At 46.9% G+C, this 1,153,433-nt stretch overlaps 1 protein-coding gene across 1 annotated transcript; it reads left to right on the plus strand.

The window, feature by feature from the left end:
- Positions 1-246,348: 246,348 nt before the first annotated feature.
- Positions 246,349-844,335, plus strand: LOC138452773 (vomeronasal type-2 receptor 26-like; the record flags this gene model as incomplete). Its single annotated transcript, XM_069605115.1, has 4 exons — positions 246,349-247,167; positions 528,195-528,422; positions 785,521-785,647; positions 843,440-844,335. Coding segments are annotated over 4 exons (2,070 nt in total), but the record flags the coding sequence as incomplete, so codon positions are not given.
- Positions 844,336-1,153,433: the final 309,098 nt, after the last annotated feature.

Here is a 1,153,433-nt window from a genome sequence, read left to right on the forward strand (position 1 = left end):
CATGAGTGGGGGCCTGGTGGAGGGTGCCCCTGACTGGTGGGGGGTGGGGGTGCTGGGAGACATGAGTGGGGGCCTGGTGGAGGGTGCCCTGCACTGCTGGGGGGTGGGGGTGCTGGGAGACATGAGTTGGACATGAGTGGGGGCCTGGTGGAGGATGCACCACAGTGCTGGGGGGTGGGGGTGCAGGGGGACATGAGTGGGGGCCTGGTGGAGGGTGCCCCTGGATGCTGGGGGGTGGGGGTGCAGGGGGACATAAGTGGGGTCCTCTTGGAGGGTGCCCCTGACTGGTGGGGGGTGGGGGTGCTGGGAGACATGAGTGGGGGCCTGGTGGAGGGTGCCCTGCACTGCTGGGGGGTGGGGGTGCAGGGGGACATGAGTGGGGGCCTGGTGGAGGCTGCCCCTGGATGCTGGGGGGTGGGGGTGCAGGGAGACATGTGTGGGGGCCTGGTGGAGGGTGCCCCTGGATGCTGGGGGGTGGGGGTGCAGGGGGACATGAGTGGGGGCCTGGTGGAGGGTGCCCCTGACTGGTGGGGGATGGGGGTGCTGGGAGACATGAGTGGGGGCCTGGTGGATGGTACCCTGCATTGCTGGGCGGTGGGGGTGCAGGGGGACATGAGTGGGGACCTGGTGGAGGGTGCCCCTGGATGCTGGGGGGTGGGGGTGCAGGGAGACATGTGTGGGGGCCTGGTGGAGGGTGCCCCTGGATGCTGGGGGGTGGGGTGCAGGGGGACATGAGTGGGGGCCTGGTGGAGGGTGCCCCTGACTGGTGGGGGGTGGGGGTGCTGGGAGACATGAGATGGACACAGTGGGGGCCTGGTGGAGGGTGCCCCTGGCTGCTGGGGGGTGTGGGTGCAGGGGGGACATGAGTGGGGGCCTGGTGGAGGGTGCCCTGCACTGCTCGGGGGTGGGGGTGCTGGGAGACATGAGTGGGGGCCTGGTGGAGGGTGCCCCTGACTGCTGGGGGGTGGGGGTGCTGGGAGACATGAGTTGGACATGAGTGGGGGCCTGGTGGAGGGTGACCCTGACTGCTGGGGGGTGGGGGTGCAGGGGGACATGAGTGGGGGCCTGGTGGAGGGTGCCCCTGAGTGGTGGGGGGTGGGGGTGCTGAGAGACATGAGTGGGGGCCTGGTGGAGGGTGCCCTGCACTGCTGGGGGTGGGGGTGCAGGGGGACATGAGTGGGGGCCTGGTGGAGGGTGCCCCTGGATGCCTGGGGGTGGGGGTGCAGGGAGACATGTGTGGGGGCCTGGTGGAGGGTGTCCCTGGATGCTGGGGGGTGGGGGTGCAGGTGGACATGAGTGGGGGCCTGGTGGAGGGTGCCCCTGACTGGTGGGGGGTGGGGGTGCTGGGAGACATGAGTTGGACATGAGTGGGGGCCTGGTGGAGGGTGCCCCTGGCTGCTGGGGGGTGTGGGTGCAGGGGGACATGAGTGGGGGCCTGGTGGAGGGTGCCCTGCACTGCTGGGGTGTGGGGGTGCTGGGAGACATGTGTTGGACTGAGTGGGGGCCTGGTGGAGGGTGCCCCTGACTGCTGGGGGGTGTGGGTGCTGGGAGACATGAGGTGGACATGAGTGGGGTCCTGGTGGAGGGTGCCCCTGACTGCTGGGGGGTGTGGGTGCAGGGGGACATGAGTGGGGGCCTGGTGGAGGGTGCCCCTGACTGGTGGGGGGTGGGGGTGCTGGGAGACATGAGTGGGGGCCTGGTGGAGCGTGTCCTGCACTGCTGGGGGGTGGGGGTGCAGGGGGACATGAGTGGGGGCCTGGTGGAGGGTGCCCTGCACTGCTGGGGGTGCTGGGAGACATGAGTTGGACATGAGTGCGGGCCTGGTGGAGGGTGCGCCACAGTGCTGGGGGGTGGGGGTGCAGGGGGACATGAGTGGGGACCTGGTGGAGGGTGCTCCTGGATGCTGGGGGGTGGGGGTGCAGGGGGACATGAGTGGGGGCCTAGTTGGGGGTGCCCCTGACTGGTGGGGGGTGGGGGTGCTGGGAGACATGAGTGGGGGCCTGGTGGAGGGTGCCCTGCACTGCTGGGGGGTGGGGGTGCTGATAGACATGAGTGGGGGCCTGGTGGAGGGTGCCCCTGACTGCTGGAGGGTGGGGGTGCTGGGAGACAGGAGTTGGACATGAGTGGGGGCCTGGTGGAGGGTGACCCTGACTGCTGGGGGTGGGGGTGCAGGGGGACATGAGTGGGGGCCTGGTGGAGGGTGCCCCTGGCTGCTGGTGGGTGGGGGTGCAGGGGGACATGAGTGGGGGCCTGGTGGAGGGTGCGCCTGACTGCTGGGGGGTGGGGGTGCTGGGAGACATGAGTTGGACATGAGTGGGGGCCTGGTGGAGGGTGCCCCTGACAGCTGGGGGGTGGGGGTGCAGGGGGACATGCCTTGGTGGGCAGTAGTGCAAGGTGACATGTGGGTTGGCTGGGGGGCATAGGCATGGTGGATGGGCTGCCTGCGGGACATGTGCAGGGTAGTCCCCTGTGGTGTGGGCCACCTGCAGGGGCCGTGGAGGGTGTAGAGGGAACACCTGGGAGGACCCACACGGGCAATTCACGTGTAGTGCTCCCCGTGCACCCCTGGAATACACGTACCCTGATGGAATCGCGTGTGATACTTCCCGCGCACCCCTGAAATACATGTACCCTGCTGCTTTTGCGTTTGATACTTCCCGCGCACCCCTGGAATACACGTACCTTGATGGAATCGCGTGTGATACTTCCCGCGCACCCCTGAAATACACGTACCCTGCTGCTTTTGCGTGTGATACTTCCCGCGCACCCCTGGAATACACATACCCTGATGGAATCGCGTGCGATACCTCCCGCGCACTCCTGAAATGCACGTACCCTGCTTTTTTTGCGTGTGATACTTCCCGCGCACCCCTGGAATACACGTGCCCTGATGGAATCGCGTGTGTTACTTCCCGCGCACCCCTGATGTACACGTACCCAGGACAATCGCGTGTGAAACTTCCCGAGAACCACTGAAATACACGTTCCCCGCTTGGCGTTTGCTGTTTGGCAGCCCTGTGAACTGGTCCAGGGTTAGCGCAGCCCTTTGCGATTATTTGGGGATTTTGAAGGCTTTTCCTAGCGCGAGGGCGTTCTTGGGGGCGTAACTGGCGCTGCTGCAGGGTTGCTGCGCCACTCTGCGCCACGGCTGATTTTTGAGGCTAAAATCCATGAATACGGTGTGCGATGAAAAGGATTTTATCGCACGCGGCTGGCGCAGTGTATCGCACGGGGACACTGTGCGCCAGCCGCGTGCGCCACTTTTGTGTGAATTTCTATGAATTACCCTTTAAAGCACAAAATCCACAATTTGCTCCAAATATACTAATTATAAACATCTACGACCCGCCTACTAGAGAATGTATGGTTGAGATCTATGAGGCAATTGATTCAATTATTACTGAATGGCTCCTCCTCGAAGGGAATAACATGAAAGTCCTAGGTGGTGACCTTAATGCTCAATGTGGTGTCTCTTCTATGACTGCGAAGTTTGACCATATTGACGTTACTAACATAATGGCAAAATCTAGGAGTAATGTAAGGGGATCAGCATGGAGAGTTTTTCTGAAGGAATGAGAACTATGGCCTCTGAATGGAAGAACAAAAGTGACATTCCTGGAACATGCACATGGTTTAGTGGCAGAAAATCAGCCACCCTTGATTATATATGTGGGAATGTTTACATGCTTGAGTATATTAATGACTTTGGTGTGATCCAGATGCCTTATAGCAATCATTCCTTAATCCATGCCACAATGAATATGCCATATGTGGATCCCAGAGTAAGAGGGCCCACTAATATTGAAATTAGCAACAGTGGGAATAAGATTAAATGCAATGCTTCCAATATTAAGCGAATGACTAGAAAAGCTTGGCAATTAATGAACACATTGGACACATTGGATATTACCATAGGTGGGGTGAATGGTGATGAAATTGAAAATGTGAGCAAGAAAACTACTGCTGAAATCGCTGAAAGTAGTGGCACCGGGAATGTCGCTTCAGGAAAGTAGTGAATACATTTTATGATGGTGAGCTGTTAATTCTGAAGTGTAACCACCGAAAAGAAATTCGCCATTTAAAAAAATTGGGTCTCCCTTTGCATGAGTAGATAAAAAAAAGAAAATGTTGAATAACAAATAAAGGTGCTGGCATAAACACAGAAAAGCAGCAAAAATTAACTCTCAAAGGCAAAAGATGATAAGTACTTTACTTAAAGGTGACTCTAGTTCGATATGGAAATTGTTAAATAAAGTGAGAGGTGACTCTTCTCCAACCGTTGAACACGATAGATCAATGGGCTGAATATCTCACTCATTCTATGTATGAAGAGACCCCTCCTATTTTGGTGAATGATACTTCTTTTGAATGGCCCTCGCAGTTTTCTAGGAAAGACATCATAGCAATTACGAGTAAAACTCGAGAGCACCTGGGCCAAATGGGGTGGCATGTTTTGTTATTAAACATGATCCTATAAGTTGGTCCATGATTATATATCAACTTTGTAAAAAGATATGCAAGGATAAGAAAATACCTTCTACATGGACCACCTCTATTCTAATACCTGTCTATAAGGCCGGCTCGAGAAATGCACCTGACAGCTATCGACTATTGTCCATACTTGATACGACCAGTAAAATGTAACCCGCCATTGTATTATGTTATGTTATGTTACTTTGCATTTATATAGCGCCTTATGTACCATTGGTATGGTCTCAAGGCGCTGGTAGGTTGAACGCCCTCGGGAACCGAAGTTCAAGTCAGTAGAGAGAATAGAGAGAGTCATAAGGTGCGTGTGTGCACCGGATATGTGTGCAGCTGGTGGGGCATTCGTGTGATAGCTGCTTCTTAGCGGTAGGTGTGGTGGTTGAGAGATCTAGAGTATGTGTTCGTTCTGGCAGGTTGTTATCCAGACCGATTCTGGCTGCGTTAGGCCTGAGGAGAACGCCTAGGCTGGAGGGAGCGTAACCAGCAGTGTTTAGTTAGGGTGATGGGGAGTATGAGGCCAATGGTGGTATGAGAACAGCTATACCGAATAGTGTCATAGTATCGCTGTGTTCTAGTTGAGTGGTGGTGTAAAGAAGAGAGTAAGCGTGGAGATGTGATATGGTGGTTTACCATAGGTGCTTGAAAATCGAGCTCATTCCAATAGTTCCATGTACTCTATCCGTTCCATGTACTCTGACTGCTCCATGCATTACGACCGTTTCAATCACTCCAAACCGTTCCATGCTCTTTCAAACGTTCCATGCAAGTCAAGCCATTCCATGCACTCCGATCCGTCCCATGCACTCTGATCCGTCCCATGCACTCCGATCCGTCCCATGCACTCCGATCCGTCCCATGCACTCCTATCCGTTCCACGCACTCCGATCCGTTCCACGCACTCCGATCTGTTCCACACACTCCGATCCATTCCATGCACTCCGATCCATTCCATACACTCCGATCCATTCCATGCACTCCAAGCCGTTCCATGCACTCCAAGCCGTTCCATGTATTCCAAGACGTTCTATTCACTCCGTTTTATGCACTCAACCATTTTATGCATTCCAACCATTTTATGCACTCCAACCATTTTATGCATTCCAACCATTTTATGCACTATCACCATTTTATGCACTTCATATTGTTCCACATACTCTAATCATTTTTGTACAATGTCCATTCCGTGCCCTCTATCTGTTCAGTGCATGCCATTTGTTGCATGAACTTGCTTAGTTCTATGCACACTATTGGTTCTATGTATTCCTTCTGATCAGTGCACTTCGTCCGATCTATGCATGTCATCCATTCATCATCCGGTCTGCTCCTTTCATTCGTTCTACTCACGTTATCCTGTCTCCATGCATCATCCATACATAGTTGACCCGTTCCATACACCCTGTTTCATCCGTTCTATCCACATACGTCATCTTCACACGTTCCATCCACTTCACCGGTTCTACCCATTTCACACGTTCCATCCACTTCGCCTGCTCCGCCCACTTCGCCAGTTCCACCCACTTCGTCAGTTCCAACCACTTCACCGGTTCCAACCACATCACCCGTCCATCCACTTACTGCATCGGTTCTACTACTTAACCCGTTTCATCCATACACTTCTTTCGTTTTACCTACTTCACCTGTTCCACCCACTTAACCCGTTGCACCCACATACTTCACCCATTCCACACCAGTTCATCCGTTCCACCCACGTACTTCACCCATTCCACACCAGTTCATCCGTTCCATCCACATACTTCACCCATTCCATCCACATACTTCACCTATTCCATCCACATACTTAAACCATTCCATCCACATATTTCACCCGTTCCTTCCAATCACTTCACCCGTTCCTTCCATTCACTTCAACCGTCCCTTCCAACCACTTCACCCGTCTCTTCCAACCACTTCACCCGTCTCTTCCAACCACTTCACCCGTCCCTTCCAACCACTTCACCCGTTCCTTCCAACCACTTCATCCATCCCTTCCAACCACTTCACCCGTCCCTTCCAACCACTTCACCCATTCCTTCCAACCACTTCACCCATTCCGTACCCGCACCATACCCTACATCTGCTCAACACCACAACACCCTAAATCTGTTCATCACCACAACACCCTAATCTGCTCAACACCACAACACCCTGATCTGCTCAACACCACAACACTCTAAATCTGCTCAACACCACAACACCCTGCATCCGCTCCACGCACTCATCCGCTCCACGCACTCTGCTCCACGCACTCGTCCGCTCCACTCACTCGTCGGCTCTATGCACTCGTCGGCTCTATGCACTCGTCGGCTCTATGCACTCGTCCGCTCTATGCACTCGTCCGCTCTACACACTCATCCGCTCTACCGACTTCATCCGCTCCACCGACTTCATCCGCTCCACTCACTTAGTTCATTCATCCTGCATTATCGGTTCAGCCCATGTCACTTGTCGCACGCACTCGATCCGTTCCGTGCTTTCCGTCTGTCCCATGCACTACACCCATCTCATGTACTCGAATCATCTATTCTGTTTGTTCCATTTATACCATGCACTCTTACATTCCATGCCATCTTTCTGTGTACTCATCCGTCTCCTGTATTCATCTTTCCATCCTCTTCACATTATTCCTTTTGTCCATTTTGTTCCTTTCGTCCATTGCAATCATTTCATCCATTTCATTAATTTTAACCGCTTTACTGCTTTCATACAATTTATTCTTTTTATCCACTTCACTGCTTTGATCCACTTTACTCATTCTATTCGGTTTGTCCTTTTTAGTTTACATTAGAGGTTATTAGTTTTCGATTTCTCGCTTGGATCATGATGTTGTATTGTTATTTGTTTTATTGTTATTTATGATCTAGTAGTTTGGGTTAGTTGAATTGCTGTTATCCAGTTTATTCCTCTCGTCCACATTGATCCACTTGTACATTACATTTATTTCGTCCATTTCATTAATTTCAGCCACTGCTCTCGTACAAATGATTCTTTTTATCCATTTTGCAGGTTTGATCCTTTTACTCATTCTATTTTGTTTGTCCTTTTTAGCTAACCTTAGAGGTTATTAGTTTTCGATTTCTCGCTCGGATCTTGATGCTGCATTGCTATTTATGATCTAGCATTTGGGCAAAAGTCATTGAGATGCTGTTCTCCAGTTTGAGTTAGTTTGAGTTCGGGGTCGGTTTTAGGGGAAGAGCCAAGTTTTCAGTAATTTGCGGAAAGACATGAGGTCTTCAGTGAGTCGGATGTGGGGTGGGAGTGCGTTCCACAGCGTGGGGGCCAAGGCTGAGAATGATGATCTGCCTAACCTGACTGAGTTTGTTTATGGTATGACTAGGAGGCCGGCTGAGCTTGATCTTAGAGTACGTGCAGGGTGATAGGGTTTTAGTTTGTCTTGAAGATATTGAGGTCCGGTTTTATGCAGAGCTCGGTGAGAAATGCATAAGGTTTTGAAGGTCACCCGGCGTTTTGTGCTCTTTGCAGTTTAGTCAGTTGGTATGCACCGACTCCGAGGTAGAGGGGGGTAGCGTAGTCCAGTCTTGATATAACAATTGATTGGACCGCGGAGAGTCTGTTGGGAAAGGAGAGGTATGGAAAAATGCGCCTAAGAGTTTTAAGGTGGTAGTGGCAGGACTTTGAGACGTTGTTGACTTGGTGCGAGAGTGTTAGGTCAGAGTCTAGGGTTTCTCCAAGGTTTTTTACTGAATTAGAGGGTGTCGGTGAGTTGCCCATGGCAGATGGCCAGGGTAGTGGGTGTGGAAGAAGTTTGGTGTTACCACATACCATGATTTCGGTTTTGGAGGAGTTTAGCAAGAGGTGGTTTGTGGTCATCCAGAGATCTATGTCGAGGAGGCAGGAAGCGAGGTCAGGTCGGCAGTTGGGTTTTGAGTTCAGGAGTTTTAGAATTAGTTGAGTGTCATCAGCGTAGTTGTAGTACAGGATGTTGTGTGAGCGAATTATTCGTGGGAGGGTGGCCATGTAGAGGTTGAACAGGAGGGCTGATAGGCATGCTCCTTGTGGAACTCCTGTGTCGACTGGTCGTGCTTGGGAGGAATAGGTGGAGAGTAGCGTTATTTGATTCCTATTATTGAGGAAGGATGCTATCCATTTGAGAGCGGTTCCACGGATTCCTAGGGAGTGGAGGCGGTCAAGGAGGATTGAGTGGTTGATTGTGTCGAAGGTGGCGGATGGGTCAAGAAGGATTAAAGCAGCGCATCCCGCAGAGTCTGACGTGTTTTTAAGGTCATCCCAGATTGAGGTTAGGGTGGTTTCGGTTGCGTGTCGGGCTCTGAAACCTGATTGAGCGGGGTCTAGGAGATTGTTGGCTTCGACAAAGGCATTTAGTTGGGAGTAGGCGGTTCGGTCGATGAGTTTGGCAAGGAACCTGGTGTTTGAGATGGGACAGTAGTTTTTGGGCTCAAGAGGGTCGAGGGAAGGTTTTTTTATTAGAGGTTTGACATGAACCGTTTTGAATGCGTTGGGAAAAATTCCAGAGGAAAGGGAGTTATTTATGATGGTTCTTGCGTGTTCTCCTGTGCAGGTAGATGCGAAAATTTCTTTGAGGGTTGTGGCCGGGCAAGGGTCCAGTGGAGAGCCGGATGGTTTGCGGGCAGAGAGAAGTTTGAGAAATTGGTCAGCTGATATTGGATTAAAGGAGTCGAACGTTGGTTGGGTATTGGTCGCAGGCGGTGGGTTGGCCGATATGGAGGGTGGGTTGCCTGGCGGGTGTAAGAGAGCTAGTTTGTTGGTTAGAGCCTTTGTTCTTTCGAGAGCTGTGGTGTAAAAGTGGAGAGAGAGTGAGTCGCACAGCGATTGTGAGGGGGTCGGGACGGTGGTGGTGCATGATGGTTTGGTGAATTCGGTGATGATTGTGAAGTTCTTTGCTGGGGTTTTTACAGTTTAGGATTCGGGAGTTGTAATGGGCTTTTTTTGCTTTCCAGATTTCGGCTTTGTACTGATGAAGGTGCCGGGCCAAGGTGGATCTGCTCAGGGGTGTTTTGTCTTTCCGCCATTTCAGTTCTAGGTATTCACATAGTTGTTTACTGCTCTTCAATTCAGGTATGAACCATCTAGGGAAAAGGCCATGGCGGGCTGATGGTTTGCAAGAGGGTGTGAGCCGCATTAGCGAGGTGTTGAGCCATGAGTCAAAGGCGTCGGGGTTAGTTGATTATTGAGTAGGCAGGTAGGCGGAGGAGACCGGAGGAGTGCGTCGGTTGGTCAGGAAGGATTATTAGTTTCTTCCAGCATTTGCGTAGATTCGGAGGTTCAGGTTTGGGTACGGGAAGCGGGTTGGGTGAGCGAATGGCGAAAGAAACAATGAAGTGATCGGACCAGATGGTAGGGGTGGGGGGGTTTAGATGTATCAGGTTGTGGGAGCTGAAGATGGCATCAAGTGTGTGTCCTTTATAGTGAGTCGGCTGTTTATGTGGGGTTGGAGGTTAATCGCGTCTAGGCCGTCAACCAGAGAGTGTGTCATAGGGTTGGTGGGAATGTCGAGCCATATGTTGAAGTCTCCTAGCAGGGTGAGGTTGGGATGGTTTAGTTGGAGGGTGGCAATAGAGTCGCAGAGGTTGTTTGAGAATTGTCTATCATAGCCAGGTAGATTATTAGGAAGCTGTGGGAGAAAGAAGGGGAAGGGATAGTTTAACGAGGAGTCATTCGCAGGACGGAATGGAAGGTTGGTTGTCGATGATTGAGGCGTGGAAGTGAGACTTGAAGGCGAATGCTATTCCTCCTCCTCTGGAGGGACGGTTCAGTGGGATGAGGGAGTAGTCGGGGGGGAAGGCTTCATTGGCGATAGGGGCGAAGTCGTCAGAGAACCAGATCTCGGTGATGAAGACCAGGTCAGGTTTGTCAGAGGCGAGGAGGTCAAAGATGATGTGTCTGTTTTTTGCTACGGATCGGGCATTCAATAGGATGCAATTCACTTTGGTAGATGAGGGTGATGTCGGTGCTGCAGAGATGGGGGTGGGGGGAGAGGGTAGAAACTGGAGAAAGGGAGGGGTGGTCGATGGGAAGAGTGGGCGAGCAGAAAAGTTGGAGGGTTTCGGGTGGGAGTGGATGGACGCGTGTGTTGGGATGATTTGGTTTGGCACTGGGGATTTGAAGGTGGGGTGTGGGGGGTTAGTAGTTTCAGTTGAGGTTGGTGAGAAATCGAGGGAGAGGGGTTTCAGGCAGGGTGAGGCGTGGGGGAGGGTGGTGATTGGGGGGATGAGGTGGTGGGTCAAGACAGGGGAGGCGATGAGTGCTGAGAGATTGAGGGGGACCAGGTACGTTTTCTCTTTAGTGTCATTGTTGCGATTGGTGTGTTCGAGAGGGTAGGGGGGTCAGAGAGGGTGATGGACGAGGATTCTGTTCTTGCTAGGGCTAGGCGTGCGGTTTTTAGGGAGGGGCAGGAGTGTGGTCGGGGGGGATGATGGTGGGGGTTGATGGGAAAAACGGGGGGTGAATGATTGTTGGGCTGGGTGTGCATGGGAGGCTAGAGAGGGGAGCGGGTATGATCATAGTAGGCTGATTGGTGGAGGGGTTTGGAGGAGCAGAGGTTTTGGGGTGGTTGGCTCGCCATCGTGCCCCTCTGGCTTGGTGTTTGGAAAGGGGATGGGTAGGGGATGTGGTGGAGGGTGGGATGATTTGGGCAGGGGGGGACGTGAGGGCGGGCTGGCAGGAGGGGGGGGCGGTGGATTGAGTGTACTCATGGTTAGTAACTGTGATATTGAAGGGTTGGAAGATTTTGTTCACACCATCCCGCTTTAGCTATAACACTGGATGTTAATTGTTCACTCTTTCTATGATTGACAGTATCACAGCAGTACCTGCTATTAGGTACAGTTTCAGATTCAAATTACGCTTTATAAGTTCAACTATACCACTGGGTGAGATTATTCACAGTTTCTAGGTTCAACTAAACAGGGTGATAACATTCACGTATTATAAGTTTTAATGTTCTAATTGCAAACTAGGGTGCAGATATGCTTTTAGGCAGTTTTGAAATGTAACTAGATCATAGAATATGCTATTAGGCAGACTATCTAGTTGCAACTACAGCCCAGCTATGCTATTAGGTAGGCTTTCTTCTAGCAACCTGGGATACCGGTATGCTATTAGGCAGAATTTCAAATGTAACAACAACACAGATATGCTTTTAGTCGGACTTTCAAGTGCAATTTCGGAGGACTTTCTAAATGCAGTTATGACACAGATATGCTATAGGGTAAACTTTCTAAATGCAATTAAGACACAGATATGCTATAGGGCAGACTTTCTAAATGCAATTAAGACACGGATATGCTATAGGGCATACTTTTTAAAAGCAATTATGCCACAGATATGCTGTAGGGCAGACTTTCTAAATGTAATTATGACACAGATAAGCTATAGGGCAGACTTTCTAGATGGAACTGTCAGATGGAATTATTGGGCACACTTCTAATTTCATCCAGGCACGTTATTGGGCACACTTTCTAAATTCAACCAGGCACGATATTGGGCACGCTTTCTAAATTCAACTTTGCACAGAGTGGATATTAGGCACACTTCTAAATTCAACCAGGGCTCGCTATTAGGCACACTGCTAAATTCAAGCAAGGCCCGCTGTTCGGCACAATTCTAAATTCAACTTTGCCCAGAGAGGATATTAGGTACACTTCTAAATTCACTTTGCACAGATTGGATATTAGGCACACTTCTAAATTCAACCGAGGCACGCTATTAGGCACACTTCTAAATTTAACTTTGCACAGAGAGGATATTAGGCAGCTAAATTGGGGGGGCACGCTATCGGGCACACTTTCTAAAGTCAACCAGGGCATGCTATTAGGTACACTTCTAAATTCAACTTTGCACTAAGTGGATATTAGGCAACTAAATTCAACTTTGCACAGAGAGGATATTAGGCACCCTTCGAAATTCAACCAAGGCATGCTATTAGGCACACTTCTAAATTCAACTTTGCACTAAGTGGATATTAGGCAACTAAATTCAACTTTGCACAGAGAGAATATTAGGCACACTTCTAAATGCAACCAGGGCACACTATTGGGCACACTTTCTAAAGTCAACGAGGGCACGCTTTTAGTTACACTTCTAAATTCAACCAGGGCACACTATTGGGCACACTTTCTAAAGTCAACCAGGGCACGCTATTAGGCACACTTCTAAATTCGACCAGGGCATGCTACTAGGCACACTTCTAAATTCAACTTTGGACAGAGAGCACGCTATTAGGGCACGCTATTAGGCACACTTCTAAATTCAACTTTGGACAGAGAGGATATTAGGCAACTAAATTCAACTTTGCACAGAGAGGATGTTAGGCACACATCTAAATTCAACCAAGGCACGCTATTAGGCACACATCTAAATTCAACTTTGCACTGAGAGGATATTAGGCAACTAAATTCAACTTTGCACAGAGAGGATATTAGGCACACTTCTAAATGCAACCAGGGCACGCTATTGGGCACACTTTCTAAAGTCAACCAGGGCACGCTATTAGGTACACTTCTAAATTCAACAAGGGCACGCTATTGGGCACACTTTCTAAAGTCAACCAGGGCAGGCTATTAGGTACACTTCTAAAATCAACCAGGGCACACTATTAGGCACACTTCTAAATTAAACTTTGCACAGAGAGGATATTAGGCACCCTTCGAAATTCAACCAAGGCATGCTATTAGGCACACTTCTAAATTCAACTTTGCACAGAGAGGATATTAGGCAACTATATTCAACTTTGCACAGAGAGGATATTAGGCAACTATATTCAACTTTGCACAGAGAGGATGTTAGGCACACTTCTAAATTCAACTTTGCACAGAGAGGATATTAGGCACCCTTCGAAATTCAACCAAGGCACGCTATTAGGCACACTTCTAAATTCAACTTTACACTGAGAGGATATTAGGCAGATAAATTGGGGGGGCACACTATTGGGCACACTTTCTAAAGTCAACCAGGGCAGGCTATTAGGTACACTTCTAAATTCAACCATGGCACGCTATTAAGTACACTTCTAAATTCAACCAGGGCACGCTATAAGGTACACTTCTAAATTCAACTTTGCACTGAGTGGATATTAGGCAACTAAATTCTACTTTGCACAGAGAGGATATTAGGCACACTTCTAAATGCAACCAGGGCACGCTATTGGGCAGACTTTCTAAAGTCTACCAGGGCAGGCTATTAGGTACACTTCTAAAATCAACCAGGGCACGCTATTAGGCACACTTCTAAATTCAACTTTGCACTGAGAGGATATAAGGCAGCTAAATTGGGGGGGGCACGCTATTGGGCACACTTTCTAAACTCAACCAGGGCAGGCTATTAGGTACACTTCTAAAGTCAACCAGGGCAGACTATTAGGTACACTTCTAAATTCAACCAAGGCACGCTATTAGGTACACTTCTAAATTCAACCAGGGCACGCTATTAGGTACACTTCTAAATTCAACTTTGCACTGAGAGGATATTAGGCAACTAAATTCAACTTTGCACAGAGAGGATATTAGGCACACTTCTAAATGCAACCAGGGCACGCTATTGGGCACACTTTCTAAAGTCAACCAGGGCAGGCTATTAGGCACACTTCTAAATTCAACTTTGCACTGAGAGGATATTAGGCAGCTAAATTGGGGGGGCACGCTATTGGGCACACTTTCTAAAGTCAACCAGGGCACGCTATAAGGCACACTTCTAAATTCAACTTTGCACAGAGAGGATATTAGGCAGCTAAATTGGGGGGGCATGCTATTGGGCACACTTTCTAAAGTCAACCAGAGCAGGCTATTATAAAATCAACCAGGGCACGCTATTAGGCACACTTCTAAATTCAACTTTGCACTGAGAGGATATTAGGCAGCTAAATTGGGGGAGCACGCTATTGGGCACACTTTCTAAAGTCAACCAGGGCACGCTATTAGGCACACTTCTAAATTCAACTTTGCACAGAGAGGATATTAGGCAGCTAAATAGGGGGGCACGCTATTGGGCACACTTCTAAATTCTCAACAGTAGGGCTTTTAGGATTTAATGGTAGGGTTGTCTGGTTTGAAGTAATTGCTTCAGTCCCCACCCTTCGACACTTACTTTTTGTTGGTGCAGATTGACCTCAGGTTCTTTGCTTCTTGCTTCTCCTGTGGATACCTGCAGATACGAATTGGAGCCTACTCGTTGGAGCTGCCCTTTGTCTTGGGCCCTTCGTCGGAGAGGTGCACGGGCAGGGGGGCTGCCCTAGGAGGGTCAGAGATGGCTTGGGTGATAGGTCTTCAGGGCCAATCAGGATGCGGGGCGGGCTCAGGAGGTGGGACTTCACACGGACCAGGAAGCGGGAGCAAGGGGGTGTGGGCGGGGGTGCAGGCAGGGGTGCAGGCAGATTTTTTAAAACTATTTGGGCAGTTTTGGTGGCATTAGAAAGGGGCTCCACTCACCTTGGGCACCACGATGGAAAGGGGGGCCTGGGGCACGCACGGAGCACGATACCCAAAACTACACGGGCAGGGGGCCAATCAGGACGTGGGGCGGGCTCGGGAGGCGGGACTTCACACGGACCAGGAAGCGGGGCAAGGGGGTGCGGGCGGGGGTGCGGGCAGGGTTTTTTTAAACTAGTTGGGCAGTTTTGGTGGCCTCAGAAAGGGGCTCCACTCACCTTGGGCACCACGATGGAAAGGGGGGCCTGGGGCACGCACAGGGAGCACTATACACAAAACTACACGGGCAGGGGGCCAATCAGGATGCGGGGTGGGCTCGGGAGGCGGGACTTCACACGGACCAGGAAGCAGCAGCTAGGGGGTGCGGGTGGGGGTGCGGGCAAGGTTTTTTTAAACTATTTGGGAAGTTTTGGCGTTAGATCATTTGCAAGGCTGGGCTAATGCTTACCACCTATTGCATCCATTCCAGTCTGGTTTTAGAGCGGGTTCCAGCACCATGTACAATATTCGGCTGCTAGATGCCATAATTTCTAGTGCAAGCAGAAAACAAAACCTTCAGTGTATTTTTCGTTTATCGATTTTATCTGTGCCTTCGATAGTGTTGATCGTAACAAGTTATGGGAGCTATTGTCTGAAATGAAGTGTCCTAAATGGTTGTTAGAGATATTAATCAAGCTTCATTCTAACAACACTGTACAAGTACGTCATGATAATGGAGGGCAGTTATCCCAACCAATCGAGATCAAGCAGGGTTGCTTGATTGCCACCTTGTTATTTAATCTTTATTTGGCTCGGTTGATTGGAAGATTAGAACAGCATGCACATTGCCCTGCTAAATTTGGAATGATTAAGGTTTCAGATTTACTATATGCTGATGACCTTGTCATTGTCGATCACACGGTAAAAGGTATGAAGCAGATTCTGGAAGAGCTCTGCCGATTTACAATTTAACAAAGTCTGCAGATTAACCTAAAAAAATCCCAAATAATGTTGTTTGCTTCAAAGAAGGTAAACAGACCGAAAATGGAATTAAGTTGGGGTGTAATTGAATATACTGAATATACTGAGTCCACATGGATAGTAGAATTGGATACCCGTCAACAATTGAAAAGAAAACATTACGTTCCCAACAAATAACAAAATTAGTTCATAGTTTTGTGTTAAACTATGCAGGCTTTTCCTTGTTTGTTTTATTTGCTTATATAGCGCACCGAAGCCAGGGGTGTCTGGGTGCTTTTCTTAGGTACATAGTTACAGTAATATACAAAGTTAAGGAAAGTAATAAAAGCAGAGGATACAGGATACAATAAAATACAAGATACAATAATATACAGAGTCTGCAGAATAATACAGGCATAAATACAGCGTAAATACAAAAATGTACAAGAATATACAAGAGAGCAGTGAATGTACAGGAAGGGCATATTGACGTTGTATCTGCAGTGGCTAGTTCCAGTGTACAGGAGAGAGAGTGACCCCTGACCGGCCCATAGAGTCAGAGCTCGCTCTCGAGTACTTTAAGACAAGATAGCTGCACCTTGAGGTGGATGGGGGTGCAGGTTTTTATTCCAACACCAATCAATAAGGAAAACTCAATGGTTTGGCAAAGGGGAGTCAGTTTAATGACAAGAAAAAAAAAACAGGGAAACATGGAAATCAACAGTGATGCGATAGCCCGTCTCGCTTCAACTCCCAACGACTTCATGCAATCAGTAAAGGTTATACTCAAAATTCATCATCATTGACGTGTAACACTCAAAAGTTTGTCATGCAATTCTATTGGTTGGAAAAGGTAACTTAAATATAGGTGCTATATCTGTATATGGTAACAGAGTGTGAGGATTGGATAAACATCATTAGGTGGGCGTCTAAGCCCATCCTTCTAACATCACTCTTGTAGACGTCACGAAAAGTACAACGTCCCATTGGTTCTACTATCTAAAGGACTCTAGATTATTTGGTCCACTATGATTGGGTTGGCTTCAACCCCATGCATAAATCTCCACCTTAATTAGCAGCACACAGAAGGGTCACCCAGGTGCAGGATGCTCCAAGATTCACCCAGCCTCCCTTCCATCAATCAGTACTTTAGTGCTATGTGTCAATAGTTGGCTGTTGTTGGCCTCGAAACTGTGGCTTCTTGTCAGGAAAAGTTATGGTATCTTCTGTTTGGGAGACAGCCAGGCGTAGGTGCCTCTTCTTGCTCTGCTGGTCCCGTGCTAGTACACCGTGAATCTGCTTGCTTTTCCTTCTATTTGAGCATTTAATTCTTATTTGCCTTGCCACCTGCCTGGGCCTCCTTATCTCAACCTTCACAGGGCAGGCTGCTCTGTTCTTAAGTTTCGATTCTCCGGAGCTACTGTCAGCCTCCCTCTCTTGGTTTGATTCCGCCGTCTCTTTTCTGGTTTTAGCTGGACTACAAATCCTGTCCTGTTTGACCCTTAGTAACCTGGGTTAATTCTGCTTTTGTATAAAGTGGATTCGCACTTATATAGTGTGCTTTGTTGAGGTAGATGTATAGGTGGCGCCTGCCGCTCTATTCTTCTACTAAGCATAGCAAGCCGCACTGTTTTCCTAGCTTCTTGCAGTTACAAGCATATGTACAGGCATTAGCTTGTTGAATAGTTTCATCCTGCTTTACAGTTTAAATTTCTTTATATTTCAACATCGTCTCTCCTTCTAAGTTCATGCTGTCCTTATTCATGACGTTTCGTCTCTGTGTGTCATCTTTTGATTGTCGTTTCTTTCATCTGTGAGTCTGTCCGGGCCCTCGTGACGTCACCATTCGTCTTCAATTAAGGCATATTGGGTTTCTTCTGGAGCAGTGTTTAAGCAATCTTCATTTCGTGTCATTTGCTGGTAGGGTTTTCTCAGTGGATACCTTACTGCCCATGGTTGTCAGGTTATTCGCACTTCAATAGGTATTGCTCTTCTGATAGGCACTGGGCAGAGCCCTAATGCAGCTCTCTGCTGGTTTATTTGCTCATCATACGTCACATATCTCAGTGTGAACATTCCTGGTACTTCAAAATGGGCGGCTGGAGTGCATTCGGGACCTCCTCTACACTCCCCCCTCTCCACTCTTCCCCCTTCTGGTCGGTTCATCGACCACTTCCGCTTCCTCTTTTGGATTCATCTTACTTGGTTCTTCTGTATCCATTTCTTCTTCGTCTTGTGGGTTTGTACATGAGGGTTTGAAGGAATGTCTCCTTGGAGTCCATATTTTTATCACTCATTTCAGGCTTTCTGCCGTCTTTACATGTTCGTCCTTGTTCCATGTCATTAGCTGCCATTGTCCATTTGGGCTACAATAGATCCATTTTCCTTCATAATTCCTGCGTTTCCTGGGATAAAGAAACTTTGTACCCTCTGGCGCATGCTCGCTTGCTTTCACAAAGTCTCTTATTTCATCGTCAGTTAGATCTCTGGGCTTCCATCCTGGTTTGACATCAATCATGATCTTCATCCCTATGGCTTTCTTTGCAGTTTTCTGGCATTACGAGATTATTATCTTGATAACACAAAATCCTAGTAATATCATTACTAGCAGGGCTCCCAAGAACTTGAATGCATCTGCCATCCATTGTGGAACCCATGAAAACAGTGATCCAAACCAGCTGTCATCATCAACTTTGCCGGTTTCATTGATCATCTGGTTCTGCAGGTTTGTCAGCATACCTATGGCTTCTGTTAAGGTTCCATTTTCCTCGTCGTGAGAAGGTATAAATGTGCAACATGATTCTCCAATTTTTGCACAAACTCCTCCATCCATAGCTGTGATCATGTCAAGTACATATCTGTTCTGGAGAGTCATCAGTCGGATGGCTCTTAACTCTTCCTTGATCGCGTTGAATCCTTTTATTGTTGAGTTGATGGTTTGCAGTAACTCCCATCTGGTTATCTGTAACCATTTAGTATTTGCTCCAACTTGGAATCTTGGCATGAGGATTGTCGCGAACACTGATGAGGTGAGGCTGAACAGCTTGTGTTCATAATGCTTCTTCTGATTTGGCAGAGAAAAAATGTTCTCTCTTCACTCTAGTTGTCAGTTCCACAGATCTTCTCTTCCTCAGGTGAGCATCTGCTTTCGGGAAACTGTCAATATTCAAGTCATTTTTCGGGATCACTAGTGCTGGAACGTGGACATTCACTATTGTGCATATGCCTCCCCAGTTTTTCGGCAGTCTGATGTATGCTTTGGATCCACATGCCCAATAATGATCCATGATCACTGCAGTCACATGAGTCATTCCTAGAGATTCAAAAATTCGTCCGCAGTTCTGATTTTCTCCCATTTTCCTTGTGCCATTGTTCCTGAAGCACAATTTCGGGCTTACTAGTGGCACTATCTGCAAGGGTCCTCCTCTGTCTTCGACCCATGTCAGTAATCTTGTAAGCTTTGGCCATAGTGGTTTGCACAATCTCTGTGAGTTTTCTATGGCTTCCTTGCAGGCTCCAAGGGCCATCCATGCTCGGCAGATCACTACTCCTTCTTCCCATCCGTTTGGTGAAAGCACTGTTCCCCAAATCTGCATTTGGCCTCTGTTTTTCCAAATTTGAGCTTCTTCTGGAGTTTTTCCTTGGACATTTAGTCTCGGGTTTACTTCCCATCTTATTCCTGCTCCTTTAACTTCAGGTTTCTCGTACCTGATCACGTGATTCCTAGTATGAGCTCCGATTCTCGTCTTAATGTCCTGAACATAATTGTCTGCATCGGGATAATCTGTTTCAGTTGCCCATATCAATGAGACATCAATTCCCATGAACTGGCCTCTGGTGTTGCACATTGTTACGTTTGACAGTGTGCTGTCGGGACATCAATTTCTACAGCCACGAAGATCTTGGATTTCCCCATACTGTATGGTAGAAGTGCACAAATGAAGCATACTCCTTCTGAATTTCGTCTTCCAACTTCTTTCATGTGCTGGTACCAAATGTTGTTCCCTAGATGTGCTGTGCTGTCCAGGTAATCGTTTAGTTCATTATTATCTTCGTGTAAGCTTCTCTCGATTCTTAATGTTTTCCTGTAGTTTGCTATAACTACATCTCTGAATGCCTCTGTATGGCTTTTTCTTGCTGGGGGGTTCTCAGGTATCCTGGCCCATGGTGCATGCTTCTTCATCTGCACCATTTGAGTGGATACGAGTCTGGCAGCTCTTTCCTGGTTCTCGTGCATCTTTTCTCTGCTGCGTGCAAGTGCCCATGCCAACCAGCCTAGCACTGGTCCGGTATATGGTTGTATTGCAGGCCTGGTACTTATCCCTTGTGTTGGAATATGCGTGCTGGGTAATACAGTCTCTGCCATTTTGTTCTTCAGTTCCTCTTGTCGTTTTCTCGCTTTGGTTATGTGCGGGAATAGAAGGTCTACTAACATTTCTGTCCTTGCGGAGAGTTTTTCTGAGGCCGCTTCTGTTTTCTTAATTGCTTCTGACAAGACTGCTTCTGTTGGCCTTCCTCTTAATTCTTCTAGTTTTTTCTCACTATCTCCTGTGAAAGTTTTTGCGGTAGGCAGTCTCATCTTCTCTGCTGCTTTCGTTTGAGGTTCTTTGGTCGCTTGGCCTGGTTCGTGTGCCTTCAGTGTGTGTGTATCACTGCTAATCATATTAATTTCGAGATCATTCACTCCACCGTCGGATTTTCTAGGGACTGGAATGACTATATAAGGTCTGGGTGCTCTTGTGGGTTTCATGCGTGTATCATCAGGTGGGTACACTGAAATCGGAATGCTTTGAGCACCGATAAAAAATGCAGTTCTGATCGTTAATGACAGCAAAATAATGATAAATACAATGCATAAATATATTATAGTTCGATATGTTAGGCGACATTTTCTTCCAGAAAAGCGGGGGTGCCTCTCTGCTTGTGGGAGGACCAGGTTACTGTTCTGGGACCTCATCTCGATCATTCACCAAATGTCAATGTTATTGTTCCCCCACCCAGTACCGTTCTCAGAGTTTTGTGTCAAAAGTGTCAGGTGCTTCACAAGTGTCCCCCCTCTTGTGAGTGACGATTGTCTCTTAATATACAATACAGTTTCTTTGCTAAACTATGGGCAAAAATAGATTAAAATAATACTTTGATGAGTCACCTTTACTGTGCATGTTCAAAGTGTGTGAGTTCCCAGTCCAATCCTCGAATCTGCTTCAGTCCTGAGGACATGTTAGACACTGGTCAGTAGGAGAAAATAGGGAAAAATTACAACAAATATAACAATAAGGTTCTTGACTCTGCTCCCTCGATCTGTCACTCGCCGAAAGTCTCTTCAGAATCTCCTCAGATAATCTCTCTGATGGTTGGAAGGTTCCACTTGGAGCATGATTCCATGCAGGAGCATTCCCATTTGTGCGATATTAGCTGGATATCTGATGAAGGTAAGGACGTCAACCTCGATAGGTCTCCCCACTAATTCCGGAAAGTCAGTAACTAGGCGAAAAAGGACATTGTGCGCTAATCTGCTGTCTTCTGGTGATAGGGACATTTGTCCTGTCTTTGTTGAGATTCAGGATTATACGTTCTTTCCTTGACGTGAACAATGTTTGCACTGTCCGGTCGCATGGAGTGCGTCCAAAATACTGATCTTATTTAACAGATGGCTCAAATGATCAGTGTTGGCTGGATCTCGAAGGAATGTCAGTGTATCAGTTGTTCTCCCGACAAGAGATGGACAGTCTTCGATTATGCAAAAGAAAAGTGTATTGATGAGTTCATCTATTTCTGCCTGTGGTGGAAGCATTTGTTTCCTTCTCACTATACTCAGGGAGTACGATGAATGTTTCAGCAATGACAGTAAGCAGTTGTCAGATTATTTTTTCGTTGTCAGGATCTTGAAGAAAGTCTGTGACACTGGTGAGCCTCCCTACCAGTGATGGGTATGATCTTAACACTAGGTGAAAATATGTAACCACGTCCTTTGTGATGTCTCTACTGTGGGACACCATAACTGCTTCCAAACAAGGTCTCGGTTTTGGATGAATTGGGATGCTGTATCTGTTTCCAATGTACTTATCCTTGATCAGAATTTGTTAGAGTCCTTTTCTCCTCGCAGATTGAGAGTGTCTTTGTTCAAAAAGTTCAAGTTAACAAAACATGTTGTGGCTTATACACGAAATTTTCTTCTTCACCCTGCAACTAGGATGCACAGAGTGTCCCTTTTTATGTCCTTATCCCCTTTTTTGCTTAGAGGAAGTGTCCAAGTTAAGCCACAACTTGCAAAAGTTCTTTGTCTTTACTTTGCTGGTCATGCGTCCTTCTTCCTCGTCATGGATCTCGTCTGCACGTGCTGTGGTTCTTCCCCGTTGTCTGTAGTCTCTTCGCGGTGGGGTGAATGCAGGGGGTTCCTCTGATGTATGGCTTGATATCACCCAAGAAAATCCAAGCTCTCCTTCCTTTTAGCTTGACTGCGTATGGAGTAACGTCTTCAACTGTGAATGGTCCGTTGAACCTTGGCTCGTCCCACTTTTTCCTTGTGTGATTCCTCACCAAGACGGTGTCCCTAGGGAAGACGAGTGGAACACGTAGACACTGAGCTGTGTCTGGTGCAGTGTCTCTTTCTGTGTTCTGTGCTTCACTGCACCCTGTTCGTCGTCGCTGCAGCTGGTCTGAAATTACAGTAAGGCAAGATGTCATGCAGTTCAGATAATTTTGCATTTCAGAACCCAGAACCTCTCCTGTCGACTGGGCGTCACATCTAGCTCTATCTCGGGGTGTGAGGGGAGTTCTCATTCTTCTTCCTGTGACTATCTCATGTGGCGTAAGATGATGGTCGGAGCCGGGTTTGTTCCGAAGAGCATACAGTGCCAGTGGAAGGCAGTGCAACCATCCCATCTTTAGAGTAAGCTTCAACTTGGCTATCCTTTCCTTTAACAAGCCGTTGAGCCTCTCACAGATCCCATTACCTTCTGGATGATACGCCGACGAGAACTTGTGCTTTATACCAAGCAGCAAGCTAATCTGCTCAAAGACTGCATTTACAAAATGAGCCCCATTATCTGATCTCATCGCTTCACACACCCCCCACCTAGGGAACACTTCCCTCACTAAGAATTTGGCCGCACAGGTAGAGTTTGGGTGTGTACATGGACCTGCTTCTATCCATCTAGAGAATGGACACACCACGACAATTAAATATCTGTACCCGTTGCATACTTGAATCATGTCGACGAAATTGACATGCAAGTGCTGAAAAGGCCCATTTGGCCTGGGGATGACTCCTCTCATTACTTTTAATATGTGCCCAGCGGTGAATTGCTGGCAGATTATGCAGTTCACCATAAAGAATGCAACATGCTCAGCTAAATTCGGTGTGAACCAGTCTCCCGCGAGCATTGCTGCTAGATTCTCTTTTGTCATGTGTGTCGGGTAATGTAACTGTTCCAGCGCTACTTTTAGTAGGGCTACAGGCATTACCGGTTTACCAGTGCTGTCTTGTCGCCACAAGATGTCAGAGGGGTTTAAAGAACACCCTCGACGTTTCCACAGGTTTTTCTCTTCCTGTGGTGCCTCCCCTTGGAGCTCCATTAGTTGCGTTTGCCCAAGATTACTATAGGTTTCTGGTGTGGTTCGTGCTACCATCATCCTTTCATGGATGCACGCCACTTCCACTTCCATAACCGTGTCATTTTTGGATGCCATACGCTTGGCTTCCATGTCTGCTGCGTGATTTCCGCGTGATACAAAATCTGTCCCTTTCCTGTGGGCGGTGCATTTCACGACCGGTATGCCCACTGGGAGCTGTAGTGCCTTTATCAGCCTGTCCAATAAGGCTGCGTGTTGCACTGGTGTGCCGTCCGCTCGGAGGTAGCCCATCCTTTTCCAGCGCGCTAAGCCTGCGTGCACTGTTGATGTCACATAGGTGGAGTCACTGTACAACGTTACTTCCTGGTCTGCGTGATTCTCAATGGCGAGTATCAACGCCAATAATTCTGCAGCCTGCGCTGAGTAATAAGATGGTATTTGCGCACTAACAAGTACTCGAAATTCTCCATTTGCTATGTGTTTCATCACAGCGACGCCTGTGTACCTTTGCCCATCGCTTTGGTCGATCCTCGAAGAACCGTCAATAAAGACGATCTCTCCTCCTGCCAAGCCATTTTATTTTACCCTGGGGCTTTCATCATAGAATTCTTCATAATTCGTGCAGTCATGTATCGGCTCTCCTTCAGTGACTGGCTCTGCTATAAACATAGCTGGGTTCACTATCTTACATCAGACTATTTTGATCAATGGGTTTGATATGATCACTTCATAGGCAGAAGCTCTCTGAGATGTCAATGTGCCCCTTGGTTTCTCTAAAATGGCAAATAATGAGTGCTCGACGTATAACGTCATGGAACATCCCATTACAATGGTTGTCGCTTTCTCTATGGCGAACGCTGCGGCAGCTAAACTTTGTTCGCATGGGAAGTGGCCCTTCATTACTGGGTCCAGGTTCCCACTGTAATATGCTAAGGGCTTGTACCCCAGCGAGGTTCTCTGGGCGAGCACTGCCGTCATAACGTTACGATCTGTGTGCGAAAACAGGTAAAATTCCTCTGCATAATTGGGAATTCCGAGAACTGGAGCTGTGCAAATCGCTCTCTTAAGTTCAGTAAAACCTTTCTCCATTGTCTCAGACCGTTCAATCTTTTCCTTTGGCACCTGGGCCTTCTTTAGAGCCTGAAGTAAAGGCTTAGTGTAAGAGCTGTAATCCAAAACCCATGCCCTAACATAGTTGCACAGGCCGAAGAAGCTCTGCATTTGCTTTATCGTGTGTGGCTTAGCCGTGTTCAATATGGCTTCAGCCCTTTCTGGGGTCACCTTCTTGCCTTCATGTGAGATTAACTGGCCTATGTACAGCACTTCCTGTTGACAATATTGCAACTTTTCCTTGTCAACCTTATAACCCTTCTCATCCAGTATAGTCAGTAGCTGAACAGAATCGTGTCTGCATTGCTCTTCTGTGGTGCTGCAGATAAGGATGTCATCCACATACTGCAAGACGGTGCTTTCTAATGCAATATTGCTTAAGTCCATCTGCAGGACTCTGTTGAAAATAGACGGAGACTCACAGTACCCCTGTGGCAACCTCGTGCTTTTCAGACGCATTTGTCTGAACGTGAATGACGTCAGATCTTGTGAGTCATGGTGCAACGGGATTGAGAAAAAGGCATTTTTCAAGTCAATCACCGTGAAATATTTTGCCTCGACGGGTATATTACATAGAATTGTAGATGGGTTAGGGACTAAAGGGAACTCAACTTCAACAATATCATTTATTGCTCATAAATCCTGAATTAAAGGCCAAGATCCCCCCTTTGATTTCTTGACAGGATAAACTGCCGTATTACATGGTGACTCTGACATCACTAAGATGCCCTGGTCCCTCATAGCAGAAATTGTCTTAAAAATCCCTTCATCTGCTTCGCTGGACATGGGATATTGTCAGACTCTCAGTAAAATTGCTCCTGGTTTTAGTTTGATTTTCACTTCTCCCACCCCACGTCATAGGGTCCTGTAGTCCATACTGAGACAGGCACTTTAGCTATATCATCATCAAAATACTCCGGACGCTTTAGCGCCAACATCATTCTCTGAGGCACTTCCCTTTTGATCATTTTTACCCAAAAAATGAGATTCACTTCTACTCTTGTCTCTTTGTGTCTGATTGTTCTTCAAACAGATCGTCATCGGTGACGTCAGTCACTCAATACCCTTCTTCGATGGCGATAATCGCGCACCGTTGTCTGCCTTCATCATCATACCCATCAACCAATGCTACTTTCCCTCGTACTGCTGCTGTGTGTATCATCAAGGGAAATATTTGTCCCTCCTCCTCGTGCATAGGTATTCGTGGTCTAAATAAAAACTCATCAGGGGTTCTCATGGTTCTGTCTGCAAGGCCTGGCAATCCTGCCATAAGCAAACGCATGCCATATGCAAAAACATCTTGCTCTAATGGTATGGCCCTCATGGCTATGTGTCCTGAGTAGGCTCTAATCATTTTGGATACCTTTGAATAGTGCATTCCTGGAGTGGAGCATACTATGCCCTCCTCCGTGAACGAAATTATCATGTTCAACTTTGTCATTAAGTCTCGACCCAAAATGTTTGCTGCGGTCTGACGTGAATATAATAAAGGTACATTAATTTCGCACTCTCCTATGGAGACTGGGAGTGCGTCTGTAAAGGGAACTCGACTGTGAGCTCCTGTAAAACTCTGAGTATCTATGGCCTCGCCGGACAAGGAAAACTTGCCTTCACGTATGCACGAGCGTGTTGCACCCGTGTCCACTAGGAAGGAATATTCTTTACCCCCTATAACGACATCCACCCTAGGTTCCCTATGAGGGTCTGGTGTCACTGATAGGATAGAGCACATCAGGGTTCCCAGTGAGCTGTCCTAGTTCATATATAAGTTTGGCCCACTGTGCACTTGCGGATTTTCCCCATTCCCTGTGTTTCTTTCCCTTCCAGGGTTCTGGGCCTGCCCTGTGCTCATCGTGTGTGACACTTGCAACGGTGCCTGTTGGGATTGTCCTGGTGAAAAATTCCCCATGTTTTGTGGTTGCACCCCTTGTTGCGCTCCTGGCGCTTGTTGCTGCACCATGTGATCCTGTGCAACGCCCTGTTGTAAGACTGCAGGTGCATTCGCCGTGCCTGCTCCCATTCCTTGGCCGTTCTGCATCATGCCTTGACTTCTGCACGTGCGAGCCAAATGCCCTGTCATTCTGCTCAGCCAACATACTGGTGGTGGTCGGATGATTTGTCCATTTGACATATCTGGTTTAACATTTTGCATGTTTTGAAAACCTCCTTGATTACTTTGAAAGCCTCCCTGATTGCTCTGCCATCCTCTTTCTCTAGATCCTCTTCCCCGTGGGTAAAACCCTCCGTTACCCTGGTTATGCTGCTGTGGATTAGTCACCTGCTACATGCTCTGTTCAGCTGCGTTAGTTAGCATGGCTCCCTCAAGAGCATACTTTGATAATTTCTTTTGCACCAGCTTCGCTTCCTCACCCTTTCGAGTTGCCTCCTTTTTACGTTTTTTTTCTTGCAATAGTCTACAGTAATGTGCGATAGTCAACCATATTTCAGCCCAAGGCTTAGCCTCAACTCCTACCAATTTCTTGAGTTGTTTCTGCACTGGTTCTGGCAACCCTTGACAAAATAGATGGTAAAACACAGGTATTGATTTCGTCCAAGATTCATGCGTTTCGAGCACCCATGCGTCTTGGAAATTCTGGATATAAATTAACGGATCGTCCAACTCCTTCATTTTTCGAGTCATTATAGCTCCCATATCGGAAGTATCTGGGTAACGTACTCGTAGCGCTTTCCATACTGCTGCTCTGCAAATGTTAAATGGTGCTCCGTCATGCGCAGTGTTAATTGTGGTCACACCGGGGTAGCCTGCCCGGGTCCACACATCGTCTGCTCTCTCACCAAGTATGGCGATCAGGAGACCTTTAATGTCCCCTATAGCTAGCGTGTTTCCCCCTGTCATTTTTTCTAACTTATGTATCCATTTTCCGGCCCCTGATATCAGCATTGGAAGCTTGTTTTATCAAGTTTTCTCGATCCATGTGTGGCCATGGAATATATTGTGGTCTTGCTCCCCCTTTTTCTAGTAGCGGAAATTGGAATGCGCAGCCCTCTTTTTCTTCTTCCATAGTTCTCCTGTCTATTGCAGGGGTAATATTTCCGCATCGCCGTCTACCTGGCAATGTCCTTAGTCTGTCTACATAGGGTGGTGACGACACCCCCCTCTGACCATGAGGTACTCCTTCATGTCGGTCAGACTGTGCGGCTTACTCTGATGACCTCGGTGCAGACTCGCTAGTGTCTGACCATCGTATCCCTCTCTCCCTTGGGAGTCGTCTTTCGCGCCATCTCCCATCCTCGTTTGCCTCGTGCTCCTCCCCTTCGGAGTCGGGCATGGTTTGTTCCCAATTCACGCAACTCCTTGTGTCTTCATCGTTTCTACTGATTTCTAATCTGTCCAGGGACAGTTTCCTACTTCCACTACTTCGGATGACATCCTCAGTGTCATACAGCTGAGTGCTTTCCAAGTGCTCGTCGTCCCCCTCTCCTTGGGGTATTTGTTCTAGCCCCATTTCATCATATACTCTATCGATCGTTTCCCTGATGCTTCTGGTGTCGAAGTAATCTTCAATATTTGCCCTAGACGTGCCTGGTACTGAATTGTACACAGGAAATAATTCTTCAATGTCTTCCCAATCTACAACTGGATCGTGTTTTTTAACTTGCCTCTCCAAATATTTGAGATTGCGTGCCCTCTGTCTTCGCTTGCGTTCGATGTCGTCAAATTCTTTGTGCTTCCTCGCCTCTTCTCTGACCCTATCTTCTTCCCTTCTCTTTTCATTTCTACGTTCATCTGCCCTTCGAATTTCCTCATCTCTTTGTCTCCTTATCCTCCTTTCACGTACCGTTTGTACTTCCTCTAACCTTTGCTGTTTCTGTCTGTCTTGAACATAGGCTGCTCTTGGGTTGCCATCGAGCTGTTTTTCTTGCTCTTCGCGATATAGCTGTTCTCTCCTTAATCTATCTTTCCTTCTTATCCTTTCATCTCTTAACTCTTTCTCCATTCTCTGTGCCTCATCTAACCTCTCCTTTGGTCTCACATCATCACTTCCTTTCCCATCGAGTTTCAGTAAGATTTGTCCTCCCATCCATTCGTCTTTTGTGAATGCTATCTCATCAGTTCTATCTTCACTTCCTTTCCATTTCTTTCCCTCTCTCTCCTTGTCGAGAGATGCACTTGTCTGTGCCTGATCCTTTCTTTCGTCATCGCGTCTCCCCTTGTCCCTCGGGACTGCGGATGTAAGATTCTTGTCCTTATCCTTCCCTTGATTTTCGTCACTACTATATGTAGGTGACTCATACGCGGGGTTGCTGTACCCCATGGCTGCTTTAAGCTCCCTTAACAGGTATAATCCCTCGTCCTTACTTTCTTCGGTTTTTGTTTCAGACGGAGCAGGTGGTGCGGTAGGCATCTCACCCCCCTCTGTGCATACATTTAGTATTCAATCTGCTGGCGGCTCTTCCTCCTTTGTCTGTTCATACTTCTTCCAAAGTTCTAGAACCGCAAGGCGTTTTTCTAGCTTCTTGCCTGTATATGTGACATGCAAATAAGTCGTCATGTGTTGCAAGACGGCTTTAGATAAAGACCCATTTTGTGGCCATGGCATAAACATCTTGTGGGCGGTACCCTTAACCCACTCAGTGCTATACTTCTTTAGCTTGGGTGCATGTTTTGGCAACTGCTTGCATAAGTGTGCTAATGGAGTTATGCCTTCCATGTTTAAATCTTTTCCCTTTCCTCTTATATAACACTTGTTAATGCTTTTGTGTGGTCCAAACACCTTGTGGCAATATGAGCGAGCACCAAACACTGCACGCTCCAATCCAAATTTTTCACCAACAAAAATGGTTATATTACCAATTTGCTCAAAATATCAATTCATGTGCGATTCTGTCTCAGCCATCGCATCGCGCACATTTTTTTAATCAGTTCTCTTAACAAAAATGTCACATATGATGTCACAACAAAACATGTAAGACAGACACTTAACAGACTAGACGACACCAGCTGGACACAGATATCTCTGCCTCTAATCATTACCCCTTCATGGAGTCTAAACAAACCCCTTTCACGATATCTTTAAACGTGGTGGTAGTCTAATTGTTCCCCATTACGTGGGACTCTGGGTACACGTTTCTTCTGCCCGCTATATTAAAACGCAGGAATAAGGCGAATCCTCTCACTTCTCAGCTGTCCGTCCTGGTAACCTCTCTCTTCTCGGGTGTCCACCCCGGTAACCTATATTTATTCAATTATTCTTGAGTCATTATCCCCTTAAATATATACAGTCTTCTCTACTTCTGACTATTTTGTTTTTCCCTGCTCCCTCCGTTACCTTTTCCCTTTACTTGTTCTTAAGGTGTACACTGTTTGCCAAAGCACTCAATTTTTTCTTCACTCACTGCTCTCATTGTTCGTCTCTGGACCTTCGGGATCATCGCCTTCGTTACCGCCTCCTTCAGATTTTCGTCCGATCAGCTGCCTGTAGGAATGGGAAGGTATGTGTTTGGAAAACTGGTCCCTTCAGGCCCTGACTGCAGGTTTGGGTTAAACTACCATTGTCTACGGGAAGCTTCACGGTCTACTCAGCCGAATGGCAAAGGACTCGTGATATTGCCGAAGACCTAGAGTTACTTTATGTCGACGGTCAATAGTTGTCTTATTTTAATAAATAATCAATAATCGATGGTCTCCAACCATCCTCTGCTATCAAGTGTACAGGAGAGAGAGTGACTCCTGACCGGCCCATAGAGTCAGAGCTCGCTCTCGAGTACTTTAAGACAAGATAGCTGCACCTTGAGGTGGATGGGGGTGCAGGTTTTTACTCCAACACCAATCAATAAGTACAACTCAATGCTTTGGCAAAGGGGAGTCCGTTTAATGACAAGTACACAAAACGGGGAAACATGGAAATCAACAGTGATGCGATAGCCCGTCTCGCTTCAAATCCCAACGACTTCATGCAATCAGTAACAGTTATACTCAAAATTCGCCATCATTGACGTGTAACACTCAAAAGTTTGTCATGCAATTCTATTGGTTGGAAAAGGTAATTTAAATATAGGTGCTATATCTGTATATGGTAACGGAGTGTGAGGTTTGGATAAACATCATTAGGTGGGCATCTAAGCCCATCCTTCTAACAACACTCTTGTAGACGTCACTAAAAGTACGACGTCCCATTGGTTCTACTATCTATAGGACTCTAGATTATTTGGTCCACTATGATTGGGTTGGCTTCCACCCCATGCATAAATCTCCACTTTAATTAGCAGCATGCAGAATGGTCACCCAGCCTCCCTTCCATCAATCAGTACTTTAGTGCTATGTGTCAATTAGTTGGCTGTGGTTGGCCTCGAAACTGTAGCTTCTTGTCAGGAAAAGTTATGGTATCTTCTGTTTGGGAGACAGCCAGGCGTAGGTGCCTCTTCTCGCTCTGCTGGTCACGTGCTAGTACATCGTGAATCTGCTTGGTTTTCCTTCTATTTGAGCATTTAATTCTTATTTGCCTTGCCACCTGCCTGGGCCTCCTTATCTCGACATTCACGGGGCAGGCTGCTCTGTTCTTAAGTTTCGATTCTCCAGAGCTACTGTCAGCCTCCCTCTCTTGGTTTGACGATTTCCCAGGCACAAGCTGCTTCTTGCTGAGTTTCGATTCCACCGTCTCTTTTCTTGTTTTAGCTGGACTACGAATCCTGTCCTGTTTGACCCTTACTAACCTGGGTTAATTCTGCTTTTGTATGAAGTGGATTTGTACTTATATAGTGTGCTTTGTTGAGGTAGATGTATAGGTGGCGCCTGCCGCTCTATTCTTCTACTAAGCATTGCAAGCCGCACTGTTTTCTTAGCTTCTTGCGGTTACAAGCATATGTACAGGCGTTAGCTTGTTGAATAGTTTCATCCTGCTTTACAGTTTAAATTTCTTTATATTTCAACATCGTCTCTCCTTCTTAGTTCATGCTGTCCTTATTCATGACGTTTCGTCTCTGTGTGTCATCTTTTGATTGTCGTTTCTTTCATCTGTGAGTCTGTCCGGGCCCTCGTGACGTCACCATTCGTCTTCAATTAAGGCCTGTTGGGTTTCTTCTGGGACAGTGTTTAAGCAATCTTCATGTTGTGTCATTTGCTGGTAGGGTTTTCTTAATGGATACCTTACTGCCCATGGTTGTCTGGTTATTGGCACTTCAATAGGTATTGCTCTTCTGATAGGCACTGGGCAGAGCCCTAATGTGGCTTTCTGCTGGTTTATTTGCTCATCATACGTCACATACCTCAGTGTGAACGTTCCTGGTACTTCAAAATGGGCGGCTGGAGTGCAGGCTATATTTGGGACCTCCTCTACAGCAGTCATAGCTTATGGGATAGAAGCCCTCACTATGAAGAACCTTAATTGGCTTGACAAAATTGAGGGTTACTTCTGGCGTAATAAACTTGACCTACGATCATCATGTCATTTACAGTATATCAGAGTTGAATTTGGGCTGACATCTTTAAAAGCCCTCATTTTACAACTAAGAGGCCTCTTACCACTGAAAGCCAGTTGTCATCCTTTGAGCCATATGTTAAACATCATAGGTGAAAATATAATTCAATTGAACAAAATTGATCGATCTAACAAATATGCTGAAATGTGTAGGGAATTGTATACTGAATTGAGTTGGTCATGGGATCGCACATGTTGTGGCCGGTATAGTGTGATGAAATCTGCATTTAAAAAAAGAGTGGCGATAAAAGATTGGGAAAGTAACTTTTCCCATATGAGTACCCTTCATAATTATCACTATTTAGACGGTACTGTCCATACGTTTCGCCACCCGCAGAAGTACTTACTTTGCAGCCCTAATCCTGACATCCGCAGATTCCAGTTGCTGATGAGAACAAATCAATTGCCGGTCAGACCTACTCATGGTTCTCAATGGAAGCTGGAATAAAGTTAACGACTATGTCGGAATTGTAAGGTAGAAGAAAATACAGAGACAGTTAGACATATGATATGATATGGCATTTATAACGCGCCTATACACAAGTGTTTCAAGGCGCGACGAGGCAAAGGGGGGCGGGAACAAAGGAGGACAGACAACGATCCTACAAGGCCAGGTGTCATTCAGATCGCGCAAGTGCATGGGAAGGGGGGAAAGAAAAGGTGCACAAGGGGAAGGGAGAGGGGAAAGTGCAGTACATGGGAAAGTGAAATAAATAAGATTAAAAAAGACAAATAAACAGCCAGTTAGTGGCAAGTGCAAGGAAGTGCAGGCATAAGTGCTGGTAGGGGGACTGAAGGGATACAGAAAAACGGTCCCCAAGTGCAGGGGTTGCCAGGGAGGCAGTGCAGGTGGGCAATTGACGGGGCCAGGGCCAGAGATCAGAAAAGGGTGGCCAGGTAACTGGTGCAATTTCAGTCAGGAAATCAGCATGGGAGGGGAGGAGAGAAAGCAGAAGCAAAGAGGAAGGTTTTGAGGTGTTTCCGGAACCGGAGATGGTTCTCCTCGAGTTTCAGGGAGGCAGGAAGGCTGTTCCAGAGAGAGGCCCCTGCCGAAGAAAGTGATCTGCCACCAACTTGTTGCTTGGAGAAGCGACTGACCCTGAGGGAGTTTGAGGCAGATGAGCGAAGAGCTCGAGAAGGAAGATAGTTAGGATGAGAGATTTGAAGGTATTGCAGCCCCAGACCCCTGAAGGCTTTGTGTACAATGCAGAGGGTTTTGAACTTAATCCTCGCAGCCACTGGGAGCCAGTGCAGAGGTTTCAGTCCTGGAGAGATACGATCCCTGGGCTTGAGGCCAAGGACAAGTCTCGCAATCCTGTTCTGGATAAGTTGCAGAGGGCGGAGAGTGGAGGCAGGAAGATTTAGATAGAGGCTGTTACAGTAGTCCAGCTTAGAGAGGACCAGGGCTCTGGAGACAGTGAGCTTCTGGGGGAAGGAGAGGAAAGGAAGAATACCTCTAAGGAGGTGCAGCTGGTAGTGTGACTTCTTAGAGACGTCAGAGATGTGAGGGGAGAAGGAGAGTGCAGAGTCGAAGATGACCCCGAGGTTTTTAGCCTTGCAGGTGGGAGTGGGAGGAGGGCCAAGAGAGGCCGGCCAGAGAGCTGCAGGGAAGGAGGGAGTGGGTGTGCCGATGAGTAGAATCTCAGTCTTACTGGCATTAAGGCAGAGGTCGTTGGCGGCACACCATTCATGGATGGCAGACAGACAGTCAGAGATGAGGGAAGGAGAGGAGGAGGAGGCCGAGGGTAGCCTGAAAATGAGCTGGGTATCATCCACATAGCACTGAAAGTTGGGACAGAGAGCAGCGATGCGGTGGGCAAGGAGTGCCAGGTATTGGTTGAACAGCCAGGGAGAGAGGTTAGATCCCTGGGGGACACCCCAAGTAGAGAAAAAGATGTCGTAGAGGAAGGACCCATGTTAGGGAGAATTCTCTCTTTAGGCTGAATTTCCTAACCTAGTGAGTCCCCCAGCAGCTTTGCTGGATTTCTGGAGTTTGTTTTTTTCTCCTGCCAAGAGTGAGACTCTTTTTCTCCCACTCTTGGACATGATTTATGGTGTTCCTTTGACTGTTAATGTGTTTTATGGGCTATGGGGTCCTTTACTCCATAGGGTCTCATGTGTTTTTACTATGTGTGTTACACAGCACCCTCCGTGCAGTGACACGGGGTGTCATAGTGACACCCCACCATAGACTCCATACCCTGGGACTGACTACTGTCGCCCAGGGCATGTAAAGTCACCATTGGCTTTACTAGTCCCAAATTATTAACAGAAACCGGTACAAACCATCATATTGTGGACGTACTGGTCGGGGCAATTCGATTGCCCCGGGGTCTGTTAGTCGAGGGGGCACGTCTCCGTCCCCCCTGATCGAGTTTTGGCTGGTGGCAGTGGATACTACTTTTTATATTCGACCGCGAATATATCCCTATGGGATTTTCCCATTGTTCGAGGCTACCAACTTTAATTATTTAATTCTCATAGCCTCGAACATACCGCCGGTTTATTTAATTAATATTAATTCGCCGGTTGGTATTTTTTGCCAGGACTCGATTCTAAAATGGCGTTTGTGTTCTCTTCTGTGACTCCAACCCAAGTCGAGCCCTTTGTTCCACTTTTTGGCAGGCTTCTCCACAGAAGCCTCCAAAAGTGGTGCCACTCTGTCTGGGTACCACAGGAGGTGTGGGAGGGGGTTTAGGCACCCTGGACTGAGTTACCTTGGTAACTCAAGTCGCACTCTTGTGTGATTGGCCCAAGTGGTGAGCTGGCCGGCTCACCACTTAGCATGTTTGATTGACAGCTAGGCTGAGTGAATGGGGGTGTGCTGCATAAAAGCAGGGCTTTGGGGACTGGAACTTCAGAAGTCGCCACAGGACCTGAGAATCCGACGAGGGAGAAGCTGAGCCGACCTACCACGACGACACCACCGGTGGAGCCCTGCGGAAACGACTCACCACTTCCCGACGACAGAGAAGATCTCCCGAGTGGAGAGGCTTCTTCCCCTGACTGGTGGGCCCAACCAGTTTACCTTCTTCTCTTCGCATCCCAGGCCGTCTTGTGGTCGAATTGCCCGTGCCAAGCACCCCGGCAACCGGATAGCCACTTACCACTGGACCGCGAATAAAAGGACCGCTCCTTTTACCTGAGAACTCTGCGGCTGGTTTCTTCCCTGGCAGTGCAACGGACTCCTGTCTTCCTCCCCGACGAGATCCTCTCTTCCCCCGGACGAAGCACTGACTTGCATCCACTGCCAGGAACAACTGCCCCCGCTGGAGTCTTCTCACCACTTTAAGGTACCGTGTCCGCCAGGCCTCCCTTTCTAAAGATTGCTACAAGGTAATAATAATCCCTTAACCTTCTGGACTGGGTTGACCGCCTTGACCTTCTAACGGGTCCCTTTCTTTTGGTCCAACTCTTTTTTGAACATTTGCAAGACTCTTGTGCACTTCAACCGTGTGACCTTAGACACATTTCGTTCTGATCCTCTTAAAGTGGATCCGGCCTTCTGAACTCAACTTCATGGTTTTACTTGCCTCCCTCTCTTGTTTTGTTCTTATGAAAGTGTTGGGATCTGTTTCAATTTATACTCTGCTTTTCTCTCCCTTTTAAAACGAATTATTAGAGTGCCATCTACGTTAAGCGCTCACCGCTGTCTGAAAATAAGTGGGGCTTTACTTAAGACTTGTCTAAAATTCCTCTAAGGGAGTGTGTATCTTTTAGTGACCGTGTTTTTGAATTGCTTACTATTAGTGCCTGTGTGTTTTTCTAGATGTGGTTTTAAATAAATAATTATATCTCTTTTACACCAAGCTCTGGTCAGTGTTTACTTGTTCTACTGTGCTCTTCTGAACTATTGTGAATACTCTGTATACTGCCTAACTCTTCTTGAGGGAAGTCTGACTGCTCAGCCACAGCTACCAAGTGAATCTGTGTGGTACAGACTGCTACAAAGTGGGTTTACTGCCAAACACCTGTAGTCTTAAATCTTTTGCAGTGGTCCCAGAGGGAACTGCACAGGTTTCTGCCTAACAACCCAATACTAATAGAATGTCCTGATTTAATATCTACTTATAATCGGGAATATGAACGATTCGTACATCAATCGAATATGTCTTGTCAGTACATTTCTGGCACTACTGTCTTAATACCCTGACTAAAGCGATGCATATTGTCTTATATAAGATATGAAAGATGGCTCAGACCTTGTTTGAAAACGCTGGAAGTGTATAAAATAGTAGTAGTTTCTAAGTACGTGGCACTTTACAATTGTTCATATACATAATAATGATTAGCAACTAACATTTAAAACGTCTGGGCCCTCAGTGCCCACTTGTTATCTACTGTGACTTACATATGTGTATCATCGGGATTATACATCATCATAATAACCTCATTGTTATCACAGAATACTGAAGTCTGTTGATCGGTTTGTTTTGAAGAGAAGTTATTTATTTATTTGTATGGTTCCAGAAATGTTATATATGAATTTATGAAAATGAATTGTAAATGTTTAGTAATGATCAACTGAAAATAGATGTATATTGAATGATTGGTTGTGTGATTGATTATATGTACTTGTTTTGTACTAATGTAAATTAAATTGTATCAGTTGTAAAAGTTCTTTTGAACTAAACACAACTATAACAATAAAATAAAATAAGTATCAGTATTATGTCTGTGGGAATTAACCCTCTCTTCCCTGGAGGGATATTAGTTTCCCTACTACATATGTCAAATCCAATCGACTTCCTGGAGGCCCGATTACTAAGCTTTTGAAATGTTAGGGTTCCCCAATTAGTATCAATTGAGTCACATCCCACACCTGACACCATATGTAAGGAAGGCACGGTAACAAACAGCGAAGGCAGACACAAGTCTCCACAGTTCAATAGGAAGCCTGATTACTAAGCTTTTGAAATGTTAGGGTTCTATATTCTAGTCCCTAATTCTGGTCAGTTCCTGAGAACATGAAGGACCCTTTTCTGCATCCATTTTCATCTTTAATGCATCTTGGTCTTTGATCAGATGTATTTTCGGTTGCTTCCAATATTTAAGAAAAAAGCCAGATCTCCAAGAAAGGGCTCCCTCTCAAAGACAACTTGTAGAATCTCACAAAGATCAGAGGCGGACACAACACCTTAGATCACCAACAATAAGGACAAACTCAACCCTTTCAGAAAGAGATTATGATCCCTATCCACTGAGTGACTACCGCCCCCGGCTTTGAATAACCTGCTACTGGACTTCAAAATACTCCCTTCTAATAAGAGTGACCATCGTCTGCTGATGATACAAGGTTTTGGCCTTCATGAACAGATCTCGGCATCGTCTGTTCCCCTCTTGGAACTCACAGGATCAACGACTAGATTAAGAACCAGCCAACAACACCTAGCCTCCCTCCCACAGACTTTCCAGCAAACAAATATGAAGGATGAAGCAAAACTAAACTAAACTATCACTGGATCCTGATCCCCTTTCAACCTTTCAACGAAAGACCATAGCCGCAGAAAAGCTCACACACTTACATCATTATAACCCCGAGCTGGGACATAAAAAGAAACTCCTACGGCAAAGCTGTCGAAAATGGAGAAAGAATCTCACGCCAGACAACCTGGAAAGTATGAAAAAAGCGAAACAAGCCTACCGCAATTGGAAAAAAACGTATGTGCTGACCCTTCAACAAAAAGATGCGGAAGCCATGCTATTAACACTCAAAAACAAAAGCCTGAGAAATCTCTGGAATCTGTTAAATAACGACACCGATCAGCAACAACTTATGGTCTCCAATGTCACCGCACAGAAATGGATTTCACACTTTTCCAACCTATATAAAGCTCGGATCCCAGATGCAAATGTCATAGAATCATCAGTTTCAAATCATTGGTCCCTCTCCTGGGACAAACACCACTTCTCGGAGATGATTAAAAATCTAAATGCCTCCCGAGCTCCAGGACCCGATGGTCTATCCAACGCCATCCTGAAACAAGCACCAGAGACATGGGCAAATCTAATGTACCTCCTCTTGATGCTAATAAACATACTAAAACAGATACCCGCTACCTGGAATAGAGCAGTCCTGATTCCAATTTATAAACAAGGAGAGAGAGACCTTCCGTCCAACTTTAGACCAATTGCTCTTCTAGACCCTCTGGGGAAACTGTTTGCCACATACCTCCTACAAAAATTTACTGCTTGGGCTAAGGAAACAAATCGCTTCGACATCCAGCAAACGGGCTTCACTCCAAATGTGGGCACGACTGTGAATCTCCTGACCCTCAATCTAATCAAGCACGAAGCCATAACAAACAACTATCAAGTATACGCTGCCTTTATAGACTTAGACATGGCTTTTGATGCAATTAACAGGAACAAGTTGTGGCACAAACTTGCCACATGGAATTGCCCTTTGGCGATCAGTGAACCGATAAAACTTTTGTATTCCAACAAATCGGTCACTATCAGGCTCACAAAAGAAGGAACTGTCACAGACGAGATAAGAACATGGAACGGACTAAAACAAGGTGGTCCCCTTGCTGCAACATTGTATAATCTATACACTGCTGATTACTCTACCCAGATCTCAACTGACACACTCAACCCGCCAAAAATCAATTCCCACCCGATTCCTTACCTCATGTACGCAGATGACATCATACTGATGGATAAAACCCCCTCAGGTCTTCAAGATAATCTACGGATGACAGAAAAATACATGAGTGAGAACCAACTCCAGATCAACGTCACCAAAACAAAAATAATGACACTAACAAAACACCTAACTGCAAATACTCGATGCAGGCTTCCAACCTTCATTGTAGAGAACAAACTGTTGGAGGTAGTCACCACCTTCAAATATCTTGGTGCACTAATCAATCAACAGAAATCTGAAAGAGCATGGGTAACGTCCCTAGAAGGCAAAACTCTGAGGTTAGCCAGACAAGGTGTGATGTTGCATAGACGATACGGCAAATTTTCTTTCAAACTGATAATTGTGTTCTATCGGCAAAAGGTAATTCCCATAATAACTTATGGTAGCGACGCAATGATCATAGCAACCAAGATAAACTGGCAATCCATCAAAGCCTCTTTCTGGCGGAAGATTCTGAACCTGCCCACTAGCTACCCCATGACCAGAATTCGGTTCGAAGTGGCACTGCAGTCTCTCACTTCAATTGTATTGTAGAAGCAGATGGATCTTCTCCGCAAAGTGATGGCGCGCACCAGAAGCGAGTACCTGACGAGTACTGTCTGCTGTCCTGCTAGCCACGCTGCCCGGATTGCCCTTTTACTTCACATCAAGTTTCATCATTGGCCATGCCCCTTTACCTCGTGACCCGACCATAAATCAAGAGCCCGCGCGCACCAGCGCGCTCACCAGAAGCGAGTACCTGACGAGTACTGTCTGCTGTCCTGCTAGCCACGCTGCCCGGATTGCACTTTTACTTCACATCAAGTTTCATCATTGGGTATAACCATAACATACTCGAGGTACAGTGGCTCCCTTACGTCCCAAGATCAGAAACTTATTTCCAAGGTTCCTTTGAGCTAAATACAGCCAAAAATCGAATTAAATGGAACTTAAAATCCATTGAATCTTTACAAGACAAACTAGAATCTATTCCCAACCTTGATCCAAAATGTTCACAGTTATTTTATAATGAGCACATACAGATTATAGCTCAAAGTGATGGAAAGAGCTGGAAACCAAGGCTCTTTCACAAGCATAAACAAAATAGCGAAATTACTAATCTAAAAAGAGATCTACGAAAAGCTTTAAGAGCCCTGCCCTGATGGCCAACCCTGCCTTGAAAACCACTTTAAAGACCAAATATAAACATAAAATTAAACACATCTTTCATATACAAAAACAAAATGACGCGGTAACCATGTTTAAAGCCCTACTGAATAAATCCGCAACTCAGATATGGCAGACCATAAACTCTACTTCTAGAAACGCACACAAATCTACACAGCTTAATGGCATCAATGAGGAAACGTGGAGAATATTTTATCAAAATCTACTTTTCAATGAGACATCTCGCCCTCAACCTCTCCAGGAGCCACCTGATTTAACAGAATTAAAATTTGACATCTTGGACATTGTTATAATAATAAAAAAAATAAGTTCATCCAGAGCTCTGGGCCCTGACATGCTGTCTAATTGCATTCTTAAAGCAAATCCAGAGGCATGGGCCGGCTTGCTGAATATAATATTTCAAAACATCTTACAAAACATCTTACAATCCATGATAATACCTCCATCTTGGCAATCGGCCATTGTCATTCCAATTTTTAAGCTAGTTGACAGATCGGATCCATGCAATTATAGACCTATTGCGCTATTAGACGTACGTGGTAAGATCATAGCAAGAATTATTATATGTGATTTTACCAAATGGCTTATCCAATAAGATCTAATGGACCCGCATCAATCCGGGTTTGTCCCAGGCATCGGAACGGCACTAAATCTATTGATTATTTCGGCTATTAAGAACGATGCAACTAGAAATAAATACCCGATATTTGTTGCCCTGGTGGAACAAGCTTTTGATTCGGTTTCCAGAAACATATTATGGGACAAACTAGCCAAAGACAATTTTCCTCGATACATCTTTTATTTAATTCAACAATTGTATGTCAATACAACAATTAAAGTAAAATTAACAACTGATGGGGTTCTTTCAGAATCCATCAAAACAAACATGGGCTTGAAACAGGGCTGCCCGTTTGCCTCTATTTTATTCAATTTTTACATATCTGACTTTTATAAAGCCTTGTCTAACACCCGATCCTTCTCACCGCGGGTCGGAAACCAACACATTCCGTACCTGCTATATGCAGATGATTTAGTCCTGTTTGACAGAACACCCATTGGTTTAAATCGAAAATTAGCAGCATTGACCACCTTCGCTGAAGACAACAATCTAAGTATAAACACCAAAAATGTTGGTGTTTAACCCAACCAATAAAAAGCCCAAATTCAGATTTAACTGGAAACTAGCCAACAGAAATCTGATCCAAATTACTTTGTATAAATATTTAGGAGTTCATCTGAATGTGCATCCCCAAGAGAAACCGTAAAAAGAAGAATTAACGATAAGAATGAGAATGATTGCCAATCAAGCTAAAGCTATCCACCGCAAATATGGAAGATTTTCTTTAATGCCAGTCCGCATGTTTTATTTACAAAAGGCCATTCCTATCATAACATACGGTGGGCAGAAAAAGCTAATGATCAAGGAGGTAAAATGGGACACCCTTGAGGGAATCCTCTGGAAAACAATACTACCAGTACCTCAGAGCATCCCAATAGCTCTAATCCAACACGAAATGGGTCTCAACTCCTTACAAAGTGATGTTAATTTGTCAATGCTGGCTCTGTATAGAAAAGTGTTCCTTGCCTCAGATTCCACCAAATACATCTGTAAATTCACTAACAAAGTGGAAGACACTATGCTTAAACACCCTGTTGGATGCCTCTATGTCCATAGATCTACTCTTAGAGTCTCCCGACAAAGCGAAGCTCCAATTGTATAGAAAAGATTGGATTGATACTAGAGAAATGTGTCCGAAATATCAAGCGTTTAAGCTAGGTGCATTCCCTGTGAAGCTGCTAAATGTGGTTCCAACCTACATCCAAGCCTTTCCAGACAGAGTTTGTGCCGACACATTCCTACGGTTTAGACTAAACCTTTTATCAACCAACTCAAAAATGGCATCCTACGATAAAGGATTTACGGTTTCTCCTTTATGTAGATTCTGTAAATTGGAAACTCAACCAGAGACCATGGTGCATCTAATAACTGAATGTCAGACTCTATCTGAATTAAGAAAAAATCATTTTTTAAACACTTCAAGCACAAAATTATTTTAACAAAAGACACATTGAAGTTCATTGTCAAACTTAATCTACAAGCTGTTGATAACCAAGTCTCCGTTTAAATCTGTTGTGCATTTTTGTTGTCCTTTTAGTTAATTTTACATATCTTATATATTTATGGCTTATGATTATCTGAGTGTCTTTTATGAATCTACAATAATGTACCTTTTATGCAATATTTTATCTCAATATGTATGCTATTAGTGTTTGGATTCAGATAGTTCTGTACTAACAATCATATGTTAATGAACAGTAATGTATTTATAATTGAAAAAGTTGTTTGTCAACTAAACCAATTTCTTAATAAAAAAAAAAAAAGATAAAGGAAGATAAAACACCGGCCACTCAAATCTTACGAGAGACACTGTCTGCCATGAATAACAGATCGCTAAAGGCATAGAAAGCAGTCCTACTTCAACAAATGATAATTGAAGACATCACTGTGGATATGCTAATCAACTGCCCTCAACGAGCCAAGATCAAACTGCAGCAAAACGATTGGGCTAAAACATCCGAAAGTAAAGCGAGATATATCATGAACCTGCAATGCCCAACGGATATTCAAGCACTCAATGAACTGCCGCACTACCTGGCTCTTTTTCCAGACCCGATTATTCGCATGGCATTCATGAAAATTCGCTTAAATACTTACCCGACCAGACACAGCCTTGCCAATACTAGACAAATAGCAAAATCTGACAATTCTGCCGATTATGCCTCGATAAAGAAACACCGGAAACACTAAAATACATAATCATGCAATGCCCAGCACTCAACGCCAAAAGAGTAATTTTTGACGAATTATTCAAAATATCGGCCCAACAAGAAGAAGGCGACTCCAGATGGACTAAACTACTCAAAGGATCAAAGGACAAGATACGAAATTGATTTACACAGTTGTTCAATTCCTCACGGAGATCTTTGCCTCTTCAAAAGAGTCATATACCGAGAACATAGTTTGAGAGAAAGTTTTCTTCCTTTTCTTCTTTTTTTTTTTCTTCCCCCTTTTAACCTTGGTGAACTGATCACTCAAATGCGACCCATATTTTTATGAACATAAATGAAAAGTTTTTGTTGAAACTATATCATTTTAATAAAAAAATAATAATAATTTTGAACATCTGAATCTGGTCCTCCCAAATATTTTGGGTTATGTAGAATTCTGTTAAAGCTTGATGTAAAATATCAGTTCTGACTGATGTGATTTCTTGTATGATTTTAGTTCACCAGCACCCAGCTTAATTCTCTGGCCACTCACCACAAATAAATAACTTAGCTAGGAGATGCTTCCTGGCATCTTTAATTTCAATAGTGCTCATTTAAAAAAAACAGCTTTTTGCACACTTCTACACTCTCTCTGCACAGGGACATAAATCTCACCCTATTCCTGCTAGATTTCCACAATGCCAAATCCAATCAGATTACTTTTGCATTACTCTGCACAAATGTATTCCTCTGTACACGTCCCTGATTTCCAGGGGCCAAGCCACAGTGGTACTTTTTTTTATTATTTAAATGTTTTATTGGTTAAAACAGTATAAACCTTTAACATTATTCCATCAAGTACTAAAAAGTACATTTCCCTCATATGCACCCAATGCCCAGAGTATTTAAATTCTCTACTGGTTTACCAAAATTGCAACTTCCAATAATTTCATGGCCACAATTGTTACACCAAAGTTCTCTGATGACATTATCCCCTCCCACCACATCTCATCTGATATTGGGTAATAGCATTGATAATAAGCACCCAAATGCTTACCCCGCACATTTCTTAAAGCTGGGCATGAGATCATTAGATGCTTCATCGTCTCCACACTATCATTACACCAACAGTGTCAGCATCTGGCTTCTTTCCCATAAATTAGTTTTCTCATCAGTCTAACCTCTCCAGTAGGGAGGATATTGAGTCTAGTTCTTATAAGTAAATCTCGAAAATAGGCCAATGGAATTTTTTTTAAATAGTTTATCAATACATTTGGTTTCTTTATTTCCCAGATGAAGTTATTGCATAATTGGTATTTATTTCTTTGATCCATGGCATCTTGCCAGTCAATCTCCTGCAATGACGTCTTCATTTTAAGGGGATTTGTCTTAAACATCTCCTCTTCAATACATTTCTCAGTCAAAAAAGTATTAAATCATTCTTTCCAACATGTAGTACTTTAACAGTTGCCTGAACAACCTTCTATCCACCTCAATGCTGAACAGGGCGTCCTTCTCTTCCATCCCATCAAGCTTTCAGGCATCTGTGAATTCTGTCTCTGAGACAGGAACAAAGGAACGGATGCCCAGGTGGTTTTCAGAGCCATCTTTATTTATAGGTTGCAAGACACACTGGAAAGCAGCACACAGTTATTCTGCCTTCCCCTCCTTATATAAGCCTTTTTGAATGATGCAATACTCATGCAAATTACTCCCTTGTCAGAGCACCTCTTTAGCCAGAGAAAAGCCCTCCCTATCTTCTAATTGGGTGGCCTATTTGTCGCTCACCAAACCCCACCAGTTCATACTTGGCAAACACTTGCTGACTGACACATAGACTGATCAGCTTATTTTAGACCCAGCCAAACACAATTACACATTCTTTAACTCCTGCCAAAAGCAATTATAATCAACTCACTTGTTAGTTCTTATCTACTCTTCAAGGTTGTGCCAATTTTTAGTCAGTGTCTCATACCGTGGTGAAACAAATAAGCTCATTCATTTGGTGCCAGCAATGCAGATATTCTGTCCAAATTGGTCTTCAAAAAGATACATCATGTCTGGTTTTCCTGCCAAGCTCCAAATATAACCTCCCAGATGTGCTTATCTTACAGCAAGATGCTGCCAAAGAATATTCTTTGTCAGCATGAGTCAAGACTTCCACACCTGCCTTTAAGACACCATTTTGTGCTTTGGCATCCATTTTGAAACATATTCCAATCTACCATTGTGCTACCATACGGTGAGTCATTATTTACTTTTAAGCACTTCTCATTTTATATCCTATTTTCCGAATATACTTTTACATATTCATGATACGTGTGTCATACTTGAGGCACTCTTCACTTCCTGGGTCATTCTAACCCAAAATATGCGCCGCGCCACATACACTTTTTTACCTAAAAATAAAGGCGCTTTAATTCTGATTTCTGCAATACTGGAACCATTGATCTGCCTATCATGTTATCTGTACTCACTTTGAAGGGGGAGGTCTGGCACCCCTATACACAACCCCCTCTGGTCAGTATTTGACCACTGTTCAATACCTATACCTTTACCTATACATCCCCATGTTAGTCACCCCTCAATGTGGTGCTTCATCTCAACATGGGAGGTATCATAAATGACATTTTTCTAAAGAATCAACAGTGTCTTTAACCATATTGTATTCTCCTAATCTAAGATATATATATATATATATATATATATATATATATATATATCCTTTTGTCAAAGACCATTGCATAAGTTTCACCTTCTTTGAATCTTTGTATGTGCGTATCCTCACAGAATAACTTTATTTGCTCCTGTCTGGAACCTACCCCTATTACCCTATTAAATATAAAATAACATGCAGAGCATGTGATTTTAGCCACTACGAGAATCGGGAAAGATCATTCCTTGAGGGAACCCACCAACTCATTTTCTCTTGTTTTGTCCATGTGCAACATTTTACTGTACACTTTTTCCTTCCTCCCGCGCCTCAACACTTACTTGTTTCCTGCCCTTTCCCATGCACATTTTAATTTCGTCCTCGTTTTCCATCGACACATCTTCCACCCGACTCAGCTTATTTTTCTTATTGTGCGTCCAAGCACCTTCTTTATGATTAGCCCATTTGTTTTATTTGTCCTTTAGGCTGCTTTGCAGCAAGTTCATGGGTCCCTTAATTCATATGCCAATCTTTTTGATTTCATTGTTCTTTGCAACCAAAGGGTACTCAAACTCTCAATCTTCTTTATTCACATAGAACAGTCAAGGGGGGGGGGGCATTTGATTGTTTCTGGGGAACACAAGGATGGGGGACGTTCTCATGGAAAAAATGTGTATCAAAGGCTGTTTCAACTGGGCATCTGGCTGGATCTCTCAAAACCCTTTCACAATGGGTTTTCTCTCCCTGCTCGCAGGATCGATTGCTGTCAATCACCTGGTGTGTACGTATCTACCGTCCATCTGCAATATAAAACTGAATGAGTTTCTTGAAAAATAAGTGCATTTGTCTCGTCAGTACTGCCTCCTCAAACCCAAACCTTAGAATATTCATGTCCTTTCTTTACTCTTTTTGACCTCTTAAAAACAATTGCTACTGCATTTTCTCTTTTTCTAATATAATAGGATGGCTGCTCCTTTCTCCCTTTTCGGCATATCTCAGTGTCATTTATTCTTCATACATACTGGCTAATGCCGGGGTTGAGACCATAAAGTATATACATCTTTGCCTTTTTCCTAGCACTGCCCTATTTTTTCATGGGTTTCTTTCTTTCCAGCAATATTAAATAGCAAAGGAAACATTTTCTCTGTGATTGTCATTGTTCCCACCATCAAGTTATACAGTCTCCTTCTTTATGATAAAAATAATAAAAGGCAAAACAGACAAAACAAATTCAAAAAAAAAAAATCGAAAAAAGGATGTATTTTCTTCAGTCCCTCCCTTTCTTTCTTCTTGGTACATCCATAACTGAAGAAGAAGACACTGGTATGGGTTCCTGTTCCCTGTAGAAAAACGAAATAGAGCAAAGTCATGTTTTAAGCTGCCAAAGTGATCAGTTACTTCCTCAAGGTAGGCCTTTTCTCTCTCTTTTCAATCAGGATGTTTGCTGAGGTCATCTCTTGACATTCTCAGCCCACTAAACTGTAGGCTTGCTTTTCTGCAAAAGAAAACCCATTGGTGCACATTACATTTCTTTCGATTTTTCAATACGTATAGTGACAGGCCTGTTGCTAATGCTGAAAATGTTCTCTGTACTTTTGATGTCCTCCTCCTGATGGCGTGGGACTGCGGTCTCTACTTTCTTTGCTGTGTATATTCTGTTGAGACATAATTAACATTTTTTGTTGTCCTTCCTACACTAACCTTGCCTACCCATGTTATTGGGAACCCAGCACTTATTCTATTAAGTGCATTCAAGTGTGGCTCATAGAAATACATTGTTTTGACTATCCTTACTATTTCATGCATTTGCCAAATGTACATATTTGGCATTTTCTTTATTGCTAGAATTACAAAAAAGGTTACTCCGCATTCTACCCAAAAGTCTCCTTTATTCTCACCATTAGATATGGCCATACTTGCATGTATATGCTATTTTGTGCTCACACCTGATGGTACCTTTCTTGGGAAACTGATATCTATTTAAAACTGCCTTTTTTCTGTACTCACCTGGGTCTTTTTACTCCTAATAATGATCAATAAGGTTTGCTCACACACTTACTGTGTCAACTGATACTTACCTTTTCATTCTCTACTTGTCCACTAGTACTTACTTTTGTCATAATATAATGTATTTTCCCATTACATTACTATACTCCACTAAGGCCATGTAGACATTCCTCCCGCTCTCCAAAAATGACAATATTTTTCATCTGTAAAATATAAATCAACATCTTTATCTAAACAAAAACAATGTTCTTGTTACTTACTCTCGTATGTTCTTTTGTGCAGTTCTACTAAAGGTTCTCTCATATTGTTAGGTCAATCTTGGCCATCCATACCCTTTTTGGCCTTTCATTAATCACATTTCATTTTCATCCAAATACGCTACACTAATCAATTGTAACCAGCACCATGCATTGTGCTCATTGTTTACAAATCTGGATGTCTTATCCAGACCTTCCTCCATCACTCTTGTCTCCCAATATTATTCTTTGTTCCTTTATTTGAACCTTCTATCAACTTGTGTTTTTTGCTGCTTTAATATCAGTTCATTCGTTTGTTCCTTCATTCATTCATTTTATTTTAAAATATTTTTATTAATTTCATCCCCTGCATTGTCGTCAATCTTTTAGTTTTGAGCTTCTTATTTCTGCGCTTTTATCCTTATCTATTTATGATTATCTTACATTAATTAGTCTAATTACAACGCAAACCTTTCATTTTTTACATATTTATAATCCCTCACATGTGTGTACTTTATTTTGTTCCCCTATTCCTTTCAATAGACCCATGTCATTAGGGCCTTTGGTCCACAGTACATTTGGCACTCTGTCCAAGTCTTCCTGAAAATATGCTAGGTACTGCTGCATGTTTATCATTAGCTGTGGAATTTCCCCTTTTCTCTATTTGTATCCAGTATGTGATGCTCATAAAAGACACCACTTCATCTGTTAAATACTCTCTAAATATGTCGTCATTAGTGACGTCAGTCAACCTAGACCCTGCTTTGATAGCTATCACTGTTCTCCATGGTCTACCCTCATTGTCCATTCCTTCGAGCATTGCTATTTTCTTTCGTACTATGGCTGCTTTTAATTCTACAGGGATAGTCTGTCCCCCCCTTTGTCCATTGCTATCTATGGTCTGCGCAAAAACTTGTTGGGTATCCTCACAGCCCTTCCCACTAAGCCAGGTAGCCATGTTAATAGAATGCTCACCTTATAATAGGAAAATCACTGACTCAACTGGAACACCTCACAGAGCCACTTGCCCTATGAATGCCAGTGTAAATTCACCCGTGTTTAAATAGTGTATTCCAAGAGTGGAACACACTATCCCTTGGTCAATAAATACAATCATCATGTTAAGTTTTGTCATCCAATCCATTCCCAAAATATTGACTGGTTCCTATCGCAAATATAACAAGTTATCAGTCATGTCACACTCTCCTATAGAGCCTGGTAATTCTAGCTCCAAAGAACCTTTAAGCATTTATGGCAAATCCCACCATTGGATACTTTTCCCTCTCGTATACATGAACGAGTTGCACCAGTGTCTACTAAAAACAAAAAAGATTTGCCTCCTATCGTCACATCAACCCTTGGTTCCTCTTGGGGGTGCAGCACAACAGAAGACCTATGTAGAGCAGATTCAATAACACTGCTGACATTACTGGCAGGCAAAGGATATATATATATTCAGTAAAGAAACGTTGATAAAGAGACGCTATGGTTACAGGTAAAACCGAAAAACCATTGAAATTCGCCATTTATGGTAAGCTAAGCAACCATAACTCGTGCCACCACCGTGCACTGCTAAAACTAACACCTTGGACATCAAAGATGACATGACAAATGTCATTGATGACAACACTGATGACATCACATATCAAATAAGTTCTGATGAAAAGTCGATAGAAGTTGTGTGTACAGTGTTGATAACAACATATTACGGATGATCGGGGGACCTCATGAACTATTTAATGTATTCAAAAATGTACTAATTTCAGTGTATGTAATGACGTCACTGATGACGACTTGTACCCTTGTGCAGATTTTGGCAGAGTGTTCGGCGGCAGCAGAGTTCTTTGCTGATGCACTTTTTGTGAGTATGAATAAAACTTGATATCCTTGCAAGCGGTGACTTGGGGCTTTTTCCCTAGCGGGTTGTATTTTTTCTGGTGTGACCGTGCAGGCGCGTGCCTTCACAGGACACATCTCAGGGGACCCAGTGTATTCGCCAGAAGGCCTTCCAAGAGAGCATTGCTACCATTCAGGTGTGAGAGGACCTAGGCTTTGATAGCAGATCTGAAGTTGTTTCTGGAATGAAGGACTTGATTTTCTGCAGAAGAGAAAGTTGGTACCAAGCCATTTGTGTTGTTTGTGCTGGTTGTGCTCTCGTATCTAAATATGTTCAGAATTTTTTCGAGTAATCTCTCTAGGCAGTCTGGCAGAGATTGTCACGTTTCTTATTACTTGTTCTTGGTAATTACACCATGATAAGGTTTTAAAACATTATTTCACTGAGGCTACAGGTCCTTAAAACCAGGATTTGGCAATGCGTGACTTAGAAATGAGGCAACCTACTCCAAATAATCATTTTTCTTTCAAAGAAGCAGCCTAGTAAGTAGATTTCAGGAGACACTTCACTTTCAGTGTCAGCAATTTATTCTACAATCTGCCAGATCCCATTCCCGAATGTATAAATGGTAACCGTCCACTTTCATCAAATCCTTTTTCCCGACAGGCGGCCTTCATCGAATGGCAGCCTGTCAGGGAACACCGCTGCAAAGTTAAAGCACAAGTGGTGACGGATGTGGAAGCGGTGGCCGGAGTGGTAAAGAGGGGGATAGAGGAAGTTGCAATGTGTGTGTATGTGTATGTATTTATGGATGTGTGTGTGGGGTGCATGTGTTTGTATAAGAATGTTTTTGTTTTTTTTACATGGCAGGGTGGGTCCGCAATCCGGGTGTGGCGGGGTGTCCCCCACTGAATCCACAACAGGCTGTGTGGGGAGGAGGGCGGTGGAGGGAACCGGGATTGCGGGGGGTGTCCCCTGCATTGCAAAAAGCCAGGGAGCTAGGGTGGAATGATGTTTCCATGCAGCATCGAAACCAGGATCGGGGAATCAAGCTTCAGTGAAAATGGCCTGTGGGGAAACAACATAGAAATGAAAGAGCCATAACCAGGATAAATCCATGAAATTGGCAGAGAAGGACCAGCATCTCAGACATTCCTCTTTATATTGAGTGTTGTATTTTTCCAATTGTTGTGTTGTTCAGTAGTATTTATACACATATTTGATTTGAATGAGCTTATAAGAATATTAGCATGCACACCATGCGTACATGTTTCATAGCTTTATACCCCTGCAAATCCATTACATCTTTTTCCAGATATTTCTACCATTTCTCCATAGCAACAACTGATTGTTTATGCAAAGACAGCTCCAATGAATATAGCTGTGACATGATGTGGCTGTGTGTCTAATTTCGCTCCCTTAGCTCTTGTTCCTGCCGTTGGGGGCATCATTTGGGAACTGTTTCTCATTGGACTTACCTTCTGAACACTTCAATACAGTATTACCGTGATAACCTGGGTATCACCGATCAGGCCCTGCCTGTCTGACCTCATTCCTCTCTGATCGACCCTCCCAGGTCCAACTTGGGTCCTTACTTTCCTCTATCTCACTCTCTACCTGTGGTGTTCCCCAGGGGTCTAACCTCTCTCCCTGGCTGTTCAACCAATACCTGGCACCTCTCGGCCACCGCATTGCGGCTCTCTGCTCCAACTTTCAGTGCTATGCGGATGACACTCAGCTCGTTTTCAGGCTCCCCTCTGCCACCTCTTCTCCTTCTCTCATCTCTGACTGTCTGTCTGCTATCCAGGAGTGGTGTGCCGCCAATGACCTCTGCCTTAATGCCAGTAAGACAGAGATTCTCCTCATCGGCACTCCTGCTCCCACCTGTGAGGCTAAGGCTGGGGGTTATCTTCGACTCCACACTCTCCTTTTCTCCTTACATCTTTGACGTCTCTAAGAAGTCAAACTACCAAATGCACCTCCTCAGAGGTATTCTTCCTTTCCTCTCGTTCCCCCAGAAGCTCACTGTCTCTAGAGCTCTGGTTCTCTCTAGGCTGGACCACTGCAACAGCTTCTTTCTAAATCTGCCTGCTTCTACTCTCCGCCCTCTGCCTCTCATGCAGAACAGGACGACAAGACTTATCCTTGGCCTCAAGCCCGGGGATCGTATCTCTCCAGCACTGAAATCTCTGCATTGGTTCCCAGTGGCTGCAAGGATTAAGTTCAAGATCCTTTGCATTGGCCATAAGGCCTTCTGAGGCCTGGGTCCTCAATACCTCCGACTCTCTCTTCGTAAATACCTTCCTAATCGAGCTCTTCGCGCCTCCACCTCCAACTCCCTCAGGGTCAGTCACTTCTCCAAGCAACGAGTTGGTGGTAGATCTCTTTCTTTGGCTGAGGCCTCCCTCTGGAACAGCCTCCCTGCCATTCTTAAACTTGAGGAGAACCATCTCCAGAAGCGCCTCAAGACTTTCCTCTTTGCTTCTGCCTTCTCTCTTCCTCTCCCCTGCTGACTTTCTGTCTGATACTGCACTGGCCAGCTGGCTACCCTCTGATTTCAGACCCAGGTCCCTGCCCGCCCAGTTGCACACCTGCAGTGCCTCCCGGCAACCCTTGCACTTGGGTCTGTATCTGTAACTCTATAGTCCCCTACCTGCACTTTTGGACACCTGCTGTCTGCACTCACCTGTGCACCTGCCACCTGCTGGCCACGCTTCTTGTTATTGTTTTGAACCCATGTACAGCACTGCCCCCTCCCCTTTCTCCTGGCACTTTTCCCCTCCCCTGCACTTGTGCAAATCTCAATGTCACTTGGCCTAGTAAGATTGTCTGTCCCACCTCTGGTCCCCCTTCCTTGCCTCGTCGCGCCTTGAAACACTTGTGTATAGGCGCATTACAAATGCCATATGATATATCATGCTGTGCTGATTTGGTCGCTCAAGAGCCCTATTTTCCATGTCACTTTCCATTTAGTGTTTTTTGGCAGCCAGTATACATTTTTATTCAAACGACTATGCTGTCCAATATTCCCTGCTCATTGCTTCATCTCCACCCATGCAGGACCAGGTTGGGTGGAGGATAAGTAACACTTGGGTCTGCTGGTGCTAGCAAGCTGCACACCTGAGGCGTGTGATCGTAATCCAGCTTTAAAAGCCTCAGTTTGCTCCAGTCCAGCGCTGGTCATTGAGGCAGTATTCCTGTTTGTGACCTGCCCCGTGTTCCTGGTTCTTAGGCATAGTGTCTAGTTCCCAGTTTCTTATTTCTTGTTCCTGGATTTTGAATTTAGTGTAATTATCAGTATTTTTTGCATCCTGGATTCTCTTTTTGTCTTCCTCTGTTTCGCAGTCAGAACTTTCCAGTTCTTTCCTTTTCCTGTGCAGCCCAGTTTGTCTGTGCTCTTATTGCTTTGACTTTGCCCTATTCTGCAGTGTAACCTTTATGCAATAGAAACACCTCATTTATAGATTTACTATTTTGCACCATTTTCATTCCTTCCCTGAATGGGGATGGGGAGGTTTTGCACTTGTAATTTCGTGTGCCTTACTCCTGTTCCTTTACCTTCTCTTGGAATCTGTTCCTGGTTTTCCTTGCAATTCCTGCTTTGTTCCTTATTGATTGTTAGGTGTAGTGTGCTGATGTATCCAGCGTGAATGCCTATGTTGTACTTACTATTCTGTAAGCACTATTCCTACTTGTCCCTTGTCAGTAGTTGTAAGTATTAAGTTATCCTCCCTTTGCTGTTACAGACCTTCTGGGTCCCTGTTTGATCAGTACAGTTTGTGAGCTCCGCTTACAGTCCAGGTGGGGTTTCTCATCCTTGCGAGTATTGTCCTTAAGTTACCCCACATCCCTTTTCATATATTTGTATTCTTATCACGCTCTACTGGTACATCCTGGGTTTAGTGTACATGTATCTTGGTTACTGAGTGCCTGTTTGGCACAAAGCTATTCACTTTGTGTTGTGCACATTTCACTTGCCATATTCACTGCCTCGGTCCTCTCATGACACTGTGTTCTGCTGATTAAGCAACAAACTAAGATAAGGGGGGCTCTGATGTGGGGCCATGTGGAAGCCTTCAGCAAATCTCTTCATAGCAGTTGTTGTAATTGGTTATTTATAATGCGCTTGTTTCTAAACACAGACCTGGGGATCGAACCTGTGTTGCTCTGCGTCGTCTTGCTTCCAAGATGAGCGCGTTGCCCCTGAGCTATCCTGCCGAGACCAAGCAGAGGCTGGCTGTTATACCAAATTATATACATAGTTGTAGTACCACCCAATTCTCTTAGATGGTCATATGTAATAAACCATTCCCATGGAAAAATATCTACACGCTGAAACATTCTGCAGAATGAAGGCTCTAAAGTGACTCGTAACCCATGACATTTCTGCAGGAACAATTTTGGATCAAAAGGTCTATCTAAGCCTAAGCGTTTATGTACCCTCCAACATACCCACACAGTAGTACCAAGTGTTTCAATACCTTTAGTAAATCTCACAGGTTTTTCAATGAATGCACTAGTCAGGCTTCACAGGAATTGTAGCGCCATTTCCAAGCAAGCAGAATGAGGCAGATGATTTGATGAATACCAGTATTGGACATTTTCTACCTGTGCCACTAGATAATAAGGCTCTAAATAAAGAATCCAAAGGCGTCTCTTGTCCATTGGTTGAGTCAACACTTCCTATTTGACTCTTGGTTGTTTTTGGGTTCCAGACCAACAAACCGATTCAATGCCAGAGTTTAGTGACAAAGGAAGTTGACAATTTGATTGGAATGTTTGTGAATAAATACAACTATTTTGGCAATATCATATGTATTAAGGATATTTTCCCGAGCATTGTGAGCGAAAGGTTAACCCACCTCTTGATTTTTGCTTCTACTATTTACAATGGTACTAACTGGTTCAAGGCTATGAAACAAGCTTGCGTTGGTGCAGTTTGTAGGCCCAGATATTGTTTTGATGCCGAACACCAGATCAATTGGCCAATGTCAAACCTACATTTTGTATTTGGGAACACCTCTGATTTGTCTGGGTTTATCCGCTAGCCTAAAACGTGTCTCAAATTAGCGACATGAAGTATTATCGGGTTGATGCTTTGAGATGGGTTTTTGACATAGATCATGAGGTCAACAGCATATAAAGAAAGAGGTACTCTCACACCATTAACATTTAGCCCTCTGCATATGTGCTTCCCGAACAAGGCACAGGCCAGCGGCTACATAGCAATTGCAATTAACAGCGGGGAAAGTGAACACCCCTGACATGTGCCTCTGGTCAACACAAAGGGGTACCCTCCCACACCAGGGTTTTAAATGTTGTTCCTGAAGTTGACCTCTGACCCTGAAACCACATTCAACCTACTCCTGATCTATAGACAACCCAATGGTCCTAGCTGCCCTGACATGACATCCTGCTCCTCATCACGCCCTTCATGAAACCCTCTACTAAATGGATAATCCTGGGAGACCTTAACCTAGGCTTCAATGATACCACTGACAGCAAAGCCTCTGCTCTCTCTACTGCTCTTACTGATATGAACTTCACCTAACTCGCCACCGCCCACACTCATTATAAAGGGCACATCCTCTACTGGATACTTATGGCCAATGCTACCATCAACATCAATGCCATTGACCCTGTCCCTTAGTCCAACCACTTTCTTATTAATTTTAATATCTCACTGTCTAAACTCCACAAAGCCCCAGCTGCGCCGTTAAGCCCTTTACGAGTCTGCAATACGCGCAATCTGAAGTATGAGGATCATGTGCCTTCTCTGCTCTCATCGCTCAACTCCTTTTACCGAGATCAAATCTACTCAACACATGACCTTTTTTAGGAGGGAGGTGGGTTCTGCCCGCCCTCCTCACCGTCCCTGCATGGTCGGATCCAGCCTATGCTGAAGGGGAGAGACGTATCCTCTTCCACATATGTGGGAACTGCCAAAGCACCTTTTCGTTGTTCTTAATAAAGTGGCATGCACCCCTGTCTTTTAAAAAACCCAAAGACTCCATTTTGTAACACACCAAACGCCATCTTTTTACTAGGCCTGAAAATGATCTCTAGAAGCCTCTCTCATACTCTGGCCAGCGCCTCACCCCGCCAGCCCAGGCCCCCACCATCTTCTGCCAGATCTGCATGAGTTCTTTTCTCACAGAAGCACAGCCATTCATTGTTGCAAGTGTTAGTTTCACCCCCGGATGAAGTGATCTCACTGCACTGTGTGAGACCAGGGCAGGCCCCCGCCCTTGGGAACATCCCTTTCCACTAACCTGACTGTGCACTCTCTCACCCCACAACGCCATAACCCACCAGACCCAAAGCCCTCGGTCCTTTGATACCAAATGTTTGACCCCTCGAATGACCAAGGGGGGGAACACCAGTCACAAGCCCTAAATTCCAAGCACCAATATATTCTAACACACATCTGTCCGTATCATGAGGCATCAGGTAGATTAAACCCCTGGGATTGGCACCTGGGTCTGGGACATTGTATTTTATAGGTACTTGGGTGCAAAGAGCGGAATGCCCATATACTTGTCAGCGAACCCTTAAAGTACCCCAATTATGCCAAACCTTTATGCTGTCATTTCTCTTGTGTCCTCTGACCATGTGATTTCAGTTTAGACAGTTAGGGCCAGATATATTGTTTGTTCACCCGACCTTCACCCTCCGGAGATGAGCCCAGCTGAACCCACGTGCCATCAGACCTACTGGGGAGCGGCAGCCAACCACAGCCCAACACCACCTATGGAGCATGCTGTCCCTTAGGAGCACAGCCAACCAAATTAGAGTGTTGTACTGTATATAAGTTTGTCATCAGTGACGACATTTTGCCTTATAATGTGCTACCCGTGTATTGTTTGGCAGAGTGCTCCCTGGGCAGCAGAGCTCTCTGCGTGCAAAATTTACCTCAGATGAACTTTGTTCTACTTGGAATCCATCTCTTGGTCTCACTCCCTAGTGGGGTGTGTATTTTATTCTGAGTTTTGGATATCGTGTTGGGGAATGGGAGCCTTCACCTTGCCAAACAATTCCTTGATTGCTCCAGACCCTCGACCTGCATGCACCTATCAAAACAGAAATTCCTAAAACTCTCAAACCTAACAATTGCTGGTTCTCAGAGGAGTTAGTCCTACTGCGCAGGGAAAAAGGATCCCTCGAACGCCTTTGTAAAAAACATCCCTTGTCAAACAACTGGATAGCACTCGCCACGGTGGCCTGTGCCCATAAGAAAGCTGTCAACACCTGCAGATCTAATAGCTACAATGATACAATCACCAATGCCAATTCCAAAAGCAGAGAACTATTTGAGATCCTCAGAGAGCTTTAAACTCCTTCGACCCCTACCGTGGGCAAGCGAGCTGACAAAGACTGGTGTACCACGATACAAGACGCCCTACCCCACAAAAATGAGACCCTTCTCACCAAGAGTAGAGGCAGAAACTCCCTGCTCGCCAGGAAAATGCCTGTGTCTGTCTCTGATGTACTCCCCGAAGGAGCAAATTTACAGTGGGGGTCCTGGGAGTCCCTCTGCCAGACATTAGTCCTGGTTACGAGAGACTTACCCAGAGTCTTTAGCTCACTATCTTTCACAGAGACTAAATATCCCAAACATATCAGTCTTTGTCCTGCCCTGGCGCAGTCCAGCACCAAAATGCTAGGTAATTCTCCTCTGAACAAGAGTACCAACAGCATCCCCAGACACGTGTTTCGGTCTGGTTGGACCTCATCAGTAGGGAGGAGCTGTACCTCTCTAAGAATAGTGAGCAAGGCCACACACCAACTTTCCTCCATTTGCATTTAGTCTTGTCACTCAAGAGCAAGTCGCTGCCACAATTAGAGTTCTAAAACCATTCAATTGCAAAGGAGGCTCCTGCCCCGCCCACATTGTAATGCTCTGCGCTCCTTCACTCACTCCGATTATCACTGAGTTTGCTAACTCTTCATTCTCTACCAATGTGGTACCCTCTAATATCAAATCTGCCTGGTCACACCCCAACTAAAAAGAAATTCCTTCGACCTGTCCATCTCCACCAACTACTGCCCCATCATCACAGTCCCTTTCCTCCTTAAAATTCAGGACCGCCTAGCCTATGCCCAAGTCCAACAGTTCCTGCAGATCAACCACCTTCTCGGCACAAGACAATCGGGCTTCCGACCAAAGCATAGCACACAAACTGCCCTGCTGGACCTAAAAACCAAAAAGGACTCCATCTGTGAATCTCTCAAACTGGCCATCCTTCTCCCGCTACATCTCTCTGCGGCGTTCAATCTAGTAGAACACAACATATTATGCCACCACCTCAGCCATCACTTCCACTTCTCGCCTGAAGCCACCTCGTGGTTCAAATCCTTTCTCAGTGGCCGCACCACTCAAGTATTCATTGGGGAATCCTCAGCTGATCCCATCCCTGCCCTGCTTGGCGTCCCGCAAGGGCCATGACTTTACCCCACTCTGTATAACACTTACTCAAAACCCCATTTCGATCTCCTTGATTCCAGGAAGATCATTTACACCAATTTTGCAGATGGCACCCAAATACTCATCCCTATTGATCACAGCTGTGACACAATCACAATTAACGCAGTATACAGTACAATCCAAAACTGGATGGCCACACACAACGTATGCCTCAATGATGAGAAAACTGATCTCCTCATCATTGGCTCGCCACACCAGCTAGGACACCTAGAGGACACCTTGTCCTCATTCTGTATTGATGGCACAACCGTCCCTGTTCTAAAGCAAATAGAAACTCTGGGGTCTACCTCGAAGCAGACTTATCCATGACCAGGCAGACTAATGCCCTAGCCTCGTCCACTGCTTATACTGCAAGACTTCTCACTGAGTAACAGTTCCTCTCACCAAATACCTATCTCATACTTTCATGTGCTTTGACTCTGCCCAAACTTGACTATTGTAATGCCCTACTGATGGGCACATCGAACATTTCAGAACTACAACTGCTCCAAAATGAAGCACTACATGCTGCCCTCAGGCTTAAACACTCGGACCACATCTCCGCCACAAGAGGTAAATCCCACTGGTTCCCCATCAAAGCTTGTGTGAAATTCAAAACCTTAGCTATCACTCACTGCTGCATTAACAAGGAGGCCCCCTCTATCTGAACAACGGTATCACCGGAAATGGTCCCGGTGCCAGGGCTAAGATCTAGCCATTGCTCCTCATTGTCCACCCCCACTTTCAGAGCAAAAGAGCCGGCGGTGTCAGCTTTGTGTCACAGCACCCTTGCTCTGGCATGTTCTGCTTGTTCACATCAGAACCAAGCATTGTTCTCTGCCTTCAAAAAACTACTCAAGACCTGGCTGTTCGATAAATATGAGTAATATCTCACCCGGCCCCCTTGACTATGATGTGTATTATATACTCTTTTCTCTTGGCTGCTCTGTACATAACGCCGTCATTTGATGTTGATGTTTACTATGTATTCTTGCCTGTACTGTACATAACACTGTGATACCCCCGTGTTTGGGCGTTCCATAAATGACAGAATACATAAATATGGTGTTATTAGTCAGAACCCAAGCAGTCGGATTATTATAAAGTACCAATACCGTATTAATAAAAGCACATCCCATTCGTGTTCTTTATAATAGAGATAGCATATAGGACTTTGAGCGCATCAAAGGCCTTTTGTACATCAAGTATTTGCGCTACCATAGGCACATCTGGGTTACTTCGCTAACATGACCATTGAAAGACTTTTGCCTTTATTAACTGCAGAAGGAAATTGGGAAAAATAACAACTACCACCAACAAAGATATCTTCACCACAGCTTCCAACCACTATAAAACTGCCATCATCCAAACTAAAAGTACCACCTACTCAAGAATTGCTAATGCTAACTCCGGATCTAAAGAAATGTTCACTATCCTCCGAGAATTAGAATCCCCAGTGCCACCGCACAAATCTTGCATTAAAGACTACTTGGTGCACCAACATCCAGCAAGCCTTGCTGGATAAAATTACACTACTTCAATCTAAAATAGAGGAAATAAAAACTTAGCCTGACGTACGATTCCCAATTCACAGAGCCCAGTGACAATCCGCCAAAGAATTGTACACAGTTTGAGTTTGCCCCTGTATCAGTCATCGAAGTAAAGAAAATAATTTCTAGCCTCAATCCATCGAGATGTCAAGGAGACATCTGCCCAGCTACAGTCATTAAAGACGCTGTGGAGGAGCTTGCTCCTTTCATCACGTCTGTAATAATCGCTTCCTTTGAATCTACCGTCCCAACTAACCTAAAAGAAGCATGGGTCCTTCCATTGCTGAAAAAACTTTAGACCCCAATATCCCAACTAATTATTGGCCAATAACCACAGCACCTTTTCTACTCAATATTTTGGACAGAGCAGCGTACTTGCAAATTCAAAGTCACCTAGAATTGAACAACCTCCTGGGCCTTCGCCAATCAGGCTTCAGACCAGGTCATGGTACTGAATCTGCACTGATAGACTTAAAAATCCAAATGGATGAGTTAAAAGATAATGGTAACCTAGCGCTCCTTCTACTACTTGACCTATCTGCGGCCTTTGATTTGGTCAACCATAAAGTCCTCAGTAATCATTTGACTACAGCAGCCCACTTCTCCTCCAAGGCAGTTCTATGGATAGAGTCCTTCTTATCTAATAGGACAATGAGGGTATTCGCCCTGACTGCATCAGCTGATCCAGCCCCAGTATCCTGTGGTGTTCTGCTGGTTTCCTGCGCCCCCCCCCACATTGTATAACATATTTACCAAGCTGCTTTTCAACCACATGGATAAATTGGGTGTCTCCTACACGAATTATGCAGACGGCACCCAAATCCTCATCCCTATCACAGGCTCCTATGACACTGACCTGAAACTACTTAACGAAATATACCATACCATACAAGCATGGATGGCTATTCATGGCCGATGTCTTAATGATGACAAAACTGAGTTACTCCTTATCGGATCTCAAAATAGACTAAACAAACTAGACAATCAATACAACTCATTTAATATTGACAATAGTACTATCAAAGTGGTCAAAGAAGTGAAAACCTTAGGGATCTACTTGGACTCATCCCTTACCTTGACGAGACAAGTTAATGACACAGCATCAGCAGCAGCCTGCACTTCTAAACTAATCAATTCCTGTAGACCATTTCTATCAGCAGACAGCTGCATTACCTTAGCTAGAGCTCTGATACTGTCGAGGCTTGACTATTGCAATGCCCTGTACCTAGGTACGAGCAGTCGCAATATAAAAAAACTACAAGTTCTTCAAAATAATGTTTTAAAAGGGGCTCTTAATATACAGAGAGCCAACCACATAACGCCTGCTAAAGTCCGAGTTCGGGGCAGGGGGCAGTTGGGAAACATTATCCGTGGGCACTGGGTTCGCTTTTCCATCACTAATCTTCTCAGTTTAGTTATAATAACATCGGTCTGTACTACAACCAGAAACGTTGCTATCTTTCTCCTTGTTTTTTGCATGTGCTTCTCCAGCCCATTGGGAGCTGTACCCAGCGCTAGTCAATGTGCCAGCTGTTTCCTGGATCCGGCACCAGATATGTAGCCGGATCTCGGGATCCGCCCTTCATAAAAAAAAGCCTTTGAAAAGAAAAAAAAACAAAGAAAGCGCTTTCCACGATACGGTAGGGAGTGTGGGGCACAGCCACACACAGCACATTGCCGCCATAAGCGCTATTCTGGCTCCTCCCCCTACCTATGTCACAGGCAACAGGAGCCAATGCAGACACTCAGCGAACCTGGGGGCTCCCAAATCTAACCAAATCTGCTCTATGCAGTGTTGCCAACTTGGCCACTTTCTCGCTATATTTAGTGAAAATCACAGCCCCCTAGCGACTTTGTGCTGAAAAAGTGGCTAGCGAGAAATCTAACTACTTTTTTTATATTGGTTTGGAAACTAACACTTTTTTCGGATTTGCTTTGGAGACTTGCGTCATTTACACAAGTTTCCAAACCAATAGAAAAAAGTGTAAGTCTCCAAAACAATACAAGTAATATTATTTTAACCTGTGGTGCTGTGAGCCTCTTTTGCAGATTGTGAAAGGCTCCAAGAAAAGTTGTTAGGGGGATTTAAAGTGACTATGGAGTGAGGACGATGTAAATCTGGAAATTGGGTGAAAAGGAAGGTAACAGTGGGGGTCTTAAAAGGGCACGGGAGGAGGTGTCAGTGGCCATGAATCTATGCACATGGAGTTTAGCCGTGCGTTGCTTCCATCAATGTTAGCATGTTGCATGGCTGGGTGGTGGTGCTCTTGGAGCTTGTTAGACTTTAGCACAGTGATATGATATGACAGGGCATTTATAACGCGCCTATACACAAGTGTTTCAAGGCCGACGAGGCAAGGGAGAGGAACAGAGGGAAGACAGAGACAACGATCTTACTAGGCTCGGTGTCATTCAGATCGCCAAGTGCAAGGGAAGTATATTTTACAGTAAGTACATTTTACCACAGTTTTCTTTTGGGCAAAAGTCAAAGCATCCTAAATTTTTTTTAAATGTTTTTATTTTTATTTGCATATGGTTCATTACAAGCCTTTACAAAATTAAAAAGACATCTCCAAATAAGCATTTACAAAGTACAAAATATAAAACATACAATATAATTCATGCTTATAAAGCATCTGAGGTTTCAAAAATTCCATAAACGAGAAAAGTAAGAGGAAAAAACCACAACTCATTAAAATGAGAGAGACCAATCAAATTCCATGAACAACGTCTATATTTAGGTAAAGGCTTTTAACCCTTTAAGTGCTATGGGTTCCCCCCCCAGTGCCAAGGCCTTTTCTGGTGATTTCGGTATGTCGCCATTCAATGCCTTGTAACTTTTTTGTTACATGAGATATCTCTTATTTGGCCCCTTTTTTTCCCACATGTAGGTGGTCCTAACACCACCCAGGAATCCTAGGTTGCTGTAGGGGGGTGAGAGGAAATAACCAAAAAGGGAAACATTTTTGTTTTTTTTCAAAAAATGCCAATAAAATTATGTACAAAGAAGCCTGTGGTTTTTTCCTTGTAAGAGCAAGGAACAAATGGTTTGCTGTGCTGAATTCTCCAATTTCCTGGCTTTCAAGAACAGGTTGAGTGGAAACAAAAACAAATTATTTTGATGTGGTTATCAACCGTTTTGTGAGAGGTAGTCGATTTTGGCCATTTTTGCCAATTGGACATGCGTGGACGGAATGGAAGAAAAGGGTAGGAAGGCCGACTTGGAGGACAGAAAGGCATACATTTCTGAAAAATAGACAATGAATGGGGTTCCCTGTTTTCCTTGGTGGCTTGGACACCCTAAGCCTACATCTGTATAGTGTGCCCGTCTGAAAAAATCCTGAAATTCAGCTGTCGGAAAAGACTTGGGGTTAGTCCTGTTTTAGGCTTTCCCCTTGGTGCCCAGGTAGGTGCACCCACACATGTGAGGTACCGTTTACTTCGGTTTATAGTGACATTTCTGAATGCCATATTTTCGAAATGCCATTTTGTCGACATAAAATTGCCGGAAAAAACATTTTGAATGTTTTTTTTTAAATGGGGGGGTTTCCCCCAAGCCCCCTTTTTTTATTGACACTTTTTTTTACTTACAAAAAAAAAAAACATAAAATAAAAAATAATACATTTGAGGAAAAAAAATGTCGGCAAATTATTTTCGACAAAATGGTATTTCGAAAATATGTTTTCGAGAATTCAACCGGACACCGTTTTCATCGGGACACGTGTGGGGACGTGAGTAAGGTAGACCATGGGCCTCATTACGAGAATGGAGGTAGCCATGGAGCTATTAGCCCGTCTGGCCCGTTATTGCCTCCCTCTTCCCCTCGCGGGACCCGGAAAGCACGCCTGGTTTTACTAGGCGTGCGATCCGGGTCCCGCGATGGGAAGCTTGTAATCGGCGCTCCCGTAATGAAGGGGGCAGTCCCGTACCGGCCCCCTTCATTACGGGAGCGCCAGCCTTATAATGAGGCCCCATGTGTTGTTGGCAGCGTGTTTCGGTGGGTGGCCAGAGCGAAATGTCTGACAATTGTCTTTATTTCCAGCCAATTTCAGAGACATTTCCCTCTGTCCACTCACCGAAACACGTCACCAACAACAGATGTCATGCCTGCCCGCGTTCCCACAGGTGTCCCGAGGAAAAGGCTTACCCACTGGTAAGCCCAAGCCTTTCTTTCGGCACAGCACATTTTGTTCATGTGGGCAACCTACAGATTTGGGCCTAGGGTGTCGAAGCCAGCAAGGAAAACGGGGAACCCCATGCATTACCCAAAAGAGGACACCCGTGGGAATCCACAGAGGTCTGACTTGTGCAAATCGCCTTAGAATTTATTACCCAGAACCCCTGTCAAAGTCCAAATTTGGGGGGAAAAAAACAATTTCCGCATATTTTACTCTGGTCACCCACCGAAACACACCGCCAACAACACATGGCCTACCGTCCTGCGTTCCCACAGGTGTCCCGACGAAAACAGTACCTCACATGTGTGGGTGCACCTACCGGGGCGCAAAGGGACAAAGCCGAAAACATGGGTATCCCCAACTCTTTTCGCACAGCAGGATTGCAGGATTTTGACTCATGTGCACACCATGCAGATTTGGTCCTGGGGTGTCCAAGCCACCAAGGAAAACTGGGAACCCCATGCATTTCTGAAAAGAAGACACCCGTGGGAATCCAAAGATGTCTGACTTGCGCAAATCTCCCCGGAATGTATTATCCACAAGCCCCGCCAAAGACTCACATGGGAGAAGAGTGCACAAGGCCAGGGACATTACCGCCGACTTTGCTAGAGCTCTGGCTGGCGTACGTTACAGCTTCTCCCCACCAGGGAGTCCCGGCAGTGTGCCAATAGCTCCGCAAAGGGAAAAGCTGTAATGCAGCACAGCTGCAACTCCAGGACGGTTGGAGATGATGTCCCCGACCTTTGACATCCATGTACCATGTGGGTGTACCGTCCCCTAAGCACAGCGGCAGCTCCAGGGATCCCCGGCAGGATCCCCATTCCTCCCCGGAGGTGACACCTATAACGTAGCACAGCCAGAGCTGCAGCCTGGGCTTGCAGATGGACAACCCACATGGGAGGCATCCGCTCCCAGGGAAACACCAATGTTCTGCTGGCATGGGGGTAATTTGTGGCCTGCCCCTGCAATGGTGTCCCAGCTCACCAAAATATCTGCCCAAACGGCCCATTTCCACCCACATCACCAAGAATCCAGCCCCAGTCTCACCCACCCCACTGACAGTGGGCCCTAACCATAGAATAATAAAAAACAGTACTCACATAATGTTGCAGCTGCTCGCGTAGAAAAAGCTGTAAATGAAACAAAAAACATGTGTTACCTACAGTCATCCCAGCATCCCAGCAAAACCAAATCTATACTCATGCCCCCCCTTGCAAGCCATCCCTGGTGGTCTACTGAACCTCACCCCCCACCAGTGAAAACACATTTGCCCCTTCCTACGGGCTGAAATCTGGCCCCAGGTAGGGCTGCATGAGGTCCCCCCCCACACTCCATTTGGGGTGGGGGGAGAAGCCCACCCCAAAACTTCAGACAGGCCCCCCAATGGATGGGGCAGTAAAGCTTGGGCACCCTGGGGGCAGATTGGCACAACAATGTGCCCATCTCCACCAAGGGAAGTTTGGTAAATAAAGAAAAAAACGGAAAATGGTAGGCTGCACTTTAGATGGGGCTGAGGGGCACCCTAAACCGCCAGGGAATTTTGTAATGTGAAGGGGGTTTACCTCTCAACCCCCCCCCCCCAAATGGAGGGGCAGGGCGTCACATGTAGCACTCCCTGGGGGCAGATAAGGGGCGGGGCTGTCATGCACTCCTCCCTGGGGTCAGGTGTCCCTTCCTAGGAGCAGACATCTGCCCCCAGGGAGGGCTGCCTGACATGGACCCCACTCCATAGTTTTTGGGGGGGGGCCACCACCCCTTCCCATTAGAAAATTCCACGGCGGTTTGGGGTGCCACACAGACCCCCTAAAATGCTGTCTACCAGTTTCACTTTTTTCCTTTGTTTACCCCACTCTCCTTGGCGCAGATGGGCACAATAGTGTGCCATTCTGCCCCCAGGGTGCCCAAAACGAAAGGGGATATAATAGAGCGGTGATTTCCGAAGTCAAGGAAAAAGTGAATCTAATCCATAGGGAAACCTTGCTGACACCTAAACCCCTTAAGGATCAAGAGAAACTAGTGTACGTAACAACACACTCAACGCAGAGCAAAAGGATTAAAAGAATTATTCATAAACACTGGCACATGTTACGAAATGGACCCAAAACTCCAAGAGCTTTTTCCGGATACCCCGACATTTGCCTATAGGAACAACAAATCACTATGGAGCAGTCTGGTGAGAGCAGACATCTGCACTACAAGAACCACAACACCAATTTACAAAGGAACAGTCCCATGCTTAAATTGTCAGCACTGCAGTAATATCATAAAAGGCAATACCATCAGACATCCACACACAGGAAAAACCATCGCTTTGAAACACTCATGTACATGTGATTCATCGAATGTGATTTATGGCCTGAAATGTCCATGTGGCATGTTCTATGTAGGCATGACCACCAGAAAAGCGAAAATACGATGGTCAGAGCACAAGTCAAACATCAGAACCAAGAATCAAAAATCACCAGTAACTATGCATTTCCTAGAAGCTAAACACTCAATAGCGCAAATTAAATTTGTAATATTGGAACAAATCAAGCCTAGCCCTAGAGGAGGCGACACAGTAAGAAAACTTCAACAAAGGGAAATGTGGTGGATCGATTTACTAGACTGTCTCAGCCCTAGGGGGATGAACGTGGATTTTGACCTCATGTGTTATGTCTAAAATGCACTAAAATGTTATTTGAGTTTAATGTCTGATGAAATCAAGATGGTGCCTGAATCTGAGGCTCGGAGTACAGGAGGACTTAACACTATTAGGCCTCAAATCATTATGTCTTAGAATGTGAACGTCTACTGGGATTTTGAAGTACTTTTTAATTCTTTCTTCAATCTACATGACGTCAGGAAGGCACATTACAAGTACATCCATTTGAATTTCAATCTCTCAAGGCGCCTACCATTGGTTCCACCACATAGACATCGTAGCCCGGCAGACATGGGGACCCGAGCAGACTAGTTCTGCGTCATCCCCACTCAGCTGGACTGCGACATATTCCAATATTTGAACCACCAACATAGGGGCTGATCTCCTTCGATTTACCAAACAGCATTATGGATTTAGCATATCTTAGATAATGTACATACTGGTTTTCTGTCTTACCATAAGATCACAGCATTTACTTTTTTCTTTTGACTCTTGGACACTGGACTCATTTATACAGTGCAGAGTCCTCCCGTGGATGAAAGTATCACATGAATCACAATGCAACTCGCTTTTCTTTGGCTGATTATTGGTATAGGGTCCTGTTGTCTCCAGGACACTGTATCTGTCCATCAGTGTGAGTACAAAAATACTACTGATTGAGGTTTGTCAATCCCAAATAGTACCAGGTCTATGTATTTGATTTGTTGCCAACACGTTTCGGACTATCAATCAGTCCATCTTCGGGGCAGATGATACCATTGGTTCCAGAACATGTGTTCATTCGTAGGTTCAAAACCTAAGGCGGAATATAAAGAGGGACCCACCATTAGGGTTATAATAAATACTATTACTTTCATTAAAAAAACTGTTAAAGTACTGATAACCCACCTCGTGAATTTCTGTTGGTGGGATCTATAATCCCAAACTTAAGTTTGGTAAATAAAGAAAAAATTGAAAATGGCAGGCTGCACTTTAGGAGGGGCTGAGGGGCACCCTAAACCGCCGGGGAATTTTGCAATGTAAAGGGGGGTGCACCTCTCCACCTTCCCCCAAATGGAGGGGCGGGGCATCTCATGTAGCCCTCCCTGGAGGTAGATAAGGGGGGGGGGCTGTCATGCACTCCTCCCTTGGGTCAGGTGTCCCTTTCTAGGAGCAGATATCTGCCCCCAGGGAGGGCCTCCTGACATGGCCCCAACTCCATTCTGGGTGGGGCGGAGGGGGCCACCACCCCTTCCCATTAGAAAATTCCACTGCGATTTAGGGGCGCCCCACACCCCCCCCCTAAAATGCTGTCTACCATTTTCACTTTTTTCCTTTGTTTACCCCACTACCCTTGGCGCAGATGGGCACAATAGTGTGCCATTCTGCCCACAGGGTGCCCAGAACATACTGTCCCACCCATTGGGGGGCCTGTCCAACATTTTGTGGTGGCCCTCTCCCCTCCCACCCCAAATGGGTGGGGGGGCACCTCATGCAGGCTTCCCTGGGCCTCCTACGAATGGCTGGGTGAGGTACACCCCCCCTCCATTTGGGGTGGGGAGGAGAGGGCCACCAAAAATGTGGGACAGGCCCACAGTGGGTGGGGCAGTAAGGTTTGGGCACCCTGGGGCAGACTGGCACACCAATGTGCCCTTCTGCGCCAAGGCAAGTTTGGTAAACAAACACAAACATTGAAAATGACAGGCTGCACTTTAGCGGCGGCTGAGGGGCACCCTAAACCGCCTGGGAATTTTGTAATGTAAAGGGGGGTGCACCTCTCCACTCCCCCCCCAAATGGATGGGCGGGGCATCTCATGTAGCCCTCCCTGGGGGCAGATAAGGGGGGGGCTGTCATGCACTCCTCCCTGGGTCAGGTGTCCCTTTCTAGGAGCAGATATCTGCGCCCAGGGAGGGCCGCCTGACATGGACCCAACTCCATTCTGGGTGGGGGTGAGGGGGCCACCACCCCTTCCCATTAGAAAATTCCACGGCAGTTTGGGGTGCCCCACAGCCCCCCTAAAATGCTGTCTACCATTTTCATTTTTTCCTTTGTTTACCCCACTCCCCTTGGCGCAGATGGGCACAATAGGGTGCCATTCTGCCCCCGGGGTACCCAAAACATACTGTCCCACCCATTGGGGGGCCTGTCCAACATTTTGTGGTGGCCCTCTCCCCTCCCACCCCAAATGGGTGTGGTGGCACCTCATGAAGTCCTCCCTGGGCCTCCTACGAACGGCTGGGTGAGTTACACCCCCCCTCCATTTGGGGTGGGGGGAGAGGGCCACCAAAAAATGTAGGACAGGCCCCCCATTTTGTGGGGCAGTAAGGTTTGGGCACCCTGGGGCAGATTGGCACACCAATGTGCCCATCTGCGCCAAGGCAAGTTTGGTAAACAAACACAAAAATTGAAAATGACAGACTGCACTTTAGGGGGGCTGAGGGGCACCCTAAACCGCTGGGGAATTTTGTAATGTAAAGGGGGTGCACCTTTCCACTCACCCCCCAAATGGAGGGGCGGGGCATCTCATGTAGCTCGCCCTGTGGGGCAGATGAGGGGGGCTGTCATGCACTCCTCCCTGGGGTCGGGTGTCCCTTCCTAGGAGCAGATATCTGCCCCCAGGGAAGGCTGCCTGACATGGCCCCCACTCCATTGTGGGTGGAGGGGAGGGGGCCACCACCCCTTCCCATTAGAAAATTCAACGTCGGTTTGGGGTGCCCCACAGCCCCCCTAAAATGCTGTCTACCATTTTCATTTTTTTCCTTTGTTTACCCCACTCCCCTTTGCGCAGATGGGCACAATAGTGGGCCATTCTGCCCCCAGGGTGCCCAAAACATACTGCCCCACCCATTGGGGGGCCTGTCCAATATTTTGTGGTGGCACTCTCCCCTCCCACCCCAAATCGCTGGGGGGGCACCTCATGCAGGCCTCCCTGGGCCTCCTACGAACGGCTGGGTGAGGTACACCCCCCTCCATTTGGGGTTTTGGGAGAGGGCCACCAGAAAATGTGGGACAGGCCCCCCAGTGGGTGGGGCAGTAAGGTTTGGGCACCCTGGGGGCATATTGGCACACCAATGTGCCCATCTGCGCCAAGGGAAATTTGGTAAATAAAGAAAAAACTGAAAATGGTAGGCTGCACTTTAGGGGGGCTGAGGGGCAACCTAAACCGCCAAGGAATTTTGTAATGTGAAGGTGGGGTGCACCTCTCCAACCCCCCCCTAATGAAGGGGCAGGGCATCTCATGAAGCCCTCCCTGGGAGAAGATAAGGGGGGCTGTCATGCACTCCTCCCTGGGGTCAGGTGTCCCTTCCTAGGAGCAGATATCTGCCCCCAGGGAGGGCCGCCTGACATGGCCCCACTCCATTGTGGGTGAGGAGGGCCACCACCCCTTCCGATTAGAAAGTTCCCCGTCAGTTTGGGGTGCCCCATAGCTTCCCTAAAATGCTGTCTAACATTTTCACTTTTTTCCTTTGGTTTCCCAACTCCCCTTGGTGCAGATGGGCACAATAGTGTGCCATTCTGCCCCCAGGGTGCCCAAAACCTACTGCCCCACCCATTGGGGGGCCTGTCTGACATTTTGTGGTGGCCCTTTCCCCCCTCACGCCAAATGGGTGGCGGGGGCACATCATGCAAGCCTCCCTGCGCCTCCTACAAACGGCTGTGTGAGGTACACCGCCCTCCATTTGGGGGTGGGGGTGGAGAGGGCCACCAATAAATGTTGGACAGGCCCCCCATTGGGTGGGGCAGTAAGGTTTGGGCACCCTGGGGGCAGATTGGCACACTAATGTGCCCATATGCGCCAAGGGAAGTTTGGTAACAAAGAAATAAATTGAAAACGGTGCACTACACTTAAGGGCAGGCTGAGGGGCACCCCAAACCTCTGGGCAATTTTCCAATTTAAAGGGCCCTCTCCCCCCCACACCAAATGAAAGGGGGGTCATCTCAATCAGCCCTCCCTGGTGGTGCATAAGAGGGGGGCATCTCATGCAGCCCTCCCTGGGGTCAGATGCCCCTTCCCAGGAGCACATATCTGCCCCCAGGGAGGGCTACAAGGGGTGCTCCATTTGCCCTTGGGGTGAGGGGGAGAGTGCCACCCCCTTTTCCATAAAATAAATCCCTGGTGGCCAGTGCCCCCCCCCCAGCCCCACCAAAATCTCCCTTTTGTTTTTGTTTCTTTTGTTTTTTTTTCATTTTGCCCCCTTCCCTGGGGGTAGATGATCAGCCATCTGCCCCCAGGGGGGCCCTAACCAGCAGGCCCCATCCTTTGGGGGGCCTGCACACTTATTCCTGGTGGCCCTCCCCCTCCAATTGGATGGGGGGCCACCTCATGTACTCCTGCCTGGGGGCAGAAATCTGCCCCCAGGGAGGGCTACAAGGGTGGTCCCATTTTCCACTTGGTGTGGGAGGTGGAGGGCCACCATCCTTTCGAGTTGCAAACAAATCCCTGGTACCTAGTGGTCCCCCTACCCCCCATCCCTGTTGCATTTCATTTTTGTTTGTTTTGTATTTTGCCCCCTTCTCTGGGGGCAGATGATCAGCCATCTGCCCCCAGGGTTATCCATAAGTGCCCCAATGCTTTGGGGGATGGGGGGAGAGGGCTGCTTACTGTAAGCAGCCCCCACCTCCCCCCGCTTTCAAAATAAATCCCTGGTGGTCTAGTGGGCATTGCTGGGCGTGGATCGAGCGCCCTGCGCCCGACCCGCGCCAAGCAATCCTTTCACAAAAGGTGCCGTTGGAAAGGGGAGAATCTCCCCTTTCCAACGACACCTCCCTCGATCTCCGGCTTGAAATACAGCCAGAGATCGAGGGGGAGAAAGGTGGAGACTCACCTTTCATTTTCACGTTGGTGTACTTTACGCACACCGACGTGAAATGGAAGGTAATCCAGCCCCCTGGCAGTGAGGAGGGACCTGCCCCTCACATAGCCCGGGGGTTGGATTACAGTTTTGAGCGATCCCTGCATTCCCTTTGCAGGGATGGCTCAAGACAAAGTGCCAAAAAGGACGAGCTATCTCGTCCTTGGCCACCTGGAGGGAATGCCAAGGACGAGATACCTCGCCCTTGGCACTTAAGGGGTTAAGGAAAGAGGCCACGGATAGGCCGTCCGAACAGCGGGATGCCCTTTAGCACTTGTGCCAAAGGTTCTGTTCCTTTCACCAGGCTATATTCAACAATTTGCCCAGGTGGGTCTTCCTCTGAGCTTCTGACGCAGGGCACCGCACCACTAAATGCTTTAGGTCTTCAAATGACTTTCTATCCAAACAAAATTTACACACAGTAAACAAAGCCTCAATTTCCCCTCTTCTGAGCAGTAGTTATTTAGTCAAGAGTAAATTCCAACGAAATCTCATTAAAATGGAACCATAGTGGAATCAATAATTAGGAATCAATAGTAGGTAAGTAGCAATACACCCTCTTTTTTGCATTCATGCTTTAAATGGCACATAGAGGGATAGCCATGGAAACCGTCAGTAGTGGTAGCCCAATCCCTATCATTATGGGGTTTTCCAGCAAGGTCTCTAGGCCCAAGTTCAGATCACTCAAGAGAATCTCACAATCCCTTTTTAATTGGCCAACACATTCTGGACTCCCCAAACCACTAGACACTATGTTCAGATTTTTCCCAACATCCGCATTCAATGAATTTGGGGGAGGGTGGGGCGAATTAAGTTTAGCTTAAAGGACCAGAGCACGCCATTGTACTCGTGCCCTAAGTGAAAAGAGTCCTAGCTCAAATCTTATAGATGCTGAGGGAACTACATTGGGCACATTTAATATTCGTCGCCGTATCAATCCTACCAGTGAGTCCAACCATTTAATTCCAATTTCATAGAAATGTTCCAGGCCATAAATCAATTTAGGCACAACTTTCTTAAAATAAAAGTCACCACAGCTTTAATCAAAAACCTGCCATATTTGCGGTCACTTTTTATCATTTGTTTCATTCGGGCAGAAGCCTGCTGAAACAATACATCTTTCATATACCCCAAAAGCTGGATGTGCTGTTATATGATATCCTAAGTAGATCAGCTTTAATTGGACAGTCTCAAGTCCAAATGTCAAAATCCTCCTACTCCTGCCCTTCGATAGCTCAAGTATGTTTGTCTTTTCAGGGTTAATGACGAGCAAATTCTCCCTCGCATAATCAGAACATGCTTGTAACAATCACTGCAGCCCAATTCTTGTGTTCTCGAAAAGCAGGAAGTCATCAGCGTAAACTAACCAGCACAGCCTACGCTCACCCAATTTTGGGGACACAAGCATAGCAGGGGATTAAATGATCGTTAATATCGGACAAATATAAATTGAATAGGCAGGGGGCCAGAAAGCACCCCTGCCTAAGTCCAGATTTTGTTTGAATTCTTTTTGATAGGTCACCCTCCCTATTCAATCAGACCTTTATCCCCGAGTTACCATGCAATCCTATAAGAATTCTCAACAGACCATTCGGTTGCACCCTCATTTTTTCCGCAGTCTATTGCGATTAACTCTATCGAACGCTCAAGATAAATCGATTGCTGCAACATAGAATACATGTGATGGGTCCGACCACGTATGGACCTGCATAGAACGAATCACTGACCCATTTAGTTTGGTTGAGTGGCCACGCCTGAACCCAGTTTCTAATAGTCTCTGGGTCAAATCACCCCAATCTTCCAAATGCAGCAAAATGAGGGACGCAAAAACCTTAGTGTCAATCAGTGAAATTGGTCGATCATTTTTAGGTTCAGTCCTCGCGCCCCTCATATATTGGTACAACAAGGGCAGTTTGCCATGATTCTTGAAAACTACCCCCTCAACATTACAACCTTACTGTGGGATAACACAGTTAATGCATTTGCCCAGTTCAAATGGCCTCACTTCAATGTATTGTTTGTCAGTCTATTAGAACCAGCCACTCTGGAGTTTTTACAGGCCTTAGTAGTCGCTACCACCTCTTCCACATCTAAATCCGGTAGGCTATTGTCACGGTTTATTCCATGTCACACCCAAGTCAGGGAGCTCCTTCCACCATGATAAATGTGGTGCACAATAACGCGCTTTGGTTTATTTCAGGTTCTGTTTGGTGAGGTCTCCAACCTGTCTCGCACCGAACCCCAACAAGTACCCACTGACACAATGGAATAGGAACCAGGCCAGTGTCTATTCAGAATATGTGTATTAATTAATTTATTTAGCCAAATATCACAAATAAATTAACCTCAGCCACCAATTTGTGGCAACACCAAAAAAAATAACTTGCGTAAAGGCACCGACAGAGATATGCTGTCACAATTCATTCCTTTTATATCACCCACCAATACAAGAAAAGAACAATTCAACACACACAGTGATTTCAAACAGGGTTATGCTTTACTCCCAGCAACCCTCACCCTCCAACCATTAATTTGAATTGACTCCTCTGAATGCAAGGCAGAGGCAGAGAGTGGGAACACAATGGGAAAATCAGATTTGGGGTCTTACTCACAGGAAAAATATGAAAGACAGAAAAGCAATGGAAATTCGTTTTGCCACACCTAAAAAGAACAGGCAGGACTTTGGGGTTTTAGTCAGCACACAATGGGCAAATCGGTTTTTGGGATGTTTGAGCACAGAACCAAAATGGGAGACAGAAAAAAAACAAAGGGAAAAAATAATGTTGCCACACCTAACAATAGCACACAGGGCTTTGGGGTTTGTGTCAGAACACAATGGGAAAATCGTTTTTCGGGATGGAATTCCAGATGCAATGTAAGAAAGAAAATACAAATGGGAAAATGTGTTTTGCAGAGGACAATGTGTACACGGAACAGGTGGGGCTTATGGGGTTTTGATCAGAGCACAATGGATACAAAGGGGCAATTTCATTTTGCACCTCGCACGTGCAAAGGCATTGCCAGGCTTCACACTTACAATTTAAAATGAATGGGATCGATGAAGAATTTCATTTGCACCCTGCGCCCACACATGGAAGCAGACTTTGGGATTAATTCTTTTGGCGGTTCTTTATGTCTATACCGGTTCAAAACACTCTGGGAAAAGATTGTTGGTTTTGAATGCCAACAATACAGATCCTGTGAATTCAATAGGGGAATTAATTGATTTACTTTGATAAATATGCTAGGGATCTACACAGACAAACAGGATATTTTCAATGGGGAACTAACTAAAACAATGCTGGAAGAATATAGGGCCTACACAGACAACAGGATATTTTCACTGGGGAAATAACTAAAACAATGCTGGAAGAATATAGGGCCTACACAGACAACAGGATATTTTCACTGGGGAAATAACTAAAACAATGGTGGAAGAACATAGGGCTTACACAGACTATGGCTTTGGGGTAGATCTACTTAAAGGAGAGGTCTGGACTTGGCATCAGGGAACATCAGAGCACTGCTGGGACAGCGACGGGTCAGTCAAGGATCTCCTCGGAGTCCTCCAAGGGGTCCCAATCAGCTTCTATGTCTCCTGGTTCCTGTCTCCAATGCAAAAGTAGGCCTCTCTGCTGGGATGGTATTCGCCAGGTTTCAACAGCAAGTCACCTCTCGGAATAATTGGAAGAAGTCCAGCTCTGATGCAAACTGGATTATTTATAGGGCAAATTACATCACAAATTTGTCATGATTCTCGCAAAAGGGATTTGTTTTTTATCACGTCCCCACTCCCACCTGTGTGCTGATAGGACAAGGGGATGCGGGAGTGCTTTGGAATGGCTGTGGGAGGAGAGAGCTTCACCATCTCACTTTGATAGGTGGGCTCGGTCTGCATTGAGCTCACAAAATATCTCAAAATGGCAAGTACCCTGAATTTTCATATCTTTACATGTCTGAATACATTTATAAGAACTACATATTAAAGCGACTCAGATGAGACTAGTTTGGAGTCTGCACGCTCTTCCTATGTAGAGATACAGTTTTTCTTCATTTACTCAGGAACCATATTAGTGAAAAATATACCACTTTATTTACAGTCATATTAATTATTACCGGCATGCGTTTACCAACTTCTCTTGGAATCAAGGGAAGGCCCAAATCACATTTTCATTAATAACTTTAGTTGTGTTCATCCCACCAAAATCATTTTAGCATGGTTAGAAGGGGGCGACTGTCATCTTTAATAAAAGCATGCAATGACCATTGTGACATGTACGCTTCACCTTTTATGCAATAACATTTATTTCTTCCATTTAAGCAAACTGCAACTTCATATCCTCTGTCTCTCTGGCCCCCACCCTTGCACTCCCAGTTTCGTTTCTCTTCAGGCATGTGACCTAAGCAGAGCTGCCTGATAGCCACACTCATTGGTTTTTTATGAGGCTTGTGATTTGGAGGTCACTTCTGCTGCAGAACAGACCTGACTTTATCTGCTCTCCACCGCATTTCTGATCTACAAAGTATTCCTGCTTGTATTATTAAGGAAGGGCAATGATGGATGAAGGCAACCATGCCTGAATCTCCAGGGCAACAGAGGGAGGTCCTGGAGTTTAGTTTCAAGTTTGGAGACATGACTGTCCATATACCCTTCAGCAAACAGCCTGTAAACTTGCACATGATTGTAACTGTGCACAGCATTTTATAAGGCTTTCACAGTTTCAACGTACATGCATGTTGCTTTGAAATTGTCCATGTGGATGAGTTGGTTATAGGCAGAAACCATATTCACACTTTGAAAAGTCTGGTGAGCATTTTGCTGCGCATATTGTTAATCTAGATAGTGAAAAAATGAAAATGCCATTCTTTTATTTATTGCACATCAAATGCTCTGTTTCACTTAAGTTGCCTGGAGCACAATTCTGGTATCCCATTGAAGATACTGTGCGCTGTGGTTTCTCGATGTTAGTGCAGCTCTCCATAGATTGTCAGCCACAAGTCTTCCTTTTCCTTCCTGAAATGCATTGTGCACATTTTAGCAGTTTCGGATTTAGGCCCACTTTCTTTCCTTTATGATTTGGGTTCAATAGCCCTTATGTCGGACCACATTTCTGTGCTGGCCTCTGTATTCCTGGCATCCCGGGGTATATTTCCCTGCACACTATAAATGTCCTGAATACTGTCTTTATAACCTCTAGGCATCGCAGAGGAATCTAATCCCGTAGAGTAAAGGGATTCAAAAACTTCACCCACACCAGCTCTGAGACTGCATTCAATTGAGAGACAACATTACGCTCCTCACTAGCATTCACACAAAAAAAAGAATGTCTGAGCGTCTTTTTTATAAGAACTTGGAGCATAGCCTCTGCATCCCTTTGCATTAATGATGCCCTCCTGCTTTTACAGTATTTCTTATACTTCTGTTTCACTTTATTATTCCTTACGCCCTTCTGTTCTAATGAATCACCAGTATTCTGGATCTTTCTAATCGCTTGACTCATATTTCTTTTTTCACATTTGCTCATAAACCTATGGACATGCTTTTTCCTACCAAAATCTTTTCCAATATTGGCATTAATTACTCTTTCAGATATCAATCTCTCCGTAAAACTATTAAAATTCACCAAATTAAAAGTGTTCATTTTCCACTGTAGACTGTCGTGCTTCATAATCCTATTGTCAGATCCTCACTCCTCTTGACAGGCGCAGAGGCAGCACAAACTCCTCCCTCCCCATTGGGTCTTGGCACCTGGGAAGTAGAAACCGCAGGCCACCGTAACCCTCTGGGGAAAGAGGGTTAGGGTCCATTTGGTGGATGGGTAGAAGGAGTTCAGGATAACCGGAAAGAGGCTTAGGGAATTACAATGGATGGGTAAAGGGAATTAGGGAAACTTGCTCCTCGACTTCAGTGCTGTTTTTGCTGGTGGTTGTTGGTAGTGGCTCCGCCCTCACACACTCACACCCAACTATCACACTCTTTGAAATTATTCTTTTGGAAGGCCTTTGTATTGGAGCCTCTAACCAATATTCACCTTTGGTTTTGTATTCTCTAGTGCTGCTTTGGGTTTCAAACTGCCTTCCTTAAACATGAACAACTCAGCACTTCACCCTCATTACTTCATGAAGGCCAACCCTCCCAACATCATGTCATACAGTGGTAACTCCCCACCAATATGCAAATCTCTAGTTCCCCACATTACCCCATGTGAGGGTAGCAAACAATAACATGCACGCGAGGTGCTGAAACACTTAGCTCTGGCTTCTGTGGCTTCTGCAGGAGTTCTAGGGCCTTCGGCCTTTTCGTGTTGATGGGCCGTGATACGTCTCACCAATCCGATCAAACAACGAGCTGAAAATAGCAAGACAAAGGGCCTCATTACACAGTAGGCGGTGAACCATGGCGCTATTAGTGCCATGGTTCATGCCGGTAAAATACCGGCACCGCCTTGGTGGAAAGGGGAATTACCACCCTATTCCAAGGTTGGCGGGGCGGTAATTCCCCCTTCCACCATTGCCCTTCCCCATTCCCATTTTTGCCCCATAGGGGATAATGGGAATGGGGAAGATGCTAATTACAGTACCGCAAATTTGCGGTGCCATAATTAGCACCGAGGTCCCTTTGCGGGTTGGTTTTTAACGCCTGCAAAAAGCAGGCGTTAAAGTACCTACCCGCAAAGGGACCTCGTAATAAGGCGGTAAGGGTTAACGGTCACCGGTACCATTACCGGTGACCGTTAACCCTTACCGCCTTCCGTGTAATGAGGCCCAAAGTCAGTGCACGTGCGTGCAAAATGTCGTTCCTAATGAACGTTCCCTGAAGGGTTAAAGATTGTTACAGGTTCGGTTGCTTCACCGCCAAGCTAACTCCACACTGGGTTAGTATTCATGCTCTGCATGCAATAAGTTAACTCGTTTTCTCGTGCTTCCGAAATAGTTCTAACACATTAATCCTGCAGCGAGTAGCGCGTCTCTCTCCGACGGGATAAATCAGCTGTTCTAGGTAAAAGATGTGTACTTAGCTTTTCATGTACGCAGGGCCCGGGATTAAGCAGGCGGGCGGTGCCCCGCGTAGGCGTGCCTCCAGGAGCTCGAGATGCACACGTCCTCTCTTGCCGGTGGTCAGGATTGCGAGCAGTGCTTTCTGGGTGCGGCTCGCGCATGCGCAGTAGCGCGCGTGTGGTCCTTCTTCTCCCAGCAGGCCCGTGACAGTACTCCCCCCTCCCTCCAGCAGGCCCTGGTTTAGCAGGGTGTAACAGATGAAATTGGCAGAGGAGTCGAGGAGCATGAATGTTACGTGCGAGCTCCCAAGAGCGGTCTTCTGGGCCATACCTTTCCAGTCCACCAAATACCATAGAGATCCCTGCCTACGGCGTGAATCCAGGATATTGTGGACTTCATATTCTGGAAAGCCATCTATCAGGACTGGTGGGGGTCTCTTGGATCTTATGGAAGCTGGGGCTGGTTTTAGTAAAGAGATGTGAAACACTGGGTGTATCTTCATGGATGGAGGTAAAATTAACTTTGCTGCCACAGGGCCAACCAGAGCCTGAATTGGAAATGGGCCAATGAAACGGGGGCAGAATTTGCGGGAACCTTGTAGATGTAGATTGCGTGTTGAAAGCCACACCCGATCCCCCACCTGGTATTGTGGACTTGGTCTTCTTTTCTTGTCAGCATGATGTTTGTAAGCTGCTTTAGCGAGATTTAGATTGCATTGCGCAGCTTGCCAGACGCTCTCCAAATGTTTCTGCCTCTCACTGGCTGCAGGAACTTCGGGTATTGGTTCATGTGGCACAGGCTGAAATCGTGGGTGATAGCCGTAGGCACAATAAAATGGGGTGACCTTGGTTGATTCATGTATGGCGTTGTTGTAAGCTAGTTCGGCCAGCCAAATTACTTCTGCCCATTTGTTTTCTTTTCCTTGTGTCAGGCAACGCAAATACTGTTCCAAAGTTTGATTCAGTCTCTCGGTTTGACCATCTGTTTCTGGATGGTAACTGGTGGACAACCGGATTTCAATCCCTGCTGATTTGCAAAATGCCTGCCAAAATCGTGAAGTGAATTGAGGTCCTCGATCTGAGACTATCCCATACGGTATATCGTGAAGCCGGACCACGTTTTGTAGGAACAAGTTCGCTAGCGTGCTGGCTGTTGGTGTGCCCTTGCATGGTATGAAATGAGCCATCTTAGTTAAATAGTCCATAACAACCAGGATAGCAGAAAACTCCTGACTTGGTGGCAGTTCGACAATCAAATCCAACGACACAGTATGCCACGGTGCTGGAGGAGTTGGAAGGGGTTGCAATGGACCCGCAGGTTTCCTGTGTTCGGTTTTGTTCCTTAAACAAGTTTCACATCTTGATATATATTGTCGCACGTCTTTTTGTAAACAAGGCCACCAAAAATGGCGCATGAGTAGCTCCTTGGTTTTCAGTGTTCCAGGATGACCCACGAAATGGGAGTCGTGGCACCACTTGATGGCTTGTTGTCGAAGCGGTATAGTAGGTAAGTATAACGCTGATTTGTAGAATGGCAATCCCTCCTTGATAGTCTGCTCTTGACCCCTGCTAGCCCATTGTACCAAATCTTGCGCTGACATGGCCTTCCGGATTTTCTCAAATATGGCGTCTACCACCACACTTCCAACTATGCGTACTGGGTCCACAATTGGTTTGGGCTCTTCTATGGTCTTTGATAGAACCGAATTTGTCTCTGGATACCGAGAAAGTATATCCGCCTTCCGATTTTCCAATCCGGGTCGATATGTGACGACGAAGTCGTATTCTGAAAACTGCATGGCCCACCTGAGTTGTCTCGGACTAAGCGCCCTGGCGGATTTCAAGAATTGTAAATTACGATGGTCGGTATAGATGGTGATAGGATGGCGGGCTCCCATGAGGTAATGACGCCACTCGTCGAAGGCTACCTTAATAGCTAACAGCTCCTTGTCTGCAATAACATAATTTTGCTCAGCTGGTAGCAATATTCGTGAGTAATAAGCGACTGGATGTAATTGCCCATTGTTATCACGCTGCGACAGAATAGCACCCACCGCATAACTAGATGCATCAGTTTCAATGATGTAAGGCTTAGCAGGATCTGGATGCTGCAGAACAGGTGCTATCACAAACGCTTCTTTCAAAGTTCGAAAACTAGCCTCGGCCTTTTCGTTCCACTGAAAAGGAACTCCCTTTCGTAATAGTTGTGTGATGGATTGTAGTTTCTTAGCAAAACTGTCAATAAACCGGCGGTAGAAATTGGCAAATCCCAACACTGTTTGAACATCTTTCACAGAGCTCGGAGAGGGCCAGTTGGCAATGGCCTGCACTTTCTTTTGATCCATTGTGATGCCTTGAGGTGACAGGATAAATCCTAAAAACTCAACTGTGGTTTGATGAAATTGGCACTTCTCAAGCTTTGCATACAACTTTTGTTCCCGCAACCTCTGTAAAACAGCCTTCACATGGCCCTGATGTTCTGCAGCATTGTGAGAATAGATTAAGATGTCATCGATGTATACGATAGTAAAAACATCTAGGTAACCACGTAACACCTCATCTAAAAAGTGCTGAAATGCTGCTGGGGCATTACAGAGCCCAAAGGGCATGACCTGATATTCGTACAGGCCAAACTTGGTCCGAAAGGCCGTCTTCCATTCGTCGCCCTCTCTGACGCGTACCAAATTATACGCGCCTCGCAGATCTAACTTCGTGTATACGGTGGACCCTTGTACCTGGTCCAACAACATGGGGATTAAGGGCAACGGGTAACGGTTTTTGATGGTAATGCGATTGATCGCCCTATAATCGATACAAATTCTTAGGTCTCCCGTTTTTTTTGGTATGAAGAACAAAGGGGAGGATACTGGGGATGTAGAATGTCGTATGAAGCCATTTGCCAAGTTGGTCTCGATGTACTCCTTCAGGTGTTCATTCTCGGCTTCAGTGAGTGCGTATATTAGTGCATTGTCAAACAAAGTGGCCCGATTTACCGCAATAGAGACATAATTTGTCTCTCCTTCTTCTCTCTTTCTCCTCTTTAGTCAAGGGGCCTTGTACGGTTCCAATCTGCATCGGTTCCTCGGTTCCCTTTTCAGATAACTTGGTGGTTTTTTGTTGATCTAGCCGAACCATAGGCTTATTGTCCCATTTACGACGGTCTTGGCGACGTTCACTTTGCCTCTGATCTAATCGTAGTGCCAGATCAATCATGGTAGAACAGTCTTCTGGCTGGGGGTCAACTTGTGCCACTAAATCTTTCAGCTCCTCCCTTAGACCCTGATAGAATAGGGCCATTCTCTTTTCTTGGGGCCAATCGGTTTCTACTGCTAGTCGGTTAAAGGCAGTTACATACGACACCAAGTCCCTGCTTCCTTGCCTGAGCGTCAACAATTCCAGATCCTTAATCAGTGTTGCAGCCCTGTGGTTAAATATCTTACCAAATTCATCCAAGAATGTATCCCAGCTGTACAATAAGGCATCATCCTTGCGAACCAGCGGTGTAGCCCATGAAGCTGCGTCCCCCGTGAGATAGGATATTACAAATGCTGTGCTAGCTTGTGCAGTCCTGAAAACAGCTGGTTTGGTCAAGAAATGCAATTGGCACTGCATGATAAACTGGTTAAAATTCTGTGGGTCCCCATGGTATCTTTCGGGGGCAGCAAGTGGCAAAGATGGTTCAGTGGCTACCTGCACTTGTACAGGTGTTGGCGGGAGTTGTCTGGGCAAAGGCGTTGCTTGGGCCTGAGTCTGGATAGTCAGGGTATGGACTTGACCTGCTAGATTCTGATAATCCTGCCTGGTTGCTGCTAATTTAGCCTTTAGGTCCTGGAGAAGGGCTACAACGTCTGCCATAATTGTGCTGCCTAGGCGCCGAAAGAATACGTGGGCTCGCAATTCTGTCAGATCCTCACTCCTCTTGACAGGCGTAGAGGCAGCACAAACTCCTCCCTCCCCATTGGGTCTTGGCACCTGGGAAGTAGAAACCGCAGGCCACCGCAACCCTCTGGGGAAAGAGGGTTAGGGTCCGTTTGGTGGATGGGTAGAGGGAGTTCAGGATAACCGGAAAGAGGCTTAGGGAATTACAATGGATGGGTAAAGGGAATTAGGGAAACATGCTCCTCGACTCCAGTGTTGTTCTTGCTGGTGGTTGTTGGTAGTGGCTCCGCCCTCACACACTCACATCCAACTATCATACTCTTAGAAATTATTCTTTTGGAAGGCCTTTGTATTGGAGCCTCTAACCAATATTCACCTTTGGTTTTGTATTCTCTAGTGCTGCTTTGGGTTTCAAACTGCCTTCCTTAAACATGAACAACTCAGCACTTCACCCTCATTACTTCATGAAGGCCAACCCTCCCAACATCATGTCATACAGTGGTAACTCCCCACCAATATGCAAATCTCTAGTTCCCCACATTACCCCATGTGAGGGTAGCAAACAATAACATGCACAAGAGGTGCTGAAACACTTAGCTCTGGCTTCTGTGGCTTCTGCGGGAGTTCTAGGGCCTTCGGCCTTTTCGTGTTGATGGGCCGTGATACGTGTCACCAATCCGATCAAACAACGAGCTGAAAATAGCAAGACAAAGTCAGTGCACGTGCGTGCGAAATGTCGTTCCTAATGAACGTTCCCTGAAGGGTTAAAGATTGTTACAGGTTCGGTTGCTTCACCGCCAAGCTAACTCCACACTGGGTTAGTATTCATGCCCTGCATGCAATAAGTTAACTCGTTTTCTCGTGCTTCCGAAATAGTTCTAACACATTAATCCTGCAGCGCGTAGCACGTCTCCCTCCGACGGGATAAATCAGCTGTTCTAGGTAAAAGATGTGTACTTAGCTTTTCATGTACGCGGGGCTGGGGATTGAGCAGGCGGGCGGTGCCCCGAGGCGTGCCTCCAGGAGCTCGAGATGCACACGTCCTCTCTTGCCGGTGGTCAGGATTGCGAGCGGTGCTTTCTGGGCGCGGCTCGCGCATGCGCAGTACCGCGCGTGTGGTCCTTCTTCTCCCAGCAGGCCCGTGAAGCGCACGGCCTGCTGGGCAATGTAGTTTCCGGGCGGTTCTCCATCCTTGGGCCATCTTCCTGCAAAAAGGGTGGAGAACACGCCTGGACAAGCTATTTGGACACACAAGGGCCTCTTTAACTCCCCCAGGACCCCTGAAACACTGCCAATTGCCCCAGCCCTGACACCTATCCAGGCCTGAATTAAGCATTCCAATATTTTTTCGAGTCCACCGGATAGAATTCCTGGCAATATTCACTCCCAAATCAGTTGGGCCACCACTCATTTGAGTCCCAAGATTTACTGCAAACACCGCCCTCAATAGGCTATGATCAGTCCAAGAAGTTTTCAGGATTTCAAATTAAGTACAACAATTCAATAAAGATGGATCCAGGAAAATATAATCTAGGACTGATTCACTACTCCCTCGATGCCAGGTCGACTTGCGCAATGCACTTTGCCTCCAAACACCATTGAGCGAAATCAGCCCCATTGAGGCCATAGCTACACACCACGTTCTTCCCATCTGAGATTTAAAATCGGGAGGAACCAAATCCGCAGATAAATTCCAGTAGTCATCCTCAAAATCAAGGAAACTACAACTGGAATTTAAATCGGCTTCCAGCATTACATGACCAATTTCTACAGTAGATTGCAATAGAAGAATAGCCTCAAGGATTAATTCCAAGAAATCATCTAAGGGGGCAACCTCTTTGTGCCAATAAATATTGATGAGCAACAGGTTAAGGTCTGCATCCTTGCTTGACAGAGCCAATGCTAATACACCAAACGGGCGATTGGGTATCTCATTCATATTTAGACCCTGACCTGATCCGACTTCCAGCATCAAACCACTCGAAGGCCTCCCCCTCTCATTAGATCTAGCAGGCTGATAAATAACTTTAAAACAATCTAATACCAAAGGACCAGTTTGCCAGGTTTCTTGAAGAAGCAAACAGCTTGACTCCCTAAGCAAGTTAAAAACCTCCCCATTAGAAACCAAATGTGAGCGACCGCAAGAATCCACAAGATAACTCCCATAGAAACCTGGGGATACCTAGACTTATGGGGGGCCTTATCCTCATAGGTCAGTCCTTTTCCACATGGAAGATTTAACGTCTTGCCAGTTGATTTTATTCCCTGGCTGGTTTCGTTGGGGCCCTTCTAAGAAACTACTCCATGTGCCCTCTGAGTTCATTACTAGTTCCCCTGCACATACAGGAGTCATAACATGCTCTTCTGTCCCAACACAGAAGTCAATAGAACATCTCATCTTATTTAGGTGTAGATGCTCTGAATAGACCAGATCTCTCACCAATCTAGGTCTAAAAGACAAGAGAAACTGGTCAATTCTCCATCTGGAGGAGAGGTTTTCCAAGCCTTCAGCTGAATAGCAACTTCTCCCGTCTACCCTCTTAGCATCATCACTTCTTGGTTGTCCCAATGTACTATATGTCCGAGTACCATCATGCTGAGGCACTGGATACTTACAGTTCCTAGGGTTTCCCCTCCCGTTACCTCTTACATCCAGGCCACCCAATGACCTTCCTCATTAACCAACTCGTACCCTATGTCTATACACTTATTTTTGGGTGGTCTGTAGCCCACCAACCTTTAGAACTATTACAGAAATTCACATAGAAAAGTTCCAGGTCTTCCAGGGGTACAACATGAAGGTCCTGTGTCAGACAGCCAGGCCTCACAGGGAAATATAACATGCCCCCCTGCTATGCTGGGGCTCTTGCATGGTCCATAAAGAGGTAGAAATAGGGTGTGCCCCTTTCTAGGGGTGTCTGGGCATTGCTTGGCATGGAGGAGACCTGGTGAGCATTGTGGGGAGAGAGGAGGGCTTGTTTGCACCCCTAACCCTGTCCCACAAAACTTCACAAGGCATTTTAGGGGGTGATTACCCACTTCTACTGCATTTTATGTTTGGTGCATGTACAGTGTTTACACAGTTGTGCCACACTCAAGCACAGGGACTGTGAAATGATGTTGTTTCTGACCCAAGACCATGAGCACACTCAAGGCCACTGTAATACTTGTTAAGTGCTTTACCAAGCAGTATTATCCTTGTGCATTCTCACTCACGACTTGTGCACCCATAAAGCTCAATGCTATTTGCTGTTTGCAGCCTAGGACTAATTTTCCAATTGCCTTGGTTTCTTGAACTCTTTTTCAGACATCGCCTACAATCATATGTTAATTTCTTGGCGTATGTTTACGCTGTGGATGAGATCAACCAGAGCCCTACACTGCTACCTAATGTATCGCTGGGATTTCATGTGTACGACTCCTGCCAAAATGGAATATCGTCAACAAGTGGAGCCTTTGGGATACTCTCTGGAGGAGTGGGATCAGCTATGAATTTTAAAAGCAGGCATCGCAAGCCTGTGATCTCGATCATCGATGATTTCCCGTCTGCATTGTCATTAGAAATGGCCCAGATACTGCGTATTTACACGTACCCACAGGTGAGCGTAATCTCGTGAGTTGCTTTTACACTGCTATTAAAGTAATAAGGAGCAGCAAACCAAGAACTCTGCGTCCATCCCCAATAACGTCCAAAACAAATCCACGGGTATAAAGGATACCGTGGCAGTCCTGTGGCACACAATGTAGCCTCAGCCACACTCTGAGAATGCCCTTTAGGAATTCCTGGACTGTATGATAAGAGTAATTGGCGCAGAATGCAACAAGCATGAGCGGGTACCGTGGTCTATGATGATGCAGAAATGGATTCAACCAACTGATAGGATTGTCAAATAATGTTCACACGATTTCAAGTAGAAGTTTTGAAATCGTATTTGTCTTTCTTCTTAATCATTTAATTATCCTTACCATGCAGAGGTTGGAAACAATGTTGAATGCATTCTCTCTTTTGAGACCATCAGCAGCCTGGAGTGATCTTCCTTTCTCTCCACGGACTCCTGCAACCGTGAAACACTCGATTTCAGAAGCCATGTGAGGGGAGCAGCCATTGCCAAACCAGGCCTGCCACACACACCTCTATTAGTACCAGCACCACCTGATAACTGCCATTTAGACCTTTTCTTTGAGTGTTCCCAAGTGTCCTGCACACCTGGTCATCTGAGGTAAAGTGGGGTGTAGTAAAACCTGACACCTTGTTGACCCCTGCCTGTAACCTATACCACACGCACCTTGCATCGACTAGATTCTTCACGCCTATTCCTATCCCCCACAGTGCCCTTCTCAAGCTCTATCCCAGGCCGCCTCAGGTTTCACAACCCTCCCCAACTCCTCCTCCCACAGTGCCCCCTATTCCTATGCCGCACACCAACAATAACAGGCACCAGTTTCAGCTATACTGCCCCAGAGACCCCAGCTTACCTATGGCCCCTGTTTACCTTTCCCCTTGAGTTCACTAATGCCCAATCAATTAGCAACAAAATAAACTTTATTTTTGTAGTACTTTAATTCCCTCAGTCCCAACATCATAGTCAAGAGAATCACTGAAATCTGGAATGCCTCACAACACCCCCCCGACCCCCCTTGTAATACTGACACTTTATTGTCCAACCACATGGACACTACTTCCTTCTTATACTCTCCCATTTCAATAAAAGCGATGGTGTTGTTCCCCTAATGATCAATAGAGCCAACTCCTCAGACTAACTTCAACTGTCTGACTTACTAACCCTTTCCTTCATCACTCTGGCACTCAACTTCTCCAACTCTCTCCCTTCACTATTGATATACTTTAAAAAAAATGTGTTTATTGTGCATTTAGTTTACAATAAGAAACCTTGCACAAACAGTATCAAGCTCAAAGGTGAAGAAGAATAAAAGTCCATTAAAATACAAAGAACATACAAAATTCCATTTAAAATAAACAACCATTCAGTCACATTAGTCCATATATTTAGAATTCCAAGTACAGCAAAACTAAAACTCATTAGTGCAATACAAAGACATAACGTTATTACGCGAAACAATTTTTAAAATGTGTCATAATCCTATTTCACAATTTGCTTAAAATTCAATCACATTTACTGCTTGTAGGATTTGGTAAAGATCTTTACGCAGTTTCCAGGAGGTTACATTTTGAATATGGATCCATAAGATTTGCCAGATTGATATTCTTAAATCCTCTATGTGTCTGGCAAAATGCATCTTGCGTTTAGGCAACAAAATAAGGGAACCATAAAACAACATGTTTAAGTGTTTCAATCTCTTTCTCACAGTATCGACACAGTACATTCTCACGGTTTGCACTTTTCCAGAGAAAAAAATTCTCTTTTGTCAGTAGTACATTTTTGTGGACTCTAAGCAAGTCAGGCCTCCTTTTGTATTCGGCCAGCCTCTCGCGGGTTAGACACCAATCCTGTCACCATAAAGCTGCAGAGTTCTGAATTACTGTGTTGTAATCAAACCTTGAGTTTGTAACAGTGAGGTACCATCGTTAATATGCCGAATCACAGTGTTCCGCTCTCTTGCTTTGATTCTTTCAAATGACGATCCTATCGGGGGATCCTCACACTTATTCCAGAAGAGAATTATTTTCCAGAAGACTCTCGCATTATGTGAGATCAATGCTAATTTGAATCAAATAACAGCCATAAGTGTTGACATAGGCAGGGATAAAACAGATTTCCAAAACAATGCTTCTAGAATGGTAAAATCATAAAAAGAAAGAGTTAAACATCTCCAAACCATAATTAATAGCCGGTACTATTTTAGCCTCATAACACTCTATGGCAGGTAGAACAGTGAACTTCCCATATCTACTATTAAATTGTTTCATTTGCGAAGCCAACGTTTTTGCTTTCGCTTTCAAATACTTTAAAAGTGCTATCTTGCTCGGATATGCAAACCGTTTATTACCAAGGTGTTTAAATTCATCAACGTCTACTTTGCTACCATTAAGTCACCAATTACGTTTTGTCTTCCTTCCTGCTGAAACGACAATATTTATGTTATGTTAGTTTTAAATAACAAATCATGTTTGTTAGCATAGTCCTGTAAAGCAGCCAATAATCCTTGGAGCCCTATATATGTTCAATCCATTAAAATAATGTCATCCGCATATGTCATCCACAATATCTTAAAACCATTCATTGTGGGGGAAATAAAAGATACTCCTTCAAGTTCACACCCCAAATCAGCTAAATACATTTTAAATAAAAACGGGGCTAGGATATATCCTTGCCAAAGAAAGCAAAAAGTAAAAATTTCCTTTGAAAAAATCCCCATCCAAATTAAGGCGAACATTTAATGCAGAATCGGAATGCAGATGGGATTCAAATATTTAATAAATTGTATGGAAGGCCCAACATTTTAATTTAGACCATAATATCACTCAATCGACCCTATCAAACGCGAGCGACCCGTCTATTGTAGCTACAAACATAGTCAGTGTTGATTTATCCCAGGCCTGCTTTTGAACTGAATCAAGTACACATCCTGCTAGAGTAGTAGGATGCTTGCTCTGAAGAGAACCTAATTGCAGTGAAGGATTATGTTACGTGCTTTTCCCCTCGTGTCTGTTGCTGTGAGCATGTGAGCTGTGGAATTCTGGGACGTGGAATGCTGAGTGAGCGTTGTTCTGTAGTGTTCTGTGAATGCGAGTTGTTAGTGAGCTGCCTGAGAGGGAGGGTGCCGGAGGATGGCTCTGTGTCTCTTTATCCTAATGTACTTACCTTTTACCTGTAACTTGATGACCTGTAACCTGAGACTGGAGTAAAGGAGTTACCTACCTTAGCTATGACTGCCGTCTCATCTTAAAAAGGGAAGTACCATTATAATATTGGCGACGAGATACAAGAACCCTGTGGCTGATCAAGGGGGCCAGCAGAAGAAACCAAGGTGAGGGAGACATCCGCCCGCCGCCCCAAAAAAAGGAAGACCCTTGCTGTTAGTTCCCACAGGAACAGTGCCAGTTTGTCGAAAGCAAAACACATATTCTGCTACTGTCTGTACCTTCACTGGAGTCTCTTTCGCTTCGATCCACGTTAACTTTGACACATATGTTCCCCAGATGGCAACACAGTTCTTGTTCATGTTCCATATTACTTCTTCATCGAAACCCACCAAACCCCAGCAGTCGAAGTGTACAAAAATAAGTAGTGGAACTATTTACTCTGCTCCCCCCCCACTCTTCACAAACCCCATCACCACGCCCCCTCTGACCCACAATCCAAACCCCCAAACAAACACACCTGCTGTTTAAGGGAATGCTCAGTGCAGTGCACTGAACTGCAAGTTTCAACTTCTTCCTACACTTTTATTTTAAAACGAAACCATTCCGGAATGGTTTCTTTTTTAATATAAAAGTATAGGACTGTGCGCCACTCTCCTCCCTCCGCATCGGTGCCTATCAATGCAATTGCGTCTCCTATGACCACCACCCCTTACATACCTAGTACAATCATGGTCCCTGCTTACGGCGCATTGGTGCCTGAGGGCTTAGTGTGCGATACAAATGTAAAAATAAATAAAATAAATGGTCTTTGGGTATAGCTGGTCAGAATGAAAATTCAGTTGGTACCCTCCACAGTCTACTTGCCAAACCTGGCACTGCATTAAACAAAACTGTAAAACCGTATGTGAACAAATCTGGGTGTACAGGTACTCCTCCGGTGGCTCCATCACTTCCTAATGTGTGCACAATGACCATGGCCCTCACACAATACATTCCTGGGGTCAAACACACTATATTCCTAGGGACTCCTCCCTTTCTCACTTTCCCCCAGAAGCTCATCAGCTCCAGAGCCCTGGTTCTCTCTAGGCTGGACTACTGCAACAGCCTCTTTCTCAATCTGCCTTCCTCTATTCTCCACCCTCAGCAACTCATCCAGAACAGAACTGACATGTATCCTTGGCCTCAAGCCCAGGGACGGTATCTCTCCAGCTCTGAAATCTCTCCACTGGCTTCCCGTGGCTGCAAGAATCAAGTTCAAGACCCTTTGCATTGTCCACAAGGCTTTCTGCGGCCGGGGCCTGCACTACATCCAACGCTCTCTTCCAAAATACCTTACTTCTCAAGCCCTTCGCTCAGGTACAGCCAACTCTCTAAGGGTTAGACGCTTCTCCAGGCAGAGAGTGGGGAGCAGATCTGATATGATATGATATGGCATTTATGACGCGCCTATACACAAGTGTTTCAAGGCACGACGAGCCAAGGGGGGGAAACAAAGGGAGGACAGACAACAATCCTACTAGGCCAGGTGTCATTCAGATCGTGCAAGTGCATGGGAAGGGGGGGAAAAGGAAAAGTGCGCGGGGGAACGGAGAGGCGAAAGTGCAGTACATGGGAAAGTGGAATAAATAAGAAATAAATAAAACGGCCAGCTGGTGGCAAGTGCAAGGAAGTGCAGACAAAGTGCTGGTGGGGGGACTGTAGGGATACTGAACAACGGTCCCCAGGTGCAGGGGTTGCCAGGAAGGCAGTGCAGGTGGGCAATTGACGAGGCCTGGGCAAGAGATCAGAAAGGATGGCCAGGTAACCAGAGCAATTTCAGTCAGGAAATCAGCAGGGGAGAGGGGGAGAGAAAGCAGAGGCAAAGAGGAAGGTTTTGAGGTGCTGTCATGATGCCTACCCCCGGGCATCCGGATCGAGTCCATCAGCCCCGGGAGCAGGCATCCAGATACTCATTAAAACCCCAACAGCCCCGGTTGGGGGCTGTTTGGATTCAGTCCTGGCGCCTTAGGCGCCAGGCTCATCATAGAAATCAGTCCTGGCACCATAGGCGCCAGGCTCATAGACTTTACTTACCTTATGCAGACCATGCTGCAAATGAGTCCAAGCCAACGTGAGGCCTGGATGGGACTATTTTGTTACAGGGACTATTTTTCACTTGGGTGTGGTTCTGGGGAACTTGTTACCTGGGACTAGTTTGCAGGCTATTTAAACCATGCCCGAACAGCAGCTCATGCTTCGTGTTATTCTGCATCCAGCAGCGTAACGCTCACCGTGTCTGCAAGTCAGCATCCAGTCTTCTGCCACGCCCGCCTCGAATCCGGAGCTCCTAGACAAAAGGAAAAGAAAGGAGAAGAGGTTAGATCATGGACATTATTTGATTCCTTACCTGATTCCGGACCCACCACATCTTCGAGCCTGGAAAGGACATTATTTCAGCACGCGTCGCTTCGCCAGCAGCAGTGCCGCGTTATACTCACCAGTCCACCGCATCTTTCAACTCGGCGCTGCCTCCATCATTTTCTTCGTCGAAACCCAGCACTTTGGGGGAAAACAAAAGGAATAACAAGGTGAGCCGAGAAAACCGACAAAGACAATCTCTTTGCCACCATAGGCTTACCTGCTTTACCACCGGAGGTATTATCCTTTAATACGCTGCATCTTCCTATGCCGCACCTATAAAGGGAGAGAAAACAGCAAATTAAAGTCATGCAACTTTTACCGGACAGTGTTTGGTAATACAGACTCTTACCTGAATGCCATCAGCTGTCTCCAGGCAATATTCTTTTGGACCCAGCTGCAACCTAACGAGGGAATGGAACAAGAGTGAACATCTGACATATTGAACTCTTTGAACTTTATAGACACTGGAGTCAATATTCCTCGGGAACTCCTCCAGTACCTTCAAACCAGTGAAGTAACTGGTATCTACGCACCCCTGCATGCCATGCATGATGGAGAGCTCATCATTTAAAAAATAATAAGGTGAGGTTACCAAGAGGGGATATCGGAGGTGATTACTGGGGAGAACGAGAACAGTTGGGGAGGGGGGGCATCACTAAAGTCCACGGGTGGCTAAATCCCTTTCTCCACTTGCAGGAGAATACTTCTACGAGTCCAGCAGACAAGATTAGGCGGGCCAGTCCAGACTGTCATCTCTTCACTACGCATCACGTTGGTGGAGACCGCAGCTGTCCGGGTCTGATCGACGCCCCTGTGGGAACCCGGTGAGCGTAACAGGTGCTTCCGGAACCGGAGATGGTTCGCCTTGAGTTTCAGGGAGGCAGGAAGGCTGTTCCAGAGAGAGGCCCCTGCAGAAGAGAGTGATCTGCCACCAACTCGTTGCTTGGAGAAGCGACTGACCATGAGGGAGTTGGAAGCGGATGAGCGAAGAGCTTGAGAAGGAAGATAGGAAGAGAGAGTTGAAGGTATTGCGGCCCCAGACCCCAGAAGGCCTTGTGTACAATGCAGAGGGTTTTGAACTTAATCCTCGCAGCCACTGGGAGCCAGTGCAGAGATTTCAGTCCTGGAGAGATACAATCCCTGGGCTTGAGGCCAAGGACAAGTATCGCAGTCCGGTTCTAGATAAGTTGCAGAGGGCAGAGAGTAGAGGCAGGCAGATTTAGATAGAGTCTGTTACAATAGTCCAGCCTAGAGAGGACCAGGGCTCTGGAGACAGTGAGCTTCTGGGGGAAGGAGAGGAAAGGAAGAATACCTCTGAGGAGGTGCATTTGGTAGTGTGACTTCTTACAGACGTCAGAGATGTGAGGGGAGAAGGAGAGTGCAGAGTCGAAGATGACCCCGAGGTTTTTAACCTTGCAGGTGGGAGTAGGAAGAGGGCCAAGAGAGGCCGGCCAGAGAGCTGCAGGGAAGGAGGGAGTGGGTGTTCCGATGAGTAGAATCTCAGTCTTGCTGGCATACAGGCAGAGGTCGTTGGCGGCACACCACTCCTGGATGGCAGACAGTCAGAGATGAGGGAAGGAGAGGAGGAGGCCGAGGGTAGCCTGAAAATGAGCAGGGTATCATCCGCATAGCACTGAAAGTTGGGACAGAGAGCGGCGATGCGGTGGGCAAGGAGTGCCAGGTATTGGTTAAACAGCCAGGGAGAGAGGTTAGATCCCTGGTGGACACCACAGGTAGAGAACAAGATGTCAGAGAGGAAGGACCCAAGAGGGTCGGTTGGAGAAGAAAGAAGTCAGCCACGCCAGAGCCCGACCAGCGATACCCTGGTTTTCACGGAGACGGTTGAGCAGGATGGTATGGTTGACACTGTCAAAGGCAGAAGAGAGATCAAGCAAGATGAGAACGCACAGGGTGCTAGAGTCAAGGTTGATGAGCAGGTCTTCACGGATGTTCAGGAGAGCAGTTTCCGTGCTTCTGGCAGCTCTGAAGCCAGACTGATGGTCATGAAGACAACCAACAGATTCAGTGTGGAGATTGAGCTGGGAGATGGCCAGTTTCTCCAGGAGCTTGCCCAGGAAGGAAGTGATGGAGATTGGGCGATAGTTAGCCGGGCAGGAGGGGTCTGCAGAGGGATTCTTAAGATCTCCCTCCGCTACAGGTGCCTTCCTCTGGAATGGGCTCCCTGCCCCTCTCAAACTTGAGCCGGACCACCTGAACTTCCGGAAGCAGTTCAAAACATTCCTCTTCTCCTCTGTTTCCTCTCTCTCCCTTCCCTGCTGACCTACCTGACTGCTGTAGCGACTGGTTGCTTGGTTACCCTCATAATCTCACTGGGTACCAGGCTCTTTCTTGATCAATCACCCTTGCAGTGCCTCCGGGCCTACCACACACTTAGGGGCTGTAACTGTAACTCGGGGGTGCTAGTACCCTAAATCTACACCAAGCATTTTGGCAGCTCGAGACCTCTTACTTGGCTCCCATGGATGTGTCCTTCAGGACGGGCGCAGCCCTACCCTCACTCTGATGTTCACTTTCCAATCTTGTTCCACAGGCCTACAACTTGATACAATTAAGCAATGCCGCTATTCTCAGCTTCACTCCTGGGGCTTGGGAAAGGGAACATTATTTTAACCCTTCATTATGCCACACAGAAGGCAATACAAAATGCTAGGCCTCACTTCCAATATGGCAATCCTTCAGTATTTCCTGCACCCTGGCCCTGTGTCTACATCGTCATCATTACACATTATCATTCACTATCACCTTTGCCCTATACCTGGGTCTACCTAAGCCTTCATAACTACTTTGAAGATACATTTGTTGCTCCCAATTGTGCTCCCCACCCCCTACAGCCTGCACCTTCACTTTCAAGTGCACAAATAGATTTTACTTAGCCTAAATTGTTTGGTTGTGTATGGGTGCTGTACGTGCACCCCAGCATTGACCAGAAAAGAACAGTGAGCAGCAGATGGTCCAGGGAGCGGCTGCTGAGTCTACAAGGGGCTGTCGGTGGTACCAGCCAAGTGGGCCAGGTGGCTGCTGCTAGTGGCAGTGTTTGAGTCAGAGGTGAACTGGGTCTGTGAGGGGCAGCCAAAAATCATCCCAATGTGGAGCAGACAGTCCATCCATGCTACTGGCAGGGAAATGCTGCAGGAAGGGAGCAGTAAGTGTTTTGGAGCATTAGAAGCTGAGAGCGGCCAAGCCTTTGCTGGGAGACAGAGCCAGCCTAGCTGGCCGGCCATTGCTGTGAGGGGCAGCCGTGTTGGTGAAGTGCCCAGGGAGTCTGTTATTGATCCGTGCTTAAGTGTCCGAGTACAGCCATGTGCAGATCTAGGATGGGGGACTGCAGCATGAAGGAAGTGTAGTCCTGCCGAAAATTCAGTAACTGTGTGTGCCCATATAACAGGATTCAGTGCAGACTGCATGTCAGCAGACAGTGCTGCTGACAGGAGGAGTGCGGCGAGGATCTGTCTAGGACAGTGCCGTGCGATGGGAGCGCCGTTCCAGCACCGTTTTGACAGCGGCGATAGCCCCATTGACCAAGGACTTGGATTTAATATGATGACGTCTTGGAATGCAGGAGTTTAATCTAAACAATGGCTGAGATTGGGCTGTTGCGTGCATATGTTGCAGGGTGCAGTTTTTGTTGGTTTTGAGAATGTCACAAAGTGTTTTATTAGGGGGACCAGGAGAGACTGTTTTGGCCCTTAGAGACTACAACCCTATCAGCAATGGAGACAGGTTTTATTTGATGGACACTAAAAAATGTGGCACCAGGCGATGGTGATCGCTAGGAGCGTCATTGACAACTTCAAATTTAACTAAACTGCAACAGAAGCGCCCCGAGAAAATGAGTTAATGCCATGTACATAGCTCTTTTCAGACAGGGAAATATGACCCTGTACATTTGATAAATTCCACTCTTTAAAAAATGTACCCCACTTTTTGCCTTGGAGAGATAACTTACGATGATGAAGATGCAAGTGGGAAAGGGAACATGGGCCGTTGACAGAATGAGATTTGCCCGTGAACCCTAAACAGTCGGTATTAAAATCCCCTGCCAGGATAACTTCTCCCACATTACCTTTTTCAAGCCAGGATAAAAATATCTCTGCCAATGTAGGGAGTATGGTTTCAATGGACACTTGCCAGTAATTACAGTACCTTTTAATCAATAGAATCTTTAGTCCCCCCATCCCTGGTTCTAATTTGTACAGTGAGGAGCCCCTACAACTCTGAATTCCATGAAGTAGCTTCCAGGACCCAAGTGGAGTGAGCTGCCACTAGTAGGCCCCCTTCTGGTCTCCCCTTCTTTCCCCTAGTGGCACTTTGTGTAAAACCATCAAGAATCACACCTTCAGGAAGAAAGGTTTACTGTAGAAATAGGAATTTGTATTACACAAAGAGTCACAGAGTCCGTCGTTCTTTAACAAATAATTAAAATCTCAGGTGTTCCAAGAATTTATGCTAAAAGCCAGGTCGCTTCAGCCCCCCATTAGCACTTGTCCTTGCCAGGCTCCCCACCAACCAGGACCAATCCTCCAAATTGGGTTGTACAAAACCAGATACGGTCGGCAGGGAAGCCTTTCTGACAGCATTTAATCCAGTAGAGCAGGAAATGGTCAGTAGACCAGATACATTAGGCGGCTGAAACAACTTGGGCCTTTCTCTTTTCAAGTATAAGTCAAAGCCACTCTGCCTTAAATCACCCAATGACAATAAGATGGTCCCTCTGACCCAGCCTAGATGGCAAAGTGATTGCCACAATCATTTGGTTCCGAAATAAAAACTTTGGTACTGGGTATTGGGACCACATCACCCTCAAAAGATACTATAGATCCCAATCGTGTGAATTCATCAGGAAATCTCAGAGAGGGCGCTCTATCACCATGAGAAGGTTGATGCAGTATCTAAGAGGTTGGTGTGAGGCAGGGAGAAGCGACTGGAGCTGTTTCTCTAATGGGCTTCTGCGCCACGCACGCTTCCTTATGTTTTATTTTAAATGCCTTTCTTTTTCTTTCCACTCTCTGAGTTATGACAAACAGCCATATCTATCTGTGTATCTACAGGTGGCGAAGCCCTCTGTGTAGCAAAACAGCCTTTCAAAGCCGACTGTACTTTTCATCATCAAAAGGATCTCTCGCATGTTGTTGCTTTGCCTTGCTAGTCCTTGTAATTAAAACATTTGAAATTATAAAAGGGTTCTAATTAAGCTTAATGTGACATACCTAAAACTTAGCCGAGCCAGGACTGTCCCTCTGGGTCTGTCTACTGATTTAATCTACAATATACACCACACTACCACCACCTCTCAAATGGAAATGTGTGTCTGGAATGTCAGCCTCCTCTTCCTTTTCTAATCTCAGCGTCTCCTCTGTCATATATACACTGACAGTCCACTATCTAATGTTATCATCACATGCTTTTTGAACTAGACACTTAACAAACATTTTCCAATCTTTAATCACTTGTTCAAGACATACATTATTCTGCTTTGAAATCTCCCATGTGCAAGTTGAATGGTCAGTTGAAAACAGGGGAAAAATGTCAAGTTGCAAGCGACCATCCAGCCATTAATCAACATATTTAATTTCCTTTATTGAATTATTATAACAATGCATCAATTACAAAACTTCAATAAGAAACAATAGGGATAAAGGCATGAAAGGAAATGCCACCTCATGTCTAGACATACTGACAGTGCACCATTCTTTACTCACCAAAAATCAATTCTCACTAGCCCATGGCTAGTGGCAAGTACAAATTGTGCATCTGGGTTGAAAACACACGTTTTTTTATTTGAGAAACCCTGGCTATTTGTCCATCATGGCTTTTTTCTGCACATGTGAATCAAGACAATGGCCCTCATTCCGAGTTAGGACTACACCATGGAGTAAATTGCTCCATGGTTGGCAACCATGGAGCTATTTACTCCATGGAATACCGGCATGGTGAATGGAGTAATTACCGGTCCATTCCAAGGTTGGATGGACCGGTAATTCCCCATTCACCATAGCCCTTCCCCATCCCCATTTCTGCTCCCATAGGGCTCAATGGGAATGGGGAAGGAGGTAATTACGGCACCGTAAATTACGGTGCCGTAATTTACTCCAAGGTCACTTTGCGGGTCCCGTAATTTACTCCTGCTAAAAGCAGGAGGTAAAGAGGGACCCGCAAAGGGAACTCGGAATATGGAGGTAAGGGATTACCGCCATCGGTGCCCTTACAGGCGCCGGTAATCCCTTACCTCCAACCTCGGAATGACCCCCAATGGCTTTTCCCTTTCTGTTTTGCTAAAGTCTGTCCTCTGTGAGGATATTGACATTCCTCTGTGATGTTTTGCTAAAGTCTGCCCTCTGCCTGTTGCTCCTATGTGAGGATAATGACATTCCTCTGTGATGTTTTGCTAAAGTCTGCCCTCTGCCTGTTGCTCCTATGTGAGGATATTGACATTCCTCTGTGATGTTTTGCTAAAGTCTGCCCTCTGCCTGTTGCTCCTATGTGTGGATGTTGACATTCCCCTGTGATGTATTGCTAAAGTCTGCCCTCTGCCTGTTGCTCCTATGTGTGGATGTCGACATTCCTCTGTGATGTTTTGCTAAAGTCTGCCCTCTGCCTGTTGCTCCTATGTGAGGATATTGACATTCCTCTGTGATGTTTTGCTAAAGTCTGCCCTCTGCCTGTTGCTTCTATGTGAGGATATTGACATTCCTCTGTGATGTTTTGCTAAAGTCTGCCCTCTGCCTGTTGCTCCTATGTGAGGATAATGACATTCCTCTGTGATGTTTTGCTAAAGTCTGCCCTCTGCCTGTTGCTCCTATGTGAGGATATTGACATTCCTCTGTGATGTTTTGCTAAAGTCTGCCCTCTGCCTGTTGCTCCTATGTGAGGATGTTGACATTCCTCTTTGATGTTTTGCTGCCCTCTGCCTGTTGCTCCTATGTGAGGATATTGACATTCCTCTGTGATGTTTTGCTAAAGTCTGCCCTCTGCCTGTTGCTCCTATGTGAGGATATTGACATTCCTCTGTGATGTTTTGCTAAAGTCTGCCCTCTGCCTGTTGCTCCTATGTGTGGATGTTGACATTCCTCTGTGATGCTTTGCTAAAGTCTGCCCTCTGCCTGTTGCTCCTATGTGAGGATAATGACATTCCTCTGTGATGTTTTGCTAAAGTCTGCCCTTTGCCTGTTGCTCCTATGTGAGGATGTTGACATTCCTCTGTGATGTTTTGCCAAAGTCTGCCCTTTGCCTGTTGCTCCTATGTGAGGATATTGACATTCCTCTGTGATGTTTTGCTAAAGTCTGCCCTCTGCCTGTTGCTCCTATGTGTAGATATTGACATTCCTCTGTGATGTTTTGCTAAAGTCTGCCCTATGCCTGTTGCTCCTATGTGAGGATGTTGACATTCCTCTGTGATGTTTTGCTAAAGTCTGCCTGTTGCTCCTATGTGAGGATGTTGACATTCCTCTGTGATGTATTGCTAAAGTCTGCCCTCTGCCTGTTGCTCCTATGTGTAGATGTTGACATTCCTCTGTGATGTATTGCTAAAGTCTGCCCTTTGCCTGTTGCTCCTATGTGTGGATGTCGACATTCCTCTGTGATGTTTTGCTAAAGTCTGCCCTATGCCTGTTGCTCCTATGTGAGGATGTTGACATTCCTCTGTGATGTTTTGCTAAAGTCTGCCTGTTGCTCCTATGTGAGGATGTTGACATTCCTCTGTGATGTATTGCTAAAGTCTGCCCTCTGCCTGTTGCTCCTATGTGTAGATGTTGACATTCCTCTGTGATGTATTGCTAAAGTCTGCCCTCTGCCTGTTGCTCCTATGTGAGGATAATGACATTCCTCTGTGATGTTTTGCTAAAGTCTGCCCTCTGCCTGTTGCTCCTATGTGTAGATATTGACATTCCTCTGTGATGTTTTGCTAAAGTCTGCCCTCTGCCTGTTGCTCCTATGTGAGGATGTTGACATTCCTCTGTGATGTTTTGCTAAAGTCTGCCTGTTGCTCCTATGTGAGGATAATGACATTCCTCTGTGATGTTTTGCTAAAGTCTGCCCTTTGCCTGTTGCTCCTATGTGAGGATATTGGCATTCCTCTGTGATGTTTTGCTAAAGTCTGCCCTTTGCCTGTTGCTCCTATGTGAGGATGTTGACATTCCTCTGTGATGTTTTGCTAAAGTCTGCCCTCTGCCTGTTGCTCCTATGTGTAGATATTGACATTCCTCTGTGATGTTTTGCTAAAGTCTGCCTGTTGCTCCTATGTGAGGATGTTGACATTCCTCTGTGATGTATTGCTAAAGTCTGCCCTCTGCCTGTTGCTCCTATGTGTAGATATTGACATTCCTCTGTGATGTTTTGCTAAAGTCTGCCTGTTGCTCCTATGTGAGGATGTTGACATTCCTCTGTGATGTTTTGCTAAAGTCTGCCTGTTGCTCCTATGTGAGGATGTTGACATTCCTCTGTGATGTTTTGCAAAAGTCTGCCCTTTGCCTGTTGCTCCTATGTGAGGATTTTGACATTCCTCTGTGATGTTTTTCTAAAGTCTGCCCTCTGCCTGTTGCTCCTATGTGTGGATGTTGACATTCCTCTGTGATGTTTTGCTAAAGTCTGCCCTTTGCCTGTTGCTCCTATGTGTAGATATTGACATTCCTCTGTGATGTTTTGCTAAAGTCTGCCCTCTGCCTGTTGCTCCTATGTGTGGATGTTGACATTCCTCTGTGATGTTTTGCTAAAGTCTGCCCTCTGCCTGTTGCTAAAGTCTGCCCTCTGCCTGTTGCTCCTATGTGTGGATGTTGACATTCCCCTGTGATGTATTGCTAAAGTCTGCCCTCTGCCTGTTGCTCCTATGTGTGGATGTTGACATTCCTCTGTGATGTTTTGCTAAAGTCTGCCCTCTGCCTGTTGCTCCTATGTGAGGATATTGACATTCCTCTGTGATGTTTTGCTAAAGTCTGCCCTCTGCCTGTTGCTCCCATGTGAGGATGTTGACATTCCTCTGTGATGTTTTGCTAAAGTCTGCCCTCTGCCTGTTGCTCCCATGTGTGGATGTTGACATTCCTCGGTGATGTTTTGCTAAAGTCTGCCCTCTGCCTGTTGCTCCTATGTGTGGATGTCGACATTCCTCTGTGATGTTTTGCTAAAGTCTGCCCTCTGCCTGTTGCTCCTATGTGAGGATATTGACATTCCTCTGTGATGTTTTGCTAAAGTCTGCCCTCTGCCTGTTGCTCCTATGTGTGGATGTTGACATTCCTCTGTGATGTTTTGCTAAAGTCTGCCCTCTGCCTGTTGCTAAAGTCTGCCCTCTGCCTGTTGCTCCTATGTGTGGATGTTGACATTCCCCTGTGATGTATTGCTAAAGTCTGCCCTCTGCCTGTTGCTCCTATGTGTGGATGTTGACATTCCTCTGTGATGTTTTGCTAAAGTCTGCCCTCTGCCTGTTGCTCCTATGTGTGGATGTTGACATTCCTCTGTGATGTTTTGCTAAAGTCTGCCCTCTGCTGTTGCTCCTATGTGTAGATATTGACATTCCTCTGTGATGTTTTGCTAAAGTCTGCCCTCTGCCTGTTGCTCCTATGTGAGGATGTTGACATTCCTCTGTGATGTTTTGCTAAAGTCTGCCCTATGCCTGTTGCTCCTATGTGAGGATAATGACATTCCTCTGTGATGTTTTGCTAAAGTCTGCCCTTTGCCTGTTGCTCCTATGTGTGGATGTTGACATTCCTCTGTGATGTTTTGCTAAAGTCTGCCCTATGCCTGTTGCTCCTATGTGTGGATGTTGACATTCCTCTGTGATGTTTTGCTAAATTCCTCTGTGATGTTTTGCTAAAGTCTGCCCTCTGCCTGTTGCTCCTATGTGAGGATGTTGACATTCCTCTGTGATGTTTTGCTAAAGTCTGCCCTCTGCCTGTTGCTCCTATGTGAGGATGTTGACATTCCTCTGTGATGTTTTGCTAAAGTCTGCCCTCTGCCTGTTGCTCCTATGTGAGGATGTTGACATTCCTCTGTGATGTTTTGCTAAAGTCTGCCTGTTGCTCCTATGTGAGGATAATGACATTCCTCTGTGATGTTTTGCTAAAGTCTGCCCTTTGCCTGTTTCTCCTATGTGAGGATATTGGCATTCCTCTGTGATGTTTTGCTAAAGTCTGCCCTTTGCCTGTTGCTCCTATGTGAGGATGTTGACATTCCTCTGTGATGTTTTGCTAAAGTCTGCCCTCTGCCTGTTGCTCCTATGTGTAGATATTGACATTCCTCTGTGATGTTTTGCTAAAGTCTGCCCTCTGCCTGTTGCTCCTATGTGTAGATATTGACATTCCTCTGTGATGTTTTGCTAAAGTCTGCCCTCTGCCTGTTGCTAAAGTCTGCCCTCTGCCTGTTGCTCCTATGTGTGGATGTTGACATTCCCCTGTGATGTATTGCTAAAGTCTGCCCTCTGCCTGTTGCTCCTATGTGTAGATATTGACATTCCTCTGTGATGTTTTGCTAAAGTCTGCCCTCTGCCTGTTGCTCCTATGTGTAGATATTGACATTCCTCTGTGATGTTTTCAGTCGTTGATCTGCAGCTCTGTATATCCATGAGATGAGAGATGAAAGACACAGGAATGCTACTGGCCCTTCCTTTCTATGTTCCAGTTTCATGCTTGCATGCCGTGAATGTATGTCATCTCAGCAGTCAAACGTTCTAACCACATCTCAGCACTCAGACGTGAAGTGCACTAGTTACCCATCAAAGCCCGCTGTGAGGAAGGCATGGTATCAACAGTTAGACAGACGCAAGTGATGTAAGTTTCAAAAACCTTTATTAATTTCTTCAGAAAGGGTTCAAGACTTCGTTCCTGGCCAAACCTTTATTAATTTCTTCAGAAAGGGTTCAAGACTTCGTTCCTGGCCCTATAGCTAAGATGGGAGTAATCTTGACCACCAACTAAAAGAAAACCGTCTTTAGTCAATCTTGTCAAAACAAAACAGACGTATACTAAAGAAACCTAACCTTGCCCGCCTCCTCAATTTAGAAATGTGAAAAGGGGTGTTTGCAGAGGAAAATAGCGTCTCAAAAATAAAAGTCAGAATGGCTTCTCCCTTCCCCACGTTCAAAGCTCAGTGTCTCAGGATTTGTGCATAGGTGAGCGTCACAGTTCTTTGGACCGGAGTCACCTCAATGCCCATTCTAGTAAACTCTTCAGCACGCAGCAATAGATAGTCCAAAAAGAGCGGAAAAGTAAAATGCACTATTACCCAATTGGGTTGATTCTCTGAATCGGGAAGTTCAATACAAGATATATCATTAGATGCAATTACTGCTAATTGAGATATGGTACACATAATCTCAATCACTCTATTTCTATTTATATATGAACTAACCACCATAGCCAAAGGTTCAAAGATTTTTATTTTTGTTACATTAAACTTGTTCGCTTTGCTGCAGGTACATGCGCCTTCCTTTCTGCATCAAGTTGTGTCAATTTAACAATAGGAGTAACTATTCCATCATTTTCCATATCCTCTCTAGAGATATTAAAATACTGAAGTGAGGTAAGATGAATCTGTTGCTTCAGATGTCTCAACCTCAGTATGAGAGGGAACTAACAGCATAGTTCCTGTAGAAGCAAGCCACTGGTGGACAGGGTCATGTTTCTGATTTATGTTTTTGGTGTTTAAAGCAATATCCTTTGTATTGGATATTCTTTGATTTTATTTTGAAAGAATCTTGGACTTCTGATGTGAATATCGGAAGGCGGAACATCTGGATCTTCATTGCACATCTGCAGCGCTGTCGCTTTTGTCTCTGTAGACACATTTTATTGGGTCTACGCATCTGCGCTAAAGATGCTGGTAGTATTTGTGCTAACAGAAGCCAAAGAAGGGCTAATTCCAATATTATTAGGCTCCTCGCATTGCACAACATCAGGGTTGCTAATCGGTTCGGGGTATAATTAAATCAGCTGGAGTAGTTGGCCTATTTGGGTGAGAATTAGCATCAGGGGTGTGAAGTAAGCTAATGAGCGCATTCTCAGCAGCAGTGCCACTGATCATTAAGATAATAGCTACAATTCGGCTCACAGCAAACATTGGCTCTTTGCCATTGACAGCAATCTTAGAGCATTATACAACTAATACTTTTACTGTGGCAGCTAGATCCGAAAGTTCTGAGAATAGGACATTGGTAACATTAAGTGTATTTCCTGTCTCTGTGCCATTTATCTCATCCTCAGTATTTATGTTTAATTACAGGGATTTTGATCATCTGTGTACTTCTTATGACGAGATCTCTTCTTGATTTGTAAGAGACATAATATCAGACAGGGCAATCGAGCCCCAGCTACCTAAAGATTCTCACTGAAGTGAATAACAGATTTAGAAGAGAGTGGTTATTACCAATTGAGGGTAACAGTAATGACCCTTTCTCGCTTCAAACATTAGATGATGACATAACAATCTTTTCTTCTAACAAACCACTCGAAGATGTCACTTCCTGGATTGGAAAGAAAGCAGTTATTTTTCCCACATGAGCCATGTGATCAATTGCTCCTTCCTGACCAGAACACTTGCGGTTTGCCAGTTCACAAGCGGGTGAAACTGTAGATATATTACCACCAGATTTGACCGTTGTATAAGGTTTAGCAGCTTCTTCCTACGCTGATTCATTTGACTCTGAAATGGCATATTAAGGGCGACTAGCAAAACTCAGCTCAGAAGGAGAAGTCCACACATTACCAAAAGAGGAATAACCCTGACAGCGTCAAAATACAACTACAAAGAAACTTAGTTCGAAAATGTTTCACTTAGAAGTCAAACAGTCCAGAGAGCAGAAATGTCCACCGGAGCCTGGAGCCGCAGCCAGACAGCGAACAGCACTTGATTTTTCTTTACTTTCATATTTATACAGCGCATCCAGTTACCCGTAGGCTTAAGGGCGCACATAAAACAGGACAAAACATACGCAGAAACCCATTCAGGTGGACGGTTTTTATCCAAGTGACAAGCTTAGTTGAGCCAGTTTAGCAGAAAAGGATTGTTTTCAGTTTTTTCTTGAACACGTTGGTCGATTTGGCTTCTCTTATATCTAACGCTAGCCTGTTCCTTGCTAATGGAGCAGCAGTGCTAAAAGCTCCATGGAGAGCTTTGCTGGCTTTACAATGGCACGTTTTTAATTGGGATGTATTGTTTGATCTCAGATGTCTCAAGTTTTTCTTCTCAGTAATGCAATCATTTAACTATAAAGGCATTATCCCTAACATGCATTTATGTGTAATCAAAAGAATTCTGAATTGGACTCTGGCTTTTACCGGCAACCAGTGTAGACTGCGCCTGGCCTCCAAGATATGGTCTATCCACTTCAGATTCTTCATCACCCTAACCGCCCCATTTTGAATAACCTGAAGGCGGTTAATCTCTTATTGGGCAATACCGGTCAGGAGACTACTGCAGTTTTAGAACCTATCATAGCTCTAGCTATCGTTTCCGCATTACCTTGTGTGATAAGTGGACAGAGGTGTGAGAGCAGTTTCATATAATATGTTGACGCAGAGACTAAACTGCTCATTTGGGCTTTCATATTTGAACTTCGATCCAAAGTTATACCTAACGTTTTTACTTTTTTCTGTACTTCTATCTTGTGATTGACAATGGTAAAATTGTTTAAAAAAGGATCTAGCTGCACACGTTTTTTTTCGGTGCCGACCACCATGAGCTCTGTTTTTACGTTATTGAGAGCCATGCCATTATGGACCATCCACATGTGGATATGGTCATCTACTTGATTGATGTAGTTTTCGTCAGCGCTATGAGAACCGGATAATGGAAGAATACATTGTGTATCATCTGCATAGTTTGTAAACGTAATATTATTTTGAGCCAGAAGGTCGAAGAATGGGACCATAAAGATATTATATAGGGTCGACGAAACACATGCACCCTGCGGTACTCCAAATAACAGCATGACTGGTTTAGTTTCTGCTTCCCACTGGTCACTCTGCATTGTCTCTCGCTCAGAAAGGAAACAATCCAATGTGTCGCCTGATAAGAAAATTAGGCAACGTTTTTTAACCTGGTGGCCAAGATGTCATGGTCCATCAGGTCAAAAGCAGCGGATAAATCCAAGATCATTAACAGTGATACATGACCATTGTCCATTCTTTCCAATAATTTGGACTACAGGTTGAGGAGGGCCGTCTCGGTCCCACAGTGTTGACTGAATCCGAGGATGGGGTGGCAATTAAGATTTGTGATTGACTCACCATTGTTTAAATTGTTGGTATCACTTTCAATAAATTTTGATACACATTTTTCAAATTGATTTGTTTCTCTGGACAATCTTTTTCGGTTGTTCTAGGCAATTAAGATGTAACACGATTTGGTTGTATGCCACCCTGTCCAAAATCTTGAGCAGGAAGGGTGTATTGGTAATAGGCCTATAATTGGTCGGATTTGCTGGACAGAGCCCTATTTTTTATAGAAGGGGTGTAATCCACGCTTATTTAAGTTCTTGTGGGGCATGACTTTCATCAAAAGAGGAATTTACACATTTGGTGAGTGCTGGCAAGATGACATTAGGGCATTATTTTATTATCATGGTTGAGCAGGGGTCTCCTTTGCAGCTGGTGGCCTTGAGTTTCCTAATAACCTCTGCTAGCTCTTCCTCTGAAATGGGTGAGAAATGGAATTGCTGTGGGACATTCACATTATTTGTGATCTGGGTCTGCTCTATGTTTCCCTGCATGTTGAGGGTAGCTTTTTTTAACTCAATCCCTTTTTTGATTAATGGCAATTTCTTTGACATACAATCCTGAATTGAGGAGCACCAAGGTTCGTCTTTCACTATTGGTGCCTTGTCTGGGCCCTTAGGGACTTCCTGATCTCTGAGAATTTTGAATTATTCTTTACTATCAGAAATTGACCTGACAATTCAGTCATTAAGCATTTATTTTTTGGCTTTTTTTTTTTTGGCTTGTACGATTGCCCCTTTATATATCCTGGCTGGCTTTTTGTAGAGGTGTAGGTCGGAAAGCTAATGACTCTTCCTCCACGCATAGAAGTGCTTTATTTTAACACTTTTCAATTCCTGGAGTTCTGCCGAGAACCATTTGTTGCACTTATGTCCCTCTAGACAGTAATCCTTTTTATCGGCGCTAGAGTTTCCGACATGTCATGGAATGCATTAAGAAATAAATTAGTCATCTCACACAAAGTCTCTGTGTGAGAGATTTCAGATGACAGGCATGTTCTACATGGTTTGAGGTTTGCAGCCGTTAGGTTTTTATAGTTTATGGCTCACTTCAAAGTCTTTCCTTTGTCAATTTTCTTTAAAAAGAGTTCATTGGTAATATAGAGGTAGATACCAAGGTGGTTTGACCATGGGCACGATAATACTTCTGGGTCTGACACCATGATATCATGGGCCGCCACCCAATCCAGGGAGTGCCCTTTTATGTGAGTTTGAGTTATAACCATGTGTCAAAAACCAAGATAAGACAACGCAGCTTCAAGGGCACCAGCTGATGTGTCTGCTTCATTCTCAAGCCAAAGATTAAAGTCTTCAAAAATGAGAAGAACAAGTTACTCTCTTACCTGGTAACGGTCTTTCGATGGGATGGTCTGACGACGTATTCCATATCTATGACAGTAATCACCACAGCTGTGCTGCTTCGGAAAATTTCCTGTGTCGATGACGTCGATACGCTGTCCTCGAGGGCCTCCATCGAGCCGACGTCACCAGATGTTATAAGTAGGACGCACGACGCCCGTAGCCTCAGTTGTAGTTTTCTCCCCCAGAACGTGTGGCACCAAACTACTGCCAGTATGCTTTCAACAGCCTTGCGGAAACGTAAGCTGCAAGCGCATTAGAAATTCTGTAGCGGGGCAGGTAGGGAAGGAGCGATATGGAATACATCGGCGGACCATCCCATCGAAAGAATGTTACCAGGTAAGAGAGTAACTTGTTCTTCGAGGGGATTGGGTCCTCCGACGTATTCCATATCTATGACAGACTCCCAAAGCAGTACCAACGTATGGAGGAGGGAAAAAGAATTTAGCATATAGAATTTGAGCATGCCCAATGAAATTGCAGAGTAAAGGACCGCCTTGCCAAAGGCCAGATCCTGCCCATGGCTAGAATCTAGGGAGTAGTGACGTATAAAAGTATGGACCGAAGCCCATGTGGCTGCTTCACAGATGTTACGAACAGGAACACCCCTCTGCAGGGCGGTAGCGGCAGCCATACCCCTGGTAGAATGGCCCGTAGGCCTACCGTAGGGTCCTTCCCCACCAAGCGGTAACATTCAGAAATTACCAAGATAATCCATCTAGACAAAGTCTGCTTAGTAACAGCTTGTCCCAAACGCCTTCCAGCGTAACCAATAAAGAGCTGATGGTCCACTCTGACCCGGGACATGCGTGAAATGTAGAAACTTAAAGCTCTCCTAGGATCCAACCTATGGAGCCTCTCCTCTTCCTTACCAGGATGTGGAGGAGGATAAAATGCCGGAAGAATAACCTTCTGGCTTAAATGAAATTCCGACACCACCTTCGGAAGAAAGGAAGGACAAACTCTAAGGACAATCCTGTCCTTATGAAACACAGTGAAGGGTGGCTTAACTGAAAGTGCCTGCAACTCACTCACTCTGCGAGCGGAAATGACCGCAACTAAAAATACAGTTTTAAGGGTTAACAGCCTCAAAGGACAAGAATGTAAAGGCTCAAACGGAGCACCCATAAGGAATTTTAGAACAAGGTTCAAATCCCAACCCGGCACCTGGAAATGTGACGGCGGAAACACATTAATGAGTCCTTTGAGAAACTGAGAAATTAAAGGAATTTTGAAATAAGAACACTCCTCAGATGAGCGCTTAAATACGGACAGCGCCGTCAGGTAACCTTTAACGGTACCCACTTGCAGGCCCCTGTGGGCCAACAAAAGCAAAAAAGGCAGAACCACAGGAATGTCACATGAAAAAGGATCCACATTCTTAACCCTGCACCAGTCGCAGAACTTTCTCCAATGGCAACGGTACAGGGACTTTGTTGCCGGCCGTCTGGCCGAAAGCAACATCTCCATCACGTCTTCAGGGAGGTCCCAATCCTTATACCTCAACCTTTCAGAAGCCAAGCGTGAAGGTTGAGGGATCTGACCTCTGGATGGAGAACCTGAACCCCCTCCCATGAGAGCAGATCGTCTCGGTAGGGAAGACGATGTGGAGGGCAGATGGACAAGTCGAGAAGGTCCGGGTACCACGTCCTCCGGGCCCATGCCAGAGCAATGAGGATCATCCGGGAACCGAACCTCCGTAACCTCCGCAGCACTTGCGGGATGACGGGGACTGGAGGAAACGCGTGCAGCAGTGGGAAGGACCACTCCACCACAAACGCGTCTCCTAAGGCTCCTTTTGGAGAAAATTTCCGCAAGCAGAACCTTTCGCACTTCCGGTTGACACTGGAGGCCAAGAGATCCACTTGAGGGGTCCCCCAAAGGGCGAAGATCTCCAGGAGAATCTCCTGAGCCAGCTCCCACTCGTGAGAGATCGCGCTCTGCCTGCTAAGAGCGTCCGCCGTCTCGTTTTCGTCTCCGGCCAGATGAACTGCCGAGATCGAAACTTCCTGCTGGATGGCCCAGAACCAGAGCTGCATCGCGCCTCTGCACAGAGGAAGAGACCCTGCCCCCCCCTTTTTGTTGAGGTAGTGCATGGCCACTGTGTTGTCCGTCAGAATCAGGACATTCTTCCCTCGCACAGTCAGCAGAAAAGCCTTCAGGGAAAGCCTGACGGCCCTCAGCTCCAACAGATTGATATGGAGTCTGGACTCCGACGGAGACCAACGACTGCTGACTGTCAACTCGTTGGCATGAGCTCCCCATCCCGTGAGGGATGCGTCCGTCACGATCGTCACCTCCAGCCAGGTTAGCCAAAAGGGAGCCCCCTTCATTAGATTGCCTTTGACGGCCCAGAAGGTCCTGGCCGACCGAGGGCGGCACCTGAATGGGGTCCGACATCCTGCCGGAGGACTGTGACCACTGCATCTTGAGGGCCCATTGCAGAGATCTCATCGCGACCTAGCCTCTGGCACCAGAAGAATGCAGGATGCCATGAGGCCGAGCAACCTCAAGAACTCGAACGCCGGGAGACTCTGGGCATGTTGAAACTTGTGCACCATCTGCTGAATGTGATGAGCCCTCACCTGGGGAGGAAAACACTGCCCCAGGGATGTGTCGAGCACTGCTCCGATGTACTGGAGCCGCTGGGTTGGCGTCAAATGGGACTTCTTTAAGTTAAGGGAGGAGCCCAGCTTGTGAAGGGAGTGGCAGGTGACGGACAGATGATCCAGGACTTGCTCGGCAGAGCGCGCCCTGATCCACCAATCGTCTAGGTAGGGGTAGACGTGAATCCCCCCTTTCCTGAGATACGCTGCCACCACCACCATGAGCTTGGTGAAGACCCTCAGGGCGGAGGTCAATCCGAACGGCAGGACCCGAAACTGAAAGTGCAAGTCGCCAACTGCGAACCTCAGGTACTTCTTGTGCTTGGGATGGATCGGCACATGAAAGTAAGCGTCCTTGAGGTCGAGACACCAACCAGTCCTAAAGTTGAAGGGCCTGGAGAACTTGAGAAAGAGTAACCATCCTGAACTTGTCCTTCCGGAGGAGCTTGTTCAAACCACGCAAGTCCATGATGGGTCTCAATCCTCCGTCTTTCTTCGAAATAAAAAAATAAGGGGAATACCATCCCTTGTTCACCTCCGCTACAAGCACCAGTTCTATGGCGCCTTTCTCCAGCAGGGATTGAATTTCCTGTGCAAGGAGCGGATCCGGACTCTTCAAAGAGAGATTCCCCGGTGGATTGTCGTGGGGCCTCTGCCGGAAAGGAAGACAATAGCCGTGGGCTATGATCTCCAGAACCCACACATCTGAAGTAATGGCACGCCACTCTACAAGATGCTGCGCCAGCCTTCCCTCAACCGGCGAACCATGGGACATGGCCTCATGACTGAGCTGAAGCGGCTGCGGCAGTGCCTGAAGGCAAAGAGGCAACTGCCCGAGCGGCGTTTGCACCTCGAGTACCCTGTTTCCACCTCTGGCATTCCTAAGGTGGCCCCTTTGACTTGCAGCTCCTCTCGATTTACTAAAGGATGAGTAATAACGAAAGGAACCTCGCCTCCATTGCTGTCCCCTAGGACGAAAAGGTGGAGGTTGGCGAACTGCAGCGTTCAACGACTTCGCTGCAGCTTTGGAGGTCTGCAACCTCTCAAGGCTCTCGTCAGCCTTGCTGCCAAAAAGATGTTCACCATCAAAGGGCATGTTGAGGAGCCGGGCCTGCACATCAGGAGCAAACCCCGACTTCCGCAATCACGCAAACCTGCGTATTACGGTGCTTGCCGCCATGGACCGGCTGACACAATCTGCATCGTCCAGACCCGACTGAACGGATTCACACATGGCATCCTTGCCATCCTGCACAATAGCAAGAAAACCATATTGTTCCTCCACTTCGGGAATATGTTCAGCCGCCAATGAAATACAGTTCCACAGAGTGTGCGTGAAACGTGACAAGGCACACACGGAGTTGGCTGCTTGTAAAGCCATACCCCTTGAAGAAAACACTTTCTTCGCCCAGCCATCAAAACGCTTGTCGTCCCTATCAGGAGGGATGGTAGGGTACAACGCCTGCTTTGCTGGGGCCGTAGCGCCTGCACCACCAAACTCTCAGGAGTGGGGTGCGTGGTCAAGTAGCAGGGGTCGCTACTGGCTGGGCGGTATTTTCGCGGCAAAGACTTGCTCACTGCCGGGAGACTCTCTGGAGCAGTCCAAGCCGCTGCCACCCTTCTTTGCAAGGCCATATGGAATGGCAGTACCGGGTCAGTTGGGGGGGACCTTGGTCGAGGCTATCCGTCAGGTCATCCTGCAGAAAATCCACAGGTGACGCAGACCACCCCAAGTATTCCGTGACCCTCGACATAAGGCGCCGGTACGAGGACTCGGCATGGGTGCCAGGCTCAGGCCTACAGAACTCCACCTCCGGAGAGGTGTCCAGACCACTGGCGTCGTGCAGCGACTGACGCAGGTCTTCAATCTGGCTATGATCAGACAAAATCTCGTCAGGCACCTCCTCAGGCACCACACCTTCCTCAGACCCCTCATCCCCCTCAGAAATATAATCCAGAGGTTGGAATGAGGGCACAGAAAAAGGGACAAAGACATTTTTAGCTTTGGCCAGAGCCTTTCTGGGGGGTTCCACCGTGCCACGGGGTACCTCCGACAAAGCAGCCACGAAAGGTGTTGAGGGCATCGATGGAATCGACGTTGAGCCTGGCGCCGACAGCTTCGACGGCATCGACACAGTCCTCGAGGGCGGAGCCCCGAGCGTGTCCTTCGACAGCCTGGGCGCCGATGGGGTCCGTCAAGGACCGGGACCTGGAACGGGCATGGCTAGAGCGACCATCCTTGTCTGACCGGGACCTTGAAGACGCCCGGTGGTCACGACGACCGCTCGAGCCCAAAGGCGGACGAGTGGCGTCTCTAGCATGGTCACGGCCAGCGTCTTTCGACGGCGCAGACGGAACGGAGCCCTGCAACTGAAAAATCACCATCATCTCCTGCCGGAACGAATCCCATTCCGCAGGAGTGGAATGCTTGTTGGGAAAAGCAACCCGCCGACGGGCGGAGTCCTCGGACGAGGACGGGGAAGGCAACCAGTGATGGCGCTTCTGTGAGTGCCTCGAAGAGGCAGAGGAATGGCGGGACCTACTCCTGGACCGAGACCCCCCGGACTTACGCCGACGATGCGGAGAGTCGCCCCTCGAATCGTCCGTCGAAAGCCCAGTGGATCGCAACTTCCGGGGCTTGGCCACCTTACCAACAGAAAGCTTCTTCTTATGCTCCCGCAAGGCCTTCGATGTAAGCGACTGGCAGTCGACACAGTCATCCGTGTCGTGGTCCTCCCCGAGGCACCAGAGGCAAGCGTCGCGCGTGTCCGTCAACGACATCTTGGACCCGACACTTCTTAAAACCTGGACGCTGGGTGGAAGAAGCCGAAGACATCATAGACCGCACAACGAGCAGGTTCGAAGAACCGAAAGAACAGAACTCAGTAGAACCGAGGCGCGCCGAGATCTCCGAAGCGAACACGTTCGCGGAAAAAACAGAACTGAGGCTACGGGCGTCGTGCGTCCTACTTATAACATCCGGTGACGTCGGCTCGATGGAGGCCCTCGAGGACAGTGTATCAACGTCATTGACGCAGACGCCGAAAATGTTCCGAAGCAGCACAGCTGTGGTGATTACTGTCATAGATATGGAATACGTCGGAGGACCCAATCCCCTCGAAATGTAGTATTAGGTTTCAGCAATGGAAGTACCCGATTACAGAATTGGTCAGGGAAGTCCGTTGCAGCACCAGCGGCTCTATAAATGAGCAATCGATTAAGGGTGGTTTCTGGGCTAATGCCAATTTTGACTATTAAAAGTTCCAACCTTGGTAAATCATTCACTTTTGTTTCCCAAATTGTGAGCTCTGATCTAAATACGAGGGTGTTAGTGGCCACCACATGGTTAACAGTTGCCCCTCCCACAAGGGGTGGGACTTTATGACAAAGGGTGGAGGGAGTTGGGGTTTCTGGGAAAGGCGTGCAGAGCGCCAGTTAACGGTTGAGAGAAATTGAACAAAGGTTGTTTCTAAACCTCTCCGTGCGTGTGTGCTTTCCTTTGCCTAAAACACGGCAACATTGGCGACGAGGACTGTCCCGCACACGACAGAGACCTCCTTATCGGCAGTCCGGTGAATCCTGCAGCCGCTGACATTCCGTCAAGCCTCCTCCTCCTCCTCCTGAAGAAGCAGGCGATCCCGCCACGCATGTGCCGAGATCTGGGCACTCCGCCAGGCCTCTTCCTCCTCCTCCTTCACCTCATCCAAGCGCTGTGTGACCGCCGGTGATCCCGCCGCACACGAAGTGGGCCTAGGCACTCCGCTAGGTTCCCTGCTACTCCTCCACAGACAAACAACGTGGGCCTGCGGCATGCACGCTCGACCCTGGCAGTCCGCCAGGTCTCATCCTTGCCTGGCGATCCGGCCACACACACACCCAGTGACACCAGCTCGCATGCCTCCTTCCTCCTGAGCGCGACAGTGACCCCGATGCACAGATCCTCCAGCTAGAGGCAAACACACGTTCCACATACTGCCCAAACTATAGAGGCCCACGTCACCCAAGAGTCCACAGAAAATCGCCACGGCGGAAAGAGCAGCCGGCCACTCTCCAGATTAAGGTAGTAGAGCAACAGACACGTGCACACCCACCGGTGAGTGGATTTGAAACACCCCATTAAAGCAGACTGCAAGTTCCCTCGGGTGTCACCAGCCCAACACCCTGAGATACAGGGGGTCCCGTGGCCTCACCCGAAGACGCACAGCGCCCCACACCTCAACCTCCAGCGCCCACAGGCGGCGCACCTGTACACTCACCCTACAGTGCAAAGACAAGAACTCTCCTACCACACAACGGCACAACAGATTTAAACAACACCCCTCAAAATGAGCAATCCAGCTTCTCCCCAGCCGGCCCGCGCAGCCAAATCCATACAACTGCAGATGCCGCCACCGTTCACCACAACGCCCCAAGCCACGAAAGGGCCCAGGTGGACTGAATGGATGGAGGATTTACATCATTTTGTGAGGGGTTCAGGAGACGGTGATTGCCCCAATATCAGAGACATTTTCCTCAATCTAGTGGGGGGAGAGATTAAGACCATAGTCAAGACAATCCCTGCAGCCGAACAAAACAACTTTGGGGAATTGTGGGATGTTTTCACCCACGCATCCAAGCCCAACAACATGGCTGGCAGCAGAAACATTAGAGTGGCCACCGGAAAGCATGCTGCTCGCCAGAAATCATCCAAAAATGCACAGTAAAAATCAGAAAAATAGGCTGCCACCCACTTTTGCCTATATTAGTGAGCACAGGAGGTCACTGCCTAAAAACCACCATTGGGCTACACACACAGTAGCCTGAAACCATTTGGGAATAGCAATACTGATTGCCAAAAGCAACCCAGAGCTGTTGGGAATTCATTTCTTGATCGTCAAAATTGCTAAAATCATGGCTCACAAAACCACCAAAAGGATACAACTTCTTGTTGGGTGATCCACATCATTTACTGCAGAATGCACGTCAGTACAATATCAGCGAGAATCCTATGCTACCAAGCTAAATCTCTTTTTTAAAGACATTCAATTTAAGACAGTTGTCAAAATGGGTGCAGTACCGGTGTTCGCCACCGACCGGCGCTGGCGATCTAAATTATGACAGGAGACCTGTATTTCAGAAGCTAAACAGTAACCTGAGTTAGCTGAGACTTCAAAAGACTTGCTTGTCTATGAGAACTCTTCACACCTAGTCTTCTCAGCTACAAGGCATGAAATTGCATGGTCTTGCTAATCAGATGGAGAGTGGCACCCCGGACTGATGCTCTGCTAGCAGGAACACAAGACAATAGACACTTTGGGATGAATAGAATATGCTGATTTGAGGTGTAACTGTCAACACTGCTCTAGGAAAAACAAGACATGTGAGCTCTGAGTCAAGCCAAGCTTCTAGGGGCGGGGACAAACCAAGGGGTGTACTGAATTGGAGGCAAATGTATGTTTTATTAAATTGCTTATAAAATATTGTATCAAGCTGACAGAAATGTACAACTTTGGGATTCTTAATATGACAAATGCACCCCCAATTTGAGACTAAGCTGGAATCCGTACGATGTTCTGACACCAAACCCCGGGATTTATTAATATTGTAGACACTGTGTTTATGCTAGGAAAATGCAAACGTACAGTAATATGCGCAGAGAGGGTGTGTACCTCTGTGTAAGATTTGGTGCAAAACCAATATTATGAAACCCACTAAAATCGCGAATAAGTTGTCATTTCTGAACCCAAGCTCTTAGAAAGAGCAGGGTTGAACAGAGACCTGTCTTAATTAATTTGCGATGTGTAAATGTAATTTCAACAACTTGTGTATCTGGGAAGCATGTTTGGTTGTGAAAAATTGTTTTCTAAGTAAATGCAAGGGGGAGTGTTCTTTCCTTCAGCCATAAAGGTGATACCTGATGACTCATTCTGATTCACTACTCCGTTCTCCAGTCAGAGGACAGAAAATCCTCTAACCTATCAGGATCCTCAGAGGGTTGGGCATGGAAAGTCAGCCTCCACACCCCTTTGGAAACACATAAAAAGAACCACTGAGACCCAGATAGGGACATTCATTTTTCCACCACTCATCGATTCCTGTGCAGCACGCTGCCCGACCATATCCAGACCAAAACTCCAGACTCCTGAGGCTCCAGGCTCCAGAACTTAGACTCCAGAACCAAACTCTAGAATCAAACTCTAGAACTAAACTCTAGAACCGTGGAGAATAGAGGCCTAATCCACAAACTGAATCCTTTTCAGAGGCCCCAGAATCCAGCAACCTAACCAAACTATTCAACAGCCTTGCCGTGCTGTTCGCTTCTGGCCCAGAACCCCGTGCCAGAACCGAGATCCAGAGAGAGCAGTGCTGTATCCAGACCGACCAGACCGCTGTGCAGTGCCGATAGCAGACCAAAGAGCGTGCTGTGAGCAGAACCAGTGCCTGACCGAGCGAGAGTGCAGTCCAAACCTGACCAGATCTGTGACGAGGTCCATTCCAGTCCAAAACTAGGAGTGAGTATCCAGTCTAAGAACTGTACAGAACCAATCTCTTAGTCTAAAATAATCTTATTTAAACCATTTCAACCTGACCAGAACTGCATAGAAATCGTGTGTCCATTCTGTGATTTCAAATCTGTAAAAGCGTCATCTGTCATTCTGAAAGATTGACTTTATTTTGAAAATCTACCTCCAGAAAAACATCCGTATCTTTTGAACCGCACGTCCTAGAAGCGAGATTTAACTGTCATTTTAAAGCTAAGATACTCAGCTTTCCGGCAAACCTCAAACGACATTTACCTCCTTATAGTTTTTCTGTAATCGCGATATACGCATGCGGAAAAAGTGCAGCTAATTGAAAATTAGCTCCATTTCACCACATGTCAAAATTGCTGTCTTTTGCTTGCAACTGCTGAATTTCATTTTCAACCTGATAATCACTCATGAATCATTGCTAGTGTTGACTGTACCAAGCTAAAGTAACTATCACCTACCCTGAATCTCCTTTAGTGAATTAAAATCATTTTTAGCATAATTTTCACTTCATTGCAATCACATTTAAAAGTATTTTTACCTGTTTAAAAGCATACCGGTTTTCTCTAAGCTTATTAGGGGGAACTGGAATTTGAATTGCATTTTGATTGTATTCCTGAAACCTGTGTGTTCTCCTTTCCACCTCTTTATATTGCATAGGGGGGGGGAGTGGGTTGTCACAAGGGAAAAAGTGATCATATTATCTCTTGTTGAATCCATATTGAGTTTTATTTCTGTGCTTCATTCTTTCATACGTTGCATTTCCTTGAAACCATACAAAGTATTCTCTGCTACCTTATCCTTTCTATACCAACTCCTCACTGATTGAAGAGAGTGTGCTATTGTAATCTTAACCATTGTTGATCACTATTCTATTCATAAGTGTGCTATCAAATATTAATCTATTCATAAAAGTGTGATATATATATATTGTTTCATTCTTCAAATAAATCTTTTAATTTGCAAAACAATCCTACTTCTTGGCTCAGTGGGGGATTCAAAGAGAGGGGCGTTATATAAGGGTTCATCATCCAGATTTAAGAACTTGACATAAAAATATATAAATAAGGGCTTCCATTGGGCATCCCTGACTAGGCATTGACTTAGTTGGATTGCTGGATTGAAGTCACTTACAGAGTGGGGGCTCGTAACGGGATGTCTGGATTAGGACTACCACTTGTGCAGCTTAATACAGTGTGCTAACTGATAGGATACATAAATCCTGTTGGATCACCACGCTGTGTTACGCTGTAAAAGCACCCCTCAAAAAGGAACACTCCCAGGAAACGGTCTGTTTTGCAAGATAAAATACAAACTTCTGTAAGTCAGGAAGGAAATCAATTTCCAGAATGACGACATTGGTAGATATCAAAATAGCAGGAGAGCACCTCTTACATAAGCTATTTGTGAGAGGTGAATGGACGGAGCAGGACCAGAATGTGTGGTTGCAGGCAATCACACAACAGGTCACTGCAACTGAGTTAGATATCTGGAGAGATCAGGGTCCCTTACATGTGGCCCTGAGTGAGCTATACATGGCCCCTAAGGCCAAGGATGAGCACAACAAGATTGTCAGGATAGCGGCATATTTATATTTATATATGGGAGCCATACAGGACAAATGTGCTGAAGGCCAAGATCTGGCAAGTAGGCAGCTGATGGCATTAGAGAAGGCCCGATCTGACCTGGACTCTTCTGAGCAGAGGCTGCACAGGAGCCAGGAGTCAGAAAATGATAGTAGACAGTGGGCCTCATTCCGAGTACGGCGCTAACCAATGGCGCTATTAACGCCTTGGTTGACGCCATACCCGGACCGGCAGCGCCTTGGTGGATGGCGGAATTACCGCCCCATTCCAAGGTTGGCGGGGCGGTAATTCCCCAATCCCCATTTACCCTTCCCCATTCCCATTCTTGCCCCATAGGGCATAATGGGAGTGGGGAAGGCGTCAATTACGCCACCGTAAATTACGGTGGCGTAATTAACATCAAGGTCCCTTAGCGCCATGGTTTTTAACACCTGCTAAAAGCAGGTGTTAAAACCACCATGGCGCAAAGGGAACTCGGAGTATGGCGGTAAGGGATTACCGCCACCGCTCTCGTTAGCAGTGGCCGCTATCCCTTACCGCCATACTCGGAATGAGGCCCAGTATATCATTAAAATAAAAGAGGACATGGGTATCCTGCAACAGGAAAGGGCAGACCAGGATACCAGAATTCTGGCCTTGCAGAAGGAGCATCAAGAAGGTTTGGACTCCCTACTGCAAAGCCAGAAAAAGCTGGAGCAACAGATAGATTTCAACAGGGCATGCACAAAGCAGGTAGCCACCCTGCAAAGCCAATTGGATAAAGAAAAAGAGGAGAGCAATACATTGATTCTGAAAGACCTGGATACCCAGGCAGAGTTTGACGAATGGCGCCAGAAAGCTGGTGCCCTTCAAAGACAGAGGGACGACCTGGCGGCACAGATGCAGGCTCTTACTCAAGAAAGGGATACCTTCGGCCAGGAAGTCTGCCACTTAAAAAGGAAAATGGAAGAAAATCACCTGGCCCTCCAGGGACTGGATGACCTCCAAAAAGAGCATCAGAACTTGTTAGAGCACACCAGGAGGGTGGAAGATGCTCTGGCAAGAAAGGAGCAAGCCAGTAGGGATGGGACTCAGGAGGTAACCCTCCTGCAGCAAAGACTGGCCCAGTACTCCAAGACTAACCAGGAAGCACAGAGAGAGAATGAGGCTCTCTGCCAGCACAATGCTAGGCTCCAGCAACAGGTAGCCATGCAGGAAAGACTGATAGAGTCTAGTAAGGCCTTGATTGAGGAACTGAAAGCACAGGCTCTTGCAGGGCAACAGGGAGCAGGGGCTGATAGAGATGAGGTTTGCTGGGAAAGGGAAACACCTGAGCATAACCTCAGGAGCCCTAGTACCAGAGGCCTACATTTCTCCCAGTCCCTGGACTCTGCCAACCCCATGTCCCCTGGCGCACATGAGCCCAGGGCCACAGGGATGGCAGATTACTATCCAGTTATGAGAATGGGACTCATGAACCAGTGCCTCCCAGGAGTGGATGGGCGGGCATCCGTGTATGGGCACCCAAGTACAGTGCAATTTAATGGGGAACCCCGAGAGAGTATGCCCTCTAAGGGCATTCTGAAAACCTCTGCCCAGTTAGGTCAGTGGAGGCGTACCCATCTAATCCTGGCAGCAAGGAGGAATCTGAAGACTCCTCTGAACGTCACAGGACACAGGGGACCAGGTCCCCACATTCTGCCAGCCATTCCCAGGCTCGCAGAATCTGGGAAAACCTGGAAGATCAGACGGGCACCTCTGGGAGCAGTGCTTCTGAGTCAGAGGATGAATGGACCAGGGTTACCCGAACCAAGAAGGCCAATAATGCAAAAAGGGCCTTGCTTAAGGACCCCTTAAAACAGATTAAGGCAGTAAGGAGTGTTATCACCCCTTATCACAAGAACGCCAAGTATTCTGTTTGGGAACACTTGGAGCTCTTTGAGCAAATGATGGAGACTTTCCATTTGAAAGACAGCAGTAGCTGCATTCAATATGTAAAATGGACATTCTGCCCAGAATACTCCAGTTTCTTTGCGGGGCTGGAGGACCAAAATCATTCCAGATGGTCCACATATAGGGCGGCCATCTTGAAACATTTTTCTGTTCACCGAAATCCCCAAGAGGCTCGCAAGGCAGCCTACAATTTGCAATGTGGGGAGGATCAGGCCCTACAAGAATTTGTGCAGGAGCTGAAGCGTGCCTTTGCGCAGACTACCAAAAGGGTGCGCACTGATAGCAAAGAATTTGTTAACATGTTTTTCCATGCCTTACCCAAATACATCATGACCCAGCTAGTGAGAGATTTTCATAAGAAAAGGTCACTAGACTGGGTCATTGAACAGGCCAACCGGAATCTATGAGGTGCAGAAGCCCATAGAAAATAAAAGTAATGCTCAGAAAAACCCCAAACCGACCAGTAGCCCTGCTAACGTGGCAGAGGTAAAGGTTGCCCCCATTTTGGATTTGGAGATGGGGGGGGCCTAAAAACTTGCCTGCACAGAATAATTCCAAACCCAGAAGGCCCTCGGGCCAGTCACAGACTGGGAGCCAAGGAGGTAGTCCCACAAATGGGGTCCCTCACTCCCCTGACCATGTCAGGGATCCACCCAAGCACCTAACACAGGGAACTTCCCTCCTAACTTCCCCCAGGAGGGCAGAAATTCACCAAACCCTGGGCAGAACTTTTTCCCCAGGTATCCACCCAATTTCCAACCCCAAAATCATCCATCCTTCTTTCCCCACTTCCCTGAGCCCAGACCACCTAATCCGGGAGAGGGGAGGCCAAGGGTGGAGGGGTATCCAAATCTTCCCAACCCGGGGTATTACCAGAGAAGGGATAGCTACCCTTCCCGGGATCAGCCCAGGAGAGAAAACAGAACCCCGTATCAGCCTGAGCGGGTTTCACAGTTAGAGCGCCAGGTCCAAAATATGGCACGGGAGCTGGGTCTCGTGCTGAGGGCTCAGCAGAACCCTCAGATGGGCATGCTGGCGCAGAATGCCCCAAACTCTGGGCCTGGTGCTCCAGAACAATGAGGGGGGCAGCACCCCGATAACCCACCAGTTCCCAGGGAGGAGGCACAAGGGGAAGGGGGGTGTAAAGCCTCGGAGGAAGCTTCCTGACCCACTTGTGAACAGCCCCTGGAAACCCAGGAACCGGAAACACAATCTCCTACCCCTGAAGGTCTGCCACCCAAGGAGCAGAGAGGAGGTAGGAGAAACAAAGGACCCAAATAGACCCACTTTGAGGAGGAGGTACAGATCTTCCAATCTGAAGGAGAGGGATCCTCAGAGGATCCTGGGAAAAGGATCTTTTCCTTCAGAGATGGGGGAACTCCTCCCAAAGAAAAATGGGTCCCAAGGGATTCACATCCAGACTGGGTAGATGTGGGGACTGAGCTAGCGCCGCCTATCATCTCATCCCAGAACCAACAGCATCAAAATCCCTTGGTTCAAACCCATTCTGGTGACTGCCTCCAAAAAGGGGGGGGGGCGGTCCAGAACCGGAACCAGGGGAACCCAAAATTTCTCCTATCTCTAGTTGCCAACTTTTTCTTGCAGATTCCCATGACTCTCTACAGAATTCTGCAGAAATCTCTTCTTTTTGCATGTCCAAAACCAGAAAATTGGCCCACCAGTTGTCCAAAAATGTGCATTATCTGTGCCCCCTTGAGGAGAAGGAGGGAAGATACTATGCCCCGGTACAAGTACAGGGGCAGGGCACAATTTTGGCACTGGTGGACACTGGATCCCAAGCTACCCTTCTGTCCAAAAAGGCTTTCGATGAGCTAAATTCAGGAAGGGGGGAGAACTACCAAATTCCTCTCACCTCTCTTCCTAGAAAACTTCAGAACTTTGACGGGAAGGAAATTCCCGTCTAGGGGACTGCGGATTTGGACATTAAAATTGGGCGACACAAGGTGAAACACCCGGTCATAGTAGTGACTCCAGAGGGCACCCCTTGTTTACTAGGGAATGACCTCCTGAGAAGGTTGTCACCCCTAATAGATTGCGTAAACAAAGTCCTCTGGACCCAGACTAGCCGACCAATAAAATTAAAACAGAGTGTCAACCATGTTAGTTTAAACGGCACGTGCCACATGGTTGAACAAAAATTTCACTTCCAGAACAACCAAATTCCAGACGTGACAGTAATAGCAGTAGGACAACAGACTGGTGATGGGGGGGTCCTCTCTATTTCTGAAAATCAACCTTCCTTCCAGTTTAAGGTGGTATTCCACACTGGAAGGAAACACTCTGAAATTCTTTACCAATCCACAATCAGACATTCACACTCCTATAGTCCAGAAAGATGTGAAATCAGCTCAGAGCCTGGCTGATATTCAGCAAATTGGAGAGCAGTTGTTCATCCCTGTTCAGTTAAATGATGGGAAGGACTCTGTTCTCGCCCGAGTGTGTGTGAACAACGGTAAGAGCTTCATCAGCCAAGCCATGTTCCGCCAACTCCCAAAATATCCAGCCATTCCCACATTCAAACTGATAGACAAATGGGAAATGGATCTGGAAACACCCAATTCCAAACATCTCCTGCCAAGCAGGTGTATGCTCAAAATCTCCATTGGCAACAAAAGCATAGTCCACAAGAGCATAGTCCATAATTGTTGGGTCGTGCAAGACGTCACTGCCGCCTTTTACTTAGGCAGTGACATTCTCAATCGCTTTGCCATTAGTTTGGACCTAATAAACTTCAAAGCTTGGTCCTGATTAGCGGATAACCCCATGGGCTTTGATGATCCCGAGAAAGCATTTATGTCAGCTCAATTGCTACCTTATGCAGTTGAAATTCAGATTAAAGAGGAAGTCACCATCCCCGAAAGGACCCGACAATTCTCCCTGGAAGTGAAAGTTAAAAGAGGACAAAAATTGAAAAACCCTGATGCTTATATTCATCTAAATGCTTCCCTCCAACAGCAAGGGTTGGGGGTAAACCCAACACCATTAGTCAATATAGAACATGACACCATTCCAATAGAGGTGGATAACAGCGACTTAAAGAGTATCACTCTAGCCGCAGGCACCATTATTGGAATGGCGGTTGATGACCGACATTTTTCCATTGATTTAGGAAATGAACTGTTAGGACCAATCCCCAAGGACTGTTTTGACAGTGACAGTGATGACCATACAACACCAGACAGGATCTTTACCCGGCATGTGGGGAACTTCCTGGTGTACACTTCCTGCCCTCATGGTAAGGAAGATGTGACTTGTGACTTCAGAGGGGATGGGGTGATTTTCCAGGTCCATGAGGGCTGCCTTTCCCACCTGAAGCCACCAGTCCAAATCAGCACTCTGACCAGGGACTTCTCCACCCAGCTTGAGGAGGCCGCTGAGATAGCGAAACCAGAAGTCTTTCCAGGCTTCAGGCAGATGGTTCAAGAGAGAGTCAACCTAGCTGATGCCTGTGTGACTGGAGCAGAAGCAAAAGTTGAAACAAGTTTTCTTGGATTTTCAAGATCTCTTTGCGGTGGACTCATATGACTGTGGTTGCACCGACATCCACACAACAACAATTCCCACGGACCCTGGCATGACTCCAGTGTTTGTGAAGCAATATCGCTTGCCTCTCGCATCCATGGAGTCCCTTACTGAAATAATTAAGAACCTTGAGTCCCGGGGGATAATCCGTCCAGTACACAGCACCTTCAATAATCCGGTGCTGGGAATATTGAAGCCAAACGGCCAGTGGAGACTCTGCGCCAACCTTAGGGAGCTCAACTAACGGGTCCATACTTCTCGATGGCCTCTTCCCTATATTGACCAAGGGCTGGCCCAGATCCAGGGGTCACAGGTATTCACTGCAATAGACCTGACCAATGGATACTGGACTGTGCCTGTCAGTAGGGAGGACCAATACAAACTGGCTTTTACCTTTGGGGCCAGCAGTACACATGGACCCGGACTCCCTTCGGATACCTCAACTCCGGCAATGAATTCAACATTTTCCTACACAAGGCCATGCCCGACCTGGGTGCGAGGGGTAACCTGGCTTATGTAGATGATGTCCTCATCAAAAGTTCATCTGTGGAGGAACACATAGCGGAGATCCGTTATGTTCTTACACAGTTGAGGGCCACCGGAGCAAAACTTTCCTTTCAGAAAGCACAGTGGTGTAGAACCTGTGTTAATTTCTTGGGGCATGAGATTACTCCTCAGTGTCTCTGTCCCCAGGAAAAGAAAGTGGAAGCACTTCAGAAACTGAAAGACCCCACAACTCTGCGGGAATTAAGGAGCCTCCTTGGACTGACTAATTATAGCAGAAAGTTTATTGAGGGCTCCGCAGAGATCACTAGACCCCTGATTCATCTCTTGAAGGGGGGGTCAAGTGGGAATGGGGTCCAGAACAAGCCGAGGCAGTAAGACAACTCAAAAGAAGCCTCTCACAAGCGCCCTGCCTAGCTTACCCTGTCAGAAACAAGGAGTTTTTCTTGGAGACAGGGTTCTCTAATACATGCTTGACTGCAGCATTATATCAAAAGCATGACAAGGTCAATAAATTAATCTCCTATGCGAGTAAAACTTTATCCTCTGTGGAGGAAAAATTCATCGATTGTGAGTAGGCATTCCTGGCAACGGTGTGGGCATTGAAGAATTACCGGCCGTTTATCCAGGGGGAACACATCATAGTGGAGACTCCACACCAGCCTCTGCAATATCTCCAAAGTGACAGAATCCGTGCCGGAAATGTGAGTAATTCCCGAATTACTTCCTGGATCCTGTCAATGCAAGGCTTTCCTGTTGAGGTCAGATATGGCCAAAACAAGAAGATTCCACTCGCGCAAGGTCTGGCTGACTTGCATGATTGTGCCAGAGAAAACTGTCTCGAGGACGAAAGTCTAAAAACCAAGGACAACATGGAGGCATACCTTAATTCCCCACACAAAGTCTTTGAAGAAGACAAGTGTGAGGGAATGCCCACTGTCTATGTGGATGGATGCTCTTACCATGTTGACAACAATGGGGAAAAAGAACTTGTGGCTGGCGTAGGGAATGCATGGGTGAATGAGTCCCCAGAACCCACCGCTGGGTACAAGATTGGTCCCCGAAGTAGTCAGGTGGCAGAGTTGATGGCTGTGCATCAAGCCATCCTCACCGCTGTCCAACATCAACTCCACAAACTGGTCATAATCACAGATTCAGATTATGTACGGAACGGGTTCGTGGAGCACCTGGTTAATTGGAAAACCAGAGGCATGTTATGTGCTAATAACAAAACCTTGAAACATGGGACGTTAATCCAAAATATTGATGATCTGGTCACCTCGAATCGGATGACCATCTACTGGAAAATGATCAAGGGTCATTCCAAAGTAGAGGGACCAGATAAAACTGGAAATGACTTAGCTGATCAGCTGGCCAAAACCGGGGCCATCCAAGGGGATCTAATAGAAATTGAGTCCCTGTTGGGGGGAAATCCAGGTCACTGCTATCACTAGGTCCCAGATAAATGCTCACAATGATCTTTCAACTGCACAATGGAGTAAGGAGACCCCAAATGCTGATTTGATTACGGCTCAAAAAGGGGATACAATAATTGGTAAGTTTTACCAACACATTGAGGACCCTGAGAACTTTCCCCTGACGGATACCGATTACATTGGGAAAGAGGACCTCAGAGTGTTGATGAAATGTCCAAAAATGTTCCGAATCCAAGACGGTTTGTTGGTAAGGAAATCCCAAGCTGGTCATGATCAGTGGGTGGTTCCTACCTCATTCCGAAGCCTGATGTTAAGTCACGCCCATGATGCGGCCACCGCCGGTCATAGGGGGTTTCAGACAACACTTGAGATCTTAAGAGAGGTTGCATACTGGCCACACATGGGGCAGGACCTCGACCAATACTTGAAGGGGTGTCTTGTGTGTGCACAATTTTAGCCAACATCCCTCACACACCATGCACCTCTCCAAAAGAGGGGGATGACACTGCCATGGTCAGATTTGCAAGTCGACTACATAGGGCCCGTGATCCGCTCCTCTAGGGGGACTAAGTACATGTTGACAGTGACATGCTTATTTACTAAATGGGTGGAATGTCTCCTGGCCACAAACTGCAAGGCAGAAACAGCAGCTGCCCTGATGATCAACCACATCTTTTTGCGTTTTCGTCTACCCCAAAGGATTGAGTCAGACAGAGGTAGCCATTTCACCAGCGAAGTAATGACAAAGATGTGGGAGATACTTGGGGTTAAAAGGAAGCTACACATTGCCTACCGACCAGCCTCTTCGGGTGCAGTAGAACGGTACAACAAAACCATTGTGAGCATCTTAAAAAAGTTTGTGACAGATTCTGAGCCAAGTTGGGATATCCGATTACCTCTGGTCCTAATGGCCATCAGATCTACCCCTTCATCTGCAACTAAAATGTCACCGTTTGAGTTCATGACTGGACGCAGGATGGTGCTTCCCCAGCATCTGCTTTACAGGACCCAAGAGCAGACATTGATCAATGCCTCCACAACTCATGAGTATGTTGAAAATGTAAGGAAACACCTTCAACATGCTTTTGCCTATGCTCAGCGAAACCTAGAAAGATCCGCCGATAGCATGAAGACCCACTATGACCTGAAGACCACCAGAAAGGAATACAATGTAGGAGACCGGGTTTATCTGTACAATTTCCAAAGGAGCCAGGCCAAACAGCGGAAGTTTCTGCCTACCTGGAAGGGACCTTTTGAAATTGTAGACAAGATCTCACCAGTCGCCTACAAGATCCGCATCCCCAAAGGCAGTTTGGCAGAGGGGGAAGACAAGTGGGTCCATATTAATCAGCTAAAGTGTTGCCACCCCAGGCACACTCTGCAGCAACTGGAGCAGTCCTCTGGAACCCCAGAGGGTGCCGCTCCAGAACAATAATACATTTCCAACCCTAAAATATTCCACATATAGTGTATGAAATATCATAATAAGAATGCAAATGTCTCCTGATTTATAAAATGTATATGTTCACCCCACTACATTAATAGTGGTGGGGAAATGTCTATGAATATGTTTCTGCTGCTTTGCTTTGTCATCCTAGGAGAGATAAACCATGGAGACTGACCAAGGAGGACGACCCGGGGACCGGGAGCAAAGATCCGAGGGGCCCGGAGTACCGCCCAATACTCCCATCAGGACCGGCGAGGAGAACCGATTGATCCACCCTGATGGAGGAAAAGATGCTGAACTTTGCAATCTGAGGAATCAGAAGAAGGATGAGGACATCCCAGTCTTGCGAAGTTCCATCGAAGAAAGATCAGATAGGCCATCGCAAGAGGGGGGGCTTGTGGGATGTTTTGACCCACGCATCCAAGCTCTACAACATCGCTGGCAGCAGAAACATTAGAGTGGCCACCGGCAAGCATGCTGCTCGCCAGAAATCATCCAAAAATGCACAGTAAAAATCTGAAAAAAAGGCTGCCACCCACTTTTGCCTATATTAGTGAGCACAGGAGGTCACTGCCTAAAATCCACCATTGGGCTACACACACAGTAGCCTGAAACTATTTGGGAATAGCAATACTGATTGCCAAAAGCAACCCAGAGCTGTTGGGAATTCATTTCTTGATCGTCAAAATTGCTAAAATCATGGCTCACAAAACCACCAAAAGGATACAACTTCTTGTTGGGTGATCCACATAATTTACTGCAGAATCTACGTCAGTACAATATCAGCGAGAATCCTATGCTACCTAGCTAAATCCCTTTTTTAAAGACATTTAATTTAAGGCAGTTGTCAAAATGGGTGCAGTACCGGTGTTCGCCACCGACCGGAGCTGGCGATCTAAATTCTGACAGGAAACCTGTATTTCAGAAGCTAAAGAGTAACCTGAGTTAGCTGAGACTTTAGAAGTCTTGCTTGTCTATGAGAACTCTTCACACCTAGTCTTCTCAGCAACAAGGCAGGAAATCGCATGGTCCTGCTAATCAGATGGAGAGTGGCAACCCGGACTGATGCTCTGCTAGCAGGAACACAAGACAATAGACTCTTTGGGATGAATAGAATATGCTGATTTGAGGTGTAACTGTCAACACTGCTCTAGGAAAAACAAGACATGTGACCTCTGAGTCAAGCCAAGCTTCTAGGGGCGGGGACAAACCAAGGGGTGTACTGAATTGGAGGCAAATGTATGTTTTATTAAATTGCTTATAAAATATTGTATCAAGCTGACAGAAATGTACAACTTTGGGAGTCTTAATATGACAAATGCAGTCCCAATTTGAGACTAAGCTGGAATCCGTACGATGTTCTGACACCAAACCCCGGGATTTATTAATATCGTAGACACTGTGTTTATGCTAGGAAAATGCAAACTTACAGTAATATGCGCAGAGAGGGTGTGTACTTCCGTGTAAGATTTGGTGCAAAACCAATATTGCGAAACCCACTAAAATCGCGAATAAGTTGTCATTTCTGAACCCAAGCTCTTAGAAAGAGCAGGGTTGAACAGAGACCTGTCTTAATTAATTTGCGATGTGTACATGTAATTTCAACAACTTGTGTATCATGTGAAGCATGTTTGGTTATGAAAAATTGTTTTCTAAGTAAATGCAAGGGGGAGTGTTCTTTCCTTCAGCCATAAAGATGATACATGATGACTCATTCTGACTCACTACTCTGTTCTCCAGTCAGAGGACAGAAAATCCTCTAACCTATCAGGATCCTCAGAGGATTGGGCATGGAAAGTCAGCCTCCACACCCCTTTGGAAACACATAAAAAGAACCATTGAGACCCAGATAGGGACACTCATTTTTCCACCACTCATCGATTCCCGCGCTGCACGCTGCCCGACCATATCCAGACCAAAACTCCAGACTCCTGAGGCTTGAGGCTCCAGAACTTAGACTCCAGATAGACTCCAGAACCAAACTCTAGAACTAAACTCTAGAACCTTGGAGAAAAGATGCCTAATCCACAAGCTGAATCCCTTTCAGATGCCCCAGAATCCAGCAACCTAACCAAACTATTCAACAGCCTTGATGTGCTGTTCGCCCAGAACCCTGTGCCAGAACCGAGATCCAGAGAGAGCAGTGCTGTATCCAGACCGACCAGACCGCTGTGCAATGCCGATAGCAGACCAGAGAGCGTGCTGTGAGCAGAACCAGTGCCTGACCGTCCGGTGGCGAGAGTGCAGTCCAAACCTGACCAGATCTGTGACGAGGTCCATTCCAGTCCAAAACTAGGAGTGAGTATCCAGTCTAAGAACTGTACAGAACCAATTTCTTAGTCTAAAATAATCTTATTTAAACCATTTCAACCTGACCAGAACTGCATAGAAATCGTGTGTCCATTCTGTGATTTAAAATCTGTAAAAGCGCCATCTGTCATTCTGAAAGATTGACTTTATTTTGAAAATCTACCTCCACAAAAACGTCTGTATATTTTGAACCGCACGTCCTAGAAGCGAGATTTAACTGTCATTTTTAAGCTAAGATCCTCAGCTTTCCGGCAAACCTCAAACGACATTCACCTCCTTATAGTTTTTCTGTAATCGCGATATACGCATGCGGAAAAAGTGCAGTTAATTGAAAATTAGCTCCATTTCACCACATGTCAAAATTGCTGTCTTTTGCTTGCAACTGCTGAATTTCATTTTCAACCTGCTAATCACTCATGAATCATTGCTAGTGTTGACCTGTACCAAGATAAAGTAACTATCACCTACCCTGAATCTCCTTTAGTGAATTAAAATCATTTTTAGCATAATTTTCACTTCATTGTGATCACATTTAAAAGTATTTTTGCCTGTTTAAAAGCATACCGGTTTTCTCTAAGCTTACTGGGGGGAACTGGAATTTGAACTGCATTTTGATTGTATTCCTGAAACCTGTGTGTTCTCCTTTCCACCTCTTTATATTGCATAGGGGGGGCGGTGGGTTGTCACAAGTGAAAAAGTGATCATATTATCTCTTGTTGAATCCATATCGAGTTTTATTTCTGTGCTTCATTCTTTCATACCTTGCATTTCCTTGAAACCATACAAAGTATTCTCTGCTACCTTATCCTTTCTATACCAACTCCTCACTGATTGAAGAGAGTGTGCTATTGTAATCTTACCCATTGTTGATCACTATTCTATTCATAAGTGTGCTATCAAATATTAATTTATTCATAAAAGTGTGATATATATATTGTTTAATTTTTCAAATAAATCTTTTAATTTGCGAAACAAACCTACTTCTTGGCTCAGTGAGGTCAGAGGGATTCAAAGAGAGGGGCATTATATAAGGGTTCATCATCCAGATTTAAGAACTTGACATAAAAATATATAAATAAGGGCTTCCATTGGGCATCCCTGACTAGGCATTGACTTAGTTGGATTGCTGGATTGAAGTCACTTACAGAATTAATCAAAGCGCTGGACAAACTCCTCATTATTGAAGTGAATCGTGATTACGAAAGATACCTTTTCAACCAATGTTCACAAAAGCCGCAAGAGACGGTGGATGAATTCATAACTCGCTAAGGAGCTCACTGCCAATTTGATGCATTTTCCCTTGAAGAGGCGATATGACTTAGGGTTATAGAGGGCTGCCTATCGTCGGCACTCAAGAAGCAATTGTTGAAGAAGCCCCTCACCATTCCCAGAGTCAGCAAGCTCGCCTGTATTTTTGAGAGGGTCGACGCCCAACCCGCATCCATGATCGGCACCAACAACCCAAAACAAGAGACTGCCGAACTCATAGCCACCATACAACCCCCTCGCCAGTATGACAGCGGATCACACCCGTACAGGCCACAAGCCTCACAAGTCCCACGTCAACAGAGACAATGCTATCGCTGTGGAATGTCGTTTCCACACTCAGGATCATGCCCAGCTCTATCACAACGGTGCACAAACTGCCGGAGAGAAGGACACTTTCAGTCAGTGTGTAGAGAAGGGATCCCGTGTCCCCCGGTACGGCCACAAGCACCCGTCATGGTACCGTTCCGTCCACCGCCCCCACAATATAGACATACTACCAACAGAACCAACAGCGATACGTTAGAGCTATCAATGAATACCAAGACCATGAGTACCCGCAAACATCTGACCACACAGATCAACCGCAATACTTAACGGACGAATATGACAATCCACCTGAAGAATACGAGAACGATGCATTCTACCATGATCCTGCAATGACTGCATACAACACATATTACGATCCACACAACCAAGACGAGTATGTCAATCTCATACTGGATAATGAGGAAGCCAGAGAGGCCCCCAAAATTCTGATCAAAATGGAAAATTGCCTGTTTCACTTCATGGTAGACTCTGGCGCCACCGTGAATATTATGGGCGAGCAAGACTACGCCAGGATTCCAAGTCCACCAACGCTCGAGCCGTCACATTCAAGAATTTTTCAGTGGGGAGCCACCACACCTTTGCAGACAATCGGTCATTTCACTCGACGTTTTTCCTAGATGGTCGACAAGTAGACACCACCATCCATTTCATTTGCTCACTCACCAGAGGGTGGTGCCTACTCAGTTAACACGCCGCTTCCCGCTTAGGACTGATCGAAATTCACGTAAGACACCATCACCACAACGACGAACAGTCAAGAGTCAAAAGAACAGATTGGGACAATCCAGTGAAGACAATCGCAAAACCTCATCACACAAGAGGACATTAAACAGAAATTCCCAAAAATATGCTCAGGTCTGGGAAAACTCAAAGGTCCCCCAATCAAACTTCACATAGATCCCAACATAAGACCAGTGCCACAACACCCAAGAAGAGTTGGATTTCACCTCCAGGAAGCAGTGTCGCGAGAACTCCAACAACTACTCTCTGACGGCTTCATCGAACCAGCGACGGGACCAACACCATGGGTGTCACCCCTTGTCATTGTACCCAAAGAAGGGGGCAAGTTACGGCTGTGTGTTGATATGAGAGTATCCAACACCGCCATCCAACGTGAGAGACATCCCGGTCCATGCATCGAGGATATGATAGTGCAGCTGAACAACGCCCGCATGTTCTCCAAACTTGATCTAATCCAAGGATACCACCGATTGGAGTTGCACCCTGACTCTAGGACAATCACGACTTTCGCAACGCACAATGGTTTGTTCAGGTATCAGAGACTACATTTTGGAATCTCTTCCGCAGCCGAGATTTTCCAGGAGGCGGTCCGTCAGATCATCAGACATATACGAGGTGCTCTCAATTACAGTGACAACATCCTCATCTTCGGCTCGTCAAAGGAGGCTCATGACACTGCTCTGTCTGCCACCTGTGAGGCATTACAAGTTGCTGGACTCACGCTCAACATCACCAAATGCCATTTCAGCAAGGCAAAGCTTACATTTTTTGGTCACATCTTTTCTAGTGAGGGGATGATGCCAGATCCTGAAAAAGTCGACACAATCACAAACCTTAGCGAACCACAACAGACAGCAGACGTCCACTCTTTCCTAGGCATGGCTGGTTTTTGCGCAAGATACATACCGCACTACGCATCCCTCACAGAGCCACTCAGGAGACTTCTACAAAAAGAAGCAACGTTTGACTGGACACCAGCATGTCAACGCTCATTTACCGACATCAAGCATGCCCTCACGGAAGCTCACCGCCTTGCTTATTTCAATCAGACGTGGCACACAGAAGTTATAGTGGCTGCAAGCCGAGATGGCCTCGGAGCCATTCTAGCCCAGACAAGTGGTGCAGATGTCAACCCAAGACACGTGGTAGCCTATGCAAGCAGGGCACTGTCAACCCCGGAATTGGCTTACTCCCAGGCAGAAAAAGAGTCTGGCCGCCGTCTGGGCATGTGAGCATTTTCACAATTTTTTAATTGGAAAAAAATTCACCCTGATAACGGATCACCAGGCACTCCTCTTTATTCGGCAACCCACACACCAAGTTGCCTCCAAGGATAGAGCGATGGGGCATTCACCTCCAAGAATATGACTACGACATTATTCATCGACCCGGAGGCGACCTGAACCCTGCTGACTACTTGTCGCGACATCCAGTCGGGGCCCCGATAACGCGTAGAGGGGATGTCGCATATGTTCAATACATTGCTTCCAACTCTCTGCCGCCGGCACTGTCGTTAGATACGGTCGCTGCAGCGTCAGCTGCGGACCCCACAACCGCTCTCGCAATCAGTCTCACGACAACCAACAAATGGAAAGACCACAGTAGAGCAATGTTAGCCCACCCGGGGTGAGTAGACAGGAAATTGAAAGATTAGCGAGAGTGCACAATGAACTAGCTGTAAAAGACCATGGGCCTCATTACGACCCTGGCGGAGAACCATGGTGCAATTTGCACCATAGTCCATGGCGCAAAGCTGCCAACTCCGCCATGGTGGTTGGCGGACTTACCGCCCCATTCCGACCTTGGCGGGGCGGTAAGTCCCCAATCCCCATTTACCCTTCCCCATTCCCATTTTTGCCCCATAGGGTATAATGGGAGTGGGGAAGGCGTTAATTACGCCACCGTAAATTACGGTGGCGTAATTAACAACAAGTCCCGTAGCGCCATGGATTTTTCCGCCTGCAAAAAGCAGGCGTAAAAATCACCATGGCGCTACGGGAACTCGTAGTCAGGCGGAAAGGGGCGCCATGGTTTACGCCGGCGTAAACCTCTTTCCGCCAGGGTCGTAATGAGGGCCCATAACATTCTACTCAGAGGCTGTCGAATTGTCACCCCAGCCACTCTAAGAAACGAGGTTGTCCGAACTGCTCATGAAGGACACAGAGGAGCTGAAAACACAAAAAAACAACTAAGATGTCATGTCTGGTTTCCATTCCTGGACACTGCAGTCGATGAATGGGTCAAGAACTGCCACGCTTGCCAGTGCACATCACCAGCCAAATCCCCTGCTCCTCTACAGCACACGCAAATACCCGATCACCCCTGAGAAAGAGTAGCCATGGATTTTTATGGACCCACAGAATCAGGAGACTACCTCCTACTCCTGATAGATGAACACTCACAGTTTCCGATAGTAAAAAAAAGTAGCCACCACAGCCTTTCAGCAGGTAGCTGCAGTACTGGAAGAAATACTCAGCGAATGGGGAATCCCCAGAATCATCAAATCGGACAAACGACCGCCGTTTTGCGGATATGAATTCGAAATGCTGGCAAGACATCTGGGATTCAAACACATGAAGATCACACCTCGCTACCCGCAAGCAAATGGGATGGCGGAGCGATTTATGGCGTCAATTAAAAAGACCATCCAGAGAGGCAGAATCGAAACAGTTGACCCACATCAAGCAGTATGTCAGCTCCTCAGAGACTACCGGAACACACCACACGAATCCACGAACAAGACAGCTGCTGAACTCATGGTTCGTTATGAAGTACACACCCGCATCCCACAGAACCCGGCCGTCACGGAGGCTCCATATGTTGAAATACTCCAGCGAGACGCAGCAGGAAAAGAAAGAGCGAAACAGGACACTGACACAAGGCGCAAGGCAATGCCAAAGGACTTTCAGATCGGTGATGAAGTCTTGGTACAACAACCCATGGTACGCAAGACTGACCCACGGTTTGCCCCGAGCCCCATGAGAGTCTCAGCAATAAAAGGAACGATGGTGACAGCACAAGACAAAGCCATCAAGATGAACTGCCAACAATTTAAACACTACTTCAAGAGAGAAGACACAGAGTTTCCCTTGAGACCCGTCAACCCGGAGCCACGGATCCCGAGAGATGACTTATGGGCCCCTCCTGAGGGAGATGCCAGAGGGACAGAACAGGGCGAGGAGCCTCAGAATGTGGAAGGGCCCGACGGCTGATATGGGGGGCCACAGGGAACAATCAAGAGGCCAACATGACTGGTTGAAGAGTGTTGAGTTGATGTTTGGACATATTGTCCGGGGGTGATGTTACCAGCCACCACAGGGTTAACAGTTGCCCCACCCAAAAGGGGCGGGACTTTATGACGAAGGGTGGAGGGAGTTGGGGTTTCTGGGAAAGGCGTGCAGAGCACCAGTTAACGATTGAGAGAAATTGAATAAAGGTTGTTTCTAAACCTCTCCGCGCGTGTGTGCATTCCTTTGCCTGATACACGGCAACAGAGGGTGACTCCTCCCCCGCCTTCCTTTCTATCAGTTCTCACAAAACTATATCCTGAGGGAATGGCCAGCCCTAAGGAGGGACCTGCTGCCTCATGACTCCAAGTCTCTGTAAGTGCGCAGATGTCTATCCTGTTATCCTCGATGTGTGTAGCTACCTCCAGGGCGTGCTTAATCAGAGATATGGAATTAAGTAGCATAATCTTGAGGGTGCTCAATAGGGTTCTGTTGCCCCTCACTATGGCAGTGTAGAAGTCGCCTCTGCGGCCCAATTTATGTTCCCATCATTAGAGTATGGGGCTCTGCACTGTGAGTGGGCAAGGATGAGCGTTCTGATAAGATGTCCTTTCTCCCCATTCTTTTGCGTTTCTTCTTTCTGAGCGGTCAGCTCTTCCTCCCCATGGGCCTTAAAAGAAACTCATGGGGAGGAGTATATCCTACAGTCCCTGGAGAAAGGCAGTTGGTAGCATCCCGTAGGGCTATATGCTGGGTTTGAAAAGGGCTGGGAGCTCTGAGAGCAGTATGCTCATCACAAGGCTCCTTAATCTCCCCTTTTCCGACTGTCGGCTCTCACTCCCCATGGGCCTTGAAAGCAACCTCACGGGGCAGGGCAGCACTGACTGACCGGAGGTCAGTGAGGTTCTTATGTACCTTACCTAAACACCCAGTGAACATAGGCTCGATAACATTAATAGATGTGCAATTCCTACCATGTCCTGAGTGTGCAAGACTGTTCCTTTCCAGTGTATCTCTTGATTGCTTCTAGAACCCCAGATATTCTAATCGTCTCGTTGCACACCCTGCAAGTGAAGTTAAATGCCAGGGGAGAAATAGGACAAAGAACTACAAGGTCATTGGGTCTTGTAGTTCGTTCTGTTTCTTTTTCTCTTTCGTGCTAAAACGTTCTAAACAAGGAAAATAGCAGTGCGAGCGCTACTGTAAAATAGTTTTACGTCCTGCAACTCTAAAAATGAACTAAAAACAATCACTTCGGTGTCAAATTAAATTAATAACATGCAAATTCCTAAAATTCTCTAGATGCTCTAAAAATCTGTTAAGTCTGGCTACAAAGTATCCTCTAACAAAATGATAATCGAAGTGAACACGGAGGATGCCAAGTCCTTTTTAAGACAAGCATAGACCGGCTTGTTTCTCATGCACTGGCGCTCACTCACCTGGTCTGGGGAGAAATAGGACCAAGAACTACCAGATCCCTGGGTCTTGTAGATCGTTCTGTTTCTTTGTCTGTTTCGTGCTAAAACGTTCTAAACCACAAAAATAGCAGTGTAAGCACTACTGTAAAATAGTTTTACGTCCTGCAACTCTAAAAACAAACTAAAAACAATCACTTTGGCATCAAATTAAATTAATAACATGCAAATCCTAAAATTCTGTAGATGCTCTAAAAATCTGTTAACAAGTGTGGCTACAAATTATCCTCTAACAAAATGATAATCGAAGTCCTGCACTTGCTCCGTGCGCACTCGGCAGAACATGCAGCAGTCAGTTTTTATCCACTTACTGAGGTTGTAAGGGGAAGAGTTATTGTACACCAATCCAGACGCCACATGGCAATATTTACCTAAAATGCTACGAAACATGGAATGTTAGCAGTACTAGAGAGGGATCCTCCTGCAAGACAACACTTGTGCACTTGCCCCATTCGCATGTGCCTCTGCGCACAGCAGTCCATTTGTATCCACTTTCTGAGGTTTTAAGGGACGGAGTTAATGTGCACCAATCCAGACGCCACATGGCAATATTTGCCTGAAATATAGCAAAACATGTAATGTTAGCAGTAGTATCAAAGGGCTCCTCCCACAGCGAGACAGCACTTGTTGTGCACTTGCGCTGTGCATGCGCACATGTGCGCACTGCAGTCCGTTTTTATCCACTTCCTGAGGTTGTAAGGGACGGTGTTAAAGTGCACCAATATAGACGCCACATAGCAAAATTTACCTGAAATATAACTAAACATGTAATGTTAGCAGTAGTATCAAAGGGATCCTCCCACAGCAAGACAGAACTGTGCTCTGAGTGAAACAGCAGCAGAAGTAAGTCTCTGCATAGTAAAGGACGCACCCTTAGGTGCTCCACCACCCCCACAATACTCAGAATCTAGGGGTAGCTAGGGATAATGAGTGGGAAGGAGAAAGGCAGACACAAATTGACAGCGGTCTAATAAGCCAAGGAATGTAGACTTCACATAGACAGACCAAATGATAAGGGCACCTAAGGCGCGCACCCAGTAAGCACCATCCACCTCTGCCGTAAAATCCCCACCCTATCCAATCTGCCATCAGACCATAAGACACCCCATTCTATCATGCCCCCACACCCATAACCACAGGCCACTAAAACCACAAAGAAGCCGAAGGACAACTATAACCCCAACAAAACTCAGTAAAAGTGTAGCCGGTGGGCAAGAGCCCCTGCGACCCAAACACAACAACGCAAACTCGTTAAACTAGAAGACTCCAAAGGACCACAATATGCCAGGACACAGAACGGGATGTGCGAGAGAAGAAAGAATAAATCAAATGGAACCACACCATGGCAGCACACCAACAAATACAAACCCCTCAACGGAAGACACACCCATAAGCATGACAGAAAATAGAACAAACTCTAAAAGAAGGGAACATCTTTATACCTAACACCGTACCTCGCGACAGACCACCCACCAGAACAATTTACGACTACCAATGATGCTAGACACTCCAGCAAGATACCAGGACTGGTCAGGAAAAGACCAGAAACATCTGGAGTGAACAAGAGGGAAAACGGCACCCTCACTCCATATATCACCAAAACTCTAGGGCATCAACAGCAACGATATACGGAAGAGGAACCAGAAGAAGTCGGGAACCCAATACGAAGCCTAGCCGATCTACTCACACCTCACATCCAGAGAGTAACGAGGAAACTCGCCAACAAGACCACCATAAAACAAAACCAAAAATAAAAGCAAAGCACTGAAAAAAAATACACTGCAATCTAATCAACGTAAGATCCATGTCCAAACATGCTACAGAGATCTACGATCTACTCTATGACGGTGGAATAGACATCTTATTTGTCACAGAAACCTGGTTAGATGACAACTACAAAGTCATACTACACAGCTGTCTACCCAACAACTTCAAATGCGCACAGGTAAACAGAAAAGGAAAAAGAGAAGAACTTGCAATAGCCTACAATGAACACTTGGAAAAAAAAAGAAAGATGACCCGCTGAACATCAGAAACTGCAAATCCCTCGTCCTTCACCTGAAATTCCTCAAGCTGGTGAAACAAAGCAACACAGCAGGCTCTCCAATCAACCCCTGCCCACCTGACATCTATAAATCAATCCTTACAGAAGGCACACCAATGGAATGCCACAGAAACCTCTTCAACCAATCGCGGTCAACAGGGAGAGAACCGTCAAAGATACAAGGGGTGACGTGGAAGACCTCTCTAACTACAGACTGATATCAAATATTCCCTATCTGGCAAAACTACTAGAGACCTATGTCTACGAACAAACACTGGAACACGTAGAAAACCACCAACTATTGTACCAGGCACAAGTCAGCTTCAGACCCATGAGCAGGACAGAGATGGCACTTCTGCCTATCTGGGATGACCTAAAGACCAACACAGATTCCAACACAAACTTGGCACTGATACTACTCGACCTCTCTGCAGCGTTCGACACAGTCAGCTACAACATCCTCACCAACAGACTGGAAGAAATAGGGATCATCGACACAACGCTACTCTGGATTAAATCTTTCTGTTCTGAAAGACCAGAAACAGCATGGATAAAACCATTAAAATCCACGCTGCGCGACACCACCTGTGGAGTACCACAAGGAGCCTCCCTATCCCCACTCCTTTTCAACATCTCCATGACTCCACTGATCAACCTCATCAAAAGGAACAGCCTCCCCTACTACAACTACTCACAATTCATCTACAAAATTAAAGATGTACAAGAGGCGAGCACAACGCTAATAGACTGTCTCAAAGAACTCTATGAATGGATGAACACAAACAGCCCAAAATCAACCCGGCAAGATGAAAGTCATGATTATATCCAAAAACCAAGGAAGCAACCAATGCATCCCATGGCCCAAAGAATTGGGAACAGCACCCATGCCATCCAAAATTGTCAAAAGTCTTGGAATCATAATGGACTAGGAGCTAACCTAAGAACCACAATAAATGCAATAATCAGGAAATGCTTCTTCCACCTGCACACAATCAAAAAGATTCTACCATCATCTTCCTCTTCATGTCCAGGAATACGCCAACAGCCTACACCTCAGAATGCCGGATTAGCTACTGAAGAAACTGAACCTATACAGAACACAGTGGCCAGACTTCTCCTCAAATCCTCATGAAGGGATCACATCACTCCAGCGCTAAAAATGCTACATTGGCTGCCAGTCAAAAACCAAATTACATTCAAAACAATGTGTATAACACACAGAGCAATCCACTGCCAAGGAGCAGAATTTTTACAAAAGAAATTCACAATTTAGCAGCCGACCAGAACACTCTGATTCAGCAACGATATCCGCCTGGAACCTAAACCATACACAAGGAAAAAACTCAGTGGATCAGCATTCTCTTACCTAGCTGCTAAAATTTGGATCTTCCTCCTGAGAGACACTCAAAACATGAAGGACCATCTAAAATTCAGAATACCCCATAAAACCTGGCTCTTCAACTCAGAACCAGACGAAAATGAATGAGCAACGCCCACACACCACGGAATGAAGACATAAATGGCAAGACGGGGCCCTAGGTCAGACCACGATGAAGTGCAGGGAAGTAGAGAGACCTCCAAATGGGAGGGAAACCCAGATGTACCCATTCCCATAGAGCACCCTACAGGAAACTAAGGAGAGAGATTGGAATGTCTTAAGTTAAACCACAGACAGAAGAGTGCATTGGAATTGAAGAGGAAAGAGTGGCCACTGAACAAATAAATCACGAGGGCCAGGGAGCTCAAGGACACATGGAAGATGCCCCCCCAAGAGGCCAAAGGGAGGCAATGGTGCCTGCACACCAGGATATGCCAGGACACAATAATGTGTAGACATCCATTAGTTCTGAACATGGGGGGTGGAGGATTTATCACCACTAAATACCCTGGTAACAACCCACAACTGTGCACAGAATACAGGATGGAGACCCACTAGTACACCACAATGCATGACACTGGCAGGGATATGTGAGAAGGTACGATAAAGTATTACCACTAACCAACCCCACTAAAAAAATCATCCCTCTGCTTATACCTCTCAAACTCTAAAAAAAAACACAACCATACCTCTACAGCACAAACCGCACACACTTCACTACACTGCAACAATGAAACAAACCACACATAGCCTCGCTCAACAGCACATGACAACTACAGACAGAAACTTAAGCTGCCAACAGCACATCACAGCTATCTTTTGTTTCCGCTCAGCCCTACTAACTTACCTTACCCTCTTGCTTTTCATATCTGCCAGAGCACCAGGGGACCACTCAGGTGGTGATAGTGCACAGTATAAATATCCTTTAACATAACATAACATTTCATCCACTTCTAATGATCATTTAAATCAGATGCAATAAACCCTGGGGGGTGGATATCCAGTTTGCACATTTATCTCCCCACTGCTCCCTCGAATAAATGTTCACCAATTTCAACCTAGCTCTAATTTCCCATTTTGATATGATATGATATGATAGATTATAACGCGCTTAACACCCAGAGCTTTCTAAGTGCGGACGCTTTCTAAGTGCGGACCCGGGGATCGAACCTGTGTTGCTCCGTGTCATCTTGCTTCCAAGGCAAACATGTTGCTGCTGAGCTATCCTCCTTTTGAGCACCACTGCCCTGCCCAAACCTCTACTCATTCCACTTCTCACCCCCAGCCTGGATTAGGCCTGAGATTCAACCACTTAAGATGGGCATGCATCTTCACCTACGTCACTGGTGAAAATCTCTCCCAAACAACTACAAGATTGCTCTCTGACATCTCACTGTGCTCAATACTGCTAAATCCCATTCATTTACCAACCTCCTCCGCTGCCTTGCCACGGTGCACTCAGCCAACCAACTCCTGTGATGTCAGCAGCCATTTCAGTCTCCTCAACTGTTCACTCAACTCAGGGATCTCCCCACTTGTGTTAAAATCATCACTACTGTTGCCCATCAGTAAGAAGCTCCCAGATAATCCTGAAAACCTGCTACACATGGACCTGACTCGCTTCTCTGCAGCAAGGCTAAAGTTCTTGAATGTGAGATATTCAATATGATTACTCACGAATATCTTCAATCTAACAAAGTGTAAAAGCCATCAGTGTTCCGCAGCCGTCACGCAGCAAAAACAGCCCTGACCTGCAATTTGATTTTGACACCACTTCTGACCACACCAAACCTTCCTATATTTCCATTATCCCCTGCCAAAGTGCAGACTTAAAGGGTATAGACCACCCATCTTCTCTATGAACTTAAAATCCAGGACCCTGCTTCAACTAGATGACTTCCTAAATCTTAGACTGCTCTGTCTCCATCTCTTGGAACACACTTTCCTCTGATGCATCTCCCTACCCTATGGGTTTCCTACAGAGCTCGGCCCTTGTCTTGCTTCTCTATACTGTCTTGTCCTATCACCACTTTGCTGATGATACCTAGATATTCTTCCCCTTTCATGTATTCCCCCCAGAACCCACTAAGATGCTCTCTTTTGCCTCTCAATAATCTACCATTCCACACTAAACTCTCCTAAAACAGAGGTCCTATAACTTGCTCAGCAGAATGCGTCAGCCCAGGTGACCTCCCACTGACATCCTTCTCCTATGAAATGGTCTGTCTATCACCAAGACTCGAAATCTTGGGGTTCTCTATGACAGCAAGTTCAGGCTCCAACAATAACATTGACTGCCACCACCGCCAAATGTGTCCTGCTACATGTCAGAAAGATCCCCCCTTGCTCACCTATCACTACCAAGATCTCCTGTCTCCACTCTTTCTCTCGATCATCTGGATTACTTTAAAACCAGCTACTTGGTCTTGCTCACCCTTACTTGAGACCCATTGAAAAACCCATCAAACGTACCTGTCCTCTTGTTACAATCTCCCAGACTCCTCTCCCAATGCTCCTCGCCAGCTGGCTCTCTAGGCCTCTCTTCAGATTCCTATTTCAAGTGTTTAAATCAATTAATGGACTATCCCCCTTACCTGATATTCATAAACTCTTTGTATTTCTCTACTTCCACTCAAGAAACAATCCCAAACATCTTGTTCATCGCCATCTTGTGCTGCATCCCATTTCCCATCCTCTGACATCTTCTCCTTATCTCCTGATGTTAAAGATGTCACCAATAACCATGCCTCCAAACCAGCACTTACTTTATATATTTATTTTTAATTCTTCAATGTGCTACACGCCCGTAGGCCTCAGAGCACAGACAAGACAAAAGGGAGATGTAAATCAGAAGGAGCAGGTCAGGCAAAGAGAAGGAGTAGAGCCTAGTCAGCAGAGTTAAAGAACAGTGTTTTGATGGCCTTTTTGAAGACCGGAAGTGATGAGGTTAGTTTACAAGCCTAAGGGAGTGTATTCCATTCCTGGGGAGCACAAACCTCAAAGCAAGTACCTCCATACCTTTATAGTCAAAAGCTAGGTTGATATAGTGAGGGAGAATCATTAGAGTGCAAGACTCTGGTAGGTTGAGCAGAAGAGATTCTTCTTTCAAGGTAAACAAGGTTACACTCCATCTCCTGCTCCTGGAAAATGCAGGCGCCCTCTCCAGGGTGATTTCCCCACTCCATGTTCACTGTCAGTGATGCCCCTGGACATGTTCTACTTTGCACTATTCCTCGGCTGGTTGCTCATTCATACACTAAGGCATCTGAGCCCAGCCTAGGGATTCTGATAACTGACATAACTGCTTAACCATTTAAAAACCATTCTGGTGCTGTGCTGTGATAAGATACATCATCATACGAAGACTAGCAAGATCTTCATGAGTTCCTACTGGGTGTGCACGAGGAACAGGGTCATTGCCGTGAGCACCCCTTGCCCTCCCGCATCGGTTTCCTGTTTTCTGCACTCGTTTTTTCTCCATTTTGCTATGCCCTGTTCTGCCTTTCCTCACCTTGCTGCATGTTTCCTGCTTTCTGCGCTCGTTCTTTCTCCATTTTGCTATGCCCTGTTCTGCCTTTCCTCACCTTGCTGCATCTGTTTCCTGTTTTCGACACTCGTTTTTTCTCCATTTTGCTATGTCCTGTTCTGCCTTTCCTCACCTTGCTGCATCTGTTTCCTGTTTTCGACACTCGTTTTTTCTCCATTTTGCTATGCCCTGTTCTGCCTTTCCTCACCTTGCTGCATCTGTTTCCTGTTTTCTGAACTCGTTCTTTCTCCATTTTGCTATGTCCTGTTCTGCCTTTCCTCACCTTGCTGCATCTGTTTCCTGTTTTCTGCACTCGTTTTTTCTCCATTTTGCTATGTCCTGTTCTGCCTTTCCTCGCCTTGGTGCATCTGTTTCCTGCTTTCTGCACTCGTTTTTTCTCCATTTTGCTATGTCCTGTTCTGCCTTTCCTCACCTTGCTGCATCTGTTTCCTGTTTTCTGCACTCGTTCTTTCTCCATTTTGCTATGTCCTGTTCTGCCTTTCCTCACCTTGCTGCATCTGTTTCCTGTTTTCTGCACTCGTTTTTTCTCCATTTTGCTATGTCCTGTTCTGCCTTTCCTCACCTTGCTGCATCTGTTTCCTGTTTCCTCACCTTGCTGCATCTGTTTCCTGTTTTCGACACTCGTTTTTTCTCCATTTTGCTATGTCCTGTTCTGCCTTTCCTCACCTTGCTGCATCTGTTTCCTGTTTACGACACTCGTTTTTTCTCCATTTTGCTATGTCCTGTTCTGCCTTTCCTCACCTTGCTGCATCTCTTTCCTGCCTTCTGCACTCGTTTTTTTGCCATTTAGCTATGGCCTGTTCTGCCTTTCCAGGGTAACCAGATTTAAATAGTAAAAAAACGGGACAGGGCAAATAACATAAAAGTAGGTCTAACTCTTGAAAGTAGCGTTTGGAGGAGAAGGGGGTTTAAGTGTTACTGTTCAAAGAAACACATTATAATTAATTTATCCCAAACTAACACCATCTTAAGTTGTAAAATGCAGCATTTCTTCTGTGTGACAATGTGCATTCATGCCCGTCAGCTATGAAGCCCGACTATTAAAAACCGGGGCCACTGCAGTTTCCAATCTTGAGAAAGGGGGACACAGCCGCAAAAACCGGGACAGTCCCGGAAAAAAGGGGACGTCTGGTCACCCTAGCCTATCCTCATCCTGCCGCATCTGTCTCCTGCTTTCTGCACTTGCTTTTCCTCCCTTTTTGCTTTGGCCTGTTCTGCCTATCCTCATCCTGCTGCATCTGTCTCCTGCTTTCTGCACTTGCTTTTGCTCCCTTTTTGCTATGTCCTGTTCTGCCTATCCTCATCCTGCCGCATCTGTCTCCTGCTTTCTGCACTTGCTTTTCCTCCTTTTTGCCATGGCCTGTTCTGCCTATCCTCATCCTGCTGCATCTGTCTCCTGCTTTCTGCACTTGCTTTTCCTCCCTTTTTGCTTTGGCCTGTTCTGCCTATCCTCATCCTGCTGCATCTGTCTCCTGCTTTCTGCACTTGCTTTTGCTCCCTTTTTGCTATGTCCTGTTCTGCCTATCCTCATCCTGCCGCATCTGTCTCCTGCTTTCTGCACTTGCTTTTCCTCCTTTTTGCCATGGCCTGTTCTGCCTATCCTCATCCTGCTGCATCTGTCTCCTGCTTTCTGCACTTGCTTTTCCTCCCTTTTTGCTTTGGCCTGTTCTGCCTATCCTCATCCTGCTGCATCTGTCTCCTGCTTTCTGCACTTGCTTTTGCTCCCTTTTTGCTATGTCCTGTTCTGCCTATCCTCATCCTGCCGCATCTGTCTCCTGCTTTCTGCACTTGCTTTTCCTCCTTTTTGCCATGGCCTGTTCTGCCTATCCTCATCCTGCCGCATCTGTCTCCTGCTTTCTGCACTTGCTTTCCCTCCCTTTTGCCATGGCCTGTTCTGCCTATCCTCATCCTGCTGCATCTGTCTCCTGCTTTCTGCACTTGCTTTTCCTCCCTTTTTGCCATGGCCTGTTCTGCCTATCCTCATCCTGCTGCATCTGTCTCCTGCTTTCTGCACTTGCTTTTCCTCCCTTTTGCCATGGCCTGTTCTGCCTATCCTCATCCTGCTGCATCTGTCTCCTGCTTTCTGCACTTGCTTTTCCTCCCTTTTGCCATGGCCTGTTCTGCCTATCCTCATCCTGCTGCATCTGTCTCCTGCTTTCTGCACTTGCTTTTCCTCCCTTTTTGCTTTGGCCTGTTCTGCCTATCCTCATCCTGCTGCATCTGTCTCCTGCTTTCTGCACTTGCTTTTCCTCCCTTTTGCCATGGCCTGTTCTGCCTATCCTCATCCTGCTGCATCTGTCTCCTGCTTTCTGCACTTGCTTTTCCTCCCTTTTGCCATGGCCTGTTCTGCCTATCCTCATCCTGCCGCATCTGTCTCCTGCTTTCTGCACTTGCTTTTCCTCCCTTTTGCCATGGCCTGTTCTGCCTATCCTCATCCTGCCGCATCTGTCTCCTGCTTTCTGCATTTGCTTTTCCTCCCTTTTGCCATGGCCTGTTCTGCCTATCCTCATCCTGCTGCATCTGTCTCCTGCTTTCTGCACTTGCTTTTCCTCCCTTTTGCCATGGCCTGTTCTGCCTATCCTCATCCTGCTGCATCTGTCTCCTGCTTTCTGCACTTGCTTTTCCTCCCTTTTGCCATGGTCTGTTCTGCCTATCCTCATCCTGCCGCATCTGTCTCCTGCTTTCTGCACTTGCTTTTCCTCCCTTTTTGCTTTGGCCTGTTCTGCCTATCCTCATCCTGCTGCATCTGTCTCCTGCTTTCTGCACTTGCTTTTCCTCCCTTTTTGCTTTGGCCTGTTCTGCCTATCCTCATCCTGCTGCATCTGTCTCCTGCTTTCTGCACTTGCTTTTGCTCCCTTTTTGCTATGTCCTGTTCTGCCTATCCTCATCCTGCCGCATCTGTCTCCTGCTTTCTGCACTTGCTTTTCCTCCTTTTTGCCATGGCCTGTTCTGCCTATCCTCATCCTGCTGCATCTGTCTCCTGCTTTCTGCACTTGCTTTTCCTCCCTTTTTGCTTTGGCCTGTTCTGCCTATCCTCATCCTGCTGCATCTGTCTCCTGCTTTCTGCACTTGCTTTTGCTCCCTTTTTGCTATGTCCTGTTCTGCCTATCCTCATCCTGCCGCATCTGTCTCCTGCTTTCTGCACTTGCTTTTCCTCCCTTTTGCCATGGCCTGTTCTGCCTATCCTCATCCTGCCGCATCTGTCTCCTGCTTTCTGCACTTGCTTTCCCTCCCTTTTGCCATGGCCTGTTCTGCCTATCCTCATCCTGCCGCATCTGTCTCCTGCTTTCTGCACTTGCTTTCCCTCCCTTTTGCCATGGCCTGTTCTGCCTATCCTCATCCTGCTGCATCTGTCTCCTGCTTTCTGCACTTGCTTTCCCTCCCTTTTGCCATGGCCTGTTCTGCCTATCCTCATCCTGCTGCATCTGTCTCCTGCTTTCTGCACTTGCTTTCCCTCCCTTTTGCCATGGCCTGTTCTGCCTATCCTCATCCTGCTGCATCTGTCTCCTGCTTTCTGCACTTGCTTTCCCTCCCTTTTTGCTTTGGCCTGTTCTGCCTATCCTCATCCTGCTGCATCTGTCTCCTGCTTTCTGCACTTGCTTTCCCTCCCTTTTGCCATGGCCTGTTCTGCCTATCCTCATCCTGCTGCATCTGTCTCCTGCTTTCTGCACTTGCTTTCCCTCCCTTTTTGCTTTGGCCTGTTCTGCCTATCCTCATCCTGCCGCATCTGTCTCCTGCTTTCTGTACTTGCTTTCCCTCCCTTTTGCCATGGCCTGTTCTGCCTATCCTCATCCTGCTGCATCTGTCTCCTGCTTTCTGCACTTGCTTTCCCTCCCTTTTGCCATGGCCTGTTCTGCCTATCCTCATCCTGCTGCATCTGTCTCCTGCTTTCTGCACTTGCTTTCCCTCCCTTTTGCCATGGCCTGTTCTGCCTATCCTCATCCTGCTGCATCTGTCTCCTGCTTTCTGCACTTGCTTTCCCTCCCTTTTGCCATGGCCTGTTCTGCCTATCCTCATCCTGCTGCATCTGTCTCCTGCTTTCTGCACTTGCTTTTCCTCCCTTTTTGCTTTGGCCTGTTCTGCCTATCCTCATCCTGCCGCATCTGTCTCCTGCTTTCTGTACTTGCTTTCCCTCCCTTTTGCCATGGCCTGTTCTGCCTATCCTCATCCTGCTGCATCTGTCTCCTGCTTTCTGCACTTGCTTTTCCTCCCTTTTGCCATGGCCTGTTCTGCCTATCCTCATCCTGCTGCATCTGTCTCCTGCTTTCTGCACTTGCTTTCCCTCCCTTTTGCCATGGCCTGTTCTGCCTATCCTCATCCTGCTGCATCTGTCTCCTGCTTTCTGCACTTGCTTTCCCTCCCTTTTGCCATGGCCTGTTCTGCCTATCCTCATCCTGCTGCATCTGTCTCCTTCTTTCTGCACTTGCTTTTCCTCCCTTTTTGCTTTGGCCTGTTCTGCCTATCCTCATCCTGCCGCATCTGTCTCCTGCTTTCTGTACTTGCTTTCCCTCCCTTTTGCCATGGCCTGTTCTGCCTATCCTCATCCTGCTGCATCTGTCTCCTGCTTTCTGCACTTGCTTTTCCTCCCTTTTGCCATGGCCTGTTCTGCCTATCCTCATCCTGCTGCATCTGTCTCCTGCTTTCTGCACTTGCTTTCCCTCCCTTTTTGCTTTGGCCTGTTCTGCCTATCCTCATCCTGCTGCATCTGTCTCCTGCTTTCTGCACTTGCTTTCCCTCCCTTTTGCCATGGCCTGTTCTGCCTATCCTCATCCTGCTGCATCTGTCTCCTGCTTTCTGCACTTGCTTTCCCTCCCTTTTGCCATGGCCTGTTCTGCCTATCCTCATCCTGCTGCATCTGTCTCCTGCTTTCTTCGCTCGTTCTCTCTCCATTTTGCAATGCCCTGTTCTGCCTATCCTTGCCTTGCTTCATCTGTCTCCTGCTTTCTGTGCTTGTTTTTCCTCCATTTGTTTTTAATAAAAAAAAATGTAATTACTTGATTCAATTGATTATAATTTTTACAAGGTTACAAGACTTATGGTGAAGACGTCCCCCACTCCGTTCCCAATTACTTAAAAGAAGAAGTTCTTCCGGACCATACATACAAAGAATGAATAGTCCATGTTAAATTAGTGTTGAGCTGTGTTGATTTTACTTCCTCCACCTTTGCGTATCTTTATGTCCTTATTTACTGGAAGCTGCTGGGCTTTCTTCCTTCCCAGGCAGCGTATTTTTATACGTTTTCTTTTTCCCTTTCGCAGACCAGTGTCTTTTGAAGGAACATTGCCACTGCAATCACCAGTGACACCTTCTCTCCACTCATCAGACAAGACCACCAATCGCCTTCCTTGTAAACCTGCAGTTCGGAGAAATGGTGGCTCAAGTCAATTTTCCTTAATTTATTGGTACCCGAACAAGATAGCAACAGATGTCTCACTGTTTCCACCTGGTCTGGGTTTTCGCAGTATCGGCATTTATTTGAAGTGGACAAGCCTCTTATAGCCAGGATCTCATTGGTCGCCAAAAGATTTAAACAAGCCCTTAAAAAGGTGGTCCGTAGGGATCAAGTGTCTGCATCCAATACCATTCTTCCATTAATTTTTTTATTTTAGTTGGATTTTGCTTGAGTTCTTCTGCTGTACTACCGATCGCTTCAAGTGTTCCTTTGTTTCTAGTTACCCAGTTCTTCAACGTTCTGTTGTTTCCTCCCTTGAGTTCACTATGGATGAGATACAACATTTTCAGGCGAGTGGGAAGGAGTATCTTTCTGTACAGCATCAGGCTGTTCTGGTCGATCGTAGCCTGAAGTGACACCAGACTCAGTTTTTGACGTATGGAAGCCATTGGGGTTGATTTTAGCAGACCCAGAACTCACAGCCAGTAGAGGCCCTCCAGTTTCAGCCATATTTTTGCAGGGATGCCTGGCATTGCTTCTACTCCATAAAACAGACGGAATAACATTTGCTTTGTAGAAATGTAGTTAGTATAGGTATGGTGGAAAAGCAACCACATTTCTTATCAACTGCCCTTGTTTGTGCTGATAATTTTTTGGTCTTTTCAAAGAGGACTGTTTGCTCCACAGTTTCTGTTGGGCTGCTGTTCAATGTTACTCCCAGGTATTTGCATTCCTTCACTCTGTCTATCTGTGTTGCGTCCAAGTACCAGTTCAGTTTTCTTGCTTGATTTTTTCAAAAGACATAACTTTGGTCTTGTCTTTAATAATCTCCAAGTTGTTTTCCTTTATGTATACAGATAGATGATCTAGTTGTCACTGAAGACGGGCCGCTGTCTGGTCTAACAGGATCAGATCATCTGCATATAGGAGACGTGTTATTGTTGTCCCTTTTAGTGTTGGTGTAAAAGATCTCATCTTCTGGTCAGAGCACTGAAAATCACCCAGGTATGCATTGAACAGAACCGGGGTAAGCAGGCATCCCTGCGTTACCGCTCTTGCTGTAGGGATATCCACAGATAATAAACCTGATTGATTTGGCCGAACTTTCATCAATGTATTGTTGTAGAGGGCTTGTACAGGCTCCAAGATGTCTTTTGGGCACTTCCAGACTGACAATTTCTTCCATAGGGTTTTTTGCGATTGACCTATCAAAAGTCTGGACCAGGTTGTTGAAAGCTACGAAAAAAAACCTAGGACTGCCTTCCATAATTTTGCCCTTCAAAGTGCTTAATAGCATGATGTTTGCTGTTGTTCCCACTTTTTTTACCGAACCCGCCTGAAACGGGCCGGCACACCCTGCCGTTCTTGCTCATGATTGAAAGCGGGTCAATATTAGTGAGCCAAAGACCTTGCTGATGACGTCTAATAAGGCAATCGGGCGGTAGTTCCTTGGGTTTTCTTTCTGCCCTTTTAAAAAATTGGAACCACTGTTGCCGTCTGGGCCTGGTGCTCTCGAGGTATTTAGCTTCAAAATGTTCCACAAGATTGTCTCAACATCGTATGGGACATCCCAAGTTGTTAACGACTTCTCTCCCGAAACACAATAGTCCCCTGCCGGTCTTTGGAAAGCTCTTTGAAGTGATCCACCCATGTGTTCTCACCTACATTATTTTGTAGAGCGTTGTTAGTGGAGTTTGTTGTAGTTCTTACTAGAGACCAGAATTCTCTTGATTTGCCACCACAGACCACTCAGAGCATTTGGTTGGAGTCTTGTTGGTATATTTTTAGTCGATAGCCCGTTATCCTGTTTTTGAACTGCTTTCCTACAAGTGTGGCCTTTTCTTTGTTTACTTGCCAGTTGGTCCTTACCGCCAGCCGCTTGGCCCGCCACATTCAACCAGAATTTGTGGGTGTTAGACCTTAAGATGTTGCTTAATTTTTTTCTTTTTTGTGCCCAAGAAGCAAGCAAAGGTTGAAAGTCAATTATTGGCATTCCTATCTCTGTTTCCCCGGGTTTACCGATCGATTGGTATTTCTTTCGATGGCAATTAAAGTTTATCTTACGCGGCTGCCATGGTTGCATTCTTCGACTTGACTCGTCATTTTGGGTTTCAGGTTCCTGAGAATCTTCCATGGTAAAGTTTACAGATTGTGATCGCTATGCTTAGTTCTTATTACTTCAAAGGTGGTCATAAGAGGAAGAAGTTCTCTTGACACGAAAATATGGTCTATTGTTGCGTGTGACCCTTCTCGCTCGCATGTCAGGACTCGTGCTTTACTTGATTTGATGTTAAATGTAAGTTATGAAGTTTTCTAGAGTTCATCAGTGTTTTCCATAAGGTTCCTCTCTCAACTGCTGAAGATGTTTTGTTTGCACCACTTTGTTCTCCCCTGCATTTCAAGCAAGATCTGTTTAAATCGCCACATATGATTTTGTATTTCACTTGATGTTCTATGTAAGCCTCATCAATTACATCCTCTACCATCGTCAAGAAATTCTCGTTGATCATTGCCTGAGGATTCCAATATATGTTGATTATTATCATGGTTTCGCCCACCTCTTCTGCTGTGGAGCCGGATACCAGAGTAGGAGTAGAGCTTCTAAAAATAGGTTTGAGGTAAGTGTTTTTGTAAATTGTATTCCGCTTCCGGAACATATTGCAGTTATTAAACCCAATGTTGGTCATCCTTTTTCAACCTTTTGAGCCGGAGAGATGAAGAGCTCATAACCATCCAGATATGTTTTTTCCGCGAGCCATGTCTCTTGAAGACATAAATATTGGATTTTCCCAGATTAACGTCGCTAGGGGCTGTCAAATGTTGGGAACCTCTTGTGTTCCATGATCCTAGTTTCAATAAGCTTGGAACCAATGTAGGAACTTCTACCCCTTCTCCTTGTGACGTTTGATGTTGAGATCTTGCATGGCCATCTTTGCGACTGAGTCGCTAAGGCCTCTGCGATCCAGTTCCACGTTTGTTGTTCATGCTCGTTTTGAGTCCTTATCATGTTTTTTACTTAGTGCTGAAGGAGGATCTTGCTCAAAAGTTACTTTCAATTTTGAGAATGGGCCACAAGGCACTCGACCTGTATCCAATGGATCGTTGAAAAGCTTGTTTTCTCTTCTCCTGTTTCTTGAGTAGTCTTCTATGTTCCGTGAATTTTTATGAGATGGAGAAAAGACTGTTTGTTTACACTCTGTTATGTTTTCACTGTAGTATTGTGAGGTGTGATCGTTAATATATTATGTTTCTGTTCTCTATATATTTCTTTTTCTGATCTCTTTTTTCTTTGTTTCTCTTCCTCCATGATGGATGGGTTGGAATAGACACCACTGGAGGCCGGTTTGTCCGACAATCGCCCAGTGACTTTGATGATATCGAGTTTTTTTCAGTGTGTTTTATTTCTGTGCGATCATATCCTAGCATTAGTAGACTCTCCACTGCATCCATTAACATGCCCTTCACCACTGGTGAGGTAATGTGTAGATAGGACTGGCCGTGTGTCCTTCATGCCCAGGTTCGACAATTTTCAAGTCCTCAGACCAAAGTAAACAAAGGTTTGCTATGCAGTGGAATAAGATCAGGATTGTTTTCCTATTTAGGATCACCTCCTCGCCTTTATCAAGAAATTGTTCCAGTTTAAAAGTGCAATTTCTTTTGTCTTTTTCATTTGTTGGATAGGGTTCCTTGTCGCGCTGATGCCGCCTTTCAAAGTGTGTGCCAGCGTGTTCACGTGATCTCTGATTTTCCTTCCGTCCAACACTTTTTCCAGCATTTTTGTATTTTGAATACGGTGAGGCTCTATGGAAGTCCCCCGATCTTCTTGGGTGGCTTTCATGTGATGAGCTTCTATTTCTCCTTGTTGTGTACCTTTGTTTAGTTTTTAAAGGAGATGAGCTTTTTGTTTTTGCGTTGCTTAGCAATCTTTCATGTGTACTTTGGTCTACCTTGATATTTGTTTTAGCTAATTTTTGACGTCTGTTTTCCAGTGTTAAAAAGACGGGAGATTCCACCTCTTCAGTCTCTTGCTTCCTCAGTGCTTTAGTGGTGGTTGCACTTTGCCAGTTCACTATGATTCTCTTATTTGACAGGGGTACACCGTTCAATTCTACTTCCGACTCTTCAACTGGATACGGACTTAAGTTCATCAGGTCCTCATTAGCTTCAAAATCATCTATAGCTATTGGTGATTTTTGTATTTTGTTTTTGTTACCGTCCTCTTTACTACCAGCCTTTGGTGTAGTTTCTATCTCCTTTGGTCTGGTTCATTATCAATTTTCCTCGGAGCTGGCATTGGTGCTATGTTCTTTTCTGTTCTTCCTCCACTATTTTTTGTCAGGGAGGGAGTACCTTGTGGATTTTCGCTAAGCAGTGCAATGTCAGTGTCGTCCTGATGTTTGTTCCTTGTCTGAGCAAAGATATCAAAGTCTTTATTTGTAATATCAGTTGAAGTGTTACTATTTTCCATTTTTTAAGGCTTGAGTCGGTGGCCTCTTATTCGGGGCCTGGTTATTGATTTCTAGTACTACACAGCCGTTTAATGGCTGTTTCCATTGTGCTTCATGTTTTCCCTTGTTAGACTCCAAGAACTTTTTAGACAACAATTCTAGCCATCCATGCTTATTGCTGTCTGTGTGACTGTTTTGATGTTTCGATGATTACTGCGTACTGTAACAGGGCTTTGTTCTGAGTTATTGGGGTTGTTAGTTTTATGGAGGCATCCTGTTTTCGTTTCCATTGTTGGTTGAGTGCCTATTGAGGTTAGTTTTGGATCTCTTTGTTCTTTAACAGGCTCTGTAGTTCCCCCCCCTTCTCCAGCCTCTAAGGTAGTTGTTTGTGGACCGTTGTTTCCCACATCCCTTTGCCTTAAATCAACTGCTGCGATGTACCCCTACAAGTATATTAACTTGGAGTCCATCATTGCAGTTATCATGGTGTGGTCCTTCAGTGTATCATTTAAACCCTCATAAAGCTTACTGAATGGGGCTAGAGCAATAGTGACTGCTGACATAATTGCAAATAGGTCAGGTTTTTTGTTTAGTGTAGCTTTTCTGTTTGTTTGGGGAAGTTCACTTAATCTTCTATTTTGGAGGGTTATGGTGAGGGAAGTTTGCACTAAGATGGGCTCCTCCGGATTTTTCTTGTTATTTATCCTCTCTTGCCTCTCCTTCAATATGAGCTCCCCAGATTCAGTCGAGAGTTGTTCATTTGTTAGGTCTGTGTCCTCTTGTAAGTCACCTAGTTTTAGTGTCTAAGTGAGATCTCTGCTTTCTTAGCTGGATGTTTTGGATTCCGCAGCCAGAATCGCTTGTGTTTACATCTTCTGCAGGCAAACAGGGCGTTGCCGTGTTTTTGTCGATGTTCTGTTTTGGGGGGTGCTTTCCGTCCTCAGTTTAAGGCCTGTCAATTGGCTCTATGTCTTCATGCTCCTACCTTTGTCTAGAATGCTAACTCCACTTAGCGGGAGGAGTCGATGTGCAGAGTTTGCAGTTGGACTTAAGCCTCCCTTTGAGCTTGTTATAGTTGGCGCAAGCGCCGTAGTTGATGGACGACCAAAATTACATCTTCTTGATGTTTCTGGTTTTGCAGTCGCTGCTATTGTAACTACAATTTGCTTGTTAGAGGGGAAAATAAACTCCTGTTCTCAATCTATTGCTGGGCATGTTTGGCCTTCCAGAATCTCTGCGTCTGAAAGTTCACTTGTGTTGTCAAATATTGTTTTACTCTGTTTACAAATTAAATCTGTTAGCGGGTTAGTATAGGGCAGTCTTATGGGAGTCATTGTCCTATATTTTCAAGGCTTTACTGATTTCTTTAAACCATTTTGATGTTGTTTACTTTGCCTGCTTTTAATGGAAGTAGTTTTCTCTGTTATGTTTGTTATTTTTGATGCGGTCATCAATTTACCGGCACGCCGGGTAAGAAGTTTTGTTTGCCGCGCCCCTTTTAAAGTATTGTGTTCCTTGTTGTTAAAAACGAATTTGCCCGGCTCCTCCAAGTTAACAGGTACCTTTCTTCTTGATTGGTTGTTACTGTACCCTCGCTTTCTTCCCCCTCTGAAGCTGTTAAACTGAGTTCCTCAACCTGTAATGTTCGAGGGGTGTTTAAGAGAGGGGGGACTAACCAGGTCTTCAGTTTCCGTCACTGCCTGCATTTCAGTTTCGACCTCAAAAGACACCTTTACCGGCTCCATAGTCAACTTTTCGTTTTGTTCGAGATGGTCTTCTGTCGTTTCGTTTATTTTGGCGTTGACTTTGTTTGTGACTCATACACGCGACTAGAGCCTTTTTCACATTAAAAAGAGTAATCCGGTTATTGACCTTTCTTTGTCGTGGGCCTCTGTTTCCCCACGCATCACAGGGGTTCCCTTCAGCAGGTCCTCTCCACCTCTCCCCACACCTGCTAACGTAGGAAGCCTCTCCCGCCCGCCTAAAATATCAACTCCTCTGCCTTTGCTGCAAGGGGAGATGGGCTGAGGTGAGTCTGCGGGGGATTACTGCCAAGTGGGGGTACCATTCTTGGATTCAAGGGCTGCCTCTACACTCGATGTTTCATTATTCACTTCAAGTTGCTTTACGAGTGGACTTTTAGTGGCCATTAAAGTCATTAAGGTCATGATGCGACTGGTGCAGGGACATGCAAGCAAAGTGGTGGGCACCTTCATCAAAGGGTCTTGAGGTGTGCTGTTTGTTATTGTCGTACCTGCAACAGCCTCCTCATCCGTCCTCTTCCTGGAAGATGGCAAATCCAGTGTTGACAATCCCAAGTGGGGAGGGTGTGGATTGTAGTGGGCTCGGCTGTCCTGGTTCACCTGGCTCCTCGCGTCGGAGAGGCAAACTTCACAAACAGCGACCCTCCTCTTCTTTATTCTGCTTATGCGCCTTGGCATCCATTGCAGCCATAGACTGCCAAAGACTGCAACTCTGCAGCAACTCTGCAGCCAGGTAGAGCTTTTAGCTTGCACCTCCCACTCCAACAGTAGAAACAGAAAGACTTCCAACCACGGTCAGGGGTACCAAGAAACAGAGAGAGCTGCCAAAGACTGCAACTCTGCATCAACTGCACAGCCCCTCAGTGGCCAGGTAGACCTTTTAGCTTGGAACACCCATTCCAACAGTGGAAACAGCAGAAAGACTTCCAACCACTGTCAGGGGTACCAAGAAACAGAGAGAGCTGCCGTATGCAGCAACTCTGCGGTCGCTGTGCGGCCAGGTAGAGATTTTAGCTTGGACCTCTCACTCAAAAGTAAAAACAGAAGAAAGACTTCCAACCACTGTCAGGGATACCAAGAAACAGAGAGCTGCCAAAGACTGCAACTCTGCTATGCTATGGTGTGTTCTGCCTTTCCTTGCTGCATCTGTTTCCTGATTTCTGCACATGTTTTTCCTCCATTTTGCTATTGCTTTTCTGCCTTTCCTAGCCTTGCTGCACCTGTTTCCTGCTTTCTGCACTTGTTGTGCATTTTATCCAACCTTCAAAACCTCAACTTCTGCATACACCTCTCACACGCTAAACAAACGCAACCACATCTTTGCACAGCAATCCGCATGCACTCGACTACACTGCAACAGCAAAACAAACCTCACATGGCCCCACACAACAGCACAGGGGAGTCTACCGTTTTATAAATCGCACAATGCTCAGCGAACGGTGTAAACAGAAATGAAGATGTCAACATCACAAATCTCGCTCTACCTCTTCCCGCTATGCCCTACTAATCCAAACCACCCTCTTACCACTCAGATCCGCCAGAGCAACAGGGGACCACTGCGGTGGTGTTAGTGCACGGTATAAATGACCTTTAACATTAACATTTTGCTATGGCCTTTTCTGTCTTTCCTCTGCATCTATTTCCTGTTCTTTGTATTTGGTTTTCCATTTCATTTGGAGCGTTTTTTTTAGCTTCCCCTGCCTGCCCTCCACCTGCACCTAGCCCTCTGAGTGGCTTCCAACCCTCCCCCTGCCTGCCCATTGGTCCGTGATGAGGACACAGTACGGAAAACCTCTCCTCTTCACTGACCCTCCCAGGGAAGCCATGGCCGGGCAGCCTGCATAGGGTCACGGCAAAGGACCGCTTCCATGAGCAGCTCCCATTGCCTGTTTGCCCCTGTTCACTCATGGACACCCGACATAGCACCCTAAAGGAACAACTATGGTAAGGTGATACGGCAGGTGGGCACAGCCATTAACGTGCTCAATTAAGATCATACCACTTCATTATTACATTCAAATCAGAACACTAGGTAGATTACCTATTGCACTCCTTAGATAGCCAGTTAAATGTATTTTGGAGGGCACTGTTGTGTTATATTTGAGGCATTTTGTGGTTTGGGGGGCTGGGCAGTGGGTTGCACTTACATTTATTGGGTGGGGCAGAGAATGTGTTGGACTTGGATGTATTTGGGGTGCAGGATATACATTGCACTTAGATGTATTTGAGGGCAGGAAATGTGTTGAACTTAGATGTATATTTGGGGGGTGGAAATGTGATGGGCTTAGACGTATTTGGGGGGCAGAAAATGTGTTGGACTTAGATGTGTGACTAGAGGACTCTTACACGGAGAAACTGATCAAACAGTGGCGCCAATAACAAAGCTCCATCCGAGCCTCAAGGTACGTATAAAAGCACCACTTGAGTGGACCTCTGCCACAGGCATTACTACCCACACACACGCATCAGAATGCAGTGACAGCCTATGGAAAATTAGGTGTAACTGGGCACATACTGCGTTCACCTACTTACACCTGATTAAGCCTCAACACCTCTGCCATCAGAATACAGCAACATCCTACAACATAAATTCGGTCCAGTTGGACACAGAGACTCTCGTACACTCTCCTGACCTCCCTCAGCACCAGACCACATGCCTGATCTCTAGGGTTGCTTACTGGAGCCTGGCCAGCCCACTTAATTCCTATCTTGTCCAAAATGCACACACACGCATCCTAAGCCTTTTCTGAGAATTTTCCATACTCTGGACTGCTGTACCGGAGGGTGTTGCAACCACAAGCACATTGAGACCATGGTAATGGGAAAAGGCGCTATATAAATGGTATTTTGATGGTATCTGTCAATATTATATTGAGCCATTTAAACAAACAACTGGCATTAATTCTTCACAGAATTACGTAATATTAATGCTAGTTAGATATCTACCAAATGGTTTAAAATGACTCACATTAATTACTAACTATACTCATATTTCTAGATCAGGAGAAAACCTGGACTTAGCTATTTGTATAGCAGCACAGCAATAGAACTACAAGTGCCCATAATAGTGCATATAGTATATTTGCACCCGGGGAAGGGCGCTTAGCCAATCAGGTGACTGGAAATGCCTGTGAGAACACACAGTGTACCGCCCGTGTTTCTCCAGCCACCCAGCCCTTCCCCGGGTGCCGCCATTTGCCACTCGATGCCGCCACTCTCCTCCCCACCCCAAAGACATCCTGCACCCTTCCCCCACTTCCCTCTCCACTCACCTGCTGGATCGGAGCATTGTGCTCCGATCCCGCTACTCCCTCCTGTCCTCGGCACCCAAAATAGAAATAGAAAAGGGACAATTGTAAGAAATATGTGACATTTACATGTTAGGATTATAAAATCTACTTTCCAAAATACACCTTCAATACTAGGCCTAACTCCAAATACAATGGTCCTCTTTATGAGTTTGGTGGTAAATCAGTGGGTAATTCACTGATTTACCACCAAAATGAATTACCAGTATCACCACTGTGCCATTACCATGGGATCAGTGGTTGTTTGACAGTTTAAATCCCCATTTTTTGATTTCAGAGGACTTCAAGGGAATGTCTAGGAGATGTACCCAAGCAGTAATTTCCGAGTGTTAAATCTTGGTGGTAAAGTGGATGATTTACCTCCAGCTTTTCCTGAGGTAGCTCCTCCACTTTACTTCCAAAGCTCAAGGTATGGAGGTGCCATAATGTGGCAGTAAAGTGGTGGTATTGGAATTGCAATGGGGGGAGCCACCTAAGGCCGGAGACCTCTGTACCATTCCAGGTGCAGTTTAGATTTTGCCCTTTCATTTCACTGCAGCTAAATAGTAAGGAATTTTCTGTTCGCTGTCCTCCATAATATCTCTGTTTATTATTAATGGGTGTATGCAGTGCGTGAGTATACGCGGATGGCTGGACAGTGGAGATGGGCGCAGCCTCTGTTTGCCCGCTGAGATCTTTATCTGATAAAGTACCAATTGTGTCCTAGTTATATGTATGTATGTATGTATGTGTGAGTTTGGCATTGCACAACTGTTTTTATTCTGTGAAAGTGAGACTGTGCCAATGTGCAAATAGATGACAAAATAAGGCCAGTCTGTCTGGCGAAAGTTAATCTGCAAAATGGGGTCTTACACCTCTCTTTATACCTAGAGATGCCAAACTACTAAAAGCTCACGGCAGAGCTATATACCATGGAGGTTGCATATTGGTGGGACCGTGAGAGGGTCAGTGGCAACACTGATTTGCTTTAACTTTGGCAATCCATGTAAGGACCATTAACTAATCTCGTAGAGCGAGCCTACTCCCACCGAAGCCTCAGCTGTCTTTGCGCACTCATAACACAAGCTACCCCCCACCTCCCAGCAAGATGGGCAGAGCCTCTACGTTAGCCCACAGAGATCTTCACCCGGATAAAGTACCAATTCTGCCCTCGATTTTTGTGTAGAATATATATATATACACATATACCTAGTCAAGTAAAAAACTTTAGTTGCAGTGCAGTTAAGGTGACTAAACGCAACACATTTGGAAACTTAGGACCGACTTAACTCGGCATGTTCCCATTGATCTCCCCCATAATGCCATACCGCCCATAATGCCATTTTGTGTGGCATTGTGAATACCTTCTCTTATAATACATATGTGCTCCTGGGCTTTAAGTCGGTCCTGAGTTTCCCAATGCGCTGAATTTCAAGGTTTTTGTTGGGTTACGTTTAGTCACCTTCACTGCACTTCTACTAACGTTTTTTCCTTGAATTCCAAGGGTTTTGTTATACCTTCGGCCTGCCGACTGTATATTTTTCAGCGCCACTGGACATGGGCTTCAGCCATGGCCAGCGGGCACAGCTTTTAGCCATGCCCACTGTATATTTCTCAGCCCAGGCCATGCCCACTGTATATTTTCCGGCACCACAAGCCATGGCCGGGGGCCACAGCCTTCCACCGTGCCCACTGTATATTTTCCAGCACCAATGGGCGCGGCCTTCAGTCGTGCCCACTGTATATCTCAAAACACTAACTGCCCACTAACAATGGCCTTTTGCCATGGCCAGCGGCCACGGCCTTCAGTCGTGACCACTGCATTTTTTAAATCACTCTCTACTCGCTAGCGAGGACCTTTGGCCGTGCCCACTCTCTATTTGTTTTAACACTAACAGGCCACTGACCATGGCCTTCAGCCATGCCCACTTTATATTTTACAAAACTACCAGGCCTTCAGCCGTTTAAAATGCTACCAAGCCATGGCATGGCCAGTGATTTTTCACCCACCACCTCACTGTAGCTGTTTAAATATCCTTTATTTATTGTTTTTACTTTTTCTCCATAACGGTGGCTATAATATCAATGTACTGCATATAGCTGCGATTATCGGGAACAACAGCAAAAAACAAACAGGTTCCCCTGGAACCCCACTCACTCAACAAGTGGCCCTCTGGTCATGGCAATGTCCCCTCAATCCCACCAACTTCCATTTGCCTCCCCAGCCCTCAAACTTACGTTGTACTGTGTGATGCATTTTAATTTCCTGATCTCGTCTTTGTGGGTAACCAAGGGTATCTGACTGAATACACACAGCTATTGGAAACGTTTGTGCTGCAAACTCGGTCCCTACCCCATCTCCAACTCTCAAATCTGGCATGGTGCCCTCTCCCTCTCCCCCTCACCTCTAGCCTGATGCCTTTTTACTGTTTCTGCCCCCCAAATGCCATTTTTATGCTTTTAATTTTTGTGTACCTTCAGGTATAGCCATGGCTATCTCTTGCATCGGAAACCGAAAAATGGCAGATTTCCCTTTTTTTAAAAGCTTTATCTTCCAATGCACCATGGGAGATATAGCAATTTTTTCGGAATCTCCATTAAATATATTTTAAAGTACTGGATGCAATATCCCCAAACCACAAAAGGATTGTGAGTCAAGTTGTTTTGGGCCATGGTCTACATCCATCCAGCGGGTTTCGATGTGTAGTGTGGCACAAATTGACCTTTTTTATCAATTGGAAAATTAATGGGGACTAGGTCAAAAGTTATTATTTTGTTTTCTTAATAACTTAACAAAGCTTTCCCAAAATGTCCAGTCTAGGGAGTGGAGGCCCTTGAGTACAATTCTGTCTGCAAAATTTCAGTCAAATTTATTGTACGAGTCAAAGGTTATTAGCAATGTATTTTTGGGATTTCCTATGGAACTCACTACACACCTTAACTATAGTGTGGCGACCGGATATATATATATAATGCCATTGTGCAAGTGCATGAATTAGTTAAGGCTAAAATGAAGTCTCTATGGAGCTTCAGAAGATAACTTTTCATAATAACTTTTGAATTCTAGCATGAACAAATTTGAAAGGATTCCATTGTAAAATTTCGAGGTGGCCGCCTGTGCAAGCAAAATTTCTGCATTTTTCATGAACGGCTTCATGGTGTTACTTCGATCGCGTTTTTTTTTTAAACTTGTGTTTATTAGTTTTACAAATCAACACACCATCAAACAGTACAACTTTTCCCCCCCACCAACCCCCCACCCTTTGGGGCACATATGTCCATCTTTTCGGGGACTATTGTTTTTTATATATTGAAGATATCCGTTACTTTGATGTTATGGGGGCACCATTGTTCCATAAAGTCTGATTGTAGATATTCTAGAATCCCTTCCCCTTCCTTTGCAAACTTGTCCCTCGTTCCCTGGATTGTGTGGGTGATTTTTTCCATCGTTATTCGGGCCCATACCTTTTGTAACCAAGTGAAAGTCAGTGGGGTATCTTTATTTTTCCAATTCTGGGCGATGGTTGACCGTGCTGCTTTGAGTAGCTCCATGAAGCTTCTCCACTGTGTCTTTTTATATTTTCTCGCTGTTTGGTCTCTTATTCCACATAGCCACACTTCCTCTCCCATCTGCCTCACATCAGGAAATATCTTTCCCATCTCTCCCTTTACCTCTTCCCAAAACGGTTTTATCCCTTTACAATCCCACCAGGTGTGTCTCCATGTTCCCACCTCTTCACATCCTCTCCAACATTTATTTGAAGTTTTGGGGAACATAGTATGCAGTCTTTCTGGGGTGTAGTGTCATTGTGTCACTATTTTGATCCACATTTCTCTTGTCTGTGCAGAGCGCGTCATCTTGGGGATCAGTTTCCATAGGTCCTCCCACTGGGCTCTTGTTGGTTCCTCCCCAAGCGTTCTGCCCCACTTAATCATGTATGACCACTTGATTTCTTCCTCCTGTGAATTTACGAATGAGTAGAGTGTCGATACCCATTTCCTCGTCCCTGTGTTGGATATGACCTAGGTCTCAAATGGTGTGAGGTTCCTCGTTGCCGCTTTAGCAATGTCCGGGGATTTTCGCCAGTGTTTAAGTTGCTCGTATCTGTATTTATCTCGTTGGGAGAGTGATGAGCTTGAGTAGCATGAGTCATGTGGCCTGATCTCATTGTCTATGAACATTTCCCCTATTTTCGTTATTCCTGCCTCTTCCCAATTTTCATATGCCCCTTGTTCCATACCTGGTGGGAATTGAGGATTCCGGCAAATGGGTGTGAAGGGGCCTAGCGTAGTGGTCATAATGCCTTTCCGTGTTTGGCAGTCCCACGCCTCCAAAGTGCTCTTCATTATTTCGCTAATCCCTATGTTAGGGTGTCTATGTTGTCTCTGCTTCCAGAGTATTTCCACCAGTGGTGTCCTCGCGACTGCCCTGTCTTGTTTCGCCCATATCGGCTGGGTGTTTCCCCCCATCCATTCCCGAAGGAACTTCAATTGCGCCGCCTGGCAGTATTTCTTGAAATGGGGAAGCGCCATCCCCCCTCCCTGGTTGGTGCTGTGAGGATCGCCCTAACTATTCTCGGGGTTTTCCCTTTCCATATAAAAGATGAGATCACTTTTGATAGTGTTTTAAAGAAGATGTGGGAGACGCCTACCGGGAGAGCCTGGAAATAGTATAGTAGCTTTGGGAGGATGGTCATCTTGGCCGATTGTATTCTGCCCCACCAAGAAATCAGTAGTGGATTGCATCTTTCTAGGTCTCTACGAATGTTTGCTAGGAGCTGCAGGTAGTTTTCTCCATATAGCTACTCTACTTTGTGGGTTATTCTTATTCCCAGGTATTTAATACCCTTTCCTACACTCTTAAGACCCAGTAGGTTAGCTTCCCTTTCTATCCTTCCCCTATCCCCCGCCAAAATTAGGATTTCTGACTTTTTCCTGTTAATCTTTAGTCCTGATATGGATCCAAAGTCTTCTAATTCCCTAACCACTGCTGGTAGAGTTGTCTCCGGATCTTCTAAGGGTTATCAGCATATCGTCTGCGTATGCTATTACTTTGTGTTGTGTTCCTGCCATTTCTATCCCTTTAATATGAGTGGTCTCCCTTATTTTTATTAAAAAGGGTTCTAAAAAGATAGCGTATAATAGTGGGGAGAGCGGGCAGCCTTGTTTTGTTCCCCTGGAAATTATTATCCTGTCTGTGACCTCCCCATTGGTGGCGACTACTGGATGGGGAGTTATAGTTCGCCCTAATCCTAGCAAAATATTGTTCCACGAATCCCATATAGGTTAATACTCTGAATAGCATTGACCATTCTACCCGATCAAAAGCCTTCTCAGTATCTACTGAAAGTAATATCGCTGGTGTGTGTGTTATGGCTATTTTTTCCACTAGGTGGATAAGCCTTCTAAGATTATCATGGGTTTGTCTGCCCGGGATGAGGCCCGATTGGTCCAGGTTAATTAGTTTTGGGAGGAGCAGAGATAGTCTTGCTGCTAAGATCTTAGTATATATTTCTGCGTCCAGGTTAATCAGGGATATGGGCATATATGACTCTAGGAATGGCAGGTCTTTCCCTATTTTGTGGAAGACTAACACCTTCGCCTCGTTCATTGTGGGTGTCACGTTACCGCTATCTTTGAATGAGTTTAGTAGCCTAGTGAGAACTGGGGTTAGCTGGTCTGCATACTTTTTATAGAATGGGGCCGTGAAGCCATCTGGGCCAGGTGCTTTATTTACTGGGAGTTCTGTTATTGCTTTTTTGACTTCCTCCTCCCTGATTGGGTTCTCGAGGGCCAGTCTATCTTCTTCTGATATTCGCGGAATGGGGAGGGCTTTTAGGTATGTGTCCTGTGCTTCTACATCCGGGAGGTCCGAGGAGTATAGCTTTTGATAGTATTCTCTAAATGATTCCCCGTTATCTTGTGTGTGCGTCTGTAGTTCCCCTTTAGTGTTCCGTATGGCCTTAATCGTCGTTTCTTTCTGTTTTGCGTGGAGTTGTCTGGCTAAGAGTCTGTCTGCTTTGTTTGCTTTTATGTAGTATCTCTGTTTTAGGTAGAGTAAGTTTCTTTCTGCCTCTTTTGTGCGCAACAACTATAGTTGGCCCTGTGCGTGTTTCAACGATTTCTTTAATGCTTTAGAGGGGTGGGTCAGAATGTTCTCTTGTATATCAGCTATTGACTTTTCCAGTTCCTTTTCCCACATATATGTCTGTTTCTCCTTAGTGATTTTCAATGCTATGATCTTCCCGCGAATAACTGCTTTGAACGCGTCCCAGACTGTTCCCATAAAGACTTCCCCGGTGTCATTTTGTGTAAAGTGTTCTTCTATCATTCCCTTTATGGTTTCCCCTGTTATCGGGTCTTGGATTACGTCCAGGGGTAACCTCCACCTTCATAGCCCGTTTGTTTTCCCCGGGAGATTTAGGTCGAGCCATAGCGGTGCATGGTCCGAGAGCGCTATTGCTTCCAGTTCTATCCCTTGTATCTTTCCCATAAGACCTAGTGATGCCCAGAAATAATCTATTCTTGACATGGAATTATGTACATGCGAGAAGTAGGTATACCCCCTTTGTTCCCCTTTCAGTTCCCTCCACACATCGTTTAGGGCCATGTGGTCCATCTGTTGTCTGAGGCGTTTTGATGGTGCTCCTTGACCATGGGTGTTCCCTGTGCTTCTGTCTAGTTGTGGGTTCCATGCCATGTTGAGATCCCCTCCCAGGATCACCTCCCCCCTTGCAAAGCCTTCTAGTTTCCCCAACACATCTCTGAGGAAGCCATCCTGCCCCAGGTTAGGTGCATATATCGATGCGAGGGTATTGCGATTTCTTTCTATCTCCACATTAGTAAACGCATATCTCCCTTCTTTATCCGTGAAGGTGTCCACCAGTTTAGCATCTCTCCCTACCCTCATGGCTATCAGCACCCCCGCTGAGTTTTCTGCTTGTCCCTCGTCCTGATATGTGTTTCCTGGAGCAGTAGTATATCCACTCTCTCCCTTTTGAGCTGCTTCTCCAGCTTCACCCGTTTTGTTGGATGATTCATGCCCCTAATGTTATAGCTTAAGATGTGTACCTTCCCCATTTTGTTACGTATTCATGCAAATTTCTTGGGTCCCCTTTCGTGCCCAATTTTCGAGTGTCAAGCCCCCCTTTCCCCCTCCCCTTCCCTTTAACTGTCCCCCCCAACCAATAACATTAAACCAAACAACATGCCCCCGAGTTGGGCGATGGTTCCTAATGTCGCTAGGACGTTGCGCCCCTCGCTCCCTGCCCTCCTTACCCTCGAGGGGTATTTTTGTAGGTGATCCTAAACCTCACATTTCGGTCTGTCCTTACCAGATTCCCAGCCGGTGGGTCCTACCCAGACCGCCATCTCCATGTGATTAGTGGCTGTTCTTTTCTTTCCGTTCCCCCCTGCGGGGACCTCAATTAGGTGTCGCTGCATTTTTGTCCATAATGTTCTTTACTCCTTGATTCTGTCATGGTAGTTTCCTACAATTCTCCCTTCCTAAGTTTGTCCTCCTTTGTTTGACTGTTTCCCAGCCTCTCAGTTTTCTTGATTGTTCTCACCTTGATTTAGGTTCTTCCTATTCCTCTTCCTGGAGTCCCATCATATTGAGGCCTTCTTCCCATGTGGTCGCTCTTCTCTGCTTCCCTTCCCAAGTGAAGATCAGCCCAAATGGGAAGGTCCATTTGTAGCGAATTTGTTTCGCCACCAGCGCCTTGACCAGTGGGGCCATAGCTCTTCTTTTTTGTAGGGTTACCAGAGCTAAATCCTGATATAGTTGTATGTCTTGTTCATTCATTCTGATATGCTCTATTTCTCTTGCCCTCCTCAATATCTGTTCTTTTTGTGGGTATGAGGAGAGAGCCTCCAGCACATCCCTTGGTCTTTCTCCCGGCGCTCTGTCCTTTTCGGTCCTACCCTGTGGACTCTGTCTATCCCAATTTCTTCTGTCTCTTGAGCGCCTAGGACATCTCTGAACACTTCCTTCACTGCCAGTTTTAGGTCTTTATCGAGAACGGATTCCGCCATGTTTTTGATGCATATGTTGGACCTTCTGGAGCGGTTTTCTAGGTCTCCGCACTGAATTTCCAGATTGTGGGTAAGTCTTACCAGATGTTCTTGTGTTTCACTAACCTGTTGCGTTTCTTCCTCGACATGCTGGATTGTTCTCTCTATTATATCCGTTCTCTCCTCTAATTTGGCCATGTCTATTTTCAAGTCCTGCACCGCCTGCTTCATGTCATTTTTCATAGTTGTGAATTGTTCCTGTACTGTGGACATGACTGCATGTCTTCTCTCGTTGGTGGCTGTTGGTGATGGGTAGGAGTGTCGCTCTCCCTCTGGGAATCCTCCTGGGTTTTACCTCTATGTTGTGCTGAGCCCTCTGTAGACCACATTTGCAGGATATTTGCCTCTTTTTTTGAAGGTTGTGGTATTTGTTGCGTGGCGTTGCTTTTCCCTTTGGCTCTTGACATATTATTTTGCCTTTCTGGAGTGACAACAGGGTTTTTAATGTTCTCCTGTGATGCTGATGTTATTTGCTTGACGATCCGTTGCTTTGTTTTCTCTGGGTTGTTTATGCGATCCTGTCCCTTATGAGTCTGGGCTTGTGTGTTCTATTATTTCACTTCCTCCCTGTATCGTCCCGTTAACTGTGAGCTTGTAGTAGCTCGGATGTTCCTGGTCTTTTCTTCACTTGTCCGCTCACTGTATTCCCCCTGGAGTGCTCCTCTTGTTCCCTTCTAGTTCCCCTTTACCCCCGATCAAAGTCCACTGTGCTTGCTTTTGCTGCGTGTAGGGGGGGTGGTCACCTTTATAGCGCTGCCATTCCTTGCCTGTGGGGTTAGTGGGGTGGAATATCGATTGTTACGGAGTGCTGATCGGGGGGGAAGGGGATCCCCCACTCTTTATCCTTTTGTTTGTTTGCCCCGTTCTCCACCTTCCCTCTGCACAGGGGCCGCTTCCCTAGGAGGGCGCAGCGAAGCGAAAAGGCAATAATTAACGGGCTTCATCGTTTGTCCTTGATTTATTATTATTTTTCCTTGTTATTTTGCTTTCCCCCCGGGGGTGTCTCCGTCTAGTTCGGATGTGTGGGAGCCCGCTGGGGGTCTTCTTCTCCCGTTCCCGCCACTCCTCTCCCTCCTTATCTGTGGGGCTGGCACCGGGGTCTTGCCAGGCAGGACTCACCTCTTTTGTGGGTTGTAGGATCTACAGGGCAGCCCCCGCTCCGAATCCGAGCGGTCCACCCTTAGTGCCGCCGTCCGTGGCGGCTTCTCCCCGCCTTCACTTTTCTCCCATCTGTTTGTGTCCTTGAAGTGTACAGCTCTTCGGCGTTGTCCATGTTGGCCGCCGCAGGGGGGGGGGCAGTCCCGCACTGTTGATGCTCTCGCTGTCCCAGGGTCGTTCTGGTCCTCGTACTGCCGGGTGGAGCCCTCGGGTCCTTCGCACTTTCCTGTTGGGCCTTGTTTTCTCCCCGGCCTCGCCTCTTCACTCCGGCGCTCGCAAGGACTTCGGTCTCCCTCTGCAGGGGTAGGGCCGCTCACGCTGGTTCTCCGCTCTCGTTCCGTGGTGAACCAAGGTTCGGGTTTCTGCCGATATCGCTGGGGGGGGTCTATAGATGCGACGACGGTAATCCGCCTATTCTGGCCACCTCTGCTGCATATCCTTGCTATCGTTTCTGGCAGCCCGGGCTCCTCCTCACCCCGGCGGCCATCTTGGAATCCCCCCTTCGATCGCGTTTTGAACAGCTTTTAACATGGGATCTTCACATAGGAAAAACATGTTTTCAGCCCTAATATCTTAAAACTCATACAAAAGTCAAGGCTGAATTTGTTGTCATTTTTCAGATGAAATTAATGTGCAGGAACTACAAAGATGAATATGACTTTTACATTGTGTAGATTACGCAATTGAAATCTCCTAAAAACCCATGTGAAAGTCAGGGAAAACTTTGATGTCAGTTTTCAGGAGATTTAATATATAAACTGTAAAACTCATACACCTCTTTTGTACACATTAATTTAAGTATGCACTGTGAAACTCATATCCAACACAGCTACAACACACACTCGCAAAAACATCAAAGCTTGCTGCAGAATCATACATTGTGTATTGCTTGAACTGTGGAATCTGATCTTATCTCTGGCCTGCTCAGCAGCAGGAATATTTGAATGGTGTCCTAGTCCATACGTAGCTGCTTTGGGAACAGCTTCTACACTATTCGTACATGTACATTTAGAATATGTTAATTGCAGACGCTGAGACTCAATGTACATAGGACAGACATCATAGGTGAGATTTGATTACAATAATACGCTATTCCAAAAACATAAAAAGGTGTACGCAGGAACATAGACTACATATTGATTGAACTGTTGGATTTTACCTTTTCTCTTGCCTGCACAGGAGCAGGAATACTCGAATGGTGTCTGGGTCCATGCAGAAATGCTCTGGGAACAGCTTGTATACAAAATGTAAAAGTACATTTATGATATATACATAAAACACACTTACAATCAATATACATATGTCAGTCATCATAACTGAGATTACATTACAATGATACCCTAGTTCAAAAACATAAAAGGTTTATGCAGAAACATACACTGCATTTTGCTTGAACTTTGGAACTGCACCTTGTCTGTGGCCTGCTCAGCAGCACAAATATCCAAATGTATGGTGTCCGGGTCCATGCATAGTTGCTATGGGAACAGCTTCAATAGAAAATGTACGTGTCAGTGCCTGCACTCCTTCAACACATGCTCCTACAACTTGCGCTACTATGATAAGTGCTCTTATGACACATGTGCCTAGGACACATACTCCTATGACAAACAGTCCTAAAACACAAAGTATTATGACCTGCACTCATACGAACCATGCTCGTTTGATATTCCCTCTTACGACATTTAATTTATTTATTTTTATTGATTGTGCATTTTTAGGCACTTATACTACAAGTAAATGTGTTTCAAAGCGCCCACATGGCGACAGGAAGGGAAAACTGAATTGAAAAACAAAATAAACAAAGGAAGAAAAAACAAACCTACTATGCCTTGTGATTATTCAGAACGTGCAGGCGCAGAGAAAGAAGGGGGGGCAAGTAAGTGGGGGTAAGTGCTGGAGTGTCAATGCTCGTGGGTGAGCAGCAGATGTAAGTGCTGAGTATAGTAAGTGCAAGGGAGCGTTGAGCTGCAGTAAGCGGGTAAGTGCAAGCCTACAATGGCATAGGCCAGTGGGTGCTGAGGCAAGTGCTGTGTCTAACAGAAGCTGAGATGGTTGGATGTGGGAGGCCAGGGCCCAGAGGACACATAAGGGCCCTGGTCACCAATCACAGCGACATTAAGGTTAGCGGAGGAGGGAAGAAGGGAAGGTAAAAGCGAAAAGGAGAGTCTTGAGGAGCTTCTGGAATTTGAGAAGGTCTGGCTGAAGACGAAGTGTAAGGGGTAGGTTGTTCCATAAGAGGGAGCCAGCAGAAGCAAGAGATTTGCCTCCAAACGCTTCACACATAGAGTGTTGGTTCCGGAGAGTATTTAGTAATGGCCAGTAGCAGATAGCGTGATCCCCTGCCCCAGACCGTCTTGTGGATGATGCAGAGGGATTTCAATTTAATCTGTGCAGCAACAGGGAGCCAGTGGAGAGTTTTTAGGACAGGAGGGATGTGGTCCCTGTGCTTGAGGCTAAGGATAAATCTATCTGCCCTATTCTGGATTAGCTGGAGGGGTCGTAGAGAGGAAAAAGGTAGATTCAAGAGAAGGCTGTTGCAGTAGTCAAGCCTAGAGAGAACCAGATCTCTAGTAACATTGAGCTTCTGAGGAAAAGTGGGAAACAGGAGATTCCTTTGAGAAGGAAGAGTTGAAAGTTGGACTTCTTGGCAATGTCCTAGATGTGAGGGAGGAAGGATAGAGAGGAGTCAAAGATGACTCAGAGGTTCTGGCTTCAGATGAAGGATAAGGGGGCGAGCCATAGAGGATGGCCAGTGCAGGTACGATGTCCTTTCATCGCTGTTTTGTTTTTTCACAGCAATTTTTGTCACAGATTTTTTACCGAAAATAAACCATCAGAAAATATGGGGGGGGTGTAGAGGCATATAAGGTTTCTGGGTGTTTTGGGGCTAGATTCTAAATAGGTGTAAAGGGGAGTTTGGGGGGATTAACCCCCCCAAAAAAAAGAATTCAATTTTTTTTTTATTTATTTGTTTGGTTAATACAATTAACCTTTCAAATTTTCCACATACAAGAGAAAACAAAACAAATTGCATTTCATGATTATTTACCAGCAAATTTGTACAAAAACAGCAATTTCAGTGAATGAATTTAACAGTCTGGGCTACTCAATTGGTATTCTTTTTGATGTTCAGTAGGATTTGACTGCAGCTTATTGTGATCATTAGGAAAAACAGCATCCAGAAATTGTATAGTGGCTATCTTTATGACTAGCTTAGGTGATGAAAAGATGAATTGCCACAGATCTTTGTATATATACCTATTGTGTCCTTCCAGATAATTTTTGAAGTATAGCTTACGAGTCGCTGCCAGTTGAGAGCAGTACACTATACAATGTTCCAAAGTCTCTTTCTGGTCTAGAACTTTACAAAATCGGCAGTAATTTTCAGCCTTCGGGATTACATTTCTGCGAGACAAAACATCTCGAGTTGGCCACAAATTTAAACGAAAGCGAAGCAGCTTGTGACGTATTTTGGAGCATGGAAATTTGACCAAATAATCAGCCATGACACTGTGACGCTTGTGACCAAATAAATTCCGTTTGAAATCTTTGTAAGTTACGCATTTATTTTGGTTAGTACACCAATCATGCTGTTGAATTTTTTTTTGCGCTGCCTTCATTTGATAATAGAAGCTCCAGCGAGATTGATGCATCAGCTAATACATTTAGAGTTAACTTACACCATTGTTGGGAGAACAATCGATCTCTGCTTAATAGATGGACAGCCGCTTGACCCAAAATATCTGGACGATCAAGAGAGAGAAGACATTTCCGAAGAAATGCACAGTATTTCCAAGTAACATACGAAAAAATAGAAAGAGAGCCCAGTTCAAACCTAATCAACGGCAACGGTGTACTTGCCGGAACATGTAGTACTTGCTTCCAGAAAGATGATTCCAATCTATCCCACCAAATTTTTTTTTTGGGGGCCTGGGCCTCTGACCCATAAGTTACGATTGGAAGGACTTTCTGCACATAGAAAGTTACCACATGTTTTGTTGTGAATTTGCCAAATTTGCCCATTAATAATTTAGCCAGGCAACTAAAGTCTGAAGTTTGCCCTTAATTTCCATATCTTGACTGGGGTTTGCAGGAGTATCAGTGATCAAAATCCCCAAATATGTGTATATGGAAACCTTGACAAGGGCCGAATTATGCAATTTCCATGTGAAAGGTTTGACTTTTACTCCCGCGTGCCATTTGCAAACCATTATTTGTGTTTTATTCATGTTTATATTTAGGTGGTTTGCATCCACATACGATTCCAGGCCATTTAAGAGATTTTGTAAACCACTTTGAGTTTTTGAAATGAGAATCAAATCGTCTGCATAAAGAAGATATTGGATTTTGGTCAAACCCATACTCGGAGAGTCACTACTTATCTGCTTAAGAGCAATGCCCAAATCAAAAATAAAGAAATTAAATATAGAGGAGGCCAAGATGCACCCCTGTTTCAATCCTCTGTGTGTTTTAAATTTAGCCGATAGATCGCCCCCCAAAGCAAGTCTGACCTGCATGGTAGTATTTGTGTGTAGGAGAACTATTAGTGATAGCAGCGAAGAGGGGCAATTATGTTTAATTAGTTTTGAGAATAAAAGAGATCTGTCCACTGAGTCAAAAGCGACTTTAAAGTCAACAAAGGCTAAGAATAAAGTCTGTTTCTGAACAGTATGCTCAGAAAGAAGTGTATTTAGAGTGAAAATATTAGGGATAGTGCCTACTTGTGCCACAAAGCCTGCTTGAAAAGGATCATTAAGTCCAGCCTGCATAGTCCATTTTTGAAACTCTCTTAAAATTATACGTGAGAAGATCTTACCGGGAGCGTCCAATAATGCTATGGGTCTGTAACATGTAGGATCTTTCCTGTTCCCTTTCTTGAAAATGGGAATGATTATTGAGTGAGTCCAGGAGGGGGGGAGCGTTTGCGTGTTAATAATGATAGAAAAGATTTGAAATAGTATTTTAGACCAGATTTCTGGATGATCTTTGAACATTCTGTTAGATAAACCATCACGTCCGCATGCACCAGATCGACTGGACTTCTTGATAAACAGGCGAATGTCATCCAAATCAAAATTTAGATGAAACTTCGTCGTGAACTTGTCGGATGATGGTGCAGAACCCCCTTTTGGAATACTATATAAAATTGAGAAATGGGAGATCCAGTCCGCCTCAGTGACTTTGTTGGCCTGTATTATAGCCTGGGGCCCATTAGTGGCTTGATTGAGCAGGGACCAGGTATTAGCAAAATTCAGACTTTGAATAGTAGCCAATAACAGTTGGCTGCCAAGATGGTATAATGTGGCACGCCTGGATTTAATCCAGTTTCTGTAACTGGTTTTGATTTTTGCTAACTGACTGAAACGAATACTATGAGGTAATTTCATAGCTTCTCTTTTTTGAAGTCTGAATAATATCTTTTGATTTCTGACTTCAGAATTGAAGTTATGAAGAGAGGGAAGTCGAGTCTTAGGTTTGGATACAGTGCTCGCCAAAGGAGGTCGAAAGGCTTGAATCATGTCAGAATAGCAGATGTTAGAATTTGCCACATTCAGTTGGATTTTGTTACCTTCATGATTCAATTGTGTGTAAAAGCGGGCTAAAGCTTTGTCCGTCCATCTTACTTTATTGCCTGCATTATTGGTGATCAATTGAGAATGTTGATATTTATCTCTCTGCGAGTTTGGGACACCATTGAACAAAAATTTGGCGGTGAGTTGATTATGGTCACTCACGTCAGATTGTACAATTTCAAAGTCTATTACATCAGAGAAACAACTGAGATTCATGTACATATAATCTATGATGGAGGAAGACTTCCCTCTATGCCACGTTGAACCCGGAGGGATATCGGATTTGAACGCACCATTGAGTCTATAAAGATTGTGATATTTTACAAATTGTAACCATTTCTTAATTCGAATTTGGGAGTTTAAGGTTTTCCCACCTATACAATCCAGATTTAGGTCACCAGCAATCAAAATTTTGTATACTGTGTTGTCCATATAAACCAGACTGAACATATCGCTCAACATTTCCAGAAAGCATTCGTCCGTTATCCCCGCCGGATTCCAGTATACATTAATAATGGCAAACGAGGTAGCATCCAATTTTAGCCGTGACATTTGAATAAAGGGATTAGGTGAAGACCAAAAAGTGAGACTGGTATTGATGTTCGCTTGAATGGCTGTTAAAAGACCACCATAAGGTCTGCCACAAGAACTCTTACTAGCAGTATTAATTAAAACATCATGTGTGTCCCAAATTGGCATACTAGTTAGCCAAGTTTCCTGTAACATAATCAGATTGTATTTGCTTAGTGAACTCTGCTCATTATTCATGAGGTGAGAAAAGCCCCTGGAGTTCCAAATTAAAAGTGTGAATTCACTTGTTGTCAAAGCTTGATCTAGTTACTGCTGGTGTTCAGAACCTATAAAGTCTCTGGATTCTTTAGGCCCATACGAATGGCTTTCATATGTAGCATGTTTCGACTGACTAAGAGAATGTTGTTGGTGGGCAACCTGCGGATTAGGGTTGGATTCAGAGTGTACTTCGAAGCCAAGGTCAAACAGGTCCTTTCTTGCTAAGCATATTGCGTTTTGGATTACACGAGATTGCATCCAAAGTCTCACAATATGTAAGTTCGAATTGTCAAAGAAATCTACCAATGTTAAATCGTCCGAACTGATATCCTCAAGTGCCGCTATGTCTGCAAAGATATTCAAAATGGAGTTTCTGTTCAAAACAAACTGCTTATATGGCAACGGTCGACATTTTAACACTAGACAGAAATTAGCTAAACGTTTTGGAGTAAGTTGAGTAGTAGTGAATGTGTTATTGGGAGCCAAAGAAACCGAGTGACTTGCAATAAGTTTTTTATCACTAGTTAAAGCTGTACTAGATGGCATTTGAAGATCCTTGGCAATTGCAGCCAAAAGTAATTTCCCAGACGTATCAGATGGGGGCATGGTCAAAAAGTTAGTTTCAGAACAGTGCTTGATGGGAGATGCCTTGGGCTCGGTAGATGCAGACAAAGGGTTACTCGCAGGTTGACGATCTTGTTCAACCACGGGCTTTGCCTGTTTGGTCTGAATTAGTTGAGTTACGGGAGAGGACTCATGTTTGCGGAAGCCCTGATCTGACATATAGGCATCAACAGCCCGTCTAAGTTCCAAACGATGGAGCTCTGATGAAGAACTACTGACTTTAAAGGATGAGGGATTCAGGGTGATATCTCTTTCATTTGGTGGAATGAAATTTGATGATTTAGGGTCATTAATTACGGTCACCAGAGCATCCAATGGGGCATAAGGTGGCACGATAGGCGCACTTTTAAGATTTTTAGTCAGGGAGATAGTCGAGGTGTGCAAAAAGGCCAATTGTTGATATTTTTTTGATACTGCTGAGGAAGCAATTAAGGTATTTTTTTTTGGCAAGTGAATCTGACGAATAAAATTTTTAGTTTTGGATGTGTGGTCTTGATTGATAGTGGTTTGGTTTTTCGTTTTTTTTGTTTTTATTATTTTTGACTCCGCCCTCCTAGGAGTTACCCCCTTGCCAGCACCTGTCTGCGCTTTATCTGTGAATATTTCATAGGGAGCATTGGTGGTTGACGAGATGCCAAAGTCAGACTGAGTGGTGGTTAGACCTTGTGCAAAGGCACTTGGACGGACCGCGGCACTGTGAATTATGCCTTCAATGTATGGAACGGCTGTGTATGCACAAGATTTGGGTGGTGTGCTGTGTTCAGTTAGATGACGCACCAAAGTTGGCAATGGGCCAGAAGTTTGTGTACCTAAAGAAGCTTTCAATACTACAGGTGTATCACTTGATTCACATACTTTCTTTGCATTAGCATATTTTGAAAATAGGGTAGGGGCATGCTCCTGCCATTCCAGGATTTTGTCTAATTTTTGAGTATGTTCAGTGGACTTGTTTGTCCACACATCAAATAGTTTGATTAATGTTTGGAGTGAAGTGTGCATGGCAGCTAATGTTAAGTTGACCAAGCTTTTGTTTGTCATTTCTGGGTCCACCTTACATGATAAAATTGGAGATTGTGGACGTTGTCGAGGGGTGGGAGCAAGATAAGAAGCATCAATGGCGGAGCAGTTCGACTCACAATTTGAGAACATAATAGGAGATTCAGAAAGACAATGAGAAACATCAACATGGAGTAATTGGGAAGAAAGATCAGCATCACTCAAATTTAGATTTGCGGTGACATTTTTTGCCGTAGCAATGGGAGTTTGAGCCCCTGCTGGTTGAGTAGGAGCAGAGGAAGGTATATTGTGTAGTAATATGCTATCAGAAAGGGAAACATGTTGAACTGACCCAGGCAAAAAGGGTGTTACTGGTTTGACGACTATTGGAGCATCTTTAGTATCATTACGCAAAACAGGATGCACATTCATTTCAACAAAAGATTGATCATGAAACATATGAACAATAGAAGACGGTTTTGGGAGGTTTAAAACTGGCCACTTTGCGGATCCTTTGTAAAATTGTCGAATATCCTGCAAAGGAGGCCCGAGAGGCGCAGCTTTGCGACCCTTGCGCGTTCTGCTTCTATTGGCGTTGAGCACAAAGTCAATGCTGGTTGTTGTACAGTTAATGCTATGGAATTTCGTGTGCATGAATTGCGTGCCAATTGTGATTTTGGGGGCAAGCCCATTGTTATTGACGGCAGTCGTGACTGCATAATAGAAGAGCTGGTCAATAAATACTATGAATTTGGTTGTAAATGTAATAAAACTGTTAAGAAAAGTCAACTAATCACTTTTAGTAGTTATTAAAATCCTCCAAGTGGTGCGGCACTTACCAGAGCACCTCAGCACCCAACAGCCGCACAACAGCACAGCTAGCGGCCTTTACCCCGCCGGGCTTAACGCCGCAAGGGTGACTGGCAGTGCACTTTAGCACTGGGGCAAGTCACGTGATGGGTCACGTGATGGGTCACGTGGCGAGTGCAAAGCCCACCTCCAACAAACAACGTTTACTCCCCTGCAAGAGCCCCTTGTCAGCTCGCAATGCAGGACTAGGTAAGTGAGCAAAAACGAAAGTTCTTCTCCACAGCAAGGACCCTTCAAAATGACGAAACACACGCCGCTCGGGCGGCTGGCAGCGCACTCTAGCACCGGGGCAAGTCACGTGATGGGCCACGCGATGGGCCACGCGCCGAGCGGAAAGCCCGCCCCCAACAAACAGCGTCCACCCCCCGCAAGAGCCCCCTGCCAGCCCGCAATGCAGGATTAGGTAAGTGAGCAAAAACGAAAGTTCTTCTCCACAGCAAGGACTCTCCAAAATGATGAAACACACGCCGCTCGGGCAGCTGGCAGTGCACTTCAGCACTGGGGCAAGTCACGTGATGGGTCACGTGATGGGTCACGTGCCGAGTGGAAAGCCCGCCTCCAACAAACAGCGTTCACTCCCCTGCAAGAGCCCCTTGTCAGCTCGCAATGCAGGATTAGGTAAGTGAGCAAAAACGAAAGTTCTTCTCCACAGCAAGGACTTTTCAAAATGATGAAACACACGCCGCTCGGGCGGCTGGCAGTGCACTTTAGCACTGGGGCAAGTCACGTGATGGGTCACGTGATGGGTCACGTGCCGAGTGGAAAGCCCGCCTCCAACAAACAGCATTCACTCCCCTGCAAGAGCCCCTTGTCAGCTCGCAATGCAGGATTAGGTAAGTGAGCAAAAACGAAAGTTCTGCTCCACAGCAAGGACTTTTTAAAATGATGAAATTCAATTAGTTTTTGCTGCAAAAAATCTGCTGCAAAAAATGCAGCGAAATAAAAACGGGTGATGGAATGACATGGAACCCCAGAGAGAAGGGAAGGAAGAGGGAGCAGGGGTCCCAATAAGAAGAATCTCAGTCTTCCTGGCATTCAGGCAGAGATTGTTAGAAGTTCACCAGGACTGGATGGCAGATAGGCAGTCCGGGATGATGGAAGAAGCAAGAGAGTCAGCAGGAAGTTTGAAGAAGTGTTAGGTGTTGTCTGCGTAGCACTGGGAATTGTGTGATAAGGTGGAAATGATGCATGCCAGCGGACCAAGGTAAGGGTTAAAGAGCTAGGGGAAAAGGTGAGCCCTGGGGGACACCACAGGTGGAGAAGGAGACCGGTGAGCAGAAGGTGCCCAGAATAACCTGGGACGGACGATCAGTTAGGAAAGAGGTCAGCCAGTCCAGTGCTCGCTTCTAGATGCCCAGGATATCATGGAGTCGTTTTATTAGGATAGAGTCGTTGACCGTGTTGAAGGCAGAGGAGAGATCAAGAAGAATGAGGACAGCTGGGAATCAAGGGAAGCAAGCAGTTCTTCACAGGTGTTCAGAAGAGCAGTTTCCATGCCTCTGGACGCTCGGAATAGAGATCCATGGTGTCGTGAAGACCGCCTACAAGTTCATTGTGGGAGGTAGGTTTTGGGAAGGCCAGCTTCTCCAGGAGTTTCCCAAGGAAGGGGGTGATAGAAATAGGGTGGTGGTTAGCTGGATAAGTAGGATCTTTTCAAGGTTTTTTTCAGGAAGGGGCACACAAGGGAGCGCTTGAGGAAGGAGGGGAATGATCCAGTAGCAAAATAATGGTTGCAGAAATCAGCAAGAGTGGGGGCAAAAGAGCCAATGTTGTCCTTGATGGTTCTGGAGGAGCAAGGGAGACCTGTTTGGTGGAGACCTTCATACAGTGGACAACCCCCTTAACCTCCTCAGGTGTGACAGGGGAGAAGGAGGAGAGAGTGGAAGATTGAGGGTGAGAGGCCATAGGAGGCAGGGCAGTGGTAGAGGCATTAGGGGAGTGTGTAGCAAGGGTGCTCAGGATGTCCAGAGTTTTAGTGGTGAAATGTATGGCCAGTGCATTGCAGAGGGCCTGGGAAGGAAGAAGGGAGGAGGAGACTGCGGAGGGGTTGGCTGGTTCCCTGCAGATTTTAAGGAGTTCAGCCGTATTGTTGGAAGCTCCCAATACCCGAGCCTAGATGTGGGCCCTTGTCTTTGCATGGATGGAGAGTCTGCATTTCCTTTGGAGCAGGCATCAGGCACTTGCGTTTCAGGGATGCAAGTTCAGAGTCCTACCAGGGATTACATTTAGAGGCAGATTTCAGGTGGATCCTCATGACTGGGGCAAGAGTGCCCAGGGTGTTAGTAATGGCCAGATGGAGGTTGCTGACAGCAGTCAGAAGTAGAGTCAGGGCTGGGGGGAAAAAAGGTGACGAAGGTTGATGCAAAGGCAGCAGCTGAGACTCGTTTCATCAGACAGATGTTCGTGAACGAGATTGGCAGGGCTGGTGGAGGTCCAGACAGTGGGCAGGATGAGAGAAGAGAGTGGGTTGACCAAGAGAGTGGTGTGACCAGAGGGGGGAGAGGGGTCAGAATGTATGAGGGTGTCTAGAGTGTGTCCAGCCAAGTGGTTTAGACCAGAAGGGAGAATGGAGAGGGAAGGAAGAGCAGAGGTTAAGGAAGAGAGTGGATGATGTGACAGGGAAGTCCAATTGAATGTTGAAGTCACCCAAGAGGAGGAGGTTAGAGGTGGTTGAGAGCAGAGAGGAACAAAGATCAGCTCAATTGGAGAGGAACAGGGTGGTAGTGCCGGGGGACCTGTAGATGGTGGCACTGGTCAGAGAGGAAGAGGGAGAGATGACCAACTTTGCAGACCAGGCACTAAAGGAAGGGTAGGTTTGGGTGGGTATGATGGAGGATGAAACCCACTCAGGGAAGATTAAGCTAACCCAACCGCCAGTATGTGAGGTTGTGGCTTGGAAATGATCTTGAAGCCATCAGGGAGAAGGGAGTCAAAACCTCCTAACTGTCTATGCCGCACGTCCCACAACCTCGCAAATCTACACCACTTAGAAAACATTTCTCCATTGATGTTCATGAGAGGGCTATGAAGAGTGAGCCGACTGCTTCTCTCACATGCACATTTGCTTTATGAAGGTCTAAGAAAGGTGCATATTCTCACCATGAAGTGTCCAAATGTGGCTGCTTTTGTAGCATTTAATTCACCCTATAATTGCAAACAGCCCAAAACTGTGAGCCAATCAGGACGCGCCAGGTGCAGGTTTGGGGAGTCGTACTAAGGGTGACTACTTAGCGGTCGAGAGTGTGCTGCAGTGGCGTGAGCTCACCTTGTGTGGTTACTTTTTTGTCTACTATTTTGGAGGCTACCCACAATATTCTTAAGCTTTGTTTCTCCTGTTAAACACCCCCCTCCGACTTGTGTGCAATAAACTCCATCTCCTCCTCTACTTCTGGGCTTCCCAGCACTATCTTTGCTGGATTGGTAGCAGCAACACACTTTTAGCTTATATAAATATATTAGATGCTTCTATATACTTGGAGACAGCATTTGGGCACTATAGCACCTTCGCTTTTAGACAATTAATGGATTTTAGATTGCATAATGTGCTGTAATAAGAAACTGTTTTATTTATTTATTGTGATGAAGTAGTGTTGCACTTTAGTGCTATTATACATATTACAGGCTTAGCTATCTTAGTTTTATCTTCCACTATTAACCCAGTAGTACCATTATTGCGAAGAGAAAAGCAAGTTTGTTATTATCTGCAATAATCCCCCGGAAGAGCTCAGCAGTAATCAGTAAACCGAAGAGGATGAAATTGAAGTTCTTTTGAGCACATTACTGCCCCCAGCATTGTTATCAATTTCACCATCCTTATCGTCTTTAAAGGTTATTAGAACACCCTAATTGTATAACTGAAAGCACCAGTGATTTGCTACTAATTTTCTGTTTTTATTGTGTACATAGATTTTTCAAAACTTTAACACAAAATGATGCAATACAGTACAATAGTAGACCAACAGAAAACGCAGGAATAAGTTAACATTTAATATTCACAATAGGATATCAAAGATACAAAATTTTAAACGCTGCATTCTGATGTAAGCATTAAAATACAGATCCAACTAATACAATTACTAATTGATTTAAACACTCCACCCCAAAGTGGGCAAGTGGCTAAATCAATTAACCTACGTAGTGACGTGCATAGCAAAGCTAATCCTGCAAGTCTTTGTGACATTCCAACAGGTTTGGTCCACCAGAAAATGGTTCCTTCCATTCCACTAGTGAGATTAGATGACTAACTTCAACCCTTTGAAGTACCCAGAACCGAATTTCAGGTGGAAACCCATACGAAACCCTACAGCACCATCCTAAGTACCAACAGCGAGGAACCCAACATCTGGATCAATATTCACACATCACATAGATTTGAAGTATTAGCAACTATTAACGTATCACAGACCTACCCAACATCCGGTGACATTGGGTGCAAGGAGAAATCACATGGCGCTATGGTCCCTATTAGCCCGAGAATGGGGGACTGTGCCACCAAGTCGCCAAGCAACTCATTGGCCAATCCTATCCCAGCAGGAAAGAACCACGTGTGCAGTTGTATCTGCTCTAGTGGCGCTGGTCCACTCGTAAAGTAACTAATGTTATCACTTAAGAGCGTACAGGTGGATTTGGCCATAATTAAGGACAAACTCTCCATCCTAGCAAGAGAGTCCCCAGACACCGCTGATAACAGATCACGTAATGATGGTGCCAGTGCCGAGCTCTGCAAGGAAGCACGCCTTTATACTAGAGAAAGGGCTGGGTGGTGGGGTCTAAAATCATCCCCTGCTGCAATTCTAGCATCACAGGTTAACATCGCAGGGAATAACTGATGAATAATAAAACTACTCTCGTTGATAGATCCCTGATTAGTAGAGTCAGTAAGGCTATAGAGGAACACAAAGCAAAGAGATCTACTCACAGCTCAGAGACAATGCACCTAAACAAGAGGGGTGTTAACCTATGGGGTAGACAGGACAGTGGACAAGTATCAGTACCAGGGAGTCTAGACAACACCCCATCAGCCCTTAGCAGTCCCTTTTGAAGCACAGATGAACTCCCCGATGCACACCATTTGCCTGATGAATGCACCAAACTGAGCCTGAATAAAAGGGAAACTAATGAAGCGCTAAAGAACAAGGCCATTCACTGGATCAGATCCCGAAGGGGCTGTTGCTCAATTACTATGCACTGCATTAAAGATTGCACTCTTCTTCCCTTTCCCAATAACACCTCTAAATATATGATTAGTATTACATTTCTACACAGCTATCTGGCAGAAGGCTTTTTGCATCGAATTTAGAACATTACCCTCAATTGGAGTGAATGTTGAAGTAAGTTTATCCACCTGTAGCCAGCAGGAATAAACAGGTCATGTCCGCAGAAGTTAATACAGCACCCAATCTGGTTGGAGTGGAACAGCACCCAATCTGGATGGAGTGGAATTACTGATTACGTGCTTCTCGTCCACCGGAAGGACCCTTACGTATGGGGTGGGGGCTCTCCTGTGGTGCACCCGGGGCACTTACTATCATGGATTATTGTCGGAATGACTACAAACCTGGCAGATGATGACTGGTGCTGCTTGATTAGGTTGCACCCAATTATCTGCTGTGAGAAACCAGCGGGTGTCTCACTACTAGTCCTCAGGGATCTGTCATCCAGGTGGCCAGGGCACAGCCATCGCTGCTGGATCCAGACCCTTGGGGTGGACCAGTGTGGGAGGATCACCTGGGTGAGGGGTACTTGGGGAGTGGGTGTGGAACACCTGCCGGTGAGATGAGGTATCCCCCCCTTTAAAAGCATTACTCCCTCTTACCGGGTTGGATACCTGGGAACTGCAACCCCCCCCCCCTTTCCTACATGAACACCTTTACACACAGTACACTCCGGGAAGGACAGACTCCAGTATTTTCTCGGACATGTCCAAGTATCATGGTCATGCAGAGTCAGGCAATTGCCGGAAATGACTTGCACCTGATTCCCCTTAACCTTCCCCACACGGATAAAAGGTGGAGCATGAGAGCACACTTTGAATGAGGCAGAGCACACGAATGAGCAGCTCATCCCAGGCTGGAGCTAAATCGAGCACGACATACAAAGTCAAGAAGAGAGAACAAGGAGGGAGATGCCCTTGACCTTTTCGATGAGTGATCGCTGTGCTTGTGGAAACTGTGATGCAGCACGTGAAAGGCTGGGAAGTGAGACCAGAGAATCCTGTATTGTGTGTCTAAGATACCAGGGGCGCTCCTACCTGACTGGGCAAGTCAGGGAGGAACCACAGCCACCGTGGTATCGTCCTTGGCTCCAAGATCAAAGCTGCAAACTGAGCATTTCACACAGCTGGTGAGTTGAAGGAAACCATGCGAGACCGAACTGTGTTTGAAGGAAGGTTGCAGGCGGCAACAATGTGTGAAGAAAACATGTGTTGAAGCGTTTGATGCAAGACGCGAGTGAACCACAGAAAGCCAATAACTGTTTAACGAAAGATATAAGATTGCAGAGTAGTCTGGCACCGCATGTGTGCCGAATTGAAGGTCTCTGACTGACTGTATCTTTCCAAGAGGAATTTTGAGATGCGTTTATAGTTCTATGATAACAAGAATCAAAGTGGTCATGCGATGGTCTAAGACAAATCCTTTGCATAATCGAATGTCTTTGATTTTAGTGAACTGTCAAAAATTAAAGTGAGATCATACAGAGGCCCGAGTCCAGCTGAGGGAGTTCTATTGTGACTTTGAATTAACATGAAGGTCCGAGCCTAATCGAGGAGGACCCATTGAGAAAGGTGTACCTGAAAGGAGTTTTAGCCCAACTGAGGGAGACCCAAAGTGAAAGTAATGAAAGTGAACTTGTGAAGAATGGAACTTTTGAGTATTTTTCTTTGTACTTTTGATTTGCGATTGAGAAGCGATCCTTGATTGAACAAGAGACTTTTATTGCAGATAGCTCCTATTTGAATTGGAACTGCTTCCTTGTGCTCAGAAGAACCAAAGTGTGCCGCCTTGCCCCGTATTGTAAACGTGGGGTAGGGGAGCCAACTATCCAGTTATCCTGATTTATTGTCTCTTGACACACCTTTTGTTACCTATATCATTTCCCTGACAGTTTGTTGCTAAGAGGTAGGGATCGGCAATAGGGTGGTTTAGTATAGGACCTTTTTCTTTAAGGAAGACTCCACTAGGACTGTGTTATTTATTATTTGATGGTCATAGCTTGCTCCCAACCTTAGATTTAGGTTTAGATAGGTGTTTTTCCAACCCATTGAAGTTCAATGAACACCATTGAACTGTGAGCATGTGTGTGTCTTCACTGTTTGATACCATGCCTTCCTCACACTGCCTTCAGGAGACCTGCGTAGTTACAAATTGTTCCCTCCAGGGTTATGCCTCATTTATTGTCCTTGCCACTAAAGGAAAAGGTGGAAGACCCAGTGGAGGGTTTTTGATCTGGATTGATTCCCCACTGATTGAGAATAATGTAGAGGCTGATTGCAGTACTAGTGATCTCCAGGAGCTCCATATTAAATTCAATGATGTCAGGTACTTACTACTATTTAATATGTATAATATGCAGAAACACGGGGATGGGTTGAAAACGATCTGGCTAGTGGAAAAACAAATGGATGCCTGGAAAATGAATCACAAAAGGTCTACTACTATTATTATTGAAGCGGGATCAGAATCTGCGCTTTGACCCATTCTTGTGACGGATGGATTTGTGGAGGATGAAGACCAAGTATGAGATATCCCTCAGTTACCTGCAACGTCCCCCAAAAAGCAGTATTGACAAGCCCTGGAGCCCACTCCACTGTGCCTCGCCTTAAATGTAAGAGCATGTCATGAAAGGTCAAAGGGTGATACGCCGGCAAAACCCATCTTTGTTACTTGTAGTCGTACCAGCCACATTAGCTATAGTATGCAGAATCTCCAATCATGGCTCCGCTCATGAATTTCGAGGTAATTACCAGATTCTATTGGCAGTGACACTGAAAGTAGGGATTCCATTGTGGACCTCAATCAATAACCATCTTATTAATACCATTCTTAAAATAGAGTGCCACACAAGACGGTCCTTGAAAATGGGTAAAACAGTAACTTGAAAGATTATTGCCTAACCTATACAAACAACTGCTAGCACCCCTTGAACTTCTATGAGGAACCCGCATTTTCTAAATTATGAAATTTTGGAATCTTTCTAGGTGATTGTTAACTGGCCCAGATAATTAGTCACAAAACTTGGTCAGGCTATTAGGGACTCAACCATAGCAAAAAACTCTTGGTTTGAAGAGGAAGACCAGCGGGCAAAAAACACCCATCAAGCTGCGTTAAAAATGTGAACGACATAGGGAGAAGCGTGCTTTTCCAGGCTAGGTAGGTCTACAAAAGCACCATAGCCATTTCACTTCTTGACTCGGGAGGGAAAATCATTGCTAGAGTGGTACTTGGGTGCTTGAATATTTGGGTTCACAAACCTGCTTTGATCAATTATCAACAGGTAGGTTTTAGAGAAGGAGTAAGCACCATTTACCAGCGTTTTTGGCCAGATTGAGAAATATGTCAAGCTAAGAAATATTAATGTATTTGTGCTTTTTGTTCACTTACGTATAATGTTTGATACAGTACCACGCTCAAAAGTGTGGGAGGTTTTGAGTGAGTCTGGTACCCCGCACACCCTCCTTTCAGCAATATGACTATTCTACATGGAGAACGAGACTGTAGAAAGGTGGGGCCTGGGTGGGGAAATTACTGCACCTAGTGTACCAAGGTGTGCGTCAAGTTTGCGTGTTAGCCCCTACTCTGTTTTTGCTTTACATAAATGGCTTAATCGACAAATCTTAGCAATCCCTAATGATGCTCCATGTTTAGTCAGGGAAAATGTACCCAGTATTATTATTCGCAGATGATGCAATTCTCATTTTCTTAACACCATCTGGGCTGGAAAAACAGCTCCAGCTTTTTCAGCAGTTTTGCACCGATAGGGCCTCAGCCATTAATTAATGTCAGCAAAACAAAAAACAAAATCTATGGTCTTCTCTAGGAAGAGAGAAAAGGTAACTTGACGCCCAACACAGGAAACTGATGCAATTGAGCCTGTATGGGCATAGGATTATCTAAGCGCAAGGTTTGCCAGCTCATGTACATGGGGCTTACAGCTGCACAGCTGCACAGAGCAGGGGTTTCTCTATCTAGGTACTGCAGGGGATCTCTTAATTTGCATATGACTATAGGGATGGAGCAAAGCAGGCTGCCCCATATGGAGGGAGGTTTGGGTCATACTAATTGTAGCAAGCTTTGTGGGACTGTGAATGGTTTCCTATAGAGGAACCTAGGGCTGCCAACCTGTGCCTCTACATTATTGATACATGGGGAAACTGGATTGCTGCGCTTACGCCAGGATTATATTGGATCAGGCTATGGAGCAGAGCAGAACTCCCCAAGTACAGAGAGGCAGCTTGGGATGTTCTTGAGTAGTCAGTAGGCTGTCTCTGCATTGGTGTGTGCATGCCAAGAACATTTTGTATGAAATATAACATGCCAACCAAAGGCTAAGTACTGATAATATTATCAGCTGTGCAAAAGGGATAGTTAAGGCTGATCTTGCACTGTGAATGCCAAATAAATCTGCTCAGAATGAATCTAGCTCAGTGTCATTGAGTGCTTATTGGGAGAACATGCTCACTCTGGGCTGCAAACTATTTCTGGAGGTTATGAAACCTAGATGTCTATGTTCTCTGTACATGAAACTGAGGTTTAGCATTTTGCCCGTTGCCAATAGGATGAACAAGGTGGATGCTAGGGTATCCAACAAGTGCGCTCCCTGCAGGAACAAGATCGAAACAGAAGAACATTTCTTCATAGCCTGTCCACTGTACATCCACTCCAGGAGGATGGGCTTGAGACAAGGGTATTTGCTATTTAGAATTACCACCACTAATGAGGCTATAATCGCTTGCAGAAGGTCTAATGATGAGGAAAAAACAGCTATTCGAATATTGCATAATCTCCAATAAAGAGTGGTACAATTTTGAGAAATACAATTGTGTTCATGAATAATTTAACTGCCTCAGTCATAAGGTCCAAGTGCCCCCCACTTGGATAAAAAGGAGTTCTCCAAAATTGCCCTGATTTCAGTAGATAAACATCATTAGAGAGATGCACAATAGAGCCACCATGCAACTGTTATTTGCTAAACATATTGTCAAAGGCTGTTTAATAAGATGCTGTATGGAAATTATGAAGATTATTGGGTGTGATAAATGTGTTACCTGTCTCACTCCTAATCGTGATTAACGGTGTTGGACTCTTTTCCTCCTTGCAATTAGGGCGATGTTAGTCCTTCTTGTACACTTCCTTGAGCTGGGCCTTTCCCTGTCTAATAGATTTGATGCCGCATATTCATTTTATGAGACTCAGACTATTTGTTCCGTTTAAAGAATGAGACCCCACTATTGTTTAAAAGCAATTATTCTATGTGTAACAACTGAATTAGTAATCAGTGCCCATAGACTTCTTATCTATTTCAGGGCTGAACCGAAGTTCCCATGTTTGCACAATGCATTTCACTGGCGGTTATTCACTTGGGCCACTCTTTCGCAGCGTTGTTGTCAACTACAGAGCCTTTTACGGTCTGTGTGAACTGTCTGCACATAAATGCAGTGGAGTAACTTTGCTGAAAATGTTGGGGGGGACAGGGGTTGGGTGGAGGGAGGCCGGGTGGTGGCTTGTAGGGATTGTTTCGGTCAAATAGTTTGATAAAATTTGGTCGAATGGTAGATCTGACTGGATTCAGTCACCACCATTAGTTCGAAGCCTAAGATACCGAACATGAAGACCTGGGGTTGTGTGGGTGTCCCCCGCTCCTCCCCATGTTTGGTATTTTTGGCTTCGGCGGTTGCGGGGGTGTCCCCCGCTTCTTCAGCATTGGTGGCAGGGGACCCAAAAATAAAAAAAGGGACCCTGCAGCGTCAGATCCGACACGCGTTAGATGGATGGATCTGATGCTGCAGGGTACAGGAGAGGCGGCAGATGGAAAAAAGGTAAGTAGGGGCGGGTCTATGGGTGTACTGGTGGTTTGGGGGGGACACGGTTTGGTTTATTGTACCGAGGTAAAAACGTATTTGCAGTGAAAATTACTATGGTCAATTTCGCCGTGATTTTGTACCTCGGTCAAACAACTTAAATCCCTGAGGGATAACACTAGACTACTACACCAATAGAGTCCATTGCTGATGCTCTGTTATATCTTTCATAAGACTGATGGCCTATCTTTAAAATTCAATTGGGCCGCCCCACATCTCCTGCTGGCCTGCCATGCACGCAGAGACACAATATAACATTCACAAATTTAATTCCAATAGAACATACAAACAATGCATTATTTATCATTCATTCAGACACAAAACACAACACACACATGTGTGCATACACTCTGATTCACACACAAATGCACCTAGCACCTCCATTGACATGCACTGTATGCACACAACATTTATATGTACATATACAATAACACATGGAAATAGTGGCACATCGTCCATTGAGCAGACCAGACTTTATCACCTCCTGATACCTGAAATTTTGGGCTAAGTTGACTTGACCTAGCTGTACTATAAAGCCCTGGCCGAAAAGAACAAATTCACTGGAATGTCAGCAATTGCCTTGATTTTTCCATTCATTCAAAGGCAGAAGCCATTGGTTAATGCAGTTCAGTGGGAGACCAAGTATACTTGGTATCAATTTTTAAATGCCATATATTTCCAAACTTGGGTTCTACACAGCACCTTATATGTGTACGTGCTGATCGTTTTTTTCTACAAGATTCGGACTGATTAAAATTGAGGTATGATTTCCTGTGTTCAAATGGCTCCAAGTAGTGGAGTACCAAGCGGGAGAGGCGGTGGGCTGGGGGGTCAAGCTGCCCCCCGTGGCTCTTTTAAGAGCCAGACCGGGACATTTGTCATTGGGACACCTCTCCCGTTTGGCACATCAAAAAGGGCGCCCGACGGAAAAGGTGTGCCGCTGGCAGGACAATGCATGCTGAGCAATTCCTGCTCAGCACACTCATTGTGCTGGCAGCAAGGAGCTCCGGGCAGCAGAGGGTCCTCACGTTGCTCTGTAGCAACAGAGCATTGTAATGTGAACCATTGGCACTGATGGGAGGGTGGGGGTACTATTAGGAGGGACATTTGTCCCTTTAAAAATGTGAATGGGCGGGAGTGATCAGAAGTGAGAAGAGTGCATAATGCTGCATGCTTTATTAAATAATGACTATGGCTTTAAACCCCAAGGGGGCTCTGTTAGGCTCACATTAATCTACATGATGCTATTGTGACTTTCCATGGAGAATGGGGACAATAAAACTATAGCCATACTCCCGTTGCTCAACATATTTCTATGACAATGGCCCTCATTACAAGTCAGGCGTTAAGGGGTTAATGGCGCCGTAAAGGTTGTCGGCGCCGTTAAACCCTTAACGCCTGATTACAAGTGTCCCTTTGCGGGTTGGTGTTTTACGCCTGCTTTTAGCAGGCGTTAAAAATCCAACCCGCAAAGGTACTTTGGAGCTAATTACGGCACCGTAATTTACAGTGCCGTAATTAGCGCCTTCCCCATTCCCATTATGCCTTATGGGGGCAAAAATGGGAATGGGGAAGGGGCCATGGTGAATGGGGAATTACCGCCCCGCCAACCTTGGAATGGGGCGGTAATTCCGCCATCCACCATGGCGGAGTCGGTGAGTTACCGGCATGGACCATGGTGTTAATAGCACCGTGGTCCACCGCCTGACTTGTAATGAGGGCCATTGATTGTATGGTAAGTTTACTATGAAAGGCTAGTTTATTATGTAATGTGGTTTGCTTCCAAGGCATTGCTATAAATAATTATTTAAGCACATGAAATGTAAAGCAAAACCTTAATAAATATCTATATCAACTAAACCTGGAAAGAAGTGCGCGGTCGCTTAAATTGTCCACCTCCCAGTTTCGCCATTTAACCAAGTGTGTGAACCTGAGCAAATCATTTAATCACACTGGGCCTCATTACGAGTCTGGCGGTAACCATGCCGGAAAAACCAGCAGGTTACCGCCGGACCCGTATTACCATTCCGCCTCTGTGATTCCCGGAATCACCGGGGCATTACAACCCCGGTGACCTGGGAATTCCGGAGGCAGAATTCTGTAAGTCCCCATTCCCATGGAGTCCCGCAGGACTCCATGGGGATAGGGACAATGGAAAACAAAAAACAAGGCAAAGTTGCCTTATTATCACTGATGCATCTCAGTTGGCCCCCAATCTAGAGGGCTGAAATTTGCAACAAACTATTTTTCTTCAAAATGTGTATATCCCACTTTCAAAATCAAAACTTCAGTTATAACCATGTAGTTAAAGGCAGGAATGTTTTAATCACATTCCCGTTTTTGCAATAGTAATTATTTGCAATATTCAGTGTTGGGCTATCATCTTGAGCCATAAATATACAATTTTGCCAATGTATTTCGGTTTAGAACCTTCATCAGGGCTGTATGTAGGCTCTTGATTACATCATTAAGCTGCTCTAGGTTATAATGTATATATTATTCATTGTCAGTACCAATGCATTACGTGTTATATTTTAACAAATGAACACATACCATTAATGTTGTCCCACGAACATTCAAAAGATGAGCCAGAGGAATGAAAAACAAAAAGTAATATTTTAGTTTCAACATTGTGTACTGTATGTGCTTGGATTATTAAATCCTAAAGTGTCTCCTACCTGATCGCATAAAAAACGCTGTCTCTGTGATGTATTTCAAGCCTCAGGGGCTATCGTTTTCTTGTTCCGTGTAGGAACGCCTACGGCAATTTTGCAGCGTGTGTTTCAAATGCGTATAGAGACGCATAAATCAATCCTGTCTCTGCTGGGGAAACAGGAATAAAGGTTAGCCACTCTTCCGTGTAATTACTGATCGGGTCGATCATGCGGCGCATCATCGTCGATGCTTACCTTTACTTCCATCGATTTCCAGCGTTGTCCTGCAAGCAGCAGAGAGCCGTGCTCGCGCATGCCTCCCTGCTGCTTTTGAAGGTTGTCATGGAGACCGGTGTGAGGCGCCGTGGTCCAGCCGGTATGCCGGAGCACGTACGCTTTGCGCCCCACTCCCGGGTGGTTACCCTGGGGCAGAAAAGTGTCTATGACAACGTCTGTGTTGTTCTAGGTTCCCAAGATCTGTTACACTCGTAGCTAAACTGTAAAAAATAATTTGAACGTATTTTCGGATGTGTACATACTGGATAAGATTTATAACAAAGTGTGGGTGCTGACTGCTGCTGTATCTAACACCAACATTTTTTGGGAATTCATGTATTATATATTGTGCTGTCTGCGCTTTCAAGAATATTGTGATATTATTAACTAAAAAGAGGAGTGGTGCTGGTCTTTATTGCGTTCACAGACTCCAATGACTAAAGTTACATGAAACTAATGGATATTAGATTGCTTTGAATATTGTAGTTTAAACCTATTTCCGGCTCATGTGTAATGGACTGAAGGCAATGGGCTCGAATGAAAAGCACAGATAAATAATAAATCTTTTGTTATCAAACATTCCTAAAAAAACGCATTTCTTTTCTTAAACTTTTTTGAACAATAGAGCACGCAGACATTATTCGCCAAGAGATGATTTGAAGAACGAAATTCATTACTATTCCACGTATCTTTAACCATTGCGTACATATCTGCCTATTCTATGTTCATATGTTTATGGACCAAAGGCGATGAGTCGGGCACTGAGTATGGAGCAAAAATCAATCACAAATCTCATTTTGTAAAGCATATGTACCAACAAAAATTCTGCTTCTAAACCTATTTAGCCATAACAGAACCATAGTGCAAATCACAGAAATTCTTCACCTAGATAGGGGCAATGGAAACACTGGTTCCAGTTTGCAGTGTCCTTTTCTATGAAATCACTTATTTTGGTGCAGGTTCACCATGTTTGGAAGGCGAATAGCACTCAAATTCATATCACAGAATTTGCAGATTATGCCAGTTTTGGGTCACAGGTTTTCTCAGCTTGACTCTTACCACTCTACTTGGGGAGGGCGCACCTTCCGCCAACTTCATTTTGAAATTAGGATGGTGGTGCTTTAGTAGCATCTGAAAAGTGGCAAAACTAATTTTGGAGGCTTTGCAGAACTGTGCATAGCCACAGAGAGTGCACCATTTGTTATCGTTAGTGTGTCTTCATACCTGGGGCCTTAATGTGTACTGTGAGCTCTGCTCACATATTCCAAATGTGACACACGCCCTCACAAGGGTCAGTCCGCAGCCCAGCCCCCCAACAAACATACACAAATATAATTTAAAATGATTTAAAAAAAATCTTTTACCTCTGCTCTGCTTTCAAATACTGCCCGAGCCATGTCTCATGTTACACCGACTTCGCACTTACGCACCTCCAGTCAGAAACCAGCGAGCTGAATGAGCTTCCTAGTTACTGTCGGTGTGTCGCACAAACACAAAGCCTCAAAGCGATTCTCTGCGCCGTGGCCCCTGGAAGTGCTGCTGCTAGCGTGGCAGCACAGGCGCCAGGCCTTGCAACACCCAATTCAGCACTCTGCCTGCTGACTGAGTCAGGCCAGCCAGGGTGAGGGACTGAAACTATACAGGTAATCCTGGCCCTGAATGTGTTGCATCGCGGATGCCAGGCATCTTAGCATTATGTAATGAGACAGCGCAAGCCTTGCTGGGCATCCCAGCCGGGCTTGCGCGGTCCAATTACATAATTGATGATTGCAGCCCCCCTGCCCTCCCTCCAAAAGATGGGGGGGACAAAAAGGCATGCCACAGAAGTTGGTGGGGACAAACCCCCCTGTCCCCGCCTATAATAACGCCCATGCATAAATGCGAGATTCCTGCCACTTCTCCATTCTATTTCACACTGCAACAATGTTAAAAGGCATTCCAATTACCTTGGCGTTCACAATGGGGATTGCACGCTGCTGCGTGTACTATGAGATATTCAAAAAGGCATGCTTCTCACTGCACTTACCTGATTCTCTGATTAGTTTTGCTGGTCGGCAAATGTCTGCGTGTTAATGCCAAAAATCCTTCCACTGCTCCGGCAAAGGCTGGTCTGTTGTTAGAGCACTCAATTTGTATGTATTGAAAAGATGTCATATGATCAGTCACCTGTCGTCGTTTAACTGCATTTGTAAGTAACACCATATTGTGCGTAAGTTTTAATGTCTCAAATACACTTGTAATCATGTGGATAATGCTCCTTTTCTTTTTCTTTTACATGTAAAATGTTGATATGTTGTTGCTGAATAAATAAAAAAACTAGAATAGAAAAAATAGAAAAAGTATGGAAAATAAAGTGTCGTCTCGCCCCACTGTTCCTCCATTCGCTAATATTGCATCTGGGGCAATCCAACAAAAACTGGTTGAGTGGTGTCGCATTGATATAAATCTAAGTGAGTAGCTGCACGTGTTGGAGGCTCTGTTGTGCCCCCCGCAATGTTGGTTCGAGAGTGATTTTGAGCATGTATTTCTCACACATGTGTTTAACCGCTGATATACGTAGCTCTTGTGTTGAACAGTAACATGCATTGCGCGTGTCGATTTTTTTACCACCTTGCCTCTGCCAACATCTTAGATGTCACAGTATTCTAATCTAATGTCATGCTTACAGTTATGGAAGCATCTTTTGGTTCATCCTTAGAACACATTGAAACATTTCACCACTGATATGAACATGCATTTCAATGAAGTCACGGGGGGTCATTCCGAGGTTGGAGGTAAGGGATAAACAATGCAGGTAAAGGATTACCGCATCGCTTACCGCTATGGGCTATTCTGACCAGCCAAACCGCTATTAGCGGCATTGTAAAGTACGGTGTCTCTAATAGCGGCATGGACCATCATGCCGGCAATAGCGGAATGCCGTAAACTGGAGGAGATCACAAGTGAAGCGGACATGCAAATACTGCCATCATGAAGGCGTTAAAAGTGGTTACTGGAATGCCGTAAATACCGGCATCTCTGACCAACCATAAAATGCCATGTGCAGTGTTCCCAACTGCCACAGGTGCACATAATCAGCACAGGTGGAGGCAATGGAGTCTGGCCCAGTACAAAAGGAGCACACCCACACACCACAATCCCTCCCACACCAAGATGATTCCAATAGTAGTAGCATTACTGGAGCTGGAGGACATGCTTGCATTGCCACAACAGCAACAACAACAACAACATCCGGCACCACAGAGGAGACACAGGAGGAGAAGGACGGTGAGACAGGACCAGCATGCCCCACCAGTGCAGCCAGCGTTACCACGCAGGCAGCCCCCAATCCCTCGCATCAGAGCCAGTCCTTTCAACCTAACCCCTGAGCAGATCCACACCCTGTACCATCTGGACCGGGACACCATCACCACCATCGTGGACATGATACACAACGACATTGTCAGCCTCATTGAAATACGCACCTCCATCCCCCCTCTACTGAAGGTAGAGTCTGTGCTCCACTTCCTTGCCACAGGCACCTACCAGCACACAGTGGGGCACATACATGGCATATCACCACCCTTATTTTCTCACATTCTGAAGCAAGTGCTGGATGCCTTCCTCAAGCACACAACGGAATACATATCCCTACCACGGACTCCCCAGGAGGTTTTTGATATAAAAGTTGACTTCTATGCACTGGCAGGCATGCCAGATTGTGTAGGTGCCCTCGACTGCACCCACGTGGAGTTAGTGGTCCTGCATGCCATGGAGGTGGTATACCTCAACCGCAAGCAATACCACTCCATCAATGTGCAGATTGTATGTGACGCTAGCAAGATCATCACACATTATTGTGCCCGACTTCCCGGATCAACTCATGACTCTATGGTCCGGCGGAACTCCACGCTACCATGCTTCATGGAGCGACATGCTGGACGACGTGCCTGGCTGCTTGGTAAGTTGCATGACTGGCACATGGCATTGAAATGGGGGGAGGGATGCACACACCACCATGGTGTCAATGTTTATGTGACTGCAAGATGTGCACATCACCAAACACTGTGCCCCAAAGCATCACAAACGGTACATGACACCCAAATCCCATAGGAATGAAGTAAGCTCCACACCTATCACTACATAACTAACAGTAAACCACCCCACATCCCACCACCCCACATCCCACAACACGTGCACCACTCATCAGCGGACCTCACCCTCCGTAACTCCATCCAGCAACATGCAGTGCATATGCACTATGTTGCTGTCTTCAGCAAATCACCACACAGGACAAGCATCCCTGGGAGTGCATTTAACTGAACCAACAAGGGAATCCACTGTCTGTCACAGGGCCGCCACACCCACGGGAGTGCTGCATGTCACCATGGGAATAAACAGCGCTGATTGCCTAATATTGCACAGACTACTGCCAACGCTCCCTCTAAGTAAATCTCACAGAACACAACACATCACAAATTTGACATGAACACAGCTGTATGCGTACATGATGCATGTGCAACAAGACGTCAGTGCACACCACGAATCATCTTTAAGATGCAACCCACACCATTAGTACATGGCACAGGGCACATTTAGGGCCTGAAAATGGCGGAAATACATCCAGGGACATGTGCACGTGACAAACGATAATCTGCAGGAATGTGTAACTAGTACAGCTGTCCATCATAAAACGACTAACATATACCTTTTATTGCCTCTCATGCAGGTGATAGTGGCAATCCCTTGAAGCTGTGGCTCCTCACCCCTGTCCGAAACCCACAGAACAGGCATGAGGAGGACTACAATCGGTCCCATACCCGTACCCGTGTGGTCATCGAGCAGACCTTTGGCCTGTTGAAGGCACGATTTCGCTGCCTTAGCCGGTCGGGTGGTGGACTCCTCTACAGGCATGAGAAGGTGGCCAAGATCATCGTGGCATGTGTCATGCTGCACAATATGTGTATCCGCCGGTACATGCCCCTGCCCCCTGACATTGAACTGCTACCACCTGGTGATGATGAAGTGGATGAAGAAGATGTGGCTGAACATCATCGTGGTACCGATGCACAGGAGGGATGTGCTGTGCGCCAGTCAGTGATTGCACAATATTTCTGACACACATGGCTGCAGAGGGTGACATGATAGTTGGACAAGGGGCACTGGGAATGGGGGTACATGTACACTATCCACTGTATATGAATAAATGACACATGCGCAATGATGAATGTCCACTCAGATCTTGCTTTCCACACAACGGGTGTATTAAATATAACAATGATAACAACCCCTCCGCCTCCCCCCACAACTCCCCCACACATGTCCCATCAAGTCTCCAATCCCTACATGAAGCTGCCCTGACTATCAATTCTCACTCCCTGGTCCAGGTGGTGGCATGTCTTGCCGGCGCAGGGTACTTGCTGACCTGCGGAGCAGGCTCGTCTGGGTCGAGCTAGATGATGACGGTGTGGCCGCCTGCTGGGATTGGGTAGCCGGATGCCCTGCCTCCATGGCATCGGCTATACAGCCAAGAACCTGACGGAGGGCGGAGACCTCCTCACAGAGGCAGCTGGTATTATCAGCAAATGTTTTGGCGATGGAGGCAGTGTTCTCCGTGATGGACCTGCCTAGAGAGGCGAAGTTCTCCCGCCACTCCTGTCTGGCCAGTGTGTTGTCCTCAACAAACTGCCACACAAGGGCAGTCAGCTGTTCTGACCGCCACGGCCCTGCGGAGGTTGATGGTCCCTGGCTGTCCTGCTCAGCCTGCTCAGCCTCTATACTCGGCAATATGGGACTGAAGTGCCCTTCCATTTGCTTGTGGCCAGACTCCTCCCGGGTGGGGGCGTGGTCAGTTTCGAGGGATTATATTTGGGGGGATGCCGGTGGACTGGGCGTATGGACCACATCTGATGCATCATCCTCAACGGGCACCCATATGTCATCCTGTGGGTCCTCTGCAGCAAGGGGTGCTGTGGCTGCCACCTCCTCAAACAAACTGGACTCCTCAGAGTGTGGTGCCTTGCCTGATTCCTCAGGATGGCCAATGGGTGGTGGTGCTTTGGCCTCTACAGCCCTTGGCGGCACCAGTGTACTGGCAACCTGGGTTGTCTTGCCTGGTGGTGCATGGCGGCCCCTAGGTTGTCCCTTCAAGGTCGAAGAGCGGTTGGCATCATCCCGGGACCTCTTCTGGGGTGTGGACTTTGCGGGGGTTTGCGTCCTGCCCATCGCTGTCATGGTCAGAGCCTGTGGGGGTCAAAGAGAGGGACGGCATGAGTGATGTTTTGATAGGCATCATACATACATTTGGACAATTGATCATCCACACAATTGAGGGTAATAGGCATTTGAGTTTGGATGAGCACGTGGGTGGGTTGTGCAGCCATACGTTGGGGTCACTCATGTTGGCCAAGAGCTATTCTATCTGGCATGCATATTTGTGGGGCGTGCATGCTGTGTGACTTATGGCATTTACATCTTTGTGTGGTATGTGTCAGGTACGGCATTGCCTTGCTGCAGGCATCTGCATGTGTCTGTGATCCGTCCGTCTACTTTGCTGGGAGTGTGTGTGTGTGTTGGACCATGGCTTGACTCTTTGGACAGACATACTGGTTGGCTTTCATCAGACTAGGCATTACAGTAGGACACTCACCTCCATTGGCCGCTGTTGTGGCGCCACACTCCATCTTGCCAACACCTTCAATCCCCTCCATTCCGATCATGCTGGTGCAGATGCCCTCCCATGGGGTCAGCTTGATGGGTGAGCTGGGACCTCCTCCTGTTGCCATTGTCTGGCTCCTGTTAACTGAGAGTATATTTCTAACTCTGAGTCGCAAGTCATCCCAGCACTTACGGCAGTCTTTGGTGGTGCGTGGGATGTATCCAACAGCACTTACTTTATGAGCAACAAGTGCCCAGATCTCCTTTTTTTTCAAAATTGCCTCCCTCTTCATGCTGTTGGCAAAGACTATCCCAGCATGCTCCTGCAGTGTCCCGGCCAGCATCTCCAGCTCATCTTCGTTAAATCTCTCCTTCCACTGGTGGGCAACTCCCTTCTTAAGGGCCTTGGGCATTGTGGTGTGTTTGGAGAAGTGATTCAGACAAACAGCAGAGTCCAACAGGTCCTGTGTGGTGAGGATGGCAATGGATTGTGTTTTTGAAGATGGCCGCCGTGCTCCTTCCTGTTCCTGTGCAATGACGCTACTTACGGTTCCGCTAATTTACAGTGACCTTTATTAACAGTGACCGTTAATTACGGTCACCGCTATTAGCGGTCACCGCTATTGCCGCATTGGTTCATGAGGGTAGTGCTATCTGTGCTATGCATGATGCCGCTAAGGGCATATTTTGTGCCTTTAACGGCATGGCGGTAAATGTCCTTACAGGCATGGCGCAAAGCTTGTGCCCGCGAAGTCGTAATAATCCTCTATTAGCGGACTAATGACTGCACGGACGTGCTATTTACGCCATGCCGGTAAGGACCGTTACTTACCTCCAACCTCGGAATGACCCCCACGGTCGCTGTTAGAGGATGACATTTAGCTCATGCTCCTTGTTGAGTCAAAGTTTTAAATATCTTAGTTTGCAGATAGTCTGGACTTATAATTGCTGTAAGTATAATTGGCAGTCTCCTCCTGTGCCATGTGGTTTTGCTTGCTGTAGACCAACGGAATGGATATCTTTGTCCCTTTGGTGTTGACTTTGCCAATGAAGAGCCAGAGGAAGTTTCGGGTCTTGGTTGTTCAAGTTTGCCAGGTGTTCACAGATTCTAACTCTGAGCTCCCTGATAGTGCTTCCTATGTAAACCTTTCTGCACACGCGCACAATTCCATACACCACAAATTTTGTTTTACAATTTATGAAATCAGTAATTTCTACCTGCAGTCTTCCATGGCAGGTAAAGATCTTTGTGGGTGATGAAGCAAACTTGCAAAAATTACAGGTGCCACATGTATAGAATCCTTTAACCATGTGGTCTTGGGTTCAGATGTTAGGAAAGAGGGACTGAGTTTTATTCGCAGTGTTAGTAATTTGGTATAAATAATATTTGGTCTGTCCGAAATATATTGTGAAATGTCTCTGTCCAATTTTCAAAATGTGCCAATGTTTCTTGAGCAGGTTATAGATATGACGGCTGTCACTCGAATATTTTGTGATAAAATTCACAGATTCTGGATATATGCTTTTTTTAGTGATCTCCTTAGACAAAAGTGGTTCACAAGCAGTGTTATTGATTGTGCATTTAGCTTGATCAATGATTTTGGCCGAGTTCCCTCTTTCCTTGAATTTGTCGCCAATTAGTTCACATTCTGAAAGGAAGGCAACATTCGTGCTGCAATTTAAAGTTAATCTAACAAATGGTAAAGTGTCGTTAGAGTGGGACGAACAGCGTTAAATTTAATCTAACAAAAAGTGAAGTTCTGAAAGAGTGAGAATAAGGTTAAGGTACCAACACTCACTGTATACCACTAAACATGACTTTATAATAACAAACTTAAATTATAATAAACAGGAGCATAATTCTTCCAAAAAAGAAATACATAGAACATTTTTTAAATAATAAAAGTACATTACTGATACATTTACAATAATAAAATATACATACACATTTCATACCATACTTTACATATAAAAATATTTTTATTTTTGTCGGTTAAAAAGCAACCTTTAACAAATTTCAACAGAGAACAGTTTAGAACATTTCCATTTAAATTACAACATAGAATCAGGAAAAAGAAAAAAAGAAAACAAGAAAAAGAATTAAAAATGGCACATTATGTTCAATAATTGATCGGAATAAGCAGACTGATAAACAAATGCAAATATGAATGGTTTAAGTAAATAAAATCCTATATCTTTTTTTGGTGAAAGAAAGCACAGTCTTTCAAAGGGGTAAAATCACATTTAAAAAAATGAAGTGCCACCCAACTTCAACCATTATTACTAGTAGAAATCATGAATTTTTGCCACACAATTCTGCTTGAAAGCGTTCTTAAATCCTCTAAAAGGTGCTCAAAATAAAACATTCTCCGTTCAGTTAAAGCCTGACATTCTGATAACAAATGGAACAGCGACTGGTATTCCCCTCTGCTTGACAGAATCGACAGATTCTTTGGTCCCGCCCTGACGTTTCTCTAACACCCATAATTTCCCTGGTTGGTAACAAATTTAGTTTTGGACGCAGGAGTCAGGCCCTCCACATGGCACTCGGGAACTGGATCAGATAACAGGGAATTTCACACAATGATCTAACATCAAGTGAAATTCCCATATATAGGTGATGTTTATGAACTTCTCGAATTGAGTATATCCAGTCCATTTCCCAGAGTTTTCTTTTGGCTTTATGAGAGTAATGACATATCAACTCGATGGTAACATTATAATCTGCCATTAGTTTATTAGAGCGGGCGATCTGTTTCATAAGTGGCGAACATGTTTTACTCCTAACTTCCCACCATATAGTACTCTCTTCTGCTGAAATTATTTTGTTAACATAATCAGATTTTTCCAATGTAAACAAACTTCTATGGACGTTTGGCCCAACTCATACTTGATGATCGCTGCTGGCACCCCAACGCATACTAAAAGACTAAGAAGTGGGGTTAAAACTCAGCTTTGTTTAAGGCTGTGTCTAGTTTGAAAAAAAGGGTTAGAAATTAAACCTTGTCTATTTAAACTCACTCTTATGAAAGTACTGGCGTGTAAGGCAATAATCATGTGCAACAAATCACTCGGGCATCCCTAAGCCTGTAATTTGGACCAAAGCTTATCAATACTATCAAAAGCCATGGAAAAGTAGTCAAAAGCAATGTAAACAGGTTTGGACTTCTCCATAGTTTCCGTCTTTAAGCACACCCAAAATAAAACCATTAGTGGTTGTACCTGTGCCCTTAGTGAAGCCCGTCTCATAAATCTCCAGATTATAGGCCAATAGTTTGATGGATATTCCAGAGGACCCTTTTTGTAAATTAGCACTATTTTAGAGTTTGACCAAGAGACCGGTACTTTCTTGGTCACAAGGACCACACAGAAAATGACCAACAAAATGTTTACCCAAAGGTCAATATTCCCTTTTATGACCATACAGTACAAACCGTCGGGCCCCGGTGCTCTGGAATGTTTACTGCAGGCAAAGATTATATGATTTAATAGTCTGGCTCAAGCACCCAACGACCCTCCACAGGAGCAGTTACCTTAAATAAATGTCTGCTCCCATCGTCATATACTGTTCGATAATGCTCAGTTCATTTGGCTTTAGGGATTGTAGCGTCGTGAAACAGACCTTATGTGATGACCGGGGAAGTGGAATCTGGTCACATGAGGAGAGCTGGAGTAGAAAGTGAAGATGCTCCAATAAAACAGTTCTATGCCAGCACTCTGAGTGTCAGGTTCTCTTGTGTGTGTCCTTTTTGTCTTCTGCTAGCTTGTTCACTGACCCATGCTTCACTGTTGTCATAGGTGATATTAACTTAGGGTTGATACCTGGTGTTCGAGCACAGTGGTGGTCTTTGCTAGCAGTAGAATCTCGGTCAGGGTATGTGTCTTCTGCAGTAGCATTTTCTTGAACGTCAGAGAGATGCAACCAGCGATGATCTGTGATCTTATTGCCTCTTCACTGGAGTAGCGGTGGAAGTCGCAGTTCCTGACTCTGGATCTCAACCCTGTCACAAACTTGTCTATAGTTTTCCCTTTCATTTGCATGGTGGTGTCGGAGATGTGCCGCTCATAGTCGACATTCTTGTGTATCGCAAAATGTTAATTCAAAATACGCTTGAGCACTAGATAAGTGTAGTCGACATCCAGTGCTTTAAGTGGGGTAAGAAATTGAGGTGGGCCCTCATTTAGGGGCATGGCTTGTATGATGGATGTGGTCTAAGACTTGATGGGCGTGGCCTGAAGACAAACATGTAAAAATGGTCTGGCCTACATAACTAAGTGCATATCGCAACACAGTATGTTTGGTACAAACTAAATAGATAAATCAGCCTGTGCACCCGGCACACAATGCATAAATAAATTCACTGGGTCATGTATGCAGGTGAGGCGTTGTGACCTAAGAACTGTTCCCGCTCAGCGCACGACCAGGTATATTTATGTGGGATACCCGCCAACACCTCCAGAGATTGTCTGGAGTAGTTGTTTAATTATCCCTGCAAGAGCAACTATGTAGAACCTTGGAAGTGGGTCTCACTGTATCAAAGGACCACAGTGGAGGTAAACTGGAACCGGAGGCCATGGGGGTGGCAGCATGGGCTTGATGACTGAGGATGGCTATGCTCTGTAACAACTCTCAATGTGTTGCTAGAAATCCCCCTGCCTGGGTGTTGCTCTGTGTCATGAATGCTGTGCGCATCAGAAGAGGAATGAACATGTGGCCCTTTTTGAGATGATAGGCTGTAGAGGAAATGTGTTGGACCAACACTTCAGCCTATAAAAATACTAATAAGGTTACATGGACAATCAAGATTCAAGGAAAACCAAAAAGAAACCGGCGTGTGGTTGTTGAGTGCCTGTGCGATGGGTCTGTCTATGTGTGTATGAGGTCAGACTGCTGTTAGGTCATTTTACATTGTTTCAAGAAGTGTCTTACGATGAGTCAGTTAACTCTTCTCCAGGCTCCCTGTCATCTCTTTCTTCTTTCCTTGCTCTCATTGCTTCACTTCTCTCCTCCATTCCCATCCTGTAATTCCTTTCCTCTCATCAATCCTTTGCCGCTCTCCACCAGTCTCACCCCTTTATTTTCTCCTCTTCCATCACTCCTCGTTCCATTCCATTCCTTCACCCTGCTTCAGCATTCTCACGCTTGTCTTTCCTCTCCTTCCATTGCTCCTCTCATCCTGCTCTCATTCTTGCCCGTCTTTCTTTTCCTCTCCTCTTTCAATCCTTCAACCCTCTTCACCAGTCTCACCCCTATATGTCCTCTTCATCCATCTCTCCTCTCATCCTTCTCTTCCCTTCTTCTCTATTCGCACCCATCTTTTCTTTCCTCTCCTACTCTGCTCTCATTCCTTAACCCCTCTTCTCCATTCTAACCTTTCACTTTCCTCTCCTCCTTTTCTCTTACCTAATTTCTCTCATTCTTTCTTCTGTAACATCATCGTTTTCTGTCAGTTTCTTTCCTCCTTTTCATTCTCTTTCCATCATTTTCTCCCCAATGTATGCACCCCTTGACTCCATTGTGTCCCTATCGTTCCGCCCCTTATTTCCTTTCTCACATTTCCTTTTCTCTATTTCATTTGAATATTGCTCTCCTCTTTTTCCTCTCCTTACCACTTCCCATCGCCTCCCTCTTTTCTCCTTACTTGGCTTCCCCTTTTTAACTCACCTTTCATCATTATTCTGCTCTTTTACTACATTAGTAATTCCTCTGCCCTTTTCTCTCAAGTATTGTCCATGCTCCAACTTTATCTCACCCCGTTGCTCCTCACGTTATTTCCCCCCCCTTTGCGCCTTTATATTTTTCATTCCTTCATTCCCCTTGCTCGCCTTTCTTTCTCTCTATCTTCTCTGTTTTTCTGGATCTCCTCTTTTTTTTCTCTGCAAACCACAGCGTTTCCCTATTTATCTCTTTTTCATCAATCTGCTCTTTTCTCTTCTTCCCAGCTTCCTTTCCTCTTTTCCCTTTCTCCATTGTTCCCCTCTTTGCATCACTTCTTTTCACTTTTCTTTCTCACTCTCTTGTCCTTTCCTACTTTCCCTTCTTTTCTTCAGTCTCGCTTGTTACTCTACTTCTTTTCCCAAATGCCCCCTCACCTTAGTTCACCGGTATCACCTTGTTCCTTTCTCTATTCTCAACCCTTTGGTTTCGCTCCTTGAACAGACCTGGTTGATTTATTTATTTATGCATTGTTTGTCAGATACGTGTTTCCAACAAACAATGCATGAATAAATAAATTAACCACATCATGCGCAGAGCGGGAACAGACCACAGCCGGGTTTATTTATGCATTGTTTTGTAAAGGATTTCAAAGGCATAGTACACTCCAGACTAGGACTCTTGATACTGGGCCAGTATGAAGCACACAATTAAAACACTTTTATTTTATTTGTTACAAATTCAATTTGAGAAGGCACCCAACCCGTCTCACACCCAACTTTACAAACCCCACAGGTCACAATGGACCATGAACCAGGCCGATGTGGAATATTACAGTATTTATTTATTTTTAAATTCCAATGAAAATCACACAAATTTAATATAGGGCAGACATCACCAGTGTGGTGATAATTACACTTTAATCTGATAGAATACACTTGGTTTGACCTTGTTACGTAAGATACATAATGCACAATTGAATACAGGCAGGATTATTTTTTTGGGAGGTGTTTTCTGATAGCACAACAGTTAGTATTTCCCCTGCAATAGCCCTTCACACCCCTATTAACCAAAATGTGCATGGATGGAGAGGTGTAGCAGGGATTCAGGAGTACTATGTAAAAAAACATAATCAAAATCCAACCTACCCCACTGAATTGTTGGAGGCGAAAATCAGATTGAGCTCCTTTGAAAATAGCAAAACAGCACTAGAATTGCTAACCTGTTATTTCACACATGCGGTTGAATGAGGAGGCACAAATGTGTGTGTAGCTGTATTACAAAGGCAAGAACACTTGCATACTACAATGCAATGGTACTGAGCATATGCAGACAATGTGGAAGATCGAGTTTGGAAGGAAAAACACAGTGCAGCCAAATCACACGTGAAGAAATTGCATTTGCTTATTTTCACGGGTTTAAAATGAAAAAACAGCTTGAAAAAAAACGGGTTAAACAGACAAAATCGGAATGCAGTTTTGATGGTAGGGGACAAATGCACATGACAGGTATGATATGAAAGTGAAAGGGTAACTCGGAATGGATAACAGGATGAGATTCTTAACGGGAAAGGAAATTCGGTTTTAAAAATGAAAGGAGTTGACAGGGAAAATCGGTTTAAAAGGGAAGTGACAAGTTTTACTGAAACTATATTTTAGTTGCTAGAAAAGAGGAACGCCGCGCATGAAACAGGCTAAGCTGCAGTTTTAACCCCTTCACGCCGTGTGCCTCTTTATGGGGAACTCATTAATTTATTCAAAATAGTACTAAGGACTTACAGAAGGACAGAAATGAGTTGGAAAGAATGGCTCTAACAGTTGGAGATCACTACAGATTTTCCTAAAAGCAAGGTACACAGAGGATTCTGACAGTTTTAAGGATTTTTGCTAGGGAAGTTGCAGTTGCAGTATCTCTATGGGATTGGACCTAATACAAGGTAACAAAGCAAGGGGTGCAGTTAGTGGTTGCTACGGAAAGGAAATACTCACAACCAGTACTTGAATGGGGTAGCTTGGACAGCAGACCGGGTTTCTGGACAGTGAGGCAAGATCTGGTCACTGCACACAGCGGCGGGCTTTCCTAGAAGGGGACAGCTGGGCCTAGTCTGGTCACTGGACAGCGAGGTATCATCAACTGGGCAAGCAGGTGGCGGAGCAAAGCCGGTCTGGTCACAGGATACTCTCAAAAAGCCTTCCCCCCTTTCTCCCTGAATTATAGGGATTTTTACTAGGGTTTTTCTGAATCAGTGGTTCTGCCTGGATAGGGTCAGCTAGCTCTGATCTGGCAGTGGAATCTGGAATGTATGGACCTCTGGATGCGCGGGAGCAGGAAAAGTCAGAAGAGAGTGTCTACAGCTCCCCATGCCTCCCACTTATATAAGGAGCATGACATCACAGGATTTTACAATGGGGTTGACTCAAGCTAGACACAACTCTTAACATCGGATAGGTCAGCCGGTGTGTGTTTGTATGTATGGTGTGTTTTTTAGAATGTGCTTTGTTCTACCCAAGTTACTTTTGCCAAAATCAGTTATGGAACAAAAACACTCATATTTACAAATGTCATCATTAGGAAACTTATACGGGCAGACTACATATGTTACAAGATACATGCTGATCCAAATCCCAAGACGGTGCACTGCTGTTTAGTCATTCTGGCAATCTTTTGCCATCTCCATGGAAAATAGTTCACCTTTATAGGTATACATATTATCACTGGTCATGTTCTCATTCATTTTCAAAGTTGTACCATGTATGTTTTCCCCCGAATTTGCAATTTCCTGGCGTTTGTGTTCCCAACAAGCTAGAAAAACCTTCAACGTCTTATTTTAATGGCGCAGACATGACATTTAAATAGTCATAATTTCACATTAATATGTCTTTTGATTACTGAAATAAATGTCATAAACTGAATAGTCTCTTAAATCAACTGGTCTGGCTTTGTGTTCCAAATATGGGCATTCCTTTCTAGTCCACAGCCAAATGTCAGGCCCTGGTCAGTTTAGCTCAGTGTTGTCATGAATTTGTCTTTGAAGCACTTCAGCTTTAGTTGAGAGGAGGTGTCACCAGGAATTCACACCTATGTGTCCTGGAAGTCCATTGTCTCATGCTGGAGCAGTGCCGCTTCATCTGACGAGGGTGTTAGATTCTCCCCTTTGGCCCATTCATAGTCTTCAGGGGCTGGCTACTTGGGGGAAGATGATTCTGTTCCCAGGTAAGGCAGGGTCCTTTGAAGTCAGGGTCAGTGCAAAACCTGTTCTGGTGGCCTCAAAGTAATTTTATTTATGTCTTATTGTTCTTCCCTTAACCAAAAAGCAAGTTTTTTCAGAAATAATGTCATGTATATGTTTAAAGCAAGCCCCCATCACATTGATATGCAAACACAGGACCTTGGTTTAACATTTCACTTTGTAAAAGGCATTTTCTTGTTTGTCAAAAGCACCCTTTTACACGTGGGTGAATTCTTCTGGGATGTCACTTTCAAAAATGTGGCTTTCTCTCGCATCTAGATTCAGAACATTATTTATAGCCCTAGTCAATTTCTAATACAAAGAAATCTGTCCAACACAAGGGTCAAATGAAACTGACATATACACAAAGAGAGAGAAGGCTTCTTGTGAAGAGTTTGCCTGTGTTAAAATGTTGCAAAAAGTAAAGCATTTTCCACATGTCTTTGAGTGAAGTTCTCTGCTATTTCACAGATGTTTTCTGACACAACATGCCATACAGTGAGGAATGCCCCCATTTGCTGGTGTACACCCTAAATATGGGTGTACATGAATGTGTCTTACTGGAACCAACTGGGTAATGTTGAAAAGATGAAAAGGGCATCAGTGTGCAGTCATTTTAAATGCAGAAAGGTGTTCTTTTTCAGTGGGAACTGTTTGAGCTGGCAGCATAGCAGCACTGCCTTTGAATTATTTTCTTTGGTGCACATGAAGAAAACACTGGCAGCCATTCTCGGGGTGTTACATGTTCCATTTTGCCCCGTATGTGCTTGGCAAAGACAGCACAGCCATTATTTTGGTGACTGCAAAATGCAGTTTTGGTGCAAGGCAATGGTGCTCAACAGAGCCAGTTCAGCCATTCTGCTGGTAACTGCTGAAAATGCAGTTTGGTGATGAAGGAGAGTTCTGCTGGGCTGGTAACTGTACTCCACATATCCCCCCCTGCTTCCCCAAGCCTTGTTGTGGAGGGAGAGTAGGGCAAAGTAGGGTTCATCAGGCGGAGTTCTTCTTCCATAAGAGAGTGGTACGCTACGATCCTCCCTTTGTCCTTTGTGGGAGTGTGGAGCAACACCCCCTTTGCTTTGGTCTTCTGTTGGAGAGTGTGGAGCGACACCCCTTCCTTCCCTTTCCAGGTCCCCATTGAGGTCCTCATTGGTCTACGAAGGAATAGAGTTAGTACTAGAGAGGAAATATAGAAAGACAGGTTTTAGAATTTCTTTCACTGACTGTCTTCCCGGAAGGTTGACATCAGTGGGACAAACATACATTCCATTCATTAACATACTTAAACAATAACAGCAAACAATTTCTTCTCAAGACAAAGACAGGATTGAACAATTACACCATATTTTCTTTACATATTTATTTTGCAATAACCCTGAAGAAAAGTACTCCCTGTTAGATATATATACCTCTGGACCTACCTATTCCCTTCTGCTTTTTCCTTTCTAGCTCCTTAGTCTCCAGATGTCTCCTCTATTTGACTTTCTGTGGGCTCCTCAATCAGCTGCAAAGTGTTCCTGGGGTGACAACTCTTTAACTGATTAATGTGGACCCATTTCTCTTCTGACAGTTCTCCTTTGGGGATGCCGATTCTGTAGACGATAGATGAAATTGTATCTACAATTTCAAAAGGACTATACCAGGAAGAGAGACATTTCTGCTCCTTAGTCTGGTCTTGTAAAAGTAGACCCTGTCTCCTACTTAGAATTCCTTTTTGGTTGTTTTGAAATCATATTGAGTTTTCATCCCCTCTGCTGATTTTTCCAGATTCCACTGATCATACACAAAAACATGCTGAAGGTGTTTTCTTAGAATCTCAACATATTCATGTGTTGTGGAGGCATTTATCATTGTCTACTCTTGTGTTCTGTAGAGCATATGCTGAGGAAGCACCATTTTTCATCCAATCTTTAGCTCAAATGGAGACATTTTGGTTGCAGAAGATGGTGTAGATCTGATGGCCATCAGGATAAGCAGTAATTGAATGTCCCAACTAAGCCTAGAATATGCCAGAAACATTTTCAGAATGCTCATAATGGTTTTCTTGTAACTCTCAACTCCCCCACTAGAGGATCGGCGGAATGCAATATGAAGTTTCAGTTTTACCCCAAGTATCTCCCACATCGTTGTCATCACTTCGCTGGTGAGGGGACTTCCTTGGTCTGACTCAATCCTTTGGGGTAGGCCAAAAGGCGAGAAGATGTGGTTGATCATCAGGGCAGCTGCTGTTTCTGCCTTGCAATTTGGGCCCAAGAGACATTCCACCCATTTGGTGAACAAGCATGTTACAGTTAACATGTACTTGTTCCCCCTAGAGGAGCGAATCACAGGCCCGATGAAATCTACTTGTAAATCTGACCAAGGCAGTGTCAGCCCCCTCTTCTGGAGGGGAGCTTGGTGTGTGAGTGAGCTTGGCTGAAATTGTGCACACACAAGACTCCTATTCAAATATTGGTCGAGGTCCTCCCCCATGTGTGGCCAGAATGCAACCGCCCGTAAGATTTCTAGAGTAGTATGAAACCCCTGATGACTGGCTGTGGCCGTGTCATGGGCGTGACTTAGCATCAGGCTTCGGAATGAGGTAGGTACCACCCATTGGTCACATCCAGAGGTGGATATCCTTACCAACAAACCGTCTTGGATTTGGAAAATTTTAGGACACTTCATCAACACGACACTTCATCAATGGATTTGTTACCCTGCCCCACCTATCACATTATTCCATTGTCACTGTTGTATTTAGACTTCCACTGTATCACTCTTTGCATAGTATTCAGATTTGCTCTTCCTGTATAAATTGTATATACTTATGTTCATGTTCATGTTGTATATTGCATCTACTGTAACCAAGCTAAAAGTATACTGGTATTCGAATTGCCATCGAGCGTCAATGTCATCTGCTGTATAAAGGGCTCGAGCAGTGCCCGTTACCTTAGGTTTGTTTTTACGGTGTTCATGGTCACATCAGCTAATAAGATTCTAAGTCCTCATGCTCTTAAGGAAGTTAGAGTGCAACTGGCATAAACTGTACAGAGGGGTAGGTTGGGAGGGTCGATGAGGAATACGTGTGAGGAACATCCAATCGAAAGAACGTTACAGTTGGTAAGTAACTTGTTCTTCGAATGGATTGTGTCCTCCCACGTATTCCTCCTCTTATGATAGACTCCCATAGCAGTGGTAATTTTGGAGGTGGGAGTACTAGAAATTTTAATTATGGACTGAATAAAGGACAACTTTTGCAAAGAGTCTTCCTTGATATGAAGTAGAGTCCAAGCAGAAATGCTTCACAAAGGTGTGCATTGACGACCAGGTGGCCGCAGCACAGATATCCTGCACCAGGACACCCCTCTGAAGAGCCGTGTAAGTTGCCAGGCCTCTAGTTGAATGAGCCCTTAATCCATCTGTAGGCTCTATTCCAGCCAATTTATAGTATTCAGAGATAGCTAGAATTAGCCATCTGGATAGAGTTTGTTTAGACACTCCAAGGCCCAATTTGTGTCCAGTATACCCAACAAAGAGCCCTTTTTGGGTCCAGTCTATCCAACCTTTCCTCTTCCTTACTAGCGTGAGGAGGAGCATAAAAAGAAGGTAAGGTAATTTTTTGTGACAGATGAAAATCAGAAACTATTTTAGGCAAGAAAGATGGCTTGACTTTTAGAATAACTTTGTCCCTATGGAAAATGGTGTGAAGAGGCTTACAAGACAGTGCCTGCAACTCACCCTGCGGGCTGATGTTATAGCCACCAACAGAATTGTTTTAAGAGTGAGAAGTCTTAATGGGGAAGAATGTAAAGGTTCGAAAGGGGCACACATGAGAAATTTTAAGACTAAATTCAAATCTCAAATAGGCACCTGAAAATGTGTCGGGGGTACACATTTGTTAGCCTTTTCAAGAATTGAATTACTAAGGGCATTTTAAAATAGGACACCTCTTCCAAGGAATGCTTAAAGATAGATAGCGCTGCCAGATATCCTTTTATAGTGCCAACTTGAGCCCCAAATTGGCTAAGTGTAAGAGAAAAGAAAGTACTGTTGGGGTATTACAAAGGAATGGATCCACATTCGTATCCCTGTACCAGTTACTGAACTTGTTCCAATGACACCAGTAGAGGGATTCTGTTGCTGGCCTTCTGGCCAAAAGCAAAATCTCCATTACGTCATCCGGGAGTTCCCAATCCTTATATCTCAGCCTCTCAGAAAACATGCGTGAAGGCTGAGTGTCTTGACCTCTGGATGGAGAACCCGACCTTCCTCTAGCGAGAGAAGATCCTCTCTTTGTGAAGGACGTATTGGAGGGCAGATGGACATGCCCAGAAGGTCCGGGTACCACGTCCTCCTGGCCCAATCCGGGACAATTAGGATCATCATTTTCCTGAACTTTCTCAACCTCCTGATCACTTGAGGAATCACGGGAACAGGACGAAACGCCTAAAGGAGTGGAAATACCCAGTCCACTATGAACGCACCCCGTAGAGCTCCTCTTGGGGGAAATTCCCTTGAGCAGTACAGTTCGCACCTCCAGTTGCCACCAGTCTCTAAAAGATCCACTTGAGGGGTTCCCCAAAGGGCGAAGATCTCTTGAAGGACTTCCTGAGCTAGTTCCCATTCTTGGAAGACTGTGCTCTGCCTGCTCAGAGCGTCCACCGCCGTGTTCAGCTCTCCGGCTTGGTGAACTGCTGATAGAGAGATTCCTTCTTGCATTGCCCAGAACCAGAGCTGCATTGCCTCTCTGCACAGTGGGAGTGATCCTACGCCTCCTCTTTTGTTGAGGTAGTACATGATCACTGTGTTGTCCATCATTATTAGGACATTCTTTCCCTGTATATAGGGCAAAAAAGCCTTCTGCGCTAGTCTGATTGCCCTCAGCTCCAAAAGGTTGATGTGTAGTTTGGACTCTGATGGAGACTAATGAAGGCGGATTGTCAGATCGTTGGTGTGGGCTCCCCACCCCATGAGTGAGGCATCCGTCACTACCGTTATCTCCAGCCAAAAAGGTTCCCCCTTGAGAATATTCTCCTTGCAACCCCACCATAGGAGATCTTGAGCCACTTTGGTTGAGACTTGCATAAGATCTGACATTTCCCCCGAGGGCCCATTGAAGGGATTTCGCCCTCAATCTGGCCTCTGGCACCAGAAAAATGGAGGATGATAGTGGGCATTTTGAAACTTCATTACCATCTGCAGAATGTGGTGAGCTCTCTCCTCGGGAGGCGAGGCTTTCCCTGAGGAAGTATCCAGGACTGCTCCAATGAATTGGAGTCTTTGGCTTGGAACCATTTGTGACTGATTTTAATTGAGGGAGGCGCCCAGACTGTGTAAGAAGTGGCAGGTCAAGGCCAGATGTTCCTGGGCTCGTTCTGGAGAACTTGCCCTGATTAGCCAATCGTCCAGATAAGGGTAGATGTGAATCCCCCTTCTTCTGATACTCGCTGCCACCACCGCCATCAGTTTGGTGAAAACTTTTGGGCGGAGGTCAGCCCAAAAGGTAGAACCCGAAACTGATAATGGGAACCACCAATTGTGAACCTCAGGTACTTCCTGTGCTTGAGATGGATTGGCTCATGAAAGTAAGCATCCTGGAGGTCCAATGAAACCAGCCAGTCCTGAAGCTGAAGAGCCTGAAGGATTTGAGAAAGTGTCACCATCTTGAACTTGTCCTTCCTGAAAAACTTGTTCAAGTTTCTTAAGTCAAGATGGGTCTCAATCCACCGTCCATTTTTGTGGATGAGAAAATAAGGGGAATACCAACCCTTGTCCCTCTCCGCTACAGGTACATGTTCTAGTGCACCTTTCTCTAGCTGGGTTAAAATCTCCTGCACAAGGAGCGGGTCTGGAATTTTTACAGAGTTGGCTCCCGGTGGATGATCTTGAGGTCTTTGATGAAAAGGAAGGAGTAACCATGGGTCACTATCTCTAGTGCCCAGGCATCTGACGTAATGCCTCGCAATTCGTCCAGATACCAGTGATTCTGCCTCCCACTGGTGTCTTGTGGTTGAAGACCTCAAAGTGCCTTTGCAGCGGCTGCAGCAGTGGCTGAGGAGGTAGTAGCCGCTGCTGTGGCTGTTCTAGCACTTTTCCCTTTTCCACCACAAAAGGGTTTTCTCTTTTGGCCTCTTTGACTGGGGTGCACCCTCCGTTTTCCAAAAGAGGAGTAGAAGCGAAAGGGGCGTCTCTTCCAGGAAGATGAGCCTACGTAAGAGTGTTGTTGAGGCTGACTTATAGCGGTGCTAAGTGATTTTGCTGCCGCTTTTGAGGTCTGAGGTCTGCGGCTTCTCCAAGCTGTCGTCCGCCTTGCTGCCAAACAACCTCAAGCCGTCAAAGGGCATATTAAGTAATCTAGACTGCACATCAGGGCAAAGCCAGATTTCCCTAGCCATGCAAACCTGCGTAGGACTGTGCTAGATGCCATGAATCTGCTTACACTATCCGCAGTGTCCAGTCCTGACTGAAGGCATTCCTCCATAGCCTCTTTACCATCTTTTACTATAGCCAGGAAACCATCCCGTTCCTCATCTTCCGGGATGCGTTCTGCCACTGATGTCATGCAGTCCCACAGGGTATATGTAAATCTTGCTAAAGTGCAAGTGACATTAGTCTATTTAAGGGCCATGCTGCCTGAAGAAAAAACCTTTCTGGGCCGAAGCATCAACTTTTTTATCATCCATGTCTGGTGGTATTGATGGCTAAGCCCGCCCGATGCTTGCTGCCCCCTCGGCCTAATCCAGCTTCCAGTAGCCATCTGATTGGCTTACTGGCCTATCTTCACCCCCATTGGCTGCCGGCAGGCGAAGCCGGCCCACTCCCTCCAAGGCACACGAAGGCAAGGCTGCTGCCTGTTTATAGCCTGGCAGCACTCCCCCACCACCTTCCGAGGAGCTGGAGCTCCAGGCCATGTCCCTGCAGGCGCAGCGGACCCACGGAGGAACGCACACATGCCCAGCTGTTCTCATGAAGATTCGGTAAGCGCTGATGTCTCCTGCGCACTTGATGGAAAATTGCCACATTAGCCTGTATATTACTGCAGGCGAGCACACGCTGATTTCTAAATGCAGAGTTCCTACTGCATTACTCTCCTGCCCTAAAAGGCTCAAGCAAGCCCATTGCCGCCATTAAGGTACACGAGGTACCTAATCACTCAAAGATGGCCGCCCGCCCGATGCTTGCTGCCCCCTCGGCTTAATCCAGCTTCCAGTAGCCATCTGATTGGCTTACTGGCCTATCTTCACCCCCATTGGCTGCCGGCAGGCGAAGCCGGCCCACTCCCTCCAAGGCACACGAAGGCAAGGCTGCTGCCTGTTTTGAGCCTGGCAGCACTCCCCCACCACCTTCCGAGGAGCAGGAGCTCCAGGCCATGTCCCTGCAGGCGCAGCGGACCCACGGAGGAACGCACACATGCCCAGCTGTTCTCATGAAGATTCGGTAAGCGCTGATGTCTCCTGCGCACTTGATGGAAAATTGCCACATTAGCCTGTATATTACTGCAGGCGAGCACATGCTGATTTCTAAATGCAGAGTTCCTACTGCATTACTCTCCTGCCCTAAAAGGCTCAAGCAAGCCCATTGCCGCCATTAAGGTACACGAGGTACCTAATCACTCAAAGATGGCCGCCCGCCCGATGCTTGCTGCCCCCTCGGCCTAATCCAGCTTCCAGTAGCCATCTGATTGGCTTACTGGCCTATCTTCACCCCCATTGGCTGCCGGCAGGCGAAGCCGGCCCACTCCCTCCAAGGCACACGAAGGCAAGGCTGCTGCCTGTTTCGAGCCTGGCAGCACTCCCCCACCACCTTCCGAGGAGCAGGAGCTCCAGGCCATGTCCCTGCAGGCGCAGCGGACCCACGGAGAAACGCACACATGCCCAGCTGTTCTCATGAAGATTCGGTAAGCGCTGATGTCTCCTGCGCACTTGATGGAAAATTGCCACATTAGCCTGTATATTACTGCAGGCGAGCACACACTGATTTCTAAATGCAGAGTTCCTACTGCATTACTCTCCTGCCCTAAAAGGCTCAAGCAAGCCCATTGCCGCCATTAAGGTACACAAGGTACCTAATCACTCAAAGATGGCCGCCCGCCCGATGCTTGCTGCCCCCTCGGCCTAATCCAGCTTCCAGTAGCCATCTGATTGGTTTACTGCCTATCTTCACCCCCATTGGCTGCCGGCAGGCGAAGCCGGCCCACTCCCCCCTGTTTCCTGCCGTTTCTGCCTCTGCCAGTCCCCCTGACCCTCACAGGAGAGCACCAGCTTGGAGGACTCGTTGCCCCAGGACCACTAACCATCGCCTTGGAGCCCCTGAGGTCAACGGGTAAGCCCACCAGCAGCATATCAAGCGCCCTCACTGATCCACAAGCTGGCTAACTCCCCCTATGCGCAAAACCCTACCACCTGGCTGTTGCCCTACACACCTACATCCAAGAACAGCACGTGACAATTGTGTTAATAACTTGTTTTGCTCACCCACGGCTACGCACCTCTCCCTAGCCATACGGTGATTCAATGCAGTTACACTGCCTGCACCGCTATATGCTATCTGAATGCCCCTTATTGTGCCTAAACATGCCATTCTACCCCTTTTTGTGATATTGAATCTAGGCAGGTTGACACTGCTATCTGTTGCCTAATCACTGCATTCTACACCACTCTGTGATATTAGAATCTAAGCAGGTTGACACTGCTATTTTGTTGCCTAAACACTGCATTTTGCCCCTTTTTTGTGATATTGAATCTAGGCAGGTTGACACTGCCTAAACGCTGCATTTTTGCCCCTTTTTTGTGATAATGGAATCTAGGCAGGTTGACACTGCCTAAACGCTGCATTTTGCCCCTTTTTTGTGTTATTGAATCTAGGTAGATTGCTACTGCTATTTGTTACCTAAACACTGCATTTTGCCCCTTTCTTGTGATATTGAATCTAGGCAGGTTGACACTGCTATCTGTTGCCTAAACACTGCATTTTGCCCCTTTCTTGTGATAATGGAATCTAGGCAGGTTGACACTGCTATCTGTTGCCTAATCACTGCATTTTGCACCACTCTGTGATATTGGAATCTAAGTAGGTTGACACTGCTATTTTGTTGCCTAAACACTGCATTCTGCCCCTTTTTTGTGATATTGAATCTAGGCAGGTTGACACTGCTATTTGTTGCCTAAACACTGCATTTTGACCTTTTTTGTGATATTGGAATCTAGGTAGACTGCTATTTTGCTATGTACTCTCTTCCCGTCTTCACCTGCTTAATTAGCACGCTATTCACATTTATGACCTCACCACACCCTTCGACCGTAAAGCACCCCCACCACGACCAAATCAGCCCGCACCATCGATTACACCCAACGGACCCCTTGCCCAAGCCATCACACACTCCAAATAACACAGCACTAATGATACCTAACCTCAACCTCAGATTAGACAGACTCCGAGCCCGCACCATCCCTATCCACCACTACGCCACTCCTACACACATACCACTTAGAAACAGCAGACTTAGCTCACGCACCCATAAAGTGCACACACTTCACATCCATGACAACACTTCCATATGCCACAAATTTAAACACACACCCACCACACCGAGCAGTGACTCCTTCTCTCAATATACCACTGTACCTAAAGCAGACACCCACACCATACCTTCAAAAATCTCTTGCCCTTGCCCAACGCCTTACAAATGCGCCTTAATCAACGTACGATCACTAAATGCCCACGCATTAGAAGTAAATGACCTAATAACTACCCATAACCTAGACTTACTCGCTATCACTGAGACATGGCTTAACGAAGCCTCAGGCCCAGCCATTTCACTAGCCCTACCACAAGGGTATGCCATCCTTAGACAAGACAGGATAGCCAGAACAGGAGGGGGGGTAGCCATTATCCACAAAGAAACCCTCCCCGTCAGAGCCATACCCCACCAAGAGGAAGATAATATAGACATCCTATCAGTCAAGCTAGCACTCTCTCCAAATAGCACAATCAATATTCACACCATATACCCTCCACCTGGCCCAACCGCTAATTTCATAGATCAAGTCAATCACCTCCTAAGAAACAACTTTAAAAAAATCCACTAAATCATTACTCATAGGTGACCTTAACTTAGGATTCAACGACTCTAAGGACAAAACTGCTATCTCTCTAGCCAAGGACCTCCAAGACCTAGGCTACTCTCAAAAGAGCACCTCACCTACTCATATTAAAGGACGCATCCTAGATTGGATCGTAGACCACAACTGTAACACAGCCATCACCTCCAATACTAGCCTCCCATGGACAGATCACAACCTTCTCCTATTTGACATCCCTATCTTAATAAGCACTAAAGTGACTACTAAAGCGCCGGCGACCGCAGCGAGAAGCGCTAAAAAACTCACTGCAGACAATATCAGTGCACTCCTCAATCTACCTTGCCTAGCGCCCCCATTCTCCGATGACCCCAACATCCTCGCAGAAATATTCAAAGACACCATCACAATGGCTGTCAACACTGCTGCCCCACTAGAAATCAAAAAAGAAAAAAAATCCTTCCATTCCAATTCCTGGTTCACTCAGGAACTCCAGACCATGCGCAAAGACAAACGCCTAGCCCTAAAAAATTGGCAGCTTAACCCATGCGATACCACAAAAGCTAACTTCAAATCCATAGCAAAAAAATACAAAGACGCAATCTTCCGTGCTAAATCAGAAACTTACAACAACCGCATTTCCAATGCCAGCTCCCACTCCAAAGAACTTTTCAATATATTCAAAGAGCTAACCGTAACACCTACATGCCCTGATGAGATCGTCAAAGACGAGGCATGGTGTACAGGCATTCAATCAGCCATGCTTACAAAAATAAACCTCCTCCAAAACAAAATATCCCACCACTTCAAAACCTTACCCAAACAAAGTGAACATGCACAGATAAAACCTCATGTAAAAGTGAGAAACGTGCCCAAATTTACATTTACCGAAATTTCAGAAACCGAGGTCACTGACATTCTCAGACACATCAAACCATCACAATGTAAGGGTGATGTATGCCCATCTAAAATCATCAAAGATTGCGCAGAACCACTCGCCCCCCTTCTCACAGCCTTCATCAATGCATCCTTCAAAACGGGCATAGTCCCAGACAGCCTTAAAGAGGCCTGGGTCCGCCCTCTCTTAAAAAAACCGACCCTAGACCCTGCTAACCCTAACAACTACCGACCCATAACCACAGTCCCCTTCCTCCTGAAACTACTTGACAAGGCCGCCCACAAACAGATTCAACTATACCTTGAACTGAACGCAATCCTAGGTAAAAGACAATCCGGGTTCCGCAAGGGACACGGTACTGAAACCGCCCTTCTAGACTTAAAAAATGAAATTACCAACATCCTAGACAAAGGCAAGCCCGCCCTCCTCCTCCTCCTTGACCTATCAGCGGCGTTTGATCTGGTAGACCACACTACGCTTACCAGCCACCTGACACAGGCAGCACACTTCTCAAAGGACGCTGCATCCTGGGTAACATCATTCTTAGAGGGAAGAGCGATGAAAGTGTTCTCCAACATAGCACATGCTGCTCCCTCCATCATCCACTGTGGGGTACCACAAGGTTCCTGTACTGCCCCCACGCTATATAACCTCTTTACCAAACCATTATTTGATAAACTAGATGCACTAGGGATCACGTACACAAACTACGCCGACGACACGCAGGTTCTCCTCCCCCTGACAGGGAACTATCACCAAGACGCCTCTACACTACAGCAAATCTACTCTACCATACAAGCATGGATGGCTACTAACGGCCTCTGCTTGAACGGGGACAAGACCGAAATACTCATTCTAGGACAGAAATCCACCCTCACCAACCTCAACCCACTATACATCAATTTCAACATAGACAATTGTATCATCCCTGTCCTATCCTCAGTCAAAACACTGGGGGTTCACATAGACGCAACTCTTTCCATGGACAAACAAGTCAGCGCCATAGTCTCGGCCTCAGCACTTACTACTAAACTCATTAACGCAATAAAAACCATTCCTAACCAAGGATAGCTGCCTCTCCATCACCCGAGCAACTATAGGAGCTAAGCTAGACTATTGTAATGCGCTCCTAGCCGGAACCTCCCAAAAAAACTTATCTAGGCTCCAAACTACTCAAAACAACGCTCTCAGAGCAGCCCTCAGCATACCAAAAAGAGAACACATCACACAAGCCAGAATAGCAGCTCATTGGCTCCCAGTCAAAGACCGTATCTCCTTCAAAATTCTCACAACCACCCACAAATGTATCAACCTCACAGCTCCCTCTTATTTATCTGACACGATATGTAGATATCAATCCACAAGACCTAGAAGAGCACAATACACGAACCAACTAGCAATACCTCGCATCAACAGAACTAAAGCAGGAGGTATAGGCTTCCCCTTCCTCGCACCTAAACTCTGGAATTCCCTTCCTACTGACCTCAGAGCTGACACATCTCTTTTCTCCTTCCGAAAAAAACTCAAAACTGCCCTGTTCAACTAAACCCGTTTTCATGTACTCCTGCTGCACTTGCATATCTGTAAAAAAGTATATCTACATGAACTGAATGTAACTAAGTAAGCAACACTGTAACTAGCGCCACGATGCCTCCGGTCTGATGTGCGCTCAACAAATGTGAATAAAATAAAAAAAATAAAATAAATAAGCTGATTGCCTAGTGGAGGTTGCAGCTTGAACCACTAGACTTTCAGGGGAGGGATGTTTAGATAAATATTCAGGAACTGATAAAGATGGCCTGTATTTTGGTACAAATGTCTTGTTTACTGCTGAAATAGAATCAGGAGTATTCCAATTTACCATCACCCTCTTTTGAAGTGCTTTATGGAATGGAAGAACAGGATCTTTTAGAGGACCTTCACTCAGATGTCCGTCATGTCATCCTGGTCGAAATCTGGGAAAGCTGCCTTCCAACCCATGAAATCAATGACCCTTCCCATAACATTCCTTTAACTAGGAGCAGCATGATCTGTAGGGTCTGGTCTTTCAAAATCCACTTCAGGTGAAGTGTCTAGGCAACTGGCTTTTTGGAGAGAGTCATAAAGATCTGTTATTTTGGAATTCAGGTCCACTATTTCTTCAGGGACCTCTCTGGCTCCAAACCTAACTCCAGCTGAACTGACATCCTCTTTAGAGGAGTGTTCTTCAAAAATGGATGACATGGATCTGAAAAATTCCTGTCTGGGTTGAGGATTGAAAGCTTTTTCAGGTAAGGAGGGTGGTATTGACTTAGACATGAGTAATGGCATCGACTTGGGTATCAGAATGAATGAATGCCTTCATAAAGGCATTGAAGGCGTTGATAAAGAAGACGCTGGCTTCAACGTTTTCCAAGGCGGCTTCGATACTGTCGGCGGTTTCGATGCAGTAGTCGTCGACTGTGTCGAGTCGAGTTTCGACTTCAACGCCAATTCCGCTACCACTGATTTATGCACCGGAGGTTTTGACTTAGTATGAGGCGTCAGGGAATTTTCCCTTGATGATACTTTTGAATCTTTTTCGGCTCTTGCGTGTTTAGATTTCGATTTCCCTCTGTCACTTTTAGAGTGGGTAGAGGCATGATCACCACGCGGCAACTTCGAGGGGGTCTGGGCCGCTTTCTCGAATATTTTAAGCATCAAAGCCCTAAAGACCTCCTATTTTTCTGGGGAATCATGTTTGGATGGATAAATTACTCTCCTCTCAGAAGAGGAAGAGGAGGAAGAAGACCTTTGACGTCGCTTTTTTGACTTCTTAGTCGAAGACAAGGAGGATTTCCTCGAGAGACTCCTCAACCCATGTCGAGATTTTTGACTAGATTCATCTGAATCTTTTTGTCTTTTAGAAGACTTGTAAGTTTCCTCCCCCACCGCCAGCTTACCTCTATGTTCCCTAAGAGCCTTATTGGGCATTGCCTGGCAGGAACCGCACTCGTCAACCCGATGGTCTGGGCTGAGGCACCAGAGGCAATTCCGATAGGGGTCGGTTATTGATATTTTTCTACCACACTTCTGATATTTTTTTAACCCTGTCTTGGGTGTGGTGGGAGTAGATGATGAGGACATTGTCGAGGAAAATTCTGATGCGCCGTTCGTTACACAAAGCAGTTGCGTCGTAAAAACTGAACTTAGGTAACGGGTGCTGCTCGAGCCGTTTATACAGCGGATGATGTTGATGCTCGACGGCGGCCCTCGAGGGACTACGATTCTGCGGCCTCGCACACAGCGCCCTCTGGTGAAACATTTTTTTCCGAAGCAGCAAAGCTGGGAGATGCATTATCATAAGATGAGGAATACGTGGGAGGAACATCCAATCAAAAGAACGTTAGAAAGAACGTTGCAGTTGGTTAAGTAACTTGTTCTTCTCTGTGCTAAAGGTGCCCAGATACCCCCGGTTCGAGTGTGCCATACAAATAAAATAAACAAACAAACACCCTGAGCTCCTCTTTCCCAATGTAATCGGTTCCCGTCAGAGGAAAGTTCTCAGGGTCCTCAATGTGTTGATTAAATTTCCCAATTATCGGATCCCCTTTTTGTGCTGTGATTAAATCAGCATCTGGGGTCTCCTTACTCCACTGGGCAGTTGAGAGTTCATTGTGAGCATTTGTCTGGGACCTAGTGACAGCAGTGACCTGGATTTCCCCCAACAGGGACTCAATCTCAAGGAGATCCCCCTTTATGGCTCCGGTTTTGGCCAACTGATCAGCCAGGTTGTTCCCAGTTTTGTCTAGCCCGTCTATTCTGGAATGACCCTTAATCTTTTTCCAATAGATAGTCATTCCATTAGAGGTGGCCAGATCATCAATATTTTGTATTAGCTTGCCATATTTATGTGGTTTGTTATTAGCACACAGCATGCCTCTGGCTTTCCAATTTACCAGGTGCTCCACGAACCCATTCCGGACATAATCTGAATCTGATTATGACCAGTTCGGGGAGTTGGTGTTGAACGGCAGTGACGATGGCCTGCTGAACTGCCACCAACTCCGCCACCTGACTACTCGGACCGATTTTGTACCCAGCGGAGGGTTCCAGGGCATCATTCACCCAGGCATTCCCAACGCCGGCCACCAGTTCATTTTCCCCGTTGTTGTCAACATGGTAGGAGCACCCATCCATATAAACTGTGGGCATCCCCTGGCACGTGTCTTCTTCATAGACTTTGTGCAGGGAATTCAGGTAGGCCTCCATGTTGTCTTGAGTTTTGAGACTTTCGTCCTTAAGACAGTTTTCTCTCGCACAATAGTGCAAGTCAGCCAGAACTTGCGTGAGGGGCATCTTTTTGTTTTGGCCATATCTGACCTTGCTTGGACCGAATCCAGGAGGTAATTATGGAATTACTCACATTTCCTGCCCGGATTCTGTCACTTTGGAGGTATTGCAAAGGCTGGTGTGGAGTCTCCACTATGATGTGCTCCCCCTGGATGAACGGGGGGTCATTTTTCAATGCCCACACTGTTGCCAGGAGTGCCTTCTCAGAATCATTAAATTTTTCCTCCACAGAGGATAAAGTCTTGCTTGCATAGGAGATGACTTTATTGACCTTGTCATGCTTTTGGTGTAATACTTCTGTCAAGCATGTATTCGAGAACCCTGTCTCCAAGAAGAATTCCTTGTTTTTGACAGGGTAAACTAGACAAGGCGCTTGTGAGAGACTTCTTTTGAGTTGCTTTACTGCCTCGGCTTGTTCTGGACCCTACTCCCAGTTGACCCCCCTTCAACAGATGTATCAGGGGTCTTGTGACTTCTGCATAATCCTCAATGAACTTCCTGCTGTGATTAGTCAGTCCAAGGAGGCTTCTTAGCTCACACGGAGTTGTGGGATCTTTGAGTTTTAGTAGTGCTTCCACTTTGTTCACCTGTGGACAGAGACCCTCAGGGGTTATTTCATGATACCACATTGGTACCCTTGCTCCGCCTCTTGCCGATTTCTACAACCTCTCCTTTGCCTCTGGATCTTTCCCCTCCCCTTTAAGCACTCCATTGTGCATCCTCTGCTCAAGAAACCCACAGCCGATCCTTCTTGTCCGGCTATTGCCCAATTTCCATTACTCCCTTTTTGGGTAAACTCCTGGAAAAGCTGGCCATCTGTCAGCTAAACCTTCATTCCAATTCTGTTGGCTCTCTCCATGACCACCAATCTGGCTTCAGAGCTGCCAGAAGCACGGAAACTGCTCTCTTGAACATCCGTGAAGATCTGCTCTCCAACCTTGACTCTAATATTCCCTCTGTCCTTATCCGACTTGATCTCTCCTCTACCTTCGACATGGTCAACCACACCACCCTGCTCAACCGTCTCTGTGACAACCTGCGTATCACTGATCAGGCTCTTCCCTGGCTGACCTCTTTCCTCTCTGATCGACCCTCCCAGGTACAACTTGGGTCCTTCCTTTCATCAATCTCCGTCTCTACCTGTGGTCTTCCCCAGGGGTCTAACCTCTCGCCCTGGCTTTTCAACCAATACCTTGCAGCTCTCGCCTATTGCATTTCCATTTTCTGCTCAAACTTCCAGTGCTTTGCTAATGACACTCAACACATTTTCAGGCTGCCCTCGACCACCTCCTCTCGCTCCCTCATTTCTGATTGCCTAATTGCCATTCAGAATTGGTGTACTGCCAACGATCTTTGTCTAAATTCCAACAAGACTGATATCCTCCTCATTGGCACACCTTCACCATCCTTTCTCCTTACTCTCTGGCCAAAAACCTCCGGGTCATCTTTGACTCCACACTTTCCTCCTCCGCACACATTTCTGATGTCTCTAAAAAGTCAAACTTCTTACTCCACCTCCTCAGAGGTACTCTGCCTTTCCTCTCCTTCCCCCAGAAGCTCACTGTCTCTCAAGCTCTCGTTCTCTCCAGGTTGGACTACTGTAACTTTCTAAATCTCCTTCCTCCACTCTCCGCCCTCTACAACTAATCCAGAAGAGGACTGCAAGACTTGTCCTTGGCCTCAAGCCCTGGGATCGTATCTCTCGAGCTCTGGAATCCCTTCATTGGCTCCCCGTGGATGCAAGGATTAAATTTAAAACCCTCTGCATTGTCCACAATGCTTTCTGGGGCCTGGGTTCAAAATACCTTCAACTATCCCTCCGCAAATACCTCCCCTCTCGAGCCCTTCGCTCCTCTACCTCTAACTCCTCCAGGGTCAGTAGTTTTTCAAAGAAATGAGCTGGGGGCAGAACTCTGTCTTCAGCTGGGGCCTCCCTTTTGAACAGCCTACCAGCCACCTTGAAACTTGAGGAGAACCATCTCCAGTTCCGGAAGCACCTCAAGACCTTCCTCTTCGCTTCCGCCTTTGCCCCTCTTCTCTCCTGCTGACCTGTTTTTTCTCTCTTGGCACTGTGCACCTGGACACCCTCTGTCCTTCGGGCCCAGGTACCTGCTCACCCTGCCTCGCTCTTGCACTGCCTCTGGGCCTCTCATTGCACTGGGTTCTGTATCTGTACCCATACATTCCCCCACTCTTCCTCTGCACTTATCAGATGTACCCTTTCTGACTAATCTTGCACTTGCCACTTGCTGGCTACACTACTACCTTTTCATTGCCTGTATTTATTCATTTATTTAACTTATTCTTTTCTCTCCTCTGTTCTGGACTTTCCACTTCTGCCCCTTCCATGCACTTTCCCCCTTTTCCCTTCCCCATGCACGTGCACGTTCTTAATGTCACTGGGCCTAGTAAGATCGTTGTTTTTATTTTTTGTTCTCCCTTGTTCCCCTCCCTTTACTTGGCCGCGCTCTGAAACACTTGTGTACGAGCGCGATATAAATAAAATATATCATATCATATGTCCCAAGAAGTTGACACAGGTCCTACACCACAGTGCCTTCTGGAAGGACAGTTTTGCTCCGGTAACCCTCAACTGGGTCAGAACATAAGGGATTTCCGCTATTTGTTCCTCCACAGTTGAGCTTTTAATCAAGACATCACCCACATAGGCCAGGTTACCCCTTTCACCCAAGTCGGGCATTACCTTGTGTAGGAAGATGTTGAATTCGTTGACGGAGTTTATGTATCCGAAGGGAGTCGGGGTCCATGTGTACTGCTGCCCCCTGAAGGTAAAGGCCAGCTTGTATTGGTCCCCCCTACAGATGGGCACGGTCCAGTATCCATTTGTCATGTCAATAGTGGTGTATACCTTTGACCCAGGATCTGGGCCAGCCCTTGATCAATGTAGGGAAGAGGCCATCAGGACATGTGGACCCGTTTTTTCAGCTCCGAAGGTCCTCGCAAAGTCTCCATTGGCCATTTGGTTTTAAAATCCCCAGCACTGGATTATTAAAGGTGCTGTGGACTTGATGAGTCATCAACCACCATTCCAATAATGGTGCCTTTGCCAAGAGTGATACTCCTGAGGTCGCTGTTATCCACCACTTTTGGAATGGTGTTGCGTTCTACATTGACTAATGGTGTTGGGTTTAACCCCAACCCCTGCTGTTGGAGATCGGCATTGAGGTGTACATATGCGTCAGGATTTTGTAGTTTCTGTCCTCTTTTAATCTTTAAGTCAAGTGGAAATTGTCGGGTCCGTCCTGGGATGGTGACCTCTCCAATTTCAACCACGTACGGCAGCAATTGAGCTGACCGAAATGCCTTTACAGAATCATCAATGCCCATGGGATTGCCCCCCAGTCGGGACCAGGCCTTGTAATTTATAAGGTCCAAATTAATTACAAACCGATTGAGAATGTCACTGCTTAATTAGAATGCAGCAGGGACATCTCGCATGACCCAACAATTATGTTCTATGCTTTTGTCACCTATAGAAATTTTGAGCATACACCTGCTAGGCAGGAGATGTTTGGAATTGGGAACTGCCAGGCCCATTTCCCACTTATCAATCAGTTTAAATGTGGGAATGGCTGGATCTTTTGGGAGCTTTCTGAACATGGCTTTGCTTATGAAGCTCTTTCTGTTGTTCAAGCACAATCAGGCGAGAACAGACTCCTTCCCCTCATATAACTGAATAGGGAGGAACAACTGTTCACTTATTTTCTGAATGTCAGCTAGGCTTTGAGCTGGTTTTTCATCACTTTTGACTATAGAATTTGGATTTTCAGATTGCGAATTGGTATACAATTTCAAAGTATTTCCTTCCATTGTGGAATGCCACTTGAAACTAGAAGGAAGGTTGATTTTCAGGAATGGAGAATTCACCAGTTTGTTGTCCTTCAATAATTACTGTAATATCAGGTATTTGATTATTCTGGAAATGAAACTCAATATGATCAGATTTTTGTTCAACCATGTGGCATGTGCCATTTAAACTAACATGGTTGACACTTTGTTTTAATTTTATAGGCTGGTTAGTCTGAGTCTGGAGGACCTTATTTACACAGTCTATCAGGGGAGACAACCTGCGAAGGAGATGTCTCCCTAATAGACATGGGTTCCCCTCTGGAGTCACAATTATGACCGGGTGTTTCGCTTTGTGTCGCCCAATTCTAATTTCCAGATCCGCAGTCCCCTCGACAGGAATTTCATTCCTGTCGAAGTTCTGGAATTGTCCAGGAAGAGGGGTGAGAGGGATCTGGTATCTCTCCCCCTTTCTGGAATTTAGCTGCTCAAAGGCCCTTTTGGACAGAAGACTAGCTTGGGATCCAGTGTCCACCAGTGTTGAAAATGCACATTGCCCTTCAACTTGAACAGGGGTGTAGAATCTACCCTCCTTCTCCTCCAGCGGGCAAAGGTAATCAGCATTTTGGGCAATCTGGGTGGTCAATTACTTTATTTTGGACTCTGACACGGTGGAGTTTTGGACAGTTGTCTGTGCCGGAGCCTGGGAATCTGTAACAAAAATGTTGCATCCTGAAATAGGTGGAATTTTGAGACCCTCTTTTTCCCTTTGCTCTGTGCTGCCCTCTTTTCCCTGGTGGTAATCACTAGAACCAGTTTGTGGGGAGGATCCCTCCACCAATATTTTGTTCTCTGGATTAAAATTCTGGGGTTCAGGGATGGGAGATTCTAAATCAGTCCCCACACCTACTCCAGGTTCTGGTCTCTTGGAACCAATTTTTCTTTGGGAGGAGTTCCCCCGTCCCTGAAGGAGAAGATTTCCTTCCCAGAATCCTCCAAACAGGATTCTTCCTGTTCAAACTGGAGGACATTGACTTCCTCCACAAAATGGGTCTGTTTGGTTTCTTTATTTCTCCTACCCACCCTCTGTTCCCTGGGTGGCAGATTTTCAGGGGCAAGATATTTTAGTTCTGGTTCCGGGGGGTCCAGGGGCTTTTCACGGGTAAGGAAGAAAGCTTCCTCTAAGGCTTTGTACCCCCTTCCTCCCGTGCCTCCTCCTCTGGAACCGGTGGGTTATCGGGGTTCTCTCCCCATCATTGTTCTGGGGTGCCAGACACTTGGTTTGAGGGGTTCTGAGCCACCATGTTCATCTGAAGGTTTTGTTGAGCCCTCAGATGTGTCTCAGATCCTGAGTGAAGTTCTGGACCTGATGCTCCAGTTGAGACACCCGCTCCGGCTTTGCTTGAACTTTGATTGTTCTCGGGAAGAGTAACTATCTCCCGAAGTATCCTGGGTACTGGGGATTCCCTTGGTAACCCTCTACCCTTGGCCTCCCCTTTCCCGGATTGGGTAGTCCGGACTTCTGAAAGCGTGGAGAGAATGGAGGGCTGTCCTGTATGTTGGGGTATGGAAGGTTACCGGGGGGGAAAAGGTTAACCCAGGATTAGGGGGATTAATGCCCTCCTGAGGGAAGTTAGGAGGGAAGTTTTTTGGGGCAGTACTCACCTGATTGGATCCCCCTTTGGGCTGGGGGAGTCCACACGTACCCCAAGATAGGTCTGTTGCCCTTATATCTGGGACTGATATAATCAGGAGAGTTAGGGGTCCCATTGGTGGGGTTACCTACCTGACTACCAACTGCTGCTGATTGATCAGAAGGCCTTCTTTGCCTCTGATTTGGCTGTTTTGGGATGGTGTATTTTTAGCCCCCCCCCATTTCTAGGTCCAAAATGGGGCGACCTTCACCTCTGCCAGCTTAGCAGCAGCGGGGTGTTGGTTTGGCCTTTTTTGTCTGTTTTTTTTTCTGCAGGTTTTTGGACCTCATAGATCCATGCAGCCTGCTCTATTACCTAGTCCAGGGTCCTGTTGTCGTGAAAATCCCTTACCAGTTGGCTCATTATATATTTTGGGAGTGCATGAAAATAGGTGGTGATAAATTCTCTACTATTAGTGCGCATCCGCCTGGTGGTTTGCGCAAAGGCGCGTTTTAGCTCCTGCACAAATTCTCTTGGGGCCTGATCCTCTCCACACTGCTGATTGTAGGCCGCTTTGCAGGCCTCCTGGGAGTTTCTGTGTGTGGAAAAGTGCTTCAAGATGGCCGCCTTATAGGTGGACCACCTTGAATGGTTTTAGTCTTCCAGCCCAGCAAAGAAGCTGCAGTACTCCGGAGAGAACATCTATTTGGCATAGTCTATGCGGTTTTGGCCATTTCTGATGTTAAAAATACCATCATCTGTTCATATAGCTTCAGTTGCTCCCAGACAGAATATTTTTGTGATACAAGGTAATGGAACTCCTAATGGCTTTAATTTGTTTGATGGGATCCTTTAACAGAGCTCTTTTTTGTTTATTAGCCTTCTTTGGCTGCTTCACCTGAGTCCATTCGCCCTCAGACCCAGAGCTGCTGATATTTGAGGTCCCCTTGCTATCTTCTAGGCGCTCCCTAATTCTTTGAGCTTGTAAGTGGCTCTCAGAATGGTGGGGCCTAGTTTATTCTCCCCTTGTGTGCCTTGGGCCCACTGGGTCACTCCCCTTGGACTCCCTCTTTCGCACAGGAGGGTAGTCTTCTGACTCCTCCCTACTGCCAGGGTTAGTGGAGGATCCCCCCACTGACCTGATCGGGGGGAGATTTTTAGAATGCTCTTATGGGGACTCAATTCACGCTCTTTTTGTTCTGCAAAGCGAACCAATGGTCCCTTTGTAGATGATGTTTCTGCAGGTCTAACTCCCTGAGTTTTTCCTCACAAGAATCTTCCGGGTCAGATATGCCAGAATGTTTTTGAATCTGAACAGGGACGCCCGCCCATTAGTCTCTGATGGACGCTGACCCACCAGCTCAATCATGCTAGGCCTATTTAATTCTGGCTGCCTCATGATTCCTGGTTCTTGTGAACCGGGAGACATGAAGTCAGCAGTGCCTTGCGCATACAAAGCGTTAAATGGGTTTGAGGCCCTTAATACAGAGGGCATCACACTGTGATCAGGGGTGACCCTGTCCTTCTCTCTTTGTTCGCGGTACTGCAAGTTTTTATTTAATCTAGCACATTCTTTTTCGAACCTCCCTATTTTCTCCTTCTCAGCCTCTTCCACTTGATAGAAGGCAAAGGAGCCTTTTGCTCTGCTATCAGAGCTTGTCTGGCCTCTATGACCTTGTCACAACTTGATGATACCTCCTGAAACTCCTCCTCACCTGTATCTTCAATGGAGTGCTGTGGGTTCTTAGAGTCCTTCATTCGCCGCTGCTTCTTTGGCTCTTCTTCTCTTTCTTCTGCTAGAGGTAGGGGGGAACTCCCTTGGTGGCCACCTTGACCAGTACAAATCCCAGGTCCAGGGACCGCCGAGGAGCAAGCCCCCAATTTAGGGGAAAAAGCTGCAGGCGTAAAAAACCCTGGAAGATGTTGCAGTCTTTCTTAAACTTTAAGTAGTGTGATGTAAGTCCCCAAGAAAGTAAGTCCTTATGTGTAAGAGTCACTGTTAGCGCTGGATGTCAAGGAAAGTAACTGCAGCTGCGTAGGGAGTCTCTTCCTGGACCTCTGGTGATCTGGTAGATGGGATAAGTTCAGGAAGCTTCTTTTTAGCAACATAATTGTGTGGATATTCTAGCACGAGGAAGGCTGGATGAAGAGCCACACCAGAAAGGCGTTAAGAAAGGAGACCGCTTAAGCAAAGGACGCGGTCAAAAGGAGTGAAACTTTATAGTCAGACAGACTCGAAATAAAAGGGAGAAAGTAGTAGGAAGCTAGACAAGAAATGCCGCCTGACGTTAAGGGAAGGTGGCTTAAGTCAGAATAGGTAAACAGAACCGAAGAGCGAAGTATTCAGCCAGAATGACTGTGGAGACAAAAGTTAGTAACAGGCTAAGTGCAAGCAGGAGAAATAAAACAAAATATAGGGCTAGAACACAGAGAACGACAGAACACAGGAAGCCGTTCTCCAAAAATAACAACAAACGGAAACAGTGACAAAGGTAGAATCAAACCCACAAACAGAATACCTGAGATGAGGTTGAGCACCCGAACGTGCAGGAAGGTTGTAGAATCAAGAAGGAAGAGATCAATGGAGACAGAAGTAAGGAAACGAGAAACGCGTGCACACCGAGGAAAACAGGTACTGACAGCGTCAGCACCAACAGACGGATACAACGCACGTGAGCAGCATTCTGATGGTTGTAAGAATACTCTGGTGGCCATCTTGAAAAAAGACTAGACCATAAAAACAGAACCGGAAGGACCCATTTTAGGTGTATCGCGACCTCTGCCAGCATTTCCAGGGATGGTGCATGACAGACCAGCTCTTGAGCTGCCACCTGCTTGTGTTGTCCATTGTTCTCCTCACAGAGGGGCTCATTGTCTTTTTGGGCTGCTTGTATGGTCTGGGAACACTGAGACCATTTTTGTTGCAGGAGATATATCTCCTGATTTAGCACATTTTTAGCTTGTGTGTTCTCTTCTAAAGCACCTTCTACTTGTCTTGTGTGCCCTAATAATTTTTCATATTCTCCTTTTAGTCTGTTCAGTTCCTGGAGGTCTAACTCTCTTTTCAGTAGGTCTGTTTTTAAGTTGCACACTTCCTGACATAGGGCATCTTTTTCCTAATGCAGGGCACCCCTCTGTTCAGCCAGGTCATCCCGCTTTTGTTTGGTAGCACTTAATGTCTGGCGTTCTTGGTTAAATTCTGTTTGGAAGTGGAGTTCTTTAATTGTTATTTTATTATTCTCCTCTTCCAGTTTTTTTATCTGGTTTTGTAAAGTAACTATCTGATCTGATCAGGCACTATTATATGTCACTTGTTGTTTTAATTTTATTTGACTCTCTTCCAGGGAATCAATGGGTTAAACAGACAAAATCGGAATGCAGTTTTGATGCTAAGGGACAAATGCACATCACAGGTATAATATGAAAGTGAAAGGGTAACTCGGAATGGCTGACAGGATGAGATTCTTAATGGGAAAGGAAATTCGGTTTTAAAAATGAAAGCAGTTGACAGGGAAAATTGGTTTGAAAGGGAAATTACAAGTTTTACTGAAACTACATTTTAGTGGCTAGAAAAGAGGAACGTTGCCCATGAAACAGGTTAAGCTGCAGTTTTAACCCCTTCACACCATGTGCCTCTTTATGGGGAATTAATTAATGTATTCTATATAGTACTAAGGACTTATACAAGGACAGAAATGAGTTGGAAAGAATGGTGCTTACAGTTGATCACTACATATTTTCCTTAAAGCAAGGTACACAGAGGATTCTGACAGTTTTAAGGATTTTTGCTAGGGCAGTTACAGTATCTCTATGGGATTGGACCTAATACAAGGTAACAAAGCAAGGGATGCAGTTAGTGGTTGCTGGGGAAGGGAAAAACTCACAACCAGCACTTGAATGGGGTAGCTTGGACAGCGAACTGGGTTTCTGGACAGCGAGGCAAGATCTGGTCACTGCACACAGCGGCGGGCTCTCCTAGAAGGGGACAGGTGGGCCTAGTCTGGTCACTGGACAGCGAGGTATCATCAGCTGGGCAAGCAAGTGGCGGGCAAAGCCTGTCTGGTCACAAGATACTCCCAAAAAGGGTACCACAGCCTTTCCCCCTTCCTCCCTGAATTATAGGGATTTTTAGTAGGGTTTTTCTGGATCAGTGGTTCTGCTTGGATAGGGTCAGCTAGCTCTGGCCTGGCAGTGGATCTGGAATCTTGCAGGGTGAATCTGGAATGTTTGGACCTCTGGATGTACGGGAGCAGAAAAAGTCAGAAGAGAGTGTCTAGAGCTCCCCATGCCTCCCCCTTATATAAGGAGCATGACATCACTGAATTTTACTATGGGCCTGGCACAAGCTAGACACACCTCTTAACATTAGATAGGTCAGCCTATGTATGTCGCCTCCTTCCTGGAAGCAGATTGGGCTGAAGGAGGTGACTCAGTTTATGGTGGGTGTTTTTTACAATGTGCTTAGTTCTACCCAAGTTACTTTTGCCATAAATCAGTTATGGAACAAAAACACTCATATTTACAAATGTCATCATCAGGAAATGTATACGGGCAGACTACATATCTTACAAGTCACATGCTGTGCGCTGCAGTTTAGTCATTCTGGCAACCTTTCGCCATCTCCATGGAATATAATTCACCTAAAATTCTACAATTTTATATATGTATGCATAAAATCACTGGTCATGTTCTCATTAATTTTCAAAGTTGTACCATGTATGTGTTCCCCAGAATTCACATTTTCCTGGTATTTGTGTTCCGAAAAATGCTAGTAAAAACCTACAACACCTTATCTTAATGGTGCAGACATGTCATTGGAATGGTCATAATTTGACATTAATATGTCTTTTGGTTACTGAAATATATTACATAAACTGAATAGTCTCTGAAATCATCTGGGCTGGCTTTGTGTTCCAAATATGGGCATTCCTTTCCAGGCCACAGCCAAATGTCAGGCCCTGGTCAGTTTAGCCCAGTGTTGTCATGAATTTGTCTTTGAAGACCTTCAGCTTGAGTTGAGGGGAGGTGTCACCAGGAATTCACACCTATGTGTTCTGGCAGTCCTGTCATGATGCCTACCCCCTAAGCACCAGGCCAGGCCCAGCACCCCCGGAAGCAGGCATCATGCCCTCGGGTAAAAGCCCAGCGGCCCCTTATAGGGGCTCTTTGGACTCAGTCCTGGCGCCTTTGGCGCCAGGCTCATGTTGGACATCAGTCCTGGCGCCATAGGTGCCAGGCTCATAAAGGGAGGTGTTTTGTGCACTTACCTGATGCAGACCATGCTGCACGCTTCAGGCCTCCCTGAGACCTGAAAGGGACTATTTTTTCATAGGGACTATTTTTTCACTCGGGCGTGGCCAGGGAAGGATACATACCTAGTTGGGGAAGGATACATACCTGGGACTTCTTTGGAGGCTATTTAAGCCAAGCCCAGACAGCAGCTCATGCTTCGCGTTGTTCTGCTTCCTGCAGCTTAACGCTCACCGTGTCAGCTCCTGCTCCTGGACTCCAGCCACGCCCGCCTCGAACCTGGAAGACCTGCAAGGACGGAAGAGAAGAGAAAGGTGAAAACCAAGGACTATTTCAAACTTCTTACTTCCATCCGGAATCTTCTTGCCAGCATCCCTGAAGAAAGACTTCCATTTAAAAGCATTGCATTGCTCGCTGCAGCGCCACGCTTCACTCACCTGTCCTCGAGACATCTCCCGGCTCCATCGCGGCTGTTAGCATCGGACACCACATCTCTGCACCTAGGGGAGAGAGGAAGAAACAAAAAGTGAGCAGAAGGAACACAGAAGGAAAGCCTGATTAACAGCCATAATACTTACCGGCTTTTCTTCCACATTTCGGGTCGGCGCCGCAACGTTGGCAGGTACCGTACCCCGGCCCCTATGGGGAAAGGACAAGAGACATTTCTGGGGAATGATAAGGACATTTAGAGGGATCGCCCTCATCACTACTCACCTCAGCAGTTTAACCCCTCGACGCATCGCCTTCATTCTGCACCTGAAATAAAGGACAGATCACAGGTTAGAAAGACAACATAAAAGGGGCCTCACTTGAACTTTGAACTTTCATACTTACGGCGCATCGCTCAGGAAAGTCAAGTGGATTTTGCCAGCGCCATTCTGAAAACCAGTGAAGTAACTGGACGAACGCGCGCCCCTGCACCAGAAGCAGGATGGAGAGTTCATCCTTCCAAACCATAAGGTGAGTTTAAACCGGGGTTTGGAGGAAGTTAGAGAGGAACGAAGGGGGGAAGGGGGGAGCTAGCACACTATTCTGCAGACTGTTAACCCCTTTCTCATCTGCAGAAGGATATTCCTACGGGCCAGGCAAGCATGATTTGGAGGTCCTGTCCAATCGGTGTTCCGGGTCCTGCGCATCACGCTAGAAGAGGCCACAGCAATCCAGACTAGACCAGCGCCCCCGTGGGAACCAGGTGAGCGTTACAGAACGCGAAGCCTTCCTACAAATTCCCACCCAGGCGCTATGGAAACTTCCGAAACTGACCAGTTGGCCCAATTACTGGGGGAATTACGGGCCGAAGTACATGCCGCTCATCAAGAGACTAGTGCCCTCAGGAGGGAAGTGATTGTAATAAAGGATAGAGCTGATGACCTGGCTAGACAGCTTTTGCAAGGTCAAGCTGGACAAACTCCTTTACCCGGTTCCGGGGGGAACCCCGCTCCTGTGGTTTCCAGTAACCCGGCGAAGATTAATCTACCTGGGAACATGCCGCTGGCCCCATCTGAACGCTTTGCTGGGGACCCCAAACGATTCGCCGTATTCATGAATCAGTGTCGTTTGCACTTCCTATGCAGACCTGGGGCCTTCCCTAATGATCAGACAGGCTCTGGATGACAAACTTCTATCTCTGCGACAGGGCAATCAAGACCTTCTATCCTACATTGCAACCTTCAATAGACTAATTGTGGAAACTGGTTGGCCAGAGGATAAAAGAATCACGTTATTCTATCGAGGTCTACGCGGAGAACTTAAAGATGTCCTGGCACAAGTTGTAAATCCGCCCCAAGAATGCACTGAATATATAGACTTAGTGGTCCAATTGGATCACAGGCTGCAAAACAGAAAAGCGGATCGGTCCAAATTTGAAACCCGGGTGTTGGCCAAGACTCACGCTAACCCCAAGGGGGCTGATGGCTCAGAGCCTATGCAAATCGGAGGGGTTAAAGGACCCCTAACTCAAAGAGAACGGGAAAGAAGACGACAGATGCAATTATGCCTTTATTGTGGGTCTTCTGGACACTTTCTACGAGATTGCCCGGTTAAGCCGCCCAAGAAGGTGGTAGGAGCCGCTGATAAAATCCATGGAAACTCTGTATTGGGAAACGCCTACGCCCGGCAAGCGTAGGGGTCGGCTTGCCGAGCTTGAAAACTAACTCTGAGACCTCGCATTTCATTGTGCCAATGGTCCTCGTAGATCCGGAACAGCCTAAACGGTTGCATGATATAAAGGCATACATCGATAGCGGGGCTATAGGAAACGATGTGTATTGAGAATTGGTCTCTAGGATAAACCTCCCTCTGCGTCCTAAAACCAACAAAGATGTAATCACCACAGTAGATGGAACCGAAATTGCCTCTGGACCGGTAACACATTCCACAGCTGAGGTGACACTTGTAGGTCCGGATGGCCATCGGGAGGCAGTTGTGTTTGATGTAATCAAGGCTCCACAGTTTCAGCTTATTCTCGGAATCCCTTGGTTAGAGACACATAATCCTTGAATTGATTGGCGAGCGAAGAGAATAACCTTCCGGATTGTGCAAAAACCTGCTACCCAGAAAATCCAAAGATTAATCTAGCATCAGTAACCTCTGTCCCCGTGCAACTACCTCCAGAGTACCAAGACTTTCAGGACGTCTTCCAAAAGGAACATGCCAACACGACACCTCCCCACAGATCGTACGATTGCCAAATCGATCTGGTGCCCGGTGCACAACCCCCTTGTAGCAGGATTTACGCCCTTACTGAACCAGAGAATCTGCATTTGAGACAATATTTAGATCAATACCTCACCAATGGTTTCATTCGCCCGTCAAAGTCCCCGGCATCCTCAGCTTTGTTCTTCGTGCCTAAAAAAGAAGGCGACCTTAGAACTTGTATCGATTACCACGCATTGAACCAGATAACTGTTAAAAATCGTTACCCTCTGCCTCTGATCCCTGAACTCCTTGACCAGGTGAAGGACGCTTGCGTATACACCAAGTTAGATCTCCGGGGGGCTTATCATATGGTACGAGTAAAAGAAGGCGACGAATGGAAAACGGCCTTCCGTACAAAATATGGACTATTCGAATACCAGGTGATGCCTTTCGGGTTGTGCAACGCGCCTGCAGCCTTCCAATTCTTCATGAACAATGTCCTTCGGGAACTCATCGATGTCTGCGTTGTCGTGTATATCGATAACATTCTTGTGTACTGCTCTTCGGAATCTGATCACAGAAAGCATGTCAGGGCCGTCCTAGAGAAACTGCGCCAGCACAAACTGTTTGCCAAGCTTGAAAAATGTGTTTTCCATACCACCGAGGTTGGGTTTCTCGGATTCATCCTGACACCTAAAGAGGTCCGAATGGATTCACGGAAAGTGGATGCCATCCTCAAATGGCCATCACCTAGTTTGGTGAAAGGTGTCCAAAGCATGCTTGGTTTTGCCGACTTTTATCGCAGGTTTATCCAGGAGTGTTCACGTGTGGTGCAACCCATCACTGCACTCTTGCGAAAAAATAAACATTTTGAATGGACCGAGGAAGCCGAACAGGCCTTTCAGGAGTTGAAAGCTAAGTTCACGTCCGCACCTATTTTGAAGCACCCGCGTCCCGATCTCCCATATATAGTCGAAACCGACGCGTCCAGCTTAGCCATGGGAGCTGTGCTGTCTCAGAGAGACCCTGAAACCAACCAACTGCACCCCGTAGCATTCTGGTCCAGAAAGTTCTCGCCGCCGGAGATAAATTATGCGATCACCAATAAGGAACTATTAGCCATTAAGTCCGCCTTTAAGGCTTGGTGGCATTATCTCCTCGGCGCCCGGCATACCATCACCGTGATCACTGATCACCGAAATTTACAATATTTAAAAACTGCCAAGGCTCAATCGTCTCGACAGCTCCGATGGGCTTTGTTCTTTGCTGAGTTCGATTTTGTAATCACCTACCGCCCCGGCTATAAGAATGGTAAGGCGGACGCTCTATCCCGAATTGGAATGGAAGAAATAGACACAAACTCAGAACCTGTGCCGATAATTCCCGAACAAAGAATTTTGGGGATAACCACTTTACAAACCCTTGAAGACATTCAAGCACGAGTGAAACAATTCCTGGACTCTTCAGCCTTGCAGGATTGGATCAAAAGGGGGTCTAACTTTTCAGTCAAGGATGGCTTACCTTACTTCCAAGGACGCTTATTTTTGCCAGAAAAGGAATTGCAAGAACTGGTTATTTCCCGTCATCATGATACCCTGATGGAAGGACATCGTGGCATTGCCAAAACAGAGGAAAAGGTTAAACGACAATTCTGGTGGCCTTCCTGGCGAAAGGGTATTAAATCTTTCGTGATGTCCTGTGGAGTTTGTGCCCAAAACAAAGGTCAAAAGACAAGACCCGCCGGTCTTCTTCAGCCCTTAGACATTCCACCAGCACCTTGGCACACCCTGTCACTAGATTTTATCACGGACCTGCCCTCTTGTAATGGTTACAATACTATTCTGGTCGTGGTGGATTTATTTTCCAAAATGGCCCACTTTATTCCGTTGAAAGGATTACCTTCAGCCTTTGTTCTTGCCAAGGAATTCCTCGAAAATATCATCCGTTTGCATGGATTCCCGTCCATACTAGTCTCCGATCGGGGAAGCCAGTTTATTTCTCATTTTTGGAAAAAGTGTTGTCAACTGGCTCAAATCGACGTAAGACTCTCGACCAGCCACCACCCACAGACTGATGGTCAGACGGAGAGAACGAACCAGACCCTTGAACAATATCTACGATGTATGTTGCACCAATCGGAGGGTAATTGGAAGGACATTTTATGGGTGTCTGAATATGCATACAATAACTCAATACACTCTGGAACTGGTCAGAGCCCCTTTTATACCCTATATGGACATCACCCTCGTACTTCAGACTTGGACTCACCTCTGAGCCTTGAAATGCCCGCAGTGGACCATTTGCATTCTACGATTACTCAAGCCTTCAAGGATGCAACTGCACATTTGCAACATGCGAAAGGGAAATACAAAAAGAATGCAGATCTGCATCGAAGAGAGGCGCCTCCATACCAAATAGGGGCTCAAGTATGGTTGGCTACCAAACACTTATCACTCAAGGGGCCTCAGACTTTTAAATCAAGGTATTTAGGCCCTTACTCGATCAAAGCTATAATCAACCCAGTGGCAGTCAAGCTCGATCTACCAGCTAACATGCGGATTCACCCCGTTTTTCATGTGTCACTTTTGAAACCAGTGCACCCAGGAACCAGATTAACAAAGCCACCAGAACCGATTCAGATAGATGGGGAGCCTGAATTCGAGGTGAAGAACATTTTGGATTCTAAGATCTCAAAATCAAAACTTTTCTATCTAATTGATTAGAAAGGGTACGGCCTCAGGAAAGGTCTTGGGAACCCAGTGATCACGTACATGCACCTCGGCTGGTAAAAAGGTTCCATCGGAATTTCCCAAACAAACCGAAACCTCCAGAAGGAACGACCTTGGGAGGGGCCTTGGGGGGGAGTGCTGTCATGATGCCTACCCCCGGAGCACCAGGCCAGGCCCAGCACCCCCGGAAGCAGGCATCATGCCCTCGGGTAAAAGCCCAGCAGCCTCTTATAGGGGCTCTTTGAACTCAGTCCTGGCGCCTTTGGCGCCAGGCTCATGTTGGACATCAGTCCTGGCGCCATAGGCGCCAGGCTCATAAAGGGAGGTGTTTTGTGCACTTACCTGATGCAGACCATGCTGCACGCTTCAGGCCTCCCTGAGACCTGAAAGGGACTATTTTTTCATAGGGACTATTTTTTCACTCGGGCGTGGCCAGGGAAGGATACATACCTAGTTGGGGAAGGATACATACCTGGGACTTCTTTGGAGGCTATTTAAGCCACGCCCAGACAGCAGCTCATGCTTCGAGTTGTTCTGCTTCCTGCAGCTTAATGTTCACCGTGTCTGCTCCTGCTCCTGGACTCCAGCCACGCCCGCCTCAAACCTGGAAGACCTGCAAGGAAGGAAGAGAAGAGAAAGGTGAAAACCAGGGACTATTTTAAACTTCTTACCTCAATCCGGAATCTTCTCACCAGCATCCCTGAAGAAAGACTTCCATTTAAAAGCATTGCGTTGCTCGCTGCAGCGCCACGCTTCACTCACCTGTCCTCGAGACATCTCCCGGCTCCATCGCGGCTGTCAGCATCGGACGCCACATCTCTGCATCTAGGGGAGAGAGGAAGAAACAAAAGGTGAGCAGAAGGAACACAGAAGGAAAGCCTGATTAACAGCCATAATACTTACCGGCTTTTCTTCCACATTTCGGGTCGGCACCGCCCCGTTGGCAGGTACCGTACCCTGGCCCCTATGGGGAAAGGACAAGAGACATTTCTGGGGAATGATAAGGACATTTAGAGGGATCGCCCTCATCACTACTCACCTCGGCAGTTTAACCCCTCGACGCATCGCCTTCATTCTGCACCTGAAATAAAGGACAGATCACAGGTTAGAAAGACAACATAAAGGGGGCCTCACTTGAACTTTGAACTTTCATACTTAGGGCGCATCGCTCAGGAAAGTCAAGTGGATTTTGCCAGCGCCATTCTGAAAACCAGTGAAGTAACTGGACGAACGCGCGCCCCTGCACCAGAAGCAGGATGGAGAGTTCATCCTTCCAAACCATAAGGGGAGCTTAAACCGGGGTTTGGAGGAAGTTAGAGAGGAATGAAGGGGGAAACGGGGGAGCTAGCACACTATTCTGCAGACTGTTAACCCCTTTCTCATCTGCAGAAGGATATTCCTACGGGCCAGGCAAGCACAATTTGGAGGTCCTGTCCAATCGGTGTTCCGGGTCCTGCGCATCACGCTAGAAGAGGCCACAGCAATCCAGACTAGACCAGCGCCCCGTGGGAACCAGGTGAGCGTTACAGTCCATTGTCTCATGCTGGAGGAGTGCCACTTCGTCTGACAATGGTGTTAGATTCTCCCCCTTGGCCCATTCATAGTCTTCAGGGGGCTGGCCACTTGGGGGAAGATGATTCTGTTCCCACGAAGGCAGGGCCCTTTGAATTCAGGGCCTACCAAAACCTGTTCTGGTGGCCTCACAGGAATTTTATTTATTTATTTATTTTTCTTCCCTTAACCAAAAAGCAATTCTTTTTAGAAATATACTTTTAAAGCAAGCCCCCATCACATTTCTATGCAAACATAGGACCTTGGTTTAACATTTCACTTTGTTAAAGGTAGTTTCTTGTTTGTCAAAAGCACCCTTTTACACTTGGGTTAATTAATCTGGGATGTCACTTTCACAAATGCGGCTTTCTCTCACATCTAGATTCAAAACATTATTTATAGCCCTAGTTAATTTCTAATACACAGAAATCTGTCCAACACAAGTGTCATATGAAACTGATATAAGCAAAGAGAGAGAGGGCTTCTTGTGAAGAGTTTGCCTGTGTTATTTTGTTGCAAAAAGTAAAGTGTTTTCCGTACAGCTTGGAGTGAAGTTCTCTGCTATTTCACAGAATTTTGTCTGACACAACATGCCATTCAGTGAGGAATGCCCCCATTTGCTGGTGTACACCCTGAATATGGGTGTACAATAATGTGTCCTACTGGAACCAACTGGGAAATGTTGAATATATGAAAAGAGCATCAGTGCACAGTCATTTTAAATGCAGAACATTTTTTTTTTCAGTGGGAACATTTTGAGCTGGCAGCATAGCAGTGCTGCCTTTGAATTATTTTCTTTGGTGCCCATGAAGAAAACACTGTCAGCCATTCTCGTGGTGTTCCATGTTCCATTTTGCCCCATATGTGCTTGGCAAAGACAGTGCAGCCATTATTTTGGTGACTGCAAAATGCAGTTTTGGGGCAAGGCAATTGTGTTCAACAGAGCCAGTGCAGCCATTATGCTGGTAACTGCTGAAAATGCAGTTTGGTGATCTAGGGGATTTCTGTTGGCTGGTAAATGTACCCCACAGTTTGTCAGATACATGTATCCGACAAACAATGCACAAATAAATAAGCAATTGTGGTCATGGTGACCTGGGAGGGGGAGCGGGCAACAATGCACAAATAAACAATTGTGGGCTTGGATACCTGGAAGGGGATGCAGGCATGATTCTGCCCATAGGCAACAAAGGGACTGTACCTTTGTCACAAAGAGTCTGTAGGTTCGTCTCCTGACCCCTTGTGAGTGGTTAGGAGAGGAAGTTACAGTTTGAAGACACTGCTTTGTTTTTCCTGCAGGCAGCTGTGACTGACAGAAGTGTCAGCCAGCCACAGCGTCGCTCAAACAGTTGCGCGACGCTGTGGCTGCTGGCACTTCTGTCAGTCACAGCTGCCTGATTCAATCATGGTGGCAGGTTCATCTCCTGTCGCGTCTGCGGCCGTGGCGGGATAATGACTCGTCATGGTATTGAACTGGGGGTCCTCGACCCAGCCCTTTAAGACGATGTAGCAATACCTTGAGATGGATGGGGATGCAGAAGATACTCAAACATCAATAATCACACTAACTCAGGGTGTTGGCAAAAGCAAAACTGTTTTATTTTCAATGATCTAAAACAGGGAGTTACAACGGACATCAACGACGTACGCTCGATTTCTTTTTATAAAAAACATGGCTTTTATAGCAAAAACTCATCATCAATGACGTCAACCTGCATTGCAAAACTACAAAAACTTAGTGGAGAAAGTGATTGAGTCTAAGGGAACATCTAGGTATACGTTCCATATGGGTCTGGGAAAGTGATAGGGTCTCTAATGTCAGGTGGGGCAACTAAGCCCTCCCCTCAAACAGGTCACTTTGGACGTCATCAAATACACAACTTCCCATTGGTTACACAAACTATAGGGCTCTTTGGTACGTGGCCCTCTATAATTGGCTGGTACCCTTCATCCGTCAGTACTTTTCCACCTACGCCAGCAGCACACAGGCTGTAATCCAGGTGCCGGTGGGTTGGTCTTGAACATAGCTCCCCACCAATTAGCATATCATCCATCCTCACATTTGCGGTCTGCATGTTAATTAAGACTTTGAACTCGGCCTTGGAAATGTTCTCTTGCTCTGTGAAAATAAGGGAGTAGAGGCATGCTCTGTCTCCCTGCGTAGGTGTGGTTCGTCTTGATTGTTCATTTTCACCCCTCCATGTGACTGAAGACCACACATTTGAGCTCTGGTGTATTGAAAATACTATCATTTAATGAAGCTCTTCTTCCTTGTTTTCTCGCACATCTTCTGAACAGGATTTTCGTTCTTTCACACGATTGAAACTACTGTCTGCTCATCCCAGCCTGACACGGCCTTGACTTCTTGGGGCTGGTTCAGCCTCGCCCTTCTAAGATTCACTCCTGTAATTCAATTGATTTCTTAACTGTGACACACTGGAAAAGGCCTTCCTTTTTCTGGTCGAGCTCTGCTATAATGCGTAGTGGAATCATCATGCCATCACTTGGTTGAGATCCTTTTTGGAGGGCTATCAACCAAGAGTACAGTGTGGCGACAGTGCCTCTGAGTCACAAACCATAACGTGTGGAGGGCCTCAGGGGGCATGTCTTACCCCCCTGTTGTTTAATATCTATATTCTCCCCCTCTGTAGTGACCTAGAATTGCTACAGTTATTCTTCTGTAACTACGCTGATGATTTCCAGTTGGTCCTTGACATTACTGGTGATCATGAGAAAGACTAATGCATGCTGGACACGGTTTATCATATCATAAAATGTTGGATGTCGATAAACTGGCTCTGCCTAAATGCAACCACTTATGCTATTTGGCCCCTGGCAGGCCCAGGTTAAGCTAGGTAAAGTGTATGCCTGTTTTACTATAGAGGGCAGTCAAATAAGTGTAGGCCAGAAGGTAAAGACCCTAGGCACATACATGGATAATAGCTTGGACTGTGAAGCTCACGTAACAGCTATTACCACCAGTACTAATTACCATCTCAAAGTACTCAGGCAAGTAGCACCACTGGTCTCAATTGAGAACGCACAAAACTCGTGAGAGCAGTGATCCTCCCTCGCGTGGATTATTGCAACGCACTTCTAGGAGGTGCTAATAAGGGCGATATTAAACAACTACAGAAAACCCAGAATGCAGCCATGCGCATCATCTTTCAGATAAAGCGCTCGGAGCCAACTACTGCAGCACGGGAAAAGCTACACTGGCTCCCAGTAGGATAGGGTGACCAGACGTCTGGGTTTTCCCAGGACAGGTCTGGGGAAATCAACCCCTGTTCCGGGTTTTTTTTTTTTCCAAACCCCGTCTGAGGTTTTGCTGCATGGGTGTCTGGAGTCTGGTGTCCCGATTTTCGGACGACACCGCTCCATCGCTGCAGTATGAGCCTGCGCTGCAGTGCGCAGGCTCATACTTTCACTTTCTCTGAGCCCAAGCCCCCGCCCAAGCCGGAAACACAGCCACACAGCCTATAGAGGCCCTCCAGGACCTGGAGACTTCCTGCAACATCAGCTTGTGACGTTGCAGGAAGCGCAACTTGTGACGTGTTTGGGGGAAGTTATGGGACTCCTGGAAACACATAAAAGCCTCAACCACAAACGCTTCATTCTTTTTCTTCGTGGCTGTCGCAGCATCATTCTTCTATCTTCTTCCGTGAGTGGGACTTTGAGTTTCTAGCAGCATTCGTTTCTGCTGTCTGGATTCCATCGCCTGAGCGTTCGAAGAGCATTATTCTCGTGGACCTGCTTCCTTCTCCAGCCTGCAGCGCATCCCTTGATCCCACCAGCTTCACATCAGTCGATCCTCTTGCATCCAGCTCGTTTGTGACCCTCATCCCTGCTGCAGCACACCCACATCATCCTGCAATATCCAACAGGTAAGGAAATTAAATGTGATTTGCAGGTTACTCATTTTGCATTCATCTGGTAGCGGAGCAGTTCGTCTGTACATGTCCTTTAAGAAGACTTGCCAACCCTACTTATTTATTTGTATGATTTATTTTTACATTTGTACAGTGCGCAGACAGGCCTTGGCCAATTGCAGTGCTGTTACTTTCACACAACTTAGTTACAGTTTCCATGTTGTGCTGTTTGATGGGTTTTGTAAATTAGAATGCTGCGGTGGTGCCAACAATATGTCTTGTGTTTTCCTGTGATGTAATTGTTATGCAAGCCAACGTGCTGAGTGTTATTACTTGGAGGGCACTACAATGGGGCTGGCTGGGTTGTACTTTGGCATGGAATTTTGTGCTCGCATTAAGAGTAAAGCCAACATGTGTGTTCTCAGAGTGGGGCATATGACATTTGTTTACAGGTGTCAAAGGCAACATGATTAATGTTCTTACATGGGGAGAATTTGTGTAACCCACAAGGCAAGCTTTCCTTGACATGTAACATTTTACTGGTTTTAGGAGGCAACTACAACCTGAGTGTTCTTATATGGGGGACAGGGGGAATTGTGCAGCCAGCAAGGACATGTTTTCAATGGTGGCGTGGCTTTTATTTCTAAACTCAGCCGCTCCTGCCTCTGGGACAGAACAAACCCCCTGCCTTCTGTCCTCAACATTTTTTGTTTATATGAAGAGAGCCTGTGTAGGCTTTATGCTTGCCTGTAAATGCTTGTCTAGTTCCCTCCTGCAATTCAGGCACCACTCTACTCTCATTTCGTTTTTTTGGCAAATGCCAATGCTGTGCCCTTTGTTGCACCTGTATAAGTCACAAACACATTTGAGGATTTATTGACTTTCCAGGTATACTGCTACAACCTTAGTTCAGTCATCAAAATATTTTTGTTGTTGCGTGAGACGTAGTTCACTATATCACGATGACTGACATTACTTTTTTCTTCAAGCTTTATCTAGAAACACTAGCTAGGTAGCTACCAAAGATGCCCAAGAGGAGATGTACCACCACTGAGGAGATGCAAACGTCATTCCCTTTCCTGAGCAAGTTTGCGAGGAGTGACAGTGAAGTGTATTGCAAGCACTGCAGATGCTCTTTTTCTATTGCCCATGGTGGAAAAAGAGATATTAAGGAGCACGTGCAAACCAAAAAGCACAAATTTTGGTTAGCTGCAGCCAGCAGCAGCAATATCACACAGTTTTTTGGGAAGGCTGTTCCTGGGGACACAGACCTCAGTAGGGCTGCTGCTGAGGGCACTTTTGCCTATCACCTTGCAAAGCACAACCACAGCTTTAGATCAATGGACTGCACATCCTCATTGATAGGGAAACTGTATGATGAGAAATGTACCTGTGCCCATACAAAAGCAGAAGCATTAGTATCCAAAGTGCCAGCGCCTTTAGCTATGGAGGATCTCCAGCGTGAGTTGAGTAACGTTACCTGTCTATCAGTTTCGGTTGATGCTTCGAAAAGAAAAGAGGTGAAGCTCATCCCAATTGGAGTTCGCCTCGGTCCCTGGGGAAACCTCATTAATATTATTTGGGGAACTGCTTCAAGCCCTGGAGAAAAACAATAATTGCCTTTTGTGAGGATAACACAAATACACACTTTGGTGGGAAAGCAAGAGCAGGGAAAAACAATGTTTTTTGTAAGTTGAAGGAGGCAATCCCTGAAAATAAACTAATTGGTTGGGGTGTGCAGCACACATTGTGCATAATGCAGGGCAAACTGCTGCTGATGGGCTCCCCTTGGATATAGAATCCTTCATATTGAAAGTGTATAAATACTTCCACATCACATCTATACTGTTAGAACAGAACAATTAAAGGAATTTTGTGAATTTGTGGTGATAGACTACCAGAGCCTTCTTGGTACCAGTAACACACGCTGGCTGCCCCTATTGCCAGCTTTTGGCAGGGTACTCCAACTGTACCCAGCCCTGAAGTCATACTTTTTCTCACAGGAAAAAACCCCTACAGCCATTACCAAGTTTTTTGCAGAACCCTATTGGTCAAATGCTATTGATGTTGGCCAAAGGTTGATGAGGCTGAAGGAGAAAATGATAGGGCGGCGTGATGCATGTTTTCTGAGTAACAAAGTAAAAGGCCGCCTAAATGACCTCCGTGAACAAGGGCAACTAAATGAAACACAATTCAACGAATATGTGTACTCTTTTTATGACTGCTGTGTAAAGTACCTAGAAGAATGGGGCGCTCACTTCACAGAACTGAACGTTTTTTCCTGGGTCCTCCTAAACAGTGTCCCTGTTTGGGGAGATGTAGAGGGCTCCCTACAATTTGTGCAGTCTTCATCTGGAAGGCTCAAACTCGATGACACAGAGCTTTTGATGAACTGAACTGTGTGCGTAATTACACAGCATGCAGGCTGGCCCAATGGAACGAGCAAAAAAAGTCTGCAGATGAATGGTGGGTGGAGGTTTTCACCTATTTTTCACAGCAGAACATAACAATGAAAAACTTGAGCATGATGGTCCAGTTTGTCTTACGCTTGCCCGGCACAAATGCGCCAGTGGAAAGAATCTTTTCAATTATGAACAATACATGGACCGATGAACGAAACCGAATGGACATTGAGACTTTGAAATCCATATTGGTTACTAGGGTTAATTTCAGCCTGAGCTGCTCTGAGTTCCATAGCAGGCTACAGAAAGACAAATTGGTGCTACAAAGAATTCATTTCAAAGAATTCATGCAAGTACTCAGAATAGTAATAAAATGTGTACAGCAATTCTCTTGCTTTTTATCTTCACTGTTTTCAATCTTCACTGTTTTCATTCTTTGCAATAAAGGCATAGTTCTTTTCATCACCAAAAACCTTTTCGGGTGAAATAATTCCACAATAAAGTTTGACATACGCATGTGGGGTGCATTACTTTTGTGCCATTCTATGATGCAAGGGGGCCAGCAGTCTTCATAAAGTGTGTACAATTGTGAAAATGCTTGCTTTAATCTCACAGCGAAATATTGTTGGGTTGACAGTAACCCCAGTCCACTGCAGTGCTCTACCTGTACAGGTGGACCCCAAGAATTCACTCTAAAAACAGAAAACCCTGCCACACAGGGGTTTCACAGGTATGTGTACATTAATCCAGCATTTGATCTGCTGTGGCTGCCCCCAAACTTCATTGTCATAAGTGCTATGTTTGTAGTCCCTCTTTTGTCTTTATCAGTGCTACGATATGTAGTCCTACATTTGTGTCAGTGACCCGTGAAATGGTAGTCCTACTTCTATGTCGGCGGCCTGTCCTGGGTTTTTATTTTGAAAATCTGGTCACCCTAACCTATACAGCGGTCTCCTTACCCTGCATTCTTCGCAGCTGACGGTCGCCGGCAAAGTCAGGAGGCCCGGGATACACGTTCTCCTTGACAGTGTTGATGTGCCTCCCCAGTCGTGTAGGGAGCTGTCTTCCAGCTACCCTTGTTTACCTCCGGGTTACAACATCCTCACAGGAGCGTTCCTGGGGTCGGCAAGCAGCGCAGCTGTCCACTGCGGGCCCCACCATGCACAGCTGCTTCCGCTGCAGGCACAGGAGCCAATCTGGCATGCAAGAAGCATGCTCGGGTGTCGGTTCAGCCATCGCTGGGTCCCATCGTCGCCACTGTAATTTATGGCGTTATGCCAGACCCCCATGAAAAAGGGTACAACACACAACAGAAGCTGACACTGGGAGAGCGGTTTTATTGGCGCCACCTCGCTTTCTACTCCACCTCTCCTCATGTGACCAGATCTAACTTTGCATTTACTTCTGTGTGGGAAAGTGGTTTAGTGGCGTCATTTATTAGACGCCAAACCTCCCTGGAGTCTTTACTTAGTAATATTTGAAGCATTCAATATGAGTCTTTAATCAGCAACTTGTATTTATGTCCATGTACCCAATTCTGGTAAACGTTTTTAAGTTCCCTCTACTTTATCCCACTTAAATCCTCGCAATTTCCTTTCTTTTGTAATTCAGGGTTGTAGGCCTGCTTATGAACGACCATCGGTCTTCTTCTGGGCTTTAACATTTGGTCGTAAGCTTTTCCAGCAGGACAAAAAGATTGTCAGCAGCAAACATACTATTCAAGACTGTGTTAAAAGACCTTATGCTGTAGTTATTCCAGGATAAATGGTTACCCACTTGGTTTAATTCCAATTCTGCTAAGTATAAAAAAATCAATGTAATCATTGCCAATGTATAGGTAAGTAAACAATAAACATAACAAAAATAAAACAAACACTAAACAACGTAAAATTCTGTTAAAATATCATATGCAATTCAAACTTAGTAACATTTTCTTCAAGTAGTTGTGCAACATATGGCACATTTGCAATTGGACGAAGTTTAGATGGGCCAGCTAGGTTCAACGTAGACTTATTCAGCAAAGGGGCGACAACTGTGAGCTTTAGCCCCACCAGGACTGTGCCATTGGGTAAAACAAGGTTCCAAGCATCTGATTGGATGGTGCTGCATCACTTTGTGTTATGATCTTCATGTTGTATGTTGTGATAATGCATGGACCTCACAATGAATACTAACAGTAAACCATGATTATAGCCCTAGCTCTTTATAGTGAACCCTCTTCTTTTACCCACAGATCAGTGCTGGGTCACAAGATGACCTGCTCAGTGATAAAGCCCAGTTTCCTTCCGTGTACCGCACTGTGACGAGGGAGGCCTACCTCCAGGTGGCCATCGGGAGCTTACTGAAACACTTTGGATGGACCTGGGTTGGGATAATTGCCTTTCAGGAGGGAAACAGTGAAAAGATCATTCAGAGCCTAAAAGATGCGATTGGGAGAAGTGGAGGGTGCATCGAGTTCCTCCTCACGTTTCCCTCCTGGACGTATTTCTTTACAAAGCAGTGGATTTTACAGGATGCTGTAAGGAAGAGCACAGCCAATGTGATTGTTTTTTATGGCAGCGCCGAGGACCATGTAATCCTCAGTAGAATGCTAGCTGATGGAACCTTGATCCCAGGCAAGGTGTGGATCATCACAGGAGAACTTGAACTGCAGGAATTGTACGCGTTCGACACATTTCCTCTCCAGGGCAGCCTGGCTTTTGTGAACCACAAAGCACACATTCCAGGATTCAGAGAATTGTTGTCATCGCTGACCCTGGAAACGTATCCAGATGACCCCTTTCTGCCAGTCATTTGGGAACATACTTTTGATTGTAAAGTGAAATCAACTTATCGTGGGCTGGGCTGTCCTGGGACAGAGAATCTGAGTGATGTTCCTTATTTTCAATCCAATCTTAGAGGGCCCTCCAGCGGGTACAACCTTTACAACGCAGTATATGCCCTGGCACACGCTTTACATGATGCCATTACATCAAAATATGGAAATAATGCCCCAGTCGGAGAAGTGCATTATCAAGACATGAAGCCCTCAGAGGTATGAACTAAGAGCACACAGGGGAACGTATGCAGGTGGTGTAGCGTGGGAGGGTGGGGGAAGAGAAGAGAAAACCAGAGAGGAGAGAGGAGTTAACATGGGGTAAGAGAAGGGACACGTGATGCCACATCTGCATTCCAGCAGCTTCTGACATGTGTTAGTAAGAGTACACGATATATAAAGAGCGGGAGACTGGGTATTCTGGCAGAACGACATCTGGCATCCTGAGGTGGATTAATATTCTGGGAAGGCTTGCTGGAAGAGGATACTTACACAAGCCGGAAGGTTTCATTAAGCACACATGTGTGGCAGTAAACAAACCAGTTGCAAGGTGCTGATTCAATCAATTAAACAACAATGTGCATATAATGATCTCTTCGATAGAGAAAGACCTTTTAAGGTGAAAAAACCGCATAAAAGTAAACCCCAGAATATGTATCTTAAAATTATGGAAAAAGACATTTGATTTAAAAAGCAGCAGGGAAGTACTAAGCCTATTGATACATGGAGGGCCTTCCACAAAGAGTTGTACACCCCATGCGTATTTGCTGGATTCTGTGTTGCTTTAAGTTGACTTCCCTGTTTGATCGTAGGGAAGGGCCAGGGTAATCCTCTTCATCCTCATCTCTTAAAGATTGTGGACCGGATGCCAGTAAAAAATGCCATGCCACAGTAAGAAAACATGCCTAGAGTGGCTGCACTCTCATTGGCTTTACTCTTGATGGCATTAAAAAAATATCATGATGCAGCAATAGAATACAGCCAGATTGGCTGCTGCACAAATGATCCCCCACCAAAATCAGAGGCCCCCACCCGGCACACACTCTAGCCCAGACATTTGTACAGCATGCCCTCGCAAGCCCATTCATACAAGCTCTCCTTCACTCTCACACCTTTACAACATACACTCTCTCAATCACACGTGCACTGAAGCACACAAACCCTTGCATGAAGGCATACACGCATAAACACATACACACATGCATACACACATTTCTTCTCTTACCTGCATCCCTGGCCTGGTCTGAGCTCGGCCTCAGACTACCTCAGGCTACACCACAGCCCTGCAGCTTGAATCAGGAACCCGGAAGCTGTTAGAGCTTCATTTATTTATTTTATTCTTCAGATTTGGAAAGCGCACTAACAGCCCAGGGGCATCGAGGCGCTGTTGGAAGAAAGTGTCTTAGTTACAAGGAAGAATGCTTTGCTCAGGGTTACAGAGAGCATAAAGCCTAACAGAGTGAGGCTAGGATAGTTAGATAGGTGGCTGTGTGTTACATATAGCATACATTAGCAGTGAAGGTTACATAGCATGGAGAGAAGTAGCATTCAGCACTGGCAAAGCAGCGAGGCCGGTCGGGCCCTGATAATACAAACAACAGGGTTTTGATAGCTTTCTGGAAGGCTATGTGCGCATCAATGCTTCTGAGATGGGGTGGTAGGGAGTTCCAATGGGTCGCGGCCATGACAGGGAAGCTAGGGCCTGCTGCTCAAGTCCTCAAGGTCTTAGGAATGGTGATTCGGTTGGTGTATGCGGTTTTGGCGGTCTGTCTGTGGTAGGTTTGGCAATTCTCTGTGATAGGTACGCAGGGGCATTGTTATGGATACATTTGTGCGTGAGTTCAAGGGTTTTGAATATGATGCGTTCCTTGATGCAGAGCCAGTGGACTAGTTTCCTGGTTGCTGAAATGTGGTCCCTTTTGGATATGCCAGTGGCGGCTCTGAGGGCATTGTTTTGGATAGTCTGGATTTTTCTGATGTTTTTAGCAGAGGTGCCGGCTAGGAGGGCATTGCAGTAATCGAGCCGAGACTCGATTATTGCTTTCGCTATGATGAGGCAGTTCGGCTCTGTCAGGAAAGGTCTTGCTGCATTGAGCAGTATGTAGTGGTAGGCCGCAGCAGACGCTATGGTGTTAACCTGTCTGTTCATCGAGAGGTTGGAGTCTAAGTAGACCCCCAAGGTTTTGACCGCCTGGGAGATGGAGATTTGAGTGTTGTCAATTGTGAAAGAGCTGTACTGGTCGTCGAGTTTCTTCAGGACTGCAGATGATACAATAAGTAGTAGTTCGTTTTTTTCACCGTTAAGGCACAACCAGTTTTCTGCCATCCAGGTTTCAATCGTGGAGTAAAGGGAGTTTAGGGTTTCCTTGTCGGACTCTGCATGTCATCAGCATAGTTTGTATATGTGATGCCTAGCGCATCCAGGAAGTTGAATAGTTGCCTCATGAACAGGTTGTAAAGGGTGGGTGAAATGCAAGAGCCCTGTGGGACTCCACATTTTATAAGATTAGGGTGGGCGCAAGCTTAGTCAGAGAAAACTTTGATAACTCTTTCTTGGAGAAAGGATGTGATTCAAGCTGTAGCGTTAAGGGGAAACATTGGCAGCGGAGGAGAGATGGTGGCAAAGGGTATTGTGGTCCACCAAATCAAAAGCTGGAGATAGGTCAAGGAGCAGAAGGAGGGCTGGTTTGCCCGCATCTCTGAAATCATCAATTTGATTTTTGAGGTCTAATAGTGCGGTTTCGGTCCCATGGCCAGGACAGAAGCCTGACTGGCGGAGACCAAGAAGGTTGTTAGACTGACAGAATTTTTGGACTTGCAGGTAAGCTGCTTTGTCGAGGATTTTTAAGAGAAAAGGGACTGTGGTAATGGGTCTGTAGTTCCCTGGGATGGTTGGGTCGAGCGCGGGTTTCTTCAGGAGCGGGCGTACCCAAGCACCCTTGAGGCAGGCTGGGACATAGCCTGGCGTGAAGGGGGCATTGGTTAAGGCTGTTGGGAACGGGGAGAGGGTGGAGGCACATTCTTTGATAAGTTGAGCGGGACAGGCATCTCTTTTACAATTGGAGGGTTTGATTGATTTAAGGAGGGCAATGACTTCTTGTTCGTTCATTTCCTTGAAGGCAAAGGAGGGGGAGTCACAGGAGGTGCTACTGTGGAGGTTAGATATTTGGTGGCTTAGGGCCTGTTGGTAGGCGATGATTTTGTTATGAAGGATTTTAAGCTTGTCAAGCATGGCAGCCAGGATGCTGTTACACCAGTCATCGTCTTTAGTGAGAGTTGGCAGGTTGGGAGCGGGTGTTACCAGCTCCCTAAAAATAGCAAAGATCTCTTTGGAGTCTGATTTTGAGTTTGCTATCCTAGTGTTGAACAAGGTGGCTTTGGCTTTAATTATGGCAGCTTTGTATTCTCTGGAGCTGGTCTTGAATGCTATTTTAGAGGAGTCACTAGGCTTGGCTAACCAGGTGGAGTGCGCTGCTCTTTTTCTAGTGCGCAGCTCAAGAAGCTCAGATGAGAACCAAGCATTAGTGTGTTTAGTGCGCTTAGCTTTCCTAAGGGTGAGTGGGGCAATGGCGTCAACCTCTTGGGTGATGATGGTGTTGAAGGTGGATACAAGGGTATCCGGGTCACTGGAGAAAGGGGGTTTGAAGGCAGGTACCAGGAGGTAGGGTAAAAGCCTATCCTTGGTGAGCTGACGGGAGCTCCTACTGAGAGCAGGGTGGAGTGGAGTCTCTTGCAAGTGGGGGTCCTTGGTGATGTTGAGTACGAAACAAATGGAGTGGTGGTCTGACCAGGGAATGGGTGAAATGGATGTGATCGTGAGAGGGCAGTTGTGGTGGGTGACCCAGTCAAGGGTGCATCCTTTGATGTGGTGGGCACCGTGACGGCTTGTTTGAATCCTAAGGTGGATAAAGCTTTATTGAGAGTGGCTGTATGGGAGTCAGTAGGGGTGTTCAAGCCTAGGTTGAGGTCTCCCAGGAGGATAGCTTTTGTGTTTTTTTTTTAGATGGTCAGAGATGGCGTGTATGAGGACATCAGTGACTGGCCCAGGTGGTCAGTAAACAATGTGGAGGGCAATTGTGCAGTTTGGGGATGGGTTGACTTTAAGGAGAAGGTAGTCACTGTTGTAGCCAAGTTCCCCATCCACCATTCTGATCGGTATGGTCTCTTTAGCTATGTTAGCCACCCCTCCACCTTTCTGAAGGGTACGATCTGGCCTACAAATAGTGTAACCCTGAGGGAGGGCTAGGACAAGGGCTAGGCCAGATGCTTCGTGGAGCCAAGTTTCGCTGATAATTAGGAGATCAAGTTTGCAGCTGGTGATAAAATCGTGAATGTCCAAGGCATGGGCTGGGAGTGACCGGGCGTTGATAAGGACGCAGTTGAGGGGGACACTGTAGAATTTGCACGGTTTAGGAATAGGTGGGGAGTGAACTGGGGTGGGGGGAAAGCAACAGCGGCTGCTGGCGGTATCCTGGGGGCACACAATGTAGCAGTACCAGAATTAATCATCATAGGCACAGTAGTGGCAGCAACTGGTGGTATCATAGGGGCACACAATGTAGCAGTATCATAATTAATCATCACAGGTACAGTGGTGGCAGCAAATGGCAGTATCATAGGGGCATACATTCTAACATAATGGGAGGTGTCGGTCATAAGCATGGCGATGGTTGCCACAGGTGCTAGTAAAGGAACAGACAATGCATCCTCTGGGGCCTGCGCTGTACTCTCAGGAGCATTTGAGGGCGAAGACAGTGCCAGGTAATCAACAGATAATGGTGGCAACTACAGGTGGGATGCTTTCGTGTGCAATCGTCTTGTAGGGCGAGAGACAATTCTTTGTAATGGCAGTGCAGGTGAGTGGCGAAAAGCCCTGTGCACCTTGGATTGCATTAGCACGGATATCTCAGAGAGAGGAGTAAGTGAGGATTGAGGGAGATATGGATTGGCAGTATAAGTGGTAGGGGCAGAGAGAGCCACACATTGAGCATGAGGGATGCCAGTTGGATTAGCCTACGGTTGAGTGAAGCGGGAGGCCGGCATAGATATAGGCACTGGTCTCACGTGGGAGACTGCGGGTACTGAGGATCTCACATAGCCGTTGTTGTGGGTGATCGGATTAGACTAAACATGGAGAGGTGCCGAAGAGTACGTAAACATAGACCCTAGCTGCAAGTTCCTGTTGTGAAGGGGCGGGTAATGGGAGGCAAGTGGGGTGATGGAGGTGTGCGCGTGGAGGCGTGAGACCCTCGCCGCTAACAAAGATGGCATGGATCTGAGTGATGTCACTGCCGTAGCGATATCAACAGCACGGGTGGGGAGGGATACACCGCTCCTGCTTACCTTGGTGAGCAGGATTGCTAGAATGGCTGGTGGCGTGTAGCTTCTCTGAGCAGCGGAGAGCTGAAGAGAGCAGTTAAGGCCTTTTCCTCCGGCCTTCTCCAGGTGGCTTGGCCTGCCAGCCTCCTCCCTCTCCCTTTAAGGCAGGAGGGGAAGAGCAGGCAGGCTGGAGCAGCTAATCCTGACTCAGGCCTGCGGTGGTGAAGCTCCCGGGTGCAATAATGTTTCTGTTGGTTGTCTTAGCAACCATGGCAGCAATCCTTTGGTCGTTGGATGCCGCGTGGAGTGTGGCAGACAAAGGGGATGCAAGGGAACACTCCGGCGTCCCTTGTTGCTACTGGACAGCTGATTCCTTCCCAAGCTGATCGGTCTCTCGCAGCAGAGCTGCAGAGAGCAGCTGAGGCCTTTTCCTCCGCCCTTCACCAGACGGCTTCACCTGCCAGCCTCCTCCCTCTACCTTTAAGGCAGGAGGGGAGGAGCAGATAGGCTGGAGCAGCCAATCCTGACTCTGGCCGCGATGGTGAAGCTCCCGGGTGCAATAATGTTTCTGTTGGTTGTCTTAGCAACCATGGCAGCAATCTTTTGGTCGTTGGATGCCGCGTGGAGCATGGCAGACAAAGGGGATGGAAGGGAACACTCCGGCGTCCCTCGTTGCTACTGGACAGCTGATTCCTTCCCAAGCTGATCAGTATCTCGCAGCGGAGATGCAGAGAGCAGCTGAGGCCTTTTCCTCCGCCCTTCTCTAGACGGTATCTGAACCCCCATTTAACCGCCCCTGGGCATCTGAATATGCAGGCAGCTGCTGGAGCACACCCTACGTGCATTCTGCCATGCAGTACCACAGCCTGAATCCCCAATGGGACATTCAATGCTTGGAAAAGCAACACTTGTAATTAGGAGAGACTGCAGAGGGACAAGAGAGATACACAAACCCTCCCCAAACCAAATTGGCGACAAAACCCACCAACAAGCGAGGAAAGCCACAGGGAGAACAAGCAGCCTCAGTACCTGGCTGCTACCACACCAGAGACTATTTCTAAACTGTGCTGGAAAGGAAGCAGGACTTATTGGGTTGTTAAAGCATCTCACCTGTGTAATCTAGCTGCTGGAAAAAAGACGGCACCAATTGGTGCATACAATTATCTGAGCGCTGCAGCCAATGGAAGGGGGAGACAGAACCAGCAGGACCACAGTATGAAAGGACACAGAAGGAAAGGCAGAGTGTGGGTTGAAGGGGTAAGGTGAGGAGGTGGTATGAACATGGACAAAGCAGTATGAAGGTGGACCAAGCAACCAGGCAGAGGACGGTTGGAGGAAAAGAGTACTGGAGAGTTTGTGGCAGAATTGGAGAAGAGTGGAGGTGAGGTATTTGTGAGAGAGGGTGGTACCAGGGGACAGTGTAAAAGGTGAGTGAGAGAGCACGAGAGATAGATATAGAGTGGAAGATAAGAGTAGGGTAGTAGCGAGAGGAATGTCACAGTATATTAGACAGCCACTCTCAATTCAGGGATTCCCCCTCCCCCAAGAAAGGTGGCGCACAACAAAGTGCTTTGCAGATTCAACTTTAGTGAGGCCTCCAACCTGTCTCTTACCTCCTGGCCAATACCCTCTTTACAACCAATGAGCTATGAACTGGGCCAGTGTATAGTAAGAATATTACTACACAACACCACAATTTCAAATGATTTGCACCAATTAACTGACAGACATTTCTAATGGGCCTTCAGTTCCTAGAACTTTTGAAGTTTGCAGTCGTAATTTACATCAGATTTCTTGCAATTGAATCCACAAAAGATGTAACACACACAGTGATTTCTTAATTAGTCACAATACTCTTTTCCTGCAGCAACCCCCACTCTCCAGGCATCAAATAGATATGACCCCTTTGGTGTGAAGGCAAGGTACAAGGAGTGGGAATACAGTGGGGAAAATCGTTTTTGGGATTTTTACTAGAAAGACAATGCGGGTCATTACAAGTTTGCCGGTCTGGGAACAACGGTACCAGTAAGCTTGCTATTACGTCCGCCAGTTCTGTCCTGGTGGCCGTGACAGCACCCGCGAGCAGAGCATGTCGGATGCACCGGTGCCGGTGCATCTGACCTCCCCATTCCCATTCAGCCCTATGGGGCTCAAATGGGAATGGGGAGCATTTCATTCCGGCACCCGTGAATGGGCAAATACCAGGTCTGGCTCGGTCGTATGACCCGGTAATTGCCCATTTGCATGTGCCGTCATAAATTGCAAGTTTGGCGGCAGCCTGCTGGTTTTACCGACAAGGCTCCTGCCAAACTTGTAATGAGGCCCATTAGGAAAAGGAACTCAAATGGGAAAAATCATAAGAAAATGAGATGCAGAGCTTTGTGATTCTGGTTTGAAATGAATAGGACAATTTGTTTTACACCCACTACATTCACTTTAAAGGCAGCGTTTTAGGGTTACCACTTTTTGGGATTCAGGGTCCCCCCCGGCCTCCCTTCTGTACAGAAGTCAGGGGTTTCAGAAAAACAGACACCCAAGTCTTTATGGTCTATATCGGCTCTAACACACTGAGCATGAATTTTGTTAGTTTCGAACTTTAACAACACTCATCCTCTGATTTTTCTGATTTGATGATGATATGGTGATAGGTTATTTATAACGCGCTTAATACCCAAAGGTTTCTAAGCACGGATCCGGGGATCAAACCTGTGTTGCTCCATGTCGTCTTGTTTCCAAGGTCGAGCACATTGCTGCTGAGCTATCCTCCCGAGAATTTCATTAAATGCGCTAAGGGTCTGCACAGTTTCACCCTTCCCCCACAATTTAATATAAAGGAATAAGGCAGGGAGTTTCCAACATAATTCAATTTAACGAATAGGGTGGTTTTCTATGGGGAATTCATTTGAGTTATATTTAATAAAATGTGCAAAGGGCCTACCCAGTTTCACCCACCCACCCACTAATGGAAAGGGACTAAGGCAGGGAGCTCCCCACACAATTGATAGCTTTGGGATATCTACTTACAAGGGAAATCTCTGCTGTTAGCTCAGGAGGCCAGCCAGATTTTTTGGACCATCTTTTGGTAGGCAGCTCACACAAGGCCTCTCTCACAGCAAGGTCCCTCCAGATAGGCCTCTCTCAGATAGGGCTCCCAGGTTTCCAGGCAAGGTTTACCCTGATGGTCTTGGTAGCTCTCCTTGCCTCTCTGCTAGTTGTTCCTCGGTAGAGTCTAGAATCAGATCAGACACCAGGAGCAGAAATCAGAATCCAGGACCCATCCCTCTCAGACTGAAAACTGATATTAAATAGGGCTGATGATGTTTGCACATTATAATAATTCCCATGATATGGATTGGCTAGCTCTTGCTCTTCCTCTTCCACCAATATGTCCACTACATGCTGATAGGACCAGGAGTTGGGAGATGTGTATGATGTAGGCTGAGGGAAGGGAAAGGTTCTTCATCCCAAAGTGACAGGTGGGATAACCTTTTTAGTTTGTTGGCAAATCTCACAACATGACAGCTACCCTAATTTTTCAGATAACTGCATGAACCTATAAATGGAGGATAGCACAGGGGCAACACACTGATCTTGGAAGCAAGACCACGCAGAGCTACAGAGGTTTGAATCCCAGATCCACGCTTACAAACCGAACTTAGGTATGGTGTTAGGCGTGTTATAAAAAACAATTAAATATATTTGAGTTCTATATTTTTTTTCCAAATCAGGAGATCCTAATTTTATTTTGGCATGCCCTCCTGGGGAGAAGCTATTCTTTTTTCATGATTTGCTCCTGAGGCGAAATAGCTAAAAATGGGACACTTCCCAATTCAAACATTAATTTTGCAATCTATCACTTCACCTAGTTTCCAGCCCCTCAGATCTTATGAGAAGGCCAGAATCATATTTTTTCCCTTGACTCAACTTGTACACATCACACAGAATTCATATGTGCAGGGTCCCGACTGGATTTTTATCCCCTTTAATATGAATCCGGGCTGAGCCCTCTGAGACACACAATTCTCTTTTTTTATTAAAGAAAGAGTGGTCCAATGTTAAACATATGGCAGTGCATCAAATGTGAGGTAGCTCCATTTCAAGCCCCCACCTTTTTTAGGTTTATTTTCTCAATCGCCACTTGACCAGGCCATCTGCTTGGTTCATGTTTATTCTACTGTCCCCGCCTTGACTTCAAAAAACCCTGTTCGCAGCTAATGGACAGTTAATGAGGAGGTTTTAACTTAAGGATAATTTCTGCTGGCCGTGTTATCTGTATCATCACAGTTCAAATCTCTTTTCCATCATTACTTTGTATTTTTAACTAAACTCCAGGTCTGTTTCCTTGGTGGGCACAGCCCAAAGGTCTGGGGTCACAGTCCCAGATACACAGACCTTTCAGTTCAGTGGAGAAAACAGCAGCCAGTTACATGCATAATTCTGAAAAAATAGCATTTTAAATTAAAGACATGTGTTTACACATGAAATTTTGTATTGCATCTGGGCATGCTGGCAAGAAATAAACTCTTTAATACCCTATTAGCACAGGTACTAATTTCAGTTTTGAGATTATTCACACAGATAGGCCGTAGTTACATAAGAAATGAGTGTTCAGATTTACACAAAACAAAATAGGCCTTTCCTTTAAAAGTTGTCATTTTATGTGATGAAATTAAGTCTCTGTATCCCTGATAACAGCAGTCTGTCACTCAGCTTTATTTCTTAAATGTAAGTCCCATTCCGTCTTTTCACCTTCCAAATGCACATGATTTCAATGTATCTTTTCTTCCCATGTGCACTGCTGCAGTTTTGAATCTGTCGAAATGTGCCCTTTCCCAGTTGACACAAAGTCAGCATCTGCAGCACCACATGTCTTTATGGACTCCATTGGGGACAGTTTGCAATATTACAGTTCTGTCTCAGACTCTCCTTCAGCTCAGTGCCTGTCCATTTTGACAAAGTTGAGGCAGGCTCATTCTCACTCATTCACTAGGCCTCATGTTGGAAAAGATGTGTTTTGCACTGGCCTACTTCTTCAAATGGGTGTTACATAAGCCAGCTTCACCCTCATAGTAGGGGCCTAGCATGGCATCTCAATCTGAGTCATTCTGGGGCTGGATTTTCACCCCACAAATCTCCCTCCCTTCGGCCTTTGACTCAGGCACCTGTAGAAAAGAGTGAGGGGGATTGGGGTTTTTGTTTTCTTTTTGCTTTGGCTCATGGCTTTTCTTGTTGTAGCACGTCTGCTCTTTTTCCTGTCCTGAGGGAGTGGCACTCTGGTCTGCACCCCACTCTTTTTTTGATTTTGTTGTCTTTGGTCCTGGAACCCTCCCTTTTATGATCCCTCTACCCCAAGGCTGTGAAAGTAAGGAGTTATTGGGTCTGTAGAGAGTAAAAGAGAGGCTAAGTATATTATATAGTACTTGTTTCCCCGGAAAATAGGCATACGATTTGAAAACAACACACTTACTGATTCTTAAACATTTCAACCAAATGTTAACCTTGATTTCACTTGACATACACAATTCTACAACATTACCTTTCTCTAATTCTGATACATTCCTCATTAGCATGAATTGTTTTGCTCCCTGTAAATGTGTGATAATCTTCATCCGGGTTTCCATTCTTTCCTTTCATTCTTGAGAAGGTTCCTGGGCTCTACACTCACTGGGCTCTTGAATCAGCTGTAGCGCCTGTCTGGGGGTGACAGCTCTTCAACTGATTTATAGGGACCCTTTTCTATTCAGTATGTTCTCCTTTAGGGATACAGATCCTATAGGCAACAGGTGAGATTTTATCGACAATTTCAAATGCACCGCACCAATAGGGAAGGAACTTTGGCTTTTTGGTCTGGTTCCTTTCAAAATTCTACAGCTAGACCCTGTCAACTACTTTGTACTCCTTCTGGGTGGTTTTTAAGTTGTAGTAGGTTTTCATTCCTTCTATCAAATTTTCTAAATTGTGCTGAGCATAAGCAAAAGTGTGCTGAAGGTGTTTCCTTAAATTTTCATTGTACTCATGGGTAGTGAGTAGATGCATTGATCAGGGTCTGCTTGTGAGTTCTGTAGAGCAGATGCTGAGGTAGCACCATTTTTCATCCAGTCATCAGCTCAAATGGAGACATTTTTGTTGCAGAAGATGGTGTAGACCTAATGGCCATCAGGACAGGCGGTAATCGGATGTCACAACTAGGTCCAGAGTCCGCCACAACCTTCTTCAAAATGCCCACAATCGTCTTATTGTACCTCTTAACTCCCCCGCTCGAGGCTATGTGGTAGGCAATGTAGAGTTTTCTTTTTATCCCTAGTATCTCCTACATCTTAGTCATCACCTTGCTGGTAAAATAGCTTCCTCGGTCTGACTCAATCCTTTGCGGAAGGCCGAAACGAGAGAATACATGGTTGATCATTAGTGCGGCAGCCATCTCTGCCTTACAATGTGGGGCTGGAAGACATTTTGCCCACTTGGTAAACAAGCATGTTATGGTCAGCATGTACTTGTTTCCTCTAGCGGAGAGAACCACCACCCTGAGGAAATCAACTTGCAAATCTGACCAAGGCAGTGGCATTCCCCTTTTCTATAGGGGATCTCTGTGTGTGAGCGAACTTGGCTGAAAATGAGCACACACAAGACAGCCCTTCAAGTATATGTCAAGGTCATGACCCATATGGGGCCAGTATGCAACCTCGCACAAGATTTCTAATGTTGTATGAAACCCTCTATGACCGGCACTGGCCGCGTCATGCGTGTGACTCAACCTCAGGATTCGAAATGAGGTAAGTGGCACCCACTGGTCACATCCAGATAGGGATCTTCATACCAACAAACTGTCTTGGGTTCGGAACATTTTGGAAAACATCATCAACACCGGAGATCATCTTACCCAATATTATTAGATTCTGACAGAGGAAAATTTGAGGGGTCGTCAATATGTTAACATTTCCCAATAATTGGGTCTTCTTTTTGTGCAGTAATCAAATCTGCATCTGGGGTTTCTTTACTCCACAGGGCAGTTGAGAGTTCATTTTTGACATGGGTTTGGGACCTGGTGACAGCAGGGACCTGAATTTCCACCAACAGGGATTCAGTTTCTAGGAATTCCCCCTGAATTGCTCCGGTTTTTGCAAACTGGTTAGCCAAGTCATTCCCAGTTTTATCTGGTCCTCTATTTTGGAGTGACCTCGAATCTTTTTCCAATAGATCATCATTTCATTAGAGGTCACTAGATCATCAATCGATTGGATTCATTTCCCATGCTTGAGCGGTTTGTTATTTGCACACAGCATGCCTCAATTTTTCCAGTCCATCAGGTGTTCCACGGACCCATTCATGACATAATCTGAATCAGTGCTTATGACCAGTTCCTTGAGTCGGTGGTGCATGGCAGTGAGGATGGCTTGATAAAAGACCATCAATTCAGCCACCTGACTACCACAGGGTCCTGTTTTGTAACCAGCAGACGGTTCTGGGGTATCAGTCACCCAAGCATCCCCAATGCCAGCCACTAGTGCTTTTTTTCCCCTTTATTCTCATCATGGTAGGAGCACCCATGCACATAAACTGTGGGTATCCCCTCACATGTGTCTTCCTCATAGACCTTGTGTGGGGAAGTAAGGTACACCTTAATAGTGTATTGGTCCTTAGACTTTCGTCCTTGAAACAGTTTTCTTGAGCACAGTCATGCAAGTCATCCAATCCTTGCACTAGAGGACTCTCCTTGATTTGGCCACATCTGACCTCTACAGGAAAGCCTTGCATGGACAGAATGCAGGAAGTAATTCTGGAATTACTCACGTTCCCGGTTCGGATTCTGTCACTTTGCAGATATTGCAAGGGTTGGCGAAAGAGTCTCGACAATGATGTGCTCACCCTGTATGAATGGCCGGTAATTCTTCAATGCCCACACCATTGCCAGGAGTGCCTTTTCGCAATTGTTGAATTTTTCCTCCACAGAGGACAAAGTCTTGCTCGCGTACAATATCACTTTGTTGACCTTGTCATGCTTTTGGTACAGTACCGCTGTTGAACAAGTATCTGAGAACCCCGTCTCCAAGAAGAACTCCTTATTCTTTATGGATTAAGCCAAACAAGAAGCTTGGTAAAGGCTTCTTTTGAGTTGTTTTACTGCCTCGGATTGTTCCGTACCCACTCCCACTTGACCCCAGCCTTCAATAAATGGACCAAGGGTCGAGTGACCCCTCATAGTATAAGGAAGGCATTGTATCAAAGCAAGACAGACACAAGTGATCACAGTTCAAGGGTGTTTATTAAACTGTATAAATGGGTGTGAAACGCCTAATCTAAACCTAAATCTAAGATGGAAGCAAACTATGACCATCAAATAATAAGAATACTGTCCAAGTGGAGTCTAGTCAAATAAAAAGGGCGTATACTAAAATAAAATATTGCCAATCCTTACTACTATGCTACAAAATAATGTGGGGTAATGTTCACAAGAAAAGAAAGAAGTGTTCACAAAATGATAAGTTAGTATGGTATGGCCGGGGTCTCACTTCCCCATGTTCTTCACACGGGACAAAGTGGGACTCTTGAGCACAGCACACTCCTGGGACTCTCTGGCACGAGGTTAAAGTTCCTTTTCCTCAATATCAGGACCTTCTGTTTCCTAGTCTCTTTCATGCAAAGTCACTTGCTTCAGAGGGCCTGTTATGCTATTAGCCAACAAAACAAACAGTTCCTTCTGGTAACCTTCATGCCGGGTGACTACTCTTCACCCTAGGATCGCCGTCAGCCGGGTTCCGTGCCTTCTTTCAGCATTAGCCTCTCAAAGCACTTGCTAATTTAAACAGAGGCTTCCGAAGAGTGATCACGTCTCGCTGGGTCGCTCTGTCTTTCTATAGCAAGTGCGTGCTCCACAATATCATAGTTCACACAGCGTTCCCCTCAACCAGACGCAAACACAAATTTCACATTTCCCACCATTGGGTTCACTCTTTACACAGTTCACAATTTCTAAATCTCATCAGAAAGCAGGGATTCCCTGCCCGCAGCTTTCTCTTGGCATCCATCTGTCGGGGTCACATTTGCCACAGTTCACATTTCAACAAAAAGTCATTTTAGACCCCTTAGGTTCTTCCCTTTACCTAAGTCTGGGTCTCAGCCCCCAGTCAGACTTTCTCTAAAGCGCCCAGTCAGGTTTTCTCTAAAGCTCCCAGTCAGGCTCCACACAGTTCATTCATCACATCTGCCTCCACAACGTATCAAAGACTTTCAACTGTACAAGGGGTTAGTTTGACCCTTGTATGACCACCTTGACACCTCACGCCGGCCTCCCCTAAGGCCTCTTGGTACTTGTTGTTTCTCCTGGTTCAGGAGAGGGGGCACCAGCCAACGACCTTCGAATGAGCGCCCACGTGTTGCTGGACTACTATATCTCTGGTGCCAGTTTCACTCACAAAGTTCCCAAGAGTCTCCCTCTGCTGGACTCGGACTCCTCTTGAGCTTAACAAAGACCACCCTCTTCAAGGCTTGGACCCTACCCCAAACATTCTCTACGAAAGTCCACCAGGGTCTCCCTCCACCGGATATGGAACCTCTCACAAAGTTCACTAGGGTCTCCCTATGCCAGATGCAGACCCCTCTCAAAGTTCATAACAAAGACTTCCCTCTGTCGGGCTCGAGGCTCCTGTCACACCTCACAGTTTTCAAAAAGGGTTTTGGGACTTTGAGTCCCAGAATGCACTGTCAGGACTTTGCTCGCACTTCTCAGATCCCCAAACAGCATTTGGCATTGGGAGCTGCAGGAGCTAAAAGGGGATATTATGCTGTGGTCAGGGTCTTTTTCGCTGACCTTCAGAGACCCGGGATCACCTGACTGGCCCAGGGGAGGAATCCTGCCAGGCAACCCCTGCTGCCCCTGGTCTTGCCTCCTGGAGGTACAGCTCCCTCTCCACAGTGCAGTCTCTTCTGGACTCACAGGGCCAGTGTCAGGGCGGTTTTCTCCTCCTCCAGGTCTCCTAGGGTCTCTGCAGCTCTTCTGGTCTTCCTCTGGCTTCGTGTGCTCTCCTGCTGCACCTTTTGTACTTCCTGGGAGTAGTGATTGGGGTCAGGTGCACATGGACAACCATGACTTTGCCTGGCCTCATTAGTGGGACAGTCTGATCCAGAAAGGGGAGAGTCTATCTTTCGTGTCCATGGTTGACTGCCGGTAAACCTCGTCCTCCCAATCTCTCTCCTCCTCGTCCCAGTGGTTTTAGAGAAAAATAGTGTGGAGGGACTATGGGGGTTGTAGTTTTTCCGAAGAATACTGGAAAATCCATGTGGGGATTCGTCAGGATGAAGTGGGTAACTGTAGTGTTGTGTACAAATGGGTTGTTGTAGAGCACGGGGTGACTTATGTACTTTCCTTCTCTCAGTTTTCCTATGCTTCACTTCTGGATTGGTATCTGTTGGAATTGGGGGAGGTAACAGTATGGGTTCTGAAACAGGGTATGGTAACAGAGGGAATGTCGGGTAGGGAGGTGTTAATCCATTGTCGCTCCCGGTGAGTTGTCCATGAGAGAGTGTCTGTGTCTGAAAAGGGGGGGGGGGGTTGAGTTTCTAGATACCCTACTGGGTAGGATGGGGATAAGGCGTCATACGGCAAAGTGTACCATGTCTCACCTGGGCTATTCTCCTGAGGATAACCCCAGGTTCCCCTACCCAGAAGATCCTCCCTCACTCGTCCACTCCAAGGGTTGGGATCTGAGAGCACCACCCCTTCCCTGTCCAGCTGAATAAAGACATCCTTGCGGCTACTTGGGAGAATACACTCAGGTTTCTCACAGTAGTCTTCAGCGAACTTTCTACTATAATTAGTGAGTGCAAGAAGACTTCTCAATTCTCGCAGAGTAGTAGGGTATTTTAATTTCAATAATACTTCCACCTTTTTTGCCTGGGAACTAAGAACCTCAGGGCTGATTTCATGCCCTAAGAAGTTCTTGCGGTTCTTATACCACTGCATCTTCTCAAGGGAGAGTTATGCTCCGGCTTCCTGCAACTGGGTCAGAACATAGCATATTTTGGCTATATGTTCCTCCACCGTTCTTGAGGAGAACCATCTCCGGTTCCAGAAGCATCTCAAAACCTTTCTCTTTGCTTCTGCCTTGTCTCTCCTTCTCCCCTGCTGATCTGCTCTCTTGGCACTGTGCACCTGGTCACCCTCTGTCCTCTGGGCCCAGATACCTGCTCACCCTGCCACCTTCCTACACTGCGTCCTGACCACCCCTTGCACTGGGGACTGTATCTGTACCCATACACCCCCCCCACCATTTTTCTTCTTTTTCTGCACTTATTCAGACTTACCCAGTCTGCTGCCTTAAACACAGCACTTGCCACTTGCTGGCTGCACTACCACAGTTTGCCTCAATTTTCTATTTATTTTATTTATCTGCGCTCCTCGGCTTCTGCACTTTCCACTCTCCCCCTTCCATGCACTTTTTCCCTTTTCCCTTTCCCATGCACTTGCGCGTTCTCCATGTCACTGGGCCTAGTAAGATCGTTTTTATGTTGTGCTGTGTTCTCCCTTGTTCCCCTCCCTTGCCTAGTTGCGCCCTGAGACACTTGTGTACGAGCGCGATACAAATAAAATATTATATCATATCATACCGTTAAGCTCTTGGTCAATACATCAGCTGCATAAGCCATGTTTCCCCTTTAGCACAAATCGGGCATGGCCTTATGTAAGAAGATGTTAAATTAATTGCTGGAGTTTGTGTCCAAAGGGGGTGCGGGTACACGTATATTGTTGCCCTCCCTCGAAGGTAAAGGCAAGCTTGTACTGGTCTTCCCTACTCATGGGTTCTGTCCAGTAACAGTTAGTCAGGTCAATGGTGGTGTACACCTGGGCCAGTCCCTGATCAATGTAGGGAAGTGGCTATCTTGACATGTGGACCCATTTATTTAACTTCCTTAGGTCTGCATTTTCGGGTAATCAGAGTGACCTTGTTGGCGTTTAAGAATATGTTGCTCTCGGTCGGTCTACATGCTTACCCAGTCGAAATCAGGATCTTTTTTGACCCATTTTTCCATGGGAGGGATCCTCCATCCCTGAAAGAGAACATTTTCTTCCCTGAATCCTCATGGGATTCTTCTCCTTCAAAAGGGATGATGCAGACTTCCTCCACAAAGTGGGTTTTCTTTTCATTTCTCCTATTTACCCTGTGTTCCCTTGGGTCCAGATTTTTGGGGGTAGGAGATTCACATTCAGGCTCAGAAGTTTCCAGGGGTTTTGTCCCGGTGGGAAAGGAAGCTTCTGCTATGGCTCTGCATCTCCCTTCTACCGGGGCCCCCTCGTCAGGAACCCGTTGGTTGTCGGAATGTACTTCCTGTCATTGTCCCCCTGGGGCAGCAGCCCTGGGTGTTGAGTTATTCTGGGCTGCAGTTTCCAGTTGAGGATTCTGCTGAGACCTCTACATGCAACCCAGGTTCTGTGTTAATTGTTGGACTTGTCGCTCCAGTTGTTAAAAAAATTCTGGTTGGTAGGGTGGTCTTGATTCATACCTTTGCTGCTCCCGGAAAAGGTAGCTTTCCCTTCTCCCTTCTCCTGGATTCGGGAATCTATTGTCCTGAAAACGGGGAGAGAGAGGAGGATTATTTTGAGAATTAGGATTTGAAGGGTATCTGGGAAAGAAGCTTAGGTTGGGGGTTGGAATATTATTTCCCTCCTGAGGGAGATTTGGAGAGAAGTTTTGAGGGAAGTTTCCCGGGGCTGTACTTACCTGATTATACCCCCCTTGTGCCGGGGGAGTCCAGATAAATCCGGGTATGGGTTGTGTACTTTAATATTTTGGACTTACATAGGTGGCAGGGTCATAAGGTCCCTTTGTCTGATATCCTGTCTGACTGTCACCTGATTGGGTTGGATCCGATGGTCTCCACTGCCTCTCGTTCTTCTTGTTGGCGGGAGGAGTATTTTTAGGCCCCCGTCTCCAAGTCCAATGGAGGATTATTTTTCACATCCAATACCTTTGCAAAAGCAGGCGTATTAGATGAATTGGGGTTTTTAGGGTTGTTTTTGTTTTCAGAGGGCTTTTAGACCTCATAAATCCAGGTAGCCTCTTCTATCACCCAATACAGGGTGATACGCTCATGGAAGTCCTTTGATAGTTTTGTCATTATGTATTTTGGGAGTGCACGAAAATATGTGTTGATGAACTCCCGGCTATTGGTGTTCACTGACCTAGAAGTCTGTGCAAACGCTCATTTCAACTCTCTAGGCACTTGGTCTCCCCCAAACTGCAGGTGGTACGCCGCCTTGCGGGCCTAGTGAGGGTTTCTATGAATGGAGAAGTGTTTTAGAATGGCCACATTGTAGGTGGATCGTTTTTGGCAATCTTGGTCCTGCAACAAAGCTCGAGTACTCAGGGGAGAATGTCCATTTGACAAACTCCATGCAATTTTTATTATTCATAATTCTAAATGATGTCTTCATTCGTATGGTTAGTAGTCATGAACCTCTTTGTGGCCTTTATCTGCCAAATTGGGTCTTTCAAAATACCTTTCTTCTGTTTGGCAGACTTCCATTTTTGCGGCACCTGCGTACAATCACCCTCTCACTCAGAGCTGCTACTGTTGTTGGTCCTTTCCCTCTCCTCTAGGTGCTCCCTACCTGAGACTAGGGAAACCTCCCAGAATTACGGGGTCTGGCCTCTTCTCTCCTGTGATGCTGTGGGCTCTCAGGGTCCCATTTCCCAAGTACTCCCCTTTTCGCACCGGAGAGTCCTCATCCTCCTCATCCCTCCTTCCAGGGATGGTGAAATCCCCCCACCTCCCGGAATGTGTGGATGTTTTTAAGATGCTCCTTTGAGGCATAAACTCTGTTTTTTCTCTTTCTGCAAAGCGGACCAGGTTGTCCTGTTGTAACTTTATTTTCTGCCAGTCCAACTCCCTGATATTTTCATCATAGGAGCCCTCCTGCTCAGAAGTACACAGCAGAGTATTTTTGAATTCCCAGAGCCCACTGGTCTGGTCATCATCCCTTCTGTTTGGTAACCGTGAACTCCCATCGATGTCAAATAAGGACTGGCCTGTTGGACTAGGCCTGGGTGAGTCCAGCTGGCACATGCTTCCCTGTTCCTAAGAAGTGGTATGCATGAAGTCAGCTGCACTATGTACATATGAGGTGGTGAGTTGGCTTGAGGTCCCCGGTAGAGAGGTCATCACTCTGTAATCACAGGGTGCTTTCAAATGTCCTGAGTGGTCAAGGTGCCTCAAAGCTTGTTTATATTTGGCTATTTCACGTTCCACCCTCTCACATTTGTTTTTCTCAGTCCCTATCTCTTGATGGCATGCAGAGGTCTGAGTTTTCAATTCTGACACCAGCGCTTGAGTGGCTTCTACTACTTTACTTTATGCCATTAATCAGTCTCTTAGTACCTTCTTCTCTTCACCACAGGGCTCATTTTCCTTTGGTCAGGCTCGCATAGTCTGCGCATATTCAGAGATTTCCTTTTTCAGGAGACTAAGCTCCTCCCTTTGCTCAATTCTGGCCTGTGTTGCCTGCACAATGTCAACCTCTGATTGCCTCACATGTTGCATTAATTTTGCATTTTCTAGCCTAAAGTCAGTCAGTTCCTGAGAACACGACTCACTTTTCTTGGCATCCATCCTTAACTGATGCACTTCCTGAGCCAGGACACTAGTCTCTTGACTTAATTTGTTAGTTCCTTCCTTCAACTGCTCTCTCTGCTGTTTGAAGATGTTCAGATCACGGTGCATCTGATCAAACTCACCTTGAGAGTTAACCTCTTTGAAAATTAACTGTCTGTTTCAGCCTTCAGTTGCTTTACCTGAGATTGAAATGTGAAAATGACCAATGAGCATGCTCTATTATGAAAGACTTGCTCATTTAATTTGCATTGACTTGCGCTCAAATTTTCAACACAATCTTTATACTCCCCTTGCAGTGCAGAAAATTGAGTGTCACGCTCTGCATTTGCCTGCTGTTGAGTTGTTAACCCATCCTTTAGCTGTTGAATAATATTTTCTAATTTTAACTCTGAATTTTGATTCTGTCCCACTTTCACTTGTAATAGTTTCAGCTCTTTCTGGGCTTGATTCAAAAGCTCAGCCTGGTTTTCCACAGAGGCCACACTCTTCTGGTGCCTTTTGTCCATGATCAGCTCATGGAAATACATGTATGCTGTCATCTGAGCCACTTTAATTTGCTCATCTTTGCTGGTTTGAGTCATTTAAAAGTATGTCAGGGCTTGATGTAACAGCCCCCCAACCTGCCACATGTCAAAATCTGCAGACGTAACCTCCTGCGTCATTCTTGCTTGCCACTTTTCATGTTCTTGTTCTGCCCATTTGCCTTTATAAATATTTTGGGTAGGAGATGTTTCCTGGCCAAATTAATTTCCTCAGTGCACATTTTGAAGTGTGTTCTACAACCTTCTCTATGCAAGGGCAAACATCTCAACCCTGTTACTGCTTAGTTTCCACTCACAATGACAACTTAAAATCAACACTGTTTTATCTATAATCTGCCCTGTAACCCAGGGTACAAGCCTCAATAGCACTGTAACAATGCAACCACAACTTTCTATCCACTGCAATGCAATTATACCCAAATTAATAGTCTGCTGCTACTGGACCATCACAAGTGAAGATTCTCAACCAATTCCTGACTCGAGCCCTCAATTTGGCGCACTTTATTGAACAGTCACTCTTAACTCAGGGAGTTCCCCCATCCCAAGCAAGGTGGCGCACAAAAAAGTGCGTTGTAGATTCAACTTTTGTGCGGCCTGCGACCTGTCTCGCACCCCCAGCAAATACTCTCTTTACCATCAATGAGCTACAAACCCGGCTGGTGTATAGTAAGAATATATATTTAATTTAGTTTTTACCAAAAATAATAGAACAGTCACAAAACCATCAGCCATCAATGCTGTGGCACTACACAATGCCACCATTTTCAAATTACTTGCCCCAATCAACTGACAGACATTTCTAATGGACCTTCAGTTCCTCCAATAGGCAGGTAAACCTTTGAATTTTTCATTTGCAATTTACATCAGATTTATTGCAATTGAATCCATAAAAGATGTAACACACACAGTAATTTCTTAATTAGTCACAATACTCTTTTTCCCCAGCAACCCGCACCTTCCAAGCATCAAATAGATATGAGCCCTTTGGTGTGAAGGCAAGGCACAGGGAGTGGGAAAACAATGGGAAAATCGGTTTGGGCTTTTTACTAGAAAGACAATGGAAAGGAATTGAAATGGGAAAATCGTTTTGTAACACACATGAAAATGAGATGCAGAGCTTTGTGATTCTGGTTTGAAAATAAATGGGAACAATGGGAAATTTTGTTTTGCAACACTCATACAAATGAGATGCAATGCTTTGGGGATTCTGGTTTGAAATGAGTCAGAACATTTGTTTTACACGCTCTACATTCACTTGAAAGGCCGTGTTTTAGGGTTACTTCTTTTGGGATTCAGGACCGCCCCCTTCTGTACAGAAGACAGGGGTTTCAGAAAAACAGACACCCAGGTCTTTATGGTCTATACCAGCTCTAACACACTGGGCATGACTTTTTTTAGTTTCAAACTCTAAACACACTCATCCTGTGATTTTTCTATAAGGGAATTAATTGATTTAACGTTAATTAAATGTGCTAAGGGTTTCTGACTACCATCTCCCAGAACATGTAAAGTTAAATTGACTTTGCTAGTCTTTTCAAATTCATAGACCCAGCACACACTATCTTCCTATAGAGTGCTGGAGGGGTTGCCTAGCATCCCGTGTCCAAACACTCATGTAACAGTCAAATGTTACCCTTTCTTCTTGAAATGGCTGGTGGCAGTGGTTTTAGAACAAACTACCATGATTTTTCCCGAACGCGAACACCGGTAGCTGAAAATCGGGTCAGCCATGTTTTTCAATATGGTGCCCATGACCCCTCTGTAAAAACAGTCTCCGGTCATCTTTTTTCGCCGTTTCTTTTAGGAAAGGTCCTTCTTGTGTTTAAATCTGCGCGCCAAACAAGGTTTCACCCCGTTGTCCAATGCCCTTTAGTAGGCTTCAGTGCTGAAGCCTCCCTCTGGGGCCTGACTGTCTGGGGTGGACAAGATGTGAGGGAGGTGCCCAAAACTCCCTGTGCTTAGTCTCCTAGGAGACCTGAATACACTCTGGCGTGGTTGGCTGGCTGACTGTCCGGCAAGGACAGCCACCCTTCTGGGTGAGTGGGTGTTAGGCTGGAATGAATGGGAGAAGACTGTTTAATAGCAGGCCTCTGGGATTTGGAAGGCAGAGTCGACCACTGTTAGGACAGTTTTTCTGAAGTCCAATTAAGGGCCTAGCAAAACCATTCTACTGAGGCAGTACAAGACTCCACTCTTAGTATAAGGCTACACCACCTGAGTTTGGGGTAGCGTAGACAGAGCAGCCAGGCTTATTTTAGGAGGGAGAGAGGGCAGTAGATACAGTACAAGTGAAAATTGTAATACAAATGATCCAAAGAAACACTGAAACACTATGTATTGTAAAAATAAAGGATTTATTTAAATACAGGTAGGCCCAGATAAATCTAGGGGTTAAGTAAGTACTAACACATTATAAGAAATCACGATATAAAACACAACACTATACTTGAAAGCACACAGGCCCAAGTATAAACCTTATTTGGTACACCTAACAGTAGTTCTAGGGAAGTCAAAACCTTGTTATACACATTTAGTATAGGTCAAGCCTATTATTTGGGAGTAAAAGACCAATGGTTACTTTTAGATTACTTTTGGTAATACAAGGGCAGTAGGCCCTTCCAGTTGTACAGTGACTCTTGGAACAAATCACATAAACATTCAACTGGACATTATACTTTTGGTGAATAGTGAAACACTTATTCTAGGTGCAGTAAAAACCTATAACTACTTTTGTGCTAACACACAGTTATACCAGGTGAGTGAAACCTAAGGGTGTAATATACAATTACAGATGCTTTGGAAATCAGGGTACCCCAGATTGAGGTAAGCAATAACTCTGGTAACTTGTTTTGGATGGCACACAGCTAACACAAGGTAAGCAAACCCCACTTACTTTAACTTCACAATGAAGGGGAACGTAAAACCCAATGTCACACTTTACTGAATAGTTATTCTAGGTAGGCAACAACTTAATGTAGACTTATTAAGGACAGGCTAGCAGCGAGTCTGGGGAGGCAAGACCCAGTTGGGGGACACTCATACAGTTATCCTAGCAGGACTAACCTGGTGATACCAACAGTTGGAGGACACTCATACAATTACCCTACAGGAATAATCTGATGAAAACAACACATTACTTTTGTAAAGAGGCACAACTTAATCACAGGAGAGTAAAATACCTTCACATCTACTTTCTTTTAGACTGGCAAAACAGTGGCTAAGGAAGGAAAGATGTTAACCATACTTTTAAGAATAGTGCATCACACATTTAGGATCAGTAAGAACTTTTGTAACTGTTCACTCTGAGAAATACAGTTACCCACCAACCAACTCTTTACAAGTAAGTAAAACACTTGATTTATTTTCTAGGCAGAAGTCCCAATCCCTTCAAAGTCTTTCCCTTAGAGCATGAGTGTTCTCAGTGGCAGAAGGGGGGTCACTAGGACTAGTGACCAACAGGCAGTGTTAGAATAAGTTCTTTAGTAGCAAATGTCAGAGTTTCCTAAGGAAAACTGATTACTTTACGTCTAGGGTTAGAAGAGGGTCCAGGGGCTTCACAGAAGACACCCCAGCAGGATTCTAGCAGTGGGACTGGGTGTACAGGACGAGGGACCTCCCAATCACAGAAAACAACCCAGGACTACACAGAAATCCTAATAGGCTTAAGGTAAGTATTTACCCAAGCCAACACAGTACCTCAGCAGTGAAGAAGAGATTGCAGCAGGAGAACTTCAGGGACTGCAGCCAAATACCTGGTCAGTGGATTACTTGTCCTGGAGACTGAACACAAGACCTCAGAAGGGACTTTGCAGCAGGGATTGAAGAAGAAGGCTCTAGGAAAGATTTCTCTTGCAGCTGAATGCAGTTCTGCGGGTTTGGTGCCTTTTCCAGGAGCACAGAAGAAGACAGAAAATTGCAGTTGAATTCTCGTCATTTAAAAGGTCCAGCACTCTTGTGAGGGGACTTTTTGGACTCGATTCATGTCTCTGGAGAAACACCAGGATGCCCACAAAGTTTCAGCGAGATTCGGAATTCAGAAGACCGTGCACTGCACAGTGGCTGGAGGTCCCAGGGTATTGGGGTATTACAAGAAGGCAAGGTCGCAGCAACCCGTGGAATGGCTCAAAATGCAGGTTGTCTTGAGTCTAGTGGGTCTCACCATGCTCTGGGTTTGGGTCATCGTTTTCGGAGACCCGAGGTCGATCGGAAGGAAGGGCTGTAGCAGGCTCCGGTTACACAGCAGGCTCTCCGGTCGCTGGAAATCATTCTCGCCACTTTTCCTTCATCATCCTCTTCGGTTTTCTGTTCCAGTGGTCGACATGACTTCAGCTTCCAGGTTTCCAGTATTTATCAGGAACTGCAACACAACCTCTGCATTCTCTCCCCGCATTTACAAGAAAGGGGCGTCTGGCTGTCCAATCAGGACAGCCAAACCCCCCCCTGGGATTTGGCCCAGTTGAAGGAAGACCTAAGACAAAGGAGGGGGAAGTTTTGGACTCCTCCCCCACTTCCTGTGCTTACAGACTGACTGGAGCTTGGGCGGGTGTCCAGGGTACTCCCGCCAAAGACAAAACTCAAACAAAGGAATTTCCCACCCTAGATGTCAGGGGAAGGAACAAGAAATGACAAGAAACACTAAAATGGCAGAAAAAGAAGACAGGGGCCATTTTGGTAAAATGAGCACGCTTAGGTGCCTTTACTGCAGCTGTGATTACAGCACGCGGTAAAGGTGCACCGAATTAGTAAAAGGTATCACTGCCACCAGCCATTAAAGGTAAGCTTGTCACTGTAACAGAATTGTTACAGTTTTAATGTGAAAGGGGATACCTTATATCTCCCCAGCACTCCACATAAGGTGGGGTGTGCTGGTTTCACAAAATAAAATGTAAAAGGGATCCAAAGATCCTTTCTACCCTTGGGAACCGTAGTTCACTCAAGGTTAGCACAAGAAAGTTAAATGGGGAGCCCCTGGGGCAACCCAGCAACAACAGGCACTTATTGCCAATAAGTTGTCAGACATGATAACTTTAAAAAGACACTATGGAGAGTCTTAAAAATGACACCCATAAAAAGAGTTAAAGAAAGGTGAGTGTGGAAAAAGGTTCCCACTCACTGAGGTATTAATGAAAAATATCCCACTAGAAAAGCAAAAAGTTCTGGAGTTGAACCAGGAAAGGAAGATTTACCAGTTCTGTGGAAATCTTACCTAACAACCACTGGAATGAAAGAACCGAAGACGAGCTGAAGGAAGATGACTGCTGCAACCCAGCTCCTTCAAGGACGACTTCTTCCCTTGAGCAGGTGGAAACAACCAACTGGTAAGCCACCTGGACACCGTCTCCATACTGGTCGAATTTTCATCAGAGTGCTGTTGAAAACCGGATAGCCAGTGAGAAGGATACCAGTTTGTGGACTTTAAGGTACTCACACCTTAAACCGACGCTTAGCCAAGCTTGTGGCCTCTTCCCTAGGCAGTGCAGGAACCTCCCAACGTCTTCGTTCTTGTCCCCACGACGGAAGCTGAGGAACAGCAAGATCTGCAGGAACAACTGCTTCAGCTACAGCTTTTCTTCATACCTAAGGTACTGTGAAAACGCTGTGTGGAAATCTTTTCAGCCGCAATGAAAGTTTGTGAAACATTCCCAACTTTGGAGTCTTGTTCGCTCCTAAACCGACATATAACTCTTTTTCTGTCAAACTACTACCTCGAACATTGGCAAAGACTTAACCGTTTACTACCAGAATTGTGCTATCCTATCCAAGACTCTGAACCATTGACTTTGGCCCCGGCCTATTGAATTGCATTGCCAGTTGTAGTGAACTGAAATATTTGCCCTGCCTATGAAAGTAATTGTGCTTTAGTTCTTTTAACCTTTGTCTTTCTACCGTTTTGAAAGTTACTGAAGTGCCATTTTGCTCCCACTTCAGGGGAGCCTAACTTGTTCAGAAACGTATTTGTTGTGTATTGTAGTGTATTAAGATTGTGATATTAAACTGCTTCTTACTAGTGGAATGTTTTCCAACTGACTGTGTAAATAAGTGTATGTTCTTTTACCAAGAAACCTTGAATAAGTGTGAGTTAGAACTACTGTGATTGCTTGTCCTTTGTGTAACATCTTGTACTGCTCACATCCCTCTTGAGATAAGTCTGGCTGCTCAGCCACTGCTACCACATAACTGTGTAGTACAGGCTTGCACCAAAGGTGAGATTGTGCTTACACCTGTAGTCTTAATTGTGTGTAGTGTTCCCAAAGGGTACTGCATGTAATTCTGCCTAACAGTCTATACAGTTTCATCCCCCCACCCACACACACAATTTAACGGAAAGTATTAAAGCAGGCAGTTCGCAACACAATTCAATTTAAACGGATAAAGTGGTTTTCTATGGGGAATTAATTTGAGTTATATTTAATAAAATGTTGTCCTGGTGAGCTATAGCAACCATACTTTACCTAGCCTGAAAGAAATTGCTCTTAGTATAAATGTTGAACACTACGTTCTCCCTGCCTATGTAATAGCTTTATTGTTCGCATGTGTTTCTGAGTCACATTTAGCGGCTTCTAGGAGCGTTGCTTAGTTCCGCAATTTGTTCGCTTGCCATTTTTGCACATTGCTACCCTTGGTACTACTGGCTCAACTTAGATTCCTGCACCTAACTGCGCTTTAGATGGTCGCATTTTCTGGTATCTTACATATTGTTGCTCAGTACTCCTGGCACAAACTGGTAGATTGTCTCTATCACCCCGCTTATGTCTGCATACTTCCACTGTACTCTAATCCTTGTAGTGTATTCACTAGGATTATGCTCCTCCATACGAACCGTGTCAGGGAACTACTTTGGGCCACCAATGACCCGCCCTCCCATGATACCATCCCATCAAGCTGACATTGCAATGCTAGACTATCTTATGTTGTCCTATCTTCTACACCTCATAGCCTCACATACCAGTGTGCTACAAACCCCAACCTGCAGTCCCAATTAATCATGGCCCCTGCACAGGACAGCAGCCTGTCCCACACATTATTATGCTCCAAAGGCACCTACATCTAAAAAGATACAGGCTTGGCTCACATCTGTTGCCTAAGACATTACCCCCATCCCCTGCCCTACACCATTTCTATCCACTACATGTCTTCCCCCCTCTACCAAACAGCCTCTCTATTAGAGTTGAAGGGGCCCCTGAGGGTCCCTCAGATGTGGAAACAAGGCACAGTCACCACACACGAATAGATATGCCAAACACGAGGTTCTGTTCCCAAAATCTAGGGTTTATTGCAATACAAAATAGTCCCAGTTGGCCAAGTAGTCCCACGCCCCGCGACGTGTGTCTAATAGACCTCGGGGGACGCAAGAGAGTGCGAGACGTACATCAGTTACATATATACAAACGGAGCATCTTACAATCAGTAATGACACATTTGATGCCGCCCCCAATTCATTTTCCTTTGATTAGAGGTGATGATTGACCAGTGTGACAAATATGACACCTTAGACCACCATATTTAGTAACAGTTTGCAATCTCCAGTTTTACAACACCATTCTTTGTTTGTGAGAACACAGCGTTTCTGTTTTTCATGGGCACGCTGCGCGTAGGAGACTGGCACATACCAGGCCTCACTATCTCTAAGTTTCGATTCTCGCTCTAGAAGTCAGCCCGCTCTCCGGGGCCTCACTGGGCTCAGAAAGGGGGGCCGTAAAGAAGATCATAATTCAACTCTTTAAATGCTAGTTTCATACATTGCTATTCTTTCAGGAGACTTGCTGGAATTCGTGTACTGATTAAATGCCTTGCTCCCTGTCTTCAAGGATATGTGAGGGAGGGAATCGGGCATTTCTGTCTGGCTCTCCAGTGTAATGTTTCAACATGTTTCTTAGCCTTGGAACATTGAAGCGAAATAATATCTACAGCAAAGCAGTTTTACATGAGGCAAAGTGGCAACGTTAGAGAGAGCAGAGAGAGAAAACAAAATGGCGATTCTGGTCATCTTAAAATGTCTTCACTCTAGTTAAACTAATAGCTACGTAATAACTAATGACTAATTAATATATATTCTTACACTGTAAATGAGGCGGTTGGTCTTCGGCCAACCAATTATCATTCATTTCCGGACCCTCAAGGGGTGTTTGGTTTTTCTGGGCTGACAAACCCTCCTCTTGGCCGCAAGCCAAACATCTCATCCATACATTGCATCCTCCTCTAACCAAGTATTTGGATTAGATTCGGAATCTGATTCAAATTCGGACTCATGTACACTTGTTGTCTCCTCGTTATTATTATCAATATCAATTGCCATGAATTCTTTAATGGTTTCAGATTCGTTACTATGGCGAGTGCTTGGTTAGTAATGTTTTTTCATTTCATCATTTGTACACACTCTTCGCTAATTTCAGTACATACTATGGGGAGACAATGTATGCAACAACAACATGTCACGAATATTCCTAGGATTGCTACTAGGATTGCAAATAGTTTCCATCCCCAGGATAGCAACACTTCCCAGAACCAGGAGCTTATGTTCAATTGCCAACCGCCTTCAGGGGGGGTGAAGATCAGAACTTAACACGTGCAATTTTCATTTCGCCTCAAAAATCGTGGGGGAGGAGTCACTTACAAATACGCAGCACGCTGATCCCACGATTTTGCAAATACAGCCGCGATCAACTAAGATTATATCAAGGGCCATTCTATTTTGTAGTGGCATTAATCTAATTCCTTTTTCTTCAAGAGTCATATTATATAATATATCAGTGGTTCCATTTATTGTTTCTTCTAATATCCTAGACAGTCGTCTTATGTTATAAGAGTTTATCGCCTGGCCCCAAAATGGTATGAATGATTTTGCTATGTCTTCTACAATCAACCCATCTTCAATATTACGGCGAGGTCGTGACCTGGTCAATTTGGTTATGTCTGATGTTTTTAAAAGAAACACCCCAGGAAACAGAGATCCCAAATAACACGTACCTCCCCAGTTCCTAGGTAACCAAGGATATGCTTTTTCTCCACATATGAAATACACAGGATCTCCCACATATATTGGTTCCACTTCTTTATCAAGGAATGCTATGTTCCTCTGCATCTAGTAAATGTTCCTACCTGGAAAGAACCCTTTTTCTTTAGACAGAATGGGACAGAATGAGGGTTATAATTCACTGTATATGAAGGGGGTTCCGCATCCTTATTCCCATGTGGGTTCATGTGGAAAGTGATCACAGAAGTTTTATAAGGAACAGACAATCTATCCTGTGGCATTATTGCTGGTGTAATTAATCGTCTTTTTTGGAACACGGAGCAATCTACCGGTTTCATAATAACTTCCTCGAATTCATTCATATTTGTTTTATCTAGTTGACCAGTTTCACTTTCGTTCCATTTCCCATAATATAGGGCACTCCAAGAAGCATAAAATGCAGAAGTTAAGGGCAGGGGCCGTACATACCATCCTATTCCCTGACCACCATGCTGCGGCAGGTGGGCACAAACCCAACAATTATTTTTTCTTAGGATTGAGTGTGTCATATTCATTATTAACAGCAATGTGTTGTTCCCATATCCTTCCCTATGTTTCTCTTCCATTGGGGACAAGGTATAGGAAATCACATGGACTGGGCTTTCCGTTGTGGAAATGTTCATCATGGGCAAAAGTACTTCAAAAGGATGCATGTCCTCTAGATACCATAATATTGATATGGTCAACACTGGGGCTAATATACTCATTATGCACATTACTATGGTTAGACCCAGCATACAATTCGTTTTACCATGTCCTTTTTCACCTTATTATGTACTACGTTTAACTCTCCATCAGCATTGGTAGAGGAGGGGGCATTTTCTGGTTCCGCCATTTCTTCTTTCGTCCTTCTTCTTCTGCTGTGCTCGTCGTGAATATCTCTTGTTCATGTGCTTCCCAGGATGTTGAAAAAGTTCAATTAATGTCTACAATCTTTTATGCCAGTTTTCTGTCTGCCTGGATTGCCTATTCATCTGGCAAGGCCTCCGTGCATTTTGCACATTGCTCTAGAATTTCAGAGCAGCTTCCTTTGTACCACGTGCGCCCCGCTTGTTCACTCGGGTTCCTGACACATGGATTTAGCACCGAGGAGTTGTGTTTCATGAACTGTCTAATTTGCACAACTCTTACGCCACCCTCTTCTAGGCCTCCGGTTCCCACTTAATCCGAAAATAGGAAACAGAGGCAAGAAATTCACCAAGAGATGAAAAATGTGATCACTCCTTCTTTCTGCTCCGTAGGTTGTACCGATTTGCTCCTGGTACCGTGTGATCAACAAATAGTGGGGGTGCACTTCCGGTCTCGAGCTTGGAGTCAGCCTGGGGCACAATGGCAGATGATGATGGTGCCCAGGCGACAATGCAGGCTGTGGCGCAACAGAAGATGGTGGGCGCCACAGAGGTATGCGCTTGATGTCGGCCAGCAGATATGCAGAATCTGCTGGACAACGTTGAGGCACCCTTTGCTCTTCCATTTTTATGGCAATCTCATCAGGCTTTGTTTCAGGATCAGGCAGTTTCTGTGGCAAGGGACTGGCAATGGCATTTTTCGTTTCTGAAACCGCTGCTATCTCTTTCTGGTCTTTTTCTCGATCAGCTGACGTGTCGAATGGCGATGGGACTTTCTTGGCGTGCGTAGCATGAATCCACGCCTTGCGTCCATCCACGCGTAATGCTGTCTGCATGGTTAAAAGTACCTGGTAGGGCCCACGCCACCTGGGTGCTAGCGATGTTTTCCGCTCATAATTTCTGATGAGCACCCAGGCTCCGGGCTCTAATGCATGTCCTGGGCCAGTATACCGCACCGGTAATGCCTCCTGCACCTGCTGATGAATCAAACACAGTTTTTTGCTAACAAATTACAATAAATGCTGAGTACAGAGTATTCTACCTCGCGCATTTTTCTAGGCTGAGGGGCGCACCACACATTCGCTGGTCTCCCCATTATGATCTCATAGGGGGAGAGCCCAGTTCTGGCCTGCACTGACGTTCGCATGCACAGTAACGCTATTGGTAATGTATCTACCCAGCTTAATTTGCTACCTGCACAGACCTTACTGATTTTGGATTTCAAAATTCCATTATGGCGTTCTATAAGACTGGCCAAACTCGGATGTCTCGAACAATGGAATCGCTTATCGATCTGCAATACTGCACAAATCTGCTTTATCACTGCACCTACAAAGTGCGGACGGGTGTCCGACCATATGACACGGGGCAGACCAAAGCGAGAGAAATACTCTTTTAGCATTACCTTTGCCGTGCTCATGGCTGTGCAATCTTTCAAGGGATATGCTTCTACCCATTTGCTGAATGCACATATGATCACCAGAACGTATTTCAGATTTTGACATCTCTCTATCTCTATGAAGTCAAAGTTAATCACTTTGAATGGCATAGAGGGAGGTCCGAAACTTCCTGTTGGAGTCACATTTCCTTTTCCCACATTATGCTGAAGGCACGTGATGCAGTTTTGCACCAGCCTCTTGGCATTCTTTTTTATGAGTGGATTTTCCCAGACTGTGGCTAAATGTTGGACTATTTTCTTCGCACAGATGTATGTGGGACTATGAGCCATTGTAACCATTGCGTTTACATACGCATTTGGCAACATCCAATTCCCATTTTTTTGTCCACCCAGCAACCCTCCAAATCCAGTTATCCAGAGCCCTTGGCCCATCCCTGTATTTCGTCAGCAGTAGCTTCCGTCTGTATTTCTTTAACAGTCACAATTCCATTTTCTATCATGCGGGGCACTTCCTCCGATTGTACTGTCAACATTTTTGTACTCAAATCAGTAGCAGTCTGTTTCGCAATCTTGTCTGCAAATGCGTTTCCTTCTCCCACTTTACATGTTACTTTTTTATGCGCCTCGCATTTCACTATTGCCAGGTGCTTTGGACACGTAATCGCACAATCAGAGGGCCATGTTGAATTCTAGCCCCATGGGATGTTAAGAAACCTCACCCGGCACATAATCGGCCAAAATTATGAACTACGCCAAAGGCGTACTGGCTATCAGTATAGATATTTACGCTCAAGTTCTCCGAAATTTCACAAGCTCTTGTTAAAGCAATTATCTCTGCTGCTTGGGCCGAGTTATAAGGAATTCTTTTACTCTCCACAACACTTGGTAATGTCAAAACAGCATATGCGGCAGTTGATTTGCCGTCAGGTAGTTTAAAACAGGAGCCGTCACAAAACACATCCCCATATGGTTCTTTTAGTGGTGTGTCACTCAAATCAATTCTCCCTTTTGTTTCCTCCTCAGTAACCATTAGGCAATCATGGAAAGGCAATTCAGTCCCACCACTGTTTTCCCCGGGCATTGGCATTAATTCTGCTGGATTCAAAGTGCTACACCTCATAATTTGGATGTTGGGCGCAAACAATACAATTTCATATCTAGTCGATCTAGCAGAGGTGAGGTGTTGCGTCTGTGTTCTATTGAGTAGAACATCTATGGCATGTGGCACCATCAAAATTAAGGTGTGCCCGAAAACCATCTCTTCTGTTTGTTTTACTGACGCAGCAGCCACTGCAACAGCTCGCAAACATCATGGTAGTGCGCGAGCTACAGGGTCCAGCGCAGAAGAAAAATAGCCGCAGGGCCTATTTCTTCCACCTTGTTCCTGTGTTAAGACAGACAACTCGCATCCTTCGTTCTCATACATAAATAGCCTAAAAACCTTTTCATAATTCGGTGTGCCCAAAACTGGAGCAGAACTCAAAATGGCCCTGTTGGAGGCCGCCATGCCCAGCCTGAGTGTGCGGCATGTGGACTGCGTTTCCTGCTGTTGGAGCTCCACCTGCCTATCAAGGGGGAGAATGGAATCGGCCACACGTTCTATGCCTTGAGCCAACATCTCAATCACTCCCCCCTGTTGCTGTGCAATGGCATACATGGCATTCTCTCACCCAGTGTTTCCCGGTGGCGCACAGCCATCGCGTTGCTGGACACCACACCTGTTGGGCCCAAGGAGAGGTAGTCCTTGCTGTGTTGGCACTGCCTGTGGCTGCAGGACTGCATTCCTCCGTCGATCTGCTGCCCCATGAACAGGAGCAACTGGTGTGGATTGTGACCCTGCACCCGTAACTACCACAGGTGGACATTCCAACACTGACTGGCCCCTTTACTCAACCCCCACTGCAGGTGTGGCGGACAGAACAGCATCCACTGCAGAATCACCCACCGTCAACGGCACGGATTGATGAGCATCTGATTCAACATCAGAGTCAAAGAGATCCTCAGAGCCATACCCAGAGAAAGGCCTGGACAGGATGGCTTGGAGCACCAATGGATGTTCGTGGCCTACCACCCCACGACCACCACTGGTGCATGGTTGTTGACCTGAACACTCCACCCTGTCTGCCATCTCCTCCTCCTCTGCTTCTGGTGCATCATCACCTGTAACAAAATAAAAAAAACACATGAGCACACATGTCAGCAGTACATACCACACACACAGACAATACAATATTGACGGCCAACACATGAGGCAGCCATGTCACACAGGACACAAACTCCGGCATGCATGCAATGGCAATGAAATGGAAGGGGACCCTGAAAGCAGACATAGATGCGTATCAAATGCGAAACCCACACATGTACTGCATGTTGCATATCACCTGCATCACACACAACCTTCTGGCAGGCATAGATCGTAGCCTAAAATGACAGATGTCAACAAAGAGATGGCACACAGCATAGCCATGACACAATTTCCAAATAGCTACAGCAGTAAGTCAAATAGAACTGTCTATGACACATGTAAAATGCATGTCAACATGCACTACAAGAAAATTAATATTAACAAAAGTACACGTGTCACAGGATGCAACAACGCAAGTGCATTGGGATACAGTGAAGGGATGCACATGGATACATACATGCCAGGTCACTTTGACATCACACAAGTGAATAGGCATGTTGAAGGGTGAAACTTGGCTCAGAAGTGCGTGGGTACAGTGCAGCACATGTATCCGTCCTCAACTATCAACAGAACCAAAAAGGTAGTGATGTCAATCTTGTGACATGATGGCACTGTAAGTGCAAGTGCAGTCATCATGTGCAAAGTGTTGGGCCTGGGTTGTAGGGGTCCACTGAACCCCCACTCCACCCACTGGGAATGGCAGGGAGGCAGTGCATGGCTCTGAATGGCTGACCATGAAGTTGCAGACAGTGTTGGCAGGTGTCAATTGCATCATCTCAGTGAACTGAGACTACAGCAGATGAGAGGGGGACAGAAAGCAGGAGACATGAGGAACCATCAAAAGTATACAGGCAGAAGCCACAACACCAGTTGTCTAGAGGCAGGGTGGCTGTAACAGAGGTAGGCCTGTGCTCGACACAGACAAGGAAACCCTAAACATGTGCGTGATGAGGAAGTGACGCAGAGTGAGCATGATATGGATGACCAAATACCATGAGACGGATAAAATACCGGAGATGTGGTACAATGAGTAGCCTGCCACGGACCCATAGGGGCTTGCAGGGAATGCAATGGTCCATGAATGAACACTCATGTCCACTCTGAGCCTGTGCCATCTGCATGGTCCAAGTGAGACACCCTGCATCAAGGACAAAGGATGTACCCCACAGTACAGGTATGCCATAGTTGCACAACGAAGTGTGCATGCATGTACACAGGAAAAGGGAACAGGCCATTGCAGTAGTCCAACACGGAAATCACCAGTACCATGGAGACAGTGAGCTGCAGGGTGGTGGAGAGGCAAGGCAGCATGCCCGTGAAGAGGAGCAGCTTGCAGGGCGACCTCACATAGCCGTCAGCCATGTGACAACATAGGCCGAGTGTTGGGTGGAACTACACCACAGGCTACATGCAAACATATCAGCGAGCTTTTACATGGACAGGAGAGGCTGCCGAGTTACTTGCATGTAAGTAGGGTGCATGTGTGGTGATGAGGACTGCCCCCGTGTGCAGCACATTGATTGCATGCAGACTGCATCACAACAAGCACGCATCAGTCAAACATTGCATGTGTCACACATGGCACTCATTAATACATAGCCTGAACTGGCAGTCAATCATAATGCATCACACAAGCAAAACACACATGGGCTGGACACACACACATCAAGACTCACCGGATGTTGCATCATAATCCGGCATCTCTCCATTCCCTCGATTTGTCCCTAATCAATGAACTCTGCAGCGATTTCCTCATGTTGAGTGAGTTCATCCTCCTCTGGTGGTGGGCCACTGCCAGTCACCAGAGTCATGGCATAATTAGAGGCCTACTTATGTTTTGCACAGCGTTGGAGGTCAGTCCAACGCTTGTAGCAATCATGAGCTGTGCGCCTCTCAAATCCCATGGCACTTACACTTTCCACAATGTGCTGCCAGTGGACCTGACGCTGGGCAGGCGTAGTATGGCAACCTGAGCCCACCAGCATATCGCCGTTATGTGCCGACACGTAGTCCACAAGGAAGTCCAGTTCCTCCTTATTGAAAGGCTTCCTCCTTGCCGTGCCGGAGGCTGGAGCCGTGTCAGGGGTCCCAGACTATTGCGCAGAAGCACACTTCCTACTCTTGGCCAGTTGTGCGGACCATGAGTGGCTAATGCAGCTCTGGTCAGTAGGGGCAGTGGCGATGGTGGACTGGCCGATGGGAGTAGGAATTGTCATACGGACGGAAGGCCTGGATTTAGTGATTGACTGCTGGGTGCTGTTGCCAGGACCCAATGGCACAACTGCCTCAGTGCCAAGGGCTGTGACTGACACAGTCCTGGCTGGCAGACTCACTGCCAGGGTGGTGTTGGCTGCATCTGCCCCTGCAGCTCCCACAACCTGCCTGCTCGGGGCAGCAGGTGTCACCATTGCCCCAGATACATGTGCCTTGGTCACAGCTACCTTAGGCACACGTGGATTGGCCTTCCCGACCTGAAAATCTGCCTGGGAGTCCTCCTGTGCCAAGGCAGCCTGCGCTCGCTGACCACGAGCATGAGTGGTGGTTGCTGCACCTGCAGCTCCCACTGCCTGGTAGCCTGTGCCAGCAGATGACACTGGCTGTGGGGTCAGATGTGCGCCATGGATGTCTGCAGAGCAGCATCTCCCTGAGGCGCTGGGGATGGTGGCATGGCTGTCGAAGCATGTGGCTGGACATCCTGCCCCTGTGAAACAGCCTGGCAACGTCCCCCTCCGTGTCCCCCTTGACCTCCCTGGCCACCTCGGCCACGTGCCCCACCATTCCCAGCCCTCGGAGGTCGCCCAGCTTTGCCGCCCTTCCCTTTTGGTGGTCTCCCAACCATGGCACAGATGGACTATTGCCAATGGGAGGTGCACACAACAATTGTCCTGGGCAATTGGGGTGAAGGGGGCAGGGTAGGTGATGGTAGATGCACCCTACTCCTGCAAGGCTGTACCCCTGGTGAATAAAGACGGGTCACGCAACGCTCAGGCACCCCAAGTAAACAAAACAAACGTGCAGGCAACTCTCGGTAGCCCACGTGCATGGAATAAACCTCACACAGTACGCTGGGCACCCAGGGACACAAAAAAAGCATACGCGTGGAACACACAGGCTACTCTGACCTCGAAAACGGGGTACGCAACACATAGGGGGAACCACAGTTGGAAAAATAAGCATGCGCAACTCACCGTCTGCCTTGCATGGAAAAGAAAAACACATGCGCGTAGGCAGCTCCCCCGCCAAGACAAGAAGAACAAACTCTAAGCGCTGTGGAGATGTTGTGTGTGAACCTCCAAGTAGTAGAAACACACGCATCGGTCTCCATGAAAAGCACGTAGAGCGAACTGCTGTCCCGCTGGGACTTTTAATCCGCACGCGTCATGCCACTTACATGCTAAGGGCCTTTCCTCGAATTTCACACTAACGTGCTGTTTTCACGTGCAGAATCACTCTGCATCAAGCTGGCCACGCGACTACACACGGAAGACCACGCTCCTGCCCAGTAGGTCATTTACCTGCCCCAAAGCCCTGAACAGCCTCCTATGAGCCATCTGCTGGTGCCAGCCAGCCTTCTGCCAACCTGCCCTGCTATTTGATGCCTGCACAGAAGACATTGCCAGAGGTCCTCTTGCTGCGACCACCTCTGCTGATACAGAAGACTCCCGACTGGTGTACCATCGCTCCGCAGCCCAGCCTAGGTCCCAGTTGCCCACCCACACCTGCCTCGAGGGTTGCCATGTTAGACCAAACACCATCTGGGGCTAGTGGCAAGCCCCAGTCAGAGAGGCAGAGGGCTGCCAGCTTCAGTGCCAATGAAGTTGATATCCTGGTGGCGCAAGACCTGGGGCATTATGATGCCCTCTTCTCGACATCACACCTCGACAAGGAAGGACGGAGGAGGATCCGGTCGAGCATCGTGGATGCGATCAACGCTGTGGGGGTGGCATCCCGCGACTACCAACACATGCGGAAGCGCTGAGAGGACTTTAGGTCCAGGACCCACAGCAAGGCCCGGCGCCTTGTTGAGGCTTGTGGAGAGCAACATGCAGATGCGGGTCCTGGAGTGCACAAACCCAGCGCTTCACCGCCAGGTCCTCAATTTGCTGACCCATTTGGACCCATCATCCGTGACCATGCCCCGCAGGCAGCCCATCACCTTCGACCATGCCCGCAGGCTCCCCACGCCACAGGGGACCACCCAACACCTGTGACCATGCCCGTAGGCAGCCCATCACCCCTGACCATGCCCCGCAGGCAGCCCATGCCACGGGGATCACCCATCACCCAAGAGCATGCCCCGCAGGCAGCCCACACCACAGGGGACCACCCAACACCCGTGACCATGCCCTGCAGGCAGCGCATCACCCGTGACCATGCCCCCCAGGTAGCCCACGCCACAGGGGACCACCCATCACCTGTGACCATGCCCCACAGGCATCTCATCACCCCTGACCAAGCCCCGCAGGCAGCCCACGCCACAGTGGATGACTTAACACCTCTGACCATACCCTGCAGGCAGCCCACACCACGGGGGGATCCGCCAACAACTGTCACCACACGCGCAGCTCTTTCCATGCGATTTGGCTGGCGCGAGCGGGTTACGCATATTCAAAGGGGTGCGCAAGGTGATTTTCACGTGATTTGGCTGGCCGAGCGGAGTTCGCATATTCGCAGGCTTACTGTAGGCCTTTTTCACGCGATTTGGATGACACGAGCGGGGTCTGCCTATTCAAGGGGGTGCGCAGGGAGATTTTCCCGCGTTTTGGCTGGCGCAAGCGGGTTACGCATATTGAAGGGGGTACGTAGGGAGATTGCCACGCGTTTAGGCTGGCGCGAGGGGGTTACGCGTATTCAAGGGGTTGCGCAAGTAGATTTTCATGTGTTTTGGATGCCACAATGCCCATTCTCCCTCATTCACTAGGCTTCATGTTGGAAAAGAAGTCTTTTGTACTCTTGCTGCATCTTCCAATGGGTGTTACATAAACCAGCCTCACTTTCATAGTAGGGGCCCAGCATGGCCTCTCAATCTCAGTCACGCTGGGGTTGTATTTTCAGCCCACACATCCCCCCCTGGGTCTTTGACTAAGGGACCCATATAAAAGAGTGATGGAGAGTGGTGGGTTTATTGTTTTCTTTTTGCTTTGGCTCATGGCTTTTCTCATTGGTGCACGTCCGCTCTTTCTCCTGTCCTGAGGGAGTGGCGCTCTGGTCTGCACTGTTAGGGAGAATTCTCATTCAATGGCTAATTTCCTTTACCTAATGAGTCCCTCAGCAGCTTTGCTAGATTTCTGGAGTTATTTTTTTCCACTTGGTAAGAGTGTGAGCTTTTCCTCCACTCTTACCCATGTTTTGCCATGTGTATTTCATCTGTTTTTGTGATTGTGGGCTCTGGAGTACACCACTTCAGTAGCCCCCTTCTTTTGTGTGTTACACAGCACCTTCAGTGCAGTGACACAGGGTTGTCTTTTAGATTCCCACCAACTCCATTTCTGGGGCTGACTACTGTCCCCCAGAAAAAGGTAAAGTTGCCATTAACTTTACTTAGTCATTTAACCACAGATCCAGTACACCCCATCTTACAGGGAGTATTGGAAAGGGTTACTTCTTAGCCCTTTTATCTGTACCTCCTAGAGCATTGTTTCGCTCTTTTAACATTTAGACTTGGCTGGTGGCAGTGGTATCTACCCTAACCTTTCTACCACGATTATACTACGCAAAGTGGGATGTTGCTGGGGAAATGTCTTTCTCCTCACTGTTAGGCAGAATCCTGTGCAGTGCCCTTAGGGACCACTACACACAATTAAGACTACAAGTGGTAATACAAGTTCACCTTTGGTACAAGCCTGTACTACACTGTTAAAGTGGTAGCAGTAGCAGAGCAGCCAGACTTATATCAAGAGCAAATGAGCAGTAATAGGGATCACACAAAGGGCTACAATTACTGTGACTCAAACAAACACTGACTCAAGGTTTCTGGTTAAAAAATATAAGTACATTTATTTTTAAACCCTCTGTTCAGAAAACACTTCACTTTTATTAAATAAAACCACACTCTAAATATACTACACACAACAAATTCCTCTTGTTCAGGTCAATTCTTGTTCAGGTCAAACTCTTGTTCAGGTCAGAAAGAAGTATGCCTTGCTAAAAGGAATTCCTATGATGAACGCATCACCAACTCCAACTCTAGCATGAGGGAACTCTTCTCCATACTGAAAGAATTAGAGTCACCAATAGCCACACCCAGTCTAGTTACTCTGGCCAAGTCTTGGTGCGCAGATATCTAACATGCGCTAGCAAACAAAATGAATACGCTGCAAAACAAAATACAGCAAAAAAAAGATATGCTGAACCAACAGCACATCCCCAATACCTCGTCACCTAGTGACTCTCTTGAGGCGCACAATAGCAATTTTCATTTTTCCAAAACTTCTCCTTTAGAGGTAGAAAAAAATCATACTCTCGTTCAAACCGTCTAATTGTAAAGGCGACATCTGCCCAGCACAGTTAATAAAAGATGCTGCCAGAGACCTCTCACCATTCATTTCAAAATTAATTAATGCCTCCTTTGCATCAGGCATTATCCCAGCTAACCTAAAACACTCCTGGATGCTCACACTCCTCAAAAAACAGACTTTAGATCCGCTCATCCTGACCAATTGCCGCCCTATTACCACAGTACCATTCCTCCTCAAAATATTGGACAAAGCCGCCTACATCCAGATACATAAACACCTTCATCTGTACAACCTCCTAGGATCTAGACAATCTGGCTTCCGCCCACTACATGGAAGCGAAACCACCCTAATCAATTTAAAGACCCAAATTGATGAGCTGAGAGATAGTGGAAGGACAGCACTCTTGCTTTTACCTGACCTCTCAGCTGCATTTGATTTGGTCGACCACAAGGTCCTCTGCAGACACCTGGACTCTGCTGCTCATTTCTCCCCTGAGGCCATCAGATGGTTGGAATCATTCCTGAGTGAGAGAACATTGACAGTATTCTCCCCATCGGCTGCAGCTGACCCTACCCCCATCCTGTGTGGCGTTCCCCAAGGCTCTTGCGTCTTGCCAACTTTATACAACATCTTCACCAAACCTTTGTTCGACGATCTGGACCTTCTGGGTATCACCTACACTAGCTATGCAGATGATACACAGATTCTCCTCCCACTTTCTGGGGATCATAGTAAGGACTCGGAGTTGGTGAATAGAGTATGTCTTATAGTTCAAGCATGGATGGCCACCCATGGCTTGTGCTTGAACGACGACAAGACATAGCTAATAATCTTGGGTTCACACGCAAACATTAACAAACTTGTCACGGCTCCAAAGTTCAGGTGCAGGAGTGGTGCGAACCAGCTACCCCCACTGCGGTCTGAGCACCTGCAAGACAAGCTTACACAGGCTGCCGAGACCCCAGCAGGGAAAGAGGGTTAGGATCTCGTTGGTTGGATGGGTCTCGAACAGAGGGTAACCGGAGTGAGGGTTAGTAGAGGGTAAGTGGACAGGCAAGGGAACATACGGGAAAAAACAACAGTAACATTTACACTTCCGTCCAAACATACACACAGTGTTTACAATTGCTTTTGATTCAAAAGGCACTTAGCTCTGTGGTTGAGTGCTGGCCTGCCTTCTGCCTGCGCACTCTCAGGTCCGGAGCTCGGAGCAGTTCCAATGCTGCAAGAGAGTTTTTGGTATTAGTGACCTGTGTTAACTCACATAGGCATAATACATCACACACACATACAGTGCTAGCACATGCACATTACACGCTCTCTGAGCCTCTTAGTTCCCAACAATAGCGAGTGGTTCAGAACATGCGGCTCAAGTTCGCCGCACGTGGCTTAAAGCTTAAAAGGAACAAGATCCATCGTGCCGCCCAAGTTTTGCCGCACGTGGCTCTTATTCAGCACTACGTGCTGCCAAAGTTTTGCCGCACGTGGCTGTGGTCGAAATGCTCTCCGTGCTGCCAAAGTTTGCCGCACGTGGCTGAAAACACGTTAGGAGTTAAACGCTGCACGCGTTAATGGTAATGGGTCTTGGTAGCCAAAATCGGGGCTGGGTATATTCTGGGAAGCGCTGATTGGCACTTAGCTTTTGTCCCTTGCAGGGGACGTAATATGGCTGGGCGGTGCCCCCTGCCCGAGCCCCTCAATGGACTGGATATCCCAATGCTCCTCTGTTTGATTTGCGCTCTCCCCCGCTGCTGCGCTTCTGATTCCCATGCACTTATCTGTTGTGAGCGAGGGGCCGGACCAACCAGAGCTGCCAACCCAACTGCCTAGTAGTACCCATATTCAAGTTAACCACTATTGGTGGCAATAACTTCCCAGTGAAGGCTGCTAAAACTTGCAACTCACTACCAAACAACCTGAGAGCAGATCAACCATACCCACTATTCAGAAGGAACGCCATCCAACACATCATCTCCAATGACCACTAGTCACCCTATTTCCCTAGCTGCACTTTCCCACCTTATCTCCAGGTCCTGACACCTGATACTGCTCATATTCTTCTTGTTGAATTGTGACATGTTATCTGTACCATTTTTGTGCAATAAACCCTGTTATTCTGTGATTCCTGTACATTATTGTAACTTGTATAATCTGCAACATTGTAAGCTTCGCATTATCCTATTGCTGTGCCCTGCTACCCATAGGTCTGGAGCGCATTAGAAATTAATAAACAAACAAACAATTCAAGGTAAGTACATTTGGATTTGACAGACCGGTGTTTTGAAACAAAGACGTTACCGTGGGTTAATACACAATCACTTTTTGACAGTAATGACAGTTCGGCCTTACGAAAGAAAAGCGTACCCGTGGGAAGAAATGTAACCGAAGTCAAACACATTTAGCACATAGAATTAAAACAAGGGAATAGTGGATAAAAATCATAGGCAATACTTTTGTAAAGGCAATAGAATCAGAGGACGTCTTCTAAGAGGCAGATAAAAGTCAATAGGCCTGCGCCAGTGTCAAATGGAGCAGAGGCTCTGTTGTCGAGGATCACACGCTTGGAATAGTTAAAGATTAACGTTGCCAGGAGTACTTGATATTATCAAAGGGAAGCAAAAGTTATAAGATGGAAGGAAGAAAGGACAAGCTTTCGGAAAGGAAAAGGGTTCACCCCGATTACGTATGGTCAGACGGAGAGAACAACCAAATGGACACAGTACCTTATTCGTATGAAGAAAGCTGGTGCTATGGCAGTTGTTCCTGGTAGTTCCTGCAGATTCACGGTTCCTGAAGCTTCAGTCGTGGGGACAAGAAGGAGGATGTCTGGAGTGATCTGCACTACCCAGGGATGAAGCCAGCAGCAGCAAAGCAACAATGAATAAAAGGTGCACTCCTTAAAAACAACAGGAGAGGGCTCTTCTGATGGCTATCCGGACCACTACAGCTGCAGCGATTTCGACCCAGAAGAGGATTATCTGGCTGTAGAAGGTGAGCTGGTTGATCCCACCAGGCTAAAGGGAAGAAGACTCCGGACTGGATCTTCTCTGTCGTTGAAGGGTAGATATCTCAGGACTGCAGCAGGGCTTCACCGGGATCCAGGAGGTCTTTTCCACTTCTCTTTGGTTCTTGTAGTTCCAGTGGCGACTCTGACTTCCAGCCCAAGAGTCCTGCTTTTTATGCCAAAATCCCCTATTCACACAGCCTGGCTGTCAATCACACAGCAGGGTGTTGTCCAGCCCGTACTACCACCTTAGCCAATCGAAACAAAGTGCTACTTGGTTCTCCAAGGAGACCCTGTGCAGGGGGTTACTAAACACCTCCCTCACATTCAGCCCACCCAGACACCCAGACGTCAAAGGAAGGCTTCTTTGCAGAAGCCCGCCAAAGGACGGCGAACAGAGAAACCAAACCTGGTTTGCCGCGAAAAGCAAACAACAAGAAAGACCTTTCCAACACAAAATGGCGTAAAACCACGCTAGGACCCAAGATAAAAATGATATGGGTAGCAGGTTTTATGTTCACGTCTGTCACCACAGCCAGAACATTAACACAGTAATCCGTGTAAAAGCATTGTTACCACTGCCACCAGCCATGTCGAGTCGGGAAGGGGGACACAAAGAGCCCCTTGAGGTACAGAAGGACAGGGGAAAGATATTCCCCTCCAGTACTCCATTGTAAGATGGTTTGTAGTGGATCTTTATTTTAAAAGGACTAGTAAAGCAAATGGTGACTTTACATGTTTCTGTGGGATAGTAGTCATCCCCAGAAATGGAGTTCACCAGGGAAGTCTAAAAGACATCCCTGTGTCACTGCACTAAATGTGCTGTGTGACACACAAGTAAAAAGATGATGCCTAGGGAGTTGGTGACACTCCATAGCCCATGAGCACAAAAAGTACAACACACACAAAAATACACTTTAAGAGTGGGAAAAAGGCTCACACTCTTACCGGGTGGAAAAAATAAACCCCAGAAATCCAGCAAAGCTGCTGAGGGACTCCCTAGGTAAGGGAAATCAGCCATAAATGAGAATTCTCCCTAACAGTGACCATACCACAAAGAATATTCGAAAGAAGGTACCCTCTGAGAAAACCTTATGAAATGTATTCCTGAACGGATGACAATCTAGGGGTGGAACTCCTCAAAGGAATATGAAAAAAGTGAAAAAGGAGCTGGTGTCATCACAAGAGAAGACTAACTGAAGAAAATGCATGGACCTTATAGACACTGATGACGAAGTAAAGAATAACAAAGTTACTCACCGTAGTGACTATCTTACTCCTAGTCCATAGTCCCCTTTCCTCCATACTTTTGGGACATTCCGTCCAGTTGGACGGGACAAGAGCATTTTTGTAAAAAAGCATCAAATTGAAAAATGTGTCCTTTACGTGGGGTACCGCATGTGGTCGTAACCCCGCCCTCCTTAGCTACGCTCCGCGCATCACCTTCAGTCCTTTTCCATGGGCAGGTCAGAGACCTTTAAGCAATAATAGAGGATTCTTATTAGAGGGAACAGCGGGCAGGCGTATGGAGGAAAGGGGGCTATGGACTAGGAGTAAGATAGTCACTACGGTGAATAACTTTGTTATACTCCTACGTCCCATCCCATTTCCTCCATACTTTTGGGAGATTACCAAGCACTCCTCACAGGAAAAACGGGTGAGTGGAACTCCTTTACAAGCCCACGTAGCTGCTTTGGCAACAGTTTGATGTGCTTACAGAGCGACCAATAGATAGGAGGCAATGAGGGGAAAGCATAAGCTTTCATGTTAACCCACAACCTGCAAAGAGGACCACCTCTGGCATGCCCATTGCTGGAAAAAGTTGGAGCTGATATTGCTGCTCATCTCACACTCGTAACAGAAGCCGACTGGTCACTGAATTAATCTGCGGTCACATTGAGGTGACCCGGGATGTGTGGAGCCTGGAGCTAAACAATATACAGGATGGTCCAGCCGAAATGTGTATGGCAAGAGCCACAAGGAGAGGAGAGTCTGTGTCTCCCTGCTTGTTGATGTAAAACCTCGCTTTAGGGGAGGTATTCAAAATAGCCACCACAGCCCGCAGAGGTTGGGCCGCCATTATCACACACCAGGGGGGAACGACGTCACAGGAACAAGTGGAGAAATAGTCTCCCCGGGGGAGTCAGGGGCCCTGCTTGCCATCCTAGCCTTGAAACAAGGAACCTTGGCAGAGCTGGTGCTGGCAGAACTAGGGTGTTTACTCGACACGTCAGGGGCTTCCCCCGAATTAGCCTCTAGTGGAGGATCCTCAGCAGAGCCGGTCCTGGAAGGTCAGTGGTGCGTGACCACCTTCTTTCGCCCCCTCAACAGTACTCGTATCACCACGGCCATGCGCGGAAAGACTTAGGGATATACCTTACAGCCAGGACCCTCAATGAGGGACTCTCAATTCTGTTGGTGACCGATTTAGCCCCAAGCAGGGGAACCTCAGGTTTAACCCTGGTCTTATAGCCACCTCGAGAGGGGCCTCGAGCCAAGACTCGGTACAGTTAGCTCCAGATGGAGAAGCCTCAGGGCGAACCCTGGTATCCAAAGCCACAGCAGAACTGGGGCCAACCTTAGCCCCAAATGGGGAACCTTGGAAGAAGATCCGGTATTGGGGGGCCAATGCGGGGACCATCAGAGGAGTTTCCAGTGCATCTCGCTAAGCCGAGACCAAAAGGAGTACCCGAATCTGAAGTGCTCTACTCCCACGGAGAACCACAGATATTTCATATGTGGGCTCCAAGTCAGAATGTGCATTTACGCATCCTGGAAGACCACCACACTGAGCCAATTGCCCTTCCGAGAGAGGGCTTTATTTGCAGGGCGTGATCAACTTGAATTTCTCTGAGAAAGATCGAAGATAGCACGCAGGCCAGCATGGGTGAGCCCTATTGAAGGACAGCAGTACTAGCCCCTCCCTTGCTCCATGAGGGGAACAGGTTTCACCGCTCTGAGGTATAGAAGCTTCTGTACCCCAGCTCTGAGGGAGGGCATCTGATGGACAAACCCCACCAGTCTTCGGTGATAGTTTGCCACGCTTCCAGATGAGACGAGATCCGTCCTCCCACCGAAGTGTAGTGTGATCGACAAAAAATCGAATTTGGTGATTTGTCGGCAGGGAGATTATCTGTCCTTGTAGAGGAGGCTGATGGCTGAGAGAAAAACCAACCATCTTGCCGCTGCTGCTTAAGGCGGGGCTACCAAGGCAACTCTGAAACCCCCTGATCCCAGAGAAGGACCGCGTCTGGGACCCTGACCTCTGTGTACAAGGGGCCTTAGCTGAAGCTGCCGCCAGGACCGACAAACGGGTCTTTGTTGTCCACAAAGCGTAGAAAGCTGCTTAGCCCCAAAAGGAACGCTCCCAGCACCAGTCGTCATGAAAGTTGGTGTAAGGTAGGTAACCAAAATGGCTGCCGTGGACCAAGGAGGTTGGACACCTGAAGAGAACTGCATCATAGAAGAAAGTGAGGCAACTGTTCCCTCAGGGGAGTCAGGGGATTTAAGAATCACTTAGCCCTGAAACAAGGATCCTCGGCCGAGCTGGTGCTGGCAGATCTAGGACGTTTAGCGGACATCCTAGGAACTGACCCAGAATTAGCTTCCAATGGAGGAACCTCGGCAGAGCCAGTACTGGAAGTCCTGTTGCTGATCACCTTCTTTGCCCCCTTGATAGAATCGGTACCACCATAACCCCGAGCGTGGGACTGTTGAGGAATTTACCCAACCAACAGAACCCTTAGAGGATCCCTCAACTCTGTCAGTACTGTATTTAGAGGAACCTTGTGTTTAAACCCGAGACATACAGCCCCCTCAAGAGGGGCCTCGAGCCGTGGCTCAGTGTGACAAGCACCAGAAACTGAGACCTCAGGGCGTACCCCGGTATCAGTGTGGAAAGCTCCAGAAATGGAGAGATCAGGGCGAACCTCGGTATCCAGAGTCACAGAGGAATAGAGCTGAACCCAGGCACCCAAATGGTGAACCTCAGAACCACGTGCGGTTTTGGCAGGACCTCTGAAGGACCCTCAGAAAACACTCTGGTGCGCCTATTAGGCCCTTGAGGCACCTCAGGGGAAACCCTAGTAACAGAGCTACACAAGCCCCTGCCGGTCATTGAATGCTCTCACTGAGCGGAGCTACTCATCGCCATCCTCATCCGCTTAAGGCTCATCCCAACGAGGCGGGAACAGAAGATTGGTCCTCCATGCCTACCACCTCAGGTTTTAAAAGAAAACTGAATCGGAGCAGCCAGGGCCGGGGTGGAACATGAATGAATAGATGCTTGAAATACGTCTTTATAGGGTCAGAGTGCATGAGCATCTGAAACCTCCCAAAAACTCATCCTCAGCCAAGGGCTTAGGTGTCGAAGAGGAAAAAACTGCTCCTAAGGGACCTACCACGAAAGGAAGGAGGATGGTTGCCAGGAGGGTCCACCACCGGCTGGGTCCACATAAATCAGTGGAGCAAAAGCAGGAGGGAGCGAGACAGTATGAGGCAGCAGAGCCCACGCACGCCAGTCAAAAGTAGGGTGGAACGGGTTACTATTGCCGAAAAGAATGCACAGCACCAGACGTTGCAAACGTAGGTGTAAAGGAGGTATCCAAAATGGCCACCCTAGGCCATGCAGGTTGGGCCGCCATGTTGTCGCCACCTGAAGAGAACTGCGTCACAGGCGTAGCTGATGCAACTGCCTCCTCAGGAGAGTCAGGGGGCTTAAGGAACACTTTAGCCTTACAAGGATCCTCGGTAGAGCTGGTACTGGGTGGCCTTGGATGCTAGTCGACATCTTCAAACCTGTCTCAAAATGTGCCTCCAATGGAGGAACCTCGGAGAAGCCAGTACCAGAGGGAATACGATCTGTGATCCCCCTCTTTGCCCCCTCCAAGGAACCGGTACCACCACGCCCCTGAGCGTGGGACAGTTGAGGACAATACCTCACCGACAAGACCCTCTAAAAAGCCTCTCAGATCTGTCGATATAGGCTTTAGTCTCCACAAGAGGAACCTCAGGTTTCAACCTGGTACGTAAAGCTCCCTTAAAAGGAGCCGCAAGTCGGAACTCGGTACAGACTTTAGCCCCCACAAGAGGAACCTCAGGTTTCAACCTGGTATGTAAAGCTCCCTTAAAAGGGGCCTCGGGTCGGGACTCGGTACAGACTTTACCCTCCACAAGAGGAACCTCAGGTTTCAACCTAGTTACAGTGGGGAAAGCTCCAGAAACTGAGACCTCAGGGAGAACCCTGGTATCCCAGCACCCAGCCAAACTGGGCTTATCTTTAGCACAGTGATAGTGAACCTCGGAACAATGTCCAGTACTGGCAGGTCTGTCATAACCCTCTCTGGTACACCTGTTAGGCCCTTGGGGCACCTCAGGGGAAACCCTGGTGACAGATCTACAAGAAAAGGCCCTTAAAGTACTCCCTCATGGGGTCAGAGTGCATAAGTCTCAGAAACTTCCCGAAAAGGCATCTTCTGACAAAGATTTAGACACTCGGGTGGGCGGAGGCCGCTCATAAGGGGCATGCCCCCACGAACATAATGAGGAAGCCTGCCAGAAAGCGAGACCGTATGCGGTAGTGGCATCCGAGCATGCCAGTCATAAGAAGGGCGGAACGGATTCGCACTGACCAGCGGAAATGGTTGGTCACCAAAAAGACCGTTGCCAGCACCCGTTGTCGATAGCGTGGGCGTAAGGGAAGAATCCAAAATGGCCACCGCAGACCACGAGGGAAGGCCCGCCATTTTGTCCACATCCAAAGAGAACTGCGTCACATGTGTGTATGAGGCAGGTATCTCCACAGATGGTCAGGGGACTTGATCAAAACTTTAGCCTTGACACAAGGATCCTCGGCAGAGCCGGTACTGAGGGGCCTCAGATGTTTACTGGATATCCTGAAGGGGCCCCTTGAATTACCCTCACAGAGAGGAACCTTGGCAAAGCCGGTAACAGAGGAGTCACGGTCAGAGACCTCTCCCTTTGCCCCCTCGACAGAACCGGTATCACCGCAAGTGCCGGAATGTAGAGGAATCCACCTCACAGACAAGACCCTAGCAGGTCTCTCAGTTCTGTCGGTACACATCTTAGCCTCAAAGAGAGGAACCTCGGAACAGCGTCTGGTACATACAGCGCCCCTGGGAGGGGCCCCGAACCATGGTTGGCTCAGAAAAGCCTCAACAGAGGCCTCAGGGTGCACCGCAGTGTCTTTATGGGAAGCAACAGACAAGGGGACCTTTGAGCGAACTCCGGTACCCAAAGCCTCAGCAAGACTGGGCTGACTATTAGCACCTAACTGGTGAACCTCAGATCGTAGTCCGTTGATGGCAGGCCCCTTGTGGAAAACCCTCTGAGAAAACCCTGGTATGCCTATTAGGCCTGCGAGGCACCTCAGGGGAAACCCTGGTAGCAGAGCTGTTGAAGCCCCTGCCGGACCTGGTTGACCCCAGGAAAGCGTCCCCCGGCCGGGGGTTGCCCTAAAATGTAAGGAACTTACTGGGCGTCTCTTTCGATGAAGAGTTGAAAATGCAGTGGAGGAACACGCTGGAAGACCTCCTCCCACCGACAAAGATGACATTGAAGTGCCCAGACCGAAAGGGAGTCGCAGTAGAAATGAGTCCCAATGGCAATCCGGTCCCAGACATTCCAAACAGAGAGAATGGGGATCTGCCCTAGCGAAGCGACGCTCGCAAGAGGAACCAGAGACAAATCCCAAACGATCCGGCATACACGGAGGACTACGCGACCGCAGAACCGAAGCAGAAGAGAAGGACAATGGAAAGAAGAAACATTTCTTTCTGGTAATGCAAGTGCATCCAGGGCCGACCATGCAGAGAACAGCAAGGAGGGCGGGGTTACGGCCACGTGAAGGACACTGTGTAAAAAGAGGACACATTTTTCAATTTGATGCTTTTTTACAAAAGTGCTCTGGTCCCGTCCCACTGGATGGAATGTCCCAAAAGTATCGAGGAAAGGGGACGGGACGTAGGAGTATTGAGTAAACGTTCATATGCGAAGAGAAGATTGCACGTGTGATGCAATGCAGAAAATACAAGCTATTCAATAACTGTACAAAAGCTGTAACGCTAGTATACTAAGTGACCTCAGAAGCTGGCTATACGTAGTGAGTAGACTGCAGGCAAAGCCACCATTGTGTAAAAGCTGGACATCAGTGTCATGAATTTAGTGAACCCGGACCAATGGAGAAGAAAAGCCGAGAACTGTGCCGCAGCAAGAATTAGCTGAGATTGTGGATACGAATGGTGAGGCTGTTTGGCCTGGTATAAAAGTAAAAGCAGCTAAGGACAGTTATCTGTTCTTGAAGTCGGCAAATGTGAGAAGCTGAATCATCCCTTGTTAAGGTGCAAAGGAAGAACACCAAGCGTGCCAAGTTTTATTCATTTATCACATTTAAATGCTGCAAAATGGTCCAAATCGTGGTCTCCTGTCACGTGAGCCAAGGATGATATAGAGTTGAGCTTGTAGTTCTAGAAGTGCGATAGTGCGTTCTCGCACTCCCTTATATTCCCAGAGACAAGAATACTGTAGAAGTCCAAGTTCAAAGACAATCTTCATGGCAGAAGGCATGGGTGATGGGACGTTGGGCTAATTGGGTGGGGAGGTAAAGTCAAGTCCACCTCCTGGCACCTGGGTATGAGTGAACCGAATGTTCCAGACATGGCAAGAGCATGCCAACCAATTATAGCGGGCCATATAATGAACAGCCTTATAGTTTGAGAGCCTATGATATACTGTGTACTTAATAGTGTTGAAGATGACACATTTTAGAGGTAGGCATACATTGTCCACCTGACAGTAGATATCCAATCATAATCCCACCCCATGTAGAAAGTATACTTAGATGTTCCCCTTGAGCCTATCACAACCCTTCGTAGGTTTTTCTCATTTGCCACGTAGTATGACGTCACGTATGACGAATGAATAAATGTGTTTTTATGTGAATTTTAACAAGAGCTCGAGTGAACATCCGTTGAGATCCGTAGTAACTCCCTGTTTTAGACAATTTATAATAAAACAGCAAACTTTGCCATCTTTCTGAGTTGGTTCAATTATTTGATGTCAGTTATTCTGCATCCCATCCATTGCATGTGTTATCCAAAGGGCTCTAAGCTCACGTGGTAGCACTGCGGATTGTTCAAGATCCAAACTAGTTTGTCCTCCGTCTTTCAAAAGATCGAGTATCCTCTGCCATTAGCCAGAAGATTGCGCAGTTTCCTGTGGAGAGCGGCCAAATAGAAATAACCGAGGCGGTGGGCAGGTCCCCATGTGATGAAATCCCTGACCGGTTTCCACAGGCGCTCTGCGGCGGAAGGCGGAGTGGTCGATTGGAGGAAGAGTCGATACCAAAGGCCGTCAGTCAATTAATGAACGAATGGTGAGTAGACTAAGGGGAATGACAAATGAAGGGGATGGGGTTGTGATCATTTTTGAGTAACGGGAAATATTGTGTGAGGAAAATATAGCACTGAGAGTCCTAGCTCAAGGGAGCTCAGAAGGAGACATCTCAAACTCCAACTGGAGTAGAGTGAAATATATAACGAATGAACATGTTCGTTAAGGTGATGTCTCAAACCCTGTACAGGGTATAAGTAAAGGCGAGAGAAAAAGAAGGTGATCAGTGTAGTCGACTAGTTTGCATGTTGTTTGATTAGTAAAAATAATGAAGAGCAATAGAAGTTGTGAAGTACTTGAAAAAGAATTGAGGAGCTGTAGTGACTACAATAGCAAATTGTTTGGTACCAATCCAAGGCTAGACGGAGCTCATTGAGAAATTAGAGGCTTGAGGGGCGATTGATGCTTCACGCTCATATTTGTTGTTTTAAAAAGTTGAAAAAGTGGTGATTTAAAGCAAAAAGTATATAGGCTATTTAATATGTCTGGTAAGTATTGACAGTCAATTGAGACTTGTCATTGTGGGAGATACCCTTCTCATGTACCTCTGCAAGACACTGCCAAAACACATGCCCAAGCTCACACAGTATAGTACGGAATAGGTGAAAGGCACGGCAGATAAGATGTTCATGCCATGGCCACAAGGGGGATCTTTGTCAAAAGCGCTAATGCAACACATGACCACATTTATTTATTTATTTGATTTATTTACATTTGTAAAGCATACAATGCGGCCCTGGGGGATCATGGCTCTGTTACAGCGGTACTTACTTAGTTACAAAGACAATAGACTTGGCTGTCTCGGGTTCTTGGTTACATTGAACCTAGTGCCAGACAGATAGCTGTTACATTGATACAGAAACAGCAGAGTTACAGGCTCAAAATGTTAAGGTACGAAACAGAATGCCCAATGCACAGTCTGATGGCAGGAGACCTTCCTTTGGGATGGAGGAGTGGGAGGGTAGGCATTGAACACTGTGGTGAACTAAATGAAGAACAAAGTTTTGAGAGATTTGCAAAAAACTAGGTCAGCGGTCTCATTTCACAGGGTTGTGGGGAGGGAATTACAATGTTTGGGGGCATGGAAAGTGAAGCTGGCACCTTCTGCATATGCCCTTTTGAGGCAGGGGACTTTAAGCTGTTTGGAGTGATGTGACCTTTTGGCTCTGGAGGAGCCAGCTCTGATTACTTTTTCCGCAATATAAGTGGTGGCTGTAAGTGAGAGGCACTTATGGGTTATATACTTGCACACTGCGTACACGGGGAAGAAATTAGATTAACGATTAGCAATTCTAGAGCCCTGGAAAATGTACCAAGAAGAGAGGGAAGATCCGCCACCTGAGGAGTGGATGCTTAGACAGAGAAAGGACAAAGGTGTTGAGCCCTCAGCTCCCCTTACCTCGCTTGAAGAAAAAGGCGCTAGTATGGGGGAAAATAGGGTTGTACCCTTTAAAGGAGTCGAAAGCGGCAACAGGGTATAGTAATCCGATATACAAACTGCCCGCTTATAGCAGCAATGATAGTCCAGAGGACAATACGAGAAAATAAGAGATCTGTAAGATCATACAAGACAAAGAAGTAAAGAGTGAACTGTCGAATATATCGACAGAATTGGAGAGATTAAGAGATGGAAAGAAGAGAAGGATAAAGCTGACGAGATTGTGCTTGTGCAGAACAAATGGATGAGAGGATAGATATTACTCAAAATCGATAGGAAATGCATCGAAGAAGTTAGCCAAAGAGAAGATAAGGATGAAGAAGAAAGAAGGGACAAGGAACGAGAGAGGAGATTGAAAGAAGATGAGCAGAAAAGGAAGAACAGAGAGCAACGAGAACAGATCTATCAAGAGGAGCAAGAGTGAAAAGAAGAACGGGCCGAGGAAAAAAGAAAATATGACAATAGAGAGCGATAGAAGACAGGGATAGAAGAGAAAGGAAGAGAGAAGAGGAGGAAGCACAAAAATGATGGGACAAAAGAATACAGAGATGATGGAAAGAAGAGGAAACAAGGGAATGCGTAAGGAGAGAAGAACTGTCACGTGTCATGGACCTTCGGGGTTAAGGGTCAACAACAGGTGAGATAGCCCCCATCCTTATTGGCAAGTGGAAACTGTTTCCATAGATGAATGACAGACTTTCCTCCCAAGAGCGCAGCCTGCAGGATAGAAAAACACTTGAAAGGCTAGGGGCTTGAATGGAAAGACAGGAGCGACAGCAGAGCTGTAAGGAAGGAAGAACAAATACAGACAATGAATATGACTTTGGGTAAATCCTTCTAGTTTCCACCAGTAACACCCCCAAAGCACCTCACTCTTATCTGTTAACCTGTTATTTGGCTAGGAAAACCTACTTACTGTGATGCAAGCAACCAAGGCTGAGTAGTTTGCAGGAGATGCGAAAACAGGAGAGTACAGGAGATGAAGGGTTCCTCCAAGGGGTAGTTCTAATGGGAGACCCTGACCCGGACGGCACGAGGGCTAAGCTAAGGGGAAATACAGAGTCACAAAATCCAGAAACGAAGAAGTATTCCAATAGCAGAAGCAGTTCCAATGGAAAAGAGGTGGACCAATAGTAAGACGTGTTGTTGCAGCAAAGGGTCCCAAAGCAATGCGTGAGAGACAAGCAATTCCAAGTTAAGAAACAAAAAGGCAACCTCATCAGATTGCAGCGTAGCGTCTTGGAGGATGAGGTGAGTTACTGCAGGATAGCGTCCCAGGAGTTGAGGGGCAGTAAGATAAGGCAGTGGAAGCAGATAAATAGGAGCAAAAGGGTATGCAGATGAGAGCACAATGGAAGAGACAGCTGATGTCAGCAGGTGCTCACACAGGGGAAATGGGGCTGATACAATAGACACCCGAGAGCAAGGATGAAGAGATACCGATAGCCGTGTAGCTGTGTTCCATGGAGCATGTAAGCAATCAGAGGGAAGCCATATGTCGGAAACAGATGAGGGCTAAACCGAAGCTGATTCCAAAATAGTGTAGCCAGGGGTCAAAGTCAAAAACCAAGAATACCAGAATCAATAGAGCAACTGCGCAGTGGAAGGAAAACAACGGTTTAGGAGCACCGCTGTTGCTCATTGAGGAAGCTAAATACTGCGTTCTTGGTGAGGCGTGGAATGCACAGCGCATTGCGTTCCATGCAGTCAAGGTACATCAGGACTGATGGGAAATGTAGTCTATTGCCTGTGCCGAGGCTGTCATAGTGTGAGACGCCACAACAGTCTCCAATTCTTTGTGTACCGCAAACGGGTGAAGCCAGGAGGACCCCGAGGCATGACAAGAACAAAGGCAAGAGGAAGAAAGATTTAGAAGGGAGGCGAGAAAGTGAAGAAATAGAACTAGGGAGTAGACAGCGGGGTCCTGATACTACTGTTGTTCGTAAAGAGCCAGTAGGGCCACGCCCAGCATGCGACAAAACAGAAGAGTTCCTTTCCGATAAAGGAAGCATCGTCAGGGGCATCTAGCTTAGTATTGGAAGAAGAAAACTTTGATGCAGGAAGCATCAGACAAATGATCGATAAGATCTATCAAGAATTAAAGGAAGGTAGCAACTATGAAAGTCGAGGAAAGAGGGATCAATCCCTAACATTTCAGTTACAAAGCGAAGAACAAATTCTGTTCAGTCACAAACATAGAGCGTTGTCCTTAAGCAGACTGAACTTAGACAAAGGTAAAGGGGATGATAGTCACACTAGTTGAGGAAAAGACATGTCATAGGAGGAACGTGAGTCCATCTTTGAGGTAGGAGGAGGGAGTGCATGCGCCCCTGTGGGAAGCCTGCAAATGGATAAAGAAGTAAGATGGTTGGATCTGGAACAACCTAAGGGCAGGATGCCAGATCCCATACCATATCCAGAACATCCCAGAGGATGATCGTATAGTGAGATGGGAGAATCGCTGCCATATGTGAGCAGATTAAGGTCACTACCGGCAAGGAGGTGGACAGGGGCAATTGTCCCTGCCATGGATAGACTAACGGTGGGCACTGACTGTGGGTTGTGGTTTACGCAGTTTCCCTTACTGGAAAAAGGGGGGGCAAGACCACAGTGTATTCCATGGCTGCAGATGGATAAGGATAATTTAAGGTGCAAGCTCCTGAGTTTGACTTTGGGTTCTGGGAAATGGATCTGCGAGTTAGAAGAAATGACAGGAGGAAACTCGTTGGCCATAGTGGATATTAAGGGTCTCCTGGCATCTATTCTTGGGGAAAGTGCTGATGACTTATGGAGGAGAGCAGGATATTTGAGTGTGACAGCACAAAACACAGCGCATGACGAAGTGTCGTTTAATAATTGCAGAGCTGTCATATGGAGGGCTCTCAGGGTACAGTATCCTGACACATCAGATGTGGGTGCAATGATGACACATAAGATGAAGGAAGATGAAGACCCTATTGCTTACATTCAGTACATTCAAGAGAAATGGCAAATTAAAACTTGCAAGCCTTGGGGGAAAAACTGTGGCATTATTTTACCACATTTTATGTCAGGGGTTGCCTGAGCCAGTACAGAGACAGATGAAGAAACAAGTGGGAATGGAAGGGAAACCATGGGCTGAAATACAGTTGATGATAGTGCATTACTGGCGGTTGTTGCAAGAGAAAAATAGGAAGAAAGATGAGACTATGAAAATCGAGGAAGCCAAGTTAGTTCAGAACAAATTATCAAAATGTGCCATAGAAGGGGCGGTATTGACAAGTGGAGAAGGATTGGGAATGCAGGAAGCAATGGGTACATCGCAAGCGAGTAATCAGCACCTGATGGTCCAAGGTGGATATGGGTTTGTGCCATAAGGCAGAGGTATGGACTATAGAGGAAGTATAGAGGAAGAGGAGGGGGATTCCAAAGTAATCAAGGTGGGTTTCAGAATACAAAGAATAAGAAAAATAGTACTCATGGAGGATTTAACCAAGGGGAGCTTGTCAGGCGAGCACCCCCAGTATGTTGGACTTGTGGGATGCCAGGGCACATTGCACATGTATGTAGGAGCCATGGGAAGGCACAGAATGGCCAATTTTCAAGAGGGGGTCAGCTTATCCTACACTATATAGCACACAAACTAGGGAAGGGTTTTACCAAGATCACACAGTATATCAGAAACAAGTGCTGCGAGTACAGTAGGTACAGCGGCAAGAGCAAGTGCAAATTAATCTAACACAAGGGCAGTCACAACAGGCCCCCATGCAGACACAGCAGTATGCAAACACAGGACAAGTGTTGACAGCCAGAATAGGAGGTGTCACTGTGGTAGGAGGAAATCGTTTAACAGGGATGGGGATGAGCCTGTACCCACAATAGGACAGCTCACAGGGTGACTTGATGTGTTCAGTACTATCTGTGATGCCAGACACCCAAGAGGAATCAAGGGTCGATGTGACGATAGGAGCCAAATCTTTTTCTTTTCTAGTAGAAACTGGAGCTACTCGTTCATGTACACGAGAGGGAAAATATCCAATGTCGGGAATTGCCATGAATGCTCAAGGGTTCTCAGGAGCTTCGAGTCAAGTTCCTTTTACTGATGAATTACCAGTCTCTATAGGAGAGTGTGACATGTTGTTTCCCTTGCTATATTCCCGACAGACACCAGTTAACATTTTGGGAAGTGATTTGATGACAAAACTTAACATAATAATTTAATCCACTGATCCAGGAATAGTGTGCTCCACTCCAGGAATACACTATTTAAACCTAGGCAAATTTATACTGGCATTCACAGGACAAGTGGCTCTGCAAAGTTTCCCAGTAGATCCAAAGGTTTTTCTATATGGGGTGCGCAATCTACTGACATGGCTACCCGGCTTAGTGGGAAAAATTGTGAGGATAACTGATGACTTTCTTTTTAGACCACTAATACATATGGACGAAGAGGCGGGGCAGACTATCCCTATAGAATTAAAAGCAGCCACAGTACAAAGGGAAATGGCAATGCTCAAAGGAGTAGATGATGAGGGTAGACCATGGCGAACAGTAATAGCTCTCGAGGAAGGGCACAGTTTGACATTACTGATGACCACATGTTTAGGGAAGACCGAACAGATGATGAAGTGTTGTTCTTTATGAGCATCAAATACTGGATAAGGATAGAAAAGAGAGAAGTCCCACAGCGAATGACGATAATGCGACGGCGTCCATCATATTTTCAGAAAGACTTTGGACACAGGCCCTTATGATGTAGGTTTATTAAAAGGAATAGGGGGAAGTCAAAATAAAACTGAAGTCAGGAGCAATTTTTCCTCGAGCAAGACAGTACCTCATGTCTCGAGAGGCTGATGAAGATATATTTCAGACTATTTCAGCACTGATGAAACAAGGAACTCTGGTGCCATCGGAATCGTCGTATAACACTGCAGTGTATCCGATCAAAAAATCATGGAGATTTATACAAGATATGAGACCGATTAACCAGATTGTAGATGCAGAGTTTCCTTTAGTTCCTAATCCAGTGACAATACTGTGCAGTATTCCGGTGGAAGCTCGATATTTCATGGTGATCGATTTAAAAAATATGTTTTTCTCGATCCCGTTGCACAGAGATCCACAAGAATTGACTTCCTTTACATTTCGCCAAACTTGACTGAAACATACTCGTATTCCCCAGGGGTACTGTGAGTCCCCATCAATTTTTAACAGAGTCTTACAGATGGATCTAGGCAATATTGATCTTAAGAGTACAGTGATACAATACGTAACAAACACATTTTAATTTGTATCACCACGGAAGATGAGTGCAGGCAAGATTCTATTCAGTTAATGGCTATTCTAGAAGACAAGGGATATAAGGTAGGCAAGGAGAAGTTATAATACTGCCAAGAATAGGTGTTAAACATAGGGCAGTTGATTTCACATGAAGGAAAGAAGGTGAAACCTGAAAGAGCTGAGGAGATTATGAAAGCCTCAAAGCCAAATACAGTGAAACAGATGCAACCGTTTTTGGGGCTATGCCGCTATATTAGAGCCTGGGTGTTTGATTACAGTTCATACACGAGACCCCTTTTGCATGCTTTAAAGAAAGCACAAGTAGATAAAGTAAAAATAGAATGGACTAAAGAAATGGAAGAAGCATTTGACGAGCTGAAAAAAGCTATTTGTACGGCCCCTGTTTTGGGAATTCCCAATTATGTGAGGAGTTGTATCTGTTTTTGCACACAAATGGGACAGTCATGACAGCATGCTTACACAGAGAAACACGTTGAGGTACAAGCCTTTAGCGTATTACAGTGGGATTTTAAACCCAGTTGCGAACAGTCATTGGCAGCTGCCACGTCTGCAATTGAGAAGTCTACAAATATTGTCATGGGCTGCTCTATGACTCGCTTCGTGAAGCAGGCTCTGTTTGCCATTTTAGAGAAATCCAAAGGTACATTGACATCCCAAAGAGCTTCAGCTTTGGAAGTAATGATTTAAAATCCAACGATTAAGATTGTAAGATGTAATAGTGAATCCTACCATGTTTATAGCTGAGCCAGTGAAGGACAGCGACCATGTGCATGACTGTGCTAATTATGTTGAATTTTATGATGATATTCCCTGAGTAAAGGAGAAAGCTTTTGCGGGAGAGGGAACTCTCTTTATTGATCTTCGAAAATGTAGCAGACTAGTGGGGAAAGGCATTCAGGCGCAGCAGTAGTGAGACACAGATTGAATGAAGAATTTGAAGTTGTAGCAAGTCCAAGTTCAAAGACAATCTTCATGGCAGAAGGCATGGGTGATGGGACGTTGGGCTAATTGGGTGGGGAGGTAAAGTCAAGTCCACCTCCTGGCACCTGGGTATGAGTGAACCGAATGTTCCAGACATGGCAAGAGCATGCCAACCAATTATAGCGGGCCATATAATGAACCGCCTTATAGTTTGAGAGCCTATGATATACTGTGTACTTAATAGTGTTGAAGATGACACATTTTAGAGGTAGGCATACATTGTCCACCTGACAGTAGATATCCAATCATAATCCCACCCCATGTAGAAAGTATACTTAGATGTTCCCCTTGAGCCTATCACAACCCTTCGTAGGTTTTTCTCATTTGCCACGTAGTATGACGTCACGTATGACGAATGAATAAATGTGTTTTTATGTGAATTTTAACAAGAGCTCGAGTGAACATCCGTTGAGATCCGTAGTAACTCCCTGTTTTAGACAATTTATAATAAAACAGCAAACTTTGCCATCTTTCTGAGTTGGTTCAATTATTTGATGTCAGTTATTCTGCATCCCATCCATTGCATGTGTTATCCAAAGGGCTCTAAGCTCACGTGGTAGCACTGCGGATTGTTCAAGATCCAAACTAGTTTGTCCTCCGTCTTTCAAAAGATCGAGTATCCTCTGCCATTAGCCAGAAGATTGCGCAGTTTCCTGTGGAGAGCGGCCAAATAGAAATAACCGAGGCGGTGGGCAGGTCCCCATGTGATGAAATCCCTGACCGGTTTCCACAGGCGCTCTGCGGCGGAAGGCGGAGTGGTCGATTGGAGGAAGAGTCGATACCAAAGGCCGTCAGTCAATTAATGAACGAATGGTGAGTAGACTAAGGGGAATGACAAATGAAGGGGATGGGGTTGTGATCATTTTTGAGTAACGGGAAATATTGTGTGAGGAAAATATAGCACTGAGAGTCCTAGCTCAAGGGAGCTCAGAAGGAGACATCTCAAACTCCAACTGGAGTAGAGTGAAATATATAACGAATGAACATGTTCGTTAAGGTGATGTCTCAAACCCTGTACAGGGTATAAGTAAAGGCGAGAGAAAAAGAAGGTGATCAGTGTAGTCGACTAGTTTGCATGTTGTTTGATTAGTAAAAATAATGAAGAGCAATAGAAGTTGTGAAGTACTTGAAAAAGAATTGAGGAGCTGTAGTGACTACAATAGCAAATTGTTTGGTACCAATCCAAGGCTAGACGGAGCTCATTGAGAAATTAGAGGCTTGAGGGGCGATTGATGCTTCACGCTCATATTTGTTGTTTTAAAAAGTTGAAAAAGTGGTGATTTAAAGCAAAAAGTATATAGGCTATTTAATATGTCTGGTAAGTATTGACAGTCAATTGAGACTTGTCATTGTGGGAGATACCCTTCTCATGTACCTCTGCAAGACACTGCCAAAACACATGCCCAAGCTCACACAGTATAGTACGGAATAGGTGAAAGGCACGGCAGATAAGATGTTCATGCCATGGCCACAAGGGGGATCTTTGTCAAAAGCGCTAATGCAACACATGACCACATTTATTTTTTTATTTGATTTATTTACATTTGTAAAGCATACAATGCGGCCCTGGGGGATCATGGCTCTGTTACAGCGGTACTTACTTAGTTACAAAGACAATAGACTTGGCTGTCTCGGGTTCTTGGTTACATTGAACCTAGTGCCAGACAGATAGCTGTTACATTGATACAGAAACAGCAGAGTTACAGGCTCAAAATGTTAAGGTACGAAACAGAATGCCCAATGCACAGTCTGATGGCAGGAGACCTTCCTTTGGGATGGAGGAGTGGGAGGGTAGGCATTGAACACTGTGGTGAACTAAATGAAGAACAAAGTTTTGAGAGATTTGCAAAAAACTAGGTCAGCGGTCTCATTTCACAGGGTTGTGGGGAGGGAATTACAATGTTTGGGGGCATGGAAAGTGAAGCTGGCACCTTCTGCTTATGCCCTTTTGAGGCAGGGGACTTTAAGCTGTTTGGAGTGATGTGACCTTTTGGCTCTGGAGGAGCCAGCTCTGATTACTTTTTCAGCAATATAAGTGGTGGCTGTAAGTGAGAGGCACTTATGGGTTATATACTTGCACACTGCGTACACGGGGAAGAAATTAGATTAACGATTAGCAATTCTAGAGCCCTGGAAAATGTACCAAGAAGAGAGGGAAGATCCGCCACCTGAGGAGTGGATGCTTAGACAGAGAAAGGACAAAGGTGTTGAGCCCTCAGCTCCCCTTACCTCGCTTGAAGAAAAAGGCGCTAGTATGGGGGAAAATAGGGTTGTACCCTTTAAAGGAGTCGAAAGCGGCAACAGGGTATAGTAATCCGATATACAAACTGCCCGCTTATAGCAGCAATGATAGTCCAGAGGACAATACGAGAAAATAAGAGATCTGTAAGATCATACAAGACAAAGAAGTAAAGAGTGAACTGTCGAATATATCGACAGAATTGGAGAGATTAAGAGATGGAAAGAAGAGAAGGATAAAGCTGACGAGATTGTGCTTGTGCAGAACAAATGGATGAGAGGATAGATATTACTCAAAATCGATAGGAAATGCATCGAAGAAGTTAGCCAAAGAGAAGATAAGGATGAAGAAGAAAGAAGGGACAAGGAACGAGAGAGGAGATTGAAAGAAGATGAGCAGAAAAGGAAGAACAGAGAGCAACGAGAACAGATCTATCAAGAGGAGCAAGAGTGAAAAGAAGAACGGGCCGAGGAAAAAAGAAAATATGACAATAGAGAGCGATAGAAGACAGGGATAGAAGAGAAAGGAAGAGAGAAGAGGAGGAAGCACAAAAATGATGGGACAAAAGAATACAGAGATGATGGAAAGAAGAGGAAACAAGGGAATGCGTAAGGAGAGAAGAACTGTCACGTGTCATGGACCTTCGGGGTTAAGGGTCAACAACAGGTGAGATAGCCCCCATCCTTGTTGGCAAGTGGAAACTGTTTCCATAGATGAATGACAGACTTTCCTCCCAAGAGCGCAGCCTGCAGGATAGAAAAACACTTGAAAGGCTAGGGGCTTGAATGGAAAGACAGGAGCGACAGCAGAGCTGTAAGGAAGGAAGAACAAATACAGACAATGAATATGACTTTGGGTAAATCCTTCTAGTTTCCACCAGTAACACCCCCAAAGCACCTCACTCTTATCTGTTAACCTGTTATTTGGCTAGGAAAACCTACTTACTGTGATGCAAGCAACCAAGGCTGAGTAGTTTGCAGGAGATGCGAAAACAGGAGAGTACAGGAGATGAAGGGTTCCTCCAAGGGTTAGTTCTAATGGGAGACCCTGACCTGGACGGCACGAGGGCTAAGCTAAGGGGAAATACAGAGTCACAAAATCCAGAAACGAAGAAGTATTCCAATAGCAGAAGCAGTTCCAATGGAAAAGAGGTGGACCAATAGTAAGACGTGTTGTTGCAGCAAAGGGTCCCAAAGCAATACGTGAGAGACAAGCAATTGCAAGTTAAGAAACAAAAAGGCAACCTCATCAGATTGCAGCGTAGCGTCTTGGAGGATGAGGTGAGTTACTGCAGGATAGCGTCCCAGGAGTTGAGGGGCAGTAAGATAAGGCAGTGGAAGCAGATAAATAGGAGCAAAAGGGTATGCAGATGAGAGCACAATGGAAGAGACAGCTGATGTCAGCAGGTGCTCACACAGGGGAAATGGGGCTGATACAATAGACACCCGAGAGCAAGGATGAAGAGATACCGATAGCCGTGTAGCTGTGTTCCATGGAGCATGTAAGCAATCAGAGGGAAGCCATATGTCGGAAACAGATGAGGGCTAAACCGAAGCTGATTCCAAAATAGTGTAGCCAGGGGTCAAAGTCAAAAACCAAGAATACCAGAATCAATAGAGCAACTGCGCAGTGGAAGGAAAACAACGGTTTAGGAGCACCGCTGTTGCTCATTGAGGAAGCTAAATACTGCGTTCTTGGTGAGGCGTGGAATGCACAGCGCATTGCGTTCCATGCAGTCAAGGTACATCAGGACTGATGGGAAATGTAGTCTATTGCCTGTGCCGAGGCTGTCATTGTGTGAGACGCCACAACAGTCTCCAATTCTTTGTGTACCGCAAACGGGTGAAGCCAGGAGGACCCCGAGGCATGACAAGAACAAAGGCAAGAGGAAGAAAGATTTAGAAGGGAGGCGAGAAAGTGAAGAAATAGAACTAGGGAGTAGACAGCGGGGTCCTGATACTACTGTTGTTCGTAAAGAGCCAGTAGGGCCACGCCCAGCATGCGACAAAACAGAAGAGTTCCTTTCCGATAAAGGAAGCATCGTCAGGGGCATCTAGCTTAGTATTGGAAGAAGAAAACTTTGATGCAGGAAGCATCAGACAAATGATCGATAAGATCTATCAAGAATTAAAGGAAGGTAGCAACTATGAAAGTCGAGGAAAGAGGGATCAATCCCTAGCATTTCAGTTACAAAGCGAAGAACAAATTCTGTTCAGTCACAAACATAGAGCGTTGTCCTTAAGCAGACTGAACTTAGACAAAGGTAAAGGGGATGATAGTCACACTAGTTGAGGAAAAGACATGTCATAGGAGGAACGTGAGTCCATCTTTGAGGTAGGAGGAGGGAGTGCATGCGCCCCTGTGGGAAGCCTGCAAATGGATAAAGAAGTAAGATGGTTGGATCTGGAACAACCTAAGGGCAGGATGCCAGATCCCATACCATATCCAGAACATCCCAGAGGATGATCGTATAGTGAGATGGGAGAATCGCTGCCATATGTGAGCAGATTAAGGTCACTACCGGCAAGGAGGTGGACAGGGGCAATTGTCCCTGCCATGGATAGACTAACGGTGGGCACTGACTGTGGGTTGTGGTTTACGCAGTTTCCCTTACTGGAAAAAGGGGGGGCAAGACCACAGTGTATTCCATGGCTGCAGATGGATAAGGATAATTTAAGGTGCAAGCTCCTGAGTTTGACTTTGGGTTCTGGGAAATGGATCTGCGAGTTAGAAGAAATGACAGGAGGAAACTCGTTGGCCATAGTGGATATTAAGGGTCTCCTGGCATCTATTCTTGGGGAAAGTGCTGATGACTTATGGAGGAGAGCAGGATATTTGAGTGTGACAGCACAAAACACAGCGCATGACGAAGTGTCGTTTAATAATTGCAGAGCTGTCATATGGAGGGCTCTCAGGGTACAGTATCCTGACACATCAGATGTGGGTGCAACGATGACACATAAGATGAAGGAAGATGAAGACCCTATTGCTTACATTCAGTACATTCAAGAGAAATGGCAAATTAAAACTTGCAAGCCTTGGGGGAAAAACTGTGGCATTATTTTACCACATTTTATGTCAGGGGTTGCCTGAGCCAGTACAGAGACAGATGAAGAAACAAGTGGGAATGGAAGGGAAACCATGGGCTGAAATACAGTTGATGATAGTGCATTACTGGCGGTTGTTGCAAGAGAAAAATAGGAAGAAAGATGAGACTATGAAAATCGAGGAAGCCAAGTTAGTTCAGAAGAAATTATCAAAATGTGCCATAGAAGGGGCGGTATTGACAAGTGGAGAAGGATTGGGAATGCAGGAAGCAATGGGTACATCGCAAGCGAGTAATCAGCACCTGATGGTCCAAGGTGGATATGGGTTTGTGCCATAAGGCAGAGGTATGGACTATAGAGGAAGTATAGAGGAAGAGGAGGGGGATTCCAAAGTAATCAAGGTGGGTTTCAGAATACAAAGAATAAGAAAAATAGTACTCAGGGAGGATTTAACCAAGGGGAGCTTGTCAGGCGAGCACCCCCAGTATGTTGGACTTGTGGGATGCCAGGGCACATTGCACATGTATGTAGGAGCCATGGGAAGGCACAGAATGGCCAATTTTCAAGAGGGGGTCAGCTTATCCTACACTATATAGCACACAAACTAGGGAAGGGTTTTACCAAGATCACACAGTATATCAGAAACAAGTGCTGCGAGTACAGTAGGTACAGCGGCAAGAGCAAGTGCAAATTAATCTAACACAAGGGCAGTCACAACAGGCCCCCATGCAGACACAGCAGTATGCAAACACAGGACAAGTGTTGACAGCCAGAATAGGAGGTGTCACTGTGGTAGGAGGAAATCGTTTAACAGGGATGGGGATGAGCCTGTACCCACAATAGGACAGCTCACAGGGTGACTTGATGTGTTCAGTACTATCTGTGATGCCAGACACCCAAGAGGAATCAAGGGTCGATGTGACGATAGGAGCCAAATCTTTTTCTTTTCTAGTAGAAACTGGAGCTACTCGTTCATGTACACGAGAGGGAAAATATCCAATGTCGGGAATTGCCATGAATGCTCAAGGGTTCTCAGGAGCTTCGAGTCAAGTTCCTTTTACTGATGAATTACCAGTCTCTATAGGAGAGTGTGACATGTTGTTTCCCTTGCTATATTCCCGACAGACACCAGTTAACATTTTGGGAAGTGATTTGATGACAAAACTTAACATAATAATTTAATCCACTGATCCAGGAATAGTGTGCTCCACTCCAGGAATACACTATTTAAACCTAGGCAAATTTATACTGGCATTCACAGGACAAGTGGCTCTGCAAAGTTTCCCAGTAGATCCAAAGGTTTTTCTATATGGGGTGCGCAATCTACTGACATGGCTACCCGGCTTAGTGGGAAAAATTGTGAGGATAACTGATGACTTTCTTTTTAGACCACTAATACATATGGACGAAGAGGCGGGGCAGACTATCCCTATAGAATTAAAAGCAGCCACAGTACAAAGGGAAATGGCAATGCTCAAAGGAGTAGATGATGAGGGTAGACCATGGCGAACAGTAATAGCTCTCGAGGAAGGGCACAGTTTGACATTACTGATGACCACATGTTTAGGGAAGACCGAACAGATGATGAAGTGTTGTTCTTTATGAGCATCAAATACTGGATAAGGATAGAAAAGAGAGAAGTCCCACAGCGAATGACGATAATGCGACGGCGTCCATCATATTTTCAGAAAGACTTTGGACACAGGCCCTTATGATGTAGGTTTATTAAAAGGAATAGGGGGAAGTCAAAATAAAACTGAAGTCAGGAGCAATTTTTCCTCGAGCAAGACAGTACCTCATGTCTCGAGAGGCTGATAAAGATATATTTCAGACTATTTCAGCACTGATGAAACAAGGAACTCTGGTGCCATCGGAATCGTCGTATAACACTGCAGTGTATCCGATCAAAAAATCATGGAGATTTATACAAGATATGAGACCGATTAACCAGATTGTAGATGCAGAGTTTCCTTTAGTTCCTAATCCAGTGACAATACTGTGCAGTATTCCGGTGGAAGCTCGATATTTCATGGTGATCGATTTAAAAAATATGTTTTTCTCGATCCCGTTGCACAGAGATCCACAAGAATTGACTTCCTTTACATTTCGCCAAACTTGACTGAAACATACTCGTATTCCCCAGGGGTACTGTGAGTCCCCATCAATTTTTAACAGAGTCTTACAGATGGATCTAGGCAATATTGATCTTAAGAGTACAGTGATACAATACGTAACAAACACATTTTAATTTGTATCACCACGGAAGATGAGTGCAGGCAAGATTCTATTCAGTTAATGGCTATTCTAGAAGACAAGGGATATAAGGTAGGCAAGGAGAAGTTATAATACTGCCAAGAATAGGTGTTAAACATAGGGCAGTTGATTTCACATGAAGGAAAGAAGGTGAAACCTGAAAGAGCTGAGGAGATTATGAAAGCCTCAAAGCCAAATACAGTGAAACAGATGCAACCGTTTTTGGGGCTATGCCGCTATATTAGAGCCTGGGTGTTTGATTACAGTTCATACACGAGACCCCTTTTGCATGCTTTAAAGAAAGCACAAGTAGATAAAGTAAAAATAGAATGGACTAAAGAAATGGAAGAAGCATTTGACGAGCTGAAAAAAGCTATTTGTACGGCCCCTGTTTTGGGAATTCCCAATCATGTGAGGAGTTGTATCTGTTTTTGCACACAAATGGGACAGTCATGACAGCATGCTTACACAGAGAAACACGTTGAGGTACAAGCCTTTAGCGTATTACAGTGGGATTTTAAACCCAGTTGCGAACAGTCATTGGCAGCTGCCACGTCTGCAATTGAGAAGTCTACAAATATTGTCATGGGCTGCTCTATGACTCGCTTCGTGAAGCAGGCTCTGTTTGCCATTTTAGAGAAATCCAAAGGTACATTGACATCCCAAAGAGCTTCAGCTTTGGAAGTAATGATTTAAAATCCAACGATTAAGATTGTAAGATGTAATAGTGAATCCTACCATGTTTATAGCTGAGCCAGTGAAGGACAGCGACCATGTGCATGACTGTGCTAATTATGTTGAATTTTATGATGATATTCCCTGAGTAAAGGAGAAAGCTTTTGCGGGAGAGGGAACTCTCTTTATTGATCTTCGAAAATGTAGCAGACTAGTGGGGAAAGGCATTCAGGCGCAGCAGTAGTGAGACACAGATTGAATGAAGAATTTGAAGTTGTAGCAAGTGCAAGACTACCGGTTGTATACGAACTGTTCGAACTACAATTGTTCGAATTACAATTGACCTTTGCACAATTGACCGAATTTTCAAGGTCAATTGTTACATATATGCGGGGGGACACCCCCCGCAACTCCCACCCAATGCAAAACCCCCTGCAACCGCTCACCCAAACCCATTGTGTATATATGTACATATATATATGTATATAAACATATATATATATATATATATATATATATATATATATATATATATATATATTACACGGCCACATTAGTGGCCTTGTAGTTATGGTTAAGTTGCTGTTTCCATAGGAAGAGCACTTTTTGGGTGGTCCATAACTTCACTCCCCCTGGACGAATCCTCACCAAACGTTGCAAAAATAGTATATGGGTCACTCTTGGTGATGTTTGGTCTGGGGGGGGGAAACTTATAGGGGCGCCCCAAAGCGTCTTTTTTTCCCATAGACTGAATGGGGGAAAAACTTTGCACATGACTACAGGCCAAACCGCTGGATGGATTTTCACCACATTCGGGGCCTTGGTCCCAAAAGTGCACTTTTGTAAATTTGGTGACAATCCGTCCAGTAGTTTTCGGTAAATGACTAAAAAGTGGGTCTCAAAACATTAGTGATATCTATGTCCGCTCCGCGGTCACACTTCCTTGTTCGTTCTGCGGACAAGATACCGATTGTCTAAGGGGCTGGCGTCATGACTGCGGACACGCGACATCTCCGCCGATTGGCTGCAGTGATCCGTGATATGCGTCAGATTGTTTCCCAAGCTGTGTTGGAGATTGAATTTTCTAAGGTATTTAGTCTTGTTGTGGCTTGCTCACACATGGGTAGTGTCATACCATGTACGTCTAGTTTGTCTGTGGAGCAAATTTCCATTATTGGTTGCATTTCTTTTTTTAACATTGTTTCATTGAATTTGAAGCAGCTTGCAAGAGTTGGCATTAAGGCCATAAAATTGACATTTTTGTGCGCTAATTGTTCCATGACATCAGTAGCACATGCGTTATTGCCATAAAGTGCATGAATGTGCCGGTTTTTCAATATTGCTTGTGCTTCTTGAAATAGTACACCAACTCTAATACTTTTTAAAATGTTGGCGTAAGTGAGATCTGCAGATTGACGCATGTTTTGTGTTAATTCTCTGTATTGGAAATGTTGCCAAAGGTTCACATTTGCTATGCTGCCAACAGTTTTACGGCAGAGTTTGTGTCCTAAGGTTTTTTTTGTCTTTTGTTGGTACACGATTTACTAAGATAATTAAAGAATGCTCTATGGGACGTTGCATTCCTAGAGTGTGCCCATTTTCCTTCAGATCTAATGGCAAATAAACTACTTTGCCACAAATGCCTTTCACCAATTCAGAGGGAGGTAATTTTGCTGTTTTTGGTTGAAGGCGTATTTTTGCTTGAAATGGGTGAACTGTTTGAATTATGATGCTCTCATACAAATTGAGTTGTTGCAGGGGTTTGGTAGTGGGAATAATTCCAAATTATTTATGATAGCACTTTAAGGAGTTTGGTTGTTGTCCAGTTTTGTAGTGTAGTAACTGCAACATATTAGGGGTTCACTTATTTGGTATTTGTTTTCTGATAAAAGGTAGAGAGCTAATTCAAACCATTTGGAATCTTCATTATCTTCTATTTTGTATGTTACGTCTATAGTTTTTGTGTTCCTTTTGTAAAACGTTCTGCTGCAACACACACACACATGGTTTGGTACTTCAGCCGATGTACTTTTAAATGTTAGCATTTCTTTTTTGCATGTGTGTAATAGAAGGTTGCTATGTGCAGAAATGTTGCTAGTCTGTTCTGAAACTATTGATTTTTGTAAGTGGCTTTCACTTCCAAATATTTTCTCTGGATACGGTTGATTTCTTCGTGTAGGTATTTGGGTGTATCATGTAGAAGAGTGTTATTTAAATTGGCGATTTCTAAAGCTGGACTTTTAGCATAGTACAGTTTATATACTAGATTTCTTACACTTGAATGATGTATTGATATTCTTTTGATATCATGGAAGGTGCTTTTGCAAATAGGTCCTGAAATGCAGGCTAATGAATGTCCTTGTAGTCCTGTGTATTTGCGCACTGGACAGATATCCATATTTTGCAGCACTTTCATTTTGATTTTGTCTTTACCTTTCACATACTGATTAAGGAACTGACATAAAGATTTGAAAGATTTGTTAGGAATGTTACACATTGATGTGCACGGCCATTTGTATACTGGACGGTCTGGTTCAGTCGAATAGAGAGGTAATTCTGAGTTTTTAGGGGATACTTTTGTAAGCAGTGTTTCTTGTTCCATGATGGTATTATTGATTTTGTCATACCCTCGTCTACTGCTATGGATGGCAATTGTGTTTGTTTGATTTTGTTTGTATGCTTCTTCATTAAAATATGGTTCTGTGGTTGTTGTGTGACTCCATTCACCTCCACAAATATTTAAGAAGTTATTTTTGTTGACATTCCGTTTATTGAGAAGTTTCTTTTGTATTTTACTACTTAGTTTTGTTAGTGGTTTCATCCTATTTAAAACTAAAATAAATAACTTCCTTTTGAGAAGGATTGCACTGTCTACGAGAGCCTTTAGGATTAATTTTCTACGGTAGGTTTTAAGGGTTGAGGATGATTTCGCTCCTCTTCTTATTAGATTATGAAGCACTCTGTGGTGAAACATTTTTGCTAAAATACTTTTTTTACTATGGGTTCTTGTTACTATATCAGGATTCATAGGAGCATTGTTAGCAGTACTGGTAGCCAATTTTTTGTAAAGCGTTTTCTGTTTCGGGCCACATTTTGATAGAGGAGCCAAAGTTTTGGTAGTTGAAGCTTCCTTTGTTCCGCTAAATGACTGTATTAGCTGTTTTGTTCCAACGTTCTCTACAAACACTGCTAGAGATGGATGCTTACTTTGGACACTTTTACTTTCATTTGCTCTATTTCTGCGTTCCTTTCTAGGGACTTGCTTTTTGGTAGGCATTCTTTGGGGTATGTTGCAAAAAAAGAAGACATGATTTGGTATGTTGTACAATGTATGTGTGCATGGGTGCATGAGTTTGATGGGGAATCTCTTTGTGGTGGTGTGCATTGGGCAATTACAATGACTTAGGAAGGCTATTTTTCTGTTTGTATATTACTACACTGTGCTTTAGATGAGAGTAGAAAGTGAGCTAGTGGTGACGAGAAGCATTAATAGAAAACGCAATGGTATAAAATTAAAACAGCTATTGGTTTTCTAGTACTAACATTCTAAGGCTTCTGTATGTTATTAGTGTTCCAAAAACACAGAGATTTGTGTGCCATTCTGCCTTTTATTTTTTGTTTAATAAATGAGGATTTGTGGGTAGAATGGTTCAGAAATCAATGCTTTTTTTGGTGCGCAAATTACATAAATAACCCCCACAGTCTCTTTGAGGAACAGTAAGAATCTAAAGGTAGTACAGTACTTACTTTTTTTTGTGGAATGACCAGGTTTCTTTGGATATGTTGTTTGCATTGTAGATGCTGTTGATTTTCAGGAGAGTAGTCTTCACTGCAATTGTAAAAGGAAGAAGTTAGTAACTTTGTGTGTTTAAAGCAGTGATGTTAATGTACACATTCATTTTGCATCTTTCATCGGAGTATTCACTTTTCATATCTCAACACAGTGCATGTGTGCATTTAATTTCTCTATGTGCAGCCTGTATATGTTATTTGCAGTATGTTAGTTGAACCTGCTTGCAAATGAGAACAATTTTTAGTTCATGAAAATCACTTGTTTTTTTTAAGCTGTGTTGTCCATAGCAAAGAGGTTTGTAAGTGATAGGTCATAATAGTAGATGGGACAAATTTGACTACTTTCATATTATAAGTACAAATGCAAAACATCGGGAGAACCTCTGAGGGAGATATTACCACAGCAATCGGCAACTTTTATTTTTCTCATACGATCGCATTGGAAGTAGCATTGATTTAGGCTGTAGACAGTAAAAAAATTGTGACATTTTCTAATAGAAAATCGACTTTTGCGCCTAAACTGGGAGGGTTGTTATGTATGTATACGTTATGTGGAAAAGAGTAAGAAGTAGTGTGGTTTGTCAATGAAAAATGCAGTTAAAGGGGGAGAGTTGGTATGTATTGGCTATGTAGATTTAGTGGCATTAATTTGTTTAAATTAAATCATAAGGGTTGCACATGTTTTCAGAATAAAATATGCATACCTGTACTTTGTACTCATGCATGTACGTATGCATGGAGCTGTAAGTAGAAATCTGCGACACTTGCACACTAATTTCTGAAGTAGGGGCTTTGCAATGATATGAGACTTGCATTCATAGTGATCAACAGTACATTTGAAGTGATGATGGAGTTAGATGTAGAGATCTTGAATGTGATTGGTGGATGGTTGTGTGACTGCTTACCTGTGTCCAATGAGGGAATGGATTCGCGAGTGATGTGGAAAGGGTAGAAGGACTGGCTAAGAGTTACTAGCCGCACGTAGACTGCACTTGTCCGTGGGTTGTGCGTGGCACATACGGGGTTCTACAGCAAATCCAGCATGGAAAGGGGACTGTAGGCATCAGCCAATCAGATGTTCACATTGTTCATTTGTGTCGAAAGACGGTGCATGTAGTCAAGATGACAGAGGTGGAGACAGTCACGGTGTTGGTGCTCGGAGATAGTTTTGTCCATGGTTTACAGCACTATTCCGAAAGTAGGCATGTAGCACACAATTTCGATGTCAGAGGAGTGGAGGTGCTGTGGAGCGCTGCCACTGATTGCAATGTTGCGGCAATTCTCCAAGTTTGCAGAGATATGCGTAGGGTGACCAGTCCCTATGTGGTAGTTTTGCACTACGGTGCTTGCCATTTGGGCTACGTGACTTCACCTATTTTGTTGGAAGACTTGGAACAGTTGGTTCAAGCTGTCATTAATATCTTTCCAACTGCGAAAGTAATATTTTCTGCCTTACTCCTTAGAGGAAAGTGGGACAACATTTCTGTTTTTTGTCCTGATCAAAGTATTGGGAGTTGTACAATCAATTGCGGCATGCGTGCTTTCATGTTACACGCTGGTATGTTTTTCTGCAGCCACCAGAACAATGTTTCCAGTAATGCGGCTTATTTTGAAGCAGATTGTGTTTCGTTATCTTTTTTGGGAAATGCCACGTTCTTTTGGAATGTAAGGTGTGGGATGTTTTTACCCATGCATCGGAGCCCTACTACAAAAACTGTGCAGTACTGGCATGGAAAACATCATGATGGCCAGAACTTCCCAGAAAATGCACAGGGAAATGCATGAAGAATAGGCTGCCACCTATTTTTGCCTATGTTGTGAGCACAGAAGGGCGCAGAGCCTAAAACCATTGTAAAAGGGGCAATGCTGATTGCCAAAAGCAACCCATAACTGGTGGGAATTTGTTTTCTTCAGGTCAAACATGGCTAATTTATGGGCACAAAATTATTTTACTGCAGAACTACACCAATGCCATTTGTTGAACCTGGACAATATACTTCCATGTAATATCTCTTGTTTGAAATGCTTGAATTCAAGACTGATCCAAAAAATTGCATGCAGTACCCGCTTTTGACTGAGGGCGGTGCTAGCGGTCTAAACTCTGACAGGGAAACTGCATGTCAGGAGTTGCAGGAGAGGCCTTTACATCAAAGGCTGGGAGTTAATTAAAATCTTAACCACATGCTGTTCCCAGAAGACAATCTGATTTAATTAACAGGCCAAAGACTGGGAAACCTGTCACCTCCAGAGATTCACACCAGGAGTTAGAATCTCACATGACCTCTTGATTGATAGAAGGCAGACTGGCTGGGAGCCTCCTGGAGACCACACAATAGGCTCTCGCACTTGAATAGAATATGTTGATTTTGACTGTTTCCTGTCAACAAAGGCCTGCCTGCCAGAAGACACATGTGATCACTGACCCACCCAAGTCTTGGAGGCGGACTCCAACACTCTGAGAACTGAATTGAAAGCAAAATATATATTTTACAGAAACACTGATAACTCTTTGTAATCAAATGACAGGAATGTATAACTTTGAGAGCCTTCATTTAAAAAATGTACCTTCGATTCAAGCCCAAACTCCAATTTGTGTGATGTTCTGGGGCAAAACCCTGCCATTTATTGATACTACCGACTCTGTGTTTAAGCTAGAGACATGGGAATTTACTGGAGTATGTATGGACAGGCCGTGTATATGTGTATAATTTTTAATGAAGAACCAAGGTTGCATAACCCACTGAAATCGAAAATAAGTTGCCATTTTTGAATGCAAGCCCTCAGGAAGAGCAGGGTTTGAACAGAGTATACCTCATGTGATAGGTAATATGTACATGCAATGACAAACCACTATGTATTTGAGAAATGTGTATTTTGATCAAATATAGATTTGTGTGCAATTTGACAGGGGAGTGTCCTTTCTGCAAGCCATTAAATGACATCATTCTGACACACAATCCTGCTCTCCAGTGAGAACGCAAAGAATTCTCCAACCTATCAGAACTCTGAAGGGGTTGGGCCTAGAAAGCTAGCCTTTCCACCCACTTTCAAAACACATAAAAAGAGACTGCTGGGACAGGTAGAGACATTCAATTCCATTTGCTGCGGAGCATGCTGACCGACAACTTCACATCCGGAGATCCTACACTTAGACTTCCAAGCTAAACAGAGACTACAGAACTTTGAACCAAGAAGGCCCACTGCAAGCAAAAGTATTTGTCAGCAGGCCCAAAAATCATTTGCAGACTACTCACAGCTGGACCCAGGTGTTGATTCTGGCCTGAAACCCTGTGCCAGAAAGATCCAGAAGCAGTGCTGTACCCAGAGAAAGCAGAGCAGTATCCAGAACCAGAGGCCAGATATCCAGAGTGACCCAGACCGCTGTTAGCAGAACCAGTGAGCTGACCCAGATCACTGGGAAGTGCCGAGACCGGAACCGGAGACCAGATCGCTGTGAAGTGATGTGCGCAGAGACCGGATCCGTGACAAAGTCGCCTTCCTGTCCAAAATCTCTTGTGAGTACTCAGCAAAACTCAGGACCTATCCCTTAGTTTAATATAATATAATTCAATCTATTTAACCTAAGTAGAACTGTCACCTGTCATTTTCTAGCTGCAAGCTGTAACCTGTCGCTTTGAACTTTTAAAATTTAAAATCCGAAAAACTACCTTTATTTAATCGTCCGTATCTCTGGAACCGTTTGGGCTAGGAACTTGGTTTAACTTTCCTCTGAAAGCTTAGAATCCTACCTTTTCAACTTGCTACTCCTTATATTGTATTTGCGATTTGGCCCGATTTCTTTACTTGTAAAAAGATAGCTGCTTTTGCCTGAACTGCTAAATTTCATTTGCCTCTTAAGAACCATCCCTGAATCATTGCTAGAGTGAGCCTGAACTCATATTAACTAGATACCACTCACCCTGAACCTCCTGAAGGGAATTAAAAGCATTTTCAGCATATTTCTCACTGCATTGTCACCATATTCAAAGCATTTTACCTGTGTTTCAAAACTCCTATCTGTTGTATAAACTGAACTGAATTCTATTTGATTGCATTCCTGAGAACTGTGTCATCTTCATCTCCTTACATTGCATAAAAGGGGGGGGTGGATTGTCCAAGAAGGTGATTACATTGTCTTTTGCTGAAACCCTATCAAGTTTTTTTCTGTACTGCATTTTCATTCCACCTTGCATCCATTTGAAACCATAAAACTATTGTTGCTATCTTATCCATCCTATAACCACTCATCATTGATTATAAAGAAGTGTGCTGGTGCCAGACTATCCATTATTGATTACTGCTCAGATTAAGTGTGATATTCAATTATTAATTTATTATAAAGTGTGATATATATATATATTGTTTAAATTCTCAAATAAACCTTTTAACTTGCAAAACAGAACTACTTCTTGGCTCAGTGGGGTCAGGGGGATTCCAAGAGAGGGGTGTTATATAGGGGTAGTCATCCAGAACTCATGAACTGGACATAAAGATATATCAATAAGGGTTTCCATTCAGTATCCCAGACTAGGCATTGACTTCGCTGTAGTGTTGAATTGAATCCTCTTACAAAGTGGGCGCACGAGCCGGACGTTTGGGTTAGATCTATCACTTGTGCAGATTAATACAGTGTGCCAGCTGACCAGATACACATACCCGGTCAGATCACCACGCTGTGTTACGCTGTAAAGCACTCCTCAAAGGAACGCTCTAAGGAAAAGGTCTGTTTTGCAAAAATAAAATACAAACTTCTGTAAGTCAGGAAGGAACTCAAATTCCAGAATGACGACCTTGGTAGATATGAAAATAGCCAGAGAGCACTTCTTACATGAGCTATTTGTGAGAGGTGAGTGGACTCATCAGGACCAGACGGTCTGGTTGCAGGCAATCGCACCCCAGATCACTGAAACAGGGTCAGATACATGGAGAGACCAGGGTCCCTTACATGTGGCCCTGAGTGAACTATACATGGCCCCTAAGGCCAAGGATGAGCACAACAAGATTGCCAGGGTAGCGACATATATTTATATTTACATATGGGAGCCATGCAGGACAAATGTGCTGAAGGCCAAGATCTGGCGAGTAGGCAACTGCTGGCATTACAGAAGGCCCAATCTGATCTGGACTCTTCTGAGCAGAGGCTGCTCAGGAGCCAGGAGTCAGAAAATGACAGCAGACGGTACATCACTAAAATAAAGGAGGATATGGATGTGCTGCAACAGGAAAAGGCGGACCAGGATACCAGATTTCTGGCCTTGCAGAAGGAGTACCAAGAAGGTTTCGACTCCCTACTGCAGAGCCAGAAAAAGCTGGAGCAACAGTTAGACTTCAATAGGGCATGTGCTGAGCAGGTAGTCACCCTGCAAAGCCACCTAGATAGGGAGAAGGCAGAGAGCAATAAACTGATTTTGAAAGACCTGGATACCCAGGCAGAGTTTGACCAGGAGCGCCAGAAAGCTCGTGCCTTCCAAAGGCAAAGGGACGACCTGGCGGCACAGATGCAGGCTCTTAGTCAGGAAAGGGATACCTTAGGCCTGAACTGCTAAATTTCATTTGCTTCTTAAGAACCATCCCTGAATCATTGCTAGAGTGAGCCTGAACTCATATTAACTAGATACCACTCACCCTGAACCTCCTGAAGGGAATTAAAAGCATTTTCAGCATATTTCTCACTGCATTGTCACCATATTCAAAGCATTTTACCTGTGTTTCAAAACTCCTATCTGTTGTATAAACTGAACTGAATTCTATTTGATTGCATTCCTGAGAACTGTGTCATCTTCATCTTCATCTCCTTACATTGCATAAAAGGGGGGGGTGAATTGTCCAAGAAAGTGATTACATTGTCTTTTGCTGAAACCCTATCAAGTTTTTTTCTGTACTGCATTTTCATTCCACCTTGCATCCATTTGAAACCATAAAACTATTGTTGCTATCTTATCCATCCTATAACCACTCATCATTGATTATAAAGAAGTGTGCTGGTGCCAGACTATCCATTATTGATTACTGCTCAGATTAAGTGTGATATTCAATTATTAATTTATTATAAAGTGTGATATATATATATTGTTTAAATTCTCAAATAAACCTTTTAACTTGCAAAACAGAACTACTTCTTGGCTCAGTGGGGTCAGGGGGATTCCAAGAGAGGGGTGTTATATAGGGGTAGTCATCCAGAACTCATGAACTGGACATAAAGATATATCAATAAGGGTTTCCATTCAGTATCCCAGACTAGGCATTGACTTCGCTGTAGTGTTGAATTGAATCCTCTTACAAAGTGGGCGCACGAGCCGGACGTTTGGGTTAGATCTATCACTTGTGCAGATTTATACAGTGTGCCAGCTGACCAGATACACATACCCGGTCAGATCACCACGCTGTGTTACGCTGTAAAGCACTCCTCAAAGGAACGCTCTAAGGAAAAGGTCTGTTTTGCAAAAATAAAATACAAACTTCTGTAAGTCAGGAAGGAACTCAAATTCCAGAATGACGACCTTGGTAGATATGAAAATAGCCAGAGAGCACTTCTTACATGAGCTATTTGTGAGAGGTGAGTGGACTCATCAGGACCAGACGGTCTGGTTGCAGGCAATCGCACCCCAGATCACTGAAACAGGGTCAGATACATGGAGAGACCAGGGTCCCTTACATGTGGCCCTGAGTGAACTATACATGGCCCCTAAGGCCAAGGATGAGCACAACAAGATTGCCAGGGTAGCAACATATATTTATATTTACATATGGGAGCCATGCAGGACAAATGTGCTGAAGGCCAAGATCTGGCGAGTAGGCAACTGCTGGCATTACAGAAGGCCCAATCTGATCTGGACTCTTCTGAGCAGAGGCTGCTCAGGAGCCAGGAGTCAGAAAATGACAGCAGACGGTACATCACTAAAATAAAGGAGGATATGGATGTGCTGCAACAGGAAAAGGCGGACCAGGATACCAGATTTCTGGCCTTGCAGAAGGAGTACCAAGAAGGTTTGGACTCCCTACTGCAGAGCCAGAAAAAGCTGGAGCAACAGTTAGACTTCAATAGGGCATGTGCTGAGCAGGTAGTCACCCTGCAAAGCCACCTAGATAGGGAGAAGGCAGAGAGCAATAAACTGATTTTGAAAGACCTGGATACCCAGGCAGAGTTTGACCAGGGTCGCCAGAAAGCTCGTGCCTTCCAAAGGCAAAGGGACGACCTGGCGGCACAGATGCAGGCTCTTAGTCAGGAAAGGGATACCTTAGGCCAGGAAGTCTGCCACTTAAAAAGGAAAATGGAAGAAAATCACCTGGCCCTCCAGGGACTGGGTGACCTCCAAAAAGAACACCAGAACTTGTTAGAGCACACCAGGAGGGTGGAGGATGCTCTGGCAAGAAAGGAGCAGGCCAATAGGGACACAGCTCAGGAGGTAACCCTCCTGCAGCAGAGACTGGCCCAGTACTCCAGGACCAATCAGGAGGCACAGAGAGAAAATGAGGCTCTCTGTCAGCACAATGATAGGCTCCAACAACAGGTAGCGATGCAGGAGCGACTGATAGAGTCTAGTAAGGCCTTAACTGAGGAACTGAAAGCGCAGGCTCTTGCATTGCAACAGGGAGCAGGGGCGGATAGAGACCAGGTTCGCTGGGAAAGGGAAACTCCTGAGCATAACCTCAGGAGCCCTAGTACCAGAGGCCTTTATCTCTCTCAGTCCCTGGACTCTGCCACCCCCATGTCCCCTGGCGCACATGAGCACCAGGCCACAGGGATGGCAGATTACTATCCAGCCAGAAGCATGGGACTCATAGGCCAGTACCACCCAGGTATGGAGGGGCGGGCATCTGGGTATGGGCACCCAAGCACAGTGCAATTTAGTGGGGAACCCCAGGAGAGTAGGCCCATTAAGGGCATCCTGAAAACCTCTGCCCAGTTAGGTCAGTGGGGGGTACCCATCAAATCCTGGCAGCGAGGAGGGATCTGAAGACTCCTCTGAGCGGTACAGGACACAGGAGACCAGGTCCCCACATTCTGCCAGCCACTCCCAGGCTCGCAGAATCCGGGAAAACTTGGAAGATCAGACAGGAACCTCTGGGAGCAGTGCCTCTGAGTCAGAGGATGAATGGACCAGGGTTACCCGAACCAAAAAGGCCAATAAGGCAAAAAGGGCCTTGCTTAATGACCCATTGAAACAGATTAAGGCAATCAGGAGTGCCATCACGCCTTATCATAAGAACGCCAAGCATTCCGTTTGGGAGCACTTGGAGCTCTATGAGCAAATGATGGAGACTTTTCATTTGAAGGACAGCCAAAGCTGTATTCAATATGTAAAGTGGACATTCTCCCCTGAATACTCCAGTTTCTTTGCGGGACTGGAGGACCAAAATCATTCAAGGTGGTCCACCTATAGGGCAGCCATCTTGAAACATTTTTCTGTGCACAGAAATCCCCAAGAGGCTCGCAAGGCAGCCTACAATTTGCAATGTGGGGAGGATCAGGACCCACAAGAGTTTGTGCAAGAACTGAAACGTGCTTTTGCGCAGACCACCAGAAGAGTGCGCACAGACAGCAGAGAGTTTGTCAATACATTTTCCCATGCTCTCCCTAAATACATAATGACCCAGCTCGTGAGAGATTTTCATGAGAAAAGATCTTTAGACTGGGTCATTGAACAGGCTACCCGGATCTATGAGGTGCAGAAGCCTATCGAAAATAAAAATAACGCGCCGAAAAACCCCAAAACCAACAGCACCCCTGCTGCTGCCAAGGTGGCAGAGGTAAAGGTTTCCCCCGTTTTAGTTTTGGAGATGGGGGCCTAAAAACCTGCCTGCACCAAATAATTCACAGCCCAGAAGGCCCTCGGGCCAGTCACAGACAGGGAGTCGAGGAGGTAGTCCCACAAATGGGGTCCCCCGCTCCCCTGACTATGTAAGTCCCCGCTACAAGGGAAACCGACCAATCCTGGGTTATGTGTGGACTCCTCCAGCCGAAGGGGGGGATCCAGCCAAGCACCTAACCCAGGGAACTTCCCTCCCAACTTCCCACAGGAGGACAGAAATTCTCCAAATCCTGGACAGAACTTTTTCCCCAGGTATCCACCCAATTTCCAGCCCCAAAATCATCCATCCTTCTTTCCCCAATTCCCTGAGCCCAGACAACCTAATCCGGGAGAGGGGAGGCCAAGGGTGGAGTGGTACCCAAATCTTCCCAACCAGGGGTACTACCAGAGAAGGGATAGCTACCCTTCCCGGGATAAGCCCAGGGGAGACAATAGAGCCCCGTATCAGCCTGAGCGGGTTTCACAACTTGAGCGCCAGGTCCAAAATATGGCACGGGATCTGGGTCACATACTGAGGGCTCAACAGAACCCTCAGATGAGCATGCCACCGCAGAATGCCCCAAACTCTGGACCTGGTGCTCCAGAACAATGACGGGGGCAGCACCCCAATAACACACCGGTTCCCAGGGAGGAGGCACAAGGGGAAGGGGGGTGTAAAACCTCGGAGGAAGCTTCCTTTCCAACTTGTAAACAGCCCCTGGAAAACCAGGAACCGGAAACAAAATCTCCTGCCCCTGAAAGCCCGCCTCCCAAGGAGCAGAGGGGGGGTAGGAGAAACAAAGGACCCAAACAGACCCACTTTGTGGAGGAGGTACAGGTCTTCCAATTTGAGGGAGAGGGATCCTTAGAAGATCCTGGGAAAAGGATCTTCTCCTTCAGAGATGGGGGAACTCCTCCCAAGGAAAAATGGGTCCCAAGGGATGTCAATTCAGACTGGGGAGATATGGAGACTGAGCTACCGCCGCCCATCATCTCATCCCAGAACCCACAATACCGAAATCCCCTGGTTCAAACCCATCCTGGTGACTGCCTCCAAAAAGGGGGGGCGGCCCAGAACCAGAACCAGGGGAACCCACAATGGCTCTGATCTCCAGTTGCCAACTTTTTCTTTCAGATTCCCAAGACTCTCCATAGAATTCTGCCCAAATCTCTTCTCTCGCCATGCCCAAAACCAGAATGTTAGCCCACCAGTTGTCCAAAAATGTGCATTATCTGTGCCCCCTTGAGGAGAAGGAGGGAAGATACTATGCCCCGGTACAAGTACAGGGGCAGGGTACAATTTTGGCACTGGTGGACACTGGATCCCAAGCTACCCTTCTGTCCAAAAGGGCCTTTAATGAACTAAATGCAGGAAGGGGGGAGAATTACCGTATTCCTCTCACCTCTCTTCCTGGACAACTGCAGAACTTTGACGGGAAGGAAATTCCCGTTGAGGGGACTGCAGACTTGGACATTCAAATTGGGCGACACAAGGTGAAGCACCCGGTCATAGTAGTGACTCCAGAGGGCACCCCTTGTTTACTAGGGAATGACCTCCTGAGAAGGTTGTCACCCCTAATAGATTGTGTAAACAAGGTCCTCTGGACCCAGACTAGCCGACCAATAAAATTAAAACAGAGTGTTAACCATGTTAGTTTAAACGGCACCTGCCACATGGTTGAACAAAAATCTGACCAAGTAGAATTTCACTTCCAGAACAACCAAACTCCCGATGTGACAGTAATAGCAGTAGGACAACAGACTGGTGAAAATCAACCTTCCTTCCAGTTTAAAGTGGTATTCCACACTGGAAGGAAACACCCTGAAATTCTTTACTAATCCACAATCAGAAACTCCCACTCCTATAGTCCCGAAAGATGTGAAATCAGCTCAGAGCCTGGCTGATATTCAGCAAATTGGAGAGCAGTTGTTCATCCCTGTTCAGTTAAATGATGGGAAGGACTCTGTTCTCGCTCGAGTGTGCGTGAACAACGGTAAGAGCTTCATCAGCGTAGCCATGTTCCGCCAACTCCCAAAAGATCCAGCCATTCCCACATTCAAACTGGTAGACCAATGGGAAATGGACCTGGAAGCACCTAATTCCAAACAGCTCCTGCCAAGCAGGTGTATGCTCAAAATCTCCATTGGCAACAAGAGCATAGTCCATAATTGTTGGGTCGTGCGAGACGTCACTGCTGCCTTTTACTTCGGCAGTGACATTCTCAATCGCTTTGCCATTAGTTTGGACCTAATAAACTTCAAAGCTTGGTCCCGATTAGCGGATAATCCCATGGGATTTGATGATCCAGAAAACGCATTTAGGTCAGCTCAATTGCTACCTTATGCAGTTGAAATTCAGATCAAAGAGGGAGTCACCATCCCAGAAAGGACCCGACAATTCTCCCTGGAAGTGAAAGTTAAAAGAGGACAAAAATTGCAAAACCCTTATGCTTACACACATCTAAACGCTTCTCTCCAACAGCAAGGGTTGGGGGTAAACCCAACTCCATTAGTCAACATAGAACATGACACCATTCCAATAGAGGTGGATAACAGAGACTTAAAGAGTATTACTCTAGCCGCAGGCACCATTATTGGAATGGCGGTTGATGACCGACATTTTTCCATTGATCTAGGAAATGAACTGTTAGGACCAATCCCCAAGGACTGTTTTGAAAGTGACAGTGAGGACAATACAACACCAGACAGGATGTTTACCCAGCATGGGGGGAACTTCCTGGTGTACACTTCCTGCCCTTATGGTAAGGAAGATGTGACTTGTGACTTTAGGAGGGATGAGGTGATTTTCCAGGCCCATGAGGGTTGCCTTTCCCACCTGAGGCCTCCAGTCCAAATCAGCACTCTGACCAGGGACTTCTCCACCCAGCTGGAGGAGGCCGCTGAAATAGCCAAACCAGAAGTCTTTCCAGGCTTCAGGCAGATGGTGGAAGAGAGAGTCAACCTAGCTGATGCCTGTGTGACTCTGGAACAAAAGCAAAAGTTGAAACAAGTTTTCTTGGATTTCCAAGATCTCTTTGCGGTAGACTCATATGACTGTGGTCGCACCGACATCCACACAACAACAATTCCCACGGACCCTGGAATGACTCCAGTGTTTGTGAAGCAATATCGTTTGCCTCTCGCATCCATGGAGTCCCTTACTGAAATAATTAAGAACCTTGAGTCCCGGGGGATAATCCGTCCAGTCCACAGCACTTTCAATAATCCGGTGCTGGGAATATTGAAGCCAAACGGCCAGTGGAGACTCTGCGCCGACCTTAGGGAGCTCAACAAACGGGTTCATACTTCCCGATGGCCTCTGCTCTACATTGACCAAGGGCTGGCCCAGATTCAGGGGTCACAAGTATTCACTGCAATAGACCTGACCAATGGATACTGGACCGTGCCCGTCAGTAGGGAGGACCAATACAAGCTGGATTTTACCTTTGGGGGCCAGCAGTACACATGGACCCGGACTCCCTTCGGATACCTCAACTCCGGCAATGAATTCAACATTTTCCTACACAAGGGCATGCCCAACCTGGGTGCAAGGGGTAACCTGGCTTATGTAGATGATGTCCTCATCAAAAGTTCATCTGTGGAGGAACACATAGCGGAGATCCGTTATGTTCTGACCCAGTTGAGGGCCGCCGGAGCAAAACTTTCCTTTCAGAAAGCACAGTGGTGTAGAACCCGTGTTAATTTCTTGGGGCATGAGATTACTCCTCAGGGTCTCTGTCCCCAGGAAAAGAAAGTGGAAGCACTCCAGAAACTGAAAGACCCCACAACTCTGCGGGAACTAAGGAGCCTCCTTGGACTGACTAATTACAGCAGAAAGTTCATTGAAGGCTACGCAGAGATCACCAGACCCCTGATTCATCTCCTGAAGGGGGGGTCAAGTGGGAATGGGGTCCAGAACAAGCCGAGGCAGTAAGTCAACTCAAAAGAAGCCTCTCACAAGCGCCTTGCCTAGCTTACCCTGTCAGAAACAAGGAGTTCTTCCTGGAGACGGGGTTCTCTAATACGTGCTTGACGGCAGTATTATACCAAAAGCATGACAAGGTCAATAAAGTAATCTCCTATGCGAGCAAAACTTTATCCTCTGTGGAGGAAAAATTCAACGAGTGTGAGAAGGCACTCCTGGCAATGGTGTGGGCATTGAAGAATTACCGCCCGTTTATCCAGGGGGAACACATCATAGTGGAGACTCCACACCAGCCTCTGCAATATCTCCAAAGTGACAGAATCCGGGCCGGGAATGTGAGTAATTCCCGAATTACTTCCTGGATTCTGTCAATGCAAGGCTTTCCTGTGGAGGTCAGATATGGCCAAAACAAGAAGAGTCCCCTCGCGCAAGGTCTGGCTGACTTGCATGATTGTGCCAGAGAAAACTGTCTCGAGGACGAAAGTCTAAAAATCAAGGACAACATGGAGGCATACCTTAAGTCCCCACACAAAGTCTTTGAAGAGGACAAGTGTGAGGGAGTGCCCACTGTCTATATGGATGGATGCTCTTACCATGTTGACAACAACGGGGAGAAAGAACTGGTGGCCTGCGTAGGGAATGCATGGGTGATTGAGTCCCCAGAACCCTCCGCTGGATACAAAATTGGTCCCCGAAGTAGTCAGGTGGCAGAATTGATGGCTGTGCATCAAGCCATCCTCACAGCTGTCCAACATCAACTCCACGAACTGGTCATAATCACAGATTCTGATTATGTATGGAACGGGTTCGTGGAGCACCTGGTTAATTGGAAAACCAGAGGAATGTTATGTGCTAACAACAAACCCTTGAAACATGGGAAGTTAATTCAAAACATTGATGATCTGGTCACCTCGAATGGGATGACCATCTACTGGAAGAAGATCAAGGGTCATTCCAAAGTAGAGGGACCAGACAAAACTGGAAATGACTTAGCTGATCAGCTGGCCAAAACCGGGGCCATCCAAGGGGATCTAATTGAGATTGAGTCCCTGTTGGGGGAAATCCAGGTCACTGCTATCACTAGGTCCCAGACAAATGCTCACAATGATCTTTCAACTGCCCAATGGAGCAAGGAGACCCCTGATGCTGATTTGATTACAGCTCAGAAGGGGGATCCAATTATTGGTAAGTTTTACCAACACCTTGAGGACCCTGAGAACTTTCCCCTGAGGGATACCGATTACATTGGGAAAGAGGACCTAAGAGTGTTGATGAAATGTCCAAAAATGTTCCTTAATCCAAGACGGTTTGCTGGTAAGGAAATCCAAAGCTGGCCACGATCAGTGGGTGGTTCCTACCTCATTCCGAAGCCTGATGTTAAGTCACGCCCATGATGCGGCCACCGCCGGTCATAGGGGGTTTCACACAACACTGGAAATCTTAAGAGAGGTTGCATACTGGCCACACATGGGGCAGGACCTTGACCAATACTTGAAGGGGTGTCTTGTGTGTGCACAATTTCAGCCATCATCCCTCACCCACCGTGCACCTTTCCAAAAGAGGGGAATGACACTGCCATGGTCAGATTTGCAAATCGACTTTGTAGGCCCTGTGATTCGCTCGTGCAGAGGAAACAAGTACATGTTGACCGTTACATGCTTGTTTACCAAGTGGGTGGAATGTCTCCCAGCCCCAAACTGCAAGGCAGAAACTGCAGCTGCCCTGATGATTAACCACATCTTTTCCCGTTTTGGTCTACCTCAAAGGATTGAGTCAGACAGAGGTAGCCACTTCACCAGTGAAGTAATGACAAAGATGTGGGAGATACTGGGGGTCAAGAGGAAGTTACATATTGCTTACCGGCCAGCTTCTTCTGGGGCAGTAGAGAGATATAACCGAACCATTGTGAGCATATTAAAGAAGTTTGTGGCAGATTCTGGGCCAAGTTGGGATATCCGATTACCTCTGGTCCTAATGGCCATCAGATCTACCCCTTCATCTGCAACCAAAATGTCACCATTTGAGTTGATGACTGGGCGCAAGATGGTGCTTCCGCAGCATTTGCTCTACAGGACCCAAGAGCAGACACTAATAAATGCCTCCACAACTCACGAGTATGTGGAGAATTTAAGGAAACACCTTCAACACGCTTTTGCTTATGCTCAGCGGAATCTAGAAAGATCAGCTGGTAGCATGAAGACCCACTATGACCTGAAAACTTCCAGGAAGGAATATCAGGTGGGGGACCGGGTCTATTTATACAATTTCCAAAGGAACCAGGCCAAACAGCGAAAATTTTTGCCTACATGGAAGGGACCCTTTGAGATTATAGACAAGATCTCCCCTGCGGCCTACAAGATCCGCATCCCCAAAGGCGGTTTGGCAGAGGGGGAAGACAAGTGGGTCCACATAAACCAGTTGAAGTGTTGCCATCCCAGGCACACTTTGTAGCAACTGGAGGTGTCCTCTGCAATCCCAGAGGGTACCGCTCCAGAGTAATTCAATTCCAACCCTAAAAGATCCTACATATAGCCTATCAAATTCTGTGTTTCTCAAGTTGTTGTGTCCTGTTTCTTAATTTAAAAAAATGTGCATGTTCATATCTGTTGAGTTCTAAAATATATATGCCACCCCACTATATCAATGGTGGGGGAGAAATGTCCATGAATAGGTATTGCCGCTCTTCCTTTGTCGTCCTAGGAGAAAGAAAACCTGGAGACTGGCCAAGGAGGACGATCCGGAGACCGGGAGCAGAGACGCAAGGGGCCCGGGGTACCGCCCAATATTCCCATCAGGACCGGCGAGGAGAACCGATCGATCAGTACCGGATGGAGGAAAAGATGCTGAACTGTGCCATCTACCGGAAGAAGATGAGGAGAACATGCCAGATCTTGCAAGTTCCATCAGTGAAACAGAATGGCCATCGCAAGAGGGGGGCTTGTGGGATGTTTTTACCCATGCATCCGAGCCCTACTACAAAAACTGTGCAGTATTGGCATGGAAAACATCATGATGGCCAGAACTTCCCAGAAAATGCACAGGGAAATGCATGAAGAATAGACTGCCACCTATTTTTGCCTATGTTGTGAGCACAGAAGGGCGCAGAGTCTAAAACCATTGTAAAAGGGGCAATGCTAATTGCCAAAAGCAACCCATAACTGGTGGGAATTCGTTTTCTTCAGGTCAAACATGGCTAATTGATGGGCACAAAATTATTTTACTGCAGAACTACACCAATGCCATTTGTTGAACCTGGACAATATACTTCCATGTAATATCTCTTGTTTGAAATGCTTGAATTCAAGACTGATCCAAAAAAATTGCATGCAGTACCCGCTTTTGACTGAGGGCGGCGCTAGCGGTCTAAACTCTGACAGGGAAACTGCATGTCAGGAGTTGCAGGAGAGGCCTTTACATCAAAGGCTGGGAGTTAATTAAAATCTTAACCACATGCTGTTCCCAGAAGACAATCTGATTTAATTAACAGGCCAAAGGCTGGGAAACCTCTCACCTCCAGAGATTCACACCAGGAGTTAGAATCTCACATGACCTCTTGATTGATAGAAGGCAGACTAGCTGGGAGCCTCCTGGAGACCACACAATAGGCTCTCGCACTTGAATAGAATATGTTGATTTTGACTGTTTCCTGTCAACAAAGGCCTGCCTGCCAGAAGACACACGTGATCATTGACCCACCCAAGTCTTGGAGGCGGACTCCAACACTCTGAGAACTGAATTGAAAGCAAAATATATATTTTACAGAAACACTGATAACTCTTTGTAATCAAATGACAGGAATGTATAACTTTGAGAGCCTTCATTTAAAAAATGTACCTTCGATTCAAGCCCAAACTCCAATTTGTGTGATGTTCTGGGGCAAAACCCCGCCATTTATTGATACTACCGACTCTGTGTTTAAGCTAGAGACATGGGAATTTACTGGAGTATGTATGGACAGGCCGTGTATATGTGTATAATTTTTAATGAAGAACCAAGGTTGCATAAGCCACTAAAATCGAAAATAAGTTGCCATTTTTTAATGCAAGCCCTCAGGAAGAGCAGAGTTTGAACAGAGTATACCTCATGTGATAGGTAATATGTACATGCAATGACAAACCACTATGTATTTGAGAAATGTGTATTTTGATCAAATATAGATTTGTGTGCAATTTGACAGGGGAGTGTCCTTTCTGCAAGCCATTAAATGACATAATTCTGACACACAATCCTGCTCTCCAGTGAGAACGCAAAGAATTCTCCAACCTATCAGAACTCTGATGGGGTTGGGCCTAGAAAGCTAGCCTCACGACCCACTTTCAAAACACATAAAAAGAGACTGCTGGGACAGGTAGAGACATTCAATTCCATTTGCTGCGGAGCATGCTGACCGACAACTTCACATCCAGAGATCCTACACTTAGACTTCCAAGCTAAACAGAGACTACAGAACTTTGAACCAAGAAGGCCCACTGCAAGCAAAAGTATTTGTCAGCAGGCCCAAAAATCATTTGCAGACTATTCACAGCCGGACCCAGGTGTTGATTCTGGCCTGAAACCCTGTGCCAGAAAGATCCAGAAGCAGTGCTGTACCCAGAGAAAGCAGAGCAGTATCCAGAACCAGAGGCCAGAGATCCAGAGTGACCCAGACCGCTGTTAGCAGAACCAGAGAGCTGACCCAGATCACTTTGAAGTGCCGAGACCGGAACCGGAGACCAGATCGCTGTGAAGTGCTGTGCGCAGTGACCGGATCCGTGACAAAGTCGCCTTCCTGTCCAAAATCTCTTGTGAGTACTCAGCAAAACTCAGAACCTATCCCTTAGTTTAATATGATATAATTCAATCTATTTAACCTAAGTAGAACTGTCACCTGTCATTTTCTAGCTGCAAGCTGTAACCTGTCGCTTTGAACTTTTAAAATTTCAAATCCGAAAAACTACCTTTATTTAATCGTCCGTATCTCTGGAACCGTTTGGGCTAGGAACTTGGTTTAACTTTCCTCTGCTTAGAACCGACTTGCTACTCCTTATATTTTTGCCGTAATCACGATTCTCGCACTCGCGAATTTTGCCGCGATTTGCGATTTGGCCCGATTTCTTTACTTGTAAAAAGATAGCTGCTTTTGCCTGAACTGCTAAATTTTGTTTGCCTCTTAAGAACCATCCCTGAATCATTGCTAGAGTGAGCCTGAACTCATATTAACTAGATACCACTCACCCTGAACCTCCTGAAGGGAATTAAAAGCATTTTCAGCATATTTCTCACTGCATTGTCACCATATTCAAAGCATTTTGCCTGTGTTTCAAAACTCCTATCTGTTGTATAAGCTGCTGGGGGGGAATTGAACTGAATTCTATTTGATTGCATTCCTAAGAACTGTGCCATCTTCATCTTCATCTCCTTACATTGCATGAAAGGGGGGGTGAATTGTCCAAGAAAGTGATTACATTGTCTTTTGCTGAATCCCTATCTAGTTTTTTTCTGTACTGCGTTTTCATTCCACCTTGCATCCATTTGAAACCATAAAAGTATTGTTGCTATCTTATCCATCCTATAACCACTCATCATTGATTATAAAGAAGTGTGCTAGTGCCAGACTATCCATTATTGATTATTGCTCAGATTAAGTGTGATATTCAATTATTAATTTATTATAAAAAGTGATTTATACATATATTGTTTAAATTCTCAAATAAACCTTTTAACTTGCAAAACAGAACTACTTCTTGGCTCAGTGGGGTCAGGGGGATTCCAAGAGAGGGGTGTTATATAGGGGTAGTCATCCAGAACTCATGAACTGGACATAAAGATATATCAATAAGGGTTTCCATTCAGTATCCCAGACTAGGCATTGACTTAGCTGTAGTGTTGAATTGAATCCTCTTACAAAGGCTTGCTTTGGAGAATGTTCTGTAATGAATGTATGAGTAAAATAAGAAGGAAAAAATCAAAAAAATACAAAAGAACAGGTGTCTGTCAGGCATCTGCCCAAAAAAGCAAAAACAACAGCTCTTTTCAGAGCCCACCTTAAAGGGGAAAAGGGGAATAATATTTAAATGTACAGTCGTCACGCTCAGATCCTGTATGTGTCCGCGGACATGGCGGTAGTCTGCAGGCAGCGCGTATTACCAATGGGGTTTCTGGGGTGGAGACGCATGGAAATGAGAATGTGAGTAGCTAGGGATTGGTTAGTAAAATTCAGTGGGTGTGTTCTGAACGGAGAGATTTAGAGGGTAATTCATAGAATTTCGCCGAAAAGTGTTGCAAGCGGCTGGCGCAGAGTGTCCGCGTGCGATTGTGTGCGCCAGGAACGTGCGCTAAAACCGATTTCCGCGCACAGTGTATTCATGGATTTTAGGCTCCCAAACCAGCCGTGGCGCAGAGAATCTCAGCGACCCTGCAGCAGCGCCAGTAACGCCCCCAAGAACGCCCTCGCGCAAGGAAAAGCCATCAAAATCGCTAAATCATCACAAAGGGCTGCGCTAACCCTGGACCAGTTCACCGGGCTGGCAAACAGCAAACGCCAAGTGGGGAACGTGAATTTCAGGGGTGCGCGGTAAGTTCCACACGCGATTTGCCCAGTGCGAGCAGGGTACGTGTATTTCAGGGGTGCGCGGGAAGTTCCACACGTGATTTCATCAGGGTACGTGTATTACAGGGGTGCGCGGGAAGTTCCACACGCGATTGGCCCAGTGCGAGCAGGGTACGTGTATTTAAAGGGTGCGCGGGAAGTTCCACACGTGATTTCATCAGGGTACGTGTATTACAGGGGTGCGCGGGAATTTCCACACGCGATTGGCCCAGTGCGAGCAGGGTACGTGTATTTCAGGGGTGCGCGGGAAGTTCCACACGCGATTTCAGCAGGGTACGTGTATTCCAGGGGTGCGCTGGAAGTTCCACACGCGATTGGCCCAGTGTGAGCAGAGTAGGTGTATTTCAGGGGTGCGCGGGAAGTTCCACACGCGATTTCAGCAGGGTACGTGTATTCCAGGGGTGCGCGGGAAGTTCCACACGCGATTGGCCCACTGCGAGCAGGGTACGTGTATTCCATGGGTGCGCGGGAAGTTCCACACGCGATATCAGCAGGGTGCGTGTATTTCAGGGGTGCGCGGGAAGTTCCACACGCAATTTCAGCAGGGTACGTGTATCTCAGGGGTGCGCGGGAAGTTCCACATGCGATTTCAGCAGGGTACGTGTATTTCAGGGGTGCGCGGGAAGTTCCACACGCGATTGGCCCAGTGCGAGGGCATACGTGTATTCCATGGGTGCGCGGGAAGTTCCACATGCGATTCCAGCAGGGTATGTGAATTCCAGGGGTTCTGGGGAGTACTACACGTGAATTGGCCGTGTGGGTCCTCCCAGGTGTACGCTCGACAACCTCCACGGCCCCTGCAGGCAGCCCACACCACGGGGGACTACCCTGCACCCCTGCTCATGTCCTGCAGGCAGCCCATCCACCATAGGCATGCCCCGCAGCCAACCCACATGTCACCTTGCACTACTGATCAACAATGCATGTCTCCCACCACCCCCACCCCCCAGCAGTGCAGGGGCAGCACCACCAGGCCCCCACTCATGTCCCCCTGCACCCCCACCCCCAGCATCCAGGGGCAGCCTCCACCAGGCCCCCACTCATGCCTCCCACCACCCCCACCCCCCACCATCCAGGGGCAGCCCCCACCAGGCCCCACTCATGTCTCCCACCACGCCCACCACCCAGCCACCAGGGGCACCCTCCACCAGGCCCCCACTCATGTCTACCACCACCCCCACCCCCCACCATCCAGGGGCACACTCCACCAGGCCCCCACTCATGTCTCCCACCACCCCCACCCCCCCGCAACCAGGGGCACCCTCCACCAGGCCCCCACTCATGTCTCCCACCACCCCCACCCCCCAGCAGTGCAGGGGCAGCACCACCAGGCCCCCACTCATGTCCCCCTGCACCCCCACCCCCCAGCATCCAGGGACAGCCTCCACCAGGCCCCCACTCATGTCTCCCACCACCCCCACCCCCCACCATCCAGGGGCACCCTCCACCAGGCCCCCACTCATGTCTCCCACCACCCCCACCACCCAGCAGTGCAGGGGCAGCCCCCACCAGGCCCCCACTCATGTCTCCCACCACCCCCACCACCCAGCCACCAGGGGCACCCTCCACCAGGCCCCCACTCATGTCGCCCACCACCCCCACCCCCCAGCAGTGCAGGGGCAGCCTCCACCAGGCCTCCACTTATGTCTCCCACCACCCCCACCCCCCAGCAGTGCATGGGCACCCTCTACCAGACCCCCACTCATGTCTCCCACCACCCCCACCCCCCAGCAGTGCAGGGGCAGCACCACCAGGCCCCCACTCATGTCTCCCAGCACCCCCACCACCCAGCAGTGCAGGGGCAGCACCCACCAGGCCCCCACTCATGTCTCCCACCACCCCCACCACCCAGCAGTGCAGGGGTAGCCCCCATCAGGCCCCCACTCATGTCTCCCACCACCCCCACCACCCAGCCACCAGGGGCACCCTCCACCAGGCCCCCACTCATGTCTCCCACCACCCCCACTCCCAGCAGTGCAGGGGCAGCCTCCACCAGGCCCCCACTCATGTCGACCACCCCCCACCCCCCAGCAGTGCAGGGGCAGCACCCACCAGGCCCCCACTCATGTCTCCCACCACCCCCACCCCCCAGCAGTGCAGGGGCAGCCTCCACCAGGCCCCCACTCATGTTTCCCACCACCCCCACCCCCCAGCCACCAGGGGCAGCCCCCACCAGGCCCCCACTCATGTTTCCCACCACCCCCACCCCCCAGCAGTGCAGGGGCAGCCTCTACCAGGCCCCCACTCATGTCTCACACCACCCCCACCCCCCAGCCACAAGGGGCAGCCCGCACCAGGCCCCCACTCATGTCTCCCACCACCCCCACCACCCAGCCACCAGGGGCAGCCCCCACCAGGCCCCCACTCATGTCTCCCACCACCCCCACCACCCAGCCACCAGGGGCACCCTCCACCAGGCCCCCAATCATGTCTCCCACCACCCCCACCCCCCAGCCACCAGGGGCAGCCCCCACCAGGCCCACACTCATGTCTCCCACCACCCCCACCACCCAGCCACTAGGGGCACCCTCCACCAGGCCCCCACTCATGTCTCCCACCACCCCCACCCCCCACCATCCAGGGGCACCCTCCACCAGGCCCCCACTCATGTCTCCCACCACCCCCACCCCCCCGCAGTGCAGGGGCAGCACCACCAGGCCCCCACTCATGTCGCCCTGCACCCCCACCCCCCAGCATCCAGGCACAGCCTCCACCAGGCCCCCACTCATGTCTCCCACCACCCCCACCCCCACCATCCAGGGGCACCCTCCACCAGGCCCCCACTCATGTCTCCCACCACCCCCACCACCCAGCAATGCAGGGGCAGCCTCCACCAGGCCCCCACTCATGTCATCCACCACCCCCACCCCCCACCATCCAGGGGCACCCTCCACCAGGCCCCCACTCATGTCTCCCACCACCCCCACCCCCCACCATCCAGGGGCACCCTCCAACAGGGCCCCACTCATGTCTCCCACCACCCCCACCACCCAGCAGTGAAGGGGCAGCCTCCACCAGGCCCCCACTCATGTCTCCCACCACCCCCACACCCCAGCAGTGCAGGGGCACCCTCCACCAGGCCCCCACTCATGTCTCCCACCACCCCCACCCCCACCATCCAGGGGCACCCTCCACCAGGCCCCCACTCATGTCTCCCACCACCCCCACCCCCCACCATCCAGGGGCACCCTCCACCAGGCCCCCACTCATGTCTCCCACCACCCCCACCCCCCAGCCACCAGGGGCACCCTCCACCAGGCCCCCACTCATGTCTCCCACCACCCCCACCACCCAGCCACCAGGGGCACCCTCCACCAGGCCCTCACTCATGTCTCCCACCACCCCCACCCCCCACCCTCCAGGGGCACCCTCCACCAGGCCCCCACTCATGTCTCCCACCACCCCCACCCCCCAGCCACCAGGGGCACCCTCCACCAGGCCCCCACTCATGTCTCCCACCACCCCCACCCCCCAGCAGTGCAGGGGCAGCATCACCAGGCCCCCACTCATGTCCCCCTGCACCCCCACCCCCCAGCATCTAGGGGCAGCCTCCACCAGGCCCCCACTCATGTCTCCCACCACCCCCACCCCCACCATCCAGGGGCACCCTCCACCAGGCCCCCACTCATGTCTCCCACCACCCCCACCACCCAGCAGTGCAGGGGCAGCCCCCACCAGGCCCCCACTCATATCTCCCACCACCCCAACACCCAGCCACCAGGGGCACCCTCCACCAGGCCCCCACTAATGTCTCCCACCACCCCCACCCCCCAGCAGTGCAGGGGCAGCCTCCATCAGGCCCCCACTCATATCTCCCACCACCCCCACCCCCCAGCAGTGCAGGGGCAGCCCCCACCAGGCCCCCACTCATGTCTCCCACCACCCCCACCCCCCACCATCCAGGGGCACCCTCCACAGGCCCCCACTCATGTCTCCACCACCCCCACCCCCCAGCCACCAGGGGCACCCTCCACCAGGCCCCCACTCATGTCTCCCGCCACCCCCACCACCCACAAGTGCAGGGGCAGCCCCCACCAGGCCCCCACTCATGTCTCCCACCACCCCCACCACCCAGCAGTGCAGGGGCAGCCCCCACCAGGCCCCCACTCATGTCTCCCACCACCCCCACCAGCCAGCCACCAGGGGCACCCTCCACCAGGCCCCCACTCATGTCTCCCACCACCCCCACCCCCAGCAGTGCAGGGGCAGCCTCCACCAGGCCCCCACTCATGTCTCCCACCACCCCCACCCCCCAGCAGTGCAGGGGCAGCCCCTACCAGGCCCCCACTCATGTCTCCCACCACCCCCACCCCCCAGCAGTGCAGGGGCAGCCTCCACCAGGCCCCCACTCATGTCTCCCACCACCCCCATCCCCCAGCCACCAGGGGCAGCCCCCACCAGGCCCCCACTCATGTCTCCCACCACCCCCACCCCCCAGCAGTGCAGGGGCTGCCTCCACCAGGCCCCCACTCATGTCTCCCACCACCCCCACCCCCCAGCCACAAGGGGCAGCCCCCACCAGGCCCCCACTCATGTCTCCCACCACCCCCACCACCCAGCCACCAGGGGCAGCCCCCACCAGGCCCCCACTCATGTCTCCCACCACCTCCACCACCCAGCCACCAGGGGCACCCTCCACCAGGCCCCTACTCATGTCTCCCACCACCCCCACCCCCCAGCCACCAGGGGCAGCCCCCACCAGGCCCACACTCATGTCTCCCACCACCCCCCCCACCCAGCCACCAGGGGCACCCTCCACCAGGCCCCCACTCATGTCTCCCACCACCCCCACCCCCCACCATCCAGGGGCACCCTCCACCAGGCCCCCACTCATGTCTCCCACCACCCCCACCCCCCAGCCACCAGGGGCACCCTCCACCAGGCCCCCACTCATGTCTCCCACCACCCCCACCAGTCCCCCACCATCCAGGGGCACCCTCCACCAGGCCCCCACTCATGTCTCCCACCACCACCACCCCCCAGCAGTGCAGGGGCAGCCTCCACCAGGCCCCCACTCATGTCTCCCACCACCCCCACCCCCCAGCAGTGCAGGGGCACCCTCCACCAGGCCCCACTCATGTCTCCCACCACCCCCACCCCCAGCCACCAGGGGCACCCTCCACCAGGCCCCCACTCATGTCTCCCACCACCCCCACCCCCCAGCAGTGCAGGGGCAGCTTCCACCAGGCCCCCACTCATGTCTCCCACCACCCCCACCACCCAGCAGTGCAGGGGCAGCCCCCACCAGTCCCCCACTCATGTCTCCCACCACCCCCACCACCCAGCCACCAGGGGCACCCTCCACCAGGCCCCCACTCATGTCTCCCACCACCCCCACCACCCAGCAGTGCAGGGGCAGCCCCCACCAGGCCCCCACTCATGTCTCCCACCACCCCCACCACCCAGCCACCAGGGGCACCCTCCACCAGGCCCCCACTCATGTCTCCCACCACCCCCCAGCCACCAGGGGCACCCTCGACCAGGTCCTCACAATCCCCAATCATGTGCGTTATGGTCAGCCTCCACAGCCAAAAAGCCCTACCAAGTAACCCATTCACCCACATGGAAATGGAAATTACATGTCACACCCCCAATGTTCATGAAGCTAATGAACCCATGTCCGTCACACACAATGTTTGCAATTGAATGGGAAAACACCCAACATGACATGCATGAAACCAATGAGATGATTCCACACAGTGAAGCATGAAAACAAAATTGTATTGAAAAAAAGAAAGAATGCTAAAGAAATGAAACAAACTACAATGGGAAGTAAAAAAAATCAAGCTGCATGTCCGCATAAAAATAAAGAACTGCAAATCATAATCCAAAAAAATGTCCTCCAAAGTCAAATGTAAAAAAATTATCTATCAAATCAAGAACTATGTAAAAAACTCGAAAGGGTCCATGAGCCCAACTGAACAAAGGAAACCTAAAAAAAAACCTAACTAAAAAGCAACTATATACAAAAAGTGGAGCAGTGTCCGTCGACTCCAAATCATAAGAAAAAACAAAGGAAACCTAAAACTAAAGAACTATATACAAAGGCGGCGGGCAAGTCCAGCGGCTCACTCCGTGGTGTTCCGGGCCAGGACATCATCGAACTCCTGTTCGATGTCCCGGAGACGGTCCCGTTCCATGGCCCCGAGGGTCCGCAGGGACAATGCCGTGTCCTCCTCCAACCCCCTGCGGATTGCCTCGAGGCACTCGGCCCGCCTCAGGGCCGCATGGAGTTCTCTGCCCTGACCATTGTGAGCCGCGCCTCTTCCGCCCGCCGTCGCTCCGCACCTATGGCGTGGCCCAACCGCTGCCACACGGAAGACACTCTCTGTCCTGGGTCCTCCTGCCCTCCGGCCGATGCCTGCCCCTCCGATGTCGAAGGCCCCGAGCCTTCATGGCTCCCACCATGTTGCTGCTGCTGCTCTGCCTCTGCCCGTGCACTGCCTCCTGCTGCCTGCACATCCTCCGCCGGCTGGGGTGCAGTTGTTGATGTGGCCACCCCTGCTGGACGTCCGACTCCCGACTGTGGCAGGGATGCCTCCTCCACCAGCCTGGCCGCACTGTCAGAGGCAGCTCCACAGGGCACCCAGGTGACTGATGGGTGGGAAGATGGCACAGAGGACGACTGGCGCGTAGGGGGTCCAGTTGAGGAGGGGGTTGGAACAAGCCCCATCAGACAGAGGAATCCGGTCTGGGTGACCTGTCCCAGCAGGCTGACGTGGTCAACGAGCCATTCGAGATGACGTGCAGTCTCTCCATGAAAAGACTGCAGGTCACCTCGCATGGCCCGTTGACGCAACGCCACACCAGCCAGGACAGGCTCAACCCGGACCTGGATAGCCACGTCCGCAGGCAGAGGAAGGCCAGTTGACGTCAGCTCATCCCCTGCCTGAAAACGGGTCTGGGCGTAGGCATCCCTGCTGGTGCAAGATGATGCAGGGACAGGATCGGGGACAGGATTGCACACAGGCACCTCCGCGGCAGCCTGTGCTGCCTCCTGTCCCTGGTCCTGGACTGCACCACTAGCACCAGTGGGATCCCCACCTCCAGACCCTACTCTGGTGCTTGCACGGCCTCCTCCTCCACCAGACCCCCCACCAACCTGGATGACTCCGTGCCATCTTCCCCTGTTGGGCCCTGTGGGGTCCCAGCTGCCCCTTCTGCTGCCGAGGAGTCCAACTCCAACCTCCGCCTCTAGGACCTCCCCCCGGCAGCTGCGGCCTGGGACGCGGCACTGGACTCCTCACTCCCCGACGAGATGACAACACGGGAGGGGAGCCGGGCCTGGCGTCTCCGGCTGGCGGTGGGATCCCCGCCGCTGTGCTCCACAGCACCTTCTCCGCCCTCTTCATCAGTTGACGCTGCAGACAGGGAGAAACAAAACACAGGCATCAGGGCACTGTACAATGGACACATACACACATGACAGTTGCACATGAGTGGCATTGGCAAACCTCAGACATGTCATCACAATCCCCAACACACATGTCATTGCAACTCGCACACATGAGCCATACCACAGCCATATCGCAACTGCCACCACCATCCATACACATACAATAGCATGAGCAGCCAAAGGTGACCCAGACATCACATGCAACACAGGAAGTGCACCACACATGTACACACACCACCACACTTGCATGCATGTGTACACCTCTGCCAAGTGTCGCAGTGTTCAGACGGGCATCCATGTCACATCTGCCAATCAGGCTTCCACATACCGCAGTCACATGCATCCATGTTGCATCACTGTTGCACCCTTGTCAAATACACACACATGCACATGTACACAGTGCTCATACATGCAGCCGAAAACAACATACATGCGTGACATCACGGACATGTCTACTTAAATACACATTCATCCAAACATGTGTGAACGCACAACTGCATTTGGCATGCAAGCCTACACACACAAGCACCATCCATGTCTCACACATTACAGCCCTCGCATGTGTCAGCCCCACGGCCCTGGACACCCCCACCCATACTCGACCCCATACAAACAGATGTGCAACCTGCACACTACCGAATAATCACCACACGCACTGCTCACAATCAGGATGCATGTACACTCACCGCTCGACTCCAGACGGGTCTGCTTCTCCAGGACCTGGACGTGGAGCGCTGGGGATATGCGTTCCAGGACCCTCATCTGTTCTTCCGACAAGTGGCCCCGGCGCCCCTTGGCATCCGCTGCCTTCAAGAGGCGCCGGGCCTTGTTCAGGGTCCTGGACCTGAAGTCCTCCCAGCGCTTCCTGACATGTTGGAAGTCGTGGACTGCCACCCCCTCCGCGTTGATGGCAGTCACGATGTCAGTCCAGATCCGAGTCCGTCCTTCCTTGTCGGCGCGGGAACTTCCGAAGAGGGCATCATACTGCCCCAGGACTTGCTCCACCAGGACACCAACTTCGGTGGCACTGAAGCTGGTGCCCCTCTGCCTCTCTGGCCGGGGGTTGTCAGTGGTCACAGATGGTGTTTGCCCCGACATGACAACCCCAGAGGCAGGAGTGGGTGGGCAACTGGGTCCTGGGGCTGGGCTGTGGAGCGATGGAATACCAGTCGGGAGTCTTCGGTTCCAGCAGGGGTGGTCACAGCAACAGCACCCCTGGCTGATGTGCAGGCAGCAAATGGCAGTGCACCTGGGCAGCAGGCTGTCAGGCAGCAGCAGATGGCAGGTGGGAGCGTGCTCGGGGCTCTGGGGGGCAGTAGTTCGGCCTTCTGGGCAGGAGCGTGGTCTTCCGTGTGCATACGCGTGGCCAGCTTGATACGGAGTGATTTGGCACGTGAAAAGTCTGCACGTCAGTGTGAAATACGAGGAAAGGCCCTTAGCGCGTAAGCGCGTCAGCACGCATACGCGATTCTATTGGACCAAAGGCCCTCAGCGCGTAAGCGCGTCTGTGACGTGACCCGCACGGGTGTTTCCCACACAGCACGTAATGACAGAGCACACGTGGAAAGACTGCACGTCAGAGTGTCATCGCGCGTTATTGGACAGCACGTCAGAGTGTCATCGCGTGTAATTGGTGGGAATGGGCCTAGCGCGTACACGCGGCAGTGACAAAGCGTGTAATTGGTGGAAATGGCCCTAGCGCGTACACGCCGCGTAAGTGACGCTGGACGTGTGGGCCTGTATAAAAGGTACGTGTAGAACACCATTTCCTTGTATGTGCTTTTCGTGGAGAGCGAGTGGGTGAATTCTGTACTTCTTGTCGTTTCACACGCGATTTACTTCACGGCGTTACAAGTTCGTATTCCCTGTTACCTCTGACAGCTTTTTCTCTTTTTTCTCTTTTACTGGTTTACCTGGGCCTGTTCCCTCAAACAGTGTTCCCTTCTACTGTTGTCCTGTCTCCTCAGACAGCGTACAAATCTTCTTTTGGCGGGGGTGTTGCCAACCAAACGCGCTCCTTTTTCACGCTCTTTTACCTGGCAGACGGTGAGTCACGCACGTATCTAACATCTGTGCTTGCCCCGTGTGTAGCCTACCCCTTCAGAGGTCATTCTAGGCTGCGTGTGACACGCATACGTTCATTCTTGTGTTACTGGGTGCCACAGCGTAGTGCAGGTTTTTCTTTCTGCACACGTGGTCTAGGAGGGGTTGCGTGCACGTCATCTCCCTTTTTTGGGGCTCCTGTGCGTAGCGTGACCCGTCATCTTTCCCCAGGGGTTACATTCAGCCTTGCAAGAGCACTAGGGTACAATTACCATCTGGTACCCAACCCCTTTGACCCCCAATTGCCCAGGACAATAGTTTACAGCCACTCCCATACGCACATTTACATCAGTGCCATGGCTGGGAGGCGAGGATTCCGTAAGGGTGGCAAAGGTGGAAGAGCCACAAGTGGTGGCCGTGGTGGATCCGGTAGGGGACGTGGTCGTTACTTGCAGGGTGAGCCTGTCCCCCCATGTGTGGAGGACCAGTCAAGGGCACCCATAATCCCCCCCTCCTCCCCTCCCCCTCCCGTTGAGGCTGATGTGGCTGACACCATCCATGCTCAGCCCTTGTTGGACCAGCCATTGTGGCACCAGACCTGGCTGACTCCATGGCTGACTTCCAGGTCAGCAGGCCTATGACACGTGCGCTGGTGCACGTTGATGTCACCATGCCACGTGCATCTGGCCCAGCAAGGTCATCTGCTGCCCCAAGTAGGCAGGGCGGAGAGGCTGCAGGGGCAGCTGCGGCTCCATCCACCCCAGCCCTCACACACCCAGCCAGGACAGTGTCGGTCCTAGTCCATCCTGCGGACATTCCCCCTGATACCATCACACTTGAGCCAATGCCTGCACCAACTCCCATGCTGAGTGTGCAATCCCACACTCCTGATACAGAGTCCACCAGGGCTCCTGCCCCTAGTGTCCAGAGCGGCGCAGGACACTCAGGATCACCACCACCTTCCAAGCGGAAGAGGAAGAGTGCTCGTCCGGCACAGGCTGATGCCCCAGACACGGCTACACAGTCCGGCCCATCCAGGAAGCCCAACTTCACGGATGACGAACTGAATGCACTTGTCGAGTATGTGTCCGCACATGACAACGAGATGGTCATTGTTGCAGGATCCAAGACCACACCTGCACAACGCCAGGCACACTGGCAGACCGTTGCGGACATCGTAAGTGCCCTTGGAATCGTGAGGCGCACAGCCAATGATTGCTATAAGCGCTGGAATGACCTAAAGCGCAGGGCAAAGAGTAAGCTGGCCTCAAGTCATGCCGCAACTCTAGTGACTGGAGGTGGGTCTCCAGTAGTAGACATGGAACTCACTCCACATGAGTCAGTCGCTGGGACCTACGTCGCGGAGGAACAGATCCAAGGTGTGGGAGATCTGCCTGATTACGAGGCATTGTCCGGTGAGTGCACATGCATGTGTGTCATCCATGTGCATGGTGTGTGTGAGGGCTTCTGTTTGTGTGCCAGGTGAGAGTGTGTGCGCCTGAGTCGTATGGGTCAGCCATGTGCTTCATGCAATACATCCTCCGCAGCTGCATTTGGCCATAGCAGTATCCCTTCTGCCAACAGTAGACATCTAGCCCAACTGCACGCCAGTTGCCCTTGAAGTGTCACCTTGCCACAACATTGTTGCTTATTTTTCACAGTTCATTCAGTCAGATTGTTTGCATTCCACCACCTTTACTAGGCATTTCGCAGTCCTCTAGTCACATGTCTGACATGGCTATGGTAAAGTGGAGTGACTTTGTTACCTGGATATCATTTGTTCACACATGTCCCTGTGCAATTGGACCATTTCGGACTGGCAGCTCCAGGTGAAAAATCTGACCTGTTTGAATTAGAAAAGCTATTACATGCGGGAACTGGACTGAATGAATAGGTGCTGCCCTCCTCTCCATCTTCACTCAATAGCAATGGTACATGCCATCTGTGTGATGGCATGTGTGTATCACCTGGCAATCACAGGCCAATGTGTGATGCCACTGCCAGGCAGCATGCAGAAAATGTGTACATCTTCCATCTTGGTGTCATCAGTGTGTGCCATTTGCCTGCCCTTCATATGCAGTGAGGGTGCATGCATGGGAGGGTTTTAGTCATGTGGGACATGTGTCAATCAAGTACTGGTTCTCTTGCTTCTCAGCCCTCATTGTGTGCCATGGTGCTAATGCCTGTTTCCATTTCTTTGTTTTTATGTCTTTGCAGGGGAAGACGCACTTGATACTGCTGGGGTTGTGGAGATGGTGCAGACCCAGGAGGGGTCCGAGGGCCGACCAACCACCAGTGAGGGACGTGGTGTGGTGGTGGGTGAGAACCCACAACTGCTGCAGGTCGTGCTCTCAAGGGGTGTCTCTGGCTGCACCTCCCCCGAGCTGTACTCAGGTGTTGATTCGGATGAGACCTACGTGCCGTCGCAGGTGAGTGTTCCAGGGAGGGATTTTGTTCTGTCCCACCCACCTGCACCAGGGTCAGAACCCTCAATGGGGATGTCAGTGTTGGCAGCTACGCCTTTGGTGGTTACGGATGCAGGGTCACACTCCGCGACATCTGATCCTGTTCCTGGGCCAGCAGATCAGAGGGGGAATGCAGTCCTGCAGCCTCAGGCAGTGCCGGCACAGCAAGGCGCAGTTCGCCTTGCCCCAGACAGGTGTGGAATACCGCATGGGAGCAATCCATTTACGGTATGGCAACCCAACAGGCAGCATCATCCGAGATGATGGCTCAGGCCATGGATAGGGTGGCCACTTCCATTGTCCCCCATGAAAGGCTGATGGAGCGACTACAGCAGGCAACCGACTCCATCTGCCAGTCACACAGGGAGGACATGTTGGCGTCCAACAGGGACAGGCGGGCGGCACAGGCGACTCTGCAGGAGGCCATCTCCATAGAGTCCCAGGGCCACAGGGAAGCCCTGAGGCAGGAGCTCCTTCACCTCAGGACGACTCTTGTTGAGCTTGAGGCTTCAACACATCAAAGGACAGAACAGCAGCTGGAGCGTCTCACCCGTACGTTCTCAGCTGAGATGCAGGCAACGAGGGCGGAGGTCCGGGCATCCCGTGAGTTGTTGCATGGGGACCTCCGCACACTCATCCTCCAGAACCAGACCTACCACACCCGCATGCTTGCAGCCATGGAGGAGCAGACTAGGGCCTTGCGTGGGCTGCCTCCCATAGGGCAACCACCTCCGGATGCAGCTGCAGAGGGTGATAATAGCGACAGCAGTGATACTCCCACAATAAGGTAGCCGTGTGGGCCATGAGCCCATGGAGGTGTTTTATTTTCCCAGGATCCACGCAGGTGGGTTCTGGTGTGCATCCTGTCCTCGGACCTCCTGGGTGGCCTCCCCAACCCCCCCTGGGCCCATCAATGGCCATTTTTGATTATTTTTATTTTTATTTTTTATTATTTTTTCCCAATTTTTTTGGGACAATTTGTTGGCTTCCGTGGTTCCTGTGGGCATACGCTGCATTGTGGCTGGGCACATGCAGGCTTGTCATGTATTTGGTTCAGATGCTTGGGTTAGAGTCACACACACCCCTCCTGCTTCCCGTTTCCATGGGCTTGCAAAGGGTGTGCCCAAGTGACATTGACGTACATGGTGACATTGGACTCCCACTATATGTGTGGGTAGTCTAGTCAATACTGTGTATACATTCCTAGTGCATATTGCTGTTGTGTTGTACACTGCAAGTGGCATTGATGTGTAACTCATCATCTGTGTCTACCTCCCAATTTGCAGGTCCCTTCCTCATGTCTACACAAAGCCCTCTAGTTTGGAGATGGGGTCCATGTTGGCAGCAGTGCACCTACAACTCTACATGGCGCCAACACCGCACAGTTGGTAGTGGTGGGAGTGCAGGCATTTCCAGGTGGTGAGACTACTAATATATAACATTTGTGATGTCATGTTGATGGTAGTACCTGCTCAAGTTTGTTGTTGGTCCGGCATTACTGTGAGCATTTCAGGTGTTGCAAGTTTCAATTAGGGACACTCTACATTGTGACACTAGTGTCATGTTGTGGGGATTAGTTTGTTTACCTGCAAATAGCATGACATGGCACGGTGTGTCGTGTGGTGGTGCTGGGGATGGGTTGGCTGGCATGGCACTGTCCTCTTGTTGCATTTTGCAAGTGGGTATTCATTTTAGCTGCTTGAATGTGTTACTTCACAAAACTGCATTGGTGGTGTCTGTGTGGGTAGGGATGCACACATTGTGACACTTCCAGGTGAACAATCTCAGGCTGATATGGTTTTCACGGTTCATTGCCCAGACATTCAGGATCAGTGTCAGGTTGAGTCATCATTGATTGTCAGATGGAATGTGCCAGGGCAGTGTGCACTCCACAGGGGTGTGATTTCTATGTGAAGTAATTAGCCACTAGCTGTGTACGGGCTGCCTCCCCCCGTGCCCTTTCCCCTCCCATGCGCAGCGGCTGTGCATGTGGTTGGGGATGCGGGGCCACCACCATGTCCACGGCCAGGCCCCAGCGTGTTGCAACGTTGTGCAGGACACATGCTGCCACTATGATCCTGCACACTACTGGGGGAGCGTACAACAGCTGCCCGCCAGAACGGTCAAGGGAGCGAAAGCGTGACTTTAGCACTCCGAATGTGCGCTCCACTATGCCCCGGGTTGTAATGTGGGCTGTGTTATATCTTACCTGGGGTGGCGTGGTGGGGTTCCGAATTGGCGTCATCATGTGGGGGCTGAGAGGGTAGGCACTGTCCCCTGTGGAGGTGGTGATTGGTATCATTGGTGGGATTGTGACCTTGCTAAGTATCTGACATGCATGCATTCATACTCACCAAGCAGCCATGTATCGCCATGCCGCCCAGCTTCTAGGTCCCGGCTTAGGATGGTCATTCGGTAAATGAAGCTGTCGTGGGTTGACCCGGGATAGTTGGCAAATACTGAGGTGATGATTCCCTTGGCATTACATACTACCTGCACGTTGATGGAATGCCAGTGCTTGCGGTTCCTATAGATGTGCTCTGATGCCCTGGGGGGACGTAGAGCCACATGGGTGCAGTCAATGGCACCTAGCACTTTGGGGAATCGTGCCACACCGTAAAAATCCAGGGCGGCAGCATGCCTTTCTGCAGGTGTTCTGGGCAGGTATATGTGACTGCGGACTGATGGGCGTGCAGTGATGATGTTCAAGACCTGGTGTAGGCAGCGTGACTGGGTGGCCTGTGATACCCCACCCACGATGGCACTTGTCCGCTGAAATGATCCTGTGGCCAAGAAGTGCAGTACATTGAGGACCTTCTCCAGGGGGCTGAGTGCTTGGGAGCACAGGGTGGGTGATGTGAGGTCATCCTCCCACTCACTCACCAGGTCCAGTATAATGTGTGGTGGAAACCTGTACCTCCTATGCACCTGGTCATCAGGCATCCCGAAAAGGCTGGTTCTGGGTGTGAATATTCTGGCCCTGACTATCCTCCTCCTCCTCCTTTGGTAACCCACGCCCACTGCTGCTAGGAACGGTATGTTCATCCTGGGTCTGAGCTTGTTATTTTGTTAGCGCGCAAATTAATGCGTTGCGCGTGTTATAGGCGAGTGTGTGACCCGCGCACCCCTGAAATCCAGTACCCAGTCCAATAGCGTGTGGAAATTCCCGCGCACCCCGGGATACAGGTGCGCTGACGTACTTGCGTGTGTAAGTGCCCGCACACCCCTAATATACACGTACATAGGCCAATCGCGTGTACGCGCACTTTTGTCCAATTACACGCGATGACACTCTGACGTGCTGTCCAATAACACGCGATGACACTCTGACGTGCAGTCTTTCCACGTGTGCTCTGTCATCACGTGCTGTGTGGGAGACACCCGTGCGGGTCACGTCACAGATGCGCTTACGCGCTGAGGGCCTTTGGTCCAATAGAATCGCGTATGCGTGCTGACGCGCTTACGTGCTAAGGGACTTTCCTCGAATTTCACGCTGACGTGCAGACTTTTCACGTGCCAAATCACTCCGTATCAAGCTGGCCACGCGTATGCACACGGAAGACCACGCTCCTGCCCAGAAGGCCGGACTACTGCCCCCCCAGAGCCCCGAGCACGCTCCCACCTGCCATCTGCTGCTGCCTGACTGCCTGCTGCCCACGTGCACTGCCATTTGCTGCCTGCACATCAGCCAGGGGTGCTGTTGCTGTGACCATCCCTGCTGGAACCGAAGACTCCCGACTGGTATTCCATCGCTCCACAGCCCAGCCCCAGGACCCAGGTGCCCACCCACTCCTGCCTCTGGGGTTGTCATGTCGGGGCAAACACCATCTGTGACCACTGACAACCCCCGGCCAGAGAGGCAGAGGGGCACCAGCTTCAGTGCCACCGAAGTTGGTGTCCTGGTGGAGCAAGTCCTGGGGCAGTATGATGCCCTCTTCGGAAGTTCCCGCGCCGACAAGGAAGGACGGACTCGGATCTGGACTGACATCGTGACTGCCATCAACGCGGAGGGGGTGGCAGTCCGCGACTTCCAACATGTCAGGAAGCGCTGGGAGGACTTCAGGTCCAGGACCCTGAACAAGGCCCGGCGCCTCTTGAAGGCAGCGGATGCCAAGGGGCGCCGGGGCCACTTGTCGGAAGAACAGATGAGGGTCCTGGAACGCATATCCCCAGCGCTCCACGTCCAGGTCCTGGAGAAGCAGACCCGTCTGGAGTCGAGCGGTGAGTGTACATGCATCCTGATTGTGAGCAGTGCGTGTGGTGATTATTCGGTAGTGTGCAGGTTGCACATCTGTTTGTATGGGGTCGAGTATGGGTGGGGGTGTCCAGGGCCGTGGGGCTGACACATGCGAGGGGTGTAATGTGTGAGACATGGATGGTGCTTGTGTGTGTAGGCTTGCATGCCAAATGCAGTTGTGCGTGCACACATGTTTGGATGAATGTGTATTTAAGTAGACATGTCCGTGATGTCCCGCATGTATGTTGTTTTCGGCTGCATGTATGAGCACTGTGTACATGTGCATGTGTGTGTATTTGACAAGGGTGCAACAGTGATGCACCATGGATGCATGTGACTGCGGTATGTGTAAGCCTGATTGGCAGATGTGACATGGATGCCCGTCTAAACAGTGCGACACTTGGCAGAGGTGTACACATGCATGCAAGTGTGGTGGTGTGTGTACATGTGTGGTGCACTTCCTGTGTTGCATGTGATGTCTGGGTCACCTTTGGCTGCTCATGCTGTTGTATGTGTATGGATGGTGGTGGCAGTTGCGATATGGCTGTGGTATGGCTCATGTGTGCGAGTTGCAATGACATGTGTGTTGGGGATTGTGATGACATGTCTGAGGTTTGCCAATGCCACTCATGTGCAACTGTCATGTGTGTATGTGTCCATTGTACAGTGCCCTGATGCCTGTCTTTTCTTTCTCCCTGTCTGCAGCGTCAACTGATGAAGAGTGCGGAGAAGGTGCTGTGGAGCACAGCGGCGGGGATCCCACCGCCAGCCGGAGACGCAAGGCCCGGCTCCCCTCCCGTGTTGTCATCTCGTCGGGGAGTGAGGAGTCCGGTGCCGCGTCCCAGGCCGCAGCTGCCGGGGGGAGGTCCAAGAGGTGGAGGTTGGAGTTGGACTCCTCGGCAGCAGAAGGGGCAGCTGGGACCCCACAGGGCCCAACAGGGGAAGATGGCACGGAGTCATCCAGGTTGGTGGGGGGTTTGGTGGAGGAGGAGGCCGTGCAAGCACCAGAGACGGGGTCTGGAGGTGGGGATCCCACTGGTGCTAGTGGTGCAGTCCAGGACCAGGGACAGGAGGCAGCACAGGCCGCCGCGGAGGTGCCTGTGTGCAATCCTGTCCCCGATCCTGTCCCTGCATCATCTTGCACCAGCAGGGATGCCTACGTCCAGACCCGTTTTCAGGCAGGGGATGAGCTGACGTCAACTGGCCTTCCTCTGCCTGCGGACGTGGCTATCCAGGTCCGAGTTGAGCCTGTCCTGGCTGGTGTGGCGTTGCGTCAACGGGCCATGCGAGGTGACCTGCAGTGTTTTCATGGAGAGACTGCACGTCATCTCGAATGGCTCGTTGACCACGTCAGCCTGCTGGGACAGGTCACCCAGACCGGATTCCTCCGTCTGATGGGGCTTGCTCCGACCCCCTCCTCAACTGGACCCCCTACGCGCCAGTCGTCCTCTGTGCCATCTTCCCACCCATCAGTCACCTGGGTGCCCTGTGGAGCTGCCTCTGACAGTGCGGCCAGGCTGGTGGAGGAGGCATCCCTGCCACAGTCGGGAGTCAGACGTCCAGCAGGGGTGGCCACATCAACAACTGCACCCCAGCCGGCGGAGGATGTGCAGGCAGTAGGAGGCAGTGCATGGGCAGAGGCAGAGCAGCAGCAGCAACATGGTGGGAGCCATGAAGGCTCGGGGCCTTCGACATCGGAGGGGCAGGCATCGGCCGGAGGGCAGGAGGACCCAGGACAGAGAGTGTCTTCCGTGTGGCAGCGGTTGGGCCACGTCATAGGTGCGGAGCGGCGGCGGGCGGAAGAGGCGCGGCTCACAATGGTCAGGGCGGAGAACTCCATGCGGAGGGCCCTGAGGCGGGCCGAGTGCCTTGAGGCAAACCGCAGGGGGTTGGAGGAGGACACGGCGTCGTCCCTGCGGACCCTCGGGGCCATGGAACTGGACCGCCTCCGGGACATCGAACAGGAGTTCGATGATGCCCTGGCCCGGAACACCACGGAGTGAGCCGCTGGACTTGCCCGCCGCCTTTGTATATAGTTCTTTAGATTTAGGTTTCCTTTGTTTTTTCTTATGATTTGGAGTCGACGGACACTGCTCCACTTTTTGTATATAGTTGCTTTTTAGTTAGGTTTTTTTTTAGGTTTCCTTTGTTCAGTTGGGCTCATGGACCCTTTCGAGTTTTTTACATAGTTCTTGATTTGATAGATAATTTTTTTACATTTGACTTTGGAGGACATTTTTTTGGATTATGATTTGCAGTTCTTTATTTTTATGCGGACATGCAGCTTGATTTTTTTTACTTCCCATTGTAGTTTGTTTCATTTCTTTAGCATTCTTTCTTTTTTCAAAACAGTTTTGTTTTCATGCTTCACTGTGTGGTATCATCTCATTGGTTTCATGTCATGTTGGGTGTTTTCCCATTCAATTGCAAACATTGTGTGTGACGGACATGGGTTCATTAGCTTCATGAACATTGGGGGTGTGACATGTAATTTCCATTTCCATGTGGGTGAATGGGTTACTTGGTAGGGCTTTTTGGCTGTGGAGGCTGACCATAACGCACATGATTGGGGATTGTGAGGACCTGGTCGAGGGTGCCCCTGGTGGCTGGGGGGTGGTGGGAGACATGAGTGGGGGCCTGGTGGGGGCTGCCCCTGCACTGCTGGGGGGTGGGGGTGGTGGGAGACATGAGTGGGGGCCTGGTGGAGGGTGCCCCTGGTGGCTGGGGGGTGGGGTGGTGGGAGACATGAGTGGGGGCCTGGTGGGGGCTGCCCCTGCACTGCTGGGCGGTGGGGGGGGTGGGAGACATGAGTGGGGGCCTGGTGGGGGCTGCCCCTGCACTGCTGGGGGGTGGGGGTGGTGGGAGACATGAGTGGGGGCCTGGTGGAGGGTGCCCCTGGTGGCTGGGGGGTGGGGGTGGTGGGAGATATGAGTGGGGGCCTGGTGGAGGGTGCCCCTGCACGGCTGGGGGTGGGGTGGTGGGAGACATGAGTGGGGGCCTGGTGGGGGCTGCCCCTGCACTGCTGGTGGGTGGGGGTGGTGGGAGACATGAGTGGGGGCCTGGTGGAGGCTGCCCCTGCACTGCTGGGGGGTGGGGGTGGTGGGAGACATGAGTGGGGGCCTGGTGGAGGGTGCCCCTGGTGGCTGGGGGTTGGGGGTGGTGGGAGACATGAGTGGGGGCCTGGTGGAGGGTTCCCCTGGTGGCTGGGGGGTGGGGGTGGTGGGAGACATGAGTGGGGGCCTGGTGGGGGCTGCCCCTGGTGGCTGGGGTGAGGGGGTGGTGGGAGACATGAGTGGGGGCCTGGTGGAGGGTGTCCCTGCACTGCTGGGGGGTGGGGGTGGTGGGTGACATGAGTGGGGGCCTGGTGGAGGCTGCCCCTGGTGGCTGGGGGGTGGGGGTGCAGGGGGACATGAGTGGGGGCCTGGTGGTGCTGCCCCTGCACTGCTGGGGGGTGGGGGTGAGGGGAGACATGAGTGGGGGCCTGGTGGAGGCTGCCCCTGGTGGCTGGGGGGTGGGGTGGTGGGAGACATGAGTGGGGGCCTGGTGGAGGGTGCCCCTGGTGGCTGGGGGGTGGTGGGAGACATGAGTGGGGGCCTGGTGGTGGCTGCCCCTGGTAGCTGGGTGGTGGGGGTGGTGGGAGACATGAGTGGGGGCCTGGTGGTGGCTGCCCCTGGTGGCTGGGGGGTGGGGGTGGTGGGAGACATGAGTGGGGGCCTGGTGGAGGCTGCCCCTGGTGGCTGGGGGGTGGGGGAGGTGGGATTGACATGAGTGGGGGCCTGGTGGAGGGTGCCCCTGCGCTGCTGGGGGGTGGGGGTGGTGGGAGACATGAATGGGGGCCTGGTGGAGGCTGCCCCTGGTGGCTGGGGGTGCAGGGGGACATGAGTGGGGGCCTGGTGGTGCTGCCCCTGCACTGCTGGGGGGTGGGGGTGGTGGGAGACATGAGTGGGGGCCTGGTGGAGGCTGCCCCTGGATGCTTGGGGGTGGGGGTGCAGGGGGACATGAGTGGGGGCCTGGTGGTGCTGCCCCTGGTGGCTGGGTGGTGGGGGTGGTGGGAGACATGAGTGGGGGCCTGGTGGAGGGTGCCCCTGTACTGCTGGGGGGTGGGGGTGGTGGGAGACATGAGTGGGGGCCTGGTGGAGGCTGCCCCTGGTGGCTGGGGGGTAGGGGTGCAGGGGGACATGAGTGGGGGCCTGGTGGTGCTGCCCCTGCACTGCTGGGGGGTGGGGGGGGGGGGAGACATGAGTGGGGGCCTGGTGGAGGGTGCCCCTGCACTGCTGGGGGGTGGGGGTGGTGGGAGACATGAGTGGGGGCCTGGTGGAGGCTGCCCCGGGTGGCTGGGGGGTGGGGGTGCAGGGGGACATGAGTGGGGGCCTGGTGGTGCTGCCCCTGCACTGCTGGGGGGTGGGGGTGGTGGGAGACATGATTGGGGGCCTGGTGGAGGGTGCCCCTGGTGGCTGGGGGGTGGGTTTGGTGGGAGACATGAGTGGGGGCCTGGTGGTGGCTGCCCCTGGTGGCTGGAGGGTGGGGGTGGTGGGAGACATGAGTGGGGGCCTGGTGGAGGCTGCCCCTGGTGGCTGGGGGGTGGGTGTGGTGGGAGACATGAGTGGGGGCCTGGTGGAGGGTGCCCCTGCACTGCTGGGGGGTGGGGGTGCAGGGGGACATGAGTGGGGACCTGGTGGTGCTGCCCCTGCACTGCTGGGGGGTGGGGGTGGTGGGAGACATTAATGGGGGCCTGGTGGAGGGTGCCCCTGGATGCTGAGGGGTGGGGGTGCAGGGGGACATGAGTGGGGGCCTGGTGGTGCTGCCCCTGCACTGCTGGGGGGTGGGGGTGGTGGGAGACATGAGTGGGGGCCTGGTGGAGGCTGCCCCTGGTGGCTGGGGGGTGGGGGTGGTGGGAGACATGAGTGGGGGCCTGGTGGAGGGTGCCCCTGGTGGCTGGGGGGTGGGGGTGGTGGGAGACATGAGTGGGGACCTGGTGGAGGGTGCCCCTGGTGGCTGGGGGGTGGGGGTGGTGGGAGACATGAGTGGGGGCCTGGTGGGGGCTGTCCCTGCACTGCTGGGGGGTGGGGGGGTGGGAGACATGAGTGGGGGCCTGGTGGGGGCTGCCCCTGCACTGCTGGGGGGTGGGGGTGGTGGGAGACATGAGTGGGGGCCTGGTGGAGGGTGCCCCTGGTGGCTGGGGGGTGGGGGTGGTGGGAGACATGAGTGGGGGCCTGGTGGAGGGTGCCCCTGCACGGCTGGGGGGTGGGGTGGTGGGAGACATGAGTGGGGGCCTGGTGGGGGCTGCCCCTGCACTGCTGGTGGGTGGGGGTGGTGGGGGACATGAGTGGGGGCCTGGTGGAGGGTGCCCCTGCACTGCTGGGGGGTGGGGGTGGTGGGAGACATGAGTGGGGGCCTGGTGGAGGCTGCCCCTGGTGGCTGGGGGGTGGGGGTGCAGGGGGACATGAGTGGGGGCCTGGTGGTGCTGCCCCTGCACTGCTGGGGGGTGGGGGTGGTGGGAGACATGAGTGGGGGCCTGGTGGAGGGTGCCCCTGCACTGCTGGGGGGTGGGGGTGGTGGGAGACATGAGTGGGGGCCTGGTGGAGGGTGCCCCTGGTGGCTGGGTGGTGGGGGTGGTGGGAGACATGAGTGGGGGCCTGGTGGGGGCTGCCCCTGCACTGCTGGGGGGTGTGGGTGGTGGGAGACATGAGTGGGGGCCTGGTGGAGGCTGCCCCTGGTGGCTGGGGGGTGTGGGTGGTGGGAGACATGAGTGGGGGCCTGGTGGAGGGTGCCGCTGCACTGCTGTGGGGTGGGAGTGGTGGGAGACATGAGTGGGGGCCTGGTGGAGGCTGCCCCTGGTGGCTGGGGGTGCAGGGGGACATGAATGGGGGCCTGGTGGTGCTGCCCCTGCACTGCTGGGGGTTGGGGGTGGTGGGAGACATGAGTGGGGGCCTGGTGGAGGGAGCCCCTGGATGCTGGGGCGTGGGGGTGCAGGGGGACATGAGTGGGGGCCTGGTGGTGCTGCCCCTGCACTGCTGGGGGATGGGGGTGGTGGGAGACATGAGTGGGGGCCTGGTGGAGGCTGCCCCTGGTGGCTGGGGGGTGGGGGTGGTGGGAGACATGAGTGGGGGCCTGGTGGAGGGTGCCCCTGGTGGCTGGGGGGTGGGGGTACAGGGGAACATGAGTGGGGGCCTGGTGGTGCTGCCTCTGCACTGCTGGGGGGTGGGGGTGGTGGGAGACATGAGTGGGGGCCTGGTGGAGGGTGCCCCTGGATGCTGGGGGGTGGGGGTGCAGGGGGACATGAGTGGGGGCCTTGTGGTGCTGCCCCTGCACTGCTGGGGGGTGGGGGTGGTGGGAGACATGAGTGGGGGCCTGGTGGAGGGTGCCCCTGGTGGCTGGGGGGTGGGGGTGTTGGGAGACATGAGTGGGGGCCTGGTGGAGGGTGCCCCTGGTGGCTGGGGGGTGGGGGTGGTGGGAGACATGAGTGGGGGCCTGGTGGGGGCTGCCCCTGCACTGCTGGTGGGTGGGGGTGGTAGGAGACATGAGTGGGGGCCTGGTGGAGGGTGCCCCTGGTGGCTGGGTGGTGGGGGTGGTGGGAGACATGAGTGGGGGCCTGGTGGGGGCTGCCCCTGCACTGCTGGGGGGCGGGGGGTGGGAGACATGAGTGGGGGCCTGGTGGAGGCTGCCCCTGGTGGCTGGGGGTGGGGGTGGTGGGAGACATGAGTGGGGGCCTGGTGGAGGGTGCCGCTGCACTGCTGGGGGGTGGGGGTGGTGGGAGACATGAGTGGGGGCCTGGTGGAGGCTGCCCCTGGTGGCTGGGGGGTGGGGGTGCAGGGGGACATGAGTGGGGGCCTGGTGGTGCTGCCCCTGCACTGCTGGGGGTGGGGGTGGTGGGAGACATGAGTGGGGGCCTGGTGGAGGGTGCCCCTGGATGCTGGGGGGTGGGGGTGCAGGGGGACATGAGTGTGGGCCTGGTGGTGCTGCCCCTGCACTGCTGGGGGGTGGGGGTGGTGGGAGACATGAGTGGGGGCCTGGTGGAGGGTGCCCCTGGTGGCTGGGGGTGGGGGTGCAGGGGGACATGAGTGGGGGCCTGGTGGTGCTGCCCCTGCACTGCTGGGGGATGGGGGTGGTGGGAGACATGAGTGGGGGCCTGGTGGAGGGTGCCCCTGGATGCTGGGGGGTGGGGGTGCAGGGGGACATGAGTGGGGGCCTTGTGGTAGGGGGTGGGGGTGGTGGGAGACATGAGTGGGGGCCTGGTGGAGGGTGCCCCTGGTGGCTGGGGGGTGGGGGTGTTGGGAGACATGAGTGGGGGCCTGGAGGAGGGTGCCCCTGGTGGCTGGGGGGTGGGGGTGGTGGGAGACATGAGTGGGGGCCTGGTGGGGGCTGCCCCTGCACTGCTGGTGGGTGGGGGGGTGGGCGACATGAGTGGGGGCCTGGTGGGGGCTGCCCCTGCACTGCTGGGGAGTGGGGGTGGTGGGAGACATGAGTGGGGGCCTGGTGGAGGGTGCCTTCTGGTGGCTGGGGGGTGGGGGTGGTGGGAGACATGAGTGGGGGCCTGGTGGAGGGTGCCCCTGCACGGCTGGGGGGTGGGGGTGGTGGGAGACATGAGTGGGGGCCTGGTGGGGGCTGCCCCTGCACTGCTGGTGGGTGGGGGTGGTGGGAGTCATGAGTGGGGGCCTGGTGGAGGCTGCCCCTGCACTGCTGGGGGGTGGGGGTGGTGGGAGACGAGTGGGGGCCTGGTGGAGGGTGCCCCTGGTGGCTGGGGGGTGGGGGTGGTGGGAGACATGAGTGGGGGCCTGGTGGAGGGTGCCCCTGGTGGCTGGGGGGTGGGGGTGGTGGGAGACATGAGTGGGGGCCTGGTGGAGGGTTCCCCTGGTGGCTGGGGGGTGGGGGTGGTGGGAGACATGAGTGGGGGCCTGGTGGGGGCTGGCCCTGCACTGCTGGGGGGTGGGGGGGTGGGAGACATGAGTGGGGGCCTGGTGGAGGGTGCCCCTGCACTGCTGGGGGGTGGGGGTGGTGGGAGACATGAGTGGGGGCCTGGTGGAGGGTGCCCCTGGATGCTGGGGTGTGGGGGTGCAGGGGGACATAAGTGGGGGCCTTGTGGTAGGGGGTGGGGTTGGTGGGAGACATGAGTGGGGGCCTGGTGGAGGGTGCCCCTGGTGGATGGGGGGTGGGGGTGTTGGGAGACATGAGTGGGGGCCTGGAGGAGGGTGCCCCTGGTGGCTGGGGGGTGGGGGTGGTGGGAGACATGAGTGGGGGCCTGGTGGGGGCTGCCCCTGCACTGCTGGTGGGTGGGGGGGTGGGAGACATGAGTGGGGGCCTGGTGGGGGCTGCCCCTGCACTGCTGGGGGGTGGGGGTGGTGGGAGACATGAGTGGGGGCCTGGTGGAGGGTGCCCCTGGTGGCTGGGGGGTGGGGGTGGTGGGAGACATGAGTGGGGGCCTGGTGGAGGGTGCCCCTGCACGGCTGGGGGGTGGGGGTGGTGGGAGACATGAGTGGGGGCCTGGTGGGGGCTGCCCCTGCACTGCTGGTGGGTGGGGGTGGTGGGAGACATGAGTGGGGGCCTGGTGGAGGCTGCCCCTGCACTGCTGGGGGGTGGGGGTGGTGGGAGACATGAGTGGGGGCCTGGTGGAGGGTGCCCCTGGTGGCTGGGGGGTGGGGGTGGTGGGAGACATGAGTGGGGGCCTGGTGGAGCGTGCCCCTTGTGGCTGGGGGGTGGGGTGGTGGGAGACATGAGTGGGGGCCTGGTGGAGGCTGCCCCTGCACTGCTGGGGGGTGGGGGTGGTGGGAGACATGAGTGGGGGCCTGGTGGAGGGTGCCCCTGGTGGCTGGGGGGTGGGGGTGGTGGGAGACATGAGTGGGGGCCTGGTGGAGCGTGCCCCTTGTGGCTGGGGGGTGGGGTGGTGGGAGACATGAGTGGGGGCCTGGTGGAGGCTGCCCCTGCACTGCTGGGGGGTGGGGGTGGTGGGAGACATGAGTGGGGGCCTGGTGGAGGGTGCCCCTGGTGGCTGGGGGGTGGGGGTGGTGGGAGACATGAGTGGGGGCCTGGTGGAGGGTGCCCCTGGTGGCTGGGGGGTGGGGGTGGTGGGAGACATGAGTGGGGGCCTGGTGGAGGGTTCCCCTGGTGGCTGGGGGGTGGGGGTGGTGGGAGACATGAGTGGGGGCCTGGTGGAGGGTGCCCCTGGTGGCTGGGGGGTGGGGGTGGTGGGAGACATGAGTGGGGGCCTGGTGGAGGGTGCCCCTGCACGGCTGGGGGGTGGGGGTGGTGGGAGACATGAGTGGGGGCCTGGTGGGGGCTGCCCCTGCACTGCTGGTGGGTGGGGGTGGTGGGAGACATGAGTGGGGGCCTGGTGGAGGCTGCCCCTGCACTGCTGGGGGGTCGGGGTGGTGGGAGACATGAGTGGGGGCCTGGTGGAGGGTGCCCCTGGTGGCTGGGGGGTGGGGGTGGTGGGAGACGAGTGGGGGCCTGGTGGAGGGTGCCCCTGGTGGCTGGGGGTGGTGGGAGACATGAGTGGGGGCCTGGTGGGGGCTGGCCCTACACTGCTGGGGGGTGGGGGGTGGGAGACATGAGTGGGGGCCTGGTGGAGGGTGCCCCTGCACTGCTGGGGGGTGGGGGTGGTGGGAGACATGAGTGGGGGCCTGGTGGAGGGTGCCCCTGGATGCTGGGGGGTGGGGGTGCAGGGGGACATAAGTGGGGGCCTTGTGGTAGGGGGTGGGGGTGGTGGGAGACATGAGTGGGGGCCTGGTGGAGTGTTCCCCTGGTGGATGGGGGGTGGGGGTGTTGGGAGACATGAGTGGGGGCCTGGAGGAGGGTGCCCCTGGTGGCTGGGGGGTGGGGGTGGTGGGAGACATGAGTGGGGGCCTGGTGGGGGCTGCCCCTGCACTGCTGGTGGGTGGGGGGGTGGGAGACATGAGTGGGGGCCTGGTGGGGGCTGCCCCTGCACTGCTGGGGGGTGGGGGTGGGGGTGGTGGGAGACATGAGTGGGGGCCTGGTGGAGGGTGCCCCTGGTGGCTGGGGGGTGGTGGGAGACATGAGTGGGGGCCTGGTGGAGGGTGCCCCTGCACGGCTGGGGGGTGGGGGTGGTGGGAGACATGAGTGGGGGCCTGGTGGGGGCTGCCCCTGCACTGCTGGTGGGTGGGGGTGGTGGGAGACATGAGTGGGGGCCTGGTGGAGGCTGCCCCTGCACTGCTGGGGGGTGGGGGTGGTGGGAGACATGAGTGGGGGCCTGGTGGAGGGTGCCCCTGGTGGCTGGGGGGTGGGGGTGGTGGGAGACATGAGTGGGGGCCTGGTGGAGGGTGCCCCTGGTGGCTGGGGGGTGGGGGTGGTGGGAGACATGAGTGGGGGCCTGGTGGAGGGTTCCCCTGGTGGCTGGGGGGTGGGGGTGGTGGGAGACATGAGTGGGGGCCTGGTGGGGGCTGGCCCTGCACTGCTGGGGGGTGGGCGGGTGGGAGACATGAGTGGGGGCCTGGTGGAGGGTGCCCCTGCACTGCTGGGGGGTGGGGGTGGTGGGAGACATGAGTGGGGGCCTGGTGGAGGCTGCCCCTGGTGGCTGGGGGGTGGGGGTGGTGGGAGACATGCATTGTTGATCAGTAGTGCAAGGTGACATGTGGGTTGGCTGGGGGGCATGCCCATGGTGGATGGGCTGCTTGCGGGACATGAGCAGGGGTGCAGGGTAGTCCCCCGTGGAGTGGGCTGCCTGCAGGGGCCGTGGAGGTTGTGGAGCGTACACCTTGGTGGACCCACACGGCCAATTCACGTGTAGTACTCCCCAGAACGCCTGAAATACACATACCCTGCTGAAATCGCGTGTGGAACTTCCCGCGCACCCCTGAAATACACGTACCCTGCTGAAATCGCGTGTGGAACTTCCCGCGCACCCCTGAAATACACGTACCCTGCTGAAATCGCGTGTGGAACTTCCCGCGCACCCCTGAAATACACGTACCCTGCTGAAATCGCGTGTGGAACTTCCCGCGCACCCCTGAAATGCACGTACCCTGCTCTAATCGTGTGTGGTACTTCCCGCGCACCGCTGAAATACACGTACCCTGCTGAAATCGCATGTGGAACTTCCCACGCACCCCTGAAATACACGTACCCTGCTCGCACTGGGCCAATCACGTGTGGAACTTCCCGCGCACCCCTGTAATCCACGTACCCTGCTGAAATCGCGTGTGGAACTTCCCACACACCCCTGGAATTCACATACCCTGCTGAAATCGCGTGTGGTACTTCCCGCGCACCCCTGAAATGCACATACCCTGCTGAAATCGCGTGTGGAACTTCCCGCGCACCCATGTAATACACGTACCCTGCCGAAATCGCGTGTGAGACTTTCCGCGCACCCCGGTATACACGCACACGTAATTTTTTGTCAGCGGGTGTCCGTGTTTGTGGGTACCCCTTTGCACGTCATTTGTTCTGGAGGGCCACAGTATAGGACATTCTTCATGGCTGTATATAGGTGCTATTTGTTGGCGCACCTTTTGGCGCACATTTCTTCCAGACGCAGAGACGCTACCGCCTGCTTTCTTGTGGCGGCCGTGTTTGTGCCTGTGCGCTGGTTTGAGCGTGCTCTTTTTTGCCCTATTCTATTCCATGAATACGTGTTGTAGGCGAGCATGTGGGCGTTCCACGCACTTGTACCCTGTACTTCCCCCGTGACGCCCATGTTTTGGCAAGTTGTTCCCCATTCCGAGTGTTACGCCCCGTGTTCCGCCTACTTTTGTTGCGTGCGCCGCGCTATGTGCGATTTTCGCTGTGGCCTGTGCGATTTTCACTGTGACCTGGCGCACGCTGTTAGATGGCCTGTGCGCCAACGTGCGCCGCACACTTTTTTTTCGCACATCCGATGGTTTTCTCGCGCATGGCCTTCCATGAATTGATGTGCGCTGCTTTTCGTGCGATTTTCGCACTTGCACTGAGATTTTCGCTATTCCACTGCGATTCGCACGTTTTTGCCCACTTGCGCCGCGCTAATCATTCCATGAATCGGCCTGTACGTGACAACGTATTTTTCCTGACAATGACATTTGTGGTGTCATCTTTGATGTCCTGGGTGCTAGTGTTAGCAGTGCACAGTTGTGCGGGCAGTAATGGTTGCTTAGCCTACCATAACTGGCGAATTTCAGGGGTTTTTCGGTTTTACTTCGAACCATAATGTCACGTTTATAAAGTTTTTTTAGTGAATTTGACAGATTTTTAGTAGCGCAACTTAACGATAACATCCCCTTAACAAAGTTTTTTTAGTGAATATATATATATATATATATATATATATATATATATATATATATATATATATATATATATAAAACCAAACCAATATATTACATGGCCTGCGGGGTAGCGGCCATATAGTTATGGTTAAGTTGCTAAACCCATCGGAAGAGCACTTTTTGGGTGGCTTATAACTTTGCTCCCCCTGGATGAATCCTCACCAAACTTTGCAGAAAAGTATATGGCCCACTCTGAATAATTTTGCAAAGTTTGGTGAGGTTTGGTCAAGGGTGGGGCAAAGTTATAGGGGGTCCTAACATTTATTTTTTTTCACATAGACATAATGGGAAAGAACTTTGCTCACCCCTACAGCCCAAACCGCTAGACTGAGTTTCACCAAATGTGCGGCATGAGCAGCGGCTTGGTCCCAAAAGCGTGCTTTTGTTAATTTGGTGTAAATCGTCCAGTAGTTATCTTTTAAATGACCAAAACATAAGGCAAAAAAATTAGTGATATCTATGTCGGGTCCGCTGACTCACTTCCCTGTTCGGTCCGCTGATTCTCTTCCCTGTTCGGGCCGCAGACTGGCCTCTGATTGGCCCAGAAAAATAGCTGACTTTTTGCGTGGCCCACGGACATCGGGACGCAGCTGCTGATTGGGTGGTGAGAAAACGTGAAATATGTCGGTTTCCGTAAAACGCCTGCCATGTTGGATTCGCAGACTTTTTTGTATCCGCGGATTGTGCGGCGAAAACATTTAAAAAAAGGCAACATTGCACTTGTCAAACTCAACAAACAATCTCTGGGGAGGTCGGGGGGTATGAGGATGGGATATGGCCATAAGAAGCCAAAAAACGTTGTTTCACCCCTGAAAGTCCGCGACCACTCCAAATGTCCTGGGGCAGTCCTGTGGTGTCCGCAGACACTTCAGATGTTTTAGGACATCTGTACCTATTTCTGCATTACAGGGTTGGGGAAAAGCAGTTTTTGGATGGCTTATAACTTTAACGCCACTCAATGAAACGGCATGCAATTTTGCAATATTATTCTAGACCTAATCCTGAATGGTTTTGCAAAGTTCTATGGGGTTCTGTCAAGAGGGGGCAAAATTAGAGGGGGGTCCCACAATATTGTAAAGGCATATAAATGTGGTGTCATTTGACAAATCTGCACAACATTTGGCAAAACAATTTTGGATCTAGATATAAATGGTTGTGTAAAGTTTGGTGGGATTTTCTCAAAAGGGGACGAAATTAGAGGGTGGGTCTCAACATTTTTAGATGGCTTATTACTTTGTTGCTATTTGACGAATGTGGACAAAAGTTTTGAGAAAGATTATAGACCCAACCTTCAATGTTTGTGTAAAGACTGAATGGATTTTGTCAAGTAGGGGCTAAGTTATAGGACTATTGTATGTACATACATTTTGACACTTTTTAAAAAATAAAACATGGGCGGATTTCGAGCAAACTCGTGAGGAGCATTGGCAAGGACATTGAAGCATGGTTTTGCAAATGTGCCCGTGTTTTATTTTTTGACAAGTGTCATAATGTAGGTACAAAAAATAGTCATATACCTTTGGTGACTGAGGTATAGCCTGTGGCCGTGGGCAGTAGCCAGATTGTCTGGGTCATGGCATAAGGTCATGACGCAGACAATCTGGCTACTGGCATTGACCGCGAGGGACGTACAATGGTGTTAAAGTAGCCATGTCCAGCTGGGACCGGCTGTGTGGTAAAGTTATTTGAAAGTAGGATAAGTTTGAAAGGGAAAACAAATGTGCTTGTGGTAATATGGTCATAGGGTTCTGCAGGCTGCCATAGAAAGGGAAGAGGGGCTCTGTGCCGAGCCCCACCTTCTCTTTCCATGGTGGCAATCTTGGAAAAGGATTGTCCTTCATACAGCGGGACGCCTTGGAAGGAAAATCCTTCCTACAGCGGGATGCGCATGTGTCCCGCTTAAGGAAGAAATTTCTTTAGCACCCCGGCTTCCCGCTTTGTGCATTTCACTTTGGTATCTTAAGCCTTTGGTACACTACCAGCAGTGCTAGAGAACTGCCACAGCCATGATTCTCTCTGGGTGCTAGAGGTAAGCACGTCATCTACCTCATCTTCTTGGTCCTCTACATTGTCTTTGGAAGTACTTCGCTTTTTCTGTTGTTTAGGTCCTCCAGCTTCCTAGATCAGTCGAAAAATGCAGTTCCAAACAGTTTTCCAAGCATGGACCTGATTCCGAAGTGCGGACGCCTTTGCAGGCACATCATAATGCTGCATGCGAGCGCATGGTCATGTGACACTGTCTGGAAGGTCTGTGACTATATCAGATGTTTGCAGATGTCGACAGATGTAAAAACAGTGGAGAAAGTTGTAAAAAGTGTATAGAAGAGTTAGAAATGATGCTAGAAGGTGGGAAATGGCAGAGTTTTAAGGTGGAACATTGTAAATTGGACACAAATGTTGCTATATTGGGGGTAAGTATGATATTAGTAAGTTGTAGGAAAATAGCATGCAATGGTAAAAACCCATGAAACTCAGTGAAAAAACTTTGTTAAAGGGACGTTATGGTTAAGTTGCACTGATAAAAACCTATGAAATTCAATGAAAAAACGTTATTAAAAGGGACGTTATGGTTACAAGTAAAACCAAAAAACCTCAGAAATTCACGATTTATGGTAAGCTAAGCAACCATAACTAGCGCCACCACCATGCACTGCTAAGACTAACACCCAGGGCATCAAAGATGAAATCACAAATAATGGAGATTCAAGGGAGTGCACCGGAGGAAGAGGAGGAATTATGCAAGGGAAGGGGGTGTTCTTTATCCCCCACAGAAGCGTTATGGTAACAAGACAGCATTGGAAAGTCAGTGATGCCAGTAGCGTTATTAAAAGCCATGCTTTGACAGCTGCATTACCTCGCGCATGTAACTAAGGAGAGTCTTGCTGCAACAATTGCAGAAGACTGGTTCATTCTGAATTTATTGGAACACGTTGCACTATTTATATTAAACTGCATCGTGTGTCAAAAATTTACTGCTGGGCATACACTGAGAACAATTAGCGGGGTAATACCTCAACCGAATGGTCTGTTTCAGCATTTACATATCGACTATGTCGATATGCTGCAGGTGTGCAATGGATATAGGTATTTATTAGTGGTGGCGTGTCCCTTTTCTAGGTGGATTGAGGCAGGTCCATGTACACACCCTGATGCCACTTGCGCAGCAAAGTTTTTAGTATTAGAAGTCTTCCCAAGATGGGGTGTGTGTGAAGTGCTGAGATCCGACAATGGGCCAGTTTGTGAATGAGGTATTTGAACAAATAGGGCTTCTATTGAATATTAAACACATGTTTTCTTCTACTTATCACCCACAAGCAAACGGGATATGTGAGTTTCAATGGCCTCCTTAAGGAAAGGATTGGCAAGATTAAATTGACTTTGAAGAAGGGATCGCTATACTGCCTACCCATAGCTTTATATGGCCTTCGGAATCAGCCTCACCCCTCACAAGTTAGTAGCAGGGTGGTGAATGAGAACACCTCTTACTCCTCCGTCTAGAAGTAGAAGTGATGCCCAGAGTGTAGCTAAAACCTTAAGTGATGAATTGCATGATTATTTGACATGTATGACCTAGCATCTCTCTCATTTCAGATCAACTCAAGCATCGGCAGGGTTGGTCTCAGAACACAGATGAAGATAATTCAACAACCAGCCCTGCTGAACTTCTATCAGCACCGAAGTTATATGTTGGTGATTCTGTCCTGATTAAAAATGTCACTGGAAAGAGGCTTGGACCACGCTTTAATTGCCCCTTTTGTGTTGAAAATATAACCCCTTCAGCTGTAAAGGTCCAAGGAAGATGAGCTTGGCTTCACTTTGGCAACATAAAAGTCTACAAAGGTGAGACCTTCCCTCCCATCATTGCCGATCTAGAAGCAAGACAAGAAGAAGAATTTGAGCGTGTGCAGACTTGATCGATGAGGAAAAAGAAGGACAATAAAGCAATGACTTGTGAACGATGCAGATTTAGTTTGGACTAAAACTCAAGTGATACTCCTTGTAGATATTTTAGCAGGAGTACAAATACTTGCAGAGAGTTTTGAATGGGCCAAAAATATATTCTAGAAACAAATTGAAGCATCAAAAGTATGCCTAAACGTCAGTTCTTGATCAGAAATTGGAAACAAGATCAGTATCCAGATTCATTTCGTGGTGCATACCTGTTCTAAACAGTAACCCTATGGTTCTCACTGATAATGATGTGCATTGACTTGTGCTTGCTGTTTTTGTATTTATATTTTAAGCTTATCCTGCTCTTATCAGAAGAGACGTTGATATTCAAACTTTTTGCAGGAACCTAAAAATGGCTGTTATTGGAAGGCTGCTAATTGCGATCATTGACCACATTTTGCAATTGCAAGTGTAAAATAATTTGACAAATTTTATTACAGATGAGAAATTGGAAGCTGCCACGGTTCTAGAGAATGGACAAGTGCAACAAATACCAGGTTGTCACAAAAGGTGGTTGCCTATGTTTTGGTGTATAATATATGAAACTGCCCAACGATTGGCGAGGAATGTGTTCCTTGGAGCTCATCCATGTTCCAGCATTAGTGATTCCTCAGAGCAACCTGAACATTGGAGAATTTCAAAAGGTAGATGCCCATTTGAGAAAGAGAAGAGTGCTTGAATTTCTCAATCGAACCAGAAGAGAGAACTACTTCTCAGCCAAGTCAATAGAAGCCTTTGAATACATTCCGTCTGAATACGGGTTGTTCAGCAAGAGTGCTTCAATATTCCCAGTTTTCTTCATGCCTGGGATCCAGATGATGGCCAATGCCAAATGGTTGCAAATAACCAGATGGGAGCTTCTGCAGACAGTCAACCCCACCATAAAAGGATTCAGTGCTATAAAGGAAGAGCTGATGGCCATACGACTGATAACCCTACAGAACAGATATGTCCTTGACATGATCACAGCGATGAAGGGAGGAGTTTGTGCCAAAATCATGCCATCATGTTGCACATTCATACCTTATATAAAAGATACCAATCAATTTTTGAAGAAACTGGGAGAAGTAACATTTGATACTGATACTGATATTCTATTTTCTATGGACGTAACAAGTTTATATACCAACATCACGCACCAAGCCGGACTGGAAGCTGTGGAATGGATGTTACTAAATACAGCAGAACCAGTAAAAAGTGACCATCTTTTAATTTTGAAACTCCTGACGATTGTACTCAACAACAATTTCTTCTCTTTTGAAGATAGATATTTTGTCCAAATATCAGGTACATCAATGGGGGCCATGATGGCCCCAAGTTACGTGAATATCTACATGTCCTACTTGGAAGAGACACGAGTAATCAATAACCCAAGATGGAAAGACAAACTGAAATTTCTCACAAGATTCATTGATGACCTATTTGGTGTTTGGAGTGGAGAGGAAGAAGAGCTTTTAGAATTCTTTGATTTCATGAACAATTTAGCCCCACGCATTAAAATTACGTACAAATATAGCCAGACCACTATGGAGTTCTTAGATGTTCAGATTTATTTGAAAAACAACAAATTGGAAACAACGATTTTCACAAAGGAAACAGATAGGAACAGTCTGCTTTTGGCCACAAGCTTTCACCCCAGGAATACAGGAATACAGTGTCTAGTATCCCAGTCAATTTTTGAGGTACAGACATATCATCTCGGAGGAACGATTTAAAATCAAGTGAACTTAGACAAAAATTCATCAAGAAAGGATACAATGATGAAATACTTAGTAAACATGCAACAACAGTCAAGAATATCACAAGACAAGAATCACTTACCACAAAAGAAAAGAATACAAAGACTGATTTGGTATGTGTTACCACATACTCTCAGCAAAGTAATACAATAAAGAAAATAATCAAGAAAAATTGGGAAACATTATCCCAGGATGCCACATTGGCTAAATTATTTCCATCACCTCCACTATTCACCTACAACAAAAGTAGAGATACTGTACAACAAAAGAAATATACAGGGGGACTATACCATGCAATAATTGCAGTTCCCGCAACAATGTGATGAAAGGCAAGTCGATTAAACATCCTCATACTGGTCAGAGTATTTTGCTGAAACACACCTCTAGATGTGACACCAAGAATGTCACATATGGCATAAAATGCCCATGCGCACTATATTTTATTAGATTAACAACCAGAAAAGCAAAAACTCGTTGGGGTGAACACAAATCTAATATTCGGAACCATTCAGTGAAATCTCCAGTAGCACAACACTTCGATGCTGCAAAACACTCTATTGCATAAATACAGTTTGTCATTCTTGAACATGTAAAATTACCTAAAAGAGGAGGTAACATCACTAAATTGTTACAACAAAGGGAAATATTCTGGATCGAGAAACTTGATACAATGAATCCCAGAGGGATGAATTTAGATTGGGACCTGAATTGCTATCTATAGACATGTTCTTAAAACTTGAAATGGACCGTAATTGTTTGTTAAATGAAATGTGATGAAATTCTTATATGTAGATGTTTTGTGAGCTATGTACCAGAGATTACATAAGTACTAAAATAATAGTGCTATGAGTATTTTGAATACATAGGGACCCACCTGCCATCAAGTAGAATTGAGAATGCGGAAATGCCTGTATATGTATCTTAAAGATTACTTGCATCAAGTATCATTACCAAAAATCCGATTAAGAATGGGTGAAAAACAAAGAACAATATGGGTAGGTCTAAAAAGGATTACCAACTCTTATAATTTTAAACCTAAATTCTGAATCCAATAGCGTTGTAACACTAGACAGCATTACATCATTTAAAGTCACAGAAGCATAGTTGTTAATTTACATCTGTACTCGTCTAAATATATTGAAAAGTTTCTAGCATACATGCTAGTTATTATACCTATAGACAGATAGGAAACATCGGTGTAAATAATATCACGGTTCTCCCAACATGGCACCCAAACCGGCCCCCAGTTGGAACTTACTCAGCCTACTCTACGACGAGCAGCCACGGTTGCCAGGCGACACGCGTTGCAGCCCGTTTTACGCGAACCTCACAGGGAGCAACGTGTCGCGAAGTTCAGCAGCGCGTACATCGGCTCTGATCAGGTAAGAATAGTCAATTGCGTTCGATCGCGCATTACACATTAATACAGATGCCCTACTGAGCATTTTTAGCTTAGCACTAATCCAACGTTCATCATTATAGATTTACGAGAGAAGTAAATATAAAGAAGGACGCATTAAAGACCGTTCGAAAACCCCGACATCCACCAACTTCTGGTCAGCACGGAATAAGCAAGCAATTTCGTACACACGCTTAAGGTAGGAAACAACAAAAAATAGATGAACAATTATTAGAATCTATGATAACTGCATTCAGCACGTTTTCTAAGACCTCCCCTGATGTTTTTTCAGGGTTTTCCAATATTGAAACAACATATGGGACAGTGACAGTGACCCTCAGACTCGACTACTTTACAGTGGTGAGTTAAAAATGTAATTCTGGAAGATATGTATCGCTTTCAGAACTCGTACATATCTGGTGATGTGCAGGGGCACCCAGCGCTTTACACAGCGACTGTTCCCTCTGCACACCACCGCTCCATTTACTTACGATCACTTTATGGTGAAACACATTTCATCTTTTATTTTTACAGCTTTGGAAGTTCACCCTATCTGGGCAACAAACTTTTCTCTTCAGAGAGAGATACAAATTCTAAAGGTTAGTTTATTAGTTTTGAGCTAGTAGAAGTGTAATTTTTAGTTTTTAAAAAAAAGAATATAAATGAAATAATTGAATATATTTCAATTTATGTTTTACAGAAAATAATTCAATACTCTTTAAAACCTGAAGAAGGGCATTAATTGCCCAAAACGCGTATTTTAGAAGATAGGCAACTAAATTTGGAAACCTATCAAGATTATTGGATCACGTGAACAAATAACAGCCTGTAACATATTAGAAAAATATATGAAAGAAATATGTATTGTTTAAAACATATGAGTAAATATGTCGATAATATTTCTGCTTATGATGTATAATTTGGATCTATGAAGCAATATTCATTACATGAAAATAAATGTCTCTTACGACCTTAAAGATGTTAAATATGAATGAACATGTACCGATTGAATGATGAACTATTAAGAGAATATTTCCAGTAATTGAACAAGAACCCGGAGAAAATTTGTTTTGCCTTATGCTGTGCCTCAGTTTGTACAACAAGGTTTTCGTTGCACCATTCGTTTATCACATTTGTTAGAGTAGAGGTAGCACTCTACTAACTGGGAGCACCTTGAAAATAACTTAAGAACTACTTGAACTGATCATACTCTAATAAGAAAGTATATAACACAGAGTGCACCTCTACACACTCCATATCCATTGCACATTCATACCTTCTTGTGATGAAGAGAATGGGACCTTGACAGAGGCCATATTGTTATTGATGAATCTGCATAACCAGATGGAAGACGAGACAGAGGACATTGCAGATGACAGTTGGTTTGCGTCCATATTCTCATGGAATTCACAGTGGATAGCAGTATTAGTGATGGTGATGTTTGGATTCTGTGTGATCAGGATAATAATTGCCCAATGTAAGAATGTAAGAAGACAGCAAAGAAAGCAGTAGGAATGAAGATCATGATCAATGTCAAATCAGGTTTGGACCCAAGGATTGACTCATGAGATGTCAGAAAATACATAGAGGCCAGCATTGTGGCACCTGAAGAATCACAAAAAGTGCGTGGGACGATGGGTTTATTGTAACCCTAATGGACAGGGCAATTACATGACCTATGTGTGGATGAACATGTTAAATCAGCCGGCACCCAGAGGGGGGTGATGATGATCTAGACTCCAAAGAAGCACTTCTTTAAGAGAAAATATCAAGATGTGGAAACTGGTGAAGAGGTAGTCGATGACTTAACCAGAGGGGGGAATGTAGAGGAGCAGCTTTATGCCTCTGCGGAAATACCATCCACCTACCTCCTGTATGTTGGAAGCCTGAGATTGTGCCATGCTTGACACTAGCAGTTGTGACCATACCATGACAAATATTCAAAAGAAGCTACCCTCTGAGAACACCTTATCGAATGTATTCCAAATGACAATCTATCTAGGGGAGGAACTCCCCAAAGGAATATGATAAAAGTGAAAAAAGAGCTGGTGAGATGACAAGAGATGAACGTGATGCACTGAGAAGACTGACTCAAGAGAATGCATGGACCTTATAGACACTGATGACAAAGTAAAGAATCAAGTAAACTTTCATATGCAAAGAGAAGATTGCATGTGTGTGACGAACTGCAGAAAATGCAAGCCATTTAATAACTGTACAGATGCTGCAACGCAATTAGACTAAGTGACCTCAGAAGCTGGCTATATGTAGTGAGTAGGCTGCAGGCGAAGACGCCATTGTATAGAAGCTGGACATCAGTGTCATGAATTTAGTAAGCTCGGACCCATGGAGAAGAAAAAACGAGAACTGTGTCGCAGAAAGATTTAGCTGTGATTGTGGATATGAATGGTGAGACTGTTTGGCCTGGGATCAAAGTCCTAGCAGCCAAGGCCGGTTATCTGTTCTTGAAGGCACCAAACGTGAGAAGCTGAATCATCCCTTGATAAGGTGCAAAGAAAGAACACGGAGCATGCCACGTTTTATTTAGTTAAGACATTTAAATGCTTCAAAACGGTCCAAATTGTGGTCTCCTGTCACGTGAGCCAAGGATGGAAATAGAGTTGATCTTGGAGTTCTAGAACAGTGATAGTGTGTGCTCGCACTCCCTTATATTCCCAGACCAAGTTCAAAGACAATCTTCATGGCAGAAGTCATGGGTGATGAGAGACGTTGGGCTAATTAGGTGGGGCAGTAAAGTCAAGTCCACCTCCTGGCCCCTGGGTATGTGCTTACGTGCTGCTAAGTGAACCGAATGTTCCACGAGCGTGCAAACCAATTATAGAGGGTCATATAACAAAGAGCCTTGTAGTTTGAGAGCCAATGATGTACCGTGTATTGATAGTGTTGAAGATGACACATTTTGGAGGTAGGCATACGTTGTCCACCTTACAGTAGATATCCAATCATAATCCCACCCCATATAGCAAGTATACTTAGATGTTCTCCATGAGCCTATCTCAAACCTTCATAGGTTTTTCTCATTTTTCATGCATTATAACATCACGTGTGATGAATTTGTAGTATATAAATGTGTTTTTATGTGAATTTTAACTAGAGCTTGAGCGAACGTCCGTTTATGTCCATTGTAACTCCCTGTTTTAGACAATTGACAATAAAAGAGCAAAATTTGCCATCTTCCTGAGTTGGTTCGATTATTTGGTGTCAGAGTTATTCTGCATCCCATCAATTGCATGCGTGTTATCCAAAGGGCTCTAAGCTCATATTCCTCAAAAGTATGAATTGTTTCACTCCCTGTAAATGTGTGATATTCTTCATCAGGGTTTCTATTCTTTACATTAATTCTTCAGATTGTTCCTGGGCTTATAGGTGACAGGTGAGATTTTATCAAGAATTTCAAAGGCACTGAGATATGGGGAAGGAACTACCGCTCTTTGATCTGGTTCCTTTGGAAATTATACAGATAGACCCCGTCACCTACTTCGTACTCCTTCTGGGTGGTCTTTAAGTCTTAGTAGGTTTTCATTCATTCTGCCGACTTTTCTAAATTGCACTGAGCATGAGCATAAGCAAAAGCTTGCTGAAGGTGTTTCCTTACATTTTCAACATACTCATGGGTAGTTGATCAGGGTCTGCTCTGAAGTTCTGTAGAGCGTATGCTGAGATAGCACAATTTTTCATCCAGTCATGAGCTCAAATAGAGATGTTTTTGTTGCAGAAGATGGTGTAGACCTAATGGCCATCAGGACAAGCGGTAATCGGATGTCCCAACTAGGTCCAGAGACTGCCACAAACTTCTTCAAAATACCCCCAATTGTCTTATTGTACCTCTCACTCCCCGCTCGAGGCTGCTTGGAAGGCAATGTGGAGCTTTCTTTTTACCCCTACTATCTCCCACACCTTGGTCATCGCCTCGCTGGTAAAATGACTTCCTCGGTCCGACATAATCCTTTCCGGGAGGCCGAAACAAGAGGATACATGGTTGATCAATATTGCGGCAGCCGTCTCCGCTTTACAATGCGGGCTGGAAGACATTCTACCCACTTGGTAAACAAGCATGTTGCGATCAGCATGTACTTGTTTCCTCTAGAGGAGCAATTCACTGGCCAGGTGAAACCAACTTGCAAATCCGACCGGGGCAGTGTAATTCCCCTTTTCTGTAGGGGAGTTCTGTGTGTGAGCGAACTTGACCGATATGGGGCAAGTATGCAACCTCGCACAAGATTTCTAATGTTTTATGAAACCCCCGATGATTGGCAGTGGCTGTGTCATGGGTGTGAGTCAACATCAGGCTTTGGAACAAGGTAATTATCACCTACTGGCCACATCCAGATAGGGATCTTCGTACCAACAAACCGTATTGGATTCAGAACATTTTGGAAAACTTCAACAACATCCGGAGATCCTATTTCCCACCTGATATAATCGGATTCTGTCAGAGGAAAATTTGCAGGGTCTTCAATAACATTTCCCACTAATTGGGTCCTCTTTTTGTGCAGTAATCAAATCTGCATCTGGGGTTTCTTTACACGACTGGGTAGTTGAGAGTTAATTTTTGCACCGGTTTTGGAACTGGTCACAACAGCGACCTGGATTCCTCCCAAAAGGGGTTAAGTTTCTAGGAAATCCCAGTGAATCGCTCTAGTGTTTGCCAACTGGTCAGCCAAGTCATTCCCAGTTTTATCTGGTTCCTCTTGAAGCAACTTCTGATCTTTTTCCAATAGATGGTCATCCCATTTGCAGCCACTAGATTATTAATCAATGGGATTCATTTCCGTTGCTTGTCCGGTTTGTTATTTGCACACAGCATGCCTCAATTTTTCGAGTTCATGAGGTGTTCCACAAACCCATTCCTGACCTAATTTGAAAGTGATTATGACCAGTTCCTTGAGTTGGTGGTTCATGGCAGTGAGGATGGTTTGGTAAACCGCCATCAACTCTGCCACCTGATTACTACGGGGTCCTTTTTTGTAACCAGCAGAGGGTTCTGGGGAATCATTCACCCAAGCATTCCCAATGCCAGCCACTAGTGCTTTTTCCCCACTATTCTCAACATGGTAGGACCACCCATCCACATACACTGTGGATAACCCCTGACACGTGTCTTCCTCATAGACCTTGTGCGGGGAAGTAAGGTACGCCTCCATATTGTCGTTGGTCCTTAGACTTTCTTCCTCGAGACAGTTTTCTTGAGCATAGTCATGCAAGTCAGCTAATCCTTGCGCTATAGGCCCCTTCTTGTTTTGGCCATATCTGACCTTCACAGGAAAGCCTTGCATGGACAGAATCCCAGAAGTAATTCTGGAATTACTCACATTCCCTGTCCGGATTTTGTCACTTTGGAGATATTGCAAGGGTTGGTGAAGAGTCTTGACAATGATGTGCTCACTATGGATGAATGGGTGGTAATTCTTCAACGCCCACGCCTTTGCCAGGAGTGTCTTTTCACAATCGTTGAATTTTTCCTCCACAGAAGACAAAGTACTGCCGTCCTACGAGAATACATTGCTGACCATGTCATGCTTTTGGTACTGTACCGCTGTTAAGAAAGTATCTAAGAACCCCATCTCCAAGAAGAACTCCTTGTTCTTTATGGGGTAAGCCAAACAAGGAGCTTGGGAAAGGCATATTTTTAGTTGTTTTACTGCCTCGGATTGTTCCGGACCCCACTCCCACTTGACCCCGGCCTTCAATAAATGGACCAAGGGTCGAGTGACCTCTGCATAGTCTTCAATTAACTTTATACTATAATTAGTGAGTCCAAGAAGGCTTCTAAATTCTTGCAGAGTAGTAGGGTATTTTAATTTCAATAATGCTCCACCTTTTTCGCCTGGGGACTGAGACCCTCAGGGATGAATCAATGCCCTAAGAAGTTCACGCAGGTTTTACACCATGCGCCTTCTCAACGGACAGTTTTGCTCTGGCTTCCAGAAACTGGGTCAAAACATAGCGTATTTCAGCTATGTAGGGAAGGGGCTATCATGACATGTGGACCTGTTTATTTAACTCCCTTAGCTCTGCACAAAGTCTCCATTGGCCATTGGGTTTGAGTATCCCCAGTACCAGGTTGTTAAAAGTACTGTGGATTGGACGGCATATCGCACGGGATTCTACGTTTTAATGATCTCTGTGAGTGACTCCATGGACGTGAGAGGTAACCGGTATTGTTTCACAAACACTGGAGCCATCTCGGGATCCGTGGGTATGGTAGTTGAATGTATCTCTGTGCATCCACAGTCATATGAATCCACTGAAAAGATACCCTGAAAATCTCAAAACAACTGTTTCAGCTTCTGCTTTTGCTTCTCGGTTTCACAAGCATCAGCGAGATTGATTCGTTCTTCAACCATCTGCCTAAAGCCTGGAAAGACATTGGGCTTGGCAATTTCGGTAGTATCCTCCAGTTGGGTGGAGAGATCTCTTGTTATGGTGTTGGCCTGGACATGAGGTTCCAAGGATGGGAGGTAGTCACTGTTGACTCAGAATACCACCTCATTCTTCCTGATGTTACAGGACACCTCTTCCACTCCATAAGGGCAGGAAGAGTACACCAAGAAAATCCCCCCTTGTCTGGTGAAAATCCTTTCAAGAGGGATATCATCGTTGATATTGAAGCAGTCATTTGGGATTCGTCCAATGATCTCATTACCTAAATCACTAGAATAATGTTGGGCATGAATCGCCATTGCAATAAAGGGGTCTGCGCCCAAAGTGATACTTTGATGGTCGCTGTTATCCACCAATATTCAAATGGTGTCTTGTTCTATGTCAACTAGGGGTTTTGGATGTAAATACAAACCTTGTTGTTGGAGATGATCATTCAAATGTATAGCGGCGTCCTGATTTTTGAGGCTCTGTCCTCGCTTGACTTTTGGGGGAATCGTAAACTGACATTGTAACCTCTTCTCTCACTTGAACTTCAACTGCATAAATGCAGCAATTGAGCTGACCAAAACGCTTTTACAGTATTGTCAAAGCCCATGGGGTAACCCCCCAATCGGGACCAGGCTTTATTATTAATTAGGTCCAAATTAATTGCGAATCGATTGAGAATGTCACTGCCTAAATAAAAGGCGGAAGGGATATCTCTCACGACCCAACAATTATATTCTATGCTTTTGTCGTCAATGGACATTTTTTGCATACACCTGCTAGGCAGGAGATGTTTGGAATTTGGGGTTTCCAGGCCCACTTCCCAATCAACTTAAATATGGGAATTGACAGATCTTTTGGGAGTTTCCTGAATAATGCTTTGCTGATGAAGATTCTTCCGTTATCAACCACACTCTGGCAAAAAAACAGGCTCCGCCCCTCATGGGGACAAACAGCTGTTCACCCTTTATCTGGATGTCAGTTAGACTTTGAGCTGGTTTTTCACCATCTTTTATCATAGGATTTGGGTTTTATTCTGATTTTGGATTTGTAGAAAATGTATTTCTCTCCAGTGTGGAATACCACTTAAAACTGGGAGGAAGATTGATGTTCAAGAATTGAGAAGAGTTCCCATCACCAGTTTGTTCTCCTACAGAAATGACAGTGATGTCTGGGACTTGATTATTCGCGAAATGGAATTCTATTTTGTCGGACTGTTGTTCAATCACATGTGCCATTTAAACTCACATAAGTTGTGCTTGGTTTTAATTTAATTGTCCGGTTAGTCTCAGTCCAGAGGACCTTTTTCCACAGAGTCAATTATCGGTGATAACATCCTAAGGAGGTCATTCCCCAATAGACGAGTTGTGCCCTCTGGAGTCACGATGATTCCCAGGTGTTTCACCCAATGTCGCAAAATTTATATCTCCAGATCTGCAGTCCCTTCGACAGAAATATAATTCCCATCAAAGTTCTGGAGTTGTACGGGAAGAGGTGTGAGGGGAATTTGGTGTCTCTCGCCTCTTCCTGAGTTCAGTTGGTCAAAGGCCTTTTTGGACAGGAGGGTGACTTGGGATCCAATATCTACCAATGCTGATAATGCACACTGACCCTGTACCTTGATGGGAGTGTACAATCTCCCTCTTTCTCCTCAAGGGGGCAAAGAAAATGTGTATTATGTGCCAGATTGATGGTTAACTTTTTTATATAGTTAACTCCAACTTGGGCATTGTGTTGTGTCGGAGTCCATGAATCTGTAAAAATGATTTTGCATCCAGACAAACCTGGAGTTGGGGGATCCTCTTTCTCCCCTGATTCTTTGCTTTCCCCCTTTTCCTGGAGACAGTTCCCGCAACCTGGTTGGGAGAGGATACCTCAGTGATTTCCGGGCAATCTGGGTGACCTTGTTGGGGTTTAAGAATTGGTTGCTCGGGTGGTCTTCATACTTACCCAGTCAAAATCAGTGGCTTTTGGGTTCCGTTTTTCCTTGGGAGGGATCCCTATGTGCCTGAAAGAGAAGAAGTTCTTCCCTGAGAAGCTCTTCAGGGATTGTTCTCCTTCAAAAGGTATGAGGACTTCCTCCACAAAGTTAGGCCTTCCTAAATCCCAAAAGGAATGCAAATCCAGACAAGTAGCAAGTTCAACTGCGGTTTATTACAGACAACAAACCAAAAGGGATCAAATTTATGGAGGCACATCCAGGCACAGCTCGAAGAATTATGGCGTGCTGGCCAGTTTTGATAGATTATTGCATCATAGTATGTCACACCCTGGGCCCTTCTCCAGAAACCTAACTCCACTCTTTGGTAGTTCCCCTATAGTAGCCCCTATAGAAGTTAGTGGATTGGACATGGCTATGTCAGATGTCAGGTGTCAGGCCTGGACCTTCCCCGAAAACTGTTACTTACTAATTGTTACAGTGTGCAGACCTAATGATTGGTCGGTGGCCCCAGTTACACAACCCTAGGGACATGAATTGTGATTGGCTGAGCTGAGAGCCCCCAGGCCTAGGATAAAATCAATTCCTAGCTCGGAATGTACATGTTCACTGTGCCATGTGCAACTATGTGTCTGCGGTATAAACGTGCGTAGACCATCATTGACTTGAGAGTGCTCCTTTCCCATCGCATGACGGTAGCATGAGTGTAACAAAATTGTTGCAACCATTGTCTGGTCCGTGAGACGGTTGCTCTTCCCAGCTGTCAACTCTTGGCCCACTTTCAGCTCGGCTGGGTCACGTGTCCAGAGACTGTGTTTGTGAGGTCTGGAGCTCTGAATTATTCTGCATTTTTGTGGAGACTTATGCACCTGTGCCGCCGGTGTTACATCTGTTCAGGGAAAAGAATGTTCTTTGCAACATTGCAACCTTGGTGGTGGCCTCGTTCCAAATGCAGTGGTTCTGCTAGCACAGCATTCTGTATGGCTTCAGGTTTTCTGAGACAGTTGTGGCCTACTAAGATTTCCCAAACCATGGTCTTGTTTCTACTGTATGTGCTTCCCCATAGTATCCATAGCTTAGTGGTTTATGGCTTGGTCAAGTCCCTTGAGTGCTCTTGCCATTCCATAGGGTTATTTGCATGTAAGCATCTGCAAGCATTCACACGTGGTCTTCTTGCTTCTTTGCGGTTTTCTGCATTACTGTGACAAGCTAAATGGCAAAATAATAAATGTGCAGACAGTATGTGCATGTCACTGTCCTCTAACTCATAGAACTGTACGCATGTGTTCTTCATGTATTTGGGTGTGTTGGTGTCCCGAATTTGTGGATAGCATGTTTACTTCGTGTCTGATACTGCTAGGTTGTCATGGTGTCTCCAACGACTTGAGGCATGGCTTTTCATCGCTTTAGTCGATTCTGCCATATAACTGTCTCTGGTTCGGTCTTTAGCGTCTTATCCACACTGCTCCTGGGTTGTAGGGTCAGATGAGAGGGTATTTCTCATGGTACTTGTCCATCGTGGGTGCAGTGGGGATTAGGGGTGTTACTGTATTAGTTTTATGGCGTTACAATAACCTTCTTGCCCAATGACGGTATATCATGGTTATCGCAGTATATCAGGTGGAGTTAACTAATCTTAACAAATATTTTCTTAAAAAAGGTCATAAATTGTCAGATTTATCATCACAAACAAAACCAGGTACCCAAGGCCAGAGTTTGGCTTTTCAACATACTTTCCACTGAAATGCCACCCCTTGCTTCCACCAAACACAAACACATGTGTGGAGACGAGGAGGGGGGGAGTGCCCTTCTGCGACTGGCAAAGCAAACTTAATAACTTTTCTTAAGTGGTCATTTAGGCTTTTAGCTCCCCCACTGGCTACTGTGTAAAGATGAACATGTTGCTATCTTGATATTCTGCATGCCACAGATCAATGGAGGCTGATGGCAGTGTGTGCTTGTGCGCATACACACACACGCACACGCACTCTCTCTCTCTTTACGTTACAGTCTTTAGTTAACTCGCTGGCCAAAAGGTGTTCAGTAATCACGGACATGTTACCCTTTGGTATGGCAGCAGGGAATACCTGCAGAGATGAGTGAATTTCGCAGTGGGACTTATTATATGTAAATTCAATGATAGAACCAGGGAAATTCCCCCTTTGTCATATGCTTCGAAAACATTATCCATTATAAATATATAAACCCCAAAGCCTCCAACCCAAAGTAAATCCTTTTCCTCTTGGCACTGTATTTATTCTTCCTATTGCTAACAAACTGATTTTGTGTCAGGCACTTGTGGTTTATGGAATGGCATTAAAAACTGCTCCAACTGAAAGTACTTGTACCAAAAAAAAAGATTTTTTTTTTTAAATTGCCTTTTTGCATTTGAAGGTCTTTAACTCACCATTAAGTCAAATGCTTTTTATTTAACTTACAAATACGCAGGCAGGATTCTCCAGCTGTAGCAAGGTAGCATTTTGAAACTTGTCTCTGCTCATTTTTAGCTGATCCTCCGGGAATCTAAGGCAGCTGCAGAATTGGTCTTTCATGGAACTCACTTGTTGATCGCCTTGAATGAAAGAGTGACTAGTGGAAATGTTATAATGCACATTTTGAGCAATGAGCTTGCTGCTCAGTCACAGGTCATCGCTTTGAAAATTGGCCTCGACTTGCATTTTTATGGACCCATGTGGCACGGGCATCATGACCCCTCGCTGCGACAAAAAGTTTGTTTTGACAACTCTTTATCCCATTAAAGGAAGAAAAGTCACTCATGTGCGGTCTAAAAGCCCATGTCATTGTGTTTCTTTTGTCAAAATGTCATAGCCAACACAGACACACCGAAAGGTTGCAAAGTGATCTAATCACTATAGCTTGTTTACCATCTGACTGGTGTATTATGAAGGTCTGATGTCGGAGTCAGCGCTGACTATGTAATCCTAAAGGGACAGCGTTCAGTGGGCGCTGTTGATTTCTTTCTTGATTCTTGCAATACATGTTCATTTACCTTCTTAAAGATAGTGGCAAAAAAACAAAACTTTGAAAATGACAAAGTTAAAATACATATCGGCACAAATATGGCCTAGACCACCACCTCACCACAGCTCCATCATTACCGTTTCCCCCAGGTCTGAGTGCATTAGGACCCTTCTGATGCAAGCTCAGAGGGAGGAATGCTTTCATAGGTGGTGTCTCAAATTGAGAATAGACCTAAGAAATATTTCACCCCCATTGCTCTGGATACTTCAAATTGAATGTAGAATCTGTCCTGCCTGCTTGAGTCCAGTGCCATATGCAGAAGACAGGTAGGTGAAGGATCAAGCGAAGCAACAACTCTAGTGCCAATGTGCAAATCTACAAAGACGACAGTGGGGGGGCAGTTTATTTACTAGCAGAAAGCACTGATAGGCCCAGTGTTCACACAGTCTACAGCAGGGCCCGACTGGGGCATAAAATTGGCTTAGGCACCAACATAAAAGTGACCCACAGTTGCAAATGGGAATTCATTCCTTTTTTAACACTGTTTGAGTAGTACCCAAAAGGGAGATTATTGATAAAATGTGATGCAAATTGTACATTTAAAAATATTTATTCAGCAACAGTGGTCAAAACGATTAGCCGCATAGTGAAGTCACTCATCAAACTGGCCCACTTTGGACAAAAAAGTGCCCCACTTTGACCCAACAAAACTGGCCCAGACTAGCATTTCGCGTTTTTGGTTCGGCCATGGGCCTATTGCCCTAAGGACCAGTCCATGCCTGGTCTACAGAGCTAAAGTTGTTTGTGGACATGCATCAGAAGGGCATCCAGTTCATTTCCCCCTTTGAATTCTGGGATGTTTAGTTCCCCATCTTTCAAATTGGTGGGAAAACAACAAATCTAAGCTAAAACAGAACAGGATGGCTGTCCAATCCATGACCATGAGAAACTTAAGTTCCTTGAATCTAAATCTTGGGTACAGTAATTCGATATGCATGACTTTCACTGGCCGTCCTTTTTTTTTACAATTTGCACAGCCAGAGAAAGAGCTGTTCCAATGTGTGTTTGCTCAGTGCAGTAGGACCGTAACTTACTGAACTAATGGCACATGATGCCAGGCCAGGCTGAATCGATACAATTCTGCTCCTGCTGGCTGAGTGGTTGCTAAGCAAAGTGCTCCTGGCTCCACTGTTTTGCAAGTCGCTGAACGTTGTGTTACATTTGTTTACATACAGACAAAAGGAAATATAAAATGCTCACTTTCAGTTCAGGCCCTCAGCTCACCCTCGTGATGTCCCTGTAGTCTTGCTTATTGCAAATTGAAAATTGGGACATTCACCATAGAAGATCTGACCTGTAGCGCGGAGCAGCATGACTGTGTGAAAAGGTTTAAAATCTGTATGCTGCCTTTCAAACAAATAATGCCTGGAACCAAATAACTTTGTTCTAGTTTGCCCATGAACTCCAGGTCTGGTGGAGTCTATGAACTCTGGTATGCTTATAGAGCCAGTCAGTCAGCTCATCGTTACCAGCTTTGCATGGGGAACACAAAGGTTCAGACACTGGGCAGCTTTCAACACAATTTGCGCAAAGTCAGCTGATCTTTGACCCGACTCTACTGATCACAGAGAAAGAGCGGTCACAGCAGCAAAGCTGCATTTACTAATGTGGCCTCACTTTCCCTATGCTCTTGTCTGCCAAACAAGGCCCCCTTGGCAGACGCACATCTAACAGTGCAAGACCAAGACTGCGCAGCACTTGCTTATTGCAGCCTTTCCAAAGCAGATTGAAAAGCACTCTTAATGGTATAAACAGTATACCGGTATAAACAACATGACAGTTATTATTGTTTAATTAAGTTGTTCACAGTATCTTTAACGGTATACCGTTCTACCGTTACATCCCTAGTGGTGATTGGTGCGAGCTTGTACGATCGGTGACCATATTGTCTTTGGTTCTTCTTCTGGTTGGAGTGTCTTCCGGGATGGTGGGCATAGTTCAATCTCCCCTCTTCAGGATCTAGGATATTCGTATTCAGGCTTTTTCCAGGGGTTTTGTCCCAGTGGGAAAGGAATCTTTTGCTATGGCTTCACATCTCTGCAGACTCCTTTGTCTCGCACTGTCTCTGCATCTCGTTGGGACTCTTTTCCATCCATCTCGGCCTCTGACATCTCTTCGGCTGTGGAGAGAATGAAATCTGTCTCGCCTATTGATGCCATCCTTCTTAAAATAGTAAAAGAAATTCTGTGAATGATTGTGCCTAATGTTATGGCTGCTATTAATCACTCCTGCTCTACAGGTACAATTCCTTCAGAGCATAAACACGCCTTGGTTATTCCTCTGCTCAAAAAACCCTCTCTCGATCCTTTGTTTCCTGCAAATTTTTGAACTATCTCGCTTCTTCCTTTTTTATGAAGCTGCTAGAATCATTGGTTGCCCCCCCTGCTTGGGAGGTTCAGTGAAGACATGTTTCTGTTTGATGCCTTTCAGTCAGGGTTTAGACCTGGTCAGGGTACCAAAACTGTTAAGATCTCTGTGCTGGATGATTTGACACAGATTTCTGACCAGGGTGGAGTGGAGACATTGATTTTGTTAGATCTGTCGGCTGCTTTTGATACTATCGACCACTACATCCTGATCAGTCATCTTTCTGCCGCTGGGATCTCTGGCTCGGTTCTCTCTTGGTTTCACTATTTCCTCTCCAATCCCTCTAAGTCGCTATCTCTTCAGTCTTTTTTCTCTGCTCTATCTTCCTTGGTTCGTGGGGTTCCTCAGGGCTCTGCCCTCTCGCCCACCCTGTTCAAAATTTACATCCAGCCTCTTGTTGCTCTCATCCACTCCCACGGCTTCAGATGCTACTCTTACACTGATGATATTCAGATCAAAGTACGGCTGGATCTCCTCCACCCTTCCCATGCCATTCAGTTGAGTGACTGTTTGCAAGCCACTGGGAGGTGGATGAGCGACAAATGGCTCAAATTGAATGAGGGTGAATTTGAGGTCTTGGTCGTGGGATCTGCCTCCGCCACCTCCCTCTGGACTCCCTCTTTTGGCCTTCTTCTATTGTTTCTTTCCCTGTGCCTGCTGCGGTTGTTAAAAATATTGGTGTTACATTTTCTGCCTCCCTCTCCATGTCTTCCCAGGCGGGCCATTTCCAGGTGAAGATTCTGAGAAATGTGTTGCAGTTTATCCCTTGCATCTTCGCATACCGGTGTTTGTAGCCTTAGTTCTTAGTCGCATTGACTACTGCAACTCATTGTATCTGGCGCAACCAGATTATCTGGTACAACGCTTACAAATCTTACAGAATTCTGCTGCCCGGCTGGCTACTGGCACTCCTTTCGGGACCACATCTCCCCTATTCTGCATGCTCTTCATTGGCTTCCTGTGTCCAAGAGTGTGCACTTCAAATCTCTGTGTCTTGTACACAGGGCCTTTCATGCTGTGGGGCCTGAGTACCTGCCGCATAAGTTCCAGTCTGATGTTCCTGGCTGTCCTCTGCACTCGAGAGACAGGTTTCTCATTTCTGTGCCTAGATTTCAGTTTGTCCGAATTGGTGGCCGTTTATTCTCTGTGAAGGCTGCCAAGCTGTGGAATGCCCTCCCAATTGCACTTCGGTCCACGGTGGCCCATCTGCAATTCAGACGCACTCTAAAACCTCTGCTCCTTTGATTTCCCGTATCCGGCCATCAGTGCCTTCTTAGTCTTGTTAGCGCCAGATTGCTTTTTTGGTGTTAGTCGCGCTGTACTCTGGTACGAAATGGATAACATAACATAACATCTCCCTTCTACCCATGCCGCCACCTCAGGAACCTGTTGGTTGTTGGAATTTTTATCCCGTCATTGCCCCCGAGGGGCATCAGCACTGGGTGTTGAGTTATTCTGGGCAGCAGTTTCCAGTTGAGGATTTGGCTGAGTTCTCAACATGCAATCCAGGTCCTGTGTTGATTCTTGAACTTGTTGCTTTCGTTTAAAAAAAAAATTCTGATTGGTACAGAGGTCTTGATTCATACCTTTGCTGCTCCCGGAAAGGGTAGCTGTCCCTTCTCCCCGAGTAGCTTGGGTATTGGACATTACCCTAATCACCTTCCAGCCCTTTCGGGAATCTATTGTCCTGAAAACAGGGAATAAAAGGAGGATTATTCTGGGAATCAGGGTCTGAAGGGAATCTGGGAAAGGGTTGGGAGTGGAATATTACTTCCCTCCTGAGGGAAGTTTGGGGGGAAGTTTCCTGGGCCACTACTTACCTGATTGGACCCCCCCTTGTGCCGTGGGAGGCCAGATAAATCTGGGTATAGTTCTTGTACCTAGTTTGGACTTACATAGGTGGCAGGGTTAGAAGGGTCCATTGTCTGATATCCTGTCTGACTGCCACCCGATTGGGTTGGATCGAAGTGTCTCCTCTGCCTTTTCTTCAGCTTGTTGGTGGGAGGAGTATTTTTAGGCCCCCGTCTACAAGTCCAATGGAGGAGTATTTATAACCTCTGCTACCTTTGCAGCGGCAAGCGTATGAGATGATTTGCGTTTTTTAGGGTTTTTTCTGTTTTCAGTGGGCTTTTGGACCTCATAAATCCGAGTGGCCTGTTCTATCACCCAATCCAGGGTCCTGTGCTCATGGAAATCCCTTACTGGTTGTGTCATTATGTATTTTGGGAGCTCATGAAAATAAGTGTTGATGAACTCCCAGCTATTGGTGTTCACCCGTCGTCTAGAAGTCTCTGCAAATGCTAGTTTCAGCTCCTGCACACACTCTCAAAGAGCTTGGTCTACCCCACACTGTAGGTTGTACGCCGCCTTGCGGGCCTCCTGGGTTTTCTATGAATGGAGAAGTGTTTTAGAACGGCCGCCTTGCAGGTGGTCCATTTTTGGTGATCTTGGTTCTCCAGTTCTGCAAGGAAGCTGGGGTACTCAGGGGAGAATGTCCATTTGACAAACTCCATGCAATTTTTATCATTCTTAATTCCAAATGATGTCTTCATTTGGTCATAAAGCTCTAGATGCTCCCATACTGAATATTTGGCATTCTTATGGTAGGGAGTAATGAAGCTCTTTATGGCTTTCATCTGCCGAATTGGGTCTTCGCAAGACCTTTCTTCAGTTTGGCAGACTTCTCTTTTCGCTGCACCTGTGTCCACTCACCCTCTGACTCAGAGCTGCTACTGTTGTGTTAAGGATTCTAAACGGGCATCACACACCAAACCAGGACTCTTGCCACTGGCCTATGATGCAGCACACAATTAAAACACTTTTACTTTATTTCTTAAAATTCAGATTGAGATGGCACCCAACCCGTCTCATAACCCCTGTTACAAATACCCTGGGCCACAATGGACCATGAATCAGGCCGGTGGATGATAATACAATATTTATTTATTTTAAAATTGAAAGAAAATCACACATTTAATATGGGCGGAAATCACCAGTGGGGTGATAATAACACTGTAAAATGATAGAATTCACTTAGTTTTACCTTCTAATATAACATATACAAAGCACAAATGAATTGGAGCAATGTTACTTTTTGGGTAGATAGCACCCCCGTTAAGATTCCCCCCTGCAATACTCCCTCAAACCCCTATTAACAGAATTTTGAGTGGATGGAAAGGATCTGCAAGGAGTCAGGTATACTAGGCAGCAAACAGAAGTGAAATCTGACCTTCCCTCACAAAATAGGAGGCAAGATTTAAAAACCTTTACAATTTCACAAAATAGCACTCAGAATTAGTAAATATTTGTTTTACATGTGTGGTCGAATAAATGAGGTAAACATGAATATAGCCCAATCATGTAAGAACACTAGCAGACTACAAGCAATGTCCTAACAACAGGCAGACAATTCAGACAATCAACTTGAAAGTGAAAACACAGTGCAGCCAAATCACACGTGGAAAAGTTGCATTTTCTTACTTTCACAGGTTTAAATGTCAAAACGGTTTTAAAAACGGGTGGAATAGACAGAATTGGAATACGGTTTTTATGCTGAGTGACAGATGCACATAACAGGGATAGTATGAAAGTGAAAGAGTGACTCTACATTAATGGCAGGATGAGATTCTCAATGGGAAAATAGATCTCAGAAGGCAGATGACAAATGATACTACAATTATGTGTCGTAACTAGATTATCAATAAGAGAAACACTGCCCGTGGGAAATGTTAAGCAGCCATCTAACCCCCCTCACGCCGCGCATCTCCTTAAGGGGGAACTCATTAGTTTACTCCAAATATTACTAACGATTTATGCAATGGACTGTAGGGATGGGGAAAAATAACGCTAACACCGGGAAACCAAGGAACAGGATGCACCGAGGGTTCTGACAATTTTAACAGGTACTGGTGAACTTTCAGGATTACTTATAGGGTTGTAGAAATGGCAAAGTATCAAAATGGGATATGCTATGTTTTGCTATGGGATGGGGTGATACTCACAATCAGCACTTGAGTTTGGGATTTGGTACAGCCAACTGGGTTTCTGGACTCAAAGGATCTGGTCACGGCACAATGGAGGGCTCTCCTAGAATGCGACAGCTGGCCCTGGTCTGGTCACAGGATACTCTTCAAAGAGGCTACCACAGCTTCTTCCTCCTTCTCCCTGAGTTATTGGGATTTTTAGTAGGGGTTTTCTGGGTCAATGGTTCTGCCTGGATAAAGTCAGCTATGCTTTGGCCTGGCAGTGGATCTGGTATCTTGCAGATGAATATGGAATATCTGGATGTGCAGGAGCTGGGCATTTCAGAAGGGAGCCTTTTGTATCTGTGGGACTCTACCTTATATAATGCAGATGACATCACAGGATTATACTGTGGGGGCAGGTTTAGGCTAGGCATGCTTCTAACAACTGTATAGGTCAGTCTATGTATGTTGCCTCCTTCCTAGAAGCAGATTGGACTGAAGGAGGGGAATCAGTTTTATGGGTGTGTTTTCATGTGGTACATAGCCATTCCACATACATTTTTGCCAAAATCAGTTATGACACAAAAATTGACCTTTTCACAGTTGTGGTACTTTTGAAATTCACATAGGCAGATTACATATTTCACACAGAGCATGGCATTCCAACTCCCAAGTTTGTGTGGTTCCATTTAGCCCTTAATAATCTTTCGCAGTTTTTGGTGGGAAATATTTCACTTACAATCCTACAATTTTAGCTATTATAACAGATCATGTTTGCATTAAATTTCAATGTTATACCATGTATACTTTTCCCATAAATTGCAATTTTCTGGCGTTTGCCTGCCCAACATGCTAGGAAAAGCCACAATATCTTGTTTTCCTGCCACAACAATTACATTTAAACTGTTAAGCTTTTGCAGTCCTGCGTTTTCCGTTTGCAAATATGAAAGTCTTAAAGTTTTAAATTCAGAACAGTCTTTTGCCCCAGATGGGCTGAGTATTGTCTTCCAAATAAGGGCATACTTCCCAACACCCAGTCAAATGGCAGGCCTTAGCCAGCTTGAATCCAATGTTGCTCTGGAGTTGTCCTTGAACCTCCTCAGTTTGAGTTGAGGGGAGGTGCTATTTAACAATTCACACCTAGGTGTCCCAGAAATCCATTGTACTAAGTTGAAGCACTGCCACAGAGTCAGACGAGCGTGTGAAATGCTTCACCCCTGCCTATTCAGATACCCCAGATGCTGGTACACTTTGGGGGAGGTAGATCCTGTACCCAGGAAGCACAAGTCATTTGAAGCCAAGGGCCTCAAAACCTGTCCTGCTGGTTTCACAATAAATGTATTTATTTGTTTATTTTCTTTCCTGACCCAGAAAGTAAACCTGTGGGCATTAAATGTTCTATATATGTTTTAAACAAACCCCCATCACATCTCCATGCAGAGATAGGGCCTTAATTCAACTTACACTTTTTAAACAGACATTTTTCTTGTTTGTAAAAAGCACCATTTTCACATGGTTAATTTTCCTTTGCTGTCACTTTCAAATGCGTTTTTTCCTGGTATCTTTATGCTCAGCATTTCCATGGCCATAGTCCATTTCTACTACACAGGAATCTGTTCAAAGCAAGGGTCCAATGAAACTGACATAAGCACAGAGAGATAGGTATTCTTGTGAAGAGTTTAGCTGTGATATTTTGTTGCAACAGTCAAGCATTTTTCCGTACGGCTTGTAGTAAAGTTTCTTTATTATTTCACAGATCTTGCCTGACACAGCCTGTCATTCAGTGAGAAATGCCCCCTTATGCTGGAGCACAACCTGAGTATGACGTGACAATGCTGTATCTCACTGGAACAAACTGTGTACTGTTGAAAGGTGGAAAAGAGCATCAGGGCACAGTCATTTTAAATGCAAAATATTTCCTTTTTCAATGGGAAAATATTGAGGCTGGCAGCTAGCAGCATGCTTTTCAATTCTTTTCTTTGGTGCACATAAGGAAAACATTGAAAGCCATTCTCGGGGTGTTCCATGTTCCATCCTGCCCCATATAAGCTTGGCAAAGACAGCACAGCCATTATTTTGGTGACAGCAAAATGCAGTTTTGGTGCAATGCCATGGTGCTCTACAGAGCCAGCGCAGCCATTCTGCCGGTGCTGCTGAAAATGCAGTTTGGTGATGTAGAGGAGTTCTGCTGGATGGATAAACATACCCCACAGTTGGTGGTCCATTCCCTGTCCTCTAGGCACTCCCTACCTCTATGAGACTGGAAAACCCTCCGAGAATTATAGTCCCTGGACTCTTCTCTCCTGTGGCGCTGCAGGCTAAAAGGGTAATTTCACTGCTACTCCCCTTTTCGCACCAGAGAGCCCTCATCCTCCTCATCGCTCCTTCCAGTGATGGTGGGAAATTCCCCCCACCTCCCTGAATCTGTTAAGGTTTTTAAGATGCTTGTTTGAGGCCTAAACTCTGGTTCTTCTCTTTCTGCAAAGCGGACCAGGTAGTCCCTTTGTAACTTCATTTTCCGCGAGTCCAGCTCCCTGATCTTTTCATCATAGGAGCCCTCCTGGTCAGAAGTACATGCCAGAGTATTTTTGAATTCCCAGAGCCCAATGATCTGGTCACATTCCCTTCTGTTTGGTAACCCTGAACCCTCATCCATGTCAGATAAGGACGGCCTTCTGGATCAGTTGGACTAGGCCTAGGTGAGTCAAGCTGCCTCATCTTTCCCTGTTCCTGAGAAGTGGTATGCATGAAGTCAGCTGAACTCTGTACATATGAGGTGGTGAGTTGGCCAGAGGTCCTCGGTAGAGAGGTCATCACTCTGTAATCAGACAACGCTTTTCCATCCCCTGACTGGTCAAGGTACCTCAAAGCCAGTTTATATTTTCTGTTTTATTTTCTACCCATTCACATTTGTTTTTCTCAGTCCCTATCTCTTGCTGGTATGCAGAGGCTTGAGTTTTCAATACTGACAGCAGCTCTGGAGTGGCTTCTAGTAGTTTACTTTGTGCCATTAATCAGTCTCTTAGTCCCTTGTTCTCTTCACCATATGACTCCCTTTCCTTCTGTGAGGCGTGCATCACGTGTGCATATTCAGAGCGTTCCTTTCTCAGGAGACTGATCTCCTTTTGCTCAATTCTGGCCTGTGTTGCATGCGCAATGTCAACCTCTGCTTGCCTCACATGTTCCATAAATTTTGCATTTGCTAGCCTAATGTCACTCAGTTCCTGAGAACATGACTCACTTTTCTCTGCGTCCATCCTTAACTGACACACTTCTGAACCAGGGCACTATTCTCTTGACTTAACATGTTATTTCTTTACCTCAACTGCTCTCTCTGCTGTTTCAAGGTGTTCAGATCTCAGTTCATCTGATCAAACTCACCTTGAGAGTTAGGGGCCGATTCATGGAACAAACGTGCGCCTAAAATCCCAGCGCAAGGAGGCGCAAGCGTGAGAAAGCAAGCGCACGTGCACGCGTGTGATTCAAGGAAGGCGCTGCGCTACTTTCCCACTGGTTGTGCGCCAAATCCGTGCATGGCGCACGCGGGCACACACGTCATAAAACGGCGTGCGCTTCACACACAGCAAAAGCGCTCATAGCGCAGCACACACAACAAAAGTGGGTGGAACAGTGGGCGTAACGCGCGGAATGGGGAACAACGCGTGAAAAAGAAGGCCTAACTGGGGAAGTACTGCAGGGAACTACATGAAAGCCCACACGCACGCGAACAACCCCTATTCATGGATTCGAATACGGGAAACCCGCGCACGGCAAAAGACGCACACATGCGTCAACGCGTCCGCCACACGAAGGCAGGTGGAAGCGTCCCCATGCACAGCATAAAAGTGCGCGCAAACAACAAACACGTATATACAGCTACGATAAATGCCCCATTTGTTTCAGCACTGATCGTGGGACACCACAGGAGAAGGAGAATAGCCAGGGCACGCATTTATTCACCACGGACAAGCCTTTTTCGGATGCCTGACGACCAGGTCTATGGCAGGTATAGGTTTCCACCCCATATCATCCTAGACCTGGTCAAGGAGTGGGAAGATGACCTAACATCCCCCACCCTCTGCTCCCAAGCATTGAGCCTCTTGGAGAAGGTGCTCAATGTCCTGCATTTTTTGGCCACTGGGTCTTTTCAGCGGACTACTGACATAGTGGGTGGGGTCTCACAGGCCACGCAGTCACGCTGCCTACACCAGGTATTGGCAATCATGACAGCGCGCCCCTTAGTCCGCAGGCACATATACATGCCCAGAACACCCGCAGAAAGGCAGGCTGTTGTCCAGGACTTTTACAGGGTGGCACACTTCCCCATAGTGCTTGGTGCCATAGATTGCACCCATGTGGCCCTATGTCCACCTAGGGCCACTGAGCACATCTACCGAAACCGCAAGCACTGGCATTCCATCAACATACAGGCGGTATGCGATGCAAAGGGAATCATAACCTCTGTCTATGCAAACTACCCTGGCTCGACCCATGACATTTTCATATACAGAATGTCCGCCCTGAGCCGGGCCCTGGAAGCTGGGCAGCATGGCGACACATGGCTCCTAGGTGAGTACAAATGCCCGTGCACATGCATGCATTTCACACACACACACAAATACACAAACCCCAATAATCACAACCATTATCACCTATCCAGGGGACAGTGCCTACTCTCTGAGCATCCACATGATGACGCCAATCCGGAACCCCACCACACCACTCCAGGTAAGATACAACGCGGCCCATATTGCATCCAGGTCCATAGTGGAGCGCACATTCGGTGTGCTCAAGTTACGCTTCCGCTCCCTTGACCGCTCTGACGGGCAGCTACTCAATGCACCCCCAGTAGTGTGCAGGATCATTGTGGCAGCATGTGTCCTGCACAATGTTGCAACAGGGCAGGGCGTACCGGTGGACATGGTGGTGCCCCCACATCCCCAACCACAGGCACAGGCGCTGCCCATGGGAGGGGATAGGGCACGTGGCGAGGAAGCCCGGTCCCAGCTTGTGTCCAGATTTTTCACCTAAACTCCCAACCCGGCGGAGTGCACACAGGCCTGGCGCATACCAGGTGATAATCGATGATGACAAAGAGACAGTCAACTGTCACAACCTTACCACCCTGAGATTGTTGCCATGGAATTGCCACATTGTGTGCATCCCTAGCTACTTAAACACAAGCAATCTTGTGTGACCAAAAGGCACACATGCAAGGTGTGAATCACACAGACCTGCAAAACAGGCCATGACTATCTCTGGTATGTCACTCAAACCCTCCCAAACCACAACATGACATGGCAAGCAATAGCCATACACCAACACAGTACCAATAAGGTACACATTGCCATGTGAAACATGTAAATGGGCATCAGACAATGATGCCTGACATGGAGTCAGATGAAATGACTGACCAACAACCTCCCACCCAAAATAAGTCATACCCAAATGCATTCCAAAAGTCGTATTTGAAACATAACAATGAATGCCTGTCCACATGCACAATGTAGATTGCATAATCAACACTGCAGCTACTGTGTGCCATGTCCACCTCCTGCAACACACTGCTCAGCGCACAGCACAGTGAACAGCCATTGTGTGTGATGCACACCCTGAGCATCACATCTAAGCGACAAACTACATAAAATAACAAAATTAGACATGTACAGGATCCACAAATGGTCATAGAACATTCGCTGCAGGGACACGGTGGGCACCAGAAGGCAAACAGAGTGTACACGTGGACATGTAAGGGTGGTTGTACATGTAGTGGATCATATTGCGAGTGTGTGGGTCAGTAGGGACATGCACTCAACATATGCATTTGAAATCAAGTGACCATCAGTGTCCTCTACACATCACATGTGAACATTCACTATGTGTACACCCCAGCATGTCAAACCACAACTATCCCCTCACACCTGAAAGGTAAACACAACACATGAAGAGGCATTGATGAGCAGAATACATCATGTACATAGTAAAGCCCAATTACAATTTCAGGGTGCCCATCACACTGCAGGGCAAGGCAACTATCAACAACAAAACACCCCCCCTCACAAATCACCACGACCCACTGAACAACTGCATCTGAGTTATTCATCCAACATCCTTGAATTCCACCTGGCCACAGGATCACCCTTCCCCTTTGTCACCATCTCCCACCTTTTGTGTAAAAAATTGCCAGCACCCTCAGAGTCCACCTAGATTTGCAGAAGCACAAAATCCAAGAGAACTCAAAGCAGGACAACACAGAAGCCAAGCAAATACCCTGTAGGCAGTAAAACAAACCAGAACAGCCTCCAGTAGATGACTTCAAGTAGCAGTACGCCACAAAGGCCAAGTACTACCACAATGATGTTAACAACCAAGGTAGCACAGTAAAACAATGTCACAACAGGATCTGAACCATGTGTGGTACATAACATAGAATGATGCAACACAAATGGATGTCTACTGTCACAGCTCCCGTGTACAGGTGCAGGAGTGGCACAAAACAACCACCCCCACCGTGGTCTGGGTGCCTGCAAGGTCTAACTCACACAGGCCTCTGAGACCCTTATGGGGAAGGAGGGTCAGGGATATGCAGTCAGCACAGGCATTGGCATACTGGATAACCGGAATGAGGGGCAGGAGAGGGGAGTAGGATTGACACTGGAAAGTAGGGAATGCACCAACATGTAGTACACACATTAACACATACACAAATAGACTAAACTTGTTCACATGTATATAGCAGCAAATTACTCAAATGGAAGTCAAAGAGAAACTTATCTCTGGGGTGAGTGCTGGCCTCCTGCCTGCGCACTCTCCGGTCCGGTAACAGGAGCAGTTCAATGCTGCAAAGAGAGCCACAGTTAATAATCTGTGCGTGCCCAAAACACACAAACACACCACCAAATATGCCCCAAAGTAACAAAATACTCTACAAACAGACAATCTTGTGTAGATGCTTCATACCCATGCGTAACATTACCCCTGTGATGGTTCATACACAGTCAATGCATTAAGTCAGGCAGCGGTGGGTGCGTGGCAAATGGAACACCAATGTGTCACGATTCACACAACATGCAATGTTCCCTGGGTAAGCAGACAGACGCATATAGCAAGGTCTGACTTCAGAACAAGTCCTGCACCACCATGACCAAAATAAAGTAGCCAGTGCATGTATCAAATTCTACTTGGAAATGAAATGCACTGCACCTGAGTCTGTCCCATGCTGTCTGTCCCTGTGAGCTGCTTCATTCCATGTCTTGCAACGCTACAGGGCTAATACAAGTGCCTCAATGGACCATGGTGGAACGGAGGGTACGTGCGACTGCCCATGCAGGTGCCCCAGACAACTTTCCCATCAACTAGCCATCAGTCCACCAACACATCTGAGCTGTATTGTGTGCTTCAACACCAATATTTGTCCAAGCTCACCGTCAGTGCTGCTACTAAGCATACATGTTCAACTGGCCAGGTGGAAGGTTTGCTGTGTTGTGACCCCCCTGTGCTGCTCACCTTGCCTGGAGTTCCTTGGAACACGTCATAATTTATTGGATGTATGATCGCAATCCCTGTGCCTCTGCTTGGGCACACATGCGCATGTCGGCACCACCAAACGTGTCCAGATTTCAGACGTCCAATGGCCCATGTCTGCTGGCAAAGGTGGTCTTGAGGCTCATCCCCCTGCAGAAAGTCCATGAAACACATAATTAATGCTTAATAGTCATCTGTGTGTGTCTCTTCAGGCATTACATGAGTGGACCATGTTAGAGACAAACATCAGAAATCACACCATCAGTCCGTCTTTCACAGCAACAATGTGGAACACACTGTCTATGGCATGATTTTCAACAAGCACATGTTCATTAAAGATAAGAAACATACTACACAATGCATAGTAATGAATGTACACATGAATCATTAAACATCCCATCTAGCAAAAGAAGAACAGTTGTCAATTACACCCCAATCATCCCCACTAGGGGTGTTAACACAAGTTCCACAGCAGCAGACATGCCACAGATATGACAGTCCATTGCCCTTGTGTAATAGGCTGTTACACCGAACCATCCTTGCGAGCCCATGGATAAGGGAAGCAGAAGTGGCATATGTGAGTCAAGGACCCCAAGCAGCAAACACATACACAAGACAAGCTTGAAGGGCCAGCTGGAACAGACAGTGGATGCTTTCAAAAGCCACAAAGCACCACACCGTCACATGAAAGCACAATAGACTAGCAATTTTAAACTATATTAACTAATTACACTAACTATGAAAAACCTACTTTACCTATTTAAACTAACTATCAAACAGAAACTTAACTAACTAAACTAAAAGAAAAATCAAAAATGGACACATACGATCCGGGGGGGAGGCACCCAGGAGGGGGGAGGTACAGGGTGCTGCTCAACACCCACATGCGATGATGCTGAGGAAAAAAAAACCTCCATGGGCTCAACGCCTGCACAGCCCGACCTATGTGGGAGATAGATTGTCGTCCGAGTCTGGCTCTTCCTGGAAAGGAGGACTTGGCACAGGAGCATGACCATGCTTAGCCGCAGCTTGCCCCTCGTCGGCAGCAGGTCTGCCAGATGGGTGAGCCTGGTTCTGTGTGGCAATGACATGTAGGTCTGCATGCAGAACCTCCCGTGATACACGTGCTTCCTCTTGCAAGGTAGCATGTGTAACACGGAGTTCCTCCTGCAAGGCCTGGCTGGACAACCGCTGCACCTCCCGGAAAGCATGTAGCTCAGCCGAGATGGTACGCTCAAGCTGTGCAAACTTCTCCTCTACCCGCTCCCTCTGGGACATCAGAAGGACACCCAGAGTGGATCTGAGGGAAGCATGCTCCTCCCTCAGGGCCTTCATGTGTGCCTCTGCGTGATCAGCAATTGCTTGACGCAGAGATGACATTTCAGCCTGGCGTGCCCTGTCTGAGGCCGCCATGCCCAACCTGAGCGAGCGGACCGTGGACCGTGCCACCTGCTGCTGGAGAGGCACCTGCCTAGCAGGGGGAGCACAGATTGGGCCACACGCTCCATGCTCTCAGTGATGTTCTCCATTGCTGCCCCTGCCGTTCAGAATTGGCACTCATGTCTTGCGCCCACTCAGTATACTGTGGTTGCACACGGCGACCACGTTGCTGGGCTTGACCCCTGCGGGACCCAAGGACCGTGTGTCCTCGTTGTGTTGGCACCACCCGCGGCTGCACGACTACATGCCCCCATCAACGTGATGTCCCAGGCACATCAGTGACTGGTGTGGAGGGTTACCCTGTGTCCCGATCCACCACGGGCAGAGGTTCCAATACTGTCTGACCCCTCAGTGCAGGTGTCGCAGACAGAGGAGTATCCACATCAGAATCACTCACCCCTGACATATGGACCTGATGTTCATCCAACTCTACATGGTCATCAGAGTGTTCTTCATGGCTGGACTCATAGGCAGCCAGAGACAAGATGGACTGTAGCACTTGGGGGTTTTCGTGGCCTACCCTCACTTGTGCTGGGTTGATGTAGTGATAACAGCCCTGTGCCTGGCATGACAACACCATCCTCCGGCTCCATTGCGTCATCATCTGAAAAATAGAGAAAAAAGGTCAATACACATGTTAGAAGCACACAACACACACACACACCCACAACAAACACATCAGGCAGACATGTGGCACACAAAATAGAACCTGGCATGCATGCTGGGTCAACTTGGAATTGCTTCTGTGATCAGACCTGTTGAAAGGCGGCAGTCTGCATTGAAGTGGGTCTGTGCAGTGCAGAAAATACGTATGTTACTCACTACCTACATGTACAAGGACTCCATGGTGTGTGTCAGAAAATGTGAAGGCAGTGCAAGGTCAACTTCCGGCATCACGTGCAATGTGCATTCAATGGGTAGCATATCTACAAGCAAAGCACCCCTCCACCCAAGTGCAAAAGCAGGGATCCCTAGCATGGTATCAAAAGGCTGTCCATAGACCTGTGTATTGACAGTGTTGACTAGCATCAACAGCTTCATGTGAGTCAAGTGACAACACAGCAAATGATGATGGGACAATAAGCAGGACACATGATGAAACCTCTGGAGTCCACCCACGTGTGAAGAAGACACTACACCAGTTGGACAGAGTCATTGGCCATTAAACAGGCTGAGGCCTGTGACCCTCACAGATTGTCAGACCCTAAACATGTGTGCAACGCAGTACTGAGCCACAGTTGACATGGGAAGGCAGATGAAATGCCATGCAATGTAGGTCACCCTGGACTTGTACTACAATGATCATCCAGTCAAGGACACATAGGGGCATGCGTGGAATGCACACGGAGCATGAATGGGCACTGATGTCCCTGCGGGCATCTGACCTCTGCACAGTCCAAGTGAGACACCCTGCATCAAGTACTAAGGATGTACCACAATGGATATGTCTGGCAGATTGGCCGCTGGATGTTAGCATGTACACAGGACGCATGACCAGGGAAGTAACCAACGGCAGTATTGTAGCCGACCAGTGCTAAAATGGAATTGGGGTGCAGAGCAGGGGATTGAGGGGCAAGGCAGCATGCCTACATTGGCTACCCCCTTGCAGGGAGAGGACACATGCACGTCAGTCATGCTATTCATAATTCCTGGGCTGAGAGGAAGCTCACCCCACGCTACATGCAGAAGTGCCAGTGAGCTGGAACATGGACCGGAGGGGCATACTGGTAACCAGCATGTGACTATGGTGCAAAAGTGGTGATGTGGACAGTCCCTGTCTGCTCCACATGTCCACCATTCAGCAGAGTAGACGTGCATCAGGGAAGCATTGCATTACTCAAACATCATAACCATGTACACGTGACATGTAGTGGCAGTCATGCACAACACATCACACAAGTAAAACACACACGTCCTCGACAAACACGCATCAACACTCACCAGACTGGGCATCAAAGTCTGGCATCTCTCCCACTCCTTCGACCAATTCAGATGGTATGAACTCCGCAACAAGTGACTCATGCGGAGTGAGGTCTTCCTCCTCCGGTGCAGGCCCACCGCCAGTCACCAGAGTCAAGTTGTAATTTGAGGCACGCTTAGCCTTAGCGCTGCGTTTGAGGTCATTCCAACCATTTTTGCACTCTTGCGCCGTGCGCACCTCAAGGCCGAATGTACTCACATGTTCCGCAACTTGCTTCCTGTGGGTATCACGGTGGGCAGCCGTAGTCTGACAATTAGCACCCACTTGAATGGAGAAGTGTTTTAGAATGGCCGCCTTGTAGGTAGACCATTTTTGGTGATCTTGGTTCTCCAGTTCTGCACGGAAACTTGCATACTCAGGGGAGAATGTTCATTTGACAAACTCCATGCAATTTTTATCATTCTTATTTCCAAATGATGTCTTCATTTGGTCCTAAAGCTCGAGATGCTCCCATACTGAATATTTATGGTAAGAGTCATGAAGCTTTTAATGGCTTTTATCTGCCGAATTGGGTCTTCGCAAGACCTTTCTTCAGTTTGGCAGACTTCTTTTTTTGCTGCACCTGTGTCCACTCACCCTCTGACTCAGAGCTGCTACTGTTGTGTTAAGGATTCTAAACGGGCGTCACACACCAAACCAGGACTCTTGCCACTGGCCTATGATGCAGCGCACAATTAAAACACTTTTACTTTATTTCTTAAAATTCAGATTGAGATGGCACCCAATCAGTCTCACACCCCCTGTTATAAATACCCTGGGCCACAATGGACTATGAATCAGGTTGGAGGATAATACAATATTTATTTGAAAATTGAAAGAAAATCACACAAATTAATATGGGCAGCAATCACCAGTGGGGTGATAATAACACTGAAATGATAGAATACACATAGTTTGACCTTCTAATATAACATATACAAAGCACAAATGAATTGGCACAATATTACTTTTCGGGTAGATAGCACCCTGTTAAGATTTCCCCCTGCAATACTCCCTAAAACCCCTATTAACCGAATTTTGATTGGATAGAAAGGAGCAGCAAGTGAAATCCGACCTTCCCCCACGAAATAGGAGGCACCATTTAAGAACCTTTGCAATTTCACAAAATAGCACTCGGCATTAGTAAATGTTTGTTTTACATGTATGGTTGAATAAATGAGGTAAATATAAGTATAGCACCATCACAGATTTAAAAACACAAGCAATGTCCTAACAAGAGGCAGCAATTCAGAAAGTAAACCTGAAAGTGAAAACACAGTGCAGCCAAATCACACGTGGAAAAGTTGCATTTTCTTACTTTCACAGGTTTAAATGTCAAAACGGTTTTAAAAACGGGTGGAATAGACAGAATCGGAATGCGGTTTTTATGCTGAGTGACAGATGCACATCACAGGGATAGTATGAAAGTGAAAGAGTGACTCTACATTAATGGCAGGATGAGATTCTCAATGGGAAAATAGATCTCAGAAGGCAGATGACAAATGCTACTACAATTATGTGTCGTAAACTAGATTATCAATAAGAGAAACACTGCCCGTGGGAAAGGTTAAGCAGCCATCTAACCCCCCTCACGCCGCGCATCTCCTTAAGGGGGAACTCATTAGTTTACTCCAAATGTTACTAAGGATTAATGCAATGGACTGTAGGGATGGGGAAAAATAGCGCTAACACCGGGAAATCAAGGAACAGGATGCACAGAGGGTTCTGACAATATTAACAGGTACTGGTGAACTTTCAGGATTACTTATAGGGTTGTACAAATTTCAAGGTATCAAAATGGGATATGCTATGTTTTTCTATGGGATGGGGTGATACTCACAATCAGCACATGAGTTTGGGATTTGGGACAGTCAACCGGGTTTCTGGACTCGGCACAATGGCGGGCTCTCCTGAATGGGACAGCTGGGCCTGGTCTGGTCACAGGATACTTTCCAAAGAGGGTACCACAGCTTCTTCCTCCTTCTCCCTGAGTTATTGGGATTTTTAGTGGGGTTTTTCTGGGTCAGTGGTTCTGCCTGGATAAAGTCAGCTATGCTTTGGCCTGGCAGTGGATCTGGTATCTTGCAGATGAATATGGTATATCTGGATGCGCAGGAGCTGAACATTTAAGAAGAGAGCTTTTTGTCTCTGTGAGATTCTACCTTACATAAGGCAGATGGCATCACAGGATTATACTATGGGGGCAGGTTTAGGCTGGGAATGCCTCTAACAACTGTGTAGGTCAGCCTATGTACGTCACCTCCTTCATAGAAGCAGATTGACTAAAAGAGGGGACTCAGTGTCATGGGGTGTGTTTTTATGTGGTACAGAGCCATTCCACAGTAATGTTTTGCCAAAATCAGTTATGACACAAAAATTCACCTTTTCACAGTTGTGGCACATTTGAAATTCACATAGGCAGATTACATATTTCACACAGAGCATGGAATTCCAACTCCCAAGTTTATGCGGTCTCATTTAGCCCTTCTAAAAATCTTTCGCAGCTTTTGGTGGGAAATATTTCACTTACAATTCTACAATTTTATGTATGTGTACCTATTATCACAGAGCATGTTTGCATTAAATGTCAAGGTTATACCATGTACACTTTTCCCATAAATTGCAATTTCCTGGCATTTGCCTACGCAACATGCTAGGAAAAGCCACAATATCTTGTTTTCCTGCCACAAAAATGACATTTACAGGCCGATTCATGGAATTAATGTGCACTGAAAGTTCCCACGCAAGCGTGCGAAACCGTGCGTTTCGCAGTGCAAGTGCAAAAAATCGCAGCAAAACCTGCGCACATTGATTAATGTAAGTCTGTGCGCAAATAAAATCTGGGATGTGTGCTGAAAATCTGCGTGGCGCATGCCGGCGCACAGGTCATCTAACGGCGTGCGCTACGGCCAGAGCGAAAGCGCACATAACAAAAGTGGGCGTAACACGGGGCGTGATACGCAGAATGGGGAACAACTGCACTACTGATCACCAACGCATTACCTCCTTGCAACCCCACCCCCCAGCAGTGCAGGGCACCTGCCAGCAGGCCCCCACTCATGTCCCCTTGCACCCCCACCCCCCAGCAGTGAGGGGCACCTGCCAGCAGGCCCCCACTCATGTCCCACTCATGTTCCCTTGCACCCCCACCCCCCAGCAGTGCAGGGCACCTGCCAGCAGGCCCCACCCATGTCCCGTTGCACCCCCACCCCCCAGCAGTGCAGGGCACCTGCCAGCAGGCCCTCCCTCATGTCCCCCAGCACCCCCACCCCCCAGCAGTGAGGGGCACCTGCCAGCAGGCCCCCACTCATGTCCCACTCATGTTCCCTTGCACCCCCACCCCCCAGCAGTGCAGGGCACCTGCCAGCAGGCCCCACCCATGTCCCGTTGCACCCCCACCCCCCAGCAGTGCAGGGCACCTGCCAGCAGGCCCTCCCTCATGTCCCCCAGCACCCCCACCCCCCAAGCTGTGCAGGGCACCTGCCAGCAGGCCCCCACTCATGTCCCCCAGCACCACCACCCCCCAAGCAGTACAGGGCACCTGCCAGCAGGCCCCCACTCATGTCCCCTTGCACCCCCACCCCCCAAGCAGTGCAGGGCACCTGCCAGCAGGCCCCCACTCATGACCCCTTGCACCCCCACCCCCCAGCAGTGCAGGGTACCTGCCAGCAGGCCCCCACTCATATCCCCTTGCACCCCCACCCCCAAAGCAGTGCAGGGCAGCTGCCAGCAGGTCCCCACTCATGTCCCACTCATGTCTCCTTGCACCCCCACCCCCCACCAGTGCAGGGTACCTGACAGCAGGCCCCCACTCATGTCCCCTTGCACCCCCACCCCCCAGCAGTGCAGGGTACCTGCCAGCAGGGCCCCGATCATGTCCCCCTGCACCCCCACCCCCCAGCAGTCAGGGGCACCTGCCAGCAGGCCCCCACTCATGTTCCACTCATGTCTCCTTGCACCCCCACCCCCAGCAGTGCAGGGCACCTGCCAGCAGGCCCCCACTCATGTCCCCTTGCACCCCCTCCCCCCGGCAGGCCCCTACTCATGTACCCCAGCACACCCACCCCCCAAGCAGTGCAGGGCACCTGCCAGCAGGCCCCCACTCATGTCTCCTTGCACCCCCACCCCCCAGCAGTGCAGGGTACCTGCCAGTAGGCCCCCACTCATGTCCCCTTACACCCCTCACCCCCTAGCAGTGCAGGGCACCTGCCAGCAGGCCCCCACTCATGTCCCCTTGCACCCACACCCCCCAGCAGTGCACGGCACCTGCCAGCAGGCCCCCACTCATGTCCCCTTGCACCCCCACCCCCCAAGCAGTGCAGGGCACCTGCCAGCAGGCCCCCACTCATGTCCCCTTGCACTCCCACACCCCAGCAGTCAGGGGCACCTGCCAGCAGGCCACCAGTCATGTCCCACCAATGTCCCCCAGCACCCCACCCCCCAGCACTGAGGGGCACCTGCCAGCAGGCCCCCACTCATGTCCCCTTGCACCCCCACCACCCTGCAGTGAAATGGCGATCTCTTGACACAAACTAAAAGTCAACTGTGTACATCAACACATGTCCGCCACACGAAGGCAGGCGGTAGCGTCCCTGCGCTAACAAAAAGCCTGTATATACAGCTCTGATGAATGTCCCATACTGTGGCCCTCTAGGACAAATGATGTGCAAAGGGGTACGCGACAAACACGGACACCCGCTGTGTCAAAAATAGTGTATTTCAGGGGTGCGCGGGAAGTTTCACACGCGACTGTGCCTGGGCGAGCGGGGTACGTGTACTTCAGGGGCTTGCGGGAAGTTTTACACAAGATTGGGCGTGGGCGAGCGGGGTACGTGTACTTCAGGGGCTCATGGGAAGTTTTACACGCAATTGGGCCTGGGGGAGTGGGGTACGTGTACTTCAGGGGCTCGCGGGAAGTTTTACATGTGATTGGGCCTGGGCGAGCGGGGTACATGTACTTCAGGGGCTCGCGGGAAGTTTTACATGCGAATGGCCTGTGTGAGCGGGGTACGTGTATTACTGGGGTGGGCGGGGAAGTACAGAAGGCAAGTGCGCGGAACGCCCACATGCACGCGCCAAAAAAGACACGCTAATCCGGAAACATGTAAGCCAGCAGGAAGCAGGCGTACGTGGACCCGCGCAGCATAAAAGTGCGCGCAAACAACAAGCAAGCTCAGACACCAGGATGAACATACTGTTCCTAGCAGCAGTGGTCATGGGATACCGCAGGAGGAGAAGGAAGATAGTCAGGGCCAGAATCTTCACACCCAGAACCAGCCTTTTTGGCATGCCTGATGACCAGGCGTATGGGAGGTACAGGTTTCCACCTCACATAATACTCGACCTGGTCAGTGAGTGGGAGGATGACCTCACATCACCCACCCTCTGCTCCCAAGCACTCAGGACCCTGGAGAAGGTCCTCAATGTACTGCACTTTTTGGCCACTAGATCATTTCAGTGGACAAGTGCCATAGTGGGAGGGGGTGTCACAGGCCACGCAGTCACGCTGCCTACACCAGGTCTTGGCCATCATGACTGCACGCCCATCAGTCCGCAGGCACATATACCTACCCAGAACACATGCAGAAAGGCAGGCTGCCATCCAGGATTTCTATGGGGTGGCACAATTCCCCAAAGTCCTAGGTGCCATTGATTGCACCCATGTGGCTCTACGTCCCCCAGGGCATCAGAGCACATCTATAGAAACCGCAAGCACTGGCATTCCATCAACGTCCAGGTAGTATGTGATGCAAAGGGAATCATCACCTCAGTATATGCCAACTATCCAGGGTCCACCCACGACAGTTTCATTTACAGAATGTTAACCCTAAACCGGGACCTAGAAGCTGGGCGGCATTGCGATACATGGCTGCTTGGTGAGTATAAATGCCACAGCACATGCATGCATGCCAGATACTGAGTAATGTCACAACCCTACTAATGATACCCATCACCACCTCCCCAGGGGACAGTGCCTACCCTCTGAGCACCCACATGATGACGCCAATTCGGAACCCCACCACGCCACCCGAGGTAAGATACAACACAGCCCATATTGCAACCCGGGGCATAGTGGAGCGCACATTCGGAGTGCTCAAGTCATGCTTTCGCTCCCTTGACCGTTCTGGCGGACAGCTGTTATATGCTCCCCCATTAGTGTGCAGGATCATAGTGGCAGCATGTGTCCTGCACAACGTTGCAACACGCCGGGGCCTGCCAGTGGACATGGTGGTGCCCCCACATCCCCAACCACATGTATGCCCGCTGCGCATGGGAGGGGAAAGGGCACAGGGTGAGGCAGCTCGAACACAGCTGGTGGCTAATTACTTCACTTAGAATCACACCGCTGTGGAGTGCGCACAGCCCTGCCACATACCAGCTGACAATCGATGATGACACAAGGGACAGTGAACTGTCACAACCATACCAGCCTGAGACTGGTCACCTGGAAGTGTCACAATGTGTGCATCCCTACCTACAGAAACACCACCAATGCTGTGTCATCAAAAGACACATATGCTGCTAAATGCATTACCCCCTTGCAAAATGCAACATGAGAACAGTGCCATGTTACCCAACCCCTCCTCAGCACCACCACCCAACACACCATGGCATGTCATGCTATGTGAGAGCAAACAAAGCAATCCTGAAAACCTGACACAAGTGTCACAAAGTACAGTGTCCCTAATGGAAAGTGACCACACACAATATGCTCCCAGTAATGTTGAACTAACACACATGACCAAATACTTACCAACAATACAATGCAGCTACACAAGCTCAAACATAACTAAAACATGACAGTACTAAGTTAAAGTAGTCGTAGTCTTACAACCTGAATATGCCACCACATCGCCCCCTTCCAACTGTAGTCTTGCAGGCTTCAAAACTTGTCTGTGTACTGCATACAACAAGAACTCCATCTCCAAAATAGACGGCCTTGTGAAGACATGAGGAATGAACCTGCAAATTCAGAGGGAGACATGGAAGCAGAAGCATACATAGTTCCAACATGTAGTGTACAATACAACAACAATATACACAAGGAATGTCTACACAATATTGACTACAGACTGCCCACACAGCTCATGGGAGCCCAACATCACTGTGTACATCACTGTCACTTGGTCACACCCTTTGCAAGCCCATGGAAACGGGAAGCAGGAGGGGTGTGTATCTCAGGAACCCAAGCATCGAACCCAAACTCAGGACAAGCTTGCATGTGCCCAGCCGGAATACAGTGGATGCCCACGGGAGCCACACAAGACAACACACTGTTAAAAAATAATCAAAAATCAAAAAATCAAAAATCAAAAATGGCCATGTTGGGGCCGGGGGTGGGGGGAGGCCACCCAGGAGGTCCGAGGACAGGGTGCGAACCAACAGCCGCCTGTGTGGATGTTGGGAAAAAAAACACCTCCATGGACTCATGGCCTGCACGGCTATGCCAATGTGGGAGAACTGCTGCTGTCGCTCTCATTACCCTCTGCTGCTGCCACAGGGGGTGGTGGTGCTATGGGAGGCAGCCCACGCAAAGCCCTGGTATGGTCCTCCAAGGCAAAAAGCATGAGGGTGTGGAAGGTCTCTTCTGGAGGATTATTGTGTGGAGATCCCCATGCAGCACTTGACGTGATGCCCAGATCTCCTCCCGAGTTGCCTGCATCTCAGTCAACAAGAGTCTCCCTGAGGTGATGGAGTTCTACCCTCAGGGCTTCCCTGTGGCCCTGGGACTCTATTGATTTCGATTGGCGTAGAGTCTCCAGTGCCGCCCGTCTGTCCCTGTTGGATACCAACATGTCCTCCCTGTGTGATTGGCAAATGGAGTCTGTTGCCTGCTGTAGTAGCTCCATCTGCCTTCCAGGGGGGACAATGGAAGTGGCCACCCTCTCCATTGCTTGAGCCATCATCTCAACTGATTCTGCCTGTTGGGTTGCCATACCGTAAATGGATTGCTCCCATGCGGTATTGCCTGGTGGCGTACGGCCACTGCGTCGGCGGGCACCACACCTGTTTGGGGCAAGGCAATCTGCGCCTTGCTGTGCCGGCACTGCCTGAGGCTTCAGGACTGCATTCCCCCTCTGATCTGCTGGCCCAGGAACAGGATCAGATGTTGTGGAGTGTGACCCTGCACCCGTAACTGCCAAAGGCTGACTAACCAACACTGACATCCCCATAGAGGGTTCTACCCCTGGTGCAGGTGGGTTGGACAGAACAGAACCCCTTCCAGAAACACTTACCTGCGACGCCACATAGGTCTCATCATCCGAATCAACACCTTAATAGAGGTCTGGGGAGGTGCACCCAGAGACACCCCTGGATAGAATCGTCTGCAGCAAGAGTGGGTTCTCACCCACCACCACACCATGTCCCCCACTGGTGCCCGGTTGTGCCTCAGGTTCCTCCTGGGTCTGCACCATCTCCTCAACCTCAACACCATCAAGTGCATCATCCCCTGCAAAAACATGAAAGACAAAAAATGGAAACAGGCATTAGCACCATAGCACACAAATAGGCCTGACAAGCTACAGAACCAGTACATGATTTACACTTCCCACATGACTATAACCCTCCCATGCATGCACTGTCACAGAGTTGGAAGGGGAGGCTAAAGTCTGACACTGATGACACCAAGATGGAAGAGCAACACATTTGCTGCATGCTGGGTAGCACTGCCATCACACATTTGCCTGTGAGTGTCATGTCCTATACACATAAATGACACATGCCATCACACAGATGGCATGTACCATAACCATGGTACATTCCACAAGTACATCCATATGTCAGTGAATGAGTACTGTCACCCATCCATGTGAGATGGACATAAAGAGATGAAAAATGCCACATAGTGTGAAAAGATACGCCATGTGCCACACACTGCAACACTTCCAGTGTACAAAAATACAGTGATTGCAGGGCCATGTACACATCAATGGTTGTGCACTTTAACATGCCAGGAAACAACTAGCATGTTCCACATTGAAACAGACCCAAAAACATCATGTGATCAGGACAATACTCATTCAGCCTGAATGGTCAAATCATTCAACTACCAAGGTGACACATGTGGGCCAATGTGGGGTTCTTCAATGACAGAAGCATGTCACATATGTCACAATAGGGCTGAGGAATGTGTTGCAAAAGTGGGAGAATTGAAACTATCAGCCTGAAAGAACACTGAAAAATACAAACAATGTTGTTGCATGGTTCCACCTCAAGGGAAACTGCCGTAATGTTGCTCTAAATTACTACTGTGGACAGAAGGGATAGTGTCACACCCAAATTCAAGGCCGCAGAATGTTTTGGATGAAGCACATGGGTGACCCATACTACTCAGTCACACACACCCTCACCTGGCACTCAATCAGAACCCGTCACCCAAACAACATACACATGCATTACACACACACGCATGGGCACTCACCGGACAATGTGTCATAATCAGGTAGTTCTCCCACACCTCGGATTTGTTCCTCTCTGACAAAGGTCCCAGCAACAGACTCATGTTCAGTGAGTTTGTTGTTCTCTTGTGGAGACCCACCGCCAGTCACCAGAGTAGCGGCATGATTTGAGGCCAGCTTGTCCTTTGCTCTGCGTTTCAGGTCGTTACACCGCTTGTAGCAATCATCAGCTGAGCGCCTCACAAATCCAAGGGCACTTATGTGGTTGGCGATGGTCTGCCAGTGTGCCTTACGTTGACCAGGTGTGGTCTTGGACCCTGCAGTCACCACCATTTCATGGCTATGTTGCGACACATAGCTCACAAGTGCATTAAGCTCCGCGTCATTAAAGCAAGGCTTCCTTGATGTGCCGGAGTGTGCAGCCATGCCTGGGGTCTCAGCCTGTCGTGCCAGAGCACCCTTCTTCCTCTTTTTAGAAGGTGGAGCGGAGCCAGAGTGGCTAACGCCGCTCTGGTCAGTAGGGGAAGAATCACCGGTGGACTGGGTTGATGGAGTGTGCGAATGCACATTGACCATAGGACTTGGTGCAGGCATTGTCTGAAGTGTGATGTTGGCAGGGGGAACATCAGTATGATGGACCAGGAATGACACTGTCCTGGCTGGGAGAGTCAGAGCTGGGGCAGATGGAGCTGCAGCTGCCACTGCAGCCTCACCACCCTGTATACTTGGGGCAGCAGATCACATAGCTGCCCCAGATCCACGTGCCTTGGTGACAACTTGCACCGCCACACGTGGCCTAGACTTCCTGACCTGAATGTCAGCCAGGGAGTCATCCTGTGCCAGGTCAGGTGCCACAATGGGCTGGTCCAACAGGGGCTGAGCTGGGATAGTCTCGGCCACGTTTCCCTCAACCATGGCGGGGGGGGCATGGGTGTCCCTGGTTGGTCCTCCACACATGAGGGTCTAGGGGCACCCTGCAAATCCTGGCCACGTCCCCTACCGAGCCGACCACATCCACCTTTTGAAGGTCGGCCACCTTTGCCTCCCTTACCACTTGGTCGCCTCCCAACCATGGCACTGATGTTGTTGTGCGTATGGGAGGAGCAGTAAACTATTGTCCTGGGCAATTGGGGGTCAAAGGGGTAGGGTACTAGATGGAATTCGTACCCTAGTGCTCTAACAAGGCTGTCTGTGACCCCTGGGGAAGATGACAGGTCACGCAACGCACAGGCAGCCCAAAAACAAAAATAAACGTGCACGCAACCCCTCGTAGACCACGTGCGTGGTAAAATGAACCCGCACTACGCTGTGGCACCCAGAAACACAAAAATAAGCGTACGCGTAATACACGCAGCCTACAATGACCTCTGAAGGGGAGTGCCACACATGGGGCAAGCACAGCAGCTAAGTACGTGCGGAACTTACCGTCTGCCTGGAATGAGAAAGTGAAAAATAAGCGCGTGTGCGCGTTGGCAACACCCCCGCCAAAAGAAGAATTGTACGCTGTCTGAGGAGACAGGACAAAAGGAGAAGTGAACACTGTTTGAGGAAACAGGCCCAAAAAAAGTAGAAAAATGAAAGCTGTCAGAGGTAACAGGGAGTACGAACTTGAAATGCTGTGAAGTAATCGCGTGTGAACCGACAAGAAGTACAGAATTCACCCACTCGCTCTCCACGAAAAGCACATACAAGAAAATGGCGTTCTACACGTACCTTTTAAACCGGCGCACACATACACGTCACTTACGCGTGTACGCGTCCTTTCCTCCAAATACACGCGCTGACACTCGGATGTGCAGCTTTTCCACGTGTGCTCTGTCATCACGTGCTATAAGGGAAACACCCGCAAGTGTCACATCACAGACACGCTTACGCGCTAAGGGCCTTTGGTCCAATGAAATCACGTACGTGCGCTGACACGCTTACGCGCTAAGGGCCTTTCCTCGAATTACACGCTGACGTGCAAGATTTTCACGTGCTAAATCACTCTGTATCAAGCTGGACAAGTGTTCAAACACGGAAGACCACGCTCCTGCCCAGAAGGCCAAATTACTGCCCCCCAGAGCCCAGAGCACGCTCCCACCTGCCATCTGCTGCTGCCTGATTGCCTGCTGCCCATGTGCCCTGCCATTTACTGCCTGCACGTCAGCCAGGGGTGCTATTGCTGTGACCACCCCTGCTGGAACAGAAGACTCCCGACTGCTATTCCATCGCTCCACAGCCCAGCCCCAGGACCCAGTTGCCCACCCACACCTGCCTCTGGGGTTGCCATGTCGGGCACTACACCATCTGGCACCACTGGCAACCCCCAGCCAGAGAGCCAGAGGGGCACCAGCTTCACTGCCACCGAAGTTGGTGTCCTGGTGGAGCAAGTCCTGGGGCAGTATGATGCCCTCTTCAGAAGTTTGCGCGCCGACAAGGATGGACGGACTCGGATCTGGACGGACATCGTGACTGCCATCAACGCGGAGGGGGTGGCAGTCCGCGACTTCCAACATGTCAAGAAGCGCTGGGAGGACTTCAGGTCCAGGACCCTCAATAAGGCCCTTCGCCTCTGTGTGCAGTGGATGCTAAGGGGCGCCGGGGCCACCTGTCGGGACATCAGATGAGGGTCCTAGAACACATATGCCCAGCGCTCCATGTCCAGGTCCTTGAGAGGCAGACCTGTCTGGAGTCAAGCGGTAAGTGTACATGCATACTGTTTGGAAGCTGTGCGTGTGGTGGTGTGCCAGTAGTGTGCAGGTTGTACATGTGGTTTTGTAGGGCCATGTATGGATGTGTATGTACAGGGCTGTGAGGCTGACACATGCAAGTCCTTTCATGTGTGAGACACATGGATGGTGTATGTGTGGGTAAGCATGCAGGCCAAATGCAGATGTATGAGCACACATGTTTGAATGACTGTGTATGTCAGTTGTCAAGGTTGTGGTGTCACACATGGATGTTGGTTCAAGCTGCATGTATCTGCACTGTGTACATGTGCATGTATGTGTATCTGACAAGTGTGCAACTGTCATGCAACATGGATGCATGTGAGACTGATATGTAGAAGACTGATTGCCAGATGTGACATGGATGCCCATCTCATCACTACGACACTTGGTGGAGGTGTACACATGCATGTAAGTGTGGTGGTGTGTGTGCATGTCTAGTGCACTCCCTGTGTCTCATGTGATGTCTGGCTCACCTTTGCCTGCTCATGCTGTTGTATGTGTATGGATGGTGCTGGCTGTTGCGATATGGCTGTGGAATAGCTCATTTGTGTGATTTGAAATGACATGTGTGATGGGGATTGTGATGCCATGTCTGAAATTTGACAATGACACTCGTGTGTAACTGTCATGTGTGTATGAGTCCATTGTACAGTGCCCTGATGCCTGTGTCCTATCTCTCCCTGTCTGCAACGTCGACTGATGAAGAGGGCGGAGAGGGTGCTATGGAGCACAGCGGCCGCGATTGCACCACCAGCCAGAGACGCAAGGCCCGGCTCCCCTCCCACGTTGTCATCTCGTCGCGGAGTGAGGAGTCTGGTACCGCGTCCCAGCTCGCAGCTGCCGAGGGGAGGTCCAAGTGGCGGAGGTCGGAGTTGGACTCCTCGGCAGCAGAAGGGGCAGCTGAGATCCCACAGGGCCCGATGGAGGAAGATGGCACAGAGTCATCCAGGTTGGTGGGGGGTTTGGTGGAGGAGGAGGCCATGCAAGGGACAGAGACGGGGTCTGGAGGTAGGGATTCCACTGGTGCTAGTGGTGCAGTGCAGGGGCAGGGACAGGAGGCAGCACAGGCCGCCGCGGAGGTGCCTGTGTGTAATCCTGTCTCCGATCCTGTGACTGCATCATCTTGCACCAGCAGGGATACCTACGTCCAGACCCGTTTTCAGGCAGGGGATGAGCTTACGACAACTGGCCTTCCTCTGCCTGTGGACGTGGCTATCCGGGACCGGGATGAGCCTGTCCTGGGTGGTGTGGCGTTGCGTCAACAGACCATGCGAGGCGAAATGCAGTCTTTTCATGGGGAGACTGCATCTCATCTCGAATGGCTCATTGATCACGTTTACCTTCTGGGACAGGTCACCAGGGCCGGATTCCTCCGTGTGCTGGGCCTTGTTCCGACCCCCTCCTCAACTGGACCCCCTATGCGTCAGTCGTACTCCGTGCCATCTTCCCACCCATGTGTCACCTGGGTGCCATGTGGAGCTGCCTCTGAACCTGCGGCCAGGCTGGTGGAGGACACATCCCTGCCACAGTGATTCATCTTTTTTTTTTTTTCACCATGGAGCAATGGTTTTTACTTTTTATTTTCCCTTGGATTTGATTTTTGAACTGTGACTTTGAACAACATTTCTTTTTGGATTTCTTTTGCTTATGTTTTCTTGATTTTCATTATTTATCGGACATGGACCATTTCTTTTGTTATTCCCATTGTTGTGTGTTTAATTTGATTAACGTTCATGTTCTCTTTAATATATATTTTTTATACTTTCATTTGTGGTATTATCTCATTGGTTTCATGCATGTCATGATATGGGTTTTGACATTCACTTGCACCTATTGTGTGTGTGTGACGGACATGTGTTCATTTACATGCTTGCCATTGGTGTTGTATCATGTAATTGCCATTTCTATGTGGGTGGATGCAATACTTGGGTGGGTCTTTGGCATGTGGAGGCTGGCCATAAAGGCCAGGGATCTAGATTGTGATGACGTGTTGGCTGGGGGACATGTGTCGGGGCCTGCTGGCAGGTGCCCCTGACTACTGGGGGTTGGGGGTGCAAGGAGACATGAGTGGGACATGAGTGGGGGCCTGCTGGCAGGTGCCCCTCAGTGCTGGGGGGTGGGGGTGCTGGGGGACATGACTGGGGCCTGCTGGCAGGTGCCCCTCAGTGCTGGGGGGTGGGGATGCAAGGGGACATGAGTGGGGGCCTGCTGGCAGTTGCCCTGCACTGCTGGGGGGTGGGGGTGCAGGGCGACATGAGTGGGACATGAGTGGGGGCCTGCTGGCAGGTGCCTAGCACTGCTGGGGGGTGGGGGTGCAGGGGGACATGAGTGGGGGCTGCTGGCAGGGGGCCTGCACTGCTGGGGGGTGAGGGCGCTGGGGGACATGACTGGGGGCCTGCTGGCAGGTGCCCCTCAGTGCTGGGGGTGCAAGGGGACATGAGTGGGGGCCTGCTGGCAGATGCCCTGCACTGCTGGGGGGTGGGGGCGCAGGGGGACATGAGTGGGACATGAGTGGGGGCCTGCTGGCAGGTGCCCTGCACTGCTGGGGGGTGGGGGTGCAGGGGGACATGAGTGGGACATGAGTGGGGGCCTGCTGGCAGGTGCCCTGCACTGCTGGGGGGTGGGGGTGCAGGGGGACATGAGTGGGACATGAGTGGGGGCCTGCTGGCAGGTGCCCTGCACTGCTGGGAGGTGGGGGTGCAAGGGGACATGAGTGGGGGCCTGCTGGCAGGTGCCCTGCATTGCTGGGGGGTGGAGTACAAGGGGGTAATGCATTGGTGATCACTAGTGCAAGGTGACATGTGGCTTGGCTAGGGGGGCATGCCCACGGTGGATGGGCTGCCTGCAGGACATGCCCAGGGGTGCAGGGTAGTCCCTTGTGGTGTGCCTGCAGGGGCCATGGAGGGTGTAGAGGGAACACCTGGGAGGACCCACACTGGCAATTCACGTGTAGGACTCCCCTGCACCCCAAAATACACGTACCCCACTCACACAGGGCCTATCGCGTGTGGAACTTCCCGCGCACCCCAGTAATACACATACCCTGCTGAAATCGTGTGTGGAACTTCCCACGCACCCCAGTAATACACGTACCCTGCTGAAATTGCGTGTTAAACTTCCCCGAACCACATAAATACACGTACCCTGCTGAAATTGTGTGTGGAACTTCCCGCGCACCCCAGTAATACACGTATCCTGCTGAAATCGCGTGTGGAACTTCCCACGCACCCCAGTAATACATGTACCCTGCTGAAATCACGTGTTAAACTTCACCGCACCCCAGAAATACACATACCCTGCTGAAATCGCATATGGAACTTCCCGCGCACCCCAGTAATACACGTACCCTGCTGAAATTGCGTGTTAAACTTCCCCGCAACCCAGTAATACACGTACCCTGCTGAAATCGCGTGTGGAACTTCCCACGCACCCCAGTAATACACGTACCCTGCTGAAATCGCGTGTTAAACTTCCCCGCACCCCAGAAATACACATACCCTGCTGAAATCGCATGTGGAACTTCCCGCGCACCCCATTAATACACGTACCCTGCTGAAATCGCGTGTTAAACTTCCCCACACCCCAGTAATACATGTACCCTGCTGAAATCGCGTGTGGAACTTCCCGCACACCCCAGTAATACAGGTACCCTGCTGAAATCGCGTGTTAAACTTCCCCGCACCCCAGTAATACACGTACCCTGCTAAAATCACGTGTAGAACTTCCCGTGCACCCCAGTAATACACGTTCCCCGCTTATCTTTGCTGTTTGGCAGCCCTGTATACTGGTCCAGGGTTAGCACAGCCCTTTGCGCTGCATTGGGAATTTTGATGACTTTTCCTTGCGCAAGGGCGTTCTTGGGGGTGTAACTGGCGCTGCTGCAGGGTCGCTGCGCCACTCTGCGCCACAGCTGGTTTTGGAGGCTAAAATCCATGAATACGCTGTGCGCAGAAATCGATTTTAGCGCTGGCGCAGATATTCCCACGCGCACACTGTGCGCCAGTCGCGTGCGCCACTTTTGTGTGAAATTCTATGAATTACCCTGCTAATCTGTTAAACTTTAGCATTCCTGCATTTTCAGGTTGCCAAAATAAAAGTCTTAAAGTTTTTAAAACAGTCTTTTGCCCCAGATGGGATGAGTATTGTCTTCCAAATAAGGGCATACTTCCCAACCCCCAGTCAAATGGCAGGCTTTAGCCAGCCTTAATCCAATGTTGCTCTGGAGTTGTCTTTGAAGCTCCTCAGTTTGAGTTGAGGGGAGGTGCTATTTAACAATTCACACCAAGGTGTCCCAGAAATCCATTGTACTAAGTTGAAGCACTGCCACAGAGTCTGACGAGGGCGTGAGATGCTTCACCCCTGCCTATTCAGATGCCCCAGATGCTGGTACACCTGGGGGGTAGCTCCTGTACCCAGGAAGCACAAGTCCTCTGAAGCCAAGGGCTTCAAAACATGCCCTGCTGGTTTCACAGTGAATTTATTTATTTATTTTCTTTCCTGACCCAGAAAGCAAACCTGTCGGTATTAAATGTCCTATATATGTTTTAAGCAAACCCCCATCACATTTCTATGCAGTGAAAGGGCCTTAATTCAACTTACACTTTTTAAACAGACCTTTTTCTTTTTTGTAAAAACCACAATTTTGTTAAAAATTTTTAATTTTGTATTTAATCAATGAAAGATTTTTACAAAAGGCTTTTGTCATTTCGATAACAAGTTCATACGAGAGTACTTTGGACACCGCTATCGGCTGAATTTTTCTTTCCCAAGTCATTTGCGCAATCTTATCGTCAGACTGATCAATATTCGTTTTACGGTAAATGTTCGTGGATAGACATTAGACGTTAGAGGTTGACTGGGTTGGCTCGTTTCAAAGCAATATCCAAAAGTTTAGCTGCAGCCCTCGACCATCTGGCTGAGTCACCAGCAATTAGCCGACACAAACCCGTTTCTTCACTTAATGCTGATGGATGAGATAATAGTGGTGCCAAGTACGCCTCTCTTTCTTTAGACATTTCAGTACATGACGTCAGTAGGCGTCTCACAGTTTCAGGCTGGTCCGGCTTTTCACATAGCCGACATGAAGCTATGGTAGATTGTGATCTAAGAGCAAAGATTTCTCTTGTATGTAAGGTATTTAACCAAGGTCTCATAAATGTTCTTCTCAATTTTTTCTCAGGGAATTTTTCACAATATCTCAATGGTGTTTTTAGTTTATTGTGTCCCGGCGGGAGATCTTTGAGAAGTTTGTATGAGTTTTTTCATTAGTCAAAATCCAATCTTGCTGCTCTATTTTTTTCTTCACTCTGCCTGGGTTTAAGATTGGGCGTTCTTCCGTACAGGCTATCTCTCCCAGTTTGTTTTTTAATTTCTTTACCCAGTCATTTAGAGGTTTACACTTCCCTCTTTGAATTTCTTCTGCTACAGCCTGGAAGATAGGGAGAGAGTCCGGCATAATAATGTTTCTGAAGAGTTGCAGCGCACCTTGCTCGGCTGTTGATGCAAGAGACATAAGGCCTAGGTCCCGTCGAATTGCCGACATAGGTGCTGACTTCGGCAGACCCAGCACCGCCTTCCACACCAAGCCTTCAGCTTTAGCCACAGATCTTGCGGAAGGGTGAGATTCGCACTCATTCCATATACCGATGCTGGGACTATTTTGGATTTGTAAAATTGAAGCGCTGGCGTCCATGAAAACTTTCCACATTTTGTATCCACAGCTTTCAATTGCACTGTCAGATTTCATGTTTTATCCCACAGGGCCTTCTTGATGGTGTTTTCTTTCAGGGAATTATCAATCCACACTCCAAGATATTTATATTGTTTCACCACTTCCAGTTTGATATTTTCCATGAACCAAGTTGACGAGATTTTGCGTTCGACTGTCGATTTTGTGAAAAGAAGGATTTTAGTTTTCTGCATGTTAATTTCCAAGTTGTTATCTTTCATGTAAGCAGAGAGATTTGCTAGTTGACATTGCAAACCTTCTTTGGTCTGATCCATCAGGATCAGATCATCCGCATACCATAATCTAGACACCTTTGGCAGACCCACACTTGGCGGGAATGAACATTTTTTTTTCAGTATCTTGGAAGTCACCAATGAAAGCAATAAATAGTGCCGGGGCAAGGGGGCAACCTTGCTTTACCCCACGTTCCGTATGGATTATGTTTGACAGGTGGCCTTGCTGACTCAGACGGACGCGCATTGTAGTTTTAGTGTGTAAGGCCATGATAGGATCCAATATTGCCGTTGGGCATTCCCAGGTTCTTAATTTCGCCCAAGGTTTCTCGTGATCCACCATGTCAGAGGCCTTCGAGAGGTCGACCAACGCCAAATGGACTTTCGGAGCACCTGATTTCACCCTTGCTTTTATGATATTAAGAATTAGGATGTTGATTGCCGTCCCTGTACCCTTTTGGAAACCAGTCTGGAAGATGTCTGTCGCAGGCAAACCTTTTGCCCATTTTTGAAAATGTGAGAGGAGCAAGGTTGCGAATATTTTTCCCAGAATGTCCAACAAGGCAATTGATCTGTAGTTGGGTGGGCTTTCTCTGGACCCTTTCTTAAAAATTGGAACCAATACTGCTTCTGTCCAAGATGCGGGGATCTGTTTTCCTTTGTGGCAGTGGTTAAAGATTTCACTTATCACTGCGGCCCATTCTTCCGGATGTTTTTTGATATCTATGTTGGTCAGTCCATCGGGGCCTGGTGCTCGTGAAGATTTCAGTTTTGCTATTGTTCTTAAGATATCTCCCACATCTGTCAGAGGAATCCAGTGTTCACTAGACGGTTGAATTTTCCTATCTACTGATGTTGCAGGCGGCTGAAAAAGGGTGCTGAAGTACGACACCCAGTTTTGTTTCGAAACCGCATTAGAGATGGGGGAGCTCTTTGCCCATTGGTCGATTTTAATAAGTTCCACCATTTTACACGTGGTTAATTTTCCTTTGCTATCACTTTCAAAAGTGGTTTTTCTTGGTATCTTTATTCTGAGCATTTCCATGGCCATAGTCCATTTCTACTACACAGGAATCTGTTCAAAGCAAGGGTCTAATGAAACTGACATAAGCACAGAGAGATAGGGCTTCTTGTGGAGAGTTTAGCTGTGATATTTTGTTGCAACAGTCAAGTGTAAAGTTTCTTTATTATTTCACAGAGCTTGCCTGACACTGCCTGTCATTCAGTGATAAATGCCCCCTTTTGCTGGAGCACAACCTGAATATGGAAGGACATGGCTGGGTCTCACTGGAACAAACTGTGTACTGTTGAACGGTGGAAAAGAGTGTCATGGCGCAGTCAATTTAAATGCAAAATATTTCCTTTTTCAATGGTAAATTTTGAAGCTGGCAGCATGGCAGCACTGCTTTTCAATTCTTTTCTTTGGTCCACACAAGGAAAACACTGGCAGCCATTCCTGGGGTGTTGCATGTTCCATCTTGCCCCATATGTGCTTGGCAAAGACAGCGCAGCCATTATTTTGGTGACTGCAAAATGCAGTTTTGGTGCAATGCCAGGGTGCTCAACAAAGCCAGTGCGGCCATTCTATCGGTGCTGCTGAAAATGCAGTTTGGTGATGTAGGGGAGTTCTGCTGGGCGGATAAATGTACCCCCACAGTTTGTGGTCCATTCCCTGTCCTCTAGGCACTCCCTACCTCTAAGAGACTGGAAAAACCTCCCAGAATGATGGGGCCTGGACTCTTCCCTCCTGTGGCGCTGCAGGCTAAAAGGGTTATTTCCCTGGTACTCCCCTTTTCACACCAGAGAGTACTCATCCTCCTCTTCACTCTTTCCAGGGATGGTGGGAAATTCCCCCCAACTCCCTGAATCTATATTGTTTTTAAGATGCTCGTTTGAGGCCTAAACTCTGGTTCTTCTCTTTCTGCAAAGCGGACCAGGTGGTCCCTTTGTAACTTTCTTTTCTGCGTGTCCAACTCCCTGATCTTTTCATCATAGGAGCCCTCCTGGTCAGAAGTACAAGCCAGAGTATTTTTGAATTCCAAGAGCCCACTGATCTGGTCACCTTCCCTTCTGTTTGGTAACCCTGAACCCTCATCCATGTCAGATAAGGACCAGCCTCCTGGATCAGTTGGACTAGTCCTGGGCGAGTCCACTGCATCATCTTTCGCTGTTCCTGAGAAGTGGTATGCATGAAGTCAGCTGCACTCTATACATATGAGGTGGTGAGCTTGCTTGAGGTCCCTGGTAAAGAGGTCATCACTCTAATCAGACAATGCATTTCCATACCCTGACTGATCAAGGTACCTCAACGCCTGTTTATATTTGGCTATTTCACTTTCTACCCTCTCGAATTTGTTTTTCTCAGTCCCTATCTCTTGCTGGTATGTATAGGCCTGAGTTTTCAATACTGACACCAGCACTGGAGTGGCTTCTAGTAGTTTACTTTGTGCCATTAATCAATCTCTTTGTCCCTTGTTCTCTGCACCATAGGACTCCCTTTCCTTCTGTGAGGCGTGCATCACCTGTGCATATTCAGAGCATTCCTTTTTCAGGAAGCTAATCTCCTACTTTGCTCAGTTCTGGCCTGTGATGCCTGCACAATGTCAACCTCTGCTTGCCTCACATGTTCCATTAATTTTGCATTTTCTCGCCTAATTATACTCAGTTCCTGAGAACATGACTCACTTTTCTCTGCGTCCATCCTTATTTGATGCACTTCCTGAACCAATTTAGCGTGTTATTTCTTTCCCTCAACTGCTCTCAACTGCTCTCTCTGCTGTTTTAAGGTGTTCAGATCTAGGTTAATCTGATCAGAATCGCCTTCAGAGTTAACCTCTTTGATAATTAACTGGCTGTTTTCAGCCTTCAGTTGCTTTACCTAGGATTGAAATGTGAAAACGCCCGATAAGCAAGCTTCATTATGAAATACCTGCTCATTTAATCTGGGTTGACTTGCGCTCAGATTTCCAGCACATTCTTTAGACTCACCTTGCAGTGCAGAAAATGGAGTCTCGCGCTCTGTATTTGCCTGCTGTTGTGTTGTTAACTCATCCATTAGCTGTTGAATAATATTTTCTAATTTGAATTTTTGCTCACTTGCACTTTTGCTTCTAATTATTTCCGCTCTTTCTGGGCTTCATTCAAAAGCCTGGCCTCGTTTTGCATAGTTGCCGCACCCTTCTGGTGTATATCTTCCATGATTCATCCATGTTCCTCTAAAACCATCAATGACCACATTGACACCCTCGCTCCGGCCCTTGCTGATTTTTGCAACCACTCCTTTGCCTCGGGATCCTTCCCCTCCCCTCTGAAGCACTCCTTTGTGCATCCTCTCCCCAAGAAACCCACAGCTGATCCTTCTTGTCCAGCTAACTATCGCTCAATTTCCATTACTCCCTTTCTGGGCAAACTCCTGGAAAAGTTGGCCATCTCCCAGCTTAACCTTCTCCCAGCTTAACCTTCATTCCAATTCTGTTGGATGTTTCCATGACCACCAGTCTGGCTTCAAACTACCAGAAGCACGGAAACTGCTCTCTTGAACATCTGTGAAGATCTGCTCTCCAACCTTGACTCTAACATTCCCGTCTGTCCTCCTCAATCTCTCTTCTGCCTTCCACACAGTCAACCATACCATCCTGCTCAACCGTCTCCATGAAAACCTGGGTATCGCTGATCAGACTCTGGCCTGGCTGAACGCTTTCCTCGCAGATTGACCCTCCCAGGTCCAACGCGGATCCTTCCTTTCATCTATCTTCCTCTCTACCTGTGGTGTTCCCCAGGGGTCTAACCTCTCGCCCTGGCTTTTCAACCAATACCTGGCACCTCTCGCCCACTGCATTGCCACTTTCTGCTCAAATTTCCAGTGCTACGCTGACACTCAACTCATTTTCAGGCTGCCCTCTGCCACCTCCTCTCCCTCTCTCATCTCTGATTGCCTAACTGCCATTCAAGATTGGTGTGCCACCAATGATCCCTGTCTGAATGCCAGCAAGATGGAGATACTCCTCATTGGCACACCTTCTCCATCCTTTCCCTCACTCTCTGGCCCTCCTCCTACCCCCACTTCCGAGGCTAAGAACCTCTGGGTCATCTTTGACTCCACCCTTTCCTTCTCCACCCACATCTCTGAGGTCTCTAAAAAGTCAAATTTCCTACTGCACCTCCTCAGAGGTACTCTGCCTTTCCTCTCCTTCCCCCAGAAGCTCATGGTATCCCAAGCTCTCTTTCTAAATCTACTTGCCTCTACTCTCTGCCCTCTGCAACTAATCCAGAACAGGACTGTGAGCCTTGTCCTTGGCCTCAAGCCCTGGGAGCGTATCTCTCCAGCTCTGAAATCTCTCCATTGGCTCCCAGTGGATGCAAGGATTAAATTCAAAACCCTCTGCATTGTCCACAAGGCTTTCTGGGGCCTGGGTCCAAAATACCTTCAGCTATCCCTCCGCAAATACCTCCCCTCTCGAGCTCTTTGCTCCTCTACCTCCAACTCCGTCAGTGTCAGAAGTTTTTCAAAGAAACAAGCTGGGGGTAGTTCTATCTACGGCTGGGGCCTCCATCTGGAACAGCCTCCAAGCAACTCTAAAACTTGAGGAGAACCATATACGGTTCCAGAAGCACCTCAAGACCTTCCTCTTTTCTTCTGCCTTCGCTCCCCCTCTCCTCTGCTGATCTGTTTTCTCTTGGCACTGTGCACCTGGCCACCCTCTGTCCTCCGGGCCCAGGTACCTGCTCACCCTGCCACCCTCCTGCACTGCCTCCGGGCCACCCCTTGCACTGGGGTCTGTATCTGTACCCATACAGCCCCCCTTTTTCTTCCTGCACTTATCAGACCTACCCTGTCTGCTGCCTTAAACCTAGCACTTGCAAATTGCTGGCTGCACTACTACTGTTTGTTGCCTTTATTGTTTATGTATAGTTATTTATCTGTTTCTCCTCTGCTTCGCACTTTCCACTTCTCCCCCTTCCATGCACTTTCCCCTCCCTCTCTCCCATGCACTTGCGTGTTCACAATGTCACTGGGCCTAGTAAGATCGCTGTTTTGTTCTCCCCTGTTCCCCTCCCTTGCCTTGTCGCGCTCTGAAACCCTTGTGTACGAGCGCGATAGAAATAAAATATCAATATCAATGATCAGCATATGGAAATACATGTATGCTGTGAGCTGAACCATTTTCATTTGTCATCTTTGCTGCTTTGTGTCATGTAAAAGTGTCAGGGCTTGATGTAACAGCCCCCCATCCTGCCACATGTCAACATATGCAGTCATTTTGGCTGGCCACCTTTCATGTTCTTGTTCTAGCCATTTGACTTTAATAAATAATTTGGATATCTCAACCCTGTTCCTGCTTAGTTTCCACTCACAATGACAATTTAAGATCAACACTGTTTTATCTATACACCATCGTGCAACCCAGTGTACAAGTCTGAATGGCACCTTTGAAACACTTGTGTATAGGCGCGTTACAAATGCCATATCATACCTTAACAATGAACCACAACTTTATATCCACTTTCTATCTAGGAACCGGGCCAGTGTATAGTAAGTATATATATTTATTTAAGTTTTTAACAAAAATAACAGAACAGTCACAACATCAGCCACTAACGCTGTGGGACTACTCAATACCACAATTTCAAATTCGTTTCACCAATTAACTGACAGATATTTCTAATGGACCTTCAGTTCCTACAATACTCATGTAAACCTTTGAAGTTTGCAGTCACAATTTACATCAGATTTCTTGCATTGAATCCATAAAAGATGTAATACACACATGGTTTCTTAATTAGTCACAATACTCTTTTCCCTCAGCAACCCCCACCCTCCAGGCATCAAATATATATGACCCTTTTGGTTTGAAGGCAAGGTACAGGGAGTGGAAATACAGTGGGAACATCGTTTTGGGCTTTTTTAATAGAAAGATAATGTTAGGGAAAGGAACTCAAATGGGAAAATCATTGTGTATCACATATGAAAATGAGATGCAGAGCTTTGGGATTCTGCTTTGAAATTAATAGGAAAATGCTTTTTACACCCTCTACATTCACTTGAAAGGTGGCATTTTAGGGTTACTTCTTTTGGGATTCAGGACCCCCCTTCTGTACAGAAGTCAGGGGTTTTAGAAAAACAGGTAACCAAGTCTTTAGGGTCTATAACGGCTTTAACACACTGGGCATGAATTTTGTTAGTTTCAAACTCTAACAACACTCATCCCGTGATTTATCTATATCGGAATTAATTGATTTAACTTTAATTAAATGTGCTAAGGGTCTACACAGTTTCACCCCCCCACCCCTCAATTTAATGGAAAGAATTGCGGCAGGCAGTTCACAAAACAGTTTAATTTAAATGGATAGGGTGGTTTTCTATGGGAATTAATTTGAGTTATATTTAATAAAATGTGTGACGGGCCTACCCAGTTTCACCCCTACACACTAATGGAAAAGATATTAAGGCAGGTAGCTCCCCACACAATTGATAGCTTTGGGATCTCTACTTACATAGGACATCTCTGCTCTTAGCTCAGGTAGGCAGCCAGATTGTTTACCCTCTTTTGGTAGGCAGCTCATAGCAGGCCTCTCTCACAGCAAGGTCCCTCAAAATAGGCCTCTCTCAGATAGGGCTCCCAGATTTCCAGGCAAGGTTTACCCTGATGGTCTTGGTAGCTCTCCTTGCCTCTCTGCGAGTTGTTCCTCGCTAGACTCAAGAATCAGATCAGACTCCAGAAGCAGAAATCGGAATCCAAGAACCATCCCACTCAGACTGAAAACTGATATTATATTGGGCTGATGACGCTTACACATTATAATAATTCCAACGATACTGATTGGCTAGCTCTCTCTTCCCCTCCCACCATATGCCCACTGCATGCTGATAGGACAAGGATTTGGGAGGTGTGTATGATGTAGGCTGAGGGAAGGGAAAGATTTCTCATCCCTAAATGACAGGTGGGTTTACCTTTTCATTGTGCTGAAAAATCTCACAACATGGCAGCTACCCTAATTTTTTAGATAAATGCATGAACATATATATATTTGAGTTCTATATTTTTTTCCTAACCCCTAGATCTTAAATTCTATTTCGGCATGCTCTCCTGGGAAGGAGCTATTCTTTTTGCGATTTGCTTCTGAGCCCAAAAAGCCATTAAGGGGCGACTTCCCAATTCAAACATTCATTTCATGATCTGTCAATTCACCAAGTTTCCAGTCCCTCAGATCTTACGAGAAGGACAGAATAACATTTTTTCCCAACAGGCTTTTTATCCCCTTTAATATGAATCCGAACTGAGCGTAATGGGATGCACAATTCTCTTTTTATTAATGAAAAGGTGGTCCAATGTTAAACAGATGGCAATGCATCACATGTGAGGTAGCTCCATCTCTAGCCCCCACCTTTTTTTAGGTTCCTTTTCTCAATCGCCACCTGCTCAGCTCATGTTTATTCTACTCTCCCCTCCTTGGCTTCAAAAGAACCTGTTGGCAGCTAATGGACAGTTAATGGGGAGGGTTGACCTTAAGGGTAATTTCTGTAGGCCATGTTATCTGTATCACGCAATTCAGATCTCTCTTCCATCATTACTTTGTATTGTTAACTGAACTCCAGGCCTGTTTCCTTGGTGGCCCAGCCCAAAGTTCTGAGGGTCACAGTTCCAGATACACAAACATTTCAGTTCAGTGGGTAAAACAGCAGCCAGTTACATGCATAATTCTGCATTTTAAATTGACAAGATGTGTTTACACATGACATTTTGCATTGCATCTGGGCCTGCTGGCAAGAAATAAACTCTTTCTTTAATACCCTATTAGAACTAGTACTAATTTCACTTTTGGTATTATTCACACAGATAGGCCGTAGTTAAATAAGAAACCAGTGTTCAGATTTACACAAAACGAAATAGGCCTTTCCCTTTAAAGGTTGTCATTTTATGTGATGAAATTAAGTCTCTTTGTCCCTGATAAATGCAATCTGTGACTCGGCTTTATTTCTGAAATGTAAGGCCCCATTCCTTCTTTTCATCTTCCAAATGCACAGTATTTTAATGTATCTTTTCTTTCCATGTGCACTGCTGCAATTTTGAATCTACTGAAATGTGCCTTTTCCCAGTTTACACGAAGTCAGCATCTGCAGTACCACATGTCTTTTTGGACTTTGGAATCCATTGGACACCGTTTGCAATATTACAGTTCTGCGTCACACTCTCCTTCAGCTTGGTGCCTGTCCATTTTGACAAAGTTGAGGGAGGCCCATTCTCCCTCATGCACTAGGCCTCATGTTGGCAAAGAAGTGTTTTGTACTGACCTGTATCTTCCAATGGGTGTTACATAAGCCAGCTTCACTCTCATACTAGGCCCTCACCTTTTTTTAGGTTTCTTTTCTCAATTGCTACCTGACCAGGCCATGTGCTCGGCTCATGTTTATTCTACTCTGCCCTCCTTGGCTTCAAAAGAACCTGTTCAAGGCTAATGGACAGTTAATGGGGAGGTTTGACCTCAAGGGTCATTTCTGGGCCATGTTAGCTGTATCACGCAATTCAGATCTCTCTTCCATCATTCATTTGTATTTGGCCTGTTTCCTTGGTGGGCCCAGCCCAAAGGTCTAGGGTCACAGTTGCAGATACACAGACCTTTCAGTCCACTGGGGAAAACAACAGCAGCCAGTTACATGCATCATTCTGAAAAAATTGAATTTCAATTGACGAGATGTGTTTACACATGACATTTTGTATTGCATCTGGGACTGCTGGCAAAAAATAAACTCCTTCTTTAATACCCTACTAGAACAGGTACTAATTTCACTTTTGGTATTAACCACACAAATAGGCCGTAATTACCTAGAAAAACAGTGTTCAGGTTTACACAAAACCAAATAGGCCTTTCCTTTTAAAGTTGTCATTTTATGTGATGTAATTAAGTCTCTTTATCCTTGATAAACGCAACCTGTCACTCAGCTTTATTTCTTAAACATAAGTCCCCATTCCATTTTTTCATCTTCCAAATGCACAGTCTTTCAATGCATCTTTTCTTTCCATGTGCACTTCTGCAGTTTTGGATCTGTCGAAATGTGCCTTTTCGCAGTTTACACAAAGTCAGCATCTGCAGCACCACATGTCTTTTTGAACTCCATTCGACACTGTTTGCAATATTACAGTTCTGTGTCACACTCTCCTTCAGCTCAGTGCCTGTCTATTTTGACAACGTTGAGGGAGGCTCATTCACTAGGCCTCATGTTAGAAAATAATGTTTTTTTACTGGCCTGCATCTTCCAGTGGGTGTTACATAAGCCTTCTTCTCTCTCAGAGTAGGGGCCCAGCATGGCCTCTCAATCTCAGTCACTCTGGGGCTGTATTTTCACCCCACAGTGAGAGTGTGTCAGAAGATAGTAAGGATAGTAGCAAGGAGTGCAGAAGTGGGGTGCAAGGAGAAGAGTTCAGGAGAGAAGTGGGGGTGTGAGAATAGTAGTGTATTTCAAAGTTGAGAAGAGACTGAGTGCAGAGTAATAAGAGGGGCATAGGGAGCGGTGAGAAGACAGGAGTAGTGGAGAGAGGGGGGAGTAATAGTAGTACAGAGAAAATAATAGTAGTATGGTGAGGGGACGAGCAGAAGTAGTGTGGAGAAGGGAAGTGGAAGAATAGTGCGTAAAGAGAAGTAGCAGTAGAGTGAAGACGGAAAGTAATAGTAGTGTGGAGAGGGAAAGTAGTAGTAGAGTGGAGAGTAGTAATATAGTGGAGAGGGGAGAGTGGCATAGTAGAGAGGGGAAGTATTAGTAGCGTGTAGAGGGAAAGTAGTAGTAGAGTGGAGAGCAGTAAAACCAATCATGAACGTTTCTTTTATTCTTAAAATCATGGACAAAATGGCATGCGTGCAGCTACAGAGACACATTGAAGATCATCACATCTTGGGGTCACGTCAATCTGGCTTCAGAGCTCAGCATGGGACGGAAAACGCTATGCTGGACCTCAAATCCACCTTGGCCAGCGTAGTGGATAGGGTCATCCCGCCCTGCTGATACTCCTATATCTCTCTGCAGCTTTCGGTCTAGTGGACCACTCTCTCCTAGTGCAAGGCTCAGGGATTTGGTACATTGCTCTGAGCAAGCGACACAATGGTTCTCTTCGTTCCTTGGGCCTTGGTCTGTTCGGGTAGCAGTGGGCATAGCTAGCTCTTCCCCTGTTATTCAAACATGTGGTGTCCCCCCAGGGATTATATATTTCGCCTACCCTGTGCAACGTCTACATTAGGGCCCTGCTCAACTTACTGGACACCCTGGGTGTACAGTATACAAATTATGCTGATGACACCAAGGTCATCCTCGAGCTGAGCGGAAATTATGGACAGGACTCAGTTGCCATAAACAAAATCTATAATGCATTCCAGGCTTGAATGGAAGACAACTCACTAGCCCTGAAATGCGAAAAAACCAAGCTCCTAATTGTAGCATCCAGTCTTTGCCTTAAAAAACAGAACCCTGACTTTGACAATGTTTGTATTGCTGGCAATATCATCGTGTCCAAGAAAGTTAAAACACTAGGGGTAATCGTTGACACTGAACTGACGATGAGACCACATGTCTCTCACATTCGATACTCTTGTGGCTTAATCTCCAAGTTGCTTAACTGCATTCACCCATTTCTCTCAGTAAAGAGGTGCGCTCTGCTAACTACAGCATTAATTAATTCCAAAATGGACTATTGTAGCAGCCTGCTGGCTGGAACCGCACTCTCACTTCAGGTTGCGCAGAACAGCGCAATTCGTGCCATTCAAGGCATGTCCAAAGGCTCCCATGTGTTTGATGCAAGTAGGACATCGCACTGGTTACCAGTAAAACATAGGATCACCCACAAGATGCTTACGCTGCATTTAAATGCCAGTCCAGTGCTAGCACCAAATGTCTAAAGAACCGTTTTAAGGTTCTCACCTCACAATCCCTTACTTTGGAACGCGCTTCCTGGGCCTATACGCTTGGTTAACAATCTTGCACTGCTGAAGAACCAAGCCAAACATCACCTGTTCAATCTTAACCCAGGATAAGTAAGGGGCTTTCCGAATTCTATCTCCCGGCTACTGATCCCTTGTCTGTCTTTGTCTTGTCTTCTTCTTGTGTGCCCTGAGGCCCATGGGCATGTGGCGTGTTATAAACATTAAAATGAATAAATAAATAGACTGGAGAGGGGAGAGTGGAGAGGGGAACTAGTAGTAGAGGGGAGAGTAAGTGGCGGAAAAAGGGCTCGGCTGTTTCAAGCCAGCGGCTGTCTCACCAGCGTTTTCGCAGCCTGGAGCACCTGACGCCTTGGGGTGTACCGCCCATGTACTTACGCTCCCCTGATCACGCTTGGCGGGTCCTGCGACTGTTGCCATTGTGTCCTCTGCTGCTCCGCTGTACTTTTAGTTTCTGCTGGTGACAAGTAAGGAAAGGAACAAGTTACTTACCTGTAACTGTTGTTGTCCAGCATGGGTCTGCCATGGATTCACATGCTCATGAATATTCCCCGTCGTCAGGCTGGGAATCGTCGGTAAAGAAAAAATCAGTATCAGTTTCGTTTCTGAACTGTCTTTCTTAGTAGTAACCAATCACTGGTCTCTGGGTCATACTGCCCCCCGCCAATGGGGGTCATTCCGAGTCGGCGGTAAGGGTTAACGGTCACCGGTAACAAGACCAGTGCCGTTAAACCCTTACCGCCCTATTCCGAGTTCCCTTTGCGGGTTGGAACTTAACGTCTGCTTTTTGCAGGCGTTAAAAAACCAACCCGCAAAGGGACCTTGGAGCTAATTACGGCACCGCAATTTACGGTGCCGTAATTAGCGCCTTCCCCATTCCCATTGAGCCCTATGGGGCAAAAATGGGAATGGGGAAGGGCCCATGGTGAATGGGGAATTACTGACCCCGCCAACCTTGGAATGGGGCGGTAATTCCGCCATTCACCATGGCGGAGTCGGAAAGATAACAGCGTCAACCAAGGCGCTAATAGCGCCTTGGTTAACGCCAGGGTCGGAATGAGGCCCAATGACTGCCCTCTCCCTAAGCCCCTCCCCTGGCAGCCATCCTCAGATTTGGTAGCATGTAAAGTGGCAGTATGACCAAGTGAAGAGCCGCAGAGGGGAAGGAGGGAGGGTTTGCATGTGAATCCATGCCAGACCCATGCTGGAGAACAACAGTTACAGGTAAGTAACTTGTTCCTTCTCCAGCATGGGGTCTGGCATGGATTCACATGCTCATGAATATAAGAATACATAGCAGTACACACATGCACAACCACAGGAGGTGGCAAAAGGTTCAACATTAAGCATTACATAAACTGAACATTAAGCAACTCTTACCTCCTCACCAGGCCCACCTTCAGGCGAACAGTTTGCGTAGCACTGCTTTGCCGACTCTGGACTCCTCCATGAAATCCCGGTCGACGCAGTAGAATCTTGTGAAGGTGTGCGTCGACCTCCACGTAGCAGCCATTCAGATGTCCAGCAGGGGCACACCAGAGAAGAACGCCGTAGTAGCAGCGATCGTTCTGGTCGAATGGGATCTCGGACGGCCGGGCAACGGTCGGTTGGCCAACCGATGACAGTGCATGATGCAGCCGGAGAGCCATCTGGAAATGGAAGCCTTCAAGAGAGCCTTCTCTTGGTTCACAGGTGCAAAGCTCACAAACAGCTGTGACGTCTTCCAAAAACTCTTTGTTCGGTCCAAGTAGAACTTAAGCGCTCTAGCTACATCCAGCAAGTGTAAAGTTTTTCGGCCAGCGACAAAGGCGACGGAAAGAAAACTAGCAACACCAAGGGCTCGTTAAGATGGAAGTCCGACGGCACCTTGGGCATGAAAGAGGAGTGCGTCCTCAGCACCACCCTTGTATCGTGAAAAGCCAAGTATGGAGGCTTGCAGGATAGGGCCTGAATCTCTCCCACGCGTCGTGTGAGGTGATGGCCACAAGGAACGCTGTCTTCCATGACAGGAACTTCAACGGAGCCAAATGCAAAGGCTTGAATGGTGGCCCCATGATCCTGGTCAGCTCCACGTTGAGCTCCCACGCCGGGGATGCAGCCTTCACCGGCGGGAACGATCGGAGCAGTCCCTTCATAAATTCCTTCACCATTCGATGAGACCACAAGGATGGCCGTCCTGCAGTTCTGGTGTATCGGGAGATCGCTGCCAGATGTATCTTGATGGAAGCATGAGCTAGTCCAGCTTTGGCGAGCGACAGTAGGTATGGTAGCACTTGAGGTGCCGAATCCGTAGAGGGTTGATCTTCTGGTCACGGCACCAGACAGAGAATCTCTTCCACTGATGTCCGTAGCACTTGAGAGCTGAGGACGCCCTAGCCTTTGCAAGAACCTCTCTGCAGTCAGCCGGGATATTATACCCTCCAAACTCTAGTGCTGCAGGATCCAGGCCTGCAAGTTCAGCGACTCCGGGTCATGATGAAGAATGGTGCCTCCCTCTCTGGAGAGAAGATCTGCATCCGTCGACAGCTTGACTGGTGGGGACGCTGAGAGGTCCAGAAGGTCCGGGAACCAGATCTGTCTCTGCCACACCGGTGCGACGAGGATCATCCTGCACTGGGACCTCTTGAGCTGGCTGATGAGTCGTAGCAGCAGCTGCAACGGAGGAAACGCATACAGGTACAGGCCATCCCAGGGGAACGAGAAAGCATCGCCCATGCTCCTTGGCTGGAGGATCCTGCTGGCGAACCTCTGGCACTTGGAGTTTGTCGTCGTCGCGAACAGGTAGATCTGGGGTTCGCCCCATTGTTGGAAGAGCCAATCCACTTGATCTTGGCGTAGTTCCCACTCGTGGCACGAGCGCAGCTCCCTGCTGGGTGAGTCGGCGATGGTGTTTTTTATTCCTGCCAGATGGAAGGGAACCAGAAGAATCCCCTGGGCGACGGCCCAGTGCCAGAGATCCTGGGCCTACTTGGATAGGGCTGGGGATCTGGTGCCTCCCTGCTTCCGGATGTAGAACATTGTGGTGGTGTTGTCGGTGAAGATCCTCACGACCTTGCCCTTGAGGGACAGGAGGAACGACTTGAGCACCGCACCCAGAACACGGCATGGAGCTCCAAGACGTTGATGTGGAGAGAACTCTCTTCCGGGAGCCAAAGGTCTCTTGCGTGGAGATCTCCGGTGTGTGCACTCCATCCCTCCAGGGAGGCGTCTGTCATCACCGTCTCCTGATGTGCTGGGGTCTGGAAGTACGTGCCCGCCGTGAGGTATGCACGGGTGCCCCACCACTGGATTGCCCGACGGAAAACCTCGTTGAGCGGGATCTTGTCTTCGAAGCTGCCCGCCGCTTGCATCCAGCGAGCGTCGAGGAACTCCTGTAGAGGACACATCCGTAGCCTGCACAGGCGCACTAGATAGATGCATGAGGACATCATACCGAGGAGGGACTTGATGGATCTCACCCTGGCCACGTTCGTGGCTAGCAGGCACTGCACCTTGCCTAAAATGGCCTTCGTCCTTTCCTCCGATGGAGACGCCAATCGTTCCACTGTATCGAGCTTAGCTCCCAGAAACAGTGCCACCTGCGATGGAACCAAATGGGATTTCGGGTAGTTGATGGAGAACCCCAGCTCCGTGAGTAAGCGGACGGTCTCCGCTGTGTGCTCGACGGCGAGTTCTCTTGTCCTTGCACGGATGAGCCAGTCGTCCAGGTAGGGGTAGACGTGGATCCCCTGCAGGTGCAGCCGCGCCGCCACTGGTGCTAGGCACTTGGTGAACACCCTGGGTGCCGACTTCAATCTGAATGGCAGGGCTCTGAATTGGTAGTGGCGTCCTTGGACTACGAATCTGAGGAACTTTCGGTGTCCTTTTAGGATGGGGATGTGGAAGTGGGAATCCTCCAAGTCCAACGACGATAGGAAGTCGCCCTCCTCCAGCTGTCCCAGCACGTGCTGTAGAGTGACCGTCCTGAACTTCTGTGCCTTGATGTATTTGCTCAACTGACGTAGGTCCAGGATGGGGCGCCAACCGCATGTCTTCTTTCTGACGAGGAAGTATCTTGAGTATACTCTGGGGGACGAGCTCGATGGCACCTTTCTTGAGCATCGTCTTTACCTCCAACAGCAGTTGAGGGAGGTGATTTTCCTTCCTGGCCACGGGAGGAATGCGGGGACACTTCTTTTGGAATTCGAGAGTGTGCCCGTGGGCCAGGGCATCCAGCACCCAACGGTCGGTGGAGATGGACTCCCACACGCTGACGAACTTCGCCAGCCGGCCTACCACCGAGGTGCTTCGGTGGGGGCCCGACGCTACGGTCGGTTCAATCTTGCTTGTAGGCGGCCTTGCCGCCTTGGCCTCCTTGGCGACAACGCCGAGATCCTCCTTGCTTGCCACAACCCCTGTAAGCCTCCTGGGACGAGGAGCAGACCGCCTGGCGGTACGTAGAGGAGCCACCGCCTGATCCCTTGGATGCCCCCTGTCTGCCTCCGGCGCTCCGAAAGGGCCGTCGTTGCTGAAGGACTCCCAGGGCTCGGGCAGTCTCTGTGTCGGCCTTGATGGCCTGCAGCGACTCATCCACCATTTTCCCAAACAGGTTGTTGCCGTCGAACGGCATGTCCAAAACCCTGGTCTGCACGTCCTGACGGAAGTCTGTCGCTTTGAGCCAGCCACGTCATCGAAGTTAAACACTGTTGCCTAACTGCTGAAAACCAGTGTCGGCAATGTCCGTTGCCACCGTTATGGTGTGGTCTGATGCCACCTCACCTTCCTGCAGAATATCCAGGGCCTCCGCCCTTTTGTCCTCTGGTAGGAAGTCTAGTAGAGGAGCTAATCACTAAGGCGTTGGCCACCTTAATTGTCGTCGCCGCTGACAAGATAACCTGTCGCCCCATGGCGTCCAATTTCTTACCCTCGCCGTCAGGTGGGGAAGTAGAGGTTGAGGCTGTCGCCCCCGCCGCCTTCTTCTTGGCCGCCTCTTGAGACGACCTGAATCCGGTATAGGTTGAGCCCTGAGGCACAAAGGGGTGGTGTCGGGGACCCGGTACTACTTCTCGTACCTGTCCCTCTTGGCATGCGTCGTGGACGGGTTCTTCAGGATCGCAAGTCCCTCGTCCCAGATATCGTCGAGTAATGGTACCACAAGGACCGTCTTTCTCTTGGCCTCTCGTCGTTGATAGAGGAAACCCTCCTTCTGTTCCTCGGGGCAGAGCTAGAAGAGCTCAGATGCCCTGGCGATCATGGCGTGAAAGGAGCCAATTTCGTCGGGCGGGGAAGCCCGAGAGAGTGGTGATGGAAGGTCCGTCCCGTCGTCACCACTGTCATCCGTCCCCGTCGTCGTATCCGTCGCCGTGTCATCCCTGGGGTCCGGTGAGGTGGATGTGGCTCCACGGGTCATGGGGGCATGAAGGGCGGGGAGGGATGAACTCTCCTCCGCTTGTTCGGAGGGCTTCCCGACGGGCCCAGTTCTGCATCGTCCACCGGGGTTCGTAGTAAACTCGTCCTTATCTCCATGCATAAGGTTTGGATTGCCATCAAAATGGCCACCGAGTTGTCCTGAGGCTCGGGGGCAATGGCTGCGATGGGAGGGAAGGCTGCTCCTCCACTGGGGCCTTGTCGGCGCCACTGTCGCTTTCTTCGACCACCTCTTCGGGATCCCTCCCGTGGGATCGTACCTTCTCAAACCTCTAATTGAGGTTCTTCACAGTTTCCACCAGCTCCTCCTCAGAGGCTGAACCTGTGTCCATAATGGCCACCGCACCCCCTCTTTTTCCACCAGAGTCTTCACAGGGGCTTGTCGATGGGCTGGAAAGAGGATTCCCTCCGCGGTGGCAGGGAAACTCTGGGCCCGAGGTCGCCTCCACTGGTGTAGCCTCCACAGGCTTTGCCAGGGTCGCCGCAACTCCCTCGATAGAGGCCTTAGCCAGGTGAATCAAGGACTTCACCACCTTGGGCGCGCTTGAGGCCTTCACCTTGGGGGGAGGGTCACCGCCTCGCTCCCCCTCGGCTGAATCCTTCGAGATCGACCGGGGCCTCTCCAGAAGCTTACCCGGGTTCTCGGATTTCCTCTTCCCGGAACACAGAGCGTTGGCTCGTGGTTGATGGTGCCGGGGAAGGCACGCCCTGCCTAGCAGCCGAAGAGCCCGACCGTTTGGCGCTCCCGGTGCCTGCGGACTCGCGGTGCTTAGCCTCCTGTTGGGCCACCGTCACCGGGGCGCCCTCACAGGACTTAGAAGACCGCTCTGACCTTTTCTTCTTCTCACATGCTGGGCCCCTCTCCAGCCAGCTGGCGAGGCTGGGAACGACGATCCTTCATGGTCCGCTCCAATAGGTTCTTACAGAAGGCACATTCCTTCTCCATGTGCGTCTTGTCCTTATGAAGGCAGTAGCGACATCTCGAATGCTCGTCCTCCTTGAAAACATTCTGTAACCCGCATCCAGGGCAGTTCCTGAACAGCTTGGATCCGGGCATCGAGCTTCCCTTGTCCTGGGCCATGTCCATGGTAGGACTCAGATCTTCTGGAAACCTCCAAGAAGCGTAACTCGACGAAAACTTCACCCTTGAGGGGCGTAGAAAATTCCAAAACGTGTCCCTGTTGATCGGAAGTAGAACGGTGGAGCTTGAGGCTCGATTTAACAGAAAAATGAGAAAATCTCTTTGAAAAAAGCGCGAAAATGCAGTAAAAGCTCGAGAGCTATACCACGAGGACTCCCAACACTTGAACATGCGGTAAAAATCTGAGGATGGTTGCCAGGGGAGGGGCTTAGGGAGAGGGAAGTCATTGGCTGGGGGCAGTATAGCCCAGAGACCAGTGATTGGTTACTACTTAGAAAGACAGTTCAGAAACGAAACTGATACTGCTTTTTTCTTTACCGAGGATTCCCAGCCTAACGACGGGGAATATTCATGAGCATGTGAATCCATGCCAGAGCCCATGCTGGAGAACATAAGGATTGCTGGCTCATTGAAACTTTTTGTGTTGCTTTACATGTGTTTATTCTCGTGAGCAGTTTATTGGATGAAACTGTAAATCATGTATGGTGTCATTGCAGGTGTCACACGGGAGTCGACATACCACACGCGTGCTGACTTGGCACAGCGCGCTTAGCTTTGTCCAAATGTAGCGTAGTGCAAATCAGGGCCACAAGGACTGTGTGTCCTGCGATTGAGGCAGCGTCTGATTAGTGGCTCAATAGTGACTTTGTGACGGCGAGGAACCCGGCACTGGTGTACTGTATGTTTATAGAATGGCCGTTGGTCAACTCGTTTGTCATTCGTTTTTCTGAAGGCACCAGCTGCACATTGGGGTTTCTGCTGCTGACAGTAGCTGTGTTGTGCGAGCACTGTGCTAGATCCGCCTGGCAGCGAGGAGAGGGAGACTGACTATGGGTGCCCTAAGCAGACTGTGGTGCCTCGCTCTATGGCCCTCATTCCGAGTTTGGAGGTAACCATGGCACTATTAGCGCCACGGCTGCCTCCAAAATCGGTCCGACTCCGGTCTGGTGAAGGGAGTAATTACCAGTCCAGTCCGGGGTCAGCGGGACCGGTATTTCCCCATTGACCAGAGCCATTCCCCATTCCCATTTGAGTCCCCATAGGGCTCAATGGGAATGCGTCTATAACGGTACTGAAAGCTACAGATACAGAATATATTGTGTTTTATCCCTAAATCACCAATTATTATTTATTTATTTGTATATGGTTTATACAAAAACCGTTACAAACATTGATTAGAACCATGATGTTGTTAAATACAGTTGAATTAATGACTTTGTTAGGCAGAAACCTGTGCAGTTCCTTAGGGGCCACTGCAAAAGGCATAGGACTACAGGTGTTGGCAGTAAACCCGATTGTAAGCAGTCTGTACCACCCAGATTTACCTGGTAGCTTTGGCTGAGCAGCCAGACTTTCCCCAAGAAGAGTTAGGCAGTATATAGAGTATACACAATAGGTACAAAAAGACAGTAGCACAAGCAAACACTGACCAGAGCTTTGGTATAAAAGTATATAATTATTTATTTAAAGACACACTTGTAAAATACACTAACACTAATATGGCAAGCAAGTTCAAACACAGTCACTATCAATATATACATCCCTGAATACTTATTGAACAAGTCTTAGTTAAAACACCACTTATTTGCAGAGGTGAGCGCTTAACCTAAGATGGCACTCCAATAAGTTAGTGAAAAAGGGAGGGAAAAGGCAGAATTAGCAAAGTACACAATACCAACACTTTTGAAAGAACCACAGCAAGTCAGGAAAGGCAGAGTCTACTGTAGAGCAAGAAAGTTTATAGGCCAGGCCCACTCTTGGAGAGAGCAAGGCGGAATGTGTCCAAGATCACACAGTTGAATTATACTTTAAAAGTCTTTGCAGATAGTTCAAAAAGAGTTGGATCAGTTCAGAGAACGTTAGTTAACAGGTCCCAGGTCACCCCAGGATAAAGAGTCAAGGATTTACGGGACAACTTGAACAGTCTATTGCAAGGGAGACCAGGCAGGACACAGTATCTGAAATGGTGAGAAAGCTCCAGCGGGGGCAGTTGTTCCTGGCAGCGGGTGTAAGTTAACACTTTGTCCAGGGGAAGAGAAGATCTCGACGTGGAGGAAAGCTGGAGGTCGTTGCACTGCCAGGGAAGAAAGCAGCCGCAGAGTTTCCTGGTTAAAAGGTACTACCCTTTTCTTCGAGGTAGTGGTGAAGCGTGGCTATCCGGCCGCCGGGGTGCTTGGCACGGGTGATTCGACCACAAGACGATCCAGGAAGGTGAAAAGAGGGCGACCTGGTTATCCCCACCAGTTCAAAGGAAGAAGACTCTCCGGATGAAGATCTTCTCTATCGTCAGGAAGTGGTGAGGCGGTTCAGCAGGGCTCCACCGGTGGTGTCATCATTGCAGGTCAGCTCAGCTTCTCCCTCTTCAGATTCTTTGGTCCTGTGGCGACTTCTGAGGTTCCAGTCCCCAAAGCCCTGCTTTTATGCAGAAAAACCCCATTCATCAGTCCTAGCTGTCACTCAAACATGCTAAGTGGAGCCGGGCGGCTCACCACTGGGCCAATCACACAAGAGTGCGACTTGAGTTGCCGAGGCAACTCAGTCCAGGGTGCCTAAACCCCCTTCCCACACATCCTGTAGACCCAGACAGAGTGGCACAATTTTTGGAGGCTTCTGTTCAGAACCCCGCCAAAAGTTGAACAAAGGGCTCGACTTGGGTTGGAGTTACAGAGGCAAACACAAATGCCATTTTAAAACCGAGTCCTGGCAAAAAGACCCAACCGGGTAATAAATATTAAATAAATAACCCGGCGGTATCTTTAACATTGCACCAAAAAAAGTGGTGCATTTAAAATGAATGGGAAAATCACATAGGAAGTATTCCGGTGGAATATTTCGAGTGGTAACCACTGCCACCAGCCAGAAACTCGACGAGGGTTGACTGGACAGTGCCCCCTCGAAAAACAGACCCAGGGGCAATCTAATTACCCCTACCAGTACTTCCACAATATGATGGTTTGTACTGGTTCTGTTCACAATTTAAGACTAGTAAAGTCAATGGTGACTTTACATGCCCTGGGAGACAGTAGTCAGTCCCAGTGTATGGAGTCTATGTCTGGGGGTCACTATGACACCCCTGTGTTACTGCACTGAGGGTGCTGTGTAAAACACTTACCTAAAACACATGAAACCCTGTGGAGTAAAGGACCCCATAGCCCATAAAACACATTACAAAGTCAAAGGATATCTCAAATCATGTCTAAGAGTGGGAGAAAAAGAGTCTCACTCTTAAAAGGAGAAAAAAATAAACCCCAAAAATCCAGCAAAGCTGCTGGGGGACTCACTAGGTTTGGGAAATTAGCCTATACAGAAAATTCTCCCTAACAGACTTCTGACATTTGTTATCCTAAAACACATGTTAATCAATATAGGTCACAGTCGCTTCCAGTACTGTGTGCAAAAATGTGATGATAATACATAAAATTGTACTTTCAAACATTGAGACCTGTGTGTTAAATAGTTTAAGCAACTAAACTTTATAACACAAAGTCCTACAATTCTAATTATGAACATTTTAATATTACAAGTTCTAGGACATGTTCATACCATATCTATGGTCACACTACCGCAGTGCTTTACTAATGTAAACAACTTTGTGTGCAGGTCATTTAAACATACTGCTAAGCGTTTTCTAGTAGCAAAAGTTCATTATTAATTATGTTCAAGAGACGTGTAAGTGATAGGACCAAAGAGACATTTTCTCCCCACATAGATCAGATCCAAAGAGAATTCCTTTAGATACTGGTTTCGCCAGTGATGTATTTTCCAAGGGCAAGCACTCTTACAGATTTAAAATAGGGACACACAATGAAAAGATATTTTCAAGTTTCACATTGATTCCTGCAGAGACAAAATCTACAGGTAAGATCTGATGTTACAACATCTTTCGATCCCCAATGTTTAGTTCTTTCATTAGTGTGAAATTGGTTCTGTTTGAATCTGATGTACAAGGCACAAGCCTTTTCACAAGGAAACCAAAGAAGATAAGAGCATTGCGGACTTCTCTTTTTAATAAAACAAGCGTATTCGTGGTACAAACTATATTTATTGAGAACTTCAATAGTGCACTTCCAATCAAAACCATAGAGTTTCTTTGTAACAAAGCTCGGACGGGTAATGAGATCTTGCTTATCCAAGTCTAAATTGGTAAAAAAAAGATTGCATTTTTTCACAAAACAATGATAGAGTCTTGACGACAATCAGCGAGCATCTCCGGTAAATCGACATATAACGAGTTTGATGGTGGATTAATAATCTTTGACTAATTGTTCATCATTCTCCATTGATATTTCAAAGAAAGTGAACTGAGACCAAGTTCATGTCTCAAAATGGGGTTGGGAAGTGAATTGGCCAATCCCAGAGTTTTCTTCCAGATGCAGCCCGGAAGTAGATAAGTCTACCAGACACATGTCAAGGCCTTACAAAAGGATTGGCTTCACCTTAAGAGTATAGTTTATTTATTTATTTATTTGGGAATTGTATCGCACACATAACCCAGAGGCATCTAGGTGCTAAATCTTAACATTGCTTGGTTTTATGTGCAGAGGGGACCTGGCCTAGCAGTTTGGGCTGGGCTGCTACCTTCGGTGGTGGCAGCTGCTGACTGATTTGCACATGGCTGGTCCCCTTTTGCAATGGCGCAGGTGGGCTAAAAAATGGTGGTGTTGAAGGTTGCCCAGAGCAATTGCCAGTGGTTTAGGTTCATCCGAAACCTTCCACCCATCACTTTTGTGGTCAGTTTGTTTCTCCTTGTGAGAGAGGGTATGCCCAGACGTGGGTCCCTTGCTCGCTGCGCCACAGGGAACCAGGCTGCACCTCACTGAGGAGGTCCAACAAGGCCGAAACATGTCTGGGCTTGCTTGGTTTTCTGTACAGAGGGGACCTGGCCTAGCAGTTCGGGCTGGGCTGCTACCTCTGGTGGCGGCAGCTGCTGACTGATTTTCACATGGCTGGTCCCCTTTTGCAATGGTGCAGACGGGCTAAAAAACGGTGGTGTGGAAGGTTGCCCAGAGCAATTGCTAGTGGTTTAGATTCATTCAAAACCTTCCACCCATCACTTTTGTGGTCAGTTTGTTTCTCCTTGTGAGAGAGGGTATGACCAGTCGTGGGTCCCTTGCTCGCTGCGCCACAGTGAACCAGGCTGCACCTCACTGAGGAGGTCCAACAAGGCCGAAACATGTCTGGGATTGCTTGGTTTTCTGTGCAGAGAGGACCTGGCCTAGCATCGGTGGTGGCAGCTGCTGACTGATTTGCACATGGCTGGTCCCCTTTTGCAATGGCGCAGACGGGCTAAAAAACGGTGGTGAGGAAGGTTGCCCAGAGCAATTGCCAGTGGTTTAGATTCATTCGAAACCTTCCACCCATCACTTTTGTGGTCAGGGTGAAACGCAAGAGCCTTGCGGTACGCCAAATGTTACTGGGGCTGGTGTGGCTGTTGATGAGGTGGAGAAAACTCTCATCCTACGATTGGACAAAAAGGGTTCAATCCATTCGACAGTTTCAGGAGAGAAGTGTACAGCAGTTTTGAGATGGTTGCATACAATATTATGATTGACCAGATCGAAAACTGCAGAGAGCTTTAGTAGGAGAAGGATAAAAAGATCTCCTCTATCCTTAAATTGGTCCATTTGTACCTTTAGGTCCAATAGGGCCGTCTCTGTTCCGTGTCCAGGTCTAAGCCCAGATTGTCTCAGTCCTAGAAGTTTGTTTGTAATCTATTGCAGGCATAACAGAAAATGTACAATATTTTCTGAAGAATGATTTTCATCTGTGAGATTAGTGGTCTTAGTTTTGATTGAGAGAATTCCTCCATTTGGTTATTCATGAATTCATGAGATGTATATATCTAAAGAAGGTAGATACATTTGCATATTCTACATTAGTTACATTTTTGGGGCGGTTCTAATTCATGATTGAATGCTAGTCACTAATACCCTAAGAATCCTGTACATTGTGCATTCTGAGGTGGATAGAACCCATAACACCCCGTCATGACACTAAACATCCCACCCTTCAATGACATCAGCATGTGCTGAATGGCAGAACACTCTGAATTAGGATTTTCTGGCACAGTTCACTATACAGGTAGATAAGCTGGTGAAATCTAATTGAACCCTTGTGCCTGGAGACAGCAAGAGCGTTCCACCAACCCGGATCAATGATGTGCTGTGCATACATTATCAAGGCTACAAGCATTGTTGCACCCCTGGAACATGAATCCTGTCCTTGCTCCCTCTTCTCTCGCCTCTCTGCACTTGCCTTGTCCTCACCTCCCTTCTCACGCCTGGTGCCCGTTTGCCTATAAAAAACTTGCCAGACACCGTCGCTGGTCAGTAATTCCTGCTATATTATTAATTCTACCATAGAAACTTTGCCTTGGTCTGCATGCGCCCAGCACCTTTGCCCTCGAATTATCTTCTGGGGGCGCTCCAGCTGGATTGCTTTACCATGAGAAAAATCCTCCCTTTCAACATGAATTAAATCTGCTTGGCATCCTCTGTCATCCTGACCTTCACTAACGTGGATTTCTGCTCATCTGCGGAAATAAAATACAGGTAAAATGGAGCCTATTAAGTGCTGGCTGAAAATGCATCTTCTACCATGGCCTAACACAAAGATGGTCACCCTATTGCTCACATATTGCTCATAAAAAGACCTACAGCTTTACCTAGCAAAGCCCAATCTATATAATAACAAAAGGTCCCATCTCTCTGCCCTCCTACCTACCCCTACATGGGTGCTACAACACATGTCTTGTGGCAACAATTCTCTCGCGCTTATGTTGTTCTGTGCAGCACCAGCTCCCTGAAGTGGTACACAACTCTCTGTGTTCTGCCAAAGCTGTGATGTCACCATCCGCAGGCCCCCCAGGGCACAGCGCTACATTTGTAATTGAGCATTACCCTCAGAGTTAGTACATGCGCCAGCTCCCCCAACCCCCTCGTGGGCGTTCGATCTGCAGCTCTTCAGTCTATAAAGCTTAATTATTGGACAGATAAGCAGACTTGAACCATCGGGAAGGGTGGGTCAGCCATTAATGGATAAAAGGTGTTCAGGTCGTCAGAAGATTCATATACCAGAGAATAAAACAGCCACGCTTTCTGGCCTTTTCTTAACTTAAATGTCATCCTTGAGCTTCTGGATCTGGAAGGGTAGTAAATCCCAGCGTTTGGCGGTCTGTATTGAGAAAGAATCACCACAATGCTGCGCATTTGACAATTGTGGCATTTCCAGCTCTATTAGGGTTTTGAGAGAAGGCGTGTAGTTATCTAGGAATGGAGCTGCAAAATGGACCTAGAATCTGCACTGATAATATCAAGAGTGAACATAGATGAGTTTCACATATGGCCTCAATAATGCGCCAACTGCCAAAGAGAGTTCAAGGGCTTAAATTGATTTTCTTGAAAGCGGCTCTAAGGGACGTGGCTCTCTCTCTCATCTAGAGATAGCAAGGCCCTCCCTAACTCAGGCATCCCTGTTCCTCATGTTGGTATCTACTGATTGGTAACCTCTACTATCTAGGTTCTAACTGCCTGATCTTGAGGGCTAAAGGCGAATGCCTCAACTATTTAACTCCCTCAGGGATTCAAGATCTGCCCTACTCTACTTCTGGGTTAGTTCTAAGGGTTGTGGAGGTGCCTTCCAGACACTCTGTCTTCTTCCTTTTGTGCCCCAAAATTCCTCTGCCTGTATCTGTCGCTTTCCCTTCCTCCACCTACTCTACTCTCCTCTCTCCACTCCACCCACCTTCTTTCTCCTCTCTCCCTATGACTTCCTCCTCTGTCCCTCCAATGTCTCTATCTCTGCCTCTACAATCTACTTCCACCCTCCAATATTACTCCATCCTATGCTGAGATCCCTGTCAGCGCAGCGCTCCTGTGATGAGAGAGAGCGCTGCACTGATAGCTCTGCCACTGGCAATAATCTCAGAACAGCACTTCCTCTCATCTCTCATCTCTGAGAGACCTACATCCCGCCCTGCACCGTTAAATCAGTCTGGGACATGCCTGACAGATACAGCCAAGGCATGGTAAACCCCCTGCCATCCACCCCTCCTCCTTACCTTATAAATGTTGGGGACGAACACAGCACTGTTACACTTACCTCCTCACTCCATTCTACTACTACTCTCCCCTCTGCTACTACTCCCCCCTCTCCACTAGTAATCCACCTCACCTCCTACTCATTCACACTCCTTTCATTCCCTCAGTCACTTTCCACTGCCTTTCCATTCCCTACTCTTTCACTGGACCAGCTCTCACAGACGCACAACAGAGTACCACTCTCACTCTCACAACCCAATACCTCACCTTTTCTGAAAATCACCTTCCCACACTTGCCCACTATCCTTCTTCCTTCTGGGCACTTTGTCTTCCACTTCCTCCTCTGACCTAACCCGAACAACCCGCACATTCCTGGTTCCTGACCCTGGCTTTAACCTCCCATCTACTTCACCCAATGGTTCTCTCCCACTGGTCCCTTGGGCCAATCTTGCCACCTCTTCCCCATCCAGCAGTTATTACAGATAGGAGAAGAGATGACAGGGCCTAAACCACGTACCTTTAGGCCTGGTGGGTCCGCTGAGCTGGGGCCAATGGTGCCCCCCGTTCAGTAATGTTCCAGTTCATGTTAAGCAGCTGCGTCATGGCTGTGTCTGGCTTGTTAAAGTCCATGTCAAGTCACTGCATCACTGATATTCTCTTTTTTTTTAAACTAATTTATTCAAATTTCAAATAATAACAATAACAATAATAATAACAATTTCTACAAGTAAAGTAAAACCAAAACATTCTTTTTTTTAATTTTGTTTTTGGTTTTAAAATTAATTACACCTTTACAAATTGGTAACAAAACATATGAGACTGCAAAGAATAAGAACACTACATAACACATTGCAGTTTTACAACTGCCTAAGAATAAAAAGTTTTCATACCACAATATGTTACTACAAATAAAACAGCTTTAGCCTATTCACTTTGGGGTTACATTATTCACAAATATAACAAATATCAGTATTAAACATTTTCATTCATAGTCATGAGACAAAATTCATTTCAAATGAAAATAATATTTCTTAAAACCAAAAGTACACAATCCATCAGGTAAAACAAACCATTACCTAAAACTGAGTCTTTACACCTTTATGTCAGTTAACCCATAGAAGGGCTACCAGAAGTCAAGACAGAGTTATGAAAGAGTTACCAAAAAGAAAAACAGACTTCCCATAATACAACCCACTTCAACACATACCATGGCGTTATTCTCTAGTGAAAGCATGCATCTTAAATTAACACATCTAGTTATTTTTCACATGAATATATGTCCATCTGCTCAAATTATAGAATTTAATACACCAGACATACTACCATAGATATATGGCACACAGAGAAATTGCACCTAAGCCATAGTGTCTATTAACTCAAAGTTGCTTTCCTTTAAAGCAGCCTCAATAATCCCCACAAGTCGCACCATGGCCAATATTATCGAATTGCTATTAACCCACATGCAACGTGTTCAAACCAGGTACTGTGCAAGGTTCGAGGCAGCGACTATATCCGTGCCTAAACTACCACCAAAACATTCTTAAATTCTTATATTGAAAAGACCCAAACTCCCTCTCCCCCTTTCCAAACATCAAACTAGAATTTAAAGTCCAAACCTAAAAGCTTGAGGAAAAGGTTTGAGAGGAAGAGAGAAAAAAATAAAAGGATATTATACATACAAACTGTATATCAACCTTCGACCACAATACATTTCAACAAGTAAATAGAAGAACAAGTTACTCTCTTATCTGGTAACGTTCGTTCGATGGGATGGTCCGACGACATATTCCATATCTATGACAGTAATCACCACAGCTGTGCTGCTTCGGAAAATCTTTCGGCGTCTGCGTCCTGCGTCTATGACGTCGATACGCCGTCCTCGAGGGCCTCCGTCGAGCCGACATCACTGGATGTTATAAGTAGGACGCACGACGCCCGTAGCCTCAGTTGTAGTTTTTCCCAGAACGTGTGGCACCAATCTACTGCCAATATGACCACAGAAAACCTTGCGGAAACGTAAGCTGCAATCACATAAGAAATTCTGTAGCGAGGAAGGCAGGGAGGGTGCAATATGGAATACGTCGCCGGACCATCCCATCGAAAGAACGCTACCAGGTAAGAGAGTAACTTGTTCTTCGAGGGGATTGGGTCCTCCAAAGTATTCCATATCTATGACAGACTCCCAAAGCAGTACCAACGTAAGGAGGTGGGAAAAGAATTTAGAATATACAAATTTAGAATGCCCAATCAAAATGCAGAGTAAAGGACCGCCTTGCCAAAGGCCACATCCTGCCCATGGATAGAATTAAGGGAGTAGTGACGTACAAAAGTATGGACCGAAGCCCAAGTGGCTGCATCACAGATGTTACGAATAGGAACACCCCTCTGCAGGGCAGTAGAGGCAGCCATACCCCTAGTCGAATGGGCCCGTAAGCCTACACGAGGATCCTTACCCGCCAGGCGGTAACATTCAGAAATTGCTAAGATAATCCATCTAGACAAACCCTGCTTAGTCACAGCTTGTCCCAAACGCCTTCCAGCGTAATCAATAAAGAGCTGATTGTCCACTCTGACCTGGGACATGCGTGAAATGTAGAAACTTAAAGCTCTCCTAGGATCTAACCTATGGAGCCTCTCCTCGTCCTTACCTGGATGCGGAGGAGGATAAAATGCGGGAAGAACAACCTTCTGGCTCAAATGAAATTCCGACACCACCTTCCGAAGAAAGGAAGGAAGAACTCGAAGGACAACCCTGTCCTTATGAAACACAGTGAAGGGTGGCTTAACTGAAAGTGCCTGTAACTCACTCACTCTGCGAGCGGAAGTGACCGCAAATAAAAATACAGGGCCTCATTACACGGTAGGCAGAGAACCATGGCGCTATTAGCGCCATGGTTCATGCCGGTAAAATACCGGCACCGCCTTGGTGGAAAGGGGAATTACCGCCCCATTCCAAGGTTGGCGGGGTGGCAATTCCCCCTTCCACCATTGCCCTTCCCCATTCCCATTTTTTCCCCATAGGGCATAATGGGAATGGGGAAGGTGCTAATTACGGCACCTCAAATTGCGGTACGGTAATTAGCTCCCTGGGTCCCTGTGCGGGTTGGTTTTTAACGCCTGCAAAAAGCAGGCGTTAAATACCGGTACCGGTAAACCCTTACCGCCTACCGTGTAATGAGGCCCACAGTTTTAAGGGTTAACAGTCTCAAAGGACAAGAATGCAAAGGCTCAAACGGAGCACCCATTAGAAACTTAAGACCATGAATTTTAAAATAAGAACACTCCTCAGACAAGCACTTAAATATGGACAGCACCGCCAGGTAACCTTTAATGGTACCCACTTGCAAGCCCCTGTGGGCTAAAGAAAGCAAAAAAGACAGAACTACAGGAATGTCACATGAAAAAGGATCGACATTCTTAACCCTGCACCAGTCGCAGAACTTTCTCCAACGACTTTGTTGCCGGCCGTCTGGCCGAAAACAACACCTTCATCACGTATTCAGGGAGGTCCCAATCCTTATACCTCAACCTTTCAGAAGCCAAGCGTGAAGGTTGAGGGATACGACCTCTGGATGGAGAACCTGACCCCCCCCTCCCGTGAGAGCAGATCGTCTCGGTGAGGAAGACGACGTGGAGGGCAGATGGACAAGTCGAGAAGGTTCGGGTACCACACCCTCCTGGCCTAAGCTGGAGCAATGAGGATCATCCGAGAACCAAACCTCCGTAACCTTTGCAGCACCTGCGGGATGACGGGGACTGGAGGAAACACGTACAGCAGTGGGAAGGGCCACTCCACCACGAACGCGTCTCCTAAGGCTCCTCTTGGAGGAAATTCCCACAAACAGAACCTTAAGCACTTCCGGTTGACACTTGAGGCAAAGAGATCCACTTGAGGGGTCCCCCAAAGGGCGAAGAACTCCAGGAGAATCTCCTGAGCCAACTCCCACTCGTGAGAGATGGCGCTCTGCCTGCTCAGAGCATCCGCCGTCTCGTTTTCGTCTCCGGCCAGATGAACTGCTGAGATCGAAATTTCCTGCTGGATGGCCCAGAACCAGAGCTGCATCGCCTCCCTGCACAGAGGAAGTGACCCTGCCCCCCCCCTTTTTGTTGAGGTAGTGCATGGCCACTGTGTTGTCCATCAGGATCAGGACATTCTTTCCTCACACAGTCAGCAGAAAAGCCTTCAGGGCAAGCCTGACGGCCTTCAGCTCCAACAGATTGATATGGAGTCTGGACTCCGACGGAGACCAATGACCGCTGACTGTAAGCTCGTTGGCATGAGCACCCCATCCTGTGAGGGATGCGTCCATCACGATCATCACATCTGGCCAGGGCAGCCAAAATGGAGCCCCCAAATCAGATTGCCTTCATTGGCCCACCACAGAAGTTCCTGAGCGACCGAGGGTGGCACCTGAACGGGGTCCGACATCCTGCCGGAGAACTGTGACCACTGCATCTTGAGAGCCCATTGCAAAAATCTCATCCGCAGCTGGGCCTCTGGCACCAGAAAAATGCAGGATGCCATGAGGCTGAGCAGCCTCGAGAACTCGAACGCCGGGAGACTCTGGGGCACGTAGAAACTTGTGTACCATCTGCTGAATGTGAAGAGCCCTCACCTGGGGCGGAAAACACTGCCCCATGGCCTTGTCGAGCAGTGCTCCGATGTACTGGAGCCGCTGAGTTGGCATCAATTGAGACTTCTTTAAGTTGAGGGAGAAGCCCAGCTTGTGAAGGGAGTGGCAGGTGACGGACAGATGATCCAGGACTTGCTCGGGAGAGCGCGCCCTGATCAACCAATCGTCCAGGTAGGGGTAGACGTGAATCCCCCCTTTCCTGAGATGAGCTGCCACCACCACCATGAGCTTGGTGAAGACCCTCAGGGTGGAGGTCAATCCGAACGGCAGGACCCGAAACTGAAAGTGCGAGTCGCCAACCGCGAACCTCAGGTGCTTCTTGTGCTTTTGATGGATCGGCACATGAAAATAAGCGTCTTTGAGTTCGAGAGACACCAACCAGTCCTGAAGTTGAAGGGCCTGGAGGACTTGAGAAAGAGTAACCATCTTGAACTTGCCCTTCCTGAGGAGCTTGTTCAAATCGCGCAAGTCCATGATGGGTCTTAATCCTCCGTCTTTCTTCAAAATAAAAAAATAAGGGGAATACCATCCCTTGTTCCTCTCCGCTACAGGCACCAGTTCTATGGCGCCTTTCTCCAGCAGGGATTGAACTTCCTGCGCAAGGAGCGGATCCAGACTCTTCAAAGAGAGGTTCCCTGGTGGATTGTCATGAGGCCTCTGCCGGAAAGGAAGACAGTAGCCGTGGGCTATGATCTCCAGAACCCACACATTTGAAGTAATGACATGCCATTCTACGAGATGCTGCGTCAACCTTCTCCCAACCGGAGAAGCATGGGACTCATAACTGAGCTGAAGTGGCTGCGACAGTGCCTGAGGGCAAAGAGGCAACTGCTCGCGCAGCCTTGGCACCTCGAGTACCTTGTTTTCCTTTGACTTGCAGATCCTCTCGATTTACTAAAGGACGAGTAATATCGAGAGGAACCTCCCCTCCATTGCTGTCCCCTAGGACGAAAAGGCGGAGGTTGGCGAACTGCAGCGCCCAACGACTTTGCTGCAGCTTTGGAGGTCTGCAACCTCTCAAGACTCTTGTCAGCCTTGCTGCCAAAAAGGTGGTCACCATCAAAGGGCATGTTGAGGAGCCGGGCTTGCACATCCGGAGCAAACCCCGACTTCCGCAACCACGCAAACCTGCACATTACAGTGCTCGCTGCCATGGACCGGCTGACGCAATCAACCATGTCCAGACCCGACTGAACGGATTCACACATGGCATTCTTGCCCTCCTGCACGACAGCAAGGAAACCATCCCGTTCCTCCCCTTCGGGAATATGATCAGCCGCTAGGGAAATACAGTTGCACAGAGTGTGCGTGAAACGAGACAAGGCACAAATGGAGTTGGCAGCCTGAAGCTCCAAAACTCCAGAAGAAAATACCTTCTTTGCCCAGCCGTCAAAACGTTTGTCGTCCCTATCAGGAGGGATGGTAGGGTACGACACCTGCTTTGCAGGGGCCGTAGCCGCCTGCACCACCAAACTCTCTGGAGTAGGGTGCATGGTCAAGTAGCAGGGGCCGCCACTGGAAGGGGCGATATTTCCTCGGCAAGGACTTGCTCACTGCCGGGTGTCACGATGCCTACCCCTGGAGCACCAGCCCAGGCCCAGCACCCCCGGAAGCAGGCATCATGCCCTCGGGTAAAAGCCCAGCGGCCCCTTATAGGGGCTCTTTGGACTCAGTCCTGGCGCCTTTGGCACCAGGCTCACGTTGGACATCAGTCCTGGCGCCATAGGCGCCAGGCTCATAAAGGGAGGTGTTTTGTGCACTTACCTGATGCAGACCATGCTGCACGCTTCATGCCTCCCTGAGACCTGAAAGGGACTATTTTTTCATAGGGACTATTTTTTCACACAGGCGTGGCCAGGGAAGGATACATACCTACTTGGGGAAGGATACATACCTGGGACTTCTTTGGAGGCTATTTAAGCCACGCCCAGACAGCAGCTCATGCTTCGCGTTGTTCTGCTTCCTGCAGCTTAACGCTCACCGTGTCTGCTCCTGCTCCTGGACTCCAGCCACGCCCGCCTCGAACCTGGAAGACCTGCAAGGAAGGAAGAGAAGAGAAAGGTGAAAATCAAGGACTATTTCAAACTTCTTACCTGCATCCGGAATCTTCTCGCCAGCATCCCTGAAGAAAGACTTCCATTTAAAAGCATTGCGTTGCTCGCTGCAGCGCCACGCTTCACTCACCTGTCCTCGAGACATCTCCCGGCGCCATCGCGGCTGTCAGCATCGGACGCCACATCTCTGCACTTAGGGGAGAGAGGAAGAAACAAAAGGTGAGCAGAAGGAACACAGAAGGAAAGCCTAATTAACAGCCATAATACTTACCGGCTTTTCTTCCACATTTCGGGTCGGCGCCACCCCGTTGGCAGGTACCGTACCCCGACCCCAATGGGGAAAGGACAAGAGACATTTCTGGGGAATGATAAGGACATTTAGTCCTACTCACCTCGCCAGCTTAACCCCTCGACGCATCACCTTCTTTCGGCACCTGAAATAAAGGACAGATCACAGGTTAGAAAGACAAAATAAAGGGGGCCTCACTTGAACTTTGAACTTTCATACTTACGGCGCATCGCAGGAAAGTAAAGTGGATTTTGCCAGCGCCATTTTGAAAACCAGTGAAGTAACTGGACGAACACGCGCCCCTGCACCAGAAGCAGGATGGAGAGTTCATCCTTCCAAACCATAAGGTGAGCTTCAACCGGGGTTTGGAGGAAGTTAGAAAGGAACGAAGGGGGAAGGGGAAAAGGGGGGAGCTAGCACACTATTCTGCAGACTGTTAATCCCCTTTCTCATCTGCAGAAGGATATTCCTACGGGCCAGGCAAGCACGATTTGGAGGTCCTGTCCAATCGGTGTTCCGGGTCCTGCGCATCACGCTAGAAGAGGCCACAGCAATCCAGACTAGACCAGCGCCCCCGTGGGAACCAGGTGAGCGTTACAGAATGCGAAGCCTTCCTACAAATTCCCACCCAGGGGCTATGGAAACTTCACTTCCGAAACTGACCAGTTGGCCCAATTACTGGGGGAATTACGGGCCGAAGTACACGCCCCTCATCAAGAGACTAGTGCCCTCAGGAGGGAAGTGATTGTAATAAAGGATAGAGCTGATGACCTGGCTAGACAGCTTTTGCAAGGTCAAGCTGGACAAACTGCTTTACCCGGTTCCGGGGGGAACCCCGCTCCTGTGGTTTCCAGTAACCCGGTGCAGATTAATCTTCCTGGAAACATGCCGCTGGCCCCACCTGAACGCTTTGCTGGGGACCCCAAACGATTTGCCGTATTCATGAATCAGTGTCGTTTGCACTTCCTATGCAGACCTGGGGCCTTCCCTAATGATCAGACCAAGGTAGCCTTTGTGTTGTCATATCTCAGCGGCTGTGCTGCCGATTGGTCAGTCCCACTGGTAACTCAAGATGACCCGATTCTTCGTGATTTTCAAGGATTTCAAACAAGCATGGAAAGGTTATTTGCTCAACACTCCCAGGGACAGGCTCTGGATGATGAACTTCTATCTCTGCGACAGGGCAATCAAGACCTTCTATCCTACATTGCAACCTTCAATAGACTAATTGTGGAAACTGGTTGGCCAGAGGATAAAAGAATCACGTTATTCTTTCGAGGTCTACGCAGAGAACTTAAAGATGTCCTGGAACAAGTTGTAAATCCGCCCCAAGAATGCACTGAATATATAGACTTAGTTGTCCAATTGGATCACAGGCTGCAAAACAGAAAAGCAGATCGGTCCAAGTTTGAAACCCGGGTGTTGGCCAAACCCACGCTAACCCCAAGGGGGCTGATGCCTCGGAGTCTATGCAAATCGGAGGTGTTGAAGGACCCCTAATTCAAAAAGAACGGGAAAGAAGACGACAGATGCAATTATGCCTTTATTGTGGGTCCTCTGGACACTTTCTACGAGATTGCCCGGTTAAGCCGCCCAAGAAGGTGGTAGGAGCCGCTGATAAAATCCATGGAAACTCTGTATCGGGAAACGACCACGCCCGGCAAGCGTAGGGGTCCGCTTGCCGAGCTTGAAAACTAACTCTCAGACCTCGCATTTCATTGTGCCAATGGTCCTCGTAGATCCGGAACAGCCTAAACGGTTGCATGCTATAAAGGCATACATCGATAGCGGGGCTATAGGAAACTATGTGGATCGAGAATTGGTCTCTAGGATAAACCTCCCTCTGCGTCCTAAAACCAACAAAGATGTCATCACCACAGTAGATGGAACCGAAATTGCCTCTGGACCGGTAACACATTCCACAGCTGAGGTGACACTTGTAGGTCCGGATGGCCATCGGGAGGCAGTTGTGTTTGATGTAATCAAGGCTCCACAGTTTCAGCTTATTCTCGGAATCCCTTGGTTAGAGACACATAATCCTCAAATTGATTGGCGAGCGAAGAGAATAACCTTCCCGCATTGTGCACAAACCTGCTACCCAGAAAATCCAAAGATTAATCTAGCATCAGTAACCTCTGTCCCCGTGCAACTACCTCCAGAGTACCAAGACTTTCAGGACGTCTTCCAAAAGGAACAGGCCAACACGTTACCTCCCCACAGATCGTACGATTGCCAAATCGATCTGGTGCCCAGTGCACAACCCCCTTGTAGCAGGATTTACGCCCTTACTGAACCAGAGAATCTGCATTTGAGACAATATTTAGATCAATACCTCGCCAATGGTTTCATTCGTCCGTCAAAGTCCCTGGCATCCTCAGCTTTGTTCTTCGTGCCTAAAAAAGAAGGCGACCTTAGAACTTGTATCGATTACAGCGCATTGAACCAGATAACTGTTAAAAATCGTTACCCTCTGCCTCTGATCCCTGAACTCCTTGACCAGGTGAAGGACGCTTGCGTATACACCAAGTTAGATCCCTGGGGGGCTTACCATCTGGTACGAGTAAAAGAAGGTAACGAATGGAAAACGGCCTTCCGTACAAAATATGGACTATTCGAATACCAGGTGATGCCTTTCGGGTTGTGCAACGCGCCTGCAGCCTTCCAATTCTTCATGAACAATGTCCTTCGGGAACTCATCGATGTGTGTGTTGTCGTGTATATCGATGGCATTCTTGTGTACTCCTCTTCGGAATCTGATCACAGAAACCATGTCAGGGCCGTCCTAAAGAAAATGCGCCAGCACAAACTGTTTGCCAAGCTGGAAAAATGTGTTTTCCATACCACCGAGGTTGAGTTTCTCGGATTCATCCTGACACCTAAAGGGGTCCAAATGGATTCACGGAAAGTGGATGCCATCCTCAAATGGCCATCACCTAGTTCGGTGAAAGGTGTCCAAAGCATGCTTGGTTTTGCCAACTTTTATCACAGGTTTATCCCGGAGTTTTCACGTGTGGTGCAACCCATCACTGCACTCTTGCGAAAAAATAAACGTTTTGAATGGACCGAGGAAGCCAAACAGGCCTTTCAGGAGTTGAAAGCTAAGTTCACGTCTGCACCTATTTTGAAGGACCTGCGTCCCGATCTCCCATATATAGTCGAAACCGACGCGTCCAGCTTAGCCATGGGAGCTGTCCTGTCTCAGAGAGACCCTGAAACCAACCAACTGCACCCTGTAGCATTTTAGTCCAGAAAGTTCTCGCCGCCGGAGATAAATTATGCGATCACCAATAAGGAACTATTAGCCATTAAGTCCGCCTTCAAGGCTTGGCGGCATTATCTCCTCGGCGCCCGGCATACCATCACTGTGATCACTGATCACCGAAATTTACAATATTTAAAAACTGCCAAGGCTCAATCGTCTCGACAGCTCCGATGGGCTTTGTTCTTTGCTGAGTTCGATTTTGTAATCACCTACCGCCCCGGCTATAAGAATGGTAAGGCGGATGCTCTATCCCGAATTGGAATGGAAGAAATAGACACAAACTCAGAACCTGTGCCGATAATTCCGGAACAAAGAATTTTGGGGATAACCACTTTACAAACCCTTGAAGACATTCAAGCACGAGTGAAACAATTCCTGGACTCTTCAGCCTTGCAGGATTGGATCAAAAGGGGGTCTAACTTTTCAGTCAAGGATGGCTTACCTTACTTCCAAGGACGCTTATTTTTGCCAGAAAAGGAATTGCAAGAACTGGTTATTTCCCATCATCATGATACCCTGATGGAAGGACATCCTGGCATTGCCAAAACAGAGGAAAAGGTTAAACGACAATTCTGGTGGCCTTCCTGGCGAAAGGATATTAAATCTTTCGTGATGTCCTGTGGAGTTTGTGCCCAAAACAAAGGTCAAAAGACAAGACCCGACGGTCTTCTTCAGCCCTTAGACATTCCACCAGCACCTTGGCACACCCTGTCGCTAGATTTTATCACGGACCTGCCCTCTTGTAATGGTTACAATACTATTCTGGTTGTGGTGGATTTATTTTCCAAAATGGCCCACTTTATTCCGTTGAAAGGATTACCTTCAGCCTTTGTTCTTGCCAAAGAATTCCTCGAAAATATCCGTTTGCATGTATTCCCATCCATACTAGTCTCCGATCGGGGAAGCCAGTTTATTTCTCATTTTTGGAAAAAGTGTTGTCAACTGGCACAAATCGACGTAAGACTCTCGACCAGCCACCACCCACAGACCGATGGTCAGACGGAGAGAACGAACCAGACCCTTGAACAATATCTACGATGTATGTTGCACCAATCGGAGGGTGATTGGAAAGGGTACGGGCCTCAGGAAAGGTCTTGGGAACCCAGTGATCACGTACATGCACCTCGGCTGGTAAAAAGGTTCCATCGGAATTTCCCAAACAAACCGAAACCTCCAGAAGGAACGACTTTGGGAGGGACCTTGGGGGGGAGTGCTGTCATGATGCCTACCCCCGGAGCACCAGGCCAGGCCCAGCACCCCCGGAAGCAGGCATCATGCCCTCGGGTAAAATCCCAGCGGCCCCTTATAGGGGCTCTTTGGACTCAGTCCTGGCGCCTTTGGCGCCAGGCTCACGTTGGACATCAGTCCTGGCGCCATAGGCGCCAGGCTCATAAAGGGAGGTGTTTTGTGCACTTACCTGATGCAGATCATGCTGCACGCTTCAGGCCTCCCTGAGACCTGAAAGGGACTATTTTTTCATAGGGACTATTTTTTCACTCGGGCGTGGCCAGGGAAGGGTACATACCTAGTTGGGGAAGGATACATACCTGGGACTTCTTTGGAGGCTATTTAAGCCACGCCCAGACAGCTGCTCATGCTTCGTGTTATTCTGCTTCTTGCAGGTTAACGCTCACCGTGTCTGCTCCTGCTCCTGGACTCCAGCCACGCCCGCCTCGAACCTGGAAGACCTGCAAGGAAGGAAGAGAAGAGAAAGGTGAAAACCAAGGACTATTTCAAACTTCTTACCTGCATCCGGAATCTTCTCGCCAGCATCCCTGAAGGAAGACTTCCATTTAAAAGCATTGCGTTGCTCACTGCAGCGCCACGCTTCACTCACCTGTCCTCGAGACATCTCCCGGCTCCATCGCGGCTGTCAGCATCGGACGCCACATCTCTGCACCTAGGGGAGAGAGGAAGAAACAAAAGGTGAGCAGAAGGAACACAGAAGGAAAGCCTGATTAACAGCCATAATACTTACCGGCTTTTCTTCCACATTTCGGGTCGGCGCCGCCCCGTTGGCAGGTACCGTACCCCGGCCCCTATGGGGAAAAGACAAGAGACATTTCTGGGGAATGATAAGGACATTTAGAGGGATCACCCTCATCACTACTCGCCTCGGCAGTTTAACCCCTCGACGCATCGCCTTCATTCTGCACCTGAAATAAAGGACAGATCACAGGTTAGAAAGACAAAATAAAGGGGGCCTCACTTGAACTTTGAACTTTCATACTTACGGTGCATCGCTCAGGAAAGTAAAGTGGATTTTGCCAGTGCCATTCTGAAAACCAGTGAAGTAACTGGACGAACACGCGCCCCTGCACCAGAAGCAGGATGGAGAGTTCATCCTTCCAAACCATAAGGTGAGCCTCAACTGGGGTTTGGAGGAAGTTAGAGAGGAACGAAGGGGGAAGGGGGAAAGGGGGGAGCTAGCACACTATTCTCCAGACTGTTAATCCCCTTTCTCACCTGCAGAAGAATATTCCTACGGGCCAGGCAAGCACGATTTGGAGGTCCTGTCCAATCGGTGTTCCGGGTCCTGCGCATCAAGCTAGAAGAGGCCACAGCAATCCAGACTAGACCAGCGCCCCCGTGGGAACCAGGTGAGCGTTACACCGGGAGACTCTCCAGAGCAGTCCAAGCCGCAGCCACCCGTCTCTGCAAGGCCATATGGAATGGCAGCACCGGGTCAGTTGGAGGACCTTGGTCCAGGATATCAGTCAGGTCATCCTGCTGAAAATCCCCAGGGGGGGCAGACCAACCCAGGTATTCAGTGACCCTCGACATGAGGTGCCGATATGAAGATTCGCCATGCATGCCAGGATCCGGCCTACCAAACTCCACCTCCGGAGAGGTGTCAAGACCACTGGCGTCGTGCAGCGACTGACGCAGGTCCTCAAGTTGACTGTGACTGGAAACAATGTCATGAGGAACCAATGCAGGAACCTCACCTTCCTCAGACCCCTCATCCACCTCAGAAATATAATCTAGAGGCTGGAAAGAGGGTACAGAAAAAGGCACAAAGACATGTTTAGCCTTAGCCATCGCCTTTCTTGGGGGTACCACCGTGCCAATGGGTACCTCCGACAAGGATGCCTCGAAAGGTGTCGAGGGCGCGACGGAATGGGTGTCGACGTCGAGCGTGGCACTGACAGCTACAACGGCGTTGACACAGGCCTCGAGGGCATAGTCCCAAGCGTGTCTCTCGACAGCCTAGGCGTCGATGGCGTCTACGACTTCCTCAGAGGCGGGGCCTCGAGAGGGTCCGTCGACGACCTCGGCGCTGCCGGCGTTGATGTCTTCTTTGAAGACTTCACAGAGTCTCGCGGTCTCGATGGCGTCGAGGACCGGGACCTGGAACGGGCATGCCTAGAGCGACCATCCTTGTCCGACCGGGACCTCGAAGGCACCCAGTGGTCGTGATGACTGCTCGAGCCCGAAGGCATGCGAACGGTGTCTCTAGCGCGGCCTCGACCGGCGTCCTCAAACGGCGCGGCCAGACTGGAGCCCTGCGATTGAAAAATCGCCAACATCTCCTTTCAGAACGAATCCCATTCTTCCGAGTGGAATGCTTGTTGGGACAAGCTACCCGCCTACGGGCGGAGTCCTCAGAAGAGGATGGGGAAGGCGACCTGTGACAGCGCTTCCTGGAGTGCCTCGAAGAGGCAGAGGAATGGCGGGATTGACTCCCAGACCGAGAACCCCTGGACTCACGACGACGATGCGGAGAGTCGCCCCTCGAATCATCCGTCTAAAGACCAGTGGAGCGCGACTTCTGGGGCTTGGCCACCTTACCGACCGACAGGTTCTTCTTACGCTCCCGCAAGGCCTTTGAAGTGAGCGATGGGCAGTCGACAAAGTCGTCCGTATCATGGTCCTCCCCGAGGTACGAGAGGCAAGCGTCGTGCGTATCCATCAGGGACATCTTGGACCCGTACACCCGACACTTCTTAAACCCAGACCACGGGGTGGAAGAAGCTGAAGACATCATATTCGTATAGCAATGAAGAAACAGGTTCGAAGAACCGAAAGAACAGGATTCAGTAGAATCGAGGCGCGCCGAGATCTCCGAAGCAAACACGTTCGCAGAAAAAACAGAACTGAGGCTACGGGCGTTGTGCGTCTTACTTATAACATCTGGTGATATCGGCTCGACAGAGGCCCTCGAGGACGGCGTATCGATGTCATTTACGCAGGACACAGACGCCGAAAGATTTTCAGAAGTAGCACAGCTGTGGTGATTACTGTCATAGATATGGAATACGTCGGAGGACCTAATCCCCTCAAATAAAATAAATTACTTATCTTATTTGTCACCTTCATCTTGTGGCAAAATTTCAGTCCATATGCAAGCTCAAGAAGCCCCCCCAAATTTTCTGAAACAGGGTGTAAAAAAGTACGGATCCAAGGTAAGTGTAATGAAGCTTTATTGTCCAAGACCTGCACCACTTCACAAACACATCAGGTAAGGGGAAAATGCAGTTGACACGACACATAGGAGAAACACTGGGCTTGCCCACACCCCGCACAAAACTGTCCAACTGATCAAGCCCAACGGTCACCCATAGAACACCACCAGCCTCACATTCCACATTCAGTCATGACATTACCACATTCTAGGCCATGACACCCCACGCTCTCAGACTGGAGCCTAAGCTCACATTATAACCGCATAAACCCAACACATAATAATCACACCAACTGGTGAACCACAAACCGTTGGCAGAAAACGCAGGCCTGCCCGGCCACCCACGCATTTACACTGCTACCAATCCGCCGCAAATAAATTAATACCAACGCAGCCATCAAGAAAATTAACTCTGAACCCTGACCACTAATTGACACATTGCACACACACCATTCTAAGCACACATGCCCCTCACATGGCGCTGCACTCTCGTCAAATATCCTATGAAACACACAAACACTGAAACACAGAAAATACTGCATCAACTGTGAGTGCAACACAAACGCAGCAGACTACGGATCAGCTGTATCTTGAAGGTTCCATAAAACCCACCACCCTGAAGTCCAACACAAACCAACCCCAGGTCCCATTAAAACAGCACACGTCGCAACAATGACGAGACGTAACTCTCAGTTCCTTCTAGATTTGAAGAACTTGATGAACACCACCCCTCCCGCATGTCCGAATGAGGAAGGGAAAACTGTCAAATTCATAACATTCAATACCTAGCAACAAGAAACTTGGCAGACGCCAACCCTCCCAGATGTCCAATGAGGAAATAACATCAATGCCCTCCTATTATGCCTCAACATCGCCAGGGCCACCATAGGCGTCCATCTGGATTACTGTAACATCCTCCTACTAGACACTTCTGTCAAAAACATCAATAGACTTCAAATCACACAGGACATCGCCTTGAGAGCAGCTCTCAACATTCCTAGGAGGGAACGCATCTCCATAGCAAGACAAAATGCCCACTGGCTCCCAGTCAAAGAGCGCATCCAGTTCAAAACTGTCACCATTACCCACAGGTGCATATCCAGATCTGCCCCTAGCTACCTGACAGAACGTATACAACCAGTGCAGACACTCAGACCCAAAAGGAACCGGTACGCTAACCAACTCTCAGTTCCCAGCTTCAATAGAGCCAAAGCTGGCAGTTCGAGCTTCGAGGTCCTAGCGCCAAAAGCCTGGAACTCCTTACTGACCAAACAGAGCAGAAACATCCCTCATGGCCTTCAGAAAGGCACTGAAAACCACTTTATTTAAGTAAATCCTATGTAAATTACTACTGCAATGTCACCAAATTCTGTAATATACAACTGTACCCATGATCACTGTTCCCATGTAACCTTGGAACTTTATCTATGTTTGTAACTATGTCTCCATTGTTTGCATGGTACTTACCCATGGCAAGTAAACCTTCTTGTAACAGCGCCACGATGCCCGAGGGCAGCTGTGCGCTTTAAAAATGCGAATAAATAAAATAAATAAATTGGCTACCTAGTAACGCAGCAAATACTTTACATTAGATTAGAAGATAAACACCCATGGACCTAAACGGAACGAAGGCAAAAACAAAACACCTCACAAAAACAGACAGCGGCCTCTAACATACATCACCCACGGACAATAAATAACCTACACCCCTAAACGTGGGCCACAACATAAAGACGACAACACACACACAGGGCCCAAAACAGTAAACTGATAAAAGTCACTCTCTACCCAGGCTCCAGTCCAACAGGGTCTCAAATACCCCAACACCTCGTTCAGGAACTCATAAGGACTGGTGACACAGTTGACAGGCATAATAAATGTGGGCCCCACTGTCCTCTGTTGACGACCCCCGTAAGGACCAGGAAAGCCCACACCCTCCAAGACGCTCTCCTCTCTGTTGTCCCTGCATAGCACACGATCATTAGTGCTATCGACCCAACGCACACTTCTCACTACGTTTGGGTTCACCTCCAGCAACGCTGTGGGTGGGACATGTCCCATAGCAACATCAACGACCAGGAACCCGATTGGCCTGTGACGTGCCAACATCCTGAAATGTCATCATTTCTCATCGGGAAGCTGTCTCTACCACTTCGGTCTGAACTCCCTGCAAAGCCTTTTCGGAAAGGCCTTGCTGAAGTCACTTGCGTGTAGCACTCAGCCCCACACGGCCCTGTGCTAAGGACCCAGGCACGCCCACTCACCAGCAGGTTGATGCGCAACAGGCCTCGCGCTGCAGTTCCATGGCCAGACCTGCATCCCTCCGATGCACAACTCCTCGGCTCTCTGCGCTCTGAGGCCGTAAAGCCAGCCTGCGCCCACACCGAACACAGCAACCTATACAGGGTACAGACACCTCAACTTGAGGCTGGCTTGGCTCCTACTAGAGCGTGGACACCTCTACACTGGCACAGCACTTGCTGGAACCCCCAATGTGGGGTCTCGGCTCAGTAACGACACCAGCCGCAACTCCGTCGGGCCAACCAAACTCACGGCATGTTGGGGTGTGGGACAAACTGTTGGGCGCAGTGTTCTCCGGTCTTCCAGGTGCTGCACCCCCCCAGCAGCATACGTGTCCAGGACTGCAGTTTCTCCCCTTATGATCCTATCCTCGTCGCCAGTGTAAAGAAGTACGCATCGGGAACTCCAAGGTAAGTGTAATGAAGCTTTATTGTCCAAGACCTGTACCACTTCACGAACACATCAGGTAAGGGAAAAACGCAGTTGACAGGACACATAGGAGAAACACTGGGCTTGCTCCACACCCCGCACAACACTCTCCAACTGACCAAGCCCAACGGTCACCCACAGAACACCACCAGCCTCACATTCCACATTCAGTCATGACATAACCATATTCTAGGCCATGACACCCCACGCTCTCAGACTGGAGCCTAAGCTCACATTATAACACAGGGCTTCTTTTTTCTGCATCATTAAGACCACCTTGGTAATATTGCAAATCAAATACATTTCCTCCACCCAAGAGTTCCATGTTAAAAAACCTGTCGACTTCCAATACCTCAAGATTAGTTTTTTGGCCGCTGAAGCTCCTTTTAATATCCAGGTCACTTGATGATGACTTAAATCTTTCAATATCCTTTCTTCTCCTAGAATTAATGTCTCGAAGTCATAATCCACCTCTTCCTTCACCACTCTGTTCATTAAGATGGTAATCCCTCTCCAAAAGTCTCTAGCCTTGTAAAATTCCCAGAACATATGTTCCAATGTACCACAGGCAAGCCCACAACCTCAACATGTGTCAGTCATGATCGATCCTCCTTATACATCCGAGCTGGAGTCCAAAACACACTGTTCAGGATCTTTACTTGCTGTGCCCTTTTCAACTACGTTTAGAGACATCCTCCTGATGTTCCATTACAAAGCTTCCCATCTCCCTAGCGTCATCTCCTCTTTTAAGCAAGCCAAGATCTTCTTATTCCCTTCTGAATCCCTGCTTAGCAAATCATAGTCATTAAATCTGAATCGAGCAAAGTTGGAATTTTGACAGCTCTTTTTAAAATCCTATATTCTCCATTAGTGGAATCATATAAGTCATACTGCACCTTTAACTCTTGGTATGTCTTCCAATGTTCACCTTCACATAGATCCTCAATTTTTTGGGATTCCTGCCACAAACCAGTTTATCCAAAATATGGTTTTGTTCTTTATCTTTATAGCCGGAGGTGTTAATTAGACCCGGCCTCATCTTTTTTGCAGACCGCGTTCTCCCATCTAATTTCAAACTTCTGGAACACCATGCCCAAAGAAATTTGAACTACAGAAGACCACATCACCTGCCCGTCACTGATATTCTCTCGCTGTGCGGATTGGTGTGCTGGCAGCACATAGTGGTCCTCGCTCGTGTGCCATGCTGCATAAAGGTTTTCCTTCTGCCCGGTCGTGGTTTATTGCAGGAGATGTTTGGCGGGAGGCTCTGAAGGGCTGCCATGTTGCGGGCAATCCACCGAGGATGCTGGTAGATGTAGTTGCCAGAAATGAGACAAGACGCTGCCCAGTATCTTCATACAGAGGTAAGGCGTGATTAAAAGTGGTACTGCCCAGGCACATATAGGCTCTTAAGGAGCAAATAGGATCTTGGGCCAATGCCACCTTCCCTGCTGGGGTAGGAATGGCTCTGGCCTCCATCCTGGTAGGTGCCCCAACTCAGGCTGAGAGGGGCCTCAATCCCTTCTTGACACAGTCAGCTCACCAACCTTGTCACATGAGCAAAACATTATTAATCTCCCTTGCAAAATTATATCAGCTACCAAATAACAGGACTATCTAGTCTTGATATAAAAGTTGCCCCTTTAAGTCTCTTTTGACGCAATTGCTCTTTGAACTATCACCCTGAGAATGATTGGCCAATTGGTCTGGGGACAAAGAGTTGGGATGGAATGAGCAGGCTGATTTTGCCTATATTATGCAAAAGATTTGGGAACAATGATCCATTTTGCATTATATAATGATTTAGCAACTGGGGCTCCCCAGATGTTTTGTACTATAGCTCCCATGATCCCTCACCATTGACTAGTCTAATTAGTACTGATGGGGTTTTAGTGCAAAGCATCTGGAGAGCCAAGGTTTGCAGACTCGTGCACTGATATCCAAAGAAGAGCTGTCCCGTGCAGACCAGCACATTCTCATGTAAGTAATTTATTCTGGCTTCAAGGTGGTGAAGTGACAATCTCTGATTAGTTTCATTTATGTATTCATTTGTTAATTGCTTTTCCATTTTAACTGGACTTTTCAATCAGTTTTATTATCTGTATTTTAGTTTTATGGAAGCCTTGTAAATTAACCTATTACAACAACCGTGGGTTATGAAGTTTGGGGTCGATTGTTGTGCTGTAAGCATAGTTTTATCATGGAAGGCTAAGGGATTCAATAAGGTGAGGTGGTGGGTTTAGGTGGAAGTTGCACAGAAGCGAAGAGGGTGTATGGCCCAAGAGACCCGTCAGATGGTATTTTTCAGATGGAGAGAAGTTGAAGGAGCAAGATGATATTATGCACTCCCAGAAGAAAGAGGAGATCCATGCCAGCCAACTCCTGATCTTAAAACCTACTCTGGACACGCCCAATGCAAATGATGGTTTGATACTTTGAAGGAAAGGTTTGAATAAGCTCACAAGTCGAATTGAACTGATTTGGTAAATTTCTGATTGAGCTCAAATTGGTTCAACCTAATTAGAGCAATAGGTCCTTCTGGCTCAAATTGAGATAAAAATGTTTAAAATCTATGTGAAAAGGATGGAGCAGATTCTCAAAACTTTTTGGGGTGCAAGTGATAAGTGCTTTCCAAATGTCCCTGTCCATGTAGGTACAATACCATGCTTAGTCCACTGCACAAACCACAAGGTGCACATGACACACAAAATTCATTGTCATCCAACAAGGTGTGTACATATCAGAGGTCACAGGTTCAAATGGCTAGATAGACATTCCACTGCACGTGAACCCACCTTTGGCCAGCATCCTCCAAAGAGATGAGGTTCTTGATGTGACACATCTCTGTCGTCATGATGAGGGACCGCATCCCATTTATCTCACAACAGATTCAAAGGCCACCTAGGCAGAGAAACATGTGCCCAGTTCATCCTAGTCAACACAGTCTGCCACTGATACGAGTAATTGCACTGCACCCACCAGCCTGACTGCCTCCACCTCATCAGTTGTGGCTACAGACAACACCACCACTGACACTACTCCTAATGCAGCAGCTCCACATGCCACCAGTACCACTCCCGGAGAAAAATGACTCACTGTGATGCTGGAAATGCATCGGAGGGACAAGGCCTCCGAATCCTCGTCCTTTATTGCTTATCATGTATGTTGTGACTTGTTTTCCGTGCAGGAGTTCATGTGGGACTCCTGGCGGTGCGACTCTTCCTGTATTTGGTTTGGTGAACAGACCCTTGGGATACCCTTATGCACCCATGGGTGGGAGTACAACCCTGTAGTCCTAGTGTATGTTTTTGGGCACCTGTGTGTGGCCCACAGAGCAGGGTACGGGCTGGTGGCAGCTCTGTGCTGAATTGACAGGTGCCCTGAGCGTCCTCCATTTTGGGATGCTCAGGCCCTGTCATTGGAATCAGTGGGTTCCTGATGGAGACAAGCTGGCCCCCGAGGCCTCTTGGTTTCCATCGCCTGTTACCTTTTTAAGCGAAGTCCAGGGAAGCCCTGTCTCTGTCCCTTCCCCGTGAATGGCTGTTGGGTGGAAGTTCCATATATGGTAGTGTGGGGAGGTTCAGGCCAGACCGGCTGGAGCCTCCCCAATGCCTATGTTGTGGGTACGCCCATGGGGTGGGACCTGGGTGAATGGAGTGTTTGACGAATTTGCATTTGTGTTATGGGTGTCTAGTATCTGGAAGGGACAATGACTGAGACAGCCCTGCCTGAAACTGGTATGAATGCAGTGTAGAATGCTGAATGGTTGGGTACTTGTTCTAATCCACATTCTGTGTTGTGAGTATCTGGATGGAGAAGAATGGCCTGAATGCACAGTGCGCCTGATTGGCTGCCTGACTGCCTGAATGCCCTTGTGAATGATTGGTTGCCTGAGTGTGACCCAGCAGAGTAAATGGGAGATCAACAGTTTATCTGGGGGGCCTCTCACTGATGTAAATTGTGCAGAAGCTGAAGTTGAAACGGACATCGAAACTGAAGCCGTTCAGAAGATGAAGTTGAAACTGGAATCGAAACTAATTCTTAACCTTGAAGCCCTGCTGGAGAGTGCTGTTGCTTTCCTTCGTCGATCTGAAAGCTGTTGTGTCTTCAAGAACTGATCCAAGAGAGGACCTGGTAAGGAGACCTCTTGCCAAGCTATGAGGGACCATCATGCACCAGCTGATCTTTGCCAAAGCTCCCTGGTAGACAGACTACGAAAGGCTGCCGTCCGGAGAAGGGGACTGCCAAGGAGAACAAAAAGAAGCACCGGACAGCCGTCCACCATCACCGACAGCCGTCGCCGTCTGAAGGCACAGTGCTCCCATTGCCTAAGAATATTGGATCCAAGGACTCCCTTGTTCATCATCGTGGACCGCTTTCGTCCTGCCGCAGAAAGTCAAGGCCGCCGACGACGAAGGAGAATCCGCCAGTGGGTTTCCCGCCACCTGAAGACCTCAGAGATGCTGACGAAGCTACTGAAGCCAGCCGTGGTCCCGTCCCATTCACTGATGCTAGACGCCGATGACCTGATGCCCTTGCTGGGCCAAAGTTCTTCATTGACTCCTTACGACAATGAACACTCGAGGTGCTCCTCACACCTCACCTTGCAGGACGTTTTCGACTGATCGTCAACGAGCACCATAAGAACCAAAGCTGCTGCCACCATGACCGTGTTCACCTCTTTCTTCACCGAATCTCAATGACCCGCGGCTCCTGCCTTAAAATGGAGTGCGCTCAAAGTGGGCCTTTCGACGACTCACTGAAGAACTCTACGAAACCAGGTACTTTGGGGCAGTAGAACTTTTATAGAAGGAGGTAAGACTCAAATAGACAATATATGGACTGGGCGTGTAGTCCATCTTTATTTACAGGTTGCCTAGGTGGGGGATCCTCATACAGAACTGTGTGTAGGTGACAGGGCGAGTATTCTGCCAATTGCCTAACCAACTTGTTTTCCTCCGAAATCTGTGGCATCAAGAGTAATCGTGGTATCACCTAGAACTGTATATATTTACCATTTTAGAGTTGTGTTATTGTGATTGTGTATATAACGTGAACCTTATTTATAGAAAGAGCTGTGTTTTCACTAACAGTGTGCGGACATTCCTTTGTGGGTGCTTGGGGACTACACTGTACTTAAGAACCAGCCCGCATCACTTCCTGAGAGCTTGTGCATCTCCTCTGCCATATAGAGAGCAGGAGTACAGACACACCCCTCAGGTGCTTTACACTCACACCATACCAGCTTCACTGATTCAGTGGCAGCAACATCAGCACTCTGACACAGGAACTGATGATGCTAATGGGTGGGAATCCATGTACCTGTGCAACAGCCTGGCCCGCCCCCACCACTGGCAGTGTGTGCTAGTACAGGGGACAGCAACCTGTGGCTCTTCAGGTGTTTTGGACTATTGCTTCCATGATCCTTCACCCTCGACTATGCTGGCTAGGGCTGATGGGAGTTGTAGTCCAAAACCTCTGGAAGCCAAAGGTTGTAGACTTCTGCCCTAGTACAACCTTGAAAGGAACTGGAGCAGACTGAACAACAGGGAGCAGCACCAGGATAGCCCTGAAAACAGGCGGCGCAGCAGCTAAAATACCTGATGGACATTAGGGAAGCTATGCAAGGCTCATCCTCACTGGCTCATCCCCACTGGTGTCCAGGGCAATGGAGGGGCAGTGCTGCCATCTCACACTAGTGCGCCGCCACCTCACAGTTGTATGTGATGAAGGTTTAACAGACAGTAGATTTAAATACAATTTTAAGTGATTTCAAAAGAAAGAAAAATGCACTGATTTAAGAGAACTAGGCCTTATATTCACTGCGCTAGCCTGGTATAACTAGAGAGACTTCATTTTGAATTGCATATAGGCTGGTTTTCAGAATGCAGATTCACAATTTGGCTCACAGAAGCAGTGTTTTCTTTGCACATTGGTTTACTACTACTTCAGCACACACATCTGTAATCTTGCACATACTATTCAGGTAGTAGTCGTCCTCACTTCAAACGAAGTGTCAATAAGACAGTGTGAGTCAGAATTGGATAATGAACACACATCCAAATTGGTATTTCTTAAAGGTGGCAGGAGTAGCCTTGAAAGACCAGGGCTCATCTGTCTCCAAATAGGGATCCATTGTATTTTTAGAGTAAAATCCTCCCAAATGGAGTTATGAAATCTTCAACTGGTTACATTAGAGCAAATGTGTTGGCCAGTCTATATACATTATAGCGGGTGGCAGAGGGTAACACAGTAACACAGTTTAGATTTGTTTGGAGATCTGTGTTCATCCTGCAGCACTGCCATTAAATCTTTACCAAGCTAACTTCACCAAAGATTCAAGGGTTCAATTTCCTCTACAGTAGTGACAGCATCCAATGCATTGGCAGTCCAGAGGCTAAGATAGCATGCCGAGGCTATATCATCAGACGCTGAGAACAGGCAGAGGATACTGCTCCTGATATTGTAGCATATCCAAGGGCAGGAGTAAAAAAGTTCCACACCAATGCCTTTTTGAACACACAGAAATTGAGAAATCTGGCATGTTAAAATGGTGACATAAAGAAGACCTCAGTTCATGAGTCGCTGTCATGGCCATTGGGCAAGGGCCCGGGCCTTCATCACCCCCAAGGTCCACATGGACTCAATCCTGGCGCCTATGGCGCCAGGTTCATGGAAATGTATGCTTTGCACACTGTGCCTAAGGCACGTGCATCAGGGCTGGGCGTGGCCATAGAACAGCATTGGGAGGCATGTGCTGGAGCCCTTAGGTGGGGCAAGGTGGAGCCACAAGGCGTGGCTAAAGGGAGGCGTTGGAGCCAGCCTATATAAGGCCAGCCCAATCACCTTGATTCCGGTTACTCCATCTCTGAAGACCATCTTACCTACCAGATTCCAGCCGCTGCATCGCTGAGGCGCTCCTACCTGATTCCAGCCGCTCCATCGCTGAAGGCGCGCTTACCTGACTCCAGCCACTCCATCGCTGTGCGCGCACCCACCTGCACCCCATCCGAGTTGGGGCCTTTTCTCTCCCGATTCGGACTTCCAGCGACGCGGGAGCCTTCGCTTCTTCTCTGCTTCAACGCAGTATCTCCCCCCAGAGCCGCTGAACCGTCTTCAAGCATCCAGACTCTGCTCCATGCCGCCGGACCGCTCCTACACGGGGAAAAGAACAAAACAGGTTAGAAACCCATATAACAAACTCTTGGCCGCATCATACCTGAGTCTTGACTTCCATTACAATGGCCAGTTTACCTGTTGACCTTGAGAGTCCATCATCCTCAGGGGAATCCCAGGACCCGCTCCACGCTTCCGATCTTTCATCTTCACACCTATAGGGAAGAGCAGAGACATTGCAAGAAATCATTATTACTTACCATCAAGTCAAGACTCATTGCTAAAGACATTATTAAAACACGAACAATAACCATAAGCAAAGACTTACCCTCCAAGTGGATTGGTCACTGCCGGTCTGAATCGCCACTTTGCGGGCCAGTGAAGCAACTAGGCCCATTCTACGCGCCCCTGCTGAAGGAAGCAGGATGGAGAGCCCAGCATTACAGAAAAACAGGTGAGCTTGTAAGGGAAGGCTCTTGCGCACTCCGTTTTTGCACGAAAGGGGCGAGGTAATTCGTAGCACCTCCGCGCCATCCTCATTGCCTCTCCTCTTCTCCCAAGGGCAATACCAGCATCCAGAACAACATACTCCGCAGCAGCTGGAGAAGACAGCCGATACAGGGGAGCCAAGTTGAGGGAGGGCTCCAACCATGCCCCAACGCCCCTGCAGAGACCAGGTGAGCATAACAGTCTCACATATTGGGTTTAAGCGTGGAGGGAGCCAAAGGTGTTGAGGATAAGGATGAAGAGAGGGCAAGGGTGTAGAATGTTCTGAAATAAAACACACATATGATCATGAAATAAGGAGAGTGAAGTAATCTTCAAGCAGGTGTGAAAGATTAACTATGTGAATATATACAACCATGTGAGGAGGTATGTCTCATCAATTACATTAACAGACATTCCTATCAGTTCTTGTTACACTAGACGTCCGTCCCTGCCTTCTTCAAGGTCAGTATTTATTTATTGTTTGCTTGTTAGGCGCGTATACAGCAAGTAAATTCTGTTTGTTTCAAAGCGCCCATGTGGGCGCCCGTATATGATGGACAGTGGTCCCTGGCATATCGGGAGGATAGCTCAGGGGCAACATGCTCGCCTTGGAAGCAAGACTACACAAGCACCACAGGTTTGATCCCCTGGTCCGCGCTTAGAAACCTCTGGGTATTAAGCGTGTTAAAAATAACCTATCATATCATATCATATGTGTGTCATGGAAAAAGTACCACTGATTATTCCGGTGGACTGTTGCACAATTTATTAGTAAATACAAACAGCAGGCCAACAAAAAAAAACGAGGACAGTACAAGACTTTGACACAAGTGAGAACCCCTCTCCCTCCACGCACTGTTCTATTCTACCAAAAGGACCACATGCATTTCAACGGAAGGGGAGGTCCAGACAGGGCAGGGAATCAAACTGAAACCATGTTACAAGCAGGGAGCAATGCTACATTATATAAGTCTTTGATACCAGCTGCGTTCCCACATGATGAGACAGTGTTATCAGGAAGGAGAGCGTGAGGTGATACATTTAGTGGAGCTGAATATGCTCCTCAGAGGTTCACACACGGTTGATGCAGGTGAGCATGCTTACAGTATGATGACTTCTGTCTGCTGAAGCTACATTTCCTAAGACAATGGGAACCTAAACCACACTTACCCATGCCAAAAGGGAAATGAGTCAGAAGGGCGAGATGTGAAGGCGAGCTCAGCTATACACTAGGTGAAACGTCTTCTTTGCAAGGACATGCGCAGTAAAGCCTAAAGCGTCACCAAGAACTGGCAAGACACTGTTGTTTAAACACGGCAGTTTTCAGTACCTACTCAATATTATAATGTTGTAAAGTGCTAGGGGAGTATATAAAATGTTCAATTCCAGACTTTCCCACACAATTCCCTCCTATGAGGCCTTCACTCCAGTCTCATTACATACATGTTTAGGGGAACATAAATCACATCCAGGCATATCATAGCATATTATTTCTTCAGTAGCATGACAGTAAAGTACTTGGGCAGTCTGAACGACTTCAGAGCAGGTGGTGCGTGCTTGACAATAGAAACACTTAAACTGAGAATTATGACTAGCGCTATGTGTAAAATCTAACCAATAGACGCACCCAGAAGTCCCAGTAGACCCTCAAACCAAAACCCAAATATCCAGGAAGCCTCCTGACTGGTGTGGAGGAGGCTTACAATGTGGCAAATATGGATGATGATGTCAGTAATATTAGTCGCATAGCTGGGTATGAACGTAGAGCACTTGCTTTTTCACGATTGCGCAAACGCCTCCTTGCCAGCCTAGGACGATATCAAAAGCCATATGGTTCTGAAGTGCCATGGTTCTGATGGCTACTTGTCATTGGGATAATAAGGTCAAGGAGGATGCTGTGGAATTTGCATTATCTTCTACTAACCATGACATTGTGTCAGACAGTCCCTATTCATCTTGATCCGAGGGCTAGTATGAGAAAGCCTAGCCAAGCAACAAAGTTTTCCCAGGCAGTGCTTCTCCTGGGGCGGGGCTGAGCTGGAAAGGTGGAGTGCTGCAGGCTTGATGTGTACTTGGTCTGGGGTGGGGAAATTCAGAGGACCTGTGAAACCCAGGTGAGAATGAGCTTTCCTACAAGGTCCTGGACCTTTGGATTGGGTAACCAACTTAAGATCTGAACACACATACCCCTACTGTACTGGTCTTGTTGTATTTGTTTCTTCATGGTTATTGGCTTACATTGCAATGGCTGCATTCCTACTGTGTTCCTCCTTTACCTCTAGGTTCCCTTGGAGATTGACCTTTTTGTCCTCTTTTGCTCAGTTTGTGCTTCACTATACTCCCTGCTTCCTGCAATCTAGGTCCCCTGTTGTGCTCTTTGCTCTGTTATTGGCCCCCTGGTCCCTTGTTGCATTCTGTGCCCTATTGATCAGAACCTACAACTGCATCCTTCTTCTTAAGTTCCATAGTGTGCGCTCTACGTTGCTGTTGTCCATGCATTGCATCAGATTTTATGTCTGCTGTGCTGTTCACTGTCAACCTCTATGGTGCTTTCTGTCTTATCTATCTTCTGTAATTGCTTTTCTATCGACTATCCTATCCTTCACACTAAGCTGGTAGGAAGAAATTCAAAAGGGACATCCTGGTCTCCAACTCGGGCCTCTCTATCGCCGATACCTACACCTATGCTTCCTCTAGACAGACCATCACCAACATCCTGTTTGTCGTTCGTTCGTTCCCTCTCCAGGCCTATGGACCCCCCATATGGTCTCTGTTCTTTTTCCTCTTCCATTAATGATGGCACCCACTGGGAGGCCCTCCTGGCCCTCTTCCACTCCTCCAAGATCATCATTAATGTCTACCTAAACTGCAGTGTCTTGGTCCAAGGCCCTCAGGCCAACCTCCTCCTTTTCGATAGATGTTTCCTGCACCTTATCAACTTCCTTTCCTCTTCTGCTATCCCTTCTCTCTCCTCTCTGCTGCCTCCATTCTCTGCCACCTCTGTGGCTGCCTCTGCTGCTTCTCTGGCCTCCCTGTTGCTTCCTTCCTCCGCCAACCCTCTGGCAACGTCTCCCTCCACCCAGGCTCCTCTGCCACCTCCATCCTCTGCCACCTCTGTGGCTCCCTCTGCTGCTTCTCTGGCCTCCCTGTTGCCTCCTTCCTCTGCCACCCCTCTGGCACCGTCTTCTTCCTCCCAGGCAACCTTGCCTTCTCCTCCTTTGCCCACCCTTCGGGCACCTCCATCATTGAGCTGGTGCAATTACCTTACTCTTGAACCTGGCGTCAGCCCCTAAAGTATACCATATCTGGCTATATTACTGTTATCATAGTTGTTGTCAGATTACTGATGCATCATCATTTCACTGTGACTACTGCTTTTCGTACAACCTGTCATGAAAACGATAGATTCTCTGCCCATCCCTGGCTACCCAGTGAAAACACTTAGCTGCAACTCTCCTGGCAAGTATACCAGAATTTTTAATCTTACTGTCGGCTGGGTCTGAGCCATTTGCCACACAACTTGCCCTCCAAGTTCCCTATTGTACCCATCCTCTTCCAGTATGATATGATATGGCATTCATAACGCGCCGGTACACCAGTGTTTCTAGGCGTGACAAGACGAGGAGGAGGAAACAGAGGGAGGACAAAACAATGATCTGACTAGGCCTTGTGTAATTCAGATTGCGCAAGTGCAGGAAATAGGAAGGGGAGAACTGCCGAGGGGTGGGGAAGGGGAGACGTGCAGGTAATTCAAGTGCAGCCAACGGGTGGATAAGTGCAGGTAACTCAGTAAGTGTAGCCAGCAGGTGGCTTATAAGTGCAGAGCGAGCCCAAATTCAGAGGGTGGCCAGGTGACCAGTGCGTGGGGCAGACGGGGCATCAGCAGAGGAGAAGAAGAGAGAAAGCGGAACAGAAAAGAAAGGTCTTTAGTTGCTTCTGGAACTGGAGGTGGTTCTGCTCAAGTTTGAGAGAGGCAGGGAAAATTTTCCAGAGGGAGGCGCCAGCCGACGAGAGAGATCTGTCCCCAACTCTCTGCTTGGAAAAGTGACTGACAGTCACAGAGTTGGAGGTGGATGAGCGGAGGGCTCAAGAAGGGACATGTTTAGGAAGTGAGAGTTGAAGGTAGTGCGGGACCAGGCCCCAGAAAGCCTTGTGGATGAAGCAAAGGGTCCTGAACTTGATCCTTGCTGCCACAGGGAGTCAGTAAAGAGATTTCAGAGCTTGAGAGATACGATCCCTGGCCTTGAGGCCAAGGACAAGTCTCACAGTCCTGTTCTGGATAAATTGTAGATGTCTTTGAGTAGAAGCACACATATTTAGAAAGACGCTGTTGCAGTAGTCCAGCCTAGAGAGTACCAGAGCTCTGGAGATAGGGAGCTTCTGGGGGAAAGTGACGAACGGAGGAATACCTCTGAGGAGGTGCAGCTGATAGTTTGACTTCTTAGAGATGTCAGAGATGTGAGGAAAGAAGGAGAGGGTAGAATAAAAGATTAAACCAAGGTTCTTAGCATCACAGGTAGGAGCAGGAAGAGGGCCCAGAGTGGGTGGCCAGAGAGAGATGAAAGGAGGGAGCTGGTGTTCCAATGAGGATGGTCTCAGTCTTACTGGTATTAAGGCAGAGATCATTGGTGGCACACCATTCCTGAATTGCAGCCAGACAGTCTGGTATGAGAAAAGGAGCAAAAGCAGCTGAAGGGAGAGTGAAAGAGAGCTGGGTGTCGTCTGCAGAACACTGAAAGTTGGAGCATAAAGCGGCGATGCAGTGGGAAAGAGGTGCCAGGTAGAGGTTGAAGAGCCAGGGAGAAAGGTTAGATGCTTGAGGGACACCACAAGTAGAGAGAGAAAGAGAGAAGCGAGGAAAGACCCCAGTTGGACCTGAGAGGGTCGATCAGCGATAAAGGAGGTCAGCCAGGCCAGGGCCTGATCAGTGATACCCAGGTTATCACGGAGGCGATTGAGCAGGATGGCATGGATGACTGTATCAAAAAAAGAAGAGAGATTGAGAGAATGAGGACAAATGGAAGGTTAGAGTCAAGGTTCGAGAGCAGGACTTCACGGGTGTTCAGGAGAGCAGTTTCCGTGCTTCTGGCAGCTCTGAACGCAGGCTAGCAGTCGTGGAGACAACCAACAGTTTCAGTGTGAGGATTCAGCTGGGAAATGGCTTGCTTTTCCAAGAGTTTGCCCAGAAAAGTAGTGATGGACATCAGGCGATAGTTAGCCAGAGAGTAAGGATCAGCAGAGGACTTCTTAAGGGAGTGCTTAAGGGGGGAGTGGAAGGTTCCAGTGGCAAAGGAGTGATTTCAGAAATTGGCCAAGCCTGGAGCAAGGGTGTCTATGTGTTCCTTGATGGTTCTGGATGAGCAGGGGTGAACCTGCTTTGAACAACGGATAGGAAGAGAAGGGAGAAGAGACGGCCACAGGTGGGCCAGGAGTGGAGGAGGAGGAGGTAGAAGAAGAGAGGGTGTACAGAATGTCCAGAATTTTATTGAAGAAATGAGAAGCCAAGGGTGTGCAGAGGCCTTGGGAGGGAACAGGCGAGGTAGAGACTGCAGCAGGGTTGGCCAACTCCTTGCAGATTTTGAAGAGTTCGGCCGAGTTGTTAGATACCACAGGGATGTGTCCTTGGATGTGGTCTCTCTTCTTGTTGAGGACAGACAGACTATATTGCCTTTGGAGCAAGCAGCAGGCCAGTTTGTCAGAGGGTGCATCTGATGACTTCTACTTCCTCTCAGCCACCATGCACTTGCATTTAAGGGTGACGAGGACAGAGTCATACCAAGAGTTGCACTTGGATTTGGGCTTCAAGCGGATCCACATGACAGGGGCACGGACATGAAGAGTGTTAGAGATAGAAAGATGAAGGGTAGATAGGGCTGTGTCAGGGTGAGAGTCAGGCAAAGGTGAGGAAGGAGGAGAGAAAGTAGCGGTGAAAGCCTCAGCTGCCACATGCTTCATGGGTCGGATGTCCAAGAAGGTGGGTGGCAGTGATGGGGATGGCTTGGCCTGAGGGGTGGAGAGAGAGAGGTGGGAGGAAAGGAGGAAGTGATCAGTCCAGGAGAGAGAAGTTGTGTGAGAGTTAGAAAGGAGGAGATCTCAGGAGATCAGCACATCCAGAGTGTGCCCTGCAGAGTGAGTCGGGCCAGAGGGAAGAATAGAGAGAAAGAGTCGCAGAGGTTGCAAAAGAGTCACCGAAGAATGGGAAGTAGCATCCAGGTGGATGTTCAGGTCTACGAGGAGATGTTGAGAGATAGAGGCGAGGAGGGAGGAGAAGAGGTAAGCCCAATCAGAGAGGAAGAGGGCAGCATGGCTAGGCAGCCTGTAGATAGTGGCCACAATGAGAGAGAGGCCAGGAGAGATAGAGAGCCTGCAGACCAGGCATTCAAAGGAGGAGTAGTCCTGCATAGGAATGATATAAGCAGGGAACCACTTCGGGACGATCAAGGCTACACTCCCACCGGGGTGGCTGGTTCTGGGTACGCAGACAATCTTGTAGCCCTCCGGAAGGAGAGTGTCAAAGCTTGTGACAGAGTTGGCCGTGAACCAAGTCCCGGTGAGAATGAGTACATCAAAATCAAGTTCTTCCAGGAGACGGCAGAGGTCAGAGTAGTGTTTGACAGCTGAGTGAGAGTTGAGAGTCGCAATGTGGAGAAGGTTGCCCCCTATGAAAGACTTCTGTGGAGGGGTACAGGTCAGAGGTACATCATGCGGAGGTGCTGGAGGTGCCCGAGTGTGGGCAAAGGTGGAGGGAGGAGAATGCAAGGTAGCCTGGGAGGAGAAAGAGGGTGCCAGAGGAAGGAGGCAACAGGGTGGCCAGAGAAGCAGCAGAGGGATCCACAGAGATGGCAGAGGATGGTTGTGGCAGAGGAGCCTGGGAGGAGGGAGAAGGTGCCAGAAGGGTGTCTGGTATCTGTGTGTGTGACACAAACAATGAGACAGCCCTGCCTGAAACTGACAGAAATGCAATGTGGTATGCTGAAATGCTAGGTGCTTGCCCCAATCCACATTCCTTGTTATGGGTGTCTGGATGGAAGAGAATGGCCTGAATGCACTGTGATCCTGATTGGCTGCCTGCCTGCATGAATGCCCTTCTGAATGATTGGCTGCCTGAACTTGGCTTACCAGTGTGAATGGGAGACCGAACAGTATATCTGGGGACCTGTCACTTACCAGAATTGTTCAGAAGCTGAAGTCAAAACTTGATGCTTATCCTTGAAGCCTAGCTGAAAGAAGAAGAATTGCTGCTGCTCACCTTCACCAATCTGAAAGCTGCCATGTCTGTCAAGGACTGATCCAAGAGAGGACCTGGCTAGGAGACCTCTTCAAGAGCTATGAGGAAACATCGTGCAAACGCTCATCTTCACCAACTTACCCTGAAAGCCAGTCCCGAGAGACTGCCGACCAGAGACGGGTACCACTGAGGAATCTGAAGTGAAGCCCCCGGACATCGAAGTCCATCGTCGTCGACCAGGGTTCGGAGGTTTGGCATAACCGTTGGAAGCCAGTTGAGTCATGTTGCCCCGAAGCGGGGACAGCTTGGCGCTGTGCTGCTCAACGACTGGAGCCACAGCGCTCCTCCTTTGCCTGAGACATTTGAAACGAAGGACTCGCCTTGTCCCGCCGGAGAAAGTTGAGGTCGTCAGCGAACCGAGGAGAATACGTTGTTGGGTTTCCCGCCACCCGAAGTCCACAAAGACACAGACCAACGAAGATCCGAAAGCCAGCCATTGTCGAGACCCGACCGTCGGCGCCAACGCTGACACCCAACGCCTGTTGCTCGGCCTAAGTTCTTCATCGATCTGCTTTGCTGTAACAAACTTGTCATCGAGGTGTACCGCATTTCTCATCTTTACAGGACGTCCACAACCGATCGTCGATGAGCACTGCGAAGGTCGAAGCTGCTCTCTCGACGACAGTGTTCAGATTTTCTTCGAGGAAACTCGACACCCTGTGGCTCCTGCTTTAAAGGGAGTCCACCCACGATGGATCCGTTGACGAACCGTCAAAGAAACTCTGCTTACCTCAAGTACATTGGGGCAGTAGAACATTTTAGCAGGAAACAAGACTATCTTAAACATATATGGACTGGGCTTGTTGATCCAGTTTATTTACAGATTGCCCAGGTGAGGGGTTCCTCACACAGAACTGCTTCATGGTAGTAGGACAAAGCATTCTGCCATTGTGTAAACTAACTTGTCTTCCTTCCTATGTCCTTGCTGATACATATTACTTTTTGATTTGCATGCTATTTGAACAGTCAGTAGTTGGTGCATTTTAAAGGAGTCAAGAGTGAACTGTGGTACCACAGAGACATTGTACATTTTTATCATATTAGAATTACCAGAGTACAAAGTGTGTTATTAATTGTGTATATATTGAACATAATTTATATAAAGAACTGTGTAATCACCTAACATAGTGTGTGGACATTCCTTTGATGGGGGCTAGGGGACTACACTGTTATCTAAGAACACTCAGTTGTGTACTTAGATAACTACATTACAAGCAATGAATCTATTGCAAATGGTAAATTAACTAGGATGAGCTTAGAGGCTCTCCAGAGTGCTTGTGAAGCCAGGGAGTTAGACCTTGAAGATAAGTCTAGGGCTGAGCTGACAGCTGCCCTGGTGGACTACCGGACTGATTGTGATGCTCTTGATGAAGAGGGGATGCAACCATTGTGGACCCTGCCCCTCGGGTTGCTATTGAATCTGTTTCTGGGAGTGCCACCTCTCCTGCTACCTCTATTTCGAATCCCTGCACTGTTTCTTCAGGGTGAACCCATAGACCTAGGGCCCTTTAAGAAGAGGTAGCAATACTTGGAGATAGGTGGGGATGCAAAATGCACTCAAACATCAATAATCAAACTGACTCAGGAAATTGGCAAAACTTGGTCTGTTTAATTTGCAATTATCTAAAACAGGGATAAACAATCGACATCAACAGACGTTTGCTTGTTTTCTCTCAGCGCATACTATAAAAAACACAACTCTTATAGTCAAAACTCGTCATAAGTGACGTCACAGTATGTGACAAACTAAACAAAAACGACTTGGGGATGTGATAGGGGACATTTAGGTATATGTTCCATACTGACAGGGGAAGTGATTGGGTCTCTACTGTCAGGTGGGCAGTTAAGCCCATCCCAAGTGCAAGTTATCTTCTGTATCATACCAATACTCGACACTTTATTGGCTACACAACCAATAGGGCTCTTTGATACGTGGCCCTCTACCATTGGTTTGGCACCCTTGTACCCTTCTGGAATATTCCTTCATGCTAGCAGCACGCAGGCTGCCACTCCAGGTGTAGGGAGGGTCGGCGGGAACATGCCTCCCCTCCCATTACTCTTGCAGTCTGCCAGTCAATGAAGGCTTTGAACTTGGCCTTGCATAAGCTCTCTGTACCTGAGAATAAAAGGGAGTATCTTCTTGGTTGCGGTGTAGCTCGACTCAGTGTCTGCTTTGATCTGACCATGTGACTGGAGACAGCGTTTTTCAAACTTCTTGCTGCAGTTAATTCTATTAAAATGATGAACTTTTGACACCTTCAGTGTTTTTCTTTCACAGAAGTTTGTCTCTTTCTCACGTTCATGTTACTACTGGATGGACACCCAGGCCTGCGGTGGCCTCGACTTCTTGGTGCTGGGCCAGCTAAGCCTTTCTTGAATTTCTCCTCTGCCATCAGTAATTTTCCAACTGCGCCACACTGAAAATTCTTTCCAGTCACAGGGTTTCAGGCCCTGCTAAAGTGCATTGTGGAATATCCAGGTTCTATACATTCCTATGTATATACATTGATGCATCACTGCAAACTATTAATTGTGTAGCCATCCCTAAGATCACTTTGTCTACTTGCGTTACTGCGTCTGTACAAGTGTAAACAGATTTGCATTTTCTTCTGTGTTTCTGTAGCAGCAGCATCTTCATCTCGAGCCTGAAATGTTGATCATTTTTGACACCTCCTCTTCAGATCTTATAGAACGTATATGTTCTTTCACCTCGTGCATCTTTTCTAGGTGCATCAGCTCTACTCCGCATGATGTCACCAGTCTTCTCCTTCACTTATTTTCACAGTTCTTCCTTCCGTTACCCATCCCAAACATGCTGCTTGGCCCTGGAATTTACCTTTTGTATGGCAGAGTGTCAGGTGAGTAGGACAATGAGCCGTTTGAACATCTAATTCAATGGCTATGAATATCTTAGACTTTCCATAGCATAAGGCAGGAGTACACATACATAGCAATACTCCTCAGAAGTTCTCTTTCCCACCTCTTTCATGTGCTGATACCCCATGTTGTTCCCCAAATGTCCTGCACTGTCCAAATAATCATTAAATTCATAATCATCCTCCCTTGTACTTCTCTTAGGTCTCTTTCTTTGTCTCTCTCTCTCTCAGAATCTGTATCTGGTGCTCAGTAAGGATATCTATAAGCATTCTTCCTGCATAAGGATTTCTAAGGATAATTGTCACAGAATCAGGTGTCTCTACATAATCTACTGGAGTATGGACAATACCATACAACCTTGGCTGCCTCACAAAGTCTAGTTCTCCCAAGGTAACTGGAGTAGGAAGGATCAAAGGGACCACTGCTTTCTTGGGACCAATGAAATACACAGTATGAATTAGCAGAATCAGAAAAACAATGATAAACGTAGACCAGGCATATATTATGCACCAGTACATGAGGCTCCACCATCAATGCCTCTTCACTCGTCGTTGACTCTGCTCACTCTCTGGACCTGCAATATGCTATATGGACCACATGTTTGCCTGCAATTACTTTTAAGGAAGGAAAAACTAGTTTTATTCAGGAAAACTTGCCAGATGCTCCGGTAGTTGATAAATCTGCTCTATGATTTCCACAAGCAACTGGCTGATTGCTGGACGGTTATAGGATCTCGCATGAACACACACAAGTGTTGGTGTCTCGCCAAACAAGGTAGGGATAAACTTGAAGCAAATAGTAGACGATCATAGCAAGTAGTTTGTGGACATCATCATTAGACAGGACAATCTTTACCTCCAGTAAGATGCTCAGGTAATAGTCAGATCTGTGTCATTATTGCTGGCAATAAGTGTCTAATATTCGGGCCATTCTTAGAATTCTGGACAAAAGCACATATATCAGTGCTCCTCCCAGCAAGAGCAGAGTAAGCTCTGAATATAAATATGGAGACAGCAAGAAGTAGTCTGTGTATATCAGCATCGGAAAGCCCTATAGGCACTTCCAAAAAGAAATTCAGTGAGAAATGAGCCCGGGAACTGTTCCCTCTTCCAGTCGTCGAACACAAAGGCCAAATCTGGCATGTTTTGTTTACTTCCGCACTCCACAGTCCAATGTCAGCAAAGCTCCTGTGGCTCAAGAACAAAAGCTTTTTCACTCCTTGCTTAGCAGCTACACAGAGTGTCTCAGGGGAGCCACAGTCCAAATGTACACTTGTATCTGTCTACGGGACAGTCTCTGCATCCTTCTTCCTCGTCATTGACAGAGTCTGCACATACTTCTCCTTGACTTGCTTCTGAATGGGTTGGGGGTGCTGCAGCCTCTCCAGCATAGACTTTCACGTCACCTTGGTGTTTCCAAGCTCGTCTTCCTAGGACCTTGACTGCTGATGGAGTAATGTCCTCCACCATGAAAGGGCGCTAAATCTAGGCTTGTGCCACTTTCGTGTAATGTTTCTGATTAAAACTTGATCTCCAGCAAATATCTTTGGCAAACATAGTTCTTTAGATCTGGTTGCTGTATGGTCTTCATCTGTGTTCTGAGACCGACACCTAGTCCGCTTGACTTGATCTGAAATGACACAGATACTAGCCGTCATACATGTACGTATGTAGCTCATCACCTAACAATTCTGCAATTGTCTGGGCATCACTCCAAGTCCTCGATGGAGGAGTTAGAGGCATTCTCATTCGCCTCCCTGTAACTAGTTGATGGGTTGTGAGGGGATGGTCAGAGCTGGGCTGATTTCCTAATACATATAATGCCAGGGGCAGGCAATGCAGCCACTACTTCTTCAGAGTCAGTTTCAATTTAGCTATTCTCTCTTTGAGCCGACCGTTGAGTCTCTCACAAATTCCATTTACTTGCAGGTGATAAGCAGAAGAAAACTTGTGTTTTATACCAAGCAATAAGCTAATTTGCTCAAATACCTAATTCACAAAATGGGGGCCATTGTCTGATCTCAACACCACACAAGTGGCGTCAGGGTGTGCGCAGGGACCAACCTCGATCCACCTGGAGAAGGGGCACATCACCACTATCCTATACCTATATCCATTACAGATCTGCAGCATATCAACATAATAGATATGTAAATGCTGAAAAGGACCATTTAGTCGAGGAATTACTCCTCTGACTGTTGGAAGCGTGTGCGCAGCAGTAAAACATACGATGCAATTTACTACATAAAAAGCAACGTGCTCTAACAGGTTCAGTACGAACCAGTCTTCTGCAGTTGTTGCTGCGAGGCTCTCTCTAGTGACATTCACAGGGTAGTATAGCTGTTCTGAAGCCACCCTTAATAAGGCTACAGGCATTACCGGTTTACCAGTGCTGCCTTGTCGCCACAGTGCTTGGGAAGGGGATAGAGAACACCCCCTCCGTGTCCATAGGTATTTTTCTGCCTTTGGGGCTTCACCCTGAATTTCCATTAACTGCATTTGCGATAAGTGATTTAAGCTTTCATTCACAATCATCATCACAACCATTTTCTCTTTGACATTAGGCATATCACAACTCATATCAGGTGAATATACAACCCTTTTTGCCTCTTCGTCTGCAGCTTGGTTTCTGTGTGAAATAAAGTCTGTTCTCTTAGTGTGCGCTGCGTGCTTAACTATTGCGATGGATACTGGGAGTTGTAGTGCTTTAATAAGCCTGTCCAATAATGTAGCGTGTTGCACTGGAGTGCCGTCCGCACAGAGGTAGCCCCTCCTTTTCCAACGTGCTAACCCTGTGTGCATGGCTGACGTCATGTAGGCGGAGTCACTGTATACTTACTTCCTGGTCTGCGTGTTTCTCATGCGCGACAATCAGCGCCACTAATTCTGCAGCCTTTGCTGAAAAGTGAGACAGTAGTCTTGCACTAGACATTACTCCAAATTCCCCATTAGCTCTGTGCTTTACTACAGCGGAACCTGAATGCCTTTCTCCATCATTTTGATCAATACTCGAAGAACAACCAATAAAGAGAATCTCCCCTGCTGCTAGAGCATTTTCTTTTAATCTCAGGATGTCGTCATAGAATTTCTCATAATTTGAGCAAGCATGTACTTTCCTCTGCCAGTGGTTCAGCTATAAACGTGGCAGGGTTCACCATTTTACCAATGACTATTTTAAATTGCTGGATTCAATATAACTACCTCATAAGCAGGAACTTTTTGAGATGTCATGTACCCTTAGGTTTCTCCAAAACAGCAAACACGCATGCTCAATGAATAACGTCATGGAACACCCCATTACTATGGTTGTAGACTTCCCAATAGCGAATGCGGCTGCTGCCAACGATTGTTAGCAAGGGAAGTGACCCCTCATTACTGGGTCCAAAACCCCACAGTAATATGCTTAAGGCTTGTACCCCAATGTAATTCTCTGCGTGAGCATTACTGTCATGACTGTCCCGTTTGTATGCGAGAATAAAAAGAACTCCTCAGAATAATTGGGAATCCATAAAACTGGAGCTGTGCAAATTGGCTTTTTTAATTAATCAAACTCCTCCTCTATTTCCTCAGTTCATTCAATTTTTTCCCCATTCACCTGTGCCTTTTTCAGGGCCTGCAACAATGGCCTTGTGTATGAACTATAATCAAATATCCATGCCCTGACATAATTACACAGTCCTAAAAAATGTTGAATTTGCTTTATCGTGTGCAGTTTTTATGTTTTCAAAATTGCCTCAGCTCTTTCAGGCGTAACTTTCTTTCCTTCATGTGAAATTAACTGACCTATGTACAACACCTCTTCTTGACAATGCTGACATTTTTCTTTGTCCACCTTATATCCCTTCTCTGCTAGAATAATCATTAGCTGAATCGAGTCTGGTCTACACTCTTCTTCTGAGGTGCTACATACCAAAATATCATCTACGTATTGCAGCACAACACTTGGCAAATCAATATTGATTAGGTCCATCTGCAGAATCCTACTGAAAATCGATGGAGACTCACAGTACCCCTGGGGCAAACGTATACTTTTCAGCTTAGTCTGATGTACGGTAAAGCTTAAATGATGTAAGGTCTTGGGAATCTTTACGCAAGGAGATTGAGAAAAACACATTTTTCAAGTCAATCACCGTGAAATATTGCGCCTCAACCAAGATACTACACAGGATCGTCGTCGGATTAGATGTCACTAAGATGCCTCAAATCCATCATGGCTGATCTAGTCTTAAAAATCCCCTCATCTGCAACCTCTTTTAACAGGCCTACATCATAGGGGCCCGTGGTTCATAAAAAGTTGGCACTTTCTTCATATCTTCATAAAAAAAATGCAGGGCGCTGCCGCACTATCAACGTTTTCTGTGGAACCTCTCATCTTTCTGTCCTGATCCAATATGTAATGCTCATTTCAAACACTAATTTGTCATCTGACTAGTATTCTCTAAACATATCCTCGTCATTGACGTCAGTCAATCTACATCCTTCCCCAATAGCAATCGCTGTTCTCCATGGCCTACCTCTGTCCCAACCTTCAAGCATGGCCAATTCTCCCCGCACTATGGCTGTCTGTAATTCCAAGGTAAAAACCCGTCCCCCCTCTTCATCCATGGGTATCTGTTGCCTAAACAGAAATTCATCAGTTATTCTCATAATCTTTCCCACTATACCGGGTAGCCATGTTAACAAAATGCATACACCATAGTGAAAAGCGTCTGGTTCTAATGGTACTCCTCGCTGCGTTATTTGTCCTGTAAATGCTATGATAAATTTGCCCATGTTTAAGTAATGTATTCCTGGCGTTGAACACACTATACCTTCACCAGTGAAGGAGATCGTCATATTTAGCTTCGCCATTAGATCTCTACCCAGTATATTAAAAACTGGTGTCTGTCTTGAATACAACAATGGGACAGACATATCACACTCTCCTATAGAGACTGGCAATTTCTCAGTAAAACAAACTCAACTTGTAGCTCCAGAGAATCCCTGAGCATTCATGGCATTTCCAGATAACGAAAATGTTCCCTCTCGTGTATATGAGCAAGTTGCCCCTGTGTCTACTGAAAAAGAAAAGGATTTGCCTCCTATGGTAACGTCAACGTTTGGTTCCTCTTGAGGAATGGGCGTCACCGATAGTACTGAACACATCAAGTCACCCTGTGAGCTGTCGTATAGTGGGTACATACTCATTCCCGTACCCGTGAAAGGATTCCCTCCCATGACAGTGACACCCCCTACTCTAGGAGGCAGTAGCGATCCTGTATTTGTGCTCTGCTATATCTGCATGGGTGCGAGCTGTGACTGCCCTTGCAGCGGATTCAATGGTGCTTGCTGTGGTTGCAAAGCCTGCTGTGTTTGTGGCACGTGTTTGATATACTGTCTGATCTTGGGCGGACCCCTCCCTCTTTTGTGGGCTATATGCTGGCGGATAAGCTCTCCCCCCTCTTGAGAATTTCCCATTATGCACATACCTTTGGCTCTCACATGTTTGCACAATATGCCCTGTCATTCCACATGCCCAACATACAGAAGGGAATCTCCTCACTTGCCCTTCCTGCATGCCTTGATTATCATTCTGCATATTCTGAAAACCACCTTGGTTATTTTGAAAGTTTCTCGGATTATTCTGAAAGCCTCCTCTTCCGTGAAAGCCTCCCCTGCCTCTCAGCGTAAATCCGTTCCCTCCTTGATCTGCCTGCCACTGGTTATTCACCTGTAGCATACCTGCTGCCCGCTGTGATCCTGGCCCTTCTCCACTAGTCAGCATCGCCCCTTCTATAGTATATTTTGACAGCTTTTTCTGTACTAACTTAGGTTCCTCAGGCTTCCTAGCATCCTCTCTTTCAATTGTTCTCTTGCAACAGTCACAGTGGTGCACAATGGTCAGCTGTATTTCTGGCCACGGTTTTGCCTCCATACCCACCAGCTTCTTGAGCTGTCTCTGCAACTGGTCTGGCAACCCCTGACATAGTATATGATAGAATACAGGTATAGATTCCCCCACGGCTCGTGAGTTTCCAACGACCACTGTTCTTGAAAATTCTGAATATAAGCAAGCGGATCCTCCACTTCCTGCATTTTACGTGCCATTATAGCGCCCATATCTGACATGTCAGGATACTGTACTATAAGTGCTTTCCAGACTGCCGCTCTACAATTATTAAACAGCACTCCGTCATGCGCTGTATTCTGTGCTGTGACACTTGCGCTCCCATCCAAATGTCATTAGCCCTCTCCCCAAGTAAAGCTGCTAGAAGACACTTAGTGTCCCCTATAGCTAACACGTTTCCTCCCATCATTTTTTCTAATGCATAGATCCATTTTCCAGCGCCCGAAGTCAAACTCAGGAGCTTACACCTTAGGTTATCCTTATCCATCTGGGGCCATGGGATATACTGCAGTCTGGCCCCTCCTTTTTCTAACAAGGGAAACTGCGAAATTCCAAAATCGCATTCGCCTTCCATTTTCTGCCTATCCATAGTTGGGACAATGGTTCCTGATCGCCGTCTTCCCGATAATTACCTTAGTCTGCTCACATAGGGTGGTGAGTCCCCCCTCTCACTAAGAAGTCACCTTTAAGGCTCCTCTGGCTGCGCCATAGGCTCTGGCATCCTTTTGTTTAGGCAGGTCCAAATCTGACCACCTCACTTCCTTGTCTATCTGATAACACCCCTCGGCATCACAAGCAACACCCTCTTCCCCACGGAAGGTTTCCCTTTCTTCGTCTGACATATCGTGTCCTCAACTCGTATGACTGTCCTCCTTCTCGTCTCTGTTCAGTGTCAGCCTGTTCAAAGACAAGGCTCTATGCTCGAGGTTCAACAGGCCCCCCTCTTTGCTTCGTAACTGAACACTGAACACTTTTCAGATCGATTGTCTCTTTATTTCTCGATTCACTCTCTTGATAGGCTTTTTTGATTCTGTCTCCAATATTTCCTATCTCAAAATTCTCTTCTAGATTTAATCTAGAAGGTACTGGCATAGGTTCATAGGTTCTTGTGATGGGAGGAACTCCTCTATGTCCTTCCATGCCACTACTGGATTTGGTTTCATTAGCTCTCTTTCAATGCAATCAATGTCGCGTGTCCTTTGCCTTCTCTTTCATTCCATTTCCTCATAAAATTCTGTTTGTTTCTTTGCTTCCTCCTTAACCCTTTCCTCCTCCTGTATGTTCGCTTCCCTTCTTTCATTTACCCTACGCACCTCAGTATCTCTGCATCTTTGCATTATTTTATCTCTTAATTTCATTTCTTCCTCTTCTTCTCTTCTCCTTTCTAGCATGTTTCGTTCTTCAATTGCTCTCTGCCTGTTGTCATGTTTTCTTTGCCCTTCTGCTCTTTCTTCCTTTCTTAACTGTTCTTGATACATTTGCTCTCATCCAGTCTACTCTTCCTTTTAGCCTCGTCTTCTTTCAATTGTTTCTCTCGTCCCTCTTCATTTTTATCTTGCTCATCTTGATCTTCCCCTTGCCGTACTTCCTCAATGTTTTTCCCATCAAGTTTGAGCAATATCTGATCGCCCATCCATTTGTTCTGTATGAGCGCTATCTCGTCAGTTTTATAGTTTTCTCCTTTCCATCTCTTTATCTCTTGTTCTATATCTAGAGTGATACTTGGTCATTCACGTCTTGCTTTGTCCCGTAAGACTTTAGAGATCACATCCCTTTCTGGAGTTTTTTCTGGACTCTCGTCACTACTAAACGCAGGCGGCATATGCGTCGGATCACTGTATCCTGCCGCTGCTTTAAGCTCCCTTAATGCATACACTCCTTCATCGTTTGTACTATCGCTATTTACTTCAGGCGCAGTAGGGGGAACAGAAGGCTCAACACCCCCCTCTTTACACTGTTTGAGCATCCAGTCTTCAGGAGGCGGGTCTTCCCTTTCCTCCTGGTACATTTTCCATAGCTCTAGGCTAGCTAACCTTTTTTCTAAATTCTTTCCCATGTACGCTGCATGCAGGTATGTGGTCATGTGATGTAAAACCGCTTTTGACAGCGATCCCCCTTGTGGCCATGGCATGAACATTTTATCTGCTGTGCCCTTAACCCATTCTGCACTGTATTGCTTAAGCTTGGGTGCGTGTTGTGGCAGCTGTTTGCCGAGGTGCATGAGCGGAGTAATATCTTCCATCATGACTAGTCACACTCAACTGTCAATACTTACCGTTATTTTACACAGAAAATACTTTTCAGAAAAAATAAAACAATATGTGTGCACCAATCATCGCAGCTCCAAACCTCTATGTCTCACTTTACTTCAATCTACCTGTTCAATCAATACTTTTAACAACTAAATAAATAATTTACTCTGAGTCTTTTACCACAATCTATTGGTTGTCGCTCTTTGACATTTTATCACTTCCTTAACACATACAACACATACAATATACATACAATATACAGACAGACAGATTGGCCAGCCCCACATATATCCTTGCAATGCTCCTTGTGGCTATTCACACCCCTAACAATGACTCTGAACTGAGTGTGAATTGTTTTCTTTAACAGATCTATCTGTTTATAGCCTATATATATCAATTCGGATTTTAAAACAACTTCTTCTAGACATCCTTGACATAGGATTCTGGGCTTATTTTATGGATCACTCCTCGTCCACAAACAAATACTTCTACTTGACGCTCTTCGTCATTAACTCAAATACCCCACCAACCCTCCGTTACTTTCTCCCCATTATCACTTTCCCCATTTAATACACGAATATTTTTGCCACCTCTCTCAATCTATTCACCATTCACTTTTCAGCTCCTGACCCTCAGGATTGTCTCCTCCTCAACAGGCCATTCGGTCTGCTCAGCTGCCTATTGAAACCGGGAGGGGAATTCCATGAAAGAGGGACCCGTCCCACCTGCTTCGATTGTCTTGCAAGATTTTGACTGCTATCAACAGGAAGCCTTGCAGTCCTCAAGCTAAATGGCAGAGGACATCCAATATTTCTGAGACCCTTAAAAGCCTACTGGGCCGACGGATCTTGAACCATCATCTCTCTGCTACCACGTGAACCAATAGACCTAGGGCCATTTAAGATGGGGTAGCAATACTTAGAGATAGATGGGGATGCAGAATTTACTTAAACATCAATAATCAAACCTACTCAGGAAGATGGCAAACCTTGGTCTATTTTATTTGCAATTATCCAAAACAGGGAGTTACAACAGACATCAACAGACGTTTGCTCGATTTCTCTCAGGGTGTATTATAAAAAACACAAATCTTATAGACAAAACTTGTCATAAGTGACGTTGCACTATGTGGCAAACTACAAAAACCTACTTGGGGATGTGATAAGGTTAGAGGGAACATCTAGGTATTTGTTCCATACTGACGTGGGAAGTGATTGGGTCTCTACTGTCATGTGGGCAACTAAGCCCATCCCAAGTTCAAGACATCTTTCGTGTCATACTCTTACTCAACACTTTATTGGCTACACAAACTACAGGGCTCTTTGATACGTGGCCCTCTAGCATTGGTTTGGCACCCTTGTACCCTTCCGGAATATTCCACACGCTCGCTGGCTACCACTCCATGTGTAGGGAGGGTCAGAATGATCATGCCTCCCCCTCCCAATTAGCACAACATCTATCATCACTCTTGCAGTCTGCCAGTCAATTAAGGCTTTGAACTTGGCCTTGTAGAAGCTCTCTGTGCCTGAGAATGAAAGGGAGTGTTAGGGATAATTCTCAGAAATGTGCTAATTCCTCCCTACCTTACGCCCAGCACTTTTGCGGGACTCTAGGACTTTTACATTTTTAACCTGGAGTGATTGAGACATTTTTCCCACTGTCTCATGTATTTTTCTGTGATTTGAACACTGTGTTTCATTTGGTTTTGGAGTCTGACAAACTCCATAGGCATCATCTTTGCATTGAAAGCACAGCACCTTCAGTGCAGTGGCAAAGGGAAGTCTCTTAGATTTCCCAAAGGCTTAAATACCTTCTCTTGGTAAACTACTGTTTCCAAGTGCAGTAAAGTGAAATTGACTTTACTTACATTTTGTAACTTTCTAGACCCAGCTCACACTATCTTACCATTCGCTGCGGGAGGGGTTACTTAGTATCCCCTTTGTCTAGTTTCTCATGTAACATGTTTATGTTACCCTTTCTACAATTAATGGCTGGTGGCAGTGGTTTACTTTTAACTACCATAGTGTTTTTACAGCGGGCTACGTTCGCAGCTGCAGTAAAGCACCCCTGGGTGCCTATTTTGACAAAATTGCCCCGGTCTTCTTTTTTCACCATTTCTTGCTGGAAAGTTCCTTCTTGGGATTTACTCTGTGCCCCAAACCAGGTTTGGTCCCTTTGTTCGTTTTGGTTTGGCGGGATTCACAAAGTGAAGCCTGCCTCTGGCTCCAGTATGTCTGGCAGGTTCAGAAATTGAGGGATGTGCCCGAAACTCCCTGTGTTTAATCCCCTTGGTTACAGGAATGCACTCAAAGGCGATTGGTCGGCTGGCTGTCCGGTTAAGACAGCCACCCTGCTGTGTGATTGACAGCTAGTCTGGAATGAAGGGAGAAACCTGCAAAAAAGCTGAGGCTTTTTGGCTTGGAAGGCAGAGTCAACCACTGGACGAAGGAATCAGAAGAAGAACTTGGAAGAGACGCCTGCTGCAACTCCTGGACTGTTGGTTTGCCTGGTGAGGCTCTGCTGCTGTGCTGAAGCTCTGAATTCGCCTCGGCTAGAGAAGCCCTGCATGGGCGACTTCTCCCATTGAGTTGGTGGGACCAATCAACTCCAAAGTGAACTTGTTTGGACATCCTCTTGGAGCTGGCTGTACTACCACTGTTGCTGCTGCTGGAACCGAAGTGTCAGGCAGAGGAACACCAAACAGAGTGAATCACTTTTATGTTGTCCCAAGCTTGTGGAAGATCCCCCAGACTCCCAGTAAGCAGGACTGACCAAGCCTGAGCCACCTCAGAGTGCTGGAGCCCAGATGCGAGGAAAGTCCAGAGTGGTATCCGAGAGTCCACAGTGGTGCTATTTGCTGAGACACGAGGAGCTGAAACCGTGAAGTGCCGCTGAATAGAAGTTTGTCCTTTTCTGCCACTGACCGTCCCATTGTAGTGTAGGAGTCCACGGAAGTCCTCCTTCTTGTCCCCATGACTGAGTCCCAGGAACAACAGGATCTACAGAGCTGCACAGGAACAGTAGCTAGCTAAACCATGTCTTCTAACCAAAGGTACTGTAAAGTTTCAGAGGACTTGCCTCTCGTTGTTGTAGCCTTACTTGATCTCAGTTGAGACTTGTCTTGGTTGCTTCTGTAGAGTTGCTTGCATCTTCTACCTCTCAGGCCTCCCAGCTTGTGACCCTACGTTGATTCTTCATTTTCTACAAAGACTTCTAAAACATTGTGCAAGACTTTTACTTACCTGCCAGAAGTGCTTCAGCTCACCTAGACTTTTGACCAAGTGACATTGGTTGGCCTGGCTCCCTAAATGACTCTTCTCTCCTCTGCTTGTGTCTTACCTTCCCTCCAGGAAAGGGTTAATTTACTTCATTGGGGGTTCAAAAGTACTTACCTGCTACAGAATATTTGTGTGATCTCTTGTTTTATTCTAAAATCCCTTTACTTCAACACTCATCTCAGTATTGTTCTAAATGTACCAGTGATACATTAATGTTCACAGTGCCCTAGCTATTTAAGTCACCTGAGTGTGTAGGAAGTGTCTGTGTGCCATCCCAAATGGGTACTTTCTGATTTCGAGAATCTAAGAGTATGTGTTTTGGAGTGTGTTTGTGTGTTACCATTATATTGCCCCTTCTGAAGAAGGCTTATTCAAACTGACTGTTAAATTAATAATTGTTTAATCAAGAAACCTTGAGTGTAAGTGTTTATTTGGATACTTGTCACTGTGAATCTCTGTGTAACTCCCCTACTGCTCACATTGACCCCTCATTGAGATAAGCCTGGCTGCTCAGCCACACTACCAACCTGTGTAGTACAGACTTATACCAAAGGTTGGGTTCCTATTGTCAGGAGGTCAAGGTTGTTGTAGTTCACCCAAAGGGTACTGCTCCAAATATTGCCTAAGAGTGAGTATCTTCTTGGTTTTCGGTGTAGCTCGACCCAATGTCTACTTTGATCTGACCATGTGACTTGAGACCGCGTTTGATCTTCTTGCTGAATTTAAATTTTATTAAAATTATGAACTTTTGACGCCTTCAGTGTTTTTCCATTCCTCCTCAAACAGAAGTTTGTTTCTTTCTCACGTTCATGTTATTACTGGATAGACACCAGGCCCACGGTGGCCTCGACTTCTTGGTGCTGGGACAGCCAAGCCTTTCTTGAATTTCTCCTCTGCCATCAGTAATTTTCCAACTGCGCCATACTGAAAACTCTTTCAAATCACAGGGTTTCAGGCCCTGCTAAAGTGCATTGTGAAATATCCAGGTTCTATACATTCCTATGCATATATACTGGCGCATCGCCGCAAACTATTCACTACGTAGCCAGCCTTAAGATCACTTTGTCTACTTGCGTTACTGCGTCTGTACAAGTGTAAACGGATTTGCATTTTCTTCCGTGTTTCTATAGCATGAGCATCTTCATCTCGAGCCCGAAATGTTGCTCATCTTTGACACCTCCTCTTCAGATCATATAGCACGTCTAGGTTCTTTTACCTCCTGCATCTTTTCCAGGTGCATCAGCTCTACTCCTCATGACGTCACCAATCTTCTCTTTCACTTATTTCCACACTTCTTCCTGGGCTTTGTCTAAAAGGCCATTACTTCTTTGTGAATGCATATAGGGTTTTCTCAATGGATACCTTGTCACAGGATTTTCTGTGGTATAGGCATCCTCACTGGTACTGCACATGTCTCAATTTCTGGCTCCCAACATATAGGCAACATGGCGGTAGAGCTTATGGTGGGGGTACTTAACTCCACTTCTACAAGCAAATTCCTTGGAACTTGAATTATTAAGGAAATAGGCCTTTGAATATAAAAAGTTAGAAACAGAAGCAGAACTTAAGGATGAGTTGGCACAGCAAGTTATACTCAAAGATAGGGATTATGAACTTAAAAACAAGGACACTGAATGTCAGAGAATCCAGCTAGAGAAAGCCTGCCACCAAGTTTATAAAATATTTGGTTGGTGTGTATGTTGAGGGTTCTGATATCCTCCAATGGACTGAAGCATTTAAAATGGCTTGTGGAATCCATGATGTTGATAAAAGAGATTGGGCAAAGTGTTTGTTAAATAGAGTGACTCAGTCTGGTTATGACTGTATTCTGAAATTGAGTGTGGAAGAAAGGGGTCAGTGTTAGTGCATGACCTCTGCTTTGATTGCCAAGTTTGGCAAGACACCTACCATTCATACCGGGCTGCCCCATTACGAGTTCTGCAGCTGGTCCCGCTCTATATGCCTGGCCAGACTAGACGTGCAGAGCGGGACCCGCTAGCAGTCCAGGATGCTAACAACGGGCCTGTCCCTAACGGGCCCGTTGTTAGCATCCTCACCATTCCCATTGAGCCCTATGGGGGCTCAAATGGGAATGGGGACGTACCGGGTCCCGTGAAAGGGAATTATCGGGACTTCCAAGGTCGGAATGGCCCGGTAAGTCCCCTTTTGCGGGACACGGACCTGAGTTTGGAGGTAGCCATGCCGCTAAAAACGGCATGGCTACCTCCAAACTCGTAATGAGGCCCAATGTGTCTTGGGTTGACTGGGTGAGTTCTGTGCATATGAACATGATGGGGTGGATTGATGGACACAAGGAGAAAACTTTTGTTGAATCTTTCCACCTTTAGTTTTTTGAGCATTTTTCTGAAGCCTGTTCACCAGAGCTACGTCAATATGTTGCTGACCAGAACCTTTTGGATACCTTTAAGCTGGTCAGGCTGGCTGACAAGTGGGTCACCCACCGGGTCCCCTAAGGAACCCAGTTGGAAGCACGAGGACAAAGAAAAAGGGGCCTCAAAGAAGTCTGAGGAGTCCCAAAAGCATTCACAGTCATGTAAATCTAAACCTCCAGTACCGTACCTGACATTCCTGTCTCTTGTTGGGACTGTGGGGCTCTGGACCTCAAGGTCAAGAGTGACCCCAACTGTAAAGATAAGGCAATTGGAGTCCAGGCTGTCAGCCTGACCTACTCTTGCTCTATGCCTGAGGTGGAGGCCAATGTCCTTGCCTCCTCTACAGGAATCACATTCGGTGCTCCTGCATAGATTTTCCTAGTTTCCCTTGGGGCCTGGGACCAGTACACAGAAGTACTGGCTACTATCCCACAAAACACCTGCAGATTTTTGAGAAGTGTCCTCCTGAATGGCCAGCTTTCTATTGGTTTGAGAGACACTGGGGCAAGTATGACAGTGGTGGACAGGACCCTGCTCATGCCAGAGGACTATGTAGGTGCTCGTCTGAGAACTACCTGGTTAGCAGGTGGGTCTCCCAAATTATCTCTTGTTGCCCTAGTCACCAGCACAATTGCGGACAAGACAGCAAAGCTTCCCGTCCTGGTTCAGGACAATGAACCTGCCAACATTCTGTTGGGGAATGATCTAGTGGAGTTGGGGTTGATCTTGGATGGACTACCCCTGATTGCTGCTGCAGTCACTAGATCAAATGTCACACCAGGTCTGACTGCTAGTCAGGTACCCAAGCCAAAGGGGAGACCCAAGGCAAGACGGAAGAGTAAAAAGGCCACCTCTGTGAAGGGGGCTCCTTCTCTTCCTGCTGCTTCAGCAGCCCTCACTGCAATTCAGGCTCCAGACGAACTGGGTCTAGTGGTAACCCCAGACTCAACTCCTGAGGGAGAAGAGCAGAAGACCCTCCTGCAGGAGAGGTGCTCAACCCAGAGGACCGCCTTGACCTTCAATGCCTGCTGGCTGAAGGGGGCCACTAGGGGAGACTTCTGTAAGGGTCAGAGAGAGTGCCACTCTCTCAAGGGTCTACGAAAACAGGCCCAGGCACAATGTGAAGTGCATAGGTATTTCAAGATCTATTGGGAGGGTGAGATCCTTTGTAGAGAGCCCCCTAAGCTTGAACCTGGTGCCCTCAAGAGGTTGGTGGTAACCTAGGTTTACAGGCCCTTCCTGTTGCAGTTGGCACATGATGTGTCCTTAGCTGGTCTCTTGGGACCAAGAAGACTAAGCAAAGGCTCTCTGCACATTTCTACTGGCCCCGGATTGGAGTAGAAGTGGAGCCCCGCTGTCAGACCTGTCCCACTTGTCAGTTCTCTGGGAAGACTGGTGGCAGTGTCATTGCCCCACTGCAGCCTTTGCCAGTGGTTGGCACACCATTTGAGAGAGTTGGCATCAACATTGTCGGTCCCCTAGACCCTCCCACATCAGGTGGACACCGGATCATCTTGGTTCTGGTTGATCATGCCACTAGGAACCCTGAGGCTATAACCCTTCGGACCATTACTGCCAAGGTGGTTGCCAGGGCTCTCCTGGGCATTTTTATCAGAGTTGGATTAATGGTTTTACTCCATGTGGAAGGGGAGGATTTCAAGAAAGAGGCTTTCAGAATAATCAAGGACATTGGCAGAATAATCAGGGAAACTTCCAGAGTAATCAGGATAGGGTTCGAAACACACAGAATGATAATCAGAACATGCAGGATGGGCATGGTAGGAGATTCCTGCCTCCTATATGTTGGACATGTGGAATGACAGGGCATTTGGCTCGCATGTGTAGAAGTCAAGAGTTTGTACAGGATGGCCGATTTTCGAGATGGGGACTTCAAACCCGCAGCTGAGTGGAGATGGGTTTGCTCAGAATCAAACAGTGCAACAGGCACAAGCGCTGAGAATACAGCAAAGTTTGCAAACACAGCAAGCAGTGGTGAATCCGCCGCAAGGGCTGTCGCAGCATTCACCCATGCAGATACAGAAAAACACAAGCACAGGACAGTTAATGACTCCTAGGATAGGGGGTGTCACTGTAGAGGGAGGGAACCCTTTTACAGGTATGGGAATTGGGCTGTATCCACAATAGGACAGCTCACTGGGAGACTGTGACGCCCATTCCTCATGAGGAACTAATGGTAGACGGCAGTATATGAGGCAAACGTTTTTCGTTTTTAGTAGACATGGGTGCAACATGCTCATGTATACGAGAGGGTGAATTTTCGATGTTTGGCAATGCCATGAATACTCAAGGCTTCACAGGAGCTATAAGCGGAGTTCCTTTTACTGAAGAATTACCAGTCTCAATAGAAGAATGTGACATGTCAGTGCCATTGCTATATTCAAGGTGGACACCTGTTAATATATTGGGTTGAGATCTATTGACTAAGTTGAACATGACAATCTTGTTTACTGATGAAGGCATAGTGTGTTCAACACCAGGAATGCATTACTTAAACGTGAGTGAATTTATTATGCCATTTGCAGGACAAGTGACCATACGAGCCGTTCCATTGGAACCTGAAGTTTGTTATTATGGAGTCTGCATTCTGTTGACATGGTTACCAGGTTTAGTAGGCAGAACTATGAGAATACCCGATGAATTTTTATTTAGACCAAAGATACCTATGGATGAGGAAGAGCGACACATTTTTCCCTTAGAATTACAAGCAGCCATAGTGCGAAGTGAAATGGCTTTGCTTGATGAACTGAAAATAAAGGCAGATGCTGGTGCACAGCAATCACCATCTGGGAAGGTTGCAGATTAACTGACGTCACTGCTGAAGACCTGTTTAGAGATCATCCATCTGATGACGAAGTAGTGTTCGAAATGAGCATTACTTATTTGGTATGGGTAATCAGATGATAAGTACCCCAGAAAATGATGATAGCACAAAGGCGTCCTGAGTATTTTGATGAGCATATGGCAAAGGTGCCAGTCTCATTATGGACAAAAGGCCCCTATGACAAAGGCCTATGGAAGGGGGTTGGAGAAGTGAAGAGTACATTGAAACCAGGAGCAATTTCATCTCGAGCAGGACAGTATCCCATGTCTCAAGAAGCAGATGAAGGTATTTTTAAGACAATTTCCGCCATGATGGTCCAAGGCATCAGAGTCACCAAGTAATACAGCAATTTGTCCTGTGAAAAAAGGAAAAGGGAGGTCGTGGAGGCTAATTCAAGATTTGAGGCTGATAAGCCTAATTGTAGAGGCGGAGTTCCATCTAGTTCCTAATCCTGTGACAATTTCATGTAATATGCCTGTTGAGGCACAATATTTCAATGTGATTGACTTAAAACATACATTTTTCTCAATCCCATTGCACAAAGACTCACAGGATCTGTCGTCATTTGCTTTCAGACAAACTTGCCTGAAAAGCACTCATTTACCTCAAAGGTATTGTGAGTCTCCATCGATTTTCAATAGAGTCCTCCAGATGGGCTTAAGCAATATTGATTTAGAAGAAGTTGTGTTGCAAAACGTAGATGACATTCTAGTTTGCAGAACTTCAGAAGAAGAGTGCAGATGCAATTCTATTCAGCTGATGACTACACTTGCTGACAAAGGAAATACAGTTTATAAAGAGAAGTTACAGTATTGTCAACAAGAAGTGTTGTATATACTGTTGTATATAGGCCAGTTGATTTCACATGTAGGAAAGAAGGTTACCCCTGAAAGAGCTGAGGCTATTTTAAAATCAGTGAAGCTGCAAACGATAAAGCATATGCAAACATTTTTGGGACTACTCAACTATGTTAGAGCATGGGTTTTGACTACAGCTCAACACAGGAAACAATGGTCTGGACTGAAGAAATGGAAAGGGTTTAAGGAATTGAAAAAAGCAATCTGCACAGCTCCAGTTTTAGGAATTCCCATTTATGCTGAGTAATTCTTTTTGTTTTTGCATACAGATGGTACAGTTATGACAGCAGTCCTTACCCAGAGAACCACATTGGGGTACAAGCCCATTGCATATTACAGTAGAATTTTAGACCCAGTGATGAGAGGTCATTTTCCGTGAAAACAATCTTTGGCAGCCGCGGCGTTCACCATTGGGAAAGCTGCAAGCATAGTGATGGGATGCTCTATGACATTATTTGTTGAGCAGGCATTACTTGCCATTCTGGAGAAACCAAAAGGCACATTGACTTCTCAAAGGGCTTCTGCCCACGAAGTGGTCATGTCGAATAAAGCGATTAAAATAGTCTGATACAGAATAGTAAATCCTGCCATGTTTATAGCTGAACCCCTGGCAGAAGATGAGTATGTGCATGACTGTACAAACTATGAAGAGTTCTATGATGAAATCCCTAGGATAAAAGAAAATGCTTTGGCAATAGGAGAGATTGTTTTTATTGACGGTTTATTGACAGTTCTTCACGGATCGATCAAAATGATGGACAGAGATATACAGGTGCCGCTGTGATAAAGCACACAGCCAATGGAGAGTTTCAAAAATTGGTGAGTGCACGATTACATCTCACTATTCAGCACAGGCTGCAGAGTAAGTGGCGCTGATAGTCGCGCTCGAGAATCATGCAGACCAGGCGACAAGACAGCACTGGTAAACCGGTGATGCCTGTAGCCTTATTAAGGGTGGCGCTGGAACAGCTACTCTACCCTGCGCACACAACTAGAGAGAACCTCGCTGCAACTTTTGCAGAGGGTTATTTTGTACCAAATTTATGGGAACACGTTCCTTTATATGTAGTGAATTGCATCGTATGCCAAAAGTTCACAGCTGGGCACACATTGCGCACAGTTAGGGGAGTTATCCCGAGACCTAATGGCCCTTTTCAGCATTTGCATATCGACTATGTCAATATGGTGCAAGTATGCAATGGATATATGTATATGATTGTAGTAGTTTGTCTCTTTTCACGATGGATTGAGGCTGGTCTGTGTATACAGCCAGACTCTACCTGTGCAGCTAAATTCCTAGTACAAGAAGTGTTTCCTAGATGGGGAGTATGTGAAGTATTAAGATCAGATAATGGACCTCATTCTGTAAATCAAATATTTGAACAGATTAGCCTGTTGCTTGGTATAAAGCACAAATTTCTTCGGCTTATCATCCACAAGGGAATGGAATCTGTGAGAGGCTCAACGGCTTTCTTAAAGAAAAAATAGCCAAGTTGAAGCTTACATTGAAGAAAGTGTGGTTGCATTGCCTATCACTGGCATTATAAGCATTGAGGGACCAACCAGGTTAGGACCACCATCTTACCCCCCATGAAATAGTGACAGGGAGGCAAATGAGGACACCCTTCACACCTCCATCCAGAGCTAGAAGTGAGCCCCAGCCAACTTCAGAACTGTTAGGAACTGAGCTACGTGATTATCTTATTTTTATGACTTCAAGTATCTCTGTCATTTCAAGACAGCTACGTCGAAAAAGGGTGTGAGGCATACAGAACACAGAAGGAGATGCTTCAACAAGTGAATTTGATAAAGGTGTGTTCCCCAACTATTCCCCGGAAATGCGGTCCTAATCCGCAATCATACAAGGACGAAGTGGGACGAACCACGCTTCAACAGTCCTTTCATTGTAGAGGACGTTACGCCATCTGCAGTCAAGGTGCAAGGCAGACATACTTGGACTTTTTTAGGAGACGTAAAGATTTATGCTGGAGAAAACCCTCTGCCTCCATACCCATTTGAAGCAAGCATCGGAGAAGAACCTTAGCACATGCAGACTAGGTCTATGACGAGGAAGAAGGACACAGAAGTCGAGTGAAAGATAAAGTGTTCATTGGACTGTGGCTTGGTTCGGGATACTCTTTTCAGTCACTTAAGTGTTAAGGGAAGTTGAGTCGAACACTTTGTGCAGTCACTTCAGGGTTAAGGGAAGATCTTTGTTCTTAAAGCCGCAGGAGTTTGTTGACTTTGGACTGAGGCATGCTTAAGCCTTGATAAGAAGAGAAATATGCCAGATGTGAGGTAATTTACAACAACTGAAAGAGGGTACAATACCATGATTAATTTCTCACTGAGTTCTTGTTTGGAAGCACATATGCTGTTACCCAATGACAATGTTTCCAGGATCATATTTGATGTTTTTTTGTTTGTATTGTGCACTTATCCGGCAATCGCTGGGAGAACCACTAGCATTCACATTTTTCTGCAAGATCCTAAGAATGGTCTGATTGTAAGAATAGAACTCACACGGATCATTGAGCAAGTTCTGCAGCTACCTGAGTATAGTGGGGAAAGTGCAAATGCCCCTATCAACTGATAATGCACACAGACTGGTCAGTTTAGTGTTCTATTATCTGACTGAAGAATGCCCACAGCTTTCGAATAGACACACAGATGTGATTTTTTTCCTTCCTTAGAAAATAAAGTATTAGTAGCATCATTGTCATGCCAGATCCGGAGAGACGTCTACGTTGTGCACAAAATTGATGCTGTAAAATCTCTTACCTCTGTATTATTTATGCTTGCATTTTGTTTATCATAGTACTGCTTTCACTCACAGTGCGTACATCATATTAGATAGACTTACATGAAGCTAAGACTCCTGAGAATCTTCCTGAGCAGAAGGAAGGTACAATTGTGGGAACTACTAGACAGCCGCGACTCTATGTTATTCCTGTTCCAAAGAAAGATGACAAGTTGTCTGAGTCTGAAATCAATGTTACTAACAATCACTAACATGCAAAAAGTGTCTTAGAGGTTATTTTTGGACACGAGAGACAGGCTATACAAGAGACAAAAGAAATGGCTGTTAAAAGGTGAACCTACACAGGTAATGCATACAACTACACCTAGTCCACTAACGAGCGTGCCCATAATTGGTCCAGTTAGGAGAAGTTATGCTGATATACTTTTTGAATGGTGGAAGGTCACAAAAGAGGAATGAGACCTAAAAGAAGCACCAAGGAGGATGATTTCAAGTTAAATGATTACCTGGACAGTACAGCTCAACTGGGAAATAACATATGGTACCAACATATGAAGGAAGTAGGAAGATGAACCTCTAAGGAGGAATGCTTTGTATGTGCACTCCTGCCTTACAGCATGGGAAAATCCAAGAATTTTGTAGCTATCAAAGTAGATATCCTGACAGCACATTGTCTTTTGCACATAGCACTTTGCCAAATGAGAGGCCAGTTCATAGGGCGAAATGCCTATTTCAAATGGGCAACTGAATGGACTGATCCAGATGAAGATGATTATGTGCAAGACTCGAAGACAAGAGACAGGGAACACAGCAAGAATCATGTGATCAAGTATGAGAAACCTGGAGTAAAGGGAGCTGGAATGAAATGGGAGGTGAATAAAAAACTTGACAGTCCAGGAAAAACTGAAGAAAACATCAAGCATTGGAAGAACAGAGGCCAGATGCAGATCTAGGGATCAGTATTGTTCGGAACGCACAGGTGCAACCTGGATGGAAGGCTAAAGACTTGACAGATGAAGAGATCAGAGACTTTGTGAAGTTCCTGTATCCATAAAAATCATAAGAAGTATGTGGGAAGATGGATCTATTGCAGTCCAAGTTGGAAGTGTATGCTTATGAAATGGAACAAAGACGAACATGTCTGGAGGGAGTCATAAAGACTGTCTGAATGTGAAGGATGATGAAAGAGTGGTCGATGAATCATCCAGAGGGGGGAGTGTAGAGGAGGAGCCAAGTACCACCACCTCAACCATGTCACCCGTATTGCATGTCTGTTTGGAGCCAGAGTATGAAAACCATGCAGTACCATTGGGTATATTGATACCTAAGAGAATTCTGGAGGCAAGGTTTCCATTGAGAAAACCGTATCTGCATACAAGACAATATGATAGCCATCTGAACAAGATTCCTGAAGAAATAGAGCAGATAAATGGCGAAGATGAATGGTGACGTCATAACTGAGTCGAATTGACGTATATAGAGGATGTAGAGACAGGAGAATGAAGATATTCTATGAGGCATCAAGAAAGAATCGAAGATAAGTGACATCTTGGGATCAAGGTGAAGAAGCTTATGCAACAGAACTGATAAAGATATCAAGTTATTTTACACATGTACAGATGCAAAATAAACGCAAGCAAAGTATTCTTGAAGCTAGCCTCATGCTTCATAGTGAATAGATTGCGGCAAGCGCCAATGTAAATATATGTATATGAACAAGTAAAGGATGGATGTTTCCACTATGTGTTATAGCAGTGCTGGACTTCAGAGAAAGGCCTCATTTCGAGTGTGTCACAGCTAACAAAAGTCGAAATTGCAAAGTGATTCTCAGAAAAGCAAGGTTGGATGAGCCAAGGTTTTATCAGAATGAAGTATGCTGAAATTGGATACAAATCGTGTGAAAGAACAAAACTCCTGTTCAGAAGTCATGAGCAGAACAAGGAAGACAACAGAGGTATATTAAAAAATAGTCTTTTAAAGACACTAGAAACTCGATTTCATGGTCTCCAGTCACGTGGAAGGATAAAGTTAGACCAGGGGGGCACAACTGATTTTGACAGAGGGCCGAAAGTACCTTACATGATGGCTGTAGTGGGCCGAAAAGTAAATGTGGGTAGGGCGGTAGGCACGGTGGGGCGTGGCGTCGCAGGAGGCTTTTTCTATCCCCAATTCTTATTAAAACACATGGGAAAAGAATGTTTTTGAGGTGCAATGATTTTTATTTGTATTTCAAACTTATATTTTGTACTACACATTTTCCATTGTTATTTTATTTCTATTTAGTTATTGCATATCGTCTGTTTAATTAAATGATATACATTTTATTGACACTTGATTGGACATTCCATTATTTTGGACTGCTATACTTTGCTGTTTGGATTGCCCAAGAGGAGTATGGCCTTCGTTGAGTCAGGTTTCCACAAAAAGCAAAGGATGTACATCTCTTAACTGTGCCTGTTTTAGCTTTATTTTTGGGTTCACTCTTGGAGTGCGACACTATGCCCCATAGACCCCACCCCTCAACTAAACACTATGGCCCTCATTACGACCCTGGCGGAAATCGAAAAACGATGGCGGAAATGCAATACCGCCATCGAATAGCGCTCGGTGTGACTATGACCCGTCACCGTAAAGTACGATGCCATTAGCGACACCGTAGTGAACGCCAACGCTAACTGCACCAAGTACGCGCGCGCGCGCCATGCCAAACCGTAATTAGCACCATGGCGCAAGGGTACGCGAATTCCGACCCTAGCGGACATGCACCTAACGCCATCAAGCACGGCGGAAAGTACCATTCCGCCATGGTGAGAAGTACGGCATCGCGAATCAACCGTAAACGGCCCCACTGAGTGCCTGTACACCGCTCCCTGGCCACATAGTACAACTCCCCGTAGGTGCAACGAAGTCACAATGCAACCAGTGAAATGTACAAGTCACCCATGCATGCCAACGAACAAAAGAATCACAAGAGGGGCCAATGGGAGCTGCAGGGCACAGATGGCACGAATACAGAAGCTATACCAATGGACATGACCCCAGTCTCCCACCAAGAAACGCACGCAAACACAGGTACCTGTGACCAGCAATATTCCGATAATCACATCATTCCACCAATCCACCTGGCTGACCGGCATCTGTTACACAAAACCTAATCCCCCGCCCCTGAGCATGACATCATCCAAACAGTCATATTGGCAGCCCTCACCCCTGACCTCACTGGGCTTCGTAGGCAAACGCGCCCAGCACAGTACCACGCAACTATACTCCGAAGCTGGAACCCAATGCAGATCTCCTCACAATACATCGCTCCCCAAATAGGAATATGCCACATCACTTGCAAAGAAGAACGCTACACGGCCCATATCAGAATAGGAATTTAATGCACAACAAATTCACCAAGCCCATGCAGCCATTAGGCCATGAACTCCAAAACACATTTCACCATTGTGGGCTGCATCCGCAAGAAATGACCAGCTACTTCTTGTGTGACGCCCTGTTCCTTCATGGTACACAGGGGCTACATTCTCGTACGAAAAGGCAACATGGAAGCGCCTAGAACCGCAGGGCCGTCCCAATAGGGAGGCACTAGTCCAGCTGAAAGGCCGAAATGTTGCTCCGAGCCACTAGTACTGCGTAAGGGCATGTGGCCCATTGGCGATCGTCCCATAAGATCGTAATGCTGCTCCACTGATTAACACGAAGCAGCAGGTGTCGGGAGTAAAACCCATCTGCAGGAGTGGCATACAGATGGCAGTGGCAAAAGGGGAGGAGATACCTGTCAACCAAAAGAAAAGAAAAAGAATAGAATGGCCATCAGAACTACATTCGAACAACTCACTTCAATGATCACACTAGATCCACAGCCATATGCATGCTAGCCCACTCCAAAGGATCATCACCACCCCAAAACCACTTGCGACTCATAACTATCCATATCGAGGTGAAAACACCATCACAAACGAGTGTACCTGTGCATGCGTCTGTGAAAACAGAATCCATCAGATGGGATTGGTAACGTGCATGGACACAAGTGTCTGAAGGCGCGTCGAGACAGGGAGGGCTCAACAAGGCCAGATAGACGATGGTCCCACTATGGCAGCCCTGCATCACATAGCGCAGGGGAGGCGGACAGATTCCAAGAAGCCCTGTACATGGCAAACACCGTATCAAATCATCTGCCCATGCATCCATTCATCATTCCCTCATCCCGTAATGAAAACGCCTGTTTCCATACTCACATAACATGTGAAATTTCCATTGAGTCTGTGCGTTATGCAGCCTGCAAAATCCACTGTGCCCCAGCCCGTAATTCCAGTGTTGTGAAGTAACATGTATTTGGGAACGTCCGGCCTCATCATCCACTTCGCTATTGCGCATCCCAAACTATTCATATCAATCATTGCATCCTCGCCATGGCCCCTGTCCCAAGGACACTGAACAATAGAACGTTATATTTGCAGTCAGACCTGTGGGCATCTCCTCGCCGCTAGCTGAAGACCGAAAGCGCCGCCCTTCGAATTCCTCATTTGCAACATCACGTCGAAAAGGCATCGGTGGCCGCTTGAAATCACAAATTAATCCATCTAGTGCGGCTGTGTGTGAAAATGGCAACTGCCTTCACTCACAAATGGGAGGCCCCGCCCGTCGTTGAACCTCGGTGCAGTGATGCATGAGGGTCCACCGTTACTCGAGTACTACGTTCCACTGACCCTTCACAAGTCTGTTCGCGACTGCAAAGAATGCATGTGAAACAATGGGACCGTAGCCGAATGAACATATCAACCAATGTTACACGGCCATCGGGTACTAATACATGATTGTAATAGCAAGATGCCATTCCTCGAATTGCAGCGTTGTGTGCGGGACGTGCTCGCCCAAAGGGGAGAGCAGCTTGCACAGGTGGAATGAATCACCACAGGTGGAGGCCATACAGCCTGAAAACACATAAATTGCACGCCCAGTCTCCTCCCACAACCACACCCACTCCGAAATGCTACCGGCAGGACTCGCGATGTTGGCCCTGGGGGACCTGATAGCACTGCAAGTACTCCAACTCCAAGAAGAAGACGAACACCAACTACAACCGGCCGCACGGAGGAGACGCAGGAGGAGGAGGAGGGCAAGGCAGGGCCAGCAAGGGCTGCCAGCACAGCCACTACCACCACGCAGGCAGCCCGCAATCCCACGCCTCCGAGCACATCCGTTCAACCTCACTGATGAGCAGATCCACACCCTCTACCGTTTGGACCGGGACACCATAGCCGCCATTGTGGACATGACACAGGCTGACCTTGTCAGCATGATAGATAGCCCAACCGCCATCCCACCCCTACTGAAGGTGGTGTCTGTACTCCACTTCCTGGCCACAGGCACCTACCAGCACACAGTCGGACAGTTGCATGGCATTTCTCAGCCACTGTTCTCACGGACACTATTGCAAGTGCTCGATGCCCTCCTGCAGCACGCAGACGACTACATCTCTCTACCACGCTCGGAGCAGGAAATTACCAACACAAAAGTGGGATTCCATGCACTTGCCGGCATACCGGGTTGCATTGGTGCCATCGACTGCACCCATGTGGAATTGGTCGTCCCACATGCCATGGAGGCCCAGTACCGCAACCGAAAACAATTTCATTCACTGAATGTACAAATGGTGTGTGACTCCAACAGGATCATTACACATTGTTGTGCCCGATTCCCTGGATCAACCCATGATTCTATGGTCTTGAGGAACTCTACAATACCACGCTACATGGAGCGACACGCAGGGAACAGATCCTGGCTACTCGGTGAGTCTCATTTCATGCATGATGATGTGGGGTATGTGATGCGGCAATGACCTGGCAGGAAGGGGGGGGGGTGCGTACGTAGCAATGGCATTCCACATAATTCGTTTATCGTCCACATACAGGTGATGCCGGATATCCACTGAAGAGATGGCTCCTCACACCAGTCCGGAACCCACGGGACCAGCATGAGGAGGACTACAACCATGCCCACTCACGTACCCGTGTAGTCATTGAACAGGCATTCGGCCTACTGAAGACTCGTTTCCGGTGCCTCAGCAGGTCTGGCGGGGCACTCCTGTACCGCCATGAGAAGGTTGCAAAGATGGTGATGGCATGTGTCATGCTCCACAACATGTGCGTACGTAGAAATGTGCCCATGCCCCCTGACGCAGAACTGCAAGCACCTGAAGATGGTCATGATGAGGGTGGGGATGTGGCAGCACCTCAAGGAGTCTGCGAGGCACAGGAGGGCCGTGAAATTCGTCAGCATCTCATAGATGCATGCTTCTAGCACTCACGCCTGGTGGCTGATACATGGACACGGGACTCGTGGCACTGTGTGTGTCTGGTACATGCACAATATGGACTGTACGCCTATGATGGCCTAGTACACAAAGATCATTGTCCACACATCTCATTGTTTGATCGTGCATTGTTTATGGCATATGTGATATCATGTTGAACGCCCTATCGACCCGCCACCCAAGTGAGCCCAACACACCCCCTCCACCCTCCTACCTCCCCCCCGAACACCAGTGTCCAAAGATGCTCATTGTCAGTGGGCAGTCGCTATTGCAAGCCCCCTCTGCGGGTATCAGGGGCACCCCTGCCTGTGGAGCGCAGGTTCCTCCCAGATCTACGTTGGGGGCTGCCCTGGACGGAACTTGCAACGGATGATGTCTCTGCCTGCTCACGTCCATGCATGTCCCTAAGGGTTTGTGAGAGCTCAGTGAGCACACGGCGCACTGCGGCAAGTTCGGCACATACGTCTTTGGACGTCGCATGCAGTTCCCCCCTCAGGCTCTCGGTGCTTCTCTCCATTTGGACTCTCAGGCTCTCGGTGCTACTCTCCATTTGGACTCTCAGGCTCTCGGTGCTACTCTCGATTTGTGCCCTAAGTGTCTCAGTTGATGTTTCTATGTCTGCCTTAGTGCCCCCACATCCATCGGCATGGTCCTTGAGGAGCGTGGCCAGTTGCTGCTGTTGCACGATTAACTGGTCGAGGGACTGTTGCCTGTGCTGGGCCATGGCCATTTGCGGTGGTGTCACAGAGGGGCTGTTCGCCTCATGTTGCCCTGCCACAGGGCTTGTGGGGGATGGCCAGTTGTCGTCTTGTGGGTGCCCCTGCGTGGTATCCTCATGGTGTGCGGGATGGAACAGACAGGGGGATTGGGACAGGTCATGGATGGATCTGACTTCGACATCCCCGTCTTCTGTGTCGGAGCATGCTGCCATTAATGGGGTGTCACCTATGGTGCTGCTGCCACCAGAGGCAGTACCTTCTGTGGCATCCATTGGGGGGACCTGTGGTGGTGCTGTTGTGGGCATGCTGGCTGCTGGGGTGCCTGTTGATGTTCCCTCCTGTGTGCTGCCACTTGATATGTGCTGCTGCCGTGTCTTGATGCGTGCAGCTGAGGTGGAGGGTCTTTGGCCGTCGGTCTTGGCCCTCTTTGCAGGTGTGCTGGTAGGGGTGTCCTGGAGCTCGTCGTTTGGATTGGACCCTGTGGTGGAGTAAAGGAGGGCGAGCGTTATTAATGGGTCTGTGGGAATTGGAATGGCAATGTATCACATGCATTGGGGTGGTACCTGAGGGTGATTTGGGTCGGGGCCTTGGAGGTGCTTTCATTTGTGTGTGGAGTGAGGGTGCAGTTGTTTGGCAGCCTGCAGTTAGGGTGTGCCTGCTGCACGTGTAGTGGGTGTTTTTGGGGTTTTTAATTATTTATGTATTTATTGTGGTTTTAAAGTGCGCTATCAGGCCAATGTGTGTGGACGTTCTCCTGGCCATGTGTTGCTGTTGCGCTATGTGGACACATGTGAGTCACATGATTGGACATTGTGGATTTGGCATGGTTTTATTTGGGCCACCTACCTGATTCTCCGGATGTCTGCACTCCTTTCTCCATCCCTCCGACTCCCTCTATGCTCTCCATTCCAATGGTGGAGGCACAGATTTCTTCCCAGGGGGTCAACTTGATGGGTGATTCCGACCCTCCCCCGGTGGCTGTGGCAATGTTGCGGTTGGCAGAAAGTATGCTACGGACGCGTATCCGCAGGTCGTCCCACCGCTTCCTGCATTGCTGTGGGTTGCGGGGTGCGGTCCCCACCGCACTTACCCGCTGTGCCACCAGGGCCCATATGGCCTTCTTGTTCGCTAGTGCCGTCCTGGTCATTTGCGTGGAGAAGACGGCGGCGGCATTCTCCTGGAGGGTCTCTGTTAGCACGGTGAGTTCCTCACGGGAGAAGTGGACCTGCCGCTTGCGGTCGCACGCTTTCTTCGCTACTTTTCCCATTTTTCTTGGTTTCACTAGGGTGGATGACGGGTTGGGATGTGTCTCAGGGTGGTGTTTTTAGTGGTTGTGTGTATTTTGTGGTTTTATAGGTGTACGGGGTGTTGTTTCCCGTTCCGGGCCCATGTTTTTACTTCCATTTCCGTATATTTACGGTCGCCGTACTTTCCGGTTGGCGCTCACTGCGGTGTCCGCTATGATGGGTGGCGGTATTGCACCTAGGGCGCCGTACGGCGGCGGTGTGGGCCGTTTTGGGGTCATTTCCGCCATCGCGGACTTTGCACTTCCGCCATGGCGTGGTGCTCGTGCCCGATGGGTCGGAATGGGCCGCACTTTGCTCCATCGTGCAATGGCGGAAACGCTATTTACGCTGTGGCGGTCCGGTCAGTCACTTTCCGCCAGGGTCGTAATGAGGGCCTATGCCTCATTTCTCCCACCCCTCAACCAAACACTATGCCCCAAGACACCCACCCCTCAAGCAAACACTATGCCCCAGTGCACCCACCCCTCAAGCAAACACAATGCCCCAAGGCACCCACCCCTCAACCAAACACTATGCCCCAAGACACCCACCCCTCAACCAAACACTATGCCCCAAGGCACCCACCCCTCAACCAAACACTATGCCCCAGTGCACCCACCCCTCAAGCAAACACAATGCCCCAAGGCACCCACCCCTCAACCAAACACTATGCCCCAAGGCACCCAACCCCAACCAAACACTATGCCCCAAGGCACCCACCCCTCAAGCAAACAATATGCCCCAAGGCACCCACCCCTCAAGCAAACACTATGCCCCAAGGCACCCACCGCTCAAGCAAACACTATGCCCCAAGACACCCATCCTTCAACCAAACACTATGCCCCAAGACACCCACCCCTCAACCAAACACAATGCCCCAAGGCACCCACCCCTCAAGCAAACACTATGCCCCAAGACACCCACCCCTCAAGCAAACACTATGCTCTATGGCCCCCACCCCTCAAGCAAACACTATGCCCAAGACACCCACCCCTCAAGCAAACACTATGCCCAAGACAACCACCCCTCAAGCAAACACTATGCCCCAAGACACCCACCCCTCAAGCAACCACTATGCCCCAAGACACCCAGCCCTCAAGCAAACACCATGGCCCAAAACACCCACCCCCTCAAGCAAACACTATGCCCCAAGACACCCACCCCTCAAGCAAACACTATGCCCCATGGCCCCCACCCCTCAAGCAAACACTATGCCCAAGACACCCACCCCTCAAGCAAACACTAATCCCAAGACACTCACCCCTCAACCAAACACTATGCTCCAAGGCACCCACCCCTCAAGCAAACACTATGCCCCAAGACACCCACCCCTCAAGCAACCACTATGCCCCAAGACACCCAGCCCTCAAGCAAACACTATGCCCCAAGACACCCACCCCTCAAGCAAACACTATGCCCTATGGCCCCCACCCCTCAACCAAACACTATGCCCCATGACACCCACCCATCATGCAAACACTATGCCCCAAGGCACCCACCCCTCAAGCAAACACTATGCCCCAAGACACCCACCCCTCAAGCAAACACTACGCCCCAAGTAGAAGGCTCTAAAGTCAAAGGCTATCAGGGTAGCTCAGCAGGTTGACAGACTGTTGCTAAGATGAAGTTCCTGTTAATCGTATGACTTTTGAAGAAGCCAGTGAAGAAGCTTATGCTGCAGAACTGATGAAGATAACAAATTATTTTACAATTGTACAGATGCAAAAGAAATGCAAGCTAGCCTCATGCTTTATAGCGCCAACGTATATATATGTGCATGAACAAGTAATGGATGGATGTTTCTACTACGTGTTATAGCAGTTTGGGACTTCAGAAAAAGGCCTCATTTCGAGTGTGTCGCAGCTAACAAAAGTCAAAATTGCAAAGTGAATTTCAGAAAAGCAAGCTTGGATGAGCCAACGAAGCCAAGGTCTTATCAGAATGAAGTATGCTGAAATTGGATACAAATCGTGTGAAAGAACAAAGCTCCTGTTCAGAAGGCATGAGCAGAACAAGGAAGACGTCAGACGTCTATTATAAAATAATATTTTAAAGACACTAGAAGCTTGATTTCATGGTCTCTAATCACGTGGAAGGATTAAGTTGGACAAACAAGTTGCTCACACCTATGCATGAGGGCAGAGCATGTCTTCACTCCCTGAATTTCCCAGAGCTAAGAACACTCTCAAGGCCGAGCTTCAAAGCTTAATTGACAAGTAGACCATGGAAGTCATGATAGATTGATATGTTAATTAGTGGGAATCTAGAGTTAAGATGAACTCACCAACACCTGAATGGCCAGTCTGCCTGCTGCTAGACGTAGGTGAAAAAGTACTGACGAAGGTTAGAGTGCCAACCAATTGCAGGGGACCACATAATTAGGGGTTCTATAGTTTAGGTAGCCAATGGAACGTTGTATATTTAGTGACGCCCATAATGATCATTCCAACGGGAGGGCTTAGTTTCCCCACCTGATGTTAAGTAGCCAATCACATAGTTTTACTCTCTTAGACTAGTATGGAACATATACTTAGATGTTCATTTAGAGCCTATCACCGTTACTCATAGGTTTGTAGTTTTGCCACGTAGGATGACATTGATAGTGACGCATTGTGGTGTGCTGAAAGGCTGGGTTCTTGCCCCAATCCACATTCCTTGTTATGGGTGTCTGGTTGGAATCGAATGGCCTGAATGCATTTTGAGCCTGATTGGCTGCCTGCCTGCATGAATGCCCTTCTAAATGATTGGCTGCCTGAGCTTGGCTCAGCAGTGTGGTGTGAATGAGAGACCAAACAGTATATCTGGGGACCTCTCACTTACCAGAATTGTTCAGAAGCTGAAGTCGAAACTTGATGCTTATCCTTGAAGTCCAGCTGGATGAAGAATTGCTGCTGCTCTCCTTCTCCAATCTGAAAGCTGCTGTGTCTGTCAAGGACTGATCAAAGAGAGTACCTAGTTAGGAGACCTCTTCCCGAGCTACGAGGGAACATTATGCAAATGCTAATCTTCACCAAGGCACCCTGGAAGCCAGTCCCAAGAGACTGCCGACTGGAGATGGGGACCGCCGAGGAATCTGAAGTGAAGCACCCGGACATCGAAGTTCATCGTCGTTGACCAGGGTTTGGAGGTTTACCGTAACTGCTGGAAGTCAGTCAAGTCGTGTTGCCCCGAAGCGGGGACAGCTTGACGCCGTGCTGCTGAAAGACCGGAGCCGCAATGCTCCACCTTTGCCTAAGACATTTGCAAGAAAGGACTCCCTTGCCATCATCGTCGACAGCTTTGTCCCGCCGGAGAAAGTTGAGGTCGTCAGCAAACCGAGGAGAATCCGCCAGTGGGTATCCCGCCACCCGAAGTCCACAAAGACACAGACCAACGAAGATCTGAAAGCCAGCTGTGGTCGAGTCCCGATGGTCAATGCTAATGCCGACACCCGAAGCCTGCTGCTGGGCCTACGTTCTTAATCGATCTGCTTTGCGGCAACAAACTCTTGCATTAAGGTGCACCGCACACCTCATCTTCACAGGACGTCCACGACTGATCGTCGACGAGCACTGCGAAGACTGAAGCTGCTCTCTAGATGACAGTGTTCACATTTTCTTCGAGGAATTTCGACACCCTGTGGCTCTGCTTTAAATGGAGACCACCCACAAGGGATCCGTCGACAAATCAGCGAAAGAAACTCTGCTAAACTCAGGTACATTGGGGCAGTAAAAATTTTTAACAGGAAACAAAACTATCTTAAACATATATGGACTGGGCTTGTTGATGCACTTTGTTCACAGGTTGCCCATGTGGGGGGATCCTCACACAGAGCTGCTTCATGGTAGTAGGACAAAGCATTCTGCCATTGTTTAATCTAACTGTTTTATTTCTATGCCATTTGAACTGTTAGCAGTTGGTGCATTTTAAAGGAGTCTAGAGTGAACTGTGGTACCACATAGACATATTCGATTTGCCAGAGTACAAAGTGTGTTATTAATTGTGTATATATATTGAACCTCATTTATATAAAGAACTGTGTTATCACCTAACATAGTGTGTGGACATTCCTTTTGTGGGGGCTAAGGGACCACACTGTACTTAAGAACCAGCTTGCATCACCTCCTGACAGCTTAAGCCTTGATTGCTCGTCCATTGCTACCGCATAGAGAATCTTGGCTGGGTGCTCTGTGCTTTTACTCTGCCATATAGAGGGTAGGAGTACAGAAACCCTACCGGGAGGATAACTCAGCGGCAACGTGCTTGCCTTGGAAACAAGATGGCACGAAGCAACACAGGTTCGATCCCTGGGTCCACTAATAAAAACCTCTGGGTATTAAGCGCATTATAAATATGCAACTAAGAGACATATTCCTGTAACAGTGCCTCAATGCCTCCGGGCTGTGTGAGTGCTTTAAAAATGCAACAAAAAAGAAAAAATACCCTGCAGTCTTTCAAATCAGTAGGTACACTTTGCAATTTACTGGGTAGTGGGAGTGCTAATAACTGAGATGTAGAAGTGTGCTGCAGTGAAATAGTCAAATATACACCATCGGGTGAGCAGTAAATAACAACATATCATTTCTTCAGTAAATTCAAACCTAACAGGTTTACACCACAGTTAGTTGTCAAAAGAAAAGGACATGCATCATTAAATGGTCCCAGAGAAATAGGTACTGGTTTGTAGACCGGACTGATTACAGGTGCGCCAGAAAACCCTACAGAAACATTTTGTTGCCCTGACAGAGGAATATCTGGAACTGATAGGTGATCAATGGAGCACTTCTGTGCACCAGTATCAACTAGAAATGTGTGTGGCCTATGCCCAACTTTCTTTGTAAAGTAGAGTCCTTTTTGTTTGACAGGGATATGGGCAGGTCCCAGCCCCGGTTTCCGGCTGTCTGAGCATAGGAATATGTCATCAGATGTGTAGTCCTCGGAAAAATAATTCTGTGAGGGAGTGTTATCGAAAATAATGGAGGGCTTAGTTGGGTGTTGGGTGTCTGTATTTGCTGTGTAGTTGCTTAACTGTGGAGGCTGAGAAAACTGGCTTCTATTCGGTCCCTGCATGCCATTTATACGTCCTCTTCCCCTTCTCGCGTGCATATTGCTTCCCTTCTGCTACAGTATTGGGCATTGTGGCCTCCAGTGGCCTTCCTGCTTGCAGTAGGTGCACTGGTTCTCATTCACTATGTCAGTGTGTGTGGCATAACATGTCCCCTATTTGGGTCATGTCCTCACGGTCCTCTAGCTACCTGCTGTAACAACACCCTGGTCTTCAGATCTACCTTTTTCTTTTCTCTTCTTTCCTTCTCAGTGCTAACTCTGTTCTCATAATACTGAGCCATCAGCAGTATTTCGGAAGGTGTTTTTTGTTTGCCAGGCACTCTCTGAGGTCGTGATTTGAGACTGATTTTCAGACAAGAGAGCAAACTTGTACAAACTTGTACAAACTTGTCAACAAACAATCTCTTTCCCAATTCAGTGTTCAAATCTTGTCCGCATTAGTCTGCAAATACCTGCTCAAAACTATTGAAATGCTCTGTTGCCCCCTCAAATTTCCCTTGCATGCAGACTGATAATTTGTCCCATATAATCCTTTTCTCTGGTACTAAACTCTTAAGTTTAGCTTGGATGGTGTTAGGTAATGCTAATATTTTCTCTGGAGGTGTCTCGCCTGCTTTTCCTTGTATGTAGGTAGCCATGAGTTCTGGCCATGTTTCCCCCAATGCCGTGTTAACATCTATGTTACAATAAATCAGAAGGTAAAATGACAGGAAATAATAAATCTATATCTTTTAAAGTAAAAACTTGAGAAGCCAAGACTGACTGTACTTCCTTATAGAACCCGGTGGAGTTCTTCCTGGGATGGATAGCTTAATTGTGTTAACTTCTTGCCTGGAAAAGGGGGCATATACAAATTGTTCAATATAGTGTGCGGCAACTGTTCTAGCAAGCACGTCACCATTGGCTGGCTCCTCTCTTTGTGGGACGAGTGTTTGCGGCACCTCTCTCATGAGCATCTGAGCGGTGGCCTTTTCAACCCTATTGTTGAGCAGTAAAGCTAAGTCAAGAGACAGGGAAGTGAGGGCAGTGTCATCTATATAGATGCGCTTATATATTTCAGAACATCTGCTGTACAAAACAATTTCCTTTTCATGTATCCGTCTTGTAGGTTTTTGAATGGATGGGGAGTATTGCTTAAATGTGCCATGGATCTCCATAGAGGAAAGGGATGGATTAGAAATCCATCTAAGAGCGTCTCTAAAGATGAGGTGCATTTCTGCAGCATCTCCACCATGTGCGGAAAGTGCCCTTCTGAATGAACGTCTTGTTTATTAAAAGACAAGATATTTCTAAAGCATTTAGTTTTGCTATCTGCGGTTCTTGTAGTTCCTCTGTATGTGAGAACAGCTCAGATAGGTGCTGATGCCTGTCTTGAGGGTGCATGCTGAATTATTTAAATGTTGCAATTCTCTGGGTACGGCAGAATCAGTGAGTGTGCACCATTCTCGGGCAAGTGTTTTTCTCATATGTTCTAACAAATATTTTCGTTCAGGAGTATGGTAGTCAGTCAACATATGTGAGACAGCTAATTCAGTCCCTTCCAGTATATAGTTCTGTAAAGATGGTTAGTACTACAAATCCGCGCACTGCCCAAAAAAAGTTGATACAGTTGAAACGTCAGATAAATTATAAGGACAAGATTTGTGAATTGCATATCCCATGGAATTACACTGGTATCAATATTACAGACGGTAATACAAAATCATAAAGCTAATGTTACTTTTGTCACAAACCAGGATCGCGCCATTGAGAAGGGCATAGGAAGAAATAAAAAAAAGAGATTGACCTTAAGTTCCGTCACATGGCAAGTGTTAAAGTTCCATACGGAGGAACTACATGAACTGCAGATAGCAAACTAAACGCTTTACAAATATCTTGTCCTTTAATGAACAAGATGTTCATTCAGAAGGACACTCTCCCCAAACACTGTGAAGATAATGCAGACATGGAGATCCATGGCACATTAAAGCAATACTCCCCATTCAGTCAGAAACCGGTATTACAAATAATGGCTAAATACCTACAAGACGGATACATGAAAAGGAAATTGTATTGTACAGCAGAAGGTTGAAAGACATGTCGGCTGATCATCTGAATAAATCAACGCACAATTTATCTGATGTTTCAACTGTATCAACTCTTATTGGGCAGTGCATGGATTTGTAGTACTTTTCAGAACTATGTTACTTGGTGGTAATTGGGGTTCTACCACCTAGTACTGCTACGCAGTTAGCCTTTGACAGTGATTTAAGGGCACCAGCACCCCCAGTTTTACGGGTCCACCCCGCTGAGTTTCTAATCCTTCCAGTATGTAATCTTCTGCTGTTACTTCTAACCTTGCCTTTTTGTTCACTGTTAGTGCGCTACGAAGCCCTGCTCTCTGATCACTAAGTGGTGTGTGAATATTTCAATAGAGGGGTATAGGATTTGGAAGTGGTAGGGGAGCTAGGTTGTGTAGCTTTAAGGAGTTCTGGTGTGGGAGGTGCAGCAGGCCAGGAATCGGTGTCGGGTACATGCAGCACTGGTCGAGGCACTTCTTGTACATAGTGCGGTTGTGGAATCGGACGTTCTCTTCTTTCACACAATAGTGCATTCATTAATTTATCAGCTGTGTGCAGCTCTTTGGATTAAGAACACTTTCATGTAATTTTGTCTCTATGTTGCACAATTTGCTCATGTTTTTACTCCTGCTTGTTCTTGTCTTGGACCATGACAAAACATGTTTTACACTGCTCTTTTTCTTAACTACTGTGTGCAAAAAATGCAGTCATTTTATTTTCTGTATATCTTGTGTTTGTTTTTTCGTTTTTTGCATTATTTGTTTAGAAGAAATCTCCAGCTAAACAACAGGTATCAGCTTTGTACAATACCAGAATACTTTATAAGCGCCACTCAAAAAAAGAAATGAAGCCAAAAGTCATAGCCAATTGAATAAGGCTACTCTTAGCAAAGGTGTTAGTATTTACTTTATTTTTGTCTATAACCTTGCCTACCGGATCTCAAATTGTGGATGGGTTTTAGAGGTTGATTTATTTTTCCCAACATCCTGAAACTAGTAACTCATACAACTTAAAGTATATCGTACATCGTTCCAGCCAGGCAAAAACGTTCAGGTTGAGAAAAACCTATTAGCACAATCTATCGTGGAGCAGACTGAGGTTTGCACAGGAAAACGGCACGTATTGTTTTTAGTTAGGTTTGACACATATTAGATACCCACATATAGTAACACAGAACGAGCAACACATGTTTTACTGTTGCAGTTGCAGAGGTTACAGATAGGGCAGCATTATAGGCCCTGTGTTTAGTTGTTATACAAAGTTATGGTCGGAAGTGAGGTGTGCGGGAAGAACTGAAACAGGTGGAATATGGAGTCAGATAGGTACTATGGTAAGAGCGAGGTCTGTGTGTTAACATGGCAGAAGTGTCGCCATGTTGGAAGTTAAGGCCTAGTGTTTTATGAACACAATAGAACACAGGCCCTGATGTTGAGCTGCGGCTCGGTGTAGTTCAGCTCCAAAAACAAACCCCATTTCCCGTTCCCCAGGAGAGAAGCCGAGGTCAGAGTCACCTGCAGTGTGCAGATAACAGCTAATTATGTCCAGCTGCAGGGCCTGAACGTGGTGGGAATGGAATGCAAGCTGTAGGGATGCGCCCATTGAAATTGAAGGCCAACGTCATGAGAGTAGGGCATAAGGATTTGTGATTTCCAAGAGGCTAAACAAAGATTTAGAGCCCTGCTGCCCTCCCCTATGAGTGTTCATCCCATATGAATTACAAATGGGCACACGAATGAAACAGATAAATCCCTGAAACTCAGACTCAAGAGTGGTGTCCCAGTCATGTCATTACTGGGCACCTGGGGTTCGAAGGAGATAAGGGGGAAGCCGTGGCTGAAACATCCTGTGATTTGGGATAGGAGGAGAAGAGGTGATGCCAGTAAATTAAGTACAAGGTGGGGGGGGCAGCTTGGGTGCTCCATGGCATCTGGTATAATGACAAGTCTCATTGTCTAATTAAAAGCTGAGTTGGCCTTCCCAGTTTACTTTGATCGTGTCTGGAAAAAAGAGGTGCACATCACGTGGCATTCTCAATGTATTAATGTGTCAATAAGTTTGAACTACCAATCCTATGCCTGGATTCAATGGTAACAATGTTGGGGAACACGTGTTTAGGGGACATTAGCATAATCTATAGGTGGTAGCTAATGAGGGTGGTGGGATAACATTGTAACTTGCTTCTTCAAATCCTGCAATGTACCTCTATATAACCTGTAACTTCTTGGGGCTGTAATGAGCTCTGTTTCAGTTCAGTTCTACAGGACCATCTGAGACCCTTTGCATGCAGTAAACCTTTCTTTCCCTTGCAAAGCAGTGCAGTTATTATTTGACCTTTTGGATTATTTTTACTGTCTGGTTTTTGGGTTGCTATTTTCTTCACAATGGGTTGACCATAACTTGGTCGGGTCTTGGTTCAACAGTCGCTGTCATGAACAGAGATGTCAACCTGGTCTCCAGGTATCGAATGGGTAATTTTCTGTAATAGTGCCAATACGTCATGTTCTCTGTGAGTTGGGATGTCATGGCACACACCATCGGGGGAACAATAAATGGAGCAACTCAGCTTACACAGTAAGTCTAATCCAAACCAATTTAGAGGAGAACAGGAACTCAGCAAGAATGCATGTTGGTCAGAATGTGTACCTGTCGTGACCATGAGTGGGGCAGACACAGGATGAAGTAGTGGAGTATCCCATATACCTACAGTGTTAACTACATCATCGCAATGCATCATTCATGAAAACTCAGACGCTTTTAGTGTGGAGCGTGACACTCCCCTGTCAACCAAACATTACCTCTTTTGACCAGCAGTAACACAATCAGCACACAGGACAGTAGAATTAGTAGGTATGAATGGTGCAATAAGTTTAGGGACTCCTTGGCAATCCTAACCATCGGTCTGAAGTGGTGTTGGTGGAGGCTGGGGCTTAGTTATTCTGCTTTACGGGGTTGGCTGCCCACCTAGACCATCATACTGAGGTTGATGTAGGCCGCTGGCTTTCCTTTGTCCAAACTCTTTGCAGTAATTACACGGGTCATTGTATGTGTTCATAGAATACTTCTAAGCAGTTTGCCCTGATTCATGTGATTGGGGTTCTCCTTTACCTCTTAGCCGTCCTTGCCCTCACCCCCCCTGGTGTGGGGCTGAACCCTCCCTTTTCCTGGCAAGTTTGTAAACTCTGTATCTGCAACTCCATAAGTCTGGCTTCAGTAGTTTCTTTCTGTCTTTTGAACTTTTCTACCACACTCTTTCCTTCCCACGCTATCAGCACTGCTTGAATTCTATCTGATACCTTAGGTTGCAAACTTATAATCAACCAAGCCACAACAGCTTCAGGTGCACCAACAATACAATCCCAGAATATTGTCCAAAACATTGTTTGAGACGTACAAGACATTCTGCAGGATTTTAACCCCTTGGCTTGCTTACACGCATTCATTTTGGACCAATCAGTGTTCCGGGGACAGATTTTAAGAATAGTTTGCATGAGTACATGTGTTCAGGTCCCTGGGGGTGACCGGTTCTTCAGCTGGACAGTTAGCCTGATCTTTCATCCGGGTAAACGTGTCTGTGGGCATAATTGCTCAAAATAATTGATTTAAATCAACACACGCGGGGTGATAACAGTCTATTATAACCTGAAGCTCCTCTTGGAACTTAACGGCATCTTCTTGTATCTTTGGGAATCTCCGAACTGTATTGAACAAATCAGTTGCACTCCAGGGGGCATGTAAAGCAACTAAGGTAGCGCCTCCTCCAGGGAGCAGTCAGAGTGGGAATGCACCAGTAGTGGTATTGGACATCACATTTGGGAACCCTTCAAACGCTGGTGACGTAGCTGAGGAAGGCGAGTTGAAAAGGCTGGCTATCTGGGCTTGTATTTCAGGGGTGAACGGGACGATCATAGGGTTAATTGGGGTGGAATGATTATGGGTTGGTGGTTGGGTAGAGTTTGGGCTACCGGGTTGGGCTGGGGTGTATTGGGTTGATTGGCCAGGAGAGGGCTTATACAGTGCAAGATAAAAAAATACATTTGGGAAAATGAAGTCAAAATACAGTGTGGAAAAGATATGCAATACATACAAATGCACCAGGTGACATGCAATACATTAAAATACATTTAAATGCAACAAATTACCTGTATAGGAAACTGCCATTTCCACACCCATGCCAAAAGGGAAACACGTCAGAAGCGAGAGATGTGAAGGTGAGCATAGGCGAGCATAGGCGAAAGGTCTTCATTGCATAGACATGAGCAGTAAAGCCTAAAGCCTCACCTCGCACTGGCAAGACACAGTTGTTTAAACATGGCAGTGTGCAGTACCTACTCAATATTATAATGCAGCAGTGTGCTAGGGGAGTACATAACATGTTCAATTCCAGACTTTCCCCCACATGTGTATTCATCCTCCTCTCGGGCTGCCATGTTGATTTCGGGCCTGGGGACATGCGTGCTAATGCACATGTTGTGCAACATAGCACACCCTACAAATATTTCCCCCACCTTGCCTGGCCTGTACATTAGGGCACCCTCTTTTTGATGAGCCCGCCCTTCAGTAGTACACAGGTATGCGCAATACAGAGCTGATCCTAATGCGTGCCGCATTATATGCCACTTCCTGTTCCATCTGTGGGATCCGGACAGGTGTCATCAGCCACAGTACCTGGGGATAGCTGGAGTAGCCTGTAAAGGCAAAGGGATGGCTGCTGCTTGCTTAACAATCAATACCTCTACCCAGTAGTCATGGCACAATGGTCTACATTTCAGCTGATGAATGTGGGGCAACACTGATTTTTCCACCATTGCTCTCTGTGTTCCTCAATAATGTTATGCCTCCTGGAATGAGGGATGTCTAACGGAGATATAATCCATGTATCTTCAGTACTGGGCACCAGTGCACGTTCTCCGATATGCTTTCTGGTAATCGTGTCTATTTTGTGATAGTGATCATACTCTTAGGAAATGACCTCCATGGGATGCAACCTTCATGACATAGCTGCCTGTCAGTGTTGCAGTGTCATCCTACACAGGCGATCTGGGCTTTGGCCCCTCAAGGTATAGTTTCCTCATGCAGTGTGCAGCCCTACGGCCATTTTCCCCATTTCTTTGGAAAAGTTTCATTTTATTTCGCTAATTTATCGAGTGCCTTGTGTGTTCACTCTCCCCTTACCCTGCTCCTTGCAATCACTCCCCTGTTCCCGCCTGAGCTCTGTGATTGGCCCTAGCAGCCCTTAGTTACATCCATGAGGGTCTCCTCTACCCCCTAGACACCTGCATCCAAGCCATTTTAGCTCCGGCTTGTGGGTGAGGTCAGTGTGCGGCCCTGTGCCCATTTTTCCATTTATTTGGAAATGTTTCATTTATTTAGCTTGTGCCTGTGTCTTGCGTGTTCACTCACCCCTTAAACTGCTCCTTGCGACCTCTCCCTTGTTCCCGCCCCTAGCTCAGTGATTGTGCCTATCAGCCCGTAGTTACACCAACAAGGGTCTCCTCTCCCCCCTCGACACCTGCATCCAAGCAATTTTAGCTCTGGCTTGTGAGTGAGGTGAGTGTGCGCCCTGCGCCCTTTTTCCCATTTCTTTGGAAAAGTTTCATTTTATTTAGCTTGTGTCTGTGTCGTGCGTGGTCACTCTCCCCGTCCTTAGCCACAACACAGCCCTACTGACCCGGTGCACAGCGTGCAGCCCGCACCATTTCAAACATCCACGAGGTGAGTGCTGCCATAGCCCCGACCCACACAGCCATCTAATTTCCACAAGTTTGTCATTTTAAAAGCTCTGTGCATTTTGTCCCCTCTCCCCTGGCCGCTTCCCAACCCACTTCCATCCCGCCTCTGAGCCCTCGCACGCACCCTGATTGGTCCCCCTTCCTATAATAGACAATCCAACCTTCCCGGCATCCCCTGCGGCTAAGGGCCACAAGGCAAAGGGCGGCTCCTACATTGGGGGCTCCATATTTGGTCTGCAGGTGTCAGCATGGGAGGCCTGTGGCCAGCCATCAACCAGCAGCGACTATCAAGGTACTCTTCAAGACACTAGCCATAACGCATAAATGCCACTCTCTCGCGTTTTCTTTTTTTATTAATTGTGCCATAGTTCATTTTGAACTTTTAACACACTTTTTGACAAAACACATCAACAAATGTTCACATAATTTATCTAATAGTCCTAGAAAGGTACAATGGAGCTATCTATTAATATACAATACAATCAAAATCCTTAAAATGTTATGCTTCTATTTCATCGGTATACTCAGCAAGTCTCTTTTTCGCCTCCTGCCATATTGCCCAGGCTGCGCCAAAAGTACTACAGATTTTGCTCCAACAAACACAGACCAAAATTGATCGCCAGTAATATCTTCCAAGGTGAGTTATTTTATTTTCGTAGCCTTTATAATAGCATTTGACATAGTCGACAGATATTATAAATGCCTCTCACTCACAACCCCTCCTTATCTTGCTGAAAACGTACGTAGAGCTACCTCTTCCTGACAAAAGAGGTCTCATCACTCCAGTCAGCTCAAAGATCCCAACTTCAAAAGGGCCAAAGCAGGAGGTGCCAGCTTCACTTACCTGGCTCCCAAACATTTGAATGCCCTCCCCACAACTCTTCGGAATGAAACCTCTCGCCTAGAGTTCCGTAAATCACTGAAAACTGAGCACTTCAATTAGCTCATTCCAGTACGTTCTGCCCTCTCTGTCCGCCCTCACCGGGAAGGTATCCTGACATCTGAAGGACATCCTATTCTTACCTAAACCTTTGAGCCTGTAAAGCTGCCTACTCTGCCGTTTTCTGTGTCTATGTAACCTTGACCTGTATCAGGTTCAATGCAACCAAGAACCGAAGACAGGCACTCTTGTCTATTGTCCTTGTAACTAAGTAAGCACTGCTGTAACAGCACCACAATGCCCCAGGGCCGCTTTTTGCACTATAAATGTAATAAATAAATAAATAAATAAATAAATAAATGTAGGTGTGACCTGGCTGGGGAGTAAAGCAACCACTTTACTCCAGACGCCTTTCCACTATACCTACACGTAGAACATAGCACACCAGACTGTTAATACTAACCAGCTTAGCAACTAGTGAGGATTGTGAATACTGACCGGTGCCACAGCAGGATAGATCTTTGAATATTACCTTGAGTCACATCTAGACATTACTGTGAATATTAGCCTGTGCCACACTAAAATAGAACTGTGATTATTAGTCTGTACCACACTAAAATAGAACTGTGATTATTAACCTGTGTCACACGAAAATAGAACTGTGATTATTAGCCTGTGCCACACTAAAATAGAACTGTGATTATTAGCCTGTGCCACACAAAAATAGAACTGTGATTATTAGCCAGTGCAACACTAAAATAGAACTGCGATTATTAGCCAGTGCAACACTAAAATAGAACTGTGATTATTAGCCTGTGCACCACTAAAATAGAATTGTGTACCCTATGCCACACTAAGACAGAACTGTGAATATTAGCCTGTGTCGCATCCAGAGAGAATTATGAATATTATCTTGAGTCACACATAGAGAGGACTGTGATTATTAGCCTGTGCCACACTGGGATAGAGCTGTGAATATTAGCCTGTGCTACACTAAGATAGAACTGTGAATATTAGCCTGTGCCACACTAAAATAGAACTGTGAATATTAGCCTGCGCCACACTAAGGTAGAACTGCGAATATTAGCCTGCGTCGCATGCAGAGAGGATTGTGAATATTACCTTGAGTCACACCTAGAGAGGACTGTGATTATTAGCCTGTGCCACACTAAAATAGAACTTTGAATATTAGCCTGTGCCACACTAAGGTAGAACTGCGAATATTAGCCTGCGTCGCATGTGTTAAGATGGATTTCTGAACTCTGACCTGGAGGGGCAGAGGTTCAGAAGGCCAGCCAATTTTCTTGGAAAAGGCTAACCTCTGGACAAGCCAGACCAATCAGGGTAGCGATGGCGGCGGTCAAGACTAGGTCTCAAGAGGGCTGAGGGTGACTGAAAGACCTCAGTGAGCACACAAAGCAAGGACACTTACAAATTAATCCAGACAGGAGTTATATTAAAAATATGACACATTTATTACAAGGCCTTTGTAACATCAACCATAGCAAAGAATCACAATAATACTAAATAAACCAACGCATCACAATCAATACAATATATATAAATGACAGAGGGGTCTAAGGAGTTAGGAGCACGTAATATGTAGACCACCTAGATGGGGAGGGAAACAGGCAGTGCAAGTAGTCATTAGACCCAGTTCGACATCTGAAATACACCTAACTAGGAGGTAGTCCGAGCCCTACGAAGAGAGGAGGCTTGTGCTCAAAAGTACCTTCACGCGCTGGTGCCAATGGACAAAAGAGGGCCTCTTCGAGGATATCAGGCAGTTAAGGAAGGTGAATGGAGCGATGGAAAACAAGTCCCTACTACTCAAACAGGGCCTCCACTTGTGGACAGAGACAGGGTGAGAGTGCGGGATAGAGTCGCTATTTCGTAACAGCGGTAGAAAAGAAATGGGCTACTGCGCGAGGGGCCACCGGTTGGGGTATGGACTACTCACCGGTCCCCGACGCAGGCAGACCCAGACTTCTCCAGTTCAGTTCATGTTGCTGGCAGGTTCTGCTGCGATGATCAGGACGTCTCTTCTTGGTTTAGATTCTGTGTTAGCAGGATGCAGGGTCGAGGGTGTCCCAAAGGCAGCAAACGTGCACAGGTGGTTACCGCAGCAGGGCAACACGGCAACCGCGTTTACTCTGGCTCGGGCGCACTCGTCTCACTTCAGACCTGGGAATGCCAAGTGTACGAAATTCATTGTGAGGGTGCAAGCAGTAAACCAAGTTTTGAGGGCTTCCCTGAAATGGCGGTGGTGACAGAGCAAAGCGTCCTGCGTAAACTGATCAGCCCATTGGTTGGCCCAGGGACACTTCCGAAGAGGCTTACTTGCAGTGTTTGGTGAAGGTGCCGGGAATAGTTGATCCCACTATTCCAATGGGTTGAAGCGCCTTCGCAGACCTTCTAGGCCGATCAGATGCAGAGGGGTCTCGCAGGACGACAGCAGTTCAGGGTGCCAAACCGTCAGCAGGTCACCAGCGGTTCCTCGACTCAGCTTCTTGTTGCAGGATACTTGGCTCCTTATCCCTTGTTCGGTGTGAACTCAGGAGATCGACTTGGTAGTGGTGTTTCAGCCTCCTCTTATCCAAAGTTCCCTTCGCACCAAAAACGGAGAGGACCCAATGGGAGATCTGCTAACAAACACTCACACCATACGTGGACCTATCACGGACCATGGTGGTCCCAGGCATTCAGGACACTCCAGACTCTCTGGCACCCAGGATGTGTATTGGGAACAGACATCCCAGCCCACATCCTGGAGGCACACACAAGGCATGCAGAAGCCAGCGAAAGCTTTGGGATTTCGCGGGAAGGTGTATGAACAAATAAGGACCGACCCGGGTCGGCTCGACCTGGGGAAGGTGAAGGGGCAAGACGGTCAGCGGACAGGACAAAGAACCTCGTGGCATGGCCATTTTGGGAGCCATGCAACCTATTCGTGCCAAACGCGGTAAGCGCGGATAACTTGGAAAAAAAGGGTTCAAAACACAAGAGAAACGATAGCTGCCACCAGTCCTGTCTGTGACATACCTGCCCAGCTCATAATAAGTCCATCGAGAGTTTCTAGGGCCTTTGGAATGACTAGAGACCCAAGAGTGCGGCAATGTAAGTTACGGTGCACTCTTGTGTTATGTTGCAGAAAAGCTGCAACATGAGACAAGGATTAAGGGAAACGAAGTCTCCCAGTACTGACTGTATTAAGGGCAGGGCATGTCAGTTTCCCCATAAGAATTGAGCGAAGCCCAGACGAGTGCAGCGGAAGTCTGCGCTTCTCTGACAAAGTCTAGATCAGGGTGTAAAACAGCAGCAAAAAGTTTGGGGGTTGCCACATGGAGGGAAAAATTACATATAATATGAAATCTTTCCTAACAGCATGCAGAGAGGATTGTGAATATTGCCTTGAGTCACATCTAGAGAGGACTGTGAGCCTGTGCCACTTTAGGATAGAACTGTGAATATTAGCCTACATCGCATCCAGAGAGGATTGTGAATATTACCTAGAGTCACGCCGAGAGAGGACCCACAAAATGAGTTTGCGTCTCTTCATATAACATTGCTTATAACCAACCCTACTAAAACTTCACCCCTCTGCATATACCTCTCAAACTCTAAACACAACCATACCTCTTAAAGCACAGAAAACCACACTCACCTCACTACACTGCAACAACAAACAAAGCACACACAGCCTTACACAACATCACACGACGGATATCAACCGGATACCACACCAAAAAGCTCAGCAAACGGTGTTAACCGAACTGAAGCTGCTAACAGCACATCACATCTCCCTTGCTCTTTCTCCAAACTTTGTCCTACTAACATACCCCAACCAACCCCCTTATTTTCAGATCTGCCAGAGCGCCAGGGGACTACTCCGACGGCGATAGTGCGTGGTATAAATATCCTTTAACATGCATTGTTGTACCTGCAGCTCATTCTTTGTACGGATGGGATTATGCATTTCTGGCATGCCCTGACATTGTCACACAGGACATTGTCAGTTGCCGCAGGACTTCTTATGTGTAGTGTCAGAGGGCAGATCCTTCATGCACTGGGCTGTGGCAGGGAGTGCTTTTACTGGCATTACACAGGTGGACCTGCCACCCAGTCATTTCTATCCATCTACCTTGTGACCCACGTATGAGGTGTTTAAAGGTGTTTCTCCTTATCCAGAATAAGGGTCTGCTGCTCTTTGGAGGTCTCCATTTATACAGTAGATAATTCTCCTGAGCTAATTCCTCTGGCAAAATGAGTACTGTTGAATTCCCCCCCCCCATTTTCAGTTCCCTTTAATTTGGCAAAACAGTAAAAGTGGCAGTAATTCTGTTACCGCCCCTTTTTGCCCTTAGCGCTGAAGGGGTGTGGCCAACTATCTCTTCCGCTTTCCATGTGTTTATATTTAGGGCTCTGGCATGGGTTTATATTTAGGGCTCTGGCATGTGTTTATATTTAGGGCTCTGGCATGGGTTTATATTCAGGGCTCGGCATGGGTTTATATTTAGGGCTCTGGCATGTGTTTATGTTTAGGGCTCTGGCATGTGTTTATGTTTAGGGCTCTGGCATGTGTTTATATTTAGGGCTCTGGCATGGGTTTATATTTAGAGCTCTGGCATGTGTTTATGTTTAGGTCTCTGGCATGGCTTTATGTTTAGGGCTCTGGCATGTGTTTATGTTTAGGGCTCTGGCATGTTTTTATGTTTAGGGCTCTCATGGGTTTATACTTAGGGCTCTGGCATGGGTTTATGTTTAGGGCTCTGGCATGGATTTATACTTAGGGCTCTGGCATGGGTTTATATTTAGGGCTCTGGCATGCGTTTATATTTAGGGCTCTGGCATGTGTTTTTGTTTAGGGCTCTGGCATGTGTTTATATTTAGGGCTCTGGCATGGGTTTATATTTAGGGCTCTGGCATGGGTTTATGTTTAGGGCTCTGGAATGTGTTTATATTTAGAGCTCTGGCATGGGTTTATATTAAGGACTCTGGCATGTGTTTATGTTTAGGGCTCTGGCATGGGTTTATGTTTAGGGCTCTGGCATGTGTTTATGTTTAGGGCTCTGGCATGGGTTTATGTTTAGGGCTCTGGAATGTGTTTATATTTAGGGCTCTGGCATGTGTTTATGTTTAGGGCTCTGGCATGTGTTTATGTTTAGGGCTCTGGCATGGGTTTATGTTTAGTGCTCTAGCATGGGTTTATGTTTAGGGCTCTGGCATGGGTTTATGTTTAGGGCTCTGGCATGTCTTCCTTTTGTTAATGAACCATACTGTCATCCCTCTCTTAGCTTCATTATTATCTGAAGAAGGTGCATTTCAGGAACACTGCTGGTGAGGAGGTGTTCTTTGACGAGAACGGCGACTCCATGACCGGGTTCGACATTCTTAACTGGGAGTATTCTGGAGACTTGACCCACAGAGCAGTTCCTGTTGGGCGCTTTAATCCACTGGCACCTGCAGAAGAGCAACTGTCCATCAACAAAATCCAAATCTCATGGAACAGCGCATTCAAAGAGGTTTGCTAAAGGAGATATTGTATGTATCAGTAGAGTAATAAGCATTATTGAAGTAATTGATTCTATTTGATGTGTGTGTTGCATAGCAATGAAGCATGGAATTCATTAAATGCATGTGTGCAGGAGCGCTAGATGGTATGCATGCAACGAATAGACAGCCAATCAGTGATAAGTGACATTAAAGTAATGGAAGGGGTGCACAGTGCAGACAGAATTAAAGTTGTGCAGTGCCCTGAGGTGTGGAATACAGGCAATGGATACGGTGCACCACTGTGAAGTATGGGATGCATGGAGTAGATGTGGTGCACACAGAGTGATAGAAGGAATGCATACTATGAAACTACAGTGCAGCAGGAAAGGACAGGATGCACAGCATGGATATAGGGCACAGCAGTGAGAGATGGAATCCAAACAATACATGTGTAGATTAACAGTAAAGCATGTAATGCATCAGATTAATGCTGCATGCATCAATGTGGGATGCATGCATGCAATGAATATGGTGAATAGTGGGAGGTGGTGGACTTCATGCAATGAATACTGTGAACAGTGGGGGCAGGTGGACTGCATGCAATGAATACTGTGAACAGTGGGGCCAGGTGGACAGTATGCAATGAATACTGTGAACAATGGTGGCCAGGTGGACAGCATGCAATGAATACTGTGAACAGTGACGGCCAGGTGGACTGCATGCAATGAATACTGTGAACAGTGGGGCCAGGTGGACAGTATGCAATGAATACTGTGAACAATGGGGGAAGATGGACTGCCTGAAATGATTACTGTGAACAGTGGGGGCAGGTGGACTGCATGCAATGAATACTGTGAACAGTTGTGGCCAGGTGACTGCATGCAATGGATACGGTGAACAGTGGGGGAAGGTGGACTGCCTGAAATGAATACTGTGAACAATGGGGCAGGTGGACTGCGTGCAATGAATACGGTGAACTGTGGGGGGCCAGGTGGACTGCATGCAATGAATACTGTGAACAGTGGGGGGCAGGCGGACTGCGTGCAATGAATACTGTGAACAGTGGGGGCAGGTGGACCGCATGCAATGAATACTGTGAACAGTGGAGGGCAGGTGGACTGCATGCAATGAGTACGGTGAACAGTGGGGTCCAGGTGGACTGCATGCAATGAATACTGTGAACAGAGGGGGCAGGTGGACTGCATGCAATGAATACTGTGAACAGTGGGGGCAGGTGGACCGCATGCAATGAATACTGTGAACAGTGGAGGGCAGGTGGACTGCATGCAATGAGTACGGTGAACAGTGGGGTCCAGGTGGACTGCATGCAGTGAATACGGTGAACAGTGGGGGCCAGGTGGACCGCATGCAATGGATAAAGTGAACAGTGGGGGCAGGTGGACTGCATGCAATGAATACGGTGGACGGTGGGGGCCAGGTGGAATGCATACAATGGATACGGTGAACAGTGGGTGCAGGTGGACTGCATGCAATGGATACGGTGAACAGTGTGGGCAGGTGGACAGCATGCAGTGAACATTGGGGGCCAGGTGGACTGCATGCAATGAATAGTGTGAACAGTGGGGCAGGTGGACTGCATGCAATGAATACTGTGAACAGTGGGGGCAAGTGGACTGCATGCAATGAATACGGTGAACAGTGGGGGCCAGGTGGCCTGTATGCTGTGAATACGGTAAACCGTTGGGGCCAGCTGGACTGCATGCAGTGAATATGGTCAACAGTGGGGGCAGGTGTACTACATTCAATGAGTAATGTGAACAATGGGGGCGGGTGGACTGCATGCAGTGAATACTGTGAACAGTGGGGGCAGGTGGACTGCATGCAGTGAATATGTTGAACAGTGGGGGCAGGGTGACTGTATGCAATGAATACTGTGAACAATGGCGGCAGGTGGACTACATGCAGTGAATACAGTGAACAGTGGGGGCAGGTGGACTGCATGCAATGAATACTGTGAACAGTGGGGGCAGGTGGACTGCATGCAGAGTATACCAGATTGGTTGAATGTATTTGTTTACTGGGGTAAATCAGTGATGGGTGGATTGCATGCAATGCATGGGATTTACGGTAGAGCTGAAGGGAACACGTAATTGATGTGTGGCAGAGCAGTGAAGTTTGTTATCATTCAACATTTAAGGGTAGAACACTGAAGCATGGCATGCAAGTGTGGTACCCTTTCTCATTAGGATATATGGGGCTCAGATGCAGTCGTGCTTAAAGGAGTGAGTACAGGCGTACTGTCTCTCACTTTCCCAGCATCACCATGCCTGGATGTGCTTCCATGTAGCCAGCATATATGATGTATTTTTCAATAATAACTCTGTCTCGGGAGGATAGCTCAGGGGCAACGTGCTTGGCTTGGAAGCAAGACGACACGGAGCAACACAGTTCGATCCCCGGGTCCGTGCTTAGAAACCTCTGGGTATGAAGCGGGTTATCAATAACCAATCATATCATGTCATATACTATGGAAAGGAAAATGTATACTAGTGTTAGGAAAGATTTCTCTTTACTGCACATTTTCTTTATGGAATCCCCAAAACATTTATTTTTGAATCTGACCTATACTTTTCACAGTGCAGTGAAGCATTAAGCTTCACTACACTGGCTTTTGCCCATATGTTATTCGGTTACCTTCGGTTACTTCAGTACTGGGAAACATTGTTACCCTTAGTCGTGTTACTGTGTTACTACCTTTGGTTACTTTTGTATCACTTGTGGAAACTTTTTATCATTGTACAATGCAGCTTACACTGCAGTACAATGGGGTACATTTTTGTTTTGCCCTAGACTAACACTCAGAGGATTTTTGGTTAGTCTAGGTATGATCAAAGGATAATCTGGTGGATGCAGTGACTTTTTCCCACTTTGTGGGGATTTTTGTTTTAGCTTTACCGTGTTTACTGTGTTTGGCTACTAACTGTGGCTACTGGTCAAACTTGACCATGCCACAAGATTTTTGCCTTTTCCTTTTGCCATCTTCCTTCTTCCTTATAAGGACTTCCAGTGCCGGGGAAAGCAGGAGCTTCTGGCAGGCTACTGGAGGGCTGTGTTTGTTTGCTGGCAGGATGTGGGCTCGGCCTGTCTAACCCCATCCACAAACTGGTTTCAGTGTGTCTGAGTGATATGCGTGAAAGTTCCCATCAGTGGTCCTGATTGGACCACTGCTGCGGTGTGTGTGTGTTTGCTAGTCCTGCTATTGGCTAGTGAGGGCAACAGCTCTTACCTGGCTATTAGGCGAAGAGGACCCCTGCACCCATTCTTCAGAGATCCTGGAGAAAACTGAAGGAGCCAAGTAGCCTGTCCAGCTGTGAGACCCGTGAATAAACCTGAGACCAGACTGAAGGAGGCCTGGCAACCACCATGTCTTGCTCTTGATCTTTAGCAGTCCTGCGAAGGAGCTGCAACCCTTAGAGTGGAGAGACCATGCATCCCCGATGTCTGCTCGGTACCCTGCCAAAGGAAGCCTTCTGAAGTGCCCTGTAACTGTGCTTTGACTGACCAGCTTTGGTTTTGGGCTACCCTGCTGCCAGCATCACTGTACTGAGTTTCGCCCTGAAACCTGGTGGGTCCTTAGCTGACCCTATTAGACTACATCCTGCGAAACTCCAGCATCCTAGCATTGAGGAGGGAAAGTCCGACCACGGCTGCTGAGTCCTTTTGCGTCACCATGCTGCAGTGACTACTGTATGAAATAGCCTACCCAACCCGAGTCCAGTCCTGAGACAGGTGCTGCATTGAGTTTTTCTGCATTCTTCAATCGAGAGTCCTTGCAACAGTAAAAGACACCAACCGGAAATCAGCTCGAGCCTGAAACCCCTGTGAATCGAGGACTGCGACTTTTGGTGGAGAAAGCAATAACAGACACTCTTCCTTTGTTCTATCAAATCTGGGGACGAATCGGAGTATGGTGGTAAGTTGCAGAGTTTTTAACCTACCCCTATACTCCCATTATAAGTCAATGGCTTATAATAAATCTTATTTATAACAATATTGGCTTTGCCATTGCTTGTCTGCACAAGGCATCTGACTGTTGGGGCTACTTTTGGGCATTAGTCTAGCTTGAACCCTAACTCTAAGTACCCTTCACTGGATCCCAGAGACCCTACCTGCATTTTTACTGCTGCCTAACTTCTGTGGAACTGTCACCTGAACTATTGGGCAAATGGTCCCTGAAAAACTTAGGGCTGGACAATTTTAGTTAGGGATCATCTCTGTGGACCATGTGTGCATAATACTTTTCTAACCTATCCTTTGCAGGAGTTTCTGATGTGTAGTATGCCCTATAACAAAGTTAATGTACATATGTATTTAGTTTGATAGTGTTGTGTGGTAAGTCTAACTGCTAGTGGTCATTTTTCTATAGTGTGTTTTAGCCATAATTAAATAACTGTACTTTTATACATCCTCTCTAAGTGTTATCTGTGACTCCCATTGTGTGACCTCACTGTGGATCCGTTACAAGCTCACCACCTCTGAAGAACTTAGCCTAGACCACCTGTCACTGCTACCTAAACTGGTTTGGCTACAGCTTCCCAGAGTTATTCCTGTCACAATATAGGTTGGCCTTCTATACATCTGTCCCCCCAGGCCAGAGTATAGAAAATCAGTCCTAACAACTACCAACTGGGGGGAGGGGAGGGAGGACCACCTGGCCATTGGCGTCTTCTGCTTATTTTTCAGCTCCCAGGTTCATCTTCTCCCTTCTATCCTCCCACCATCCGTCTTCCCCCTACTTCGCCCCTCCCGCCACGCCTGCATGGAATCCCAAAACCCTCCCTCACCTGACGTGTTTGTTCTTGCGCATCTCCATCCACACTTCCTTCCCGATGGTTGCCATAGAAATAGAAAAGGGACCTGGTCCCTTTACTTTTCTAAATGTCAGCCATCTTTGCTCATTTTACATACCATGATTAGCATCCCTGTAGCCCCTGGAAACTAATATCGCTAATCCTTGTATTTGGGTGAATCATGCCATTAATCCACCTGAGCCCTCTCTTCACTTGCAGTGGTCGGCCATTCCTGGCAGTATCTAGCCCTGAGAGTCTCGTAAAACAAAAGAGGTGATGGCTGGAAGGTTTAGAATGAATCTTAACCTCTGGTATTGCTCTGGGCAACCCTCCAGCCCATCGTTCTTTGCCTGCCAAGTCATTACATAATGGGAAAGACCATATGCAATTCAGGCTTGGTCCTACCCCAAAAGAGGCAGTCCAGCCCAAACTGCTTGGTCACATCCCTTCTGCACAAGACCACAAGCATCGCCGAGAGTCTGACCTTTAAGGACAACACACCAAGATAAAATGTCATTAACTTGCAGCATCGAATGGTTGTACATGATATGTGTTGTATGTGCAATACGTGTCGTACTTCTGGCGCATGCATGTATTTCTATATACTGTTTTTTAGCACACCGCAGCCTTGTAGTATGTCTCCCAGCTGTCAGTATGAATACTCACTGCAACCAGTTGGAACCTTTTCAGCTGCCCCATTATTTTTTTTCAAAAAATACGATTGCACCATGCAGTTAAAATGCAACCATGAGATGCCACGCATACAACAGCACAAAGGACAAGCTATTGTGCACTGCAATACAAAATGCACTCTCGAATAAAATGACATCACTCCAACTCAAAATAGCCAAAAAAAAGGCCTCATTGCTCCCATCAGAGCAGCAACCGTCCCAATATATGGGGAACAATATAACACCACCATTCAGTTTCAAAAAGATCTCTATCCTCGAGACAAAGAAAATCATACCTAAAACCATCGAACTGTAAGGGCGACAGCTGCCCTGCTCAAATCATAAAGGACGCAGCCAGAGACCTGGCCCCGTTCATCGCTAAACTTATCAACGCCTCATTCAAAACTAATACAGTGCCTAACAATCTAAAAGAATCCTTAGTCCTCCCCCTGCTCAAAAAACAAACACTAGACCCACATATCCCTACCAACTATAGACCCCGTACCACTGCCCCCTTTCTACTTAAAATTATTGACAGAGTAGCATACATTCAAATTCAGAACAATCTGGCTTCCGCCCTCTTCATGGCACTGAAACAGCCTGCTAGACCTTAAGACCCAAATTGACAAGTTGAAGGACAATGGGAAAACAGCTATGCTACTTCTCCTGGACCTCTCTGCAGCCTTCGACCTAGTGGACCATGGAGTCTTTAATGCAACCAGCTTAAGTCGGTGGCCCATTTCTCAGGGGAGGCCATAGCCTGGGTCCAATCCTTCCTGGCCAACTGTACAATGAAAGTATTCTCCCCTTCAGCCTCCGCTGACCAAATTCAAATATCAGGCGGAGTACCACAAGGATCCTGTGTTTCACCCACTATGTATAACATTTTTACTAAGCCGTTGTTTGATATGTTGGACAGACTGGATGTTACCTACACAAATTATGCAGATGACACCCAGATACTTATTCCCCTTTCAGGTAACTTCACTGATGACACAGCCTTAGTAAACAGGATATACCTCCTCATTCAGACATGGATGGCATCCCACGGCCTCTGCCTGAATGACGAGAAAACTGAGATACTGATCCTAGGCACTGAAACTAACATTAAAAAACGTAGTCCTAGCTACACCTCCTTTAATATTGACAACAACCTCATTAAGGTGATGCCAGCTGTCAAGACTCTAGGCTTCTATCTTGACTCGACACTCACATTCAAGAAACAAGTAAATTCACTTGCATCTACCACAGCCTATACCTGCAAGCTCATCCGAGCCTGCAGACCATTCCTCTCTACTACAAGTTGCATCACCTTAGCCAATACCCTTGTAATGTCTAGACTAGATTATTGCAATGCTATGTACTTAGGTACCAACAAATATGTTACGGACAAAATTCAAAGACTACAAAATAATGCCCTAAGAGCAGCATTGAATATCCCCTTCAGAGAACACATTTCTAACTCTCGAAGAGAGGTCCACTGGTTAAAAATAGCTGACAGGTTCCTCTTGAAAACAGTCTCACTTACCTCCAAATGCCTGAACAATCTAGCACCGCCATACCTTGCCGAAAGGATTAAACAGGAGAACCACCACCCGCCCGATGAGAGCCGCCATCGCCCATACCTTAGTGATCCCTAGATTTAAACGAGCAACAGCTGGTGGCACCAGTTTCCCAGTCAAAGCTGCTCAATCTTGGAACGTGCTCCCAGCTGACCTAAGAATGGAACAACCGTACCCTAAATTTAGACGCAGTGTACTTAAATGGTTACAAGCAAATGACCTATAACTTGCTATGCCTGTACTATGCACCACTACTATCACTGCATCTTTCTGCCTTAACTGTACCTTTTTGATTGCAACATGTACAATACTATATACCAGTCAGCACTTCACCACTCCACTGTAACCAGAAGTGGCAGATTTTTATACTATCTGTATGTATATGCTCTTATGTGATACACTCTGTAAGCAAGCTTTAAGTTATCGTGTCCTACTGCGCCCAGCTACCTAAGGGTTTGGCGTGCAATACTAAATAAACAAACAAACAAACAATCAAATACTAGGCACCAGAATTAGAGAATTCCAAAAGAATTACCACCTCACTTGGAATGAGGCCCAGACCCTGGAGCTGGGGAAAGGAAGACTCTAAGGGCTAAGGAAAGAAGAGCATGGAGGGATGGGAGGAGAGTGAGGCAGCGGCCCGTGGGAATTGGACCCAGTGGGCTGAGAAGAAAATGTGCAATGGGTGTCGGCAGGCGAAAGAGCCAGAGAGCTGGAAATAGCTGTGAAAAGAAGTGGGCAAGAAAAGCAAGGAGATATAGGAAAGAGCTAAGGAGTTGTTGAAAGAGGTGGAGGAGGGAACAAGCATCCAGAAGAAAAAGAAGGTGGTCGAAGGAAGTGAATAGGAGAATTAGAGGATTTGAAGGAGGAGGGAATAGAGAGAAGTGTGTACAAGGAATGGATGGGATAGTGTTAGGTATGTTTGTTTATTAATTTGATAATGCGCGCCAAGCCCTTGGGCAGCTGGGCGCAGCAATACAAGAATTCTCGAAGCTTAGTTACAGTGCCTGTCAAAATATAGTGCATACATGTGAATACAGAAGTGAATTACAATACAGGATACAGTACAGTTATGGTTGCAGCAATGAATAGGAGGATGGGTACGTCACAGGATTTTAGACAGTCGTTATTAAGGAGTGAAGAGATTATGGATCGTTGAGTGGAGCCATTTGAGAGCATTGATTCTGAATCTAGCGTATGGTAAAGGGCGTCTGAGGTCAATAGGGAGTGTGTTCCATGCTTGAGCAGCTTTAACTGGGAAGCTGGTTCATCCAGCCGTGGTGAGTTTGAATCTAGGGATGACAAGCAGGAAGGTGTTGACAGATCTCAGGGGTCGGGAGGTGAGTTTCCTAGTGATTCTTTCCGAGAGGTAGGGAGGTGCTAGAGTGTTGAGACATTTGGAGGTGAGGGATATAGTTTTAAGGAGTATTCTGTCCTTTATTTTTAGCCAGTGGGCTTCCTTCCTAAATTTAGAGATGTGCTCTCTGTGAGGGATGTTCAGAGCTGCTCTTAGAACGTTGTTTTGCAACTTTTGAAGTTTGTCCGTAACATACCTGCCTACAGGGTGTTGCAGTAGTCTAATCTAGACATAATGAGAGCATTGGCCAGGGTAAGGCAGCTAGCATTAGACAAGAATGGTCTGGCAGCTCGGATTAATTTGCTGGTATAGGCAGTGGAGGAGGAGAGAGAGTTAACTTGTTTTTTGAGGTTGAGCGAGGAGTCCAGGTAAAATCCTAGGGTTTTTACCTCTGGCATAACTTTTATAATGTTATTATCGATGTTAAAAGATGTGTAGTTAGGGGTTAGTTTTTTTAAGTGAGAGTCAGATCCGAGGAGTAAGATCTCGGTTTTATCGTTGTTCAGGCAGAGGCCATGGGATGCCATCCATGCCTAAATGAGAATAAATATTTTGTTCACCAAAGCCAGGTCCTCTTCGTAGTTGCCTGAAAGGGGTATGAGGATCTCGGCGTCGTCAACATAATTAGTGTAGGTGACACCCAGTCTGTCCAACTTGTTGAATAGTGGCTTAGTGAAGATGTTATACATGGTGGGTGAGACAAATGATCCCTGTGGGACTCCACATGTTATTTGAATGGGATCGGCACAAGAGGAGGTAGAGAAAACTCTCATAGTCCGGTTTGATTGAACCCAAGCGATGGTTTTGAAGCTAAATGGTGGAATAGTATTATTTGGGTGTCTCACATAGCTGCCCTTCATTATGTTTTTGCAATTACCACAACTTAGGCATGCATAGGTGCCTGTTTCTTTCTTTGTTAGAGTTCGTTGACTGTCCAATCTGGCCCTTTCAGCTTTCACTAATTGGTCCCTGAAGTTCCGTCCTCTCTTGTACGCAATTATGGGTGGTTCAGGAAAAAGTCTTTTTAGTTGAGGGTCTAGTTCAATAATTCTCCAATTTTTCTTAATCACACGTGTTATGTGATGACTTTGGGCTGAGTATCTTAATGCGTACAAGAATGGAATTTCCTTCGGTTTGTTTTTAGCAATTAGTAAGTTGTTTCTGTCCAACATCTGTGTTTTTTCCTCTGCTTTCTTAATTATAGATTCTGGATATCCTCTTTTTTTGTATTTTTCGGTCATCCAGGCATTTTCCTCTTTGAGTGTTTCTGTGAATGATATAATCCTTTTGTGTCGGAGAAATTGGCTGTATGGTAAGTTGGTTTTCAGGTGTTCCGGGTGATGGCTTTGAAAATGGAGAGTGTTATTGACATCTGTAGGTTTGTGATATATATTTGTGATGATCCCTTCTGGTTGAATCTCCAATTCTACATCCAAGAAGTGTAGTTTGGGTATCCCCACTTACATTGTGAATTTTATCCTAGCATGAGCTGAGTTGATGTATTGTAGGAATTCATCCAGTTCTGATCGTTCCCCTCTCCATATTACGAAAACATCATCAATTAACCTTTTCCAAGTTATTAGTTTGTCTGTCCATTTGGTGGGTATCAGAATCCAATTTTTTTTCTAAGTGGAACATAAATAGGTTGGCATATGCAGGGGCCATTGAAGACCCCATGGAGGTTCCTGATGCTTGTAGGTAGTATTGGGTTATGTATCTGAAATAATTATTCATGGTTATGATCTTACTCAACTCTAAAATAAAGATTTTGTTTGCTTCACATTCGCTTTGTAGTAATGCCCATTCCAAAGCCTCCAATCCATCTTGGTGTGGTATGGAGGTATATAGACTTTGTACGTCAAAGGAGACTAGCAGATCGTCTTTGTTGATATTTGTCAGGGTGTTTAGATGATTCAGGAAATCAGTGGTATCTTCCAGATATGTGGATGTTGTCTGTACCAGTGGTTGTAGAGCCTTATCTACATATACTGCTAAAGGGTTGAAGATACTGTCGGTACCCGCCACTATAGGTGAACTAGGCATTCCAATGCGCTTCCTGTTTACTTTTGCGCAGTTTAGTGGGGGCAATGGTGTCTAATGCCTTGGTCATGGCGTGGTTGAATGTGTCCACTAGGATGTCTGGGTTAGTATTATTTTCCAGGTTGTTGATGGTGGGGAGGAGGAGGGGGATGAGTTTTTCAGCAGAGATGTCTTTTTTACTTCTGGTAGGTAAGGAGGGTATCATGTTAATAGTTTTGGGGGTGAGGAGATCAAGTGAGGCCGTGAAGTTAATTAGGTAGTTGTCAGTCCAGGGTTGGGGGATAATGTCAGTAATGGTAATGTTACAGTTAAGTTCAGATACCCAGTCGAGGGTTCTGCCCTTGATGTGAGTAGGTGAAAGGACTTTTTTGGGTGAGCCCATGGTCGTTGAGTAGGGCTGTTATTGGGTGGGCATGCTTGTTGTCTGGGTCGTTGCAGCCGATGTTAAAGTCGCCCATCAGTAGGATTTGGGAGTGATTTTTTGTATTGTTCGTTATAAGGCTGGTGAGGTCCTCTTCGAAGGTTCCTAGTGGTCCTGGGGCCGATAAATCAGGTGGATACTCAGCGTGCGGTTATTGGATAGCTGCAGTTTGGCTGTGAGTATTTCACAGGATAAGCAGGGAGGCAAGTTAGTCAGTCAGGTAGTAGGAAGACTTTACATTGGGGGAACGGTTGATTATCAGGAATGAGGAAGAGAAGATTGTAGTCCATAAAACGTCAAGAGGCACACCTAAGAGGGTCATAGGAATGAGCTTGTGACAAGGTGGCGATGATGGGCAGCAGAAACTAGAAACAAAGTGCAAGAGAGAAGACAACCTAGTGTAAAATCTAATAGGGTCGGCTTCCAGAGCCCAGCATGTACTTGTTGCACAAGGAACAACTGATACAGTCAGAGGCATATGCTAAGCGTACGTTTAGAGGAGAGAGAGAGAGAGAGAGAGTGCGTGAGAGAGGGAGTATGAGAATAAAAGTGAGAGGAACAGAGAGCAGAACTGGAAAAATAAAGTTACTCACCATAGTGACCAATGTACCCCTACTACTCCATAGTAGCCTTTCCTCCATACTTGTGGATATTCCGTCCTTCTTGACGGGACGGAGTACATTTTATAGCATCAAAAAAGATTGTCCTTTTTTATTTTTACATGGGTCAGCGAAGGTGGCTTTAGAACCGCCTTCCTGAGCCCCACCCAGCGCATTGTGCTTCCGTCCTTTTCTATCGCCAAGGTCAGTAGACATATTAGTAATATGAGGGAACATTTTAGAGGGGACGGCAGGAGGGAGTATGGAGGAAAGGGGACTATGTATTAGGAGTATGTTAGTCACTACAGTGAGTAACTTTGTTTTACACCTACGTCCCGCCCCCTTTCCTCCATACGTGTGGGAGATTCACAAGCACTATTGTATAAAACTGTGTGGATGGAAAATATGTATTAACTGTGTGGATGGAAAAACTCCCTTACTTAAAGAGGCTTCTAAGAACAGCCTGACCGAACTGAGCATCCGCTTGTGAACTAAGGCTGAGGCAATAGTGTTTACAAAACAGTGAGGGAGAGAGCAAAGTGGCCGCCTAAGCAATAGTTTCCCAAGGAACGTGTTTTGAAAAGCTACTGCAGCAGCTTTGCCCCGCACCAAGAGTGTTTGGATGCCCTCGGGGAACTGCTGTCCCCTGAACTGTGTAAGAGTCTGAAATGCAGGAGGTTATACAGCGGCAAATGGAGGCTTAGAGGCCTATGTTCCTTTCAGATTTCCGAACGTTACAAACGGATGAGGTTCAGAAATCTTTAGTCCTTTCCAGATAGAAGTTGATAGCCCTCCTAACATCAAGTTTGTGAAGGACCCGTTTAGCGTCTGATGCCAGAACTGGAAAAAACACTGGTAAAGAAAAAGACTGATCAATATGAAAGTCTGAAGCAATCTTCGGTAGAAAGGAAGAGTGTATGCAGAGCACTACCTTGTCCTTATGGACCGCCAGAAAAGGTTGTTCAGTCCATAGAGCCTGCAGCTCCCCTATTCTTCTGGCTGATGTAATGGCTACCAGAAAGCCCACCTTCCAGGTGAGCATTTTCAACTGCACCGTCACCATGGGTTCAAAAGGTTTATGACAACACGCTTTGAGCACCACTTGAGGTCCCACTTAGCCTGAGGCAGCTTGACAGGAGGAAACCAGTGCAGAACACCAGTGAAGTGAGGGTGAACGAACATGAGTCAGTGTTAAGGTAAGCACTGATAGCAGACAAATATGTTCGACATGAATGTATATGACTGCCTGTGGATGCAAGGTCAGATATGAAAGAAAAGATGCAATCCATTGAGGTCTGACAAGGATCAACCTGTTCATCTAGACCCCAGTGACAGAAATGCAGCCAGTTGCTTCTGTACTGAGCTGGGAGTTCGCCCACTCAGAAAGGATCTGGGACAACTCGTGGTTTGCTACAGAATGGCGACTAAGAGATTTGGCCGCTATGTTCTCTTGGCCCAGGATATGTACCGCCTGCAGCCAAATACCATTCTGCACTGGCCATTACCAAATATGAATAGCTAGGTCTACTAGAAGCAGAGATTTTGGAGCCTCATCAGGAGTTGGGCGGAGCGGTAAAAATGTGCTGGTATCATTATTAGCGCTGCATTACTGCTCTGTCTGATCCCGAGTTTGGCTGGAAACCTGGAGATTTCCACCCGTTTTCAGCCGTTTTTCGGCACTATTACCACCAGCGCTATTAACTCCATAGAGTCCTACGGACCCTCAAAAAATAGGGAATTACGGCATCACCACAACTCGGGATCCAGCGCAAATTGTGCCGGACCAAGTTGCGATAACGCAAATAGCATTCTGGCTGATTTACTGCCGGGATACCACCCAAATCTTGTTGAGGACCTTGGTCCCACCCTGCTTGTTCACGTAGAACATCGCAGCGGGGTTGTCATCCGAATTCGAACAACCTTGTTGGAGAAAGTAGGCTGAAAAGACTTGAAGGCAAGAAAGATTGCCAGAAGCTCGAGGTAGTTTATATGGCGATACCTGTCCAAGGCAGACTATAGGTCGAAAACTTACAAGTGGCTCAACATTGTGCCCCAGCTGAGCAACAAGTGGCTCAACATTGCGCCCCTGCTGAGCAGGGAAAAATCTGTTGTTAACGTAACCTGAGGAGACGAATTCAAGAATGGCATCCTCACTCAAAGATTGGTGAAGTGCAACCACCAGCGGAGGTCATTTGTCATTTCCGGAGACATTGGAATTAATTGAGAATTTGGATCCCTTGCCTGAGACCAGCTTTATCTGAGTGTTAATTATGTGTGTCTCATTTTCAACCTCACCAGAGGGAGTACTAAGATGCAGGAGGCCATTAGTCCTGGGAGACTCTGAAACCACCATGGCAACCTGTGGGTGGAATTCAGGAAAAGGAAGCATGTATGCATTAAATGCCTCATCCTGTGACTGGTCAGAACAACCATGGCACTGAATGTGTTCCATCGAAAATCCAAGAAAATCCAAGAAAATCGGGTCCTGCCAGGCCATCATTGATGATTTTCTACAGTTCACTAATGTTAGGAAAGATTTCATGTATGTGCAATTTTCCCTCCATGTATGGACCCCCCAAACATTTTGCTTTTGTTTGGCTTTCCTATCCTGACGTTTTCCAGTGGAGCCCAGCCTTCAGATGAACTCCCCTGGGATTTTGTTCACTTGTTATGGGGAAACTGGCACATCCTTCAGATATCCTGTCAGTACTGGGAAAATATGTTTCCCTTAGTCTTTGACTATATTGCCATTTCTTGGTAACTTTTTAACAGCGCACAATGTACCTTCCAGTACCGCGCTGGGGTCTCGTTTTGTTATATGACCCTAGACACCCTCATAGAAATATTAGGTGATTGTACGAGTGTGCCTGGGACGAACTGGTGGCAGCAGTTACATTTCATAATGTTTTACTGCTTTTTACTTGGTCAAACTGTGTTTAACGCATTTAGCTCAAGACTGTGGCCCGGTCCGAAAATGGGCGAGCCACAAAGTTTTTTGTACTGTCTCATGGCCATTTTGTCCCTTACCTTCACCCAGGTCGAGTAACCCGGGTTTTCTTTATTTGGGCATGCAGCCTTCCCCGAAAATCAATCGCTTTCTGGGGCTTCTGGCTGTCACGTGTGTCTGTCGAGGAAGAGGGCTGGGACTGTATAGTCCCAATCCACACTACGGTGCCAGGATGTTTGGCGTGCCTGAATGACTGAGACCACTGTGAACCGTGATTGCTTCACATCTGGGGTGCCTGCAAGAGAGCAGATCTTCTATTGAAGTCCACGATTTTTGGCGCAAAGCTAATCTTGGATAAGAGAAGGGGCTCTGCATCCATTCCAGGTCGATCACCTGTGTTCTCACCAAACTACAGAAGGAGCCAAGTCTCCTGCATGAAGAAACTGACTTGTGAAACCGCTGGAGATACTTTGGAAGGTTTTGGCATCCTTCACTCTCGGCACCCTCTGCTCATCCACCAAATGAGCCCCTTCGGAAGTGTTCCTGGGCCAACAAGCGGACTGTCCAGCTCTACCACAGGGTATCCCACAGCACTGTCACCGCCACTGTCTCGTGTGCAAACCCAAGACTTGAGAAATTGCTTGCTTGTGGTCCCGTGCATTCTCCTGCCATATTTTGCAGGCCTAGCTCCTCTAGGTCCCAAATTAGGAGAGAATGTATTGCTGCCCGCATCCACGATTCCTGTGTCACTATCTGGTGGTGACGGTCATCTTGCTGTTTTGCTCTCCTGTGCCCTGAAGCCTGCTGCACCCGAATGTTCTTCATACCTCCTTCAGAAGCTGAGAAAAGGCAACTTTCCTGTCATGGTCGATTGTTATTCACTGCAGACGCTGAGAGCCGGAGCATCACCAAACTACAGGACTCGAACCGACTAGCGACCTCGACTATACTGGCAAAGTTTGGTCCAGACTGTGCTGAGGGTTGGTGAGTACTTGCATCACTTACCGGTGTCCCCCTGGCATAAAAGATCCCTTTAGCGCACGAGTATGCCTAAAAAGGTATTCGAACTTCGCTGGTTTAGCCTGCACTCCCTAGCTATTCTTGCCATTTGAACACTGATTTGCCGCCAAGGGCAGGGCCTTGGCGGATAGTGGGAAACAATTCTTCATCACCTCAAACCCCTTCCTGACTTGCTACAGCTCTGCCACGAAGACCCGCTTTTTGTTTCATCTGCGCGATCGTGCCTTTTTATGAGCAACTGTACTGTTGAGCACAAGGCTCCCCTCGTCTTAGGGTTAAATTCAAAAGTTAGGGAACAAACTCTGAAGAATTGCCTAATGCCATTTATGTATTAACTCAAGCCTCTCTTCACAGGTTGCGGCTGTGTTTTCCACTGTATAGCATGAGGAAATGTAATATATATATTGTACCATTTAAGGATTTGTGTGATAACTGTTTTCACATTGCTAAAGTTACTTGTGTCTATTTGGTCCGGCCGACAATAAATGTATAGATATTTTTCATATACACTTGTCTAAGAGCAAGTTGTGGTTCGTTGCTGTGTGTGCTCATTGCGGGCTTCTGATCATTCTCACCCCTCCTGAGACTTAGAATTAGTTTTTGTGAGAAATTATCCTAAATCTGGATGTGCGCATAACAAACAATCTAATCAAGGCAACCAAATCAAAAATGCCTAATGAGTAGAAAGGTTATTGTGAGGTATGCATCAGCAGTGAAAGACAACAGGAGTAATTTCTCAAAAAGCCCCTTATACTAATGATACACAATTAACCAAGGTGTCTTCACTGTCTGCGCTTCCTGCAGATGTCAAGTAATGTCCACATTATGGAGCAGAAACAAAAATAAGAACAACAAGAACCAAAAGTAGCCACTTAAAGTTATTAAACAACATTTGTTGTTTCAAATTTGCATATGGACATAAAGTTCCACAGATTCTAGCTCCAAAATAATTGACAAAGATGAAAACACTGTTACAAATACTCCATTAACAAAAAACGCCAACACGTGTTTCGACCCTGCTGGGTCTTCTTCAGGGCGTGTAAGTAAATGAGTAACTGTATACCAACCAAAAACACGTTTGTTATCCAGTGATAACATTGGTAAATTGAAGGCAACAACAATAAAAAATATAAAAAATATATATAATTTGACATAAGTGTTATTCAGTTACAGAGGGAAAGCAAAAGAAGAGCTGGGAGAGGGGAAGGTATGGAAAAAACTAAAAGTGAAGAACATTAGTGATCATGAATACAAATAAAGTCATAGACATAGATAAATACATATGCAAAGGTTCAGCAGTTAAGTATATTATTCAACAGACTAAATATAGTTAAGTTGCGCACTTATAATACTGACAAATTTCACTGGGTGCATAAGGTGACACTTGGTGGACGTAACCCCATCCTATAGATAGTATGTACGGTAAAAAATAGTTTAATTAACCTGACAGTTTTGGGCGAGATACTAGTTTGTCATGTGTTCCCACACAATGCTTAAATGCATGTGCTCTTGGTTTTTAAGTCATCAATAATGCAAAATGTCTGAAAACAAACATGAACCGTTTAAGAGCCGGCCTGCATGTGAGAACGGTAGTCATACAACTCAAATGTAATAGTCTATCGATCAATAAACCCAGTGGCTTACCTGCCGGTAGGCATTTTGGTGATAAGTTAGTGAACAATGTTGGGTGAAGCTCCGTGGCAGTCGTATCCACAGTTATTTTATATTGGTTTCATGTGATTTCTGGAAAAGAGGGGTGATTGTTTGAATAATTACATGCTGTAATTAGGAGAATCTACAAGGTAGATAGTAGTATATACTGCTGGGTAATTTCGTTTGTGAATTTGAATTTAGATTTTAAAAGTATGATAAGTCGGTGGTTGCGGTCATAATGAATACGAGTTAACTCTAGAATGGCATTTATATTACAAAAACTCACCAAGTAATCCGCGTAAATGCGTGCGAGTAGAAATTGCTGCGGATTAGCAGGTCGCGGAGTTCCAAATGCAATGGATGGGGGCGTTGGATGAACGGACCAATCACATCTAAGGAGTAAGAAAAAGTCTTGGATCATGTGACAGGCCATATGATCTGTGTTGCCTAGCAACCCTTTGTTAGGATTCTAAAAGTCACACGCCGGTATTCAACAGGCCGTTTCATGAATGTGTATGAACACATTGGGCAGACGGGCATCAAACGCACATTCTGTGTTTAGCTCGATGCCTGAAGCTTGAGTAACAAAAGTGCTCATTATACGCGTGGCGAGTGTGCCGTCTGTGTGGGCGTTGGTTGCGTAGACCAATAGGAAGGGTGAGAGCATATTTAATGACATGAACCCAAGTTGCTTGGCAACGTTCGGCGAAGCAAGTGTAAGGAGGATTCCTATTGAGTGAACCTGATTAATGAGATCCGTCAGTCCTAATATTGCTCTATATAGAGGAGTAAGGAGGATTAGGAGTACCTAATTAATAAAAGTCATCAGTGCTAATGTTTCTCCATGTAACTGTATCAATACGACAAAAATCAGTCAGAAGGCAGCTAGATGGATAAATTTGGACACACATGTCTAGGGTACGAAGTTAAACCATAAAAGACGGTCAATGAGTTAACAGCGCTGCGCTCTGTATGAAACTTGAGTCATGTTGGGTGGTGTTAATATTTAACTGTTGGCATAACTTGTTCTAAGCATGGGAAAGCAATCTAAGTGCTGCATTCCTGGTGGGTTACAAGTATATAGAAATTGACTATATTCGCATGTGAGGATGTGGTACTGCCTGATATGTGAATACTATCTAAGGGAGCTGCATTTTATCCATAAGTATAAATAGGTATGGGGACGCCGCCAAGTGTCATCTGCCATCATAGTTTCCTTCCAAGTGGTCATGGCATACTTAATGTATATAAATATGATAGGAGGTATATGATGGGTATCTAGCGCCTAGAGCACACAGAGACACTAGGGTTAGGTCAAAAGCTCTAAGGCAGGATAGCGGCTTTACGCTGATACAGATACTATGTTGAATGGCTTCATACTTAATGTCTTTCTCACATTGAGGTAATTTATAAAAAGAAATTAAGTTCATGTTCTTTATTTAAGCCAAGCTGTAGACAGCGTAGTTTACAAATCACGCATGCTTCTTCTTGGCGTAAGGTGAGTTGTCTATCGCCACCTCTCGCATGTTGCTTAATATGTTTGAGTCCAACAAATTTTATGTCCCGTCGATGAGCCATTTGATGTTTGGTCTGCCAATGCAGTGCAAATGGAAGTTTGGCGTCTTGACTGTTGAGATTAGCAAAGTGTTCTCTGATCCTAATTCTTAATTCACGAATAGTACTGCCAATATACACTTTCTTGCATACACATTGGATCCCATAGATAATATATTTGGAACGACAATTGATGAAGTCTGTGATCTTAACTTGTAGATTCCCGTGACAGGTAAAAACTATGGTCGGTGAAAGAGCAAACTGACAGAAGTTGCATGTTCTACATTTATGAAAGCCCATTGGCTTGGTATTTTCTGATAACCAATTCTGGTGAACCAGTGAGTAGAGCTGTCTTGTGGAACCAGATCTAAAAAAAGAAGGGCTAAGTACATTTCTAAGAGTTGGAGCTTTCATAAAAATAATGTTAGGTTTCACAGGGATATATGGCAATAGGTCTGGGTCTAATAATAAAAGATCTCAGTGTTTGTTCAACATTTGATATATACATTTTGAATCTCTGGAGCATTTAGTGATAAGGTTAACGTGTGTTAGGAAAGATTTTGTGATTTGGGGTCTTTGGTCCTTGATCTGAGGGAAAAGGGAAGGGTGTGCCACTTCTTTGAATTCTTTAAAGGCCTTATTAACAATTTGACTGGGATAGCCTCTTTCTTTGAATCTTGTTCCAATCGACTTACATTCTTCTGAAAATGTTATGTCTTCACTGCAGTTTCGCCAACACAAATCAGAAAAAAGAAGAAAAGCAACACAAACGACCTCCACCTAAATGTTATCACTAACACAATGTCATTTGGTGCCCGTGCCGGAAAATCTATATCGGGATGACCGAAAGGAAAGTAAAACAGAGGATTACAGAACATAAAAGCTGCATACATAATCGCAACACAACAGCCCGAATGGTAGGCCATTTTTTGGCTATGGATCACACACCTGAGTCACTCACGTGGAGTGTACTCCTACAGTTGGATTCAACAGAACCAACATTAGTCAATAAGAAAAAACGTATCAATCAGGAACAAAGACTTATTTACCTGTGCAATTCAGTCGATACCGGCTTAAACGAATTGATCGACTGAAAGTCTTTGTAAGGAAGGTCAAATATAGGTTCCATACACTGTGAGAAATAAGGCCAATATATGCATATAAGGTATTTTTTGTTCAGATAATTTCATCATATACCAATTCCTGAATACATCCCTTATTGCCGCTTAACTAACAACAAAGGAGCTTTATATTATATTATATTTATTTGACAGAACATAGTAAGTTTAATGACTCAAAATATATCATATACATCTATTGCGCTAATTTTGACATTTAGTCGCGAGACAGATTCGGGTCCCCACCTGCTTTTGCTACTTTCACTGCATAGCAGGGACGCATTGCCACTGTTCTACTATGGAGGCTTAGAAAGCATAAAACGTGCATGCGTTTACACGTACTAGTGTTTATGCCCCCTGTTCGTCACGGGAGCCCCATTTCCCACTTCCGGTAGAGCGAGGCTTTAAACTGTGGGACTGCAGAGGGAATCATTAGACCAGATCCGACGGCGAATACGGAGCAATTATGCACGCCAGGAATCAGCAGCATGGAAAACTAGCTGCAAGGTAAGAAACTGCCCATTACATTTTTCTGTGCATAGTCAGCTTTAGTAAAACCCTTGTTGTCACCCGTACTCGAGTAGATTTGCATTCACTTGTTATGGGTAAATGCAGGTAGTTACAGTTTCTACTAGCACACGTGTTAGTATCGTATTTATTACGAACAGCTGAATACATTTGCGCTGGCCACATTTTATGTGAAACTAACGCACCTAGCCAGAGCGAGCGTGGCTCCACAATGACTATAGTCATTCATTGCAGGAGGCTTCTCGTGCCGATCTAAAATCACGGTTATATCGTTCGACGCTATTATGATAACAGCGTTTTTAACACATTAAATAATAACCATATACACTAGAAAATGTCGATGAAGATACGCTGTCCTTAGTTAGAAATAGTGTTCATTTTTGCACTATTTCATTTTTTTCAACAGCTTCACTAAAAAAGCTTGATACTAGAACCCACACAGCAGAATCTAACCAGCAGCTGACACTCCATGGAATATGACCATAGAGACTGGCAGGAAGACTTGATCAAGACGGGACTTTTCCCTACGCCCATCAAGGTACACGTTCTACTTGCTTTCCTAAACGAGCATTTAATTATTTGCATCAGTTGTATCAAAACAGACACGTTTACTGGGGTCTTTGATATTACAGTAATCATTCTTTGATATCAGCAAAGTATGTGAGCCAGTATATAGATTGGCTTTCCGGATTCTCACTAGACACTTTAACTGCCCATGTGCGCACCTTCACTTACTGTTTTCTGAGATCTAAGGTTCTTGTTGCATCCGCTGACTCTTAGTATTAATTATTGAGACTTGGTCCTGCCAGATTCCGATGGCTATACAAGTCCTCTATTATTAATCCACGAGTATTCTTAAATCCCATTGTTGGCTAGATGCTGAGTTGAAGTAAGACAAGGTTTTTCGTTGCACCCTGGTAAACCTACGGATAACTGTGGTCCAGGTTTCCGGTGCTACTTGTACCTTGTTCTACAGCAAAAGACCGCCTTATCCAGATGCAGCACTGACCTGTTGTTATTTTCTCTTTTTTTCCCTTTCAGGGAATCAGCGCCCTACTTAAAAGCAGCGCTTCTTACACCTCTTACTATTGTATAAGTTTGCAGTGTGGTAAGCCTCACCGAGTTAATTATAAACTAAGGTTGAGAAGTATGCTCGACTATGTCCTGAGCCCAACACAACCCACTTTAATGTTGTGTCCATTTCTCCTTTTTTTTCCCTACCTTTTTCCATAAGGTTATAGTCAATTATAACAAAAAGGAAACCCTTGAGGGCTGCAACTCCTGGCCAAACCAAGTTTCTCTATAAGGAACCGACATTATACAAATGTGTTTAATGTTATACTGTTCGTCTTTCTGAAGCAATACCCCTGAAGAATTTCCCTGCACAAGATTCACAGATTTAGGGAAAGAAACATGTCGGGACAAAGATACCGTGTGATCAAGACACGACTGTAATAGAGCATTGATAGCTTGTATTTATTAAAAATTTACTGAGCAATCCGAACTTACATAGGGATCAAGTACTAGGCAGCTAAATGTTACACGTATATAGCTTTACTAGTAGCGTTGTTTGCTTTTTTCAGAATTGTCTGTAGGTTCTTAATGTGATTTTATGATAAATGTACTTTTTTGCCCATTGTGTATGTGTTGATGAATTTTGTTATTGATAACATTTAGGTGGAGGTTGTTTGTGTTGAATCTAGTGTTACCAGTTAATTATTTAATTTATCACTTGCTTTTCTTCTTTTTTCCCTTTTCTGATTTGTGTCAACATTTGGTGTGTTGGTTTATGTTGGTAATGTATGTTAGATAACATTTTTCTACAAAATTTTTAAAAAAAGGTGTACATTGCAACCCTATTTAGGGTGTATATGTTTTTTTTAAAGAATAGACTGAAATATGGTATAGGTAAAATAAATATATTTAATTTTTCAATTTTCGATGGTCCAGAAATATATTTTGGTTTGAACTGTGGAGTTGCACACCCACTAGGGGCCATTGTGAGCATTTATCTCACTAGAAAGGGGTAAAAGTGAGGCGCAGGATCTCTTTAGTAAATAATTTTCTAGTGTGTGTGGGGCATGGTCCTGGCCTCAATCTAAAAAAAAAACAGTTCTCATCTAGTTGTTAGGTTCACTGCAGTTTCTCCTGGATCTTAGGAATTATAGAGTGTCGGGGATACACAAGATCCTTGAGGCACTCCACAAGTGACTGGGGAGGGTTCTGAGGTGGCGGTAGGGGAGAAAACTTGCATCGATCTATTGTCCAGGAATGAGATGATCCAGGCTGTCGCTTTGTCCGAGAAGTGGGCGGCAGTTTTAAGGTGACGGCATAGGATTTGGTGATTTATTAAATCGAAGGCTGCGGAGAGATCTAAGAGGAGTAAGACGGCCAGTTTGCCCTTATCTTTGAGGTCTTCAATCTGGGTTTTAAGGTCAAGTAGAGCTGTTTCAGTGCCGTATGGCGGGCGGAAACCAGATGGCCTCAGACCCAAAGGATTATTGGTTTCTAGGTAATATTGGATCTGTAGGTATGCAGCACGATTGAGAATTTTTAAGAGGAAAGGGACCGTAGTGATCGGTCGGTAGTTAGTGGGTATGTTGGCATCTAAGGTAGGTTCTTTCAGGAGAGGAATGACCTAGGCATCCTTGAGGTTTTCAGGGACAATCCCAGTGCTAAAGGAGGAGTTAAGGAGTGTGGTGATGAAGGCCGCTAAGTTATGAGCGGCTTCCTTAATGATGGTAGCAGGGCAAGGGTCCCCCTGACAATTGGTAGGTTTAAGGTTATTGATAATGTGTTCAACTTCAATGATAGGGAGAGGTGAAAAGCTGAAGGGTTTCAAGGATTCAGTGTTATGCCTGGGCTACAAACTAATTCTTTTATCATTGATTTTGGTTTGGAGGGTGACGTTTTTTCCAAGGAGGGCTTTCTGAATGTTGGCACACCAGGTGCTATCTTTGGAACAGGTATCAGGGGGAGTGGCAGGGGATTCCAGCTCCTTTAAGATTCTAAATACCTCCTTGGTGTTAGATTGGGCAAGTTCAATGCGTTTATTGTACGTCTCTTTTTTTGCTGTGAGTATGGTTTCTTTGTAATTTAGAGTAGCTAAGGCGACACTTGCTTTGTTGGCTTCTGTTGGATGGCTTTTCCATCGTGCTTCTAGGGTCCTTTTTTCCTTACGTAAGGTCTCAGCTGTGGCGTGAACCAGGAGTTGAGGTGGGCCCGAGGTTTGGGTTTTCTTAGTTTGGAGGGCGCGATAAGCTCAAGCGCTTTGAGCATTGCCTGATTGCACCTGTCAACCAAGACAGTGGGGTCAGAGCAGAAGGATGAGATATCATTGAGAGTGGGGAGGATAAGTGGGAGTAGTTTGGCGCAAGATATATTACGCTTATTTCTAGTGGCGGTGGCGGGCGCTATATTGGGCGTGGGATGGATGATTTTGGTGGGGATACTGAAGGTGATAAGGTGGTGGTTGGTCCATACGCATGGTTGAATGGATTCGACATTCGTGCCACAGTTTAGGCCAGCTATCCAATCGAGAGTCCTGCCCTTGGAGTGAGTTGGCAGAGTGACCTGTTGTGTGAAGCCTAGGTTAAGTAGCAGGTTGTTGATATCCTGGGCGGTGGCGTAGTTGGGGTCTAGGTATCCTAGATTGAAATCGCCTAATACAATGATTTGAGACTGAGTCTTAGTATTGTCAGCAAGGATGTGGTGGAGGTCCTCACCAAAGAAGATAGTGGGCCAGGCGGTCTATATATGATATGGAGTGTGATGGTCCAGTTGGGGGTGATGGCTAGCTTGTCTGTGAGTAGCTCTGCTGAGGTAATTTGGCAAGGAATGGTGATGCAGAGGTTAATATAAGTTGTGTGGATAATGGCGACACCGCCTCCTTTAGTTTGGTCCGTATTACGGTCACATCTAATGATTGTGTAGCCTTCAAGGATAGCAGAGGTCCTGAGGCAGCGTGGAGCCAGGTTTCAGTAATGGCTATAAAGTCCAGGTCATGGATAGTTATAAGGTCAGCCATGTCGAGTGCATGAGCCGTGAGTGACCTAGTGTTGATCAGAGCAGCCGTAAGACCAATAGTGGGGCTGTGCGGTAAAGTACTCACGTCAGGCGTAATCTCCAGTATGGGTGAGGGTGCGTGGGGGTGGACAGAGGCTGTGGGCATGATGCAAGGTGGTTTGGCTGGCAAGTAAGTGTTGGTGGGAAAGTAGGAAGAGTGTGAGAGTCTAGCTCCCAATCTAAGATTTCTGGCGGACACAGAGCAAGGTTAGTTAGGAGTGGGCTTCATGGCAAAGTGTTCGAGCTAGAGGGACAGTGAGTTGAGGTAAGGGTTAGCAGGAGGGTCGACTATAGTTGCCGACGTAGGGTGTTGCTGCTGTGTGCTGCCCGAGGTGCCATAGAGACATAGCTTGTGTGAGGTGGGGACCATGTTAGGTATATGTTGTAGAGCACAGGAGAATAAGAGGTGGACTTGTAGGCAGGTCTGTGGTGGGGTTGCATTAGGGGTGTTATAACAGTGTGGTAGTGGTCCTAGTAAACAGTTTAACGGTGAGACATAATGCAAGGTAAATACAGCCGGCGATATAACTCTGAACCAGCATAATGGCGTGTATAAAAGGTTAGCAATGAGAATACGGCAGCAATAGGCAATGCATGGGGAGGTACCTGGCCTAATCACAGCTAACACAGCAACAGTAGGCAATGCATGGAGAGACACCTGGCCTAATCACAGAGAGTACAGCCTCAATAGGCAAAGCATGGGGAGTCACCTGAGCCTAATCCCAGAGAATACAGAAGCAATAGACAATGCATGTGGAGGCACCTGGGCCTAGTAACAGATAATATGGCAGCAGTATGCAGTGCAAGGGGAGGCACCTGGGCCTAATCCCAGAGAATACAGCAGCAATAGACAATGCATGTGGAGGCACCTGGGCCTAGTAACAGATAATATGGCAGCAGTATGCAGTGCAAGGGGAGGCACCTGGGCCTAGTCACAGAGAATACAGCAGCAATAGACAATGCATGTGGACGCACCTGGGTCAGCAGTGGCGGGGTACTCACAATAGGCAGGTTATAGTGGGCACAGAATGGGCAGGATCAAATAGTCACACAGTGGGCAACAAATGTAAGGGTGCAGATTTGAACATTAACTCGGGTGTACACAATTAGGATAAGCAGCATGGTCAACTTTGAGTAAGTTACACAAAAGGCCAGGTTGGCAGGTAGTTAGCATAGGTACATGGCTAAAATTAACATGTGCGCTGATGTCTAGATGCAGAGTTAGCGTACAGGTAGGCACAATGAATAAATATAAAGATGATCGTAGACAGTAGTTTACAATGACAGTATTAAGGCATTTGCCGCGGCAGAGATGCGTGAAATCATAGGGCACACGTTATGAGTGGAGAGCAGAGTTCAGTAGCTGGCAGCATGCGGTCGGAGGTATGATGACAATAGTATTTGAAGAGTCTTGTGCTGAGTGTATAGAGGAGATGTGCGTGATGTCGGGTCACGGGGCCTCAGTCATCCGGACGCTTGCATTGGGAAGTATACAGTTTAGGAAGTGGCGGCAATCCGACACGTTGAGCAATGGAAATGTATGTTAGGCGGGCTGCGGGCGGACAAAGCAATGTGGAGGAAGTGCGCAAGCACTATATGTTGGAAAAAGAAGCAAATTGGAATGGGCAAGACTTACTGATGTGGCGGCAGCGCTGAGTGCCCAGAGCCCATATGGCCCCAGACAGGCCGCAGACAGGCTCACGACAGGTATTGTGCCTTGGTCTGGGTGCCTTCATGTGGGCCGGCTCGAGCCTGCCGGCTCACAATTGGATATTGAAATAGGGATAGTGGCCAATGGGGGATGGTGATGGGGCCTGGTGTTGCAGTTCACAGCCAGGGAAGCCAGGAAGGCATTACAAACACATAGGCGGCCATTTTGGAGGGGCTTTCTGCCTAGTGGATGTGAATGGCGATTTTCACAGATCGTAGCAAAATCAAATCTAATTGTCAGGAACTGGGGATGAGTGGACCATCCAAACAATAGCGTGCAAATATAGAAGTAATCCACTGAAATGTGGAATTAATTACAGATGGCGGGCGGCATACTTCGTGCTGCTGCATAAATTAGGCTGACAGTCTGGCATCAATCCGGGCGCACATCGGAGCACCTCTGGTCGGGGCACTACTCCTGCAGTGGGGGGGAGCTCCAGCTCCTCTTAGGGTCAAGGCAATGCTGGTGTGTAGTGGCACTGAAAAGAATGCATTCTTTAAATCAATTACAGTGAAACAGGTGGCTTCCGCTGGAAGGCCACAAAAAATTGTCGCTGGATTTTCTGCTACTGGATACTCTACTTCTACAATGCGGTTAAGAGGTCATAAGTCTGAATGAAACACCTTGAACCCTGACGTATGGCATGGAGATTCTGATGGTACCAGAATGCTTCTCTCAATGAGGGTGTTAATTGTCTCATAAATGCCCTCATCTGCCTCCTTGGTTAGGGGATACTGTTTTACTCTTGGCAAGATTGCTCCTGGTTTCAATTTGATCTTTACTCCCTTATGCTCTTTATGCACCCCACGTCATAAGGACTTGTGATCCATGAGCTGTCTGGCACCTTGGCCATGTCCTCCTCCCAGAATGTGGGCGGCGCATTCAGCGCCATCGCCATTACCTCTCTGTAATTAATCTGTAACCAAAAATTTGGAACATTTTCACTGACTCAGCTGATAAGTTTCTATAGACAGAAAGTTGTAGCTATATTAACCTATGGCGGCAAGACTATGATCAATATGGAAGACACGATATGGCAACAACTAGCAGGCATTTTTTGAAGAAAAGCTTTAGCCCTACCACCTTTGTTCCCGATGCCACACATCCGGTTTGAACTCGCCCTTCAATCTCTGGCCTCAACTATAACATGCAAACAACTTGATGTTTACCGGAAAATAATTAGCGAGCTAAATGTTCCAGCACTCGACATCCTCCGGTTTAGACACAGCGGTAGCAATGAACAACCATTGGCTATATGGAAAAAATGTGTAGACGCCAAAAGAGAAGCAGCAGACATATCAATGAACACTCTATTGAACCACCCGCAAAAAAGACAATTGCGTTTAACGATTGGAACGCTACAAATGATCTAAAAGCCCAACATCAATTTGATCTCCAATGCCGATGTGACACGAGAGCCCTGAACAAGCTACCGGCTTATCGATTTATTCCCATCTCTGGATATACGTGAAACCTTCAGGAGACTACGGCTAAACATCCTGCCGACACGTGAAATCCTGTCAGCAAGAAAAAGGGTACCGCCCGATTAAAGATTCTGCCGCTTCTGTAATCATAAGGACACAATAGAAACCATGCATCATATCTTCATGGTATACTCAGCACTGACTGAAAAAAGAAATCAATACAGAGAAATGTTTCTCAAATACCAAACACAGCTGTCCCCTGCAGACTGATGGGCCCAACTCCTCTTGGGAAATGATAAAAGAACAAGTTAATTAACTTATCTGGTAGCGTTCTTTCTATGGGATGTTCCTCCGACGTATTCCATATCTATGACAGGTAATAACCACAGCTGTGCTGCTTCAGAAAATTCTTCGGCGTAGGCTTCCTGCATCGATGACGTAGATACACTGTCCCTCGAGGGCCTCCGTCGAGGGTCGATGTCACCGGATGTTATATATAGGATGCACGGCACCCGTAGCCTCAGTTGTAGTTTTTTCCCAGAACCTGTGGCACCAATCTCCTGCCAGTATGACTGCAGAAAGCCTTGGGGAGACGTAAGCTGCAATCGCATAAGAAATTCTGTAGAGGAGCAGTCTGGGAGGGTTCGATGTGGAATACTTCGGCGGAACATCTCATCGAAAGAACGTTACCAGATAAGGTAAGTAACTTGTTCGTGAGGGGATTGTGTCCTCCGACGTATTCCACATCTGTTACAGACTCCCAAAGCAGTACCAACGTATGGAGGTGGGAAAAGAATTTACACATTTAGAATATTAGAATGCCCAATAAAATTGCTGAATTATTGCGAATCGGAACGCCCCTCTGTAGAGCAGTGGAGGCCGCCATACCCCTAGTAGGGTGAGCCCGCAAGCCTACTGGAGGGTCCTTTCCTGCCAAGCGATACCACTGGGATATCATCAAAATGATCCATCTGGACAAGGTCTGCTTGGAAAGAGCCTGACCTACACGCCTTCCAGCATAACCAACAAAGAGCTGGTCGTCCACTCTGACCCGGGACATCCGTGAGATAGAAACTCAAAGCTCTCCTAGGATCCAACCTATGGAGCCTCTCCTCTTCCTTACCAGAATGTGGAGGAGGATAAAACGCCAGAAGAATTACCTTCTGGCTCAAATGGAATTCCGACACAACCTTCGGAAGAAAAGAAGGCTGCACCCTAAGGACAACCCTGTCTTTATGGAACACAGTGAAGGGTGGCTTGGCGGAAAGTGCCTGCAACTAACTCACTCTGCGTGCAGAAGTAACGACAACTAAAAATACAGTTTTAAAGGATAACCGTTGCAATGGACAAGAATGTAAGGGCTCAAACGAAGCTCCCATCAGGAACTTTAAAACCAAATTCAAATCCCATACCAGCACCTGGAAAGGCGACAGTGGAAACACATTAGTGAACCCTTTTAGAAACTGTGAAATCAAAGGAATCTTAAAATAAGAACATTCCTCAGACGAGCGCTTAAATATAGACATCGCTGCCAGGTAACCCTTAATGGTACCCACCTGCAGGCCCTTGTGGGCTAAGGAAAACAAAAAAGACAACACCAAAGGAATGGAACATTGGAAAGGATCCACATTCTGTACCCTGCACCAGTCACAGACCTTTCTCCAATGGCAACGGTACAGGGATTTCGTTGCGGGCCTTCTGGCTGAAAGTAGCACCTCCATCACGTCTTCGGGGAGGTCCCAATCCTTATACCTACCTCAACCTTTCAGATACCAAGCATGAAGGCTGAGAGACTTGACCTCTGGATGGAGAACCCGAACCCCCCTCCCGTTAGAGCAGATCGTCTTTGTTGGGAAGACGGCGTGGAGGGCAGATGGACATGTCTAGAAGGTCCGGGTACCACGCTCTCCTGGCCCATGCCAGAGCAATGAGGATCATCTGGGAACCAAACCTCTGTAACCTCTGCAACACTTGAGGAATGACGAGGACTGGAGGAAACGCATACAGCAGTAGGAAGGACCACTCTACTATGAACGTGTCCTCAAAGGCTCCTCATGGAGGAAATTCCTGCGAGCAGAATCTTTCGCACTTCCTGTTGACACTGGTGGCGAAGAACTCCACTTGTTGGGTTCCCCAAAGGGTGAAGATCTCAAACAGAACTTCCTGAGCCAGCTCCAACTCGTGAGAGACCGTGCTCTGCCTGCTCAGAGCGTCTGCCGCCGCGTTTTCCTCTCCAGCCAGATGAACTGCCGAGATCGAAATTTCCTGCTGGATTGCCCAGAACCAGAGCTGCATTGCCTCCCTGCGCAACGGAAGTGACCCTGCCCCCCCCTTTTTTGTTGAGGTATTGCATGGCCAGTGTATTGTCTGTCATGATCAGGACATTCTTCCCCCGCACAGATGACAGAAAAGCCTTCAGGGCTGCCTGACAGCCCGCAGCTCTAACAGATTGATGTGGAGTCTGGACTCCGACAGAGACCAACGGCCGCTGGCTGTCAACCCGTTGGCATGAGCTCCCCAACCCGTGAGGGATGGGTCCGTCACGATCGTCACCTCTGGCCAAGGTTGCCAAAATTGAGCACCCTTCATCAGATTGCCTTCGACGGCCCACCACAGAAGATCCTGTGCGACCGAGGTCGGAATCTGACCGGGATCTGACATCCTGCTGGAGAACTGCGACCACTGCATCTTGAGAGCCCACTGCAGAGATCTCATCTGCAGCCTGACCTCTGGCACCAGGAAAATGCAGGATGCCATGAGGCCGAGCAACCTCAAGAACTCGAACGCCGGGAGACTCTGGGCACGTTGACATTTGACCACCATCTGCGGAATGTGATGAACCCTCACCTGGGGAGGCGAACACTGCCCCAGGGATGTGTTGATCATTGCTCCGATGTATTGGAGCCGCTAGGTAGGTGTCAAATGGGACTTCTTTAAATTAAGGGAGAAGCCCAGCCTGTGAAGGGAGTGACAGGTGACAAACAGATGATCCAGGGCTTACTCGGGAGAGCCCGCCCTGATCAACCAATCATCCAGATAGGGATAGACGTGAATCCCCCCTTTCCTGGATATGCTGCCACCATCAGCTTCGTGAAGACCCTCGGGGCAGAGGTCAAACCAAACGGCAGGACCCGAAACTGAAAATGCGAGTCGCCAACCGCGAATCTCAGGTACTTCCAATGCTTCGGATGAATCAGCACATGAAAGTAAGCATCCTTGAGGTCGAGAGATACCAACCAATCCTGAAGTTGAAGGGCCTGGAGGACTTGAGAAAGAGTAAACATCTTGAACTTGTCCTTCCTGCGGAGCTTGTTCAGCCAATGCAAGTCCATGAGGGGTCTCAAATCCCACTTCTTTTTTTCAGGATCAAAACATAAGGGGAATACCATCCCTTGTTCCTCTCCGCCACAGGCACCAGTTCCATGGTGCCTTTCTCCAGCAGGGATAGGATTTCCTGCGCAAGGAGTGGATCAGGACGCTTGAAAGAGAGCTTCCCCGGTTGACTGTCGTGAGGCCTCTGCCGGAATGGAAGACAGTAGCTGTGGGTTATGATCTCCAGAACCCACACATCTGAAGTAATGGCTCGCCATTCTCCAAGATGCTGCGCAAGTCTGCCCCCAAACGGCGAACCATGGGACATTGCCTCATGACTGAGGACGCGGCTGCGGCAGTGCCTGAGGGCAAAGAGGCAACTGCCCGAGCGGCTTTGACAACTCAAGTACCTTGCTTTCCACCTCTGGTACTCCTACGGTGGCCCCTTTGACTGCAGCTCCTCTCGATCTACCAAAGGTAGAGTAGTACTGAAAGGAACCTCCCCTCCATTGCTGTCCCCTAGGATGAAAAGGCAGAGGTTGACGTACTGCAGCGCTCAAAGACTTCGCTGCAGCTTTGGAGGTCTGCAACCTCTCAAGGCTCTCAACAGATGGACACCATCAAAGGGCATGTTGAGAAGCCGGGATTGCACATCAGGAGCAAACCCCGACTTCCGCAACCACGCAAACCTGCGTATCACGGTGCTTGCAACCATGGACTGGCTGACAGTCTGCCGTATCCAAACCTGACTGAACGGAATCACACATGGCATCCTTGCCGTCTTGCACGAGGGCTAGAAAAACATCCCATTCTTCCCCTTCGGGAATATGCTCAGCCGCCAAAGATACACAGTTCCACAGAGTGTGAGTGAATCTTGCCAAGGCACAAACGGAGTTGGCTGCCATTAAAGCCAAAACCCCTGAAGAAAATACCTTCTTCGCCCAACCATCAAACCGCTTATCGTCCAGATCAGGAGGGATGGTAGGGTACGCAGCCTGCTTCGCGGGGGCCGTAGCCGCCGTTGCACCACCAAACTCTCCAGAGTAGGGTGCATCGACAAGTAGCAGGGGTCACTACTGGCTTGGTGGTATTTTTTCAGAAGTGACTTATTCACTGCCGGGAGACTCTCCGGAGCAGTCCAAGCTGCCGCCACCCTTCTTTGCAAAGCCATGTGAAATGGCAACACTGGGTCAATGGGTGGACCTTGGTCCAGGATATACGTCAGATCATCCTGATCAAAATCAACAGGTGGAGCAGACCACCCCAAGTATTCAGTCACCCTTGACATGAGACAAGATGATAGGAGGATTCGGCATGCGTCCCAGGCTCATGCCTGCCAAACTCCACTTCCGAAGAGGTGTCGAGACCACTGGCATCATGCAAGGACTGACAGAGTTCTTCCATCTGACTGTGACCGGACAAAAGGTCATCAGGGACATGAGGAGGCACAACCATCTCCTCATCAGACCCTTTCTCCACCTCTGAAATATACTCCAAAGGTTGGAACAAATCCAATCTGGGAGGAGGAACAGAGTAGGGATAAAAAACAGGCCTCACAGATTTACTGAGAGCCTTCCTCTGAGCTTCCACAGCCCTCTGGGACACCTCCGGCAAATCCTCCACAAAAGGCGTTGTGGACGCTGAGGGAATCGACGTCGATGTGGAACGAGGCGCCGACAACTTCCTCAAGGGCGGACCCCTGAGAGCATCCCTTGACAGGCACGGCGCTGATGGGGTTGATGCCTTCCTCGAAGGCTTCACAGGTTCTGACGGTCTCCATGGCACCGAGGACCGGGACCTGGATCTGGCATGGCTACGGCGATATTCCTTGTCCGATCGGGACCTCGATGGCTCCCGATGATCGCGCTGACCGCCCGAGCCCAAAGGCGTGTGAGTGGTGGACCGAGCCCGTTCTCCGAGACCCCCTGGACGTTCGCCGATGCAGAGAGTCGCCCCTCGAGTCGTTGGTCGAAAGTCCAGCAGATTTCGACTTATGGGGCTTATACACCTTACCTACCGTTAATTTCTTCTTCTGCTCCCTCAAGGCATTTGATGTCAGGGACTGCCAGTCATTGCAGTCGTCGGCGGTGTGGCTTTCGCCAAGGCACCAGAGGCAGATGTCGTGCAGGTCCATGATGGACATTTTCAAACCGCAGTCCCGTCATTTTTTAAAGCCCGACTTCGGGGTAGAAGACGACGAAGACATTGCTTTCGAAGTAGAAGAATCGAACGCGCCGAGATTCCGAAGCAAACACGTTTGCAGAAAAAACAGAACTGAGGCTACAGGCGCTGTGCATCCTATATATAACATCTGGTGACGGAGGCCCTCGAGGGACAACGTATTGACGTCATCGACGCAGGACACCTACGCCAAAGAATTTTCCAAAGCAGCACAGCTGTGGTCATTACCTGTCATAGATGTGGAATAAGTCAAAAAATTATTTACACAATTGTGAAATTCTGGAACATCATAGAAAGAACTGAAACTCGTCTGCATGTCTGCAGAATGATAACCTTCTTTACTGGAAATATTGACTTAGTTTCATTTAAAGCACATCTGGAACTATGATATGACACAAATGAAAGATGAGAGGTTTGTGTATCAAACCATACTATTTTACAAAAAATAAAAAGTAACCAAAATATCACACTCATTTTAAACAACTTCTCCAATTCCAGCCTTTTTTCTCCAAAAAGTTCATCATCTGTCACTGTTAGCCTGCACCCTTTTGCAACTGCAATAATTGCTTTCCATATCATCCCAGAGTCATCTGTTGCATGCACTGCAATCCACTCCTCTCTTGCCAACACTGCCTCTATATCTATGGACACTATTGTTCCCTCGGGCTCACCCAATGGTGTCTCTGGCCTGAAAACATGTTTGTTTGGTACTCGCCATATCTTTCTTGCGATGCTTGGCATCCATGCAATGGCGATGTCTGTCCCATATTGAAACATCTCGGGGTCCACTGGCACCCCCCTCTGTACTGTGTGTCCACAATATGCCTGCACAATCTGTTTTACATTCAACATGTGTATGCCTGGTATTGAGAAAACTATACCCTTGTCTGTGAATGAAATGGCCATGTTTAGTCTGCTCATGATGTCATGTCCCAGTATCTTTACAGGGGTTTGTCGAGAGTAAAGCAAAGGTAGTGATAAGTAATGATTTCCTACAGATACTAAGATGTTATCAGTAAAAGGAACCACTTCCCGAGCCCCAGAGAATCCTTGAGTGTTCATGGCATCGCCTGACAACTCAAATGTCCCTTCCCTAATGCATGACCTAGTCAAGTGTCAACATGAAAGCAAATCGTTTTGTCACCTATCACCACCCCTATGCAAGGTTCCTCCGCAGGGTTGAGTGTGATTGACAGGGTGGGACACATCAAGTTAAACGGTGGGCTGTCCTATTGAGGATACATTGATAACCCGTTCCCTGTAAAGGGGTTGTTCCCCACCATGGTAACCCCTTCCAGATGTCTAACAACCTGTTGCCACTGTGTCCATGTTTACAGGTGTGTTGTCATCCTGTATTTGTGCCAGCTGTTGTGTGTTCCACGATATGTGGTGCTTGCAAATACTGTGGTAGTGGTGCTGCCATTTGTGATACCTGAATCTCTATTCAGTGGTGCTGGTGCTTGTATTTGCGCTCGTGGCATCTGCTGATATGTGCCTTGCATCTGTCTGTGTTGCTGTTGGCCCCGAGTGTAATAATCATCCTGCCCCCCCTTGATAATGCTGCTGCCCCTGAACCCCCAAATTATGTTGTGCCTGTCTAAATCAGCAATCTCTTGAAATGTGTTCTAGCTGCCCACAGGTCCAGCACTGTGGTGGCTCCTTCCCCTGTCCTTGGAAACCGCCCAAAAAATCCTCTGCCCATATCCCCCTAAAAAATACCCCTGGAAACGCCCCTTGATTGTGATGTGCCTGTGGCCCCAAACTACGCCCCTTTGTAAACCCTCCCCTGCCTCAGAATCCCTGCTGTGGGCCGCCCCGCCCCTTCCATTGCATGCTTGGATAGCTTCTCCTGTACTAGCTTGGCCGCATCTGCCTTTCTCTCTTCTGCTTTTTGATTAACCTTCTCCTGCCATAATCTACAATGGGGTACTATTGTGAGCTGTATTTCTGGCCATCCTTTCGCTTCCATCCTCACTCATTTTTTCAAACTCTTTTGTACTGTCTCTGGTAATCCCTGCACTAAAATATGATAGAATATAGTTATCGTTGTGTCCCAAGGCTCTCGAGTTTCGAAGGGCCAAACTCTTGAATCTCCTGAATCTACTGAACAGCATCTTCGTCTTCCCTCATCTTGTGTGACGTAATCGCCCTGATGTCTGACATGCCCGGGTATTGTGTTTGCAATGCCCGACATGCTGCTGCTCTGCAATTCTCAAATGGCGACCCATCATGCGCGTGTTCTGTGTCGTCACCCCTGGGAACTCTGCCCTCTTCCATATGTCATCAGCTGCGTTACCCAGTATTGAAACTAATAGCCCCTTTATGTCACCCACTGATAATCTGTGACCCGCTGTCAATTTCTCCATCTCATAAATCCATTTCCCAGCCCCCCCGCTCAATGATGGTAACCCGCACTTCAAGTTCTCATTGTCTGTGTATTTCCAAGGCACATACTGAGGTCTCGCCCCTCTTCTCTCTAACAAAGGCATCTGTGAATATGCTACCCTCTCTTCCGGTGTCCTTCAATACTTTCTAATTTGTTGAGGACCTCTCTCGTCCTCAATGTTTGAGCATATCTCTGCTGGTTCTGGTGTGGGTCTCGTTTCCTTTCATCATAAGTTCTACACAATCGTCCCCTTGAACATGCTGGTGCTGTCTCCTCCCTCCTACATCCTGAGAGATCCCCAAGTCTGTTGACATATGTGCTATGTGTTGTGTACCTGTCATTTGGTTGCTGTGCTTGCTCTTCTGCATCAGCCCCTCCTTCCCCTTGTCCGTGGGACCTACACTTCCTTTATGTCCACTGGTCTGTCCCAGTGGATTGCGGTCTGCTTTGCTCCCCCCTCTCATCTCCACTGTGGCTGTCGTCATTCTCAGATCATGTGTCCATGTTGCTACAAAAGTCAATTGCAAAACTTAATCTCCTCGATGTCAAGTCTGTGTTAGGTTTCATACTGAGATCAATGTCCACTATATCATATTTGTTTCCTCCTGCCCAGGCCCCTAGGCCTGCTCCTCTGCCTTGCTCTTGCCTCGTGAATGTGTACTATCTGGTTCTACTCGTCTTTCTCTCCCAATCCACATCTACTAATAACGCTCTTATTGCTTGCTCATCTTCCACCTTACGTGCTCGCTCTCTCGCCAGTCTATCCAACTGCAATGTCCTCTGTCCCTCTCTGCTAACTTGTGTTTTTCTTGCTCTGCTATCTCCCTCCTCCTCTCTGCCTTCTCCAGCTCTCTCTCCTTTTTCTCCCTCATTTCCCTTTCTTCTCTCTTCCTTTCCTTCAGATATCTCTCCATTCTTTCTTCACGCTCCCTTTCCAAATGTACTCTTTCCTCCTCCCTCCTTTGCTCCCTGTCTTCCTGTTCCAGTTTCTCCTATCTTCTCCTCTCTCTGTCCACACATTCCAACCTCACTTCCCTGTCGTTCTCCCTTCTTTCCTCCTCTTCCATTAGCTCTGCCCAGTCTGATGTGTCGCAATCCCTTTTCAGGCTTTCTATTGCCGGGGTTGCCCCTCCCCAGTTGTCTTTCCTTGAATTTTTAGGAGTATCTGTGCTGCTATCCATCTGTCTGTGCTTACGCCCTCAATCTCCCCTTTCATGCGCTTCTGTGCTACGCTGTTCACCCCTGCATCACTAATCGGCTGTCCCATGCCCTTTGGCTTGTCCTCTTTAGTGCAAGGTGGTGGTTAGTATGTCAGATTTGAATATCACTCTGCTGCCCTCAGTTCCCTCATCCGGTACATGCCCTGTTCATCATCTGTGTCGTAAGATACTATGCTTGGAGGAGCAGGGGGAGTCGTAGAGGGATTAACCCCTTCCTCCTTCACCTTGTGCTGGCTTAGCATCCATTGATGCCTCGCTGTTTCTCCCTCTCCCTCCTGAAACAAGCACCATAGCTCGAATATTGCCATGCGTTTGGTCAATTTCTTCCCCTTGTAAGCACCCTGTATGTGTGTCAATAGCGATTGCTGCACGTCTTTGGAGAAACTACCACAAGGAGCCATGGTTTAGTTAATTTACCTTTGGATACTTTTGGACCATTCTATACTATACTTGCAGATCATCTCTTTATAAGGTGGAAGTGTCTTACACAAATGCTGAAGGGGGTAACCCCCCATTGTTGCCTTGATACATTGCAATACCTATTTATCTGCGCTCAGGTCGAGGCTTTCGATAAACCGCTGTTCAGGGATAAAAAGTCACAATGCAATGATAATATGTTCCAATTGCTACAAGCCTCTCTGGCTGTGCACCTTGCCAGGCGTGCTCCGCACACCACCCCTCCTCCACAATCGCTGCCTCCTCAGGCAGACCACCACAATCCTGCACATTCGACTTCTGCGCACCGCCATTGGTTCACCTCATCTGCCAATCCCAAGTTCTCAACACAAGCTCTTCACCGTCTCAAAACTCTGTGTCCTATATGCAAAACTAAAGGTGACGTCACCAAGCTATCAACACGATATAGATAAATTGCATATCGCGCACACCACAAATAGCCTGTTACTCCCAACCCCATACAAAATACCCACAGCTGTCTTCCTGCTCTACAGGCAGAGTATACCAATATTCTTTTGTGATCGAACTGCACCCGTTGCTTCGCCAAACGTGTGAAATGCCTCTCTCCAGGAGACTTAACCAGTCAATTCACCCTGCGCAATCTAGCTCCCTTGCTAACCCTCACAGGAATACCATCATCTATGACCCAAGCTACAATGCCCCACCCACAGGAATATTTTATTTATAAACTCTCGTAATCCAAGCCCTCAAGGACTGAATGTGACCCAAGCATAGAAATGGGTACTTCTACCTCCGCTCCTGTCCCTACTAAAATACTAGACAATACTCAGACAATGCTTGGTAATACTACACAGTACTTCCCATATCCAACACCCTCCCTCATACCCAATATTACTGGCAGTCTTGATCAATATTCACGTTCTGTGTCTCACTGATGCTACTCAGCTGCCGTCTCCCATGTTAAGGCGCTTGCGTCCCCATCCTTGTCTGCCTAGACAACTGGCCGATCTCGGGTGGGATGATTTCCAAACGGCTCCCGACAACCTTTAAACGGGTATGCATTGCCTGTCTTTCTCGAAATACATGAGGGTCCGAAAGCCTTTCAGGTTCAGCAGCGAAGGGGTCGGCTTAGTGTTGGGCTGGCGCAGTGAAACATCCGCTGCATTATCAACTTGTTGGGACAAACTCCCAGGTAGGTTTGAGGGCTACTAGGAATTTGCGAACTCACGGAAGGCCAAACACCTTCCCTCACAAAAGGAATGTAGACTCAACCAGACAGCAAGCTCAAACTGTGGTTTATTACAGCCAAATCCAAGAGGGATCAGTACAAGGATAAAAGAAAATCCTGGGACATCTCAACAATTCCTGGCTGGCAGTCCAGTTTTGTTGCTGCATTGTGTCACAATGACATCACAACCTGGGCTCCTCTCCAGAAACCCTATCGCCATCTGGGATTGGGTGTTGCGTGATAGTCCCCCTATCGTGGACCCTATACATGTTAGTTTACTGGCTCTCCAATGTCAGGTGTCAGGCCTGGCCCATCCCAATATTGCTATCACTAAACAACGTTGCAGTGTGAGGGTCTTGCCATTGGTGCCCGCCCGTTGCTACCCACCACTATGATACTGAACTGTCATTGGCTATAGCTGACGTCCCCAGGCCTGAGTTCTGAAATGATTCTCAGCTCGAGGTGTACCTTTTCAAGTTAATAAGTACAACTATGTGTCTGCATTGCAACGCGTGTGTGCCACCCTAGTCTATGAGAGTGCTTGTTCACATCGTGCAACACTTGTCTCTTGCTGTAATGACTTTGCTGCAAGCTTCTGTCCCATGCACTTGCGCGGTCTGAATCACACCTAACTTAGTAGGATCGCTGTCTGTCTTCCCTCTGTTCCCCCTCCCTTGCCTCGTCGCACCTTGAAACATTTGTGTATAGGCGCGTTATAAATGCCATATCACATCATATCGGCGTGAAATTGCTCCTCTTTCCCAGCGCCACCTTCGATTCACCATCCAAGTTTGCCGAGCCACGTTGTGTGAGACCGTGTTTTGGGCTTCTGGAGCTCTGAATTATTCTGATTGATGAGGAATTATTTGCATTTACTGCATCTGGTGTTACTGTAGTTCAGGAAATTGAATGCCACTTGTATCTGGTGGCCTTGGCAGCTGGCCCTCTCTCACACGGTTGCTCTCCTGTTCAATCTTAATTCAGCTTAGCTCAGCTCTTACTCAGGTGCTTGTGGCCTACTGTGATTTTCCTAAGCCATGGCATGGCTTCTAAGTGTTAGTGTTATTCTATAGTCTCCATAGGTTAGTTATAAATGGGTCCGTCAGGTCCCATACATTCTCCTGCACCTCCATAAGGTTATTTGCATGTAAGCATCTGCAAGCTTTGCTCAGACTCTCTTGCTTCTTGCGGTTTCTGCGTTGCTCCGGTTAAGCTAATGACAAAATAATAATGCAAAGACAGTATGTGTATGTATCTGTCGACTAACTTATAGAACTGTTCCGCATGTGTTCTTCATGTATTGGGGTGCATGTTTTGTGTCCCGATGTGCGGATGGCACGTGTGCTTCCTGTCTAACGCTGCTATGTCTTGGTGTCTCTAGCAACGTCAAACATGGCTTCTTGGTGATGTAATTGATACTGTCAATTGAAGTCTCCTTAGTTGCACCCTGAAGCTCCTCTTCCACTCTGATCCTTAGCAACTTGCGATCAGACGCTTGTATTGGAAACAGCAGGGATTTAAACCATTAAATATATGGAGGTCTTATTTTCACATTATGTGACAGGGGCATTTAGATGACTTCAAGACCATTAGCCCTGATTTGAAAAAGGTCCTTGGAGGACCGAAACACGTGTCATATTTTTTAAGGGCATTTTTGAGTAATAAACGTTTTCTGTAAATATCTGGCACAGTCTCTTTCCGGGTTAACCATACCTTACAATATAATAAGTCAGGCTTTTATGAGTGAAATGCGTTGCCCTTTCTCATTGGACACAAATGCTACCTGGAATACCTCACTATTACTCACTCCCAATGACCTCATCCTCTGCTGTTTAGCATAAACTTGTTTTTCTCAATTTCAAATAAATCATGGAACTCTCAATTAAGAACTAGTTAGAAGCAGCTTTGGGATGATGCAGGCTGAAGTAAGACTCTGCCGAGGGCAAAGTCTGCTATTGTTTTTCCATTGGTTACTTTGTCCTTATCCATTTCTGACCTTACTGCCAAGTCCATTTATAAAAAAAAACTCTTGCAACATTCTGCTGGTATTGTGGTTTTCTCTTCCTATTTAATTCTGTTTATACATGACATTCTGACAAAATCGTTCTGCAATGTCATGACCTTATTCTGCATGTTTTTGAGCATTACATTTTGCTGATACATTAGTTATGATATGTTTTTCTAGTCTCTATTGAATGTGGGACATATCTAAACACAGCATATCTAGTGTTATCTAACCAAAGCGCTACACCCTAATAAGTTAAGTATCCTTTAGTTAACACATTTGAGCAAAATCAACCAAGTCTCTTGAGCTGTTAATCCACTTATGTTTTAATGGTTAGCCAACACGTGTTTTGACCCATAAACATACTGTTCTTCCTCAGGAATTTCTTCTCTCTGTATTTTGTGGCCTATATATGATCGACTAATGTCACGTAAACTAACAGCAGTAGGAATCTACTAGGGTGTCCTGTGTATGCATGCCTCTAAGCTTTCTCATACTTGCAATATATGACGGGGAACAAGAGCCCTAAATAACAAGTTCATCTGTCCATCAAAAGGAGGTGGGTAGTCATTTTTGGTCCACACCTCTTCAGGTCTGTCACAGGCCATTATGGATTTGGCTATTTTAGGAGCTTTGAATTGATATATGATATGATATGGCATTTGTAACGCGCCTATACACAAGTGTTTCTTTTAGCCCTCCTTGAGGGATCCTCGGCAGAGCCAGTAATTAAGGGCATTGGAGGCTTGTCCGCTATGCACTCGCTCAGACTGGCCGGTAGTATGTTTAGCCCCTGTAAGGAGAACCTCAGAACTTCATCCGGTCTTATTAGCCCCGGAACAGAGATCCTCAGCCTTGCTGGTGCTTCTTTTAGTCCCTTTCAGGGGAACCTCGGGAGGGACCCTGGTACTTTTAGTTGCCAGAGGTGGAACCTCAGGAGAGACCCCAATACTTTTCGGTCCCAGAGGCATAACCTCGGGAGAGACCACTGTATTTTTAGCCCCTACAGGAGGAAACTCAGGAGCGACCCTGGTACATTTAGCCCCCAGAGGGGGAACCTCGGGAGAGACCCCTGTACTTTGAGCCCCCAGAGGAGGAACCTTGGAGGAAACTCCGGTATCTAGTTAAGACCCTACTTCGGCTACCTCAGGGGGAACCCTGGTGATGCTAGAGCCCGTATGCCTCCTGCCAGAACCGGATGATCCCAGGAATGAGTCACCCAGAACGTGGTGCCCTGAAAAAAAAGATACTTATCAGGGACTTCTCTTTTCTTCAATGAAATTTCGTAGGTGTATCGGAGTAAAGCTGTGGAAGACCTTTTCCCACCTGACAAGCCTTCTTTTAAGTGTCTGGACTGAGTGGGAGTCACAGTAGAAGCAAGCGTCCTAACAATGGTCTGGGCCTAGACAGGCAAGGCAAAGGATGTGAGGGTCCTCCGCTGCATTATGATGCCCGCTGGAAGTACACGAGGCAAAATCGTTATGCTCCGGCATAGGCAGAGGAAAAGAATATGACCGCAGGAAGACAAATTTGAAAGACAAAAGCAGGGAAGACAAAAAATCTACGATGCTAAGTGCGCCCGATCCTGGGGAAAATGACTGAAGGGCGATGCACTGGGCAGGGCTCAGGAAGGTGGGACTAAAGCCACATATGCTGGTCCGTGTAAAAATAAAAAAAGGACAATAATTTTTGATGCAATCAAAAAGTTCTCTAAAACCGGCTGATGAAAATTGCAAAATGAAAACTTGAGGCTGAGTCACTGGAAATCGTGCCAATTGAACTCGTACAAAAATCAAGCTTAAAGCAAAATAAAATGACCACGCAAAATTTGAACCCGAAGTATACCACTTCACAGGCAAAAAAATTATGGCTTCGAGAATGCGGTGGTGGTAAGTCAGAAAACTGATTATTTAGGCAACAGGAAGAAATTACAACTTGAGTGTGTAATACATGACAATGAGGAAATAAATTTGAACCAGCGAAATATGACATTTTTAAGCTGTGTCCCAAGTCTCAGAACCATCGAGTCTAATGACATCAATATCATTGAATATCTATCGAAGCAACAATCTGACTGGGTTGCTATACATGTGCATTCACAATTAGTGGCAAACACCCTCAGAAATGCAAGGCAAGAGTTATTAACATTTGGCTATGACTTGTTTGACTACAAAGGCTCTGAGTCTAAGACCCATGCGACCTCGCTGAGAGAAAAATCGCAGCAACCAAGTCCTCAAAGAGCCAATGAATCACGTAGACAAGTCTTACAAGAGTACTTCGGGAGATCTAAGAGAAGAGAAATCAAGACGATCCTTTTTGGACAATAAAAGTCGTTATTCCATGGAAAGAAACAGACAAAACCAAATGATCCGTCATTAGCTCTCTTACGAGGATCAAAAAAGGAAGGATCCTTGATAACATGGACTACTAGAGGATTTATCCATCTATTTAAAGAGAATGAGTTAAAGAAAAATGAACATACCATAAGCTGCCTTCAAGAAACCTGGGTGAGAACATTCTCACCAGCTCTGAAAAATGTAACTGGTTGACGCTTCTCTTGACTCATAACCTTGAACAAAGATATTCCAGGATGGTCCATCATAAAGTCCCATCATCCAAATGCGTTTGTTCAAGGCACTACAATTCACATAACAAACCAGACTCCAGTTTGGGTCTTGCGTGATCTGATTGCCAAGATTCAGAGACTGGAAAGTCTTAAAATGCAACACAGTGATCATAACGCTGTTAACATGCACCGGACCACAAATGTACTTCAAAGAGCCCAATGATACGCTAAGTCACTTGAGATAAACACAGGTCTTAATCGCATCAGAATTAGACTGACGGAGATCGCAAGACTTACTAAGATCTTTCGAGAAGATCCCATGATCAATGAGGAGAATGTTGAATACACGCCGCTTTTGGTTCAATATAAACAACTGACAAGTGGGCTTAAAGCCGACAAGTATGTACATAAATATCTGTACAGCAAAACAATAAATGACAAAAAGAAAAAGCTTGAGAGCAACATTAAATTGTTGAGAAAATCATGTCCAAACGCTAAATTTGTAGAAGAAAAGAGGAAGCTGCAACAAAAATACAGAACTGGTTGTTAATGTTTAAAAATGGACGAGAAGAGGAGCAAGCTGAGACCATACTCTGCTTAATTTGCACCCGCAAAAGCCCTAAAACATGGGCGATAATAATTGTGGGTTCCAGATCACAAACAGCCAACACAATAATTGGGGTCAACGAGAAAGAATGGATAGATCATTTCTCAATGGTATTTAAAACAAACTTAACTCACTACTCATCGCAATACCTAGATTCCGCTGTTCCTTGGGCTTTGCGACACAACAGTGCAGAAATCAAGGATTGTATAACAAAACTGAAAAATTCAGGTGCCCCCCGGCCCTGACAGGTTGACGAACCGGACTTTAAAAAAAACACAAAACCGAATGAGCATTGTTCATTGAAACCCTGTTTTCAAACATAGCAAAATCAAGAAAAATCCCCAGTTCATAGCAATCGGCGGTAGTTGTACCAATTTATAAGAAGGGTGACCGGGCAGACCTGGCCAACTACCGTCCGAATGCCCTCTAGATGTGACTGGGAAGATGTTTGTGTCGCTAGTACAGAAAAGGTAATCGAAATGGGCTAGCGACGCACACAACATTGATAATCGCCAAACAGGGTTTACGCGCGGTGTGGGTGTAGAACTTAACCTCACGCTGTTGAATTTGCTGAAATTGGAAGCCCTGAAAAGCAAAAGACCTTTGTTTTTGGCATTCGTGGATCTCCGTCAGGCCTTTGATAGGGTTGACTGATCAATTTTGTGGGCCAATCTAAAAAAATGGAAATGCCCTCCTGACTTGCTTCAGATGTTAATTCAATTGCACACCAACACCTCTATGAAAGTCCACCTGAACGCTGAGGGTGAACTCTCAGAAAAGATCATAATAGAGCAAGGCCTCAAGCAAGCATGCCCCTTGGCTGCCTTAATCTCCAAGCTTTATTTTGCCGACCTACCTGACGCACTATGTAAGGTTTCCCTCCGAATGTTAACAATTATCCTATTAGCTGAGTAACATATGCAGACGACATCATACTTTTGGATTCTACACAAATCAGCCGGCAACAACTTTTATCCAGTCTGGACTCTTACTTGAAAGACAACAATATGGAAATTAATGTTGAGAAGTCCAAAATTGTTGGTTTTGCGACCAAGCAAGGATCACTAGGGAAGAACTTCAAATGGGTTGTTGCTAAAAAGCAAGTTCTAAGAACTGAAACCATCCGATATCTGGGGATCTTATTTAATAAATCAATAAGAGAATAGGATTGGATCAATGACTTGAAAGCAAAAATAAAAACTCTTGCTCTACAAGGTGCTAAACTGCACCGTGGAAATGGCAAATTTACAGTCTTGGAAAAAAAGAAGATTCAACCTGTGAATCCTCCCGTCCCCTGCACATTATCAGACGTTGGCATAAAGCCAAATACTGTGTATTTCATACAATGTTCAAATGCAATTTTCAAGCAATGTACATAGAAATAATTTCATCACACAAGGAGAATTTAAAGAAAAAAGGTTATATGTAATTGTATCAAAGAAATGTTTACATAGTATTTGTACAAAACATAAGTAAATGTACAGTGAAGAAAACCAAGATAGGTCAGTTTTCTAGGGCGACACGTATCGAGGACTGATTCCCCTTCTTCAAATAGCCTAAACGGACTGTTAAAGAAACAAAGTGTACAGTGTTACAATTACCACTTTCAAAATCCATATTCCAGGTTCACAATATAGTTCAGGATAATCAACAACATTTATTCAGTATTCCTAGGTTCTAATATTTGGCTGTGGAACAATTGTAAAACCTACTAAAATTTTTTGGGAATTCACATAAGATCATTCCAGATATTACAGGAGAGCATGTGAAAAAATAGTTTTGTTTGCAGTCGGCAATTTCAATATACTCGACTTAGTTACAACATGAAAATATCTAACACAGAAATCTGATGGAAGACTAAGGGCCCTTTGGGGTAGTTATGTACTCTTAAATATACTTGAAAATGAGTGTCTGGAAAACAGAGTACTAGACATAATCTTGTCTCACTCATTAAGTCACACAATTGTACTTCTGAGTTCACATGAAAACAATTCCATTGGTGATAAACTGTTATTCTCTAAACTATTCACAGAGTAGCGTGGTTTGTAAGTTGCTTCACACTTAATGCAGTGCAAAATAAAAGAGGATAAAAAGATAGATATTAGGTGAAAGAAATGGTGCACATACCTGTAGAGGTACGCTAAATAGCGATGCTCCTAATTTAGTCAGACCATAAGAAGTCTAATCTTCCACCGTGTCCAAATCCAAAATTTGCCAGTGATCCAATTTTATCGTCAGAAGGCCGTATCAACGGTCATTTTTGGCAGCAAAGCTGACCTTAACATCGACTGAAAGATATGGAACCTGCTTGAAGGTAAATTCTGGAAGAAAGCGTTGTGCCTTCCCTCGAATGTCTCTATTCTGGCGTTAAGATGTGAGCTGGGGCCTAGAATCCCTCAACGCGACAGTATTATGGAATTCCTTTGCCTTATACTGGAAGATGTCCGGACATGATCAAGTCGCTCCATATAAAATTCTAAAAGAAAGCCTGACTATTCCATACAACGGGATTCTAAAAGAGTGGGTGTCACAAATCTTGAAGAATTTAGCACACATAGGAGCCTCTGTGGAATTTCTACACACATATCTCTGTGCAGTTAGAAAAAAGGTAAAAAGGTAACTCGGAATGATTGGAGCACGACATTAGATGGACGTTTAAACCTAAAATCTGTCATCACATCAACCAGTGACATTCGCTTGGTAAATTTACTACCAAAAAATGTGCAACCGTTTCCATCGAGATACGATCGTGATCAGTTCCTTTGCCTACGGCTGGACTTGTTGCCGACGAAAGAGATACTTTGGCAAAAACATGATAAAGATACACCTAATAACTTATGTCGATTTAGTGGAAACAATGAAACATCTAGTGGCGAGCTCTTTAGCCTTAAACTCTGAACGAACTGCCACCTTGGGTAAGTTTGCCCCCCTTAACAACAACATAGTCGATTGGTGGTTGTTACTTTTAGCTGGTCACAACAATCTGGACAGACTATTAGCAAAAGATTGGTCCTCTGATGGCCATTGGAGTGCAGTTTTACAAATGAGTTATTAAATACTGATGATTTATGAATTTAAAATAGTTATATAGTTTCATAATACTGATTAATGGACATGGAATGAAGGTTTTTTTTTTTTTTTTGTCTCTGCGACCATGCAGGATTATGCAGGATTATGTTATGTTAAGTGTGGAAAATTGATAAATATGAACTACAAGGAATTGTTAAAAACTTTTATTTTTAAACTAAATACAATAAAACAAATTCAAAAGTGCTCTGGTCTCGTCCCAAAGCACGTTAATGGGGTATAATCTATATAATCAAACCAGGCTACACTTTGACTAAGGTATATTCATTATGAAGCAGACTTTACTATTATTTTGACACCCATTATATGATGAATTGCAGGACAAACAAATAAATGTACCTATACATCAACAGGATCTCTAACTCTGCAACAAACACCATTCTCTGTAGTCTAAGCAAGCTAAATGTGTAAGTGCATTTCTAATCAATTTGATAATTACTTTCTCTACCATTACAAGCAGTGTGGCCCCACAACATAGTTTTGTCTTGGTTTATAGGTTCATCACTAATGGTTTGAACCAAGGAATTAATATACAAACAAATGAACAATGAACTTACGCATAATGTGATAAATAGATAGAGGGACACCGCATTATTTCTTTAAGTGCACCTCCTGGAGAACTGCCTGAAAGCAAGGCTGGGAAACACGTGTCGAGGTCAGACACTTAGGCTATTGGAACTTCAAAAGGTTCAACAGTGAATACAGTGAACACAGTGAATACCTTTGTAGTGTGCTTATTTTACCATCACTTTGATTCAGGAGGAAGGCAAAATGGCATATATAACTTTTCTGCTACAGCCATTGGGTGATAATTGCGAGCAGCTAAAAGGACTAACAAAAGGGCAAAAGTGAGAAGAAGATAATTATTGGATAGGTAAGCATTGATAGTCATATTATTTGGCTTTTGAACTGTGCCAATTTTGTGGGTTGAAACTAAGGCGTTTGTGTTGAGGATGTAATCTTAAATGAGCAGGTTCTGCAGTCATATGCAAGCACAACCTACCAATACATGACTAATGCCCTCCAATGCCACAGGGCTCATGCACGTCCCCTAGCCGCTATAACCTCTTCACTCTACCTCTATTCAATGACCTAGTCAAACTTGGCATAACATTCACTAATTATGCCGATGACACACAGATCGTACTCCCTCTATCAGGGGATTATAAACTTGACCTGAAAACACTGCAAAAAACCTATGCAATCATCCAGGTTTGGATGGCGACAAACAGCCTCTGTCTCAACAGGGACAAAACCAAATCCTACTGGTAGGCCCCAAAGAGACCCTGAATAAACTAGACAGCAGATACGGTAATTTCAGTATTGAAAACACTGTGATCATAGTCTCAGCCGTGGTAAAAACACTGGGAATATACCTTGACTCTGCTCTGTCCACGGACAGACAAGTCAGTTATATCACCTCATCAGCAGCACTCACAACCAAAATCATCAACGCTGTCAAACCTCACCTCTCTCTCAGCAACTGCCTCAACATTACAAGAGCTACTATAGGCACAAAGCTGGACTACTGCAATGTCCTCCTAGGCACGTCCTCCAAGAACATCAACAAACTACAAGTCACACAAAACAATGCACTCAGCATCTCTAGGAGAGAGCAAATCTCCCAAGCTAGGAAGGACGTACATTGGCTTCCAATCAGAGAAAGGATACTCTTTAAAACACTCACAATCATGTATAGATGCCTGTCCCAATCTGCCAGACTGGATAGGTTCTGAAAGCTCTGCCACCATTGAAAGGCCCGCAGGAGCTCATCGTCGTCCATGGTCAGCTTGTCTGACCAGAGCCCTTGGGCCTGCGTCCACCGGTCCGCCAGGAACTCTTGAACTGGCCTCATGAACAGGCGGCAGTTGCTCACTAGAGGAATGCAAGACGCCATAGCGCCCAGAATCGACACATCTTCTCACTGACACTCTGGTATTGATCCTCCACCGACTTGCTAACCGATTGAGTTTGGTAATTCTGTCGACGGATGGCCTCACTAACCCTGACTGGGTCTCGAACTGTGCACCCAGGAACACTAAGCTTCTCGACGGCGTCAACGAAGATTTCTCGAAGTTTACCACAATCCCCAGCCGCCGTAAAAGTTGCTTGGTGGCCTGCAAACTTGTGCGAGTTGACATAGGGGAGGACCCCCTCACCAACCAGTCACCAAGATACGGGTATACGTGATGGCCTTGCCTTCTCAACCAGGCTGCCACTGGAGCCAAACATTTCGTGAACGTTCTGGGAGAGGGTTTTAGCCCAAAAGGAAGCACTGTGAACTGGTAGTGAGTCCGTCCTACCACAAACCTTAGGAACTTTCTGTGTCGTCGACGCATTGGTATGTGGAAATATGCGTCCTGCAGGTCCAGAGACACCAGAAAATCCCCTTCTTGAACGGACCGGATCACTTCCTGGAGCGTGAGCATCTTGAATTTTAGGCTTTTCATCGACTTGTTGAGATCGCGCAGGTCTAGAATGGGACGCCATTTTCCGTTTGGCTTTTTCACCACGAAGTATCGGGAATAAACCCCTTGACCCCTCTGCGATGCTGGAACCAATTCTATAGCTCCTTTTGTAGCATAAGTGCTACTTCCTGCGGCAACACGCTCAGATGGGGTTGAGCTAAAAACGCAGGTGGAACATGCAGAGGGTTGCTTTTGAATTTCAGGTAATGTCCATACCTTACTGTGTCCAACACCCACTGATCTGTTGTTATTTGCTCCCATTCGTCGACGCAGTGCGATACCCTGCCTCCCAGAACGTTCCGACGCCTGTCATTGTTGGTCTTTGGTCTGCTTATCTCTCGTCGACGTCGAGTAGCCTGTTCTCTTCCTGGAGGTCTGGTAGTCCTGGCATCATTTTGCTGCCTGAGAAGCCCGTCTGTACCCCTGGGAGGAGTACGCCGGCCTATTGAAAGATCTGTCTCTCGACGCCGAAAATCGGGAGTTCCCCGATGCTCCCCTAAAGGGACGAAAAGACCGAAAACTCTGTCCACTCTGGAGGGCACCCAAGGAACGTGCCGTGTCAGAGTCCTCCTTCATGCCCTTCAGGGCCTCATCCACCTTTTCGCCAAACAGAAGGTCTCCCTCAAAAGGCATGTCCAGCACCCTGTATTGCACCTCTGGTCTAAATTTGGTGCATTTAAGCCACGCTTGCCTTCGTAGAACCACCCAGTTGTTGACTTGTTTAAATCCAGATTCCGCAAGGTCTAAAGCGATGTTTATAGCATGATTTGAGGCCTCCTCACCTTCCCGGACGAGTAGCATCGCCGCCTTCCTATGCTCTTCCCGCCCCAGCATAGGTGCCAGCTGGTGCCACATTTTTCTGTCATATCTGGCTACTATAGCCAGAGAGTTGGCCACCTTCACTGTAGTTGCTCCTACCGACAACACCTTCTTGCCAAAGGCATCTTGTCTTCTGGCCTCGTTTTCCAGGGGGGTCGTGCATTTGTGCTGGGCCCTCGCTTTTCTCGCCGCCGCCGCTGACACCACCGAGTCAGGGGTTGGTTGGGAGGACAGACACTTGGGGTGGATTCTGGGGCCTTAAATTTCTTCTCCAGCCGACCTTTTATTGCGGGTTCCGAGAAAGGGTGACGCATTGTCTGTAAACCCTCCTGCCACACATGATCCAGGATTGGTACTGAGAACACCGACCTCCTCCTCTTTCCCATGTGGTCGAAAAGAAAACAGTCCTTTTTCTCTTCCTCCTGTGCCAATCCGAATTCTGTACACGCTTTGCTCATCATGGCGTGAAATGACCCAATGTCGTCCAGGGGAGACGGCTGAGGTGGGCTCCTTGGGGCTTCTAATTCAGCCTCTGACTCCCAGGTTGGATCCCTGGAGGGGGATAATGAAACATCTGACAGGGTCCTTCTGTCCGAGTCCGAATCTAGCAGTTCTCCCTCCTCCTGGCGTGCACCTGTGAGGTCCTACTTGCTGGTACCGTCGTAGGCACTGTCGGAGTTGGCCGACGGGACGGGCCGGTTTGTCGATGATCGATTTGGCCGGAGTTGCTTGTCCAATGTTTTCAATAGGGTCTGTAACGTGGATAGAACCTCCAGCGATAAGATTGACTGCAGATTAAGAAGAGGAGTAGACACCGGAATGCTGGTTCCCCCAGAGAGAGGCCTGCCAATTCCTCCTAACCCGAGTTCTGCAGGGCCAGCTACCCTCTCACACTCCTCATCTCCCGAGGACACCGACAAGGCCGCCTCTTGCTGCAGCAAGGCCTCCGGTAAAACCGGGTCCAATACTTCTGGTTGCCAGGCCTCCTGCGGAATCTCCGTCGACAAGGCTAAAGCCGGGCCAGTCGTCGTCGTCGTCACCACCTGCGGCACAAGAATATACGAGATCAACTGTGTCAATGGTAGAGAAGGGGTCGAAGACTGCCCTGCCGTCGACGACGGTGGCGGTCGCGTACGTCCCTGAGGCGTTCCTGCCTTTTCTGAACTTGACCTGCTTTTCTCCAATTCTCGACTCAAGGCTGATCTATGGTGATCGCCTGAGGAGGATTTCCACCTTTCCTTTCTCTCCTTCTTCGACAAAGATGATGATGATGACGAGGTTTTCTTCGACGATGACTCCTTTGCGGAATGGCTTCCCGACGACCCTTTCTCCGCCGGCCGTGGTTTCTTCACCGGGGGTTCCAGCGATGTCGAGCGGCGCGGGGACCCTGAGGATTTTGATGCTGAGGCCACGCTGCTCATGGAGCCTACCTCCGAAGGCGGGTATGCCCCCGCTCCATCGCTCAACCATGCCACTAACCGCCGACTTCGGTCTTTAAGAGTCTTTTGGGAGAAGCCTTTACATATGTCGCACTTGTCTGCCGAATGGTGAGGGTGTAGACAATATATGCAATCCATATGTCTGATCCCACTACTTTGGAGACAGTTGAAATCTGAAGGGAGCCACGGTGGCAGGGCATTTATACCACTACGTCCTATTGGGGCATGCGTAAGCAGCCCCTAAAACGACATAGCTATGACACAGAAGTGTCTGAAGTTTTTCCTATGGGAAACGGCTTTATAAGTGTACAGAGGGTTCCCAGTCTGACGACGGGGAATATTGTAAGCATGTGAATCCATGAAAGATCCAATGCTGGAGAATTCCACCTACTGATAGTTATGGTACAGGCACCATTTCTGATAACATCTATGATATTAAAATCATTTTCTAAAACTCAGATTTTTAAATCCCATCACATTTATGGTCACGGTTACTGGCAGTTCCAGATCTGGTGATCAGCCCAAGAAATGGCCTGATTAGCAGTATATGTTCTCTTGACAGAAGGGACATCAAGGGATATCAAGCCGAGCTAATGATTTACTGCAACCCTCTCTCAGACCAACAGTTATAATCAATTTATGTGAATGATTATTTGGTTGCTAGTGCCACACTGCTTTAAAACCAGTGCAACAGAGCTTAACATGAATTTAAGACTCAAACAACAACAAATGTACAGACTTGAGGATGGGGGGATAAGTGACACATAACACATTCTAGCTTGGCCTCATGGCTCAAGGACATCTTTATACCTTTGCTCACGAGGATGGTAAATGCATCCTTCAGAGATGGTAAGATCCCGAGGCCGTTAAGATTGTTACTGTCACACCTCTAGTAAGAAATCCTGGCCTGGATCAGAAGGATCAAGGCAATCTTCGTCCCATCACCAATTGCAATTTTCTTTTGAAAATTATGGATAAGGTGGCTGCGTCCCGACTTAAAGTGTTTGTAGAAGCCATTATATCCTTCACAAACAGCAATTAGGCTTCAGAACGTCAGGCAGCATGAAACAGCCTTGATGCACCTTCAAACCCACATGCTCATCATTATGGATAAGGGCAAAGCGGGCATGCTGGTATTATTGGACTTATCTGTGGCATTCGATTTGCTAGACCATCAACAGCTCCAATGGGCATTAGAACATATGGGTAGCTGCTCAGAAGAAGCCATCAGGTGGGTGATCTCTTTCCTGTCAGAACGGAGATCCAAAATCCATTGGGGGGGAACATTTCTCCCGTTCAAAACCCATCAATTGTGGTGTATCGCAAGGGGCCAGTTTGTCCGGTCTGCTGTTTAACATTTATCTTAAGTGTCTTTACACAGTGCTTGATATTATCGGAGCCTACTTTACCAGCTATGCAGACAACACCCAGCTGGTGGTGGAGCTGAGTGGCTGCTACGACTCTGATAACAGCAGAGTGGCAAATATATACAACACCATAGAGGCCTGGATGAAAGTCAACTGGATGTGCTTGAATGGGAGCAAAACCGAGCTGATGATCTTTGGGTCACATCAAAAACGGCCAAGTTTAATTCATGAATACATGACTTTCAAGATCAAAACCTCCCACATTCAGGCTTTAGAATAAGTAAAAACACTTGAATATACTTGGAAGCTTCATTGAGTGTAGAATTTCATGTCACCAACTTGAATAGAAACTGTCAGTACTACCTGAGACTTCTAGAACATATCAGACTTTACATGATTAAAAATAACAGAGCAACCAGGCTAGACTATGGAAATGCCCTACTGATAGGAGCAAGCAAGGGCTGCATAGCTCGGTGCCAAACCATTCAAAATAACGCTCTAGGAATTTTTAGGAGGAAAGCCAGAAGGGAACATGTCACAGCATACAGGATAGCTCTTCACGGGCTAGCACTCGAGGATAAGATCACCTTTAAAACAATGACCATGGTAAATCGCTGCCTATTTGGGCTAGTACCTGCCTACTTGAAGGAAAAGATCCCCCACTATACTCCTGGTCGCTCCTTAAGATCAGAGGCATTGGGGCAGATGGCATGTATTCCTGCCAAATGAGCGAATGGGCTAGGGTGATCCTTTCCCATTGAAGAAGCTCAGATATGGAATGGATTACCGATGGACTTAATACAAGAGAACAACTACACTAATTTCAGGAAAGCTTTGAAAACAGTATCTTCAAATAAGCACACAGTTAGGATCTGATCTAGCAAACTAAAGTCACATCTAATTTGTATGTCTTTGTCTAAATGTACGCAGTAGTTATTCTCCCTTTTTTACTTTTCTCTTTATTCCACAGGCAACACTCTTTAGTAAACCAGAGGTGAACACTATGGGAATGAAAACAGGTAATTGAGAGATGAAGAAGTATGACAGACATAAAATCCAAAAAAAATGTAAAACATGTTGAAGAAATGTAAATTGAAGATAAGAGTGATAATACTCTATTTGCTTATTTATCATAGATGGGATTACTGGACTGAAAAAGGAAAGACAACTCCTGAAGAAGGGGATAAAATACCCCAAAACGCGTTGAGACACAATCTAATATCGGATGACCTTTAAGAATTATTATGGAGGGATAGAGATCATAATATCTGATATTAATACTTGTCTATTCATATTGTGTTAAATTATGAAAAAATAAAGAATCAAATGATGAACATGAAATGTATTGATGTCAATTGATAATGAATACTTAAGGGCAATATCCTTTTTTACCATAAATTGATCTATAAAACATAACATAAGTGTGGTGCCTTGACCCTACTTTTTGAAATATTATTTGAACCCACTAAAACAAATTACTTTTTGATTGTCTTTACAATAACCATTGGGTGTGCAGGGGATGGGAGAGATCCACAAGGTTGTGGACATCTGTTGTATTTCACTTTAGTAACACGGCCCAGTGTCAGGGTTGTTTTGTCTCCCCGGCACCCCTTTATCACATTAATAGAGTACCTATAGATTGACAACCATTGAATCAAACAGGAGTGCACTAGGACTAACCATATTGAGATGGTGCACGTTAGTAAGCCCTTTTAGGAATTGAATGATTAATGGTATTTTGAACTATGAAACCTCTTCCGAGGTGCGCTTAAAAATGGATAGTGCAGCAAGATATCTCTTAATTGTTCCTATCTGGAGCCCCAGATTAGCTAGATGTAATAGAAAAGAAAGCACTATTGGGGTGCCACATTGAAAAGGGTCCACATCCTTATCCTTGCACCAGTTACTGAACTTGTTCCAGCGACATCGGTACAAATACTTTGTTGCTGGCCTTCTGGCCAAAAGCAAAATCTCCATTATGTCATCCGGAAGATCCCAATCCTCGTATCTCAACCTCTCAGAAACCATGCGTGAAGGTTGAGTGTCTTGACCTCTGGATGGAGAACTCAACCTTCCTCTTGCGAGAGAAGATCCTCTCTTTGTGGAAGACGTATTGGAGGGCAGATGGACATGTCTAGAAGTTCCGGGTACCACGTTCTCCTGGCCCAATCCGGGGCAATTAGGATCATGGTTTTCCTGAAGTTTCTCAACCTCCTGATTACTTGAGGAATCACGGGGACTGGAGGAAACGCGTACAGCAGTGGAAACTTCCACTCCACTGCGAATGCGTCTCCCAGAGCTCCTCTTTGAGGAAATTCCCTTGAGCAGTATTGTTCGCACTTCCGGTTGATCGCGGTGGCAAACAGATCCACTTGAGTGGTTCCCCAACGGGCGAAGATCTCCAGAAAGACTTCCTGAGCTAGCTCCCACTCGTGGGAGACTGTGCTCTGCCTGCTCAAAGCAACTGCTGCCGTGTTCTGCTCTCTGGCTAGGTGAATTGCCGATAGAGGGATTCCTTCTCATATTCCCCAGAACCAGAGCTGCATTGCCTCCTTGCACATTGGTAGTGACCCTACACCTCCTCTTTTGTTGAGGTAATACATGGCCACTGTGTTGTCTGTGTTAGGCAGAATCCTGTGCAGTTCCCTTAGGGAACACTGTAAAAAGATTAAGACTACAGGAGTAAGCAGTAAACCCAATTGGTAACAGTCTGCACCACCCAGATTTACCTGGTAGCTGTGGCTGAGCAGTCAGACTTCTCTAAAGAAGAGTAGGGCAGTATATAGAGTATACCCAATAGGGCAAAAAACACAGTAGAGCAAACAAACACTGACCAGAGCTTTGTATAAAAAGTATATAATTATTTATTTAATCGACACTTTAGGCAATATACTAGCACTCTAAATCAAAAGCAAGTTAAAGCACAGTCAGGTAAAGTATACACACCTCCCTTGATAACTATTAGACAAGTCAGAGTTAAAACACCACTATTTGTTAAACAGATGTGAGCGCGTAACCTGATGGCACTCCAATAGTTCAGGTAAAGGGAGAAAAAAAGGCAGAGCATAGGAATAAAACAGGTCCCAACACTTTTAGGAGTTCTCAGCAAGGGAATAAAGGCAGTATATACTGTAGAGCCAAAGTTCATAGGCCAGGCCCATTTTAAATGGAGCAAAGCGAAATGTGCCCAGGATCACACAGTTTAAAATGCACTAAAAGTCTTTGCAGAATGTTCAAGAGAGGTTGTGGCGATTCAAGAAGGTAAAGTTAGACGGTCTGGGGCCAACCCAGTTGGAAAGCCAAGGATTTAAGGGTCACCTTGGGCAAACCGAAGAAAAGGAGGCCAGGCAGGACACAGTACCTTATAGAGAGAGGAAGCTCCAGCGGTGGCAGTTGTTCCTGGCAGTGGTTGCAGTTCGTTGTTTCGACCAGGGAAGAGAGGATCTGGTCGAGGAGGAAACGTGGAGTCGTTGCACTGCACAGGGATGAAATTAGAGACAGAGTTTCGTCGGTAAAAGGTGCATTCCTTTTATTCGCGGTCAAAGTGGTGAAGCTTGGCTATCCGGCCGCTGGGGTGCTTGGCACAGGCGATTCGACCAAGAGACATTGTTGGAAGGCGAAAAGGGTGAACTGGTTGGTCCCACCAGCTCAGAGGAAGAAGACTCGTCCAGCAGAAGATCTTCTCTTCTTGTCGGGAAAGTGGTGAGGTAGTTGCAGCAGGGCTTCACCAGTGGTGTCGTTGCAGATGGCTCAGCTTCTTCCCTCTTCGGATTCTTAGGTCCTGTGGCAACTTCTGAAGTTCCAGTCCCAAAGGCCCTGCTTTTATGCAGAAAAACCCCCATTCAACAGCTTAGCTGTCACTCAAACATGCTAAGTGGTGAGCCGGGTGGCTCACCGCTGGCCCAATCAGAACAGAGTGCGACTTGAGTTGCTAAGGCAACGCAGTCCAGGGTGTCAATTCCCCTCCCCACCCATCCTGTGGAACCCAGACAGAGTGGCACCATTTGGAGGGCTTCTGTGGAGAAGCCAGCCAAAAAGTGGAACAAAGGGCTCGACCTTGGTCAGAGTTACAGAGACGGACACGAACACTGTTTTAGAAAAGAGTTCTGGCAAAAAGACCCAATCGTTGGTTTAATATTAAATAAATAAACCAGCGGTATCTTTAACATTGCACCAAAAAGTGGTACGTTAAAAATCAATGGGAAAATCCCATAGAGAATATTCCGGTGGAATATTTCGCGTGGTAACCACTGCCACCAGCCAGAAACTCGACAAGGGGGGACTGGACAGTGCCCCCTTGAAAACAGACACAGGGGCAATATAAATAACCCCTTCCAGTACTTCCACAATATGATGGTTTGTACTGGTTCTGTTCACAATTTAGGACTAGTAAAGTCAATGGTGACTTTACATGTCCTGGGAGACAGTAGTCAGTCCCAGGGTATGGAGTCTATGTTTGGAGGTCACTATGAGACCCCTGAGTTACTGCACTGCGGGTGCTGTGTAACACATACACAAAACAGATGATACCCTATGGAGTAAAAAGAAATCCCCATAGCCCATAAGCACACAAAGAGTCAAAGACATACTTCAAATCATGCCTAAGAGTGGGAGGAAAAGAGTCTCACTCTTAGCAGGAGAAAAAAAAACAAACCCCAAAAATCCAGCAAAGCTGCTGGGGGACTCACTAGGTTTGGGAAATTAGCCTTATAAGATAATTCTCCCTAACACTCTGTCATTATCAGGACATGTTTCCCTTGTACAGAGGGCAGAAAGGCCTTTAGTGCCAGTCTGATTGCCCTCAACTCCAATAGGTTGATGTGTAGTTTGGACTCCGATGGAGACCAACGACCGCTGATTGTCAGATCGTTGTTGTGTGTTCCCCACCCCGTGAGTGAGGCGTCCGTTACTACTGTTATCTCTACTGTTAGATCCTGAGCAACAGCTCTCGGGACTTGCAGAAGATCCGACATATTCCCTGAGAATTGGGAACACTGAGTTCTGAGTGCCCATTGGAGGGATCTAATTCTCAATCTGGCCTCTGGCACTGGGAAAATGCAGGACGCCATGAGGCCGAGCAACCTCAGAAAATCGAAGGCCGGTAGATGCTGGGCATTCTGGAACTTTGTTACCATCTGCAGAATGTGGAAAGCTCTCACCTCGGGAAGCGAGGCTTTTCCCGAGGAAGAATCCAAGACTGTTCCGATAAACTGGAGCTTTTGGGATGGTATCATGTGGGACTTCTTGAAATTGAGGGAGAAGCCCAATTTGTGAAGGAAGTGGCAGGTGACTGAAAGATGTTCCTGAGTGTGTTCGTGAGAACATGCTCTGATCAACCAATTGTCCAGGTAGGGGTAGACGTGAATACCCCCTCTCCTGATACTCGCTGCCACCACCGCCATCAGTTTGATGTAAACCCGTGGGTGGAGGTCAACCCGAATGGCAGAACTCGAAACTGATAATGAGAGTTGCCAATCGCGAACCTCAGGTACTTTCTGTGCTTGGGATGGATTGGCACATGAAAGTAAGCATCCTGAAGGTCCAATGATACCAACCAGTCTTGGAGTTGTAGAGCCTGTAGGATCTGAGAAAGGGTCACCATCTTGAACTTGTCCTTCCTTAGGAACTTGTTCAAGTTTCTTAAGTCCAAGATGGGTCTCAAACCTCCGTCCTTTTTTGGGATGAGAAAATTTGGGGAGTACCAACCCCTGTTCCTCTCCGCTACAGGTACCTGTTCTATAGCACCTTTCTCTAGCAGGGTTAAAATTTCCTGCAACAGGAGCGGGTCTGGAATTTTGACGCAGTTGGCTCCCGGTGGATGATTCTGAGGCCTTTTTTGGAAGGGCAGACATTAACCTTGAGGTACTGTTTCCAGTGCCCAAGCATCTGAGGTAATGCCCCGCCATTCCTTCAGATGCTGAGAGATCCTGCCTCCCACTGGTGTATTGTGTAATAAGGTCTCACAGAGATTTGGAGGCGGCTGCAGGGGCAGCTGAGGGCAAAGATGCCGTTCTTGAGGCTGGGTTCGCACCTCTTGCACCACAAGGGAAATTTCTTTTGCCTCTTTGAAAAACCTGTCCTCTTCCTCTACCAAAAGAGGAGTAGTATTGAAAAGAACAACCCCTCCAAGAAGATGAGCCAGAATCGGGTTTCTGAGGCTGGCACATGGAGGCACTAAGAGATTTAGCTGCTGCTTTCGAGGTCTGAAGTTTTTCTAGGCTTTCATCAGCCTTACTGACAGATAGCCTCGAGCCATCAAAGGGCATGTTGAGAAGTCTGGCCTGCACATCTGGTGAAAACCCCGACTTCCTCAACCACGCAAATCTGCGTCAAACCGTAATTGCAGCCATGGATCTGCTGATACTATCAGCAGTATCCAGTCCAGACTGGAGACATTCCCCCATTGCCTCCTTTCCGTCTTTGACTATATCCAGGAAGCCTTCCCTTTCCTCGCCTTCCGGAATATGATCAGCCGCCGCCGAAATACAGTCCCACAGGATATGGGTAAACCTGGCTAGGGTACAGGTAACATTTATTGATTTAAGGGCCATGCTACCTGAAGTGAAAACTTTACGGGCCCAAGCATCAACTTTTGTATCCTCTCTATCCAGAGGGATATTGGGATATGCTGTTTGTTTAGATGTAGATGCTGCCTGAATAACTAGACTTTCTGGAGTCGGATGCCTGTTTAAGTATTCAGGATCAGACCCAGCTGGTCTGTATTTCTTGGGAAAGTTACTGTTTGCAGCAGGAATACTTTCAGGAGTCTCCCAGTTCTTCTCCACTGTCCTCTGCAGAGCCCTATGGAAAGGGAGAACTGGATCTTTTTTGAGGACCTCTGACAATTATGTCAGTCATATCATCCTGTTCGAAAACGGGTGAAGTGTTACCCCAACCCATGTATTCAATTACTCTGGTCATGAGACTCCTGTACACTGAGTCTGTATGTTCTGCAGGATTAGGTCTGGCAAACTCTAATTCTGGTGATGTGTCAATGCCACTAGCAGAATGTAAAGTGTCACTCAGGTCTCTCAATTTAGATTCTGGATCTATGAGTTCCTCAGGAACTTGTTTTGTGCCATATTGTACTCCAAAAGGAGAGATTTCATCCTCCTCCGAGCCAGATTCCTCATAAATTGAGGACATAGACTTAAAAAAGTCTGATCTGGGTAATGGAGTAAATATCCTTTCTTCCTCCACAATATTTGTCGAAGAAATGGAAAACTCATTCGAAGTTGTCGAAGGAATCTTCAATGACTTCGATGAGGACTTCGACACAGGCGTCGAAGATGCTTTTGGCTTCGATGCTGAAGCGATCGGCGCCGATGGCGTCGACAAAGTCGTGGAAGTCTTCGAAGACTTATGTTTTTTATGTGGCACCGGAGAGGTACTCGACTATCGAAGAGCCCTCGACGACTTGGCTTCGACTCGTGTTTTTAGAGTATCCTCAACACTACTGGCTTTAACCATAGTAGTTTTCAACTTCCCTTTGTCATCCAATGGAGCAACTTTAGAGGTTCTGAGGTTTATTCGAGGGTGTCGGGCCGTATTATCGAATACCTCCATCATCTTTTTTCGAAATTCCTCCCATTTTCTGGGGGAATACAATTTTGTTGGATATTGAATTTCTTCAGTCGATGACTCGGAAGATGATGAGGGAGATCTATTTCTCCTCTTTACTTTTTTAGACGAGGAAGACGAAGAGCGTCTCGATCTGCTAGGAGATCGAGATCTCTTGGAATGCCTATGGCGATCCGATTCCATCGAATCAGTCGATTTTGTATGTTTTTTGGACACAGCCTTAGCTTTAGAAGCTTCCCTCCCCACCGACAGTTTACCTCTCCTCTCACGAAGGGCCTTCTTCGTCATAGACTGACAGGAGCCACAGTCGTCGGTTCGATGACTTGAACCGATTCACCAGAGACAAACTCGGTGAGGATCCGTAATCGACATTTTTGATCCACAGTCGATGCACTTCTTAAACCCAGTCTTGGGTGTCGAAGGTGTAGAAGAAGACAACATTTTTCACAGAAAATCTCGAAGCGCGCCGTTCTCGATAGCGAAGCGATCGGAAAAACGGAACTGAAGCAACGGGCACGGCTCGAGCTATTTATACCATCAGTGATGTCGACAGAGTACGGAGCCCGTCAAGGGACAGTCGACGCCGCATCCTCGAGCACAGTGCCATCTGCTGAGAAATTTTTTTTCCGAAGCAGCGAAGATGGAGATAACGATTTATCATAAGATGAGGAATACGTGGGAGGACAAAATCCATTCGAATATATATTTATTTTACACACTCTTAAATCAGCACACAAGTCACTAGTATTAAAGTAAGCTAAAACAGTCAAGAAAAGTATACACAACTCCCTATTTAAATTGTGACAAGTTTGAGAAAGAGTGAAAACTGAGCAAAACAGCACAGTGTAAACCAAGCAGAAATGGCACTCTAACAATTTCTTCAGAGGGAGGGAAAGGGCAAGTTACACAGGGTTAGACTCCTAAACACACCAGCAACACTTCCCAATTGGATTGTGAACAAGTTAGGCAAGGCAGTACTTTAGCATAAGCAATACTTGTTTGGGAGATCCAGCAGAGGAAGAGAGGCTCTCGTCGTGGAGGAAGGTTCGAGTTACTACACTGCCCAGGGATGAAGCCAGCCGCAGTGATGCTAAAACGGAATAAAAGGTGCGCTCCTTTAAATTGCAGTCGTGGTGGGCGGGTGCCTGGCTATCCGGTCTCCGATTGCTTGGCACTGGCGAATCCACCAAGGCAGGTCCTGGAAGGCGATTGGTGAACTGGTTGGCTCCACCAGCTCAAGGGAAGAAGACTCTTGCAGGTGCAGATCTTCTTGAGTCGTTGGAGAAAAGGGTGAGGATCTGCAGCAGGGCTTCACCGGTGGTTCAGTCATTGCAGATGTCTTCAGCTTCTCTCCTCTTCGGGTTTCTTAGTTCCAGTGGCGACGTCTTGCCCTCCAGTCCTCAGAGCCCTGCTTTTATGCAGAAAAAACCCCATTCATACAGCCTAGCTGTCACTCACACAGCGGGGTGGTTATCCTGGCGGGATAACCCCCCAGCCTATCAGGGCAGAATGCGATGTGGGTTGCTTAGGCAACCCTGTCCAGGGTGCCTATTCCCCCTCCCACACATCCTGTCTACCCCAGACTCAGTGGCGCCAAGAGGAGGGCTTCTGTGCAGAAGCCCGCCAAAAGGACGAACAAAGGATCCTCGACCTGGGTTAGGATTTCAGAGAAAGACAAGTGAAAGAAATAGTATCAAAGATCTGGCAAAAAAAACCTACCGGAGTAAAGTTAATATTAAAATAAAACGGCGGTATGTTAGAGGCTGTCAGTAAAAGTGGTAGCCTCGAACAATGGGAAAATCCCATAGGGAAATATTTGCAGTCGAATATTTACGGTAGTAACCACTGCCACCAGCCAGAAACTTTGAAGAGAGGGACTGGATGGTACCCGCTCAAAAATGAACACCAGGGAAAAACTAATAACCCTTTCCAGTACTTCCATAGTAAGATGGGCTGTACTGGTTTTGTTGATAACTATTGACTAGTAAAGTCAATGGGGACTTTACATGCTCTGGGAGACAGTAGTCAGTCCCAGGGTATGGAGTCTATGTTTGGGGGTCACTATGACACCCCTGTGTTACTGCACTGAGGGTTTTGTGTAACACACATGTAAAAAGATGATACCTATGAGGGTGAGAAAAACCCCATAGACCATAAGCACAGAAATAGCCTAAACACACACATCAGCAACATGTCTAAGAGTGGGAAAAAGAGTCTCACTCTTAGCAGGAGAAAAAATAAACCCTTCAAATCCAGCAAAGCTGCTGGGGGACTCTATAGGTAAGGGAAATTAGCCTTAGAAGAGAATTCTCCCTAACATAGACAACAACAAACTATCTTTCCCATACTAAATATGCAATCAGATTCCATTCCACAAGATTTATTAAATCTAAATTTGTATGAGAACACAGTAATACATCTTTTGTTTATTCAAAGAACTGCACAGTTAGAAACAAAGCCAGGAATAAGAGCGGTATGTGTGTCAGACACATCCTGATGTTCTGCCAGAGTTGGGATTCCTCTTTGCAATTCTGCACACTTTCTTGGTGTTACTCAATGGTGTTCCCACTAAGAGCAAAACAATGTGGGATATAAAATACTCATCTATTTAAAACAAATCAATCTCAACTACAGATCAGTGGTCATCCAGGCAGCCACGCACATGAATGGACACGAAGAACCAACGTGTCAAAATCCTGGTAAATCTGACAAAGTCGTCTTCCAATCAACAGAACTATACCATTCATCCTCTTGTTTCTCGCAAAGTAAGGGGTGGCCAAATAGAACTGCAACAAATGCACCACCCCAAAGATACAGCACTATTGGGGAACAATAACACGTAAAAACAGTTTTTGACAGGTACTCCCTACAGAGGGTAATGTCATACTGAATACCATACAAGTTGCATGTATTCTGCATGACTTTGACTAAATCGTGAGTACATGTTTCACTAACTTTAGGAAACTGCATCAGCCTCATTATGTTGTAGAGAGCATCTCAGGCCGAGGGACCACAGATACTAGACTTATTTATTTTGAGGCTCAATTGTGGGAGTTACCTATTAAAAAAAATTAGCTTTTTGATTAATGGCAGCCGCCAGCCTCTAAGGGAAGGACCATGTATCAAACCTGTGCTGCTCGTCTTGGTTTTGTTTCCAAGACAAGCACCTTCCCCTGAGGTATCCTCCTGGCCTGGGTTCCACTGGATTAAAGCCTAAGTCTTATATTTATCAATTTTATTTTTTATTTTATTGTACATTTGTAAGGGGCTTATACATCAAGTAAATTATGTTTTAAAGCGCCCACAGGGCATCAGGGAGGTATAAAGGAAAATCAAATCAAATATAACAATGAAAGGGATGCTTATAGAGTTAGAAAATAGCACGGTCAGAGTACGGTTAGATGAAGATGGTCATCTGTCAGAGCCAATTGAGGTGGAATGGGGAGTGCGGCAGGGGTGCCTGGGTGCACCTTTCTTTTTCAATTTATATGTGGCTGACATGGGAGAATATTTGGCTTTGTCGGCATTGGCAAGTCCAGTGGTGAATGGGGTGAAGATCACTGGCTTGCCTATGCCGACGATATAGTCCTCATAGACAGTACAACTATTGGACTGCAACGTCTGCTGAATGGGTTGCATAGCTAAGCAGAAGAAAATGGGCGTGCCCTGAACCCAAATAAGTCAAAAATAATGGTCTTCAGACAGAAAAACAAAAAAAGGGGTCTACCAAGGTTGGTCAATGGGAGGTGAACAGATCCCAATGGTAGAAGATCTGACAAATCTAGGCTTCAAAATCTATGCCTCACCAGCAATATGCAAAGTAGAAAAAGACATTTTAATGAAAGTGAAACAATTACCTGCGCAGATGCAGAAAATACTGATGAGGTATGGCAGAGTCTCACTTATTCCATTAATAAAATTCTACCAAGCCAACGCAATTCCAGTCATATTGTTCGAGGTGGAAGTAAAACCGCAGTTATGGAATGCAATGTGGGAAAGATGGGAAGGACTCCTGTGGAAAAAATGTCTTGGGCTACCAATGTGTCTTTCAATGTTTAACATCAGATTTGAAATGGGTTTAAGATCTTTGAAAGGGCAAATGGTCTGTAAATTAGCCTCGCTCTTTCGCCTTATAACAACAGCACAAGAAGGAACACTCTATGCAGACATAAAAGGTACATATGGACAACAACAAATCAAAAATGGTGACAAACCTATGCGCACAAATGAAAGTCTGCCTAGCAGAGTCAGATATTGGGATCCAACCATTAAGAGGCAATCCAGTGAAAGCTAGAAAAAGATGGGATGAGATGGACTGGATCAAAACGATTGAGGAAGTACGCATGGCGCCCAATCCAAATCCACACCAGAAAGCAAACAAGAAACTAGGTTATCTGAATAAATATCTGGTGAAATTCCCGGATTGGAGAGTTAGAAAGAAATTCCTAAGATTGCGGTTGAACGCAATACATACAGGCGAGTTGCTTGCAAAAAGAGGACTTAGAGATTCAGCAATCCATTTGTGCCAGGAATGCAAGAATGCAGAAGCACAAACTGCTAGACATCTATTAATGGATTGTGAAGGCACCTGGCAAGCAAGAACAGCCCTTTTTGTAAAAGGTGCTTTTGAATCAACACACTACATCCCAGAAATGTTTTGGGAGAGACTGATTGCCGGACACTCACAGGCCATGACGATAGCAGTAATTCAGATGCTGGAAATATGTAATATAGTGCTCTGAAAGGCCAGGCCAACGCTATTTAAAAGGATAAGCAGGTAAAACACATTCTTTTTAAAGAAATCTTTTTAAAGATATTTTAGGCGAGGAGGGGAAGGGAAGCTGAATTTGGTTTATGGACATGATTTATTGAATATCGGTTTCAATGAGCAATTGGACAAATGGTATGCTAGGTAAGGTGTTTTTCCTTTTTCTCTTTTTCTCTTGTTGTTTCCCTTCGCTCTTGTTTTATGTATCATTGTGATTCTCTCGATGAGTTTTAATGTCTTTTATGTTTTTTGTTGTTTTCTTATGGATGTAAAAGGTTATGTTAACGTAATACAATAAAAAAATCTATAATAATGAAAGATAGAGATGGACAAACTAGGCATTGTGAGCATTAAGATCATACAAGTGCAGAGAGAGAGAAGTGATTAGGGTGTGGGGGGGGGTGTAAGTGCAAGGTGTACCAAGAGGGGGGTGCTAGGGAGTGAGCAGCTGTAAGTGCCTAGGCGAGAGTGGGCAGCTGCCAATAAATATGTAAGTTCAAGCCTGTGCTGGGAGTGGGTTGAGGTTGAAGGCGATTGGGTGTGGGAGTCCAGGACCCAGGAGGACACATAAGGACCCTGCTCACCAATCTCAGCAACTGTGGACAGAGCAGGGAGGAAGGGAAGGAGGAGGTGAAAAGGAAAGTCTTGGGGAGCTTTCACGATTCTGGATTAGCTGGCGGGGTCGTAGAGAAGAAGAGGGTAGATTAAGGAAAGGCTATTGCAGTAGTCTAGCCTAGAGAGAACCAGAGCTCTAGAGACATTGAGCTTCTGGGGGAAAGTGAAGAAGGGAAGAATTCCTTTGAATAGATGGAGCTGAAAGTGGGCCTTCTTGGCAAGTGAGTCTAAGTGTAAGGAAAGTGAGTGTAAGGAACTCATGGTGACAACAGTAAGGACAGACACAAGTAATCATAGTTCAAGAGTGTTTATTAAACTGTAAATGCATTGTTGAAAAACGCCTAACCTAAATCTAAATTTAAGTTGGGAGCAATCTTCGACCATCAAATGAAAAAAAAGGCAGTCCTTGTTGCATCTTGTTAAAGTAAAAGGCCTTTACTAAGAAAAACTATTTTCAATTCCTTACAAATAACTACACAAAGAGTGTGGGATAGGGTTTTCAAATGAAGAAAAAGGTGTTCACAAGTAATAAGTCAGGATGTGATTACCTTAAGATCACCCTTGCCCACGTTTTTAGCACAGGACAAGGTAGAACTTTGTAGCACAGCACACACTTGGGCCTTCCCAGCACTAGCCAACAGTTCCGTAGCAGCTATCGGGTTCTTCGATGATTAAATCTCTTTTCATTAAAAGTCTCTTGCCTTTGAGGGCCTGATGTTCTCAACAAACAAACTCTGTTCCACGAAAACTTTGGGTAATAGCTTCACCGCTGGGTCCCCCTCTTCTGGACGCAGACCCCTCACATGTCATAACCAAATAATTCCTTTCTCAGTGAACGTTGGGTTATGACTTTTCACCCCTGGATCTCCCTCGGTCGGGATTAGAACCGATTTGACGTGGGAGATACTTCACTTCATCTTGTCTTGCAATATTTCGAGGTTTCACAACATTGGGCCTCATTACACGGTATGCAGTAACCATGGCGCTATTGGCGCCATGGTTGCCACCGGTATTTTACCGTGTCTGCCTTGGTGGATGGCAGAATGGATGGCAGAATTACCGCCCTACTCCAAGGTGAGCGGTGGCGGTAATTGCCCATTCACCAAGGCACTTCCCCATTCCCATTTTTGCCCCGATAGGGCTCAATGGGAATGGGGAAGGAGCTATTTGCGGAACCGCAAATTGTGGTACCGTAACTAGCACCAAGGTCCCTTTGTGGGCCGTTTCTTAACGGCTGGTAAAACTAGCCGTTGAGGTCGGGTCCTGCAAAGGGACCTCGGAGTAAGGCGGTAAGGGTTTACCGGTACCGGTGCCCTTACCGGTACCGGTAAACCCTTACCGCATTCCGTGTAATGAGGCCCGTTGTCTTTTCAGATAATGCAGATTGGGTTCACTCGTGCCAACCCAAGTAAAACACAATGTTCATGCGTTCATTTCACCAAGCGGGATTCATTTCCTTCAGTTTCCCAATCATCTTTCGTTCAAAGACTGTCCACGGTACAGAGGATTTTCCCCTCAATGACTACTTTGACCTCTTCTCGCCTTTTCCCAAGGCTTTCTGGTTACAGTAGTTTCTACCATCAGTTAATCGTCCAGAGTTCCCTGCGTGAGCACCAACGTGGTGCTGGACTCCTTTGTTGCTGGGTTTTCACCTCTTTCATTAATAGTATCTTTTTGCTTTTCAAAGTTCAAATTAGCCGTTGGCTATTTCTCGTTCAACACAGTTCCGTTTCTTATCGACACTTCCCGCGACTCACCGGCTGTGATGAACCACTTGGCTTACTTACCACAGAGACGAGCATCTCTTCTCGGCTTAGTAATCAGCGGAGGAGGGTCTTGTGTACCATTGACATCTGCTGCAAACCACGCTGGCTATTGTTTGCAGACTTATTATTCCTTCTGCAGAGTATCCACGGGCCTTGGTCGGAAAGGGCAAAGTCGACTCTCTCCTTGTTGCCCTCTTGGTCTGTGCCGTCTTTCTCCTCCTCTTGAACTACTGTGCTGAGTTAGCTCTCAAGTCATGCGGTCTACCTTGCTTGTCCTGCACTCTTGTGCTCCACCTTTTATCACTGCGGGGAAGGAAAAAGGCAGTCAGGTGTGTGTCATTCTCGTTAATGGCCTTTCTTTGCCGGACCCTTATATTGGGACATGTCAGTTAAACAGCTCGGGTGTTAGTCCATTGTCTTCTGTGTTGTGCAAAAGTGTTCATGTGGAAAAGGGGGGGGCAGCGTTTTGGAATATCCTATGTTGTAGGATGGGGGAAAGGTGTTGAAAGAAGGGGGTACCGCGTCTCGCCCCTCTGTGTCCCACTCCGACTTCCCAAGGACCCCCCATCCAGATGATCCTCCCTCACTGGTCCACCCCCAGGAACTGGATCCAATAGCGATGGCTGTGCCCTGGCTACCTGGATGACAGAACCCTGGGGTCTAGCTAGGGAGACACCTTCAGGTTTCTCACATACCCTTCCTCCATGCGATGTAGCCACATATGTTTCACTGGGGAAGTGGGAAAGAAAATCTACATTTCCCTGGTATTTTCCTGTTCGGTGTTACACAGTGAAACAATAGGGTTGTGGGTGTAGAAACCATTGCAATACCCTAGGGTTGGAGTCTTTGCATTGGCTAATCCAAACTAGGGGTGAGTGGTCTGTAACGAATGTGAACTTTTGTACCAATAGAAAATACCTAAAATGGATAACAACTGTTGGGATGGAAACAAGCCTATCCAACCCCCATAGGCACTTTCACATAAGATGAAACCCATACAAAGCAATCTAATGTACAAGGGAGGAGCAGCCTACGCTCCTGGGCACCAAATAGAAACCTCGTAGTGCATAGAAGTGAATGCTAACACACTCTGACGCCATTTTTTATAGGCCCTAAACGAGACGGGCCGCAGACCCATGCTGCTTGCATTCCACGCTTGCAGAGCTCCATTTCTACATAGCATGCTGGCTCCGCTTGAGCCTTGTTCCCATGTAAGTCAATTTTCCGCTTGTCCCTGCAGTGTTGCGAATAATCTGTATTGCCTTCAGGAATGTGCCTGACACAGAGCGTGAGACAGTACCAGGCCCCGTTATGTGTCTATTCAACTGCGCTAAACTGCCATCGAGCATATGACCACCACCCAGCTAGCCCGGAGCCGGTCACACATCACTAACTCAGAGAAGCACGCGATCCCCAGGTCCTAACTCCAATAAAGCGCCCACGCAAGATCCAAAGCCTACAGGGCAGTATTTCTCCCTAGCAACAACACACATCCAAGCAACATGAGAGGCAGAGAAAAGTAAATCAAAGATCAATCCCCAGAGGGGAGACCTTATGTGCTAGGACTGTGGGATCAATGGAGCCCTGAATGTATGTCTCAGCATGACTGCATCTTATCCTCCCCTCTCCCTGGCACCTCCTTCCTGAGCCGTCCATGTGCCTGCCATAATTAATGTATAGCATGCCTTAGTTGCTTAGTTTAGATAGGAAACAGTGTATTTCATGAGTGACCTGCCCATCACTGCAAGGATGAGCCCAGCTGACCCATTTGGAGCCAGACTGACAGAGGAGAACCAGCCAATTAGTGCTTGGCATCCCCTATGAAGCAGGCCCATGTGTAGGGTGCCTCCAATCGGGAGCACCAAAATGTCTCATATAGCTATGACACGTTTTGTGCTTATACCCCCATGTTTTCTGATGTAAGACCAGAGCGCTCTCGAGCAGCAGAGTTCTTTGCTGATATTTGTACGAGTGAAACGTTGTTATCCTGGCAAAGCTATCTCTTGGCTTATTTCCTTAGCAGGTTGTATTTACTCTGCTGTGTGCGTATCATGGGACTTGCCTTCAATTGGTGACCCTGACACGATTTCTCAGCCCCGTACATGCGACGATATCCAGATGGCCTCTCTGGAATGGCTGTGCCCACCTACACTGACCGGTCCCCCAAAAAGCGTATGCAGCAGAAGTGGTCCTTGCTGGTGCCAGTTTTTCAGAAACGTTCCTGCTCGTTGGAGCTGGGTAGGCCCAGACCTGTTGTGGAATAGTCGGAAGAATGCGGACACGTGAGTATAGATTGCAAGGAATAACAATGTCTGGGGAAGAGGAACGAGTGATGAATGAAAGTGGACGAATGACGTGGATTTTTTTAATGTTGAGTTTTTTATTTATATGGCCTTTATTTTATTCATTTACTAGCATTTTAGTTATATGATTGGTTATTTATAACGCGTTTAATACCCAGAGGTTTCTAAGCGCGGACCCGGGGATCGAACCTGTGCTGCTCCGGGTCGTCTTGCTTCCTAGGCGAGCACATTGCCCCTGAGCTATCCTCCCGACACAAGGAGAATATAAAAGAGGAAGGAAAGGGAACCTACTGGAGAAGGGATAGAAGGTGGCAGCCACAGTGGAATGTCCTGACCAGTGCAGGAAAATAAGAATACAGAGAAGATTAGTAGCCCCATATAGTTAGAGGGCTCGGGAAAAGGTAGCAGTTGTTGTTTTCGCTTGTTATTTTAGTTCGTTGTTTTTGGTGTACTTTTTTCATACGTGTGGAGGAGGCCCAGGAGGGGCATGTATGGTGTGAATGAGAAGTGAATCGAGAAAGTGTGGAGGAAGTGAACGGGAACGCTCTAAGGGGGAACAAAAAGTTAAACATTTTAACGTATATATTGTTTATTGTTTGTTAGTTTTATTATTTATAATGCGCATCATACCCGGGGGTAAAATGGCGCAGCAGTTACAAGTATATACGAGGCTTAGTTACACAAAAAAGGTATACAATCTACATACAGGTCATAATTACAAGAGGGTATAAACAGGTAGTATCTATTTACAGGTGTAGGATACAAGAGGGGTATATACAAATGATACAGACATCTTACAGAGTCAATATATACAAGGTTTAAGGTGTTTGTAGATATAACCGGGTGGGTGGAGAAAAGTACAAGTATACAGGCAGTGAGTAGGGCAGTTCTAGTTACCACAGGGGTAGCAGGTCGAGCGAAGCAGGGAAGGATACCCTCCAACAGGCATAGGGTACTGTATCAGTGGGTCCTAGATGCTTGCTTGAGCAAGAGTTACTACTGGTCATTAGATTCAGCCACATAATGATGTTAAATCTGAAGTTTTGGTAAAATTGGTCTATTCACAGTGTGGGAGGCAAGGAGTACCACAATTTGGGTGCTTTCACGGGGAAGCTGTTGCCTCTGATTGTGGAGCGTTTGAAACTAGGTATGGAGAGGTGATATCTGTTAGCTGATCTAAGTGGTCTCAGGGGGGTCTGTTTATGGAATCTCTCGGCCAGGTAGATGGGGGCAGCATTGTTGAGAGATTTGTGGGTAAGCGACAAGGTTTTTAGAAGAATTTTGTCATTGGTTGGGAGCCAGTTGTTCTGTCGGCTGCTCTCGGAGATGTGATCTCTTCTGGAGATGCCTAATGCCGCTCTAAGGGCATTGTTTTGTAATGTTTGGATTCTTCTGATAGTAGCTTTAGTCGATCCTAAATAGAGGGCATTGCAATAGTCCAGGCAAGACAGGATGAGGGCTCTGGCCAAGATGGTGCAGCTACTGTCCGAGAGAAATGGCTTACCGATGCGAATGAGTTTGCACCTGTAAGCCGTGGAGGACCCTAAAGAATTGACCTGAGAGGTTTGAGTCAAGATAAAAGCATAGTGGTTTAACCTCATTTTCTACTTTAATGCAATTGCCATCGATTATGAATGAGGAATAGTCAGATCCTAGTTCTTTTAGGTTAGAGGGGGTGCCCATGATGATGAGTTCAGTTTTATCATCATTCAGGCATAGGCAATGCGTGGCCATCCATGCCTGGATGATGATGTACACAATTTACCAAGGCCAAATCCTTGTCATAATCCCCAGTAAGTGGTAGGAGGATCTGGGTATCATCTCCATAATTAGTGTAAGTGATATCGAGATGATCCAGATCATCGAAAAGGGGCTTAGTAATAGTAATATTCTTTGATATAACTATAATAGTGACAATATTGATTGACAGTACAGAGATAATTGTGACGTGCATGCAATAAGGGGTTTTTGATTGACACTACATGGCTTAAAGATGTCGGCCGACGGGGAAAAAACGGAGCAAACATAGGTGTGACACACATTCTACACAGATGAAGACCATGGGGACAGACACACCCCTAACCCACATATTTAAAGCCTTACCCCTATACTAGGCTCCCCATCTCACTAGCAGGCAGAATTGGAATACTTAAAATGGTTGTACTACCCCAATTGCTTTACCGATTTACCAATCTGCCTGTGTGGCCCGGTGATGCTTTTTTCAAAACACTGTGTTCCATCAGCAACACCTTCCACTGGCACTCGGGCGCGGTCCACCTCAAACTGTCCATGCTGACCGCTCCTCAAGATGCTGGGCGGATTTAGAGCGCCAGATTTTATCAGGTACTGGGTGGTGGCCCAATCTCAATTCCCTGCACATTTGTTCAACACCATCGACCCCCCCCACATATTCGCCTAGAGAGGCTGACGGTCAGTGACCGAGTGATTGGATCTCTGATCCTCAAGCCGATCCCCCCTAACTGAACTCCCTGTCGCTAGCACATCCTTGGCATTAACCAAACTTTGGGCAATGGTCGACGCTCCTCACCCATTTCACGGGGATCTGCCATTACGGAACTTCCTTCCCGATATCCCACTCGTTCCACGATCAGTAGTTTCTCACTGGGCGGATGCCGGCTTTCTGATGCTCCGCGATGCCTTTGAACAAGGAAACTTTATCGAGTGGGCTGATCTCCCTCTTTTACTCAAATGCCGACCCTCGGTGTGGCTGCAATACTCTTCACTCCGGGAGAGTCTCAAATCCAGGTATCCCGATTTCCCTGCTTTGCTGCCCGACGAGCCTATAGTTGGTGAGCTATGTTCCTATCTCTCCTTCAGGGGTAAAGTGTCGAGAATCTATTCCTTACTGCAGACTAGAGCAACCCCCCCTTCACCAAGCTGAGGCGCAGGTGGGAAGAAGATCTCGGTGTTGAAATTACTGACGAGATATGGTCTCGAATGTGTGCTCGAACCCAGGATGTGTCCTATAACACCAAATTTAAACTAATTCAATTCAAGGTTCTGCACAGGTACCACCATACACCAATGATACTTCATCGCATGTTCCACACCACCCCTCCCACATGCCCCAGGTGCGGCATGCATCAAGCTTCCTATATCCATATGCTATGGTTCTGTCCCCATCTAACCCAATTTTGGCTAGACATCAGCTCCACACTGTCGAACATCCTGGAACACGCTATTGCCCCCACCCCACTGCACTGCTTGTTCCATGACCTCCCTCAATTGGCCCGCGACTCTAAGAAACTAGCAGGCCTCTGCATGCTGTTGGCAGTTCGCTGCATATTACTGTGTTGGCTCCGCCCAAGGGCGCCTACCTATACACAGTGGCTCAGATCAGTCACATGGGCTCCCGACACTGAGCAGTCCTGGAACGCAATGCAACACCTGCACTCCAGGCCGAGGGACATTTGGCGCCGATTCCGGGAATATATGACCGCCATGGCTTCACCATCAAACTCTACGCCCTCCTCTCCGGTGGGCTCCCCGTAGATGCATACTCCTTTGGTACAGTTGTTAGTACTTTGTATATTGCCTGTTTTCGTTGGTGCTTCAGTCTACTCAATATGTATTGCCTAATATGTACATTGCTTGTATTTTAATGCTGGCGCCGTGTGGCTCCCTCTGTTTTCTGGTAAACTGTCAATTCAAATAAAAAAAGTTTTAAAAAAAAATATCTGGCATAATCTGCTTCTTATCAAGGCTTAAGCATGCCTCAGTCCAAGTCAATAAGCTACTGTGGCTTTAAGAACAAAAATATCTTCTTTCACTATGAAATGACAGCACAGAGTGTTCAAACTAGTTTTCCTTGACTTTTATAAATGACTTAAAAGGAGCGTCTCAAACCAAGCCCCAGTCCACTGGGTTCTTTGTCCTTCTACTTGTCAGCGTCTGTGCCCTTCTTCCTCATCATCGATCTTGTCTGCACGTGCTGTGGTTCTTCCCCGATGCTTGTACTTGCCTCGTCGGTGCAGGCAGCGGAGTCTTTGCTGGAAAGATGTTTGTGTCTCCCAGGAAAGTCCAGGCACGCCTACCCTGCACTTTGACAGCAGATGGCGTGATGTCCTCCACAATGAAAGAGCCACAAAAGCAGGACTCGTCAGACTTTTTTCTGACGTGATTGCGGATTAAAATGGCATCTTGTCATAAATGATGATTGTCACAATAATCATTACAATTTTAACAACTGGCAGGTTACCCCAAGGACTCACCGTTACCTCTCTTCCTGTCCTGTGACTGACACCTTCCAGCAGGGGAAGACTCTCCTTGTTCCAAGCGGGGAGATGAAAGCGAAAATCTCCCAAGTACCGCTTCCCCCTCCCAGATAAACCAGGTAGGAGAAGAAGCCCCAGGGAAACCCTCTGGGGAAGAAAACCCTGTGCCGAAGGTTGCGGGAAAGATGTCTTCAATTGCAGGCGGAGATTCAGGTGAAGTCCGGAGGACGTTCGTCTTGAAAGAGAAAGAGACTGGTAAGTATAAGCAGGTAAGTGGAAATATGGAAATGTAAGATGTTTAGGAATGTTGATTACCCTTAAACAGGAACGATGTGTGGGAAAAGGTGCCAGTCAGAAACTTCAGAAAACTTCTACGATAGTAGAAAAGGTTTTGATTAGGACTAGTAAGATAACTAGATTGAATAGGGGAAAGCCACGGGGAAATCTTTACCTGAGAGGCATGAAGGGCGGAGCTAGGAGTTGTTTTGATGGTGCAGAGTTTTGCACGGGCAGTCGCAATACCGGTGTGCCATAAGCCTGTAACTATGTGAAGGAAGATAGAATAGTGAGTTGGGAAAGGTAGAGAAACGGGAATTCAATATGCCAGAGAATCCCGAATGAAGCTTTCCGCGCTCCGGAACGAGACCAGTGGGCAAACTTGGGTGAGAAAGAGATGGAGTCCGTGGAATCGGGAGACAGAGAGGCGGTGAGGAATGCACTGAAATTGAGACAGAGCAGGAAAGTTTAGAAGGCAGAAAGGTTAGAGTTTTAGCAAGCCGTATGAGGATACCTAGATGCGAACTTACATAGCGTTGTTGAAGCAGAGTAGCAACGCATTCGTGTGCTGATCACCGGAACAGATATACCTACACTCGGGCAGGGAGACAGCACTTCCTGGATACCGAGCCGTGCAGAGGCTAGACCCGCATCTCCAGTTACGGCGGCCATCTTGCTAGTAAAAATGGCTGACACCCACCTTCCTAAGGTCCATCGATGCCACAAGAACCACCGCCTTCGAAGGGGCGTGACACATCTCTTGGGAATAGTTTGGGAATAGAAAGTTCTTTAGATTGGTCTGTTGAAGCATCTCCTACTGTGTTCTGTACTGCTCTACACCCTTGTCTCTGCAGCTGTCCTGAAATGACAGAGATACTGGAAGTCATACAGTTCAAATACTCACGTAATTCCAATACTGACGTTGGCTGAGCATCACTTCTAACTCTGGATGGAGGCATTAGGGGTGTTCTCATTCGCCTCAAAGTCACATATTCATGGGGTGTGTGATGGTGGTCAGAACCTGGTTGGTTCCTCAAAGCATATAATGCTAGTGGTAGACAATGCAACCACCCCTTTTTCAAGGTCAGCTTCAACTTGGCTATTCTTTCTTTAAACAAGCCATTTAGCCTCTCACAAATTCCATTTCCTTGCGGATGATAAGCCGAAGAAAACTTGTGGTTTATACCAAGCAACAAGCTAATCTGTTCAAAAATTGTATTAACAAAATGAGGACCATTGTCTGACCTCATAACTTCACATACTCCCCATCTAGGAAATACTTCCTGCGCTAAAAACTTTGCTGCAGAGGTGGGATCTGGGTGTGTACAGGGGCCTGCTTCAATCCACCTTGATCACGGACACACCACTACGATCAGGTCTCTATATCCATTACATACTTGTATCATATCGACATAGTCGATATGCAAGTGCTGGAAAGGGCCATTAGGACTCGCAAGGACTCCCCTAACTGTGTGCAGTGTATGCCCAGCCATGAATTATTGACACACCATACAGTTCACTATATAAAATAAAACATGCTCCATCAAATTCGGTACAAACCAATCCTCAGCAATAGTTGCAGCAAGATTCTCCCTAGTTGTATGCGCGGGCTAGTGTAGCTGTTCTAACGCACACCCTTAATAAGGCTACAGGCATTACCGGTTTACCAGTGCTGTCCTGTCACCACAATGTTTCAGAGGGGTTTAAAGAACACCCTCTTCGCGTCCACAAATTATTTTCCTCTTGGGGTGCTTCCCCTGGATTTCCACTAACTGCGTTTTAGACAAATGGTTATACCCTTCAGATCATTACAGTCATTCTTTCATTTACATCACAAGTTTCAACATTCATCATCCCTATATCTGTAGTTGCTATGCGCTTAGCCTCAGCATCCTCTGCTTGATATCCAAAATCTGCCCCCTTAGTATGGGCTGCGCATTTAAAGACTGCAATGCCTACTGGGAGTTTTAGTGCCTTTATGAGCCTATCAAATAAGGTGGCATGTTGCACTGGCGTGCCGTCCGCTCATAGGTAGCCCCTCCTCTTCCAACGTGCTAGCCCTGCGTGCACCGTTGACGTCACATAGGCGCCAAACTTTGTTTGCATGGTAAACGACCCCTCATCACTGGGTCTAAGATTCCACTGTGATATGCAAGGAGCTTGTACCCCAATGTGGTTCTCTGCGTGAGCACTGCTGTCATAACAGTGCCGTCTGTATGTGAAAACAAGAAGAATTCCTCCATATAATTGGGAAACCCTAAAACTGGAGCCGTGCAAATTGCCTTTTTCAATTCATCAAACCCGTTTTCCATCTCCACATGATTTTTTCCTGCGTTGACTGTGCTTTCTTCAAGGCCTGTAATAGGGACCTTATATACGAGCTCTAGTCAGAGAACCATGTTCTGACGTAGTTAATCCCAAAAATCTCTGCATGTGTTTTATCGTGTGTGTCTTGGCCATTTTCAAAATAGCCTCAGCTCTTTCAGGAGTAACCTTTTTCCCTTCATGAGAAATCAATTGGCCTATGTACAACACTTCTTGTTGACAATATTGTAACTTTTCCTTGTCAACCTTATATCCTTTGTCAGCGAGTATAATCATCAGCTGGACAGAATTGCGTCTGCACTCTTCCTCGGAGGTGCTGCCAACTAGAATGTCGTCTACGTATTGCAACACAACGCTTTCCAAAGTGATATTGCTTAGGTCCATCTGAAGGACTCTATTGAAAATTGATGGGGGCTCACAGTAGCCCTGGGGTAAACAAGTGCTTTTTGGGCGACTTTGTCTGAACGTAAATTATGTCAGATCCTGCAAGTCTTTATGCAATGGGATTAGAAAAATGCGTTTTTGAAGTCAATCACTGTGAAATATCGTGCGTCAACAGGTATATTACATAGAATTGTAGACGGGTTCGGGGCTAGAGGGAACTCAGCCTCTACAATTTGATTTATTGGCCTAAGGTCCTGTATTAAACACCACAATGCCCACTTAAATGTTTTGATAGGGTACACAGCAGTATTACAGGGTGACTCTGACATCACCAGAATGCCCTGTTCCATCATGGCAGAAATTGTCTTAAAAATACCTTCATCTGCCTCTCAAGACATGGTATATTGTCGAGTTTGAGGTAAAATCGCTCCTGGTTTTTCATTTAATCTTCACTTCTCCAACTCCCTTTAGTAAACCTACATCGTAGAGGCCTGTGGTCCATAATTAAATTGGCACGTTTGCCATATCTTCGACAAAATATTCAGGATGCTTTTGTGCTAACATCATTTTTTGAGGAACTTCTCTTTTAATCGCTCTTACCCAATAAGCAATGCTCATCTCAAATATCACCTCATAGTCAGATGGGTGATCCCCAAACAGGTCTTCATCAGTGACGTCAGTGGCGAGTACTGCGTGCTATTGTTTGCCCTCAAGCAAAGCCATTTCTCCACGCACTATCGCTGCATGGAGAAATTCTCCACGCTATCTCTAAGGGAAAGACTTGTCCCTTTTCCTTGAGCATAGGTGTCCTTGTCCTAAACAAAAATTAATCGGGAGTTCTCATCGTTCTACCTGCCAGTGCTGGAAACCATGGCATTAGAATGCGAACCCCATACTGAAAAACCTCTGGTTCTAATGGAATTGCTCTCATAGCTATTTGTCCTGCAAATGCCATGATCATTTTGCACACATTTAAATAATGCATTCCTGGCACTGAACACACTATACCTTTGTCAAGATTGTCATATTCAATTTCGTCATTAAATCTCGTCCCAGTATATTATCAGGTGTTTGCCTCGAATATAGCAGTGGCACCTTCATGTCACATTCCCCTAAATAAACTGGTAATTCTTCTGTAAAAGAAACTCTACTTGTAGCTACTGTGAATCCCCGAGTATTCATGGCATTGCGAGACATTGAAAATGTTCCCTCTCGTATAAAGGAGTGCTTTGCACCTGTGTCTACAAAAATGAAAAATATTAGCCTCCTATACTTACATCCACCCTTGGTTCCTCATGGGGGTTTGGAGTCATGGATAGTATTTGTTAAGATGGATTTCTGAACTCGGACCTGGAGGGGCAGAGGGTCAGAAGGCCAGCCTTGTTTCTTGGAACAGGACAGCCTCTGGACAAGCCAGACCAATCAGGGTAGCGATGGCGGCGGACAAAACTAAGTCTCAAGAGGGGTGAGGGTGACGGAAAGACCTCAATGAGCACACAGAGCAAGGACACTTACAAATTATTCCAGACAGGTGTTATATTAAAAATATAGACACATTTATTACAAGGCCTTTGCAACATCGACCATAGCAAAGAATCACAATAATACTAAAGTAAACCAACACATCACAATCAATACAATATATATACAAGACCAAGGGTTCTAAGGAGTAAGGAGCACGTAATATCTAGACCACCTAGATGGGGAGGAAAACAGGCAGTGCAAGCAATCATTAGACCCCGTTCGACATCCGAAATACACCCAACTAGGAGGAAGTCTGAGCCCTATGAAGAGAGGAGCCTTATGCTCAAAAGTACCTGCACGCGCTGGTGCTAATGGACAAAAGAGGGCCTCTTCAAGGATATCAGGCAGTTCAGGAAGGTGAAGGAAGCGATGCAGAACAAGTCCCCACTACTCAAGCAAGGCCTCCACTTGTGGGCAGACTCAGGGTGAGAGTGCGGGATAGAGTCACTATTTCGCAACAGCGGAAGAAAAGAAACGGGCTCCTACGCGAGGGGCCACCGGTTGGGGTATGGACTACTCACCGGTCCCCGACGCAGGCAGACCCAGACTTCTCCAGTTCAGTTCACGTTGCTGGCAGGTTCAGCTGCGATGATCAGGACGTCTCGACACGTGTAGATTCTGCGTAGCAGGATGCAGGGTAGAGGGTGTCCCAAATGCAGCGGACGTGCACAGGTTGTTACCACAGCAGGGCAACACGGCAACCGCGTTTACTCTGGTCCGGGTGCACTCGTCTCACTTCAGACCTGGGAATGCCAAGTGTACGAAATTCGGTGTGAGGGTGCCGTTGACGCAGAGCAAGCAGTAGACCAAGTTTCGAGGGCTTCCCAAAGCGTCCTGCGTAAACTGGTCAGCCCACTGGTTGGCCCAGGGACACTTCCGAAGAGGCTTACTTGCAGGGTTTGATGAAGGTGCCGGGAATAGTTGATCCCACTTAGCAAGCCACGCCCACCTGGTGCCTTCCTGCTTGCCACTCTGCTTCCCTGCTTAAGGAGCCCTCCAGCTTCTTTTCCTTTGCAGATGGGGAACAGGTGCAAGTGGATCTAGGTCACCTGGCCTAAGCCCCGCCCACCTGGTGCCTTCCTGCTTCCCGCTCTTTTTCACCACTTAGCAAGCCACGCCCACCTGGTGCCTTCCTGCTTGCCACTCTGTTTCCCTGCTTAAGGAGCCCTCCAGCTTCTTTTCCTTTGCAGATGGGGAACAGGTGCAAGTGGATCTAGGTCACCTGGCCTATGCCCCGCCCACCTGGTGCCTTCCTGCCTGCCGCTCTTTTTCACCACTTAGCAAGCCCCGCCCAACTGGTGCCTTCCTGCTTGCCGCTCTTTTTCACCACTTAGCAAGCCCCGCCCACCTGGTGCCTTCCTGCTTCCAGCTCTTTTTCACCACTTAGCAAGCCACGCCCACCTGGTACCTTCCTGCTTGCCGCTCTGTTTCCGTACTTAAGGAGCCCTCCAGCTTCTTCTCCTTTGCAGATGGGGAGCAGGTGTAAGTGGATCTAGGACCCCTGGCCTAAGCCCCGCCCACCTGGTGCCTTCCTGCCTGCCGCTCTTAGTCACCACTTAGCAAGCCCCGCCCACCTGGTGCCTTCCTGCTTCCCGCTCTTTTTCACCACTTAGCAAGCCACGTCCACCTGGTGCCTTCCTGCTTGCCGCTCTTTTTCACCAATTAGCAAGCCCCGCCCACCTGGTGCCTTCCTGCTTCCCACTCTTTTTCACCACTTAACAAGCCACGCCCACCTGGTGCCTTCCTGCTTGCCACTCTGTTTCCCTACTTAAGGAGCCCTCCAGCTTCTTTTCCTTTGCAGATGGGGAGCAGGTGCAAGTGGATCTAGGTCACCTGGCCTAAACCCCGCCCACCTGGTACCTTCCTGCCTGCTGCTCTTTTTCACCACTTAGCAAGCCCCGCCCCCCTGGTGCCTTCCTTCACCATCGCTGTCTTGTGGCCAATGCTGGATTTGACTTTTATGGACTTCATTCATTCACGATGCGTCACTCTTTCTCAACTCTCATGCTGGACTTCCTTTGCATCTTGTACTCATGGTGGCCCTGAATCCTGCTGTTCCCATCTTCATCTTGTATCCTGGCTTGCAACATTATGTGTTACTAATTACTTCTGCAATTGTATTCGCTCTCCACTCTTGCTTCTCCACTCTTTTTGACTGCTTACTCTCTTTTCTCTCCTCCTTTCCCTTCTCCCTTTTCCTATCTCCTCCCCTTACTTTCTTCTATGCACTTACTATATCAGAATTGTCCCTGGACCTAATATGATAGCAACCTCGTCTGTTTCCTCCGCCCTCCCATTACTGTGTTTTTCCTCCCCAACACGCCTCCAGCACTATCTGAAATGTCATCAGGCGTAGTATGATAGTCGCTTGTTTAGTTCCTCCCCTCCCTTTCTGCACCCCTCTCCCTCACCTTTTGTTTTTCTCCAGCTCTACCAGAAATGTCGTCAGGCCTAGTACGATAGTCGCCTGTCTGTTTCCATTGCCTTCCCACTCTCCCCCTCCCTTCCTTATCTATGTCTTAGCTCTTGCACTATCTGAAATGTCGTCAGGCCGAGTACGATAGTTAATTTCACATCCTTACTGTTCATGGCCTGTAAGAATGTGGTTGTATTTTCCCTTGGTCCCTTCCTTGCCTTGAAGCGCTTCAAAAACATATTGTGTATAGGCGCTATATAAATAAACGATCATATCATATCATATCAATGGGTCGAAGCACCTTCGCAGACCTTCTAGGACGATCAGATGCAGAGGGGTCTCACAGGACGACAGCAGTTCAGGGTGCCAAACCTTCAGCGGGTCACCAGCAGTTCCTCGACTCAGCTTCTTGCTGCAGAATATTTGGCTCCTTATCCCTTGTTCGGTGTGAACTCAGGAGATCGACATGGTAGTGGTGTTTTCAGCCTCATCTTATTCAAAGTTCCCTTTGTGCCAAAATGGAGAGGACCCAATGGGAGATCTGCTCACAAACACTCATACCATACGTGGACCTATCACGGACCACAGTGGTCCCAGGCATTCAGGATACTCCAGACTCTCTGGCACCCAGGATGTGTATTGGGACCAGACATCCCAGCCCACATCCTGGAGGCACACACAAGGCATGCAGAAGCCCGCGAAAGCGTTGTGTTTCGCGGGAAAGTGCATGACCAAATAAGGATTGCCCCAGGTCGGCTCGACCTGGGGGAAGGTGAGGGGGCAAGACGGTCAGCGGACAGGACAAAGAACCTTGTGGCATGGCCATTTTGGAGCCAGGCCACTCATGTGTGCCAAACGCGGTAAGCGCGGATAACATGGCAAAAAAGAGTTCAAAACACAAGAGAAACGATGCTGCCACCAGTCCCGTCCGTGACACACTTGCACAGTTCATAATAAGTCCAGCGAGAGTTTCTAGGGCCTTTGGAATGACTAGAGACCCAAGAGCGCGGTTGTTAGGCAGAAACCTGTGCAGTTCCCTTAGGGACCACTGCAAACGATTTAAGACTACAGGTGTTTGGCAGTAAACCCACTTGGTAGCAGTCTGTACCACACAGATTCACTTGGTAGCTGTGGCTGAGCAGTCAGACTTCCCTCAAGAAGAGTTAGGCAGTATATAGAGTATACACAATAGGTACAGAGATACAGTAGCACAAGCAAACACTGACCAGAGCTTTGGTGTAAAAGTATATAATTATTTATTTAAAGACACACTTGTAAATTACACTAGCACCCAAGAGGTAAGTAAATTCAACACACAGTCACTATTATATATATACAACCCTAATTGCAAGTCTTAATGAGAAACACCACTTATTTTCAGACAGAGGTGAGCGCTTAGCATAAGATGGCACTCTAATAAGTTATTAAAAAGGGAGGGAAAAAGGCAGTTATGAAGCACACAAATTTCAATACTTTTCAAAGAACCACAGGGAGGCAGGTTAGGCAAAGTCTACTGGAGAGCAAGGAAGTTCAAATGCCAGGCCCACTCTTAGAGAGAGCAAGCGAAATGTGTCCAGGATCACACAGTGGGGTTATGCCCAAAGAGTCTTTCGCACACAAAGAATGAAATTAAAGTCAGGAAAAGTTAGCTAGGTTGTCCCAGGCCATCCCAGGTTAGAAAGTCGAGGCTTTACTGTCACCCCGAACGATCTGTCGCAAGGGAAGCCAGGCGGGACACAGTACCTTAAGTGGGAAGGATGCTCCAGCGGGGGCAGTTGTTCCTGGCAGTGGGTGCAAGTCAGTGTTTCGTCCAGAGGAAGGAGGAGGTCTCGACGTGGAGGAAAGATGAAGGCCGTTGCACTGCCAGGGAAGAAACCAGCCGCGGAGTTCTCCGGTTAAAACGTACTACCCTTCTATTCACGGTAGTGGTAAACCGTGGTATTCCGGTTGCCGGGGTGCTTGGCACGGGCAAGGCGGCAACGAGATGCTCCAGGAAGGCGAAAAGAAGGCAAAACTGGTTATCCCCACCAGTCAAAGGAAGAAGACTCTCCGGACTGGAGATCTCCTCTGTCGTCGGGAAAAGTGGTGAGACGGCTCAGCAGGGATCCACCGGTGGTGTTGTCATTGCAGGCCTGCTCAGCTTCTCCCTCCTTGGATTCTTAGGTCCTGTGGCGACTTCGGAAGTTCCAGTCCCCAAAGCCCTGCTTTTATGCTGCAAACCCCCATTCATTCTGCCTAGCTGTCAATCAAACATGCTAAGTGGTGAGCCGGCCACCTCACCACTTGGGCCAATCACACAAGAGTGCGACTTGAGTTGCCAAGGCAACTCAGTCCAGGGTGCCTAAACCCCCTCCCACACCCCCTGTGGTACCCAGACAGAGTGGCACCACTTTTGGAGGCTTCTGTGGAGAAGCCCGCCAAAAAGTGGAACAAAGGGCTCGACTTGGGTTGGAGTCACAGAAGAGAACACAAACGCCATTTTAGAATCGAGTTCTGGCAAAAAATACCAACCGGTGAATTAATATTAAATAAATAAACCGGCGGTATGTTCGAGGCTATAGGAATTAAATAATTAAAGTTGGTAGCCTCGAACAATGGGAAAATCCCATAGAGATATATTCGCGGTTGAATATAAAAAGTAGTATCCACTGCCACCAGCCAAAACTCGATCAGGGGGGACGGAGACGTGCCCCCTCGAACAACAGACCCCGGGGCAATCGAATTGCCCCGACCAGTACGTCCACAATATGATGGTTTGTACTGGTTTCTGTTCATAATTTGGGACTAGTAAAGCCAATGGTGACTTTACATGCCCTGGGAGACAGTAGTCAGTCCCAGGGTATGGAGTCTATGTTTGGGGGTCGCTACGACACCCCTGGGTTACGGCATGGAGGGTGGTGTGTAACCCACATCAAAAACACATGAAACCCTATGGAGTAAAAGACCCCATAGCCCATAAAACACATGGAAAGACAAAGGAATACCTCAAATCATGTCTAAGAGTGGGAGTAAAAGAGTCTCACTCTTAGCAGGAGAAAGAAATAAACCCCATAAATCCAGCAAAGCTGCTGGGGGACTCACTAGGTTTGGGAAATTAGCTTTTACAGAGAATTCTCCCTAACAGCGGTAATGTAAGTTACGGGGCACTCTTGTTTCATGTTGCACAAAAGCTGCAACATGAGGAAAGGACTAAGGGAAACGAAGTCTCCCAGTACTGACTGTCTTAAGGGCATGTCAGTTTCCTCATAAGAATTGAGCGAAAGCCCAGAGGAGTGCGGTGGAAGGCTGCGCTTCTCTGGCAAAGTCTAGATCAGGGTGTAAAACAACAGCAAAAAGGTTGGGGGTTGCCACATAGAGGGAAAATTACATACAATTATGAAATCTTTCCTAACACTCGCCCCTCCCAGACTAAGGACAGGGGGAACTAATCCACCCCTGGATGAGTTTCTTGGTCAGGTCGGTTAAACATTCTGGACAACCCATCAGCATTGCTATGTTGGAAACCTGGCCTATGCTCAATAGTGAAGTCGAAGCCTTGTAGACTTATGGACCACCTAAGCAACTTTGGACTCTCTCCCTTCATGTTTATCAGCCACTTTAAGGGCTTATGGTCAGTTTGCACAGTGAAGTGGGTCCCATAGAGGTAGGGCCTCAGCTTCCGTAGGGCCCACACAACAGAGAAACATTCTTTCTCTACTGTGGACCATCTGAGCTCTCTGTCCTTAAACTGGCTAATGAAACCAATAGGGTGTTCCTTACCATTCTCATCTACTTGTGATAGTACAGCTCCTATCCCAGTGTCAGAGGCATCTGTCTACACATTAAAAGGTCTTTGGTAATCAGGGGCCCGGAGTACAGGGGCCTGGCACAAGGAGTCTTTTAAACCATTGAAGGCCTTCTCACACTCTTCAGTACAAGTTACCTTCTTGGGTTTCTTCGGAGTGGTGAGAGCAGTCAGAGGGGCAGCTATGGTGCCATAGTCTGCCATGAAATTTCTGTAATACCCCGTGAGTCCTAAGAAGGCTCTCACTTGGGTCTGTGTAGTAGGGGTAGGCCATTCTTGTACTGCTTGTACTTTACTGGGTAGAGGCTGTATCCTCCCTCCACCTACTTCATGTCCAAGGTAAACCACTGAGCCTTGTCCAATCTGGCATTTACTGGCCTTTATGGTCAAGTGGGCTTTCTGAAGAGCCTGTAACACAATCCCAAGGTGTTTCACATGGTCTTCCCAGGTGGCACTGAAAACTGCTATATCATCCAGATATGCAAGACAGAATTCATCCAACCCATTCACCACATGATTCACAAGCCTCTGGAAAGTGGCAGGTGCATTCTTCAACCCAAAAGGCATTACCCATAACTGGTAAAGACCTTCCGGAGTTGAGAATGCTGTCATCTCCTTGGCATGTTCTGCGAGGGCTATTTGCCAATAGCCTGCAGTGAGGTCAAACGTGCTGAGGTACTTGGAGGCACCCAAGGTATCCACCAGCTCATCTGTTCGAGGCAAGGGGTGGGCATCTGTCTTGGTGACAGCATTCAGAGCCCTGTAATCCACGCTGAACCTCAATTGAGAAGTACCTGCTTTTGGAACCAAAACCACAGGACTAGACCAAGGACTACTAGAGGGTTCAATCACCCCAAGATCTAACATTTTGTTGACCTCCGTCTTAATGTAAGACCGTACTTTGTCTGACATCCTGTATCCCACACTTTTGGTAGGTACACTGTCTCCTGTGTCTATGTTATGTTTGCACCAAGGTGTCAAACCAGGGGACTGTGAAAACAGGGGGGAAAATTGCCTAAGCAAACTTCACCTCAGCCTGCTGATCAGAAGTCAGGTGAGGGGCCACTCGGACACCCTCAAAGGAGCTATCTGAAGGGCTGCTTTGAAACAGGTCGGGGAGAGGTTCAGACTCCTCTTCCTCAACATCTGAAGCCAATAGCAGTGCTGCGATTTCAATTCTTGGGATGAAAGCCTTCAGCCTATTTAAGTGGAACACTTTTGGAGCCTGTCCATGCCTTCCAAGGTCCACTAAACAGTTGACCTCACCCAGTGCTCCACCACTGTGTAAGGGCCTGACCATTTATCCTGTAAAGCTCTAGGCTTTATGGGATTCATGATGAGGACTTGCTGACCAGGTGTGAAGTTGATGAGGGAAGCTTTCTGGTCATACCAATGTTTCACCAGGGCCTGTCCTGCCTTCAACTTGTCACTAGCCAGACCCATCAGGAGTACCATCCTTTTTCTGAGCCCTAACACATAGTCTACTACGTTGGTAGTAATAGGGGAGTGGGCCTCTCCCATCCCTCCTTGACTATGGCTAAGGGTCCGCGCACAGGGTGACCAAACAGAAGTTCAAAGGGGCTGAAGCCAACACCCTCCTGTGGTACCTCTCGGTAGGCAAACAGTAAGCATGGTAAAAGAAGATCCCATTTTCTTCTCTGAGGTTCTTCCAGAGCCCCAATCATACTTTTTAACGTTCTGTTAAACCATTCCACCAGACCATTGGTCTGGGGGTGGTATGCGGAAGAGAACTTGTAGGTGACCCCACATTCTTTCCACATAGCCTGCATATACTTTGACATAAAGTGGCTTCCTCTGTCAGACACAACTTCTTTTGGGAACCCAACCCTAGTAAAGATGCTGAGTAAAGCTTTTGCGACTGACTTGGCAGTCACAGTCTTTAATGGGATGGCCACAGGATATCTGGTGGCATGGTCGACCAATACCAGGATAAACCTATTGCCTGAGGATGTTTGGGGGTCAAGGGGACCAACAATGTCGATCCCTACCCTTTCAAATGGTACTCCCACAACTGGGAGTGGTACCAATGGAGCTTGGATTGTTGAACCACTCTTACCAGATAATTGGCAGGAGGTATAACTCCTGCAGTGACTTTCTACTTGCACCCCCATCTTGGGCCAGTAGAAGTGCATGGATAACCTTTGCTTGGTCATCTTAATACCAAGGTGACCAAAAGGGGCACTTCAGCCGCCAGCTGCAGGAGGAAGGGTCTTACAGCAAGGGGAACCACCAACCTCCTATGGTCTCCTTCTGTAGACTCTGTGGGCTCACTATACAGGAGTCCACCTTCCCAATAAATCTGATGCTTCCCAGGAGGTTCACCCTCAAGCTGGGAACAGGCCTGTCCCCTTAAGGCCTTCCACAGATGGGCACTCACGTTGGCCTTCACTGAATTCTTCCCTGTCAGGACCACCTTCTACTAACAAATCGTTTAGTTCAGGATGGTCATTGGGGTCAAATACTTCAGGCATCACCACCTCCTCGTCAGGTCCGGGCGATTGACCAACTACCTCCACCGCAGTGGTAGACGAGTTAGGGGGAATATTTTCTTTCCCTCTTTTTGGTTTCTTGACTCCTTTAGCCTTGGGATTCCCCTTTGGCTGGGGCAGGGCATTGGTCTTGGCCAATGCTGCCCTCATTTGAGACCTTGTGCAGGGTCTGTCAGCAGTATCTCCCACAAGCCCTAAAGCTCTGAGATCATTCCCCAACAAGACCTTTCCTGGGACACTCCTCTGAATGCTCACTGGAATCCTGACTGCTGTACCATTAATAGTAAGATTTACAGGTATTACTGGGAACATGAGAGGTGGGCCGTCAGCCAATATAGTGGGCATCAGAGTAGCTCTGGCAACTTCCTGAGTCTACCAAGGTAGAATCCACTGCAGTTCGACTGCACATACTATCCCTAAGAGCTGGAGTATCTACTCCATTGATCAGCACACTGTCTTTAAAGTAGTGCTTGGTGTTATCTGGAATCCTAGCATAAGCCTCAGTGACTTTAGGCTCCCAGGAACCCAGGGAAACTAAAACTACCTCAGCTTTATCCCACTGGGGAAGGAGTCTGAGGAGAAGGATGCTCCGGTAATCTCTTCTTCCTCGTAGGAGGAGAAGGCCAGATTAGCAGAGTGGACCCTCAAGGTTTTGACCTTACATCTGGGATCCCCCTTCACGTGGTCAGTTGCTCCACAAGCAAAACAAGATCCATTGGGTCTGTTTACATAGGGAGGCTTATTATAACCAGAGTTCTGTTTTGGAGGCTGATCTCCACTACCCTGTGAGTTCTCTTGTGTCATACCCTTATTTTTCTTTTTGTGGCCCTTTTGGGAAGAAGATTTATCAGTTTCCCCACCCTCCTTAGTTTTGTACTTTTTCCGTTCCTCCTGCTTACCAGGATGAGTGTTGTCCTTATAGGACACTCGATGTGACACCCATAAATCTGCTGCAATGGTGAGCTTCTTAGGATCTATCTCCTTTGAATCTGCCAAATGCTGCTTAAGCTCAGGGGAAGAAGATGCAAAAATATATTCTGGCATGACAAGACTTATCATACCTTCAAAGATAGAAACCTTATAACCTTCGACCCAGCCAGTCAAGTTTTTTAATGATTCAGTTACATAAGATACCCAAGTACCACCTTATTTTTTCTTATACTCTCTGAATCGTTTTAAGTATTGGGCAGGAGTCTTTCCAAACTTTAAAAGGAGAGTCTGCTTCAACATTGCAAAATCTGCTCTCTCAGCCTTTGACATTTCCATAATGGCACTGCAGCCAGAATGGGGCAGTCTGCTGAGTAACCAGGCAATTTTATCAGCATTGTCAACTTGTTGAACTTCACATGCATACTCAAATGTATTCAGCCAGTCCATAATGTCATTCTTTTCCTCATACACACTGAGCAGATCTTTTGGAAACCTTGGATGAGAGGAGGCCCCAGACCCATGTCCAGTACGCTTGGATCCAATGGCAACTTGAAGCTTGGCCAGTTCCAACTGGTGCTCCCTGTCTTTCTGTTTTTCTGCCTGTTCGATTTTTAGTTTGGCCATATTGAAATCAAGCTCCTTCTGCCTAAACAGCAGCTTTTGCTTCTTGAATTCAAGCATGGCTTCCCCATCAGCACTGGCAGAGGAAACATTGGACATTTCATCCTCCCTGTCCTCATGGTCGCTGTGGATCAGTGCAGCGGCAGAACTGTCAGTTCTACCAGTGAGAGCAGCCCTACCTCCTTCTGCACTATCCTCTGAAGCTATAGCGCTAAGCTAAGCTTCTTGCCACGCCATGATTCTTTGGATCATTTCCATTTTGGTGCCTTGAGAGGAGACACCTCTCTCAGCACACATCTTTTTCAATGTTTCGGATTTAGAAGCATTTAAAGTTAACAAGGTACTTGTTTCCATACTGTGGCCTTTAAAAAGTTATACTATGACAATTCACTACGTGTCCCGTTAGAAATAACTTGAAATGCCTTCGCCGTGCGCAACACTGGATACCTTCAGTCGTATCCCCCCGCTGTACACCAATTTGTTAAGATGGATTTCTGAACTCGAACCTGGAGGGGCTGAGGTTCAGAAGGCCAGCCTAGTTTCTTGGAACAGGGTAACCTCTGGACAAGCCCGACCAATCAGGGTAGCGATGGCGGCGGTCAAGACTAAGTCTCAAGAGGGGTGATGGTGACGGAAAGACCTCAATGAGCACACACAGCAAGGACACTTACAAATTACTCCAGACAGGTGTTATATTAAAAATATACACACATTTATTACAAGGCCTTTGTAACATCGACCATAGCAAAGAATCACAATAATACTAAAGTAAACCAACACATCACAATCAATACAATATATATACAAGTCCGAGGGGTCTAAGGAGTTAGGAGCACGTAATATGTAGAGCACCTAGATGGGGAGGAAAACAGGCAGTGCACGCAATCATTAGACCCCGTTCGACATTCGAAATACACCTAACTAGGAGGAAGTCCGAGCCCTACGAAGAGAGGAGCCTTATGCTCAAAAGTACCTGCACGCGCTGGTGCCAATGGACAAAAGAGGGCCTCTTCAAGGATATCAGGCAGTTCAGGAAGGTGAAGGAAGCGATGCAGAACAAGTCCCACTACTCAGGCAAGGTGAGAGTGCGGGATAGAGTCGCTATTTCGCAACAGCGTTAGAGAAGAAACGGGCTTCTGCGCGAGGGGCCACCGGTTGGGGTATGGTCTACTCACCGGTCCCCAGACCCAGACTTCTCCAGTTCAGTTCACGTTGCTGGCAGGTTCAGCTGCGATGATCAGGACGTCTCGACACCGTGTAGATTCTGCGTAGCAGGATGCAGGGTAGAGGGTGTCCCAAATGCAGCGGACGTGCACAGGTTGTTACCACAGCAGGGCAACAGGGCAACTGCGTTTACTCTGGTCCGGGCGCACTCGTCTCACTTCAGACCAGGGAATGCCAAGTGTACGAAATTCGGTGTGAGGGTGCCGTGGACACAGAGCAAGCAGTAGACCAAGTTTCAAGGGCTTCCCTGAAATGGCGGCGGTGACAGAGCAAAGCGTCCTGTGTAAACTGGTCAGCCCACTGGTTGGCCCAGGGACACTTCTGAAGAGGCTTACTTGCAGGGTTTGATGAAGGTGCCGGGAAAAGTTCAACCCACTATTCCAATGGGTCGAAGTGCCTTCGCAGACCTTCTAGGACGATCAGATGCAGAGGAGTCTCACAGGACGACAGCAGTTCAGGGTGCCAAACCTTCAGCGGGTCACCAGCGGTTCCTCGACTCAGCTTCTTGTTGCAGGATACTTGGCTCCTTATCTCTTGTTCGGTGTGAACTCAGGAGATTGACATGGTAGTGGTGTTTTCAGCCTCCTCTTATCCAAAGTTCCCTTCGCGCCAAAACGGAGAGGACCCAATGGGAGATCTGCTCACAAACACTCACACCATACATGGACCTATCACGGACCACGGCGACCCCAGGCATTCAGGACACTCCAGACTCTCTGGCACCGAGGATGTGTATTGGGACCAGACATCCCAGCCCACATCCTGGAGGCACACACAAGGCATGCAGAAGCCCGTGAAAGCGTTGTGTTTCGCGGGAAAGTGCATGACCAAATAAGGACTACCCCGGGTCGGCTCGACTTGGGGGAAGGTGAAGGGGCAAGACGGTCAGCGGACAGGACAAAGAACCTCGTGGCATGGCCATTTTGGAGCCAGGCCACTCATTCGTGCCAAACGCAGTAAGCGCAGATAACATGGCAAAAAAAGGGTTCAAAACACAACAGAAATGATGCTGCCACCAGTCCCGTCCGTGACACACTTGCACAGTTCACAATAAGTCCAGCGAGAGTTTCTAGGGCTTTTGGAATGACTAGAGACCCAAGAGTGCGGTAATGTAAGTTACGGTGCACTCTTGTTTCATGTTGCACAAAAGCTGCAACATGAGGAAAGGACTAAGGGAAACAAAGTCTCCCAGTACTGACTGTCTTAAGGGCATGTCAGTTTCCCCATAAGAATTGAACGAAAGCCCAGAGGAGTGCGGCGGAAGGCTGCGCTTCTCTGGCAAAGTCTAGATCAGGGTGTAAAACAACAGCAAAAAGGTTGGGGGTTGCCACATGGAGGGAAAATTACATACAATTATGAAATCTTTCCTAACAGTATTGAACATATCAGGTCTCCCAGTGAGCTGTCCATTTGCGGGTACAGCCTTGTCCCATCGCTTGTGAAAGGATTCCCTCCATTGGCAGTGACATCCCCTATTCTAGGAGCAATTGCCTGACCTGTGTTCGTGGTTTGCTGAAGCTGCATAGGCGATTGTTGCAACTGTCATTCTGGCAGATTAACTGCTACCTGCAGTGGTTGCAAGCCTTGCTGCATTCTTGGCACTTACTGCTGCGCTGTTTGATTCTGTGCAAATCCATCTCCATTCTGCTGCGAATATACAGGTCGATTTGACATACCGCTCTTGAAATGTGGCCATTTTGCACGAACCCTTGACTTCTACATGTGCGAAACAAGTGCCCTATCATTCCTCACGTCCAACAGATAGGCGGTGGTCTCCCAACCTGCCCATTTTGCATATTTGGATTACCATTCTGCCTATTTTGAAACCCACCCTGGTTATTGTGAAAGTTTCCCTGATTACTCTGCCAATTCCCTTGATAACCTCGCCACCCTCGTCCTCGGAATCCCCTTCCTCGTGGAGTATAACCACTATTGTTTTAATTGAACTGTCTTTGATTATTCACCTGCAGCATGTTTCCTGCCTGCTGTGAGTTCGACCCGTCTACACCGGTCAACATTGCCCATTCATTGGCATACTTGGATAGTTTTTTCTGCACAAATTTTGCCTCCTTGCCTTTGCAAGCATCGTCTTTTTTCTATTCTTTTCTTGCAGTAGTCTGCAGTAATAGGCAATGGTCAGCTGAATTTCCGACCATGGTTTAGCCTCTATCCCCACTAACCTTTTGAGCTGCTTCTGTACTGGCAGCCCTCAACATAATGTATGGTAGAACACTGGAAAAGTTTTCCCCCAAGATTCACGCGTTTCCAACGCCCAAGATCCCTGAAAATATTGAATGTAAACCAAAGGATTATTTCCTTCTTTCATCTTTTTTGTCATTATAGCTCCCATTTCAGACATGCCCGGATATAATACTCGAAGCACTTTCCAGATTGCTGCTCTACAGTTATTTAACGGTGCTCCATCGTGAGCGGTATTGACTGTAGTCACACCAGGGTACCCTGCCCTCGTCCACACGTTATCAGCTCTCTCACCAAGTATGACGATTAAAAGACCTTTTATGTCGTCTATAGCCAATGTGTTTCCTCCCATCATTTTCTCTAATTCATGTATCCATTTCCCAGCGCCAGAAGTTAAAATTGGGAGTTTACACCTTAAATTATCCTTATCTTACTGGGGCCACGGTATATACTGTGGTCAGGCCCCTCCTTTTTCTAACAAAGGAAACTGTGACACCCCAAACTCATTCTCCTCTCTCATCATTTGTCTGTCCACTGCAAGGACAATATTGCCACATCGCTGTCTACCTGGCAATGATCTTAACCTTCTTATATAAGGCAGCAACTCCCCCCGCTGACAGTGGAGTTGCCCCCTAGGTCGGTCTGACAGTGTTAATGGCTCTGTCACCTTAGACACAGGCATGTTTAAATTCAACCATCTTACTTCCTTATCCATAGAAAAGCATCCCTCAGACCCACATACGTCATCTCTCTTCCCCATGGAAGGCTTCCCTTTCTTCGTCTGACATTTCCTGTGCCCAACTCGTACAACTTCCCTCGTCTTCATTTCTATTTAGAGTCAGACTGTCTAAAGACAGCTCCTTATGTCTCGCACTACATGAGGGATCCCCCGTGTCATACAACTGAGTGCTCTCGAGACAGTCATTTTTCCCTTCCCCTTTGGCTCTTTGAGCCTTCAAGTCATGGTATACTTGATCTATCGCTTCCCCAATGTTCCTCAAGTCAAATTTGTCTTCTAGATTTGCTCTAGACTTGCCTTCTAATGACCTGCATTCTGGGAAGAATTCCTCTATATCCTCCAATGCTACTTTTGGATTAGGATCTCTTACTTCCTTCTCCAAGTACTCAAGATCGCGCGCTCTCTGCCTTCTTCTATGCTCCATATCATCGTCAACTTCTCTTCACTTTCTAGCTTCCTCTCACTCTGTCTTCCTCTTTATTTTTCATATCCCTTCTTTCATATGCCCTTCGTTTCTCCTCATCCCTTCGTCTTTTCATCCTTTTATCCCTTAATTTTTGTTCCTTCTTCTATTCTTTTTCTTTCTAACCTCTCCTGTTCCTCAGCTGTTCTTTGTATTTTGTCACGTTTTCTTTGCTCTTCTGCTGTCTCTTGATAGAACTGCTCTCGTCTCTGTCTAACTTTCCTTTTCGCTCCTTCGTTCTTTAATCGTTCTTCTTTCCTTGTCTTTTATCTTGCTCGTCTTGATCTCCCCTTTGTCTTACATCCTCAATGCATTTACCATGCAGTTTATGCTAAATCTGACCTCCCATCCATTCGTTCTCTAAGAGCACTACCTCATCAGTTTCATCTCTTTCTACCTTCTATCTCTTTATTTCTCTTCCTATATCTAGAGATGTGCTTGCTCGATCACTTCTTTCTTTATCGCGTCTCTCCTTGTCCCTCGGGACCTTGGAGTTTACATCTTTCTCACTGGTTTTCTCCGGACCCTCGTCACTACTTTGCGTAGGTGACTCATTAACCGGGTTGCTGTACCCTGTCGCTGCTTTAAGTTCCCTTAATGGGTATAACTCATCGTATTTCTTATTCTCGTCTTATTTCAGACGTAGCGGGCAGAGTAGAGGGCTCTTCACCCCCTCTCTGCATACATTAAGTATCCAATCTAAAGGAGGCTCCTCATCTTTCTCTTGTTGATACATTGTCCAAAGCTCTCAGCTCGCAAGGTGATCTTCTAGCTTCTTCCCAGTATACGCAGCATGCAGATATGTCGTCATATGCTGTAAGACTGCCTTCGACAGTGATCCGCCTTGTGGCCACGGCATAAACATTTTGTCAGCTGTTCCTTTAACCCATTCTGCACTTTACTGTCTAAGTTTAGGTGCATGTTTTGGCAACTGTTTGCAAATATGCACTAATGGAGTAACATCCTCCATTCTTAATGTGTCTATTCTTTACTTATTTACCACTTGTTTCCTGTTGATCATAGGTTTAAAGCACGTTCCAAAAGGACAATACCATATGAGCGAGCACCAATCGTTGCAAGCTCCAATCCTGTTAGTCCACAATTTTACTTTAATCTTGCTAAAAAAACAACTATCAAATACAATAAAAACAGGCACTTTCTTTTCCTCAACTTCACACTTTTCTCATTTATCATAAATTTTTCCTTTGACTATGACGTCATCGTGCTTTCAAAACTACATAAAACAAACAGACAAACTTGACCGGTCACATGAAGTTTTCTTCTTTCTTAAGACTCGTCTTACCCTATAAAAAATGCTTCTTGCAGACCTTACATCCATCTCCTGCCTTTAATTGGACCCGTATTCTACGTCATCCACAAACGGGATTTTAGATAAGATTTCTTCTAACGTTCTTTAAAACTTAGGTATAGGGCGTATCCTTTTTATCGTAGCCTCTCACACGATATGACTTATTGTATTGATCGGCCACACTCAAGTCAATATCTTATTCCATATATATATATATTTTTTTTTTTTGCACTTTTACCCTTTCATTACGTTTATCGCACCTCCCTCCGTTACTCTCCTTTATTTTATTACGCATGGATCAATTTGCCACACTCAGTTTCTACTCACCATTTGCATATTTTTCTTCTTCGGACCCTCGGGATCGCCACCTCCGTTACCGCCAAACCGCGGTCCATTCCGCTCATCGTAGAAGTGGGAGGGGATTCTTATAGAAACTAAAGGGACCCGTCACACCTTCCTTGCAAGGATTTTTCGGTCTTTTACACTAACGACTATCTACGGGGAGCTTCACATCCTGTCAGCCGAATGGCAAAGGTTGTGCGATATTACCGAGACTCTAAAGTTTACTTATATCGATGGTAAGGAACCATCCTCTGCTACCAAGTGAACTGGGTTCTCCCAGCCGTTTAAGATGAGTAGCAATACCCTAGAGATGGATGGGGATGCAGATTTTTATTCATACATGCATAATCAAAATGACTCAGGTAGTTTGGCAAAAGGGGAGTCCGTTTTAATAACAAGTATATAAAACAGGGAGTAAAACAAACATAAGCAGTTGTTCTATCCTCTTACTCAATGTATTTTAGTAGAAACTGAGGTTATATTGCATAAAATCGTCATTATTGACGTTGACCTGTGTCACTACCTACGTGGCAAACTACAAAAACCTTGAACCATGAGCCAGTTATTGATAACTGGTGCCCCCGTTAGTGCACTCTTAAGGGGTAAATACCCCACTTTTACTACAAGTGTAACTAAATTGAAAGCGATAGAGTAGTAAATTGAGTGTATAGTCAATGTAAGTTCTTGGGCAATTGGTTGCATACAATAGATTATATATGTGCTTTGAAAGCTGAGAAGTAAACAAAAACACATGAGAGTCTGTATTTCATAAGAAAAAATCTATTTAGATACAATTAAAGAAGCATGTTGCTTTCTTCAGATTTCTTCATAGAGCAAAAACACAAAAGTTGAAATTAAACATTCAAAATAAAGTATGTTGCATCACAGTAAGTGGTTCTGTCCAAATAATGAATAAAAAAACAGTAATGTTGCACTCACATGTACACTTCTATACTTCAGACAATTATTGGTACATGAATTCAATCGCATATAGTTGTAGCTCCTAATACACTCAAATGATGGTAATAAGAGTTTGCCGATGCGTTTCGTATAATAACAGAATCCTTCTTCAGGGCTTGAGCGTACTCAACGTCCTAGGCTTGATCCAACGTGTTTCAGCAATATATATACAAGGTAATGTAAAACAATGTACATCAGTGTGTATCTCATAAGTAAATGCTTAACGGTAGATATCGGTAAATATACGGTTAGATTTGAAACTGACCTCATTGCCATTTCCTAGTGACTCCAGGTCACACACTGGACCTGCAAAATACTCTAAATTACCCAATGAGAGTTATAACTCCTCTTGAAAGATCAGAGGATAGAAAATGTATGTATATTACGTGTATTAAAAGAAACTAAGTGAATTGAAAAGCACTTACCCGACTGGTAGTCGGAGAGGAGGGAATTAGGTCTGTAGGGATGTAGACAAAACTGCTCTGAAATGTGGGAAACAACATGATATAAGTCAGACTACCCAGTAGTCTACATAAATTCAGCGGAAAATAACACTAAGGGTCGTGTGCCCGATAGTATATATACTACGGACTGTAAGGGGGCTATCCCATACTCTAGGACTCGTGACTCAGCATCAACTGATCAAATCCATGTAATAAATCATTATGTACTCTGCTGTACACCCCTTAAACGCTGCACGCTACAAAACATACACACGGTGAACCCACTAAAATACATAAGCCCTATGTTCTCTATGGAGAAAAGGGTAGAAACTACAAAAACCTATCAGAGGGAGTGATTGGTTCTAAATGAATGTCTAAGCATATGTTCCATATCAGTATAGGACCGTGAAGAAAAGTGATAGGGTGTTTAACATCAGGTGGGGTAACTAAGCCCACCCTAAAACATGGCCACTATGAACGTCACTAAATACACGACATTCCATTGGCTACACAAACTATAGAACTCTTGATTACACGGCCCTCTATAATTGGTTGGCTTCTAATCCCCATCAGTACTTTTCCACCTACGTTTAGCAGCACGCAGACTGAACATCCAGGTGTTAGTGGTCTCATCTAGAAACTAACTTCCCACCAATTATTATATCAATCCATCATCACCTCAATGGTCCAGTGTCAATTAGTGCTTTGAAGTTTTGCCTCGAGTTTGTACTGCGCTCATGAGAATTTTAAGGAGTGTAGGCACAGCCGGCCCTCGTGCGTAGGTGTGACCACCACGTCCTTCCAATTTCTTCTTTTCACATGACTGGACACCATGAAATCAAGCTTTTCGTGTATTTAATATTCTTTTTAATAGTCCTCTGACATATTTTGTTTTGCTCAAGTTTCTTGAACAGGAGCCCCTTGTTCCTTCACACAATGTGTATCCAATGTCAGACAAGTCCTGTTTGATGAGACTTTTGGCTTCCTGGCTCATCCTATTTCCGCTGAGATTAATTTTTGCAATTAAAACTAGCTTTTAACTGTAACACACTGGAGTGAGACCTTCTTATTCATGTTCAGTACTGCTTTATAACGTACAATAGAAACATCCATGTTTTATTTGTCCATATGCATCTATAGAGGTATAGATAAATTGGCACTTGACGTAGTCTATCTATTATAAGGTTAGAGCTAGCTTCATGATCATTTTGCAGCTTGCGTTTCAATTGCATCTGTACACGTGTAAACTGATTTGATATTTTGATCTGCTTCTGCGGCATAAGCTTCTTCACCCTGAGCCCAAGATGTCACTTATCCTTGTTGCTTTCTTGATGCCTTATAGAATATCTGCACTCTCGGATCTCTGCATCGCTTCTGTGTGCGTCATCTCTTTCTGTGTGACGTCACCATTCATTCTTGACTCATCTGCTCTGCTTCTGCTCCGCTTCTTTAGGAATCTCATTCAAATGACCATCATATTGCCTTGCATGCAGGTACAGTTTTCTCAATGGGTACCTTGTCTCCCAGATTCTCTTAGGTACTGGGACTCTTATATACTGCACAGAGTCCATTCTCTGCTCTTTGCTGATTCAATTGTTCCGCATACGTCACATACTTTGGTTCCCATTCTATAGGTAATATGGGCGGGGCAGTTGGAGGGGGGGTGGGAGTACTTGACTCCCCTTCTACAAGTACCATCAATGACCTTACATCCAGAAGAGGAACTACTGGTGGGGGCAGAGATAGGAAATAAGCAATTCATCTTCATGGTGGACTCAGGGGCGGAAAAGTCATGCATAAATGAAGGTGACTTCCCATTATCAGGAAAAACTCTTGACAAAGAGGGATTCTCTGGGGCTGTAGTAATGGTTACTTCTACAGAAGATTTAGATGTCAAAGTTGGAGGGAAATTTGTTAGGGCACCACTCCTTTACTACGACAGCTCCCTCGTCAACTTACTGGGTCGAGATTTGGTCTGCAAATTGAACATGCCAATATCGTTCACAGAGGAATTGTCTGCGCCACACCGGGCATGTGCTCCCTTCGGGCCATGCTAGTGATACACGCAGTGGCTAATGAGATGTTAGTGAGAGGGATACCTGTGAACCAAGATATGTTCATTTACGGCATTAGAGTGGTCGCCCGAGCAGTACCCCAGATTACCCGAAAAGAGTGGAGGGTACCAGCAGATTTTGTTTTCCAACCTGTAGCAGTGCCTGAGGTTGTTGCTGGTACTATCTTGTCTTTGGACTTGGAGGGGTTGCAGGTGTCTGCAAAAAGAATTGTAGTACTGGGAACAGACATTCATGGGTGTCAATGGCGCACAGTGTTGAGTATTGACCCCAATATACAATTGAGAGAAACAGATGAGGAACTGTTTGAGGATTGCCATAACAATGGAGAAATAATACTGGATATGTGTATTCATTGTGACCTCATGGTACAATATAGAAAAGTACAGAGCCCCCTCATGGCAATGGTTATTGGTTCTCCCTCATTCGGTGAAGGAGACCTGCAACATGTTCCACCACATTTTTGGACCACAAACCCACATGACATAGGGATGCTAAAAGAAGTGACCCCAGTAAAAATAACCCTCAAACCAGGCGCTGTGATACCAAGGGTAAAACAGTATACCCTGTCCAGAGAAGCAGAAGAAGGGATTCAGGAAATGTTACAGGCCCTGTTACAGCAAGGGATGATAGGGTCCTCCATGTCACCATGCAATACTGCTATCTATCTGATCAAGAAGGACACAGGGGATAGTAGGGGAATGATCCACGCCCTCTGCCCCCTTAATGATATTGTACAGAAGGAGTTTCCTCTTGTTCCTAACCCGGCCTCTATCCTGGGTAGCACCCCGAAACAGGTCATCCATTTCACAGTAGTGGACCTGAAAAATGAATTGTTCTCAGTGCCACTCGCCCCAGAGTTGTCATGCCCACCAATAGAATAACTAGAACCACCCGCAAGAACACACCCCCTCCTCATCCAAGGACAGGTCATCTGGGTATCCCCACATCAGGACTAAGAAAACTGGCGAAAGAGCAGGTTGGATCCATTCCTGGCACCTGTTGCAATCACAGACACTGGTTGGGTAAAGGTTACTACAGACTTCCTGGTTCCCCTAAGATGACCGACCAGCAGGCCATAGAACACCCGTGGTAGGTGCTTATCTAGTTGCTGGGAGTGGCTGGCTGTATAAGCCACACCCAGTTTTGCAGCCGTGCTTCGCGTTATTCTGCTTGCCGGCGGGCACCCAATCTACAAAAGAAGGAAAGAATTATGAGAAGCACAACTCTGCTTCATTGACTTCACTTACCCAGCAAGACTTACCACAGAGGCTGCTCGGCTCATCAGGGCATCCTGTGACAGCTCCGATTCGGAAATCCTCAGCATTCCATCCCTCACCCGACTCCCACAGAAGCTCTGGATCACCTTGCAGCAGCGCTGGCACGTTATTCCTCATCCGACTCGCAGAGAAGCTCCGGATAATGTTGCAGCAGCGCTGACACGTTATCCCTCATCCGGCTTGCACATTCACCACTCCGCAGCTCCCGACACGGCTCCGCACAGAAGGAGAGAAAAGACAACTCAAAACAGACATCAGGCAAGCATGCAGCGTACCGACAACTCGCTAGCAGGTGCACTTACTGGCCCCAAGAAGCATGCTGTGCTCAGCACGGCATAAGAGACAGCACGTGTGTGCCTCAAGAGGTAATACCAGCGCCCAGACTCTCTGGGAGTCAAGCAGAACAGCACGCGCGAATTAATCAGACCGTCCTCAGGTCTAACATGTCATTTTATAAGGCCGGACACTTAAGGACAGCGAAAGTGCACAGTCAGGCCACAGCTGGTCTAGGCTTGAGCACCAGTGAGGTAACTGGTGTGCACACTAGCACTGGAGATTGGCGCCCCTGCAGCAGACCACAGCAGGACGGAGAGTCCATCATTACTTAACCTCAGGTGAGCTGAGCACCCACTGGGACACTAAGGGAGAGCAGGACGGGGCCTTGGAGGTGAACGGAAGGTACAGAGGTCCAGGAGGTAACACCTGTTTACTCTCATTAGGTGCAGCTCCAACCGCCCCCATCAGATTCCTCAGCAGTATCAACCCCTGAGGCTTCAGACGCTCCTGCAGAGACAAAGTAAGCGTAACAAGAGTCACAGTACCTTACAGAGTTGACACTGGGAGGGAAGCAATAAAAACACCATTGCCTGCACCAGGGCTACTGTGAAAGCTCCAGCATCTTCAACAGAAGATTCCACGAACAACTTGGCAACATGCATGTGCCCCCCACCATCATTCAATACATAGACAACCTACTGGTCTGCAGTGACAGCTGTGCTAGCTGTCGCAGGGACTCCATTGCCCTACTCTAGTTGCTAGCTCAGAAAGGATATAAGGTAGATAAAAACAAGCTCCATTACTGTTTACCCAAAGTGCTCTACTTAGGGCAACTCATCTCCAAAGAGGGTAAGAGAATATTACCCAAAGGTTTGACACAGTGCGTGCAACTCCCAAACCAATGACGGTGAAGGAAATGCAATAATTCTTGGGTCTCTTCAATTATTACCGAGCATGGATTTTAGACTATGCAGCCTATACCAGGCCACTCCGGCAAGGGTTCAAGGAGGCACAGAAGGAGGGAACGATTAGTGCGATGTAGAACAGTAAACCCAGCCACATTTCTGACAGAACCCTGCGCCGCTGAAGACATGCAACATCATGATTGTGCAACATATGAAGGGGAAGGGGATGACATTACCAAAGCAAAGGACAGTGCCCTAGCAGAGGGGGAAATATTGTTTGTTGACGGATAAGCGTCAATTGATCCGGAGACAGGAGAAAAACATGTTGGGGTGGCTGTAGTGGGATTGGAAGGGGAGTACGAAATGCACATCATGAAAAGATTACCCAGAAATATTTCAGCACAAGCGGCAGAACTTGTAGCGCTGATCGCGGGCCCTAAGAGCATCAAAGGGATGTTGCGCTACAAGATATTTGGACTCTGCGTAGGTCACCACCCCGGTGCATGCAGGTCTATCCAGATGGAGAAGGGGGTTTAGGAGGGCAGATGAGTCCCCAGCTCAACATGCAGAATTACTGAACACACTGATCCCTGCCCTCACAGAGCCCTCACTGGTAGCAGCGGTTAAGTGCTTAGCTCACACTCAAAACACAGACGAAATACAACCGCAGATGCAGTGGCGAAAAAAGCTGCATACCTTCCAGTAAACAGTACAGAATACGTCTTAGCAATTGCGGCAGCTCCCCCAAACACAGATGCATACACCACACTGCCCATAGCAAAGAAAATCGAGTTGCAGCGTTGAGCGCCCAAAGAAGAGCAGGAACTCTGGCTCAAACGTGGGTGTATTCAACAGGAAAGGTTGTGATGCCTGTCAAGCTACTTTACACCGCATTTGAACAGCTACACTTCCCATCCCACAGTTCCAAACAACACATTGCAGCCGATCTCCAGGAAGATTGGTTCATTCCGAATTTACAGGAGCAGCTTACACACATGGTGGTCCAATGTACCACATCTCAAGTGTTCAGCACAGGGATGACATTGAGAACTTTACGGGGTACATTGGTCCGCCCTGTGGGCCATTTCTGAGAGCTGCAGATTGATTCCTCAGACATGGGGGATGGTGCAATGGAGCAAGATATTTGATCATGTTGGTGTGTCCATTTTCACAATGGATGGAAGCTGGTTCCTGTGCCCACTCTGATACAAAGTGTACCGCAAAGTTCCTTATTAGAGAAGTTTTCTCCCAGTGGGGAGTGTGTTATGTCCTGGGACTCATTATTTCAATGAATTGTTCAATGAAGTGACAAATTTGTTGGGGATCAAACACAAAATGTGCTCAATTTACCAACCACAAGTAAACTGATTGGTGGAAAAAATAAATGGTCTCCACAAAAGTAGATTGTCCAAACCATGCAACACCATCATGAAAAATTGTGTGTACTGCCTGCCCCTGGCACTGTTCCAATTGCGCACCCAGCCCAGTAAGGACCACCACCTGTCCTCTCATGAAATAGTGACTGGTTGACACATGCAAACGCCACTGTCACCAGTACAGAGAGGATCAGGCGCACACATAGCTGCCACCATTTTAGGAGTGGAATTCAAACAATATTTCACACAATTGGCACGTGCAAGAAGATGCATTCCAAAACAAATTGCATCCCCCTTCACAGAAACGAGAGAAATTACAAATACTCTGTCTGACACTGCCCGACCCAACCCTTGTTACCGTGGGAGTGGATGTATGCAAGGAGTTTTGTTAAGAAGTGGAACACACCCACTTCCACTGACCTTATGAGGTGGTGTTCTCCACTGCACTTACAGTAAAAGTAAAGGGGCTGCGATACTGGATACATTTATCAGAAGTTTGTAATGCCCCAGACAGCACCTCCCAAAACACACCGACTGAAAACAACCAAACTACCTCAACCTAAAGTGCCCTTAATCGAACTTTATCTGTGCATGTGAAATGTGTAAAAGAACATGCATTACTGCTAGAGCAAGGTCCACCTCAAATTAAAAATATCTCTTTCTCTCTCTCTCTCGCTCCCTCTCTACCTCCATCAATAACCCACCCCGTTCTTTCCCTCTCCGCAGGTGCAACGATTATTGAGATGACACTGCTGCGAGATTCATCAAATGTAGATAGCAGTAGGAGTATGTAGTTATAGTTGCAGTTTGCACTTTGTAGCGATTTTATTTACTATATTAATGTTAGCATTGGGAATTTACTAGGGAGCATCTTTTATCTGGGGGACCATATAAAGGAAGAGGGGTATATTGGCATGGGATGGATATAAGTGGACCTGGAATGAGAACTTGCCAGTAAACTTTACATGCTTACATTGTAATATGACAAGAAATGTTCCAAGTGTTATTGTGTCTACTGAAAATGTAACTGATAGGTCACCAGATGCCCCAAATGTCACGTATATACCCTCTTTAGCACTCATCCCTAATCATCTACTTCAGTATTTAACATGTTGACCCAGGCCCTAATATGGTTACAGGTTTTTCCCGCCCCTTTACCCCGAGTGAAAGGATGAATAAAAGCGCCCAGATAAGGAGAACTGAATCCGTTAGCAACAAATAACACAATGCATAATACCATAAATACCACATGTAGCAACTTCCAATCCACGCCCTGAAATAATTCATTGTTTACTCCTCACATAGCAGTGCGGGGGGTGGGGGGGGAGAAGGTTCCCCTTGCGAAGCGATAGAAGAAAACGACAAACATGCCCACATAGGTATGATGCCTATCATGGTTTAGGATTAGACACAGACATTCGCCATCTCGAACATTCACACCGTTGGTACTCTGATATGAGTGCGATGGGAGGTGAATTACTAATGGTAGTTACTATGTCTGTTCTCTAATACCCCATGCATCTGGGGCACCCTAAGTCTTGATACCACGAGAGGTACCATTGAATGAAATACAATGTCTAATTCACCTTCCACTATGTAGGATAAAGGGCACATTTCAGGCACGCAGTGTTCACTTACAACTCCTTCAGCCAGATACCCGAAAATGCAAGACCAGCTCCACCAACCCCAACTGTTTCAAAGAAGTGTTCCTCGCTATACAAGGGAGAAAATGTATGGATAAGTGGCAAGAAGCAACGTTCATGTGCAAAGCAGGACTTGTTGGTTACTCAGAAGAGACACTAGCCCTCATTCAGTAAGCATGTGCAGAAATATGGACAGAACATGTTGCAAAACTGACATGGGTCACAGCAATTGAAAAACCAGTGAAGGTACACCAGGAAGAAAGTAATGAACTTTGTTTTTACAGCAAAGGAACTGTCTTGGTAGGATCAAACAAGCGATGCAATCGAACACTGCTCATTCCAGATCGCTGAAAAGGGTACTGCCGCGTTGATGGACGACTACTGGATATGTGACCCGAAAGCACACTTGCACCTCCCGTCATCACGGAGGGGCTATTGTTCGCTTGCAACACTGCATTCGACCCTGCTCGTAGTACCAGAAGAACACCTATAGGTTGGACCCTTTCCAGGTAAAGATCAAGACGTGCTCAAAACCGCAGCAATAGCACCAACCATTTCACCCCAAATGTCCACATCCTACCAGAAAAAGAATGTCATGACTGCCTGTGAAGAAATAAGTCATGCTCTAATTACTTGTCTCAAGAATCATCAGTCTTGCTTGTAAAAATGCAAAAAAGCAAACAGCAAGCTCACCTGAATAATTGGTTCACCCCCCACCTAAAAGAACTAAGAATGTGCAAAAGGAAACTAGAATCCCAATGGCGCAATACTCCCACAGAGGAGAACAAACTACAGCTTAAACTCTTCGCCAATAACTACCAAAAAGAAATCCTTCTCACTAAAAAAAACATATTTAACGAAAGAAAAGAAAACTCCAACTCCAATACAAGATAACTATTTGCTATACTAAGGGAACTAGAATCCCCCATGCCCCCGCCTGACAACATAACTAAGGACAAGCAATGGTGCACCAGCGTACAAAACGCTCTAACAAAATTAAAACGCTCCAAACCAAAATCAAACTGAAAAAAGATTCCTTAAGCCCTAACATATCACCCAGTCACCACGCCAAAACCACCAATCCATCTAACGCGAATCCTTTCAGGTTCACCAAAACATCCATCCTAGAAACTGAAAGGGTTATAGCCTCACTTAAACCATCGAACTGCAAAGGCGACAACTGCCCACCCCAAATAATCAAGGATGCTGCCAGGGACCTAGCCCCCTTTATAACCAAACTGATCAACGCATCCTTCTCCTCCAACACCATACCTAATAATCTCAAAGAATCTTGAGTCCTGCCTCTCCTCAAGAAGCAAACACTAGACCCCGCTATTCCCACCAACTACAGGCCCATCACTACAGTATTGTTCCTGTTAAAGATAATAGATAGAGTAGCATACCTACAAATCCAGCAATACCTAGAAACCCACAAACTTTTAGGCACATGCCAATCAGGCTTCAGACCACAACACCGTACGGAGAAGCTCTTATCGACCTTAAAACCAAGATCAACGAAATCAATGACAAAGGAAAAACCGCCATGTTACCCCTCCTCGACCTGTCGGCGGCCTTCGACCTGGTGGATCACACAGTCCTGTGCGAACACCTGGCCTCAGCAGCCCACTTCTCGAAAGAGGCCATAGACTGGATACAATCATTCCTGGACAACCGCACTATGAGAGTCTTCTCCTCAATAGCCTCAGCAGACCCCATCAGCACAACTTGCGGTGTGCCTCAGCGATCCTGCGTCTCCCTTACCCTCTACATCTTTACCAAGCCCCTATTTGACAAGTTGGACAGACTGGGTGTCTCATACACTAACTATGCAGAGGACACGAAGATCCTCATACCCCTTTCGCTCAACTTTGACTCGGATACGGCCTTGGTAAACAAAATATATCTCATCATTCAGGCATGGATGGCCACACACGGTCTATGCCTGAGCGATGAGAAAACCGAAATCCTGCTCCTTGGCTCCAACGCTAACCTAAAAAAACTCAGCCCCAGCTACAAAGCGTTAAACATCGATGGCAATACCATTCCAGCTGCCAAAACAGTGAAAACCCTAGGCTTTCACCTAGACTCAGCCTTGTCATTAAATAAACAAGTAAACTCACTAGCTTCCTCCACCGCATACACTTGCAAGTTAATCAGAGCATGTAGAGCATTCCTCTCCCAAGCCAGCTGCATCATCATCGCTAATGCCCTAATAATCTCCAAACTTGATTATTGTAACGCCATGTACCTAGGAGCCAACAAACACATAATCAACAAACTCCAAACACTTCAAAATAATGCACTCAGAACAGCCCTCAACCTACCCTCTAAAGAACACATCTCCAACAAAAGAAGAGAACACAAATGGCTCAAAATCTGCAAACGCATCGCACTCAAAACAGAATCACTTACTTTCAAATGCTTAAACAATGTGGCCCCCTCCTACCTCGCTGCCAGAATAGTAAAAAAGACCTCCACCCGCCCCACCAGAACGATTAACTCCTACCGCCTTCAGGTTCCCAAATTCAGACAAAAGAAAACGGGCGACAGTAGCTTCCCTGTCACGGCAGCACTACACTGGAACACCCTCCCGCTCAACACCAGATCTGACCAATCCTACCATAGCTTCAGGCGTAATATTCTCACCTGGTTACGTTCCAACGATCCCCACGACTGATCATACTTACAGACCAAAGCCAATCTGAATTTATATATGTATATCCATTTAACTGACCTGCTGAATTGTAATTAACTATGTAAATATGTAAATATGTGCCTATCCTGTAACTAAGTTTTTATGTAACCTTATCTTCCTGCCCTCTGTTGCGCCCTGTTACCTCTGGTTTTTGCGCGCTATACCAAATAAACAAACAAACAAACAAACAAATACCCAACAAATACAGGCTGTACAATTCTGCAGAGAAATTTTTCGCATCCCTTGTGCCCAGCGTCCAGACTCGAGCCAATGCTATATGGCTCCAAATCATTCAATGGGAATTGATCCAGCTGGCAAATGACACTGAAGAAGGGTTTGACGTCCTCAAGATGGAACTAAGAGCCCTCAGGCTAATGACAATGACAAAACCGATACGTCCTCAACCTCCTGATAGCCGTGGAGGGTGGGGTCTGCAAAAAGATCAGGAGTTCATGTTGCACGTTCGTACTTTCTGCTGAGACTGACAATGGGACACTATCACATGTCATTGCAGCCGTACATGAACCAGCATTCAGAATGCCCTACCCAACAAGGTAGCAACTCTCCAAGCCAAGATCGACAACAAAAAAGAAACTCTCCACCTTGCCCCTAAAAGCAACAAACCATCTCAGCCAACCCCCCCTTGCACCATACCACCCTCCCAACAACTCGCTGCCTGCTTCCACTTCAATAAGGTAACCATTGTAGAAGTCGAAAAAGTCACCCTCAAACCCTCAAACTTCCAAGGTGACCCCTGCCCAGCACAAATTATAAAGGATACCATGCGTGATCTCTCCCCATTCATCACTAAACTCATCAACGCCTCCTTTTCTACCGGCACCATACCGAATAACTTGAAACAGTCCTGGGTTCTCCCATGACTTAAAAAACAAACACTTGACCCTTCCATACCTACCAACTACCGCCCCATCACCACAGTCCCCTTCCTACTCAAAATACTTGAGAGGATAGCTTACATTCAGATCCAACAATATCTGGAATGCACCCACCTTCTAGGAGTATGCCAGTCAGGCTTCAGACCCCAACATGGGACAGGAACTGCACTGATTGACCTCGAGGCACAAATTGACGCGCTGAGAGACAGTGGAAAAGCTGCACTACTGTTTCTATCCGATCTCTCAACGGCATTTGACCTAGTGGACCACCAAATCCTGTGCAACCACCTGGACTCTGCCGCCCACTTCTCACAAGAAGCGATAGGCTGGATCCAATCCTTCCTGGACAACAGGACTATGCGAGTATTCTCTCCCACAGCAGCTGCAAACCCCATACCTATTACCTGCGGTGTGCCACAGGGTTCCTGTGTTTTCCCTACATTTTACAACATCTTCACAAAGCCGCTTTGATGTTCTAGACAGCCTGGGCATCACCTACACTAACTATGCGGATGATACCCAGATCCTCATCCTGTTGGCGGGAGACTGCAACAAGGATTTGGCCTTTGTGAATAGAGTATACCTCATCACCCAGGCATGGATGGCCTCTCAATGGCTATGCCTGAATGATGACAAAACGGAACTCTGCATCATTGGTACCCCTACTAACATCAACAAATTGGGCCACAAATACTCTAACTTCAGAATAAATAATAATAACATCGCAGTAGCCAAGGAAGTCAAAACCCTTGGTTTCTACCTAGACTCCACGCTCACCTTAAAAAAACAAGTCATCTCCCTGGCCTCATCCACCGCTTATACTTGTAAGCTAATCAGAGCAGCTAAACCCTTTCTCTCCTCCAAGAACTGTATCACCCTAGCTAGAGCCCTTGTTTTGTCCAAACTGGATTATTGCAACACCCTTTACTTAGGGTGTAAAAAACATATTAGCAACAAGATCCAGATGTTACAAAACAATGCTCTAAGAGCAGCCCTCATTATTCCAAAGAAATCCCATCTCTCTCACATCAGAAGAGCCAATAACTGGCTCTCCACGAAAGACAAAATCCTTCTTAAAACAGCTTCTCTAACCCACAAATGTCTCCACAATGCTGCCCCACAATACCTCATAGCCAGATTCACGAAACAATCTTCCAACCGCCACACTAGATCAACCAACGCTAACCTCCTAATGGTGCCCAGATTTAAACGCACCAAGAGAGGTGGAAGTAGTTTCCCCGTAAAAGCCGCCCAACATTGGAACTCCCTCCCACCTCCCCTAAGGGAAGATCTACCCTACACTCACTTTAGGTCCAACCTCATACGTTGGATCAAGGAAAATGACCTCTTCCATCACACATAGACATACTGAGTTTATATTGTTTAATGTATATATCATGTACTCTCAAATCTTGTATACTATGTATATCATGAAAATTGCATGGAATTTGCCTGCAGTATCGCTGTATTATTCTTGTAAATCTGTAAATTATCTCGTTATTGCTTAACCCAGGAAGCATAGGTTTTTAACTGTTTAACACTGTAACCTTGTAAGCCTAAAGTATTCTTTTCCTCGCGCCCTGATACCCTTGGGTCTGGCGCGCGTTACAAATGAATAAACTAAACTAAACTAGGTTAAAAATGAAGAAAGAAGCAGGAATCCAAGAAGATGACTGGGTCAACATGGCATTCGGCTGGGTACCATCCTGGCTTGGAACAACAATGAAGATGTTGGTTCCTAACCTCGTGCATATGTTGGTGATTTTTTACACGTGCAAATTGGGTCTTCGATGTTGTGCCAAAGCAGTACCTAGTAGTGCAATGATAATTGTGACAATTGGGAATAATCATGGTAAGACCCCTTGTGGTACCAAAGGAGTAGAAATCCAAACAGAAGAAAACAATGACCCTAAATATTGTATGGTTGCTATCTATCAGGAACCAAATAAACAAATCGCAGAGGGTGGGTCACACGGAACAAATACCTTAATCAAGTAATGGATACATTCTACTTCAATTAAGAGGACCAAGGAGGGGATAAGCCAGGTCAAGGAAGATATAAAAATAGCATATTTTATTAATCACATATCAAAAGACATGAAAGAAATAATTAACACACAATTCATGATAAAAATACTTGCAACTTCACGGCTCATGTAAATACAAAGAATTAAAGTGCACGCCTCACAATAGCCCCCACTGCAGTTAGGGGTAAGAACAGCGTAATAAAAATTGTATACTGCTTGTTCAAAAAAGAAGAAATAGACTACATCTAATGTAAGTCCCTAACTAAATACCAATGATCATCCTAGCTTGTGAATGCATACACAGTCAAGATATAAAATCAATGTATACGTGAGACATTGAATCGGTTATAAACAACCAACCAACATTGGAAATGCAAAAAGTGCTACGTGCAAAGTTCCAAATCATATCCAGCCTAATAATCTGGAATAATCGATTCAATGACAATGGAAAAGATTTTTGTCAATCAAGCTTGTAATGTAGCCGGTGTTAAAATGCTGCATGCAATGCTCCACACCATTTCAAACTTAATAGCCAACCACTGGTACCTTGCATAGTCTCAAACATTCTTCTAAATTGCAAGGTATCACTAAAAGGTATTAAACAGTAGTTTTGTCGATCTAAAATGTGTCTAAGTCATCCCTCTCTAAAAAGAGAGGGGCGAGTTGACAATCGTCTTCCTCAGGACTAGAAAGAAACGGTAATATATCAATAAATCAGCATTAATTTTAATAATGGTAGATGAGCGTTTTAATTTTCTTCCATCTGTTCTTCCATTTCATGAATCTTCTTCTGTGAACATTTGTGATCCTTACCTCTTTCTGTTTTATCTGGTTCACTTTCTTTAAACTGAGGAAATAGAGCTCTTTGCAAAATCCCCTTGGCAATTTGATCTCCTCGATGTACCTCAAAAGGGATCTTGCCATGATTTTATAAGAGAACCTTCACATTTCCCCTAAAGTTGGGATCAACGACACCTACTAAGACGTCTATCCTGAATGTCCATGCTAGGCCATATTTTGGGGCCAATCGAATCTAACACCCCGGAGGGGGTATCAAAACCAAGTCTGTAAGAACCATTCCTCTTTTCCCAGGGGGAATTGTAGCTTCCCTACTGCTACAAATATCAAACCTTATTGATTCCTTGGTGGTGATGGAAGGGCTAGAGGCTCTCTGACTAGGTTTTTGAAATTGTAGGGTTCCCCAATTAGTTTCAATTGAGTCACGTCCCATTGCTGACACCATATGTAAGTAACTCGGTGACAATAGTAAAGACAGACACAAGTGATCACAGTTCAAGGGTGTTTATTAAACTGTAAATGCAGGGTGGAAAAATGACTAACCACAAATACTTTGGGTGATGGCTTCACCGCTGGGTCCCCCTCTTCGGGGTGCAGACCCCTCACAAGTCGTATTAAACATATCCACCAAACAGCTCCTTTTTCAGTGAACTTTGGGTGATGACTTTCCACCCCCGGATCACCCTCGGCCGGGCTCAGACCCCAAATGACAAGGGGGACACTTCACTTCCCCTTGTCTTTCAATACTTCCTTAAATGTTCCGTGGAGGATAGCTCAGCGGCAACGTGCGTGCCTTGAAAGCAAGACGACACGAAGCAACACAGGTTCGATCCCCGGGTCCGCGCTTAGAAACCTCTGGGTGTTTAAGCGCGTAATAAATACGGAACTAAGACACAAAAAAAACAATTATGCAACTAAAAAATTAATTTCTGTAACAGCGCCTCGATGCCAGCGGGCTGTGTGAGCGCTTTAAAAATATAAAATTAAAATAAATGTCTTTTCAAACAGTGAATTCGGTTCACCCTCGTAACACACTGTTCATGCATCCTGAAAACTAGAAACTAGAAACATCAAAAAACTCACAGCAGATAACACGTGCCCTGCTCTTAAAGAAGCATCAGCCTCTTCCTTGCCCGAAGGCAACAACCCGACCCACCTGGAAGATTGCAACCAAAAATGCCTCTCAAACACCATTGATTCCTTAGCCCCTATCACAACTAAAACGCAGAGGACAGACAAACGCTCAAGCTTCTGGTTCAATGAGTAACTGGTAACACGGAGACGAATCAAAAGATCTCGAGAACACATCCACAAAAAAACAAATACCCCAGACTCAGTGAAAGCCTTCTCAGCAGCCAATAAAATATACAAAACAGCCATAACAACCCACAAAGCTGATGCCTTCAAATAACGCATCACTAATGCCTCATCCAATTCTAAATAGTTATTCACCATACTTGGAGAACTTGAGAATCCTTGTCAAGATACATCCCCTGTTAATGCCAGCAAATTGTGGTGCGCCACAATCCAAGATGCATTAGCATCCAAAATATCTCCCTTACAAAACAAAATTGCCAAAAAAACAAATACTAGCAGAAAAAACCCTACCTGCTATCCTAGAGGACCTACCAACTGACAACCTCATCCAACCATTCCACTTCACCCCTGTATCACAAGAATCAGTCTCAGACGTCATAGCCAAACGCAAAGCTTCCAACTGCAAAGAAGACCAATTCCCCCCACTTAGTAAAATTATGCTCAGCAACACTCACCCCTATCATCACTGACTTTGTCAATGCCTCCTTTAACACCAATACAGTCCCCTCCAGCATTAAAAAAGCATGGGTTACTCCTCTCCTGAACAAGCCAACTCTAGACCCTACTGTTCCTACTAATTACTGACCTATAACAACGGTCCCATTCCTACTGAAAATAATAGATAAAATAGCATACACCCAAATCCAAAACCCTCTAGAGCAACGCCAATTGTTGGGTGCCTGACAGTCAGGATTTCGACCAAACCACAGCCCTGAAATGGCACTTCTCGATTTGAAAATCCAAGTGGACGCCACCAGAGAAGCAGGCAAACTTTGCCTTTTAATGCTGTAAGATCTTTCTGCTGCATTTGTTTTAGTCGACCATGACAAACTCTGTGCCACTCTCTAAGGATGCCACCAATTGGGTCAAATCCTTTCTAGCAGACAGAACATCTAGAGCATCTATCGGCAAAGAATCAGCCAATCCCATTCCAGTCCCCATAGGCTTTCCCCAAGGATCCTGCCTATCACCCATCCTCTATAACGCCTATACCAAACTGTTTTCAGCACTGGATGCCGTGGGAGTCATTTACACCAAATTTGCTGATGATCCTTATCCCTCTGTCAGGTAACCACGAGCAGGATACACTGCTCGTCAATCAAATGTACGCATTAATTCAAAACTGGATGGCCCACAACAGCCTCTGTCCTAACGATGACAAAACAGTTGTTCATCTTATTTTGTATACATTTAAATTGACATAGTAATCAAACACATTGGTAGTTTGTACAGAGATACATATTTAATCAAGTATTCAGAGTGCAGCTTGGTCAACAGATGTGACTAGCCAATGTTTGGCTTTGTGTTTGAACAGATTCAGAGAGGGAAGGTTTCTGATGGTAGGGGGGACAGAGTTCCACAATTTGGCTGCCAAAACTGGGAAGCTGGATCCACCGGCTGTTTGGAGCTTGTATCTAGGGATCATTAGGATCTGGTTGAGGGTAGATCTTAGAGATCGAGATGCGGTATACTGCGTGAACCGTGAGGAGAGGTAGATGGGGGCCAGGTTATTCATGCATTTGTAGGTCAGGGCAAGTGATTTTAGAGAGATCCTTTGGGTGACTGACAGCCAGTGAAGGTTCTTCCTGGTTTCCGAGATGTGGGCTGATCTCGGGATATTGAGGGCTGCTCTGATGGCGTTGTTTTGTACGACCTGGAGTTTGTCTCGATTAGTGCCTTGGTACAGTGCATTACAGTAGTCCAGTTTGGACATGACCAAAGTCCTGGCAAGGATAGTACAGTTATGAGTGGAAAGAAAAGGGCGGCATGCTGTGATCAGCTTGCAGGTGTAAGCAGTGGCGGCCGCAACTGCATTTGTTTGTCTGTGGAGGGAGAGAGTGGAATTGAGGTAGATTCCGAGCGTTTTGGTGTCTTTGGAAACTTTTATGGAGTTTCTGTCGATATTAAAGGAGTTGAACAATGGGTTCAGCATGTTAAGTCTTTGCTGTGTGCCTAGGATGAGGAGCTCTGTCTTGTCGTCATTGAGACAGTGCTCATGTTGAGCCATCCAGGTTTGGATGACGAAGTATATGTCATTTAAGGATTCCGAGTCTACCGTGTAATCGCCTGTGATGGGGATGAGTATCTGGATGTCATCGCCATAGTTGTTGTAAGTGACACCCAGATAGTCAAGCACATCAAACAGGGGTTTAGTGAAAACATTGTAGAGGGTAGGGGATACGCATGATCCTTGGGGAACCCCGCAAGGGACTGGCGCGGGGTCAGCAGAGGTGGTAGGGGAGAATACCCTCATTTGCCTGTTATCCAGGAAGGATTGAATCCAGTTAATGGCCTTGTCAGTGAAGTGGGCGGCCGTTTTCAAGTGGTGACAGAGGATTTGGTGGTTGACCAAGTCGAAGGCTGCAGATAGGTCTAATAGTAATAGCAAGGCTAGTTTGCCTTTGTCTTTAAAGTCCTCAATTTGGGTTTGGAGATCTAGGAGGGCTGTCTCCGTACCGTGCTTAGATCTGAAGCTGGATTGTCTCGTGCCTAGTAGATTGTTCGTTTCCAGGTAGTTCTGTATCTGAAGATACGCTGCGCTATCTAAGATTTTTAGCAGAAAAGGGACCGTCGTGATGGGCCTGTAATTGGTTGGGACCTACGGATCTAAGGTAGGCTTTTTTAGGAGGGGATGACCCATGCATCCTTCAAGTTGTTAGGGAAACGTGGTAATAAAAGGTGCAAGATCATGAGCCAATTCCTTGATGATCTGGGCTGGCCATGCGTCCCCTTGGCAATTGGATGGTTTTAAGTTGCACATGATTTTTTCAACCTCCAGAGTGAGCGGAGTAAAGCTGAATGGCACCAGGGAGTCTGGGGTGGTTATTTTAGGTGGCAGGGTATTGCTGGAAATAGGAGTGTGGAGGGAGTTTTGTTTGCTGTTGATTTTGGCTTGCAACATGGTTATTTTGTTGAGAAGTTCGTTTTGTATATTATTGCACCACCTGCTGTCTTTGGTGCACACGTCAGGGGCAGGTGAGGGGGATTCTAATTCTTTGAGAATTTTAAATAATTCTCTTGTGTTAGATTCTGCTTGGGATATGCGTGAATAAAAGGTCCCTTTTTTGGCTTGAAGGATGGCTTCCTTATAGTTGAGAGAGGTGATCATTAAGGAGGCTTTATTAGCTGAGCTGGGATGACTTTTCCAGAGGGCTTCGGCCTTGCGCTTTTCTTTGCGCAAAGCGTTAAGCTGCGGAGTGAACCAGGAGTTTAGGTGGGACTGTTGTTTGGCTTTGCGAATTTTTAGTGGGGCTATGCTCTCAATGGCTTTGATCATCAGGCTGTTGAAGGAGTCTACTAAAACAGTGGGGTCCTTTTCCTTATGCTGCGAAGCGAAAGTGTTCAAGCAAGAGAGGAAGCAGTTTCTCCCTGGTGATATCCTTTTTATTTCTGGTGGGTATAGCGAGTGCTATGGTAGTTGTGGGCTGGGGGTTAGTGGCTGGCAGGAGGAAGGTAATAACATGATGGTCAGACCAAGCGCAAGCAGCGTTGGAGATGACATTGGTATTACAATTTTGGTCAGCTAACCAGTCGAGCGTTCTGCCCTTGTGTGTAGGATCACAAATGCGCTGCTGGAAGCCTAGGTTGGAAAGGGTAGTGTCAACTTCAGAGGCCATGTGGTCCTTGGGATCGGAGAGGCCGAGGTTGAAGTCGCCTAATACCAATATCTGGGAGTTAGGCTTGGTATTAGCTGACATGGTGGAGGCAACATCATCAATAAACGATCCCAGTGGACCTGGGGGTCTGTATACAAGATGGAGTGTTGCTGTGTTGGTGGGAGAGAGGGAAAGTTTCACTGATAGTGATTCTGCAGAGCTGAATTGTGTGTTGTCTGCAGCTCTCATAGTGATCTTGTCCCTATGTATGAAAGCGACTCCTCCTCCTTTAGAGAGGTTGGAGTGATGGTCATTTCTAATAATGGTATAGCCCTTGGGTAGGGATAAGGCGAGGAGTGGGCCGGAGGCATCATGTAGCCAAGTTTCGGTAATGGCTAAGAAGTCAAGGTTCAGTGATGAGGTCTGCGATATCAAGGGCATGGGCCGTGAGGGATCTTGCATTAATAAGGGCTCCCTTTAGCGCTGAGGTAGGTGGGGTGGACGGGGGGGCTGGGTGCTGCGGGTAAGTTGGGTTGTGTAGGAGCGGTGTGATTGCGCTGAATACAGGGTGGTCTGGGCAGTCTAGATCTAAGTCTGATATTCCTGTGTTGTAGTGTACATGGGAGGTTTGGTGTAGGTTTGGTTGCAAAGTGCTTGAGCCACAGGGCTGGGTCGTTTAGGTAGGAATTCGATGGAGGGTCCGAGCAGTGGAGCATGGTGGGGGGACGAGTGAGTTGGCGGTCATGGTGTGTCTTAGGGATGCTGGCAGGGTAGCTGCTTGCAGTGAAGGATAGAGATCCTAAAATGACTATGTGGGTGAGGTAGAGGCTGGCAGAGGACATTGACTGCATGTCGTGACTAGTTGGTTCTTAAGTATCTTGAGGTGTGGTGGCAGGTGAGGAGTTGCAATTAATGCAGCAATGTCTCGGTACTTATCAGGCTACAGCAAAACAGGCATAGGCTAGATTCGAATTTGCTAATAAAGTGCAGAAATGGGCACTTACAATCAGGCTACAGCAAAACAGGCATAGGCTAGATTCGAATTTGCTAATAAAGTGCAGAAATGGGCGCTTACATCATCCAGAATCAATTCCCTTGAGCCCGAGTACGCGTCATTCACCATTAATGGCACCACAATCCCAGTACTTAAACAGCTTAAAACCCTTGGTGTCTTCTTAGATGCCAACCTAACAATGACAAAACAAGATAATGCCCTCTCTTCAGCCACCTCTTACATCGCCAAGCTCATTTCCCTTAGTCGGAAATTTCTCACACCAAAAAACTGTCACAATAGCAAGAGCCCTAATACTCTCCAAGTTAGACTACTGCAACATACTCCTCCTAGGCACGTCTGACACCAACCTTACCAAACTCCACCTCCTGCAGAACAAAGCCATACGAGCAGCGCTTGGAATAAAACAATCCAACCACATCTCCTACACCAGGAGAGACAATTACTGGCTCCCCATTAAGGCGAGAATTATATTCAAAACCTTATGTATCACACATAAATGCATTGCCAACAAAGCCCCAAAATATATCAATAATGCAGTCACCAAGAAATACTTCACCAGATCCTTGTAATCAAGCAACAACTCTCTCCTTGAGATCCCACGCTTCAAGAGTTTGAGAGCGGGGGGCAGCAGCTTCAAAGTCTTACCCCCGAAACACTGGAATCCTCTCCCGATAAATATCAAGAATAAAGCATCCTTCCAACTATTTTAAAAAAAAATCACTGAAAACCTGGCTTTTCAACCAATTCTAACTGACTCCGCTCCCCCAACTCGCCTTATCTTCACCACCTTAGTCTCCTCTGTACCTCGTTTATTTACATGTAATGTACTGCACCTATGTTTCTTTTACCGCTTATTTGTAAGATTGTAATAACCAAACAGCCTGTAACCACGCCGTGATACCTCAGGGCCTGGGCGTACAAAAAATGTCATAAATAAATAAATTAAATAAATAAATTCATTTCACCAAGATAGATTCGTTTCCCTCAGTTTCCCAATCATCTGTTGGTCAAAGACTTTCAATGGTACACAGGATTTTACAAGACCCCTGTATGACCACTTTGACCCCTTCTCGACTTTTTCCAAGGCTTTTTGGTTACAGTAGTTTCAACCATTGGGTAATGACCCAGAGTTTCCTCCGTAAGCACCAACGCGGTGCCGGACTCCTTTGTTGTTGGTTTTCCCCCTCTTTCATCAAAAGTATCTTTTTGCTTTTCAAAGTTCAAATTAGCCGTTCGCTATTTTTCGTTCAACACAGTTCGGTTTCTTATCGACACTCCCCTCGACTCACTGGCTTTGATGAATTGCTTGGCTTTCTTTCTCCTTGGAGTCAAGGTTGGCACCAGAGAGACAAGCGTCTCTCCCCGGTTTGAAAATCAGCAGAGGAAGGTCTCATGTACCGTTGATATCTGCTGAAACACATGCTGGCTATCGTTCCCAGACTTATTCCTTCTGCGAAGGTTCCACAGGCCTTGGTCGGAAAGGGCAAGGTCGACTCTCTCCTTGTCACCCTCTCGGTCTGCGCCCTCTTTCTCCTCCTCTTGAACTGCCCTGCTGAGTTAGCTCTCACATTGTGCGGTCTACCTTGCTCGTCTTGTGATCTTGCACCTTTTATCCCTGTTGGGAAGGGACAGGGCCGTCAGGTGTGTGTGATTCTTGTAAATGGCCTGATTTTCCTGACCCTTGTATTGGGACATGTCACGAAATACTGCTCGGGTGTTAGTCCCCTGTCTTCCATATTGTGCGAAAGTTTTCGTATGCAAAAAGGGGGTGCAGTGTTTTGGAATATCATACGTGGTAGGATGGGGAAAAGGTGTTGAAAGAAGGGGGATACCGCGTCTTGCCTGTCGGTGTCCCACTCCCACTCCCCAAGGATCCCCCATCCAGGTGATCCTTCCTCACTGGTCTACCCCGAGGAACTGGATCCAATAGCGATGGACGTGTCCTGGCCACCTAGATGACAGATCCCCGGGGACTAGCTAGGGAGATACCTTCAGGTTTTACACAGTGAGAGAGGAAGGAAGGAGAGGAGTCCAAGATGACTCCAAGGTTTCTGGCGACAGATGCGGGAGAAGGGGGAGAGTGTATAGAAGATGGCCAGAGTGAGGAGCAGAAAGAGTTAGCAGGAGTCCCAATAGGAAGGATCTCATTCTTGCTGGTGCTGAGGCACAGATCATTGGAGGTACACAAGGATTGGTTGGCAGATATGCAGTCAGGAACTATTTAGAAAGTAAGGAGAGGATAAGAGGGAAGTTTGAAGACGAGTTGTGTGTCATCCGCATATGATGATATTATATGATGTGATAGATTATTTATAATGTGCTTAGTACCAAGAGGTTTCTAAACGCGGACCTGAGGATCGAACCTGTGGTGCTCCATGTCGTCTTGCTTCCAAGGCGAGCACATTGCCCCTGAGCTATCCTCCCGAGACACTGGAAGTTTGGGGAGAAGGTGGCAATGAGGTGTGCAAGCAGAGCAAGATAGATTAACGTGCCAGGGAGAAAGGTTAGAGACCTGGGGGACACTGCAGGTGGAGACAGAGGTGGGTGAAGAGAAAGATCCCAGAACAACCTGGGACAGACGGTCACTGAGGAAGGGGGTCAGCCAGTCCAGTGCCTTCTCCGAGATACCTAGGGTATTGTGGAACCGTTTTATGAGGATGGAGGAATGAGAACAGTTGGAGAGTTGTAATCAAGAGATGCAAGCAGTTCCTCACAGGTGTTCCGAAGAGGAATGTCCGTGCCTCTGTATGTTCGTGTTAGGGAGAATTCTCTGTTTAGGCTGAATTTCCTAACCTAGTGAGTCCCCCAGCAGCTTTGCTGGATTTTTGGGGTTTATTTTTTTCTCCTGCCAAGAGTGAGACTCTTTTACCCTCACTCTTGGACATGACTTGAGAGTGTTTCTGTGACTTGCTATGTGCTTATGAGCTAGGGGGTATTTTTTCCCCATAGGCTATCATTGGTTTTTGAATGCGTGTTACACAGCACCCTCAGTGCAGTAACACAGGGGTGTCATAGAGACCCCCAAACATAGACTCTACACCCTGGGACTGACTACTGTCTCCCTGGGTCTGTAAAGTCACCATTGACTTTACTAGTCTTAACTTAGGAACTTAACCAGTACAAACCATCTTACTGTGGAAGTACTGGTAGGGGCAATTAGATTGCCCCTGGGTCTGTTGTCGAGGGGGTACTGTCCAGTCCCCCCTCGCCGAGTTCTGGCTGGTGGCAGTGGATACCACGGAAATACTCCACCGGAATATTTCCCAATGGGATTTCCCATTGTTTTTAATGCACCACTTTTTGGTGCAATGTTAAAGATACCGCCGGTTTATTTATTTAATATAAATTCACCGGTTGGGATTTTTTGCCAGAACTCGCTGCCAAAATGGCGTCTAGGTTCACTTCAGTAACCCTGAACCCGAGTCGAGCCTTTGTTCCACTTTTGGCGGGCTTCTGCACAGAAGCCCTCCAAAGTGGTGCCATTCGATCTGGGTACCACAGTGGGTGTGGGAGGGGGTTTAGGCACCCTGGCCTGAGTTGCCTTGCCAACTCATGTCACACTCTGGTGTGATTGGCCCAAGTGGTGAGCCACCCCACTCACCACTTAGCATGTTTGAGTGACAGCTAGGCTGTATGAATGGGGGTTTGCTGCATAAAAGCAGGGTTTTTGGGACTGGTTCTTCAGAAGTCGCCACAGGACCTAAGTAGCCGAAGAGGGAGAAGCCGAGCCGACCTGCCAAAACGACACCACCGTTGGAGCCCTGCGTAACCGTCTCACCACTTTTCCCGACGACAGAGGAGATCTCCCGCCGGAGAGTCTTCTTCTCTTAACTGGTGGGGACAACCAGTTTCTGCCTTCTTTTCGCTGTCCCGAAGCATCTCGTGGCCGCCTTGCCTGTGCCAAGCACCCCGGCAACTGGGATACCACTTTTTACCTCAACCACGAAAGAGGGGTAAAATCCTTTGTAACCGGAAAACTCCACGGCTGTCTCATCCCTGGTAGTGCAACGACCTTCAGCTTTCCTCCACGTCGAGATCACCTCTTCCTCTGGACGACGCCGCGACTTGCACCCACTACCAGGAACAACTACCACCGCTGGAGGATCCTTTCCACTTTTAAAGGTACTGTGTTCCGCCCGGCTTCCCTTGCCACCGATTGTACGGGGTAGATTTAGCCCTCGGCTCTCGAACCTGGGTAAGCTTGGGACACCCTAACTAAACTTTTTCTAAGTTCAGTAAAACCTTTTCTACTCACCTGCAAAGACTTGTGACATTGTGTGATCTTGGGCATATTTTCGCCTGGCTCTCTCGAAAGCGGGCCTCGAACCAATTCTCCTTGTTCCACAATTGACTGCCTTTTCTAACCTTATGTGAAAAGTGTTTTACCTTGCTGCTTTCATTACTTCTGCCTTTTCCCTCCCTTTTTCAATAACTTGTTGGAGTGCCATCTGACGTTAAGCGCTCACCTCTGTTTGGAAATAAGTGGTGTTAACTTAGTCTTGTCCAACAAATGACTAGGGATGTACATATAAGTAATAGTGACTGTGTTTTAACTTACTTACCTTTTTCTGTGCTAGTGTAATTTATGAGTGTGCCTTTAAAATAAATAAGTATATACTTTTACACCTAGCTCTGGTCATTGTTTGCTTGTACTACTGTGCCTCAGTACCTATCCTGTATCCTCTATATACTGCCTAACTCTTCTTGAGGGAAGTCTGACTGCTCAGCCACAGCTACCACAGTGAATCTGTGTGGTAAAGACTGCTACCAAGTGGGTTTACTGCCAACACCTGTAGTCTTAAATCTTTTGCAGTGTTCCCAGAGGGAACTGCACAGGTTTCTGCCTAACAGTTCGGAATCCAGATTGATGAACGTGGAGGCAACCAACAAGTTCAGTATGCTGGGTCAGTTAGGGCAAGACCAGCTTCTCCAAGTGTTTTCCAAGGAAGGGGGCGATATATATGGTGATGGCAGTTGGCTGGACAAGACGGGTCTGCAGAAGGTTTTTTCAGGAGGAGGTGCACAGAGGAGTGCTTGAGGAGTGCTTGAGGGAGGTTGGGAAAGATCCAGTAGCAAAAGAGTGGTTGCAGAAATCAGCGAGTGCAGGGGCAACAGAGCCAATATTGTCCTTAATGGTTCTGGAGGAGCGGGGGCATCCTGTTTGGAGGAGACCTTCATGGAGCGGACTACTCCCGTGACCTCATCAGGTATGGTAGGAGAGCTGGAGAAGAGAAATGCAGCGGGAGGATGGGAAGCCAAGGGAGGCATGGGGTGGAGAAAGGGGAGGGGAGAGGGAAGCAAAAGTGCTCAGGATGTCCTTCGTTTTTGCAGTGAAGTATGTAGCTAGTGCGTTGCAGAGGGCCTAGGAGGGAATAGGTGACACAAGGGGACTGCGGAGGGGTTGGCTAGTTCCCTGGAGATTTTAGTTCAGCCATGTTGTTGGATGCACTAGAGATGAGAGCCTGGATGTGGACCCTTTTCTTGTCGTGGATGGAGAGTCTGTATTGCCTTTAGAGCAGACAACAGGCTAGTTTGTCAGAGGGCGAGCCTGATGTCTGCCACTCCCGTTCTGCAGCTCTGCACTACTCAGATGGCCAACAAAAGAGATTCCAACCAAACAGTGATAAGAGTAAGAACCAAAAGAAACAGGTAGTTCAGACTCCTGGAGCCATTGTTTGCACTCAAAGTCCTGGGACAAGGAGACCTGTGAGACATCAGTTAGAGGCGTGTCGAAGTCAGTAGTGGGGTGTACTCACAAGGTTTATCTTGAATTGAGGCTGTTTTCCTAAATCACTTGTAGTTTGCTTCCTCCGGTAGGTTGTACTTGGGGAAGCTCTCTGGCACCAGCATGATTACCCTCCTGGGTTAAATAAGTTGAAAGCTACTAAGTTGCCTTGGGAAGAGAAAGGCTTATAAGGTATGGCTTAAGCGTGCTTACCCTCTAGGGTGTGCTAACCCATGATTATCCTGGTTTTCTTTCTGCGGTGTAGTTCATGGGATCTCGCTGAAGTACGATTAGCCTCCTGGCCATGTGAAAACTCCCTTGTGGTTTTAGAGGGAAAGGGTTATGGGTTTTGGTCTACGCTCTGTGCTTAGCTCAAATAGCCACTGGGGGCTAATCTGCCTCTGCTTGCTATAGGGGTACTCTTCTCTGTCCTCAAAGCTGGGGTTTCTGTGCCCACTGGGCACGATTGTCCTTCAGGCAGGGGTTTAGGTGGCCCCCAAACACGAATGTCATCCAGTCTGTGACCTTTGAGCGAAATATCCTGAACCTTGAGTGCTTAGGCCTGCTTATGGGCCTCATTGCAATGGCCGCCAATGCAATTATCTTCCTTAGCGTGTGTACAACTCATCTTTCTAGTAGGCCTTCTCCACATTAATTTCTAGACTTCTTAGTGTTTTCTTACTTGGTTCTTCTCCATTGCATTGTTTAGTTGCTCCTCCTAGCTCGGTAGGGCCGGGAGGTTAGCTCAGGGGCAACACGCTTGTCTCGGAAACAAGACAATACTGAACAGCATGGGTTTGAAACCCAGACCCACACTTTGAGGCTGGAGACTGGCATGAAACGACCTTTTAAGAAGCCAATTTGATTTTTTTTGTATTTTCTTTTAACTCTGTATTCTTTGCCTGGATGTTGTTCCTTACCTCCATCTAGACCCAGGATGTCAAACAAAGCCCTCACACATCCTTCTCAAAGGTGTACATTTCTGTCTCATAATTAATTCAGATCAGGGAATACATAAATCATTGAATTCAGTGATGCCTTGAGGTATTTACATACATCTCCACATTGTCCTTTTTTCATCCATGACATAAGATTCCTCTAAATGCTCAGTGGTTAACATCTCAGACCCAGTTAATGTACATATGTATTTAGTTTGATAGTGTTGTGTGATATGTCTAACTGCTAGTGGTCATTTTTCTATAGTGTGTTTTGGCCATAATTAAATAACTGTATGTTTATACATCCTGTCTAAGTGTTATCTGTGACTCCCATTGTGTGACGTCACTGTGGATCCGTTACAAGCTCACCACCTCTGAAGAACTTAGCCTAGACCACCTGTCACTGCTACCTAAACTGGTTTGGCTACAGCTTCCCAGAGTTGTTCCTGTCACAATATAGGTTGGCCTTCTATACATCTGTCCCCCCAGGCCAGAGTATAGAAAATCAGTCCTAACAACTACCAACTGCAGGGAGGGGAGGGAGGACCGCCTGGCCATTTAGGTGGCAGGAAACGTGGCTTGAATCTATAAATTACCTTCTGTGAGACATCTTAAGGCTCCCATTGGCGCCTTCTGCTTATTTTCAGCTCCCAGGTTCATCTTCTCCTTTCTATCCTCCCACCATCCGTCTTCCCCCTACTTTGCCCCTGCCCCCCAGCTGCCTGGAATCCCAAAACCCCACCCCACCTGACGTGTTTGGTCTTGCGCATCTCCATCCGCACTTCCTTCCGATGGTTGCCATAGAAATAGAAAAGGGACCTGGTCCCTTTACTTTTCTAAATGTCAGCCATCTTTGTTCATATTCTTTTATGAAATATTGGGCAAGCACTCATTTTGCATACCATGATTAGCATCCCTGTAGCCCCTGGAAACTAATATCGCTAATCCTTGTATTTGGGGGAATCGTGCCAGTAATCCACCTGAGCCCTCTCTTCACTTGCAGTGGTGGGCCATTCCTGGCAGTATCTAGCCCTGAGAGTCTTGTAAAACAAAAGAGGTGATGGCTGGAAGGTTTAGAATTAATCTTAACCTCTGGTATTGCTCTGAGCAACCCTCCAGCCCATCGTTCTTTGCCTGCCAAGTCATTACATAAGGGGAAAGACCATATGCAATTCAGGCTTGGTCCTACCTCAAAAGGTATAACAAGGGGGGTTGTCCTACCCTCTATGGATCTTGGGGGTGCTCGGGTTAGATTCCGTGCACACTGGTTTTAGACCCTAATAGGTGCCCGTGCAGTTTGGGCAACTGTTGAAGGAGGCAGCATCGTTGTTGCTGTAAAACAGATATTTCTAATGTACTATTGATGTACAAAATTCCAATTATTTTATACACAATTGCAGCTATTTATTAATTAGCTGATACTTATTTTCTTTGTGCGAAGCATTTTAGTACATTTTTTGCATATAACAGTTTATAATGTACGTTGTGGAACACAGAAGCATAGTTCGACATTCAAAATCAAAGGCATGGCAGCTGAAACATTCATTTATATAATTTGATTAACAGTTTGTTTGTGAAGATGTTTCATGCCACTGAGTGTGCAGAACACAGGGTAAAAGTTCAGATGTAGGAGACGTTGGAGACAGTCTCCTATGCCCGGCTATATTCTGACCTCATATTTGGTCTACGTCTGGGTTTGATGTTAGGAGATGAAATTTGCAGCACAGGTTGGGACCCCAAAACTATTTTCGGAAAAAACAGTGCTGATGACGTTTCGGCAGAATAGATGGTAGCCTTCTTCTGGGGCCAAAGAGAGTCAGGAAACTCACTGGTCGTGCGTCCAGTTGGGGCAGATGAACCCAAAGGGTTTCAACGTGGGGTGGTTGGAAGGGCAGAGGTAGCCGATGTGGGCGTTGGTAGTGTAGATCGCTGGGGTGCCGGTGGGTGGTTGGTGGATAAATCTTGCCGGACACTCAGGGAGAGTAGCAGAGTCGGTGATCGGTCCATAAGGATAGAATCTGAGGCTGATAGGTGGGGTCCCACTTGAATAAGACGGGGGACCGTCTCAGGAGCAGTCCAGAGGTGAAGGCATCCTAGCTGGATGGCTCTGGGGAGAAGAAGCGTATGGAGCGCCCTGCAGATAGTCAGGGCGGGCAGCACAATGACCGGCGTCTCCGAATGGCACCTGTGCTGTCTCTGCCTCAAAAGGGGCAGTCCAGCCCAAACTGCTTGGTCACATCCCTTCAGCACAAGACCACAAGCATCGCCGAGAGTCTGACCTTTAAGGACAACACACCAAGATAAAATGTCATTAACTTGCAGCATCGAATGGTTGTACATGATATGTGTTGTATGTGCAATACGTGTCGTACTTCTGGCGCATGCATGTATTTCTATATACTGTTTTTTAGCACACCGCAGCCTTGTAGTATGTCTCCCAGCTGTCAGTATGAACACTCACTGCAACCAGTTGGAACCTTTTCAGCTGCTCCATTATTTTTTTTCCAAAAATACGATTGCACCATACAGTTAAAATGCAACCATGAATTGCCACGCATACAACAGCACAAAGGTCAAGCTATTGTGCACTGCAATACAAAATGCACTCTCGAATAAAATGACATCACTCCAACTCAAAATAGCCAACAAAAAGGCCTCATTGCTCCCATCAGAGCATCAACCGTCCCAATATATGGGGAACAATATAACACCACCATTCAGTTTCAAAAAGATCTCTATCCTCGAAACGGAGAAAATCATACATTCCTTAAAGCCATCGAACTGTAAGGGTGACAGCTGCCCTGCTCAAATCATAAAGGACGCAGCCAGAGATCTGGCCCCGTTCATCTCTAAGCTTATCAACGCCTCATTCAAAACGAATACAGTGCCTAACAATCTAAAAGAATCCTTGGTCCTCCCCTGCTCAAAAAACAAACACTAGACCCAAATATCCCTACTAACTATAGACCCATTACCACTGTCCCCTTTCTACTTAATATTATTGACAGAGTAGCATACATTCAAATTCAGAAATACTTAGAAGAAAATCAATTACTAGGATCGCGACAATCTGGCTTCCGCCCTCTTCATGGCACTGAAACAGCCTTGCTAGACCTTAACACCCAAATTGACGAGTTGAAGGACAATGGGAAAACAGCTATGCTACTTCTCCTGGACCTCTCTGCAGCCTTCGACCTAGTGGACCATGCAGTCTTTTATGCAACCAGCTTAAATCGGCGGCCCATTTCTCAGGGGAGGCCATAGCCTGCGTCTAATCCTTCCTGGCCAACCGTACAATGAAAGTCTTCTCCCCTTCAGCCTCCACTGACCAAATTCAAATATCATGCGGAGTACCACAAGGATCCTGTGTCTCACCCACTATGTATAACATTTTTACTAAGCCATTGTTTGATAAGTTGGACTGACTGGGTGTTACCTACACAAATTATGCAGATGACACCCAGATCCTTATTCCCCCTTTAGGTAACTTCACTGATGACATAGCCTTAGTAAACAGGATATACCTCCTCATTCAGGCATGGATGGCATCCCACGGCCTCTGCCTGAATGACGACAAAACTGAGATTCTGATCCTAGGTGCTGAAACTAACATTAAAAAACTTAGTCCTAGCTACACCTCCTTTAATATTGACAACAACCTCATTAAGGTGATGCCAGCTGTCAAGACTCTAGGCTTCTATCTTGACTCGACACTCACACTCAAGAAACAAGTAAATTCACTTGCATCTACCACAGCCTATACCTGCAAGCTCATCTGAGCCTGCAGACCATTCCTCTCTACTACAGGTTACATCACCTTAGCCAATGCCCGTGTAATGTCTAGACTAGATTATTGCAATGCTATGTACTTAGGTGCCAACAAATATGTTACGGGCAAAATTCAAAGACTACAAAATAATGCCCTAAGAGCAGCATTGAATATCCCCCTCAGAGAACACATTTCTAACTCTCGAAGAGAGGTCCACTGGTTAGAAATAGCTGACAGGATCCTCTTGAAAACAGTCTCACTTACCTCCAAATGCCTGAACGATCTAGCACTGACATACCTTGCCGAAAGGATTAAACAGGAGAACCACCACACGCTCGATGAGAGCCGCCAACGCCCATACCTTAGTGATCCCTAGATTTAAACGAGCAACAGCTGGTGGCACCAGCTGATCAATCTTGGAACGCGCTCCCAGCTGACCTAAGAATGGAACAACCGTACCCTAAATTTAGACGCAGTGTACTTAAATGGTTACAAGCAAATGACCTATAACTTGCTACACCTGTACTATGCACCACTACTATCACTGCATCTATCTGCCTTAACTGTACCTTTTTGATTTCAACATGTACGATACTATATACCAGTCAGCACTTCACCACTCCACTGTAACCAGAAGTGGCAGATTTTTATACTATCTGTATGTATATGCTCTTATGTGACACACTCTGTAAGCAAGCTTTAAGTTATCGTGTCCTACTGCGCCAAGCTACCTAAGGGTTTGGCGTGCAATACTAAATAAACAAACAAACAAACAATCAAATAATAGGCACCAGAATAACAGAATTCCAAAAGAATTACCACCTCACTTGGAATGAGGCCCAGACCCTGGAGCTGGGCAAAGGAAGACTCTAGGGGCTAAGGAAAGAAGAGCATGGAGGGATGGGAGGAGAGTGAGGCAGCGGCCCGTGGGAATTGGACCCAGTGGGCTGAGAAGAAAATGTGCAAGGGGTGTCGGCGGGCGAAAGAGCCAGAGAGCTGGAAATAGCTGTGAAAAGAAGTGGGCAAGAAAAGCAAGGAGATAGAGGAAAGAGCTAAGGAGTTGTTGAAAGAGGTGGAGGAGGGAACAAGCATCCAGAAGAAAAAGAAGGTGGTAGAATGAAGTGAATAGGAGAATAAGAGCATTTGAAGGAGGAGGGAATAGAGAGAAGTGTGCACAAGGAATGGATGGGATAGTGTTAGGTAGTAGGAAGACTTTACATCGGAGGAACAGTGGATTATCAGGAATGAGGAAGAGAAGATGGTAGTCCATAAAACATCAAGAGGCACACCTAAGAGGGTCATAGGAATGAGCTTGTGACAAGGTAGCAATGATGGGCAGCAGAAGCTAGAAACGAAGTACAAGAGAGAAGCCAACCTAGTGTAAAATCTAATAGGGTCGGCTTCCAGAGCCCAGCATGTACTTGTTGCACAAGGAGCAACTGATACAGGGCCTCATTACACGTTAGGCGGTAAGGATTTACTGGTACCGGTAAGGGCACCGGTACCGGTAAACCCTTACCGCCTTACTGCGAGCTCCCTTTGCGGGACCCGACCTTAACGGCTGGTTTTACCAGCCGTTAAAGTAGGGTGCCGCAAAGGGACCTTGGAGCTAATTACGGTACCGCAATTTGCCGTACCGTAATTAGCGCCTTCCCCATTCCCATTATGCCCTATGGGGACAAAAATGGGAATGGGGAAGTGCCTTGGTGAATGGGGAATTAACGCCCCCCGCTCACCTTGGAGTAGGGCGGTAATTCCGCCATCCACCAAGGCAGACACAGTCAAATACAGGCGGCAACCATGGCGCTAATAGCGCCATGGTTACCGCCTACCGTGTAATGAGGCCCACAGTCAGAGGCATATGCTGAGCGTACCTTTAGAGGAGAGAGAGAGAGAGAGAGAGAGGGAGAGTGCGCGAGAGAGGGAGTATGAGAATAAAAGTGAGAGCAAGAGAGATGGATTCCTGCAGAACTGGAAAAATAAAGTTCCTTACCATAGTGACTAATGTACCCCTACTACTCCATAGTAGCCTTTCCTCCAAACTATACTCCATACTCCATACGGGACGGAGTACATTTTATAGCATCAAAAAAGATTGTCCTTTTTATTTTTACATCGGCCAGTGAAGGTGGCTTTAGAACCGCCTTCCTGAGCCCCACCCAGCGCATTGTGCTTCCATCCTTTTCTATCGCCAAGGTCAGTAGACATATTATATGTAATATGAGGGAACATTTTAGAGGGGACGGCGGGAGGGAGTATGGAGGAAAGGGGACTATGGATTAGGAGTATGTTAGTCACTACAGTGAGTAACTTTGTTTTACACCTACGTCCCGCCCCCTTTCCTTCATACGTGTGGGAGATTCACAAGCACTAATGTGTAAAACTGTGTGGATGGAAAATATGTATAAAACTGTGTGGATGGAAAAACTCCCTTACTTAAAGAGGCTTCTAAGAACAGACTGTCCGAACTGAGCATCCGCTCGTGAACTAAGGCTGAGGCAATAGTGTTTACAAAACAGTGAGGGAGAGACCAAAGTGGCTGCCTAAGCAATAGTTTCCCAAGGAGCGTGTTTTGAAAAGCTACTGCAGCAGCTTTGCCCTGCACAGGCGTGTTTGGATGCCCTCGGGGTAACTGCTGTCTCCTGAACTGTGTAAGAGTCCAAAATGCAGGCGGTTATACAGCAGGAAATCAAACGGATGAGGTTCAGAAATCTTTAGTTCTTTCCAGATAGAAATTGACAGCCCTCCTCACATCAGGTTTGTGAAGGACCCGTTTAGCGTCTGATACCAGATCTGGAAAAAACACTCGTAAAGAAAAAGACTGATCAATATGAAAGCCTGAAGCAATCTTCAGTAGAAAAGAAGAGTCTATGCAGAGTAATACCTTGTCCTGCCAGAAAAGGTTCTTCAGTCGATAGAGCCTGCAGCTCCCCTATTCGTCTGGCTGAAGTAATGGCGACCAGAAAGGACATCTTCCAGGTGAGCATTTTCAACTGCACCGTCACCATCACCATGGGTTCAAAAGGTTTATGACAAAGCGCTTTGAGCACCACATTGAGGTCCCACTTAGCCTGAGGCAGCTTGATAGGAGGAAGCCGGTACAGAAGGCCAGTGAAGTGAGGGTGAACGAGCATGAGTCAGTGTTAAGGTAAGCACTGATAGCAGACACATATGTTCGACATGAATGTATATGACTGCCTGTGGAGGGAAGGTCCGATATGAAAGAAAAGATGCAATCCATCTAGACCCCAGTGACAGAAATGCAACCAGATGCTCCTGTACTGAGCTGGAAATTCGCCCACTCAGAAAGGATCTGGGACAGAATGTTTCATTCCAACTCATGGTTTGCTACAGACTGGCGACTAAGAGAGTTGGCCGCTATGTTCTCTTGGCCCAGGATATGTACTGCCTGCAGCCAAATACCATTCTGCACTGGCCATTCCCAAATATAAATAGCTAGGTCTACTAGAAACAGAGATTTGGGGCCTCATCAGGGGTTGGGCGGAGCGGTAAAAATGCGGTGGTAGCGCTAATAGGTCTGCATTACTGCTCTGTCCGATCCCGAGTTTGGCTGGAAAGCTGGAGATTTCCACCCGTTTTCAGCCGTTTTTCGGCACTATTACCACCAGTGCTATTAACCCCATAGTGTCCTACGGACTCTCAAAAAATAGGGAATTACGGCATCACCACAACTCAGAATCCGGCGCAAATTGTGCCGGACCAAGTTGCGATAACGCAAATAGCATTCCGGCTGATTTACTGCCGGGATACCACCCAACTCTTGTTGAGGACCTTGGTCCCACCCTGCTTGTTCACGTAGAACATCGCAACGGGGTTGTCATCTGAATTCGAACAACCTTGTTGGAGAAAGTAGGCTGAAAAGACTTGAAGGCAAGAAAGATTGTCAGAAGCTCAAGGTAGTTTATATGGCGATAACTGTCCAAGGCAGACTATTGGTCGAAAACCTACAAGTGGCTCAACATTGCGCCCCAGCTGAGCAACAAGTGGCTCAACACTGAGCAGGGAAGGATCTGTTGTTAACGTAACCTGAGGAGACGAATTCAAGAATGGCATCCTCACTGAAAGATTGGTGAAGTCTGACCACCAGCGGAGGTCGTCTGTCATTTCCGGAGACACTGGAATTAATTGAGAGTTTGGATCTTTATCTCAGTGTTAATTATGTGTGTCTCATTTTCAACCTCGCTAGAGGGAGTACTAAGATGCAGGAGGCCATTAGTCCCGGGAGACTCTGAAACCGCCATGGCAACCTGTGGGTGGAATTCAGGAAAAGGAAGCATGTATGCATTAAATACCTCATCCTGTGACTGGTCAGAACAACCATGGCACTGAATGTGTTCCATCGAAAACCCAAGAAAATCAGGTCCTGCCAGACAATCATTGATGATTTTCTACAGTTCACTGATGTTAGGAAAGATTTCATGTAGGTGCAATTTTCCCTCCGTTTATGGACCCCCAAACTTTTTGCTTTTGTTTGGCTTTCCTATCCCGACTTTTTCCAGTGGAGCCCAGCCTTCAGCTGAACTCCCTTGGGCTTTGACTCACTTGTTATGGGGAAACTGGCACATCCTTCAGACTGTCAGTACTGGGAAAATATGTTTCCCTTAGTCTTTGACTATGTTGCCATTTCTTGGTAACTTTTTAACAGTGCACAATGTACCTTCCAGTACCGTGCGCTGGGGTCTTGTTTTGTTATATGATTCTAGAGACCCTCATAGTATTATTAGATGATTGTTCGAGTGTGCCTGGGACGAACTGGTGGCAGCAGTTACTTTTCATAATGTTTTACTGCTTTTTACTGGGTCAACCTGTGTTTACCGCATTTAGCTCAAGACTGTGGCCAGGTCCGAAAATGGGTGAGCCACAAAGTTTTTTGTACTGTCTCATGGCTATTTTGTCCCTTGCCTTTACCTAGGTCTAGTAACCAGGTTTTCCTTATTTGGGCATGCAGCCTCCCCCGAAAATCAATCGCTTTCTGGGGCTTCTGCCTGTCACGTGTGTTTGTCCAGGAAGACGGCTGGGACTGTATAGTTCCAATCCACACTACTGGTGCCAGGATGTTTGGAGTCCCTGAATGACTGAGACCACTGTGAACCGTGATTGGTCCACGTCTGGGATGCCTGCAAGAGAGCAGATCTTCTATTGAAGTCCACGATTTCTGGCGCAAAGCTAATCTTGGATAAGAGAAGGTGCTCTGCATCCATTCTAGGTCGATCGTCTGTGTTCTCACCAAACTACAGAAGGAGCCAAGCCTCTTGCATGAAGAAACTGAATCGTGAAACTGCTGGAGATACTTTGGAAGGTTTTGGCATCCTTCGCTCTCTGCTGTCCCGTCGGACCCCTGCTTTCTTCTTCGATCAAAAGGCCCTGCAAGACGCTTTGCCCCTTTGGAGTAGTGAGAACAACTACTCTCGGCACACTCTGCTTATCCACCAAACAAGCCCCTTCGGAAGTGTTCCTGGGCCAACAAGTGAACTGTCCAGCTCTACCACAGGGTAACCCGCAGCACTGTCACCACCACTGTCTCGTGTGCAAACCCAAGACTTGAGAAATTGCTTGCTCGTGGTCCCGTGCATTCTCCTGCCATATTTTGCAGGCCTATCTCCTCTAGGTCCCAAATTAGGAGAGTATGTATCGCTGCCCGCATCCATGATTCCTGTGTCACTATCTGGTGGTGACGGTCATCTTGCTGTTTTGCTCTCCTGTGCCCTGAAGCCTGCTGCACACGAATGTTCTTCATACCTCCTTCAGAAGCTGAAAAAGGCAACTTTCCTGTCATGGTCGATTGTTATTCACTGCAGACGCTGAGAGCTGGAGCATCACGAAACTGCAGGACTCGAACCTACTAGCGCCCTGGACTACACTGGCAAAGTTTGGTTCGGACTGTGCCGAGGGTCGGTGAGTACTTGCATCATTTACCAGTGTCCCCCTGGCACAACAGATCCCTTTAGCGCACGAGTATATCTAAAAAGGTATTCGAACTTGGCTGAGTTAGCCTGCGCTCCCTAGCTATTCTTGCCATTTGAACACTGCTTTGCCGCCAAGGGCAGGGCCTACTCGAATAGCGGGAACCAATTCTTCACCACCTCAAACCCCTTCCTGACTTGCTACAGCTCTCCCACGAAGACCCGCCTTTTGTTTCATCTGAGCGTGCCTTTTTATGAGCAACTGTACTGTTGAGCACAAGGCTCCCCTCTTCTTAGGGTTAAACTCAAAAGTTAGGGAACAAACTCTGAAGAATTGCCTAATGCCATTTATGTATTAACTCAACCCTCTCTTCACAGGTTGCAGCTGTGTTTTCCACTGTATAGCATTAGGAAACGTAATGTATATATATTGTACAGTTTAAGGATTTGTGTGATAACTGTTTTCACATTGCTAAAGTTACTTGTGTCTATTTGGTCCGGCTGACGAGCAAGTTGTGGTTCGTTGCTGTGTGTGCTCATTTCGGGCTTCTGATCATTCTCACCCCTGCTGAGACTTAGAATTAGTTTTTGTGAGAAATTATCCAAAATCTGGATGTGCGCATAACAAACAGTCTAATCAAGGCAGCCAAATCAAAAATGCCTAATGAGTAGAAAGGTTATTGTGAGGTATGCATCAGCAGTGAAAGACAACAGGGGTAATTTCTCAAAACTAAAAAAAAACTGTATACTAATGATAAACAATTAACCAAGGTGTCTTCACTGTCTGCGCTTCCTGCAGATGTCAAGTAATGTCCCCATTATGGAACAGAAACAAAAATAAGAACAAAATGAATAAAAGTAGCCACTTAAAGTTTCATGTGCTTTTATTAAGCAACATTGGTAGTTTCAAATTTGTATATGAACATAAAGTTCCACAGATTCTAGCTATAAAATAATTGACAAAGATGAAAACACTGTTACAAATACGCCTTTAACAAAAAACGCCAACAAGTGTTTCGACCCTGCTGGGTCTTCTTTAGGGCGTCTAAGTAAATGAGTAACAGTATACCAACCAAAAACACGTTTGTTATCCAGTGATAACATTGGTAAATTGAAGGCAACAACAATAAAAAATATAGAAAATATATATATAATTTAACATAAGTGTTATTCAGTTACAGAGGGAAAGCAAAAGAAGAACAGGGAGAGGGGAAGGTATGGAAAAAACAAAAAGTGAACAACATTAGTGATCATGCATACAAATAAAGTCATAGACATTGATAAATACATATGCAAAGGTTCAGCAGTTAAGTATATTATTCAACAGACTAAGTTGCGCACTTATGATACTGGCAAATTTCACTGGGTGCATAAGGTGACAGTTGGTGGACGTAACCTCATCCTGTAGATAGTACGTACGGTAAAAAATAGTTTAATTTACCTGACAGTTTTGGGCGAGATACTAGTTTGTCATGTGTTCCCACACAATGCTTAAATGCATGTGCTCTTGGTTTTTAAGTCATCAATAATGCGAAATGTCTGAAAACAAACATGAAAAGTTTTAGAGCCGGCCTGCATGTGAGAACGGTAGTCATACAACTCAAATGTAATAGTCTATCGATCAATAAACCCATTGGCTTACCTGCCAGTAGGCATTTTAGTGCTAAGTTAGTGAACAATGTTGGGTGAAGCTCCATGGCAGTCGTATCCACAGCTATTTTATATTGGTTACAATGGATATGTAGTTTTCATGTGATTTCTGGAAAAGAGGGCTGATTGTTTGAATAATTACATGCTGTAATTAGGAGAATCTACAGGGTAGATAGTAGTATATACTGCTGGGTAATTTCGTTTGTGAATTTGAATTTAGATTTTAAAAGTATGATAAGTCGGTGGTTGCGGTCATAATGAATAAGAGTTAACTCTAGAATGGCATTTGTATTACAAAAACTCACCAAGTAATCCGCGTAAATGCGTGCGAGTAGAAATTGCTGCGGATTAGCAGGTCGCGGAGTTCCAAATGCAATGGATGGGGGCGTTGGATGAACGGACCGATCACATCTAAGGAGTAAGAAAAAGCCTTTGATCTTGTGACAGGCCATATGATCTGGTGTTGCCTAGCAACCCTTTGTTAGGATTCTAAAAGTCACACGCCGGTATTCGACAGGCCGTTTCATGAATGTGTGTGAACACATTGGGCAGACGGGCATCAAACGCACATTCCGTGTTTAGCTCGATTACTGAAGATTGAGTAACAAAAGTGCTCATTATACGCGTGGCGAGTGTGCCGTCTGTGTGGGCGTTGGTCGCGTAGACCAATAGGAAGGGTGAGAGCACATTTAATGACATGAACCCAAGTTGCTTGGCAACGTTCGGCGAAGCAAGTGTAAGGAGGATTCCTATTGAGTGAACCTGATTAATTAGATCCGTCAGTCCTAATATTGCTCCATATAGAGGAGTAAGGAGTATAAGGAGTACCTAATTATTAAAAGTCATCAGTGCTAATGTTTCTCCATATAACTGTATCAATACGACAAAAATCAGTCAGAAGGCAGCTAGACGGATACGTTTGGACACACGTCTAGGGTACGAAGTTAATCCATAAAAGACGGACAATGAGTTAACAGCGCTGCGCTCTGTATGAAATTTGAGTCATGTTGAGTGGTGTTAATATTTAACTGTTGGCATAACTTGCTGTAAGCATGGGAAAGCAATCTAAGTGCTGCATTCCTGGTGGGTTACAAGTATATAGAAATTGACTATATGCGCATGTGAGGATGTGGTACTGCCTGATACGTGAATACTATCTAAGGGAACTGCATTTTATCCATACGTATAAATAGGTATGGGGACGTCGCCAAGTGTTATCTGTCATCATAGTTTCCTTCCAAGTGGTCATGGCATACTTAATGTATATAAAAATGATAGGAGGTATATGGGTATCTAGTGCCTAGAGCACACTGACACTTAGTCTTGACCGCCTGCCAAGATACTTAGAATTGTTTGGCTTGTCCAGAAGGTTCCTCAGTTTCACTAAACCGAGGGTGGCCTCCTAAACTTCTGCCCACCATGTCAGAGTTCAGAAATCCATCTTAACAACTGACTGTCCCAGCTTGAACAGCAGCTGGAGTAGTAACTGCATGTGTGCCATTGCTGTACGGAGACAGTGACTCCTGAGGAGACAGTCGTCCAAATACGGATAGACATGGTCTCCTTGAATCCTGAGGAATGATGCTATAACAGCTATCATCTTTGCAAAAACTCTCCGCGCTGAGCTGAACCTGAAGGGGAAGACTCAGTATTGAACAGGTTCGCCCACTAATGAAAATCAGAGGAATTTGTGGTGCTGGGGCCATATTGCTACATGCAGGTACGATTCTTGAAGATCTATCATGTAGATCCAATCATCCCTGCAAGTGAGGAGCGGATCTGCCCTTATGCAAGAGGAGTTCCCGATGCTCCCTTGTGTCCTAATCAACAGGTCCAATCCAAACGGCCAAGTGTTTTCTTCATGCGATAATTGTGCGCTTATATTCCATATCTTGGTCAGATTGGTCAAAGTGTGAAGTCACAACTGCATTCCCATTCTATAGATGGCTTTGTAAGAGTCCATCTGCCATATGTTCTGGTCACGCAGCGTTCTACGTATAATCTAGGCTAGGCATAAGTGCAAGTTTAGAGACATACGTACACAGAATACCATAGAGGATTCCTACTGCGATTAGTTTAGGTGACAATAGTGAATCATAAATAGGGCACGAAGCACAGAGAGAAGAAATCCCTGGGGAAGACCTGTATGTTTATGGGTCAAAACAAGTGTTGGCTAGCTATTAAAACACAAGTGGACTAACAGCTCAAGAGACTTTGTTGATTTTGATAATATGTGTTGACCTAAGGATACTTAACTTATTAGGATATGGCGCTTTGGTTAGATCACACTACATATGCTGTGTTTACTTTGGTGACTTTGGGTGAATGTCACAGGTTATGACCATTTCAGGCTGGAACACCCGCTTGTATAAGAGATAGTTTCTTTCTAACATTAGTCCAGAGCTTGATGGAGTATTAGCCCCAAACTATTTAGATACCATCTAAACACAGTTCTGACTAATGTCTGTGTAACTTTGTGATGACATCCCTTACTTTTGTCATCCTTGGCTCACACTGTGTTTATCCTCACTGTCTCTGCTTAGGGTATGGGTGATACAGTTGTTAAAATTAATAACTTTTCTCATATTTGTAATATTGGACGGGGGCAAGACCCTAAGTAACATGTTCATCTGTCCATCAAAAAGAGAGTGCGAGGTAGTCATTTTTGGTACACACCTCTTGAGGTCTGTCAGAGGCCATCATGGATTTGGCTATTTTAGGAGCTTTGAATTGATATTTTAGCCCTCCTTGAAGGATCCTCGGCAGAGCCGGTAAATAAGGGCTTTTGACGCTTGTCCGTCCTATTCGGTCTGCCAGACTGGCCGGTAGTATGTTTAGCACTTGTAAGGAGAACCCTAAAACATAATCCTAATCCCTGAAATCTCTCCATAGGCTCCCAGTGGATGCAAGGATTAAATTCAAAACCCTCTGCATTTTCCACAAGGCTTTCTGGGGCCTACGTCCAAAATACCTTCAGCTATCCCTCCGCAAATACCTCCCCTCTCGAGCTCTTCGCTCCTCTACATCTAACTCCCTCTGGGTCAATCATTTTTCAAAGAAACGAGCTGGGGGTAGATCTCTATCTTCGGCTGGGGCCTCCCTCAGGAACAGCCTCCCTGCCAATCTAAAACTTGAGGAAAACCATCTCCGGATCCAGAAGAACCTCAAGACCATCCTCTTTGCTTCCGCCTTTGCTCCCCCTCTCCCCTGCTGATCTGCTCTCTCTTGGCACTGTGCACCTGGCCACCCTCTGTCCCCTGGGCCCAGGTACCTGCTCACCCTGCCACCCTCCTGCACTGCCTCCTGTCCACTCCTTGCACTGGAGACTGTATCTGTACCCTTACAGCCCCACCCCCATGTTTCTTCTTTTTCTGCACTTATCAGACTTACCCAGTCTGCTGCCTTAAACACAGCACTTGCCACTTGCTGGTTGCACTACCACTGTTTATTGCCCCCATTTTCTATTTATTTTTTATTTATTATTATCATTTATCTGCTCTCCGCACTTTCCACTCTTACCATTCCATGCTCTGTTTCCCTTTTCCCATTCCCATGCACTTGCGCGTTCTCAATGTCACTGGGCCTAGTAAGTGTAACGCTCACCTGATTCTCGCAGAGGCTCCGGTCTTGACTGGGCGACTACCGTATCTTCAAAGGTGATGTGTAGCACCCGGTTGGCTCTTTGGGCTGGACCTCTGTGCACTGTATGCCTGACTTCAAGAGTAAGATGTCTTAGGTAAGTGAATGCCGAGCTCTCCATCTGCCTCGGGGCAGGGTGCTGTAACCAGTTTCTTCACTGGATAGGTAGCGCAGGCCTCTTGACTTCAGAGGACTGCTGTCCGTCGTTTACTGCACGAACGGTAAGTTTCGAGTAATTCTATTGTCTTTAAAGTCTTTAGTAATGCTGTCTCTTGTTTTGCAGGGTTCCGGCGATGGCGGATGACGGGCTGAAGTGAGTTGAAGATGGAGTCCGTGTGATGAATAGAAGCGCCTGGAAGCACGTAAGTAAGCGCTGGTTGCCTGCTTCACGATGCGCTCTAACTGTCTTTTATTTTGCAGGTACGAGCTCGGAGCGGATGCAGGGTGCCGGAATACCCACTGGGTTAGATGTGGAAAGGAGTAATGGCACGTGAGTATTAAAGTTCCCCAATGTCTTTAAACGCACCTTATTTTGTCTTTCAGATGCAGGATGCAGCGCCGAAGGCCTCCGGAGCGTGCGAAGAGTTGGTAAGCTTTTGTCTTTCAGATGCCGGAATGCAGTGTGAAGACCTCCGGAGCGCACGAAGAGTAGGTAAGCCTTTGTCTTTCAGATGCCGGAATGCTAACCTGTTCTTTCTTGTCTTTATAGGTGTTGCTGAAGACTGGATTCAGGATGGTAAGCCTTTTTCCTTAGGCCCAGGATCCGATGCAGAAGACACGATGAGCGTTCTGCTGCAGAGGATGCAGAATAACGCAAAGCAAGATTCATCCACCGGGTGTGGTTTAAATAGCCTCCTGTAGTGCTTAGGTGTCTCCTTCCACAGCCACGCCTAGGCAAGAAAAGAGTTCCTGCTTTCCAGAAGAGTTCCAGTGTTCTGAATCTAGGGAGTGGCTCCTGCCCCACCCAACAGGAAAAGTAGTTCCAAACAGAAGAGGATCAGAGGCTCAACTGGCAGGCAAGTAAGCAGCATGGTCTGCTGCAGGTAAGTCCACCCAAGCATTATGAGCCCGGCGCTTCCAGCGCTGGGACTGGGCATATTTATGAGCCTGGTGCCACTGGCGCCAGGACTGGGTCCAAAAGGTCCCAATTGGGACTGGTTGGCCCTCGGAACCTGGGTTATGGATCTGCTTCCAAGGGAGTTGGGAAAACCCTGACCTTTTGGAAGCAGAGATCATGACAGTAACCCCCTCAAGGCCCCTCCCAAACCGGGCTTCTCCGGGGGTTTTGGCTTGTCAGGAAATGTTCGGTGAAATCTTTTGATTAGGCGAGGAGCGTGGACATATTCAGCAAGTTCCCAGGATCTCTCTTGGGGGCCGTAGCCTTTCCAGTCAATTAGGTAAAATAGTTTAGATTTGGAGATCTTGGAGTCCAGAATGCTTTTGACCTCAAACTCGAGTTCTCCATCAACTAGGATGGGTTTTGGAGATTTAGTTAGTCGGGTTTGAGGTTGCACGGGTTTTAATAGAGAGACGTGGAAGACCGGATGTATCTTCATGTGCGGGGGCAAGTCCAACTTGACCGCTACTGGGTTTACTATGGTAGTGATGGAATAGGGACCAAGGTATCTTGGGTTGAATGTGCGTGGCCCTTTTAGAGGTAGATATTTGGTGGATAACCAGACTTGGTCCCCTACTTGATATTGAGGGGCTTCCTTCCGATGTTGATCTGCTCCTTTCTTGTATTGTTCTTTAGCCCTTTGAAGGTGAGAAACAGCTTCCTTAAAGGCTTGGGTGATTGTAGAATGCAGGTAGTCTACTGCTGGTGTTTCAAGATCTTGGAGGGGATCCAACTCCGAGGTTCGAGGGTGACTGCCGTACAAAAGAAAAAAAGGTGTTTTCCCAGTTCCCGAATGGACAGAGTTATTGTAGGCATATTCGGCTATCCAAAGGATGTCTTTCCAAGTTTTTTCAGTTTGTTGCAGCATGCAGCGTAAATACTGTTCCAGAGTTTGATTGGTCCTCTCGGTTTGTCCGTCGGTCTGAGGGTGGTGACTGGTCGATAGTCTCACATCAATTTGAGCCGACCGACAGCAACTTCGCCAAAAATGAGAAATAAATTGACTACCTCGATCCGAAATTAGAACCGAAGGAAAACCGTGTAGCCGGACGATGTTTTCGAGAAATTCTCGGGCCAGAGTTGCTGCTGTTGGCAAGCCTTTGAGCGGAATGAAATGCGCCATCTTGGAGAATAAGTCCACGATTACTAGAATCGTATTGTATCCGGAGCATGGAGGTAGATCGGTGATGAAGTCCATAGAAAGCGTATGCCAAGGGCGAGGTGGGATGTCAATAGGGCGTAAGAGGCCTGCTGGTCTTTCCTTTTGACTCTTGTTTTGGGCGCATACTCCACAGGACATTATAAAGTCTCTGATATCTTTTTTCCAAGACGGCCACCAGAAGTAGCGCTTGATCTTTTCTGAGGTCTTGGCCATACCGGGATGACCTTCCATTAAAGAATCGTGATAACAAGAGATTACTTTTTTCTGTAAATCTGTGCTGGGTAGGTATAATCGTTCTTGGAAATACAATAAGTTGTCCTTTACTGCAAAGTCCTTTCCCTGCAGATGCCAATTCTGTATGTCTGCTGGAGTTACAAGCTGCCTGGCTTTATCCTTAACTTCCTCTATGTATTCTGTGGCGATTACACCCAGAATTCTTTGTTCGGGAATGATTGGTACAGGTTTAGGGTTGATCAAGTGTTCTTCCACTCCCATCCGAGAAAGGGCATCAGCTTTACCGTTCTTTGTACCAGGTCGATAGGTAATTATGAAGTCAAACTCGGCAAAGAATAATGCCCAACAGAGTTGTCTAGAGGATTGGGCTTTTGTGGTTTTCAAATATTGCAGGTTTCGGTGATCCGTAATCACAGTAACGGTGTGTCGGGCCCCCAGCAGATAATGCCGCCAAGCCTTAAAGGCAGACTTGATAGCCAGATGTTCCTTGTCAGTAATCGTGTAATTGATTTCAGGAGGCGAGAATTTGCGGGACCAAAATGCCACGGGATGCAACTGATTGGTTACCGGGTCCTTTTGTGATAGAACTGCCCCCATGGCAAGGCTTGAAGCATCAGTTTCCACGATGTAGGGGAGTTCGGGGCGAGGATGTTTTAAGATTGGTGCAGAGATAAATCTAGTCTTCAAATCCTGGAAAGCTTGTTCCGCCTCGGTAGACCATTCAAAACGTTTGTTTTTCTTTAACAAGGCAGTGATGGGCTGGACTATTCGAGAGAATTCGGGGATAAACCTGCGTTAAAAGTTAGCGAAGCCTAACATGCTTTGCACACCTTTTACGGAGGATGGTGATGGCCATTTGAGAACTGCATCGACCTTCTTTGAATCCATACGTACTCCGCCAGGTGATAATATGAATCCCAAGAATTCAACTTCAGTCACGTTGAAAACACATTTTTCCAACTTAGCGAAAAGTTTGTGTTGACGCAATCTTTCGAGGACCATTTTCACGTGTTTCGGATGTTCAGATTCCGATGAAGAATAAACGAGGATGTCGTCAATGTAAACAACAACACACACATCTATGAGCTCTCTGAGGACATCGTTCATAAAATATTGAAAGGCGGCCGGGGCATTGCAAAGTCCGAAGGGCATGACCTGATATTCAAATAGCCCATACTTGGTGCGGAAGGCCGTCTTCCATTCATCACCCTCTTTTACTCGTACCAAGTGGTAAGCTCCTCTAAGATTCAGCTTTGTATATATGCATGCTTTTCTGACTTGGTCCAGGAGTTCAGGGATCAAAGGTAACGGATATCTATTCTTAACGGTGATCTGGTTCAGGGAGCGATAATCGATACAAGTTCTAAGGTCCCCTTCCTTCTTTGGAACGAAGAACAAAGCTGAAGAAGCAGGGGACTTGGAAGGACGAATAAACCCATTCGCCAGGTATTGATCCAGGTATTGTTGAAGGTGAAGGTTCTCAGGCTCGGTGAGGGCATAAATTCTACTACAAGGAGGAGTAGATCCAGGTATAAGGTCTATCTGGCAGTCATAAGACCTATGAGGAGGTAGAGAGTTAGCCTGATCTTTCCGGAAAACATCTTGGTATTCTAGGTATTCGGGAGGTAACTGGGGAGTCTCTGAAGAAATTGCTGCCAGTGCAACACCAGGTGGAGGGTGACAAGTAGAGACACATTCTGGAAACTGGACCTTTCTTGCTCGCCAATCGATCAGAGGATTGTGTTTCTCTAACCAAGGTATTCCTAGAATAATCTGAAACTGAGGGGCCTTGATCACATCGAACACGATCTTCTCATGGTGTCCATCTTGACTTACTAGCGTCACCTCTTGAGTGGTATGCGTTACTGGCCCGGAGGCTATCTCCGTACCATCCACTGTAGTAATGACGTCCTTTACAGCCTTGGGACAAAGAGTTAGATTCATCCTCAAAACCATTTCATGATCCACATAATTGCCGATGGCACCGCTGTCGACGTAAGCTTCAATTGCATGTAATCGATCCGGATTATCAGGGCTAATGAGGACCAGAGGTATCACGAAATGCGAGGTCACGGAACTGGTTTTCACGCTCGGCAAGAGGACCTCTATTCTTGTCGGGCGAGGTTGTTTCCCTGCTCAGAGTTTGTAACTTTGGTAACTGCAGCTCCTACTGCCTTCTTGGCAGGTTTCACCGGACAGTCTCGAAGAAAGTGCCCTGAGTTTCCGCAATATAGGCATAATTGCAACTGTTTTCTCCTTTCCCGCTCCTTTTGTGTTAGAGGACCTTTCAGACCCCCTATTTGCATGGGTTCCCCGGAGTCTACTCCTTTGGAAGGAGTTGGCGGTTTGGAAAATACTCGAGCATCAAACTTGGAACGGTCGGCCTTCCTGTTCTGCAGTCTATGATCTATTTGAACGACCAAGTCTATATAATCCGAACAGTCTTGTGGGGGATTCACTACTTGGGCTAAAACGTCTTTGAGCTCTCCACGTAGACCTCTATAAAACAGCGTAATCCTTTTGTCCTCAGGCCATTGAGTTTCCACTATTAGTCTATTGAAAGATGCAATATAAGCCAAAAGGTCTTGATTACCCTGTCGCAACGAAAGAAGCTCATTGTCCAAGGCCTGCCCCTGTGAATGTCTTGCGAACAGTTTTTCCATACTAAGCTGAAAGGCTTGAAAATCATGGAGAACCGGATCATCTTGATTAACTAGAGGGATCGACCAGTCTGCCGCATTGCCACTAAGGTACGAAAGTACAAAAGCTACTTTAGCTTGATCAGTTGGAAAGGCTGCTGGCCGGCATAAGAAGTGCAACCGGCACTGATTGATAAATACTGCAAACCTCTTTGGGTCACCAGAAAATCGTTCGGGCGGAGCCAGAGGTACATTCCCAGGTAAATTGATCTGCACTGGATTCATAGAGGATGTTGAAGGAAGATTTTCCCCTGATGCGGGTAACGGGGTTTGTCCGGCTTGTGACTGTAGCAATTGTCTAGCAAGACCGTCTGTTCTCTCCTTGGAAATAATTAGTTCCCTTCTTAGAGCATTCGTTTCCTGACGAGCTGCATGCACTTCTGCCCTTAGTTCCCCAAGTAACTGGGCTAGGTGGTCAGTATCCGAGGTTTCCATAGCGCCTGGGCGAGAGTTTTGCGGTAGGCTTTGCGTTCTGTAACGCTCACCTGATTCTCGCTGAGGCGCCGGTCTTGACTGCGCGACTACCGTATCTTCAAAGGTGATGTGTAGCACCCGGTTGGCTCTTTGGGCTGGACCTCTGTGCACTGTATGCCTGACTTCAAGAGTAAGATGTCTTAGGTAAGTGAATGCCGAGCTCTCCATCTGCCTCCGGGCAGGGTGCTGTAACCAGTTTCTTCACTGGATAGGTAGCGCAGGCCTCTTGACTTCAGAGGACTGCTGTCCGTCGTTTACTGCACGAACGGTAAGTTTCGAGTAATTCTATTGTCTTTAAAGTCTTTAGTAATGATGTCTCTAGTTTTGCAGGGTTCCGGCGATGGCGGATGACGGGCTGAAGTGAGTTGAAGATGGAGTCCGTGTGATGAATAGAAGCGCCTGGAAGCACGTAAGTAAGCGCTGGTTGCCTGCTTCACGATGCGCTCTAACTGTCTTTTATTTTGTAGGTACGAGCTCGGAGCGGATGCAGGGTGCCGGAATACCCACTGGGTTAGATGTGGAAAGGAGTAATGGCACGTGAGTATTAAAGTTCCCCAATGTCTTTAAACGCACCTTGTTTTGTCTTTCAGATGCAGGATGCAGCGCCGATTGCCTCCGGAGCGTGCGAAGAGTTGGTAAGCTTTTGTCTTTCAGATGCCGGAATGCAGTGTGAAGACCTCCGGAGCGCACGAAGAGTAGGTAAGCCTTTGTCTATCAGATGCCGGAATGCTAACCTGTTCTTTCTTGTCTTTATAGGTGTTGCTGAAGACTGGATTCAGGATGGTAAGCCTTTTTCCTTAGGCCCAGGATCCGATGCAGAAGACACGATGAGCGTACTGCTGCAGAGGATGCAGAATAACGCAAAGCAAGATTCATCCACCGGGTGTGGTTTAAATAGCCTCCTGTAGTGCTTAGGTGTCTCCTTCCACAGCCACGCCTAGGCAAAAAAAGAGTTCCTGCTTTCCAGAAGAGTTCCAGTGTTCTGAATCTAGGGAGTGGCTCCTGCCCCACCCAACAGGAAAAGTAGTTCCAAACAGAAGAGGATCAGAGGCTCAACTGGCAGGCAAGTAAGCAGCATGGTCTGCTGCAGGTAAGTCCACCCAAGCATTATGAGCCCCGCGCTTCCAGCGCTGGGACTGGGCATATTTATGAGCCTGGTGCCACTGGCGCCAGGACTGGGTCCAAAAGGTCCCAATTGGGACTGGTGGCACTTGGAACCTGGGTTATGGATCTGCTTCCAAGGGAGTTGGGAAAACCCTGACCTTTTGGAAGCAGAGATCATGACAGTAAGATTGTTGTTGTTGTTGCTTTTGTTGTGTTGTGTTCTCTCCTGTTCCCCTCCCTTGCCTAGTCGCGCTCTGAAACACTTGTGTATGAGCACGATACAAATAAAATATCATATCATATCATAATTATCCCCGGAACTGAGATACTCTGCCTTACTGGTGCTTCTTTTAGACCATGGTATGTTTAGTCCCCAGAGGGGGAACCTCGGGAGATACCCTGGTACTTTTAGCTCCCAGAGGGGTAACCTCGGGAGCGACCCCTGTACTTTTAGCCCTAGACGGGGAATCTCGGGATAGACCCCGGTACATTTAGCCCCCAGAAGGGAAACGTCGAGAGAGACCCCAGTACTTTGTACACAGTACAGGAACCCCAGAGGAAACTCTGGTATCCAGTTTAGACCCTACTTGGGCTACCTCAGGGGGAACCTTGATGACACTTGAGCCTATATGACTCCTCCCAGAACCGAATGATCATGGGAAGGAGTCCCCCGGACGGGGTGCCCTGACAAGAAATGTACTTACTGGGTGACTTCTCTTTTCTTCAATGAAATTTCATAGGCATACCGGAGGAAATCTATGGAAGAGCTTTTCCCACCTGACAAGCCTTCTTTCGAGTGTATGGACTGCGTGGGAGTCGCAGTAGAAGCATGCCTCCTAACAATGGTCTTGGCCCAAGCACTCGAGGCTAAAGATGTGAGGGTTCGCCGCTGCGTTATGATGCCAGCAGGAAGTACACAAGGTGAAATCCTTATGCTCCTGCATAGGCAGAGGAAAAAATATGATCGCAGTACCAGGGCAGGAAGACACATTTGAAGGACAAAAGCTGGGAAGACAATAATAACTGCAATGCTAAGTGCGCTCGATCCCGAACGTGTGGAGAAAAGGACTGAAGGGCGGTGCGCTGGGCAGGGCTCAGGAAGGCGGGGCTAAAGCAAAATACGCTGGCCTGTGTGAAAATACAAAAGGGACAATATTTTTTGATGCTATCAAACAGTGCTCAAGTCCGCTCCCGAAGGACAGAATATCCACAAGTATGGAGGAAAGGGGATGGGACATAGGAGTATGAAGAAGAGAAGTGGCCAACCCCTGATTTCCATGAGCAGCAGCTGAGAAGCCAGAAGAGATACCACTTGGCTGTGAAGGAGTAGAGGAGGCTTTAAATGCAGCAGGAGCTTCAGAGCGGAACCCTATAGTGGGGGAGTCTGAGCCTAAAGGCAAGACTAAAACAGATGTTCCTGAGAGTGGAGGTGAAAGAGTTCACAAGCCCAGGACCGCCAGAGTAGGTGAAGTGAACCAACAACTGGCAGAGCAAGAAAGCCCATCTCTGCGCAAGTGCCTGTACGTCAAGAGGAGCTGGCCAACTGGGCACCAATGAGTGGTCCACACAGGAGAATCAGAGGCAAAGGGACGTCAAGAGCAAGAGAGAGTAGACAGTACCATGGAAGCAAAGGAATCTTGCATGCTGGGAGAAAGAGTCCAACACCAACAACCAGAGGCAGACACAAAAAAGTAACTTTGAACCACAGCACTCTGAATCCAGTGAGAGAGCACAAGAGTAAGACGCATCATTATGAGACATTGAGTCATATCCCTAAGAGTATGTGAAACCAGCAAGAGTACTTTGATCCTGTGAACTGTTGTGAGATAAGAGTCAAGAATAACACAGTGCATTCTGAGACATTGAATCTGATCCCTATGCGCCAGGAAAGCACAAATGAAACATCTGAGCCCCTGTAATCTGGTGAAGGAGGGTCCAGTGGGAAAGACTGAGCCTGCAAATAACATGCTGGAATCTGCAACACCATAGCCAATTCTCAAGAAGCCAAATCCCAAGACAAAAACCTCTGCTCTTATAAGAGTAAAAGAGTCCATTAGAAGAGTGAGCCTAGGACACTACATGCAAGGGAAAGAGACAAACCCCCGGAAATAAGAAAGCAAGAAAGAGCACCTTGAGGCATTATACTCTGGTGGAGAGTCAGCGACACTCACCCAATCACTCAGATTTCGGTCACTTTAATAAATATTTAAACTTTAGCGCCAGACCAGGGATAAACACTATGCAGCCTGTGGGCCATTGACGGTTCTTCAGATCATTAGATAAAGACCCCCCCTCAGCTCCCCGACCACACCTCACCTGTGCGCTGGCAGTGCTGCTATGCCAAGCACATCAGTAATGGAGATGTGTTGAAGATGTAATCTTACATGAGCAGGGTCTGCGGTCATATGCAAGCAGAACCTACCAATACATGGGTAATGCCCTCCAATGCCTTGTAATGCTATCTTTTTTTTATCAAAGATTTTATTTGTTTTCAAAGTTAAAACATCATTACAAACTTCTCTCAACATTTCAGGGAGGGGGAAAGGAGGGGGGGCAGGGGGGAGGGAGGAAAGGGGAAGAGGGAGAGAAGGAAGGGGGGGAAGTGCCAAGGAAGGGGAGTGGTGGGAAGAGAGCAGAGTAATCAAAAGAAACAACAATAACCATTACGAACTCAGCTTCAGGGACCTAGGTCCAACAGACCGTCGAATATCACATAGGATGATTTTATGGCACAGGGCGCTCTTAACAGAGTTAGTATTACCCTTTCAATGGGTTTCACACAGTCACAGCGGATACAGGGTCAGCCTTGGCCCACAGACGTCCTCTTCCCATCTTCTCCATATTTTCCCTGTCTTTTGGGGGCACCCTCCTGCTTTGTACACCCTGTGCTCCATTACCGCACATATGTCCATGTCCGTGACCCACTGATCATAGCTGGGTGTGCGCTCCGAACCCCATAGTTGTGCGATGTTCCGCCTAAGGACTGCGAACGCGGTTGACCACAGCAGTTTCTCATAGCGAGATAAGTCAGTTTCCCTGGAGACCCCAGAAGCAGTTGTTTCGGGCACCTCTGTATCGTCTTTCCCAGAACGTTAGACAGTTTATCGCAGCATTTCTGCCAGAGCAACTGAATACTACTACACTCCCATAGGATATGAAAAAAGGTACCTTCGTCTCGCCTGCAGCGTAGGCACTTTGTGTCCGCGGCCCTGCCCCATCGGAAGAGTGCCATCTCGGGTAGTATGTGCAATGCAGGATCTTCAGCTGGACGAGTCGGAGTCTCGAGGAGATGGTGGTTTCACGCGGGTACATCAGGGCCTCCGTCCAGTCTTCCGGAAGGAGGGGGCCCACATCTCGTTCCCATTTTGTTTTTAGGCTGGATAGTTCTGATGTTGCGAAGGAGGTTATTACAGTGTACATGGTGGAGGTGACCTTCCGCTCTACTCGATCCAGGAATATGTTACGTTCAAGCGGGGAGCTTTCGGGCAGATCTTGTGTGGTCCGTCGGTTGGCCGTCCAGGCATGATTTAGCTGCATGTGATGGAACCTTTCTGTGTCCGGCAGGGAGAACCTTTCTTGCATTGTCTCGAACGTTGCCAGATTGTCTTCCTGTACCACATCTCCAACGGTGGAGATTCCACACTGGGTCCATTCGGGCCATTTCAGCAGTTTCCGTACTTCGGGAAGGTTGCAATTGTTCCACAACGGCTGGGCCAGTGTTGTTTTCCCACCCCACCCCAAGAATCGAAGCGCTTCTTTCCAGACTCTCGTAATGTGGGATGCCATGTCAGATTTCGGAGGGCGGTCCAAGTCTCTGTAAAGGTGCTCTATTGGCTTGTTTGTTGTGTTGCAGCGGAAGCCCTTGATGTGCGGGAGACTCCCGTCACAGTGAAGCATGTCGTTTACTACCTCCATCTGACTGGCCCAGTAGTATGATTGCATCCTGGGCAGCCCGATCCCCCCCTCCCAGACGGACCTCTGAAGGGTCGCAAGAGCAATTCTCGGATGGCCTCCTTTCCAGAGTAGTTTCCGGACGTTGCATTCGATTTTGTGGAAATCCAGTTGGTCGATATAAAATGGTGCATTTTGCAGGATGTACAGAAATTTCGGGAGGGTGATCATTTTAAACAATGCTGCCCTACCCATCAGTGTCAGAGGCAAGGAGATCCAATGGCGAGAGTCATCTGCAAATTTTGCCACCAAGGGGGAAAGGTTCAGGGCAGTATATTCAGTAAGGTGCATTGTAATGTGTATCGCCAGGTATTTGAATTGCTCCTTCTCGTTTTGGTAGGGGCCGGTCGCCAGACTCAACGATGAAGTGTTCCCTATAGGGAAAAGGATGGACTTGGACCAGTTCACACGTAGTCCACAGAATGCCTCATATTGGCCCAGCAGCTGCACGACTCTGGGGCAGGATGTATTTGGGTCCCTCAGGTAGATGAGTAGGTCATCCGCGTAAAGGGATATTCTGTCTTCCCAGGTATCGGACCACCAGAAACCCTCCCATGTTAAGTCGTTTTGCAACAGGATCGCCAGGGGTTCGATCGCAATAGCAAAAATCATGGCCGATAGTGGGCAGCCCTACCTTGTACCCCTTCCCAAACCGAACAGTTCTGATCGCCAACCGTTGACCCTGGTCCTAGCAACCGGGGATTCGTATAGAAGCCTCACCCAACTCATGAAGTTCTCGTCAAAGCCCATGCGGCGCATAATGGTCCAGACAGCCTCCCATCTCACCGAATTGAATGCTTTTACAAAGTCAATTGCTAACAGGGCCAGAGGTCCCTGTATGCTGTCGGCTCTTTCCAAAGGCGCGAATAGTCTGCGGAGATTCATGCAAGTTGATCTTTGTGGCATGAAACCGCATTGGTCCGGGTGGATCAAGGAGAGAATTACCTCTTGTAGACGGTCCGCTAGCAGCTTCGCCAGTATTTTAGTTTCAGAGTTGATGAGTGAGATGGGCCTGTACGAGCTACATCTGTCTGGGGGCTTGTCCGGCTTAGGGATCACTACAATTGTTGCTTCTCGGAGATCTGGAGGGAGAATGCCCTTTTCATGTGCATGGAGGTACATTTGCAGGAGCTGGGGGGCTATCACGTTAGTATCCACCCTTTGCCATAGCTCTACCGGGAAGCCATTCGGACCAGGCGTCTTACCGGTCTGGAGCCCAGAAATGGCGACTAGGATCTCATTCTCCGTGATCTCCCGCTCCAGTCGTTGCCTCTGCGCCAACTCATGAAGTTCTCGTCAAAGCCCATGCGGCGCATAATGGTCCAGACAGCCTCCCATCTCACCGAATTGAATGCTTTTACAAAGTCAATTGCTAACAGGGCCAGAGGTCCCTGTATGCTGTCGGCTCTTTCCAAAGGCGCGAATAGTCTGCGGGGATTCATGCAAGTTGATCTTTGTGGCATGAAACCGCATTGGTCCGGGTGGATCAAGGAGAGAATTACCTCTTGTAGACGGTCCGCTAGCAGCTTCACCAGTATTTTAGTTTCAGAGTTGATGAGTGAGATGGGCCTGTACGAGCTACATCTGTCTGGGGGCTTGTCCGGCTTAGGGATCACTACAATTGTTGCTTCTCGGAGATCTGGAGGGAGAATGCCCTTTTCATGTGCATGGAGGTACATTTGCAGGAGCTGGGGGGCTATCACGTTAGTATCCACCCTTTGCCATAGCTCTACCGGGAAGCCATTCGGACCAGGCGTCTTACCGGTCTGGAGCCCAGAAATGGCGACTAGGATCTCATTCTCCGTGATCTCCCGCTCCAGTCGTTGTCTCTGCGCCTCATTCAGGGTAGGGGTTTCAATTCGGTCCATAATCGTAGCGTCCATCGGAGTTGTGGATTCACTATATAGTAGTATTCCGCGAAGCCCTGGGTTATTTCCTGGTCTGTCACCCTTGCGTTCGATCCGTCCGCTTCGGGTCTCCGGACATGGCTACGTCCCTGCTCCTTCCTTTCCAGCCATGCCACCATCTTGCCTGCCTTATCACCGGTTTCATAGATCCTTGCTCTCATTGCAGTGTGCGCTTGGCGCGCATTGTCCATCGCTATGCTTTGCAATCTTTTTTGTGCAAGTAGCAACGTCCGGTTAGAGGCGGGCTTATTTTTGTCTACATGCCTCTCCTCTGCCTGTTTGACCTGGAGCTCCGCTTCAAGAATCTTACTCATGTGCAGCCTCCTTTTGGCCGCCGTCCATGATATTAGTTCGCCCCTTAGCACCGTTTTGTAGGCTTCGCATAGCATTTCAGGGTTCGTTGCAGACTGTGTGTTTAACTCAAAATATGAGTTAGTGGTCTCCTGTAGTTTGTCTACCAGCTCCGGGTCTCCCAGATAGTAACTGTTCAGGCGCCAACATGGCGGTGGGACCCTCCGGGACGTTATAAGTAGCATTTCCAGCGGAGAGTGATCAGAGATGCCTCTAGGTAGCATGTTTATTTCCTGTGCCCTGTATAGGTCAGTTGCGGGAGTGAAGAAGTAGTCCAGTCTGGAGAGCGAGGCATGAGCCCCCGAGTGAAAAGAGTACGCTTTAGCGTCTGGGTGCAGTTCCCTCCACACATCGCACAGGCCGAGTGCGTTGGTGAACGTAGCAAGCCTAGTGGGGACTTTGGGGTTCCTATTTCGTATGTGGGATCTATCCAGGGTAACATTCATGACTTCATTGAAGTCACCGCCTAGTATCAGGCAGTCAGAGGTGTCATTGGCGATTAATGGGGTAATGTCAGTGAGCAGTGATTCTAGGAGGGTCGGTGGTGCATAGATGGCTATCAGTGCAATGGATTGCCCCCATAGGTCGCCCGTCACATATATGTATCTGCCTCCTGTATCATGGTTCACTGTGTAGAGGTGGAGGGGCAGGTTTCTGTGTATCAGGATCATAACCCCTCTTGAGCCCATCGTAAAGCCTGAGTGAAATATCAGCTTATAATTTGTACGCTTAAATAGGGTGCATTCTGTACCTGCGAGATGTGTCTCGGACAGGAACACTATGTCAGCCCCCCGTCTTTTCAAAAATTGACGCACCAGGCGGCGCTTAATTGCATTGCCTAGGCCATTGATGTTCCACGACATGAGCCTCAGTGTTCTGAGAGTGTTGACTTTATTACGATACTCTGCCATGTGAGTATGTGTCGGTGGCTTCCCTGCTTATCACCGGCAGCGTTATGCGCCTGTTGGAAATATGCCCGTGGTGTGCTGGCGACCTTCCTGGCCATGTTCCTCTATTAGTTTGACAGGTCCCTGATGAAGCTGTGCTTAACACACCCAAAACCCCCCACCCCATACTCCTCCCAACTAGAAGCATCGGTCGCCCAAACAAAGATTCTATGGTGTCAACTGGACACCTAACATGCACGAAACTTAATATCAAATACAAGTGGCCTTCCTCTAGGAGGAACCCGGGGGGAAGGTAGCACTCCTCTAAAGGTGATCCCCGAGGGAATCCACGCGTAAAGTACGCCTGGAATTTATTGCACTTTCAGGGGGGGGGGGGGCTCTCTTTCTATCGTAGGGCTTAGGGCATACTCCGGCCGCTACAGGTGGATATGTGCTGCCTATCATTGTGTGTGTGTGTGTGTGTGTACTGTGGGAAGATCTAAGGTCTGACTTGAGTATCTCTGTATGGACACAGAATTGACAGCCGTGGTGAAGGGTCGGGGGGTTATCACCCCCCTAGATCTTCCGGTGGGTCCTGCGGTGGTGGTCGGCGGGGTTCTCGCCGCTGGTCTGGCAGAGGTCTTCGATTCCTCCCCCTATTTTCGCGGGGGGCGGACAGTCTCCCTCTATGTTTTGCTCGGCCCAGCGCCAAGCCTCCTTAGGGTCACTAAAATGAACTGTTGTACCTTTATGGTAGATCTTGAGCTGTGCAGGGAAGAGCAGGCCGTATTTCACGCCCATCGTGTGTAGCTGTCTTTTCAGGGAGTCGAAGGATTGCCTTGCCCTTTGCACTTCCCTCGTGTAATCCGGAAAAAAGGCGATTTTGGAGCCATTGAACGTGACCACTCTCTTGGCGCGCGCATGTTGCAGCAGGGCGTCGCAGTCTCTGTAATTTAAGAATCGTGCTATCACAGTTCGTGGAGGGGCTCCAGGTGGTGGCCTGCCTGTGGGCACCCTATGTGCCCTTTCTATGGAAAAGAACTTGGAAAAGGCATCGGGCTCATATGGGTCGGAAAGCCATTGTTCTAGAAAGAGTTCCATGCAGGGGCCCTCTGCCTTTTCGGGTATACCCAGGATGCGCACATTATTGCGCCTGGACCTGCCCTCTCCCTCTTCAATTCTGTCTTCCAGCACCTTCAGTTTGGACATTGTGTTATGAAGCTGCTGTTGCACGGTGTTCATTCTGTCCTCCGTAGTGGAAATGCGCTGCTCAGCTTCCCCGGTGCGTGCCGTCAGTTTTTGGAGGTCGTGCCTGAGGAGGGAGACATCCATGCTAATTCCATCCATTTTCTGCTCCATGGACGTGCAGGAGTCGGTAATGGCGGCCATGATGTCCTTGAGCGATATTCCTTGGTCCGTCTCCATGTCGTCTGAGAGTTGCGGGTGGTGTTCAGTGGGCTGGGGAGGAGGAATGGTGTACTGATCCATTTTGTTTTGGGCGTGAAGCTTCCTGTCCGCCGTGTACGCTGTATGGGCCAATGTGGGCACCCGTCTAGCCAGCTTTTGCCTGAGCACCATGCTGCCAGGTGTGCCTCTTGTCTCTTTTACCTTGTTGGCAAGTCGCACCCTTTGTAGCTGCTGTGCTCCGGGGATATGTCCTCACTCCAGGGCCGACAGAACCGTCCGTCGCCCAGCAGCAGCACGCCTCCCGGGGCAAGGCGTGTCTCTCGCTCTCGCGTATGATACTGGGGTCGCCTCTCATGGCCACCCCGCTCCCCTATTGTCGAGGGCAGGGCTCACAGGGGTGTGCGGTCCTCTCTCCCCTTGCAGGCCTTCTTGACTTCCCGGCCAGTGATGGTGCTCCAGCCAGGACCCCGAGGGGCGAGAGCTGGTGCAGAAGGCCTAGGCTCCACTCTTCGGCAGGCTCTCCCGCTGCCTTCTCGTCTGTGCTGTCCTGCAAGAGCGTGTACGCCGATCGGGGCCTCCCCGGGCCCCCGCTGGGTCCGCACCTTTCTCCCGCTGTGATCGACCAGTCCGTTGCAGTTTGCCCACCGTCTCTGCACTGCCTCGGTGGGTGTGCACAGGACGTTCAGCTGCGTACGCCCACAGCCATTTTGAAAGCGGGCTGACTGCTGTCGCTACAAAACTTCACACGGTCGTCTCCGGGGAATCCGACCGCGGTTCTCTTCGATCTTCGCTCCGGGTATGCCCAAGGGTATTCACTATCGTATCAGAGTATTTCCAGCTCTTATTACCCCCGAAAACTGGCTTCTTTATATCAGGATGTTAGTGCGGCCGCGGGAGCCGAGCCGATGCACGTCTACTGCATCCCGCGGTTAGCCACGCCCCTTGCAATGCTATCTTGCATTATGTGCTGAAAGAGTGAGAGAAATGTGCCTAAGCGTTGTGATAAGATGTAAAGAGATGCCCATGCAAAGATTAGAAACTGGGTTGTTATGTTCAAATGCCACAGTAATTCCACCTATTGGCAGGTATGGTACGGGAGCCATTTCTGATCAAATCTATGATATTAAAATAATTTTCTAAACCTCTATGATTTTTAAATCCCATCACATTTATGGTCACTGTTGCTGGCAGTTCCAGATCTGGGGATCAGCTCAAGAAATTGCCTGATTAGCAGTAGATGTTCTCTTGACAGAGGGAAGGGAGTGAGCAGCTGTAACTGCCTAGGTGAGATTGGTCAGCTGCCAATAGATATGTAGGTTTGGGCCTGTGCTGGGAGCGGGTTGAGGCTGAAGGCGATTGGGTGTGGCAGTCCAGGACCCAGGAGGACACAAAAGGGCCCTGGTCACCGATCTCATCAACTGTGGGGTTTAGCAGAGCAGGGAGGATGAGAAGGAGGAGGTGAAAAGGAAAGTCTTGAGGAGCTTCCAGGATTTGAGGAGATCCCGCTCAAGACAGAGAGGAAGAGGGAGGCTGTTCCATAGGAGGGAGCCAGCTGAGGAAAGGGATTTACCACCAGCTTTCCGGAGGAATGTAAAGATCTGGAGGGAGAGTATTTAGTGAGAGAAAGTTGTAGATAGCGTGGTCCCTGGTCCTACACCGCCTTATGGTTGATGCAGATGGATTTGAATTTGATCCTTGCAGCAACCGGGAGCCAGTAGAGAGTTTTTAGGGCTGGAAAGATGCGGTCCCTGGGCTTGAGGCGAAGGATAAGTCTCACAGCCCTATTCTGGATTAGCTGGAGGGGGTCGTAGAGAAGAAGAGGGTAGATTGCATTAATCTAGCCTAGAGAGAACCAGAGCTCTAGAGACATTGAGCTTATGGGGGAAGTGAAGAAAGGAATAATTCCTTTGAGGAGGTGGAGTTGAAAGTGGGCCTTCTTGGCAATGTCGTGAATGTGAGGGAGGAAGAAAAGAGAGGAGTCGAAGATGACTCCAAGGTTTCTGACTTCAGATGAGGGAGAAGGGGTAGAGCCCATAGAAGATTGCCAGAGTGAGGTGCAGAAAGAGGAAGCAGGAGTCCCAATAGGAAGGATCTCAGTCTTGCTGGCGCTGAGGCAGAGATCATTGGAGGTACACCAGGACTGGATGGCAGGTAGGCAGTCAGCAATGATGTAGGAAGTAAGGAGAGGATCAGAGGGAAGTTTGAGGAATAATTGTGTGTCATCCGCATAACACTGGAAGTTTGGGGAGAAGGTGGCAATGAGGTGTCCAAGCGGAGCAAGGTAGGTGTTAGAGCCAGGAAGAAAGGTTGTAGCCTGGAGGGCACTGCAGGTGGAGAGAGAGGTGGGAGAGGAGAAAGAGCCCAGAATAACCCAGGACAGACAGTTACTGAGGAAGGAGGTCAGCCAGTCCAGTGCCTGCCTTGAGATACCTAGGGTATCGTGGAGTCGTTTTATGAGGATTGAGTGGCGACCGTATAAAATGAAGAAGAGAGATAAAGTAGAATGAGAATAGCTAGAGAGTTGGAATCAAGAGATGAACGCAGTTCCTCACAGGTGTTCCGAAGAGCAGTTTCTGTGCCTTTGGATGCTCAGAATCCTGATTGATGGCAGTGGAGGTAACCAACAAGACCAGCTTCTCCAAGAGTTTCCCAAGGAAGGGGATGATAAATATGGGGCAGTAGTTTGCTGGATAAGACGGGTCTGCAGAAGGTTTTTTCAGGAGAGGGCGCACAAGGGAGTGTTTGAGGGAAGAGGAGAAAGATCCAGAGCAAAAGAGTGGCTCCAGAAATCAGCGAGTAGAGGGGCAAGAGAGCCAATATTGTCCTTAATGGTTCGGGAGGAGCAGGGGGCAACTTGTTCGGAGACCTACATGGAGCGTACAACTCTGGTGACCTTATCAGGTCTGATAGGAGAGGAGGAGGAGAGAAAGGCAAAGAGAGGATGGGAGGGTGTAGGAAATGGAGGGGGAGAGGGATGCAAGGGTGCTCAGGATGTCCTGAGTTTTTGCAGTGAAGTGTGTGGCCAGTGCGTTGCAGAGTGCCTGGGAGGGAAGAGTTGAGGTGGAGACTGCGGAAGGGTTGGCTAGTTCCCTGCAGATTTTAAAGAGTTCAGCCTTGTTGTTAGACGCACCAGAGATGCAAGGCTGGATGTGGGCCATTACTCTCTAGCGTGTGCTAACCCATGATTCTCCTCCTTTTCTTTGTGTGGTGTATTTCATGGGACCTTGCTGAAGTATGCTTAGCCTCCTGACCATGTGAAAACTCCCTTATTATGGTTTTAGAAAGTAAGGGTTTTAGTCTACTCTCTGTGCCTAGCTCAAATGGCCACTGGGGGCTAGACTGCCTCTGCTTGCTATAAGGGTACTCTTCTTTTCCTCAAGGCTGGGGTTTCTGTGCCACTGGGAAGGATTGTCCTTCCGTCAGGGATTTCAGTGGTCCTCAAACACGAATGCCTTCCAGTCTGTGACCTTTGAGGGGAATCTCCTGAACCCAAGTGCTTAGGCCTGCTTATGGGCCTCATTGCATTGGCCGCCAATGCTATTATCTTTCTTAGCATCTAGCATGTGTACAACTCATCTTTCTAGTAGCCCTTCTCCTCATTCATTTCTAGACTTCCTATAGTGTTTACTTACTTGGGTCTTCTCCATTGCATTGTTTAGAGTCTCCTCTTTATCTTAACTCGCGAGGGATTGGAGGGTAGCTCTGGGGCAACACGCTTGTTTTGGAAACAAGACAATACCGAGCAGCATGGGTTTGAAACTCAGGCCCACACTTTGAGGCTGGACACCAGCATGAAACACGATATAAGAAGCCAATTTAATGTGGCTCTTTTTTTAACTGTGTATTCTTTGCCTGGATGCTGTTCCTTTCCTCCATCTAGACCCAAGATGTCAAACAAAGCCCTCACACATCCTTCTCAAAGGTGTCCATTTTTGTCTCATAATTAATTCAGCTCAGGGAATACATAGGTCATTGAATTCAGTGATGCATTGAGGTATTTCCATACATTTCCACATTGTCCTTTCTTCCATAAATGACAGAAGATTCCTCTAAATGCTCACGTTCCCTCATGCCAATCAACACTTGGTCAAGTGTCCCACAAGTGGTTAACATCTCAGACCTCATCACTTACCACAAATTCAATGCAATCAATCACAGAAACCTACCAATGCCCACCCATATCTTCCATGTCCTCCTACCTCCTGGTTATATCAATCAACATGAAGTCCGATCAGGGGAAATGGGCACTGCAGCGATACACAAAAGTGACTGGCCATGTTCGGTTTATACCTGACCCCCCCTTAACACAATGAAAACCATTACGTGCAAATTCCGCCCCTCATTTAAAGACTCAGCCACCTTCCACCTCATCTAAAGACCATCACAGGTGTGGTAGCTTCCTAGATGGGATCATGGAATTAATCCTGGGCTGAGAAATTTGGAAAAGCAGTGGGAGTCAGAGCAGGGAGGTGTAGTGATCAGGAGGGTGCCTAACATTGTAGGGAGCAGGCTTGAGGCTGAACGGAAAAGGCAGAGAAGGAGATGGCAGTGAATGAGGTGATCGAGGGAGAGTGGAGTTGAGGGGAGGCTAAGGAGGTAAGGTGATACTATGAGGAGGAATAATGGAGAACAACTGAGTGAGAGGAAGTGGAGCAGGAAAGGAAAACCTGTCAGGATGCAGAGGGATGAACAAATAAAGGGGGGACATGGTGAAGAACATGTGTAGCAAAGGTGAGAATGAGGGTTCAGAGGAAGAAGAGGAGAGAACAATCTAAGGGAAAGAGGCAGAGAAGATAAAGAGGGGAGCTCTAGTGGTATGGAAGAGTCCAAGCAGATACACAGACAAAGAGGAATGAATAAGGAATAAGAAAGAGTAGTGGTTGCACAACATCTCAAGAGAAGGAAAACCAGCTGGAGCATCTAAGAAAGTTGAGGAGAGGTGGAACATGAAAAGAGGATCACTGTCTTCTGAGGCATTGAGGAGGGAAGGTAAAGAGAGATCCAAAAGGAGAGGAGGGTAGAGTTGTAGGGAGAATACGGAGGAGGTAGTTCCAAGATTATGGGGCAAGACATTATCTGGGTGGTTGTGTCCCAAAGTGCAGCACACAGGGGGTTAAACCTAATGGCCCAAGTCCAGCACAACCTTGGCAACGATTTAAGAAAGCCTAACTAGTAGTTGAGTAGATGACACAGTTCATCAAGAAAGGTGGTGTTGATTCTCCAGTTGGAGAAAAGCTTCATCCTGACAACTTCTGCAAAATCCAAACATCTAACTACTAGAGGCAAGAAAGAAGTACTAGTGCAGTTCAACACCAAGAAGCTGCGAGTGACTTTATGGCCGCCAGTTGACCAACAATAAGAGAAAGAGGTCAGTACTGGTGAACTACGGTCCTCTAGCCAGCTTGTTTATTTTGATTGCTTTTCACTTTACAATACATAATCACAGGTCGCCCTAATGTCTTAGAATTTTTGTTGTTAAAAATAAAGACTCTTGAACCTGAAGACCTTGACTTTGATTTGTTTGTTGATCCCCGTCCATGAAAATACCAACCAGTCAAATAAACCTGGAACTAAAATGCCCCGCTTTACCTTTAAGTCAAGTATTGCTTGCCAGTCCTCCCTAGTCATATCCAATATCTCTGGCATAGGAACCCCTCCTCTGGCCCTGCCTATTCTACCAACCTCTCTGATTTCTCCTCTTGTGGCAATGGCAAACCCTCTAGTGTTGTCAGACATGCCTCCCCCTCCATCTCTGACTCTGTCAGCACTACCTCCTCTCACTGATCCATCACCCATTCAGGTCTAAGGCAAGTTTTACCTCAATCGGGTAAGTTCACACTTTTTTGTTAATGGGGGATCAGTGCTCAAAGGGAACTAAAGTCAACAAGGGTATGTGCAACAACGAGACTGATTACCCCTCTTTACACCACCTAGCAATTAGAGTCCAGTTTTATATGTGTCAATCATGACAAAACAATGAAGTTTAAATGTGTGTTTATGATACATCTCATTTTTTATCCATTTGGTGATAACTAATAAATCAGGCTTTTGCATAAGTTACTGTCTGGGCTCTATCACATCATTTGTTTGTAATATGGACTATTTAAACCATATGTGTCTAGTCTGCAAGCATTACAATTCTAATTGCTAGATGGCGTAAAGAGGAGTCTCGTTGTTGCACACAGGCCTAAGGCAATACATGCTCTGGCTGTCGGTACGAATTGCAAGGGCACCTCCCAAACAACAATATTCCAGATAACTCAACCTCCAGTTCATCCCCCAACTACCCTCCTCCAAACCCTTGCCGCCTTCCCGATTTCAATTCCTTTCTTCCCAGTAGAAAATAACTAAGACAAGTGACAGACTAGGGCAAAGAAGGTGACTCTGTTGAAAGGCAGACGAATACATAATTCATTGTGCTGGCCACTCCCCCGCCTGCAAACCGTAGACTTGAGATGACTGTGTTATTTAGGGCAACAACCCCTTCCCTGCCCCTATACCACAAGTACGAGAGATGCTATTCACTAAGGCATCCCTACCGACCTTATCCTGCAACAATCAAAGAAGAGATGAATCTGCAAGCTGAAGAGGAAATTAACGTACCGTAACCTGTAGAAGATAAGAGCCAGTGACAGCATTGCCAAATTAACTCACGTAAATGCATTAGACATGAAGTAGATTTGCAATCACCATGAGGAAACGCAGACACTAGGTCAAATATGCATTTAGACATGAATGATGTTACCTGCATCATATAGACACTAGTAACATATCATAATCAATGTATCCGCTGTAACGCAAGATGAACGATACACATAAATAGCTTGCTAAATGTAAAAACGCAACAGTAACAGCAGCCATTTTGGATAAAATGGACAGCGAAGCCACGTTATAATGAATGGGAAACTCTGAAGAAGCACTGAAGCTGCAAGAAGACATTACTGGCATTAGCTAATATACAGAGCTGTGCAGGCCAGCCGAATGAGGGAGGTTCGATACTGAAGGCCTCAGCTGATCCACGGATATAAGTATAGAGCATCGAATTGGCAAATGAAGATGGGAGGGAGTCATTTGTATGGACTGGGGAATTGTGGTAAAGGATGCATTTATGAGAGGATACCTATGAAAAGGTTATGGAAGGTGACGCACGAAACCTCATGGAGAGGTATTAAGTTAATAATGATAAAGAGATTTCCTGCGCCAAGGTCAAGGAAGAGTGTGTCACACATTAAGTGTTAAAGGATACCTTGTCAAGAGGGCAGGAAGACAGCTATCGTTTGGGGTCTTGTTGTGGTATTTTGAAGGTTGACCTATATGTGCAGAGATTGCTGGTGCCAGCGGTAGGTTGTGAGGAGATTTTGGACAATCAACGGGAGAAGTGTTGCCCACCAGCAGTGTGGGTAACACCGAGAAGGTGAGACAGAGGTTTGAACTGTGAAAAACGAGGCTTTGTAGATATTGGTTTACATTGTAGAGCATGTGGAATTGTAGTTTGACCCCAAAGGGTGTGGTCCGGACAGTGGGCAGCATTTGTGGTACTTGGCCATAATAGCTGTTGTAGCCGAGAGGCTTGGAAACAGGCGTAGAAGTGTTGGAAATAGAAGGAAAATATTGTTGCTAGGAGATTGTGAAGGAGGAGTGGATAGAGAAACAAGATTGTGATTGCATTATGGTCCGGTAAGTATCAGCAGTGAAGAGTGTGACATGCCACAATGGGAGACACTCCCCTTATGCAGTTATGCAAGTCTCTGCCTCGCTATAAAACAAAACAAAAATATGCAAGTACCATTCTGAGCGGGTTAAAGCCACAGCGGATACAATGTTTATGCCCTGGCCCCAGACGGTAACCCTTTCAAAGTCAGTGCTGCAACTTATGACAACTGATTTACACGCTGCATATAAAGGTGAAAAATTGCAGAAACGATTAGTCATGCTAGAGTTATGGGAGATGTTTGGGGATGAGACAGAGAATCTGCCCCCAAAGGAGTGGATGCTTGATCAGCATGAAGAGGAGGGGACAACGCCCTCAGCTCCACCTCCTACTCCCCATAGTATCGAGCAGTCTGGCAAAGTGCACAGACTATACCCATTGATAGAATTAAAGCAGAAGCAGGGTATATGAACCCCACATATGTGCCCCCTACGTACAGTAGTGAGGATGCTATAAATGAAGCTACATTAAACAAGCAAGAGTCAGCGTCCATGCGCGATGAGGCTAGCGAGCGTTGTGAGAGGCAGGCAAAGCGAACAGAGGCTGTGGAAGCGATCTAGAGACAGAGAGGCTGGCATGGCAAAAAGAAAGACGAGATCACTCTGAACGAGTGGGTGGGAGGACAAATATTGCTTAAATTGGATGGAAGAAATATAGACGATTATAAAGACAGAGAAAGGGAAGCTAAAGAAAGAGAAGGAAGAGGAAAGAAAACAGGAAGAAAAGGCATGACAGAAGGAAGCAGGAGGAGGAAGAAAAAGAATGGAACAGAATAATTAAGGAAGAGAAGGAAAGGGATAAGAAATGTTAAGCAGATAGAGAAAAGGAGAAGTAGCAAAAGGAAGAGAAGAAAAGAGAATTAGAAGAAATGGAAAGAATAGAGAAGCAAAGGGAAGAAAAAGAGCGAGAGAAAGAGGAAAGGGAAAGATAAAGTGGCAAAAGAAAGATGGAAAGGATGAGGAATCGAAGAGAAGAAAGAGAAAGACAGAAAGCAATTGAGGAGGAATGGGAAAGGGAGATAAAACGAGAAATGGGGACTCATTCCGAGTATAGTGGTAGTCATGGCGCAATTTGCGCCATGACTACCTCCCATACCGTTCCGACTCCGGTTTGGTGAAAGGGGGACTTACCGGTCCAGTCCGACCTTGGCGGGACCGGTAAGTCACCATTCACCAAACCATTCCCCATTCCCATTTGAGCCCCAATAGGGCTCAATGGGAATGGGGAAGTAGCTAATAACGGTACCGCAAATTGCGGTACCGTTATTAGCTCCTAAGTCCCTTAACGGGTCCCGTCCACAACGCCTGGTCAGATCAGGCGTTAAAGGAGGGACCCGCTAAGGGACCTCGGAATAGGGCGCAAAGGGTTTACCAGCAGCGGTGTCCTTACTGGTGGCGGTAATCCCTTTGCGCCAAACTCGGAATGAGGCCCAAGGAGTTGAACAGAGAGGCATGGTGGAGAGAAGCTGATAAGATTGTCCGATGACGCAAGCTTCGGGAAATGAGAAAAACAGGGAACAGCAGCAGGAAAGAGATGAGTTTGGAAAGATGTGAGACAGTTGCATGAGATATTAAAAAAATATTCTTTTCTAGATGAATGCGATGCAGAAGCAATACGAAGGAGGATTGGTCATTTGAACGGAAGGAGGAGGGACAGTGGTGCCATCAGTAAAATAAGGAGAAATGTAGAAGGTAATCTATTGAAAAAAGCATTAAGGGTGTTATATGGGGTGAACCCCCTGAAAAGATTGGACAGAGAAGACGTTTGCAGCAATGACAGTTCTGACAGAATGTTTTCAGATGAGGAGAAAATAGAAGGCAAAGGTGAAGAATGGGAAGAGGCCACATTAAGCATTTTGACAGGATCAAGAGCAGGGAAGGAGATAGCTTTGTCTGAACTTGGTAGAACCAGAAGGGAAAAAGCCAGAACCTGTGCCATATCCCAAACGTCCAAGGGAACAATGGCGCAGCTTGCAAGAAGCAACCCCACATGTACATAGACTAAGAACATTACCAGGGCGAAAGAAAGCAAGCGCGACAGACGTAGTCACAAAAACAAAGGCCGCAGCTGGACTTGAATATGGGGCAGAGTTGACACAGTTCCCATTATTAGAGAAATAGGGAGGACGGCCACTATATGTACCGTGGCCACAAATGGACAAGGATAATTTAAGTTGTAAATTACTGACTCAACATCGGGAGTGGGCAAGTGGATTTATGAACTAGATGGGATAACGTCAGGGATGATGCTAGCGGTAGGTGACATAAAAGGCTTGCTTGTCTCTATTATTGGGGAGATAGCTGATGACATCTGGAGATGAGCGGGGTACACCAGGGTGACAACTGAGAATACGGCTCTTGATGGATCACCATTTAATAACTGTAGGGCAGATGTGTCAAGAGCGGCTTAGGGTAATTTAATCTAAAACCATTGCATCTAATGCCATTCAATCGACATTTTTCCATCTAAGAAATTTCCATACAATGCATTTTTTCTTCATTTTTGGGGGGTCCCCCAAAAACCCCTGTTTTTTACCCTTTAAAATGTACTTGAACAAAAATGAACCCTTTAACCCCCAAAAACATGCATTAGATGGATATTTTTTAGATGGAAACATTTCGATGGAATGGGTTTAGATGAATTGACTAGATACCGTGGAGAGCACTCCGAGTACAATATCCTGATACGTCAAACATGAGTGCAATTATGACACGCAAAATGCGTGATGACGAAGACCCAGTTGCTTACATTCAAGAGATTCAAGAGGTGACATCTTGAAATGAGGGAACCGTGAGACAAACTATGGCTATTTTTGATCATATACTAGCAAAAGTACCCGTTCTCCGAACAGGTTCTGTAGACAGACATGATAACACTCTCACCAATTGTTGAAAATCAGTGATCCTGTAGGTCATGGTTCTGATTCGCTTATCGCTTGTTGTGCTTTGCAACCTGAAGCAAACTGCAATGAGAATGGGCGCATGTGGCTGGCTGACATACCCCGGAGCAGACGTTGAGGGGAGGCGAGAGTTGGTGTGCTGCTGCATACTGGGACCTTATGTGCTTTCTCCCCACCCGGCGCCTCACCCTGGCGTGGTGCAGTTCATTGCGGTGCATTGCAGAGCAAATATCTCTGAAACCGTGCATTCTAGGGCCTTGAAATGTGGTTTTTGAGGTCCCTATGAAACTCAAGTTTTCTTCCTTGTGTCGGGACCGGTCCTTCTACGACCACATTGATGTTTTGACGATTTCAGGCAACCGTCTTATTATGTGAAGGTGCTGAAATCCGGGGAAAAGGGGTGGGGTGTTCAAATGTCATATAGCCAGTAATGGCCAGAGGGTCCGAACAGGTAACTTTGCAAGATTTGATGCAGATTGGTGAAACGGTTTGGAATTGTATAAGGACCAACGCTTCACCAAGTGACAAATCCAAAAATAAATTGACTTGGAAGCCGGCCGGGGATCATGGGCGGCGGGTGTTGGCGACATTCAGGGTGTTCCCCTGTTCACCGGAAGACTGTCGCTACTTTGGCCATGCGCCCTCCCACTCAAAAGGAGCAGACTTGCCCCCCAGGGCTGAAGCCCGCTGGGGATCAAGGGTGGCGGGTGTTGGCGGCCTGCAGGCTGTTCCCCTGCTCACTGGAAGACTATCACTGCTTTGGCCACGCCCCCTCCCACTCAAACGGAGCAGACTTGCCCGTTGGGGCTGAAGCCTGATGGGGATCAAAGCAGTGGGTGTTGGCAGACCGCGGGGTGTTCACGGGCTATGGGGGCAAGCATCACCACTCATGCACCTCGCCTGACATCCTCGTAATGAAGCGCTGCAGGTGGTTTGTAGAATGATCTCTGTCCCTGTGCTGGCGCGCCAGGGGTGCTGCTCTGCCTTCCAAGGAGGTAATTATTTTCTTACCTTTCTCTGCTCCTCTGTGCTCCTTCGTGGACTCAAAAGATTTGGCTTAATGGATCCTTGCATGCAACTTTCAAAAAGCCTAGTCCAATCGAGCCTAGTCCTCCTCTGAAAATCTACCTAGGTGCTAACACAAAACGATTGTTTGAATGTCTGGGAGGAGATCTGCTGTTCCCATCCTGCCACCTCTTTGGGGCACCACCGGGGGCCCATCATGCCTGTGTCTCTCGGGAAAGACATCGGGAGAACCATGCACCCATACCTCTCGTGTTTTAGGGTCCTAAGCTTGGAACGAGTGCTGAACTGGGCGCACAGTGGAAAATTAAGTTGCTGAATGTTAGGGAGAATGCTCCAGAATGGCTAATTCCCCTTACCTACTGAGTCCCTCAGCAGCTTTGCTGGATTTCTAGGATTTTTGTTTTCACCTGGTAAGAGTGCAAGCCTTTTTTCCCACTCTTTCATGTGTTTTGCTCTGTGTGTTTAACATTTTCTTGTGTTCATAGACTGTGGAGCCTCACCTACTCCATAGGCAAATAAGTTACTCTCTTACCTGGTAACGTTCTTTCGATGGGATGGTCCGACGACGTTTTCCATATCTATGACAGGTAATCACCACAGCTGTGCTTCTTCGGAAACTTTTTTCGGCGTCTGCGTCCTGCGTCGATGCGCCGTCGTCGAGGACCTCCTCCGACGTCCGACGTCATCCGATGTGATAAGTAGGACGCACGACGCCCGTAGCCTCAGTTGTAGTTATTTCCCCCAGAACGTGTGACATTAGTCTACGGCCAGTCAGACACAAAGCCTTGCGGAACGTAAGCTGCAATCGCATAAGAAATTTTGCAGCGGGGAAGGTAGGGAGGGAGCGATATGGAATACGTCGTCGGACCATCCCATCGAAAGAACGTTACCAGGTAAGAGAGTAACTTGTTCTTCGAGGGGATTGGGTCCTCCGACGTATTCCATATCTATGACAGACTCCCAAAGCAGTACCAGAGCAAGGAGGAGGGAAAGAATTTAGAATTAAAATTTAGAATTGCCAATCAAATAGCAGAGTAAAGGACCGCCTTGCCAAAGGCCAGATCCTGTCCTCGGATGGAATCGAGGGAATAGTGACGTACAAATGTATGTACTGAAGCCCAGGTGGCTGCATCACAGATGTTGCGAATAGGAACTCCCCTCTGCAGGGCAGTAGATGCAGCCATACCCCTGGTAGAATGGGCCCGCAAGCCAGCCGGTGGGTCCTTACCCGCCAAGCGGTAACACTCCGAGATGGCCAAAATAATCCAGCGAGACAAAGTCTGTTTCGTCACAGCTTGTCCCAAACGCTTTCCAGCGTAACCAATAAAGAGTTGATCGTCCACTCTGACCCGGGACATGCGTGAAACATAAAAGCTTAAAGCTCTCCTAGGATCAAGCTTATGGAGCCTCTCCTCTTCCTTACCAGGATGCGGAGGAGGATAGAATGCCGGAAGAACAACCTTCTGGGCCAAATGAAATTCCGTCACTACCTTCGGAAGAAAGGAAGGACGAACTCTAAGGACAACCCTGTCCTTATGGAAAACAGTGAAGGGAGGGTTAACTGAAAGTGCCTGTAACTCACTCACTCTGCGAGCGGAAGTGACCGCAACTAAAAATACAGTTTTAAGAGTTAACAGTCTCAAAGGACAAGAGTGCAAAGGCGAAAAGGGAGCACCCGTTAGAAACCTGAGAACAAGGTTCAAATCCCAACCGGGCACCAGGAAAGGTGACGGAGGGAACACATTAGTGAGCCCTTTCAAAAACTGTGAAATTAAAGGGATTTTAAAGTAGGAACACTCTTCAGACGAGCGCTTAAAGATGGACAGCACCGCCAGGTAACCTTTAATGGTACCCACTTGCAAGCCCTTGTGGGCCAAAGAAAGTAAAAAGGACAGAACCATGGGGATGTCACATGCAAAAGGATCCACATTCTGAACTCTGCACCAGTCGCAGAACTTACGGCAACGGTACAGAGACTTTGTTGCTGGCCGTCGGGCCGAGAGCAACACCTCCATCACGTCTTCAGGGAGGTCCCAATCCTTATACCTCAACCTTTCAGAAGCCAAGCATGAAGGTTGAGGGATCTGACCTCTGGATGGAGAACCCGACTCCCCTCTCGTGAGAGCAGATCGTCTCGGTAGGGAAGACGACGTGGAGGGCAGATGGACAAGTCGAGAAGGTCCGGGTACCACGTCCTCCGAGCCCACGCCGGAGCAATGAGGATCATCCGGAAACCAAACTTCCGTAACCTCTGCAGCACTTGCGGGATGACGGGGACTGGAGGAAACGCGTACAGCAGTGGGAATGACCACTCCACCACGAACACGTCTCCTAAGGCTCCTTTTGGAGGAAATTCCCGCGAGCAGAACCTCTCGCACTTCCGGTTGACACTGGAGGCGAAGAGATCCACTTGAGGGGTCCCCCAAAGGGCGAAGATCTCCAGGAGAATCTCCTGAGCCAACTCCCACTCGTGAGAGATCGTGCTCTGCCTGCTCAGAGCGTCCGCCGTCACGTTTTCGTCTCCGGCCAGATGAACTGCCGAGATCGAAACTTCCTGCTGGATGGCCCAGAACTCGAGCTGCATCGCCTCCCTGCACAGAGGAAGTGACCCTGCCCCCCCCTTTTTGTTGAGGTAGTGCATGGCCACTGTGTTGTCCAACAGGATCAGGACATTCTTTCCTCGCACAGTCGGCAGAAAAGCCTTCAGGGCTAGCCTGACGGCCCTCAGCTCCAACAGATTGATATGGAGTCTGGACTCCGACTGAGACCAACGACCGCTGACTGTCAGCTCGTTGGCATGAGCTCCCCATCCCGTGAGGGATGCATCCGTCACGATCGTCACCTCCGGCTAGGGAAGCCAAAACGGAGCCCCCTTCATCAAGTTGCCTTCGACGGCCCACCACAGAAGGTCCTGGGCGACCGAGGGCGGCACCCGAACTGGGTCCGACATCCTGCCGGAGGACTGCGACCATTGCATCTTGAGTGCCCACTGCAAAGATCTCATCCGCAGGCGAGCCTCTGGCACCAGAAGAATGCAGGATGTCATGAGGCCGAGCAACCTCAAGAACTCGAACGCCTGGAGCGTCTGGGCATGCTGAAACTTTTGCACCATCTGCTGAATGTGAAGAGCCCTCACCTGGGGAGGAAAACACTGCCCAGGGATGTGTCGAGCACTGCTCCGATGTACTGGAGCTGCTGTGTTGGCGTCAAATGGGACTTCTTTAAATTGAGGGATTAGCCCAGCCTGTGAAGGGAGTGGCAGGTGACGGACAGATGATCCAGAACCTGCTCTGGAGAGCGCGCCCTGATCAACCAATCGTCCAGGTAGGGGTAGATGTGAATCCCCCCTTGCCTGAAATGCGCTGCCACTACCACCATGAGCTTGGTGAAAACCCTCGGGGCGGAGGTCACTCCGAACGGCAGGACCCGAAACTGAAAGTGCGAGTCGCCAACCGCGAACCTCAGGTACTACTTGTGCTTGGGATGGATAGGCACATGGAAGTAAGCATCCTTGAGGTCGAGAGACACCAACCAGTCCTGAAGCTGAAGGGCCTGGAGGACTTGAGAGAGAGTAACCATCTTGAACTTGTCCTTCCTGAGGAGTTTGTTCAAACCGCGCAAGTCCATGATGGGTCTCAATCCCCCGTCTTTCTTCGAAATCAAAAAATAAGGGGAATACCATCCCTTGTTCCTCTCTGCTACAGGCACCAGTTCTATGGCGCCTTTCTCCAGCAGGGCTTGAATTTCCTGCGCAAGGAGCGGATCCGGACTCTTCAGAGGTTCCCTGGTGGATTGTCGTGAGGCCTCTGCCGAAAGGGAAGACAGTAGTCGTGGGTTATGATCTCCAGAACCCACACATCTGAAGTAATGGCACGCCACTCTACAAGATGCTGCGCAAGCCTTCCCCCAACTGGCGAACGATGGGACATGGCCTCATGACTGAGTGGTAGCGGCTGCAGCATTACATGAGGGCAAAGAGGCAACTGCCCGAGCGGCCCTGGCACCACGGGTACCCTGTCGTCCACCTCTGGTACCCCTGCGTTGGCCTCTTTGACTGCCAGCTCCTCTCGCTTTACCAAAGGAGGAGTAATAACGAAAGGAACCACCCCTCCATTGCTGTCCCCTAGGACGAAAAAGCTGAGGTTGCCTGACTGCAGCACCTAACGATTTGGCTGCAGCTTTTGAGGTCTGCAACCTCTTAAGGCTCTCGTCAGCCTTGCTGCCAAAAAGGTGTTCACCGTCAAAGGGCATATTGAGGAGCCGGGATTGCACATCAGGAGCAAACCCCGACTTCCACAACCACGCAAACCTGCGTATCACGGTGCTCGCCGCCATGGACCTGCTGACGCATTCAGCCATGTCCAAACCCGACTGAACGGATTCACACATGGCATCCTTACCATCCTGGACCATAGCAAGGAAACCATCCCGTTCGTCCCCTTCGGGAATATGTTCAGCCGCTAACGCAACACAGTTCCATAGAGTGTGTGTGAAACGAGACAAGGCACATATGGAGTTGGCCGCCTGAAGCGCCATACCACCCGAAGAAAACACTTTCTTCGCCAAGCCATCAAAACGTTTGTCGTCCCTATCAGGAGGGATGGTAGGGTACGACGCCTGGTTTGCCGGGGCCGTGGCCGCCTGCACCACCAAACTCTCCGGAGTGGGGTAGCAGGGGTCGCTACTGGCTGGACGGTATTTTCGCGACAAGGACTTGCCCACTGCCGGGAGACTCTCCGGAGCAGTCCAAGCCGTCGCCACCCTTCTCTGTAGAGCCATATGAAACGGCAGTACCGGGTCAGTTGGGGGACCAGCATCAAGGATGTCCGTGAGATCAGACCATCCCAAGTACTTGGATACCCTAGCCATAAGGCGCCGATACGAGGAATCGGCATGAGAGCCAGGCTCAGGCCTACAAAACTCCACCTCCGGAGAGGTGTCCAGTCCACTGGCATCATGCAGTGACTGCCTCAATCGTCAAATTGGCTATGGCCCGAGACCATCTCATCTGGAACCTGACTAGGAACCAGGCCATCAGAGTCCTCATCCACCTCCGAAATATATTACAGGTGGTGAAAAGAAGGCACTCGAGAGTGCTTGCTCTCAGCCAGAGCCTTCCTAGGGGGTTCCCCCGTGCCACGGGGTACCTCCAACACCCCGGCCTCGAAAGGCGTCGAGGGCGTCAAGAGGATCGGCGTCGACGTCAGATGCAGCGCCGCCAGCATCGACGGCGTCGACACAGTCCTCAAAGCCGGAGCTCCAAGCGTGTCCTTCGACGACCTGAGCGTCGACGGCTTCGAAGACCTCCTCGGAGCCAGAGCCTCGAGAAAGCCTGTCGACGCCCTCGACGCCTCAGGCGGCGATGTCGAAGACATCACAGGTGCACACGGTCTCGAGCGCGTCGAGGACCGGGACCTGGAACGGGTACGTCGAGAACGAGTCCCCTTGTCCGAACGGGACCTCTCCCGTGACTCGTGCCGACCACTCTTGCGAGCGGTGTCAATCGACCTTTCACGACCGAGCGCACTCGGGGGCGCGGACGGCTTCGTACCCTGCGATTCGAGAATCGCCAACATTTTCTTCCCGAAGGAAGCCCATTCCTCCGGTGTCGCACGCCTGGTGCGGTAAGCGACGTGCCGGGCAGAGTCCTCAGAAGAGGACCTGGAAGACGACCGGTGCCGGCACTTCCGAGAATGCCTCGAAGATGCCGAGGAGTGGCGAGACCGACTCCTAGAAGGAGACCCAAGAGACTTCCGACGACGAAGCGGAGAGTCACCTCTCGAATCATCCGTCGAAAGCCCCGCAGACTTCGACTTCCGGGGCTTGGACACCCGACCTACCGACAACTTCTTCTTACGTTCCCGTAAGGCTTTGGACGTGAGCGACTGGCAGTCGATACAGTCATCCGTGTCGTGGGCCTCCCCGAGGCACCAGAGGCAGGCGTCGTGCGAGTCCGTCACCGACATCTTGGACCCACACTCCCCGCACTTCTTGAAGCCCGGACGCGGGGTCGAAGACGAAGTAGTAGACATCTTCTTATGAAGGATTTACTCACAAAAACGAACAGGATCGAAGAACAGAACTCCAAAGAGTCGAGGCGTAACCGAGATTCACGAAGCAACACGTTCGCGGAAAAAACAGAACTGAGGCTACGGGCGTCGTGCGTCCTACTTATCACATCGGATGACGTCGGAGGAGGTCCTCGACGACGGCGCATCGACGTCATCGACGCAGGACGCAGACGCCGAAAAACGTTTCCGAAGCAGCACAGCTGTGGGGATTACCGGTCATAGATATGGAATACGTCAGAGGACCCAATCCCCTCGAAATCATCTTTTTTACTGTGTGTTGCACAGCACCTTCAGTGCAGTGACACAGGGTTGTCTTTTTGGCTTCCCAACTCCAACTCCATTTTTTGGGACCGACTACTGTCTCCCAGAACATGTAAAGTTGCCATTGACTTTATTAGTCTCTTTTAAAACCCACAGACCCAGTACAAACTATCTTAAATAGAGTTCTGGAAAGGGTTAATACTTATCCCTTTTTGTCGTTTTCTCTTGGAGCATTGTTTCGCAGTGGAAACTACCCTTTGTTTTAGGCTATCTTGGTAGCCTCGAACTTAAACCCGATAAACCGTATACGTTTTTATACGGTCCCGGCTGGGTTTATACGCCATTTATTTTTGTAAAAGTCTTTCTCGCGTTTTTCTCTGCGCGCCAAGCCAGGTTTGGTTCCTTTGTTCACCGTCCTTTAGCGGGCTTCTTCACAGAAGCCCTCTTTAGGCGCCTGTATGTCTGGGGGGGGGACAGGATGTGAGGGAGGGGTTTAGGACTCCCTGCACAGGGTCTCCTTGGAGACCCATGTCGCACTCTGATCTGATTGGTTGTGGTGACTGCCCCGGCGTGACAGCCACCCTGCTGTGTGATTGACAGCCAGGCTGTGTGAATGGGGGAAAACTGCATAAAAAGCAGGTCTCTGGGGCTGGAAAGGCAGAGTCGCCACTGGAATGAACGAACAGAAGAGGACCCCTACAACGACTGAAGTGCCCGGTGAAGCCCTGCTGCAGGTCCGAATCTTCATACTCCAACAACAGGGAAGATCTTCAAGGAATCTTCTCCCCTTGAGCTGGTGGGAACAACCAGTTTACCAAACTGCTTGTCAGGTCTCCCTTCTCTGGTCGAATTTACTGTACAGAGCTACAGTGAACCGGATAGCCAGGAGGAACGGACCCTGCTTTCGTTTTAAGGAGCGCACCTTTTATTTGTTGCTTTGCTCTGCTGCTGGTTTCTTCCCTTGGCAGTGCAGGACCCTCCAGTCTTCCTACTTCGTGTCAGTCCGACCGTTGCTTCAGGAACCATGAGCCTGCAGGACCTGCCAGGAACGTTCGCTTCAGCTACAGCCTTCTACTCCATTTAAGGTACTGTTCAAATCCGGTTGTTCGTTTCGTTCAGCCGCGGTGAAAGTGTGTGAAACCTTTTGCCAATCCGAGGGCTTGTCCTTCTCCATTCTTTAAACTAACTTTTCTGCTGACCAACTTCGTCTTGAACTCTTGGCAAAGACTTAACCGCGAACTACCATGAACTGTGTGATCTTGAGCAAAGACTTTGGTCCATTGACTTTGGGCCAGGCCCCCTTGCATTTGATTTCCTCACTGTAGTTCTTTTTTCTAGATTGCCCTGCTTACTTACTTGTTGGTGTTGTTCAATTCTTGCATAACTTTGTCTTTCTCTCCCTTTTAAATTGCTGGAGTGCCATTTTGCTCACACTAAATTTTCAGCATAACTTGTCCAGAATCTATGGGGTGTGGTGTAGTGTATTGAGAGTGTGATTTTTCAACAGCTTTACCTTAGTGAAAGGTTTTACAACTGATGTGTAAATAAATGTATATTTTACCCAGAAACCTTGAGTCAGTGGCCCTCATTACGACCCTGGCGGAATTCGGAAACCGATGGCGGAAATGCAATACCGCCATCGAATAGCGCTCGGTGCGACTATGACCCGTCACCGCAAAGTACGAAGCCATTAGCGACACCGTAGTGAACGCAAACGCTAACTGCACCAAGCACGCGCGCGCGCGCCATGCCAAACCGCAAACACCACCATGGCGCAAGGGTACGCCAATTCCGACCCTAGCGGACATGTACCTAACGCCATGAAGCATGGCGGAATGTACCATTCCGCCATGGTGAGAAGTACGGCATCGCGAATCAACCGTAAACGGCCCCACTGAGTGCCTGTACACCGCTCCCTGCCCACAAAGTACAACTCCCCGTAGGTGCAATGAAGTCACAATGCAACCATTGAAATGTACAAGTCACCCATGCATGCCAACGAACAAAAGAAACACAACAGGGGCCAATGGGAGCTGCAGGGCACAGATGGCACGAATACAGAAGCCATCCCAATGGACATGACCACAGTCCCCCACCAAGAAACGCACGCAAACACAGGCACCTGTGACCAGCAATATTCCGAGAATCACATCATTCCACCAGTCCACCTGGCTGACCGGCATCTGTCACACAAAACCCAATCCCCCGCCCCTGAGCATGACAACATTCAAACTGTCATATTGGCAGCCCCCATCCCTGACCTCACGGGCTTCGTAGGCAAACGCGCCCAGTACAGTACCACGCAACTAAACTCCGAAGCTGGAACCCAATGCAGATCTCCCCACAATACATCGCCCCCCAAATAGGCATATGCCACATCACTTGCAAAGAAAAACGCTACACGGGCCAAATCAGAATAGAAATTTAATGCACATCAAAATCACCAAGCCCATACAGCCATCAGGCCATGAACTCCAAAACACTTTTCACCATTGTGTGCTGCATCCGCAAGAAATGACCAGCCACTACTTGTATGACGCCCTGTTCCCTCATGGTACACAGAGCCACATTCACGTACGAAAAGGCAACATGGAAGCGCACACAACCGCAGGGCCGTCCCAATGGGGAGGCACTAGTCCAGCTGAAAGGCCGAAATGTTGCTCCGAGCCACCAGTACTGCGTAAGGGCATGTGGGCCATTGGCGATCGTCCCATAAGATCGTAATGCTGCTCCACTGATTAACACGAAGCAGCAGGTGTCGGGAGTAAAATCCATCTGCAGGAGTGGCATACAGATGGCAGTGGCAAAAGGGGAGGAGATACCTGTCAACCAAAAGAAAAGAAAAAGAACTGAATGGCCATCAGAACTACATTCCAACAACTCACTTCAATGATCACACTAAATCCACTGCCATATGCATGCTAGCCCACTCCAAAGGATCATCACCACCCCAAAACCACTTGCGACTCATAACCATCTATATCGAGGTGCAAACACCATCACAAACGAGTGTACCTGTGCATGCGTCTGTCAAAACAGAATCCATCAGATGGGAATGTTAACGTGCATGGACACAAGTGTCTGAGGGCGCGTCGAGACAGGGAGGGCTCAACAAGGCCAGATAGACGATGGTCCCACTATGGCAGCCCTGCATCACATAGCGTAGGGGAGGCGGATAGATCCCAAGAAGCCCTGTACATGGCAAACTCTGTATCAAATCACCTGCCCATGCATCCATCCATCATTCCCTCATCCCGGGATCAAAACGCCTGAATAATTACTCACATGACATTAGAAACATCCATTGAGTCTGTGCGTTATGCAGCCTGCAAAATCCACAGTGCCCCAGCCCGTAATTCCAGTGTCGTGAAGTAACATGTATTTGGGAACGGCCGGCCTCATCGGCCACGTAGCTATTGCGCATCCCAAACTATTCATATCAATCATTGCTTCCTCGCCATGGCCACTGTCTCAAGGACATTGAACAATAGAACGTTATATTTGCAGTCAGACCTGTGGGCATCTCCTCGCCGCTAGCTGGAAACCGAAAGCGCCGCCCTTCGAATTCCTCATTTGCAACATCACGTCGAAAAGGCATCTGTGGCCGTTTGAAATCACTAATTATTCCATCGAGTGCGGCTGTGTGTGAAAATGGCAACTGCCTTCACCCACAAATGGGACGCCCCGCCCGTCGTTGCAACTCGGTACAGTGATGCATGAGGGCCCACCGTTACTCGAGTACTACGTTCCACTGACCCTTCACAAGTCTGTTCGCGACTGCACAGATAGTATGTGAAACAATGGGACCACAGCAGAATGAACATATCAACCAATCTTACACGGCCATCGGGTACAAATACATGAATGCAATAGCAAGATGCCATTCCCCGAATTGCAGCGTTGTGCGCGGGACGTGCCCGGCCAAAGGGGAGAGCAGTTTGCACAGGTGGAATTAATCACCACAGGTGGAGGCCATACAGCCTGAAAACACATAAATTGCACAGCCAGTCTCCTCCCACAACCACACCGAAATGCTACCGGCAGGACTCGCGATGTTGGCCCTGGGGGACCTGATAGCACTGCAAGTACTCCAACTCCAAGAAGAAGACGAACACCTACTACAACCGGCCGCACGGAGGAGACGCAGGAGGAGGAGGAGGCCAAGGCAGGGCCAGCAAGGGCCGCCAGCACAGCCACTACCACCATGCAGGCAGCCCGCAATCCCACGCCTCCGAGCACATCCGTTCAACCTCACTGATGAGCAGATCCACACCCTCTACCGTCTGGACCGGGACACCATAGCCGCCATTGTGGACATGACACAGGCTGACCTTGTCAGCATGATAGATAGCCCAACCGCCATCCCACCCCTACTGAAGGTGGTGTCTGTACTCCACTTCCTGGCCACAGGCACCTACCAGCACACAGTCGGACAGTTGCATGGCATTTCTCAGCCACTGTTCTCACGGACACTATTGCAAGTGCTCGATGCCCTCCTGCAGCACGCAGACGACTACATCTCTCTACCACGCTCGGAGCAGGAAATTACCAACACAAAAGTGGGATTCCATGCACTTGCCGGCATACCGGGTTGCATTGGTGCCATCGACTGCACCCATGTGGAATTGGTCGTCCCACATGCCATGGAGGCCCAGTACCGCAACCGAAAACAATTTCATTCCCTGAATGTACAAATGGTGTGTGACTCCAACAGGATCATTACACATTGTTGTGCCCGATTCCCTGGATCAACCCATGATTCTATGGTCTTGAGGAACTCTACAATACCACGCTACATGGAGCGACACGCAGGGAACAGATCCTGGCTACTCGGTGAGTCTCATTACATGCATGAATATGTGGGGTATGTGATTTGGCAATGACCTGGCAGGAAGGGGGGGGGTGTGCGTACGTAGCAATGGCATTCCACATCATGCGTTTCTCGTCCACATACAGGTGATGCTGGGTATCCACTGAAGAGATGGCTCCTCACACCAGTCCGGAACCCACGGGACCAGCATGAGGAGGACTACAACCATGCCCACTCACGTACCCGTGTAGTCATTGAACAGGAATTCGGCCTACTGAAGACTCGTTTCCGCTGCCTCAGCAGGTCTGGCGGGGCACTCCTGTACCGCCATGAGAAGGTTGCAAAGATGGTCATGGCATGTGTCATGCTCCACAACATGTGCGTACGTAGAAATGTGCCCATGCCCCCTGACGCAGAACTGCAAGCACCTGATGATGGTCATGATGAGGGTGGGGATGTGGCAGCACCTCATGGAGTCTGCGAGGCACCGGAGGCCCGTGACATTCGTCAGCATCTCATTGATGCATGCTTCTAGCACTCACGCCTGGTGGCTGATACATGGACACGGGACTCGTGGCACTGTGTGTGTCTGGGACATGCACAATATGGACTGTACGCCTATGATGGCCTAGTACACAAAGATCAATGTCCACACATCTCATTGGTTGATCGTGCACTGTTTATGGCATATGTGATATCATGTTGAACACCCTATCGACCCGCCACCCAAGTGAGCCCAACACACCCCCTCCACCCTCCTACCTCCCCCCCGAACACCAGTGTCCAAAGATGCTCATTGTCAGTGGGCAGTCGCTATTGCAAGCCCCCTCTGCGGGTATCAGGGGCACCCCTGCCTGTGGAGCGCAGGTTCCTCCCAGATCTACGTTGGGGGCTGCCCTGGACGGAACTTGCAACGGATGATGTCTCTGCCTGCTCACGTCCATGCATGTCCCTAAGGGTTTGCGAGAGCTCAGTGAGCACACGGCGCACTGCGGCAAGTTCGGCACATACGTCTTTGGACGTCGCATGCAGTTCCCCCCTCAGGCTCTCGGTGCTTCTCTCCATTTGTGCCCTTAGCGTCTCTGTACCTCTCTCCATTTCTGCCCTAAGTGTCTCAGTTGATGTTTCTATGTCTGCCTTAGTGCCCCCACATTCATCGGCATGGTCCTTGAGGAGCGTGGCCATTTGCTGCTGTTGCACGATTAACTGGTCGAGGGACTGTTGCCTCTGCTGGGCCATGGCCATTTGCGGGGGTGTCACAGAGGGGCTGTTGTCCTCATGTTGCCTTGCCACAGGGCTTGTGGGGGATGGCCAGTCGTCGTCTTGTGGGTGCCCCTGCGTGGTATCCTCATGTTGTACGGGATGGGACAGACAGGGGGATTGGGACAGGTCATGGATGGATCTGACTTCGACATCCCCGTCTTCGGTGTCCGAGCATGCTGCCATCAATGGGGTGTCACCTATGGTGCTGCTGCCACCAGAGGCAGTGCCTTCTGTGGCATCCATTGGGGGGACCTGTGGTGGTGGTGGTGTGGGCATGCTGGTTGCTGGGGTGCCTGTTGATGTTCCCTCCTCTGTGCTGCCACCTGATTTGTGCTGCTGCCGTGTCTTGATGCGTGCAGCTGAGGTGGAGGGTCTCTGGCCGTTGGTCTTGGCCCTCTTTGCAGGTGTGCTGGTAGGGGTGTCCTGAAGCTCGTCGTTTGGATCGGACCCTGTGGTGGAGTAAAGGAGGGCGAGGGTTATTGATGGGTCTGTGGGAATTGGAAAGGCATTGTATCACATGCATTGGAGTGGTACCTGAGGGTGATTTGGGTCGGGGCCTTGGAGGTGCTTTCATTTGTGTGTGGAGTGAGGGTGCAGTTGTTTGGCAGCCTGCAGTTAGGGTGTGCCTGCTGCACGTGTAGTGCGTGTTTTAGGGGTTTTTAATTATTTATGTATTTATTGTGGGTTTTAACGTGCGCTATCAGGCCTATGTGTGTGGACGTTCTCCTGGACATGTGTTTCTGTAGCACTATGTGGACGCATGGTACTTCACATGGATGGACTGTGTGGATTTGGCATTGTTTTATTTGGCCCCCCTACCTGAATCTTCGGATGTCTGCACTCCTTTCTCCATCCCTCCGACTCCCTCTATGCTCTCCATTCCGATGGTGGACGCACAGATTTCTTCCCAGGGGGTCAACTTGATGGGTGATTCAGGACCTCCCCCGGTGGCTGTGGCAATGTTGCGGTTGGCAGAGAGTATGCTGCGGACGCGTATCCGCAGGTCGTCCCATCGCTTGCGGCATTGCTGTGGGGTGCGGGGTGCGGTCCCCACCGCACTTACCCGCTGTGCCACCAGAGCCCATATGGCCTTCTTGTTTGCAAGTGCCGTTCTGGTCATTTGCGTGGAGAAGACGACGGCAGCATTCTCCTGGAGGGTCTCTGTTAGCAGGGTGAGTTCCTCACGGGAGAAGTGGACCTGCCGCTTGCGGTCGCACGCTTTCTTCGCTACTTTTCCCATTTTTCTTGGTTTCGCTAGGGTGGATGACGGGTTGGGGTGTGTTTCAGGGTAGTGATTTTAGTGGTTGTGTGGTTTTAGTGGTTTTATAGGTGTACGGCGGGATGTTTCCCGTTCCGGGGCCATGTTTTAACTTCCGTTTCCGTATATTTCCGGTCACCGTACTTTCCGGTAGGCGCACACTGCGGTGACCGCTAAGAGGGGTGGCGGTATTGCACCTAGGGCGCCGTACGGCGGCGGTGTGGGCCGTTTTGGGGTCATTTCCGCCATCGCGGACTTTGCACTTCCGCCATGGCGTGGTGCTCGTGCCCGATGGGTCGGAATGGGCCGCACTTTGCTCCTTCGTGCAATGGCGGAAACGCTATTTACGCTGTGGCGGTCCGGTCAGTCACTTTCCGCCAGGGTCGTAATGAGGGCCAGTGTTTGTTTGAATCATAGTAATTGCTGTCCTTTGTGTAACTATTGATACTGCTCACTTACTCCTGAGATAAGTCTGGCTGCTCAGCCATCGCTACCACTTTACTGTGTAGTACAGGCTTGTACCAAAGGTGAATTTGTACTGTCACTTGTAGTCTTAATTGTGTGTGGTGTTCCCAAAGGGTACTGCACATAATTCTGCCTAACACTGAAGAGGAACATGAAATTGGGAAACATAGTTGCTCAGGCTCCAACTGGCGCCCCGGCAAATCCTCACGTTGTCAGAGCACCCGCAGCCTTCGGTGATGCTCACATGCTGTTTGAAGAGATCCAACAATTTTTGGTCAGCCCAGGGGCAGGGGTTCCCACTACACCTGCAATGGCTGTGGTTGTTCCAGCCACCGACACCCAGCCGAGCACACTACTTGCCCTGGTGGACATTGGTTGTTCAATCCCTATGGGGGAGGTGGATCCCGCTCCCATCTATTCTTCTGTACAAACTGTAGAGCCACAACAGATGTCTCTGGAAGGGCCCCTCTCTGCCCCAGACCCAACTGCACCAGCCCGTCTGTTGCCAGTCTGCCTATTGGGCCGGGCAGATGTCTTTGAATTTCTACTACCTATACCAGTTAGGGGGGAATGCCTATGTGCCAAACGTCCAAGAGGTGGGGGGCCCTGACGTACATACAACCCAGACAGAAACAGGGAAGGAGGGCGAGTTTGAGGCTGACCAAGCATCTCTCCGATGGCCTTGTGACAGCCCCCTTTCAACTAGCAACACCCAACCCAACAGTCATCCGTGCACCAGAGCAGAAAGAGGAGGGAGGCACAGGGACTTTGGTATGTTGCTGCAATTGCAGTTTAGTCCGGACCGAACTTGCCCAGATTAATAAACTGATGCAGTCCCTCACTGAAGTGGCTGATAATAGAACAGCTATTGGGGAAACAATATGTAACCAGGGAGAAGGCAGGTGTGATATATGCAATAAAATCGATCGGAATCCCTCCCTCACCCTTCTTATTCTAGTAAGGGTCTCCACCCAACCATGTCTAACCTCATGCAGGCAAACACAGAGTCCAACTATGCGAAGGTAAACCGGAGTGAGGAGCCATATAGTAAGTCTCTCCACCCAACCATGTACAAAACGGGCCCCCGCACTACAAGGCTCCAGTCAGGCTGGTGTTCCAAAACTCACGCCCCCTCCCAGCCAAGTATTGCAGGTCCCCGGACATCAGGACTATTTTAATGCGTTGAATCCTGTAAGAAACCTAAAGGGGCCTCCCTGACTAGTCCCTGGGGATCTGTCATCCAGGTGGCCAGGACACGGCCATCGTTGTTGGATCCAGTTCCCAGGGGTGGACCAGTGAGGGAGGATCACCTGGGTGGGGGGTCCTCTGGGAGAGGAAGTGGGACACTGACAGGTGAGACACAGTATCCCCTTTCATCTAATTTCTTTTCCCCATCCTGCTATATAAGAAGCTCAGAAACTCTACCCCTCCCTTTTCCAACACGATCCCTTTCGTACACCACGAAAGACGACTAACAAACACCAAAGCTGTTTACCTGACATGCCCCAACACAAGGGTCAGGCAAAGCCAGGCAATTGACCTGAATCATGCACACCTGATGACCCTTTCGCTCCGTCACAGGGATAAAAGGTAGAGCACAAGAGCACAATATGAGCAAGGCAAACGGCACAATGACTTAGCTATCCAAGTACGGCAGTTCAAGAGGAGGAGAAAGACAGTGAGAACCGAAAGGGTGACAAGGAAAGAAGCGACCTTTCCCTTTCCGATCCAGATCTGTGAAACCTCCAGAGAAGGATTCGTAAGACTGCAAACAATAGCCAGTGTGTGTTGTAGCAGATGTCAACGGTACACAGGGCCCTCCTCTGCTGATAACCAAGCCAGGGAGAGACGCTTGCCACTGTGGTACCAGCCTTGGCTCCCAGCAGTTCATCACAGCCAGTGAGTCGAGGGGAGAACCGATAAGAAACTGCATTGTGTTGAACGAAGGTAGCAAACGGCTAATTGAAGAAAGTACAAAGAACTGTTAATAAAAGGGGAATGCCAGCTGCAGATGAGCCCTGCATCACGTGGGTGCTCACCGAGAAACTCTGGACGATTACCCGATTTTTGAAACTACCGTTATCAGAAGGCCTTGGGAGAGGCGCGAGAAAGGGGTCAAAGTGGTCATACAGGAGTATAGCAAAATCTTCTGTACAGTCAAAAATCTTTGACCGGCAGATGATTATAAAGCTAAAGGAAGTGAATCCTGCATCGTAAGAGAGTAGAAGGAACTGTGTGATTGGCAAGAGTGAACCCAACGGAGGGATGCCGATGAAAATGGGCGAAGCTTAAAGTCCCAAAGAACAGTGTGTAGACAAGAATGAGCCTGACAGAGGGATGTCCACAGTGAACTGTTTTTTTTACAAAGACATTAAGACTTGTGAAACCAAGGGAAGCCATAATGAACCTGACAGAGGTCGGCTGGCGTGCAAGAAGGACCTGCACCCGGAAGAGGGGGATCCAAGGGTGAAAAGCCAAATACCAACATGCAGATCGAAAGGAACTTTTGTTTGTTATCTTGAATACATCAGGTCTTCGAAGGCAAGAGACTTTTTACAGAGAAAGAGACTTGGCCATCGACGGTCCTGATAGCTGAGAACAGAACTGTTGTCTCGTGCTGGTAAAGCTCAAGAGTGTGCTGTGCTCAGAAGTCTCACCTTGTCCGATGCTGAAAACATGGGAAAGGGAGACACTACTATATCCTGACTTATCATTTGTTAACACTTCTTTCTTTCTTGTGAACCCTATCCCACACTCATGTATTTAGCGTAAAGATTGGCAATAGGTTTTTCTTTTAGTATAGGCCCTTTTATTTGACAAGATGCCTCTAGGACTGCCTTATTATTATTTGATGGTCGTAGCTTTTTCCCATCTTAGATTTAGGTTTAGATTAGACGTTTCCCAACCTGCATATACAGTTTAATAAACACCCTTGAACTGTGATCACTTGTGTCAGTCTATTCTTGATACTATGCCTTCCTTACGGTCCCCAAACCATTCTCAAGTCACCCAGAACCAAGGGAAGCACGCCAGAATAAAAGCCTACACTGGCTGAGAACTATAGGGGGATGCCCATTTGTGACCAAGGGTCATATTGTCAATTGCACTAGAATATCCAAAATAGGGGAGGACAATTCTGTGAACTTCAACTTTTTGACAATGGAGTGGCCGGGACATATTGATTGCCTACAAGTCTCGCATTCCCCCACTTAACAGTGTTATTGAACTGTGCCCGCACCCATGGCGTTCTGGGCTCCAGGGCTCTGTGTTGATAGGTGGAAATGCCACCCCCTTGAGGGGAACAATGGCTAACAGGTTCTCCCACAACTACCAGTGATTACCGCATGGCAATGCCTATATCTGACCGATTGGCAAAGGGCCTTTGTAGGAAACATGTCCCTAGAGATTATTTTGTTAAAATGACATCTTTTCTGGCTGTTACCATGGTTGGGCATGTCTTGTATTATAAATGTGTTGTTGGTGTGTATACTTTCATGGCTCTTACGCTGAATAAAGTCATGTTGAGTTGAAATCCAGGGAACGGGGTGCAGTGTCCAAATGACATGTGCCTATGCAACATTTGGTGCAGATTGGTGAAACGGTGTGGAATTGTATAAAGAACAATGCTTCGCCACAAACCCACACATTTTCACTTTTATAAATATAGATAGATAGTGTCAGGTGTTACCAGAGCCAGTGCAGAGACAATTGAAAAAATGTGTGACAATTGAAAAAATGTGTGGCAATGGAAACAAAACCTTGGCCATAGATTCAATTAACTATAGTTCTCCATTGTTGATTATTGCAGGAGAAAGGGAGAAAGAAAACTGAGGAAAGACAGCTAGAGGAAGTGAAGTTAGCTCAGAAAGAACTGTTGAAGTTCTCAGTGGAAGAAGCCGTGTTGACAAGTGGAGAGGGAGTGATTACAAAAGATATACAGCAGGTGCAGCCAATGGCTGGAGGGAATTTTGCAGGACGAGGAGAATACAATCATGGGCCACAAGGAAGAGGGATTGCACCTAGAGGGAGAGGGGTTGGATTTCAAGCTCCACAAGGAGGAGGGTATAATGGGGGACAGCCTATATTTGGGGTACAGCCTCAGCAGTGTTGGACGTGTGGGAAAATGGGGCACATCTCTTGAGCATGCAGGAGAAGGGGAGGGATGCAGCAAAACTGACGGGACCCAAGAGGGGGGACGCCATACCCTCCACCGTATAGTGCAGATCCATCTGAATATTATGCCCAAGATCACACACAGTATCAAGCATTCGCACCGCAAATACAACCTAAACAGCACGCACTAATGCAAGCACAACAGCCACCCATACAAACATAGCAAGTTCCCATGCAAACCCAGCAAGCACAGATGCAGCCACAAGCACCGGTACAGCAGAACACAGTAGCAACATGGAACGCAAGTTCAGGAGTACAGACACTGACACCCAGAATAGGGAGTGTGACAGTGGTGGAAGGCAACTATTTCACTCCGACTGGGCTGAACCTACCCACAATAGGACAGCCCACAGAGTGACTGTATGTGTTCAATCCCATCTGTTACATCAGACCCACAACAGGAACCACGGGGGGGGTGACCATAGGTGACAAGACATTTCCCTTCGTTGTAGATACAGGGGGTGAATAGGTCCTGTGTTAGGGAGGGGAAGTACCCAATATCAGGAATTGCCATGAATGCTCAAGGCTTCTCTGAGTCTGCAAGTTTGGTTCCATTTACTAACGACTTACCCTTCACTGAAAGGGAGCACAACATTTCCATGCCACTATTGTATTCCTGCAAGACACCAGTCAACATAATAGGGAGGGACTTGATGAGTAAGTTAAACATGACCATATCCTTCACTGACCAGGGGATAGTGTGCTCCCCTTCAGGGATTCACTATATAAACGCACAGGAGTTCATACCAGCATTTTATGGGCACAGAGTGCAGCAGGGAATACCACTACACCCAGTGGTATGTCTTTATGGAGTAAACCTCTTGTTAGCCTGGTTTCCTGGAATAAGGGGTAAAATATTACGACTACCTGCAGAATTTCTTTTCAGACCAGAAGTACCTATAGAAAACTAGGAAAGACAGGTGATCCCCACAGAGCTAGAAGAAGCAATAATGAGCGGAAAGAGGGTGATTATTTGCAGGATTGATGATGGAAAAGCATAGCGAACAGTGATCGCTCTCGACGAAGGACATTGACTGATTTGACAGATGAGGAATTATTAAGAGACGATGTTTCAGATGATGAAGTGGCATTCTTCATAAGCCTTACTTGTTGGCTGAAAATTGAGAGCAGGAAAAAAAATGGCATTTATAAAAAAAGACACCATAATTTTTCCAAGAAGATTTAGCACAAGTACCAGGCGTACCGTGGACCAGCAGTCCATATGATGTCGGCCTCTTGAAGGGAGCAGGCGTGGTTGAACGGTTGAAATTAAATTAAAACCGGGAGCAATTTTACCACAAGTGAGACAGTATTCAATGTCGAGAGAAGCAGACAAGGGCAGTGATAACATCTCTGTGTTAGTGCAACATGGAATAGTATTGCCATCAGAATCCCCATGTAATACGGCAGTGGACTCAGTGATAATGCAAGGTTTATTCAGGATTTACACCCCTAAACAATATTGTTGAAGCAGAGTTTCCATTGGTCCCGAACCCAGCGACGATATTGTGCAATATTCCAGGCAAAGCCAACAATTTTACAGTGGTCGATATAAAATAAGGTTTCTTTTCAATCCCCCTTCACAAAGAGTCACACAACGTTTTCGTACAGAAATCAGAAGTGCAAACACGCTTGTTCACCCCAAGGGTGCATTGAGTCCCCATCAATCTTTAACAGGGTACTTCAGATGCACCTAGGAAATGTACACCTCGACTGTGTAGTGGTACAGTACGTAGATGACATTTTGGTGAGCAGCAAAACAGTGCAAAAATGACTCAATACAGCTGATGACAGTTTTGGCAGAGAAGGGGTACAAAGTAGACAAGGGGAAAGTACAATATTGCCAAGAAGTAGTCCTATAGATAGGGCAGTTGATATCCCAAGAGGGAAGCAAAGTGACTCCTGAGAGAGCAGAATCAATCATGAAAACAACCAGACCAAAGACAGATAGGAGAAAGGCAACAATTTCTGGGCCTTTGCAATTAGGCATAGGCTTTGCGACTACAGTACGTACGTCAGGCCTCTCTTAAAGGGACTCAACGAAACTCAGAAAGATGACAGTGACATAACTTGGACAGGTTAAATGACAAACATTTGATGAATTCAAGAAGGCATTATGCACAACACCTGTTTTAGGGATTCCTGATTACAGTGCAGAATTCTTCCTATTGTCTTATTCAAACAGAGTGGTACTGATGGCAGTCCTCACACAGAGAACTTCCCTAGGACACAAACCACTAGCATATTAAAGCGGGATCGTAGATCTAGTAATGAGGGGACATTACCCCTGTGAACAAGCATTGGCTGAAGCAGCCTTTGCAATCGAGAAGTCTGCCTGTATCACAATGGGCTGTTCACTCACATTATATGTGGAACATGCCTTGTTTGCAATTCTTGAGAAACCCAAGAGTGCATTGACCACACAGAGAGCATCAATATATGAAGTGATAATCTCAAACCCAGCAATTGAAATGTTCAAGTGCAGGGTAGTGAATCCAGCAATATTCATAGCAGAGCCAGTAGAAAAAGGAGATAATGTGCACAACTGCACCAAATACACTGAATTCTATGATGATATACCCTATGTGAGAGAAAATGCTCTAAGAGGGGGGGGCAATCCTCTTCATTGACGGTTCATCCTCAATTGACCAGAGTTCAGGGGAAAGGCATACTGGGACAGCAGTGGTAAAAATTAAACCAAACGGAAACATTGAGATAGTGTCAAGTGCAAGATTGCCTTTACATTTTTCAGCGCAAGCAGCAAAGTTAGTAGCACTTATTATAGCACTTGAAACGCATGAGGAAATAACAGTGTATTCTGACTCCGCCTACGTGACGTCAACAGTACATGCAGGACTGTCATTTTGGAAGAGGCAAGGCTTTCTACGCACACATGGCCCCCCAATGCAGTATGCACCATTATTGGACAGGCTTATAGGCGCACTACGGTCCACATTCAGGGCGCAGAGTTAATTTCTCACAGCATCGCAGACGCAAAAGCTAAAACAGCAGCCCATATTCCTGAAATATCTGAAGCACACACACACACACGTAGGCAGCATAATAAAAGAAGGCTTTAATACCTCGCCCATAGACCAGAATACAGAACTGCAGGGGCTCTTTCCACAAGAAGAACACGATTTATGGAAGCATAGGGGGTGCTCATTGTTGCCCTCTGATGCAATGTGGCGGCACGACAGCACCAGCCAACGGGTTATGCCCTAGCACTACGTAAAGTATCATTAGAACAGCTGCATTACACGGCGCACATAACACGAGAGAATCTTGCAACCCTGATATCATAAGAGCGGTTTATGCCGAACCTGATGGAGCATGTTGCTGCCTTTGTCCAAAATTGTATAGTTTGTCAGAGGTTCACCACAGGACACACACTGCGAACAGTGAGAGGATCAATACCCCGTCCTACTGGACCTTTTCAGCATTTGCATATCAATTACGTATATATGCTCCAAGATTGTAATGGATACAGATATATGTAAGTCATATATCATTTTTCTCGCTGGATCGAAGCTGGTCCGTGCACACACCCCAATGCCACATGTGCTTCGATGATCCTCGTACGTGAGGTCTTCCCGAGATGGGGAGTGTGCAAAGTCGTTCTGAATGGAAGTAAAAAAACAGAGATTGGCTCGAGGGAAATCCCTCATGCCAAAGGAACGGAGGAGTCCAGTACAGTGACAAATAGCTGCTTTATTAATCCAAACAGGGACAAGTACACAGATTTCTGCAGAGTCTACATGCACTCTCAACTTGTTACAAGCAAGTAGGGAGGTTTTAAACCCCTGTGACCTCACAACGAAAAGTTACAATCCGGAGCTTTAGGCGAAATAGGATTCGGTGAACAGTATATCAATAGGTACAGCCTATAGTGGACAAAAAATCTGATTGGTCTGGCCAGATCTGGTGGCTCTGCCTAGCACCACCCCAAGGGGTTCAGTTCCAGCCTTTTCAGTTTAGTAAATTTACCAGCATGTGAGGAGAAATGATGGGTGGAGAAGGTGAGCCCAGAGCCCCGCCTGTTTCCCACTATTGTTTCACACCTCTGACTTCCCAGACCTTGAACAGACAGACTTGACACTTCATTCTCCATCTACATTTTGCGTTACATTTTCTCATCTTCTGTCTTTAATTTGATGTGAACGACAGTTTCTGCCTGCCTCAGATGAACGGGTCACGTGCTTGGGGACCATAACAGTGATTATTCTCGGCTTGCATTTATGAGGTATTTCAGCCTTCTGTCCTTGTAGGTGCTGTATCTTTTCTGCTAACTCGATCTCTCTCCATGAGTGTCTTTGGCGGGGCCATACATGCTGCCAGGTCTGTTTTGCGTTTCTCAGGAAATTCAGTGTGTCAGGTCTCAGCCCTGTGTTGTAAGCCTCACCACTTCATTTCAATGCATCTGTGGTTTTCATTTTATTTTCATAGCTGTTCATGGAACTTGCTGTTGGCCAGCGAGCAATTAATGTCTCTACAAGTGTGTTCAGCCATGTGGCCTCTTCATGATTACTTTGGAGTTGTCATCCGGTTATAGTTTGTGAGGTTGCATCAGTGGCATCTGTCATCTTGGGAGTGTGCTGGGGGAGGGGTTTGAGACCCCCTTAACACTTTGCTCTGACAATGGACCGCATTTTGTAAATGAAGTATTGAACACATCGCAATCCTACTGGGTATTAAGCATACATTCTCTTCCACTCATAACCCTCAGGCAAACTGGAATTGTGACCTACTCAATGGCCTACTCAAAAAAAAGAATTGTTAAGCTAAAAATGACACTGAAAACAGGACGGCTCCATTGACTACCCTGAGCCCTATTTGCATTATGCAATCAGCCCAACTCAGACTGACTCCTCATGAGTTGATGACGGGATGCTGTATGCATATACCTCTTGCTCCTCCCACTCGAGTGTGAACTGACACCCACAATACATCTGATGTGCTTGGTTCTGAAATGCAAGAATACTTGACTGCTACGACGGCGAGTGTCACTTTTATGTCTCAACAGCTCCGGCCCGGCAGGAAAGGTCAATGAACAAAGAGGAAGACGGCGAACAGCCCAATTTACAAGACTTACTCAAGCCACTGCCTTATTTCCTGGTGATAGAGTTTATTATAAAGAATTTTGCTAGGCACTGACACAAGCCATGCTTTGAGGGCCCCCACCTCGTTGAGGAAGTTTCCCCCACTGCAGTTAGAGTACAAAGAAGGTGAGCCTGGCTCCACCTTGGGGACATCAAACTATACAAAGATGAGACCTCCCTGCCGCCGTCCCTGAAGCTAAAGGTGAAGAAGAGGTGACGCGGCTACTGACACGATCAGTGACAAGAAGCAGACAGCAGTCAACAGACTCAGATAGACAATGAACTGTCCCTCCCTTTAATCAGCAAGCAAAGAGAAAAGCGTGAACGTTTTCCCCCCTAAGATGTTAGCTGCACTTAACTCAATAAAGAGATTACACTCTGGCGGAAAAAAAAAATGTATTTATATAATATTATATATATATTCACAAAAAAACGTTATTAAAAGGGACATTATGGTTAAGTTGCACTAATAAAAAATATTAAATTCAATGAAAAAACGTTGTTAAAGGGATGTTATGGTTACAAGTAAAACAAAAATCCCTTATTTTGATGTGGTTATCAACCGTTTTGTGAGACGTAGGCGATTTTGGCGGTTTTTACCAATTGGACATGTGTGGACAGAATGGAAGAAAAGGGTAGGAAAGCCGAATTTGAGGACAGAAAGACATACATTTCTGAAAAGTAGACAAAATGCCAAGTTTAAGAAGGGGTGATTTGCGCAGGTCGGGCAACAACTAGTTAGGGGAAAATGCCAAGGTTTGGGGGAAAAGCGGGAAAATGACAGAAAAAAAGGTATGTGGTGGACATGGTTGGCTTGGTACGGCAATGACTTCTATGAATTTTGAGAAAAACAAAGCTACGCTGCATTCCCCCGACTCTTGCAGTTAGGAAATCACACATTTCTTGTAGTGTTTCACAAAACAAGCAATACCACAAGCCAAACACTGAGCCATTGTACACAGGAGTTTTATGCTTACGGCCTGAACAGATGTACTTAGCATGTGTAAATCAGGATAACCAACGTGGTGAGGAACGGCAAGCAGACCTTTTCAAGGGTAGGTGACTTGTGCCGGTTACAAAAGTGTATGGTGCCTAAAGCAGCGACTAAATGTAGGGCACATTTGGGAAATTAAAGGGTTGTATGACAAAGGGCACCAGAAAATGGGTCGAAATGTTATGAAAACCACACAAACACAACAAATGCCATACCTTCCCGCGTTCCCACATGTGTCCCGAGGAGAACGGTACCTCACATGTGTGGGTGCACCTAACTGGGCGCCAAGGGGAAAGCCTAAAACACGGGTAATCCCAAGTCTTTCGTCACAGCATCATTTCAGGAATTCTGCTCATGCGCACACCCTACAGATTTGGGCCTAGGGTGTCCAAGCCACCAAGGAAAACAGGGAACCCCATGCATTTCCGAAAAGAGGACACCCGTGGGAGTAGGCAGAGGTCTGACTTGCACAAATCGGCCAAGAATTTATTACCCAGAAACCCCTGCAGAGGCCAAAATGTGGCAAAAAACCCCATTTTCTGCACATTTCACGCGATTCACCCACCGAAACACACAGCCAACAAAACATGACCTACCGTCCCGCGTTCCCACAGGTGTCCCGATGAAAACTGTACCTCATGTGTGGGTGCACCTACCTGGGCACCAAGGGGAAAGCCTAAAAGACCCCTAACCCCAAGTCTTTTCCAACAGCTGAATTTCACGATTTTTCTAGACGGGCACACCATACAGATATGGGCCTAGGGTGTCAAAGTCACCAAGGAAAACTGGGAACCCCATGCATTTCTGAAAAGAGGACACCCATGGGAATATGCAGAGGTCTGACTTGCGCAAATTGGGCCAGAATGTATTACCCAGAACCCCAGGCAATGTGAACATTGTGTTTTTTCCCCACAAAATATCACACTTTGTCGGGGATTGTGGCTAATAAAAACTGGGGCAATTTGCGCAAGGCAGACCTCTGTGGATTCCCACGGGTGTCCTCTTTTCGGAAATGCATGGGGTTCCCTGTTTCCCTTACTGGCTTCGACATCCTAGACCCAAATCTGTAGGTTGCCCACATGAATAAAATGTGCTGTGCCGAAAGGCTTGGGGTTACCAGTGGGTTACCCTTTTCCTTTTGCGCCCCAGGTAGGTGCACCCACACATGTGCGGTACCGTTTTCATCGGGACACGTGTGGGGACGCGGGAAGGTAGGCCATGTGTTGTTGGTGGTGCGTTTCGGTGGGTGGCTAGAGCGAAATGTCTGAAAATTGTATTTTATTTCTAGCCAATTTCAGAGACATTTCCCTCTGTCCACTCACCGAAACACGTTGCCAACAACAGATGTCATACCTTCCCAAGTTCCCACAGGTGTCCCGATGAAAACGGTACCTGACATGTGTGGGTGCACCCACCATGCTGCAAAAGTTAAAGGGCAACCCACTGGTAACCCCAAGCCTTTCGGCACAGCATATTTTGTTTGTGTGGGAAACCTACAGATTTGGGCCTAGGGTGTCGAAGCCAGCAAGGAAAACAGGGAACCCCATGCATTTCTGAAAAGACACCCGTGGGAATCCAAAGATGTCTGACTTGCGCAAATCTCCCCAGAATGTATTACCATCAAGCCCCGCCAAAGCTCCACATGGGAGAAGGGTGCCCAAGGCCAGGGATATTACCGCCGACTTTGCTGGAGCTCTGTGTTAAGGAGAATTCTCATTCTATGGCTAATTTCCCTCACCTAGTGAGTCCCCCAGCAGCTTTGCTGGATTTCTGGAGTTAATTTTTCCACTTGGTAAGAGTGTGCTTCTTTTTCCCCACTCTTACCTGTGTTTTGTCATGGGCATTTCTACTTGTTGTGTGATCTTGGGCTCTGGAGCACACCACTCCACGAGCCCAACTTGTTGTGTGTGTTAGACAGCACCTTCGGTGCAGTAACACGAGGTTGTCTCTAAGACTTCCCAATGACTCCTTTTTCTGGGGCTGACTACTGTCCCAGAAACAGGTAAAGTTGCCATTAACTTTACATAGTCACTTTAAACTACAGACCCAGTACACCCCATCTTACATGGAGTACTGGAAAGGGTTAATGTCTATCCCTTTTTGTCTGTGCCTCTCTGAGCTTTGTTTTGCTCTTTTAACATTTAGACTTGGCTGGTGGCAGTGGTATCTACCCTAACTTTTCTACTGCGATTATACTATATAAACGTGGTATTGTTTTAGGCTATTATATTAGCCTCGAACATAAACCCGCTGACCAAATACTTTTTAGTTTGGCTCCGGTCGGGTTTATTCGCCATTTTTTTTTGTCAAAGTCCTTGTGTTTTTCTTTGCCTGGCAAACCAGGTTTGCCTTCTTTGTTCACCGTCTTTTGGCGGGCTTCTGCCAAGAAGCCCTCCTCTGGGCGCCTGGGTGTCTAGGTGGGCTCAATGTGAGGGAGGGGTGTAGTCACCCCCTGCACAGGGTGTCCTAGGAAACCTAAGTCGCACTTTGCCATGATTGGCCGAGGTGGTTGTCCGGGCCGGACGACCCTCCTGCTGCGTGACTGACAGCCAGGTTGTGTGAATGGGGGATTTTCGCATAAAAGGCAGGACTCTTGGCCTGGAAGTCAGAGTCGCCACTGGAACTACAAGGAACCGAAGAGAAGCGGAGAAGAAGACGGCTGCTGCAACTACCCCGTACCGGTGAAGCCCTGCTGCAGTCCTGAGCTATTGTTACGCTCACCTGGACCCCACAGGGGTGTCGATCGGACCCGGACAGCTGCGGTCTCCGTCAACGTGATGCGTAGTGCAGAGATGACTGTCTGGACTGGCCCACCTAGTCTTGTCTGCTGGACCCGAAGAAGTATTTTCCTGCAAGTGGAGACAGGGATTAGCCACCTGTGGGTTTTAGTGATGGCCTCCCAACTGTTCTCGCTCTCCCTCACTAATCACCTCCGATATCCTCTTAGTAACCTCACCTTATGTTTGTAAAAGATGAGCTCTCCATCCTGCGTGCCTTGCAGGGGCGCGTAGATACCAGTTACTTCACTGGTTTGAAGGCGTTGGGAGAGTTCCGGTAAGCATTGACTCTGAAGTCCCAGGCGGGATTGGTAAGTATCAAGTTCAAAGAGTTCAATGTGCCCGATGTTCACTCTTGTCCCCTTCCTTCCTTAAGTTGCAACTGAGTTTGTGAGAAGAAGGTCTTGTAGCTGCTGCTGGCGTTCAGGTAAGAGTCTGTGTTACCCAACGCTGTCCGGTAACTATTGCATGCGTTAACGTGTTGTTTTTCTCCCTCTTTACAGATGCGGCATATGAAGATATGGAGAATAATACCGCCGGTGGTAAATCAGGTAAGTCTATGGTGGTAAGAGGTATTTGTTGATTCCCTTGGCTCACCTTGTTACTCTTGTGCCCCTAGGTGCCGGAGTACGGCGAAGAAATGATGGAGACAGTGCCGGATCGAATGATGCTGTCAGAACTGGTGAGTATGGCGCCGTGCTGGAGCTGGCGAAGCGACGCGTGCAGGACTGATGTACTTTCCAGGTCGGGAGATGAAATGGATCCGGAATCAGGTGAGGAATTTGAAATAAGTTCGTTTTCTAACCTTGTCCTTTTCTTCCTCTTTATTCTAGGAGCTCCGGATTCGAGGCGGGCGTGGCAGAAGACCGGATGCTGGCTGCAGGCACGCGGCGTGGCAGAAGACTGGATGCTGGCTGCAGGCACGGTGAGAGTCACACTGCTGGATGCAGAATAACACGAAGCATGTGCTGCTGTTCGGGCGTGGTTTAAATAGCCTCCAAAGTAGTCCCAGGAAAGAGGTTCCCCAGGACCACACCCGAGTAAAAAATAGTCCCTGTAGTAAAATAGTCCCATCCAGGCCTCACTTTGGCTTGGATTTATTTGCAGCATGGTCTGCATGAGGTAAGTAATGTCTATGAGCCTGGCGCCAGGACTGACTTTTATTATGAGCCTGGTGCCTACGGCGCCAGGACTGAACCCAGACAGCCCCTAGCTGGGGCTGCTGGGGTTTTTGTAAATGTCTGGATGCCTGCTCCCGGGGCTGATGGGCTTGATCCGGATGCCCGAGGGTAGGCATCATGACAGCTATCTACCCTTCAACGACCAGAGAATATCCCGTCAGGAGTCTTCTTCCCTTGAGCCGGGTGGGGTCAACCAGCTCACCTTCCACAGCCAGAGGATCCTCTTTGTGGTCGAAATCGCTGCACCTTGCTGTAGTGGTCCGGATAGCCATCTGAAGAGCCTCTCCTGTTTTAAAGGAGCGTACCTTGTAGTCACCGTCGCTGCTGCTGGCTTCATCCCCGAGTAGTGCAGGCCCCTCCAGACGTCCTCCTTGTCTCCACGACCGAAGCTCCAGGAACAGTGGGTCGGCAGGAAACTACCAGGAACAACTGCCGTGGCACCAGCTTCTTCATTGAATAAGGTACTGTGTTCAGCTTTGAGGAACCAGGGTGAATCCCTTTTCTTGTCTTCCCTCCTTCTTATAACTTTTCCTTCCTCTGTTGACAATATCCAAGTACTCCTGGCAACGTTGAATCTTGAACTGACTGTGATCCTCGACAACAGGAACCCGGTTCCACTTGACACTGGCTCCGGCCTATTGACTTTTGTTTTCCTGTCAGCAAGTGCTCTCTGATTCTGTCTGCCTTGACAAAAGTATTGCCTATGATTTTTGCCCCCAACTCTCTTTCTTTAACTTAGATGCTAAGTGTGTTTTTACCCCGGTCACATTTCATTCCGCGGATACGCGTTCTTTCGTAAGACCGAACTGTCATTACTGTCAAAAAGTGATTGCATATGTATTCCCGGTAAAGTCTTTTGTTTCACAACACCGGTCCGTTAAAACATAGGGTACTTACCTTGAGTTGTTCAGTGCCAAGAGAATTGGTTGTGTGTAGTATATTTTTCGTGTGGTTTTAATTTAATAGAAGTGAAGTGTTTTACAAACAGATGGTTTAGAAATAAATGTACTTTTACTTTTCAACCAAAAACCTTGAATCAGTGTTTGCTTGAGTCAAAGTAATTGTGGTCCCTTTGTGTAATTTCTACTACTGCTCATTTGCTCTTGAGATAAGTCTGGCTACTACGCCACTGCTACCACTTCAACAGTGTAGTACAGGTTTGTACCAAAGGTCAGCTTGTATTACCACTTGTAGTCTTAATTGTGTGTAGTGGTCCTTAAGGGCACTGCACAGGATCCTGCCTAACACTCTGGCTGGCCTGCGCTGCAGCTTCTCCCCACCAGGGAGTCCCGGCAGTGTGCCAATACCTCCCCGTAGGGAAGGGCTGTAATGCAGCCCAGCCGCAACTCCAGGATGGTTGGAGGTGATGTCCCCGGCCTTGGACATCCATGCACCATGTGGGTGTACCGCCCGCCAAGCACAGCGGCAGCTCCAGGGATCCCCGGCAGGATCCCCATTCCTCCCCGGAGGTGACACCTATAACGTAGCACAGCCAGAGCTGCAGCCTGGGCTTGCAGATGGACAACCCACATGGGAGGCATCCACTCCCAGGGAAACACCAATGTTCTGCTGGCATGAGGGGCAATTTGTGGCCTGCCCCTGCAATTGTGTGTCAGCCGACCAAAATATCTGCCCAGACGGCCCATTCCCATCCAAACCACCAACAATCCAGCCCCAGTCTCACCCACCCCACTGACAGTGGGCCCTAACCATAGAATAATAAAAAATCAGTACTCACATAACATTGCAGCTGCTCGCGTAGTAAAAGCTGTAAACAAAACAAAAAACATGTGTTACCTACAGTCACAACAGCAAAAACAAAATCAATACTTTCCAAGAATGCCCCCCCCTTGCAAGCAATCCCTGGTGGTCTACTGAACCTCACCCCCCAGTGGCAACCCATTTTCCCCTTCCTACAGGCAGATATCTGCCCCCAGGCATGAGGTGCCCTTCCCACACTCCATTTGAGGTGGGGAAAAACCCACCCCAAAACATCAGACAGGCCCCCAATGGATGGGGAAGTAGGGTTTGTGCCCCTCTGCGCCAAAGCAAGATTGGTAAACAAAGAAAAAAATTGAAAATGGCAGGCTGCACTTTAGGGGGGCTGAGGGGCACCCTACACCACCAGGGAATTTTGTAATGTGAAGGGGGTGCACCTCTCCACCCCCACCCCAACTGGAGGGGCGGCGCATCTCATGTAGCCCTCCCTGGGGGCAGATAAGGGGGGCAGTTCTGCACTCCTCCCCGGGCTCAGGAGTCGCTTCCTAGGAGCAGATATCTGGCCCCTGGGAGGGCTGCATGACATGGCCCCCACTTCATTGTGGGTGGGGGGAGAGGGTCACCACCCTGTCCCATTAGAAAATTCCCTGTCGGTTTGGGGTGCCCCACAGCCCCCCCTAAAATGTGGACGACCATTTTCACTTTTTTCCTTTGGTATTCCAACTCCCCTTGGGGCACAGGAGCACATTGGTGTGCCAATCTGGCCCCAGGGTGCCCAAACCTTACTGTCCCACCCACTGGGGGGCCTGTCCCAGAATTTTTGGTGGCCCTCTCCCCCATCACCCCAAATGGGTGGCGGGGGCACCTCATGCAGTCCTGCCTTGGACCTCTTGCAAACGGCTGCATGAGGTACACCCCCCTCCATTTGGGGTGGGGAGGAGAGGGCCACCAAAAATTGTGGGACAGGCCCCCAGTGGGTGGGGTAGTAAGGTTTGGGCACCCTGGGGCCAGATTGGCACACCAATGTGCCCCTCTGCGCCAAGGCAAATTTGGTAAACAAAGAAAAAATTCAAAATGACAGGCTGCCCTTTAAGGGGGGCTGAGGGGCACCCTAAACCGCCAGGTAATTTTCTAATGTAATGGGGGGTTACCCTCTCCCCCCACACCAAATGCCGGAGGGGGGTTCTCATGCAGCCCTCCCTGGGGTTACATGCCCCTTCCTAAGAGCAGATAACTGCCCCCAGGTAAGGCTGCATGACATGACCCAAAGTCCATTTTGGGTGGTGGGGGGGACAATCCCTTTCCATAAAAAAAATTCTCTGGTGGTCCAGTGGGGGGGGGGGGGGGGCACTCCCCCACACCACCCATGATATTTTGTTTCTTTTTTTGCCCCCCACTCCTGGGGGAAGATGGTCACCCATCTGCCCCCAGGGGTTTCCATACATGTGGCCCCATGCTTTGGCGCCTCAGGGGGGGGCAGGGGGCCGCTTACCTAGTAAGCAGCCCCCCACTTTCAAAAGACATCCCTGGTGTCTAGTGGCATTGCTGCCCACGGATCAAGTGCCCTGTGCCCGATCCGGGAGCAGCAATGGTTACACAAATGGTGTCGTTGGAAAGGGGAGAAATTCCCCTTTCCAACGACACCATCACAAAAAAAAAACTGGTGTCCAGTGTCTCCCCCCTTCCCATAGCTTTTCTTCTTAGGCGTTTCTTTTTTTTTGCCCCCCCTTGGGGCATATGGTCACCCATCTGCCCCCAGGGGTCGCCATACATGTGGCCCCATGCTTTGGGGCCTTGGGGGAAGGGGGCCGCTTAACTAGTAAGCCCCCCCTACTTTCAAAAGACATCCCTGGTGTCTTGTGGCATTGCTGCCCACGGATCGAGCGCCCTGCGCCCGATCCGGGAGCAGCAATGGTTACACAAATGGTGTTGTTGGAAAGGGGAGAATCTCCCCTTTCCAACTAAACCATCACAAAAAAAATCCCTGGTGTCTAGGGTCCCCAACCCCCTCCCCCTTCCCATAGTATCTTTTTGTTGCCGGTTTATTTTTATTTATTTTTCCCCCACCCCTGGGGGCAGATAGTCATCCATCTGCCCCCAGGGGTCTCCATACATGTGGCCCTATGCTTTGGGGCCACGGGGGGGCGCTTACCTAGTAAGCAACCCCCCTCCCCCCGCACTGTAAAGACATCCCTGGTGTCTGGTGGCATTTCTGGCCATGGATCGAGCGCTCTGCACCCGATCCATGAGCAGCAACGCTGTCACACAAGGTATCATTGGAATGGGGAGAATCTCCCCTTTCCAACGACACCTGCCTTGATCTCCGGCTTTATATACAGCCGGAGATCAAGGCAGAGCAAGGTGGAGACTCACCTTGTGTTTTTACCACAGCAGCCAAAAATGGCTGCCGCAGTGAAAATACTTTCACATTCATGTCGGCGTGCATTGCGCACGCCGACGTGAAACTGAAGGTAATCCAGCCCCCTGGCAGTGAGGGGGGACCTCCCCCTCACATAGCCCGGGGGTGAGCGATCCCTGCTTTGCAGGGATCGCTCAAAACAGAGTGCTAAAAAGGACGAGATATCTCGTCCTTGGCACTGAAGGGGTTAATGCACAAATAAGCATAGATGCCCTCGAGCATCTAAGATGTTTGAGGACATTGCAGCAATGCCCGGACTGTTCGCGGACATCGGAGATGAAACACAGTAATTTTTGGGCTTTTTAAGGCCATATCCCATCCCAACCTCATCACCCCTCGCCTCCCCTGAGATTGTTTGATAAGTTTATTGTTTGATAAGTTTGACAAGTGCAATGTTGTGTTTTATAATATGCTTTTGCTGCAATGTTCGTGGACACTGGCGAATCTCCACGAATCCAACATGGCGGGCGTTTCCAAAAATCAGACACACTTCACACTTTTCACCATCCGATCAGTGGTCACGTCCGAACAGGGAAGTGAGTCTGACCGAACCCAGATATCACCATTTTTTGTTACCTACTTTCGGTACGAAGCTGCACATTTTGTGAAAATCCGTTCAGCGGTTTAGGCTGTAGGTTTGAGTAAAAAAAAAAAAATTCCATTGCGTCTTTGGGAAAAGTCACACATTTTGGTACCCCCCCCTATTGTGATAAGCAATGTACAAATGTGTTCTGTGTATATTACCAAGCAAACTTTTTACACTGAATGTTAATCCGAAACAGCAGTATGGGGATAAGAGAATCCTCCTGGTCATCCTATTCCCCTGCTCCTATTAAAGATTCAAAGGGAACAAGACTTCCAGTGAAACCCTCTGGTGCAGAAACCCCTGTGAATCTTCTCCGGGTGGGTTTGGAGTCCTTCTGTAGGCTGGAGCACAGGAGAATCCTGAATGCAGTGGTATCTTTAGTTTCTTTGCAGAAGGGAAGTGGGTAACTGAAGAGAATAATAGGAGAATGGAAGGTTACTAAATGGGTTTGTTTGTTTATTTTATTTATATAGCGCACCTGACCCAGGGGTACTTGGGCGCTCTTGGTAAATGTTACAGACAAAGACAATCAAGTTACAGTGGAATTTGTACATACATAGAGAATATAGACAGTTACGATTGGGTAACAGGGAACTGTACAAAATGACTAAAAAAAAAGGTAAGACTTTACAAAAAAGTCTGTAAAATGCATACCACCAAAGGTTCTAACACCAAACGTAAAAGAAGAAAAAAAAAAAGACTGCGGGGGTGTCACCCGCAACACCCCGCACACCATACTATACAGTATAGTGAGCGGGGGGTTGGGAGGGAGACCCCCACTGCAAACTCAACAAAGGAAAAAAAAACAGGGGCTGCGGGGGTGTCCCCTGCAACGCTACGCTCACAATACTGTGTAGTATAGTGAGCTGGGGCTGCGGGGGACACCCCCTGCAGCACACTCGAGAAAAATAAATAAATAAACAGAGCTGCGGGGGGTGTCCCCCGCAACACCCCGCTCACTATACTGCATAGTATAGTGAGCGGGGGTTGTGGGGGAAAACCCTGCAGCTACCCAAAAAAAGAAAAAGGACCCTGCGGTGCCGGTTCCCGATCACAGAAGTGAAAGGGAACTGGCGCCGCAGTGACACAACGCGTCTTCAAAGGTAAGTAGGGTGGAGGTATGTTGGGGGTGTAGGTGAGGGTGTGTTGTGGGTGGGGGGGTGTGGGTTTGTAGGGGTTTTTAAATGTATGTTCGCATGGGCAATGTACAAACCTTTTGTGGTTCGTACATTTCTCATGCAAACATTTCCGCCGCTGACAGGATACATTTTCGGATAACGGTATATTTTCGAGTAGCAGAGTACATTTTCGAATAACAAGACAGTGAAAATAAGTTACAGTAGTTACAATACTAGAGGGGAGTTTTTACAAAGTTAAACCAGGTTTGGGAGACAGGTGTAGAGAAGCATTTGTTCTAATACATCTCTAAAGGTAGGCAAATCAAATAAGCAAGTGAAGGTGAAGGTATGGGGTGGAGGAGGGATTCGTCAGTAAATAAAGAGGTAATGAGGGACCTGAGTACCTGTTAATTAGTTCTTGCTAAGTAACCAATATATGACACTTCTCCTAAAGTTGGAGAATACTTGTATAGATTTAAGGTCAAAGGGGAGGGTGTTCCATAGTTGGGAGGCCTTGACCAGGAAGCTGGATCCTCCAGATCTTTTTAGATTGTATCTTGGGACCAACAGGCAGGTTGTGTCAGAAGATCTGGTAGTTCGTGTGGATGATCTCAAGGTGGACTTTTCAGTAAGGTACGGAGGGGCTGTATGGTTCAGTGCTTTGAAGGTGAGACAGAGTTTTAAGTTCAATATTTTCTTTTATAGATAGCCATTTGCAGTTTTTTCTAGTGGCTGAGATATGCTCTCTTTTCTGTATATTTAGAGCAGCTCTAAGAGCATTGTTTGGCATTATCTGGAGTTTGTTCAGTACAGTCTTATTAGCACCTAAGAGGAGACTGTTACAGTAGTCCAATTTGGACAATATAAATGGTCTAGCTAATATGAGACAACTTTCTGCTGACAGCATAGGTCTGCAGGCTCCAGTTTGCTTGTATAGGCAGTGGCAGAGGCGGTCATATTCAGTTGCTTGTTTAGGTTGGAGGTAGCGTCAAAATAGAAGCCTAGAGTTTTTACTTCTTTGGCAATTGGGATGTTGTTCCCATCTATATTGAACATGGTGTAGTAGGGGCTCAATTTGTTAAGGTTGACTGGGGAACCTACCAGGAGGAGTTCCCTTTTGTCATCATTCAGAGGCCATCCATGCCTGAATGATGGTGTAGATTTCGTTCACGCGTCGTACATCTGTGTCATAAATGCCTGTCAGAGGTAGGAGTATCTGGGTGTCATATGCAAAATTAGTGTAAGTGACACCCAGATGGCCCAATTCATCAAACAGGTTACTAGACACAGTGCCACTTGAAAATTAAGCGTTAATTAATTTGGTAATGAATGGTGCCAGATCTCTGGCTGCATCTTTGATGATCTGTGCTGGCCAACTATCACCCTAGCAGTTGGAGGGTTTCAATGTGGCTATAATTTGTTGTACCTCAAGTACCGATACATTAGTAAATTTAAAGCCTTGAGTCTGTTGGGTGAGTGGTGCTGGGGTCCGTTTGGGAGAGGCGGAGTTTGTTAGGAGTAGCCGTTTGTCTGCTATTTTAGTCTGCAGACTAGCAATTTTGTTGGTGAGAGCATTTTGAATGTTCGTGCACCAGAGTTTGTCTTTTATGCATGAATCAGTGGGTGGATTAGGCATCTCCATTTCTTTCAAGATGATGAAGAGTTCTTTAGTACTGGACCCAGCATGATTTATTCTATTGTTGATGGTATCTCGCTTGGTACGGATAATCTCTTCTTTGTATTTAGGAGAGATGTTGGCAGAGTTTTGTCAAGTTTTCGTTTTTTTGGCACGAAGCGTCATCAACTCGGGGGTGAACCAATAATTCACATGGGCTCTTGGTTTGGCTTTGCGCATTTTGAGGGGTGCAATTGTATCTATTGCATTAGAGATCGAAGAGTTGTAAGCATTTACGAGTACGTTTGGATCATTCGTATTAGGTAGAGCACTTAAGGTAGGGTTTACAAGGGGCATGATTGCCTCGGCCATAATGTTGTGTTTGTTTCTGGTGGGGCATGGGGGTGCTAGAGGGCCGGTTTTCTTTGGTGTTTTGTCTGAGCTGAATTCAAAAGAGAGAAGGTAGTGGTCAGTCCATGGATTGAGGTAGGATTTCATTCACTGTAATGTTGCAATTTAGACCTGCTGCCCAGTCAAGGATCCTTCCTTTCTCGTGAGTGGGTTTGGTGATTTTTTGTATAAATCCATGTTCAGCCATGGTATTAGCTAGTGAGGTAGCTTGGAGGTCATTAGGGTCGTTGTAGCCTAAATTGAAATCTCCTAGGATTACAGTTTGCAAGGTGGTTTTGATGATGTTGGAGAGTAGAGTCATTATGTCCTCCTCAAAGGAGCCTATGGGCCCAGGGGGTCTATAAATCAGGTGGACAGAGATGGTATTTTTGTGTGAGGTTTGGAGTTTGGCTGAGAGAAGTTCGCAAGAGGTGAGTGGTGATGAGGAGACTATTCTCATGCTTAACGTGTTTCTGTAGATGAGGGCAATACCTCCTCCTCTGGATATTGGTCTGTAAACTCTAATGATGTCATATTTGTCTAGGAAGTGTGGGGCCCGCTGCATGGGTTGTAGAGGATTTGGTGGCAGAGAGTCCCTTGGGATTATTTCTTGTATTCTTAGGGTCATGTTTGATGTGATGGCTAAAGGGTGTAGGCTGATGGTGTGCTGGGAGCCTTGTGTAGAGTCAAAGATTTCTAACGTTAGGAATCGGGCAAGTGGACGCTGAGTCACTTGCAGTGTTCCTAGTAAAGATGGGATTAGGTGCTGTCGCCTTATTAATTCTGGGTGTGTCCATTTGTAGTTTGGGTAGGAAAGTGGTGGGCCTAAGTGTGGCATCCAAAAAGTTGGTATTTAGAGCTGGTAGGAAAGGGGTGGCTTTGAACCTGGGAGATGTAGCTTTGGTGAGGATCGTATTAGGGCCCAACTGATGTCTAATAATCGGGTCTAGTGCAGGGGTTTGCTCTGTGCCAATTATGGAGAGAGCAAATAGAAGTGGCAGTGTGTGAAGAAAAGTGTACATGGTGCGGCTTTCAGTCATATCTGTATTTTATATTAGCAATCTGGATAAACTCCGCGGGCATAGCATAGCGCTCTGTAGGATAAGCGGTATTACCCAAATTGTTCGTTTACAATTGTTCGAATGAACAATTGACCGAATTTAAAGGGTCACAATTGACCTTTTCACAATTGACCGTATATATATATATAAATATATATATCTGTTTGGTAATATATATTTATATATATATATATAGGGGTTTTGGGGGGTTTGGCGTTAGGTGGGGGGTTGTGGGGGGTTTCCCCCCACATACATATTACAATTGACCTTCACAATTCAGTCAATTGTGAAAAGGTCAATTGTAATTCGAACAGTTGTAAAACAAACAATTTGTATACAACCGGATAAGCTGGGTACGGTAAGCAGTAAGGACACAATGAGGGTGGATAGGTTAAGATGGAGGCTTAATGCGGGGTGCAAGGTAATGCATAATGGTGGCTCAGTGGGCGGATAGGCATAGGTTAGATACTGTATGCAATGCAAGCGTTCATTTCGTAGGCTGTTTATGTACAAACTGGAAGCCAAGTACTTATATACAGTAAATAGGTGGATTCAATGCTGTGTACAGGGTCCTAGTGTTCGGTAAGAGATCCAAAGTGGAGGCTAGTTCAGTACAGAGTAAAGTGAATGCTAATTCAATATTCAAAGCAGAGTACAGTAGGGGCTGATTCAATATTCAAAGCAGAGTACAGTTGGGGCTGATTCAATAATCAAAACGGGATACAGTGGAGGCAGATTCAATATTTAAAGCAGAGTACAGTAGGGGCTGATTAAATAATCAAAACAGAATAGAGTAGAGGCTAAATTCAATATTCAAAGCAGTGGATGCACGCTAGGCAAAATACAGTGCTGACACAATGGGAGGATACACTAGAAGCCGGGTGGATACGGTATACAAAGTAAGACTGTAATACTGGACCGGGTGGCTGAAAGTGGATGGTGTCGCATGACAGTGAGTTTGCACTACTAGTCTCTGGGCGGTTCGAGTACCGTAATGTGATAGCCAATGCTCAACAGTACAAAATGGCGTACCTAGACAATGTTATGTCGGATGCGCGGCAAGGTCTCACCATAAGTGACTTAGCGGACCATAGGTAGGGTCGGATGGCGAGCTGGCCAATTGTAGTGATGAGGTGGGGGTAACAGAGAATGTAGATCTTAGGGGTCTGGAGCAGCTTGCAGCGTGGCACGCTCGGTCAGCTCAGTCAGGCCTTCTTTCCTAGTCCTTACTTCATAGGCCGGCTCACGCCTGCCGGCGATTGGTGGATGGCACAAAAGGAAGGAAGTAGCCAATCCACTCGCTTCTTGGGCCCAGATGAGGGCAGGCACTGACTAGGAAGGGGTTAGGCACAAGGTGCAGCGGCCATCTTAGAGTCGGGTTGCCTCATGGATTTCGGTGGATGCAATTTAGAAATCCACAAATAGCGAGACAAGCGCTTAGAGGAAGTATGAAGGAATCATCTGAATATTAAACAATTGGTGAGCCCAACCGAAGGATAGATATTGCAGGATGAAGATCGGTGGGGCTCTGAGGGGCTTCTAGGCAGCAGGTAATATGCCTGGAGCTTACCTCTACATCACGGGTGATTTTCAGGTGGGGATGCTGCTTCTGCAGCAAGCTGCTAAAATAGGAACACTGTGAATACTTTACAGAGCAGAATCTGATATTTAGGAATGGATGAATACCCAATCTGGTTTTAATGGATGCACATAGAAGGCTTGGCGCCTGGAAGCAGCAAAGATCGATGTCGGCGTGTACCTAACAATAGTTTGGAGACAAGACTGTAAGCAGGGAGCGAGGGAAGAGGTGGCATAGAGCCCTACCTACCTGCCGCTAAGCAACAGAGTTGTGTCTGTAATGGCCGCAGACCGGCTGTGTATCTTGCTGTTGCGACTTAATCTGCAATGAGTGGGAAAACCTTACAAGAGCTGGTCTTGCATTTGTAATCTCTGGTGCAGCGCGCCAGACGTCTGCGAAAGGAAAGATAAGAAGTGAGTAAACTCCCGATCGAGGAGCGAAGCCGTTGCTATGGGGAAGTATAGTAATGTGTTCCTACCCGGAAGAGCGTGGAAAATTGATAAGGGTTGCAGAGATCGAGAAGGCTGCCACAGGGGTGAATGAGTCCTAAGAGAATGCTTCAGTCTGAGTAACCATATGAGCAGTTCCCCCAGCAGGGGGCAGAGCCAATGAACAGAGTGTATCCCGGAAGACAACATTACAGCAGATTGCAGGCACCATGTTGGGGGGTTTCCCACTACATACAGCCAACCTGCCTCCACCTATGCCACAAAGACCAGTGAAGTCTATTCCTCATGACAGTATGCCCCCTCCGAAGGGGAGAACCCCCGGCTTGCCGGGGTGAAAAAGGTGGAAATGGCAGACCAGGCAGGAGGCGTGGACCGCAGAGACCGGTTCCCAAGATTGGTCAGCCGGATAATAGCCCTTCCAATCGACCAGGTACTGCAAGGTGCCCCGCCAGTACCGGGAGTCACAAATGCCAGCAACTTTGTACTCGGCCCATAGGAGGTGGAAACTGGAGGAGGACGATGGGTGGACCAACAGCCAAAGCAATAAGGCAAGTCCAGCTTCAGTTGGGAAATGTGAAATACCGGGTGGTTCTGGGACCAGGAAGGGGGTAGTCATAATAGAAAAGCTGCCACACCCCGACGGTCCAGAACCCGAAAAGGACCCAAGTATCTGGGTGACAGTTTGGACGGAACAAGATGTCGAGGAAACAATCGCGAGGCCATCCAAACATAATGCCCAATGTTGATGGTGGGCATGGGAGAACGATGACAATCCACATGGAGTTTAATACGGTCCTGGGCAAACTGCAGAGCCGTCCTGGCCGACTTATGTCCTTGCTCTATTCCGGCAATCAAGCCATCCAAATGCGGGATTTGCGTGGAGGGCGACACGCCGGTCGGGAAGCCAGCAGGGTGAAAGCCGTAAGAACAATAGAAGGGACTGGATTTGAGGGATGCATGTTTAGGGTTGTTATACGCGAACTCTGCCAAGGGCAGGAGCTTGGTTAAGTTGTCTTGCAAAGCTCAAATATAGCATCAATGGTAACCCTCCAGAGTCTGATTGAGTCTCTCAGTTTGGCCATGTGTCTGAGGATAAAAGCCCGAGCTGAGAACTGATTTGATATTCAGGATGGAGCAGATGTGTTTCCAGTACCAGGACGAGTACTGGGGACCTCTGTCCAAAATGATAGTCTCAGGGAGTCCATGTCGGGAAAATATGTGTTCAATAAACACACAAGCCATCCAAGCAGCTGTAGGAACACCAGGTAAAGGAATAAATATGGCTAGTTTGGTAAGAGTATCAATGGTCACCATTATAGTGTCACATCCCTGAGAGGTCGTCAGATCCACAATGAAATGCGTGGAGATGATCTGCCATGGTTTATCTGGCAGAGGCATCCGTACCAGATCTCCTAACGGGGGCCTATGCTGGGTCTTGGTCTGCAGGCAGGTGATACAAGAGGAAACGTAATCCTTGACATCCGGGAGTAATGTGGGCCACCAAAAGTATCTTTGAAGTAGCTCGGAAGGTTAGAGATGCCCCGAGGATCTGCCATAGGGGAATCATGACGCCAACTGAGAGCTTCTTTTCTCAGACACAAACTAGGTAGAAGGCCACCTGGTCCATGGTATAAACATCCCTGGTCCTCAACCAGATTCTGATCTGCTCGGTACCGTGGGTATTGGATTTTAAATGTGGTGTTTTCTAATGCAATCTTCTGTAAGAAGTCTCAAACAATGTTGAATGTGTGCCTTGGGGAATATAGGTTCCGAATGAAACCGAGGGAAAGGATTTGGTTCCTTTCTGGACAAGGCATCCACCCGTAGGTTAGTCTTGCCGGAAGGAAGGTGAACTCAATGTTGAATGGGGAAAAGAAATGGGCCCAATGGGGCTACTGGCTGTTACGAGTCTGAGCGTACTGTAGTGCCTTCAGGTTGTGATGGTCGGTGCAAACCTCAATCGGATATTTTGCGCCTAACAGCAGGTGCCTCCATTCTTCGAATGCCCGCTTGATTGCCAACAATTCTTTTTCTTTTCAATGTATAGTTCAGCTCAGATGGACACAGAGTTTTGGACAAATACGCAATTGGGCATTCAATCCCTTGGGCATTCTGCTGTAATAGAACGGCACCCCGAGCATTTTGTGAGGCGTCTGATTCCAGAATGAATTTCTTCTCCTGATCTGGGTAGAGAAGGATGGGAGCGGAAGTGTAAAAGGTCTTAAGGGTATCAAAGGAGATTTGTGGTTCGTCAGACCATAGGAATGGGATTCCCTTCTTTAACAGTTGAGTAAGAGGGTGGATAATGCTACGAAATTCCGTGATGAACGCCTATAAAAGTTTGCAAACCCTAGAAAACGTTGGATGTCCTTGACTGACGTAGGAGCAGGCCAATTTAAAAAACTGTGGTCACCTTTACAGGATACAAAGAAATACCTTCGCAAGTTTGCAGAAGAGGTGATTATTCTGTAGGCGACTCAGAAACTGATGTACTTAGCAGGTCTTTCAGGCGGAGGAGAAAACCAGTATATCATTAAGATACATGATGATGTAGTGGAGGAGTATGTCTGCAAATATATGATCCATAAAGTGTTGGTACACTGCCAGAGTGTTGAATAGGCCGAAGGGCATCACCCGGTACTCATAATGCGCTAATGGCGTGCGAAAGGCAGTCATCGACTCGTCTCCGAGCTGTATCATGATGAGATGGTATGCTCCGGGCAGGTCCAACTTAGTGTAGATGGATGAGTCTTTGACAGCTTCGAGGATATCCGGAATCCGGGGCATCGGATACCTGTCAGGGATGGTAATTTTGTTGAGTCCACGGAAATCTGTGCAGGGACGCAACTCTGTGGTGTTCTTCTTGGGGATAAAAAACAATGACGCCCCTGCAGTGACTTAGATTCGGCTATCAAACCGGTGCGGGATTGGTCTGCAAATAATCCCAGAGTACCTATTTCTCCTTGGCAGACAGGATGTACATCCTACCGAAAGGCAGGGGTTGATCGGGATAAGGCTGATAGCGCAGTTGTCCCTGCAATGGGGGGGGTAACTGAGTATTCCGATGTGGAAAAGACTTTCTAATAAGGAAGATAAGGCTCAGGAATGCCCTGTGCTTGGTTAAGAATAGTCGTAGTGGAAGAACCTTCAGGTGCGGAAGAGGGCATATGGAATCTAATGGCTTCATGGGGCAAACAATGCGACAAACAGTATTCCGAAACCAAAAAAAGGATCCAGCTGTCCAGTTAACATAGGGGTTATGTACCCTAAACCAGGGCAGTCCTAGAATCACGGGACAGTGTGCTGTATTTATTACATCCAGAATGATATCTTCCTGATGAGATGACACAGGCATCTTTAAGGCGTGTGTGTTCCCTGGTAGGACCAGAAGTTAACATGCTGCCATCCATGCTCTCTACTGGAACAGCGGTGATTTTGGTGGAACGGGAGATGCTGTATTGGGCGGACCATCTGTCATCCATGAAACAACCAGCCACCCTGCTGTCAATTAACGGTGGTACTGGGGTGACTTCAGTGTTACCCCCATGAGAATGATACTAGTACAACCACCATGATAGTTTCGGAACGGCTAGAAGGATGAGCAGCTATCTTAGTGATCGGGGAACCAACTGTACGACTCCGACCCGCGGTTCCCCTCACGGTCGGACACTGGCATTTTGCAACCTTCTGGGAGATGCCTGTTAGGCAGAATTATATGCAGTACCCTTTGCAAACACCACACACAATTAAGACTACAAGTGTCAGTAGAATTTCACCTTTGGTACAATCCTGTACTACACAGTTAAAGTGGTAGCAGTAGCAGAGCAACCAGACCTATCTCAAGAGCAAGTGAGCAGTATCAAATAGTTACACAAAGGACAGCAATTACTATGATTCAGGCAAACACTGACTCAAGGTTTTCAAGTAAAAGAATATACATTTATTGTACTCTTCAGTTGTATAACATTACACTATTATAAGCAGTCAAAACAATCACACTCTTAATACACCATTCCACTTCCCTTAAATTCCAGACAAGTTAAGCTCACAAAATGAAGTGTGAGCAAAATGGCACTGCAGCAATTTAAAAGGGAGGGAAAGACAAAAGTTAACAGAAATGGATCCACACCAACAGGTAAGTACTCAGAGCAAGCGAACAAGAGAGACTACAATGATAAAATCAGATAGAATAGGCTTAGGGGCAAAGTCAATGGTTCAAAAGTCTTTTGCTCAAGGTAATACAGTTCAGGGTAGTTTGCGGTAAAGTTCGTGGCACGGTTTCCAGATGAGGTTGGTTGGTAGAAAAGTTAGTTCAAAGAGAAGAGAAGGACAAACCCTCGGATTGCAGAAAGATTTCAAACACTTTCACCGCGGCTGAACGAGACGCACAACCGGATTTGCACAGTACCTTAAAACGGAGAGGGGGCTGTAGCTGAGGCAGACGTTCCTGGTAGTTCCTGCAGGCTCACGGTTCCGGAAGCGACTGTCGGACTGATCAGAAGTAGGAAGACTGGAGGGTCCTGCACTACCCAGGGAAGAAACTAGCAGCAGCGCCAAACAATCAATAAAAGGTGCGCTCCTTAAAACCCAAGCAGGGTCCGACCTTCCTGGCTATCCGGCCCCCTGTAGCTCTGTACAGCGAATTCAACCAGAGGAGGGGTCCTGGCTTGCAGTTTGGGTGAACTGGTTGGTTCCACCAGCTCAAGGGAAGAAGTTTCCTGTAGGTTCTTCTCTGTCGTCGGATTCTGGAGATTCGGACCTGCAGCAGGGCTTCACCGGGTGGTTCAGTCGTTGTAGGGGTCCTCTTCTTCCAGTTCCTCGTTGGTTCTTTCGTTCCAGTGGCGACTCTGCTCTTCCAGTCCCAGAGACCTGCTTTTTATGCAGTTTCCCCCATTAATACAGCCTGACTGTCAATTACAGAGCAGGGCGGCTGGCCTGGGAAGGCCAGTCCCCTTAGCCAATCGGACAGGAGTGCGACTTGGGTTACCAAGGGAACCCATGGCAGGGGTCCTAAAACCCCTCCCTCACATCCTGCCTAGCCAGACTCTCAGGCGCCTAAAGGAGGGCTTCTGTGTGGAAGCCCGCGAAAAGGCGATGAACAAAGGGACCAAACCTGGTTTGGCGCGCAGAGTAAAACACGAGAAAGACTTGAACAAAAAGAAATGGTGAATAAACCCAGCCGGATCCAAAATAAAATGTATTTGGTCAAGTGGGTTTATGTTTGAGGCTAATATAATAGCCTAAAACATTACCACGTTTATATAAGATAATCGCGGTAGAAAAGTTAGGGTAGATACCACTGCCACCAGCCAAGTCTTAATGTAAAGGGAGCGAAACAATGCCCCAAGAGGCACAGACAAAAAGGGATAATAATTAACCCTTTCCAATACTCCATGGAAGATGGGGTGTACTGGGTCTGTGGTTTAAGGTGACTAAGGTAAAGTTAATGGCAACTTTACCCTTTTCTGGGGGACTGTAGTCAGCCCCAGAAAATGGAGTTGGTGGGAAGTCTAAAAGACAACCCTCTGTCACTGCACTGAAGGTGCTGTGTAACACATGAAAAATATGGTGCCCTGGAGTAGGTGAGGCTCCAGTGCCCAAGATCACACAAAAAGTAGAAATACACATAGAAAAAAACATGTAAGAGTGGGAAAAAAAGGCTCACACTCTTACCAGGTGAAAAAATAAATCCTAGAAATCTAGCAAAGCTGCTGAGGGACTCAGTAGGTAAGGGAAATTAGTCATTCTGGAGAATTCTCCCTAACAGCGCCACTGGACAATCACGTAATAGATGGCTGTTATCGCTGCAATACATACATAAACCCATGGATCGTGCTTTCCGAGAGCTCCTGCCGATCCTTCGTTGATCCGGAAAAAAAAAAGATGCTTTGCACCTTCCATATATGATCAACCAACGCCTATGAAAACATGAACACCACGGGTATATGAAAAGCATAAGAGAAATGTGATCTGGAGTACGTGGAACGAACACAGAGGAAATTAAGATCAGGAGAGCTCGACCTGCGGTACAGAACAAAATGGTGGATGGTGCGAACAAAGGGATGAGCTGGGAGACCCTTGCGATGCAGAGAGACGAGCGAAACAAAGTGAAAGGAGAGGCCTGCCCTGACTGTATGAGCAGGATTCAAAGAGCGTGAATTACTTTGTGGCACAAAAGGAAACTAACGAAAACCTGTGGTTGCAGGACTGAATGCCAGCTGGATGCCTTGGAGCGCCGGCATACACAAACCGGGGCGGCCCGACAGTGAACACTGAGCTCTCAGCCATGTGGCAACATCAGAGCCGGGTTCGGAGCAGCGGATAGAATACCGCCCAAAGCTGCTACATTCGAGTGCGCAATATACACTAGCGAGAGCGCAGCGGCGAGAGCCGAACTGAAGTACAATAAGAGACAACAATGCAGCACAGACACAAAGTAGCTGGGGAGGATACCGTGCGGGGGGAAGCTCAACTGAGAGCAGGATATTCAGTGAAATTAATTTTGTGCCCCGGGATGGTCCCTCGCGCTGCATCATGTCTCTACCTGTCTATTTCATGTTCCATTACGGAGCAAAGTGAGATCGGACATTAGCAAAGAGCCCAAGGAGCCATAGGACTGTGCAATAAAATGGCGCTCCATTAAGAGCAAAAAGCAATTATACATCAAGACAACAAGTACTGAAGCCCCGGAGCAGGAAGCCGTCCACTGCCACAAGCAGACTTAATGTGTCTAGTGAGGCGGTGGGTAACCTCTCCCCAGAATTTCCGAATCTCTGGGCATGCCCAAAACATGTGCGTCATCCCCGTATTAACTGCTCCGCATTTGGGGCACATTTGTGTATCTGTGTTTTGAAATTGAGCTACCCTTTGAGGTGTCATGTACGCTCTGTGGTTTACGTACAGCTGGATCTGTTGTAATCTAGCATTCCTGGACACTTTCTTATGGTATCCCTGTGCTCTTTCCCATTGCCCGTCTAGCATGGGTTCTCCTGCATCCTCCTCCCACTCTAATCTCAGCTTGGTCACCTCCTTCCCATCCTGGACATTAATAGTTCATATATCCGGGATACCTCATGCCCTCCCTCCGAGATGTCATACATTTTCTCTATGACCGAGTCTGGTTGGTCTTCTAGTGCTATTTCTGACCACCAGGCTTTTATCTGCCTTACCAATCTGGTGTGGGTAATATATTGCCCCGGGTGCACTCCGGTTTCCTCCATTAATGTTGTGAATTCCAGTGCCCTCCCATCCTGCCACACATCCCCCAGTGTTGCTATGCTCACCGGTTCCCAATGCTTACGTATCATTTTTCTTAGTTGTTCGTCTACTCCCCTTTGTTCCCCCCCAAGCGCCGCTGCTAGCACTCAGTGTTGGGTTCTCCATGACCTCGCATGCCTTATGCCATGTTTTCCACCCCAGTTCCAACAGTTTCGGTCGCCCTTTCAGCTCTGACCTTGGCAGCATATTAGTTCTTTCAGAAAGAAGGGTGCACATTCGGCCCTCAGCAGTCTGGACTCTGCTGTTGTCGCTTCTGTTAGCCACTTGGCCACATACTGTAGCTGCCCCGCCAAATGGTATATCTCAAAGTTGGGTAATTTTATTCCCCCTCTCTCGTACGCGTTTTGCAGTTTCCATAAAGCAACTCTGTTCCTGGTGTTATGCCAGATAAAACCTCTACATAGGCTATGCAGTTTACCAAAAAAGCGTTTGGGTGGCAAATATGGGATATTCACAAAAAAGTGCAATAGTCTGGGCAAGACAACCATTTTCAGCAATGCTACCCTTCCCATCATAGAAAAGGGGAGTTTAGCCCAGAACTTCATGCTGTTTTCAATATTAGCTACTGATGTCTCTGTGTTATGTTTATGTTCTTTTTCCACCTCATGATAAATATCTATCCCTAGGTATGGGAATGTGCTAATCTCCCAAGGTATTTGTAATACCGGCAGTTTGTCTCACGCAATACCTTGTATCTTCCTAGGGGGAATATACTTGACTTCCCGGGGTTAACCACAATGCCGGAGAATATCGCACATCGTTCCATCACTTCTAGGATATATTGCAGGTTTTCTTCTGGGTATTTCAGGTACAGCAGCATGTCGTCTGCGTACAGTGATATGAGGTGTGGCCCCTCTCTAGTGTAGACTCCTATCTCTTCATATTGTTGCCTCAGGAATATCGCTAGGGGCTCCAATGCGAGAATATACAGCATCGGGGACCATAGGCAGCCTTGTCTGGTGCCCCTGCTGAGTTGCCATTTATCCGAGATGACCGCTCCCGTCTTGACTCTAGCCATCGGCGACCTATACAGTAGCGTCACCCATCTCAAATACCCAGGCCCCATTCCATATTCCTTCAAGGCTGCCATCAGCCAAGGCCACCTCACTGAGTCGAAGACTTTCACTGCATCAAGCGAAACTATTGCCACTTCGTTTGCATCTCTTTCTGTCTGTTCAATGACGCGGTGAAGCCGTCTGTGATTATCGGCTATACTTCTACCCGGGACATAGTCTGTCTGATCATGATGTATCAATTTGTTTATAACCCGTCCAAGCCTGTTTGCCAGCACCACCGTGAGTATTGTGCTGTCTTGGTTTAGCATGGATGACCCGCAATCTGTGCTGGGCTTATTTGGCTTAAGAAGCGGGATAATCGTTGCTTTCCTCAGTGATTCTGGTAATCTCCCCTCTTCGAACGCTTCATTTAGCATTGCCAATAACGGGGGGAGCACCTCCAACATATGTTTTATAAAACTCGCTAGGGAGCCCATCTGTTCCAGGGGCTTTGCTAGTGGGCAACTGTCTAACCACTAATTCCAATTCCTCTAGTGTAATGGCAATACCACCGTGTGGACCGAAGCAGACCCACAGAGAGCGAATAGAAGGGGAGAACAGATTAGAGGACACACGTGTGGCAAACAGACAAATGTCAGTGTTACGACGCGCTCACGTGGGGGGAAATAACCAGGTTACTCACCGTAGTGACCACCTTACTCTTAGTCCATAGTCCCCTTTCCTCCATACTTATGGGAGATCTCCCCGTCCTGTGGGACAGGACCGGAGCACTTTTGTAAAAAGCATCCAAAAATGTTTCCAAAAATGTTGTCCTTCCTCTTTTTCTTGCGCGGGGCCCGGCACACGGCCGTAACCCCGCCCACCTTGGCTCCACCCCGCGCATCGCCCATCAGTCCTTTTCTATCGCCAGGTCAGAGACCTATTAGCAATAACAGAGGAACCTTATTAGAGGGGACGGCGGGCGGGCGTATGGAGGAAAGGGGACTATGGACTCGGAGTAAGGTGGTCACTACGGTGAGTAACCTGGTTATACTCCTACGTCCCGTCCCCTTTCCTCCATACTTATGGGAGATTCCCAAGCACTCCTTACAGGAACTACGTGAATACCCTTAGGAGGTTTCAGCCCTTGGACGGTGAAAGACTCCGTGATGCAGGCGGTGATCCACCGAGAAATAGTCGCCTTAGACGCCTGCTTACCCTGAGGGTTGCCGAAAGTCACAAAAAGTTGAGAACTCCTAAGCTCGGAAGTCCTGTAAATGTAGAACTTAAGAGCCCTTCTGACGTCAAGACAGTGCAGAACCCTTTCAGCCTTTTCGGAAAAAAGACCGGTAGGGAGATCGACTGATTCATATGGAATTCAGTTACCACCTTCAATAAAAAGGCCAGGTTTGGCCGTAGGACTATCTTGTCCTTGTGAAAGACCAAGAAAGGATGGTCCACTGACGAGGCCTGGAGCTCACTCACTCTCCTCGCTGACGTAACGGCGACCAGAAAGGACACTTTCCAGGATAAGTACTTGAGGTCCACCGTGGTCATTGGTTCAAAGGGTTTATGGCACAACGCCGTCAGGACTACATTTAGGTCCCAGGGCGGGTGCGGACTACGAACCGGAGGGTAGTGGCGTGTCAAGCCTGCAAAATGCCTCTTAACCACTGGGTTACTCATAGAATAAGAGCATTGGTCTGTGGAAAGATAAGTGGAAACCGCTGAAAGGTAAGTTCTGCATGACAGAATGTGAACACCCGACTCTGCTAGGGAGGACACGAAGGACAGCACCGTGTCAATCGTAGCCGCCCTTGGATCCAACTGCTTTTCCAAACACCAATGACAGAACCTGAGCCATTTACTCCTGTATTGGGATCTGGTCGAGGGTTTCCTGGCTGCCTGGATAATACGCATGTTAATCGTAGACAAGTTAAGATGCTTTAAAGACTTGAACTCAGGCACCATGCCGCCAAGCTGAGCGATTGTGGGGAGGGGTGCCACATCTGCTGTTCCCCTTGATGAAGAAGATCGGGGGTCACTGGTAACCTGATCGGCGGATACACCGACAAGTGTTGAAGTTTTGAGAACCAAAACCTGGCCGGCCACCACGGGGCTATGAGTAGAAGGGAACAGTTCACCGAGTTCTTCAGTTTCCAAATTGCTCGATGGACTAGAGACAGAGGCGGGAAGGCGTAAGCTCTCATGTTGTGCCATGGAATCTCGAGAGCATCCCCCAGAGAGGAGGCCTCATGAGGCCTTGTGTTGTGCCTCATGGTCGCTAATAGCCCACATCTGATTTGTGTGGTGCCTTATCCGTAGTTACTACTGTACTTTTACTACGGTACTTTACTACTGTAGTGCCTATCTAGTGTCCACACATACGCTAATTGAGTTCACAAACTACTCTTGCTAATAACCTATGAACCTCATTGCCCCCATCTTTAGAGCCAAGTCACCCACAATGGCCACATTTAGAGGCGCCACTCTAACTATGGCTACCCTCCTCCCGTTGCTCCAGAATATCTCACCTCAGAACCGCGCCCACACAACCCCACCACTTTACCCAGATCTACTATCTCCAACAGAATGGATAAACAAATTTGCCCGCCCACCCTCACCCTGCATACCCTGTCCCACACCCCTTAGAAATACTAGACTAGGTTCTCGCCTTGTTGCACCTACTACCACACCCATGAACGTAGCCCCACCGACCATGATTAGAAACGATAGACTCAGCTATTGCACTAATTTTGATACAAAACTCACCAGCATGCTCTCCAATCAGACTAAGAACCCCAAGCAGCCTACCTCACTTACTGACCTCCCACCGAGTCACAACCCAGCAATACCTCACTCGCCACCACACACGAAAGCCAACCCTCCCCAGACCTCTTTCAAGGGAGCTCTCATCAACGCTCGCTCATTGGTAGCCCACGCTACTGATGTCGCCGACATTATCTCCACTAACCACCTTGACTTTATCGTCATCACGGAGACATGGCTCCACCCAGCAGCCGGCCCCACAATAGCTCTAGCCACTCCGGACAACTACAACATCATCCGAGCTGACAGAAAAAATGGAATAGGAGGAGGAATAGCAATTATTGCGAAATCCACCCTAAACATTAGAGAAGTAACCAGCACAACCCTACCTTCAGCCGAACTCTTATCCGTCAAACTCCCATTATCTGACACACAAACCATCCTGCTCCATATTATATACAGACCCCCAGGACCCCCCTCCACCTTTGAAGAGGATATCTCTCTCCTACTCACTACCAATTTGAAACCGAAATCCCAAATCATCATTCTGGGAGATTTCAACTTGGGACTCAATGACCCCAATGACAACCAGGCCACTTCCCTTAATGACACGATTACTCCTCTAGGCTTCACCCAACACATTAATCAACCTACTCATACAAAAGGAAGATCCTTGGATTGGCTTGCAGATGCCAATTGCAACCTCTCACTGACTGACATCACTCCCTGTACTTGGACTGACCATCACCTTATTACCTTCTCTTTACCTAGATCCTCACCATCGACCACACGACCCACTAAGCTACCTCAAATAATCTCCAGAAATAACCGCAACATCACTATAGAGAACCTCAAACCTCTTCTCGCGACCATCAGTAAAGCCAACCTACCTACACAAAATAACAACCCAGCAGCCATAGTAGACCTATACAACAATACCTTAGAACTAGCCCTCAACCAGATAGCTCCTCTCAAACAACGAAAAGCCAAACCTATTGCCCACTCCAACAAATGGTTCTCAGCAGAACTAAAAGCTCTCCGCAATATTAAAAGAACTGCAGAAACTAGCTGGAGAAAAGCCCCCCCTCTCTCCACTAAAGACAAATTCGCTTCAGCTGCCTCCACCTACAAATCCGCCATCTTAAATGCTAAAAAAAGAGATCTATAACTTGAGAATACAAAATGCCAAATCTGGCACCAAAGAACTTTTCTCTATACTAAGAGAACTTGAATCACCATTGCCTCCTACTGAGGAATGCATCAAAGACAAGGCCTGGTGTAACAATATCCAGCTCGCCCTCGCTAACAAAATTGCCCTCCTACAAACTAAGGTAGAAGCAAAAAAAGCTAGCCTTGCCTCCAAGCAGAACCCCAGCAGCAAAATTAACCACACCACCCCTAATTGCCCCTCCTTCCACTTCTCACCAGTCACAGAAGAGGAAGTAATCAAGATATATCGCCAGTCTCAAACCATCCAAATGCAAAGGTGACATTTGTCCCGCATCTCTTATCAAAGACGGTGCCAATGAGTTAGTCCCTCTCATCACCTCTCTGATCAACTCATCCTTCAAAAACTCAGTGGTCCCCAACAACCTTAAAGAAGCGTGGGTCCTACCCCTGCTCAAAAAACCTAACCTAGATCCCAACATCCCCACAAACTACAGGCCCATCACCACAGTCCCATTTCTTCTCAGAATTTTGGACAGGGTGGCCTACCTCCAAATACAACAACATTTGGAAGAGAACAACCTACTAGGCCTGCGACAATCCGGCTTTAGACCTAGGCACGGGACTGAAACTGCCCTCTTGGATCTAAAAATCCAAATGGATGACGCCAAAGACAAGGGCAAACTGGCCATCTTGCTCTTGTTGGATCTCTCTGCTGCCTTTGATCTGGTTGACCACCAGATCCTCACTCAACATCTCTCCTCGGCTGCTGCATTCTCTCAGAATGCCACGAAGTGGATCCAGTCATTTCTCTCTGACAGGTCGACTAGAGTCTTCACCCCCACTGCGGCTGCGGACCCTATCCCAATCACATGTGGAGTGCCCCAAGGCTCCTGCATTTCTCCTACACTTTACAACATCTTCACGAAGCTCCTATTTGACCTTCTTGACGACTTGGGTGTCAGCTACACCAATTATGCAGACGACACCCAGGTCCTCATCACGCTCACTGGTAGCTATGAAGAAGATGTTGCAAAGCTTAATGATATCTATTTAGAAATCCAAGCCTGGATGGCTACACACAGTCTTTGCCTAAACGACGATAAGACAGAATTGCTTATCGTAGGCTCCCAGGCTCGCCTCAACAAATTGGACCAAAAGGTACCAATCCTTTACCATTGATGGCAACATCATAAAAGTATCCAAAGAGGTCAAAACACTAGGTGTATACCTCGGCTCTACCTTATCACTAAAGAAACAAATAAACTCTACCATCTCAACTACCTCATACACCAATAAATTGATCAATGCCTGCAGGCCTTTTCTCCCCACCTCTAGTTGCCTCACCCTATCTAGAGCGCTGATATTGTCCAAATTAGACTATTGCAACACACTCTACTTAGGCACTACCACAAAAAACTTGAACAGGCTCCAGATCCTGCAAAATAATGCACTAAGATGTGCCCTCAACCTCCCGCGCAAGGCTCACATATCCACGGTCAGCAAAGAAGTCCACTGGCTCCCGATCCGCGACAGAATTAAGCTAAGAACCCTGGTCATCACCCACAAGTGCCTGTCACGTACTGCCCCACGTTACCTTTCAGACAAATTCTCTAGACACTGCCCCATTAGACCCACCAGAACCCCTTACCTGCACCAACTTAAGATCCCCAACTACAACTTAAAAACAGCAGGAGGCTCCAGTTTCCCAGTGCTCGCAGCACAATGTTGGAACACCCTCCCTCCTACAATTAGATCGGAAACCGCGTTCTGGCCATTCAGAACCATGGTAAAATCTTGGCTACTAGCCTAGACATCTAGACTCTCACCGACACGACCGGCCAGCCGCCGCTCTCTACCTGCAATATAATTGCATTGCAACTAGTAATGTTTTTCTAGGTTTATAGTGATAAAACCGAATTTAGAAATCTCGAAAAAAAAAGGTCGAAAATAAAAGGCCGAAAAAAAAAAACTCGAATTTTTTTTATGACGTTTTTTTTTCGAAATGGGGGGTTCCCCCACCCAACCGCCCTTTTTTTTTCTTTTACCCATTTTTTTTTATTCCCGGACCCCAAAATAAATATATAATTAAAAAAGAGGGAATTCGAGATTTTTTTTTTCGCCCTTTTTTTCGAGATTTTTTTTCTTCGAGATTTCTAAGTTCGGGATTATGACTGACCACTGTTTTTCTATCTACAGACTATTCAGGACCAACCTGTAACCAGGTCCTCACTCGCCACTGTAACTATTTTGTGCCTATGCTCTGTACATAATCTTCCCGGTATTTTCTACTTTGTATGTAAACATTCAGAGCCTGGACCAATGTATGCTCTGACTGTTGTATTATGATGTTCGTGCAACAATATGTAACTCTGCTGTGCACATGGTTATGCGCCCAGCAACCTGAGGGTTCGGACGCGCTTTATAAATAAACAAACTAAACTAAACTAAACTCCCAGCCCCCCTCTGGAAGCATACTGAGGAAGCTTCTAGTTTACCGCCGTAGCGAAGAGGTCCACCTCCGGTGTGCCCCAACGCAAGAAAATCCATGAGAGGACCTCTGCCTTCAACTCCCACTCGTAGCTGACCACTGACCACCGGCTGAGGGCATCCGCTGTGACATTCAGCTGGCCCGGGATGTGCACTGCAAGCAGCCAGACCCCATGAAGCACGGCCCATTCCCATATCTGGTTGGACAGGTCCACGAGGGGGGGGGAGACTTTGTTCCCCCTTGCTTGTTGATGTAATACATTGACACCACATTGTCCGTGCGTATGCGGACCACCTTGTTGGCAATGAGCGTTCTGAACGCCCTGAGCGCTAGGAAGATCGCCAAAAGCTCCAAATGATTTATGTGCAGGAGCTTGTCCTGAGGCGGCCAGAGGTCCGCAACCTGAAGAAGATCTAACATCGCACCCCACCCCAGAAGGGAGGAGTCCGTCGTGATCGTCACCGTGGGGCTTGGGTCCTGAAACCCCGCATCCACCGACAGGTTGCTGAGAGATGACCACCAATCCAGGTCCACTCTCATGGAATCTGGAATCATTATCAGCTTGGAATCCGGGTCCACAGCCTGACGCCAGGAACTCCAAAGAGCCATTTGGGTCCGTCTCATCTTGAGACGAGCAAGAGGAAGAGCCAGCATGCACGAGGCCATGAGGCCCAGAACCCTCTGGAACCACCAGGCCGACATGCTCTCCGACTGCGCAAACATCTGACACGTGGCTAACAGATCCGCCATTCTGTCCTCGGTCAGGTACACTCTGCAGTCGATCGTGTTCCAGCGAAAACCCAGGAAAATCAGGTCCTGCGAGACCGTCATGGAAGATTTCCCCCAGTTCACAGACGGCCCAAGATGGAACAGGAGCTGAAGGAGAGACTGAAGATTGCCCGCTGCTGCCAGCGGACAAGGGCTGCGTAAGAGCCAGTCTTCCATATATGGATACACATGGATACCCTGGAGACGAAGATAGGCCACAATCACTGACATCATCTTCATGAAGACAAGCGGCGCCGAGCTGAGGTCAAAAGGAAGCACTCGAAACTGGAAGTGCTCCTCTCCCAAAGAGAAACAGAGATACCTCCTGTGTGGGTTCCCAATCAGGATATGCATGTACGCATCCTGAAGATCCACAACGCTGAGCCAATCGCCCATCTGCAAGGAGGACCGTATCTGGCTGGGCGTGATCATCTTGAATTTCTCTTGGGGTAGGAAAAGATTGAACTGGGAAAGGTCTAGGATGGTGCGCAGGCCAGCATGGTTGGGTTTGGGCACCGTAAACAGCCGGGAGTAGAAGCCCTCCCCTCGCTCCCCAAGGGGAACGGGTTCCACAGCTCTGAGGTCCAGAAGTTTCTGAACCTCGGCTTTGAAGGAGGGCGAGCCCGACAGCTGAAAAGGAGGGTTGAGGGGTGGGGTAGGGAGTAGAGGTAAGCGGAAGCCCGCTCGAGCGACTGACAAGACCCATCTGTCTTCTGTGATGGCCTGCCACGCCTCCCAATGAGACGCAATGCGTCCTCCCACCGGGGTCTCGTGCAAGCGTGGAAAACCCTCATTTAGTAGGTTTATCGGTGGCGGTGCCACCTGAACCTGAGGAGGAGGCTGACGAACGGGAAAAAAAACGCGTCCGTTGTTGCCTACGGCGGTTATTCCCCACAGGGGTATCCACTCTGCGAGACTTGCGGTCGATGAAGCCTCTAAAGCCAGAGGAAGGTCGACTTTGCGACAACGGTCTCTGGGTTTTGAAAGGAGCCTTAACAAGGACAGATAAGGATTTAGCTGTCTGAGTGCTATCCTTGGTCTTGGTGAGCTCTACATCCGTTGTAGCATGAAAGAGCTCCTTCCCATCGAACGGAAGGTCCAGCACTTTTTCCTGCACATCTTTTGAGAATTTAGCTGCATGCAGCTACGCCTGCCGTGAGGTATCAACCCCCAGCATAAGGCCCCGAGCCGAGGTGTCTACGTGATGAGCCGCAGCCTCCAAGAGATCCTCGGCCAAGACCCTGGCGTCGGAAAGGCCTCCTTTAAAGTCTTCCAGCTGCTCAAGGTAATACAGTTCAGGGTAGTTTGCAGTAAAGTTCGTGGCACGGTTTCCGGATGAGGTTGGTTGGTAGAAAAGTTAGTTCAAAGAGAAGAGAAGGACAAGCCCTCGGATTGGAGAAAGATTTCAAACACTTTCACCGCGGCTGAACGAAACGCACAACCGGATTTGCACAGTACCTTAAAACGGAGAGGGGGCTATAGCTGAGGCAGACGTTCCTGGTAGTTCCTGCAGGCTCACGGTTCCGGAAGCGACTGTCGGACTGATCAGAAGTAGGAAGACTGGAGGGTCCTGCACTACCCAGGGAAGAAACCAGCAGCAGCGCCAAACAATCAATAAAAGGTGTGCTCCTTAAAACCCAAGCAGGGTCCGACCTTCTTGGCTATCCGGCCCCCTGTAGCTCTGTACAGCGAATTCAACCAGAGGAGGGGTCCTGGCTTGCAGTTTGGGTGAACTGGTTGGTTCCACCAGCTCAAGGGAAGAAGTTTCCTGTAGGTTCTTCTCTGTCGTCGGATTCTGGAGATTCGGACCTGCAGCAGGGCTTCACCGGGTGGTTCAGTCGTTGTAGGGGTCCTCTTCTTCCAGTTCCTCGTTGGTTCTTTCATTCCAGTGGCGACTCTGCTCTTCCAGTCCCAGAGACCTGCTTTTTATGCAGTTTCCCCCATTAATACAGCCTGGCTGTCAATTACAGAGCAGGGCGGCTGGTCTGGGAAGGCCAGTCCCCTTAGCCAATCGGACAGGAGTGCGACTTGGGTTACCAAGGGAACCCATGGCAGGGGTCCTAAAACCCCTCCCTCACATCCTGCCTAGCCAGACTCTCAGGCGCTTAAAGGAGGGCTTCTGTGTGGAAGCCCGCGAGAAGGCGATGAACAAAGGGACCAAACCTGGTTTGGCGCGCAGAGTAAAACACAAGAAAGACTTGAACAAAAAGAAATGGTGAATAAATCCAAAATAAAATGTATTTGGTCAAGTGGGTTTATGTTTGAGGCTAATATAATAGCCTAAAACATTACCACGTTTATATAAGATAATCGCGGTAGAAAAGTTAAGGTAGATACCACTGCCACCAGCCAAGTCTTAATGTAAAGGGAGCGAAACAATGCCCCAAGAGGCACAGACAAAAAGGGATAATAATTAACCCTTTCCAATATTCCATGGAAGATGGGGTGTACTGGGTCTGTGGTTTAAGGTGACTAAGGTAAAGTTAATGGCAACTTTACCCTTTTCTGGGGGACTGTAGTCAGCCCCAGAAAATGGAGTCAGTGGGAAGTCTAAAAGACAACCCTCTGTCACTGCACTGAAGGTGCTGTGTAACACATGAAAAATATGGTGCCCTGGAGTAGGTGAGGCTCCAGTGCCCAAGATCACACAAAAAGTAGAAATACACATAGCAAAAAACATGTAAGAGTGGGAAGAAAAGGCTCACACTCTTACCAGGTGAAAAAATAAATCCTAGAAATCTAGCAAAGCTGCTGAGGGACTCAGTAGGTAAGGGAAATTAGTCATTCTGGAGAATTCTCCCTAACAGCGCCACTGGACAATCACGTAATAGATGGCTGTTATCGCCGCAATACATACATAAACCCATGGATCTACTGCGGGCTCGGGGGGGGCATGGCTACGAGATAGGACGTGCTTTCCGAGAGCTCTTGCCGATCCTTCGTTGATCCGGGAAAAAAAAAGATGCTTTGCACCTTCCATATATGATCAACCGACGCCTATGAAAACATGAACACCACGGGTATATGAAAAGCATAAGAGAAATGTGATCTGGAGTACGTGGAACGAACACAGAGGAAATAGATCAGGAGAGCTCGACCTGCGGTACAGAACAAAATGGTGGATGGTGCGAACAAAGGGATGAGCTGGGAGACCCTTGCGATGCGGAGAGACGAGCAAAACAAAGTGAAAGGAGAGGCCTGCCCTGACTGTATGAGCAGGATTGAAAGAGCGTGAATTACTTTGTGGCACAAAAGGAAACTAACGAAAACCTGTGGTTGCAGGACTGAATGCCAGCTGGATGCCTTGGAGCGCCGGCATACACAAACCGGGGCGGCCCGACAGTGAAGACTGAGCCCTCAGCCATGTGGCAACATCAGAGCCGGGTTTGGAGCAGCGGATAGAATACCGCCCAAAGCTGCTACATTCGAGTGCGTGGGATACACTAGCGAGAGCGCAGCGGCGAGAGCCGAACTGAAGTACAATAAGAGACAACAATGCAGCACAGACACAAAGTAGCTGGGGAGGATACCGTGCGGGGGGAAGCTCAACTGAGAGCAGGATATTCAGTGAACTTAATTTTGTGCCCCGGGATGGTCCCTTGCGCTGCATCATGTCTCTACCTGTCTATTTCATGTTCCATTACGGAGCAAAGTGCGATCGGACATTAGCAAAGAGCCCAAGGAGCCATAGGACTGTGCAATAAAATGGCGCTCCATTAAGAGCAAAAAGCAATTATACATCAAGACAACAAGTACTGAAGCCCCGGAGCAGGAAGCCGTCCACTGCCACAAGCAGACTTAATGTGTCTAGTGAGGCGGTGGGTAACCTCTCCCCAGAATTTCCGAATCTCTGGGCATGCCCAAAACATGTGCGTCATCCCCGTATTAACTGCTCCGCATTTGGGGCACATTTGTGTATCTGTGTTTTGAAATTGAGCTACCCTTTGAGGTGTCATGTACGCTCTGTGGTTTACGTACAGCTGGATCTGTTGTCATCTAGCATTCCTGGACACTTTCTTATGGTATCCCTGTGCTCTTTCCCATTGCCCGTCTAGCATGGGTTCTCCTGCATCCTCCTCCCACTCTAATCTCAGCTTGGTCACCTCCTTCCCCATCCTGGACATTAATAGTTCATATATCTGGGATACCTCATGCCCTCCCTCCGAGATGTCATACATTGTCTCTATGACCGAGTCTGGTTGGTCTTCTAGTGCTATTTCTGACCAACAGGCTTTTATCTGCCTTACCAATCTGGTGTGGGTAATATATTGCTCCGGGTGCACTCTGGTTTCCTCCATTAATGTTGTGAATTCCAGTGCCCTCCCATCCCGCCACACATCCCCCAGTGTTGCTATGCTCACCGGTTCCCAATGCTTACGTATCATTTTTCTTAGTTGTTCGTCTACTCCCCTTTGTTCCCCCCCACCCAAGCGCCGCTGCTAGCACTCAGTGTTGGGTTCTCCATGACCTCGCATGCCTTATGCCATGTTTTCCACCCCAGTTCCAACAGTTTCGGTCGCCCTTTCAGCTCTGACCTTGGCAGCATATTAGTTCTTTCAGAAAGAAGGGTGCACATTCGGCCCTCAGCAGTCTTGGCTCTGCTGTTGTCTCTTCTGTTAGCCACTTGGCCACATACTGTAGCTGCCCCGCCAAATGGTATATCTCAAAGTTGGGTAATTTTATTCCCCCTCTCTCGTACGCATTTTGCAGTTTCCATAAAGCAACTCTGTTCCTGGTGTTATGCCAGATAAAACCTCTACATAGGCTATGCAGTTTACCAAAAAAGCATTTGGGTGGCAAAAATGGGATATTCACAAAAAAGGGCAATAGTCTGGGCAAGACAACCATTTTCAGCAATGCTACCCTTCCCATCATAGAAAAGGGGAGTTTAGCCCAGAACTTCATGCTGTTTTCAATATTAGCTACTGATGTCTCTGTGTTATGTTTATGTTCTTTTTCCACCTCATGATAAATATCTATCCCAAGGTATCGGAATGTGCTAATCTCCCAAGGTATTTGTAATACCGGCAGTTTGTCTCACGCAATACCTTGTATCTTCCTAGGGGGAATATACTTGACTTCCCGGGGTTAACCACAATGCCGGAGAATATCGCAAATCGTTCCATCACTTCTAGGATATATTGCAGGTTTTCTTCTGGGTATTTCAGGTACAGCAGCATGTCGTCTGCGTACAGTGATATGAGGTGTGGCCCCTCTCTAGTGTAGACTCCTATCTCTTCATATTGTTGTCTCAGGTATATCGCTAGGGGCTCCAATGCGAGAATATACTGCATCGGGGACCATGGGCAGCCTTGTCTGGTGCCCCTGCTGAGTTGCCATTTATCCGAGATGATCGCTCCCGTCTTGACTCTAGCCATCGGCGAGCTATACCGTAGCGTCACCCATCTCAAATACCCAGGCCCCATTCCGTATTCCTTCAAGGCTGCCATCAGCCAAGGCCAACTCACTGAGTCGAAGACTTTCACTGCATCAAGCGAAACTATTGCCACTTCGTTTGCATCTCTTTCTGTCTGTTCAATGACGCGGTGAAGCCGTCTGTGATTATCGGCTATACTTCTACCCGGGACATAGTCTGTCTGATCATGATGTATCAATTTGTTTATAACCCGTCCAAGCCTGTTTGCCAGCACCGCCGTGAGTATTGTGCTGTCTTGGTTTAGCATGGATAGCGGTCTGTATGACCCGCAATCTGTGCTGGGCTTATTTGGCTTAAGAAGCGGGATAATCGTTGCTTTCCTCAGTGATTCTGGTAATCTCCCCACTTCGAACGCTTCATTTAGCATTGCCAATAACGGGGGGAGCACCTCCGACATATGTTTTATAAAACTCGCTAGGGAGCCCATCTGTTCCAGGGGCTTTGCTAGTGGGCAACTGTCTAACCACTAATTCCAAATCCTCTAGTGTAATGGCAATACCACCGTGTGGACCGAAGCAGACCCACAGAGAGCGAATAGAAGGGGAGAACAGATTAGAGGACACACGTGTGGCAAACAGACAAATGTCAGTGTTACGACGCGCTCACAGGGGGGGGGGAATAACCAGGTTACTCATCGTAGTGACCACCTTACTCTTAGTCCATAGTCCCCTTTCCTCCATACTTATGGGACATCTCTCCGTCCTGTGGGACGGGACCGGAGCACTTTTGTAAAAAGCATCCAAAAATGTTTCCAAAAATGTTGTCCTTCCTCTTCCATCGCCCATCAGTCCTTTTCTATCGTCAGGACAGAGACCTATTAGCAATAACAGAGGAACCTTATTAGAGGGGACGGCGGGCGGGCGTATGGAGGAAAGGGGACTATGGACTCGGAGTAAGGTGGTCACTAGGGTGAGTAACCTGGTTATACTCCTACGTCCCGTCCCCTTTCCTCCATACTTATGGGAGATTCCCAAGCACGCCTTACAGGAACTACGTGAATACCCTTAGGAGGTTTCATCCCTTGGACGGTGAAAGACTCCGTGATGCAGGCGGTGATCCACCGAGAAATAGTCGCCTTAGACGCCTGCTTACCCTGAGGGTTGCCGAAAGTCACAAAAAGTTGAGAACTCTTAAGCTCGGAAGTCCTGTCAAGGTAGAACTTAAGAGCCCTTCTGACGTCAAGACAGTGCAGAACCCTTTCAGCCTCTGAGGCAGGGTTCGGAAAAAAGACCGGTAGGGAGATCGACTGATTCATATGGAATTCAGTTACCACCTTCAGTAGAAAGGCCGGGTTTGTCCGTAGGACTACCTTGTCCTTGTGAAAGACCAAGAAAGGATGCTCCACTGACGAGGCCTGGAGCTCACTCACTCTCCTCGCTGACGTAACGGCGACCAGAAAGGACACTTTCCAGGATAAGTACTTGAGGTCCACCGTGGCCATTGGTTCAAAGGGTTTATGGCACAACGCCGTCAGGACTACATTTAGGTCCCAGGGCGGGTGCGGACTACGAACCGGAGGGTAGAGGCGTGTCAAGCCTGCAAAATGCCTCTTAACCACTGGGTTACTCATAGAATAAGAGCATTGGTCTGTGGAAAGATAAGTGGAAACCGCTGAAAGGTAAGTTCTGCATGACAGAATGTGAACACCCGACTCTGCTAGGGAGGACACGAAGGACAGCACCTGATAAGGATTTAGCTGTCTGAGTGCTATCCTTCGTCTTGGTGAGCTCTACATCCGTTGTAGCATGAAAGAGCTCCTTCCCATCGAACGGAAGGTCCAGCACTTTGTCCTGCACTTCTTTTGAGAATTTAGTTGCATGCAGCTACGCCTGCCGTGAGGTATCAACCCCCAGCATAAGGCCCCGAGCCGAGGTGTCTACGTGATGAGCCGCAGCCTCCAAGAGATCCTCTGGATCCTCAGCCTCCAAGAGATTCTCTACCGGGATAAACTCCTCAAACTGCGACAGACCTTTCCACATCCGCATGTTAGCTCCCGCTAATATCAATTCAGCGTTGGCCTGCCTGAGCTGCAAGGCCTAGTTAGCAAAGATTTTCCTCCCGAGGGAGTCTAGGAGCTTGTCCTCCTTTCCCAGAACCTGAGTAGCCGTCGTGGAAGGAGGATGCTGCAGGTCTGGACTGCAAAGTGGCCGCAGCCACCACTGTAGAGGAGGGGGGCGGACAAGATGACAGGGCCACCTCTTCCGAAGAATGCAGCCTGTATCTAGCGTCAATTTTCTTATTGACAAAAAGTCCAGAGTGTGGCTTTTCCCAGACTCTGCGGACCTCGGCCAAAACGTACTTCTGCAAGCATAGGCCGGTATGCTCCAAGGGAGACAGGGTGAATGCCCCAGAAAGCACACCCTCCTGCGGAGCAGGTGCTTTGGGCACTGGAACATCTAAGAAGTTCATCATGTCCAGTACCCAGTCATGAAAAGCTCTGAGAGAGCGGGGAAGGTCCTTGCTGTCCTGATCGCCTTGTGCATCATCCGACAGATCAGTCGGGCACTGCCTTGTCCACAAGGGACAATGGGGGCAAAGGTGGAAGAGTCAGGGGTGGCACCGTAGGCAAGGGAGTCGCCGGCGGAACCACCGGAGGAACAGGTGGAGCAGGAGGCGCGGAAGGACATATCTCCCTAAAAAGCCCTTTGAAATACTCCCTCATGGGGTCAGTACGCATAAGCGTTTGAAATTTACCGAAAAAAGCTTCCTCCGGGGACTGCTTCAGAACCTGAGGCGGCCTCTCATGAGGTGGACAAATCCAGGGACGTAACGGGGACGGGTGCCACACTGGCCCCTCAACCGACATATCCACATAAATCAACGGTGCCGACCCTACAGGCAGCGAAACATTGTGCGGAAGAGGCATCTGAGCGTTCCAGTCATGAACTGGCCGATAAGGATGCGCACAAGGGACTCTATGTTCACCCAAGGGGCCAAGCCCTACACCTGAGGCCGATGGTGTAGTTGTAGGGGTAGCACCCAAAATGGCCACCGCGGTCGTGGCGGGAACGGGCACCATTTTGTCATCATCTATGGGAACTGCGGCACGTGAGGAAGTGAGGCAGGGGTCCCCGTCGATGGATCAGGGGTCTTAACTTTAGCCTTAACATAAGGGACCTCAGCAGAGCCGGTACTTTGAGGCCTGGAATGTTTTTGTGACATACCAATGCCAAATTAGCCTTCGAAAGAAGGTCCTCGGCACTGCCGGTAAAAGAAGAACTTTACTTCTTTGCCCCCTCAACAGGTCTGGTGTCACTGCAAGAGCGGGAACGGTGAGAAACAGCTTTCACCGACAAGGCCTTGCCAGGCCTCTCAGAACTGTTGGTAGCTTTACCCTCTGAACAAGGGACCTCGGACCCAGGTCCGGTAAAAGCCTTATCTGCGCGGGCCTCGAACATCCGTTCGGTAACAGCAAGCCCACCCAAGGCCTCGGGGCGCACCCCGGTCTTATTTTTGAGGGAAGCCGACAGAAAGGCCTCAGAGCGAGCTCTGGTACCCAACGACTCAGTAGAACTGGGTCTACAAACAGCCCCCACAGGAGGGGCCTCGGAGCGCACTCCTGTATCAACAGGCCCCTTACGGAGACCCTCGGAGAAAACTCCTGTACAATTATTAGGTCCAACGGGCACCTCAGGCCGAACCCCGGTGGCAGAGCGATCATCGCCCCTCCTGGCCCGAGAGGAACCCAGAAAGGTATCCCCCGGCCGGGGTGCTCTGAAAAGTAAAGAAGTTACCGGGCGTTTCTTCTTCTCGTCGATGAACGCCTGAAAATGTGAAGGAGGAGTTTGTCGGAACACCTCCTCCCACCGCTCCAACCGACGTTGAAGTGCCCGGACCGAAAGGGAGTCGCAGTAAAAACAGGAGTCCCAACGGTGATCCGGACCCAAGCACTCTAAACAAAGAGGATGGGGATCCGCCCTTGCGAAACGACGGACTAGCACACGATCGCTAGCGAGAGCCATAGAGGAAAAAAGGGAAGAAAATCTTCTGAGGATGCAAGTGCGTCCAGTCCCGAACGAGCGGAGAAAAGGACTGATGGGCGATGCGTGGGGCGGAGCCAAGGTAGGCGGGGTTACGGCCGCGTGCCGGCCCCCACGATAGAACGAGAGGAAGGACACCATTTTTGGAAACATTTTTGGATGCTTTTTACAAAAGTGCTCCGGTCCCATTCCCACAGGACAGAGAGATGTCCCATAAGTATGGAGGAAAGGGGACGGGACGTAGGAGTATAGCCTCCCATCTGCAAATATAATATGCGAGCAGGACACCCAGTGAACTCAATGGACAATGATACACGTTCGCCCCTGACATTCAACAGAGGTGCTGAGGTGCCCGGCGGATGGTGTGCAACATAGAACTAAAGCACCACAATAGCTGGAGTGTTGGTAGTATTTCTGGAATCCCTCATTTACACTCTCTTGGGTATCTAGTATTTGACCACTCTCTTTCCTTATCTCTCTTATCGTAGGTCTAGGCCTCTCTTGCTTGTATAGCCATGCAAACAGCCTTCCCGGCTTATCTCCCCCAGCATGTTGCCTTTCTATGTACTTTTTGTAATTTAGGTTACATAGCCTCTCCCAGTGTCCTCAACATTCTTGTTACAATTGGCTCATGGATTCGGCGTCTTCTCGCGTGGAATCCCCTTTGTTCATCATTGCCTCTAGTTTCCTTTCCATTTTTTGCAGTTCTTTTACTATGTCCCCCTGGAGCCCTTTGGATTTTGATATCACTGCCCCTCTTACCACTACTTTGAATGCCTCCCACAGGGGGCTCTCCGAATCTACGCTACCAGTATTTTTCTCGAAATATTCTATTATCACCTCCCTCAGATCCTCCCTGAGCTCTGCATCTTTTAGTGATACGGCTCTAAGCCAGCACGTTGGGATCTTGAGTCTGGGGGCTGGTATTGCCACTTCAGGAGCAGCGGTGAGTGGTCTGATAAGACCCTCGCCTTATACTCCAAGCTCGTTATCTCCCCGGTAAGTTCAGAATTGACAAACATATCATCTAATCTGGTGTACAGGTTTTGCGGAGCAGAGTAGTGCGAATAATGCCTATCGTATGGGTGGTGCAGTCTCCATGCGTCTTCTAGCTTAAGGTCGCCTAGCAGGGTCTGCAGCATTTTGGCTGCTGGGGTGGGCCTATCCTGTTTTTTATCTGACCTATCCACCCTGGAGTCCAGCGTGCGGTTGAAGTCTCCACCCCAGACAACCGCACCTCCCAGATACGGGCTAACTTTTCCATACAGTGCCTTAAAATAGGCCTCTGTGTCTTGATTCGGGGCATAAGTGTTTATAATGCATAACTCCCTGTTTTCCACCATCCCTCGTATCCCCACCATTCTCCCATCTGCTTCTACTGTGTGCTGCAATAATTGGAAGGGTACATGTAGCGCTATCCAAGTAATTAACCCTCTGGCATATCCAGAGTACGTTGCCCTGATTACGGTCCCTTTCCATTTTCTCTTTATCAGTTCCTGTTTTTCTTTTGTAAGGTGGGGTTCCTGCAGCAAGGCTATATCTATTTTTTGTCTCCTCAGGTACATCATGACCTTGTTTCTTTTCAGATAACTATTGAGTCCCCTGACATTCCAGGATACTATCTTAAGGTCCCATCGCTTGTCCACATCTTGTCACGCTTCTGACCAACTGTGCCCTTTCGCCCTCTTACTACTGCATGTAAATATAAGCTCGTTCCCCCCTCCCACTTCCCCAGCCTCCCTCCCATTCTCTCCCCCCAAAACCCCCAACACCCTTCCCCGCCTCCTCCCCTCAGTCCCCAACTGCTGCCCTCCCTCCACCTCCCTTCCAACTTCCCCAAACTGTTGCCCAGCTCCATCCCTGGATCTCAGGCTATCCCGCATCTAGCCTTCCTCTCGGTATTACCGATTCTTGGTACTCTGCAGGGGGATACCTTTCTAAAGGTTTCCCGCTAAATTACCTCTAGGGGGGGGGGTCGATGTGTCTCCTGGTGTTACCTCCTGCTTTTGAGCTGACAGCATGTTGTGGTATGTGCTTCGTGTTCCGACCCAATGAACCCAGGTACAATCGACGATAATCTAGTCCCAATGTCAAAATGTTTGATGTAATCGCTTCGTGCAACCATCTAATATCTCCATACGATGTCGTCAAGGCTCTGGTTACATCCTTGTCTCGTTCCCCTTCTGGTCTGTTGCCCCTTTCGGACAATTCCTCAAGTCCAGCCATGTCGTCACCTCTTCTGGTGTATCGAAGAATAAGGCTTTGTTTTTTAGGAACACCTTCATTTTTGCCGGGTATAGCAGCATGTATCTGTATCCTGCTTCCCTCATTCTCCTCTTCACTGCTACATAGTTCAGGCGTTGCCTCTTCATTTTGGCGTTCATTTAGACGATAATCCAATTGCATCACCAATGTAATCATCTCAGCTAGATTGGGAGGTCAGCGTACATGTGAGACCTCGTCCTTCAGCTCTTCAGTAAAGTCCTCTGCGAAATAACATAACCAAGGCGTGATCCAGGCCAGGAAGTGTCAGTGGCCATTTGTTTAAAGCAGGTAATATATGTGAGCAAATCCTCGGACTGCTGTTTGAAGTCCAGCAGACGTTCTTGCAATGCTATTGTAATTTCTTGTCTGCCAAACATGGTCTTTAAACTGTTTACAAAGGCTGGATAGGAGTCAAGAATGGGGTTATTTTTGTTTACCAAAGGTGTGGCCCATGCCAATGCCGGGCCTGTTAAGTTTGTAATCATATGCCCGACTATCTCGGTCATTGGGGAAAAAAGAAGCCCTAAATGTGAACTGAACCATGCATTCCTCTATAAATTCTTTCAGTTTATGGTGATTCCATCATATCTGCCGCCTGAAGGGGCCCCAGGGGAATCTCTGAGCTTAACGGAGAGCGTACCATCTGTTGTCGAAGGACTGTGTTTGCCTGTTTGAGGGACTGCACCTCTGAGGTGAGAGACTGCACTGCAGCCATCAACTGCTGCATCTGATCCATGCAAGGATCTATGGGCGTTGCTATCTGTGATAAGTAATGTATAAATGTGCTCTGTGTATCTTACGAAGCACCACATTTTTAACAATGACCTGAATCCGAAGCAGCAGTATGGGGATAAAAGAATCCACCTGGTCACCCTTTTCAAGGGGAAACCCTCTGGGGAAGAAAACCCTGAAAATCTTCTCCGGATTATTTCAAAGTGCTTCTGTAGGGTGGAGCACAGGAGAATCCTGAATGCGGTGGTATCTTTAGTTTCTTTACAGAAGGGAAGTGGGTAACTGAAGAGAATGATAGGAGAATGGAAGGTTACTAAATGGGTAAAAATAGGAACACTGTGAATACCTTACAGATACTTAGGAATGGATGAATACCCAATCTGGTTTTAATGGATGCACATAGAAGACCTGGCGCCTGAAAGCAGCAAAGATCGATGTTGGCGTGTACCTAATAATAGTTTGAAGACAAGATTGTAAGCAGGGAGTGAGGAAAGAGTTGGCAGAGAGAGGAAGCACTACCTACCTGCTGCTAAGCAACGTAGAGTTGTGTCTGTGATGGCCGCGGACTGGCTGTGTATCTTGCAGTTGCGACTTATTCTGCAATGAGTTAGAAAACATTACAAGAGCTGATCTTGCATTCGTAATCTCTGGTGCAGCGGGTTGGGTGTCTGCGAAGGAAAGAAAAGAAAAGAAGTGAGTGAACTCCTGATCGAGGAGCAAAGCCGTTGCTATGGGGAAGTATAGTAATGTGTTCCTTCCGGTAAGAGTGCAGAAAATTGATACGGGTTGCAGAGATCAGGAAGGCTGCCACAGGGGTGAGTGGGAGATCAATAAGTAGCAAACAGAGTATGTCAAGGAGAGCATTAGAATACAAGGGCAGAAAGGATCAGATTTACGAGCGTTCGCTATGAAACGTAGCACCACAGAATGCTTCGGTCTGAGAAACCATATTAGCAGTTCCCCAAGCAGGGGGCGGAGCCAATGAACATTGTGTATCCTGGAAGACAAACATTACAGCAAATTGCAGGTACCATCTTGGGGGGTTCCCACAACATACAGCCAACCTGCCTCCGCCTATGCCACAAAGACCAGCAAAATCTATTCTAGAACTTTACCCCCCTTGACGAAAGCTCACAGGACCGATCAGATGGGGCCATATACTGTTTTGCAAAGTTTCGTGAGGATTCGTCCGGGGGGGGGTGGGGAGGGTAGTTATAGTCCACACAAAAAGTGCTCTTACTAAGGGTTCAGCAACTTAACCATAACTACATAATGAAGACAAAAAATAGTGATATACCTTTGGTGACTGAGGTATAGCTTGTGCACAGGGCAGTGGCAGATTGTCGGAGTCATAGTCAAAGGCTATGACCTGGACAATCTAGCTACTGGCGATGACCAGAAGGGACTGGCAAGAGTTAAAGGGGGCATGGCCACCAGGGACTGGCTATGTGGTAAAGTTTTTCAAAATTGGGATAGGTTTGAATGGGAAAATACATTTTACCCGTGGCTACAGCTTGATGTGCTGGACAGGATTGCATCAAGAGATACAATGATACAACAGATACAATGATACAACAGATACAATGACTACTGCTGCATACACTCCAAGACAATGCTAATTAGAAGATAATTACCGAACATGCCGAACCAGGCGTCCACGTGGTCACCAGGTCACTCCTCCGAATCATTAACCATCCTTATTTGCGACCATACAAGATATTGGGATTGCATCCCGGACTCATTTCCACAACCTCAGAGCAATGACTGGCCCACAATCCACATGCCTTGAGAAAGACCCTAGAGAGTGGACACACATGTCGGCTGACTTCTAACAATAAGTATAGCACCAACAATGGTTTTCAATACTGCATTATTATGAGAATAGTTACTTATTAAATAGCCCAGTGTTCAGGTGAACAAGACTCACTCTCCTATTCGAAACCTAACATTTGAAGAAGGAAGGGCACCTTCACAAAAGAACCCCATCACCAGCAGCAGGGTAATCAGATTAAAGTACTAGATCAAGCGCAGTGATCTACCCATTCTACCACCCTGCAATTACTTGATAATCGTGTACTCTGATTTGCTTATTGGGGCATGCAGCATGGCCAAAGCCCTAGGCTTGAATGGGAAAAAATATTCTGCTTCTGGCTACATCCTGAAGTGCTTGACTGGATTACAACAAACCTGTGCGAGGAGCATAAGCAACGAACTGAAAGCATGCTTTTGTAAATCTGTCTTGTGTTTTATTTGTGTGTCCAAATGTAAGTACAAAAAATAGTGATATAACTTTGGTGTATGGACAGTGGGCCTTGCCCTCGGGAAGGATGAATGCATACTCTGATTTAGTTGTTGGGGCATGTGGCATGGCTGAATGTCTAGGTTTAAATGAGAAAAGAAATGATGCTTCCATAGAGTGGATCGATGGGGAGCAGGGCAGTGCCCTCAACGAACCCATCTCTGAGGATGAGATACGTGCTGCTATTAAGTCCCTTCACAACGGGAAAGCTCCCAGGATGGATGGAATAACTGTGGAATTTTATAAGGCATACGCTGGCCAGGTGGTTCCTCATCTGTTGAGAATGTATGAAAGCGCCTACATAATTTACGTAGGCCGTTTACCCTTATGCATAACATCAATCAGAAGGTGCCGATGGTGGTCGCCGTGCTAGATGCAGAAAAGGCCTTCAACTCGGTCGAGCTGCCTTTTCTATTCGAGGTCTTGCGACGCTCAGGATTCGGCCTTACTTATATCAGGTGGGTAAAACTGCTGTATATGGATTCCAAGATGGCCTCCGTCTAAGTAAGACGCGCTCCTCCGAGCTCTGTCCGAGCGGGAGATTAAACGGTGTCAATAGCAGCCCTGGGAAATTGGACGGGATTGCAGCTGGGCTCGGGGGAGACTTGCCACGGGCGCCGAAGTGCGGCGCAGCCTGTGCAGAGGCGAAGGTCCCACACGGTGGGGCCACCCAGGCCAAAAGCCCACCAAAGACCTCTCCCCCGTCCATTGCGGGTTTGGTGGGGGGAGACTCCATCTGCGGCACCTGGTGCTGGGCTACCCTGCAGCTGCTTGCTGCCTTGGAGTGTGGTGCAGCGGTTGGGGGAGTCCTGCAGGTGGCCGGCCCCGGGAGGGGCTGAGGTGGGCGGCGTCTGCTATTTGCTGCCGCGGGCCCAGGGTCTGTGTCCCCACCGCCCCCTCCCTACCAATGGTGTAGCTGCGAGACGCTGCAGCCAGAGGGGAGTGCTGTCTGAGGCCGGAGAGGTGGAGTGGAGCCGCTGCTGGTCCGCGTGCAGTCCCCCAGACCCATGAAGAGTGATCGTGGCGGCCGCGTCCACGATCAAGCTGAAAAGTAAGGAGAAGGGGGTGGGGGCAGTTAAAGGAGTAGAATGTTTTTCCTGGGGCCGTCTCCTGGCATATTTGAGAGGGCCCGGTGACCCCCCAGCCGCCCCGCATAGACTGGGCCCAAAAAGGGTCCCCGCAGATGCACTGGACACCTTTGGAGGGGTTCTGTTGGCGGTTGCCCCGGCCTGGCCCTCTCCCCCACCCTACCACAGCGAACTGGCAATTGCGGGCCCAACCCGAAGGCAGTAGTTGAGTCCCGAACGCATCGCTCTCCAGCGGGGGTGCCACGGGCCATTTACAGCAATAATAGCCCTACTGAACTGGAATTAAGGGGCCTCTGGCATAGCGGCATCACCCTCCCCCCCTCGCAACACCTTCCCTCTGCTGGGAACCCCCCGTCTCCGAACAAAAGCAGAAGTGAAAGCACCAGAGCTTTCTAGGTGGAAAATCCACTCACAGCCCTACAGACTTTGCGGGTTGCAGTGGCGCCTGGGCGCCTTCTTGGGAAGAGGCTCGGGGGAGGGGGGGGCAGAGGGCCGGAACAGAACAGCACCTCCCCGGGGGCTAATGTAACCCCGGTGATATACGGGCTAGCACAGTCGGTGCCCAGCGAGAGCCTAGCACAGGCAGTCCTGTACCAACACCCCGTGGGAGGGGGGCGGTGCGGGGCTGAACTTTGCAAACTCAGGACACAATTGTAGGAGGCCTTGGAGCAGTTGGACAGCCTCACGCAAGGGGCCACCGACAACGCAGTTAAGACAGGGGGACCCCAGCGACCAAGGTGCATTGGTTCCTACAATACAGACTCAACAGCAGAGCGACAGGAGCCCTTGGGACAACCACTCGGGGCCGCCAAAGGACGAATCAAAGCTAGAAGGAGCTAGGGGAAGCTCCCCAGGGCTGGCAAGGTTGCCTCACGCTGGGGAGACCCTCCGGAAGGCACACGAGAAAGGAGCCTGGCCTGCTATAGGTGTCGGGGCAACCATAAAATAGAATTTCTTTCACAGCGTTGGCACTGAATTAATCACGCCACCTAGGCTTGCAAACCCAATAGTCCCGCTGAGTTCCTCCTCCCCCAACGTGGTAAAACAGATGCCAAGAACCAAGTCCAAAGGCGTCCTGTGCGGAACTCGAAACACACAGTCAGAACATTGCTGGAGGCAATACCGGACCAAAGAACCCCAGAGCGAGACAACAGGGGAGGGTGGCCCTCAGCAACTTACGGATGCCCCCTGTGAACATGGCGCTGAACAAAGAGGACCTCAAGGAATGCCTCCAGGGAATGGAGAGCCGGATGATGGAAGCCCTTCAGGGTCATCTAAAGGCAATAAGGGAGGAATTTCGCTCTGCAATACAAAAAGGTAAAAAAGACATTACAGGCTTGGGTGAGAGAGTGGATACAGCAGAAGCAGGACTCTGAAATCGCTGAAGACTCAAAACAATCCAGCGTGCTACTGGAACAGATTTCAAGGGCCACGCACAATTTGTAACTTCAAGCAGAAGATCTGTAGAACAGGTCCCGGAGATCCAATATACGAGTTAAGGGCCTGCCCGAATCAATTGACGACAAAGATCTAAAAGAGACAATGCAGTTATGCTTCAGTAGCTTCCTAACGGACGTCCAACCAGAGGACATACAGATCGACAGAGTGCATAGAATCGGCCCCCCCAAAAAAGAACCGGGAGCCAGGACCAGAGATGTCCTACTGGCAATGACCTCCTATATGATGAAGGAGGAAATTCTCAGCGCAGCAAGAAACTCACAACCGGTCACCATCAATCAGGCTCAAGTCCAGCTGTACCAAGACTTGGCTCTCTCGACCTTGCATAAAAGGAGACTAATGGCCCTGGTCACAAAGGCACTGAGGTCCAAGGGGATCAACTATAGGTGGACATATCCTTTTGGCCTGCAATTCCCCTGGGAGGGCAAACAGCACCGAATCACCACTTGTGAGGAAGGATTTACGCTCCTACGCCTAGAAGAAGAAGAGGAGCAGCTCCCGGATTCAATTCCTGCCCGCAGCCTCAGAAGTGGGAATCCAAGACAATGGGAATGGACCTCGATCCCTACAAAAAAGCAAGGAGCAGAGGGAAAAGGGAGTAGCCAGCCACCGAAATAAACACGGTCATTCGGGAGGATGAAACTATCTTGGTCTGGGGGATAGTGGAGCATGCCTCCTGGACAATTAAGTATCAATTATAATGAATATCTCAGGGAACAACACTACCCTCGGACGGAGCGAGGGGGTAAACCATCTTGGAATCAATGCAGGACAAACACAGGTCCTGGTGGAACACAAGAGGGAGGAAATGTGATATCCAACGCCCTGATAAGGGCGCAGAAAAAGTTTTGCTGAACTTTGTTCTGAAGGGTACTAGGTGGGTGGGGGTGGGAACTGGGGAGGGAGGGAAGGGAAGCTGCAGATGTATCCAAGTCTGCGGAATGATATGGATCAGTATAGGCCAAAGGAAAGGGAGAGTCGAAGGGGGATGACAAATCGGAAGGCAAAGGATCACAAGCACAACTCAGATGGCTGAAATTAATATAATCTCGCTCAATGTGCAGGGCCTCAATTCGCCCGTTAAACGCCGTTCTGTTCTAACAAGGCTCACAGACATGCAGGTCTCAATAGCTTTCTTGCAGGAAACGCACCTCCTCCCTGAAGACGTGGGAAGGCAGAAACACAGGAGGTTCCCCCGCCAATACTTCGCCTCTGGGGGAAGGAAGACCAAAGGGGTTGCCATACTACTTGGGGACAATCTGATCTTTAAAAAGCAATCGATGTACCAGGACCCGGAAGGGAGATGCCTAATCGTAAAAGGGTTGATACAAGATCAATTATACACCTTAATTGCAATTCATGCCCCGAACGAGCGACAAGACTTATTCTTGAAAGAAGTGCTGAAAACTCTGGGGGGTTGGTGCGAGGGTCAGACAATAATAGGTGCTGACTTTAACTGCGTCATGGACCCCGCTCTGGACAAAACTCTTCCACCCACAACAGCAGGTGAAAGAAATAGGCAGGCGTTGGGTAAACTCTTTAGGGATCTGGGAGTGGTAGAAACATGGAGGTTCTTCCATGGCCAACAGAAAGAGTTCACCCATTACCCAGCGGTCCACAGGGGATAGTCAAGAATTGACATGGTGTTGGTGTCCTCAACTCTGATCCCGCGCATTACCAAAGTGGAAATAGAAGCCCAATATGTGTCGGACCATGCCCCAGTCCTGGTACAAATGGAGATGGCACAGTCCGTCTATAAGAACCCTAGGCCTTGGAGACTGAACAAAATGATTTTGAAAGACCTGGCCCTTAGGGCACATATGGAAGAGTCAATCCAGAACTTCTTCCAGGAGAATGATAATGGGGAGACAAACTGGGGAACTGTTTGGGACGCCGGGAAAGCCGTGATCCGGGGTGAATTTATCTCACGAACATCAGCATACATAAAGGAAAGGGAACTCATTAAAAAGAATCTGGAAGCAACACTAAAAGCAGCAGAAACGCAACATAAAACTAGGCAATCATCCCAAAAAACTCTTAGAGTGGTCAGAAGAGCAAGAGCCCAACTAGAGGCACACGTAGCGGAACGCACAGCGCAATCGGTAATTAAAACCAAACAAACTTACTATGTCCAGGGGAGCAAAGCAAATAGGTTTCTGGCAGCTAAACTCCACAAGCAAAACTCCTGCAATCACATAGTACAATTAAAAAATCCAATAGGGGAGCTGTGCCGATCGGAGGGGGATAAACTCGAGATTATGGAAAGATTTCACCCAGGATTGTTAGAAAGGGAGGACCTAGACCCTCAGGCACAAAGAGAGTATATCTCGAGGATCTCCCTCCCCCAGATCTCACAAGAAGATAATGACGCCTTGCAGGCCCCCATAACTCCACAAGAAATTTGCGATGCCATTACTGCATTACCCCGCCCCGGGTCCAGATGGACTGGGGAGTGGATACTACAAAACATTCCGCGCCCAACTGCTGGGCCCTCTAATACTCTTGTTTAATCACATAAGAGAATCTGTTTCAGTCACGACCGATATGGGAGATTCCACCACTATCCTAATACTGAAACCCTGAAAAGACCCCACAGATTGCGCCAGTTACCGGCCGATCTCCCTACTTAACACCGACGCTAAGCTCTACGCTAAGGTCCTGGCAACCAGACTCGCTGAGGTCCTGCCCAAAATAATTCACTCTGACCAGGCGGGGTTCATAAAAGGGAGACACGCTCAAGACAACATTAGGCGCTCAGTAGCTATACTGGACCTTGGAAGTAGGACAGAGCAAAAGTTCTCCATTGCTGCTCTAGACGCCAGGAGAGCATTTAACAGCCTAGACTGGAAATACCTGGAGCTGGTGCTGCAGAGGTTTGGCTGTGACCCCACCTTCAGCAAAATGGTAATGGCGAATTTCCGCCTTACACGCACGACATTCATGGTTAATGGGAGCCTCACAGCTAAAATCTAAATAAAAAGAGGGACTAGACAGGGCTGTTCACTCTCGCCCTTAATCTTCGCTATGGCGATGGAGCCCATAGCTGAAATAATACTGACATACAGGGGGTTCAATGCGGAGGGAGCACACATAAAATAGCACTGTATGCTGATGATATAATGCTGTTCCTCCGGGACTGTGAGAATACACTCCCGAGAGCACTAGATACTTTATAAGAATTCGCCATGATATCTGGCTTCAGCATAAACTTTACTAAATCTAAGGCTCTGAACATTACGTAGAGGGAGGAGGTGGCCATAGACCTGGGATCTAGATACCCACTAACCTGGGAAAAAGAGTCAATAGAATATTTGGGGATCCAATTGACAAAGAACCACAAAAATCTCTACGAGGCAAATTTACCCCCACTGTTAAAACAATTGAGGGAGGACCTATCTTGCTTTGCCCGGATTGCGGCACTCAAAATGACCCTGTTAACGCGCCTATTAAACACAGTAAGCTCGCTCCCAATAGAGGTCCCCCCCCCCAAAATATGCAAAGCAATCCAGGGTGACCTGACTTCCTTCATATGGCACAAGGGGAAAACAAGAATACAACGAAATATTCTAACAAGGCCACCATACCTGGGAGGCCTAGGGGTCCCGGATGTGGAGAGGTACGCCTTGGCTGCACAAATAGCACCAATGCTGGCCTGGAGGAGAGAGGACACAGCAATGGGATGGGTGGGAATTGAACAGGGTGTGACCACGATCCGATTGGGTGCCTTGCAAGGTCTGCAGAGAGGCGACAGGGAGGCAGAGGGACGCCTTCTAGAAGCAACCAAGGTTGCGTTGAAAGGTTGGGACCGGGCACTGAGAAGACAGAACGTCACCCCAGGGACGGGGCCCTACACCCCCATGGCACAAAATCAAAGCTTCTCACAGGGTACACGGCCCAGGTTCTGGAAGAACTGGGGACATGAGCAGTCACTCTATTTGAAGGATTTCTTCCGGGAAGGTAACCCGCTACTCTTCAAAGAATGCAAACAGAAATTTGGAGTGGGAGAAGCAGACAGATATACCTACATCCAGATCCGGCACTGGATAACACATAGGGAAATTAATAAAGCAGCCACAAGGGAACCGGTGGGCCTGGAATTAACGCTGCACGAAGGGGGTGAAGCGGGAGCTGTCTCCAAGCTATACAAGCTACTAGACACAGCTCAAATCAGTGACACATTTCCGTTCATGGACAGCTGGGAGAAAGACATAGGTGAACCCATCACGGAGGAGGAATGGTCCCAAATATGGACAAGGGCATGGAAAGTCTCCACATGCACAGCGGTCAGAGAAACCGCACACAAGATTTGCTTTAGATGGTATTTGACTCCCTACAGACTGCATAAGAAAATCCAACTACCCTCCCACATGTTGTAGAAACTGCGGACGCAAGGGAGACCTATACCACATGTGGTGGTCCTACCCGAAGGCAACGTACTGGAAGGAAATCCTGAGCCACATAAAGGATATCACAGGAAAGCAGTTACCAGCAGCACCTAAAGCTATACTCCTGGGCTCGACAGTAGAAGGACCATATACGGCAACAGGAAACAACACAACGCTTATCACCCAAATGTTAATGGCAGCAAAAATGACCCTGGCACAGGCGTGGAAAACCCCTGAAGGCCCCATAACAGCCTGTTGGTGGGTAAAGACTTGGAACGTAATGGCCATGGAAAAGGTGGGGGCCCTGACGGACGGCAAGTACCTGAAATTTCGAGCTATCTGGGATCCCTTCTTTGATCATGTCAGAGACAGAGAGGCATACTTCTTCAGGCCAAACCTGCTAAGAGCAATTCACAATTGAAAATGGGCAAATCATGCATAGGAGCCATGACACTACGCAGAGGTCCCCCCATTTAGCGCATAACAACGCTAGCAGATGGCAGAAGAACTGATCCATGTCAACAAAGAGCCGGGAGTGTGGAGGGAGTTAGGGGAGGGGTTGTTGAACGGGTGCAGTTAAAGTTCAGTTACTTCCTGAAACAATACTAGAATGGTGAGGTCTAAGGTTGATATGTGGCCGTAATAGTCGACTAATGAATTTACGAAGCGATTTATTGACTTGTTTGTTACTGTTGAATGAATTTATGAGGAACCTTATCGGACTGTTCACCACTGCTGATCTTGGTTTATACACTGGATAATCTAATAAAAATATTTGTTCAAAAATTAAGATATTACTTGAAGCTATACCAAAACGGTAATGCCAAAGACTGATAGATGGCCTCAAAATTGACTTGCACTAAGATACATCACGGGCCTATATAACATCTGTATGTGATATTGTTTTTGAATATATAAAGTTGGTTAAAAGCTCAGTTACTTCCTGAAACAATATTAAAATGGTAAGGTCTAAGGTTGATATGTGACCGCAATAATCGACTCGCACTAAGGTACACCACTGGTCTAGATAATATCTGTACATGAATTCCCCCTTTTTTTTTTCTTTTTTTTTTCTTCTTTCTTTTTCTCTTCCTCTTCCTCCTTTTTATTCTCGTTCTTCTCTTTCTTCTTCTCCGCTCCTTTCTCTTTACCTATTTACCCCCACTCAGTCTATAGAGCTACCAGAGCTTAAGCTACTCTATTTTTCTCCCAGAGGGTGCTTAAGACACTTAGAAACCTGAGGAATTATAAAAGGCTAAATGAAAAGTTGATGTTGGATATAGAAATCAAATGCTGTATCATTTATAGTGACAAACGATGAATTTACTCACTCACGAAAGTTATTTAATCCGCTACAGCTAATGAAGTGTGGACAATATCGAACTAAGTTTTGGATGCAAGGAGTTGAGATGAACAGTGTTGTCACTTACAATGATTTTGGATGAACTCAAGGTTTTATTAATGCCTCAGCAAATATTGGCGGGGATAAGAAGTGGGGAAAGCAATGAATTGTAAAGATCTACAATGAGAAACTTATGTTAGAATTCATTGTAACGGGCAAAGTACTTCCCGAATATAACCTCATATGATGCTTACGTGATCTTAAGTTGGACTATGAACTGGGGTTGTTAAATGATGCGGGGGAGGGTCGATTATTGTTTAATGAATTTATGATGTGATCTACTGTTCTGCTTATTACTGTTGAATGAATTTATGAGGAACCTTATCAGACTGTTTACCACTGCTGGTCTTTGTGTTATGAACTTGAAAATCTAATAAAAATATTTGTTTAAAAATAAAAAACTGCTGTATATGGCCCCCAGTGCGTCGATATACACAAATGGCTTGGTTTCACAATGCATGTATCTCACACGTGGTACCCGCCAGGGCTGTCCATTCTCCCCAGTACTATTTGCTCCCGCTATGGAGCCACTGGCTTGTCACATCCGTGAACTACATGCACAGCGCGGCATCCGTATTCAAGCATATTTATCCACCATATCCTTGTATGCCGATGACATACTACTATATGTTAAATATCCACGCGTAAATTTGGCCCCTTTGACACTCGAAGTGACTCGGTTTGGTGAACACTCAGGCCTTAGGATAAGCTGGGACAAGTCTGAGGTACTCCTCTTGACCCCAGTTGTGCAGCAGGCGGATGTGGGTGACAGGTTTCGCTGGTGCCCTCAAGCGATTCAGTACTTTGGCATTTCAGTATCCACTGGTAGGGGTAGATTATATAGGGATAACTATATGGACTCACTGGAGGCAATAGAGCAGAAGGTTGAAAGCTTTTGTATGTTTATAACAATGTGCCAGTGTGGCCCCCGGCTCAGTATTGGAGACGCGTGCAGGGAGTGATGTCCAGGCTGGTATGGGCTGGGAAGAAACCTAGGATCTCATACAATGTATTGATCCGGCCATATGAACAAGGGGTGTTAGAATATCCTCACATGTATATGTATTATCTGGCGGCGCAGGTGCAATATATACCCTATTGGAGTGCTTCGGTCAGTACCTCCCCACATACAAGGCTAGCGAGAGCAATATCTGCTCCAGACAAGTTGTTGGGCATGCTTTGGGGAAACAGAGGCGGTACCAAAAGATGAAATCCAGCCCATAGAGATAACTAGTAAAGCATGGGAGCGAATGTGCCAACTGATAAAAGCGCTACCCCTACTTACTTCCCTAATTTTCCTTTATACAACACAATTGGGATCCCACTCACACATGAGAGATCATTGAGGGTGCTTTTCCAGGCATTGGGAGCTCAAACGTTGGGGGACATGGTGTTAGATGACAGATTTATACTGTGGGAGGAGCTCTGTCTTAGAGGTGCGCATAATGCGGTGGCACTGTGACACTATTACAGGCTGCGCAGTATTCTTAAAGCTAAATGGACTAATTTCCCGCAAGCCCCGGTTCCACAGCCCGCACAGAGCCATCTGATTAACCCGGCCTTAACTGGGAAAGTGGTGTCCACTACTTATAAACTGATTAGGTCTGGGAGGAGTGCAGTGCATTGTCCATACAAATCCAAGTGGGAAGTGGCAATGGGAAAGACATTGAGCGAGGCTCAATGGAAACTCGTCTGTATGCAAACCCACCATATATCCATAAATGGTCGGTAAAGAATGATACACTACAAATTTGTGCACCAGATTCATTATTCCCTGCTTGCTCTGCATAGGGTTTATCCGGACAGATCTCCGGCTTGTAAGAGGTGTGGGGGGAAGCCGGCAGACTTTTTTCATGTTGCATGGCGATGCTCCAAAATTCGTGCCTTTTGGGAATCTGTAGTGGAGGCAATGAATGGGATGTTGCAGTCAGCGAGGGAATATGACCCAGAGTTGTGGCTACTGGCCCTAATTAAGGGGGGTCTCATACTGAGAAAAAACTGTTGGAGATGGCTACTGTGGTTGCCAGGTCTCTCGTGGCGAGGGCTTGGGCGAGACCTACCGCTCCCACGTTTTCGCGCTGGTTGGATAGCATGCGTCTATGCGAACAGCGAGAAAGTAGATATGCCAAGATGCTTCCTGCCTCCAGTCGCCCGTTTGACTATTGGCCCCCATTCAGGAACTATTTGCTGGAGATCGGCCAGGAGACCCAGTCACCAGACCCCACCATGAGTTGAAGATTCACTATCCGCTGATCAAAAAGGTGTCTGTGGATGCTGGGTTGGGGCAGACAGCCGATGGTTATGAACTGGTTTTGTGACTCTATTGCACTCTTAAATGAGATGTGAAGCTGCTTTTGTTTTTGGGTACCTATGTGAGTGGGGGGGTGGGATGGGCGGGTTGTTTGAGTTTTATGATGTTTGTTGTATTCTAAATAATAAAGAGGTTAAAAAAAAAATAAAAACAAAAAAGAAACTATGGTTGCAGCTGCAGCCTGAAGTCCTGGACGGATTTGCAGCAAACTTGTGCAAGGACCGTTGGCAAAGACCTGAAAGCATGGTTTTGCAGATGTGGTGTGTGTTTTATTTTTCAAAACTTTCCAAATGTAAGCACAAAAAATAGTAATATATTTGTCTGGTGCATGGACAATGGTCCTGGCCCTCGGCAAGGACGAATGTCTACTCTGATTTACTTATTTGGGCATACAGAACGGTCGAAGCTCTAGGTTTAAATGGGAGAAAAAAAATGTGCTTGCAGCTGCACCCCGGAATGCTGGACGGGATTGCAGCAAACTTGCTCGAGGAGCATCAGCAAGGATCTAAAAGCATGCTTTTGCAAATCTGCCCTGTGTTTTACTTTTTTGAAAGTGTGAAAACGTAAGTACAAATAAATATCGACATACGTTGTTGCTGTGGGCAGTGCGCCTGGCCCTCGGTAAGGACATATGTCAACTTTGTTTTGCCTATTGGGGTATGCGGTATGGCCGAGGCCCATGCCATATTGGATTGTGGAGACTGGCCATGCAAGCCATGAGCACTGGCCATTGATCATTATATAAGGGTATAGTGGACAGTGAACTAGGATGCTGGGTAGGTGCAGTGGATAACGGGGGTGGTTTGGTGGTACTGGGGTCATGGAAGAGCCTCATTCCCTAGGCAATTGAACAATAACTTGCATACCCAGCATGCGCGGCTGATAACGATACACATTAGTATGCTTTGCAAAAAATATGTTTCTTGGAGGTTTATAGTTCGTTCATATATGTTAAAAGACGTATTGTAATAAATTATCTACAGTGAAGTAACATTATAAAACATTTTCACTTATAAAAATCTATTCAATTGACAGTAAAATCTTTGATAAAGTGACGTTACGGTTAAATGTGCCCCACCCTTGTTAGTGGCCTCCCACCTTGGCATCCCTTGGCATTTCCCTCCTGGGCTCCCATGAGCACTTGCCCATCCGTACTGCTCCTTTTATTTATGCACTTCTCCCACTGCACAATGCATATGTGCATGTATAGAAGCACTATGTAAAATTTTTGTTATAAGTATGGGGAATGCGTATGCAAAAGACAGAATTTGTAGAACATTGTTAAGTGGCAGTTGGTGTGTGGAAGTTTAATATGTTGAGTTTTTTTAACTGATTAGTGGATATATGTGTGAGTGGTTTAAAGCAGACTATGAGGGAGTAGTACAAACATAACAGTAAAAAAAGTAGAAGGGCTGTTTTGTGTGATGTGTTCATGTGCAATCCAAGCTTTCTAATAAAGGCATGGGCTAGACAGGGGAATGCAGAGACTTTGGATAGTTAAAAACGGCAATGGATTATGGTCTTTATTGTATACTAGAGATAAGAATTTCAGACAGAAAATTGGTTTGGTGCTTTTTTCTTTTTCTCTAGTTTACAATTGTCCATTATTCCCATTAGCATAGTAGAACATGCTGGAGAATCATATTGAATGAAACTACTTTACTGAAAAATGTAAAGTAGATGGAGTCTATTAGCTAATTTTTTTGTTATATTTTTTAACTGTGAAAGGAAGTTCCTTTTTTAAATGTGTTTTATTTGTTTTATTATTTTTATTTGCAGTAGAGGCCAGACAGTATGGTAGGGTGGGAAATGAGGGAAGGGGCACCAACCACAGATATGGTGGACAGGGGAAGCGGTTGTGCACATGTTAAATCTAAGGTAGGGGGCAATGTTTCTCATGCTCCTTGATAACAACTTCAAAAGCACTTCGAAATTGCTCCCTCTTGCAAAGTGGTGTGTTGCAGTATGTACAGAGTACTGTTCGAAAGATATAGATCAACAGCCTATTTTTTTGCTTGCAAAGTGGCTGGTGGGATTTTGTGTCCCAAAGAAGTAGGCTGTGTGGTTACAGTATTGGTTGAGGAAGATGAGGTAGATTAAGACAGTCTTATACTTTCTAAGAAAGGAACAGCTCTTCTGAGAGATTCAAGATGTGGGATCGATCTAATTTGTGTGCACTAACGACCACTCTCACATTAGTGATTGTCAAATAACTCCAAGAAATTGGGGGCAGTGAGCAGTCTATTCCCTCAAACCTCCCACAAGGTTTGCAAAATATAAACAATGAATTATGGATTGGGGAAAGGAACTCGCGCACAAACACCAGCGATTATAAATTTAAACACTGCTGTCAAAACACATCACTATAACAAAGCAGATGGTATAGAGTTCAAAATTTTATTTTCAAGGATGAACAGCCGACACGTGTTTTGACCACCTGGTTGTTTTCAAGGCTGTTAAAGGTTGTTAACAAACAAAGCATAACATATATTAGATCAAAATGAATGATACAGATTATATTCTTTGGATTTGACATTGAAGCAAGTCATAAACCATAAAAATCAACATTATGTTACAAAATTAAAGTTGAAAAACATACCAAAATGTGTCACAGATCAGGTCAGAGAAGGAGGGTTGAAGTCAAATGGAGACAAATGCAAAGAAAACCATAAATTAGAATGCATGACCACAGAAGTGGTGGATGGATCAGAGATTGGTGACACTCCAAATCAGTGTTATGGATTTCAATGTGATGAACTAAGTCATGCCACTCACTCATGAATAAAAGTGAAATCAAACAGATGTGAGGCCATCCTGCTATTAATTTACTATATAGCGTGTTGCTTCCCAAAGTGTTATGATGTAATCAAGCAACTGACTCACCTCATCAAGTGCCTGGCCAGCAGGTGCGAGCGGATTGGTGCAGCTCCCTGCCTTAGCCAACCATCAGTAGCCGGATGACGTCAACTGGCCTGCGAAGTAAGGCCTAGAAAGAAGGCTGACTGACAGAGCTGACTGTGCTGCAAGTTGCGAGATGCAAGAAACCCTGCCCATTTGCTTGTATTTAATGTATGTATTACAAGGGTAATTCATCCAATATTCCCAACAAAAAGGTCAGACTTCTTCAAACTTCATGTGTTCAGAGCTACTTGAACTGCCTCAAACCCTCTATCTCCATCATACAGTTTAATATACGGCAACCCCAAGTTGTCAATATTCGTTAGTACTGCATCGCTATATCATTGTGCAACACCAACATTTTGTAAATACCATTGGCGCTGCCAATGCTATCTACCCTACTGTATGTATCGGGATCTCATCTGCACTCTATTTTGCATGTCCGGTAACTGCTCATTCGTGCATTACATCTGCCTTGCACTCAGGTAGTACCAGCGTCCCAACCCTGGGATCTAGATACCCAACGCGCTGTTACGATGCTTGCCCGTGCAGCAACTTGCATATCTAACGACTTGGCCATTTCCCTCCTGCCCTTGAACGGCACACTGCACCTGTGGCTTCTCATTACACGTTGCCAAAATTATGATTGTCTATACCATAACCTGTAGCCAATCTTGAGCTGTATGGTTCTCTATTGTCCTTAAGTCCCTCCACCTATGTGTGCATGTAATATCTACCAGTACCTGTTGTGATTAATTCCGTAAATTGACCATGTTATGCTTAGTTCTGTATTTTGTTAGTATCTAGTACTGCCCGATTACTAAGTACCTACGAACGTATGTCAACCCTGCCTGTACTGAAGTTATCTACGCTTGTTTGTAATTTATAGCACACTCTGCATGACCCACAGCCTTTTCTGTATCAAAAGCATTACTCTCACTGTTGTACACGCCTCTAAGGAGCCTGGGTATGCCTATGTCTCATCTAACTGTCGGGTGTATTGACCCACGTTTGAGTCATTAAGCTGCAACATTTGGTGCTTTGGACTTAGAAAATCCAAGATGGCCAAAAAGCCCACATGTGCGCCAGAATCCAGGAGACCCGAGCAGTTTGTGCACACACCAAAATGGTTGCCTAACCTTCCACCCACCAGTGCGAGCGTGATGGGCCAGGGGTGCCATGAGTGGAATGTGTGCCAAAGGAAAAACAGCAGTGCCTGTTAGCTTAAAAAGCGCTTTGAAATCACCTTGGTTTCTCAGAATGCAAGCTCAAAATGCCTATTTCAAACATTGCAGGATATTAAAAAATCTCACTGAACACCAGCAGACATTTGGCAGAATGAAGTTTTGTGTGCATACAAAATCTGGAAAGAAAAAGAGCCCAAAACAATGTTCATAACAAAACTGGCTGAGCTGTGGAGGTCAGCAGCTTAAGTTAAACTGAACTGAAAACCACTAAAATCGAAATGTTTAAATTAAATGAGGGACCTACTTTTGAGTGTCACATAGTTTGTAACTGTTGAAATGTCATAGTTTTGAACTTAGAATCAGCATTCTAGCTGCATGTGTAAAAATAGTCAGTTTAATTTGAATGCTGCATCCTGCTGCCCCTGTCAAAAGGAGTTGACACCTCTCTGATTGAATTAAGGGAGGGGACCTGGGGACTGCAGAAAGTTGAACAAAGGCCTGTCCTGGACTCAGGCAAATGTTATATTGGGGGGGGCATAAAGTGGCTTCCTCTTTGGGGAAACTGGGAGGGGCAGTGCCTGTGAGAGAGAGCTTGGGGGAAGTGGATAAACCAGTTATTCCACCCGGTGATGTGGGAAGCCACACCCCTTTTTGGCCAGGGCATAATTTTAAAAAGATGGATAATTCATAGTGCGGACTTGTCCGAATTATATAATTAATATCATTATTCTTGTGATTTTTCTGTGCATGTTTTAAGAGGCGTTAGGACCCTGTGGTGTATTCTGGGGGATTGCTAGCAGAAAATAGGGTCTCACTCCAAATGTCTGCATGTTAAAAATCTGACACTTCATCAATTAATGTCCATACTCCTTGCGCACATGTGTGTAATTTGCATAAAACCTACAGCATCACTCTGACTCACATTTCCTCCCCCCAATCAAGGGAGAGAGGAGGAATTGGCCAATGATAAGTGAGAGGGCCAGTTTTAGTTATGACCAACGCACGCACCCACTTTCCAAAACACATAAAAAGAGACTGCTGGGACAGGTAGAGACATTCAATTCCATTTGCTGCAGAGCATGCTGACCGACGACTTCACATCCAGAGATCCAGACTTCAAATCCATCAATCTCCAGAACCTGTAGCAGAAATTAACTCCAGAATTTGTAGCAGAGAGGCCTAAACCCACAAACTGAGAACTCTTCTCAGCAGGCCTCAGCATCCTCAAAACCAACCAAACTATTCAACAGCCGGGCCAAGAATTTTTGCAAGAACCGGTAGCAGTATCCAGAAAGCAGTGCTGTATCCGGAACCCGAGAGAACCACAAACCAGACCATTGTGAGCAGAACTGGTGCTTGACAGACCCAGAGAGCAGAGCTGACCCAGATAGCCGGGACTTCAATACCACCCGCCGGAAGTCCCGTCCAACCTGACCAGACTGTGACGAGGCCTATTTCAAATTTATGTTGCGAGTACCTAGCAGAACTGTGCAGAACCAATCTCTTAGTTAAAATAATCTAATCCAAACTATTTTAACCTAAGTAGAACCGACTTCCTACTCCGTATACGTTTACCGCAATCGCGATTTACGCACTCGCAAAATTTACCACGATTTGCGATTTTGGCTAAATTTCTCCACTTGTCAAAATAGCAGCTGCATTCCTTCCTTTGTTAAAATCCGTTTGCAACCTGGTAATAACTCATAGAGCATTGCTAAAGTGAGCCTGAACTAATACCAACAAGCATCTCTCACTCACCCGGAATCTCTAGAGGGAATTAAAATCAGTTAGCACATTTTCCCATCCATTGCCATCACATTTAAAAGCATTTTGGGTCTGTGTTTTAAAAAGAATACCTGCTGTCTAAGCTTGCTGGGGGGGGGGACCGAACTCCGTATTGTATTTGATTGTATTCCTGAAGACTGTGTGTGTTACTTCCACCTCCTTGCATTGCATATAGGGGTGGGGGGTGAATTGCCACCAGGGGAAAAGTGAACATATTATTTCTTGTGAAACCATATCAGTTTATTTTCTGTACTGCATTTATTCCACCTTGCATTTCCTTGAAACCATAAAGCATTTCAGCTACCTCATCCTCTATACTACTCCTAAGTAATCAAGTGTACCACTGTAACATTACCCATTGTGGATCCACATCATATGTCTAAGTGTACTATCAGATATTAATTTGTTATAAAAGTGTGACACATATATATTGTTTAATTTTTCAAATAAACCTATTAATTTGCAAAACAAACCTACTTCTTGGCTCAGTGGGGTCAGGGGGATTCTAAGAGGGGGGTGTTATACAAGGCTTGTCATCCAGAGTACTGAGCTGGACATAAAAATATATCAATAAGGGTTTTCCTCAGCATCCCAGACTAGGCATTGTCTTAGCTGTAGTGTTGATTGAATATCGCTTACATAACATACTGAGCAATTTAATTTACCTGCTCCTAATATGATTATACAAAGCGACTAATTAAGGACACATTGCTTAATCTAAATGTTAACCATGTCACATACTCAATTGATGCTTTTTATAGGCCTCATTCTCGGCCTCACACACCTTATCATGACCAAATCATCAATTCATACTGACACCTTACATCCTAATGACCCACTTCACCTGCCTAACATCTCACCCACCATACACCTCACTATGACATCTAGCCTACCACGTTCTGCTGATATCCCCCCATCTAAATTCCTACCACCGTGGGCCTCATTCCAAGGTTGCTGCTAGTCATGGCACTTTTAGTGCCATGACTAGCACCATTACCGGTACCGTATCCGCCCTGGTTCAATGGGGACTTACCGGTCTAGCCCGACCTTTGCGGGACCGATAAATCCCCATTGAAAATTTAAATCCCCATTCCCATTTGAGCCTGCATAGGGCTCAATGGGAATGGGGAGGGTGCTAATAACGGTACCGTAAATTGCGGTACCGTTATTAGCTCTGAAGTCCCTTTGCTGGTCCCGTCCTTAACGCCTGCTAAAACCAGGCGTTAAGGAAGGACCCGCAAAGGGACCTCGGAATAGGGCGCAAAGGGATTACCGGCACCGGTGTCATTACCGGTGCCCGGTATCCCTATGCGCCCGGGTCGTAATGACCCCCCCATGCCTCAACGTCTACCCGTATAACCCACAGAGGCTCCCACCGCTTATCCATTTCTCAGACTACATTGACCTCACTCTGAAAACAGGATTGCACCATGTCTCAAAAACTGAACCTCATATTACATTTCCCATAAATGATAGTATGAATTTGCATCCAGCTCCTATATGTGCCGCCTTTCCTAACATTACCACAGCATGTAACACACTACTGATAAATTCCAGACTTGGCAGCAGATTCTCACGCCAGCTCACACAGTTGCCTAAAGCTAAAGTTAATGTCATAACTGATATTATGACTCCTTACTCTGCATCTGTATACTCACCATTACCAAGATCTACCTCATTAGGCCTTACGCTGAGAAACTCCAGACTTGGATCTAGATCTTCACACAACACACACAGATACCTAAAATTACCATAACAGCTACCACCCCCAATGACTCATCTACCTCGAGACCGATGAAAAATGATACTAACTGCAAACTACAAACACCATCACTTTGCAACACTACCAACACTATCAAAGCAGGACTTATTAACGTTAGATTTCCCCCCAAGCACATGCCTTGGACATAGTTGAAAGCCTTACTCTCCATGACCTTGACTTTATTGCCATTATGGAAACCTGGTTAAATTCCACAACAGGGCCTCCACTAGCTCTGGCTATTCCAGACAACTACACCATCTTACGTGCAGATAGAGAGGCTAACACTTCTAAGGGAGGTTGTATTGTTTTGATCTACAAAACAGCGCTCCAATTAAGAATGATCAATAAGCAACACTTACCATCCACAGAACTATTCTCTATCAAATGATCCTCCTTAGCCACATCCACTATCACCATGCATTTGATATACCGACCGCCCGGCACCACCTCCACTACTGACAACTAATACTAAAAGTAAATCCCAAATTATTATCTTAGGTGACTTTAATCTAGGTCTCCATGATCCTAAAGACTCCAAAGCCACTGCCATCAAGGACACAATGTCAGAACTAGGGTTCGTACATCGTATAAACCACCGTACTCACAATAAAGGCTGAATACTAGATTGGCTGGCTGACCTTAACTGCAAAATCAACGTATTGTCTAATACTCCTTGTGCATGGACTGACCATCACCTCATCTTGTTCACCATTGACAATACAGCCTCCCTCAATACTCAAACTCAAGCCCCAGCCATGATGACAAGAAGCAAACAGAACCTTGCATTAGAGAACCTGTTACTGCTACTATGTCCTATCACACATCCCAGCACCTCGCATTCAGACCCATCTGAATTAGTGAACCTATATAATGACACTATTCTCAAGGCCACTGACACTATAGCGCTCCTTAAAATGCAAAAGTCCAAAACATGCGCCCATATTAAAAAATGGTACACGCCTCACCTCAAGACTCTTAGAAAAGAGAAATGAACTGCGGAAACCGCCTGGAAATACTCCCCGTCAGAGTCCAATGAAGATAATTTCACAGCAGCCTCAATCCACTATAAACTATCCATTATTCAAGCAAAAAAAGATAATTTCAATGACTGTATAGCCAATGCCATCTGCAACACTAGAGAATTATTCAATATTATGAAAGAACTTGAATCTTCTGCCCCTATACCTGACTCATGTATAAATGACACAACATGGTGTACAAACATACAGAATGCCCTCCAAGACAAAATCTCATTGCTTCTAAATAAAATAAAAACTAAAAAAACCCTCATCGACAATGCTATCCCAAAAAATGTGCCCGCGCCGCCCTCTACCAATATGCCTCAATTTAACCTCAAGCCCTTCTCTACTAAAGAAGTAGAAACAATCATACTTGAACTCAAACCGTCTAATTGAAAGGTTGACATCGCCCAGCCTCGCTTATTAAGGAGGCAGCTAATGCACTTGCCACTTTCATTACATCATTTATTAATGCTTAATTTTACTAACAATGTAGCTACTAACTTGAAAGACGCTTGAGTACTCCCACTCTTAAAAAAACATCTCTAGATCCAAATAACCCCTCTAACTTTAGACCAATCACTACTGTCCCTTTCCTATTAAAAATACTTGACCGTGCAGCATACATCTAGATACAGCAGTATCTAGAAACAAACAATCTGCAGGATTAAGACAGTCAGGATTTAGACCTAGAAGCATGATTTAAACAGCGCTCATTGACTTAAAGACACAAATTCAGATCTTAAAAGATAAAGGTAAATCTGCCCTACTATTACTACTTGACCTATCAGCTACCTTTGATTTGGTGAACCACGAAATTCTATGTAAACAACTCATCAGCTGCACATTTCTCGGAGAAAGCCAATATTTCGATTAAATCCTTCCTTAGCAACCGATATATGAGGGTGTTTGCACCCGCAGCATCTGCCTCACCATCACCAGTTACTTGTGGAGTCCCACAAGGCTCATGCATGTCCCCTACTCTCTACAATGTATTCACCAAACCCCTATTTGATATACTTCATTATCTGGGTGACACGTATACTAATTACACGGACGACACCCAGATAATCATCCCTATAACTAGTGACTATGCTGCAGACAGTAAAACGCTTAACAACATCTACAATACGATACAATTATGGATGGCTAAGCACGGTTTATGTCTAAACGACGACAAAACTGATTTACTCTTCCTTGGCTCTCCCTACAAACTGAATAAATTAGGGACCCTCTTTAAATCCTTCAACATCGACGGCAATGTTATTTAAGTAGCCAATGATGTGAAAACCTTAGGAATTTACATTGACTCAGCACTCTCACTCACAAGACAAACTAATGCCTTAGCTTCATCTACCGCCTATAGTTGCAAGCTCATCACAGCCTGCCGTCCCTACCTAACCACTACTAACTGCATTTCCCTAGCAAGAGCTTTAGTCTTATCTAAACTAGACTATTGCAATGCACTCTACTTGGGCACAACCCAACATAATATGAACAAATTGCAAGTTATGCAAAATATTGCAATTAGATCAGCCTGCAATATTCCAAGGCAACAGCATATCACTGCAATAAGACAGAGCATACACTGGCTTAATATTAAGCAAAGAATAGATCTTAAATCTCTTTCACTCACCCACAAGTGCCTCAATAACCAGGCACCCATATATCTCTGTGATACTTTCTCACGTCACAATACAATGCGACCAACCAGAATCGCATCACATTGCGTCAACATTCCATGTTTCATCCAACAATGTGCGGGAGGAGCAGGCTTCCCAGTAGTGGCTTCAAAAGAATGGAATGCTCTACCTATCTCCATAAGAAAGGAACCTTCCTTCTCACTATTCCGCAGCAAAATAAAAGTCTGGTTCTCCAAACAGGACCAGAACCTAATCAATGTATAAACTATCCTGTACTACATCTGATCGTTATATAGCAGCATCATATGCAACTATTTACTGTCTACATGTCACGAACTGCCTAATTTTTAACTGCTACTGTGTATCATTCGCGTAAACATTTTATTTAGTTTTCTTCAATCTGCCTGCCTTAACCTATTCCCAGTACCATACTGCCCATTTTTCAGCCGTTGTAATATAATACTTATGTAACCTTGTAATACTGTAATATAATTCACACGTAACTTTAATATAGATCGCATGTAACTTGTAACATTTTCTGTATATTCATGCATGTGCAACATGTAAGTCTCAGCACCCTGATGTCCTCGGGTCTGGTCGCGCTTTACAAATAAAAATAAATACAAATACAAACTGATATTGTTACCAAACGTGAAAAACGTGAAATAGAACATGAATTAAAGCCCCATGCTGTAGAGAGAAAGTATTGTGTTATTAGCTTGGTGTTCTGAAATGGTTCGAACAGGGAGTGAAAATCACACAAATAGTAAGGTATAATAGAGACTAGATCAGCACACTTACCGCAGTGATCAGCCAATGGCTCTTATTTCTTGTAGGATTGGGTATTCTTAAGAACCACAAGACTGAAAGAGGACAGACAACAGCAAACAAAGTCACTCGAACAGGAAGAATTCTCAGATCACAAACAAATGAGAAGGTTTTAGGTTTCACAAAAAAGCGTGAATAAATAAGGGAACAGTTTACTATTATCTTTTGAGTATTTTTGGAGCCTGAAGTCTAAGTAAGGGAAACAACTGGAACAAGTCACACGAGGCCTAGCAGGACAAACACAAAAACAAATGGAATTAGGAATATGAAAGGGAAAGGTGCTTAATTTTCTTTTTTAAATCTTGTGGGTAAGAAAAGGGGAAAGTCTGGTTAAAAAAAAGGAAGGATGAGTGAGAAATGGAGTATAATAAACACACAACAGACAAAAAGGGGCGCCTTGAGATCAAAACGCACTCAAACCTATTCCACTAGCAAGAAAGAGCACTAAACTCCTCAACAGGTAGCAAAATGCCCCTAAAACACAAATGATAGCCTTTCCCTGTAAGAACCAGCTCCACCAGCCTAAGAGGAAGCTAAAGTGATATGGTGCTTTTACAGGGATTGTGAGCCTCTGAGAGCATACAGCATCTTGCCAGATGATTCAGTGAGCCAGATATGCCCGCAAAATGGACTTTGTGTGTTAGAACGCATGGAACGAGTTTGGACCCCATTATTGGCAGCTGGTGGGTCCGGCAGGAACTGTGAATACAGAGGCGCATATTCAGTTCATGCCGCGAATGGGTGGAGGTTCGCCCCAGACTTACGCATCACTGTCATCAATCAAGATACATCTAATGCACACATGCAATTCAACCCTGACTGCCACCAATCATCAACCAAACCTGTAAAATTCCACCAACTCTGAATAGCAAGACCCACATGAAGGATCATTGCCCACTTTCAGCACATTGCAATGTCTGCAAATGTTCAAGAAGCTGAAACAGTGCTGGCAGTGACACATTCTATCAGGGAAAGTTAAGAAATTGTACTGTCTTACCATACCTTTCCAAAGTGATTGAGAAAGATGTTGCTGATGTTTATAAAGTGGTATTTTAAACTGCTTATTTCCAGAAAAGTTGCTTTTCATAGCTTGATTTAACTGTTTCATCTCTTACCTGACAGACACCGCCGCAGTCCAGGTGCAGTGAGCCGTGCCTGCCTGGATATCAGAAACTAATGTTACCAGGTAAACAGGTCTGCTGCTTTGGCTGTATCCCGTGCCCAGAGGGTGAGGTGTCCCATCAGACAGGTAATGGAGGCTGCCATGTTCTGAGTTTGGCACAGGGAATGGATGCTCTTATGTTTAAACCCTGCATAGTAGTTTGCAGACCACCAAGGGCACTGGGATGAACGAGGCATGGCTGAAGGCAAGGCTGTGGGCAAATTGGCACCGGGCATGGCTAGTGGCTGCTTCATATGCTCTGTGCTGCCCTTGGCATGCCCTAACGACATGCCTTGATCTTTCTTTAATAGTTCCCATTGAAAACCTACTCATTTGTTTCAACCAAGCATACCTAATCCAGTTTCACTGCAATGAATATATGGCCCTCCAGATACAAATAATATTAAATAGTGTATAAATTATACATACAAATCAGTACCTGCTCCGTTTTCCCAAAGTGCCTGTGTTTCTAAAATATACAAAAGCATTAATCCAAAAGAAACATTCTCACATACATTTGACAAACATTCACACCCATTTTCACCTGAAGTGGCCTCTCAGCCAATCAGGCAGCTGGAACAATGGGCGAAAATACACTGTGTACCGCCCACTGTTTCCAGCCACTAGAGGCCCATTCCTGGGTGGCACCATCTTGATTGTTGGGAGGCAACAGGGAGTCTCTCCCTGTTGCCTCACTGAGTCCCCACTCCCCTGCATGAGATACTGTTCTCTTTCCCCACCCTCTTCCCTCCCTCCCCACTTACCCCGCTTTGTTCGGGCCTGTCTAGAAATGGGTTTGAAAGGCCGTTACCAGCCATGTCTGCTCCCCCACGCGGGGATGATTTCTATATTCAAACTCTTTCATTCCTCTCGCCCTCCCGTGCTGATCCCCCCGTCTACTTTGAATGGCAGCCTGGTCCCTTATGAGTCTTACAGGGCACCAGGCTCCCCTCGTTCAATCTGCCTCAGCACCCTCCCAACCTAGCACTGCCCTTCCGGGTCCCTCCCTGACCAGACTGGAGGGTTGGCAACCTCACCCCCGGCCCATCCCCTTCCCCACACTAGACTATGATCCCGTCAGCCATGAGCGGGTCCTGCTCCTAAGGGCCTCAGCACAAGGGCCTGTCTGTGGTCCACCGGAGCCGTCGGGCTGGTCACGCTGCTTCTGCTGACCTCGCCGTACGTTAAGTAGCCATCAACAACACAATCGAGGTAAGCCTCACTTGTGCAGCACTCAAATAACCTGAACTCACCCAACCTAAGGCAGATCCATCTACGCACCATACTCTGATAGCATCTCATTGCACTGGAAGTGCACGGCGCGTGCTGAACCAAGCTTGAGATACTCAGCAGACGACCCACACTCTACCCCTATGTACTGTAACTTTGTGATGAACTGTTGACAAGAGGTCTCCCCATGCCTACAGTCCATGTTACGTACATGTTCTGCTAAGCTCGCAGATTACCTACCTACTTTTTCAGGTGTACATAGAATCGATGCAGCCTTACAATCATTGTGTCCGGCAACCGCATATCTGCTATTTTGCTTGTTATTTCCCACATACTGCATTATTTGCTAGGCATCTTTCGTTTTCTGAATGTTTCATCCTAGCTGGATCACAACGTCAGTGTTATGATATTAATCACTGTCTTTTTCTATCCGATGTATTCCTTACTTTGAAATATGCTCTTATAATATGCTGTGCATTCTGCTAAATCTTACCAGTCTATGCTACTTGTTATAGACTATTGTAACATTGCTACAACTTGTACATGCTAAAATGACATATACACTTTGTACATCTTGTTAGGCAGTGTGCTCCCATTGACTACCTATCACTATCAGCTATCTGTGCTTGAGTCGGGGTACCAACCCCTGTCCGCTAGCGGTCAGCTGTATTCTAGACCTGAATCTATGCTCTTATATTATGTTAACATTACTAGTCTAAGATCATTAACAAGCTTTCTCGTATAACTGCCGTTCCTTAAACATTCACGCATGCAGCTACCTACCATGCCAGAAAACTAATCTAATACGTTGTACTGGCAAGTCATGCCGATACACAACACCAGACTGTTGCTGAACTGGCCTTCACTATTAAATGTCACTTCTGCCACTCTGCCCTATCGACTTGTGTAGAGCTCTACAACAGAGCACTACGTCAAGCCATTGATACTATAGCCCCACTGAAACTACGGAACGCCAAGCCTCAACATCACCTGAATAATTGGTTCACCCCTAATCTTAAAATTTTACGCAATAACAAAAGAAATGTTGAAACCACATGGAAAAACCACCCATCAGTCACCAACAAAGACACTTTCAAAAGCTGCAAACTGCTACAAGTTACCCATCGCTCAAACCAAAAGTGAAACCTATAACAACAGAATCGCCAATACAAAATCTGGCTCTAAAGAGCTATTCACGATCCTTACAGAGCTTGAATTGCCCACGCCATGCTCTCAAACTTGCTCCAAAGACAAGACTTGGTATACGAAGATACAAGCAGCACTACTCGTTAAAATATCGATGCTCCAACCAAAAATTGAAAATGAAAAAACTGAGCATCAGCCCTAACCTAGGCCTCCATAAGTCTCAGCATCCAACGGGGAAACCATGCAGCCTCTTCAAATTCACCCCCTTATCTATTACCGAAGTTGAAAACATAATATCTAGACTGAAACCATCCAAATGTCAGGGCGATATATGCCCTGCTACCATCATTAAAGAAGCAGCAAAAGAACTTGCACCTGCTATCACATCATTTATAAATTCCTCCTTTGAAACCAGTACGGTCCCCACCAACCTGAAAGATGCGTGGGTCCTCCCTCTGTTAAAGAAACCAAACCTTGCCCCGAAATACCCACAAACTAGATGCCCATCACCACAGTGCCTTTCCTGCTGAAAATTCTTGATAGGGCAGCCCATCTTCAAATACAGGCCCACCTAGAAACAAATAATCTACTAGGCCTTCAGCAATCAGGGTTCTAGACCAAGGCACGGTACAGAAATCACGCTTATAGACTTGAAAATGCAAATAGATGACCATATAGATAAGGGCAACATAACGCTCCTCATGCTGCTAGATTTATCTGCGGCCTTCGATCTCGTCAGTCATAAAGTCTTGTGCAACCATCTTATTTCATCAGCTTATTTCTCTGGGAAAGCCACAGCTTGGCTACAATCCTTTCTGGATAATGGAACAATGAGAGTATTCTCTCCCACTGCATCGGCTGACCCAGCACTGGTGATGTGCGGAGTACCACAAGGGTCTTGCGTGTCACCAACGCTATATAGTATATTTACTAAACCCTTGTTTGATGATCTGGACCTCTTGGGTGTCACCTACACTAACTATGCAGCTGAGACCCAAGTCCTCATCCATATTTTTCATTTACCATAGACAGCATCAACATCCTGGTCGCTGAAGATGTCAAAACTCTCGGTTTCTACCTTGATCCATCCTTAACCTTGACCAAACAAATGAACGCGACAGCCTCTGCCACAGCTTACACATGCAAATTAATAAACGTCTGTAGACCCTACCTCTCACCTACAAGTATCTCCATGTTAGCTTGAGCACTTGTCTAATCCAAACTGGATTACTGGAATGCGCTATCTAGGAACCAATAAACGAAATTTAAATAAGCTTCAGGTCTTGCAAAACAATGCTCTCAGAGAAGCTATCAACACACCTAGATCTCACCACATATCGGAAACTAGGCGCTATTCCTGCTGGCTATCTGTCAAGAACAGAATCTCATTCAAAACTTTGACTCTCACCCACAAGTTTCTGTCTAACTCAGCACCCACTTATTTGACATGCAAATTCTCCAAAAGCCAATCTGACGACCTACTAGATCAGCACAACTACACTGTTTTAGAGGCCCTTGGTACAACCTTCAGAAATCAGGAGGCAGCAGCTTCCCTGTCCTAGCTTCCAAACTATGGAACTCATTAACAACCGCTCTTAGAGCAGAACCATCATTCTCCCAATTCAGGATAAATGTAAAAATGTGTCTGTCCGCTCAGGAGATCAGTTAACCGCCTGATACCTTGCTTCACCTATCGAACTGGTATGCTCATACTTATCTAACTGACATTGGCCCTCATTACGACCCTGGCGGAAAGTGACTGACCGGACCGCCACAGCGTAAATAGCGTTTCCGCCATTGCACGAAGGAGCAAAGTGCGGCCCATTCCGACCCATCGGGCACGAGCACCACGGCATGGCGGAAGTGCAAAGTCCGCGATGGCGGAAATGACCCCAAAACGGCCCACACCGCCGCCGTACGGCGCCTTAGGTGCAATACCGCCACCCATCACAGCGGACACCGCAGTGTGCGCCTACCGGAAAGTACGGTGACCGGAAATATACGGAAACGGAAGTTAAAACATGGGCCCGGAACGGGAAACATCCCGCCGTACACCTATAAAACCACTAAAACCACACAACCACTAAAATCACTACCCTGAAACACACCCCAACCCGTCATCCACCCTAGCGAAACCAAGAAAAATGGGAAAAGTAGCGAAGAAAGCGTGCGACAGCAAGCGGCAGGTCCACTTCTCCCGTGAGGAACTCACCGTGCTAACAGAGACCCTCCAGGAGAATGCTGCCGTCGTCTTCTGCACGCAAATGACCAGGACGGCACTTGCAAACAAGAAGGCCATATGGGCTCTGGTGGCACAGCGGGTAAGTGCGGTGGGGACCGCACCCCGCACCCCACAGCAATGCCGCAAGCGATGGGACGACCTGCGGATACGCGTCCGCAGCATACTCTCTGCCAACCGCAACATTGCCACAGCCACCGGGGGAGGTCCTGAATCACCCATCAAGTTGACCCCCTGGGAAGAAATCTGTGCCTCCACCATCGGAATGGAGAGCATAGAGGGAGTCGGAGGGATGGAGAAAGGAGTGCAGACATCTGAAGATTCAGGTAGGTGGGCCAAATAAAACAATGCCAAATCCACAAAGTCCATCCATGTGAAGTACCATGCGTCCACATAGTGCAACAGAAACACATGTCCAGGAGAACGTCCACACACATCGGCCTGATAGCGCACGTTAAAACCCACAATAAATACATAAATAATTAAAAACCCCTAAAACACGCACTACACGTGCAGCAGGCACACCCTAACTGCAGGCTGCCAAACAACTGCACCCTCACTCCACACACAAATGAAAGCACCTCCAAGGCCCCGACCCAAATCACCCTCAGGTACCACCCCAATGCATGTGATACAATGCCATTCCAATTCCCACAGACCCATCAATAACCCTCGCCCTCCTTTACTCCACCACAGGGTCCGATCCAAACGACGAGCTTCAGGACACCCCTACCAGCACACCTGCAAAGAGGGCCAAGACCAACGGCCAAAGACCCTCCACCTCAGCTGCACGCATCAAGACACGGCAGCAGCACAAATCAGGTGGCAGCACAGAGGAGGGAACATCAACAGGCACCCCAGCAGCCAGCATGCCCACAACACCACCACCACAGGTCCCCCCAACGGATGCCACAGAAGGCACTGCCTCTGGTGGCAGCAGCACCATAGGTGACACCCCATTGATGGCAGCATGCTCCGACACAGAAGACGGGGATGTCGAAGTCAGATCCATCCATGACCTGTCCCAATCCCCCTGTCTGTCCCATCCCGTACAACATGAGGATACCACGCAGGGGCACCCACAAGACGACGACTGGCCATCCCCCACAAGCCCTGTGGCAAGGCAACATGAGGACAACAGCCCCTCTGTGACACCCCCGCAAATGGCCATGGCCCAGCAGAGGCAACAGTCCCTCGACCAGTTAATCGTGCAACAGCAGCAACTGGCCACGCTCCTCAAGGACCATGCCGATGAATGTGGGGGCACTAAGGCAGACATAGAAACATCAACTGAGACACTTAGGGCAGAAATGGAGAGAGGTACAGAGACACTAAGGGCACAAATGGAGAGTAGCACCGAGAGCCTGGGAGTCCAAATGGAGAGATGCACCGAGAGCCTGAGGGGGGAACTGCATGCGACGTCCAAGGACGTATGTGCCGAACTTGCCGCAGTGCGCCGTGTGCTCACTGAGCTCTCGCAAACCCTTAGGGACATGCATGGACGTGAGCAGGCAGAGACATCATCCGTTGCAAGTTCCGTCCAGGGCAGCCCCCAACGTAGATCTGGGAGGAACCTGCGCTCCACAGGCAGGGGTGCCCCTGATACCCGCAGAGGGGGCTTGCAATAGCGACTGCCCACTGACAATGAGCATCTTTGGACACTGGTGTTCGGGGGGGAGGTAGGAGGGTGGAGGGGGTGTGTTGGGCTCACTTGGGTGGCGGGTCGATAGGGTGTACAACATGATATCACATATGCCATAAACAGTGCACGATCAACCAATGAGATGTGTGGACATTGATCTTTGTGTACTAGGCCATCATAGGCGTACAGTCCATATTGTGCATGTCCCAGACACACACAGTGCCACGAGTCCCGTGTCCATGTATCAGCCACCAGGCGTGAGTGCTAGAAGCATACATCAATGAGATGCTGACGAATGTCACGGCCCTCCGGTGCCTCGCAGACTCCATGAGGTGCTGCCACATCCCCACCCTCATCATGACCATCATCAGGTGCTTGCAGTTCTGCGTCAGGGGGCATGGGCACATTTCTACGTACGCACATGTTGTGGAGCATGACACATGCCATCACCATCTTTGCAACCTTCTCATGGCGGTACAGGAGTGCCCCGCCAGACCTGCTGAGGCAGCGGAAACGACCCTTCAGTAGGCCGAATGCCTGTTCAATGACTACACGGGTACGTGAGTGGGCATGGTTGTAGTCCTCCTCATGCTGGTCCCGTGGGTTCCGGACTGGTGTGAGGAGCCATCTCTTCAGTGGATATCCAGCATCACCTGTATGTGGACGAGAAACGTATGATGTGGAATGCCATTGCTACGTACGCACACCCCCCCCCTTCCTGCCAGGTCATTGCCGAATCACATACCCCACATTATCATGCATGTAATGAGACTCACCGAGTAGCCAGGATCTGTTCCCTGCGTGTCGCTCCATGTAGCGTGGTATTGTAGAGTTCCTCAAGACCATAGAATCATGGGTTGATCCAGGGAATCGGGCACAACAATGTGTAATGATCCTGTTGGAGTCACACACCATTTGTACATTCAGAGAATGAAATTGTTTTCGGTTGCGGTACTGGGCCTCCATGGCATGTGGGATGACCAATTCCACATGGGTGCAGTCGATGGCACCAATGCAACCCGGTATGCCGGCAAGTGCATGGAATCCCACTTTTGTGTTGGTAATTTCCTGCTCCGAGCGTGGTAGAGAGATGTAGTCGTCTGCGTGCTGCAGGAGGGCATCGAGCACTTGCAATAGTGTTCGTGAGAACAGTGGCTGAGAAATGCCATGCAACTGTCCGACTGTGTGCTGGTAGGTGCCTGTGGCCAGGAAGTGGAGTACAGACACCACCTTCAGTAGGGGTGGGATGGCGGTTGGGCTATCTATCATGCTGACAAGGTCAGCCTGTGTCATGTCCACAATGGCGGCTATGGTGTCCCGGTCCAGACGGTAGAGGGTGTGGATCTGCTCATCAGTGAGGTTGAACGGATGTGCTCGGAGGCGTGGGATTGCGGGCTGCCTGCGTGGTGGTAGTGGCTGTGCTGGCGGCCCTTGCTGGCCCTGCCTTGGCCTCCTCCTCCTCCTGCGTCTCCTCCGTGCGGCCGGTTGTAGTTGGTGTTCGTCTTCTTCTTGGAGTTGGAGTACTTGCAGTGCTATCAGGTCCCCCAGGGCCAACATCGCGAGTCCTGCCGGTAGCATTTCGGTGTGGTTGTGGGAGGAGACTGGCTGTGCAATTTATGTGTTTTCAGGCTGTATGGCCTCCACCTGTGGTGATTAATTCCACCTGTGCAAACTGCTCTCCCCTTTGGCCGAGCACGTCCCGCGCACAACGCTGCAATTCGGGGAATGGCATCTTGCTATTGCAATCATGTATTTGTACCCGATGGCGGTGTAAGATTGGTTGATATGTTCATCCTGCTGTGGTCCCATTGTTTCACATACTATCTGTGCAGTCGCGAACAGACTTGTGAAGGGTCAGTGGAACGTAGTACTCGAGTAACGGTGGGCCCTCATGCATCACTGTACCGAGTTGCAACGACGGGCGGGGCGTCCCATTTGTGGGTGAAGGCAGTTGCCATTTTCACACACAGCCGCACTCGATGGAATAATTAGTGATTTCAAACGGCCACAGATGCCTCTTCGACGTGATGTTGCAAATGAGGAATTCAAAGGGCGGCGCTTTCGGTTTTCAGCTAGCAGCGAGGAAATGCCCACAGGTCTGACTGCAAATATAACGTACTATTGTTCAATGTCCTTGAGACAGGGGCCATGGCGAGGATGCAATGATTGATATGAATAGTTTGGGATGCGCAATAGCGACGTGGGCGATGAGGCCGGACGTTCCCAAATACATGTTACTTCACTACACTGGAATTACGGGCTGGGGCACTGTGGATTTTGCAGGCTGCATAACGCACAGACTCAATGGATATTTCTAATGTTATGTGAGTAAATATTCAGGCGTTTTAATCCCGGGATGAGGGAATGATGAATGGATGCATGGGCAGGTGATTTGATACAGAGTTTGCCATGTACAGGGCTTCTTGGGATCTGTCCGCCTCCCCTACGCTATGTGATGCAGGGCTGCCATAGTGGGACCATCGTCTATCTGGCCTTGTTGAGCCCTCCCTGTCTCGACGCGCCCTCAGACACTTGTGTCCATGCACGTTAACATTCCCATCTGATGGATTCTGTTTTGACAGACGCATGCACAGGTACACTCGTTTGTGATGGTGTTTGCACCTCGATATAGATGGTTATGAGTCGCAAGTGGTTTTGGGGTGGTGATGATCCTTTGGAGTGGGCTAGCATGCATATGGCTGTGGATTTAGTGTGATCATTGAAGTGAGTTGTTCGAATGTAGTTCTGATGGCCATTCTGTTCTTTTTCTTTTCTTTTGGTTGACAGGTATCTCCTCCCCTTTTGCCACTGCCATCTGTATGCCACTCCTGCAGATGGGTTTTACTCCCGACACCTGCTGCTTCGTGTTAATCAGTGGAGCAGCATTACGATCTTATGGGACGATCGCCAATGGCCCACATGCCCTTACGCAGTACTGGTGGCTCGGAGCAACATTTCGGCCTTTCAGCTGGACTAGTGCCTCCCCATTGGGACGGCCCTGCGGTTCTGTGCGCTTCCATGTTGCCTTTTCGTACGTGAATGTGGCTCTGTGTACCATGAGGGAACAGGGCGTCACACAAGTAGTGGCTGGTCATTTCTTGCGGATGCAGCCCACAATGGTGAAAAGTGTTTTGGAGTTCATGGCCTGATGGCTGTATGGGCTTGGTGATTTTGATGTGCATTAAATTTCTATTCTGATTTGGCCCGTGTAGCGTTCTTCTTTGCAAGTGATGTGGCATATGCCTATTTGGGGGGCGATGTATTGTGAGGAGATCTGCATTGGGTTCCAGCTTCGGAGTTTAGTTGCGTGGTACTGTACTGGGCGCGTTTGCCTACGAAGCCCGTGAGGTCAGGGATGGGGGCTGCCAATATGACAGTTTGAATGTTGTCATGCTCAGGGGCGGGGGATTGGGTTTTGTGTAACAGATGCCGGTCAGCCAGGTGGACTGGTGGAATGATGTGATTCTCGGAATATTGCTGGTCACAGGTGCCTGTGTTTGCGTGCGTTTCTTGGTGGGGGACTGTGGTCATGTCCATTGGGATGGCTTCTGTATTCGTGCCATCTGTGCCCTGCAGCTCCCATTGGCCCCTGTTGTGTTTCTTTTGTTCGTTGGCATGCATGGGTGACTTGTACATTTCAATGGTTGCATTGTGACTTCATTGCACCTACGGGGAGTTGTACTTTGTGGCCAGGGAGCGGTGTACAGGCACTCAGTGGGGCCGTTTACGGTTGATTCGCGATGCCGTACTTCTCACCATGGCGGAATGGTACATTCCGCCATGCTTGATGGCGTTAGGTACATGTCCGCTAGGGTCGGAATTGGCGTACCCTTGCGCCATGGTGGTGTTTGCGGTTTGGCATGGCGCGCGCGCGTGCTTGGTGCAGTTAGCGTTGGCGTTCACTACGGTGTCGCTAATGGCTTCGTACTTTGCGGTGACGGGTCATAGTCGCACCGAGCGCTATTCGATGGCGGTATTGCATTTCCGCCATTGTTTTCCGAATTCCGCAAGGGTCGTAATGAGGGCCATTGTTTTATATGTGTCTACCCAATGCCTGTACATATTCTCACTGTATCATTTTCTGTATTACTGTCTCCTACTATTATAACCTTGTACAAATGTAACTTAAGCACTGCGCCCAGATACCCAAGGGTTAGGTGCACTTTATAAATAAACAAACAAGACCCTCTGGCACTTTCCCTCCTGGGCTCCACATAGCACTTGCCTAACCCCTGGACCTCCTGCCCTTGCTCTCCCCTCTCCTCTCCCCCTCCCTTCTTGCTGCTGCGCTTACATGATCTGAATGTCACAAGGCCTAGAAGGACCAATATTGTTTTTAATCCACTAAGGTGAATATACCTGAAAGTGAACAAGAAAAAACCTTTTTACATATATATATATGTGTACATATAGAACAAAAGGAAAACAACATATTTGTATTGCAACAGCTAGCTAGCTTCTGCGTACAGCTAAATAATTCAAAATGTCTTGGCTTTCGTCATAACATCAATCAATCTGGTGTTTTGTTGTAGATTTGATAACCAATATCTGCACTTTACTTCTCCATGATTATTTTATGAATTCCTTGATTTCTAAGCATTTTATATGCCACCAAACAAACGATTGTGTAAACATGTTACACCTCACGTAAATTTCACATTAGTGGGAATAATTTTTATGGTGGCTTTACAAAGAGAACAACTTTCAAGAAAGGATTCCTAATTAAATGACAAATCCAGTCACGAAAAATCATAGGGAGGTAAATAACCAAATATTGTCTCTCTGTGCTACTCAATTCTTGGTAGAATATAGATGAATTCACAATTAATCATAAACCTTGAACCATCCAATGAGCAGTTGCCAAGATATCTTTGACAGCATTGCCAGTATAGTCTCCTTAGTGCTCGGTAGGCAAAGCAGAAGCAAGCAACATTGAACTTGCCATCCTCATTGCACTCACCTTCCTAATGAAATGGAAACTGATGCTATTACCACCAAACAAGAGAGAACCAAAGCGCCTGCTCACCCGACACGGCAACCGGTAGAGCCAAAATCCATTTCCGTTATTTATCATTATATACATTTTCAATTTTACTCAAGTTTCACATCCTATGATGTCACTCATGGGATCCACGAGAGCAGAGATTTAATTTTAAGCAGATCCCCGTGGTCATTCATGCCCTTATAATTTCACATTCACTTTCTGCCACCAAACTGCAAGCGACCGAATAATCTACCTGCAGCTCACATTCCAATTTCACTGTTCACACGACATCTAGACAGGCTTCCAAATGCACAATTTCACAACACCCATGACGAGTGCATCACGTATGGTGACATGTCATATGTCCAAATATGTGAGTAAACATTCATTTTAGTCCCACATCATTCACAGAGAAACATTAAATCCTTGCTTGGATCAAATTGAAAGACTATTGTTCTTTTCCCCAAAGATCGCTGCAGTCACTCAAGGCAGCACTCCTTAAAATTATATCTTGGATTGTGAATTCTTCTGTATTATAGCAAGAATTGAGTACACCCTGTGAAGGCATCAGGAAGTAGACACAGACAACTAAGTAAAACTTGGGTTACAAACTTTTATTCAAAATAAAAGGAAGTATAGAAAAAGGCTTAACTTGCCATATGCTAAGGTACGATTTCCCTACCTAACTGAAACTAATAATAGTCTGTGTCAGGAAGTCCAAAGCAAATGTCTGTCTGTGTCCAAAAACTATACTTGCCCTCACATCTATTTCTATATAATGTGCAGGGATGCCAGCATCAAAGTGTTCAAATAACAGTTCAGAGCTTCTTCCAGTTCTTCACTGGAAAAGGGGGTTTCCCTTCCCCGAAGATTCAGGATAGTTCCCTTTATCATAAAGAGGGGTTCCCTTCCCCAAGCATTCAAGTCACTCAATGTTCCAAAACCACACAATTCCTTGGGCTACTGCCCAGCTTTTCTGGTGGAGTTGCCTTTCACTAATGTCTCAGAGTTCAGTTCATCAATTAATGATCTTCAATCACAAATCATAAGTGGCTTTTTTACTTTCGGTAGGTGTACTTGGTCTGTGTGCAGTTGCCAGACGACACATCCCACCCATTACAGGTCACACAATTGATACACCTTACTGGCTTATTCTTCACAGTTACACTGCTGCTGTTTCATCATCACAGTGGTATTGGATTTATCCTCTTCGAGCTTTCTCAATACTTGTTTTCCCACCATTCACTTGTGATACTCTCAGAGCTTTTGCCACTACTTACTCTTTCAATTGACACAGTTCCTTATGGCACTTGCCAATGCTTGTGCTCTTCAGTTTACACAGTTCACAGTTTCTTACATCAGGAGGTTTCACCAATTGCTTTCTTTTGATTCAGTATTCAAAACAAAAATGTTTCATTTCATTCCCTTTGGTCACATTAGACAAAGCAGCATCAAATTCCCAATCTACTCTCCTGCTGGGAATTTTCACCCTGTTCACGGGTGTTTTCATAAGTTCAAAGACTTCTATTTCCCAGGCCCTTTCTTGCCCTTATCAATGTCCTCTTTTTCATTCATTTTTCTCAGCTTTCAGTTTATCGTAATATCAGAAGTCTTTCTTTCAAAGTGGACCGGCATTCAGATTGCCTAAATGGTCCCTCAGGAGCCAGCGATCTGACCTGCAGAAACCACACCGTTTACCCCACAGCGTTCTGGAGTCCTTCAGGCTCCTTTGATCCACTGGGTACGCTGTCTACGGGTGCTGTACCCCTTGTTGGCAGGCTCTCTGTGGCTGTCGCTGCTCCCGGCTCAGTGTCCCTCTCTTCCAGGTTCTCTGCCGCCTCCGTTGTTCAGAGAGGGATTCTCTCTGACTCCAGGAGGTACGCAGACCAGCTCTGGATGGGAGACTTTTCGACTGCTCCCACCACAATCCACTTCTGTTGCAGCAACTCTGCAGCTCGTAGGTGCTTCGTGCCCATGTCTCCCTGGTCCCACCTCCGGCTTCTCATGCAAGTGTTCCACAGGCGATCTCATTAGCCTCACCTGAGCAGCCACTTATTCCGCCCCCTGAGCCCCAGGTGCAGGCAATGTTCCTTTACTGCATAACAGTCTTCATAATCAGCATTCCTCTTCCAAGTACCAGAGTGGTTTTCGTGTATGTCTGAGTTAATAAAGAAGGGATGTATGACTCTAGGTTGTCTCTTCCTCTTCTCAGTACCTGAGTGGTGTGTATTAGGTGAGTTTTTTTTATTTTTTATTAGTTGTTTATTAGTTTGTTCAACCCACTTTTACAATTTTAACATTACAAAACCAACATTTGGTTAAAAAAAAAAAACATTAAAAGAGAAAAGCTTCTTGTCACAATATTCTATAATACAATAAAAAAAAGGTTTTTGCTTTGATAAAAAGAGTCAAAGGAAAAAACATTCCTTTTATAAACCCATTCCAGACTTCGTAATCATGCATATTGCAATTTCTCAGCCACAAATACTTTTGAACCAAAACATTGGTGGAGTATGCCAGCATATACATACCACTATTTCTAAGAATATAAAAATGTCATCTAACACCCAGTAACGAAAAGTCTTAGTTACTTACCTGTAACTGTATTTCTCCAGCATCGGTATCTTTCATAGAGTCAGATGCTTGAATATTCCCTGTAGTCAGACTGGGAACCCTCTGTGGTTAAAATAATCATTAAAACATTTTTAATATACATCCATAGTTACATAGAGAATGCATGGAAATACCCCATTGTGGCCTATGAGCCATTCCATTGTGTAATCCCTCCACCTCACTTTGGTCCTTTATGGCCCCAACCAATGAGGTGGCAGGGCTTAAGCTCCGCCCCAGACAGCCATCTTCAGATTTTGAACTGTAGTTACTACAGTATGATGGGTGCTGAGCGTAGGAGCAGCCTCTCAGGGGAGGCGGGTGGGCGCATGTGAATCTATGAAAGATACCGATGCTGGAGAAATACAGTTACAGGTAAGTAACCAAGACTTCTCCAGCATTGGATCTTTCATAGATTCAGATGCTTGAATAGCATACCAAGCAGTTAAAACATGTCACCATCATATATATAAGCATAAATGCAGAAAAAAAATTTCTGCCAAACCTTTACCATGCAGCAACACAACAATTACATACTCAGCGAAAGGTGGGAAAGGAGGCTGGTCCTACCTTATGCCAAGAGGTGGCAGAGCAATGCCTGTCCAACTGCTGATTCTTTGTTGATATCTTCTGCCAGGCAGTAGGGCTTATCGAACGTGTGCAGAGTGCTCCAGGTAGCGGCTCTGCATATGTCCTTCAAGGCTACCCCTGCGTGAAACGCTATTGAAGCCGCTCTCCCTCTGGTGGAGTGCGCCGAAGACGGCGTGGTCAGGAGGTCGCCCTTCGCTTGATGACAGTGGGTGATAGATAGAGACCCAACGCACCAGACCTTGCTTGGAGATATGCTGTCCTTTTGTGCGACCAGAAAAGGCAATGCACATTCTGTTTGAGGAGCAGAACTCCTTAGTCCTCTGTAAGTAGAATTTCAAAACTCTAGCCACATCTAGAGAATGCAATGTTCTTTCTGCCTCAGAGGTATGGTTCTGAAAGAAAGACGGCAGGACAATACACTCTATGAGTGTCATGTCCGATAAGACCTTGGGAAGGAATTTGGGATGTGTTCTCAAAATGACGCTGTCCTTATTAAACAAATTAAAAGGAGGTTCTTAAGACAAAGCTTGCAATTCACTGATCCTCCTGGCCGATGTAATGACTATCAAAATGGCCGTTTTCCAAGATAAGAAGTTCATGTTACATCTGTGAATGGGCTCGTAAGGGGGTTCCATGAGAGCCGTTAATACGGTGTTTAGACTCCAGGTTGGGACTGGTGAGGCGTAGGAGGGTAAGTACGCATCAACCCCTTCAGGAAGACTTTCACAGCCGGAAGAGAGAGTAATGACTGTGTTTCTGGATTCGTCGTGTATGCTGAACTTTAATAGAGGATGGTGAGAGCCCTGCCTTAGTCAAATGCAATAAATAAGGTAGTAACTGCTCTAACAAAGCAGTAAGTGGGTTAATTGTAGACATCTCACACCACTTGGAGAAGCAAGTCCATTTCCGGACGTAGGTGATTCTCGTAAAGGGGGCTCTTGAGGCCCTGATTATTTCCCAGCAGTCTGCAGGGAGATTCAGATTCATAAGCTTACGCTGCTCAGGAACCAAGCCTTGAGGGAGAGGCTCGCTGGGTCGTGGTGCAGGACTTTGTGGTTCTGCTGCGTCAATAGATATTGATGCGCTTTGAGGCAAATTGGGGGTCATCGGGATAGATGCTGTTGAGTCGGCTACCAGATCTGCCGCGCCCAGTCCAGCGCTATTAGGATCATGGGCAGGATGTATTGGAATGTGGAAATATGCGTCCTCTAAGTCCAGAGTGGCTAGGAAGTCATTTTTGTTTAGCCACGGTAGGATGCCCTGCAGGGAATATCATCTTGAATTTGATGCGTTTGATGTATTTGTTGAGCACTCTCAAATCTAATATGGGTCTCCAATGGCCGTTTTTCTTCTTGATGAGAAAGAAACGGGAGTAGAAACCTTTTCCCTTCTGAGGGTAAGGAACTGGCTCTATTCCTCCTTTGTGCAGTCATTTTTTAATTTCGGACATGACGTGCCTTAACATATGCACTTTGCGAGGGGTGGGAGCAAGGGATGGAGATTGGTCTAGGAATTCTATGGTATGACCCTCGCGGACCACCTGTAACACCCACTTGTCCGATGTTATCGAATGCCAGCGTTGAAAAAATTGGCTTACTCTTCCCTCCACAGGAGTGTGACATTGAGGGGGGAAGACCAGATCTGTCAATTTTGTTTGTTTTTGGCTTTACCTTGGGCAGAGCCGCGCCTTCCTCTCTGGGAGTACTTGTTGGAGGATTGGTATCTGTTGTCTTGGAATGTGTTTCCTTGCGTATTTTGACCATAGGAAGAACGATTATATCCTCTATTTCGAGGATGAGCCTCGAAAAGGTCGAAAAGACCTACAGTCTCTATCTTTATCCTTTAAGGAACTGATGGCTCGACTGTGTCCGTGTCTGTCAATTCCTTTTCGGTGGTCATTTATCTTCTTACCAAATAACTCTTGCCCATCGAAGGGCATGTCCAATATTTGTGCTTGTACCTCAGGTCTGAAATTCGTAGCTTTCATCCAGGCCTGTTTCCTAAGTACAGTGCCGTGGGCCATCTGCCTGAATCCTGACTCAGCCATATAAACTGCTGCGTCCATCTTGTGATCTGAAGTAGCCTCTCCGTCTGTTATGATTGACCTGGCCTCTTCCTGAAGATCCACAGGCAGATGTTTGGTCAGCTTGGACATACAAAGCCAAAGCTCGCGGTCAAACCTAGCTATCATGGCTAGCGCGTTGCCCGCTCTAATAGTGAGAGATACTAAGGAAGATACTTTTCTACCCATGGCCCTACAACTTATGACCTTCCTTGTCTAGTGGTGCTGACAGTGGTGATGAAGGGTTGGCTAACTTTTTTCTAGCTGCTACAGTGATAACAGAATCTGGCTTAGTATGACCCCTTAGACAAAGCGGTGCTGAATCTGGTGCCTTGTATTTCTTCTCAGGTGTTGAAACCAGAGCAGGTGTGGATAATGGCGTGGCCAGTATCTTTGACCCAGACTCCCATATGGTGTCGAGAAGAGGAATGGTGGCAACCGTTCTTCTACGCTTGTCCCTGTGCTCATAAAGCACTGACATCTTCTCTTCCGATGTAACTTGTAAGTTGAACAAGTCTGCAGCTTTGCCAATAATAGTATGAAACGATACTACATCGTCCGGTGGTGAAGAATCACCAGGACAGTCTTTCTTTCTGGGCTTCTCAACCATAGAATCGTCCCATTCGCTAGGGGCATCAGGCTCCTGTGTGATCTCACCTTCCTCAGGGTCCGAGAAATACCTGAACGGGTCCTCTTGCCAATCTGAGACTGACACAGATGATGGCGCCATAGTTGGATCTCGAACCGGAGATCGTGGTCTATGTGACGATGCTGGAGATGGGATTCCTTGTCGGTGAAACACTGAGTGTTCTACTCTTGGATCTGCGTGGAGGTTCAGGCGATGGCGCTCTTTTCTGTGGTCTACTCCTGGAAGGAGAGTGTCTAGGTGTACTATGCCGAGGTGAGATGTCCATCTGGGGGGGTCTCAACTCCTTCGGTACAGATGACCTATTCTTTTCTTCGTGACATCTGTTGAATTCCTCGATGATCCTTTACATCGATTCCATGAGCGCAGGGTCATAAGGATCGGCAATCACCTGCGCAGTCGGTTGCGAGGGAGGGCTGTGTTCCGTGGGGGTGAGAAAGGGTTGCTCACCAGCAAATTCCATGTCCGAGAACTCCTCTTGAAGAATGATGTCAGGGAGTTCTGTCATCTCTTTTAAAGGAGATAATTGTGCACCAACTGGCTCAGTAGCTTCTGAAACAGGAGGCGTTGCTCCCATAGGCTTAGGGAGATTGCTCTCATTGGATGGTCTATCTGTGACATTCGCGAGGGGCATTTTGGGCGCTATTTCATCTGTAGACGTAGAAGTTTGCTGTGTCGTTGACGGTGCTTTCGTCAACGGTAGCTTCGTGGACGATGGCTTAGTCGATGGTGGTTTCGTGGATGAAGACTTTGAAGATGGTTGATGACCCTTATCCGTCGACGAGAACTTCGTGGATGAGAGCTTCGCCGACGAGTGATGAGCTTCCTTCGTCGACGACTGTTTTGTGGATGTTGACTTCGACGACGAGGATTTGGTCGTGGACGATGAGGTTTGGGGTGTCATCGTCGTCGATGGGGGTTTGGACGTGGACCTCTATCTTTACTGCTGCTCGTAGACAGCTTCTCCGTGGGCGACTGTCCTCCTCCGCCCCTGTTTTTTAAAAACGCCTCCTTACCTTTGGAGGTGGTTTTTTCTTTAGGATGTCGCATCATGTGGCCTGCAGAGCCCAAGGGAGGCATGGAAGAAATGGTTTCCAGCTTTCTCTTACTCTTTTGAGTGGGAGAGGAACTACTGAAGAGGTCCTTCTCTTAGAAGTTTGTCTCTCAGATGGTTTACTAGACAGTAGAGGAGCTGTTTTGGCAGAATCGTCATCAGAGGACAGACCTTTGGCTTCTAGGTGTAACAGAAGTCTCCTGTGTCTGTCTTGCATGGTTTTGGTGGAAAAAGACCTGCAAAAGTCACATTTATTGATGTCATGAGGGTACAGGCAGTAGATGCAGTGTTCATGTGGATCCTTCATGTAGACCAGTTTCTTCCTGCACCTCGTGCAGTCCCTGAAAAGGGAAGGCTTCTTTGCAGCCTGAAGTTCAGCCATGCTGAGGAGAAACTCACTCGACGAATTTAGGGCAAGAAAAAAGATTTTCGGAGCCAAAAGTTCAGAATAGATAGCCCCTAAGCAGTAGAATATATTTCAAGAATATAAACTGCACAAAAAAAAGAAGAAACATATTCCAAAGCTCAGACAGCTGGAGGATTCCCTATGTCTGTTAGACTGCAGTGAACAATCGGAAGATGGCTGTCTTGGGCAGAGCTTAAGCTCTGCCACCTCATTGGTTGGGGCCATAAAGGACCAAAGTGAGATGGAGGGACTACACAATGGAATGGCTCATAGGCCTTAATGGGGTATTTGCATGCATTCTCTATGTAACTATGGATGTATATTAAAAAAATGTAATAATTATTTTAATCACCAAGGATTCCCAGTCTGACGACGGGGAATATTCAAGCATCTGAATCTATGAAAGATCCAATGCTGGAGAACTAATCATTACTATATGTTATATCAAAGTGCAACATTAAATATCTCTTCTAGAATTTAGATAAGGTGCATCCTATACTTCACATTTATGACAACTTTTCTTTTCCAATTCCTCATTGATCATTACAAGAAATTTTGATAAGGACAATAATAGCTTTAATGAGGTCCCCCACATGCATGCCATCCAAAACCATTCCTTGGCTATCAAGGTCATGCCTATTTTATCCAGCCCCAAGGTTGTTATACGCCTCTCGGCAAAGAAATCACAATAAACTACAAGATGTTTCAGCATCTCTTTCTCATTTGCCTCATTACAGAATCGGCACCCCATATTAGAATCAACTCCAGATTTAGGGCCCCAATTCATAGTTCGTTCCAATGTATACATCTGATTTAACTTAAAACGTAAATATTCGTCCCGCAGTTTATTGCAAGGAAATTGCACAATATACATCCTACGGGGCATCCGTTTTGTCGAAAACCTTGCAGCTTCAGTATATAATTTCAATGACGAGATTGAATTAAGAGTTTTACACCAGTCGTTCTCAAATAAGTGTTTCTTGCATACGATAATTGAAAATCTAAATCGCCCGGTGTGAGCCCAATTTCCTTTAGCAGATCTAACATGGAATCATAATATTTTACCACTGAGGGTGGGTTTCTCTCTAAAATCATTCGGCCCAGATCTTCATATAGGGAGTTTGATGATGGATATAGCATTTTGGCAAAGTTGATTAATAGCCGCCAATGGAATCTTGATGAAAGGGAGGGCATGCCAAGTTCTTGTCGAAGCACCGCGTTAGGAAGAGATTTAACCAATCGCAGTACAGCTTTCCAAAGACCCCCCTGTACCTGGTCAAGAATGTTATCAATGTTTGATAGGCACATATCTAATCCATAAAGGATGATCGCCTCACTTTTAAGGGTATACAATTCCAGTAGGTAGACCAAAGAAAATGTACAGAATTTAAGGTACACAATGCGCTTTTGTGTGGCTAGAGTGATGACATTTTTGTTGAGGCCATTCTTCCACATTTTAAACAAGGTAGAATCGGCTACTTCGTATCCTAGATGTTTAATCATAGTCGCATTGTTTAATCATAGTCGCATGTGGAATTTGCATGCTGTCAATAGTCCACTCCCTCACTTGCTTAGTCCTCTTGTGCTTCTGAAATATAAAGACCCTAGACTTTAGAACATTGCATTGCAAGTTGTGGTTGTAGAGATAGTATTCAAAAAGATTGAGCTTAATTGGTAGTCTAAAAGGAGTGCGGTCAAAGATTAAAATATTGTCCGCAAAGGCGAGCCAGTGGAGTTTTAGGTGCCCTAACCTTGCGGGATAACTAATCTCCTTTGCCCAAATCTCATCTATATCGAAGAGGTAGTGGTTAAACAGGGTTGTCGCCAAATTGCAACCCTGCTTAACCGCCACCCCCGTAGGTACCGGCTGAGTTGTTGCGCCTGAGGAGTTTATCCTTATCAAATACACAGTCCCATGGTGAAGTATTGCAATAAGGGTAATTAGATCATTTGGAAATCCCCAGCATTCTAACTTAGCCCGCAACTTTGCACTCACAACACAATAGAAGGCTGCAGTGAGGTTCACTGATGCCATGTATAAGGGGCCAGTATTGATGACTTTTGATTTGGCAAGAAGGTGGGACAATATTGTTGCATTTAGAGTAGTGCCCATTTGGGCACGAAAGCCAATTTGAAAACATGACATGGTCTGATTAAGTTTAATATGATCCTGCAGGTCTTGTAATTGTAAGATTGAAAATACTTTTGCAGCTGCATCCATCAGAGCTATGGGCCGCAAGTTGGAAGGGTCCATTCTCTTTCCTTTTTTATAAATTGGGACCAGTATGGAAGTCACCCAAGAGGCCGGTATAGTAGCCGTTTCAATAATGTTGTCTAATTACACTTTCAAAATCCCTTTCCCTACAGGAAAGAATTCCGTTTGATGACACACAGCGGAATGCCGCCCGGGCCGGGTGCCTTAGATTTATTCAAAGCCCTGATGGCTATTCCAATTTCATCAATGGACCACCCCTTGAAGTTAACTGGTCTCATGTGTGAGTGGTTTCTGGAAAAAATAGGAAAGAGATTTGTAAGCCCTATAAAGGCCTGGGCGATATTTGACTCCTTATAAAAAGGGAAAAGGGGGATACCACATCTCACCCAAGATTGCCTCATCCCCACTCCCCAACTCTCCTCCACCCAGGTGATCCTCCCTCACATATCCACCCCAGGGGTCATGATCTGAAAGCAACAGCCTTTCCCTGGCCACTCGAGAGGAGGATATATTGGGGAAAAAAGTAAGGACGCCCTCAGATTTCTCATAACCCAAAGAGAAGATATTTGGCAGCATGTCTTAACGGAACCGTTTACTTTAGAAATTCGGACTGCTCCATGACACAGAAATCTGTCAATTTAGGACCTATAACTCATGGTTTGGCCTCTGGACCATCTAAAAAGCTACTATGAACTGTGTTTTGGGAGTTTAGGGTAATTTAAATGAAAAGGAGGCAATCTGTCAGAGGTAGTTGCTGGTTCCACAGTGAGCATGATCACCTCAAATTAAAGGGTATAAAATTCCAGCAGGGAGACCAAAGAAAATGTACATTATTTAAGGTAACCAATGCGCTTTTGTGTGGCTAGAGTGATGACCTTTTTGTTGAGGCCATTCTTCCACATTTTAAACGGGTTAGAATCGGCTACTTCGTATCCTAGATATTTAATCATAGTCGCATGTGGAATTTGCATGCTGTCAATAGTCCACTCCCTCACTGGGTTAGTCCTCTTGTGATTCTGAAATATAAAGACCCTAGACTTTAGAACACTGCATTGCAAGTTGTGGTTTTAGAGATAGGATTCAAAAAGATTGAGTTTAATTTGTAGTCCAAATAGAGTGCGGTCGAAGATTAAAATATCGTCCGCAAAGGCGAGCCAGTGGAGTTTTAGGTGCCCTAACCGTGCGGGATAGCTAATCTCCTTTGCCCAAATCTCCTCTATATCCAGAAACTCCTTATCTCTGCAGGCCGAAAATCTACAAGAAGTAAGGACCTGTGCAGACTTGGACTCTGCCTGTGTAGGAAGGAACAAAACAGCAGACAGGCCTTCTCTGTCTATGTACCAAGACTCTGGAACCTCATCCCCATCCACATCTGACTCACTTCCTTTGCTTCTAAAGTTCAGGTAGGAGTTGAAGACCCTCCACTTCAAGGGGTGGCTCCTCCCTAACACCTAGGTCGATACACCATACACGCTGCACCATACCTGAGATTGGGTGATCTGATCCCCATCGTTTCCTCCCCTGGTTACAAGAAGATCCATTGCTGACAATTGCCCTTGCTTCCCTTTGTTGGGTCCCCACTTGCTTGTTTCTCTGCTCCCTAACTCTGTTCTTCCCCCTATGATTGTAAAGTGGCCTTTTGCTTCCAGAATTTAGGTCCACGGCTCAATAAATATAATAATAATGATAATGTTGCTAAATAAAAAGAAGTCATTGATTACGTTGTGAAAATACCTTTTTCAGTGAAAAAGTCGCCAAGAATAATGGAGTCATTTTACTTGGCAACCATAGGGGTGGGCGAGGCATGTAGATGAAAAGTAGCCAAAAATGTAGTGCTGTTAGGGGATCCATTAGTGTTAATGGAGGTGTGGAGGGCGTGTTATTGCCTGGTTCATGGATATTATAGGTGTTATGGGTAAAGGTTTTGGTTAGAATTAAGGTAAGGGTTAGGCTCAGGGTGGGTGTTGAAGCCAGATACTGTTGGGATTTGGTAGGGTAGAGTAAGGATCATGGTGAGGTCTAGGTTAGGGGTAAAGGTAAGGCTAGGGTTAACAGAGTATGGGTTTGGGTTACAGTTAAAGAAAGAGAGGGAGGTGGGACATGCTGGTACTGTTGTGGTAGTTTAGGGATTAGGATAAACCATGGGGTTAGAATAGAGTAAGGGTTAGGGTAAGTGTTACGGTAAGTGTAATAGATCCGGTTGGGGTAAGGCCACGGTAGCGTTAGTGGTACCGGCTGAGCCTATAAGTAATATTTGATAATTCACAAAGTATATCATAGAGTTATTCTGTACAATAAATAAGTTGGAAACATCATAATTTGTTCTGCTCGAGATTTATTTTCTTGTTACAGCCGACACGTGTTTCGACACTGGGTCGTTTTCAAGGTTATTAATTTGAACAGATTCATATTGAAATTGGTGACAGTAAGCCAGATATTCCCATTGGACTCTACTAATCAGGTGGCACCAACCAACCACGTACCTGTTCACCAGGGAGCATCCATAACCAAGACGTAAACAGGAGAATGTTTTGGAATTACCACGAGCACTGGAAAGGGACCATGGACGTAGGGACTGGGCACAGGCTTTTGGGTGCCTCAAACAATCTGTATATAAAGCTCTGGGAAAATGAGGTTAATGCCAATTGGGCTTAATATTTATACTTGAATGACATGTGCTTTTGTTTGTTTTTCCTCATATTTCACAATACCTTTTTTACTAGCAGCATTTTCACTCTTTACATTGCTTGCACCGAATGACTTTATTTTGAAAACTAGTTTTTCACATGACTACCTTTTCCTGGCGACACTAGTTTCACATAGAACTGTAGAAATGTGGAGGCGGTAGGAGCAGGGCTTGGTAAACCGAGCTGGGCCACATTTGCCGGCCAGACCTGCATGGATTTCCTGCAGTGGCTCGATGCAGAGCTTGAACCAGGGTCACATGTACCAGATGCGACCCAGGTTTGGAGTAAGGATTGTGGGAGAGGGTCAGCAATTCAGAGTGCTAGGGCTATGTCTATCAAGCTCCCCAGTGGCTCTCCTATGATGGGAGGGAACACCACACTAAGATCCCTGCCATGCGACGGACAGCAGGCTCCCCTCATTGGCTAATTGGCCAATTTCCAGGCTTTTTATGAGATTTCCTAGCCATATTGGTTCATATATCCCAGAAGTTGGCCAATGGGGGGAGTGCCAGGTCATTCCACTGGATCATAACAATTGTTAGTCCCACTTCCATTGTGTGAAAGTCAATGTAACAAACAGTTGTAATGTATTGTCCCACATTATTATCTGTGTGACACTAACACGTGGCCTGGGATACACTAGTTCATTAAGAAAATAGCTCTCAGCTCGAATATGGATGTCACTCCCATTGAACACATTTTCACCCAGCCAACACACCACTTGTGTTGCAAAGACTTTAATGAACTCCCCTCCGCCCCAGGACAACCTTTGGCAACAATCAAAAATGCACTTGTCCCCATTGAATTCAATGGGATCACCTGCCACGCACACCTGATTTTACCTGCATTGTAGAATCAATGGATTTAAATATATGCTATGTCATTGTGATTAATACTGCACAATGCTACCATTTTCATGGTCTCCAGGCACCCTGGCAAATCTGAAAAGGTAGGAGTGCTCGGGAGGGTTAGTTAGTGGTATTGAGAGTGAAAACGCAAAAAAGAGCTTGGATGTACTGTTGATCACTCCAGTTTGCAAAAAACAGTCACTGTGTACCTGGTTTGCTTTTAGTTGTTAAGGGTTTGGCACTGGTTTGATGAATGAGTGCGCATAGGGTGGTTTAAATCTGCAGTTCCAATCCTCACGTCAGGCTGTCACGGACAAGGAAAGGGATTTCATGAATATTGTGGAATTTCACTGTAAAAACCTCCACTCCAGTTGCTCTTCAAGAATTGTCAGAGCGTATACAATTTTAGAATGCAGGGGGATTCCTTCATAGTAAACAGATGAACAGATCCTTCCCTCCTCGTCCAGTTAGACATGCACACAGCACCCACCAGAATATGCCAGAATGCTTGTGTTTCAGCATATGAGAGATGCTGGTGTAGTGCCCAATCTTATCGCAGAATGGTGATCACTAATTCTAACAGGGACCGGTCTAGTGGTCAGGGTCCCACTCTAGCATGAACCACATTTGGCAAATGGGATGTTGCTTTGGTTGGTTTCCATGTAATACTACCATATATTTATTTATTTATTTGTATTTTTAGAGCGTGCAAGCATCCCACAGGCATCGAGGCGCTGAATCAGAGCTTAAGGAGGCTTATTTAAGGGTTACAAAGAAGCTGACCCAGAAAGAACTTATTTACATTTAGGTAGTTACATGTTACAGTATATTGCAGGTTTTACCACATCAAACAAAAAGGTTGGTCTTGATGGCTTTACGGAAGACAGTGTGGGAGTCAATAGCTCTGAGGTGGGGAGGTAGCGCATTTCAGAGGGTGGGGGCAACTGATGCGAAGCTGGAGCCGCCCTCACAAGCTTTGCGAGTCCTGGGAACAGACAGGAGGTCTGAGTACTGTGATCTGGATGGTTTGTGAGTGGAGGGTTTGGTAATCCTACGTGTTAGGTAGGGAGGAGCAAGGTCATGGAGACATTTGTGAGTCAGGGCCAGGGCTTTGAAGATGATTCTTTGTTTAACAGGAAGCCAATGGACTTGTCTTCTGAGTTCAGAGATGTGCTTTTTACACGAGAGGACTGTAGCGGACCTAAGTGCGTTATTTTGAACAATTTGGAGTTTAGCAATATTCTTGGCAGAGGTGCCAATGAATAAGGCATTACAGTAATCAAGCCTCGAGCCAATGATAGCCCTGGCGATGGTGAGGCAGTTGTGTTGGGACAAGAGGGGTCGGATTGCATTGATAAGTTTGGAATAATAGGCGGACGTGGAGGCAATGGCATTAACCTGTCTGTTCATGGTCATATCAGGTTCTGGAAGCACACCAAGGGTTTTGATAGACGGTGACATAGTGTTTGGAATATTGTCAATGACGAAGGAGGAGTACTATTTGCTCAACTTATTCAGGGTGGATAGCAAACCAACCAGCAGGAGCTCAGTTTTGTCACTATTAAGGCAGAGCCAATTTTCTGCCATCCAAGTTTGAATTGTTGAGTAGATGGAGTTTAAGGTATTCTGGTCAGATGCGTAATCTCCTGAGAGGGGGATAAGTACCTGGGTGTCATCTGCATAGTTTGTGTATGAGATGCCCATGCAGTCAAGGATTTTAAACAGGGGCCTCGTGAAGAGGTTGTAAAGGGTGCGAGCCGTGCAGGAGCCTTGCGGGACCCCACACTTGATGGTGCTAGGGTCAGCACAGAATGAGTCCGAGAAAACCTTCATGGGTCTGTCTTTTAAAAATGACGATCCATTTGTAGGCATTATCGGAGAAGTTGGCTATTGAGGATAGATGACGCCAGAGTGTTTTGTGTGTTTAACTAAATCAAATGCGGCCGACAGATCGAGGAGCAGGAGCAGCGCAGGTTTACATGTGTAATCCTCCCTAACTTTTTTGAGATTACAAGAATTACATTGACCCAAGGATTGAGTCCAATGATTTTTTGCAAACCCCACAATTCACTTGGGATAGTGGCCCCAGCATCTCGTTTGGATATTGAATGTACCAATTAGTCTCTCACATTACAGTTTGTTTTAAGGGTAAACAGTGTGAGGTCCATCACCTTTTCTTCTATGATTACTATCTGCCAGTTCTGAGAGTCACTTTAAGATAGTGTGATCCCTGAGTCAAGAAGCTGGGAGTTGCTGGAGACTGTTTAACCTGTTTCAGTTAGAGGGTGTTATTTGCCACATGTTTGTGTGGGTGGTGGTTTTGTGATGTTCTTGTTATGAAAAAGGAGAAGTGTGGTGTCCCCTTAACAGACACATGTGCGGAGTGACATAACTCTGTCGCATGTGTAAATTAATAAATGGGGCGCATCTCGTGCACCTGCCAGAGCACGCGTGGAGACCGGACGGGAAGCAGAGTCTCCTATGTCTTCTGTTGGCCAGGGGGATGCACAGTGCAATGGGAGGCCTCATAGCAAGGGGGCCCTTTCCACAGTGGTGCACAAATCAAAGATGTGTCCAGGTCAAGAGCGCTTTTTGGCACATACGTGGATGAGGTACAATTCCACCTGCGTTGAATAGCACCTCTTTAATCTCTGCTACTCGCGGCCGTTGGTTGAATAGAAATTACTTCCTGTTGGTGTGCAATGTATATTTTCAAATTCAAAAAGCAGGGACTCTATTTCAGAGTGAGACTTTGGGGGTCATTACAAGTCTGCCGGTCCGGGAACGGCAAACTAAGAGTTCTGCTCCCAGGTGCCATTACGGTCGCCAGGTCTCACCTCGCGGGCACAACCGCACCCGTGACCAAATGGTGCTGGTGCATCCGACCTCCCCATTCCCATTGAGCCTCAAATGGGAATAGGGAGCATTCAATTCCTATGCCCGCGAATGGGCAATTGCCGGGTCCAGCAGGGCCGTAATGACCCGGTAATTGCCCATTCGCAGACACCAGAATGTTTTCAGACGTTTGGCGGCAGCCTGCTGATTTTACCGGCAAGGATACCGCCAAACATATAATGAGCCCTGTGTCTCCGCTTTGATGCCTTAATATAAGGAGACAAGAACACTCAAGACTTGGTTGATTTCCATCAGGAGATCTTCCTGTGGTTCGCCTCCTCACTGGTCCAGCCGCCTCATTACTGCTGACAGCCTCCTCAGAGGCAATGAGGCCTGGTGTGAATTCATATAATGATTTGGATGACTCGAAATCTGATGCATCCATTATCAACCAACACTGGGGGGAGTCTAGCAAGCTCAAGTCATTCAACTGTTCTCTAATCGGGGCAGGGGATACTTGCTCGCCTTGATTAAATAGTGTTGATGCTGTTCCTGCTAACGAGTGTTCTTCTAATGCAAGCACTCCCTGGGGTTCCCCCAAATAATTTCTTAGTGAGTATAGTAGTTCTGTTTCATTCTGTACTGGCGGAGGCACTGGTAAGAAATAGGAGGCGATTTTAGTGGCATGCGTGTGACCTGCCACCTTTGGGGGGTGAGATCTACTCAATCTGCCTATGGGGAGGTCTCATCAGTAAGTGTATGCATTGACCCACTGCCGATCAGATGAGATGACCAGACAGTCCTTCCCCTGGTGATGCGGCAGTGGAAGCTTTGCAGTCGCTAATAAATCAAAGTCTGAGATTTGTTCGTAATATGCCACCACCAGCATGTTATTTGCACTTCTCAGGTTGCACATGTATGTGTGATTTTCGCACAGTGGCCTTGAAGCCGAAACATCAATAGCCGCAATTCCCAAAGAAGGATTTCAAAAATGGTAACAAGCAATGAGCAATCTCGTCACACTCACCACTTCTGTGAGTGTGTACAAACAGGACAAACATCCAACGGTGTACGGCTCAATAAGGGGTCACAGAGGTGGACTATAACTCCACAAGGACGTGCAGCTCAGCTCCAACTCCTTCACTGCTGAACTGCCTAAATGCACACTGCTCATGTACCGTGGTGCAAGCCGCTTTTCACTAGTGGCCTGCCCCCACTTGATCGCAATAGTTGAAAAACTCTGGCTCACTTGAAAACAACTCAGATTGACTCTGAATACCGCCAATGAGCTCTGCTAATGCTGATGCTGCAGTCTCTCCTACTGAACTGAACACTGCTCACACATGCATGTGTGTCTATTAGTGTAGTGTTAGCTGCAGTGAGCTTGACCAATCTACATGCTGCCCAGGGGTGTTGCTCACCCGATATGTTGTGGGGTTTGGCTGAACCCATGCCATAGGGAGTTTGTAGTGGTGTTGGACACCCCATAGTTGTGTTACGTAGAAGTTTTGCAAACCCCGGTCAGTGGTGTATTGGCCAATTGGTTTCAGCTTTGTTTGTTTTAGGAGCGTTGGTGCAAAGTTATGTTTTGAAGGTTGTGCAGCGCATTTGGTCTGTGGAGACAGATACCCTGTACCATCGTGGGAGTGTTTCACTCCACCTATGTTTGTTTTGGTGGTGGGCACTTTGTATTTTTGCTGTGGCATTTAGTGCACTATTCATGGTGTTTGGTGGTGTGGTGTGTTTTCTTTGGGTTTGGCAGTGTGTTGGTGATGTGCTGGCAAAAGCAATGCACTGCTAAGTAGATGGTCTAGTTGGTAGGGTGATGGAAGCCATTGTAGTTAGACTGTTTAGAGGTTGGAACCCTATTCTAGTTGCTGTCCTGCTATTGCTCTGTACCATTCTCTCTCTTGTTCCGTCATAAGGAGGGAGATTGGTTATGAGTAGTAAATGGGGTCCCCTTTGCTCTTCATGTACATTTTGACAGGTGGGAACTCTGTTTCTTTAGTCCTGCCCCCGTTTGACATGATTTTGATATCAATTTTAATATAAACAATCTTTGATATCAAAAAGATATCAAATCAATATCAAATGTATATTTTTATAGGAACTGTGTGTGTGTTTTGATGTGTTTTGATATCAAAAGGCTATCATTTATATCAGTTTGATATAAAGTGTATATTAAAATGATTATGCAAAGGTAGCGGGCGCCCCTCTCTCGAAAGAACAGACTTGATAACCTGTTCAGTGGTTATTAACCACTTGAGAGTTCGCAGCCACTGCTTTTACTCACTGTGCCTTTCACAGATGGGAAATATCCATTTGCATATCAGTCTTTGTCCTGCCCAGGGGCAGTCCAGCACCGAAATGCAATGGCAATTCCAACCTGAACGAGAGTACCACCAGCAACCCCATACACGTGTTTCACCCTTGTTGGGGATCATCAGTGAGGTGAAGCTGATGCCTCTCTAAGCACAGTGAGAAGAAGAGCACGTCTGGTTGCCCCCAGGAGACCTAGGGTTACCAATCCCAGGTTCCTTGAAATTTGGTTATGCAAAGGTAGCGGACGCCCCTCTCATTGCATTTCGGTGCTGCACTGCCCCTGGGCAGGACAAAGACTGATATGCAAATGGATATTTCCCATCTGTGAAAGGCACAGTGAGTAAAAGCAGTGGCTGCGAACTCTCAAGTGGTTAATAACCACTGAACAGGTTATCAGGCCTTGGTCTGTCGAGAGATATTTTTATATAGAGAAGTGTATTTTTATTTAATGGGGTAAACAGACAATTTAAAACAAAGAGCAAGTTACTCACCAACTGGTAACCTTCTTTCGACACAATGTTCCTACAACGTATTCCCCATATTCGATGTATTCCATCTAGTTCAGCTGCTTCAGAAACATGTTTCCCTCCGCAGAGGGCGCCGTGCATTGATGTTGTTGAGTTGAGGTCCCTTGGAGGCCTCCGTCGAGGGTAATGTCATCGGGTATACAAGTAGCACGCGCGGCGCCCGTTGGCCTCAGTTCTGTTTTTCCTCCTCTTGCTTTGTTGTATGGATAATGTAGGTACCCAGGTGTCAGCCTTGCGAGAGTTGAAGTGGCAATAACCCAGAAAATCTACAGAGGGGTAGGATGGGAGGGCGATGAGAAATACGTTGGAGGAACATCCAGTCGAAAGAACGTTACCAGTTGGTAAGTAACTTGTTCTTCGAATGGATTGTGTCCTCCAACGTATTCCTCATCTTAGATAGACTCCCAAAGCAGTGTAGAAAGCTCTCTGGAGGAGGGAGTAGATTTTTAATATTATTATTATATGGCTGAATATAGCACTGCTTTACCGAAAGCAAGCTCTTTAGACTGGGAAGCATCCAGACTATAGAATTTAGAAAACGTGTGCAGCAATGACCAAGTTGCTGCTTCACAAATACATGTTGTGGGAACACCTCTTTGAAGGGCTGTGGAAGAAGCTATGCCTCTGGTGGAATGGGCCCTTAAGCCTTCTGGTGGGTCTTTGCCCGCCAATCTGTAGCATTCTAAAATGCAAAGCATAATCCAACGTGATATGGTTTGTTTTGACACCGATTAACCCAATTTCCTTCCGGTGTAGCCAATGAAAAGTTGATTATCCACTATAAGCTTGGAAAGCCTAGAAATGTAAAAGCTTAGAGCTCTTCTCAGATCCAATCTATGTAATCTTTTCTCTTCCTTACTGGGATGAGGTGGAGGGTAGAATGCAGACAGAATAATTTTCTGATTTAAATCGAAATCAAACATAACCTTAGGCAAAAATGAGGGTTTAACCCCCAATACTACTTTGTCCCTGTGGAACACAGTATAGGGTGGCCCAAAAGACGGTGCCTGCAATTTGCTCACTCTTCGTGCAGATTTTAAAGCAATCAGGAAAGCTGTTTTCAATGTTAACATTAATGGAAAAGTGTGCAAGGGTTCAAAAGGGGCACATATTAAAAACCAGGTTAAGGTCCCAAACTGGGACTTGGAAAGGTAAGGAAGGAACACATTAGTGAGTCCCTTTAAGAATTGTGTTATCAAAGGAATTTTAAAGTAGGAACATTCTTCTGAAGAGCGCTTGAAAATGGAATGCGCTGCAAGATAACCTTTAATGGTCCCAACATTTAGGCCTCTATGTGCCAGGGACAAGAGAAAGGATATAAACTTCCGGGATAGAACATATAAAAGGATCAACATTCTTTTCTTTGCACCAGTTGGAAAACTTTTTCCAACCCCAACTGTATAGAGATTTTGTTGCCGGTCTTCTTGCCGAAAGCAACACCTCCATGACGTCATCTGGAAGGTGTATTTCAGCCTTTCAGATACCAATCATGAAGGTTGAGAGTCTTGACCTCTGGATGGAGAACCTGGACCTCCATTTGTGAGAGAAGGTCCTCTCTTTGAGGAAGACGTAACGGAGGACAGATGGACATGTCTAGAGGGTCAGGGTACCACGTTCTCCTGGCCCAATCCGGGGCAATTATGATCATGCGGTTTCCAAACCGTCTCAATCTCCTGATGCCCGGAGGAATGACGGGAATCGGAGGGAACACGTATATTAGCGGGAAGTTCCACTCCACCATGAATGCGTCCCCTAGGGCTCCTCTTGAGGGAAATTCCCTTGAGCAATACCTTTCGCACTCCCAGTTGATTCCGGTTGCAAACAGGTCTACTTGAGGGGTTCCCCAAAGGGCGAAGATCTCCTGAAGGACTTCCTGAGCCTGCTCAGAGCATCCACCGTCATATTCTCCTCCCTGGCTAGATAAACTGCCGTTAAGGAGATTCCTTCTTGAATTGCCCAATACCAGAGCCGCATTGCCTCTCTGCACAGAGGTAGTGACCCTACACCTCCTCTTTTGTTTAGATAATGCATGGCCACTGTGTTGTCTGTCATTATCAGGAGATTCCTTCCTCTGACCGATGGCAGAAAAGCCTTCAGCGCTAGTCTGATTGCTCTCAGCTCTAAAAGGTTGATGTGTAGTTTGGACTCGGATGGAGACCAACAACTGCTGATTGTCAAATCGTTGGCATGAACTCTCCACCCCTTGAGTGAGGTGTCAGTCACTACTGTAATCTCTGGCCATGGTTGCCAAAAAATGTTCTCCTTTTAGGATGTTCTTTGTGCAAGTACACCACAGAAGATCCTGCCGACCCTTGTTCGGAATCTGAAGAAGATCCGTCATTTGACCTGAGAACTGGGACCATTGAGTCTTTAGAGCCCATTAAAGGAATCTCATCCTCAGGCGTGCCTCTGGCACTAGGAAGATGCATGATGCCATGAGGCTGAGCAACCTTAAGAAGTCGTAGGCCTGGAGATTTTGGGCATTTTGGAATTTGGAAACCATCTGAAGAATGTCTTGAGCCCTCGACTTGGGAGGCGAGCTCTTTCCCAAGGATGTGTCTAATACAGCCCCTATGTACTGGAGCTGTTGGGAAAGTGTCATTTATGACTTCTTGAAATTGAGGGAGAAGCCCAGTCTGTGGAGGAAGTGGCAGGTGACTTTCAGATGATCCAAGTCTTGTTCGGCAGAACGGACCCTGATCAATCAATCGTCAAGGTAGGGGTAGATGTGAATCCCCCCTCTCCTGAGATGTGCTGCCACCACTACCATTAATTTGGTGAAGACCCTTGGGGCGGAGGTCAACCCGAAAGGCAGGACTCGAAACTGAAGTGTGAGTCACCAACTACGAACCTCAGGTATTTTCTGTGCTTGAGATGAATTGCCACATGCAAATAAGTATCCTGGAGGTCCAATGACACCAACCAATCCTGGAGTTGAAGGGCCTGGAGGATCTGAGAAAGAGTAACCATCTTGAACTTGTACTTCCTGAGGACCTTGTTCAAGCCTCTTAAATCCCAGATGTGTCTCAGTCCTCCGTCCTTTTTGGGAATAAAAAAATGGAGAGTACCATCCTGCAGACTTCCTGCTGTAGGAGAGGGTCTGGAAACTTCAAAGAGTGTCTCCCTGGTGGATTGCTTTGAGGGTGCATTATAAAAGGAAGGCAGTAACCATGGGCTATTATTTCTAGAGCCCAAACAATTGAAGTAATGGCTCGCCATTCTTGCAGATGCTGTGAAAGCCTGCCTCCCACAAGTGTTTTTGTGGCGGTTGCTGCAGCCGCTGATGGCAAAGTGGCTGCAGCTGGGGCTGGATTTGCACGTTTTCCTCGTCCACCACTTTTTTCTGGCCTCTGACTGACTATTCCTCTCGCCTTTCCATATGAGGAGTAGCAACGATAGGATCGTCCCCTCCAAGATTGTCCTGATGCATGAAAAGGCTGAGGTTGCCTAATAGCAGTTCCTGAAGACTTGGCAGCTGCTTTTGAGGTCTGCAACCTCTCAAGGCTCTCGTCAAAGGTGAGACCCGTCAAAGGGCATGTTCAGAAGATGGTTTCGCACATCTGGTGCAAAACTAGACTTCCGTAACCATGCAAATGTGTGCATTAATGTGCTAGTGCCCATGGACCTGCTCACACTATTTGCAGTGTCCAGTCCAGACTGAAGGGATTCCTGCATGGCCTCCTTTCCATTATTAACAATGGCTAGGAATCCTTCCCTTTCATCCCCTTCTGGTATGTCCTCCACCGCCATTGCAATGCACTCCCACAGAGTGTACGAAACTTTTACCAAGGCACATGTGGAGTTAGCCGATTTTAACGCCATATGTCCAGCTGAAAATACCTTGTGTGCCCAACCATCAACGCGCTTGTCGTCCCTATCCGGAGGGATAGAATGGTACGTCACCTTACTTGAAGCTGTGGCTGCCTTGACCACCAGACTCTCAGGAGTAGGGTGCTTAGACAGACAGCTGGGGTCGCTACTGGAAGGGTGGTATTTTGAAGTGAGGGACTTATTCACCGGAGGAATAGAGTCTGGGGTCTCCCAATTTTTGGCCACCCTATTTTGCAAGGCTACATGGAAGGGTAAAATCGGATCTTCGGTGGGACCATGATCCAATATATCAGTCAGATCATCCTGGATGAATTGAGTTGGTGGCCTAGCCCATGCTAAATAATCGACCACCTTTGTCATTAGTTGATGGTATGAGGGACTGGCATGTTCCCCTGGGTCTGGCCTGCCAAAATCTGTTTCAGGTGAAGTATCAATGCCACTTGCATTATGTAAGGTTTCTACCAGATCCCTCATCCTGCTTTCCTCAGAAATCAGGCATTCTGGGACATTTGGGGTGCCATATTCCAGTCCAAAAGGAACATTCTCCTCATTAAAATTGAAGTTACGGATTTGAAAAATTCTTTCTTTGGAAGAGGTTTAAAAACCTTTTCTGGGAGAGGTTGGAGAGGTGTTTCAGTGGAACCTGAAGGCATTACAGCCTTTCCAGCCTTCTCTTTTGCTGTTATTTTGACAGCTTCTGGCTGAGTTAGCTGAGTTGGAGCCTTTGCAATATTTGGCGCATAGGACTTCGGGGTCGACGTTGACAAAGGCGTCGATGGCACTGACGAAATAGTGGTCGTCGACGGAGCTGGCTTCGAGGTCGTTGAAGCGCTCTTCGTAGATTTACCCTTCGAGGTGTGTCGGGTTCTGGACGGCGTCGATGACCCCGAACAGTCGACTCGAGCAGTCTTTTTCCCTCAGCGTCCTGGAGGGTCCCCGATCCTTTCTCCTTCAATCACCCGGGCTCGAGGACGCGCAAGCGTCGGTACAGTAACGCTCCTGGCCAGCTTCCGAAGACTGAGGCTTAAGCTTCGACTTTTCGATCACCTCCATCATTTTTAGTCTAAATGCTTCCCATTCTTCGGAGGAAGAATGTTTTGTGGGGCATTTCATTTTTTGGGGGATTTGTCGAGGACAAGGTGGAAGGGGACCGGTGCCGTCTTTTCTTGGACTTTTTAGTCAAAGACGAAGAGCGGTGTGAACCACTTTGGGACCTAGACCGATGCTTTTGCCTTTTGCGTCGAGGAGATTTCTCCTCACTGGACCTCGACTGGATGCTTTTCGGTCGGGTTTTCGACCTACCTGCAGTTTTCCTTTCCTCTCTCGCAAGGCCTTCCCCGTCATTGCCTGACAGTCGCACAGGCCTCCATGTCGTGGCCTTCACCGAGGGCACCACAGACATTCTTTGTGCTGGTCCGTGATGGACATTTTCGAACCGCAGGATTTACACTTTTTGAATCCCGAACGCGGGGTCGTAGCCGGGGGTCGACGACGAGGACATATTGAATATGTTCAGTAACTGCGTCACAGAACTACTTGAGGCGCGCCGAGTCTCCGAAGCAACACGTACTGGGGAAAAATGGAACTGAGGCCAACGGGCGCCGCACGTGCTACTTGTATACACGATGATGTCACCCTCGACGGAGGCCTCTGAGGGACCTCGACTCGACGACATCGACGCACAGCGCCCTCTGCCGAGACAAACATTTTTCAGAAGCAGCTGAAGCTTGATGGAATACATCTAAGATGAGGAATACGTTGGAGGACACAATCCATTCAAAATGTTTACTCTCTATGTGCAGGCAGGATTAACTGCCAGCCTGCATTTTATACATTTAAGTTAAAATGCACCTGGAAATTGAAAAACTCTCTGGAATATGCCGGGTGCAATAAAGTCATTTTGTAATCCGCATTTAAATGTCGAGCTTGTTTACGAAGTTTCCGTCAGTGGGGACATTCTATGTGTAAAATGAAAGCCTTGCGCTAGGGTCTATCGTCACATACAGAGCTGACACAGCGCGCACAACATTTACTTGGTTTTATGCAAATAAACTTTAAATGTTGCGCTCTGGCTATGCACACATAAGGCACTCTGAACTAACTCCCACTCCCCGGAACTCCTTTGTGTAACAGAGACATGGCAGTCAGATGGATCTTTATCATACTCTTCCTTACGAGTTCACTATTTTGCATGCCAACCATGCCTCGGGGCACCCGGTAGGCGGGGTAGTGCTGATTTTCAAGAACCAGTTTCAGTGCTCAGTGGTTACGCTCCAGTGCGAGATTAAAATGGAGCACGTGTTTGTGCAGCTGTCTGTCTTTGTCTCCTACTGTCACCCATTATTTTTTTAATTGTTTATCATCCCCCGCAGTTTGATTCAGCTTTTTCTAAGGATTTTGCTAATATTGCTGCAGCTCTGCAGCTGGAATATCCTCACCTTACCATTCTTGGCAACTTCAATCTGCAGACGGACGATCCTTCGAACAGTCACGCTGCTAATTTACTTACCCCGTTTCTGTCCTTCAGTTGTCCCAAATTGTATCGGGCCCCACTCACGTACAAGGTCACACCCTTGACTTAATATTTACAGAAGCTAGCAGCATACTGCTTTCCTGGTTGTCTGTTCAGACCATTCTGTTATTCCATTTCATGCTTCGGATTCCTTTCTCCAGACCGACGGCCAGGCCGGCTTGTTTTTCTTTTCCCTCTTGGAGTCAAGTAGATTTGACCTGTTTGGCCAGTCGGACTAAGACCCACTTTGCGGCTTCTAATATCAAGTCCTGTACAGACCTGTTATCAGCTTTCTACTCTGCCCTTATCCTAGCAGCTGATGATCTTGCCCCAGTCAGGCAGTTCAAAAGGCCTCGGAAGGTGGTGGCCCCTTGGTTTACTGGACACCTGTGCTCTCTTAAACATTTGTATAAACGTGCTAAGCACAAGTGGCTTTGGGGCTATTCCGAGTCTGAAAAATCTCTTTTGAAACCTCAACGGCTTGTGTACCATCAAGCTATCAAGGAAGCAAAACAGGCTTTCTTTTCTAATCGTATTCACGCAGTACAAAACCACTCGAAAGAACTGTTTGCTGTAGTGAGGGAGCTGTCTCAGCCTGCCATGAGAACACCTAAGGTGCTGGGGTCACACGATCTCTGCGATGTGCTCTCTGACTTCTAGTGACTGCTCCTTTATCTTCTTTCCTATGGCCAAGGAGGCTCAAGTTCTGCAGGTGATCAGAATTTTAAATTTGCTTCCCCATTCGGCCCAGTCCCCCTTCGAGCCTTGAAATCTATTGGGCCACAGCTTGAAGGGGTGCGTACTGGCCTGGTTAATCATTCACTACAGACTGGTGTCATTCTGGGGGTTTTGAAGCATTCACTGGTCACACCCTTGCTCAGAAAGCCTTCATTGGACCTAGCTGTACAATTAAACCTTTGTCCCATCTCATTGCCGCGGTCCCTGATGAACATTTTTGAGTCTATTGTGAGGCCTCAACTGAGAGACTATCTGGAGTCCCAGTTTATCCTGAACCCCTTTCAATCTGGCTTCCGCCCCCTTATGGGGACTGATACTGTTCTGGTGACCGTGATTGACGACCTCTCTCTAATCCTTGATCAGGGTGGGATTGCTGTTCTCAAATTACTTGACCTCTCCGCTGCGGATGACACAATTCACCATGCTATTCTTTGTTAGCACCTCAGTCCCTGTCCTTGGCTGCCTTCTCTTCTGTCCCGGTTCCTCTTACCTGTGGCATCCCTCAGTGCTCAGCCATTTCACCCCTCTTGTTTAATATCTATATGCTCCTGCTGGCTAAACTTATTCATGCTCATGGCTGGAGATTTTCCTCCTATGCCGATGACACACAAATTATTTTGCATGTTGATCATTATCAGGTGATGGTGGCTACCCACTTAAATAACTGCTTGTCCGACATTGGAGTTTGGATGCGTAGAAATTGCCTCATACTCAATGCAGACAAGACAGAAGTGATGGTACTGGGAGCAGATTCCTTGGAGGGTTCTGCCTGGTCCACAGCCTTCTGACTGCCTGCCTTGTGTGCTCTTTCCAGCCCTGTGGCTATGGTAAAGAACTTGGCCATTACCATTTCTGCCTCCCTTTCTGCTTCCCCTCAAATCAAGGCGAGATGCAGTGTTGCCCGTTGCAAGTTTAGGCTCCTGAGGAAGGTCATTTCTTTTGTGCCCGCTCATCTCCGTGGCTTGGTGGTTTCCACCTTTGTCATGGGAGATCGGGACTATTGAAACACTACTCTTTTTGCTCAGCCCAAGAATCTTCTCCACAGTTTGCAGGTTGTGCAGAATGTGGCCGCCCGTCTGGCGATGGGATTGTCGAAATATGCCGAACCTCAAAGGTGTTCCAGAAGCTGAAATGGCTCCCGATTGCCGGCAGGATTATATTTAAAATCCTTTGTCTGGTTCATCGGGCTTTGCATGACCTGGGAGACGGCTTTTTACGCCAGAAGTTCAAGCGTTATTGTCCTGCCCAGAATCTTGGTTCCGTTCGCCAAGCCTTGCTCCAGGTTCTGCATTTTCGTAAATCTATATATGGGTGAGAGATTTTCAGTGGCGGCCCCAGTGTTTTGGAATTCCCTCCCCATGAAGATTGAGGACCATCTCCACCTCCGAAAGGCTTCAAAACTTTCTTGTTCAATGAAGTAAATTGTTGGGCTTCTCTTTTCCTTTTCCTCTCTGCCTGTTTGCTGGTTGTCGGGCCTCCCTTCGATTGGGGGCACTCTGTTTAGTGCCAGGATGCCTTCAAGCCACATCCGCCCTTTATAAACTGTCATAACATCACCTTTGAAAATCAGTGCATCAGAGTATCATTCTTTAAAATGTATTCTGAAGATTCAAGATACCGTCATAACATTGGATATAGTTTCTATGTTCAATTTGAAAAGGAACTAGCAACTCTATGCTCTGGAGTTCCTCATATAGTAAAAACTGGAGCCCACATTCTCAATATGTCATCTTTTTAACAACTTAAAAAGTTAAACGACAAAGATGAAATATTGGACTCTATTACAAATATCTTAGCAAATGTGTGGAACAAAAGAATACTGCTTCCGATGTCAGGCTGACATTCACCGTCTGCGGAAGTACTTACGTCCCCACACATGGCTTGTTACACAGAGCTGTGCATAATACACATGGGGTGATTAACATGCCTACCTATGCACTGAAAATCAAAACAAAAGAGGAATAGACTTAAAAAGCAGTGAAGAACTTTGTTGGTTAGTTACAGTAAATGTTTCACATTACTTCCACATTACTTCCACCTCTGTTTTATTGCTATGTTACCTTTCATCTGCGGCAACACAATTGTGTTCCACTTGGAGAAGTAGAACACTACTTTTGGAGAACACAATACCAGTCTAGAGGAGCACCACATATTCACATGCTTTTGTGGGTAGAAAATGCTCGGAAATTGGTCCACGACAGTGATGAGACTGTCCTACAATTTATACAAAAATAAATTACATACAAAATCCCTACAGAAGAAATATGCCTACGAACTCGAATTGTGTGTTGTCAACTATGTATGTGTGGCAAATATTGGTGATGCCCATATAGCAACGAAGGCAAATACTACACTGAGGGCCTCATTACGAGTTTGGAGGTAGCCATGGTGCTATTAGCGCCACGGCTGCCTCCAAAGTCGTGTCCGGGTTCTGTGAATGAGGAATTACCAGGTTATTCCAACCGTGGAGGACCCGTAATTACTCATTCACAAAACCAATCCTCATTCCCATTTGAGCCCCCATAAGGCTCAATGGGAATGGAGGTGGAGCTAATAACGGGCCCGTTATTAGCTCCTTTGTCCCCTTGCAGGACCCACAAACGACGTCTGATCTGACCAGACGTTCTGAGCGGGTCCCGCAAGGGAACCTCGTAATAGGGCGGAATGGGTTTACCGGTGCTGGTAAACCCATTCCGCCAACCTCGTAATGAGGCCCTAAATGTTGTTTTGGATTCCCTAGACCTGTTTGCATCAAACTCTCTGCAACTCTACCTCTCTGCTCTGAACTCTCTGAAATCCACTCTTGGTAGAGTGAAAACGGAATTCTACTTCACCCTCATTGACTCTCACTCCAACCATCCTCACTTGCTACAGGACACCCTAAACTCACTCCTCCTAAACCTATGACCATCAACTCCACTTTCACAACCAATGACCTAACTGAGAACTTCACTGTAAACATTTCCAATGTTAGAGGCTCTTTGCTGACCTTCCTTATACTGCCTCCTCCAACATTCCACAATCCGCCTACTCTACCATCATCCTCTGCCTCTATCTCCCACTTAAGTCACACTAACAATGAAGACATCCTATCTCTACTGATGAAGGCTAACCCCTCTTGTGTCCCATCAGGGATGTATGTGAAATAAATGAAAAAAATAACAGTAGAAAAGTTTTTTTGGGTGGAAAAACTAAAATAACTTTTGGGTTTTTTGCACTTTTTTTTAATTAATGACGCGTGGGGGACCCACCGCACACACTGACTGCCCCCTACCATAACGTATACCCTTACCCCACCTCAACTATTTAGTTAATAAAAATGTTAAAAAATCCTGCAAAAATGTGACCAATAAAACTCAGTCATTTCTACTTCTTTATATTCTAATTCAGTCATTTCTGCAGATACCCCCCTCATCAAACTCTCTTGCTTCTCAGCTAGTCAACCCTATATCCCCTTTAGTGGCCTTTCTCCTTGCTGAAGTCTTCAACCTGTCCTTCAACTCCACGTGCGTTCATTATATATTTTCTTTTTTTTTTTTATGGTTTGTTCAACCTTTAAAAAAGACAAGAAAACACAAACAACAACAACATATCCTTATCCTTTCTTAGTATCCATTTCCCTCGCCACCCTTCTGCACACAATTTCCGTCAATTACATCAATCTGGGTGTCTAAGCCCTGGTCATCCATCTCCTAAAAAAGCAAGGTACTGATGCCAGAGGGTTGTAGAGCACGGCATGATCAGGCGTGGACGCCCTGCTTCCTGTTCCAAAGAAAAGGAGCTGCAATTGTATTGATGTGAGCCGGCAGGTCCAAAGCATGATTGCATCTGCCCTGATTACATGTGATCAGTCTGGCAGAGCAGGTGTCTGGGTGGGTGAACGGGTGGAATCTTTTTATCCATTTGATACGGTCAAATAATCAACCTGTAACATAAGACACATAAAGCATCAAAGCACACAACATAATACATCATGAAACAATTATAAAACACAATTAAAAATGAAAACAAATACATTTCATGATTGCATTTCCAAGATCCAAAAACAAAAGAAAAAAAAAAGATGTTCTCACTTTATCCTAAAATTCACAAATCCTTATTCTTAAAAACAAAAAAAAGTAATTTAAGAGAGGTCTATGCTTGACTCAGTTCCAATTGATTTAGAAATGTCACCAGCTCACATGGTAACAATGCCTCATTACCAGAGTCCAGTCTATTGCAGAAATCCCACCAGGTCTCTCGACACAAGATGTCGGAACGTTTGGACCTCATCACAACCCGGCCAACGTTACAGAATGTCGTTGTTGCTTTACCTGTAGAAGGTATGGCCAAAATCTCATTAGTATAGAACAGGTTCAGACGGAACCTTAAAAATTGATCCCGCCTAAAGGATAAGGAAACTTCAAATACCTTGCGAGAATGCCTAGAGGTTTATCTACAGTGGTCATATAATGACACAGACCATAGCTACACATTTGATCAGTGGTTCTATCCGGAAAAAGCAATGCTTTTTTAACAACAGTAGAACGCGATAGTAATAAATCGCCCGACTGACCACAAACACTGAGGATTTGCTTTCCTAATTTAGCCGCTAGCATCCAGGGTTCAGCAATCTTTCATTTCCCCATATCTACCAAGAATAAACATGCAATGTGCAAAAATACCAAAGTTATGAAACAATTAGCAAATATAAGATGACACATTTTGCTTAAAGCTAATGTCTGAAGGCTAGATTGTAAAACATTGAATGCTTGCATTATGCACAGGTAGGATGCAGCCAGCACCAGGTAACAACAGCCCCAAGGCGCACAAAGTCTGGGGTCTAGTCTCACAGGAGGAAAGGAGCAGAGAAGAAAGGCCACGTCCAGCTGCATCATACCTATACTAGCATTCAAACTGATTGACTGGCGCAAGGAAGTCTAGCCCCATCTCCACAAGTCAATGCTGGTGTATATGATCAGAGTGCAGTCTTCGCATGAGTGACTGACCAAGGAAGTCTAGCCCCGCCTCCACAAGTCAATGCTGGTAGATATGATCAGAGTGCAGTCTTTGCATTAGTGAATGGCCAAGGAATGCTGGCCCCGCCTCCACAAGTCAATGCTGGTGCATATGATCAGAGTGCAGTCTTTGCATGAGTGACTGGCCAAGGAATGCTGCCCCTGCCTCCACAAGTCAATGTTGGTGCATATGATCAGATTGCAGTCTTTGCATGAGTGACTGGCCAAGGATGTCTGGCCCCACCTCCACAAGTCAATGCTGGTGTATATGATTCCAGTCTTGGCATGAGTGACTGGCGCAAGGAATGCTGGCCCCTCCTTCGCAAGTCAATGCTGGTGTATATGATTCCAGTCTTGGCATGAGTGACTGGCGCAAGGAATGCTGGCCCCTCCTTCGCAAGTCAATGCTGGTGTATATGATCAGAGTGCAGTCTTTGCATGAGTGACTGGCGCAAGGAATGCTGGCACTGCCTCCACAAGTCAATGCTGGTGCATATGATCAGAGTGCAGTCTTTGCATGAGTGACTGGTGCAAGGAATGCTGGTCCCGCCTCCACAAGTCAATGCTGGTGCATATGATCAGAGTGCAGTCTTTGCATGAGCGACTGGTGCAAGGAATGCTGGTCCCGCCTCCACAAGTCAATGCTGGTGCATATGATCAGATTGCAGTCTTTGCATGAGTGACTGGTGCAAGGAATGCTGGCCCCACCTCCACAATTCAATGCTGGAGCATATGATCAGAGTGCAGTCTTTGCATGAGTGACTGGCGCAAGGATGTCTGGCCCCACCTCCACAAGTCAATGCTGGTGTATATGATTCCAGTCTTGGCATGAGTGACTGGCGCAAGGAATGCTGGCCCCTCCTTCGCAAGTTAATGCTGGTGTATATGATCAGAGTGCAGTCTTTGCATGAGCGACTGGTGCAAGGAATGCTGGCCCCTCCTTCGCAAGTCAATGCTGGTGTATATGATCAGAGTGCAGTCTTTGCATGAGTGACTGGCGCAAGGAATGCTGGCACTGCCTCCACAAGTCAATGCTGGTGCATATGATCAGAGTGCAGTCTTTGCATGAGTGACTGGTGCAAGGAATGCTGGTCCCGCCTCCACAAGTCAATGCTGGTGCATATGATCAGAGTGCAGTCTTTGCATGAGCGACTGGTGCAAGGAATGCTGGTCCCGCCTCCACAAGTCAATGCTGGTGCATATGATCAGATTGCAGTCTTTGCATGAGTGACTGGTGCAAGGAATGCTGGCCCCACCTCCACAATTCAATGCTGGAGCATATGATCAGAGTGCAGTCTTTGCATGAGTGACTGGCGCAAGGAATGATGGTCCCGCCTCCACAATTCAATGCTTGTGCATATGATCAGAGTGCAGTCTTTGCATGAGTGACTGGCGCAAGGGATGCTGGCCCCGCCTCCACAAGTCAATGCTGGTGCATATGATCAGAGTGCAGTCTTTGCATGAGTGACTGGCCAAGGAAGTCTAACCCCGCCTCCACAACTCAATGCTGCATATGATCAGATTGCAGTCTTTGCATGAATGACCCGTGCAAGGAATTCTGGCCCCACCTCCACAAGGCAATGCTGGTGTATTGATCAAAGTGCAGTCTTTGCATGAGTGACTGGCCAAGGAAGTCTGGCCCCACCTCCACAAGTCAATGCTGGTGTATATGATTCCAGTCTTGGCATGAGTGACTGTCGCAAGGAATGCTGGCCCCGCCTCCACAATTCAATGCTGGTGCATATGATCAGAGTGCAGTCTTTGCATGAGTGACTGGCCAAGGAAGTCTGGCTCCGCCTCCACAAGTCAATGTTGGTGCAGTCTTTGCATTCTGTGAAATGTTTTGGCATCTCTATTCTAGCACCTCTTTTTATGCACCGCAGATGCATGCAATCTGGTAAGATAGCTCAGCCAGTTGAGTGCTAGCTGCTGTGAACTGTGTGTAATCGGCAGGTTGTAGGTTAGAATCCCGACAAGGCCAACTCACATTTCATCCGTCCACTGTCAAAAAAAGAGTACCACCTTCGGCTGGGTGATAATTGAATGTAAAGGTAATGTAAAGGTTCTATATCCAGCTCTTTGGTGAAAGTGCTAACTAAGTAGTAACTGATTATCATTAATCAGTGTCCACATTCTTTTTGTAGAGAGCCAGGAGAGCAAGTAGTGTGCTCAAGAGGCACCTGCGGACACCTCCTCCCTTGGTTGACATCCAAGACCTATGGTCCACGAGGTCACTGGCAACGTGCAACAGCCGTGCCACTGATCACTGGTGGGCAGCAGCAAGACTTTCCCCTCAAGATGAAGGAGTGGGCTTCTTTATAGCTTTACTTGGACAGGACACTTGCTTACAGCAATTAGAAATCAAGTATATGGGTCAATGCAGGTCGCCATCACATGCCCGCCAACCCCTGCACAATCTCCTTCACCCCCCTAGCTCTCAGTCCAATAGCACGTGTGACACTCACTATCCTGCCAGTGGTGGGTGGCTTGTTTCATGGTCAGCACCTGGTTGCTACATATTAGCTCATTTACACCTTCAATTGACGCCACAGCTCATTTTCATTCCTTTGTATGGAGGAGAGGAGGGGCGGAACACAGTTTGCACTCCGCCCCGCCTTCCTCTCCACCATACAAATGCCACAGTATTTTTACCTGCGTGCATTTTGATGCCGCTGTAAATTCTGGTGATACCTATGCAGCCCTCCTGCTTTATTCAACAGCATAAAAATGGCGGACTCTGTAGGGATCCATTGTGCGCGCTGCCTGCAATGCTTGCATAGCAGGCAACGTATACAATTAAAGGTGCCTACCGTGCATGGTAGGCAGATTTTTAACTGGAATTGTAAACGCTGCTTGCCATCCGCGCATGGTAGGCAGCGTTTACTCATTTGCACCGCAGAGTGGAAATATGAAATATGCAGGGCAAAAGGCGGTGCACATGCGTGCTCGCCGACTTTTACCCTGCACCTTTGCACTCTGCATGCAAATGAACCAGCACTTGGCTGCGGGGAGCCGCCTGCCTGCATGTCTACATGAGCGCTATAGTGTTCTCCGGACTAGTTCTGGTCCATACAAATCATGTGCTAAAATCCTCTGTGTGCGGTTCAGTCTGGATCCAATTCAGGAACATAGGCGAATAATTGGAGTTTCGGCAGGACTCCTAGATGCTGCTACCAGTGAGGAAGAGGAGCCAACAATGGTAGCCCAGCAAAGGCACTTTGAAGGTTTAGGGCACGGACAGGCAGACGATGCTTGAAAAGAAAGGGTCTTCCAAGTCCAAACATGGGCATATGCCCTCATCACAGTCCTTCCACTTATCGACTTATCGAAGCTTGAACAGTACTTGCAACCTGTGCGTTTCCTAAACTGGTGAATGCCGGCAAGGAGCTTGCAAATGGCTACTTTGCAGCCTTAGATTCGAGGAGCTTTGCACACTTTGCAACATGAGCACAAGTGTGAGGCTCACCACAGGGGAATACAATAGTAACATAATGCACATTTGGAGAAGCCAAGCAGATATCTAGGATGTGCGCGTACTTAGCACATTTAGAGAAATACACATACATGTTAAGTGTGCAATTGGGCCTTCGAGATAAGCACACATAGGGCTATTGTACATGGTAGGGAGACTACGTTCTGATAGGTGAAAAAGCAAGTGAATGCGGTAGTTGCCACATGCATGTGGTGATGGAGCCATGCAGCTCAGGGTGGGAACCGCACTCACTCATCCAGTAGTGAAGGTAACTTTTGGTTTTGTTCACATCCCCATAAACTGGCAAGATTCCAGCGCAAATGAAAAGATCCAGAGATGACAAAGCACCCTTCCTTCTCCACCACAGCACATAGCTGCCTAGAGTTTATTGGGACCCAGAGGAACCAAGGCAAGAACTCGGGTCAAATCCACAGTCCTTCTCGTTGAAGGCTATCACAGTAAAATCCCTTCACTAAGGTACCACAGAAAACCTCATTCATCTGATTTCCCCATTCCCTTATGGCAAACACAACCAGAGTGCCCCATACCTGTTAACTTAGAATCCTAGTGAGGGTACTGTTGGGATGCACGTACAGCTCCCATACACGGCCAAACAATTCAAGCAAAAAAATATCTATTAGCGCATGAGAATGTGAAGGTACGCAGCTCTACGGGGATGGGGGCACAGTTGGGAGCAACAAATGTATCTTCAAGGTAGTTAGGCCCAGGTATAGGGCACTGGTGATATTGTGTACCAATAGTGAAATATAATGCTCAACGCTGACTACGTAGACACAGGGCCGGGTGCAGGAGATACTGAAGCATTGCCATATTGGAAGTGAAGCCTAGCAGTTTATGTTACCTGTTGAAGGTGTAGCAACGTGGCAAAATGAAGAGTTCAAATCATTTTCCCATTCCCAAGCCCCAGGAGAGAAGCTGAGAACAGCGGCCTTGTTTAATTGTATCAAGCTGTAGGCCTGTGGAACAAGATTGAAATGTGAATGGCAAAGTGACGGTAGGGCTGCGCCGTCCCAAAGGACAAATCCATGGGAGACAAGTAAGAGGTCTCGAGCTACCAAAATGCTCAGTGTAGATTTAGGGTACTAGTAGCCCCGGCACAATGGCCGTCCTATTTGAACTGGAAGGCGGCTGGAAAATAGAGTACGTAAATCCATTAGAATGGGGCCGATTGATGTGGTTCTCGGGAAAGAGAGAGAAAGAGAGCAAGGAGGTGTACTGCGGGTGGTCAACTGATAAGAGGGGAGCAAGGAGCAGAACATCCAGTGATTTGTGATACGAAGAGCAAGAGGTGATGCCAACACATCTAGTCCAAATCTGAAGAGGCATGACTAGGGCGTCTACGTGTCTGGTATCAAAAAAAGTGCACTATTATTTCAAAGGGCAATTTCGCCTCAGGGGTGTCCACTGAGCTCATGCTAATGACCAGGTGCACACCATGTGACTAGGCCAATGGGGCGGGTAACATTCCAGGTAATTCGCCAATCCAGTAGCTGGAAACCAAGGTGACAGAAAACGGGAACCACATGTTGGAGGGTAGAAGTAGATTAGGATGTGGGACTATAGAGGACTGGTAGTATTTATATAGGTGGTAGCCAATGAGGGTGGGGTAATAACACTGTTCATTGTTCTACAGGACCTTCTGATACCTTTTGTCTTTTTGTATACAAAATAAATCTTGTTTTCCTTCCAAAGCGGTGCGCCACGCCTTTTTCCCCTAATGGGGTGTTTTTTATTGTCTGGGTGTCTGGGGGTCTTGCTTTACAGTACTGAGTAATGAACAGCGCCCCTGGGCGATGAGCTGATATGGCATGACAGAGGCAGGACAATATACCCCATGGTTGTTAAGAAGTGAGGAGGGAGTTATATACCTGGGAGAAGAGCAGGTGAGGCATGACTGAGGCAGGATAATATACCATGTGGTTGTTAAGAAGTGAGAAAGGAGTTATATCCCTGGGAGAAGAGCAGGTAGGTCATGGCACAAACAGAACACTATACCCATAGGTTATTAAGAAGTGAGAAGGGAGTTATATCCCTGGGAGAAGAGCAGGTAAGGCATGACTGAGGCAGGATAATATACCCCATGGTTGTTAAGAAGTGAGGAGGGAGCTATATCCCTGGGAGAAGAGCAGGTAAGGCATGACTGAGGCAGGATAATATACCCCATGGTTGTTAAGAAGTGAGGAGGGAGTTATAACCCTGGGAGAAGAGCAGGTAAGGCATGACTGAGGCAGGATAATATACCATGTGGTTGTTAAGAAGTGAGAAAGGAGTTATATCCCTGGGAGAAGAGCAGGTGAGGCATGACTGAGGCAGGATAATATACCACGTGGTTGTTAAGAAGTGAGAAAGGAGTTATATCCCTGAGAGAAGAGCAGGTAGGTCGTGGCAGGAACGGGACATTATACCCTTAGGTTATTTATAAGTGAGAAGGGAGTTATATTCCTGGGTTGTCAAGAAACAAGCAGGGCGCCATATCCTAGAGTGTGTGTATTAGGGAATCTTAATGAAGATCAGAATTCCCTTTGTTATGTTCCTTAAGATAACCCATCATGACACCCTGTGGCATAGTTTATTTTCTCAAGAAAACCTTTTCCTCAGGACACAGGGTCATAGGAGAGGCTTCCTTCCTAACTTCCATTCCCTCGATCTGTTAAATTATCTATCCTGACACTATTAATGTAGTCATCCCTCTTTAGTTTTAGGTCAAGTCCCTAGGTCTTGTGGGTGTTTATCCCATCCAGACTGATGTTGAACTTTAATTCTGTCTCATGTGCTCTGTTGACCCTACATTGCACAGGTCCAGTGGTGAGCGCTGATCTACTGCATTTCTAGGTAAGATGGGTATAGTGTGTCTGAACTAAGGGAAGTCTTTCCCAACACCCCCACTTCTATGACAAAAAGCCATATGGTGTTTAAAGTTATGTACCATCTGTTGGGTCACTTGGGGCTGTCCTCGATTAATAGTGTATAGAGAGCAACATAACGTGTTTGATATCTTACTATCTCAATACCTGCATCTAGAGTCTGCTTAGAATTTAATATGGTTTTGGGTGTGTTCTTAAAGTGATATAACTTATGGTCAGTCATATGGACCTGGCCTCTGATGGCTAATGTACAGAGGGCAATATAATATTTTTGTAAATCTTACTATATCAGCAGCTGCGTCTAGAGACAGCATACAGCCATACCGCTTGGTTATCTGCATAAAGTAATGCACATTGGGCTGGGCTACCTAGACCTAGCCTCTGATGGCTAGTGTAGTGATGGCAATATAATGTATTTTGATAGCTTAGTATTTCAGCACCCACATCTAGAGACTGCCTAGAAAGCCATATGTACTTGAGTGCGTTCTTATAGTAATAAACCTAACCCGGCCTCCGATGGCTAGTGTATGGAGGGCAATATCATGTCTTTGGGGGGCTTACTATCTTAGCAGCTGTCTCTAGAGAGAGCTTAGTAAGCCATATAGCTCAGATGCCTGCATGAAGTGATATAACTTGAGTTGGGTCACCTTAACCTGGCCTCCCATGGCTAGTGTATGGAGGGCAATATCTTTTCTTTTTTTAAAATATTTATTTTCATTTTATTCATAAAACAAAATAGCTATATCAGATCATTAAGACCAGCATAAATATACAATAGCAATCAGATAAAGAAAAGAAACAAAAAACAACACGCCAACCGTGAAAAACAAAATATACCATTTCTAGCCCTCCCCCCAAGTCACCCTATCATATGTTCTGAGTTAATCTAGGAAACTAATCATTAAATGCATATTAATAGTATAATTTACCAAAAACACAGACTAAATTCACCAAACTACCCATTCCCCCCACCCAAATTACAATATACAATAAAAAAACAAAGAGACTAGTATCGATCCAAAAACCTCCCTCACATGTTCTCGAAAAGATTAACTTTCCCAATTCTCCTCTAAATGGTCTGTTCTACATTTGCCAGCTTGTTCATTTCAATAATCCAATCATCCAGAGATGGAGCAACCCTGGATTTCCAACCACGTAAGATTACTTTCTTCCCAACTGCCGCACCTCTGAAGTGCCATTTCTTCTGAGAAGTAGTCAAATCATCCAGTAACTCATCCCCGCCTAGAATCATTGGGCCTCATTAAACGGAAGGCAGAGGACCAAGGTGCTATTAGCACCTTGGTCCATGCCGGTAAAATACCGGCACCGCCTTGGTGGAAAGGGGAATTACCGCCCCATTCCAAGGTTGGCGGGGCGGTAATTCCCCCTTCCACCACTGCCCTTCCCCATTTTTGCCCCATAGGGCATAATGGGAATGGGGAAGGTGCTAATTACGGCACCGCAATTTTGTGGTGCCGTAATTAGCACCAAGGTCCCTTAGCGGGTTGGTTTTTAACGCCTGCAAAAAGCAGGCGTTAAAGCTCCAACCCACTAAGGGACCTCGTAGTAAGGCGGTAATGGTTAACGGTCACCGTTACCATTAACGGTGACCGTTAACCATTACCGCCTTCCGTGTAATGAGGCCCATTGTCTTAAAGTCAATCCTTTCACCTAGCACATCAGGTTTCCTGCCAAAAATCAACTTGTATATCCTGCTTGCAAGACCACCCTCAACTGCCCGGGAATTGAGATAAATAAAATACCTAGATTCAGATCATTCAACCAATCGACCTCTCCAATAACCTTTTCAATTGTCTATAAGCTCCATTTGAAAAGCCAGGAATACTCCATTTTGTCGTGACTTCCTTGGCCGTAAGCCATCTCCTGTCTTTCCCAAGATCCCAGATCCATTTGATCCCTCCCAGGAACCAGACTGGCCAGAATAATGATCTCCCCTTGTATTTGATCGCCGCGTTATGCCAGCTAGAGGCACTTGGCGCCTTTAAAGCATCCACCCCTAACTACCTGTTTAAATCTCTCCAACTGATATGCAGAAATTCAGTAGTGGGATTTTGTACCCCTCCTGCTATCATTGTTGTAGAAAGAATTGTCCTGGGGATCAATGGACCCGCACGGCTACCTTCAGCCATCAACCAGTCATCAGAAACATCTCCAAGAAATGGAACAATGAATTGAGCTGTGATTGCCAGATGGTATGCTTGGAAATTAGGTAATCCCAATCCACCCTTGTCTAATGGCAGTTGAAGCTTCCGCATTTTAAGTCTTGGTGGTTTTTGATCCCAAATAAAAGTCTGTATTAGTCTGTCGATCTCCTACCAGTAGTGTGGGGCAATCTTCAATGGTAACATACTGAGTACGTAATTGATTCTCGGAGAAGATATCAATTTAAGAGCGTTTACCTTACCCCAAAGCAGCAGATTTAGTATTGCCCATCCCTCTAAATTCATCTTGAAATCCTTGCAAAGTACTTTTAAGTTTTCATCGACCATGTCCTCAACCAATGGTGTCAACTAGATTCCTAGATATTTTAATCTCTTCTCGCACCACTTGAAACCTAGAGCTGTTATTGAAGATTTACAACATGAAAAAGTTAAAAGCATTACCTCAGACTTTGTCCAGTTGATTTTATATCCAGATGCTTTGTTAAGGATTTCAATCAGGCAACACACACCTTGGTCTCGGCATAGTATGCAGCACACAACTGAAATGCTTATATTTTTATACATATATATTCAATATTGAGATGGTACACCACTCATATCACACCCCCTTTTCAACTACCATGGGTCACAATGGACCATGAACCAGGCTGGTTGGTAAAATACAATATTTATTTATTTTAAAATTCAAATGAAATCATACACTTTTTAATATGGGGCAGCAATCACCAATGGGGTGATAATTACAATGGGAATGTGAGCAATGCACTGGGTTTAACCTTCTCGTGGAACATATACACAGCACAGCGGAATAGGAGCACTTTTTGATTTACGAAAGATAGCATCCAAGTTAGAATTTCCCCCTGCAATGTTCCCTCAACCCACAAATAATCAATTCTGAGTCAATAAACAGAAGCATCAGCTAATGAGGAATAAGAGACAGGAAATGGAATACAAATCTGATCTTCCCTCCCCAAATAAGAGAGAAAAATGGATTTGAAACCGCTTGCAATGTTATGAAATGACACTCAGAAACAGACAAATAAATAATGACTGTGTTAAAAACCTTGAAGCAAATATAATTCCACACTAAAGAAACAATACAAAGACACTAAAAATCACAAAGAATGGATTACCAAAAGCATACAGTTCGAAAATGAGTTGAAAGTTTAAAACAGATTGCAGCCAAATGACATATTGGAAACTTTGCAATTTTGCAATTCCTGCCTGAAATTACCCAAACGATTTTTAATAAAAACGGGTGAAATACACTGATCTGGAGTGCGGTTTTTTGGTTGGGGAATAGCTATAGATCACAGGTACGATATGGAAGTGAAAGGTGCGCTTTGAGTAAAATGGAGCTGTGGAAATAGGAAAGGAAATCAGTTGTGACAAGAGCAGTTTTACTTTACACTAGAGTATTCAGGCTAGGCCACCAAAGAGGGATACAGTAAGCTCTAGGGTTGATTTGCAAGTTCCACCCTCTCACCCCAGCGCCCAACCTTGGCGGAAACAAGTCCGATCACTAGAAATGGGACTAATGGCTTAGGATTTACACAAGACCAAATTACTAAAGAGATAGCGCTAGTACTAGCACTAGAAATCAAGGGCAGGGTTGCAAGAATGATTCTGACAGTTTTAACAATTTAGCAGGGTAAGGATAGGATGACTTAGAGAGTGAGATAAGGACAATGGATTTCTATGGTGTAGGGATGATACTTACAGTACATTTTTAGATTGGGATTTTGGATCGTCAAGGGTTCTGGTCACCTCATGGCAGTGCGTCTGGCAAACAGCTGGGCAGTTCTGGTCACCGGATGGCACCGGACTGAAATGGCAATTCTGGTCACTGGATACTAAAGGTCAAGTGGATGGCAGGATAGCAGGGAGCAAGTAGTTAGTGGTATCAGGATGCTTCCCAAAAACACCACAGCTTTCCCCTTTGGTTATTTGGAGATTTTAGAATTGAGGCCTTGCTGGGAAAAGGATCAGCAATGCTTGGGTTTTGCAGTGGGCCCTGGAGTAGGGTCAGCAATGCTTTGGCCTTGTAGTTGGGATCTGGAATCTGGATGGATGGAACAGGAACGTAGCGCAGGAACGTCAGGAAGAGTGTGTGTCTATAGTCTTGTCAGGGACTCTTATTTATAAGGCATGGTGATATCAAAGTATATGACTGGGGCAGGCTTAACTAAATACTCCTCTAACAACAGGATTGGACAAGGGTGATAGTCTCAGCCTCGCTCTCAGCTGGTTGGATTTCAGGAAAATGATGTCAGATTTAAGATGTGAGTTTTACAATATCCAAAAACCTCTCATAGTTACTTTAACTAAAATCTGATTTTGCCACAAGCATACATTTATACAATTGCAATATCTTAGTAAATTATATACGCAGTTTACATAATGTGTGCAGCACATAGCAGTCCAGTCTGTGAGACCTTGTTTCGCCCTTCTACCAGTTTTTGCGCTTTTCAATGGGATTTGTGTTACTCATGCATTTGCAACATGGATCATTTTCGTGGAATCCGCAATACTTTTCCCTTTCTGTCCCCAAGGTGTCAGTGAATTCAACCATGTCTTAAAAGAAAGCCCGAAAATTCACTTTTACACAGCAAAAATTCTACATTTTTATAAAGTCTTGCTGCAGAGATAAAAGTCTTTAAAGTTTATTTATGAAATAGTCTATGGAAACAAATGGCAGTCCTTTGTCACTGGATCAATGTATTTTCTTCCTTCAACTGCTACCAACTGTCATTTCCTCCAGAGCAAGGTGGGGTGTTACTGTCAGCGCTAGTAGGATTCGACCCTCCTTCCTGATCCAGCCCTTCCGCCCACTCCTCACCTGGTATCTCATTGTCCTTGGGTTGTTGGAGTTTTTTCTTCCACTGGGCCTTCTTCTTCTGAGGCGGATAGGGTCTGCCTCGGTAGGAAGCCACCCTGACCTAAATCAAAGAGGTCAAGGGGGGCCCCTCTACCAGAACAAACTATCGTGGGAAAAAGCCTTCTGGCATAAAAACCCCCCTCTGAGTGAAGTGCGTGGGAGTCTTGGAAATGCAGCCTGGAGGAGAGCCTGGAGATGCCGCCTGGAGGAGAGCCTGGAGATGCTGCTGGAGGGGAGCCTGGAGATGCCGCCTGGAGGAGAGCCTTGCAACGTGGTAAGCACAGGGGGGAAGCCACAGATAAAGATAAGAAGCCCAGGGAAAGAGCAGAAAAGCTAGCAAGCCGAGGGGAGAAGAGCGAGCGAGAAAGGTAAGCAGATAAATAATGGCCGGCAGGGCCAGGGGAGACAAAAACTAAGAAGAGAAAGCTTGAGGGAAACAGAACGGAGGAAAAACTGAGGAGTGTTTCACCCGAAAGCCTAGCGCGAAGGGTTGCAACGCGCAGGCTTCCGGGTGGAAGCAAAGAAAAATGTGATTGGTGGCGAGGCCGCCAAGACTAGAGCGCTGCAAGCAGTGAGAGAAAAAATGTGGCGGGGCGATTCAATGGCCGCTTAAGCGCCATTGAACCCACTTACGCCACGGACTTTGGAGTGTGATAGTTACAGCTTGATTGAAGGTTTTATTCCCCCTTCACACTTCAAACTTCCTGGCCCTGGGAGCTCCATTGTCAGTGGGTTTAGCCCAGCCTAGATTATTTCCCACCGTGTAATTATCGGTGGGGCATTAGTCTCTGCTGAGAGTTTATGGTGTGGCTCCCTTCCTAGGTGGAAGTTTCAGGGCTGCCAACTGGAATGACTTGTTTCTCAGAGCTTGCAAATTCAGCCCATGTGTTTTAAAATCTTTATTTTCTTATTTGGGTCCTGAATTAAAACAAATCTGTGTAATAAAATAGCCCATGTGTGTGTTATCACCAACAACATAACCCCTTCACATTGCTAGGTAATACAAGCTTTTATTCAACAATGTACTTTTTTTAAACGTGCCATTTTCTTTCCTTCAGTTTGCAAAGGCCCATTTTTACACGTGTGGTGAAAAGCTAGCATTTCTTTCCTTAAATTCGGTTTGGCAGCTCCATCAGAATCCCACACTGTCTTTGCAGCCATAGTCATTTTCTTGAAAGCAGGAGTTTTGTCTGAAGCACAGATATAGTGAAACTGACCTGGCTCAGAGATTTAGAGTCTCTTTGAACTGCTGAGCTTTGGATAATTTTGGAAAGAAATAAACACGTGTTCCTGTGCAAGTAAAAAGTGAAGTTCCTGGTTGATTTCTCTAGTTCTCTAGTTGGTTTGGCAGGGCCTGTCATTCAGAAATCATGCCTGGTTTTGCTGAGGCACAATGAGATATCCTGGGCATGGCATGGCCTTTTTAATCACAGTAGTTTAAGAAAGAACAGATAGAATTAGCGTCAAGGCGGCATTTGTAAAGGATGAAAAAGTTTCATTTTGAAGGGGAATTTTTGGGTTTTCAGCAAAGCAGTGCTGCCTGTTCACTTTATTCCATTTATATGTTTCAGAACACACTGGCACGCTTCTTCAGTGTGTTCCCTTGTTCCATCCTGCCTAAAGTATGCTTGGCAGGACGGTGCAGCCATCTTTTTGTTGCTGCAAAAACACAGTTTTGAGGCTATGGCACTCATAGGAGCCAGCACAGCCATATTGCTGTTTCTTGTGCAAATGCAGCTTGGTGACATGGGGAAATGCTGTTGAGTGGGTCAACATATCCCACAGCTTCATAAGAATGGGTAAAGAATTCCCCAGACCTTGCAAACTTACCAATACATCTTCTGCGTAAAACCAGATCTTCTGTACAACTCCCCAGCACTTAATACCGCTCAACCCACTCTTGCACCTAAGAGCAATCGCTAAGGGTTCAATCGCCATAATGAACAAGAGCGGTGAAAGAGGACAGCCCTACCTCGTGCTTCTCTCTAAGTTGAAAGCTTCTGACCTTAGCCCATTGGTTTTAACATCTGCAGTGGGGTTTGCATATAACAAAGTAACCCAAGATATGAACCTCTCACCCATATTCATTTACATAGAACAGAGTACAAATAATTCCAGTTGACACGGTCGAAAGCCTTTTCAGCGACTAAGGAAAAGACAGCTGCATCAACCCTTGAATCAATGGCCCGAGACATAGTCTGGATCTGTAAACGAATATTACTTGAAGTCCGCCGAATGAAACCGGATTGATTTTCATGGATTATTTTTGGAAGAAGTTTTTCAAGCTTCATAGCAAGGATTTTTGCCAAGATCTTGTTGTCAATATTAATTAAACTAATGGGGCTATAGCTAAAAGGCAAATTCCATCTTTTCCTTTCTTTAGAAATACTGAAATCATGGCATGATTTGTAGTGGGAGGCAACATGCTGTCCTTCAGCGAAGACTCAAACATATCTTTCACTAGAATGAGGGCGGACTCTGGGAGGATCTTATAAAACTCAACTGGGAGCTCATCCGGTCCAGTGTTTTCCCATTATTCAATCTACTTATCGCTTTCCATATGTCATCTACCGTCAATTCCGATTCAAGAGACATATATGCCCTTTGCTTGAGATTTTAGGAATATCAAGATTCCCGAAAAAATGCCATTCTCATTGCGATAAAGGTTTATGTAATAATTTCTAAAGATGTCATTAATCTCTTTGGGATCATATGTGATCAAACCTTTAGGACCTGAGATCAACGTTATGGCTCTATCAGAACTAATTTTCCTGAGCCTGTGCACTTTATCCGGCTGGCCTTGATCTATCATCAATTATCTTGATAAATCCTGAATTTTGAAATCTATGTCTTGGCAATATTATGTCTTTTGATAAGTTTAGTCTTTCAGCACCCACATCTAGAGACTGCCTAGAAGGCCATATGCATGTGCTTATAGTAATATATCATGTGTTGGGTCACCTGGACCCGGCCTCCAGTGGCAAGTGCATGGAGGGCAATATAATGTCTTTGGGGGGGCTTACTATCTTAGTACCTACCTCTAGAGAGATCTTAGTAAGCCATACAGTTCCGGTGCCTGCATGAAGTAATATAACTTGTGATGGGACACTTTAACCTGCCCTCCCAAGGCTAGTGTATGGAGGGCAATATCATGTCTTTGGGAAGATTACTATCTTGGCACCCGCCTCTAGAGACAGTTTAGTTATCCATATGGTTTGGGTGCCTGTATCAAGTAATATTCCTTGTATTGGGCCGCCCTGACCTGGCCACCAGTGGCTAGTGTATGGAGGGCAATATAACGCTTTTGGGGCGCTTACTAGCTTAGCAGCCTCCTCTAGAGAAAGCTTAGTAAGCCATATGGTTTGGCCTGCATAAAGTAATATTCCTTGTGTTACGCCGACTGGACCTGGTCTCTGATAGCTCATACAGTAAGGGCAATACAATCTCTTTGTTATCTTACTTTCTCAGCAGCTTCCTCTAGAGACTGCTCATAATCCAAAGACATATTTGACCCAAACGTCATTGGTTTTACAAGGGACACTGCCCTTACCCAAGACCTACAAGAACGCCCTATGCGAACATGCTCTGCGTACCCTTGATAAAGAGAGCAAGAGGAGGTGGCGCTAGCTTCCCCTACCTCGCTCGCAGACACTGGAATGCCCTACCCCCTTCCTTTAGGGGCGAGGCATCCCTCATGGCTTTCATAAATTCCATGAAAACAATTCTCTTCACCTGATACACACCATTATCACCTGCTCAGCTGGACAAGCTCAAATGTACTTATAAATCGACTCTGTATTCCAATGTGTCAATGTACAAATGACGTATGTATAAATGCATTTCCCAGCTGTACCTACCATATAACTAAGCTCCCCACAAGTAACAGCGCCTTGATGCCCATGGGCTGCTGTGCGCTATATAAATGTAATAAATAAATAAATACCCTCTGGATGATTTTAGCAGAAAAAGATTAGTAATAAGGGAGTGTAAGTTTGATGACCTCAATGTCATCATGCTGGTTGATAAATAAAATCTTTGTGCATAAGTACCACTCTTTCGTATAACATATTAATTCTCAGATGTAAATGTCTTGCTTTTAACATAGAATGGATTACTAGTGGATGAGGATGGATCCTGATTCTTAGCACTGCAATGATTTGACGATAAGCAGTTGTGACAGTGTTTTTTCAGAATCATAGTTTGAAATAAAAAGACTGCGAATACAGTTTTCCACTTCCACACCTTGCATATTAAAAACTATGTTGAATCTCTTCTGTAAAATGTTTTCTCTTCCACTCATTGACGTTCTGAGCTAATGACACTGTGCTCTCTCTCTCAGATGCTGATCATTGTCTTACGTGCCCGGAAAAGATGTGGTCAAATACAAGACGAGATGGATGCATCCCAAAGGAGGTTGTATTTCTGTCCTACGAGGAGCCGTTGGGTGCCTTGTTGGCTGTCATTGCTGTGGCCTTCTCTTTAATCGCAGCTCTAGTTCTGGGACTCTTTACACATTTCAGAGACACTCCGATAGTGAAGGCCAATAACCGTTACCTCAGCTATGTCCTCCTGCTCTCCCTGATGCTCTGCTTCCTCTGTTCCTTGATTTTCATTGGTCAACCTAAAATGGTAACCTGTGTTCTCCGACAGGCTGTGTTTGGTGTCACTTTCACTCTTTCAGTGTCTTCGATATTAGGTAAAACCCTGACTGTAGTTATGGCATTCCAAGCCACCAAACCAGGAAGTGGGATGAGACGCTGGATGAGGTTCGGGTTCTCCAACTATCTAGTCACTTTGTGTTCCGGTATCCAAGTCGTTATCTGTATCGTCTGGCTCGGGCTAGCTCCCCCTTTCCCGTCCTATGACACACAGTCTGTGATTGGCCAGATAGTACTGGGATGTAACGAGGGGTCAAACATTGCATTCTACTGTGTTCTGGGGTACCTGGCATTTCTGACCTGCTTCTGCTTCATCATTGCCTTCCTAGCAAGGAACTTACCGGACAGTTTCAACGAGGCCAAGTTCATCACATTCAGCATGCTGGTGTTCTGCAGCGTCTGGGTCTCCTTCATCCCAACCTACCTGAGCTCCAAGGGCAAGTACATGGTGGCCGTGGAGGTCTTTGCCATCCTGGCCTCCGGTGCGGGGCTCCTGGGCTGTATATTTCTACCCAAATGCTATGTGATTCTTCTCAGGCCAGACATGAACACCAAGGAATATGTGTCACAACGATGAGCTTCAATTGGTCATCATAAGTGTGCACCATCTCTTTTGAAAGCTTGCAAATATTTTAAGTAAATCAATACATATGAAAGCAACAGTCAACTGACAAAAAAACATGTTATGACCTTTAACTACTACAGTAATCAATCATTTATTTTAGCATTTTGTATTCCAGGCTCCATTATTCACTTTAAAGCTTCTGTTTGTGGGTTCTGCGGAAACGTGTGTAATATTTCATAAATGGTTTTACTGCATACGTGGTGCTGATCAGGTCCTACTTTCTGCTGCAATCTGCCTGTAAGAGTGAGCAGTGGGAGTGAATAAATGCAATGCCTGGGCAGGTCTTGGGTATGACTCTGTATCAGGGGTCATAGGTGGTGCTGATCAGGTCCTACTTTCTACTGTGATCTGCCTATAAGAGTGAGCAGTGGGAGTGAATAAATGCAATGCATGCGGCAGGTCTTAGGTGTGGCTCTGCGCTAATCATTGCGAGAGCCAAGTCCAACGCTCTGAGATGTTGAGGAAATTAGGTCACTTTCTGCCTCAGCAAACTCCCATCACTTCACCCATGACAAATGCATCATATTTACAAGGAGGGTCACAGGTGAGCATCACTGCAGCCTCACCACGCACCACTGGACCCGTTGTACAGAAATATGTGCTGGTTTGTGTTTCAATATTTATTTTAGGTTTAAACATCAAGATGACATCATATTGATTTGGGGTGCATATTAAGGAACAGCCAAGCAGCCTAGAGGTTGAAGGAAGACACTTTAGCGGCTGACAACATACAGGATAAAGCGTGGAACATCAACTCCTTGGAATCACCCCAAGCATTAAATGGGGAAATAATTATCTCATGTATACAAATCTTTGCCACGTAAAGACAGTTAAAGTAATACAACTGTTTGCCACAAAAGAATGCTGCTATAAACCTAAAAAGGGCTAGTTTCCTCATGATATTTCTAGCATCCCTAATTTAAGAGTTCTACTCTTGAGAGACACGGTATGAGTTAAATGTGTACACTGACCTGGTCCCATTCAGTCAGTTACATTTCTTGTAGATGTAGAGCAATTACAAATGCAATATTACAATACAACACACTTAAACATTTCAAAATATAAATATGCATAATACACAACATCATAAGAAAGTACAGAAAAATGTTGAAACAAAAATGAAAGCAATGAAAGCAATAGCAAATTCCACTAGTAGTTAAGAAAATTAAAGCGATCAAGCCAATTGGCCAACTCTGACAAAGTGAAAAACACACTCAAGGTGGCAACAAGGAGCTATAAAATCTGGCTAAGAAATTACAGGGCAACCCTTTATCAAAAAGATGCACAAAACATGTTAAAAGCTACTAACCAATAAGAACTCTCGAAATTTCTGGACCTTGATAAAGAGCAAAGATCTTCAAACTAATGACCAGCTAATCAATTCTGTGCCTGAATCTGAATGTATAAGACACTTTACAAACCTTTTTGCTCCACTAACATCGGATTCAAAGGTACCAACATTCTCTGATGAAAATAACTGGGCGGACTTCCCAGATGCAGAGGACATCAAAGTAGCAATTATGAAACTCAAACCATCGAGAGCACCGGGCCCCGACGGTCTAACGAACATTGACGTCAAACAGCACCCGGAAGAGTGGTCTATCTTAATAAGCAAAATCTTCTACCACTGCAAAACAACAAAGCAGATCCCTACATCTTAGATTTAAGCAGTAGTGGTACCTATCTTCAAGAAAGGAATGAGAAGTGACTCAGTAAACTATCGTCCAATAGCGTTGATTTATATAATTTGTAAAATCTTTGCCTCTTTGCTACAAAAAATTTTTCAAAAGTGGGCTCGAACATCACCCTGCTCAGATATTTTTCAAACGGGCTTCTTGAAAAATGGCAGCACCAGCATCAATATCCTTCTACTAAATGTAATAAAAAGTAATATGAAGGTCGGGGGCACCGAGAGTCTTTCTAGCATTTATTGACATATCACAGGCATTCGACAAAATAAATCGTCAAAAACTCTGGACCAATCTAAATGCTTGGAACTGCCCGGCCGAAATTCTCGAACCAGTGATCGCTCTCCACACCAACACTAAACTACGGGTACGGCTGACGCACCAGGGTTTATTGTCCGACGAAATCAAATCGGAGCATGGAGCAAAACAGGGCTGCCCGTTGGCGCCAGCCCTCTTCATCGCGTTTCAGGGGGATTTTCAACATTCTGAAGAAACTGTAAGATCTTTTCCCCCGAGAATAGGCGATCACCCAATATCTCGCATTCTCTATGCAGATGATTTGATCCTCTTAGATCAAACACAAATTGGGCTCCAGCGACAATTATCAAACCTGGCCAAATACATCAAAGAAAATAACCTGGAAATCAACATAGCAAAGACAAAAGTCTTAATCTTAGAAAATAAACTAAACAAGAAAAAGGAAAAAAGCCTATGGACATTAAACAACACAAAAATAGAAGTAGTTACATACTACAAATACCTGGAATAATGGTGGACACAACGGGCAACGAAAAAATGATGCAACAGACATTATGGAATAAAACAAAGACACTAACGACACAAACCAGATTGGTAGATAAAAAGTATGGAAAATTCTCTCTAGCACCAGTAATACAGCTGTACAAATCTAAAGGGGTGCCCTCCCTGATTTACGGAATGGATGCATGTCTCAACATTCCATTTGCTCTCTGGACGAAGCTACAGGGTTACTTGTGGAAGTCAGTGTTGGGACTTCCCAAATCAACCTCAACAGCAGCTACTAGACGTGAACAAGGTCTGCAATCATTGGCAGCGTCAGTCGAACAAAGTCAAATGCAGCTACTGAGGAAAATCTTAACTCCAGACACCATGGAGATATATCAGATCATTTGTCGTGAACTCCAAAAAGGTCGCTGCAAAGCACTAAATAACTGGCAACGCAATTTGAAGAGTAAATTGAAAGAGCTGGCCTGCACGCAAGAAGATCTGATCACTAATCCTGAAAGAGTAAAGACAAAAATGGGATTTCAAGACTGGATCACAACATGTGACAAAGCCATGGCGAACCGACTACTGAGCCATCTACCCTCGGTCACAAACAAACTGAAAATGCCAATGGCTTACTGTTCTAAATTCCCAGATAAATCACTGCAGAAAACATTCAGGAGAATACCTCTGAACTTGCTACAAACGCAAGAAATACGTAAAATCTGTGCACTTACAACTTCAAACAAATGCAGATTGTGTAATGATGAGTCTGAACAGGAGACCATAAAACATCTTTTAACGAAATGCCAAAAAACAAGCCATCTTCGAGTCACCTTTTTAACCCCGCTTTTTGGAAATGCTACAATCAGGGAAGAGGATACCTGGTGGTGTCGCTTAATAGCAGGGGAGATAACCAGATACACCATAGCGACGGTAAAAATCCTTGAGGCAGCAATGAAAAAGATTACATCTCTACCGACGCTCGATCATAGGGCCGACTCGCATCTGACTGATGAAGAAAGTTTAGTAACTGAATAAGATCTACCTCTTTGATCATGAAACCGAACTTTTTGTTAAAGTCTGAAGGAAATCATCATGTAAAATAAGATGACTGTTATCATTTCTTCACTACAATTCTGACACCATATACTTTCTCCTCCTGCCTTCTTCAATCTTTCTTCAACCTACCTTGTCTTTCACGACACGTTCCAAAGAATCTTGTAATAATCTTGTAAAAATCTAATTAGATTATACACAAGGGAAAAAAAAAGATATGAATCTCATATGGACTGATCTGGGAACAGCATTAAGTAGGTGGGAAGTACATTGATGGCCCTCATGTCGCTGTCACAGTGGAGATTCATCTGGTATGCTGATTTTTCATAAATTGTTTTGCTTCAGTCATTCCGCTGTACCTTTAATTTTGCATGCTGTGGTCTGAGTATCAGCATTTCTAAGGGTATTTCCTCAGCTCTCAGTTTCATTTCCAACTCGCATTTCCATGCGTTCAAGGTTTTATTGTTCATTGCGGTTGTGTTAGGTTGTATTTAGAAAGCGGGAATTTGGTTGTGATTCAATATTTTGCGGAATAGATCTAGTTGTTTCCAGTTGACAATAGCAGCAATGGATTATGTTGCAATTTCAAATCTGATTCTGGGCATGGGGTATGTGGGAGGTAAAGTTAGTATTTTCCTCCAAAAAATTGCTTTGCATCTTTGCCATTCAATGTGTGGAAAATGAATCAAAGTTTCACTGCCGTACGTTAAGATAGGTATAACATTTTGTCTATAAAAGGCAATGATCGGCTTGAGCTAAATATTCCCATATTTACAGTGCAGAAATCTCCCTTGTCTTGCTAGTGATTGTGCTTTGATTTTCAGGGCGTCGGTCCTTTCCTTCTCTGATCTCAATTGGTTGATTAGCAGTCCTAGATACTTGATCGAAGTCACGACACTGAGAAGTTTGTCATCGAGAGTTAATGTCGGGGGTCTTTTTCTCCTTGATGGTGGTTTTATCAATTGCATGATTTTTGTTTTCCCTATATTGATTTGCAGTTTGTTTTTATTCATGTATGTCTCCATCATCTTGAGGCTTTCTTGGAGACCGGTAGTTGTTTTATCCATCAAGATGATATCATCAGCATACATCATAATCAGAATAGGGATTGAGTTGATCTTTGGCGGATTCAAATTGGTTGGACACATGTTGGCTTAGAGATCAGCTGTAAAGATATTAAACAGGGTCACTGCTAGGGGGCATCCCTGTTTTAAGCCATTCCATGTGTTTATGAGTGATGATAATACCCCGTCTTTAGATAGCATGACTGTAATTGATGTGTTGGAATACAGCAGCTTGACTGGCTCAATGATTTCTGTCGGACACTTCCAATCTGCGAGTTTGTCCCAGAGGAGTTGTCTATTAATTGCATCAAATGCCATGTGCAGATCTACAAATGCGAAGATGATTTGGGTTTTGTTGGTAATTGCTTCCTGTTTGATGAGATTTAGGATCATCAGATTCAGGTTAGTACCTATTTTTCATGAAAAGCCGGTTTGTCTCACCGCAAATCTGTTTTCAGCTTTTGCCCAAATGATTAAATTCTTCAGCAGAAAGGCAGCAAACAATTTTCCCAGGGGGTCTAGTAAAGCAATATGTCTGTTAATGATTGGATCGCCTCGGTCTCCTCATTTAAATATCGGGATGCGGGTTGCTTTCCTCCATGTATCGGGATAGAGAAGACGTTCTGTCTATGATTACCAAGCTTAACCAATCTCGGGCGCCGGGGCCTGACGTCCTATCTAATGCCATCATTAAACAGGCCACGGAACAATGGGCACAAATTATGGAGCAGCTATTCATCTTAATCTCCAAACTCAATATGATCCCTGATACATGGAGGAAAGCAACCCGCATCCCGATATTTAAACGAGGAGACCGAGGCGATCGCCATTTCTTAGAGTTTCGATTAACTGTTAATGGGTTATCCAGATGTCTTGTTTTGTATAACATAGTAAAGTGTTGTATTCATTTGTCTTTCGGTACATTCAAGGTAAGGTGATCTTGACATTGTTGATTGTAATTTAGTAAATTCCACAGCTCCCATAGATTTCTGTTTTTAAAGGTTGCTTGCTAGCATATTCTCAGCGTCTGTTTGGTGTAAGGAAATTCTTTTAGTTATCAGCCAATTATGGTAGGTCTGTTTGACGAGTTTGATTTTTTCTCTGTTCGCTCAGAATTCTTTTCTGCAGGATTCTGAGATTGAAGAGGGAAAATGGAACGTTCCTTTCCCCCGATTCTCAGCCAGACCATTACCTAGAACGTCACGGCCTAAGCACCCACCACGAGAGGAATTCAACCCGCTCTCAGATGCCCCAGACGTCAACATCTACCGTGGCCACGGCCCACACGGTCAGGGAAACTGCCCGTCAATCAAGCCATGTACTGGAACCTCAGGCGAAGCCGACATAGACCATATGGATCAACTCGACTAAAACAGTAACAATGAAAATTACCATTGTTAGAGATGCCATGACGACAGCCAACGGACGGTAACACATGTGCCACCATGCACACTGGTCATACCCACACCAATCTCACATGAAGAACATACTCAATACCATGACATAACGGACCGTTTACACACACTGATGCATCGTTGTTATTTTTCACATAGGATAAGCTACAGCACCGCAGAAACGCAAGACGCAAGAAGTGTACATGCTTGCAAATGCTTCCCCGCTACAAAAACCACGGCGACATAAGGCACTTATGTATAAGGACCCATGTCGCCATACCCGACTCCCGTGTTGTGACCCATATGCCGCCGCCCACGAACCAGGCCAGAGTAGGCCTCAGCACCAGAGTAGGCCGCAAACTCAGAAGCCACAGGCCCACAGCAGCTCGGACGGAGCTGCAAGGTGCTGATCATGCAGAACAAACCCCGACGAGGGCCTCACAGCCAAGGACACGAAGTTGCAACTTCCACGCTGCACACCCCGAGCTGAGGTTACACCTGCCGCGGCTAACCGCCCCTCAGAGCCAGAATACAAATCAAATGCTTATAATTCTCCAGCCACCGTCTCACCACATGTGACCAGGCTGACCTGATGCGGTGCCAAGTCCCAAGGACCAGGGAAACTCTGGGGTCTCACGTTTGGGACACAGACTGCAACAATGAAGTCATAAATTGGACACTGACGGCGGTGAGAAAGAGGCGCTCCTGCAGCAAATGGCAGACCTGTCCATTGACTGCCACTAACACATAGTCATACATTGTTTCTAACACCAGGTACACCGCAAGCTGGGAACAACGATGGTCCAAAGCTTGGGGGCTCGCGGATGATTCAATCAGGGCACGGGGCGCTAACCTAGCCAATCACTAACCTTCTCCATGTAGCCGTTTCGGTGTAACAATTTCTAGGGATGACCCAAGCATACCACCTGACTCCTTCTCTACCAACCACTAACTTTTCTATAGGTACCTATACTAACCCTATTACTCAGGGAGCCAACCCGAGGTGGCGTTAAGTTTTGGGGGAAGTTTCCTAGGTGACGTACGATGAGGCGGCACACACGCAGAAAAAAGGCCTGCGAGCCCACTCTTGTGAGAGGTGTTCCCGGATGACCTGTGATCCCAGAACCTATCCCTGCCGTTTCATCTAATAAACAGCAGTAACACCTTGCTCTTGCGTGTGTCTCATACTCATTGGGGACTACGGGAGGAGTTGGGGCCTCCCTAACCCCTGAGGTCCGTGGACGTCCCTGCCGACACCCTGGTAAATCACCCCAACAAGTTGGAGGCTCTGTTGAGACCTAACACTGAGGGCGAGGCAAGAGGGAAGGGCAGCCTGCGCCAAGGTGGCCCGGCACAGTGGCCCCCTCCGCCGTTGCCCCCTTTGGAGGACTACAGGACCATCGCGGAACTGCGAGACGACCGGACAGCGCAATCCAGAGAGTGGCTGTCGGGAGCCGACATGAGAAGTATCCCACCTGCGGTTGGCGAGTGTCCAGACGTGGCCCAGACGAGGGGAGGTGGTGACCAGATTGGGAGGAGAACCCGTAGCTGAGCGGCACCGGCAGGCGAAAAAGCTGATGTGAGTATGCCACACGCAACCAGCAATGCAAAATTGTACGGGTGGCGGGAGGAACTGTAACAAGGGTGGCGGGTGGCTTTACAGTGTGTCCAGAAAGATTTTGGCAATTGAGCGGTGGTTGATGCGAGAAGTATTGGGGGGACAGGCACGAGGGCCACCTCGTAAAGTATTGCAGAGTGAGTAGGGTGGGGCTTAAGGCACCCACATGCGACTGGTGAATCACGCTGATTGGTTTTGATCGTGGGCACCTGTGCAGAAGGGGGGTGGCATTCCTACGAGTTGACGGTTTTGATCGAAGAGTAGATGAGGATCCCTATTGTGTTAAAGCTCGGTGAATAGATGACGTATTCCTGGCTGAGGTAGCTTGATTGTTTCTCGGTGCGGAAGATAGTGGACTGGTTAAGTTCCAAGTTCCCCAGTGCGGGAGCGTATCACACGCGAGGCGATGCAGCATGTGCAGTCTATTATAATAAGGAAGTGATTATTGAATACTCCAGGCGTGGTGGGAAGACAGCTGTGGGGATTGTGGGGAGTCACATTGTAAAAATAGCGTGCATCTTACTTTCGTGTGTATTTGTACGTACCTGTATCCAACTGTCCTAGACCTGGTGACGTCACCCATAGAGTTGCATAGGATTACCCAGTGTTTTCTGAATCGCGAACGGATCGGGGCACGCAGTGATGGGAGGAGTGAAGGGGAGAGGCGGATGCACACGGAGAATGCCGGCCTGCCTCGATTAAGGGAAAGCTCCGGGAGGTGGTGGAAAACAGTGGGAGAGAGAACGGGAGAAAAGGGGCTCTGTTGGTGGTGGAATGAGAAGGGAAAGGGGGAGGAGTTGACATCACGATTGAAGGCGTGCTGAGTAGTGGCAGCGCAGGAAAAGGTGGGGCGGCTCAAAAGCACGCTGCGCGGGATGCAAAGTCATAGGGGGCTTTGCACGCCACGGCCGAAGGGGGCCCTAGCATTGGGAAGTGAAACGTAAGGAAAGGGACGCTATAGAAAAGGAAGAGAGGGCGGTGGTGTCCAGCAAATAGTATTGTAATACAATTCCTTTCTTTGCAGCGGAAAATCGTAAGACCCCAGTTTACGGTGCCAGGTAACGGTGGTGGTGAAAAAGTAAAGTTTTAATAATGTCTGTGTATTATGGAATAGGGGCTGGGTATGGGGCCAGCACACTAACAACTAACAACACCGCTTAAACACATATGCGCAATGCTAACACCGCATAGAGATAAAATAGTAAAATACAGTATTGAATGGTGACAAAGAACAGACAGTAAGATAAGAATACCATGGACGCCCAACGGCAGCTTTGATATGTGTGATATGTACACTCAACACTCACTGGTAGTGTATCTATATAACACATATAAAGGAAAGAAGCTAACAAACCACCTAGAAGTTTTCGATCTCTGGATATTGTTTCAGGGATGCGCACCTGGGGTGATGGGGATGTTAACAATGCAGGGGGTGAAGGAGGAGAAGTTGAAAGAGGATGGCGGGTGTAGCACGCCTCCAGCACCTCCCAGCGAGGAGGAAAGGTAGCAAGAATCGGAAGGGTCAAACCCAGTAGCAGAGGTAAAACAGGAAGGAGAAGGTGAGACGCCCATAACTAAGGAGGTAAAGAAAGAAACAGAAGGGCTGTACCCAGTAAAAGAACTTAGAGAAGAGGCACGATTGCAGTTCACAGCTGCAGAAGGATATTCAAACCCTATGTTCAGCCTGCCACCGTATGCACCAGCAGATAATTACCTAAGGGGGCGCCGCAGACACACAGCAGGCACAGGTGAACACGGGGAGTGCACAAAAGACACATGTAGACTTTGCAAATGTAGGACCGGACGAACGGATAGCTGCTCAAGTGTTACTGCAACTATGGGGAAACTAACAGAAGAGGAGCAAGAAGCGGTTATCAGGGTAGAAAAGTAGGACGGAGGAGCCCAAGGAAGGTGCAAAGTAGATACAACATAAGAAGGGAGGATGGCAAGGGCAGAGGAGGCGATGTTGGAGGAAAAGCTGGCAGAACTGAGGGAGGCACAGAGTGTCCTGATCATGCAACTGGAGCAGGAGGAACGTGAGAAACAGAGGAAGAGGATGGGAGGTAAGAGTGATAGAGCGGAGTTAAACAAGCAAGAGACAGAAAAGAAGAAGAAGAAGGAAGACCGCCTAAGGGGGATTGCGTAAAGGGTAGCACGCATGGAGCAGCGGGAACTTAGGAGGAAAGAAGAGGAGTGAGAAGAAAATGACAGGGAGAGGACGCTATGTAAAAGGAAGATTATAGCAGAAAGTGCACATAAGTATGAGGAAGGGAGAATACTAGAGAGCTTACTGGAGAAGGAGGGCAGGGCATGGTATGAAAAGGATAGAGATATCAGGGCACTTAAAGAGGTAAGGGACGCGATAATGAATGAACTTGTAGGGCACGAGCGGAGATAAAGGATGAAGGGAATAAACAATAAAACACGGGACCAAGAGGATCAAGCAAGACACATAAGGGTAAGGCACCCGCGAATAACACGGAGGAAGTGCCGATAGCGCAAGCACAGGGAGGCACGGGAAAGACAGGTGAGTACGCTGACATAGATTTAGAAACAGTAACAGTAGGGGGGAAAGCATAACTACACGATTGGCATTCTCGGACGGATTCTGCAGTGAGGAAGAAGGATCGTGTGGAGGACAAAGCGATGGAAGTGGGGAAGGACTAAGCAAGCTATACATAACACGCACAGGTTGCGGGTCGTCGTGGGAGTGCAACACACAAGAAGAGGGAGAGGTAGGAAGGGAGAACAATAGACAACAAGGAGAAAGGGCACAAAAGGCAACCAGCACCACCAGTACAACACACACCATATGTTAACAGACTTAGGGACCTCCCAGGACGTAGAATGGAGGAGCTGACAACGCCACATAGCAAGGATCAAGTAGGTAAGCGGAGGGGACATGTGACCAAAGGAGAAAATAGGCTTACACAACACCTTACTGACTTCATCAAGGAACTTTCTGACATGGAAGAGGATAGCGAATACACACATATAACACCACACAAACACACACCAGGGGAGGTGAACGAATACACACAAATGCCATTACTAGAGAGAGGGGGAGAAAGGCCACAATACATTCCATGGAAGCACGCAGATAAGGAAAACATTAAATGCAGACTTCCGTCATTGAGTGGGGAGGGGCTGGGAAATGGATATACGAAATGGAGAAACAAACTGCTGGGCTAAAGTTAGCAGTGGGCGATCTAAAGGGGTTGTTAATTTCCATATTGGGTGACGCAGCAGATGACATCTGGAAAAGGGTGGGATTCCCAGGGGTGACCATTAACGACACATCACATGATGGGGCACCATTTGCAAACTGCAGACACGCATTATGGCAGGCACTTAAGATCCAATACCCAGACACGTCAGACATAGGAGCAATAACATCACGGAAGATGTGTGAAAATGAAGACCCTGTTAATTATATTCCAAGAAATTCAAGAGAAGTGGCGCTTGGAAATGTGGGAACTGTGGGACAAGACACTAGCAATCTTTTACCACATACTGATACAGGGCCTCCCACAGCCAGTACAAAGACAATTAAAGAAATTAGTGGGAATGGAAGCAAAGGCATGGCCAGAAATTCAGCTAACAACACTGCACCATTGCAGATTATGGCAGGAAAAGATGAAGCAGAAAGAAGAGGATAGGAAAGCAGAGGAGGTGAAATTGGTACAAAAGAAACTGTCCAAATATGCAATGGAAGGTGCACTAATAACAGGCCCACACAAGCAGTACAAGCACCAGACACGACACAACAGCACTCAGTAGAACAAATTCAGCCAGCACACATAACAACACAACAAATGCCAATGCCACCACCAGCACAGCACAACACTCCTATGCTCCTCAGGTGGGGGATGGATACACACAAATGGGAAACGGCCAAGTAAACAACTATAGAGGAAGTGGCGGGACAACAAGAGGGCAGGGATTTGAGCCAGCAGTACAACAAGCGGGAGGGTTCAGAGGGTACAACACATATGGACATCAGGGGTACTTAGACAGCACTGGGGGGTACCCATGGCAAGCACGAGAACCTCCAACATGCTGGACGTGTGGAGTGTAGGGCACGTGTCACGCACATGCAGGGCAAGATCGGCACAAGCAGGATGGGGAGAAGAGGGGCAATAAGGATACAATGGGGGACAGCAGTATTACCAACAGACAAAGCAACAACAGATGGCACACACTCAAATACAACAACCAATGCCGCCACAACTTCAATACAGACAGCAACATCAACCTGCACATCAGCAAGCACAGCAACAAATGACAACGGCACAACAACACGTCCAGACAGTACAACAACTAACACAGATACAGGACAGTAAACAACAACCTGCAGAGGAACCATTGCAACAAACACATTTGGGAAGGGTGACAATACTGGGTCACAACCCATACACAGGGAACCGACAATCACTGTACCCCCAATAGGACAGCCCACAGACGTCCTTGCTTTGTCCCATCCTGTCGGTAACACCTAACCCTGTGGAGGAACCACGCATAAATGTGGCGATAGGTGATAAAACATTTTCCTTTTTAGTAGACACAGGTGCAACTAGGTCTTGCATCAGGGAAGGGAAGCTCAAATTGTCAGGCGATGCCATGCACACTCAAGGATTCACTGGGGCTAAAGGGCTGGTTCCTTTTACTGATAACATCTCCTTATCTGTTGGGGAGCACAACTTATCTCTACCACTGTTATATTCAAAGCAATCACCAGTAAATATTCTTGGAAGAGACATAATGAGCAGATTGAACAAGACTATCTCTTTTGCTGACAAGGGAACAGTGTGAAGAAGAACAGAAAAAGATTGTCCAGAGAAACAAATCAATTTGTAAAAATGTGTATCAAAATTTATTGAAAGTGATACCAACAATTTAAACAATAGTGAGTCAATCACAGATAATTAAACACTGATTACTTAAATACAGCAAAACAGCAGCAACCATATGCCTAAAATCGGCTAAAACATTGTCACACATACTTGCCATTCATAGTGCACACATTCAAACCCAACTCAACATACCGTGACATACATCCAAAAGCTTAAAAGACAAAGGAATCATGCTAAACACCTGTGGGGAGAAGGAATTCATGACTAGTCCCCATCAAACAGACATATTTTTTATATTCATAATCAATAGAATTAATTAATAAATAATCTATTGTCAGGGTGGATCGGAAGGAAAAGTGCAAAAGATCACATCCCTGTAGGGTTTATCTCTCGACCGGTTTCGACGTGTAGTGGAAGTAAACACAACGTCTTCCTCAGGAGGTGGATTTTACCATTCTGATGAATGCCAAATAGCTGTGGTGGCCGTAACAAAGTGATGTGGTCAGTCACGCTGGGGGAAGGCAGGACCAAATCCTAACCTAAAAGGCACCCTATTGAATTAGGGAAGGCCAAGGTTGCAGATGATATAATAATATGCAGCACCACTGAGGAAAAGTGCAGGAGAGACTCAGTGAAAATGCTGACATTCCTAGCTGAGGGAAAAGTGCAGGAGAAACTCAGTGAAAATGCTGACATTCCTAGCTGAGAAGGGATAAAAAGTTGACAAGGAGAGACTACAATACTGCCAAGAGCAAGTACTCTACATTGGACAGATCATTTCACAGAAAGGGAGGAACATTGCACTACAAAGGGCCTTAGCAATAAAAAACACACCACAGCCACAAACAGTGAGAGAATTGCAGCAGTTCCTTGGCCTGTGCAATTACTGCAGAGCATGGATTTTTGATTACAGCTCATGCATAGGATCACTGCTCGAGGCACTCAGAGAGTCACAGAGGGAGCAGAGGAAATTGGAATCGACACGGGAAATGACACATGTATTCAATAAAATGAAAAATTCTATTTCAACTGCACCAGTTCTAGCCACACCCAATTATGAAAAGGAGTTCTACATTTTCTCACACTGCGACACTGAAGTAATGAAAGCAGTACTGACACAAAAGACCAGCATGGATCACAAGCCTGTGGCATTTTACAGCAGACATTTAGACCCAAAAATGATGGGATATTTCCAGTGTGAACAAAGCCTAGCAGCGGCAGCATTTGCAGTAGAAAAATCATCATCAATCACAATGGGATGCCAAACCACATTATATGTGGTGCATGCCCTCTTTGCAATATTGACCAAACCAAAATCCACACTGACGACACAAAGAGCATCAGGGTACGAGATAATTTTGTCCAGGCCAAAATTGACAGTAGTGAGATGCACTAATGTAAATCCAGCACGATTTATAGCAGAGGAAGCAGTAAATGGAGAATATTCACATGACTGCCCTGAAGCTATTGAAAATTACTCAGGAGCGAGGAAAGTGGAAGAAAATGTATTAGAGGGGGGGAGATTATGTACATAGATGGGTCATCAACTATTGACCAAAGTGATGGAATAAGAAGAACCGGAGCGGCCGTAGTGCGGCTCAGAGAAGACTGGACTTTTGTTCCAGTAAGATGTGTAAAACTACCCCAGCACTACTCAGCCCAAGCAGCAGAGCTGGTAGCCCTTATCTTGGCCCTAGAAGAAGGAAATGACAAAAGAATAACAATATACTCAGATAGTGCATATGTAACCTCAACAGTACACTCAAGATTAATACAATGGGAAAGGAGAGGATTTCGGAGAGCTGATGGTACTCCAGTACAACATGCTCTCCTACTGGCCAAACTAATTGAAGTGATTAACTACCCAGAAGAGGTAGCACTTGTGAAGTGACAGGCTCACTCCAATGGTGATGACCCAATATCAAGAGGTAAAGAAACAGCTGATGCCCATGCTAAACATGCTGCATACTTTGGTGAAATATGGACCCTCCCAGAAAAAGAAAAGGGGGTTCGATAACTGCTGATGAAGGATGGGTATACACACATCCCAGAGTCACAGGTCATGGAGCTGCAGGCAGCAGCACCAATGGCAGAAAAGGAGCTGTGGGTAAAAAGAGGGTGTGCCATGTCTCCCACAGATGCATTATGGCACCAGAACAATACAGGGAAAGTGGTGACGCCCTAGCACTGTTGAAAATAGCCCTCACCCAATTGCACCATCCCATGCACACAGGGAAAGAGGTAATTGCAGCACGAATAAATCCTGAGCTAAACTCACATGTCAGCAATTTCATCAGTAACTGCCTTACATGCCAGCAATTTACGGCTGGTCACACGCTGCAAGTGATCAAAGGTACCATACCCTGACCTGAAGGACCCTTTCTACACCTCCACATTGACTACGTTGACATGATCAATGTATATCAAGGCTACAGATAGATGATTGTAGTGGTTTGTCCATTCTCACGATGGATCGAGGCTGGTCCATGCTCTCATCCTGACACATTCAGAGCAGCAAAGTTTTTGGTGAGGGAGGTCTTCCCGAGGTGGGGGTATGCAAAGTATTAAGGTCAGACAATGGCCCCCACTTTGCTAACTAACTATTCCAACATGTAACCACCCTCTTAGGGATCAAGCATAAGTTTGCATGTGCATACCACCCTCAAGCAAACGGCGTCTGCGAACGCCTCAATGGCCTCCTAAGGAAGAAATAGCAAAAATTAAGCAAACAACCAGGAAGAGTTGGCTGTACTGCCTTCCTTTGGCTCTTTTTGAATTAAGGAATAGACCAGGGTCAGACCACCACCTCACACCCATGAAGTGGTGACTGGACGTCAAATGCACCTCCCACTCACACCACCATCAAGGGCCACAACTGACTGCCAAGCAACCAGTACTGTTTTTGGTAATGAAATGCACAAATATGTCTCTTCCTTGGTTACTAGTGACGTTTTCATCTCTCAACAGATCAAACGGCCACAGGGCGGGTTGAAGAACGATCAACAAGGAGAAGCCACCAACGAGGAACAATAACAGGCTACACAGTAGACAGTGAAAGAGGGAGACAAGGTACTATTGAGGAACTTTTGGAGGACGTGGATGTTAGGCAGAATCCTGTGCAGTTCCCTTAGGGAGCACTACAGAACATTAAGACTACAGGTATATGCAATAAATCCCCGTTAGTATCAGTCTGTACCACAAAGATTTAGTTGGTAGCTGTGGCTAAGCAGTCAGACTTATCTCAAGAGGGAGATGAGCAGTATTCAGGGTTTACACATTAGGACTACAATACTATGGAACAAGGAAACACTGACCAAAACTTTGTATCAAAAAGAATATATATATTTATTTTACACACTGTAATGTTCACACACAAATCACTATGATAAAAGCAAGTTAAATCAGTCAAGAAAAGTATACACCACTCCCTATTTAAATTGTAGACAAGTTTGAGCAAGAGTGAAAACTGAGCAAAACGGCACAGAGAAAACCAAGCAGAAATGGCACTCTAACAATTTCTCAAAAGGGAGGAAAAGGACAAGTTATACAGGAATATACTCTTAAACACACCAGCAACACTTCCCAAGAGGATTGTGAACAAGTTAGGCAAGGCAGTACTTTAGCATATATAATACTGACGTGAAAACCGAGCAAAATGGCACTTCACAAGTTTAAAAAGAGGGAAGAAAAAGGTTGTTATAAGAAGTAGGTTCACCAACACATTTCTAGGTGAGAAGCAATCTAGAGAAGGCAGTTGTAACAGATTTAGCCAGAGTCAATAGGCCTGTGCCAGAGTCAGTGGTACAGGGCAAAGTGGCCAGGAGCAAAACGTTCTTGTCGCTGCAGTCAAGTCTTTGTTAAACGATTCGAAAAGGCAGTTGCAGAAGGTGAAAGACAATATTAGATGATAGGGGCGGCCAACCCAATAGGTAAGTAAAGGATTTAAAACACCTTTAGCAGTACCCAACGAAAAGGGAGACCTGGCGGAACAATGTACCTTAAAAGTGGAAGAGGCTCCTGCGGTAGCGGTTGTTCCTGACAGTTACTGCAGTTCGGGAGATCCAGCAGAGGAAGAGAGGCTCTCGTCATGGAGGAAGGTTCGAGTTACTGCACTGCCCAGGGATGAAACCAGCCGTGGTGCTGCCAAATGAATAAAAGGTACACTCCTTTAAATCGCTGTCCGGGTGGACGGGCGCTTGGCTATCCAGTCTCCTAGTGCCTGGCACTGGCGATTCAACCAAGGCAGGTCCGGCAAGGCGATTGGTGAACTGGTTGACCCCACCAGCTAAAGGGAAGAAGACTCTTGCAGGTGAAGATCTTCTCCTGTCGTTGGAGAAAAGTGGTGAGGATCTGCAGCAGGGCTTCACCGGTGGTTCAGTCGTTGCAGATGTCTTCAGCTTCTCTCCTCTTCGGCTTCTTAGTTCCAGTGGCGACCTTGTGTCCTCCAGTCCTCAGGACCCTGCTTTTATGCAGCAAGACCCCCATTCATACAGCCTGGCTGTCACTCACACAGTGGGGTGGCTCTCCTGGCAGGAGAAACCCCCAGCCTATCAGGGCAGAGTGTGACTTGGGTTGCGTAGGCAACCCTGTCCAGGGTGCCTATTCCCCCTCCCACACATCCTGTCTACCCCAGACTCAGTGGCGCCGAGAGGAGGGCTTCTGTGTAGAAGCCGCCCAAAACGACGAACAAAGGATCCCCGATCTGGGTTAGGACTATAGAGAAAGACACGAGAAAGAAATTAAATCAAAGTTCTGGCAATAAAAACCTACCGGAGTAAAGTTAATATTAAAATAAACCGGTGGTATGTTAGAGGCTGTCAGTAAAAGTGGTAGCCTCGAACAATGGGAAAATCCCATAAGAAAATATTTGCGGTCAAATATTTACGGTAGATTCACTGCCACCAGCCAGAATCTTTTGAGAGAGGGACCCCTTGAAAAATTTGACTAGTAAAGTCAATGGGGACAGTAGTAAGTCCCATGGTATGGAGTCTATGTCTGGGGGTCACTATGACACCCCTGTGTTACGGCACTGAGGGTGCTGTGTAACACATGTGTATAAAGATGGTTCCTATGAGGGTGAGAAAAACCCCATAGACATTAAACACAAAAAATAGCCTAGAACACACATAGCAAACATGCCTAAGAGTGGGAAAAAGAAGGTCTCACTCTTAGCAGGAGAATGAAATAAACCCCTCAAATCCAGCAAAGCTGCTGGGGGACTCTATAGGTAAGGGAAATTAGCCATAGAAGAGAATTCTCCCTAACACTGGAGTACTTCATGATTCACTGGCCCCTATCTGGTTGAGAAAGTAGCCCCCAGGGCAGTGAAGCTCAGGGGTAAGGATATTTGGACACATTTACACGACATCAAGCCCTGCAAAGCACTGACCCACTCTCTCCTCAGCGAAGGGGCCAATGCTGCCGCAACGACACCGGAAATAGCCGCAGCCCAAGTTCAAAACGCCCCAAAGACACAAACAATCAGCGCCCCATAGGCCACCCCATGATTACAAGGTCCCAACAAAGCAAATAGACTTAGCATTAAAACAACATTCCCTAGCCACCAGCCATTAAAGGACATTGACAAGAGTATCTGTAATATACATCACACTGTGTAAACACATGCATGCTCTCTTCTTTTTTGTCTCACACAAGCAGGAATTGCATTTTGTTATTGTGGTTGCACTAAAAAATTCGAAGGTACATATAAAACAGAACCAAAAGGTCACTGCCCAGGGGTAAATGCTGCCCGCAGACAACAACACCCCAGAAGCACTGTCACACCAGTTGTATATGTTATAAAAAGGTCAAAACATTTAATACAAAGAAGGATTTGTGTATATTATAATACATTTCTTATGATAATTACTCAATCATTTCCACACCTCCACGAAACACTACCAGCCCTACGAGATAGGACGGTAAGGAAAGCGTGGGAAGAGCTTTTCGCCTGGGCATTGAACGATTACCTAATATGCAGGGCTTAAATAGAAATACTAACAATAATAACACATATTTTCAGAAACTTTCAGGTGGGCACCTATATCATCTAAAGTAACGTAGCTTCAGGAGCGCAGCAAAGGTAAGAGTGAGAATGCCAGTGGTATTAGCAACTGTAATTAAAATGCTCAGTATATTTTTCACCACTGGCCTGATTACTGCTGCTGTCTGGCAGGCACACTACTCTTTCTATGTGGCTGCAGATCCCACTACCAATATCTCCCCTCCAATGCCTGCAAGGAGCACTGTGTCAGGTGGTACAACTAGTACAGGGCAAAACATTAAGAGGAACAAACGTAGCATGTCCAGTGATGTAAATGGGGTGGACACATCTCACAGAATCTGCACACGTCTCTAACAACATGTGATATAAACACATGTCAAAAATTGGTACGGATACGAGAAAGGACAACTGCTATGTGTGTTCATTGATCCCATACGCCATGAGCGCTTCCAGAACATTTGTTGTAAGAGAAGTGCCTGCAACAATTACTAAATGCTTGCTATACTTAGCATTATTCCAAACGAGAGGAAGATTCCAAGGGAAAAGGGTGACACTCCGGTGGAAATCAAGATTGATGTACCCATATGAGAACAACTTCATTAAAACACTCCCCATGTATGATGACTCATGGCAACAGACGAAGGGACTTAAGTATATAGCAGAAGGACCAGAAAAAGGAGAAACACAAGAGGTCAAACTGGATTACCTACCATGCAAGTGGTATGCGAAAGAGGTTGCAGATGAACTAGGAAGCTGGGAAAGACCACTGATACAGATATATGGAAAGGTGTTCACGAAGGATGGATGTGTAAATGGAATTTGTAGGAAGCAAGATGCTGACATTGGCAAAGTCACCCATGATGAAAGTGCAAGAAGAAAATGACAAGTGCTATGAGGAATGGATGAAGAGTGCAGCACTGGTGACGTGGTTAGATAAAGAAGAGAAACCGATAACAATACTCTGACAGCACCGACACTGTGTTACCAGCATGATGGAGAAAAAGACGTTGGAACAAACGAAGGATGCAAGAGAATAGTGAAGCTTCCTGAGGGGGATGCAGGAACAGCTGATGGACCACTACTGGGCCTGTGGAGCAAGGGCGAACAATAGCTTGCCGCAAATGTAGGATGGAGTATGTACTATGGTACACATCAACGTACCATCACTAGTGGTACCACAGAACCGCGTTAACTTGGAAAATGTCCTGAACGACACTAAACCCTTGTCAAGAGTGAAGAGACAAGGAGAACCATTGACAGGGAACTACCTGTGGGGAAAATCGGAGACAGCCCTGAGTGAGATCCCACCAGCACACATTTTATTCAGCAGAGCAGCAATGTTCTTCTCCTACATCATTCACCAAGGAGTGCAAGCCTACGCCAATGCAAAATGGTTGCAGATCACCAGGTGGGAGCTCACGCTGACCATCATCTCCACGGTGAACGTATTCAATGCAATAAAGAAAGAATTAAGAGCAATAAGAGCAATGGAAGGAGGTGTTTGCGCGAAAATAGGAAGCTTGTGTTGCACATTAACCCTGCCAATGATGAAGATAATGGTACACTATCGGAAGCAGTATCACAGCTTGCCTAGATGCATGCTAAGATGGAAGATGAAGCAAAAGGAGTAAAGAAGGACGGCAGCTGGTTTTGCTACATCTGGTCCTGGATGCCATCTTGGCTGTCAGACGGCCCCAAAGCAGTAGCAGGGTGTGTAATTTTTGGAATGGCTGCTATAATGGGGGTGAAGGTATGGAAGACAAGATCTAAGTGCACTTCTGAAGAAATGATAGATATGCACATCTTAATGCCAGCTGAAGATGACAAGAATACATACATTACCATCAAGGACGTGAACGACTGCGCCAACAAATAGTAGAAGCAGACTTATACCCCCCATCAATTAAGGTTGAAAATCCAAGGAACCTGAAGAGCTACGTTGGGAAATGGGTTTATTGCAAGCCCGGTGGTGGATGTGTTTATATGGACTGGTCTTTTGAAGACCATGTGGACCGATACGGACACTTGGCGGGAATAAGGAAGGTTTGGCGAGTAAGAGGAGACAAGAGAGTGGATAATTTTGTGGTCGACAAGTTGACCAGAGGGGGGACTGAAGAGGGAAAATGGGACGTTCCCCGTGCCCCGATTCTCAGCCAGACCATGGCCTAGAACGTCACGGTCTAAGCACCCACCACGAGAGGAATTCGACCCGCTTTCAGATGCCCCAAACGTCAATATCTACCGTGGCCACGCCCCGCGCGGCCAGGGAAACTGCCCGTCAATCAAGCCACATTCTGGAACCTCAGGCGAAGCCGACATAGACCATATGGATCAACTCGACTAAAACATTAGCAATGAAAATCACCATCATTAGAGATGCCATGACATAGCCAACGGATGGTAACACATGTGCCACCATGCACACTGGTCATTCCAACACCAATCTCACACGAATAACATACTCAATACCATGACATAACGGACCATTTACACAGACTGATGCATCGTTGTTATTTTTCACATAGGCTAAGCTACAGCACCGCAGATACGCAAGACGCAAGAAGAGCTTGTGTACATGCTTGCAAATGCTTCCCCGCTACTAAAACCATGGCGACATAAGGCACTTATGTATAAGGACCCATATCGCCCTACGTGACCCCTGTGTTGTGACCCATATGCCGCCGCCCACGAACCAGGCCAGAGTAGGCCTCAGCACCAGAGTAGGCCGCAAACTCAGAAGCCACAGGCCCAGAGCAGCTTGGATGGAGCTGCAAGGTGCTGATCATGCAGAACAAACCCTGACGAGGGCCTCACAGCCAAGGACACGAAGTTGCAGGTTACACCTGCCACAGCTAACCGCCCCTCAGAGCCGAAATACAAATCAAATGCTCATAATTCTGCTCCAGCCACAGTCTCACCACACGTGACCAGGCTGACCTGATGCGGTGCCAAGTCCCAAGGACCAGGGAAACTCTGGGGTCTCACGTTTGGGACACAGACTGCAACAATGAAGTGACAAATTGGACACTGACGGCGGTGAGAAGAAGCGCTCCTGCAGCAAATGGCAGACCTGTTCATTGTCTGCCGCTGACACATAGTCATACATTGTTTCTAACACCAGGTACACCGCAAGCTGGGAACAACGATGGTCCCAGGCTTGGGGGGTCGCGGATGAACCAATCAGGGCATGGGGGGCTAACCACTGACGGCACCACAACCTAGCCAATCACTAACCTTCACCATGTAGCCGTTTTGGTGAAACAATTTCCGAGGACGTCCCAAGCGTACCACCTTTCTCCTTCTCTACCAACCACTAACTTTTCTATACGTACCTATACTAACCCTATTATTCGGGGAGCCAAACCGAGGTGGCGTTAGGTTTTGGGGGAAGTTTCCCAGGTGATGCACGATGAAGCGTCACGCACGCAGAAAAAGGGCCTGCGAGCCCACTCTTGTGAGAGGTGTTCCCTGATGATCTGTGATCCCAGAACCTATCCCTGCCATTTCATCTAATAAACAGCAGTAACGCCTTGTTCTTGCGTGCTTCTCATACTCATTGGGGACTGCGGGAGGAGTGGGCCTCCCTAATGGAGTGTTTTCAGCGGTAAGTATTATATCCATTATACCAAATGAAACATATATGTAATCTATAATCACTTTGGAATTTCCTCGCGTCCAGGTGGGCATGAGTTGTTGCTGCGAATTAATAGGTGATCCTGTTAGTTTCCAATTTCGCAGCCAGTTTCTTTGAGCCAGCTGCAGGCCCTGTCATTAAGTGCACTTTGAACGTGGAGAGCACCATCAGTATCATAAAGATGCATATTAAGGTCACCACAGAGTATACAATTGAGAGCTGCATAATTGTTTGCTACTTAGTCGAAAGCCGTGAAAACCGAATTTTTCATTGTTAATGACAATCGGATTCCAGTAAAGATTAAAGATCACCAGGAATTTAGATGGCTTTGAAGTATGTTGATCTTGAATTTGAACAATCAAACATTGGGCCTCATTACAACCCAGGCGTTAAGGGGTTAACGGTGCCGTAAAAGGTGTCGGCGCCATTAAACCCTTAACGCCTGATTACGAGGTCCCTTTGTGGGTTGCACTTTAACGCCTGCTTTTAGCAGGCGTTAAAAAACCAACCCGCAAAGGGACCTAGGAGCTAATTATGGCACCGGAATTTGTGGTGCCATAATTAGTTCCTTCCCCATTCCCATTCCCATAATGGGGAATTACCGCCCCACCAACCTTGGAATGGGGTGGTAATTCCGCCAATCACCATGGCGGAGTTGGAAAAATACCGGCGTCAACCATGGCGCTAATAGCGCCATGGTTAACGCCAGGGTCGTAATGAGGCCCATTGGATCCAAGGATTCAAGTTAGTCGTATGCACGACTAATCCATTCCAATCACCTTTTAGCAGGATCAGCATACCAGACGATGGTCTGCCTTGTTTTTGTTGTAAGGCAGGATTCATATAAGTGATGTAGCCCTCACAAGTTGGAAGTTGACTGATCCATGTTTCCTGTAAACAGATTATGTGGAATTTATTGAAGTCCGGAATTGTTGGAATAAGTGATTGTGACCTCTAGTATTCCAAGAGCATAATGTCCATAGTTTCGTATTAGCAGTAGTTTGTGGTTATGACTGAGTGTTCTGAGTATGAGGAAGCCTCAGAATTGTCTTCTATTTGTCGCCATATGAAGTGTTTGGTTATAATTTCTCTGGGTCTGTGCGTTATCTCCCGAGTCGGATGTATATTTTGCTGAGATGAATAGTCAGGTTTGTCTGATGATGCTACTCGTTTTTGGGTTTCTTTTTGGGTTGCATTCTCATCACTATCTTGAGGTAGTTGCTTCAGGTGGTGTGATCTTTCTTTATCAGTCTTTGACCACTTTGAGACTTGTGAGCAATGAAATCCCAGTTGATAGAAAGTATGTTTCAGCGATAGTATTAAATCCATCAGTTGGTTACTGTGTAATTCAATCTGTACACAATCTAGTTGCTGATCATCAAGGAATTCTACGATCTTGAGGTCTTCCGTTGGAACTGTTTTCAAAGGTGGTATTACATGGAATAGTCTCAGGATGTTTGTTCTATTGAGAATTAGCGTCTCTAACTTTAATTCAAATCGTACTAACTTGATGGTATATTGGCTCTTTGCATTCCATGGATCCATGAATATAGGCAATTTACAATCCCAGTTGTTATTCCGGGAGACGCACTGAACTTTAGAGACATTAATATCGGATGTAGTATGGACAACTCTGACTCGGTCAGTCAATGATTTATCTCTTATTTCTTTGTGTACTCGATGATGTGGAGGCAAGACTTTCACTTCTTCTGGAGAACATCCAGTTACCGATTCTTGGGTCCTTGTCGAGCAGTTGGACGTCAAATTGGAAATATCATCACAAGAAAAGGCTGTTGATATTGATTGGAGTGATAGGTCTTTATCATATTGATCTATAATTATCAGTGGTGAAGTGTTAAAAACTGTGATTCCAATTGTTGTTGGTATTGCTGTTTTATCAGAATACGTTGATAAGTTTAATAAATCTTCTTGTGTTGTTTGGTTATGATCCACTGGTGACCGTGTAGATGTACTAGTTTGGAAAGTATGTGGTGTCTTTGTCGCTATAGACGCTTTATTTCTCTCCACGTTTTTAAGGGCTTTTCCTTAGGTGTTTTTTCTGAATTAGTTTGCAGCATTGATATGTTCCTTAGGAAAGCCCTAGAGCCCGTCTGCTTTTTACTGGTCTTTCTCTTTTTTTCCTTTCTCAGTATAGAAGGTGAATTGGTATTAGGTTGCGTGAATATTTGAAATATCTCTGGCTGTTTTGTCGGGTTGTTAGTGGCTGGCGAGCCAGAAGTTGATGAGGCGGGGCCAGGCAGCATCATAGGAGAAGGTAATTGAGGTGTGTCTTTATCCAGTCCTATCTTTGGGGTTGGTTTGTCCAAGAGGGGCTATATTGAAGATGGTTTAGTCTCATTTGTGTTAGTTTGGTCCTTCATTGTGCCAGTCTGCTTTTGAGGTCGATCCTTCAGCAATGTCATCATGGCAGCTGTCGGTTGAGTTTGGTCGGCACAATCTGCTCTGGCTACGTCAAACAGCCTTGATTGTCATGTTCTGCTTTCTTCTGCTTCTGTATCCAATCTCCTTTGTACATTGGATATAAAGGCTTCAAAGTGTATTTGCTTAGTGTATATCATAGCAAGGAGAGTGACTTGATCTTTTATTGCATCATTATTGGTTTCTTGTAATTTTAGAAACGGTATCATTGACTGAGAAATGATTGTGATGACATTGGCATTTGTTTTCTTGATTTCCAATCAGTCGATGGATATCATTTAGGTTTTCTAGGAGATCATCTATATGCATTTTCCCATGGTCCGTGTAGTGGCTAAGATCTTTATGTGCCATTGTCAGTCGCAGGATTGTTCCGTAGTCTCCCCAGAGGACCTGTATGAAATATCAGACCCTTCTTTTGCATTCTTATCCACAGGCATAGAGGTAACTTGTGTATCTAATTTCCTTGTGTCGTAAATGTCTCCAAAGACCTCTCTCCTTTTTTCGAGACAGCTCGTCAAGGTCTTTATTTCTGTAATGTCCAGAGACAATCGAGCTGCCCTTGTGTTATAAAGGGGTTGTGATCGAGATGTATAGTCATCACTTTTAATTTGCTTAGTGTGCAGTTCTTGCAATTGTAATTTGGCCAGCCGTGCTTTTTCTTTCAAATTTGCTTGTGGCCTGGTCGGCGAATGGGTAAGTCTTCCCTTCGATTTGTTAGCAGATTGCTCAGATCTCATAAAAGTGTCTATATTGTGTATGATTGCTCGTTCAGTTTCACCGAGCACTGAATCAGTCTTTTTCTCTTAAGATATCAAATAAGGGAGAGGTACATCAAGCTATGAGGGCTGATGTATTCCAGAATCTGGTTTGTCACATTCATGAACCAATGATGTTTGGGTTCTATTCAGCTTTTGTCTGTTTAGTCCCTTGGCATTTTGGTTGTCTGCGCAGGCATTGCTGTATTCAAAGATACAGTAATTGTCTTGTTCAGTAATTCGGTCTCCTGTTCTTCTTGTTGGCAATTTTGCGTCTCTTGTTCTGATTGCATCAGAGTGTGGGGCGTAGTAAGATCTTTTCCAAGATTGATTGGGATGTCGGTCACATGAGTTGTAGTTACAGATTCCCTCATTTTTACATTATTAGTCAATGGTGTCGTGGAGAATGGTATTATTGGTATACTCTTGTGTGGAGTATGAAACTGGTTCTCTTCCAGAGGATATGCATCCAGTTCCTTTGGCAGTGATGATGTCATTTGTTTTAGAGGTCGCAGCCATTGCTTCTAGATCGTTTGTGTTTCTTGCTTTTGCAATCAGTGTGGGTGCTTATGTTCCTTTCAGACTAGCGATACCTTCTGTCACTATATTTGGAGAGAGTTTGCTATTCGGATGATGGTTAGTTGTTAAATTCTCAGGATTACCCTGTTTCAGGTTAGCGAAGGTTTGTTCTAATATTCGTTGCGTGGTAGGCAGGGATTGGGTAATTTTGTCTGAAGGAGCAAGTTTCCCACGTTGCCTTGTTCTTGGTCCAGATGTATTAGGCATGATTATTTGTTGCTATATGTCAGGGATGGGTCGTACAGTGTTCGATTTCCTTTCAATTGCCTGTAGTCAGTAATTTGTAGGGCACCAAGCGCGCCAGTAATATAAAGGCTGTATTCAGCAGAGGGAGAAGCTCCAGCGCTTCAGTGCTCACGGGCAGTGTATCAATACATGTTCTTTACCTATCGGACACAGTGCGGGGCATCGTTAGACACAGATGAACAACAGCAGTACGGTATGGTAATATGTAATCAGGTGTGAACAGGGAACCAATGCTTTCGGGTTTCACACGGACAGTCACAAGATGATCAGGAGAACTGAAGGCAAGCAATTAAGGGGTCGTATACAGGCCAGCAACTGCAATCCGTGTGAAAGTGCCGGCAGTATCAAAGGGGCAAGACCCCGCAGTTTCCCGCTTGACTGGCCGCAATGTTTGGCGGCCAAAGCGGTATTAGGATTAGAACAATAGGAGATGTTCAAAGACTCTGCTTACCCGCAGTGAAGCGGTCCGGCCTCTCACAGTCACAGGTATCTTCAAATTGATGGTCTTTGTGACGGCTCTTATTTTGCAGACAAGATGGAATTTTCCAATTTGTCGGGTGGTGCAGGACCGCAGAGCCCACAGATCCCAAAGACCAAAAGACTCTGCTGCCAGACTCCCCGGCCCGCTTTGCGGTCTCCCAAAGATTTTGAAGGATAGAACAGTGAACAAAGAAAGAGGAATGCGGTCCTCAGGTCCTCTCAGAGAAGCGCTTGCCACTGTAGTGCTGTCCTTGACTCCCGAGACTACAGACTCCAACAGTTCAGCACAGCCGGTGAGTTGGAGGAGACAGATAGTGAAACTGAACTGCAGGAGACAACTTTGTTGAACAAAGAACTTTAACTTTAAAGCAACCCGAGTAAAAGGTTCAGAAACAGTGTGATCAGGCATTGTGGGGCACTCATTTGAAGGACTGACTGAAGCCTTTTTGGAATTGTATTCTTTTATTTGAAACTACGAAGATGAAAGGGTCTTAGGAGAGGCTAGTGTAAAGTGTCAAAGTGGTCCTATGAGGACCTTCGACAGCTCGAGTTATCACCTTTGTCGAGCTCTGCTACATATTTGTTTCATCATATTTACCATGTGTCCCCCCCTTGAGCACCTTCACCCGTGGCTGCTCAGGCTGCGTATGTGCTCCAGGCACTTGTAATACAGCCAACAATTATACCTAGTCCCACCGCAGGGGGATGCCTCTCCCAGCCCCCACTATTCTCGCAACTGGTCAATGCGCCCCCGTAGACAGCTCTGTACAAGCACATATATTGAACACTTTCGGACCTTTTGTAAACCCCTTTCTGCTGTTGGCAATATCGGTTGTATTATATCTGACTTGACAATCGCTTACGGTTATTAACTCTCAACAATATCGCCCCATCGAGTGGTTGGGCTTTCCATGGACTCACGTCTAAAGTTATAGTAATTTGGTTTTGTTATACAAGACTTTCACTGCTGCTCAATGGTTCGGTAGTCAAAATTACTTTGGGAACCACTTTCACTCACACGCGAGTGCTGTATTTGTTGCTTTCCAATTTCCAATCCATTCAAAATTCATTTCAGAGCTGCTTTCACTCATACACGAGTGCTGCTCTTCAGCTGGATGCATGCCTTGGACACATTAGCGGGTACGGAGCGCTCTGGGGTCACTACCAGCATGTGAACTCACCGGGTAAGACATGCGCCTCATGTCCACTCGCCGCTCACAGGACTTCTCCTTCTGTGGCACCTCGCAACCCAGCAAACTGATTCTTGTAGTCCGCCTTCACCCAGGCCACCGGCAACTGGTCCACCTGTCGCTCATGAAACCCTCTGGTGCACACCAGCCACCAGAGACATCCTTGTTGCTTCTGAGGCTCTCCGATACACGACAGCCACCAGAGACAGCCTTGAGGCCCTTGGCTGCACGCCAGCCACCCAAGTCGGCCTCCTGGGAACAAAAGCTTCTTTTGCCTTCACCTCCCGCCACGCAGCCGCTGCACTTCAGGATTTGAGAGACACAGACTGTCTCAGGGCCGGCAGCCGCTTTCTGCCTCGCAGTGGTTCCAGTGTATTCTCTCTCTTTAAGCGTCTTTTTGGGCTGCAAGCAAGTATCACGCTGCTTCTGCTTCTTGCTTTCTCAGCTACTCTGCTTCTCCTCCGTCCTTGTCTGATCCTGAGAGGGCCTTTTAAGACTCTCTGACTCCCTCAGGTGTAGATCCTTTGAATTAATGATCTGATCAAAATGTACCTTTTTAGCCCTCTTCCACATCCCAGTAGTTAGGGAATTATGGGACTTCAAGTCCTTAATAACAAAGTCAGTTTTTCTGAACTCTTCTGTATTACAATAAGCCATTAGAACCGTAGGGTATCAGGGAAAGTTGAACAAGGGATCCTCCGGCAGAATAACACCCCCGGGGTCCAGATCAAGATGCGTCTGCCTTTCCCTGGCCACATGAGAAGGTTCGCAGGCTAGGTTTTCTTGGTGAATCATGGCTGATTGATAACACAGTCCACCCTCTTCCTCGCCCCAGTACTTTCTATATTGGTGGTGTGGCAAAAACAGATAGGAACACTAGAGAAAGTGTTGGTGGAAGGGGGGTAGGAAGGTGTGGTAGGGTAAGGTGGGCTATGCGGATACCATGTTATATCCAGGTTGTCACTAATGCCATTGGGGGCTTCTCTCCCCATGAGATCCACCCGCTGAGTACCACCCCGAGAGGGACTTTTCGGGTAGCGGCCTCACATCCAGTGCCTCATGGGAAGGGGCTCTCCCTAGGGGAGAAGTGACAACATCTGGGGATTCGTCACAGTAAGCACACTAACTCCAATCATGTTCCACCACACACACGCAGCCTCAAATCCACACACGGGAACACAGACGCATGGCCATCTCAACACGTGCACTTAATCTCTGGGTCCAAATGAAAGCAACAAGCACACATCCAACAATGCACACAAAGGAACACCCAATGCGCACTGACACCATTCATGTCCTTCACGCAGCTGATGCCAGTTATCCACTGTGCCTCTACCTCATGACACCCTACAAGCCACCTGCCAGTACACAACTGCAACGGAACAATAATGCACACAGGGCCATCACTAAGTGGTCCATAGACATCCTGAAGTCACAATTCAGATGCCTAGATCACTCTGGGTAATGGGGGGGACGCCTGTACAGGTTACACCATACATACCTGTTGCTCCTGCATAACATCGCAGAGCACAAACGTGTACATGCAGAACTAGTTCCTGACCTCAGGCTAGAGCAACACGTAAGGCCACCAACCCGTGGGGATGGGGGCAGTGCGACTGCAGCTCAAGTGAGGGAGTGGCTAGTCAACAGCTTCCTCACATGAGCATGCATTCTGCCATAAAGGAACAGTGACCGCACACATCCATGATGAAAGGATGACAAGTGCCAGAGATGGCCTGCACATACTCACCTGTCTGAGAAACCCATGTTAACAGCATTTGGCCATGTCAACCCATAGAAAACATGTACGCCTCCACACACACAGCCTCGCACTGCACGAAAAAGCTATGTACACATACTGTGACAACTCTTCGGATGCGGTCCCTTCTCCCTAGGGAGAGACCTTTCCCATGGGGCCATGGCGGTACATCCACAGTGCAATAATCCGCCAGGGTGTGGTACACAGTAGGAGGATCACATGGAGAGGTAGCCCCTTGTGGAATTAGGGATGGCTATCCCCAGAGAACGCAGTATACTGCCTGTGAGTCACCCTCTCCGTATCTGCTAAAGCCAGATCCTTCTTACACATTGCCAAAAGGTACCCACATGTTTTATTGTAATGTCAGTCCAACTAATAGACACAATCAACTTTCAAGAAAATCAAACTTGCCTTCCATGCACCATGAACATAGGTACTGGAAAAAAGAAGATGGCGAGGAGTAGGAAGATTACTCCAATGAACTATGGTGAGCAATCTAGTCTTCCGCCGTATCTCATTGGACCAACGAGATGCAAAATAGACAAGGGAAACCAGGTAAGGAGAACCATCCTCAGGACAAGTACTGTCGGAGAAGCCAAGGCGGCTACTGTGGAGCCAGAAGGGAATACGCCACAGACGGAGAGGGAAGAGAGACGAGCCATATGCCAGGGCTTGGGAACTGCCATTCTTGCTCCCCAAACAGACCATTTGGCGTCCCACAATTCCCAAAATAACAGCAACCCGAGAGGAAACTCAGAGAGAGATGAGGAGGTTCGCAGAGCCACGACAGACGCCTGGAAGAGCTCGAACACTACTGGAGCGTCGTGAGGAAGTCCTGCTGCCCCAAAGACGTGTACCGAACGCAAAAGGTATGTGGGCAGATTGGAAGGGGCTGGAAGACAACTGATGGAGAGGGTCACGGAGCCTGAAAGCCAGAGAATAAGACAGGCTGGCACCTTAAGTGAGAGACTGATAATTCAAGGGTCTGTGACCCTAATAACAAGAGATCCCGGGAAGGGAGAAAGACTAGCTTAGCAGGAGAGTAAACCAAGCTACCAGAGAACAACACATCAAGTCTGGGACCTGCATTCATATTTGAATGGGAAGTCTGAAAACCAGAGAATAAGACAGGATGGCATCCTGAGAGGAAGTCAGATAATACAAGGGTCTGGGAACCTAGCCACGAGAGAATCCGCAAAGAGAGAAAACCTAGCTTGGCAGGAAATTGAACCAAGCAATCAAGGAACTATACTGCATGTCTGGGACCTGCACCCACATTTGAAGTAGAGAATAAGAGGGCCTGGGACTCTGAAAGGGAAAGAAAGATATATGGAAGAAATACAGGCGTGAAAGGAGAGTGTAGCAAGCTATGCAGGAACTGTACTGCGAGTCTGTGACTCGCACCCATTTTTTAAACAGAGACTGAAAGAGAAATAAATACTGAATAAATCCATGCCTGGCAGGAGAGTAAACCTATCTGGTTACAAGCAGCCCAGCGAGTCTGGGACCCACACCCATTAGAGTCTTGGAATAAAGTGAGATTCAGTTATACAACAGGGTCTGGGACCGAACAGGAAGAGACTCTTAGAAACTGTCATATTCCCCTTGATAGTATTTGACAGGAGAGTCAACCAGACCTAACGAGGGAATAAATGAGAAACCAGGATTCAACAGGAGGTTGACTATTTATGAAAGAGTGGAAAAGTCAGGAAAACGGGAGGCAAGATCCCTACCGGAATAAGTATCGTTCCTCAAGAACCAACTTCTTAGCTTGTGAAGTAGAACAAGCAAGGGAGGATACGTCAGGAACAACGTGCTCACCTTGGAAGCAAGACGAGACAGAGCAGCAGAGGTTCGGTCCACGCTTAGAAACCTCTGGGTATTAAGCGTGTTCAGAATAACCCATTACAATTAGAAAGAATCCAGGGGAAAGGAGTAATTCCCTGGATATTGGAACAGCGTGTCTTTGGAAGAGAACTTTTTATTAATACAACCAATGACATTTGTGACTTTCCTTTGATGGAGAAGTTTCCTCACACTTTTTGAGAAGAGACCGTCCTTGCTTTTTAGAGTTATGTTATTAGTGTCATGGTCAGAATAAGGGTTTTTGCACACGGATGTGATTAATGTTTTATATGGACATCCTGACAGTTTCACTAGTTTTCTTTGAGGCAGGGAACAACCTCTTGGCATTGAGGTACAGGGAGGGATTTTCCAACCCTCAAATTACTTTAATACATTTTAGGGAAATCATCTCCTAAGTGTCCCCTCTTGGGGATGATAGAGGCTGATTTCAAACTGCCCACCATAGGGTCTGTAGCCGACCCTTACGTCACGCTGCTAAGGGATCTGTGCGATAAGATAACTTGGTACCCAGACTTTGAACGCTGCTGCCATTATGCCACTTTAAAGAAGGCCTTCAACCGAAGGGTGCCAAGATGGGACTAATGTGAGAATTACACCCACCTGGCAAAGTTGCATAACTATCCTCGGGTAGTGCAGGTGGTGCCTAGGTTCATGACTCCTCAACCCTATCTGCTGAAGTGCCCAGATCAGGTATGCACAAGTTTAGATTCCAACTGCATACAAATCAGCTACCAGTATGGGCAACGTGTGCATCTATATGGAAGCTGTGCCCTGAAGAGCATTACTGCAGAATCTGTCAAATACAGAAACAGCCAAGCACCTGTTGACAGAATGCCCGAGGTTGAGCACAGTGTATAGCACCACTATGACGAAAATGACACAAAACTACGAATCCATAAAATCTCCAGAATTCTGAGCTTATTGCACAAATACGGATTCAAATGCAATGCACATAGAACTTCATAAGGTATGGCAAATGGTACTACCATACCTGAAGGAAAATTGTCAATACGCACAGCAATGAAGAACCTAAGTATCATAACAATGATGGTTTATAGGAAACCACATTTGTAGGTAAACTCGCTTTAGGATTTTGTGAATAGGAGGATTCAATAAAATTGTTAAATATTTTTAGGATAAGAGTTTCTCACAGTTGCTGATATATAAGTGATGAGGAAATGTATTGAATATCCAAACCGATTAAATGTATTGTAAGTTGAAACATATGATAGGACGAAAGTGCAAACATGGTAGCTGTTGAAATTCTGTCCAGCTGTACCAATGGTATTGCATTGCAGTATATGAAATGATTTGAACAAAATGTTGATTGTGAATTGTATTGTAAAAGTTTCTTTGAAACGAAACACAACAAATTGTTATTATGAATGTTTATGACAACAATAGTGTCACCTCTGTGTCAGAGTCTTCCTTCTGCACTCTTACATACACACAACAATTCCTCCACACCAGTACTGCACATCCATGAAATCCCATAATGGATGAGTATGGAGGAACTGGGGAACAACAGCAACTCCATTGCACATAACAGCACTCATACAACCATGTACCCCACAGCAAAACCGGATTCCTCATCAGTGTCCACACAAGCAAACCGCCACACATGCAGCCTACATGACATAAAACACGACCAATCGTCTGCATGCCATACACATACCAATGGCCAAGTGTGTACAACACATCATGAGACAATGGCATTAATGTCGAACAGAGTCAAAACACTACCCTGCGCTGTTACAAAAACGTCACACTTGAGGACTAATGTAGCAACATTGCCTGAACTGACATCCGCACGCAATGCAGAGATTTCGTCATCCCCCGGCAGAACATCCGTCACCCTCCCATCGGCCGGAAGCAGGCAATGGCAAGAAAGTACTATACAACACTCACTCACAATGCACATGCGCTGAACGGGTAGAGGTACATTGGGGCACATAAGAGAGAGCACATGAAGAAATACGCATCCCCATTTGGCATGTATGTGGTACAATTATGCACAGCCGGAACCGCACCCACAATGACATGGCACGCATGGCCATCTATTGGCGCAAACTACATTAGGTTTGAACGGACAGGACACCGTATCTAATTGGAGCAGGAGTCTCAAAGTGCAGTAATGGAGTGAACTAAGCAAACATCACACCTCCCTAAATTCCACAATGAACGACTGGAACACTGTGCACAGACCTTGGGATGCACACATGATCGACCATAGTCAAGTGAAATGACACAGAGCATTGAACAAGATGCACTGGTCCCACTGAGTACAAAGTTGAAAAGGAGACACATCTGTGATGCTGGAAAAGCTTTGGGGGAGGGGAAAGGGCCTCCTCGTCCTTGTTCTACCACTTATCTGTTGGTGTTTTCCGTGTGTCTTTCAGCACAGGAGTCCCGTTTGGACCCCTGGCAGTGCAGCTCTTGGTTAACAATACCCATGGTATACCTTAGGGTACTGTGAGAAACCTGAATGTGTCTCCCTAACTAGTCCCCAGGGATCTCTCACAGCCATCGCTAATGGATCCAGTTCCTGGGGATAGACCAGTGAGGGAGGATCACCTGGACGGGGGGGGTCCTCAGGGAGTGGAAGCGGGACACCGACGGGTGAAACACGCCATCGCTCTTCTTATGACACCTTTTCTGCAGCTTACCACATAGGATACTCAGACACTCTAACCACCCCCCTTTTCTGACAACGGACTAAAACTAGAGACGTTTACCTGGCATGTCCCAACACAAGGGTCAGGCTAAGTCAGGCAATTGACCAGAACCACACACTACTGAAGGCCCTTTCCCTTCCCTACAGGGATAAAAGGCGAAGCACAAGAGCACAAGATGAGCAAGGCAGACGGCACAAAGAGACAGCTATCCAAACACAGCAGTTCAAGAGGAGGAGAAAGGCAGCGAGAATCGTCAGGGTTACAAGGAGAAAGCGACCTTGTCCTTTCCAACCCAACCCTGCAATGCCTCAGTGGAAGGAAACATAAGACCGCGAACAATAGGCAGCGTGTGTTGCAGCAGATGTTAACGGTACATGGAGGATGCCTACGCTGATAAGCAGGACAAAGAGTCGCCTGCTGCCGTTGTACCGTCCTTGACTCCAGATACAAGAAAAGCCAAGCGGTTCATCACATGCGGGTAGTCGAGGGAAGAGCTGATAAGAAACCGAACTGTGTTGAACGAAAGTCAAAAAGTGGAATATTGAGAGAAGTTCAAAGAACTGTTAACAATAAGGGAAACCTGCTGCAGAGGGGTCCGGCACCACATGGGCGCTCACCCAAGAGACTCTGGTTGATCCTGCGCTTGTTAAAAATACCAATACCAGAACGCTTTAGGAGAGCCGCAAGGAAATGGTCAAAGTTGTCATATAGGGGTCTAGCAAATTCCTCTGTACAATCGACCGACAAACTATTGGAACGCAAGTGACATGAATCCCGCATTGTAAGAAGGGGGGAAAGTCTGAAGTCGCAGTGAACATTGTGTCGATAAGAGTGAACCCGGCAGAGGGATGTCCACTGTGAACTGTTTAAAAAGACATTAAGATTTGTGAATGCCATAGTGAACATGACCAAAGGAGGCTTACTTTCGAGAGGGGTCTGAACCCAGAAGAGGGGGATCCAGGGGTGAAAAGCCACCTCCCAAAGATCTGTGAATGCCATAGTGAACCTGATGAAGGGAGGCAAACATTCGAGAAGTGTCTGAGCCTGGGAGAAGGAGACCCAGGAGTGAAGTCATCATCTAACGTACATTGGAAAGGAACTTTTTGTTTGTTATTTTTTTAACCATTCAGGTCCTCAGAGACAAGAGACTTTTTTTTCGAAAAGTGACTTAACCACTGAAGGTCCTGAGAACTGAACTTTTATCTGGTGCTGGAAAAGCTCGAGAGTGTGCTGTGCTCAGGAGTCCCACCTTGTCCCGTGCTCAAAACGTGAGGAAGGTAGAACCCCGACTATCACATCTTGACTTATTATTTGGGAACATGTCTTTCTTTCTTGTGAACCCTATCCCACAACTTTCTGTATTTAGTTGAAAGGACTGGCAATAGTTTTTTTTAGTATAGGTCCTTTTATTTGACGAAACACCACTGGGACTGTCTTATTATTTGATGGTCGTAGCTTGCTCCAATCTTAGATTTAGGTTTATATTAGGCGTTTTTCCAACCTACCTATACAGTTTAATAAACACCCTTGAACTGTGATCACTTGTGTCTGCATTTACTGTTGCCACCATGAGTTCCTTAGATATGGTGTCAGGGTGGGATGTGACTCAATTGAAACTAATTGGGGAAACCAAAGAGCTTCTAACTCTTCTATTGCCACTAAGGAATCAATAGGGTTTGATCTCTGTAGCAGAAGGGAAGCTATTAATCCCCTGGGGAAAATAGGAATGATTCTTACCGACTTGGTTTTGATACACCCTTCGGGGTGCTACATAAGATTGGCCCCGAAATCTGGCCTAGCATGGAAATTCGGGACAGACGTCCTAGCAGGCGTTATTGATCCAGGCTTCTGGGAGATGTGAAGGTTCTCTTACAGAATCATGGAGAGATCCCCTTTGAGGTATGTTGTGTAGATCAAATTGCCAATGGAATTTTGGAAAGAGCTTTATTTCCTCAGTATAAAGAAAGTGCACCAGATAAAACAGAAAGAGGTAACTTAGGCTTTGGGGGAGCTGATACATCTCTTAACACTGAAGGAAGGAAGGGAGAAGAGCCTACCACCTATCCCAAACTAGCCTTCACCCAGCGAAATGATCCAGTTCTCGCTGAAGCTTTTCTACAAGCAAATCCGGAAGGAAAGGGCTTAGAGAAGGGAAGCCCCTTCTTCTTAAAACAAGGATTGCTTTGTAGAAGAGAAACATCCACAGAAGGTTTAGTAAAAACCCAATTGGTAATACCCAATAGCTACTGAAAGGTTGTGCTGGAGATCACACATTCTCATCTTACTGGGGGGCATTTAGGACAATCTAAAACCCAGGCACATATAAGCAGGACATTTTACTCATCCGGTATCCACTCTGATATAAAGACCTTCATCCAGACATGCAAAATATGTCAAAAGACCAGCACGCACATCCCAGTACGTGCCCCTCTGAACCCATTGCCGATTATAGTAATCACCTTTTCAAGAATTGGTATGGACATAATTGGACCTTTAGAAACATCCAGACTAGGCAATAAATATGTCCTTATAATTGAAGATTATGCGAGCCAATAAACCAAGGCATTCTAATGCGAAACAATACAACACAGCAGATCCTTAAACACCTTCTACCATATTTCACCAGGGTTGGTTTTCCCAAGGAAATACTAACAGACCAGGGTTCGAATTTTATACGTAAGCTTATGGCCGAAGACAAAGAGCTACTGCACATTACCACCTTGCGAACTTCTGTGTACCATCCCCAAACCGATGGCCTGGTAAAAAGATTCAATAACACCCTGAAGCTAATTTTGTGAAAATTGGTAGATAGACTGGGACCGAAGGATCCTGTCTGCACTATTTGCCGTAAGGAAAACCCCTCAGGCTTCCACACGGTTCCCTGCTGCTTCAGAAAAAATGTTCTCCACCAGAGGGCCCTCTGCTTGAGTCCGTGGCGTCGATGTCCATCAGCGGTATCGGTCGAGCGTCAATGTCATCCGCAGTATAAATGGCTTGAGCCGCGCCCTTTGGCCTCAGTTCTGTTTTTTTTGTATATTGTAGTCAATAATCAGTAGATAAGGTGTGTCCCTTTGACCAAAAGCTCTAAAGGAACTTTGAGTGTAAAACACGTAAACTGTACTGTGGGGTAGGCTGGGAGGGTCAATGAGGAATACGTGGGAGGAACATCCTATCGAAAGAACGTTACAGTTGGTAAGTAACTTGTTCTTCGAATGGATTGTGTCCTCCCACGTATTCCTCATCTTAGATAGGCTCTCAAAGCAGTTTGAATAGTAGGAGGGAGTACCATGAATATTAATCATGTACAGAATGAAGTACTGAAGTACTGATTTTGCAAAGAGACCTCCCAGTGAAGAAGTTGAGTCAAGGGAGTAGTGCTTTACAAATGTGTGCATGGATGACCAGGTGGCTGCTGCACAAATATCTTGTATCGGGGCACCTCTCTGAAGAGCTGTTGAAGTCGCCATGCCTCTGGTTGAATGAGCTCTCAGCCCATCTGGAGAATCTTTCCCAGCCAATCTATAACATTCAGTTATATCTAAAATTATCCATCTGGACAATGTTTGCTGTCACTGCCAGCCCTAATTTATGGCCAGTATATCCCACAAAAAGCTGGTCACACTGACGAAATGTCACCAGTCTCGATATATAGAAACTAAGAGCTCTCTTAGAGTCTAATCTGTGTAATCTCTCTTAATCCTCCACCTGACGCAAGTAGGGAGGAAATGCAGGTAACATTATCCTTTGTGACAGGTGAAAATCGGAGACAATTTTCGGTAGAAAAGAGGGTTTAACCTTTAGAATAACTTTATCTTTGTGAAGGATGGTGTGAGGAGGTTTGCTAGAAAGTGCCTGCAACTCACTCACCCTGCGGGCTGAAGTAATTGCCACTAGTAGTATAGTACTTAGAGTTAGGATCCTTTACGGGCAAGAATGTAATGGCTCAAATGGAATACAAGTGAGAAATTTTAACACTAAATTTAGATCCCACACAGGTACTTGAAAGGGTATAGGAGCAAACACATTAGTAAGCCCTTTTAAGAATTGTACAATTAAGGGCATCTTGAAATAAGATTCCTCCTCCGAGGAGCACTTAAAAATGGATAGCTCTGCCAAATAACCCTTTATCGTGCCAATTTTGAGCCCCAAATTGGCCAAATGTAAAAGAAAAGACAATATTGTAGGAATATTACATTGAAAAGGGTCCACATTCTTAGCTCTGCACCAGTTACTGAATTTGATCCAACGACACCGGTACAGAGATTTAGTTGCTGACCTTCTGGCCGAAAGCAAAATCTCCATTATGTCATCCGGACTTATCCCATGCCACGCATCAATGACTTAATTGGTAAACTCGGAGCAGACACTTTTCTATCTACCCTAGATTTAACCAAAGGGTACTGGCAAGTTCCCGTGTATGGGCCGAATAAGGAAAAGACCGCCTTTTCAACACCTTTAGGACTGTTCCTATTCAAAGTCCTTTCCTTTTGCTTACACAGCACGCCAGCACCTTTCCAACGCCTCATGGATCAAATCCTACAACCCTATTCTGTTTTCTGTGGAGCTTATATTGATGATATTGTCATTTATAGTAAGACTTGGGAAGACCATCTCTTCCATCTTCATACCATCATGAAAGACCTCAGAAACGCTGGCCTAACTGCTAATCCAGCTGAGTGCAGATTGGCCCATCCAGCCATAAAATACCTTGGCTTCTTCGTAGGGAATGCGAACGTGCAACCTCAATAGGAGAAGATAAAAGCCGTCTTAGAAACACCAACCCTAAAGACCAAAAGACATCTCAGAGCTTTTCTCGGGTTAATAAGATATTACCGTAGGTTTATCCCCAACTTTTCAGATAAAACAGCCCAGCTGACAGATACATTTAGAAAGGCCTAATCCCATTAGCTTCATTGGAAGGCCGAGGATGAGATATGTTATAACACCTTGAAACAGACTCCCAATACTGAAGGTAGTTGACTTCTCCAAAAAATTTGTATTACAGACGGATGCCTCCCTGACAGGGTTAGAAACCGTCCTGTCTGAGAATTGCGATGGATTAGAACATCCCATATTATTCACTAGTCGCAAGCTGTTCCCACGTGAACAAAATTACTCTGTGTTGGAACCAGAGGCCCTGGTCATCAACTGGGCCATCATCATCTTAGATATTAAATATTAGGATGAAAGTTCACACTTGTTACAGATCACTCAACCCTAGTTTGGATTAGCCAATGCAAAGACTACAACCCTCGGGTCATGCAATAGTTTCTAGACCTACAACCCTATGGTTTTACTGTGGAACAATAAAAAGGAAAAGACCAGGGAAATGTGGATTTTCTTTCGTGATTCCCCTGTGAAACAAATGTGGCTACATCGCATGAAGGAAGGGTATGTGAGAAACATGAAGGTGTCTCCCTAACTGGTCCCCGGGGATCTGTCATCCAGGTGGCCAGGACACAGCCATCGCCATTGGATCCAGTTCCTGGGGGTGGCCCAGTGAGGAAGGATCACCTGTATGGGGATCCTCGGGGAGTGGAAGTAGGACAAAGATGGGTAATATGCAGAATCCCCCTTCTTATAATACCTTTTCCAGAGCCTACCAAGTAGGATATCCAGACACACTACCCCCTCACCTTTCCAACACAAACACTTTCTTACACCACAAAAGACAACAGACTAAAACTAGAGCCGTTTACCTGACATGTCCCAACACAAGGATCAGGCAAAGTCAGGCAATTGACCAGAACCACATACACCTGCCTGACATTTCCCTTCCCCACAGAGATAAAAGGCGAGGCACGAGAGCACAAGATGAGCAAGGCAGACTGCATGACGAGCCAGCTATCCAAACACGGTAGTTCAAGAGGAGGAGAAAGGTGTCGAGAATCGAGAGGGTGACAAGGAGAGAAGCGGCCTTGCCCATTCCAATACAACCCTGCGATGACTCCGTGGGAGGAATCGTAAGACCGCAAACAATATCCAGCGTGTGTTGCAGCAGATGTCAATGGTACACAGAGCATGCCTACGCTGATAAGCAGGACAGAGAGAGATGCCTATTACTGTAGTACCGTACTTGACTCCAGATACAAGAAAATCCAAGCAGTTCATCACAGCCGGTGAGCCGAGGGGAGAGCCGATAAGAAACCGAACAGTGTTGAACAAAAGTCAAAAAGTGGCATATTGAGAGAAGTCCAAAGAACTGTTAACATTAAGGGAACCCATCTTCAGAGGGGTCCGGCACCACATGGGTGCTCACCCAAGAGACTCTGCTTGATCCTGCGCTTGTTGAAACTACTGATACCAGAAGGCCTTAAGAGAGCCACAAGGAAATGGTCCAAGTGGTTATTTAAGGGTCTAGCAAAATCCTCTCTACAGTCGAAAGTCTTTGACCGACAAACTATTGGAAACGCAAGGGACGTGAATCCCGCATTGTAAGAAGGGAGCAAAGTCTGATGTCCCAAGGAACAGTGTGTTGACAAGAGTGAACCCGGCAGAGGGATGTCCACCGTGAACTATTTAAAAAGACATTAAGATTTGTGAATGCCACAGTGAACCAGACGGAGGAAGGCAAACATTCAAGAAGGGTCTGAGCCCGGAAGAGGGGGACCCAGGAGTGAAGTCATCACCCAACGTACAATGGAACAGAATGTTTTGTTTATTTTTTTTAACCCATCAGGTTCTGAGAGGCAAGAGACCTTTTGTCGAAAAGAGACTGAACCACCGAAGGTCCTGAGACCTGAGAACGGAACTGTCGTCTCGTGCTGGGAAAGCTCTAGAGTGTGCTGTGTTCAGGAGTCCCGCCTTGTCCCATACTCAAAAAGTGAGGAAAGACCACCCCCGGCTACCACATCCTGATTATCATTTGTGAACACTTCTTTCTTTCTTGTGAACCCTATCCCACACTCTTTTTGTATTTAGTTGTAAGGACAGGCAATAGTTTTTTTTAGTATAGGCACTTTTATTTGGCAAGATGCCACCAGGACTGCTTTATTATTATTTGATGGTCGTATTTTGCTCCAATTTTAGATTTAGGTTTAGATTAGGTGTTTTAGCTCAGTTCTGCTTGCCACTGAAAGCCAGTGTAGGGACCTACGCACTACGCACTGGACTGATATGGGCCCCATATGGAGCGGAGGTAGCACCCGGGCGGCCATATTTTGTAAAGTTGAAGTCGATGGATTTGACCCTGCGGCTGAGCGAGTCAGAGGGAGTTGCAATAGTCAATATGACTATTCATAAGTGTAGCCACTACCAGGGGCCGCAGGTGTGCGGGGAGGAAGGGCAGTACCTTACGGAGAGTTCTTAGTATAAAATAACTGGTCTTACACAATACACCCATCCGTGAGGACATAGAGAGGGATACAGAGAAAACAACTCCCAGGTTGTTTACCTCCATCACTGGATCCGGAGCCGCACCAATTGAAGATAGCCAGCTAGAGAGAAAGGAGGAACTAGATGCAGAGGGGGCACCCACCACCGGAATCTCAGTCGTGTCCCCATTGAGTTTTAGCCAGTTCAGATCCATCCACCTTTTTACATCTTCCAAACACACGTACAGGTTTGAAGACAACCCAGCCCCGCCGCGATCTGAACAAAGGAGGATCTTGGAGTCATCAGAGTAGGAATAACAACGGAACCCGTGAGAGCGGATAAGATCAAACAGCGGGCGCATATAGATTTTGAACAAGGTTGGGGACAAGGCTGAGCCTTGAGGAAAACCGCATAAAAGTGAGCAGAGGGAAGAGAGAAAAGGAGGAAGAAGCAGTAATTGGCCCCTTTCTGTCAGGAAAGAGGAAAACCATGCCAGGACGGGACGTGAGATACCTGCCAGTGCCAGGTGGGATAGGAAAAAGAGTGGTTGATGGTGTCAAATGCTGCCGACAGATCAAGCAATATTAGGCCTTGGTCAGCCAACATGGCTAGATCATCAAGGACAGACACTAGGACGCTCTCGGTTCCACGTCCCAGCGCGAAACCCGACTGGAAGGGATCGAGAAAAGACGAGGTTTCCAGAAGCAGGGAAAACCAGAGATTCCAAGAGTTTCATCATAAAGGGGAGGAGAGAAACTGGACGGTAATTGGCAAAAACAGAAGGATCCAGTGAGGTTTTCTGTAGGAGAAGAATCAAAGTGGCCTGCTTAAGTTCAACCGGAATAACGCCAATCTGGCATGACCGGTTGACTGCTTGGTTAAGCCAGGGGACCAAAGAGGGCATCTTTTCCTTAATCACTGTTAGAGGCACAATATCAGATGGATAAGAGGATTTAAGAAGATGACCTGCCTTAAGTAGATCCTCATACGAGAAGAAAGGAAAAGTCATCCATAGACGAGGTACAGACTGCTCAGGCTGTGAACTGGGGGCAGGAACTGCCTGACCCCTATCCTTAGAGATACCAAACAAGGAATTACGTAGAGCTAGAGAGGGGGGTATACTAGGGATAAAGCGTGCATCTGAGGAAAATGATGAAACCACTGAAAATAGTAATTTCGTGTTCTTTAGCGCATGCTCTATTTTAGATGAATAAAACGCTTTTTTGGCATCCCTAATGGCAACATGATAGTCATAAGTAGCCAGCCGGAAGGCAGCTTTTAGAGAAGGTTGATAGGTTGAACGCGATCTGCGTTCAGCCTGTCTTGCCTTAAACTGCCAGGTTTTTAACTCTTTAGTAAACCATGGGGACGAAGGGCGTTTCCTACTGGAGGAAAATGATAGTGGTGCAACTTCATCTGCTACAGCAAGCAGTTATTATCAGGATTAGTCAGGCGAGTACAAAGGCAGCGAATATGGCAAGGGAAATGTGCACTAAATCACACAGTGAATAGCCTTGAATTAAACTACGCGCACACAGGAACCAAGACTCATGTATGCTAAAACCCAGGAGTGCAAATAGAGCGAGACAACAAAACCGATATATGAAAAGGGATGTGGGGTAAGCACCTGACCGCGAGGAAAGTTGGCAAGCGCCTTACCCCCAATTGCTGTTACAGGTACTGAAAGCACTAAACCCACGTAGAGGGCAAGCAATGACAGGATCTGTGAACTAACACTCTTGATGGTATTAAATAAGGGAACTAAAAAACAGTACTCACGAGGACGAGAAAAACCTCTTGAATGTCAGCAAGCCCACGAACCCTGTTGATCGAACTGGGACCCAGAAAGGCTATAACAGCAATGGGAGGATAACTAAATACCTGAGTTGGAATAGTGATTACAGAATAGTGAGGAAAACATAGGCATTCACACAGGAGCTAGCTACAACAGCACACCACACCTAATAATCAAATGGGAAATAAATGCAGAAGTGCAAGGGAAAACATGGAATGGATCCCAATAGAAAGTAAGGATCAGGAGCAGGGAAAAACAAAATTACCAAGGCAAACTTCCCCCACCTCTCCGAGGAAAAGACAGGAAGCTAATCTAAGAGGAAGGCTAAGGCATAAAGGTTTACAGCAGCAAAGGACAAAGTCAAAGAAATATAGAACACAGACAAACTGGGCTGCATCTAAAAGGGGAAAGCACTGAGAAATGCTGCCTGCAAACAGATGAAGACAGAAAGGGAATCTAGGGAGCAGAAATCAAATTAGCACATGAATCCGAAATCCAGGGCGGAGGAACAAGAAACAGGAACTAGGAACTAGGCACAAAAGCAAGGAACAAGGAACAAGGGACTAGTCACCACAGGAACACTGCAAAGATGACCAGCACTGGACTGAAGCAAACTGAGGCTTTTAAAGTTGCTTAACGAGCACACCCATCAGGTGTGCCGCCTGCTGCACCTGCAGCCACAGGTGTTGCCTATCCTCCACCCAACCTTGTCCTGCAAGGGAGGAGGTGAAGCAGTGAGCCAGGCATTCTGGGAAGCATAGTCATTTGATCAAAGTAGCATGCTGGCTGCCAAAAACCTGGAATGGATCCGGAAGGGAAGTAACTTGGAAAATAAGGTTTTAGCGCTCCCAATTCATCACAGCACTGTAGCATAAGGTTCGGAGGAAAAATCCAGTAGGGAATAAACCCCAAATCATGCCCCCAAGTGGTGGGAACGGGAGCGAAGGGAGCGAGTCGTGACAGTATACCCCATCCCACGGCCGTCTTCTGGTGCCCGCCACCCGCACGAGACATCTTCTTTCCATGATGGGAGTGCTTTTTCTTTGGAAGTGGCACTGATGGAAATGGTGGCCTGTGGGCAAAGGCAGATGAACTGGAATGCATAGAATCAGGTTGCAGTCTAGAAGAGTCATAGGCAGGTGTCTGGTGAGGAAGATACTCATGGGTCGAAGAAAGGCATGAAGGACTTGCAGAATCTGAAGCTGAGTTGGAAGGCCCAGGTAACTCAGTCACTGGGAGTGGACACTTATACGTCTTTGAGGAGGGAGGCAGGCTAGTGCAACATGCATTGGACAATGGTAGAAGTTCTGTTAGCCTTTCTGCCGAGAGCGGACATGCGGGAGGTGAGGAAATTGCAGGCTTCAGGAAATGTTTATGTTCAGCCATTAGAGAAGGTGGCGGCTGAGGTAGAGGTTCGGATTTTCTTCTGTCATCCATCTGGGAAAAGGCTTGTGGTTGAAAGTGACTAAGGTTTGACTGCACATGTTCTACGCCTTGGAGGCCTGGAAGTCCAATGGGTTGTACGAGGCTGGTACTCCTGGTGACAGTCGTGTAGCCACTTTGTTGCACGTGGGATACAACAGCAGGGACGTTTGGCATACTGATAGGAGTGATAGACGCAGTACTTGGTACTTCAGGCACACTCGCAGAAGGAGCAATAACAGACACATTTTGAACTACAGCAGTCATTCCCTTCCTTTGGCTACTAGCACCCAACTGGCGCTTCTTGGCGGAATTCTGTTGCACAAGTCCTGTAGGTAATACGCCGGTCTGCACCACCCCCTGTGCACACCCAGGTGAGTGGTTCTGACCCATCACTTGGTCCAGCTTGATGACTCTGAAGCGGGAGCTGGCAAAAGTCTCAAACTCTGATGCTGCATATTTAGGAGGCTCTGATGCTAAAGTGAAGCAGTTGGGAGAATCGTCTTGTGTAAAAGGCAGGCATTCTGATGATCCCCCTGAAGCATAAGAAAGGCAGGCTGGACGTTCATCGGCAGTAAATGGTTGGGATTCAGGAGGAATCGCTGGAGCAGAAGAAAATACAGCAGGATCTGATGGTGTAGACAGGTATACCTCTGATATTGGCAGCGAGGCTAAGCAGGATACAGGCGTCTCATGAACTGAAGGCAAATAATCAGTATACTCCGGGACTGAAGACATGCACTTATGATGGACTACCGGAGGCTCTATGGCTGAAGGATGATCTGCAGGATGAGTCACTGTAGCTGAAGACAGGCAGGCCAGAGGAAACCTTGAGGCTGAAGGCATGCAAGCTGGAGCAATCTCGGTTGCTGAATACAAACATGTCCAGGTGTTTGGGACTGGCTCTTGAGTAAATGGCAGACATGGCAGCGGTTCATTGATTGAAGACACTTGTGCCAAAGATGACTGCAGGGCTGTGGATTGGATCATAGAAGAGTCAATGGTTGTAGCAGGACAGACAGAAGTCTCAGAAGTTGACAGACACATTGGTGGCTCAGGAATGGAGGGGACCTTTAGGGCAGTAGACTCCTTGGCACCAGTAACCAAAGACTCAGCTGTACCCTTGCAGTCCCTTTCTTCAGTGGGTGACACATAGTCTCTTTCTTTGTAGAAGTCAAAATCAACCAGTGGAATCACCATAGTAAAGTCTCTGTTAATCAGGATTTCGTCAATTGTCCATTCCTCTGTTTTAGCTTCTGAAAGAGGCAGATTATCAATCAACAGTTCAGGAATCGCCTGCCGGTTTTTTGGTTCTGTATACTGTGGAATGAGTCCATCAGAACATGAAATCTGTACTGTCTCTGACTGTTCGTATTGATCAGAATTGGCAGAAGGAAGAGTGAACCCAGAGATAACATTGTTTTCCACATCAGCTTTAACATCTACTTCAGTCTCAGCAGCTGTATCAAGAGCAGGGCCTAAGCCTACTGTAGTGACTGAATCTGTGTATGCCACCATTGTGGATTGTGTTTGGAAATCAGAAGCTTGCATGTGTGCTAGCTCAGAATTATGACAAACTGCTACACAGGAAATTTTAGGTAAAAGAGTGGCTTGTAAATCTTCAGCTAACTGCAATCCCTGACAAACAGCAGAACAATTGTTAGAAACTGTGCCCAGATTAAGCGCTGTGCTAGAAGAAAGACTTTCACTCCCAATAGATCTAACATATTGACAAATATCATGGTTTACCAAAGTCTCTGCACTCAGGGGCAGTGTTCACTTCATCAACATCAACGGATAAAGTCGGAGGTGTATTCAGTAAAGAGTGCAAGGTTTTATTCTCCTCTTGTAAAGAAATGAATTCTTGTCTTAACTCCTCAAGCCTAGCTCTTAGCATGCCCTGCATTAACTGTACATCACTATCAGTAGGCACAGGGGGAGGCATAGTGGCATCAGGGCTGGATTCTGCACTAGCAATCTGGATGTGCACCGATTGTACATTGTCCTCTACTGCTTGCAGGTTCTGTGATTTATACTTTCTCTTACCAACTTGGTCTGTGTTTCCCTTAAGCAAACTATTGACATTAGACCTCTTGGCATTAGGGACTACAGTATGTACTTGTGCAAAGGAGTATGCTTTAGACTGAGGGTAGAAAACAGAAGTTATGCAAGGAACCCCTCCATTCTTTATGTTTGTACCATGAAACTGTTCAATCTGAGGTGAAGCACAACTGGAATCATGGGGTTCAACAACAGAGGTACTCTTGTATAATAAGTCTAACAGTGTGTTGTTTTCAGCGGCTAAGGCTTGTGCTGACATAGAATCTGGATCAAAATAAAAGAAAGAACTAGGATCTGGCAATGTAGGATGTGCCATCCTGTGGGAAAAATACTTTGCACGTAAATGCCCATTCGTGACAAGGAGTTCATTTAAGTCAGGACTAGTGATTTGATTGTCACAGGTAAATGTAGGGGAAGATTTCTGTACAAACTTGTTAGAGGCCTTGCTGCCTTTCTTTCTTAAACTTGCCATATTCAATGGGAATTTTTGGCTGGTCATTCTATCAGGATTAGTCAGGCTAGTACAAAGGCAGCGAATATGGCAAGGGAAATGTGCACTAAATCACACAGTGAATAGCCTTGAATTAAACTACGCGCACACAGGAACCAAGACTCATGTATGCTAAAACCCAGGAGTGCAAATAGAGTGTGACAACAAAACCAATATATGAAAAGGGATGTGGGGTAAGCACCTGACCGCGAGGAAAGTCGGCAAGCGCCTTACCCCCAATTGCTGTTACAGGTACTGACAGCGCTAAACCCACGTAGAGGGCAAGCAATGACAGGATCTGTGAACTAACACTCTTGATGGTATTAAATAAGGGAACTAAAAAAGAGTACTCACGAGGACGAGAAAAACCTCTTGAATGTCAGCAAGCCCACGAACCCTGTTGATCGAACTGGGACCCAGAAAGGCTATAACAGCAATGGGAGGATAACTAAATACCTGAGTTGGAATAGTGATTACAGAATAGTGAGGAAAACATAGGCATTCACACAGGAGCTAGCTACAACAGCACACCACACATAATAATCAAATGGGAAATAAATGCAGAAGTGCAAGGGAAAACATGGAATGGATCCCAATAGAAAGTAAGGATCAGGAGCAGGGAAAAACGAAATTACCAAGGCAAACTTCCCCCACCTCTCCGAGGAAAAGACAGGAAGCTAATCTAAGAGGAAGGCTAAGGCATAAAGGTTTACAGCAGCAAAGGACAAAGTCAAAGAAATATAGAACACAGACAAACTGGGCTGCATCTAAAAGGGGAAAGCACTGAGAAATGCTGCCTGCAAACAGAGGAAGACAGAAAGGGAATCTAGGGAGCAGAAATCAAATTAGCACATGAATCCGAAATCCAGGGCGGAGGAACAAGAAACAGGAACTAGGAACTAGGCACAAAAGCAAGGAACAAGGGACTAGTCACAACAGGAACACTGCAAAGATGACCAGCACTGGACTGAAGCAAACTGAGGCTTTTAAAGCTGCTTAACGAGCACACCCATCAGGTGTGCCGCCTGCTGCACCTGCAGCCACAGGTGTTGCCTATCCTCCACCCAACCTTGTCCTGCAAGGGAGGAGTTGAAGCAGTGAGCCAGGCATTCTGGGAAGCATAGTCATTTGATCAAAGTAGCATGCCGGCTGCCAAAAACCTGGAATGGATCTGGAAGGGAAGTAACTTGGAAAATAAGGTTTTAGTGCTCCCAATTCATCACAGCACTGTAGCATAAGGTTCGGAGGAAAAATCCAGTAGGGAATAAACCCCAAATCATGCCCCCAAGTGGTGGGAACGGGAGCGAAGGGAGCGAGTCGTGACAGTTATTTAGCTAGAAGTGAAAGATCCACTTTGGGAGCTGCTTGGCACCTCTCACTAACTAACCGTGAGAGATGGGCAGGATCAACCGACCGCCAGTTACGTTTCTTAGTTGGAGGGGGTTTGGCTAGACGTGTTGCCCACAGAGCAGTGTATGGCCTGGTGACAGCTACATGCTGACTTGACAGTGGCTCTGGGTATCCTCCATGTTGGGATACTCAGGCCCTGCCATAGGAGTCAATGGATTCCTACACAAAGGCAAGATGGCCACTGGTGGCCATCTTTGCCTTTCCTCCTTGTTTCTCGAAATCCTGAGAAGCCGTAGCTCTCCCTTCTCCTGAATGGCTGTTGGGTGGAAAGACCATTTATGGCTCTGGGGCTGCCAGCTGCTAGACTGGCCGGAGCATTCCCAGGGACTGCATGTCATGGCCAAACCCCAGGGTTGGAGCCTGTATCAATGGAGTATGGAGTCCATATCCATTCTGTGTTGTGGGTGACTAGTTTTGGTCGTGTGACACAAACCTAAGCCTGCCCTGACTGAAACTGGAATGAATGCAGTTTAGTGCTCTGAAAGGCTGGGGAGTTGCCCCCAATCCACATCCTGCGTTGTGGTTGTCTGGTTTTGGGTGAATTGCCTGAATGCCTGTGAGCATGGCCTGATTGGGTGCTGCCGGCATGAATGCTATGTGTAAAATTAAGTGTGTGATTGGCTGGCTGAGCCTGGCTCAGCCTGAGTGAATGGGGAGTGTTTTGTATAACAGGGGACCTCACACTCACCTCCTTGTCTGAAGCTGAAACAAGAAACCTGAAGCAGAAGCTAAAGACATCTTAAGTTGGTATCCTTAGTCCAGCTCTAAGAAGAATTCAGAAGCTGCAACCAATGTTCCAGATAAGATTTTGATGTGGGAGTATTTTTTTCGACCTATTTTTAAACTTTGAGAGTAAATGTGATTTTAAGAGAGTAAAAATGACTTTTCTCCTTTGCAAGATAGTAATGTATGTGACATGCAGTCGACGCGTGCGAAATCATTACTATGCGGCAGCTTTCTGCATTGTGGCAAAATACACCTTTCATTATTTCTCTAAGGTCTGGCCATTCTATCTCTCCTGTATATATTTAATTGTTTAAAACACGAAAACCTAGCCAATTACATAGTAAAGCAAGCATGAATTGTAGTGTGTGTTTTAAGGTTCAATAGCAGAATTGTCTTTTGATGTTTAATGAAAGTTGTCATTTGCTGGAGCTATTACTATCTAATGGTATGCCAATGTTATGATACAACAGTCCCAAGAGGCAAGGGCTCTATGCTAAATTCTATTTCTAATCTCAAGGTCAAATGGTTATTTATATAGCGTTTTTGGCCAATCGCTGTACATAGTACATATTTATCAAAATGATCACCAAACTGCAGTCGGTACTCCTTTATCGACCTTGAAAGGATGAAAGGCTGAGTTGGCCATGCCGGGATTCGAACCTGCAACCTACAGATCATGCACAGATCAACAGGCTGAGCTATCTTATTGGCTAACATCCTTCAGAGGTCAGCTAACTGAGTATCGACTTAAATACATATCTGGATTATCACAGGGATAGGTTTTGCTGAGTTTCTATTTCAATTACAAATGTAACTTCCATTTGTTTGTTTTTGAACAGCGCTTGCACTTCCTGGAGAGTCAGGTTTTGGATGTTTTAATTGTAGTCTTAAAGTTTTGAGAGGCTAGAACACCTGTGATTGGTGTAATGACAATCACTCACCCTTGAACAAAGACTCTGCTGCCACTGACCATTTATAGTAATGTACCCCATTGACTGCAAGGTTGACCATGCATAGTCATCATTTTACACACTGTTTTTATAATTAGAGTGTAAAATAAATTATAAGTGTAAAAATGATCTGCCACCGCATGATTATGCACACGGTACAGGAACTCTGAAAAATACAAGTGTGCAATACTGGTTTGCTTTAGAAAAAAGCATAATTTATTACAAAATATTAATTCTCAATTGCAACTTAGTTTTGCTTCTTATTAATTTTACAATTCTAAAATGCTAGGAAAATAAATATGCACAGTGCTTCCGTTTGCTCCATCAGCAGCAACACAGCAGAAGCTGAATAGAAATAACCCATTCCTTTTATCACAGTGTGCAGTTTCTTTTTTTGAAAAGCTTCACAGAAATACATTCTGTTTCAGAGGCTTTTATTCATGGCTTACAATTACATCCATGTCGATAAAAATCAAAAGAAGCTTTCTTGTTTCTGTCAATTAACCTGACCTTTGCACTGCCATCTGCTCTAAACTTGTGTGTAAATGTACACAGGAAAATAATAAAGCCATCGTATTGACAACATTTTCATGCATAAAAAGGCCTAGTACGCACCTTATCTGGAGGCCTGGCTGCAACTCTTGTAGTAACCCAAAGACTGCTGTGCTGACTCAAGGACTGAACCAGATAGGACCTGGATAGACAACCTCTTCCCGTAGCAACGAGGGAACATCGTGCAACTGCTGCTCTACTCCCGAAGTGTCTTGGAAGCCAGTCCTGTGAGCCTGTCGTCCCGACAAGGGATCTTTGTAGACCCAGAAGAGGAGTGCCTGGACATCCTGAAGCCAAGAAGTCCATCTGTGTCACTCAGGGTCCAGAGGAGTGTTTGTGACTTCTGCAAGCTAATCTGCTGAGTATTGCCCAGAAGAGGGGGTACCCTGACACAGTGCTGCCTGACACTCGGAACTGCGAAAATGTTTCGAATCACTGAAGAATCCTTCAAGGGGCATCGCTGCCACGACATCTATCCACTTATCTGTGCCGCAGAAGATCCAGGATGGCTGTCTGCAGAGGAGAGGTTGCTGGTGGTTTTCACACCACTTAAATCCAAAAAAGACGTCCCGAGGGTACACAGTCCGCAGGGTCCGCAGTCCAGTGGTCGGGTCCAGTTTACCAGAAGCCATCCTGCGGTCCGTGCTGCAGCTGCAGCACTGAAGAACCGAAAGGCAGTTAACCGCAAAATCCCAAAACCTACATCTGCCACTACATCCATCACCACCAAAAGTCACTGATCGCCACCAAGGATCTCATCTTCTTCAGGTAAGCCTTGTCAAGGTCCACAGCAGGTTAGTGGAGCAATCAAACATAGGAGACTGCCGCGACAGACCTCCATTTCTGCCATTCCCACACTGCTTGGTTCCCTTCTCCTGCTCGACCCTGACATTCCAGTGGCTCCTTCTTCTGAGGGGGGGTCCATCCTTGAGCGGCATTGTTGAGTGAAACCAAGAAACTCCACCACTTTGCCTTCCAAGGCCCCTAAGTTACTGTGATGAGGAAGAGCATCTTCCATCCTCAGGATTCATCCAGGGGTCCCAGATTCATCTTGTATCCTGTATTCCGGTGGTTTCCCAGGTACTTTGGCATAGTGGGTTCTGTAGAAAGAGAAGCAGACTATTAATGCACATATTTGGACTGGGCTGTAATCTACAACATAAAGTACACCTTACCTTTTCCTTACAGGTTGCCCACATGGGGGGATCCTCACACATTTTTCCATTTGCATCCTAAAGAAAGCATGCTGTCTATTTTACCTGCCTACAGTAATATTTTATGAAGTTAACCCTTGCCTAATAATTTAAATGCGTTTTAATAACTGTCAGCAGTGCATTACAATAGAATGTAATGGTAACAGTGGCAGCAACTAGAACTGTATATTTGTGTTAAGTTAAGTTACCTGTTTAGATTTCTAGTACAAAGTGGGTCTTTGTTATTTGTATATATCTACCTAATCTTCATGTCAGTGAATAAAACAACCAGGGTAGCACCTGACATTGTGTGTGGACATTCCTTTGTGGGGAGCTTCGGGACTCACTGTACATAGGAACCAACCTGCATCACCTCCCTTCAGTCTCAGCCTCGGTTGCTCGTCCATTCTACCAATTGAGAGCCTTGGCGGGAGTGCTCTGTGCCTCTGCCCCAATTATATAGTGGGCAGAAGTACAGATACCCCGTTCCTGTCTTTACAACATCATCTTCTCCTTTGAGGGTGCAAGTTGTGAGGAACTCAGGGTGACAACAAATAAGGCAGACACAAGTGATCACAGTTCAAGGGTGTTTATTGTACAATGAATGTGGTGTGCAGGTTGGAAAAATGCCTAATCTAAACCTAAATCTAAGATGGGAGCAAGCATCGACCATCAAAGGAAAAATAAGGCAGTCCTAGTGGCGTTGTGTCAAAATAAAAGGGCCTATACTAAGAAACTAATTGCCAAACTTCACAGCTAACACAAAAAGCGTGTGGGATAATTCTTAACAAAAGAAAGAAGTGTTCTCAAATAATATGTCAGGATGCGGTAGCCTGGGTCTTCCTTCCCCAAGGTTCGAGCACGGGGTAAGATGCAAGCTTGGAGCACAGTACAGTCTCTGGCTTCATCAGCATGAGACGTCAGTTCTAATGGCAGCTCTCAGTACACGCTCTCAGGATTTTTTAGCACGAGGTGGCAGTTCAGCCTTAAACCCTGGAGCTTTCAGTTGTCAGGGCCAAGTCTCATTTCACTTGAAAGACTCTTGCCTTCGAGGACCTGACGTGTTCAAACAACAAAACAAAAGTTCCTTTAGCAAATGAAAGTTACTTTCCAACGTTCGCTGGGTGATGGGTTCACCCCTGGGTCCACCTCTTCTGGGCGCTGACCCTTCTCAATTCTTCTAGCCACAGTTCAGATAGGGTGATGTTTCACCCCAGGGTCCATCTTTTCTGGGTGCTGAGCCTTTACGTATCGTATTTCAAAATATATCACAGTTCCTTTGTCAAGCAACATTGGGTGATAGCTGCACACCTGGACCTCCCTCCGTCAGGCTCGGACACCTCTTGCCTTTATATTTTTGAGTGATGGCTTCACCCCTGGGTCTCCCTGGGTCGGTCTCGGACCCCTCTTGACTTTAGTTCTTGGGTGCGGTTTCACCCCTGGATCTCCCCTGCTCGGGCTCGGACCCCTCTTGACTTTAGCGGGATTCAGTACCCTTGGCTTCTCAATGTTTACTCTCACTGTGGGATTCACCTCCCTTTCACTCACACTGCTAGTAGATCAAAGTCTTTTGATTGTACAAGGATTTTGCTTGACCTTCTGTATGACCACTTTGACCTATTTTGCCGGCCCTCCTACGGTTGAGATCTACTCTCACAAACCCTCTCATGTTGTAACATACCTGTTGTCTACTGATTCAGACCATGCTGTAACCTGTCCCCTCTGCAATATATGTGACATACCTTGATTCGGACCATCCAGTAACCCGGTCTTTTGCTATTTATTGTATCTACGTATTACCACCATCTGCATTTTACTGCCTGTGTAATCATCTGTAACCATGTTGTTCTACAAATTAATGCACCCAGTTACCCCAGTGATTGGCTGCGATATACAAATGAATACACTAAACTAAACGGTCTTCTCCATCTGTACTTTCTCTCATGTGTGGGTCGACCAGAGTCTCTTGAATTAGCACGCACGTGGTGCCAGTTTCCCTCTGCAGCTGGTCTCCCCTTCACACTTTTATAGTTCATTCAAAGTTAATCAACTTTGGTTCAAAACCTGCTACTTTGCGATTCTCACTCTACACAGCCCGTTTCTTATCGGGTCTCCCCTGAAATCACCGGCTGTGATGAACCGCTTGCCTTTTAGCTTCTCTTGATTAAAGGGAGCGTAAGCTTCCCTTGCTCTTGCTTATCGGCATAGGCTTGTACCGTGTACCGTTGACATCTGCTGCAGAGCACTTGTGCTATTGTTCGCGGTTTTAGGTTCTCTTCCACAAAGGTTCTGAGGGCCTGGGACAAAAATGGCAAGGTCACTTCTCTCCTCGCCACATTCCCGATTCCTGTCACCTTTCTCCTTCTCTTGAACTGCCACGTAGTAGCAGTCTCGTTGTGCTGTCTGCTGTACTCGCCTTGCTCGTACTGTGCTCTCTGGCTCCACCTTTTATCCCTGTGGGGAAAGGAAAGGGCCGTCAGGTGTGTGTGTTACTGATCAATTGCCTGACTTTGCCTGACCCTTGTATTGGGACATGTCAGGTAAACGGCTTTGGTGTTAGTCCGTTGTCCTTTGTGTTGTGCAAAAGCGTTACAGTTGAGAAAGGGGGGCAGTGGTTTGGAATGTCCTAGGTGATAGGATGGGGAAAAGTTGTTAAAGGAAGGGGAATACTGCGTCTCAACCATCAGTGTCCCACTCCCACTCCCTGAGGACACCTCATCCAGGTGATCCTCCCTCACTGGTCCACCCCCAGGAACTGGATCCAACAGCGATGGCCGGGTCCTGGCCACCTGGATGACAGAGCCTCGAGATTTAGACAGGGAGACACCTTCAGGTTTCTCAAAGTGCACACGTATGATCTGAGTGTGTATTCCAAAAGCAAAATCACCAAGAAACACAGAGTGTGCAGTGACACTAGAGAACATGTCACATGCCGTGATGCTACGAACTGACACAGAACGGTGCTCAACACCATTGTCAACAGTAGAGGGTGTAGCTCAACACAATCTGGCTCAAAGGCAGGATCATCGGCAGGTAGGATAGTACAGACAACAATCCTGGGGATGCCCTGAAACTGCAGACCACAACAAGCTGAGCTTAAGTATCAACGCATGCAACCGCACAGATCACACATCTCATGATGCCACACCATTGCTGGCATTGAGTGCAGGTACTGACAAGCAAATGCTGATGTACATTGCATACCTGCACTGTTTAGCATGAGAGATCAGGGGGAGAGGGCATTACTTAGCACAACATTGATTCACATGAAAGGTCCACCCACACTGTGGCAACAACTCCAATTTGCCCACATAAGGATGTAGAGCACCACACCACCCACCGTGGACACCACTCCCTAAATGTGAACCTCTCACATCCTTACAACCAACATGACAGCCCATAACTAACACAGCACAAGTGGTAACATGAGTGAACGTCTATTACCTGATGTAGGACACCGCAACAGATGATCTTTTTGAATGCACCAGAACACATTTACCCTGCATGATCAACAAGGAATGTCACACAGCCTCACAATGTCCTTTGCACCCACCACCCCTGCATAGCCACTCAGCATGCACGTGAGAGACGCTGATAGTAGCCACAAATAGCCAAGAGCACCAACATGATCATCATTCACAATGTACGGCACGCAGACATGTTCATGGTGTCTGGAGTGACTGGTTTAAACAAGAGATAGATAGCTCATATCAACAATTACAAACATTAAATCAATACTGTTGCTCATAAGACATTTAGTTTATTCCAAAATTACATATAAAAATACTTTATGAAAAACACATTAAAGGTTAAAACACTGTATAAAAATACAATTGAGATACGTGACAAGAACTGCCTTTAAGGCTAGGCAGTAATTTAGATAGATCGGGTTCATTTTTACGGCCTATAATTGGCATCTCGCTGTCAAAAGAGAGGGTAAGCTATAATTGCTTATTTAATTCTCTATGATTCAGTTAATAATCTAAGGCTAAGCCTTGAAGTTCAATTACCTGGTCTAGTCTGTGGAGTGGGCTAAGAAGGCGATCCTGAATATAGCAAGGATTGTCTTCTCTGGTCCGAATTTACACTGGGCCTCATCACGACTTCGGCGGTAACCCTTAAATCCGGTGGTAGCGCTATTACCGCTGGATTTAATGGTCCGCCGAATCAGGGCTTCGGCGGATTTCGCCCCAGCTCTGAGCTGGGGGGAAATCCGCCGAAAATTCGCGCTATTACCGCCGGCGGGAAATCCGCCGGCGGCATTGGCGCGAAGATTCCCCATTGAGCCCAATGAGGAATGGGGCATTCCCGAATGGGCTCAGTGGGGACTTACATTACCGCCGAACTCGTGATCCGGCGCTATTAGCGCCGGGGAGTTCGGCGGTAGAGCTAATACCGCCCGCGCTAATAGCGTTACCGTTACCGCCCAAGTCGTGATGAGGCCCACTGTATTTAGTGATGCTCGACCTGCAAATATATTTGCATCAATTTAGTTTCCGAGATATTGTGCTTAGGAGCCATCATTTGTGGGCTTGCATATCTGGACTGTATTACCAAAAGGTGAAATTACCTGTATGTTTTGGAGGGTAGAATCTCCGATAAACGTGGTACAGAGTATAACCACTAGCCTAAGATTATTAACTGAATCATAGAGAACTAAATAAGCAATTATAGCTTACCCTCTCTTTTGTTTTTATAAACAGTTACAAACTTTTTAAATAAAGCAGTAGATTTTCCACTGTCTACAAGAAGTTGGAGGAAATTCCAACACGATACACTAACAGTATATCTTGTATTATTGTAAGAAAGTCGAGTGACAATACTCCTGAAGAAAGTTCCGAAAACAACAGAAGAGAACTGAAAGATGTCGAGTGTATGAAAATGGCTAATGTAGTAACCATTTAGACTTTAAAAATGTCAACTAAAGGACATCTTTGACACTGAGACGCCAATTATAGCCTCCGCTGTAAAAATAAACCTGATCTATCTAGATTACAGCCTAGCCTTAAAGGCAGTTCTTGTCACGTATCTGAATTGTATTTTCATACAGTGTTTTAACCTTTAATGTGTTTTTGATAAAAAAGTATTTTTATATGTAATTTTGGAATAAGCTAAATATGTGTTATGAGCAACAGTATTGATTTAATGTTTGTAACTGTTGATATGAGCTATCTATCTCTTGTTTAAACCATTTCTAATTACCCATTAGAAGATAGAGCATCCACTTTGGTGGAACCTATGGGATTCCCTCCTGAAGTTTAGTGTCTGGAGTGACTGTACACTTTATTACAAATAACACGGATTGCATCACACGGGTAACACAAGGATATTGGTTGCCATACAAAGAACATCATGAGGGCAAATCACTCTGGACATGTCTCTGCTCATGATCAACAGGCACCCGCAAATCAGCAGGTGAATGGCTGTCACTTCTCCGAAAAATCAATTTTCTGGACAAAAATTGGGCAATGTTGACAGGACGCAATAATGAATTTAGGGACAAGGAGAGGGACTGCACAGTCAGAACCCCCTATGGGACGTCAGACCCAATCCCTTCCCACAGTTTGCAGCAACACACATGCACAGAGCTATGCTAGTAAAAAAGTGTTCTTACATGATGTAGAGGTCCCGAAGGATAGACTTGTGTCAACATCCTCACCCTGTGCACAGGTCTCACACAGGACATATAAGACATGCAGGCAAATGCTCATGCAAGGGCTGGCAATGCATACAGCGCTACGCAAAATAGTTAAGAAACACTGGTACACGCAAACCTGAACCGTACACACCTATAGTCCGATTGTATCCTGAAGAGGAGCAGCCTGATGTCCCAGGTAAACCACTTCCAGACTATTTCAGTGCAAAATCCTGGCAGGATGGCACATGGCGCCCACATATATAGTCATCCGCCGAAGAATTCATGCCCCCACACAAATTTTAATGAGTCATTCACTGTATGACTCCCTCTCCATTCATCAGTCAAAGTAGGCCACAATAAGCAGTGTGTCCTTCACTGTTGCAGATGAGCCTTTCAACTCACAACCCACAAGGTTGCAGAAACAAGTCCCCATTTACCTTATCGACATAGCTGGAAAGCCAGGGATGTCATTTCATCAAAATGTCTGGGGCAGCGGAAGTGACATCACAATACCACGCCCCCAAGAGTGACATCACAGGAAGTGATGCCATTTGATCCTACCCTGTGAGACATCACAGGAAGTGATGTCATTTGACCACACCCCCACGTAACATCACAGGAAGTGCCATCATAAAGCATTATCCCTCTGTACACTAAGAAAAATATGGTTACGATATCACTGTATTGTGACATTTCATACAAGAATGGATCGTCATATGTAGCAGTGTGTCAAGACCCATGTTGCCATGGGAAGTGTATGAACCCAAATCCCCTCTTTTATGTGGATCCACCCTGTTATTTCAACAGGACTACAGAGCAAAATCACATTCTGGGGGGACAGGGGAGGATAGGCTGGTATGGGGATAGGGGAAAGCCAGGATAAAAGGGAAGAGGGAGAATATTTCACCCAAGAATCCACAGTCTTCAATGATTTTGGCGCTTACCCCATTTTCTTCTGATTCGACAAGTAACCTTTAGTGTTGTGTTGTACTGTTTGCAGTTGTTTCATGGACTTCATTACTCCTGCACAAACAGCCACATGTCTCCGATTTTCATCTCCTTCAGAACCAAGAGCTAAGTTTGAAATGGGTTTGATTAGTGGATTGGCAAATACTGCTACCTGATCATCTTCCTGTATCTCTTCAAAGTGCCTGCATAACTCAAGAGGAACAAACATTTAAAGTTCTTGTTTCTATACATTACTAGCATCGCACTCTCACACTTTCAAAACAAGTATAATGTGTTTGTTTCAGGTACACATCCTACCATACAAGGTCTTCGGAAGTTTGGTGTGTTACAAAACCGGATTACCAACATTGAAACCTGATATTCCACTTATGCAGTGCTTCTGCATTGCCATTATAGTGCTGCATCCTTACCCATAATGTTCTCGTGTCACAATGTGAAATCCTAGTTAAATGCATTGCAAAATGTATAGGCTGTAGGCTACAATTGACTTGCATTTCATCTGCCCGTGGTTAATTTAAGCGGTATTTGCATAAGCTGTTGGATAATTATTGTTCAACCCAAAGTTACTAAAATGTCTAATATTCATAAGATTTAACCAACAGATGGGTTCCAGTTTCCACAGCAAGTATTAAGTTAAAATCCTTTTAAATAGTACATGTGTGTTAGGCAGAAACCTGTGCAGTTCCCTTAGGGACCACTGCAAAAGGCTTAAGACTACAGGTGTTGGCAGTAAACCCAATTGGTAGCAGTCTGTACCACCGAGATTTACCTGGTAGCTGTGGCTGAGCAGTCAGACTTCTCTCAAGAAGAGTTAGACAGTATAAAGAGTATACAAGATAGGTACCAAAATACAGTAGCACAAGCAAACACTGACCAGAGCTTTGGTATCAAGTATATAATTATTTATTTAAAGACGCACTTAGAAACACTCTACCACTATTATTATAAGTAAGTTCAAAAACACAGTCACTATTATTATATATACATCCCTTATTCCGTATTGGACAAGTCTTAGTTAACACCACTTATTTCCAGACAGAGGTGAGCGCTTAACTACAGATGGCACTCCAATAAGTTTAAGAAAAAGGGAGGGAAAAGGCAGAAATTAGGAACAGCACACAACACAATCCTTTAGAAGCACTTAGCAAGGCAGGAAAGTCAAAGTCTACTTGTGAGCAAAATGTTCAGAGGCCAGGCTCCCTCTTGGAGAGAGTAGAACACCAATGCGCCCAAGATCACACAGTTTAAAAGGCTTGGAAAGTCTTGCAGAGTTCAGAAAGGAATTTGTTTGTTTTAGAAAAGTTCAGTTAGCCAGCCTAGGGCCAACCCAAGTGGTAAGTTGAGGCTTTAAGAGTCACCCCACACAGACCGTTGCGAGGGAGGCCAGGCGGACACAGTACCTTTAAAGTCGAGAGGATCCTCCAGCGGGGGCAGTTGTTCCTGGCAGCGGGTGTAAGTCGCGGCGTCGTCCAGAGGAAGAGATGATCTCGACGTGGAGGAAAGCGGAAGGTCGTTGCACTGCCAGGGAAGAAACCGCCGCGCCGTTCTCCGGTAAAAAGATACTACCCTTTTATTCGCGGTAGTGGAAAACCGTGGTTTCCCGGTTGCCGGGGTGCTTGGCACAGGCAAGGCGCCACGAGATGATCCGGGAAGGCGAAAAGGCGGGCAAACTGGTTATCCCCACCAGTCAAAGGAAGAAGACTCTTCGGGATGAAGATCTCCTCTGTCGTTGGAAGAAGTGGTGAGTCGGTTCAGCAGGGCTCCAACGGTGGTGTCGTCGTTGCAGGTCGGCTCAGCTTCTCCCTCTTCGGATTCTTTGGTCCTGTGGCAACATCTGAAGTCCCAGTCCCCAAAGCCCTGCTTTTATGCAGAAAACACCCATTCAACAGTCCCAGCTGTCACTCAAACATGCTAAGTGGTGAGCCGGGCGGCTCACCACTGGGCCAATCACACAAGAGTGCGACTTGAGTTGCCGAGGCAACTCAGTCCAGGGTGCCTAAACCCCCTCCCACACCCACTGTGGTACCAGACAGAGTGGCACCACTTTTGAAGGCTTCTGTGGAGAAGCCCGCCAAAAAGTGGAACAAAGGGCTCGACTTGGGTTGGAGTCACAGAAGCGAACCCAAACGCCATTTTGGAACTGAGTTCTGGCAAAAAATACCAACCGGTGAATTAATAGTAAATAAAAAAAATGGCGGTATGTTCGAGGCTATGTTAAAAAGTATTACCCTCGAACAATCGGAAAATCCCATAGGAATATATTTGGGGTCGAATATAAAAAGTAGTATCCACTGCCACCAGCCAAAACTCGTTCAGGGGGGACTGGACAGTGCCCCCTCGAACAACAGACTCAGGGACTATCGAATTACCCCGACCAGTACGCCCACAATATGATGGTTTGTACTGGTTCTGTTCACAATTTAGGACTAGTAAAGCCAATGGTGACTTTACATGCCCTGGGAGACAGTAGTCAGTCCCAGGGTACGGAGTCTATGTTTGGGGGTCACTATGACACCCCTGTGTTATGGCACGGAGGGTGCTGTGTAACACACATACCAAAACACATGAAGCCCTATGGAGTAAAAGAACCCATAGGCTCTAAAACACATTACAAAGTCAAAGGATATCTCAAATCATGCCTAAGAGTGGGAGGAAAAGAGTCTCACTCTTAGCAGGAGAAAAAAACAAACCCCAAAAATCCAGCAAAGCTGCTGGGGGACTCACTAGGTTTGGGAAATTAGCCTTATAAGGGAATTCTCCCTAACACTTCTCATTGGGACCCCTTCTCTCGCTTTCGTTCTCTCACTCTGGCCACCCTCCTTGGGCCCTCTTCCTTCACCTTCCTGTGAGGCAAAAAACCTTTGTGACATCCTTGACTCCACACTCTCCTTCTCTCCTCACATAACGCACCTTGCCAAGAAGTCCCATTTCCAGCTGTACCTCTTCAGAGGTATTCTTCCTTTCTTCACTTTCTCCCAGAAACGTACTGTTTCCAGAGCCCTGATTCTCTCTAGGCTGGACTACTGCAACAGCCTCTTTCTCAAGCTGCTTTCCTTGACTCTCCGAACAGGACTGTGAGACGTATCCTTGGCCTCAAGCCCAGGGACCGTATGTCACCAGCCCTGAAATCCCTCCACTGGCTCCCCGGGGCTGCAGGGATCAATTTCAAGACCCTCTGCACCGGCCACAATGCTTTCTAGGGTGGGGGCCCACACTACATTCAACTCTCCCTTCCAAGATACCTTTCTTCTCAAGCCCTTCGCTCAGCTACCTCTAAGTCTTTGAGGGTCAGACGCTTCTCCAAGCATGTGTTGAAGTCCCCCAGGACTATGTTGCCATGATAGGTGGAGATGTTGGCAATGGCATCAGTGAGATTTGTGGGAAGTTGGGGTTGTAGGATGGTGGTCTGTAGATCAAAAAGAACAGTAGATTGGATTGGTCATTGAGCTTGATGTTGATTAGAAGTGATTTGCAATCTTCTATGTCGGTTGAGGGGAGCGGAGTGGAGCGGATGTGGTTTTTGAGCGCTAGTGCGATTTCTCCGTTCGAGTGTATTAGTTTGAATTTGTTGGTTTTGGCTTTGTTGGTGATTGTTTTGTAGTTGTCGGATAGCCATGTTTCTGTGAGGCGGAGTGCGTCAGTGCGGTCTTCGTTAAGTGGTCATAGATTTCTGCTGTGTGCCTAGTCATGGATTGGGCGTTGATAGGACTGCAGTGTAGATTGTGCATTTTTCCTTGTTCTTTCTTACGCATCATTTCTTGTGTCTCTGTTGGGGCAGTGCCTGTCGGGATTTTTGGTTCTCTCTTTTGGGGGAGCCTGTTATTTGCTTGTTGCGTAGTTGGAGCCTCTATCCCCAGGCTGAGGAGTTCTATTAAGTTGTGTTAGGTCTCTTTGTTATGATTTGTAGTAGTCATGTGTTTGGTTGTCCATGTTGTCTTTTTTTCCAGTCTCTGGCTATTTAAGGGGTGTGATAGGTTAGGGATTCTAACTGACATACTTGTTGGGGTTTTTCTGAAAATGCTTTAGGAGTTGCTGGGTTCTGTGTGTTGTGGTGTGAGGTTTGGTAGTCTGGTGAGGTCTCCTCTAGGATTCATTGGGTCCTTAGTTGTGGAGTTTTCCTCCTGTTGTTGTAGCATTGTGGGAGGAGAGGTAACAGGAGATGTATGCTGTTTTTGTTCGTGTTTTAGCCATATCTTAAGTTTGCTTAGTGCTGGTTGGTGGGAATTCTGAGGTGTTGTTAATTCTGGTAGGTGAATCCAGTTCGACAGGGGTGTGCTTTCATTTCTCTTTCTTGTTCTGTTTTCCATTCTTGTTTCTTTGTCCTTCTTGTATCGTGGCTTGTCTGTGGTCTTGATGTTTAAGTGCTATTGTTGCTCTGTGTTTTAAGGTGGGTTTGTGCGATTATGTTGATTTCGAATGTAGGCTTCCTACTTGTGCAACTCTCTGATTTTATTTGTTTGTGTTGGTTTTGATCTGCCTAGAGGTGAGTCATGGTGTTAGGTCATTTTTGGCTGGGCAGAATGATGTGGGTTTAAATGCAATGGCGGGGGCCTCCCTGTGGTTCCAGGTTTGTGGTGGCTTGCTTAGTCCCAGGTGTTAAGGATTTGGCCTTTGTTCTGGGTGCAAGGCCGTGGTGTGATGACTTACTTCTTTGTCTCAGTGGTAGATCGATGTGCTCTAACACACAGTGACGTGTGCCTCGCTGTGGTTTTAGCGTTGTGGTGATTTGCTTTTACTCCTCGGTCTCAGATTCAGGTTTGTCATATATTCCAGAGGCAGGTGCCCTCCTGGGTTGATTTCTTTCCTCTTATCAGTGGTAGATCAGTGTGGTGGCTGCCTTGCTGCGGTTGTAGGGTTGTGGTGGCTTGTTTTTTCTCTGCGGCCTCCGAAATGGGTTTATCATATGTTCTAGGCGATAGCCCTCCTGGCTGGATTACTTTCCTGGTCTCAGATGTAAGTCGATGTGCTGCAACACACAGTTGCATCTGTCTCGCTGTGGTTGTAGGAAAGTGGTAGCTTGCTTCTCTCCGGGGCCTTTATTTTTTTTAATTTGGTTTTGATTGATTGGGTACTGAGATGTGTAACGTTTCGTGGCTCCCAGGGGCACACGCCTCCCTGTGGAACTTGTCTCGTGGTTGAATTATTGATTTGGGTTGGTGCCTTGGATTTAGGAGTTGGTGGGGTTTGGTTGGGAAATTCCAGTGGTCACCTAGATGTGGGGCAACCCAGCTGTGTCGACATTTGAACACACACAATTGTAAATGTGGTGTAGGCCACGGAGTAGCAAAATTCAATATACTGAAACCCATGCACGGCCAAGTTAAGGTGTGGTACAACTCATGCTGCAGCAAGATTCTATGGTGCACTACTTTTGAAACATTCTGTGAAACATAATGCAAGTGCGGCAAGGCACAAACAGTGGCCAGACTCAATGTAGCAAATCAACATCTGAAACTCTCTGAGGGGCAGAATACAAGTGTGGCAAAACACAAACAGTTGATGCAACTCAATGTGGCAAACCTACTTTTGGAACGCCCTGCAGGTAGAATGTAAGTGCAACAAACCACAAACTGTGTTGAGATTCAAAGCAGCTAAAAACTACATTTGGAACACCCTTGTGGCAAAATGCAAGTTGTGGTAAAACACAAATAGCGCAAGACTCAATGTGGAAAACCTACATCTGGAATACTCCAGGGTGCAGAAAGAAAACGCAACAATACACAAACAGTGGCAAGGCTCAATGCGGCAAACCTACATTTGGAACACTCTGGGGGAAAATGCAAGTTGTGGCAAAACACAAAAAGTGGCGAGATATAAAGCAGCAAAACCTACATTTGGAACACTTAGGGGCAGAATGCAAGAGTTGCAAAACACAAACAGTAGCAAGATAACAGAGCAGTAAAACCTACATTTGGAACACTCTGAAGAGCGGAATGCAAGTTTGGTGAAACACACACAGTGATGAGATAAAAAGTAGCAAAATCTACAGTTGGAACACTCGCTGCAAGTCTGGTGAAAAACAAACCGTAGCTAGATACAAAATAGGTGTCCCTTACCCGAGAGTAGCTGTAGAGCGTGGTGTCTTTCGGGGCTGGGGCGCCTGGGCTAACCGCCAAACAGGGATCTGGTAAGCACGCAAAGGAAAGTGCCCTTCGCCAGATGCCTGGGCAAAACTGCCCTGGGGGAGAGCTTCAAATATGATGTTACGGATCTCGTGAACTGGAACACCAATCCGATGAGGTGAGGGTGGACAGTGGGAGGGGGGGCAGAGCTGGGTCTCGGGGCGTGTAGCCGTGGGAAGCGCTAATGGTGGGCAAGAAATTCCCCCAATAAGATAAATACTAAGCAAGAGCTCCTCAAGCCACGGGAGTGTTCTCTTTGTGACATGATCAAACACACAAGCCCTGCAAATGTGCATGTTGTAAAATGAGCATCTATGGTACAAATGTTAACGCCTTGCAATGCCATGCCAAACAACACACCTGCCTTGACCATTTGCAAGTTCAGGCCTGATAGTGTCCTACACGCTACAACCTACATTGGCAAAAAGTACATTATGGCGTTGCAACAATGGGGAAAAGATGCACAGGAACATAGCCAGGGAATACATGAATGAAATGGTGAGTGCAGGTAAATGAAACATACACCATGAATGTGGCATCCACTGAGGAAGTCAGAGGTACAAGTGGGCAACAGAAGGTTTATTTATTTATTTGTATTATTGGTCATTTATTATGCGCCTATACACGTGTGACTCAAGGCTCAACAAGGTAAGGGGCAGGGGGAGAACGAGCCTAGTAGGCTTTGTACATTTGGATCGTGCAAGTGCAGGTCATTTATAATGCACTTAATCCCAAGATCAGTTCCAAGAGCGGATCCAGGATTCGAACCTGTGTTGCTCAGCGTGGTCTTGCTTCCAAGACTTGCGCGGTGCCACAGAGCTATCCGCCCATAAATTGAAAAAATAAAACCATACACAAGGCACAATGTGAGGGGAGAGTGAAATGGCATGGACACAATAGGGTAAATGAGATACACTTACAGGTCAGCTTGTAAACTCTCAGAATCACTGTCCCCCACTACTAGCAGCTCAACCTCCTCTTCCTTCACCTCGCCATGCAGGAGCCACTGACCTGGAGAGATGGAGAAGCAGAAAGAGGGGCTTGCTACATGCCCCCGCTAGCCAGCCCTGGGCATAGGAGGAGTGAAAGTGAGCAAGAGTGCAGGGGACCTGTGATCCGAAGGGGCTGTCTGTGTCAGCGGTAGAGGTTGTTGGATGACACAGACAGCATCTTTGTTCGCCCTCAATTCCCCCCTGACTGCCCGCAGTTCTGCTAGCAGCCCTGCAACCTACTCTGCATGGCCCTCCGTTTCAGAAACTGTCGCTTCCCTCATCTACTTTGTCAACTCATTCAAGCCCACCCTGATGTCCCTCAGAACCCCAGCAACTGTTGGTTGAAGTCCACACTGCCACCTTCAGGTGTGGGGACTTGAGCCATGAGGACAACGTCCCGCTGGTCCCCTGAAGGTGCAGTGGCAGCAGTCGCTGGGCAGGCACTTTTTTCTCCATAGGTGTGCGAGCTGCAGCCAGTACAGGTGGTCCAGACAGCACAATGGGCAGTGTGGGGCCCTCTCCTGCAGGTATTGCAGAACACAGATATGCCCCATGCAGGGCAGCAACAGGGATTCACACCCTGCACACTCGTGCTAGCCCAAGCTCCGGAAGCGGGGCAGGTCTCACAAGAGAACAAGGGCGTGAAGCAGTCCAGGATGGGGATCTCATGCAGCTGGCTGGGGGTCTCATGGATGAGGGGTGGGGGGACATTTGGGGCAGAAGGAGGCACATGAACCACTGCAGATGGAGCTACAGTAGTACCTAGGGAGCTATATGGCCCTGCATACCCTGTCTGCTGCCGCTCCAGTGCCTCCTCATGACGCACCTGGGCCTCCCCCTCTGATGACTCCCCTGCGCCATACTCCTTCTTGAGTGTGTCCTGTGGGCGGGTCGCAGCTCGGATACACATCTGTCGTCCTGGGTCATGTGGTCACTTGCAACAAAAGCTGAAAGGGAGGAGACGGAGATGGGGACAATGCAGACACCCATGGACATAAAGCACAAACATGTGGTGCCCACATTATGCCTACACAGGCAAAAGACAAGAGACACATTTCCACATGCGGACACATCAAGCCAATATTACCCTGCGTTGGGTGTGAGATAACATGCATGTTGCACTCAAACCCGCAGAACGATAGGCATGTCATGATACTCATCGGCAGGCCGAGTGGCTGATAAGACGGAGAACAGCTACCGGGCAGATGCAGGTGTCTGTCAATGGGCATGACCATTTGGTAGTCCTCCCGGCAAATCCGGCGTAGGTCCCGGAGTTCCAGGGGCCCAATATGGGCACGCTGTATGGGCCAAGATAGATCATCTGGCCCTGCCTTCAACAACCTATGTGCCCTGATGCCAGTGTCCCACCTGAAGTCGTCCTAGCACTTCTTCACCTCCTCGGCGTTGCGCTGGTAGACCCCAAGCAGACTGATGTGGAGTGTAACCTTGGCACAGGGCTTGGCCCGTGCAGCCACCTCTGTGTGCAGTGAGCTGTGACCAGTGAGGTGCCCATATTGTACTAGCAACTCTGCCCCCAGGAACTCTACTTCCTGCTGGGTGAAGTTGGGATTCCACAGCCCAGGAGGTGGTGAGGAGTCTTTCCCAGAAGGTGGAGTATCGTCCTGCACGGTGGTGGGGGTCGGGGTGGTAGGTGTAAACTGTATGGTGGGAGGCGTCATGGCTGGAGGTGAGGCAGGAGCGAACTCCCCACTGGGTCGATCCACAGGTCCCACGTGGGTGGATGTCCCCTCTTCCTCATCTGGGGTCAGGGGAGATTATGCGTAGGAGTACTCACGTTGTCCTCGGCTGGGGATGTTGTGCTCAGCAGAGTGCACAGATGACTGTGGGCCTGGCAGCGTCCTCCTGACCCATGGTGCACCTCTCCTCATGGATCCCTCTGGTGGTAGAGGCGCCGACTTCCTCTGTAATGACCTGCCTACCCCTGCTCCTCATGGTCCTCCTTCACAGACCGGAAGGTCCCTCCTATATGTTCATTAATAGTATGCTTCTCTTTCTACAGATCCCACTTCCCCAAAGTACCTGGGAAGCCACAGCAGAACATGATCCAAGATGAATCTGGGACCCCTGGATGAATCCTGAGGATGTAATATGCTCTTCCTGATCACAGTAACTTGGGTGCCTTGGAAGGCAAAGTGATGGAGTTTCTCAGATTCACTCGAAGATGCCCCTCAACGATAGACCCCCTTGGAAGAAGGAGCCAGTGGGACGTCGGGGTCGAGCAGGAGAAGGGAACTAGGCAGTGTCGGAAAGGCAGCAATGCAGGTATGTCGCAATGGTCTCCAATGTTGGGTTAATACGCCTGCGGTGGATGTCCCATAAAGATGAAACTTGCCGTGGAATTTGACAAGGCTAGTGGGAGTCTCCCAGTCATTTGCATCTTGTACCTTACTAGGGAGATTAGATTTGACCTCCTCCTACCTCATGACCAAGGTAAGTGACCTTCCCCTGGGCTATCCAGCACTTGGTGGCCTTCATAATGAGGTTGGCCATTTTCATAGCCTTCAACACCTTATCCACATGAGTCAAATGCTCTTCCCAAGTGGAACTGTAGACAGCAACGTTGTCTAGATAGGCCACACAAAAGGCCTCTAGACTACTGAGGGCATGATTGACTAAACTTTGGAAGGTGGCAGGGGCATTCTTCAACCCAAAAGGCGTGACTCTAAACTGGTAGAACCACCTCGGGTGTTGAGAAGGCTGTTTTCTCCTTGGCCTGGTCAGTCAGAGCTATTTCACAATCTCATCAGCCAATGACAATGGGTGAATATCAGTCTTGGTGACTTTATTGACTCCTCTGTAGTGCACACAGAACCTCCAGTCCTTGGCCTGCTTGGGAACTTCCCTTGGGAACAAGGACCATAGGGCTGCACCATGGACTGGTGAGGGTTCAATTACACCCAGATCCAACATCTTGGCAACCTCTGCCTGATGTGTTTCTTTACAGTGTCTGCCACGCTTAATCATCTGGCTTAGACATGTATACTGTCAACAGTGTCAATGTCATGCTGGCACCATGGGGTGAGGCCTAGTGTCAGTGAAAACAGAGAGGCATACTGCTGGAGTAAAACCCTGCAGGCCCTCTGCTGCTCTGATGTCAGATCTGGAGAGAGATGCACTCACTTCACTGAGCCATGTTGAGGGCTTCAGCATAGCAAGTCAGGAAGGAGCTCACTCTCATCCTATTTTTGCCCTGAAGCTAGCAGGAGGCAAGAAACGTCCCCTCTTTGGTGGCACGGTTTGAGCTTGTTGATATGGAAGACCTGAGGAGCTACCCCAGGAATAGCCATGTCAACCATGTAGTTGACTTCACCAATTTGGGATATTATCCTGAAGGGTCCAGTCCACTTGTCTGCCAAAGCTCTGGGCTTGGTTGGCTCTATAACAAGGATCTCCTGGCCAGGGGTCCAGTCCACTTTTAGGGCTTTGAGGTTGTGACAGTACTCATTCAGCTCCTGGTTGGCCTTGAGATTTGCTGATGCATGGCCCATCATCTATGCCCTCCTCCTCCTGAGGCCCAGCACACAGTCCCCCACTTGATTGTTAGGCCTAGGAGGTGTGGCTTCCAAGCCTCCTCTAACTGAGGCAAGGGGTCACCCTCACTGGATGTCCAAAGAGGAGCTTTAAGGGGCTCAAATCAACACCCTTCTGAGGCACCTGCCTACAGGAAAACAGCAAGCATGGTAGTAGGAGGTCCCATTTCCTCCTCGGGGCTCTTCCAAAGCATCTAGAATGCCTTTGAGAGTTTTGTTAAATCTCTCAACTAGACTATTGGTCTGGGGTGGTAGGATGTAGAAAACCTATAGGTCACCCCACATTCCTTCCACATTGCTTTCATGTAACTAGACATGAAGTTGGATCCCCTGTCAGAGACTGCCTCTTTAGGGAAACCCACTTTGGTGAAGATGCCCAGGAGGGTCCAGGCAACCCCTTGGCAGTGATAGTCCAAAGGGGTATAGCCTCAGGGTACCTGGTGGCATGATCTACCAGAACCAGGATGAACCCGTGTCCACCTGATGTAGGAGGGTGTAAGGGGCCGACAATGTTGATGCCAACCCTCTCAAAGGGTGTGCCAAACACTGGCAAAGGCTGCAGTGGGGCAATGGCACTACCTCGAGTCTTACCAAACAGTGTGCAAGTGGGGCAGGCCGTACAGTAGGCATCCACTTCTACCCCCATCCTGGGCCAATAGAAGTGGGCTGAGAGCCTTTGCTTGGTCTTCTTGGTGCCAAGATGACCAGCTAGTGGCATCTCATGTGCCAACTGCAGAAGGAAGGGCCTGTAGAACGTGGGTGCAACTAACCTTTTAACTGCACTGGGTTCTGGATCAGTGGGCTCACTATAAAGGAGCTCACTCTCCAAATAAATCTTAAAGTACCTAGACATGTCACATTGTACCTGGGCTTGGGCCTGTTTCTTCAGACCCTCAAGAAAGTTGTACTCTCTCTGACCCTTACAAAAATCTGCCCTCGAGGGCCCACCTTCAACCAACAGGCACTGGAGCTCAGGGGGATCTTCTGGGGTGAGTACCTCTCCCTCAGAAGTTGAGTCTAAGGTCCCCACTGGGCTGGCTTCCTCGGTCCACAGTGAGTGCTGCTGATTGTGATGCTGGAAATGTACAGAGAGACAGGGCCTCTGTATCTTTGCCCGTTATTGCTTTTTATCGTGTGTTCTGTTGTGTTCTTCATGCAGGAGTTCATGTGGGAATCCTGGCAGTGCAGCTCTCTCTTTTGGTTTGGTGAACAGACCCTTGGAATACCTTTATGGCACCCCTCGGTGGGAATACGACCCTGTACTCCTAGTGTATGTTTTTGGGCACCTGTGGGTGGCCCACAGAGCAGGGTACGCCTGGTGACAGCTCTGTGCTGAATTGACAGGTGGCCTGAGCATCCTCCATTTTGGGATGCCCAGGCCCGTCATTTGGAATCAGTAGATTCCGAATGGAGACAAGATGGCCCCCGTGGCCTCTTGCCTTCCATAGCCTGTCACCTTGGTTTTCCCGAAGTCCCAGGAAGCTCTGACTCTGTCCCTTACCCCCTGACTGGCTGTTGGGTAGAAGTTACATATATGGTAGTGTGGGGAAGTGCCGACCAGACTGGCTGGAGCCTTCCCAACGACCGTATGTTGTGGGTACGCCCTTGGGGTGGGACTTGGGTAAACCGAGTGTGTGACGAATATGCATTCTGTGTTATGGGTGTCTAGTATCTGGTGTTTGACACAATGACTGAGACAGCCCTGCCCGAAACTGGTATGAATGCAGTGTGTAGTGCTGAATGACAGAGTGCTTGTCCGAATCCACATTCTGTGTTGTGAGTGTCTGGATGGAGAAGAACGGCCTGAATGCACTGTGTACCTGATTGGCTGACAGTCTTGCTGAATGCCCTTCTGAGTGATTGGTTTCCTGAGTGTGACCCAGCAGAATAATTGGGAGATCAATAGTATATCTGGGGGCCTCTCACTGCTATAAATCGTTCAGAAGCTAAACTTGATACTTGATGCTTAATCTCGAAGCCGAGCCGGAAGAAGAAGGTGAACCAATGTTCCCTTCCGTGTAACCTGAAAGCTGCTGTATCTTCAAGAACTGTTCCAAGAGAGGACCTGGTAAGGAGACCTCCTCCCGAGCTACGAGGGACCATCATGCACCAGCTGATCTTTGCCAAAGCTCCCTGGTAGACAGACATAGGAAAAGCTGCTGACCGGAGAAGGGGACTACCGAGGAGAACAAAGAGAAGCACCGGAAAGCCGTCCACCGTCGACGACCGCCGTCACCGACCGGAGCCGCTGTGCTTCCGTTGCCTAAGAACATTTGATCCAAGGACTCCCTTGTTCATCACCATCGACTGCTTTCGTCCTGCCGGAGAAAGTTGAGGTTCTCGACGACCAAGGAGAATCCGCTGGTGTGTTTCCCACCACCCAAAGACCTCAGAGACGCCAACAAAGCTACTGAAACCAGCCGTGGTCACGCCCAGTTCGCTGACGCTGATGACTCGACGCCCTTGCTGGGCCAAAGTTCTTCACTAACTCTTTGCGGCAACGAACCATCGTCGTCGAGGTGCACCGCATGCCTCACGTTTTGCAGGGTGTTTTCGATCACTCGTCTACGAGCACCGAAAGGACCGCAGCTTCTGCCTCAATGACAACGTTCACCTTTTCTTCATCTCGGAAGTTCGACGATCTGTGCCTCCTGCTTGAAAGGGAGTGCACTTAAGAAGGGCCCGTCGATTCCCCGACGAAGAACTCTACAACACAAGGTACATTTGGGTTGCAAAACTATAGAAGAAGATAAGACATTGATAGACAACATATGGCTTGGGCTTGTAGGACATCTTCATTTACAGGTTGTCCAGGTGGGGGGATCCTCACATGGAACTGTGTCTAGGTAACGGGGCCAGTATTCTGCCAATTGTCTAACCAACTTGTCTTCCATCTAAGTCTATGGTTGATATCGTTTTGCTGTGTTGATTCGTCTGCTATTTGGGCTGAGTACAGTTGATGCATTTTAATGGAATCAGAGTAATCGTGGTACCACCTAGAACTGTATATATTTACCATTTTAGAATTGTCGGAGCACAAAGTGTATTATCGTGATAGTATATGTAACATTGAACCTTATTTATATGCATGTATAAATTAATTAACTTGCCACACCTGAAAAAGAAATGAAGACACGCCTGGAAAAGCAAAGAACCACAGCCTCCCTGAAGATTGATGGAGTCATGAAAACGTGCGTTTGGAGGAGAAGCTAATGCAGGAAAACTTGACTGGCAACAGAGCGCCTGCCTTGTCACCAATTCTTAAACATTGTTCCAGGAGTCCCAGGCTCAAGAGGCAGCAGCAGCAGGGCCATCATGCCTTACGATGGAGAGCCACAACCATGGCTTTCCCCCTCCCCCCATCAAGGGGAAGATTTGTGCTATGGAGGGAGTTGTTTCCAGCCACCTGCAAGAAAAACTAAGTGCGAAAAATACAAGTACCAGAATCCTTAGAGTCAATTAACTTGCCACACCTGAAAAAGAAATGAAGACACGCCTGAAAAAGCAAAGAAGCACAGCCTCCCTGAAGATTGATGGAGTCATGAAAACGTGCGTTTGGAGGAGAAGCTAATGCAGGAAAACTTGACTGGCAACAGAGCGCCTGCCTTGTCACCAATTCTTAAACATTGTTCCAGGAGTCCCAGGCTCAAAAGGCAGCAGCAGCAGGGCCATCATGCCTTACAATGGAGAGCCACAAGCATGGCTTTCCCCCTCCCCCCATCAAGGGCAAGATTTGTGCTATGGAGGGAGTTGTTTCCAGCCACCTGCAACAAAAACGAAGTGCAAAAAATACAAGTACCAGAATCATTCGAGTCAATTAACATGCCACACCTGAAAAAGAAATGAAGTCACGAATGAAAAAGCAAAGAAACACATCCTCCCTGAAGATTGATGGAGTCATGAAAACGTGCGTTTGGAGGAGAAGCTAATGCAGGAAAACTTGACTGGCAACAGAGCGCCTGCCATGCCACCAATTCTTAAACCTTATTTATATGCAGACTGTGTTTTAACTAATACAGTGTGTGGACATTCCTTTGTGGGTGCTTGGGGACTACACTGTACTTAAGAACCAATACGCATCACCTCCTGAGAAGCTAGGCCTTGATTGCTCGACCATAGCTACCCTATTGAGAATCTTGGCTGGTGTCCTCTGTGCCTCTCCTCTGCCATATAGAGAGCAGGAGTACAGACACCCCCCTCCGGTCCTTCACAATGATGCAGCAGGTAGAGAAGGGCCCTCCCTTCACAGAGGTTGCCTTCTTGCTTTTCCTTTTTGACTTGGGTTTCCCCTTTGGCTTGGGTAACTGACTATCAGTCAGACCCTTCTTGGGCTTAGATCGAGCAGCTGCAGCAGCCAGGGGTGGCCCATCAGAAACCAGTCCCAGCTCAGCTAGGTCATTGCCAAAGAGCACCTGGGCAGGCATATGATCTTGTATGATCACAGGAACCTTTGCAGTCTTGTGACTAGGGATACACGGGAATGGTTGGGGGGAGCTAACCTACATAGCCCTCTGGCATAAACAGGGCCCTTCAGTGCCTCTCAAGCCAGTGTAATGTTGGCCATTAATGAGGACACTTCTCACAAATCTTTGCGTGTTCAGTGGGATAGTATCCAGCACTTCTGGGTACTGGTCCCAGGCCCCAAGGGAAACTAAGGTGATCTCTGTAAGAGCACCAAAAGTGATTTGGGGAGGTGCAGTGAGGACAGTGGCCTCCACCTTAGGTATAGGGCAAGGGTAGGTCAGGCTGACAGCCTAGACACCAAGTGCCTTACTTTTATACTTGGGGTAACTCTTCCTGTGGTCTTGGCCCCCACACTCACAACATGTACCGGGGTGTGAGCAACTGAACTAAAACCACTTGAGAAGGACAACTACTCTTACTCCCACCTCCATGGTACTTATCCCCACTAGATTTGTGGACTGTGATGATGCAGATAAAATCAACACAAAGTTTGGTTCCCCCCACAGATGTTTACAGAGGTGAACCAATGTAACAAGGTAAAAGCTGACAAGTAACCTGTACACAGCCAGTTTAAGCATTAGTGATAATGCTACCGCCATACAGAGTAGAGTAGGTTGCAACCACACAAGTAGGGTGAGAAGTAAAGCGCACTAACAAGTTTAGAGAAAGGTTTCAGAATACATAGATAGGGCTACACAAGTAGCATAGAGATGGGCATAGGTAAAGGAGGTTGCAGAATACATGGGCAGGGATAATGTATGGTGGCATGCAATGCAGGAGACACAAATAACATTAACATGGCAGAGATTGAACCAGAGTACTGCCATTTTTAGATAGAACTTGAAAGGCCTTTATTCTGAAATACTGAATCTTGACATAAAACTGTTTTGCACACAATCCTAAGCCCCACAATATTCAGACAGACTCTCAGGTGTCAAGGCCAGTAAGGAAGGGGACCCAACAGAGAATCGAAACCACACTAGATAACATTCTCCAGAAGCACACAGCATGCAACCATTAAGTTAATTTGTTTCTGCTGGTAGCAATGAGAAAGTACAGCCAGCCTTCATTTCCAGGTGCAAATAACTACTGTGCCAAATGGCCTCCTTTTGAATAAAAACACAAAAATCAGCATACACGGGTCTGGAATTGCAGGAAAGCTCAAATAAATCGACTAAAATTGAGTTCTAAACCGTGGTCTCCTACCAAGTGATTGGAACAGCGGTCATCTATTCCAGGCTAAACTAGATTACGCACCTGCTACTGCCATTGTTCATAGAGACAAAGGGACGACACGCCAAGGGCAGAAACAAATTGGCAGATAAGGTCTCAGGATTGAAAACGAGAAGGGAATAACTTCTTCAAAGTGGATTATAGCAGCCCGTTTATCTCTCCTTCCTCACCACACATCTTGGCATCATATTAGAATGCCCAAGTTTGGATAAAAAAACTATCAACCAATTAGAATTCGATCTGCTATGTTGGCTACCATTGTATAGAGCCAACCAATGAAATTATAGTATAAAATGTAACATTGTTTAGTAGGATGAACTTCAGAGAAGTTATCAGCTAAAGAATATCCAATATAGTAGCCTTTGCCTATAGGACGTATAGGTGTTATATCTTACTAACCAATAGGACAAGTGAATAAAAGTGTTTTCTTATCACTTACTTATATGACATTTATTACATGTTTTTCATTTAAAAGCTTGTGTTTTTGTATTATAACTATTGAGAATGCATTTATTTGTTTCCCCGAACCTTCATGTTTGAATGATCTGGGTGTTGTCATGCATTTATAGTTACTCAATTTTCTAAAGTTCATCTTGTTATTGATTATCAATTATCGATTGGGACTACCTTAACATTTGCAGGCACTGCTGAGATACCCAGTGTCTGGCGAAGGGTCGAGGACTCCTCACCGCATCTCCCCTGGACAGTGGAGTCTGCCTGTGGGCAGTGGTTTGAGTGCACACTTATGAAGAGGTTGGCAGGAGCCCGTTTTCTCGCAAAGTTCTGCACAGTCTCTCAGGCGGCACGTTAGGCAGAGCAGGCAGATAGAGAGGACTTTACGCAGACGGCCTTCGGATACTAGGGTTGAGTATACCTATGCACGAAAATACCTGCAGGGAGGGGAGAGTTGAAGTTGTTTTAAGTTGAAGAAAAGAGTATTGGAGATAGAAAGAGAAGATACTTCTGGCAGTTCATGGGAAGACCGCCCGTAGGGTGGAAATCTCAGCCTCCTCTGGGCAGCAGTGAAAAAAGAGATAAAGAGGTGATAACCTGTATAAAGGTAAGGCAGCTATGTTGAATAAGGTTTTTGGTTTATTTTTATTATTTGCCCACATTGTTGTTGTGTATAATCGGACGGTAGAGTTATTTTTTGTGTGTTGGTAGCGTATCAGTTAGGTTTGTTTGGAGTTAAGTATGGAGAAGATTTTGCATTGTTGGTATGGTGGAAGAGGATCTTGTTGTGTTGTGATGTGGTTCAGAAGAGACAAGGCGTTGAATTAACAATATAAGGTACTATAGGGAAGGGCTGTGAACAAGGGAAGGAGGTGAGAGTGCATTGGAGCGGCGATTCCTGATTTTCATGGCAAGTATATTGTTTATATTGTTATAATGCCAGAAACCCCCATTGCGCACCTGTGTAAGTCGCTTTCCCAATATAAGGAGAAGATTGTCAAATGCCATATGCAATGGGTCAAAGAGATGGCCGGCAAAATGTGTCAGCCTTGCCCTAAAAAAGGGGCACATCGAATAACCTCCTGCAACAAATGCAGACATACATACATGCATGTCACATACCAGGGAAACAAATAGTGAAATAGATTAAGCATACTTTAGCTTTGGAAAATGATTGAGGGAGAGGAGCAGGTTAAAAAGGATTATACAGGTAATGAACACGACAAAGGGCATGTGCAGCCGACTGCTCCTCCTCTACTTCAACCATGCACTCCATTTTCGCATGTGCCAGGGTTTATACACATTACAAGCAGCAGCAGCCTATACAACTCCTAATATTTCACCCCCAGAAGAACAAGATGATATTGGTGCACAAAGCGTGCAGGGTGTTACAAGAGGCACATTAATATTGAAGGCAGAAAAAGATGTGCAGGGCAGTATAGAAGCAAAATTCAAAGTAGCAAAGGAAGAATTGGAGAGGATACAAGGTATAAGGAGGGAAGAGCAAATGCAAGTAATTACCCCAGACAAATGGATCAGAGGGCAAATAGTATTTAAAATAGATGGGGCAAACACTGAAAATGACAATGTAAAGGCATTGGAAAGAGGGGACGAGTAAAAGAAAAGGGGAGGTGAGTACAGGGGGAAGTTAATGGTAGCATTAGTAGAAAGGTGACAGAGGACAGGGAACGAGAAGAGAACACAAGGGAGGTTTATGACAGTTTTAGAAAAGACATAATAGGGGAGGTAGAAAGAGGAGTGTATGTAAGACAAGCTCTTAGAAATGTCGGGAATAAGGTGATAGCAACAAGTGAGGGAGAGGAAGAAGATTGGGAAGAGGAAGAAGAGGGAGATGAAGAGGCGACACAAGCTCCTCAAGTAGGTGAGCTGAAAACACCAGAAGATTATCCATTAATAGAGCTGCTGGATAGTGAGTTAAAACAGAGCGCTGGCCTATCACACCAGTAGCTCCTCACAGTAAATTCAGGAAGGAAAATGCCATATGTAAACAGGTTATGGAACTTGCCAGGCCGTGAAACAAATCGCATCGCGATGACAGTAAAAGGAAAGAAGGATGCGGTGCGCCCGTACGAAAGGCAGGGATGACACAATTACCTTTGCGCCAGAAAGGGAGGGGGCTGCCTCAGTATATGCAATGGCCACAAACAAAGACAATTAAATGACTAAATTACCATTGTTCACAGCAGGAGCAGGAAAGTGGATTTATTAGTTGGAAAAGCTAACTTCAGGGATGACATTGGCAATAGCGGATATGGAGAATTTATGTGCTCCTATATTGGGGGATCAATCAGAAATACCTATGGAAAAGGACAGGCTACCCTAGGGTAACAGCGCAAAACACCACACTTGATGGGTTACCCTTTAACAACTGCCGAGATGAGGACCCAGCCGCATACATGCAGGAGATAAAGGAGAAGTGGCGATTGGAGACGAGAGCGAACTACGACAAACATGTGCCTGTGTTTTATCACATCTTATGTTAGAATCTCCCTGAAGATGTGAAAAAACTATTACAGAAAATAGGAGGGATTGAGGTAAAACACTGGCCCGAAATACAATTGAATATAGTTAATTTTTGTTGAATTAAAACAGGTGAAGGAAAGGAACAAAATTGAAGAGAGACAGAGGGAGGAAGCGAAATTAGTACAAAAGAAATTGTCAAAGATATTGTTAGAGGGAACAAAGATTACAAATGTTGGGGGAGAGCAGCATGGGTAGGAAGGTCTACAGCCAGGTATCAGCGAATATTTTGCAGTGAGAGGGGGATGTAATTATTACCCCGGGGGTATGCAAAGAGAGGAAGAGGGTATGGGGTTGGAACTGGATTCAGAGCAGGATTTGATTGCATGAAAGCAAGATTTGGGTTCCCGGAGGATTTGGGGGCAATGTTGGACATGTGGAAGAATAACCAGGTTACTCACCGTAATGACCACCTTACTCCTAGTCCATTCCTCCATACTTATGGGACATCTCTCCGTCCTGTGGGATGGGACCGGAGCACTTTGTAAAAAGCATCCAACATTTTTCCAAAAATATGTCCTTCCTCTCTTTCTTGCATGGGGCCCGGCACGCGGCCGTAACCCCGCCCACCTTGGCTCCGCCCCACGCATCGCCCATCAGTCCTTTTCTATCACCAGGTCAGAGACCTATTAGCAATAACAGAGGAACCTTATTAGAGGGGACGGCGGGCGGGCGTATGGAGGATAGGGGACTATGGACTAGGAGTAAGGTGGTCACTACGGTGGAGTAACCTGGTTATACTCCTACGTCCCGTCCCCTTTCCTCCATACTTATGGGAGATTCCCAAATACTCCTTACAGAAACTACGGGTGGATGGAAATACCCCCTTACTGAAAAAGGTTCTTCAGCACAGCCTGACCAAAATGAGCATCAGCGCTTGAGCTCATGTCAAGACAATAATGCTTACAAAAGCAGATGGGGAGGCCCAAGTAGCTGCCCTCGCGATGGACTCCCAGGGGCATATTTCTGAAAATCAACCGCGGCTGCCTTGCCCCGCACCAGGTGTGCATGAATACCCTTAGGAGGTTTCAGCCCTTGGACGGTGAAAGACTCCATGAGGCAGGCAGCGATCAACAGAGAAATAGTCACCTTAGACGCCTGCTTATCCTGAGGGTTACTGAAGGTCACAAAAAGTTGAGAAGAACTTCTAAGCTCGGAGGTCCTGTCGAGGTAGAATTTAAGAGCTCTTCTGACATCCAGACAGTGCAGAACCCTTTCAGCCTCTTGAGGCAGGGTTCGGAAAAAAGACCGGTAGGGAGATCGACTGATTCAGATGGAATTCAGTTACTACCTTCGGTAGAAAGGCCGGGTTTGTCCGTAGGACTACCTTGTCCTTGTGAAAGACTAAGAAAGGATGCTCCACCGACAAGGTCTGGAGCTCACTCACTCTCCTTGCAGACGTAACGGCGACTAGAAAGGACACTTTCTAGGATAGGTACTTGAGGTCCACCGTGACCATGAGTTCAAAAGGTTTATGACACAGCGCCGTCAGGACTACATTTAGGTCCCACGGCGGGTGCGGACTACGAACCGCAGGGTAGAGGCGTGTCAAGCCTGCAAAATGCCTCTTAACCACTGGGTTACTCAGAGAATAAGAGCATTGGTCTGTAGCAAGATAAGCGGAAACGCTGAAAGGTAAGTTCTGCATGACAGAACGTGAACACCCGACTCTGCTAGGGAGGACACGAAGGACAGCACTGTATCAACTGTAGCCACCCTTGGATCCAACTGCCTTTCCAAACACCAACGACAGAACCTGAGCCATTTACTCCTGTATTGGGATCTGGTCGAGGATTTCCTGGCTGCCTGGATAATACGCATGTTATCCGTAGACAAGTTAAGATGCTCTAAAGACTTGAACTCAGGCACCATGCCGCCAAGCTGAGCGATTGTGGGGAGGGGTGCCACATCTGTTGTTCCCCTTGATGAAGAAGATCTGGTGTTACTGGTAACCTGATCAGCGGAAACACCGACAGGTGTTGAAGTTCTGCGAACCAAAACCTGGCCGGCCACCACGGGGCCATGAGCAGAATGGAACAGTTCACAGAGTTCTTCAGCTTCCAAATTGCTTGATGAACTAGAGGCAGAGGCGGGAAAGCGTAAACTCTCATGTTGTGCCATGGAATCTCGAGAGCCTCCCCCAGGGAGGAGGCTCTCCGACCCCCTCTGGAGGCATACTGAGGAAGCTTCTTGTTTACCGCCCTAGCGAAGAGGTCCACCTACGGTGTGCCCCAACGCGAGAAAATCCACGAAAGGACCTCTGCCTTCAATTCCCACTCGTAGCTGACCCCTGACCGCCGGGTGAGGGCATCCGCTGTGACATTCAGCTGGCCCGGGATGTGCACCGCAAGAAGCCAGACACCATGAAGCATGGCCCACTCCCATATCTGGATGGACAGATCAACCAAAGGTGCCCACCCCGCAGGCAACGAAACATTGTGCGGAAGGGGCATCCGAGCATTCCGGTCATAAACTGACCAATAAGCATGCGCACAAGGCCCAGAACCCAGCCCTACACCTGAGGCCGATGGCGCAGTTGTAGGGGTAGCATTCAAAATGGCTGTCGCGGTCGTGGCGGGAACGGACGCCATTTTGTCATCACCTGCGGGGAACTGCGGCACGTGAGGAAGTGAGGCAGGGGTCCCCGTCGATGGATCAGGGGTCCTAACTTTAGCCTTAACATAAGGAATCTCGGCAGAGCCGGAACCATGAGGCCTGGAATGTTTCTGAGGCATACCAACCGCCAAATTAGCCTTTGAAGGAAGGACCTCGGCGCTGCCGGTAAAAGAAGAATTCTCCTTCTTTGCCCCTTCAACAGATCTGGTGTCGCCACAAGAGCAGGAACGGTGAGAAACAACCTTCACCGATAAGGCTTTGCCAGACCCTCAGAAATGTTGGTAGCTTTAGCCTCTGTACGAGGGACCTCGGACCCAGGACCGGTAACAGCCTTATTTGCGCGGGCCTCAAACATCCGTTCGGTAACACCAAGCCCCACCAAGGCCTCGGGGCGCACCCCGGCGTAAGAGCCAGTCGTCCAAATACGGATACCCATTGATACCCTGGAGACGAAGATAGGCCACAATGACCGACATCATCTTCGTGAAGACACGCGGCGCCGAGCTGATGCCAAAAGGAAGCACTTGAAACTGGAAGTGTTCCTCTCCCAAAGAGAAGCGGAGATATCTCCTGTGTGGGTTTCAAATCAGGATATGCATGTACGCGTCCTGAAGATCCACAAGGCTGAGCCAATCGCCCATCTATAAGGAGGAGCGTATATGGCTGGGCGTGATCATCTTGAATTTCTTTTGGGGTAGGAAAAGATTGATCTGGGAAAGGTCTAGGATGGTGTGCAGGCCAGCCTGGTTGGGTTTGGGCACCGTAAACAGACAGGAGTAGAAACCCTCCCCTCACTCCCCAAGGGGAACGGGTTCCACAGCTCTGAGGTCCAGAAGTTTCTGAACTTCAGCCTTGAGGGAGGGTGAGCCCGACAGCTGAAAGGGAGGGTTGAGGGGTGGGGTAGGGGGTAAAGGTAAGCGGAAGCCCGCTCGAGCGACTGACAAGACCCATCTGTCTTCTGTGATGGTCTGCCACGCCTCCCAATGAGACGCAATGCGTCCCCCCACCGGGGTCTCGTGCGAGCGCTGAAAACCCTCATTTGGCAAGTTTATCGGTGGCGGTGCCACCTGAACCTGATGAGGAGGCTGAGGAGCGGGAGAAAAACCGCGTGTGTCATTGTCTACGGTGGTTATTCCCCGCAGGAGTATCCACTCTGCGAGATTTGCTGTCGAGGAAGCCCCTAAAACCAGAGGAGGGTCGATTTTGCAACAACAGTCTCTGGGATTTGAAAGGAGCTTTGACCAGAACAGACAATGATTTAGCTGTCTGAGTGCTATCCTTGGTCTTGATGAGCTCTACATCAGTAGTAGAATGAAAAAGCTCCTTACCATCGAATGGAAGGTCCAACACCTTGTCTTGCACTTCCTTAGAAAATTTAGTCGCATGCAGCCACGCCTGCCGTGAGGTATCAACCCCAAACATCAGCCCCCGAGCCGAGGTGTCTACGTGGTGAGCCGCAGCCTCCAGGAGATCCTGGGCCAAGACCCTGGCATCGGAAAGGCCTCCTTTGAAGTCTTCCAACTTCTCGACCGGGATGTGCTCCTCAAACTCCGACAGACCTTTCCACATCCGCATGTTAGCTACCGCCAATATCAACTCAGCGTTGGCCTGCCTGATGTCACGAAGGCCAAACTCCAAGGCGCAGGAGCGACGCAGTACCAACCACCCCCACTTTGGTCGCGGAGCCCGCAAGTCGGAGCTTACACAGGTTTCCTGGACCAGAGCAGGGAAGGAGGGTTAGGGTCTCGATGGTTGGATAGGTGGGGGGAAGTTAGGTAAACCGGATTGAGGGTAAGGTAGAGGTTATGGGTAGGAATGGGGGAACACTTAGGGTAGATTGATTGCTGCGCACTTTTGTTCAGGTGTCCTCAGCCCTTACTTGCTAGTCTTACATAAGCATCAATTTGCACATAAGAACGCCCTTACTATCCCTAAGTCAATAGACCAGTACAAAGAATTGGCATGCAAACTTAGCTCTGGTCTTCTGAGTCCTGTCCGTGAAGGGCGGTCGTGTCCTTGAGCACGTCTGAAGTGTAGTCTTCAAGATTCAAGCTAAAAGAAAATGACAAGAATTAAAACGTGCCCTCTGAATTTTGTCAGCATTCACCTCATGCGACATCCGCACACACACACACACACGTTAAAGTGCCCCCCTTAGGGCCTGGATTGTTCTATGCAAAATGCTACACAAGCGGTCTTCCTGCAGACCCCTGCGAACATGGTTTTTGCCGTAGCCAACTATTCACGAGCGGTCTTCCTGCAGACCCTCGTGCTCGATCGTGCTTTTAAAAGTTTAAACGTAGCGAGATTTCTTCGGTGCAGTGTTTTCGCCTCGCGGGCCTCCAGTGGTCTCCAGGAGGCGGAAACACCCCAATGACAATGCACCCCCGTACGGTTAATATTCCCCAAAGAATGTGCCGCCGGCACATAGGGCGCCAAAGTTATGCCCACTTAGCTTTTTGCATCGGTGCAGGGGCTCTGGATGGGCAAGTGGTCGCCCCCTGCACTTCCCCCTCGATCCCCTTGGGCGCTTAGCATGAAGAGGTACTTATCTCGTGTAGGCGAGGGGCCGGGCTGCTGCTCGGGTGGGGCTGGGCCCCTCGCATATGATTCTCCTGGAGCTCCGGTCCGCACGTCCTTCCGGCATGGAGTTTCAAGCGCAAGCCCCGTGCTTTGGGCTCTGTGCATGTGCGATGGGGCCGCCGCGCCCCTCCTGGTCCCTGATTGGCCCGAATTGGCCCTTGGCATGCTGGGGATTGTAGTCCTTTGGCGCCGGCTGCTGGGTAATGCAGTCTTTAGCTTCTGTTTCCTGCACATGGGGCAAAGCAGCCTTCTATATGGTTGCAACCTTTCATGAAAAGCTGGTTTCCCCACAAGAGTGCCCACAACAGCGCCCACAACTCTCCTGTGCCCAGCCTGTCCATGTTTCTGCCTGCCTGTAGTCCTGACACCTGAGCTGCAAGGCTGAGTTGGCAAAGATTTTTCTCCCTAGGGAGTCCAGGAGCTTATCCTCCTTTCCCAAGACCCGAGTAGCCGTCGTGGAAGAGGTTGCTGCAGGTCTGGATTGCAACATAGCCGCAGCCACAACTGTGGAGGGAGGCAGAGAAGACGACAGGGCCACCTCTTCCGAAGAATGCAGCCTGTACCTCGCATCAATCTTCTTATTGACAAAAAGGCCTGAGTGTGGCTTTTCCCAGACTCTTCAGACCTCGGCCAGAACGTCCTTTTGCAGGAACAGGCCGGTACGCTCCAAGGGAGACAGGGTGAACGCCCCAGAAAGCATGCCCTCCTGCAGAGCGGGTGCCTTGGTGTTACGGTCACCTGGTTCCCACAGCGGCGTCGATCGGACCCGGACAGTTGCGGTCTCCACCAAAGTGATGCGTAGTGAAGAGATGACAGTCTGGACTGGCCCGCCTAATCTTGTCTGCTGGACTCGTAGAAGTATTCTCCTGCAAGTGGAGAAAGAGATTTAGCCACCCGTGGACTTTAGTGATGGCCCCCCAACAGTTCTCGTTCTCCCCACTAATCACCTCCGATATTCCCTTTTGGTAACCTCACCTTAGGTTTTTAAATGATGAGCTCTCCATCCTGCATGGAATGCAGGGGCGCGTAGATACCAGTTACTTCACTGGGTTGAAGGTACTGGAGGAGTTTGAGGAATATTGACTCCAGTGTCTATAAAGTTCAAAGAGTTCAATATGTCCGATGTTCACTCTTGTTCCATTCCCTCGTTAGTTGCAGCTGGGTCCAAAAGAATTTTGCCTGGAGGCAGCTGATGACGTTCAGGTAAGAGTCTGTATTGCCAAACACTGTCCGGTAAAAGTTGCATGAGTTTAACTTGCTGTTTTCTCTCCTTTTATAGGTGCGGCATAGGAAGATGCAGCGAATTAAAGAATAATACCTCTGGTGGTAAAGCAGGTAAGCCTATGGTGGCAAAGAGATTGTCCTTGTTGGTTTTCTCAGCTCACCTTGTTATTCCTTTTGTTTTCCCCCCAGGTGCTGGGGTTCGACGAAGAAAATGATGGAGGCAGCGCCGAGTCGAAAGATGCGGTGGACTGGTGAGTATAACGCGGCGCTGCTGCTGGCGAAGCGACGCGTGCTGAAATAATGTCCTTTCCGGTCTTGGAGATGTGCTGGGTCCGGAATCAGGTAAGGAATCAAATAATGTCTGTGATCTAACCTCTTCTCCTTTCTTTGCCTTTTGTCTAGGAGCTCCGGATTCGAGGCGGGCGTGGCAGAAGACTGGATGCTGACTTGCAGACACGGTGAGCGTCACGCTGCTGGATGCAGAATAACGCAAAGCATGGGCTGCTGTTCGGGCGTGGTTTAAATAGCCTGCAAAGTAGTCCCAGGTAAGAAGTTCCCCAGAACCACACCCGAGTGAAAAATAGTCCCTGTAACAAAATAGTCCCATCCAGGCCTCACGTTGGCTTGGACTCATGGTCTGCATAAGGTAAGTAAAGTCTATGAGTCTGGTACCTATGGCGCCAGGACTGATTTCTATGATGAGCCTGGCACCTAAGGCGCCAGGACTGAATCCAAACAGCCCCCAGCCGGGGCTGTTGGGGTTTTAATGAGTATCTGGATGCCTGCTCCCGGGGCTGATGGACTCGATCCGGATGCCCGGGGGTAGGCATCATGACACTCGGGCACCGGAACATCGAAGAAACTCATCGGTCATGAAATGCTCTGATAGAGCGGGGAAGATCCTTGTTGTCCTGATCGCCTTGAGGGTCATCTGACAGGTCAGGATCCTGCTGAGCCGTGTCAGGCACTGCCTTGTCCACTGGGGACAATGGAGGCACAGGCGGAAGAGCCGGGGGAGGCACCACAAGCTAGGGACGCGCCGGCGGAACCACCGGAGGAACGGGTGGAGCCCGAGGTAAAGGTGGACATATCTCCTTGAAAAGCCCTTTGAAATATTCCCTCATGGCGTCGGTGCGCATAAGCGCTTGAAAAGTACCGAAAAAAGCGTCCTCAGGAGATTGCTTCGGAACCTGAGGAGGCCTCTCATGAGGTGGACAAATCCAGGGACGTAACGGGCAAGGGTGCCACACCGGCCCCTCCACCGACATATCCACATAAATTAAATGAGCCGCCCCCGCGGGCAATGAAACATTGTGCGGAAGAGGCATCCAGGCGTTCCAATCATAAACCGGCTGGTAAGGATGCGCACAAGGGACCTTCGGTTCACCCAAGGGACTGCACCCTACATCAGAGGCCGATGGCATAGTTGTAGGGGTAGCACCTAAAATGGCTACCGTGGTCGTGGTGGGAACGGGCGCCATTTTGTCCTCATCTGAGGGGAACTGCGGCACGTGAGGAAGTGAGGGAGGGGTCCCCGTTGATGGATCAGGGTTCTTAATCTTAGCCTTAACATAAGGAACCTCGGCCGAGCCGGTACTATGAGGCCTGGAATGTTTTTGTGACATACCAACCGCCAAATTAGCCTTCAAAGGAAGGACCTCGGCACTGCCGGTAAAAGAAGAACTTTGCTTCTTTGCCCCCTCAACAGATCTGGTATCACCACAAGAGCGGGAACGGTGAGCAACCGCTTTCACCGAGAAAGCCTTGTCCGGCCTCTCAGATTTGTTGGTAGCTTTAGCCTCTGAACGAGGCACCTCGGACCCAGGCCCGGTAACAGCCTTATCTGCACGGGCCTCGAACATCCGTTCGGTAACAACCAGCCCAGCCAAGGCCTCGGGTCGCACCCCGGTCTTGTTTTTGAGGGAAGCCAACAGAGAGGCCTCAGAGCGAGCTCCAGTACCCCACGATTCAGTAGAACTGGGTCTACAAACAGCCCCCACAGGAGGGGCCTCGGAGCGTACTCCGGTGTTCACAGGCCCCTTACGGAGACCCTCGGAGAAAACTCCGGTAGAATTATTAGGCCCAACGGGCACCTAAGGGCGAACCCCGGTGACAGAGCGATCAACGCCCCTCCCAGACCGAGAGGAACCCGGAAAGGTATCCCCCGGCTGGGGTGCTCTGAAAAGTAAAGAATTTACCGGGCGTTTCTTCTTCTCGTCGATGAACGCCTGAAAATGCGAAGGAGGAGTTTGTCGGAACACCTCCTCCCACCGCTCCAACCGACGTTGAAGTGCCCGGACCGAAAGGGAGTCACAGTAAAAACAGGTGTCCCAACGGTGTTCCGGACCCAAACACTCTAAACATAGAGGATGTGGATCCGCCCTCGCGAAGCGACGGTGACACGATGAATAATCTGGAAAGTCTAATTTGAAAGACATAGACGGACTAGTAAACGAACGCTTGCGAGAGCCAGAGAGGAAAAAAGGGAAGAAAATCTTCCGAGGATGCAAGTGCGTCCGGCCCCGATCGAGCAGAGAAAAGGACTGATGGGCGATGCGCGGGCGGAGGCAAGGTGGGCGGGGTTACGGCCGCGTGCCGGGCCCCGCGCAAGAAAGAGAGGAAGGACACATTTTTGGAAAATTTTTTGATGCTTTTTACAAAGTGCTCCGGTTCTGTCCCACAGGATGGAGAGATGTCCCATAAGTATGGAGGAAAGGGGATGGGACGTAGGAGTATGGGGAATAATTCACTGACATGCAGAAGCAGAGGGGCAGTGCAGCAGGGATGGCAGTAGAATGGTCCAAGAGGGGGGCCTCTATACCCCCAGTTTACAGTGCTTATGACACACCATAATTTCAGCAAGAGCACAGCACATTTGATTGCACACAACAATAAGTTCCAAATGATAATGCGTAATCACAGGCACAACAAGTAACGCAATACAGTCCACAGCCACAAAAGCAGATAGCAGATATCGCAGCAACAGCCACAAGTATCGATATCCCAGATACAGCAACCACAAACACAACAACAGTCATCAAATGCATTACAAATGCAAATGCAGCAGCTTGAACAGTGGGACAGCAGCATATTGCTACAAACACTGGTGCCCACAGTAGGAGGAGTAACAGTTGTGGGAGGGAATCATTTTATGGGGATAGGGAGGAGCATGTACCCACAATAGACAGCCCACAGAGCGGCTTGATGTGTCCAGTACAATCAGTTACTCCCAACCCAGATGAGGGTGTGGTTGAAAATAGGAGATCGAAGATTTTCCTTTTTAGTAGACACGGGGGAACGAGAACTTGTGTCAAGGTTTCCACTGTCAGAAAATGTGATGGATACGCAAGGATTCTCTGCGGCTATGACAAGGGTTACATTTACAGAAGAATTGCCTGTAACAGAAGATGAACACACATTGGCTGCGCCGTTGTTATATTCCCGAAAGACACAAGTGAACATATTGTTGAGGGATTTAATGAACAAGCTGAATATGACGATTTAATTTACAGAGGAAGGAGTAACATTTTCGACACCAGGTTTTCATTATGTAAATGCAAAGGAATTAAATCAAGCATTTAATGGACAAAAGGAACTGAGAGGAGTACCGATGACCGCAGAAGTATTCTATTACGTAGTAAAGCGTTGTTACAATGGCTACAGTGGATAAAAGACAAATTGGTACGCTTGCCTTGTACAGATGTGGAAGAAGAAGAGGTTATTACGATACAGCTAAAAGCAGCAGTGGTGGGAGAAGACAAAATAGTACTACATGGGATGGATGACAAAGGTGTTACTTTGTGCACAGTAATAGCACTTGACTCAGCACAGCGACTAAGTGACGTAACAGATGCTGACTTATTTGAAGGCAATGACACAGATGATGAAGTTATTTTCGACATCTGCCCTCCATGCCAATTGTAGGTACAATAAAGGGAAATGCCCCAGATAATATAATTGGCTACAAAGGTACCATCCTTTTTACAAGAAGACTTGACAAAAGTACCTAGTAAATTATGAACTAGCAGCCCCTATGATGTTAGATAGTTGAAAAGGATTGGAGCAGTGAAAATAAAATTGAAGAAAGGAGCAATTTTGCCCAGACTAAAACCCCACTTTCTAGAGAGTTAGATGAAGGCATCTATGAAACTATTGTCGCCCTGATGAAAAATGGTATAATAGTGCTGTCTGAATATCCATGAAACACGGCTGTGTATCCGGTGAAAAGATTAAAAGGGGGGTCTTGGAGATTTATACAGGATCTGTGCCCTTTAAATAACATTGTGTAGGCAGAATGTCCAGTTATACGCAATCTGGATACCATTTTGTGTAACATACCACCTACTGCTACACATTTTACAGTGATTGATTTGAAGAACGATTTCTTTTCCATCCCCTTACATGAAGACTCACAGTATTTGACAACGTTTACCTACATATTGACCAGACTACAACAAACGAGACTCCCTAAGGGGTAATGTGAATCCCCTAGTCTGTTTAATAGGTTGTTGCAAATGGATTTGAGTAACTTATACAATATGTAGATAACCTGTTAGTGTGTTAATCCACAATAGATGATTCCGGGACAGCCTCAGTGACGTAATTGACCCTGTTGGTTGAAAAGGGATAGAAAGTGGACAAGGAGAAATTGCAGTATTATCAGGAAGAAGTACTTAATTTGGGCCGGTTAATATCAAAGGAGGGGAGAAAGAAAACACCAGAAAGAGCAGAGGCAATAAGTAATAAGCCTCAACCAGAGACAGTGAAGAAATTGCAGACATTTTTGGGACTATGTAGCCATGTCTGGATCTTTGACTATCGCACGTACGTTCCGACCCTATTGGAAGGACTAAAAGAAGCACAGAAAGAAAAACGGACCATATTGTGGTCAAGTAAGAGGATAGATGCATTTGACGAACTGAAAAAAGCAATAAGTACAGCTCCCGTTTTGGGAATACCAGATTACAAAGAAGAATTATACTTGTTCTGAAATGATGGCTACCCTCACGCAAAAGACTTATATGGGACACAAACTATAAGCATAAAACAGCGGGATTCTGGTTCTGTTGATGAGGACATTATCCATGTGAGAAAGCGCTCATTGCAGCAGCGTTTGGAATAGAAAATTGCTCCACAATAACAATGGGCTGTTCCATCACAATGAATGTGGAACATGCCCTTTTAGTCATTCCTGAGAAGCCAAAATCCATGCTCATCACTGTCAGGGGTCATAAATGCAATCTTAGATGATTTTTCAACACAGGCCATTTTATTAATTCATAAATGTTATCAAACTCTTCACTATCCCTACACTTACAAGGCTTTCCCTGCCTATCAAAACTAAAGGAAAACACTCTAACATAGGATATCTGGCCCTCACACTTAAACATCAAATACATAAAGAAATACATGGCAATTCATAATAACATCAACAAATGATATTCACAGTCTCTCTTGGTAACCTGGGCGAACTCCCCTTTAACTTCAGTGTTCAACAAAAACGAAACAAGAAAATCTGTATGTGTGATACAGTTTCAGTTCAGTTAACCAAAGTTCCAACAACAGAAAAGCTTCTCCTCTTGGTGAAATAAAGACTTTCTATTTCATCGAAATAGCATCAATGTCATTGCCAGCCACAATGCTTTACCACAACTTCTAGTTGTCCAAAAAGAAACACTGCAGGTCTTTGTTAGATTAAAGTAAACGCAATATCTGCAAATGTTACTGAAACATAGTTAAACATAGTTCCTGGTTAACTCTTAATATGTCTTTCTTTACAAGATTAGGAGTCACAGTAGGTATATTTGTCAGGATGACTTCACAGCACTGCTACCTCTACTTCAGCAACTCTTAACTTTGAGCAACTTCTACATGAGTTCACCATGAGGGTCTACTCCTCTGTCTCATAGTAGTTTAACTCCATTTGCGCTACTATAGTCTTGGATCAACTAACAACGAAATACAACACCACAGCTTCAGAACTTTGTTACTCTAAACAGTTTTCAATTATGACAAGATTCACTTTTAGGTACTTCAACACCTTCAAGTAGGCAAGGCACTCTTCCTCTGAATATTCCTTTTCCAGAGGGGCAGCCTCTTTGCCTCTCCTGTTTGTCAGCAACAAACAACCTAGAATTGCCTTCAAGACAAACTCCTATTGGCTTTGGCAATGTAGGTTGTATCCACTTGAAAGAATAAAATAGCAACTTTCCATTCCCCAACCTTGTCTTTATCCCTCTGACGACTGTTAGCCAGACTAATTACCCAGAAGCGTTGTTGCCACTCTCTTGGCTTCAGGTAATGCTTACACACTCTTCTCTTAGGAAATTCAGATATTCTGTTTGGCTCACTCCAATATATAAACTGTTCTTTGTCACTGGGAAAGGCTGGTTTCTGTCTTATTTGGGGAAATACTTTGTTCACTCTTGGCTTGGGCAATGCGTGCTCTCTCCAACTTGTAATAACAATGTTTCAACACTTGGCCTCTCATATTATAATTGTTGACTAGTTTAATAAAGGATTCAGAGATCACTCTTACTCCTAGAATCTTAATTCAGCACACATGACCACTTCTTTGTATGCTTTTACCAGTTTTAAAGTTGAACCATTGTATTTCATTGCAGAGAGAAAACACCCGGTCACATGCAAGTGCCTCATTTCAAGTGTCCCATTGTTAAAGGCTCACTACTTCGCTTTACCTCGCTTTTACTCTTACGTGAGTGATTATTTAGCTGGATACTTTTGCCGGCAGTGTTCACACAAAGAATCAGAACGCCTGGTTGAACTCACTGGCTTCTGTGTTCCTTTCTCTGCAGCTGCACGACTTCTACAACTTCTGGCTTCACTTGGGACCCACACCCTACCTCGCTGAAGGCATCTCTGGCCGGCCACTAGATTAAGGAGCCCCTCTCGCTCCTGGGACTCATGGCTTCACAGCAACTTCTTGCCACGGTCTCCGACACACTTCCTGCTGTTGGGCTCATATGTGGACAGGCAGTCTTCCTTCACGCCACCTGCTGTGCAGCCTTCAGCATATCAGAGTTTGGGGGAACAGGACCCTCACATGAAAAGCAGGTGAAATCTGCTACATCACTCCTGCTTCTGCCTGGATTGTCGACACTGTGCCTTCTTCCTTCTGCTTCTGCTACTGCTACTGCTGCATACACTCCAGCCACAGTTCCAGCTCCTTCTAATTCCTTGCACCCGAGAGGGACTTTTAAGCCTCTCAGCTTCCCTGATGTGGGCTATCAGGCTTAATTGCCTGACTACTATTGCAACATGCCTCTTCAGCCCTCTTCCTCGTCCCAGTACTTATGGTATTATGGGTCTTGTAGTCCTCGACAACAAAATCTGTTTTTTTAATCAACTATTTATTTCCCTTAAAGGTGTTTAGGGATGAGCCATCATAATTAATTGTAAAAGAGGAAGACAGTTTGTTTAAGGGGGCATTTTTAAAATGTCCTTTGTGAAAAAGGTGCTCAGAGGTAGGCACAGACACAAGGATGCACGTTTCAAAACCTTTATGTATGAAAATGGGTTTTGGAGAATGCCTAATCTTGCTCTATTTCTAAATGGCAGTAGTCTCAACCATAAAAGAAAAGAAAAGGAATAGTCCAAAAGTCTGTTTGTCAAAATAAAAGAATCTGTCTGTGTCAAACCTATGCTTGCCCTCACTTTCTAACTTAACAATGTGTACGGTACAAGAGTCTCAAAAGAACATCAGGATGACCATGAAACCTCTTCTCAGCTCCCTGACCCATTCTCAAGTTGCTCAGGATCTCCAAAAGTTCTGTTTGTTCGAAATAGTTAAATAAAAAGGTAGATCAATAGTTTTCTTATTCAACACTGTTCACTTTTCTCTCAGGCTTCCCTCGCCTGATTCAATCCTTTTTCTCTAACACAACACATCTCTGTCTCAACACTGTTCTCTTCTCAGGCTTCCCTCGCCTGTTTCAATGTTCTTTTAGCATAACCCACTTTTGTCTTGACACAGTTCTTTTCTCAGGCTTCCCTCACCTGATTCAAAGTTCTTTTAGCATAGAATGCTTCTGTTTCATTAATTCCTAAATGTAACACCTTTAACTTTTAGTAATTCGCTTTTACATCATTTCCTCTTTCTTGACCACAGGGTTTCCATCCCCTGTCTTCTTGTTTACATGCCTTACGTCGAAGTCTTTCGAAACGGCATAGCTTTACTCAATCCTATGCATGACCACTCCAACCCAGTTGCATTCTGGTTATTGTATTGTTTCCTGTTAGTCCTTTTTCACACGTGCCTTCTTAGCACCACGACAAGTACCACTTGCTTATTTTTCCATCTTTATGCACAGTTCTATTTTCATTCGATCCCTCTCGGGATCCTACTTAGCTTATCCTTCTCTTTCGTAGCTTTCCTTGTCGGCTTCCAGTTTCATCAACTTATTCAATTTGCTTTTCACTGTAGCGTTTTCAACTTGCTTTTCACTTCATATTTCACAGAGACATTCAACAATGTGTCATTACAGAGGACCACTCTGTTACTTTGTTTCACTATAGTTAAAAAACGATACAAAGCTTTCTTTCAACGCGTCTCGATTTGCATGCATATCTTCTGCTTGCAACTTTGCAATCACTGGAGTCTTTTACAAACTGGGCTTTCGCATGACTTTGCACTCACTGGTTGTATTCGAACGATGCTTCCTTCACTTCCCTTTTATCTGAGGTCATGGTCTCCCCCCTCCTGCCCCTCAGACCTTCATGGGCGGCTTTGCTGTCCCAGGGAAACAAGCAATAACCTGGCACAGAGTTCGGAGAGACCAGCCCGCTCTCTGGCTTTCTATAAGAAACTCTTGTGGCTTCTTGGAGACACAGCTCCCTCACCACGCTTTCATCTGCTTCAGCTGGCAGGCATTTAGCGTCTCAGCATCCTGTTCTGTCAAGCCTTGTTCTCAGCAGCCTCTGCTCTAACTTGCAAATGCATCCTTGCCTTCCAGGCATTCCGTGCTCTCCATGCTCATTTGGGTTCCACCTTTTATTTGCAGTTCAGTTCTCAATTGGATTCAGGTGTATGTTATCATAGGCCAGTGCCTGGATTCGTCTGGCCTCATTAAAGGGACATTCACAGAAAGAAGAGTTCTCTTAAGTGTAAGTATTCCGTCGTGGTGTTACTAAGACAGGAGAAGCATGGTCTCTGGGAAAACCCGGGGTCTGGTTGACAGTAGGTGATAGGAATGTCAGAAAGGGAGTTACCTACAAAAGGGGGATCATAATATGAGAGCAGGACTTTTTGTCTAACTCCTTTTGTCTTGAATGGGATTTTTATGTAATGTTGATATTGGTGTTTACAGCGCCTGGAAATAACTAGGGGAGGGGAGGATTGGTTTTTATTGGAGCTTGGGAAAGCCAGTTTTCTGATCTTGATAGGAGAGGGTTTTGGCCCATATTCTAGAGGACAAATATTGGAATATACAATTAGGGTTTCTAAGTGAGCCTTCTTCCTATCTCCTGGGACTGCATAATACCGCGTCTCACTGGAGGGATCCCCATACACACTCCCCAATGGTCCTTTGTCCAGGTGATATTCCCTCGCTTGCCCGCCCCCAGGGTTGGGATCCTAGAGCGATGGCCCTTCCCTGCCATCTAGAACAAGGATCCCTGGGGACTACACGTGGAGAAACCCTCAGGTTTCGAACGCCTTCTAGTATACCTTTTGGAGTAAGGAGGATTTGTTGCCTTAAGTACCTCAAAGTATCTTTCTGTTCTTAGGGTTTGTTCAGGTGTTATGTTACTTATGCCCATAGCCACAGATTTTATATGTGGTTCAGATACATCATAACGAAAATAGGCCATTACCCGCTTTGGCAACTTTGAAAGGTTCTCCCTTTTAAAGGACAAATACCACGACTCATCCCACGAGATCTCATCATCCTGGGTCTGGATCAGGATGCGTCTGCCTTTCCTGGCCAACTTGGAGGAGACGTTAGGCAGGGGTGTAGTGAGGGATCCATAGGATTCATCACACCACACAGCAGGCGTCTAGATATGAGGTTATATTGTCCAACCCATCGATTAAAATTGTTAGGTGCCGCACAGTGAACCCTGCAACATGTATTGCTGAATGAGTGGAGGATGTAGATTGGGTCCATGATTGCACCACTTACATTGACTGATACGATGACTTCCCCCAGATTAAGTAGATTACACTAGAGGGGGAGAGGTAGTCTTCATTGATGGGTCATCAACGATAGATCCGAGCATGGGATTGAGGCATTCAAGTGCAGCAGTGATAAAAAGAAGAGGTGACAATTTTGAGGTAGTGCATAGTACGAGGTTACCAGGACATTTTTCAGCGCAGGCAGCAGAGTTAGTGTAAAGAATAATTGTATTCGAACAACATTAGGACCAGGAAGTGAAGATATATTAAGATTCAGGCTACGTGACATCTACAGTACATTCAGGACTGTCACAGTGGAAAGGAGGGGTTTTCAGCACACAGATGGCACTCCAGTACACCATGCCTCATTATTAGAAAGATTGATCAAGGTGCTAGCATTCCCAACAGCGGCTACCATGGTAAAATGTGCAGCCCATACTAATGGCAGACTGTGGTCCTGTATTCCTGTGGTAATAAAGCAGCAGACGCAGAAGCAAAAAGGCCAGCATACTTAATTCTAGAATGAACACATGCTACACATAAAAAGCAGCGCAACATGATGATGAGAGAGGGCTATAATGCATTACTATTGACACACTTAATTGAACTACAGGGACGCGCACCACCAGATGAACAGAACTTGCGGGTAAAGAGAGGGGGTTCATTGTCCCGCACTGACCTGGTGTGGCGACAAGCCATTATGGGAAAGCCTATAATGCCTCTCGAGTTACTTGCAGTAGCATTAGAGCAATTACACTACTCAGCACACACCACAAGGGAATGTCTTGCAGGAACCCTGCTGAGGAATGGTTTGTTCCTAACTTGCATGAAAACATTGTGAATTTTATCATCAGTTTTTCAGCATGCAAAAATATACCACTGGACATACCTTGAGAACAGTGAGAGGATTCGTCCCCCGGCCTACTGGCCCATTTCAGCATTTGCATAGACTCCAAAGTTGTAATGGATATTGATACATGATTGTGGTTGCATGCCCCTTTTCATGCTGGATAGAAGCAGGAACATGTACCCATGCAGACGCCAAGTTAGCTGCTAAGTTCCTTGTACGTGAGGTGTTTCCCCGATGGGGAGTATGCAAAGTGCTACGATCAGATAACGGACCACACTTTGGAAATGAACTATTTTCTAAAATAACATCCTTGCTTGGCATTAAGCACCAGCTTTGTTTTGCTTATGACCCCCAGGTCAACGGCGTTGTGGAATATCTCAATGGCCTTTGAAGGAACACATTGCAAAATTGCGAGACACTTTAAATAAACGTTGGTTGCGCTGCCTTCCCCTGGCTCTCTTTGCTTTACGCAATCGGGTAGGCTCAGATCACCACCTCACACCTCATGAAATAGTGATGGGCAGAAAAAAGCACGTCCCCATTGCTCCTCCCACGCATGCTTGATTGGATGCAGAGAGTTCTGCGACAGCGTTGGGAAATGAGATGCATGATTATCTAACTGCCATGACTAAATGTTTGAAATTAATTTCTCGACAGATCCAGGTGCAGCAGGGGAGCCAAGAAGCAACCAATGACATCTGGCCCCTTTCCTGGGGACTTAATTTATGTCTGGCACTTTGGGCTTCATCACGAATTGGGCAGTAGCCCTTAAATGTGGCAGTAACGCTATTACTGCCACATTTACCGCTCTTCCCAATCTCTAGTTGGGCGGAAAGTTGGAAATGAAGCTCCAGCTTTGAGATGGAGGTAATCTCCAGCTTTCGGCCCGTTTTCAATGCTATTACCACCAACGCTATTACCGCTGGTGGTAATAGTGCTGAAAATCCTCACGGGGAATTATAGACTTTCCAGTACTCGTGATCTGGCACAAATTGCGCATGACCGAGTAGTGTGTGAGAAACCATATGTGTTCTCACTATCTAAACCCCTGGAATCTCTTACTCAGGTGGCCAGGGACGGCCATCGCCTTTGGATCCAGACCCTGGGGGTGGACCAGTGCGGTGGGATCACCTGGACTGGGATCTTCGGGAAGTGGTGGTGAGACATCTGATGGTGTGTAAGATACCTAACACCCATACATTGCATTGGATATGTCCCGTTAATAGAGTCAGGCAGAGTCAGGCACTTGACTGGCATTACACACACCTGAGACCTATTGACTCTCCCCTCACGGATAAAAGATGGAGCACATAAACACACTGGGAGCAAGGTGAAAAGGGCACAGGCGTACCAGGGGGAACTGAGCGACAAGCTGAGGGGCTGACCCAAGGTGCGGAGAGAACTTGGCCATGCCAGTAGTGTATCGTAGTTTCCAAAACCCTGTAGGGATTGTGCCAGGGAAGCCCTTTGCAAGAAAGGACAAGTAGTGGTTTGTATTTGAGAGGCCGCAGCCACTCTCCCGGGTGAACGATCGAGTTGGGAAGGCGGAGCGATGATTGTGGTAGCATCCTTTAATTCCAAATCAAAAGCCGCGAGGAAAAGATATCAACACAGCCGGTGAGTAGGAGAAAGCCTTGAAAGACTGGTCTGTGTTGTGAACGAAGCGTAGAGGCAACAGTGTGTCCAGCGAATGAAGGTTAATGAATGCCAATAAGATGCGAGCGAACGCCTGCCATTGTTAAAGTGAAACAAAGTAACGGAGTGGTCTGGCAACGAGCCATTGCTCAATCGAAAGTCTCTGCGACATGCTTTGATACAATTTAAGCGGCAGGGAGTGCGAGAACCTTGGGATACACAGAATAAACTTAACATTGATGGCATTAAATGTTTGATCCCGACGGAGGGAAAACCAGTGAGATGAAGATTGATTGGAACTTTTAGTAAATGCTCAGAACCTACGTATACGAAAAGGCTTTGGGGTAGGAGCGGAAAAGGTTGACAATTAAGCATAAATCTAAGTGGTCATGCTGAGGGGCCTGTAAAATCCTCCTCACACATTCGAAAGTCTTTGACAATAAAGTAAAAAGAGGCTTGTGCCTGACGGAGGGGAGCCTCAAAGAAAGTGTGATAAAAGCTTAGGGAAGGGTATCCCTAAGACCTGCAAAGGATAGGTTCGAGTCCGATGGAGGGAGACCTCTATTGAACTGTGACATTTGTTTTGTTAACTGTGATAAATGCTTGGGGAAGGGTATTCCTATGAATTGCATAGGAGAGGTCCGACCCCGACGGAGGGATACCTCTATTCAAATGTGAACATTTTGTTGAACTGTGAAACATGAAGGAAAGAAACATGAGTCAAGTGTGAAATAACTTTTGCTGTTTTTGTTGGACAAACTTAATGCAAGTTGAGAACAAGTGACTTTGTCGTGGAAGGCCCTGAACCAAGGGATGAACTGCATCCTAATAGCCAGAGTGTGTCATCCATCTCGAGTGTGCCACCTTGCCCTGTGCTATACAATTGTGGGAGAGAGTTTGCTCAGCCAATTTTGACTATTAATTTAAACACTGATTTTTCTTTCTACATATATTTCCCTTTACACCGTTAATCTATATTGAGGGCAGGCATTAGGTGTTTTTTTAGTATAGGCCATTTTATTTGGCCAAGACTGACTAGGACTGTTTTCATCTTTCTTTTGATGGGAGAGAGTACTCCCATCTTAGTTATAGGGCAAGATAGGAGTTTTTCCAAACCCCAAATTTCAAAATAAAGGTTTTGAAAACTTACAGCTGTTGTGTCAATATCTGCTTTTGATATCATGCCTCCCTTACAAGCGGTAACACTATTTGCATTGGCGGTATCCCTATGCAATTACCGCCTGAGATTCCACCAACCTTGTGATGAGGCCCTTTGTCTACAAGTGGCATACACCACAATTTTAGGGCCCATATTCTGTCCATTATTTAACTGCCTCCTCAGTAAAAGTGCAAGGAAAAAAGGCCTGAGGGCATATAGGTGACATAAAAATATTTAGAGCCATGGTCCCCATTGTCGGACGTAGTGAGGCCAGAAGAAGAAGAGGTGACCAGACCACAGATGAAGGCAAGAGTGAGAGCTGACCAGCAACGTCACACTTGATGTCACACTGCAGAACAATGTATTTTTCCAGGAAAATGGATACTGTTTCCCTTATGCCCCAACATGTGCCTAGAAAAAGACTTTTAGAGAAAATGGACTCTAAAAGTATAATGATTACTGCTTTCTTCTTTTCTTTATGTTGTTTTTGGTTTGCATATTCAATATCAATTAGATTTCTTTTAGCAATGATAGCATCAATATAGGTGCTAACATAAGTGGAGAAATAAGAGTTAGTAGAGGTGTGACCTATGAATAGCACTTCTTGAAACATTTTAAACGCTATGCTAAAAAAGTGAATAATTTGTGATCCAAACACATGACAAAGGTGGGAAGAGAGAAATTGGGAGAGAACTGCTTTGTGTGGTCTCTCATTCCGCACGCTTAGAGCACGCTTAGAGAACCTCCAAGGTGTTTGTGGCCGAGGAGATACAAGTAAGAACAACACACTGCCTAACTCATCTTGCAATAAGCACAATGAGAGGACAATTTCAGGGCAAACGGGCCTATATAACATGGGTGACAAAAGCAGACTTGTTCGATGAGGATAACTTTATTAAACAAATGAAAGTGAAAGGAACAAAATAAATGGTCATGAAATATGCATCATCTCGGCCATTCAGAGGTGAGGTAACAATGATCGAACATCCACTGTTAAAGTGCACAGATTAACAAGGGAAATAAATACCCTACTTTTGGGATAGACCACAGTTGTATACTCCTGAAGGATGGGTAAAAGGAAAGATGGAATGTAGAGTAGAAGCTCGGTATGGGAGGGAATTTGACAAATGCCAATAATTAATGTCTTGAGGAATGGACAAGAGCTGCCAATTTGCTGACTTGGATAGAAGATTAAAGAGGGCCAAATGACATAAAAAAGATGGTAAATGCTTCCTTGTGCTTTAGAAACAATGCCGCTATGAAGGTAGAAGAGAATGAAGGATGTGCCAGGTATGAAAATAGGCAGTGCTTTACCACTATTGGACCTGTGGTGCAAAGGCGTATATGCAGCTTCCACCAGATTGGGATGCTATATGCTCACAGGCAGTGTTGCATTCTCCCAGCACTGGTAGTGCCCCCAGAGTAATGTGGTGCAGAGGGGTGAATACCTCCTGGCAGATAATAAACAAAGGAGTAAACGATCCCTAATGTTACAACACACAGACATGATTACTTTTCACAGAGAAGTGCAGATTCACTGTATGACATACCATCTGAACATAGACTGTTCAGTAAAGCATCAATGTGTTTTACTTCCCTCCTTGCCCCTGGCTTACAAGCAGAGGTAAATGCCAAGAAGTTGCAGATAACCAGATGAGAGTTACTGCAAATGATCAATGCCACTACAAAGGGGCTTAACACAATTAATGAGGAGTTGAGAGCTATCAGACTGATGTCTCTCCAAAACAGGTATATCCTTGACCTCCTTGCTGTCATGGAGGGTGGAGTGTGCATAAAGATGGAATCAAGTTGCTGCACATTTACCAGCACACAATGTGCAAAATGGGAGCTTGGCGGAGTGGTGTCGAGTGCTGAAGCAGTCAGTGCAGTCTCCAGTTCCATTCAGTTCTGCAATTGGAGTCTCTCTACACTGTTTTTGGAAAAAAAGGAGGAGCCTTTAAAAACTGGGAAAATCTGCGAAGCGGAGTGGTGTCGAGTGGTGAAGCAGTCAGTGCAGTCTCCAGGTCCATTCAGTTCTGCAATTGGAGTCTCTATACACTGTTTTTGGAAAAAAGGAGGAGCCTTTAAAAACTGGGAAAATCCGCGGAGCGGAGTGGTGTCGAGTGGTGAAGCAGTCAGTGCAGTCTCCAGGTCCATTCAGTTCTGCAATTGGAGTCTCTCTACACTGTTTTTGGAAAAAAGGAGGAGCCTTTAAAAACTGGGAAAATCCGCAAAGCGGAGTGGAGTTGAGTGGTGAAGCAGTCAGTGCAGTCTGTGCATGCTGGGCCATGGACGGTGTGATACAAACACAGGTAACCAGTGACTCTTGTTAGCAATAACTTTAAGCTATCTGCTTTCTGTGACATTTGGCCGCGGAGCTCCAAATCTCCTGGCAGCAACCTGGTGCTAATCCCATGTGCGGAGCCAAGAACATGCTCACCTCTCCCACTTTGCATCCCTTATTTGTTTAATCACTGTCTGGCTGCGGTGGACGAAAATAACACTACTGAGAGTTTAAAGACAGCTGTATTCTTACACCCAGCTCCACTGGTGACAGCTGTGATAGATGAGCCTCTTGACCTGTGTTCCATTAGAGCATTCACTGCTCGCAGCATTGCACTTCTAATTATCAGTATCCTTAAAGAGAAAGTATTTGTTGACATTTCTGCCTGGGTCCCTGCGGCTCGTGTGAAAGCCAGTGAGGTGCTTCGGATCTCGCACGCCTTTGTGTATTTTACCACACCTGGGCGGCTTTTTTTCTACCCTGTTGTTGACAGCAGGGTGGGGGCACACAGGGGTGGTTCCCTTAGCCAGGCTAATTTAGTTCGGCTGGGGATCCCTTCAGCCCAGGTTGTCACCATACCATCCTGGAGAAAAAAAATCAATTAAAAATCAAACTTACTGGAAATAAGCCTAAAAAATGTTACAGTGGGGACTCCAGGTTTTTGAATCTTTGACCCAAGTGTAACATTTGCTGTGAAACGAGCCACTTTAGGGCAAGATGTCTAAAACCTACAACTTACGCAGTGCCCCTTTAAGGGCAGATGCCATCTTCTCAATTGTTGGGGGGGAGTCAGTCTCACCCCGGCTGAATAAGGTGGGGGGAAAGTGCACCTTTGAACGTTATAAATCAGGGGGTGCTGTCTTTATTCCACTCAAAGGCATATACTCTGCTGATTTGGAATCCCCCTCCTGTTCAGGTCTAACAGGGACATTGTGTGATGCTAATTCTGTAGTTGGAGCTTCTACTCCGTTCAGTCACCCACTGCGGAATAATTGTGCTTGACGGAAACTCTAATGTCCCAGCAGGACTTGTATACAAAAATGGTGCAGGAGACTGATAGAACAGAAGATGAGGACTGGTTTGATTACTTGTTCTCATGGGTGCCTACCTGGCCGGGAAATGCAGTTAAAATACTAATAGCAGTACTAGTACTGACTGGTATCTGTGTCCTGCAAATTAAACTGAAACAATGTAAAAGAGCAGAGAAGAAAATAGTGGAGAAACACATGCTGACGATAGTGCTGGGTAGAGATAATGTGACACTTCTTCACACTCAAAACAGACAAACAACCCTGTATGCATGTCACAGAAAGACCATTTGGACACAATGGTACAAGATTCAAACCGTCGTTCAATCCTCACAATAATACACAGCATTGGGTGGACTGTCAAGGAGATGGTGAATGCTGTTTTTTTAAATGTGGTCCGGGGGAGTATGTGGAACAGGATGGTAGTTTTAGGGGGGTCTCTAAGGTGTGGATTCCTAAAGGTAGACCTGATAAGAGGACAGCAAAAGGGTATATGGTCAATAAATTGACCAAGATAGAGAGTGTGTTGATGCAGATAAAATTAACACAAAGTTTGGTCCCGCCCCCAGATGTTCACAGAGGTAAACCAAGGTGCATGCTGACAAGTAACCTGCAGTCAGTTTAAACATTAGTGATAATGCAATCACCATAAAGCGTAGAATACGTTTTGCCACACAAGAAGGGTGAGAAGTAGAGTGTACTCACATGTTTAGGGAAAGGTTGCAGAAAACATAGATAGGGTTACACAAGTAGCATCGAGATGGGCATAGGGGTAGGTTGCAGAATATATGGGCAGGGAATATTGTATGGCGGCATGCAACGCACGAGACACGAAGAACATTAACATGGCAGAGATTGAACCAGAGTACCGCCATTTGTAGATAAAACTTTGAAAGACCTTTATTCTGCAATACTGAATCCTGACATAAAACTGCATTGCATGCCATCCCAAGACCCACGATGTTCAGACAGACACTCAAGGGTCAAGGGAATCAAAACCACACTAGATAACATTCTCCAGAAGCACACAGCATGCAACTATGAAGTTAGTTTCTGTGGTAACAGTGGAAAAGTACAGATAGCCTTTTTTATTTTATTAATTGAACATTTGTATGGTGCCTATACAGCAGAAAGTGTTTCCAGGCGCCCCAAGACAAGAGAGGGGGCAACATAGGAGGAAAAAAACAATAACGGGCCTACCAGGCTCTGTGACATTCGGAGCGTGTAAGTGCAGTATCAAAAAGTACAGGGGAGGGGGAAGGTCAAGGAAGGGATGGGAAGGGGGAAGAGGTAGAAGTGCTGGATGGAGGGGGACCAGAGGGCTTGACAAGTGCTAAGGGGTGCCCAGGAGGACTAGTGCCAGGGGAAGCCAGGAGCAATAGTGCAAGTGGTGAGGACCAGCCTCGGAAGGCTGATCAGGTAAGGGTGCCCGAGGGCAAGTGCTGGTAGGAAGAGGTGGGAAGGGGGGAGTAGATGAGGGAGAACCTGGTCCCAGGAAGACTCATAAGGGACACTGGCATCCAGTCTTAGTGGCAGGAGGAGACTAGCAAATAGTCACCATACCCAACAGCCTCCTAATGAATAAACACACAGAGCAGCACACAGTTCCGGATAGCAGGAAAATGAAAAAAATACATGAAAATTAGTTCTAAACAGTGGTCTCTTACTACGTGATCGGAACAGTGGTATATTCCAGGCTCAACTAGATAGCACACCCGCTACTCCCTTGGTACATCCAGACACAGGTACGACACACCCAGGTCACAAACAAATTGGCAGAGAAGGTCTCATGTTTGGGGACGAGAAGAGGGTCATTTCTTCAAATTGGATTATAGCAGCACGTTCATCTCTCCTGCCTCACCACACATCTTGCCTAGGGTTGGATGAGCAAACTACCAAACAATTTGAATTCTGTCCGTTAGGTTGGCTACCATAGTATAGAGCCAACCAATGAAATGATAGTACAAAAATGTAACATTGTTTATTAGGACAAACTTAGGAGCAGTTATCGGTTAAAGAATATCCAATATTAGTAGCCTTCGCCTATAGGACATATAGGTGTTAAATCTTACTAACCAATCAGACAAGTGAACAAATGTGTTTTCTTTTCTAGTGTATTTTGTAGGTAGCATGGTTAAACACTGGTTAAACACTGAATTCTAAAACAAGGGATCCCACCACTGCTACCAGTGCAAAGACTGAAGGGCGATATCTGTAATACTACCCATTATATGGTTGGGGTAGAGGCACAGAGGCACCCCAGCCAGGGTTTTTAAAGGGTAGCAATGGGCGAGCAGCCAAGACTGAGACTGAGACGCAAGGGAGGTGATGCAGGCTGGTTCTTAGGTACACTGAATCCCCAGGCCCCCACAAAGGAATGTCCACACACTATGCTATGTGCTAACACAGTTCTTTTATTAAAGGATAAAAAGTTAGGTCGATAAATACAAAAAATAAGATTCACCTTGTACTATGAAATTCGACTCAAATAGTTAACAAAATATCTACAGTTCTATGTGGTAATAAAGTTATACTTAGTTCAGCAATAATGCGCCAACTGCTAACAGCTATTATAAAGCAATACAATTAATTTTAAAACACAAGTCTAGAAATGGAGGCAAATTATTTTAGAACACTGGCAGTATACTTTTCAGAGTAAGAATGCAATTCTGTCTGGAGATCCCCTCACCTTGGCAACCTGTAAGAAAGGTAAGTTATACTTTGCTCTTTATGTCAATGTACTGTCCTTATGTGTTCATTAATTGCCTGCTTTTGTTTCTACAGATCCCACTACCCCAAAGTACCTGGGAAGCCACAGGAGAGCTGGGCACAAGATGAACCTGGCACCTTTGGATGGACCCTGAGGTAGGAAGCCCCTCTTCCTCGTCACAGTACCTTCAGTGTCTTGGAAGGCGAAATGGTAGAGTTCCCAGCGTTACTTGATGATTCCCCACGAGGATAGACCCCCCGCTCTGGAAGAAGGCACTGGGTTGTTGCTGGCGAGCAGGAGAAGGGAACTGAGCAGTGTTGGAAAGGCAGCAGTGAAGGTCTGTCACAGTGGTCTCCTTGGTTGGGTTGTTATACTGGCTGTAGATGTCCCATGAAGCTGAAACTCACTGTGGACCTCAACAAAGCTTGGGAGGTAAGGATGAATCCTTTGGGTTTCATTGGTTACCTTCGATGATGATGGATGCAGTGACAGAAGTAGGTGTCTGATTTCAGTCATTCGCGGTTGGCTGCTGTTCGGTACTTCGATGCTGTGGGAGCAGCACAAATCACAGGTATGCTTCTGGCAACTTGGACTTGAGCACTGAACTTCTCTACAGGCCACCACCAAGTTTGGACCTTCGGTACTTGTTCTTCAGTTCTCTGCAGGCAGTGACATAGGACATCCTCAGCTGTGGAAAAGTGGACAGATGTCGTGACTGCAGTGCCACTTGAAAGATTTCTTTAGTCAGTTGGAACTTATCAAGCTCTGGGCGTCGAGCAGCACTATGCCAGAGTACCCCCTCTTCTTGGTGATACACAGCAGGCTGGATTTCTTCTGGTCATGAACAATCTCCGGACTCAGGACGATGCTGGTGGACTTCTTGGGCTTACAATGTATGGTCACTCTTTTTCTGAACCCATGAAGATACCTCTGCAGGACAGCAGGCACTCAGGACTGGCTTCCAGGAAACTTCAGGTGAAGAACAGAAGTTGCGCGATGACCCCTCGTAGCTACGGGAAGACGTCCTCTAATCAGCACAGCAGCCTTTGGATTTCTTGAAGAGTTGCAGCCACAGACTTCTTCCTCCAGCTGGATTCAGGATACAAGCTTTGAAGCTTCTGACTTCCGGTTTCGACTTGCAGATTCTGACTTGGGCTTCTGACACAGAGGTTAGTGAGGGGTCTTCGATATACACAAATTCCCCCATTAACTCAGGCTGAGCTAGGCTTAGTCTGCCAATCACACAGTAGGACATTCATCAGGCTGCATTCAATCAGGCTCACAAGCATTCAAGCCATTTGCCCAAAACCAGACACCCAAAACAGTGAAATTGTATTGGAGGCAACTCTCTGGCTTTAAAAGTACAAACTGCATTAATTCCAGTTTTAGTCAGGGCTGGCTCAGGCAGACCAGAGACATTGTGAAACAACCAAATCCAGACACCCACAACACAGAATGTGATTCGACTCCTCTCTCCATTCATTCAGGGCCCACCCCTTGGGTGTACCTAAAACAAGCCGTCCCTGGGAAGGTTCCTTTCAGTGTTGCAGGGGCAGCCCAAGAGCCATCTATGGTCCGTCCAGCCAACATCCAATCAGGGGAAGGGAACATATTCACGGCTTTATGAAACAAGGGGGAAAGGCAAAGGAAACCACGAGGCGACAGTGGCCATCTTACCTTTGTCCAGGAATCCATTGAGGAATGGATTGCTGGAGTTAGACATTATTTTTAAGTATAATTCTGCCCTTCTTTTTAATACCATAGATTTTAATGAGAAAAGCCCTCATTCCAATCTAAGAACATCCATTGGTATGCAGGTAGGAAGGCCCATGATCTTTCTCCAATACTTGCCCTCTACTACCTGCAGCCAATTAAAATCAATTGTCTGAAGGGCTTCTAGACCATAGACCATCATTGGCGCAAGTACTTGTAAATATAATAATCTAGCCGCCCAGATAGTAAAGTGTGTGTAAGTAAATTGGTATACAAGAGCCGTGATTTGAGCAGCTCTGACCTCTCTAGCTTGTATACATAGTTGGCAACCATTACCCTTTTCGAAGTCAATGCCGAGATACCTTACTTTGGGTCTTCATCCATATTCTCTCTAAACATTCCGGATTCCACGGTAAGCACACTTCTAAGGGGTTCTGCAGCTCAGGGGATCTTGAGCCTGGGAATTATCCTATTCTTGTTTCTACTGTTAGTATTTGATCAACCACCTGCTGGTGCCTTCAGAGTTATTGATCCGAAGAACCTGCCCATATTGCACAGGTCTGTATTGTTTTGGTTAGATCTTTAGAATAGACTTAGTAAAGTCATTTTGGTTAACGTGTATATTGTTTGCTTAAAGCTTGGTGATTCGTGAGATCCATCCATCCATCTTTCAATGAATAGGTCCCTCTGCATGTTTATTTAAGCATTCAGTGGGTTGCATTGTTGGGAAGAATTTATAACATCACTACGTGTCAAGATTACACTTGGGAGCTTTGGGCTGGCACTGACATATTCAGAAGCCTCCTATAATGGATCCTACTGAGTCCCTAGCTAGTATTCTTCAACTGGTAGCGGAACTTAGGACTGTCACGAAGCGTTGCATTGACGAGTTGCATGCTCACGCGCAATCACATGTGCCTCCCTCCCAATGGCAGGGAGAGTCTTCAGGTGTTGCTCCGATATATCAGACCGCTCCAGTGGCCCACCCTGAGCGGTTCCATGGAGATCACAAGACATTCAGGACCTTCCTTAATCAATGTCGTCTGCATTTCTTGTGCAGACCCGTGTCATTTCCGGATTCTACTACTAAGGCAGCCTTTCTTATCTCTCATTTGGGGGGGGACGGCGCCAGCCTGGGCTAATCCTTTATTGGAAGAAAGTAGTCAATTACTTTATGACTGTGATGCATTGATTGATGCTATGAGTAAAGTGTTTGATACACGCTATAAATCTCAGACTCTGGAGCTAGAATGATTGAGTCTTAAACAAAGAGACTCAACCCTTCTGGCATATCTGGCTAAGTTTAAACAGCTAACTGCCGAAACAGCTTGGCCGGATGACAAGAAAGCTTCCCTTTTTTTACAAAGGGCTTTCAGACCATTTAAAGGATACGCTAGCTTTAGTACCGGTGGTCCCTACAGCGTTTTCTGAGTTGTTAGATCTCATACTCAAAATAGATGCTTGTAAAGCCGAACGAAAGGGCGAAAAGAGAGGTCTTCCTCCACCCATGGTGGGTGTCTCACCCTCGACACTGAGCACTCCGAAGCCCATGCAGATTGGGGCTGCTGCACGAGGTCCTTCATCTCCAGATGAACAAGAGCATCATAAGAAAAACAACCTCTGCTTCTACTATGGCTCTTCTGAGTATTTTCTGAAGTTATGTACTAAGAAACCAAACAAGAAGCAGGGAAACGCGAAAGCCCCACCATGAAGGGAGTCTCATTGTCGTGTAAAGCTCATTTTGAGGATTCCTGTAGAATCAGCCCTTTTACTGTATCCATCACGCTTGGTCATTTGTTTTCTGATTCCATTGCCGCTATGGTGGTGCTGGATTCCGGGGCCACTGGAAACTACATTGATGATCAGTATGCGAGATCCCTCGGTTTACGTGTTGTTCCCAAGACGGAACACGAGTTGGTGAACACGGTTGACTGGTCTAACCTCCTGTCTGGTTTGGTGACCGAACAAACCGCAGATTTAACCATGGAAACAGCTTCTGGTAATTCTGAGTCCATCACATTTGATCTCATTGCAGCCCCCCAATATAAGTTGATTCTTGGGTTGCTTTGGCTTCGTACCCATAATCCTTTCGTGGATTGGGATTCAGGGAAGATGGAGTTCCTCTCGGAATATTGCCGCTCTCATTGCCTAGAGATGGCCAACTCCGTTTGCAATCCTTGTCGTCCGTTGCTGGACACCGCACCCACAGTTGGAGCAGTGTTTTCTCGTCCATTGCCCTCAGAGTATCAGAATTTCCAGGATGTCTTTGATGAGGGGTGCAGAAGTCTTGCTGCCACACAGGCCATATGCCTGTCCGATATACTTAGTACCAGGGGCCCAGATCCCATCAGGGAGGATCTATTCATTGACCCAAAAGGAGGATCTTATCCTCAAAGAGTATATCGACAAGCCATTAAAATCTGGGTTCATACGACCATCTCGTTCTCCGGCAGCTTCACCATTGTTTTTTTTCCCTAAGAGGGAGGGTGATTTACGTCCCTATGTAGACTATAGAGCCCTCAATGCTCTCACGATAAGGAACCAATATCCGATTCCATTGATCTCTGTACTTCTGGACCAACTGGGAACTGCTGTAATCTTCATCAAGTTGGACCTTCGCGGTGCCTACAACCTGCTCCGTATTCGAGAAGGTGATGAGTGGAAAAACGCTTTTAAAACATTTGGTAATGCCATTCAGGGTTTGTAATGCCCCGGCCACTTTCCAGTATTTCATAAATGATATTTTTCGAGACATGATGGATCAATTATTGGTTGTATACTTTGATGATATTTTGATATATTCTCCATCTTATGAACTCCATGTATCTCATGTGTCCAAGGTCTTCCAGCGACTAAGAGAAAACAACCTATATGCGAAGCTGGAGAAATGTACTTTTCACGCTTCTGAGGTTGAGTTTCTTGGCTACAAGATTACTAGTATAGGTATACAAATGAGTAATACCAAAGTAAAGGCTGTTCTGGAATGGCCCATCCCCACGACCTTGAAGGCACTACAGTCCTTTTTAGGATTTGCCAATTTTTAGAGGCGTTTCATTCACAACTTCTCTACCATCGTGGCCCCATTGACAGGTCTTACCACTAGTAAGAAGTCCTTTCTTTGGGATACCAAGGCTGAAACAGCATTTTCGGCGCTCAAGTCTGCTTTCACATCTGCTCCTGTTCTTCAACATCCCAACCCTACTCATCCATTCGTTGTGGAGGCAGATGCTTCAGATGTTGCACTGGGGGCCGTTTTATCTTAGGAATGTCCAGACGCCAGCGGTTTGCATCCAGTTGCTAACCATTCTAGGAAGTTAACATCCTAGGAACGCAACTATACCATCACTGAGAGAGAATTATTGGCTGTCAGAGATGCCTTCCTTGTCTGGAGACACCACTAATTGGGTACTTCACTGCCGGTTCAGGAATATACAGATCACCGTAATTTGTTGGCCTTACAATCTGTCAAGTGCACTACTGCTCGACATGCGAGATGGCATGAGTTTCTCTCCATGTTTAACTTTATCATCACATATCGCCCCGGCTCCTTACATATGAAGGCTGATGCTTTGTCTCATATGCATCAGGTCTCAGTCCCTAACAGGACTAACAAACCCTTGTTACTTCCTCATCAGGTTGTTTGCAGCTGCACTTTGCAACCTACTCTTCGTAGTGATCTCCAAGATTGGGTTCATACCTCACCTTCGGAGATTAGTACCTACGATCAATGCCATATGCACAAGGGAGGGTACTTTTGCTTGATCATGCTAAGCGCTGTAAAACCATGAAATGTTGTTGTGATTCTTTGGTGGCAGCACACCCTGGCATAAAAAAGACTCTGGATCTGTTACAGCGATGGTGTTGGTGGCCCACGATGAAGAAAGACGTCACTGAGTATGTTACAACGTGTGCGGTATGTGCTCAATGTAAGGGGCTTAACACTAAACCGGTAGGCCTTCTGCAACCTCTTCCAATTCCGGAACACCCATGGTCCATGGTTTCTATAGATTTTGTGGTGGATTTACCATTGGTTGACGGCTATGATACAATATGGGTTATCATTGACTATCTCACTATGTTTGCCTTGTTTGTGCCTTGCAATGGCCTTCCTTCGGCTCCTATGCTAGCCAACCTCTTTATTAAAAATGTATTCAGCTTTTTTGGTCTCCCTTCTATTATAGTCATGGACAGAGGCTCTCAATTTACTTCTTGTTTTTGGCGGTCTCTCACCAGTTTTCTTGGCATCGTTGATCGGTTTTCTAGTGCATACCATCCTCAAACCGATGGTCAAACTCAGCAACTCAATTCCACCATGGAACAGTTTTTGCGGTGCCTTACTTTGCAGTACCAGAAATCATGGCTCTCTGTGGTAAGTGTGGCTGAGTTTGCTTATAACAATTCCTTTCATTCCTCAACCCGCTCTTCCACATTTTTTGCTCTCTTTGGGAGACATCCTAGAACCATGCCTCTTTCTTCCGCCTTGCCTGTTCACAGTCCAGCTGCTCGTTCTTGTATTCTTAATGTGCGCAAGATACACGATAACCTCAGGTTACACCTCCAGGAAGCACAGGAACGCGCTAAGCGTTACGCCAACACTCATCGGTCGCCTGCTCCTTTGTATAGCTTTGAGTCTAAGGTCTGGTTGTCAACCAGGAATTTGCGTATTCCTGGTCATAGAGCATTGCTGCCCAGGTTTGAAGGTCCTTATTCTGTTGAATGGGAGTGAAGGAGTGTGAGATCGAGTGGTGAATTAAGTTTATTTTCACTTTGAAATTGGTCAACTTTATTTATTTTAGTTTGATAACAGATAGTGAAAATATATATTTTTTTGTTTCTCTGTGTTTTTAAACCTAGGTTTTTAGGTTAATTTACACTTCCTATCCCTTTTTGCAATTTATATCGTATTTTGTTGATGAATTGTAATAACTGTTGAAGGTGCTTTGTCCTGTTTCCCAGTGATTTTTAATTATTGTTCATTGTAAAAATAAAATGTATATGCTAATGTTTTGCCCACTGTGTATGACTTAGTGCTAAATTTGCGGTTTAATCTTTCAGTAGACTTAGCCAATAGCTTTTGGGGTTGTGACTTCTCCCCTATTAGGCTCTTCTTAAGGGAAGGTGGACATTCCCCCTGTGACAACACACTGTTTACCAAACCCGTAGTATATTGGGTTTAGGTTTTCCTAAGTTAGAGGGGCAGTTTGGTTAAGCAGTATAAACTTTTCTCCCCTTTTCCTCCTCGTCTGTTGGATCCTTATTCTGTTTCAGCCATCATCAATCCGGTGGCTGTTAGGCTGGATCTCCCTCAGCAATGGAAAATACATGCTGCGTTTCATGTTTCGCTTCACAAACCTTTTCAACCGGGTACCAGGTTGCTACCCCACCCACAGCCAGTCCTCGTGCAAGAAGAGCTAGAGTACGTCAACAAGGTTCTTGACTCCAAAGTTTCCAGGGGAGTCAGATTGTACTACGTGGATTGGAAAGGTTACGGCGGAAGACCGGACTTGGGAACTTGCCACCAACATTCATGCCCCTCGTCTTGTTGCAGACTAATGGTCGACCAGGGGTGGTCCTCCTTTGCGGGAGGGTGCTGTCACGATCCAGCGGCACACACGCGTGAGGAATCCACCTCAAGACACCGCTAAAACAAGGCTTGATTCTAAGCGCCTTCAGTTCACAGTCTTCAGTGGAAAGACAGGACACTGAGACTGGTGGTTGCCATGGCAGCAGTGGCGTCCCTTACGTTTGGGTAAGCTGCGTAAGGTCACGTGTATTCATCCTTATCAGCCCTTCCTGCACTCGGCTCCTCGCTTCTGAACAAACTTTCGACTTCTGTTTTTTGGTCATTGTTGTTTCTTGTTGCCAACCTCTGCTTCTTGTCTATGTTTTACATTTTCCCTGCCCCTTTGGATTCTGATTCGGTTTGCTTGGAATTTCGACCCAGCCTGACTTCGACCTGCTATTTGGATTTCCCTTGTTTGGCTTGACGTTTTGCATCACACTATTTTAGAAGTTATTCTGTGGCGTACCTTCAGTTCATGGTATTTTGGTTACTGCTCTATCGCTCTGTCTGTCCTTACCTGAGCGGGGTTTCTTAATTTCTTCTGCCTTTCCCCCACTTGGTTACCCAGGTTCCGTCCAGCCTTACCTTTTCGTTTTAACACTGCAACTCCAGTGAGGACGCGATTGCACGCTCCGTGGGAAAGACGTTTTCCTCTTCACTTGTCTACAACGCCAGTGAGGACGCAAACGCATGCTCCGTGGGAAAGACTTATTTTCCTCTTCACATTTTTTGGTTACGTTTAACTTCCTTTGGGTCTTCCTCCATATTCTCTCTAAACATTCCGGATTCCACGGTTAGCACACTTCTAAGGAGTTCTGGAGCTCAGGGAATCTTGAGCCTGGGAATAATCCTATTCTTGTTTCTATGGTTAGTATTTGATCAACCATCTGCTGGTGCCTTCAGAGTTATTGATTCGAAGAACCTGCGCATATTGCACAGGTCTGTATTGTTTTGGTTTGAACTTTAGAATAGACTTAGTAAAGTCATTTTGGTTAACGTGTACATTGTTTCCTTACAGTTGATCATTCGTGGGATCCATCCATCCATCTTTCAATCAATAGGTCCCTCTACATGTTTATTTAAGCATTCAGTGAGTCACATTGTTGGGAAGAATTTATAACTTCACTATGTGTCAAGATTACACGTGGGAGCTTTTGGCTGGCCCTGACATACTTACTAAAGAATATGTAAGGGCGAGAAAGAAAAAATGACATGCATTGTTAAATATCACAATCACACAATAATCTGCCTTCACCCCAGATGTGCACACTCAGTACCTGTTTTCTCCTCTGCTAGTGCCCAGAGGATTGTTTCTCCTGCATAAACAAACATTTCTTCTGTAACCTTTGATGAAAACTGAATTGACTGCTTCTTGCTCATAAAATAAACCTTTAACAGTTTTGAACTTTCTCAAATCTCTGCTAGCTTGCTAATAGATTGAATCATTACTTGGATTTTGTGTTTACTAACAGGCCCAGTTTTCTTGTTCACTATTGGCTTTGCCTCCACTTGAACAGAAGATTCGACTGTTTTCTCTTTTTGTAGGTGCTTCAGAACTTTATTTGATGTCCACGCTTCCTGCACTTTAATAGAATCTAATAGGTCTCTGTCTTCCAGGAAACTGTCTTTATGCTACTGTGCTGCACTGCGCAAAACCAACAGTCTCACTGCCCTGCCTCGCACTCAATAAGAAGTATCCTGAAGCTCAAAATTGTCCAAAATCGTCACTTAATAAGTCTTCTGAAGCTCACAATTGTTCAAAATAGTCACTGCGCTGCCTCACACTCAATAAGAAGTCCCCAGGGTCGGATTGGCCCATCGCCCATTCGGCCCGTGGCCTGGCCGAAATCATGACGAGGCCCTAGAAGCCGGTTCCTGAAGTCTACACCTGGGCCGGACTCCGGCCCAGGCGTGGGCTTCAGGAACCGGCGCCCAGGGTCTTGCCGTCGCCGCACGCGTAAATTGCAAAGGATCTGTAAATTAAAGACTCTTTGCGACCCGCGACACCATTGCGCCAGCAGCAGTCAGTGTTAAAAAACACTGGGAAGGAGGGGCAGGTCTAGGCGAGACTGCCTCAGCTCGACCTGCTCCCCCCCATTGATTAGTAACGCAGACTCACTGTGAGCTGCACCCCGCCACACACCGCCACAACCGAGTCTGCAGGATGCCGCACCCCAACCCGAGCTAAGCGCATGGTGTGTTATTGGCACAGGATACCCAGGGTCTCTGAAAGAAAGATGTTTGTACAAGCATTTATTTTTCTTTGCACAATGTATTTCTGTGATGGCCACAAATATTGCAAGGGCATAAATGTTTCCTCCATATGTACTTCTTTAGGGTTCTGCAAAGACTGTGAATCTGCTGCCTCTCTATGTAAAAGGATAGCTCTGTACATTTACCCCTAAATATGCCCGTGTCTCAGTGGCACGGGGCCCGTGATGTCTGAATAAAAGAAATCAAGAATATGTGTGATGGCGGATGCAAGATTTTGCTGTAAAACAAAATGCAGTTGAAGTGTCTAGAAGACGCTCACAAGAACGACCTGATAAAGTGTAATGTTTAGGGTTTCATTGACTGCCCAGGATCCACGAACAGCAAGACAAGAGGAAAGATACAGGTGGATTTTTAACAAGCGATAGTTACTCTTTATGGATTTGACACCAAGTGTGCCTTTCAGAATCACATTTGATGATCTCCCATTGAAGAATTCTGATAGTTGCATTTGCCACCTAACCTGGTATCATTTGCGCTTAAAAATCTGCAAGGCAGCATATGGAAGTTTACTCCAAACATCTGTAAGTACGTACTTTGCAAGCAGTAGGTGATGATGTGATGATGTGGGACTGAATATTTAAACACCAGCTATATCTGAAAGATTTAATAACTAAAAGGTAAGCTCACAGAACTGGAAAGGGGAATTCGTGATATGTATGTTCCATATTCGAAGGAGAGTATCTTTATGAATTTGAATACATTGAATAAAGTACATTTTTGGAAGTGAGACACATGGGTGGGAAAACCCACGGACAAATATGAAGCTCTGCAGTGCTTACTACTCATTTCGGACTTTACATAGATAACGGTTCTTCAGTTCACATTTTGCATTTAAATAAGGGAGTTTCCTAAGCAGTTCCTCCACATCTTTGTGCGAGTGAGCATACACTTTATTGTTGACTGTGACAGCTTTCCACATTAAACACTGCGCCACCTGTTACTGCCACATTTTCGTTGGAAAAACAAATGTCGTCGCTTCTTTGCATATTCTTCACACTCGTGAAAAGGGAAAGAAGAATAGCTAATCCCCCACACTAACGTGAGATGGGGGTTTAGATTCTATTAAAGACAAGGAGGCGATTATTATGCATTACAATCTTTACTCTGAAACCACAGCAGCAAAGAAAATACTTTTACAAACAAAAAAGTTTCCACAACAGAACTAGATAGAGTTCAATGTCAATGTATGGGGAACTCCCCAAACCATCATGGAGGACAGGTCATGCCCTGCAGGGGACCAATGAGCAGGGACCCTCCTCTATATATGTCCATTACTCTAACCCCAACCCCTCTTTCTGCAGCTGTCTTGCACCAGAAGTCCAATGAAACTGTTGAACTGCGTAGCGCGGAGAAAGAATCCATCGAAACTGGAGATCTCCACCTTCCCGCAGCCTGAATCTACGCCGAAGTTCTTCTGGATAGGACTTCTCATCCAAAATCACGCACTCCACAACTTGTAACTGCGAGCCACACTCCTGATGAGAACCTCAACTCGTGGCTGTAAGAACAACAAACAAGAAGGGTGGGTGGTTGGGAAAAACAACAAACCAAAGAATGTTCTCTCTTGAACCACCTGTGTACATGCGTGTCACAATTGTCATATCATATCATATCCAGGGTGGGTGGGTGGGATAATAATCGCCTCCTTGTCTTTAATAGAATCTAAACCCCCCATCTCACGTTAGTGTGGCGGATTAGCTATTCTATGACAAGACAGGAGGCTCATATTATGCAAGTTCAAAGCCCTTGCATCTTATTAGTACAACATGATCCATACAATAGAGCCAATATAATAAAATATAATAAAATAATAGGAAAGGAAAAAAACATTTTTATGCTTTCATTAAATCAATCAGCTGACCGCAAGAAAATTGACCAAGACTAGTTTGCCCGAAAACTGTCTTATAAGGCATCGTCAAATGCAAGAAAACAGGAAATTGTGCCAATTCCAGTGTTCCTTACAGGCCGCCAAAACCAACTGGTTAAAGAGGGGAAAAACCCTTGAACAAAGCTTTCCTATACTAATAGGTTAGGACAAAAAACTCCTCTGTAAAAAAACGCCTCTGTTGTCCAATCAAACATTTAAAACATTTAAATTAATATCATCTTTGGGATCCTAGAAAGCGAACCAAAGAAAATAAGCACAGAGCTCTCCTGGAGATAAAGAAAAAGTACCCCAAAGGGGGAAAGCCTTTTAGGTTCCATCCCATGCATTAAAGGAAGATATTGCATTAGGATCAGGGCATGTCACATAACTACACTGGGGAACCAAGAGGGAAAGACAAATCTTCAAAAAGGTAAAATGGGAGTAAAAATCATTTTATAAATTTGTAACAGGACGACCCATCCTGAGCAGAGCTGAAAAGCCATAGACTTAACCCACAATTGTCTTCAGACATATGTGTATACTAAGGAGGGATGTCCTCCGGAGGCCGAAGCAGAATGGAAGAGAGGGCCCCACCTGAGAAGCTAAACCTGTCAAACCGCCAACGCGGAGACCGTCAGACCTTCCGAACACTTGAAGAAGAACTCTGCTACCATGACAAGAAGCAGATATTTACAAACATGATCCTGAAGAGGCCAAACCTGGCAAGGAGAAAAAATGAATCTTACATCCAATCGCTACCATCATAGTGACATCTAAAACCCCCTTGTAGATATGCCCGGTGCTTGAACCTTGTTCCCTCCTCTCTGGTGATAAATCCCCTAGAGGATCAAAAAAACTAACCGAAGGAGGACACCTAATTCCAAGTCTTAGCAAGACTCTAAACTGCAAAGAAGTGAGCACTAAATAGTTAAACTGAAGCTGCACACCAGAAGAGGTCTAACCTCTATTTCAGTCAATTTGGAGAGCCTTGAAGCTCACAGCACCCTGAGCTGGCACCTTATTGAAAAAAACAAACTCTTGTGAAAACCCAAAGGTCCACCTGCCATGCAGGTGACTAGGAGACTCAAGTCATTAACTGAATATAAATATCCCAGCCCTCTGGGAATCGTACTGGCAGACACCTTCTGATAGTAAATGTAGAGACGCTGGAGCACATTGTGATAGAGGGTCATAATAACTTGGAAGGGAGATTAGTATCACTCCCAGACCCCTCTATCTCACCAAGGGATATTGAGCCTTCACAAATGAGGAGAACCCTCCCCCACTTAACCAAGGGAAAGAAACCTTGCAACCCAGAAGAAGGCTACCCTGAGGACCACATTACAACCCCGCTTTTAACACCCTTAAGAGAAATAAATACACTCTAACCAATCCCCTGACCGTGGACAGGCTCTGCTTAACCTGTTGAAATACCAGGAATTAGCGCAAAGGAAAGTAACTGACGGGAGGGAAATGCTTAGTGCGAGTCTGCACTGGCCCTGAGTCAAAACTCCTGTAAAAAGAAAACCAGAAAAACCATCGGGCGATACTCCACGTGGTGTATATCATGATACAATGTCCCCCAAGGATGACGAGCATGGGAATGAGGGGGAAAGATCTCAGGGAAAAAAGATCAATGCCTCGTAAATGCAGGTTGTGAAAGAAATCTGGGACCACTGTCCCCTCAAACCCGAGATCTGAGTCTCTGTATTTGTGTGAGGCTGACTGGCCACTAAGGGAATCAGGGAAAAAAGAAAAAATGAAGCACATTGTCCATAGCAAAACAGTACTTATACAGTACTACGAACCCTCAGGTATATGAGTGGTGCATATCACTATTACGAACGGTGTGTGACGTGAAGTGTTCACCTATCGATCTCAGCAGGATAAAATACTTATTTAGACCTCTCCAAAATTAGGAACCTGTATCAGTAGGGTCAGCATGGATGAGAAAAAACCAGCACCCTAATCGGTGCACTGTAGAAAATGTATATGTCTATATATATATACACACAACAAAAGAGATTAAGCAACGCTCTTGAGGGTACAGAAGCCTGCCTGAACTCCTCGAGCAGAGGAGAAAGTGCAATACACTGTTAGACGGTTAGTTGAACCACAGGCCAAGATTTGGGAGGAAAAACCATGGGGCAAGCGCCCTAAAGTTATTATTTGGCAACTCGTATATCTGATATCATCAAGTGTTTCCCAAACACTTTCTCCAAGTAGAACACGGTTGCTCAATTTGCCATGCAACAAAACTGAACAGTTACCCTCGAGCTGACCCTGTCTCCACCAACAGTTCAATAGTAAAAAGAATGTCCAATGGGACAAATAGTAAGGGAAACCCCGTCCCCACTATAGAGAGCCTCAAGCCCTGCAGACCTCAACAGAGGCATAACGCATCATCTTTTTCTTCCTCATGATGGGAGAAAAATACAGCAGCTTAATCAGCACAGGTGTTGGGTGGAGCAATTGATATCGGGGAAAGCAAGACCTAAGGAAGGACTGAGTTGTCCTGAAACTAACTACGGTAAAGGGCGACAGAAGTTTAACTAAAAGACGAAGGTTAACACCAGTGTCTATAGAGGAAGGTACAACCAACAATTTGGCAGAGGGAGAGGATTGCATCCCGACACCCAACGGCTAACTCCAAATAGTCCTTTTTACAGCGACAATTGACTGGCTCCTTCAAGGACGGGAGCTCTACGGACCAACCCACGGGCATCGCCACAACCCACCCCACCCCAAGCATGGCTGGCCCAAGGCCTACACCACAAACGCACCACATGACCTGGACAGGCCGATGGGTAGCGGTAGCCCCCGAGCGTTGTCCTCCCAGAACAGCTGCTGGGGGCAACACACAGTTAACTTTCTTGTTCAATCCACCTGTTCGAGTGGGAGTTGAATTTGTTCATAAGTCTCCGATTGGCACACCAACGCAACAATCAAGGTCAGCAGGAAGATTGCAGAGCACAGACCCAGGGGGCAGCTGCACAGCACATGGAGCTGGGTTGAGGAGGGTTGAGACCGCCACGGGCTCAGTGCCCCAGCCCCTTTGCCACCATCATGTCCACACACCTTAAAATCGCCACCTGGAATGTGAGGGGTTTGGGTACCTACTTACGCCGGAACAGAATAAAATCCTACCTACACAGAAAAAGGATAGAGGTGGCCCTATTACAAGAAACCCACTTAACCAAGGAATCCATGGCGGCACTTGAATCATACTGGGGCGGACAGGGGTTCGGGTCCACATACTCCAAATTCGCCAGAGGGGTGTTCACCTGGATCAGTCCCCACATCCCCTTCCAACTCACCAAAGCCGAACTGGACCCTGATGGAAGGTATGTTATACTCTTGGGCCACATTGAACAAACAGAGATATGCATTGTAAATTCATACCTCCCCAACAACAACATCCCCGCGCACCTCACTATGCTATGCACAAAGATTGCGCCCTATAGAGATGCATTCCTTATCTGGGGAGGCGACTTTAATTGCGTCAGCGACCCTGTGCTTGACAGGTCGGCCCCCCCCTTGGCGGGCCCCTCAACCGCTACCACCGCCATGAACGCCACGCTACACCAACTAGACCTGGTTGACATCTGGCGGGAACAACACCCCGGGGATCGGGGCTATTCCTTCTACTCCTCGCCACATAACCTTCACACCAGAATCGACTATCTCTTCACCGGCAGAGAGAAATTCCCCCAGATTGACTCCTCTAACTACCTGGGTCGCACCATCTCTGACCACTCTCCCCTGGTAATTGAATGGAATATCACTGGACCCAGATCTCCCATACCTACATGGAGGATGCCCACTGAGGCACTTAAAGACCCGGAGTTCAAGGAAAGCCTCAGAGAATCTCTAGAGAACTACATCAGTGAGAATAAAGACAGTGTTGACCACCTAAGCACGGTCTGGGATGCCCTCAAAGTGGTTGTAAGGGGAGAGATCATAGCAAAGGCTGGAGGCATGAGGAAACACCTCAGAACCGAACTTGAATTATTAGAAACTGAAATTGAACAGCTAGAATCCAACACCCTGGACCCCCATCCACAGGAGGACAAGCTGGCCAGTGCTAGGGCCGCCTGTAAGGAAGCTTGGGACAGGCTGGCCAAATTTGATTACATCACCAGAACCAACAAAGCGCATGCCCATGCCGACAAGCCGGGTAGGCTACTCGCCTGGCTGTGTAAGAAAGAACACCCTAAGTACTCGACCACAGCCCTAAGAGATGCCGATGGCAAGCCACAACGTTCCCAACAGGGAATTAACGACACCTTCGGGCAGTTCTACACCCGACTATACTCCCACACTGATATGGTGCCCCCCGAGGAAATCGCAAACACCCTGGACGAAATTGGTCTGCCCCTACTCCCGCTGCCACATAAGGAGGCTCTGGATGCTGATATCAACATAGATGACATAAAAGACGCCATCAAGTCTCTGGCTACCTGCAAAGCTCCGGGTAGTGACGGGCTACCCGCCGAATTTTACAAAACCTACGAGCCAGAACTGTCCCCGCTGCTACACGAGGTGTTCCTAGAAGCTTATGAGTCGGGCATCCTGCCTGGGAGCATGCGCGAGACTTTGGTGGTTCCGCTCCTCAAGCCTGGTAAGCCTGCAGATGACTGTGATTCCTATCGCCCTCTCGCCATGCTCAATTATGATGTTAAAATCCTCACAACCATTCTGGCTAAGCGGCTGTCCAGGGTGATCGGAGAGGTGGTACACCCCGACCAGAGTGGCTTTGTGCCGGGCCGAAACACCACTGCCAATCTGCGCAGATTACAACACGTATTGTCACATCCCACTCACACAGGGAAATCCCACGCTTTGCTTTCTTTGGACGCCATCAAAGCGTTCGATTCAATTTTTTGGGAATGGCTGATTGCAGTACTTAGGGAGTTTGGTTTCGGTGAGCGATTCATTCGATGGATCACAGTTCTCTACACCAAACCGCGAGCACGGGTGAAAACTGGTCGGCTCATCTCCACGGCATGGGATATACAAAGGGGCACAAGGCAGGGCTGTCCGCTCTCCCCCATGCTATATATAATCGGGCTTGAACCCATTGCCATTTACTTTAGGAAACAATTCTTTGATGCTGGTATAAGGATTGACGGGGTGGACCACATAATTTCCCTATATGCGGATGATGTTCTCATTTATGTGAGGGACCCGCAGCTGAATGTCCCAACCATGTTGGAGGTCCTCGGCAACTTTGCCAAGGTATCAGGAATACACTTCAGCAAACACAAGTCTTGCCTGTTTCCGTTGGGCGCCCTCCGGAATACACATGTTGCTGAACTCCCCTCCCTGGGTATAGGTTGGTGTCCCACCACTTTCCGCTATCTGGGCATCAATATTTATCACACGCCTGAACTCATGCACGCCAACAACACGGTAGCGGCGCTGCCTCCCTTGCGCAAGTCAATTAGGTTCTGGGCTCGCCTCCCCCTATCCATGATGGGCAGGGCTGCCATCATTAAGATGATTGTTCTCCCCAGATTCCTCTACGGTTTCCAAAATATTTTTTACTACATTAGAACTCCCTTCTTCCCTCTTTTAGGAAAGATACTTAAAGACTTCCTGTGGGGCACTAGTAGGCACAAATTTGCATTATCCACGCTGACCCTCCCTTACGAGCAAGGAGGCATTCGGCTCCCTGATCTGGAACGTTATTACCTGGCTGCCCAACTAAGCTTCGTGGCCAAATGGCTAGATGATGATGTTACCTCCGAAACACTGCTTTTACAACACCCGATTGCTCCATTCCGATTAAACGAACTCATTTGGGCCCCTCAACGTCTTGTAGATGGGATTCCTTTCTTAGCTACCCTGGGTCGTCAGGTATGGCAAAGGGTTAAAAGTCTTCTTCACTTGAAACACCGATATAACCCGGACATACCGCTCTTAGCCGACCTATGCCAGAACTCGGTGGACCTTGCCTCCATTCGACACTGGGAAAGGATGGGAGTATACACTTGGGGGGATCTATACAATGAGGGCACCTTCCGGGATTTCTCCTCCTTGCAATCTGACGATGGCGTCCCGGCTGGTCAATTCCTCTGGTACATAAAGATACGTAAATTGGCTAAGACTAAATGGGACACGTGGCCCGAGGAGCCTGAAACTGACCCCTTCATAACACACCTATATGGCCTGGGGGATGGATGGAGGCCTGTCTCCCGTATATATAGTCACCTAATTGACAGGCCCAACCCCCGTAGTCAAGATCTCAAAACCAAATGGGAGAGAGACCTGGGTCACGAACTGTCCGAAGCCGAATGGGGCAGAGCATTAGCGTTCCCTAATGCGGTATCCAGAAATTCCAGATTCAAATTGATACAACTCAACATGCTATACAGAACATACTTGACACCGCTTAGAATAGCCAAAATATATCATCTACCCCAGCATAACTGCCCATGGTGTGGCAGAGACGGAGCAAATCTTTTACACATGTTCTGGGGATGTGTCAAGGTCCGACGACTTTGGGCGGGAGTGGAACTCCTATGTAGCGAGGCAGGCATGACCAGATATGAATGGACCCCGAAAGAGTGCCTTCTTGGAACGTATCCCAGACTGGCCAAGTTCAAACACTCAGTCAAGCTCATGGACCTGGTATGCATTCTGGTCAAAAGGACCATTGCTATGGCTTGGAAGCGACCTGGAGGCCCACAATACCAGGTATGGCACAACGAACTGGAGCGCTGGATAGAGGCAGAAACCTCAGCTTGGGAGAACGGCCTCACCACATCCCCTGAAGACACGAGCTTGGGACTTGCTGCCTGGAAAACTCTTACCTGGGCCTTACTTAACCCCTCTAACGATGATAAACCCCCTTGAGCAACTAGCCCCTGTTGACACAAGATATCTGGTAAATAATACTGGCACAGCACCTAACCTGTGCTCACTTGCTGCTCGACCCCCCCATGTTGCTTACATCATTGACCATATGGAGACTTGTTAATGTTGTTATTGTTTTGTTTTTTCTGTTTAATCATTAATGCACAAGTGGCCTATTTTGATTACTCCTGATTATTACCGTTGTGATTGCTTGACTCAATGATTTAACTGTTTTAATACATAAATCCCAATAAAGAAATTTGAAAATAAAAAAAATATAGAGGAAGGTACAACCCCCCACATGGGTCTGTTTTACCACAACCTCCACACACTCTTTTCTTTAAAGTACTTAATAAATTATATAAAATAGACATATAAAATATCCAAAGAAGAGGGGTTACACCCTCACAGGGGTCCAAACCCCCGGCCCTTATATAAGCTGCTACTTACCGAGCTATCCGGGCCACTGACAATTCTGAACACGCCAATGTGTTCCATTCATCACTTAAACATAATGTTTAGCAAAAGAGAGCACTGGGCAAGTGCACCTTAACTGCTCACCCTAGCAGGGTGTGGCAACCAGCAGTACACGAGGGGGTCCCTCGCAGCAGAATCCAGGCAAAGCCTGAAACCAAGCAGGCTATGGTGTGCTTACAGAAATAATGACATCTGCCATATGCAGCATCTAAACAGACTGCTAACCTTAAGGGAGGAATACCCTGAGCAATTGTGCCTTCAACTGTTTGCCCGAGCAGGGCGTGATAACCAGCAGTACACGAGGGGTAACCTTGCATTAGAACTGAGGTAGAAACCTGAAACCAAACAGGTTATGGCACACAAACTGTTAAGGTAATCACCAACGCCATATGCAGTACACCGACAAAGTTGCCAACTCTAAGTGAGGAATACACTGATGAAGTGTACCTCAACTGCTCACCCTAGCAGGGTGTGGAACCATCAGTATACGAGGGATCACCTCGCAGAAACACAGGCCAATCCTGCCACCGAGCAGGTGACGGTACCTTTCCAGAGCACCTCCAGAGTACCTGAAACTGGTCACCCCCGCAGGGTGTGGAAACCAGCAGTATACTAGGGGTTAACCTCCCCATAGAATTCAGGCAGAACCTGAAGCTAGGTTATGGCACTTACCAAGAAGGCAAAGCACCCTTCAGTAGGCGAACTGGTGTTAATATATACTGAAAATATCAATTTAAACACAAAATAAAATGTCAATTTTAAATATATATATATATATATATATATATATATATATATATATATATTATAATATATATATATATATAATATGAATAAATATAAACATTTATGTGAAGACATATATATATAAATACACATTCACATCCACATGTGAATACTGCCAAAGGCGGGCAGCGAACCGAGGCCCCTCGGCCTGGTAAACCTGCAATGTTTATTGCCTCTTGTGGGCTGAAACATCCCTCTACACAACACCATCATAGAACTATATAAATTAAATGTAGAAATACAAGCGTTTCACTCTAAAAAGAGGACACAGCTGCCCTTTGCAGGAATGCTCATGGAAGTTACTCCCATCAAAGGAGGGCCTAGCAAACTGCCCCCCCCCAGCCGGATCCCCAGGACAGGCCTAGCCTAGGCCTAGCCTGTATGCAACTAATGACAATGCGCATGTAAACATAAAAACACACACACGCGTGCGGGAAGTTAATGAGTAAAAGAAACTGCAGCCTTTACAGTCATGGAAAAAAATGTGCGCAGGTTCCTACTGCCGCTTACATAATGAACCTGTAGAAAACAAAAACAAAACTTCCTCTCAAGTGAAAAGAATTTCAAGCGTTCCCAAACCACCTGTGGGAAATGTGCGCTGGCTCTGGGGCTGGGGGCAGCTGCTAAAAATAACACTGCCTGGAGGGAAAGAATTTCACGCTTAGCCGCCGCCTGATTAGACCGCCTCTCAGGGCTGAAGAAATATAAACAAACACTGCAGAAGCAGAAGGCTCCCAGCGGAGCATTACAAAGTATGAATGTGACCTGCAGGTCAGCGTTCGCACACGAACAAGGCACTCAGCCAGTTACCAACGGAACATGAAAAATACATGACCATTTCCACAGTACAGTGTAATAAAACACCAAACTCATCAATATAACATTAATAACATAAATAAATAGCACTCTAAACTCCATAATTCCACACTAAGAGAAGAACTAGGAGGAGTTAACTTAGCTGTGGATTTCAGCAGCAAAGAAAGAGGGGTTGGGGTTAGAGTAATGGTCATATATAGTCGAGGGTCCCTGCTCATTGGTCCCCTGCAGGGCATGACCTGTCCTCCATGATGGTTTGGGGAGTTCCCCATACATTGACATTGAACTCTATCTAGTTCTGTTGTGTAAACTTTTTTGTTTGTAAAAGTATTTTCTTTGCTGCTGTGGTTTCAGAGTAAAGATTGTAATGCATAATATGAGCCTCCTGTCTTGTCATAGAATCGCCATAATAACATACCCATCTCCAGCTGGGGCTGCGCGCGCTGTTTACGACGTTATTGCCTCTCACCTAATGTCAGACGCGGCATTTATAACGGATGAAGGGATGAGGGCACTGTTTTTGCGGCAAGGGGCTTGCCACTTTTTTTTGGGATGTCCGGGCCTATTTCTTGTCCCAGTCCGACCCTGGAGGTCTCCCACGCTTCTAAACTGTCTAAAATCATCACTGCGCAGTCAGTCTCGCGCCAGGCGAGAAGTCTCCTGCTGATTTGCTGAACACCTGAATGTTCGCGCGCAGAATAACCGTCTCTACACAAGCTGAGCTGACAGCCCACGAGGCCAAACTGTCACCCTCCCGCGCGCGCGCTCCTGGAAACCGACAGAGCAGTTCAGCTGCATCCTGGTAACTATGGTAGCAGTTTCAGGAGGAAGCGCCACCTTCAGGCTTCGTACTTTTGAAGTCTCAACTTCACAACAATTAAATGGGAAATGTCGCACTGGAGCCTCACGAAACGAAACGACGCACGTGAGTGACTAAAAAAAACGTTTTAACAAAAACGAATCCGCAGACTTTTAACTTTCAATCTTGTACATAGTTTGCACTGCATGTACAAGAGTCACTATCTTTACCGGTAGCTTTAACTTCAGGATTCCTGCTGCCGATCGTCTCTTCCGGAAATACTTTTAATGGGTAATTGGCCCAGACTTTAGGAGCTCAAAGATGCTGACCTTTTCTGCTGATCTGATGACTTTGAAAGGAAGTTGGCAATGTTCTCCACCTGACCAAGACATAGCTCTCAACCTTTTTTGACACCAAGGCGGGTGAAAACTAGGGTGACCAGATTAAAAAAAAAAAAAAGCCACAAACATAAAAGTAGGTGTTGTGGCCTTAAAGGACGACAGGATGCTGCAGTGGGTTCTAACTGTCTTTATTACAAGACAAACAGGTGGGCATAAACTTGGCTGAGTGCAACAGGGGAACTACTCACAGTTCAGTTCAGGGCCCTGCCAGTTACATCACTGGGGGCAAGGTGTGCACAAAGATGGCACACTGCAAGCTTCCAGGGCTCCCATGTGGCCTCCTATGGCTTTGGACTTATGCCCTGGAAGCTGGTGTCATTAGACTCTTCAGGGCCTCAGTTCCAATGACTCCTCATCAGGAGCAGCGCTCTCGGTATGTGGAAACGGAAAAATAATATGAGGCCGAGAAGCCCAAAAGGAAACACACCAACACAGGTTACAAAGAACATACAAGTGCTTTATTTAAAAGCTACAACAGTTACCAAGTCAATTGACAAACGGATAGCTATTCAGCTCTCAGAGTAACATAACGAACTTCAACGAAGGTTCAATGCGTTAGTGAGAGAGAGAGCACATTGAAATACTCGGCTCTTTATACGATTTGTCCAGCCCTTGGCCAACCCTCTCACAGGTTAACCATTCTATGAGCCGGGCCTATGGGTTCTTTGCCAGGCCAATCCTATAATATATGCATTTTGATTAGTTTCGCTGATATAGTTGTACATTTACACATAGGTCAACGGTAGGACAAGGTCTCAGTTCGCGACCCCAACAAGTGGCCTGCAGGCATATTAATTATTCATGTGTACGGAGGTCACAACGGCCAGAATCTTACTCAGAATGTCATTTGGCCTCCATTTTGATGTTCAGGGTGACTTCCATATAACAAGAGAACCTAAAATGGCGGCTTAATCCAAGATGGCAACTTACATTACTTTCTCTAAGGTCAAGACCTTACTCTCTTTCACTACTCATATCTCTACTACTGCTTTTATTATTAATATAATGGTATCTATTGAGGTGGACCTAGCTTTGAGACGCAACAGAGCACTTTACAAAAGTATACAACAATACAAATACATAACAGAGCTCTTTAGAGAGGTATACAATGCCTAACAGAGCTCTTTAGAGAGGTATAGCACAGATGCATAACAGAGCTCCTTAGAGAGGTAAACAACAGTACAGATGCATAACGGCGCTCTTAAGAGAGGTATACAGCAGTACATATGTATAATGGAGCTCTTTAGAGAGGTATACAAAAGTACAGATGCATAACGGAGTGCTTTTCAGAGGTAACAACAGAACAGATATACATCGGGGTGTAGGATACTTGAGAGCACAGAGGAGGGGTACAGCTGTACCGGGTGGTGTTGAGGAGAGGGGCGGGCGCCATCTAGTGAGTCAGGTGTTGCAAGGGTCGACGTGATGGCCTAGGTTTGAGTATGAGCGACTCCTTGAAGGGGTGGGTCTTGAGTTCCTTTCTGAATTGTAGGAGCGTGGGGGTAAGTCTTATGCTAACGAGGAGGAGGTTCCATAGTCTTGGGGCATAGACAGAGAATACTTTTTTTCTGGCCCTTTCCTTTCTGCAGCCGTGGATTTCAAGTCTGCACATCTTCTGGCAACTGTTGGAGCCATGTCTGCTTGTGCGGCCGCTATCACCTTTATAACAGTTGTCGTGCCCGTCCCTTCTGGTCTCCTCCTGTCTCGCCGTCCCTTCCGCTCAGGTTGTCGTGCCCATCCCTTCTAGTCTCCTGTCTCGCCATCCCTTCCGCTCAGTCTTCAACTCCTCTATTCGTCTCATGTTTTCTCTTCCTGCTCGTGATTCCATTAGCAGTCACCGGTGCTCCAGTTTCCTTCTTTCATTTGACAACCGACTTCTCTTTCACTTTCGCTGCACGGTCTTCAAGGCCTTAATGGTCCTGTTCCTTCCTATCTTGCCCTCTTAACTCTCTCTACCTTCCTGCACGTTCTCTTCGCTCTGAAGCTCTTCTCCGTATCTCTGTCTGCAAATCCCCTTGGCTCCATCCCGGTTTTGCTCATTTTTGTTACTTGCTCCCATACTTTGGGACTCTCCCTCTCCCTATCTGCTCTGCCCCCTCTTTTCATCGCTCCTGTGCTGCACTGAAAAATCATTTGCTTTCACTATCATAATTCGTGATTTCCGTTTATTTTACTTGTCATATTATTATTTAATATGACATTTTATATTAAATTTTAAAATGTAACTATCACAAACGGCATAAGGCTAGAATCTAACTACCTATCCTTTAGGAAGAAACTGAAGACACTGTTGTTCAAATAAAGGACCTGCATAAATACTAAAGACCATGTAAAGTTAATCTACTCAGGACCAGTAATTCTGCTCTGCTGTCCCATCACTTTCCTGTTGTCCTTGTCTTTATATAATGCACCCTGATGCCTGTGGGCTTCGGCGCTATAGTAATAAATAAATAAATACAATTTTTAAAAATTACTTTTTAACCTTCTTGTATCATAGTTCTGCAATTTGGCGAAAGTGCTATAAAAATGTAATAAAATACGCATAAAATAGAAATAAACTGACTGGCAGCCGTGCACATAAGGCAGGAATATTCCAATCAAATGCTCTGCGTTCTATTACTCCATTAGCACCAGAACCTCTTTACAGCTTACCCACTCGATATTAATTAAGTTGATGCCAAAACCCCTGTCCACTCAGAGTCAGCCAGTAGATGGGCAATAGTCAGCCTTACATGTGCCATCCTTAGAAATGTGGGCTTGCAATGTGTCTCCACTGGGTGGCACTTCAAGAGGTGGCACAGGGCAGCCCTTTTTAGGAAGACAGCTCAGGTGCTAGGCGGATTCTCGTAGGCGAAGTGGCATTCATCAATAGGAGGCACTAGTGCATACTCTAGAAAGGGGACAGCAAGAGAGCCTTCTTTGGGAAAGATGACCATAAGCAGAAGACTATCCCTGTCTACGGAATCCAGGTGCCTGTGATCCAGGACTGAACAAACCCGCATTCACTTCTGATAAGGCAGGTGTGAGCATGTCCAAGCTGCTCCAGAACATTCAACAGTTTCTAGTCAATAGTGAAGTCTCATTTATTGTGCGAGGCATTACAGCATCCAATGCATCTATCCAATTTCTTCACATTTCACTGAAGTTAGTCTCAGAATTGTCCTCACGGATTAGTACCCCACAATAATGAACTTTGTATCTGTTATTTGGACTGTCAGATGCCTGTAGAATGAAGAGGCCCACAGAGGTGGAGGGGTGAACCCACCCTCAATGATAGGTAGAGGCTATTCTTATCTATAAATCTTCCCAGTGAAATGCCTTCCATCTCACTGAAGTACCAGGATAAAGTCGTGTTTACAACATCTTCAAATCATCTTGGCTGTAAAAGGTGGGATTTTCATCTCCATACTTCTCCCTAACATGCTCCGCAATTTGGCATTTGGGGAGGTTCTCTGTCTGTGCAGTGCCCTTAAGAGTCTGCAGTGAAGTGTAAACATGCACAGCAATCACCTTACAATTGTATTTTGAGGCTCCTTTGACATCAGAATGCCAGCCTACCTTTATCTTTGCACTGCACCACGCAGTGATGGGTACATATCTTTGGGGTGTTGGCAGAATGACAGAGATGCAAACAGCTTCAAGCAACTCAAGTTTCATCCTGAGGACCTGAGTCTTACCCGTTCATATACAGTCCAATTTTGGGCACTGCCAGTCCCTCCATTTTTTTCTGTAGTCTCCCACATAGTAATTTTCATTTATTTTACTAAAATGATAACATTTGTCCAAAATCATCGTACCTCGCAATATACCTGGACATGGCATGGCACAGCTGAACTGCAAACACACTTCTGTGCCATTCCAAAACCCATGCCCTGTGTACATGGTGGCAGGGGAGCCGCCTTATGAATTTCCCAGGGGGCGGGGGGCCCAAATACAGGAAGTGACATCACTGGCAGCTATAGGACCACAAATTTGCATGTAGTCGCCAACTTGGTGCAACGGCGCGCAGGGGGGGTGCAGTCGCGCGCAGCGCAGAACAGTGGAAACATTGGCTAGCATGTACTGCATATACTAAAGTCAAGTAAGAAGGAGATTTAAGCCTACGAGTTGCATTCCAGTAGGCCATCACTGTCCCTACTCCAGCCCTCTATAATCATCCAGGTTGTAGTAGCCCTCAAAAAGCAGATCAACACAACTAGGATGGGAGAACAAAATGCCGTCCCAGCCTGTGAGTGTGTCAAACGTCAGAGCAAAGACTGTGCGGGTGCCTCCTACCTTGGAGCACAATCTCACTAATTTGGTGCAAATCTCGTAAGTGGGAGCATGGGAATCCCCTGCGTGTGTGTGGGCTGCAGATCCCGGATCACATGCTCACTACTTCAGTGTGAAACTCTGGCCAAGGCTCTTTGGGCAAGCATTCAGGATGGGTCTCACACCTATAAACAGTGTGATATACTGAGTGGGCACCTCACTCCTTGGAGCATAGTATCAACCGTTGCTGGTAATCTCACAACTGAATGTACAGTTTCACTCGTGGTCATCTCAGTGACCCCATGTATATTAATGGAGTCAGTCTCCCATCTGGGAAGACAATTATATTTCTGTTAAAACACTCTGAATTGTCAATCCAGTTTTCTCGATCTATAGATCCATAACATATTCATTCAGTGTGTGCAGGGGTGGGCTCGAGCCTTCTATCCCTTGCCCCATCACGGCTCCCAACATCATGAGCGGCAGTTTATGGACAGCAGGCAGCTCCGGACATGCCTGTTGCCAATTGAATGTAGACAGATCTACTATTTAGACACTGGGAGGGAGCCATGAATCCACATTGGTGGTGAAGAAGCACTCAACATACAGACCACAATGGTATAGTGTTTCAGTCCTGCTGAGAAATGACAATTCTGAGCATGTGAGCAGTAGGCTGGATCAGTGCTGCCCCATAAAAGGTGTAGAAGCCTCTGTGAGAAGTGGCAGCACTGGCCCAACGGTGAGAAGTGTAGTATTTTCACATTAACTATGCTTAAGAACTTTGGGTTATTGAATAGTGCTGCTACATTCTGAGTAATTCCATCCCTTTAAATATATGAGCTCTTGCATAACCATGACAGTGTTGAGTTATTCTGATGATGACAGACTTGCTCAATAGTTCTGGTTCTGTATCATTAAATGTACTTCAGTTCTTTAGAGTATCGGAAGGATAGCTCAGGGGCAACATGCTCGCCTTGGAAGCAAGACGACACAGAGCAACACAGGTTCGATCCCTCGGTCCGAGCAATACAGGTTCGCTCCCTCGGTCCGCACAATACAGGTTTGCTCCCTCGGTCTGCGCAACACAGGTTTGCTCCCACAGTCCGCGCTTAGAAACCTCTGGGTAGTACACGCATTTTAAATAACAAATTAAAATAAAAAGAAATACATCTTTTGAGAAGTGCTGGGGCCTTGTCAATAAGAGTGTAGCAGCTCGAATGAGAGGTACTGATGTTGTCCCATCAAAAGTATAGCAGCCCCACTAAGATGAACTAGCATTGCCTCAACAAAAGCATAGTATTATCGCTGAGAAGATTCAACAATTACAGAAGCCCTGTTACAGCAGTACTATCCTATCAAGAGTATAGCCAGCTAACTGAGGAGTACCAGCATTGCCCCATTTCAAATATGGCTGCTCTACTCGAAAGTGCTGGCTCATACGCCTCCGCTCCCTGCCCATAGCATTCACCCTCACCACGTGCACACTCAGAGACATGCAAACAGTCTCATTTTCACTCTTCTTGCCCCTGCTCCCTGCCCCCTCCCTGCTTTGCATCTGTACCTCCATTTCTAAAAAGCCTTCTGGGTTGGGTGTACCTCTACATCTGTGCACCCCTCTTGCCAAGAGGGGTGCACAGATGTACAAATACACCCAACCCAAAACGATTTTTAGAAATTGAGGGACAGCCTTGTTTTGCATCCGTGCCTCCATTTCTAAAAATCCTTCTGGGTTGGGTGTACCTCTACATCTGTTCACTCCTCTTGCCAAGAGGGGTGCACAGATGTACAAATACACCCAACCCAAAACGATTTTTAGAAAATGAGGGACATACTTGTTTTGCATCTGTGCCTCCATTTCTAAAAATCCATCTGGGTTGGGTGTATTTGTACATCTGTGCACCCCTCTTGCCAACAGGGGTGCACAGATGTACAAATACACCCAACCCAAAACGATTTTTAGAAATTGAGGGACAGACTAGTTTTGCATCTGTGCTTCCATTTCTAAAAATCCTTCTGGGTTGAGTGTGCCTCACCATCTGTGCACCCCTCTTGACAAGAGGGGTGCACAGATGTACAAATACACCCAACCCAAAAGGATGTTTAGAAATTGAGGGACAGACTTGTTTTGCATCTGTGCCTCCATTTCTAAAAATCCTTCTGGGTTGGGTGTACCTCACCATCTGTGCACCCGATCGGGGGTGCCTTTACTACGAAAATCATCAAAGACATGGCTTCCTTTAATGAAAGACCTATAATTTTTGCTCTCAGCAATCCAACCAGCAAAGCTGAGTGCACCGCAGAAGAGTGCTACACTCTGACCGAGGGTCGTGGCATATTTGCGAGTAGAAGTCCCTTTGACCCAGTCACACTCCCAAGAGGAATTACTTTGCATCCTGGACAGGGTAACAATGCTTATGTGTTTCCTGGAGTGGCCCTTGGTGTTGTTGCATGTGGAATGAAGCACATACGCGAGGAAGTATTCCTTATTACTGCTGAGCTCATAGCACAGCAGGTTTCTGATCAGCATCTGCAGGAGGGCCGCTTGTAAACCATCAGAGACGTCTCCCTCAAGCTGGCTGTCAAGATTGTTGAACACGCCTACAGCACCAATACAGCATCTGTCCAGCCTGAGCCCCAAGACAAGGAGGCATTCGTCCGCGCCAAGATTTATAACAGTGATTATGACACATTTGTGCTGGAATCCTATGTATGGCCCGAGAGCGCAATGGCAATACAGACAGGGAATATGCTTTAAAGGAAGAGTGAACAATGGCACACGTGTGGCAATATCAAGCATAAGATAATATCGACTGTTCAAAAATACAAGTCTTCTAATGAATTTTATTTTACCAGGATATCGTTCTTGAATTAAAGCCACATTGTCACAAGATAAAAGTAACACTGAGACATGAGATGCTGGAATTAAAATGAACCGAATAAAAAAAAAAAAACTATAAGTCATGACTGAGCATGCGCAGTCAGCCGGATTTATCATGAATATGTACGTGTATGTGAAATACGTGCATTATTAACGTGATAATGATGCACTTACTTCACATACACGTAATATATATTTGTTATGGGTACTTTCATATGTTTTGCACATTTAGTGCTTATTAGAATCCTGGGACTTTATGAAACACAGTGTCCGCTGTGTTTATCTTCTGGAGTCCGTGGGGTTCGCACTGTTTGCGGTCATTTATGAGTAGCTCTTAACAGGGCTTCGCCGTGTTCTGTTACTTCAGTGAGCCTGGCTCACATCAAGTTACAGAAACGGCACCCCTGGATCCCCACAAACACAGGCACACCACATTCCTACTGTCAAAAAATCCTATCCTTTAAGTACTGACTGAGCATGCGCATGCATGCTCAGTCAGCAAGATAGGATTTTCTGACAGATAGGAAAAAGTGACGTTACACCGGCAAAAATTAGTCCATGGCTCCAAGGCGGGTGAAACAGATGAGCTGGGGGGTGGGCGGGTGTCTGGATGCTTTTGGCGGGTGACACCTGCTAAAAGCAGGTGAGTTGAGAGCTATGCCAAGACCTTTCTCAGCCAATCACTGCGCAGGGTTTGTAGTGTCCTTCCTTTATTGTTATTGTTATGTTAGAGGAGCAGTCCTCTGTTTATCACTGTTGTTGGTGGGCTGCGACCCACGTGTATGAGGAGGTGGGGTTACCGCTGTGAAGGCAGTTTGCGCTAGAATAAAGATATGTCAAGTCGCATCAGCCACGGCTCCTGAGTTATTGCCTTATTCAATTACTACTCACATTTGCATTGTATGCTGTAGCGCGGCGCGCTACATCTTTCATCTAAGTGAAGATACAACAATGGCGACGAGGTCTGTCTGAAGCGGCACCACTGTCCGGAGAACAGCCCAGCCTCTCAGACGCATCACGAAGACAGCGTCACCCTCTTTGATGCACCGGAGCCACTCAGAACACACGCGGCATCATTGCCTACCTGCCAAGTAAGGAAATCCCAGGCGCACATCTGCAGCGCTCGTCCAAGGAGCAGGAAGTTGCCAGCACATGTGCTACGCGCGGCGAATACTAGTACACAAGGGAGCTGCAACATCCCTACGCGCACGCTCGGAACGTTACGTAAAGACTGTCAAAGAGTGTATTCATCCGCATCATTTCAACACATTCTACATAAAGCATGCACGACAATATTAAAACAGTGCAGCATACGCGTGCGCTCCATTTAAAAGCAGAGACATTTCAAAGCAAAATATTGCCTCAGCCTCATAACACGCTCCCCTTTAAAGCGTGTACTGCAACAGTCAACCTAGCAGCACATTTCAGTACCTGAGAGTCCCAACAGACGAGCAGAGCACTACCACAATCAGCAAGCACAGTCATGTCTGAGGACAACCCAGATAGCTGGATACTGAGCCCCTCCTCCAGTTCCACACCTCGACACCCACAAAAAGAGGACAGTTGATCTGAATCTTTACAGCTATAAGCCCTGCAACCATTTGACATGGCTCACACCAGCAGCCTCGCCCCCAGATGGGCTAGATGGCTCAAAGAATTGCACATTCACATAGATGCGTCAGGGGTAAGAGAGGAGCGACGACTAAGAGGAATCTTGCTACATTCCTTGGGCCCAGTTGAACGGGACATCGTTTCTGAAATGCCTGAGTCCAACACAGACACTTTCCAGGGTATTATTGATGCACTAAACGCCTACTTCGCGACACTGCGAAATGTTGACTATGAACGACACATTTTCCACACATCTACACAAGAAAATGGTGAAAATATGGACAATTTCGTAATGCGACTAAGAAAAAGAGTGAAATATTGTGATTTTGACAGATATTCAACGGATGAAGCTCTAAAATCCCAAACCATAGCCGGCTGTGCATCACATGAGTTCAGGAAAAAGCTACTCCAAAATCAACTTCTTTCAACCGACTGAAGCAGAGACACAAGGAGGCAAGATCAGAACTCAGGGAGGGAAAGCTCAAGATCCCAGCGGTCTCCAGACGTCAGTCTCAGAGCTCATCACGTGACACACCACAAGAGGAGAGAAGGCGGGAAGAAAGAAGGGACTACTCGAGTCATACCAGCACCAGACATGAATCGCAAAGACGTCATTCCAGGCAAAAGATTAGATATTTAGATGACTCACCTCGCAGAAGATGTGAGTCGCAGTCATCTTCATCAAGTGGGGACCGGAAAAGGGGATATGTACATGCCATTGGAAACAACATAGCCACAGAGTACAGCCCCACCCTGCTATTACAAGTGAATGGGCAAAACAAAGAGTTTCTAATTGACACGGGAGCGACGGTCAACGTCATAAATGATGAGACATACAAACTACTCACCTACAAGAAAGCATTAAAAAAAGCAGAGACATTAATATATCCATACGGCTCCAACAAGCCACTCAACTGCCAAGGGATGTTCATGGCTCACTGTCAATATAAGGACAGGAGTCAAAAGATCAAAATATACGTTATAAAAGGAGATGTACCAGGTGGCAGCATCCTAAGTTTCAAGTCTGCGATTCAGATGGGACTCATTCAAATAATGTACCAAATGATGTCAGCCTACACTACGAGTCCTAAAGACATGATGCAGAAGATGTTCCCATCTCTATTCACAGGTCTGGGAAAATTAAAGGACAAGCAAATCAAACTACACATCAACCCACAAATTCCTCCAACGGCACAACACTATAGAGGCATACCTCTCAACATACAGAAACACGTGGAGGACGAAATTCAAGCTTTGTTACAGCAGGACATCATAGAACCAGCATCGGGACCAACGCCGTGGGTGTCTCCCATCGTACCAGTACCCAAAAAGGACAACAAGGACAGTATTCGAATATGTGTCGACATGAGGGCTCCAAATGTGGCCATAGAACGCGAACGACATCTTGACCCAAGAATGACTGATATGATGCATTTGCTCCACAGATCCAAAGTGTTCTCAAAGTTGGACCTAAACAAGGGGTACCATCAGCTGGAGTTACACCCTGACTCAAGATATATCACCACCTTTTCAACACATCTCGGTCTCTTCAGATATAAAAGACTTAGCTTTGGGGTATCTTCAGCTGCAGAAATCTTCCAGAACGAAATACATCAGGTAATAAAACACATTCCTAATTGCCTAAACTATTCCAACGACATACTAATCTTCGGCACCACGCAAGACAGTCACGACGACACACTGAGGAGAGTCTGCATGGCGCTAGAAAACTCCCACCTCACACTCAACCCGGATAAATGAATGTGAGATTAGCAAATCCACACTCAAATTCTTCGGACACATCTTCTCAAAAGACGGCCTGAAACCAGATCCCGAAAAGGTTCAAGCACTAGTAGAAACCCCCACACCCACGTCAGTCTCTGCAGTACGCTCATTTCTTGGCATGGCAAGCTACTGCACACAATATATTCAAGATTTTGCGTCCGTGAGCACGCCTCTTCGACTCCTCACAGGGAAGAATCAAGAATTTCAATGGTCAAACGCATGTGAAGAAGCATTCCAAGAGATCAAAAAACGAATCGCCACAGCCTCATGCATGGCATACTACGACCCCGATTTTGACACAGAACTCACAGGAGATGCCATCCCAGTAGGACTAGGGGCCATCCTAGCGCAGTCCAAGCGTGGAGCATCCCCAGATTCCCCGAGGAGAATTGTAGCATATGCAAGCCAATTATTTAGACCATATATTAATCATGTATTACATTTAGGAATTATATTATATAATTCCTAAATGTAATACATGATTAATATATGGTCTAAATAATTGACTTTCCATTATTCTTAGGTAAAACAATATTTTGGAAGGAATTGTTTTGAAAATAAGAATAAATACTGCTGATGACAAAACAGATATGAAAATTTAGAGAGAATGTTGGTTGAGATATAAAGAATAAGAAAAGTAGGTGAGTGAATCAAATAAATCATATAATTTAAATAGATTATTCTTTCTCCCTACCATTTCGATTAAATATTTTCTGATTCAAATTCTGAATATTATTTTATTCTATTTTTTTTCTTCTATACTTTCCTTTTAGTATCTCTCCTGAAGAACCACGGATAATTACCGTGGGGAAACACGTGTTGAGAGCAAAAAAATGTGAATGGAAAAATGGAAAAAGTATGTGTATATGGACATTTACAAATACATGAAGGAAATTTAAAGTTGCATGAAAATGAATGCAAGTTTAAAAAATGAAATCTAATTTTTTGGAACAGCAATCAAAGAATTACCTATATTATTTTTACCAGAAGTGCAACCCACTATGGTGCTTTTACAATAAGAAAAGTGTTTTAGGATATTGCTGCAGTCGCAATATAAGCACTTAGGGTGCAGAATCTGGGTCAACAAATAAATTCTTTTTAATCACATTATTGATATCGCCAAAGTAAGAAAATTAAGCCGAAAAGGACTGCAAAATAGTTAAACAAACATATGCAAGCCGCAGTCTGTCCTCCACAGAATGCGCCTATTCTCAACCTGAAAAAGAGAGCCTGGCAGTAGTATGGGCTTGTGAACATTACCACCTGTTCCTGTACGGGCGACCCTTCACCATAATCCCAGATCACCAAGCTCTCACCACTATCTACGGCAAACCAACAGCAAAAATGCCGCCACGCATTGCCAGGTGGGGCCTGAGGCTACAAGAATACTTGTTTAAAATAATTCATCATCCGGGAAAGGACAACAATCCTGCAGATTTTCTCTCGCGCTATCCACTTCCAGTTCAAGATGAGCGTCAATCACACAAAGCAAACCAATATCTACGCTACCGGATCAACAGCGCACTACCCAAATCTGTCACCACAGCTCAGCTACTGGAGGCGACACAGAAGGACCAACTACTGCAGACGGTACAATCGTGTCTGAAATCAAATCAATGGCAAAGCAGACAGAGAGGTATATCACCCATGTCTGCGGAGGAGGAGAAACACTGTCGCACCTTCAAACTTGTACGCAACACTCTGTCCACGTCTCCAGAAGGCCTGTTACTGAAGGAAAATAGAATAGTAATTCCTGCAGCCCTACAAGACCAAATATAGACATTGCAGACGCAGGCCAGAGAGGCATCGTGTCAACAAAACGTCAACTGAGGGCCAAAGTGTGGTTCCCATCCATAGATGAAAGAGTAGAACAACTGTTACGAAAGTGCTTACCATGCCTGGCAGTGGCACCCCGCACGTTCCCCGAGCCAATACAAACATCTGAAATGCCTCTACAAGTGTGGGTTGAAGTAGCAGTAGACATGTTCGGACCCCTGGCAAACGGCAAATATGTCTTAGTGATTATCGATGAAATGTCACGATTCCCAGAGGTACACCTGATCCACTCCACCAGTGCTCAAGCTGTCATACCAGCTCTGGATAAGACCTTTGCGGATTATGACATCCCCTCCAGAATCACATCGGACAATGGCCTCCATTCACTGGGCATGACTTCGCAATGTTCGCAGAACACTTAGGCTTCCAACACCACAAGGTTACACCCCTGTGGCCACAAGCCAATGGAATGGTGGACCGATTTATGGGAAACCTTAAGCACAGCCTCCAGATATTCTCCATCACAAATGGGTCATTCATGCAGGCTATCTGCACACTGCTACGTGAATACCTAAACACACCTCACAGCTCAACTGGTGAGTGCCCATCCATGCTAATGTTCGGTCGCGTCATCAAGACAAGACTCCCACACAACCCAAGAGCCAAGACTGGAGCCACTCAGATAGGTGGACGCCAGAAGCAGGGATCGAGAGAGCAAAGCCAGGATGAAAGCGTATGCAGACACCAAGAGACACGCAAGACCCATCCCAATTCAAATTGGAGATTGAGTCTTAGTACGGTAAAATCAAACTGCAAAAGACATGCCCGAGTTCAAGCCGGACCCCATGACAGTAACTCACATTCAGGGTTCAATGGTAACGCAGCCAGCACAGAGGGCACCATCACCAGAAATTCATCTTTCTTCAGGACATTTAGAGGGACAGACACCAATGTCAACAGCTCCAGGGCTCTGACAGAGGACTCTTCCGACATAGACTCTGAGTACCATGAAGAGGAAAGGGACGCTGACGACAGCGACAGCAATGGTGACAGGACTTTCTCGAGACTGTCTCCCCCAGTGCGAAGTCCATCCAAAAGGGTTATCAGAAGACCCGCAAGATGGATTGAAGAACTTAATTAATTAGGCCGAATTGTTTGTTTAAGTGAGGGGGAGATGTAGTGTCCTTCCTTTATTGTCATTGTTATGTTAGAGGAGCAGTCCTCTGTTTATCACTCTTGTTGGTGGGCTGTGACCCACGTGTATGAGGAGGCAGGGTTACTGCCATGAAGGCAGTTTGCGCTTGAATAAAGATACGTCAAGTCGCATCAGCCACGGCTCCTGATTTATTGCCTTATTCGATTACTTCTCACATTTGCATTGCATGCTGTAGCGCGGCGCGCTACATCCTTCATCTAAGTGAAGATACAACAGGGTTAAAACCTCCATCTTGGCTTGTGAAGCTTCCAACACTCTGAATGAACAGAGTTAAGGCACAACCATATACACTCATAGCTCTCAACTCACCCGCCAAAAGCATCCAGACACCCGCCCACCCGCCAGCCCATCTGTTTCACCCGCCTTGGAACCATGGACTAATTTTTTCCCGGGACCCGAGTGCGAATGGGGGCATGAAAAGCAAGTGAAATGCTTTTCACGTCCCCATTTCCTCCCCCTTCCCCTTCCTGGCCCTCTTCTCCAATGAGAGGAGTGTGCCTGGGACCAACACCCCCTGCAAAAGGTTAGCGACATAGAAGTAGGACTACCGTTTTATTTGTTTTTACGGCAGTCCTACTTTTATGTTTATGGCCTGTCTGGGTTTTCTTTTTTAAAAATCTGGTCACCCTAGTTTTCACCCGCCTTGGTGTCAAAAAAGGTTGAGAGCTATGTACACTCAAAGATAATTCATGAATAAATATATGAGCAGCGGATAACCAATTCACATACTAACACACACCAAAGCCAATCATTCCATAAATCCAAACACATGTGCACCTGACTGCTTTATAAGCTGTACATGATGTTTTATGATATTCTTCCTGTTTAGCTTGCACACTTGTACATTATAATGACTAATCCCCCTCACTAGCGTGAGAAGGGGGTTTAGATTCTATTAAAGACAAGGAGGCGAGTATTATGCATTACAATCTTTACTCTGAAACCACAGCAGCAAAGAAAAAACTTTACAAACAAAAAAATTTGAAAACAGATCTAAATAGAGTTCAATGTCAATGCAAGGGGGGACTCCCCAATCCATCATGGAGGACAGGTCATGCTCTGCAGGAGACCAATGAGCAAGGACCCTCCTCTATATAAGTCCTTTACTCTAATCGCAACTCCTCTTTCTGTAGCTGTCTTGAACCAGACGTCCACCGCACAGACCAGATGAAAAAATGATGAAGACAAAATCCAGCAAAACACCCGGATCATGCACTCTCCACATCTTGTAACTGTGAGCAACGTTTCTGTACAGAACATCTCAGTCTGCAGCTGTAAGAACAACAAACAAAGAAGGGTGGGTGGATGGGAAGAACAAACCAACAAAGGTTCTCTCTTAAAACACCTGAGTATATGCACGCCGTAAATGCCATATCATATCATATCGAGGTTGGGTGGTTTGGTGGGATAATACTCACCTCCTTGTCTTTAATAGAATCTAAATCCCCTTCTCACGCTAGTGAGGGGATTCGTCATTCTATGGCAAGACAGGAGGCTCCTATTATGCAAGTTTGAAGCCCTTGCATCACCTTAATTACCACATGATCATACAATAGTGATAATACAATAAAAATGATTGCAAAAATGTTTTTCTCTATGATATGTCCCTTCCCAGAAACTATCCTAGAAGGCATAACAGACTTAAATGCAAAGGACGAGGAAGATGTGCCAACTCCAGTACTTCTCACAATAATCAAAAAACCACCTGATTAAAAGGGCGGGGGAAGGGGACACTAGACAAAAAGGTCTGTCTACTGGAATAGTAGGCAAAAGGCATTAGGAGCACTAAGCTCCTCTGTCTTCAACATAAAACCAATAAAACTCCTAATGTCATACAATCTTCTGGTAAACCCAGATAGTAAACGTACCTAGCCTAGGTGGAGCTTAAGTGCGAAAGACTTGAGGGCCTTGTACACCCAGAAATGTCTAACCCTCGTCCTGTCCTTCACTACACAATTGACTCCAGTCATATGCTACACCTGTGCATTAGTAAACCTTTCTAGACCAAGAAAAGTATTACGTCTTCTGGAGGCAGAGGCGGGATGGAAGAGTGGGACTGCACCTGAAACCCAGCAGATAGCTGCCAAATAACCCCCTGACTAAGAAGAACCCAATCAGGGGACAATGATGACAAAGAGATATATTCCCGAAAATCCTTGAAAAACACCAGGAAGAGTTAAATCCGCCCGGTCGTAAGGACGGAGACCCTTGAAGAAAGACTCTGCTATCATGATAATAGGGAGCTATTTACTAACTTGACCCTTAAGAGACAAAACTTGGCAAAGAAAAAACTCATTTTGTATCCATTCGCTCCCATCATAGCGATGCCTGAACTCCCTTGCTAGATGCGCTAGGTGCTTGGACCTATCCCTTCCCCATGGTTGATGAACCCCTAGGGGGAAAATACTAACCAAAGGAGGACACACTAAATTCTATAGTCTAGACTGCAAAGAAACTGATCACTGAACAGTTAAAATGAAATTGCTTACTGGAGGAGGACTAACCTCCGTCTTAGTAAATCTCAACTATCTTGACACCCCCAGCACACTGTGCTGGCACTTTATTGCAGAACAATCCCCAGAGGGACCCAAAAGGTCCACCCGCCGTGCAGGCGGTTAAGTGAACCCCAGTCACTAACTAAGTGTCCCCCTGTCCTCGGGCAATGGCACTGACAGACACTTGCTGGGATGGCTAACGCTGAGCCGTTGAAACACCCTGTGATAGAGAGGCTGTAATACCTTGGATAGAAGATGAGCACCACTCCCAGACCCCTCCATCCCACTGAGGGAGATTGACCCTTCCTATAGGAGGAGATAAAACCTCCTCCACCTATCTAAGGAGAAAAACCCCCGCAACCCAGAAGGAGAAGGATGCAAACCCTGTGGTGCACACTGAAGGCCAGAAGTTGATCCTCTTACACCTCTTCAATATATATATACTTTTTCCCTTATAACCAACATCAATGACGTTAGAAGGGGGTCCCCTGAGGTGAGCCCGCAGTGGCTCCTCTTAACTGAGTGAAATATCAGTTATTGGAGAAGAGGAAAGCAAACAGACAAGAGGCAAATGCCCAGTGCGAGCTCTGCACTGGTCACGAGCAAGAACTCCTGTTAAATAAAAAACGGAAACCATGAGGTGTTCCTTCCACAGGTGTAAGTTTCTGATGCAAAACCCCCTCGAAAAAGGTGGTGGGGGTGAGGGGGGCAATAATGAAGGGGGGAGGGGCAAAGACCTTGGGGCAATTATCATACTCAGTGAATGAAAAAACTGTGAAGGAATACTGGGACCACCGTCCCTTCAACCCTAAGGCCTGGGCCTCCGTATGCATACAAGGCTGACTGGCCTCTTCGGAGATCAGGGAAAGGAAAGAAGCACATTGCACATAATAAAATAGCAATTATATAGGTATCTGAGCGCTGCTATTATTACCACGCACAATGTGTGGTGTGTGTGGTGTTCATTCATTGTCCTCGGAAGGATGAACAAGTTGATCAGATGTCAAAGCAAGTCCTCTACTTGCTGCGCTGAAGGGAAACAAGAAAGAAGATAAACAGGCAGCTATAAACTGCAACGAGAAACCACTCCCTTGAGTGCAAAAACTGAGCTTATATTCCTCGAGCAGAGGAGAAATTGCATACACCGCTAGACGTATTAGCCAGAACAGTCAAAGCCTTGGGAGGAACGCTATAGGGATAGCTCCAGAATGTTATTATTATTTGGTAACCTTATTCTCTGATACCAGCAAGTGTTCCCTAAACACTGCAGCAAGGTCAGAAACTGGGTCTTGAACGTTTTCTTGCTTACAAGACTAAACAACTACATTTGAGCTGACATTGTCCCGACCAATAGTTAAAATCGAATTGATCAATGCCATAATGGGACAAATAGTAAGGGAAATCACACCACCCTTTAAAGAGTGCAAATGGTGTTGCCTAGCCGGCAAACCCCCTCTGCACATCAAGCCCTGCAGCCCCTGTACGTCAATAGTGACATTAGCGTTATTTCCCTCTTCAGCCTGTCGAGAGAAAAAACTCAGTAACGAGCTCCACACCCGGATAAAATCCTTCCAATCTTCATCTACCCCTCCTACGGGGTCTTTCCCTTTCCTGGGAAAAGAAGGATACCAGAACTGCTTGATAAAGAGGAAAGAAGGGGTGTTCTAATATTTTCAATGCCTTAAGAAGGCGAGTAGAGTAGAGATATCCAATTATATTTCTATAACAAATAGGGACTGAACTGCCTAGGGAAGCGAAAGGACTGAGTTATCCTGTAACTAACTAGTGTATGGGGCTGACCAAAATTACTAAAAGACTAAGTTTAGCACCTAAGTGATGGCCAGAAAGGAAGGTAGGGCCCCCCCTAAGGTCCTGTTAACGACCTCTTCCAAACACTCTTTTCTTTGAAGTATGAAATAAATAATTAATAAATAATAAATACAAAGTAATCCTTGTCTAGGAAGTGGGGTTACGCCCGACAGGGGTCCAAACCCTGAGCCCTTATATAAAAGCTGATGCTTACTGAGCCACTCGGGCTACTGCCCAAAAGGAAATGTTAATGTGCCTCACACATAGCTTAAAATATTGTTTTAGGAGAGGAATACACTGAGCAAGTGCACCTCAAATTGCTCACCCTAGCAGGGTGTGGCAATCAGCAGTACACAAGGGGGGCAACCTCGCACTAGAACACAGGCAAAGCCTGCCACCGAACAGGTTATGGCACTTACAATGAAGGTAATGACCTATGCCATATGCAGCACCTAAGCAAAGCTGCCGACTTTAAACAACAAATACACTGAGCAAGTGCACCTCAACTGCTCACCCTAGCAGGGAGTGGCAACCAGCAGTACACGAGGGGGGAAACCTCGCACTAGACCACAGGCAAAGCCTGCCACCGAGCAGGTTATGGCACTTGCAGTGAAGGTAATGACCTATACCATATGCAGCACCTAAACAAAGCTGCCGACTGTAAGCGAGGCTACAGTGAAGGCAAATCACCCATGTCATGCGCAGCGCTTAAAGAAAACTGTAGACTGGTAGCGCATCAGGCTCTTGAGAAGGCGGATAATTGCCCTGTAAGTCCAGAAAATACCCTCCCATAACATAAGCAATGTATTCTGTTGGCCGAAGACCAACCGCCTCACATGTTCGGTATTAGTAACACAGATTCATAAGCATGACCAAAGTCCGTCCATTTTGGTGGAATAGAATTCGCCATTTTGTCTAATTTTCGCTTCTTGCTTTCTGTTTAAACTGCTTTGCTGTAAGCTTATTCTATTCCGTTATTTCACTGTTGCTAATGCATAGAGCAAGGCCACAAGATACATGTTGAAACACAACGCAGGCAATCCAGACAGCAATGCCCGGTCTCCTTCCTCACAAGTCCTTGGAAATAAGCAACGAGGCATTTAATCACTACGCATGTGCCAGCTAGTCTCGCTGATGCGGTAGAAATGGTAGAAACGAACAATTAATGGCTTGAATTATGCTCTCTTTTATGGCCCCCCTTCACTGAGCCCTGTAGAGCCCTGGAGAGCGAGTTGACCCGTAGCACACGAATAGAAACTAGAAGATAGGAAGGCCTGGAATGTGCCTCTCCCCTGCACACAGCTTGCTTGTAAGAACAGGAGCAGTGTGTTCTCTAAAACAAAGAATCATGTCTGCAGGTCCTCAAATAGCAAACTGTTGCTAAATGAATGTCTGAAGGTGTCATATTTGTCACAATTGTCAATCATCGAATCCATTTCAAAGGAAATACATTATGGGCGGTATTGAATATGTCATTACTGATAGCAAGATGTTCGCTTTGTATATATGTAACTGTTGTAAAATTCTCACTCTCTTGCATCCCTCTGGGTCTGGAGACACACGTTGCGGGACGTGAGATCCAGTTAGCCAACTGAGACTATTTGCTTTGCAATAAACCCTAATTTTTGGAAATTCAACCTCGTGTCTGGCGTATCAGTTCGTGTGTGGGGATTGTGCCTTGTTTCCATACGTGAGGGTCCCCTAGGGGCCACATCAAAATGGCACCCGAACAGGGACCTTCCCCCACTTGTTCCATCATGTACGTTGTAATATAAAGAAGGCGAAAGGAGAAAACGAAGCGAGGACGAGACGGTCGAGCCGGGATCAAGAGGTGTTCGGGGCGCCCCTGTGAAAGTGATGAGAGACTCCTTTGCAGATCTGTACACAGCTGATCCCTGATCGACATGTCCGGCCAGAGAACAAGGAGGCTAGGTTCCCGAAATGAGGCAGAGTGAGCCAAGATACGCAGACACGACGATTTTTGGTTGCGTCAGTATACGGATGAATTGCGTCTTGAAAGACGATTTGGTTGATCAGGTGAGTCGTGCCCCGATTCTAAATAACCCTGATATTGGTTGAGAGTTGGTTTTGGTAACAGTAATTAGCCAAGGGTAAGGTTAAAACATGCCTGGGGTATTGTCTACCTGCCTAGTGGGATTTTTCCAATGCGGTAGACAATCTTTAGAAACTGGCCAGGTCGCGCCACCCGTGGGGTCGCCGGTGTATGAAATGTATGTAAAGTATGGTGTAGGGGTGGTAATGTTTTGTGAAATTTGGCATAGGCAAACCAGACACAAAGAAGACTTACAATGGCCAATACACGGGAGTTTTGAGATTGGGAGGATAGATTATTTGGAGAAAGTATTGCTGAGAAAAAAAACACGCCCTGCAGCATTTGACATCATTAGAGACTGGAGGAAGGAAGCTATGCTTCGTTGGAAAAGCAGGGAGAAAAATGCACGCAGGCACAAGTCAAAAATAGAAACAGTGAAAGAGCAGGATGAAAAGGAGTGGGATGATAATTTGAGCAAGTCAGAGAGATGTGGTCAGTTGGGGGTAGACAAAATATATCCTCAACAAGAATTGCATTCATCAGATGAGCTAATAAATAAAATATTAACTGAGACAAGGCAAGAGCGCCAAAAAAGAGAGACTAAGAGGATTGTACCAGTGCCTATTCCTCAGCCCCCTTCAGTTGCCCAGCCCCTCCCTGCTGCTCAGATCCCAGTACAGCCACAGATCATACAGCCAGCAGAGTCGCGGCCCGCAACTCCAGCGCCGCAGCAGCCACTCCCCGTTCCCGTTGTTCCATCCGCACCTCCCTCCCAAGACATTCCTTTCCCCCCCGCCCATTGAAATTGAATTCACTGTAAGAAGAGAAGACGATGCGGGGAGAGAGGGGACGGGACAAAATGAGTGCACTAGAGTAACCCGTAGTTCGATCAGCAAGGAGAGAAAACGGGAGTTGAAAGAACATGCAGAGATGTATATAGACGGTAATGATGAAACGTCGACATTGGATTCGAAGTATGATTTCAGGAAGACCAATGAAAGACAGGTATTGTTGGAATGCATGGGGGAATATTTAATGGAAAGATGGAAGCAGTTAATTGGAATGTACCGCCACAGAAATTGCGGGACTTGAATGCTTTGGCGCGATGTAGAGAGAGAGATGTAGAAATAAAGGAACATGTGGACAGGCTTTTTGAATTTAAGAATGAACTTGATGATGCATATGCTGAAATGTTTGCCATGCCAGGGTATAGGAACAAAGATATAAGGAGGGATAGGAAAGAGGTGGTACCATATGTGCAGTAGTGATTTCTTCTGCCGTCAAAACAGGCGAGTGAAAAATTAAAAAAATGTACACGGGAGGCGCTAAAATGAATTACCGTTCGTAGTATTCCTGCGATGGAAGTGCACGAAATATTTGATCAATACACATTGCCAATGAAGAGAAAAGCACTGCAGGCGATGGTTGAATATTTGCAGGACAGAGATATAGACAATAAACAAGCTAGCCCTCCACCCCGAATTGATGGCAATATATAAAAGAGCAATAGAACTGGAGAAACAGCCTTATCACTTGATTTGGCAATAGTATTGCATATGAGGGAGGGAGGAGGAAAAGTAAGTGCTGTATTCCGTATGAGGGAAATTCCTGCCTCAGGTAATCAACCAGCACAGGTAACGGAAGCACGCACATTATACAGCACAGTACGTACATGTTCCTTTCTCCAGACAAGAGGTGAATAATATAAAAATAACGATTCCTGATTTGAGGAAGAATCCGGCGGGATTCTATAAGGAAATAGAGTACTATTTGAGATCGTCCATTTTTACTATGAATGATATAGACCTAATATTCCCAGTAATTGTGCCAGCAGACATATGGAAGAAAATAAGGAAAGTGAATGATGAGGATGCATACGGTGCCACATGGGAAAATCCAGCAATAGAGGATAAGGATAGAAAAGCAGGCGAGAAACCATCGCCAAATATGGCAGCGTTACCAGGATGAATAATACAAAAATTTAAGGAAATAGTTCAAGAAAAAAGAATTGTATGGGACAAATTAACTGCATGTGTTCAAGGAAAAGACGAGTTATCCACAGATTTGAGGAAGTGTTTACATATTTTAGTTTACAAGATGTAAGCACGGAGGCAGGTAAAAGATTATTTGTTGATAAGTATGTGAGAGGGTTAATACCGCCAATCCAAAACTTAATAATGACATCAGAAAGTGCATGGCAAGCAAAATCATTGAGTGAAGTATTGCACATGGCCCGGTATTATGAGAATAGAGTGAACCCAGAGAAAGAGAAAGATGCGAAGGATTGGGTAAATTTGAAAACGAGGGTGTTACTTCAGCAGGTGGCGGGACACAATAGAGGGAGAGGAAATGAGCAAGGGAGAAGTAATTCCAACATGCATGGAGGGCCTCTTGGATTAAATCAGTGTGCGTATAGTAGAGAAGAGGGTCATTGGCGAGCGCAGTGTCCGCACTTGCAAAATAGGAATGGGTATGGTCAGAGAAGACCGCACAGGGGACACCCAGGAACAAATGGACAGAATAGTAATAATAATATGCAGCAACACCAGAATAATCAAGGAAATGGCACTCAGAATGAGAGCCAAGATCAAAGTCAGATTCCTTATAACCAAAATCAAAGTGAGCAAAATAAAGGCAGGGGCGGAAATATTTTGACACACAACCCAAATATTTTTGACGCACAACCCAATACATATTATAGTAGCGACTACACATCGGATGATGTGTTGTTTCCTCAATAGGACAGCCCAAGACAGGGAACCAGTGTCTATTCCTGTGAATCAAAAAGGACCCTACGTACAAATGAAAGTCGGGAATAGAGAGCACAGCTTTCTCGTAGACACAGGTGCATAAAAGTGCTCAATAGACCACCACTTAGTTCCGGAAATACTGCTGTCAGGGCAAAGGAATATTTCAGTAGGGTTCGCAGGTACTCCAGTAATCAATCCAGTGTCCCAATCAGTACCAGTAACGTTAGGTCCATTTACTGAATGTTGTCCATTTCTCTTAACAGAAAATTGTGGGGAGAATCTTTTAGGATTAAATTTGTTGAAAAAACTGAGAGCAGTTATCCATTGCACTCCTGATGGAGTGTTCTTGACAATTTCGCCACAGAATATACCAGTGTCCGAATTTTTGTCCAAACCTTTGCCGGGGGAGTTGAGTGAAGTACCAGCTTGCATATGGGCAATGAATGACAATGGGTGGCCAGTCATAATTTCGAAAAAAAAATGTCGACAGACAAAAATGTTGACAAAAAAATGTCGAAAAAAAAAATGTCGACTTTCGTTTTTTTTAATTATATATTTATTTTAGGGGTTCGGGAGTTAAAAAAAGGGAACAATTAAAAAAAAATTTAAAAAGGGGGTTTGAGGGGGAGCCCCCCCCATTTAAAAAAAAAATGCGTTGAAAAAAAAAGTCGACATTTTTTTTTCGACATTTTTTTTTCGAAATTTTGACTTTCGACATTTTTGTTGTCGAAATTATCACTATAAACCATGACAATGATGTGGGATGCTTGAAAATAGAGCCAGTAAAAATTGTTTTGAAGGAGGGAGTAAGGTTGCCACGTATTCCTCAATTCAAGATTTCAATGGTGGGAGAAAAAGCATTGAAAAGTATTGTTTCAGATTTGGTAAAACTGAAGGTGATTGAAGAGATTACAGGCAGCACATGTAACAGTCCCATTCTCCCAGTGTATAAGAAAGGAGGTAATGAGATACCGTATCGTTTCATAATTGATTTACGCGCATTAAACAAAGTGGTTGACCCTCAATTCCATTGGTCCCAGACGTCACCACGATTTTGACAATGATACCCGCCTTGGCAGAATATTTTAGTGTGATAGACCTTAAGAACGCATTTTTCAGCATTCCAGTACACAAGGATAGCAGATACTTGTTTGCTTTCACGTTAGGAGGACAGTCATTTACATTCACGCGCATTCCACAAGGCTATACAGAGAGTCTGAGCATTTATAGCAGGGCATTGAAAGAACAGCTAGATATGTTAGAACTACCGGCAGGTTGTGTATTGTTACAATATACAGATGATTTATTAATTGCTGCGGATACAGAGAAGATTTGTAAAGAAAGTACTGTCTTGTTATTGTCACACTTAGCAGCGCATCCCCATAAAGTGAGTTCACTGCATCACTGCTGGCTGACACGAAACCTGTATCAGCACTTTGGCGCCCATCATCTTTCGTTGCGCCGCAGGTGGACTCTGAGCCTGAGTCTGGAAGTGCACCCGCACTATTCATTGATCACACAGTACCAGGAGCAAGGCGGTATAATTTACGCCCTCGAAAGAAGGAGTGATCAAATCTTCATTTTATTGATCTTTGTTGCCTCTGTTTCCCATGACGGATGAAGTGGGAACCGGAGGCCTAGGGGAGAGCGGCGTGAGGGTTGTGCAAATCCGACAGCTCAGCAAGGCTGCTCCCCGGTGCTATCTGTGAAAAAGAAAATCCATGTGTACATCACCCCTCACGGACAAGAGGGGCTCATATGGTACAAAGGCAATTGATAACTGCTCTGGAGTTCTTTGAGCAATGTGCAGAAGCACAGAAATCTTGCCCAACATATAGCAATCCAGGCTGCTGAGAACTGGCAAAACACTTTGTTGACATTCCTAAACTTGTTAAAATTAGAACAAGTGCAACAATAAGAGATATTCACAACGAACATTGTTGGAGAAGAAGGAACACGAGAGAAAAATGCCTGCACCAGCTTTTGCCCCCTCCTGCACCACTGCTGATAATGAGCTAACTGTAGAGACTGCAAGGTTACAGAAAAAAGATTGCCGAAAAAATTGCATGCTGATCCTAATGATAGTCATGTGCGTTATGAGTATATTAGCACCGATGACAGTACTGGTTTTGTGGTACTTAGAAGTAATACACCCATTAGAAGTGTTCTTGCCAATTAGAAATATTTCCGCCACTGAAAGCCCGGTCCATGTAATTACTTATACTCTGTGCCCAATGGAAGAGAGACACAGGGAAGGATATGGAAATAACACATTACTGCTAATAATGAATATGACACTCTCAATGTCATGACCCATCGGACACGCCCCTTCTGGGCCTCCTGGTCCCTGTCACGTTGGGGCTTGTACTCTGTTGTACTACCAACATGGTCGCAAACACTGAATGTTGCCTGCCAGCCTTCACGTTCATTGCAGCACGCTCAATAAAATAGCCACTCCCCCGCACTTCTGCGCATCTCAACGCTACTGTTAGCTGTGGCTAGACGTGTGCTCCGTAGTTCGCTTTCTCTGAACTTTGTTGCTTTCCTGGTTCCCAGACCCTTGCTTCATTCTATCCCTTCTCCTTCTTATCCAACCTAATCCCGGAATCCGTGCACCCGCCTCCGAGTGCTTTTCCTTATTTTTCCTGGATTTCCTGGAGTTTACTATCGATCCCGGACAAGAAGTTGAATTAACACTGGAAGCTGAAGATGGCCGAGAGGGCTTGTACAAGACCCGAACCATAAGGAAGAAATCTTCTACAACGGCATCCATCAAACAGCGAAAGCAGGTGAGAAAGGGCGAAACCTGTGACACTCAATTCTGAGAAAAAACAATTGTTGGGTGTGTGCTCACTTACCACAGCATGGTGGTAAGGGAATAGGTTGGTATGTGCAGCCACTGCCATTGAGTTCTGCATGCTATGCATCCTTAAGCACATTGTATCATGGGAAATGGAACAAAAGTGAAACGGATCAATTAGATAGAACAAAGATGAATGAATTTGAGGAGATAATTATGAAACCTGTAGGTTGCTCTATATTTCATAAAACACGATTGATAACACCAGTAGTTATGCCATAAGATAGATTATTTGTGCCATATAAATCGTCTGTAATCACGTTTCATATGAACCTAGAATCAAATAAAGATACAGTGCCCCCTTCCTATACAGTAAACTACAGTCCACGCTCTGTTCCCTTTTGCCTAAAAAAGAAGGGCTCCTATTCAGTGGGGACATTCACTAGATGTATGAGTATAGCATTCCTTGACAGAGAGGAAGAACCAGTGTATGTAGGTGACCCTGTTTATTTCATATGTGGAAAAAAAGCTTATCCCCGGTTACCTAGAAACTGGGGAGGTACTTGTTACTTGGGGCTTCTGTTCCCAGGAGTGTTTCTTTCAAAAACAGCAGATATAGCCAAACTGTCCAGATCAAGGCCACGGCGAGATGAGGAAGGAGGATTGATCGCGGAAGACATAGCAAAATCATTTATACCATTTTGGGGCCAAAGCAATAAACTCCTATAATATAAGAAAACTGTCCAGAATATTAGAGAAAACAATAAATGGGACAACGGATATATTATACAATATGGCGTTGGAGGAAAAAGGGATTAGATTGATGACACTCCAAAATAGGCCAAAAGGAGGGTTTGTAAGTCCAGAAAAGACCCCTCCCATAACATAAGCAATGTATTATGTTGGCCGAAGATCAACCGCCTCATATGTTCGGTGTTAGTAATACAGATTCATAAGCATGACCAAAGTGCGTCCATTTTGATGGAATAGAATTCGCTATTTTGTCTAATTTTCGCTTCTTGCTTTCTGTTTGAACTGCTTTGTTGCAAGCATATTCTAGTTCAAGTGTTGCTCATGCATAGAGCAAGGCCACAAGATACATGTTGAAACACAACGCAGGCAATCCAGACAGCAATGCCCGGTCTCCTCCCTCATAAGTCCTTGGAAGTAAGCAACAAGGCATTTAATCACTACGCAGGTGCCAGCTAGTCTCGCTGATATGATAGAAATGAACAATTAATGGCTTGAATTATGCTCTCTTTTATGGCCCCCCTTCACTGAGCCCTGTAGAGCCCTGGAGAGCGAGTTGACCCGTAGCACACAAATAGAAACTAGAAGATAGGAAGGCCTGGAATGTGTCTCTCCCCTGCACGCAGCTTGCTTGTAAGAGCAGGAGCAGTGTGTTCTCTAAAACAAAGAATCATGTCTGCAGGTCTGCAAATTGCAAACTGTTGCTAAATGAATGTCTGAAGGTGTCATATTCGTCACAATTCTCAATCATCGAATCCATTTCAAAGGAAATACATTATGGGCGGTATTGAATATGTCATTACTGATAGCAAGATGTTCGCTTTGTATATATGTAACGGTTGTAAAATTCTGGCTCTCTTGCGTCCCTCGGAGTCTGGAGACACACGTTGCGGGACGTGAGACCCAGTTGGCCAACTGATACTATTTGCTTTGCAATAAACCCTAGTTTTTGGGAATTAACCTTGTGTATGGCGTATCAGTTTGTGTGTGGTGATTGTGCCTTGTTTCCATACGCGAGGGTCCCCTAGGGGCCACATCAGCCCAATGTAAACTGAGAAATATATCAATTTCAACCCATATACCTGTAATACATGTATACATATATGTACATATATGTACATATAAATATCAACACACATATGTGTACACTGGACACAGCGGGAAGAAAATCCAGGTGCTCCTGCATGGGAACCCTGCAGCCTTACCATTGAGCTAACTGGCTTCTGGGCTGAAGCAGAAGCTTTTCCCTACACTTCAAAAACAATTAAGGTCCACATGCAGTCGGGCTAAATCCATGACATATATATAAAAATACATAACGTAATATAAATAAAATAATTCAGTATAATAATGCCCAAGAGGCGTTCAATCATAGAGGTCCATGCTATAGACGGCAGCAGCGCCCTTTAAGGATTCCAGCGGCATGTGCGCTGCCAATTCCTCAATGACAGAGCGTGTGAAACTAAATGAGGGCGGGGGGGTTAAGGCCGCGCGCGCCTGGTCTGAAGCAGAAGCCTCTGCTTCAGACCGGCGTGCTGCAAATACACTCAGCCACGTGTTAATGCAAAGAGAGAGCCGCGCGTGCCGGGTCTGCAGCATAAGCTTCTGTCAGACCCGCGCGTGTCGTTCAGATACGCTCACTCAGGGCATGTTTGAATGAAAAAAATACAACAGTAGTTATATAAACACGCTCATAGGTGCCCAACATTCTAACACAACACCATCAATAAATAGCAACGGCCGCATGCGGCCACCCAGAAACAAAGATACCAAAGCAGGAAACTCTCTTACAACATGAAAGGTACCATAAATTACATATTTACAAAATACATTTACAAAATACATTTATATTTAAGGGTAATGTACTATAAAGGCCTACTACTGACTAACATGTAAGGCACAACTAAATTAGGAGTGACTTAGCTGTGGTGTCAGCCGCAAAGAAAGAGGAGTTGGAATTGGAGTAAAGGACTTATATAGAGGAGGGTCCTTGCTCATTGGTCTCCTGCAGGGCATGACCTGTCCTACATGATGGATTGGGGAGTCCCCCCTTGCATTGACATTGAACTCTATTTAGTTCTGTTTTCAAACCTTTTTGTTTGTAAAAGTTCTGCTGCTGTAATGCATAATAGGAGCCTCCTGTCTTGCCATAGAATTGTAAGGGCAATTGTTAAATGTAAAATGTAGTACTGTTTACTGTATACACCTGTATTGTATAATTGGAAGGTGCTACTGCTTACATTTGTATTAACATTATTACATGGACGCCAACCCTCCCGATTTAGGCGGGAGAATCCCGATTCTTCTGTGAAAAATGTTGCTATTTTTCACGTTCTCCTGCCTAAAATAATCCCAGCCCCAAGTCATTCCAATGGGAAACTTTATGTTTCCCGATTTCACAGACGAAATCTCATACATGCCAACATTCAGATGCACTTGGGAGGGAGATTTTCCACAGGGAAATCAGGAGACGCATATTTCCCCATAGGAATGCATTGGGGCTAGAGTTATTTTAGGCGGGAGACTGTGAAAAATAGCAATATTTTTCACCTAAAAATCAGGAGTCTCCTGCCTAAATCGGGAGGGTTGGCATGTATGAAATCTCCCTCCCTGATGCCTCGGGATGTTGGCATGTATGAAATCTCCCTCCCTGATGCCTCGGGAGGGTTGGCATGTATGAAATCTCCCTCCCTGATGCCTCGGGATGTTGGCATGTATGAAATCTCCCTCCCTGATGCCTCGGGAGGGTTGGCATGTATGAAATCTCCCTCCCTGATGCCTCGGGAGGGTTGGCATGTATGAAATCTCCCTCCCTGATGCCTCGGGAGGGTTGGCATGTATGAAATCTCCCTCCCTGATGCCTCGGGAGGGTTGGCATGTATGAAATCTCCCTCCCTGATGCCTCGGGATGTTGGCATGTATGTTATTAAGATAGTGATATAAATAGTTCGAAAGTGTGTACATTCATTTCTGTTTCATGTAGCATATCAAACAAGTTCATCTTAATGTTTATTATACACACTTGTACATTCTAATTATAAGGACACTTGATGAATATAAAATGTCATAATTTTTACTGTAACACATTACCTGATGGGTCTCGAAATGCCTACGAAGATCAGGACAATATCATATCTTTAACACACGCGCTTCATAGGTCATGATAACCATTATCATATTCACCATAGATATATTCACATAGGAACTGAATTCCTCATATTGAATGTGCCGGGCCAAAGTGTGCAAAGCAATCATATTTCATTTGTTCGCAACAATACATGAGAAAAAAAGACACATTTAAATGCATATACAAAAAGTGTCATCACAGAAATACTAACAACGTCAATGATTTATCCCCCTCATTAATGTGATTGGGGTTTAGATTCTATTAAAGACAAGGAGGCAAGCATCTTTACTACTGACACAATAGCAGCAAAGAAAAACTTTTGAATTAAACAAAACAAGTATTAACAAGTTAAACTGATATACCACGTTATTCCAGTAGAACCAAAGGGAGGAATCCAAGTCCAAGATGGAAGCCAGGTCAAGCCCTGCCAGTAACCAATGAGGAAAGACCCACCCCCATATAAGTCCACTCCTCTAATAGCAACTCCTCTTCTGTAGCTGTACCACAACGCCATCCCAAAGAGAAACAGTAACACAAACAGTCCAATGGATGACCAACTCTGGGATCCTTTTATGCCACACTGTCCGGGTCACTCGAGAAACCTTCTTGCCTGGATCTCCTCATCCGGAAGCTGCATGTAAAACAAAACACATAGGGTGGGTAGGTGGGATAATACTCACCTCCTTGTCTTTAATAGAATCTAAACCCCCTCTCACGCTAGTGAGGGGGATTATTCATTCTATGTCAAGACAGGAGGCTTTATATTATGCAAGTTCAAAGCCCTTGCATCACATTAAGTGTCATATGACCAATACGCTTATGATGAAATGTCTTGTATGTGGACTCGCTGGACCAATCAGCTGCTTTCAAAATCTGTTCAAGACCACCCCCCAGGAAAGCTGCTTTAGAAGCCATAGCCCCCCTTACTGAGTGTGCCCGAAGGAAGAAATATCAATCCCTGCTTGCTTCCTGACCCATCTAATCCATCTGGCCAAGTTGGGGGGGGCAAATAGGTTTATAGGGTTTCCTGTAGGAAATAAGCAGCTGAGAGGTACCCGGAGGTCTAAGCCCCTCTGTCTTCAACTCAAAACATTTTAAACATTTTACAACACACAGTTTAATGTTTTCTGGAAATGCTGGATACGAAATGGAAGAAATCATAAATTTCGTCCTTCTAGACATAAAGAAAGTTACCCCTTGTGGGGAGAACATTTTATTATCAACATCCAGAGCTCTAATATCTGACACTCTTTTAACTGAAATGAGACATAGAAGCATGGTCAACTTAGAGAAAAGCTGCTGCAAGGATAGATCGTGATTATGGGGCCAAGAGAGAAACAAATGCAAGACCCTATTGACATCCCAAAGAACTCAATATCTAGCCTTAGGAGGGATCTTAATGCGAATAGACTTAGGGCCTTCCTCACCAAAAAGTGCCTACCCACTGGCTCTCCTTTAACGAGCATGTGACCGGCCGAAATGGCTGATCTGAACCCATTAATGGTTCTATAAGCCTTCCCTTCTTTGAACAATTCAACCAAAAAATTAACTACCTCTACAGGAGGAGCAGAAATGGGATTGAGGTGCATAGCCAAACACCAGCCCACCCAGCGGCTCCATGCTGAGGAATAGCCTGACTTGGTGGAGGCTGCCCAGGAATCCTTGATGACACCGATAGAGTACTACGAAAGTCCCTGGAAGCACCAGGAAGAGCGGACATCTTCTAAGCCATAAGGGAGAGATGCCCCGAAGCACCAGGTCGTGAGAGAGACCCTCCGGGTCCGTTAGGAGCCGAGGGTGGAGAGGGAGAAGACGAGGGATATCGACCGCTAACTCCAGGAGAGCAGGAAACCACACCTGAGAGGGCCAAAGGGGTGTTACTATTACCAACATCGCAGACTGCCTGCGCACTTGCACCAGGGCTCCTGCAATCATGGTGAACAGAGGAAAGGCATAGGAGAGGGGACCCGACCAATCTTGGAAAAAGGCATCGGTCACCAAAGCCAAGGGATCGGGTCTCCAACTATAAAAGAGAGGAACCTGACAGTTGAGATGAGAGGCAAAGAGGTCGTCCTCAATTGCACCCCAGAGCGCTAGGATCTTGGCAAAGATTGTCCTGTCCAGCATCCAATTGCTCCTGTCCTGAAGATACCTGGAGTTCCAGTCGCCACAACATTGCTGGCCCCTGGGAGATACTCTGCCTTTAGGAGGATGTTCCTGTCCAAACAAAAGTGCCAAAACTCTGTCACTAGATCCGCTAAGGCCTTTAAGCAGGTTCCCCCCAGGTGGTTTATGTAGCGAACCGCTGACACATTGCCCATCCGAAGAAGGACACAACAATTCCCTTGATCCTTGAGGAGGCTCCTGACTGCAAAAGAGCCCGCCAGCAACTCGAGACAATTTATATGAATACATTTCTCTTGAGCTGACCATTTCTTTCCAGTGGAAACCTGACCTATCCTGGCCCCCAACCTGCCCTGCTGGCATCGGATTCTAGAACAACGTCAGGAGGTGGACCAAAGATTGCCTTGCCATTCCAGGCGGTCATATGCTTGAGCCACCATAGGAGTTCCAATCTGGCATCGGGGGACAGCACCACCATTTGAGAATAGGAGAGATTCTTGCAAAGATTTCTTTATTTATTATTTATTTATTGCATTTGTTATACGCCCAAACCCGGAGGTATCATGGCATAGATTACAGAGGGCTTAAGTCTGGTTACAGGGTAGAAACAATGTTACAGTACAGTACATAGTAAGTTATAGTATATATGCACACAGGCTCGCTGCCTAATTCGGTTGCGACTTTACAGGGTAGTCCAAATTATACAACAGGATGGAAATTGTGGAGGGACTGCAGGGTCTGATACTTACTTAGAATTTATTGAAGCGCCCAGTTTTAATCGATTTCTTGAAACACTGATGTGAAGGCTCTTTTCTGGTGAGAATGGGAAGAGAGTTCCAGATTTTGGGTGCCGCTACTGAAAAACTGCTGCCCCCTGCCCTGGATCTCTTGAAGCGAGGAACCGCTAGTTGGGTGCTGGTGGTGGATCTTAAAGTTCTGATAGCTCTGCTGTGTGAGATGACATTGTTGAGATAACTGGGGGCATTCTTGGTAATGCATTTGTGAGTGACACAGAGCGTTTTGAAGAGGATTCTGGCCTTAATGGGGAGCCAGTGCGCATCCCTCCTGGTCAATCCACACCTCTTTGTACAGGGGGTTGCATAACCGGAATATCAATTGCCGCCATTACATAAGGCTCCACATCCCTGTCAATACTGCATGCCCATGGTCAACAAACTTCTGTCTTCCTCCCGATCCTGTCACTGACTGCTTCAATTATTGACTGCTTGTTCATCACATTTAAACTGGAAAGAGTTCCCTCTTAACTCAAGTGAGCCCAAACATGAATGAATATTGCGTTGCGTTTGCTGACGAGTACTTTTTTACTGTACACACCTGTTTGTTATAATTGTAAGGACATTTGATGCTGTTGTTTACATTCATATTGACATTTTTTACATAGTGCTATTACCAGTACGCCAATGCCTACATTCATATGACTTTTTATCTACTATTACAAACAGGCTGTTTTTAGTGTTTATTATACACACTTGTAAATTATAATTGTAAGGACACTTCTTAATATACAATCTCCTACTGTTTACTGTACACTCCTGTGCGTTATAATTGTAGGAGCATTAGATGCTACTGCTTACATTTGTATTAACAATTTCTATCTAGTCCCATTCGTAGTACACTAGTGCCTACATTCGGATTGATATTTTCTATATAGTGCTAGTAACAGTACGCTAATGGCTGCATTTGCTTTAGTTTGTACCTAGCATTACAAACAACTGAATTTTGCATACACACTTATTGAAGCTTTGCAGCATATGAAGCTTATTGACTCGTCCAAAAAGTCATAGTACATTACGATTTAAAGTTGTATTTATAATTTATATGTATTTCTATATTGCATTATAAGATAAGTAAATAAAAGGGTAGGTTTTATTATTCGCAATGTTCACATTTGAGCAGTAGTTGCAGTCACTGGTAAAAGGCGATTTTTATAAAAAATCATTTACTAACCTGAAAGCTCTAAATGAGTTGTTGTTGTTGACATTTCCTCCCAAGACTACACAAGATTACATGTATATGAGTTTGTAAAGGATGCTTACTTTGCAGCAGTACTAGACACCATTTTCAACTGAAATGTTTAATATTCATCATGCATTTGGCATTACGCATGCATGCATAGTTGCAGTGTTGCAGCGTTAATCCAGACCCAGGAGTATACATATAGGTACAATATAGGTGTAGCGCTATTAAAGTATACATGCGCACAATGCTTGTGTATGAAATTATGCATTTGGACGTTAGGCATGTCTGCATCTTATTTTGTTTTGTATGTAATGCAAATTCTTGAAGGTTACGTTTCGCATGCTCGTCTGTATATTCTTTTGTAAGAATTTATTAGCACATATTTATTACTACGCATGCGCTTCTATATGCATTCTTTTGGTAATTTATGGTTTGCATGCTTCACTTATCTATAATTATGCATGTGTTTGTATATGTATTTTTCGCATGATCAGCAAAAACATCTGATCACACATGCATTGAATATATATATTATCATGGAAAAGCAGTAAGCAGGCGAGGCACTAACACTACCACCACCTACAAGAAAACATCAGAAACTTCACACTAGATAACCTGGTTCATTTTAACATGAAGGAAAATTTCACATTTAAATATGTAATTACTAAATTGATTTCTGCATCCCAATGCACGCTCTGATTGACACAAAGTGTGTATATGTTTTAGATAGAAGTAACATATATCAGAATATATAGAAACATACATACCTCGCCACTTTTTGAATGGGCAAAAAAGGGCAAAAATGTGTAACTGTGCCAATTTTGTCTTAACAAAATCTTTTTAATGTCTAAATGTGCACCTTAATGTACACTTTGAAAAAGTGTACATTAGTTTTCCTAATTTAGCATATTTTGTTCAGAAATTAGAGTATAAAGAAGAAATGAACTTGTCTGCAATAAAAGTGGTCTTCTGTCCCTTCTTACTGTTCATGGGATTGGAAAGCGACACTTCTGTGACAAAACATAGGTGGAGACAGAGAAATATACAATGGCATGTACATAGGTCCGAAAAAGTATTATCATGTGGAGAAAAGATTATGGAATATAGGGAGATGAGAATGGGGGATTGCCACTAGGAGAGAAGGAGGACAGTCCATTGAGAGAAGGAACCCAATCTACTGAGAGAAGGATGACAAGTCTATGTTTGGACATTGATTTCCAAAAACCCACATGAACAGATGGTTTTCAGAAGGAATGATTTTTGGCAAACTTTATCCCTGGCTGACTCTCCAAAATCAGAAGTCACATCTTAAAAGTAAATCAAGCCCCAGTCAATCCCAAAGTGTCCATATAGATTGACCTGGGAGAAATCTGGGAGATAAAGATAAGGTAACTTTAGGGAATGCAATTTGAAAACAGGAACACCAGTGCTGATACATCACTGCCCTGTGTAACCTTTTCTGCATTGAATACAAAGTGAGATGTTGTTTCTTTATGGACCAATCCACATTGTACTGAAAAACAAAATGTAAAACTGAAAGCATTTCAGTGCCACTTTAATGTTAAATTCTCTTATAAAGTTAAGTTCTGTTTCAAATATAGTTAGTGGCTTAAGCCAGTCCAGAATCATCTTGGTTTATAGTATTGTTGCAAAATACTACTGGCTAGATGATATCATGCATTCATGTAGCCTGGGGAAGCTGTGGTCACAGATCAGATGTTGGCCCAACAAAAACGAGTATAAAGAATTCATTTGATTTTTTAAAGAATTTTGTGAGGAGCAAACCCCTACATTCCCTTATCTATAACACACAAACAGAAACCTTGTACAGTGATTGAAAGGAGGACCTTTAAAATTGTACAACTTACAGGGGAATAGTATATTTTCAGACTGAACAGATATGCATGCTGAAAACACACACACAGATGCATTAAGGTTACGCAGACATACATAGGTTGAAAGTTGCACACATAAATAGCTTGAACACAGCACATACACATAAGTGAATTCAAAGCTCAAGTGATGGCTGTATGCACAGTTACACACACACACACACGTAAAGGATGCAAGTATCAGACTCATGTGTAGTAAAAGCAACACTTACATGTTTTGAGAAAGCTGCACCCATGTATTTTGATAACATAGTATACATATGAGTTCTGAATAGGGTAAATAAATCACTGAGCGCATTTGTGAATTTAAACCAACAGTTGCTAAAGTAAGTTGAGCATTGTCTACGGTCAAGTGCTTGCACATAGCCTATACATATTCAGTAACTCACACCTATGTAGGGAAGTAAATCTGTTGTTAATGCATATTAAATGTTATATTCAATCATTTTCGCTGATACCATATCTGTCTGATTGGAGAAAAGAATTGTTTTCTGAAAAGTGGGTTGATGGGTTTCCTTGTAATATGAATGCACTGGCCGATAAACTGATATGTTGTTATTGAATTAGAGTCGTGTTTCTGAGATCAAAGTATTTATTGTAATAATTATAATGCCTAGTATCTTTTGGAATACAATATATTTATAAGAAGGCTGTTTGAATTAAGAGTGAAAGCTGGCATGGACAGACAATAATGAGATTTCTGAAAAGATTTTGGGATTTGCTGTACATAGCCTTGTATTGCTCTACATGGTGTAAGCCTGCAGAGCAAGTTGGTTGAAGTTACATTATAATTTCTAATTACGTTCCTTGTCCATAATTGTGGTGGGAAGGGTTGTATAAGGGGGTGTATAAATGGGGATGTGAGAATGGCATGTCACACGTGCTTATGCCAAAATTAAAATACATAGAATATTTGACATGGTAAAGGCGACAGTAATGACATCTCACACTATTCCTCCCAGAGAGCAGCTAGTGTAGTTTCTCAGAGGTTCCACTGGTCCCATGCCTCGGTCAGGTCCCATGCTTCAAATAAGGTCAAGGGTTTCCGTTAGGTGTCGGTGGAGTGACCCTGGAGAAGGCGTAATATATAGGGAGCGCTACCTTGAAGAAAGAAAGTTGGCTTGCAATCCAAGCAGCTGAGGGACACTTCTGGACAGACAGAAGCAAAGGGCTGCTGCTGCTCTAGTAAAGCAAAAGCAGTGAGACTTTGTGCTAGTATGCAAAATGAAAATTGAAAGTCAAAGAGAAGCTCTGAGCACTTCCACTAAGAAAGAGACTCCCTCTAGTGTTGGCACCCAAGGAAAGCCTAGGCGTCACATCCCCAAGGACTTAGTCCTCCCTTATGAGATGGGGAATTGCATCATTGATTTGTTTGATGGACTGGAGCTCGCCTTATGCATAAAGAATGTGGAAGAAGAGTTGTGGGTTCAGCTCTCATGAACCGTCTGCTCGAACTGACATCTTCATTCAATGTGCTGCTTAGGAGAGGCCCATTTATTTTAAAAAAGGCAGCGATCCTAAGAAAGATCTACAATAACCCCAAGCAGTAGCTCAAGAGCTTTAGATAGCTCACCAAAAAAGGAGGTCAAATTTAAAGTTGGTTACGCATGAATCCTTGAAATATCTGAATGGATGGTTTACAGATAACCAAGTAGAGACATTTGAGGGCATGTTTAATTTTATTGTATGTGAGAATATTCTCAACAATTGTGAGATGCAGTTCCACCAGCATTTAGTGGACTAGAATATCCCATACCCAAGGGAACTTACAAAGACTACTGACAGGTATGTGAGCACTCATGTCCAAGTAAAATGCTCAAGAAACCACATCTAAATCAGATGAGAAGGCAATTGATAAAAGTAAACACATGGAGCGCAAGAGCACAGGCTCTCACCCCAAGAAATGACCCCAAAATCACAAAGGAAAATCCCTGACACCTGGCTAGACGGGCACCCACCACAACAGCCCCAAGAGGCTGCTTTCTATGTGGGGACATGACACATAGGTGAGGAGATACAGTTTACATGGGTAGACTCAAGCAGGCCTTAGTTAGTGCTACCTTCATGGAGGAGGAGGAGGCAATAGTGAGTGTGGGCATCATAGATGATTAATTTACACTAGGGCAGTGGCTGGCTGAATATAACCTAGTATCAATATCGGGAAATACCCTGGGTCTCTAACAGAGGCCCTGGTTCCCTCCAACACAGCAATATATTTGGTGCACATGTTCATAAATGGGGACAGAGCTCCAGCACTTCCTGATATCACTGTAAGCATCACCACCGTCTGATAATTATGGATGCAAGAGGACCAGATCCTTCCTGGAGCTTGCAAGTAAGTCAGGGGATTTGATGGACTCCTCCGATGCCAACTGGCTATCATGGAGTCTAGCTAGAGGAGAGAAACCTCTCAGCTTTGCATCACTGTCAAGGACGCAATTCAAGTGAGCTGTCTTAGGGAATGATAAGTCTAATGCCGAAATAATGACCATGATCACAAGGTGTAGGGACAAAGAAGCAGCACAGTTAGCATATTTTATGGCCATGGGTCCATGGGTGCTATCAGCTGAAGATGGTGAAAGTTTGGTGCCTAGCCCAGATCTAAGTTACTTTCCTTCAGCTGTAGGCCCCATCCAAGCTGACCTTTGCCAGGTGCAGCGCAACCAGGGCTTAATTTGTGCCGGTGATGGGCGGTGGCCAACACCTGCAGTCTTCTTTGGGCACCGGAACATGATTGGGCCGGCTGGCCACGTGTAATTGCTTTGTTGTTTCAACTTTCCTAAGATTCCAGTTCCATCATAAATCATTTAGTCACTGTGCTTGCAGGGCCTGGCGCCGGGCCTGGGAGTTCACACCAAGGACAGCCAATGAAAACCAACATTCTGTTGTATAGTAACACAGAATGTATAGTTTTCATTGGCTGTTCACATCCTGCTCTTGTGAGCCAGTGAAATGTGGGGTCACGTGGGTCTGTTCGGCGCCACCGTGGCTGCAGTCGACTCGTGAGAGCAGCAGAGCCTCAGCCTCCCTGCACGTGTAGTCCCATGCCAGCACTTGATCTCCGCTGCCCATTTCAAGCCTGGGTTTTAAGGGCACCTTTTTAAGTATGTATTACAGTGCATTATCCCCACTGTGGCTTGGTTCACAACCTGCCATGCTGGGGAATAATTCCCTTCGGTCTTTCACTTTCCCATGAAGGGCGACGACGCACTTACGGGACGCAGCATTCCAGGCCCGGAACTATTGGCTCCTCTTAGGGCTCGCGCACACAGCGCCCAGCTCTGTGGGATTCTGCCGTGTGTGTTCACAAAACTCAGCTGGGTTATGACAGCCCTGCCCTCCCCCTGACTAAACCCCCCGGTTACCAGGAACTGCAGCCCACATAGCCCTGTGTGAATCACAGAGCAGCTTGAACCAGAACAACTGGGATTTGAGAGGCAGTATTTAAAGCGACTTCTGGAAGACTGACAAGTGTGCTTGGGACCCGTTTTCGGTTCACGTCGATGTCCTGAAACTTGGAAGGAATTTCAGCGTACTTTGTTATTCTTCGAAGCCCCGCCGCCCTAGAGGAGTCTGGTGGTAAGTGTGTCGGCAGGAGCTGTGCTGCGTTCTCATTCCAGTGAGTACATAAACTGCCCGTCTTCCCCTTCACTGACTGATGGCCACACAACCTTTCCACGCTGAATGTTTATTCTCTGCCTGCTGTTTAGAATGGAGGTCGGATAAGTCTGTTATCTAGTGTTTGTTAAAATGTAAACTAGGGTGACGATATGACATGGGGATGGAGCTGGGCTTTCATTTAACAAACGGGCGCATTCTGGGAGTTGTGGTTTGTTAACTTCCATAGGACTCATACATTTCATGCGAAAAATGTGTACAAGGAAAGTTCTAGACGGGAAGAAACGGTGTCTTATTTGCACAGACTCCTGGAGGCAACCTACATTTAACGTATTTGAATTTTAAACAGCGCTACGTGTATTTCACAGTGTCACCAAGTTGACTAACGTACCAACAGTGTGCAAGAAGCTTTACTTTATAATTCCTGCGTGTTTTATTACAGTATAATTCTCGTTTATTTTACAATGTTTACCTGTTCTACTCACCTAACGGAGAAGACCATGAACGATAGAAGCAGAGCTGGGGTACGCGGAGCTGAGTTATTTGCAGTCTGGCACTGGGGGATTCTATGGCAAGACAGGAGGCTCCTATTATGCATTAGCTTTCTTTACTCTGACATACACAGCAGCAAAGAAAAGAAAATTGGTATAAACTTTTTCTAAAATTTTATAACACAACATCAACACATTACATTTATAAATGTCCCATTCCAAGATGGTGGACAGGTCATGCCCCCCGGGAGCCAATGGGCATGCAGCCAAGTCCATAAATGTCTCTGTCAACAATAACAAATCCTCTTTCTTTGCTGCTGATTGACACAGCTAAGTTACTCTCTCTAGCTTGTGCCTTATTGTGCATTTATATCGAGTGTTCATGGTGTTATTTCATTTCATATTGAGTGCTTTTGTAAACCATTAGGATAGAAATTGTCATTTCATTTTCTTTAAAGTTTGCGTTCGTTCGAACGCCTTCCTCTGGTCAGTAGTGTTTCATTGCGAAGGTATTACTTTGTGACGCCGCTCCATGTGGAGCGGGCGCCTGCTAATTAAAGTGTTCATTGTTCCTTTGCTTTAGCAGGACGCTCGCACGCCTTTCAATTTGTTGCTATTTCTTGACATTTGTTACGCGCGTGCCTTCCAAGCCAGGCAGTGATGCGTGTGTGAAATTCTCCCTCATGAGAGGGTGTTTCTTTCAATAGCCGGGCCTTTCACAGAGTTCGCACTCTTTCTGGCAGCCGGGCCGTGACTCATACTGTTTGTTTAAAGAAGCTTGGCCTCTTCCTGACACGGTTCACTGCATTTCAGATTACTGGCTTTTGTTTCATACGCAGTGCGTGTTTGTTTATATACGCTGCTGCGTATCATAGGAGACACTCAGGCTAGGCCTGCCTGTTTGTGCCTGGGTTGTGTCACGGTGCAGGAGCATTTCATTCATTCATTGCACCGTAAAAGGAGTGGTTTAGATTTCATTTTTTTCTGTTTCCCTTATTTCATTCTGTGCTCCTTTTGTGCTCAGCCTGCTCGGCTGTTCCCACTCCTTTCACCCTGCTCGGCTGTGTATTTAGCCTGCTCGGCTGTCACCAGTTTTTCACCCAGTTGTTTCCTTTGTTTAAGCCTGCTTGGCTAATTTTGGTGCTTTTTAGCACACAGTCTGCTCGGCTGCATTGATTGGAAGTTTTTACACTTCATTGGTGACCAATCTTGGATAAGTCTGGCATGGGAAATAATAATGTTGCCCCTGCTTCAGCGGATGCCTGTACTCAGGTGCGCTCTTCCAAGAAAACAGATAATGGGGGGGGGGCAGGCAAATCGACAGCCTATAGTGGAGCAGGCTATCCAGTCATCCATTGATTCAGCCTTGTCTGGCCTTAATAATACACTGGCTTCGGCATTTGACAGGCTAATAAACCGCATAACGGATTTTCACACTCCCCAGAGTGCTGGCCCCTCTGTACAGCCCCAAGCCCCAAAAAAGTGTACTGGAAAAACAAACCATATTTCAGGACAACTCAGTCCTCGCCCAGTCTCTTCGCCTGACTCTTCCCCTGGTAGAGCCCAAAAGCGCAAGAGGGATGAGTCTCAGCCCCTTTCCTCAACCCCTTGGCCTTCTTATGCCCAGCTCCCCGCACGGATATCCCCTATACCTGTTTCTTCCTCGGATTCTTCTGAGGACTCTGATTCGCCCCCTAAGAGGCGTAAGAGGAAGGTGGCTCCCGTTCCCACACAGGAAGGTCCTGTATTAGACATTAATGGGGTCCCCTTGTTTGACCTGGCCCTCATTTTGCATCCCAGATCAGCAGAGTGGCAACCCTCTCAAGAGATTGCCTCGTTCCTAGAGTATTGGGTTAAGCGCCCGCTACCTAAAGGGGACAGGAGCAAGTTACGATCAGAATGCCCTAGGCCAGTCCTGCAGGACAAGGTGGCGTGTACTCCTGATATTGATCAGCCCATGGCTGTGTTCTTGACTCAGAAAGGCAAAAACCCCACGAAGGGGGTGAACAAGGCCTGGCGCAGCTGTCAGGACAAGCTCTTATATGTTCTGGGTCCTGTCACTCAGATTTTTGAGATGGCTGAGGAGGCGGCGGCCTCCAACTCCCCTGTCGATGTAAACATGTTAAGGGGTTGGATACAAAGGACTGTATGCCTGCTCGGCAACGCCAATGCGGCTATATCAAAGGAAAGGCGCAAGTCTCTACTAATGAGACTGGACTCAAAGCCGGCGGATATGTCAGAGAGGGAAGCGGGCCCTTCCGCTCAGGGGAGTTTGTTTGGTGAGAGTTTTCTTAAGGATCTGTCTGCGTATGTCCATACATTCACGGCCTTGGATAAGGCCCAGACCAATATAAAGAAGGTCTTCACGCAAAAGGTTTTCCCCAGGGCCGGACAAGGTAGAGCCCGCTCTTCCGGCCACTTTTCCCAGGGCCATTTCTGCCCCCGTCAGTTTGCCTCACGAGGCACCCAGAATCCATCCTCTGCTCGAGGTGCATACACCCAATTCTTCCCGCAACAAAATTCGGGTTGGAGAGGACGTGGTGGCAGAGGTATCAGGAGGTCCAGAGGAGCATCAGGTATTTTCAAGATTGTTAAATATTTTTTCCCTCAAAGGTATGGGAGGCAGGTTGGCCAGGTTTCTCCCACAGTGGGAATCCCTCACATCGGACCCCTGGGTGTTGCAGACAGTCCAAGGTTATCGCATAGAGTTTTACTCCCCTCCTTGCCAGTTGTCAGTTCCCGCCCCTTTGGTTCTGGACAAAATAAAGCAGTCGCTGATAGATGTGGAGGTCAAGGACCTCATCTCCAAGGAGCGGTGGTACCAGCCTCTTACAGGGCATCCCAGTTTCTGAGTACCATATTTCTAGTCCCAAAACCGGATCAGGGGTTCCGCCCAGTGATAAATTTAAAAGCCCTCAATTCCTTTGTAGTTTACCACCACTTCAAGATAGAGGGAATTCACCTCCTCAGGGACACCCTCCTTCCGGCAGATTGGATGGTCAAGTTGGACCTCAAGGATGCTTACTTAGTGGTTCCCGTGTTCCCTCCACACCAGGAGTTCCTCCAGTTTCAGTGGGGGGGTCGGGTTTGGCAATTTGCATCCCTCCCGTTCGGTCTGTCCTCGGCCCCATGGTGCTTCACCAAGTTGATGAGGCCTGTGATAGCTCTCCTCAGGTCCAAGGGGATAAGGATAATTATTTATCTAGACGACATGCTTCTGTTAGCCCAGGACGCTCAGGTTTTGCTCTCTCATCTGAAGTTCACGGTAACTCTTCTTCAGTGCCTGGGGTTTGTGATAAATGCCAAGAAATCCATATTGCAGCCTACGCAACGTATCCAGTTTCTGGGCTTCGATATAGATTCAAAATAATGCATCCTGCTCCTCCCCGTCAGCAGGCTATCCAAGATAAAGAAGGAGATCAGGGGTATTCTCAAAAGAGACAAAATCTCCCTCAGGTTATTAGCAAGGATAGTGGGGATGTTGTCTGCATCCATCCAAGCAATTTTCCCAGCCCCTCTTCATTACAGAGCGCGGCAGCGCCTGAAAGCTCGGCATCTGCGCAGATGTCTCTCTTACTCTCAGATGGTGGAACTGTCCCCAGAGGCCAGATTGGAACTCCTTTGGTGGCTCCAACACATGGAGGCCTGGAATGGGAAAGCAATTTTTGGTCCCTCCCCGGATGTAGTTCTGGAGTCCGATGCCAGCAGAGCAGGTTGGGGAGCCAGGCTAGGCCAGGTCTCCACGGGGGGGAAATGGTCGGAGGAAGAAAGGGAACTCCATATCAATTGTCTGGAATTGTTAGCGGGATCTTTTGCAGTCCGCAGTTTTCTCAAAGATCAGGGGAATTGTTGTGTGCTCCTGCGTATGGACAATGTCTCAGCAGTGAGATATGTCAATCATCTGGGAGGAACCAGTTCCAAGGTCCTAGCGGATCTGGCGAAGCAATTTTGGCATTTCTGTCTGGACCGCAATATTGTCTTAAGGGGAGAATACCTTCCGGGCATCAGAAACGAGGTAGCGGATTGGAACTCCAGACACCTCCAAGACAAGAGCGACTGGATGTTAGACAGGAACCTCTTTGCCAAGATAGAATCCCTTTGGGGTCCGTTTCCGGTAGATCTGTTTGCCTCGAGGCTAAATTGTCAGGTGCCCAGGTTCTTCAGTTGGAGACCGGATCCTGGCGCTCTAGCTACTGATGCCTTTCTTCAGGATTGGTCAGGTCAGAGGCTACACGCCTTCCCTCCCTTTGCAATGATAGCCAGAGTTTTGGTTCAAGTACGCCGGCAAGAGGTCACGTTAGTGATTCTAACCCCCTTTTGGCCTTCCCAGATATGATTTCCGGTTCTCCTAGAGCTTTCAGTAGACATTCCTCGTCTTCTTCCCTTTCATCCTCAGTTACTAACGAACCGGGGAGGTTTTCCTCACGAGTTGGTCTTTCAGGGGCACCTCTCCCTTATGGCGTGGAAGATTTCAGCGCTTCCTGGTGCTTCCAAGGCCTTTCGCAGGACTCTATGTCAGTCATCAGAGAATTTTGGGCCCCCTCTACCAAATTGGGATACTCTTCAGCGTGGAACCGCTGGACTAGCTGGTGTGTGGGTAGGCACATCAATCCCATTTCTGCCCCTCCTGTAGAGGTGGTTAATTTCTTAGTGGGTTTGTTTAAAGAGGGCAAAGCTTACAGGACCATTTATGGCTTCAGGTCGGCTATCTCTGCAGGTCACTTGTTGGTGAAAGGGGAACCAGTGGGTAGACATTTCTTGGTACGTAGGGCTCTCAAGTCTATTCGTATTAAAATCCCTCCAAAGCCTAAGTGTTCAGTTCTTTGGGATGTTAACTTAGTATTGGATCTCTTTGGAGCCTGGCCCCCTAATGAAGATCTGCCTTTGCAACAACTTTTTTCCAAGTTAGCAATGTTGTTGTGCCTAGTGTCTATTAAAAGAGTATCCGACATCAGAGCTTTAGATGTGGATAATAAAATGTTTACCCCTCAGGGGGTTACCTTTTTTGTTTCACGAAAAACTAAGTGCATGACTTCCTCCATATCTTATCCGGCCTTCCCTGAAAACAATAAATTGTGTGTTATAGCATGTTTGAAATGTTTTGAGTTAAAAACTGAAAGTCTGCGACCTCCTAATACCTCTCAGCTGTTGATTTCCTATAGAAAGCCCCATAAACCGGTTTCCCCTTCCACTTTGGCCAGATGGGTTAAATGGGTTATGCGGGAGGCAGGAGTTGACACTTCCTCGTTCGGTCCCCATTCTGTTAGGGGTGCGATGGCCTCTAAAGCCGCCTTTTTGGACGGCAGCTTAGAACAGATCCTTAAAGCAGCTGATTGGTCAAAAGAGTCAACTTTCAAAACGTTTTATCATAAACGCATTGCTCACGTAGCGGTTAATGTTCTGCAAGGGCTTTGAACTTGCATAATAGGAGCCTCCTGTCTTGCCATAGAATACCTAATCCCCCACACTAGCGTGAGATGGGGGTTTAGATTCTATTAAAGACAAGGAGGCCAATATTAGAACACCCAACCACCCTAATTGTGTTCTGATTGTTTCAGATTTCGGGTGAGAGGTCCGGCTTTAAGGAGATTGGTTCTGCTTCTGTTGAGGAGTTTCGAGTTCGCGTGGTGCATGGAATCGTCGTTCATGGAATCGTGTTAAGGATGGCTGCAGTAACATATTTGAAAAAACAGCTTCAGAAAGAGGATTTGTTATTGTTGACAGAGACATTTATGGACTTGGCTGCATGCCCATCGCTCCCAGGGGGGCATGACCTGTCCACCATCTTGGAATGAGACATTTATAAATGTAATGTGTTGATGTTGTGTTATAAAATTTTAGAAAAAGTTTATACACATTTTATTTTCTTTGCTGCTGTGTATGTCAGAGTAAAGAAAGCTAATGCATAATATTCGCCTCCTTGTCTTTAATAGAATCTAAACCCCCATCTCACGCTAGTGTGGGGGATTAGGTATTATAGACGTGGTGTGCCTGGGGGAAACAAGGCGGGTGTCAAATGGGTATGAGATGTTCGAATGCAGATCAATTCCGACACCTATGCTGTGAGAACTGAAGCAGAAATGTAGCATTTGTCTTCAATTGTAGAAGACGACCTGGCCCTTCCTGTGTTGGTTAGTGTGAGAAGGTGTCACATTTTGCTATGTCACTGCAGCAGAGCAAATGTTTTTGGAGGTGTAAGAGAAAAGAGAACGTGCAGCCAACACTCTTTTTTGCGCACGGTTACCAACGTATTATTCTTTTTGCCTGGCCTGCAGTGCCCACGTGCTGTGCGCACTGCAGAAGGTCAGGTCACCGCCGGGTCACCCTGCCTGTTTTTTAAACCTGTGTGTCCATGCACCGCCCGTGCGTGCCAACAAGGACAAGACGTGTTCAATTAAGATGAGAACTAAGATTTGGAGAACACTTAATTGAATGAGCAAAGTGTCCAATAATGACGACACTGCAGTAATGATAGCAGCACTATCACCAACCTGCACTGATAGCATGCTGGGTCGGGTACCCTCTTTTAATCAAAGGCTAGCCCTACATCCGTGTACTCTTGGGTAGGGTCCTCGGGTGCTCTCTTGCTCTGTATAGACCTGCATGTGCAGACTGGGCCCTTTCAGCTCTCAGGCACCTCTGATTGGCCGCTGGACACCGCATCTCTGCCATCCCATATGCAATATATCAAAAAAGGAGTGGCACCAGTTTGGTTAAATTTATTTCAAGAGCAGTTCATAATGGAGTAAAGCAGATTGGGCAAGATTAGCACCCCACAGCCAAAGCGAGACTCTGCAGTCCAAGCTCTATATTCTGGCCAAGGTGAAGTCTCCAATTCAAGCACATGAGGCCTCCTATGGACACAATAAACAGAAAACAGTCTCACATGCACGCGCGCACTCGCACATACACACGGGCACGGCTTTGGACATCACCTGAAACTATTCAGAGTTGTCCAAACTGTAAATAGTTTTTTCCGTGCATCCCCCTGCTCAGGCCAACAAATCCCATGGGAACATTTAAAATACCACACAAAAGAGGCCGAGGCCTCCCAGGAAATCTCCAGAGTTCCCCATAGGCCAGTTCACCCCTGAATCCACGGGGTGTTGTTGCAATTACGGCCGCCCTGTGTGTGTGTGGAAGCCACTTTCCATGCCAGGCGTGCAAGGTGGCGATCATAGATTGTGTTCATAGCTGGAGTGGTAAAGGGCATGGGTACCCGAGAAAAGTTTGAGTCATGTGCCTTTCACTGATTTAGCTGGCAAACAAAGTGCAGGGGAGGGCACCCTGGATCTGCACGCCTGTGGATGTTAAGCTATTCTGCTGCGCCTGCTGTGATGGGTTGATCCCATGTTCAAAAGATAACACCTGCCAAATGTGTGCCAGTGTGCAATTTCATCATGCCATTTGTTAACAATGTCCAACTTCATGCGCCTGAAAACCTGCACTCTATATGATGGCGTCCCAGACTGCTAGAAGCGCTAGAAGGCATAAGCTTGCCATATGAGCGCTATGCAAATATACCTACCATAGCACTGGCAGTCTCCCCATGTTCTGCCAAACTCTAAGTCTCCCTGATGGCTGGTTCCTTGGCTAACCACACACCGTCGCTTCTATGGGTGTCACGCATACCGACCCAGTGAGGTTTCTGATTGTATCAAATGCTGCTCGAGTGTCTCTTTACCCACACAGGCTGCCCCATTGATACGCATCTTTACACGCGTCCCTCGCTGTCACAGGGCCATGTTTCCCTGGGACTCTTCACACTAACGCTATCAACTTCCCACATGTACGGTCTTGGTGCGGCATGTGTTTGCAATTCTTGCTTGCCGTCCTTGTGCCACAGGCGTCTGTGCAAAATGGTACCTTGGTATCCAATAGCACTGACTGGCAAAAGCTTAAAACCTATGCACAAGCCAGAAATGTTGGCTTTGCCAATGTTTGTTTTAAACAGGACTTCAGTGAAAGACATGCAGTGTGTTTATAAATCGAATGGCTGAAGGAACTGCATGGTAAGACATTTTTACTATACCAGTAGCGTGTTTACAACTCCAATTTTAAGTCATTAACTCTCAGAAGACTGCTTTAAACAAACACTTGCAGGCAATTCCAGTGCAAAGTTTAATGGTAATGAGAGCTCAAAGAGTTCCCATGAGGAGGTGTATTGGGCGGGCAGAGGCAGGAATGGGTGGGAATGGCCTTAGGGATTAGCATGGCCACGGGCAGGCAATGCATTATCACTTCGAGGACAGCAAGTATGGTCCAGACGTCTAACAAGTGTGGTCTAGAACTTAGAAGTGTGTTCAAATGCACTCTTTTGCCTCTGGGTTGCCGGAATGCTGGAAGGCCTACACCTACCACAACAAGTGTTTTCCAACTTTAAAGCATTATACTTTCTCAACCCATGTGTGCCCTTGCCCTTCCCCATCCATCCCACTACTAGCCTGTGCCAGCAGTTGCTGCAGCGCCAAACATGTGACATGGAGCAGCAGCAGTGTGATGGGCTGGTGGTGGGCCGATCTAGGTCTAGCACTGAACTGGCCCAGGCTGCGCGCCCGCATTGCGGGCGGCACCTCGCCCGGCATTATGGAGCCAATATTTTTTGGGCACTGGCACTTCTTTTTTTTTACAAATTAAGCACTGAGCGCAACACTCCCACTCTGGCAGATCTGTGTGAGCAGGCAGAAAAACAGGCTCAGGGGGTGTCAAGGTGTACTGGGAGAATGGTACACTGAGCTTAAGAATCCTGTGGCAGGGGCCAACCAGAGGTTATTGGTGCCCCAATGTCACAGGAGGTTCTTATTGGCTTGGCTCCTGACGTTCTTTTGACAGGCCACTTAGGAGTGGCCAATATAGCTGACAGATCGTCCACCCATTTTTACTGGCGCCAGAAGGATGTAAAAATCAAGGGGTTATTAAGGTCCTGCCAGACTTGCCAATCATCCAGTAAGTCTGGCAGGGCAGCAAAGGCCCCCTTAATGCCAGGACCAGTGGATGGGCGGGCTCTCGAGGGAATAGGTATGGACATTGTGGGCCCTTTGGATCCTCAGACCTCCTCATCAAGTAACCAGTACATCTTGGTTGTGGTAGACAATGCCACCCAGTAGCTAGAGGGTGTACCCTTGAGAAGCCTTAATGCACCAGTGGTGGCGAAGACTTTAATAGGGATATCCTCTTGTGTAGAATTCCCCAAAGAAGTCATTTCTGACAGTGAATCAAATTCCATATCCACATATATGAAGGCTATGGAGGGAATCAGTGTGGGGTTACTTACAAGTCATCCACAGCTGTTCACCCACAGTCAAATGGGTTTGTTGAGCAGTTCAAAATGACATGTAGCTTGGAAGAGCATCTGAGGAGAAAATGGGATAATCTCCTGCCATGCCTTCTGCTTGTCTGCCGGAAGGTGCCACCAAGCTTTGCAGCGTTCAGTCCCATTGAGCTTCTGTTTGGTCATCCTGTTAGGGGTCATCTAAGCCTGGTGCAGAAAGGATGATATCATATGATATGATATGGCATTTATAACGTGCCTATACACAAGTGTTTCAAGGCGCGACGAGGCAAGGGGGGAACAAAGGGAGGACAGACAACGATCCTATTAGGCCAGGTGTCATTCAGATCGTGAAAGTGGATGGGAAGGGGGGAAAAGGAAAAGTGCATGGGGGGAAGGGAGAGAGAAAAGTGCAGTACATGGGAAAGTGGAATAAATAAGATAAAATAAGACACATAAAACAGCCAGCTAGTGGCAAGTGCAAGGAAGTGCAGACATAAGTGATGGTAGGGGGACTGAAGGGATACAGAAAAACGGTCCCCAAGTGCAGGGGTTGCCAGGGAGGCAGTGCAGGTGGGCAATTGACGGGGCCTGGGCCAGAGATCAGAAAGGGTGGCCGGGTAACCAGTGCAATTTCAGTCAGGAATTGAGCAAGGGAGGGGAGGTGAGAAAGCAGAAGCAAAGAGGAAGGTTTTGAGGTGTTTCCGGAACCGGAGATGGTTCTCCTCGAGTTTCAGGGAGGCAGGAAGGCTGTTCCAGAGAGAGGCCCCTGCCAAAGAAAGTGATCTGCCACCAACTCGTTGCTTGGAGAAGCGATTGACCCTGAGGGAGTTGGAGGCAGATGAGCGAAGAGATCTAAAAGGAAGATATTTAGGAAGAGAGAGTTAAAGGTATTGCGGCCCCAGACCCCAGAAGGCCTTGTCTACAATGCAGAGGGTTTTGAACTTAATCCTCACAGCCACTGGGAGCCAATGCAGAGATTTCAGTCCTGGAGAGATATGATCCCTGTGCTTTAGGCCAAGGACAAGTCTTGCAGTCCTGTTCTGGATGGGTTGCAGAGGGCGGAGAGTGGAGGCAGGCAGATTTTGATAGAGGCTGTTACAGTAGTCCAGCTTAGAGAGGACCAGGGCTCTGGAGACAGTGAGCTTCTGGGGGAAGGAGAGAAAAGGAAGAATACCTCTAAGGAGGTGCAGCTGGTAGTGTGACTTCTTAGAGACGTCAGAGATGTGAGGGGAGAAGGAGAGTGCAGAGTCGAAGATGACCCCAAGGTTTTTAGCCTTGCAGGTGGGAGTGGGATGAGGGCCAAAAGAGGCCGGCCAGAGAGCTGCAGGGAAGGAGGGAGTGGGTGTGCCGAAAAGTCAAATCTCAGTCGTACTGGCATTCAGGCAGAGGTCGTTGGCGGCACACCATTCCTGGATGGCAGACAGTCAGACATGAGGGAAGGAGAGGAGAAGGAGGAGGCCGAGGGTAGCTTTAAAATGAGCTGGGTATCATACGCAAAGTTGGGACAGAGCGGCAATGCGGTGGGCAAGGAGTGCCAGGTATTGGTTGAACAGCCAGGGAGAGAGGTTAGATCCCTGGGGGACACCACAGGTAGAGAAAAAGATGTCGAAGAGGAAGGACCCAAGTTGGGCCTGGGAGGGTCAGTTGGAGAGGAAACAAGTCAGCCATGCCAGAGCCAGACCAGAGATACCCAGGTTATCACGGAGACGGTTGAGCAGGATGGCATGGTTGACAGTGTCAAAGGCAGAAGAGAGATCGAGCAAGATAAGAACGCAAGGGGTGTTAGAGTCAATTGGTGAGCAGGTCTTCACGGATGTTCAGGAGAGCAGTTTCCATGCTTCTGGCAGCTCTGAAGCCAGACTGATGGTCATGAAGACAACCAACAGATTCAGTGTGGAGATTGAGCTGGGAGATGGCCAGTTTCTCCAGGAGATTGCCCAGGAAGGGATTGATGGAGATTGGGCGATAGTTAGCCGGGCAGGAGGGGTCGGCAGAGGGTTTCTTAAGAAGAGGTTGCACAAGGGAGTGCTTCAGGGGGGAAGGGAAGACTCCAGTGGCGAAGGAGTGATTGCAGAAATCCGCCAGGGCAGGAGCCAGGGAGTCGATGTGATCCTTGTTAGTTTTGGAGGAACAGGGGTGAACCTGTTTCGGCAAGACTTTCATAGATCGGACTTGTCTAGAAACCTCGTCTGGAGAGAAAAGGGGAAAGGCAGAGAAGGAGGGAGGAGGGGTGGCTGCAAATGGGCCAGAGGAAGAGCAAGGAATAGCGGGAGGGGGATGAGAGGAGGAGAGTGAGGACAGGATGTCCTGAGTTTTTGAAATGAAGTGAGAAGCCAGTGATGTGCAGAGGGCCTGGGAAGGGACAGGAGAGGTAGAGACTGCGGCAGGATTGGCCAGTTCCTTGCATATTTTAAAGAGTTCAGCTGAGTTGTTAGATGCCGCAGCGACATGGGCTTGGATATGAGCTCTCTTCTTGGTGAGGACGGAGAGCCGGTATTGCCTTTGCAGCAGGCGGCAGGCCAGTTTGTCAGAGGATGAACTTGAAGCACGCCATTTCCTCTTGGCAACCCTACACTTGTGTTTTAGGGTGACGAGGTCTGAGTCATACCAGGAGTTACACTTGGTTTTGGGTTTCAGGCGGATTATCATGACAGGGGCAAGGATATCCAGAGTATCAGATATAGAAGAGTGGAGTGTGGAGAGGGCTGTGTCAGGGTGAGAGTCAACCAGGAGGGGGAGGAGAGGGTGAGAAGGTGGCAGCGAAAGCCTCAACTGACACGCGCTTCATGGGTCGGGTGACCGAGAAGGTGGGTGGCAGTGACGGAGGTGGCTTGACCTGCGGGGTAGGCAGGGTGAGGTGGGAGAATAGGAGATTGGCTGGCAATCCCCGAACTCCTTCCCACGACATAGTGGATAATGCTTTTGCCCTCAGATGCAAGATGGCCAAGTACAGAGACCAGAGCATATAAAATCTGAAGACCATTCATGAGGTCATACATCACTGGTATGACACAATGCCCACAGTGAGAGTAAACACTCAGACAGATGGTCTGGAATATAAAGCCTGTCAAATTCGGCACCCTTCATGACAAGTGGACTGGGCCCTGTGTGGTGCTTGAACAGATTAGTGAGTTTAGCTACCTCATTGATACAAAGACCCGAAGGCAGACGCACAGGGTCTTTCATGTTAACCGCCTGAAGCCTTCATACAGCCCAGACAACTTGGTGATGGTTCTCGTGATTGACTAAGAGACAGAGAAGGAGACAGATCCCCGCTCAGACTTGTTGCACCCAGAGTCCACGGATGGGTCTCCGGAAGGAGTCTAGATATCCCCAGACATAAGAGAATAGTAACTGCAGAACTGCCAACAGCTGCTGGGCCAGTACACAAGACGTCAGGTAAAATGGACTGGTTAATCAATGATATTGACACTGGAGATAGTAAGCCAGTGAAGAGCAGAATTTACTGGAAGTCTGCCATGGTCAAACACACCATCAAGGAGGGGGTCTCCAAGATGATGCACTTGAAAGTGATTGATTCTTCCCACAGCCCATGGGCTAGACCTGTATTACTGGTCCCTAAAAAGTCCAGTGATTGGAAAACGAAAGTCTGCTTTTGTGTTGACTACAGCGGGCTCAATTCTGTCTCCAAGATAAATGCACACCCCACTAGATAGGCTTTGCCTATCTAGATGACATTGCTGTCTTCGGCCATACCTGGGAAGACCACCTAACTCACCTGAAACCGGTGCTTTAAGCCATGCAGAAGGCTATCTTCACTATCAAGGCATCCAAGTGCCAGGGTACTGTTACTTACCTAGGACACCAAGTTAGTGGTGGTAAGAAACAGCCTTCCCAGACCAAAGTCCAGGCAGTGATGGACTGGGATATCCCTGCTATCCAAACACAGGTGAGGGCCTTCTTCTTCCTCACCAGTTACTACAGGCCTTTCATCAAGGGGTATGAGACACTTGCCCTTCCCCTCAATGACATCTAAGAGGATGCCAAAGAAGGTTACTTGCACTTCTGCCTACCACAATTGCTTCAAGAGGTTGAAGGATGGCTTGTGCCAGGCCCCAGTTTTTAAGCTCCCGGGTTATGGGCTAGAGTTCATCATACAGACAGATGCTTGTGGGTTTGGAATTGGTGCAGTGTTAGCGTGGCTAAACTCTGAGGGAGTAGGGCAACCGTGTGTGTATTCTTTTAGGCACTTGAATAAGTGAGATTGCCATATTTGAATAGGAGGTGTTTGTGGTAGTTTGGGTGGTGCATAAACTGAACGCCTACATATTTGGGTCTCATTTACCATCCAGACAGACCACAAACCTCTGAAATGGCTTATGGTTATTGTGACGAATCTGGGGATGTCGTCCCTTCTCCCCTATGCGGAGACCTTTCTCATGGGGCCAGAGCGGTATCAACAGTAAAATAGCCTCACTAGGGGTGGTGCACAGAGGGAGAATCACATGGGGAAAGAATCCTTCTATGGGATTAGGGACGACCATTATCAGAGAACACGGTATGATTCCACTTTTATACACTCAACCCTAAATACTCCTTCCCCCTCTCTAGATAGGGTTAATGTATTGTGTTGCCAAATCAGTCATACCAAAAAACATCACAAGACTGACAGAACAAAATACACAAAGTGTTTCACACATAATCTAGAAACTGGTACTGGGAAGAATATCATCACCGGGAGGACGGGGATTACCCACGAGAAGCAGAGTGAGCAGTCTAGCTTCTTACGTAGGTGATTGGCTCAATGAAGTGCAACTGACCTACACAGGAATTCCAAAGGAGTTCAGCTGGGGAGCCGACAAGCGAGAGCGGGCCTCACTGGTGGAATAGCAGGGGGGCATGTAGGAAAGCAGCCGTCAGAAGCAGCAGGAGGAGCCGTACAAAGAGGAAAGGAAGAGAATCCTTTAGTTGTCCCAAGGGCTGGAAAAGAACGGGAGAAGGAGAACGCGAAGCCAGGAGGCACAGTGAGAAACCTGAGGGTATTTGTTAGGCAGAATTATATGCAGTACCCTTTGGGAACACCACACACAATTAAGACTACAAGTGACAATACAAATTCACCTTTGGTACAAGCCTGTACTACACAGTGAAGTGGTAGCGATGGCTGAGCAGCCAGGCTTATCTCAAGAGTAAGTGAGCAGTATCAAATAGTTACACAAAGAACAGCAATTACTATGATTCAAACAAGCACTGACTCAAGGTTTCTGAGTAAAATAATATACATTTATTTACACATCAGTTGTATAACATTTCACTGAAGTAAAGCAGTTTAAAAATCACACTCTTAATACACCACACCACTCCCAATAGGTTCCAGACACGTTAAGCTCACAAATGAAGTGGGAGCAAAATGGCACTCCAGAAATTTAAAAGGGAGGGAAAGACAAAGTTAGGCAGAAATTGAGCAGCACCATCAGGTAAGTAAGCAGGGCAATCTAGAAAGAGGAACTCCAGTGATAGGATCAAACAAAATAGGCTTAGGGCCAAAGTCAATAGGACAAAAGTCTTTTGCTCAAGATCACACGGTTCAGGGGAGTTTGCGGTTAAGTCTTAGCCAAGAGTTCCGGACGAAGTTGGTCGGCAGAAAAGTTAGATTAAAGAGAAGAGAAGGACAAGCCCTCGGATTAGGGAAAGGTTTCAAGCACCTTCACCACGGCTGAACGAAACGAACAACCGGATTTGCACAGTACCTTTAAATGGAGAAGAAGCTGTAGCTGAGGCGGACGTTCCTGGTAGTTCCTGCAGGCTCACGGTTCCTGAAGCGACTGTTGGACTGACAGAAAGTAGGAAGACTGGAGGGTCCTGCACTACTCAGGGAAGAAACCAGCAGCAGAGCAAAACAACGAATAAAAGGTGTGCCTCTTAAAACCCAAGCAGGGTCCGACCTTCCTGGCTATCCGGCCCTCTGTAGCTCTGTACAACGAATTCGACCAGAGGAGGGAGTCCTGGCTTGCAGTTTGGGCAAACTAGTTGGTCCCACCAGCTCAAGGGAAGAAGATTCCTGGAGGATCTTCTCTGTCGTTGGATTCTGAAGATTCAGAGCTGCTGCAGGGCTTCACCGGGCGGTTCAGTCATTGTAGTGGTCCTCTTCTGTCAGCTCCTCATTAGTTCTTTCGTTCCAGTTGCGACTCTGCCTTTCCAATCCCAGAGACCTGCTTTTTATGCAATTTTCCCCCATTCACACAGCCTGGCTGTCAATCACACAGCAGGGTGGCTGTCCTGGCCGGACATCACCTAGCGAATCAAACAGCAGTGCAACTTGGGTTAGCAAGGGAACCCATGGCAGGGGTCCTAAGACCCCTCTCTCCATCCTGCCTACCTAGACTTTCAGGCGCCTTAAGTAGGGCTTCTGTGTAGAAGCCCGCAAAAAGACGGCGAACAAAGGGACCAATCCTGGTTTGGCATGCAGAGTAAAACACGAGAAAGACTTTTACAAAAAGAAATGGCGAATAAACCCAGCTGGAGCTGTGTAAAAACGTATATGGTCAAGCGGATTTCAGTTTGAGGCTACCAAGATAGCCTAAAACAATACCATGGTTATTTAAGATAACCGCGGTATGAAAAATCGGGTAGTTAACACTGCCACCAGCCAAGTCTTGATGAAAAAGGAGCGAAACAATGCTCCAAGAGAAACAGACAAAAAGGGATAAGTATCAACCCTTTCCAACACTCCATGTAAAATTGGGTGTACTGGGTCTGTGGTTTAAAGAGTCTAAATAAAGTTAATGGTAACTTTACATGCTTCTGGGAGACAGTAGTCAGTCCCAGAAAAATGGAGTCAGAGGGAACTCTGAAAGACAACCCTGTGTCACTGCACTGAAGGTGCTGTGTAACACACATTAAAAAGATGATGCCTATGGAGTAGGTGAGGCTCCATAGCCCAAGATCACACAAAAAGGTAAAACACACACAGCAAAACACATGTAAGAGTGGGGAAAAAGGCTCACACTCTTACCAGGTGAAAAAAATAAATCCTAGAAATCCAGCAAAGCTGCTGAGGGACGCAGTAGGTAAGGGAAATTAGCCATTCTGGAGAATTCTCCCTAACACTCCCCCCTCATCTCCCAGACTAAGGGACAGGAGGATGTAATCCACTCCTGGATGAATCTCTACCTGTAGTCGGTTAAAAACATCCTAGAGAGACCATCAGCATTTTGGTGATGACATCCTGTTCTGTGCTCAATGGTGAAATCAAACCCTTGCAGGCAGATTGACCATCTCAGAAGTTTTGGGTTTTCCCCTTTCATTTGCATTAACCATCTCAAGGGTTGGTGGTCAGTTTGAATCACAAAAGTAGATCCATACAAGTATGGTCTAAACGTCTTCAAAGACCACACAATGGCAAAACATTCACGCTCTATGGTTGCCCACCTTCAGTTTCCAACTGATGAAGCAAATGGGGTGCTCCCTACCTTTCTCATCCAGTTGACTAAGGACTGCACCTATACCTGTATTGGATGCATCTGTCTGCACAATGAAGGGTTGGTGATAATCAGGAGCTCTTAGGACTGGAGCTTGACAAAGGGCTTTCTTCAGGTTTTCAAAGGCTTGAGTGCATTCCTCATTCCATCTAACTTTTTTAGGGAGTTTTGGAGAGGAGATCACATTCAAGAGAGAACATATGGTCCCATAGTTCTCTATGAAATTCCTGTAATAGCCAGTGAGACCTAGGAAAGGTCTCACTTGGGTGTGAGTAGTAGGGGTGGTCCAGTTTTGTACAGCTAGTACTTTGCTAGGCAATGGCCTTATTTTACCTCCTCCTACCTCATGACCAAGGTAGACCACTTTACTCTTACCAATTTGACATTTTCTTGCCTTTATGGTCAGATGGGCCTGCTCAAGAGCCTACAAAACATATCCTAAGTGGTCAATATGTTCTTTCCATGTAGGGCTGAACGCTGAAATGTCATCCAAGTATGGCATGCAGAAGTCCTCCATCCCATTCAGAACTTGATTGACCATCCTTTGGAATTTAGCAGGTGCATTCTTTAGTCCTAAAGGCATAACTTTGAATTGGTAGAGGCCTGCTGGGGTTGAGAATGACGTTTTCTCCTTGGCACGGTCTGTCAGGGCTATTTGCCAATAGCCTGATGTCAGATCAAATGTACTGAGGTTCTTGGCTGAGCCAAGTATATCCACCAGTTCATCTGTCCTTGGCAAAGGATGGGCATCAGTGTTAGTGACTGCATTTAGAGCTCTATAGTCCACACAGAATCTCAACTCCTTTGACCCTGCCTTTGGTACTAGAACAACTGGACTAGACCAAGGACTTGTAGATGGCTCTATAACCCCAAGATCAAGCATCTTGTTGACCTCTCCTTTGATGTGGAATCTCACATGTTCTGACATTATGTGACCTCGTCTTTTCACAGGTAAACAGTCACCAGTGAGAATATCATGCTGTCCCCAAGGGGTCAAGCCTGGTGATAGTGAAAACAGGGAGACAAACTGGTTTAACAGAACTTTGCACTCCTCCTGTTGTTCAGAAGTCAGTTGAGAAGAGAGATTGATTCCTTCGATTTTCTCATCCAAAGGTTGGTCTCTGAGGAGGTCAGGTAGATGTTCACTCCTCCTCTTGAGCTGAAGCCAGAAGCAAAGCTCCTACTTCTGGTCTCCAGACATATGCCTTTAAACGGTTGGTGTGAAAGACTCTGGGAGCCTCCTAAGGTCTGCCTAAGTCCAACAAATAGTTCACCTCTCCAAGTTTGCCCACAACCTTGAAGGGTCCTATCCATTTGTCCTGCAAGGCCCTCTGCCTTGTTGGCACCATAACTAATACAAGCTGGTCTTGAGTAAACTCAACCATGCTGGCCTTCTGGTCATGCCAATGTTTGACCAGAGCCTGACCTGCTTTTACGTTATCACTTGCTTCTGCCATTATATGTGACATTCTCCTCTGGTGACCTATCACATAGTCAGCACTCTGACTGGCTTGAGGAATGGAGCACTCTCTAACCCCTCCTTAATCAGGGCCAAGGAGCCTCTGACTGGATGTCCATAGAGAAGTTCAAAGGGACTGTAACCCACTCCCTCCTGAGGGACTTCTCTATATGCAAAGAGAAGGCATAGCAGTAGAAGGTCCCACTTTCTTTCAAGGGGTTCTTCTAACGCACCTATCATGCTCTTCATAGTACGAATGCACCTCTCTACCAGTCCATTTGTCTGTGGATGGTAGGCTGTAGAGAACTTGTAAGTGACACCACAGTTTTTCCACATGGTTTGCATGTAGTGGGACATAAAATTGGATCCCCTGTCAGATAGCACTTCCTTATGAAACCCTACTCTGGTAAAAAATACCAAGTAGAGCCTTAGCCACAGCCTGAGCCGTAACAGTTCTCATAGGTATAACTTCTGGGTATCTTGTAGCATGGTCTACTACAACCAGGATAAACCTGTTCCCTGAAGATGTTTTGAGGGTCAAGGGGACCAACAATGTCGATGGCCACCCTCTCAAAAGGAACTCCCACCACTGGGAGAGACACCAGGGTGCCACATTCTTGGCTCCACTCTTGCCAGAGGTTTGGCAAGTGTGACAGCTCCTACAGAATTTGTCAACTTCTGAACCCATTTTAGGCCAGTAGAAGTATAAGGAGAGCCTTAACTTGGTCTTTTTGAAACTCAAATGACCAGCCAAAGGTATCTCATGGGCTAACTGTAGGAACTGGAGTCTGTTAGCAAGGAGCACTACAATTCGTTTGCAGTCCCCAGGGATATACTCAGTCGGTTCACTGCAGAAGAGGCCATCTTCCCAGCTTAACCTGTGCTTTCCAACTTCTTGCCCATCAAGTTGGTTAGCAGCCTGTTGTCGAAGATCCTCGAGGGTAGGACACTCTCTTTGTCCTCTGCTGAAGTCTGCCCTGTTGGGTCCACCTTCTGCCAGTAAAGACTGCAGCTCAGGATGGTCAACAGGGTCAAGATCTCCAACTAAAACAATGTCTTCTTCTAGATCTGACTCTTCAGAAACTGGCTCAACCACACAAGGTTGCACCTCACACTCTGCCTCGGCAGGTGGAGAGATCACAGGTGTGATCTTGGACAATCTTGGGGTTGTCCTTGTTGGTAGCACAGGGGTGCTGTCTGACTTTTTCCTAGAGGTCTTGGTTTTCCCCTCTGCCTCTGTCTTCCTAGAAATAGCAGTGAGCAACTCCTGTGGGGTGAGAGTGATAGTTTCCTCTATCAACTCCTCTGGAGAGCCTCCCAAGGTCCTCTCCATTGCAGGCCTAGTGAGCTCCTGTCTCCTCTTACTGGGAGGCCTGGGGGTGCTTGACACAACTCCAAGGGTTTTCAGGTCATTACCCAACAGGACTCTCCCAGGCACTTCACTCTGCACACTAACAGGTATTTTGACAGTCATATCATTACACTGGATGAGACCTGGTAACTGGGGAAGCATTTGCACAGGGCCTCCAGCTAACTTGGTGAGGCATTTGGGTGCCTTAGCAACATTCTCCACTTTGAAAAATGATTCATCCACTCAGTTATGCTGGCTCCAGTGTCTCTGATGGCAGGGGTCTCCTGGCCATTCACAAGAACACTATCTTTATAATACTCTTTAGTATTATCTGCGATGGAATTATAGACATCTAAATTCTCCCACAAGCCCAGGGACACTAAAGAAACACTAGCTGAGACTCTCATGGGTTAATCAGCCAGTAGGTGAAAGTTTCCACTTGCCATAGGTACTTCCTCCTCTGGGGAGAAGGCCAAGGAGAGAGTGTGGACCCCTGAAAGTTTACCCTTGCATCTGGGATCCCCTTTCACATGGTCAGTTGACCCACAAACATAACATTTCCCAAATGTCTTGATGAATGGGGGTCTGTTCTGACCTCCATCTGGTTTGGGTCCAGATAGTGCACTAGCCTGATTAGGTTTTCCATGTGGTTTACCCTTATGTTGCTGTTTGTGGCCCTCTTTTGGATGGGAGGTATTAGAATTCTCCTTGTTATCTTTCTTTGGCTGCGTTCCATCATGCTTCTTCTGAGTAGCCCCAGAATCCTTGTGAGTAGCCCTGTTGGCAACCCACAAGTCAGCAGCCTTAGCTAACTTCTTTGGATCTATCTCCTTAGAATCAGCAAAGTGCTGTCTGAGCTTAGGAGAGCAGGCATCATAAATAGACTCCAACATAACAAGATTCCTCATACCTTCATAAGTGTTTACTCTGTAACCCTTAACTCAACCATCTAAGTTTTTCAAACATTCACATACCCAGGTAGCCCAAGGGGTACCATCATGCTTTTTGAGGGTCCTAAACCTCTTAAGGTACTGGGAAGGGGTTTTCCCAAATCTAGCAATTAAAACTAGCTTCACACACTCATAATCCATACTATCCACCTCCCCCAACTCCATCACAACATCAGATGCAACAGTGGGTAGCCTAGAGAAGACCCAGGGAAGCAACTGAATCCCTGTAAGACCTTGAATACCATGGTTATATTCAAACATTGCCAACCAATCCAAAATATCAAACTTAACCTCATACATACCCACAATTTCTTTAGGCATACGGGGTCTCTTAGGACTGGAAGACCTAGAAGACTCTGGGAGAGAAGCATTTTCAAGAGATATGATATGATATGGTATTTGTAACGCGCCTATACACAAGTGTTTCAAGGCGCGACGAGGCGGGCGGGACAAAGGGGAGACAAGACAACGATCCTACTAGGCCAGGGTAGAGGGGAAGGGAAAAGTGCAAGGGGGAAGGGAGAGGGGAAAGTGCAGTACAGGGTTAGCAGAATAACAAGATACATACTAAGGGCCAGCTGGTGGCAAGTGCAAGGTAAGTGCAGACAAGTGCTGCGAAGGGGGGGCTGTAGGGATACAGAGACAGTCCCGAAGTGCAGGGGTTGCCAGGGAGGCAGTGCAGGAGAGAGTGGCTGGGCCAAGGACCGAGATCGGTGAGTGGCCCAGTTGCAGATGCAGTGCAGTTTCAGTAATTTTAGCACCGGAGAGGGGAAGAGAAAGCGGAGGCAAAGAGGAAGGTTTTGAGGTGCTTCCGGAACCGGAGATGGTTCTCCTCAAGTTTCAGGGAGGAAGGAAGGCTGTTCCAGAGGGAGGCCCCTGCTGCGGAGAGAGATCTACCCCCAACTCGTTTCTTGGAGAAGCGTCGGACCCTGAGGGAGTTGGAGGCGGATGAGCGAAGAGCTCGAGAAGGAAGATATTTAGGAAGAGAGAGTTGAAGGTATTTTGGCCCAAGGCCCCAGAAGGCCTTGTGGACAATGCAGAGGGTTTTGAACTTAATCCTCGCAGCCACTGGGAGCCAGTGTAGCTATTGCAGTCCTGGAGAGATACGGTCCCTGGGCTTGAGGCCAAGGACAAGTCTTGCAGTCCTGTTCTGGATGAGTTGCAAAGTGCGGAGAGTAGAGGCAGGCAGATTTAGATAGAGGCTGTTACAGTAGTCCAGCTTCGAGAGAACCAGGGCTCTAGAGACAGTGAGCTTCTGGGGGAACGAGAGGAAAGGAAGGATACCTCTGAGGAGGTGTAGCTGGTAGTGTGACTTCTTAGAGACGTCAGAAATGTGAGGAGAGAAAGAGAGTGTGGAGTCGAAGATGACCCCGAGGTTTTTTGCTTTTCAGGTAGGAGCAGGAAGAGGGCCAAGAGAGGCCGGCCAGAGAGCTGCAGGGAAGGAGGGAGTGGGTGTGCCGATGAGTAGAATCTCAGTCTTACTGGCATTAAGGCAGAGGTCATTTGCGGCACACCATTCCTGGATAGCAGAAAGACAGTCAGAGATGAGGGAAAGAGAAGAGGAGGCCGAGGGTAGCCTGAAAATGAGCTGGGTATCATCCGCATAGCACTGAAAGTTGGGGCAGAGAACGGCGATGCAGTGGGCAAGAAGTGCCAGATACTGGTTGAACAGCCAGGGAGAGAGGTTAGATCCCTGGGGGACACCACGGGTAGAGAAAAAGATGTCAGAGAGGAAGGACCCCAGTTGGACCTGGGAGGGTCGATCAGAGAGGAAAGAGGTCAGCCACGCCAGAGCCTGACCAGTGATACCCAGGTTATCACGGAGACGGTTGAGCAGGATGGTATGGTTGACAGTATCAAAGGCAGAAGAGAGATCAAGCAAAATGAGAACACATAGAGTGTTAGAGTCAAGGTTCGAGAGCAGGTCCTCACGGATGTTCAGGAGAGCAGTTTCCGTGCTTCTGGCAGCTCTGAAGCCCGACTGATGGTCATGAAGACTACCAACAGATTCGGTATGGAGATTGAGCTGGGAGATAATCTTTTCATTTCTAGTTCATGATTCAACTCCATTTCTCTGAGCTTAAGTTCTTGGTTTTTGTGTTCAGTTTGAGCATTTAAATGTTTGAATTCCAATTCAAGCCTCATTTTCTCTAGAGCAATGAATTCAGGACGGGGTGTAGGACCTGATGGGGTCCCAGTGGACAAAGGTTGAGTTTGATGAGCAGGCAAGGGAGCAGTGAGGCCTACATTAGGAGACACATCTTCTTCCTCTAACTCATCAATGACAGACACATTATCATCCTCATTATTTTCTACATTTGCTGAGGGCTCAGGTATTTCAGACCCACTCCCCAGACTTTAGTTCTTTAACAACTTTTCAATCAATTCAGACGTTTTGCCTTTGGCAGAGAGGTTCCTTTCTCTGCACAGATTGTTTAGATAATCCACAGTGTAACTAAGGAGGGTCTCCTGACTGTAGCTTTCCATATCAAACATGATCAATATTGCTTTTTAGTGATGTTAGTTTGTGGTTAGTTGATCTAAGGTAATAGCAGCACTCTAAGTGTAATTACTATACTTGATCCTCACCGCTGTACACCAGTGTTGGGCGAAATTATATGCAGTACCCTTTGAGAACACCACACAAAATTAAGACTACAAATGACAGTACAAATTCACCTTTGGTACAAGCCTGTACTACACAGTAAAGTGGTAGCGATGGCTGAGCAGCCAGACTTATCTCAAGAGCAAGTGAGCAGTATCAATAGTTACACAAAGGACAGCAATTACTATGATTCAAACTAACACTGACTCAAGGTTTCTGAGTAAAAGAATATACATTTATTTACACATCAGTTGTATAACATTTCACTAAAGTAAAGCAGTTTAAAAATCACACTCTTAATACACCACACCACTCCCAATAGGTTCCAGACAAGTTAAGCTCACAAATGAAGTGGGAGCAAAATGGCACTCCAGAAATTTAAAAGGGAGGGAAAGACAAAGTTAGGTAGAAATTGAGCAGCACCATCAGGTAAGTAAGCAGGGCAATCTAGAAAGAGAAACTCCAGTGATAGGATCAAACAAAATAGGCTTATGGCCAAAGTCAATAGGGCAAAAGTCTTTTGCTCAAGATCACACGGTTCAGGGGAGTTTGCGGTTAAGTCTTTGCCAAGAGTTCCGGACGAAGTTGGTCGGCAGAAAAGTTAGTTTAAAGAGAAGAGAAGGACAAGCCCTCGGATTAGTGAAAGGTTTCAAGCACCTTCAACGCGGCTGAACGAAACGAACAACCGGATTTGCACAGTACCTTTAAATGGAGAAGAAGCTGTAGCTGAGGCGGACGTTCCTGCAGGCTAACAGTTCCTGAAGCGACTGTTGGACTGACACAAAGTAGGAAGACTGGAGGGTCCTGCACTACCCAGAGAAGAAGCCAGCACCAGAGCAAAGCAGTGAATAAAAGGTGCGCTCCTTAAAACCCAAGCAGGGTCCAACCTTCCTGGGGACCCGGCCCACTGAAACTCTGTACAGCGAATTCAACCCGAGGAGGAAGTCCTGGCTTGCAGTTTGGGCAAACTGGTTGGTCCCACCAGCTCAAGAGAAGAAGATTCCTGGAGGATCTTCTCTGTCGTTGGATTCTGAAGATTCAGACCTGCAGCAGGGCTTCACCGGGCGGTTCAGTCATTGTAGGGGTCCTCTTCTGTCAGCTCCTCATCGGTTCTTTCGTTCCAGTGGCGACTCTGCCTTTCCAATCCCAAAGACCTGCTTTTTATGCAGTTTTCCCCCATTCACACAGCCTGGTTGTCAATCACACAGCAGGGTGGCTGTCCTGGCTGGACAGTCACCTAGCCAATCAAACAGGAGTGTGACTTGAGTTACCAAGGGAAGCCATGGCAGGGGTCCTAAGACCCCTCCCTCACATCCTGCCTACCCAGACTTTCAGGCGCCTTAAGGAGGGCTTCTGTGTAGAAGCCCGCGAAAAGACAGCGAACAAAGGGACCAAACCTGGTTTGGTGCGCAGAGTAAAACACGAGAAAGACTTTTACAAAAAGAAATGGCGAATAAACCCAGCCGGAGCCGTGTAAAAACGTTTATGGTCAAGCAGATTTAAGTTTGAGTCTACCAAGATAGCCTAAAACAATACCATGGTTATTTAAGATAACCGCGGTATGAAAAATAGGGTATTTACCACTGCCACCAGGCAAGTCTTGATACAAAGGGAGCGAAACAATGCTCCAAGAGAAACAGACAAAAAGGGATAAGTATTAACCCTTTTAAATACTCCATGTATGATGGGGTGTACTGGGTCTGTGGTTTAAAGAGACTAAATAAAGTTAATGGTAACTTTACATGTTTCTGGGAGACAGTAGTCAGTCCCAGAAAAATGGAGTCAGTGGGAAGTCTGAAAGACAACCCTGTGTCACTGCACTGAAGGTGTTGTGTAACACACATTAAAAAGATGATGCCTATGGAGTAGGTGAGGCTCCATAGCCCAAGATCACACAAAACGGTAAAACACACACAGCAAAACACATGTAAGAGTGGGGAAAAAGGCTCACACTCTTACCAGCTGAAAAAAATAAATCCTAGAAATCCAGCAAAGCTGCTGAGGGACTCAGTAGGTAAGGGAAATTAGCCATTCTGGAGAATTCTCCCTAACAGTATTCTCCCAGGTAGACCTCAGGAAACCCTTATTCGGGAGGCCAGGGGAGGGCTGGCGCTCTCAGATCCCAACCCTGGGGGTGGACGAGCCAGGGAGGATCACCTGGGTGAGGGGCTCCGGGGTTATGTTCAGGGGAATGCCCCAGGTGGGAAGTGGTATTATGCCGAGGAAGGAGAGGTGTATGGGATCTCCAAGGCTTTTATAGGCTGCTCTACACCTGCCTCACCTCCTCCCAGTAAACCTCTCCTACCCAAACCCACTAAACCTTCCAGGCAGAAACAATCTCCTAGGATCCTAAACACTGTCAGGTTCAGAAACCGTCTCCCCCAGAACCACTATCACCTGGTTCACTATTCCAATACACCCAAGCATTCCTCTTCCTATCCTTTTGATTATTCTTTCCCGCAGACATATTTTCCACGGCCCTTTGGTCACTACGATTCCCACAATCTCTCAATCCCAGCTATTCCTGTTTACCCCACAAATCCCACCAAACCCGTCCTTCTAATTATCATTTTCCGAAACCCTAATCTATTGGGACAGAACGTTATAATTTCCACAAACCCCTATGTTATGTTCTACACCCTGGTCATTTTCGTCCATTTCACAAACCTTATCCATTCCGTTCTTCTCAATCAACCAATCAACCCCCTCTTTTCAATAGCCCTGTTTCCCCATCTTATCCCGTAGGACAATTCGATATGAACTCTGTTTTACAGACTTGTAATGAAGCTGTTTACCTGACATGTCCCGACACGAAGGTCAGGCAAAGTCAGGCAATTAAATCTAATCACACACACGACGGTCTTTCCTCTTTCCCACAATGATAAAAGGTGGAGCCAGATAGCACAGCACGAGAGAGGGCAAGAATGGTGAATACGAAGTACTACACGATGAGACAGCTAAACCAAGGCAGCAGTTCAGACGAAGGAGAAAGACGGCGGGAAGCGAGAAGGAGGCGAGGAGAGAAAGAACCTTGCCCTTTTCATCCCAGGTCCGCTGCACCTTTTGTTGAGGGGAGCCTAAGACCATGAACAATAGCACAAGTGTCCTGCAGCAGATGTGAGCGGTACACAGGGTGAGTTTATGGTGATAAGCAGGAGCGAAGGAAGGTCCTGCGCCCGTGGTTCCGGACTTGACTCCACAAAGAAACAGAACGCAAGGCGATTAAGCACACCCGGTGAGTCGAGGGGAGAATCGAGAGAGGCCGGGAGGTGTTTAATGAGAATCGCAAAGTGTCAAGTTTTGAAACTAAAGTAATGAACTTTAAGTGAACTGTGAAGTACGAAGGGAAGATCAGCGACAGAGGGAAACCAACACCACCTGGGTGTCAATTCAAGAGACTCTGGTCGAGCACCATATTGAGAAATTACAGAAACCAGAAGGCCATAGGAAGCTTGCCAAAGGAATGCAAAGTGGTCATACGAGAGGGTCGAGCAAAAGCCCTGTACATTCGAAAGACTTTGATTCAAGGATTGGCAAGAAGGAAAAGGGACGTGAATCCCGATAACATTTGGAACTAGTAGAAAACACAGACGAGGGACCGAGCCCGGCAGACGGAGATCTGGGGTGAATCTAAACTCAGAACTGGCAGTCAAGAAAGGTCAGAGCCCGAGGGAGGGAGATCCAAGGGGTGAAGTCATCACCCAAGGGCTGGCAGTCAAGAGAGGTCCGAGCCCGGCAGAGGGAGTTCCATGGAGTTAAACTATCACCCAAAGTGTAACGAAGTACAATTTAGAAGGGTCAGCCCAGGAGAGGGGGACGTAAGGGGGTGAAACCGTCACCCTTGTTGAAACAGAATACTGCCATGAGAAACGGTTCAGCCCATAAGAGGGGGACCCGAAGGTGAAGCAATCACCCTATTCGAATTTGTGGAAAACGATACGTGAAGGGTCAGCCCAGAAGAGGGGGACCCAGGGGTGAAATCCTCACCCTATCTGAACTTTGAAATATGATTGAGAAGGGTCAGCCCAGAAGAGGGGGACCCAGGGGTGAGCCCATCACCCAGCGAATATTGGGAACAAACTTATCATTTGTTAAAGATACTTTTGTTTGTTTTGTTGTTTAAACATCTCAGGCCCGAAGGCAAGAGACTTTCAGAGGAAACGAGACTTGGCCATCGACGATCCTGAGAACTGCCTTTGGAACTGTCATCCTGTGCTGGAGAAGCCAGACACAGTACTGTGCTCCAAGCTTCCATCCTATCCCGTGCTAAAAACATGGGGAAAGGAGATCCAAACCACTGCACCCTGACTTATCATTTGAGAACACTTCTTTCTATCTTGAGAACTATCGCACACCTCCTTTTGTAGTAGTTGTAAGGTTTGGCAATAGATTTCTTAGTATAGGCCCTTTTTGTTTGGCACAACACCACTAGGACTGCCTTACTTTCATTTGATGGTCGACACCTGTCCCCATCGTAGATTTAGGTTTAGCTTAGGCGTTTTTCCAACCTGCATATACCTTTTCATTTTTCAACAAACACACTTGAACCGTGTTCACTTGGGTCTGTCTTACTGTTGTCACCATGAGTTTCTCACAGTGCTGTGAGACTGCAGAGCCGCTGCAGACCACATTGGGACTCTGAACGCTGCTGGGGCCTCGCAGAGAGACCCAGTTGCCCGTTAACAGTGGAAACCTGTCAGAAGGAAGAGAACACATTCGTGGGATGCCTGGGAGACGGACGAGGTCCGAGGAAGCGATATGAAGCTGGAATGAGAGAGTCTGGGACACTGAGTGACTTGAACCCTTGGCAGTAGAGTAAAACAAGCCTGTACAATGAGGAAGAGCAAGTTTAGGACACACACACAAATAAGAGAACGGAAAGCGGAGGGCCTGGGACCCTGAACACATTGCATACTTGTCAGGAGAGGGAACCAGGTGGAGGTAACTCAGCCGTGCAAGTCTGGTAACCGCACCAGAACCAAAGGTCGCGAATAGGAGGGTCTGGGACCCAGAATAGTAATAAAGAAAAGCAAGAAGAGTTATATGTTGAACAAGGGAGTAAAGCAAGCTGCATAAAATATTGTGAGTCTGGGACTCGCACCCACACGAGAGGTTCAGAATAATGAGAATCAAGAGCCCTAGGACTGAAAAGGGAATCCTAGGCTTGGTAATGGAGCATGCCAAGGTGGTAGGATAAAAGAACTGTGGCGATAAGAAGACGTCTAGGGGAAAGGAGCACAGCCCTAACTTCGAAGCTGGAATATTTTCTTGTAGCACTTCTTTCTACTGGGAACTCTTCTGTTGGCTGAAAAGACATAGAACACTTTTTACTTTGGGAAGAGAACATCCTTGCACACTTACTTTAGATTATTAGTGTTAGGCACAGGGGTAGGTTTGACACACGACACTGACTGACTTTTTAGGTTTGGACTTCCTGACAATTTCCCTCCTTTGGTAGAGAAAACCCTCTTAGGTTTAGGGACAGAGAGGCATTTGTCTACTCCTTATTAATAAATAAATATTTATACCCCAAAATATGCCACCATTGTGTCCGAGCCATACTTCTGCATCCTTACACTATGCAAGGTGTAGAGAAGCCCCTCAACCCTCAACGCTCACACCAGAAAAAATACAGCACACTAGGGAAAAAGGCCCAGCACACCTCTTGCAAGGAGAGCAACGCTTTATTTCCCCAAAAATAGAAATGCGCCCGCAAAGCACTCTGCTGCCATGCAACGTTCTGCCAAAATCAGCACAAGCAGCACTTTAAAAAGGCGCACAGCATCATCAGTGATGTAAGTTACATAGGTTACAATTCCGAGTGGCTGGTTGGTGCCACGCTATACATAGGCTACCTGCTCCATAAGGGATGCCAGGCCATTGGTCCCAGCCTCTTCTGTCCATTTTTATTCCACGTGGGCTCCTCCTCACAAGTCAGCGAGCATAAGGTTACAATAATTGTTTATTAGGAAATAAAAACAATACATTAATTTCATTTCATTTCTGCTTTATTTCGATAAAAATAATTTACCATAAAAGCCAACATGTACATAAACAAATGGAAACACAATCACAGTTAATAACAGCAAAAGCTATGCATTTTGGCCAATTAATACAATAAACTACAAATTATCAATACTAATATAAAAACACTTGTTGATCAGCGCCAATCAGAAGAGAAAAGTGTTACATTTTAGTCAGGGTTTGGACATGCGTCAGATGTGAAAGTCCATACATCTGTCCAGGACCTCAGATCGGGCCGTCATCCTTTTCATAGACTAACATGGGCAGAGAGACAGATGAAAGAATATAATTACAGTTTATGGAAGAAGATTAGTTAGTTTAGCTCTTCTATACCAGGTGGGTTTCAGTAACCAACGTGGCCATGGGTACCATGGTTCCCAAACAGAGTCTAATGGCCTCAGTAACAGTTGACTCTGCAAGAAAAGATGTTTTAAGGACATTCTTCTAAGGTCCCTGTAGATGGGGCAAAGAAGCAAAAAGTGAACTCGATCTTCTCTAACCCATGGGCAAAATGGACAATACGGGCTGGTGTTGGCATTCCATCTTGACTTTACAGGTGCCAGAGGTAGGATGCTCAAACAAAGCTTGAGGAACGAAGAGCACAATGCTTTGGGGCTCATAGCATCCAGATAGTCTTCGTAGCCCTGGACCTGCTTAAGAGCCCAATAGGTACTCAACTGGGATGATATTTCCATTCTCCTAGCTATTTCTTCTGCTCTTTCCAGCTTAAGGGCATGTTGAAGTTTGACTTTTAAGTTTACATCAATAGTCATAGGGTGGGCCCAAAGATCCAAAAGACCCAGGGCTAGGAATTCAGTCTTTACATTCAGAAGCCAAGGAAGGGCTACATTACCCTCCTGGGCCATTACATCTTTCAGAGCTCTCCGATATTTCACAAGATTCTCATTTTTCCACAACCTGATCCAATATAGGAGCGGTTTAACTCTAACTAACTGTTTGATGGACTCTAGGTCTAATTCAAAAAGGATTTGAAAAGTCGAGGCACTAGTTGGAAGCCCCAGTAAAGACGTTCTGACCAACAGACAAATGTGTGGCGTTACACCACCCCCATAGCTCTGCGCCAGAAACAGCAGCTTGCCTTGCTTGGGCCTTGTAGGCCTCTAATGCACTGCACCACCTCCATAGGATTTAGCAAAATTAGCTATTGAGCCACTGTATCTGGACAGAGTCAACCCCGCCTTTTTAGTTTGTTGACCCCAAGAACAATCTTCATGTGCTCTTATACCCAGGTAGTCGTGCATTTTAACCTGCTCAATTCGGTACACATCAAGGACCAGATTCAGTCTGGGGCGCTTTTTACCCCCGCGTCCACTAAAAACCATTATCTTGGGATTACCAGTGTTTATTACAAGGCAGTTTTTGCTACAAAAACCTGAGAAGATGCCCAGCTGATGGCGCAAACCTGAAGATGTTTTGCCCGCTAGTCCCAGGGCACGGCCATCGCTTTTGGATCAAGTTCCTGGGGGGGACCAGTGCGGGAGGATCATCTCGATGGGTGAGTCTTCCGGGAGTGGGACACCGGATAGTGAGACGCCGTATGCCCTTCCCTGTAACACCTTTTCCCCATCCTACCAGGAAGAATACTTAGGAACTAAACACCCCACCCCCCTTGCCCGACACAAACACTTTCTAATGGACAGCTCACCGTGAGCGAAACGGGATCAACACCAGAGCCACATACCTGACATGTCCCAATACAATGGTCAGCAAAGGTCAGGCAATTACTGATCATTACGCACACATGACTTCCATTACACTTCCCCACACAGATTAAAGGTGGAGCACGAAAGCACACTCTGAGCAAGCCAAAGCACACAAGGAAGCCGCAGTTCCAAGATGGCATTTTAATACAAGGAGAAAGACAGCGACACCAGAGAGGGTTGCAAGGAGGGAAGTGCCCTTGACCTTTTCAGACCGTTACTTTCGTGCACCTTGGAAAATAAGAAACCTAAGGCCGGGGACTAAAGCTAAAGAAACCTGCATTGTGTGTTGGAGGTGCCCAGGGCTCTCCTGCGTTGATAACCAAGGCAGGGAGGAACGGTTGCCGTCATGGTACTGTCCTTGGCTCCTACAACTAAGGAACACCAGTAAAGACAGCAAAGCCATTGAGTTGGAGAGACTGATACCAGACCAGCCTGTGTTAGAACCAAGGTTGCAAGCAGCAACATTGTATGAAGAAATCTAAAGAGAACGGTATGTGAAAAGTATGTAACAAGTGACAGAAATATAATTGAAAACCAAAGGAGTGACTGAACTTTTGGAAGCCAAGAAAGATACCGTAGACAGAGTGGTCCGGCACCACGTGAGTGCTCATCCGAAGGTCTCTGTTGGGTATCCAATTGGTTGGCAACTGTGAAAAGGAAAATTGGAGATTGAAGTGGTCCTGCAACAGGTCAAGCTAAACCCTGTGCACATTCAAAGGTCTTCGATAGTTTAATGCAAACTGAAATTGGTCCGAGCCCAGCTGAGGGAGACTAATTGTGCAAGAGGAAGGATCTGAGCCGGGCTGGGTTCCGGGTTGAACCGTGAGTCATCCGAGAAAGAATATTCTCTGAACATTGTGAAAAGGGGATCTGAGCCCGGCCGAGGGGGATCCAGGGTGAATCACAAGAATTGAGTATGTATAAGAGGAAAGGAACTTTGTGTTTTGTTTTGGTACATCAGGCCCTCTGAATCAAGAGACTTTGAAGTAAAGAGACTTGGGTACAGAGGGCCCTGATGCTGGTAATGGAACTGTATCCTCATGCCAAAAAAGCCAGAGTGTGTGCTTTGCTCGAGTGAACCGCCTTGTCCCATGCTAAAAATGTGGGGAAGCGAGGTCAACATCCTGACATATCATTTTGTGAACACTTCTTTTTCATGAACACTACCCCCACACTATTTGTATTTAGCTGTAAAGATTGGCAATAGGTGTTTTAGTAGAGGCCTTTTTAATTTGACAAGACTGCACTAGGACTGCTTTATTATTATTTGATGGTCGTAGCTTGCTCCCATCTGTAGATTTGTAGATTTAGGGTTAGATAGGCGTTTATCACACCATTGTTGAAGTTCAATAGACACCCTTGAACTGTGGTCACTTGTGTCTGTCTTACTGTTGATACCATGTCTTCCTTACAACACCACCTACCCCTGTAACCTCCCTGCACCCTTACTGCAAACTTCTAGGCCTCTGCCGCATCTGAAAGTGCTTGGGAGCTTGGGACAGCTGGCCCTCCTTCCCAAGATTCCCCCTTTCGTTAATACTACATTAACGAAATCCTGTGTCAGCTGCTTGTCATCCTTTATCATTCTTTTTTCTTCCAATCTTTCAGCTTCTAATTATGGTGGAGACCCTTCCTTTGGTACCCAAGCTCTGCACATGTACTGCAAACTTTACCCCACCTGGGCGTATTGCTCAGGAGTATATGTCATATATATATATATATATACACCCTCCATCCCCTGCTAAATCTACCCAGTGTTCTATATAATTCTCGGGGTCTGGCGGGGGAACTGTGGTGGTGCCTGAGGGATGAATGCGTTGCTCTATGGAAACCATACGTGGCTTGTCGGGATCATCAGTTCTACTGCGCTATGTTTTGTACCACGAGGCGTCCCCTGTAGCCCAATTGATAACCCATCATCATTGCGCTGCTAGGCACTGCTTTTGTGCAGCATGGAAGCCTCAGCGGGCAAGTGCAGAAGATCACCAACATGAAAACGATCACAGGAACCAGCATTTTCACTATAGCCCCCGTCCAAAAAGGCCCTCAATCCAGTCAGTCTCTTTTATGCCTGCTTCTTTTTGCATGTGACTGCCGAGGATGTGCAGGGCCCCTATCATGTTGGTAAGGGACCTATTTTCTGTGTCGTTAGGAGGTACCTAGGTGCAACATGAATCACCAGTCTTTTTGTAACCACCTCCTACCATGGCCGTAAGGAGGTTCAGCACGCAATGATTCTGCAACGTCATCAGCCGGATTGCGGGCATTTCCATTTTGATTGCATTGAGGCCCTGTTCAGTGTCATTGGCCAGCTGGATCACTTCCGACCGCACAATTTGTAGCCATTTAGCATTTGCGGCGGTCTGCACTCCTGGAAACAGTAATGAGGCAAATCATTTTTCTTCTTTGCTATATTGATCTGGTATTCCTTTGAGCAATGTCAAAGAGTTCTGCAATAGGTAGTTCTACCTTCTACTTCTCCACAATGTATCTTTTTTCTCCTTCTGTGGCAGGATGCAGAATATAGGCTTCGGTCGTAACACTGTGGTAGGGATGCCGGACCCTGGTGTAGTTGTTGGAACTGACAAACCCTCTGGTCCCACTATCAAACGTTCTTCAGGGACCACCGGGAGCGCTGAGTGCAACGAGGCCAGTGATCAGAACATAGAGGCACACTCTGAAGAGGGTGAAGCATGAGAAGGAGCAGATCCTACGGGCGAAGACAAACCCACTGGAGCAAGACAACCGATTGAGGTACCAGAGGGAAGGGTAGGGAAACCCTGAAGTTCCTTGCAGGAGGTTGTTGCCTCCGGGAAACCGTGAAGGAAACACGTAGAAAGCCAAATCCCAGACAAGAAGAAGCCTGCATTGTGTTTCAAGGATGCCAGCGACTCTCTCGGGTGAACGACAGAGTTGGGGAGGCGAGGCCAAGCCTGTGGTATCAACCTTGATTCGTGAATCAAAGCCGCAAAAACAAGAAAGGAATGCACACAAGCTGTGAGTTAGCGAAAGACATGAAAGGCCGGTTTGTGTCAAGGAAAGATTGGAGCCGCAACAGTGTATCTCACAATGTGAAGGTTGCATGCATGCTGATGAGACGCGAAAGAAAGCAAACCAGTAATGAACTTTTAAGTTACTGATAACTGTGAAGCCAGTGATACAGAGCAGCAGAGTGGTCCAACGAAAGGAAATAGCCCACTTGAAAGTCTTCACAAAATGTTTGATGTCTTGTTATATAGCAGTGAAGTGAACAAACTTTGAAATGTTCAATGGTCAAGATTAGCCCAGATGAAAGGGGAAGTAAAAATGTGAGTGCTTTAAGAGGAAGATTTCTTTGAACTTTTCTGATTGTGGTATGAAACTACCAATACCAAGAGACATTGGGGCAAATAACATTAAGGGAGAGCTGAAGTGAATTTCAAAGTGGTCATGCAGAGGTCTATGGTAAAAGCCTTGCACATTCGAAAGTCTTCAACATCAGTGAAAGGTCCGAGCCTGACTGAGGGAGACCGGAAACATGAAATAAGTTAGACGCAGGGAACCCCTAAAGAATCTGAATGAAGCTTGGGGAAGGGAACCCATGCAAGCACTGTGATTGCGAGGTCCGAACCCGACTGAGGGAGACCTACGCGAACTATTGATGCCTTGAGAGGTTCGAGCCAGCCTGTGTTAGGCTCACCTCCTATCCAGGGGTGTTCCGGGGAAGCGAGCTCAGTTTCAAGATGTGGAGACAATAGTCGACGAATCCTTCCTACTGTTGTAACCCTCTGCTGTTAAGGAAACAACAGACAGAGGGGTCAAACAGTCTGAAGGTAGGACAGACACACCCACGACACACCTGTATGGGAAAAGTAAACAATAATTAGTTCACTCTTCCTCAGTAGATTAACCCCAAGGGCTGTGGCTAACTAACCCACCTCTTAATAGAGGAAGTATCGATCTCCTGAAGGAAAACTGGATAGCGTGGGTAGTGTTAGGGAGAATTCGCTTTGCTGGATTTCAGGGGTTTGTTTTTTTATTCCTGCTAAGAGTGAAACACTTTTTCCCACTCTTGGCTGTGATTTGATGTATGTTTCAGTCTGTTTTTGTACTCATGGGCTATGGAGTTTCTCTCACTCCCTAGGTATCATCTTTTTACATGTGTGTTACACAGCACCCTCAGTGCAGTAACACAGGGGTGTCATAGTGATCCCCAAACATAGACTCCATACCCTGGGGCTGACTACTGTCTCCCAGGGCATGCAAAGTTACCATTGACTTTGCTAGTCAAATGTTATCAACAAAACCAGTACAAACCATCTTACTATGGAGGTACTGGGAAAGGTTAATAGTTTTTCCCTGGTGTTCATTTTCGAGAGGGAACTGTCCAGTCCCTCTCTCCAAAGTTTCTGGCTGGTGGCAGTGGTTACTACCATAAATATTCGACTGCAAATATTTTCCTATGGGATTTTCCCATTGTTCAAGCCTACCACTTTTACTGACAGCCTCTAACGTACCGCCGGGTTATTTTTATATTAACTTTACTCCGGTGTTTTATTTTTGGCCAGATCTTTAATCATGTTTCTTTCTCGTGTCGCTCTCTGTAATCCTAACCGAGGTCGGGCCCTTTGTTCGTCCTTTTGGCAGGCTTCTAGACAGAAGCCCTCCTTTAGGCACCAGTGAGTCTGTGGTAGACAGGATGTGTGGGAGCTCCCAAGTCACACTCTGCCCTGATAGGCTGGGGGGTAATCCCGCCAGGATAGTCACCCCACTGTGTGAGTGACAGCTAGGCTGTATGAATGGGGGTTTTTCTGCATAAAAGCAGGGGCCTGCGGACTGGAGGATAGACATCGCCACAGGACCTGAGAAATCCGAAGAGGCGAGAAGCCAAAGACATCTGCAACGACTGAACCACCAGTGAAGCCCTGCTGCAGATTCTCACCACTTTTCTCCAACGACAAGAGAAGATTTTCCGTGCAAGAGCCTTCTTCACTTGAGCTGGTGGGACCAACCAGTTCGCCAATTGCCTTCCAGGACCTGCCTTGGTTGAATCGACAGTGCCAAGCACTAGGAGACCGGATAACCAGGCACCCGTCCACCACGACCGCGATTTAAAAGAGTGTACCTTTTATTCCGTTGTGGCTTCCCCGTGGCTGGCTTCATCTCTGGGCAGTGCTCCCAGGGATGAAGTCAACTCCCAACACCCTCACCTGGTTACACTCCAACGATCCCCATGACTGAACAGCGCCCCTGCACCCTTAGCCAACCTCACTGTATATATGTACATAAACTGACCTGCTGAAATGTATAATACTGTATGTATATTTGTATATATGCCTATTTAATAGACCCTGTAAGAAATGTAATGCTCTGCTCACCATTCAACTGCTTCCTACCCTGTAACCAAGTCTTTATGTATACTTACTCTTCTGTTCTCTGTTGCGCCCTGTTACCTCTGGGTTTTGCGCACTATATCAAATAAATAAACAAACAAACAAACAAACAGTGCAGTAACTCGATCCTTCCTCCACCACGAGAGCCTCTCTTCCTCTGCTGGATCTCCTGAACTGCAAGAACTGCCAGGAACTACCGCAACCGCTGGAGCCTCTTCCACTTTTAAGGTACATTGTTCCGCCAGGCCTCCCATTTTGTTGGGTACTGCTAAAGGTGTTTTAAATCCTTTACTTACCTTCTAGGCTGGCCGTCCCTATCGTCTAACATTATCTTTTTACCTTCTGCACCCTCCTTTTCAACCGTTAAACAAAGACTTGATTGCAGCTACTAGAACCGTTTGAACCTGGGCACTTTTCCTGGTGTCACTGACTCGGGCACAGGCCTGTTGACTCTGGCTAATTCTGTTAAAACTGCCTTCTCTAGATTGCTTCTCATCAAGAAATGTGTTGGTGCACCTAAACTCTTATAACCACCTTTCCTTCCCTTTTAAATATTGTTGAAGTGCCATTTTGCTCGGTTTTCACCTAAGTATTGCTGATGCTAAAGTACTGCCTTGCCTAACTTGTTCACAATCCAATTTTCACCTTTAAAGATATCTCTGATTTGGAAGTCACCAACATTCTCAAAATGTAAAACCCTCTATGTGTAAAGGAGACATCTGTCCTCCCAAACTTAACAAGGTCTGCGCAGACCTCCTTGTCCCACTTATAACAGTGTTCATTAATGCCTCATTCAGAACCAGAATCATCCCTGCCAGCCTCAAAGAAGCGTGGGTACGCCCCCTTCTACTGTGGAGTCCCGCAGGGCTTGTGCATTGCACCCACTCTATATAACTTGTTCACAAAGCCTCTTTCGACATGCTTGATGCCCTAGGTATCGCATATACCAACTACGCTGATGATACTCAAGTACTCTTACCTCTCACGGGCTCCTACACTAGAGATGCTCAAGCACTTCACTCAATATACACCACCATCCAGGCTTGGATGGCAGCCAATGGCCTCTGTCTCAATGGAGAAAAGACCAAAATCATCATTCTAGGCCTAAGAACCACACCAGCCAAACTAGATCATCTGTACTCCAACTTTACCATTGACAACACCATCATCCCTGTTTCCACCTCGGTAAAGACCCTAGGTGTCTACTTAGATTCCACGCTATCCATGTCCAGACAGGTTAGCGCTATTACCTCCGCCTCAGCACACACTACTAAACTCATAAATGCAGTAAAACCATACTTATCCAAGCCCAACTGTCTCGTAATAGCCAGAGCTACTATTGGTGCCAAACTGGACTACTGCAACGCACTCTTAGCAGGTACCTCCAAAAATAATCTAAATAGACTTCAAATCACACAAAATAATGCCCTCAGAGCAGCATTAAGCCTTCCCAAAAGGGAACACATCTCCCAGGCTAAACAGGCAGCCCACTGGCTCCCTGTTAAAGAACGCATCAGTTTCAAAATCCTCACCCTCACAAATGCCTCTCCTTCTCAGCACCGTCATATCTTGCACAAACCTTATCCAAACCCGCTCACTCCAGACCTATCAGGACACACTACACCAATCTCTTACACACTCCCCACATCAACAGATCCAAAGCGGGAGGACTAGGTTTCCCATACATAGCCACTAAGCTCTGGAACACCCTACCCACAGACATCAGAACAGAAAACTCTCTACTCACCTTCCGCAAATAACTCAAGACCCTCCTCTTCATCTGACTCTATGTATGCTTCATTACATGCTTGTATATATGATTGCAATTGTTCATCACTTCTGTAACTAAGTAAACTGTCTGTAACCAGTGCTGTGATGCCTCTGGGCTGCTGCGCGCTTAACAAATGTGAATAAATAAATAAATAAATAGTGGAAGAGAGTCTGAGAAGTCTAAAGTTCAAACACAGCTGTTGCCTATTCCTGATGGCAGTCAGACGCCTACAGCACTATTACTGCATAGCGTCTCTAGTCCGAGTGCTGTTGTGGAGGAATCCTCTGTAAGGTTGTTGGTGTATGGAAAAGGCAATTTATGAAGCAGGCTTAAATCCTCAGAGCTGAACGAGAGGTGTAGAATGGTGAAATGCAGCAGATGAAGTTCGTAGCACAGATTGAATTTGCAGTTAGAAAAGTGAGCAGTGCTGTACCAAAAGGCAGGTCGTTGGAATCCGTAATGCAAACAAGGGTCCTGGCAACAGAGCAGGCTGTACGGGACAAGAGGGGCGAGGCAAACGGAGTCCGTGACACAAGCCGAAGAGTCCTGGCAACCGAGCGGGTAAAGCGGGACAAGGGAGGCAAGACAAGCAGAGTCCGTGACACAAGTCGAAGAGTCCTGGCAACAGAGCGGGCAAAGCGGGACAAGGGAGGCGAGGCAAGCAGAGTCCGTGACACAAGCCGAAGAGTCCTGGCAACAGAGCAGGCAATGAGGGACAAAGGGGGCGAGGCAGGCAGAGTCTGTGATACAAAATGCAGAGATTAAAAAAACAATAAATCCAAGAAGGCAGATACAAAGCGATGCGAAGCGCGAAGCAACTTCAATCAGAAGCACCGAGCTGAAGTGGAGGCGGTGCTTATTTACTTGGAAGCACGTGACTGTGTATCACGTGAACCGAGTGGTAGTTTCCTTCTGTTACCTTGGCAATGATTCCTGAATGGAGCAAAGCGTCTCCAGGGCAGCCGCCAGCGTGTTATCAATGGCGTGTATGCGGAAAGTTCCCCTTGCCTGGCAGCTCCTTGAGTCCGGGGGTGGATAGACTTATTATGGTAAGACAACCTATGAGACCCAGAGCGCTTGATAAGCATTCTATTCCTGACAGTTTCCTCCCCCAAAAACGCACCCACCCCCCGAGAGGCAAGGACACTTGAAAGCAGACGAGGAGCGTGGATATGAGACTCAGGTTCCCAAGTCCGGTCTTCAGGACCATAACCTTTCCAATCCACCAAGAAATACCGAGCACCCGACTGACCCTAGAATCAAGAATGGCCTGCACCTCAGGACAGGAGGTGAGGGTGAAGGGGCTGAGATACGAGTGCCTGGAACAAACGGCTTCAAGAGCGAAACATGAAAGACGGGGTGAACCTGCCATGCCAACGGGAACGCCAATTTCACTCCCAATGGGTTGATAACCTCAGTAATCTCATAGGGACCCAAATAACGAGGCAGCAGAGCCCTACGGCCAGGTATCCGAAGGTTCTTGGCCGACAACCACACCTGCATGCATGCCTGGTAGTCTGGTAGGCGATGTCGATCGGCAAAAGCCTTGGCATTATCCTGGGCCTGGTGCGAATGCCGCTCGATGTTCCTATGGACGTCAGTAAGTTCTCTGACACAATCAACGGCCGCAGGGTTCTGTTGAGAAAAAGCGGGATCTAGAGGCAGGGCTCGAGGTTGTTGGCCATAAAGGGTAAAGAAAGGAGAAGACCCTGTGGACGGGTGCGTTGAGTTGTTATATGCAAACTCTGCTGCACCCAGTACCGACAACCACGTCTCCTGGTGTTGAAGGATGAGGCAGCGCAGGTACTGTTCCAGGGTGGTGTTGAGTCGCTTTGTCTGTCCATCAGTTTGTGGGTGATAAGCACTGGAATAGCGATCCTCAATCCCAAAGGAGGCAGTGAGAGCCTTCCAAAAATGAGAAGTAAACTGCGAGCCCCTGTCAGACACAATAATCGAGGGAAGGCCAAAGAAATGGAATACATGCCTTGAGAATAGGTTGGCCAAAACTGGTGCGGATGGAAGACCTCTACATGGAATGAATAGCGCCATCTTGGTAAAAAAGTCGATAACCACCCAGATTGTGTTATATTCCTGAATCGTGGGTAATTGCACAATGAAATCCATGGATATCATCGTCCATGGACGGGAAGGAATGGGTAAAGGCAGAGTAGACCCATGGGTTTAGAATGGGTGACCTTACACTGGGCACAAACAGCACAGGAGGAAACGTATTCCGCTACGTCATGATGCATGGAGGGCCACCAGCACCATCTCCGTAGTAAATCCATAGTCCTCCTCGTGCCTGGGTGGGCTGAAAACAGAGAATCATGGCACCAACATAAGGCTGTGTGATGGGACGTGGTGTCTGGCATGTATATGCGACCCTGGATATAAAGCAGGTCATGAACGATGTCCAAGTTGTATTCCTGGATCTCTGCAGGACGACCAGATACCCACCCCTGGAGACTGGTAGGTGATGAGGGTTGAGGAGTACACGCACATGCCACCTGATGTGGGAGCAAGAGATTCCCTTCTGACTTAACCATGGGGGATACTCCATGCAGACGCGACAATGCATCAGCTTTAGAGTGTAAATGTCCAGGATGGTGGGTACTCATGTAATCGAGCATGGAAAAAAACCTGTGCCAACGAGCAAGCCGAGTAGTAGAACACCTAACTGACTTCATGGCTAGAAGGTTTCTGTGATCTGTATATACTTGGATTGGATGGGAAGCACCCAACAAATGATGTCTCCATTCCTTGAACACGACCCGTATAGCAAGCAGTTCACTTTCTGTGACAGTGTCATTCTGTTCATACGGGGTGAGCTTTCTAGAGAAGTAGGCTACAGGATGGAGAACACCTGTGTCGGTGCACTGCTGGGACAAGATAGCGCCCACCGCAATTCCAGAAGCATCAACTTCGTCATGAAAAGGTAATGCTGGATTTGGATGTTGCAGGATAAGAGCAGTGGTGAATGCTGATTTCAGTGTTTCAAAAGCCTGCTGAGCCTCGTCAGACCACGAGAACAGGCGCTTGCTGCTAGTTAGGGCCGTCATTGGTGCTACCACCTGGGAGAAGGATTTTACAAACCACCTATAAAAGTTGGCGAAACCCAGAAAGACTGGGGTTCCTTCACAGTGGAAGGACTGGGCCAGACCAGGACGGCCTGAACCTTGGCTTGACTCATCTTGACTCCCTTAATAGTCAAGTCATAACCCAAAAATTCAACCTCCTGAACATGAAATACAAATTTTTCGGCTTTGGCAAACAAATGATTGTCATGTAAACATTGGAGTACCAACGTTAGGTGTTTCACGTGCTCGTGATAGTTGGTTGAGTATTTCAGAATGTCATCTAGATACACCACCACTTATTGATCCAGCATGTCCCGAAATGTGTCATTCATAAAATTCTGAAAGGTTGCTGGGGCATTACACAGCCCAAACGGCATGACACAGTATTCGTAGAGTCCATAGCGTGTTTTGAACGCCGTCTTCCACTCATCCCCTTCTCAGATCCTAACGAGGGTGTAGGGTCCTCGTAGGTCGAGCTTCGTGAAGATGACGGAAGTATCCATCTGGTCCAAGAGGACCGGGATCAATGGAAGAGGATATTGATTTCGGACGGTAGCGGCGTTCAGAGCCCTATAATCAACACAGGGCCTCAAGTCTCCTTCCTTTTTAGGGACAAAGAACAAAGGAGAGGCTATGGGGGAATTAGAAGGACGAATGAACCCTGTGAGCAGGGACTTCTTGATGTAGTCCTTGTCAAGGGTTTTGACCCATGTTGAATCAATAGACTGGGTAGATGTGGGGATGAGCTGTCGCCGCCCATTATTCTATCCCAGAACAAACTAAATCAATAGACTGGGTAGATGTGGGGATGAACTGTCGCCGCCCACATTCACGCCAGAATCCAGGAGAACCGCGCAGTTTGCGCACACCAAAATGGTCACCTAATCTGCCACCCACCAGTGCAAAGAAAGATGGTTCTGTTCAAAATCCGTTTTTATTGATGTCAAAAAGTTGCTAAAATCATGGGCACAAGACCACTCTAAAGATAAAACCTTCTTGTGGGGGGTTCCACATCACCACTCTACTGTAAGGATGCCATCAAAACAATGTTAAGCAAGGATCCTATACTATCAAGCAAAAGATCACTCTATTGAAATGCATTAATTCAAGACAGATCCCAAAAATGGGTGCAGTACCAGCTTTGTCCACAAACCGCCGCTAGCGGTCTAAACTCTGACAGGAGAACTGCTACTTCAGAAGCTAATCAGCCTCCTGAGACAGCTGAAAACTTCAAAGGCCCGCTGGTTAATTAAAACTCTTGACCACCTGCTGTTCCCAGAGACAATCTGATTGCATTAACAGGCCTAGAGGCTGGGAAACCTTCTCACCTCAGAGACCCACACAACAGCCCAGGAAATTACAGGTTCATGCTAACCAAATGCAGAGTGGCCCCTTGGCCTGCTGACCTCAGCCGACACAATAGACTCTTGCAATTGAATGGGGTATGTTGATTTTCAGTGTGGACTGTAAACAGAGCCCTGCCTGGGAGAGGAGAGACATGTGGTACTCCCAAGTTTCTGGGGGCGGACCCAGACACTTTTGTGGAATCATATTGCAACAAATATATGTTTAAGTTAAATGCTTCTAAAATATTGTATTAAGCTCACAAAAATGTGCAATTTGGAGAACCTTAATCTAAGAAATGTACCCACAATTCAAGACTTGATTCAACTCTGTACCATGTTCTAGGACCAAACCCCGCTATTTATTGATATTACAGACACTGGGTTTATGCTAGAGACCTAGTAAAGTACTGGAATATGGGTAGAAGAGTGGGTGTACATTTGTGTAATGTTTGATGGAAAACCAATGTTGCAAAACCCACTAAAAACGAAAATAAGCAGCCGTTTCTTAATCCAAGCTCTTAGAAACATCAGAGTTGGAACAGAGACTACCTTATGTGATATATGATATGTGCATGTAATGTCAACCACTTGTGTATCTGGGAAAGGTATTTAGTTATGAAAATGATTTTCTAAGGTAAGAGCAAAGGGGAGTGTTCTTTCTGTATGCCATAAAGATGACACCTTATGACTCAATCTGACACACAACTCTGTTCTCCAGTGAGAGCACAGAAAACTCTTCAACATATCAGAACCCTTAGTGGGTTGGGCATGCAGAATTAGCCGACCCACCCACTTTCTAAACACATAAAAAGAGCCACTGGAAGCCAGATAGGACTTTCTTTTTCACTTTCAGCGGAGCATTTTGACTTCAGACTTCACATCCAGAGATCCAGACTTCAAATCCATCAATCTCCAGAGACCAGAAATTAACTCCAGAATTTGTAGCAGAGAGACCTGAATCCACAAGCTGAATCCTTTTCAGCAGGCCTCCAAATCAATTGCAAACTATTCAACAGCCGGGCGAGCTGTTTGAATTTTTGCCAAGAACTTTTGTCAGAACCAGACACCAGACCGCCGTGCAGTGCCGAGAACTTTTGTCAGAACCAGAGATCCAGACCGCTGTGCAGTGCCGCTAGCAGAGCTGACCCAGAAGGTAGAATTATCGAGTGAGCAGAACCAGGCAGAGACCGTCCGTGGCGAGGGAACCGCAGTCCAATCCTGACCCGATCCGTGGCGAAGTCGCATTCCTGTCCAAAATATACCGCCAGAACTGTGCAAAACCCAATCTCTTAGTTTAAAATAATCTAATCCAAACTATTTTAACCTATTAGAACTGCCTCCTAGAATCGTGTCATTCTGTCATCTTTAAACCTGAAAACTGTCATATGTCATTCTGAGCTTTCAAATTTCAAATCCGAAAAACTACCTTTACTAAATCGGCCGTATCTCCGGAACCGTTTGTGATAGAAGCAAGATTTAACTTTTATTTTGAAGCTGGGATTCTAAGCTTTCCAAGCTCTAAACCGACTTGCTACTCCTCATACTCCCTCCGTAAATGCGCTCAACGCACGCGACTAAATTTGCCGCGATTTGACATTTTGCTTAATTTCAGCCAAGTGTAAAAATATTTGTCCTTGCTTTCCTTTGCTGAAATTCGTTTGCAACCTGACAATCATTCATAGAGCATTGCTAAAGTGATCCTGAACTAATACAAAGCATCTCTCACTCACCCTGAACCTCCTATAGGGAATTAAAAGCAATTTGAGTATATTTTTCACTTCATTGCCACCACATTTAAAAGGATTTTGCCTGTGTTTAAAACTCCTACCTGTTTTCCTCTAAGCTTGCTAGGGGGGAACTGAATTATATTTGATTGCATTCCTGAGAACTGTGTGCTTTCCTTCCATCTCTTTACATTGCATAAAGGGGGGTGGGTGAATTGCTACCAGGGGGAAAAGTGATTACATTGTTTTGTTTTGGTTGAAATCATATCAAGTTTATTTTCTATACTGCATTTCATTCATCATTGCATTGTCTTTGAAGCCATAAAAGCATTCTCAGCTACTTTATCCTCTCTATATCACTTCTAAGCCATCAAAAAGAGTGTACCACTGTAACATTATCCATTGTTGATCACTATCATCTTCACAAGTGTGCTATCAAATATAAAAGTGATATATATATATATATATATATATATATATATATATATATATATATATATATAGTTTAATTTTCAAATAAACCTTTTAATTTGCAAAACAAACCTACTTCTTGGCTCAGTGGGGTCAGGGGGATTCTCAGAGAGGGGTGTTATACAAGGGTTGTCATCCAGAGTAAACAAACTGGACATAAAAATATATCAATAAGGGTTTCCCTCAGCATCCCAGACTAGGCATTGACTTAGCGGTAGTGTTGAATTGAATCCGCTTACATCCTTCAAGACAAGGTTCTCTTTCTGCGTGAGAGAGTAAATACGGCCGTTGGGTACACTCTTTCCTGGTATTAGGTCAATTGGACAATCATATGGCCTGTGAGGCTGTTAGGGAGAATTCTCAAGCATGTGCTAATTTCCCTTACCTTTTGAGACCGCCAGCAACTTTTCTGGATTTCTAGGATTTTAATTTTTACCTGAAAAAGTGTGAACCTTGTTTCCCACTCTTTCATGTATTTTGATGTGTGTTTTGCTTTTGTGTTCTTTGGATGTGGGGTTTTAAACAACTCCATAGGCATCATCTTTTTCTTGTGTGTCACACCGCACCTTCAGTGCAGGGGCACAGGGGTGTCTTTCAGACTCCCCAAGGTTTAAATACCTTCTCTCGGACTAACTACCGTCTCCCAGAGCATGTGAAGTTAAATTGACTTTGCTAGTCCTTTTAAATTCATAGACCCAGCACACACTATCTTCCTATAGAGTGCTGGAGGGGTTGCCTAGCATCCCCTGTGTCTAAACACTCATGTTACAGTCAAATATTACCCTTTCCTCTTGAAATGGCTCTTGGCAGTGGTTTTAGAACAAACTACCATGATATTTCCCGACCACGAACACCGGTAGCTAAAAATCGGGTCAGCCATGTTTTTCAATATGGTGCCCATAACCCCTCTGTAAAAACAGACTCTGGTCATCTTTTTTTGCGGTTTCTTTTAGCAAAGGTCCTTCTTGTGTTTAACTCTGCGCGCCAAACCAGGTTTGGTCCCTTTGTTCAATGCCCTTTGGCAGGCTTCAGTGCTGAAGCCACCCTCCGGCGCCTGAGCATCTGGGTTGGACAGGATGTGAGGGAGGTGCCCGAAACGCCCTGTGCTTAGTCTCCTAGGAGACCTGAATGCACTCTGGCATGATTGGCTGGCTGACTGTCCGGCAAGGACAGCCACCCTGCTGGGTGAGTGACAGCCAGGCTGGAATAAAAAAGGGGAAAACTGTTTAAAAGCAGGCCTCTGGGACTTGGAAAAAGAGTCTACCACTGGAACGAGAGAACCGAAGACGAGCTGAAGGAAGACGACTGCTGCAACTCCTGGTCCACCGGTGAAGCCCTGCTGCAGCTCCGAATTGCCTGAAATTCCCTCGACATAGAAGCCCTTCAAGGACGACTTCTTCCCTTAAGCTGGTGGGAACAACCAACTCGTAAGCCACCTGGACACCGTCTCCATACTGGTCGAATTTTCATCAGAGTGCTGTTGAAAATCGCATAGCCAGTGAGAAGGATACCAATTTGTGGACTTTAAGGCACTCACACCTTAAAACCGACGCTTAGCCAAGCTTGTGGCCTCTTTCCTGGGCAGTGCAGGAACCTCCCGACATCCTCCTTCTTGTCCCCATGACTGAAGCTCAGGAACAGTGAGATCTGCAGGAACTGCCAGGAACAACTGCCTCAGCTACAGCTTTTCTTCATCAATAAGGTACTGTGCAAACGCGGTGTGGAAATCATTTCTGCCACAGTGAAAGTTTGTGAAACTTTCCCAACTTTGGAGTCTGGTTCCCTCCTAAATCGATATATAACCCTTTTTCTGGCAAACTCATTCTTCGAACATTGGCAAAGACTTAACCGTTTACTACCAGAACTGTACTATCCTATCCAAGACTCTGAACCATTGGGCCTCATTCCGAGGTTGGAGGTAGTCATGGCGCTATTAGCGCCATGACTACCTCCAATACCGGTACCGCGTCCGCCCTCATTCAATGGGGACTTACCGGTGTAGTCCAACCTTTGCGGGACCGGTAAATTCCCATTGAAAAAGCCATTCCCCATTGCCATTTCAGCCCCAATAGGGCTCAATGGGAAGGGGGAAGGCGCTAATAACAGTACCGCAAATTGCGGTACCGTTATTAGCTCTGAAGTCCCTTAACGGGCCCCGTCCATAACGCCTGGTAAAACCAGGCGTTAAGGAAGGGACCCGCTAAGGGACCTGGGCATGGGCGCAAAGGGATTACCGGCACCAATGTCCTTAACCGTGCCCGGTATCCCTTTGTGCCCACCTCGTAATGAGGCCCATTGACTTTGGCCTAGGCCTATTGAATTGAATTTCTAGTTGTAGTGAACTGAAACTATTTGCCCTGCCTATTAAAGTAATTAATTCTTCTAACCTTTGTCTTTCTACCCCTTTTGAAAGATACTGAAGTGCCATTTTGCTCCCACTTCAGGGGAGCCTAACTTGTTCAGAAAAGTATTGGTTGTGTACTGTAGTGTATTAAGATTGTGATTTTGAGCTGCTTCTTACTAGTGGAATGTGTTCCATCTGACTGTGTAAATAAATGTATATTCTTTTACCAAAAACCCTTGAATAGTGTTTGTTTGAACTACTGTGATTGCAAGTCCTTTGTATAACATCTTTTACTGCTCACATTACTCTTGAGATAAGTCTGGCTGCTCAGCCACTGCTACCACATAACTGTGTAGTACAGGCTTGTACCAAAGGTGAGATTGTGCTTACACCTGTATGTGTTGTATTGTGGGGCGATGTCAGGCCCCACACGCTGGCGCAAACACACGCATCCAGCACTCACACAGAGAGACACGCCGGAGACGTGTTGCTGCTATGGTCTCCCGCGCGAACTGCCGGCCGGGACCGTCTTTATTCAAGACGCGCATGCGCGAGCCTCGTTGTGGGCCGCGCATGCGCAATATCGCGTATTAACTACGCAACATCCCTCCTTTTTCCCCAAACAATGAACATTAATTAACAGTGTAATTTACCAACGTATTCTTCAAACATAAACGTTCCAGCACGACCTTGATTACGAAGCAGGGTCCATAATAAAGTCTTGGAACCTCTGCGGCGGCTTGCGCCCCGCCCGGCTCGGGTACCTGCGTGCCTCGGCCTGAGGCACCTCTTGTGTCCCTTGAGTCTCGGCCAGTCCATCGTGTCTCGGTGGCGGTCCATCGCTTGGCTCAGGTGCCGGAGGGTCGACTTCATACGTTTCGCCAGATCCTACGCGCTTGAAAAATGAGACGTTCCTGGTGACAGTTCCACGTGCGTTGGCAGCTGTGACCATCAAGCCTTTTACATGCGTCACCCCCAGGGGCTGTGTTTCTTAGGTTAACGATAACTTCCCTTCTGCTCCCCTGTTTCGCACCAACACGGTATCCCCCACCGCAATCGGCCTCTCCGAGAGCTTCCTCCTGATCGTCTCATTTTCGTTCCGCGCCACCCTCTCCGTTCGCAAGTGATCATTTTCAATCTCCCCCGGCTGGCAGCCTTCCATTTCCGGCAGGAGCCCTCTTGGTACATGCTTGAAGAGTGCTTCGGCTGGGGCGACCCCGGTTGATTGATGTGGGGTCGAGCAATACTCTTGAAGGAAGTCAACTAAGTTGCGTCGGAGGTCTGCGCCTCCATCTGCTGAAATGCAGAACACTTTGTTGAGCGTTCACATGAAGTGCTCTACCTCCGCCTTTGCCCTCGGCCAGAGAGGTGTGATTTTCCTATGGCGTATTCCCCTCTCCTCACAATATTGAGCAAAACGTTGCCCCCGAAATGGTGCCCCATTGTCTGAGCATATCTCCACCGGAAATCCATGCGTGGCGAACATTTTCTCGAGCGCCATGATGTTGTGGTCACTGCCGTCAATACCACCAGTTCAACCTCCGGATAGCGGGACCACTGGTCTGTCACCACTAGAAAATAGAGCCCTCGGCCGGTGGATCAAAAATCGGCATGGACCGTCCCCCATGGCTGGTCACTTCTCTCCATAGTTTGGATTGGCGGGGCCCTCTCCACCGGGTGTGCTGCTTGGCAGAGGATGCACCTTCTCACAAACTCCTCCACTCTGCTTTCCAGGTCGGGGAACCAGACCTTGAGTCTCAGTCTTGCTTTCATCTTGGCCATCCCTTGGTGCCCATTGTGTGCGAGCTGCAGAACCTTGTCAACCAGTGTTCTCGGGATGACAATCTGGTGACCCCTTAGCAGGAGGCCATCCTCGGCTACCGAGAGCTCATGGCACGCTGTCCAGAGGGCCTGCAGGTCTTTCTGAGCCCCTGCGTTCCTTCGGGAGTTGTCCTGGAGGACCTCTCGCCATTCTCCATTTGCCATTGCAAGCTTGATCCTTGTGAACGTCTTGTCCATGTTGGAGTCTTCAGCGATCTCCTGGCTGGATAGGGCAATTGCTTCAATACCCTCTGCCACTTCCACTGTGTCCTTTGGCCTCCCCGCACCTGGATGGCGGGACAGGTAGTCTGCCGGGTTGTCAGGGCCTGGTCGATACAGCAGTTTGACCCCGTACTCCATTAACGAGAGCATCCATCTCTCTATTTTAGGCGGTGGTTTGGATGATGTTCCGGACAAGATCGGGATGAGAGGCTTTTGGTCTGTTACCACCACGACCGGTTTTCCCAAAATGTATATCTGGAAATGCCTACACCCCCATAGGATGGCCAGAGCTTCCCGTTCAATCTGAGAGTACCGTCTCTCCGTCTCTGTTAGTGCTTTTCTGGCATATGCGATGGGCCTCATGGTTCCTTGCCTGCATGAGGACAGCCCCCAGTCCTACGAGGCTGGCATCGACTACAATTTCAGACTCCCGATCCGGATTAAAGTATGCCATTGTTTCTTGTTCCGACATGGTATTTTTGATGTTGTCGAAAGCTCTCTGTTCTTTATCCCCCCAGTTCCAGGCGATGTCGTTTCTGGTGAGCGCTCTCAGGGGTTCCGACAGGGAGGCTAGATCACGGATGAAACGACCACAATACGTCACCATACCCAGGAAGCTTCTGATTTCAGATGGTGAGGTTGGCGGGGTCGCTTCCCGGATGTCTTTCACTTTTTCGGGATCAGGTGATATGCCCCCCACGTGGAAGACGAACCCAAAAAATTCCAGCCTGTCTGTCAGGAACTCACACTTCTCTTTGTGCAGTGTCAAGCCTAAGTCGTGCAGCCTCACCAGTGTGCTTTCCAGGTGCTTTAGGTGTTCAGCCTCGGAACGGGCAAAGACCAGAATGTCATCCGACATATTTATCACACCCTTGAGTCCAGACAGGGCTCCCCTGATGGTATTCTGGAAGACCTCTGCCGCGGAAGAGATACCAAAACGGAGTCTTTTATATTGGTATAACCCCTCGTGAGTCGTAAACATTGTAATGTATCTTGACTCGGGGTGGAGCTCTAACTGATGGTACCCGGATCTCAAATCCAGTTTTGAGAACACTTTCGCCCCTTGAAGCTCCCCAATGATGTCGTCCAGGGTGGGTGTTATGTGGCGCTCTCTTTTGATCACTAGGTTGGGAAGCCTCATGTCCACGCAGATGCGTACCGCACCCGGCTGCTTGGGCTTTGGGGCTACCACAATCGGGGAGACCCACGGGGTGGGGCCCTCTACCTTCTCAATGATGTCCTTGTCTATCAGGGATTGCAGCTCGCGTTCCACCTGGGTCCTCAGATGGAAAGGGACGCGGCAGTGTTTGAGAGCCGTTGGTCTCACCGACCCATCAATGTGGAGGCGTATTGGGTCAGCCTTTAGTTTCCCTATACCTCTGAATATCGTCTCAAAACGACTCAACATATTTTCCAAGTCAGTGTGGTAGACCGCAAATGAGAAGTGTACAATGTCCAATGCCTCAGCCGCAGCGCAACTCAGAAGGGAATGCGGGCTCACATCTGTGACAAAGAACCTCGCCCTTATTCGATTTTGTCCGTGAGTGACTGGGGCTACGAATACTCCTTGGATGGGGAGCGGTGTGTGTCCTCCGAAAGCGTATATACGTGCTGTGGACTCGGCTAGGCTTAGTGGACCAGGGAGTGTGTTGTAGTGTTCCGTCGCCAACACACAGACGGATGCTCCAGTGTCTATCAAGACTGGTGTGGGTGTTTCCCCAATGTTAACTGTGCACTTGGGTTGTTGTCTTCTGCCGGGGCCTTCAGCTATACTCGAGATGAAGAAGATTTCATCTTCCTCCTCCTCCTCCTCGGTGATGTTTAGGTCCTGCATACCTTGTTCAATGGATGATACACCCCTAACTCTCCGAGTGCTGCCTCTGGCAACCCTTTCGGGCCCTCTCGACACTGCGACTGGTGCTGTTGCTCTGCACACACTAGCATAATGTCCTGGTGTGTTACACCGGCCACACGTTCCCGATTTTGCTCGACAGTCGCCCATGTGTGGCAGGTCGTACCCACATTATTGGCACGAGGGAGCGTTGCTATGCCCCCCGGGGCTATCACCTCCTCTTGATGTCCACCTTGACTTTCCTGGGGTAGTGCGGCCAATTGCAAAAGCCTCACCTTCCTTTCTCCCATGCGTGACTGCATCCATTTTCGCACCCCTCGCGTCAGCCAGCTCACAGGCCCTCCCTGTGTCCAGGATCTGTTGTAGGGTCAAACCAGGCTCCCTCAACACCTGCCTCCTCAGTTTACCGGAGCTGCAGCCCTGCAACAACTGGTCCCGAACCATCTCTTCTTCATTTCCCCATCTACAGGAGCTTGCCAGAACTCTGAGTCGCGCACAAAATTGATCCAATGACTCTTCCTCTCGTTGTCTTTCCGCACTCATGACGAACCTGTCAAAATCTACATTCGCCATTGGCAGAAAGTGATCTCGTAGCTCCTGCTTCACCGCAGCATATGTCGCAACCGGAACGTTCAGAGAGTCATATATCTTGTGAACCTCGGCCCCTGCCGAGTACACCATGATTGCGATCCTTTCTTCGTCCTCCGTGATCCCAGAGGCCGTGAAGAACATCTCCAACCTCTTCACCCATAGGAGCCATTTGGGCCCCAACTTGGAAGGTGGGCCCGTGGTATCAAATTCGGGCATGGGGGCTAGTGTGCTGTTCACCCTGCGAGGGATGGGGGCAGGAGCGCCATCCTGTTCCTCTTCCTCCCCCATTTTCCTGCGTGGTACTTACAGGTATGCGTTGAACTGCTTTGAAGATAGGGCTCCGGATCGCCCTTGGTGCAATAATTTCCCCAGTGCCACTCTTCCTTCTTTCCGTCAGAATGCCACAACCTTACAGCTGCACAGGCTGTAGAGAGTCCGAAAATTGAGGTTTTTCTTCTGTGCAAATCGCAGGTGGCGCACGAGCACCCGCACGGGCCGCAACCACTGCGTTCCGTGCACAATCCAAGATGGCCGCCGGCCGCACGTGTGGGCCCATGCCGACACAGAGCAGCGTTCTCCTCCCTGGACGCTACCGGAGCGGAGGACTGCTCCAGCGCAGTCCTCGTTGCCAGTGTTGTATTGTGGGGCGATGTCAGGCCCCACACGCTGGCGCACACACACACACATCCCGCACTCACACAGAGAGACACGCCGGAGACGTATTGCTGCTATGGTCTCCGGAGCGAACTGCCGGCCGGGACCGTCTTTATTCAAGACGCGCATGCGCGAGCCTCGTTGTGGGCCGCGCATGCACAATACCGCGTATTAACTACGCAACAGTATGTAGTGTTCCCAAAGGGTACTGAATGTAAATCTGCCTAACACTGATGTACAGTGGTGAGGATAAAGTATAGTTGTTACATTGAGAGTGCTGCTCTTACCTTTGTTCAAATAACCCCCACAAGGCTAAGCACCACTTGAAAAGCAATTGTTTTATCATGTCTCATATGGATAGCTACAGGCAGGAGACCCTAGTCATTTTAACAGTTGATCAGCTGAGAGAAATGTGTAAAGGTAGGAACCTCATTGTTAAAGGCAAAAAGAATGAATTGATAGAAAAGTTGTTGGAATGTCAAATCAAAGAAATAGGTCTGCTGTACCTACATCTGATGAAAATGTGGAAAATGATGATGAGGATGCTAATGTTTCAGGGTCACACTCAAATGTTATTGATGAGTTAGATGAGGCAGAGGAGTCTCAAGATGTAAGCCTCACTTTACCTCTATCTGCTCTTAGGCCTCAATCTTTTGCCACAGGGGCCCTACCAGGTCCAATGACGAGTCCAAAGTTTGTCTCTCTTGAGAAGATGAGACTTGAGTTAGAATTCAAAAGAATCCAAGCACAAACGGAAAGTAAATATCAAGAACTTAAACTAAGGGAAATGGAATTACAACATGCTCTTGAAATGAAGAAATTGTCTCTTGAGAATGGTTCTCTTCCAGAGTCTTCTAGGTCTTCCAGTCCTAAGAGGCCTTGCATGCCCAAAGATGCAGTAAGTGTGTATGAGGTTAAGCTTGATATTTTGGATTGGTTGGCAACTTTTGAATATAACCATGGGATTCAGAACATTACAGGGAAACATCTGATTCATTCAATTATTTCTACGCTACCCCAGTTGCATCTGATGTTGCAATGGTGATGGGAGAAGTAGTTAGAATGGAGTATGAAAGTGTGAAACTAGCTTTGATAGCTAGGTTTGGGGAAACTCCTTCCCAGTATCTTAAGAGGTTTAGAACCCTCAAAAACCATGATGGTACCCCTTGGCCTACCTGGGTGTGTGAATGTTTGAAAAACTTACATGGTTGGGTTAAGGGTTACAGAGTTAACACATATGAAGGTATGAGAAATCTGTTCATGTTGGAATCTATTTATGATGCCTGCTCTCCTGAGCTGAGACAGCACTTGGCTGACTCTAAGGAAATTGATCCAAAGAAGTTAGCAAGGGCTGCTGACTTGTGGGTTACCAACAGGGCTACTCACAAGGATTCTGGGGCAACTCAGAAGAAGGATGTGGGAAAGCAGCACAAGAAAGATAACAAAGAAAATTCTAATACCTCCATTCCAAAAGAGGGCCACAAACATAACAAGGGTAAGCCACAAGGGAAACCGAACCAGGCTAGTGTAACCCCTGGTGCTAAACCAGAGTTGGGTCAGGCCAAACCCCCATTCATAAAGACATTTGGAAAATGTTATGCTTGTGGGGCAACTGACCATGTGAAAGGGGATCTCAGATGTAAGGGTAAACCTTCAGGGGTCCACACTGTCTCATTAACCTTCTCCCCAGAGGAAGAATGTCATGCGCCGCATTCTTAGCTGGCGTCTTTGGCCCTGCTGCCGCTTACGGACTTCCTGATTCCCGTCACGCTTGACACTGCATTCACTAAGCGGTCTAGTCTTTTTCCGCTTGGTTGACCGTAGCGTTATTTAACCACTCCTCTCCCTTGGTCCAGCGCGTTGCAACCTTCCATGGTCAGCTGCTTTTCCTCGCTGCCGCAGTCTTGCTACACGCTGTTACCTCTTGCTCCTCGAGCCTTACCTTTTGCTCTTTCCTTTCTTTTTCCGGTCCTTCTCCGGTCCCCGCCTTCAGTACTCTCCCTCCTCCCTCCTTTCACTCCTTCGTGCCCGGCCTTTCGTTTGTTTACTTTCTTTTCCGGTGTTTGCTGGAGTTTACTTTCCTGGTGCTTCCTGTTGCTGCCTTCTCACGTCTTTCGTCTGCTTAACACGAGCCCAGCTGCCATCAGGATACCTGCCGGTTCAAGGTTTTTTTTGCCTATTCTGGCTTTTTTCCCCCTTTTTGTCCCTCCTGGGAGGAGGACACGGTCAGGGCGTATTTACACGCTCTCACTGTGGCTTCCTCTTGTGGGAGACACGTTCAGCCTCGAAAAAAGGAAAAGGACTACACGGCACACCGAGCGCTCAGCCCAGTTGAGGAGGATTTCGACTCCACAGGTGAGGAGGTTGAAGAGATAAAAAAGGGAACTAAAATTGTATTAGAAGCAGGTTCTGAGAGTTTGCAACGCCAACAGACAACAACCATGGCAACCCCTAAGCAAGTGCAGGAACTAATTGCTGCAGTACAAAGCCTCTCTCTCGAAATGCAGAATATGAAAACCGAAAACAACCTGTTAAAGCAAATGGTGGCAGTGAGGGGGCCCCCCAACACAGACCTGCCTCCTATGTCATTGTCTTCGGGGAAGTATGATGGTTCCCCCAAAACTCTAAAAGAATTCCTTGACACCTGCAGGGTGTATTTTTCCTTCAGAACCCGTACCTATGCCTCTGATCATGCCAAGGTTGGATTCTTGGTGTCCAATATGACAGGGAACGCTCTTGCTTGGGCCACCCCCCTAGTCACCGGAAATGACCCTGTCCTTCAGAATTTTCATGCCTTTGTTGACTTTGTCAAACGAACCTTTGAAAGACCCGAAATTTCAATGGCAGCTGGAGAAGACTTGATGGACATTCGTCAAGGACAAGTTGATGTGCTGTCTTATATCTCCTCATTTAAGAGATTGGCCCTGGAGACGGGTTGGTCTGAGCAATCCCAATTTATTCTGTTCCGCCGAGGCCTTAGGGAAGAATTAAAAGACGAAATGGCTCACTTCCCTCGTCCTACTTCCCTGCAGGATCTGATGACGGCCGCCCTCCAGATGGATTTCAGGATGCAAGAAAGACGCCAAGAAAAAAGAAAGACACGTACCTCCTTTTCAAGGACCTCCTCACCACCTTCAACAGCGCTCAAACCTCACGATGAGCCCATGCAAATCGGCACTACTCGCCGTTCTCTAACACTTGAAGAAAGAAAGAGGAGAAGGGAACAGGGCCTATGTGCCTATTGTGCCTCTGATCGCCACACGGTGCATAATTGTACTGAACTAACCAAGAAACCGGCGGAAAACGCAAACCCTCGAGCCTAGTTGGGACAGGTTATCAAGGGCAGTCTTCCAGTCCCTACGTGACTATGTCAATTGATTCCTCGAACCCTTCGGAGGATTCCCGCCTTATGGTTATAACGGTTAAAGTTACTATCCATGGCAGCCCTGTAGAGACGCTGGTTCTCTTAGATTGCGGTGCCGCAGGGAACTTCGCTGACACCCTTTGGGTAGACAAAGTTGGTGTTTCACGGATAGATCGCAGACACGGCCAGAAAGTAGAAGGAGTTGACAGTACACCTTTGAGCTCAGGACTCATCGTTCAGACTACCGAACCCCTTCCTCTTACTATTTTTCAACATTCAGAAGTCATTACTTTTAACATCATTCGAGCAGCCCATTTTCCCCTAATCTTGGGGATCACCTGGCTGCGACAACATAATCCCCATGTCGACTGGAAGTCTAATTGTTTGCATTTTAATTCCAGCTATTGCAGAATGTTTGCTTTATCTAAGACTGAAAAGGACGCTTTACGAAAGTATTTGGATGACAATTTATGCAACGGTCTCATCAGACCCTCTAAGTCCCCGGCGGGTGCTCCCTTGTTCTTTATCCCAAAGAGGGATTCTAAAGACCTCAGGCCATGCATCGACTACAGGGGACTCAATAAGGTAACTCGCAAGGACAGGTACCCCATGCCCCTCATTCCTGACATCTTGGAATCGGTACAGGGAGCGACAGTTTTCTCCAAACTGGATCTGCGCAATGCATATCACTTACTCAGAGTAAGTCCCGGAGATGAATGGAAGACGGCCTTCAGGACGCCATTTGGCCTGTACGAATACTACGTGATGCCCTTCGGACTAGTCAATGCTCCAGCTATTTTTCAAAGGTTCATAGACCGGATATTTTCAGATTTATTTTTTATTTCAGTGGTAGTTTACCTTGACGACATACTTGTTTTTTCACAGACTATGTCGGAGCATCTGCTGCATCTCACAGAGGTCTTGGAGCAACTTAAAAAACATAATTTATTGGCCAAACGTGAAAAGTGTGTATTTGGGGCATCTTCGGTACCTTACTTGAGGTTTATCGTCTCACCACAAGGAGTACAAATGGATCAAAAGGAGGTCGAGGCTATTCTCCATTGGCAGGCTCCTTCCTCAGTCAAAGAGGTTCAGAGATTCCTGGGCCTGGCTAATTTTTATAGGCGTTTCGTGCCAGGTTTTTCCAACACTGTTCTACCGATTACCAACTTATTAAAGAAGACATCTGTGCCCTTCATCTGGAGCCCTCAGGCTGAAGAGAGCTTTCAGCTCTTGAAGAAGAGCTTCTGCAGCGCTCCCATCCTATGCCAGCCGGACCAAAACAAACCTTTTATCGTTGAGACAGATGCCTCTGCCGCAGCTATAGGAGCTGTTCTACTACAAGAACATGACAACGCGGAACACCCAATAGCTTATCTGTCAAAAACTCTCACTACGAGTCAACGGAATTATTCCGTGATTGAACGTGAACTTCTGGCCATGAAAAAAGCCTGTGAAGTCTGGAGACACCTCCTACAGGGGTGCAGTCACCCTTTCGTAATCCAAACCGACCATAAGAATTTACAAGTTCTACAGTCAATGGAGTGCATCAATTCCAGACAAGCCCGATGGGCGCATTTTTTCTCACAATATGACTTTAGCATCACTTATATTCCTGGAAGCCAAAACACTTTGGCAGATGCCCTGTCCAGGAAGTCTTTTTCCTCCCATGTTGCCTCATCCTGCCCGGAGAAGTTGTTTCCCAGGAACCGCATTGTTGCCACTATCTCTTCCTTGTTTCAACGGATAAAAGAAGCCGTCTCCTTACATCCAGAACCCCGAGGCATGATTCAAAAGGATGGTTTGTTCTTGAAGAATCAGAGGATCTGGGTACCATCCAAACCTCTTCAGAAAGACATATTGTCCTGGTGCCACGATCATAAGACTGCAGGCCATAGGGGGCATGCGAGTACCCTGGACCTGATCAGAAGAGCCTTTTATTGGCCAAGTTTGTCTGAAGACGTTAAACGTTACGTCAGGTCCTGCAGAGTCTGCTGTCAGAGTAAAAACAACACAAAGAGACCCATCGGTCTGCTGCAACAAGATTCCATCCCGGAACGTCTGTGGAGTCATATATCCACTGATTTCATTGTGGACTTACCTTTGTCTCAAGGATGTTCATGCATAATGGTGACCATCGATTCCCTCACCAAGATGGCTCATTTCTCTCCACTCTCTGGTATACCGACTGCCGATGGTATGGCATTGGTTTTCATTAAAGATGTGTTTCGACTCCATGGTCTCCCAGACAAGATTGTATCAGACCGAGGGAGCCAATACGTCTCCAAATTCTGGAAGTCCTTATGAGCTGCTCTTAATATCCAGCGTGCATTGTCATCGGGATATCATCCCCACACTAACGGGCAGACGGAGCGTTTAAACGCCACCTTGGAACAATATTTGCGCAGCTACACCAACTTGGAACAAGACAACTGGGTGGATATGCTGCCGACGGCGGAGTTCGCATATAATAATGCCAGTCATTCCGCAAGCAGAATGTCTCCCTTCTATTGCTCTAATGGATTTCATCCCCGAGCTATCATTCCCCATTTTCCCTGCAAACCTGCACTTCCGGCGGTTGAGGAGGTACTAGTCCGAATAAGAGAAATCCAGGACAAAGCTAAGTTGAACCTCAGAGATAGCCTCCAGGCCTACAAGAAGCAGGCCGACCGGCACCGGCAGGTAGTACCTGATTGGGAGGTGGGCTCCAAGGTGTGGTTATCCACTAAATACCTTCCTAGATGGTCTCGGCCATCTAAGCTGTCCCCCAGGTTTATTGGTCCCTATCCCATTACTGCCAAGATCAATCCAGTGGCCTTCCGCATAAAGCTGCCACATTCTCTTAGGCGGATTCACCCAGTGTTTCACGCATCACTTTTGAAGAGAGACGAACAGTCACTAAGGGCTCATCCTTTCCCCACTCTCTCTCACTCACCTGATACACCCGAGTATGAAGTATCCAGGTTGCTGGACTCCAGGTACCGCAAAGGGCGCCTGGAATACCTGGTGCATTGGAAGGGTTTTTCCCATGCGGAGGACTCCTGGGAACCCAAAGCACACATCCACGCTCCTGTCCTTCTCCGGAAGTTTCACCGATTACATCCCGGTAAACCGGGAGGTCTGGGCCTTGGCGGGGGGCATACTGTCATGCGCCGCATTCTCAGCTGGCGTCTTTGGCCCCGCTGCCGCTTACGGACTTCCTGATTCCCGTCACGCTTGACGCTGCGTTCACTAAGCGATCTAGTCTTTTTCCGCTTGGTTAACTGTAGCGTTATTTAACCACTTCTCTCCCTTGATCCAGCGCGTTGCAACCTTCCACGGTCAGCTGCTTTTCCTCGCTGCCGCGGTCTTGCTACACGCTGTTACCTCTTGCTCCTCGAGCCTTACCTTTTGCTCTTTCCTTTCTTTTTCCGGTCCTTCTCCGGTCCCCGCCTTCAGTACTCTCCCTCCTCCCTCCTTTCACTCCTTCGTGCCCGGCCTTTCGTTTGTTTACTTTCTTTTCCGGTGTTTGCTGGAGTTTACTTTCCTGGTGCTTCCTGTTGCTGCCTTCTCACGTCTTTCATCTGCTTAACACGAGCCCAGCTGCCATCAGGATACCTGCCGGTTCAAGGTTTTTTTTGCCTATTCTGGCTTTTTTCCCCCTTTTTGTCCCTCCTGGGAGGAGGACACGGTCAGGGCGTATTTACACGCTCTCACTGTGGCTTCCTCTTGTGGGAGACACGTTCAGCCTCGAAAAAAGGAAAAGGACTACACGGCACACCGAGCGCTCAGCCCAGTTGAGGAGGATTTCGACTCCACAGGTGAGGAGGTTGAAGAGATAAAAAAGGGAACTAAAATTGTATTAGAAGCAGGTGCTGACAAAGAAGTTCAAATGGCAAGTGGAAACTTTCACCTACTGGCTGAGGAACCCATGAAAGTCTCAGCCCGTGTTTCTTTAGTATCCCTGGGTCTGTGGGAACAACGGCACTTAGATGTCTACAATTCCATTCCAGACAATACTAAAGAGGATTAGAAAGACAGTGTTCTTGTGAATGGTCAGGAGACCCCTGCCATCAGAGACACTTGGGCCAGCATTACTGTAGTGGATTAATCTTTTTTCAAGGTAGAGGATTTTGCTAAGGCACTCAAATACCTCACTAAGCTTGCTGGAGGCCATGTCCAAATTCTTCCACAGTTACCAGCTCTCATCCAGTGCAATGACATGACTGTCAAGATACCTGTAAGTGTGCAGAGTGAAGTACCTGGGAGAGTCCTGTTAGGGAATGACTTAAAAACTCTTGGAGTTGTATCAAGCACCCCCAGGCCTTCCAGCAAAAGGAAACAAGAACAGACAAGGAAGGCCAGAGAGAGTACCTTAAGGGGCTCTCCAGGGGAACGTATAGAGGAAACTATAACCCCCAGTCCACAGGACTTACTGACTGCAATTTCTAAGAAGAAAGAGGAAAAAGGTAAACCTAAAACCTCAAGGAAAAAGCCAGCTAGCACTCCTGTGCTACCAACAAGGACATCCCCAAGAGGACTGTCCAAAGTCACACCTGTGACTCCTCCACCAGCAGAGCCTGAGTGTGAGGAACAACCTATTGTGGTTGAATCAGCTGCTGATGAATCAGAGCTGGAAGAGGACCTTGCTCCTGTTGGAGATTTGGATCCTGCAGACCACCCTGAGCTGCAGTCTTTACTGGCAGAAGGTGGACCCTGCAGGGCAGACGTCAGCAGAGGTCAAAGAGAGTGTCCTACTCTTGAAGGTCTTCGCCAACAGGCAGCTTCCCAGCTGAAGGGTAAGAGCCAGGGAAGCATAGGTTATACTGGGAGGATGGCCTCTTCTACAGTGAACCGACTGAGTCTATTCCAGGGGACTACAGAAGACTTGTAGTGCCTCTGGAAAGCAGACAACAGTTCCTACAGTTAGCCCATGAGATTCCTTTGGTTGGTCACTTGAGTTTCAAGAAGAATAAGGAAAGGCTTTCTCTGTATTTCTACTGGCCTTAGTTGTGGTCTGATGTAGATAAATTCTGTAGGAACTGTCACACTTGTCAGACATCTGGCAAGAGGTGAGCCAAGAATGTGGCACCCTTGGTGCCTCTTCCTGTGAAGGGGAGTCCCTTTTGAGAGGGTAGCAATCAACATTGTTGGTCCCTTAGACCCTCCAATTTCTTCAGGCAACAGGGTTATCCTGGTTGTAGTAGACCATGCTACTAGGTATCCTGAAGCAATACCTATGAGGACTGTTACAGCTCAGGCTGTTGCTAAGGCCCTACTTGGTATTTTTACCAGGGTAGGTTTTCCTAAGGAAGTCATCTCTGACAGTGGATCCAATTTTATGTCCCACTACATGCAGGCCATATGGAAGAACTGTGGCGTGACTTACAAGTTGTCAACAGCCTACCATCCACAGACAAATGGATTGGTAGAGAGGTGTAATTGTACAATGAAGAGCATGATAGGTGCTTTAGAGGAACCCCTTAGAAGAAAGTGGGATCTTCTACTGCCATGCCTTCTATTCGCTTATGGAGAAGTAACTCAGGAGGGAGTTGGATTTAGTGCCTTTGAGCTTCTCTATTGCCATCCAGTTAGAGGTCCCTTGGCCCTAATTAAGGAGGGGTTGGAGAGTGCTCCTTCCCCCAAGCCAGTGAGAGTCACTGACTATGTGATAGGTCTCTGGAGGAGAATGTCACACATGATGGCAGAAGCATCAGATAACGTGAAAGAAGGTCATGCTCTTGTGAAGCATTGGCATGACCAGAAGACCAACATGGTTGAGTTTACTCAAGACCAGCAAGTTCTAGTTATGGTACCTACAAGGCAGAGGGCCTTACAGGACAAGTGGATAGGACCCTTCAAGGTTGTGGGCAAACTTGGAGAGGTCAACTATCTGGATGACTAAGGCAATCCTAAGTAGGCTCCCAGAGTCTTTCACACCAACCGTCTAAAAGCTTATGTCTCAAGACCAGAAGTGGGAGCTTTGCTTCTAGCCTCCGCTCAAGAGGAGAAGGAGAGTGAGCCTCTAGCTGACCTACTCAGAGGACAGCCTTTAGATGAGAAGATAGAAGGAGTCAATCTCTCTTCTAATCTGATACTGGAACAGCAGGAGGAGTGCAAGTGTCTGTTAAATCAGCTTGCCTCCCTGTTTTCACTATCACCAGGCTTGACCCCTTGAGGCCAGCATGATATTCTCACTGGTGACTGTTTACCTGTTAAAAGCAGAGGTTACAGGATGTCAGATCATGTAAGAACCCACATAAAGTAGGAGCTTAACAAGATGCTTGATCTCGGGGTAATAGAGCCATCTACAGGTCCATGGTCTAGTCTAGTTGTACTAGTGCCAAAGGCAGGATCCGAGGAGTTTAGACTCTGTGTGGATTATAGAGCTCTTAATGCAGTCACAAAGACTGATGCCCATCCTTTACCAAGGACAGATGAACTGGTGGACAAACTTGGTTCAGCCAAGTACCTCAGTACATTTGATCTCACTTCAGGCTATTGGCAAATAGCCCTGACAGACCATGCCAAGGAGAAAACTGCATTTTCCACCCCAGCTGGCCTCTACCAATTTAAGGTAATGCCTTTTGGACTAAAGAATGCACCTGCAACATTCCAAAGGATGGTTAACCAGGTTCTGAATGGGATGGAGGACTTCTGCATGGCATACTTGGATGACATTGTAGTGTTCAGCCCTACTTGGAAAGAACATGTTGACCACTTAGGATATGTTTTGAAGGCTCTTGAGCGGGCCCATTTGACCATAAAGGCGAGTAAGTGTCAAATTGGTCAGAGTAAAGTGGTCTACCTTGGACATGAGGTAGGAGGAGGTGAAATCAGGCCATTGCCTAGCAAAGTACAAGCTGTACAAAACTGGGCCACCACTACTACTCAAACCCAAGTGAGAGCCTTTCTAGGCCTCACTGGTTACTATAGGAACTTCATAGAGAACTATGGGACCATAGCTTCTCCCTTGAATGTGATCTCCTCACCCAAATTTCCTAAAAAGGTCAGGTGGAATGAGGAGTGCACTCAAGCATTTGAAGGACTTAAGAAAGCCCTTTGTCAAGCTCCAGTCTTAAGAGCTCCCGACTACAACCAAACCTTGATCGTGCAAACAGATTCTTCCAATACAGGTATAGGTGCAGTTCTGAGTCAGCTGGATGGGAAATGTAGGGAGCACCCCATTTGCTTCATCAGCAGGAAGCTGAAGGAACCTAAAACAAGGTGGGCAACCATTGAAAGAGAATGTTTTGCTATTGTGTGGTCACTGAAGAAGTTTAGACAATACTTGTCTGGATCTACTTTTGTGATTCAGACTGATCACCAACCCTTGAGATGGTTGATGCAAATGAAAGGGGAAAACCCTAAACTACTGAGATGGACAATCAGCCTGCAAGGGTTTGATTTTACCATTGAACACAGGTCTGGGTGTCACCACCATAATGGTGATGGTCTCTCAAGGATGTTTGACCGACTGGATTAAGGAGATTCATCCAGGAGTGGATTAAATCCTCCTGTCCCTTAGTCTGGGGGGGACGAGTGTTAGGGAGAATTCTCAAGAATGTGCTAATTTCCCTTACCTTTTGAGACCCCCAGCAACTTTGCTGGATTTCTAGGATTTTAATTTTTACCTGGAAAGAGCATGAGCCTTTTTCCCCAATCTTTCATGTATTTTGATGTGTGTTTTGCTTTTGTGTTCTTTGGATATGGGGTTTTAAACAACTCCATAGACATCATCTTTTTCTTGTGTGTCACACAGCACTTTTAGTGCAGTGGCACAGGGGTGTCTTTCAAACTCCCCAAGGTTTAAATACCTTCTCTGGGACTGACTACAGTCTCCCAGAGCATGTGAAGTTAAATTGACTTTGCTAGTACTTTTACATTCATAGACTCAGCACACACTATCTTCCTATAGAGTGCTGGAGGGGTTGCCCAGCATCCCCTGTGTCTATCCACTCATGTAACAGTCAAATATTACACTTTCCTCTTGAAATGTCTGGTGGCAGTGGTTTTAGAACAAACTACCATGATGTTTCCCGACTGCGAACACCGGTAACTAAAAATCGGGTCAGCATTGTTTTTCAATATGGCGCCCATGACCACACTGTAAAAACAGACTCCGGTCATCTTTTTTCGCCATTTCTTTTAGGAAAGGTCCTTCTTGTGTTTAACTCTGCGTGCCAAACCAGGTTTGGTCCCTTTGTTCGATTCCCTTTGGCGGGCTTCAGTGCTGAAGCCCCCCTCTGGCGCCTGAGTGTCTAGGGTGGACAGGATGTGAGGGAGGCGCCTGAAACTCCCTGTCCTTAGTCTCCTAGGAAACCTGAATGCACTCTGGCGTGATTGGCTGGTTGACTGTACAGCAAGGACAGCCACCCTGCTGGGTGAGTGACAGCTAGGCTGGGATGAATGAGAGAAAACTGTTTAAAAGGCAGAGTCGACCACTGGAACGAAAGAACGAAAGACGAGCTGAAGAAAGACGACTGCTGCAACTTCGGGACCGTTGGTTTGCCCTGTGAAGCCCTGCTGCAGCTCTGAATTGCCTGAAACTCCCTCGACAGAGAAGCCATTCAAGGATGACTTCTTCGCTTGAGCTGGTGGGAACAACCAACTCGTAAGCCACCTGGACACCGTCTCCATACTGGTCGAATTTTCATCAGAGTGCTGTTGAAAACCGGATAGCCAGCGAGAAGGATACCAGTTTGTGGATTTTAAGGCACTCACACCTTAAAACCGATGCTTAGCCAAGCTTGTGGCCTCTTCCCTGGGCAGTGCAGGAACCTCCCGACATCCTCCTTCTTGTTCCCACGACTGAAGCTCAGGAACAGTGAGATCTGCAGGAACTGCCAGGAACAACGGCCTCAGCTACAGCTTTTCTTCATCAATAAGGTACTGTGCAAACACGGTGTGGAAATCCTTTCTGCCGCAGTGAAAGTTTGTGAAACTTTCCCAACTTTGGAGTTTTGTTTGCTCCTAAACCGACATATAACCCTTTTTCTGGCAAACTATTTCTTCGAACATTGGCAAAGACTTAACCGTTTACTACCAGAACTGTGCTATCCTATCCAAGACTCTGAACCAATGACTTTGGCCTAGGCCTATTGAACTGAATTGCCAGTTGTAGTAACTGAAACTATTTGCCCTGCCTATGAAAGTAATTGTGCTTTAATTCTTCTAACCTTTGTCTTTCTACCCCTTTTCAAAGTTACTGAAGTGCCATATTGCTCCCACTTCAGGGGAGCCTAACTTGTTCAGACACGTATTCGTTGTGTACTGTAGTGTATTAATATTGTGATATTGAGCTGCTTCTTACTAGTGGAATGTTTTCCAACTAACTGTGTAAATAAATGTATATTCTTTTACCAAGAATCCTTGAATAGTGTTTGTTTGAACTACTGTGATTGCAAGTCCTTTCTGTAACATCTTGTATTGCTCACATTACTCTTGAGATAAGTCTGGCTGCTCAGCCACTGCTAGCACATAACTGTGTAGTACAGGCTTGTACCAAAGATGAGACTGTGCTTACACCTGTAGCCTTAATTGTGTGTAGTGTTCCCAAAGGGTACTGCATGTAATTCTGCCTAACAGGCGGTAGTTGATCCACGGATTTCTTGTCAAATACATCCAAGATAGCATGGTATTCACTAGGGACTGGTGCGTTGGTAACCGACCTTACTATCCAGGCTGTATCCAGGAGCAGGTGACACAGCTTAGGTGTGACACAGCTAGCATGGCCCAAACAGTGGTTTTCACAGTACTCTGTCACAAAGCAGACCTCATGTTGTTGCCAATCAACGCTATGATTATGTTTTGTGAGCCAAGGAAGACCGAGAATGATCTTTAACTGCGGGGCGGCAAACATATCGAATGTGATGGTTTCCGTTTGTCTGGATTCTGTTGTCATGACCAGGTCGGCTGTACACTTAGTCACTAACCCCAAAACCAAAGTCGTGCCATCTACCGCATTCACCACCTCTGGCCTTTCCTTGGGAACCGTGGGAATGCCTGAATCACGGGCATACTGTACGTTGATGTAATTGCCCGTTGCCCCTGAGTCGATGACCGCCAGGGAAGCCCATGAATTAACATCAGGGTAGGACAAGACGACCGGATAGGTGAAAGGGTCCCGTCTAATGTCGAGCTCTGGCGTTTCCCGGCTTAGTCGTTGGCCGCTTGGGACTAGAACGTATGAAATGATCCCAGGATCCGCAGTAGAAACACAAGTTGTTCTTCTTGCAGTTCTCTCGTTCTGCGGAAGACAGAGTGCCCCGGATAGCTCCAACTTGCATTGGTTCGGGGTCAACTCCCCCCTCCCCTGTGGGTTCTGAACGTGGTCTGAGCTTGAGGGGAGTCTAAAATATATTCACTGAAGCACTGTACTGGAGGAGATTCTGAGAATCAGCAATGCACACACTGAAGTTCTGAACTTGAAGGGAGTCAGCAATATATACACTGAAGCCCTGGACTGGTGGAGAGTCTGCAATGTATACACTTTAGCACTGCACCACAGGAGTGTCATCAATGTACACAACGAAGTTCTGAACTGCAGGAGAATGAGCAATGTATACAATAAAGCACTGCACTGAAGTAAAATCATCAATGTATACATTGAAACACTGCACCGGAGAAAAATCAGCAATGTATAACTTGTAGCACTGCAATGGAATGGAGTCAGCAATGTATACAGTAAAGCACTGCACTGGCAGCAAGTCAGCAATGTATACACTGAGGAATTGCACTAGAGGAGGCCCATCAAGCACTGCAGTAGAGGAGAGTCAGCAATGTGAATACTGAAGCACTGCAAAGGGGAGAGTCAGGAATGAACACAATGTAGTTCTCAAATGGATGAGAATGTGCAATGTATACATTGAAGCACTGCACTGAAGGAAACTCGGCAATATCTACGTTTGTTTACCTTTATTTTGGTCAAAGGACAATACAAGTCATGTCAGAAACAAGTCTCAATCACAAACGATCAATTAATAGTACATTATCAGAGCAATTATAAACATTAAAACCTTTTGCGAAATCAAAACATATAAAACAACAGGTCAGAGGCACTCTTAAAAAAACATATACATTCATATAACATTTCTAACATTCCAGCTTTAAAAGTTACATAACACAACTGATAATGCTATACCCAATTGAAATATGGCAGACTCATAAATGCAAAGAAGCCCTTCAGTAGATGGCACCCAATCTTGCCCCACCTTTATACGAGCTACAACCGTAGGTGTTGCAACATCATCTTACCCTAAATGGCCCCGCACAACAGTTTGCAACTGAGTATACGGCCAAGTCATCTTTTGAGTTAACACACAGTGCCAGTGGTTATGGTTCTGGCAGCTCTACACCTAAATAACGGCGCAAAATACATTTTCCTCATGACATGGTAAAGAGGGCAGAGTAGTAGAATAGTAGAATAGCACCTCACCGGAGGAGAGTCAGCAATATATATACACTGAAGAACTGCACTGGTGGAGAATCAGCAAAATGTACCCTGAAGCCCTGGACTGGTGGAGAGTCTGCAATGTATACACTTTAGCACTGCACCAGATGAGTGTCATCAATGTACACAATGAAGTTCTGAAGGGCAGGAGAATGAGCAATGTATACATTGAAGCACTGCGCTGAAGGAAAGTCATCAACGTATACACTGGATCACTGCAGTAGACGAGAGTCAGCAATGTATACATTGAAGCACTGCACTGAAGGAAAGTTAGCAATGTATACACTGAAGCACTGCAGTAGAGGAGAGTCAGCAATGTATACACTTTAGCACTGCACCAGATGAGTGTCACAAATGTACACAATGAAGTTCTGAAGGGCAGGAGAATGAGCAATGTATACATTGAAGCACTGCACTGAAGGAAAGTTGGCAATGTATACATTAAAGTACTGCTCTGGAGGAAAATCAGCAATGCATACACTGAAGCACTGCAGTAAAGGAGAGTCAGCAATGTATACACTGAAGCACTGCAGTAGACGAGAGTCAGCAATGTATACATTGAAGCACTGCACTGAAGGAAAGTTAGCAATGTATACACTGAAGCACTGCAGTAGAGGAGAGTCAGCAATGTATACACTTTAGCACTGCACCAGATGAGTGTCACAAATGTACACAATGAAGTTCTGAAGGGCAGGAGAATGAGCAATGTATACATTGAAGCACTGCACTGAAGGAAAGTTGGCAATGTATACATTAAAGTACTGCTCTGGAGGAAAATCAGCAATGCATACACTGAAGCACTGCAGTAAAGGAGAGTCAGCAATGTATACACTGAAGCACTGCAGTAGAGGAGAGTCTGCAATGTATACACTGAAGCACTGCATCAGAGGAGTGTTATCAAACTAAACAATGACGTTCTGAACTGCAGGAGAATGAGCAATGCATACATTAAAGCCCTGCACCATAGGAGAGCCAGCAATGTATACACTGGAGGATTTTATGTATATTCAAACAAAAAATCAGGATGGGAGACCCACACTTTTGAGATTCAGGATAATTTTAGTTTAATCTCCGAATTTTAGTGATGATACATATAATATATCAATTGTTAGCATAATAACAGACAGATGGACAGTTGTACTTTTGATATGTAGGTGTACCACAAGGTACCACCCTCAAGAGTGTGGGGGGTACAAGTCTTCTGATGGTGCAAGATCTCTTGGATACACAGTTAACAAGGGTTTACAACACAACAGTGAATGCAGCCCAGGACCTCAGTTGGTCCATGGGTATTGTCATAGGGAAAAACACACAACCATAAGTGTGTACAAGTATGCAAGGGGTGTAGTTGTGTCATAGATAGACACTGTAGTGTTTCGGCGACAGGGTACGAAAACTGGACGTAGGTGACTGGGATGGCCTTCTTCAGGATGGAGGTGAAGGGATGAAACACTGTCAGTGGAGTATCGTGAACCGACAAGCGGTGCAGCGGTAAGGACTTCTGAGAGTCTTCGACCATGCGGGAAGTCAGGTTTCATTTGCACACGCCGCGACGCTACAGCTAGACAGTTCTACTCCGGTAACCAATTGCTGGTGCCATTGATTGATGCTACTACCATCTGTAGACCCCGGTTCCAGATACGGTTCTTTGGGCTAATTCCGTCAGCAACAGTGGCCACTGGGCCACCGCCTTCACCTGACTTCCCGCATAGGGCCTCATTACGAGTTTGGAGGTAGCCATGGTGCTATTAGCACCATGGTTGCCTCCAAACTCGGGTCGGGGTCCGGGTTCCTTCAATGAGGAATTACCGGGTCATTCCAACCTTGGAGGACCCGGTAATTCCTCATTGAAGGAACACATCCCCATTCCCATTCGAGCACTTAAAGAGAGGCAGCAATATATACAAGTAAGCACTGCACAGGTGGTGAATCAGCGCAATGTATATTGAAGCACTTGACTGGTTGAGAGTCTGCAATATATACACGTTTGCATGCACCAGGGGAGTGCTATTAATGCACACAGTGAAATTCTGAACTGCAGGAGAATGAGCAATGTATACATTGATGCACTGCAATGAAGGAAAGTCAGCAATGTATACATTAACGCGCTGCACTGGAGGAAAATTAGCAATGTATACCCTGAAGCACTGCATTGGAGGAGAGTCAGGAATGTATACACAGAAGCATTGCACTGGAGGAGAACCAGCAATGTATACACTGAAGCACTACACTGGAGGATTGTCAGCAATGTATACACTAAAGTGCTGCACCTGACCAGAGTCAGCAATGTATACCATGAAGCAATGTACTTGAGTAGAGTGTGCATTGTGACAATTCCATGAGCTACGGAGGTGCGGCCTCTACCCAACAGTCCCCCTTGGGGTGGTTTACTGCAGGAGGATCTCATGGGGAGGGACTCCCCCTGTGGGGAAAAGGACGATCACCTGGGGTGCAGCCCATTGAATATTGTCACTCCCCAACATTCCCTGGCCTTTCCCACTGTTCAGACCCATTTTATTGAAAGTAGCGCATTGTACTTCTGTAATACAGGGGGTAAAGCTAAAGCCAAAACTACTAGGACGAAGAAGAGCATAGGAGACATGAAGGTCAATGACTGTGCTTATACTGGTACGAGGTGGCCCCTAAGAGACATGAATATTAAGGAATCAACACGAAGAAAGGACTTTTAGAGTCTGCCAAGGCGGGACTCGCAACATTGTATACGTATGGATGACGAACTAACCAAGCCCGGAGAGACAACAGGCATGGAAACCAGCAGGAGTTTCAAATGCTGTCAGCAGACCAGAGTCAGAGAAGAGCGGAGGACACCGACGAGGCAAGGAGGAGGTTCTCCACGGGTCCAGCTGATGCAGACCCAAACGCGAAGCAGAAACAAAGAGACCCGAGGAGCAGACCAGAGCATGTAGCCGCTGCAGTGCTGTGGAAACAGAAGACAGAAGATCGGTGCAGCAAAGAGAAGAACCCCAGTCCTAGGAAGACCTGGTGGTGTGCCAAAATCCCTTTGAAGGTAACAGGAGGTGTGAGAGACCCATAGGGGACACAGGGGTGGAAGCTAGATGGGTCGGGGACCCTAACACTGACATACCAAGCATCCGAGGAGAACATCCTCATCGCAGTGGCGATCACAAGCCCACTGAACACCAGGCAATGGTTAGAGACACTAACCAGCATAAACCAAGCATCCAAGGAGAACTTCCTTGTTGCAGGGGCAGTCATAATCCCACTGCCCACCAGAGAAGGGTCTGGGATCCCAACAAAAGGGAACTGAGCAAACAAGGAGAACTTAATTGTTGCAGTGGCGGCACTGAGCTAAGTGAACAGCAAAGAAGGATTTGGGACTTTGCTAACGACAAACAGAGTGGAAAAGTGTACATCAAACTGAGTTTTGTGAGAAAGAACTTTTGAGACACCAAGGGAAGAGAGTCATTCTCCTGGAGAAGAGGCCAAAGATATTAGAGCATACTTTAAAGACGCCAAGGGAAGGGAGTCATTCCCTGCTGGCCTTGTTGTAAACTGTGCCTCACAATAGTAGGAGGAGGGAGTCATTCTTCTGGGCCTGAACTAGGAGTTGTGCTAAAGACGCCAGGGGACGGGATTCATTCCCCCTGGCCTTGTTGTGAACGGTGCCTAGCAATACCAGGAGAATGGAGGCATTCTCCTGGCACCGAACTGAGAGTTGTAAAGACTCCAGGGGAAGGGAGTCATTCCCCCTGGTTTTATTGAAAACTTTGTCGAACTACACCAGAAGATGGGAGCCATTCTCCTGAATTTGGAATTGTGTAAATACTTTTTGAAACCTGCAAGCCAAGGGACGGCAGTCATTCTGCCTGGCATATTTCTGCTGCAAGAGAGCATTCTTTTGAACACTATCCAAGCATCAGGAGAAGGGAGACTTTCTTGGGGTGAAGGAACTTTCTGTTAGATTATCTTTTAGTTGTAGAGTGAGGGAGAAAAGTAGGTTTTGACACAGGATGGTGGTGTTTTGTTTTGACGGACATTCTGACGGACCATTTAGTATTAGTTTTAAGGCAGGGAAACACCCTCTTAGGAATAGGGATAGTGTTAGGATGCACGTACAGCGTCACTGCCAGGCAAAAAGGTTCAGGTTGAGAAAAACCTATTTGCACATACTATTGAGGGAGCAGACTGAGGTTTGAGCAGCAGAAGGTGCATGTATTTGTTTTTAGTTAGGTCTCACGCATATTAGATACTCACATATAGCAACACCAAAGAGCAACACATCTATTACTGTTGCGGTTGCAGAGGTTATAGATAGAGCAGTATTATAGGCCTTGTGCTTAGTTGTTGCATTCAAAGTTATGGTCCAAAGTGAGGTGTGCAGGAAGAGCTGAAACAGGTGGAAGATGGAGTCAGACAGGTACCGTGGTAGAAGTGAGGTCAGAGAGTTAAAATGGCAGAAGTGTCACCATATTGGATGTTAAGGCCTAGTACACCATGAACAGAAAAGAAAGCAGGCCCTGATGTGGAGCTGCGGCTCTGTGTAGCTCAGCTCCAAAAACAAATCCCCTTTTCCGCTCACCAGTAGAGAAACAGAGGTCAGCGGAACCTGTGGTGCACAGATAAACACAAATTATATCCATCTGCACTGAACACGGTAGGAAAGGAATGTGTGCTGCTGGGAGAGCTGGCAGGGGTGTGCCCTTTGAAGGACAAATTCATGGAAATAGGGCATAAGGTTTTGTGCTGTCATGGGTAAGGACACGATTTAGAGCTCTACTGTCCTCCTCAATGAGCGGTCATCCCATATGAATTACAAGTAGAAACACAACTAAAACAAATACATCCCTGAAATTCAGACTCAAGCGGTCCCCCAGTCATGTCGTTACTGGGCACCTGGGCTTGAAGCAGATAAGGGGGAGCTGTGTCTGAAACGTTCCCTTATTTGAGATAGGCGGAGCAGAGGCAATGCCAATACATTTAGTATAAGGTCGGGGAGGCAGCTTGTGTGTGCTATGGTGTCTTATATAATGAGAATGCCTATTGTTTTATCAAAGCAGAGTTGGCCTTGCCTGTTTACTTTGAACATCTGGATCGGAAGGGTGCACATCACATGGCAGTCTCAATTTATTTATTTGCCAATACGTTTAAACTACCAATCCCATACATGCATTCAATGGTGATGATGTAGTAGACCACCTATGTAGGGAAATGGCTTTAGATAAGATGTGGCCAATCGGTCCAATCGGTTCAGGGACTATATGGGGACATTAGCATGTTCTATAGGTGGTAGCCAATGTTTTCTCTTGCAAAGAGGTGCAGGGATTATTTTGCCTTTTGGATTATTTGTATCATTCTGGTTTTGGGTTGCTATTTTCTTTACAAGGGACTTGTTCTACACAAATGAAAGTCTATAACAAAACCATGCCACCTTTGGGCCAGCTTCCATCTTTGATAGCCTTACAGTGTGCACTGAAGCACTGTATTGGAGGAGAGGCAGTAATGTGTATACTGAAGCACTGCACCGGAGGAGAGTCAGCAATGTATACACGTACGCACTCTGCTGGAGGAGTCAGCAATGAATACGCTAAAGTACTGCACCAGACCAGAGTCAGCACTGTATAAACTGAAGCCATATACTTGAGTAGAGTCTGCAGTGTATGCACTGAAGCACTGCATTCCAGGAGAGGCAGTAATGTGTATACTGAAGCACTGCACCGGAGGAGAGTCAGCAATGTATACACGTACGCACTCTGCTGAGGGAGTCAGCAATGTATACGCTAAAGTACTGCACCAGACCAGAGTCAGCACTGTATAAACTGAAGCCATATACTTGAGTAGAGTCTGCAGTGTATGCACTGAAGCACTGCATTCCAGGAGAGGCAGTAATGGCAGTGGAAGACCGTATTAAATTCAAGGTAGCGTATCTGATTTTAAAATGTGTAAACAGACAGACCCCTGAATATTTGAGTGATACAATTTGCCATTACCAGCCAACCAGGATGTTATGATCTACAGATCAGCTGTTGCTGATCGCTCCCCTGTCGACATGTGTTTCAAGAGGAGACAGGAGGTTTGACCTCTCCGGCCCTAGGCTATGGAACAGCATCCCTAGAGAGATTAGGGCCCATGAGACGCTCTATCCGTTCCGTAAAGTCCTCAAGACCTTTCTCTTCAAATAGTGGGAAGGGGTGTTCTGGTGTGGGGGGGATTATTTCTCATCTGTTAACCGGGAACTTATGGGGTCACCACTTATCCGTTATTTGTCTTTTGATACCAGCTGCGCCGCTATACGGTTTAGTCTGTCCTGAGTGTGTTAATAATAAACAAAATAACAAAGATCAAATGTATACACTGAAGCACTGCAGTAGAGGAGAGTCAGCAATGTATACGCTGAAGCACTGCAGTAGAAGGGAGTCAGCAATGTATACACTGAAGCACAGCACTGCAGGAGAGCCAGCCATGTATACACTGCAGCACTACACCAGATGATTGTCAGTAACGTATAGACTAAAGTACTGCACCAGCTCAGAGTCAGCAATGTATGCACTGAAGCAATGTACTTGAGTAGAGTCTGCAGTGAATGCACTGAAGCACTGCATTAGAGGAGGGGAAGTAATGTGTACACTGAAGCACAGCACTGCAGGAGAGCCAGCCATGTATACACTGCAGCACTACACCAGATGATTGTCAGCAACGTATAGACTAAAGTACTGCACCAGCTCAGAGTCAGCAATGTATGCACTGAAGCAATGTACTTGAGTAGAGTCTGCAGTGTATGCACTGAAGCACTGCATTAGAGGAGAGTCAGCAATGTATACACTGAAGCACAGCACTGCAGGAGAGCCAGCCATGTATACACTGCAGCACTACACCAGATGATTGTCAGCAACGTATAGACTAAAGTACTGCACCAGCTCAGAGTCAGCAATGTATGCACTGAAGCAATGTACTTGAGTAGAGTCTGCAGTGAATGCACTGAAGCACTGCATTAGAGGAGGGGAAGTAATGTGTACACTGAAGCACAGCACTGCAGGAGAGCCAGCCATGTATACACTGCAGCACTACACCAGAGGATTGTCAGCAACGTATAGACTAAAGTACTGCACCAGCTCAGAGTCAGCAATGTATGCACTGAAGCAATGTACTTGAGTAGAGTCTGCAGTGTATGCACTGAAGCACTGCATTAGAGGAGAGGAAGTAATGTGTACACTGAAGTACTGCACCGGAGGAGAGTCAGCAATGTATGTTGATGAATCCTACAGATCCCTCACTAAAACCCTGCCTAAAGTCTCCTCCCAGGTAGACAGGGAAAGGCAGACGTTCCTGATCCTGACCTTGTGGGTGGTGTACTGCGGCAGGATCACCTGATAGGAGGCAAGGCCCAGGGTGGTGAGGAGATCCGGTGAGATGAGACACAGGGCCTCATTACGAGTCCACCGGTAACCAAGCTGGACAAACCGGCAGCTTACCGCCCGACCCGTATGAGCCTCCGTGATTCCCGGAAGACGGAATTGTGTAAGTCCCCATTCCCATGGAGCCCCATAGGACTCCATGGGGATGGGGACAATGGAAACACTGGTTCCGTCTATGACAGAGCCAGTGTTTCCATGTCCGACTGCAGGCGGGTGGTGTTAAACCCGCCAGGTCAGACCTGGCGGGAGTGACACCTCCCGCCTGCATGACTCTTAACCAGCCGGTCCGGAAAGAACAGTGACAGCGGTTTTACTACCACCATTCTTTCCGGACCGGCAGGGGCGTAATGAGGCCCACAGTATTTATCCTTCAAAAGCAAGAACCTTTTCAAGTTGGCAAAGCATGTAATGGCCTATTGTCGTTATGATGTAACTGAACCACATATAAAATCTGCTATGGGCACAAGGGACACAAAACCTGAACAAACCCTAAGAACACAAAGACCATTTGAGGCACTTAAGGATAAAAATCCTCCTTACTCCAAAAGGTATAATGGAAGGGAATTGAAACATTTCACCTTATATAAATTGTCTTCCTCTTAAACAATTTTTACAATTATTTATTTATATATTTATATGGCACAAAACAAAAAGTCCTGAAGCATGAAGGCACTTAAACAAAATGAAAAAACTATCAGAAACAAACAAGAAGTAAAAATCAAACAATAATCATAGCGTACGGGGAGCTGAAAGCATCCAAAAATAGCAAAAAATCATATCAAAGGGAGTATTTCTGACCAGACAAATTAGGCCTCTTTTAAGTCAACTACCAAACTCAAGTTTGAATATCCCTTCAGTAAATATTGGCATTTGCTTAAAAAAGTGACAAATTACTCAACCCACATCCCACCAAGACACAATCCCTATTCTTCTGGGTATTCCAGTCGTCTGCCTCAAACCTACGTAGGACCTTCAGATCAAAATGTCTAACGACCCTGGCCCCGTTCTCTGGTGTAGCCAGGCCAATACTTTATTACGTAGAGCCTCTCTCTGGGTTCTTTCCCTCGTGTTTTCTCTATATTCGTAATGATGAAATTTCTGCAATCCATAACAAAGTCTGTTACTGTCTTATCCATTATCACCGGCATTCAAAGTTTTCCAACTTGCAGGCTTCGAAAAGTGGTTGGATTAGTTTTAGCATTCACAAGGCGAGTACAACAACAGGATCCTGATATAGGTTTACTTGCAGGAACAGAAAGGATACCATTCGCAGCCTGAGAACACTCTCTGGCTGCCAGTGATGATGACAATGGACCTCATTACGAATCCGGCGGTAACCGTGCCAGTGCTACTGTCCGGTTGCCGCCAGACTTGTAAAAGATGACCAGCCCCACTCCCATAGAGTCCTATAGCTGTTAACGATGCCAGTGCTTTCGTGATGGCTTTGCCTGCCGTGACCGATTTGCCCGGGCACATCGGCTCTGGCAGGCAAACCCGTAGTTTGCCGGTCCAGAAACCGGGGCGGCAAACTTGTAATGTAGCCCAACGTCACTGCAGACGAATAAGATGCTACTTCAGGACCCGTGCAGTCAATTACCTTCTCTATCATTTGTGACGGCTGATCCGACCTTTCAGGTTGTAGGTCTATCTGACAAACATTATCCATTTTATCAAAATGCTGTTCTACCTCTAGTAAAGGGTATGATATGTTTGGCAGGAGTTATCTCTTTTAACCAAGTGATACTTTTCAGCGCATTTATCCAGCTGATCCACCCATGTGCAAAGGTCTGAAAAACTATTGCACATATTAACCTCATTGTCTATATTGGCCTTAACTTGCGAACATTCTACATAAAGTGCTCCTGAGGAGTACACTGAGATCCCAACAAAGGCTGTACAATAGGATGTATCAGTGACTCATAATTCTCCTTCATCACTGTTGCTCTAGAAGGCGACACCCTTAAATCATTACTGTTTTTTGGTTGAATTTCAGCAATGATTGCAGCGACGGTTTCCAGGTTATTTACCTGGTAAGCTAGTACCTTAATTACTTTATGAGTATCAGTAACCAAACCCAAAGCGTCATTAGTGTCAGGGGACATGTCTGCTCCCCTAACCCGGAGTCTCTGTCTCCTACGTGCACTTAGTGACATAAACTCAGACACACGATCTCCATTAGGTGTGGAGGGAGTGGCCATAATACCATTCTTTGCAGGTGTCAAGATGGACATATCATTTGGCGACTGAATAGAAGGCTTAATCAGGGCATGCTTTCTCATTACAGGCATATGCGTGCTTTTAACGTAAAAAATGTACAAGAGAAGCACTCAAAGGATAACACCTTTTGTGGGCACAGTCAGGTTAAAGTTAGAGGAACCCTTGTCTAAGAAAGACTAGACCGAGGCAAAACGATCACCAACTTATAATTCCAGCCTCCTCCCCCCACACCAACATCAGTGCTGACTTACCGAAGTTGGAGGAGAGGAATAAGACTAACCGTGCATAGAGGTCCTTCAATACAACGATTCCACCGTCCGAACAGTATATCCGCTTGGCACACTGAGTCAAAAAACACCCAGAGTACACAGGACGACACAGCACCAAGAACGGGGCAACTCCGACCACCGAGACCAACTGAGCCGACTGGAGCGTAGAACTGGACACTGAGGAAAGGACCCAACAACAGCATGAAATCGTCAGCCGCTTCTGACATTCGTAGGATATCCCTCCTAATTGATCAATTGATTGATTTGTTATTTATTATGCGTCTATACACAAGTGTTTCAAGGCGCAACAAGGCAAGGGAGGGGGAACAAAGGGAGGACAAGACAATGATCGTATTAGGCCTCATGTCATTGAGATCATGCAAGTGCCCAACAAGATGTACAAGGGGGCAGGGTACAGGGAGAAGTGCACCCAGAGCAGCAGGACCCTGAGTTAAGTGCAAGGAAGGCTGGGACTACAGGGGGCAATTCCAGCCCACTAGTGCAAGGGTAGCCAGGCGGCAGTGCAAGTGGCCAGACGGCAAGTGCAGGGAGACTGATCAGGGGGGGGGGGGCATGTGTCCTGTAAGAATCAGAGGACACCGAACAGCCAGTCCGCAGACAGAGCAGGAGCAATACAAGGTTAGCAGCAGAGAGGGAGCAAGAAATCAGAGGAGAAAAGGGAGGTCTTGAGGAGCTTCCAGAATTTAAGGAGATCCGGCTCAAGGCAAAGAGAGGCAGGGAGGTCATTCCAGAGGGAGGCCCCTGCAGAGGAGAGAGATCTACCTCCTATTCTATGCTTGGAGAAGCGAATCAGAGAGTTAGAAGTAGACAAGCAAAGGGCTCTAGGAGGAAGGTACTTGGGAAGAGAGAGTTTGAAGGTAGGCCTTTGCACAATGCAGAGGGTCTTAAGCTTGATCCTTGCAGCCACTGAGGAGCCAGTGGAGGGATTTCAGGGCCGGAGAGATGCAGTCCCTGGGCTTGAGGCCAATGATAAGTCTTGCGGTCCTGTACTGGATGAGTTAAAGAGGGCAAGAGTAGAGATGGGCAGATTGAGAAAGAGGCTTTTGCATTAATCCAGCCTAGCGAGAACCAGGGCTCTGGATACAATGAGTTGCTGGGGGAAGGTGAGAAAAGGGAGAATACCTCTGAGGAGGAACAGCTGAAAATGGGCCTTCTTGGCAAGGTCTGTGATGTGTGAGGAGAAGGAGAAAGTGGAGTTGATGATGACCCCAAGGTTTTTTGCCTCATAAGAGGGTGAAGCAGAGAGGCCAAGGCGGGATGCCAGAGAGAGAGGAAATGCTGGAGCAGGTGTCCCAATGAGAAGGATCTCAGTCTTACTGGCGTTAAGGCAGAGATCGTAAAGAGGTGCACCATGCCTGAATAGCGGATAGACAGTCAAGGATGAGAGAGGAGGAGGAGGAGGGTAGCCTGAAAGAGAGCTGCATGTCATCCACATAACACTGAAAGTTAGAGGAAAAGGTAAAGATCAGAAGGGCCAAACGGGCCAGATAGACATTGAAGACCCAGGGGGAGAGGACAGAGCCCTGGGGAACACCATATGTGGAGAGAGAGGTGGTGGAGAGAAAGGACCCAAGCTGAACCTTGGTCCAGGAGGAAGGAGGTCAGCCACGCCAGAGCCTAATCCGTGATGTCAAGGGTCTTGCGGAGACGAGTAATCAAGATGTTGTGGTTGATCGTGTCACATTCAGAGGAAAGGTAGAGGAGAATGAGTACAAAGGGAGAGCTAGAGTCAAGATTAGAGAGCAGATCTTAACAGGTGTTCAGGAGTGCAGTTTCCGTTCCTCTGGCTGCTTTGAAGGAAGACTGATGGTCATGGAGACAACAGATTCAGTGTGGAGGGTTAGCTGGGAGATAGCCAAATCCTCCAGGAGTTTGCCCAAGAAAGGAGTGATAGAGATCGAGCAATAGTTTGCCGGAATGGAGGGGTCGGCAGAAGGATTTTTTAGTAGGGGGGGGCACAAGGGTGCGCTTGAGAAGAGAGGGGATAGATCCAGTGGCAAAGGAGTGATTAAAGAAATCGGCCAAGGCTGGAGCGAGATAACCAATGTTGTCCTTAATGGTTCTGGAGAAACAGGGCGTCACCTGTTTGGATGAGCCTTTCATAGACCAGACTTGTCTGAAAACATCTTCAGGTGTTACAGAAGTGAGCGATGAGAGAAGGAAAGGAGGGGGGGGGCGGCCAAGGAGGGCCTGCGAGATGTGGAGGGAGAGAGAAGAGGAGGAAAGTGCATACAGGATGTCCTGGGTTTCAGTGGTGAAATGAGAAGCCAGAGCTGTGCAGAGGTCCTGGATAGGTCGAGAAGAGGTAGATTCTGCAGTAGGATTGGCCAGCTCTTTGCAGATTTTGAAAAGTTAGGCCGTGTTGATAGAGGCCACAGAGATGTGGGCTTACATATGGACCCTCTTCTTAGAGAAGTTGGAGAGTCTGTATTGCTTTGGAGCACGCGACAGGCCAGTTTGCACCCAAAGCTCACTGCTTCCGTTCAGCTACTCTGCAATTGTGTTTCAGAGTGGCCAGATCAGAGTCATACCAAGAATTGCACTTGGTGGCAGGCTTCAGGCAGATCCTCATAATAGGGGCACGGATGTCAGGATGGCAGTCAGCGGCAGGAGTAGGTGGGGGAGAGAAAGTGGAGGCAAAGGGGCCCACTGACACTCGCTTAATAGGTCGAATGACCACGAAGGAAGGTGGCAGTACTGGGCGGGCCTTTGTCAAGGGAACAGGTAGCTGCAAGTGAGAAGAAAGAAGAAACTGGTCAGTCCAGGAGAGAGGAGTATTGAGAGGATTAGAGAGGGGGATGTCTGAAGAGATGAGAACATCCTAGGTGTGGCCGGCAGAGTGAGTCAGACAAGAAGGCAGAATGGAGAGGGAAAGAGAGTCACATAGGTTGTGAAAAAGCCCAGAGGAGTCTGGGGAGTCCAGGTGGAGGTTGAGATCCCCAAGGAGGAGAAGCTGGGAGGTAGAGGAAAGGAGAAAGGAAGTGAGGTCAGCCCATTCAGAGAGGAAGAGGGTGACCTGGCCAGCTGGCCTTTAGATGGGGGCCATGGTCAGAGATATGCCAGGAGAGATAGTGGGCCTGCAGACCAGTCATTAAAAGGAGGAATAGGTTGAAGTGGGGATGATGGAAGCCGGGATCCACTCAGTAAAGATAAGGGCCACTCCGCCTCTGGGCCTTTTGGGCCTGGGCTCGAAGAAGATTGTGTAGCATTGGGGGAGGAGTGTGTCAAACTCGTGACATAGCTGGCCTTGAACCCTGTCTCAGTAACAGTGAGAACATCCAGGTCCAGGTGTTCAAGGAGATGGCAGATGCCAGAGGAGTGTTTGACAGCAGAGTGAGAGTTAAGAGTTGCCACATGGAGCAGGTTGCAACTTTTGAAAGAATTCTGTGGGGGTTACAGGGGAGAGGAGTTCCCATTGGAAGTGGAAGAGGAGCCAGAGAGGTGGAAGGAGGAGGCAGCAGAGAAGCCAGAGTCGAAGTGGATGGTAAGTGAGTTAGAGAGGTGGTGGACGGATGTGGCCGAGGAGCCAGAGCGGTAGTAGATGGCATAGGAGCCAGACCAGTAGAAGAAGGAGGTGGCAGAGGAGCCATAGAAGTGGTAGAAGGAATAGCAAGAGAAGGAAGGAAGTTGATGTGGTTAGGGAGGCGCTTATCAAATAGTAAGAGATTGGGCTGAGGGCCCTTGACCATGACAATGTCATTTAGATAGACATTAATGATGACTCTGGAGGACTGGAAGGAGGCCAAGAGGACCACCGACCGGGTGCCACCATTAATGGTAGATGAGGAGGAAGGAGAGAGAAGTGCGACCATATGAAGGGTCCATAGTTGGGGCGAAAGGAACGACAAACAGGATGTCAGTGAGAGTCTGTCTGGAAGAAGCACTGACATAGGTGTTAGAAATGGGGAGGCCTGGAGTGGAGACCAGGGTGTCCTTCTTGAGATTCTTCTTTCCAGTCTTAGTGAGTAGGATAGGAGATAGAAAAGCAGTTAGAGAAGATGGGGAAATTGAGAGCACCATAGTGGATGTGATAGAGGGAAGAGAAAGGGCAGGCGAGAGGAGGAGAAGAGAAGGAAACACTGCACAGAGCTATTCTACAATTCCTATGATGCATCCCTAAATACCTTTAATGTAAATAAAAATTCCCTTAAAACTAAGCAGTTACCACAAATTCCTGATTGTGTTGTTGAGGACTACAAGTTACACAATCCTATAGGTACTGAGATGGGTAAGAAGGCTGAATAGGCATGTTGCAGCAGTAGCCAGGCAATTAGGCCTGATAGCCCACACCTGAGGAAAGCTGAGAGGCATAAAAAGACCCCTCAGGTGCAGGCCATTAGAAGGAGCTGGAACTGGGGCTGGAGTGTATGCGGCAGTAGCAGAAGGAAGAAGGCACAGTGTTGGCAATTCAGGCAGAAGTGGGAGAACCAAAGGGACACCAGGACTTTGATACAGCGGATTCCACTTGCTTGTCCTGTGAGGGTCCTGTTCGCTCAAACTCTGATGTGCAAAGGTTGTGCAGCGGACGGCGTGAAGGAAGACTGCCTCTCCCCATTTGAGCCTAATTGCAGAGATTGCGCAGCAGAAAGCGTGTCGGAGACAGTGGCCAGACGTTGCTGTGAAGCCAAGAGACTCGGGAGCAAGAGAGGCCCCTTAATTGCATGGCCAGACCGGAGACGCCTTGAGTGCGTGTGTGTGTCCAAAGTGTAGCCAGAAGTCATAGAGGTTGTGCAGCCTGTGGAGAAAGGAACACAGAAGCCGGTGAGTTTAACCAGGCATTCTGATTCCATGCGCGAACACTGTTGGCAACAGTATCCAGAAAAATCATCACTTGCTTATGAGTAGAAGTGATGCGAAGTTGATTGTTGAGCATTTAACAATGGAACACTTGAATTGTAGCACTCGCATGTGATCAGGTATTCTCTTTCACTCACATTAAAAGGAAACAAAGTGAAACTCAATTGTTGAACTTAAAACTTCGCGCTCTGAAACACTTGTGTACGAGCACGATATAAATTATCATATCATATCATATCATAAAACTTGTAGAAGCACAGAAAGAAGTGGTGGCATGTACCTAATAAATGTTCCAGGAGGAAGAGTGACCTCTGAATCCTTTACTAAACCAGTTGAACAATTATAACAAGAGAAGTCAAGTGTTTAAACATTGTTATTAGAAGTTGGAAAGTGCAAGCATTGCCCAAGCCAAGAGTGAATAAGGTATTTCCCCAATTAAGACTGAAACCAGCCTTTCCCAAAGCCAAAGAACGGTTTAATTATTACTATGAGCCAAATAGAATACCAGCATTGCCTAAGACAAAAGTGTGCACGCATTGCCTAAATCCAAGAGAGTGGAAACAGAGCTTCTGGGTAATTATACTGGCTAACAGAAGACAGAGGGATAAAGACAAGGTTGGGGAAGGGAAGCTTGCTACTTGTGATTGTTCTTTGAAGTTGATACAGCCTACATTGCCAAAGCCAATAGGAATAAGAGAGAAGTGTGTCCTAAAGGCAATTCTGGGTTTTCTTTGTTGTAGATAGACACAAGTGGCAAAGAGGCTGCCCCTCTGGAAAAGGAATATTCAGAGGAAAAGTGCCTTGCTTACTTGAAGGTGTTGAATTAACCGAAAGTGAATATTGTCATAACAGAAAACTGTTTAGAGTCACAAAGTACTGAAGCTGTGGTGGTATTTTTGGTTGTCATTAGATGTGATGATTCAGTAGCACAACTGACGTTGGAATACTATAAGTCAGGGGAGGAGACCTTCATGGTGAACTCTTGTAGAAGTTGCTCAGAGGTGAAAGTTGCTGAAGTGGAAGTAGAAGTGCTGTGAAGTCCCCCTGACAAAGATACTTACTGTGACTCCTAATCTTATAAATAAAGGTGTAATAAGTGTTAACCAAGAACTGGCAGCGAGCAAGCAATGTATTCACTGAATCACAGCAATGTAGGAGAGCCCGCAATGTATACACTGAAGCACTACACTGGAGGATTGTCAGCATTGTGTACACTAAAGTACCACACTAGACCAGAGTCAGCAATGTATACACTGAATCACAGCAATGTAGGGGAGCCAGCAATGTATACACTAAAGCACTACACTGGAGGATTGTCAGCATTGTATACACTAAAGTACCACACTAGACCAGAGTCAGCAATGTATACACTGAATCACAGCAATGTAGGGGAGCCAGCAATGTATACACTAAAGCACTACACTGGAGGATTGTCAGCATTGTATACACTAAAGTACCACACTAGACCAGAGTCAGCAATGTATACACTGAATCACAGCAATGTAGGGGAGCCAGCAATGTATACACTAAAGCACTACACTGGAGGATTGTCAGCATTGTGTACACTAAAGTACCACACTAGACCAGAGTCAGCAATGTATACACTGAATCACAGCAATGTAGAAGAGCCCGCAATGTACACACTAAAGCACTACACTGGAGGATTGTCAGCATTGTATACACTAAAGTACCACACTAGACCAGAGTCAGCAATGTATACACTGAATCACAGCAATGTAGGGGAGCCAGCAATGTACACACTAAAGCACTACACTGGAGGATTGTCAGCATTGTGTACACTAAAGTACCACACTAGACCAGAGTCAGCAATGTATACACTGAATCACAGCAATGTAGGGGAGCCAGCAATGTATACACTAAAGCACTACACTGGAGGATTGTCAGCATTGTGTACACTAAAGTACCACACTAGACCAGAGTCAGCAATGTATACACTGAATCACAGCAATGTAGGGGAGCCAGCAATGTACACACTAAAGCACTACACTGGAGGATTGTCAGCATTGTGTACACTAAAGTACTGCACTAGACCAGAGTCAGCAATGTATACACTGAATCACAGCAATGTAGGGGAGCCAGCAATGTACACACTAAAGCACTACACTGGAGGATTGTCAGCATTGTATACACTAAAGTACCACACTAGACCAGAGTCAGCAATGTATACACTGAAGCACTGTAGGTGAGGAGAGTCTGCAGTGTATGCACTAAAGTACTGTATTGGAGGAGAGGAAGTAATGTAATTGTAATTGGTTATTTATAACACGTTTAATACCCAGAGGTTTCTAAGCGTGGACCCCTGTGTTGCTCCACGTCGTCTTGCTTCCAAGGCGAGCATGTTTGTTTGTTTGTTTGTTTATTGATTTTGTATGGTGCGCCAAACCCAAAGGTAACAGGGCACAACAGAGAACTGTAAAATATGAGTACTTAAAAGCTTGGTTTCAAGCTAAGGTACAATATAAATATAAAACATTACATTTCGGCAAATCAGTTTAAGAATATACATATATACAGTCAGATTGAGTAGGATCTGTTGGTGTGATAGAGGCAAGGTTAATCTTGGGGGTCGTTAGAGCGTAGCCAAGTGAGAGTATTCCGCCTAAAGCTATAGTCGGATTGGTCTATTCTGATGTTAAGTGGGAGAGCATTCCAGTATTGGGCTGCCTTGACTGGGAACCTGCTGCCGCCCGTTTGTTTTTGTCAAAATTTAGGTACCACAATTTTTTGTGTAAACTCTGACGTTTCTTCAATGAGACAATACTCATAGAGGTTATATCGTAGAGAAAATACATCTTTCTTTTTGTCCTATTTCATCTATGGATAACGTGAATGTAGTCTCCTATACGGATGACTATTTTAAACAACTCCTAGGGGCCTCTTCCACACTACGTAACGAGGACGGTGTGCTCACAAGAGGTCTGACAGAAGATCAATTAGAAATCCTTAACCAAAAGAAAAAAAGGATAATCCGAACAGAACTACATGGCAAGTTCATGCTAGAATACCTGAGAGCTGGGATAATCCCTGAAGGCCTCCAGGTACGCAACATCCCCAGGGTTTTCACAGACAACCCGAAGTTCACGAAGAATTTCAGTGGGGTAGGGAACAAATGTAGCCGGGACTGGCTGATTCTGGTCATAGACACCGCCAAAGAGGAATGTGACAAAAAGGGTGCAGAATTGCTAGACCTAGAGAAAAAGTTCCTTGACGATAAATCTATCCAGGATGCAAAAGATAAATTAGACAAACTTGAACTAGAAATCATCAAGTTTAAAAATCTAACCCTTGATAGGAAGGTCGATAAGTTCAAAAAGGATCTGGCTAATTATTCAGAGGAAAAATCCTATCCTTTTCTCAGGCTGACATACTACACCGATCTCCAAGCAACTCAAAACTACAGCAGAAGGAAAAAATCAGTAAATTTTGCTGGAACCTCTTCTAGTGGAAGTGGAAGTACTTCAAGCTTACCTGGCGCAACAGGACAACAGCTACCACAACCTTTTTTTCCCAGGGGCGGACAACGAGGGTTTATCCTTCATCCCTGCCCAAAGGGCACGACCTTTTGAAATCGAATTAGAGCTACGAAAATTCTTTAGGAATATTCGTTTGAAGCATTTTTTTGAAATCCATTTACCCTCCCTTAGAGAGGCTGCACTACCTTCACGCACCAACGCAGAGAATGCCACCGGGCTGAAAGAACAGTCCAAATTCTACCCTCCACCGGGCTCTACCCCGGGTGAGATTATCACTTTTGAAAAGATTGTCATCAAGACAGTAATGGCCGGATTCAATAAAGAAAACTTCTACCAGGACAATCTCGATAGAGAAGAAAGGAGTGCTATGAGAAGCCTGGAAACAGACAGATCTATAACCATCAAGCCCGCAGACAAAGGGGGCGGCATAGTCGTCTGGGACACTTCTGACTACAACACAGAGTGCCTACGTTTATTGAGGGACCGAGAAGCGTACATACCTTTGGAACATAATCCCACGAAGGATCTCCAAGATGAAATCAGAAGCCTTACGCAACACGCTCTCACCCAAGGTTGGATTTGTGAAGATGAAAAGATGTTCCTGAACAAAACCAATCCACGCATTCCGGCTTTCTACATTCTTCCCAAGATGCATAAAGACTCCAAAAAACCACCTGGAAGACCGATTGTTTCAGCTTGTGAATCCCTCCTTGAACCCCTGTCCCTTTACACAGATTTTTTTCTGAAACCCTTTGTCATAAAAATGCCTTCCTATCTCAAAGACACCACAAGTACAATCATGCTGCTTGATGATCTCGTCCTTACCACCGATAGCCTGCTTGTCACAATGGACGTTGAGGCGTTATATACATCTATACCCCAACAAGAAGGCCTCGAAGCAATATGTGATTTTTTGAATTCCAGAACAGACCAAGATTCCACCCCAACTGATTTCATATTTGAGTGTACGAGATTGGCTATGTCAGAAAATGTCTTTCTGTTCCAGAACCAGATCTACAAGCAAGTAAAGGGTGTGAGCATGGACGCCACCTTCGCCCCAGACATTGCCAATTTATATATGTCTAAATACAAAGAGAATTATGTTTTCACACCAGAGAACCCTTTCCTATGTAACATCGCTCTTTGGAAAAGGTATATTGACAATGTAATCATTGTCTGGAAGGGAACACCTTTGGAACTACAAGATTTTCATACGTGGATCAATTTGAGAAACACCCACATTAAGTTCACGATACATTGGGACCACCATCAAATAGATTTCCTTGATCTCCATATCTACAAGAGACCGCAACACCCTATTGCATTTCACAAGCTATCACCCGATGGGCCTCAAGTACAATCTACCGTATGGACAGTTTTTGCGCATTCGTAGAAACTGTTCCGACTTGGAGAAGTTCCATCTCCATGCGGCAGGATTGACCCAACGACTTGCTGAAAGAGGCTACCCAAGAAAAGCTGTTAGTCAGGCCAAGAAAAGAGCAAGATACACTCCGAGAGAGATCTGTCTGGGTAACAAACCAAAGAAAGATTTGGGAAGACTCGTGTGCATTACCACTTTTGGGCCCCTGAGTGTCCTAATCCAGAAAACCATCAAGAAGAACTGGCATTTGGTAACCCATCCTGGAACTTTGCAAAATGTGCCTTGTTTAGCTTTAAAAAAAAACAGGAATCTTAGAGATGCTCTTGTTCACACTTACATAGAGCCACCCTCGCAACCACAGCATACACTCTGGGACCTACCCCCGATTTCTGGACACCATAAATGTGGCCATTGCGTGGCCTGCCCACTGACTCTGCAAAAGAAATCCTTTGAACATGACAAAGTACAATGGACAATGAATGATTTCACCAACTGTAATACCAATGGTGTCATATACATAATACAATGCCCATGCAAGCTCCTGTATGTAGGCAAGACCATACGTGCAATTAAAATGCGGATCTCGGAGCACCTGTTCCTGCATCAGAAATAAGGTAGCAGACAAGCCCTTAGTAGATCATTTCACTGCTAAGAACCACAGGGACACAGATTTAAGGTGGTTTGTCCTCCAAAAAGTTAAACCAGCCAAGAGGGGGGGGGGGATTTGAATAAAACACTCACCCAGTTAGAACAGCGGTGGGTACACAGACTGAACACCGTACATGCTGGTTTAAATGTTTCAGTAGAATGGAAATCCTTTCTGTAACCACTGATTCATGTGTTGTTGGTTTTTTTCCCCAGTGCAATGTTGTTTCTACTTGTTTCAGAGCATTAATTCACCCTGCTCCATCTGTGTGAGCAACTGTCTGAATTGGCCTAACATATGGTTTTCTCTCACTATATGATATATGCACTGCACCAACAAGTATAGCCTGGTGTTTGTTGTGTGTTTTTTGAGGACCATATGAAGCATGCATTCATTTTTATATGCATTTGTAAGCACTTCTTATTTCAGCATACTATGTATACTATGTGTTCATGACATGCACCACTGCCGCAATGCATTGACCCCCTTCCACCCGTTCTTGAATTTATTTGTGGTCGGTGGTTGCCATGGCAACCTTTAGATTGAAAATAGCCCCTAAATTGCTTTTTCATAATCACTTGAACATTAGGCACACTAGTATTTGTTTTAGTGCAATCATACTAATCTGGATCAAGTGCTATACACCAATTCCTGGGGCACTCGATCCTAGCCTGACTCTAAGATGGCTGCCATATAAAACAGCCTCTCTGTCCTGGCAACAGCGTTACTAACAATTTGCTGCCGGCTCTCCCCAGTGACTCAGCAGCTTGAGGAGATGCTGCCCGCTATCCTTTTCCTGCAGACTACCAGTTCTGCCTGATACACGATCCAAGGTAATTCTACTTCTACGGTCCCCAGCTTAGACTAAAACGAGGATCCTGTAATTCTGGACTCTCATTGTTACTTTATATTTATCTTTTAGCCGTGCACCCAACGGCGGATTGTTGTTTTTTGAGAGAGCACTCCTTGACCTTCTTACCTGATTTTGCCGGTGAGAATTTACATTCAACAAAGCATGTACTTTTATAACTATTATGTACATGACACTGGAGGGTTTTTCAACTCCCCACCAATAGTACTTGTTCTGTTTTGTATAACAGGATTACCTAGAGACCAGCCAACGCGGCTAGCGAATCTCTTATACAGTGCCTGTGAATTTACCCCATAGGTAAGCTGTGTGTTTTCTAATCACATTGATTACACAATAACTCTGATGTATTCTTTTTAAATTATTTTGCTCATACACCTGTCTGATTGTGGTCTCCCTCCCCTGCAGCACAGACGTCATTTCACACAGAACCCGTCCTGATGATGGCCATATGAATGATGAGGCTCATCTAGCTCAACTCCAAATGGCCGAAACACCTGGTGTAGACACACTATTTCCCTGAAACTACAGCACATATATTGCTGTCCACACATGCAAATTTCTCTTGTGTCCTTGCAAATGTTTTATGTTGTTTTAAGAACCTTGTTTTGTAACTTCACACCATTGAATTGTGCATTTTTGACAAACCCCCACACCGATTGGGTTTGTTATACACACACTGTCTTTATTTTTGCCTGAAAAACGCCTTGATACAGTGTGTTGAAAACATATTCTTGTTTGTTCTGTTGTGGTCCAAGAAACCATTTTGATGTCTGTTTTCTCCCTGGAATTGTGCTTTTATGTATAACACTCACACAGTTCCAATATATAAAATAATTGTGTCTGAGAGATTTTTTTTCTCTACGATATAACCTCTATGAGTATTGTCTCATTGAAGAAACGGCAGAGTTTACACAAAAAATTGTGGGATTTCGCGTGTATGAGCAATAGTGTTCTTGAACCTATTCACTTGTGTGCTTTGTTCTTCAGTTAACCCTCCTGGGTAGAATAGGTTCCATACCAGGAGCCCAATTGCTTGATTCTAAATTTAGGTACCTGTAGGCAGCAGGAGTTGACGTGTTGGCCCTGAGCTTATGTGTACACTGAAGCACTGCACTGGGGGAGAGTCAGCAATATATACACTGAAGCACGGCACTGGCAAATAATCTGAAATGTATATACTTTAGTACTGCACCAGAGGAGTGTCAGCAATGTACACAATGAAGTTCTGAACTGCAGGAGAATGAACAATGTATGCATTGAAGCACTGTACCGAAGGAAAATCAGCAATGTATACACTGAAGCATTACACTGGAGGTGAGTCAGCAATGTATTCCCTGAAGCACTCAGTGGAGGTGAGTCAGCAATGCATACACTGATTCACTTCACTGGAAGAGAGGCAGTAATGTGTACACTGAAGCACTTCACTGGGGGAGAGGCAGTGATGTGTACACTGTAGCACTGCACTGGAGGTGAGTCAACAATGTATACACTGTAGAAAGTCACTGGAGGTGAGTCAACAATGTATGCACTTAAGCATTGTACTGGAGGAGAGTCAGCAAAGTGATTTTCCGTCACCATAAGGCAGCACTACAATATTCCAAATCTGCTACTAGGCACAAGGCTGATGCACTTATGCAGTGCAACATTGTCTAGTAGTTGCTTCCCTGTCCTGCTCAGCATGCATTGGGGCCTTGCTGTAGAGATTCATCTGAAAGTGGCAGGTCACCTCTGGTGACATTTCTCAGTGGGCTGGTGTGTTGGCACAGGTGGGTTTCCAGAACATGTCACAGGACACCTTTCACAGCAGCCCCAGCTTTGGCCAGTATTTGGAGTAGGTGGAAGCAAGAGTTTGTCTTCTAGATCTGCCAGCATGTGCTGGGTCTTGCAATCACTGCTCAGCAATGCCTGTGTGCATGTGTCTGGGATGGATAGGTTGCGCCCCTCCCCGAGTCCCTGTACTTGGTTAAGACCATACCATGACCTCAAGATGGAGATTTACTCAAATGAAACAAGGACATCGGTCCCTTTGGACCTCTCTACTGCATTTGATATTGAAGAAAACACCATTTTAATATCTAAATCCTGAAACATAGGAATGAGAGGCAAAGTAGAACTCATACACAAAAAAATCATCCTGCGTCCATTTGAGTCCCCCAAAGAGATCATAACATGTGGAGTTCTCCCCCAAAGAGATCATAACATGTGGAGTTCTGCAGGCTCCGTCTTGTCTCCTCTTATTTGGTATTTACATAATCCCACCGACGGCTTTGCCACAATCTCTTGGCATCCACGTATCCAATGGTGTGGATGATGTGCAAGTCTATTTGAAAATGGTGGCAAATTCTCAAGTGCCTCTTTATACGTTTACACGCTCTATGGAAGCTCTTTAAATGTGAATGGGTGTCAACTTCATGAGGTTGAACCGTGACACAACTAAAGTCATTCTGGGGGGGGGAACACTCCTTTACCTGGCCCCCAAGAAATCTGGCCAAAACATATGGAGACATTTCAGCCTTGTTAAGAATGTAAAGAATTCAGGGGTTATCATGGACACTGATCTATCAGTGTTGTTTGATGTGGATTGTGGATTATGGGTGTTCAGTACTTGTCTGTTGTGTGTAGATTCGGGTGCTGTTTTATCAAATGTCCGGGTGATCACTGTTAGGCCCAGAGGGGGCCCTTTCAATAAGGACAGACACGCTGAGGGATTCGAACACGTCTTTATTTTTCTGTGCTCATTACAAACTGCCCACAACGATCCCTCCCCCTGACGTCACGTGTCACGTGTTGGAACCACGTGACACAGTCCCTGTCTCTTAAAGAGGCACAGCAAGCGTAACAACACCCCCGGACAAATGTCCTTACAACAACATTAACATTCTTCAACTAGGCGTGAAGGTTTTTTCACAACACGTTGGGGCCGACCGTTGGTGACTTCGCCCGGATCCTCTTCCGGCCTTTGCGTTCTCTTCATTCCTGGACTAGGTGAAAATCTCGGTGGTGACCACAGGGAGTCTCGCGGGTCCAGTGGCATGGGTTCTGGATCAGGGGGTTCCAGCCTCTCATTTCCCTGGATGGCAGTGAGTTTGAATTGTGAGCAGTTCCGGGTTATTTCTTGCTCTTCGTTTTCGGCTGTCACCATGGTTCCTTTTATGGCTGTAACCTGTAGCGGCTGTTTGGCGAATCTTGAGTCAGTCTTTTTAACCAAACAGCCTGTTGTACAAGTACCTCGTCTCCCACTTGGATATCTTTTGGGCGTGCGCCTCTTTTTTCATCTGTCTGGGTGCGGGCTCGTTCCTTCCGTTCCGCATCCCTCTCTAGGACTTCTGGGTCTATTTCCGGCTTGTTGGTGGGGTGTCGTATGATCCGTGTGCGCACCTGGTATTTCACCATCAGTTCGGCCGATGTCCTGTTCGTGGCCTCATGTGGTGTATTTCGATAATCACGAAGCATCCTGCACAGGGCCTGATGAGGGTCAACATTTTCTAGTCTGGCTCTTTGTAGAGTCTTTTTGATAGATGACATGAACCTCTCGGCCATTCCGTTGGCTTGTGGCCATCTGGGTGTTAATTTCTGGTGTTTGAAACCCAGATGCTTGGCGAAGGTTGCAAAGTCATGGCCACAGAACGGCGGACCGTTGTCCGACTTGATGACTTCAGGTATGCCCCACTCACTGACGACTTCGTCGAACACAGCTGCAATGTGGGCGAAGGCTGTCGATGTCGACTTCTTCACGATTGGGAAACGTGAGTGTTCGTCAATGAACAAGAGTAGGTATTCCCCGGATTCTAGGGGTCCATAAAAATCTACTGCCACTCTTTCCATTGGGTGTTCAGGCATCTGAGTTGGTTGTAGCAGCAATGGAGCTTCAGCTCTGGCCGTGCATTGACATGCCATGCAGTTTCGTACCCAATGGTCTATTAGAGCGTCGAGGAATGGGAACCATACGTGGCAACGAAGTTGTCGTTTGGTGTTGTCCACTCCTCGGTGACCCTCGTGTGCCGTTGTTATTATGTCCGACCGCAGGGCTGCTGGGATTACTAGTCTGCACCCTCGGAGGAATATGGTTTTGTCCTTGACGGCTAGCTCCTTATGAACTTTTGCCAGTCTTTCCAGTTCATCTCGATTTGCATCTGGAGTTTCCGTCAGAAACCTCCTGTAGTTCTTCCACCTGTTGTGCTCCGTGAGGTTGATTGCCAACGCCATGGATGGATCGGCTGCTGACCCCAATGCGACGGCGTCTAGTGATATTGCAGGAGGCAGTGCGTTTGTGGTGACGTAACTAATGTATTCCATGTCTCCTTGTCTTGGTGTAGGTTTTCCTGTAGGGTGTCTCGACAGGTAGTCCGCTGGGTTGTGTTCACCCCCCGGACGATGTATTATTTGGTAGTCGTATTCTTGGAGGCGAATGCCCCATCGTTCGATTCTTGGGGGCATCTTGGTTCGTGGGTTGCCGAAAAGTGAAAGTAGGGCTTGATGGTCCGTGATTAGGGTAAATTTCATCCCTATGACGAAATTGTGAAAATGTTCACATGCCCAGACTGCCGCTAGGCTTTCTTTTTCCGCCTGAGAGTACACAGACTCGGGGGGTGATAGAGCTTTGCTGGCGTAGGCCATCACATGTCTCGGGTGGGTGTCCACTCCATTGGTTTGGGCAAGGATGGCTCCCAGCCCGACTGGACTTGCATCAACCACATTTCAGTGTGCTAGTTCGGGTCAAAATAGGCAAGTTTTCTGGCCTCCGCTAGGTATTGCTTGATGGAGTCAAACACGTCTTGGCATTCTGCCGTCCAGACGAAAAGCATGTCTTTCTGAAGGAGTTTTCTGAGCGGTTCCGTGATTGTGGCGCAGTGTGGTATATATCTCGCGCAGGACCCTGCCATCCCCAGGAACGATTGCATGTCTGCTATTTGCCTTGGTTCTTGTAGGCTGAAGATCATTGCGACTTTGTCAGGATCTGGAGTTATTCCATCCGCGGAAAATATGTGTCCAAAAAACTTCAGCTTGGTCTTGCTGAACCGACACTTGTCAACATTTAGGGTGAGGCCAGCATCTTGGATGGCCTTGCAGGTGGCACGGAGAGCGACATCATGTTCTTCCTTCGACTTCCCAAATACTAGAATGTCGTCACTGTAATTCAGCGCACCTCTAATTGGCCGAATGACTTGTCTGTTGGTCTCATGAAAAATTTCCGCGGCTGACGAAATACCAAAATTGAGACGCTTATAGCGGAATAGTCCATCATGCGTGGCGAAGGTGGTAATGCCCCTGGATTCTGGATGGAGCACCAACTGGTGGTAACCCTGATTTAGGTCCAGTTTTGAGAAGAGGATGGACTTGTTTATCTGAACGATCATGTCCTCGATTCTGAGGCCGGGGTGTCGTTCGTGGTGGATCGCGGTGTTGGCGACGCACATGTCCACGCAGAGTCTGAGTCGTCCTCCGTCTTTTGGCACGATAACCAATGGGGAGACCCATGGTGACGGACCTGTCGCTGGTTCTATTATACCATCTTCCAGAAGTTGTCCGAGTTCGGCTGACACTGCAGCTTGGAGATGGAAACCGACTCTCCTTGGGTGTTGGGGGACGGGTCGAACCGTGGGATCAATATGTAGTTTTACTGGGGGTCCTTTTAGTTTTCCTAAGCCTTTGCAGATGAGGGGGAATTCTTTCACGATGGTGTCTTTTGATATCATGTCTGTATCCTTGGGTTCAGCTTGGACGTTTTACACGCTCTCTTTCGCTTCTTGCGTTGGCTCTGATGAGTAGATCTTGTCGCCGTCTTGGACGTGTATGTCTATGAGTCCCAGGGAAGAGGCCGTCCTGTAACTGAGGAGGCATCTTCCTTTAGGTGGACTGCGAATTACGTGGATGCTTGTCGTTGTGGCGTGGTTGCCGTGGATGAGGCGATGAGCAAACGAGCCGATTGATTGTAGTGGTGTGGCGGCGTCCCATTGGTATATTTTGGAATCAGATGGCAACAAGGCTGGTTTCTTGGGAATTTGATGGAACTCATTTTCACCCATTATGTTGACCGTAGCTCCCGAGTCAACCAGGAAACAGAATTGCTGGCCTCCTATCTCCATTGGTATCTTGGGTGCTTCACGTGCTTGTCCTTCATCCATGATGAGGTTGACATACTCATCATGCTGGTAATGATCATATTGATTGCTTTCATATTCGAGGCGTTGTTGGTCCACCTCGTAGTGTGAGAGAGGTGCTGGGGGCCCGTCGTATTCATCTCTTATGAGGGATATTTGCTCGTACCCTTCACTATCTTGGGCTTCCTCAGATGGGTACACATCTTCAACTACTCTGACGTACCTTCTCGGGTTCTGTTGATATGGGCGTGTTTGGTAGCCTTGGCCTTGCGGGTTTCTGTTGGGTATTTTAAACTGTGGGGCGACTGGTGGTCGTTGGGTCGGGAATGGTTTGCCTTCCCTGCAAACCGATTGGAAATGCCCCTCTCTCCCGCAGTTGCCGCATTTCTGGGACAATGCGGGGCACATCCCTGCATGGGGAAACGCCATTCCACAGCGGTAGCACTGGCGTTGAGTTCTTGGCGTCATCGAGTAGTTGAGATGTGGTCCTCTATCTGTTGTTCTGGCACCACTGGCCTGAATTGCTGCAATTGTCTCGTTCTTGTCTTGTTTGGAGGAGGCGGTGCCAGTTATCTGTGTCACTTGCTTTTCGACTCGCTCCAAAATTCTTGCCATCTGACTAACTTCTTCAATAGTGATGGGTTTTTTGAGAAGTTGTTTCTTCAGAGTCTGGTATACGCATCCCTCAATCACTCTCAATCATATGGCCTCATCTAGGGAGAAAGCGTGGAACTGGCAATTCGCGCCTTTTATACGTAGGCGGGTGATGAATTAATCGACCGTATCGTTGATCCTCTGCGTGCACTGATTGAAAATGTATCTTTCGTAGTCCCTGTTGGGTTCAATCACCAACCGTTTGTTCAGTGCCGCAATTAGTGCTGGGAAGTCAGCTTGTTCCGCTGGTGGAATAGTTTTCAATAATACTTTGATGTCGTTACCCACCAGGTTTAGAAACATGCTGCGTAGTCTTGGTGATTTCTCTTCTCCTGCAGCGTCTATGAAAGTGTTGAAGTCGTCCAACCACTCGACCCACCTTGGGCCTTTGTCTGCTTGTGGCATCATGGAGAAGGGGGGGGCAAATGCGCCATGCTGTGGTCACTGTGCTCCCTGCTGGAGTAGGGGGAGCCGGAGCCTGCTGGTCTTGGGGCGCGCTCATGGTGGCGGTTGGTGGTGTGCTTCACTTTTGGACGTCTATAACTGGGCCCTTTGCAGTGGTGGCGGGCGACGCGGGCTAGAGGGCGGCGCTGGGTGTCACCCACCTACACCGGGGTCCACTGGTGTCTGCTGGGCTTCGGATGCTGCTTCACCAGGATCTGCTGGTGACCGCTGGAGCTTGGATGGTGTAGCCGGCGGGTTGTCGTGCACTCTGGATGAGGCGTCTGCTCAGGTCTGGGCAAAGTGGGCCTGGGAACAGGCTTGCTGGTGTGGGCCTGGGATCAGGCCTGCTGCTGGAGTCTTGCTGTTGGAGACTGGGCCTGGGATCAGGCGTGCTGGTAAGGGCCTGGGATCAGGCCTGCTACTGGGATCTGGGCCTGGGATCAGGCGTGCTGGAGCACACGTGGACTGCACGTGTTACAGGAGGAGGAGGAGGGAGGCCTTCAGGATGGCAGGCTTCCGTTAACACACGCGTTATTTCCACATGTCATAGGAGCAGCCGTGGAGCGTTTTGCGAGTTGGGCTGGGATCGGCACGTGGAAGCTGGAGTGAAGGAGAATGCGGACGCTCGTGGGCTCACAGTGCCCGACATGCGCCGTGGAGCGGGATCGCCGCCGGAGGTGGTAAGGAGGAGGAGGAGGAGGAGTCGGTCTGAGGAAACACCTCGTAGCCAGTTGTTAGGCTCGAAGGGGGCCCTTTCAATAAGGACAGACACGCCGAGGGATTCCAACACGTCTTTATTTTTCCGTGCTCATTACAAACTGCCCACAACGATCCCTCCCCCTGACGTCACGTGTCACGTGTTGGAACCACGTGACACAGTCCCTGTCTCTTAAAGAGGCACAGCAAGCGTAACAATCACCTTTCTTGAAATTCCACTTGAGAGAGGCCCGATGTTTTCCAAATGTAAAGAAATGCACTAATAACTGATAATGCTTGTACCCTCCAACCCTTCTATCAGAAACTACAAGTAACGATTACATACCAGGTCAGAATAGATAGTACCCATTGGTTTCTACACCACATGGCATGTGGCCAGATTTGGTGATATTCGTATCTGAACCCAGGAAGTCCACCTCAAAATAAAAGGTTGAGATAGCCTTTCAAATGGAAGAAAACTAAATGCGTCCCATAACTAAAATGGGAGTTGCCACTGAGAAAAAAGGGAAAAGACAGTCACTTCCACGTCCCAGCAGACATGCACTATCGTTCACCTACACACCAGGGACGACCCCCACCTCGATTTCATGCTGAAGCAGCAGCACAGAGCATGATTCCAGCATCATTCACCCATATATCATTGACCACAATCAATTTCATATCAAGGAGGAGGAGCAGACAGTCAACCCCATGACGCTGCGATCTCCTGGCATCATCTGCCACCACACCAGGGACAACCACAAGTCTGATATCAATGAGGAACATCAGACAGTCAACTCCAGCACCCATCAGGCTTCCAGGATCATCCACCACCACACCAGGTACAACCACCAGCCTGATATTAATGAGGAAGAGCAGACAGTCAACTCAAGCACCCAGCAGGCTTCCAGCATCATCTGCCACCACACCAGGGACAACCACCAGCCTGATATCAATCATAGCTCTCAACCATTTGTCTTGCAAAGGCGGGTGAAATCACCCGATTTTGTTTCTGGCGGGTGAGACGCCCATTGGAATGAATGGGCGTGCAGGAGGCCTGGCGGGTGAGTCAGCCCTTTGCAAGGCGGGTGACACCCGCCAAAAGCGGGTGAGTTGAGAGCTATGTATCAATGAGAAAAAGCAGACAGTCAAGTCCAGCACCCTGCATTCTCCTGACATCATCCACCACCCCACCAGGGACAACCAACCGCCTGATATCAATGAGGAAGAACATACAGTCAACTCAAGGACCCTGCAGTCTTCTGGCATCACCTGCCACCACACCAGGGACACACACTAGCCTGATATAAATGAGGAAAAGCAGACAGTCAACTCCAGCACCCAGCAGGCTTCCAGCATCACCCACCACCCCACCAGGTACAACCACAAGCCTGATATCAATGAGGAAAATCAGACCTTCAACTCCAGCATCCTGCAGTCTTCTGGAATTATCCACCACCACACCAGGGTCAACCACCAGCCCGATATCAATTTGGACCATCAGACAGTGAACTCCAGCTCCCAGCAGGCTTCCAGCATACAGTCAAGTCCAGGACCCTGCAGTCTTCTGGCATCATCTGCCACCACACCAGGGACAACCACTAGCCTAATATAAATGAGGAAAAGCAGACATTCAACTCCAGCACCGAGCAGGCTTCCAGCATCACCCACCACCACACCAGGTACAACCACAAGCCTGATATCAATGAGGAAAAGCAGACAGTCAACTCCAGCACCCTGCATTCTCCTGACATCATCCACTACCACACCAGGGACAACCAACCGCCTGATATCAATGAGGAAGAGCATACAGTCAACTCCAGGACCCTGCAGTCTTCTGGCATCATCTGCCACCACACCAGGTATAACCACAAGCCTGATATCAATGAGGAACATCAGACAGTCAACTCCAGCACCCAGCAGGCTTCCAGCATCACCCACCACCACACCAGGTACAACCACAAGCCTGATATCAATGAGGAAAAGCAGACCTTCAGCTCCAGCATCCTGCAGTCTTCTGGAATCATCTGCCACCACACTGAGACAACCACCCACCTGATATCAATTTGGACCATCAGACAGTCAACTCCAGCACCCAGCAGGCTTCCAGCATCACCCACCACCACACCAGCTACAGCCACAAGCCTGATATCAATGAGGAAAAGCAGACAGTCAACTCCAGCACCCTGCATTCTCCTGACATCATCTACTACCACATCAGAGACAACCAACCACCTGATATCAATGAGGAAGATCATACAGTCAACTCCAGGACCATGCAGTCTTCTGGCATCATCTGCCACCACACCAGGGACAACCACTAGCCTGATATAAATGAGGAAATGCAGACAGTCAACTCCAGCACCCAGCAGGCTTCCAGCATCACCCACCACCACACCAGGTACAGCCACCAACCTGTTATCAATGAGGAACATCAGACAGTCAACTCCAGCACCCAGCAGGCTTCCAGCATCACCCACCACCACACCAGGTACAACCACAAGCCTGATATCAATGAGGAAAAGCAGACCTTCAACTCCAGCATCCTGCAGTCTTCTGGAATCATCTGCCACCACACTGAGACAACCACCCGCCTGATATCAATTTGGACCATCAGACAGTCAACTCCAGCACCCAGCAGGCTTCCAGCATAATCCACCACCACACTAGGGACAACCAACATTCTGATATCAATGAGGAAGAGCATACAGTCAACTCCAGCAACCTGCAGTCTTCTGGCATCATCTGCCACCACACCAGGGACAACCACTAGCCTGATATAAATGAGGACGATCATACAGTCAACTCCAGGACCCTGCAGTCTTCTGGCATCTTCTGCCACCACACCAGGGACAACCACTAGCCTGATATAAATGAGGAAAAGCAGACAGTCAACTCCAGCACCCAGCAGGCTTCCAGCATCACCCACCACCACACCAGGTACAGCCACCAGCCTGATATCAATGAGGAAAAGCAGACAGTCAACTCCAGCACCCTGCATTCTCCTGACATCATCCACCACCACACCAGGGACAACCAACCGCCTGATATCAATGAGGAAGAGCATACGGTCAACTCCAGGACCCTGCAGTCTTCTGGCATCATCTGCCACCACACCAGGGACGACCACCAGCCCGATATCAATGTGGAAGAGCAGACTACCAACACCAGCACCCAGTCAGCTTCCAGAATCATCCACCACGAAATTAGGGAAAACCAACAGTTCAACATCAAGATGGATGAACAGCACCCAGCATGCTTTGGGCACCATCCGCCCTCACACCAGTGACAACCACCCCATGAATATCAAGGACGAGTATCAGGCAGTCAAATTCCTCAAAGAGCATACTTCCATCATCGTCCACCACCTCATCATCAGTGACAGCCACCAGCTAATTATCAATGCATAAGAGCAGCCGGTCAACCCTAGACCCTGAGAGGCTTCTACCATCATCCACCTCCACACCAGGGACAACATCCAGCTGACTATCAAGTAGGGGGAACAGCAGCCAGCATGCTTCCGGTATCATTCATGTCCACACCAACGATGAGCACCAGCTTGATATTAAGGAGGAGACAAAGACAGTTACCACATTAACCCAGATAGCTTCTGGCATCAAACTCCACATCGGAGAAATGCGCCTGTGCAATCTCAAGGAGGAAGTCTAGCACCATGCATGCCTCCGGCATCATCTGTGTCCACACCATGGACATGCACCTGTGTGATATCAATATAGGAGATTATTAGGGGAGAGGTGAGTTTACAAATGTAAAGACACATTTCAAAGTAACTTGAAGCAATATAATTCAAAATACATATTTTTTAACTGTAGTATCCTTTATCCGCTACACTGAATTCTACACTACGCATGTTGCAGTCTTGGCCTGCCTCCAAGGATGCAGCTGAGGCTTCAAACACTGTCCATGGAGAGTGCTTTGGCTATAGGTATTTTGAGAAGAGCTTAGGTAATGCTTCTGAGCCAAATCCTTAAGGAGTCACAGTCTCTAATGCACATGTGCACCATCTGGATCTATTGTCAGAGGCCCTGCTCTGGGACATGGCTGGAAAACAAGAACATGCCTTGACAGGTTGACAGTCTGTTTTCTGAAAGACCAGACAACACAACAAAAAAGTATGTAATTCTAGACTGCTGCTATGGGAGAGAAGAGATACCTTTTGGGATCAACTATTGGCTGAAGACTCCTACAAATAGACGCTCCTGCCATCAGGAGCAGCAACGACAGCTTCACTTCAAACTGCTCCGGCATCTTGAACCCTTGACGAGCACTAGCTTGGGTAGACTTGAGTGAGCAAGCTATAGGTAGTGGCCGCCTTGGTGATTGGCAGTAAACTGAGGTCTTCTTTGCGGCATACATGGATCTTCCTGCAAGGACAAGAATTAAGCATGTTCCCCTTATATTTCCCGTCATAAGTTTGTCAATTCTTCATATGATTCTGTTGTTGATCCAGTGCTTTAACTCTCTGAGGTTCCCTGTTGTTGATGTCAGTGCCCAGGATCATGGGTGTGCATTAATGACTCAGTTTATAGATGGATATTACCGAGAAGGGGACTTCATCATTGGCGGGCTCATCGCTCTTAATACTGAAATGAACCTATACGGGGAACAATATCAAAGGAAGCCAACTTTTGAGACATGTTCTTTGTGAGTAGAATGCTGATGACATCTCTAATCACCATCTCAGATATTTTGACTATGAACACTCTTAACTGAAAATGTGTTAACAGTCCCTGTTAATGAGACTGATCTTTACACCAAGTGTAAGAAGAACGGTGCCATATTGTGAGATGCAATGCCTGCAACATCCACAGCATGAGTTGCCTGTCCTAATGTGAGATGGACGCCATCCCCTAAATTCAGCATGTGGAACCTTTAGATAGAATGCCCCCGCTAGATGCCCTTGATGCACTGTATGAGTTACTGTGCCATAATGTGATATGGACAGCATTGCTTATAAGCAGCGTGTGAGATGCTGTGTAGAATGTTTGGATAGAATGCCCCCGTTAGAAGCCCTTGATGCACTGTATGAGTTACTGTGCCATAATGTGATATGGACAGCATCGCTTATAAGCAGCGTGTGAGATGCTGTGTAGAATGTTTGGATAGAATGCCCCCAGATGCCCTTGATGCACTGTATGAGTTACTGTGCGATAATGTGAGATGGACAGCATCGCTTATAAGCAGCGTGTGAGATGCTGTGTAGAATGTTTGGATAGAATGCCCCCCAGATGCCCTTGATGCACTGTATGAGTTACTGTGCGATAATGTGAGATGGACTGCATTGCTTATAAACAGTGCATGAGATGACGTGTGTAATTGTTAGATAGAATGCCCCAGATGCCCTTGATGCACTGTATGAGCTACTGTGTCATAATGTGAGATGGACTGTGTTCCAAGCTCGTTCTGCTCTCCACGATGCCAGTGCTCATCCAACTCCCCCACACCACCTCAGACACCGCAGTCTGATGCATCACAGAATTCCACAGCTCAGCTGTGCTCTGTGACATCGCTTGGCATGGGTGTTCAGCTGCTAGGCCAGTGTCTTAGGCAAGTCTTTAGGCCAGTCCCTTTGCATCCGATGTATCACAAAGAAACCAAAAGAAAGTACAGTATCAGAAATGGTAACATGTGCCCAATTTTTCTTATTTTATCTATGAACCACTATAATAGCTGTCCAAAACCTTGCACTACCTCTACATAAAGCACAATGCCATAGAACTATTCTGAGATATACATACTCAATAAGGAAGCAAAAAATAAAAAACATCAAAAAAGAAAAATGTTTATGTGTTAACTCCTCTAACGCCATTCATTCACTGTACTGTATTGCATAAACACCCCCGCCATCATCAGCCATTATCCAGGGTGCATCTAAAACAAAAAAAACAGTCATCCCTCCCTTTCTAGCTCTGAGCATCCCTGTCACTCTAACATCCAGCACCACCTTCTTCATGTGCCTGTCATGTGTGTGTGCACTGTCCAAATCAATGTCAATGTTTCTCTTACTTTCCAGTAGATTGTCAGCCTCTAGTACCTCCCAGTCCCTAGGTGCACCCGCAGGCAGTGTCAGCAACAACTTGTCAGTGCTTGTCATATGTTTCCCAAATAGCATCTTGCATAGTGAATACCTGGTCGCTGACCACTCTCTCACTTGTAGGCCATGGAGAACAAATGACAGCCAGTCTTCCCACTGTGTGCCTGTTATGACCGGCTCTTGGTCATAGGGTTCACTCCAAGGGACACTCAGGATACACAGGCCAGGTACGCATAGTGGTTACTTTATTATCTTCTTAGGTTACAGGATCAGATGTCAACAAGTCATTAGGAGATAAAGAGGAAAGGGACAGGAGCCCACTGGCTCCCACCACCCAGGCTCACATAATCTAACTGCCTGGGTTAGAACCCATTCAACCCCAAACATTCTAATCTCACACTCCAGACTCACAGCCTACATTCTGATGGTGACATCAATCCTGGCTCAGCACACATGCAAGTATAAGAGCCAACCCTAACACCTCCTTTCCTACAACAAACAAACACACCTCAAACACACACTTAGAGAAAGCAACCCTAACACCTCCTCCTCTTGCATAAAGAACAACACTCACTTTCACAACAGCAAGACACACCTCACTCTCAGCAGAGTTCCGCTAACCCCAGAGATTGAACAAACAGGCGTAACTAACATCCTATGACAGTCCCAGCCGCCACAACTAACATTCCTAACCAATCAAAACATCACAAATCACCTTCCGTTCCCGCCTGCCACAAAGGAACCTCGAACTGCCACTTTCGAGCACTAACCGCCCACCTCGGCAAACAAACCACAACACTACCAAGACCAAACAAACACAAAGCTCCTTCCGTTCCTCTCTGCCACAAAGGAACCTCGGACTGCCACTTCCGAGTACTAACTCCCAAAACCGGGAAAAGCCAGGTACTGTCATAACTGCGCAAGATACTTACTAACAACCCAACAATCTACCTGGGTCACCAAGAAACCACAGTCACAACTCATGCCGCTGTCAAATCCATTCCAAAATTCAAGCAACACAGACACACCTAATCACCAGTCACTCACCTCATCACACCAATAAAGAAACACAACCAGCTGTCACTAAACAACCACCACCAGCATAACGCTACAAATGTTGGCCAGGCAAATGAGCCCTTCAAACCAAATAAACACCCCAAAGTGAACACAGCTGCAGATGAAACGTTGCCAGGCTTCTGAAATGAATCAAGAGCGGACTCAAGAACAATTCCAAAAGTCACCTAAAGTTAAAAGAAAACACTAAATGCAATGTAACTTGCATCTCCAGAATTCCAAGCAATCCCTGGACCTTAACAACTCCAGGGTCACCAAAAACATCAAAGCTTCACACAGCTTCAAGTAAACTCTGCAGAGCTAGACACCTTCAAAAACAACATAGAAGCTTCACACAGCTTCAGGCACTAGTCCCCTGCTAGATGCCTCTGGATTGCTCCGCAGAGCCACAATCCAAAACAACATAAAATCTTCACTAGGTTTCATGTTAACTCCTCAGAGCCACCAATCATCACAAAAACACAGCTTTGCAAAGCTTATGGTAGTAGTCTCCTACTAGGTACCTCTGGACCCCTCAGAGTCACTAACCAATTAATCAAAGTTCCAACTAGCTTCTATACTAGCCTACCACTAGTAACATCACTAACCCCACAGGGCCTCAAAACACCAAACACCTCCAACTCCGCAGAGTCCCCTGACCAACCCCGGTCATGTACATCAATTAAAACATATTCCAAAAAAAAATAAAAAAAGATTTCACAACCCAACAGTGGTCATGCACCAACACTAAAACATTCACATGCTGCTACAACACACACACAAACACAGGATGTTCAAAATACAGACAACCCCCACATAGAATGTTAACTGCTAAGGAGCGCTGCAGTTACTCTAGCAGTCATCATGGGTTGCACATCCATACCCGCACAAACAGAACATCACGCCTACAATGCCTCAAAAATGGTTATAGTAAGCATTGCAATGACATATCAATAATCACATTATAAATTGCAGATCTCATTTCCTAAAAGTCCATGTTGCCAAAGCATGGGCAACTCTAAATGCTGAAATGACTCAAAGATTGTGGTAACCATTAATGAACAACATCACTCTTATTGTGCTTTAAGATCACAAATCTCACACCACACACTCACAAGCAAAACATAGTGTTAGGATGATCAGAACATTGAAACATAGTACAATCAAGTCACATTTTCTAAAAGTCCATGTCGCCATTAAACAGGCAACCTAATATGCTAAAATGCCTCAAAACATTATACTAAGCATAATAGGATCAACACCCTTTGATTGTCCATCTCAATTAACCTCATATGTGCCACTCACACACAACCCCTGTCACAACACAAATGTGGAAGCCAACTTTAAATGAGAGCTAAACGTCCATGTTGCCAACTGGGGCCAACTCTAAAACCAACCTGCAATGCCTCAAAATGGTTACATCTAAAATGAAATGCATCTCCTATTCTCAGTGCAACATCATTCTCACTAATACTTCTCATGTTAATTCACTACTAATGCACAACAGTACTTTTCAGTCACTACTTGCCACATTGTTGCTCAATCCATTATGACATTTTACTTTTAAATGAAACTCCAAAATTTCTTCTGCAAGCATAAACTAATCATTCCCAAAAACTACTATCATACCCAAACCCAAACAGTAACTGTTTTCTCATTGCGTGGTCCCCACTTCAGACCAAATCAGCATAGCGTCTATACTCATTAAAACCTTTAGCCTTCCAGGTGCATAAAAAGGCACAATTACGCTTACTTGGCATGGAAATTACACTTCCCCTGTTTAAATAATGCTGGCATAGTCACTCAGGAAATGGTGGCACACTTGGGCAGCCTAATACAACCCTGCCAATGTCTCCTCATGTACCAGGGGGCCAGTTCCTGGCAGACTCCAACAGGCCATCCTTGCCCCAGGCTCCATGGGGCAGGATGCTTCTGACACCCCTGGGTGGCCGCCTGCAACAGCCCTGGTGGCTGACTAAAGCAGTACATGGTGGCTGACTCCAACAGCCCTGGGAGCTTTCCATTTCTCCAGACTCTTGGACAGCCTCTAATGACTCCTGGCCTCAAACAGGGCACTCTCCCTTCTTCCCAGGGGTCTCCTCTGACAGGCTGTCCGTTCCAGCCCTGGGTGCTTTCCATTTCTCCAGACTCTTAGACAGCCTCTAATGACTCCTGGCCTCAAACAGGGCACTCTTCCTTCTTCCCAGGGGTCTCCTCTGACAGGCTGCCCCTTCCAGCCCTGGTGGACTGGCTCAAACAGCCCTGGGTGATGGGCGCAAAGAGTCTATGGGGGGCAGTGGGCTCTCCCTCTCTCCTGTCATTCACTTGTCCTCTTGCCTGCACCCCCTCAGCAGAGTCTCTTCTCCTCTCTCACATGACATCACACAGGTACCTGTATCTCCTTTTGCTTCACTTGGTGTCCACTCCAAGGTCCTCCTTCACCATACCTTGGACCATCCTCGTCGCCAATTGTTATGACCGGCTCTTGGTCCTAGGGTTCACTCCAAGGGACACTCAGGATACACAGGCCAGGTACACATAGTGGTTACTTTATTAGCTTCTTAGGTTACAGGATCAGATGTCATCAAGTCATTAGGAGATAAAGAGGAAAGGGACAGGAGCCCACTGGCTCCCACCACCCAGGCTCACATAATCTAACTGCCTGGGTTAGAACCCATTCAACCCCAGACATTCTAATCTCACACTCCAGACTCACAGCCTACATTCTGATGGTGACATCAATCCTGGCTCAGCACACATGCAAGTATAAGAGCCAACCCTAACAGTGCCTTTCACATCCATCTGCTTGAACTGCTCCTTCTTTGGCTCCTCTTTCTGTTTTGTCTACCAATGAGCCACACACATGTCCACATGCTCCTGCCAGCCCTTGTTGGCCGTGGGCCACCAGGCCATCTCTGTCGGGCACTGAAATGCATTGTCTTGCTCTTTCTCTGCATTGATATATGGCATCATATGTTCATCCTCCCCTTTCCGATCGACCAGGAGCCGCTCACATTTCCTTTGACCCTCCTTCTTGCTCTTCTGCAGGATAATCTTCTCCACTTCAAGCTGTGGGCCCTCCGCTAAATGCCACTCCTTATCTCCGCCAATTGCCGCTCCTATTCTTCTATGGATGCCATTAGCTGTGGCTGTAGGTTATTGTCAGGTGTCATGGGCCACTCTCGCTCAGATGCAGTTATCTTCTTTCTCTCCAGAGCCAACACCACCAATTGTAATTCACCATACTATGCTCTTTCCCCCCCCCAAACACTAGAGTCATGCTCACACTGACCACCTTCTTTATATGTGGGCCTGTCAATGTCCATCTCTGGTGCACATGCCCTGAAAGCGTCCTGTTGTGTTTTGATAATCTCTGGCATGCATTCGCTTGACACTACCCCATCCACTGGCATTTGGTTCACTGCTCCATCTAAGCTGCACACTGCACAGTCACCCCTCCTTCCGAAATCCATTTTATTTCTTGCCCTTCTGTCCTGGTATGTCAGGACCCTGTTTGTGTGTATCAGAATGTGGGTGGTGCACTTAGTAGCTGCCATCACCACAACCATTGTGACTACCGGTAACCTGACTCCCTCCCCCTGCAATTGTCAGCTTCCGATTCCACCACTGGTGTAATACCCTTCTTTCTCTCTTCAACCTCCTCACCTGTGGAGTCGAAATCCTCTTCAGCTGGACTGAGTGCTCGATGCGCCGTATAATCCTTTTCCTTTTTTCTAGGTTGAGAGTGTCTCCCACAAGAGGAAGCCACAGTGAGAGCGTGTAAATGCGCCCTGACCGTATCCCCCTCCCGGGAGAGACAGGAAGGGGGAAAAAAGCCAGAGTAGGCAAAAAACCCCTAGGACCGGTAAGTATCCTGATGGCCGTTGGACGCGATGCAGATGAATGATGGGAGAAAGCAGCAACCGGAACCAGGTGGAAAATGTAATGCAGCGTAATACGCCAACAGGTAAAGAAAACAAAGTAAAGGCAGAGAGCTGGTACTAAGGAAATGGAGGTAGAGAGGAAACGGGTATTTAGGACGGAAAGAGTAAGAGAAAAATGCTCGAGGAGCCAAAGGTAAACAGCGTGTAGCAAGACCGCGGCAGCGAGGAAAAGCAGCTGGCCGTGGAAGGTTGCAACGCGCTGTGCTCAAGGAGAGGAGTGGTTAAATAGCGCTACGGCGGCGAAGACTAGACCGCATAGAGAGAACGTAGCGTCAGCGTGACGGGAAACAGGAAGTCCCTAAGCGGCAGCGGGGCCAAAGACGCCAGGTGCGGAGGCGGCGCATGACAGCAATCCCCTATTTGCCAAATCCGTCATTGCACCCCTTTTTCCATAATGTCCTCCTGCCCCTCTGTTGCACACAGTTGCCACCTACGGTTCCCAGCTAGCCGGTGTCTCCCCTCTCTTACTCCCCTTTCTCGGAAATATGTAGAACCACCCCCACTGCATCTGCGTCACCCACCCCAATCTGCAAGGCACTGGTGCTAGCACCTCACAATCCTGCCCTTCATTGTGATTTCCATCTGCCCACTCCTTGCACTCCTTCACCGGCACTGCTTTTCTCACTATCAGCCATGCGGCATCAGCTGCATTAAAAATGTGCACCCACCCCTGGGGGGACCTTAACTTTTCCTCCACATCCTACTTCCCTTCCACCACCCTCATTATGTCGTCTGGCAACGGCTGCCATATTGTGGCCCTTATACTAGAATAGCACTGTCACTATTAGCCTGTGCCACGCCTGAACAGTGCTGTGATTATTGGCGTGCATCGCATCCTGAGGGACTTGGTGACAGAGCCGTGAGTCGCATCTAGAGAGTGCCACACTGGATAGTACTGCTGATTTGTACGCTGTGCCTCACGGAGATAACACTATGGATATTGGCCGTATGTAAGCTGCACTGTGAAACCTAGGCCTCTCTCCCACTATACAGGACTCTCAGACCTAGGTGTGTTTTCTCCGGTATTTAAACTGCATTGTGAACGTATTTAAACTGCATTGTGAAAGTATTTAAACTGCATTGTGAAAGTATTCAAACTGCATTATGAAACCTAGGCCTCTCTCCTACTATACAGGACTCTCAGATCTAGGTGTGTTTTCTCTGGTATTTAAACTGCATTGTGAAAGTAGTGCTGTCTTTGGTTTTGCCTTCTTAGCAAAGCGTTCATCTAGCAAACTGTTCTACTATTGTCTGAGCTCTTGTTGTTTTGTTCAATTGTCTCCTATTGTCTCGTCTCTATTTGTCTCGTCTGCTTGTGCCCCTCCCAGTGTCCTTCCATAGAGTTCTTAACCCCTCCACCCCCTTTCCTCTTCTCCCCTATCCCTACCTACTCTATGGTGCTCTCTGTTCTCCTATATTTTCTAACTGCTTCTATATCAACTATCCTGCTCTCCTCATTAAATCTGGTAGGAAGAATTAAAAAAAAGACATCCTGGTCTCCAACCCAGGCCTCCCAATCTCTGACACCTATACCAGTGCAAACCTTCACAACATCCTCTTTGTCATTCCCTCGCCAGAGCTATGGACTCTCCATATGGTCTCTGTGCTTTCTCCTTTCTCTTCTCCCATTAATGGTGGCATCCGGTGGGAGGCCCTCTTGGCCTCCTTCCACTCCTGTAAGGTCATCATTAATGTTTACCTGAATGGTACCATCTTGGTCCAATGCCCTCAGGCCAACCTTCTCCTCTTTGATAGACGCTTCCCACGCCTCATCAATTTCCTTTCTTCTCCTGCTGTCCCCGCTCTTCCCTCCATGGCTTTCTTTCCTCCCCCTGCTGTCTCCTCCTTGGCTACCTTGTCCTCTCCTCCTTCCTCTTCTGCCCCCCCTCAGGCTTCTTCTACACCTCCGCAGGGTGTACCTCTGATTTTTACCCCTCCCCGGAAGTCTTTCAAGGACGGCAACTTTCTCCATATTGCCACTCTCAACTCTCGCTCAGCTGTCAAACACTCTTCTGACATCTGCCGCCTCCTTGAAGAACTTCACCTCAATGTCCTCTCTCTCACCAAGACATGGTTCACTGAAGCTCTGTCACGAGCTTTGACTCTCTCCTCCCTGACGGCTACAAGATCCTCTCCGCACCCAGGTCCAATCGTTCTGGAAGGGGTGTAGCCCTGATCTTCACTGAGTGTATTCCTGCCTCTGTCATTCCTACGCAGGCCTACTCCTTTTTCGAATGCCTCGTCTGCAGGCTCTCTCTCTCTCCTAACCATTCCCTTACTGTGGCTACCATCTATCGGCCACCTGGTCAGATCTCCTCCTTCCTCTCTGAGTGGGTGGACCTCTCCTCTTCCCTCCTGGTCTCCACCACTCAACTCCTCGTTCTTGGAGACTTTAACATCCACCTGGATGCTTCCTGTCCTTTCTTTTACGACGCTGCAACTCTCTCTCACTCTCTATCATCCCCTCTGGCCCGACTCACTCTGCAGGTCACACTCTGGAAGTTCTGATCTCTACAGACCTTCCCCTTTCTATCCCTCTCACCACTCCTCTCTCCTGGTGTGATCATTTTCTCCTTTCCTGCCAGCTCACTCTCTCCACCCCTCAGGCCAAGCTAAATCCAGCACTGCCACCTACCTTCTCGGTTATTCAACCCATGAAGCGTGTGTCAGATGAAGCTTTTGGCGCTACTTTCTGCTCCACTCTGCTATACCTGATACTCTTGATGTTCTTGGCCCTGTCATGAGGATCCCTTTGAAGCACAAAGCCAAGTGGAACTCCTGGTATGACTCAGACCTCGTCACCCTTACACACAAGTGCAGGGTGGCGTAGAGGAAATGGCATGCTTCCTGTACATCATACGACAAACTGGCCTGCTGCCTGCTCCAAAGGCAATTCGGGCTCTCTGTCCACACCAAGAAGAGAACCCTCACCCAAGCCGGCGTCTCTGAGGCATCCAATAACTCAGCAGAACCCTTTAAAATCTGCAAGGAACTGGCCAATCCTGCTGCAGTCTCTACCTCTCCTGTCCCCTCCCAGGCCCTCTGCATGAACCTGGCTTCTCATTTCATCTCTAAAACTCAGGACATCCTGTCCTCTCTCTCTTCCTCTCCTCCTCCTCCCTCTACTCCCTGCTCTTCATCCGGCCCTTCTGTGGCCACCTCTCCTCCCTCCTTCTCTACCTTTCCCCTGTTCTCCCCAGACAAGGTTTCTAGACAGGTCCGATCTATGAAAGTCTTGCCAAAACTGGTTCTCCCCTGTTCGTCTAAAACCATCAAGGACCACATTGACACCCTGGCTCCTGCTTTGGCTGACTTCTGCAACCATTCCTTTGCCACTAGAGTCTTCCCTTCCCCCCGAAGCACTCTCTTGTGCACCCTCTTCTTAAGAAACCCTCAGCCGACCCCTCCTGCCCGGCTAACTACCACCCAATCTCCATCAATCCTTTCCTGGGCAAACTCCTGTAAAAGCTGGCCATCTCCCAGCTTAATCTTCACACTGAATCGGTTGGTTGTCTCCATGACCATCAGTCTGGCTTCAGAGCTGCCAGAAGCATCGAAACTGCTCTCCTGAACATCCGTGAAGATCTGCTCTCCAACCTTGATTCCAATACACCCTCTGTCCTCATCTTACTTGATCTCTCTTCTGCCTTTGACACGGTCAACCATGCCATCCTGCTCAATCGTCTCTGTGATAAACTGGGTATCACCGATCAGGCCCTGGCTTGGCTGGCCTCTTTTCTCTCCGATCGACCCTCCCAGGTCCAACTTGGGTCCTTCATCTCCTCCATCTCTATCTCTACCTGTGGGGTTCCCCAGGGGTCTAACCTCTCTCCCTGGCTGTTCAACCAATACTTGGCACTTCTTGCCCACTGCATTGCTGCTCTCTGCCCCAACTTTCAGTGCTATGCGGATGACACTCAGCTAATTTTCAGGCTCCCTTCCTCCACCTCTTCTCCTTCTGTCATCTCTCACTGTCTGTCCGCTATCCAGGAGTGGTGTGCCGCTAATGTTCTATGCCTTAATCCAGTAAGACTGAGATTCTCATCGGCACACCTGCTCCCACCTTTCCTGTCGCTCTCTGGCCGTCCTCTCTTGGCCCTCTTCCTGCTCCCACCTGTGAGGCTAAAAACCTCTGGGTCATCTTCGACTCCACACTCTCCTTCTCTCCTCACATCTCTGGTGTCTCTTTAAAACAAAAAAACTTTCTTTATTGATTTTCATGTTACAACCAACAACCAAACAATACTTCCCCATACCCCTTTGTCCCCCCCACCCTGCGCCCCCTCCCTCTACGCAACTCGCCATTGATCAAGTTCAGGAACCATAGTTTTTCAGCAGCTATTGGTCGTGGCACGGCCTGCCGGTACCGTTACACCATATTTTAGTGTCTGACTGTCTGTGTCTCATCACCTCAGATAGCCGTGTATCTATTCCACATACAACATCATATGTTTACTTCCGGGGATTGTGCTGGCTGGGTGATATCTGTCTGGTACTAGCGAAACAGGGGCCAGTAGTCGATTGGGTGGCTGGTGATTGGCAGTGTCGCTGCATATCTAGTTTCTCTAAGTTCACACATTGTCATATTTTCCAGCCACATTTCAAATGTAAGGGGCCTGCTCTTACCCCAACTTCTGGCCACCAGATACCTAGCGACTCCCAAAGCAATTCCCAGCAGTCTTTTTTCACCTCGAGACCCATCCTCTATCAAGGCTAGGAGCCACACTGCAGGTGAGTAATTCCGCCATGAGGGAAGCATTGACACCATTGCGCTCTCAATATTATCCCAAAAGAGTCTAACACTGGGGCAGTCCCAAGCCACATGATAAAAGTCTGCTAGTTCTTTGTTGCATCTCTTACATACTGGGGAACTTTCTGGGTAGAACCTGCTTAGTTTTAAGGGGGAGTAATAGGTTTGATGGAGGAATTTTAAAATGGATTCCTGGCTGATATTGCAATGGTTACCTGGCCACCCTTTCTGATCTTGGGCCCAGGCCCCGCCAGTTGCACACCTGCACTGCCTACCTGGCAACCCCTGCACCTGGGGACTGTTTTCTGTATCCCTACAGTCCCCCTACCAGCACTTAAGTCTGCACTTACCTTGCACTTGCCACCATCTGGCCATGTTTATTATCTTATTTATTCTACTATCCCATGTACTGCACTTTCCCCTCTCCCTTTCCCCTCGCACTTTTCCCTTTCCCGCTTCCCATGCACTTGCGCGATCTGAATGACACCTGGCCTAGTATGATCGTTGTCTGTCTTCCCTTTGTTCCCCCTCCCTTGCCTCGTTGCGCCTTGAAACACTTGTGTATAGGCGCATTATAAATGCCATATCATATCATTGGGTGTTTAAAGAGAGTTGACGGGATTGCCTACAGATGTGTTTCCAATGTTCCTCACTTAGCACTATATCTAATGGTGCCTCCCATGTGGTCTTGTGTGTTTGTTGCTTTCGCACTCTCCCTCTTCTGATCATTTTATAAATGGTGGAGACTAGCTTACTAGCACTCAGGTGTTTAATTATATATTGTTGGGCTGGGTGAGGGGGTGGGGCGCTCGGAAAGTTAGGCCACTTAGTTCTTAGTGTCCCACAGAGTCTATAATACTGGGGTAGGGTCACTGCATTGTCGTAATACATCCCATTGAACCATCTGCCCATCCTGTACAAGGTCTACCAGATGATGAATTCCTCGTTTTCGGAAGTGTGATTTAAATTACTTTTCGTGAGGAAGCAGTATACCAATGATGTCATATACTGGTAAGTCTGGGTGATACACGTCACATCTATGGGCTGAACCTCGCCCTTCGGGATGACCCCCCTGCTCCCTCAGAGCATTCTCATTAGGTCATCCGGGTCAGTCACTGCCTTTGCAGCCGTGTTATGTGGCGAGGTTGGGTTGAGGGGGTTCCAACCCGCTATGTATTAGAGCTGAGCTGCAAGGTAGTACAGTTGCATGTCGGAGTATTCTAATCCGCCCTGTTCAAATGTTGCAGCTAGGGTATCATACACTATCTGGGGTTGTCTTCCGGCCCACACTAGTCTTATCATCATTTTCCTAGTGCGAGCCCATATTGGGTAGGGTGCCATATTGGTACATTGTTAAATATGTATAACATTTTAGGCAGTATAACCATCTTGGCGAGGGCTATGCAGGCAGCTTGGGATATTGGGAGCAGGATCCATGACTCTACTTTTTGATCCAGGATTTCTAGTACTTTTAGGTAATTAGCCTTGTGTAGTGCCTATGTATGTTTGCCGCACTCCTGGACTTAGGGGTAGGACTTGGGACTTAGTCCAATTAATCATAAGGCCTGAACCGTCACCGAATCTAACCGCTTCTCGTGTTAAGGGGGCTAGGTTTCGTCTAGGATCTTTAATATAAAGTAAGATATCATCCACGCATAAGGATATGATAGTGCGATTTGAATTTACACAGATCCTGTGGTGCATGTGCAGTTTCCGGATATGACATGCGAGGGGTTCTATGACTAGGGCAAATAGGAGTGGTGAAATGGGGCAGCCTTGACTGGTGCCCCGTGAGGGGAAGATATATTCTGACATCATCCCATTTGTGTATATATTGCAGCCCTAGAAGCTGTATAGAGTATTTTGATCCAGCAAATATACGTGAGGCCAAAGCCAGACCGTCGCAGAACCTTGAAGAGAAACGGCCACTCGACAGAATCAAAGGCCTTCTCGGCGTCAAAGGCCGCTATCGCTATTGGGATTTCAGGGTTCAAGTTATGCATCAGGGTGAAAAGGGGTCTTAAATTATTTCGGGTAGATCGTACCGGGATGAAACCGGCCTGGTCCGGCAGAACCAGGGCCGGCATATGTGGTAATAATCGTTTCGGCTAGTATCTTAGCCAAAATGTTATTATCAGTATTTATCAAAGGTAACAGCCTGTATGATGCAATGTGACAGGGATCTTTGCCCGGCTTCGGTAACACAGTGACTATTGCTGATCTAGTCGATTCCTAAAGAGTGCCCTTCGCCATGGCCCCCTCGTACATACTTAGGAGCTGGGGAACTAATAAGTCTGAATAGGCTTTATAGAACTCGGCCGTTATGCCGTCTAATCCAGGGGCTTTACCATTGGGGAGTGATTTAATGGCTTTGTGGATCTCTTCTTCCGAAATAGGGGTATTTAACGCGTTTCCCTGCTCCTGATCCAGCCAGCCCAGCGCTATTTCGTCCAGGTACCGTTTCAGTATGTCATGTTCGGCGGTATGACGTGATGCGTATAGGCAAGAACATTACTCATAGAATTCTTTGATAATCCCCTGCAGGTCCCTAACAGTGTCCCCATTTTGACCTACGACCCCCGATATAGGCGCTGAGCATTGCTCCTGTCGAATGGCCCAGGCCAGGGTCCTACTTGGGCGGTCACCCTCGCCATACTTTACCGCTAGGATTGGGTCACCCAGAAATGTTTCCTCGCTGTCTACCAATTGTCGGTATTTATCCCAGCGTATCCTAAACTCTCGTCGGATCTCGGGGGAGTCCGAGTCACCCTGCTTGTTCTCGAGCTCTCTAATAGTATTTTCTAGCCTCCTAATGGGGCCTCTAATAGCCTTTAAGACTCCTCCCTCTTTAGAGATGCAGCCCCCCCTGACATAAACTTTGAAGGCCTCCCATATTATGCCCTGGTCGGGAACAGAGCCTTCATTAGTTTGGAAGAAGGTCCTTATATCTTGGCTATTTCAGCTCAGAAGGTCAGATCCTCTAGGGCCGTGGCTCTGAACCACCATCGGAGTTGAACGGGTGGGCCTGAGAGGTCCAGGATGCGGACTAGTACAGGCGAATGGTCAGAGAGGGTATAGGGGAGTTTACTGGATTATGTGACTTTCCGTACAATGGAGGTGGTTGCCATGATATAATCAATCCTTGATGAGGTGTAGTGCACTCTGGAGAAAAAGGAGTATTCTCTGGTGTTGGGATGTTCGTTCTGCCATATGTCGTGGAGATCATGATATCCGGAGATGGTGGCCCATGCCCTGGCCGCCTGGGGGAGGGCTTGTTGTGTTTTAGTAGACCTGTCTAGTTCTAGAGTGAGTGCTAAGTTAAAATCTCCCGCCCAGATAATCTCGTAAATCAGTGAATCAATGCATGTGTTTGGCGCATTTGTGGAGGAATTCCGGGGCGTCCACATTGGGGGCATATATATTTATGATTAAAAGTTTTGTGCCGGCCAGCTCCACCGCTAGAATTATGTATCGGCCTTCCTCGTCCTTGATTTGCTCATGTAGTCTGAATTGTAAAGATCCTTGAATGTAAGTTGCTACCCCCCTGGAATGTGAGGAGTAGGACGAGTAATATCTATGTTTGCCCCATCCCCCTAGTCTTGGAAGGGGCGTGTTATGTGCCAAGTGTGTCTCCTGCAACCACAACATGTTGACCTTGTGGTTTCTACAAAAGTTTGCAAGGAGGCCAGTTTTTTTCTGGTTTCTGATCAGGTCATTATGGTGAGGGGCTCCCCCCGTGTTCCTCCTGTCTCTGGAGTAATCATACTGTGCGTGGTCATCCGGTGGCTAATAGCACGATGTGTAAGATGTGTTCACGCTTCATCGTGTCGGCCCTGCCGCGGTCTGTGTTCCTAGTATGGTTTGTGTAAGTCGTTGAGTTGCTACTGGTAATGGGGATAACTGTAGTCTGTGGGCACATCGATTCATGTCCTATCCCTTTCCCTCACAAAACCCACCCACGCTAGAAACTATAACTCACCAGCCCCTTCCCCCCCAACAATTCCCCCTTCTCAAATATAACTGAGAAACTAAGCCGCAGTGCCTGCGGGCTCCATGTGGCAACGGCCAACAATTAACATATTATACCCATCTCCCAGCGCCCTGTGGCCCGTTATTCATCCAGCCCGTCCCTCGTGGCTCAGTTGCATATTCGTTAAAGGATATCTCGGTGAGGTCAGGGCGGGTGTCTCGGCGAGCTGCCCGCGTCCTGTCGGTTCTTGGCGAACCGCTCCGCCGCTTCTGGCGTGGTGAAAAACGTGGTAAATCCGTTATATTGCACACATAGTTTGGTGAGAAAACATCCTTGAATATCTTATGCCCTTGCCTTGCAGGATGTTTTTTGCAGTCTTGAAGGTTTTTTGCTGTTCCTGAACTGTGGGGCTAAAATCTGGGAATAGCCGTATAATGGAGCTGCCCCACTTCAGTTTTTCCTTTTCCTGTGCTGCTCTGAGAATGGCATCCCTATCGCAATAGCAGAAGATCCTATCTATTATGGGGCGTTCCGGTGCTCGAGGTGGTGGTTTCGTCGCTAGGGAGCAGTGCGTCCGTTCCACCATATAAATATTTGACAGTGGGGGGTTATCAAGGATGTCAACCAGTAGTTGTTCCACAAACTTTTCTATGTGGGCTATGTGTGTGGACTTCGGGACTCCCATGATACGATTATTATTCCTTCTTGAGCGTCCCTCCAGGTCCTCGTTTTTAGCGGTCACTTTCTTCACAGCTTGCTGGAGGGTGGCCATCTCGTGCTGCAGCAAGGTTACTTTATCTTCATTATCCCCAATCCTCTGCTCCGCCTCCTCCATATGTCCACAGAGCTTTTCAATTTGTATTGCAGACTCGTCCACCTTGCATGTGAGAGCATCTATCTTGGCTCCAAGACTGTCGGTGCTTCCCTTCAGAGCCAGGAGGGTCTGATTCAGGGCAGACACGTCCACTTGTTCCGTTGTTTGAGTTTGCTGGAGGGGGGAGGCGGCCCGAGCCTGCTCCGCTCGCATGAACTGATCCGTTTTTGCTTGTTTTCTTTTAGGGTTGACCATACCAGTATAGGGATCTGCAGATCATGTAATCTGCTGTCTTACCTTGCCGGGGGCACAAAGATGTGTCCGTCAAGGGAGCAGCGCGCAATTGTTGCTGGACCTTCACCACAATTGTTGGTCGTCCCCTCTCACCGTTGGTTAGTGGGGTGTTGGTGTCCGCACAATCACTGTCGGGGTGATTCTGCATGAGTCCGCAGCGCCCTGTTCCAGCCTGTGCACTCTGCCAGAGCGCTATGGTGTATGGCAGGTGCTTGCACGCTTGTGTTGATGGAGGGGAAGGCAGGGGGAGATTTCCTACCAGTTCCTCATTCGACCCCCGGGCCTGGATGGGGCTGTGGTGCCAGGGAGTCTCAGTTCCTCTGCTGTGCTCCCAGCGTCTCCGGGGAGTCACTCTGGGTTAGGGCTTGAGTAAGTCATTGATTAGTGCGGTGTCTCACTCTGCCTGAGTTACTCTGTATATCATGGATGCCGAACCTCCCATATGCACATCCACTATATCAGCAGTTGGTCATAACTAGGCTACGCCCAGCAGTCCCAAGAGGGTTGTCTAGAGGGTGGGTTCTGGTGGAAGGGGTGGCGTCCTCCAGTTTGCTCCGCTGTGTATGCTTGCGAGTGTTAGGGTTCTGGTCAGCAGTGGTCCCTCGACAGTGGGGGGGTAAGCAGCACTGCCCCTCTACTATGGGGTCCGGTAGGAGAGCCCCCTTCCCAGAGATCAAGCAGGCCGTATGTTGAGTAGCTGGGATAATACTGTGCCAATCTATGTGTATATTCTCAATGTGTTAACAGTTTAAGCCACCAGAGATAAGAGTCTGTGAGGCTGATTTTCTGTTAGTTTAGTACTTCTGTGTCGGGCCCAGTGCCAGCCCACATCCCCCCTCCCAAAGTTCAGTGTCACGGATGGCCATGGGAGACATGATTTTGTTTGTCTGTGACAGCCGCAGCTCTCCCCGTTCAAGGTGTGTGTGCTGGGGCCCTGAAGGTTGCGTATTTGGAATGCAGGTTTCCTGCGTCTGGGTAGGTTCTCAGGGGCCAGGTCAGAGGGAGACAGCAGGCTCGGGCTGATCCAGCCCCCGATACAGAATGCCCCTGGGGAGGGGAGGGTCAGGGAGGAAGGGGGACAACTCTGCTTGTTCCCCCAGCTCTGCGACCCGCCTGCAGTTTGGTGGGTGGGTGCCATGTGGACAGATCAGTGAGCCGCTGGCAGGACCGTCACCCGCACCGGCGCCGACCGGTGCTGTTAGCTGCACTGTCAGGAGACCCCGTTCCACTGTGGAGGGGCTGCCCTGAGGTCTCACCTGCACCCTTCAGCAGCGCCTTCGTGTGCCGATGCCCACCTACCTGGCCAGCAGGGCATGCAATATCCTTCCCAGTCCTCCGATGGAAGGCTTTGTTGTAGTTGCACCCCCTTGCGGAGATTGTACCTCGCCTCTGACAAGGTATGGCTCCTCTCTGGGACACAAGTCTCCCCCAGTGAGCAGGGGGGCTCCCTCCGGAAGTGGGTCCAGGGCTCCTCCGCTGTATAGGCGTAGTTCGGGGCCACCTGCTCTTTGACTGTGGTCCAGTCAGCAACCGGGGCAAGAGATGTGCGGTGTGATGATTGAGGTCGCAGTTTAGTCGCAGCTATTCGCTGAGCCCCCGGAGTGTTTCTCTGCTCTGCTCTCCTAGTGTGCCGTCCCAATGTGGTTTCTTGGCTGTGTTGGGCTCCTGCTTCTCAAGTTATTCTATGCGGATCGTGCCTGCACCGCAGTGCAGCCGTGTTGTCCCGGGAGGCCCGCCCCTCCCCCACTCATCACCTCGCATTTCCTTCAGTCCCGGGAGGCAGATGATCGATGAGTACAGGATATTTAGCAGTTATTAATACGCTGTTGCCAGAGGTCTTTCAGGCGGCGGCCATCTTGGTTAGCTGCACAACAGCGCCCCCATCTCTGGCGTCTCTGAGAAGTCACATTACCAGCTGCACCTCCTCAGAGGTATTCTTCCTTTCCTTTCCTTCCCTCAGAAGCTCACTGTCTCCAGAGCTCTGGTTCTCTCTAGGTTGGACTACTACAACAGCCTCTTTCTAAATCTGCCTGCTTCTACTCTTCATCCTCTGCAACTCATCCAGAACAGGACTGTGAGACTTGTCCTTGATCTCAAGCCCAGGGATCGTATCTCTCCAGGACTGAAATCTCTGCACTGGCTCCCAGTGGCTGCGTGGATTAAGTTCAAAACCCTCTGCATTGTCCCCAAGGCCTTCGGGGCCTGGGGCCTCAATAGCTTCAACTCTCTCTTGCTAAATATCTTCCTTCTCGAGCTCTTCGCTCATCCGCCTCCAACTCCCTCAGGGTCAGTCACTTCTCCAAGCAACGAGTTGGTGATAGAGTTCTTTCTTCGGCTGAGGCCTTCTCTGGTTCCGGAAGCACCTCAAGACCTTCCTCTTTGCTTCTGCTTTCTCTCCTCCCCTCCCCTGCTGAACTCCTGACTGAAACTGCACTGGTCACCTGGCTACCCTCTGATCTCAGGCCCAGGTCCCCTCCCTGCCAATTGCACACCTGCTTTGCCTCCCGGACAACCCCTGCACTTCGGGGCTGTTTCTGTATCCCTACAGTTCCCTACCAGCTCTTGACACTTAATGTCTGCACTTAACCCTTCACTTGCCACAAGCTTGCCGCACTTTTTACCTATTGTTTTTATTTATTTATTTTTTACTGTTGATCCTATGTATTGCACTGCCCCCTCCCCCATTACCCCCTGCACTTTCCCTTTCCCCCCTCCCCTGCACTTGTGCGATCTCAATGTCACAGGGCCTAGTAAGATTGTTGTCTTTGTCTTCCCTCTGTTCCCCCTCCCTTGCCTCGTTGCACCTTGAAACTCTTGTGTATAGGCGCATTATAAATGCTGTATCATATCATATCATATCATTATGACGGTTTGTGTAAGCATTACTGCAAAATCTGAGGGTCTCTGATCCCTCCCGATCTACATCACCTTGGTGGTATCTTTGTGCTTTGCTTGTAGTTCAGCATTATCTCACCCTGTCCCTTCCCTGTGGTACCCTTTGTAACTGCGGTTCCTGGAAGACCTCCACCTCCTTATTCCTTTGTACCAACTGGGGGACCACAACGCAATTGCTCATCCAGCTCCTGCATGACACCTCAGACACCGCAGGCACTCCAGGCACTCGGCACTTGGCCACAAATAATACACAGGAGACCCGAAGTAGCGAGAAATGGGCTGTGTTGCAAACACACACCAGTGCAAGGGAGGGTGCTCACTGCTTTGCACCTCCCAGGCCTGGCTCATCCTTTTGTACAATGGAGTAGCTACATCTATTCTCCACCCATAAACCAGCACGTATAATGCATGTATGATAAAAACAGGTCATTTCGCAGAACAGGGGGAAAAATGTACCTTTCGCAACTGTAGGCTGTTTTCTTCGAGGCAGGCTCTTGCAGCCTTGAGATTTGAGCCAGCAGCTTCATCACTGTGTACGTTCTCAGAAGGGGCTCTTCATGCCCGGCAGTCTGAGGCATCACATCATTCCACAGCTTAGGCCAGTCTCTTAGGCAAGTCTGTAGGCCAGTCCCTTTGCAACTGATGTATCTCAAAGAAACCAAAAGAAAGTGCAGTATCAGAAATGGTAGGAGACTGAATTGCTCATAAGCAGCGTGTGAAATACTGTGTAGAATGTTTGGATAGAATTCCCTCGCTAGATGCCCTCGATGCACTGTATCAGTTCCTGTGTATTAATATGAGATGGACTGCATCGCTTATAAGCAGCGTGTGAGATGCTGTGTAGAATTGTTAGATAGAATGCCCCCAGATACCCTTTATGCACTGTATGAGTTACTGTGTCATAATGTAAGATGGACTGCATCGCTTATAAGCAGCGTGTGAGATGCTGTGTAGAATTGTTGGATAGAATGCCCCCAGATACCCTTTATGCGCTGTATGAGTTACTGTGTCATAATGTAAGATGGACTGCATCGCTTGTAAGCAGCGTGTGAGATGCCGTGTAGAATTGTTAGATAGAATGTCCCCAGATGCCCTTGATGCGCTGAATGATTTACTGTGCCATAATATGGGATGGACTGCCTCCCCCCAAATTCAGAATGTGGAACTTTTAGATAGGATGCGCCCCCAGATACCCTTGATGCACTGTATGAGTTACGGTGTCATAATGTCAGATGGACTGCATCCCCTAAATTCAGCATGTGGAACTTTTAGATAGAATGCACCCCCAGATACCCTTGATGCACTGTATAAGTTGCTGTGTCATAATGTGAGACGGACTGCATCGCTTATAAGCAGCATGTGAGATGCTGTGTCAAAATGCTAAATAGCATGCTCCCCTTAACTGCAGGTGTGTCTTATTGTGAGATGACGCGCCCTACATGCAGTGTGTGCTGCAGGGATTTTTAAGTAGAATGGTTTGCTTTCATGTGATAGAAAGCCCTAGTGTCTCTTTGCATTCATTCAGGATTCTCCAGCCATGTAAATGGAGGTCTAACACTCCCACTTTTGTTGCACTTGCCATGGCTTTTATAATTCTATGAACTAATATCTAGACCTGAATCTACCCTATAATATAAAATCATAAGTGATGGTTTTGTGTAACGTTTTTCTGTAACATTTTTGTAATGTTTTTTGTAACGATTGAAATTGGGGTCATTATACATCCTACAGACATGGGTCTGGTGTCATTCCGTTCCACTTTTTTGCCCACTTTGATGGTATACTGTACAAACTGCAATTCCTGAGGCGTTTGAAGTCCATTCACTGGAGTTCATTCACTGATGAAGTTGTGTATAAGTGACAATTTTGTGTAGCGTTTCATGTGAGTCTGGTGTCCGTCCGTCCCACATGCACCCTTCTTTGATGGTGTCCCATCCAAATCTACAATTTCAAAGGCACTTGAAGTGCCTTAACTGATATGGACTGATTAAGTTGTATGATTAACTTGTGTAAGTGATGGTTCCGTGACGCTTTCACCTGGGGTCATTCTGTGCCCTAAAGTTATGGGTCTGCTGTCATTCCGTCTCACATTCCTCCAATTTTGCAGGTATACTGTCCAACTCTTTATTTTTTATTTTTTTTTTATTTTAATTTAGTTTATTACAAACTTTTGAAAAAGAGAACAGCCCACCTACAATATAAAAACAAAGGCAAACTTCACTCTAATGCACAGCGGCCTATCACTGCCACCTGCTACTGTGCTACAGGCACCAAGTAGTGGCACCTTGTGATGCTGGAAATGCATCGGAGGGACAGGGCCTCCGTATCCTTGTCCTTTACTGCTTTTTATTGTGTGTTCTGTCATGTTTTCCGCACAGGAGTTCATGTGGGACTCCTGGCGGTGCAGCTCTCTTTCTTTTGGTTTGGTGAACGGACCCGTGGGATACCCTTATGGCACCCATGGGTGGGGTTACAACCCTGGGCCCCTAGTGTATGTTTTTGGGCACCTGTGGGTGGCCTGCAGAGCAGGGTATGGGCTGGTGGCAGCTCCATGCTGAATGTGACAGGTGCGCTGCGTATCCTCCATTTTGGGATACCCCGGCCCTGCCATTGGGATCCGTTGATTCCTGATGGAAAACAAGATGGCCCCTGTGGCCTCTTGCTTTCTATTTCCCAATACCGTGTTTTCCCAAAGTCCTGGGAAGCCCTGACTCTGTCCCTTCCCCCTGACTGGCTGTTGGGTGGAAATGCCATATATGGTGTTGTTGTGAAGGCCCGGCCAGACTAGCTGGAGCCTTCCCGGTGATGTATGTTGTGGGTACCTCCTGTGGGTGGGACCTGGGTGAATAGAGTGTGTGACAAATATGCATTCTGTGTTGTGGGTGTCTAGTATCTGGTGGTTGACACAATGACTGAAACAACCCTGCCCGAAACCGGTATGAATGCAACTTGGAGTGTTGAATGGCTCGGTACTTGTCCCAATACACATAACTTGTTGTGAGTGTCTGGAGAGAAGTGAATGGCCTGAATACCTCGTGTGCCTGATTGGCTGCCTGCCTGCATGAATGCCCGTAGTCGTGATTGGATGCTTGAGTGTGACCCAGCAGAATGAATGGGAGATCAACAGTACATCTGGGGACCTCTCACTGCTAGGAATCGTGTTCAGAAGCTGAAGTCCACTACCGCCCCCGCTGGACGAGAAGGAGTGCTGTGGCTCTCCCTCGCAATCTGAAGGCTGCTGTGTTTCCAAGGACTGACCCAGAGAGGACCTGGTAAGGCACCCTCTTCCCGAGCTACGAGGGACCATCATACACAGCTGATCTTTGCCAACGCTCCCTGGTAGACAGACCTTCGACAGGCTGCCGACCCGATACGGGGACTGCTGTGGAACTCCAAGGAGACGCACCCGGACTGTTGTCCGCCACTGTCGACGACCGCCGTCGCCGACCGGAGCCGCTGTGCTCCCGTTTGCCTAAGAACTTCAATTGATCATCGGACGCTCTCGTCTGCATCGCCATCCGCTTGTCTCCCGCTGGAGAAGGCCCGACCGTCGATGCACCGAGGAGCATCCACCGGTGGGTTTCCCGCCACCTAAAGACCACAGAGACGCCGACGACTCAACGCCCTTGCTGGGCCACAGTTCTTCATCATCTCTTTGCGGTCCAGAACTATCCTCCCTGAGGTGCCCCGCACGCCTCTCCCTTGCAGGACGGCAACGCTCTGTCGTCGACGAGCACCACTAGGAACGAAACTGTCACTTCCCTGCCGAAGTTCTACCTGTTCACCGTCGGACGTTCGACGACCCGTGACTCCCGCCTTAAAGGGAGGGCACTCAAGAAGGGCCGTCGATTCCCCGACACCGAACGCCAAGTTCTCTGACACCTCTCGACGATACGTGGCTCCCGCCTGAAAGGGAGGCACTCAAGAAGGATGGGTCGACGCACCGTCGGAGAACTCTACTCCACCAGGTACATTGGGGGGGTAAAGCCTTAATAGGAAGAAGTGAGACTATTGAACATATGGACTGCGCTTGTGCGATATATCTTTATTTACAGGTTGCCCAGGTGGGGGGATCTCCACACGGAACTGTGCCTAGCGGTAGGGGTCAGCATTCTGCCTATTGTTTCAACCATCTTACGTTCCTGCCTATCTCTAATGCTGGTTTCCGCGTTATTAATCTGTGTGACATTTTAACCGTACAGTTGATGCACTTTAATGAGATTCGATAACATTAGTGGTACCACTTTAGAACTGTATATATTTATCATTATTGACTTCCAGGTACAAAGTGCGTTATTGTGATCGTGTACATTCCTTTGAATATTAATTATATAAAGACTGTGTTTTCAGTAATACAGTGTGTGGACATTCCTTTGTGGGGGTTCAGGGACTACACTGTACTTAAGAACCAGCCTGCATCACCTCCTGAGAAGCTAGGCCTTGATTGCTCGTCCATTGCTACCTTATAGAGAATCTTGGCTGGGGTCTCCTGTGCCTCTCCTCTACCATATAGATAGCGGAAGTACAGACACCCCCTACCAGTCTTTACACTGGTGGCAGCGGTGGGATGCTTATGGTTTTAAGACTCAGTGTATAACCGTGCCACTTACAAAATATCTGCACTTTATTCTATTAAGGTTTGGGTGTGTACAAAATAACTGCATTACAAGCAATGGAGTCTATTGCGAATGGTAAATTGACTCGGATGAGCTTAGAGGCTCTCCAGAGTGCTTGTGAAGCCAGGGAGTTAGACTTTGTGGATAAGTCTAGGGCTGAGCTGATAGCTGCCTTTGTGGACTACCAGACCGATGGTGAAACTCTTGATGAGGGGGGGAATGCAACCAATGAGGACTCCGCCCCTGGGGTTTCTACTAAATCTGTCTCTGGGAATGCCGCCATTCCTGCTGCCTCTGTTCCGACCCTAAGCAATTCCTTGGAACTTGAGTTATTATTGACATTTGAATATCGCAAGTTGGAAATAGATGCTGAGCTTAATAAAGAGAAGCTGGCGCAACAAGTTGAACTCAAGAATAGGGATCTTGAACCAAAAGACAAGGACACTGAATGTCAGAGAATCCAGCTAGAGAAAGCTGGAGTGGAGACTTCAGCGAAACCCCGTGAGAGAGTCAGGTCCCCAGCAACTAAATTTATGAAGGATTTGGTTGGTGTGTTTTCGGAGGGTTCTGATTTCCTCCAATGGATTGAAGCGTTTGAAATGGCTTGTGCAATTCATGGTGTTGACAAAAGAGATTGGGCTAAGTGTTTGCTAAGCAGATTGCCTCAAACTGGATATGACTGTATTCTGAAGCTAAGTGTGGAAGAAAGGGGTCAGTATGAGTGTATGAAATCTGCTTTGATTGCCAAGTTTGGCAAGACGCCTACCCAATACCTTAAAAGGTTCAGGGATTTTAAGAAAAGATAGAATGTGTCTTGGGTTGACTGGGTGAGTGCTGCGCACATGAATATGATGGGGTGGATTGATGGTTAAAGGTGAAAACTTTTGTTGAATTGTCCCACCTGTTGTTTTTTGAGCATTTTCCTGAAGCTTGTTCACCGGAGCTGCGTCAGTATGTTGCTGACCAGAACATTTTGGATCCCTTTAAGCTGGCTAGGTTGGCTGACAAGTGGGTCTCCCACCGGGTGTCCCCTAAGGACTCCAGTGGGAAGGACAAGGACAAAGAAAAAGGGGCCTCTCAGAAAGCTGAGGAGTCCCAAAAGCAGTCACAGTCGAATAAACCTAAACCCTCCTCTCCCAAGACCCAAAAATCTAGTGGGGATAAGTCATCTGTGGGTGGGAATAAGAGTAGTGGTTCACCTGCTGCAAAGCAGGCTCCCGGTGGTTCCAGTACCGTACCCCGCACTCCCGGCACTTGTTGGGACTGTGGGGCTCTGGGTCACAAAAGGGGTGATTCCAAGTGTAAAGGTAAGGCACTCGGAGTACAGGCTGTCAGCCTGACCTACCCTAACCCCATGTCTGAGGTGGAGGCCACTGTCCTCCCCTCCTCTACAGGAATCACTTTTGGTGCTCCCGTAGAGATTTCCTTATTGTCCCTTGGGGCCTGGGACCAGCACGCGGAAGTGCTGGCAACTATCCCACAGAACACCCGTAGATTTTTGAGAAGTGTCCTCCTGAATGGCCAGCCTTCTACTGGTTTGAGAGACACTGGGGCAAGCATGACAGTGGTGGACAGGGCCCTGCTCAAGCCAGAGGACTATGTAGATGCTCCTCTGAGAACCACCAGGTTAGCTGGTGGGCCTCCCAAATTATCGCCTGTAGCCCGAGTCACACTCGTAATTGGAGACAAGACAGCAAAGCTTCCTGTCCTGGTTCAGGACAACGTCCCTGCTACCATTCTGTTAGGTAACGATCTAGTCGAGTTGGGATTGATCGCGGATGGTCTTCCCATGACTGCTGCTGCGGTCACTAGATCACAGGTGACACCAGGTCTGGCTGTGAGCCAGGTACCCAAGCTGAAGGCGCGGCCTAAGGCACGATGAAGGAAGAGCAAGAAGGCCACCTCGGTAGAGGGAGCTCCTTCTCTTCCTGCTGTTCCTACAGCACCCATTGGGATCCAGGCTCCGGACGGGCTGGGTCCAGTGGTAAACCCCGTCTCAACTCCTGTGGAAGAAGAGCCAGAAGACTCTCCTGTGGGAGAGGTTCTCAACCCGGAGGATCATCCCGATCTTCAATGCTTGTTAGCTGAAGGGGGACCCTCCCGGGCAGACTTCTGTAAAGGACAGAGAGAGTGTCCCTCTCTCGAGGGTCTGAGGAAACAGGCCCTGTCCCAGGCACAAGGAGAGGTGCCTAGGACTTTCCGGATTTATTGGGAGGGTGAGCTCCTTGTTAGTGAGCCCACTAAGCCTGAACCTGGTGCCCTCAAGAGGTTGGTGGTACCCCAGGTTTACCGGCCCTTCCTACTGCAGTTGGCGCATGAGGTGCCCTTGGCTGGTCATCTTGGTACCAAGAAGACTAAGCAGAGGCTCTCTGCCCATTTCTACTGGCCTCGAATGGGAGTAGAAGTGGAGTCCCACTGTAGGACCTGCCCAACTTGTCAGTTGTCTGGCAAGACTGGAGGCAGTGTCATTGCCCCACTGCAGCCATTGCCAGTGGTTGGCACACCGTTTGAGAGGGTGGGCATCGACATCGTCGGTCCCCTTGGCCCTCCCACGTCAGGTGGACATAGGTTCATCCTGGTTTTGGTAGATCATGCCACCAGGTACCCTGAGGCTATACCCCTTCGGACTGTTACTGCCAAGGTGGTTGCCCGGGCCCTCCTGGGCATTTTCATCCGTGTTGGATTCCCCAAGGAGGTTGTCTCTGACCGAGGATCCAACTTCATGTCTAGTTACATGAAAACCATGTGGAAAGAGTGCGGGGTAACCTACAAGTTCTCCACTTCTTACCACCCCCAGACCAATGGTCTGGTTGAGAGATTTAATAAAATTCTCAAGCGCATGCTAGGTGCTTTGGAAGAGCCCCTAAGGAGGAAATGGGATCTCCTCCTGCCATGCCTGCTGTTTGCTTACAGAGAGGTACCTCAAGAGGGTGTTGGTTTCAGCCCCTTTGAGTTACTCTTTGGACATCCCGTGAGGGGGCCCCTTGCCTTGATCAGAGAAGGTTTGGAAGCCACCCCTCCCGGTCCCGCCAAGCAAGTGGGGGACTATGTGTTAGGCCTCCGATGGAGGATGACACAGATGATGGGTCAAGCAACAGCGAATCTCAAGGCCAGCCAGGAATTGAACAAATACTGGCATGACCTTAAAGCATCGCAAGTTGATTGGACTCTCGGACAGGAGGTCCTCGTGATGGAGCCTACCAAGCCTCGGGCATTGGCAGATAAATGGACTGGACCCTTCCGGATAATCTCCAAGATGGGCGAGGTCAACTATCTGGTTGATATGGGAGTCCCAGGGATAGCCCCTCAGGTATTCCATGTCAAAAGACTCAAGCCTTTCCACCGGCGAGCAGAAGTCTCATGTCTCTTGCTAGCTTCAGAGCAAGAAGAGGATGAGAGTGAGCCCCTTCCTGATTTGCTGCATAGCAACCGTCAGGATGGCTCAGTGGAGGGAGTGCAGCTCTCTCCAGATTTGACAACCGAGCAGCAGAGGGCCTGCCGGACATTGCTCCAGCAGTATGCCTCTCTGTTTTCGCTGACGCCAGGCCTTACACCGTGGTGTAAGCACGAGATTGACACTAGTGACAGCGTGCCTGTCAAGAGCAGGAGCTACTGAATGTCAGATACGGTTAAGAACCACATCCAGGCTGAGGTCGCCAAGATGTTGGATCTGGGTGTTATTGAACCCTCAACCAGTCCCTGGTCCGTCCCGTGGTCCTTGTCCCCAAGGCAAGTCCCCAGGCAGGTACCAAGGATTGGAGGTTCTGTGTGGACTACCGAGGAGTCAATGCCGTCACCAAAACTGACACGCACCCATTGCCCAGGGCTGATGAGCTCGTGGACACCATAGGTGCTGCCAAATTTGTGAGCACCTTTGACCTCACCTCAGGCTATTGGCAAATAGCTCTGACGGACCATGCCAAGGAAAAGACGGCGTTCTCAACACCAGAGGGACTCTACCAGTTTAGGGTCATGCCTTTTGGGTTGAAGAATTCCCCTGCCACCTTCCAGAGATTGGTCAATCATGCTCTCAGTGGGCTGGAAGCCTTTTGTGTGGCTTATTTAGATGACATTGCCGTCTACAGTTCCACTTGGGATGAGCACTTGACACATCTGGGTAGAGTGTTGCAGGCCTTAAAAAGGGCTAATCTCACTATCAAGGCCACCAAGTGCCAGATAGCTCAGGGGAAAGTCACGTATCTTGGTCATGAGGTAGGAGGTGGTCAAATCCAACCTCTCCCCAGTAAGGTACAGGATGTACAGGACTGGGAGATTCCCACTACTCAAACCCAGGTGAGAGCCTTTTTTGGGCCTCACCGGGTACTATCGCAATTTCATGGCGGACTATGGAACCATAGCTGCACCACTGACAGCTCTGATTTCACCCAAGCAGCCTAGGAAGGTTAATTGGACTGAAGACTGTCGGGCACCCGTGTTGTGTGCGCCTGACTACAGCTGACCCTTTATCGTCCAGACGGATGCCTGCGACACCGGAATTGGAGCTGTCTTGTCCCAGTTAGATGACAAAGGGAGAGAACATCCTATCATATTCATCAGTAGACAACTCAATGGTAGAGAACTTAGGTGGGCTACTGTTGAGAAGGAATGTTTTAGTATAGTTTGGAGCCTTAGGCGTTTTAGGCCCTTCCTTATGGGGTCAACCTTCAAGGTCCAAACAGATCATAAGCGCCTGAAGTGGCTTATGCAGATGAAGGGTGAGAACCCGAAATTGCTCAGGTGGTCCATTAGCCTGCAAGGGCTAGACTTCACCATAGAGCACAGACCAGGGAAGAGTCACGATAATGCAGATGGCCTTTCCAGAAGGTATGTTGACCGTCTGGATGAGGGTGTCTATCCCGTGGGAGATTAGGCACCCTCCACCTCAGTTTGGGGGGGCGATTGTGATGCTGGAAATGCATCGGAGGGACAGGGCCTCCGTATCCTTGTCCTTTACTGCTTTTTATCATATGTTCTGTCATGTTTTCCGCACAGGAGTTCATGTGGGACTCCTGGCGGTGCAGCTCTCTTTCTTTTGGTTTGGTGAACGGACCCGTGGGATACCCTTATGGCACCCATGGGTGGGGGTACAACCCTGTTTTTGGGCACCTGTGGGTGGCCCGCAGAGCAGGGTATGGGCTGGTTGCAGCTCCATGCTGAAAGGGACAGGCGCGTGGCGTGACCTTCGAAAGGCTGCCGACCCGATACGGGGACTGCTGCGGAACTCCAAGGAGAAGCCCCCGGACTGTTGTCCGCCACTGTCGACGACCGCCGTCGCCGACCGGAGCCGCCGTGCTCCCGTTTGCCTAAGAACTTCAATTGATCATCGGACGCTCTCGTCTGCATCGTCATCCGCTTGTCTCCCGCTGGAGAAGGCCCGACCGTCGACGCACCGAGGAGCATCCACCGGTGGGTTTCCCGCCACCTAAAGACCACAGAGACGCCGACGACTCGACCCCCTTGCTGGGCCACAGTTCTTCATCATCTCTTTGCGGTCCAGAACTATCTTCCCCGAGGTGCCCCGCACGCCTCTTCCTTGCAGGAGGCCAACGCTCTGTCGTCGACAAGCACCGCTAGGAACGAAGCTGTCACTTCCCTGCCGAAGTTCTACCTATTCACCGTCCGACGTTCGGCGACCCGTGACTCCCGCCTTAAAGGGAGGGCACTCAAGAAGGGCCGTCGATTCCCAGACACCGAACGCCAAGTTCTCCGACACCTCTCGGTGATCCGTGGCTCCCGCCTGAAAGGGAGGCACTCAAGAAGGATCGGTCAACGCACCGTCGGAGAACTCTACTCCACCAGGTACATTGGGGGGGTAAAGCCTTAATAGGAAGAAGTGAGACTAGTGAACATATGGACTGGACTTGTGTGATATATCTTTATTTACAGGTTGCTCAGGTGGGGGGATCTCCACACAGAACTGTGTCTAGCGGTAGGGGTCAGCATTCTGCCTATTCTTTCAACCATCTTACGTTCCTGCCTATCTCTAATGCTGGTTTCCACGTTATTAATCTGTGTGACATTTTAACCGTACAGTTGATGCACTTTAATGAGATTAGATAACATTAGTGGTACCACTTTAGAATTGTATATATTTATCATTATTGACTACAAAGTGCGTTATTGTGATCGTGTACATACCTTTGAATATTAATTATATAAAGACTGTGTTTTCAGTAATACAGTGTTTGGATATTCCTTGGTGGGGGTTCGGGGACTACTCTGTACTTAAGAACCAGACTGCATCACCTCCTGAGAAGCTAGGCCTTGATTGCTCGTCCATTGCTACCTTTTAGAGAATCTTGGCTGGGGTCTCCTGTGCCTACACCCCCTACCAGTCTTTACACACCTCCTTCTGAGTTCTCAAACTATAGTTTCATCTCTAATAATGATGGCAATGTTCATACTTAACATTTCATTATTGGACTTCCACCAGTCTGCTTTCGAGATGTTTCAGGAATTGCGTAAGTGCAATTATCAATTTTTTGATTGAACTACAATGCATTTTTGCCCACCGTTCATCGGCCCTTAATGTCGATGCCATGCTTAGTTCTTGATCGAGATATTTAGATCTTTGTGTTTTTAAGTCATGGCAAAACAAAACTAAGTGTTTCAAGGTTTCCTCTTCTGTATTACAAAACCGACATTTGGAGTCTCTTCCCAGCAGCTTTCTTCTGTAGCCTTGGATTTCTCTGGTCTCATAAAGATTCAGCCTGAATTTCAGGTAGTTTCGCCTTAAGTGTTTACATGGAAACATTTCTATATAGTGTGGTACTCCGTTAAGTTGCTTTGCTTCAGGGGGAGAGTTTCTCATGCATTTCTGGGATCTTCTCTTCTCGTAGGTCTCAATCCAATCTAATTCCAGCGCTTTTCTTTTCACCAGATTCGGATTAGTTAATAGCATTTTTTTGTCAGATCCTATATGGACCAAAATTTCCCTGCATGTTTGTCTCCATTTTTGCAATGGGAGTTGGTTTCCCTTTGCACCATTCTCAGTTATTATGTCGAATTGAGGAATGCACTTTCCAAGTGTTTTGCCGTACGGGGTCAGCATATTCCATGTTATTCTCGCATTCAAGGACGACATGCTGACTTTGTATAGGACACAGGCAGTGGGGCAGCTTTGGGGGATTTAAAGTATTTGCTCCAAAACGTTCCTTCGCACCGGGCCCAGATCTTACTAGAACAGCCAAACATGCATTTTGCCCCGAAGGTTAATGCTGGAATTACCTTACTTTTGTAGAAGTTTATTACGGCTTTATACGAGAATTTTCCATATCTTCTCTGTATAAGGGTCACTTGGGATGTTAGTTGTTTACACTTCCTTAGGATAAACGTTAGCATGGGCTTGTCTCTTATACTTGGGCTGATGTATGTTCCCAAGTATTTGCAAGAGTCTGCTTGCCTTAGGCTGTGGCCTCCCAGGGTCCAGTTAAATTTCTTCTTTTTTGAGGATCTGCCATTCAGATTTTTGAGGATCAAGATTTTCGATTTTTCTGCGTTGATTTCTAGCCCTATTTCGTTGATGTATGTTTTGAGGGCATTTATTTTACGTTGCAACCCTATCGGGGTCAAGTCCAGTAAAACTATGTCATCCGCATAGAGTATCCAATTTATGTGCTTGCCGTTCAACTTTGGTGGTACTGATCTCACTCCCTCTATCGCGTCTCCAACCTCTGAAATATAGAAGTTGAACAGCGTGGCACCTAAGGGGCACCCTTGTTTTACGCCACGGGCCATTGCAATTGCCTTCGAGAGATGACCATCGTTGTCTAGGCGGATCTTCACTTTTGTTTCGGAGAATAGTTCTTTGATGGCCAGGATTAAATTTACAGGACAGCCCCTTTTTAATAGCTTTGCCTATAGGATTTCTCGATCCACGTCATCAAAGGTGTGGGTTAGATCAATGAAAGTTAGGTAGGTTTTTCGGCCATTACTAATGGTTTCTATTTTTATCATGTTCAGCACGAACAGGTTCAAGCTACACCACACTCCTTTAACAGAGCCTGTTTGTCTTTCGTTCATGGCCTTTTCTAAGTTTGCCCAGTTAGATTGTTTCTTCAGGAGCAAACAGGCAAAGATTTTTCCCACCACGTCTAGCAAGGCAATCGGCCGATAGTTAGATGGCTCAGTTCAGCACCCTTTTTTAAATATTGGGACCATGATCCCTTCCTTCCACGTGGTGGGAATTCTAGCCTCTTGTTTTATGTTCTGGAACAGAATGTAACAGAACTCCGACCATTCATCTAGGTTACTCTTCAGCATGTAATTTGACAGGCCATCGGGCCCTGCGGCTCGCGAAGAACTGCAATTTTGAATGCATTTCTTGATCTCCTCTAATTCAAAAGTTAAGTCCCATGATTGTTGAGTAGGGAGGTGTGGTCTGCCAAACAATGTTTTCTTCTTGAAAAGTTGGTTATAATGATCGATCCACTGAGTTTCATTGACCATGTTCTTCATCACAGCTCGCGTTGGATTTTCAAGTTCATTAATTATAGACCTGAAGCTTCTGGCGTTCTTTTGTGTTAGTGCCTTTAAGATGCATTCGGCCTCAGTTTGTTCCATTATGGATCTGTGTGATTTTAACCAATTTTTGTAAGTGTTTTTGAGGGACTTTATGCATTGATTTTTGTTTTCTCTATTCTCCGTTTTTATTTTCCTGCAATTTTTTCGTAGTTCCCGTTTCTTTTGAGCCACTTGATTGTTAAATATATGTTTCCTGTATAGCGGTTTGCCCTGGCCGGCTCCCTTAATCCTGAAAATTTCCATGAAATCTTTGTATTCGGTCACCGGAACAATGGCACTTCCCAGCTGAGGTCTTATTTGATCAGCTAAGGACATTATGTCTTGATTATTCATTCGTAGACGGGTCCTACTAGGTTCAAACGCAATATCTTGGTTCCAGACTTGATTGGTTAGGAACTTCCCTTGATTCTATGTGAGCCTTAATAGATTGTGGTCACTTTGAGGTGTCTTTGAGACTTTTAAGGTAGTGATCTCGGCTGATATCGTCTCAGACATAAAGACAACATCAATTATTGATCTTTGATTTCCCCTCTCCCAGGTCGCGGATGGGGGCATGTTGCCACTTATGTTCCCGTTCAACATGTTCATTGACGATCACTCATTTCATCCAACCATCTTTGCGCCATTTTTAACTTTCTTTGTTGATTTAACCTTTTTTACTTTGGATGTACTGATTTCAATGAATTTCAGGTTAAAGTCTCCACAAACCACAATGTTGGCAAGTGGCGAATCAACCTGCACAAGATCCACAAGTTCCAGCAATTCATCCATTAACTGTCCAACTTTTGTATTCCTCAAAGGGGGGTGCGAACGAAGCAAGCCCTTGGTGGGCTATCCCTAGAAGTGCCGAAGCTGCCGAGTCCAACATGTAGCAGTCGCCGGGGGGGGGCGGGTACCCTGGGGTTGTTATATAAATGTAATCTCACAGCTAAACCTGTATTTATGAAAGCATATAATTATTAAAACAGAGAACCACACTTCATTAAAAATTAAAAATACAGTATTTCAGCTCTAAATGTGCAACTGGTCAGTGAACCATCAATCACTCACATAAAAATGAAATCTGCCACATTAGACCCAAGAACGAAAATGCATACAATACTCATAGAGAAAAATATCAAACTCTACATTCGAGCTTTTTCTTCTTAATTTGTCTAAATTCTTCAAGGCACTTGTCTCGAGAGTATTTTAAGTTACAACACACAGTTTATGGCGGCAGTGAAACATGCACTATCTTCCGTGCAAATATGTAAAATATGCATCTTTTTCCCCCCTGTGTTGAATTAAATAATGCCTGCAAGCTGTTCTGATTGTGTCTGGGCTGTCAAGGCTGAATAAAGTTCTCGCCAGCAGACCTACAGCAGCCGGGAACATCTGCACTCTTTAGCCTCACTACTCCCACCCCTCTCCTTCACAGTGACATGGAAACCAGCCGTATTCGTGAACTCTCTCAGGCTGATCTCAGCTCTCCTTTCCTTTGTCACATGTTCAGAGGTGCAGGACAGCTTGTATTTCTCTGAGCACAAATGCAGGCCCCTCTTTGCACGGAGAGAGATGTCCATCTGCAGTTGATAAAGCAGTCAGAAATGCCCCCGAAATAAACAGCAACATGTCTGCTCTCTTTTCCTTCCCTCTCTTCTATTGTTTTCTAAATAACCATGCAGTCACTTTTTCTTTCTTCTGCCTTTTGCCTACACTTTCCATAGTAATCTATAAGCTCATTCAATCAGAATGCCTGTGTTAATGCGGCCCCTGACGTCAGGAACACGCAATGGCTTCTGATGGAGTAGTTCTGAGTGCTGCGGTGGCTTGGGGCTGGGACCTACTGCCGAGCTCATTTCACAGCAGAACCGTTTCCTCTCCAATTGCCGCTGGACCCCAGACAGCTGACATCACAGCATTGCACTCCAGGCCTTACGAACCTCTGTGTGGTGCAGAGCCCTGCAGAGTGCCTCTGAGTGCTGCTGTGGCTGTTGCGGCCTGGTCTCGGGAGAATAGCTCAGGGGCAACATGCTCGCCTTGGAAACAAGACGACGCGGACCAACTTGGGTTCGATCCCCGGATCCGCGCTTAGAAACCTCTGGGTATTCAGCGCGTTATAAATAACCAATCATATCATGGGTGGCAACTAGAAGACCCGGCACCTGCGTTGCGTTTAAGGTCCTGTAATGTTTTCCGCCCTCTCGCCTCAGGGTTTATGGTTGCGCTATACACGTGTCATAAAGTAAAAGTGAAGGAGAGGCAGTGAGCTGCTGCTATTGTTAGTCCAGCACCATCTTACCTCCCGCATAGGACTTTACAGCTTGTTCAGTTAGAACTGTTTCTGGTGGCGTACTGACGCTTATTGTGCAAAGGTCACCTGTAAGGGACTTTTACTGTAAATACGTGGGAAAGTTCAGCAAAATAATTGCTGCAAGAAGCTTGTTGGGGTGATGTGTGCAATGCTCCTGCTCTGGTGAACTTTTTGAATATTAATGATCAAAGCCTGATGGACGTGGATGTTAATGCATTGTCTGCAGATGTTGCTGCAGCGATCAAAGCCTGTTGGACGTGGATGTTAATGCATTGTCTGCAGATGTTGCTGCAGCGATCAAAGCCTGATGGACGTGGATGTTAATGCATTGTCAGCAGATGTTGCTGCAGCGATCAAAGCCTGTTGGACGTGGATGTTAATGCATTGTCTGCAGATGTTGCTGCAGCGATCAAAGCCTGTTGGACGTGGATGTTAATGCATTGTCTGCAGATGTTGCTGCAGCGATCAAAGCCTGGTGGAGGTGGATGTTAATGCATTGTCTGCAGATGTTGCTGCAGCGATCAAAGCCTGGTGGAGGTGGATGTTAATGCATTGTCTGCAGATGTTGCTGCAGCGATCAAAGCCTGGTGGAGGTGGATGTTAATGCATTGTCTGCAGATGTTGCTGCAGCGATCAAAGCCTGGTGGAGGTGGATGTTAATGCATTGTCTGCAGATGTTGCTGCAGCGATCAAAGCCTGGTGGAGGTGGATGTTAATGCATTGTCTGCAGATGTTGCTGCAGCGATCAAAGCCTGTTGGACGTGGATGTTAATGCATTGTCTGCAGATGTTGCTGCAGCGATCAAAGCCTGATGGAGGTGGATGTTAATGCATTGTCTGCAGATGTTGCTGCAGCGATCAAAGCCTGTTGGACGTGGATGTTAATGCATTGTCTGCAGATGTTGCTGCAGCGATCAAAGCCTGATGGACGTGGATGTTAATGCATTGTCAGCAGATGTTGCTGCAGCGATCAAAGCCTGATGGACGTGGATGTTAATGCATTGTCTGCAGATGTTGCTGCAGCGATCAAAGCCTGGTGGACGTGGATGTTAATGCATTGTCTGCAGATGTTGCTGCAGTGGGTGAGGTTGATGGGCCTGGAGAAGGGTTGGGAGGCGGTTTATGTCAACTGATGGACACTCCTGTCCCTCCGATTCGTAAGGAACCTTCTGTTATCAACGTTTCCTCCCCAGGTACTCTTATTATTATCAAGGCACAGTATGAACTCGCCTAATAGTTCAAATAGCCCAAAAGACCAGACTCCTGTTTATCCTCATCACACATTACAGGAAATGGACGTGAGAATTCGGCTCACGTCTCCCAACATTGAATTCCATCCTCAGGGATTTTGCTGATCCGTACAATAATATAAGGGGCGAGGGCCGGGCACATACATTCATTTTATCTGAAATGAATGTAAAGTTGGAAACCTATGGTAGTAAAGCTATTTCTACAAATACTGGTTTATAACAGCCCCACATGGGGCCTACGATAGAAGGCATAGGTGGGAATACCTCAGGCCTTGAGAGGATAGCTCAGGGGCAACACGTTTGTCTTGGAAGCAAGACAGCGCGGAACACCGGGCCCGTGCTTAGAAACCTCTAGGTATTAATCGCATTATAAATAACCCATTACAATTAAAATTACATTACAATACCAGTTTCCTCTCATGTGTAATCTAGTTCTCCTGGTGGAGCTGCAACAGCGCCCAATCACATGCAAGGTAACAATTTGTTGGTGGGGGACAAGATTATTGATGAGTGTGCCAGGGATTCTGGGCAGCTATTTTATGGGGAGTTTTATTAGTTGCCCTAATGATGTTATGCTATGTCAAAGGTACTTATACCGTGCACTGTTCTGTGTGTCCTCTTAGCGCTCTGGCGGATCTCCAATGGGGAGGGGCTTGGGGGTTTGTTAGTGGGGTTTAGAGGGAAAATAGCAAGAGAGCTTTGATGTGCTGTTGGCAGCTTCAGTTCTGAGAAACAGGTCACTGAGCGTTGATGCAGTTTCGGTCGGTAGCCTTCATGTGGTGTTGAGGACTGGTTGAGTATGGTTTGGTTTCATGTTGGGTGTTGTGAAGTGCGTGCGGTTTGTGGGGCATTAGAGATATGGTTGTGTTTAGTTAAGAGATTGAGGGTGAGTATGCAGAATGGTGAGTTTTTAGTATGGTTAGTTAGTAGCAATACATTTCCTACCCCCAACCCTCCATCTAAGTCTGACATCTTAATGTTCCTAGCAATTCATCTAAGGGTGGTACATTTCCTACCCCCAACAGTCCGCCTGAAGGTATGCACAACACTAACCCAACTACAGGCCCTGGGGAAGGTGCTCCTAATATACTGCACGCTTCAGGCCTTCTGACTAACAAGCCTAAAAAGTCACAGTATGTAACCCTGGCAATAAAACTAAGAATGCAAAGAGCAAAAAGGGAAGAGGGAAGTCATCTAGGAAATTCCTACGGAATCTCACAGATCCCGAAACTTGCAGGAAGAGCAAAACTTGGGCTGGAAAAGATATACAGTCAGGGTTGTTGCTAGGTCTGGAAAAGATCTGGGGCTATGCTCATTTTGGGACTGTGAGGCTGGGGGCTAGCGAGCCTTTTTGGTTGTAACCCCTGAGCTTCTATCCGGGGCTACAACCAAAAGACCCGGGGCTATAGCCCCCTCAGCCCCCCCATAGCAACGCCTCTGTATACAGCCATCCAATCAGTTCAAACATCTTTGCTAATGGAAAATCAGATTCATAATACTTATCTTGATGATATCCAGGAATGCTAATATGGCAGTTCAAGCAGACTGTGAGATAGGCACAGAAGTAAAGCATACTAACTGGCCTATCTCAGTAAAGTCTTCTAGCCCTCTTGCTCTGGTTGGTTCTTCCACGGTTCTTCTCAGGTAATCGAGCCCAGACAAAATCTTTTTTAACAGCTGACTATTGGGCAAGGTGAACTCTGGGAAACAGAATGTTTTGACTTTGGCTTTTGCTGACTGAGGGTGATGGTGCTATTCGTCCATTGAATATGAGACGGCATCCCAAGGTGTACAGTGTTTTGAGAGGTGCTATTGGGGGCAGCGACCTGTGTCAACTTCAGCTAACAACTTACTTAGCCATAATGGAGGGTCAAATAGTCTCAATTCACTTAGGGAGTCAGCAAATACATCAAGTACCGTTACCGACAACTGTCTCTCCCAAAATACAGGCCTATAGCGCCAGGTACTGGCCAACAGCCTGTATTTATGGTGTATGGTAATGATCGTGATACTGGAAGTCGCTTTGAACCTAAGGAGATTTATAAGCACGGTTTAGATGGAAAAGTAAATATCATGAAGATTCAAGACACAAGGCTGTGGTGAACAGGTTGGTTGTTGAAGGCCTGTGTAGGGCAGACCGTGGAGTCTGCTTGAATAGATTCAATATATCGGCACCTTTTAAGGAGGTGCCAAATCTGAGACTTGTCAGCTCTATGGATATTGATAGGGTTGGTTTTCCAGCTCTAGGACGTACAGACGGTGTATTTTTGGACATAAGATCTCATCTGGTATAGGAGACATTATTAAATGAAGGTGTTTAGGCAGTTGGGTTATGACACTGGTGAATATTCATTCCCCTTGCCCCATTATAACTGTGATCCGGTGATCGAGAAACGCAACGTCACAGTCTTAGTTCATAATGGCAATGAAAATGGCAGGGAAGTTAAGTTGTTAAAAGATGTAAAGGACTTAAACTTGGGTCAGAAAGACTGGTCATAGGGGTCCTCAGCTTTGCAATATACAGCAATCAGCAAGTTTCGAATGTACAACCAAACCTTTAGCAACTTTCCGAGCCCAAAACTGTTATCTTGGAACACAAGAGGTAACATACACCTGGTTACCAACCCAGAATTAGCATCAAAGATACAATCCTTTAAAGTGATGATGCTTCAAGAAACATGGATAATGAGTTGCCCTGATTTGGATCCGTATCTTGTCTGTGCACAAACCTCATGGAAGGGGGCTAGAGGGCACCCTTACGGAGGCCTGCTAAGCTCAGTTAAATCAGAAAAGGACCTAAAAGTGTTCAGTGTTTGGGATTCTGTTTTTGGACCTTTGGGTGTTGAGGCTAGATTGCAGGTAAAAGGCTCTGAGAGACTTGTTTTATTAATAGACATTTACAGGCACGAAGGTCTACATCCATCCATCCATATCCTTTTTTGGAGGCTCACTCTGGCTCTGGCTCATTTAGAAGGTTAAATTTTGGTCGCTGGTGACTTTAACTGCCAATGTTTTTCAATATAGGTGGAGGACGAGGACTTCGGTTACCCAACTTTGTATGAGAATCATCTATTAAAGGCGGTGAATGGAGGGAAATGGCTTTCGTGTTTGTCCTCAATGGGTCTGATAATGCTGAACAGTGCCCTTCCTGGTGATAAACCCCACAAACCACTTGGCACTGTGGCCATAGTAATTACCTTTTGATTATATATTCACTGACATATTTTTGTATGATCACTGTGTTAATCTTAACATTGAACCTACAACTTTGAGTGACCTTGACATGCTGTGTGTTGACTTTTCAACTAATGGGGGTGCGTTGCCCCTGTGAACCTGGGGATTAATTCTGGCAGAATAAGACTGAAGTGGAGGGAGGGACTTATTGGCCGCTTTAATTAGGGTATGGTAGAGTTGATGAATAGGTGTAATTACAAATGGAAACTCGCCTCCTTCAAGCTCACAATTTGGGAGGTAAACCCTAAAAGAGGCGGTAACAAAATTAGCGCCACCAATACGCCAATATCGCCGACTGTAAAATCAGCCAGCGCTATTACAGCCGGCAGTATCTGCACTGGCAACACAAAGCGCAATCACAACTCCATGTACGACGGTATTAGCGCTGAAAACCCGGCGCAATTAGCTCCAACCGCATGCTGGAGGTAAATGAACACAGGTGTCATAAATGAAACCACAGGTGATCGCAATCAACTCCAGAGGAGTACATAAGGCACACCCCTAGCCCAAACACTGTTTCCAACACCATGCTGCCACTGTGAGCTGGGATAGGCAGCTGCTCATGCTGAGCCTGGATGTAGAGAGGCAGGACAATCAGGCCAGGGCATAGGGAGTACAGGTGGGAGGAGGACGAGAGCCCAAGCAAAGCGTGTACCAATCCCCAGAGCCAGGCCCTCACCCTGGGCCCTCACTGACAGCCAGTTGGTCACCCTGCACTGCCTCAACAGGAAGACCATAACGGAGCTGCTCACCACAATACAGAACGACATAGGGAGCAGAATCAACATCCGGACAGCTGTGCCTCCACTGCTGAAGCTAGTGTCCATCCTGCAATTCCTTGGAACTGGCACCTTCCAGCGCTCAGTGGCCATGATGCACGGCATGGCACAGTCCACATTCTGTGCAGTGTTGGCCGAGGTGCTTGAAGCCCTCCTGTATCAAGTGCAACGCCACATCTCACTGTCTACCACCACAGCCCAGGACAAAGCCATGAAGGCTCAGTTCTATGCCATTGCCCAAATGCCAAATGTGATAGTAGCCCTGGACTGTACCCCTGTTGCGTTGGTGGCCCCCAAGGCCTACAAAGCAGTGTACCGTAACCGCAAGCACTGCAACTCCCTGAACGTGCAGGTGACCTGCGACCCCAACCTGTACATCACCCACTGCTGTGCCCGCTACCCTGGTTCCATCCTCGATTCCATGGTCCTATGGAACAGCACACTGTCCGGATTCATTGAGAGGCACAGAGGACAATGGACATGGATAGCGGGTGAGTAAAATCCTGTGCAGCGAAGCACCTGGCTAAATGGGGTGGGTGTTATGGGGAATTCTCATTCTATGGCTAATTTCCCTTACCTATAGAGTCCCCCAGCAGCTTTGCCGGATTTGAAGGGTTTGTTTCTTTTTACCTGCTAAAAGTGAGACTCTTTTTCCCACTCTTAGGCATTTTTGCTATGTGTGTTCTAGGTTACTTTTGGGTTTAATGCCTATGGGATTTTCTCTCCCCCATAGGAACCATCTCTATTCACATGTGTTACACAGCACCCTCAGTGCAGTGACACCGGGGTGTCGTAGCGACCCCCAAACATAGACTCCATACCCTGGGACTGACTACTGTCTCCCAGGGCATGTAAAGTCCCAATTGGCTTTACTAGTCAATTCTTATAAACTTAACCAGTACAACCCATCTTACTATGGAGGTACTGGAAAGGGTTAATAGTTTTTCCCTTAGGTTCATTTTCGAGGGGGTACCGTAAAGTCCCTCTCTCTAAAGTTTCTGGCTGGTGGCAGTGGTTACTACCATAAATATTCGACCGTGAATATTTTCCTATGGGATTTACCCATTGTTCGAGGCTACCACTTTTTCCGACAGCCTCTAACATACCGCCGGTCTATTTTATTATTAACTTTACTCCGGTAGGTTTTATTTGCCAGAACTTTAATATTACTTCTTTCTTGTGTCTCACTCTAAACTCCTAACCCAGGTCGGGGATCCTTTGTTCGTCCTTTTGGCGGGCTTCTGCCAAGAAGCCCTCCTTTCGGCGCCACTGAGTCTGGGGTGGGTCCATTGTTTGGGAGGGGGAGTAGGCCCCCTGGACAGGGTTGCCTCCGCAACCCATGTCGCACTCTATCCTGATAGGCTGGAGGGTCTCCCGCCAAGATGACCACTCCACTGTGTGAGTGACAGCTAGGCTGTATGAATGGGGTTCTTTTTGCATAAAAGCAGGGTCCTGAGGACTGGAAGAGCAAGACGTCGCCACTGGAACAACGGAACCGAAGGGGAGAGAAGCCACGGACATCTTCAGCATCTGCACCACCGGTGAAGCCCTGCTGCAGCGTCTCACCACTTTTCTTCCACACGACGAGAGGAGATCTTCTTCGCAAGAGCCTTCTTCCCTTGAGCTGGTGGGACCAACCAGTTCACCAATCGCTTCCTCGGACCTTCCTTGGTCGAATCGCCAGTGCCCAGCTCTTGGAAGCCGGATAGCCAGGCAGCCATCCACCCGAACTGCGATTAAAAGGAGTGTACCTTTTTTTCATTTGGCAGCACCGCGGCTGGTTTCATCCCTGGGTAGTGCAGTAACTCGAACCTTCCTCCACGACGAGAGCCTCTCTTCCTCTGCTGGATCCCCCGAATTGCAGGAACTACCAGGAACAACCGCCACCACAGGAGCCACTTCTTCATTTAAAGGTACTTTGTTCCGCCAGGCCTCTCTTTCTGCGTGGCAGCCCTAAAGGTGTTTTAAATCCTTTATCTACTTGTTGGGTTGGCCGCCCTTTCGTCTAACATTGTCTTTCGCCTTGCATTTACCTTTTCAATATTCGTTAACCAAAGACTTGACTGCAGCTACAAGAAAATGTTTGCTCCTAAGCTCTTGGTCCTGTACCACTGACTCTGGCTCAGGCCTATTGACTCTGGCTGATTTGTTAGATCTGCTCTCACTAGATTGATTCTCAATGCTCAGTTTTCAATTACTTATCTTTTTGCTAAAGTATTACTGTACATTACTTGTTCACAAAACTTCAGGGGTGTCTGCTAGGGGGTGTCTGAAGATATTTCGGTTTAACTTGTGCTTTCCCTCCCTTTCGCTCAATTGCTAGAGTGCCATTTGTAGTTGGTTTTCACTGTGCCGTTTTGCTCAGTTTTCACTCTACCGCAAACTTGTCTACAATTGACTAGGGAGTTGTATATACTTTTCCTTGACTAAACTTAACTTGCTTAACTTGCTTTATCAACTGTGGTTCATGTGTTGAACTAGATGTGTTGAACTAGATGTGTATAAAATAAATCTATATATTCTCTTTTTAATACAAAGCTTTGGTCAGTGTTTCCTTGTACCATAGTACTGTAATACCTATTGTGTAAACCCTGAATACTGCTCATCAGACTGATACCAAAGGGGATTTTTCTTGCTCATACCTGTAGTCTTAATCTTCTGTAGTGCTCCCTAAGGGAACTGCACAGGATTCTGCCTAACAGTGGGGGTGCCAGTGAATACACAAAGCATGGCATGACAAGCGAATGCAATAGACCTACCTGCCCACCTCCTGCACCAACGTCACGGTAAAGCTCAGGGAGCATGCACATGTCGGACATATCTGGATGGCATAACTGATGTACACATACAGTAGCAACTCCTAACACACACATGACTGCAGGTTCCACAATGAAACATGCACAATCCAAAGAACTTCTGACAAATGGCCACATTGCATCGCACAACAGCAACCCTACCAGTAACACAGCCATGCACCCATGTGCGCCAAGCCCGCAATGTTGATCCGGCGGCACCAGAAGCCTAGTGAGGGCCGATTGGAAACCCAGCATGCCACATGCACGTGAGAAATGCACTGCCACAAGACAGCCACCTTGTCAGCTGCACAGGCCACCGACGGACACCTTACATAACAACTGCTGCAGGGCAACATGGTGCATGTGAAGTGAAAACAATGCATGGAGTGACACAGCATGCACATACATTGCACAGACATATGTCACGAAATGAAGGCCCACATACATGCGCATGATGTCTATTGCCCTGATACTGTGTAAGGCCACCCCCACACATTGCACCGTGACTGATTTCTGTGCCTCCCCCCATGCAGGTGACTCCGGATACCCACAGCTGCCCTGGCTAATGACCCCTGTGCGTGATCCACAAACACTGCAGGATATTGTCTACAACCATGCTCACAGCATGACCCGTGTGGGCATCGAGCATACCTTTGGCCTCCTGAAGTCATGTTTCTGCGCCCTTGACCATACCTGTGGAGCCCTGATGTACGCTCCAGAGAAAGTGGGTAAAATGGTGCTTGTGCCTGCCATGCTGCACAATCTCTGCCTGAAGAGAAATGTTCTGCTACCCCCCGAGGTGGACATGCCTCCCCCCGAGGATGAGGA

This window comes from Ambystoma mexicanum, chromosome 4p, assembly GCF_040938575.1.
Source record: "Ambystoma mexicanum isolate Mex_15411 chromosome 4p, UKY_AmexF1_1, whole genome shotgun sequence".
Taxonomy (NCBI): domain Eukaryota; kingdom Metazoa; phylum Chordata; class Amphibia; order Caudata; family Ambystomatidae; genus Ambystoma; species Ambystoma mexicanum.